This window comes from Lissotriton helveticus, chromosome 10 (assembly GCF_964261635.1).
Source record: "Lissotriton helveticus chromosome 10, aLisHel1.1, whole genome shotgun sequence".
In the NCBI taxonomy this organism is placed as follows: Eukaryota; Metazoa; Chordata; class Amphibia; order Caudata; family Salamandridae; genus Lissotriton; species Lissotriton helveticus.
Genome location: NC_136071.1, coordinates 724,838,958 through 725,992,390, shown reverse-complemented (window position 1 = coordinate 725,992,390; position 1,153,433 = coordinate 724,838,958). Strand labels below are relative to the sequence as shown.

General features: G+C 45.4%; 1 protein-coding gene across 2 annotated transcripts; it reads right to left on the bottom strand.

The window, feature by feature from the left end:
- Positions 1-633,621: 633,621 nt before the first annotated feature.
- Positions 633,622-1,153,121, bottom strand: DYNC2I1 (dynein 2 intermediate chain 1). 2 transcript variants are annotated; one of them, XM_078663277.1, is made up of 25 exons: positions 1,152,972-1,153,121; positions 1,115,126-1,115,179; positions 1,095,684-1,096,080; positions 1,081,910-1,081,983; positions 1,080,178-1,080,564; positions 1,059,854-1,059,921; positions 1,040,517-1,040,574; positions 1,032,342-1,032,407; positions 1,029,621-1,029,707; positions 979,882-980,059; positions 940,212-940,314; positions 934,662-934,791; positions 913,254-913,365; positions 891,962-892,056; positions 882,444-882,573; positions 880,317-880,489; positions 828,068-828,230; positions 819,276-819,389; positions 791,538-791,599; positions 775,299-775,350; positions 768,939-768,999; positions 752,719-752,818; positions 707,133-707,264; positions 679,654-679,877; positions 633,622-635,147 (listed from the first exon to the last, which is right to left on the bottom strand). In XM_078663277.1, the coding sequence occupies exons 1-25, from the start codon at positions 1,152,984-1,152,986 to the stop codon at positions 634,976-634,978; spliced, it is 3,207 nt and encodes a 1,068-aa protein (XP_078519403.1). In that variant the 5' UTR covers positions 1,152,987-1,153,121; the 3' UTR covers positions 633,622-634,975. The 2 variants fall into 2 exon arrangements, with proteins under 2 accessions (XP_078519403.1, XP_078519404.1); XM_078663278.1 differs by lacking the exon at positions 1,080,178-1,080,564 and having other exon boundaries at positions 1,152,972-1,153,110.
- Positions 1,153,122-1,153,433: the final 312 nt, after the last annotated feature.

The following is a 1,153,433-nucleotide window of genomic DNA, read 5'->3' as shown; positions in this document are numbered from 1 at the left end:
GGGCATAAACCCACATTGGTCCTTGTGGACCAGGGAGTTCACCACCTTCCACAGCCTAAGGGTCAAACCTTTGGCTAATAACTTCACGTCCACACCCAACGTGGACAAGGGTATGTATGCAACAGGGTCCTCAGGGTGTCTGTCAGGCTTGGGGAACATGAGGATTTGCGCCTCTCGCAAGGGTTGGGGGAGAATTCCAGCCTGTATGGCCTCTTGCAGTGTATCCAGAAATCGTGGAAGAATAATATCGGCATATGCCTGATAAAATTCAACAGGGAGCCCAACTGTGCACCCTAACTCTGCTTCTGAATCCTCCTTCCGCTGGTCATCCGAGAGCCTCGACAGAGGGACCCCCCGGAGAAAAACACATCCATCTGGGTTATTCTCTCCTAAATTTCCACTGTACGTGGTCACTAGGTAATCGAATAGAATCGCGTTAACCCCGGCCTGTGTGTTCGCAAAACCTCCCTCAGAGCACCGTAACGTAAGAATCAGTGGGGGGATTCATATTTTAACAACCAAGCACGCAGTCTGCCTGATATAATCCCTTCCCTATGCAATAACTGCTGAAATTCCCTGCGGGTCATACAGTCCAGCCTGTCCCAAGTCTACCCCACCGTGTGCTGTGCCTGTAAGAGGGCCTCCGAGGAATGATCAGTCACATGCGCTCCATGTTGTAACCGGGCCAGTGCGTCTTCTGCCTCGCCTAGTTTCACCTCTAACCTTTTCCTTGTGCTTCCCACTTTGGCCAGGCAATCCCCCCTAGTGACCACTTTAAAGATGTCCCATTCAGTACTCCTGGAATTGGTAGTAGACCAGTTCTCACTAAAGTAATCAGTAACGGTCCTCCTGAGTTCCTCTCTAAAAATGCGATCTGTCAGTGTCTGTGCTTGCAGCCCCCATATTAGGACTCTCGTTCTAACTCTTGTAAACGTATCAAGGACCCTATTTAAATATTCCCGATTCATGCCCTTATGTGGTTATAACAAAAAATATCCTTATAAAGGCATAAGAATCATATCCATATTTAGTCATAGCCAATGCAGTCCAAATACGGCAAGGCTACTCCCATAGACTCCTAGAAAGTACAACGCGTTCTTTAAACAAACCAAGCCTCCAGCAGCCCGGGAATTCCCCCCTGCTTTTGTTTTCATTTGTACAAGAACTCCTGGAGTCCAGAAAGAACTGTAAGTTCTTAGTGAGCCTCCCATTGACGCACTGAGAGAGACGCTGTCTTTTCTCCTGCCGAGAAATTCCAGCTCCAGTGTTTCCAGTCACCCTTGCGGGTTGCTGGGAGATCGAGTCCTGAGAAGGAGATACAAGACCTCCTTCATTCTATAACCAAGGTACGGAGCTGATTAGATCCTTAGAGAATTCTTGATTCAGATTCTTGGCAAAAACTAACTTAACTTAAACTGCAGCTCACTTACTCCTTCCCACGTACTAGGCTTAGGTTAGGTACACCGGGGTAGGCGTATCTTAGAAGCACCAGTTGAGTACGTTTAGTCAATGATTTTATGTATGTATATATTTTATCCGTTTTAAGTATCATATGGCTCAGAAACCATATAAATGCTTTTACAGTATTATTTCATAATACTCCTTTTACTGTACGCACTTTACTTCATGATAAGTATTGCAATTGTGGCAATTCACTTCTCTTGCATGAGAAAGAGGACTGCTCAATAAATAACAACTTTTATTGAAAACGCCCGTCTCTCTATTTCTCTGCACTCCTGGTGAAACTAAGTAAGCATGGGCGGATTTTGCGAATTGGCAATCCGCGAATTTGCGTATTTACGGATTCGCAATCCGCAAAATCAGCGAACTCTCGCGAATTTGCGGATTTTTTTTTGTGTGTTCGCAAGGATTTCTGCCAGTTCGCGAGGGTTCTGTACCAGTTCGCAATTGCGAACTTACTTGTCGGCTCGCAACGGCCGCGACTATGTTGTTTCTACATCTGGTTCATCATCACAGGTTCACAGCACCCTCTGTTTCACCACTGCCACCCTCTGGTCCACCCATGCCACCCTCTGGTACATTACTGCCACCCTCTGGTTGGTTTATCACTGTAGATTATGGGGGTGAAAAATAGCAAGCACACCTGCCCTGCTTCAACTGACATGAATTAATTTGGGGTTGATTAATGTGTCACTGAATTTAAACTTCCAGTCTGGCTGGCACCTGCTTCCTTATCTGTAATTTGCTTTCTGTTGCAGTGCACTTTTTTTTCACAGGACCTTTGTGGCCTATAGTTGCAAGTAGGCAACTGAACTCTGAAGGGGCCCCTCAGGAAGCACTACAGGGAATGGTTACTAATGATAAGATTGAACTTTTGCACCTGCTGAGTGCTTTCAGTTTTGTCTGTAATTGCTTTCTGTTGCAGTGTAATTTTTTTTAACAGGACCTTTGTTGTATACTTGTAGCTATTCTCTGAGCCTGCTGTGAGGGTCAGAGCAGGGTCATAGAATAGTTGCAAGTAGGCAAATGAACTCTGAAGGGGCCCCTCAGGAAGCACTACAGGGAATGGTTACTAATGATAAGATTGAACTTTTGCACCTGCTGAGTGCTTTCAGTTTTGCAAAAATCCAAATATCCAGCAGCATCCACAAAAAGTAATCCTTCCAGGTCAAGGTCCAAATCAAAGTGACCAGCACATGAAGAAAGCACTGGGAGGAGCCTGGTGGACAGGAACAGGAAGTTGGAGACTGTGGGGCACTTCCTTCCTCCCACCCCCACCCCCCAAAATGGACTCCTTGCAAAGAAAAAGTGCAGGCAAATGTCAACCTGAGGAGTTATTCTGATAAAAATCATAATTTTCAAGGTTTATGCTGCCTGCTGGTGGATTTCTTGTGCGAAATTGCAAATTTTGCAATCTTGCAATTGCAAGATTGTCGCTGCCCGCCGCATCTACGTGTTCGCAAGTGTTTACTCCCGTGAAATTGTATAGTATTCTAGTTGGCAAGTGCGACCAAGCAAAAAATCCGCTTCGCACGGATTTTACGAATTTTCGGCAAGTTCGCGAGAGTTCGCGGATTGCGAATTTACCGAAAATCCGCAAAATCCACGAGCGGAACGGATTTTACGCCCATGCTTAAAACTAAGCATGCACGATTGACTGAGTGAAATAGCTCTCTATTGTTTTCACACGACTCTGGAGATATACTCCTTGTTCTGGAGGGAGCAAAGTTGTCATGTTTATGCGGTTGTCAGAAACTAACCCCATCTTGTCTAATCAGGAAAGTTAACTCCTTCCTGTTCATTGGAGAAAGTTTCTAGTGACCTCTGAGCTAGCTGGCATTCATAATTAAGTCTAACATATTCAGTAGAGACCTAGTTGACCTCAGTCCGACGTCTAAACTATCGTTTATGTTATTCCAATGCGCAGAGCCTATTGGGAATATAGGAACTACACTACATGGCACCCAACGTTTAGTAAGGCGATAATCTAACGCTAGATACTAGAGTAAATCAGTCGTGCTTTTCACACAGACCCCTTTTTCCCATAAAATTTCCAATAGATGTCTGGAGTGCGTAAAAGGTTAATATACGCCAGAACTTAGTAGGAAGAGATTTCTATGTATTAGTTTTTGGTTAAGTCAACGTTGAAGGATACAGTGTTCCAAAAATTAGTGCACCTAATCTTTGTTTCCTTGAAACTTGCTCTGCAACAAAAAACTTTCTGTCAGGAAAAAGGTAGAAAGTGACGAAGAAAGAGAGAGAGCTAGAATAGCAGCTCAACTTTTAGCGGATGACACAAGTCTCCAAGAAGAAGACCCGAATGCTATAATCATTCCGGTAAATGTAAGAAAAACAATTACTATTAAACTTATAGAAAATGGACTATCATCAAGAGGTGGTACAGTCATATTTGTGGTAGAGGCCCATGAATATCGGCAGACAGAGGTATTCTATTCATGGATACATTTTCCTAAAGCAAATCCAATAACACACGATTTCCACTATTACAAAATAGAGGAATCTCCAGAGGAATACGCCCCTTTCGAGGACGTTGAAATTCCACTAACATACCAAGAGCACCTGCTCTGGTTTAATGGTGCCCTAAAACATCAAAATCACATTACCGGGGGGGCGTGGCCAAGATGGCGGCTTGAATAGACGTGAATCGAGAGGCTCCCCGGCCCAAAGCCCCATTATCACACTATTTCTAGCTGCCACCCCCTGTGAATCTGCCCAAATCAAGCTCGAACCTTTCTGCTGCCTTGGAGCGCTACCGGTCGGATTTTCCTGGGCCATTGATCGCCTGTAGACCCGCATTTTCAGCCACCGGAGAGGACAGCGCAATGGCGACGAAGGTTTGAGCCCTTCCGCCGCGCGGTCGCACTGCAGAGACTGCACGCAACAGACCGGAGCGCCGTGGAAGCGCACACCGGAACGCGGAGAGGCGGCTGCGTGCGGTGGCAGGGGGAGGCGGTGCGCTCCGATCCCCCCGGACACAGTGCGTCCCGCCGGAGGACCCCCGGCAAATCCAGGCCCCGGCGTGGGCCTACCGGACGGTCGGACGGGACCGGCCCCGACGGACCCACAACGCCCACGCTCTGAGCATACCAGCCTGCTCCACTGGGGGATTGTCGGCTGGAGCCTTGTGCGCCGACGGGCACTGACGACCCACGGCCTCCGCTGTTACCGCGACCGGCGCAGCGGCGAAGAAGGTTAGAGCCCTTCCGCCGCGCGCCTACGCCTCGGCGGCTGCGGGTGCGGACGGGATTGCTGGGCCTGTGAGCGGCTGCCCCCGGGGAGGCGCCCGGGGCCTCCGGCGACCGAGCACCTGAGGGATCGGGACTCCCGGCCTTTCCCGGGCAGGCCGTGCCCCATCTGCGGCCCACCAACGACTCCAGGCCCCGGCGTGGGCCTCCAGATACACGCCCGCGCCATCTTTTGGCGGGCCTACTGGACCTTGAGCTGCGCGGAGCACCGGCCCCCGGTCTTGCGCGCTCCCGCTGATCCTCCCCCACCTCATCGGCGGCCTCTGGGGAGGACGTGCTGGGATCAGCGGCTCCGCTCCATCGGAGCCTCGCACACTCCAGCGGGAGCCCCCTGGACAATTTAGGCCCCGGCGTGGGCCTACCGGGTGGCGGCATAGAACCAGCTCCGCCACCCTCACAGAGCCATATAACGGGCGGGGCGTCGTTCGCCCGCCCCCCACAGCTCAACGACACCCCCCTAGCACCTCCGTTCTCCAGCGGGGGGACAACACCTGCACTGGGGCCTACTCCCCCGACCCCTCCGAGACACTGCGAACCCCACCGGAGGCCTCCATCCACCGTGCCTCCCACGGCAGCCATCTCACTAAGCGGCACCGGCCCGCCGCCGGGGGCGTCCCAGAACCCCCCCACCCCCTGGCCTGCCGGCGGTGAGACACGCCAACGGCGAGGGAAGCCACCCAGCAACGCACCCCCGCATTGATATAGGCCCCTGGACGAGGGGCATAAGGTGAGTGGCGCCCAGCGACCTGGACTACCGACCACTCTCCCCCCCCCGGGTCCCTGTACTCTCTGCTGGATGACCCTCAGCTGCTGAGGTCGGAGACGCAGCCCTGCTGGACGCTATCCTGGGCCCCCGCTCGCCAGGGCCATCTGCCCCTGCCTCCTCCCTGTTGCCGGCTGCCCGCCGTCCACCGGGTCCCCCACTCAGACACTGGGGTTGCCCGTGGACCTCTCCGCGACATCCAATCCAAGTGATTTTCCTCCCGATGCTCCCGGGCCACTGCTCTCCTGCCTGGAGCCTAAGCACCCTTCCTGGGCCTACGTTACTCTTCCTCTAACAAGCACAACCCTGCTCGGCGCGGCGCGGTGGCCCCAGCCCGTCCAATCTGGTCGTCTCTACCCCCACTACCCCACCAGCCACTACGCACGCTGAGCGCCGCCCTTGCAGCGCCCCACGAAAGACTCTTCCGCCCCCGGAGTGACTTGCGGGGCTTCTTCTTGGGCCGCCGCTCCTTGACCCTTCACGGGACCCAGAACCGGCTCTGATTCATCCGCTCCCCCTCACAGTTCGTTTCGTTGCTGGACGAGCACCCGACAGCTTCCGACGATACCCATCCGCTGGCCCGCCGCCCTGTTCCGGACATCATGACGCATTCTAATCGCAAAGGGACCCGGAACGTTGTGGAGCTCATGCAAAAAGCAGCGTCGAAGGGAGACAAGAACCAGCCACATGCGTCCCCGAAGCCCCCCGCGAGCCCTCAGCCTCAGGACGAAGATTCCGCTCCGATCACGAAAGCCTTCCTAGCTTCCCTCTTCAACACACTGCGAGAGGACTTCCAGACTCTGAAACAGGACTTGGCTGGGGAACAACGCGAACTCCGTCGTGACATTGATGACCTGGGTGAGCGAGTTGCCTCTCTGGAGGACGCTGATCGGTCCCGCAGTGGGGAAGTGGAGAGACTCCAACAGGAATTCCTGCGACTTCAGGATCAACAGGTGGACTTACAGTCACACTCTGAGGACTTGGAGAACCGCTCCAGGCAGAATAACATACGGGTCAGGGGCGTTCCGTTGAAGGCTGAAAAGGACAATGTGACCAGTTACCTTCAAGACCTATTCAGGGACATCCTGGGAGAGCCAAGCGACTTTGAGATGCGAATCGACAGGGCGCACTGGGTAGGCATGGCACGCAGAGCACCTGCACCACCTCCGGACATTCTGGCGTTCCTCCCGGACTTCCCCCTGAAGGAACGCATCCTTAGAGAGGCCAGGAAAGCACAGCCCATCAGATTTCGCGATGACCCTGTGGCCCTCTTTCAGGATCTCTCTAACATCACCCTACAAAAACGTAAATCCTTCAGACCTGCGACGAACTTCCTGCGGGATGCCGGGATACCCTACTCCTGGGGCCACCCGTTCCGTCTGATCTTTAAGTGGAACGGCTCCCTCCACCAGCTTAGATCACTCCGCGACACTTGCGCCCTGCTTGGGATCGATGTGCCGGAGGGTTCAGCCTCCAGAGACGCCTCTCCGTCCCGGTCGCAAGAGGACCCACCTCGCCCTACAAAAGACGGCTGGCAGACGGTCCGCAGGAGGAGAACGCCGAGGACTGTCCCGAAACCCGACCCGATCACGGTCGCCCTGGAACGAGAAGCGGCAGTACAGGAAGTGGCAGATAACACAGCACCTGACCTGTAGAGCATTGACCTTTTGAACCTTGACCACTTTGGGGGTGCTCTCTCACCCACACATGGCTTAACTGGGGTCAGGGCCGGGGAGCCGCCAACTGGACTGCAACCATGGTACCCCTTTCTTTGACTTTCTACGGACCTGTGCCCTGCACGACTAGGCCCGAGACTTTTATCGGTTTCTGTTGGGGGGGTTGTTCTGGGAGGGGATGGGGATTTTGGGGAATGGGGGTTCAATACTTGAGGGGGGTTGGGCTGGTCCACTCTGTTGGGGTTAGGGTGGCCACGGAGGGGAGGGGATTATTGGGGGGGACCAGTACGCCAAGGGATCTTTACACATACCAGGGTTTGCCCACGTTTTCCACCACTGCGCAGCGCCCTTCACTACTGAGCCCGTTCGCCCCTGTGTGCCCCGGCGATGGCTGACACGCTCAAAATCCTGTCTCTTAACGTTAAGGGACTCAATAACCCGATTAAGCGCACGGCTATCATCTCCTACCTAGAGAATTCTGAGGCCGACGTCTGCCTGCTGCAAGAAACCCACCTCTTGGCCAAGGACTGGCACCGGCTGCGCTCCCGCGCTTTCCCACAGCAACTCTTCTCCTCTCTCCCATCAAAGAAAGCTGGGGTGGCTATACTCATATCGCGGCGCTTCAAAGGCAAGGTAGGGGCCAAAATAGGGGAAATTAAGGGACGCCTTCTAGCCCACGCTTTCCTGATAGGCAACACCACCTACGCGATTGGCTCCATCTACTCCCCCAATACAGGTCAGGAACCCTTCTTGCTATCCGCAATCTCAGAAACGCTTCAAGCACCTCACACATACATGCTCCTAGGGGGGGACCTTAACCTCGTCATGGACACAGTCAAGGATAGATCGGGGCACCGTAACGGAGACACGGGGGCGATTTCGCAGAAGGGCACCACTTGGTTGCATGATAGAGACATTTCGGACCTTTGGAGACACGCACACCCACTTACAACGCAATACACATTCTACTCCCACGTACACCACACTTACGCACGCATAGACAACTTCATGGGCTCATCGACCCTCATTCCCCACGTCACCACGGTGTCAATTGTCCCGGCTGCCCTCTCCGACCATCAAGCAGTGGAACTGACGCTTAACGTGCCCAGTTCGCCGCGCGTTCCGGGGTCGTGGAGGCTTAACGAAACCCTCTTACAAAAACCGGCGGTAACCCGCCAACTTCATAAATGCATCTCAGACTATTTAGCCACCAACGACACCCCTGATGTGTCGATGTCGTCCTTGTGGGGAGCTTTGAAAGCTGTCGTTAGGGGGGAGCTGATAGCGATATCAGCTGCAGACGCCAAACTTCGCAAAGAAAAAAGGAGCGACCTCTCCGACAAAGTCGCGGAGTTGGAGAGCGTTCACAGCCGCACTGGCGCCCCAAGAATCTGGCGCCAACTTAAAGCCGCCCGGGCTCAGTTGGCTAGCCTCGACACCGACAGGGCAGAATTTGCTGCTTTTCGCCTCCGTCACACGTACTACGTGGGGGGCAATCGCACCGGCCGGCTCCTGGCCAGCGCCTTGAAATCCAAACTCCAACGCTCCAAAATCACGACGCTGCTAGATGACGCCGGCGATGTAGTTACCGAGGACGCACAGATCGCCTCGGCCTTTCGCTCCTACTATGCCTCTCTATATAGCACGGATAAGGCGTCACCGACAGCCATTGACAACTACTTGCAATCGGCCGATATTACGCCATTATGTCCGGCGAGTGTGGAAACCCTTGATGCCCCCATTCGCCCCGACGAGATCCTCGCTGCCATTACACGCCTCCGTCCGCTTAAATCCCCGGGCCCTGATGGCTTCTCATCGGGCTTTTATAAATCCTTCGGCCATGTCCTAGCGCCTGTCCTCGCCAGGCTATTTAATTCCTTTGAAGGGCCGAGCTCCATCCCGCCCGATATGCTTGCAGCCGACATTGTGGTCCTGCCTAAGCCGGGCAAACCCCCGACGCACTGCTCTGCATTCCGCCCCATCTCCTTACTCAATCTAGATCTGAAGCTGTTTACGGGAGTACTGGCGGCTCGCCTGGGCCCCTGCCTCCCGGGCATTCTCGAACCGGACCAATCGGGCTTTGTCCCGAACCGCCAGTGCAGTGACAATACCAAAAGACTCCTGCACCTCGTGGACAAAGCTCATTTTCAGGTCTCCGACTCTGCCCTATTAGCCATCGATGCAGAGAAGGCTTTCGACCATGTCGACTGGACCTACTTGCAAGCTGTGCTGCGGCGCTACCACCTGGGCGACCGGTTTCAGGCCTGGATCGCGAGCTGGTACCACCGTCCGTTGGCACGTGTCCGGCTGGGTGGCCTCAAGTCCGACCCCTTCGAGATACAGAGGGGAACCCGCCAGGGGTGTCCCCTCTCACCCCTCCTATTTGCTCTATACGTGGAGCCCTTAGCGCAGAAGATTCGCGATAATCCCCACATTATAGGAATGTCTTTCGACAACGAGCCCCACGTGGTGGGACTGTACGCAGACGACATAATCGCCGCTTTAGACCGCCCATCTAGCTCCATACCGGCGCTTTTGGCGGAGCTGGAGCAATTCGGCGCGGTGTCAGGTTTCAAGGTCAACCAGGGGAAATCCCTGATACTGCCCCTTGGCAGCCATGCTCTTCCCAACATCCCACCGCCTAACTTCGTGTGTCAACTGCGGTCCACTACTCGACTGCCGTACCTGGGGATTACCCTGACCTCCTCCACGATCTCGACGGTTAATCACAACTACTCTACCTTATCATCCCAGATTCGGGCTGATCTCGCGCGTTGGTCAAAGCAACCCCTCTCCTTACTCGGGAGGATCGCGGCGATAAAGATGTCGGTCCTACCCAAAATATTATACATCTTTCAGACCCTCCCAGTGTCGCCGCCAATGGGAATGCTAGCTGACCTCCAACATGATCTTCACCAATTTGTGTGGGAGAGGAAACGCGCCAGACTCCATCGACGAGTAGCGCACAGGACTGTAGACGAGGGCGGCCTCGGGATCCCAAACCTGCTGCAATACTTCCAGGCCTCGCAAATTCGATATCTGGTGGAGTGGTACCGGCCCGAATCGGAGAAGAGATGGCTCTTTCAGGACAGGGCCATGGCACAGACCTCCCTGTGGAAGATACCGTTTCTTGCTCGCCAGCACAGGCCCCGTTATCTCCTCCGCTCCCCTATCACTCGGACCACTATGGCGACCTGGGACATGGTAGCGGTCAAACGGGGCCTCACGACCTTCCCGTCCCCACTTACCCCGCTCTTTGACAACCCCGCATTCCCACCCGGCACAGACACCCGAGCTTTCCAGCAATGGCGTGACACGCCTTGCCGATCAGCTGGGCACCTCTTTGATATGGAGGGGTTCCTCTCTCTAGCCGACATCTCGCGAGACTATGGAGTGGATGGCCCTCACATGTTTCAATATTTCCAAATCCGCCATTGGCTCTTGAGCCCGGATGTTGCCCCTTTGGTGGGCCGGCAAATGACACCGTTCGAACGCTGGCTCGTGTCCAAGGACTCAGATAAACATCTCATCTCAGACCTCTATCGGATGCTCTCCCCTGCTGCTGACCCTGCTAAGACCGCTGGACAGCGGCGTTGAGAAGCAGAATTTGGAAGACCTCTTTCCTCAATAGAATGGAACCACATATATTACAGGGCCGCCCACACTACCCGCAATACCAAAGCCAGGGAATCGGCGATCAAATTGGCTATCTACTGGCACCTTACCCCAGCGAGACTCAATCAAGGCCACCCGGCCCGTAGCGCGCTGTGTTGGGGAGGATGTGGCAGCCGGGGTACACTGACTCACCTTGTGGTTCTGAAAAATCTGGATTCATATTATAGTACCGGACTCGAGAATAAAAACTTCGTCGAAATAGGACGAATTTGGTATCAAAAGACCGAGAATGACGAGTACGTCAAGTACATGTATTTTCGGCATATTCGAGTGACGATTTCACCTCGAAATCGTCATTTACCTTCTCAAAGCCCTTAGCTGCATGTTGCCCTCTACATAGGCCTTAATCCAGCTGAATTTGATTCCACAAGGACACATACTCCTTAATCGACTTCTCTCTGACCCCAGTACAAGTTAGAACCATTGCCCCAGGCCGAGCTCGTTAGGTCAGTTCCCTCCCAGTGGCCGAGCAAGATAGCATCTAGGCTCAACCAGCCATAAAACCATTTCAGCGCGCACACCTGCCATATCTCGCTCACATCTTTCTCCACTCCTTTCCTTCACTTGCTTTATGATGGGGAGGTGACCATTTTTATTAAGGGTCCAGCGATATCTGATGAAATGTTGGGTCTTGCCGGATGATTTGTTATGGGCAGCACGACGTGAAATATGTACATGTCATCATGACTCTGCTTTTCTTTTGTAATCAGTAACCATAAATGAAATACCACGAATCCAAGGAATGTATTGCTCAAGGCTGAATATTAGGTATAAGAAGAGAAGCCTGACTTTGTGAAAGTGTGCAGTCTCCTGAATATACTTGTATTGTACTTCTAGGACCCTGTCACCTTGGTTGCAGCCAATAAACGAATCTTTGACTTCACCTGGAAGACTCTGAAGTTTCTGTCGGTCTGACTCAGGAGAACCCGAGGTCTCTGGTGTGTTGACCCCCTGGCACCGCTGGGTTGCCGGTTCTGTGCCGGTTCTTAAAAACCCAGTACCTCATTTGGCGCCCAGCGTTTGGGGCGATTCCAGTGGTACCAATCAGCCTGAAGATCGTGAGGAGCTTCGTGTGAAAATTCCGGAGGAGGGCCCACCACCTCATCGACCCCTGCATGTCGACGTGGTCCGAAGGTCTTTACTGCGAGGTTCCCCGCTTCCCGACGGCTACAAGGACTGCTGCCCTGGCTATCGCCCTGATGTTGGACCCTTGAAATTTTCGGTAGAGCGAAACGCTGAGACGAGTCTTCTGGTGAAGCCATCGATATTTTTCAGTTAAGTATAAGTGGAGCGTCTCCCAGTCCTTAGTTGGACTTACTTTGTGGTATCTTGGAGATACATAAAGGTTTTTATTGGTTCTTGCAAGCACCATAACCGAAGGACTCGTGTTTTCACGAGAAATATCGTAGTCGATAAATCCTTTGAAGTTTTGGAACTAGACTAGAGAGAAAGGATGCCTAGTCTTAGACTCGGGAATTGGTTTTGTCTTGGTAGTAATAATAGGGACTCCGATTGGAGGAATCATGTCCGGTTCCTCCAGTTGGAACGCCGACTTACGAGCTGTACGTTAAACATGGGGTAGGCCCCATCGTTTACAACGAGGTATGGATTAAATACACTAGGAAAGAGGGTGTTTTAAAATGGCCCCAATATGGTAGCTTTGATTCTGAAATCTTAGACAACCTTGAAGTTAAACTCTTCAACAAGAAAGCCCGGCCGGCGATGTTTGACTCTTTCCGCATATGGCGCAAAGAAGCCAAACAAAAAGAAATTAAATTAGCTAAGAAAAATAAGAGAGAAGGGGGACTTTCAGTAATGCAAGCTGCCGTGCAGTTTAAAGATAATGAGGAAGAGCAGATAAATGAGCAATTGCACAGGCAACGTAAAATGGCAATAGATAAGTGTTATCCAGTTTTGCCATCTCTTCAGCAAGGGACAGCAAAAGAGCGTGAAAAAGACCAATTAATGTCGCAATTATTAACTTCGCCACCCCCCTATGCGCAGAATGCTACAGCACCCCCGCAACCTTTAGTTGCACAAGCTGCGCCTCTGGCTCTTCCACAGCACCCACCAGCTGTTCTTCAGCTGGCTCCTACTTCTTCGGTGCAGCCTCCTCCAGGCCCACCGACAACTTCTGTTCCTCCTATGTTTTCTACGATTTTGCCTACAGTGCTTTCTACATCTCCTAATGCCCCCTCTATGATTTTGCCTAGTACCACATCTATTATTCCTCATACCTCTTCTGCCATCTCTACCCCCGCCTTATCTCACCCCGTTTTTTCATCTGTTTGTCCTTCCGTTTCACCTTCCCTTCGGCAGAAAATGGCCAGCACTGCTACTAATCTTCTTTTACCCCTTTTCGGGTCGCCTGCTACGACCCCTAACATAAGTAGAAGACAGTTGCGAAGTCAACTGCCTGATTATCAAGAGAGAGATTCCCTGAATAGTTTAGCTCGGAAATGGGTCTTGGACACTGCAAAATATGATTCACAGTCTGTCATGGAAGTTTTCCATCAATGGGAAACAGCGACACAGAGATATGTGTTCGAACAGATGTGTGTTTTTCTTTGCGAGGATTTAGAAGACAATGATCAGGATCGCCTCCCACAAGAGATGTGTCGTATAAGGTTTAAGTTTAGTCAGGGTATGATTGTAGGTCCCGATGTGGAAAAAGCAGTTGAAATGCTATTATCGTATCGAAGTAAGGGAAGTAGTTCTGGGTCACCATCGGAATCTAGTGCATCTAGTAGGAAAAAGGCACGACAATACCCTATGAGAGAAGTTCCCCCACAATGGAGAGAGGGTGACGCGACAGCTGTCCCACCTGTCCTGCCCCACTTTCACCGAGTATGGGTACATGTCCCATGGAAGCGAGCTGAAGTTTTAGCACTCAAACAAACACTACCAGATCCGCGTAAAAATCCTGCAGGGTACTATAAAGAATTGTCGCAAACTGCTGGGTCATGTATAATGAATTTGGCCGATATCGATATGTTATTCGGGAACGTTGTTCCACAGCCTTTATGGGGAAAAATTCGCCATGTAGATCATGACCAGGAATTAGGTGACACGTGGGCTAATATTACTGCTGCAGATGCACGACAAGTTGGTGGTGCCAAGCCTGAGCCTCTGATAGCGGAACTACCTGGTAGAATAGTGGATTACATGAAAACGATAATGCCTGCAATACGCGTAAATTGGGATAAGTTATCTGCATGCAAGCAAAAGAAAGAAGAAACTGTTTCAGATTTCTTCACCAGATTTGAAGAAACATTCATTGACCACAGCGGTCAAGATATGACTACAGAAGGTGGTCAGAGACTGTTTGTCGATAAATTTGTGCACAATTTACTTCCAGACTTGTGTAGAAAATTGAAAGATTCGGAAAGTTCTTGGGCAGTCTCATCTTCAGCCCAGATATTAGCTACCGCACAGTACTACGAGAATAGAGACAAAGATGAGAAAGATAGAGTAGAGAAGAAAACTAGAGAACTTAAAACGAAGGTTTTGCTACAGCAAGCCTATCCTCCACTTGGTGGTGGAAATAAAAATAATAATGGTCCGAATCACTACCAGAACACTTTTCAGCAGCCTCAGAGAAACTTGCAGAGATTCGATTACAATCAAAACCGCGTAGGTCCCAACCAGTGTTTATACTGCAAACAAGAGGGTCATTACAAATATGACTGTCCTGCCCTGCCACAACGTGCGAATGGATTTTCTGGCGTAAGAGGTCGTGGTAGTCAGCAAGCGCCTAGAGGTAGAGGGCGTGGAAACGCCCCTCAGGACGCACGTCCCCTTCCGCCACAAAACTCTATGAACAGGTTTGACCAGCAAAATAACGTGTCTGACAGGACAGCTCAATACTACGTTGATGAGTATTACACAGAAAATGAGCAGTGGGAGAATAATGATTGCTAGGACAGCCTTAGACAAGGAGAGGGAGTTGTTTCAGTTCCAGTAGATCAGAGTGGACCTTACGTTGAGGTGATTACATCGGGTGTGTCAGAACCTTTTCTGTTGGATACTGGTGCTACAAAGAGTTCTATTATGCACTCCAAACTCCCTGGCGCACCTTTGTCTGGCGAAATGAACGTTTCCGTAGGTTTTTCTGGCGCCCCGGTTAGAAATCCGATTTCTGACCCCTTATCTCTTTCTGTTGGTCCTTGTGAATTCGAAGCACCCCTTATTTTGACAACAGGTTGTGGTGAAAATTTGCTAGGATTAGATTTGCTAAAAAGATTATATGCGACTTTGTACTGTTCTCCTTCAGGAGTACAACTGACTTTAGGTAAGAAAGTGGTTTCTCCCATGTATTTGTCGAGAAATACGCTTCCAGCAGAATTGGCACTTCTTCCAGATATTCTTTGGGCTACTGGTCCGAATGATGTAGGTCTTTTAGAAATTCCACCGTATATTGTAACATTGAAACCGAATGTCAAAATGCCACGAATTCCCCAATACAGAATATCCAATGAGGGTGAAAAAGCTTTGCTAGCGATTGTTTACGAGTTGATTGAGAAAGACGTAATTGAAGAAACACGAGGCAATGTTTGCAATAGTCCTGTTCTGCCTGTTTTGAAACGAACTGACCCTTCTCAGCCACCTGTGTATAGATTCGTGATTGATCTTAGAGAAGTAAATAAGATAGTGGTGCCACAATTCCCAGTTGTCCCCGACATTACAACATTATTGACTATGATTCCAGCCTCTGCATCCTGGTTTTCGGTGATTGACCTGAAGAATGCTTTCTTCAGTATCCCGATTGCTGAGGAAAGCAGGGATATTTTTTCCTTTAGTTTAAGTGGTCGCAGCTTCCGCTTTAAACGCGCTCCTCAAGGCTACTGTGAAAGCCCCTCAATATACAGTCAAGCTCTGAAAAGTCAGCTTGACGCAATGGTTTTGCCCAAAGGTTCCACTCTCGTACAGTACGTGGACGATTTGCTCATAGCTGCGGATACTGAGAAAATATGTAAAATGGCCACGTTGGAATTACTGCGTCATCTATGTGATCTACATCACAAGGTGTCACTTTCCAAGCTCCAATATTGCCGACAAGAAGTGACCTACTTAGGTTATCTCTTATCGAAGGAGGGAAGGAAACTGACCCCAGAAAGAATTCAGGCAATAGCTAAATTGAATGTGCCAAGAACGCAGAGAGAAGTACGCGCTTTCTTGGGCATTACATCGTACTGTAGACAGTGGATTCCAAATTTTTCGTTATTAGCCAAACCCTTATTGGCACTAACGTGTACAAATACACCCAATCCCATTCCTTGGTCTGATGAGTGTCAGAAAAGTTTTCTCGAATTACGCACAGCATTATGTTCAGCCCCTGTGTTAGGTAACCCCAACTACAATAAGCCTTTCACATTATATGTCCACGAGAAGGAGGGTTGTGCATTGTCCGTGCTGACTCAGTTATACGGAGATAGACAGCGGCCATGCGCCTATTTTTCGTCAACTTTGGATCCGGTAGCACGAGCATTGCCGAGTTGTCTAAGGGCCACAGCAGCAGCAGCTGTTTCTATCCGACAATCTGCAGGTCTAGTAATGAATAATACACTAATCGTGATGGTCCCGCATGCAGTAGACACATTGTTAAATAGGACCAAGACACAGCACTTAACTAGTGCTCGACTGTCCAGTTATGAATTGACGCTACTAGCGAGCCATGTGCACATCAAAAGGTGCAGTACCTTGAACATAGCCACATTGTTACCAATTACTGAGGAGTCGGATGCTTCAGAACAGCACGATTGTTTCCTCAGAACGGAGGAAGAGACGAAAGGGAGAGTTGATTTATTCGACACTGCTCTCGCTGAATGTGATGGTACATTATGGGTGGATGGTTCATGCTTTAAACTCCCAAATGGTAACGTGACTACAGCACATGCTGTCACAACTTTGCACACAATCGTTGAAACTGCGCGAATACCACATGGTTCAGCTCAAGCCGCTGAACTCGTGGCACTAACGAGAGCATGTGTGTTATCCAAAGGAATGAAAGTGACTGTCTATACCGACAGCCAGTATGCTTTTGGAGTGGCTCACAGTTTTGGACGATTGTGGAGAGAACGTGGGTTCCTGACTTCGCATGGAGCTAAGATTCAGCATGGTCAGTTGGTGAATGAGCTTCTTGAATCACTGACGTTGCCCCTGAAAGTAGCGATCGTGAAATGTAGTGCACACAAGAAAGTGATTGATGATGTTGGTCGTGGAAATGCATTTGCTGATGAAACTGCTAAGGAAACGGCAAGGAATATGATGAGCCGAATGTATGTTGCGAGCCCAGAGAGATGGACTGGTGATGTTGGAATATGTGAAGACACGATAGAGAGTGTGAAGTCCATCCAAGCTGAGGCCACGGAGAAAGAGTTAAGCATGTGGAAAGAAAGTACAGGGAGAATGGATGCAAATGGTTGTTGGATTGAATCGACAGAGCAACAGAGATGGTTGTTACCCGATGCATATGTGCCTGCAGTGGTTACAATGGCTCATGGGATGGCCCATATCAGCGCGAAAGGGATTTGCGAGTTGTTGGCCCCAGTGTGGAAGAATTCAGGGATTCCCAAGTGTGCAGAGAATGTTGTCAAGAATTGCATGGTATGTCTGAAGCACAATCCTGGTAGGGGAACCCCAACTCCAGCTGGTCATTTTGCACCTCCTACGTATCCGTTCGAGGTTTTGCAGCTAGATTTCATACACATGGAGAGGTGCAACAACTTAAAATATGTGCTCGTGGTTGTTTGTGCCTTCTCAAGATGGGTAGAAGCCTATCCCCTAAGGGACAATACTGCCTTGTCCACAGCGAAAGCCCTTGTGAAAGAGTTCTTCCCCAGGTTCGGAATGCCTAGAATGGTCTGGTCGGACAACGGAAGTGAATTTGTGGGTTGTGTGATGAAAAGAGTGTGTGAAGGGCTAGGCATTAGGCAGAAATTCCACGCTGCAAATCACCCCCAATCAGCTGGATTAGTGGAATGTTACAATGGCACGCTTAAACTTAAATTGGCCAAAATCCAAGCGAGCACAGGTCTTAAATGGCCTGATGCTCTACCCTTAGCACTCCTATCCACCAGAATGACTGTGCATTCGCGAATGAAACTCAGCCCCTATGAAATAATCTTTGGTCGGCCAGCCAACATATGGGGAGTGCCTAGGCCCATGAAGTTTAGCGAGCTGCAACACCCCATTTTGCTTGACTATTTGTATGAATTGACGGCTAAATTGCGTGTTTTATATCAACAGGTCCACAACACCTTGCCTCCTGTCTCTGAGACACCGGGTCACTCCATTGACCCCGGTTCCTGGGTATTGGTCCGCAATTTCCAGAGGACAAGAAACGACCAGCCCAGATGGACCGGGCCTCACCTCGTCCTCCTGTCTACAAGGTCGACTGTTAAAGTGGAGGGGAAGGCCAATTGGGTCCACGGGATCCATTGTAAGAAGATACCCTTCCCTCTGCCACATGACCAATGGGTCCGAAAAGGAGGCACTGACTCAGAGCGCACAACTGATGAACGTGTAAAAGAAGCTAAACGTGATTGTAAGAGTGGGAACATTTTTCAAGAAACTACGCCGCCATCAGAACAATTGAACTCTGTGGAACCTGAGCTACTATTTCTGGACCAGACAGTACCCGGGAAAAGACGCTATAATTTACGACCAAGAAAAACAGACTAAAGTAAAAGTGATTTATTTTTATGAACCGAGAGAAAAAGCCTGTGGACTAATAAAGAGTTTTTTTCCCCAAAAATACTATTTTTGAAAATGCAGATTCTCCCATCTAGGTAACTTGCTTATTTTTGTTTTTTGCGAACCGCCATCCGGGTTCCGCTGCTAGGGTCGCGGTTGATTAAAGACTTTTGGGTGCAGCTGACGACAATAGGTCGCTGGTTCCAGTTGGTCCAAGGGAGCCACCCTAGACTGACGGAAGCATCCTTTAGCAGAAACAACCTACCGCCGCGGCAGCACCTTAGAGAGGATGGAGTTTCCTGATGTGGAGAGAACTGCCAAACAAATGAACTTTAAGCAGAGACTTTTGAAAACAATAAGGAAGAGAATTTTTATAATAATGTGTATTTTTATGCTATTTAGCGTAATGGTCTTTTTGATAAGCTATGTTTTATTCTCTTTTCATGTGACATTCACGCCCACTACATCACCCATACCTCCCCCTACTGTTTCCTCTCATTCTTTCCACCCTTTGCCTGACCACGAATCAAATAGGAGATTAGAGTTCATTAATAACTCCTTCGTTCAGCTATTACACCAACACCAACTTGTAATGAACACAACCAACTGTTGGGTGTGTGGTCTCATGCCCCACACCACGGATAGAGGTATCCCCTATTTGGTCCTGCCATTTAGACGCAATGGGTCAGTATGGGCATATAGGACAATGTTCATATATGCACGAGAAATCCAACCCCTACGTTCGGTAAAAGACAACCTCAAGACTAGCGCCCTAGTCAAGGGTATAGTTGACATGATCAGGGAAGTAACTTCTTACGAAGATACCCCGAATGATGAGATACTCGCATATGTAGGTTGGAATGTGACCGGATATGGCACTACAGTAAGTGAGAAACAGCAAGCCAAGAGACCGTCCCCTATCTGGATCGTACCCCATCAAGGTCACCTGTGTCTGCAAGGTATTGGTAAGAATCCCAGAGCTCAGCTAGGGAAGAGTGTCTGTACAGAAACGTACGTTTTTGGATCTCAGACTTCCCCTGCCTTTTTAGCCGCTAAGGGTACTTATTTCATCTGCCATGATAGAGCCTATACATGGTTGCCCCCTGACTTCTCGGGCTCATGTTTTGTTTCATTCCTGTTACCTCCCACCTACACAGCAGCGGCGGATTACCATCGGACAAGGGTAGTTAGAGGTGTTTTGAGTAAAGAAGACACTGCAGGTCAAGAATTTGGTGACTTTGCAATGGGTGTTCTGCCGTTCTGGGGAGCCATGATTAACAGCAGAAACATAAGGCAATTGACAAGGGTAGTTGAATCCACCGTGATTGAAACTGCTGGTGCCCTTAGTAACCTGACTGCTGAGCTCCAGTCGGATCGACTGATGACCCTTCAGAACCGGGTCGCTTTGGATGTAATACTGGCGGACCGAGGTGGAGTATGCAAATTGATCCAGTCCAGTTGTTGCATTTTTATTCCAGATAATGCTCCAACAGTGTACGGGGCCATCTCCAAACTACATAAGATTTCCGAATCTATTCATGTGGATAAAGGAGATTGGTCATTAATGGGATGGTTCTAGGGACTGATATCTGCCTGGGGATGGAAAATTCTGATGGTCATTGGGATGGTCTTAGCCATTCTTTTCCTGTTCTGTCTATGCATACAGTGTGCTCCTGCAATATGTGGCCTCTGCGCTACATCATGTATAAGGAAGCCTGTGTCAAGACATGAGCTCAGCACTAGAATGATGTTGCAGCAACATCTCAATGACTTTAGGAATATAGATCTGGACTCAGATTAACAGGAGGATAGATTAATTGCCTATGTAAGGGCAAAAGGAGGATCTGTGGTTCTGAAAAATCTGGATTCATATTATAGTACCGGACTCGAGAATAAAAACTTCGTCGAAATAGGACGAATTTGGTATCAAAAGACCGAGAATGACGAGTACGTCAAGTACATGTATTTTCGGCATATTCGAGTGACGATTTCACCTCGAAATCGTCATTTACCTTCTCAAAGCCCTTAGCTGCATGTTGCCCTCTACATAGGCCTTAATCCAGCTGAATTTGATTCCACAAGGACACATACTCCTTAATCGACTTCTCTCTGACCCCAGTACAAGTTAGAACCATTGCCCCAGGCCGAGCTCGTTAGGTCAGTTCCCTCCCAGTGGCCGAGCAAGATAGCATCTAGGCTCAACCAGCCATAAAACCATTTCAGCGCGCACACCTGCCATATCTCGCTCACATCTTTCTCCACTCCTTTCCTTCACTTGCTTTATGATGGGGAGGTGACCATTTTTATTAAGGGTCCAGCGATATCTGATGAAATGTTGGGTCTTGCCGGATGATTTGTTATGGGCAGCACGACGTGAAATATGTACATGTCATCATGACTCTGCTTTTCTTTTGTAATCAGTAACCATAAATGAAATACCACGAATCCAAGGAATGTATTGCTCAAGGCTGAATATTAGGTATAAGAAGAGAAGCCTGACTTTGTGAAAGTGTGCAGTCTCCTGAATATACTTGTATTGTACTTCTAGGACCCTGTCACCTTGGTTGCAGCCAATAAACGAATCTTTGACTTCACCTGGAAGACTCTGAAGTTTCTGTCGGTCTGACTCAGGAGAACCCGAGGTCTCTGGTGTGTTGACCCCCTGGCACCGCTGGGTTGCCGGTTCTGTGCCGGTTCTTAAAAACCCAGTACCTCAACCTCCTCTGGGAATGTCCCGCCTTGCAGGAGTACTGGAAGGTCGTCCTGGACGATATTGACTCCACGTTCGACACCGAGATCCCACGCTTCCCAGCATACACACTCTTAGGGCTTCCTAATGCAATTACATTCCCCCTGAGATCAACTCGCGGCAAACAGAGGGGCATCGCAATGCAGGCAGCTTCGCAACACGTCCTGTCGCTCTGGGGCTCCACTATCCCACCCACCCACACTGGCTGGCTACACAAGCTGTGGTTCACGTTGGGCATGGAACGGATCCAGGCCACACTCACACATACCACTGACGCATTCCGCACCACTTGGCAGCCGACGTTGCTCTCCAGGGAATTCCACGAAATCACCTGCCCGAAATACCTTCGTATTCTACGACTCACAGACTGCATTGTGGACCGAACGCGACCAGAGGCACCCTGATACATTTAGACTAGCTACAACTCACACGATTACTATGGACGACTGGCGTACTGGTGGGGTGGGGGGGGCGTTAAAGTTGGGTGTTTGGGGGGGAGGCGGGTACTTAGGGCTGGCTTGTTTCCTTGTTGCCCCGACTAGGGGCTTCTCTCGACCTCCGGGCACCACTTTTCCATCTGGGCATGCTCATCCTGCGCACCTAACGCTTATTAGAGAAGACGTGTCTGTCTGTCTCGCTTGCCTAACTTGCCTGTTGATTGTCCATTGCTATGCCATGCCTGTCTTTTTTTTCTGTTTTAAAACTCAATAAACATACTTTGACATTAAAATCACATTACCAGGCTCGGTCCACTAGGTAGACCAGGAGCCACATGGCCGGTTCTAGCCAGCTACACACCACATCCCGACATTGAAAAAATGTCAAGCGGAGAACTTTTAGTTCAGATAAAACAATTAACAAAAACATATAGACAATTAGTTCAATTAGGAGCAGCATCTGTGGCGATCCGCCAGAAATTGAAAGAAACAGATACAGATATAGCAGAACAACCTTTTGAACTTGCCAGAATCATAGAAAAATCCTATGAAGAACTAGGTAGAGATAGTTTGGGTGGGAAACCACTAAAAGCACAACTAACTGAAAATCCTGAAAAAACCTTTATTAAAAATAATCTAAATACTCCAAAAAAAGAGGTGGGATGGTAATAAACAAACCACTCCCAGAAAAAAACAATTTCAGTCCAGAGGAAGGTCTCCTCAACGGAGAGATAGATCTCCAGAACGAGGAAGCAAGTCTCCCTACAGGGAGCCCTCTGAAAAAAGATACAACCTTAGAGATAGGGATAAATTAAGAAAACCTGACAGATATCAAGATATTGATACACGTCCCTCTCGATCTTTTCAGACTTCCTCACAGAAATCGGAAAGAAGAGGACGGTCAGAACACAAAGAAGAGCACGTCAAGTCCAAAGACAAGGAACCTGCTCATCAAAGTAAAAAATTACAATTTCCAAAAAAGAAGGTAGCTAGTATTAAAATAAAACATGCCGAGGATTCTGAGGACACAACTGAAAAACGGAGAGTGGGCCCAGACAATGCTAGACAGCGCAGCAGAAGTGACCATAGCTCGCAAGATCCTGATGAATCTTCTGGAGACAGTGGACACAAATGAATACATTCAAGTGGAAACTGCAGACACAAGAGTTAGCGTGCCTCATAAAATATACAAAATAACATTACGTATAGAAGGGGACAAAACTTGGAAAATAAGAGGTCTCTTTTGGGAGAACCTATCTAAAGGCTATGATATCCTTCTATCTGAGAAAGACTGGCCACCAGAGTTTGTCAGGGAGTGCCCACATGGTGAAGAAATGATTATGCCTGCCTTCTCAAATCAAATTCCAATTCATAAAAAGTACACATTTGCTAGAAAATGGGCAGTGTCCCAAGCTCCTGCATTATATAAAAAACATGTAGGATGGGATGAGGATTCTCCTCACCATAAAATCCAGTTAAAACATCAACCTACTGCACAAAGGCAGTATCCTGTTAAGCAAGAAGCTAAAAAAACAAGTCAGGGAGATCTTAGATCAACTTGAATATCGGGGGGTAATTGAAACATGCACCTCACAAATGAACAAGCCTTTGTTTCCTGTCTCCAAGCCAGACGATTCATATCATCTAGTGGATGTATGACGTTACAACGCATACTTTTACAACGCCTACCTTTACATCACATTTTTTACAACGCATACCATTACAACGCATAATGCTTTTGGGCGCTGGATAGTGAATAGTTTAATTTACTATTCCAACTCCAGTCCCCGTGGATAGTAGGGAAGGTGTTGGATAGTACATTAAACCTATTCCCTATCCTAGAGCGCCCCCAAGCGCTATGCGTTGTAATAGTTTGCGTTGTAACAGTTGCGTCGTAATGGTAGCGCGTTGTAAAAGTTTCGTTGTAAAGGCTGTTCCCCATCTAGTTTTGGCCTACAGACACCTAAACTCTTGCTGCAAAACATTTGCAGTACAAAACTCACACAGTGCTGCACTAATGAATAACATAGTGTGCAAAAAATATAAAACGACATTAGATATCTCAAATGGTTTCTTCTGTCAAAATATAGCACAAGAAAGCAGGTATTTGACCGCTTTCTCCTGTATAGGGGCCCAAAAGCAATTTTGTCATCTCCCACAGGGATTCAAGCATAGCCCAGGATTATTCTCAGCAAGGGTAACAGAGTTAGAAACAAATGTACGATGATGAGGCATTATCTTATGTCGATGACATCTATCTTACAGACGACGACCTGGAGACACACTTGAAAAGAGTGAACACCATAATACTTGGGTTCGCAGCTGAAGGGTACAAATTCAACTTTAAAAAGTCACGAATTGCTCACCTAACTGTCCTGTTTTTAGGATATGAATTATCAAGTGAAGGCAAAAGCCTAGCAGACAACTTCTTAGAGAAGTGTGCAGTACTCCAAGCAATAAAAACGCTGAAGAACTTACAATCAATACTAGGTTTCCTGAATTTCGGAAGAACATACATTCTAAATTATACAGAGAGGGTTAAACCTCTCTATGAATTAATAAAACCTGATTTCAAACTAATTAATTGGACTAAGAAACACGCAGAAATTTTAAGATCATTACAAACAGACATGTTAACTAAAACAAAACTGCAAACACGCGCAAACGAACGCAACCTTGTAATCCGAGTCATCCCAGGAAGATGCGGATTCACGTACCTAACCTCTAATGAGGGAGAAACGGTACCAATAGCTTATAAATCACACTTGTACACACAAGCTGAAATGAAATTCAGTTCTACTGAAAAAAATCTAACTGCAGTTCAAACTGCTGTAGCAAAAGAAAGAGCCCTAGCCCAAGGGAAGAGCATATCTGTTTTAACAGCAGTATCAGCCCTTGAGGCAGTAACAAGACCACGCATTCCGAATGCAAAAGCTTTAGATCCAAAATGGATACAATAGGAAAATTATCTTGCTGCAGAAGACGTGAAACACGCATTTGATCCGAAAATGAAAAAATTAGAAAATCTGGAATACGAACATGAATATCCTCTGCCAATCGAAATTCTGCCTCTAGAACAGTACACCTGTGTAATCTACACTGACAGATTTGCACAACACTACGTTGTGGATAAAAAATCTTACAATGCAGCGTGCGCGATTGTTAAAGGTCGCTGGCGCTTAGGTAAATTCAGACCGATAATCACCAAAACTGAATCACTCAGAAACTGTACAGTTCAGCGAGCTAAAATAAGATCTTTAAAGATGGCGCTTGAAAATGCCGATCGCGAGTTCCCCACACTAATAGTGTGCGATTCGCATTATTGCGTCCAGTCTTACAATAATGACATGAAGACATGGATCAAAAACGGTTACAAAGATGAGACTGGTGCCACAATAAAGCATAAAAAGCTCTGGGAACAAGTAGTTCTTTTACAGAAAGAACTACAAAAGACTCACGTGATACATACACTGAGTCATCAACGTGATGGCGTTCACGTTGCGGGGAATTCATTGGCTAACAGAGCCACGGCGGCAGCTGTTCAACTGGCTTCCGTAGCTACAAAAAAGCGTATCAAAAAACAAATAGATGGTGAAACGCTATTAGCAGTAAAAGCCTCAATCAAAGGCAACTATGCGGCGTTACCTCTAAATTATCCACTCGGAAATAAATACATAATTGATGCGAACTCCGTTGCTTTTGCTCAAATCCCTGGAATGGGGGATGGAGTAATTCCAAACACGAACCGGAGAGCTTACTTGATACAAGAAGAACACATGGGAATGGGTCTGAGGCACCAAGAGATTTTGAAATCTCTAATAGAATTACAATCAAAATACTGGTGGCCGGGGATGAGCGTGCAAATTTATAACTTTGCAATGGATTGTCAGAACTGCAGTAGAAATCGCAGTTGTGAACGGGACTAGACAATTGCCAGGACACCTTTATTAGAAAGCATTAGACTATCTATACGCAGAAATCCAGCCAGAGAAATGCGATCCCATAATTATTAAGACGAGATCCATTTAGATGTAGGCCCCAGCGCTCGGCTGACGCCAGAACTGGTATAAAAGATTTGCGAGTCTTTATCGGCACATACGCAATCGGAATGCTACATTCGGACCAGGGTCCTGCGTTTAGCTCTAGGGCTTACAAGGAGGCCATGGCCAGCATGGGCATTGCATTGCGGTACTCTAGTCCATTCCATCCCGAGGGAAATGCGGTAGTGGAGAGAAAAAAACGTGACATAAAGCAATCTATAACGGCGAGGGTATTAGGTTCGGGTGATGGGTAGGTCAAACATCTAACAAGTGTCCAACGTAGTCTTAACAATCTGCCAAGAAATTCTCTAAGAGGTATCACTCCATACAAACTTTTTTTCAGTACTTGAATGATAATCCAGGACTTAGATTGTCAGACTTCAGTGGTGAAAGAAAAATCCTTTGATATCAAAGATCGTTTGGCTGTTTTACAGGACTTAAATAAAACGAGAAGAAGTCTAAGTAACACAAAGTTAAAGCCAACGGCCACTGAAGAAAAACCACCTGTCCCAGCAAGACCTGTCTGGATTCCAAAGATTGGGGATCCAGTCAGAGAAAAGATCGCGGTGAAGAAGGAATTTGGGCCTTCTTACAGAAAAGCAGTACCTGTCTTAGCTGTCAGCGGAACAAGATCAGTAGTACTACCGCCCGTTGCTGGTAAAAAGGAGAACAGAGTTGTATCAATCGACCTGGTAAAACCACAATCATGTGGCCAATAATAAGTAGTAGGCCCAGTGGACTCCCAAGAAGTAGCAGAAGACCAAACCTTGCTACAATCCAAGAGGTTTAAACTGAGAGACTACTCACTTTTGATAAACCTGCAGTAAATAAAAAAGGACTATGCAACAAAGCCATGGAACTTGTTCCTCTTGAAACCCAAATTGCAACAGTTCATCAAGAAACACCTGTCTACAATGATGTAGCTTCAGACTATACTAATTAAGCATGAGCGCAAAATCCGCTCCGATCGCGGATTTTGCGGATTTTCGGTAAATCCGCGATCCGCGAACTCTCGCGGATTTACCGAGAATCCGCAATCCGCGATCGGAGCGGATTTTGCGGTCAAAAGTTCAAGCCTGCATAATTTACGATGGCGCCGGCAAGCTGCCAGCGCCATCCTCAAATGGTTACTTAATTAGCTTCCACAGGAAGCTCTAATAGATAAGATACAGCAGGGGCTCGAGCGCCTGCTTTATTTTAACAGTTGGAGCTTCCTGTTGAAGCTAATTAAGTAACTATTGCAGGATGGCGCTGGCAGCTTGCCGGCGCCATCGTAAATTATTTCAACGGTGGTGTCTTCTTGAATAAATATGAAGGGCAGGGTTCATTCGGGCACGACGGTCCTGGCACAAAAAAATAAACCTCAACAGGAAACACTTGCAGATATCAATAAAGCATGTGCCCTAGTTGAAGCTTTAATTCAGTGACTCATTGATCAGCCCAAAAATTAATCTGCTGCTCTGATCGGTCTCTGCCCTTTTATACACACAAGAGGCATGCTCGCATGGACGCCCCGTCCGTTTGGCCCCGCCCACGCACTCGAGGTGTGCACCGTCTTCCCGCCATTTACCCACTATGATGGACATTTCACTAAAGGGACCCCTGCGCACTTCGGCGCGATTGCATAGTAAGACACACTTGGTCGCTGGAACTAGTTGAAGCGCAAATGCAGTGACTCATTCATCAGCGTTGGGAGGCTGGGCAGATGTGCCTTCTTCCCAAATATACCATCGATGCTGCTCTGACCTTTTAGACACACAAGAGGCATGTGCGCTCGCGTGGAAGCCCCGTCCGTTTGGCCCCGCCCACACACTCGAGGAAGCCCCGCCCCCAATCCGCAAATCCGCTGAATCCGCTAAATAGGCGGATTTTGCGGATCCACGATCCGTGGATCCGCTAAATCCGCGAATCGTGGATCCGCAAAATCCGCCCATGCTTAATACTAATGTGACAAAAGAAGATTCAAAGACTAAAGAAAATCCGGAAGCATATCCAACAATCGACAGAACTGCATCTGGCTACTTCATCAATTTTGATGACTTTTCTGATGATCCAAGCGAACATGAAGAAACGCCAGCAACTAAAACTTTTAAACAAAAAATTACTGAACTCTTTCATCAACTCAAAGAAACATATCTGATTTCACCATGGATTGATTTATGGATTGTGTTAGGTGTACTTTTCCTCCTTCTGTGGCTCATCTTGATTTTATGTTTGGATAGATTTATTGATGGAAAATATAATACAATGGACACAGCAAGTCAGAACATCAACTTGGCCCTAAAGCCACACAGATCATCTCACATCGAGAAACGAGAACTGTCATCAGTGAACATCACAGCCATTCCAATACCTGGTGGTGTAGCATGGGACAAAACGGATTACGAAATCTATGGCCTGATTGAGCTCTTGAAATATCCACACCAGTTCAAGGTTTCATTAAGTGACTTTGTAAAACCAAGTACTTTCTCTGATGATTGGGACTTTGAAAATATTAATAATATGATGTCAGATTTAGAAATGTCAGAAAATTCAACAAACATGATTATTTGCAGGGTTCATCAAATTATGAAGAAATGTATTGCTATAATCATTATGGTCATTACTAGTTGCGTAAATCTGCTAATCCTAGAAATGTTTTTACTTATAACCAATGGGAACATTGTCCAACACCGCCAAAAGGCAGCTCGAAAACATTTTATGAGAAATTACCATATTTCTCAGGGTTTAACAACACTGATCCAGAAACGTTTTATTTCAAAATGTTAAATAAGACAGGAATGAAAAACGTGTTGACAAATACCAAAGTGATTTATTCTGAAAAATTTTATGAAAAAATGTCTACATTTGGTTTTGAATTTTGGAAAAACAACATTGAAACAAAAACCATCTGGGGTACAAAAGACTGGCAGGTACAAGGTTTAGAATCATTATTCAGAGCCTGCATGATCCCAGAACAGATAATATTCCTGAATGACACCATTCAACAAACAACCTGTCTTGGCCTAGCCAAGATAAAAGACTTAAACAAACCGTCTATTTCAAAGCCCATACCTGATAGTAATAGCACTACGATGTGGAGATAGACGTATCCCATATTTTACACCAAAACAGAACAAATCCTGATTGGAAAAAATGGTTGATCTGGCCCACAGACACTAATAACTGTCAAGATAGATTCCTGAACAAAATACAGGGGTTCAAACAGACCAGGCCAGACCCAAGATATTCCCAGAGACAACACCCAGGGATAGTTACAACATACAGTGTAGGAAAGCTATGTCTCGAATGGCTACAGAAATCCACACTGGCTGAAATTAAGCAACACTTGACTTTACTTAAAGAAGGTGCTGACTTGCGAGATTTCATACTGGGACCTCGCAAACAGCGTCAAAAATGTTTCATATATGCCGGTATATACGCTGCTTACAACGAAGCTTGGAAAGTAATGCAAATTGAAACTGCTGAAAAAATACGAGAAATTGATCGTATTAATTGGGAAAAATCACTGTCTGTAGTGGACAATGGGTTAACGACTCTGTCCTCCAGAATTTATTCACTGGACAGCATTGTATCATCTGCTATTGATATAATAGAGCAGGACTTGCTAATGTTAAAACATGGCCAGTCCCAATTGCGTTCTATTGTACAGTTAGGTGGACGTAACAAAATCTGCGTTCAGGCTACGTTCCATGGCGTCTACTCAACATAACGTCATTATTTTCTATCTTTAACCTTACTGATAAACAAATCAGTTTGGCACAAAAAGGAGCAGACTATACGATTGTGAGCATTGAAAAACTTGAGAGATTACCATTGACAATGTCAGAGAGACCTGTCATTGAATGGATAATACATGGTACAATTACAATTCCGATAACAACTTTTCAGTTTCAGTATTGCCAAAAGTATATACCAGCAGGCCTGTATGAAAGGTTGGGTAAAGGATACATCAAGTCAACCTGGAATTTACCTTATACACATAAATGTTATAGTGAAGGGAAAAAAGAGGTATTTCTTAGTGGTAACAACTGTAAAAATCACTAAGCGGTACACTTCTGTGTCAAGGTATTAACTTGCATGGAGCCTGCTAAGGTTCATCAAACAACCTTTCATGTCACCTGCACGGCACTCCTGCAACACAGATAGAGCCTTTTTTCAGACAGCTTTCCAACGGCAGCTACATTATAATAAGTGACCGCAGCTGTTGTGGCATGGTGCCAGAAAAAGCCTATCTCGTGATATGTCATGGTCACTTGTTGTATGCAAGTATTGTATCCAAACAGCAATCCAGACATGGAGGCGGCAATATGGCCTTCTCTGAATATCTCTTCTATTCGAATTGATACTTTAAGCAGAATGAAGTCTATTCTTTTACAGACAACTGTGCCTTTAACCTCGTCCAAAGAGACGTATGATCTGCAAGTTGCAAGAACAGCGGCAGAGATACATACCCTATTATCGACAAATTGCCCCGTGCATTTCGTAGAAATGTTAAGCCAAATCTTAAACATGTCAGATACCAGTGGCATCGCACATGTATTTAAGACAATTTTTTCTGGACTGTTAGCACCCTTGGAGACAGTTCTTGGCATCTTCCCGAATTTTGTGCATTCTGTATTCGGCGGACTGCCTCTTCTTTTGGGACTCGTAGCAGGAATTTTATTTTTGTTCCTTCTGCTCCGATATGGCAAGTCAAGTCACAGACCAAACCAAGGCAACAATGGAAGAAATGATCCTAGCCATACGATACCGAGAACGGATCACTAAAGTCCTCGGCTTTGCCCGGCTAAGAGATCTGAGTACTACCTGGTTTCTTTCATTCAGACCAATCTGGTAAGGTTGCATCTTACCTGTTCTTCGATGCCGGCTATGCGGAGAAGAATGCGTGTTGGACGTCTGTCTTACACTACCATCAGCAGTACCAATGGATATCGATACTTTGCTTGGTTCGGTAACGGTTCATGCAACGTGTTGTCCCCAGCGGCTACCTATTCTGATGACGGCATTCGTTGAGACTTCACCATTACGATTAGGTGGCGGTGAAGTACGAGATGAAAGCGGCACACAGGTACAACCTTCTGTGAACATTGCTGATCCAGACATCGATGATAGCAATGCTTCGCACATTTTCACTATTTCTACTTTTTCGGACCTGCTCCAACTTTCACCTACTGTTGTAGACAAATTCTTTGCCAGCCTATCTGAACTTATGTTCTCTCCTAACAACGAGAATAACTTTTGAAACAACAAGCACACAGCGTTCCCTGAACTCTGAATTCGGCCTTCAGTGTTTGATAAACAACACTACTGAAAACAATTGGAACTATTTTTTCCCCAGAAAGCGAAATATTTTTTTTCCATTTCCAAAATGTTTACTTTTTTTTCTGGCACATGGTACTCTGCATAAAGTAGAACTATTCTTAGAGAGCAGAACTTCTATTTTTAGAGACTCTAGAGACAAAATGTTAACTTAAGCCTCTAGCACATGTACAGTATTGTATAAATATGTGAAGAAATGGTCTCGACCTACTTTTCTATATTAAGAGCCATTTCATAAATGTAATTTTCGCAATTCATTCAGCCAATATTTATGTATGCATTATCTGAATGATACCACTGCTTGAAAAACGTACAGTATAAATACTCATTTTCGTGTATATACCATATACCATTTCAAATGCAATTTATGTATTTTGGGGTGGATTGGAAAACACATGCATCGTTATATGTTTAGTATTGCTTAGTATTTAGTAATGATGGACATTATACGTAGAGTGGGTGTTGTAAACGTATCTAGGACCCTATTTAAATATTCCCGATTTATGCCCTTATGTGGTTATAACAAAACATATCCTTATAAAGGCATAAGAATCATATCGATATTTAGTCATAGCCAATACAGTCCAAATACGGCAAGGCTACTCCCATAGACTCCTAGAAAGTACAACGCGTTCTTTAAACAAATCAAGCCTCCAACAGCCCGGGAATTCCCCCTGCTTTTGTTTTGATTTGTACAAGAACTCCTGGAGTCCAGAAAGAACTGTAAGTTCTTAGTGACGTCTTATGTCCGACCTTACGTCAAACTCGGCACCTTCCAGGTATAAATATACCAGCATCTGCCTTAAGCAAACACACGGTGGTTTGGAGCAGATCGGCTATCTACTTACCCGAGCCCAGCTGTAACGAGAGCCGAAGGAAGCCGACCCTCCCATTGACGCACTGAGAGAGACGCTGTCTTTTCTCCTGCCGAGAAATTTCAGCTCCAGTGTTTCCAGTCACCCTTGCGGGTTGCTGGGAGATCGAGTCCTGAGAAAGAGATACAAGACCTCCTTCATTCTATAACCAAGGTACGGAGCTGATTAGATCCTTAGAGAATTCTTGATTCAGATTCTTGGCAAAAACTAACTTAACTTAAACTGCAGCCTACTTACTCCTTCCCATTTACTAGGCTTAGGTTAGGTACACCGGGGTAGGCGTATCTTAGAAGCACCAGTTGAGTACGTTTAGTCAATGATTTTATGTATGTATATAGTATCATATGGCTCGGAAACCATATAAATGCTTTTACAGTATTATTACATAATACTCCTTTTACTGTACGCACTTTACTTCATGATAAGTATTGCAATTGTGGCAATTCACTTCTCTTGCATGAGAAAGAGGACTGCTCAATAAATAACAACTTTTATTGAAAACGCCCGTCTCTCTATTTCTCTGCACTCCTGGTGAAACTAAACATGCACGATTGACTGAGTGAAATAGCTGTCTATTGTTTTCACACGACTCTGGAGATATACTCCTTGTTCTGGAGGGAGCAAAGTTATCATGTTTATGCGGTTGTCAGAAACTAATCCCTTCTTGTCTAATCAGGAAAGTTAACTCCTTCCTGTTCATTCGAGAAAGTTTCTTGTGACCTCTGAGCTAGCTGGCATTCATAATTAAGTCTAACATATTCAGTAGAGACCTAGTCGACCTCAGTCCTACGTCTAAACTATCGTTTATGTTATTCCAATGCGCAGAGCCTATTGGGAATATAGGAACTACACTACATAACCCTCTCGGGTCCCCACTCCAGCAGCACCGGGGCGTGATCCAACAGGAAACGGTTCAATAATTTAACGTCACCTACACCATCACACAGCTCACGTGATATCAGGAACCTATCTAGTCTGCTATACATTGCGCAGGCCGGGATGTAACATGTGTACTGACAGTCTCCAGGGTGTGTACCACGCCACATACCTACACACAGCAGCCTATCCATCACTGTCCTCAGGGCATCCATCATATATGGTTTCGTTTGGTGCCTGGGGAGATGCCTATCCCTTGCCCCATCTAAGACACAGTTGAAGTCACCTGCCCATATCTGGAGATTTCCAATGACTGCCATCAACTTGTCCTCCGGTTCCCCCAAAAAGTCTGCATCATCTAAGTTTGAAGCGTAAACATTCACCAAACGCACCTCCATACCATCCATGTCTCCATGTACTATTACATATCTACCCACTACGTCTGCTTCGTAACTATGCAACTTAAACGGGAACTGTGGAGCTATCCAGATGTCCACCCCCCTCGCATAGGAGGAGAAGATAGATGCAAACAATTGCCCTCTCCATTTTTTATGCAGCTTCTGTATTTCCGCGTCCAGTAGGTGAGTCTCTTGTAGCATAGCCACATGCATACCTAGCTGTCTCAGATATGTCGGCACCCTGTAGCATTTCGTAAATGAGTTTAGCCCTCCCACGTTCCATGTTATAGTCTTATGGTGTCTCATGTCAACAGCTACCCCCAAAGTCTCATCTTTTTGCACATCTAGCCTGCCTGCCTGCCGCAGCTGTCCATACAAAACACTCTCCCCCGTAAAACAACTGAAACCCCCAACCCCCTGGGTAGACACTGCATGAAACTGGCGTGCATCCCCACATAACTCCCCAACCAAACACCCTCCACCCCCACTGTACATTGTTGCAGGCCTGACATAATCCCCGTCTATATAATACTCAATATCAACAATAACAAAACATCTCGCTCTTTCCACTCAAACACCTCACCATACACAAAATCACACTCGCTGCTCAGGAACATACCAATTTTTCCATGATCAGGACCAAGGTTGTGCCCCGCCGAGGTCACCAATGCGACGGTCAGCTAAAAACCGACCCCAGCCCAATCAACATTGACTCCCACATGTACCACCACCATACATTGTCTCACATCTCAAAAATCAGTCCCTCGGACAAACGAGAAAAACTGCCCCCCCCCTGGGGGGGGAGAGATAGAAAGGGGATATAAGATATCCACAGGCCGATAAAGAAGACAAATAAGAAAAAATATAAGAGGAAATCAAAAGAAAGAGTATAGACAGGGTGGGGGAAGGTCCAAAGATGGTGCCCACCCGCATAGTGTGCCGAAGACATCTAGTTACCCCACTTGATCAGAATACGATTGTGAAGCAAGGAAGGGGGAGGGAAGGGGGGAACAAGAGAAAAGCAGACATCCTCATCAAAATTCCAACTCACACCCCCTCACAAGGGTAAAGGCACATATTTATTTCCCAGCAGTCCTCTCAATTGGTTTAGTCCATGAATCACTGCATCCGCGAGTGGGCTATTCACGCTGGGTCTGACTGTTGTGGGGTGTCTTCCACCACTTCGCCCACACTTGTGTCCAACCCCGTAGCTGTCACCACCTCAACCAGGGCCCTGGCCGCATCTTGCTTTGCACGTTGCATCTCCAGGTCAATTCTAGGGGATCTCCGTCCCCGCCCTCATAATAGGCACCAAGGATCCATCTTGCTGCACCACCACTCTCTATGTTGACCTTGAGCTCTTTCTGCATCATCTAGAGCGGCCACCACCAGTTGCACCCAAGGCGTGTGGCCCGGACCTCGCCCCCCACAAAACTCTACCCTCCCCATGTATCTCCAACCAGTCCCACACCTCCTCAGGTGTTGTGAAGAAGTGCCCACGGTCTGCATGTAGAACTTTCAGCTTGCTGGATAGAGAAGCATGTATAGCAACCCCATGGCTCGCAATTTTTGCTTGACTCCAAGGAAAGATGCCCTCTGTTGTTGGACGAGGCAAGTGTAATCTGGGAAGAAACACATTTTCTGATTGGTGAACGCCGGATCCCCCTCTCGCCTTGCTGCCCTAAGGATACTGTCCCGGTTCCTATAATTGAGAAACCGAGCAATGAGTGTTCTGGGTGGGGCCATCGGTGGTGGAGGCACGGCATGCGCCCAATGTGCCCCCTCATTGATAAAGACAGGTGAAAATTCGGCAGTTGGCAGCACTTCCCTTATCCATTTTTTGAGGATGAGTTCTGGATCTTTCCCTTCCACTTTCTCTGGGAAATCCACAAAACGCAGGTTACATCTGCAGGACCTCCCCTCCGCATCCTCCGCACGATGTTCCAGGGTCACTGTTTTATGTGAGAGTTCTGTGAGAGTCACCTTCAGGACCGACACCTCCTCCTGTAACTCACTGACAGTTTTCTCCGTGGCCAGGGACCGTTCTGGTGCACAGATCCGCCCTGAGCAGCCCAACATCTTGGTAGACCGCATCGATTTTCACTTGCAACTACGCACTTGAAGCTTGAATGGCAGTCAAAATCTAGTGTCATGTGGGTTCAGATCACCCCACTGCTCCTCCTGCTGCAGTGCCGAACGTCACAGTTGTCCTTGGGGCCACATTTGGGGCTGTATACTCACCAGGCGATCCCTCGCTCTCCGTGCTGGTATCCTCGAGGGATCACAGCCAATCTGCGTGGCCTCTGGAGTGGAACTCCAATAATGGCGAGTGCCCCTCCACAGCTCATGGTGGCAATGGTAGCGGGGGCTACCCATCCGTCTGTCTGGTCTTCACTGAACATTCCCCCAGCAGAAATACCGGCTGGTCTCCTCTGCCCCTGCACCCTGACCAGCCTGCTCCATCACATGTACAGGCCTCCACGGGGTCAGGAGAGGGCGGTGCCCAAGCAGTACCCAGCCGACAGGTTCGCAACCTTTGCGCCAGCCATGGCCTCCCAGATCACAGGGAGATTCCGGCGGGCCGCAAGCAGCTCACTGCTGCACCCCCAACTCCACCTAACTGCCAGAGTCTGGGCTCGCGATGATCCCGCTATCCGCGGGCCAGAATAATTTGAGTGCGGGTGGAAGTGGGGCTCCGCTGCCAGCTCCAAAGTCTGTCTTGCCTCTCCGGTCACTGCAACAGGCAGATGCCGTGAGGGTCCATCCTCTTAGTCACGGCCCTCCAAAGCATGTCCAGAGGCTTCTCGTGCTGCATCACACCGGTCACCAGCTGATTACTTCCCGGACTGGTGCCGGCCCGCAAGAAGCCACCCAGTGGATATCCTCCACTTCCCCAGCAGCAAGGTGGTGCCTATTCCAGTCGTGGGGGTCTGTATGCACAGGAATTTTAAGGATTTTGCGGCGGGCGGCGTGGAGCTCCACTAAGCCACGTTCGCTCCCGTCGCCATCTTGGCAACGCCCCTGGTCCCCTAGGTAGGTTGTGACATTGCCAACAATAACACTCACACATACATATGTCCATGTTAAATCACCGATTTTGTTGGTGGCCTACATGACATTTGCATAGCCGGTTCATAGTTTACTTAGTTTACCATGTGATTTTGGTGCAGTTCAAACGTGTCACATGGATTTTTATGCTATTTATTGTCAGCCTTCAACTACTGCTTTTGCCAGAGTTCTCAAGGTGCACTTTGATTGACACATATAAATTGCAATGTGGGCCATCTTTATGTGGGATTCACTGATGTAGTTACAAGAAGCTGTCTACTCTAAAAGTAGACACAATAGATTGATTTTTCTTGAATCTAACTTGTAGGGGACTGTCTTCTTCTATGCATTGATTTTTTACTCATTGCTGTGGCAATTGTTTGTAGAGATTGGTATCCCGAGTACACTCTGGTGCCTTGTCCAGGTTGGAATGTATCCCATGTTGATGATGGCTAATATATGACCTGTTTGGCAGGATTGTATTTGGCTTAGTGAGTTTCACATTGCTCGATTCATATGCTTTTATTTTAGGCTACTTACTCCACAGAAGAGGTGAGCCATCAGTCAATGCGGACGTCAACCTACTTATATGTGTGTACATAGACTATTGCTGAGACATATGCTTGTTTTGTACTGTTGGTGTCACAATGTTATCTTGAATTGACATTTGCACATGTCTGGGGCCTACCCTGACATGGCATGCCACATGTGGGCTATCTACATGCTTCTTCCTGTGTAGCTCCAGAAAACTTGGTCAACATACACGTATACTGCCATGTGTGACACAGAACTGATTCTCACAACACTACTGTGTTGACTTTTGACTGATTGATATCGAAAGTAGGTATACCTTTGAGGAGACACTAATCTCAGACTTATCTCGTGTGTTGCCTTTGTACTTTGTACCCATATTGGCTTGTCTGTTGTGCCACATGGCTTCATTAGTGATTTGTTAACCAGTGCAGTTGATGTGGTTACATCCATCTACACAGTGTGAAATGACACATTGCTACTAGCTGACGTTATGTCGCTACTTCCATTGACAGATTAGTAAGTCTATGTCAATGTGGGACATCGTTGTCTATGCACTACAGTGCGGCGTTGCAAAGACTATGTGCACATGACACAGGGGCCCAGACATTTGGGAAAGTGGTACTGTGCAGTGCAGCAAGTCACCTATCTGCACTGACCTGCATAATGAGAAAGGGCAGTAGTGCACAGTATTTAGTACATACTTTCCCCACCTTTTGGCCTATACTGCACACAATGTGCTGTCTAGCACAAAGACTGGTACACTTGCACCATGGTGCTCAGGTGTCTGCCTTGCATGTGGGATTGTCTTTGTGCAGGAGGGAGTATTGTATATGTATGTGTGTCACAGAATGCAGCACACATAGGAAACAGGAGTGACTTGGATGACTTCAGTTGTTTTTCCTTGTTACACATCACCTGGGGAGACCAATTGATTTATCACATTTCTACGATTACCTGGTGTGGGATACATGACGTGCCTCATGAACCATGGGAGTTGCATGGAGATATCCCCAACAACGACCGTGGCACACTGCATTTTGACCACTGTTGCATTGCTCTGTACCTTTATGTCATTCAAAGGCACACAATGTGGCTTTGCGTGTCTTAACATTTGTGACTTAGGGGTTTGCATTACACGTGTTCCATGATGCATGGTGTATGTATGAGACCCACTCCCTCATACATATGGCCCTTCCTCCATCAACAGGCACAGAGATGGATATTTGTCATGCATTTCTTACTGTTAGTTTGTCTGGTATGTGCGTCAGATTTGCTAAACAACAAATCGGCCATTCCCATAGCACCCATTCTGGAAACGCTAATTGATGATGCTGTGCCTGAAGATGTAGGCATCATGCCTCTCTCTCCCTGAGTGCTTTGCCTGCACATTGGTGAACATCTCCTGAGGGTTCATGAGGGTTCACGATTGCCTGGACGTTTATAGAGTTGGTGTGCTTCCGGTTCCAGTACAGGCGTGATGTTACTGCAGGGTGAAGCAGTTGCACATTTGTGCAATCCATGGCACTTAGCAAATCTGGTAATCCATCAATGGGGTAGAAACCTTGCTTGATCTCCAGCTGCTGTTGTGTCTCAGGGAAGAGGAGGTACTTGGCTGTTAGGCGGATGATGGCATCCTGGACAGAGCGGGAAGGCTGAAAAAGATGGTTGTGATATCCCTGCCACTCTGGCTGTTGTGATCTGCAATCAACCAGATGTCAGCATGTGGAGGAGACCATCAGCTTGACCTGCAGAGGGATGTTGGTGGGCCTGGCATTTGGTGGCTGGAGCCTTGGTACTATCTGGTTCAGCAATTCTATTATGTACTCCCTCGTGAGTTGGTTGCATTTGATGACCTCATCCTTCTTGAGGTCAATAAGAGAAGTCAGCAGGTGAAAAAATGCACTTCTGCGCTGCCTACGTGGTGGTGGTAGGGGTGGGGGTCTCCTCGCAACTCCCAGCTGAAAAATGAGCACCTCCTTGGTATAGGTGAGCTTGCCAAACTGTATTGTGTGGCTTGTCTTTATGAACCACAGCCAATGCGTCATTTCCTATGATTGTGTTGCAGATGTGGAGGAATTTTGTCGCATTTCAGGCTCTGCGTGACACTTGCACACAACAATGTGTCACAAATTGACAAAACCATAAATATCACTGCAGGGGACGGCCTACCGTGCATATTTTAGTCTATGCATTGCGAAGCTGGTTCTGGGGCAGGTTTTTTCCCATGCAGCCCTGCAAGAACTGATGCATTTGGCCATATGCGTCGACTTGTAGATATGGAGTACTGCCTGCACTGACGGCGCATCAAAATTAGTGACACAATGGCGGCGCAGGCATCTCATAAATATGACTAACAGTTTGTAATTCAGTGCCTGCATCTAGTAAATAGTTTCAATTGCTTTATTCTTTTGCATTACACCATGAGTTAAGGACATTTTCTTTCTATTTTTGGCATATTAATTCGAATATCCACTAGGAAAAGCTAAAGAATGCAAATACAGTTCTCGATCTACAGGCGAGTAAAAAGCCCCACAACATTTCCAAAATGCATATTTATGTCAATTGTGCTTCGAACCTGGGTATTGTTATACAAAATAATGCAAGTAGTTAAAATTAAACACAAAAAAATTAGCTAATTCCACTTTCCAAGCCTTTTTTAAGATTTGGACAAAAAACAGATCTCTTGTTTGTATAATTGCATCAATGAAGGAAGTGATTGTCCATAAAATAATGTGTTGGCACAAATATAACTGGAACGTGAACTGATTACTGTTAGCAGTTAAACTCCGGGCTTTAGAGGGAACCGATTATATATTCTAAATAAAGAAGAAATTCTGACAAACTGCAGGAATCTCCCGGGAAAAGGAGTGAATTTCGGTCTAGGCTAGCGTTTCCTTGAATGGTAATTTGTCTATTTTTTTGCATCCTATGTTTGTCTGAATGCCAGCCTCGGGGGGTGCGACCTCTGACAGTAATCAAGAAGATCATCGCCCAAATTGCATCCCTCCGGGACATCTTTTCTCGGTCAGTTACCCATAAGTGAATAAACGCTATTTTCACACGTTTCTGTTTCTTACTGTACAAGAGTGGATTTGTGAGTTTTTTTTTTTTTAAATATCTAAAGCGCCTTTAGGCAAACATGATGTAATAGCGATGCGGATTATTCATCTGTTAGTTCATTTCATGTAGACTCACTCCTATTTCAACATTAGCCTTCAATAAAAAAATTGATTTCATATCACTACCGCTTCTGTTCCTTACTGGCAAAAGCAAATAATAAACGTGAACCAGTGCCACTGTGTACATATTGCATTCTTTTTTAATGTTATTTATCACAATTTGTAAATTCTGCTTCGTTGGGAGGCAAAAGAGTGGTTTGCAAAGGATTCCAAAATGTTTTGTGGGGTCAGGAGGTGAGCAATTTGAATTCCCCCTTCATGGGCATTGTGTGATCCTCTCAGATGTTGTCTCCCTGCTGTAGAGCGGGACCCACAAAGGGTTGAACCCATGGGGATGTCACTGGTTTTGTCCAAATGAGGAGAGATGCGGTTGAGAGGTTAGGGGCAGAGGCCATAGGAGCTGAGGAGTGAACATGGCAGGCAGAGGGTGCTGCTGGCACCATCAGAGCTGACTCCACTGGTGAGAACGAGGTGCAACATTCCACACTGGGGCTGGAACCTGACCACAACGTGGACTTGGCATGGGGGCTTCGAGAGACTGAAAAGAGGGATTTGCTGAAGCAGGGCAGGCAGGGCTCATGGGCCTCTGCCACATTGTGATGGAACAGAGATCAGAGGAGGAAATGCCCACAGGGTAAGTTTGCCCTCAACAACTGGGACTACGCCGCCTTATGAAGGCACTGCATAACAGCATTGGAGAGATAATGGAAGGTAAACAAAGAAAGGCAATTATCCACTGTAGGAAAGATGTGGCAGATGAGGATGGTAAAGGTGTGACAGCAGGTGATCTTGCCAAGGGCCAGAGGGACATTTTTAGCATCTAAAATGTAATCTCAATAACTTTGATACAGTTGAGAAATCAACATTAGCAGAGCACGCCAGAATAAAGAAGTTGGAATCTAGGGTAACTCAGGATGAAACAAAGAAGAGGTCCCTGGACTTCAAAGTGATTTTATTTGAAAAATAGAGAGGATGGAGTGGAGATGTGAACGCAGGAATATGGGGAGCTTAAAGACAGTGTGGCAATTGCAATGATCGTCTTGGACAGCAAACTAGGAACACCCAAAAATGGTTGGAGAGCATCAAATATCCATTGTGAGAAACCCAAGTTGGAGGGTCCTAGGGTAGTCAGACGTTACTGAGTCAAATATACCAACTGTGGTTTTTAGATGCTAGTGCCCTAAGGTCCATGTCCTGCTGCCCTTCAAAATAGAAACGAAGAACCCCTTTTAGCACTTGATTCTCAGGGTAGCAAGGTAAAGCAGCCTAAAGCTTATTCAGAGACATACTCCGGTTTAGAAAATCAGAACTCATAAATGCCACAAATAACACTAAATAAATCAATGTTAAGTAAGCATTTTATCACCGCAGGTCCCACCCTTCAATTAAACAAGAACAGGGGTGGCTTGAATATGCCTGATTTCTGAAGATACCAAAAGGCATTTCTGGTGGCCCAGGGCAACTGGGTTTAGATAGGTGGACACCCACTACCCACTGTGGCTCCAAATCGAATCCGACCTACTACCTCCCCTCCCTCTGAGCTCCACCCTTACCATCTGAGGTGTCAGAAATGGGAAACGTTGTTTACAACACGGTATTTACACCGCACGACCTTTTCCACGCAGCTATTACAACGCAAGTCGTTACTACGACTTGCGCTGGATGGCACTGTGGGATAAGGAATGTTGTAGTTTTATATTCCAACACCTTCCCTACTGTTACGGTGACTGGTGTTGGAATATAAAATTATAAAATTCCTAAATCTGCGCCCTCCAACGCAAGTCGTTGTAACGACTTGCGTTGTAAAATCTGCCATGTCAAGTACCGCGATCTAAAAGATCGCGTTGTACTGACATACATCCATCAGAAATTACCACAAGCCCACTCACTTCCCTTAATCACAGATACAGTATATGCCCTCCTATGAGTTGATAAAACTCTGACCAAATGCATCTCTGATTCCACCGTAGCATCTCTATGGCATAACCACAAAATCAAACTAAACGGTAAATCTATGTTTTGGGAATAGTGGTCCAAAAGCGGTATCAACTCCATTGGAGACTTAGGCACCAACCTGAATCTCATCCCCTTTGCTGACTTGAGCACACATCATTAGCTCCCTTGATCGAATTCTACAAATTTCTAAAACTTAGAAGAGCTATTAGATCATTACCAAAAAAACACACCCCGGATGTGCCCAGTCTACTGGGAAACCTTAACCCCTTCACTGCTAGGCCTTTTCCCCTCCTGTGCGAAGCCTTTTTTTTGCTATTTCTGGTAGTGCGTGCTTAGGCCCCTGTAACGTTTTGACCACATAAGGTATCCTTGCCAAATTTGCGTCCTTTTCTTCCAACATCATGGGGATTCTAAAGGTACTCAGAGTTTGCGGATTCCCCTGGAGAGGTCCCAGAAATCAGCCAAAATACAACTACATTTTGTTTTTTTGGGGAAAAAAAGGGCTACAAATGAAAGTGTCTAGGTTTTTCCCTGCAAATGGTATCAAAAAAGGGTTTGTGGGGCTGCAACCACCATTTTCCCAGCTTTTAGGAAATGACAGACCTTTCGCAGAAAACCAACATTTTTTACACAGTGTTGGCATTTTTCTGGGACATAGCCTATTTTTGCTATTTTTTGTGCTTTCCATCTCCTTCCAGTTAATGGTAGAAATGGGTATGAAAGCAATAATGTATCCTGGAAAGACAAAAGTAGAGAAAAAGTAGACAAATTCTAAATTCAGCAAGGATTCATTTGTGTAGATCCATCAAGGTTTCTTTATAGAAACTAACAGTTAAATATAGGAAACATTGAAAATTAGTTGAAAAAAACAGTTTTTTGTGTCAACGTTTTCACCTGTAACTTCTTCTAATTGTGACAGCTCCTTGAAATCAATATACCATTACATCCACTGGGCCTTACTGGCTGTGGGGATATATAGGACTTGTAGGTTCACCAAGAACCCAACGAACCCAGAGTCAAAAACTGAGCAGCAATTTGCAATGGCTTTTTATTATGTACTGGGTATATAGCAATTATTGATGGGAAAATGTATACATGGAAAAATCGGTATGAAAGACACCTATGTATTTCTGAAATGGGAACCAAATATAGAGTTTAGAACTAGTAGATATTTGCACATTTCCGAAATTGGGAATACTCATACTAGCATGAGAATTATCGGTCATTTTTCAATATGACTTCTTTTTTACACAATGTCTTTCATTTGGAAGGCAGAAATGCAATGAAAGTCAATAGGTAATAACAGTTGCTTTACAAATATGAATTACCCTAAGTCTCCCGATACAAATGATACCTCACTTGTGTGGGTAGGCATAGTGCCCACGACAGGAAACGGCGCAAAATGCAACATGGACACACCCCAATTTCACAGTGAAAAATGACCCTTTATTGACAAAGTGCCTAGCTGTAGTTTTTGAACCCTAGCTCTGCCGGCACCTAGGGAAAACTAGAAATCCTATATATTTTTGAAAATTAGACACCCAGGAGAATCCAGGATGGGGTGACTTGACTGCCTTTCACGAGGTTCTGTTACCCAAAATCCCTTGCAAACATAAAAAATTGTCAAAGAAACACATTTTCCTCACATTTCTGTGGTAGAAAGTTTTTGAATCTGCATGGACCCACAAATTTCCACCCACCCCACATTCCCCAAAGTCTTCCAATAAAAATGGTACTTCACTTGTTTGGGTAAGCCTAGTGCCCGTGACAGGAAACAGCGCGAAACGCAAGGTGGACACACCCCAATTTCACAGTGAAAAATGACCCTTTTTTTGGCAAAGTGCCTAGCTGTACTTTTTGAACCCTAGCTCTGCCGGCACCTAGGGAAACCTAAACATTTTATAAAGCTACACACGCAGGGAAATCCAGGATGGGGTGAGTTGACTGGTTTCCACCAGGTTCTGTTACCCAGAACCCCTTGCAAACCTAAAAAATTGTCAAAACAAAACACATTTTCCTCACATTTCTGTGCTGGAAAGTTCTGGAATCAGCGTGGATCCACAAATTTCCACTCACCCGCGTTCCCCAAAGTGTTCCAAGAAAAATGGTACCTCACTTGTGTGAGTGGGCTTATTGCCCGCGACAGGAAATGGCACAAAACGCAACGTGGACACACCTCAATTTCGCTGTGAAAAATGACCATTTTTTGGCAAAGTGCCTAGCTGTACTTTTTTAACCCTAGCTCTGCACCTAGGGAAACTAGCAAACCTATACGTTTTTTAAAACTAGACACCCAGAGGAATCCAGGATGGGGTGACTCGACTGTCTCCCACCAGGTTCTCTTGCCCAGAATCACTAGCAAACCTAAAAAGTAGTAAAGAAAAACACATTTCCCCCATGTTTGTGTGGTGGAAAGGTCTGGAATCTGTGTGGATCCACACATTTCCACCCACGCCACGTTCTCCAAAGTCTTTCGAGAAAAATGGTACCTCACTTGTGAGGTTCGGCCTGGTGCCCGCGACAGGAAACGGTGCGTAAATGCAACATGGACACACCTCAATTTTGCAGTGAAAAATGACCCTTTTTTGTCAAAGTGCCTAGCTGTAGTTTTTGAACCATCGCTCTGCCGGAACCTAGGGAAACCTAGCAAACCTATAATTTTTTTTAAACTAGACACCCAGGGGAATCCAGTATGGGGTGACTTGACTGCCTTCCACCAGGTTCTGTTACCCAGAATTAAGCAGTGCTTATTAGTCCGACCCTGTTCACAACTCACACAGAGGCCAGTCACTCAAAAAGCAAAAGTCTAAAACATTTTTTGTCCACTCTATACTAATAATTTTGGGGCCAGATGTATGATGCACAAAATAGCACCTCGCAAATTGCAAGTTTTTTACGACTCGCAATATGCGAGGCACTATTTTGCATGTACCACAGTGTGTTTAACACTGTTTGCGATTCCAATAGGATTGCAAGGCTCATGAATATTAATGAGTCTCTTAGGCAATTTGCAAGCCCATTGGGAATGACAGGCCCTCCCAGGGATGGGGACCTGCTGGGCTCAGGGGACCACCATGTCAGGGATTCCTTTTAAATAAAGCAGCTTTTTTTCCTTAAAGGAAAATGGGATGCATGTTTAAAAAAAATGAAACGTGTTTGTTTAATTTTTTAAAGGCAGGCAGTGGTCCCTGTTCCACTGCCTGCCCTTAAAAATATTTTTGGAGCCAGTCACAAAAGGGGACGGGGTGGATGCTCGATTTACGGGGTCCAGGAATCCCAATTACAGATAGTATTGCCCAATATAGGGATAGATAGTTTTGGAGGAGATTCACTTGAGGCACTGGACCTCTACGGCCTCAAAAAAATGTTCATGTGAAACGTTATGAGTTCATGCTCCTCCTCAATTTATTTGATGTTGAGGTAGTCAAAGAGACAATAGAGTCATATTAATGAAAAAAGCTTATTTTATTTGAAAGTAGTCTTTCAAAAATCCACCATAGGAGTTACATCCTTAATCCTGTTTGCTGCGACTTCACTACCACTCTCTTGGGAGGGCGGTAATTTGGGAGTGTTTTGCAACCACAATTGTGGTCACAAAACATTCATACATGGCTCTGCGGTCGCTATTAGGAAGGGAACGACCCTTCCTAATAGTGAGTCGCAATACATTATCTTGCGACTTGCAAATTATTTGTGACTCGCAAAATAGAGTAAGTACATGGCCCAAACTAAAATTGCATGTGTAAACGGGTCGCAAACCTGTTTGTGCATGCAATTTTACGGTGTACATCTGGCCCTTGGATCACTTTTTTCTCTCTTTCGGGCGTTGTTGTGTTATCTTCTACAGTGCTAAGAAACCTCAGTGTATGTGCGCTACACAAAAACCCATAACATATCAATTGCACTCACTTTTTAATGCCCAATCATTTTCAGGCCCTATTTCTTTCACACAAACCTTCCACTTTCTGCTTCTCCGTGCTCTCTGTCATACTCCTGATTCAGTGTTCACCCAAACAGCACCCTTTACTATACACAAATGCAACAGCAATCAATGCCCTTACTCATATACGATAACAGAGCTTCGTGGCCACAACAGTAGCAATAATGCACACTGTTATTGACTATAAATATAACCCCTTTATACAGTGTTTAATCTAGTGTAAACTCTATTTATTACTCTAACACCAACGCTCATGATGCATAAAAAGCTGTTCTGTGAGAATTTGATCAAATCTAAAAAAAATTGAAATGCGTTAGAATATTGAATACAAATTCAGTAGCGCCAGAACAGCGGTTGTTTTACTGAATTTCCTCTTTTTACAATAAGCGTTGTTTCCCTGAAAACCTCAGAATCGTGGTGGAGGGCAGCTGTAAAGGAAAAAAAAATCTTAAAATATAATTCTCCAAACACAGGCAGTAACGGTGCCTTTAATGGAAGGAAAATACCTTTCCAATGCCAGTGTTAGAATTTTGGCTTAGAACTGTTTACTCAGCTATCAAGAAAGGGTACAAATATGTTATTGCACAAAACAGTACACGGTGAACATTAAAATCTAACTGCATAAACTTTGAGCGCCCTATGTACAGAACGCACAGTTATTATAGCTGACTTTCAAATTAGTATGAAATGCACTTTCCATATAATATGGAGCTTAAAACCTGGAGAGGATCTCAAAACCCATTAATCTGTTTGTTTCTTAACTAACCAGATTTTTCACAGGTTAACACAGGCCATAAGACTAGTTTTGAAGCTCTAACGTGAACACATAAACACAATTCTATTGCTCTCCCTGCACTATAGTGGTGTTAGTCAAAGCCAGAAGCCGATGAGGAGATACTATATCTCTTTTAGCGCAAAATATTGAATACAAGTAAAACCATTATGCATTTGTTACCTCTTTTCAGCCCCTTTTGTGGCTTTTTAGCTTTTCTATCCGGATAATAGCTTCAAAGCCTGCTAGTAAAACAGCTCAGTGGGCTACAATGGTTGCCGTAGATTTCCTCGCAAATCAGGTCACGAAAGACTTTGGCAGAGACATCCATCCTTCAAAGAATTATAAAAGGAGTTTTACTGAGCAAAATAATATTGTCTTCTGGCATTTTACTACAGATTCACCTGGCTATGGCAAAATATACTGTATAACCGCAGACCATTATTAATGCAACACATCTGAGCATTTGCCTTACAGTGGATAAGCATGGAGCCATTTTCTCAGACTGTTCATGATCAAAATCATTTTTAATGACAGTTATTTTTAAGAACAATTCCTGTGGTTTTCCCCAAGTTCCACCCTTCAGTCCCACACTGTTCCACATCAATGTATCACCGCTGGTTAATCTCATTCAATCCTTTGAACTAAGTTTCTGTGCACATTCTGATGACACTCAGTTAATTTAAGATTGAACAGAAACCTTGCTGTTCTCCAGAATCAGTTCAAAAGTTGTCTCTGTGCAGGTGCCAGCTGGATGAACCCCGGTTCTCTTTGTTTAAAATCTGAGAAAACAGAAATCGTAATTTTTGGCAATTCCTTAGCTTAGTCTTCCACTTGGTGAACAGATGCACTAGGTCCCGCCCTCTCCAGTCACTTCTGTCCAAAAACCTGACCTCATTTTTGATGATGTACATAAGCTCTCCTTTACTTGTTTCCTTCTGGTGAAAACCATCAATTATGTTATTCCCCTCTTACTTGAATCACCCAGGAAAACCTTAGTGCAAGTTCTTACCCTCTCCAGCATTGACTATCACAACTCTCTTTTCATTGGACCACCAGTCTTCCTCCAAGAGAGATGAAGATGCTGCTTCCGGTCTCATTTTCGGTCTCAGCAAGAGGACCAGAATCTCTTCCCTGCACAATCTACCATGGCTCTCAGTACATGAATGCAATCGTTCTAAAGCCTCTTTTTCTGCCCCAAAGCTTCCTTACCAGCTGCCTCTCTTCCCTCTAACCTTCTAGTTGGGTTTCCCATCCAGCACGGCGTCCCTAGTGAAAATTCCAAAATTCCGGAAATCTTGTGTTGGTGGCCATGCTTTTTCTGTGATTGCGGGTAAAGCTTAGCATGCTGGTCTGGTTCTCATTCACTTGGTAGCACCAGGACACCAGGGCCATTGTGCACTCTACAAAACTCTGATCATCATCATAGGGGGTCCACTTAATATGTATTTCTCTACTTCTACCAAATATTGTCATGAAACAAATCCTTTAGCGAAAGTAGCCCTGGCAATCATTCATCACACATAGAACAGATACTCAGTGCAGGTAACAGCAGTGGAAGGGTTCCTGGCCTCACTCAACACCAGATGGAGGACCAAGCAGCATCAAAGGTTGAATGAATGCAGCATTGGCAGTGCCAGATCAATCTTCCCTCATATGGATGGCACCAGTGCTCCAAATAGCATCCGCAATGCAAGCTTTACTCATGCCCAGGTAGCAGGTAGGGCACAGGGAGCATCCATATTAGCAGTGCAAGCAGTACAAGCATCACTAAGCAACTATTCAACACAACATATACAGCTCAAGCATCAAAAAAGTAGGCCTCTCTCTCAGACACAAAATAGGTGCAACACTACACAGCATATGTACAATCACCTTTCACAAATAATATGGGAAAAAATGAGGTACCAGCGGCGCAAGGGGCTTGTAAATTAGCCCATAAGGGACAATATGGTCAGCAGCAGAGAACAATAAACTTTAACATGTACTGGACATCCAGCCTAAGTATAAAATTCACTCAAACACAGACAAAAACAGAGCAGCAGTGCATGTTTCCCGTCCACATAGAAAAGGTGCAGGAGAGGAAGTTGTATGCCAGAATATTGTATAAAGGAACATTGTTTGGCATAAATATTGTTATCCAGAATATAATTACAAAAATACCATCCTATTGTGTGTAGATTTCCATGAACTCCAATTGGGGTGATATTTTGGTAAACGATATTGAAGACACAATATTCATGTCAGAAGATATTCTGACTACGATATTGTGGTATTGATCCCACTGGACAGATAGTAGTGCACGCTTTCCTCACACACAAAGTAGGTATGCCATGCACAGCAGCAATGCATGTTTCCCTGAAACACAGGCAAGATGGGTACAAAATAGGCAGCAGCAATGTGAGTTTCATTCACGCAAGTGAATGTATCTTGCCTCATGACTCTGGCTCTAGGTACACTACAACCATCCAAATATTTCCAACACCCCTAGAAAGAGTCTGTTTTTAAAATTCCAAATGAATGTGACAAAGCATCGTTGCATTGGCTTAGGGCCAGAGAGGTGGAAGAGGTCACACTTTAGTAACTGATTTTTGTGGGCTCAGCAGATACAGTGCTAGAGACTCACAAAACCATGAACAAACCACAACCCAGGGGCGGTTCCTCAGTTTGAGCGGAGGAGTGTAGCCCCACTTAGAAAAGCCATAGGCCAGATCTGAAAAATAAAATGGCAATAAAGTTTATTTATTATCGTTTTATTTTTGAGCAACCGACCCATTCTGAACTGAGTGACAGGACGGGGCGGGGCCAGTGCTGCTGATTGGCAGCAGCAGTGATCTGTGCAGTGTGCTTTAAAATGTGCATGTCCCTTTGGCTTGCGACAACCAGCCAGACATGTGCATTTTAAAGTTCTCTAACCTAGCTGTCTTAGACAGCTGGGTTAGAGAAAGCGCAGGCCTCCAGTGCTCTCAGGAGGGCTGAGTGAGGCTGATCCAACCAATTGTGGTTTTGCTCTCATGCTGGTGAGAGCTGCGCCAGGATTGGTTAGCGAAGTTGGCTGAGTCCTGCGTTGGAGCCTGCCAGAAGACCAAAGCAGGATGTTGTTTTGCGTCACTGAGGAGGATAAGTCTTTTTTTTCTTTTATACCTGCCCCCCCATCTGCCATACATGGTAGCCACCACTGCCACCACCATCCCGCCCTGAAATCGTACAATCGTACAATTCCAGCAATGTTCTGGACAGAGGACTGAGCATGCTGGACATACAGACTTGAGAGGGAAATCTCCACAACGCCTCGTTTAACATGAAGCATATTTTAATTAAGAACGCGGAGAAAAAAGGCATCAAATTGCAACAGGAGATAGAGGAACTAGAAAAAGAGATTGCGACATCTGAACTAAAGGAGGTAGTGAAGAAAAATTACCCCATTTTAGATGAGATCCTTGAGGTCCACCAAATCTATCTGAGAGACAAAAAGGTCAAAAAAATAAAAGGGGATGATAGGGATTACAAAGATGGGAGAGTGTACACCTTCTCCCATAAATCAGATAATGTTAAAATCACTGGAGAAGCAAAAGACCATGTGAGGACACTCTGGAATTAACCTCTGCGAGTAGCATGACTTCTCTTTCCTCTGTGGCTAGTTCGGTTCCCACAGAAGATTTGACAGGAGCAACTGAGACCGATAATAGGTCTAATTTTTTATTAGAAATGGAGAGACTCAGGTTGAGGGCAAGAGCAATACCCAAGGATCAAAAACAAGAAAGACGGAGGAAATGGCAGGAGTACAAATAGAAACAACAAAAAAGCAAAACAAGAACCAGTTGGCAGAATGACCAGATCCAAGAGAGTGGAGAACCCGAGGGACTAGGTGAGAATAGAGACAATGTTGCACATGAATTATTGATCGTTAACCTGTCTGAAAAAGCTTTGTCTGAAGATGATGTCTCTGTGCTAAGTAAAGGGCTTGGATTCTGCCCCAATCAAATGTGCAATGATGTTGATATATTTGTGGATTTGTCTAAGTTTAAAAGACTATTCAAATTGAAAGATCATTTTCTGCGCAATCCGTCCATTTGTACTAAACCTTTGGAGGAACGTGTCCCTCCCGCATATACTGTTACTGATGTTAATGTTATTCAAATGATGATGTCTATTGAATATTAAACGCCGATTGAGGTAGAATTGATTAGAAATTAACTTGAAATTGCTGAGGATGTATCACTGGACAGTGGTTTAAAACCTAAATCAAAATATATCCTGATTGGTACACACCCCAACATTGACCTTTTTTGGGACAGGGTTACACAATGCTTTCAAAAACTACATCAAGCTCCCAGGGAATCCCATTAAGGCATTAGGTACATTCAATAACATGAGACTTGTGGAGTGGCGGGAGAGTGGCTTATTAAGTGATGAGGAATGCAGATACTTGATGGTCTCAGAACCCATGTTTCCGTGTATTTACATTCTACCAAAAATACATAAAGGAGGCCCATTCCCACCAGGTCGTCCTATCATATCCAAGGTCAATTGTCCCATGGAAAGACTCTCAGAGTATGTGGAGCATTAAATCCAGCCCCTGGTACAAAACCTGCCTGCTTACATTGAGGACACTAAAGAGATCCTGGGAAAGTTTGAAGGCTTGGCATGGTCAGAGAGCCTCATTTTTGTCACCCCGGACGTGACGAGCCTGTATACATGTATCAAAAAAGAGTTTGGGGTAAAGGCGTTACAATCTTATCTGGGACAAAGGACAGCAGATCATTACTCACATAATGAGGTCCTGCTGGAAATGACTGATATAATTCTGTCCAAAAACGTTTTCCTTCATGACTCACAGTGGTTTCACCAGATCCAGGGTACGGCAATGGGCTCCAGGTTTGCTCTCGCTTATGCCAGGCTCTTTATGGGCTGATATGAGCAGGAGCAGCCCTGGGGTCGCCATGCTGCTAAATGGATGGAATATGGTACATCGACTATGTTATCATGCTTTGGGATGGACCTGCCCCTGAACTCTTTGAGTATTATGCATATCTGAATGATAATCTGTATAACGTGAGGTTTACCATCAGCCATAGTAGCAAATTGATTAACTTTCTGGATGTCATCTTTTTTGTGCAGGACAATCATATTCAGAGCTGCACCCACAGGAAAAGCACTGCGTGCAATGGTATATTGCATTTTGAAAGTGCGCCCCCTCATCCTGTGATTGATAATATGCCATATGGGAAGATGATTCGGAGGAGACGAAACTGTAGCATGGAGGAAACCTTCCTTCAGAATATCAGGGAGACTGAGTAGTGTTTCCTGGCTAGAGGTTATCCATGCCAGACCTTAAATAATTAACAACAAGGGGTGGTGATGGACAGAGTTTCTGAATTAAGCAGAATACTCTCACCCAGTCAAGAGATCAGGGCTAGATCCAACACCGTTTTTTAGCTCACTGCACCATCCCAGTTCAGAACCTTAAATAAAGCACGCAAGAGAGTCATGACTGTCCCTAGGGCTAATACGTTGACATCAAACCCCACAAAAAAGACCATAAAGGCACCTCTCTACTTTAACACCCAGTTTAATAATCACAGCAGTAGGGTATATAGTGCCCTGCAGAAACATTGGCATCTGCTGACAGCTTTACCAAGCCTTCAAGGAACACTGACAACTAAACCAAAGGTGACGTACAGAAGGGGACAAAATCTACGGAATGTTCTATGTCCTAGTTATGTGACCACACCCAAACCTCAAACCTGGCTCTCATCATCCACGAAGGGCTTCTACACATGCAGTGAATGTAGTGTGTGTAAATTGGGGAGGAATAAGACCAAAACCTTTTGCTTTAACACCAAACGGAGATACAATATTAATCACCTGATCAATTGCAAATCAAAATATGTAACATATATTTTGGGCTGCCCATGTGATAAGATGTACGTGGGCAGCACCAAGCGAGCATTAAAAATAAGAATTCAGGAGCACCATCGTGCTTTCGCAATGGAGACCTCAGATATCCATTAACATACCACGTGCAGTAGAATCATGGTGGTAATGAGGATTTCTGGTTTATGGGGATTGACCACATCCCAGTTCACTCAAGAGGAGGGGATAGGGAACTATCGCTGAGAAAAAATGAAGCTGGGTGGATTTGTAGACTTCGATGCGTACAACTGGGGCACAATAGTGATGATGAAATGCACTACATTTTATAAAAAATCTGCATGGGTTAATAGTTGCTACTCAATGACAGGATGGAATGCCTTATCTCCATCCCTGTTTTGCTTCATTTTAAATGAGATCTTAGTGAATCTGTATACATCAAATCTGTCCTTCATCACTGTAATGTTGTACTTTTCCCTGTTAAGGACATTTGTAATTTTTGAAAGAGATCTTAGTGCAGATGTGTACATTAAATGTGTTCTTCCCTTTCTTTGTAATGATGTATCTGTCCCCACTAAGGACATTTGCATATTTGTGTTCGTTTAGGTGTAGATATTAGCAAAGTTGCGTATGATTAAGTGTACCTCTTACTACGTTCATGACTTCTCATAAGTCTACCCCTTGTGGCTTTTCCCTGACCTTTCTTTTTCTATTATACCTATATTTATTTATCCATATTTTTTTAGTATGTACATTTTTCCATCTCATTGTCTTAGTATAGGGTATTTTATCTTCCTAGACAAGTTGTTGACGGTTATTCTTCTCATTATGACTTGGGATCCTAATTTTGTATTGGACAACTGGAGGTGGTATAGTGGGGCTCATAACAGTGAGTCTGTCTCCATTATGCTTTTTTGACCTTGCTTAGCTGTTGATAGCATTGACTGATTAGCCGATTCTCCGGTATGCTTTCGGGGTTTCAATCTTTTTAGAACTAGTACCTCTCATGATATTCCTTACGGTTGTGTTACATAGCTCAACGTAAGATGGCCGCCCCGATGGTAAATCATTTTTTGGGGTATTCAGACTAGTTAACACACATATGTGACCCCCTAAATTGTGGTGAAACACACTTTTTGTTCATATCAATGTCGTCATGTAGCACGGCCGATCGAATTTGAACCCATCCAAACATCAGTTCGGGGTGTGATATTAATTTATTCTTTTGAAGGCTTTACTGGATTCACGTTTTTGGATTTTCTCTATATATATATTTTTATATTTTAAATAATTTCAAATTTACTTTGTTAATACTGTATTATGATTAGGCGGAGGAGTTGTTGTTGTTGGGCTTTGGCTATTACATAAGCATTGTCGATTTTGTGACGCTGCTGCTATTGACCTTAGTACCATTTAAAGATGGCCGCCATGAGGAGCGGAAACGTCGGGATGCCTGATGGATGTCCCTCGCAATAATACACATCTGCCCTCAATGTGGGCCGGTTTGCCATGAGTATTTAAACCGGCTATGTGAAGCAGTCTTTTTTCTGCTCCTCCCTCTGTGAGATTTGTCCGTTGGAGATATGGGTTGCAGTCTAATATCAGTAAGCTTGATGAGGGAGCACACCACACTGACTTCCAGCCGCCCCGCGTGCCATTTTTCAGTTACTATTGCCGTTTGCCTTCTCGCTCATATTTTGAATAGCTAGCTGGCGCAGATATGGCCTAGGGGGAGACTCTTTAGACCTCTATTGGGGACAATATATATCATGTACACCGATGGGGGTAAAGGAGAGGGTGAGCGCAGAAGAGTCATCGCTATGGGTGCTACCTGTCTGTGCAGGCATTACTGGTTGACGTACTAGAAGCTTGGATCCAGCATTCTTGCTGATTATCTCTTTCGCTCAATCCATCAGCTGCCAGAATTGACCTTGGACATACATTACGCTTTTGATTTGAAGCAATTTGGTCCACTATATACGCCGCTGGGGGCTAATGTTCTTATTTTTTTTTATTCTTTATTGTTCAGTTCATAGCATTTTTATACTTCCAAACCAATATTAAATCATCAATGCAGACATCATTTATACAACAAAAAAAGAATAGATAAAAATATTGCATAAATATATAGGAGGTTTGATGTTATTCACAGCGATTTGTCCATAGGATGCAACATAGGCCCCCAAATTCTGGGCCCCCAATTTTTTTTTCCTCATCGATTTAATACTATAGAGCCTATATTCCAAGTTAAATACATTATAAATCTATGCGCGCCACATTTCAAACGAAGGTGCTTCATGCTGAAGCCACACAGTAGCAATACATAGTCGTGCAACTGCAACTGCCATGAACATAAGATATCTAAATAGATAACATGTCTGAGCCGGTTGTGTGCCTTCACCCACTCCTGTCAACATCACATCTCTAGAAAAAGTCACATGAACCCCTGTAATGTAAGTCAAAAACTGCGCTATGTCCTCTCGAAACTGATTTAAGCCTATACAATCAAAACAAATATGTGCAATGTCAGCATTATCAATCTGACATCTAAAACATTTCCCATCGTGAGATCCCCCCACTTCTGCATTTTAACAGGGGTGCGATATAAGTTAAACAAAGTTTTATAGTGTTGAGTGCGCAGATTCAACATAACTTTAGCTGCAGTATCAATTGATTGTTACACATATGTTCTTGTGGTCCCAAATCTTTCACTCCACTTCGCATCATGTCTCTCTATATCATCAGGTAAAGTCTCAATCAAAATACCATATAATGTCCCAATCCTGGCTCTCTTTTTAACAGCCTCTATTAAGGTATAGGATGTTACTATTAAATGTCTTTGATGTTTAGTTAAGTAGTCACGGATTTGTAAAAATTTAAAGAAATCATGTTTGACTAAATTATACTGTTCAGCCAGTTCGGTAAATGAGGCTATTGTCCTATCATTGTACAAATCTCCTAACTGTTGAACCCCCTTCTCGCACCATCTATCCATCCTTGCATCCCAAAATATAGCAGGGAATACTTTGGTGGCATTTAAGGGTGTATAATGATTTATGCGACCTAGCGATATCAATTTGCACATTGTCTTCCAGGCTTTATATGCTGTATTGTAAATTTTAAACCACGTTCTCTTAAGATAACTGGTTTCAAAAAACCTGAGTAGAGCTTTACTGACCGGAGCCTCCATCAACATTTGATATATGTTAGGTGCTTCCGCCTGTTGTATTTCAGCTCCTGTCACTAGATACTGCATGCTTTGGTGGAGGCAGGCTAAATAAAAAAATGAGAAATTCGGTACTGCCCAACCCCCCGTTCTAATGGTAACGTCATATATTCCGACGCCCGGTGAGGTTTTTATTGTCCCCAAATAAACTTATCAGTGAGGGTTTGTAACTGTAGCAATTGAGTATGTGTTAACTCTAGTGGCCTGAAGTAAGACATTGCCTTAGGAAGTATGCACATTTTAAGCACATTGCACCTCCCTACCGTTGACAAATGTAAGCACTCAACCCGTTCCAATTGTTTCCGTGCCGAAGATACTATATCTCCCTAATTAACATCCATAACCTCTTGAAGCGCCATCCTGATCTTACTGCCCAAATATCGAGCTTCTTGCGTAACCCACGCTTCTCCTGGGCACAGACCTTCAGTGCAGACTATCTAGCAGTCTTGCTAGCGCGGCTATATTGAAGCAGTTACCATTGTTTTTAAAGCTGTGTATATCTTAGACGTGTTTTTTAATGCTTGAAGACTGGGGAATTTTGTAAAATTGCAGATCAAGGCTGGGCTGGGGCATGAATTTAATTTACCTGCTGTTCTGTTGGCATCTGGGACCAACCCCGGTCCGCCGCGGCTGCTTGGCCGTTTGTGCGGAGGGCAGTTGCCGGTATTCTACACATAATCCCTACTTCCGGCAGGACGCGGTCTATTCGTCCGCCGGAAGGAAGGTATTTAGGCGGACTTTCAGCGGCCGCGCAGCAGACTATGAGCAGTCTGCGGTGCTTCTGGATACTTTAAGTGCAGCAGGGCTGACCCAGCTGGTTGGTGTTCCCACTCACGAAGCAGGGCATACGCTGGATGGGATTTTTTCTCTTCTTTTCTAGGGCTCAAAGTGACAGAAGGGATTTATTTTCCCTGGTCTGATCACTTACTTGTTAGCTTTTCCTTCCCAAAGAGTATTTACCGGCAGGTTAATACGGTCATATCTAAGGCAGCCCCCCATAGAGCCTGGAGTAAAGTGGACAAAGTTCTTCTCCAAACAAGTCTCATACGCTGCGCCAACGTTGATAAAGCAGTCGATAACTATAACCGTTGGTTATCTGATGCCATTAGTGCTGCAGTTCCTTTCAAGAATACCTCAGTTAACCGGGCAGCACCCACTGCACCATGGTTCTCTGATCTCCTTCGAGAGCGGAAAAACAGAAATGCCGCCGTATGGAACGTCGTTGGCGTATGTATTACCACGACACTGATAAAGCGAGTTACAGGTTAGCTCTCAGATCCTATAAAGTGCTTGTGGTTACCGAGAAAAGTAAATCTTTTAAAACTCAGATTGACTCTGCGAAACATTCTTCGAAAGAGCTGTTTTTATTTATAAATAAACTTACGGTTCCCAAGGCCTTAAATAAACAAGGTAGTCAACAATTTGTTGACGACATGGCGTCTAATTTTAAATGTAAAGTGCTGGATATTGTTGGCAATTTTAAAGATTGCCTAAGTGCACAGCCTACTTCCAATACACAGATCTTGCCGGCCAGCTCGTGCAGGTTTCTCGAATTCTCTCCGGTGTCAGCCGACACAGTGAACCATTATATTTCGGCCTCTAAATCAGGCTCGCCGTCGGACCCGTGTTCTCCAGCTTTCCTGATAGAACTAGCTAATCTGGTGAGTCCTGTGCTGGCGGACATTTTTAACAAGATGTTTTCCTCAGGCAATTTCCCTATTAGCTGGAAGGAAACTTCTGTTCTCCCGCTTCTTAAAAAACCCACGCTAGATGTTTCTGCGACATCTAACTATCGCCCCATTGCACGCCTCCCTCTTCCAGCCAAAAACGTGGACAAAATCATGAATGTCCAATTGACCCAGTTCATTGATGACAATGGACTATTGGACCACTCTCAGTTTGGTTTCCGCAAAGAGCATAGTACCGAGACAGCACTTATTAAGGCGACCGAAGAAATTAGAGCTGTTATGGACAGTGGACGAACTGCGGCATTAATTTTGCTCGATCTTTCTGCCGCGTACGACACCGTTGATCACACTCTCCTGATTCACCGATTAAGAACTTTAGGTGTAGAAGGCATGGCATTGGCCCTTCTGGTGTCGCTCGATGGGTTCAATTCGGAGCCGTATGTGCTGCCTTGTGGGATACCGCAGGGTAGTTTGCTGAGTCCATTGTTGTTTAATGTTTATATCACCGAACTGGCGTCACTAGTTAGAGGCTATGGCTTCTCATTAACATCTTATGCAGATGATTCCCAGATCGTGGTTGCAGCTCATAAAAAACAGAGCTCCCCTGTGGTGCAATTCCATGACTGCATGGCCGCTATCAACATCTGGATGAATAGACACTGCCTCAAGTTAAACTCCGATAAGACGGAAGTGTTGATTTTTGGCAGTTTACAACCTGCATGGAGCAGTCTCTGGTGGCCTGCAGAAATGGGACAGCCTCCCATACCAACGGATAAGATCAAAAATGTGGGCATCCTGTTTGACAACAGATTAACATTTATCCAACAAACCAAAGCCATTGTCTCGGCTTCTTATTTCTTGATGATAAAAATCAAGAAGGTTCTTCCGTACATCCCTGAAGAAACCAAGAAAGTGGTCATCACCTCCCTCATACAATCCAAGCTGGATTACTGCAATGGACTGTATCTGAATGTCCAAAAGCAGTGCTCGAGGAAACTCCAAGCAGTATCCCTCGACATAAATCCTTCGCTGGTGAAATTCGGAAGCTACACTGGCTTCCTGTGGTACAGCGGATCAAATTTAAGGTGCTTTGTGTGGCCTTTAAAGCCTTGACACAAACGGGTCCGTTGTTTCTGCAGGAGCTTTTTATGTGGTACCAGCCAGGTAGGTTACTCCGCTTCACTGGTGCAAATCTTTTGACAGTGCCAAAAATTCGGACTTTGCACTGGGGAGGTCGGAGTTTTCACTATGGTACCACTAAGCTGTGGAATTTGTTGCCACCTGAAATTAGGAAGTCCAGCTCCCTTTTGAGCTTCAGGAAAAACTTGAAAACTTGGTTGTTCCAGTAAGGGGAGTTCGTCGAGGTTCTGCTCAAGGTTTTAGCGCCGAGACACCATTTTTGGTATTTGAGCGCTCTATAAATGTCATTATCATTATCATTATCATCATTATCATTATCTGGGTTTTAGATACATTCAATTTGTACCCGGCAACTTCACCATATCTCTGAGTAAGATTCTCCATTTCCCTTACAGCCTGCTCTGGTTCAGATGTCACTATTGCAATGTCATCAGCGCAAGCAAGGACACACACATGATATTGCCCAAGTGTCATTGACTGTATTCCATTAGTTGTTTCCAACAGAGTTAACAACGGATTAATATAGATGGCAAAAAGGAGGGGCAAACACGGACACCCCTGCCTTGTTCCCTGAGTGATATTTACATAAGATGACTCTCTGCCCATAGTGCATATTTTAGCCCGAGGTCTTTTATACATTGTTTGTATGGATGTTATATAACGGGGTCCAAATCCCATCTTTAACATAACGGCCCAAAGGAACGGCCATGGAACACGATCAAACGCTTTTTCGGCATCTAATAAGATTATACCCATGGGTTTTTGCTGTGCACTTGCATAGTCTATAGTTGCAATCACCCTTTGTATATGATTGACCGTGCTACATCCTGGTATAAAATCATGTTGATACTTGGATACTAACGGAGATATAACTTGGGCCATCTGCATTTATTAATGATATGGGTCTATATGACCCAGGAAGCCTCGCCGATTTATCTTTCTCTTTAAAAACCACAATATTGGCGTCATCCCAAGAAGGTGGTGGATTTCCTACCTGAGCCTCTAAAAAAGGTAGCCAACATATCGACTTGAATAATAGGGAAAAGTATCCGGTAAATCTCCAACGGGAGTTTTTCTGGTCCAGCCGCTTTCCCTAAAGCCAATAACCCCAGCGCTTCCTCCACCTCTAACTCTGTTATTGGGGTTTCCAGTGCCTCTCGCTCTTCCTATGCAAGCCCAGTCAACTCCAATGCATGCAAAAACTGTTCTATATTAGTCTGCTGCATTACGTCTTGTGTGTAGAGCTCTTTATAAAAAGAATGGAAAACCTCAAATATCCCTTCCATAGTCTCTACAATGCCCCCTTTCCCATCTTCTAAGATAGAAATTCTCTGGGCAGCTTGCTTCCCCCGCAGCCTTTGAGCTAGACAACGACCGGTCGTCTCCCCATATTCATACCTTTCCTCTTTGTAGGTTTTATATTGAGCTGCGATTTCCTGACACCATATCCCATTAATCCGAGCCTTACAGCATGCCGTCTTAGTTTGTGCAGCCTTGGGATCTGCCTTGCCTCTAACCGTTTGTATAAGTTCTCGTGCTGCTACCCTTAACTCTTCTAAAAAGCCCCACATTTGCTCCTTCTGAAGCCTTTGCTTAGTCCATCCATAACTAAATGTCTCCCCCCTTAGCCCAGCTTTCAGAGCATACTAGACCATTGGTTGTGTAGCTGAGCCTCTGTTACTCTCTAGAAACAATTTTGCCCAAGTTTTAATATGAGTGATATAATCAGAGTCGCATAGTCGCTTCTTATTAAAAGTAAAAGATCTATGTTCCTTTGCAAGACTAAGGCCGATAAGATCAACTAGCACTGGTCCGTGATCCGATATGATGCGTGGTCATACTTGCATCTTAGCGCCGACCGTAAGGGACCGGGGGGAAAAACACATAATCTAGCCGAACAAATTTATTATATGGGTATGAGTAAAATGTATACCCTGGACCCCCCTGATTCACAACTGCCCACCCATCTACTAAACGAAGGTTCTGCAACAGTTGTTGTAAAGCCCTATACACTTTTGGTTTGAGCCCAATATACTTCCCATGCTCGGGGTCCCACATCTGGCCTTCCCCATGTATATTAAAATCTCCAGTCAATACCAATGGTGTTCCCCATAACGCCAATTCAACATTTAGAAATTCAATGGTCTCTGCCTCATCTAAATTCGAACCATAGATTGTACAAAAAACAATCTTAGTATCCCCTATAAGGCATTTCGTAATGGCCCACCTCCCCAAATTATCAACCTTTTCCCTACCCGTGCTGGAGATTCCTCGTCGCGCTAAAATCGCTACTCCCTTATTCATAATAGACTGTCTAGATGTTGAAATGACCATGTATCCCAACTCGGATAAAATCCTCCTATTAGACAAGAGGATATGCAGATAGCTTGCAAGCACAAGATATCTGGATTGATTAATTTTACCTCAGCAGCAACGCGTTTCATTTTAAGAGCATTGTTTAGCCCACATACATTAAATGTGCATATTCGCAGCCACTTATCGCCCCTCCTACCTACCATTGATGCCATCATATCGCACTAACATAAGTATAGCTGTATACGTCGCATCAAACCAATAACACATGCATTGAGCTGAATTTCCCTCCTTTTCCTGCTGTCCCCCTTCGCCTTTCTCCCAAGTGTCCGTGTCCCCCCTGCACACCCCCACCCCTACCCCAAACCCCCCCACCACCCGTGACCCTCCCCCAGAATAGAGGCCTTAGGGCTAAACGCCATTGTGATGCTCGGTGAATAGCTCACATGGTGCTCACCTCTTCCCAAAATAGCATTATGTATGCAGATAATCCATCACAATCTCACACCATAGTATGTTCCTTTTTCTCCATCCCATCAATTTTAACAACTACAATGACTACAATAATGTCAGGCTTATGTGTCCAAACAACATTTCTTGTCACCCCAAAGATTGCAAATATTCTTTAGCAATAACCTCAGACGTAAAAAAGCGAATCTGACCCTTATTAACAACTTTTAGAGTGGCTGGTTGCTATAAGAACACTTGTAGCCCTTTTACTTGGAATGGATTGATCAATTGACGCATCTGCCATCTCTTTTCCACTGTAGCGTGGCAGTAATCTGGTCAAAAATTGTGTCCCTTTCCCAGTTCTCTTCATATCAGATCGGGTCTCGATAAATTGTATATTGCCTGCCTGGCCAGGAAATTGTTTAAAGAAATCAAAATCGCCCATGGTTGCTGCGCCGCCTGTCCTTCTCTTTGCATCCGTTGTCGGAAAGGAAATCTGTGCGCACGTTGTATTTCTTGAGACCATTTCCATTCCGTAAGCTCGGGGAACGCCTCATCAAACATTGCTATAACAAATTGCCGGACATCTTGCCCCTCCAAGCCTTCTGGTACGCCCAGTATGCGCAGATTATTGCGACGCAGTCGATTTTCCATGTTCACCAGCTTGTTGTGTACATCCTCTGTAGTAGCCTGCTTGTCTACTACAAGGTCCTTTTGCACTACCATCTGGTCTTCTAATGCTGAAATATGAGTTTCAGCCTCAGCCATTCGCTCAGTAAAGTCATTGCAGGTTTTGGCGAGTCTCCTTACTGTATTCTGTAGCTTCCTACAAGCGGTATGCGTCTTAGAATTCTCTGCCCGTGTTTCCTTCCTGTGATCCGTTATACATTTATAAATAGCTTCAAGAGATATCTGGCATTGTATTTCATTCAGCAAACCCCCAGTTGCCTCATCAAAAAGATCCAATTCCTCAGACGTCTTATCGCCAATGGAAAAATCCCATTCTGGTGCCTGTACTGGTGTGCCAGCAGCGCCCTCCCTCTTGGCCGCCTTCCGTACTGTGAGAGTATTCTCTGTATCGTTTATAAGTGACCGGCTAGGAGACCCATCAGCTGATATTTGAATTTCCTCATCTTCGCCCTCCGACACATCTGAGGGCTCAGACATAGAAAAAAAACTCACTCTCTTTTCTACTAGCAACTTCATTGCCTTCATCAGATATTACACCGTCTCCCTCTGTTAATGGGGGTTTACTGGAAGCTGGAGCATTAATCCGAACCTGCTGAAGCCAGGGAAGTTTCACCAGAACTCTCAACATCCAACTCTCCACCACCACCAGCAGCTCCGTCTTCAACTACGGCTACAGAGACTGAGGGCATAACCGAAGTATTTGACGTTGACACACCTAATCTCTTGCTAACAGCCCCTTGAAAAATCAATGGAACCTTGGCAGGCCCCTGGGTAGTGCCCTTCCCTTGCATTGTCGACTCCACCTGCATTTCCCCTATATGCTCCTTTGAGCCTTTCACAGCGAGCGCTGCCCTGGTGCCGGCTTGCGCTTCCATACTGCCCCTAGTCTTACCACCACGAGATGTCTTTTGAGGCATGTTTAATAATTACACACCCCACAATTGTCAATAATAATGCAAGATAAGTGTAATTGCCACTGAGTGAGGAAATGTAGGGGGAAAGAGAAAGGTCGTCTCTTTACAAAGTCTAGAAACAATCCGTGCAATCCGTGCACTTTGCCCCAACCAGCGTTATGTCCGCAATAAATGTTGCCTTGAAGATTTTTGGTGGCTCCACACACTCACCAGAATACTTCCCAGTCTTCCTTATCTGGGGCACTGGAAACAAGCTATCCAGAAACCTTTCCTTCACCATCTGCTCACCAGCATTGACGATTCCCTTTCAGCGAGTCCCTCTCTCCACACGGCTGTGCTTCAGTGCCGTCCCTGCTCGAGAATTCAGCCCGGAGCTCTGATACCAGGTGCTCCGTATTCAGACGCCAACTACCGCTTGTTGCCGTGGTCCGAAGTCCGCTGATGTCTCTCTGCCCCTTCACTCCCGCTCCAGGGGCTCCCTCGACACACGGAACCCTCCGGTCTCCAGAGAAGACTCCCAAACCACCACACAGGTATTCAGCGCGCCAACTACCGCTTGTTGCCGCGGTCCAACGTCCGCTGGCGTCCCGCTGCCACTCCACTCCCGCTCCAGGGGCGCCCCTAAACACACAGAACCCTCCGGTCTCCAGAGAAGTCTCCCAAACCACCACGCAGGAATTCAGCGCTCCGCCGGCCAGCTGCCACTGCCGAAAAACAACGGGAATAGGTGAGCTACTCGGAGCTCCTCACTCTCGCGTCCACCCCGCGGACGCCATCTTGCCTCCTACTGTTCTTGTGCTCGATGTAAGTATGGGACCCCTATGTTGTGGTAGTGAGACTGGATATTGTAGATCCCTTTTCAGCTATATTTCTCTTTCTTTTAATTTCAATAAAATACAATTGAATCGTTATATCAGGACAGATGGCCCGTATGGAGAAAAGATACACTATTCAATCGATTTGGGGATGCTTTGGGGACACTATAGTTGTCCACGTACTATTCAAGTGTCCATTTGTTACTCTGAACTTTAACTTTTTAGGTTTCTTTGACATGAGGATTTTATGAGATTGATTATGGCTGTTTCTGCCCTTCTAGGGGATTCAATAGAGGCCTTAGAACTAGGCATACTGGATTAATATTCTCATGCACATCTCCGTCTTGGGATCCCACCTGCACCGCTGGGATTTATGCTTTATGACAGGGAATTTAAATAAATATTGATTTTTTTGTAAGTATGACCTACTGTGTGATGACATTGGAACTGTCCCATTGCAATGTGGCCTCCTTAATGAATGGAGCCTCATATTTGTTCTTTTTATTCCATTTCATAGGATACGGTGTTAATCAGTTTATGTATAATCATCGCTCTTACGTATCATTTTGCGCAACCGCTGGTGCCCCCAGGACGGGATTTGACCGGCATCCTTGTTCCTTACATTTTCTCGTTCTTCATACAAGAAATGGTGTTTATACAATTGATATTGACTAAGTATGCTCACTAAAGTTGGGTAGGCCAGTTATTAATATACCTTAACTTGAGCCTTGTAGTTAAACTAAAACGTCTATTATATCTTTGTAGACTTTCTCAGATAACTGTGACTCTGACGTGATACGACACACAGATTGCTGCTTCGGTTATCCTTTGGCTTTACTTGGTTGCTGGAGACTAATCTTTCAATCAATTAATGGTGGGTATTCTCACCGCGTTTATTTGCATTTTCCCAGCTACTGGGCCGTGTTTAACATGAGTTTTTGTTAGAGCTCTGTCCCGGTTGTACCTTTTTACACCTTTCAATGTCGTAAGTTTTCTTGAAACAGCTTAAGCTCCGTTGTTTCTGAAGTTACATAGCATGACTATCAAGCCTCTGTGTTCTTGCTGCCCCTCTCGCTATCAAGCCATTGCTGTGTTTTTCTTGCTCCTTCATTCTGGAACGTGCTCATGTCCCACTTCCTCTTTCTATCCTTTTTCCCTCCCTTTCCTTTCAATTAGACTGTTTACTTTTTGGCCTTACAAAACCAAATTTTAGGAATTAATTCTCACACATACATGTCTTTAGAGATGGGGTTTGTATATATGAAAAAAAACATACTAATGTGTATAAGTAAAAAAATGTTGGTTTGTCTGTCTTTTGCGTTTGCTATGTTTGTTTTTTGTATTGCACTGTTAAAGTAACCTTATGGTAAAAAAAAGAATAGTTTTTAAATGTACAGTTTGTGATGGCCAGATCTGCCCTGATTTCTTATTGATGCGTACTGTCTGCTCGTTTAAATTAACAGCCCTGAAAAAGTCCTCTAGTAGGACGAAACGCGTCGGTTGAACCATTGTGAGAACTGATGTTCACGATCTTAAAATTCAATATTGGAATAAAGAGAGTAACTTTGAATAATACTTACGTTGAATACAATTTAAATATTTGCTTGTTCAGTCTTTGGAATTGGTGTGTGGTGCACCTGTGCTTGTGTTTTAAACTGTTATGATCCCATGGTGACCTGCACTGTGATGGTGGGTGCGTTTCTGTGTACACACATGCCCCAATAAGCATAGAGGGGTTAGAATACAGAGGGATAGCATCATCATCATCATCATTAACTTTATTTGGTCGTTAAGACCATCAACGTGCATAGGCGTACAAAGGTATGATAAATAAAACAAAATTTAACATAATAAAATTGTAAGCCAAAGTAGATGATATTATTCATACTACAACAAGAATATTAAAACCCGAGCCATTAAGGACTATAAACAAATTAAAACCATACAAGCTAAAAACACATAGAAAATACAAAAAGTGCTGGTGCATAATTGTTAGAAGTGCAGAGTAGCTCAGTTCTCTGTAGTTTGTACATGAGTCATAAAATACCATGATCATAAGACATCAAGTGCAAACTAAACACTTTATGAAAAGTAATACTTAATCAGATGATATGCCCAAATCATTTTAGCTTCTGCCGCCTGAAGAACCAAAACCTCCCCAGGAATTTGGCCATTGCACATACTATTAGTGGCCTTGTATCTGTCCTGAGGATACATAGTGCCTCTAGGTGACTACAGGTTCCTAGTTGTCTGCAGACAGGGGCTAGCCATATAGATCTTGGGTTTTTATATAGAGGGCATGCAAAGAGAATATGCTTAGTTGTCTCCTCTATTTCAAGGCAAGATGGGCAGTTAGTTGTTTTCACTTGGGAGGCCCTATTCCATGATGCAGTAAAGGAATTTAAGCGAAGACATCCATATCTAAATTGAATAAATTGCTTTCTCTCTTGCAGGACAGTGATAAAGTCCATATAGGGCTCATACACACCAATCATCTTAAACTCCATGAACTCTATTGTGAGTCGACCTCCTTTCACTTGTGTGAGTGTTCTCTCTCCCACCCATTTCCAATTATAAGACTTAACCCACTCTCTACTAGGTAGGAAGCTAAGATATTTTTCTTCCCAAAGGTTCCCCAGGCCTATTTCAAACAGCAGTGTGCTGGCATTACGGAACCAATCAATTTTTTTAAAGGGATCCAGCTTAAGAATCTCCTTGTTGGCAGTCACATAATGGACAAGCTCAGGTGTTTTTTTAATGCGAACCAAAATAGAAGAGGTCGGAGCCTCGCTTTATCGATAATTGTAGTTCTGCCCAAATCTAGTCGTAGTGGAGTAAGCGGGGTACTCTGGGGAACTGAGCAAAGTGATCTTAAGAATTTATTCTCTACAAGAAGCAGGCCCTCAAAATTATCAAATCCCCAGATTTCGGCCGCATAACGAGCCAAACCAACCACCTTCTGATCATATATCTGTAGTGGTGCTGCAATCGGTCTAGATTGTGATGACCTATGTTCTCAGATTATAGCCCCAGAAGTCTTCCTCTGCTGTAGAATTTGCTTCGAGATATGTTGTTTCCATTCTATTTTTTCCGGTGAGGGTTATACCAAGATATACAATGGAATCTACCCTTTCCAGCAGAATCCCCCCAATAATGGTTTCCCTTTAAATGATTTGTGGGAGTTCATTAACAAAAGTTTGGTCTTTGAGGTGTTTACTTCTAGACCTCTCCTCACACAGAAGGACACGAAGCGATCTAGTAGGAGTTGAAGGCCACTTGGGTTTTTTTTATTTTATTTTTTTTTAAATCCTCATTTTGCGATTGTATAGATATGGAGGTTTCTGGAGTCTGATGATCTTTTTTGTTGTCTATGCCTTCACAGCCCCATCACTTTCCGAAGTTTTTTTTGGGGAGTATCCCTTTCGTTGTTATGATCCATCAGTTTTTCTCCACTTACCCTTTATCGTTTCCAATAATACCATTGGTTAGTGGGGGGGAGCTAGCCAGTTTGACTACTCGGCAGAAATCATTTCTGCCTGGTATTATGGTTTATCGCGTTAATCATTGGATTTGTTTGTCCATAACCCAGTAGAAGATTTTAATTACTGACTAAAAGCGTATTGTCCGCAAAAAGCAATGTGCTTATTTTTACACCCCCCCCCAATGAAGGGGCCTCTGCATGGGCTTCTGCTAAGTGATTCACCACTCCATTTACAAAAAGTGAAAATAAGGTGGGGGCTAAAACACAGCCCTGCCTCACCCATCTTATAACCTTTATTAGGTCTGTCAATTGCGTTTGATCTCCCCTACGTACCTTCGCATAATTGCTTTCATGAAGGTGAATTAAAAGTGCCAAGATGTCGTAGGGGAGCCCCTGATCATAAAGTACTTGCCAAAGTGTAGCCCTTAGATAAGATCAAAGGCTGACCTCAAGTCAATAAAAGCAATATAAAGACTGCCCTGTTCCAATGTCACAGACTTCCAGGCCAAAAGGGTAAATCGAAAAACCTGATCGATAGTACTGACCTTTTTCCTGAACCCTGCTTGGAAGGGGGATAATATATCATTCCCTTCCATCAAATCGGTAATTTCTGTGAGCAGGGCACGAGAAAAGACCTTATGCACCCCATCTATCAGACTTATCGGTCTGTAGTTTGAGGACAGTGATCAATCCCCCTTCTTGAAAACCGGGATAACCTCGGCTCCTTGCCAAGAAGGGGGTATAGGAGCCCCAGCAGCTATACCAATGGCAAGTAGCCACATATTGTTAGACCATTTAGGAATATCAGCTAAAAAAGTATTCCATCTGGCCCTGATGCTTTATTTTTAAGAATAGAACTAATACTTTCAGTAATATCTGCTGCTGACAAAAAATTACCGTCAGCCTGTAAGTTGGTTAAGTCTAAGGAGGTATCTTCAGAAGTGGACATTCCAGTTCCAGAATAAATTCCGGAAAAGTGGTCAAACCAAGCTACTGCTATGATATTATTAGTGGGTGGACTTGATCTCTCAGCATCTCCCCTTGTTACAAGAAGCCAAAATTGCTTTTGATCTTTCAATTTACAAGCAGCATTGATCTGTTTCCAACGTTCCTCCACATGTTCCCTTTTGGCTTCCCTCAGTGCGTTCTTATATGCTCTTCTACCTATACTAATATTGAAATTATTTTTACCTTTAATCTCAGCTGCCAGAAGTGACCGTGCCTCCTTGCACTTTTCATTAAACCAGGAATAGTGAGAATTAGCAGTTGTCTTTTTTCGATGAGTTTGCTTGCATACAAAATTGGAGGCTAACTGAGTGAAAAAGGACAAGTGTATATCTGTAACAGTTTTAAGCTCATCTTGTGGGTCGTCACTAAAATAGAGTCAATCAATATTTTCTTGTAGAATTAAATTTATAGCATGAATCTTATCGATATCCAATGCTACCCGCGCCCATTTTAACCGTCTATTATCATTTATGGGGTGTAAGACCTTAGACAAAAGCATTACCTCAGAGATAGCACTGGTTTTACTCAAGAAGGAGGTCATAGAAAGCTCACGTGGATTGTGGTCACTATCAATTGTTTCTCCAACCACCATATCCTGTACTTCTGGCCATAATCTGATATCTATCAAAACATAATCAATATGACTCATATTGGATGTCCTAGTAAAGGTTTTGGTTCCCATCTTTTCAGAGTTTGTGCGGCCATTTGCTGCCCTAAGATCATACCCAAGAGATATGGCCTGAAGCTGCAGGGCAGTTTGAGTCCATTATTTGATTGGTGGTAAATCAAGGGGAGAAACCTGCCAATATGACTCTACCTGGTCGCTGTTGGATACATCCATTGTACATGCTTCATATATAAAATTAAAATCACCTGCAACTATCAGGGGTATTGATATCTCCCTCTCTTCAAGGATGTTTTCTAATACGTAAAGGGTTGGAGAGGATGTGCCTGCTTTGGTCCCGCGGGCATAAACATTAAAGATGTCCACCATCCTACCATTTCTACCCCTGAGACTAGCTGCAAGAATATTAGGATCGTTAGTTTGAATCTCTCTCATTGTACATAACAAATCAATCCTGATCTAGATCAGTAGCCCTCCCGCTGGTCTTCCTGGTCTGTCTGTGGTAGCCGATTGGTATAGAGTAACATACCCTGGGATATAAGTCGGTGTAGTGGCCCAAGTTTCTTGTAAGATACATACATCATATTGTACAATGTGTTCAATCCAATGAGGAAGTATCATCTTTGATTTTATTCCAGCCACATTCCACGTTAGTATATGGAGTGATGTTTTATTTATGTCTAAATCTTGAGGAGTAGTATAATGGCACCTCTCTAATGATCTACTCATCAGTGGAACTTGGGAGATGGTTTGCTGATAATACCTTAATATTGTTTCTTTTCCCGCACTAGAAAGCAATGAGCCAAAAGGCTCAAGGCAGTGAAGCGGTCTTGTAGCCAAAGAAGCAGTTATTGAGCCTTCTAGCTGTAATATCTCAGGGGCCTGAATAATATGTCTGTCATGGGGACTAAGGTTTTTACAAGGCGAGGTGTCATGACACCTCAGTCAGTCATTCTGAGCTAAGAAAGAATCGGATCCCATCAAAACACTACCTCTTCTATTTGTATGTGGGGTACTAAAGCAGAGGGACTATATTTTATCTGGATGTTAGTGATGGTTGGAGAACAAGTTCTAGTTTCTAAAGCTATTAGTTTGTGGACTAGATTTTCATCACTTAAATGAAGTTCAATAGAATCTGTAGGAGAGGCACCCTTTGATATTCGTTTAGCCCAAAGAATATCGACTCTAATAGTAGATCTACACCCTCTTGTTTTGTAGTGTAGTTCATATATTCCCAATAGGCTCTGCGCATTGGAATAACATAAACGATAGTTTAGACGTAGGACTTAGGTCGACTAGGTCTCTATTTAATATGTTAAACTTAATTATGCATGCCAGCTAGCTCAGAGGTCACTAGAAACTTTCTCAAGTAAACAAGAAGGAGTTAACTTTCCTGAATAGACAAGAAGGGATTAGTTTCTGACAACCGCATAAACATGACAACTTTGCTCCCTCCAGAATAAGGAGTATATCTCCAGAGTCTCGGAAACAATAGATAACTATTTCACTCAGTAACTTTGGTGCCGTTTTGGGGCGTGTGTGAGCTGGGGTAAGCAGGGGGGCACTTGTGAACTCCTCGCTCCTTGCTCCCTGTCCGCATGAGGCTTGCTGCTCCGAGCCGCTCCAGCTCCTCAGTGCTCCTCAGTGCAGCCCCTTGCACAACTGTGGCAAAAACGTGAAACATGAAACGATAGCAGGAAAAATTACCTGGTGGAGGCAGAGAGGCAAGGCGGACGAGAGACATTGATTTTACCGGTACTGGGCAGCGGCAGCAGGAGCGCTGGGCCAGTGAGTTTACCAGCGAGTTTACCAGCAAGTATACCGGCAACACTTCGACAGAGGCGGAGGCGGAGGCTGGTGATGCTGGTAGGAGCGACCAGCGGAGTGCAGCAGTAGCAGCAAGTTGCTGAGCAGAGACAGAAAACGCTAATTGACACGGACTGAACTTGCTGTTCGTGAAAATTTGAGAGCAGCCCAAAAACAGCCGTGAGTCGAGGCTTCTAGGTGCCCCCTCCCTCCCTGACGCCTGTGAGGCAGGGGGGAGGTAGAGTGGTGGAGCTGAGGAGCTGAGGGTTAAGGCGAACCAAGGCGAACCAGGGAACCAGGGGTGCCGAGGCTCGCCGATGTGGTCTGTCGAGGAGGAGTCTAGCCTCCCCAGAGCCCACAGCGCTCACAGCTCACAGGGGTCACAGTGCTTTCCAGATTAGACCAGACCAGACCGGACCTGCAGGACACCAGCAGGACACCAGCAGCAGGCAACAGGCAACAAAAACACGGTGAGAGGCGTCAGCAGCGCCACTTGCAATATCGGCTCAGTGTCCTAAGTGCACCCAACACCCAATACCCCCTACCCCTCAAGCGCTTTTTTGTTTTTTTTTTTGTTTTTTTTTCGTTCCTTATGCGCCAGAAAACTGCCCACCAGCACTCTTCTACCAAAGCTAAGTAACAGCTGGGGCAGTCTAACGGCGTGTTAATAGTGCTAAGTGCACAGTGCACAGTAGAGAACTGACCAGCATTACATACCAGGCAAAAAACGCCTGAGGGAGCAGTCACCCCGCAGACACCCCGTAACAACGCAACGCAACGTAACACTATCTCCCTGACGGCAGCTACTCCAACTTAGAGGGGGCAGACAGGCTTGGGAGGTGGAGTGGAAGCAGAGCGGAGTTGGGAAGTGAAAAAAGAGGGGAATGAGGTCTGGGAAAACAAGAACAAACCCCCCCCTAAATATAAGGAAAAAAGCCAAGGCCAAGACCAAATCCCCCAGTGCACCAACTGAGGGGAGTGTATCCGCATCATTAATATCCCCAGTATACTCAATTTTCACCAACATAAATCCTACCGGAAAATTTACTTTCCTGAAAGACCCAATGACTGCCATTTATGCAATGCCGACTACACCAAATGGATTACAAAAACCACTGACCCCAAAAAAAGCAGATCTGAGACCAACAGACACAAGGTCTCCTCCAAGCGCCTCACACATCAATGAAGACAGGCCCAATGGAAGAGAGGAAATACCCAATCATATGGATGCCACCCTGAAGAAAAACGTGTTTCATTTTCAAGCTCAAGTGCACAAGGAAAATGAAAGGTACGACCCACCCCAAAAGCAAGGTCATGAGAAACCTTCAACAACACATATAGGAGCTATCAAGTCTATGGACTACCACATAGAAGGGCATACAATAATTTCCTCCCCCAGTAAAATAGAGAGCAAAAGTGAATCAATTGCTACAACCGAATCAGTATCTACCAGGGCTACAAATCAAGACCAAACAATAACGGGAAGCTACGTGGTCCATTCCAAAAACGAAGACTGTCATAACACTACTGGGTATGAACTAGCATACAAGGTGCCCCCTTACAGCCACTCAACCCCAAGATCAGATTCACGCATGATCCCGGTAATGAATAAATCCACAGAGAGGATAAAGGAATTAAATCCCTGTTGGGCGCCTCAAGTGCCTACCCTTAAAGGAAGAACCATGACAAAAAAAGCCGGCCAGGACAACCATGCAACTGAAAGCAACTTGGAGAGATTAAAAATCTTCAGTAAATCAATCATCACTGAAATGGGGGCCCAGGAAGGAAACGACACCAACGTAGAGGGATTAAAAATCCCCAACAAAACAAAGGTCACTGTAAAGAAGGACCAGGGAGTACCACCAATCGATTGGTGCACAAAAATCTCTCCAAATAAAGAGCGATCAAGTAACAACACAATTGAGATATCCAGTGGAGTGAATCAGGAGGAGGACATTAATGCACCAATAGACTCTCCAAACATGAATGACGCAGGTGCTCAAATGGAACCTTCAATAATAGAAATTTCAAGTGGTTCAGCTATTGCCGAAGTAGCAATAACAAAAAGCCCAGAATCACACCCCGGAACACGGCAAAAGATCAAAGTACGGCAGAACGACATAACGTCTAAACAACAAGCATCACAGGGATTTTCCTCCAACTACAACACAGGGGACCTGCACCGGCACGAAACAGGGCACGAGATAAACGAAAACTTGGAATCAATAATCACATTACACAGTGCATTGGGGTGCATATTGGAAACCTCTATTAAAACCCTTAACATGCAGTCAGATAAACTCGACATCCAGATACATCTCATGAGCACAATGGCGGAACACATATCCAACATAAACAAAAAGCTAGATAGCATGACCAGTATCTCCAACATTATTAAGGATCAGATCCAACCGTGGGCAGCTTCCCAGTCATGCACCTGCCACCCAATTTTGGAAAAATTAAAGGATCTGCCTTCAATACTTAAAGACATATTACTAGAATGCAAGATCGCCAATCAGTGCAATAACTGCACACCAATCAGATGCGACCTTATTCCTTTTGAAAATTGCAAGAGTCCACAAAAGGTATGTCCGATTAAATCTAAAGTGGATGAGTTATCACAGCAAACATCAGCAGAAAAGAACCAATCAAACAATCAGACAATGACACCTGATGGTATAATAGAGGAAACTAAAACAACAGGTGAAAGTCACCTTATCACACAAAATAATGGCCGCAAATCATTGGAAACAGAGCACTCAAACCAGGATGGGGAAATTAACCAAAACAACCATAAAGGCCTAACCAAGCGGCAAAAAAAGCGGGCAAGAAAAAACAGAAATCAGACGTCAAACCACCCGCTTGCAAACACCCAGACGCCGGTCACTTTTCCTATCTTCAATCAGGTAAAAATTAAAACTAAACAGGAACTCACCGTCAAAGAGGGGACTAATCATTCATCAGCCGGGACACTCAATGAGCAAAAAAACGGGAAAAATCTAGAAGAAGGACAAATACCACTAAGCAAAAGCCCGAATGACATGACCCAATCGAGGACAACAAAAAACTAACAAACAAAGAGGAGATAGCCTCTTTTAACTCCAGTCATACTGATCTTTCGAGCCCAACACCCGCCGCAAGTGACACTGATCCGAGCCGGAATCAAGGGATCAGCAACAACACACAACTAAATAAAATTTTAGATAGTCGGCCAGTTGACCAACAAAAAACTGACTCAACCACTCGTCAAAAAGGTCGCACTACCAATGAAGATAAAAAGTATTCTATAAATGAGATCGATCAACACAACAAAAACGAACCAATCAGTCACAGGCCCCATTGGGTAGTAGTTAAAGCCATGGACAAAAACCAAAAACCTCCCTCCATTCGCATCACCGTACCGAGTAATAACTCAACGGTAGGGAAAAGCATCACAATACCAAGTGAAAATCCAATACTAGGGAAAAGCGACCAGATGACTAATAGACAAGTCAGAACAAAGGCGGACAGAAATACGCACGATCAAATACAACTCACGATATTCACAGGTAACAACAATACACAACAAATTACAGAACCCACAAAGGTAGAATGGACAAGACCACGCCTCGGAACTGACATCAAAGTAAGTGGGCGCTATTTAGAACAGGTCAGCCCAAAACGAACCGGCCGAGAAGTAAAGCCCATAGTAAACATGCCACACACGCAAACCCAAAGTAATGGGGATTATCAAATAGCCCAATATCTCCATTTCAACGCAAAGGATCATGATGATCACATGCCTATAAAATCCTCTTCAGAGGGAAAAGCTCTGACTAGCAATGACCAACCATTGGAGAAGCAAACAGCTACAACAGGAAAGATACTTTTTATCCCTAACTACGAGCCTCAAGGCACACAAGATCTATTAAATCGAGGGAACATTCTCCACCTTACATCCTCCATCCCAAGCTTATGCCACCTAACAACTGCCGATTTACTATCAATCGAATTCATCCCATTAGGGGACAATGTGGCCAAGGAAGGCACGCTCGCCACCTGGAGGAATATAGAAATAGTAAAAAACATACTCACAGAAACACGCAAATTTGAAGAGTGGGGAATCACGCTGAAAGAAGAAATAAAAAAGGGCTATCCGTCACCCCTACTAAGAAGATGTGAGAAAAGAGATGACTGCAAAACCCGAATTACTCACTCAGTACTGCAAGGCGCCAGGGGGGCTGAAACTCCGACTAATAATCACTGGAGACGGACATTGGGCACTAGTGACAATTGAACCCACTGGGAAGCGGGAGAGAGCAAAGGAACACTAATAAAGCTGCTCTCCTGGAACATCGCAGGAGCGAAAAACATCTTAAACCATAGTAGAAAAACAGCAACTTGGGACCAATATGACATCATAGCACTGCAAGAAACGTGGACAACGGAGCCAATTGATGTACCGGGAAGAGTATGCTTCCATGAAAGTGCGACACGTCTCCAGTGCTACGGACGCGCAAGGGGGGGTCTTTCAATATATATATCCACAGCACTGAAGATCAGAGCCTCACAAATGGCCACATCAGCACCAGATCTACAAATTATTAAATTGGAGGGCACAACAAAAAGCAATGCTAGAACAATCATCTTGATTAATTTATACGCCCACCCGAAAAAATCGGCTAAAAAGGACCTCTTCGACCGTGTGGTCAATGTAGTAACCAACACCCGCCTTGAACATCCAAGTTGGGAGATTATTGTCACGGGCGATTTTAACATCAACCTTCTACATCCACCGGAAGATGAGGTCAACATCTCTGTAGCAAACGAACTGTGGGATGTTGCACCCCAGGAGATTATATCTGTTAAGAAGACAGACAAAGTGGGTAGGCAATTGATGTGGGACTTTGAACGCCTTGGCCTACGGGTAATAAACGGAAGAAGCCATCATGACAAACCCCCTGCCGTTACCTATATAGGCCACAATGCAAGCTCCACCTTGGATTATACATTAGTTACGCTACCCCTGTTTAGTCTAATAAAAAAATTCCAAATACTCTGCTCACTAGACAGCGATCACTCAATGCAACACATTGAGATGAAACTGAGCCCCTCCAGGCACGTAAAGGCACCAACTATCCCAGGCATAACCTCAACAATCAACCTGAAGCGGTTAAGGTGGTCAAGTAACACCCTACCACAAATAGCGTTAGACGCTAAGAAACTTTTCAAACAAACAACTGTAGAAAAGGACTTAAGTTCAGAAACCTGGTCTGACTTCCTGGAAAGGCTACCAAGGTCCAATAGTAACGCAAAAATGAATACCTATCGGAAGACTGATATAGAACTCACAAAAACAGCACTGTCTATGAGGAAACAACTTCAGAAGCTCACAAGAAGGGCACACGGCCTAAGGATAAACCCAAGTATCTGGCAAGAAGTCCGATCGACAAGGAGGCAATACAAGAAGCTGGTTTGGATGGAAAAAAGGAACAAAGCTAACGTCTTCTGGGTCAAATTGCTGCACAACATAAAAAAATCGGACTCAAGGGCATTCTGGATACAAGTCAACTCCATTAACAGAGCAGCTCAACCTGTAAATATGACATCTATCACCGAAAGCGACTGGGCCAAACACATAGTCGATACATTCTCAATAAACCTAACAGAGAACCAGATTACAACGTCAACAATTGAATCTGAAATGCCAAGAGCTACGAACCAGGAAAGAACGACTATTACCAGCACTATTGGCTCGATCATCGGCCAGGAAGACATGGATCAACCAATATGGACAGACGACGATTGCCGAATACTAAAAATAATCAAGAAATGCAAACAAGTGAGTGCGCCGGGGCCGAATGGCATTCCGCAGGCAATCTACAAAGAGGACCCTAAGTTCTGGGCACGCAAATTCAACATTCTGTTTCGGTCAATTAGCAACTCAGGTCGGGTCCCGGAAAGCTGGAGGGGTGCCATTATCAACCCTATCTACAAAGGCGGAGACCGCAAAAATCCAACTAACTACCGCTTAATAGCCCTGATCGATGCGGAAGCCAAATACTACGCATCTCTGGTGCTAGCCGATCTAGCTCAATGGTCGGACATGCACAGCAAAATCCCGTTAAACCAGACAGGGTTTCGTCGCGGAACAGGCACCATGGCAAACGCAATGGCATTATGCTTAATTGGTGAAAAAAGCCTACAAAACCACCAGGAACTTTATACCTGCTTCGTTGACTTTAAGGCAGCCTTCGACCGTGTCAACAGGAATTTACTATGGGCCAAATTGAAGCATCAGGGCCTGCCAGACTCAATCCTAACGCCGATCATTGACCTGTATAGTAACACCTGGATGCAGGTAAAGATCGACAACGGACAAAGGCTAACCCGGAAGATCAATACCTTTGATGGCTTAAAGCAAGGCTGTGTCCTGGCCCCTCACCTCTTCAATTTATTCATGGCGGATTTAACAGCAAGCCTTGATCAAATCAATGCTCATCCACCGCGGCTAGGTAATCTCTGTATAACACACCTATCCTATGCGGACGATGTGGTCCTACTAAGCCAGACAAGAATAGGCCTGCAGCGTCTATTACAGGAACTGACCTGCTACACCAAACAGAATTTGCTAGCAATAAACACCAAAAAAACCAAGATTATGGTCATAACCCGACGCCATAAAGTGCAACCAACCTTCACTATAGACAATGTCAAACTGGAAGCGGTTGAAAGTTATAAGTATCTCGGGATACTATTGGACAAGCGTCTTAACTTTGCTACACACCTAAACAGCATGGAAAAGAAGAGCATGGTCCTATTGCACGCTTTCAGTAGCTTGGCGTCCGAACTCAGAGGCCCCCTGGTCTCTCCCTTGCTAACAATAATGAAAGCCAAGCTACTTCCAACAATAGCTTATGGGAGCATATTACATCATGGCAAGAGTGCACAACTCTTGGACAAACTTCAAATGAAAATCTACAAGCGTGTATTTGTATTACCAACGAATGCATCACCCGCACAAATCAGACTCGAATTCGGTTTGCAATCTCAAGTCCTGCTGGAAAAGTATGAGACCATAAAATTCTGGTACAATGTGTGGATGAACCAAGAAATTGCGCTGTACCGTGCCATGTGGGAAACAATCAGTAAAAGTTCCAACTCGTACTATGCCAAGTACCTCAAATCATCACTTGAATCCACTAACTTGGCTGCACTTTGGGAATCCAAGCTTCCAGTGCTTTCCTTTAAACAGTTGACAAAAAAGGCTGCCAATAGGCATTCGTTGCTAAATGATAAAATAACTTTTAGTCATCGGTCCCACGCTTGGATGACAATTCAATCTTACAAAAAACTAGCACCAGCAACCTACCTAGACCTTGCTTTCTCGACATTCATCAAACGGAAATACCTCAATTTAAGGCTGGGCAGCCTACCAACAAATGCTGAGTTACCAAAATGGAAGCCCCAAGAACGTGATGGATGCTGTTTATGTGGCGCAGGAAGACAAGACTTTATCCACCTGATCTGTATTTGCCCGGCCCTGAACCTGGAACGTCGGAGTTGGTTGAAGACCAAGTTTAAGGAATATGGAACACGCACCTGCCGGTCTGCGATCACGCTAATCCTGTGCTCAGTTGATCCGCAACTCATCTGCAGGGCAATCAAATTCATTGACAATTTCGAGAAAAAGCAAAATAAACTGGCGAAGTCTTGAGCCCTGAACATATTTACTTTACTAACCCGAAAGACGCTCTCATTTTTATAACTTTTTTTATTCACTCAACAGTGTAAATTTTCGTGTGTTTTAATATGGCTGCATTTACATTTTTGTAATGGTTTTTACTAACTATACAATAAATATTATTATTATTATTATTATTATTTCACTCAGTCACTCGTGCATGATTAGTTTCACCAGAAGCGCAGAGAAATAGAGAGACGGGTGTTTTCAATAAAAGAGGTTATTTATTGAACAGTCTTCTTTCTCATGCAAGAGAAGTGAGTTGCCACAATTGCAATACCTGCTATAAAGTAAAATGCGTACAGTAAAAGGAGTATTATGAAAAAATACTGTAAAAGCATGGTATGGTTCAAAAGCCATACGGTGTTTAAAATAGATAAAATATATACATAGATAAAATCATGACTAAACGTATTCAACTGGTGCTTCTAAGATACGCCTACCCCGGTGTACCTAACCTAAGCCTAGTACGTGGGAAGGAGTAAGTAAGCTGCAGTTTAAGTTAACATAGGTTTTTGCCAAGAATCTAAATCAAGAATTCTCTACGGGTCTAATCAGCTCCGTACCTTGTTTATAGAATGAAGGAGGTCTTGTATCTCTTTCTCAGGACTCGATCTCCCAGCAACCCGCAAGGGTGACTGGAAAACACTGGAGCTGGATTTCTCGGCAGGAGAAAAGACAGCGTCTCTCTCAGTGCGTCAATGGGAGGGTCGGCTTCCTTCGGCACTTGCTTCAGCAGGGCGTCGGGCAAGTAGATAGCTTATCTGCTCCAAACCACCGTGGGTTTTGCTAGGGCAGATGCTGGTATATTTATACCTGGAAGGTGCCGAGTTTGACGTAATGTTGGACATAAGACGTCACTTAGAACTCGCAGTTTTTCAGGACTTCAGAAGTTCTAGGAAAAATCAATACAGAAGCAGGGGGAATTCCCGGGCTGCTGGAGGCTTGGTTTGTTTAAGAACACGTTGTGCTTTCTAGGAGTCTATGGGAGTAGCCTTGCCGTATTTGGACTGCATTGGCTATGACTTAATATGGATATGATTCTTATGCCTTTATAAGGATATGATTTGATATATCCACATGAGGGCATAAATCGGGAATATTTTAATAGGGTCCTAGATACGTTTACAACACCCACTCCACGTATAATGTCCATCATTACTAAATACTAAGCATTTCTCCAACATATGACTATGCATGTGTTTTCCATCCCACCCCAAAATACATAAAATGCATTCGAAATGGTATATACACGAAAAATGAGTATTATACTGTACGTTTTTAAGCAGTGGTATCATTCAGATAATGCATATATAGTAAGTTGAAATGTTGGCTGAATGAATCATGAAAATTACATTTATGAAATGGCTCTTAATACAGAAGAGAAGGTCGAGACCATTTCCTCACATATTTATACAAGATTGTACATGTGCTAGAGGCTAAATCAAAATATTGTCTCTAGAGTTTAAAAAATAGAAATCTTGTTCTCTAAGAATAGTTCTACTGGGGGAGGAGCCTAGCTCGCGGACGTATTGGCCGCCTTTTAGCTCGGCTCCGTCGACCCTCCGGCTAACTCCGTCTATCCTGTCATATATCCTTCACTGCGACGCTATTTCCATACAGAATTCGAACTTTGAACACCCACTCTTACTCACCGTCTGATCCGGAGGTCCCTGGGTGCTGTGGATCCGCAGCTGTGCCCTCGGTGAGATTGGGGCCTCCGGGCGCTCGAGACCGGGACCTCGCCTGCGGGACCCGACCGGCGGAGAAGAGATTCCTGCGGGACCCGACCGGCGGAGAAGAGATTGCCGGCCCCGGCCGCGAAAGTGAGCCACTGGTGGGAACCGTTGTGCGTGTGCCCCGGAGATCCTGAACCGGCCCGATGACTGGGCCGTGCGGCTGGAGGGGGACGAGCTGTGTTGGGGGCTGACCGTGTGAAGGGGTCCCTTCGCCTTTGTCCTGTCCGGCGGTCCTGGACCCCGCGCCTGGATCTTGCCTGTGGGGCCTGCCGCTGTTCGGAGAGGATCCCCCCCATCGGGCGCTCTCTCATCCTGTGCCGGTGAGGCCGTTGTTGGGAGCCTCCGGGGGTCTGTAAATTCCTACATTTGGGAACTGTTTGGGGGCCCACGGTGAAGTGTGGGGCGGCGAAACTCACAAGATGGCTGCCGACAACGTGGGGGTTACTCCGCTCTGCACCGATGCACCTTGCCGGCCCGATTGTGCAGAGGCCTGGGTGTGTACTCGGGCGCCCACGCCCGCAGATGTCCTGGACGCCTTGCTGTCATTATACGCTGTCTTGGCCCCCGGTGCCTCTGCTGACCCCGTCCGGCTCGCCGCCATTTTGGGCCGCCGCTCTTTTATGCACCCCTGTCGTCCTGATGCCGCCATTGCTTCACCCCCTACGGCTGCGCCAGGAGTTGCTGTTGCTGTTCTTCGGCCGCTTGATGGGCCGGTGACTTTTGACCCTCTGCTTCCTCGTCGCCTGGATTTCGAGGACTTCCACACGCCGCGGAGATCTGCTCCTTCCCGGGTACCTGGGACTCATGGTGGGCCGCTGTTTGCTCCTGCTTCGTTGGATTCGAACTTTTGTTCTGGAGGGTTACCTTTGTACTGTCGAACTGCGCACCTGGACTCCGGCTTGCCTTTGCTTGCCTTGTCGTTACTGCTACAATTGACTTGCTTAATTGACTTTTTGTATTCCCACCGTACGAAAGCTCTACCTGATTTATATCATTGTCGTGACTCTGGCCTACGTTATGATTACTTTTTACTGGGTGGTCCGCTCCACATTATCCTTTATTGGGTTGGTTTCGTGATCAGGAAGGGTTGGGGGTGAGTTACATGACATGATAGTTTGCTGGTCTACCTGCCCGTTGCATTGATGTTTGTATTCTCGACACGGTGAAACGTTACGATCTCTCCCTCCTCCCCCTCCCTGTGGTTCTTGCTGTATGTGAAGATGTAGTACTGATTTGATACTTATTCATTTGTTGGTCGGGGGAGGGTCGTGGCCGAAGTGTTTGATCATATCCTCTGGCTCCTCCCTCGCAGTTATATTTCGGATCCTTATTTTCCTCTCTATTCTTTCTCCTCTTTCTTCTATATTTTGGGTTTAGTTACTGGGCGACAGGCACGCTGCTAGGGGGGTAGGCCGTAGCCATCTACAGGTGTGCGGGGTGGGGGGGTTGGGGGTTGGGGTTTATTATTTTTCTTTTTTGTATTTCTATGGCCTTTTTCCTTCGCTCTTTTGGTTTTCCTTTTTCTTTCTTCCTTTCTTTGGATGTGGGATCGGTCTATTGGATAATTCCCTGAGTTTTCATTGATTTGTTGGATTCATGTCTTAACTGTTGCTGCATTATTGATGTACTTGGGCGGGCGTCTATTCGGTGCTCGTAATATTTGAATGCACGTATATCCTGATTCTCTGCTATGTGACCCATACCTTCTTTGTGGTCGTCTCAATATGCGGAACTTTTGGTTTGGTTCGTCCGATGTATGACTATATCTTACGGTTAGGCTCCCGACACCCACGTCTCTTTACGTTATATTGCAGCTTTTACGTTATTGATGTCATCCTGATTTAATGGTAAAATTGAACCTCACTTATCCGGAACTGTGAACGATGTATGCCATGATAATATGCCTTTCGATATGCTGCCGTGCCCCCGGGATGTTCGGCTAAATAGCGGTGTACACTTCTATATAAATAAAGGTTTTCGAAAATGCCAAAAAAAAAAAAAAAAAGAATAGTTCTACTTTAAGCAGAGTATCATGTGCCAAAAAGGTAAATATTTTGGGAACGGGGAAAAATAGTTTCGCTTTTCAGGGCAAAATAGTTCCATATTTTTTAGAAGTTTTTGTTTTTCAAAATTGAAGGTCGAATTTCAGAGTTCAGGGAACGCAATGTGCTCAAAAGTTATTCTCGTTGTTAGGAGAGAACATTAATTCAGATAGGCTGGCAAAGAATTCGTCTACAACAGTAGGTGAAAGTTGGACCAGGTCCGAAAAAGTAGAAATAGTGCATAAATGAGAAGCATTGCTGTCATCGGTGTTCATATCAGCAATGGTCACAGAAGGTTGTACCAGTGTGCCGCTTTCATCTCGTACCTCACCGCCACCTAATCGTAATGGTGAGGTCTCAACGAATGTCGTCATCAGAATAGGTAGCCGCTGGGGACAACACGTTGCATGAGCCGTTACCGAACCAAGCAAAGTATCAATATCCATAGGTACTGCTGATGGTAGTGTGAGACAGACGTCCAACACGCATTCTTCTCCGCATAGCAGGCATCGTAGAAAGGTAGGATGCAATCTTGCCAGATTGGTCTGAATGAAAGAAACCAGGTAGTATTCAGATCTCTTAGCCGAGCCAAGCCGAGTACTTTAGTTATTCTTTCTTGGTATCTCATCGCTAGGATCGTTTCCTCCATGGTAGCCTGAGTATTGTCTGTTGCTGGATTTGCCATATCGGAGCAGAAGGAACAAAAATAAAATTCCTGCTATGAGTCCCAAAATGAGAGGCAGGCCGCCGAACACAGAGTGCACGAAATTTGGGAAATGCTCAGGACTGCTTCAAAGGGTGCTAACAGTCCCGAAAAAACTGTCTTAAATACATGTGCGATGCCACTGGTATCAGACATGTTTAAGATTTGACCCAACATTTCTACGAAATGCACGGGGCAATTTGTTGATAATATTGTATGGATCTCTGCTGCTGTCCTTGCAACTTGCAGATCATACGTTTTTCTAGACGAAGTTAAAGGCACAGTTGTTTGTAAAAGAATAGACTTCATTCTGCTTAAAGTATCAATTCGAATAGAAGAGATATTCAGAGAAGGCCATATCGTTGCCTCCTTGTCTGGTTTGCTGTTTGGATACAATACTTGCATACAGCAAGTGACCATGGAAGTTACACCTACGAGATAGGTCCTTCCTGGCACCATGCCACAACAGCTGCGGTCACTTATTATAACGTAACTGCCGTTGGAAAGTTGTCTGAAAAAAGGCTCTATTTGTGTAGTAGGGGTGCTGTGCAGGTGGCATGAAAGGTTATTTGATGAACCTTCGCAGGCTCCATGCAAGTTGATTCCTTGACACAGAAGTGTGCTGCTTAGTGAATTTTTACACTGGAGCTGGATTTCTCGGCAGGAGAAAAGACAGCGTCTCTCTCAGTGCATCAATGGGAGGGTCGGCTTCCTTCGGCACTTGCTTCAGCAGGGCGTCGGGCAAGTAGATAGCTGATCTGCTCCAAACCACCGTGTGTTTTGCTAGGGCAGATGCTGGTGTATTTATACCTGGAAGGTGCCGAGTTTGACGTAAGGTTGGACATAAGACGTCACTAAGAACTCGCAGTTCTTTCAGGACTTCAGGAGTTCTAGGAAAAATCAATACAGAAGCAGGGGAATTCCCGGGCTGCTGGAGGCTTGGTTTGTTTAACCTCTTCAGTGCTGCGCGAATTTAGCTGCAGTGCTGAAGGGTTTAAAATCGTATTGGCTCATGACGGAAATGTTCCGTCATCAGCACCGGAGCACCGACGCTGATGACGGAACCGTTCCGTCATGAGCATGGAAGGGATTATGAACATGTTGTGCTTTCTAGGAGTCTATGGGAGTAGCCTTGCCGTATTTGGACTGCATTGGCTATGACTTAATATGGATATGATTCTTATGCCTTTATAAGGATATGATTTGATATAACCGCATAAGGGCATAAATGGGGAATATTTTAATAGGGTCCTAGATACGTTTACAACAGTTTTTTTAATCCAATGGATTGATTTATTGAGTAATGAGTGTCGATCCTCTTGTCTGCCTTCCAATAAAACCTTGGGCACATTAATCAAGAAAATACGCTTAGGGCTTTTGATTGAATCATAATCCAGAGTCTGCCTTAGAGTACTACAATCTCTATTCACTATACACCTTGATCTGTGAGGAATTATATTTCTGTGTGCTGTAGGGCGGCATGTTTGGATAGACATAAGGGGAACTGGATTTCTCTTAGGCCCTTCAGAGGAATTATTATTTTTGACGGGGGCATCAACCCTTAAAGGGCTGGGAGCAAAACACTATATTTTACTGTCGTTAGTTCACTTGTTGTCAAGCAGTTCACCTGATTTGATAGCACTAAAATCTGTGTTTTGAGTGAATTAATTTCTTCCCTTCCGAAGCGTTGCCAAGAGTCGTTTAATAGGCGCACACAATGATGAGAGCGCCTCCAGGTACGTGCAGCTGGGCTCTCTGGGACTTGGAGTCCCTCCTCATGATGCTGAGTGGCGATTAAGCAGCTCCCGTTAAGCCGGTGCAGCAAGTCGTTTAATAGGCGCACACGATGATGACAGCGCTTCCAGGTGCATGCAGCTGGGCTCTCTGGGACTTGGAGTCCCTCCTCAAGATGCTGAGTGGCGGCGAAGTGGCTCCTGCGGAGGGATATCAGTTTAGGTGCTGCGGTTGTGAGGGCTCCACTGTCAGGCCTGTTTTTTGGACTTACAAACTGTGTACATTTATTTACAGTCCCATTAACTTACGCCCAAACCCCGACAGCCACAAACAGCAAAATAAATTGAAAAGGATGAGGGAAAAAGGGAGGTAATAGGGCCTTAGAAAACCCATAATACTAAAATCATTGATTGGGCTCTGCCCGCACAAAAATTGTGTTTGCAGACTGCACTAGTGCGCTATCAGCCATTATGTTAAGTAACATAAAGGGGGAAGCAGCAGCATTGACTATGCACCAATGCCTGAGGGAGTCCACTCCTGCACATCAGGAGCGGGAGTGTAGGCTCTCTATCTTTGACTGGAAAAGGCATACTTTGTTGCTCCATGGATACATCTCTGGATTACAATTGGATTTGTTTGGTAACTCTTTTTTTCCTACTTCTGGATGGACACTATCTCCCAGAACGCTCTGCAGTACAACTCGTGAACTTGGTTCTGAAACCACATGCATCATTGCACTGTGAACTAAGGGACCTGTCCCTGGTGAACATTACAGTAGTTCCATTTCCGGATGGAATAGTGTGGGACAGGGTATCATAGGACGTATCTGGTCTTACTGAACTTTTGCAAATACCTTATTTGTTTAAAATGTCCTTAAATTATATCATCACCTCTGATACTTTCTCTGATGATTGGGACATTGTGACTGTGTACAATTTGCTTGCAGATCTAGAGCAAACCGCTGCATTTTGTAATGATGAATTGTATGATGGTACATCTAATTTTGGTGACATGTTTTACCATCAACATTATGGTCACCATTTTTTACACAAATCTAGTACCACATACACTGTTTACTATTTATTTATTTATTTATTTATTTAATTTGTATAGCGCGTTATAACCACCGGGGTCTCTAAGCGCTGTTTACTCTAAGCGAGTGCTATTACACTCAAAGGTAACACTGCCCAACAGCATCAAAAGGTAGTTCAAAAACATTTCCACAGACATATGTGTATTTTTCTGGTTTTGGCATGTCAGACCCAGCCTCTTAAGATTATAGACTTGCACAGAAAAATACGCTTACAAACACCAAGCTGGTATACTCTGCTTCCTTTATTTCCCAACTGTCTGTACAGGGTTTTGACTTTTGGAAAGACATTATAGACACAAAATCTGTTGAGGGACAAAAGAATGGCAGGTTCGGGGAACTGAGGCCTTATTCAGAGCATGCCTTTACCTCATCAAATTATTTTCCTGAATAAAACAGTGCAACATACCTACTGTCTTGGAATAGCTAAAATTAAGACTTTGAACATACCTCACATTCCCGCATTCTTATGCTTTGAGAACTGGCAGCACTTTTACACTACTGTAAGGATACACTAAATACCATGATAAGAAAGAGTTCTTTCAGTTCAACAGACACCTATTGAAAGTGATGTGGTCTTTGGCCTGTGGACACAAATATGTATCAATCTAGATTCCTGGGCAATATTACACCGAAGAGTTTAGGATCAAAAGGCCTGATCAGCGATATGTACAATCAGAACACTCTAGAGTGGTAACATCATAAAGTGTTGGGAGGTTGTGCCTTGATTAACTAAAAACCTCAACACTCTCTCAGGTAAGCCAATACTTGTCCCTTTCTTATGATGACATGGATCTCATAGATTTTTTGTTAGGTCCCTGGAACCCAGGTCAAAAGCGCTTCATGTATGGAATATAAAATGAACAGTGGAATATTTCTCAATAGGAAACTGCTAAGAGACTGCGCAAATCAACAAGGTTAACTTAGAAAAGGTTTTGGTTATGGTTGACAATGGCATGACCACATTATCATCCAGACTTTTTTCATTGGGCAACATAGTATCATCTGCAATTACATAATACAGCAAGGCATGTTAATTTTACAACATGGGCAATCACAACTTCATTCCATTATAATACTAAGCTGGACATTGCAAACATTATGTTCTGGCTGCGTGCCATGGCATTACATTAATAGTACAAGTCTGTTTTCTGCATATGATCTAGCAGAAAGGCAGATAGTAATGGCACACAGAGATGCAAAATATACAAATATAAAATATGCATCTACCACTAGAAACACATAAACAATTGGCTTTTTCCATGTGCGGGAAACCATTTGGCCTGTTTTTTTAAACAAAATGAGTCTAAGCAGCTTTTTGCTTTATTTTTCTTGGCACAATGGCTCTGGATTTCAAATAGTATATTAATCTAAAACCTTTAAGATGAATATTTTTAAAGGGAAGCTTGCTTTTAGATGAGTAGTTATAAACCTTTTTCAACTTTGCTTCATTATGGCCTGATGGCTTTTAGACAGCTTTTATATATCGACCCTTAGTATGAGAAGTGGTTGTTATGTGCCCGGGTAAGGCCCATGCAGCGAAGCAGCTCATTTCTTATATTGTCCTATTATTCACAATAACATTTTAGCAGTGACCCTTTGTACCTATTTGTAGGCACGACAATCTTCTATGAAACTACTTAGTTTACACATCTAGCTTCGCACTACAATATCACGATGCCTTGAACATCATGTACAAGGCCCTTCTACGCACTATGTACAAATGTCGATCTAGTTTCACCCATGGGCGACAGGGCTATTTACATATCCATAACATCACTAATCTAAACGCACATTGCAAGGCTGCTTTCTATTAAGAATAAAGAGCATCCCAAAAGATTAGCAGAGGAGGCGCCTCAGCTGACCCTGAGGTTCGCTACATACTGAGACTATACAACACAGAGGTCTGACATCTCCGTGAGGGGTGTCCAGTTCGTGGCCAAGACGGGCTCCTACATTCTCTCCTGCCAGGTAATGGGGTTGTCATGTTCAGTGGTTGCCAGAAACCATTCGCTCCCTGGTAAGGTTAGGCAGGCTTACGGTGGCACTGTGAGCTAGTTGGTTTCTAGGCCAACATATCCTGCGGGGGTGCCCGGAATCAGTCTAGGCAAATCACCCAAAGTTTATGTTGTCCAAAAAACGTGCAGGTCCTACAAATTAGTGGGAACTACACAACACCCAAACATTTTGCCTTCACCTCTCCTATTATTCTGATTTCTTAATTGTTGGCCTTAGGACTCTGAGCACTTTACCACTGCTAACCAGTGCTAAAGTGCTTGTGCTCACTCTCTTAAACATTGTAAAATTAGATTACACCTGATTGGCATATTCAATTTACCTATAAGTCCCTAGTTCAGTGGTATACCATATAACCAGGGCCTGTATATTAAATACCATTAGTGGGCCTGCAGCACTTATTGTGCCACTCACTTAAGTAGCTCTCTAAAGCATGCCTCAGGCTTGCCATTGCAGACTGTCAGCAGTTTCAAAATGCCAATTCAACTTGGCACAATAACCCATTTGCCAAGCCTAACATTCCCTTTTTAACCCCTTGCATGCGTCGGACAGTCCCATGCACTGCAAAGAAATTCCGGCCACGATCAAGGGGTTAATATCTACAAAAGGTAGGCCCTACATGACCAACAGGGGAGGGTGCATTGTAATTAAAAAGTTGTAAATGTATGTTTAAGTTTTACATGTCCTGGTAGTGAAAAACTCACAAATTTGTTTTTTTCACTACAGTAAGTCCTACCTCTACAATAGGATAGCCTTGGGTTACCATATTACATTTAATTTGATTGGGAGCAGACAGAAAAGTCAAGTATAGTATCTGAGGAATTATAATTAAAAATCCCCTTTATTGATAAAATCAGATTTGAACTCACAATCTAAAAATTCCACTTTTAGAAAGATAGGCCCCATTTATGTTTTTTTTTTACCATAGGGCAGCGCAGCAAGCCTTGCTCCTGCGCTGCCCTACGGCAAAAGAGCAGGAGTGAGCCTTATCCATTAGATATGGCGCATTCTTGTCCTTTTCCCCTGCCAGGGGCCACTATGGGCTGCCGTGCGCCAACGCAGGCACCTTTGTGCAAGGGTGCCTGCGTTGTGGGTATGTTTATTTTTGTGCAGGAAGAGAAACCTTCCTGCACAAAAACAATCACATGAGGCTTTTTGCTCTTTCTATGTGTGCTACAGAATGAAAGAGGAAAAACGAGGAGAAATAAAGGTATCCTCGTTTTGCCTCCCTTACGCCTCCCCTAGGGAGGTGTAAGTTTTTGGGGCTGCCTCAGACTTACAATTTCTTTTCAATCTGGGGCAGTGTCAAAAAGCCATGGATGTTGCTGAGAACGTCCCCTGCAACACCTAAGGGTCGCCCCTTTCATGCAGTTTTCTGCTTGCAAGGGGCTCATATTTATAAGGCAATGAAAAGCCATGTAACATGGATTTAAGTGGCCTTATAAATATGCCAGTGGCACATTGCGCCACTGGAACGTCACTTACTGACGTTCCGGTGGCACAATAGTGAAGGTAGGTGAAGCCCTTATCATTTCTGTGCCCTGACCATTTGGGGCCTCATTTACAAGAAAGTGAAGCAGCGCCACACCTCAAACCCTTTGGCTGTGCCACACTGTGGCACTTTCAAAGCACAGGGATGCGTCATATCTACAAGGATATGACGGATCCCTTTGCTCTTCTCTGCGCTAGCGCACAATTAGTTGCTGTGTGCCAAAGCAGGCACCCTTGCACCATGGTGCAAACCTGCCTGTGTCACGGGGAAGATTATTTATGTGCAGGAAGGTGTGCCTTCCTCCACATAAACAATCTGAAATGGCATTTTTCAACTTTTATGTGTGCTGCGGTAGCACATGTAGACACTTTCCTGCACATAAACAATCATAAGAGGTAATGTCCTCATTCCATGTGTGCTGCAGAATGCAGCACTAATAGAAAGAGGAAAAAAACTTGAATAAATGAATACATTTCTCATTGTTCTATGAGTGCTGCAGAATGCAGCACGCATAGAAAGAGGAAAAAAATGAGGAAAAATGAATACATTTCTCCTTGTTGTGCCTCCCTACGCCTCACCTGGGGAGGCTTAGCATTCAGACGCATTTCAAGGTTTATGATTTCTCGTAAATCTGGAAATGTGTCAGGTTCTATGACTGCTTCGTGGGAACACCCACTGCAACACCCATGGAACAACCCCTTTCACGCAAAGTGCTGCGTATAAAGGGGCGGTATCTCAAAGATAGGAAAAGCCACGCAGGGCGGCTTTTTGCGTCCTTGTAAATATGGGGCCACAGAATGCGCTGCTGGTGCATCACAAAAAGTGATGCACCAACAGCGCATGGGGCTTGTAAATAAAACCCTTGGTGCATGCCACGTGATTCTGGGTCACATGACTAGGTGTGAGTAGCAATTGGTCTACGTATATTCCTCCCACACAGCCACACAATAGAGTGATTAGGTGTGCCTGGATGTGCCTTCTCAGGCAGAAAAGTGGTGCAGAACTGTGTACAGCCCCACTAGAACTTCAATAGGCTGTGCCCTGCTCTCCTACAAAGAACTTCACACTAACCTTTTGTGCCTGTGCCAGGCTGGACCAGGGCAAGGAGGCAGGACATTGTAGACACTTCTGTGGGAGGAAGCTTCCAGAAGTTTACACTCCTTCAAAGTGAGCACCGCATATAAAAAGGGAACCCTCAGACCCACTCTTCAGTTCACTTTCTGGACCTGTGTAGAACTCTCAGGGGACTGCCTACCACTGCGAAATGCGGTTGCATGAAATTGAGATGTCATCAGTGATGTCACTGACCATGTCATGAGTGATTGTGAGGAAACAACAGAGAACCTCAACAGAAACCCCCACCCCCCAACTCACCTCCCAATTTGTCTCGGTGGTTTTCGGCTCTTCCGGGTCCCGATGATGTCAACAGGATATGGAAAACAAGACAAACATTAAAGACGGACTAATCATCATTTTAACAGGTGGAGAGCGAGGATGTCAAGTGGAAGCGCCATTCCTATGAGGCAGGAAGGGACTCAAAAGGGGAAGGAGGAGCAAAACCTGCAGCACGGAAGACGCCGGGGAAGAGAAGGTCACTCTGGAAGATGCCGAAGAGAAGAAAGTCGATGTGGAAGACGCCAAGGAGGAGGCAACAGCTCAAGACCCATGGGAGACTCCCTGGGACGACAATGAAACCTACCTGCCTGATTTAAGAGAAGGTGACGCCGAAATCGACTGGAGTTCAGAGGAGTGATACGAGAAGTGGAGGTCACCCAGAGAAGATGTGCATGAGTCGCCACAATTCAGGAGAGTTGTGGCAGTGGTTGTACTTGACAAGGTGTGGAGGTGGAGAGTCAGGGGTGTTTGGGAGGGAGATTGGGGATTGACGCTTCTCCCTTCCCTACTGTTTTTCTTTTGTAGGTTATTTTTTCTCCTTTTTCCCTCTTCCTGCCGTCCCTGCTTAAATAAGAAGAAGGGGGAGGGGGAGAGAGAGAGAGAGAGCCTGCATGATGTAAACCCAGCCCCACCTTCACAAAGAGAGCCAGACACATATGGTAGAAATTTGGCGGTGCCTTGTGTTGCAAAACTCCTAAGGGGGAAAAATAGAGGTTCCTACCAATAAAGAAAAAAAGAAACAAAAGAAGAAAAGGAAAAAAGTAAAAAACAATAATTTCTTGTTTTTTGTGTTTTTTTGGGATACTTCATACTATTCTCCTTTTTTTGTGCCATTATTTCCACCCAGGTGTGGTGAAAGTTTCTGTTCTGCCGTTCAAGAGAGAACACCCTTACTTACCGTCCCTTTTCTACCCTTCTCTTCAAGCCTCCCAGGGGCTCCCTCAGGAGAAGTGGAAAATCTAAAACATACAAGACGAAGGAAAACAGAACAGCAGATGATCAGTAAATGTTCACCCTGATTCGATATTTGAATAAATACACATCAACATTACACCCATACAGCCTCCTCACTTATTATTTCACCATACCTCCCACAGTGATGTAATATGTCAGGTCGTATAGGGAATAAACAAAGGCCCCCTGAACTTTGATCATAGGATTCCTAGGACAGGGAATAAAGCATATGTGAAAAAACAATTCCTAGGCAATCATAATAGATACAGATATATAGGCGGAGAGTATCACTAGAACCAATGACGAAGCACAATGTCCATAAAAGTAAATACCATATTTTTAATACATCACTATTTAAAAACAATAATCATACTACATTCCAATAATAACTCAGAATCTTAGTTCATAAAATCAGATAAGAAAATACAATCAATGGGGAATACATTTATAACATCAATAATAAATCAGACAATAATAATCTAACTAAAAAAACAGTATAATTTATACAGTTAAAAATAAACCAGGTAGTAATCATTCGACGCGTGTTTTGGCGTAGTGGACGCCTTCTTCAGGAAATTACTACAATAGAACTCTTTTTGTTAAGAGGAGTCTGGAAACAAACTTTAAAAAATCGCTTATTTTCTTGATTCTATGGATTTACGGTAGGTTTGTAGAAAAGACTAAGTTTCATTGATATAAGGATCACATAAACACAAATCAAATCAATATATGTCAGGTCGTAAGCAGAGCATTGCTAGGACGTAAGTTAGAGTTAGCTCAGGTAACTAAAACAGCCGAATTTCTCTGTTTTTGTACGAGTAAAATCTGTCCCTAACTATAACATCCCTGAAACCTTTGGTTTACCTCTTAGCAATCTCACTGTGTGGGGCTTACTGGAGGTACCTGGTGGGCTAGTTGGCCCCTTAGGACTCTTAGTAATCAAGGGGACTTAATACCCCAACCCAAAACGCGTTAGGAAGCGTGTTTGCAGAGTGGTGCAGGGAGGGGGCGGGTCCTCCGGCGATTGCAGGTTTCGCTTATATTTTTATTGTTAGAAGGGGTTGTTGTAAACGATTCTAGGACCCTAGTGTAACTTTTACCGATTCATGCCCTTATATAGGTATACTTTACCCTATCCTTATATAGGCATAGAAATCCTTACCATATTTGGCCTGAGCCTTACAGCCCAAATACGGCAAGGCTACTTCCACTAAGTTCCGAGAATTCACAACGATTTCTTGGAAAAACCCGCCTTCAGCAGCTAGGATCTTCCCCCTGCTTGAATATTAAGTTATCCAAGAAATCCTGGAGTTTTGTGGGAATTTAACCTTTGAGTGAAGTTATTAAGTCCAATCATGCGTCAAACTCGGCACCTTCATGGTATAAATATGCCTACATTTGCCCAACCTAAAACACACGGTGGTTCTTGGAGCAGATCGACTAACTACTTGCCCGACACCCTGCAGCAGCAAGTGCCGAAGGAAGCCGACCCTCCAGCAGACGCACTGAGAGACGCTGTTTCTTCTCTTGCTGAGAAATCCAGCTCCAGTGTTTCCAGCTTACCCTTGCGGGTATCTGGGAGATCGAGTCCTGAGAGAGAGATACAAGACCTCCTTCATTCTGAACCAAGGTACGGAGCTTATTAGACCCTTAGAGAATTCTTGATTAGACTCTTGGCAGATTCTAGGCAAAGAATACTAAACTTAAAACTACTCCTAAACGTATTTCTTCCCTTGTGCTAGGCTTAGGTCAGGTACATCGGGGTAGGCGTATTTTAGAAGCACCAGTTGAGTACTTTTAGCCATCTATTTGATCATTGTATGTATTTTATGCATTTTATCTATTTAAAGCAACTTATGGCTTAGAAACCATATCATGCTTTTACAGTACTACTTTATAATACTGTTTGTATTATATGCCTTGTACTTTATAACCAGCATTACTATTGTAGCAGTACATTTCTCATGCTTGAGATAGAAGACTGTTCAATAAATACCTTTTATTGAAAACGCCATTCTCTCTAATTTCTCAGCAACTCCGGTGAAACGAAGCATGCATGATTGACTGAGTAAAATAGTTATCTATTGTTTCCACGACTCTGAAGATTGATTTCTTATTCTTGGGAAACAAAGTTGTCATGTTATAAGGTTGTCAGAAACTAATCCCTTCTTGTACTTTCTAGAAAGTTTCTAGTGACCTCTGAGCTAGCTGGCACACACATAATTCAGTCTAATATACTCGACAGAGACCTAGTTGACCTCAGTCCTATGTCTAAGCTGCAGTATATATTATTCCAATGCGCAGAGCCTATTGGGAATATAGGAACTACACTACAGGGTTTTGTGGCCCCCCTTCTCTCATTATTTTTGGGCCCTGGTGACCCCATCCCACAGGGCCTGAGACCTTTTTCTTTGTTAAGAAAGGCCATTTTTTGCCCCCGGGACTCCATCGTCCGGGGCTTTGCCTCTTTTCCAGTTTTCTTTATTTTAATATGGGAGGGGGGCGTGGCCCCACTTAACTGGGCCACTTTTGGCCCTGGGGACCCTACCCCCCAGAGCCCAGCCTCAACGTTGGGTACCGCGCGGGAGCCCCAATGCCCCCAGGGTCCCTGCCAGCTCACCACCTCCTGCGGAAACCGGCATTGCTTTTGGAGAAGGGGGGCTGCAAACATGCAGCTCCCCTTTTCCAAAAGCAATTTGCTTCGTAAATTTGCTTCGCTTCATGGAAGCGAGAGCAGTGTTCTGCTCTCGCTGCCATGCAGCGAAGCACCTGTCATTGCAAACTGCAATGCCCCCGCAAATAATTAATAAAGCCCCGGCGAGGAGGCGGTCCCCGGGGCTTTGGGGGCCTGCGTGGCTCCCACATATATTTGTCACATCGCCCCCAGGACCTGGCTCACCCGGGGGCTTATAAAAACGAAGCACGCTGAGTGCTTTTTTTGGCCCTGGGGGTCCCTGTGGGTCCCTGTGGGACCCCCTGACCAGGCCTAGGGGGTCAGCATTTGTACCCTGCCCCCTTATCTTGTTTTTTACCTTTTCTCTTGTGACTCAGTTCTACCGAGTCACAAGATGGCTGCCAACACTTCCTCGTTTGAAGCGTTGGAAGCAAATCAGAAACAAGCTCGTCATCTGGAGGGTTCAGCCGATCAGGTCTCACAATTCTCAAATATCGATATCTGTAAATCTTTAACTATCTCAAAACTACTGAACGGATTTACACCATTTCAAGAAAAGTGTGTTTTCTGGACCAAAAGCTAAATTTTTGCCACAATTGGTGTAATTCCGTTCAGCAGTTTAGGGTGTACCAGTGTCTAAAGTTTCCTATGGAAATTAACATGGAGACCCCCCTTTTATCTCAGCCCCCGCTTGACGTATCACCCTGAAACTTTAAAGACAGCAGCTGACCTGAGCAGGCCATTAGTTTTGAAAATTTCATGAAGATTTGTCAAACGGCGCCAAAGCTTTTAGCAAAAGAAAAAATGCTTTTTGATTAGAAACAAGGTTTAAATATAACTACCTACTGACGACCGCCAGTATGTAATATATATATATTGAAATTTAATTTTCCCACTCCTGTCTAACCATATTTGGGGGAAGTGCTGTCCCACTCCAGTCGAACCATATCGGGGAAGGCATTGGACAGTAAAGGGGCGACATTTACTATTCCAACTGCAGTCTAACCATATTGAGGGAAGGTGTTGGACACTAAAGTAGTAATATTTACTATTCCCACTACAATCTGACCATATTGGGGAAGGTGTAGGACAGTAAAGGAGTGACAGCTACTCTTCTCACTCCTGTCTAGCCATATTGGCGGAAGCTGTTGGACACTAAGGGGCCCATTAGGATAGCGGGCGGAAAACCACCCCGACTGCCATGGAGGCGGAAACCAACCGCCCGCCAGGACTGCGGAAATACTGTCCGCCACATTAGGAACAACCGCCACAAAAGACCGACCGCGGCTGTAGCGGGCCAAGCAAAGCCGTCCGACGCGGGCGGAGACGGCAAAAAACTGACCACGGCGGTCGGGTAGGCAGCGGAAAAGGCACAACCCATCGCAGGGAAAGCGGACACACCGCACGGGAAATTACGATATCCCCGAGGGGGTCAAGGCCGGAACCGCCGACACCGACCGCCCCGGTCGCACCCAGGAGTGAATGGGAGAAATGGCAGTCAAGCAGCAGCAAAGCGACCGCCGCGGTCGCACCCAGGAGTGAATGGGAGAAATGGCGGTCAAGCAGCAGCAAAGCCACCGCAGCGGACGAACATGAAAAACATGGCGGTCGATGTGAAAACACCACTGTGATGCCTAACATTGCATAAACAAAGTAGCCCTGCCCCAAAAATATACAACACACATACACAGAAACATAAATAACGAAAATAAATATACAAAACCACAGAACTTCTCCCACAACACACCTGACAACCAAAATCCAATTGGACACACCCACAGAGCTGAGTACAAAGCCACCCCTTCACTGACCACAATCCTTTTCATCTTTCCAGAAGAGAAGGCCATACACCACATCTGACAGGAGAGGCAAAAGAGCACAGCACACCCACCCACCCACCACCACCATCAACACCACCATCACACCATCACAAACAAATTCCCCAGCACACAACACAACTCACACATCATCACCACACCCCTGCAGCCACACACCCCTGCACCCACAAACACCTCAACCCCCACACACCATGACATCACAAAAAATGCCCAAATTCACCGAGAGTGAGTTGACAGTCATGGTCAACAAGATTGTGAGAGTAGAGCCACAACTATTTGGTAGCCTGGTCCAACAGACACCATTAGCTACCAGGACACAAATGTGGGAAAGGATGGTCCAAAAGGTGAATGCAGTAGGGACTACCCCAAGATCCAGGAAGGAGATCAAGAAGCGGTGGCATGATCTTAAGAGGGTTGTCAAGGAGAGGAGGAGCAAGAACTGGACGCTGGCAAACGCGACCAGCATTGGCCCTCCCATCCCACCAAAGACATTCACACCATGGGAGGAGAAGGTGCTTGCCATCCTGCTTCCTGAGAGTCTCACAGGAGTAGCCGGGGGAGCGGAGGCTGGTAAGTACAGACAAATGATAACCACCTCCCTACAATACCCAAACACCATTACACTGTTCATCCCCACCCAACATGTAGCCAGCCATCCTGCTTAGGAGGCCTGTATGGGGGAGGGAGGTATGTACAACAACTCACACCATAGTCCCTGTACCACAGCTGAGCAGCATGGAGTCCTCCCCCACCCAGGAGCATGTGTCAGCCATTGCACTGTTTAACAAACAGACTTACAGGTAGGTAGCCATCTTGTATAGGAGCACTGTTTGGGGGTGGGAGGGTTGTATCACAACTCCCAGCATACCCCCTGTCCCACACCCCAGCAGCATGGAGGCCTCCCCCACCCAGGAGCATGTGGCAGCCATTGCACTTTTTAACAAACAGACTTACAGGTAGGTAGCCATCTTGTATAGGAGCACTGTTTGGGGGTGGGAGGGCTGTATCACAACTCCCAGCATACCCCCTGTCCCACACCCCAGCAGCATGGAGGCCTCCCCCACCCAGGAGCATGTGGCAACCATTGCACTGTTTAACAAACAGACTTACAGGTAGGTAGCCATCTTGTATAGGAGCACTGTTCGGGGGTGGGAGGGTTGTATCACAACTCCCAGCATACCCCCTGTCCCACACCCCAGCAGCATGGAGGCCTCCCCCACCCAGGAGCATGTGGCAGCCATTGCACTGTTTAACAAACAGACTTCAGGTAGGTAGCCATCTTGTATAGGAGCACTGTTTGGGGGTGGGAGGGTTGTATCACAACTCCCAGCATACCCCCTGTCCCACACCCCAGCAGCATGGAGGCCTCCCCACCCAGGAGCATGTGGCAGCCATTGCACTGTTTAACAAACAGACTTACAGGTAGGTAGCCATCTTGTATAGGAGCACTGTTTGGGGGTGTGAGGGTTGTATCAAAACTCACAGCATACCCCCTGTCCCATACCCAGCAGCATGGACGCCTCCCCCACCCAGGAGCATGTGGCAGCCATTGCACTGTTTAACAAACAGACTTACAGGTAGGTAGCCATCTTGTAAAGGAGCACTGTTTGGGGGTGGGAGGGTTGTATCACAACTCCCAGCATACCCCCTGCCCCACACCCCAGTAGCATGGAGGCCTCCCCCACCCAGGAACATGTTGCAGCCATTGCACTGTTTAAGAAACAGACTTACAGGTAGGTAGCCATCTTGTATAGGAGCACTTTTTGGGGGTGGGAGGGTTGTATCACAACTCCCAGCATGCCCCCTGTCCCACACCCCAGCAGCATGGAGGCCTCCCCCACCCAGGAGCATGTGGCAGCCATTGCACTGTTTAACAAACAGACTTACAGGTAGGAAGCCATCTTGTATAGGAGCACTGTTTGGGGGTGGGAGGGTTGTATCACAACTCCCAGCATACCCCCTGTCCCACACCCCAGCAGCATGGAGGCCTCCCCCACCCAGGAGCATGTGGCAGCCATTGCACCCTGCACCCTCACCTAACAGCTACGTACCTACCGTAATTCTTCATGAAGTGTGCGTGTGGGACCTGCATCCAGAAAACCAACAACAATTGCACGCAATGCATTGACATTCAACATGTATGACTCCATGATGTCCCTCTGCACTATGAAATATTACACAGTGTTGCCATGAATTGTACTACTGATGACTGCATATATAACTAGTGTACAGACAGATGATGATACGCAGATGACACAAACACTGACCTCTCCCCATCTACTCCACAGGTGATGAAGAACTCACTGCTTTGGACCACACCAACGACCAGCAGAGCCAGTCTCCACCCCCAGCACATGGACTCTCAGATGCAGACTCCCATGTCAGTTTGGACGATGAGCTCATGGCCGGCCCATCTGGTGTGCCACAGACCCAGAGGTCCCAGGCCCCCATCCTCCCCACCACCACCTCTGCTGCAACAACAACGCAGCAGACCCCTGCTGTCACGGCCTCTGCCTCCACCGCAACCACCACCGCCACCACCGCCACTGCCACCAACACCACCAGTACCATCAGTACCACCTGCAGCACCCTCCCTCTCCCTAGGGATGACCATCCCACAGCAACACCTGTGGAGGGCAGGGAGAGAGTGCGTGGCCAACCAGTGGCGAGGGAAGAGGTCCGTGGCAACAGAGCAGGTGGGAGTGCCAGGGTCACCACCAGACCTCGGGAGGAGTGGACACCATCCCTGGACCACTTCACCAGAGTTGTGCAGGCCTACCAAAAGGTCCAGGGACAGAGTGGCCGGTCTGATGAACTATTAAGTGAGCTCATCCTGCTGATGTGGTCCATCGATAACGCCTGGGACAGATGGTGGACCTCATGGGCCAGCAAGTGGCGTTGCAGAAGGACAGGCCTGTGTCCCAACCACCACCTCCGTCCCCTTCTGTTGCTCTGCAGGATGACAGTGCTCCATCCTCCCCTGCGCCAACAGAGAGGGGCGAGTCCTCTGACGCCGCTGGCCATTCAGCAGGCCCCCCACCGCCAAAAAGATCTAGGGGGCGTCCAAAGAAGAGCCTGGGAGTCTCTGGAGGCAAAGCACCTGCCACACGCCAGTCACGGACCCAGCCGTTAAGACAACCCTCTTCCCAACTGCTTTCACTGTTTGGACTGTCTTTCCCCACATTGCCTTGGCAATGGCACCTCTCTGTTGGACTGGGTCACCACATCCATGTGGTGTCTACTCTTGCATCTCATCGAACAGGACTGTCAACTCACTGCTCATTCCACACCTTCATGTAAATATTACCGCACCAATCACATATCCACTCCCAAAATAAAATACCCGACGCTCCAGATTTTGTGTAGTGAATTCTTTAGTGCAGTATTTACATTGTTGATAATGTCCATGATGTGTACAAATGATGTACAGTATGCAGGGCAGGAACCCTCTGTAGCACCTAGGGAGACACAACAGAACAACAGTCACTGGTCTCATTGTAGCAACACACACAGCTCACTGCACAAAATATAGTCAAGACATCACAGGCATACTACACAATGTCTAGCAGGTGTGCACAAATACGGTCCAGCATACATCTCCGTATGGAACGTCAATCTCACCAATACCACACATAGGTGACAGAACATGTGCCTATCGGTTACATTCGCGCATAGCCATTCACAACAACAGCAAACACACCAGACAATGTACAAGGTGTACCACGTCACCCACCATCAGGTGAAGTAGCGGTTGATGAGCTGCAGGCGCAGGTCTGCTCCTTCCTCCTCACCACTGTCCTCATCACTGGACTCAGGTCCTTGAGCAGGTTGTTGCCTTGGTTCCTCACCATCGTCCTGGAGCAGGGGGTCCCCCTTGTGGATGGCCAGGTTGTGCAGCATACAGCATGCCACAACGATCTTGCACACCTTCCCAGGCGAGTATGTCAGTGCACCTCCGGTCCTGTCAAGGCACCGGAACCTTGACTTCAGCAGGCCGAAAGTCCGATCGATTACCCGTCGGGTCCTGCCATGGGCCTCATTGAAGCGGATGTCTGCTGGTGTCCGGGGATTCCGGAGTGGGCTCAACAGCCATGGCCTACTGGGATATGCTGAGTCACCTGTGAATGACAAACACACATTGCAATGTTGTACAGCCAGAGTGCAGCAAGTGACACACAGCACGCCATAGCAGTAGTGATACTCACCCACAATCCAGGCACGTTCGGGATGCAGATTCTCCATCATCCGTGGCACCATGCTGTTCCTCATGATGTACGAATCATGGGACGAACCGGGATACTTTGCACACACATGTGATATAGTCATGTCCGCAAGGCACACCACCTGCACATTTATGGAGTGGTAGCGTTTGCGGTTCCGATAAATGTGCTCCGTCCCCTGCGGTGGCACCAGACCAACATGGGTGCAATCGATGGCACCGACTACATGTGGGATGCGCCCAAGGGGATAGAAATCACCCTTAACGTCAGCCAATTCACATCCCCTGGGGAAATGTATGTAGCGACTGCGATATAGCATCATGGCCGCAAGAACATCCCTCAGCACCATGCTGAACATGGGCTGCGACATCCCCCCAGCGTTAGCCACGGTCTCCTGGAAGGAACCAGTCACAAAAAAGTGGAGTGCTGCCAGCACCTTGTAGGTGGGTGTGAATGCCGTAGGATAGTGACGGCGAGGCTGCAGGTGGGGCTCCAATAGATCACACAGGACCTTCAATGTTGGTCTGTCCAGCCTGAATTTCCTGATGATTGCCTATTTCTCCATGTCCTCCAGCACTGTCTGGTGACGTAGGAGATTCGGCCTCCTCCTAGTGGAGGAGTAAAATGAATATGTCAGTGACAAGCATCATGAGATGGGCATAGCACAAAGCATCAATGATGTCATGGGAAAACAACGAGTGCCAGAGAGATGCATGGCAAATCAGGTTACATGGCTGGCCAATAGCTACACACAGAGGGCACGCCTCTCCAGTGACAATACACAAGTGCCACAAACACATCGGGGACTGTGAATGCGGATATAATGGATGAACAATTCACATGTGCAGACAAGGTGCAGCAAGAACCGCCAATGTATGGTGACTTACCATGTCTATCATACCCATCTTCTGTACCTGCCACACCTCAATGCATCATGTAAGGTCGGCACACATTCATCAACACAATGATCACAGTAGCAGGGACACTTCCGGTTGTGTGCATGAGCAGTTGTGAATGCACAAGTCTGGTACGATACAATGCAGTGACACCAGCCAGGTCAAGGTCTGCACTGACCAACAACACATTAAACGTCACAACATCATTTACACCAGCTGAAGTCTGTCAATCATCATCAGCCATCAAATGTCTTACTAAAATGGCTGAACCACAGGCCAAAGTGTCTCACACTGAACGTGCGTCCACCTGTAGAGGACATGGCTGTGTGGCATTGTGTGTACAATGATGTGCCCTTCACCATGTTGCTGCAGGGTGCTGATACAGTGTTCTGGATTGGCATACACAGCAATGGGTACGAAAATGGCAGTACCTACCGCCGTTCCCCAGTGGTCTGACCCCAGCACCCCCCTTCACAAGTGCGGAAGCCATTGGCATATGGACATGTGTATATGGCGGTGGGTATGCTCCGCCGCATGAGTCGCGGTACCTACCGCCGTTCCCCGGCGGTGTGATGTGACCCCAGCACCCCCCCTTTACAAGTGCGGTAGCCATTGGCATATGGACATGTGTATATGGTGGTGGGTATGCTCCGCCGCATGAGTCGCTGTACCTACCGCCGGTCCCCGCGGTGTGACCCCAGCACCCCCCCATCACAAGTGCGGTAGCCATTGGCATATGGACATGTGTATATGGCGGTGGGTATGCTCTGCCGCATGAGTCGCTGTACCTACCGCTGGTCCCCGGCGGTGTGACCCGAGCACCCCCCCTTCACAAGTGCGGTAGCCATTGGCATATGGACATGTGTATATGGCGGTGGGCATGCTCCGCCGCATGAGTCGCGGTACCTACCGCCGTTCCCCGGCGGTGTGACCCCTGCATCCCCCCTTCACAAGTGCTGTAGCCATTGGCATATGGACATGTGTATATGGCGGTGGGTATGCTCCGCCGAATGAGTCGCGGTACCTACCGCCGGTCCCCGGCGGTGTGACCCCAGCACCCCCCCTTCACAACTTCGGTAGCCATTGGCATATGGACATGTATATATGGCGGTGGGTATGCTCCGCCGCATGAGTCGCGGTACCTACCGCCGGTCCCCGGCGGTGTGACCCCAGCACCCTCCTTCACAAGTGCGGTAGCCATTGGCATATGGACATGTGTATATGGCGGTGGGTATGCTCCGCCGCATGAGTTGCGGTACCTACCGCCGTTCCCCGGCGGTGTGATGTGACCCCAGCACCCCCCCTTCACAAGTGCGGTAGCCATTGGCATATGGACATGTGTATATGGTGGTGGGTATGCTCCGCCGCATGAGTCGTGGTACCTACCGCCGGTCCCTGCGGTGTGACCCCAGCACCCCCCCATCACAAGTGCGGTAGCCATTGGTATATGGACATGTGTATATGGCGGTGGGTATGCTCTGCCGCATGAGTCGCTGTACCTACCGCTGGTCCCCGGCGGTGTGACCCCAGCACCCCCCCTTCACAAGTGCGGTAGCCATTGGCATATGGACATGTGTATATGGCGGTGGGTATGCTCCGCCGCATGAGACGCGGTACCTACCGCCGTTCCCCGGCGGTGTGACCCCTGCATCCCCCCTTTACAAGTGCTGTAGCCATTGGCATATGGACATGTGTATATGGCGGTGGGTATGCTCCGCCGAATGAGTCGCGGTACCTACCGCCGGTCCCCGGCGGTGTGACCCCAGCACCCCCCCTTCACAACTTCGGTAGCCATTGGCATATGGACATGTATATATGGCGGTGGGTATGCTCCGCCGCATGAGTCGCGGTACCTACCGCCGGTCCCCGGCGGTGTGACTCCAGCACCCCCTTCACAAGTGCGGTAGCCATTGGCATATGGACATGTGTATATGGCGGTGGGTATGCTCCGCCGCATGAGTCGCGGTACCTACCGCCGGTCCCCGGCAGTGTGACCCCAGCACCCCCCCTTCACAAGTGCCGTAGCCATTGGCATATGGACATGTGTATATGGCAGTGGGTATGCTCCGCCGCATGAGTCGCGGTACCTACCGCCGGTCCCCGGCGGTGTGACCCCAGCACCCCCCCTTCACAAGTGCGGTAGCCATTGGCATATGGACATGTATATATGGCAGTGGGTATGCTCCGCCGCATGAGTCGCTGTACCTACCGTCTGGCCTCGGCGGTATGTCACCGCCGTGGATCATTGCATACAGCCAATGGCAGCGATGATCGCGGTGGCATGATGCAGATTTGAAAATCGCGGAAGGTGTGCTCCGCTACCGCGGAGGCGGTCATTGGATGCTTTTGAATGATGCACCATCGCGGTAGCGCACCCCGGGCACCCGCGGTGCGTCACCGCCGTGGAGCATTGCATACAGCCAATGGCAGCGATAATCGCGGTGGCATGATGCAGATTTGAAAATTGCGGAAGGTATGCTCCGCTACCGCGGAGGAGGTCATTGGATGCTTTTGAATAAGGCAGACCCGGACAACCAATTGTAGCAGCTTTTAAGCTTCCAAATGACCCCAGGGGGCTATAAATCTGTGGGAGTGAGCCTCACATTTCCATTGCTCACAGAGCCTGCTGCCTGGGACCATCCCCTGCTGCTGCCTCAAGAGCCTGCTGCCTGGGACCCTGTCCTACTGCTGCCCCAAGAGCCTGCTACCTGGGACCCTGTCCTGCTGTTGCCTCAAGAGCCTGCTGTCTCGGACCCCTCACAACTCACTTCCGTCACAGGTCTGCCATATCCACAGGGATGTCAAGAACAGATAATATCCGTACCAGTCCATTCACGAGTGAGGAGCTGGATGTCCTCGTGGACGAGGTGCTGGCACAGTACCCACGGCTGTTTGTTGGTCCCAATGTTGTGGTAAGTCACCATGGAGGGAGCTGTAGGGCAGGGTGGTGTCAGACATGTAGTCGTGATGCTGCAGTATATGCTTGGGGATGTGGGGTGATGAAAAACACTGACAGACAAGCTGTCTCCAGGTCGAGGGAGTGTGTGTGTTGCAATGTGACTCTTTCTCAGGCCTGTACTCGTATGTGTGAGTGGGGTGTACATTGTCGGGCATACAGAACCAACGGTTGTTAGCCTTTTGGATGTCAGGACAGTGAATGCTTGTGAGGACATTTCAGGGTGCCCCTGTAGTCAGAGTCATTGTGACCCACAGAGTAGGTTCAGTGGCTGCACAGCCAAACGTTGAACATCAGCCGACTTACCTGCTACAGTTGCTTCACACTGAATAGTAGATATGCCCCATCAGTGCCCTGTACAATTTCTGAATTACACACTGCTGTCGATGCATTTGTGTTGAGGCATCATGAATTTGTGTGAATATCATGGAGACTAGGAACCACAATGTGTGCATGCATTCACTAATGTTTATGCCATGCAGAGTGCCCTTGTGAGGGTACCCCCAGTTCTGGGGGGAGGGAGGTTACTGTGAGTCCTGAGTCAGTGTCTGGCTGCTGTACTGATAGATGCTGTCATCTGACATTGTGTAATTGTTCATTTGCCCTTCTTTGCTCTCATACCTGCAGCTCAAGTAACACCAACGTAAGGCCGTGTGGAGGGCCATAGCAGCAAAGGTGCGAGCCCTGGGGGTATCAATCAGACGTCACAAGAGGTGGGACGACATCAGCCGGCTGGCTAAGCAAGTGGCAGAGATGACCTTGGGGATGGTACCACTCACAGGGTGTTTGGCACGGCGCACCATGACTCCGCTGATGGGACGCATACTGGCAGTGACCAATCCAGACCCGGATGCACGTCTGAAGGGGCATCAGCAGCAAGACAGAGATGGTAAGTATCTGGGGAGGGAGAGTTTGTCTGGGAGTGGATGCATGTGTACAGGGCCTGTGGCAGCGGTGACACATGTGATGTGCGTGTGTTGCTGTGATATGTGATGTGAGTGGCGACTGTGATGTGTGCCTGTATGAGGCATTACTAAGAGGGGACGTGTAACATTCACACATGTCACCGCTGCCCCTGCACCTGTCCCCCCTGCTGCCCTCAGTGCAGAGTGCGTAGAGCTCCTGCGCCAACTTTGCGTGGGCCAGACGGCCCTGCTCAATGCCTTCAGTGCCCACGAGAACAAATTAGGCCAGGTTCTAGCATTCATGGAGGGCATACACTCTGATGTGGGTGGGCTACACCGTACAGTCCAGGCATTGTCAGCCACAGTCACGTCAGCCCTCCAACAGGGACATGCTCCCATTGCAGCTCAGGTGCCTGTGACGACCACCCATTCAGTGGCCACATCAGATGACAGTGACCACTTGGCACCTACGTCACCTAAACGATACAACACTAGGAGCACAGGTCAGACCCAAACCAAACAATCCCGTCCACAAACTCCATCCCCAAAGAAGAGCAGGGCCCCCCCAATATGCACAGACAAGGTAAAGTCACAGAAGAGCAAGGCCAGAAGATCATTGTGGCAGACATCAGGCTCACATGCTGCAGAGGCATCACCAGAAATTGACTCACCTATGCCCACAGAGGATGTGTGGCATGTCATGGCTACACCTGGGGAGAGCACAGGGACACAACCACCCACCACATCAACCCCAAAACAAAGTACATCGAGGCAGGTGGAGTAGAGCCCTGTTGTGACCAGCCCAGTCATTGAGGCAGAGGAGAGCCCTGTTTTGACCAGCCCAGTCATTGAGGCGGAGGAGAGCCCTGTTGTGACCAGCCCAGTCATTGAGGCAGAGGAGAGCCCTGTTTTGACCAGCCCAGTCATTGAGGCAGAGGAGAGCCCTGTTGTGACCAGCACAGTGGTTAAGGCAAAGGAGGGCAGTGTTGTGTCCAGGCCAGTGATTCGGGAAAAGGAGGGCAGTGTTGTGTCCAGGCCAGTGATTCGGGATAAGGAGGGCAGTGTTGTGTCCAGGCCAGTGATTCGGGAAAAGGAGGGCAGTGTTGTGTCCAGGCCAGTGATTCAGGAAAAGGAGGGCAGTGTTGTGACCAGCCCTGGCAAGAAGGGACAGGAGGGCACTGTAGACACCACCCCTGGGGGAAGTGGGAAGGTGGGCACTGTAAGGGGTACACCTTCCATTGAGAGTAAGGTGGTCCGGAGGCGTAGCCAGCCCAAGCGTTCTGCAGGATCAAGCACATCACCAGAGGGAGTGCCAGTGTCTACACCTGATGTGGGACAGTTGGTGTGTGTGTCTGTTGTGTCACCACCACTTCCCATCAACCCCAAGACAGGGAAGCCATTTCATGTTCCCAAAAAGTGGAAGGGCACCCCTCCAACCTCTCCCACCCACTCTGTGTCAGGGGTGTGCATGACTCCACCTCCACGTGCCACTGTGCCACCTGGTCAACACAGCCCTCCACCTTGCAGGCCCTCTGTTATTACCACATCACATGGGCCTCTGTCACCCCAGTCAAGAGGGCCTGCTGTCCCTGACACACAGCCAGGTCCCAGTCCGCATGACAGCCAGGAGTGAGTTGTCAACACCCTCATACGCCTGTGCCCCACACAGATATGCTAGTCAAGACCATTGTTTGCGACCTGGGTGTGTTGCTGGACCTGTTGCTGTGCTGTGCTGTACTCTCCCCTGTGCAGCCTCTCATGTACTTGCTGTGTCACTTGCCATGGACTCTGGGCCTGTTGGTCTGCTGTGCTGTACTCTCCCGTGCCATGGACTCTGGCCCTGTTGGTCTGCTGTGCTGTACTCTCCCTTGTGCAGCCTCTCATGTACTTTCTGTGTCACCTGCCATGGACTCTGGGGCTGTTGGTCTGCTGTGCTGTACTCTCCCCTGCCATGGACTCTGGCTATGTTGGTCTGCTGTGCTATACTCTCCCCTGTGCAGCCTCTCATGTACTTGCTATGTCACCTGCCATGGACTCTGGCCCTGTTGGTCTGCTGTGCTGTACTCTCCCCTGTGCAGCCTCTTATGTACTTGCTGTGTCACCTGCCATGGACTCTGGCCCTGTTGGTCTGCTGTGATGTGCTCTCCCCTGTGCAGCCTCTCATGTACTTGCTGTGTCACCTGCCATGGACTCTGGCCCTGTTGGCCTGCTGTGCTGTACTCTCCCCTGCCATGGACTCTGGCCTTCCTGTTTGTGTTTCACCTGTGCATAGTCTCTACCATTTGTACATGATTTTGTGGCTTGCTGTTGTCTACTAATGTTGTATTGCTACATCTGTGCAATATGTGAATAAATACAGTTACTTCTGGTGTGTGTTTTATCAGTCTCCTTGCTGATTAAAGTCCTTTTCTTGTTTGCATTTGCTTGACTGTGTATAATGCTCTATTTTTCAGTTCACCATTGCAAGGCTCTTTGTAGCCATCTGATTTTTAGACAGGGGTGACAGGGTCTTCTGTCCATTCTGGCCCTGCTGATGTTGTACTCTGTGATGGCTATTTTACAGGCCATGCAGTTATTTTGTTGGTGATTTTCTATTGTTGCATACACTGTTCACAGGTCATGTTGGGGGACACTGGCAGCACAGGGTGTGCTGCTGTTCAGAGGTTTTGTAGCTGGCTGTGATGTCATGAGGTATGTGTGTGTTTTCCTTTCTGTATGCCCAGGCGTGTATGTGTATGGTCATCTTGTGCTAGCCCTTAGTCCTGGTGGCATGGCTTACATGACATGTGTGGTGTTGGGTGTAGCAGAGGTGTGCAGTGTGAAGGGTGTATGTTTGTAGTGTATGTATGTGTGCCCCTGTATAGTGTGAGACACACATGTGTCAGCCAGGAGTTGTATGCCTGTTGTTTATGTCTTTCCCTGTGTGGATGATTGTATGCAATTGTGTCGGCTGTGGGGAGTGCACTGGTGTTGTGTGTTCCTTGTCAGCCAATCCTGCAGTGCCTGTGTCCCTGGTTGTGTGTTGTGTGTTGCAGTGTGTGTGTATTGTGCTTGTTGTTACAGTGCTTGTTGGTGTGCATGGGGGTGCACGGGATAAGCACCTGGCCTGTGACTAGCTCGGGTGGGGTGCAGTGTGGTTTGGGGTGGTGTGTCCCTGTGATGTTTGTGCCCTGCCCATGCCTTGGTGTGGCCCTGCCTTCTGCATAGTGCGCATGTGTTGACCATGGCGGTGACGTGACCGTGACCGGGACGTTGCTGCTGGTTGTGTGTTCCGGATGCTGTGGGGTGCCTTTTTGTGAGGTGGGTGATGTGTGGGTGTCCATGTGGATGTGTTGTGCCCCCCAGCAGGATGCCTGTGTGGTGCTTGGGCCCTGTGTCGGCATGTGTGTTGTGTGGTGCATATGTGTAGTGGCGTACTTGCAGCGGCGTCCGCGGCGGCCCATCTGGCGATAGTGTTGCAGCAGGTCCATGTCGGGTCTCGGCGTTCGTGCTCCGCTGTCGACTTTCTGCCTGCTTCAGCTGTGCGGTGTCTCCGCTGCGGTGCGTCTGCTTGTTTGGGCCATCCTAATTTGTCGAACGGGGCGGACGTCATCGGGCACGGCAGAGGGTCTCGATTGGCCCCCGCCGCCGCGGTGGCGGGCGCACTTTGATGGTGGTGCGCGGTGCCCCGCGGCAGAGGGGAAATGACCTGTGTTTACCTATCCTAATGTTGCGGACGTGAGTTGCGCTGCTCGCGGGTAAATGCTGTTTTTCAGCCCCGCCACCACTGCGGTGGTGAAACCGCCCGAGATCCTAATGGACCCCTAAATGAGGGGCATTGACTTTTCCCACTATAATCTAACCATATTTTGGGAAGGTGTGAGACAGTAAAGGGGTAACATTTAATATTCCCACTCCAGTCTAACCATATTGGGGAAAGTGTTAGACATTAAAGGAATGCACTTTACTATTCCCATTCCAGTCTAACCATATTGAGGGAAAGTGTTGGACACTGAAGGGGTAACATTTACTATTCCCACTCCAGTCTAACCATATCGGGGAACGTGTTGGACACTAAAGGGGTGACATATACTATTCCCGCTGCAGTCTAACCATATTGGGGGAAGGTGTTGGACACTTAAGGAGTGACATCTACTATTCTCACTACAATCTAGCCTTATTTGGAGAAGGTGTTGGACAGTAAAGGGGTGACATTTACTATTCCCACTCCAATATAACCATATTGGGGAAGTTGTTAGACAGTAAAGGGGTGACATTTACTATTCCCTCTCCAGCTAAACCATATTGGAGAAAGGTGTTGGACACTGAACGGGGTGCAACCCCTGTTACCACTCCAATCTAAACTACTTGAATAAGATGCTAGTCATTAAAGAACTACAAATACATCTACTCAATTCAATAGAAACATTTCTAAATTTCAAAAATACAAACGATATATATATAAACACTATAAATACTCCATACTCAAACACAATTTATCAACTATAAAATATAATCATATTAAATTTAAAACATGTACTACCATGAATATATATTTGTATTAATATTAAAATAAACACATTACAACACATTAAATTAACAAAATAAATTATATAGTCATAAAATATTAATTTGCATATCATTACAGAAGTTATGGGGGGCGTGGCTTAGCAAGCCACGATGGCGGCTGTGTCCTGCTGAGGCTCCGCGATCGGGCTAGCATCTTGCCCATTTCCGATGATCGCCTGGAGCCTCAGCCTACCAGCGACTACCCCATAGCGGCTTACCTGCAGTGGGGCACCCTCTGGCTGCATTGTGGGAGCAGCGGACGACCGCCGGACACTGACCGGTCCCTCTTCGTGTCTGGAGCCAAGTGTCGAGCGCCGGAGGTGGCGGGCGCGGCTCCTCCTGCATCTAGTGGCGCTGCCGGACTCCTGCCCCCGGGGGGGCGACCCCGCGCCGAAGCGGACTGCGGACGGCGCCGGTGCCCTGGTGAGGTACGCAGCGACGGACAGCAGACGTCCACTACGGAGCAGACGACTTGTGGAGGCGGCCTGGCGCGCAAAATGGCGGCCGCTCTGAGGTAGTAGCGCTGTACCGGCGCTTCCTCACGACTGAGAGCCCGACCCCGGGGCTGTCCGGCTCACCGCCGCGGCCCGGAAGACACCAGCGGAGGTGCCGCCTGTGTAGTGCTGGACCCCTCGGGCGATCACGACCCCTCCTGGAGGCGGTAGGTGTCGGCCCTTCCCCCTCCCCCCCCCCTTCTCCTCCTGTGTACCGGCGGCCCCCCTGCCCCCTCTGGTGCTTGCCGAGGGATCGCGGACTGCACCGACCCCTGCTCCCGGGGGGGGGGGGAGCCAGAACGCCTCTATCTGTTTGTGTGGCCCGGAGGACCTGGGTGCCTGACCCTAAGATGGCGCCCGAGGAGACCAGGGCGCCGTGATCAACGTGGAACCTACCTCGGAGGCGCGGTGTTCTTCTGTCCCTGAGGCGGTGGCACGCCATATCGTGAACACTTCTCGGCCTGGGGGGACCTCCCTGGACCCTACTCCCTGGCCCCCCCCCCCCGGGGGTAGCCTGGGAGACAGCGCTGCGCACCGGGGAAGTGGGGACGCAAGATCCAGTCTCACTGAGTGCATCCAATGGTGGTGGTGCCCCCCGGTTGTACATCTCCTACTACCTGGACTGTCGCCCCCTGCAGTCACAAGTTACTGAGAAGCGCCCTGACCTGGCGGAGGTCCTCTAGACGTGGAGCAGTGACTGCCCCGGGATTGCATGGGTCTGGTCGTTTAACCTGCGTTGAGCTACTGCCTACCTGAACGCGACGAAGGGAGGTGACCCGTTGAACGCAAAGTGCACAGGGACCTGGGGGTCCCCTTTCCATCTTTGACAGCACTCATGGGGAAACCTAATTCCTCGAAAGGGACGACTGTCCCCGAGACGGCCCCCGAGAGGATGCCGCAAACAAGAACATGGACGCAAGCCCACGCGTCGCAAACCGACCCTACACTCTCGGCAAAGCTGGACCAGGTGCTGGCAGCAATCGAATTGTCCCGCCTTTCGATGGAGGAACGATTAGGCGCCCTAACAACGAACATCAGTCTAATCCGTGACGACCATCGCAAGCTGGCGGACAGAGTGAAGGAGGGAGAACGAGTCGTGTCCGAGCTGCAACCTGCGATGAAAACACAGGACGCGGAGCTGAAGGAGATCCTACACCGCGTGGCGGCCCTCGAGGAACGCACAGTGGACTTGGAAGGGCGCTCCAGAAGATGTAACATCCGCGTCCTCGGTCTGCCGGAAGGGATCGAGAACTCGGACCCTCTGACGTATATGGAATCCTGGACCAAATCTTTCACACCGGAGGCAGACAGATCGCCATACTTCTCCATTGAAAGGGCCCACAGGGTCCCGGCCCGGGCGCCCAAGCCGGGCCTTCCTCCGCGACCCATGTTGGCTAAATTCCTGCATTTCCGAGACCGCGACGCGGTGCTCCGTGCGGCCCGGACGGCGGGCCCCCTACAAGTGGAGGACCAACATGTAATGGTGTTTCCGGACTATGCACGAGAAGTCCAGCTCCAGCGCTCCACCTACCTAGACGTCAAGAGACGCCTCCGCGCAAATGATCTTCAATACTCCCTGCTGTTCCCGGCCCGCCTGAAAGTGCTACACAAAGGGAAAGCCCTCTTCTTCAACACGGCGGAGGAAGCACAGGATTGGGCTGAGTTTCACTGCCCAATAATCCCTAACCCTGGACCCCAAAGAGCTCGCAACAACGACTTTAGACGATCCAGACGACGAGGGGCAAGCCGGGCCCGATCGGGCCGCCCCAGGGACCGGGAGTCACCCCCCACGGGCTCACCCGACCTCACACAAATTATGCAGGAGCGACGAGAGGCCTTGAAAGCGGTGACCGGACTGCGCACGTCGCCCACGACGTCGGATCTGGAGGGTCAACCACACCTGTTCACTCCTGAGAAGGACCGGGACAGTGATGGAACAATGTCAGGGATCGGGCCGATCTCCTCCCCCCTTGTTGCGGGGCACACCTTGGACGCTACCCTGGCCAACAGACCTGGCGCCTCTTCATGACCTGGCACCTCCTCATGATGTCAGAACTTTCCCCTGTTATATCCTTTTCATGGTGGCCTATTGTATTGCGCGACGTCTAGGAGCCTAGACTGCTTTGTTTAATAATTTTGAGCACTTGCGAGCGATAGACGCTTATCCTACCAGAGCCCGACCCGCGCACAGGCCCAGCAGCGACACATGCTGCCACCCCCGCAGATACCCGTTGTATTTCTCCCCTAGTGGGACACTTGTTTGGATATGCCACCTCCGGTGAGATATCCTCAGTATTGGGACTGTTTCCCACCCAAGGTTCTGTTTACTGTTAATTCCCCAAGTCCCTCCCCCATGATTGTGGAAGCATGGCGCACTAGAAATACACGCGACACATACACACTGGCGACCGTCGGGGGCTTCAAGGGGGTCCCTCTCCCACTCATGACACCGTACGAATGGCGGACTCACGCTCAGACATAAATGTCCTTACACTGAATGTGCGGGGCCTGCACACGCCCAGCAAACGCTACTCTGTTTACTCATACATTAAACGTATGTCAGCCAGTATTGCGTTCCTGCAAGAGAGGCATATGAACACCACCGAACTCTCTCGCTTGCAGGTCAAATGGCGAGGGACCTTCTGTGCCACTCACTATTCAGCGTTTGCGCGCGGCGCGTTAATTTGGGTCAGGCCAGGTACTCCCTTCCGAGAGCTCCGACGAGTGATAGATAGAGAGGGCAGGTATGCGCTCCTAGAGGGAATACTTGATGGTCAGGGTGTACTCCTTGGCAGCATTTACGCCCCCAATACAGATCAGGACAAATTTTGGGACCACCTCACGGGCGTTCTAGCCCAGTTCACTACAGTTCCGTGGGTGTTGGGAGGTGACTTTAACTGCACGCTGGACCCCACCCTGGACCGCTCGCATCCTCCCCCCGCACATTCCCCGGCTCCCCGACAGGCAGAACTCTTCAGGGCATGGACCACGCACTGGGCACTCACTGACGCATGGCGACACCTACACCCACTGACTCGCATTTACTCCTTCCACTCGATTCCACACAACCTCAGGGTCCACCTGGACCGTTTCCTCTGCTCTACACCGATCCTCCCCAAGATCACTTCCACAGATTACCTGGGTCGGATCCTCTCCGATCATGATGCTCATATCATTCGCCTAACTTGGCGCCCCCCGCACCCACCGGTCCCCACCTGGCGCCTCCCTAGGGACTGCCTTTCAGATCCAGTATTCAGAGACACACACGAATCCAGTATCCGCGACTATTTTACGCACAACACTAACACGGCATCGTCGGTACTAGTGGAATGGGACGCGTTTAAGGTGGTGGCGCGGGGAGAATGCATCAAGCAGGTGGTGGGAGTGCGTCGCACCTTGGAACGGGCGCTCCAAGCCTCGGAACAATCTTTGGCCGCACTCACTAAACGGCCTGACGACTCGGAGGAGCACGCCGTGCTCGTGGCCAAGACTAAGACGGAGTATCAGACTGCCTGCGCTGACCTCCGCAGATACAATTTTAGGGCTTACGCCTCTAGGGTGCATAAGGACAGAGATAAAACTGGAGCGCTACTAGCCTGGATGGCGAGGCAGGATACCGAAATCAAGCCAATCACGGATATTGTCGATCCGGACGGTGTATTGGTACACTCGCAGGCCGAGATCCTCCTAGCGTTCCAGCGCCACTATACGCAAGTGTACGGGGCCCCGGCCCAATCCTCCCCATTCTCTGTGGATCGTTTTTTGAACCCACTGACATTGCCCGCGATCTCGGATATAGACAAGCGCACCCTCGACGCCAAGATAAAACCCTCTGACATCACCCAGGCAATACGTGCCATGTCCAGGAATAAAGCGCCGGGACTGGACGGTTTCCCGCTGGAGTACTACTCGACTTTCTCGCCCCTAATAGTCCCCCATTTATCACGGGTGTTTGAGACGTCTCTTCATCTAGGGAGGTTACCCCAGTCTCTGCGGGAATCCGTGATTGTCACCTTTCCCAAACCCCACAGAGACCCACTCCACATGGGGTCGTATCGCCCCATCATGCTCCTGTCGGCCGACTGTAAAATCCTGGGGAAAATTCTGGCTGACCGTTATGTGCAGATTATACGCCCGCTGGTCCACCCAGATCAATGCGGCTTTGTTCCGGGAAGGAACACCTCCCAGAACCTCCGCCGAATCTTCCACGTTCAAGACCAGATACGTGGCAGATTTCCCCGCGCCGCCTGCCTCATTATGGACCTGGAGAAGGCGTTTGACACCCTCACCTGGCCCTATCTCTTCTCAATCTTGCAGCGCCTAAATATTGGCCCAACGCTCATAGCGTACACACGCCTCTTGTATACCGACTTGACCACGCGGGTAGGTATCGGGAAACGCATATCGCCAGCATTCGCAGTTCGGCGAGGTACGAGACAAGGGTGCCCCCTGTCGCCTCTCTTGTTTGCGCTAGCAGTCGAACCGCTGGCGATTCGGCTCCGTCAGGAAGGTAGGGAATGGGGCATTCCACTTGCAGACAACACGCACTGCGTGTCCATGTACGCGGATGATCTTCTCATATACGTCCGTGACATCGAAACAGACATAACCCCTATAGGGACGACGCTGGCGGACTTCGCAGAAGCCTCGGGACTACAGGTGAACTGGGACAAGTCCACGGTTTACCCCTTACACCCGAACCTATCCCCCCGGGAAGTCAGGCTCGGAGCACATACCCTCTCATGGTCCGCGGAAGCCCCCCGTTACCTTGGTGTCCGCTTGTATCACTCCCCGGCTGACCTTTTCGAGGGGAATCACCGCACAGCACTTGCCAATCTGCGCCCGGCGGTCGCTTTTTGGAATAAGCTCCCACTGGCCCTGATAGGAAGAATAGCTCTAGCCAAAATGATAATGCTCCCCCGACTCCTTTACCACTTCACGAATTTGCCGGTAATACCACCCAGATCCTTCTTCCGCGACGTAGACTCCCTCCTAGGGACCCTTATCTGGGGCGAGGGCCGCCATAGGGTCGCCCTGAAAACCCTTCAACTTCCTACGACGCTGGGAGGACTCGGAGCTCCGTCCTTCGAGTCATATTTCCTTGCGGCACAACTCCAATGGCTATCATACTGGACGGCGGACCGTTATCCCCAGGAGACTGTCACCTCGACTGGCAGAATCGCAACCCCGGAACTCACCCGTCTTCTTCTCCCGGGCACCAAGCCACGGCGTACGTACCCCCTCCAAGTGGCGATAGCGCGCCGGTGCATGATGCGGATCCACCGAATGTCCCCTAATAGGCCTCCGTATTCCCCGTTGTTACCATTGGTAGGCAGCCCCAGGCAAGACTCCTATTACACAGCTCCGTTCTTCTCCGAATGGTCGCACTGCGGCATCACGGATCTGGAATCGCTATTTGAGGAAGGCCAGTTAAAATCCCTTGACCGCTTGACCGCTGAATACGGGCTCCCTCCGGGCCAATTCCTCAGATATCGACAGCTGATTGACGGATACCGGCCCCATTTTAATCTCTGTACTGGCGAGCCAGACACGCATCCAGTAATACACGCTGTCCTGCGTATGGGGGTGGGACGCCACTTAGTTACCTGGCTGTATAAATCCATCCGGGAACTCTTACACGCACCTCTGACAACATTGCGGGCTACATGGGAGGAGGATATAGGTCGCGCACTGCATGACTCGGAGTGGACTAGAGCGCTTGAGGCCCCTAAACGCGTATCTAGGAACGCCCGCTTCAAGAACATCCAATACTATATCCTACACAGGGCGTACCTCACCCCAGCGCGATTACAGAAGTTCTATCCCTCCACACCATTCTTATGCCCCAGATGCTGCTCCCCTGCTGCAGACTTTCGCCACATGTTCTGGAGCTGTCCAGACCTTCACCCCTTTTGGCAAGCGGTACACAACACACTGTCTGACCTGACAGGTCTCACTACACTATCCACCTGGGAATCTAGCGCATTAGGCATCTTCCATGTCCCTAAGCAAGCCCCAGTGCATAGGCGCTTCGTGTCCTTAGCGCTCCTGCTGGCGAACAGATGCATAGCCATGCGCTGGCGATCCCCGGAGGGCCCCCCTATAGCAGCATGGACGGGGGCAGTCGGTAAATGGGCGGCGGCGGAGGAGGATGCTCTTAGAGAGGAAGAAGCCAGGGGTGCGCGTAAATTTCCCATATCCATGGAATGGGCCGTGCTCCTCTACAGTTTTCGACAGTCCACGCAAGTGGGTGACCCACCTACCCCTTCCCCTCCCTCGACCCGGGGAGACCGTTTACGTCTGTCTGTTGTCCCCCTCCCTGAGGTAGGGTCCGGATACCCCCTGCATCCTGATTGACTTCCCGCCCTTCTGGAGTGCAGGCTGAACAGTTCCTTGGGCCCGTTTATTCCCCTCCCCCCTCCCCCCCCCCCCGGCGCCCATCGCCGATATTTCCATCGCGCTAGCGCCCACATGCTTCCCCCCCACGGTTTTGTCCCCCCCGTTTTCTGGTAACACCATTACACGGACTGAACAGGCCCCGATCCCCCGCCCTTTGAGACGGGACTTTATATTCCTGTTCTCATGCACTGTCCTCCTAGCTATACAGGTTCATTGTCTTCTGACCTGCACACATGGCTGCATGGTATGTATTGTTTCTGGAGGAAATGGATATTTGTACCAGTTGGTTAAATAAAAAACACGTTGCACGCATGGCTGAATGTTGAGGCCACGTCAGCGGCTTATTCACACTGTACCGTATACTTTGATGCAACAATAAAACAAATTTAAAAAAAAAAAAAATCATTACAGAAGTTATCATAAATTTCACTTTAAAATATAAACCTTTTAACAATTACTCCACCCTTATTTCCTAAAAACCAAACATCCAGCTACTAAATTGTAATAATTTCATAATGAAACACACATAAATACATATATATATATGAATAAGGGCTGCAAAGCCCGAAATGCGTCATGGTTGGTTGGACCACGAAAAACTGAAAATAAATCTACCTGAAAGAACTTGTGGTCTGTCTCCCTCTTCTCCGTTCCTGGGTGATCGGAGGTGGTAAAGCGGAGTTCCGGTTCATATATATACATATATATATATATACATACAGTTAAACAAACTACAATAAATTGCATACAACTGAACACTTACAGATGATATTACATACACAGCATTTTCTGTAAAGATATCGCTAAAAGCTATATTTTTACCTTTGCTAGTCCTGTCGATGATATTTCTGTAATCCCAATATTCTTGACACAATATTTTTGCATCACAATATTTTTTTCTCTCGATATTTTGTCCAAATACCATAGCTTTCAGGTTACACAGCTTGCTGCACAGGGTGTGTGCACCTCCTGAGCAGTATTGCTGCCTCATGACAATGTTGTGGCAATATCAACAGATATCTTAAATGGATGGGATGAAGGAACACATTTTACTAGAAGCAACCAATATCCTAGCTATTGACTTAACAGCACAGAACATCAATGACCATCCAAAGAAATACAAGATTAGTGAAGATAAAAAAATTACCTCTTTCTGAGAAAATGCAGCAGCAGTGTGACAATCCTGTTTCATGGAGATAGGGCAACAGTACCGATGCTGTCTCAATGGAGTATGATGATTGATAGTTCCTGGAAAACCCTGCCCCATAAAATACTTCGATTCAGAAAAGGGGGTGGTGATGAACAGAGTGTCTGAATTAAGCAGACCACTCTTACCCAGTCCAAAGATCAGGGCTTGATCCATCACTGTTTTTTAGCTCACTGCACCATCCCAGCTCAGAACCTGGCTACATGCAAATTAGTCTGTTCCTGTCCCAGTGCATGATGGGAACAGGGCAAACCAAACTACCAAGCCAATTCTTATACTGGGAAGGAAACAAGCTTCCGGGGACCGGTTTCTGGCATTTCAGCCGTCGTCGGCCCGGCTTGCTTGAATCCTGATGGTGCAATGAGCAAGGGACTCACATCTGAGTATACCCTTCCACGCTTATGGTGGACAAAATTATTCAGAAAAGGGGGTGTTCATCACCACCCCCTTTTCTGAATCATTTTGTCCACCATAAGCGTGGAAGGGTATACTCAGACATGAGTCCCTTGCTCACTGCTCCATCAGGATTCAAGCAAGCCGGGCCGACGATGCCTGAAATGGCAGAAACCGGTCCCCGGAAGCTTGTCTCCTTTCTGGTGAAGAATTGGCTTGGTAGTTTGGTCTGCCCTGTTCCCATGATGCACTGGGCCAGGGACAGACTAATTTGCATATAGCCAGGTTCTGAGCTGGGATGGGGCAGTGAGCTAAATAACGGTGATGGATCAAGCCCTGATCTTTGGACTGGGTAAGAGAGGTCTGCTTAATTCAGACACTCTGTTCATCACCACCCCCTTTTCTGAATCATTTTGTCCACCATAAGCATGGAAGGGTATACTCAGGCATGAGTCCCTTGCTCACTGCTCCATCAGGATTCAAGCAAGCCGGGCCAACGACGCCTGAAATGGCAGAAACCGGTCCCCGGAAGCTTGTCTCCTTTCTGGTGAAGAATTGGCTTGGTAGTTTGGTCTGCCCTTTTCCCATGATGCACTGGGCCAGGGACAGACTAATTTGCATATAGCCAGGTTCTGAGCTGGGATGGGGCAGTGAGCTAAATAACGGTGATGGATCAATCCCTGATCTTTGGACTGGGTAAGAGTGGTCTGCTTAATTCAGACACTCTGTTCATCACCACCCCCTTTTCTGAATCATTTTGTCCACCATAAGCGTGGAAGGGTATACTCAGGCATGAGTCCCTTGCTCACTGCTCCATCAGGATTCAAGCAAGCCGGGCCAACGACGCCTGAAATGGCAGAAACCGGTCCCCGGAAGCTTGTCTCCTTTCTGGTGAAGAATTGGCTTGGTAGTTTGGTCTGCCCTTTTCCCATGATGCACTGGGCCAGGGACAGACTAATTTGCATATAGCCAGGTTCTGAGCTGGGATGGGGCAGTGAGCTAAATAACGGTGATGGATCAATCCCTGATCTTTGGACTGGGTAAGAGTGGTCTGCTTAATTCAGACACTCTGTTCATCACCACCCCCTTTTCTGAATCATTTTGTCCACCATAAGCGTGGAAGGGTATACTCAGACATGAGTCCCTTGCTCACTGCTCCATCAGGATTCAAGCAAGCCGGGCCGACGACGCCTGAAATGGCAGAAACCGGTCCCCGGAAGCTTGTCTCCTTTCTGGTGAAGAATTGGCTTGGTAGTTTGGTCTGCCCTGTTCCCATGATGCACTGGGCCAGGGACAGACTAATTTGCATATAGCCAGGTTCTGAGCTGGGATGGGGCAGTGAGCTAAATAACGGTGATGGATCAATCCCTGATCTTTGGACTGGGTAAGAGTGGTCTGCTTAATTCAGACACTCTGTTCATCACCACCCCCTTTTCTGAATCATTTTGTCCACCATAAGCGTGGAAGGGTATACTCAGACATGAGTCCCTTGCTCACTGCTCCATCAGGATTCAAGCAAGCCGGGCCGACGACGCCTGAAATGGAAGAAACCGGTCCCCGGAAGCTTGTCTCCTTTCTGGTGAAGAATTGGCTTGGTAGTTTGGTCTGCCCTGTTCCCATGATGCACTGGGCCAGGGACAGACTAATTTGCATATAGCCAGGTTCTGAGCTGGGATGGGGCAGTGAGCTAAATAACGGTGATGGATCAAGCCCTGATCTTTGGACTGGGTAAGAGTGGTCTGCTTAATTCAGACACTCTGTTCATCACCACCCCCTTTTCTGAATCATTTTGTCCACCATAAGCGTGGAAGGGTGTACTCAGACATGAGTCCCTTGCTCACTGCTCCATCAGGGTTCAAGCAAGCCGGGCCGACGACGCCTGAAATGGCAGAAACCGGTCCCCGGAAGCTTGTCTCCTTTCTGGTGAAGAATTGGCTTGGTAGTTTGGTCTGCCCTGTTCCCATGATGCACTGGGCCAGGGACAGACTAATTTGCATATAGCCAGGTTCTGAGCTGGGATGGGGCAGTGAGCTAAATAACGGTGATGGATCAAGCCCTGATCTTTGGACTGGGTAAGAGTGGTCTGCTTAATTCAGACACTCTGTTCATCACCACCCCCTTTTCGGAACCATAAAATACTTCTGCCTTTGTGAAACACTTATTTTTGTGCTTTTATAGGAAAATTGCTTGTGTCAAAAACACATTTAAAGAGTAATCATGAATATTCATATCGCAAACTGAGCTTTGGCCCATGCAGGATGGTTGAACGCTTCTAAACAGGAAGCCCTCATCGAAGCCACAGGCTGGATTCCTGATCTTCTGTCTAGCAGGATATGGAAGATCTGCTCAAGCTGTGCTCGCGTGGCTGCAGATACAGACCTCCTGCATGTCACCCAGGAGACATTGCCGGGGTCCAGAACTGATCTGTTTTGTCATCTTGGAAGAAATCACAGTTCTACAGCAAAGACATTGTGACACTTTCAGTCTGGTGAGATGGCAGGCAGGCAAGAGGACATGTATGAGATCTATTCAGCCCAGGCAAGCAGTCTCTCATCTGAAACTTTGGCACAGCATTTCACACAATACTGTTACATTCAGCTGCAGTTTGTCTGTTTCCTTTTTGCATTAATCATTTATTGCACTTTTGAAAATAGCACATACTAAGTATGATTAAAATATTTGTACCTTTTCACATCAGTCTTGTGTCAGATATCATCAAAGTATACTCTGTGTTCCACTAAAGCAGCATTAAGTTGATGTTTAATTTTGATATGCCCTTCATAGTTTGCAGTGGCTAATGCTACAATGAGTTGCATGTTTTAGTGCATCATCAGCACTTTCTATAGGACATGGGTTTGTTATTTTTCTGAAGAGAGTTAGTATAGTAGGAACTGGTGCTTTTACGTGGACAAGCCATGTCGCCATGTCTTGCATTTAGGTCCCGATTATGAGTTGGCGGGGGTGTAAATTCCATTTTTTGCCTACATAGAAGTTCATGTAGGGATTGGATTTCCAACTTGTGTTGAATAAAGCTATGAGGAGATTGACTAATGGCAAAAAGATACACAAGCACCCAGTCACTGAACCTGAGAAGAGACAGACAAAGAGGAGAAATGTAATGCTGGAGAAAGGGACAGAGGTAGGGACACCAAAAAAGGAGGAGGAACACCAATGAGAAGGTCGGAGGATGACAGCTGCAGGGAAACCAAGGCCATTTGCATGAAGGTCGCCAATTGCAGCAAGACCACAACACCAATATATTAGTTCTACTGCCTTGAGTGCCGCCTGATGGCTGGAAATTGTTATGGCGTTTTCCTACTTTATCCCCTGTTTCCGAAAAACAGAGATGCACCAGTATGAACATTGATAAACACGAAAAAGAGTGCTGAGCGATTATCCCAATACAAAAAGGAGGTAAATAGCCTAGAATTTACAAGGGCCACACGAAGGAACTCAGTTCAGTTGAATAGAAATTGAAAGAAGGGTAGTTGGAAAAAGAGGGGTTGGGGACAAGTAATTAAATAATGGAATAATTGGGAGTGTGAAAAATAACAGGCAGCTGCAAAGTGGAATACGGATGTATTAGAGAAAGAGTTCCTGCAGACGCACTGGGGTAAATACAATAAATACAGTTGTGGAATCATGCCACTAAATATTCTTGTACACAATTGGTACACAATATATACATACCAATATGAAACATTGATGTGGATGTGATTACTCAAAGAGGTCAACAGATGCAAATATAGTTCAATAACAAATATGTGAAAGATTCATGTGGATAAAATAAATTGAGCATGGTAATGGAAGCAAATACAGTTCAGTAGTAGTAAATGTACCCAATATACTTATAGTACACATCAAATACACCATTACTTGTTTAGAGTTCTTGGATGGTATCTTCAACATAAATTGAGCGCCAAAGGAACGTGAGACAAGAGTTGATTGATAGAAAAGAGAATTTAGATCTGGTGATATATCAACATGTGTAAGTTGCCCTGAGTTCATACGGACTCGTCTAAATATGTTCGAGGAATATCACATCAGATGTTTGAGAAGATGCAGAAAACTATACATTAGAAATATTACATTATTGATGCCCTTGGGCTAAGTTGCGCGGTATAAGTTTCCTTTCATTCATTCATTCATTCATTACCTAAGGTGACCTTGATGTAACTGTTTACTTCTTAAGCCAATCATCTATGGTATTATATTAAGGCACAAAGCAATAAAATTATAGTTGGAGATCAATTTACTTTCACATTTATATTGAAATATATCCCCACACTGCGGCAGAATAATTCTTCAGCCTGGCAGCCATTGTCTGAATATTTATGATTGTTGGTGACAAATTAGGAGACTGGGGGCTCAAAATTTTGCATGTTATTCTGATTTTCATGTTGATATATACGATCCTTCACTTTTTGTTTTGTATGTCAAATGTAAATCAAATTGCAAGGGCACCAGATCGAGTATATTACATTAGTTGAATTACAATTTGAAAAGTGTTAAAGTGTATAGCTGGTTCTGCCTTGGAATTCTTAAGTGTAAAAAGCAGGGTACATAGAGAATAATTGCTGCATTTGTGCTGTCACCTATTGGGTTGGGAGTTCCAAAGCTTGTGATTAAATTTTCTTGAGGTGTCCAAATGTATGCTTTCACTAGATGATTCCCTATATTGTTTTGTTATTTTGTTTTCTTAAAGAAAATAAGGGTGCCTTATTGACTTGATGGTGAATGACAAGAATATTGCCAAAACTAAAACAATAGAGGAAGAGAATACAGAAAGCAAGTAAAGGTTTTAAATGATAAATTAATGCATTTTATTTTACATTATTTTTCATGTTAATTAAATATTTATTTAGTAAACAATTATGTAAACTGTTTAATTGATCCATTGGTATTTTAATTATGGCACTGATTATGAGTTTGGCTGTCCGACTGCCGACCACCATATTAGAACACTACCCCCAGGCCGGCAGTGTGTCGACGTTGGTGGCACGGTGAAGGCTTGCTTCAGCTCATGAAGAGAGCCTGAAGCACATGCCACCACAGTGAAGCACCACTTGCATGTCCGGTGCACTGTTGCCATTCGTGGCACACAGTGAGTGCACAACAGTGCTGACATGGGGGGCACAACATGTGACCCCAGCCATAATTCCCAATGGGCTAAAACACTGTGGGGCCCTGTTTGTGGCCCCTTAACTGCCTTTCTGCCAATTTGAGCATTTTTTAATTACATATATTTTCATTTTAAATACGTTATAATAATTTGATGTTGTTTTGTATTGAACTTGTTAGAAATAATATTTGTCCATTCGAAATAAGTGATAACAATTTAATGATGTTTTGTATTTAACTTGTTTTTTTTATCATTAGAAATCATAATTTCAGGACTTTCCCTAATGTTGCTGACACTGAAGTGGGAAGAGTCAATCTAACCACTCCAAAGTCCAACCCTTTCCCTACTGTTGCTTATATTTGAGTTTGAATTGTAAATCTTACCCCTCCAAAGTTCAACACTTGTCCTGCTTTTGGTTGCATGGGGTAAATGGTAAATCATATAGCAGATTGACTATCTGATATTTTTAATGCGTGTGTAATACGGTTTTCTATTGACAAGAATTTCTTGGATTTATTACACATTGGAATGGCTGTATGTTGGGATCTGAGTGCACTGCATTCCCACATTTACCTTCCTGAGAAGCCTTTGATTGCTCTCCATCACTACTACTGCTACCACTGACAGTCAAGTGCTGGAGGGGTGGACTTGGCACAGTTTGGCTAAGACTGTGTGGTATACTGGGTGGGGAACAATACAGCTCTAGGTGTCAGGGCTGATGCCCACTAGACCAGGCCTGGCCTGTGTACCCAAAATTGCCATTTCACAATACAGCAAGCTATGATGTATATGTAATGTTATTCAACACACACAAGCTTCATTAAAAAATACGAGGTGATTTATTGGACTGGACAAGTCCAAACAATTCATAACACAACATCAACAATACAATACAAAAAACAACAGTAAAAAAAGATAAAAGAATGAGCACTTATTAAAAGTTCTCTGCCTTTGAAATTGGCTAATTCAATTCATACTAGGAAGGTAAAGGAATATGTGTGGCCAATTATATAGCAGCACAACTTGCATTACTAGGTCAATAAATGTAAGGAGCATAATAGGCCACTGCCAACGTGCGACTAAAACTGCCTGCTAGTACATGTGCCATAACAAAATTCTAAAAACAAACATCAGAAGATTACACTCCTGATAGATAGAGAAACCACTGTTGTGACAAATCTATCAGAACTATCAAATGTTAACTTTGTTTGAGTTACTCTCAAATTCAAAGTTGTAGAAAAGGTCAATAAATGTAAGGAGCATAACAGGCCACTGCCAACGTGCGACTAAAACTGCCTGCTAGTACATGTGCCATAACAAAATTCTAAAAACAAACATCAGAAGATTACACTCCTGATAGATAGAGAAAACCACTGTTGTGACAAATCTATTAGAACTATTAAATGTTAACTGTGTTTGAGTTACTCTCAAATTCAAAGTTGTAGAAAATGTAGCAAGAAATCAAGGCTATCACTTAGACTCTGAACGTGTAACTCAGAACAAATTAAGACTAACAAAATATCTCCAACAACAGTATCTCACTGACTGCATGTCTATCTACAGAGAATAAAGGGATATTGTGAGAGAAGACATTCAGTCACAAGACTGCACTCTTTACTAATAGGCCACTCAAGAAATCCTAGGTATAATACATAAACTTAAAACATGCCCCTACATTCCATCAGTAGCACAAGGAAAATTAATGATTAGATTAGTACGCTGAGGTAAAGTGATTTCAACACGGAGCTCAATGTTGGTCAAATTTCGTTAGGTTCAGGTACTGTTTATTGCAGCGGGCTGCCTTCTGTTAACGAGTTGGCGCTTCACTCACGATTGACATTGCGTGGTGCACACTCATTTCCGACGTGCGAGGATTCAGCCTGAATCCTCGCAAGCCGGAGATGGGTGTGCACCGCGAAATGTGACCAACATTTGACCAACATTGAGTTCCGTGTTGAAATCACTTTACCTCAGCGTACTAATCGCTGTTAAGAGACTTAATGAATAAGAAGCTGTGCTATCTGAAGTTCGACAGCTTTCTTGCATCCCCGTGAATAAAACACAGCAGTGTTGGGAGGAACAAAATATAACAGTGAAGGCCACTTCCAGTCCACGTCCTGATGAGAACCCTCAAGTAAACTTGGGGTTCGAAACGCGTTAACCCTGTGCTGGAGCAAGAATCATAATGGGTGCAACAGGGAAGGAATTATTGAATGTATTCCCCCTGAAAACTCTACCCTTTGTAATATTAGCTTCCAGCACAGTAAACAAACAGGCCCATGTAAACTATTCATTGTCCGCTTGTTTGTTTATATCACATAAGGACTGGTGCCCTCTAAATGAGTAATTGGAGGAATTCCACTTTTTATATGGTGTCTATATTGATGTTTTTCATTGATTGTCTGTATCATGTCTTTTTGATTTTTTAATTTTTCTAATGTTTATGTATTGATGGTATAAAAGTGTTACAGTGGTGTTGTTTTTCGGATATAATTTAATGCTATGAAAAGAATATATGTAAATAAGTAAAAATGATAAAATTTAAATTGTGCCCGCTGGGGATTTTTGGGCTAGGTGTGGTATAAGAGTGCTAAATGAACCTATCTGGCCATCTTGTTGTTTAGTAATTCACCACCATTAGCATCATGAGTGAAGACTTGTTGTGTGCAGCTCCGTGGCAGAAGGATCAGCTGGGCTAGATTAGGTCAAGAATGATATACTAGAGCATCACCTGACTCTGCATTCTAGGGAGGTGCAGGATCACTGACTGCAGCAGTCTGCATTTGCTGCTCAATTTAGTGTTCACGCACAATGGAAACATCTCCACCTGGCAGCTCAGCTGAAAGTGGAGCACTGTTATGTATGAAGCCACCTGTCACTCATTGGCCCTTAGTGTAATTCATGAGGCCTGGTTGAGGACAACTGCAAGGAATTGGCCACCAAGAGATGCAAAAGGTGATATCTTATTGTGAGCCTCTGGACAAGTCTTTTTATTAATCTGATAACCCCACATTTCCCATTCACTCATGGACTGTTGTAGGGATAAGGACTCTAAAGAACTGCTAGCTAATTCTAAGTTTCTCAACTACCCTCATTTTCTGAGAATAGAGTCTAAACTGTTGTACAATTAATATATTTTAACATTGATAAAATAAATACGGAATACAAATAATGTCTATATGCACCTCCATATTAGACTCATGTTGTAAATATATATTTTGACAGAGCCTATAAATACTTCACCTCAAAATGAATACGTTTGACAATCATGTAGTTTAGAGACAATACACATTTCATGATCACAAACAATTAAGGTAAAATTAACATCAGTATCTTAAACAACAGCAATAGCTTGTTGTGTCCTGGTGGCTTGAACAGGTGGTCAATGTTAATATCCTTGAAATCCACGTATTTGTCCTAGGTTCAAGAGAGAGCAGATCCAGTCCTTCAGGACTCTTCTCAGGTATCACACAGCAGGTCAGTCCTCTTCTAATCCTACTCAGGTCCAGTAGTGTTCTGAGGAGGTTACTGGGATGCCACATTTATGTCTGGCACCAGCTTGTGGGTGAGGGTGACACTTGGGGCCCCATTAGGATGATGGGTGGAAAACCACCCCAACCGCCATGGAGGCGGGAAACAACCACCCGCCAGGACCGTGGAGAAACCGGCGGTCAAATTAGGAACAGCCGCCAAAAGAACCCGACTGCGGTCGTAGCGGGCTAACCAAAACCGCCCGACGCGGGCGGTGACGTCCACAAACCGACCACGGCGGTCGGAAGCGCAGCAGAAAAGCTCCAACCCGCCGCAAGCATAGGGGAGACTCCACACGGGAAATTAGTATATCCCCGATGGTCCCGCTGTACGATCCGCTGTTTCTGACTGCTGTTTCCGACCGCTGCAGTCGCATACAGGAGAGAATGTGAGAGACAGCGGAAGAGCTGCAGCATAGCCACCGCAGCGGACGATACATGAAAAACATGGCGGGCGATGCAAAAACACCGCTGCAAGGCTAAACTTTGCACAAACCAAAGTAGCCATGCCCCCAAAATACACAAAATACAAACAAATGAAAAGGAAATATGCCAAACAGAAACATACAATTCCAAGGACAACCCCCACAACACACCTCACAGCAAAATCCCAGGTGAACACACCCACACAGCTGTGTATAAAACCAGCCCCTTCACGGACCACAATCCTTTGCAACACTCCACAAGAGAACGACATCCACCAGATCTGACAGGAGAGGCAAGAGAACACAGCACACCCACCACCACCATAACACCAGCACCAACAATCCCCAGCACACAACACACCTCACACAAAAACACCACACCCACCACCCACACCTCTGCACCCACAAACACTTCAAACACCACACACCATGGCATCACAGAAAATGCCCAAATTCACAGAGAGTGAGTTGACACTCATGGTAAATGAGATAGTCAGAATGGAACCACAACTGTTTGGTAGCCTGGTCCAACAGACACCATTAGCCACAAGGACTCAAATGTGGGAAAGGATAGTGCAAAGTTTCAATGCAGTAGGGTCCACCCTGCGATCCAAGAAGGAGATCATGAAGCAGTGGCATGATCTCAAGAGGGTTGTCAAAGAGAGGAGGAGCAAGAACTGGGAGCTGGCTGAGAGGACTGGCGGTGGCCCTCCCACCCCACAGAAAACATTCACACCATGGGACGAGAAGGTGCTTGCCATACTGCATCCTGAGAGTCTCACAGGAGTATCCGGGGGAAAGGAGGCTGATAAGTACAAACAAATGTCAACCAACACACTGATATGCACTCTTTTGCACATCCAAAAACACATACCACACCAGACAAATCACACCCATCTGCACCACACACCCACTAAAAACGGTGTAGCCCTGCTGCTCCACACTGCCATCGTGGTTGTGTTTCTCATGCATTGCAGGCACATGGTGCCTTTTATCCTCCTGTATGGCATGGTGTGTGTGGTATAATGCCATCCCCTATGCGTGCCACTTATGTCTACCCATTGAGGGTCTGCACTCCCTCTATTTGTGAATGGTAGACCCCTTACATGTCTACTACTGACATGCAAGTCAGTTAACTTTGATCTCAGCTGTCCCCTGACATGTGTGTGTGCCTCCCCATCACTTCATTTGTGACACTGTGCTTTGTGGTGCAGTTCTTGGGCCAAGAGTGATGTTCCACTCTGGACATTGCCCCAATGGTTTATGTGTGGTGTTCTTGTGCTATTAATCAGTGAGGATTGCTCATGTGCACTTCAGCTGTGTGTGCTGCCCAGTGCTCTGGTCAAGATAGGTCTGCTCTTGTATCCAGAGTGGTGCATCCGTTGTTGTTGTGTTGGATGTATGCGTGTTGGCTGTGGTATTGCTTCACTTCCTGGGTGTGCTGTTGTGTTTGTGCTGTGCTGATTTGTGTTGTGTGTGTTGATGTTGTGTCAGTTATGTCTGTGTGTGACTGTTCTGTTTGGTGTGCACCGACTGCTTGTTGTGCATACAGTGCTGTGTGTATATGGCCTTGGCATTGCCTAATGTACATCCCCTGATGTCCTGTAGTGTTTGTTCACTTTTGATTTCATGTGCATCTGTGGTTGGTTTCATGTGGCAGTGTAGTTCTGTGAGGGTGCACTTCTTGTGTGATTTGTGGTATGTTGTGTGTGTTTTGTTCCTGAGTGATGGGGTTGAGCACTCCTGTTGTATCTGTGCTCCCATTGCCTTTCCACAGTTTGGCTGACAGGGTATGTCTTTGTCTGATGGGGTTCTGTGTGTGTTTGTTGCTTTTGGACAGGCATCTGTTCAGGCATCCCTGTGTGTGTGTTATGTTTGTGGCTGCACCCAGTGTGTGTTTGTTTGTGTGTGTATGTACTGGCAAGTATTTATTTGCAGCATTCAGTGTGTGTGGCACTGGTGTTGTGTGTTCCTTGTCAGCCACTCATGCAGTGGCTGTCTCCTTGGTTGTTTGTTGTGTGGTGCAGGGTGTGGATTGTGCTTGCTTGTTGCTGTGCTTGTTGCTTGTTGCTGTGCATGGGGGTGCACAGGATGGGTACCTGGCCTGTGAACTGATGGGGTGTGTTGATGTGTGGTTGGGGGTGGTGTGTCCCTGTGGTCTTTGTGCCCTGCCCATGACTTGGACTGGCCCAGCCTTCTGCATTGGGCGCATGTGTTGACCGCTACGGTGACGTGACCGGGACCTTGCTGAAAGTTTGCGATCGATGTGTGTCCAGGATGCAGTGGGGTGACTTGGTGGCAGGTGGGTCATGTGTGGGTGCCCTTGTGGATGTGTTGTTGCCTCCAGTAGGGTGTCTGTTGTGAAATTGGACCCTGTGTCAGCCCGTGTGTTGTGTGCTGTATTTGTGTAGTTTAATACCTGCGGCATCGTCCGCGGCGGCCCATTAGATGATAGCGCTGTAGCAAGTACAGCACCGGATACACATGTAGAGCTGGGTCCATGGCGGTCGTGACTGGATGGTGTGGACCGTGTCTCTGCTATCGCGCTCCGCTGTCGAGTTTCCACAGTCTCTGGTTGGATGGTGTCTCCGCTGCGGTGTGTCTGCCTGTTTGGGTCATCCTAATTTGTGGAGTGGGTCAGACATTATTCCGCACGACGGAGAGCCTTCATTGGCTCCCACTGCCGCAGTAGCGAGCGCACTTTGATGGCGGTGTGCGTCGCTCTGCGGCAGACGGGATTTGACCTATGTTTTGCTTTACTAATATGGCGGACGTGTTTCCCGCTGCTCGCCGGCGGAAAAAGGTGTTTATCCGCCCCACCAGCACCGTGGTGGTGCCACCGCCCGCCATCCTAATGGACCCCTTGGTATCTCCCACACCAATGGGTTAAAGGTTCCAATGGGTTACCATACTAAAATTTCCATGAGTTACCCTACCGACATTTGTAGCATTTGCTTTGGGCTCTACTGCAAACAAGCCCACAGTGCCCTCCCTGCCTAAATCTAAGATGGTGAAGCCATTCTCCCCTTGTGCAGAACCTTTGTGCTCACCCAAGAAAGGTGGCCAGAGAAATGAGCAACCCCTTCTCTGTGGTCTTCCCAATCCAGAATATTTGCAATTGAAACCATAGTCATGGGATTTCACAGTCAAAGTAATCAGTCATGCTGTCCTAGCACACCTCCATCATACATCCTGATTTAGTCCTGAGGCACTTTGTTAATCTCTGGCACTTTTAGCCAACACTCCTTGGACCTAAAGTAAACCATCTATCAGGATTTTGCTCTTATATCCACCCAAGTCGGATCCCTCACAGTCCAATCATTAGTGTGACCTTTACACTCTGGATAGCACTGTATTAGTTGTATTGAGAAACTATGAGATAGGCAATCTAAATAAAGAACAGCTAGGTCTCAATAATGCTGTCACGTAATCTCTTTCAAGTCTCTAAAGTCAGCAGGCTCTTGTCATATCCAGACTATATTCCAGATTTTGGTATTGCCTTACAAGATGCAGGTCCCCAATTACATCAGGCCCAATCAAAGCTTTCACTTGGTGGTAAGATTAGTTCATCACGCAAAGAAAAAAATAACAGCATCACACTAGTTCTTATTGACCTTATTGACAGCCACATAACATAATTCCTAAACTTTATACCATAAAAATTAAATAAAATCATAATCCTAAATTAATAACATTTACTAAAATATGTTTTAGACCATTTTTTATTGCAAACAGTCCATAATATATTTTTTACATGAAATAAATAATTAAAAAGTGAAAAACTATAACATTGCTACATTTTGAAGCAATACTTCGGTAAAAAATGAATTTGAAAAACTATTATATTAGAAATATTTCTGAAATATTTACTTCTTTAAAATATATTTGTTTAATTGCTATATCCAAAATCTTTTAAAATGTACATGTTCTAAACAAAATTACATTACATATTATTCCATTAATATGTTTCCCTTCATTGAAATATGTTTCCATGATTTTTATTTTGTAAATTATTATAATATTTTTGTATTGAAAAAATATTTTACACTTAATACCATGAATATATGTCATTATTAATATTAAAATACCCACTTTAAGAAACATTAAATTAACACAATAAATGACAGTTATCAATAATAATTTGTGATCATTACAAGTGTTACCATAAATTTCACTTTAAAATATAGACTTTTTAAAAATCTCCCCACCATTATTCTCTAAAAACACAACATCCATCTACTAAAATGTAATAATTTCATAACGAAACATAAATAAAAAAAAGCAAACATATACAGTTAAACACACTACAACAAATTGCATACAACTGAACACTTACAAACGATATCACATACATAACTTTTTGTATAAAGATATCACTAAAAACTATGGGGCATATTATCAAGGGCCTTATCGCCGCTTTAGCTGGACTTTTTCCCGCGAAAGCGGTGATAATTTTATCACCCTATTATCAAGCTGTCGCTAACAGCAGCTAGCGACAGTTTTCCGGCGATAGCGACCATCCAAAATATCGCCATGCATGGAAGCGATAAATATCGCTAATGACATGCGAAGTAGGCGTACCCTTGCTAAATCTCACGAAAAAGTCGCTAACACACTATTGCACTATTACCAATGATCACCTGGACCAGTTTAGCGACAAAAAGAATCATGCTAAGGCCCCTTAGCTGGAGATGAATAAGAACTGCTAAAACCAGTTCTAAAATGGAAAAACTGGAGATAAAAGGAGACCAGCCCAGCCCAGACACAAAGCTGAGGACTTGCAGATGCCATGGAGGCACTAATCATTCAGCTTGGAGTACCACAAAGACAACAACCACCACTGCCGCCGCCACCACTTCCTGGACCACCACCAAGGCAGCGCCAAAGACGACAGCGGCCAATGCCCACAAGTCTCGTCCTTGTTGACCTACAGCCAAAGGATGTCATAGCCCACTACAGGCTCAAAGGACATCCATTGACTACATCCTGAACCATATAGCACAAAGGCTGACACCACCAACCCAGCGGATAACTAATATCCCCCCGCAAACAAAGCTGCTAGCTGTGCTGCATTGCTTGGCCTCAGGGGCTTTCCAACCTACAACATCCAGACTTGGAGGTGTCTCACAGGCATTATTTTCAAAATTCCTCCCAACTGTGTTGGAAGGCATAATCAGCCTGATATCCCAGCAACTCTACTTCCCCAACACCGTATGGGAACAGCTCCTGGTCAAGCAAGGATTCCATGCCATAGCAGGATTCTGTGGACTTGGCACAGTTTGGCTAAGACTGTGTGGTATACTGGGTGGGGAGCAATACAGCTCTAGGTGTCAGGGCTGATGCCCACTAGACCAGGCCTGGCCTGTGTACCCAAAATTGCCATTTCACAATACAGCAAGCTATGATGTATATGTAATGTTATTCAACACACACAAGCTTCATTAAAAAATACGAGGTGATTTATTGGACTGGACAAGTCCAAACAATTCATAACACAACATCAACAATACAATACAAAAAACAACATTAAAAAAAGATAAAAGAATGAGCACTTATTAAAAGTTCTCTGCCTTTGAAATTGGCTAATTCAATTCATACTAGGAAGTTAAAGGAATATGTGTGGCCAATTATATAGCAGCACAACTTGCATTACTAGGTCAATAAATGTAAGGAGCATAATAGGCCACTGCCAACGTGCGACTAAAACTGCCTGCTAGTACATGTGCCATAACAAAATTCTAAAAACAAACATCAGAAGATTACACTCCTGATAGATAGAGAAACCACTGTCGTGACAAATCTATCAGAACTATTAAATGTTAACTTTGTTTGAGTTACTCTCAAATTCAAAGTTGTAGAAAAGGTCAATAAATGTAAGGAGCATAACAGGCCACTGCCAACGTGCGACTAAAACTGCCTGCTAGTACATGTGCCATAACAAAATTCTAAAAACAAACATCAGAAGATTACACTCCTGATAGATAGAGAAAACCACTGTTGTGACAAATCTATTAGAACTATTAAATGTTAACTTTGTTTGAGTTACTCTCAAATTCAAAGTTGTAGAAAATGTAGCAAGAAATCAAGGCTATCACTTAGACTCTGAACGTGTAACTCAGAACAAATTAAGACTAACAAAATATCTCCAACAACAGTATCTCACTGACTGCATGTCTATCTACAGAGAATAAAGGGATATTGTGAGAGAAGACATTCAGTCACAAGACTGCACTCTTTACTAATAGGCCACTCAAGAAATCCTAGGTATAATACATAAACTTAAAACATGCCCCTACATTCCATCAGTAGCACAAGGAAAATTAATGATTAGATTAGTACGCTGAGGTAAAGTGATTTCAACACGGAGCTCAATGTTGGTCAAATTTCGTTAGGTTCAGGTACTGTTTATTGCAGCGGGGCTGCCTTCTGTTAACGAGTTGGCGCTTCACTCACGATTGACATTGCGTGGTGCACACTCATTTCCGACGTGCGAGGATTCAGCCTGAATCCTCGCAAGCCGGAGATGGGTGTGCACCGCGAAATGTGACCAACATTTGACCAACATTGAGTTCCGTGTTGAAATCACTTTACCTCAGCGTACTAATCGCTGTTAAGAGACTTAATGAATAAGAAGCTGTGCTATCTGAAGTTCGACAGCTTTCTTGCATCCCCGTGAATAAAACACAGCAGTGTTGGGAGGAACAAAATATAACAGTGAAGGCCACTTCCAGTCCACGTCCTGATGAGAACCCTCAAGTAAACTTGGGGTTCGAAACGCGTTGACCCTGTGCTGGAGCAAGAATCATAATGGGTGCAACAGGGAATGAATTATTGGATGTATTCCCCCTGAAAACTCTACCCTTTGTAATATTAGCTTCCAGCACAGTAAACAAACAGGCCCATGTAAACTATTCATTGTCCGCTTGTTTGTTTATATCACATAAGGACTGGTGCCCTCTAAATGAGTAATTGGAGGAATTCCACTTTTTATATGGTGTCTATATTGATGTTTTTCATTGATTGTCTGTATCATGTCTTTTTGATTTTTTAATTTTTCTAATGTTTATGTATTGATGGTATAAAAGTGTTACAGTGGTGTTGTTTTTCGGATATAATTTAATGCTATGAAAAGAATATATGTAAATAAGTAAAAATGATTAAATTTAAATTGTGCCCGCTGGGGATTTTTGGGCTAGGTGTGGTATAAGAGTGCTAAATGAACCTATCTGGCCATCTTGTTGTTTAGTAATTCACCACCATTAGCATCATGAGTGAAGACTTGTTGTGTGCAGCTCCGTGGCAGAAGGATCAGCTGGGCTAGATTAGGTCAAGAATGATATACTAGAGCATCACCTGACTCTGCATTCTAGGGAGGTGCAGGATCACTGACTGCAGCAGTCTGCATTTGCTGCTCAATTTAGTGTTCACGCACAATGGAAACATCTCCACCTGGCAGCTCAGCTGAAAGTGGAGCACTGTTATGTATGAAGCCACCTGTCACTCATTGGCCCTTAGTGTAATTCATGAGGCCTGGTTGAGGACAACAGCAAGGAAATGGCCACCAAGAGATGCAAAAGGTGATATCTTATTGTGAGCCTCTGGACAAGTCTTTTTATTAATCTGATAACCCCACATTTCCCATTCACTCATGGACTGTTGTAGGGATAAGGACTCTAAAGAACTGCTAGCTAATTCTAAGTTTCTCAACTACCCTCATTTTCTGAGAATAGAGTCTAAACTGTTGTACAATTAATATATTTTAACATTGATAAAATAAATACGGAATACAAATAATGTCTATATGCACCTCCATATTAGACTCATGTTGTAAATATATATTTTGACAGAGCCTATAAATACTTCACCTCAAAATGAATACGTTTGACAATCATGTAGTTTAGAGACAATACACATTTCATGATCACAAACAATTAAGGTAAAATTAACATCAGTATCTTAAACAACAGCAATAGCTTGTTGTGTCCTGGTGGCTTGAACAGGTGGTCAATGTTAATATCCTTGAAATCCACTTATTTGTCCTAGGTTCAAGAGAGAGCAGATCCAGTCCTTCAGGACTCTTCTCAGGTATCACACAGCAGGTCAGTCCTCTTCTAATCCTACTCAGGTCCAGTAGTGTTCTGAGGAGGTTACTGGGATGCCACATTTATGTCTGGCACCAGCTTGTGGGTGAGGGTGACACTTGGGGCCCCATTAGGATGATGGGTGGAAAACCACCCCAACCGCCATGGAGGCGGGAAACAACCACCCGCCAGGACCGTGGAGAAACCGGCGGTCAAATTAGGAACAGCCGCCAAAAAAACCCGACTGCGGTGGTAGCGGGCTAACCAAAACCGCCCGACGCGGGCGGTGACGTCCAAAAACCGACCGCGGCGGTCGGAAGCGCAGCAGAAAAGCTACAACCCGCCGCAAGCATAGGGGAGACTCCGCACGGGAAATTAGTATATCCCCGATGGTCCCGCTGTACGATCCGCTGTTTCTGACTGCTGTTTCCGACCGCTGCAGTCGCATACAGGAGAGAATGTGAGAGACAGCGGAAGAGCTGCAGCATAGCCACCGCAGCGGACGATACATGAAAAACATGGCGGGCGATGCAAAAACACCGCAGCAAGGCTAAACTTTGCACAAACCAAAGTAGCCATGCCCCCAAAATACACAAAATACAAACAAATGAAAAGGAAATATGCCAAACAGAAACATACAATTCCAAGGACAACCCCCACAACACACCTCACAGCAAAATCCCAGGTGAACACACCCACACAGCTGTGTATAAAACCAGCCCCTTCACGGACCACAATCCTTTGCAACACTCCACAAGAGAACGACATCCACCAGATCTGACAGGAGAGGCAAGAGAACACAGCACACCCACCACCACCATAACACCAGCACCAACAATCCCCAGCACACAACACACCTCACACAAAAACACCACACCCACCACCCACACCTCTGCACCCACAAACACTTCAAACACCACACACCATGGCATCACAGAAAATGCCCAAATTCACAGAGAGTGAGTTGACACTCATGGTAAATGAGATAGTCAGAATGGAACCACAACTGTTTGGTAGCCTGGTCAAACAGACACCATTAGCCACAAGGACTCAAATGTGGGAAAGGATAGTGCAAAGTTTCAATGCAGTAGGGTCCACCCTGCGATCCAAGAAGGAGATCATGAAGCAGTGCCATGATCTCAAGAGGGTTGTCAAAGAGAGGAGGAGCAAGAACTGGGAGCTGGCTGAGAGGACTGGCGGTGGCCCTCCCACCCCACAGAAAACATTCACACCATGGGACGAGAAGGTGCTTGCCATACTGCATCCTGAGAGTCTCACAGGAGTATCCGGGGGAAAGGAGGCTGATAAGTACAAACAAATGTCAACCAACACACTGATATGCACTCTTTTGCACATCCAAAAACACATACCACACCAGACAAATCACACCCATCTGCACCACACACCCACTAAAAACGGTGTAGCCCTGCTGCTCCACACTGCCATTGTGGTTGTGTTTCTCATGCATTGCAGGCACATGGTGCCTTTTATCCTCCTGTATGGCATGGTGTGTGTGGTGTAATGCCATCCCCTATGCGTGCCACTTATGTCTACCCATTGAGGGTCTGCACTCCCTCTATTTGTGAATGGTACACCCCTTACATGTCTACTACTGACATGCAAGTCAGTTAACTTTGATCTCAGCTGTCCCCTGACATGTGGGTGTGCCTCCCCATCACTTCATTTGTGACACTGTGCTTTGTGGTGCAGTTCTTGGGCCAAGAGTGATGTTCCACTCTGGACATTGCCCCAATGGTTTATGTGTGGTGTTATTGTGCTATTAATCAGTGAGGATTGCTCATGTGCACTTCAGCTGTGTGTGCTGCCCAGTGCTCTGGTCAAGATAGGTCTGCTCTTGTATCCAGAGTGGTGCATCCGTTGTTGTTGTGTTGGATGTATGCGTGTTGGCTGTGGTATTGCTTCACTTCCTGGGTGTGCTGTTGTGTTTGTGCTGTGCTGATTTGTGTTGTGTGTGTTGATGTTGTGTCAGTCATGTCTGTGTGTGACTGTTCTGTTTGGTGTGCACCGACTGCTTGTTGTGCATACAGTGCTGTGTGTATATGGCCTTGGCATTGCCTAATGTACATCCCCTGATGTCCTGTAGTGTTTGTTCACTTTTGATTTCATGTGCATCTGTGGTTGGTTTCATGTGGCAGTGTAGTTCTGTGAGGGTGCACTTCTTGTGTGATTTGTGGTATGTTGTGTGTGTTTTGTTCCTGAGTGATGGGGTTGAGCACTCCTGTTGTATCTGTGCTCCCATTGCCTTTCCACAGTTTGGCTGACAGGGTATGTCTTTGTCTGATGGGGTTCTGTGTGTGTTTGTTGCTTTTGGGCAGGCATCTGTTCAGGCATCCCTGTGTGTGTGTTATGTTTGTGGCTGCACCCAGAGTGTGTGTTTGTTTGTGTGTGTATGTACTGGCAAGTATTTATTTGCAGCATTCAGTGTGTGTGGCACTGGTGTTGTGTGTTCCTTGTCAGCCACTCCTGCAGTGGCTGTCTCCTTGGTTGTTTGTTGTGTGGTGCAGGGTGTGGATTGTGCTTGCTTGTTGCTGTGCTTGTTGCTTGTTGCTGTGCATGGGGGTGCACAGGATGGGTACCTGGCCTGTGAACTGATGGGGTGTGTTGATGTGTGGTTGGGGGTGGTGTGTCCCTGTGGTCTTTGTGCCCTGCCCATGACTTGGACTAGCCCAGCCTTCTGCATTGGGCGCATGTGTTGACCGCTACGGTGACGTGACCGGGACCTTGCTGAAAGTTTGCGATCGATGTGTGTCCAGGATGCAGTGGGGTGACTTGGTGGCAGGTGGGTCATGTGTGGGTGCCCTTGTGGATGTGTTGTTGCCTCCAGTAGGGTGTCTGTTGTGAAATTGGACCCTGTGTCAGCCCGTGTGTTGTGTGCTGTATTTGTGTAGTTTCATACCTGCGGCATCGTCCGCGGCGGCCCATTAGATGATAGCGCTGTAGCAAGTACAGCACCGGATACACATGTAGAGCTGGGTCCATGGCGGTCGTGACCGGATGGTGTGGACCGTGTCTCTGCTATCGCGCTCCGCTGTCGAGTTTCCACAGTCTCTGGTTGGATGGTGTCTCCGCTGCGGTGTGTCTGCCTGTTTGGGTCATCCTAATTTGTGGAGTGGGTCAAACATTATTCCGCACGACGGAGAGCCTTCATTGGCTCCCACTGCCGCAGTAGCGAGCGCACTTTGATGGCGGTGTGCGTCGCTCCGCGGCAGACAGGATTTGACCTATGTTTTGCTTTACTAATATGGCGGACGTGTTTCCCGCTGCTCGCGGGCGGAAAAAGGTGTTTATCCGCCCCGCCAGCACCGCGGTGGTGCCACCGCCCGCCATCCTAATGGACCCCTTGGTATCTCCCACACCAATGGGTTAAAGGTTCCAATGGGTTACCATACTAAAATTTCCATGAGTTACCCTACCGACATTTGTAGCATTTGCTTTGGGCTCTACTGCAAACAAGCCCACAGTGCCCTCCCTGCCTAAATCCAAGATGGTGAAGCCATTCTCCCCTTGTGCAGAACCTTTGTGCTCACCCAAGAAAGGTGGCCAGAGAAATGAGCAACCCCTTCTCTGTGGTCTTTCCAATCCAGAATATTTGCAATTGAAACCATAGTCATGGGATTTCACAGTCAAAGTAATCAGTCATGCTGTCCTAGCTCACCTCCATCATACATCCTGATTTAGTCCTGAGGCACTTTGTTAATCTCTGGCACTTTTAGCCAACAATCCTTGGACCTAAAGTAAACCATCTATCAGGATTTTGCTCTTATATCCACCCAAGTCGGATCCCTCACAGTCCAATCATTAGTGTGACCTTTACACTCTGGATAGCACTGTATTAGTTGTATTGAGAAACTATGAGATAGGCAATCTAAATAAAGAACAGCTAGGTCTCAATAATGCTGTCACGTAATCTCTTTCAAGTCTCTAAAGTCAGCAGGCTCTTGTCATATCCAGACTATATTCCAGATTTTGGTATTGCCTTACAAGATGCAGGTCCCCAATTACATCAGGCCCAATCAAAGCTTTCACTTGGTGGTAAGATTAGTTCATCACGCAAAGAAAAAAATAACAGCATCACACTAGTTCTTATTGACCTTATTGACAGCCACATAACATAATTCCTAAACTTTATACCATAAAAATTAAATAAAATCATAATCCTAAATTAATAACATTTACTAAAATATGTTTTAGACCATTTTTTATTGCAAACAGTCCATAATATATTTTTTACATGAAATAAATAATTAAAAAGTGAAAAACTATAACATTGCTACATTTTGAGCAATACTTCGGTAAAAAATGAATTTGAAAAACTATTATATTAGAAATATTTCTGAAATATTTACTTCTTTAAAATATATTTGTTTAATTGCTATATCCAAAACCTTTTAAAATGTACATGTTCTAAACAAAATTACATTACATTTTATTCCATTAATATGTTTCCCTTCATTGAAATATGTTTCCATGATTTTTATTTTGTAAATTATTATAATATTTTTGTATTGAAAAAATATTTTACACTTAACACCATGAATATATGTCATTATTAATATTAAAATACCCACTTTAAGAAACATTAAATTAACACAATAAATGACAGTTATGCAATAATAATTTGTGATCATTACAAGTGTTACCATAAATTTCACTTTAAAATATAGACTTTTTAAAAATCTCCCCACCATTATTCTCTAAAAACACAACATCCATCTACTAAAATGTAATAATTTCATAACGAAACATAAATAAAAAAAAGCAAACATATACAGTTAAACACACTACAACAAATTGCATACAACTGAACACTTACAAACGATATCACATACATAACTTTTTGTATAAAGATATCACTAAAAACTATGGGGCATATTATCAAGGGCCTTATCGCCGCTTTAGCTGGACTTTTTCCCGCGAAAGCGGTGATAATTTTATCACCCTATTATCAAGCTGTCGCTAACAGCAGCTAGCGACAGTTTTCCGGCGATAGCGACCATCCAAAATATCGCCATGCATGGAAGCGATAAATATCGCTAATGACATGCGAAGTAGGCGTACCCTTGCTAAATCTCACGAAAAAGTCGCTAACACACTATTGCACTATTACCAATGATCACCTGGACCAGTTTAGCGACAAAAAGAATCATGCTAAGGCCCCTTAGCTGGAGATGAATAAGAACTGCTAAAACCAGTTCTAAAATGGAAAAACTGGAGATAAGAGGAGACCAGCCCAGCCCAGACACAAAGCTGAGGACTTGCAGATGCCATGGAGGCACTAATCATTCAGCTTGGAGTACCACAAAGACAACAACCACCACTGCCGCCGCCACCACTTCCTGGACCACCACCAAGGCAGCGCCAAAGACGACAGCGGCCAATGCCCACAAGTCTCGTCCTTGTTGACCTACAGCCAAAGGATGTCATAGCCCACTACAGGCTCAAAGGACATCCATTGACTACATCCTGAACCATATAGCACAAAGGCTGACACCACCAACCCAGCGGATAACTAATATCCCCCCGCAAACAAAGCTGCTAGCTGTGCTGCATTGCTTGGCCTCAGGGGCTTTCCAACCTACAACATCCAGACTTGGAGGTGTCTCACAGGCATTATTTTCAAAATTCCTCCCAACTGTGTTGGATGGCATAATCAGCCTGATATCCCAGCAACTCTACTTCCCCAACACCGTATGGGAACAGCTCCTGGTCAAGCAAGGATTCCATGCCATAGCAGGATTCCCACAAGTTCTGGGTGCAATAGATTGCACACATGTCCGATTTGTGCCCCCTGCGGACAGTGCACCCATATATCCCAACAGAAAGCACACTCACTCCATGAATGTGCATGCAATAGTGGACCACTGCTGACTGTTCACAAATGTCATAGCCAAGTTCCCAGGGAGTGTGCATGATTCGTACATCTTCCAACAGTCCGTCATAAATAGGCGCTTCCAGGATGGGACATATGGAAATGCAGTCCTAGTTGGTAAGTACTAATCCAACATACCACTTGCATCAAGATTACACACATGCAAAACAGAAATATGCAAATGTCCATGTCACAATATCCCATACAACAGGTCAAACAACATCACCCCACACCAGACACACTAACACCATGAACTGTGGGAAGTGCACCTAGATACGTTGACCAAACTCATTCTAAGGCGTAGACCCTTGCCCCCCCAAGCAAATGTGGTGAGAGGTGGGAAACATGCATGTGCGATGGAGAAACATTACTCACAAAGTTGAAACACAAGTCCCGCTGTGCATGTCTTGTGCTGGACAGGCAGGATGATTCCCACAGCAGATGTGGACATGTTGCCATATAGTGTGCAAATGTTGCCCAGTTTGACGTCACTTACTGTATGTGACCCAGTTGCACACAACAATGTGGGAAAACTTGTGAAGGCTGCATGGAGGATGCAGAGGCAGGGGAGGCAGATGAAGGCCACTGGTTACACCTGTAGGTATATGGAGATGGAGGTCTCAAATATGGTGCCCATGTACCTAGTTTAGTGGTGTGTACATCTGAAGGCAATGGCCAACCAGGTGATCACACATGCTGAAGGTTATGTCACCAGGATGATGCCCCATATATTCCCTGTGTAGATGACGTACCAGCTGCAGAGTGGCAATGTTGCAAATCACAGAAAACCCACATGAAATTGAATTTGTGTGTGTGTGTTGTTGATGGTGAATGGGAGCCTCATGGTGGTGCTGTCCCATCAGATCCCAAGGTATACAACCTTTACAACGCAACTTTTACAACGACCTACCATTACCACGCATTTTTTACAACGCAGGATCCATTACAACGCATACCATTACCACGCATGTATTTACAACGCAGGTACTTTTACAACGCATACCATTACAACGTAAGTATTGGTAAGTATATTATTTTATTAAAAATATTATTTGGGTTTTTGGGTAAAGGGGTATTTTTAGGGTTCAGGGTCAGTTTTGGGTTTTTTGGTAAAGGGGTATTTTTAGGGTTCAGGGTCAGTTTTCAGTTTTTGGGTAAAGGGGTATTTTTAGGGTTCAGGGTCAGTTTTCAGTTTTTGGGTAAAGGGGTATTTTTAGGGTTTAGGGTCAGTTTTCAGTTTTTGGGTAAAGGGGTATTTTTAGGGTTTAGGGTCAATTTTCAGTTTTTGGGTAAAAGGGTATTTTTAATGTTCAGGGTCAGTTTTCAGTTTTTTTGGTAAAGGGGTATTTTTAGGGTTCAGGGTCAGTTTTCAGTTTTTGGGTAAAGGGGTATTTTTAGGGTTCAGGGTCAGTTTTCAGTTTTTGGGTAAAGGGGTATTTTTAGGGTTCAGGGTCAGTTTTGGGTTTTTGGGTAAAGGGGTATTTTTAGGGTTCAGGGTCAGTTTTGGGTTTTTGGGTAAAGGGGTATTTTTAGGGTTCAGGGTCAGTTTTGGGTTTTTGGGTAAAGGGGTATTTTTAGGGTTCAGGGTCAGTTTTGGGTTTTTGGATAAAAGGGTACAGGGTAAAAATTAAATATAATTAAATTTAAATTACATTAAATTAAATTGATTAAATTAAATTAAATTAATTAAATTAAATTAAATTAAATTAATTAAATTAAATTAAATTAAATTACATTATATTAATTTTAATTAAATTAAAATTTAAAAAATATTATATACTTACCAATACTTACGTTGTAATTGTATGCGTTGTAAAGGTATATGCGTTGTAAATACATGCGTGGTAATGGTACTTCGTTGTAATGGATTCTGCGTTGTAAAAATTGCGTGGTAATGGTAGGCGTGGTAAAAGTATGCGTTGTAACGTCATACATCCGATCCCAAAGCCTGCAACAGCTCCATCACATGTTTACACAGATGCATCAACCAAGTCAGATGTTGGTGCTGACTGACTTTTCCTCCAGTGCCTGCTGTATGTAGCAGATGCACAATGGGCCAAGGGTGCATGGGCAGTTGTAGATACATGTATACAGACATGTATTCTTGTGCCATTGCTGACAACAGCAGTGTTGGGGCCATTGCTGTTGAAGGTGGTGTGTACCATACCACAGGGTGACTGTGCATCACCAACTCAGTGGTGGCCTACATGTACTCAATGTTGGCTTGGGGTACAACAACAAGGTTCTGTGTGCATTAGTGGACAACACATGTGCGTTCAGTGTGCCTGATGAACTAGATGTAGCCCACACATGCAATATAATTACTCTCACATTCATCCTTTGTCAAGTGTATGTTCACCCCGCTGTTGTGTCCCTGTGACAATAGCAGATACCCAGATGGTGGACCAAGGTAGAAGAAACAGCCTGCATGTCTGCCAGTTCTCAAAGCCTTTTGCCAAGAGCCATGTAATTAGCCTTTTACAGAAGGTGGCTTCCCATGGCTGAGTGCTCAGCACCACTGGCAACGAGCCCCAATGTCTGCCACCCAAAAGTTTGATCGGCATATCATCAAGACCATTGTCAAAATTTTCACCGCTTCATTGGCAGTGTCCAGCAATGAATATATTGCCGAACATGATAATATGGCCCAATCTTCCGTAGGATATGCACAATGTGAGGTGCTGCATATTCAATAGGTATTACTGTTTCTCTGGTCAAATCCTTGATACACCAAGGTACAGGGGTATCCTAAAATCAAAATGAGATGTGAGCACTGCATGTACTACGGTTTGCTGACCAGGATGGGAAGTAGGTCCTAGACCTGACTCAGGACTTGCAGCGTTCCTAAACATGTCCCTGCTACTTTACTCATTTTGCTCCCATACATAATGTGGAGTCATGCCATATAATAAAGCAATTCCCATCTGTGTTGTGTTTTGGGAGTTGACTAAGCGTATGAGGCCACCAATTAGATGTCCATATGAATGACGCTCCTCCTACGAGCATCACCTTTGTTGAACCACCATTAAGTTACAGGCAGTGATTAGCTATCCATGCAGCAACAGCCTTCATACACTGGGAAAATTGTCAGGCGATGAGGTCTGGCTTTTGGAACAGTGTGAAGATAAGCAGAGTGTCATCAGCGTATAATACAATTGAGACCCAGTGCATCTACACCATGCTGGAAAGTGGTTACAAATATAAATCAAACTGTTTGGTGTTCAATATTGAGCCCTGAGGGTCTCTATGTAGGAGTGGAGTACTTTCTGAAGAGAATCTCGCTTGTACCACATGAACGTCCCTTGATGTAATGAAATAACTCATCAATCTAAGGGCTGAGGTCTTGACTCCACATGACTCCAGTCACAGGAGAATTAGCCTACTAGAGACGTTGTCAAATGCTGCACTGAAAACCTACAGGAACTACATCAATCTGGCCCACAGCTGCTCGTTGTCACAGGGTTCCACTAGGCAAATGCAACGCAGTTTCATTGGAGTGTGCAGCTTGGAAACAAGATTGATACATGTGTAGCAGGGCATTCTCAGTGCAATGGTTGGTGAGCTGTAGATCAATTTATATAACAGCAACTCTTCCTCAGGAAAGGTAGCGTTGAAATGGGCCACAAACAAAAAAAAACTTCATGGTCTATGTGGGAGTTCCTTTCTATGGACTGATCATGTCTTGTTGCCATTCAAAAGGGTCTGTACATGATTTGAATTAGTGGGAGAACAGTACTGACAGTAATGGCATGATGCAGTGACCTACCTGCATCTGAATTGATGTGTGTGCAGGTTCCTGCAGTGAGCCTGTAATGACAACAGTTGCTAGCTTCATAATCACATCTGTTGCTAGCACTCCAAACTCATGTACGGTTATTCCTTTGACTGCAATATCCATAGTGGTTATGCTGCCCATGCCCTGGTGGGCCTCCATAGGAAAGTTGACAGTAACCTCTTTTACCTCATCTGACAATAAATTGAATAATACATTACAGGACACCTCAGATGTATGAGGCGGCTGAGTCAATCTCACATCTCATTGTAAGACTTTCAGTAAGCTAAACATGTTTTCAGATGAGTATTCAGACATATCAATTTGTGTGTCATACAACTTGCGTTGAATGCCTGATCAGTATTTAAGATTGTGATTGCAAGCCCTCTTAACTATGATACAATAGTTCTTATCTATTATCTATCACCATCGGTGTGTCAGCTGTTTGCATCTTATTGCAGACCACCCCTTCCTTGTCCCACCTGATCCTTACTTGTAATCCCATAGCCTCCGGGTACAGCATCAAGGATGTCATGGATGGAGTTATTAACAAGCAACGTCTTGGCAATGACCATCTCATTTGTGCTTTTCTCCCTTGAGAATGGTGCGGTCTACAGATTCATGTTAGGTAATGGATCGACTATTCAGGTGGAGGAATAACAGGTCTCCACCCAGTTGTGTGACCGTAATAAAGTGTGAGATCTCATTGTTGCAGTGTCCACAATTTAAAGTCTCCTTGTCACCCAGGATAAATTGCTGACATACATATCCAAATGTTGGAGTCCTTCTCTGCAGTTAATTGACCGTATACTCAATGCTTTGATGGGGTGTATGACTTGCAGGAATCAGGGGCCTGGTCCTGGCTGGTTGCAGACAGGTGCCAACGTGCTGCCCCTAGGTGTGCATAATGAGAAATCTAAGGTGTGCCCTGCATTGTGGATCAGTGTGGTGACAACCCTGGTCCGCCTTATGGCAGACAACATGTCATATGTCAACATGGACAACGTATGTTGAGCAGTCATGGCATGTGAGTCGGAATCCAAGCCAAGAAGGAGCACGTAGTACAGGGAGTGGATGGTGTTGCACCTGCTGAAGTCAAAGGTGTTGGTGAAGCAAACAAGCCCACAATGACCCATGCATGTAGGGGTAGCTAACTGTTGTTTCGGGTCAGCTCATGACAGGAAACATCATGTGTTGTGCATTGCTGCAGGCTGGCCAGCTGCAGCAGCACAGAATGTCAACTGTGTTTTGTGTTCTCCTGCATCTTACCTAGCAAATGCTAATAACAGTGCATTTGCTGGATCAGTGTCAGTGGCAGATGGGAGAAGAGCCACTCATGCAACTGAGCTGCACACCAAATAGATGTTGGGTAGTGGAGGGAGTAACAGCAGAGAGCCAATATTATTTGCAAACATGCACTAAAACATTCTGCAGCAAGCCATGGCTAACCTGAGAAACAACATGTCATAAATGCCAACACACAAATCCTTCTACATTAACAACACATCCAGCACAACCAATGACTAATTCCTCTTTCCCCTATATGTCTCAGGGGACCAAGGATATGCACTCGGTCCATGGATGATGACACCCCTACGAAACCCCACCACACATGGCCAGAGGCAGTATAATGCAGCACACAGACGCACAAGGTCCATTATGGAGCGTACATTTGGAGTTTTAAAGTCACGTTTTCGTTGCTTGGACATCAGAGGTGGCAGCCTGTTGTACAGCCCTGAAATGGTGAACAAAATCATCCTGGCATGTTGTGTGTTGCACAACATATGTGTGCGTACAAAAGCCCCATGGATTCAAGTGCCAGAACCACCAGATGAAGATGAGGACGAAGAAGAGGCTGGTGCTGTACACCCCACAGCAAATGCAGCAGGACTTGCACGAAGGAACCAAATCATAAACAATTTCTTTGACTGAGTCAGTCACATTGTGACGGTCCCCCTCCGATGCATGTCAGAGCAAAATTACCACACACGTGGTGTGTGTCAAATAAAATGTCAGAAACACATACCATGTATACGTGTCTCTGTCTGCCATGGGCACTGTACTCATGAAACAGTTACGTGGCTCAACATGTGGTAAGAGAAAACATTACTACATTGATGTTAGGAATGTGTCCACAGTACAGATATGCTTCGCAGTGTGTCAAATGTATGACACTATAGTCTTCATGGTGCTACGTAGACTAGCCACTGTAAAAAGGTTGTGTCCCCTGAGTTCAATACAAGCAAACTAGGGTGTTGGTTGTGACGAGGATGAGATTCAGAATCTGTTGACATAGCCAAAATCAATAGGGCATATTAGCAAGGATCCTCGTTAAAATGATTGCAGTTTTATCGGCAGGAAACTGCAGATAAAACGGCGATAATGGGCTTGCTAACATGCGTTATAGAATTCCTATAGAATCCCAGGTTAGATGCCCTGCACATCTAACCTGGGATTCTATAGGAATTCTATAACGCATATTAGCAAGACCATTATCGCCGTTTTATCGGCAGTTTCCTGCCAATAAAACGGCGATAATTTTCACAAGGTTCCTTGCTAATATGCCCCTTTGTATATTGGAGGGTGTACGTAGTGTGAAATTTGAAATGAAGGAGTGTGTGAAATGGTGTAAAGGATGCTAACAGTGCATGCAACCTTCCAACATACAATGGTACATATTATCCAGATCCTTGTTAAAAATAGGTCTGTCGTGGCGGCCGGAAACTGTCCCTAAAAAAGCAACAATGGGCTTTCTAATCTGCGTGTTACAATTCATATGGAGGCCTGCGTTAGATGTGCAGGATATCTAACCTGGGCTTGTATTTGAAATATATCATGCATATTAGCAAGCCCATTGTAGCTGTATTATTGGCAATTAATAGCTGCACAGATGGACATAATGTTAATGAGGTTCTCGAACATATTCTCCGAAGATGTATGTGTGTAATCGGGTAAGAACTGCAAAGAGGGCATGTAATGTCTGGAAACATGGAAATATGGCGTGAAATGTGGCACAATGTGAAATTTGGGCGTCAAGTTGGGGGTCAAAGATGGAAATGGGGCGTGAAATGTGGCACAATATGAAATTTGGGCATCAAGTTGGGGGTCAAAGATGGAAATGGGGCGTGAAATGTGACATAATATGAAATTTGGGCGTCAAGTTGGGGGTCAAAGATGGAAATGGGTCGTGAAATGTGGCACAATATGAAATTTGGGCGTCAAGTTGGTGGTTAAAGATGGAAATGGGGCGTGAAATGTGGCACAATATAAAATTTGGGCGTCAAGTTGGGGGTCAAAGATGGAAATGGGCCGTGAAATGTTGGGCAATATGAAATATAGGGGACATATTTGCCAAAAATGGGAAATGTGGCGTATAATGGGGTAACAACATTTATCTGTCTGTCATAAGACATTAGCCTGGAAGCCAGTACCACATACAGATCAATAAGGTCTACCATAACTATGTTTACCAGATACTTGCCAAAACTGATGGACCACCACTACCACCGACACACAAAAAACACCAACATCTCCAAAAGGGCAACATGCATGGGTGAAGACACCTCATATAGCTGGACAGACAACTATATGAGGATCCACACTGACACCTGGCTCATTCATAGCTACCAGTGAGACACATTCCCCATTGCACATGAACCACTACGTAACATCAACATCTGACAAAACACATGCAGGTACACACACACCTGGATGTGTACAGAAAGTGATGGCCATGTGTCATGTGTCCCCCATGGGTGAGTAGCACACGTTAAAAGAAATAATCATTACTGATGGCCCACTTGTGAGCAAGGCCAATATGGCGTGACATGTGTGGTGATGAAGCCAGCAAATCCTGCAGATGTGCTTGGGTACAGCGCTGCCTGGAGCATCCTTTCTACAGGCACATTCATTTGTTGTTTGCTGCTGCACATCTTGGTGAATGGTGGCACAACTACACACCTGCTGCAGCCCTGAGGCAAATGTAAAGGAAAATCAAGGCCTGCTCATCGCACCGCTGAGCCAGGGACTCCTGAACCGCAGAGTGCGCCCATAACATATCTGAGTCGCTGGCTATGTAAGGCCATGGATGAGCACTGCCCCCCATGCTGTGGAAGTGGTGCAGTTACCATTATGGTGCCACTGGGAGGAAGACTAGGGCCACAATGCACAGGGGAGAGCAAACTGTGCCCTGGACAACTGATTACCTGACTGGACCATTGTAGCAACTTGGACCCTGACGCCAACCCACGGTGTCCCCGCGTGGTCCTGCACACTGACATCTAATCCAGGGAGGATGACCCAGAGGGTCACACCCTACATCCTGTGATGGACCACTACGCTCCCAGATTTGTGAAAGAGAGCCCTAGATGGACTACAGCGTCCTCCAAGAGTCCTGCTGCTAAACGGGTGCTTGGTGAAAGTAGGGACACAGACTTAGGACAAACTGGTGGTGAGTCACGATGAGTCACAGTACATCTGGACATCCCTGAGGGCCTTACCCGCACCCCACCCACCCCTGACCTCTCCTGACCTTAGACTGTCTGATCCTGGGCACTGTGGATCTGGTGGTCAGCGCAGGGAGACGACTGAAGGTTCGTTGTGATCATGCGTGCTGGGGAGGTGCAGTGGTGACTCTGCTGGCCCAACCACAAAACACAGTCTCTGCAAAGCCCCATTTCAACCCACTCTGCTCTCGTCTGCTGTGTGGACTAGCTATGACTGCGGCCATGTCCCAGCACTCACCAACTGCTATGCCTTTGGCATGGGCACGCAAGTGTGACGGGGAGGACTCGATGCCTGAGAAACACTGATATGTGCGGCAACAGACGCTCAGTACCCGTGCCATACTGCAACCACTCAACGAGTGACTTGTAATGGACTCTTTGCCAGCCAACCCTACTCGCATTGCAGATGTGGAGCACAGTGTTGCGCCCACGGATGGGAGCTGTTGAATGTTCATCCTGACATCGTAGTGCAGGGAAGGCCTCCACCCCTGTGATACAGAGCCAAGCAGCTAGGATAAATCTCACAAATGCACCACGCAGAGCTGTGCTTTAGCAAACAACAATTCAGTCTTCAGCTTGACACTGTCCACCAAGCCGCAAACCTATTGTCACGCCTGGAATGTAGATCTCCAGGTGCCCTACACTTCAGCCTGTTTTCCCTGCTGAATGGTGCTGCCCTGGGGTGGATGCTTCACCTGCGACGGGTGGACATTCCGAAGCCCCACCTAGTCCATGCCAGGAGGCAACATGTGGCTGAGACCCCAGCCATATGTCACACACCACTTGTGCCAGGGTTGCTGCCGGAGGCGCACTGACCTCCCCTCTGTCCTTCATGGGCAAATCAAGTAAGATGGCAATGCAAACCACAATGGATTATGGCTCTGGCAAGCAAGATGCAGTTTTAGTAACAATTGAAAAGCTGGATGAGTCACTACAGCAAGTATGCTCTTCCTCAATAAACAAAATTGTGTAGGTTGCAGTAGACCTCACACATCTATGTGCAGATCATCACTAACTGGTAGATCACATCATTCCCGCAGAAACTGACATTGCTGAAATTGCCCTGCATGTTACAGCTGCAGACCTACATATACTAAACTTACTCAACCATGTTGAGTTGCTGGAAGACAGAGACGAGGATGCTGAAGGACGGACACAACGCAACAATGAACGCATGGTGGGCCTGCCGGAAGGCCAGGAGGCTAAAGATCCGGATGTGTACACTGAGACTTGGCTCTACTCGATGCTACCTGAAGGCACTCCGTCATCTTGCGTCATAGTTGAACGGGGAAACAGGGTGCCTACAAGACCATTGGCAACAGGTTTGAACCCACCTACGTTCTAGATCCGCATCCTCAACTACAGGGACAGGGATGCCATAATGCAATAAACTATAAAACAACAAGACATTCAGGTTGTCAATCATTAAAAATTTTCCTCCAGGACTACACGTCACAGGTCACCAAACACAGATACACATTCATGACCCTCAAGAAAAGTCTTTGGCAATACAAGCTAGTGTACGCTATCCTGTTCCCAGCATGTCTACGTGTAGTAGCAAAGGGAAATACTCACTTGATTCTCAATCCAGAACAGGCTGAAGAATGGATGGACTCTTACGCCTCTACAAACACTGAGACTGTGCCCACTTATTTGCAACAGCAGTCGCACAATGCATCCCCCCGCCGCACCAATGCAGGTAAAAGGCGGAGGCAATCTCACCCCTCACAATCTGCAGTACCGGGATTGAACTAAGCACAGTTTGAATGTTGCAAGGTACTTAAGGCCACAGTGGACATCACAGGATCTCAACTGGACCACCTGGCTCTACCATAAGCCAACACGACCAGATCAGCCACAATCACTCCTCCAAAGACCCACAGGCATTTCAATACTCTCACGAACCGCCCAATGTCACTCCACAAATGTCCAGCTTCATCACCTAACAAGCTGCATTTGGGCGCCACTTGGGTGACACGCCCTTGGTAACTAGAGGGACCAGCAGTCATGGCATGCCTATCCTGAACTGTCTTGTGTCACAATCCCTGTGAACTCCCACATACTTGCATTTTAGCTGTGTCATGATCACTGACTCCATGACGACCCTGAGGGCCCTCTCATTCCCAAGCTGTGCTCCCACACCTTTTCCCTATGTCGGTATGTATCTTCGGGCTGGGATGTTGCACCGTGCGGTCCATGCCCACTTGCAACTGTCAGCTGGGGACCTCACAAGAACCAATCAAGACACTTGCATATCCTTGGTCCATCATGTAGTGTGTAGCACACACACCTCTGTCATTGTGTGAATGTTGCCTTGGTACAAGGTTTTTATACTTGACTGTAGCAAATTAGCCCTATTGTAATCACTTATGCATTTGGAACTGTTTGCATTGCCATCTAACAACTTTCAAACATTTTGTGCCAGGGTAGCCAACACTGCGACCACATTAAATTGTTGCAATGTCTACGTGCACATGTGCTGTCTAATTGATTACACTCTACGCCTACTATGAGCTCTCTCAAAATTGGCACATGAAATGGGCGGAGCATACACACTCCATCATGTGTGTAGGAAATGTACTCCTATCTCAAACAACACCATACACAGCCAGCGCAGCTACAGTAAATTCATTTGTCTAAAACCTGAAATGTGACATCTACATCGTCGTTGGCTGTGACAGTTGGATGCCACGGGATACTCAGTGTATGCAGGAGTGGACAAATATGGGTCAGACTGGGGGTCCTCTTTCAATTCACGGACGTCAAAATAGAGATCAAATACAGGTATGTAGCAGTGCATGGCATACTAGACAGCAGGCCAGTAGTACTTGCCTCGCTGTATGCATACATGGAACAGGGGTGTTCTTCTATCACATTTTGCTAATAGTAGCTCAAAGGCAAGATGTCACTAGGCCGTTGGGAGGTAATTAATATTGTGTATTGGATGCAGGGCTCCACTTCCTTGATGCTGACAATGTGGTGGGGTATGTCTGTGGTGGACATGTGCCCTTACGTGTCTCCATCAATGGGGATGTGGTGTCCGGACAATTGGAATGTGATGTGCAATTTGCTCAATGCCAACAGGGTCAGTCCTCCACATCATGTGTGAGTGGGTGTGACAAGTGATATCAATTTACTAGTGTTACTGATGACACAAGCTGTGGCCCGGAACTGACTTTGACATGTACGGATACATTACTTTACCTGATGGGCTATTGAGATTGTGACATTGGTATACCGTTCCATTGGTGCAATGGTGGCACCACCTGTTTACACATATTGACCACATTTTCTGCATCTCCGTATTTGTTTAGACATGTACACTGCTAGTATTTACATTGGGGTACCTTCTTGCTCGATCAGTCTCCAGACCCTATTCGCCAACTTTGTACCTTGACATCACTGTACAAATGCACATATGTGTAAAGTAATTAGTATTTATTTACAATATTTACAAATGTGGTAGGCATATAGGACAAGTGCAGGGCCATACAGTGCAGAGGGTGCCCTTTGGAGGGCCAGACAGAGACAATTGATGTTAACTGGGCCAAGGGAAGAGGCATCTTTCAGTCCACAGGCTGGTTGAAGTGGCAAGGAAAGGGGTGATATGGCAGTCCATGGGGGGGTCCGAGGAGGTTTCAGGGGACAGTGGAAGAAAGTGCAAGAAGTGTATGTATGGCACGATACTGAGCACAGCACGACAGAAGAAACTGGGGCTTTGGCACAGAGGGATGCTACCACTTCCTCCTCAGCAGAAATGCGCTGTCATCCACATCATCTGGTTTGTCATGTGCTTCACAGGTTTCAGTTGGTGTTGTGGGTGCAGCACTGTGAGGCACTGACACACTAGATGGTGGAGCTGAGGATGTTGAGGCAGCAGCAGCATCCATCTGCATCAAACCTTGTGGCAGCAAGGAGGCAACGAGCAGGTGCAGGGAATTATAGATCCCAGCAACCTCGCGCATGTGGGCTGCCCTGGCAGCCAAGTATTGGGCCTCCATCTGCTCCATGCTCTCCATGATCCGGGAGATGTTGGCCAGATCCTGGCTGACACTGCTGGAGCCACCTTGATAGTGACTGTTGTCTCTGGATCATGACTCCAGCAATGTCAGACATGGACTGCTGGAGAGCATTGAAGGGGCTGTGGGTGTCTGTGAGTGTTTGCATGCAGTCCCTAATGGGACTGAGACACCCACGTAGTCCCGCAAGTTGGTCTGCCAGTTGCTGAAACCCCACCTGCACCTTTTTCCCAACTGCTCCTGGAGCTTTGGAAGGCACGGGTGGTGTGATATGGCTCATGGGAGCTAGCTGGGGCTGGAGGTGCCTGCTGCTCGTTCGTCTGAGCAGGGGGTGGGGTTTGGGGAGGGCTGCTGGGTTGCCCTGCTCCGGAGGCTGACGAGTTGATGGTATCGATCAGGAGTTGCAGGGAGTCGGCGTCGATGTCCGCATACACCTCCACATCTTCAGCGGGTGCTAGGTCAGGATGTTGTCTAGGAGGTGCTGTCTCGCCCTCTGAAATTTGATATGGGAGATAAATTACATCAGTGTTTGTCAGCAACAATCATGCAGTTTATTTCACTTTGAGACAGCAGGACAATGTCCGATCATACAGATTTGGAGGGGAGGACATTTTGTTGCAAAATGGTTACGATTTTGATTAGGTTGCGTATGTGAAGTTGTAGTGGTACATGGTGGTCTCACAGTGCCATATTAGCAAGAAGACCTAGCTAAATGGCTCTGCTTTTGCGCAAGGAAACTGCCACTTGAGCGGAGATGATGTTAACGCCGTGCTTGATGATATGCCCTGTGATGTTAATTGACACAGGCAATAGGGCGTCATTTTTGACCCATCGTCGCATATGCTCATCCTTCCCCACTATCCTGTTCCTATCCTCCCCTCCCCCTTAGTAGTTGGATCTTCTTTGTTCCTGTTTTGATCCATGCTGTATTGCTAATGGATTACAAACTGCCATATCAATGCACCACCCACGTTCTTAATAGGGACAAAGTCATGGAACGCTGATACGTGTCCTGGTGTCATAGGGCCTTTCTGCCAGCCTATAAACCATTGTGACTCCAGGATGCCCCTATGGGAGTTTCTATGCGTCCAGCTAGCCACTGTGCCTATGATATGGTTGCTTGCCTTACGTCATGGCGTCCTACACCTCTTCTAAGGCCCACAGTGTTAGACATTAAGGGGCAGAATTACAATAACTGGCGCATCCCTGCATGTCAGCAGGGATGCCCCAGTTATTGTGCACAATGCCTCAGCCAGCATGGGTGTGCCGCATATACAATGCGGCGCAACATGGGCCACAAACGGAACCGATGCGTGACGCATCTCTGCCGTAAATGTATCGCATTGCTGGAGTGGGTTTGCAAGTGCAACGCAGCCCCTGCCATGATCTTGGGGTCCCTATTTTTACAATGCTGCGTCAATTCTTACGCCTGCTACAAGCAAGCGCAGGGATCTGATGCAGCATGGGCCCAAAAGTGAGTGAGTGAAATCTTATAGATTTCACTCAGCCACTTGTATGAGGCGTTCCAGCGCCGGAACGCAACCCCCTGCGCATGAAACCTCCTGGCTCCGGGCTTAGGAACTTGACATATCTCACCGATGCGTAACGTTGTGGATACCCCGCTGCATGGCGCATCTTTTGCGCCGCCCCTGCATCACAAAAATGGGACCCAATGGCGGCATAAAAGAGTCGCAAGGGGCGTGTAATTCTGCACCATGATGTATGGTCGTTGGAGTTTGGATCTTCCCTAATGGGTGTTGCCTTGCAACAACTGCATACTGCTGTATCACGTAATACGTAATGTATAAAATGTAAATGAAAAAAGCGTTTGTATGTAGATAAAGGAGCAGATCCATCCAGGTGGGGCCTTCTCTTGGATCCATGCCTCATGGATTTTGTACATTGCTGTGTGTTGAGCGATAGTGTTGGACGCCACAGAGAGGTAAAGTATAATGAGGGCAGCACTGTTACCTTTGCCCGTTTGTGTGCAGTTGTCGTCCCTTGTGTTGATGATGGGGGTCCATAGACTGTGGTATGACTTGATGCAGTATTGGGATGTGTGGATGATGATGTACAGTCTGATGAAAGTTACAAGTAGGCTGTAAATGGATCTCTCAATGAGTTTGGCTGGTATAGCTAGCAGGGAGTTGTCCATGTAGTGTTTGATGTTTGTGGGCTCGGCCTTGTGTCCAATCAGGAGTAACTTGAACTCACCGTGTTTCATGTAGTTGGTCAACAATGCATGTGCCTGGGAACGTTTGATGTTGTGGCAGAGTTTGGCTGAAATGAATCTTGCATACAAGTAGAAAATGTTTGTGCGGCAGGGTTCCATGCGGCACACGGAGTGGTTTGACTTCATACACTACAGTGTGTCAGCGTTGGTGATGGGTGTCCAGTTGTTGATTGCTAGTTTGTGGTTGGTGGTTGTGTAGCTGTTGGAGATGCAATGGCATTGGTGTAGTCCTCCTCAATGTTTGTGATGGAGTACCTGAGTGATGAGTGTGGATGTTGAGCACAGATTCGGGTGCTGTCTGTTTGTGGGAGTAGGAGCATGTGTCTGTGGATGGTGACTGGCTTAAAGGTGGAGTGGACACATCAACAGTGATTCTTTTCCATTATGGGGATGTGGCATAAGCTCTTTTAATTTCCTGTTGTGAATTATGGCACAACTGTGGGTCCCGATGAGTGCCTGTGCTCAGTCACAATATGGCCGAGTACAATGTTATGTATGTTGTGCAGGATTATATTTGTGCTGGGCTACAGTTGTTTAGCAACGTGGGATTTGTGGTTCACAAATGGGGTGTAGTTGATGGTTGCAATGGCATGCAGTGAGAAGATGTCGGTGATGGAGATGGGAAGAGGCACGCAGGGGCAGCATCGGTGGCCAAGAAACATGAGTGGATGGTAGAAAAGAAGGCCAAAAGGAGATGTACAGTGAGTAGCAGACGACCAAGAAAATTGATGAGGGTGAAAAGTTGGGATGTTAAAAGGTTACAATGATTGCAATATGAAGCGGTAAGCAGGTGACAGAGGTCCATTTGTACACCCTGGATGAGGCACAGGTGAACCGGGCGATGGAGGAGGCCATCAGACACATACACTAGATAGTGCAGGAGCTTGTGTGAGGCCACATGCAAAGTTGGATCTGTAAGTAGGTAGAGCAATTCCAAAGAGAAATAGTCTGTGGTCCTGCCCCTCTCTTCCCACAGGGGACGTCATTGAGTATTGTTACAATTATTAGAAAATCATAAAGTGAGGTGTGAGGTGCAATGTGTCTAGGCAAGATGTGGTTACATCAGACACACAATGCTGCATCATTTTGGCAAGCATTGGGGGCTCTTATGTGTGACTTGCTGTGCAGGATCCGGACTTGGCAATGTAAGCCCAAAGTTTGAACAGTTGGGCAAATACTGTGTGCAGGATGCTGTGTGTGTGTCCAGGAAGGGTAACTGTACATATCAAAGCAGGGCCATTGTGTGTGTGACCTATGTGCAGGACAGAACACAGTATGACAATGTTCTGCATTCTGTCCATCACCTGTTGTTTTGCATTTGTCACCCCGAGTGGGACGGGTATGCTCAGACGTGAGTCCCGTGCTCTCCATGCCACTGCAATCAAGCTATCCAGGCTGAAGAGGGCTGAAAGCCCGAAACCGGTCCTTGGATGCTTGTTTCCAGTCCAGTGAGGACCTGGCTTGGCAGTTCGGGCTGGACTGTTCCCATGGGGCACAGGGTCAAGACTGATTTGCATATGGCCGGGTTCAAACTGGAACGGCATGGTGAGCAAAAAAACGATGGATTTAGGCCCAGATCCCTGTACTGGGGTGAATGTATGACAATGTTCTGCATTCTGTCCATCACCTGTTGTTTTGCATTTGTCACCCCGAGTGGGACGGTTATGCTCAGACGTGAGTCCCGGGCTCCCCATGCCACTGCAATCAAGCTATCCAGGCTGAAGAGGGCTGAAAGCCCGAAACCGGTCCTTGGTCGTGGACCTTGGTCAGCGGACTCGATAATTCTCGCTTCGGTGCTTACTCTAATCAGGGGTTCCACTCGGCAACTCTGGGCATTAGCTTGCCTAAGCTCCACAACGGCCCCACCAATTCCGGGGATGCCTGGCTCCACCTTGGGGACTCCCAGCAAGGGACCATCCCACAGGGAAAGCCAGGACGGGTTCCCCAGAGTTATACAGCGCCGGGACGCCCCGTTGCTGGGGCAGCTGTGCGCTTTACAAGTATACTACATTTACATTTACATTTGGATGCTTGTTTCCAGTCCAGTGAGGACCTGGCTTGGCAGTTCAGGCTGGACTGTTCCCATGGGGCACAGGGTCAAGACTGATTTGCATATGGCCGGGTTCAAACTGGAACGGCATGGTGAGCAAAAAAACGATGGATTTAGGCCCAGATCCCTGTACTGGGGTGAATGTATGACAATGTTCTGCATTCTGTCCATCACCTGTTGTTTTGCATTTGTCACCCCGAGTGGGACGGGTATGCTCAGACGTGAGTCCCGTGCTCTCCATGCCACTGGAATCAAGCTATCCAGGCTGAAGAGGGCTGAAAGGCCGAAACCGGTCCTTGGATGCTTGTTTCCAGTCCAGTGAGGACCTGGCTTGGCAGTTCGGGCTGGACTGTTCCCATGGCGCACAGGGTCAAGACTGATTTGCATATGGCCGGGTTCAAACTGGAATGGCATGGTGAGCAAAAAAACAATGGATTTAGGCCCAGATCTCTGTACTGGGGTGAATGTATGACAATGTTCTGCATTCTGTCCATCACCTGTTGTTTTGCATTTGTCACCCCGAGTGGGACGGGTATGCTCAGACGTGAGTACCGTGCTCTCCATGCCACTGGAATCAAGCTATCCAGGCTGAAGAGGGCTGAAAGCCTGAAACCGGTCCTTGGATGCTTGTTTCCAGTCTAGTGAGGACCTGGCTTGGCAATTCGGGCTGGACTGTTCCCATGGGGCACAGGGTCAAGACTGATTTGCATATGGCCGGGTTCAAACTGGAATGGCATGGTGAGCAAAAAAACGATGGATTTAGGCCCAGATCTCTGTACTGGGGTGAATGTATGACAATGTTCTGCATTCTGTCCATCACCTGTTGTTTTGCATCATTTTGGCAAGCATTGGGGGCTCTTATGTGTGACTTGCTGTGCAGGATCCGGACTTGGCAATGTAGGCCCAAAGTTTGAACAGTTGGGCAAATACTGTGTGCAGGATGCTGTGTGTGTGTCCAGAAAGGGTAACTGTACATATCAAAGCAGAGCCATTGTGTGTGTGACCTATGTGCAGGACAGAACACAGTATGACAAACGCAGAGCTCCATGAGAAGCAGAACTGTACCTACACTGCCCCTGTACATGGGTCATGTGAAGCACTGTCCTTTGTCAGGTCAAAAGACACTACGGAAGTTTGACTGCTCCAGAGTGTAATACATCCCAAAGCACTGCATAACTGCCTCCTACAAACTGCAGAGATGCCATCATACGCAGTACAATTTAGATATGATGCCTGTGTAGAAATGATCCCTTGGAATTGCGTGACACAACTCTCATGTGCATGTCTTACAGCACTGATGTTTTGTGTGGGCCACCACTGCATTCACAGGCCATGTGTGCATAACAGTCAAAGTGAACAGGGTCATGCGGACATCATGTCATTCACCTACACGGTGATTTTGTGTTTCCTGTGACTGTAAGGTTTTTCCTCATGTGTATGTCATGTTTCTTGATGCCTGGTAATGACACATATTTACATTTGGTCACTCGCACATGGTCGACAACCCATAACACAGGGTGAGGTTGATCGATTCCGGGACCACATGCCACTGGTGAGTATTGGCACTGAAAATTGCCATGTTGTGGTGTCATGAATGTCAGTACCGAATGGTACACGCGGTTGTTTGGCATTATGGGTGTGTACCGCATGTCACTCTGCCACAATGTGCAGATGTATTTTGGGAATCAGATTTGTCTGAGAATTGGTAATTGGATGTGGGGCATGGCCTATCATTCTCAGTTGTGACTTTGCCCATCAAGAGACAGTGATACAGCTTTCAATTCCTGTGCATGATATACAGCACCGATTCAAGCAAACTAGTCATTGTTCCAAAAGTGATGCAGGCAATACACTCCTTGATTTTAGCACATGGTGAGTGTTAGACCTGGCATCATTGGCATGAGTCTCTCCTCCATTTTTTTTCTGTTTGCCTCCTCTGTTTACGATGTTTTTGCTGGTATATTGCTTTGGGCACTGTGCCACTGCTGATCAGTGCCACAGTCCAAGTGCTCCCTATGTGAAATTGATGTATTAATTGGATTCCATGTTTGGCTTATTTGGTTTACTGTCAGTCCCTAGTAGCGTGCACCAGGAGTGCCAGGGCTTGTAAATACAAATGCTGCTAGTGGGCTTGCAGCACGTGTTGTGCCACCCTCAAAAGCAGCCCAGTAAAAGGTGTCTAAAGGTCTGCCATTGCTAGACCTACGTGCAGTCTGACTGTCACGCGGGCTGTGCAAGTACACCTTCTTGCCAGTCCCTAAACCTTCCCTTAACTTCATGTTAGTCACCCCTATGGTAGGCCCAAGGGCGGGGTGCATTGTAATCATAAGGTAGGACAAGCCTGACAAGGTTGGCATGTTCTAATAGTGAATTACAGCCATATTCATTTTTCACTATTGTAAGGTAACCTGCTCTCCATCAGTTAGAATGGGCTGCCAGGATTATTAATGCTATAATCCTAGCGGGCTCGGGGAGCATGGTGCAATGTCGAGTTTGGTATGCCTGAACTCAGGGTTTAATAACGCATCCGTTTGGGTGGATGGTTTTTAGACTCTGTGTTTGAAAATAGGACTTTTAGAAAGTGGCTATTTTCTTGTCTGACTGTCTACTGGTCTCTGCTGGTTTGGTGTGCGTGTGACAGGAGCTGGGTGGCTCCAGAGGTCTGAATGAGTCAGTGTGGGGTGAGTGGGGCATTTGCATTGAGAGTAGGGGAAGAGTAGCTCTTGATAGCCTGCCCTGCCTGACACAATGCTGGTTCCACCTCCTGCCAGGCGACTGATGGCTCTGTGCCTGCCAGGGATAATCCTGGCCCCACCTCCTACCGGGCGACTGATGGCCCTGCCCCTGCCAGTGACACTGCTGGCTCCACTCCTGCTGGGCGGCTGAAGACTCTGCCCTGCACAGTGAATAGGCCAGGTGCCTCGGCCTGGCAACACCCACAACAAACCCAGGATGGGGGGAAATTCCCCTGCATGGACAAAGGGATCAAAGCCAAAAAGGGGTATAAGAGAAGGACCACTGAACCAAGAATTTAGATCACTTCTGACAAGGAAACCTGAACCAAGGACAGGAAGCCTGCTGATCCAAGGACTTGCCTACCCCTTCTGCCAGTGTGCTGTTTGTTGGGGGAATCCTGCAGTTGCTTCTTTATTTTTGCCAAGGAACCAGGAGAGAGGAACTGAGTGTGTACTCTCAAGCTTTGCCAAGGAAAATCTCCAAGGACTGGAAGAGTGCCAGTCTCCTGTTGAAGTCACAGGGTCAAAGGACTTCATTTATTTGCTGAAAGTGCTTGTTGCTGGAACCTGAAAATCCACCATCTCTGAAGAATCCAGCAATCCCGACGCCGACGGACGCCGCCGAATCCAGCTCGACATCGTGAGTGCAGCTCCCGTGTCCCGCACCTTCGATGCCGGCCGCCGGGCCCGATCGACGCCAGTAGCGACGCCGGTGAGTAGTGAGTTCGGCTCCAGCTCCAAGTGACCCCGTGTCGGCGTCGCCGCTGATCGCATCGACACCGAGCCCTCTCGACGCCATGAGCGCTGCTCAATCTTGCAACATCACCATCGAGATCGACGACGACGCCGTATCCTGCTTCGCCTCGTGAGCGCTGCTCCTGCCTGACATCAGTCGACGCCACTGCAGATCGCCCCGACTCCGAGGCTCGATCGACGCCGAAGACGCGACGCCGGACATCTCGACGCCGCTGATCATCGTGTGCTTCACTTTTCCAAGGTACTGTGTTGTGGGGGTCTGTGCGACTCCGGGCTCGACGTAGCGCTCCTCGCGGTCAACGCCGAACCTTTGGATTAATTTTGCCTCGACGTCGTGTGACTCCCGTGTGGGTTACATTGTTGCCAAGAACTGTGTTTTAAAGAAGAAGAGTTGCTTTTGATGCTAAAGACTTTGTGCTAAGAAGAAACTACACTTGAACTGTTATTTTTCCTTCCAAGAGTATTTATTAAGATTGTGGTATATTTTTGTCGTTATTTGGTCTTGTGCTAAGCCTTATATAAACATTCTTATTTTTATAATACTACTGTGTCGTGTCCATTTGTAGTGTATTCACTTTATTACTGTATATGGTCATAAATGCTTAACGCACTGCCTCTGAGATAAGCCTGTCTGCTTTGCCAAGCTACCAAGGGGGTGAGCAGGGGTTATCTAAGTGTGTGATCCCCTTGCCCTGACTAGAAAAGGTGTGTCCCTATTTGTCAGAAATGTATACCTCTGCCAACTAGAGACAGCTGCTTCTAACATTGGTGGGTCAGCGGTGAGGATTTGAACTTTGCATTTATGACCCATGTGCAGTGATTAGTGTGCGCTACATAGTGAAAGCAGACCATAGCGCAGCCACAATCTGTTTTGGTTGGATATTCTATTTTTGTTCTCTGCTTTCCTGGAGCTTGATTTTTTAAACTGCCAGTTTTGACCATGAGTGATGCCGGAGTCACTATCCCTGTTGTTGTGGAGGAGTTTGATAAGGAAAAGATCAACGACTACCCGTTAAAAATGCTGAAACATTTTTGCAAGCAATTTAAAGTTCCTACCACAGGCTGCAAAAACAAACCGGAATTTCTTAAAGCTTTGGAGGCCTGGTTAGAGGCCAGAGATCCCTCTAATACGGTGGTGGTACCGCTAGAGGAAGGGGAGGTGCCAGTGAATGGGCCTGGATCCCCTCCCGGCAGCAGTGTTTCCTCCAAAGGTCTTTCTCCTGAAGAAAGAGAAGAAAGGGCGAAGGAGTGAGCATACAACATGGAAATGGCAAAACTTAACATAGATGGGCAGTTGGAGTTAGAGAATGCAAGAGGCAGGAGAGAAGCTGATATGGAGATCAAAAGGTTGGAATTTGAAAGAGAAAAGTTAGCTTTTGAGCGTGAGAAAATGGTGAGGGACATGGAGCTCAAAGCTAAGAATTTAGAATTGAATCCCTCTGGTGGCAGCATCCCATCTGTGCCTGCAGAAAGTAGGTTTTATTTTCCCAAAGATGTGATCAAAGATTTTCAGAAGCATGAGGATATTGGTCAATGGTTTAAAGCATATGAGTTAGCTTTGTTGGCCCACCGGGTCCCTGAAAAGGATTGGGGAGCGGGGTTGTGGGGTCGCTTTGTGAATGAGGGAAGAGATACCCTGTTGGACATTCCTGTGGAGGATAGGATGTCTTATACTCATATGAAAGATGCTTTAATGTTAAGCTATGGCCTAACCCCAGAAAAGTACAGACAAACCTTTAGAGAATGTAAGAAGTTGCCTGGTACTACGTGGGTTGAATATGTGTCATTTTTTTGCAGAGCCATGGATGGTTGGGTAAAGGGCAGCAAAGTGAAAAAGTTATGATGCTCTTTATGATTTGTTTGCTTGGGAGCACTTGTCTAATAACTGTTTTCCAGAGCTGCGCCAGCACCTTATTGATAGCAAGATATCTAACCCTAGAAAACTTGCTGAGGAGGCGGACCGCTGGGTCAGTACCAGGGTCCACAAGGGTCCAGTGGGAGACTCAGCCAAAGGTGGGCAGGGTCCTCAGCAGAGGAGTGGGGGGGGCAAGGGTAAACAGAGGGAGTTCTAGAAAGGACCCCAAAGTAATCCCCAAGGGAACCCAGGGAAGGGTTCCCAGCCTCCCCCAGTGAAGAAGTCAGAGGCCCCGACAGGTAAACCTGTTCATAGGGGCCCAATGACCTGCTACGCTTGTAAGCAGGTGGGACACCATTTTTATGATCCCCAGTGTCCCCTGAAGAACTCTAATGCACCACCACGTGCACCCCCCGTCAGTTGGCGAGTGTAGCCCTGGGAGGGGAAGAGATGGTTGCCCCTGGTGGGGAGGGTCCCGCAGAGATGTCCCTGGTCTCTTTAGGAGACATGGAAATGGTCCCTCCACCCCCTCTGCCTAGTAACACTAAGAAATATAGGCAGTGGGTGACCATTAATGGCCATAGAGTGGAAGCTCTCACAGACACCGGAGCGAGTGTGACAGCTGTCAAGTGTCACTTGGTGTCCAGAGAGCAGGTGGTTCCCCACGCATTCTACCCTGTGATAGCTGCTGACAACTCCCAGAGAGAGTGTGAGGTAGCTCAGGTTCCCTTTGAATGGGGGGGAGTTTCAGGTACTCTTCAGGTTGCTGTGAGGCCCGCCATGCCTGTTGATTGTCTCCTGGGCAATGATTTGGAAGACTCCCCTTTGGCTAAGGTGGAGAGGGAGACACATTTGAAAATGTTGGGTGTGCCAGAGTGGGTGTGTGCAACCACTCGATCAATGAAAGCAAGTAAGGGTGTTGATGGGGTCTCGGAGCCTGAAAGTATGGCCCAGGGCCCAGCTGTGAAGATAAGAGGCAGGGGGCGCGGGAAACCGTCCCCCATAGTTCCCGTGGTCCAGGAGGAGGCAGACCCTGAGGGGGATGCCCTGGAACCCACAGGTGAACAAATAGCTGAACTGGGAGACCTGCCTGAGCTGACCCACTGGCAGCAGGATGGTGGTCCCTTCAGGGAAGAATTTTGTGCTGAACAGAAAGTGTGCCCTTCTCTTGTGGGTATGAGGCAGCAGGCCTCAGCCCAGACAACAGGTGATCAGTCAGGGTCACATTTGGTCTACTGGGAGAACGATCTCCTGAATAGCGAGCCTAAGGCTGCTGAGCCTGTGTCAGCACGTGTGCTGGTGGTACCCCAGCGCTTCAGAGCCTTCCTACTAGGTTTGGCTCATGACGTTCCTTTAGCTGGACATCTGGGGCAGGACAAGACCTATGACAGGCTTGTCACCCATTTTTATTGGCCTCAGATGAGAAGGGATACAGATATCCATTGCAAAACCTGTCAAACTTGCCAGGCAAGTGGGAAAAGTGGGCGGAAGCAGAAGGCTCCCCTCCAACCTTTTCCCGTGGTCAGTACACCCTTTGACCGGGTGGGGAATGACATTGTTGGGCCCCTGGACCCCAAGACAGCCCTGGGCAACAGGTTCATCCTGGTCTTGGTGGACCATGCCACACGGTACCCGGAAGCCATCCCTCTCAGGACAGTGACGGCCCCCGTGGTGGGACGGGCACTGATGGGTGTTTTCTCCCGAATGGGGTTCCCCAGAGAGGTGGTGTCAGACCGGGGCACCAACTTCATTTCCAATTATATGCAGTCTCTGTGGAAGGAGTGTGGGGTAACCTACAAGTTCACCACTCCTTACCACCCTCAAGGTAATGGGTTGGTTGAGAGATTCAACCGTACCCTTAAAGGCATGATTATGGGTCTTGAAGAACCAATGAGGCGTAAATGGGACGTCCTCTTGCCATGCCTGCTGTTTGCTTACCGTGAAGTGCCACAGAAGTCTCTAGGGTTCAGCCCCTTTGAGCTTTTGTATGGACACCCGGTAAGAGGACCTTTGAGTCTGGTCAAAGAAGGCTGGGAGCAATCTCCCAGGAAACCTCCCCAGGATGTATACAGTTACATGCAGGCCTTTAGGAACCAGACTAGGCGCTTCAGAGATCTTGCCCAGGCAAATCTGGAGGCCAGCCAGGAAGAGATGAAGCGGTGGTATGACCGGAATGTCACTCAGGTGGAGCTTCAACCTGGACAGAAAGTTTGGGTCATGTCCCCTGTGGAACCTTGGGCGCTCAAGGACAGGTGGACTGGACCATTTGTGGTTGTGGAGAAAAAGAGCGATGTCACCTACATGGTGGACTTGAAGTCTCCCAGGAACCCCTTGCGGGTCCTGCATGTCAACCGCTTAAAGCCCCACTTAGAAAGGTCCGAAGTGGGCATGCTCCTAGCTACAGATGCTGGAATGGAGGAGGAGAGTGAGCCTCTTCCTGACCACCTGTATGCAAAAGAGCAAGATGGGTCAGTGGATGGTGTTGTCCTCTCTGACACACTGACCCCTGAGCAGCAGCAAGATTGTCGCCAACTGTTGGGACACTTCCCTGATCTGTTCTCCTTGATTCCTGGTGTCACTCAGTGGTGTGTCCATGATGTGGACACCGGGGACAGCACTCCTGTGAAGCACAAGGCTTACAGAGTGACTGACAAGGTCAGAGCATACATCAAGGAGGAGGTCTCCAAAATGTTTGCCTTAGGGGTGGTTGAGTCCTCTAGCAGTCCTTGGGCCAGCCCAGTGGTCTTGGTCCCGAAGGCTGCAGCGCCTGGTGCTTCACCAGAACTGCGGTTCTGCGTGGATTACCGAGGACTCAATTCAGTCACCAAGACTGCCGCGCACCACATCCCCAGAGCTGATGAGCTCATAGATTGGTTAGGGGCTGCCCGGTACCTTAGTACGTTTGATCTAACGTCTGGGTACTGGCAGATCGCCTTGACTGATGGGGCAAAGGAGAGGTCAGCATTCTCCACACCAGATGGGCACTACCAGTTCCGGGTTATGCCCTTTGGGATGAAGAATGCCCCTGCTACCTTCCAGAGGTTGGTCAACCAGGTATTGGCTGGACTGGAGGATTTCAGTGCCGCCTACCTGGATGACATAGCAGTGTTCAGCGCCAGCTGGGAGGAACACTTGCGCCACCTCCAGGAAGTGTTGTTGGCCCTGCACAGAGCAGGCCTCACAATCAAAGCCAGTAAGTGCCAGATTGGGCAGGGTTCAGTGGTGTACTTGGGGCACCAAGTAGGGAGCGGCAAGGTGGCCCCCCTGCAACCCAAGATTGATACCATCCTGGCTTGGGCACCGCCCAAAACCCAGACTCAGGTGAGAGCCTTCTTAGGTCTCACGGGTTACTACACGAGGTTTGTCAAGGATTATGGTAACATTGTGCACCCCTTGACTAAGCTGACTTCCACGAAGCAGCCAAGACTTGTGATCTGGACTGACGCCTGTCAGACGGCCTTTGACACCCTGAAAACTGCAATGTGCACAGCACCTATACTCCAGGCACCCGACTTTTCTAAAGAATTTGTTGTCCAGACGGACGCTTCAGAACATGGCGTGGAGGCTGTTCTAGCTCAGGTGAATGAAGAGGGCCGAGACTTACCTGTAGCCTTCATCAGTAGGAGGTTACTTCCCAGGGAACGGAGGTGGAGTGCGATAGAGAGAGAAGCATTTGCTGTGGTCTGGGCGCTGAAGAAGCTAAGACCCTACCTCTTTGGGACTCACTTCCGGGTTCAGACAGACCACAGGCCCCTCAGATGCTTGATGCAGATGAGGGGTGAGAATCCAAAGCTGTTGAGGTGGTCCATTTCAAGGTCAGAGCATACATCAAGGAGGAGGTCTCCAAAATGTTTGCCTTAGGGGTGGTTGAGTCCTCTAGCAGTCCTTGGGCCAGCCCAGTGGTCTTGGTCCGGAAAGGCTGCAGCGCCTGGTGCTTCACCAGAACTGCGGTTCTGCGTGGATTACCGAGGACTCAATTCAGTCACCAAGACTGCCGCGCACCACATCCCCAGAGCTGATGAGCTCATAGATTGGTTAGGGGCTGCCCGGTACCTTAGTACGTTTGATCTAACGTCTGGGTACTGGCAGATCGCCTTAACTGATGGGGCAAAGGAGAGGTCAGCATTCTCCACACCAGATGGGCACTACCAGTTCCGGGTTATGCCCTTTGGGATGAAGAATGCCCCTGCCACCTTCCAGAGGTTGGTCAACCAGGTATTGGCTGGACTGGAGGATTTCAGTGCCGCCTACCTGGACGACATAGCAGTGTTCAGCGCCAGCTGGGAGGAACACTTGCGCCACCTCCAGGAAGTGTTGTTGGCCCTGCGCAGAGCAGGACTCACAATCAAAGCCAGTAAGTGCCAGATTGGGCAGGGTTCAGTGGTGTACTTGGGGCACCAAGTAGGGAGCGGCAAGGTGGCCCCCCTGCAACCCAAGATTGATACCGTCCTGGCTTGGGCACCGCCCAAAACCCAGACTCAGGTGAGAGCCTTCTTAGGTCTCACGGGTTACTACAGCAGGTTTGTCAAGGATTATGGTAACATTGTGCACCCCTTGACTAAGCTGACTTCCACGAAGCAGCCAAGACTTGTGATCTGGACTGACGCCTGTCAGACGGCCTTTGACACCCTGAAAACTGCAATGTGCACAGCACCTATACTCCAGGCACCCGACTTTTCTAAAGAATTTGTTGTCCAGACAGACGCTTCAGAGCATGGCGTGGGGGCTGTTCTAGCTCAGGTGAATGAAGAGGGCCGAGACTTACCTGTAGCCTTCATCAGTAGGAGGTTACTTCCCAGGGAACGGAGGTGGAGTGCGATAGAGAGAGAAGCATTTGCTGTGGTCTGGGCGCTGAAGAAGCTAAGACCCTACCTCTTTGGGACTCACTTCCGGGTTCAGACAGACCACAGGCCCCTCAGATGGTTGATGCAGATGAGGGGTGAGAATCCAAAGCTGTTGAGGTGGTCCATTTCAAGGTCAGAGCATACATCAAGGAGGAGGTCTCCAAAATGTTTGCCTTAGGGGTGGTTGAGTCCTCTAGCAGTCCTTGGGCCAGCCCAGTGGTCTTGGTCCCGAAGGCTGCAGGGCCTGGTGCTTCACCAGAACTGCGGTTCTGCGTGGATTACCGAGGACTCAATTCAGTCACCAAGACTGCCGCGCACCACATCCCCAGAGCTGATGAGCTCATAGATTGGTTAGGGGCTGCCCGGTACCTTAGTACGTTTGATCTAACGTCTGGGTACTGGCAGATCGCCTTGACTGATGGGGCAAAGGAGAGGTCAGCATTCTCCACACCAGATGGGCACTACCAGTTCCGGGTTATGCCCTTTGGGATGAAGAATGCCCCTGCCACCTTCCAGAGGTTGGTCAACCAGGTATTGGCTGGACTGGAGTATTTCAGTGCCGCCTACCTGGACGACATAGCAGTGTTCAGCGCCAGCTGGGAGGAACACTTGCGCCACCTCCGGGAAGTGTTGTTTGCCCTGCGCAGAGCAGGCCTCACAATCAAAGCCAGTAAGTGCCAGATTGGGCAGGGTTCAGTGGTGTACTTGGGGCACCAAGTAGGGAGCGGCAAGGTGGCCCCCCTGCAACCCAAGATTGATACCATCCTGGCTTGGGCACCGCCCAAAACCCAGACTCAGGTGAGAGCCTTCTTAGGTCTCACGGGTTACTACAGGAGGTTTGTCAAGGATTATGGTAACATTGTGCACCCCTTGACTTCGCTGACTTCCAGGAAGCAGCCAAGACTTGTGATCTGGACTGACGCCTGTCAGACGGCCTTTGACACCCTGAAAACTGCAATGTGCACAGCACCTATACTCCAGGCACCCGACTTTTCTAAAGAATTTGTTGTCCAGACAGACGCTTCAGAGCATGGCATGGGGGCTGTTCTAGCTCAGGTGAATGAAGAGGGCCGAGACTTACCTGTAGCCTTCATCAGTAGGAGGTTACTTCCCAGGGAACGGAGGTGGAGTGCGATAGAGAGAGAAGCATTTGCTGTGGTCTGGGCGCTGAAGAAGCTAAGACCCTACCTCTTTGGGACTCACTTCCGGGTTCAGACAGACCACAGGCCCCTCAGATGGTTGATGCAGATGAGGGGTGAGAATCCAAAGCTGTTGAGGTGGTCCATTTCCCTACAGGGGATGGACTTCATGGTGGAACACCGCCCTGGTACAGATCACGCCAATGATGATGGTCTGTCCAGATTTTTCCGCCTTAGTGATGAGGACTCCCTAGGGTAAGGGTAGTTCTCCCCACATTTCAGATGGAGGGGACACGTGTTAGACCTGGCATCATTGGCATGAGTCTCTCCTCCATTTTTTTTTCTGTTTGCCTCCTCTGTTTACGATGTTTTTGCTGGTATATTGCTTTGGGCACTGTGCCACTGCTAATCAGTGCCACAGTGCAAGTGCTCCCTATGTGAAATTGATGTATTAATTGGATTCCATGTTTGGCTTATTTGGTTTACTGTCAGTCCCTAGTAGCGTGCACCAGGAGTGCCAGGGCTTGTAAATACAAATGCTGCTAGTGGGCTTGCAGCACGTGTTGTGCCACCCTCAAAAGCAGCCTAGTAAAATGTGTCTAAAGGTCTGCCATTGCTAGACCTACGTGCAGTCTGACTGTCACGCGGGCTGTGCAAGTACACCTACTTGCCAGTCCCTAAACCTTCCCTTAACTTCATGTTAGTCACCCCTATGGTAGCCCCAAGGGCGGGGTGCATTGTAAGCATAAGGTAGGACAATCCTGACAAGGTTGGCATGTTCTCCACACCACTGGAATCAAGCTAGCCGGGCTGATGAGAGGTGTTACCTCGAAACCGGGCCGGTCCTCGGATGCTTGTTTCCGTTCTGGGAAGGACATGGCTTTTGTAGTTCGGACTGGACTGTTCCCATGGGGCACAGGGTCAGCGCTGATTTGCATATCGCCATTGTCTAACCCAGGGTGGTGTGGAGTGGAAAAACGATGGATTTGGGCCCAGATCTTTTGACTTGGGTGAATGTGTGACATTGATCCACATTCTGTCCATCATTGTTGTGTTTGCAGTTACCGCTAATAGTGAATTACAGCCATATTCGTTTTTCACTATTGTAAGGTAACCTGCTCTCCATCAGTTAGAATGGGCTGCCAGGATTATTAATGCTATAATCCTAGCCGGCTCGGGGAGCATGGTGCAATGTCGAGTTTGGTATCCCTGAACTCAGGGTTTAATAACGCATCCGTTTGGGTGGATGGTTTTTAGACTCTGTGTTTGAAAATAGCACTTTTAGAAAGTGGCTATTTTCTTGTCTGACTGTCTACTGGTCTCTGCTGGTTTGGTGTGCGTGTGACAGGAGCTGGGTGGCTCCAGAGGTCTGACTGAGTCAGTGTGGGGTGAGTGGGGCATTTGCATTGAGAGTAGGGGAAGAGTAGCTCTTGATAGCCTGCCCTGCCTGACACTATGCTGGTTCCACCTCCTGCCAGGCGACTGATGGCTCTGTGCCTGCCAGGGATGATCCTGACCCCACCTCCTACCGGGCGACTGATGGCCCTGCCCCTGCCAGTGACAATGCTGGCTCCACTCCTGCTGGGCGGCTGAAGACTCTGCCCTGCACAGTGAATAGGCCAAGTGCCTCGGCCTGGCAACACCCACAACAAACCCAGGAAGGGGGGAAATTCTCCTGCATGGACAAAGTGATCGAAGCCAAAAAGGGGTATTAGAGAAGGACCCCTGAACCAAGAATTTAGATCACTTCTGACAAGGAAACCTGAACCAAGGACAAGAAGCCTGCTGATCCAAGGACTTGCCTACCCCTTCTGCCAGTGTGCTGTTTGTTGGGGGAATCCTGCAGTTGCTTCTTTATTTTTGCCAAGGAACCAGGAGAGAGGAACTGAGTGTGTACTCTCAAGCTTTGCCAAGGAAACTCTCCAAGGACTGGAAGAGTGCCAGTCTCCTGTTGAAGTCACAGGGTCAAAGGACTTCATTTATTTGCTGAAAGTGCTTGTTGCTGGAACCTGAAAATCCAGCACTTCTGAAGAATCCAGCAATCCAGACGCCGCCGAATCCAGCTCGACATCGTGAGTGCAGCTCCCGTGTCCCGCACCTTCGACGCTGGCCGCCGGGCCCGATCGACGCCAGTAGCGACGCCAGTGAGTAGCGAGTTCGGCTCCAGCTCCAAGTGACCCCGTGTCGGCGCCGCCGCTGATCGCATCGACACCGAGCCCTCTCGACGCCGTGAGCGCCGCTCACTCTTGCAACATCACCATCGACATCGACGACGCCGCCGTATCCTGCTTCGCCTCGTGAGCGCTGCTCCTGCCTGACATCTGTCGACGCCGCTGCAGATCGCCCCGACTCCGAGGCTCGATCGACGCCGAAGACGCGACGCCGGACATCTCGACGCCGCTGATCATCGTGTGCTTCACTTTTCCAAGGTACTGTGTTGTGGGGGTCTGTGCGACTCTGGGCTCGACGTAGCGCTCCTCGCGGTCGACGCCAAACCTTTGGATTAATTTTGCCTCGAGGTCGTGTGACTCCCGTGTGGGTTACATTGTTGCCAAGAACGGTGTTTTAAAGAAGAAGAGTTGCTTTTGTTGCTAAAGACTTTGTGCTAAGAAGAAACTACACTTGAACTGTTATTTTTCCTTCCAAGAGTATTTATTTAGATTGTGGTATATTTTTGTCGTTATTTGGTCTTGTGCTAAGCCTTATATAAACATTCTTATTTTTATAATACTACTGTGTCGTGTCCATTTGTAGTGTATTCACTTTATTACTGTATATGGTCATAAATGCTTAACGCACTGCCACTGAGATAAGCCTGTCTGCTTTGCTAAGCTACCAAGGGGGTGAGCAGGGGTTATCTAAGTGTGTGATCCCCTTGCCCTGACTAGAAAAGGTGTGTCCCTATTTGTCAGAAGTGTATACCTCTGCCAACTAGAGACAGACGCTTCTAACAGTGAGTAGCACTGCATAGTCAATAAGGCACACTTCCCTGCTGTGTGTATCATCCAATGTGCGTGGAGTGGCTGTTGCGTTGTGCACCAGGATGCAGTGCATTTCACGTCATGTAAGCGCAGACATGTTGGCACAGTGAAATCAGAAAATATGCTGCATTGCTGCTTCACAGTAGTGGCAGTGTGTAGCTCATAGGGAAAAATAGAAACGTAATGTTACACACACATTAAAGGGATGTGTATATCAATTGCAGTTGCATATTAGTGCACTGTAGTGGTGTGCTCTGGCTATGTCTGTGGTGACGTACCATGCTTGTCTCTGGATCATGTGTACAAACTCCTCTGTCACAATTGGTGAGATCACACAACAAGCATTTGGTGAGCATGCTTTCACTCTGCATCATCTGATCTCACATTGATTTGGCTATGCGGGGCTCTCAAACACTCTGTGAGTAGGACTTTGGCATTAGCAATACAATAACCTTATGACCCCAGAGTGCCATTGCTATGTGTAATCCATTTTAACTGTTTGCGTTGTGAACGCACGTGTGTTGTCATCTACTAGACAGTATGATGAGGGGTTACAATACACCCATGATTGGGATTAAGGGTTACATGATGCCTGCCCCTCGCAGGGTCAAATAGGCAGGCATTGTATAGTGATGTTTGAGTGAGTTAATGCACTTAGTGGTAAAGTCTGCGTTCATAGAACGAACTTGGTTCATGTGTGATGAATGATGCAGCCAAAATCTATTTGTTAGTAGGCGTGTCCCAGTCTTGTTCCTGTACATGTAGGCTGAGCTTACAATAGATTGACATTCACACCTGCACACAGCCACTCTAGCACTCATGTAAAAGAGTGCCAGTCTTGGCACTGACTAAATTAACTGTACCCAGTTGCTGGTAGACACACATGGCTGCACATGTGCATTGTACAGAATTAGCATCAGTGTGTCACAGGGTCAGATGAGGGTGGTGCTGGCCAGGGAGGGGTAATGCCTCCCTACTCAAGTGAATTGTACATGTTGCACACACTCCGGATGCAGAATGGTGCCATGTAATGACCGTGTCATTAGCTTTTAGATTTGTCTGTACATGTCCCCTGCCATGCACTGTCATGTCACTATCCATAGCCTGTAGTGACTTGACATTTATGTGGACAAGTCACTTTGTGACTTTACAGAGTTAGGCTTGTGTGTTGCCTTCCATGTTGTATTGGAGTAGGAAAATTAATTTCATTTTGGACCGTGACATAGTGTGATCAGCTGGAAATTGACATTTACCATATTTTACAAACATGACTGCAGCGCAGGTGCATGCCTTCCAGGTGGCAAAGGAAAGGTGGCACCATGTCCGGCGAGTGATGAAGGGCTACCAGAACATGGCAAGGAAGCACCTGTCAGATAAGAAGGCAGGGAGATGGAGCTCTATGCCAGAGGTTGTTGGTGTCACTGCAAAGCACACCCCCTCCACCGCTGATGCCAGTGTGGGACAAATCTCTTTTTTGCAGGCGCTAGCAACACCCACCCACATGCCAGTTCCCCCGCCAACCAGCCAGGGGACAGTTCCCCCCCAACCAACCCCGTTGCCTGTTCCCTCCACAACCAGCCAGGGGACAGTCCCACCCACAAGCAGCCAGGTGCCAGTTCTAGCCAGACCAGCCAGGGGACTGTCCCATCCACAAGCAGCCAGGTGCCAGTTCTACCCACGACCAGCCAGGGGACTGTCCCAACCACAAGCAGCCAGGTGTCAGTTCCACCCACAACCAGCAAGTGGACACTTTCCCCCACAACCAGCGAGGAGCTTGTCCTCCCCACAACTCTGCCTCAGATGACAGAGGCACTTACGGGGATGTGGAAGGAGATGCGAAGGAACAACAAGTTGGTGCGGGAGGTTCGTACCGAGATGCTGTACCTGAACCATCAGATTCACGAAATCCGCCAGAAGCTCGAACTTCCTTGAACCTCCCCATGTTATCCCCTACTCCCCTCTTCTCCCTTCCCACAATGTTAGAATGTTTTTAGATGTGTAGTTAGTGTTGGTTGTATTTAGATATAGAGAGTAGTTTTAGAATAGGTATAGTTCGTTTTTTAGTGTGATATATTTATAGGATCGGTTAAGATAGTGTTGGGGCTAAGTTTCTTTTATCTTTGGGAGGGGGGTTGATGTCCTTTTTTATTATGTGTAGTAGTGAATAGTTAGTGTTACAAGTGTAGTTTAGTTTAATATATGTTTAGCTCTTTTAGATATAGTGATAGCGGTAGGGATTAGTGTTAGTGTAGGTTGCTATAAGTTTCATTTTATAGAATAAATACTGTTGAATTTGATTACTGCTTGCACTGTCAGGGAGGATGCAGAGTGCGGAGCTTGCTACATTGAATGCTACTCATGCCATCTGTGGAATAATCCCTGTATGTGTGACTATGGATGAGACCTGTTACTCTACAGAATGTATAGTGTCCAGTAAACCTTAGCTGTGGGCACAGTTAACTTGCACGGCTGACAGATTAGGTAGGATTGGGCATGGCCTAGTCTAGTGGCATCTAATTAGTGACGCACAACATATGAAGTGTGATGCACAGAGTTGCACAGCACAATGTTGCACAAATTCAACATAGGAACATGGCATTGTGAGTCTGTCAGAGTTGCTACAGTTATCCATCATGGAGAGGTATGTATTCCCCAGTTGACACATATGGCCTGGGAGAACTGCACATCTGATGCTCCAGGCTCGGAGTCCATCTCCATTGCACATACCTTGTCACACTTGATACGTGGTGCCAGTGCATCAGCTTGGTCAGCCTCCCATGTTCCTGTGCATGGATGACCAATCTCGTCTACATGCTTGATGTGGGTCAGATGTGTGTTTATTGTTCACATCACAGGTCACGGCAGTGTTTGTGAATCACATGAGTAATGTGGTAGTGACTAATGCTTTTGGAATTGGGGTCATTCACAGATGCCATTTTTGATTAGCACTGGTAGGTAGACTGACAAAACTTGTACAATCTTCCTTTTGTGACACCCTTACTCAGTTAAGTGATGCCTTAGTCAGTGATGATGTTTTCTTGCAGGCACACTGTTCTGCATCACCAAGGTGGTGACATGTTGCATTGCTCCCTGTACCAAAGTGTCTTAGCCACTCATCCAGACTGTTTTTTGCCATTGCCTCACAGTGATGACAGACTTCAGTTATTGCAACAGATTCACACTAAATGTTAAATGCAGTACTACAGACATCCATAGTCACATTGGCCAATATGCAGTCATTGTGCACAGCATGAGAAGGCTCTGTATTTATTTGGCATTGTTTGTGCACAGGTAGACAGTATGACAGTTAGCAAATGTGCTACAGTCACTATTGTGGAGTCAAATGTAGGGCCGCAGACTTTGTTACACATGTGACCTTAGCTCACCTCACCAATGTGAATCTGCTGTACAACATCTAGGGATGCAAAACGTCACAAATAGCTTTGTCCACCATGTCCAGTGTAAGGAGATTTGTTAGTCAAATCCTTCTGTGGGACACTACTTGTGTACTGCAACTGACTGTCAAACATGCATTTATCAACAATGGGTGTGGGTCAGACTTGGTACATAGCTAGCTTGTCATATCTGATAAATGTGGGCACAGCATCTTAGCCTGTGTACTGTTGTTTTCACCCCTGTGCACCTACTCCACTGTCTGCCTTCTGAAGTTTCTTTGGCACATTTTTACAGTTGTATAATCATTTTGAGCACTGTGCCCTAGTCACCTTGAAATGGTAGTGTACCTCATGTTCTATATTTGGCCATGTGTTGTTTATATCTTTCTTCTGCTCATCTCCACTCTCACTTACCCCAGCAGCATCCCCTGCGTCCACACCTCCACGCAAGGCAAATTGACCCGCTAGACCTTCACAGATGGTCCTCCCTCCAACGTGCCCTTCCAATGGCAGACACTGTGTATCATCTCACACAATAGAGGGGAGAGGGTTAAACCACTACTCTACCACCCCGAACCCCCTAAGTCACTCTATTACACACGTAGAGGGGTGATGAGGGACCAACAAACACATAAATAGTGAATTTTACGGATAGTGACAAACTCATTTGTTTGAGAAAACTGCCCTCACTCACACACAGTGTGTGACATGCTTCATCATAGGGCCTGCTACAACACCCTGGTGTAGCCACGTACAGGGCGGAGCATAGGGAGGGGGAACGTATAACATAAAGAAATCACAGACACTGAACGTGACGAACAGTGTACTAACCAAGACACGTTCGTACAAGACTGGGTACAATAAAAAATAAAAAGACAAGGAGCAGTCAAAAACGGTAGTTTAAAACTGACTCAAGGATGCCAAATATCCCTTTATTAGTAGGCTCCAAGGCCAGGATTAAAATTCAATAATGGAGGGTGGTGTTAAGGAAGGACTATTAGGAACCTATAACACCCCTCCTAAACTGCTGGAGTCAACATGTTTCGCCCTGAGTGTGCCCCCAATTAATAGGTCACTTTGGTCTTCATCAGGACGTCTTTTCTGTCCCAGTCCCAGATACAAAACTCCTTACCTCAATGCGTAGTCAAGGAGATAATGTTAGATCAAATTGATCCAGTTCGTGTAGAGGAAATTCCGACCACACGGAATACATAAACTGTAAAGAAATAAACAAACAACATTCCAAGAGGAGTAATCCAAACATATGAACCCCTTATAGACACTGCTGAAGCCTATTCCCCTTAAGTTTATAATACTGCTAATGTATTAAAGTCCAATTCCTTTACCCCCATATCTGACTACTAAATAGTTAGTCATTTCCATTCATGTTCAATAATTTCGAACTTAAATAAAGTGTAGAGGTGTATCATAAAATTTAATAGAAGATGTTCAATGCAGAGTTGAGGTTGGTTTTCAAGAGAGTTTATACTAAGATCTAATACTCTATTTGTGCACTAGATCAAAATCACACAAAACTACACACTCCTGTGATTGAGTGTAATTGAGCCCCTGATGTTAATTAGGCATATTCACTCATCGAGTTTATTAGCAAATCAAACTCGAAATGGCATCGTTGGGGTGGAGTTCCAAAGAGCACAACCTATGTTTACAGGGCACAAAACAAGACTATGGTCAATGTAACTTTGCTTGAAAACATTATCCGTGATGTTTAGTGCTTTACATAAGTACTGGTTTTCCCGTGTTTGCCAAGGATGATGTGAACTAGGCCTGGGCAAAGCACTACGCTACGCTTGCATAGTTTGCAATGTTTGTGCAACTTTGCACTACGCGAACTGCACGTAGCACAGTGCGAACACGCGTAGCGTAGTGTGGCAAGGTGCAGCGGTCTCTATTTGCTTGTTCGCGGTCCTCAACGTCAAGTTGGCGGCCGGGACCAAGCAAAATGACATCCTTGCGAGACTTTTTCCTTGTTCGCGATCAGCAACATCAAGTTGCCGATCGCGAGCATGGAAAATAATCCTCCCGGTGAGATTCTCAACGCGGGGAGGTCAGGTTTCTCAGTGCGAGTCGTCGCACATGCTAGCGACCGCTCGCGATGAGAAACTACCAGTCCGCTTTGAGAAAGCTGCAGCTCAAGTAAAAATCTACTCGAGCAGCAGAAAAGTACAGCTTGCACTGTGCAAGATGCCGTTTTCAAAGATTGCACAGTTCCAGATGCTTGTCCGCACTGTGCAATCATTGAAATTACATCTTGCACAGTGCGAACATGCTACTACGCAGTTTGCGTAGTGCTACGCGTAGCTCGCGAAGTGCACTTTGCGTAGCTACGCGTAGTGCTACTTCGCGAACTACGCCCACCCCTAATGTGAACCCACCTTCCTCAGATCCATTCTTCGCAACACACACTCTGCTCACAAACACGCCCCTTGTACTCTGGGACAACATTTTTACAACATCACCAGACGTTGCCTTCCTGCCGGAGACCTGGCGGTACCCCTCCACAGCACACAACATCGTCATTGACATCCTGGACAGCTACAAGTGCATATACTGGGACGATGACAACTGAGTAGGAGTACAAAATGCCATCCTCCACATGAACAGTCTCAGAGTCTCAAAGATCAGCAACAACATCCTCAGCAAGGCAGTACACATGTACTTCATGATCCACACCTATCACAACACACCCCTCAGAGTGACAATCGTGTACAGACCCCCCGACACCGATTACAGTTCAACTGCTATATTGCCTGCTTCATCAGTACACATGCCCTTGCCTGCACAGACTACATCCTTCTCTGGAACCTGAAGTTCCACCTCAGTAAGGACACCACCACTACCTCCACAGCCCAGATTGACAGCCTCGCAAGACTCCGACACAGGATACTACTCACAACACCCACCCACTCTATCTGCAAAATGCTTGAGCACATCTTATCCGCTTCATCACATGTCTCCTTCAAACACACCACCCAACTCCACTGGACTGCCCATGTATGCATCCACTTCACCACCCGGCAACCCACCACACACCAACACACACACCAGATCCCCCACCACTGCTGGGGCACAGTCACCGTAGACCAGCTAACCACCACACTTGCCCGTGGCCCAAACAGCTACCACACCAAACCACACCCCACCTCACACGACCTCAGACAATGGCTCAATGACTGTGACAACCAACTGTCCCCAAACACAATGGCTTCACAAAGACACACCAGCAAGTGAGCCATCATGTTCATTGAAGAACTCCAGAACAAAAGTGCCAATTGCCAGATGAGGAATGTCACTGTGTACAGACAATGAACAGCTACGCAGCACCCAAGAACAACAAGGGCAGACACCATCGCCTCATTTGATCCTCAAGAGGGCCTCATTCGAAGAACACCTAGGCAACTACAACAACAAAAGTGCCATCATCGCCAACAACAATGACACCAGGGCCCTGCAGGTCAACATAGACAACGCATCACTGATCCTCCTGGACCCGTCATCTGGCTTCGATACTGTCTGCCACCGGACACAACGCACAAGCCTCCACAACGCAAAGTTGCCAAACAGAACTCTGGAGCGGAATACCTCCTTCCACTCTGGCATGACCCAGTGCTTCCGCATCCCCTTACAGCTCTGGATCCACCAGAATCATGTGTGGCGTACACATGGCTCATCCCTCAGCACAACATTGTTCAACATCTACATGTCACTGCTTGGCCACTTTGCCTGACAAAACAACCTTTACATCATCTCCTACAACTACGACAGCCAGCTGATCCTCTCCCTCACCAAGGACCCCCTCACCACCACAGCAAACCTCCATGTAGGAATGGGAAGCGTCACTGAGTGGATGTAGTACTGGAAACTGGAGCAGAACTTTGACAAGACGGGAGTCATCTTCCTGCACTCCACATCCTCAGTTAGTGACAACTCCCGGTGAACCACTGCACTGCTAACAGCTCCAACAACACCCATCCATGCAAATCACCTGTGCTTCTTCATCTAATCTACTATCTCAGTGACAATGCATGTAAAAGGCCATCTGCTCCTCCAGCTTCAACAACCTCCAAATGCTCCACAGGATGTACTGGTGGATACCCACCGTCACAAGGATTAAGGTCTCATAGGTCCCGCAGCAGCAGGAGGTTGGCAATAGAGAAGGCCCTCTCTGCAGTCCCCTCAACCAAACTCCTGAACCAACTTCTACACATTTGAAAGGCTTCTGCATGCATAAACAACAACATTCTGCACAGCAGCCACATCACACCCCACCTATGAGGTCAGCACTGGCTCACTGTCAACAAGAGGATCACAATCAAGCTCCTCACACATGCACACAAGGCACTCCATGACACAGGCCCAGCATGGCTCTAACAACTACTTAGCTTCTACCCCAGATACATGCCATCTCTGCTACGCCAAGCTCACCCTTGTAACACTTCCCCGCATCCAGTGAGTGACCTCCATTGCTGAAAATTCTCCCTCCTCACCACCCAGACCTGGAGCACTCTCCCCATCCTCCTGCAGCACACCCAGGATATGCGAACCTTCAGGTGACTCTGCAAGACGTGGGTTTTCATGCAGGAGCAGCATCCCCCCAGCGCCTTGAGATACTCACAGCTGAGTGGTGTGCTTTACGGATGTGCAGCTTGAAAACTTGAGAAATATATTTGGCTCATACGCAGTCATCTCACTGCCTATCCATGTCAGATTGCACATGTAGATTGTTTCTATTTCCCTTGGTGGACCTTCTTGTGGATTCACAGCCCCTTACTTATTGCCTCAGTTGAATACTTGATTGGTCATGTAAACACGCATCTGTGTGTATTACGTCAACTCCTTTACAATACAAGGGGGAGACTGCACCAGTGCTGGCCCATGGGACACGTGATTTGATAGATGTTGGAGTGGCAGACATAGTCCATTGTGAGTGTCAGAGCCAAGGGAAGAGGCAGAGTTCGCTGTGCCATTGTCAATGAAAAGTAGATTTAATGCAAGTCCATGCATGGCTCCCAGGTGAGTGTTTGTGGACGTTGCAAGTCATTGGAAGAAGGAGGTCAGTGGATTGAGGTTAGGGAAATACTAAGATTAGACCGGCCTTTGTACCTCACTGTCTGCAATTTGTTGTTGATATGCCCCCAAATGAGCCTAGGGTCACACCAGACACTGGATTTTGGATGCAAATCTATGGGGGATTTCATTACACCTCTTGTCACCACTTTACGTGCATTTTTCTAATGCAAGGCAGTGATGATTTTTTAACCAATCTGGGTAATGTGGCCCCTCATCTTATGGATCGGCTAGGAGGCACATTTCCTGAGATTGCAGGTGTTGTCTTAATTTTTGATTTTGGTAATCACCACACACATTGGATTTGTGTGCACACAGGCAACTCTGACAGCACATTGTGGATGCACTGTCTATGTTGATGTTCATGTGCACTATTAGGAATGCCGCCTCGGACATTGGCACACAGGTGACATTGGGCACATGTGCTTGAGTAGTCTGCAGGCATGTGTCAGGCTGGCAATGCTTGCACGAGCTTGGACAATACTCAGACACATGTGGGCAATGCTGCAGGTGTGCTGACGTTGGTGGAGGCATGCCTGATTGTGCGCAGGGGCATGGATATTTCCTGCACATCCACAATGTGGCATCCAAGTGACATGTGTATTTGTGCAGTCAATTTGTATGTGCATAGGGATGTGGCAAGGGGGCCATTTGGTTACTTTTCCACATGTCACGTTGTTGTGCCACTGTGTGTTTTGCAGATGCACATGTGGGGTGCTCTGGCATTGTGATTGGACTATGTTTGCCTAGCTTTTCGGTGCACATTTAATGTTCAGTCAGGCTGCCACAATGGGCTATAATATGAAATGTGTCACCAACATTGTAGTTGCTTTTTCAGGAGGGTGATGCTGCTTCAGCGACACAACGGTGTTTGCTGATATGCACTAGTGGATTCAAATGGCAAATGTGGTTCTGGTGTGCACCTGGCCTACTATTTACATTCAATTAATTAAATTGGCATGCCCCTCAACAGTGATTTGTGAGCGGTTTCCTGCCGCTAATGCATCGATTACACTGGTGTCATTCCGGTTACTTTGGCGCTGTGTGTTGTGTGAGTTGCTGCTTGTGAATGGTGATATGTCCCTAAGTCAGCATGCACAGGGGTATCCATGACTTGTTGGACAGTACATGAGGGTATGCAATACAATTACTTGCATAGTACACGGGTGCCACTGTGCCCATCCACCCCCTTCCCCCTGTCTCTGGTTGGTGTTCACCCTGGTGTTGTTGTGGGCGTTCCAATTTAGCACTATCCTGGCCTGCGACTCCAACAACAGTCTCCTCGCTGATGACGCGAGACACCTGCTCCTCCAGATATTTCAGCTCCTCCTGTGGAGCTGGTCCGCCGCCTCCGGTCTCCCTCGCTGCCTTAAGGTTGGCTCCCAGTTTCTTCTTTGTCTTGCTCTTGGTATCGTGCCACCGCTTCTTGCACTCATCCACTGGCCTATTCCTCTCCCCCACAGCATTGAATTTGGGCATGATGTCCTGCCATATCTCTTTTTTCCTTGCCAAGGTGGTGGTGGAACTCACGAAGAGTTCCTGTTGGTGTTGCATCACCTCTTCAACCAGGACCTGGTTCTCCATTGGACTGAACTTTGGGTTCCTCTTCCTCTTGGCCTTTCCTTGGGTCTCTGCCTGTCCTTCTGTGTGTTGTTTCTGGCCTCTGCACTTGTCCCAGGTTGCTCACCATCATCTACAGGGTTCTGCATTTTGCTATCTATTTTTTCCAGCTTAGCGGGCGTTTTCGGGTCGCTAACGCGCTAAAAGAAAGCCTGGGGCCTATTGCCTTGCGATATTTATCGCTGATAGGCCCAACGTCATTTTTTTTCACGCTAGCATGCGTTGCTTTAGCGATGTCCCGCTAAATCTATCGCCTCCTCTTTTGGCCTGTGATGGAAAATATCGCCGGCTAGCGACGTATTGATAATACGTCGCTAACGTGAAAAATAGATTCTGGCGATGCGCGGCGATAAAAAAAGTCACGCTACACAAGGTTTGTGATAAATATCGCCTCTTGTTGATAATATCCCCCTATATTTTTACCTTTGCTATTCCTGTCAATGATATTTCTGTAATCCCAATATTCTTGACACAATTTATTTGCATCACAATATTTTTTTCTGAATTTTTGTCTAAATACCGTAGCTTTCAGGTTACACAACTTGCTGCACTGGGTGGGTAAACTTCCTGAGCAGTATTGCTGCCTCATGGAAATGGTGTGGCGAAATCAACAGATATTTTAAGTTGTTGGGATGAAGGAACACATTATACTAGGAGCAACCGATATCTTAGCCATTGACTTAACAGCACGGACCATCAATGCCCATCCAAAGAATTACAAGATTAGTGAAGATAAAAAAATACCTATTTCTGAGAAAATGCAGGATCTATGTTTATACCTCTGTGTCTGACCTACAAATACATTCATGAACACTGCCCTACATATCAAGTAGAATTTTATCCCATCTAGAGGTTCCCAAATTGAAATCTTCATGAGCATGAAAACAGTCATTCTCTAGATCAGCTGTTACCAAATGGATCTCTATACCTGTAAGCCTTTCACTACTTTCAGGAGACAGTCCGAAACACATCTTTTACTAGATCTTCAAACCCAGACATAGCATATTCCAAAGAACAGATGCATCAACATAGATAAAGTGACTTCATCCCCATTTTGACATTCAGTCTATTTACTCTGCATGAAACCTTTTGATGGATAGATCTGTATCTATTCCAGGTTCTTAAATTGTTGTAAATTTGTTCAATCCTTCACTACTGTGATACATTCCTTATAATGTAAAGCATCCTTATACCACATTGGTCCTGCATATACTAACAATGTTTTTTAAATGCTGTTGATTTAAGGAGGAGAAATGGCCATGAAATTCTTGATGTACTTTTCCTATTGGAGCACGACCAAGTCTGATTTGCATGAGGCTGATCTCTGCATAGTGTGGCATAGTGCAGATATCAACAATGGACTGGAATGTGCTGCAAGTAATTACAAGTAGCTGAGATTAATTAATGCATTCCCACCATCACTTCTTCACAGTGGCGTGCAAGGCGGGTAAGGGGGTCGGGAGTGGCAGCCTCCCCCCCTATCTTACCTGTGGGCGTCGCAGGGCAGCAAATGCAGGAATCGCCAGCACCCCCTCTCTTACATGCGGCCGTCGTGGGGCGGCAAAGGAAGGGATGCCACGGGCGGTCAAAGGTCTAGCTATGCCACTGCTTGTTCGTATTTCTTCATGAGAAGCCATGAATGCAAAGGGCATGGCCAGATGTGGTTTCTCTTTACACAGTGCCATAGCGTTCAAGCTGCACCTCGCTGACGACCAAATGGATGAACTTGATCTGGAATTATTTGTATTCCTGGCTGGAGGGACCCTACCCTGGTGGTTCAGCCTGGGCTCTTCTAAATGGAGAGGGACCAAGTCAAACTTGCCTGTTGTTAGACACTGCATAGAGCAACATAGTAGGAAAAATCAATGGAATGGAACGCGGTTCCATTAATTATCATTGACTACAATTTATTCTTCTCTTCTTTCTACCACATTTTTGTCTTTCTAAGTTGACCCATTGAAGGCAAAACAGTCATAATGGACTGTGTATCTTTATGCCCCATAGAAAAGCGATGCCCTGGGTGCAACATATCATATATATCCACCAAAATGTAATCTTTTACTTTAGGAAATGTTTTTGTTTCCTGATGCTCCCAAATATTACAGCTATGTGTTTCCACGCGCCATGCTTTCGTTTCTGTTTTTATAATTTGAAATGCTTTCTTAAAGTTACTGTGAACAGAAACAAAACCTCCCTGACTGAAATTCAGAATCACCTAAGGCATGATTTTAGAAGATATTAAAGTTGACAGATTGTAACCATCAACTGAGCGCTATGGTTACAAATACTGACAGTGCTTCTTTGCAGTCAGTTAAGATTTGACACCCCTATTAAGTTCAAGTAGCAAGAGTGTATTCTTTATTATTACAATATAAAAGGAAACAAAAAATAAAAAATAAATTCCAATTGCTTAATCTTCAACAAGTTATTAGAAGATCAATTCAATGCTTATGGTGCATTTGTTTTGCTGGAAGCACATTGGGTAAATATTCTTGATGAGTTTAGTGTATGCACATCAACACGAGTGCTAAAGGCATCAGACACAGATACTAATAACAGGATGAAACCAGTATCGGGTTCTGGGCCGATATGACTCACTTTATCTGATCAGCACAAAGGCAGGGAACTCGTCAGGTACTATTTGAGAAGTGCTATATGCTATGTCTGCGATACGTTGGAAGTGTGTGAGATACACGCTCATATTTCTTCTGTTGTGTTCTTATGTGGCATATTTAAGTGGCTAATGTTGCTGACAGTGACGTATCTGTGATGTGGTGGATGTATATCTGCTTTGTTTGGGTGTGTGGGGGCATTTAGTGGGGAGTGCTGTAGAGAGCGAAACGGTTAGTTGTAAACAAAACATTTAAGGAAATTGATTGCAATCGTGGACCTAAGGTTTACAGAAAAAATATATAACCACCCAAGTATCAGGTAACAAAAATACTTTTTATTATTTATTTATATAGACAATTATATCTTGTAATAAATAGTAAAAAGGAGAAAGAAAGGAATCATTTCCCCCTGAGTACAATATCTCATTGTGCACAATAATGATGTATTCAGTACATTTTGCTATACTGGATGTCCATGTTTCTTAAGGTGAATGTTCGGCCATTCTAATACATTCACTCTGTGCCTAATGGTACACAATCTTGTATGTAAAAATATCACACAAAAAAAATTATATTTTTTATATAAGGAGAGAAACATGGATTATACAAAATGAATCACTTCAGTTCATTGAAGGACAATCACCTTTGGCATGGCTCTTGAAAGTTCAGTATCCTACGCGCGTTTCTGCGATGTACCTTCATCAGGAAGCCATGAAAATATGAATAATGAAACCTAATAGGTAGCAGGAATGGTCTGACCAGTGGCTGTAATTGGTAAGAACGTGGTAATAGCAGAATTTGAAAAGGCCTATAGTTGTGAGCTCTTCCATTTAATCAAGACACACAGCAAATAAAGCCAGAAAATACAATACTAGCCCTTTCATAGGAGGAAAGAGCAGATGGGTGGCATCTTGGATATTGACATTTAATCAGACTCATGGCTGCAACTGTACCATATTGTACCTTTGCGGTCTACATCTAGTTGTGGCTCAGGAACATTTAAAGTAATACATTGAAGATAAGGATTTTTTAATGTTACTGTCACAAGCTGTAGAGATCAGTTGTGGTACCCAAGTGGGAGTTACTGCAGTCAAAGGACTGAAAGGGATATGCCAGACGGCTGGACAGTGGTCACATAACATACCCAACCTGTTCATCTAAAGAAGTGTAGGCGCACTTGCTTAATCTGTGTATATACTAGAAGAGACCACGCAAAAGGGTGATAATGTGGCTTTTTTAGGTTAGAGAGATGCAGGCAGGAGCAGTGTGCTAAATAGTACAGAGAAAAAAACTCAGGCTGGAAGAGGACATACCCAGGGGCATATGTACAAGCCCTTTGCGCCACCGGAGCCTCACTTTTTTTGACACTTCGGTGGCGGTATGCTGCACCATATTTACAAAGTCGCATTGAGCCACTTTTTGTGGCTTACCACCACTTTGTAAATAGGCTACCCTTTCACGCAGGTATCTGTGTAAAAGAGGCGTGCAATGGGTGTTGCTGTGGGTGTTCCACCGCAACACCCATTGGTTTTTGACACTGCCCCAGATTTACAAAGAGGTGTAAATCTAAGGCAGCAACAGAAACTAACGCCATGCAAGAGCAGGCCTTCAAATGGCGATACAAGGAGCAATACTTTTATTTCTCCTTGTGTTTGCTTTTTCTATGTGTGCTACCTTCTGCATCACACACAGAAAGAGCAAAGGCCCACAAGCATCATTGTTGGTATTTGCGATTCCTAAATTACGAAAATTAAGGAATCGCAATTTAGAAATCGCAAATACCTATGCATTAAAAATTCGCATATATTTTTGCGATTTCTTATTTTTCCTTATTTGCGATTCCCAATTTTGTGAATCGCAAAGAAGGAATCCCTTTACATTGATTCCTATGGGCCTAGAGGCCCATAGGAATCAATGGGAAGGCATTCTCATTTTGCGATTCGCAATCCAGGAATAGCAAAATGAGAATGCAATTTCTAGGGTGCAGGGGGGTCCAAAGTACCCCCCCCCTGCACCCCTGAAATGTAACATACAGTCCATTTTTCACACATACATGCCCAAGGGCATCTGTGAGTGTAAAATGAAAGTGTCAAAAATTCACTTTTGTGCATTTTTGAAACTTTTCTAAAATTACCATGAAGGTTGACTTTATGCTAATTTAACACTTCTAATCTGCGAATTGGCAAATTTTTTCAGATGTTGCATTGCATTTAAGAAATCGCATAATTGCGATTTCTTAAATGCAATCGCAATTTAAGAAATCGCGAATAAATTGAGATTTCTTAAATTGCGAAAAAGCCAAAAAGGTTAATGCATCCCAAAACAAAGAATTGCATTCGCAAACGGCCAAATTTTGCGATTCGCACCATTTGCGAATGCAATTCAGTTTGATGCACGTGGGCAAAAATGCTATTCATGATTGTTTATGTGCAAGAAGGTGTCCCTTCCTGCAAATAAACAATCATTACATAATGACGATTTGCTACTTCTGTGTGCTGATGCAGCACACATAGAAATAACAAATTGTCTTTATGGTTTGTTTATGTGCAGGAAGGGACACCTTTCTGCACATAAACAATCATTCCATGCAACGCAAGCACTCTTGCACTATGGTGCAAGGGTGCCTGCGTTGGTGCTAGGCAGCTAATATTTAGAGCTAGGGAAAACACAGGGGTGCGCCGTATTGTTATAAATAAAGCACATCCCTGTGTTTTGGAAATGTCAGAGTGCTGCGCTGCCAAATAAGGTACAGCGCCGCGCTCTGATATCTTTTTGTAAATATCACCCCCCCCCCACCTCCCTCCAGTGTTTATTTGTAAAAGAATGAGTGCTAGGGTACATTTTTTCTTAGAAGTCCACTTTCACCGATTGTCACTATTGCAGGATACCAAGGCTCTTTAGTCTTTATTTGACCTCATGGCTATTTTATATGCCAATATAATCTACTGCCCCCATATTGCACTCTTGTAGGTTACTTTCTAACTCTTTTTTTGCTGTTTTTCTGACTTTCTCTTCCTCCTTCTTGTTCTGAATCAACATCTCATCATTAAAAATAGGTCCTGGTCCCCAAAAAAGAGTGAAGGTGGACTCCACCTGCAACCACCGGCTCAAAATAAGTACTGAATATACCAATGGCGGTGTAGGGGGCAAAGCACACTAGTCATGTAAGGAGGAAGAATTGGCAGGTATAGGCAAAAATGCTATTCATGATTGTTTATGTGCAAGAAGGTGTCCCTTCCTGCAAATAAACAATCATTACATAATGACGATTTGCTACTTCTGTGTGCTGATGCAGCACACATAGAAATAACAAATTGTCTTTATGGTTTGTTTATGTGCAGGAAGGGACACCTTTCTGCACATAAACAATCATTCCATGCAACGCAAGCACTCTTGCACTATGGTGCAAGGGTGCCTGCGTTGGTGCTAGGCAGCTAATATTTAGAGCTAGGGAAAACACAGGGGTGCGCCGTATTGTTATAAATAAAGCACATCCCTGTGTTTTGGAAATGTCAGAGTGCTGCGCTGCCAAATAAGGTACAGCGCCGCGCTCTGATATCTTTTTGTAAATATCACCCCCCCCCCCCACCTCCCTCCAGTGTTTATTTGTAAAAGAATGAGTGCTAGGGTACATTTTTTCTTAGAAGTCCACTTTCACCGATTGTCACTATTGCAGGATACCAAGGCTCTTTAGTCTTTATTTGACCTCATGGCTATTTTATATGCCAATATAATCTACTGCCCCCATATTGCACTCTTGTAGGTTACTTTCTAACTCTTTTTTTGCTGTTTTTCTGACTTTCTCTTCCTCCTTCTTGTTCTGAATCAACATCTCATCATTAAAAATAGGTCCTGGTCCCCAAAAAAGAGTGAAGGTGGACTCCACCTGCAACCACCGGCTCAAAATAAGTACTGAATATACCAATGGCGGTGTAGGGGGCAAAGCACACTAGTCATGTAAGGAGGAAGAATTGGCAGGTATAGGCTGGGCCTAAGTGTCCAATTGGATAAGGGGTATGTGTACTGGTAATCTGATACTACAGATAGCTACAGAACAGAACACAATGCTTTCAAGTGACACCTCCAACACTGTTACTCATCCTGAAAGTGATAATCTCCAAGATTAGACATATTCCTCTCAATGAAATCTTAGGCAACAGTAGCTCTCAGAAGCCCACCGGCTGGCAGCAGAGGATCAGCGTGACCAAATGATGGGAAATGGTTTGAGGGAGGGTACTGTAGGGATAGAGACCTGAATCGAGAACACAGGAACACCCAATGAGTGGCACATTTTCCCGAAGGTTTTAATGTGATTTATTCTACTATTGTCTACTTTTATGCACACAATATTACCCATTTGTAAAGATGCATAATAGGGCGACTACATTATAACATCCACAGCAAATATTTCTATTGAATGATTTCCAAACTAAATAATCACAAACATGTTTAGGGCAATCTTTTCACCTTTACTTGAACATATATATGTTGCTTGACACCTTGTACTTGTAATCTGCATACTCTCAAATTACTGCATATTGCTTCCCTGAAATTAAAAACCCAATAACTCTGAGTATTTCTTCTCAAACTAGCTCTTACCCTTTCATTAGCCAGTCTTCACCATCGCGTTTGCATAAATAATTTAAATGTTCCTTCATTCGCTGTCTAGTCAGTTTTAGCAATACCAAACGGACACAACCTTTCCTTGTGTGTTTCCCCGAATGAATGCCATCACCTTCCCTCAGGGTTCTCCAAAGTAGCTTACATTTCAATTCCTTTCAGTACCCAAAATGAAGAACATTTATCATAACTAAAACGATTCATAACCACCGCAAACTGAGTTCCATGTTTTCCAAAAACGATTATCTCCTGCTAGGATGTTGTAGCATCGTGCTACAATAAACACAGACACTGCTTGGCATTTGACTGGAGCTTTATTACACACTTCCAGTATCTTCCCTGTCCCTACTCTAACTGACCCTCATCCTGTCCTGACCCCTCCTCTTCCCCTCAGCCCACCTAGCTCCGCCCCCCCAACTACTAGACTGTCAACTTCGTTACATCTCCCCCTTTCTTAATAAACAAACAAACATGGTTTCAATCCATCTCTTCAATGAGTCTCTTTGGTGGCTGGATATCACGACGTGGTCGCAGAGACATGGCTGCTGTGGACGCCGTCGGCAAAAGTCCAGTCTGATGGTCTCTGCTGTCTGTGTCGCAAGAGTTAAGTTCCTCAAGTGCAGGTGGACCAATGGGGTTCATCAGTGGCCCATTCGTGTCTCGAGGACACCTCTTGAAGTGAGAGACATTCCTGGTGATTCGACGTTGGTCAGATTCGGCAGTCAGCATGGTGCCCTTTTGTTGGGTGACCAGCAGTGGCTCATCACGGAATCGACAATCAGTCTTTCTCTGCTGTTCCTGTTTGACGAGGACATAGTCTCCTTCATGTACGGATGGAGACCTCGCTCTCCTTTTGGCATCGGCATATGACTTCATTCTGTCCTTGTTGTGTTTGTCAGTTGCAGCCATTTCAGGGTGGTTGTGACTCGGCGACACAGCTTGCAAGGCCCCTTCCCATGTTGGGATGCGATTTCTCATTGGTCGCCCTAGCATGAGGGTTGCAGGGCATTGTCCTGTGGTAGAGTGTGGAGTTGTCCTGTACGCTCTAGGGACCTCATTCAAGGCAGCCTGCAGCTCCCTCTTCTCAGCTGTGGCATGCTGAAATGTCTTTTTAATTGTCGCCATAAACCTTTCAATGGTGCCATTTGCTTGTGGCCAGAGTGGTGTGACCTTCCTGTGCTTGAAGTCCATGTGCTTCGCAAAAGCACTGAATTCGTGCCCATTGAATGGGGGACCATTGTCCGTCTTAACCTCTTAGGGGACACCCCATGTTGCAAATACTTCATCTAGTACTTTGAGAGTGCAAGAAGCACTTGTGGACGATACTATTTGTGCAATGGGAAATCTAGAATATTCGTCGATTATGGCAACTACATATTTCCCAGACTGCAGCGGTCCGTAGAAGTCCATGGCAATTTCTTGCCACACTCCGCTGGGCAGGTTGGTCATCTGTAGTGGTGCCGGTGGATTGCCCTTGTTAGTCAATTGGCAGAGATGACAATCCTTTAGGGTCGACTCTACCATCTGGTCAAGAAAAGGAAACCAAACGCGTTCCCGTAAGGCTTGTTTCGTGGATACTACTCCTCTGTGGCCTTCATGAGCTAGGTTGACAACTCCCTGCCGGAGTTGGCTAGGGATCACGAGCCGTTGACCTCTCAGGATGACTCTATCATCAGTGACTGACAGTTCGTCACAGACATGCCGAAATGCCTGTATCTCTTTCCGGACTGTGGGCTCTGTGTCTTCTTCTTGGGGGTTGTGCCTCCACCGATTGGTTTGAATCCTGCGGCATACCATTTGCAGAATAGTGTCTTGGGCGGTGACCTCCCGGATGTCGTTCATGGGAATGGCAGGTGGTAGCGCCTGGTCAGCCACGAAGTGGATATATTCCTCAGCGATCGCTGGTTTGGATTCAGATGACAGCTGAGGGTGGCGGGACATGTAGTCGGCCGGGTTCTCCGCCTTCCCCGGTTTGTGAACTATGGTGAAAGTGTACTCCTGGAGTCTGAGACCCCACCTCTCAATTCTCGGGGACATCTTAGATCTGGGGTTGCCGTAGATGGTGACCAGCGCCTGATGATCGGTGATCAAGGTAAAGTGCTTGCCATATACAAAGACCACAGCGAGACTTTCCTTTTCAGGTTGAGAGTACTTCTTTTCAGGATCAGACAGGCTGCGACTGGCATAAGCGACAATCCGTCTCTGGTCGGAGTCATTATCGTATTGAGCCAAGATGGCCCCCAAACCAACGGGGCTGGCGTCCACTGTGATCTCGGTTTTCCTGTGAGGGTTGAAGTAGGAGAGGCTGTCGGCCGATTCTACGGCGCGCTTGATGTCTTTGAATGCTCGTTCGCACTGAGGGGTCCAGTCGAACGGTTGGCCGAGTTTGGTGAGGATCCGAAGGGGGTGGCTGATGGTCGCATAGTCACGGATGTAGCGAGCACAGTAGCTGGCCATTCCCAAGAAGGATCTCAAGTCGTTGACATCTTGCGGACTCTTGGTATTGTTCAAAGTTGCAATCTTGTCCGGATCCGGCTTCATACCCTCATCAGAGAAGATGTGGCCAAAGAATTTCAGGGTGGCCTGGTGAAACTCACATTTTTCCTTGTTCAGTGTCAGATTAGCGTCCAACAGTGCGTGACAGACGCGATCAAGAGCGATGTCGTGTTCACGAACATCCGACCCATAGACCAAGATGTCGTCGCTGTAGTTCAGGGTGTTGGGGATGTGCTGGATTATCTGCCGGATCGCTTCCTGGAAGATTTCAGCGGCGGATGAGACGCCAAAGCTCAACCGTTTGTACCTAAAAAGTCCTAGGTGCGTTGCAAACGTGGTGATGTAGCGGGATTTGGTGTCCAATTCCAGCTGGTGATAGCCCTTGTTTAAGTCCAGCTTCGAAAATACTTTGGCACCATTCAGTGCAGCGATCATGTCGCTCAAGTGCGGACCAGGGTGCCGCTCCCTTTCAATCGCAGTGTTGGGTAGGCGCATGTCAACGCACAGTCTCACTTTGTTGGGAGTCCCTTTCTTAGGTACGATGACCACCGGTGACACCCACGGGGTCGGGCCATCTGTGCGCTCTATGATGTCTGCTGCTAGGAGCTCCTGAAGTTCGTCCTCACAGTCTCACTTTGTTGGGAGTCCCTTTCTTAGGTACGATGACCACCGGTGACACCCACGGGGTCGGGCCATCTGTGCGCTCTATGATGTCTGCTGCTAGGAGCTCCTGAAGTTCGTCCTCGACGGCACTTTGGAGATGAAATGGAACCCATCGCGGGTGCTATGCAACCGGTCTGATCTGTTTGTCAATGTGCAGGTGGATCTGACGCCCTTTTAGCTTGCCCAGGCCCTGGAATAGTTTGGGAAATTTGCTGACGCAGTTCTGGTTGTCGGAGACCTTGAACAAAATATTCACCAGACGAAGACGTTCTGCGGTGGGGAGGCTGAGCAGGCAGTCAGCTTCAGGCCCCTTGATGACGTGTATGACCGCAGGTATGGTGATATTGTCATGAGTGAGTGTCGTGTGGAATTTTCCCAGACACGGGAGTGGTTTTTTGGACATCCATGTGAAAACACGGACTGGTGCAAAAGTCAATGGGGGCTTCGGGATAATTTTTTCGTGTTCCGTGACTGGGATGTAGTTCAGCGAAGCCCCGCTGTCCATTACGAATTTAGTGTCATGGTTTCCTACTTTAATGTCTAGCGGTGGATACCTTTTGAGCTGATCAGGATCTGCTATCATGTTTAAATATTCTATGGTGTAGGCAGAGTCCCTGGATGAAGATGATCTCGAGTCACGCGACGGGGATCTGCGTTCCCACCGCGACCTGCGTGACTCCCGGCTGGAATGCGATGAGTCTGGGGACCGCATGGGCTCTCCTTGAACAGCTCGTATATGATGCTTCCTAGTATCAGAGCGAGACGGTCTTGTTGGTTCACTTCGCCTTTCTTTGTGATAGTCTCCGCACATTGCTTCGAAGTGATTCGACCGCCCACATTTCCTGCAGCGTTGACCCATTGCCGGACAAGTATCTATGTGAGGATAGTCATACCCACATCGATAACATCGTCTGATTCTTTCTGGCTTTCGGTCCCGTCGCCCGGGATCTCTCCTCCCATGTTCCGAGCGTCATTGGCGAGATGACTGTCTTGGGTTCCACTGTTTCTCGTGCGAGTACTTGCGTCTGCTACTGGGTCGCTCTTGAACACGGTGTGCTTGCTCGTGACTTACACTGTGACCGGTTTCAATGGTAGCAGCATGTTCCTCCGCTTGGTCGTAGACACGAGTCATTTCTTCTATTTCTTCCAATCCATGGGGCTTCCTCAGCAGTCGCCTCCTGAGCGTTTCTGAGTGACAGCCGGTTATGATTTGCGATTTGAAGGCAGCATCAGGCGAGAAAGTTTCAAATTCGCAGTGTCTCGACAGCCGTCGTAGCCGGGTAATGAATGCACTCATTGCTTCCTCTTTCCCTTGACGTGCCTGGTGAAACGCATGGCGTTCATAGTCCACATTTCTTTTATGGAGGAACTTCTTGTTTAACGCCTCCCGTACTTTGTCATATGTTCCCGCCTCTGCAGGCGAAGGTCCTTGATAATCTTGCTTATTTCTCGGCCTGCTAGGTTGCGGAGGGCAATTAGCTTTTCCTTGTCTACTGTCACTTTGGATCCCTCCACGTAATCCTCGAAGTCTTCTAGCCATTCTTGCCACTTGGGGCCCATGCTCCCCCCCGTGGTCACAGTCAGGGGTTCTGGAGCTCGCAGGTGCGATCCTCCCGCCACGAGGGGCTTGACTTCATTCCGCTGCGGTGAACCGTCGGGGGTCACCATCGTGTTGCTGTTTCTTTCTCGCTTTTTCCTGTGCCAATACTTGTTTATTTGCTTTTGTCAATGCTTCTTTGTTCTTTTTCGCCAATGCTTGTTTATTTGCTTTTATCAATGCTTGTTTATTTACTTTCGCCAATGCTTGTTTGTTCGCTTTTGTCAATGCTTGTTTGCTCTTTTCCACCAATGCTTGTTTATTTGCTTTTATCACTGCTTGTTTATTTATTTCCGCCAATGCTTGTTTGTCTGTTCTTGTCAGTGCTTGTTGAAATTGCAGGATGCCTGACTTCAAGATGGCCGCCCCACCATCACTAAGGGGTCTGTCTTGAGAAGTGCCTGACTTCAAGATGGCCGCCTTCACTGCAGACACACGAGGCTCTCTCTCTCGGCTCATTCAGTCCTAATTTGCTCTGGACTCACCGGCAGGCGACTTCAGACGGCAGCGCAGGTCAGGGTACACTTCTTTTCAGCTACTCCTGCCACCAGGTGAGGTTGGGGCGGGCTCCCGCCTTACTCTGCAGGTTCCCGCGCTTCTTCGCCGACAGCATGCCACAACTCACGCATCGGGCGTGAGGCTTTCACTGTCGGTGAGCACTCGAGCCCCGACTTCAGCGCTCTCAGCGGCGCTTGCCAGCAGCACTTCACGGACGTTGTCCACTGCTCTGGGGGCGCTTCTTCTTCGGTCTTGGGCGCAACACAGGATCGGAGTGGGCTCCCGATCTCTGCACTTGTGCCACTCACCCGGGACACACTCTTCCAGCATGAGATGCGCTTCAGCGCAATTGACTCCTTTTCTTTCGAGCGGTTCAGCCCTCGTTCCTGCGGCCCCTCTCGGCTCCCTCCCAGTCTCTGGAGGGGTAGGGTCACCGGCTGCTGGCCTCGTCTTTTCAGGCGGCAGCTGGGCTCGACTCGGCAGCGTTTTCTTCGACGCTGCCTGGGACAGGCGATCTCTCAGGGTGCTGCAAGCAGTGAGTTCAGTATCCCACCCTCGTCGCCAGTTGTAGCATCGTGCTACAATAAACACAGACACTGCTTGGCATTTGACTGGAGCTTTATTACACACTTCCAGTATCTTCCCTGTCCCTACTCTAACTGACCCTCATCCTGTCCTGACCCCTCCTCTTCCCCTCAGCCCACCTAGCTCCGCCCCCCCCAACTACTAGACTGTCAACTTCGTTACAGATTAGGAAGAATCCGGACAGCAACACTGCACTTGAGGAAATCCTGAGTCACGAGCAAAGCGGCTAGGGCATGCATGGCTGTAGTTATAGCTGCATTTACAAACGGCCTCCAACGCTTTCATCAATCTCGCGAGAGTTCTCTTTTCCCTCACAGGAGCACAGAGAAATCTGGGCCATCTTCTTGCGCTCCAGCCAGGTTCCAGACTGAAGCCTAGCAACTCAACCATCTCTGTACTGATGCATGGGAGTGGTCAAAGGTCTGTAAAGCACATCTGGATCAGTGTAATTTAGTGCTCATGCATTTATTTATTTAAGGTTTGCATATTTACTCGATTATTAACTTGTGTGCATTGATTGTAATATCGAACTAGCGTTTGTGACTGACTGTATTATTTCTAGTGAAAAGTTACATTTATATAATTTAACTATAATCTATGTTTGTGCTCATGTTACCTGCACTGATTTGATTACTGTAGTGTCTTAATACCATGACTGCCAGGACGTCGCGGTTCTGGGCGTACACAATGAGAGAATTACAGAACCCTTTGGAGAGGAGTTAAGGTGTGGTTATTAACGGTTAGAAGATATTGAGAAGTTCAGGTGAGTGTTGTATGCGGATGAATAAAGAAGTCAGTTATGAGCTCCGTGTGTGTTGTGTTCATTTTGCATGCTCCAGGGCTGGGAAGGACACTACAACTGGTAACAAGTGCAGGATCTGTGCCCCCAAGAAACAATATCGATCTTCCTGAGAGTTTGAAACATTACAGCAAACTTCTTGTTTGTGCCACATGCGCTTATTCGAGAGAACAAGTTCAAGGTTGGTATGTGTGGAATCAAAGCCTCGCTCCAGCCCATATACGGCCCTCGAAGAAGTTGAAAACCTAGCAGTGAAGCACCATTGGAAAAGCTAGTCAAGACTTGCCAGCCAGGCTGAAGAAGAAATATAGTGCTGCGCCATGATACAAAGCTCTCATTTATACAAAGTACATGCTAAAGGCAGCAACAACCAGGTACCACATAAAGGCAGTGACAACTAGCTACAACATAAAAGGCAGCGACAATCAGATGTAACACCAAAAGGCAATGAAAACCAGGTACAAACACTGAAATGTACTCACCAGCCTGACAACCGCAAAAGTGAGCAAGGTGGCTTGAAAGTGAACATTGATGTTGCGCTCACAAGGTTGTTGGTCCCCGGAGAAGCTGCCGAAGACAAAGGAATTCAGAAGCAGGTGGCATTCATCGCATCTTAAAAAGTCTTTAAGGTAGCAAAGGCTCCCAGTAGATGTCACAAGAGACATGGAGTATGGTGCTGCTGCCTTTTTGAAAACTCTGCCACCATTCAATACCTCCAAATAACAGAATATTGGTGCCAGATAGACCACATGGATCGAGACCTTCGATTACTTCATAGATGCTCTGGAAGAAGTAAATGATGGAAAATCATTAAATATTTAAAGAATCTTGCTGGTGATGGAGTAAAAGAAGTGATAAAGAAAATCTTACCGACTGAGACAAACTCGTACCAACAAATCAAACAAAATTTAGGAGCTAAGTTCAATCTGACTATGAAAGGTACATTTTCAACCAACTGAGCCAAGTTGGTGAAACAATGGATGAGTTTGTTGAGAGACTTGGCGTGCTCATCAAACATTGCTAATTTAGTGAAATTAATTATGAAGAAGCCATGCCCCTTAGAGTCATTGATGGCTATCTTATGGACTTGTTCAGTAGATGCATGTTCAGAGAGACGCTCAGTTAATTAAAAGTACTTGCCTGCAAGAGTCGAGGAAAAAGCAGGTCTGCAAGTTGCTGCCATGGAAGCTGAAACCGCAAAGAGTGAATCAGCACTAATCATGAAGAGCAAACACGAGCTCAAAGTACATACATGTCAGTTGACATCCTCAAAGAAAAGAAAGCTCTGTTTCTGATGTAGATTTTCATTTCCACATGAAAGCAAATATTCAGCCATTGGACCGATGTGCAAATGTTGTGGATGGAAAACACCCTCATAACGTTTCGCAAAGCAAAAGAGAAACCACATGCATCACAGCATGATGACAAAATGGACACCAGAAAGATTCAGGAGCTATCTCGCCACACCTACAAAGACAGAGAACAACCTAAATTGCAACAGGTGGAAACTAAGCAAAGTCAATCGTCATCAAGTACGTCACAATCAAGCAACAATAAAGAGGATGAATGTGCAGTGACCATATCTGCCGAAAAGAGACCTGCACATGGGGGTCTTGCTGCTTGCAAAGATGATCAAATGGCAGAAACACGTGAGTCAACGAAACAAAAGAATTCATGTGGACACTGCCCCAAGATCATACTAAATGTCAACGGTTTCCCCATAACCTTTGTAACTGGCAGCAGTACATCGATCTACATCATGCCAGTTGTCCATACCGTGACTCATTGTATCAAACACAAAGGTGTAAATATGGGCTGCTTCGAAACCATTGCAGAGTCAGCGATCATTCATGGCAACCTTATGACATAAAAAGATGTCTGTGCAAGCCCCAATCCACATTCTACAAGGTATTTTGTTCAGTGCTTGTCTCCTCGGTTTTTCAACTGCTGCTGATATGGTACTAACATCTATCAATTATAACCTACATACACAATCTGAAATTGTAAGTCAGTTCCAGATGTTATTTCATGGCCTAGGAAAGCTCCAGACAATGAGGGTGCAACTTCACATCAATGAAGACATCCAGTATGTTGCACAGCAACACCACAGAATAGCATTTCGCCTGCAAGAAGCAGTCGAAAAGGAACTAGCAACGCTATTGGAGCACAATATCATTGAGCGCTCTACTGGTCCCATACCATGGGTTGTCACCCATAGTGACAGTGCCAAAAACAGACAGTGGAGGTGCAGTGCACATTTGAGTGGATATGTGCCAGGTCAACAAAGCAATCGAGAGAGAAAGACATCGAAGTTCACACATTGCAGAAATGATCATGGAGCTGAATTGAGTTAAATTCTTCTCTCGTCCTGACCTGAACAAGGAATACCATCAACTCGAATTGGAATAACACTACAGGTACATTACCACTTTTTCAACTCAAGTTGGTTTGTTCAGATACAAAAGGTTGAGTTTTGAATTATCATCTGCTGCAGAAATATTCCAAGATGTCATAAGTAGAATAATTTAACATGTTACGCATGCTTTCAATTACAATGCTAACACACTGGTATTTGGGACAACATGGAAGGAGCAAGATAAGGCTCTCAAACAAGTGTGTCAGTTACTTACAAATGCAGGTCTCACTCTAAATACAGAAAAGTGTAAATTTCACAAAACAGTACTCGAGTTCTTTGGACAAATATTTCCGATGGTGGAATGACTCCTGATGCAGAAAACGTACAAGCACTGCTCACCCTCCCCCCTAACCCCCACATGATATGACCATTCTACAATCCTTCTTGGGCTTGGCCAGCTATTGTTCAAGGTACATTCATGGCTTTTTCACAGTGAGTACCCCATTGAGAGATGTGACTAAACAAAATGGCCAGTTCCGATGAATGAGACCAAAGCTTCAAAAGGATAAAGCCTGCCATTGATCCTAAATTACATCCTGAGATTAATGTTGATGCAAGTCTGGTGGGGCTGGGAGCAATCCTTGCTCAGCATAATGGGCAACTAAATGCTCAGAGACACATTGTGGTGTATGCTAGCCAAAGTCTCTCTGACACAGAACGTGCCTATTCTCAGCCAAAGAAGGAGAGTCTGCCTGTGGTATGGGCCTGTCAACTCTTTCATTTGTTTCTTTACGGAAAGCATTTCATAATTATTACAGACCACCAAGCACTGCTTACCATATTCGGAAGCCGAAAACCTAAGATGCCCCCTCACATTGAGAGGTAGGGGTTGCATTTACAGGAATATGACTAAACAATTGTGCATAAGCCAGGCAAGAACCAAAACAGTGCAGATTACTTCTCACAAGTACCCTTACATCGGACCAGCTCAACATCAAAAACAGCTGAGAAGTACATCAACTTTATTGTAAGATCCAGCATGCCAGCACCCTTATCCATTGAACAGATAGTTGCTGTTACAAAAGCTGGTAAAGACATGCTTGCTTAAAGACATAATTTCAGGGCTGTCATAAAGACAAGTGTTTGATCTCTAAGTAATGATGTTGAATTAAAAAAGTTCAAGAATGTACAGGATAAACTGTCTGTCACTAACGAAGGCACTGTGTTAAGAGGCTCATGGATCAACATACTGAAGAGTCTCAGACAATCAAGTTATTGAACTCGCTCATGAAGGACATCGTTTCCACCAAATGAGCACTGAGGGAACAAGTGTGGTGGTGCGCTTGGACGAGAGAGTTGAGAGGGAACTAAAGTAGTGTCACTTATGTAATTGCCTATTCCTAAATTTATACAGCATCCACTCACCAGGTCTCATCTTCCGGCACGTGAGTAGGAAAGAGTGGCCATTGATTTCTTTGGACCCCTAGCGAATGGAGATCATCTCATGGTAGCCAACAACAACACACGACAAGGTCATTGAGCAGCTGGACGACATCTTTGCAGCATGGGGCATCCCAGATATCCTTAAATGTGCCAATGATCCACTGTTCAATAGCAAGGAGCACAAGGAGTTTCTAACTAGACTCAATGGGCCCGATTCACAAAGGTAAACTTAGACGTTTGGTCTAAACTTACACATCTAAGTTTACGATTTTGGGAATTCACAGAGGGCATTTACGAGTACTATCTTTATGTATGCACTTGGGGCAGATCTTTGCCCTGAGTGCAGAGGCATAGATAGTACTCGTAAATACCCTTTGTATATTCCCAAAGTCATAAACGTAGAGGTTTGGTTTAAGTTTAGACCAAACGTCTAAGTTTACCTTTGTGAATCAGGCCCAATGTTGACATAAAAAAGGTACACTCTTGTGGCCCAAGCTAAAGGTGTTGCAGACGATTAATAGGCATCCTTAATAGAGTGATCCAACATGCATCGTTCCAGGGATTGAGCTCGACTTCTCACTCCACCATTGGGGAGAGTTCTGCCACCTTGCTGTTTGGGAGAGCTATAGGAACCATACTACCACAGTGGATCATTGAATGAACTGGGAATGCTCACAAGGTTAAGCCACTGACATGCGCGAAAACGCCAAGTGAACACATATGCTGATCATTGTCAGAGAACTCAGGAACTCGTCATTGATGAAGATAACTGGGTTCTTGACAAACAAAAACTGAAGCGGAAAGCAGAACCTCCATTTACTGCTGAGTGAGCCTCTGAGAGTTGTGACGCGCAAGGGACATATGATAACGGCACAACGTCCCGAAAAAATATCACAAGGGATTCATTACATCTCACACACCTATCCTGAAATTCATCAGCCCCTGTAATGGGGCTAATCCACCTCACAGCCTACCTCAAGCATCAACTCTTGTACCCTCAGTGCCCACTCAGGGTGCATCCTTGCAATCTTGCCATTAGTGCGAACACATAGAGGACTTATCAAAGAAATATAAAATGCTGCTGTTGTTTACACATTTTTAGTGAACAGGAGGGGGGGATGTCTTAATTCTATGAGCACCAGTACCCTGTAGTTCTGGGCGGACTCAATGAGAGAATTACATAACCATTTGGGGAAGTGCTATGGTCTGGTATTTAACGGTAAGGAGATATTGAATAAAGACGTCGTTTATGAGCTCCATGTGTGGCGTGTTCTTTTTTATGCACTCAGGCTGAGGAGGACGCTACACCTACCATTTTCTTTTTAATGTTTGGCTGACTGTGATTAGGCCTGGATCATTTGAACTATTTTATTATTAACTACATAGTGAGTTTCACATTTTCCTTTCCTCTGCAGGTACATATCAAGAAGTGCTCTTTGTTAGAATAGGCTTTGAGTTTATTGTTGGAAATGGTTAGATCAGATATTTTATTTAGAACTTGACCATGGATGAGTAGTGCGTAGGAATGGGAGAGAGTCTCCTGTACCAAGCAGACTGGAATCTTGCTAACTTCAAGGCTGTGTAGCAGCATGCTTTTCTGATGAACATTGGGAACTGGGGAGGGGGTAGGGGGTCTACCTGTTCCCAGAGTTCAATGTCTTCTGATTGGACCAAACAGAGGGAGTTGGTGAGACAAAGCTTCCAGAACTTTCTACTGTGTATTAATTGTAGGTTAATAGGATAGTTTAACAGATGCTGTCTTGACATTTCTGATGGACGAATTGTACCGCATTGCAAATTTTGCTTGCCTCAGGTGTTGAGCTTTATGCTTGAACATCTGAGCCTATGCCACTGAACAGTAACTTGGTTCATCTGATGCTGACACCATCCTTCTTATTACCCCTTGCCACTTTCTAAGCATTATTTAGCCTAGGGACGTTTGTTTCTGGAACTAATAAACGTCATGTTCTTTGCTTTGTACCCTGTTATATTTTGCATCTACTTCTTCGTAATTTACAAATTTAGACTGTACAATTATATAGATATATTTACCTTTTGGATACATTGACTTATGGATAATACCGTTTCAAGGTTTGGACATCATCCTCTATGTTGTCTTTGTCGAGCTAATTGGTTTCACTCTCATTGAATTACATTGCTCATGCTAGCTGCTTTCATACACTTTCAGTCGACAATCAAAGGTGCTTATGACCAGTGGAGGATGCTGTGCGGAGATTAAACTAAAATATTTAGGCACAGAGAAATCTGCCGGATCAGATCCTACTCCTAACTCTGGAGCAAGTTGGGTAGTATATGTGCATGTTGGGTAGTATATGTGCATTTAGAGGGAAACGCTGAGTGCTCTTATGATGCACACCAGCACAAACCATAAGAACAACACTCTAACTGTATACAACATTTGAGATTATTTCATCAGAAATGCACACAATGCTAAAGATGAGGCCCAAGAAATGTATACAGCAGTCCTGATGAGGCATCCAGAGCTGGACACATGACCTTGGTGTGGCATTCAGAACTGAACACAATGTTCGAAATATTACCATTTGAAGTAATCGCAAAACACCACATCAGGTGTCCTATTACAGGTAGGGGGCAATATTCCTGTTTGCGACATGATGCATCTTTAAATAGGTGCGCCGTGCGCAAACAGGGAACTCGTGCCAGATTATGATGATTGCACTGCGCTCAGGGCAGCTGCAAACTTGTGCTGCCCTTTGGGGTAGCGCATTCAAGTGAAATATGGAGTGTCTGCTTTAACGTCACTCTGTGTTTCACTGTGCTGGCGACAACCTGCCTGTACTTTTAAGAGGGATTAGAGATCCCCTTGCAGGCGAGTACAGTCAGTGACTGCACACCCCTGCAAGGCGATGCCTGGGGTGTCCATAGGACCCCCTTGACCCCTCCAGAGGGCTGCAATCAGGGGACGCACTGACAGCGTGCCACCTTTATGTGGCACACTATAAGTGCGCGTTCTGACATCTTCTTTGCCTTTGCGCCCGTGTCCATAATACAGCACAGTCACAGAGGAAAACACTGAGTGCTCTTATGGTACACCCCAGCACAGATCCTGACAACAACACTCTAACTGCATACAACACTTGAAATTATTTAATCAGAAATGCATACAATGCTAAAGATGAAGCCCAAGAAATGTATACAGTAGTCCTGATGAGGTCTCCAAAACTGAACACATGACCTTAGTGTGGCCCTCAAAACTGAACACAATGTTCTAAATATGAACATTTGAAGTAGTAGCAAAACATTACCTCTGGGGTCCTATTACAGCTAGGGGGCACTTTTCCTGATTGCGACACAGCGCACCTTTAAATAGGTGTGCCATATGCAAACAAGGAAAGCGTGCTGTAATATGAAGAATGCGCTGCCCTCAGGGCACCCGCATACTCGTGCTGCCCTTGGAGAAGCACATTCAAGTGAAAAGCAGCACATCTTGCAGGTGGGTACAGTGAATAACTGCACCCGCCTGCAGGTGGAAGACTGAGATGTCCATTGGACCCCCTAGCCCCGTCCAGATGGCTGCAATCAGCAGACTCACTGACAGTGTGCCACCTTTGTGTGCCTCTGACAGCTCCTTTGCACCCGCGTCCATAATACAGCACAATCGTAGAGGTAAAGAGATGACCTTACATGGAGCCATACTCCCATGCAAATGAGGGAAAGCCCTCTTGAGAGAGGGCCGGTGCACATGCAGCACCACCGCTATCTGTATTACAGAAGGGGTCACACAAGCGTCTGCAGCCCCATCTATAACACCAAAGCCAAAAATCTTAAACTGGACATGATGATTTTTAACCTGATGCAGCCCTGAGTAATTACCAGTGACTGAAATTAATAAAGTGGTATAGGTAGTGAACAATAATGAAACCTAATACTTACCTATACCTAAGACCCTAACCCAGAACGCAATAAAACGCAGAATGGAGCAAAACTGTGATAAAAACGACATGGCTGCTTTTACCTTCGGTAAACAGATCCATCAGCCAATCACATGACCTCTCATATCCATGTACCACTGTATACTGTAAACTTGCCATGGGATGCAGCGGAACAATATATAACTATGTCTTTTTAAAACTAACAACTTTCACACTACCTACACAATTTACACACACTACCAAAAATCAACATTTCCACCTCATAATGTATATTGCTGGTATGTAACATTTACATCTATTCACACTCTTTCTAGCTATGTCACACACTCAACTCTATGCCACTCCACTGCACGCCACAGTACTCTACACCACTCTACTCTATGCTAATCCACTTTGCGCTATTATACTGTACACCACTCTGTTCTTTGACACTCCGGTCTATGCCACTTCACTGTACATCCCTCCACTGTAGGCTACTCCACTGTATGCTCTTCCACTGTACGCAACTGCTCTCTACGACCCTATACTCTTTTCTATTTTACTCTATGCCAGTCCACTGTGCACTACTTCAGTGTACACTTCTGCACACTCCGCTATTCCACTGTATGCACAATCCAGTGTATACTATTACACTGTACAGTACTACATTCTACGTCCACTCCACTACACGCCAGTCCACTGCATGCCACTGCACGCTGCTAGTCTATTCTATTCCACTGTACAACACGCTACTCCACTATATGTCACAGCATTGTACGTCACTAGAGTGAACGCCACTAAACACAATGTTATTCCACTGAGCACTACTCCACTGTACGCTCCTCCATTCTATGCCATGCAGCTGTATGCTTCTAAACTGTAAGCCAATGCCCTCTACGCTGTTCCACTCTATTACATTCCACTCCACCCGCTCCACTCTATCCCACTCCAGTGTACCCTATTCCATTGTATGCCACTCCACTCTATGGCAGTTCACTTTATGCTATTCGACTTTACGCCACTAGACTGTACCTCACTCCACTCTCTGCCAGTGCACTCTACACCACTCCACTGTACACCACTCCGCTCTATGCCACTCCACTCTAAGCTATTGCACAGTACCACTCCATTATACCATACTCCACTCTACGTCACTGCATTGTACGCCATTCCTGAATACACTATTCCACTGTATGCTGCTACACTGGGCGACACTCCAGTGTATAGCACTCTATTGTACGCCACTCTACTGTACACCAATCCACTCTGTACTATTCCACTGGACACAACTCCACTGTACCACACTCCACTCTGCACTATCCCAATCTATACCACTCCACTCAACGCCACTCTGCTGTATGACTTCTACTATATCCTATTCCTTGGTACACCACTCCACTGTATGCAACTCCACTCAAGGCCGCTCTAGACTGCTTTACGCTTTGCCACTCCAGTCTTCGCCACTCCAGTGTACCACATTCCACTCTACTCCATTCCACTGCACCATACTATAATGTATGACAGTACAATTTGTGATACTGTCCTCCACTGTACTGTACCACACTCCACTTAATGATTCTACACTCTACAACAGTAAACTGTATGATTAGAAATAAATTATATTAAAAAAATAAAAACTATTGAAATTCCATGACAAAAACAAAGGTTGAGGATAAGTTATAGTTAGGAAACTTTATTTTTTCTTTGTATACAAACCTAACTTAAACTACACAAACATTGAAAATGCTAACGTTCTAGTTATAACATTAATGTATAATTTATGCACCACTTTCAAATGGCTATAAGTCTTATCTATAACTTAAATCTATACTTTATGCACAACCTTCAAATTATTATAAGCAGCACACCTCCCTGTGCAGTCTTGTCACCTTACTCGCAACACTACATTAACTATAACTCGCCCCTTCTTCATGCACTAGTTCTACTCTTGCTTATTACATAAATTAGACAGCATAAGAAATCAGAGCATTCATCACAAAACCTATGATACCTGAAATCACATATTTTGTGGGAACACAAAAAGTTTAAGACAATGATTGTTAAAATGTTAACGTTTAGGATAAACAAAGTGGAGGTTACTATCAATAGGCTTGGCATGGGGGCAAAAGAAGGATCAGGAACTTTGGTACTAATCTGTGATACCATATTTAGATCAACTAGTCTGGGCTGTAGAAAGGCAATGTTATTTAACATAGCAGAGGTAGATATCACTGTTGGAAGGGAGTGCCACACTGGAAGGGGCACAAAATGAGTAGAAAGCAATTCCACCTCAACCTGTTTTATCTAATTTAAACAGCATTCTTTAGGTCGTGGCCTGAGCGTCAAGATGGCGGTCGCACTCTAAGAGTGCTCTGGACCCCCTCCGTCATCCGCCAGGCTCCTGCCTTTCACAGCTGCCATCGACGCTCCCTGCCACACTGCCGCGACTCACCTTCCTCCCGGCTGTGCGCCGCTTTCATTTGGGGACTGCCCGGTGCCTTCTCTGCCCCTGCTTGGCCCTCTGGATCCGCGGCCCTGCTCGTCCGCAAGATGGCGGCCCCCTGAGCGCTCCTGCCCGGGCATTGCTGCGCCCAGTTGGCGGCCTGGCGCCTGAATCCCTCACTGCCATGACCCATCCGGAGGAGGACTGAAGGCTGCTGCGGGCTCCGGGGACCGGCAGCAGAGACGACTGCGGAGTGTGCTGCGCTGGTCCTCCCGGGGCACCGCAGCCGCGAGAGGATCCTCGGCTGCCCCCGGAGCGGTTGCGGACCTGCCTGACCTTTGGGGGCACCGCTGCTGCCTGGAAGACGGGAGGGCGGCCGTGCCGGGCTGCCCTGGCGATAGGGCTGACCCCAGGATGTGCTGCTTCGCCCATCGGTGAGTGGCGGTGAGGGAGATGGGCCCTCCTGCCGGCCTGGTGTTGGGGCTGTGTGTGGGCCTTGTCATCCGGATGAGAGAGCGGCGAGGAGAGGCCGGCCAGAGCGAACACCTTTCTCCCCATCCATGAAGGGCCTGAGCGGAGGAGAAGGTGATCGGTCCCCCTGGGGGCTTGCGAGCCGGCGCTGAGGCATCCCTTTCCTCTGCTCCCCCCATCTTGCCTAGCAGGGGGGCCACACAGAGATACTTGGCTTCATCTCTGCGACTGGAGATTTCCGCGCGCACCGCGTGTGGCGGCCGGCCTGCGGGAGGCCTGACACACTAGACCACTGGCCATCCCGATTCCTCTGGAAGTACATATGAGGCCGCCTTGTCCATCGCCCGGCAGCAGGTGACAACGCCCGTCCGCCTCCAGGACTGGACCCCGGCGGCGTACTGGTGAGTCTGATCCATCCTCTCTGGGGCGGGCCGCGGTGCGGGCTGGGGGTTCAGACATCATATCGGGTGGCGAGCTGAGCTGTGCTGCTATGCCCCTCTTCGCGCCCCCCCCCCAATCAGCGGTGTGCCTGGACTGCCATAATGACTGGGCGGCGGTCCTCGAAGCTGCGAGTGTGCCCCCCCTGCGCTGAGGTGTTCCTTGGGCCTCGGCCGCGGGACTGCGGGCGGCTCTATTCGGGGGTCCGAATGGTGATCTGGCTGGCCCGCGCCTCCCCTCCGGAGTGCCGCGGCGGCCGCCTATGCATTTGGTGACCCGGTGCGCGCGAGGTTGCTCTGGTCCCCGATAGAGTGACACCTTGGCCGCGCCCCACCCGTGGGACCCTGGTACGGGTGAGCCGGGGGCCTGAAGAAGATCCGCTCAGCGTACCGGGTGGCTGGGGCCGCCTGTCCTGCGACCGTCCTCCTCACCTCGGGTCGAGTGACTCCCCGCACCCATGGGCAAACCCCGTGCACTCCCGACCCCACATCTCAAATGACAATAGACCAGGTTCGCCAAAGCGGACCGAGGACCTGGTGGAGGACTGGTGCCCGGCTCTGGCCCAGCCGGGGGAGACCTAGCCAGCATTCTACAAGCGATCTCTGCATCCCAAAAGTCCGTCGAGAGCAAGATAGGGGAGGTACGAGTCGACGTAGCTCTCATACGCCAAGACCTTTGCAAGGCCACGGAGCACATTACAGAGGCTGAGTCCCGGATCTCCACAGTGGAGGACGATGTCACCACCCTCAAGTCTCAGATGGCCGGTCTCCAGTTTCAGACCTCTGAGCTTCATCGCAGGGCCGAGCATGCCGAAAACAGGGCGCGCCGGAATAACCTGCGCCTCCTGGGCTTCCCGGAGGGAGTGGAGAAGATTGACGTGGCCACCTTTTTGGAGGACTGGATCTGCTCCTGGATGCCCAAGGATAAGCTCTCTCCCTGGTTTGCGGTGGAGCGCGCCCACCGCTCCTTGGCCCCTAAGCCACCACCGGGAGCCCCAGCCCGTCCCCTCATCCTCCGCGTCCTTAACATCCGTGACAGGGATACCATTTTGGGGGCGGTCAGGGAGTTGGGGCCGCTGCACCACCAAAACTCCAGGATAATGGTGTTCCCGGACTTTTCGAGGGAAGTTCAGTCCCAGCGTCACTCTTACGACAAAGTTAAGCAGAAGCTAAGAGCAATGGGCCTTCGTTATGGGCTCCTCTTCCCGGCCCGGCTCAAAGTGATCTTCCAGGGCAAGACCCTCTTCTTTGACTCCCCACAGGCGGCGTGGACCTGGCTCACGGAGGAGAGGCCCCTCCGGCTACAAACGACCCGCTCCCCGTCCCAGGGGGCCCCGAGCGGGTGGACGGCACCGCGCCGAAGCCTGGACTGGATCCCGGAGGAGGGCCGCCCGCCGAAGGGGTGTTCTCACTCACCGGGGGCATGGAGCCAGCGACCCTCGCCCCGGACTCCAGAGTGCAGCCCTGATCCCCTACCGCCGGCCTCCTCTCTGATTGACCTGGGCAGCATCCCCGGACCTGCTGAAACCTTACGACTTGCCATGTCCAACTCAGACCTGTCCGGGAGTCCGAAGATACGCGGCTCTGATGGAGATTCCGGACCATGACCACTGCTACCATTGAGGCTGAGTGCTCCGGCCCGAGGCCCGCCGCCCAGGCCCACGTCTCTGGCTCTGTGATTACGCTCAATCGGAGCTTACCGACCTGAACTGATGGGGTCATCACATTACTGTAACCCTGGGTTATGACCCTCTTTTTTACCCCACAGATGCATGCTTAATCCTTTGTGTATTCTTTCCTTTAACCTGCAACACCTGTCTTTGACACACTTTTGTTTAACACTGTTGGTACTTATCCTATAATATGGAGGGGCATCCTCCTTAGCAAACTCTTGACTAGTGCTACTGCTCCCTGCTAACCGTTTTAGTTCAGCACCCTTTCCCTAGTGGGGTTTTTTGTTGGATTGGAATTTGGGGTGACAGATGCTTCCTGTTTTGAAGTGTAGGGTGGGGGGAGTTGTGGGTTACGGGTGGGTAGAGAGTCCGTTGACTTGTTGTTTTCGGCCACCTACTGGCCGCCTTCTGATTTCGCTCTGTTCGGCCGCTCCTCGGCTATTGTTGGTGCTACCTACGGGTGGCTGGTTGCAGCTCTCCTTCTTGGCATATTGCAGTGGGTGGGTCCACGCCTGACACGCAGTTCCTACAATCTGACACTTTGTTATTTTCCGCCGCCTACGGGCCGCCCTGGGGGGCGGCTGTGGGCGGTTGCCCTCCCTCCCCTTCTGTCCCCTTGGACCTCCAATGCTCCTGCTCCGCTACCTGCCCCTGATCGGCTCCCCCTAACCCCACGCGGCGCTGCTGGCCCTCTTTTCCGGGGAGCGCTCCCCGGCAATCCTCCGTCCCCCCACATCCTCTCCTCCCCTGATGGCCTACATGCATATTAGACCCCTCCACATTCTTTCCTGGAACGTCAATGGTCTCCTGGATCGTATTAAATGCACAGCCATCCTCCGGGCGGCCCACCGCCACGCGGCAGATGTTCTTCTTCTCCAAGAGACCCATCTCTTAGGCACGCAATGCAACTTCCTGGCCCGCTATGGTTTTGCGACGGTTTGGCACTCGGGGTTTACACGTGGGTCCCGAGGAGTGGCAATCCTGCTCAGAAAAGGCCTTCCCTTTACCCTCACCAGGGCAGACACTGACCTGGCGTTACGTGGCGATCTCGGGCATGGTGGAGGGGTAACCTCTAAATATCCTGAGTCTCTACATCCCGCCCGCCCTCCTGTCCCCGACACTTCGATGCCTTACACGGGTCCTCTCCTCCCTTCCACGGGGCCTCACAGTGGTTGGGGGTGACTTTAACGCGGTCATGCAGCCTCAACGCGACAGGACCGGGACTCCGTCCGCGGTCCGGATTTCCTCGGCTGCTGCCTTGTCGGGATGGGCCTCCACTCTGGGGCTCTGCGATACGTGGCGGGTCTGGAATCCCTGCAAGGCGCAATATACTCACACATCAGCCTCCCACCACACCCATTCCCGTATCGACCTTCTCCTGCTTCTGGCCACTGACTGCCACCTGGTCTCTGGAGTGGCTATTCTGCCCTGGGGACTGTCCGACCACTCCCCCGTTTCCCTCTGACTTGGTTCTTCCACGTTGGGCCCGCGGGCGTTATGGCGTCTCAACGCTTGGTTCCTACAGGACCCCACACTGGTGGACTCGCTGGAGCAAGAACTAGGCCATTATTTCTCCACCAACGAAGGCTCAGTTCCCTCGTCTGGGACCCTGTGGGAGGCTGGCAAGGCTGTGATTCACGGGGTGGCAAGGGGGGTTGTACATGCCAAACGGGCGAACCAACTGGCCCGACCCGCGGAGCTGGAGTCCCGAGCTGCGCGGTTGGAGACAGAGCAATCTCTTGCTGGGCGCGCGGACCCCACCCGGCAGTTGACATTGATTCGGGAGGAAATCTGCCAGATTTAGTTGGACTCAGCCCAAATGCTGTGGCGATCATCGGTGGCGCGGGTGTATGGCTGGGGGGGATAAAAATGGCAAACTCCTTCACAACTTGGTCTCCTGTCCCAAAGTTCATCGCATTATTCCAGAGGTTCGTGCACAGGACGGTACCCTCCAGGTGACCTCCGCGGCCATACCCGGAACCTTTGCACACTTTTATGCGAGCCTTTATGCTGCGCGACTGGCAGATGCGCCCCTGACCGCCCTGTTGGATGGGATGAGTGCCCGGCTCCCCTCTCTTACGCGCGACTCCGCGGAAGCCCTGGACCGCCCCATTACCTTGGACGAAGTTCTGGAAGCCATCCCCCTCCTGCACTCTGACAAGATGCCTGGCCCCGACGGGTTTCTGCAAGAATACTATGCCGTCTTCCGAGATACCCTGGCTACCCGACTATTGGTCCTCTTCCAGCACGTGGTGGAAACCGGCTCCTTCCCCCCTGAGTCCGATCTGGCTACGATTGTGGTCATCCCCAAGACCCAGCCACCATCCATGAGCTGTGCGGACTACCGCCCAATCTCGCTTATCAACACTGAGATCAAGCTCTTTGCCACAATACTGGCCCAGAGGCTTAAGCCTCTCCTACAGGATCTGGTCCATCCCGACCAGTGCGGGTTCATGCCGGCTAGGGGCACCCGCCATTGCATTCGTCGCCTCCACCTGGCCTTGGCCCACCGTGCCCGTCTATCCCCATACTTGGCCCTTCTCTTTCTCGACTTTGAGAAGGCCTTCGACACGGTGAACTGGGACTACCTGCAGGACGTGCTGGAGACAATGGGCTTTGGCCCCCTGTTTCGCTGCCTCATCAAGCTCCTCTACAGCAACCCTAGAGCCCGGGTGCTTGTTAATGGGGAGCTCTCTGAGGCCTTTCCGATCCATAGAGGTATGCCCCAGGGATGTCCTCTCACCACTCCTGTTTGTGCTAGCAATGGAGCCCCTAGCGACGCTTATCCGGCGAGATACCCTTGTCCAAGGGTGGGGCTGGAACGAGAGCCACGTAGATAAAATAGCCCTCTACGCTGATGACGTGCTTTTATATCTGGCGGACCCAGCGAACTCGGGCCCCAGGTGCCTACAGATCCTCGCGGCCTCCGAAAGGGTCTCCGGACTCCGATTCAACGCGGCCAAATCCACACTAGTCCCGCTGCATCCCTCTAGGGAGTGTTATGACTGGCAGTCAACCATCCCTCTCAGACACCTCTCGGTCAAGTACCTTGGGATATGGGTGGCCCTCCTGCCAGAACTCGAGTGGGCGTTGAATATCACACCCCTGGTTGTCCGAATGAAGGCTGATCTTAAAAAGTGGCAAACCCTTCCCCTCAACCCCCTAGGGAGAAGCGCCCTTTTTAAAATGATGATCCTGCCCCGCTTCCTTTACATCTTACAAAACACCTCTATCCCCCTCTCCCGCACTTGGTTCTGCGAACTTGATGGGTTCCTGTCCCGATTCCTCTGGGGAGGCGGACGCCCGCGTATATCCCTGGCACACACCTGCATCCCCCCCTACGATGGGGACTTAGGGGTGACCCACCTCTACCTATACTACCTTGCCACTATTTTAATTGTCATCCACGATTGGTATGCGGGCGGCTGGTCTGACCCAGCATACCGTGTGGCGCTTGAGGCTACGGACTTTCCACAGATCCAAGCGTTCCTTTATGGTAGCCCAGTGCCACAAACCATAGCGCCAATCACCAGAACGGTCCTCCTAGCCTGGCGTGCCGCTCTGCGCCACGTGGGGTGGAACCATAAACTCACTCGAAAAACACCGCTCTGGCACGGCACCTGGCTCCGGGAGGTTTCGTCCCTGAATGGATTCCGCCGCTGGGATCTGATTGGCATCTCGGTCCTCGGGGATGTCTGGGTTGGGGACCATATCCATGCCTTCACAGACCTACAGCAGCGTCATGCCCTTCCCCACGCCCAACACTTTAGATATCTGCAGCTGCGCCACGCCATTCATGTGCATCTCGCCTCGCCGGTCCTCCTCCCGAAGTTCAGCCCACTGGAAGCCCAGGTGATGATGGGGAACCTGGGCAGGGGAGGAGTGTCCCGCATCCACCGCTCCCTAGTGAACAATGGCCCTGCGTCCTTAGATACATTACGCGCTCGATGGGTGGGCCCCCTGGAGGAGGCGGACTGGAGAGATGCCCTTATGGCGCCCAGAACCCTGACCGCATCCTCCAGGCTGCGCCTGGTGCAGATATACTTCCTGCACGTGGTCTACCTCACCCTAGAGCGACTCTTCCATGCCCGCCTGCGACCCTCCCCAGACTGCCCTAAATGCGGTTCAGCCCCCGCTGATTTTTACCACATGGTGTGGCTTTGCCCGGAGGTAATGAGGTTCTGGAGGGGGTGGAGCGGGAACTCACACAAGCCCTGGGATGGAAGATCCCCCATGAGCCACTGCGGATGTTGTTGGGGGTCTTTGATGGCCTAGGTGGTTCCAGGATGGACAAACGCCTGTTGGGGACGGTGATGGTAGTGGCCAAAAGAGACATAGCGAGGTATTGGTCACGTACTGCAGCACCCACTGTGCAGGGGTGGAGGATGGGGGTTGATTGGTGCGGCACCCAGGAGGAGGCCCTGTTTGAAGCCCGAGGTGCTCCAGAATTGTTCCACAGAATATGGGGAATTGGTTCAACATGATTCCGCCATGATTCTCGATGTACCGACTGTTTTATGTTCCGCTGTTAATGTAATACAGTATGAACTGCTGGACTGGAACGGACTGACCCGATCTATATGTCTTATTGACTCAGAACCGCTGTATGTGTTGATTCATGAGCTGCAACCAATGAATTTCTTTTGCTGTTTCATATACTCAATAAAGTTGATTATCAAAAAAAACAGCATTCTTTAATAATAACTCAACAAGAATGGGTAGTCAGGTAATAGAGAGCGTTCACCAAATGTCTGGGACCCAGTAGTACACTATTAATATATTCAGGTGGTGCTCTAGGACAAATATTGGCTACCATACAACCTCAAAAATAACCCCCAGAATTAGGGGTAAATGTAATCATAAACAAAACGGAAAGTCCTGAGCACTCAATCATCAACTTTCTGTAGACTACTTGGAGCAATGCCCCATAACCGAAATATCAAATGACCAGATTCACACACTTATTCAATCTATTGCACAAGCTCAATTATACCATACCATACCTACTGGTTGAATTTTAAAAGCAGTTCATTGCATTACTGAAAGAATCATTTTATGAGGCAACTGTAGTAGGTTTTAATAAAAACAAAAGACAAGAACCAAATTGAAGCTGTGTCTACTAGACCTATTCATTAATTTGACTCTGATTACAAGCTCTTTGCTACAATTCTGGCCAGTCGTCCTACACAGGCTATCCTAGGTTGTTTTACCTATGTGTTCAAAACAAATGACTTGACGGAAGCAATAGAGCATTTTTCTATAAACACAAATAAAAGAGCCTTAATAATGGTGGTTGCTGAAAAAGCACTTGATCTGCTTAGCTGGGATGTTTTATTCCTCATTTAAGATACATTCAGGATCATAAAGGCATTGATAGCAATCTAGAGGAAATCATAGTCATGGGCTTCAGTATCCACCATAATTAATTTAAAACAAGTGGGTAAAATCAGACCAGAGGAACATTAGAGGGCTGGCCCCTTTCCCCGCTAATATTTACCTTATTCATTGAACTATTAACAATTAAGATGTTCATGGTTACATTAATATTAACAGCAACCTGTAATATGGTTAAACTGAAATTATTCAGGGACAGTTTGATTTTGTACCTGAGGGGATATAAAGAAAATATTCAGTATTCATTTGAGCAATTGTCCTAATTCTCTCAGATCTTAGGCTATAAAATCAATAATAGTAAAACCAAAGGTATTTTAATAAAAGCATCTAGCAGGAATCATCCTCCTATTATACCGCCCAACTATGATAAACATTGTCCAATATAGATAACAAAAGCAGAAGACACCATAAGACAACTAGATGTGGAAATGCAGGGAAATCAGGGGTTTCCCACAGACTACGGGAAGAGCAGAACACGTGAGCCATACAGACAGTGTGACCCTACTCACGAAATGAAAAAACTCCTCCTCTCACACAGAGGGGGGGTTGAGCAGGGGAACTCCTATTGTGTATAATATGAGCGGAAGGAAAGCTACCTCCACTATGCATATTAGAGACTCATTGGGGCGATGGTCCACACCTAGTATGACATTCATGCAGTTTTCATCAAACACTACCAGACTCTCTACGGGCCGTGACGACCCGCCACCTGTAGGCAGGGTGGAGGCATTCCTCACCAGGGTGGCTCTGTCACGGCTGTCAGTGGTTGACTGGGAGGTTCTTGGAACCCTTATCACTGAACCTGAGATTAGGGGTGTGCTGAGGAAACTGGCACATGGTAAGACACATCGTACGGATGGACTGCCGGTTGAGTTTTTCCATTGGCCTCTGGCATGTTCTCTAATACTACTAGGGAAGCATTGATAGTGTTGATTTTCAAACCTTCTGGGATGCAGCATCTTATGTACCCCTTTCCATGCTAAACCTGGATTATAGGATAGGTTTATATCTCCTATTATTATAGGTGCTTATTCTGCATCTTAGATGAGGCGTCACCATAGGATTTCCCCGGAAGCTGTGGTGCTCCCCATAGAAGTGCAGAAGGCATTCAACATGTTGGACTAGGAGTATCTGAGGATGTTAATGCGCGGGATGGTTCTTCCCTTCTGTATGAGAACATACAGGCTGTTGCACTTTGGACCCCTTCATGATTCACCGGGGGACAAGGCAGGACTGCCCTCTTTCGCCAATGCTGTTTGCATTGGTCATTGAACTATTTGTCAACATCTTGAGGTCTGAGGGACAGGTGAGGGGCATTTGGTTGCAGAACATGGAGCAAACATCATTTAGATATATGTGGATATTATGCTACTATACCTGAGAGACCCTACTTTGGAGAATGGGCGGTGATGGTCTTGGAAGAGATGGCAAAGGTGCCTTGGGTCCACACAAATCGAAACACAACCTGTGCATTCCTTGTTGTGATTCCCCAACAAGAGCCCCGTGTGATTGTCCAGTGACTGGTAATTTGGTGGGAATCCATGGTCCTTCAATACATTGGGGTAAGGATGTATCACTCAGATGCTGAAACCAAGGAAGGCAGCCTGGGTCGGGCTCTGTGGATCTTGTGGGGTAGCAGAGCTTATTAGTGAACTCTCAGATTGCCCATCATGGCTAGGCAGAGCTGACAAATTTGATTGTGTTATCGGGAGTACCATATTACTTCAGAAAACCTTCCGATCTGGATCCTGAAAAGCTGTTTTGGTTCCCTGAACACACTGCTTTGAGAGCTGATATGGGCGTAACAGGGCATCTTTGAGCACGCTACAACAACCATTGCGAGAGGGAGAGCTTGGGGTACATAATTGTGAATTCTGTTATTATGTGGCGCAATTCCAGTGACTGGTGCAAAAGAATTCTGGCACCTGTGAGGCGGAAATGGGGGAATTCGGAGAAAACCACAGAGCAGGGGCCCGATTAGCCATGGTTATGGGGGTGAAAGTACTCCCCATACAGAACCAGAAGCTGCTGGCTATAGCTCTCCGCTACTTTAGGGTCCCTCTAAGATGCAGAGGAGAGTGCATAATGTATGCACCAGCAATGTCCCTGGTGGGACTTCCTACTTCCCAAGGTTTTTTTTTCACTGATTACCAAATGGAGGAATGGATGACAGGGGTTGACGACTTTGGAAGAATGCTAAGCCCAAGGGATCCTTCTGGAGCCTACAGAATCTGATTGCCAAGTCTCACCTCCTGGGCGCGGAATTCCTAACTTATGGAGCATTGGAACAGGCAACAAGCCTGCTGTTGGGGACATTGGACTCAGACCCTCCCATGCATGACTTACTCCAAACGCTGTTGACTTTTTGGGGAGGTATACACCTCATCTCCTGGCTCTATAAGACGATATTGGCTAAGACATCTGGAACACCCGCACATTTGCTTGGTACAGTTTTGCTATTTGACTTGATGTTTATTGGTTTTATTTCTCCTTAATGCCTCTTTTTTATTTAATAATTGCCTATGCACTTAAATATCAATACTGGTGGAAATATCTAGATTGATAGATATGTACTGATACTTTCCACAAAAATGTTCACTAAAAGCATGGTTAAAAATAACAGCGTTGCTCAATTAGATGTCTTAGTATATACGTAATATCCCAGTATCAAGACTTATATGAATTAAACTATGTATGAATAATAAACAAAACAAAATCTCTCTTTGTGCAATATGGCAAAACCTTCCTTTAAACATTATTGGTTGCATTGCTCTCATTAACATATCTATTCTCCCACTAATTTTATTTTTATTCTCCAATGTCCCTTGTAAACTATACAGGATCTTTTCAATATACTATACAGATTGGTTACCCAATTTATATGGAGAAGACAAAAACCTTGTGGTAGTTAGCCAAATTCAGCACAATTGTCAAAAGGTAGGCAGGTCCCATCCAAATTTTAGGCTATATGATCTAACTGTTTTCGGTAACTTTTTATTGCTTCGTAATCTTCCAATCAACTTAAATGGAATTGTCTGATTATTCGATGATTAACATGATGCTCAAGGAAAAATCTATTGGCATTAAACAAATTGTAGATTTTTTTAAATACTGTGATTATTAAATCTTAGGACGAAATACAGAATTCACTTCTTTACAACAGATGATGAAAAGCTTTGTAAATACCTCATCTCAGTATAATTAGTTAATCTTCTCTTAAGACAGCAAAAGCCTTTATCTAAGTTTTTGACACTGGTATTCTTTTACAACTTAACCACAAAGATACAATCTTGGAGCTTACCTCTGAGTAGGATAGGCAGTATGAGGGTAAACTCAGTGTAGAAATGTGGGAGGAACTATCCTCTTTCTGTAATTAACTTTTCACTGCACCAACATTTCAATGTATTAACTTTTTTTATCAAAATGGACACTTTACTATACTCCTTAGTTGCTCCACAAGCTTTAACCTAAATTTTCCACATATTGCTTTCATGTCAAAATGATTCTATGGGCGATTGGTGGCATATGAATGGGCGTTGTCTCTAACTAGAGTCTTTTTTGACCCAGGTTCTTGCCGAATTACTCCTATATCATTTTACACGGGCTCTCGCTAAATTTCCAAGGTCTTATATGTCCAAAAAGGAAGTTTATATTTATAGCAATTACTTTGGCATGATTACGCAATTTTGCAAAGATAGAAGTCTTTTTCAGTACCATTAACAAGTATTTGTGGGTTCAATTATTCGTGTAAAATTATATGAACCATTTTCACATTGAGACTTTGATTCCCTTCATAAATTTGAACAAGTCTGGACCTACTTTTTAAAAATATGATAAGTAATATCAGAATTCAAACCAATTGGTGGGTAAACATATTGTCAGGAAAATTTGTCTCATTCCAAGTAAAATGTACTGGAACAGAGGAGGGCCCTGGTTAAATCACTCAAACAAATCACAATGCCAATACTGATGCTTATTTAACTTTTTCAACTGGAGCATAGAATTGAATCAATGTCAGCCTGGGCAGTTAATTCTAACAGACTTCAATCTAAATTAATTCAAATTTTCACATAATTTAATCAAGTGAGAAGAATTTGATCAATTTCAAATTTTTAAGATTGAGGCGGCGTTAGGAGAGCGATTCCGTTTAAAGAGAAGTTCCTCCAACAGAAAGGAAAACAGAGTTGGATGACCATCAGATCGCACCCAAACAACGAGCACATTGAGGGGCCCCATGTGGATTTCACATAAAGAGTAGGATACGTGCCATAATTCGTGAGAAATACGAACTTTAGTCGCTAGACTAGCCTCTGCATCAATGAAATTCAATTAAAGACAAGCAGGGATAGGCTGATCTCGCAGTATAAAACAAGCTTTTTTGGTCCTTAGGAGAACCCCAAAGCAGCAAATTTGGGGTTCGATTGCGTCAACCTTCCTTTTTTAGCCAAACAAGTGTAAAAATCAGTCCCTCAATGGTGCACCTCTAATTGGTGGTGTTTAGAGATTAATTTTATATTTTGTTACGGTTGCACTTGGGAGTACATCATAAATATTCCTCTGTTTGGCTTTTGTTGTAATTGTATGGCGCAAATAAGTTTAAAACATTGAGAAGTGTGTGTTTGTTGGCACTTCGGAGTGTTAGTGGTCTGGATGAATGGTAGATGTGACACTTTCAATGGGATTGAAAGAGAGGTTGAAGTCTGGGTGTAAATAAGTTTTAAATATGAAGTGTATTGTTGTTAGGAAAAATAGGTTCTTCATTGTTTGTTTTTTTGCCTAAAAATTTTCAATTGATCAAATTCTTCTCACTTTATTAAATTATATGAAAATTTTAATTAATTTAGATTAAAGTCTACTGGAATTAACTGCCCAGGCTGACATTGATTCAATTCTATGCTCTAGTTGAAAAAATTAATTAAGCATCAGTATTGGCATTGTGATTTGTTTATTTGATACTAGGCTCAGACTTACTGATTGGAGCCAAAACCCTTCTTTGTTCTCTGGTTAAATCACTAGCATAAAATTGATGCCTACAATATTGAAATGCAAACATATCAGAAATTAGACATGTATAACAAAAATATTAACTTCCTCTACTTAATTAGTAAAACTACAAATATCAAGAACACAAATATCGCAGGTAAAAATATGGATTTTAATGTATATCGGGAGCAAAAATATTGTTACCTTTAAATAAACATATATTATGTAAAACAAATCAATTCACACAATATTGAGTACAATATTATCACCATAATAATTAAATAATCCTTAATAAGTATTAAAAAACACTTTATGCATTAAATAATTATTGGAAATAAACCTATAACATTGTAAACATATTCTTAAATTAATAAATAAATATATATATATATTACTTTAACACAATCCTTACCATACAACTAAGTATGGGCGGATCTAGCGGATCTCACGTACGCGAATTTGCGTATTTACGGATTCGCAATCCGCAAAATCCGCGAACTCTCTCGGATTTGCGGATTTTTGTGTTTTTTGTGTTGGCGAGCGTTCGCGAGGATTTGTGGACCATTTCGCAATTGCGAACTTACTTTTCGGCTCGCAACGGCCGCGACTATGTTGTTTCTACGTCTGGTTTATCATCACAGGTTCACAGCACCCTCTGTTTCACCACTGCCACCCTCTGGTACACCCATGCCACCCTCTGGTACATCCTCACTGCCACCCATTAGGTTTGTTTATCACTGTAGATTATGGGGGTGAAAAAAAGCAAGCACACCTGCCCTGCTTCAACTGCCATGAATTAATTTGGGGTTGATTAATGTGTCAGTGATTTTGAAACTTCCAGTCTGGCTGGCACCTGCTTCCTTCCTTATCTGTAATTTGCTTTCTGTTGCAGTGAAAGCAAGCACACCTGCCCTTCTTCAACTGCCATGAATTAATTTGGGGGTCATTAATGTGTCAGTAATTTTGAAACTTCCAGTCTTGCTGGCACCTGCTTCCTTCCTTATCTGTAATTTCCTTTCTGTTGCAGTGAAAAAATTTTTTCACAGGACCTTTATGGTCTACTTGTAGCTATTCTATGAGCCTGCTGTTTGGGTCATAGCAGGGTCATAGAATAGTTGCAAATAGGCAACTGAACTCTGGAGGGGCCCCTCAGGAAGCACTAGAGTGAATGGTTACTAATGTTAAGTTTGAACTTTTGCACCTGCTGATTGCTTTCAGTTTAGCAAAAATCGTTTTTCTGCAATTTCGCGCCATTTGCGGGGCGCGAATCCGTGCGAGATCGATTTCGGAAGCCGCGAATGCGTGCGAATACACTATTTTTTTTTGCGGCGTGTATGTTCGCGTGATTTTGTGCATGTTCGCAAGGCGCTTGTAGCGATACGTTTGCGGTTTAACGGTCGTACACGGGCGCGGCCATCTTGTTTGCGTGACGTAATTCCGTTTCCGGCCACTATGTGTAATCTCGCAAAGTGAGCTGCTCGCTAGTACAATTTCGCGCTTGATCGCGAGGAAAACCTCGCGCGAACTTACCCATGCGGTCGTGAACGGGCGCGGCCATCTTGTTTCTCATTCATTGCTATGGTTCTGGGCATGCTTTCTGTATCCTCTCTGAATCTCTTCCATCCTTTGCTTGTTTGAAGTTTTTTTGATCTATTTTACTTATTATCTATCCCTCTATTTTTCTAGCTCTATATTGTTGTGTTTTCTGCTACTTTTTGTAATTTTAAACTACTTTTTTAAACTCTTTCCTTTTCTTCTTCCCTATTCTATTTCTTCTTTATTATTTACATTAATTTCTGCCCAGACCATGGTAAAGGGAGCCGGGAAGCACCCTGAGAAGGGGAAGGGTCCCGCACCCCGTGCCCGGCTCCCGTGCGGGCGTTTGAGGGGGGAGCTAGTGATGCCACGGGAGATCTTTAGCGCGGAGGAGGTGGCCGCACTAATATTCCACGTCCAGCGCCGCCTCCCCAAGACCATCCTGGGAGGCGGCAAGATCGCAACCGGCTATGGCATCCAGGAGCGCCGGAAGCGGTGGGAGAAGGTGTGCGGGCCATGTTCAAGCTCTCTGGGGTCCGGCGCACCTATAACCAGGCCACCCACCGCTGGACGGATGTCATGGACCGGGAACGCGACTTGCTGGACGCGCTCGGCGTAGAGGTCCCCGGGCTTGGTGAGTAGTAGTAGCTATTCCTAGCTATTTCATCACTACTCTGTTTTATCCGGCTCTGTTATTTGCAAATCTTTGTTCTTTACCAAGAGCAATAATGCTGCCGATTACATTGTAGGTAAATTATATTTCAAAATCTTCTATGCATTTCAGGTGCACTGCTCTCCTTCTCAGTAGCCTTGCTTGCTACTATGCTTATTTGTTTTGTATTTTGTGTTCATTTCATTGGCCTGAGAAATTATGTATGAGTGTAGTGTAAAGAACTGCGTAATGCTAGACACTAAGGGTCATATTTTCAATTACCGGCGCATCCCTGCAAAGTAGCAGGGATGCGGCAGTAATTGTGCGCCATGCCACCGCCACCACCCATGGGCCCAAAACGTCACAGAAGCCTTACGCATCTGTGCCGTAAAGGCGGCGCATTGCTGGAGTTGCATGCCAACGATGGCGCAGCTCCAGCAATACTCTGGGGTGCCCTATCTCCCCAATGCTGCATCAAGCCGTACGTCGGCTTCAAGCAGGCGCAGTGGTTCAGTCACGCATCATTGTCCTAAAAGTGATTGATTGACATCTTGTAGATTTCCCTCAGCCACTTTTAGGATTCGTTCCTGCGCAGGAACGCCCTCCCTTGCGCCGGAACGCCCCCTGATGGCGCAGGGCTTTACAACGTAATGCATCTCCCATATGCGTCATTTTTTTTTTATATACGCCGCACCATGGCGCCTCTTTTGTTCTGCCGCTGCGTCACAAAAGTCACGCAACAATGGAGTAAAAGGAGCCGCAAGGGACTTCTAAATCAGCCCCAACAGACTGAAGTCCAGTACTTCCTTTAGACACATGGCTATAAGAAGAAATAGTGGTGGTGGTCGGTGGATTGATAGTTTGAGTATTCACTGATCGGCAAGCACGATGGACTTTGTCTGTCACTTCGCGTGCTGCGGACTGCTGCCTGCCAGGCCTAGGCAAACCTTTTTAGTAGTCTGTTTAGTGAGTTACATAGGAACTTTCAAAGTCAACGGTCCGCAAATCAGGCAATACGAATAACGTAGTATACCATATGAGCTTGGTCAATATATCCTGTGGAATAGTTGTCTATCTATTTGCTATTTCTCCAAAATATATTGTTATTGTTCTTTTGAAATGTTTGATTTGGTTGACAAATCTCACCCATGTTTTCTGGTCTTTTTTTCTTTCATGTTGTACATCAGCTCCCCCAAGGGCAAGAGGACACAGGAGGAGGAGGAGGGTGCTGTTCAGGAGGATGCAGGCCAGGATCGGGCAGGCGAGGGCTCCTTTGCTGGCCCCAGTAAGTTTTAATTTTAATATAGAGTACCTATTTTATCCTAGCGTTCCTCATTCGATTTTTTCTAAATCGTCTTTGATCTTCTTGTAGACTGGATCTAAATTCTTATCCTGCCTCGACTATGACTCCCTGTGGTATTACTAGATTATTCTTATTAGTCTGTCTGTGTAGCTAACTAAGATTGCACATTTGGCAATTCCATTGGACTCCCATTCTAGTCAGCAATAGCTCTATGCACTGAGTGCAGTCCTCTGGGATTGTCCATAATGTCTTTTCAAGTCTTCTAAATGTTTATGCTTTGACAATTGCCAACAATAAAAAGGTGAATGACCACCAAGAAAGAATAAGATACTACTTTACTTTTGGTTTGGATAGGAGGACAATCCATTCTACTACTGTTGCAGGGACAAATCTGCACAAACCGAACTATGAACACTAAATAGTGCATTGTTTATCAATTATAATAGGCGCAGGTAGACTTTCTTTCCACATACCTCAGTGATATCAAACTTTGAAGAACCCCCAATCTCCTTACTGACTAGATAGTGTGGCAGAGTCATTTAGCTCCCAAAGTCACCGATGATTGATCCCCAATGATGATTAGATTATCCAACGCAGGACAAGAGTACGGAGTCAGTCAAGAAGTGTCAGAGGCACTCATGCTTGCAAAAATTCCAAAACCTTTAGCTCATCCACTCTAGTCTGGAGGACCAAAAACCACAGAGTCTATTTAAGTTTAAAAGCTTTATTAAAACTAAACACATTTATTAAAATACACTTTGTCATAAAAGTAAAAGTTTAACTGAAAATGGAAAAGTGCTTAGTGCTAACGATTAATTGGACACATTTCTTGTGGTCGAGCTGAGCTCTCACCTGGTTTGAACTTGAGCTTGACCCTGATCGTGTTCTTAGAAGTCAAGCTTCTGTTAGGAGAAAAAGTGGCGTGTGTTAAAAATAAAAAGCAAGCATTCATCAGTTGTGCCAAAAAGTGCAGCAAGACAACAGCCTTCCCTGGAAAAAGGGACATTTTTACTTTAGAGTATACAGTTACAAATTATTACATTGTATTTCGTTTTTTTAACATTTCTTTATTCCTCCTAGACCACATATTATATAGTAGTGAGTGGTGTATTTCTAACATTCTTAAATGTACTTTGTAGGTGTAACATCTGGTGGCGGGGCCAGCGCGGAGGTGGTGGTGTTGGACGAGGACTCTGGGGAGGATGCGGTGCAAGTGCCGGACGTTCCTGTGAGGGTTCACACTGTGGTGGCGGGAAGAGGTAAGCTATATATTCCTTACTTATTGAGATTGAAGACTGCATAGTGTGCTTTCTGCACGGGTGTATAATAAATCAACCAAGTAGTAGCCTCCTCTAAATGTACTTCGACTTAGCTGTGAAGTTTTTGATGAGAAGAATCCCAATAAGATCTTAGATGAACTTGATGGATGGGATGAACGAAAAGCGAAAGAAGGGTGTAAGTAAGTGAGGAAGGACAAGAAATTTTATGACGGCTGGGAAAGAAGAATTATATGTGTTTGCTTGGTCCCCGAGGTGGCTGGGAAGGAAAGAATATGGTATGGTGCATGGCTCGGTCAATGATGAATCAAGGATGGGTGGAAGGAGAACAGCCTGGGTGGGTGAAACAGAAACTGTATGTGTGCATATACTTTGAATGGATGGATGCCTGGAGCATGGTATTATCTGACTCTTAGATAGCATATGTGTATCTAGAGAGAGTAGATGGTCACTGGATGAACTAAGTGTTACCTTGAAGAGCATGTAACACCGCACCCACACGTCCGTTCCAGTGTAGGGAAGGCATAGGGAAGGCAACTGGCAACTGGCAAGGAAAAGAAATTGTAAATTTGTCCAATACTACCATGAATAGTAGCAGTAGTTTGTATTGCAACTGCAAGCACAGCATATATCCGGTTATTACGTTGGACACTCCGTACCTCTCTTAATAACTTTAGTTTAGTAGTAGTACGTCATGCATGTGTGGGTGTATCACTGTTCACTCAATAATAAGCAAAGCACCTAAAGTCATCCCATATGTCATCAAATACATCCCATGTGAAGTGATAGATAATCAAATTATTTAGCTTCTTCATTTTCCTTTTCTAGTACTCATTTGCACTGTAGGGTGAAAGGTAAATTAATTAAGCAGTAGCCCTTGTAACAGAGTATTCTCAGTGCCACCCGTAATAGAAAAGTAATAGCTTCACCACCTGCATGTACTGGACCGGTACAGTAACGCAAGTCTGTATCACTCATCATGGTGTGCGTCTGTTTTTCTCGGGTGCAAGTTCACTGCGCTGGCATTCTGCCGGCTTGCAAAAGATAATGTACCAATTTTCCTAAACAAGAGAGAAGAAGAAGAATAAGACTGGTGTACTGTCATAGTCGACTGTAATGGAAGTCCATAGTGGTCATAGAATTTGTTCATTAAACTCCCACTAATGTTAGAGCAAGGATGCAGAAGTGGGAGCCTGGGAGGTTAGATAGATACTGTCCTCAATAGTTATGTACTGTGTTTTCAATTTGCTACTTGTACTGTGACACAACTTTCGGCTCAATCACTTTGTGTTATTAATGTTAAGGAGCATTGGTTACAGACTATGTCTTTCTTTCTTCATATAGTTGCTCCTTCCAAATCGACATCACGGAGGGAGCAGGCTCGAATGGCCCGGCAACGGAGGCTGGATGCCACTGTCGCCGAATATCGGCGGCTGGTGGCCCTGGAGGAGGAGGACACGCAGTCAACCGGTGGAACTACAACATCCTCCACTGGGACAGCTGCATCCTCCTCCGTGCCCCCACGGGCTGCCAGCCAGCGCAGTGCTCCAGCGGTACGGAGCCGGGCTACCAAAGCCAACCGCCACCGCCAAGCAGCAAAGACACCAGCTGCCCTCCACAGGAGCTGCAAGGCACGCCAGCGCCGCCTAGGACTCAGAGTGTCCTACCTGGAGCAGGAGGTCCATAACTATAAGAACTTGGTGGAGGGCCTCCGCTTCGACCATGCCACCCTCCGCAAGGAGTATGATGCCCTGGCCGCTAAATTCACCAGCACCCTCCAGTAGTGTAGTGTCCCTTGCCCTTTTTTTAGAGACTTTTGGGGGGTGGGATTTGGGAGTTGGGTTCTTTTTGGGACTTTTGAAAGACAATCGTTGGGGTTAGGGAGGGTCTTGAGGGAGATTATTTTGTTAGGGCTACATAAATATACTTTTTTAAACTTTATCTGACCATACCTGTTTTTTACTGCTTTTGAGTCTGGTGGGTGGGGGTTTAACAGTAAGTTTGTTTTCCTGAAGAGTCCTAGGACTTTAGTAGTACTACCGTCAATCTCTCGTCTAGTCCTAATACTCCATTATCCTACCTCCCACCAAACGCTTATCTTACCTGTAATTTGTGTTTGAAATTAGGGCTAGGCCCAGGGCTGGCTCCACGGGAAATGGGGATTAAGGTTGGCAATCCTGGGCAGATGAAATGTCCTCATTGCGGTGGTACTAGTGGTGTGACACAGTGGCAGTTGCATGCCTATGGAAAAAAAGAAAACGAAACCTGGTTTGTCCTTACTGTAGCATTACAACGGTTACGGTACGATAGAGAATATAGCAGGTGACAGTACACTAGAACAGTGCCACAATGTAGCCTAACAAATGGTAAAGTATTGCAAGTATAACTAGTACTTGCGTTGAATTTATTTGACATTGGCTCCTACTACTACAAGAAATAGTACTGAAGCTGAGTAAGTCTAGAATATATCCTCGGATTCCTTCACCAGCCTGTTGCTATGACCTTATCCTCCCCAGCAAGTGTGTGGAATTATTGATGTCATTTAGTCACACATCAAGCAAAACCACACAGCCCGGGGGAAGAGGGTTAGGGTTTGGAAAATGGATGGGAATGGGGGTTTCTTTTTGGGTAGGTTTTGTTGAGAGAAGAAAAAAAAAGCACAGCATGGACAAACGATAATTGAAGATAAAGAAATGGCTGTAGGGATCAATTTAGAAGCAGAGAGAGATCCAAGAAATGCAGTCAGACTCATAGAAGAAAACATTGGATACTGCATCTGTATGTTGTTGGAGTTGTCCTGTTGAATTTGGTAAGTAAGTTGCATGCAGCAAACAATTCCTCTTATTAGCGGCACTCCTCCATTCCAGCTGACGCTTCGTCCATCAATGTTGGTGACCACTGACAGAAGACACCCTGTCCACTGCCTGCCTGGCGGATGTTGACTGAAACCCGGCCTGTAATTATTGAACGGAAAACAGGAAGTGCTATTACAATACCACTGATAAATAAATATAAGGTATGTACGCTGTGTGGTGCAAAAAGTCACACTTTGATTTTCCTAATAGACAGTACAATATTTTTGAAATTGCGTACTCTGTCTGAGTCACCTTTTGAAGGATAAATAAGTATGGCCAAATTAATTTAGCGGATCTTTCCCCTCAAGCTAGGTGTACTGTAAACTGTGTTTTAGAACAAAATTAGACCTTCCCTGCAATGCTCCCACCAAGACCCTTACTAAAGCCAGTCGCAAAAATGTAGAAGACCCCCAATCAGATCTCAAAAAACGAGGCCTAGCAGAAAAATGGTGACAATACGTACTTTGAAAGTAAAAGTAGGCCCAAATACCCCCTTACCCACCGTGGATTGTATTCAAACCACTTGCAAGCAAGCAAAAGTATCCATAGCCAGTTGGAAAAATCTAGAACACCCCGAAACACATGCAATCCTGCTGCTAGGGCTAACCCTAACGAACCATAAGTTACAAAAAGTGCCAAAAGGCTTTTCCTTATGGATTTTGTCCAAACCACTTCTATCCGGTATTAGACCTTCCCAGGAATGCCCCAGACCCGCCAACCCACCCGCAAAAAAGCAGGCAACAACACCCCCAAACAGCCAAAAAGCAAAATCTCATACTTACAATATCTCTCGGCCTTCGGTCCAAACGCGCTGTGCAGCTAGGTCATCATCATAACTCCTGTTTTCCACCACGGATTTCCTGAAAAGCAAATGCAATCAAGATTAGACTGTCGCAGCAGTGCTCCGACAGAGACACCAAAACCCACCCACAAACACCAGGAAGCCCCCCAAACAGGCCCCCGAAAACGCTACATTGAGCAAGATGTCAGAAGAAATAGCAAAAAAAAATTCTGCATGGATTTAGTCCAAACCACTTCTATCCGGTATTCGACCTTCCCAGGAATGCCCCAAGACCCGCCAACCCACCCGCAAAAAAGCACGCGACAACATCCCCAAACAGCCAAAAAGCAAAATCCCATACTTACAATATCTCTCGCCCTTCGGTCCAAACGCGCTGTGCAGCTAGGTCATCAATCATCATAACTCCTGTTTTCCACCACGGATTTCCTGAAAAGCAAATGCAATCAAGATTAGACTGTCGCAGCAGTGCTCCCAGACCCCAAAAGTCACCCACAAACACCCAGAATCCCACCAAAGAGCACCTCAAAGGCAAGCAAGTCAGCAAAAACGGCAAGAAATTTCCGCCTCATATTTGGTCCAAAACACTTTTATCCGTTATTAGAGCTTCACAGCAATGGGCCCAGAGCCGTCAACTCACCCGCAAAGAAGTAGAACACCTCCACAAGTGCTGAGTCTTTCTTCATTGGGCGTAATCCAGCCCTCTGCTTTGAGGGAAATAGGAGTCTGGAGGAGGAGGATAGAGGAGCATGTTCTTCTGAACTTGTGAACCTGAGGAATGTAGACTGCGGCACCTTCAAATCAATAAGCAAACAAGTGAAGACAGTTCTGCTGATGGGCTTGTTTTTGTGATTAGGTGATTAAAGTTTGAATTAAATTAACTGTGCAAAACAAAGAAAGACAGACACACAGGAATAAAAGTGAATAAGGACGAAAAAGAAAGTTATTGATTCATTGTCTCATTTTCAGGGCTCGGTGTCAGGGAATAAGAATAAGAGTTCGTCATCATACTCTGCAAATTCAGACAGGATGAGGTCAGCGTCACCGAACAGAGAACAAATTCCCTCATCTACGTTGCTGTCCTCCTCGTCTTCATGCGGCGTGCTTTCTCGTACTTTGTAATCTGGTGGTATGAGGTGCTGATTCATCTTGATCATTGTTAGCCTCTCCACATTTTTGGGCGAGAGGCGGCTCCGTTTGGGAGTTACAATGCCACCAGCAGCACTGAAAACACGTTCAGAAGACACACTTGCGAGTGGGCAAGACAAGTAGTTTATAGCCAGGTTGGAGAGCTGTGGCCACAATTGTTTTTTCCCATGCCAATACTCCAATGGCTCATCATTAAGAAAGACCTCTGTTGAGTCATTCAGATAGTCCTGCACCATCGACTCAAGGTCCTCAACGGTTCCTCCACTTTGCTTACTTTTTGCTGTGCCTGTGACCTTTTTTCGAGAACCATACCCAAGCCAAGATAGCCAATCCTCTTCAGCAGCCAATGTTACTCTTGTGTGTGGTGCAGATGATCCGGTTGCCGGTGTCTTTAACGGCTGAGAGGTCACTTGTGCCACAGCCACAGGTGCAGAAGTGGATTCTTTTGACTGGGGATGGCCTGCTGATGCTGATGCTGATGTACTGCCTTCTCCTTCAATATCCTGCCGTTCTTTTTCAAACCTCTTGGCTGACCAGGCTAGCCAACGTTTGTACTTTTTAACATCTTCATCAGCAAAAGGAAAGAATGCTTGGCCTGCCAGCGCCTTTTTGTAGCGTGGATCCAGAATAGTAGCACAAATGTAATGCTTTTCTGAGTTGATCATTTTAAGACGTTCATCACCACCTAGGCGCTCTAATAATTTCTCCGACAAAACAAAAGGGTCTTTTTTTTTCATCTTTTTCTAACTCAGAAGACACCGCCTTCAGTTGGTGCTCCAGCATGCACAACAATGGGATAGCTTTTCCCAAATTACAGTCCTCCTTGCTGACTGCACGCGTGAAGACCTAAAAAGGACGAAGCATTTCTGTCAGGCTTTTAACTATTTCCCAGTGCGCCGCATCCATCCTCAGGTCCTTCTGAGCTGTACCCAGTGTTAAGAAATAGTGATCGAGTACCGTATACTGCTCATACAGACGCTCAAGCATGTAGAAGATTGAGTACCAACGTGTTGCCACCTCCTGGATAAGTGCTTTCACTGGCATTCGACGTTCATGTAGCAGGCTCCTCAGATGCTTCCGGGCCTTAAAATAATGGCTGAAATGGTTGCACATTTTTCGGCAGGTGGCCATTACCTCGCACGCTGGACTGTCTTTATCACTCAAGAATTTTTGAACTACCAGGTTGATACAGAGCGCCAAACCCGGCACTATGAAATAGTCACCCAGCGCCATGGCCTTAACTACATTGGCGCCATTATCCGTGGAAACATAACCAATCTGGCGTTTTTTGGGGGACAGCCAGTGAAAGACCTTTTTGTTAAACTCGTCCAAAATGTTTCGTGCTGTGTGACTTTTCTCCAAGCCAAACATGGCTAGTGTTGCATGTTTCCGAGCAGCTTTAAAAGCTTGGTCCGGGTCAACACCTGCGTTTAGCTTTGCTTTAACCCCTGAAAAAGAGACCCAGTGTGCAGTGATGCACATGTAATCAGCGCCTGCGCCACTGGTCCACATGTCTGTTGTCAGATGTATAGTGTGAACAGCACTCTTCTGCAAAGCTGCCCCAATCACCTCCAGCACATCTTCATGTAGTGCTGGAACCGCAACTCTGGCAAAATAGAACCGGCTAGGAACCTTCCATTTAGGGCAGAGCGCTGCCACTAATTCTAGAAAACCTACCGCTTCTACAAAAGAAAAAGGGAGAAGGTCCACAGCTAGCATTTTAGCCAGCTTAGTGTTATACAGACGCGTCAGTGGGTGGTTGCGTTCATATGGCGCGTCTGAACAAAACATGGTTCTAATGTTGCCCTGGACCAAGCATTTACGGGATGATAATGACTTCCTTGACCCAATTATGCTCGCTGGTGAACTTTTTCGCGTTGGTGTCTCACTCGCTCCAACACTCTTAGTGTGCCTCACATGGGGTGTGCTGCTGACAGGGGTACTGGGTGTAAGTGAAGTGTTTGACACGTCTTCTTCCTCCTCGTCATCATCAGATGAAACATCAACGTTTTCTTGACTTCCAATTCGGGCTTCCTTGATCGCCTTTAGGTGCGCAAACCATTGGACAGCGTGCTGTCTCTCAAGATGACCTCTCTGGCCTCCGGTACCATAGTTGGTACCTAACTTACCACGACTAACTGCAAGCTTACAAAGGGTACAAATGGCGAACTTTTCCCTTTTTGGGCAAACAGTAAAGAAGTCCCAAACTGGGGACTTGAAGTGTCTGTGGGGCCTGGAGGAGGCGGCGATACTGGTGGTGGTGGTCATGCTGCTAATGCCAGATGAAGTGGAGGATCTGGATTGCCCAACTTTTGTACGTTGTGCACTTTCACCGCCACTCATTAAGGTCGAGGTGGATGGAGGTCCCTTCTTGTGAGAAAGAAATATGGAAGCGGTACGAGTTGGTGTACTACTTAACTCCAATGATTGTGGTTTTTCCACTGCCTCCTCGTCGACAACATCATCATCATCACGCTCAGCAGCTTTTCGGGCTAGGGTCAAAATGTCTGTTTGCTGCATGCCCGCTGGGGCTGCAGTGACCTTTATGATGACTGGGTCGTCGTTGTCAGAGTCTTCATCTGCAGCAGTATCCGCCACTTCTTGTTGAGCCTCATCATCACACTCCATAACTCTGAGACTTTGGACGAGCTTCCATTTACGCTTAACTACCTTTGTCAGATCATGGTGTGCCTCACTCTCAGACGGCAGTGGTGCTGGTTCCCAATTTTGATCCGTATCATCAGAAGGAGGTGTGCTTGAAGAAGATGTAGACACCACCCTTGATCTCTTCCTTGCTAGGGGTGTGGAAGACAATGAATGATCATCAGGAGGAGTGTCTTCCTCAAATGATACCTCGCCTTGATTGTCGATTTCCTGATGTGCCCCTACTTCGGGAGGAACAACTATTGTGGGCACTTGTGACCCTCCATGCACCTCTGCTTGCGCATCTCCTTGCGCTGCCTCTCCTTCCACATGTACTTGGGCTTGTACTTGCACATGTGGTTTTTGTTGCGGCTGTGGTTGTTCAACACTCGTCAGATGAGTTACAACAACCTGTGTTGATTGAGGGACATTGCTGCTACTTTCTTGCGATGAGCCAACATCACTGGTCGATGGTGATTGAACAACTAGACTAAGTGCCTCTGCAGCAGTCAAGGGCTTGGACTTACGTTGGCGTGGGGGTGGTGGCACTGAGCCCAATGGAGCGGGGGTGCTGCTCCCAGCTTGGTCCCCAGCAGATCCCGCAGCTGCTTCTGCGTACTTTTTTTTTTCCTCCCCAAAAAAGGGGCGGCCGGCACACCAGTCTCCTTGGTAACTTGCTTCTTCTGCTCCTTACTGGCAACTTTCTTGCTAGAGGAGCTATGGGGAACTTTTTTTGGGGCCATCTTCTTCAGAGCAGGTCAGAACAGCAGGCAGCAGTTGCACGAGTTGCAGAGTTGTCTGTGTCCAGATGTGACGTCGCGTGACGTTATGCTGCTGCACACACACACCGCTGCAGGACTTCTTCCTGGCACTGGTGGTTCTCTTGAGTCGTGTGCACCTAAAAGCAATGGAAGACAGAGGAACATCAGTTCAGTTATACACCCCAAAAAATGGAAAAACACAGAAAAATCAGCACAATTCCATGCCATCCATGATGTTTACATTCAAGACACCACACAGAAAGACTAGGCCCATGCAACACTCACTACCCCTGGGCATAATGGATGAAAAGTAGGCAAAATAAGTGCAGGCCTCAGACACTGCCTCTCTTCAAAATGGCCCCTTGCACCCCAAGCACATGTTGCCTGTACCAGCCAGCACTCAAGATGGCCACCACCACCACCCACATGGCCAGGCCACCACCACCACCCACATGGCCAGTCCACCCCAAAAAAAACGAAAAACACCCAAAAATCACCACAATCCAATGCCATCCAGGATGTTTACATTAAAGAGAGTGAGACCCCACAGGCACACTCAGTCCATGCACCACTACCCCTGGGCAAAAGGCCACACCAGCAGCCCCAAAAAAACGACAAAAACACAAAAATCAGCACAATCCCAGCCCATCCATGGCCTCAATGATGCAATGATGTTTAAATTCAAGAAGACACCCCACAAAAAGACTAGGCCCATGCAACACTCACCACCCCTGGGCAAAGGGCCCCACCAGCAGCCCCAAAAAACGACAAAAACCACAAAATTCAGCACAATCCCAGCCCATCCATGGCCTCAATGGTGTTTAAATTCAAGAGGACACCCCACAGAAAGACTAGGCCCATGCAACACTCACTACCCCTGGGCATAATGGATGAAAAGTAGGCAAAATAAGTGCAGGCCTCAGACACTGCCTCTCTTCAAAATGGCCCCTTGCACCCCAAGCACATGTTGCCTGTACCAGCCAGCACTCAAGATGGCCACCACCACCACCCACATGGCCAGTCCACATCATCAGTACACCCCAAAAAAACAGAAAAACACCCAAAAATCACCACAATCCAATGCCATCCAGGATGTTTACATTAAAGAGAGTGAGACCCCACAGGCACACTCAGTCCATGCACCACTACCCCTGGGCAAAAGGCCACACCAGCAGCCCCAAAAAACGACAAAAAACACAAAAAACAGCACAATCCCAGCCCATCCATGGCCTCAATGGTGTTTAAATTCAAGACGACAGCCCACAGAAAGACTAGGCCCATGCAACACTCACCACCCCTGGGCAAAGGGCCCCACCAGCAGCCCAAAAAAACAACAAAAACCACAAAATTCAGCACAATCCCAGCCCATCCATGGCCTCAATGGTGTTTAAATTCAAGAAGACACCCCACAGAAAGACTAGGCCCATGCAACACTCACTACCCCTGGGGATAATGGATGAAAAGTAGGCAAAATAAGTGCAGGCCTCAGACACTGCCTCTCTTCAAAATGGCCCCTTGCACCCCAAGCACATGTTGCCTGTACCAGCCAGCACTCAAGATGGCCACCACCACCACCCACATGGCCAGTCCACATCAACAGTACACCCCAAAAAAACAGAAAAACACCCAAAAATTACCACAATCCAATGCCATCCAGGATGTTTACATTAAAGAGAGTGAGACCCCACAGGCACACTCAGTCCATGCATCACTACCCCTTGGCAAAAGGCCACACCAGCAGCCCCAAAGAAACGACAAAAAACACAAAAAACAGCACAATCCCAGCCCATCCATGGCCCCAATGGTGTTTAAATTCGAGAAGACACCCCACAGAAAGACTAGGCCCATGCAACACTCACCACCCCTGGGCAAAGGGCCCCACCAGCAGCCCCAAAAAACGACAAAAACCACAAAATTCAGCACAATCCCAGCCCATCCATGGCCTCAATGGTGTTTAAATTCAAGAAGACACCCCACAGAAACACTAGGCCCATGCAACACTCCCTACCCCTGGGCATAATGGATGAAAAGTAAGCAAAATAAGTGCAGGCCTCAGACACTGCCTCTCTTCAAAATGGCCCCTTGCACCCCAAGCACATGTTGCCTGTACCACCCAGCACTCAAGATGGCCACCACCACCACCCACATGGCCAGTCCACATCAACAGTGCACCCCAAAAAAACAGAAAAACACCCAAAAATCACCACAATCTAATGCCATCCAGGATGTTTACATTAAAGAGAGTGAGACCACACCACAGGCACACTCAGTCCATGCACCACTACCCCTGGGCAAAAGGCAACACCAGCAGCCCCAAAAAAACAACAAAAAACACAAAAATCAGCACAATCCCAGCCCATCCATGGCCTCAATGATGTTTAAATTCAAGAAGACACCCCACAGAAAGACTAGGCCCATGCAACACTCACCACCCCTGGGCAAAGGGCCCCACCAGCAGCCCCAAAAAAACGACAAAAACAACAAACATCAGCACAATCCCAGCCCATCCATGGCCTCAATGGTGTTTAAATTCAACACAACAGTTGTATCATGCACCTATAACCAACCCTGGTCCTACTGGATACTGTGGCTACCCACAATATATTTTATTTAATGTTCTGAAAAAGTTCCAAAATTGTAGTTGCAGCAACTGTAATGCCCCAAACAAACTTACTTGTGAAAGTTGATTTCTAATCCAAAAGTGATCCAAAGAATGTCAAAAAGGCCTCAAATCCAAATATCCAGCAGCACCCACAAAAAGTAATCCTTCCAGGTCAAGGTCCAAATGAAAGTGACCAGCACATGAAGAAAGCACTGGGAGGAGCCTGCTGGACAGGAACAGGAAGTTGGAGACTGTGGGGCACTTCCTTCCTCCCCCCCCCAAAAATGGACTCCTTGCAAAAAAAAAGGCCATGCAAATGTCAACCTGAGGAGTGATTCTGATAAAAATCATAATTTTCTGAAGGTTTATCCTGTTTGCTGGTGGATTTCTTGAGCAGAATTGCAAAATCTCTATTTCGCAAGTGCGAGATTGTTCCTGTCCGCCGCAACTACGTGTTCGCAATTGCGAACTCTCGCGAGGCGTTCTGTGCAAGGTGGCAAGCCGCGATTACGTATTCGCGGGCGCCAAACTCCCGCGGGATCCCGCAGCAAGATCCAAAATGGCGCAGCACTCGCAAAATATGATCGAGAAAAACAACTCGGCAAACGCTAAATGACGGAAAGTGAACGCCGTGCACCACGCCGCGCGCCGCAATATTGTATCACCAAGCAAAAAATCCGCTGCGAGCTAATTCACGGATTTTCGACAAATTCGCGAGAGTTCGCGGATTGCGAATTTGCCGAAAATCAAAAAAATCCGCGAGCGGAACGGATTTTACGCCCATGCTTACATACAACCCAATACATGATATACCTTATATCATACAATACAATCATAAAAAAAATCACCATTAACTACAAACCTTTAAACAACAACCTAAATAGTAATAAATATACATATATATATATCATACATTAAAAAGTACAACTAAATTAGCATTTACCAAAGGACATAACTAATGAAAAAAATTCTAACTCAAACTAAATCAACCTATAAAATAAAATTATAAGCAACTTTAATCAATAGAATCATACAAACAAATCAACAATATAAAAGTCATGCTAATTTAAGCAACGTAGGGCCTGATTACGATGGCGATCGGAGTTGCCTTCGACCAGCATCACTGTGGAATTGGGTCCGACCGACCTCTGGTCGGCGGTCTCGACTACATTATTATGATGCAGCCACAAATGGTGCGGTCGCACTCTCCCATTTCTTTTGGGAGCTTGTGCTGCGGTTAGAAACCAGCCGCAGCAAAAGTTCCTATAGAGAAATGGGAGTTTGTGTAAATCCCTGCACCCTGTGGCAGGCACCTCAAGTTGCTCGCCACACAGTGCAGAGATTTACAAGGGGCAGCATAAGTGCCCCGCAGGCCCCGCAAAGTAGGCCACGGAGGCAAGGGGCATCCAAAGTCGCTTTCCGAAAGCCTTTCCATATCAGAAAGGTCAGCATGGGAAGGCTGTGTGAAACTGATATCATAATCCCGACAGCGGAAATGCCGTCCTAAAAGGGATTACATTGCGGTTCCGACTGGCTGATGGGCTCCTTGAGCGCATTGGAAGCCAGTCAGAATGACTGGCCGGTTTGACCTCCGACCGCCTACATTACATTTAGGTGGACGAAAGTCAAGCCAAGGATGTCGGTCAGAAAGCCTCCGACCTACAGTCAGTGGCTTACCAACCGTCATCATAATAGGGCCCTTAATACTTCAAAAACAACAAACGCTGCAAGATGAGGAAACTCTGCCAGATTCTCTAACCATATCATTAAAGAAAAAATGTAAACATCTCCACAACTATCTAACCAAGTAAGTAAAACTTAGATCAAGCCTAGAACGCATGTGTTAATAACCCTAACAATGTAAAATAACACATCATTAATAAAATGCTCTCAAACATCTGTCTCTTTGCATAGACTTCATAAAAGAAAAAACTAGGACCTCAAAAATTGATAAACTGCCAGAAGAAAATAAGTAAACTCACCGAAATAGTGAGTAAAATTCAACCTAACAACCTCAACCTCTACAAACTACCACCAAATTAACATTTAAAATGAAACAAACGTTTGCTTTTCATCCAACAGAAATGAACGCACCTGCTCCACATTAGTACACCCCCAACAGAAAAGCTACAAAAACGTGTGGAACATTTAAACAGAACATACACAAAAGTATAACAAATAGAAGCCAGCAGCAATACTCCCCAGATGATATGGAGACATACAAATAAATGAACATTAACAATAACACATACTGAAGAACCTTTCCTTTTACATGTCAACCTAAATAATAAGAAACGGATCCTAATATTTTCCACAGCAAATAAGTCACTAAAACGTAGCCAGTGTCAAAGGTGGGACCTCAAAATATGTCCTAAACCATTCACTCAGATGTCCTCCATACATGGTGACTATCAAAATACAAATATTATTTGTATTATGCCCTACTACCAAATAAGCAAAGCAACAATTACTACAATGTTTTAGGCCACATTAAACATAAAATAAATAACTACAAACACCCAGAAATAGTCATAGACCTTTAGCAAGCCTTGATTCAAACCATTTTAATATTTTACCACCATACAGCCATACAAGACTCATCCTATCATTTCAATCAGAGCATATGGAGGCACCTCCAAAAATGGGCACTAAGGGCCTGATTACAACTTTTGGCTGAGCGGGCTGTACGCCACCGCCACGCTCCCACTGTGTCAAAGCCCTGGTCAGGCTGCCTGCCAGATTAGAGTTTCCTCCTGTCTGGCAGGCTTTTGTTTTGCGTTCCTACAGCAATGCCTCTAGAAATGAGCACTGCAATGGGAACGCCAACAGCAGTTCCTGTATGGAATGGACTGTTAAGTCCATGCCGTGGAGAAACAGGTGTACAGGCACACGGGGGCACATGTTGTGCCCCCCTGTGTGCATCCATATGGCGTTAGACACCAGGGGGCCTTGAAGAGCCCCCTTTATTTCTTCTTCATCATGGTTTTCATGGAGGTGGAACTGCCATGATACAATGGCAGAGAGGAAACTCATAATATGATTGGCGGGACCACGGTGGTCCGGCCAAGCATGTTGCAGCCTCAGGACCGCCGGGCCACCACCAAGGAACAGCGTTTCCCTGGCGGTGGCAGCGGTCCCATGGCGGTCGACCACTCAAGTCTTAAAGGGGCAGTTGGACCGACTGTGCAACGGTGCCTGGACTGCCACCACTGCGCCACCACGAGTCTGGCAGTCCCCAGACCGCCAGACTCATAATCTGGCCCTAAGTGTAGAATATACTCTAAACAGCCAATTTGCATTTGAAATAAAATAAATCATAGCATTATCCTATGTCCTGGCCACAGAGGTAGGCAACCACTACAATTTTTACTAATAGAAAGCCTTACTACCAACAGTATGAAGGCAAACTAAGCCCCCTAAAGGATTCTTCCGTAAATACTTGGGTTGGCAGACTGCATCATTCCAGACACAGACGCCAACACTAATTCCAAACACCATGATGAAATGTCTATGACAGCACCTTGGCACAGGAAGGCAAAACAAACAACACAGTAGAAGGAAGTCAAAATGTCTTGCAATATACACTAGGCAGGACCCAGCCTACACTATAAGCCCTTCCGTGCTCCCGTCGGCCGTCGCGAGCACTACCTGGCTGGTGCTGCAAACGTCCACCGGCCGACGCGGCCCCGTCCACTCCTTAGAACGCCCGCACTGCGCCGAAATACCGGCTGCGGTAAACGGGTTAAATGTATAAAAATCATTGCAAAAGAGCAAAGCTACTAACAACCACGAATGGAGCAATCTGTTAGACAAATTGCCCCATACTTACCAAACACATCAAAATAATGTATGACATGCTACAGTGTAAAGTAAAAATATACTTAGAAGTAATAACCGAAAGCATATTATAAATAATGAATGACCTACCAAAGTCCTAAGAAATAACGACAAAATGTAAACGAAGATAACAAATATTTTTTTTTATAAATGATAAAGACAATATTTTATTACATCACTCAAGGAATTAAATATAAAATAACAAATAATGGAGACTGAAATATTAAAATGTTATATATGTGGTTTTAAATGGAAACCTTACCAAGCAAGAAGATAAAAACAAACTTAAACCCTCACATAAATAATTAGGACACATAAAACACACAATTCAATAAAACAATCACATAATATTTATGCAAATCACATTTACCTCCCAAAAAAATGAAATACACAAAACTTACCATTCTGTATGTGCAGATCGTCCTCGGTATCCACTTAGAAAAGATTAGTAATCCACCAAAAACGGGAACAATATTGTCCAAAAAGTCCCCCAAAAAAGCTAAAATAAAACAAATCCAATACAAATCCTTTGAAGCAATGCAAAGTATTTTGGAGCCTTAAAACCAGAAAAAGTGTTTAAAAAAAGATAAATGCTCCAGTAAACCCAAAAAAGGCAATCAAAGGAAAAAGCATTGCTTTTTAATAAACCATAAAAGATTTCCTTAAAAAAAATGGAAACTCCCAATTCCTGTAGGACACTTCCTTGACAAAAACCTGTAAAGTAATTTACAAAAACCCACCACAAAACAAATTCCATTCCCAAAAACACATATACATCACACTTTTTTTGTAATTATTTGTATTAAGTTTAAAACAAGAGATGAAAGTACAGTGTACAACAATAGCGGTTCAGGCTGAGGACAAGGCTACAAGTATGAGAATTCAAAAAATGTGTTTTGAGTCATTTAGTACAGTGCGTCAACAAAGAATAAGGGGTAGGGAGGGAAAGGGGGAGGGAAGTGTTCAGCAGCAAAGAATAATATGACATCAATGGCATTCCAACAACGCAGTCTACATCGCAGTCTAGCATTCATTCTCTCGCCTCATCGGTGCCCAACAGTTGCCCACCGTGGGCCCGCTCCACCTCACAAGCTGCCCCCCACCAGCCAGATCTCCGGCACTACCAGCAGTCACAGCTTCCTCCAAGTCAGTTGGGCCCATAAATACCCCTCTAAGGGAGATCACATGCCCTTGGGGTTGGCACGTGTCGGCACCAGTACCCAGTAGTGATTCAATTGCTCTTGGCCGAATGCAGCATCTTTGAGCCAGTCCGCTATGCACGGCGTTGCACGCTGTACCCATCTCATTGCCACCTGGAGCTTAGCCAGCAGAAGTAGCATCACAGTCACTTTGTATCCCTCTGGTGGCACGTCCTTCACATATCCTACCAGAACGACCCACGGAGAATGCTCCAGCATGCCTCCCACAATAGTGCTAGTGCTTCAAATATTACATCCCAAAATCGCCTCATGTCAGGGCAGTTCCACGTGAGGTGTAAGAAACCAGTGCAGAGTCGCACATCTCATGCAATGCGCATCTTCAATTAGACCCGCTTTATGGTGCCTCTCTGGTGTGCAAAATAGCCTATGCAGATACTTCAATTGTATAAGATGCAGTTGATAGTTAGGGGACAGCACACATGCCTGAGTGCAGCAATAACGCCATTGGAGATCAGTTAGGGGAGGCATCAAATCTGCATCCCAAATTCCGTTGGCAGCAGGGGCACGCACCAGTGCATTCTCCTACATTCTGGCGTATAGTCGCGTAGTCAGTTTCAAAGTGAGGGGCATTTCTAGAACCTGGAAGACTGACGGGCCTCTGGGAATGAACTGTGGGTCGCTCAAATCACAGCTCTCAACTGATAGTATGAGAAGGTGTCCAGAAAAGTGGTGTTGGGGCCCTCAAGTACCAGCTGTAGAGACATGAAGTGGCCATCCAAGTATAAGGATCCCATGGAAGTTCGCTGCGGGTACCTGCATCCGAGGTAATGGGAAACAGGGGTGCCCAATAAGCTGCACTCATGGGGCAAATAAATGGTTCACTTGGTCCTCTGCATTAGCTCTCTCCAATCCCAAACTGTGCAAGCCACTGTATCAATCTGGACCTGTAGGCATCTAGGGGCCTAGAAAAGTGCAATCTGTAGATGCCGCGGCGCAGCAAGATCACGCTCAGGAGCTGTATGGGATTGAAATTGTGTGCAAAACAGCCGGTAGTGCACAAACTGCGCTTGGGCGCTGTCGTAGCAGAGGTCCATATCAGGGACACCCAGTTCCTTCAGACTATCTGGCGTTGACCACCAGCTTGTGAAAGGGATATCAGACGTGATCGGAGCTGACGTCTGAAATGAAGTGACAAAGGCAGCACAGATGTATTATTATATAGGGGAAATTAGTGAGAACCACCATCTTGAGAAGTGTGGCTCACTGGTTAGAGGAGGCAGACCTGGAAGCAGAGGTCAGCCCGGGACCAGGGTTCAATTCCCGGCTTGGGGGGGTCTTGAGTCCTAAAATGTCCATGGACTCGACAATTCTCGCTCTGGTGCCTACTCGATTCACGGGTTCACACTCTGCGACTCTGGGCAATAGCTTGCTTAATCTCCACAACGGCCCCTCGCGGCGGGATGCCTGGCTTTCACCTTGCGGATACCCTGCCGGGGTTATCTCACAGGGGAATACCAGGACGGGTTCCCTAAGCAAGCGCTTAGAAACCGCTTGGTGATTTGCGCTATATAAATTCCTGTACATTTACATTTACATTTGGTCCCTGTCAAAGAGAGTGGGAGACCACGCCAGCTGTCCACATGATCATCAAGCCACATCATCAAGCACCTGTAGTTGTCCCTCCAGAGATCATCAACATCCCTACTGAGCCAAATTCCTAAATACTTCACAGGGCCATCTGTCCATTCAATCAGGCATTCTAGGGAGAATGTTGTTATTGTCTTGCTTAAGGGAAACAAAATGGGATTTGCTCAGTTCATTGTGGCTCCCTGAAGGCCAACAAATCTCGTAAATTCCCTGATCAGTGGGTCTAAGATGGTCTGTGGGTCTCTGACATAAAGCGTCATGTCATCAGCATAAAAGGAGACAATGATCCTACAAGGCCTGAAAGTAAGGCTGTGCCACGCATTATGAAGCCTCAACATGCAGTTCATGGCTTCATTGCAATTGCAGGCAATATTGGTGACAGGGGGCCCCATATCACCAGTAAGGGAGGCGTGATTGTCCTGTGGACTGGTATCCGGGCCGCTGGTTCACTATACAGTAGTCCAATGAGTTGTTTGAAAAGGGCGCTCACTCCAATGTGGGACAGGAAGGTGACAAGATTAGGCCATTCAAGCGACTCGAACTCCTTAGTGGTGTTTAAAAATACGGCTGTTGCCCTCAAGGACAGTTCAATAGTGTGAAGAAGGGCACAGTAAGTGCACTGATTATACAACATTGGTCTACCCGGGACAAATTCTGATTGGTCTGGGTGTACTATGGTCAGGACCAGCAGGAGCAATCTCGAGGCAATCAATTTAGCTAGGATTTTATTGTCTATATTATTCATGGATAGGGGGTGGTATGAGTCGCAGTGTCTAGGATCCTTGGCTGGTTTAAGAATCATAACAATAAGTGCCTCTCTTGAGGTGGTAGATGGGAGCTCCTCTCTAGTGATTCATTGTACATTGCGTGTGGTGCCACTAAATGAGCATATTCTTTATAAAATGCCGCTGGAGCCCTGGAGCTTTGTCAGCTGGCATGGCGCTGATAATCAGACTACCCCCATAACAAAGAAGGGTTTATCCAGGTATTTCCTATTGCCATTCCCAAGCCACAGTAGCTGTATAGAATCAAAGTATAAAGGTATAAGGGTGTGCCATTCCTAAAGACGTAAAAGACAGTACTGCAGTGCCAGGGAAAGAAGTGTGTTCCAATAGGAGCATGGGCTCTCACATGCCCAAAAGGGTGTCAAGCTTCATAATTGGGCTAGCTCCTCCTCACACTAGCACTGCAATGCTAAACGGGCACCCACTAGTGGGCTCTTTGCTGGAGGTCTTTTCATAGCCATATTTAGAAGTGTGGGCTTTTGTGATATGTGCATGGTGGTATGAAGTGTGATTTAAAATAGGTGCTGTGATACTCAGTGTCAGAACTATTCAATGATTGAGCTCACTGGCCTAATTAAAAGAATGATGTGCTAATTTAGGAAAAAATTAACCTAATTGGCATAATGAAGTTAGTGATTTAAAACATCATGTTTCTTGCCTCAAAATGTTACAAGGATCTCATGGCGATTCTTCAGGAGCTATTATCACAAGACCTGCACTAAGCTTATGACCTGGTGCCAGATGTGTAGGATATTTGAATCACCAGTCATACACTAAATCAATGGTAATCTTATAACTTATAGTTTTGAAAGTAAGTCAATCCCATTCCCGTATTGCATCAAGCCTTTAGATAGCAGAGCCTGGTTAGGTATAGCGGCAAACACTGTGATGCATCCGAGACACTTATTGAGTGCTTCCTCCGCTTGTTTTCATGAGGCTTGATGCAATACCCGAATGGCGTTGACTTACTTTCATATTACTATTGAGAGAGCGCAAATTAAGAAAATTTGTAGAAGTGCACCATATTTACAAGCATGTTGTGTTAGTTTAGTAAACATTTTATAAGAGTGTCAAATTTATAGAGTGAAAATATATAAGAGTGTTTAATTAAAATAGAAAACTTATATCAAGTGTGAAAAGCTAATGTAGATGTTTGTAGAGATGTTAGAATGATGTTGAAATCCCATGTTATGTGGCGGTGGTAGGGGAAAATGTAATTCGGCTAAACGTAGAAATGTGTAGGCCACATGGCAGTTCACAAAGAGTACAAGAAGCTGATGCATTTCCACATAATTTGGATTTTAATGTTATTATGATTCAAGTATTTCTGAACCTAGGACTGAGATATATGTTTATGGACGTTTCATATAATCATTGTGTGTAACAAGTTAGAATATTGTTTAAACTAAAGAAATTGAAATGTTTTACAGAGTGCACAGGCCCGTTACATGGAATCCTAACAGGCCTGAATAGATAAAGTCATTTCGTTTGATCTGCATGTGCTCGTTAGAGAAAGGTCATGTTAAGCACAAGACGCAGAGCCTGTTACATGGTTTACGATTTAAAGATATGGTGGAGGCTGGAATTTGGGGCCCACAGAGAAAGTGTCTTTTGCAGGTGCGAGGGGGTTTAATCAGGAAAGTGATGAATAGACGTTTGTTCAAGAGAGCCTGGTACAGGCCTGGAGGAGTCGTCAGGAATTTCCTGGGGGTACCGTCTTGCCGGAGAGGAGCCTGGGAAGCAAGGTCAACGCTAACGATGGGCCTAGAAGGAGTACCAGCATGGAGCACCAACATCACGTGAGGGGCGTCTCTAAAGGGCATTTCTAATGTAAATGTGATTTTGTATTAGGGACAGCACCCCTGGGTGGAGGTAAGGCAGATGATCTGAGGAACCTAAGAGAGCGGACGGGTAGGCAGATAGGGAACTGCGAGACATCGTTTTTGGAACAAAGAATAAGGGAAGTGTGTGATCTTCTTTGGAAGTCACCACTGCTGACACCTTTTTAGGTTAAGATCTTGCTAAGTAGGGATGTCACTTATTCTAGTGTAGGGACAGTTTAATCTGATTTCTTTCCTTTCTGTAAATGACTCATAAGCTACAGCTTGTGTCTATTCTTGCAACGTTGATGATTTTTGAATTTGTTTTGGTAATATTCTTCTGCTGACTAAGAGCATTTAGAAAATTCATGTTTGTATTGATACCCGTATATCTTTTGAACCTTATATTGAGATGGTTGTATCTCCAGTTAAGTTTGGCTTTGTAATAAACTTTTAAACCTTTTAAGCTTAAGTGGTTCTTTAGAGTGGTGTAAGTCATTAACGGATTAACCTGGTAGTGGATTGCCTTTTACTCAATGACAGGTACCAACGGTTCAGTCGACCTGAGTTGGGATCTAGGCCTATAACTATAGACCAGAAATCCCGCGTTAACAGTTGGTAGCAGAGGATGGTTACCTTCTTGAGGAAGGTGATCTAGACTAGGTTAAGTTTACCCCAAGGTCCCTAGCGATCGAGAGGTGGCCCGCCGAAGAGGGTGCTGACGGCGCGAGAGAAAAGCAGCAGAATCGGACGAGAGTGAGTATAACAAGGGTCATGCGTGGACAGATTGCGGTGTTTTGTGTTGTAATGTCATGCGGAGTTGAATGCCTGTAGTGTGAATGAGGAGGGTTGTGAGCGCGCGCAACCTGGTAGACTGGTAAACTGGTAACCTGGGAAACGGGGAACCGGTGAACTGGTGAAAATCTTAAGTTCGGGGAAGAGCTTAAGTGGTTCGGGTGTATCGAACATCCAGAGTAGTTGTCGACCAGAGAAAAGGGGGTCATGAGGTACCATTGATCGCCCGCAGGACCGAGATAGGGGGAATGCAAGAGTGAGTGTGTGGGTAACGGACGCAGGTCGAAAGTTACCGTGTGCAAGTAACCTATCAGAGAAGGCGATTGTCTGGACTAACGGAAAGACATTTCGTCAGTTGAGGTGACAATTACAGTTAGACTGTGGACGTACAGTCAAGGAAAGTGATCGCTTGGTCGGAAGTAATCATTTTTCAGAGTATGAATGGGACGCATGCATGACCGGGAGACGAGCGGAGAAAGGAGTGAACTGCTGCGAAAGGGGGACGAGTGACGCCAGTGAGAGCCGCGCTGAGATAGGTCGGTTGGTGTGAAGCCGCGCTGTGATAGGGCGGTTGGTGTGACGTCAGTAAAGAGCCGCGCAGAGATAGGCCAGTTAGCGAGAACCGCGCTGAGATTGGTGGATTGTCATCAGGAAGTAAACGAACGCGGAGAGAATAGAAATTTTGTAAATTTTGAACATGAAGTGTTTTAAATGTTTGAGAGGGATTTTTAAGAAAAAAAGAAGAGAATCTTATACCGGGGAAGAGGCACCGCCGGAGGGTACACCAGCTCACTATATGGCAACGAATGTTGGGTTGCATACTATACTGTGGCTTGGGACTTGGAGTAAGATTACAGAGGGGAATGAGGAACTGACTTTTCCAAAATACGGAACGTTTAGATTAGAAGTGTTACATCAGTTAAAAGCAGTTATGTCCTCATTGAGACCTTTGCCTAGACCAACACAGTTTGAGGCGCTTAATGCATGGATTAGGGCGGCGCACGACAGGAGTCAGAACAGACGCCAGGAAAGGGTACGGCGATCAGTGAGGGCAGTGCAAGATGCCAAATGGGATGCAGAAGCCAAGAAGTGGAGAGTACAGGTGATTGAGGTGGATAAGTTGTACCCCATGAGAGAGGTTACAGGTGGAAAGAAACCCTTAGAAGAGGATGATGAGAGCGAGTCGGAGGACGGCCTAATAAATAGGTTGTTGATAGATAAACCACCTCCGGACAATAGGGAGATAGAGGGTACTGAGCTCTCAAGGAAAGGTAGGGTTGACACAGAAGAGAACAGGCCACTCCCTATAGCGGATTGGGTACCTACCAAAGGTGAGGAGACACCTCAACATAGTCCTGTACAGAGAGTAGTCGGAAGGTTTGTGGTGCAGAAGACGCCAGCAACAGAAAGGGTTGAGTCTTATGGATTACCAGATGCTCTTCAAGTACCCGTTACCATAGGTCCTGTAGTGTCGGTTTACCACCCAGAGAAAGGGAGAGAGAAAGAACAGGTGCGGCTAGAAAGAGAGAGAGTTGAAATGGAGAGAAGGAATAACACGACAAATGCCTGGAGGCAATTGCCGGGACCGATAACGTGGAACACCCCATTGGAGTCAGCAGTGGATCCCGTAACGGAACAGGAGGGTCTGAGAGGACCGATGGACCTGAGGGGACCACGGCCGAAATCCTACAAGGAGTTGAGGGCTGACTTGAGGGAATGGGATGGGTCCACAGAAGCACCGAGCAACAGGTCAAGAGCAGAAGCAGAATGGGGAAGTCGAGGCAATGGGATATTATCTCACTGTGGGGCTAGCGAAAGCAGTCAGGAGTGGGAAGGTAAAAGTCAGGAGAGTAGAGGAGTTACCCGTCATACAGACAGCGGAAATGGGCAGGAGCAAAGAGGCAGAAGGACGGAGTGTGGAGAGACATCTCGTTTCATCCAAGGCGACGGAGACCAAAGGACCCAAGAATACAGGGAAAGGTTTAGGTGCACTCACCATGCACCTAATGATAATGTACAGCATTGGAGTCGTGGGAGCATAGGGAACAGTGAAGGATCTTGCCATGTGCCGACTGATCAGAGACCACTGGCAAATGGTGAAGAAATGGGGAATAACGGAATGTCTTACCATACACCTAGAGAAACCATGCAGAATGAGAAATATGTGATCATGGGAAATAGAGGAGTGTTTCACCATACACCCAGAGAGGATGGAACTGCATGGGACCTGGAGAGATGGGAGCAAGGGAGGACTCCCCATAACTCGCCTGAGCCTAGACGTAGGACTCATAGCTGTGATGGGAGAGATGTAAATAGACTATCTAGAGATGGCATATTGAAAGCTGTAATAAAAGCCAAAAGACTCGACGTGTCCAGTTTAAAATCTGACCTGGACGAGATAATAGATGGTACAGTGCCGATAGAAAGGATTGACATGTACGAACAAGATGAGCTGCTGTTTATAGCAAAGGACATCACTCGAAAAGCCAGAGCAACTCATGAGAAACTGTCTGAACTGGCAGACAAGTATATGGTAGATTTGTCCAGAACCAAGGCATTACAGGGTAACCACAGGTTGCATTATTCGGATCAGGACTTAGATGAGAGGAGGACAACTGGATTAAAAACACATATAAGGGAACTGATCACGGGAATAAGAGCATGGAGGGACCTGGACAAATGGGAAGAGAGGTGGTCGAAAAAGGGCACTGTTAGGCGGAGTGCGAATGTGATGTCTCAGGAGGGAAGACTAATGCAGATGGAGGCATTCCCTTTGCGAGAAATAGCGAATGGGAATTATGTACACGTGCCCTGGAGTAGGGGAGATTTGGCTGCATTCACCAACTAATTTCCGAAGTTAAGGGAGAACCCTTTAGAGTGGTACAAGCAGGTAGAGAGGTTTGTGAAGATCTCAAAAGTATTGTGGATTGATTTGAACACCTTGTTTGACATTGTGGTCCCAGGAGACTTGTGGATAGCATGCAAGGTTAGTGTCGAGTGGCCAACTGCAGAACCAGCAAGGGATATTCGTACTAATGGACCGTCAGAAACAGTAATGTTAAAATACGATAGGGTAATGACATGGTTGAAGGAGAAGGTGCCACCACAAGACATAGATTGGGTAAAAATAGACCGGACAAGACAGGAACCAAAGGAGACTGTCCATGAGTATTATGAGCGATTGCTGAAAGCATTCAAACAATACAGTGGACTAGATGTAATGGACCCCAAGGATATAGGGCAGTTCGTATCAAAGTTTGTTTTGGGGTTGAGACCCGATATTTGTCTGATGATTCAGCAGCATTTAATTTGTTGGCAAAACAAACCATTGGATGAGATTTTGAGATACGCAAGATACTGTAGTGATGAGATAGAGTCCGAAGCAAAGAAATTAAAGGAAAAATTGATGGTGGGGCAGATGCAGTCAGCTGGAAAGGGAGGACCGCAGCAACAGGAAACAGGAAATCAAACAGTCAGAATAGGGACAACGAGGAAAACCCTAGACCTAGGATAGATTTTGCTACATTGAAAAAACCCACAAAGTGCCACCAGTGTCACCAGGTGGGACATTGGAGACGCGAGTGTCCCTATAACCCTGAAAATGGAGAAATAGAAGTAGAGGAGGAAGTTCAGGAAGTTCCAGTTCAAAGGGTGACAGTGTCAAGAAGTAATGTGGCCAAAGGGGGGACTTCGGCTCCACGAGCTCAGTTCCCTCAGCCACCAAAGATTACGACAGGAGGAAAGGTCTATAGACAAATGCCTTTGTTCACAGGTAAAGAAGAGTGTTACTACGTTGATCCATTGACGGGACGACGTGTAAGTAGAGAGGAGGACTGTACCCTCGGGGCAGTTCTAGAAGTGGATCAAAGAGGACCGTTCGTTGAGGCAGAAGTGGCAGGGTGTCCTACAACATTCTTGGTGGATACTGGAGCTACTCGATCCACTCTGAGATCGGCAGTGGTTCCAGATCTACCAATGTCGGGGGAAACGATTCAGGTGGTAGGAGTTGCAAATAAGAGAATGAATAGCCCTTTGACTGAACCAGTATCAGTGAAAATAGGAAACTACACGGATGAACATCAGTTTGTGGTATGTGATTCTAGTCCTGTGTGTCTGTTAGGAAGGGACTTATTGTGCAAACTGAACTGCACAATATACTGCACACCTCAGGGAGTAGAGGTACAGACTACAGATGATGACGCTACCTTCAAAGTTGTAAATTCGAGAACATGCATAGAACTGTATCCTACCCTGACAGTGGAGGAGCTCCCAGGGGATTTATGAGAGGCGGTGTCATCAGAGGTATGGGACTTCACTGAGGAAGAGATAGGTCTGATCAAAGGAGTAGAACCAGTGAAGATTATGGTTAAACCAAATGCTGAATATCCAAGAACGCCCCAGTATAAACTGACCCCGGAGACGATTGCAGGAATAAAACCCGTAATCGACTCTATGATTCAACAGGGAATACTGAAGGAAATCGGGGGAAGTCCATGCAACTCCCCGATTATGGGTTTGCAGAAACCTAGTGGGAAATTTAGAATAGTGCAGGATCTTCGAAAGATTAACAACATAGTTGTTTCATGTTGTCCAGTGGTACCGAATCCATCAGTGATATTGTTTCAGATACCATTCCAAGCTGAGTGGTTCACAGTGATAGACCTTTGTCAGGCTTTCTTCTCAATCCCATTGGATGAGGAGAGCCAGTACCTTTTCGCTTTTAAAATGGAAAATCGCGTTTTAACATGGTGTCGTATCCCCCAAGGGTTTACAGATAGCCCATCAATTTTCAACCAGCTGTTGAAGAAAAATCTTGAAAGTCTGGTACTGCCCCAGAACTCGGTTCTGGTCCAGTACATAGACGACCTACTTGTTGCGTCAGAAACAGAAGAGGCTTGTAAGACAGATACCATTGCCTTGCTGAACCATTTAGCTGAAAATGGGCATAAGGTATCTCCGAACAAATTGCAGTACTGTCTGACAGAAGTACAGTACTTGGGTCACAGGATAGAAAAAGGAAAGCGCAAAGTGTCACCAGATAGGATAGAGGCGATAATGAAGATGAATGCGCCTACGACACAGAGAGAAGTCAGGATGTTCCTAGGAATGGTTGGTGATTGCCGACAGTGGATAGCTAACTTTTCACTGAAAGCAAAACCTTTACAAAAACTGACGCACAAGGAGGTGAGTGATCCGGTACCATGGGACAAGGATTGTTTGATGGCGTTCCTCCAGCTGAGAGAAGACTTGTGCCGTGCTCCGGCTTTGGGAATGCCAGATTATGAGAAACCATTTTCACTTTTCTGTTGCAAAAGGGAAGGTTGTGCTTTGTCAGTTTTAGTGCAAATTCATGGAAATGCCCGTAGACCAGTTGCATACTTTTCGGCTACCTTAGATCCAGTAGCCGTAGCGTTGCCCGGATGTCTCAAATCCGTTGCTGCAACAGGTGTCAGCATTGAGCAGTGTGAAAATATTGTAATGGGACACCAGTTAGTGGTGTATGTACCGCATTCTGTAGAATTGTTGATGACCAGGACCAAGACACAGCACATGACCAACAGTAGGCTCACGCGCTACGAGCAAGTTATACTTGCTGCGGAGAACGTGACCCTTAAGAGGTGCTCTGTTTTGAATCCTGCTACATTGATGCCACTTCCTAATGATATTGAAGGCGAGGAATGTGAAGATCACGACTGCCTTGATGTGACTGAACTATGCACGAAACCAAGACCAGATATCGTGGATGAGCCGTTGATCGACCCTGATGAAATTTTCTTTGTTGATGGCTCATGTTTAAGAGACGATACTGGTCGGTTGAGAGCAGCTTATGCTGTTTGCACCATTACAGGAGTTGTGGAAGCCGCTTGCCTGGAAGGAGTACACTCCGCTCAGGTAGCAGAAATCATTGCATTGACACGTGCCTGTATAGCAGGAAACAAAATTAGAGTCACCATTTATACCGATAGCCAATATGGTTTCGGTGTAGTTCATGATTTTGGGCAGTTGTGGTCTCAGAGAGGTTACATGACCTCCTCTGGTTCGCCTATTCGAAATGGGGAATTTGTGCGACTGTTGTTAGAAGCATTACAAGGTCCAGCTGCAATTGCAATCGTCAAATGTGTAGCCCACACCAAAAATACAGATTTTGTGTCACAAGGTAATAGATATGCAGATGAAGTTGCCCGCTATTGCGCGGAGCAAGGATACTCTTTCACGGAGGTGGAAGTAGGTGGGGCTCAGGAAAAGACCGAATTAAATATGATGTTAGAAACAGTAGATACTTGGGAGGACTTAAAAAAAATGCAAGAGAATGCACCTGATTCTGAGAAAAAGGCATGGGAAACAGCAGGTTGTGTGAGAAGTGAAATGGACTTCTGGGTTTCAGCAGATGGTAGGGCAGTATTACCTGAGGAATTTGCGAATCCCATGGCACGACAGATACAAGGTCCAGTACATTTAGGGAGAGATGCCATGCTGAGGGTATTTAGGCAGACTTGGTATTGCCCTAAGTTTAGGATTGCAGCAGAAGCAGTGTGTAGGAGATGCGTTACTTGTCAGCAACTGAACGTAGGGAAAAGAACACCGGTTACAATGAGTCACATTGGGAGGTCTGGGGGGCCTTTCAACAGAATGCAATTAGATTTCATTGAGATGCCAAAAAGCAACCACCTCAGGTATGTTCTGGTGCTTGTATGCATATTTTCCAGATGGGTCGAAGCATACCCTACACGCAGGTGCGATACACTCACAGTAGCAAAGTTGTTGCTTAGAGAGTTGATCCCGCGCTACGGGGTGCCAAACTCCCTGGAATCAGATCGAGGAACTCATTTTAACAGTGAAGTTGTGAAAATGCTTTGTTCTGCATTGAACATTGATCAGAAGTTGCATTGTAGCTATCGACCAGAGGCTTCAGGTATCGTGGAGCAAATTAACGGCACGTTGAAGTCCCGAATAGCCAAAGTATGTTCATCGACTTCCTTAAGTTGGCCTGATGCTCTGCCCTTGGTACTCATGAGTATGCGTAGCACACCAGACAGGAGGACAGGTCTCTCTCCACACGAAGTCTTAATGGGGAGGGCAATGAGACTTCCGTCTGTACCCACTACAGCTTTGTTGAATATTACGGATGACCTAATCCTGGATTACTGCAAGGGGCTGTCTGACGCCATTCATTCTGTGTCTCTTCAGGTGCAGGCTGCTGAAGTTCCATCTTCAAGAGATCTATGTCACGACTTGTGTCCAGGTGACTGGATCCTGCTGAAGAAGCACGTCCGGAAGAACTGCTTAGACGTGCGTTGGAAGGGGCCCTAACAGGTGATCCTGACGACGAATACCGCTGTGAAGTGTGGAGGGCTGCCAAACTGGATTCACACTTCCCATACCCAAAGAGTTCCAGCACCCCTAGAATAAACAGCTCCTCTCACAGATGAAAATTCAGCAGTGGAGGGAGAACCACTAGAGGGGACCAGTCAAGCTGTGGGGGTGTCGGAAGAAGTTGGGAGCGCTACAGAACAAGAAGAAGAAGGACAGGACGGCAGTGAAACTGAAGTTGCCACAGAAGGAGAAAGTTGCTGTGAATACGGTTCAGACCCAGATCAAGCCCAGAGTGATCAGGAACCGAGTGGGAGGACAAGATACAGGAGAACAAAGCGTGGAGAAGACAGTTGGCCTGAAAGAAGGAAGAGGCCAGGCTTGAAGCCAGCTCCAGAGAAAACTCTTGCTCCTGTATCTGAAGACTCGGATCCGGACGAAAGTGCACAAGGACAAGAACAGGAAAGTCCCAGACGATCAAGGAGGGTGCGAGTGCCTTGCAGAAGATACGCTACTCCTGAGTGGACCTACCTCGCTACAGATGTCCGAAGCACGCACAACTGGGAGGGTGAGGGGAGTGACCCTGACCAGTACTGACCCGATCATAACAGTGGAAATAGGGTTGCTGATACCAGGAGTGGAGGTCGAAGGGTTGCTGACTCTCAATATCGTCTATCCTCCTCTCCTGAGTGGAATAAGAGACTTGGTCTTAAACAAAGTAGAATTTCCGGTTTGTTGTTCAAGGAGTCCAATACTCGAGGAGCTCCTTCTTCGTTTATATTTCTTATAGCTTTAGTGGTTACAATATCATATGTAGTGGGACATGAAAACGAAGAGAAAGCAACAACAAAACCAAAGATTACATCGACACAGAAACCTACTATTGCTGGTAAAAAGGGGGACAATACAGAGGAAGACAAAGCTTTACTAGCAGCTGAGACTCATAGGTTACATGTAGATGAATCACAAGGGAACTTTAAATCGAATGCATATGCTAAATTGCTATACGAATATGTTGATGCTATGGAGGCTAAAAATTGTTATGTCTGCATGAAACTGCCAGCCTCTGTAGACGAAGGTATCAGATACCATCATCTTCCATTGACTAATGGAATCACATGTAGTTTGCTGCTGAGCATATTTTATGAACGAGATGGGTTTGAATATTATTTCTCAAACTTTGATTTGGTGTTACCAGAAGTTCCAAATTACAAGCATTTGAATAAATGGGATTATTACAAGAGTGAAGACAGATTACAGAAATGTTTCCTTCCCTGGAAAACATTAGATACTTCACATGCCCGAAGAAATAATTTGACTTGTAAAGTGTCAGAAATTGAGAAAAGGTTTGTAGGGCAGGTGGATGATCGATACAGGAGACAGAAGATTCTGAAAGCTTCAGGTCAATGGAAGACAGATTGGACCGAGGAAGAAAGGGCACATCAAAGAAAGGGTAGCAATGGTCCAATAGCTTTAGACCGAGAGAAAAAGGGGAAACTGTGCATACATAGAAGTGAAACTTATTACGAGAATGTGTTTGTGGGAAAGGTGAGTTGTGAACATGCTTTCCAATTAGAATATTATTCGAAAGATTTCTTGAAGGAAATGCAGGTGATCCCAAATGTATATTTTATCTGTGGGAAAAATGCATACGTGAAATTACCAGATAATTGGTATGGATCATGTTATGTGGCAATTGTCTTTCCCAAAATATACCATGCTAAGGATTTGGAAATTATAGAGGGAGGAACTCAAGCTAGAGGAAGAAGGGATGTAAGCGCTGAGGAGGTAGTTGGAGACGTATTTGGTGCTATGTTTCCTATTTTAGGGATAGCACTAAATGATGTCAAGATTAGAAGATTAGCAACAGTTGTAGATAGGTTGTCCGCCAGTACTGCTAGATCACTAATGCTGGTGGAAGGAGAAATGCAATCGATAAGGGCAATGGTTCTTCAGAACCGACTTGCTCTAGATGTTCTGTTAGCCAAAGAGGGAGGAGTCTGTAAGGCCTTGAAGGTCCAGGAATGTTGCACTTACATTCCAGACAATTCAAAACCTTTAGAAAAGTACATTCGAAACATTACTGAAATACATCATGAAATTGAGGATCTGACAAAGGTAACAGTGTGGGAAAAAGTAGGACAAGGAATGGGTAAAGTTGGAGGTTGGCTTGCCAACCTAGGAAATAATATCATTTGGTACATACTGAAACCTATCATCATAATAGTGATTTGTATAATCATTTTGTGGGGATTGGTGCGGCTGTATCAATGGTATAGATCAAACAGGTTGCAAAGAACTATGAGGAGGCAAGAGAGGAGATTGACTGCGATGCAGGATAATCAGTACAGGAGTCTAAAGGCCCTAGAGACGATGAAACGAGGGGGTACTGAAACGACTTCAGTTTGACTCAGTCCATACTTCAGGGATGGTGTTTTGAGGGTGATGACTACTGAAAGTCATCAAAGGGGGGATTGAGAGAGCGCAAATTAAGAAACTTTGTAGAAGTGCACCATATTTACAAGCACGTTGTGTTAGTTTAGTAAACATTTTATAAGAGTGTTGAATTTATAGAGTGAAAATATATAAGAGTGTTTAATTAAAATAGAATACTTATATCAAGTGTGAAAAGCTAATGTAGATGTTTGTAGAGATGTTAGAATGATGTTGAAATCCCATGTTATGTGGCGGTGGTAGTGGAAAATGTAATTCGGCTAAACGTAGAAATGTGTAGGCCACATGGCAGTTCACAAAGAGTACAAGAAGCTGATGCATTTCCACATAATTTGGATTTTAATGTTATTATGATTCAAGTATTTCTGAACCTAGGACTGAGATATATGTTTATGGACGTTTCATATAATCATTGTGTGTAACAAGTTAGAATATTGTTTAAACTAAAGAAATTGAAATGTTTTACAGAGTGCACAGGCCCGTTTCATGGAATCCTAACAGGCCTGAATAGATAAAGTCATTTCGTTTGATCTGCATGTGCTCGTTAGAGAAAGGTCATGTTAAGCACAAGACGCAGAGCCTGTTACATGGTTTACGACTTAAAGATATGGTGGAGGCTGGAATTTGGGGCCCACAGAGAAAGTGTCTTTTGCAGGTGCGAGGGGGTTTAATCAGGAAAGTGATGAATAGACGTTTGTTCAAGAGAGCCTGGTACAGGCCTGGAGGAGTCGTCAGGAATTTCCTGGGGGTACCGTCTTGCCGGAGAGGAGCCTGGGAAGCAAGGTCAACGCTAACGATGGGCCTAGAAGGAGTACCAGCATGGAGCACCAACACCACGTGAGGGGCGTCTCTAAAGGGCGTTTCTAATGTAAATGTGATTTTGTATTAGGGACAGCACCCCTGGGTGGAGGTAAGGCAGATGATCTGAGGACCATAAGAGAGCGGACGGGTAGGCAGATAGGGAACTGCGAGACATCGTTTTTGGAACAAAGACTAAGGGAAGTGTGTGATCTTCTTTGGAAGTCACCACTGCTGACACCTTTTTAGGTTAAGATCTTGCTAAGTAGGGATGTCACTTATTCTAGTGTAGGGGCAGTTTAATCTGATTTCTTTCCTTTCTGTAAATGACTCATAAGCTCCAGCTTGTGTCTATTCTTGCAACTTTGATGATTTTTGAATTTGTTTTGGTAATATTCTTCTGCCGACTAAGAGCATTTAGAAAATTCATGTTTGTATTGATACCCGTATATCTTTTGAACCTAATATTGAGATGTTTGTATCTCCAGTTAAGTTTGGCTTTGTAATAAACTTTTAAACCTTTTAAGCTTAAGTGGTTCTTTAGAGTGGTGTAAGTCATTAACGGATTAACCTGGTAGTGGATTGCCTTTTACTCAATGACAGGTACCAACGGTTCAGTCGACCTGAGTTGGGATCTAGGCCTATAACTATAGACCAGAAATCCCGCGTTAACACTATCACGCACTACATCTCCTCTCACAGCTGAGCAGCCACACGGGTCGCTGCACATCTTTATGCTCTCACCTCCCACCAGTCTCAGCATGATGAGGGAAACGGAAGTGGAAAATGACTTTTCAGTTCATGTCAGTAGTTGGGGACCAGTTCACATATACACAGGAGAAGATAATTTAGCACGGGCATGACCCTCTCCCCAAGCACCCCTAGGTCACATCAAGCAGTAATAAAGTGGAGCTAGTCATTACCACTATGGTGCTCCAAGCCCACTCCATGAGTGATCCATAGAGAGCTCTCCTTCAAGGCAGGAGTGCCTTGGGAAACTTAGCCGGGGCCTTGGAGTCAGTGAAGTAGTGAGTCTTACTCTGAGGCAGTATCTGGAGTTTACTGGGTACAGCCAGGAGTATTTGGTCTCAGTTTGCTGGAAGGTGTGCTTAACTGGCAAGAAGTCTCTTCTGGCTGACTGTACTGCCATTTTAAAGTCCAGGTAAATAGATATTTCCCTGGTAATTGAGCAGATGTCTCTGAGTCTCCAGGCCTAGGGCCACATCGCAGTCCCTGTAGTTCAACAGCCGGGCTATGATAGGGCAAGCTGGGGTCCCCAATGGAGGGCACTGACCAAGGGATCTATGGGTGTGCTCCAATAAGAACATGGAGAGCTCCTCTGCAAAAAGGTCTAGCAGCATTTCCTCAATATAGTCCTCCATTCTGCCGATGGCTCTTCATTCAGGCATTCCCAAGATCCGAAAATGGTTTCTTCTCGAACATGCCTCTAGGAGGCATATGTATCAACAGCCATGTTTGCGATTCTCAAATAGCGATTTTGTGAGAATCGCTATTTGAGAATTGCAAAATGGGAAGTATTTAAAAATTCGCAATTCTTTTGCGATTTCTTAATATTCCTTAATTGCGATTAGCAAATTGCGAAATCGCAATTAAGGAATACATTCCCATTCATTTCTATGGGCCAGGAGGCACATAGGAATGATTGGGAAGTCATTCTCAATATGCGATTTGCAATTTGAGAATCGCAAATTGAGAATAATTTCAAGGGTGCAAGGGTCTCATAAGGACACCCTGATGCATCCCTGAAATGAACATGTGTGCGCATATGGTGCACATACATGCCCTAAGGTCATGTATGTGCACACACAAGGCACCTTTACTAATGCCAAAAAGTGCATTTGTGAAAGAAATCGCAAATTACCACCAACTTGAAGTTTGTGGTAATTTCCAATTTCTTAATGAGGAATTGCACAACTTGGGTGCTTGATACATAGCATTTAAGGAATCGCAATTTGGAATTCCTTAAATGCTTACACAAAATTAAGGAATCGCAAATTTTGCGATTCCTTAATTTTGCGATGCGATTTTACTTATACATCGTGTTTTGCGCATTTTTAGTCGCAAGCGCTGCTTTTTTGCGAATCGCCGTGTTTGAGACTAAAAAACGGTTTATACATATGCCCCTAAATCTTCACATCAAGGACCTTCTCAATTTGCTTTTCTTAATCTATGGTCTGGCTAGTTGATCGATCCGGTTGTCATGCTTGTTCACTTTTTCTTTAAGGCGGTCGAACCTGTCCGTTAGTAAGTCATTTTTCATATGTATGGCTATGAAGCTCTGCTTCAGATCTAGAAACATAGCCTTGATGTCAAGTCCTGGTGCCGGGCTATTCTTGCCGATCTGCCTCATAAGGGTGATATCACTAAAAGGCTCCATTGTGTGGGTTTGCTGTCTGTGTTCGAATGTCAGTTTGGCTTGGCTAGTATCTGCTTTGCCCAACTTGCATGCAGCAAGCCACTGCAGGCATCATCAGCCTGTGCAAGGCAAAGCTTCAATTGCTGCTGGGCAATAATACTTTCTGAGGGCCAACCACTCCCCAATCAGCCATCGGCAGGGGAGCACGAGCAGACCCACACTCTGATTTTAGCAACCATCCTAAGAAGTCTGTACAAATACAGCAGAGCTGCTTCCATACATTCCCGCATGTGATCAGCTCCCTAGGCACGTGACCCTGTCTCCTCCTGAGTCCCCAGGGGCACGAGCAGGTCAGGGCCCCTCACCTCCATGTATTGGCCAGTCTAGTACTCTGGCCAGGTCTTAGGGCACTGAACATAACATCCTCTTCAAGATAAGTGCATGGGGCATTAAGGGGCTCCTGCAGGAGTCAGAAGACTGAAGGGCACACCAGAATAATCATGTAGGCCTCATCAAAGGAAGGCTGCAAGCATCCAGGGCCTCAGCAAACCAGTACCATGAGGTAGCAGTGAAGGGAGACCTCAAGCACCCATGACCTCTTTGGGTAAGTAAACAGAGTAAGCAGCTAGGCGGAGGAAGACCAGCGCCTCTCACCTTGAAGAGCTATTGCACCATACAGTGTTCTGGCATCAGGATCTGTCACATTAGAGCACCCGCTCAGCTCCGCAGTTCCTTGGCGTACCAGGAGTGTCTCTCTTCTGCGCTGCACAGCCTCCTCCCACCCCAGAGCGCAGCACGAAAGACAGTATGGCTGCATCTAAGAGTGCCCGTGGTCTATTTTCCTCAGCCTATCACTGGGCAGGGGCCTCCACACTGGCAGGCCCAAAATGTTTCCGCCTCCATGCTCCAAGTGTTGGTAAGGCCCACTTGGGCCTGGCATTTGGGTCAGCATCACCCCCAGGCGAGGCCGGAGACACGCAGCCACAAACAGGAGTTCCAGGTTCCAATGTGCGGTCAGCCCCCTCACAAGTCTGGGAACACAGCACTTCACGTCAGCTATAGCAGGGGCGGGTCGGGCACTCTCTGGTCTGAGGCCTGGGGCAATCCTCCTGGCCTGGACATCACATGGTCAAGTGGCCTGCAGTCCCAGTAATGCTTGTTTGGGGTCCCTCCTTCAATCCAGGCCCCCTATTCTCTCAGCTAATGTGGTTTCAAACATTGATGGCCTGGGCCACCGCAGCCTCACTCCCCGATGCATTATTATTATTATTATTATTATAATTGCATTTATTGAGCGCGCAGCTACCCGGAGGTTTCCCGGCGCTAAAGCAAACAGAAGGTGAGCTAAGTGTGAGGGATTATGGGCATGCAGGTTAAGTATTAAAAAGCCAGGTCTTAATTCCTTTGCGGAATGTCAGGTAACAAATTTCAGATCGTAAAAATTGAGGTAAAGAATTCCATACAGCTGGATCCCGCCTATCAGCTCCAACCCATCAGTCCGACTGCACGGCCTGTCAGCCAAAGGTTGCAGAAAGGGGCTCCCCATGGGACAATCCATGCCTCCAGTGCAGCAGTGTATCAGGAGGGCATTTTCAGTTGTTGTGCACCCCGATGCCTCCGTAAAAGAAGGATAAAAGCTGGATCACTGGCAATAGGCAGCAAAGCCTCACGAGTGAGTGGCCATCTCTAGCTCACTAATGCCCCATTCATCACACTTAACCATCAAAATATGAATATTATAACACAAATTACCATAACATAATGATATATTACTAAAATAGTGGACGAAAACCCCAAACTACTGGCTAGTGAAAAACAATACTATTAATACATCTAAATATAGCAACAACCCAAAACAAAAATATAACAAGCATGTAGACCCCCACCTCCAACTCCCCTACTCTCAAAACCCTTAACAAATCCTTAGAAAAGGGAGTACCTGTTCTGACACACAACAGCACCCGACCGCGACCTGGCTCTGGGAAAATAGAAAAAAGCAACACAAAAAGATTACAAAATAGAAGCTAGCTGTAATAAAAATGGCCCCTTAATGAAACAAAGAAAAAAACGATCTCCTCATAGAAATTAATGGGAAACATTGCAAAAATGTTTTTTAAAAATGTAAAACATGAAAAGAAAATTGTTTAAGATGTTACAAAATTGCAAAGTATAAATTAAATAATAATATTAAATATATACAATTATTTAATATTTACTGAAAAGACGTGTTAAACAATATTGAAAACATACATATACATCAATACAATAAATATTTTAAAAACTGGTAAAAAATGTAAATAAAAGCAGAAAATATGCAACATGCAATCATAATTAATTGCAATCTTTTTTTACAAAGCAGACATTAAAATAATTTTGTACTTAACTTTATTTAAATGTTTTTTAAGTTTATATATATCTTTAAAAATGTAAAATTATACTATCAATAAAGTTTGAAACATAAATAAAATGAGAAACATTTGTTATTTGTCTTTATTCTATAAAAAAAATGTAAATATTTATATTATTGCCAACAAACACACAAATAACTCAGAGCCCTATTACCATGCGGTTGAAAAAGGCCCCGAACGTTGGTCTGAGCTTTTCCGACTGCATAATATGCCGGTCGGGTTCCTTTCCGACCGCCTCATTACGGTGGAAATGGAAAGAAATGAATCTGAACAGTCGTTCCAACTGGCTTCCTACGGGCTCGGAGAGCCCATCCACCAGTCGCAATGCAATCAGTTATTCCAAGGGCAGCTCTTTCCGACAGAACTCGACTTTGGGGGCCCCCCGCAGGGCCTCCTTGGGTGCATTACCTCCGGTTGGAGACTGAGGGACACCTATAGTGGCCCCTGTTGATCCCTGCACCCCGTGCCCCATACAAAGCCATAGGGGTATATTACCAACAACTAGCGATAATTTTTGTCTCTAACTTGTTTAGAGACAAAAATTATCGCCGCACATCGGCGATTTTTATCGCAGATAAACCTTGCTATTAGCAAGGTTTATCGCAAATGCGATAAAAAACTCCCGCAATGCATGAATATCGCTGAAAAGTCAGCGATATTCATGCATTATCGAGCAAATGCTCTTAGCCATGTTATCCACCTCCCATTGGATAACATGGCTAAGAACTGCTCAGGGCAGGTGTTAGCTTTTGGAGATATTCGCGCTTAGCGCGAATATCTCCAAAAGTTGGTAATAGGAGATAGCAATGTTAGCGACTGTTTCCAGTCGCTAACATCTTGGCACGCCCACTTTGCATGTCATTAGTGATAAATATCACTGACATGCAAAGCGGGGCCCAAGATGGTCGCTATCTCCTATTAGCTGTCGCTAACTGGTGTTAGCGACAGCTTGGTAATAGGGAGATAATTTTATCTCCGCTTTCTTGGCTTTTAAAGCCAAAAAGCGGAGATAAACCCCCTTGATAATATGCCCCACAGTTTCTTGACAATTTATCTAGCCTCCTTACTTGCAGCATCCCAGTCATTCTCGCCCGTCAACCTTCAGTTCCAGTCTACTTCATTTTTTCCACTTCGCGGCTAGAGACGCTCCTCGGCACTGAGCCATATTCTTCATTTACCAAGACTTGAGCTAAGTATTTTGTTTTCCAACATGTGCCCTAGCATATTGAGGGGTATTGCTATTAGCATTCTACAAGGCTCGCTTGTAAAGTTCTTTTACCAAGATTTCTGCTTATTAGTTACCGCTTGAGAAACTCATTGTTTACCCCTCAGATCTGCCTATGATTTGTTACATGCATGGTTGCAGGTGTATGATTATCTTGAGACTGATTACCTTGAGCCTGATTACCTTGAACCTTATTACCTTGAGCCTTATTACCAGGACAGTGGCGGGTCGCAGTGGGAGTGCTGCGGGGCGGTGGGCGGGGAGCGGCAGGGTGGGGAGTAGTGGAGTTGGACAAACGACGGCCAGGAGTAAAGTAAGTAAATAAATAAATACAAATATTTACCTTGCGCTCGTTGCATCGCCGGGTTGGCGATGCAGCGAGCGCAAGGTTAATAGTTGTATTTATTTACTTACTTACTTTACTCCTGGCTGTCGTATTTCTGACTCCATTACCCCCCACCCTGCCCCCCCACCCCACCACCCCGCAGCACACCCTCTGCGAGCCGCTCCTGTACCAAGAGCTTATCATTTGATGTTTAACAGACTTCAAGGGTCCTTAAGCCATTTAAAACCAAGCAATTCATCAGTATGTCTAGTGGCTTACGTGTTTATTTCCTTTGATTGATGTGTCTTATACTGGGTTCTGAATTAAGAGCCCCAGTCTCCTTCTTACATTCTGATTTCAAGAGCTTCAGCTGCATCTTGAGCCCTACTACCAGCCATCTTCCCCTAGTTTGTTGTATCTGACGCAAATTCCACGGAAGGATGTCACAAACCTGCAGACACCTATACGTTCCTGGAACACCACTCTATGGGGCCGATTATGATGGCGGACGGACCTGAGTCCGTCCGCCACCATAGAGTAGGACGGACCGTCCGCAGGGGCAGCGGCGGTCCCTCCATGCAGATTAGGATGTGACCGCCAGGGTGGCGGTCACATCCTCTATTTTTAACATTGCGGCGGGTGCAGCTTCAAGCTGCACCCGCCGCAATGTTAAAAATGCATGCACGGCATTTGCGTGCACAAAGCGGCAGGCACTGTGCGGTGCCTGCTGCTTTGTTCACGCAAATGCAGGGGGGTACCATAGGTACCCCCCATGTGCACCCCCCACACCCCCCTTCACCCAGGGGGCCCGCAACGGGTCCCCGCAGTGAAGGTCTGTATGCTTTTCCACGGTGGAAAAGCCGCAGTGGAAAGCATACTGTCTACTCCATCATAATATGGCTGGCGGTGTCTGATAGACACCGCCAGCCATGTTAATGCTTTTCTGCTGCAGTCGGAAGGCGACCACGGCGGAAAACCGGCGGACAGATTCAAAGAACCACCAGCCATCCTAATTTGGCGGTGGGCCTTTCAAGCATCTGCGACGGTTTTCCCGCATCCTCCGGGCCGGTGGTGGCTTCCGCCGGCCCGGAGGATGCGGGAAATCCGCGATCCTAATGACCCCCTATGTGTACAAGTTCCAGGTGTACCTTACACATTATAGGTCATTATATACTTTAAGTATAGTTTATATTCACAACCCTTTCTCTTTTTCAGGATTGTGTAAATTCCAGAGGTAGTGATTCTTCCATCAGGTATGTGGCACTACAGTTTGCAGACAACATTCCAGAGTTTACCCAAACTCAAGGAACAAGATACATTCAGATCCTAAGATCTCACTTTGGGGACCAATCATTTTAGGATTTGTTATGTTTTTCCAAGACTAGCATTTCATCACCCCAACCTTTCGAGACTCATACCACCTACTGGCATATCATTGCATTAATGGTACCTGAGTGTAAACTAACTTGTTTTCTCCAATACTTGTGTGCTGCAAACCTGAAATCAACATGGATTTAGTTACAATTTTAGTCATGGTTGTTTATTGAAAATACAATTCCTATCCTATGTCCTGTCTAAAGGGCCAGGCATTTTGGAAACTCCCACACAATTAATTGGACTTCTAGCAGTCTGGACAGTATATATACAATTTAATAGTGAACCCAAACTTGTTACACTCGAAATAATAAATAAATAATAAAATCAAGTAATGCCAAAGATGGGGGTATCTGTGCTTGCAGAGACCAGAAATTTCAAGAGACTCCCAATATCATTACTTGATACCTAATAAATATCGAGAATTTGTATAACTGTAGCAAAGTGCCAGGTCTATTGTTTCGCTTGTATTGGGTGCAGATGGTATTGTAGCACCAACAACAGAGGGAAACCCAAACTGTTAGATTCACATCCCAATGTCACAGAGAGACCTTGAAAGTGATTATTGCCAACAATTATTATTCTGTGTACCTCGTCTTGGCGTGTGACAATCTCACAATCCGATTGATTGTATTGTCACTGGCATATTATTATGTCTGGGCCAGTGTCAGAATCAAGAACTATTAGGGCAGCAAATCATCTGAAGCATCCGGCTACATTGGGAAACTAGTGTCATTACTCTTTGTACGTATTACAGCGTCACAATCTGTATGTCCCTTCTTTATGCCAAGGGTAACATATTCTCATCTGTAAAGCGTTACTAGAAGCATTACAATATGCTTTTCGATTTAAAGGGTTGGAAATAGATAAATAGTATCTTATTCTCGTCTCTAAAATGCTACTCGTAACATTACAACATCCACTTATACTTATATAGAATAGATATGTCTGGAAACTCGTTATCCTAAGACTTGACACACATACGATATAGCGATATATCGCCAGCAACGTTGGTGAGCAATTATAACACAAACTATAGGTTCAAATATATAAGGGTATCTATGCACTGATCGCAACATGCTTCTCGTTATTTGTATGTGGCCCAAGGGCTCATGGTACTTGCAGACTGCCCTTTCACGTAACAAATATCTGTTTTTAATCTGTGCTTTTAGTCCGCCTTGCCGTACAGATTCCCCATATTATAGGGTAGAAAAACATAGGGGCATATTACCAAGGGGGGCGATAGGCAATTATCGCTTGGTTTTAGCAGCCGTTTTCGGCCGCTAAGCGGCGATAATTCTATTGCTCTATTAGCAAGCTGTCGCTAACTGATGTTAACGACAGCTTTTAGGCGATAGCGAGCGGTTTGGGGCCCGCTTTGCATGTCAGCGATATTTATCGCTAATGACATGCAAAGTGGGCGTACCCAACCTGTTAGTGACTGAAAGCAGTCGCTAACGTCGCTATCGCCTATTAGCAAGGCAGGCGTAGCGATGGAAATATTCGCGCTATCGCCAAAAACTAACGCCTGATCAGACCAGTTCTTAGCCATGTTATCCAATGGGAGGTGGATAAGATGGCTAAGAGCATTTCGTCGCTAATGCGTGAATAGCGATATTCACGAATTTCGCCGCTATCGCTGGATATTTTAGCACAATGGAGAAAAACGATGCTAATAGCATGTTTTCTCCGCTAACATATCCAGCGATAGGCAGCGATAAAAAAATCGCTGCTAAGCCTATTTAGCGATAAATATCGCTACTTGTTGGTAATATGCCCCAACATTCCCATAATGCGTCCTTGAATGCAATAATACAGTTTAAGAATATATGGCTTAGAGGAATGCAACTGAATAAAGAGAATATATGACTTTACAATGCCTGCCTTTACAACGTGGTTTTTACATCACAACTACCATTACATCGCATGATTTTACAACGTATGCCATTACAACACATTTTTAAAAACTACCATTACAGCGCATTCCATTACAACGCATACCTTTACAACACAAACCATTACAACGCATAATACTTTTAGGGCAACAGTAGGGTAAGTTTTGGATAGTGTAGGGGTAAAATTACTATTCCCACTCCAGTGAGTGCAAAAGTAGGGTAAATGTTGGATAGTGTAGGGGTAAAATCATAATCCCACTCCAGTGAGTGCAATAGTAGGGAAAGTGTTGGATAGTTTAGGGGTAAAAATTACTATTCCCATCAAACCAAAAACCATATCCACCCTAAAACTAAAAGATTCTCCATTACTTGCATTATAATGCGTTGTAATGGTGTGCCTGGTAATGGCATGCATTGTAGTGACATGCGTTGTAATGGCATGCAATGTAAAGGCAGTTGCGGTGTAAGAGCTGCGTTGTAAAAGCAGTGCAATGTAATGATTGCGATGTAATGGATGTTTCCCGAATAAAGATAGTGTGACATGAAGTATATTTAAATCGCTTAAACATTGTGCCACTACTGAGGGGATTAAATGTATACATTATCGGGTGCTACTGGGCCATGGGAGAATGACACATAGTATATTCTGATCGCTTAAATATTGTGTCACTACAGTGAGAATTATATGTATAATTTGTCCTCACTATTGGTTGGGATAAAGTTGTTAATAGCAGTGTGTCGAACCACACAATTTCTTAACCACTTTCAGTGCACCCGGCTAAATGAAGTCCAGTATAACGTCAAAATAAATTATGCATAAATGCCTAATAAAGCTAAACACTCTTGTTTGTCCATTATATGTATACTGGTCACACACAAAAAAATATCCCATAAAGCCTCCTTGCATGCTATAATACCTTTCAGGGATATCCTGCATAGAAGAACACTACTGAACAAAGGTAGTGTGACAAAGTATATTGAATCAATTAAAAATTGCATCATTCCCTTGAGGATGATATGTATAATTCATCCTCACCAACTGTCCTGTATTTAGCAGTGTATCAAACCACGCAATTCTATAACCATTCTTAGTGCACATGATTAATTGCAGCCCAGTGCGAAGTCAGAACTGATCATGCATAAACACCTAATGAAGTGCAGCATTCTTGTTTATGAATTAAGTGCGTACTATGGAGGGGGGAGCAGCCTCCCAGCTGCTCCTCCCTCCCACCTCCCCTTATATAGCAGCCGCTGCGGGGTGAGGAGAGCAACCCTTGACCCTGATTATGGCAGGTCGCTCCCCCACGGCGCACTGCACCACCTGTGCATCCGTGCCCTGTGCTCGCTGACGCTGTAAGTTCGAGGCCCCCTGCCTCTGTTGTGCTCCCTGCCTCCTCCGTGCCCCTTGGCCCGCTGTTACCTTTCTTTATTTTCTGTGCCCTTTGTTGCGCTCTTTTTTTTCTCTTCGTGCCCCACTTGTATTTTATTTTGTGCCCACTGCTGCCCTTCTCTCTGTGCCCCGTTGTCTCCTGTCTCCTCCACTCTCAGCCCGTTCCCGCCGCTGCGTCCCCTGCGGCCCCGCCCCCTGCTCACCCATTCGCAGCCTACTCCTGCCTCCCAGCTGCTCCTCCGACCCTCCTTCCCTTATAGGGCGGCCGCTGTGCGGCCGCATAGCAGGCGCGCCACTGCCGCCACTACACCGCCAGCACCCTCCATGCACTCAAAGCCGGACGACCGCACACTTGCTTCCTGGCCGCCCGAAGCACACCAAAAGACCCTTCTCCTGCCAGAGCTGCAGATTCACCAGCCTCACTGCGCCACCAAACCACCCACCGTGACAGAACATAACCACCTCAGATGCATACTACTGAACACCCGCTCCGCACACAAACACACCATCAAACACTGGGACCTGCTCAACACATCCTCCCCGGACGTCGCCTTCCTGACAGAGACCTGGATGAACGCCTCTTCGGCATCCTACATCACCATAGCCATCCTGGACGGCTACAAGATCACCCGCAGGGACCACACCAACAGAATAGGAGGTGGAATCGCCATCGTTCACAAGAACAACCTCAGGGTCTCGATCAGCACCCACGACACCCTCAACACTGCCGAATACCTGCACTTCCAGATCCATACTGACCCCAACACCACCCTCAGAGGAACTCTCGTCTACGGCTCCATCGCCGACTTCATCAGCATGCACGCCCTTGCCTCCACAGATGACATCCTCCTCGGAGACCTGAACTTTCACCTCAAGAATAACAATTACACCAACTCCACCCCCCTGATTGACAACCTCGCCAACCTCGGACTCAGACAGCTCGTCACAACGCCCACCCACTCCTTCAGCCACACAGTTGACCCCATCTTCTCCGCAAGCTCCTACGTCACCTTCTACCACACCATCGAACTCCACTGGAACGACCATCTCTGCATCCACTTCACCTCCCGGAAACCCACCACACACCGCCGCACTCAACAGATCCCCCGCCGCAGCTGGAGCAAAGTCACCGAAGACCAGCTAAACACCACCCTCGTCCGAAGCCCACCCGCTGACCCCACCAACTCCGACACCGCCGCCCACAACCTCAGGCGATGGATCGACTACTGCGCCAACACTCTCGCCCCCTAACAGACGCACTAACAAGAAAGTCAGCTGGTTCACTGCGGACCACCAGGCCTCCAAGCAAACCTGCCGAAAACTAGAGAAGAAATGGCACCGCAAACAGACACCGGACAGCCACGCAGCCCACAAAAACACCATCTGCAGACACCATCACCTCATCAGATCTGCCAAAAGGGCCTCCTTCATGGACCGCCTCAACAACAATGCGCTCAACAGCAAAGAGCTCTTTAAGAATGTCAAGGAACTCTCCTACCCCAGCTCCAACACCAACGACATCCCACCATCGCAAGACCTGTGCAACTCCCTTGCCACCTTCTTCCATCACAAGATCGTAGACATCCACGACAGCTTCAACAACCAGGCCGCCCCGACAGCCACTGACACCTCAGACCCCAAGGCCACCACCCACATTGCTCCCCTGCTCACCTGGACCAACATAAACGACGACGACACCATTAAAATCATGAACACCATCCACTCCGGCTCTCTGTCAGAACCATGCCCACCCCACATCATCAACAAAGCTAGCGGCACCATCGCACCCCATCTCCGCAAGGCCATCAACATCTCCTTTGAGACCATGACCTTCCAGGAGAGCTGGAAGCACGCCGAGATCAACGCCTTACTCAAGAAACCCAAGGCAGATTAAAAGGACATTCGAGAGCTTCCGGCCCATCTCCATGCTCCCATTCCTGGCGAAGGTCATCGAGATGACCGTCAACGGACAGCTGAACCACTCCCTCGAGGAGAACAACATCCTGGACCCGTCCCAGCCCGGGTTCCGCAACAACCACAATACTGACACTGCCCTCATTGCCGCCACTGATGACATCAGGGCCCTGCTGGACAATGGCGAAACCGCAGCCCTCATCCTCCTGGACCTATCAACCGCCTTCGACACTGTCTGTCACTGCACCCTACGCACACGCCTCCACAATGCCGGGATCCGAGACAAAGCTCTGGAATGGACCACCTCCTTCCTCTCCAGTAGGACCCAGAGCGTCCGCCTCCCCCATTTTTGTTCCGTAGCCTCCGAGATCATCTGCGGCGTACCCCAAGGATCATCCCTCAGCCCGACATTGTTCAACGTCTACATAGCACTGCTCGCCCACGTCGCCCGACTTCACAACCTCAACATGCATCTCTTATGCCGACAACACCCAGCTGATCCTCTCCCTTACCAAGGACCCCCTCACCGCGAAAACCAACCTCCACGAAGGAATGAAGGCCGTCACCGAGTGGATGAAGAACAGCCTTCTGAAGCTGAACTCGGACAAGACGGAGGTCCTCATCCTCGGCTCCCACCCAACAGCCTGGGACGACTCCTGGTGGCCGACCGCACTGGGAGCAGCACCGACACCCACCGACCACGCACACAACTTGGGGTTTATCCTCAAATCAACACTCTCCATGACCAAGCAATTCAATGCCATCTCATCCTCCTGCTTCAACACCCTCCTCATGCGCCGCAAGATCTACAGGTGGATTCCCACCAAAACAAGTAGAATGGTCACCCAGGCCCTCGTCAGCAGCAGGCTGGACTACGGAAGCACCCTCTACGCAGGAGCCTCGGCCAAACTCCTGAAACGACTTCAACGCATACAGAACGCTTCTGCACGCCTGCTCCTCGACATCCCTCGCCACAAGCACATCACACCCCACCTGAGAGACCTACACTGGCTTCCCATCAACAAGAGGATCACCTTCAAGCTCCTCACCCACGCACACAAGGCACTACACAACACCGGACCAGCATACCTCAACAGACGACTCACCTTCTACACCCCGAACCGCTAGCTCCACTCTGCCGACCTCGCCCTCGCCACCGTCCCCCGCATTCAAAGAGCGACCACCAGTGGCAGATCGTTCTCCCACCTCGCCGCCAAGACCTGGAACACCCTCCCCATCCTCCTACGGCAGACCCAGGACCTACTAACCTTCAGGAGGCTACTCAAGACCTGGCTATTTGAGCAGTAGAAGCACCCCGCCCCCCCCAGCGCCTTGAGACCCCCACGGGTGAGTAGTGCGCTTTTTAAATGTTCTGATTGATTGATTGATACTGGTAATACACAAAAAGATATCCTGATTAGACAGTATCCTATTGCGCGGAACCCACTTTTTGTGGTGTTGGCCATGTTTCTTATGTTTTAATGTGTTAATGATATTTAGTATTCTTTATTTTTGTTTTCGATATTTATGTATTGTAGATTATTTTTGCAGTTATTTGTTTGTAGTTGATATTTGTGTTTTTACGTTTAAAAAATATTTTTCTAGTTCAATTTTATTTATCTCAATTTTATGCCATAGAAACAACATATAAATATAGGGTCACCAATGTGTAGTTATGGTTGAACTGCACTTACCATTGTAAATGCATTTTGATTTGCCTATAACTTTTGCTCCCATGGACAGATTTATAAGAAATTCAGCTAAAGTCTAGCATGCTTTGTTTCGTGAAGCTCCATGTTCAAGAAAAAAAGTTACACGGGCATGAAAAAAGAAGTGATTTATCATTTTAGCTGCCATAAGAAATTTTACTCATGCCTTCAGCCTGAGCCACTGAACAGATTCATGCCAGACTTAGCAAAAAAGTAGAACTTTAATCAGAAACTGTGCTTTTCTTAGTTAGGTGTGAATCCATTCTGTGGGTTATTGGCAGACGGGTGGGTGCTGAGCCTGGCTGTGGGCATTGCTCAGCGAAGGTCGGCTGATGGCAGCTTAAAAATTAGCTATGGTGTCAGTTTGAAAGAGGATTATTGTGGCTGGCTCAAAAACTTACAACCAGTGAAATTCGCCATCTGTGGTTGCCAGCACATATAGGGCATGCCCTAATTTGAAACATCCACCATGTAGCTCTCTTGATATCTGGTGTCTTACCTTCTGACCTTTATTCAAATTGGTGTTTTGAGCGTGGTTTTCAGCCAGACATTACTTTTCAACTGAACTTTTTCAGTCAAAATACAAACGAACTATTACATTTGGTGAACCCCGTACTAATCATTTTCTACTCTCAAGCTCACATACATGCATGATGTTTCAAATGTCAATAATCTTCTCATTTAAAGTTGTGCTCATATTCCCAAGTCCAATCTTTTCTCATCTGCACAATTGAACAGGGGATGACTTTCAAAATGTGTTTGTGAGAAGAGGATGTTGAGAAGAGGTTGATCATAGGAAAAATGTGTGTTACCCGTCATATCTACAGCATGTGCTGTGCATGAGCCACGCATTGTGCACCAGACTGTGTATGGAAAATGTCTGGTGGAGGAGGTTTTACCCCATGCCCATGCAGGTCCTTGCTGCTCCTGCCAAACCTACAATGTGCCCCAATCTAATGTTACTTCTACATGCAGTATAGCTGGTGTTCTCCTTCCTGGCTCAGTGGTCCATGCTGCCTCCACTTCACCAGTGATGCCCCCAATGCCTGATTGGTGTATAAAGGACCTGCTCTTCTGCTCCCGAAGTGCAAGGTAGAGTTCGGGGGTAGAACCACCCCCAATGTCCAGGCTCTTCAATTGAGGCCAGTCTGTGATGTCCCATACTATCCACCTGAGGTAATTCCATTGCTTATTGATGTCCTGATCCTTAATAGGATTTGAGGACACAGCACTGGCCCTGTGAATCATCTGCTGCCAGGGTCTGATGTGTTGCTAAACTTACTCTCTTGGGAAAAGGGTAAATATATCAGAGCTACTAATTAAATGCAGATACACTTGTAAAAAAATTCAGCAATAATTACATTATTTCTACAATATTTTTGGTTTCAGCTTTATGTAAAATAGACACTAAAATGAAATATTCAATTAAAAAACAATTATTTTTTCATGATTTTTTGTAACTATATCAGACTTGTCAATGTTTGTGTAAGCAAACATTCAGTTACCATACAATCTCAATTCTTTACTGTGAGTTGTCAATATACATTTTCAACCAGTTTATAGTGGCCTTGGGACTAAGGGGTCGATTACGATGGCGGACGGAAGGACGACCGCCGGCCTGGAGAAGGCGGAAAATGCCTTTTTTCCGTCCGCTTGCCGCGGGCACTCCGCCCGCCATATTAGGATGGGAAACACTGTCAAAAGTCCGTACGCGGCGAAAGAGCACGCACCGCCGCGGAAGTACACCTGACCCCGCGGCGGACGTAACCAATCCAGAGACACCGCCGTACGGAATGACGTCTCCGACCGTCCTCTAAATCACGATGGCGGAAAACACACATCAAATCGCTGCGGAAAAACAACCTGCCTGAACACGGCGGATTCACCACAGCGGAGATACAACACATTGCAGAGATACCCACCACAAGCAGATCGCCGTCATGGATCCAGCGCTACACGCATTTCCGATACTCTTCGTGCACCACCACCTGCAAGTCATGGCCCATCGGCGACGACGACGCAGGTACGCCAATACACCAATTGCTGTCGGAAGGGGAATACCTCCCAGGGCTGTGACGTAGGGAGTGGGAGTGTCATGTTTGATAAACTGCATGTACGATCGCACCAATATAGCAACAATTCAAGTACACAACCAGGAATGACAACAACAAACCACGACACATGATTGACTTGCTTTATTAAACAGAATAGGGGTATAATCGTACACTACCCAAGAGCATGGGCACTAGGTGCAACAGGGCAGGTACATCTGATGCAGCACATGAGGGCACAAAGCAGTATCAGAACAGCAACAGGGCAGTGTTTACAACAGAGCAGGTACAACTGATGCAGCACATGAGGGCACAAAGCAGCATCAGAACAGCAACAGGGCAGTGTTTACAACAGAGCAGGTACATCAGAGGCAGCACATGAGAGGGGCAAAGTGCATCAACAGTCCATGGCAAGGCACAGGTACATCAGAGGCAACACAAGTACGTGGGTCAACCGCCCCGGCCCAAGGACTGTAACAATGTTAGGATGGTTACAATGGACAATCGAGACACAAAGTCAAATTACATGTGAGTGATGGGAGCTACACCTCACAGCACATAATCTGGTGGACTGCTTGAACTAGTCGCCTCTGACACACTGCCAGCACCAGACACAGGAGTGTGAGACACAGCCACAGCTCTAGTGACTGACACATGAGCCATAGACCCAGACACATTGCCAGCACCAGAAACAGGAGTGTGAGACACAGCCACAGCTCTAGTGACTGACACATGAGCCATAGACCCAGACACACTGCCAGCACCAGTAACAGGAGTGTGAGACACAGCCACAGATGTAGTGACTGACACATGAGCCATAGACCCAGACACATTGCCAGCACCAGAAACAGGAGTGTGAGACACAGCCACAGCTCTAGTGACTGACACATGAGCCATACACCCAGACACATTGCCAGCACCAGAAACAGGAGTGTGAGACACAGCCACAGCTCTAGTGACTGACACATGAGCCATAGACCCAGACACATTGCCAGCACCAGAAACAGGAGTGTGAGACAGAGCCACAGCTCTAGTGACTGACACATGAGCCATAAACCCAGACACACTGCCAGGACATGTCCCTGTACACTGACCAACAAATACCATGCCAGCATCTGACATATGAGAGTGGCTGACACACACAGTGCCAGTACCTGAAACAGGAGAGGGCACAACTGACACAGTGCTACTACATGATGCATGACAGCGAACAACAGACACAGTGCCACTATCTGACACATGAGAGTGAACGGCAGCTGACCCACTAGGACCACTGAAATGATGAGCCACAGGGCTGTATGGGCCAGGAGGCATGGTGGCTCTTGGAGCTGGGGACAGCTGTACTGGAGCAACATTGGGGTGCTCAGGTCTTACTGGTATGTGTCTCCGTTTTTTTGTGAAATGTAGGGGCACCCTGGACATGACTGGACTGGTAAGTGTTGTGGCCTCATCAGACATCAAAGAAGGATCATGTGCTTGTGCTGGTCTGCTCTCTGGGGACGTGCTGGACCCTGCTTGACGTTTGCTGTGGCCCTGCCTTCTGCCCTCTGCATCATGTGTAATGGGGGATGCAACTACAGTGTACTCCTTATTCTCCTTCTGCGGGGTGTGGATGGGAGTTGAGGTATGTGGGGACTCCACCGCTGACACATGTGTTTTTACGTTCCTTCAACAACATCAGCCTCAGGGCAGCCAGGGGTGATGTATGCCTGTCCTTGATGGAGCTCGTGTCCATGGGAGAACCCTTGGCCCTGGGATGTGCCATGGACGTAGGAGGTGTCCTGTCTCTGGAATGTCCCTGATCCCTGGGCGGTGCCCTGTCCCTGGGATCAGACTTGTCCATTGTAGTGTACCTGTCCTTTGAAGTGTCCCTGTCCTTGGGAGTGTCCCTGCTCTTGGGAGTTGCCCTTTCCTTTGTAGTGTCCTTGCCCTTGGGAGTGTCCCTGCTCCTGGGAGGTGCCCTTTCCTTTGAAGCGTCCTTGTCCTTTGGAGTGTCCCTGCTCCTGGGAGGTGCCCTTTCCTTTGAAGCGTCCTTGTCCTTGGGAGTGTCCCTGCTCCTGGGAGGTGCCCTTTTCTTTGAAGCGTCCTTGTCCTTGGGAGTGTCCCTGCTCTTGGGAGGTGCCCTTTCCTGTGTAGAGTCCTTGTCCTTGGGAGTGTCCCTAGCCTTGGGAGGTGCCCTTTCCTGTGTAGAGTCCTTGTCCTTGGGAGTGTCCCTGGCCTTGGGAGGTGCCCTTTCCTTTGTAGTGTCCTTGTCCTTGGGAGTTTCCCTGGACTTGGGAGGTGCCCTTTCCTTTGTAGTGTCCTTGTCCTTGGGAGTGTCCCTCGACTTGGGAGGTGCCCTTGCCTTGGGAGTACCTTTTGAGGGGGATGTGTCTGTTACATGTGAATCACTTTCCCCCAACACCCCTTGCGGATCCTGTGTGTCAACTCCAGTGTAGCTCATGTCGTGATGTGTGAAAGATTTCCCTGTCCTAGGGGATGGTGTTTGTGCCCTCCGTGCCCTGCCTTGGTGCCTGTGGCTGCTTCCAGTGCAATATCCCGAAAATGACGCCTGGTCTGAAATTTCACTCTCCCCTGAGACATCTAGTGGTGTGGATGGGGGAACTGAAGTAGCACCCTGTCCATGCGACTGAAGAATGGCTGAAGACACAGTGTTTGCTAATGACTGAACTGTTCTGTGGAAACCAGCAACATCGCCATGCATCCCCTCCATGAATGCTACCACCTGCCCCAACTTCCTATCGTGGTCTTGGAATGCATTGATCATGTTGGTCTGCCCTACACACAGCTGTTGCAGCAGATCAACAGCCTCAGCACAAAGTGCACTTTGTGGCACAGGGGCAGGGGCAGCGGTGCCTGCGCCGAAGGCAACTCTTCTCCCCCTACTCTGGCGAGCACGAGCAGTACTTGTTGCAGTTGGTGGCAGTGTGGGCCCTGTGTGCTGTGTACCGACTGAAGGTGTTGATTGCCCACTCCCTGTCTGTGACAACAGTGTTGACTCATCCACACTGTCTGAGGATGAGGACGATGGTGTCTCCACATGTGAGTCCTCAGGGACGGTTCTGTCCCCCTCTCCGGGGCTGCCCCCTTCAGTGTCCGTCTGCGTGTGTGTCATCTCGACTCCGGATGCATTGCCACCACTCATCTCCGTCGTCTGTGTGTCAGTGCCCTTGGCCAAAGCTGGAAGAGAGGGAAGAGATGTTAACCTAAGTGCCAGACTCACTTACTGAAGGTTACAAATTCACACCTTTCCTTACAGTCGATTGACATGTAGCTCCCATCCTGCACACGAACCACCCCTACCAGACATCCTCATATCAAAGAACCGGGGGTGCCTGTGAAACATGTACATCATAGAAACAGGGCAAGTGCATGCAGACCACCACACATGTCATGCCATGGGACCACAGACCTCAACGGCATGTCCTGGAACCCTCAACTACAAATCAACTGGCATGTCCACCTGACGGACATGGGTGCTAACGCTCACTCCGCTAATGGCACCAACATGCAATAGCTGCAAAACATACGCACCACGGATGTCACAACTGTGTCTGAGCACCAATACATGTATGCACTCACAAGTTACAGACACATACAGTTTGCTTACCGCTAGTTTGCTGTTGATCCCCTCTTAGCCGGGCGGACAGGTCAGGATGCGTAACAGCAATTATACGGTGCATCAGAGGGTTCATGGTGCGTCGGGCAAGGCGGCTTGTTCTTGGAATAAACCCCAGTGTCATCTCCGCAACATTCTTGCTGAGCCTGGATATGTCGTCCCAGCGCTTATGGCAGTGTGTGTGTCGTCTATTGCACACCCCCACTGCCCGTACATCACGTGCTATGGTCCTCCACACGGCCTTGCAAAGGTGCAGCTTGACCTACCATGATGGGAGACAAGAGGGGTATGTCAGTGGACAGTTTGACATTCACAAACATCGTCGAAACACGTATCTTCATGCAGCCATGCTCAGTACAACACATGTGAAGGTCCCACAGCACACCGCCAAGCTTGCAGAAGCCAGGAGTCAGTGACCACCTCATGCCCACCAACATGTTACCCACTGCACTTACCACCTGTCCGGGTGCACCGTAGAGCCATTCATAGTGGCTGAGCACACCGTCCACAAGGACACCCAGCTCCGCTGCGGTGAAGGGACGAGACCGGATCTCTCGCACTCTCTGCATGGCAAGGTCCAGGACAGTGGCACAACAACAGCAGTTGTTGGATGGCTCATGAGCAGCAGGTCGAGGTGACGGTCGCAGGCAGCAGTTGTTGGATAGCTCAGGAGCAGCAGGTCGAGGTGACGGTCCCAGGCAGCAGTGGCTGGAAGCAGTGAATGTGTGCAGAAGAAATTCACACATATATAGGGCCCTGAGCTCATATCTGTGGCACACGTCTGCAACAATTGGTTTTCCCTGGATGCATCTTTCAAAATGAGCCAATGACTCACCCTGGTGTGGCGGTGCACGGCTTCCGCTATTTTTTAATGCACTTACGCGCCCGTGTAACCTGTTTCCATTGGCTACATGTGCACGGACCATCACGGTCACACACCTGCAACCGCATGTGCGCGCTACCGCAACGGTGCATCGTTTGAAAATAATCAGTCACTGGTGTCGCTATGGCGGTGGACGCATTCCGTGGGGGCGGTGCAGGCTAACACATACATTTGAATATGCACTTTGAAATGGCAGTTGAAAACCCCCCTTACAATCACATATCGTCACCCACCGCCAGTCCTGGCCGGTCACCCACCGCCACTCCTGGCCGGTCACACACCGCCACTCCTGGCCGGTTACACACCGCCATTCCTGGCCGGTCAACCACTGCTGGTCGTGGCCGGTCACACACCGCCACTCCTGGCCGGTCACACACAGCATTGTCCCCCAACTGATGGCTAATCTGCGACCAGAACGTGCGTGGCTTGTAGCTGAGTGTGCTGTGAGGACAATTGTGTTGTCAGTGTGTTGTGAGGACAATTGTGTTGTATGTGTGGCATGGTGTTGCCACCAATCCTGGTAATGATATTTGTGTATGTCATCCCCCCACCTAGGCGACTCTGCGTACCCATGACCTCGACGAGCAACTACACTCCTGGTTGTGAGCTGTGGCCTCACCTGTGTCCTCTCCCGCCCACTCTCCCTGCTAGCCTGGGATGTAGATGGGCCATCATCGGGCGATGGGTCAGGCAGGGTGGCACAGGCAGGAGTGGTGGTGGTGGTGGTGGTGGTGGTGGTGGTAGCTGCTCAGCTCACAATGGAAGGTGTTGGTGTAGTGACACAGGCCAAGGTGGTGGAGCCGGGATGTCCTGGGAGCCTGATGGCCCTGGGAGTCTGCTTGGGCCAGCTTCGTCCTCTGCACCCGAGCTGTCAATTGGATCATCCCCGGAGAGTCCTGGGTGTGAGGGGGCGACTGGTGCTGGCGGCTGCTGCTTTCGCCGGTTAAGTTGCGATCACCTGAGGGACAAGAGTTTCAAAATTAATGCTGTGGACATGACATGTTTTTTGTTTGAACATTACAACTCACTATGGAACCAGGACACCCACCACCACCCTCCCTGTAGACATGGGGGACTGTTGGGAGTTGTAGTGCTGGTCTCTCACACCCCCCACCCACCACCACCCTCCCTGTAGACATGGGGGACTGTTGGGAGTTGTACTGCTGGTCTCTCACACACCCCACCCACCACCACCCTCCCTGTAGACATGGGGCCTGTTGGGAGTTGTATTGCTGCTCTCTCACACACCCCACCAACCTCTCTCACACCCCCCACCCACCACCACCCTCCTTGTAGACATGGGGGACTGTTAGGAGTTGTAGTGCTGGTCTCTCACACCCCCCACCCACCACCACCCTCCCTGTAGACATGGGGGACTGTTGGGAGTTGTAGTGCTGGTCTCTCACACACCCCACCCACCACCACCCTCCCTGTAGACATGGGGGCCTGTTGGGAGTTGTAGTGCTGGTCTCTCATAACCCCACCCACCTCTCTCACACCCCCCACCCACCACCACCCTCCCTGTAGACATGGGGGACTGTTAGGAGTTGTAGTGCTGGTCTCTCACCCCCCACCCCCCACCACCCTCCCTGTAGACATGGGGGACTGTTGGGAGTTGTAGTGCTGGTCTCTCACACACCCCTCCCACCACCACCCTCCCTGTAGACATGGGGGCCAGTTGGGAGTTGTAGTGCTGGTCTCTCACACACCCCACCCACCTCTCTCACATACCCCACCCACCACCACCCTCCCTGTAGACATGGGGGCCTGTTGGGAGTTGTATTGCTGGTCTCTCACACACCCCACCCACCTCTCTCACATCCCCCACCCACCACCACCCTCCCTGTAGACATGGGGGACTGTTGGGAGTTGTAGTGCTGGTCTCTCACACCCCCCACCCACCACCACCCTCCCTGTAGACATGGGGGACTGTTGGGAGTTGTAGTGCTGGTCTCTCACACACCCCACCCACCACCCCCCTCCCTGTAGACATGGGGGCCTGTTGGGAGTTGTAGTGCTGGTCTCTCATAACCCCACCCACCTCTCTCACACCCCCCACCCACCACCACCCTCCCTGTAGACATGGGGGACTGTTAGGAGTTGTAGTGCTGGTCTCTCACCCCCCCCCACCCCCACCACCCTCCCTGTAGACATGGGGGACTGTTGGGAGTTGTAGTGCTGGTCTCTCACACACCCCTCCCACCACCACCCTCCCTGTAGACATGGGGGCCAGTTGGGAGTTGTAGTGCTGGTCTCTCACACACCCCACCCACCTCTCTCACACACCCCACACACCACCACCCTCCCTGTAGACATGGGGGCCTGTTGGGAGTTGTATTGCTGGCCTCTCACACACCCCACCCACCTCTCTCACATCCCCCACCCACCACCACCCTCCCTGTAGACATGGGGGACTGTTGGGAGTTGTAGTGCTGGTCTCTCACACACCCCACCCACCACCACCCTCCATGTAGACATGGGGAACTGTTGGGAGTTGTGGTGCTGGTTGCTTTGACAACATGCAAGGCTGGGAACGTAGGAGGCAACTTTTGTGTTTGGTCATGGTGGGTGCATTGGAGCCCAGGACTTCACATTTGGGTGACTATGTGGCACACATGCATGGATTGGGGCCAGGGAGATGTGTGTTGGCAGTTGTGCAAGGCAGACCATGGCAGTGTGATAGTGGTCATTGGTTTGTACTTACCAGCCTCTAGTCCCTCCTCAATTCCTTCCAGGCTCTCAGGGTGCAGTATGCCCAGCACCTTCTCCTCCCATTCTGCATATGGTATGGGCTCCGGGGGTGTGCCACCGCCAGTGTGGTGTGCCCGCAGGTGGTTCTTTGCCCTGATGCCTTTCACCTTTGCCATGAGGTCGTGCCACCGCCTCTGATCTCGTGTTTGGTGCGTGGCACGGTCCCTGACGCATTCACTCTGGTCACTATCCTGTCCCACATGTTGTTTTTGGTTGCCAAGGTGGTCTGCTGGACTAGGGTGCCGAAAAGATGTGGTTCGACACGGATGATTTCATCCACCATGACCTTCACCTCACTGTCTGTGAACTTGGGGTTTTTCTTGGGTGCCATGGTGTGTGATGTGCAAGGTGTGTGTCTGGTGGGGTGGGGTGTGCAGGTGGGTGGTGTGTAGGGATGGTGTTGTGGGTGTTTGTGTGGTGGGTGTGTCTGTGTGCAGGTTGTATGTGTGTTTGTGTGTGTCAGCTGTTCGTGGTTTTGTGGCTCTTACTTGCAGCTATGCTGTGATGCAAAGGACTGTGGTAGTGGGAGGGATTCATTTAATACTCTGTGTGGTGGTGGTGTCCCAATGGTTGTTGGCAATCAGGTGTTCTGTGGGTGTGGTGTTTTTGGTGCATTTTTCAGTGCTTGGGGGGGTGTCATTGGGGCGTGTAGTTGCTGGGGGTGGGTGTTTCAGGTGGTTGGTTGTCCTGTTTAGTGTGTTTTCTATTTACTTCCGTCTGCCATTTTGTAATCGGTTTGACGGCAGGGATGGTGTATGTGTGGTCCTTCCGCAGTCATGGTCCGTTTGGCGATGCATTGTTTCCGCGGCAGTCGAGGACGGTGGTGAGTTCCATTGGTATGGCGGCGTTATACTAACCTCCGCAGGTATGGCGGCGGTTGGGCCTGTTCCCGTGGTCATGTTCGTCCGCGGCGGAGGGTGTTTCTTTGGAACCATCCGCTTACGGCGGTCTTTGTTGTGCTCCATCCGCCGCGACGGTGTTTGTTATGATCCGTCTGCCGCGGTCGGAGTTTCTTGACATAAACATCCTAATCGCAACCGCGATGTCATGTCTTTTTAATGGTGGGTCATCCTCTTGGAAAATATTGTCCCATTCTGGCCTCTAGAAGTTTTTTACGGCCTCTTCACGACAACCCAAAGGCCCTTTTGTTTAACACATGAGAATAAATCGATGCCTGGGGGACTCTCAATTGGTCTGATTGTAGAAATTGGGAAAGCCTTTATTATCTGTCACTAAGGAACACCTTGTACGTTGCTCCCACTCTGGCTGTGTGAAGAATATATTGTCCGTCTCTGTCCCATACTTCACTATGGAGAGAGCCAATGTAATGAATCCATTGCGTGTTTGCCCCTGACCGGCAATTGGGAACAATGCCTATTTGTTTCCCTCAAGATCCTTGTGTGACACTTTCAGCGTGGAAAAGCGGACTCTGTCAATCTCACTTGTTGGTGTGCATGTCTACCTGCTTAACTTATTAGGCTACAAGAGCTAGTCATAAGCCCAAGGGACCAGGGTATAAATGCTAAATTACAAAAAATGTCCCTCTTAGGAAACACTTAAATTATTAATAAATTATGTATATGATTAAATAGCCCTCCGCAATTTATGCTATCACATATTAATCATATATTCAGACCACGATAATGAGTTCAAGCAATATATTATCATATTCATTCAAAAGAAAGAAACATAAAAATATTATGCATTCACTAAATAAATGAAAAAAGTACACAGTGTTCCCAGTGACCTGGGAGCAGCAGAAGGAAAGAATTAAAACATTTCCTATGTTTCTCATAACAAACAACAAGGAATTCTCATAAGTAGACCAAATGCCTTATTGAGGCGTCACTCTAGTATGCTTGTTTGTTATATGCTTCGACGACATTCTTCACCAAATGTGTGTGTGTGTGTGTGTATAATATATATATATATATATATATATATATATATATATATATATATATATATATATATATATATATATATATATATATATATATATATATATATATACACATATATATATACTTGACACACACTCGAATCCACAGAGTGAAAGATAGACGGCACTCCAAGTCGGTGTTTCACCACAATAGGTTTATTGGCAGACCCCCCTGCCCCCTTGACAGACGCGTTTCACCGTTTAGGCTTCGTCAGTGTCAATTACAATTACATTTCAGCCACCATTAAATCTCCAACCTTCCCTAAACATAGAGAAAGGACTAACTCCGCCGACAGTATTTCGGCGGCCATATTTGAACGTGCAGTGTTGTAGTTCTTACACAAACATTAAAAGGTAATCAATGTAATGGGGAAATGGTGAACTTCAAGTGATCGTACACAATTAAAAAGACAACATGGAGTTACCCAATATTATCTAAAATATTCCTCATTCGTGCGCCTAGGTGCTCCTATTTACGGAGAATGAGGTGGAGGCAAAAGACGAGCAATCAGACAAATTATTTACATTCATACCTTTTGTTATTTCCAAGTGCCTATTGTAACATTCCATGTGTTATAAAAAAGTGACAGTTAATCCTATGTTCTTCACGATGGATGTATATATCACCTCTATGTTTTATTAATTCCTGAACAGCGTCACATGGCACCCTCCTCCACCTTTCAGGACTTTTATTCCCTGTTACACTTGCGCACATATTTTAATTTTGCCCTGTATGGGCTTATAATCACTGTCAATCACCTCATCCTATTATTACGCCCTCTATGGGTGTGTACTCCAATGCATTTTTTAGTCATACACAAAGGTCAGTTCTGTGAGAGAGAGAAGTTAGGGATAGCAGTGAGTTAAACAATGAATTATCTACATGGGTTTATTAGTTTACAGGGGCATGTTGTTGTATCTATCGGTGCCATCTATACAAATAATCTTAGTTACTCTAGGTGGACCCACAACTCTTCGTCATTATTTAGTCCTCTAGGTTGAATACTATGGAGATCGATGATATACCTGGACTCTAATGCCCTTAATGCCCTTACTTTGTCTCCACCCCGTTCTCTTTTCGCCAGTTGGTCAATGAGGTAAAAGGACAATAGATCCCTATTGCTCTTACGGTGAATTTCAAAGTGGCGTGCCACCGGGTAGTTTTTATCCCTATTCGTGATGGCACGCATGTGCTCCAAGATACGCTTTTTCGCCAGGTTGATTGTGCTCCTGATGTATCTTTTGGAGCACGGGCATTCCAGGTAATAGACTACAAAATCCGAGTTGCAATTCAGGAATTTTGTAATCTCTCTGACGGGTCGTGGGTCATTGGGTCTCCCTTCGTATTTCGTCCGCTTTTTACTGTACTTGCATGCTTTGCACTGCATGCACGGAAAAAAGCCCTGGATAGGTTTGGATTTAGATGTTCTAGGGGATTCCTCAGAGTGGCTCCTGGTCAGGTGATCACTGACAGACTGGCAGCGTCTGTATGTTACAGACGGCCTAGGTGGTAATTTGTTTTTCATGATATTGTCCGTCCCTAGGATATGCCAGTCCTTATTGAATATTTGTACCAGTTCGCTGGATCTCATGTTATAGCTAGTGATCATTCTTGCTATACCTTCGGGCTCATCTTCCCTGACTTTGGTCCTAATGAGGTCCTTTCTCTCTATTAGCTCCACTCTACTCACTGCGCTTGTTAAAAGTAACTTAGAGTACCCTCTATCCTGAAACCTTACTATAGCATATATATATATGTACATATTACCTACTGGCGGTCGCCAGTAGGTAGTTATAGTTAGGACCTAGCTACCATAGGAAATCCACAACATTCTAATGGGAATAACTCTGGCGCCATATTATTTCACTGTCTCTACAGGCCAAAAACAGGCCACCTATATAGAAGCAAGACATAACATTAATTTCTCATTACATGTAACATCCTGGTCATGTGCCTAAGATCACACTGTGAGTGAAGCTTGATTCACCCATCAGTGTGATCTTAGGCACAACAACCAGGATGTTACATGTAATCTACCATGTCTTCAAAAAACATGTACTTCCATATTTTTAAAGACATCAACTAAGCATATTATTCACCCAGATCCGTTTAAAATCAAGCTTGACTCACAGTGTGATCTTAGGCACATGACCAGGATGTTACATATAATCTACCATGTCTGTCTCTGCAAGCAGTATCTGTGTTTCTGCTCATATTATTTCACTGTCTCTACAGGCCAAAAACAGGCCACCTATATATAAGCAAGACATACCATTAATTTCTCATTACTTGCAATATCCTGGTCATGTGCCTTAGATCACACTGTGAGTGAAGCTTGATTCACCCATCAGTGTGATCTTAGGCACATGACCAGGATGTTACATGTAACTACCATGTCTTTAAAAAACATGTACTTCCATATTTTTAAAGACATCAACTAAGCACATTATTCACCCAGATCCATTTAAAATCAAGTTTGACTCACAGTGTGATCTTAGGCACATGACCAGGATGTTACATATAATCTACCATGTCTGTCTCTGCAAGCAGTATGTGTGTCTCTGCTCATATTATTTCACTTTCTCTACAGGCCAAAAACAGGCCACCTACATATAAGCAAGACATAACATTAATTAGTAAATCGTTTTTGACACAAAGCAAAGCATATGTAATGTAAATCAGCCTTTTGTTGTATACTAGTGTTTATATCGTTTACTTGTTGTAATTGCTATGTAATATGTTAGTAGTGGTCTATAATATGTTATTTTTTCTTTACCACAGATTATAATCATCTATACAAAGAAAAAACAAATATGCCATCCAAACAAAGACATAAGAAACAGTATAAAAAACAATTAAGGTCTAAGGAAAAAAAAATACAAGAGTCAACCAAAACAAAATCTTCAGAGAAAAAAAAAGGCTCCTGGTAAGCAAACAAAATTTTTTCTCAGGAACTTATTGAAATGTCAAAAAATATAACGTGTGATTTCAAAGACGAATAACACACCTGTAATTATAAAGAAGAAAGTATGTCCCTCCAAAAATGTTCGACCTGTAGAAGGAGATGATATTGTCTATAGCAATAGAAGGAGAAATCAATTTATTGAAATTCGTAGACAAATGTTTTATAACAGAATTATATCTAATTTATTAAAAAATGTAAAGAGGTATCAAAAAAAGACCTCTTTTTACAAGAAAAAAAAAACATAGTTAAGATTGTGGATGAAGCATTTAAAGTGTAAAATAAATTGTTTAGTTTAGTAATGAATAGAATTCGTACACTCGAAAAGGAAATCAATGGGTTCAAATCAAAATGTAAGTGGAGGAGAGTAATTAGTCGGACTAATTTTTGTGATGTTTTTTCTGGAGAATGGAAGCATAGTTCAAGTTGTGAGCCATTTTTTAATGAAGAAAGTTACTTTCAGGATAATGATTTGGTGCATGCAGTTGACACCAGTGGTCGAGCATATGAGGTGAAGGACGGTTGTCCGGTTGAAAAAGAAGAGATTGTGCCTAGAAATACCGAAGAGGTGTTAGCTGATGAAGTTTTAGGGAGATGTCCTAAGGCTCCAGTGTATACTTGGAATTGTAGTAGTATTTGTAGTGTGCGACAGGATTCAATTGATTTGTTTCGCAGTTTCTTACAGACATATACTAAAAAAAGTGTAAAACAAAAAATGAAAATTTTACAAGAGTTAGATCCTTGTAGAGTGAGAGAAAAAACAGGTTTGCAAGGGCATTCACTGGCTTGTCTTTCAAGAAAAGTATGTCAGAGTATTTTTCACCATTTTAGGATGTTAGCAGTGCATCATAATAAAGTGAGGAAATTAGTGAGAAGGTTGTATTATGCAAAAAGTCCAGCACTTAAACTAAATAGTTAAAAAGTGCTCTTTTGCATGGAACTGAATTAGATGTAAAAACATTTGTGATGAAATTGAGTTTTGTTACTTTGGTGAAAAAGAGGACAGTGCAGAAATTGATACAGTAATAGAAGTTAATGTAGAAGAGAATGTAGAGATTACAAGTACAGAAAAATTTTAACATGAAATTACAAAGTTTAGGGTCAATTCAAGTGAAAGGCCTAATTTTACTTGTGTGTGTTGTCCACGAACTCATTATAAGCATCAGACTAGATTATTTGATTTATATGTAAAAAGCGAAAAGATAAATAATAATGAGTGGAAGGATTTTGCAACTTATTTGTTGGTAGAAAATTGTTTGGATTTGGGTTCTGATCAACGTATTTGTAAATATTGTTATAATAAATTAAATGAAAACAGAATGCCTGCTAGAGCTGTTCATAATAATCTGGAGTTGGTAGATATTCCTTCTGAATTGATGGATTTAAATACATATGAGTCTATTCTGATTCAATGTGTGCATCCTTTTCAGGCTATTGTTCGCATGGAGCCTAAAACAGGGAAATTGCCTCCTTCAGATTTACAGAGAGGATTAAAGGGAAGAGTTGTTTATTTGCCTCTAGATTTTAAGAAAAATATTGATACAATTGGTGTCGAAAAAGTAGAAGAGGAACCTCTGGTTATTCTAGTTAATGGTGTTCCAACAAAGAGTAAGAAAATCTGGCAAGAATTAGTGGATGTTAGGAAAGTCAAAAAGGCAACGTTGCATCTGATAAAAAATAATCAGTACTATAAAAATGTATATGTGGGAGAAGAGGAAACAACTGTACAAGACGACACTGATTTCTCAGCTGGGCAAATTGAAAAAGTTGATGTCTCTAGAAGTAAAGAAATGTATTAACATTATAGTGTTCATCCATTGCATTCCAAAGAAGTAATGGGGAATGCTATTGACTTGTTTCAAATGAAAAAAGCCAAAGGAAGTCCCATTAGTGTATGGGAAGAAAGTTTGGAAGCTCGTTGTTTTCCACAGTTATTTCCAACAGGTGAAGGTGGACGATATGACGACCGACCTGTTCAAATTCCTGCATCTGAATACCGGACTTCAAGATTATATGCAGAAGATCCAAGGTTTCGTCAATGCATTCCATATTTGTTCCATCTACTGTTTGAGAGTGACTTGTCTGGACTTTCTTATGCAGTAAACCATATATTGAAAAGTGGAACACATCTACAAAATGTTTCGGCAAGGGATTTTATGGATAAAGTGAAACTGCAAGACAGTGTTTTGGAATCTCAGCTAATTAACCTCATGGCATGTCAGCGTGGTACTAACGAGTATTGGTACCGTCGTCATGGGGAATTGAAATATATGCTAAGAAACTTAGGAACTCCTACATGGTTCCTCACTCTAAGCTGTGCTGAGTAATCTTGGGAAGACTTACTTGAATTTCTACGAGAGTCAAATAAAAACATTGAAAATATTGATTACAAGACACCTGGAGAACTGTGCTCTTTGGATCCAGTTAATGTATGCAGATATTTCAATCATATGTTTGAAGCTATGATGTCTTTTATTACAAACAAAAAAAATCCTCCGCTTGGAGAGGTGTTGGATTTCTTTTGGAGAAAGGAGTATTAAGCAACAGGTGCTCCTCACATACATATGCTGCTATGGATTAAAGATGCACCAAAATTTGGAACAGATTCAGATGAGAAAGTGATGAGTTTCATTGAGCAGTATTCTACTTGTACTGTTCCGAAAAGTACAGAAGAAAACAATTTAAGACATCAAGTTTTACGCTTTCAAACCCATCGTTGTGGGAAATACTGTAGTCGAAAATACAAATCCAAGGACAAGTTCTACACGAAATGTCGTTTTGCATTTCCACGTCCAGTAACATCGAAAGGAAGAGTGAACAATTTTATGTCTTCTCTGCGACATACTGTGACAAGAAAATCACCCAAAAATACATACAACCTAAGAAGAAATGAGGAGTCAAAATACATAAATGACTACAACTCAGTCATTTTGTCCATGTGGAATGCTAACATAGATATTCAATATGTGGCTGACAACTCTATTGCTGTGGCTCGATATGTGACGTCTTATATCACAAAATCTGAAAAGACAGAACTGAAGGAAATGTGGGAGGAAATTTCACATGAAAAGAGTCTAAGCAAGAAATTATACAGTTGCAGTCTGAAGATGTTCATCGAGAAATTGGAGCCTACGAATGTTCTGATCGGTTATCATCAGCAAGTCTATATGCCTAATCTAGAACCATCATTTGGGTGAGTCTAGGTCTTGCTGCAACACGAAACCGAGTTTTGAAATCTGTACAAGAAATTGAGTATTTGGCGGAGAAAGAACCAGACAGTACAGATATTTTGAAGACAAACATGTTGGATACATACTATCCAAATAGAAGTAGTCATCTCGAGAATGTTTGTCTCTATGAAGTTCTGCAAACCTATACTTTTAAGAGGAACGTCACAGAAGACATCAATGAAGGTGTATATGCTGTAATTGGAAGTGAAGGCTGTCTAGTGAAACAAAGAAAAGGCCATTTGATTAATCATCAAAAATAGAGTTGTGAATCTCCAGACAAAAGGGAATTTTATTACTTAGCTCTTTTGCAACTATTTAAGCCTTGGCGAAGAGAAGAGGAACTACTTGGAGATTTTCTTACTTATGAAGATTCATTCAATGCAACCAAGGCTACCATAGAATGTCCTGTTTTTTCAAATTATCTGCAAATGTTGAACGAGGAAATACAGCAAGAAGCTACAATTGCAGCAGAGATTGCTAGAGACCGTTCTCAAGACAGTCAGAGTTCTGTTTCTTTCAGTCAGGATCCACTTGGTGGACCAGTTATAGAAAATGAAGCTGCCACTGCCATGGATGAAGTAGAAAGAGCCATGGAACAAGTTCAGGAGAATGTAGTTAACTTAGAAGATTTGGAAAAAGAACTAAACGTTGAGCAGAGGCAAATATATGACGAAGTCACAGAACACATTGAGCATGGTTTATCTCATGAGAAAAAAGAGTGCTCATGTACATCATTTATACCTGTTCGACTGGACGTGAGTGGAGAAGCAGGAACTGGAAAAAGTTTCCTGATTAAAGCAATTGCAACGTATCTGCAGAAAAGAACGGAGTCATCGTAGTCTTGTGTTGTTACCGCTCCAACTGGGTTGGCAGCACACAACATTAAAGGGATTACTTTACATCGCTTATTGATGCTGCCAGTAGAGCATGATAATAAATTACAATACCACAAGCTATCTGGAGAGGCTTGTTGGGAAGTTTCAAGAGTCCTAAAGAAAATGAAACTTCTTATCATTGATGAAGTAAGCATGGTATCAAATGTAATGCTTGCTTTTGTGCATTTAAGAATGCAAGACATTCTTAAAACAGAGTATGATATGTTATTTGGAGGAAAACTCATCATCGTTTTTGGAGATCTACTGCAACTAACTCCAGTGAAAGGACATCCAGTGTTTAAAATGCTTACACATGAAGATACCAGCAAGTGCCTAGGAAGCATTGGAAATGTTAACATACGGTTAAATTTCAAATATGCAGAACTGCTTCAAAATATGCAACAGGCAAAGGATGAAGATTACAAAAATATTCTACAAGATATAAGAATTGGAAAACTAACTGAGCATGGCAAAGAAGCTTTACATGGACGATTAATTTCAAATTTGTTTCCAAATGAAAATATTCTGCCAGAGAATATTTTTATGAAAAATCCTGAAAACAAATCTGTTATATGCTTGATGCCAACTCTGAAAGAATGTTCAATCTTCAACAACAAAATGTTAAAGTTGGAAAATCAAGAGATTCTGAAACTGGAAGCTATTGATAAAATAGAACATGAAGGAGCAACTATTATTTTGTCTGAAAAGTTGAAATCAAAATTGGATTATTTAGAGAACACAATATCTAAAACTGCTGGTTTGGAAAAGACTCTGTATGCATCTTTAAATTGTCATATAATTTTACGACTTAATTTACATGTGGAAAGAGGTTTAGTAAATGGAGCAATGGGTCATGTTGTTGATTTTGTGAATTACCGAAATAGAGATGGAATTGAATTTATAAATATTAAATTTGATGGTATTGAAGAAGTACAACAAATCAGTCGTTGTTGTACACGATTTTTGCTTGCGAAAGATTTATATGTCCGCCGAAAACAGTTTCCTGTTTCTTTGGCATATGTAGTGACTATTCATAAATCTCAAGGTTTAAGTATAGATAGTGCTTTGGTGAATATTGGAAGTTCTGTGTTCAAGGAGGGTATGACATATGTTGCTTTATCTCGAGTCAGAACTTTATCAGGATTGTACTTGATTGATTTTGATGAGACAAAGATAAATGCAGATCTAAATTGTGTAAAAGAATATAATAGGTTAAGAAGAGAGTATGCTCCAAATTTACCTCAATATCCTCTATTTGAAAAGCGTGTGGGAGGCCGAAAAAGAAGAAATGAGAAAAATTGTAGTGAAGTTGTAGCAAAAAGAAAAAGGTAAATGAACCAGGAATTGTAAGCAGAAACGAAATGGATTCAGTTAAAGATGTTGTTGGATTTCAGTTTGAAAATAGTTCTGGTGTCAACTGCTATGCTAATGTAGTGGTTAATGTTGTTTTTTTTCTCCAAACTGTACAAGAACAGATTGATGAAAATCGTGATCAAACATTTCGTTGTTTATTAAATTCTGTATTAGAGAAATGTAGCAGTGATAGAACAAAAATACAAAGTGTTTCTGAAATTCGAAATGTTTTAGACATATGTTCTGGTCTAAATCAATTTTCACAGAATATTCATCAAGATTGTCAGGAATTTCTAATGTATATGCTTGTTGTATTGCAAGATGAAGGTGTAGATGTAGAAAATCTTTTTGGCCTTTCTTATAAATGGCAACATGACTGCGACAATTGCTCCTTTTCAAGTAGTACTACAATAGACACTGAAAGATTTATATATTTGACTTTACCAGACTGCAAATCATTCTCATTTTATAATCTAGTTAGACAAACAAATCAAAGCATGATCTGTACTCAATGTAAATCAGCAATGCTATCAACATTATTTATACAAAGATATGGACAGTATGTTAGTTTAATGTTCCAACGATGTAGACCTGATGGAACTAAATTGACAACATTAATTAAAAATGTTGTGGCTTCTCAATTATCAATTTCAGGAAGAACCTTTACAACTGCAGCAATTATTTACCATGATGGTCCTTCAACAACATCAGGACATTACACAGCTTATTTAAAAAGTCATAAAGGATGGAAACACTGTAATGATACTCAATTGACTTTCAAACAACGTTTGCCTTCTGACTTACAAAATTCTTACCTAGTGTTCTTACAACCGAAATGTTAGGGAAGGTAATTGGCCTATGAAGATTTTAGCAGTTAATATATCTTAGTTTGCTGTTCAAAATTACTTTCCGAGTGAGAGTGATGAAGATAATTAAAAACATGTAGTTCTCATAGAGATAGTATATGTATATCACATAGTGTGTGCTGTGAGTATTATAGAAAATATTTATAAAAAGTAAGCTAGAGGTGGAAATAAAACTATTGTTTCATAATGTAAAAGATGTTGAAGCTTTTCTTTCAGAAACTCTGGTAAATGAGAGATTAAGAATACTCTGGACTAATTTCCAAAGAAAAGGACTTTCCATATACTATTTGGCCTCGTGGAAAAGTAGATGGATCAAAAGTGAGTATAGATATGTTTTTTATAAATTTTACATTATTTATTAAAATATTGTATGGGTTTTTTAAACACATTCATTTTGATTGTTTTTTTTGCCCGCTGTTATATGATGAGTACTATTGAAGTCACTGTTTTAAGTGAAATTCAATATATTCTGAGAACAGCAAAAATAAACCATATAACATGTTGTACAAATTATTTTGTATTTTCTATTATTAAATATATATTATTCTCCCCTTCTCTTATGCTCACTCACCTATTTCCACCCTCTATCACTCCTCTTAACTCATCCTCACTGGCCTTTTTTCACTCTCCCTCACCTCCCTTCCCTTATTCCACTTTCCTCACTTATTCTCATTCTCCACTCCTTCACGGCCCTTTCCCTCTCTCCCATCCACCACTTTCCAGCTGTCAGTCACTCTACTTCACTCCCCTTCCCCTTGTTTCCTTTCTTTGTTCCCTCAATAATTCCCCTTCTCTCACTCACCTTATTACACTTCACTCACTCCTTCTCTCACTTCCTCTGTCCTCTCACATCCTCACTCCCCTTCCCTCACTCCCTCTCTCTTAGCCTCAGTCTCTCGATCCTCTCACTCTCTCACTCCTCTTCTGTCACGCTTACTCCGTAAAACTCACCCACACTCCCTTACTTACCTTTCTTTGCTCTCTCACTCAGTTCCTTTCTGCCACTCTTTCCTTGAGTACCTCTATGTTCTCACTCCTTCACTTCCCTTGTCTCAAGCTCACTTGCTTTTATCCTCTCTTTATTTTCCCTTTTTCATCAACCTCACTGCCCTTCACTCACCCTCCCTCACCCTTGTTCCCTTACTCCAGTTCCTTCAGTTATCCTCATTCATCATCTTTAACTACCCTTCCTCTTTCTCTCCTCACGCACTCACCTTTTCCCAGTCCCTTTTTTCACTTTTCTTCCCTTTCTTCCCTTCCTTTGCTCCATCAGTCATTCTCCTTCCTTTACTCACCTTACTGCCGTTTACTCACTCTTTCTCTCACTCCCTCTGTTCTCTCATATTCTCACTTGTCTTCCCTCACTCCCTCTCTGTTACCCTCAGTCCCATTGTCTCCTCAATGTCTTACAACCCTACATTCACCCTCACTCACCTTCCATGCCTCATTGTCATTAATCCACCGTTATTCACTGCTGCTTCTCTGTCACTCACTCCCCTTTCTTTACTCCCCTTTCTTCCTATAGTTTTCCTAATGCACATTCCTTTAGTATCTTACTCACCTTCAGTTCATTTCTCTCTCCTGCTCTTGTTCACTGTCACTAAATGTATCCATGTCATTATCCTTTTAGTAATTTGCTCTATCTCTATTTCTTTTTAACTCTCTCTGACCTTCACCATTCCTTTGTTTTTCTTTCTGAGTCCTTCACTTCTACTTTATCTCTTACTAACCTTTTATGACTTTTAATCTCCTACTTTGTCTGTTGTATTGTAAAATATATATTATAAATATTCTAACTTTTTTTCTTTCTTTTTCACAGATATTAAATTTAATGAAAATATGTAATTAAGTTTACATTACTTGGAAGGTAAGTTTGATGGACAAAATGTACTTTCCCTATACTCTTTTCCTTAACCTCACTACTCTTCTCTGATGCTCCCACACCCCTGTTCCCTTATTGCACTTGCCTCACTTATTCTGAATCCCCACGTTAACTTCCCTTTTCCTCACTCCTATCTCACACTCACCTTCTTTCAGACCTTCTCCTTTACTTTCCTTCCTCTCTCTTCCCTTTCTTCACTCCTTTACTCTTTTCCCTTCCCTTACTCTCCTTACTCCACTTCACTAACACCTTCTTTTACTCCCTCTGTCCTCTTACTTCTACACTCCTCTTCCCTCATTCTCTCTCTGTTAGCCTCATTCTCTCCATTCCCTTAGTCTCTCTCTCCTCTTTTGTCACGCTCACACCCTATAACTCAGCCACACTTCCACACTCACCTTCTTTCAGACTTTCTCATTTACTTTCCTTCCTCTCTCTTCACTTACTTCATTCCTTTACTCTTTTCCCTTCACTTACTCTCCTTACTCTACTTCACTAACTCCTTCCCTCTGTCCTCCTACTTCTACACTCCCCTTCCCTCATTCTCTCTCTGTTAGCCTCATTTGTCTCCGTCCCCTTAGTCTCTCACACCTCTTCTGTCACGCTCACTCCCTATAACTCAGCTACACTCCCACACTCAACTTCTTTCGAACCTTCTCCTTTACTTTCCTTCCTGTCTTTTCCCTTCTTTCGCTCCTTCACTCTTTTCCCTTCCCTTACTCTCCTTACTCCACTTCATTAACTCCTTCTCTTACTCCCTCTGTCCTCTTACTTCTACACTCCCCTTCCCTTATTCTCTCTCTCTTAGCCTCATTCTCTCTGTCCCCTTAGTCTCTCACTCCTCTTCTATCACGCTCACTCCGTATAACTCAGCCATACTCCCACACTCACCTTTTTTCAAACCTTCTCCTTTACTTTCCTTCCTCTCTCTTCCCTTACTTCATTCCTTTACTCTTTTCCCTTACCCTACTCTCCTTAGTCCACTTCACTAACTCCTTCTTTTTCTCCCTCTGTCCTCTTACTTCTACACTCCTCTTCCCTCATTCTCTCTCTGTTAGCCTCATTCTCTCCATTCCCTTAGTCTATCACTCCTCTTCTATCACGCTCACTCCCTATAACTCAGCCATACTCCCACACTCACCTTCTTTCAAACCTTCACCTTTACTTTCCTTCCACTCTCTTTCCTTCTTTCGCTCCTTCACTCTTTTCCCTTCCCCTACTCTGCTTACTCCACTTCACTAACTCCTTCTCTTACTCCCTCTGTCCTCTTAGTTCTACACTCCCCTTCCCTCATTCTCTCTCTGTTAGCCTTATTCTCTCCGTCCCCTTAGTGTCTCACTCCTCTTTTGTCATGCTCACACCCTATAACTCAGCCACACTCCCACACTCACCTTCTTTCAGACTTTCTCATTTACTTTCCTTCCTCTCTCTTCACTTACTTCATTCCTTTACTCTTTTCCCTTCACTTACTCTCCTTACTCTACTTCACTAACTCCTTCCCTCTGTCCTCTTACTTCTACACTCCCCTTCCCTCATTCTCTCTCTGTTAGCCTCATTTTCTCCGTCCCCTTAGTCTCTCACACCTCTTCTGTCATGCTCACTCCCTATAACTCAGCTACACTCCCACACTCACCTTCTTTCAAACCTTCTCCTTTACTTTCCTTCCTGTCTTTTCCCTTCTTTCGCTCCTTCACTCTTTTCCCTTCCCTTACTCTCCTTACTCCTTTTCATTAACTCCTTCTCTTACTCCCTCTGTCCTCTTACTTCTACATTCCCCTTCCCTTATTCTCTTTCTGTTAGCCTCATTCTCTATGTCCCCTTAGTCTCTCACTCCTCTTCTATCATGCTCACTCCGTATAACTCAGCCATACTCCCACACTCACCTTTTTTCAAACCTTCTCCTTTACTTTCCTTCCTCTCTCTTCCCTTACTTCATTCCTTTACTCTTTTCCCTTACCCTACTCTCCTTAGTCCACTTCACTAACTCCTTCTTTTACTCCCTCTGTCCTCTTACTTCTACACTCCTCTTCCCTCATTCTCTCTCTGTTAGCCTCATTCTCTCCATTCCCTTAGTCTCTCACTCCTCTTCTGTCACACTCACACCCTATAACTCAGCCATACTCCCACACTCACCTTCTTTCAAACCTTCTCCTTTACTTTCCTTCCTGTCTCTTCCCTTCTTTTGCTCCTTCACACTTTTCCCTTCTCTTACTCTCTTTCCTCCACTTCACTAACTCCTTCTCTTACTCCCTCTGTCTTGTTAGTTCTACACTTTCCTTCCCTAATTTTCTCTCTGTTAGCCTCATTCTCTCCATCCCCTTAGTCTCTCATTCCTTTTCTGTCACGCTCACTCCCTATAACTCAGCCATACTCCCACACTCACCTTCTTTCAGACCTTCTTTACTTTACTTCCTCTCTCTTCCCATCGTTCGCTCCTTCACTCTTTTCCCTTCCCTTACTCTTCTTACTCCACTTCAGTAACTTCTTCTCTCAATCCCTCTGTCCTCTAACTTACTCACTCCCCTTCCCTCACTCTCTCTCTGTTACCCCTATACTGTCCATCCTCTAAGTCTCTCACTCCTCTTCTGTTACGTTTACTCCCTATAACTCAGCCACACTCCCTCACTTATCTTTCTTTTCTCCCTCACTCAGTCCTCTACTCTCACTTTTTCCTTCACTTTCTCAGTCTCCTCACTCCCTTAATCCCCTTGTCTCACTCTCACTTGCCTTTATCCAGTCTGTATCACCACTCTTTCCTCAACATCACTGCTCTTTTCTTACCCTTCCACACCCCCGTTTCTTTACTACATTTTCTTCACTTATCCTCATTCCCCTTGTTCACTCCCTTTCTCCTCACTCACCTCCCACACTCACCTTCTTTCAGTCCCCCTACTTCACTTCCCTTACCCTCTCGTCCCTTTCTTTGCTTCCTCACTCATTTTCCTTTCCTCTCTCACTGCACTCCACTTCACTTACTCCTTTTGAATTTGTAAAGAATACAGCTCTTTTTTGAGAATTGGAGGTAGTTCTAATAAGAACAGTTTTTTTCTTCTTTTTTAGGTTTTTTTCTGAACAAAAACAAAAACAGGGAATGCAAAACTGCTCAACAGGAGCAAAAAAAAGGGGGAAAATTAGGGCTAGGGAGGGCAGCGGTGTTCTTCCCTTTTGCGTGCAATGAGCTTGATGCTCTGCTCACCATAGCAAAGCAGTTCATCGCATTGCTTACACTTGATAGTGATGTCACTGAAAACAGGCTGAATGTTCTGTATCATCTCCAATTCCACTGCTCTTCCTCTCCCTGATATTTTTGCTCCTCCAGTGGATGTAGAGGCACCATCCCTTGGGGGATTACGTGCCAGGTCTCTGACAATCTCCCGGGCATAGTTCTGGGGGTGCCTCCGTTGGACATGGCGAATCATTGTGGAGTTACCAAAACTGTACTTCCTTCTAGGGTCTCCCCGTGAAAGCACAGTTTTGCAGATTTTGCACTCTACCTTTGGAGCATTAACCTTTTTCAATCCTGCAGGTATGGAAAAAAACTTCCAAATAAAGTGCTCCTTGACCTTGCTGAGGAGGCTCTTCCTGGATGAAGTCATCTGAGTCCTCACTGCTGCTGGGTGGTCTGGCAGCCATTCTTTTCACTAAATGGAACAACAGAAAGGAACAGGTCTTGCTGTCTCCAAAGTGAAAGAAGAAGTGAAGGAAATGGGTGGGGTTTTCATTAGTTGTAAAAAAAAATGTTAACAACCAATGAACAGAGTCATTTTAAGGTCACATGACTTGATGCGCTTATGCTGCGCGCACCGGAGCTCTTCCGGGGGCGCTTACGCAGCACGAACGTAGGCACTTCCGGGGGCGCTTACGCGGCACGCCTAAATGACGTTTACTTTTTTTTCCGCACGCGGAAATAGCGCTCTCGCTGCGCTCTCGGGTGAGCTTACCGGTGCGCGCACCCTGAGCGCTCCAAGACAAAATAATTTTTTTTTAAAACTACATGAAAAATACATTGTAAAAAATGTTTGGAAAAAAAAATAATAATTCATAGTTATAAAAAACAGCTAATAAAAAAATAAAAAACAGTTTAAAAATCATAGGTTACAAACTCGATATACAAAGGAATTAGCTTTTAAAAAACCTTTGAAATTCACTGAAAAAACCATAGGTTTCACAATCGTTATAGTTAGGAATTAGCATTTAAAAAACCTTTGAAATTCACTGAAAAAACCATAGGTTTCACATTTGTTATAGTTAGGAATTAGCATTTAAAAAACCTTTGAAATTCACTGAAAAAACCATAGGTTTCACACCAGTTATAGTTAGCTAAACATTTTACTCATACAAAACCATTGAAATTCCCACGTTATAGTTAGTTGGACTCACTATAACTCGCGCGCCCGCAATCCACTGCTGATGATGTCACATATCTGCTCAAATATATAGATGGCTTTGGAAGTAGGAGGACTGTGATGGAAGCTAACTGCGACTGCAGATTCACTACTATGCATAGGCTCTGGTACCTCCAAGAAGGTGGTTTCGGATTGTGTTTGGATTGTGTTCAGGAACATGCAGTTGGCATTGCTCTGGCTTACTTGGTGTTTCCGGTGATCTCCTCCTAGTTTAGACATGAGCCTTTTGTGGGCCTGGTACATGAGGAGGTGACGTTTCAACGTGTCAGTTCCAAATTGTAGTCTATAGCCCTGGAGAATCACATTTGTTAAGTTGTGGGTTGAATTTAAAACATTAATCTGACCTTAATCATCAAATCAGTCCCTTTCCTTTAATCCTTTAAAACCTGGTCTCCTGTGAGACTCTGTCTGGATTCCCAGCACTGTTGGGCTCGAAACATTTGTGTGTATATGAATCCATCAGGATGACGATGGATGAGCACACCTACCACAGAGGCCTCCCTGTGTGATTTCACCATGGGTTCACAAGTCTGAGCATCGCAGCAAACACAGCTTCCCGAACACGATAAACGCTCTCAGGGTTTTCGAAGTATACAGGTCAGGTTTTATATGAGCCTGACTTGCCACTGGGCGAGTGTGAAAACTCTCCCTCTAACCACATTTCAGAGGTTTGTAAGGGCAACCTTAGAACAGCCCACCTCCTTTCAGTGTTTACAATACATTCTTAAATTGTCCATCCCTATTTTCAGGCTACGGAGAGCACAATCTTTATCCTATTAGAAAATGCCTTACATCAGTAAAGTCTTTTATCATATATTGGAAGAGGTTCATCATTCTAATATATTTGTCTTTCTTTGTCGAATGGTACTCCTGCTTTACTGTCTGTCTGGCAAGGTGTGGTGTGTTCCTGCAGACTCTTTTTTTGTCTGGTTTACTGCTCCAGGTTAAGGAAGGAACACTGCTTTCATAGGCTTTCATAGGCTCGGGTTCTATTTAGGCACAAATGATTATTTACCTAGTGACATTTGCAGGATCTGGGTGAACAGGAAAATATTTGACTGGTCTAGGGGTTCTACAGAGGTTGTGTTGTTTTGCTGTTGCAGTGTTCAAACGTAGGGCCTCATGTCTGAGGTTTTGCCGTAGGGCAGCGCAGCAGGCCTTCCTGCTGCGCTGGCCTACTGCAAAAGAACAGGGCAATAATTTGCTGTATCGATAAGATATGGCACATTCCTGTCCTTTTTCCTGCTGCCGAGTGCCAACGCAGGCACCTTTGCCCCATGGTGCAAGGATGCCTGCATTGCGGGGATGGTTATTATTGTGCTGGAAGGGAAACCTTCCTGCACAAAAACAATCGCAAGAGGCTTTTCTTCTTCCTATGTGTGCTGCACTACAATAAAGATATTTCTCCTCGTAGTGCCTCCCTTACACCGGGTAAGATTTTGACACTGCCTCAATTTAACGATTTCTCATACATCTCGGGCAATGTCAAAAAGCCATGGCTATTGCTTGGAACACCCCCAACAGCACCGATTGCACACGGTGGCAGCATGGTTTGTATTGTGTCTTTTATGATTGCAAATTATCGAATAAGGACTAACTGAACTGATTATGAAAGGATTCACCAAGGCCAGTCCCCTGAGTTTTGGTGAAGAATGCAAACGATGGCTATGGAATGAAAGGGCAGTCAGTCAGAGAAAATCATGTTCAAAATGATCTGTTCTCAGTGTACTGAACGACATGATAAGTAATTGGGCACACTTAGGTCATATGAATTAATTTGATAATGTATTCTCCCATGCAAGAACATTTGAAATTTAGACTTAAGAGTCAAAAATTGTTGTAGGATCAGTGCAAAGTCTCTCATGTTCTTAAAAAAAGACTTCTTTCTGGAAAGATGTATGGAAAAGTGGTCACTCAATGAAGTCATATGTGTCAGTCAAAAGATTTCCATAATACCGAACTTGCTGAAGGGGTTGAAAATCATGTAATATTCTTTATTTAGGAAGCGAGGATACAAAAAAGATGTGCATGGGCGAAAATTAATTGATCATTAAACCTTGTTGCAAAAGCTGCCAATCTTAAGTAAAATCCATCCTTTTCATAAACCGTGATTGATGGTACATTTTTAGATCACGTTCCAAATCTTGGTAAAAAAAACACTTCTATGAGGCAATTAAGGACTATTAAAATGAAGAGGATGCTGCAGATTAATGGCCTGTTCTGAAATAAATTACATTTAACTGATTTTCATTGGTTCCCATAAGTCATCTTGTTCACTTAGGTGCTATCTAGTGCCGGGGGATCTTTCAACCTTCACACTGACAGTGGTCTGTGTCACGGTACAAGGCCTGACTACAGGTGAGTCGAGGAGAGCAATTCAGTCTTCCACGTTCTATTAGACCAAAGGCATTTGTTGTGATAGTAGGTTGAGGTTATATATCTAATCATGTATCTATTGGACTCCACCTACCCACTTTCCAATTGTTTATAGCACCATAACATAATCCCCCCAATTAGATTACATTGCCTTTCTCTTTATTGGCTATTTGTTATGGTGGCTGCACCCATTTCCTCGGCCCCAGGGGCACTCTAGCATTACAGAAGGGGGTCGCAGATGCTTCTGCAGCCCCTTCTATAACACTGACAGCACTGGTCATATGTAGTTCTATTTTGAGAGTGTGTTCCCTCATTGCATGGTAGCATGGCACCACCCAAATGTGGAAATCACTTTGCCTCTGCATCCGAGTCCTATTATGAGTGCAGGAACAGAAGCAAACAAGCTCTTAAGAAGTGCAACCAGCTGTCACCTGTCCTGTGAAACACATAGCAGCTTGTGAGCTTGCGGCTACCCTGGGGGCTGTTCATTAATTGGAATAGATTGCACTGTCCCTGTTCGTGCCTGCCACATTTGCCTAAAAGTGCGCTGTGACACAAACAGGGACTGTACACCCATTTCAGTATACAGGGACAGATAATAATTGTATTTTTTATATCCCCATTGCTACATCTGACTCATGCATCTTCTTTTGTCCTTTGCCTTAGTTTCATGCCAGGCATCCAGACCCCGGGCTGAGAAGCGGGAACGCCCGGTACCGCAGCAGTCTAGCTCCTGACTTTTTTTGCTCGAATATGAATTTACCTTGAAAAAACAAGAGATAAGAGGCATTTTGCAAATCAGGACAGGACCAGTTGGTTTAATTAAACTTTTCGGCTGGGAGCACAGTTACAGAAGTGGGTTTGAGGGCTGTCTCAAAGTACAATCAATCTGAACGATTCTGTATATCGATTTTGGGTGTCATATAGTACTTGAGACAATCTTTTTTTGGTAAAAGAATGCGGGCCTTATCTGTGGAGTCATGAATAAGGCCTCAGATAACAAGTGCGGGTGGGCCACGACCTTGCTTTGTACAATGGGGCCAACGGGTAACACGTCCAGATGTCCTGGCAAGAGGGGCATGGGATCACTGCGTATACTGTGCGTCCTGTGTTCTGATTGTCTATGTGTTCCTAACTTCATGTGGCATTAGACTTTATGATGTTTTGGGAATGTGCGCACCCCTCTGGCTATGTGTGCTTTATTGGGGCCAATCTCCCCAGACCATTGTGGTTTCGCTGCGCTTATCTGGGGGATTAACCTGAGTTTCCTGTTTGCACGTTTGTCTGCTGGTTACGTGCCACCCCACCTGTGATCTGTCAATCAGAAACCTCAGGCCTAGGTCTCAAAGCCTGCCTAATCATGTGTTTTTGAGTCAGGGTTAATGGAGAGTTCATGGCGGGCGAGTTTGATAATAGATATGCGAAATAGCCCATATATATGCGATTGTATGATTATAAACATTGGCATTGATTTTATCAATATTAACATTCACCTCCTGGTTGAATTTTCAACTACATTATCTTACCCATACTTCATGAGGGTCACATTATTGGGGACTTCGGATTTGAGTATTACTATTTTCCTACTTACTTGCATTCTAGCTAATTTGAGGACTGTGTATTTACAGCAGGAATCCCCAATTGCAGGAAACTACACAAAAACAATAGGAATACGAAAACGGGCAACAATGATGTGCACAGACTGGTCAACCACTGGGTGAGCCAAGAAAAACAGTTCGCGTACCATTACTGCTCAGGGCACCTCCCCCTCAAGCATGTCTCTTTGTAAATGGTGCAATGCTTGGATGGCAAGAATTAAAGTCACATTGTCTAGATTATTTCCTGGGATAAACATGCAGCAGGATGTTCCGATCTTGCCAAACCCTCTTTCCTCCATTGTGGTCATTAAGTCCAACAGATATTGATGTTGCATCACCATGAGGTGGATGACTTTTAGTTCTTCCTTGATTGCATTAAGGCCGAGTTCCTTGCTGTTGATCATCTTGAGCATTTCTGAGTCTGGGATGATGGAGAGTTCATGACGGGCAAGGTGGATAATATTGATGTGATTTCGCTTGTATATGCAAGTGTATCATTATAAACATTGGCATCGATTTTATCAATATTAACACTTGAGAGGAACGTAAGTCTGCAATTGCTCACCCGCTGCTTTAGGGACATCTGTTTTCATTGCTCGGGTTGCTAACTTAGACTAACATGTGAGTGTTTCCTGCACTCCCATTTCCGTTCAATAACCAATTTCACTGGCAAGGCACACCCTCCTTTCACAACATTACGTTAATTTATGCACATTTTGCAATATTCTGGGCATGTCTAGATGCGATTGAAACAGGAGGATTACCCCTCCACCAATAAATCCAGAAGACTTTGTGCCTAATTGTCTTGCATAGAGTTTCTATATCCAGACCAATATTTCTAGCCCAGTCAATTGTGATACAAGGTTAGCAAACCGATGTGTCTCACACTAGCCTGCCTTGCACCTTTTTATGTGTTAAACCAGCAATTTTAACAGTTACCCTTTTTCAGAAGTTATGTCTTAGGGTCCATTGAGGCCATTAAGGGAGGTCTATCGCTGTCTTTCATGTTTGTATGGATCAATCTCTCTAGGGCCTGGCAGCTAAAAATTGTAATCCCTTTTTTTCCGTGAACTCACTATAATTACGTCTCAAGCCGAGGTGAAATGAGGAGAAATGTCCCCAAATATGGTATGGTGACCGTGTCGGGCAGATTGTATGCTGGGACTCCCACATCCTGGAGTACACAGACTTTCATGAAGCTGTGCAAACAGTGGGGTCACCTACAAGGCTGGAGAGTGGTTATATACATCACCCAAATGGTGGACTCAACCTCTCCCACAATTCTGGGCCATCACTATATACTACAGGCTACCGGATCCTGATGGCCAGTATACTTACTTATAAATACATATATATTACTGTTCATGCAGAGAAACTAACCAATTGGTCCTGAGGAATGCCCCTAAACCCCTGTTGGGGTCACCTAAGGGCAGAAACATGTGGCCCTTCTGTAGAGGTATAATTGCTGGTAAACCCTAGTTCACTTCCTTTTTAAATCTCTCCCAGGAGAACGCGAAATAAGGGTTATTTGGCCTCCTGTATACAGCTTTAACCACCTTCTCTCTGTTTTTGCAGAGTTGTCCCCGGTGAGTGTGGGCTGAAGTGGTAGCGGTGGACTGGTGCTTCCATGGAACAGTGGGTGCAGTGCGTGCTTTCACCCCCCAGCTGCGCCACAAATTGCAGCAACGGTGCACATTGTTCAGAATCTAGGGGCCTCTCCCCTAGATTCCCAGTGTGTTATTGATCCTTTTTTTCCTACAGGTCCTTTACAGAAACAAACTAGTAATTGGTACTCTCCAACCCCTTGCCTAAAAATTAAAAACTAAATGCCCCACTCAAGCCTTACTTCAAACTTTCTGTTGAGCTCCCACACCAGCCCAAGTCCTTATGAGCCCATGAAAGGTCATGAAGTCCAATCTCGGTGACATCTAAAAGATAAAGGGAATCGGACAAAAAGCTGTGCTTAATTTGATCCAATGGTTTCAGGTGCTCGGCACTGATGAAGCGAAATATTTTAATAACATTTTACATGACATATTAACCCGTTTAGACACAGAACCTGAATATGCACATTGCCCATGCTCAATAAAGTGACACAGCAATAGAGACAAGTGAAGTACTAAATGGTTATAATGCTTAATAATAGGTTGTTTTTTAACAAACTATACAAAAGATTTCTTTTTATTATTCATTTACTTATGAGACTAGTGATCTAATGGTGTGGCTTAGCATTTCTATTGTCTTTAATTGAAACGCATTATGAATAGAATATGGTGCAAAAATGCAATAAAAGTAGTTAAGAAGTTGAAATATATAAATGTAATAGTAGGGACTACAATGGACACAGAAATTAAGAAACTATTTTAGTAAAGTGACTTTTAAGAATAAAATGACATGTATGGTATTGAAAAATTGTGGCAATAGGCCATAGCTAACATTAATCAATTTCATGGAATAATACTTTGTTTGATTTAACACATTATATTTGATCCTAATTGAGTTGAATTTATTGAACACTCACATTTGCATTTAAGGCTTTTTAAAAATGTCCCTTCATAAGCTGCATTTTTCCTTACCCAAATACAATGGACCTTTTGTATTTGTGCAAATGTTGCTTTATTTGACCTGTACATGTAACTTCTTATGTTTGAGGACATTTCTTAAGAGTTCACAATGAAATGGTCTGGTGGGAAAAGTGAACTATAATCCAAAGTCATAAACTGCTATACTGTTTACTTCTTACCCTTGACAAACCTGTGAGGCCCAGAAAGTCAGTTCTTTCTCATGATCTGCATGAAAGTATGTAGTAATAACACGATGTATTAAGTTATTTAATACGTAAACTAGCCATGTGATGGACTGACCATTGTAGGGTGATACTACATCACCAAAAGCGTCATAAAGACTATGAAAGAAGAAAGCCCAAGGTAGGGCCAAAGCCATTACTTTTTTTCTCTCTATGTGAGAGCAACGTTATTATTTTTCTTTCTATGGGACACAACACAACACATTTACATTTATTTTATTTTCCTTGCAAGAGGACTAAGGGCCAGATGTAAGACCATGTCATTTAACGACTCGCAAATTGCGCTCAATTTCGAGTCACAATGTGATACCTAGTCGCTAAATGCCATGTACAACAGTGTCTGATTCCTAATGGGGTCCCAAATTGCATGCCTCATGCATATTAATGAGGCACTCTCAATTTGCGACCCCATTAGGAATGGCTTCCCCTCTCAGGTATGGTGGCCAGCTGGGCTCAGCAGACCTCCATGTCTGGTGCTGCTTTTAAATAAAGCAGTTTTTTTTTAATGCAGACCATTTTCCTTAAAGGAAAACGGGATGCATTTAATAAAAGAAAAATGAAACGTTTTGGTTTCATTTTTTAAGGGCAGGTAGTGGTCCCTGCGTCCACTGCCTGACCCTAAAAAATATTTTCCCCTGCATTTGCAAAGGGGAAGGTATCCCCTGGAGACCCCTTCCCATTTGTGAGTGCTTTACCACCCTCTTGAAGAGGGTGGTAAATTGTGAGTGTTTTGCGACTGCAATTCTTACATAGGCCTCTGAATTGCTAATAGGAAGGGACATCCTTGGAATGCCCCTTCCTAATAGCGACTCGCAATTCCTATTTAGAGAGTCGAAAAAATGTGTGAGTCGCTATTAGATTTTGCATGCGCAAACAGATCGCAAATCCGTTTGAGCATGCAAAATAGGGTCGTACATCTGGCCCTAAATGCTTTCCCTATGATTTTATAACCATTCTTTAATCTACTAATTTGGACTGCCTTATTGTTGATTCTGTTTCCTTGAGCAATTGACCTGGAATCCTTCTTTGCCGAACTACTTGAATTTGCCTTACTTCTCCTTTAATGCCCATGCTTATGGATTTGCACTTAGAGGAATTTAAATTGATTATTTATATCCCTTTGCGTTAGAATCTTCAGATACTGCTAAAGAATCGAACTATCCTACTGCCTTTAATGGTGGTAGGAATCTGTAACCATAAATCTGATATCTGTTTGGAACTATCGTTTGATCTTAAATCTCTGACTAAGTGCCCGATTCCGATCCCGGTCAGAAGGACTCCGAACTGAAATTGGTTTTACCTAAACCGATCCGGAGCCCCTGTTTTTGACCGACTAGTTCCCAATTCCGAACAACCAAGTACGATGCCTGGAAACCCTTAGCGCTGACCGAATCGTTTCCGGAAGGCATACAGAGAGATAGAGTCCTCCAGAGCCGAATCGCACAGCTCTATGGAGTAGGTTTTCCAAGCGAGCAATTACGATGAACGGATTGGGCAGCCTTTACGATTCCTTTTGCCTGGATTGAAAAGACTGCTGGAATCAGACTTTGGGGGTGCGTGGCAGGCCCCCCTTCACCCGGGGCCCTCTGACTCATGCCTGTGGGGGTACCCATGGGTCCCCCTTTCAGACCATGCACAGTGTGGCAGGCACCAAGGGGTGCCCGCCACAGGGTGCACAATGACCCCCAACCACCCCTTCCTTATGTCAATGGGAGCCCGCGTATGCATTCCATACACAGGCTCCCATTGAAGTCAATGAGAGCCCAACCGAATCATATCCGGATGCATTCAAATGCATCGTACTTGTTTGGTCGGACTCCCCTGACACGAGTCGTACGGAAAGCATCCTGGACATGAGTCGTTCGGTTTGCTTTCTGAACGAGATCAGAATCAGGCCCTAAATGTGTACTCTTGTACTACATGCTGTAATAGTCTTTACTGAAACCCTTATGAGATTACTCAATTGTATTGATTTCAGGACATAAATACAATAACCAAATGTTCTAAATTGCCTGAGACTGCTATTGTGTCCTGATGATCTTTCCTTGAAACTGTGCTATATTTTCCCTTAAGATCTAAATGTGTTGTTGGAAGAATAAGAGAATCTTTTCAGAATATCAAGTTCAGCTCCTTTTATTTTGTGTAGCAGTAGCAGAGCTTCTTGTGTGCATAATTTAGGTTGGACTTAATTTCTTTAGGAGGTTAGGTCTTCTCATTGCAATATTGCATTTCTGTAGTATGATCCTGACAGTGGTGTATTTGAACCCGATCTTGCATTTGTTAGTTAGTCACCCATTAATGGTCCTCATTGGGTGGCTAACTTTGTGGTTTGGACAACCTAATGCAAACCCCTCCTATCGGTGGAGAAAGATCCATCGGAGGACCAATAACCTCTGTGATAAAGGTAATGCTGTGATCTGTCTAGCTGTAGAGGGCACAGTATTTTTTCTATGTTGATATAACCCTGCGAGCCTCTCTGATCAAGGGCCTTGGGTTCTCTGTTGTGTCTTATGCTGACGACACCCAAATTGTAGTGTCAGTCACAGAAAACCCTGACAGCACGGCAGAAGGTTTCTACAACTGCACGTCACAGATTGGCTGTTGGATGTCCAGAAATTGTCTGAAGCTGAATTCAGATAAAACTTAAGTGTTACTGTTTGGCAATCAGCCATCATTTTGGTCCCCTATCTGGTGGTCTCAAAAACTGGGTGTGCTCCCTACTCCTGTGTCTAAGGTGAGAAACCTGGGAGTACAATTTGACGAAAAACTCTCCTTTCTGGGATAAAATACAGCGGCCAGACTACTTTTAGGAATGCCCAAATATAAATCAGTCTCCAAGGCTCTCCCCTCACTACACTGGCTCCCAGTTAGAAAGCAGGTGATGTTCAAAACTTTATGCATAGCCTTTAAGGCCGTCCATCTTGTGGGTCTGAATCGATCAAATAACTCTTTCAACAATACATCCCTTCTAGGATGTTAAGATCTTCCTCCCATGCTAATTTGGTTGTACCCAAATTCTCGAGAGCCACCTGGGGAGGCAAGAGTTTTGCTTTAACCACTGCCAAGCTTTGGAATTCAATGCCTTTGACACTAAAAACCACAAATAATCTGCCTACCTTTCGTAAGGCCCTTAAAACCTGGCGGTTTAACAATTAGCTCACTACCATCACTTACTTGCGCCATACACCTTGTTCTGATGTTTTCATCACATTGGTCACCCCCTGGAATTTAGCGCCTAGACACATACAGGTAGTAGTGCGCTTTAGAAATCCTAATTTCGTTTCATTTCAAATGATGAAAAAAGGATTCTGAATAATTAAATAATAGATGTACAAAAGATGTAGAAATTTCTACAAAAGATGTAGAAATTGTAAGTTTGCCATGTTGTTATTGTGGATAGCCCCATAGAGCTGTAGTCAGCCTACATAAAAGTAATAGAGGTTTAATGGCAGTTCTTTGTGTAGATTTACTATTGTTGTTTCCCCCTTTCTCTCAGACTTGAAATCCACTCATAGGTGGTACTTTGGATTTATATTGTGCTTCACGCCCTAAGTGCGCATGAATGTTTGACTGGCCCTCTCTGGCCGGCCAAACATTAATGCGCACTTTCCCTGTTTTCCAGGCAGGTTGCATGTCAGCCTGCACGGAGAAAATGGCCAGGCCCCCATTCCCTGGCTGAGTGCCAAACCTCGGCGCTCAGACCAATCACAACGTTGCATTGCAGCATTGTGATTGGTCAGGGAAGCCTCAGCCTGGGTGCTTCCTGTTGTTCCGTCTCGCACGACGAGTAGGACCCAGCGAGGAAGACGGGCGAGGAGGTAAGTTAAATAAAAATTTTTATTTACCTGTCGCACGCCACCCCCGATCCGTGCCGGCCGCCGCAGAGCAGGAGCGAAAACTTTAATATTTAATTATGAAACCGCTTCCACTGGATCAGCACTGGCACTTAATTACCAACACCGGCACTTATGATAGTCTGCCACATGGTGGTATTGTTTGTCGAAGTTGGATATCACCACAATAACAGTTGTGTATTAATTCAATACACATTAAAAATTACTAATGCCTGCCGCCATAGCCATTCTTATAGGTTTGGAAACTTGGAATAGCGAAAATTGTTGCACTTTTATGACTGTGATGGTTAGTAGTTTTTAGTTCTTACTGTAATTGGCAGAACTGGCAGCGGCAATGGGCGGTACAAGCGGGAGTGGCCTCCTGATGAGGGCCCTGGCACTTACCTTTTTACAAATTAAGAACCGCGTTCCATCCCTTGGCTATAAAACACTGAAAGTGGAATATCTAAATAGGAAAAAAATGTGGACTTTTATAACAATGGATTGGTTACTCTGAAATCTCTATTTTTATTATACATTGGAACTCTGTTTTAACCTGTACCGATTCATAAAGCATCAAATACGTATGCACACTTTTTCATTTAGGTGCTTTATACTCACTACATGGTATCACAGCTTGTTTGCTTGCATATTTTTGACATATTTAAACACAATATTTCATATATGTCTAATGTTGTATTGTGTGACAAACTGATAGAATTGCACAATTGATTAAGCCAAAAAAGTTTTCTCCTTAGTTGTTTTCTGTATACGGATGATGTAAGTGCATCATACCACTGAAGTATATTAGCAGCTTCAGTAGTTGTAGAGGCCCACTACTTTATCCTTAAAGTTGTGCCATGGCACAAACAGGAACAGTGCGCCCATTACATGATAGAGGCCCAGGTAACAGTGGTCTTTTTGTATCCAGATTGGGACATCTGACCTAACGCTTCATCTTTTCTCCTTTGCACAGAATTCAAAACTGATTTGTGCATGCAAGGGGCCATATCACAGAGCACAATGTCCCTATTTGCGGCTGGTGCACCTTCAAATTGGTGTGTGGGGGGATTATAAGGGGTGGTGCACCCTCTTTAGTGATAATGCAGCCCTTCCAGAGCAGACAAAAATAACTGACTGCCCTGAGGACAGCGCATTAGTGAAAGGCAGAACGGCTGCTTCACCAGCTGCTATTTGTTTCACTGTGTAGGCAGCATCCGCCTCCAGTTCAAAAGGAGACAGAGAAACCCCTGAAGAAGGTTACTGTGATTGACTGCACTCACCTGTAGGAGTATGTCTGTGGTCTATGTGACTCTCTTTTCTCCCTCTAGAGGCCAGCCCTGCGTGGTTGCATTGACTATGCGCACCTTTTCTGTAGCGCAGTCAGTGCACCTCCTGATGGCGGGCACTTTGACTCTGCACTTGTACCCATTATATGGCACGAGCAGAGAGGCAAGGTGTTTCCCTTATTTACATGGGTCCATGTCCCCATTAAAATGAGGGAACGCCCTCTTAAGATGGAGCCTGATAGTATGTGCACCAATGCTATCTGTATTACAGGAGGGCCCGCATAAGCATCTTCAGCCCTTTCTGTAATATAACAGTGAATCAGGGTGGCAGAAAATGGGTGCAAACACCCATTGCGCCCTGGGGCATTTGGGCTCATGCATCAACATTTGAGTTTGCGATTCCTTAATTGCGAAAAATAAGGAATCGCAATTAAGGAATCGCAAACTGCAATGCATCAAGAAATGGCTAAATAAATTGCGATTCTCATTTTGCGAATCGCAATTAAGGAATCGCAAAATGAGAATGCAATTTCAAGGGTGCAGGGGGGTCCAAAGGACACCCTGTTGCACCCCTGAAATTTGCCATTAAGTACATTTTTCACACACACATGCCCCAAGGGCACTTTGAAAAATGCACTTTTGTGCTTTTGTCAAAGTTTCGCAAATTGCCATGAAGGTCAACTTCATGGTAATTTGCACCCCTTATTTGTGAATTCGCAAATTTGAAAAGTTTGATGCATTGCATTTAAGGAATCTCAATTTGAGATTCCTTAAATGCAATCGCAATTTAAGAAATCGCAATTTTGCGATTTCTTGAATTGCGAGAACAACAAATTGCATAATGCATCCCAAAAATGGAAATTGCATTCGCAAATGGCCTAATTTTGCGATTCGCACCGTTTGCGAATGCAATTTCTTTTGATGCATGTGCCCGTAGGTGTGTAATAAAGGCCCTGATCATAGCCATGCAGACCAGATGAATCCGTTTTTTGGGCGCACCTCTCCCCAACAAGTTGATTTTTGTGTGTTGAAAGGTTGAATACAGTGCACAGAAACATTTACATTATCTTCCTCTTTGCCTTACCTTAGTTATGATAACATTCACTTTGATTACATTTTTATCGCCTCTCTTAATTTCTGCACACATCCAAGTTAACACCATAATGCCGGTTGTCACACATTTCACAGCAGAAATAATTACCAGATTTGAATGAAATATGACCCTCAGCTGTGTTCCTTCTGTTATCAGAACGTGTCAACAAGCATAAGCGATGAGTGAAGAAATCTGCTGGCTACCAGGATCAATTAGAGCCCTCTCTGAAAACCTAATGTGACACTTCATTAATCACAAAGAGCAACAGTGTCAGGCACATTCTTCGGCATATGTTGAAGAAAAAAATCGGAATCAAGAAGCAAGTTTAATTTGAATGATTGAAATAATTACCATTCAGTATGGGGTTTCAAGAAGCAAAATAAATTTGAAAAGCACACAGGAATTACAGAGAAACTGACTTTATCAAACAGCCGATTAATGAATTTTCTTGTGGTTTTACACTTCATCCATATATAGAGGATGCCTGTATTTCACCTTGTAGAGGCCCCTAGGCAGTCGACATTTCTCCTAATACCCAATGCACCAGATTTTTTTTTATAAACTGGCAGCTGCCAGAAGATGCGATTTTAAGAGACAAACTGTTATGTGAATCTGATGTCGCTGGTTTATGTACATTAAGTTGTATTTTGATCCGTTGTCGTAGGGCCCCTAAAAGGAGTTGGGCCCATAGGCGGTGCCTACTTTGCCTATTTGGTCAACCGGAACTGCTGCTTTTGGTCTGGTGCCCATGAATCAAGGGACATCGATTTCTCTGGCTTAGGTTTGTGTTTGGCGCCTCTTCCTGATGCCCCTCGGCCCCAAAGAGCCCCCTTTATGAACGCTTGAGCTCATATAACCATAAGCTGCTTGAGTCCGTTTGGCATTGTCTGGGAGCTATGGATTGTCATGATGCTGTTGCCAGTTTGAATGGTACTAATTTAGGCACACCCTGAAATATATTCACTTTGATTCTCTTCAATCAATCAATCACTCAGAGGTTTATAAAGCGTGCTACTCCCCCGTGATGGTCTCAAGGCACTAGGTGGGGGGGGGGGGGTGCAGCTCAGGATCAGTCGAAGAGCCACGTCTTGAGCTCCTTCCTGAACGTGTGCAGGGTCAGGGAGTGTCTGATGTTCACAGGGAGCTTGTTTCAGGTCTTGGCTGCGATGTAGGAGAAGGCTCTCCTGCCTGCTCTGTTTCTGCGGATGTGGGGGACCTCTGCCAGAGCGAGGTCGGCGGAGCGGAGGTTCCTCTTGGGTACGTGGAAGGAGACTCTCTCGTTGAAGTAATTGGGTCCGATGTTGTTGAGGGATTTGTAAGCGTGGGTGAGAAGTTTGAAGGTGACCCTCTTCTCGGCGGGGAGCCAGTGGAGGTCTCGTAGATGGGTCATGTGTTCGTGACGCGGTGTCCCCAGGACGAGTCTGGTTGCGGCGTTCTGGATGGTTTGGAGTTTTTGTAGAAGAGTTCTGTTGATTCCGGCGTATAGGGCGTTGCTCTTCAACCACCTACCACCTTATTTATTTTTATTTTATTTTTTTACCAGGGCAAAGCAACTGCAAATTGCTGCTTGCCGTTCACTCCCTTTTTCTCTGCAGGTGTACACTTTTTTTTTACTTCTAATGTATATACTGTTGAAATATGGAAGTCCGCCATGTTTGCCACTGCCTGCTGCAAGTACAAGTGCATGCACTCTCCCTCCTTGCCTTGAGAAATACCTTTACAGCATGTGTAACAAGTTCCAAACTGACTCGCTTTGCTATTGTGGGACCCTTTTTTTTTAGCAGTTTCTCCAATGGGGTCAAAACTTATTTGGCGCCCATACCTATTTTCTGTTGTAGACAGGTTGCACAAGTCACTTTCACAATGTCAATTGCATTGTTCATCGGAAAGTAAACATAGAAATAGGAAAAGAAATGAATCTTTCTAAAGTGGTTTACGGTAGAAAACCAGCTGAGCATCCTATTCCGTGCTACAGCTGAACAAGGCTGAAAAACAGAATGATTGCTCGAAGCAACGAGCAATGCAGTGACCTTTCAGACTATTTCTGTTTAGAGACATTTGCCGCATGCCCGGGTCTGAGCCATTACAATATGTATACTTCTCATCTGAATCATTCATCAGGCTGCTGTAAGTGGAGTGCTAGAGTGAGGCAATAAATGGCCTTTGGGGGTCAACATATGGAACGTGTTCCAACTGGAACATTAGGCAAAAAACTGCGGTCATTGCATATTAATGTGACACGCAAACTTATTGAATAATTCAGCTACTGTTGCTGACACGCACCTATATGGTACTGCAGCTCCTAAGAATAAAACCATATTCCTGATTTTAATGAGGTCATACAAAAAAACTCGAAATAAACAGATGTCTGTGACACCGAATGACAACAATAACTTCAGCCATTAAGCAGGGGGTGTTTGGGACAGCGTGACCTTGCTCTGATTGGTACACTGAAACTGAGGGGCACATTATCAAGAAACGGCGTTAAAATTATCTCCGCTTTAGCGGCAGGAAACTCACGCTAAAGCGGCGATAAGGGGCTTGATAATATGCCCTTGTGAATTCCCATAGAAGCCCATTCTCTGGTGGGAACATGGGCTTTTATTGGAATTCTCAAGGGCATATTATCAAGGCCATTATCGCCACTTTAGCGGCAGTTTCCTGCTGCTAAATCAGCGATAATTTTAACGCCGTTCTTGATAATATGTCCCTGAGTTCTTCAATCACTTATTTAGACTTCCGTTGCAGCCTGGCCATGGGCTGCTTTGTGCGCGCTGCCTGAGATCAGGGCCATTGCTGGAAAAAAAAACATGAAAAGAAGTATGATAAGAGAGTGGTTTTCGGGCCACTCTGCTTTAGCCGTCTGATTATATGTATCTTCTTTTAGGCATTTTTGGGCGGGCCTTTCAAGTCACAGCATTTCACAGAGGCATACAATGTGCCATGACGTTTACATTGCAGCTTTGGTGACGAGGTAGAAAGTACTTCTTTGCTATGAATGCAGCTCTTACAGAACTTGAGCAGTGACAGCTTTTTAGTTCAGGCGTTAGAGAAGAACCTTGGATTTTAGTAAGATTTTATATATAATACACTACTTTTAGGGGCTCTCAGCCAACCCACTTCATCCATTGTTCCATTGTGTTAGTCACATTCTTCTTCTGTCCATTGCAGTATACAATGGGGTAATGGGTCAGCCCACTTCAAAGATTGGCCAACTTGACTGTGAGTGATGACATTCAGCTCTTTCACAATGAGTACATCCACACAAAGTAGTTGCCTTCAGTGCCTGAGACTACCGAATCAATGTGTACTTTTTGAGCCCCCCCAATTTTTTTTTTGCTTTCTTCCAGTGTTTCCTTTTAATATCGATGAGGGCCTGTCAGCTCTCACAAAAATGTTTTTTATAAAAACGTGGCAGATCTATCAATGACAAATCCAAACAACTAGCAGACGACTTCAGACTGATTGGTTTTGCCAATGCTTGTTTTGACTAGTAGTGTGTCTACTAATATCAGTTGCCCTCCTCCCATTGCCTGCCAACTCTTACACTGAGCAGCCTCCTTCCAGTGGCAGCTCGCACAGGTAACGCTGTGAGGCAAGGCGGGGGCAGAGTAGGGGGGTAGTGGAGTTCGACATACAACGGAAAAGGTGAAAGTAAATAAATAAAACCACTTACCTTGCGCTCGCTGCATTGCTGATTCGGTAAGCCTCCACAACAGTGACATAGATAAAAGGGTTTGGGCTCAGCTATGGATATATAAAACATGGTATCAGCCGCGGGCCGTGGAGGGAGTAACGGTGGGGCAGGGAGGCGGGGAGGGGGAGGGGTAGAGTGGAGGGAGCTAAAAACTGGCATATGGATAATTGCAGGTAAGTACACAATTTTATTAATAAAACGAAATTCGTAGCGCGCACAGCATGCATTTTGCGATGCAATGCGCGCTACGAAATTCGTTTTATTAATTAAATTGTGTACTTACCTGCAATTATCCATATGCCAGTTTTTAGCTCCCTCCCCCTCCCCGCCTCCCTGCCCCACCGTAACTCCCTCCACGGCCCGCGGCTGCATGGTATACTGGCATCACAGCTATACATGCTAAACCCATGACGGGGACATTAGTTAATTGGCAGCAAAATGAAGTTGCACCTGGTGCGCCCCTCCAGGTGACAGGACAGGTCTGGGACCTCACTCAGGTCAAGAGGCATGCCTATCCCTCTCTGCAAACAACACATTAGGTTAGTGTGAGTTTAGTGCAAAAATCAAAACCCAGGATACCGGATACTCCCAGTTGTGCACTCATGGCAGGGGAACACAACTGTACAACATGCATGGGACATTCCCATGTAGACAGTGTGTGTATGTGTGGGTGTGTGCATGAGTGTATGTGTGTGTCTTTGCCTCAGTCTCCCTGTCTATGTACAGGCCCTGGCAGTAGGCATCATGACGTCACACCTCCAAATGTAAACAGAAGCAATATCAATTTCTCATTACAGTTGACTAGTGATGTCACGTTACAGTAAGAAGAAAATTAGAGACATGTTTTTATACAGGGGTTGCAGACTCACTTATGCCACAATAACATAACTCGTCGATGTTTTCAGATTATAATTTACATGATTTCGAACCCAAGCAAAGGGTAAGTAGTTACATATTGTGTGCATTGTATACAATCTATACAATCTATTCCTGCCAATTTGCTGGTAAATTAAAATGATCAGTGTATTTAAAAGAAGGTCTTAATGGTGTACATTCACTACGAAATTGACCTCCCCTCCCCTCATCTCTGAAATCTAAAGCTTTTAATTTCAAGGACATGCTGTCTAACCTCCCCTGCAGATACTGTTTCTAAAATAGAAGAACTGACAATGGCCTTTAGCTTCTTTCATTGGACGTTGTGTATGCTGGTTGCTGCAGGATCAGAAAGCTGATTTGTTAATTTTATTTATAGAAGCACAATCTGCAACTGTGTGGGCTCCAACGGTCGGTAGTGAAGCCACGCGTGCCACTGCCATACATCCCGGAAAAAGGGGGAGAGGGCTGCCCGCCTGCAGGGCACCCCCTGTAGCAGGGCGCAGCGCGCCGAGAAGCCGGTGGGCACGTCGGAGCCCCACAGCCTGCAGCGACCGTGAGGCCCACCGCACCAGCCTTGAAGGACGAGCCGACCGGAGCCTACCCGCGTCGGCCGCCACCATCCAGCGCCACCAGGAATGAGCGGACCGCCCAGTGCCCACCTGAGACGGCCGCGAAGCAGAGACCCCCACCGGAAGGGTGCACCAGCCGGACGGAGCCCACCCGCCACAACCGCAACAGAGCATCAGGCCCGCCGGCCGAAGGTGAGCCCCAGGGGCGAAGTGACTCTCACGAACTATGCCCACTTATAAGCAAGGCCAGCGGAGCCCACCCGTGGCCTGCCCGAGTCGACCCCTGCCCCCGCCGCGTGTGTGACTGGAAGCGGTGGGGCCCAGAGACGAGCGACGGCGTGGGGGAAGTGCGGCCGGTCCTGCAAATAACATTATGAACGAGGGGGAGGGAGCGGAGTAGCTAACCGCCTCCCAACCCCCCTCGCAACGTGATCAGAGCCAGCGGAGCCCACCCGCAGCCCGCCGGTAGCGCCCGCCCCAAGGGAAGACTCAGCAGCGCCTGCGGAGCCCACCCGCGGCCTGCCGGCGGCACCCCAGCGAGGAAAGACTGCAGAGCCAGCGGAGCCCACCCGCGGCCTGCTGGCGGCACCCCAACGAAGAAGGACTGCAGAGCCAGCGGAGCTCACCCGCAGCCAGCCTGCGAGAAGCATGGCAGGCCTCCGCCGCGCAGCAGGTGCGAGTTGAAGCTGCTGCGGCGGGAGACCGGGGAAAGTGAAGCCTGCCGCACCGGACAATCACCAGCGGTTTAACAGGCAGAGACGGCGGAGCCCACCCGCGGCCTACCTCGAGCGCCCCCCGCCTGGGGGAGAACAACAGCCGACAGGACCTACTCCAGCGATCAGAGTGACCCCCGCCTCCGCAGCCCGTGATCACTTGGCCTGCTGCGAGGGGGAGGGAGAAGCGCCCGCATGCGGCCAGCGCCACCGAGTCCGAATGTGCCCCCACAGCAACCACAAATGAAAGGGTCGGTGCACACGGCAAGTATGTGAACATTTGCCCCGGGATCTAAAATAACAGTGCCTTACTCAGCATGTGCCCGAACAATGAGCCTGTGCCTCTCTGCACCAATTGAATGATATGCAGAAGGACATAGACTCACCAGATCACAGCAGCAGCTCCAGCCCCCTGTGTGCACTGAGGGACAGAAAATAGAGTGCTCAACCAGGGAAGAGTGTATTAAGCAAGGCAGGCTGCTGCCAAAGTGAAGTTGACTGCCACCCAGTGGCCAAAAGCAGAAGCGCACCTGCATCAATAAGGAAAGAAAAAACAAGCATTGCACAACACAAGATCAATCAGCAGCAGCAAGGGGCAACAGACTGAATAGCGCCCCCAAGGAAAGCATCTAAACTCCCGCAGCAAGTAAGTGCGCAACCACACAGAAGACACCCACACACACCAGCAAAGGGTCTGCAGATGCCACTTCCAGCGCGACGTGGGAAAGAGGCACGAATGCCTCACCAAGCATCCAAGCACTGACACAACGTCTGGAGGAAACGACTGCCAAGCACTGGGAGAACGTCCAGGAAAAACGAGTGCCGAGATCAAACGACGGAGAGAGCAGCGACGCCTTGTGGCCACAGGTGTTCACCGCAGCATCAACCACTCCCGCCAACGGTCCAAAGCAGCAAGTCCCTGACAACAGCCAAAGCAGCAAGTACCCAACGACTCGCAACAGGCGTCCAAGAACTCCACGCACCAGACAGCACCAGCGCAAGCCCGCAATGAGAAACTGAGCAAGCACAAGAACGTGACAGGCGTCCAAGAATTCCACACCCGCACGACAGGACTGCGCAGCACTGCGCCGGAACGTGCCAGGAATCAAGAGCGCCAAAGTGACGCTGCACAGCGACACGCCAACGCCACAGGACAGAGCACAAAAGTCCCCAACGGAGACAGCGTTGTCTCACAGCAACCAGAACGCCATCGTCAGCACGCATGGCGGCATGCACCAGGAGCGGTGACGCAACCCTCCTCCGCGCAGACAATGCGCGCCAACGCCAAAACACCGTGACGGTGAATAGCGACCACAAAGAAAATAGCACAGCATGACAACTCATGCCCAAGATGAAAACCGACCACCCAGTCTGGTCACCAAGGAAAGAAAAGCAACAACAGAGAAAATACGACGACAGGTCTAGTCACCAAGCCAAGTGAAGACAGTGTCCTACCACATGGACAAGACCACGGGGACGACATGTAGAGGGCCCGCTACATGGAGAAGCCTGGTTAGCATGAGAAAGCAAGAAAGAAGACCGGACCGCGTCGAGGAAGTGAACGAAGAGGAAGAATGGAGTAACACAACATCACTCCACAGAGGAGGAGAGAGAACCACAGCACACAGGAACATCGGTGCTGTCCAAGGAGCATCGCAACAGTCAGCACACAGGAACATCGGTGCTGGCCAAGGAACATCGCAACATCCGTGTGGATCCCAGTAATCCCTACAACCTGCATTCGAGGAGACCAACCACTGAAGAACTGCATGGGTGCCCCGTGAACCTGAAGCTTGCCGAAGCAGAGCATACCCGAGCACTAGACAATCCACCCTTGTGGACTACACAAGACTCGACTGTGGCCATGTCCGAAGTTCGGCAGCGACCCGCACAGCCCACGCGATCATGTGGCAGTCCAGGGGACAAGGGCCTCGGCCGCATGTCCTGTGAGAGAGGAATCCGGATGGGAGAGGTGCAGCAGCGGCAGCTCCACGAGAGGCAACAGGAAGCATGAAGGCCCCAGGTAAACACCTGGCACCGAGAAACGGTCTGTTGAAGACACTGAACCCATGTCCTAACGGCAAGACCATCCTGGCGGATGACATCAACACCCCCGAGGACATCATGAGAGACTTGGCGGTGAGTCCGTTGGCAGTTCGGCAGCGACGCCTTTGCGCGGCTCATGCGAAGCCCGCACGGTCCACCCGGTCCCATCGTGTCCGGCAAGAGGGTCCTCCCAGCGTCTCTAGTGAGAGAAGAGTCCAAGCAGGAGAGGCCAGTCTTCGAGGCTCCAGTGAGAGAGGAGTCTGGCAAGGAAGGCAAGTCGGAAGTTACTTGGCCGGACGGAGATGTGAAGGCATCAAGATCAGCAAATCCAAATAAAGACCCCTCGTGACATAGTCGTCTCCTACAACCAACAAGCGTTGTCATCCACTGGACTAGGAACACCTGCGAGACCCCTCTAGGGTCACACCCATCCTGCTCCCAATGCTCCAAGTGATGAACACGGTATATAAGCGTCAACACAGCAAGACAAGGATGATCTGAAGTACACCGCTGAGGTGAAGCTCATCTGACTGACTTTGTAATCCTGAAACTTTCAACATTCTCCCAGCGATCGCCTGAAGAAGATCTGTTGGGGCTATCAAATGTTATTGTTCTGTTTTCTTGCAGGTTGGACATTTGTTTTTCCTTTCATTAAAGTTGGGGAGGAATGTAGTGTCCTGCCAGGACACAGTCTAGTTGTTTGCAGTGTAACCCTACACTAAACACCCACCCACCACAGACGTCACTGGGTCAGGTGACGCTGTTAATAAAAGGCCCAGAGCGCACGTGCTCGGGGCCAGATCTACTATCCCCTAACTGGTGTCCTGTGTCATGCTTTACTCCACCATGTGGGCCTAGGGCCCCAACACCACAGCAACGTTGTTATGGTTACCACACGGACACCATCATGGACATACTAGTTTCCTAATGCAATACGGAAATGACAGTGCATAGACAACAATAGATCAAGTTAAGTCCAACATGCCAGCATTTTGCCATTTACATGTACTGCAAATAACAAAGACTGTGTCAATACTAATTGGCATACTGTTTACAATCACATAATATGGTTCAATTAATTATGAACAGCCTGGGTTTCGTGAGTGCCCAGGTGTGGCATCACAGAGCATAGGAGTGTAGTGAAAGAGAAGAAACATTAGCGCGCCAGTGGTTTTGCCGCTTAGTATGGTAGCACTGAATCGAGCGATATAACCGGGGGCTGAAGCCGTATTGTGCCGTCATAAAGATGTCGCAGGGGGTGTTACGCATTGGAGCTGCTGTACGTGCAAGAGGTTAGCGGAATACGAGTGAGTGATGGCTACAGTGGCAAGAATATCGCAGCAGGTTCTGTTTATGGGAGCCTGGAATCAAAGCGTAAGTACGCGCGGTGCAGGTGAGATGGGGACACAAATGTCCTTACCTAAATCGGTAAGTGTAATCACTTCCAAATTAGTTCTCACCTTTTATTACCATAAGGGTAATGTGATTTTGCCCCAGTGGGCCTCGATGACAAATTGTGATTTAGTTAAGATAAAAGGAGAACCTATGCTCAGAATGGAAGCAGCTCATTATGCGAAAAGTGAGGTGGGCAGGCGCTGTGCAACAAGTGAAAAATGGGATGTCACACGGTGGTTAAGAACGTGAGCAAAAGGGAGGAATAAAGTGCGTAATTTAAAAGAAAGTAGGTGTGTCCAGGCGTCGCAGAATCTGAAAAGAGAAGCGGGACAAACAGCAAAAGAGGCTTCATAAATGTACAATAAGTGCTTGGTCTGCATTCATCCCATTCGGGATTTTGGAATTATACAAAATGATGTATCGCGACTCCAGCCTTCTAAGCGCAAGTAACCTGTTGCCCCCTATGGGATTTTTAGGGATGGTGTCTACCACATAGAATGACAGGTCCTGGGCCCTCCCATTGTGCGCTGTGTTGATGTGGCCTGCAACAGGGTACGTGGGGTCGTTATTGGCAATGGCTCTTAAATGTTGCAAAAATGCGCACGTGGACTTGGTGGATGGTGCTGCCCACATAGGTTTTACCACAGGTAAAAGACAGAACGTAAACTGCAAAATCAGTTTTGCATGTGTAGTACCCTCTGATGATGTAGGGTGATTTTCTAAAAGGTAACATGACTTCCTTGGTATTAATACCGTGTTTACAGGCCTTAGATTTGGCACATTTGAAAAAGCCCTTAAGAGATTTTAACCACGAACCACTAGTTTTGGTTTTGCAGGGAGCATTGTTCACTATCTCCTGCCTCATAGATTTTGCCCTCCTGAACGTGATTTGTGGATTTTTGTTGGCGATGGTACCAATGACAGGGTCATTTCTAACAGAGTTCCAGTGTCTATATACTATTTTTCTGATTTGGGCATGATAGGCATTAAAACCTGTTCTTAGTCTAGGTATCTGGATGCTGGTATGCGCCTCAACTGTATCAGTGTCATTGGTCCTGGTTTCCAATTTCAACAGCTCACTGCATGAAGTGTGAGCTGCTTTTTTTTTCTAGCTTTAGAGAGCATTTCCTCACTATAGCCTCTGCATGATAATCTGTCACAGAGTTCCCCTGTTGCTTGTTCTAGGCTTCGTGTGGTGCTGCAGTTGCGCTGCATGTGTAGGCATTCGTCATAGGGTATACTTTCTTTTAGGGAGGTGAGGTGAAAGGTCTGCGTATTCAATATAGCGTTACCAGCAGTAGGTTTCATAAAAGTTTTAGATTGCAGTTTTCCCCATTCAACGTATACCTCTAGGTCTAGGAAGGGTATACTGGTACTACTAGTGTTACAGGTGAAACTAAGATTGAGTGATTTCTGATTGATCTCATTAGCAAAGTTTTTTGAGCTTTCTTCAGACCTTTTCCATAGTATAAAAACGTCGTCGATATAGCGAACGTACATTTTAACATTTTCTGTGAAAATTGCAGCGTGCCCTGCCATGAGCACTTGCTCCTCCCACCAGCCCATATGCAGATTCGCATAGCTGGGGGAGAAGCAAGTACCCATGGCCGTGCCCTGCAATTGTTTGTAAGTCAGATTGTTAAACACAAACACATTATTGTCAAGGCAAAATTCAGTCATTTGAACAATCATCAGAGAATGCTGAAACATGGGCATAGGTCTTTTCCCTAAAAAATGGTGTAGTGCATTGAGACCATCAGTGTGTCTTATGCTCGTGTACAGTGTGTTGACATCGAGAGTCATAAGCAAGAAGTCTGTTTCCCAATTGACATCATAGATTTTTCTGAGGAAATCCCCTGTATCCTTGATGTACGTTGGGAGTGCCTGCACAAATGGCTGTAGGAAATGGTCTATGTATTTAGACGTGTTCTCCAGGAGTCCGCCACTAGCTGCAATTATGGGTCTTCCGGGTGGGCACACAGGATCCTTGTGGATTTTGGGAATGAGATATAGTTGGGGTAGAACAGGAAAATCGCATTTAATGCACTCAAATTCTTGTTTGGTGAGTCGCCCTGCGCTCCTCCAGTCGTAGAGAACCTTGTGGAATCTTTCCTTGATTCGTACTATGATGTTGTGACTCACACGGTTGTAGCATTCTTTGTCTGACAATTGTTTGATGGCTTCAGTGTTGTACTGGTCTAGAGGCCAGAGGACCACGTTGCCTCCTTTATCTGACCAGCGTACCACTACCTATTCGTTTTGCTTGATCTTGTTCATTAATTCGTTATACTTGGTCATTTTGTTCTGGTTATTTGTCACAAAGTCCCTGCTACTCTTGTAAGCCAATTCCTTGAAATCCTTCGTTAAATTTTCTGCAGAAATGTCCAAGCCATCTTTTGGCATCATGGGCATAAAAGTGGACCTCGGTTTGAAAGGTGTTTTGGTGGTGCTGGCAGTATCGAGTCCTGACGTTCTGGCGAAATCGCATATTGTGTCAGGATTGGTGGTCTCCTCCATATTTACAAGGTCATGTAGCAGGGCCATGTCATTGACTGTGAGAGAGTTGGGGTCAGATTCCAATTCATCAATATCATAGTTATTTTTGGCAGTGTGAAAAAAATGTTTTTGAAATTTGAGTTTCCTCACGAAATGAAAAAGGTCTATTCTGGCCTGGGCATAGTCAAAATTGTTTTTGGTGCAGAACGTTAGGCCAAGTGAAAGGATGCGTTTTTCTTCAGGTGACAGCGCCATAGTGGCTAGATTAATTACGGTGTTCTCCGTGTCAGTGTGTTCATTCATCTGCGTCGGTAGTTTCTCTGTGTGCAAGTGTTTTATATATATATATATATATATACTCACTGAAAAATACACAGGTTTCAGACACATTTTAGTTAGAAATGTTCATTTAAAAAATCTTAAAAATTCACTGAAAAAAACATAGGTTTCAGGGACGTTATAGTTAGAAATTAGCTTTTAGAAAACCTTTGAAATTCACTGAAAAAAACATAGGTTTCAGGGACAGTATAGTTAGAAATTAGCATTTAAAAAACCTTAGAAATTCACTGAAAAAACCACAGGTTTCAGGGACGTTATAGTTAGTTGGACAGTTCAGTCGTACAAAACCAGAGAAATTCAGCCGGTATACTTAGTTGAGCTTACTATAACTTGCGCCCCTGTAATGCGCTGCTGATGACTTCACATATTACATCATTCCTGACATGGTCAGCAACATCACTGATGGCATCTCAAATGACATCACTGATGACATCACTGAAAGAAGCAAGAGAGGTGCAGAAACATGCAGGAGAGGTATAGAAAAAGGGAAAAGGGGTACAGAAAGAGGCAAGAGGGGTACAGGAAGAAGCAAGTGAGATGCAGAAAGAGGCAACAGAGGTGCAGAAAGAGGCAAGACAGGTGCAGAAAGAGGCAAGAGAGGGACAAAAAGTGGAAGAAATAAGCAGAAAGAGACAAAGGAAGTGGAGAAAAAAAGAAAGTTGCAGAAAGAAGCAACAGAAATGCAGAGGCAAGAGAAGCGCAGTAATAAGCAACAGAGGCTCGAAAAGAGACAAAAGAACTGTAGAAAGGAGCAAGAGAGTTGCAGACACAGGCAAGAGATGTGCAGAAAGGGGGAACAGGGGTGCAGAAAGAGGCAAGTTAGGTGCAGAAAGAGTGAAGAGAGGTATAGAAAGAGGGAAGAAGGTTGCAGAAAGAGGCAAGAAGGTTGCAGAAAGAAGCAAGACAAGTGCAGAAAGAAGCAACACAAGTGCAGAAAGAGGTAAGAGGGGTGCAGAAAGAGGAAGAGAAGTGCAAAAAAAGAAGCAACAGAGGTGCAGAAAGAGGCAAGAGAATTGCAGAAAGAGGCAAGAGAGTTACAGAAACAGGTAACAGAGGTGCAGAAAGAAGCAAGAGCAGTTCTGAAAGAGGCAACAGAGGCGCAGAAGGAGGCAAGAGGGGTGCAGAAAGAGACAAGAGCAGTACAGAAAGAACCAGGAGATGTGAATAAAAAGGGAAGAAGGGTGCAGAAAGAGGTACAAGGGGTACAGAAAGAAGGAAGAGAAGTTCAGAAAGAGGTACAGAAGGAAGCAAGAGGGGTGCAGAAAGAGGTAGGAGCAGTACAGAAAGAACCAAGAGATGTGAAGGAAAAGGGAAGATGGGTGCAGAAAGAGGCACAAGGGGTGCATAAAGAAGGAAGAGAAGTGCAGAAAAAAGCAACAGAGGTGTTGTAAGAAGCACCATGGGTGCAGAAAGAGGCAAGAGAAGTGCAGAAAGAAGCAACTGAGGTACAGAAAGTGGCAGGAGTGGTGCAGAAAGTAGGAAGAGAGGTGCTGAAAGAGGCAAAATAGTTTCACAAAGAGGGAAGTGGGGTGCAGAAAGAGGCAAGAGGGGTGCAGAACAAAGCAAGTGAGGGACAGAATGAGGCAAGAGAGGTACAGAAAGAGGCAAGAGAGGTGCAGAAACAGGCAAGAGAAGTGTACAAAGAGTCAAGAGAGTTGCTGAAAGAATCAACATAGGTGTAGAAAGAAGCAAGAGAAGTGCAGAAAGAGGCACGTGAGATGTGGAAAGAGGCAAGAGAGGTGTTGAAAGAAGGAAGACGATTGCAGGGAAAGAGACAACTGGGGTGCAGAAAGAAGCATGGGAAAGTGCAGAATGAAGAAACAGGGGTGCAGAAAGAGGCAAGAGAAGTGCAGAAAGAAGCAGCCGAGGTGCAGAAGGAGGCAAGAGAACTACAGAAAGAGGCAAGAGTGTTGTAGAAACAGGCAAAAGAGGTAAAGTAAGAGGTAACAGGGGTGCATAAAGAGGAAAGAGGGGTGCAGAAATGTGCAAGGGTGGTACAGAAAGAAGCAAGAGCAGTGCAAAAAGAACCAACAAAGGTGCAGAGAGAGGCAAGTGAAGTGCACAAGGAAGCAAAATAGGTGCAGAAAGAACCAACAGAGGTGCAATAAGAGGCAAGGGAGTGCACAAAGGGTTAGGAGAGGTGCACAAAGAGGCAAGATGAGTACAGAAAGATTCAGGAGGGGTGCAGAAAGAAGGAAGAGAACTGCAGAAAGAAGCAACATAGGTCCTGAAAGAGGCTCGAAGGGTCCAGAAAGAGACAAGAGAGGTGTAGAAAGAAGCCACAGAGGTAAAGAAAGAGGCAAGAGTGGTACAGAAAGAGCCACAAGAGGTGTAAAAAGAGGCAAGAGAGTTGCACAAAGAGGGAAGACTGGTGCAGAAACAGGCAAAAGGGGTACAGAAAAAAGCAGGTGAGGTGCAGAAAGAGGCAAGAAAGGTGCAGAAAGAGCAAGAAAGGTGCAGAAACAGGCAAGTGAAGTGTTGTAAGAGGCAAGAGAGGTACATAAGGAGGCAAGAGAACTGCAGAAAGAGGCAAGAGACTTGTAGAAAGAGGCAAAAGAGGTACAGAAAGAGGGACAGGGGTGCAGACAGAGGAAAGAGAGGTGCAGAAACAGGTAAGAGTGGTGCAGAAAGAGGCAAGATGGGTGCAGAAATTTGCAAGAGAAGTACAGAAATAAGCAAGAGCAGTGCAAAAGAACCAACAGAGGTGTAGAAAGAGGCCGGTAAAGTGCAGAACGAAGCAAAAGAGGTGCAGAAAGAACCAACAGAGGCACAAAAAAGGCAAGAGGGGTGCACAAAGGGTTCAGAGAGGTGCAGAAAGAGGCAAAAGGGGGTACTGAAAGATTCAGGAGGGGTGCAGAGAGAAAGAAGATAACTGCAGAAAGAAGCAACATAGGTCCTGAAAGAGGCAAAAAGGGTCCAGAAAGAGACAAGAGAGGTGCAGAAAGAATCAACAAAGGTACAGAAAGAGGCAAGAGTGGTGCAGAGAGAGAGAAGAGCGGTGTAGAAAGAACCAACAGAGGTGCAAAAAATAGGCACGAGGGGTACTGAAAGATTCAGGAGGGGTGCAGAAAGAAGGAAGAGAAGTTCAGATAGAAGCAACCAAGGTACAGAAAGAGGCAGGAGAGGTGCAGAAAGAGGCAAGAGAGGTGCAGAAACAGGCAGGAGAAGTGCAGAAATAGGCAAGAGAATTGCTGAAAGAGGCAAGAGTGTTGCAGAAACAGGCATAGGAGGTACGGAAAGAGGAAACAGGGGTGAAGACTGAGACATAGAAACAGGTAAGAGGGGTGCAGAAAGAGGCAAGAGGAGAGCAGAAATTTGCAAGAGAGGTACAGAAAGAAGCAAGAGCAGTACAAAAGAACCAACAGTGGTATAGAAAGAGGCAAGTGAAGTGCAGAACAAAGCAAAATAGATGCAGAAAGAACCAACAGAGGTGCAAAAATAGGCAAGGGGATGCACAAAGGGTTAGGAGAGGTGCACAAAGAGGCAAGAGGGGTACATAAAGATTCAGGAGGGGTGCAGGAAGAACGAAGAGAACTGCAGAAAGATGCAACATAAATCCTGAAAGAGACACAAAGGGTCCGGAAAGAAACAAGAGAGGTGCAGAAAGAAGCTACAGAGGTACAGAAAGAGGCAAGGGAGGTATAGAAAGAGGTAAGAGAGTTGCACAAAGAGGGAAGAGTGGTGCAGAAACAGGCCAAAGGGGTGCAGAAAAAAGCAAGTGAGGTTCAGAAAGAGGCAAGAGAGGTGCAGAAAGAGGCAGGAAAGGTGCAGAAACAGGCAAGAGAAGTGTTGTAAAAGGCAAGAGAGGTTCATAAGTGGGCAAGAGAACTGCAGAAATAGGCAGGAGAGTTGCAGAAAGAGGCAAGAGAGGTGCAGAAGGAGGCAATCGAACTGCAGAAAGAGACAAGAGAGTTGCAGAAAGAGGCAAGAGAGGTGCAGAAGGAGGCAATCAAACTGCAGAAAGAGACAAGAGAGTTGCAGAAACAGGCAAAAGGGGAGCAGAAAGAGGGAACAGGTGGGCAGACTGAGGCAAGAGAGGTGCAGAAAGAGGGAAGTGGGTTGCAGAAAGAGGCAAGAGGGGTGCAGAAAGAAGCAAAAGAGGTGCGGAAAGAAGCAGCAAGAGAAGTGGAGAAAAAAGCAACAGAGGTGCAGAAAGAGGTAAGAGTGGTACAGAAAGAGGCAAACGAAGTACAGAAATCAACAACAGAGGTACAAAAAGAGGCAAGAGAACTTCAGAAAGAGGCAAGAGAGTTACAGAAACAGGCAACAGAGGTGCAGAAAGAAGCAAGAGCGGGGGGGCGTGGCCAAGTAAGATGGGGCGTGGCCAAGTAAGATGGCGGAGCGGTTGTAAACCTGCTCAGCTCCGCATCCCACTGGCCAATGGCCTTACCTGTGCTCTAGGGTCGCTTCTTTTTACCTCCTGGGTGTCCGCTGCTGCCTGTGTTCTGTGTGGCAGGTGGACAATGCTTTTGGAGCTGGGAAACAGCAGTGGTGCGTGAAGGAGAGGCGCGTCGGGAGAGAGCGAGGGCTCCGGGTGCCATTTTGCTGTTGCCGGGGCCGGGAGTTCTGGATTGGCCTCGGAGCTCCGGAGTGGATGGGGGACACCGCTGGTTGCTGCCGGGGATAGTGAGAGGCATTGTGGCGGTGGTGCCGCCTCGCCTGGATCGGTGGGGGCTTGGCGGGGTGAGGCGGCAACGGAGGGCAAGATCTGAGCTCGGAGGTATTGTGGGTCTGCCTCCTCGCCCCCCAGCTACATTCTCGGGCAACACGGCTTGGTGCCCTTCTACACGGGCCTGCACTGCCTCCGTCGCATGCCTGACTCCAAGATGGCGTTGCCTGGTGTCCCGGTGATGGTGGTGGCAACGTGGAGAACTTGGCCCAGATGACGCAGCTCCTACAACAAGGCGGGGAGGGACCAAGATACTGTGTATTGCCGGGGGATCACACTTTGGTCTGGAGGGTATCTGAGGATGTATAGGGGAATGCAGTGGAGCACGGCCTTTCCCCTCCACAGTGCTGGTCGTGGTGTTTCCCGGTGAGCTCTGATGAACACCCCCTGAGGGAGGGTTGCGGAGTCATCTTGTCCCCTGTTTGGCGTTGGCACTCCCTGAGACGTTTGTGGGTTTGAGGGGCGACCCTATGCCTTCCAAGAAGCCCTCCAATAAGGTCTCACAATACTTCAAGGCCTCGAAAAAGACATCTGCCCTGGAGCACTCCACACAGCCACCCGGGATGGCGTTCACGCGGGAGGACCTTGTGGCTACCCTACGCGATTTTAAAGTGGAGTTATGTCGGGAATTTAAACAGGATCTTTGCACTTCTGTCGACCAACTGAAGGCCGACCTCAACGAAAAACTTGCCACCTTGCGACAAGATGTAGACGTGGTGGGATCCCGGATTTTGGAGGTGGAGGGGCAAACTCAGACTCTTGCGGCGACTCAGGCCACTTTGCAGGATACTCATCGGTCCATCCAGGCCCAGCTACAGCAACCTATGCTTAAGGAAGAGGACTTGGAGAACAGGACCCAGAGGGAGAATATTCGAATCCAGAGCCTGGAGGAGGGGTCAGAGGGGCCTGATCTAGAAGCCTTTGTGTCAGGTCTCTTCGCGGAGATTCTCACGCCGCAATAACTCAAAATAAAAATAGACAGAGTCCACCGCGTGGGTTCGATCCCGGTGGGGGGTGGCAAATGCCCTCGGGATGTCTTGGTCAAACTCCACTCCTGCAGGGTGAAAGAAGCCATGCTCTCGGCCGCCAGGAAAAAGAAGGGCGTGTCCTTTCAGGGCCACAGTTGCTCCCTATTTCAAGATCTAGCGTCTGCGACCCTGGCCCGTCAGCAATCGTTGAGACCTGTCACCGCCAAATTGCAAGAAGAAAAGATCCACTATCGGTGGTCCTTCCCCTTTGGCCTCATCTTTGAGCACGGCAACAAAACTCACCCTATCTCTGAGCTATCGGAGGGCTTGCGGGTTCTGGGGCTTCCCCTTCCAGAGGAGGCAGCTGAGGCGAGGGCCTCCGTAACAGCAGGATCGTCAAGGGGTGGCCCCAACACCTGGCGCACCGTCACCAAACATCGCTGATGCCCCTTTGCCTCATAGTGTCTTCCTGGTTACGTTGATCTCCACTTCGGATTTGGGGAGGCCTTTAGTCGGAGCTTGATCTTGACATCTCCTTGGATGGTTGGTAAGGCGGAAGGTGCCATGGATCACCTGGGAGATACTGATTGTACTCGCCTTGGCCTCTGAACTTGTTCTTGTGCCTCTGGGTTTGCCTTGGCCAAGAGGGGTTTCGCCTTCGGGACAGTCCTCATAAACTCAAGACGTTGGGCTGCTCCGAGCGCATGCCCTCGGGACCTCCCCGGTGCTTGGCCTTGTCCCTGGAGTCCTGCGTTCTCTTGTCTATTTGCTCCCCAGAAGCCTCTGAGACTTTTCACGACATCCTGGATAATGGCGAAGAGGGTTCTGGGACCTTCAGCAGGTGGGGCCACTGTGAAGCTGTTGGTCACCTGACCCGGCATCTTATGGACACTGAGGTTTTTATTTTCTTGGTTGCTAGTCCTTTTACTGTTCCCTAGTTTTTGTAGCTTAATGATCGGGGGCGGGCCTTGTCCGCGACACCCTATATTTCTCACTTTGAGTTGGAGGGAGGTGTGAGCCTTGGGTACCTAGACCCTATGGCTCTGGTTTTTTGGGTTAGATGGGGGGGTTTGAGGGGGGGGACCTCGGTGGTGACTGTTGGGGAGGGATTTTTGTATTTTGTTTTCTTGTTTGCTCTTGTGGGACAGGAGTCTAACTCTCAAGTTGTGGGAGGGGGTGCAGAGGGATGGGGTGGGGGAAAGGCAATGCGTTCTATGTAGCAAGATTTGTGGGGAGGGGTGGGGGCCACTGCGAGCATCTGGAGATGGGGGAGGGGTTATGTCCTTCTGATGGTTAACATTGCTTCTTGAAATGTTAAGGGGTTGAACTCCCCACAGAAGCGGCAAAAAATGTGGAAATATTTGAATGATCGCAAATTTGAGGTGGTAGCCTTACAAGAGACCCATCTTTAGCAAGCAGAGGTTTCTCGGTTGCGGCACAGAAGCTACCCGATGATCTACACCTCCTCTGCAGCCTCCTCTCCTCTACAGCCATGAAACACAATGGGGTGGCCTTGCTTTTCCATGTCTCAGCGAATTTCTAACTTGAGGCTGTCAAGTCTGACAGAGAGGGGAGGATGTTATTAGTCAAAGGCCGCTTGAGGGGTATGCTCTGCACTTTTGTTTCATTATACACACCAAATTCAGGGCAATCTGCATTCCTTTCACTTGCTCTTGACCAAATAGGGGGTTTTGCCAAAGGTCCTATTGTGGTACTGGGGGATTTTAACCTTGCATGGCAGGGCTCTCTGGATAGTTCTAGTTCCAATAGGGTGGCCACTAGTAATTTCTCCAGCAGGGTATGACAGAAAATCACTGACATGGGGCTTATTGATGCCTGGCGTTCCCTCCACCCTAATACCAAAGACTATACACATTACTCTCATGTTCATAGGACATACTCCAGAATAGATTACATTTTTATCAGCCTGTCTTTGTTAGGGGCCCTTCCTGGGGCTTATTGATGCCTGGCGTTCCCTCCACCCTAATACCAAAGTCTATACACATTACTCTCATGCTCATAGGACATACTCCAGAATAGATTACGTTTTTATCAGCCTGTCTATGTTAGGGGCCCTTCAGGCTGCTCAGATACTCCCGATATCTGTTTCAGACCATGGGTTGGTCACTATAGGCCTCCGCTGGGATGGGACCTCCTCCAGGTCTCCTCGGTGGTACTTTCCGTTGGCTCTTACCCGAGACCCGGTGGCCAGGGAGGAACTTCGGGCAGCTATTGCTGACTTTTTTACGCATAATGATCCGCGTGACACAACCCCTCAGAATACTTGGGATGCTTTTAAGGCCGTGATCCGAGGGAAATGTATACAACTTAATTTGTCCCTAAACATGGAGGATGAGGTAAAGGGAGGCTCTGGAACTTGAATTGGAGACCGCGGAGCAAGCACATAAAGCTAACCCATCCCGAGTTCTTGAGAGGCAACTCACTGCTCTACAGGGCAAATTGAGATCTATATATTCTAACCGGGCAGAATTTACTCTGCTAAAACTCCGTAATGTCTTCCTTTACACAGGACAACAAGATGGGCTCGCACTTGGCGTGCCAGCTTAGGGTTCAAAGGGAGAGGGACTTCAACGGAGAGATTTTAGATCGTCAGGGGCATCTCACACACTCCGATACCGTCAAGGCTGATCTTTTCAGGAAGTTCTTTGGTCAACTCTATCAGGGCGTTTCGCCAGACACGTCGCGGCAGCAACAGTTTCTAGATAACCTTACTCTCCCGTGATTATCAAGGGCTTCGGCTGCAGGGTTGGATTCCCCCATCTCCAAGGAGGGTGTCGGGGAGGCTATCTCACGACTCTAATTGCATAAAGCCCCGGGACCAGACGATCTTACGGCTAATTTTTACAGTGCTTCTCGACGGAGCTCACTCCTCACCTTACGGCTTTATTTCAGGCCATCACCTCCAATGATTGGGTCTCTAGCTCTACGGCGGAGGCTGTTATTACGGTGATCCCCAAATATGGTAAGGATCCGCAACTCTGTGGCTCATATAGACCTATTGCACTTCTCAATTTGGACACCAAGCTTTACTCTATGATTTTAGCAGCGAGGTTAGAGACTCTCATGCCGGCATTAATCCACCCCGACCAGTCGGGCTTTATCAAAGGCAGGCAAATGCATGATAACATCCGGCGTACAGTCCATCTGATTGAGAAGGCTTCGAGGTCTCGGATCCCCGTGGTGCTAGTGGGCCTTGATGCAGAAAAGGCCTTTGATCGGGTGGACTGGGCCTTCCTCTTTTTGACCATGCAGAAATTTGGATTTGGGGAGACTTTTATTGCTATGGTGAAGGCCAATTATCACCATCCCACCTCTCATGTGATGGTCAACGGATGTTCCTCCTCACCCTTTGCTCTGAGTAGGGGCACCCGTCAGGGGTGTCCCCTCTCACCCCTTTTGTTTGCCTTAAGTATCGAGCCCCTGGCTGTTAGGTTTAGATCCAATGCCGGAATCCGGGGCTTCCCTTTTGGTGGCATTGAGCACAAAGCCTCACTGTTCGCGATGACTTCCTCCTTTCACTTGTTATGTTATGTTATGTTACAATATTAGTAGAGCGCAAACAGCTGCCCCAGCAAAGGGGCGTCCCGGCGCTGGCAGCCCATCCCTGAACCTTGCTGCAGAGGTGGAGGGACCCTCGGTAAGAGTGATAACCAGCTGAGTTTCATCAGCGTATGACACCAGCGAGAGGTCCCATTCTCTGGCTACAGCCGCAAGAGGCTGTACATATAGGTTAAAAAGGGATGGGCTGAGCGCAGAGCCTTGAGGGACCCCCTGTCCGATGGAGTGGGACTGGGAGAGAAATGGAGGGGCCGAGACCCTGAATGACCTGTCCTCCAGAAAGGAGAGGAACCATTCTAGAGCACGGTCTGCAATACCAGCGGTAGCCAGGCGATTCAGTAGGATGTTATGGGAAACCGTGTCAAAGGCCACGCTGAGATCTAGTAGGATCAGCGCGGCGCTTTGGCCGGCATCAAGGATCGTCCGGAGATGTTCTGACGTAGCTAGGAGGGCAGATTCGGTGCTGTGGCCTGGCCTGAAGCCGTTTTGCGATGGATCTAAGGTGTTGTTTAGATCCATATGTTTGGACAGGGCGATGTTTACGTGGGCCTCTGCAAGTTTGGATATCCAAGGGAGCAATGAGATGGGTCTAAAGTTCTCCAGTTTGGAGGGATCGAGAGTTGGTTTTTTAATGATGGGAGAGACCCAAGCTTGCTTCCAGACAGTCGGGACCGTGGCCGAGGAAAAGGATAAGTTCAGTATACGTGCTAGGGAGGGAAGTAGGAATTCCAGTGATTCCATGTAGTGTGCTGGTCTCATGGGGTCTGCTGGGGAACCGGATTTTACTTTCTTGCAGAGTACCCTCAGGTCTTCTTGGGAGATTTCAGGTATATGCTCCAGCTTTGTACCTTTATTGGTGGGTAGGGGGGAGTTGAGAGAGGCAGCCAAGTGGTGAGGGAAGGATTTATATATGTTTTGTACTTTATTGACAAAAAAGGATGCGAGGTCCTCACATTGCTGTGCTGACAGGGTATGAGAAGAGAGAGATCTCTTACTCTGCAGCTCATCCACAAGTTTGAACACCACTTTAGAGGGGTTAGGGCTAGAGTTAATCTCTTCAGCGTAGAAGGCGGCCCTAGCGGAGCAAATTGCTTTCTGATAAAGCTTTTGTTTGAGACGATAGACGGATTTATCTTTGTTGCTATACTCACGTCTCCATGCTTTGTTGCTATACTCACGTCTCCATGCTTGTAGATCCGGCCAAATCTTTACAGGCGGTGCAAGGAGAACTGCGTGATTTTGAGCGGGTAGCTGGGTTTAAGGTAAATTACACTATATCCTTTATCCTTAATCTTACCCTCCCCTCTGCTGAGGTGCATCGTCTGCAACTATTGACGCCATTTCAATGGGCTAAGCACTCTTTACTTTATTTGGGAGTGTGACTCACGGCGCAGCTGGGAGATCTGTATAAACAGAGTTATCCACCTCTGATGTCCCAACTTCAGCAAGACCTTCAACGATGGTCACCCCTCTACATCTCTTGGCTGCGGCGTATAAATGCAATAAAAATAACGGTTTTACCTAAATTTTTATATTTATTTCAGGCACTCCCTATTGAAAGTTCTCTGTTACCAACCCTCCGCACTTTGCTCACCAAATTCCTTTGGCAGGGGGGAGGGCGCATCTCCCCCAACATGTACTCAGGCGACCGCGGGCCCAGGGTGGGTTAGCCCTACCTGACTTTACCCTATATTACCAAGCTGCTCAATTGCGGGTAGTGACTGAGTGGTCGGCAAGGGAATCTGACAAACATTGGCTCCACATGGATCGGGCTGTTGTGGGGTGATATATGTGGGATGTGCTGTGGAAACCCCGAAGAGAGCACCCTTCCAATGCATATCTTAGTACCCCTACTCGTACTGCTCTGACCGTCTGGGATAGGGTTACCAAGCGGGAGGGGTGGACTCCTTTTCCTTCCCCATACACGCCCATTCATTTTAACTCAGATTTCCCCCTGGCGTTACATGAGGGGCCCTTTTATTGTTGGAGGAAGGGGGATTGTCTCAAAATATCTGATCTGTTCCGCTTAGGGGAGGTTCTGACATTTGCCGAATGTAGAAAAGAACTTGCGCTCCCACAGAGTGAACACTACCACTATTTCCAACTCAAACATTGGGTCTCAACACCTCATATTGGGGAGGCGGCTACTAGGGAGTTTATGGAAGTGGAAAAGTTTGTGGCCCTTAAGGTGGGTTCCATGAAGGGGGCCATTTCGGCCCTTTATAATATGTTGCTCCTCACCACACACTCGCCAAGTGCACGTTACATGACATTTTGGGACCAAGATTTGGGGAGGGACCTTTCAGATGAGGAATGGACTCATATATGGAGGGATATCCCCAAACATAATGGGTCTGTGGCTCTCCGTGAAGCTCACTATAAACCCTTATTCGATTGGTACCTTTATCCTACTAAACTTAAACGCATTTTTCCAGACACTTCTGATCTGTGTTGGCAGGGTTGTGGACTCCAGGGAAACTTCCGGCATATATGGTGGGATTGCCCCAAGATTCGACCTTTTTGGGATGAGATTTTATCTCATATCAAAGATATGCTGGGCTACCCAATTCCGGTTTCCATTTACTTTGCCTTCCTTGGCATGTGAGACCCCACTCTATGTAGGCAAACTAAGGCCGATAAAGTGATTATGTGGACGTGCCTGGGGGCGGCCAAACTCACTCTGGCAGCTGCATGGAAGAAGTCAGAGGCCCGGCAATTTCTTTGTGGCATGCCTGCCTATGGAGGATACTCTCATTGGAGCGCCTAGCAGACATTTTCCGGACTGACTACGAGGACTTTGTACTATGCTGGGGCGCTCTGGTGTCCTTTTTGTCTCAGGGTTTGCCATCAGCGGTCTGCCCACCGACGGTCCGGGCCATGCACCTCTTTCAATTATAGGTTTCCCCTTTATGATTGGTTGTCCATCTGAGGCTTTTTTTTTTTTTGTGGGTCTCGCTGCCTCTCACAACTCATTTATGTGTCACTGTCCAATTATTTGTATTGGTTTTCAGCCTGTTTTCACTTTTGTTATGTCACCACCGGGGTGGGGGGTTGTGGTTTGGTGGGGGGGGTTGTTCTTTGTTCTTTAACCTGGCATCATTTGTTTTGTACAGGTTCGTGGCAGCCGTGGGGACTTCATGAAGCTAAACCCCATATAGGTATCTGTATTGCACACTCTGTCACTGCTCGCCCCTTGGTATTCTTGAGGCGTCTGTCCTCTGTGTCATGTATTGCTTGATGATTAATAAAAGACAACTTTGAAAAAAAGAAAGAAGCAAGAGCAGTGCAGAAAGAACCAACAGAGGTGCAAATATAGGCATGAGGGGTGCTGAAAGATTCGGGTGGGTGCAGAAAGAAGGAAGAGAAGTGCAGAAAGAAGCAACCAAGGTACGGAAAGAGGCAGGAGTGGTGCAGAAAGAGGAAAGAGAGGTGCAGAAATAAGCAAGTGAGGTACAGAATGAGGCAAGAAGGGTACAGAAAGAGCCAAGAGAGGTTCAGAAACAGACAAGAGAAGTGTACAAAGAGTCAAGAGTGTTGCTGAAAGAAGCAACATAGGTGTAGAAAGAAACAAGAGAAGTCCAGAAAGAGGCAAGAGAGATGTAGAGAGAGGCAAGAGTGGTGCAGAAAGAGGGAAGACAAGTACAGAAAGAGACAACAGGGGGTGCAGAAATAAGCATGGGAAGTGCAGAATGAAGAAACAGGGGTGCAGAAAGAGGATAGAGAAGTACAGAAAGAAGCAACAGAGGTGTAGAAGGAGGCAAGAGAACTGCAGAAACAGGCAAAAGAGGTACAGAAAGAGGGAACAGGGGTGGAGACAGAGGCAAGAGAGGTGTGAAAACAGGGAAGAGCGGAGCAGAAATTTGCAAGAGAGGTACATAAAGAAGCAAGAGCAGTACAAAAGAACCAACAGAGGTGCAGAAAGAGCCAAGTGAAGGGCAGAAGGAAGCAGAATAGGTGCAGAAAGAACCAACAGAGGTGCAAAAAGAGGCAAGGGGGTGTACAAAGGGTTAGGGGAGGTAGACAAAGAGGCAAGAGGGGTACATAAAGATTCAGGAGGGGTGCAGAAAAAATGAAGAGAACTGCAGAAAGAAGCAACATTGGTCTTGAAAGACGAACAAAGGGTCCAGAAAGAGACAAGAGAGGGGCAGAAAGAATCAACAGAGGTAGAGAAGGAGGCAAGAGAGGTGTAGAAAGAGGCAAGAGAGTTGCACAAAGAGGGAAGAGTAGTGTAGAAACAGGCAAAAGGGGTGCAGAAAAAAAACAGGTGAGGTGCAGAAGGAGGCAAGAGAACTGCAGAAAGAGGCAAGGGTGTTGCAGAAACAGGCAAAAGAGGTATAGAAAGAGGGAACAGGGGTGAAGACAGAGGCAAGAGAGGCATAGAAACAGGTAAGAGGGGTGCAGAAAGAGGCAGGATGGGTGCAGAAATTTGCAAGAGAGGTACAGAAAGAAGCACGAGCAGTACAAAAGAACCAACAGAGGTGCAGACAGAGGCAAGGGGGTGCACAAAGAATCAACAAAGGTACAGAAAGAGGCAAGAGTGGTGCAGAGAGAGAGAAGAGAGGTGTAGAAAGAACAAACAGATGTGCAAAAATAGGCACGAGGGGTACTGAAAGATTCAGGAGGGGTGCAGAAAGAAGGAAAAGAAGTGCAGATAAAAGCAACCAAGGTACAGAAAGAGGCAGGAGAGGTGCAGAAAGAGGCAAGAGAGGTGCTGAAACAGGCAGGAGAAGTGCAGAAATATGCAAGAGAATTGCTGAAAGAGGCAAGAGTGTTGCAGAAACAGGCATAAGAGGTACAAAAAGAGGAAACAGGGGTGAAGACAGAGGCATAGAAACAGGTAAGAGGGGTGCAGAAAGAGGCAAGAGGAGGGCAGAAATTTGCAAGAGAGGTACAGAAAGAAGCAAGAGCAGTACAAAAGAACCAACAGCGGTATAGAAAGAGGCAAGTGAAGTGCAGAACAAAGCAAAATAGATGCAGAAAGAACCAACAGAGGTGCAAAAAGAGGCAAGGGGATGCACAAAGGGTTAGGAGAGGTGCACAAAGAGGCAAGAGGGGTACAGAAAGATTCAGGAGGGGTGCAGAAAGAACGAAGAGAACTGCAAAAAGAAGCAACATAGGTCTTGAAAGAGGCACGAAGGGTCCAGAAAGAGACAAGAGAGGGGCAGAAAGAGGCAAGAGAGTTGCACAAAGAGGGGAGAGTGGTGCAGAAACAGGCAAAAGGGGTGCAGAAAAAAGCAGGTGAGGTGCAGAAGGAGGCAAGAGAACTGCAGAAAGAGGCAAGGGTGTTGCAGAAACAGGCAACAGAGGTACAGAAAGAGGGAACAGGGGTGAAGACAGAGGCAAGAGAGGCATAGAAACAGGTAAGAGGGGTGCAGACATTTGCAAGAGAGGTACAGAAAGAAGCAAGAGCAGTACAAAAGAAGCAACAGAGGTGCAGAAAGAGGCAAGTGAAGTGCAGAAGGAAGTAGAATAGGTGCAGAAAGAACCAACAGAGGTGCAAAAAGAGGCAGGGGGTGCACAAAGGGTTAGGAGAGGTGCACAAAGAGGCAAGAGGGGTACATAAAGATTAAGGAGGGGTGCACAAAGAATGAAGAGAACTGCAGAAAGAAGCAACATAGGTCTTGAAAGAGGCACAAAGGGTCCAGAAAGAGACAAGAGAGGGGCAGGAAGAAGCAACAGAGGTCCAGAAGGAGGCAAGAGAGGTGTAGAAAGAGGCAAGAGTGTTGCACAAAGAGGGAAGAGTGGTGCAGAAACAGGCAAAGGGGTGCAGAAAAAAGCAGGTGAGGTGCAGAAAGAGGCAAGAGAGGTGCAGAAAGAGGCAAGAAAGGTGCAGAAATAGGCATGAGAAGTGTTGTAAGAGGCAAGAGAGGTGCACAAGGGGGCAAGAGAACTGCAGAAAGAGGCAAGAGACTTACGGAAAGAGGCAAAATAGGTACAGAAAGAGGGACAGGGGTGCAGACAGAGGCAAGAGAGGATCAGAAACAGGCAAGGGGATGCAGAAAGAGGCAAGAGGGGTGCACACATTTGCAAGAGAGGTACAGAAAGAAACAAGAGCAGTGCAAAAGAACCCACAGTGATGCAGAAAGAGGCAAGTGAAGTGCAGAACGATGCAAAAGAAGTGTAGAAAGAACCAACAGAGGTGCAAAAAAGGCAAGAGGGGTGCACAAACGGTTAGGAGAGGTGCACAAAGAGGCAAGAGGGGTACAGAAAGATTCAGGAGGGGTGCAGAAAGAAAGAAGATAACTGCAGAAAGAAGAAACATAGGTCCTGAAAGAGGCACAAAGGGTCCAGAAAGAGACAAGAGAGGTGCAGAAAGAAGCAACAGAGGTACAGAAAGAGGCAAGAGTTGTGTAGAGAGAGGGAAGAGAGGAGTAGAAAGAGGAAAGAGAGTTGCACAATGAGGGAAGAGTGATGCAGAAATAGGCAAAAGAGGTGCAGAAAGAACCAACAGAGGTGCAAAAATTAGGCCGAGGGGTACTGAAAGATTGAGGAGGGGTGCAGAAAGAAGCTGCAGAGGTGCTGTAAGAGGCACCATCGGTGCAGAAAGAGGCAAGAGAAGTGCAGAAAGAAGCAACCAAGGTACAGAAAAAGGCAGGAGTGGTGCAGAAAGAGGGAAGAGAGGTGCAGAAAGAGTCAAAAGAAGTGCAGAAAAGAAAGAAAGTTGCAAGAGGAAGCAACAGAAAGTGGCAAGAGAGGCACAGAAAGAAGCAAGAGTGGTTTGCACACCATTAGTACCAATTTAACTCCCACATTTAGCAATAAGTAACAGGTGACCATTCTAGGTTTGCAAAGGGCCTTCCACCACTCTGCAACACTTGTCGCTGCATTTTTGGTAACGTTTGAGCTGTTTGAGCTTGAAACAAGGCTTTTTTTGTTCACATCTGCAGATTAGGCAGCAGATTATGGATTATGTGGCTAAAGCGGAAAATTTATAACTGTCATTAAGTCGGTGCAGCCAAACAGTCGCATAAATCCAGTGGCCATGCTCATACCTCTGACTAAGGGCCAGATGTAGGTAGGGTTTTACCGGTCGGTAACGGCCGAATTCGGCCGTTACCGACCGGTATTTGGCATTTGATATGTAGGGGCAGGTAAACAGGGAAAATCGGTAATTTTACCGATTCGGTAAATATACCGGTCGGTAAATTTACCGACCGGTATATTTACAGAATCGGTAAAATTGATATGTAGGTGGGACTCTTCTGAGTCCCACAAGGCCTACAAAATCGGTATTTTACCATCAAATTGTATTTGATGTTAAAATACCGATTCAGGTGTGCATGCACATGTGTGCATGCACACCTGTGCCATATGACAGGCAGACCTGCCCTTAGGGCAGATATGCCTGCCATATGGCCCCTGAACCTTTTGTGGGGGTGCTAGAGGGTGTCAAAGTGACACCCCCTGCACCCTTGTCAAAATCGGTATTTACCGAATCGGTAAATACCGACCGGTAATGCCCCATTCATTCCTATGGGCTTCAAAGCCCATAGGAATGAATGGAGCATTACCGGTCGGTATTTACCGAATCGGTAAATACCGATTCTTAACGATTCGGTAAATGGAACATCTGGATGTTCCTACATACCCCCACTTCTTATTTACCGATTCTTAATTACCGAATCGGTAAAATTCGGTAATTAAGAATCGGTAAATAAGTTTTACCTACATCTGGCCCTAGGTCCAGAAGTGCTCCCCAGTGATTCCTTCTTTTTTTGTCACATTGAGTTCATAATTTAGCTTCTATGGAAGCAAGGAAGACTAAACCTGAGGTTACCACTCCACAACACAGATTACCATAACACATAATTACTCTCCATAACACATAATCCAACTCTACATAATTCCTATACACTAAATACCACATACTTTCTATCCACATAATTGCACTGCACAACATACCACATAATTCCACTACACACAAAGTACATCCACTCCACTCCAAAAAACATTCGGAAAAGACTTTTACATTTACAACGCCAATAGCTCTAAATCTTGCAAATGCGAGACCTATTACATAACAAATGCTTCTTCAACTGGTAGTTGCATTTGCAGAGTAGTGGAGAAAGGGGGCTGGGTCTCTAACTAGCGCTCAGGAATTCCGCAACGTAAGACTTACAGGAGGAACCAGGAGGGTTTCTTGGCCCCCAAAGACCCTCAGGAGTAAGGTTGACATCCTCCCCCAACCATTACTTTGCCAGGAGGCATGTTTGCAGAGTGGTGGAGAAAGGGGGGCGTGGACTTTGAAGACCTCCTAGCAATCCCACTGTGTGGGACTTAGTTGAGGTAACAGGAGAGGTAGTTGACCCCCAAGGACAACTTAGGGGGCAACTACCCCTTCTATTACCTCCAGTAAGTATCCTACAGCAGTATTGCTAAGTTCTCATAGCAGGCCATGCCCCCTTTCCCCACCACTCTGAAAACACGCTCCCTGGCGCACTCTTGCATGGGGATTAAAGTCCTCTTCGCTGCTGGAGGTTCGTAGGGGCCAACTAGCCTACCTGTTACCTCTAGTAAGCCCCACACAGTGGGATCGCTGAGTGGTGTACACAGGCCACACCCCCTTTGTCCACCACTCTACAAACCTGCCTCCTGGCAAGCTCTTGGTTGGGGGTGAAGTCCCCTTACCTCCTGAGGGTCCCTGGTGGCCAACTAGCCCTACTGCTACCTCCAGTAAGCCCCACACAGCTGGATTGCTGAGAGTGGTCTGAGGCCACGGCCCCTTTTTACACCACTCTGCAAACGCGCCGCCTGTCGCACTGCTGCTCGGGGGATGAAGTCCACTTCAGTCCTGAGGTCCTCAGGACACAAGGGGACCTCATCACCCCACCAGCAGTGCGTCAAGAGGCGTGTTTGCAGAGTGGTGTGAAAAGGGGTGTGGCCTCATACCACCTCTCAGCAATCCCACTGTGTGGGGTTTTCTGGAGGTTCCTGGTGGCCTGGTTGGCCCACAGGGACCCTCAGGATTCAAGGGTACTTAATTCCCCAACTTAGAACATGCCGGGGGTGCGTTTGTAGAGTGGTGCAGGGATGGGACGGGCCTCTTATGAAATGCCGGCTTTTCTTTTTTTTATACATATTTTTAGAAGGGGGGCTGTGTTCCCCCCCTTCTTTTAGTATTTTTTGGGCCCTGGGGACCCCATCCCCCAGGGCCTGAGCATTTTTTTCTTCTTTTATTAAAACAAACAGGAGGAATTCATTCTGGCACGATGCTCCTGTCATAAAAATTAAACCTCAACAGGAAGCACTTACAGATATAAGCAGGTGCCCGAGTTGAAGCTCAAATTCAGTTGCGCATTATAATCAGCCCAAACAACTAGTGAGCACGGTCCAGGTGTGCTTCCTCCCCATATCTACCGCCTACAATTAGATGTAATCCTTGATGGAGGTCTTTGCATCCACGAATTTCTCGAGCGCAACCCCTATGTACTTCCTGTGAACAGGAGGCTGCTTTCTTCTCATCTGCTGCTCTGATCGGTCTCTGACCCTTTATAAACAAGAGGCATGTGAACTCCCATAGAAGCCCCGCCCGTTTGGCCCCACCACACACACACTATGCAACGTCTTCCCGCCCTTTCCTCACTATGATGGACAGCTCACTTGAGGGACCTCGGCACCTTTCAGCGCGGGGGCAAAGTTACACAGACACACGTTTGTGCAAATCTGTGAGTTCGCGGATTTTCCCGCGAACTTGCGGATTTTTTTGCCATTTCGGGCGAATTCGTGGACCGCGAATCCGCAAAATTCACCCATACTTACTAATTGGGTTGAGCTTCTCATTAATGACCTTGCCATCACAATTCTAAACAAATAGCCTCCGTAGAGAATTTGGACATAAAGCTAACAACGCTTTCCTCAATTTCCATATGATAAGGGTAGATATTTGTGGCACTCCATACAGTATAAAAATAGAGATGGGATTTTGGCTGTATTCGCCTTTGTTAATTATTCAATGTTATGGTTTGGCTCTATGCCATTTAAGAGGAAAAACAGCAAAATGGAGGATGTAATTTTCCGCTAAAATAATGAGAACATTCAACAAAACATCACAAGAAAAGAGGGAAATGGAAAACGAGAATAGGCAAGAAAAAAGGACAATAGTAATGGAAAGAGGAGAGAGATATGTTAATAGGCTACAGGAGGGGTAACGTTAATAGTGTAGCAGGGATTCTGCTCCGAAACAGAACTATGCTTGGGACCATAGAACATCATTATGTAGGGGACTGAGTCACCATACCAGGTCAGTCTCTATGAGCCCAAGACCGAGCTATAGTGCCTCACTTGCCCTCCTATCCTTTCCAGCGAGACAAGTGATTTGGCACCCCAGAACGCAACCCTCTCAGGGATCATGGTAACAGGAAACACCCATTTGCTCTCTGACTTGTACTTGTCCACCATAAGATTAAAAATAATTGACACGAAGGAAGTTTACAATGTTTATTTAAACAATCATGCTCTAAGATGCAGAAATTGTGCCACAATTATTAAACAGATAAATGTCAATAATGTAATTGGCACATTTAATAAATCATATACAATAAAGAGCCCTGTCATGTTATCTGACAGATCTGCCTGAATCCTCCCCCACTACTAAAGCTAAGTGGTAATAGATTATAGATCTGTGGGTTCTGTGGCGGACCCTGTACCCTAGCATACATAGATGGATGTTCTATATCTCAGCTGATGCATCGCTCTTGTCTCAGGACCTTCACTCAGTGAGTCTGTTGTTTTCCAGAACCCCTGTCCCTAGTTATATGACAGGAAAAGAAGAAAATGTAAAAACGTGCTGGTACTGTGTGAAAGTACAACATGGCACAAGGCAAGCATGATTTTTATTAACGTGTGCAAAACCAAAATTGTCTACAACGTGTATGAATAGGCTAACATAGTAAAAATGACAATGGGCCATGTCAGAAACACACAACAACAGGGTCTATGCAGGTTAGAGAGGCAGAAGGATATTGAATGGGTTGTATGTAAAGAAATGCCTCTTTTGGCATGATGACCCACTAACATTTGGACTGATGCTGTGCCTTTTTTAACTGTGAAAGTGCCAAACAGGTCTCAGTGCCAATGCTCTGACCCTTAAAAAGTATCTGTCTAATTAGTCTACCCACAGTTGCCATACGTTAACTTACTTATAGGTCCCTAGTATATCGTACCAGGGGTACCCAGGGCCTGTATGGCCTCTCGAGGACTGTAGCTCTCCTTGTGCCACCATGAGTGTGGCAAAGTAAGTCTCTTAGCGCACCATTGGAGGCTGGCAGAGCAGTTTAAAGCTGCCAACTCAACTTTGCTGTGTAAACCAATGACAAAGCCCAAAACTTAATTTTTTATATTTAAAAGTCATCTCTAAGGCATGCCTACTGAGCCCTAACTGCAGTGTGTATCATATTAAAAGGATGAACATGTTTTTAGTAACTGTACATGTCCTGACAGTAAAAAACCTGCATAGTAGTTATTTACAGTGGAAAGGCTTGTAGCCTCATTTGCGAGTATTGCGTGACACGCTGACAACTCAGCAGTGCTAACTTCCAAATAGGACTACTAAAAATGATACTTCAAAGTATCAAACAATCAGTTGCATTAAACCTGACTTGTTGCTCAAGTCAAATTAATTGTAACTTTTGTACAAATGGCAACTTTAGAACTTTGCCAGTTTGTTGGCCAAAGTTTCCTGTGGGTGTTCACAGTTGCACACAAGCTTCTGTTCTCAAGACAGACTTCTACCCTCCTGGGGAGAGGTGAGAATGACTCTCAGGAAGCCAAACAATGGACCTGCCATGAGTAGAGGTGTGACCTCATCCTGGCAGGATGACCAGAGGGTGTGTGGGCTCAAAAGGCGAGCATCAAAGGGGAAACCGCCCATGAAGATTAAATGGTAGTCACATATGGAAAGGACATGCTCTTTTGTTTGTGCAGACAGGCTGCCATCTCATGCACAGAGAGAGAAGCCACTGTCCAACAGTTTTTTCAAGAGGAATGTAGCCCCCAAACAACTATTCATTTGGTTTAGCTCAGAGAGCTCCACACACCACAAGACGGGTTCTCTCATGGCAAGAGTGGGCAGAATAGTGCATTCTGAGCCAAACTTTAAAGGAAGTCATCACTAGGTGACAGGAGAACTAGTAGCTCATTAGTTAATAGTCACCACATCAACAAGGGCTCATAATGGGCATAACAGGGGAAACATCCTTTACCCCGCAATAATGACCAGTCTTTACAACACAGTCACTACCCGACTGCAACATTACTACGTGTTACTTTAACCCGCAAGTTGTTACAATGACGTGTTGTATGGGGTGCAGGTTGGACTGGTGTTGGATTTTTTAAATTCAACACCTTCCCTACTGTTGCATAGACTGGAGTTGGAATAGTAATTTATACTATTCCAAAGTCCAGCACCCCCCTAAAGCAAGTCGTTGTAACATCGTGCATGGTAAAGTAACACGTGGTGACGTTGCAGTTGTGGTAGTGACTGCGTTGTAAAGGCATGCAGGGTTCCTTCACCCGCATAAAAGTGTCACTCCTGGAACTAGACCTTAGATCATATCTTAACTGAAGAGAAGACTGAAGAACGGTAGCGGGACATAACTTCTATGAGAACTATATTAAAACCTCTTATGGGGTCCACATGGACTTGCGTGCTCAAATGGCCCAGGTGGAGCATGACTTACACCCACTAGAACTTCGGGTAGTGTGAGACGGGGAGGCGCACCACCTTTTGCTGCAGAAGCGGCAGCAGCACACAGACCTGAGCACCCAGCTGGCTCAACCTGACTTTAGAGAATACATGGCGAGCAGACACGCAGAGGTTGACAGGGCAGGGAGGCTTTTTGCTGGACTTGTGCAGGCGGCACATCAATGGTCTGTGATAACGGCCATTTGTCACCCTGAGGAATATTGTGTACACAGGCCAGCAGACATTTACATATTCATTCAATTTCATTATATTCACATGATATATTTGAATTATGTCATTTCCGGACTGCTGCCAATCCTGATTATATTGGACTCCTTCAGCTCAGTCTCAGATCTATGCGTCATTATGAATAAGTCCTGAATCATTCCTCTGTGGAATTCATGCGCAGCCTCCCTGATGGTTACTGAATAATTTGCAATTTGGCTTTCCTTACAAACATTTAAGTATCTGTGTGTTCACAAATAGAGGGACCTAAATGATGTCAGCGAGGGCAACCTCAGCAGGGTGGTGGCATCTCTACACCACTGCTCAGCTTTCTGGCAGATGCTCCTTCTTTACCCAATGGGTTGCATAGCCTTTTTAAAAATGGTGCCTCATCCGTTCCTGCTTTATGTGTTCATTAATGTCCCTTTGCTAATACACAGACAAATGTTTCGTGAACTCAACAGCTGGCTCTCTGACCTAATCTGGCCGACTGGCAGGTGTCAAGAGGCCTTGGATAAGCTATTTCTTTACTTTAATGCCGGAGGCTTGGGAGTACTGGTCTATGAGGCACACTATTTAGCGGCACAATTACAGTGGCTCTTACCAGGATAGCAAAAACACAAAGAGTCCCTACATTAAAATCTGAAAAGGGGGCCAAACATTTTACCTTGGACCAAGTGTCATATGTTAATATGTGTACCTATTTTTCAGTAGATGGGGCAATTTTCTTAAACAGCAAATATTGTCTACTATGAAGTTATTATTTGTATTTGTATTGGTATTTGGTATTGATAAAGTGCAAACTGTCGCTCCGGAAGGAGCATCCTGGCGCTGAGGAAAGTGGGAGAAAGCAGAGGTGAGATCTAGATGGCGGCCAATACGTACGCATCTGTCAGATTGAAAATCCAGGTCTAAAGTTGTTTCCTGAATGGGATCTCTAAGTCCAGCAGTCTTAGTTCTTTGGGAATGGAATTCCATGCCTTAGAAGCCATGACACTTAGAGTTTTTCCACCCTTGGTTTTGTAATGAAATTTGGGAATACGTATTAAATTACAGCCTACTGATCTTAAAACTCTAGTAGGGTTGTAACGGGTGTATCTTATTTAGCGCTCTGAAGGTAGTCAAAAGGATTTTGAACAAAATCCTTTTGTGGAGAGGCAGCCAGTGCAATGTCCTAAGGGCTGTAGATGCAGAGGATTTTCTAGGCATTTTTAATACCAGTCTTGCTGCCGCGTGTTGCATGTTTTGTAGTTTTTTTAACGTGAGCTTTTTTACCCCTGCCATAAGACCATTGCAATAATCGAGGCGGGAAAGTATCAGCTCCACTGCCACTGCCTTTCTAGATTCTATGGGGAGATAATCAAAGAATTTCTTTAAAGATTTTATAATATTGAAACAGCTTCCTGCAACACTCCTTACATGGTGGTCAAAGGACAATGATGAATCAAAAAGTACACCCAGATTTCAGGCCACTTCAACCGAGCTAGGCGGCGCAGTAATGCCCTTTGGCCACCATTTACTGGGGCTAAAGTTGACATTTTTTCCCATGGGCAGTATTTCCGTTTTATTTGAATTACATTTCAGATGGTTGTTATTCATCCACAAAAAGACATCAGTCAAACAGTTCGGAAAATTCTGTTCAGCAATAGTGGAGTTCTTATCTAAAGATACAATCAATTGAGTATCATCGGCATACGTTGTTACTAGTATCCCGTATGATTTAATTAGAGTGATGAGGGGCACCATGTAAATATTAAAAAGTAACGGACTTAAAATGGAGCCCTGAGGAACTCCAGAGGTGATTTATTTTGTCCGCTCGAGAGAAAGGGTCCCAATGAAATGGTTTGGGTTGTCTCAGATAAGAAAGAACTTATCCAGTCGAGAGCACCCTATGTAATTCCTGTTTCTCTCAATCTACCAATAAGTATTTTATGGGAATTGGTATCGAACACCGCCGATAGATCGAGTAATATCAGGACGGCGTTTTTTCCTTCATCCTGTAAATTTTTAATGGAATCAGTAAGTTCGATGAGCGCCGTTTCAGTGGAATGCTTTGAGCGAAAGCCCGATTGTTGGTGGTGTAAGATGTTATGCATTTCCACAAAATTCTTCAGCTCTTGGTGGACCATGTGTTCGGTTATTTTCCTGAGGACCGGGAGAAGAGAAATCGGTCGTAGATTGGAAGGATCTGTTATATTTTTATTTTGTTTTTTCTTTAAAGGTTTCACTATTGCTTTTTTCCAATCCGATGGAACAATGCCTGAACTCAATGAGGCATTGACTATTGCATTTATGATGGGATTGACTATATCAATTATCTGATGGAGGATCAGGGGGGGGCAAGAGTCAGATGGGATCCTTATTTACAGGATATGATAGCTTCGCAGGTTTGCACAAGAGTCACTGATTTAAACATTCTAAGAATATGTGCCGCTGTCACAGTGGTGTCATTAGTGTCCTTAATGATGGATTGAGGGATGGGTGTAAAATCGTCCTGTAAGAGTTTGATTTTCTCCTCAAAGTAATCAGTGATCTGATTGCAGAAGCCTTGAGACGGGGGAATTTCCAGATGGAGAGCTTTTGGTGGGTGAAGGATTTAACTATGGAAAAGACCATTTTTTGTTTTTGTTGAGCATCCTTAATTGCTTTAGTATAGTAATCCTTCTTAGCAATTTTTATGTTAGAAAAATATGCATTCCTGTGTTTTACATAGAGAGCTTTCGCTATCGGGTCATAGACTTTCCTCCATTTGCGTTCACTTTTTTTACACTGTAGGTGTAATTCTGAAAGAGATTGTGTGTACGAAGGGGCACTTATCTTTTTCATTTTCTCCTTTTTTAAAGGGCGCTTTAGGGGGACGAGATCTTTAGTAGCTTGCTGCATCCAGATGTGGAAAGTTTTAGAATCTCGATCGACGTCACCAGACAAGCTGGGAGCCTGAGCCAAGTGCTTAAGATTGGTGTTTTCGGCAACAATTGCCCAGTTCTGATTGGATGATGGCTGCAGGGTTGTTTTTATCGTTTTAGAAGGGCGGTGCACATTAATGTTAAAAGGAAAAAAACAGTGATCCGTCCAAATTTGCGGGATAGGGATATGAGTCACTAGAGAGGGGAAATTGGAACAAACCCCATCAAGTGTATGTCCTGCTCGGTGAGTGGCCTTTACCACTTTTTGGGAGAGTCCAAATATTTCGAGTGTCTGGTGAAAATTAGTGGCCTGGGAGTCAGTTTTGGATTCAAGCTGTAGGTTGAAATCGCCCAGGAGAGTAAACTATGGGTAACGAAGTAGCAGTTGTCCTAAGGATTCACCCAGGGAATCCAAAAACATAGTAGAACTACCAGGGGGACGAGATATTAACCCTCCTGTAAAGGACGTGGTAGCATTGAGCATGATAGAAAAGCCAATGCTTTCGACGCCTTTGAGGTGGCCAAGATTAAATGTATGACATTTCAGGGAGTTTCTGATTATTATAGCAACTCCACCTCCTCTTCCACTCAGCCTGTCCAGTCTAAATATGACATAGCCAGGTGGGAGAGCGACCTACAGGTCAGGGTTGCTGCAGTCATTGAGCCACGTCTCGGTTATGAAAAGGAAGTCTAAGTTATAGTCGATAATTAATTCCTTGATGTCCTGACTATGACTACACATAGACCGTGCGTTAATAAGCCCCCCTTTAAAACTAGATAGGATTGTAGAGGTGATATGTGTATGGGGCAAAACTTTGGATGTGAACAATGGTTACACTCGATTGAAGAACAGACACGGAGGTACCTAACCACTGAGCATCCCAGTCGACCGTATATATATATATGTTGTCAAAAATGCACAAAGACCCTAAAGACCCACCATTCCAGCCGATTGTGGCAGGATGTGGGTCATTGCATGAGCCACTAGGGAAATATCTTTATTATTTTATGCAACCTTTGGTACAACAATGGTCAACTTTTGTACAAGACACCACTGATTGTTTAAAAGAATTACAGAGAGTAACATTCTCTGCCGATGAGGAGTTATGGTTGTGCACTGTTGATGTATCAGCACTTTACACCTCGATCCCACATATGGAAGGGCTAGAGGCAGCTGAATGGATGCTTTTGAGACACGAATATGAGGAGAGTCAAAAACTTTTCTTCTCGAACTGTTACAATTTTTCTTATACCACGGGTACCTCCACTGGCAGAACTGTTTTTTTCTACAAAAGACAGGTACCTCTATGGGGTTTACTGGGGCACCGACATATGCAAATATGTTCATGTCCAGATTTGAAGAGCAGCACATATTATAGAAGGTTGCGTGGCAGGAACATCTTGCTTTATATTTGAGGTATATTGATGATATATTGATTGTGTGGAAAAGATCAGAGGTGAAGTTACGAGAGCGACTTCATGAGTTAAACGAATGTCATCAATCAATCACAGCATTTATATAGCGCACTACTCACCCAAAGGGTCCCAAGGCGCTAGGGAGGGGGGGTCCGCTACTGCTCGAACAGCCAGGTCTTGAGTTGCTTCCTGAAGGCGAGGTGGTCCTGGGTCAGGCGGAGGTGGGTCGGGAGGGAGTTCCATGTCTTGGCGGCGAGGTAGGAGAAGGACCGTCCTCCTGTGGTGGCTCTTCGGATGCGGGGGACGGCGGCGAGGGCGTGGCCAATTGATCGAAGCTGGCGTTTGGGAGCGTAGAAGTTGAGGCGGCTGTTGAGGTATCCCGGGCCTTGGTTGTGTAGGGCTTTGTGTGCGTGGGTGAGGAGTCGGAAGGTGATTCTCTTGTTGACCGGGAGCCAGTGCAGGTCTCTCAGGTGTCCGGAGATGTGGCTGCGACGGGGGATGTCCAGGATGAGACGTGCAGATGCGTTCTGGATCCGCTGAAGTCTCTTCTGGAGCTTGGCGGTGGTTCCGGCGTAGAGGGAGTTGCCGTAGTCCAGACGGCTGGTGACGAGGGCCTGGGTGACCGTCTTCCTGGTCTCGGTGGGGATCCACCGGAAGATCTTGCGTAGCATGCGCAGGATGTTGAAGCACGACGAGGAGACGGCGTTGACTTGTCTGGTCATGGAGAGGGAGGAGTTCAGGATGAAGCCCAGGTTGCGTGCGTGGTCTGTTGGTTGGGGTGCGCTGCCGAGGGCGGGGGGCCACCAGGAGTTGTCCCAGGCGGAGGGTGAGGATCCCAGGATGAGGACTTCCGTCTTGTCCGAGTTCAGTTTCAGGCGGCTGTTCTTCATCCATTCGGCCACCTCTTTCATCCCTTCGTGTAGGTTGTCTCTGGCGGTGGCGGGGTCGTTGGTGAGGGAGAGGATCAGCTGGGTGTCGTCGGCGTAGGAGATGATGTTGAGGTTGTGCTGGCGTGCGATGTCTGCGAGGGGGCCCATGTAGACATTGAAGAGGGTTGGACTGAGCGAGGAGCCTTGAGGGACGCCGCAGATGACTTTGGTGGCTTCCGATCTGAACGGAGGGAGGCGGACTCTCTGTGTCCTTCCGGCGAGGAGGAAGGTGATCCACTCCAGTGCCTTCTCCTGGACTCCGACGTTGCTGAGGCGCTGTACTAGGGTACGGTGGCAGACAGTGTCGAAGGCCGCGGAGAGGTCTAGGAGGATGAGGGCCGCTGTTTCTCCGTTGTCGAGCAGGGCACGGATGTCATCGGTGGCAGCGATCAGGGCGGTCTCGGTGCTGTGGTTTGCCCGGAAGCCAGACTGCGAGGGGTCGAGGGATCCGTTCGTCTCGAGGAAGGCGGCCAGCTGCTTGTTGACGGTCTTCTCGATGACTTTAGCCGGAAACGGGAGCAGCGAGATGGGGCGGTAGTTCTTGAGGTCGGTGGGATCGGCTGATGGCTTCTTGAGTAGGGCGCTGAGTTCGGCGTGCTTCCAGCTCTCCGGGAAGGTAGCGGTGTTGAAGGAGGTGTTGATGATGTCCCGCAGGTGGGGTGCGATGACAGCGTCGGCCTTGCTGAAGACGTGGTGAGGGCAGGGGTCGGTCGGAGATCCGGAGTGGATGGAGTTCATCGTGCGGATGGTGTCTTCGGTGTTGATCGGAGTCCAGGCGCGAAGGGTGGTGGTGGGGGGCGTGGGTTCGGTCGTGGCGTGCGTCGGTTGAGTGCTGAAGCTGTTGTGTATGTCCGCGATCTTGTTGTGGAAGTAGGAGGCGAGGGAGTTGCAGAGGTCTTGCGAAGGGGTGATGTCGTTGTTTCCGGCGTTGGGGTTGGAGAGCTCTTTGACGATGTTGAAGAGTTCCTTGCTGTTGTGTGCGTTGTTGTCCAGTCGTTCCTTGAATGCGGTTTTCTTGGTGGCGCGTATGAGTTGGTGGTGCTTTCGGGTGGCGAGCTTGAGGGCCGCCATGTTGTCCGGAGTTGGGTCTCTGCGCCAGGTTCTCTCGAGGGCTCGGCAGTTCTTCTTGGAGTTCTTGAGTTCGTCGGTGAACCATGGGGCTTTCTTGCTGCCGGGTCTGCTAGGCGGGGTCCTCAGGGGGGCGAGGTAGTCTGCGCAGTTGCTGATCCACTTGGTGAGGTTGGTGGCCGCCTGGCTCGGGTTCGGTGTGCTGGTGGGGGGGTTCATGCTCAGGGAGGTCGCGAGTTGGTCGGCTGTGATCTTGTTCCAGCTTCTGCGTGCAACCTGTTGCTGGTGGTGGTGGATCGTGGTCCTTCTGAAGCTGAAGTGGACGCAGCTGTGGTCCGTCCAGTGGAGTCCGGTGGCGTGGCTGAAGACGATGTCCTTGCTGGATGAGAAGACGGGGTCGAGTGTGGTCAATTCTGAGCAGATAAGCTATCTGGATATACTTATACAGAGAAAAGGGGATACACTTGAGACAAGTGTATATAGGAAGCCCACTGACAGGAACAACGCCCTGCATTTTGACAGTTTCCATTCCCAGTCTTTAAAGAGACATCTACCCTTATCACAGTTTATCAGGGCGAGAAGGATTTGTTCGGATGAGAACCAAGGGTTTGCCACCATTAAGAGTATGCGACAGGATTATGAGGAGAGGGGCTATCCAGAGACAGTGCTTGAACAAGCTGAGAGCAGGGTGAGAACTATGTCCAGAACCACGATGTTAGAGAAGAGTGAGAAAGTGAGAGGCAAGAGAGAAGTTTTTGTACTCAAATTCTCCACAGCCGCAGCGGCCATCAAAAAATGCATACGAAAAAGATGGGAGATAATAGAGCAGGAACCTGATTTTAGGCAGGTATTCTTGGACAAACCACTGTTTGCTCATTCTAGATCCAGGCACCTTAAAGAAATATTGAAAGGTCGTAGACAAGAGGTCAAGGATTTAGGACAGAAGGGTATGATGAAGTGTCAGAATTGCGGACACTGTGGAAACGTATTGGTAGGAAATACATTCGCACATCCTCAAACTGGTAAAAGGATAACATTGAAACATACATCTGATTGTAACTCAAGTGTTTTGATATATGCGATCAAGTGTCCATGTGGACTTGTCTACGTTGGGAGAACGGCAAGGAAAGTGAAAGTTCGGATGACAGAGCATAAAAGCATGATACGTACCATGAACCTGAAATCCTGTTTGGCTGCACATTGGAAGGAATTTGGTCATACAATACCTCAGTTAAGATTTACTGTATTAGAGAGATTGGTGGATGCATCACATGTTGATGTAACGAGACTTTTGGCACAGAGAGAAACGTACTGGATAAAGTCCCTTAGGACACTGATTCCCTATGGACTTAATGACAAGATAGAGATGATTTGTTTTTTGTAGATGTAATGTAATACACTGAATTACATGTTCTAACGCATACTGTACGGGTTCACAATCATATGAATGTGGTATTAGATTTCATGCTTATAAAACTTCACGATTGAATGTTGATACACAATACACTATTATTATTATTATTATTTTTATTTTTATTTCTATTTTTAGGGGATATGTACAGGATCATATATGAGAGTAGCATAGTTAAATACATAGATTTATTTACCACAGATATGGATATTGGTTGGATTACACATCGCTTTGTAGGCAACATTTTGGTGCATTAACAAGTAAACGAGTGTCTAAGAGGAGACACACTGGTTTCGATATGATATTCAGCCCGTGTTTAGTCTACAATAGGCTTGAATAGATATGCGCCATCTTGGACAGGGTTGGTGTTTTCGAGTCTGTTTTCCATGTCTGTTTCACATATGACGTCAGACGCCATGTACAGGCACATTGAGAGTTTTCGGTGATACGAGGACAGCGTTTTCTTGACAAGAATACGAGTATAGGCAGTTTAAGTGTATTCTATGACGGCGAAATAGGTAAGAACTGGGTGCTTTTATGAGGCAGAAGATTTTTAATATGCGTAATTAAGAGTACGAACTGCAAGTTCATGCGGCGCTATTATTATTTGTGTATTTCAGATAAGGGAAAGAGAGGGAGTGGAAGTAGTGCTGTGGACATTAAAATTGGATATTTCACCAGAGACAAGTGAGTGGTTATAAGTCATTTCTTGGACTAGTGAAGCCATATAACTGAAAGCACAACTTTGGGTTTTACATACGATGCTGTTCCCTTCGCAGAAGCTTTAGAGAAGGTCGACTACAGTGTTCGCATACGATACATATCTGTCTGACTTGGGGCCAGTGAAGGTAGGAGCGAGATTAAAATAGAGGCATGATTGGTGATTTTTTGGAATTTACATGGTTTTAGGCGAAGGATTTTGTTGGGCACTGGCAGTGCATGTTTTGGTCTCGATCACTTTGACACTTTTGGTACTATTCAGTCACTTTTGAATTTTTACGAGCATGATAATCAAAGAAACACAACATTTGGGAACCTAGGTGGTTATTCTCTGGTTTCTGTTTGACTATTTCTAGTTTTCAGTTTTTAGTGATGTACAATTGATTAAATTTATCAGAATGTGTTAACGATTTATATGCATCTTATACAACGTGACAGATTTTTATGTTATTTGTAGAGCATTCCCCTGATGAAGGTGCCTGCCGAAATGCATTGTGATATGTCTTCATGGGTTGACATTTGGAGTTTTGTATGAAGTTCTCTTACGTACGAAAGTGATGAAAAAGGAAGAATAAAAGTCTTTTGAAGAAGGCAAACCAAGAACTGATTCTTGCTATTGTATTTAGCTTTGATTTTTATTATTTCATAATGATTGTGCAATGTGATGTTTAACATACTTTAGTCCATTCATTTTTTTGAGCATCTTTTCCGAAATATTTTTTAAAAACTGTTGGTTGAAATGTACAAATACATTTGAGAACATTGATATAAACGTCTGCACCACGTAATAGTGGGCCAGTGGACAGTGCATCCCATAACACAGGTTTCTGTGGATGTCACATTTACACTCCCAAATTGGAGACGATTGCGTTTCGAGATACGGAGACGCCGTTTTGTAGTCATTCGAACTGACTGAACAGGCAATTACAGCAAGGAGATATTTGATGGGTGCCCACAGAGAATAGGAGGTGGGACCTTTGTTGACTACACTGAAATAGCCTTGGAATGATACAAGGTTCAAAACTCTATTTGAGAATAAAAAGAAATATTTGGGAGCCATTTGGAGTAAACAGATCCCGGGTCCCATAACATTAGGATAACCGTATACAGAGAAAAAAAAAACAAATATATGGAAAGATATTATTAAAGGAATTTCTTGGAAATCTCGCCAAACTTTGAAACATAATTTGCGCCCTGAAGAAGTTCTGTTTGGCAGAACGAAACGCGTTGGCTGGTGTCTTGTCTATAAGTGGACCATTAAAAGAACAAAGAATTTTGCACATCACGACTCAGCGTTTCAATAATAAGGATATTTCAAAGACCTATCATCCTCCTATGATGGTTGGAGATACATATTTGTAGCGGTGCTTTTCAACTTAGGATAAAAATAGACTTTTTCCCAGTCTTGGGTGGTGCTCTTGGGACAGGGAGCATGTGGAATATGCATGCCGATTCATTGAAAATTGAATAATTTGGGTGATATTTGGATTGGTGCTGTGTTCTGTGTATAAGTGGTCCACTGTCCGAATTGTATTTCAACAAGAAACACATTTACACTCTATTGACCACCACGATCTTTACAGAATTATATGTAATTAAAAAATATATATAAAAACCAAATATAAAAACAGAAGTCATTAAAATATTTTATTAAACTCATTGATCAATAATCACAGTCAAAATACATCTTCCTTTATTAGACGCCCATAACTTCCTTCCAATCTGGGTTATAATCTGAGTTACAATTTGATTCCGACGAGTTTATACATAAAAACTTTCTAAAAAAGTGGACGCAGCGTTTTGGTGATTTCTTAATAGTTCCACCTTCTTCAGGACTAAAAAGTTTTCATCAGATCCTATTTTACATTAAATTATATTTCAATCACACAATCTGTGTGGAATAACCGTCTTAGTACATGCAAAGGTCCTTATGACGAGCCTTATGACAATAATCATCAAAATAATATCTTGTCCGTAAGAGCCACCGTATCACTTATGTTGGTTAAAAACAGCATGGATCGCTGTCTGACTGATTTTCATTAAAGTCAGTAGGATACAGTCCTGTTTGCAGTCAATTATTATTTTTTAGGAACTTGCATCAGTCCATTGAAGAGTTTCACTGTCTTCGGTTTTTTATATGCACAACTCGCTTTAATAAAACCAGTTCAAAAAATGTCGGCCTCCATGCTCTCACGGACTTCCAGTTTGGCCCCCATTTCAGATTTTAATATAGGGACTCTTTCTGTTTTTGCTGTTCTGTAGCCCGTCCCTTTGTTTTAGCATTGGAATAACTCCCTTTTCTTACCTGGATATCCCAGAGGCACAGTCCCAGATGAAGTACCTCTGGTGAAGTACCTCTGGCCTTGGGTGACTCTCGCAGCTATTTTCCGGGACGGTCTAGGGGTATTTCCTCTGGGACTCAGATCCTACTCCGGCTTTTAGTAGTTCAACACTGCTGGTCCCAAGGGGGGCGTGGCTTGGGCCAATGAGTTGAGCTGTCATCCGGTACCACCCTTTTGGAAATTGCTCTCCTGACCCTCAGACTGTGAATGAGGGGGCTTTGCCATCACCCCTCCACGATTTGTGGCCATTTTGTGGGTGCTGGAGGCTGCCGCAGGAGTTCTGTCTGAGCCCGGTATTGCCTCCCATGTGAGGCCGAGCAAGATGGCAATGCCCGCAGTAGCAAAGTGAAGAGCTGGTCTGGCTGCGGCACTCCCGCTGGCCCTGATGTTGACCATCGAAGCATGGCCAGCCGCAGGGCGGTAGCGAGACGAGAGAAGGACTGGGTTTAGCCCAGAGGCAGATTTTGCAGGGTAGCCGAGGCCTACAGGCCTGAGTCAGCGTCCATGGCGCCTGGGGCTCAGGGGACAGTGGTGAATGGGGAGGAGCTGTAGGTCTTGGTGTCACCATCTGGATCCCCTGGGAGTGTCCTGACCTGGAGGACCGCTTCCTGGAGTACCTGAAAACCAGGTGAACGGGCTGTTGCATGGTCTCTATTGAGAAACACCTAGGGTAGGATGGTCTCCCTGCCCTCTGAAGGCTGAGACTGAAACCTCTAGAGGGCGTGCTGGGGGACCTGGACTGCACCCTGGGAATTCAAACCAACCATGACACTTCCCAGCATCAATTTAGGACCAGCATATGGTATTTTCTATTCTGTGCTGAAAACCGGAGAAACGTTTTACAGCACCGTGTTAACGGATTTCGGTGCCTGACTTCGCTGGTGAGCCATAACATTGTAAACACTACACTAGTGGGATTCACTTGCATGGCTGGTTGCGGGAGAGTGAGACATCTCTTCTTTCGCTATTATTGCAGCTGTGGCTTAAGTAGCATCTTATAACCGTCACAGTAGGAAATCGCCACTAAGCATGGGCGTAAAATCCGCTCCGCTCGCGGATTTTTCGGATTTTCGGCAAATCCGCAATCCGCGAACGCTCGCGAATTTGTCGAAAATCCGTGAATCCGCTCGCGGCGGATTTTTTGCTTGGTTGCGGCGCGCGGCGTGGTGCACGGCGTTCACTTTCCGTCATTTTAGCGTTTGCCGAGTTGTTTTTCTTTGCGAGTGACGCGCCATTTTAGATCTTGCTGCGTGTTCCCGCGGGAGTTTGTCGCCCGCGAATACGTACTCGCGGCTTGCCACCTTGCACAGCACACCTCGCGAGAGTTCGCAATTGCGAACATGTAGTTGCGGCGGAAAGGAACAATCTCGCACTTGCGAAATAGAGATTTTGCAATTTCGCACAAGAAAATCACCAGCAAACAGGATAAACCTTCAGAAAATTATGATTTTTATCAGAATCACTCCTCAGGTTGACATTTGCATGGCCTTTTTTTTTGCAAGGAGTCCATTTTGGGGGGGGGGGAGGAAGGAAGTGCCCCACAGTCTCCAACTTCCTGTTCCTGTCCAGCAGGCTCCTCCCAGTGCTTTGTCCATCTCCTGGTCACTTTCATTTGGATCTGGAGCTGGAAGGATTACTTTTTGTGGGTGCTGCTGGATATTTGGATTTGAGGCCTTTTTGACTGTCTTTGGATCACTTTTGGATTAGAAATCAACTTTCACAAGTAAGTTTGTTTGGGGCATTACAGTTGCTGCAAGTACAATTTTGGAACTTTTTCAGAAAATTAAATAAATTATATTGTGGGTAGCCACAGTATCCAGTAGGACCAGGGTTGGTTATGGGTGCATGATACAACTGTTTTGTTGAATTTAAACACCATTGAGGCCATGGATGGGCTGGGATTGTGCAGATTTTATTGTTTTTTGTCGTTTTTTTGGGCCTGCTGGTGTGGCCCTTTGCCCAGGGGTGGTGAGTGTTGCATGGGCCTAGTCTTTCTGTGGGGTGTCTTCTTGAATTTAAACATAATTGAGGCCATGGATGGGCTGGGATTGTGCTTATTTTATTGTTTTTTGTCGTTTTTGGGGGGCTGCTGGTGTGGCCTTTTGCTTGCCCAGGGGTGGTGGTGGTGCATGGACTGAGTGTGCCTGTGGTGTTGTCTCACTCTCTTTGATGTAAACATCATGGATGGCATTGGATTGTGGTGATTTCTGGCTGTTTTTCTGTTTTTTGGGGGTGTACTGTTGATGTGGTCTGGCCATGTGGGTGGTGGTGGTGGCCATCTTGAGTGCTGGCTGGTACAGGCAACATGTGCTTGGGGTGTAAGGGGGCCATTTTGAGGAGAGGCAGTGTCTGAGGCCTGCACTTATTTTGCCTACTTTTTATCCCTTATGCCCAGGGGTAGTGAGTGTTGCATGGGCCTAGTGTTTCTGTGGGGTGTCTTCTTGAATTTAAACATAATTGAGGCCATGGATGGGCTGGGATTGTGCTTATTTTATTGTTTTTTGTCGTTTTTGGGGGGCTGCTGGTGTGGCCTTTTGCTTGCCCAGGGGTGGTGGTGGTGCATGGACTGAGTGTGCCTGTGGTGTTGTCTCACTCTCTTTGATGTAAACATCATGGATGGCATTGGATTGTGGTGATTTCTGGCTGTTTTTCTGTTTTTTGGGGGTGTACTGTTGATGTGGTCTGGCCATGTGGGTGGTGGTGGTGGCCATCTTGAGTGCTGGCTGGTACAGGCAACATGTGCTTGGGGTGTAAGGGGGCCATTTTGAGGAGAGGCAGTGTCTGAGGCCTGCACTTATTTTGCCTACTTTTCATCCCTTATGCCCAGGGGTAGTGAGTGTTGCATGGGCCTAGTGTTTCTGAGGGGTGTCTTCTTGAATTTAAACACCATTGAGGCCATGGATGGGCTGGGATTGTGCAGATTTTATTGTTTTTTGTCGTTTTTTTGGGCCTGCTGGTGTGGCCCTTTGCCCAGGGGTGGTGAGTGTTGCATGGGCCTAGTCTTTCTGTGGGGTGTCTTCTTGAATTTAAACACCATTGAGGCCATGGATGGGCTGGGATTGTGCAGATTTTATTGTTTTTTGTCGTTTTTTTGGGCCTGCTGGTGTGGCCCTTTGCCCAGGGGTGGTGAGTGTTGCATGGGCCTAGTCTTTCTGTGGGGTGTCTTCTTGAATTTAAACACCATTGAGGCCATGGATGGGCTGGGATTGTGCAGATTTTATTGTTTTTTGTCGTTTTTTTGGGCCTGCTGGTGTGGCCCTTTGCCCAGGGGTGGTGAGTGTTGCATGGACTGAGTGTGCCTGTGGTGTTGTCTCACTCTTTTTGATGTAAACATCATGGATGGCATTGGATTGTGGTGATTTCTGGCTGTTTTTCTGTTTTTTGGGGGTGTACTGTTGATGTGGACTGGCCATGTGGGTGGTGGTGGTGGCCATCTTGAGTGCTGGCTGGTACAGGCAACATGTGCTTGGGGTGTAAGGGGGCCATTTTGAGGAGAGGCAGTGTCTGAGGCCTGCACTTATTTTGCCTACTTTTCATCCCTTATGCCCAGGGGTAGTGAGTGTTGCATGGGCCTAGTGTTTCTGAGGGGTGTCTTCTTGAATTTAAACACCATTGAGGTCATGGATGGACTGGGAATGTGCAGATTTTATTGGTTTTTGTCGTTTTTTTGGGCCTGCTGGTGTGGCCCTTTGCCCAGGGGTGGTGAGTGTTGCATGGGCCTAGTCTTTCTGTGGGGTGTCTTCTTGAATTTAAACACCATTGAGGCCATGGATGGGCTGGGATTGTGCAGATTTTATTGTTTTTTGTCGTTTTTTTGGGCCTGCTGGTGTGGCCCTTTGCCCAGGGGTGGTGAGTGTTGCATGGGCCTAGTCTTTCTGTGGGGTGTCTTCTTGAATTTAAACATAATTGAGGCCATGGATGGGCTGGGATTGTGCTTATTTTATTGTTTTTTGTCGTTTTTGGGGGGCTGCTGGTGTGGCCTTTTGCTTGCCCAGGGGTGGTGGTGGTGCATGGACTGAGTGTGCCTGTGGTGTTGTCTCACTCTTTTTGATGTAAACATCATGGATGGCATTGGATTGTGGTGATTTCTGGCTGTTTTTCTGTTTTTTGGGGGTGTACTGTTGATGTGGACGGGCCATGTGGGTGGTGGTGGTGGCCATCTTGAGTGCTGGCTGGTACAGGCAGCAACATGTGCTTGGGGTGTAAGGGGGCCATTTTGAGGAGAGGCAGTGTCTGAGGCCTGCACTTATTTTGCCTACTTTTCATCCCTTATGCCCAGGGGTAGTGAGTGTTGCATGGGCCTAGTGTTTCTGAGGGGTGTCTTCTTGAATTTAAACACCATTGAGGTCATGGATGGACTGGGAATGTGCAGATTTTATTGGTTTTTGTCGTTTTTTTGGGCCTGCTGGTGTGGCCCTTTGCCCAGGGGTGGTGAGTGTTGCATGGGCCTAGTCTTTCTGTGGGGTGTCTTCTTGAATTTAAACACCATTGAGGCCATGGATGGGCTGGGATTGTGCAGATTTTATTGTTTTTTGTCGTTTTTTTGGGCCTGCTGGTGTGGCCCTTTGCCCAGGGGTGGTGAGTGTTGCATGGGCCTAGTCTTTCTGTGGGGTGTCTTCTTGAATTTAAACACCATTGAGGCCATGGATGGGCTGGGATTGTGCAGATTTTATTGTTTTTTGTCGTTTTTTTGGGCCTGCTGGTGTGGCCCTTTGCCCAGGGGTGGTGAGTGTTGCATGGGCCTAGTCTTTCTGTGGGGTGTCTTCTTGAATTTAAACATAATTGAGGCCATGGATGGGCTGGGATTGTGCTTATTTTATTTTATTTTTGTCGTTTTTGGGGGGCTGCTGGTGTGGCCTTTTGCTTGCCCAGGGGTGGTGGTGGTGCATGGACTGAGTGTGCCTGTGGTGTTGTCTCACTCTCTTTGATGTAAACATCATGGATGGCATTGGATTGTGGTGATTTCTGGCTGTTTTTCTGTTTTTTGGGGGTGTACTGTTGATGTGGACTGGCCATGTGGGTGGTGGTGGTGGCCATCTTGAGTGCTGGCTGGTACAGGCAGCAACATGTGCTTGGGGTGTAAGGGGGCCATTTTGAGGAGAGGCAGTGTCTGAGGCCTGCACTTATTTTGCCTACTTTTCATCCCTTATGCCCAGGGGTAGTGAGTGTTGCATACTTGCATGTCCCTAGTCTTTCTGTGGGGTGTCTTCAATGTAAACATCATGGATGGCATGGGATTGTGCTCATTTTTCTGTGTTTTGTCGATTTTTTGGGGTGTATAACTGAACTGATGTTCCTCTGTCTTCCATTGCTTTTAGGTGCACAAGAAGACTCAATAGAACCACCAGTGCCAGGAAGAAGTCCTGCAGCGGTGTGTGCAGCATAACGTCACGCGACGTCACGTCTGGACACAGAACCCTCTGCAACTCGTGCAACTGCTGCCTGCTGACCTGCTCTGAAGAAGATGGCCCCAAAAAAAGTAACCCGTAGCTCCTCTAGCAAGAAAGGTGCCAGTAAGGAGCAGAAGAAGCAAGTTACCAAGGACACTGGTGTGCCGCCCGCCCCTTTTTTTGTGAGTAAAAAAAAAAGTATGCCTGCAGCAGCTGCAGCGGGATCTGCTGGGGACCAAGCTGGCAGCAGCACCCCCGCTCCATTGGGCTCAGTGCCACCACCACCACCACGCCAACTTAAGTCCAAGCCCTTGAGTGCTGCAGAGGCAGCCAGTATACTTCTTCAATCACCATCGACCAGTGATGTTGGCTCATCGCAAGAAAGCAGCAGCAATGTCCCTCAATCAACACAGGTTGTTGTAGCTCATCTGACGAGTGTTGAACAACCACAGCGGCAACAACAATCACATGTGCAAGTACAAGCCCAAGTACATGTGGAAGGAGAGGCAGCGCAAGGAGATGCGCATGCAGAGGTGCATGGAGGGTCACAACAAGTGCCCACAATAGTTGTTCCTCCCGAAGTAGGGGCACATCAGGAAATCGACAATCAAGGCGAGGTATCATTTGAGGAAGCCACTCCTCCTGATGATCCTTCATTGTCTTCCACAACCCTAGCAAGGAAGAGATCAAGGGTGGTGTCTACATCCTCTTCAAGCACACCTCCTTCTGATGATACGGATCAAACTTGGGAACCAGCACCACAGCCGTCTGAGAGTGAGGCACACCATGATCCAACAAAGGTACTTAAGCGTAAAAGGAAGCTCGTCCAAAGTCTCAGACTTATGGAGTGTGATGAGGCTCAACAAGAAGTGGCGGATACTGCTGCTGATGAAGACTCTGCCAACGACGACCCAGTCATCATAAAGGTCACTGCAGCCCCAGCGGGCATGCAGCAAACAGACATTTTGACCCTAGCCCGAAGAGCTGCTGCGCGTGATGATGATGATGATGATGTTGTCGATGAGGAGGCAGTGGAAACACCACAATCATTGGAGTTAAGTAGTACACCAACTCGTCCCGCTTCCATATTTCTTTCTGGCAAGAAGAGACCTGCGTCAACCTCGACCTTAATTAGTGGCGGTGAAAGTGGAAAACGTACAAAAGTTGGCCAATCCAGATCCTCCACTTCATCTGGCATTAGCTTCATGACCACCACCACCAGTATCGCCGCCTCCTCCATGTCCCACAGACACTTCAAGTCCCCAGTTTGGGACTTCTTTACTGTTTGTCCAAAAAATCCAAAGTTTGCCATTTGTACCATTTGTAAGCAAGCAGTTAGTCGTGGTAAGCCAGGTACCAACTATGGTACCGGAGGCCAGAGAGGTCATCTTAGGAGACAGCACACTGTCAAATGGTTTGCGCACCTAGATGCGATCAAGAAAGGCCGAATTGAAGGAAACGTTGATGTTTCATCTGATGATGACGAGGAGGAAGAAGACGTGTCAAACACTTCCCTTACACCCAGTACCCCTGTCAGCAGCACACCCAATGTGAGGCACACTAAGAGTGTTGGAGCGACTGAGACACCAACGCACAAAAGTTCACCAGCGAGCAAAATTGGGTCAACGAAGTCATTATCAGCCCGTAAATGCTTGGTCCAGGCCAACATTAGAACAATGCTTACTTCAGACGTGCCATATGAACGCAACCACCCACTGACGCGTCTGTATAACACTAAGCTGGCTAAAATGCTAGCTGTGGACCTTCTACCTTTTTCTTTTGTAGAAGCGGTAGGTTTTCTTGAATTAGTTGCAACGCTCTGCCCTAAATGGAAGGTTCCGAGCCGGTTCTATTTTGCCAGAGTTGCGGTTCCAGCACTACATGAAGATGTGCTGCAGGCGATTGGGGCAGCTTTGCAGAAGAGTGCTGTTCACACAATACATCTGACAACAGACATGTGGACCAGTGGCCCAGGCGATGATTACATGTGCATCACTGCACACTGGGTCTCTTTTTCAGGTGTTATAGCAAAGCTAAACGCAGGTGTTGACCCGGACCAAGTTTTCAAAGCTGCTCGGAAACATGCAACACTAGCCATGTTTGCCTTGGAGAAAAGTCACACAGCAGAAAACCTTTTGGAAGAGTTTGACAAAAAGGTGTTGTCAATGCTATCCCCCCTAAAACGCAAGATTGGTTATGTTTCCACGGATAATGGCGCCAATGTAGTTAAGGCCATGTCACAGGGTCACCATGTTAGAGTGCCGTGTTTGGCGCACTGTATCAACCTGGTAGTTCAAAAATTCTTGAGTGATAAAGAGAGTCCAGCGTTCGAGGTAATGGCCACCTGCCGCAAAATGTGCAACCATTTCAGCCATTCTTTTAAGGCCCGGAAGCATCTGCGGAGACTGCTACTTCAACGTGGAATGCCAGTGAAAGCACTCATCCAGGAGGTGGCAACACGTTGGAACTCAACCTTCTACATGCTTGAGCGTCTGCATGAGCAGTATACGGTACTCGATCACTATTTCTTGACAGAGGCTACATCTCAGAAGGAGGACCTGCGGATGAGTAAGGCGCAATGGGCCATAGTTAAAAGCCTGACAGACATGCTTCGTCCTTTTGAGTTCTTCACGCGTGCAGTCAGCCAGGAGGACTGTAATTTGGGAAAAGCTATCCCATTGTTGTGCATACTGGAGCACCAACTGATGGCGGTTTCTTCTGAGTTTGAAAAAGATGAAAAAAAAAAAAACCATTTCATTTTGTCTGAGAAATTATTACATCGCCTACGTGGTGATGAACGTCTTAAAAACATCAACTCAGATCAGCATTACATTTGTGCTACTATTCTGGATCCACGCTACAAAAAGGCGCTGGCAGACAACGCATTCTTTCCTTTCGCTGATGCAGATGTTCAAAAGTACAAACATTGGTTAGCCTGGTCAGCCAAGAGGTTTGAAAAAGAACGGCAGGTTATTGAAGGAGAAGCCAGTACATCAGCATCAGCATCAGCAGGCCATCCGCAGTCACAAGAATCCACTTCTGCACCTGTGGCTGGGGCACAAGTGACCTCTCAGCCGTTAAAGACACCGGCAACTGGATCATCTGCACCACACACAATGACAACACTAACAGTGGCTGGGGAGGAGGATTGGCTAAGTTTGATGGGGTATGGTTCTCTAAAAAATGTCACAGGCACAGCAAAAAGTAAGCAAAGTGGAGGAACAGTTGATGACCTTGAGTCGATGGTGCAGGACTATCTGAATGACTCAACAGTGGTCTTTCTTAATGAGGAGCCATTGCAGTATTGGCATGGCAAAAAACAATTGTGGCCACAGCTCTACAACCTGGCTATAAACTATTTGTCTTGCCCACTCGCAAGTGTGTCTTCTGAACGTGTTTTCAGTGCTGCTGGTGGCATTGTAACTGCCAAACGGAGCCGCCTATCGCCCAAAAATGTGGAGCGGCTGACAATGATCAAGATGAATCAGCACCTCATACCACCAGATTACAAAGTGCGAGAAAGCACGCCACATGAAGACGATGAGGACAGCAACGTAGATGAGGGGATTTTTTCTCTGTTCGGTGCCACTGACCTCATCCAGCCTGAATTCGCAGAGTATGATGACGAAATCTTGTTCTTATTCCCTGACACCGAGCCCTGAAAATGAGACAATCAATCAAGAACTTTCTTTTTCGTCCTTATTCACTTTTATTCCTGTGTGCTTTGTGTCTCTCTTTCTTTGTTTTGCACAGTTAATTTAATTCAAACTTTAATCACCTAATCCCAAAAAGAAGACCATCATCAGAACTGTCTTCACTTGTTTGCTTATTGATTTGAAGGTGCCGCAGTCTACATTCCTCAGGTTCACAAGTTCTGAAGAACATGCTCCTCTATCCTCCTCCTCCAGACTGCGATTTCCCTCCAAGCAGAGTGCTGGATTACGCACAATGAAGAAAGACTCAGCACTTGTGGGGGTGTTGTACTTCTTTGCGGGTGAGTTGACGGTTTTGGGCCCATTGCTGTGAAGCTCTAATAATGGACAAAAGTGTTTTGGACCAAATATGAGGTGAAAATTTCTTGCCGTTTTTGCTGACTTGCTTGCCTTTGAGGTGCTCTTTGGCGGGGTTCCGGGGGTTTGTGTGTAATTTTTGGTGTCTGTCGAAGCACTGCTGCGACAGTCTAATCTTGATTGCATTTGCTTTTCAGGAAATCCATGGTGGAAAACAGGAGTTATGATGATTGATGATGACCTAGCTGCACAGCGCGTTACTTTGGACCGAAGGCCGAGAGATATTGTAAGTATGAGATTTAGCTTTTTCGCTGTTTGGGGGTGTTGTCGGGTGTTTTTTTGCGGGTGGGTTGGCGCCGGCGGGTCTTGCCTGGGGCATTCCTGGGAAGGTCTAATACCGGATACAAGTATTTTGGACAAAATCCATAAGGAACAGCCTTTTTTTTGCCATTTCTTCAGACATCTTGCTCAATGTAGCTTTTGGGGGGCTTCCTGCTGTTCGTGGGTGGGTTGCGGCCGGGGTCTCTGTCGAAGCACTGCTGCGACAGTCTAATCTTGATTGCATTTGCTTTTCAGGAAATCCGTGGTGGAAAACAGGAGTTATGATGATTGATGATGATGACGACCTAGCTGCACAGCGCCGCGTTTGGACCGAAGGCCGAGAGACATTGTAAGTATGAGATTTAGCTTTTTCGCTGTTTGGTGGTGTTGTGTCGCGTGTTTTTTTGCGGGTGGGTTGGCGCCGGCGGGTCTTGCCTGGGGCTTTCCTGGGAAGGTCTAATACCGGATACAAGTGTTTTGGACAAAATCCATAAGGAACAGCCTTTTTTTTGCCATTTCTTCAGACATCTTGCTCAATGTAGCGTTTTGGGGGGCTTCCTGCTGTTCGTGGGTGGGTTGCGGCCGGGGTCTCTGTCGAAGCACTGCTGCGACAGTCTAATCTTGATTGCATTTGCTTTTCAGGAAATCCGTGGTGGAAAACAGGAGTTATGATGATTGATGATGATGATGACGACCTAGCTGCACAGCGCCGCGTTTGGACCGAAGGCCGAGAGACATTGTAAGTATGAGATTTAGCTTTTTCGCTGTTTGGTGGTGTTGTGTCGGGTGTTTTTTTGCGGGTGGGTTGGCGGGTCTTGCCTGGGGCATTCCTGGGAAGGTCTAATACCGGCTAGAAGTTAGTTGGACAAAATCCATAAGGAAACACCAGTTTTGGCACTTTGTAAGTTAGGGTTCGTTAGGGTTAGCCCTAGCAGCAGGATTGCATGTGTTTAGGGGGGTTCTATTGCAACGCGGTTCTGTTGTTGTAGAGCACTGTTGGAGCGATGCTGGCTATGGATACTTTTGCTTGCAGGCAAGTGGTTTGAATACAATCCACGGTCTGTATTTGGGTCTACTGTTACTTTCAAAGTACGTTTTGTAACCATTTTTCTGCTAGGCATCATCAAAGTGTGACTTTTTGAACCACACAGCGTACATACCTTTTATTTATTTATCAGTGGTATTGTAATAGCACTTCCTGTTTTCCGTTCAATAATTACAGGCCGGGTTTCAGTCAACATCCGCCAGGCAGGCAGTGGACAGGGTGTCTCTTCTGTCAGTGGTCACCACCACATTGATGGACGAAGCGTCAGCTGGAATGGAGGAGTGCCGCCAATAAGAGGAATTGTTTGCTGCATGCAACTTACTTACCAATTTCAACAGGACAACTCCAACAACATACGCAATACAGATACAGTATCCATTGTTGTCTTTTATTCTATGAGTGTGACTGCATGTGCTTACCTTTACTTTGTAACCAAAGATTGTCTGTAAACTCTGTATCTTCAATTATTGTTTGTCCATGCTCTGCTTTTTTTTTCTTCTCTCAACAAAACCTACCCAAAAAGAAACCCCCATTCCCATCCATTTTACAAACCCTAACCCTCTTCCCCCGGGCTGTGTTGTTTTGCTTGATGTCTGACTAAAATGACATCAATAATTCCACACACTTGCTGGGGAGGATAAGGTGATAGCAGCAACAGGCTGGTGAAGGAATACGAGGATATCTTCTAGACTTACTCAGCTTCAGTACTATATCTTCTAGTAGTAGTAGCCAATGTCAAATAAATTCAACGCAAGTACTAGTTATACTTGCAATACTTTACCATTTGTTAGGCTACATTATGGCACTGTTCTAGTGTACTGTCACCTGCTATTTTCTCGATCGTACCGTAACCGTTGTAATGCTACAGTAAGGAGTACAAACAAGGTTTCGTTTTCTTTTTTTCCATAGGCATGCAACTGCCACTGTGTCACACCACTAGTAACACCGCAATGAGGAAATGTCACCCGCCCAGGAATGACAACGTTAATCCCCATTTCACCTGGAGCCAGCCCTGGGCCTAGCCCTAATTTCTAACACAAATTACAGGTAAGATAAGCGTTTGGTGGGAGGTAGTATAATGGAGTATTATTTCGGAGTAGACAAGAGTTTGACGGTTGTACTACTAAAGTCCTACGACTGTTCAGGAAAACAAAGTTACTGTTACACCCCCGCCCCCCACCCACCAGACTGAAAAGCAGTAAAAAACAGGTATGGTCAGATAAAGTAGTTGAAAAATATATTTATTTATCCCTAACAAAATAATCTCCCTCACCCACCCTAACCCCAACGATTGTCTCTGAAACGTCCCAAAACGATCCCAACTCCCAAATCCCACCCCCCAAAAGTCTATAAAAAAAGGGCAAGGGACACTCCACTACTGGAGGGTGCTGGTGCTGGTGCATGATGCGGCATGGGCATCATACTCCTTGCGGAGGGTGGCAAGCTCGGAGCGGAGGCCCTTAACCAAGGTCTTATACCTCAGGACCTCCTGCTCCAGGTTGGACATGCGGACTCGTAGGCGGTGTTGGCGTTCCTTGCAGCTCCTGTGGGGGGCAGCTGGTGTTTCCGGTGCTTGGCGGTGGCGGTCGGCTTTCTTAGCCCGGCTCGGTCCCGCTGGTTTAGTCACGGAGGAGGATGCAGTCGAAGATGTTGCCCCGCTCGACTGCGTGTCCTCCTCCTCCTCCAGGGCCACCAGCCGCCGATACTCGGCGACTGTGGCCTCCAGCCTCCGTTGCCGGGCCAATCTAGCCTGCTCCCTCCTTGTTGTTGATTTGGAAGAAGGAGCAACTATATGAAGAAAGAAAGACATAGTCTGTAACCAATGCTCCTTATTAATAACACAAAGTGATTGAGCCGAAAGTTGGGTCACAGAGTACAAGTAGCAAATTGAAAGCACAGTACATAACTATTGAGGACAGTATCTATGTAACCCTCCCACTTCTGCATCCTTGCTCTAACAGTAGTGGTAGTTTAATGAACTAATTCTACGACCACTATGGACTTCCATTACAGTCGACTATGACAGTACACCAGTCTTATTCTTCTTCTTCTCTCTTGTTTAGGGAAATGGGTACGTTATCTTATGCAAGCCGGCAGAATGACATGGACACAGCACAGTGAAGTTGCACCCGAGAAAAAAAGTTGCACACCATGATGATGGAGACAGACTTGCGTTACTGTACCGGTCCAGTACATGCAGGTGGTGAAGCTATTACTTTTCTATTACGGGTGGCACTGAGAATACTCTGTTACAAGGGCTACTGCTTAATTAATTTACCTTTCACCCTACAGTGCAAATGAGTACTAGAAAAGGAAACTGAAGAAGCTAACTAATTTGATTATCTATCACTTCACATGGGACGTATTTAATGACAGATGAGATGACTTTAGGTGCTTTGCTTAATATTGAGTGAACACAGTGATACACCCACACATGAATGACGTACTACAAGTAAACTAAAGTTATTAAGAGAGGTACGGAGTGTCCACCGTAATAACCAGATATATGCTGTGAATGCAAACGCAATACAAAGTACTGCTACTATTCATGGAAGTATTGGACACATTTACAATTTCTTTTCCTTGCCTTCCCTGCACTGGGACGGACGTGCGGGTGCGGTGGTACATGCTCTTCAAGGTAACACTTACTTCACCTGGCGACCATCTACTCTCTCTAGATACACATTTGCTATGTAAGAGTCAGAGAATACCATGCTCCAGGCATCCATTCATTCAAAGTATACGCACACATACAGTTTCTGTTTCACCCACCCAGGCTGCTGTCCTTCCACCCATCCTTGCTTCATCATTGACCCAGCCATGCACCATACCATATTCTTTCCTTCCCAGCCACCTCTGGGTCCAAGCAAACACATATCGTTCTTCTTTGCCAGCCATCATACAAGTTCGCGTCCCACTTACTTACACCCTTCTTTCGCTTTTCGTTCATCCCATCCATCACGTTCGTCTAAGAACTTATTGGGATTCTTCTCACCAAAAACTTCACAGCTAAGTCGAAGTACATTTCGAGGAGGCTACTACCTGGTTGATTTGTAATTGTAATACACCCGTGCAGAAAGCACACTATGCAGTCTTCAATCTCAATAAGTAAGGAATATATAGCTTACCTGTTTCCGCCACCACCGTTTGATCCCCCACAGGAACGGCCACCAGCTCTTCTACCGCCGCATCCTCCCCAGAGGCCTCCGAGTCCAAGTCCAACACATCAGCCACCTCCGCGCTGGCCCCGTCACCAGATGTTACACCTACAAAGTACATTTAAGAAAGTTAGAATACACCACTCACTACTATATAATATTTGGTCTAGGAGAAATGTTAAAAAAACAGAATACAATGTAATAATTTGTGACTGTCTACTCCATAGTAAAAATGTCCCATTTTCCAGGGAAGGCTGTTGTCTTGCTGCACTTTTATGCACAACTGATGAATGCTTGCTTTTGATTTTTAACACGCACCACTTTTTCTCCTAACAGACAGAAGCTTGACTCCTGAGTCCTAAGAACACGACCAGGATCAAGTTCAAAGTAGGTGAGAGTTCGGCTCGACCACAAGAAATGTGTCCAATTAATCGTCAGCACTAACCACTTTTCCGTTTACAGTTAAATAGTTTTATGACAAAGTAGATTTCAATAAATGTGTTTACTTTTAATAAAGCTTTTACACTTAAATAGACTCTGTGGTTTTTGTTCCTCTAGACTAGAGTGGATGAGCTAAAGGTTTTGGAATTTTTGCAAGCATGAGTGCCTCTGACACTTCTTGACTGTGCTGTGACTCCGTACTACTCTCTTGTCCTGCGTACGATAATCTAGAGATCATTGGGGATCTATAATCGGTGACTTCGGGAGCTGAATGACTCTGCCACACTATCTAGTCAGTAAGGAGACAGTGCATAGAGGTATTGCTGAATATAATGGGAGTCCAATGGAATTGCCAAATGTCCAATCTTAGTTAGCTACACAGACAGACTAATAAGAATAGTCTAGTAATACCACAGGGAGTCATCATATTCGAGGCAGGATAAGAATTTATATCCAGTCTACAAGAAGATCAAAGACGATTTAGAAAAAATCGAATGAGGAACGCTAGGAAAAAATAGGTACTGTTTAGTAAAATGTAAACTTACTGGGGCCAGCAAAGGAGCCCTCGCCTGCCCGATCCTGGCCTGCATCCTCAGCACCCTCCTCCTGTGTCCTCTTGCCCTTGGGGGGAGCTGATGTACAACATGAAAGAAAGAAAAACCATAAAACATGGATGAGATTTTTCAACCAAATCAAACATTTCAAAAGAACAATAACAACATATTTTGGAAAAATAGCAAATAGATAGACAACTATTCCACGGGATCTATCTCATGTGGTATACTACGTTATTCGTATTGCCTGATTTGCGGAACGTTGACTTAGAAAGTTCCTATGTAACTCAATAAACAGACTACTAAAGAGGTTTGCCTAGGCCTGGCACTGCAGGCAGTAGTGCACAACACGTGACAGACAAAGTCCATCCTGCTTGCAGATCAGTGAATACTCAAACTATCAATCCACCCGCCACCACCGCCACTATTTCTTCTGATAGCCATGTGACTGTCTAAAGGAAGGACACTGGACTTCAGTCTGTTGGGGCTGATTTATAAGTCCCTTGCGGAAGTTGCGACTGATTTTCCTCCATTGTTGCGTGCCTTTTCTGACGCAGCGGCAGAACAAAAGACTCGCCATGGTGTTGGTGCGGCGTATATATTAAAAAAAAAAACACATATGGGCATATGGGCGATGCATCACGTTGTAAAGCCCTGCGCCATCAGGGGGCGTTCCGGCGCAAGGGAGGGCGTACCTGCGCAGGAACGAATCCTAAAAGTGGCTGAGGGAAATCTACAAGATGTCAATCAGTCATTTTTATGACAATGATGCATGACTCAAACCCTGCGCGCTTGAAGCCGACGTACGGCTTGATGCAGCATTGGGGAGATAGGGTACCCCAGAGCATTGCTGGAGCTGCGCCATCGTTGGCACGCAACTCCAGCAATGCGCTGCCTTTACGGCACAGATGCGTAAGGCTTCTGTGACGTTTTGGGCCAATGGGTGGTGGTGGCATGGCACACAATTACTGCCGCATCCCTGCTACTTTGCAGGGATGCGCCGGTAATTGAAAATATGACCCTTACTGTCTAGCATTACGCAGTTCTTTTCTTTACAGTACACTGATACATAATTTCTCAGGCCAATGAAATGCTTCTGAACACAACATACAAAACAAAGAAGCATAGTAGCAAGCAAGGCTACTGAGAAGGAGAGCAGTGCACCTGAAAATGAAATGCATAGAAGATTTTGAAATATAATTTACCTCAATGTAATCGGCAGCATTATTGCTCTTGGTAAAGAACAAAGATTTGCAAATAACAGAGCAGGATAAAACAGAGTAGTAAATGTACTACTACTACTACTCACCAAGCCCGGGGACCTCTACGCCGAGCGCGTCCAGCAAGTCCCGCTCCCGGTCCATGACATCGGTCCAGCGGTGGGTGGCCTGGTTATATGTGCGCCGGACCCCAGAGATCTTGTACATGGCCCGGCACACCTTCTCCCACCGCTGGCGGCGCTCCCGGATGCCATAGCCGGTCGCGATCTTGCCGCCTCCCAGGATCGTCTTGGGGAGGCGGCGCTGGACATGGAAGATCAGTGCCGCCACTTCCTCCGCGCTAAAGATCTCCCTCGGGACCACTTGCTCCCCCCTTAAACGCCCGCACGGGAGCCGGGCACGGGGTGCGGGACCCTTCCCCTTCTCAGGGTGCTTCCCGGCTCCCTTTACCATGGTCTGGGCAGAAATAAACTTAAATGATAAAGAAGAAATAGAATAGTGAAGAAGAAAATAAAAGAGTTTAAAAAAGTAGTTTAAAAGTAACTAAAAGCTGCAGAAAACACAAAAATATAGAGCTAGAAAAATAGAGGGTTAGATAATAAGTAAAATTAGATCAAAAAAACTTCAAACAAGCAAAGGATGGCAGAGATTGAGAGAGGATAGAGAAAGCATGCCCAGAACCATAGCAATGAATGAGAAACAAGATGGCCGCGCCCGTTCACGACCGCGTGGGTAAGTTCGCGCGAGATTTTCCTTGCGAGTACGCGCGAACTTGTACTCGCGAGCAGCACACTTTGCGAGATTACACATAGCGGGCGGAAACGGAATTACGTCACGCCAACAAGATGGCCGCGCCCGTGTACGACCGATAGGGTAACTTGGCAAACGAATAGCTAGAAGCGCCTCGCGAACACGCGCAAGATCACGCGAACATACACGTCGCAACAAAAACAATTTTGTATTCGCACGTATTCGCGGCTTCCGAAATCGATCTCGCACGGATTCGCGCCCCAAATAACGCGCGAAATTGCAAAAAAAACGATTTTAGCTAAAATGAAAGCAATGAGCAGGTGCAAAAGTTCAAACTTAACATTAGTAACATTCAAGGTAGTGCTTCCTGATGGGCCCCTCCAGAGTTTGCAACAATTCTATGACCCTGCTATGACCCAAACAGCAGGCTCATAGAATAGCACCATAAAGGTCCTGTAAAAAAAAAATTTCACTGCAACAAAAAGCAAATTACAGATAAGGAAGGAAGCAGGTGCCAGCCAGACTGGAACTTTCAAAATTACTGACACATTAATGAAACACAAATTAATTGATGGCAGTTGAAGAAGGGCAGGTGTGCTAGCTTTTTTCAACCACCATAATCTACAGTAATAAATAAACCTAATAGGTGCCTGTGAGGATGTACTAGAGGGTGGCATGGGTGTCCCAGAGGGTGGCAGTGGTGAAACAGAGGGTGCTGTGAACCTGTGATGATAAACCAGACGTAGAAACAACATAGTCGCGGCCGTTGCAAGCCGAAAAGTAAGTTCGCAATTGCGAACTTGTCCCAAAATCGGCGCGAACACGCGCCAACACAAAAAACGGAAAAATCCGCAAGTCCGCTAGAGTTCGCGGATCTTCGCGGATTGCGAATCCGTAAATACGCAAGTTCGCGGATTGCCAATCCGCAAAATCCGCCCATGCTTAATCGCCACCCTGTTTCCTTGAATATTGCTCAGAGCCTGAAGCAGAGACATAGGAGAGCCTGCCTCCCACTCACCTCAACCCAGGATGTGGTAAATGCTCGGCTACGCTATATCCCTCCTGGTGCGCAGCCCGCGCAAGGCCTCCTCAAGGGGTAAATTACTGCATACACAAATGGTAGAACAAAAGTGAATTTGAGTGATCAAGCATGTATCTAATCATTATAGAAATTGTGAATATGTGGACATCACGGGGTGCAGGGCAGGGGCTTTGAGCACCCATACCCTGTTACCCTACGCTCACCTCCTAACACACATTTCAATCGACCCGCTGCTCGGCCTCAGTTTGTGCCCCCAATGTCCACCGTTTAACGTCGATCGTGACCAGATGGCGTGTCCCGAGCCAAAGAGGGCGCCAGATGGGCGAGGGCAGGTATAAATACCTTGCCCCTACCCTCTCTGCACTGAAAGTGACTCAGCCGGCATGCCGGGCTGGGAGACTCCCCCCCCCCGGGTCCCCTCAACTGGAGGGATGGTGGTGTGCCTAATGTGGCACTAAGGTGGCCGCCCTTTTGAGGTGGCCCACCATGAGAGCCGCGGGCAGTCTCAGTTTCCTTGCCTGTCCCAAGACAATTGTACGGGGGATATTAGAGGATCACTAAAGACCTTGACGCTAAGGGGGGCTGCGTTATGTAACTGCCTGGGGACAGTAGGTCCAACTGTGCTTTGGGGGGGAGGGGGGCAAGCCAAACCAAAACCCATTTTGTGTGTGAAAAAGGCCGGTTTATTGAAACAGGTGCATATTACAAAATAACCAACTGGCAACTGCCTTACAAAACTAAAGCCTCGCTATACATTGAATAGCTGACCCCTGATCCCCCCGCCCCTATGATCCCCTCAAAAGTTCCCCCACCCTGGCATTAACATAACAACAACATTACACAGTATTGCAGTTAAAACTTTTTCCTCCAATAACAACCTGTTCCCTACCTGCCTTCCTGCAACAGTAAGTAACAAACATCTATCCTGAAACTTAGACTACCTGCCTACCCTTTTCCTGCTCACAAACTTCCAATACTTAACCAAAAACCTGTGCCAATCCTGGCCAACTTTTCAAAACCACGCCACACAGGGTAAAGGGTTTGACGGCCACTAATGCCTTGCCTTGGAAGGCTGTAACTCTTTTCCCATTTGCAAAGCACAAAAACAGACTCCACGTTATCCTTGGATGCTGCTTGCCAGTGAAGCCCCCATCTATAAGGGCAAATAAACTTAAGCAATGGAGCCTGCAACAACACCCATTTTCCCTTTCCCTTTCTGATCCATTTTGGACTTTTTTAATCATATATGTATCCCCTCATCGCGCGAGACCACATCTTCCCACCCCTTCTGTCCCCTAACAACTCAGACACTCTAAATGCACCAAAAACATCCACACCATCAATGTGGAAAATAGACATGACTCAAAAGCCTCCGTGCATATCCTTGGCAAAATCTGTATTACTCTGCTCAGCCACTGCCACGACAAGGGTCTACTGACCGTATTCAGCTGACCACGCTTCCTGGCCCACCCTTCTAGCATCCTTGTGCCAATTCACCCGGTGGTGGCGTGTAACCCCAGAGCAATTTACCCATTAATGCAATACCCGCTAATTTCCCTGCGATTGACACCCTGGATAAGCCTTTTTCAATCATATGCAGGATAAACTGAATCACATAATCTCCTCGCTGTAACTTATTCGAGCACTGCTGGGCACCTGACAGCAAAAACTCCTTCCATGCTAGGTTATAGGCTATCCTAGTAGACTTAGCCAGCGATCCTACCACCAGTTGTAGCATCCTGTGTTGCCTAAGTACCACAACTGCTGCGGCATGGTCGTTGGGAACCTGACAGCATCCTTGGCCAACCCATGGAATCTCCCCCACTGCAAACGAGACAAAGCATCCGCTATGTCATTGTCCACACCTGGGACGTGCAGCGCTCTAAACGCTGTATCATGACACAAACAACCTAGGACAAAAACCCTCAGCAACTTTAACACTTGTCGTCCCTTGCTGACTGATGGTTCACAATCTCTACAACTGCCATATTATCAACTCTAAAAGTCACCTTCCTATGTGCGAGCTGACTACCCCATAGTGTCACTGCCACAACTAAAGGGAAGAACTCCAAAAATGCAATGGACATACTCCCTTCCTTCCATTCTGTCGACCACTGCTCGGCACACCACTTTCCCTGCCAGTAGAGGAAGGTGCTAAAACACTCAAACAATGCGCATGACATGGAACAGCCCATCAGTAATTCGTTGTCCACGTACCATTTACCATTGGAATGGATACCCAAAATATCCCAATCATCTGGATGGACTGGAAGCAAACAGAAAGCCAATTTGATGTCACATTTTGCCAATTCCGCCATTGCTCCTGCCGTCACTACCAGTGACATGGCCACGTCAACTGAAGAGTAAGAAAGAGTGGCTTCCTTTTCATCAATAAAATCATTCACGAGCACCCTTCTGGCCATATAAAATGCGGACTAAGTCTGAATTGTCTAGGTTCTTTCTTGGGCACCACCCCAATTGGTGACACAATCAAGCTGTCCAGAGGCCAATCTGTGAAAGGGCCCACCATTCTCCCTTCCCTTACCTCTTTGTCTAATTTCTCTTGTACAAACTGTGAATGTTCTTTTGCTGACTCAAACTTTCAGACAAACACCTGTGTCTAGGTCCTGCATAACTCAAACGAAAAACCACTTTGAACTCTTCCCTTAGTACTTCTGCAGCCTTCTGGTCATTGAAACTCTGTAAAGCTGCCTCCAATTTGTGTGCCTTAACTGGCATATGAGCCTTTTGGCCCAGTCCCCTGAAAACCCTTAGCTCCCCTTGACCCCGACAAATGCTGCTGCTGCTGCTGCTGTCCCCCTGTGTTGCACCCCCTGCTGCCACTGCTGCTCCCCTTGCTGAAACCCCACGCTCCAAAACAGTTAACCAATGGATGTTTACCCCCACATTTTGAGCACTCATGGCAAAATCTGCAAAATGTATGCATGAACAGCCCTTAATTGGAAATCCCAGCAGGTCCCCACCCTGCCCCTGTCTGCAGGGGAAGCCCACCCCTCCCTGGGTGGGCTTCCCCTGCAAGGGCCAGTAGACAATCGGGAGTCCACCGGCTGTTAAAATACTCTTACCCACTCTGGAAGCCCCCATCTTGTGCTGCCATAAATCTGTGTGAAGTTCCCCTTATTTTGCCTCGGTATCCCAGGCCATACTGGCCTGGAATTCCTCATTGTATTGTCCCCACGCATAACCCCCCCTGTGATATGCGCTTTGAGAATGACATCCATATACTTGAATAGTGCAACTCAGCATTCCGGGAATTTCTCACAGTAAACACTAGCATAAATCAAGAAAGCTGACGTCTAGTTTTCTATGGTCAGAGGAACACTTGGCCACTTAGCCAGCCCATATTCCTCTTCTTTAGACCCTTCTTTTGTGCGCCCTTCCCAGTGCAATAATTTCAGCATTTCAACATATTCACCTTTCCCTAAGCATTCTTTAGTCGCCAGCATCAAATGTGCCCAATCTCTTAGTCACTCCCATATAAGGGAGTCTCTTAATCTTCAACTTTTTACTTTCAAGCTTATCTTTATTATATCCCCGCTAGTTTATTCCCTTATTACAGATTTCTCTGTGCCTTTACTAATCACTGGCTTCGCCGGATCCTTCTTACCTTCTTCCTCGGTACCCATCCCTATGTCTAAAACATACTTGCCCTTGCACAACCTATCCTCTTCCCCCCCTAAAACTCCCTCCCCTCCCCACAGAGACCATTACCATTACTTGTCCCTCCCTCTTTCCATATGTTTTACCTGGCTCTAAGAAGGGCGCCCGTGTTGCTGCAGTCCGCCTTGCCAGAGGCCCCGTGGTCGATCCTAACTTGGTTAGCCTTACTGTAGGTTCTGACTCCTTTCTGAAAACCTGAAAAACACTCCGAGAGACATTACTTTCGTCCCCCCACCCAATCGAAATCATCTCTCAGCTCACCTTCCTCAAGGCTCGCCTCATCCAAATCTAACTCAACGCCATCCCTCAACCCCACATGGTGGCCCCTCATAGGTCCATACCTCTGCATCTCCGGGGGGTGCTGACTGTACCCTTCTGTACACAGCTGAGTCCTTTGCCTGATTTCTCCTGCTGGTTTTCTGTCCCGCAGACCGCTGAGGTCCATCGGGTGTTGGAGCCAGCGAGACCGCTTGGGCCTACATGTACTGGCTGTGCCGGTATCCCCCGATGGTAACGGGTACGCTACGCGAGGCTCCTCGGCACCAGTAAGCCACACCTGGCTCTGCCAAGTCCGCACCTGTAAGTGAGTCCTCACCCTGCAATATAAATGATTGGTCTGGTGTGCCAGGCCTCTGATACTCATCCCCTGTCTCCCTTCTCCTTTTCCTATTTAAGCCCAAAGTCTTCTCTGCCCACTGTCGCCCTACCTTACACAAATCACCTACTTGCCTGTCACTCAACCTCCCCTCCTCACCCTCACTCCATTCCAGCCCAGCTGTGTCTGACCCTGGCTGGTCCTGGTCAAGATCTGACCCCCTCGCCCCCACCAAGCGTTCTGCCCTCGCCTGCTTCACCTCCTCTTTTCAAATTGAAACCCTTGCCTTCCAAACCCGCTGACCCTCACTGTGCTAGATAAATATCCACTTGACCCAATCTACTAAGGCCCCTCACCTCCTCATTCCATGAGGTGAAAATATCTAGCCCTTTACAGGCATTGCTACCCCCAAAATCCCCAGGGATCCCCTCCTCCCCCAAAAATCTACTTGAGCTGTGGCCTGACCCAAGTTCCCCCTCTAATTCCCTCAGGCCCTCACTCTGCCTATCCCACCCTGGGGATACCCCCTCCTCCTCCCAAACACCAAACCTGCCCTGGCTTGCCACATCTCCGTGTCCCAGACAGTCTCTGGGCTCATGTTTTTGGGCAGCCCCCTGACCCCATCCCCGAAAGGTTTCTGTCCCTCCGCATCCGCCACTTCTCCCTCCCACCTTCCCCATACCCTCCTGCCCTTCCTTTACTAACTCTGCCAGGGCCTCAGCCTCATACAGCCACAGGCCCCGAGAAAGCAAGACCTCATTCGAGGCATTAGCGGAGTGAGCGACAGACACGCTCCTCTGCCCATGGGCCCCACCCTCGAGCACTCTCACCAGAGCCTCAGAAGGCACTGAAGGAATCAATAAATCAAGGCGGCCAGCCTCGCTCAGCAGACGCACTGTCTCCAAGACCTTATAACCTTGCATAACTATGTCTAACTCCCTAAACACAGCTAATTAACAAGCCAAGAAAACAGCTAATTGAAACAATCAAGCAAACTATAACTAGCTACCCTGCTGCCAGCCACCAGGTCACCAGAACCTAAAATGGTGGCTGGCAAATCCCCTCATAAGATTATATAAGCATTGGGCTACTTAGGCTATAATTGGGCTATGCCCCAGAAGAGCCCAAAAAACACAAAATGGCTGATCCGGCCAGCCCAAACACCTCCCAAAACTCCCTAGGTTCGGCTGCCCCCCAAACCCGCCTTGTTCGACATATTGGGGGCTGATGAACTGTTGAGCTGGACGTTTCTGTCATATAATCTACTTCATAAGTACATTGGAGATGACGGCGGCGCACATGTTACAGTGGTAATGGTGATTTTGTCCTACTATCTGGGCGCCTTGGAATTAAACGCTGGCAGACCTCGCGACTAAGTGCGTACTATTGTGGACTGTGGGAGGAACACCGGTGACAGTGGCAAGCCAACGCTGCTGGGTAGGATCACAACGTTGCGTTGTTGTAGGCTGCTGGGGGCGGCGTGCAGATCATCGCGGCAGCCGTGCGTGGAGGGGCCACACTGTCCCGTGCCAAGTGAAGCGTGTGGCGCAAACACCGGACTATAAAGTGTTGATTTCACCATCCATTTTGTGCTCCTTAAGCGATCGAATACAGGGCAAGAGGTACCGGGAACTGGGACGGTACTAGAGGTGTTGCAGGGTACGCTGTCTTGGTTGCCGTGGATGGCGGAGTTGTGTACGCAGTGCTTTCAGCTGGGGCGCACTTACCTGCGCTCTCCAAGGCCAGTAACTCCCAGCCACAGACAAAGAGGCAACATCAAGCGTGGAGCAGATTCCCTCTTTCGGCGTGCCTGATCCCAGCATGGCGGCTGCAGCACAAAGGCGGACAAACCCCAGTCACAGAGGCCCAGGAGGCATCAGATAAGTGGGAGGTCAAAAGCCAGAGGCCTCTGGGTCCTCAGAGGAACAGAGTGAAGACCCAGCCAGACCTTGGAGATAGTTTTCCTTGTCTCTACCCCACCTCTGTTCCCTTACCTCACCCCTCTTCCTCCCATGCCACATTCGTCTTGTATCATGTACCTTTGTAACATTGCTATTTGTTTGTCTTTTTTTGAGTATGCATCACCATGCTCCAGTAACTGTTTGTAACCATGTAACTGTTAACGAACTACCTACCTCCTACCCCTCCCCGCTCTACTCCTCTCCACTTTCCTGCTACTGACCTTTGCCCTCACCTGTTCCTCGCCCTAGACCCCACCCTGTTTACCTGTGAATTTTCCCTCGTCATTTGAGATCTAGCTATTTTGTCTGATGACCGATGGAGCTACCTGGTTTAGCTACAAGGGAGACAGGTCGGAGATTTCCTCCTTGGACGTCACCTACCCAGTCGGTCTTTAGCCAGAATTCCTTTCGTCTCTCCTTGTCGTCTCTTCCCGCATCCTCCCTCTATTTATGTCTCTCCTTCTCTCCTCTCTCAATGTATTGAGACTGAACTATTTTGTCTGATGCCCGATGGAGCTACCTGGTTTAGCTATAGGGGAGATGGGCCGGGGACTCCCTCCTTGGTCGTCACCTACCCAGTCGGCCTTTAGACAGACTTCATTTCGTCTCTCCTCGTTGTCTCTTCCTCTATCTTCCCTTTCTCACCTTCTTTGTCCCCTCACCTCTACGCTCCATTTATTTTGCCCTCCATGTTCTTCAAATGTTTCCCATTAAGACCTAACTACTTGGCCAAAGTCCGATGGAGATACCTGACAGCTATAGAGGAGATGGGTTTTGGGACTTCCCCCTCGACCGTCACCTACCCAGCCGGACTTTGGGCAGACTTTCCTTCGTCTTTCTGCCGTATCTCCCTCCCACCCCTTTAACCTTACCCCCTTCCCCTCTACACTTCACTTATCTCGTTTTCTATGCTCTTGTAATTGTTTGTCTAGCAACTGATGTAAATTGGAACTGATGTAATCTTGTAATTTTATGGAACCTCATGTAAAGCGCTCTGATACCTCCGGGTCTAGCCAGCGCTATATAAAACTCTTACAAAAAATAAAAATGAAAAATAAATAAAATCAGTAGGTATGGGCAGACACTCTAGATGGAAAGGTGCGGAGGGAGGTACTCTGGACCCCTCTTACCCGCACAGCTATATGGAGGAATTTAAAGGGGGGGAACTGCACTTCACTCCTGTTTTGCAAAGTGTACATAGTTCTAACTCCGGCTAAAATAGGATCTAAAAAAAGGCAAACTGAGCAGAAAAGGTGTATTTGATGGAGCCACAATATGGAAATTGAGTGGGGTGATAATAGTAATAAAGTTATATTCAAAGAATGAGGGAAGGAAGGGTAGGAGTGGTCGTAAGTGTCTTTTTGAGAAACAGGCCCACCACTCCCCCTTTATGATTGCTCATAGAAGTCTGTATGAAGAGCTGCAGGTTAGCAGATGTCCTTTGGATTGATTGAAGTCTAAGCGATGGCAATGAAGTGTGATGGGAAGAGATCAGAGACGGAATGTACTGCACTATATGATGTCTTCTTGTTGATGGAAAGGGCATTCCATAAACAGAACGATAAAGGGAGGAAGTCTAAAATGTGATTCTTGATTAAAAGTGTCTGTCTTGTGTTTATTCAAGGGGTAAATGACGTGTGAGGTGAAGAAATGACTTGCTCAACAAAATGGTGGGGAGGGAGGAAGAGTAGAGAGAGATAGTGAGGAGGGAAGAGTAGGATTACGAGTATTAGAAGTTTTCTTGGAGCCCTGTTTTTTTGAGGAATGGAAGCAGCAGACGGAGAAAGGAACTAGTTGCAACAGATGTGGGTTTACTAGGTGGAAATAGAATGAATTGTTGGTAGTACAGTGGTCGCAAGACAACAGAGAGCATTATGGTATGTGACGGAGGCTTATTTTATTCAAGGTAAAAATATAATTGCATCTGTAAGAGCCCCATGTGATCATAAAATTACTTTTGTAAACAAAGAAATGACAAAATAAAATTTGCAGTGAACGTACAAAAATACTGCATAGGCTCCAGAACTCCTGAGGGGTGTTCTTAGACCTAAGCAGCTTGCCAAAGACTTACGCATTTCCAGGGATAGAGCACGAGTGATAACGCAGGACTTGTTTGAAAGAGCCAACTCAAGTGTCCCTGCTGTCTTTTAAATGGCCGCCACCGGTATTGAAACTGCACCATAAAGATTAGTAATTCCGATAAGGGATATCCGTTAAGTGGGTTAAAGCCAAATGAGGGTGATGGGGAGAGGGTGATGTTCTGTGGAGAGTGTTATTCCCAATTACATACCACACTTTGGTCTCATTAGAAAATACAATATTTCGAAAGGGAATTTTCCGTTTTAGGATTTGCCACAGTGCAATCCTAATGTATTCTATCAACACTATAATTAGGAATGGATAACACCACTGAGCAAAACCCTGTAATAAGCAAATTGGAGCACAAAATGGACCCCATTATTGTTGGTACCGTCCCACACAGGTAATGTGGCTTTCCATTAGGTCACCTTTGTGTTTTCCTCAATCTGTTTGTATTGTTTCCCAATTGAAATCTATTTTGCAATGTAGTCTCGGAGTGTTTTCACTCTGTATATAAAACTGTTTATTATCTCATGGTAAACACTTGTCACTTTGACGGCATGCATGCTTTCTTTTTTATATTTCTTTTCATTCGCCCAAGCAGTATTTACCAAATACATCCAAGATATTATGCAATATAATCACAGAGGTATGGTCTCATACTCAATGTCAAATTGATTTCAAATTTTGGAAGGAACACGCTAAGCGGAAAGTTTCAGTTTTAGGGAAGCACATTATGTTGCTTTGCTCCATTTATCTCTTGAATACATTTTGCAGCCTGAAAGCCAAGTATGCTAGTGGGAACATTTTGGGAGCCTAAGGGAAGTCTGGGGTTTATGAGCTCAAATTGAGAGCTTGTGTGCCCTGGGCGTCCCTTATCATGATAAAACGCAATATTGTGAGCTCCCCTACACCATCTCTCTTGGATGATATTTTTTATAACACTGTGACGTTAGAAGCCTTCCCGGCTATAGACTCTAAAACCTTTTTCGCACTCCTGGCACGTGTCAAGTCTGGCTCACCCGACGACATCTGTCCACCCTACATCTTTAAAGAAATAGGGCAAACCATACCTCAAGGGATCCTTCCCCTACTAAATAAATCACTGGACCAGGGAAAGGTTCCTGTAGGGTTTAAACACGCTCTACTTATTCCACTGATTAAAAAACCTGGCTTGGACCCCCACGATCCATCAAATTATCGTCCAATTTCTTTGTTACCATTTCTTTCAAAAATCTTGGAGGCACATGCTTCTAGTTGTCTCTCTAGCTTTGTCGAATCCACAGGTTACTTGGAACCTAATCAAGCCGGGTTTCGACCAGGCCACTCTACTGAGTTGGTGACACTGGCGGTCCAGGATGTACTAAGATGCAATGCGGACAAGGATATCCATCAAGCACTAGTACTTCTGGATCTGTCGGCCGCATTCGACACGGTCGACCATACCATCTTGGTCGACCGTGTCGAGCAGGCGGGCCTTAGAGGCTCGGCCTTGGGCTGGCTGAAATCATTTATCTCGGACCGCACCCAGGCAGTGAGACTGGGAACCTTTACAGCCCCTAAAATTAAAAATGAATGCGGAGTTCCTCAGGGATCGTCCTTGTCCCCACTTTTATTTAATTTGTATTTACGGCCATTGTTGTACTCACTGAGAAAATTTAAAGCTTTAATTTTTAACTATGCTGATGACCTGCAATTGATTTTCCGTCTGGATTCCCCTGGCGCGGCCACCGAATTTCGGGAGGCCATGGTGCACATCCAGAGATGGATGAGTCTTAATCATCTAAAATTAAACCCGGGCAAAACTGAATTGATTTTGCCTGGGAAGAGTAAACTTCACTGGGGGCCACATTTTTGGCCTCCAGAGATGGGAAATCCCCCGGCCAAGTCTCATACAGTGAAAAGCCTAGGGGTCACTTTTAATGAAGATCTTTCGCTTAAAAGTCAGGTAGGGACGGTGGTATCCTCAAGTTTTTTCCAACTTTATAAGATCAGGAAAATTGCCCACCTGTTAACCTACCCTGCTCTGATCCAAGTTGTGATTGCTCTTGTGCTGTCCCGACTGGACTACTCCAATGCTTTGTATTTGGGTCTTCCAGTTGGGCAGCTCAGGAGACTACAGCTGGTTCAGAACCAAGCAGCCAGGCTGATCTGCAAGTTACCCAAGTGGCAGTCCATCAGGCCGGGTCTTGCTGGTCTCCACTGGCTGCCAGTAGCGCAGAGAGTAGCCTTTAAAGCCGGCTGCATCATCTTTAGGGCTCTACAAGGTAAGGGCCCTGGATTTATTAGCAGCTTGCTTGTTAGGTATACCCCTTCGTGTGCTCTTCGCTCGGGTCACAAGAGCTTGTTAGTGGTGCCTCGCATTAGGAAACAACATCAGGGAGGCAGCTCTTTCCACTTTCTAGCTGCGTCCCTGTGGAACTCTCTGCCTCTGACACTGAGACTCCATGAAGACATTCTGGCTTTTAGACAAGCCTTCAAAACTTGGCTTTTTAGGCAAGCTTATCCATAGTTAATTTGTCCTTTTCTTTTGTTGTGTTATGTCTCTGCAAACCTTCCAATAGCGCCATGAAGCCTACGGGCGTACGTGCGCTCAACAAATATTATTTAACATAACATAACATAACATAGTTTTTGACCCAAAAATTAACAATCAAAACAAAACACCCCCTTTTCACTTAGCCCTGAGGGTAGCTAGGCAGAAAGGTCCAGTCAAAGAAATTAATAATAAATATTTGTACAACCATTGCTTTGACTTGAGAAGTAAGAACTATCTTAATCATATCATAAAGCTAAATACTACCTATGAAATGCGGAGGGTAAAATCCACATCATTATCTGGGGAAAGTAAGGAGAGACAATTGCAGCTTTAAGCTGCTCCTGAATCTTTTAAACGACAGGGGCATATTCTAAAGAACGTGTGATAACCAATGCAAAATTTACTTAACGCAACTTCCAACATCGCAGTCTATCGCGGGAAAATTATGCTGCTTTAACCAAGCATTCTCAACACGGCGGTACCATGCGATAGGCTCCAGGTAATGCTTCAACTGACTGCGTTGAAATCAACGACACGCTGCAAAAATGCGAAACGCAAAAAAAGCTGCGATGAGGCCAATCGTGATACTAAAATCAGCGAAAACCAGCTACAGGCCTATAATCCACACGCGTCAGGTGGGAAAAATCATCATAAAAGTATAAAAAAAACTGACAAACAAATGCCAAACAACAGCGAAGCACAATGGATGTTGCCGGAGAAAGTAAAGCGGAACCCCACAAGCAGAACCCCACAAGCAGAACCCCACAAGCCCCCCGGAGGACCTGCCTAGGACCTCGGGTCAGGGAAGGAGAAGAAGAGTAGGAAGAAGTGCTTCAGTCCGCAGGAAAACAGTATCCTGATAACGGAGGTGGTCGAACACCATCAACAACTGTTCATCACCTTCACTGTGTAATTGGCAACCAAAAATGGACAATGGCAGTCCATTGTGGACAAGGTGAATGCAGTGGGAGTGCTGAAGTGGACAATCGAAGAGGTCAAGAGGCGCTGGATTGACGTCAAGTGTAAAACCAAGCGGAAACTCGCCAACAACCAGAAGGCAGCAATGCAGACTGGAGGTGGGAGCCCTGCACCACAGGAGGTGCTGGGCGACATGGAGGAAATGGTGTCCACAGTCATCAGTGGGGAGACGGTGACTGGAGTCGGGGGACCTGACACTGCTCAACATGACCAGACACAACAGCAACAGGGTGAGTAACGACCAGGGACTTGGGGGATGGGGGGAGATGGGCACAATGGCACAACATGCACAATTGAGCTGAGCACATCTGCGGACAAACCATGCCCCATGCCCCAGACTCCAACTACCACCAAGAGACCAATGTACACAAGTATGCAATAGCTCAGCACTGTATAAGCACAGAAGTCAAAGGCATATTGCAGAAAGGGGATAAGGGGCAGCAACACAGAGCAGTAGGGGCCATACCCCCGAAATGCAGCACACACACATAACATGCAGAGCACACTGCCAACAATGTGGTATAAACGACAACACGTCCACAATAGAACACAGGATACAACTCGTGCCAACTGGGTGTAGACACTGGCCAATCGCTAGTGGAATTGCAGGGAAATGTGAGGTGACTATGTACAAGTACAAAAACACACACGCCTGTTGTCGAAATGTCCACTGTCCGCCATCAAATAGGCAGCTCCTCACAAACAGCCACGAAGTACACAGTCATGCAGTCAGTATGTAAACATTTACAATGCGACAACACACATGTGAACACATTGTTAAACTGCATCTCCCCTTCACATTTCAGAGGGACAATCAAGACCTCCTGCAAAGCAGCCCGAACCTCTCTTCTCTGATGCCGAAGAAGACCATCACAGCTTCGACTCCGACGCCCTACAAGAGTTCATTGACAGTCTCAGAAGCCCACCTCCAGGAGCAGGGCAGCCCAGCTGCAACAAGGACACACCACCCCCCGCACAGACCACACAGCTGGCAGCACTCACCACCACGGCTGCCTCCCAGGACCCCACGAAGAACACATGGCCTTCCAACGCCGTTTGTTGGGATGCCAGGAGCAGCTGGCTGAACAGGTGCGGGTGGGTTTCAACCGCATGGCAGACAAACTAGATGCCATACGTGGGTGTCTAAGTCCCATCAGGGACCAGTCACAGACCCTAACTGACACCCACAGTCCACCCCATGCTCTCCAACGAACCATGGCTGACATCGCCAGAGTCCTGACACAGAGACAAGAATGTCTGACTAGTCAGAGTGGCTCTATCGAGCTAGCCCGGGAGGTGGGAAACATGCGGAGGCTCATGGAAACCATGGAGCGGGCTAATGCGGAAAGAGTGGTTTCCACGGCTGCACACCAGCGAGTGGTAGCTGGGTTCCTCAATGACCTCAAAACCATCCTCATGGAATTGCTGCCACAAGGCCTGGCGCTGATGCATGCTGCTGCTGCTGCTACCACCACATCCACATCTCCACCCCCTGAAGTGTCAGTGCCACACAGGGTGGCAGACATTCCACCTCCAGCCCCTGAAGTGTCACTGCCACACAGTGCTGGAGAAAGGCCAGCACCACCCACATCGTAGTAAGAAGGACTCAGTACCATTCATATACGCCATATGGCCGGTTTCAACTCTTCCTCTTCCTTTGAACTTGTCACTTCCTGAAGGACTCTGGCTGGCCCTACATGGGCCAACATTGTAAAGTGGGGTTTGCATGGCATTGTACTGCTCCAGATACAAAACTCCACTGAATGTGCATTAAACATTCCGAATCACACAGATGTGTCATGTCTATGGTCTTTCATGTGTGGTAGTATTGATGAATGTAGGGTCAGTGAATTCCCCCTACGTCCATGTGGCTCATGTCATTGGACTTGGGTCACAGGATGACACATTGCCAAATGTTGTCCGGGTGGCGCTGACGTAACAACAGCGACACACGCATTAGTTACTTCCTTGTCCAGCCCCATACGGAACCACGCCCAGAGCCCCAGGGTCATTGTTTAAATCCTCACGCTGGACTGGCATACGCCTGGTCTGCCCACTGCGCTTACCCTCCAGGGGGGGACAACAACGCTACATGCGCCACGACTTCCCTATGTTGATCTGCTGCTCACAGGTCTAGTTGTCAGCATGCCATGGCCACTCCCTCACAGCTGGTATACACCCACACCACACCCATCATACACACGCGTCACAACACATGTGACCCTGCGAATAAAAAGGGCCGAGCGCACTTGCACAACGCCATTTTCAACCTCTCTTGGGGTGTATCCGTGCGGTGTGCATGAAGGCATGGGTGCCCAGGGCCTGCAACATCACATTCTGTAGGCCCAGAGGTGACATAATGGTGTCCGCACCACGATACCCAATCATAGAGGGTCCATGACTTGCGACGCACAGACTTGGTGGCGCCGGATGCACGGTGGGCCCCCTTTTCCACATGCCGGTGGTGGGAGGTGAGCAGTGAGGCCTGGGTGCGCAAGTGCAGGCATGCACTGCTGGGTGCTGGGAGGGGCTGGGGTGCAACTGCCTGGGTGCACAGGGGCGAACAGGCGCTGATGTCACGTGCAATTGTATGTACTTTCCATGAACTGCACTACATACCAGCATGTGGTGGGAGACAAACCGGTGACAGCTGGTGAGCAGTGTGGCCTGGGTGTGCAGTGTTGGCACTCTCTCTCTCTTCTTTTCTCTGTGTCTCTCTCTACCCCTCTCTGTCCATCTATCTCTCTCTCCGCCTCTCTGTCCATCTCTCTCCCCCTCTCTCTCTCTCCTTCGCTCTCTCTCTGTCCCTTGATGTGTGCAGGACACACCTTCTCATCATGATTTTTGTCTTGCAGGCTGTGACCTACGGAGTGTCCCGAGGGGTGCCGCCATGTGTCTTCATTTCTGTTCTGTGTTTGTTTTAATACATTTTCATTTATTGCTACGAAGGTGAATGTGTGATGCTCATTTTTGTGTAGTCACATGCATGTAACCAGATGTGATTGTGCGACATCAGGTGCAATATTTGGTGCATGATTCTGTGTGGTTGATGTGGCATGTCTTTGTGAAGGGAGGCCTGGGGAGGGGGTGGTCCTGGGGGTGGTGGCGATGGGTGTTGTGACTCTCTTGGGTGTCCGGGTTGCATGATCAGTGGCTCCATGGCATCTGTTGTTCTACAAGTGTGGCTCTGTCCTTAGCTCCTGTTTGTGGTGCAGGCTGTGGTCTGACTTTGCACCAGGTCAGAGCAGGTGTTAGTTTCCTGCTGCTAACGCGCCTTCTCGCATGTTTTGAGATCTTATCGCCGATCTGGTTGGTCTTTGAGAATGTTTGGGAGTGGTGGTGTCGCAGCTTTTTGCCCGGGAACGCCTACTCTGCATCTCATTAGTGATAGTTGGGGGGTCATCTGTGACGATGTTTTTGGCGGCTGCTATCCCAGGTAAACTGGTGCTGTGGGCAGTTATTACCAGCTGGTGAATGGGGCAATAGATTTATCGCGAGTTTGGCTGCAATAAAGTGCTGTTAACTCGGCGATAGCTCCTTGAGAATATGCCCCACAGTGTGGTAAATGTAGTGCAATTTACATAAATAGGGGGGGCATGCAGAGGTCGGGATAAACTTTTTGCCTTACTCATAATGGTGGAAGCTATGACAAGAATGATTTTGCCAAAGTATGTTGTTTCTATGCTAGGGAGTTAGTTACCCAGATATCTGTAAAGATTATTAGTAAGCCTGGGCGGAGTTCGCAGACTCCACCGCGCTACGTGGAGGTCTGCAAGTGGCAGAGTACGTTAGAAGAATTCAGTTTGCCGCAATTTTCAGCACCAGGTGTTTGTCCACGCTGTGAAATTATCATGAATGGCACCATGCACAGCGCAAGTAGGCGCTGCTTCCTTTTTTTGCGACTCAAGTAGATTTTCTACTCAAACAGCAGCTTTCCCAACGTGAAAGGACGTTTTCTCAACGTGAGCAGTCGCGAGCATACGCGGCCACTCTCATTGAGAAATCTGACCACCCACGTTGAGAAATCTGACCACCCACGTTGAGAAATCTGTCCAGAAGTTTGATTTCCCTCGCTCGGGCTCGCCAACTTGACCTTGATTAGGGCAAATGAGGAAAAATCTTGCTGGAAGATGGATTTTCCTCGCTCGTGCTCACCAATTTCAGCATGAGCAAGTAAAAAAACTCTGCACCGTGAAGCAGATTTTTTCGCATTCGCAAGCTCCGCGTAATGCGGAGTGTAGAAAACTTCGTAAATATGTGCCTCGGCCACTGAGATAGCCCTGAAGGAGGCCGCTGTGCAGGTGAAGTGGAGCGTAGCTGTGAAGAGAGAGACGCCACTGGGGACTCCTACAATGGTGGAGCAGCTTGCCTGGAGAGGGCGGACACGTGCATGGTGACTGCCTGAATCAGCACGTGGCATGATGTGAGAGACAGGGGTGCAGCCGCTGCAGTGGAGTAGGTCCTGCATGGACGGCACAGGATGGATCGTACTGGTGTGGCCGCGGAGATCTGCCCCTGACCCCTGTGAGGTGGGGGGGGCTGCACCTAGTGAAATAGCTTTTGTGCCCCAGATTGAAGGATACCTGCAGCATAGGCCTATCTCCTTCCCAGCCAGTATGAACTGTCAGAGGAGGGATAACTGGGGGATTGATGCTCCCCCCCCTGCAGAATTGATTAGCTGTGGATAGGCTAAGGCCCCAGGGCACTGCAGCCCAGCAGAGTCCGGTGAGGTCCCTGCCTCCCTACGTGCTAATCGCACCATGCACAGAGGCCGGAGATCTGCTTCTGACCCCAGAGAGCTGCAGAGGGAGCTGCAGCCAGTGGGGGGTGCACAGTGCCCCAAAATGAAAGGTACTCACAGAGGAGGCTGGGCCCCCTTTCAGCCAGCATGAGCGGTCAGAGGAATGACAATTGGGGGATAGATACTCCCCCGCAGTCCTGATTTGCTGTAGACAGGCCCCCAGGGCACTGTGGCATGGCAGATTCCCGTGAAGTTCCTGCTCCCCTGTGTGCCAGGTGGCACTGCGTGGAGGGACAGCCTTGAATTTACGCACTGCACTGTGAACTGAGGGTGTTGGCTACAATGTGAGACTCTCCCACGTTCCGGGTGCTGCAGGAAGGGTTGGGATGTCGCAGAAGCTCTGTCCCACTATCTCCTGACATTTGCCACTTCAGGGAGGACATGATGGTGAAGCTGAAAGTTGTCAAAAACCCTCCTCCGCACAATGGGAACTCCACAGATGCTCTGATCGCGCTGCTGAGGGGGGACCCTGAGCCATCTCGAGGCGACCAAGCACTCTGTACAATTTGATAGGATTTTGCAGGCCATCCTGGGCACAGGAGGCCAAAATAGATGTTGTATTCCTGGATGTGAACCTGTTGCTCGCAGATCACCAGAAGGAGGCGGGATGAGTGGACGACACTGAATCAGCAATAACCAAGATGGGTCCCACGTTGGAAGAACTCCAAATACAACTGAAGGAAATGAGTGCCATGGCAACCTTACTTCAGCGGAAAGCAGAAGACACAAAGAGTAGGTCGAGGTGCAACAATATCTGCTTTATGGTCCTCCCGCAGCATGGAACTCTTCCTCGAAAACTGGCTAATGACCACTGTGTTGGCTGGTAAGCAGCCCAAGTTCTTCTCCGTGGAAAGACCATGCGAACACCAGTGCCAGGGGCCCAGGCGAGACCAGTCATAGTGAGGCTGCTTATCTATAGGGACAGAGATTTGATTCTACATTTGTTTTGGACAAAAGGTCCCTGGCAATTAGAAGGCAGTATTACCACCACTTACCCTAACTTCATGGCAGAGGTGCAGTGACTCCACAATTCATAAAAGAGGTTCAAGCAACATCTGTGGAAACTTGGCCTGAAATATGCACTCCTCTACCCAGCTAAGCTTAAGGTCTTAGAAGGTGAATCGTCCAATTTATTTCCTGACCCTTGAGGACATGTTGACCTGGCTACACACGGAGGGCTTGGTTTCGTTGGCAGCCACTGGCTGGCCCTACGGGGAGTGACTGACACAAGGGCTACAGCACGGCCAGAGTCAGCAGCCACGTGCTCGCCCCTCACGCGACCAGGGGGTGTGCCAAAGTGGTTGCGGAGGTTCTACGGTGGGACAAACATTTGTTTGCAGCCCTGCAGACGCATTGGTGCCTCAAACTTCGGCTTGGACACCCATGACAATTTTGCCTTGGCTGGGGTGGAAGCATGAGGCCTAGAGCTGACACCATGATTGGCGAATGGTTCACTGTGATCTATGGAAGGTTGCCTTGTCTGTGTGCTGCCACACAATGGAGTGAAGTTGGGAGGGAGGAGGGATTTTGTGTACTATCATGGGGACCCAGGTGGAGGGACTGATCACCTAATAATATGTTCACGGCCTACGGGACTACCAGTCATACTGCTGGGCCAGCCATGCACCCATCTTCGCGGGTATGGACACAATTTCTATGTTTGGTTTGCATGTTGATGTTTCTTCTATGGTGTATTGTTATGGCTGGGTGCCAAGAGGGTGCTCGGCCATGGAGGGGGGGTTGGTAACTTTCCATTTTTTATTATTCGATAGTTACACAGTTAGAGACACTTACACAACGCAGCCCAGGTCAGACCAACATCACTATGGGTACACGAACATGAGAGACACTAGGGCTGATACATTTCTTCTGCCTAGGGGGAGTACGCCGTGTGGGCCCCGGCCAATGGCCACCTGCTGCGAAGCACAATCGCTACATATGTGCGCACCACAATACCACAATATAATCTACTGACATAGAACATGGGTCGTGTGGCCACTTCTACCAAGCAATGCCGTGTTCACACTTACCTTAAACGCCGGCACACCCATGTGGCCTTTCTCCAGTAGAGGCATTTAACGCAGGTTGAACTACAAAAACATGTGAAATGGAAGGGGCGAGTATATGGATTTGGATTGTCCCGGGGGTACCATTTGTGATGAACTCCCATAAGGTGGCACAGATGATAGATATGTGGTAGTAGAGGGAAGTATAGATGGGGGCCCCACTTACACTGATTGATATTTATACTCCCAATGGTAATCACTCTACATTTATAGACTCACAAACCCCAGCTCTTGTTCCGGATCCACATTTTCCCACCCCATGGGAAGGGGATTTCAATTGTGTCCAATATATCACTTCGGACAGGTCGGCTCCCCCACTGGGTGGCGCTGTGTGTCGCACATAAACGCAACACTTCATGCAATGGACGGATACTAGGACGGTGTACAACATGTGGTGCTTGCAACACCCGAAACCCGGGAGTTCTTGTTTTACTCCCCGGTCCATGATCAGCACAATAGGTTAGACCTCTTCCTGTGCAGTGAAACAAAAGGGCACATGGCTGCTGAGGACGTAATATTTGACACACCTTATTCCATTCATTGCCATGTACAAATGACAGTCCGTTGGAGGAACGCCTTCCCCAACATACTGACCTGTAGGCTCCAGATAGAGGCCCGTCAAGACATACGCTTTTGGGAAGACTTGGTGAAGAACATTTCGCAATATTTTGACCATAATGCAGGTACTGCCTCCTCGAGAGCAATGGAGTGGTAAGCTCACAAGGTGGTTGTATATGAGCAATGCATAGCTGCCACATGTGGAATGCACCAGACATTGGGATGGAACTGCTAACCATTGAATGGCCTCTGAGGCAATTGGAGATTGAAACCCCTCCCCAAGCTGACAAAGTGAGAAAGCTAAGCACAGAAATCTGGAGGTTTCACTTGGGGAAGCTCGACTATAAACATCCCCTTTCTCAGGTGAATATCCAAGATGATGATTCTCCCCAGACTTCTCTATTTTTTTGCGGTCTTACCACCTACACAACGTGCACACTTCTTTAGAGACCCCCACAGAGTCCTGACAGAACTCATGTGGTGCATGGGCAGATGTCGGGTGGGGCTTTCTAAAGTGCAGCGACCACTCAGTGCGAGGGACCCTAGTGCCCCAACTACAAGTTATACTACAGGGAAGTACATCTGCAATGGCTGCTGTGATGGTTGGGGGACCTGGGCCAAACGATCAGCAATTTGACAATTACATAGAACATATCTATACTTGGCTGTCAAACCCTATTGTCCACCTGTCACATGAGACTCCCCAGATGAATATAGTATGCTAAGGATGGAAGAAATACATATTACATAGTACAAGCCCACATCCTCCATACTCGCAATTGATTCCTATTTGGCACATGGTGTCAATCCGAGAGGTTACCCAGCGCCACAATGTCGTGAGCTGGAGAGAGGTAGAAATCACCTCGGTGGGCAACTTCTACACAGAGGGCATGATGCGGTCATTTCAGGACATCGGGAACCCCTACCATATGACAGCGGGACACTTCCAGACATATAATGCCATATGCCATGTGATCATTACGCAGTGGGAATGGGGACGAGTAGAAATCCCCATGGCATCCCCTTTAAACCCTGCCCTTTCATGTGGACACATTGTCCTGCAGAACGCATGTAACAAACTGGACACCAAGTGCAGGGACCATTGGGAGGGGGAGCTTCAGTCGCAAGTACCTGATAGATAGTGGGCCCAGGTCATGCAACACGTGAGAGAGATCTCCCATTCCGTTATGATCAATTCAGAAATATCTCACACTGTAGAACATATAATGTATGTTCCCAGGAGCATCCTCTGAGTGCTCTAGGTGTAGAATGGATGAGGCAGGTTTCTTTCACATGGTATGGGAAAGCCCAGGGAGACAGTGATCCTGGTTGGAGATCATGAGCATCGCCTCTGGTCTGGTAGAACGGGTGCCTCTGGATATGCCGGAATCCTTTCTGCTTGGCATTAGACCCAGGGCCAAAGGGGACACTACATGCACAGATTTATCGACATCGCCTTTGTTCTCTTCAAACAGCAGATAGCGATGGCCTGTAAATATACCCACTGCTAGTTTCTCACTCTGCTGACATGGGAAAGGGCTGAGTCAGATGCCCTGACTACGGCTCAAACACAAGGTGGGTGGGAGCTGAACTGACAGTATGGGAAGTGTACATTAGAAATTTGGAGGCCAAAACGGACATGAGGCCACCCTGAATGTGTAAACCTGCACCAATACTGATACTTCACTTGACATGGATTCTTACAGATGGTGGGTGGGCAGTCGCATGGCCATTCATCATTCGAATAACCAGTTTTTAATGCTATTACACCACCGGAAGATTATCATACCAGAAACAGGATGCATGCTAGTGAGGTGCACACCAGCATACACTAATCACCATCTACCCTTGGGCACTCCCCTGGGAGGTGGGCTGCAGGATCCTGGCTTCCTGTATTGGGGGAGGATGGACATCAGGTGGAGGATGCCATACCCAGAATAATTTTCCCGGCTTCTGGGCCCGTTAGCAAAAATTAGGTCGCTCTTCATGTATCAGATATGTAGGCAAGGGCGATCCTCATTGCTGGAGAAACAAAATGGATGACATAATATTGTAACCTAGGCAGGGAGCAAACATATGACTACATTTGTTACTACTCCACGTGCATGTTTCCTGCAATTGGGGTGACACCTGGTGCTATTTTTGTTACTGTTTCTTTTTTGTTGCAAAACTGAATAAAGATATGCATATTTTTTATACTAGAATTCTTAAAACTAGTTGTTAAGTCCAGGAAGTTTATGGACTTGTAATGAACTCTTTTAAAATTTATTAACTGTATACTGCTATGGAGGTTACCTTAAGAATGCACTGTCACTTTTTACTGCCGTTACAATGTACTGTAATAATTTTTTATTTTGTGCTGTAAACTAATTAGTTATTTGCTGTTGACACTATTTTCCACAATGAATTTTTATCATGATGTATTTGTCTGTGTAACTTTTATGGTTTGTAATTAAAAACCGAATAAAGTTTCTTGAAATTGAATTGAATTGAATAAAGATATGTGAAAAAAACAAATTAGGATCCACACACTCTGAGTGCACACTGTAGCTTTTTGAATCTTGTGATGTGGGATTCTTCCATTTCCCACTGATGCCAAGTCTGGGAAATCAGCTCCTACCTATGTACGCAGTCATCCACAGTCCATGGGAGAGGTCACATGACCCTGAGCCCGGTCTACCAGTTCTAATAATGTTATCCAACACTGCAGTTGTGCCCAGCACATGCCTCCAGTCACTAACAGGAGGGCCAGTGCTGCCACAGATAGGCACTCACACCTGCTGGGAGAAGGGAAGTCTTCCTTTGGGATCTTCCTTGAGCCCAAAGCTCATGTCTGCCGCACAAACACATGAAGAGTCCATTCTGGGTTGCAGTGGTTTCCTTGTGAATGGTATGTAGTACAACCACAGCATGCTACTATTCAGCACCAAGCTGTGACAGGCGCTTCTGTTCCTTGGGATGAAACTGCCAACTGCATTTGGAATTTTTACTTAGTGCAAAAGTGTCACAGGTGGTTCTTGGAAAATCTCTTTTGTAGTCTCCAGTCACCTCTAGTAGCTCTCCATGTTCTGATTGGGTGATAGATGACAAGCCCCCATGCAAGCAGAGAGTTAGGGTTCACGTTGTCTTGATCTAGGCCACACTGCATGGACTCACTACAGGGTCTGGCAGTGCAAATCCTTACCATGGCTATAACAGGCCAATGTTCAGTTCTGCCTGCACAGGACCTCTGGGCTCTTCTTTTCTATGCAGTGTTTCCTTCAAGCAGGGATACCACCATCTACCCTCTCTAACAGTCAGTGGGCTCCCTCCTTCAAGGTGGTTTTAGGCAACTTCCCTTCCCTAGGTGCAGAACTTTCAGTTTCCTGTTCCCGAACCTGGTCAATGGAGAGCTGTCAGTCCGCGACCCCACGCTGGAACTGACATGCCTTTCTTGATGTCCACAGGCCTTGGACCCCAGGCACTGTCCTACATACATACATACAGGTCACTCCCTGCACTTGGTCTGACCACCACTTCATCTCCTTCTCTATCCCTCACTTCCCTGTAATCAAAGCCCCCCACCTAGACCCCGCTATGGCTAGGAATTGGAGTCGGGTAGATACTACTGTGCTCTGCTCCCTCCTAACTGCCTCCATGCCACCTACCTCTCTGCCCAATGGCCATTTGGTCTCACCTCACACGCAGGCAGCAAATATCAATGCCTGGCTAGCACTTGCAAGGGACAGAGTAGCCCCCCTTAGAAAGATCAAATGTAAGAGACCCCATGACGCTAAGCGTTGGTTCGCTAACAACCTCAAGGACATGAAACTTGCCCTGCGCCAAACCGAGCGCAAGTGGAGACAGGATTACTGCCCTTTGAAAAAATCCATCTTCACATCTGCCCTCAAAGATTACAAAAGTGCTATTCTCAGAGCTAAATCAGACTACTTCTCATTGAAAATGCTAGAATCCACCAACAAAGCTAAAGAAATCTTCTCCATCGTTGATGAACTTGTCAAACCTGACCGAGTTACTGTCAAACCCATTCCCTCACAATCCCTCTGTGACTCTCTCAACACATACTTTATCGACAAAATTACCAGTATCAAAGTCAGTATCCCCAAGACCACCCCTCCACCTGACCCTGACTTCGCGCACCGCAACCCTCTCATTCTTGACCTTTTTCCTCAGATCACTCAGGAGTTCTTTTTCGCCCTCCTCAAAAGAGTTAGTTCTGGCTCCCCAACAGACAGTTGCTCCCCCCCACATCGCCCGGGAAGTCTTCGTCCACCTCCCTGTACCCCCCTTATCGCTCCTCTATAACTCCCTCGCCACGGGCATTGTCCCCAATCTCTTCAAGATCGCAGAAGTCACGCCTATCCTGAAAAAAGTAGGCGCGGACCCTCTTGTACTCAGCAACTTCCGGCCAATATCGCTGCTACCCTTCCTGGGCAAAGTTCTGGAGGTTCATGTAGCAAACTGCTTGAGTACATTTGTGGAACACTCACATTACCTAGATTCACATCAAGCGGGTTTTAGGCCCGAACACTCTACCGAGTCCATCATTTTTGCAGTCCACGATGAACTCAGGAAGGGGGAGGGTCAGAACATCGCGCAGGCATTAGTACTCCTGGATTTGTCGGCGACTTTCGACACCGTCGACCACAACCTATTGGTTGAGTGGGTTGAGAGTGCTGGCATCCGGGGCCTTCCGCTAAAATAGATCACCTCCTTCCTAAGTGACCACTACCAAGCTGTCCGCCTCTCCAATTTCACCTCAGAGAAAAAAAAGGCTAACCTGCGGGGTCCCCCAGGGCTCTTCCCTCTCCCCCCTTCTCTTTAATCTGTATATTTTGCCACTGATGTTAGATTTATGGAAGAGAGAAGTAGTCACTTTTAACTACGCTGAAGACCTTCAGCTTGTCTTTACTATCGACTCATCACCCTCTGCAATAGAGAACTTCCAATCAACCATGACCTTCATTAGAAACTGGATGAATCTTAACCAGTTAAAACTTAATCCTGATAAAACTGAGCCAGTACTTACTAGGTCCTCAACCAATCCCTGGAACTCTAACATTTGGCCCCCTTCCATGGGACTTCCACCCTCTCCAGTAAGCTCGGTCAAAAGTCTTGGTATTACAATCAGCTGCGACCTTTCCTTGAAGACCCAGATTAATTTGGTAGTCTCCAGCTGTTTTTTCCTTTTACGCTGGATCCAAAAAATCGGTAGATTTCTTTCCTTTGAGGCCCTTATCCAAGTCACCCTGGTCTTAGTTATGTCGTGTATTGATTACGCGAACTCCCTCTATGCCGGAATCTCTGCATATCAATCACACCGGCTACAACTGGTACAGAATCAAGCAGCCAGACTTGTTTACGGCCAACCCAAATCACACCACGCGAAACCCCTGCTTAAAAGTCTCCATTGGCTCCCAGTTGCTCAGCGCTGTCTCTTCAAACTAGGCTGCCTGATCCATAGAGCCTTGTCATCCCACGGACCCGCCTTTATCGCCAACAGAATTCAGCGCTATGTTCCCGCTCGTGTGCTTCGCTCTGCTAGAATGAACCTCTTGACCCCTTGCTCATTCCAACGGAAAAAACATGGTGGACTACTCTACTTGTTCCTGGCACCTCGGTTCTGGAACACCCTCCCCCCACCCCGAGCTACGCCAAATCCTCTCCTATCCACTGTTTAGAAAATCTCTCAAGACGTGGCTCTTCTCCCAGGCTTTTAATTAATAACTTTTCGCTGCACCTGTCCACGCACCCCCGTTTAGCGCAAAGAAACTGCTGGTGAACGTGCGCTTAATAAATAATTTTATCATATCATATCATTCCATTATTTTGCAGACGGAGATTGTGGATTCCAGTGGTCCAGCTTTGTGACTGGTTTCAAGTGGTTCTTGACTATTCGAGTATTTCACCCTGATTGATCAAGCTACAATATTTGGTTTGTCTCCTTGTGAAAGCAGAAAGCGGTGGGGATCACTGACACAACATCAACTTCTCCAATATGGACCTACATAATTATCGAGCCACTAATATCTCACACAAAAATATCAACTCCCAATACACAAAATTATAATTACACAATTATCGGCAAAAAAATATTGGCAAAATAATTATCAACTACAAAAAAATAGTACACAAAAATATCAAAATAACATATAATGCAATAAAAATATCAATATACATAAGATTGACAACACAAACATCGAAAAAATACATATTAACTAAACAAAAAATTAACACTTAAACATAGAAAAACATATTTTCAACACCATAAAAAAATATTTCAACACACAAATACTACAACATAAGAAAAACACCATAATCAAACATAAACAAACATATATATATATATATATAAGATATTTACATTTAATATATAACATTTATTAACACAAATATTTTAATTATATTACTATAGAAAATAAAAATACACATTCAATAAATACAATTAAAATGAAACAAATTAAATTATAACTGCCAAAAAATTCAAACAAACGCTTTCTCAAACAATAAAGTCCAACTACAACCACAAAAACCAATAGAAAACTCTAACTAATTAAATAAACACTATAAAAGCAACCAATTAGTTAACACCAAAATTACTATGAAATGATCAAATACTGCAGAAGGATGAAACTTTACCAGGCAGACAACACAACAAAAAAGATCAACATATACTGTGGTATATAAATAAATAATACCGGATCTATTTTTGGATGAATGAATGAATAACAGATAGCTCAATAAAATAAGAGTCAAGATTCGAGGTAGTAGGAGTTTCTGCAGGTTTATTACAGCATAAGGACAGGATCGAGACAACCTGCATAGGATGACCCAGCAGCTGCTGGGGCTTGGTCTGGGATGAGCGCGCTAACTTTTAATAACAATACATTGACTTATATACATAGCGCAAACACATAGCATTACATTGCAGTAGGCGTAGCAGTGGGTGGAGCAGAAGGCGTGACGCGTAGCAGTCGCGAGAGATAACAGTAAAAGTAGGTGTAACTGGGAGTATACATAGACATGTGATGCAAACGTAACAGAATATGTCATGAATGGGCGGAAACATAGGAGGGGGCTACCTAAGGAGCCGGGACCTCTAACCTAATGGTGCGCGAAAACTGGCAATGACGTGTCACTAGGAGAAGCTGGGGGCTACGAACTCTGTGCTAGGAGCAGAGACTTGAGTCTGGAGGGTCGGAGCGACATGTACCTAAACCCTATCTGGTATCTAATGTTTAGGGAACATGTTGATATAAACTAGAAGTCATGAGGGGAAAAGCTAACTTGATTCTAAGACTGGACCATGCATTATTCTACATGTAGTGCGTGATGAGGAATATTAAATGACCATTAATACAGTATTTCTCTAACGTGGAGCCGAATAGGCTAGACAATGACGAAAACTATTGATGCAGTTCAGTAGCTTAGGAATGCAGAGGAGGAGGACTGAACTGATAGCTGGAATCATAACATACTCTTGGCAGACTCAGAGGCAGAGCCAAGCTGCACCGGGCACTGCGAGGCAGGAAGTAAGTGAAGGGTCGAGGATACAGGTGGGGGCTGTATCGCTCCTTAGCGAGGCTTTCAGGAGACAGGAGCTGAATCTGATGTCCGGGCCCTTTTGAGGCCTGGAAACGGGGACTTTATAATGGAATAACGTGCACACTGGGAAACGTGGCAACATTACTTTACATAGGCCTGATATTCGTAGTATTCACGAGGACTGGAAAATGTCATACCAGAGGTGGACACAACTGGAATTGCGTCATTAATCGGACATGGGGAATAACATATGCATATTGGTCATGCACACATAACATATGATGGATGAGGCGTAGGGACACAGAACATGGCAAAATTTACTTTTCCACATTCCCTCCTTGTCACTACGTTTCCATCAGGAAACATCAATTTTCATGATACCATCTATCATTTCATACAGTACCATTTGTTCGTCTCGAATTGTCTTGGAACGGGATTTAGAACGGGGCTTGGGACTAGGAATACAAGAGGTAGCACACATGCTGCAAATCGCAGGGCCACATTGTATACAGAGGCAGCAGCTGAATATGATCGCTACTGCAATACCTAGAAAGGACACGACTTTCCATCCCCATGCGGAAATTATATTCCAGAACCAACCTGACCATGTCCAGGTGCCTGGATCTTGGTGTAACAGATGGGCAATTTTATGGAGTCTGGTTATAGCTGAATAAACAGACGGCGCGTTATTTGGAATGAAAATACAGCAACTAGATCCGATGACTCTACAGGCCCCGCCCCTATCGGCCAGTATGACGTCAAGGACGAGACGATTTTGCAAAACGACAAATCTCATAGCAGATTGTTCTTCGGTTAAGTTACCTAGAGCAGAGGCAGTCTCATTTACTACAGCTTCAAGGGTTCTGGTTAACCTACGGATCAGTTTACTATTCTGGACAGGTCCTACAAAGAAGAAGAAACCTTTATTGAAATCGGTATACTGTTCTAGAGTAGTTTCAGTATAATCGACAATTGGGGACTCCCTTCTATGTCTAATGTGTACTAGATGTGTGTTTCTGTGATAATCAGATGGGGCTAGGAAAACAGGTGGCAGTAGGAAGGCAATGTAACAGGTTCCCTCCCAATCGAGGGGCAGACGGACATATGCAGTTTGACCACAAATAAAATAAGAATGACGTGAAGCTTTGAAAACAGATTTCCCACTGTCACTATACTGGATAACAGTAGTACATTCACTATGTCCTACGTGTACGGAACCATAACTACGGACACATAACTCGCCTTTGACAGGTAATACTGAAATAGCAGGTAAGTCTGGAGTAGTGTCAGACTGAACATTCAGGACCATGAAATTCGACGAATAATTACCTAAATTATACACTTCATTTTCTAGATCTAAACCTGTTCTGTGGGGGAAACCTTGCTTGTCTGGAAAACATGTACTGTTAAGAAAAGACATATCTGTTGAGGATGACGTTAACGTGGACCATGCTCCACACGAACCATTGTGTGAGAATGGATAAGGAAAGAGTGGCAGAACTCCCTTCGGTGTCTGAAAAGGGGGGAGTCGACCACACACCCAACAATTAGTGGCATTGCTGGTCTGGTGTGAGTAATGTAACATACGGATAAATGTGTTGTTGCGCATAGCGAGGCGGTAAGAATATTCGTGAGGAGGCAGATCACTAAACGTGTGCTCTACTGTAGCATTAGTAGACATATTTACATGAGGAACTGGAAAATACAGATAGAACGCATAGCTGGTGCAGGAAATCAAAATGCTGATGAATAATATGAAACTCAGAAAAACGATACATCTGATTGAACTTTGACTGACTCTCTCACTATGGGGGTCTATTTTATACATGTCAGAAACAGTCTAACCGTTTCACCTAGGGGAGGACTTATACAATCAAACTGACTGACTTATTTTACTAGACCTGAGCTTTAACTTATACTCCTGTTGCGGAGTTTTCTCTAACAAGGGAGGGGTTGTAATAATGTCTTGTGCGGGACAGTCCTTAAGAGCAATATTCTGGCAGTCCTTCAAATCCTGGGAAATGTTTTTAGAGACGGATTTCAGTCCTTTAAAAAGTTTAACATGAGACAGGTGGATCCATCCTTTTCTGCCTTCCAACTTGACGGCAGTACGGGTGGTCAAGAGGACCTGACGTGGCTCCTTCCAACGTGGTTCCAGCGGACTTGATCTGTCGAAATTCCGGACCATCACTAGGGAGCCTGGAACGATTTCATGTGGTGCCACCTCGGTATTGTCTGGAAAGGCGGCAGCAACCTGTGAACGACATGAGTTGAGGGCAGACATCAAGGAAGCTAGGTAATCTGTCAGCATATTACATGAAACATCAGTAATACTTCGGGGTCTAGGAGTACCCCACATATTAGGGGGGCGGCCGAATACGACCTCATACGGGGACAGACCTGATCTGGAATGTGCGACCATGCGCATATAAAACAAAGCGACTGGCAGAGCTACTAGCCAGTCCACACCTTTTTCTTTACAGACTTTTGCAATACGGATTTTCAGGGTCTGATTATGTCTCTCTACGAGACCGGCTGCTTCAGGATGGCGTACACAATGGAACTTCCACTGGTACCCTAACAACAGGGAAACGTGCTTCATTAACTCTGAGGAGAATGGCTGACCGTTATCAGAATATACGACTCTAGGGAGTCCATATCTAGGGAAGAATTCACGAACCAACTGCTTGGCAGTGGTCGCGGCTGTGTAATCTGGAACTGGATATGCTTCTGTCCACCTGGACAAAGCGCATACAACTACAAGGACATACTTGAAACCTCGACATCGCTCCATCTGAATATAATCCATCTGGAGGACCTCAAAAGGGTGGTCAGGGGGCTGGAAACCACCTTGTTCCACCGGGACACTTTTACCTGGATTAAACTGACAACATATCATACAGGTGCGGACTTTCTGCTTGGCTGCAGCTCGTAAATGCTTGTTGAACCAAATGTTCTGGATACTATCTAACATTGCTTTTTCTCCTAAATGTGCTGGACTATGTGCGGTGTTGATAATGACTTGAACCATAGAGTCGGGGAGAAACCATGTGGCTCTACCCTTCGTTAACCATCCTTGATCTGTCTGGACCCCTCCTTGTTCAGACCATTTCTTGATTTCATCGGGAGTAGCATGTAACTGGATATCTATGACGTCTTGTGTAGGGTCCTTAACTGTCATGCATGTAATCGGATCTGGAGTATGTGTCTGATTAACTGGAATGTCTGGAGTCTGTGCTGTAAGCTTGGCTGTGCGGTCTGCTAGATCATTACCTTGGGAAATAATGTCAGTAACTTTCGTATGGGCTTTACATTTCATGATAGCAATGGATGTCGGTAAATGTATGGCATCTAACAGGGCTTGAATAAGGAGACCATGCTGAATCTTGGTTCCATGAGAAGTCATGAAACCTCTCTCCTGCCAGAGCACTCCGAAGTCGTGTACAACTCCGAATGCGTAACGTGAATCTGTGTAAACATTAACTTTCAGGTTCTTGGCGAGTATACAAGCTTGTGTCAGAGCGACTAGCTCTGCTGCTTGAGCAGACAGGGTATTAATACGGTGTGTTTCAATAACCTCAGTGTCAGTAGTCACTGCATATGCGGCGACTAGTTCTCCTGTACTAGTTCTCATACATGAACCATCCACATAAAGTGTCAGGTCGGGATCTGGTAACGGAATATCTGTCAGGTCTTGTCTTGGCTTTGTCGTAATATTAACTACTTCCACACAGTCATGTGGGTCTGGATTTGAATTAACTGATGGTAACAGTGTAGCAGGATTCAGGACGTTGCAGCGTCTGATTTCTATGTGTGGCTGGAACAGTGTCAATTCATAACCTGTTAAACGTGCAATTGTCAAGTGCTGTGTTTGTGTTCGGTTCAAAAGAACTTCTACGGAGTGTGGAACTTGTACTGTCAGGGAATGCCCTAAAACTATGGAATCACTTTGTCTGATAGCTAGTGCTGTGGCTGCAACTGACTTGAGGCACGCAGGCAACGCCTGGGCGACTGGATCTAATGTGCTCGAAAAATAAGCACAGGGCTTGTATTGTCCTGCTTGATCTTGTGTGAGAACAGATAACGCTGTACCTTCGCGTTCAGTAACGAAAAGTGTAAAAGGCTTACTGTAGTTCGGTGTAGCTAGAACTGGAGCTTGGCATAGGGCTTTCTTTAACTCGTTGAAACTAAGTGTATGTTCAGATGTCCAAGGGAGGACAGTCGATACGGCTGCCTCCTGTGTCGTTAACTGTATCAGTGGCTTGGCTAGAAATGCATACTGGGGAATCCATTGTCTACAATAAGAAGTAAGGCCGATAAAGGCACGTACCTCCTTCTGGGTTCTGGGCTGGGGAAGACTCGCTATTAACTGGATACGGTCGGGTGTCAACTGCCTACCCCTCTTGGACAGTAAGTGTCCTAAGTATACCACTTGCTGGACACAGAATTGAAGCTTCGAAGGTGACACCTTGTGCCCCATCTCGGCTAGAAAATACAAGACTGTAAGGGATGCTCGCTCGCAGTCACGTTCAGAACGGGCTGTGATCAGTAGATCATCGACATACTGGAGCAGGGCAGTGTCAGTTGGCATGTGAATGTTGTCTAGTTGTCTCTTGAGTGCTTGACTGTAAATACTAGGACTTTCTGTGAAACCTTGAGGAGCGCGTGTGAACATATAGCTCCTTCCATTTAAACAAAATCCGAAAAGAAACTGGCTGTCTGGATGAATTGGAACACTAAAAAATGCATTCTTGAGGTCTATGACAGTGAAAAACGTTGCTTCGGAATCAATGGCTGTTAATAGGGAAGAGATATCTGGGACAACTGGGTACTGAGGAATAATACATTTATTAAGCTCTCGTAAATCAATCACTAATCGATATACTGGGGGTGCATTCGGATCAGTACGTTTCATGACTGGAATGATCGGAGAATTGCATACATTGGAGTCAGTTTCTACAACTACTCCTTGAGCCATGAGCTCGTCAATAATTTTGGATAAGGCTGCTACAGCCTCAGGTGGCAATCTGTACTGTCTGATTCGGGGTAACACTACACCTGGTTTGAGAGTCACACGATGGGGTGTGATTTGCATGTAACCTACATAAGTTGGACCTTGCGCCCATAAATGCTGTGGAACATTAGACAATCTTGAATCAAAATCTCGTAATACATAGTGACCCTTAAAGTCACGTAGGAACAGACGTATTCCTTCTGGGGAACAGCAAATAACTGCACCTAATTCTTTCAGTGTCTTAATACCTAATAGGTTTTCTGGACATGACTTAGTAAGTAACAGATCAGTAGTACGGGACAATGGGCCTACTTCTAGAGTAACTGGCTTAGATATCTCATTAACTATTGGCTTTCCTGAAAATCCAAGGGAAACATTTCTTGAGCCTGAGAGCGGAGCCCCTGGAACTTCGGCATGACTAATTGTGGTCCTACTTGCCCCTGTATCGATCAAAAACTTTCTGTCTTTCCCTAATACTTGACTGTGAACATAGGGACCTTCTTGATCTACAGGTATCTCGATGAGAGGCAAGCCTACCTCCCTCTCTAGGCTGTTTCATGAATATGACTGATACTCTGGATACTCGGTCTGAGCATACTGGTACATCTGTGATGTAACGTGCTGTGTTGCAGCAATAGGCTGCGGTGCGGAAACTGTCTGTTGTGCATTCTGTGACTGAGGAATCTGTGAAACTTGTTCTTGTCTCGGCGGACGTGGTCTTTCTTTAGTCTTACCAGTAGCTATATTATGTTTCAGAACTGCACACTCGTTTATAAAATGACCTGGCTGTTTACAATAATTGCAGTTCCCTTTAACGGGAGCTGCAGGATGACTGGCTTGATTCGGACCCCTCTTCTGACTGTCTTGAGGAGCAGATTGTGCAACTAGTACTTTCATTTTCGTGTCTTTCATACGTTTTCTCTCGTGTTCTTGCTCTTCCCTGATTCTATTCTGGTGGTACTGGAGCATCTGGAGCATCTGGGACGGGGTATTTGCTTGCCAGGTGCTTTCGACTTTCAAAACTCGATTTTTAATTTGTGGACTTGAATTCTCGACTAATTTAGTAACGAAAAGGTGAGGGTATGACTCACTACTTGTCTTGAGACCACTGTTAATACTGAAACATTTCTCAAATCTAGAATAAAAATCACTAATATCTTCATCTTGTTTCTGTTTACAGGCTGAGATTGCATCCCAGTCTTCTTTCCTTGTTGTCAATAATCTAGGTAAAACTTGAATCAATAATTCTGGTAATTCTTTACATTTATCTCCAAGACCGGTACCTGGTACTCGTGCCTTGTCTTCTGCTTCTAGAGCTGTCCAATCGATCTTTTTCTCTCCCACCTCCCATTCTTTTTCTTTTAACTTTTCATACACCCCTGCGGGTAACAGGACCTTTAACATTTTAATAATGTCTGGGTAAGTGTATTCTCCCATACGGAGCATGTCTTTTAATTCTCTATGGAACCCTGCTGGATCTTTGTCATGACAGGGAATTAATTTCTTCATTTCAAGAAGTTCCATCTTTGAAATCGGAGTGTATACAAACACTCGTTGCATTTCGCCACCCGTCCCTCTGACTGGGTGGACTTCTCGTAACGGATTCTGTCTGTCTATGTAGAATGATTTACTTTCTGGGGGTGAGACATGAACAAAATGCGGGTTCAGGAACGTTCTATATTTGTGGCGCTGTTCTAGAATTACACTAATTAAATCGGTACCTAGACCTCTCCATTTATACTGGAGTAACTCGTTCAGGACATCGTGTAACGGGCCTGGATCAGAATGTTGACCCTCATACAGAGTGATGAGGTGCTGGATCATATACATACCCACCAGTCGTTGCTCGGCTGGGGGCAATTTCAGAAACATTTGTGCCACTATTTCGTCTGGAAAAGTGGTAGAATCAGTAATCCATCGGACTGCTGATCGGGCTAGTTCTTGTTCATGCATAGCACTTAATTCACTGTAACCGACTCGTGATTTCAGAATGTGATCGGTAGCTTGAAATACTTGTTCTAGAGAACCTAGTTCTGGTGCTGGATGACGAAAAATAGACTTGTGTTCTAGGCGTAAATGGCGATCTGGAAATCTAGATTTTCCTACATACGCTATTCTGGCGGGATTCTCGTTCTCTTCCTCTTCAGGATCAGAGATACTTTCTTTCTCGCTTACTTGTGCTGCTTTACGCTGGTCGTGTAACCTTATTATTTCTTTACGAATTTTCTTGTACATACTCTCCATGGCACCGACGGTCTTGTGCTTACCCTCGGCTATATTATCACTCCACCTTGTCAGGATTCTCATTTCGGCGGGATCTTTAGACGGGTAATCTTGTTCTCTTATTAGACAATTGATCAGGAACTTTAATATCATGAGCTGAATCTCGGCTTTCCTTTGAGACATAATCTCGCCAATACTTTCTGGATCATCCCCTGTACGGATGAAACGATATATTCTGTCTAGATCTTCTTTCATATTCGGCAAGGTGACTAGATACTCGGTCACTCTCCTTACACGTAAGGAATATAAAACCATATTATATTCGCCTGGAACTGGATCATAGACACATTCGTTAAGGGTTTGCCTGATTTCTGTAACAGACTGATGTTTGGGCGTACGCTGTAACGCTTGAGCATGTAATTCGAGTAATGTTAAACGCTTGTGTGGCGGCGGGGTTTGAGGAAGACCTCCTCCTGCGGCCCCTAGACTAGAATCGTCGACTGACATTCTTCGTGCTGGCAGTCGGTAGTTGTAACGTGGGCTGGACTTGTATGGCGGACTGGACCGGGGGAGCTGTTAAGGGCACCCCGGTGTCTGAAGGAGCAGGAAGTGCCTGATTTACAGGGACTGGCGGAGCGCGAACAGGATTTGCATATTCTGGGACTGTGTCGTCCAGATAGGACGAAATAAAAATATCAGCTGCGGTCGGTTTGTGACGTAGCTTGGTCGGAACTAATGGCGGCGGGAAATTACTGGATGCCTCTGGGGTCGCTTTTGGCAAGCCCTCGGCAAGAAGAGGATACATACCCTTAATGAGGGCATGCCTCTGTCTGTCTGACTGTTCGGTTTTGACTTGTTCACCTATCTCGATTAATTCTCTTTCTTGGGCTCGTTCTTGGGATTCTCTACTTAACTCTGACTTTCTGACTTCCTTTTCAGTTCTTTTATGAGCTTCTTTACGCCATAACTCGATGGCATCTTTCTGTGACTGTCTGGCTTTCTTTTTCCATAATGCTTCTTCTACTCGCATGATACATTCGGCATCCCATGTACCCGATACGGGCCACCTATACTTTTCTTCTAACTGTTTGGTATACTCTACCCATAAATCTAGATACATTATGGCGCTTATGCCATGTTTCTGATACATAAAGTGACCTGGACTGTCCCTAGGCGGAACAGGAACTGCTTCTTCTAATAAACCCTTTCTAGTTTTTAGCTGACGTAATCTTGAAAAGAGCGGCATTGTAAACTTGAATCGGAACACAATACAATACACAAAGAACAATAACAATTGGGAAAACAATTCAGGCATACCACGATATTGGAAATACATTGAACAACATCATAACATAACAGTTCGGGCAGAATACTACCTGAAAATACTGAAAACAGAAACAGAACAGATTTTCTCGAGAACAGAACAGACTAGAGTTACTGGATGCACTGCTGTAACAGTACGGAACATACCGGTCCCATAAAGGGACGCATCAAGACCCGTATCCACCTAGGTGAACACTTCGTTTGTGAGTCTGGGCACCACCAACCCACGGACCAGGAGTCAATTTAGATTGGTCCTGTCTAGATACTACCCCAGCAATGGTACTCACCGGGCAGCACGGAACGGAAGGCCTCGGACTGGACTGGACGACGGACGACGAACTTCGGACTTCAGTTACGGGTGGGCCTCCGGATACCTCGGACCTTGGACTCTCGGCTTGGGCTCTGGTCGGGACTCGCCGCGTTCCTCCACCGTCTCGTTCGGATGCTGGACCGCCTCCTCCGTCTCCTCCGTGGGCCTGAGGGATACTTGAGCAGAAATATCTGCCACTGCGCAGAAGAGTTCCGTCACGACTGCAGAGGGTCAGGGGGTCGGCGTGGCTTCACCGACGCGTGGGGAAAGGGCAAGTCCCTGTTCGGGCGCCATTATGTGGTATATAAATAAATAATACCGGATCTATTTTTGGATGAATGAATGAATAACAGATAGCTCAATAAAATAAGAGTCAAGATTCGAGGTAGTAGGAGTTTCTGCAGGTTTATTACAGCATAAGGACAGGATCGAGACAACCTGCATAGGATGACCCAGCAGCTGCTGGGGCTTGGTCTGGGATGAGCGCGCTAACTTTTAATAACAATACATTGACTTATATACATAGCGCAAACACATAGCATTACATTGCAGTAGGCGTAGCAGTGGGTGGAGCAGAAGGCGTGACGCGTAGCAGTCGCGAGAGATAACAGTAAAAGTAGGTGTAACCGGGAGTATACATAGACATGTGATGCAAACGTAACAGAATATGTCATGAATGGGCGGAAACATAGGAGGGGGCTACCTAAGGAGCCGGGACCTCTAACCTAATGGTGCGCGAAAACTGGCAATGACGTGTCACTAGGAGAAGCTGGGGGCTACGAACTCTGTGCTAGGAGCAGAGACTTGAGTCTGGAGGGTCGGAGCAACATGTACCTAAACCCTATCTGGTATCTAATGTTTAGGGAACATGTTGATATAAACTAGAAGTCATGAGGGGAAAAGCTAACTTGATTCTAAGACTGGACCATGCATTATTCTACATGTAGTGCGTGATGAGGAATATTAAATGACCATTAATACAGTATTTCTCTAACGTGGAGCCGAATAGGCTAGACAATGACGAAAACTATTGATGCAGTTCAGTAGCTTAGGAATGCAGAGGAGGAGGACTGAACTGATAGCTGGAATCATAACATACTCTTGGCAGACTCAGAGGCAGAGCCAAGCTGCACCGGGCACTGCGAGGCAGGAAGTAAGTGAAGGGTCGAGGATACAGGTGGGGGCTGTATCGCTCCTTAGCGAGGCTTTCAGGAGACAGGAGCTGAATCTGATGTCCGGGCCCTTTTGAGGCCTGGAAACGGGGACTTTATAATGGAATAACGTGCACACTGGGAAACGTGGCAACATTACTTTACATAGGCCTGATATTCGTAGTATTCACGAGGACTGGAAAATGTCATACCAGAGGTGGACACAACTGGAATTGCGTCATTAATCGGACATGGGGAATAACATATGCATATTGGTCATGCACACATAACATATGATGGATGAGGCGTAGGGACACAGAACATGGCAAAATTTACTTTTCCACAATACAACTAAACAGAAAAGCTCTCATTAAAGGTAAGACCAAAACTATTAAAATAAATAATTAACATTAGCTAAAAAATAATTAGGCATACAAACATACTAACCTAAACTTTTATTTATTTATATTTCTTATATTTCATATACTAAACTTGACCTATACTCTACCTAGACATTTCAAAATGATTTCCTCCCAAAAGAAAGAACAAAATCAACATTAACAAAATATATAAAACAAAGTATATATCTTAACTAATTTATAGATTTAACTTATTAGACCTAAAAAAACAACTGAAAAAGCAAAATATAACTAACAAATACATTTATTTTACTTCATTCTACAGGCTACAATAGAAAAACAACATCAAAGAAATAAATTACATCAACTAAAAATGTTTTTTCGAAAATGTTAACCAAACAGAAAAATAGAGTGAATAACCCACAAACTTTGAAAAAACATCCAAAAAGAAAAGCAAGATATATGTAAGTATAATTTAAAATGTAATCAGTATATCTAAATGTTTGTTTTCACTGAGTAATAATTAACATGTAACAGGGCAATTACCTTCCACCCCAACCATAAAACGAAAGCGGAAAAATGCATTCTTTATGACAATAGTCATGAAAAAAGAATATCATCTTTACTACCAACACCAACATTAAAAAATTAAAACAGTGTGAAACATGGATGATGGATGGGACATTTAAAGTCTGTCCTAAACCATTTTATCAACTTTATACTATCCATAATGAATATCAAGAAACTAACATCCCTTTCATACAAGCCCTACTCCCCAACTGTCATGGCTATTATGGGCTGCGGCTCTAGGGGCACTGCCACCTCACTCAACAGACTTGGCAGTGGCAGCGACAGGCACATGAGCACCATGTTTGGCAGGAATAAACTCCGTGGTAAACTACATTGTATCATCACTTTACCACGTTACTGGTGGATCTGTCATCACTGCACGAATAACAAATCCTTCATGTCCAACAGCCCGTAAATACAGAGAACAAGCCCTTCATGTACAAAGCTGTGCAAAGCTGAGTCAAAATAACAAAAAACTAAAACTGACATTAACGGACGATTTTATTATGTTTTGTTTTTGTCTAAACATCCTACGTTAATTGTCTGTATTTTTCTTTATGTACCTATATTTTAATTATGCCGAGTTTTCTTTGATCATGCCGAATTTTCTTTGTAGCATTACTTTGGGCCACGCCCCCTCCCCACCGACGTCCTGAAGGGTGACAATCTCTTTGGGCGGGTCCTCCCTAAAAAAGGAGACCACGCCCGTCTTTGCGTGCTCGTTACTCCTCTGGATGCCAGGTCGGGTTGACGGCTGCGTTTCCCTGAGACTTCCAACATCGTGGCAAGGTATCAGGTCGGAGTTGGCGGCTATATTTTTCTGCAGCTTCTGAAATTGTGGCACGGAGTCTGACGGCTGCCACGGAGGAGATCGAGGTTTCAGTGCTGAATTGGTGAAGAAGGTATTCAGCAGTTCCTGGTAAGAACGCTCCAGTTCACTTTGTATCGCACAACTTTAAAATAGTAAAAACACATGTTCAGCATGATTATTGAGCACTGTGACAAGTAGCATCAATTAAGGAGAGAACTGTTGCAGCATCTTTGTTTTTTTTTTGTTGGAAATCATCGTGAATACTAAAAGATAAAGACTAGAACTTTTTCAGACAAAATTGGGAGAACTCTAGAAGACATTTGTTTTGTGTGTACAAAGTTGCGTGGCAGGTCCCGCGGTCAACCGTGTTCTGAGTTGTAAAAGAAGAGTCCATATACCCTGGAATATTTTTACAAAGAGACTCATAGATAGGAATTTGGGTATGTATATACTGTGCCTATGTTTTAGCTTATCAGACAAAATAGGAAATGCCTTAATCCTATGCATTCTATTTTGTAGCTTTCTTCTCATCAATCTAAGGACATGCCTGAACAAACAGTAGGGGAGATTCGAGTGATTATGTCTAATCAGAATAATGCTCTTGCTAGTTTAGTAAGTAGGTGTTGATTTTACATTAACATATTATACTTCTTTTGCAGATCTCCTTCCCTGCTCTTCCCTACCCAACACCCTTCTCCCGCCTGGCCACTCTAATCCTCTGTGTCATAACAACAGCTCATAGTTGGAGCTGCCTGGAGGTGGACCCTTCTAGCATCATGCATGCCCCAAAAAACTTCACCTTTGACACCAACAAACAAAATACAACCTGTTTAGAACTACTAACAATAATTAAACAACAAACAGAAAACTACTTCCCACAAAAAATATTAATAGATTTTGAGCAAGCAATGATCCAGACAATGTAAAAAATACATCCACATTCAGCAATACAAGGATGCTATTATCATGTCAACTAAAATATATGGAGATCTCCAAAAATCAACACTAAGCATAGAATATGCAACAAACAGCAACTTTGCTTACCAAATTAAAAAACTAATAGCCCTGGCCTATGTACCAACAACAGAAGTAGCAAACCAAAACAAATAACGCATTGGAAGGATGGCATAAAACCTTCCAAGCCACAACAGGAAAAAATACTACCAACTCTCCACAAACTAATAGAAGCCACAAAAAAGGAACAAAGTAAGCAAGAATTAAGGCTAGAACAATCCCTAACTAAAATAGGTCCTAAACATAGTAAACAAACAAAAACAAGGTACAAACACCTACAGTGCAAAAATAGACTCTACCCAAACACCAAAGGATTAGAATATCTAGATACAACAGCCAAATATATACTTTAAAAATAAGAAAATAGCAAACGCTATGCACTATAAAAAATTACAAAAACATCAAACAACATATTACTACTCTTTTTAAAATTAATAATTATAACTATGTCAATTAAGAATTAAAGAAGTATATCAAAATATATGACAATATAAAATTAAAGAAACAAGCAAACTAATGTTAACAAAAAACATATCCCGCCATAACAATTAAAAATAACAAAGATTTGTAGCAGTAGATGGTCCTCAAAAACAAATAAATCCATAGTATTTAAAAGGAGATACAAATCCATGAAAAAAGGAAAGCCCCCACAAAATGTGAAAATACTGCTTTAGAAAAAAGGCTTCAGCAACACAATCCTCTCAATAATGAAACCCTCAAAAACCTGATAAATTGTTTAAAAAAAAATGCTCCACAAAACCGAAAAATAAAAGGAAATATAAAAAAAGTAATTTGTTTCGATAAAACTAAATGCATTTTCCTTTTTGAAAAAAAATACGTGTCTTGACCTCCATAGTGTATCGAAACCGGAAACCAGCAAACCCACACACATTGATTACAACATTTAACACAACATAACATAATCAAATATCACATAAGTAACACTATACTACTCTTAAAAACTATGTCAAACACATCAAACACTAAACCACCAAAGCAACACCATACTACACAAAAACCAGACATTTAACACTCTAACGTACCTTAAGCGAGTAAACGCAGCTCCCAACAGCGAGGTTGCATCTTCCAAAATGACCTAAAAACGAAATAGACAGGAAAGTGAGCAAATAGAAAAAAAATCGCTGTGTAATAAAAATGAAAAAAAGGACTACCTCCCCATAGACAAGAATGGAGGATTAAAAAAAAATACAATAACTTAAATATATATTTTTATTTTATAAAAAAGAAATATCAAACATTTTGAAAAAAATGACAATATATATTACATACTATATTAACACAACATATAAAATGAAATATTTAATATATATTAATAAGATATACATTTTTGATATATTTAATTTTCAACATATAAAATTAGCAAAAGACTATTGTGAATCTACAAACAATATGACAATGTTTAACAAATAAAAAATGTCTTATACAAAACATTTTTTAAACACATTTGTAAATTATGTAATATATTAAATATTATGTATAACAAATAATAATATTTAATATAGTACATAATAATCAAAAACATCTCAACTTTGACAATGTAAAATACATATTAGATAATTTTATTACAAAAATAAAATTATCTAAAATGTATAAAAAAAACATGTAAAAACAAATGTACGGGGCGTGGCCAAGACGGCGAACATGGCGGACGCAGCCTAACCGAGCTCCGTCCCGCCAGCCACATATCCTGCCTGCATCCTACGTCGCCCCGACCGCACTGCGCCCAAAAACCTGGTGGCAAGCGGCGGATCCGACGGCGACGCCTCGGCAGTGACTCTGGTGTCCCGGCGGTCTGCGGCTGGGGAGATACAGCCGCCGAGAATTCTGACGGCGAAGGGGCCTGCCTCTACAGCACGGCCGGGACCTTGATTTTGGGCTGATCCGCCCGGAAGTGTATGGCAGCCGGGGCGCGCCGGCCGGAAGGTGCCGCCTCAGTGGAAGTCCAGTGGCGGAGAGGCGACCGGGACTGATCGAGCCCCGCTGACGCCTGGACACTTGCTGCGGTGGCGGCTACACCGGCTGGGGAGGACGAAATCGACGCCCGTTCTCCAGCGGAGGTGGGGTAAGGAGAGGTGACTGGGTGTAAGGCCTAGTGGGGGAGGGGACGCCCTGAGACTGTGCCTGGCCCCACTCGGCGGCGGGATCGAGCCGCGGGGCTCTGAGACACTGGCACACTAGGGGGGTAGCGGCCCCGCCGACCCCCTACTCGTCCCCCCCCCCCCCCTCCCCCCTCCATATTCGGACTGCGACCCTGCCGGGCTCTTCCTGGGGCTGGAATACTGCTACACTCCTGCTCGGTGGCCGCCTCGGGCCACGGTGGGGGGAAGGTGCCTTGGACAGACCCCCGCAGTCTACTGGCACGATCCTGGGCATACAAGAGGCCCCCCAAATTGTTTTGCTACTACAGCTGGGAGGTGGGGCACGGATGTTGAGCTGATAGCTGCGGGCCCGCAGCGTAGTGAACGGTCTCGATACCGCGTGACACCATCCCCTGCCACCGCACGTATAGCACCTTGCGGGAGCTTCACGGGGGTGCGCTCCATCTCCACAGGCTCACGGCGGTCAGGGAGACGTCCATAATCAGAGGCCGTGCACGACGTGCGGAGCACATTGGACTGCTGGTCCCTCGTGGTCGGAACCATCACTCTATCCGCGCCATGACGAGAGGGAGCAACAGCAGCAATGCTTCGAAGCAGGGCCCAATGGACAAGTTTGCAGGACCCAGTGGGACGGCCGGAGCATCTGGGGGTCCCCAGGGCGCGGGACCCGACAACGCGGCGCTGATGGCGGCGATCACGCAGTCGAGGGACATGTTGGATGCGAAGATCGGGGCGGTCGGTGCCGACGTGACCTTGCTCCGACAGGACCTACGCAATGCGGTGGCCCGCATCACCGAAACGGAATCCAGGATCACGGAGGTCGAGGATGATGTGGCCGTCCTCAAGAAGAAAGTTGCCGCCATGGAGGGGATTCAGAAGGGACTTGCGCTGCGGGTGGAAGATGCGGAAGGGAGGGCCAGAAGGAACAACCTGCGCTTCGTTGGCTTCCCGGAGGACTGTGAGAAAGGAAATATGGTGGCCTTCCTGACCCAATGGCTTGAGGGATGGCTCCCCCCAGACACCCTATCGCGCTGCTTTGTGGTAGAGCGGGCGCACCGAGCACTCCTTCCAAAACCACCTCTTGGAGCTCGCCCCCGCTCGGTGATTGCCAAGTTGCTCAACTATCACGACAGGGATGTTATCCTGCGACAGGCCCGCGCCCTGGACCCTCTCATGTTTGAGAACCACAAAATCCTTGTGTTCCCGGACTACACAAAGCTGGTCCAACAGCAGAGGCAGTCGTTCACCGCGGCAAAAGCACGTTTGCGGGAGCTCAAAATTCCCTACGCTCTACTCTTCCCGGCCCGCCTCCGAGTGGTCTTCCAGTCCCGCACCCAGTTCTTCAACTCTCCGGAGGAAGTATTTGAATGGACGGACGAGACTGTGCGTGTCAAGGTGCATACCCCTCCCAGGCGGAACTCGGACTCGTCGACCACCGGGAGACCTCCGAAACCACCCAGAAGGTCACGCAGCAGAAGCAACTGGAGGGCGCGCTCCCAGAAACGCCCTCCTCCCCGCGACGAGTCGGCCGAGGCTCCGGAGGAGACGGACTCTTCCCCATCGAAATCCTGACGCCCTTCTCTTCACACTGACTCCGGCGATGGATCTACAGGACTATTGAAGTGCTTGGCAGTATAGTATAGGCCAGGCGCTGCTCTCGGACATGCCACTCATTGATGGACTACACAATTTCGTACTCATGGGTGGACAGTGGGTCGGGTGACGCCTCTCCAAGGGCGGGCCTACTCCCGGAGTTCGTTCCCAGGTGTTGAGTGGGAAGTAGTTGGGCACTTTGTGGGTAGTTGGGTGGGATCCATTGGTGCAGTGGGTCTTGGGCCTCCCGTTGGAGGGCTGAGATTGCCTGCATCGCGACAGGTACTTCAATGTTGCTGAGGTATGGGGTGGGGGGTTGGAGGGGAGGTTGTTGGGGTGGTTGGGTTCTGGGGGAAGTTTGCAGGGGGAGGGACGGGAGTTTGGGGGTTCCGGGGATGGTGGGGAGGGAAGTTGGGAAGGGCCTTAGCACGGTGTACATGGGAACCTGGAGACGACTGAGCATGTGTGTGTGGCCTCAGTGGCCTGACGATTTCGGAATCTGGATGATTGATGGCGGCTGATGTACTGGGGGCGAGCCCCCCGCTGGCCTCCATGCGAATTTTGAGCTGGAATGTGCGAGGGATGCTCGACAAAATTAAACGGAGTGCAGTCCTACGTCTGGGGAAGACTGAAAGAGCGGATGTGTTGCTCCTTCAGGAGACTCACCTCTTGGGCACCAAGGTTCTGAGCCTACGCAGATACGGGTATGATCAGGTGTTCCATGCTGGGTTTACACGAGGGTCCAGAGGAGTTGCAATTCTCATACACCGTAGGGTCTCCTACACCCATGAAACACAATGGCTGGACGTGCATGGTCGGTATGTCTTTGTTAAGGGGAGTCTGGGGAGTGAGCCGGTGGTTTTCGGGAGTGTGTATGCTCCACCCCCACTCCAAGATGCCCTGATTGAACGACTGTTCGAGGTATGGACGACTCTTCCGCATGTGTTGACAGTAGTGGGTGGTGATTGGAATGATGTGATGGATGGGAGACTGGACCGCTGTAGGCCTGGGGGTGGTCAATTGTCAGATGCCTCTACGAGGCTGAGTAGGATGGCGCAGGGGATGGGATGGATTGACGCTTGGCGCCACCAGCATGCATGTGATCGTGAATATACATTTGTCTCTGCGGTCCACAAATCCTTTTCGCGCTTGGACTACCTATTCGTCCCGCAACCCTGGTTGGGCAGAATTGACTCCACCTCCATACTTCCGAGGGGCCTGTCGGATCACTCCCCGGTCGCCCTGACGTTGAGCCTCGGTGTGCGGCGACAACCGTTTCGCTGGCGCCTCTCTGTGTGGCACTTGCAGCGCCGCGACTATCAATCGCACATGAGGGAGGCTATCTCGCACTACTGGTCAGAGAATGAGGACCCGAGTATAGATGCCATGACCCTGTGGGAGGCCCTCAAGCCAGTCCTTCGGGGCGTGGACATTGCGTGGTGCGCTGCGAATCGTAGGGCCCGCAGGCGGGAGGTGGAGGAGGCGGCCGACCGGGTGCGGAACCAGGAGACCAGATGTCTCACGGGGGAGGATGGAGTGGCCGTGGACCGGCTCCTGCACCTCCAGCAGTCATACACCTCGCTATTGTTAGACGAAGCCCGACAGGCCTGGCTCGCTACGCAGAGCAGAATCTATCAATGGGGGGACAAGTCTGGCACAATGCTATATAGGCTATGTCAAAGCACTTATCAAGCCCAGCCCTTGCCGGGTCTCCGAGATGCCGCGGGTGGCCCTGTCTCGGCCCCTGAGGTCCTGGCCCAGATGTTTGCTCAATACTACGAGACCCAGTATGCCCCCCGAGAATCTCTCCCAGCGGAGGAGATTGACAAATTTCTCGCAGACCTTCCTCCCCGGGCGCTCTCGGATGAGGCGAGGGCCCGCCTAGACCTCCCACTGTCGGCGGAGGAGCTTGGGGAAGCACTGGGTGGCCTGAACACGGGCAAGGCCCCTGGGCCCAATGGGTTCCCCTGCGAATTTATGAAGTTGTTTCATCTCCAATTGGGGATGCGCTATAGGAAGGCACTGGAGGCGGCTCGGGAGCTTGGCAGATTGCCAGCGGACTGGCGACACGCTGAGATCGTAGTTTTCTGCAAACCGGGAAGGCCCCAAGACAGCCCGGACTCTTATCGGCCGATCTCTTTGCTGAACTTTGAAGCGAAAATATTGGCTAAGGCGTTGGTGAACCGTCTTCTCCCTTACATCACGGACCTGATCCATGCCGACCAGGCAGGCTTCATGCCTCACAGGGCTACAAGACACAACATACGTCGCGCTCACCTGGTGGTGGAGGCGGCACGAGCAGCGGGCATCCCCGCGGCCCTCCTGCTGGCGGACATGGACCGGGCCTTCGATTCCCTGAGTTGGTCATACCTCCGAGCCCTCCTCCTCCGGCTCAATCTGGGCCCACGTTTCCTGTCGTACATTCATCTGCTCTATACGGACCTGACGGCGACGGTCAGAATAGCGGGAGCCACCTCTGACACATTCCTCATCGGTCGTGGCACCCGACAGGGATGCCCTCTCTCACCTTACCTGTTCGCCCTGGCTATGGAACCGCTTGCGGCCTGGGTGAGGATGGATGCCCAATTGCGTGGTGTGGAGTGGGTTGGGGGCCCATCTGACAGGATGGCGCTATATGCGGACGACGTCCTGTTCTTCCTTACAGACCTCAATAAATCGGGGCCGAGGGTCCTTGAAATAATGCGCATTTTCGGTGAAGTGTCGGGCCTCCGGCTCAATCCGCAGAAGTCGAAGCTGTGGGTCCTGGGCGACAGGGGGACTTTGGGTCCCTGGGCCTCGGCCCTTCAGGAGGCGGCGGGAGGCCTTAAATATCTTGGTGTCTTTCTAACCGATGTGCAGGGAGTGTCATGGTCCCGTAATGTAGTGCCTGTTTGGGACAGGATCCGCTCAGACATGCAGATGTGGTCCAGGATGCCTCTAAATGTCTATGGCCGTTCGGCCATTTTTAAGATGGTGGCCCTACCCCGAATCTTGTACCAATTGCAGAACTACCCGTACCCAATTCCGCAGCAATGGTTTCGTCAGGTGAACTCGGCTCTGGGTCGGTTCCTATGGGCCGGTGGAGCGATAAGAGTGGCGCTCCGCACCTGCTTCCTGTCGACCTACTGTGGGGGACTGGCCGCATCTGATGTCCAGTCCTACTATCAGGCATCGCACCTACTTGTTCTTAACGAATGGTGGTACGGGGATCGCACTGACCCGACCTATGCCCTAGAGAGGTATATGATGGACCCACACACGCTCCATACTATCTTATACTCGGCGACTATCCGGAAGAGACTTCCGAGGGCCACGCAAGTAATCTTCAAAGTGTGGCGCGATGCGCTCCGCCGCATGGGATGGTGGAACACGCTCACGGGCGAAACCCCTCTATGGCACAATGGGAGACTGCCCAGCCTGGCTGCGCTCCGGGGCTTTGAGGGCTGGGATGCCATAGGCATTTCGGCGCTGGGCCACATCCTGAAGGGCACAGTCCTCAAATCGTTCCAGATGTTGCAAGATGAATTCGATATGCACCGGTCCCAGTTCTTCAGGTACCTACAGCTCCGCCACGCCCTGACCCCCGCACTAGCGGACTTATCGTCCTTGCCGGAGTTTAGTCCCCTGGAAGCAAAAGTCTTTATGGGGGAATTGGAATCAAAAAAAATCTCAACCATCTATCAAACGTTAGTTACGCATTGTTCCCCCTCTCTTGATAAATTGCGGGCGGTCTGGGAGGGCGATCTGGGAGACTTGGAGGAGGAGGACTGGAGAGAAGCCCTGGAGGCCCCTAGGGGAGCTGCGATAGCGGTGCGCCTGCGCTTTATTCAATTTAAATACCTGCACAGGGCATACTACACGAGGGAACGATTGTGGAAGGCGGGGCTGATAGCCTCCCCGGATTGTTTGAGGTGTGGCAGTGAGGTAGGCTCCTTCTTACATACAGTATGGGGATGTGCACGGCTGCAGAGGTTTTGGACCGGTGTATGGGAATGCTTGGAGGAAGTGTTGGCATGGGAGCTCCCTCGCACGCCGCAACTTGGCCTGCTCCACGTTATGGAAAAAGTGGGGGGTAATCTGTATAAACGACACTTGCTCCTTCTGGGTCTTACAATAGCCAAACGAGATATAGCCCAAGCCTGGAAAGCCCCCAAGGCTCCGTTGGTGGGGGTGTGGAAGCGGGGCATGGACTTTAGCATGGGTTTGGAACGCCCGATCTTTGAGGCCAGAGGCTGCCCCAAGAAACATTATAGGATTTGGAAGAAATGGGCTGATTATAGGGGCCTATTGCTGGACCCCCCAGCGCCACAAGCCTCTGATACAGATCACGTCTATACTACCCTCATGTGAACTGTCCACTTGTCGCTACCATGCTGCTTTGGCTCCTGTTTCTGGACAATATGAACACCGTGCAGGGAGGGGGGTGGGACCCGGGTGGGGATGCGGGGAGGGGGGTGTTGGATTATGTTGACTGAATTTCTTGAACGCTGTTGCTCTTCTATGCTCACTGTCTTTCTGCAATCTTGGGAGCAGTGTTTCTTTTGTATTCTGTCAACTGCCATAACACTAATAAAATTTGTTCTGAAAAAAAAAAAAACAAATGTACTAACATGTTTGTTTTTCTTTAAAATAAATGAAAAATTACAAAACGTAAAAAGTACATAATGAAAATATCAAAAATATTATTATATTACTATGGCTTAACTCTGTTTGGATAACAATGTAAACATTTTCTAAATTGTTTAAAAATTTTAAATGTATTTAAAATATATTTGTAATATTGTAAATGTACATTCTAAATATATGTTAAAATGTTTTATACTTTATAATGTATTCTAATGTACATCAACGTTTGTTAAACTTTTTTTTATTACTTACATAAAATGTAAAATAAACTTGAACAAAAACAATTCGAATATGAACTTCTTAAATAAATACACTTTATTTTGAATAAAAATATTAACAATATAAAGTCACATAAGTCTCCTTTTTATATATAATTTATGTATAAACTCCGAGAAAGTGCTGGATAATAAAAGTGGAAAAATTACTATTCCAACTCCAAACTAAGGGGTCTATTATGATGGCGGTTTTCCCGCATCCTCCGGGCCGGCGGAAGCCACCGCCGGCCCGTAGGATGCGGGGAAACCACCGCGGAGCCTGGAAAGACCCACCGCCATATTAGGATGGCTGGTGGGTCTTGCACCCCGTCCGCACCTTTTCCGCCGCGGTCGCCTTCCGACCGCGGCGGAAAAGCTTTAACATGGCTGGCGGTGTCTATCAGACACCGCCAGCCATATTAGGATGGTGTAAGATGTATGCTTTTCCGCTGCAGCTTTTCCGCCGTGGAAAAGCATACGGAGCTTCACTCTGGGGGCCCGTTGCGGGCCCCCTGGGTGAAGGGGGTGAAGGATGCACATGGGGGTACCTATGGTACCCTTCTGCATTTGGGTGAACAAAGCAGCAGGTACCGCGCGGTGCCTGCCGCTTTGTGCACGCAAATGTGATGCATGCATCTTTAACATTGCGGCGGGTGCAGCGTGAAGCTGTACCCGCCGCAATGTTAAAGATGGAGGATGTGACCGCCACTCTGGCGGTCACACGGTCACATCCTAATCTGCATGGAGGGAACGCCGCAGCCCATGCGGACGTTCCCTCCTACTCTGGGGTCGCCGGACGGACTCAAGTTCGTCCGCGATCCTAATCGACCCCTAAGTAAACTTACAGAAAGTGCTGGATAATAATTCTTTCAATTTACCATTCCAACTCCAAACTAACTAAACTCAGGGAAAGCGCTGGATAATAAGCCATTTACATTTTCTACTCCAACTCCAAACTAACTCAACTCAGGGAAAGTTCTGGATAAAAAAACATTTAAATTTACTATTCCAATTCCAAACTAACTAAACTCAGGGAAAGTGGGGGACTGCTCGGCCTGCCATCTTGGGGAGATTCACGGTCAGCAGTCCAGTCTTCTGGCCCTGACTCTATATCTCGACACATGGCATGAACGCGCAGCGGGCGCGCCGCCTGCACACCAAAGGCGCGCCTAAGGCAAGCCCGTCTCCGCACATCCGTGCTCGGTTCGCGCTTTGCGCCACCACCCCTGCTCGAATGACCGCAGATAAGCCGCCTTCTCCATAATACTCTAGAAAGCAGTTATTGCTATTGAATAGCTGTGAAAGAAAATCTGGATGTGTTTTTCTCACGTTTGACAAAGAGTCTGCACTAACTGTGAGATCCTCCCATTACTGCAAAACGACTCAGTCTAAGTTGGGGCAATTAAACCACTTTAGGGGAAATCAGATAGGATATCAAACAGCAAGGAGGCAGAAGCCGTGCTACAATGCTTATTGCTGAATGCACGCTAACTGGTAAAGCATAGTGTTGAGTGTGCAGCACTAATAGAGGATGGAAAACTAAATTAGCTTTTATCACAGAAACTTGGACAGCTGAGGCTTCTGGCCCAGACTTAGTGAAGGCGACGCCCCCAGCTTCTTATGCCATACAGTCAATAGACTCTTCAGAAAAGGAGGGAGACTGGCAATAATTTATCACAGTTCAATTAAAGCGACTTTTGAAACAGTCTCCAATACCTCATACAAAGCATTGTCCTTTTCTCTCAGCCTCTCCCACCATCACACGTTCAAGGGAATCCTAGTATACAGACCTAGTGGTCCTAGGAGCCGTTCATATCTCTGATGGACAACTTACTGGAGGAGGGCTTGAGCTCAGACTCCTACACTATACTGGGAGATTTTAATTTCCATTTGGAGGCAGACTCTGATTCAGACACGGCAAACCTTTTAGATTTGATGAGCAGCGCTGAGCTAAGACAAGTAAATGGGCCCACTCACATGGCAGGGCACACGTTAGATGGGATTTTCTCAAATCACCCATATCTTTCTGTCACTGGCTTGTTGCCTTTAGTGTGGTCTGATCACGCAGCTATCTTATTTGAGCTTGCAGTCCAAGACCAACAGGAATCGGACCATCTCCCTAAGAAACACAAGGAAATTAGAGCCTGGAACAAAGTGGGAGGGAAAGAGCTAACAGAGCTTTTACTGTCAACTCAGGGAGATTTGCCCCAGATTTGGAGGAAGCTTCTTCCGCATATACGGCCTGGGTAGAGGATGCCTGTTACACCCTAGCCCCCAAGTAAGCACATATTCCTAAAAGGTCACAACCCACAGCCCTGTGGTATTTTCAGGAATGTAGGGCACAAAAACTGAAATGTAAACAGTTGGAACGGTCATGGAGGAAGGCGTACCAACCAGCCGAGAGAACAATTTATAAACAAGGCCTCCTACTTTATAAACAGCTACTGTTTAAGACTAAGCGAGAGTTCTTTGTTGGACAAATTAATTTAGCTCTTAATTCACCAAAATAACTTTTTAAAGTAGTAACTAGGTTGGCACATCCACAACCAGCAATTATTAACATGAGCCAGGAACTATGCGAAGAAATCGCAACATTTTCCAGGCCAAGGTGGAAACTATCTTCAGCTCCTTTAAGGGTCCAGTTGGCAGTGGATCAGGATTCTTAACACAGGTCCACAAAATGGGGCTAGATTCAAAGCCCACTATGGATAAATTTGCATCAATATCCTTCACAGAAACACTCAAGTTTCTTTTGTCAGCCAAATCAGGCTCACCTTATGACCCCTGCCCAGTGGCAGTGGCAAACCTGGCTTCTGAACCTATAGCCATGGCACTCACTCCTCTATTCAACGCTATGTTTTCCGAAGGGCACTTTCCTAAAGTGTTAAAAACTGCATCTGTTATGCCACTTTAAAAAAAGCCAAGTTTGGATATGAAAGACCCAAACAGCTTTTGCCCCATTTCACGCCTCCCACTTCCTTTCAAATTGGTTGAGAAACATATGAATATTGAACTAAGCACTTATCTACGTGAGGCCATGGTTTTGGACCCCACTCAATTTGGATTCAGAGAAGGGCACAGTACAGAAACTGCCCTTCTTAAATCCAAAGAAGAGATCAGGAGAGCGTTGGATCAGGGAGGAAAGGCCGCACTGATCCTGCTTGACCTCTCCGCAGCCATCGATACGGTCCACCATGGAGTACTGATGGACCGTCTGTTGGCTTGCGGAGTGCAGGATAAAGCCTGGACTCTTCTTAAATCCTTCCTCGTGGACAGACTACAGATAGTCTCTTTAGGTGAGTTTTTCTCAAAATCTTTCTCACTCCCATGTGGAGTTCCACAGGGGTCATCATTGAGCCCTACGCTTTATAATATTTATGTATCCTCCCTGGCTCCCCTGATAGAGTCATTTGGCTTTTGTCTTACATCATACACCGACAATACTCAAATTGTTGTATCCCTTCGTCCAGGGCAGGAGAAGGCAACTGGAGAGAGGCTCCAGGATTGTATGGAGGCAGTAGGAAGCTGGATGACGCAAAACAGTTTGAAGCTGAATTCTAGCAAAACAGAGGTTATCCTGTTAGGGAACAATGTTAATTTCTGGACCCCAAGTTGGTGGCCAAACTCAATGGGGACTTTACTGATACCCTCCAGGAAAATCAAAAACATGGGAGTGGTAATAGATGAGCACCTTGACATGTGCGGTCAAGTCAATGCCGTTGTCTCTGTCACAACATATATTCTCCGGACAACGAGGAAAATTCTGCCTCTTCTGCCAGAAGACAGCCAGCGCACAGTGGTTATAGCCTTGATTATGTCAAGACTAGACTATTGTAATAGTCTATACTTAAACATGCAGGAGCGCGGTATGGAAAGATTTCTGATGTTTCAAAATGCAGCAGCCATATTGTTCACTGGAACCTCGAAATGTGCATGGATTTCTAGTGCAATCAAAAAACGTAATTGGCTGCCCGTTAAAAAAACAGGTCCTCTTTAAAAAACTCTGTTTAGTTTTCCGAGCTCTTCAAGGTACAGGCCCAGCTCATCTAAAACAACAATATCAGTGGTATGTGCCCAAAAGATCCTTACGCTCGTCAGGAGCGAATTTAGCAGTAGTACCACCTTCAAAAAAGTTAGAAGGGGAGGCAGAAGTTTTGCCGCTGGTACAGCTAATGCTTGTAACCACCTCCCTTTCTATCTGAGAAACATTAAGGATCTATTGGTCTAAGGAAGGTGTGGAAAACATGGTTGTTCTGAACACTACTCTGGCAGCAATCTATGAAAGGCGGGAGGACTGCAGCAAGTGCCAGGAAACCTCAGGGTAACCGTGCGCTGTATAGGTTTCCCTAACATAACATAACATAACATAACATAACATAACATAACATAAACCATAAAAAAATACTATTCCAACTCCATACTTACTACACTCAGGGAAAGTGCTGTATAATAAACAATTAAAAATTACTATTATAACTCCAAACTAACTAAACTCAGGGTAAGTGCTGGATAATAAACCATTTAAATGTACTATTCCAAATCCAAACTTACTAAACTCAGGACACTTACAGCAGGTGTGAACATTCTCCAGACACATGCTGCAGATGTTTCTGCTTGAACAATACCCTATTTGAAACTCTAGATTGAAGATTAATATAATGGGGCCCATCCATAACCTGAAGCAAGGTATCATCTTATCCGTATCTTTCTCCTTGCATTACCTAAGATTTATGGTTATTCTCTTCACATGTGAATATTTAAAGTAATTTACAGAAGTGGAACCCAAACATTAGATTTACACTAAATTCTATTTTGTATCCAAATTTATGTTTCCATTTTCGTCTTCAGTGTCTCTTAAGCAGACATTTGACCGGAAGGCATTTTGTCCATCCAGGGTTATCTCAGTAATAAGCTTATAAATTTTGATAAAGCCAGGATTTTATGGCTCATCCCAAGTTCATGTAACATGGTAGATGTCACTGGAGTGTACCGCATTCCAGAAGGAAGCTGCGTGAACTGACAATGACCCCACTCCTAGATAGACCTTTTTGAAAGATAAAATGAGACCCATATGAATAGTTTGAGTGTAAGGGCCTAATTTCTAAATGAATGAATACAGGTGCCCAAAGTTCTCCTCAGAAGCCTGCAGCTGGTGCTATTACATTTCGATTTACAGGGAGTATCACAGGCGCCTTCTGCCCCTGCGTTACATTTGGACTCCCAGGAGAGTCAGGGGCCCCGCATCATGTTCATCTTTTTCCATTCCTCCACTGTACCAGAAACTCCCTCCCCTTTATCTCTCTCTTGCAAGTTCCTGCTTTCACCCTTTGTGGCGCTTTTTCCATCTTTCTCTTCCTCCATATTTCCGCTTTGTGTTTTTCCCTCTCAGTGACAGCCAGCATTATTCGTAGGGGCCGTGGTGGGTGCGGGCGCACAGAGGGGGCGCGAGGAGGGGGGAGATGGGATTAAATAAATAAAAGCAACTCTTACCTTGTTGCGCCCGCTCCCCTGTATTGGCACATGCTGTCCTCGTCAGTTGAGGCTGGTCCCCTGGGACCAACTCAACCGCCAGGGATCAGAGATCCCTGGAGGTGGTGCAGAGGTCTTGAGGCCGCAATATGCTTGATGACGTTGAAGCATATTACAAGTTTTCTCACCGCCATGAAAAGTATGGCATTGAGGAAACAAAGGGGGCCCAACAGGGCCCCCCTGTGCCTCTGCTCCTTGGGGTGCATACAGGGGGGCACATGTTGTGCCCTCCTTTGTGCATTCACCCCCAGTTCCTGCAGGGCATGGGCTTAACAGTCCATGTCATGCAGTAACTGCCTTTGACGCTCCCATTGTGCTGCCTTTTTCAAAGGTACCGCAGTTGGACCGCCTAAGAACCACCCACCAGAGTAAAAATAAGTCGTACTCTGGCTTTGGTGGTCTCGGAGCGGAGCAGCAGAGTGGCGACTCCGCTCCGAGACCGCCAAAGTCATAATGTGGCCCTTAGATAACTAGATAATTTATGGTGTTTCCTCTGACATCAGTCTCAGGGCCTCATTACAATGGCAGGGAGACCACCACTGACAGCCTGTCGGTAGCGTTCTCCCCACCATTTTCAACAACTCCACCCGCTGCCACATTTGGATGGCGGGCGGCTGTGTGGTAGTCAGAAAGACCAACCGCCATGGATCCGACAGGCTCAAGGAGCCCGTTGGTCCATTGGAGGCAGAATAATGCCTACAATGGTGTTGGTGCCTACCAGGCATTGTCATAGGCATTACGATGTTCCTTTCCACCGGCCCTTTCATGGCAGTGAACCCGTCATAAAAAGGCTGGTGGAAAGGGACATTGGGGGCCCCTAGCAGCCCCTAGCTTGCCCCCTTACCCCCTGGGCCACAGACACAAGACTTGGGGGGTACCTATGTTGCCTCCTACATATCCCTACACCATGTGGCAGGCACCGCAGGGATATGTGTGGGGTGTCTGTTTTGTATTGCGGCAGGTGCTACAGAGCGCAGCACCTGCCACAATACGAAACAATACGAAACATGGGCAATGCATCATAATTAGCCCTGTGGGACCTCCACCTTGTAGGCGGGCAGTCCCAAATGCAAAACGATGGCAGACAGACTGAAGTCTGTACGTCACCATAATTGGGCCCTAAGTAATAGTAAGGGAAGTGTTGGACTTTGGAGGGGTTAGATTTGCTATTCCCAATTCAGTCTTAGCAACATAGGGAAAGTGTTGGACTTTGGAGGGGATAGATTTACTATTCACACTCCAGTCTAAGAAACAGTTGAGAAAGGATTGGAGTTAAGAGGGGTTAGAGTTACTATTCCACTCCTGTCTAAGCAATAGGAGGGAAGGTGTTGGACTTCGGAGGGGTTAGATAACTATTCCTAGTCCAGAATAAGCAACAGTAGGGAAAGTGTTGGACTTCGAAGGGAGTTAGATTTACTATTTACTATTTTCACTCACACTTACTTTCTAGAAAACAGTGAAATACCTGAGAAAAACAATTGTGTAAATCATATTTTCTATAAAAATGCATACAATATAAACTTAAAAAATACAAGATAATTAAAACATTTTGATTATTTAAATTCACTTTTCTTCTGACTTACCTAAAGAAAACACAAACACTCAAAAAACCTTAAATACAAATATTTACATGAAAATATGACCTAAATTAAACACAAAATACATTTTACAAATATTTATATTAAAACATGTATCAATAAAATAATCAATAAATCATATAAAACAAGTATTTATAGTATTTTAATGTTGTTGTTTAATTTGTTTGTGTTTTTTAATACTTTGTTTTGGGTGTTATTTTTAACTACTTAATATTTAAAATAAATTCCTTTAAAGTTGATATTTATTAATGTATTATAAACTATATTCTTACATGTTTCTAGTCAACATTCTGTTCCATAATATTTTTGGCAAAATATTTTGGTTGCTCCCATTATAAATATAGTAACATGATGTTATGGTAAACAATATTTTTGACACAATATTTGTGGCTCTCAATATTTCTGTACACAATATTCTCTCAGACACCCCTACCTGCAGTGCTGAAATTAATGTGCGAATGGCCAAGCTACCAGTACCAGATTACAAATGGGCATCCAGGGCTCACACAGCCTACAGTAAGACATTTACACAGCTTCAGCAGCGTCTATTTTGATTATCATCATATACCTCTCTCTGGGTTTTAAGACAAAGTTCTTAAAAGTATCCACATTCTGGTTCACCATATTCCCTCCTACATGTTATGTTATGTTAATAAAACTTCTAGAGTGCACTGTTTCCCTAGGGTGTCCTGGCGCTGAGCACTGCCTAAATGGTTGCCAGAGATGACACGACTATTCAGGAAAAGAGCCAGGTTTTCAGACCCTTCCTGAAGGAAAGGAGCTTGGTAGAGTACGATTGTAGGCGTTGTCTCAGATAAACAGGACCAATACCCTTAGGGGCCTTAAAGACCATGCAAAGGGCATTGAATTGTGCACGTTGTTTTACAGGGAGCCAATGAAGATGTCGAAGTCCCTACCTCACCGAGACAAACCTGGGTGTGCCTGTTAACAGCCTGGCTGCCGCATTTTGTACGATCTGGAGTCTGTTAAGGTGTCTCTTTTGGGGATGTTCAAATAGAGACTATTACAATAATCCAGTCGTGAGAAAATGAGCGCTGTAACTGCTGTCCTCAGGCTATCTTCTGGAAGGAGGAATTTTATTTTCCTCAAGATCCTGAGGAGGTAGAAGCTAGTTAAGACAAACCCGCTTATCTGGTCACCAAATGAGAGTCTGGAAGCCAAAATCACCCCCACAATCTTCTGCTTCTCAGTGGGAGCCGGAGGCGTGCCCATTAAATCTGGGCACCAATCAGGCGTCCAAAGATTTGTGATATTACCAAATATATAATGACCTCCGTTTTTCCAGCATTAAGTTTCAGGCAATTTGATAACATCCAGGCCGCAATGGCTTGCATGCAATCTTGGCATCTTAATCCAGTCACGGCTTCTTTACCACGCTGAAGGGACAACACAATTTGCATTTCATCTGCATAAGAAGTCAGTTGGAACCCAAAAGATCTTATCAGGGCTGCCAGAGGGAAAACATACACGTTAAAAAGCGTGGGAATGAGAGACGACCCCTGCAGCACCCCACACGGAAGGGAAAAAGGCCTAGATCTGTCTTTGCACAGGTCCACTGTTTCAGATCTATCAGTAAGAAAGGATTTTAGAAGATTCCAGGCCTTGCCTTGAAGGCCCCTTTCAGATAAACGGTCCATCAGAACTTCATGATGAACTGTATCGAAGGCCACCGAGAGATCCAGCATGATCAATATTGCGGCGCCTCCCTGGTATAAGGCCTCTCTAATCTCCTCTGTGGATTTAATCAGGGCCAACTCAGTGCTGTATTCAGCATTAAAGCCAAATTGCGTAGGGTCTAACAGACAATTAGACTGAAAAAAAGTACTAAGTTGGGTGTTCATGGCCTTCTCAATCATCTTTGCCTGCAAAGGAAGATGTGAAATGGGTCTGTAGTTGTTCGGGTCTTTTGGGATCCAGATTGGATTTTTTTAATAATGGAAGAATCAAAGCTATTTTCCAGGAATTAGGGAACTGGCCCATATTAAAAACAAATGTTAAACAAAGGGGTAAGAGCAGACCCAATAATGTCAGGGACCTGTTTGGTCAGAGATGCTGGACACGGGTCTAAAGGGGATCCGTATCGAATCGCCGACAAAAGTTTAATGGCATCTTGTGACTACAAAGCCTCTAGGCATATACTGTTCTCATGCACTGCACCTGTACCCTGTTGTGCATCATGCACTGCTATAAATCAGTTTTGCATCTATAAAACTCTCACAAGCATTTCGTTTTGATACTCGGTGTGTTCTGGAATCGCAGGCCAGAGACACAGAGTGCCACATTCATGACCTTTGTGGGCAGGGCAGCAGAGCCTGTCGCCTTGCTGACATGCCCTATGTCACAGGGAAAGGGCAAGAAAGCACAGTATTTATCCATTCTTGTCATTTTTTCTTGTGCTGGCACTGTCTTGGCAGCCTAGCTCCAATGCAGGCACCCATTCACCATGGTGCAAGGGTACTTGTAATATAGGCAGGATTATTTTTGTGCAAGAAGGGGTAACTTCCTGCATAAGAACAATCCTGAGAGGCTTTTTCCTCTTTCTATTTGTGCTACTGAATGCAGCACGTATAGAAAGAGGAAAATACGTGGAGGAATAAAGATATCTCTCCTTGATATGCCTCCCCTGGTAGGTGTGCCTTTTTGGCACATTCCCAGGTCACATGGTTTTGCAACTCAGAGAATGTGCCAAAAGCCATGAGAGTTGCAAAGGAACAGCCATACCCCTGAAACTACTACCTATGGCTGAGTAAATCAACTCAGCGATTTGCTTTGAGTTGCTTTAAAAATATAACTTAATATTTGTGGTGCAAGAGCGACGTAAACTGGGTCAGAAATATCGCCCAGTACTTCTAAAAAATGCATTTGGCACAAAAATAATGATAGTCAAGTATTTCTTTCTGGTAAAATAGTCCATGGAGTTAACAAGTCAGCTGCTATCAAACTGATACCATTAAGTGTAATAATAATAATAACTCATGGCTACCTAAAGGTAAGACTTACTTGTCCTGCAAAAGGTGTCTTTTTATCTATGTAGCTGGAGAACTTTTAGAAGCCACTGACTGACCAGACTAAAAAGCATTAACACATGTCCAATTATTTCAGACTCTTGTTGCTTAAAATTGTTTAAGATCAGCTTGTAATATATCAGTGAGTTCAGCACATGCCATAGACAACGATGCAACTTGCGGTGGGGGCGCTAGCGGGCGCACAACGAGATGGCTGCGCTATAGTGCAGCTCCGATGGACGGAGACTTTATCTGATAAAAATCTTGCTCTCCCCACTCACATTCTTTGCCAAAACTACAGGACACGATAGCGCTGATCTTCCCGCTGCACGAAGCGAGTAAATACCGAGGGGCAGATTTATGATGGGAATGCTCCACGTTTGCGTCACTCAACTGCTGCATAAACGTGGCGCATCCCTACGACCCATTTACAACGTGACGCATCTAGGCAGATGCGTCACGTTGTAAAGCCCTGCGCCACTTGTGGGCGTTCCGGCGCAGGGTGGGCGTTCCGGCGCAGGGTGGGCGTTCCGGGGCAGGTGCGCCTCGCAAAAGTGGCTGAGTGAAATCTATAAGATTTCACTCAGTCACTTTCAGGCCAATGCTGCGTCAAAACCCTGCGCCTGCTTGAAGCAGGCGTAGGTCTTGACGCAGCATTGTATAGATGGGGCACCCCCGAGCCTTGCTGGAGCTGCATCGCGCTTGCGACGCAACTCCAGCAATGCGCCACCTTTACGGCACAGATGCGTCACGCATCTGTGCCATTTTTGCCCCATGGTGCGCCGCATTGTAAATGCGGCGCACCATGGGTGGCGGAGCAGCGGCGCAAAATAACTGGCGCATCCCTGGGGATGCGCCAGTTATCATAAATCTGCCCCAGAGAACGCTGCAGTTTACGGCGCGGGCCTGAGTTCACAAAATGGCGGGCTAACGCTCGCACTGGGACGGAACATGCAGTGCGTGAGGACGCGGCGGCTGATGCCGGCGGCTGGGAGCGGGAGATCAGGCTGCCACCAGGTGCTCTTCTAGAGGCGTCGGTGGCCGGTGAGTGCATGGCGGGTGGGCAAACCTGGAGGGCGACACTGCATTGCCTGCGCAATCGCTGAACCACCTGGCCGGAGTGTCACCGTGGATGAGGATAGTTGGAGAGCGCAGAACCCTGCCCTGAGCACCGGAGTGAGGCCTGGACGGACCTGTTGCCTCTGAGGTACCAAAGCCTGTGTGGCGAGCGCGAGCGCGAGCCGAGCGCCTGTGGGTGATGTGAGGCAGCGGAGGCCATCCTTGCTGCTGGTGCCCATGCTCAGGCCCAGAAATTCCGTCACTGAAGCCCAGGCCCCATTGTTTGCGGTGCCAGCCAGAGCGGACTACCGTGCACTGCTGAGCCCCACCATCGTGATCACTGTTGCTGATGAAGTCCTCTTGGGAAGGGGCGAACTCTCTGCACCACTGCACCAGTGCGGCAGATCTGCCCTCTCTGACACATGCGAACTGAAACCTGGCACATATCAGGCCTCCTGGGCGAAATTAACGCGGCCAGGTACTTGCATTGGATTAATCCCCAAGTTCCCTGGAACAGGGGGCTTCGGTAGCTATGTTGCATCCTACAGCCTCCTGCAGTGATAGGGGCCTGGAGTGGACTCTTTGGTGGGTCAACTTCTACACTCCCAAGCGCCTCCTCAGATCAACCAACCACGCCCTCGCCGCCGTCCCCCGCATCCGAAGAGCGACAACAGGAGGAAGATCCTTCTCCTACCTGGCCGCCAAGACCTGGAACTCACTTCCGACCAATCTGCGCCTGACCCAAGACCACCTCTCCTTCAGGAAGAAGCTCAAGACCTGGCTGTTCGAGCAGTAGCGGCACCCCCCCCCCCCTCCCAGCGCCTTGAGACCCTACGGGTGAGTAGTGCGCTCTACAAACGACCTGATTGATTGATTGATTGACTGCCTTGGCCTAGAATGGTGAGACAAGAACGCGGCAGGTGCGAAGGCCACACAAAATCCGCACCCCAACTGGTTCCTTCTGTACCGCACTGGGGCCTAAAGTGGTTTGCAGATCTTGTTAATGTTATATTTAATTGAGATCACTGTGCTGTGGACGCTTGTCTCCTACATGGACTCGACATGTGGTGCGCCTAATAACTAGGCGCTGGCGCAGGATCACGCTTGAGACCACTTCACTGACACCTATCCTGCCGGCGACACTGTCAGGTCTCGCGAAGTGTGGTGGGCCTAGAGTGCGCAGTACAATTATTCTCCTGGTTTGAACGCTCTTTTTTATACTTACCTTAACCACAGGCACAGGGTTAAAATGGGAAAAACTGAACGTGGCCAACCTCGCCTCACGTTTGAGACCCGCAAATCTGGCAAATGGCAGCATCATGCTGCCTCTGACGTGGAAATGGATGTCCCAACTGATAGACTTTACGCCCTCAAGAAAACGCTCCTGACTGTACAGACAAGCTTACAATCCACTGATGGCAAAGTAGACAGTCTGAATGTCAGGACAGATCACATGTCCACAAAGCTGGACAAGCAGGCTTTGCACCTGGGCGAAGTGGAAACGAGCATATCTGACGCTGAGGACGACTTGCAGCAACTGTCATCAAAATCACTTGCCATGGAAAAAGTGTTTGCTGTAAAACAAGCCAAAAGCAAAGACTTGGAAGCAATCTACGGATCACGGGTCTACCAGAGTTCACCAATACTGGCCGCCTTGAAACCTATGTTGAAGCCTTGCTGCAGGCGATCTTTGGGGCTGAACATTTGTCACCTGTGCTGATAATAGAACGAGCGCACCGCTCGCTTGCTGCCCGACCTCCCCCGGGTGCCCACCGCGCCCCATAATTGCACGTCTGCTGAATTACAGAGACCGGAATACTATCCTCTGAATGACTAGGGAGAAGGGGAGCATTGTCCACGAGGGAAACTCCCTGGCTTTTTACCCAGATTTTACCGCAGCAGTGCAAGCGGCAAGAAAAGAATATGTACCCGCGAAAAGAATACTTCTGGTGGAAAAAGTCCCTTAAGCAATGCTGTACCCGGCGTGGTTATGCATTGAATTAAATGGAAAATTAAAGATCTTCACCACTCCAAGTTCCGCAATGGACTATGCAAAGACACTAAAGCGCAGAAACCGGGACTCCCCTAGCCGAGCGGATGACAACAATGAATGCTCCTCACACGATGCTGCTGAGTGACAGACTGCCAGTGTCCATGTGGGGTTACATTTCTAATAGGGGGGAATGATTCTCTAATCCATGAACTGCATGCAGGTGATGCCGGCCCTATCCCATCTGCAGCTACTGTCTGGACTGATGACCTGAACAAGTGCCACACTGATAAGATTCATGGTATTACTTTTGTGAATGCCACTTAATGTCTCATTCTCATTTGTGCTGTCATGTGGGTGGGCACCTTTACTATTGTTCTCTGTCCACCTCCCCTTACAGCTGGGAGGCTACCTGTGCTCCAGCGTTCCCCAATGGGTGATCCCCACAGCTGTTTTCAGCTCTGTTTTACTTTTGGGTATTGCACTGGGTGGTTCAAGAAGGCTTTGGCATGTTGTGGTTGCTGAAGTGGGTGGGGGGTGAAGGTGGGAGGGGGATTGGGGAGTTTGTTCATGTGGCTACATGTTACTCAGGTAAAAGTTACAGGAGTGTGACCCATATACCAGATCAGGACTGGGTAAGGAAGGTGCAATCAAGAAACAATGTCCCAATAGGAAATAATATACAGTCAATTAAATATGCATGCACATCGCATTGCTACCTATTGGGACATTGTTTCTTGATTGCATACATGTCACTCAGACATCCTGCTATAGGCAGGGCAGGAGTATCACAACGTAATGTCATCTTGTATGCTGTACAATCTGCTCAAATGTCAAGTATAGACTGTGAAACAATTGCCTGCCTGACGTGGAATGTGTGGGGGCTCAACTCACCCCAAAAAATACGTCTGGTGCTAGCATATTTAGACCGACACAAGGTAAAAATTGCCCTTGTTCAAGAAACTCATTTGACGCGTCTGAACGAGTTACACATTAGGGCACAATAGGCTGGGTATAGACTGGCCTCTTCGTAATCATCATATGCAAGAGGGGTGCTCACGCTTATCAAGAAAACTCTTCCATTCACTATGATCAAAAATTGCACGGACGCTGCAGGCCACAATGCCATAACACACGGAAAATTAGCAAGGATACTAGTCACCCTGGTGAATATTTATGGTCCTAATGTAGAGGATCCTGTATTTTATGAGCGAATAATTCTATACTGCGGGAATGGCCAGACGCCATGATAATGGGGGGGGTGATCTCAACACCCACCTAGATTCCAGTAAGGACAAATCAAGTAGGATAGGGAGACACTCACCCAAAGTGGCCAGAGTCATTAAAGAAGGGATGGCTGAGCTCTGTCTGACAGACATAAGGCGCCTGCAAAGCGCAGACACACTAGAGGGAACACATATTTCCACAGCACATGGTAGCTGGTCGCCGCTAGATTACTGAATAATCAATGAGAGCGCGATGACCTGGGTCTCAGGTGTAGAGGGGCTACCAAGAACCTTATCCGACCACAGCCCAGTCAAGCTTAAATTACACATCCCACAAACTACTAGCCGACAGTTCACCTGGCGATTCTGCTCCGGGGCGCTGCTAGACCCACTTCACACTAATACCATCCGTGAGGCCATAGTCCAATATTTCACACAGAACAAGGGGTCTGTAGACAGTGCAGCAACACTATGGGAGGCCATCAAAGCCACGACATGAGGTACATGCATTAGCATGACAGCAGGGATTTAAATAGATATCCAGGGGCTACTGGCCAAGACCGAAAACACACTGCTATAACTAGAAAGGGAATATGAGAGTTCCTCTAGCACCTCACTCCTCGCACAAATCAAGGCATCATTACAGGAATATAATGACCTAGCGGACGTAGACATGTTGCCTGCGCATACAGGGAGGGTGTTAGACCTGTGGATAATCTTGCAGTCAAAATAAAGGCTAGGGAAGACAGGCACACCATTACCAAGATAACTGATGCCTCCGGTGTGGACCATTACACTACATGAGACATTGTCATGCAGTTTAGGAAGACTTATGCAGATATGTATACATCACAAACAAGTGCGACCACTGCAGAACTAAATGATTATTTATCAGACATTGCCCTTTCGTGGCTGTCGGATGGTCAGCGGGAATACCTGTGCCAACCATTCACTGAAGAGGACATTCGAGCTGCGATTAAAACCCTTCCTAACAAAAAAGCTCCTGGTCCTGATGGACTCACCTGTGAGTTCTATAAGGAATTCGCAGAGGAACTGACACCCCATTTATTTGAAATGTATGCAGAGGCCTATGAAATGGGTAAATTAACACCAACGCCCAGGGAGAACCTAGGGGCATATTACCAACGTTAAGCGATATTTATCGCTAACGATGCTTAGCAACGAATTTTTTAACGCTAAGCATCGTCAGAAATTATCGCAGATAAACCTTGCTATTATCAAGGTTTATCGCAAATGCGATAAAAAACGGCCGCAATGCATGAATATCGCTGAAAAGTCAGCGATATTTATGCATCACCGAGCTAATGCTCTTAGCCATGTTATCCACCTCCCATTGGATAACATGGCTAAGAACTGCTCAGGGCAGGTGTTAGTTTTTGGAGATATTCGCGCTTAGCGCGAATATCTCCAAAAGTTGGTAATAGGAGATAGCGATGTTAGCGACTGTTTCCAGTCGCTAACATCTTGGCACACCCACTTTGCATGTCATTAGTGATAAATATCACTGACATGCAAAGTGGGGCCCAAGATGGTCGCTATCTCCTACTAGCTGTCGCTAACTGGTGTTAGCGACAGCTAGGTAATAGGGAGATAATTTTATCTCCGCTTTCTTGGCTTTTAAAGCCAAAAAATCGGAGATAAACCCCCTTGATAATATGCCCCCTAATTATCACCCTGCTAAAAGACTATTATAGGCAGCTATCGCTTATAAACATTGACGTGAAGTTGCTAGTGACAATTTTAGCAACCAGACTTAAGCCCCTAATGCCAAACTTAGTCCTACCAGATCAGTGCAGCTTCATCCCTGATAGATCCACCTCGCACAATTTGCGAATGCTGTTTTTGTCATGTATCACATTCTGGACCCGGATTTAAAAGCGGCGGCCATAATGCTGGATGCGGCCAAAGCCTTTGATTCTACCGAATGGGGTTATCTATTTCACATACTTCAACGAATGGGGTTTCCTCTAATCTTTATCAACTGGGTGCGGTTGCTGTATACCGATCCTACAGCACGGATACACATGGAGGGCACCACTTCGGACCCTATACAAATAAGCAGGGGAACTAGATAGGGTTGCCCCTTGTCACCAAACCTGTTTGTGGTACACTGTTAGAGCCGCTTGCTTGCATTATCAAGCAGCGACATGGAGCGGCAGCGTTACGGTTTGCTTATCGCCTCGTGAGCATATCACTATATGCAGACGATATGCTGTTATTCATTAGAGAACCGCACACCTTTATGGCGCTGAAGGGAATACAAACGATTTGGACGGTTTTCAGGTCTCACCATAAACTGGTCCAAATCAGTGGTGGTACCGCTAACTGAGGCCACGTCTGCACACAAGCTTGAATTCCTGCTGATATGATCAGTGGAGCCCGTCAAATATCTCGGGGTGTGGGTTCACCGTGATCCCGAGATAGTCATTCGCAAAAACTGTGGCACAGCCTGCAAAAGGTTGGAGCACCAGATTGACAGTTGGATATGCCTGCCCTTATCACTGGCGGACCGCATAGCACTCATAAAAACGGTTGTGCTGCCCAAGTTTCTTTACTTTTTTAGTAACATACCTATACAACTACTCACATGTTTTTTTAAAACAGTACGATCAATGCTACTCAGGCTGATGTGGGGCGGTAAAAAAGCTCGAGTGAGTCTGACAACCCTCACACTAGACTACAACAAAGGGGGCTTTAGTGTACCAGATGGATATTTATATTACCTTTGTGCTCAAGCTCAATATGCCCATTGCTGGTATATCACTCATGATTTCATCCCACATGTCGCAGTGGAGGATGGGGATGCTCATTCCATCCCTTTGGGCTCTATACTGACTCACACTCACGCCCAAATCCGAAATTAATTCAATTGATGCTACGGTCGCAGCCTGGCAGGCGCTTGGCCGCAGAGTGGTAAAATCGCTTCTATATTCCCCACTTCTACCCCTTGCATTTCATGCAGGTGCATCGGTCACGCACGAAACGGGAGCCATGCGTACCTTGACACTAGCTGGGATTGATAATTTGCAAGACATCTTCCCCAAGGGTGCATTTCTAATGAAAGAGGACCTTAGTTATGTGCAAAATCAAACGCCATTATTCATTTTCACCCTACACAGACTGAAGAAGGCACTGCAAGCACACTACCCCACATTTCCAACTGAACCCCCGACACTGCAATCTTTGCATACCCTGCTTATTAGCCCCTTGAGACATAAAACGGTCACCAAGTTGTATAGAGCTGCTAGAGATGAAACGCCATCACCCCACAACATGAGTATGGAACAGTGAAATGCAAAATTAGATCCACAGACCACTCAGAAGGAATGGGAGCACAGCTGCCAGCTCGCTAGCGCACTCACATCTAACGAAAACTTGCGTATGATCCACTTCAAATTCTACATCAAGTTTACCATACACCACACAAGATATTTAAATATGGACTTCGTGATACTGATAAATGTAAACGCTGTGGTAATACGGGTGCGAATTTCTGACATTTAGCCTGGGAATGTAGGAAGGTGGCGGCGTTATGGACTGCTGTTGTCAATACACTGCAAAAAATTACCCACACAGTGCTAACTTGTTCTCCTCATGTGTGTCTGCTAGGCCTGGTGTCGTTCCTAGAGGGTAGCATGGGTAAACTGGTGAGAACAGTGCTATTATTAGACAAACGGCGGGTGACAATGACTTGGTAGAGTAAAGCTTGCCCCTCTTCCGCACAGTGGATTAAGGACATGGTATATTGTCGCGACAACTTGACACTATATGCGGAAGAGCTGCCCACCACCTCTAGTCCCAATGACATTTGGAAACCATTGCTGCAGTATCTATGGTCAAATGAGCAAGACACACCATCTGGCCCTGATGTACCATAATGCTGTACAAGATTGCCCTTTCTATAACAATGTCCTCTACGTTACGTATGTGATCTCTGAGAATGTGTTTACTAATGTACAATATTGCCTCGGGTTGTTTATGTTGTTATACGGATTGATGCGATATTCAATACTATGTATGTAACATGAATAAGAATTAATGAAAACTTTTTTTAAAAACTATGCAACTCGCAGGTTACAAGTTTCAACCTCAATCAAAGACCCTAGAGGATGAATGTCTGCTGAAGAGATACGTTTGAGTAAATATAGGTGACACATTCAAAACTGAAAAAAAAAAATATGCTGTAGTGATCATTCTGTTGTTTTCTTTTGTACACTTCTGCAATGTTATTTATGCATCATGCTAAACAGTCACAAACATTACAAACTTTGCAGAATTACATGGATCACACTTTCTATGCAGTTCCTTCTGTACTAGGTCTCTTCTGTCAAGATCACTAGGATGGCCCTGAAAGTTGTACTCAACTGAATGCCTCACATATTTTAATTGAACTCTCAAAGTGCAAAAGGCCTAGAAAGTTACAAATAAGTGCAGTTATATTATAGAGCAGAATTTGCAAAAATAAATTCTCTGAATGATGCCTTTGTGAGCCAGTATATTCCAAAGAAATCTGTCCACGTGCTATACTGTGGCTTGATATCACAATAGAATAAAAGCTCCAGACTTTTAAAACTTTAATGTCGGTATCTAACTATTCATGTGAAATAGATAGGAACATTTTTCCTTTAAATGCACAGTTTTCAAACAGAGTTTTTAATTCATACATTGTTCTGTGGGGTTCTAAGTCGATAACACATGTGCCTTTGCTGGGCTAATGGTGAGGACAGATAGCTTATAACAATGTGCCCGGGGAATTCCTTTCAGCGATTTGCAGCTCAAAGGCTTACATGTAAAAAGTCATTAAGGGATTAACACCCTGACTCAAAAGTGCTAATTTCACTGAAGAGCCCTGCCTATCACTTGTTGTCTCTGAGGAACTTCAGTGGGTCTGACTAGTACCTAACAAAGACGTGAAATAGCTGTCTTTTGTCCAGAATATTGGAGTATCTGCTGCATTTTTTCATTTGGGATTTTTTTTGTATTTAAGTGACCTCGTAATTTAGCGGCGGCTTCTCCATTCAGGGTGTTGAGGCATTGCCCCTCACACTGACAGCCATCACATGAACCACCCCCCCATTTTTACCCATACATGTCATTATTCTTTCCCCTGTATGGGTTGTAACATTCTGTTTCTTTTAGGATGTGGTTTCGACGTGGAGCCAAAGCGAAGCCGTGCAATCAAAGTGCTCAAACAACGGTCCAGTCCTATATGGGGATTTCTCCGGCTGAAAGTCCTGCGCCTTACTTAGTTATTAGACTTACACCTCAAACTTTTATTGATGAGGCTTAGGCTTTGCACAATGCATTTTCTTGCTGCTTTTCCATCACAAGGCACTTATTTTTCACAACTTCCTTTATGCCCATGTGATGACCTATCCTCAAAGACTACCTTACATTCTATTCTATTCTGTAAAGTTTATTCGTTGTTGAGGAAACACTATTTGCTGCCCATCTAAAGGGCGGCCAACATTTATTACTGTAAAGCCGCTTTTATTTATCGGCAAACCTTACCCACGATCAAGATCTGCTTCTCCGCTGCCACTTATATTGATCGTGCTATTAAGCAGAGGGCTTCAGTTCTTATGTGATGTTTTATGAATTTCAAGTGTTTTTTGGGGATTTTATTTTATTTTTATGATAGATCACCGTATTCTTAATCGTAGTATTGACTGTCCTTAACATGGTTAATTTTCTGCTTAGATAACCTAGGGGGTCTTAGCGTACCCATTGTGAGTTTTTCTTTTATGACTCCTTCAGAAGTTTTTATTCCTTTGGTTTCATCCGATCTTTGTAAGATTCATTTGACGATTTCTGCTGTTTATCTATTGCTATGAACTCCGATTACTATTTGAATGTTTTAATTATACATATTGCTCTACACTGTGCACTTTTATGGTACAAACAGGCCGAAATAAAGTTGTAAGTCATCCATCACTGAGCACATACTTACTGCTTGATTTTCAACCAAGTCTACATTAGTTTTATTACATGGGTTACCTGAAAAAATATCTGGTGTTATTTTAGTAATCCTATAAACAGTGATACGTTTTCACGATCCAATTATGTAGTAAGATTACTTCACAATTGATCCCGCACAACTATATTTTAACTATTCAAGAATTAAAGAAAGTTATGACAAGGGAAAAAAATCCCTCCACACCAGTGAAAGATGTGCCAAGGCATACCAGAACTATAAACAGACAGTCTCCTAAACTAAAATGTAGTGATGTTCCAGCCTCAATATCCAGACCGGGAATAACTAGGAACTCAAGCCCCTAGCTTCCCCAGGCCTTGAAACAGCTTGGGAAACTTGTTGACGCAGTCCTGGTTGTCGCTGACTTTAAATAGAATTTCAACCAGACGAAGGCGCTCCGCAGTGGGGAGGCTGAGCAGACAGTCGACTTTAGGTCCTTTGATGACGTGTATGACTGCTGGTAGGGTAATATTGTCATGAGTCATCGTTGTGGGGAATTTGCCCAAACAAGGGAGTGGCTTTTTGGACATCCACGTGAAAACACGGACTGGTGCAAAAGTTAGTGGGGGCTTCGGAGTCATTTTCTCATATTCTGTAACTGGAATGTAGTTCAGTGAAGGCCCGCTGTCCATCACAAATTTGGTGTCATGGTTCCCTACTTTAATGTCTAAGCGTGGATACTTTTTGAGTTGATCAGGATCTGCAATCATGTTCAAGTATTCTACGGTGTAATCCGAATCCCTGGATGATGATGACCTCGTGTCCCGGGACGGAGATCGGCGTTCCCATCAAGACCTGCGTGATTCTCGGCTGGAGTGTGATGAGCCTGGGGACGTCGTGGACCTTCCTTGCACAGCTCGTATGTGATGCTTTCTTGTGTCGGAACGAGACAACCTCGCTGTCTCACTTCGTCTCTCCTTGTGATAGTCTCCGCACATTGCTTCAAAGTGGTTCGACCGACCACATTTCCTGCATCGCTGACCCATGGCAGGACATGTTTCTACATGAGGATAATCATATCCACACCGGTAGCATCTTTTTGTCCTTTCCGGCTTTCGGTCCCTTTGCCCAGGTTCTCTCTTCCTGTAGTCCGGCCGTCGTTGGCGAGAAGACGGTCTCGGTCTCCATTGTGTCTCCTGCGAGTACTTTCGTCCACTGCTCTTTGCCTGGACGTGGTGCGCCTGCTCATGACTTACACTGTGTCCTGTTTCAATGGTGGTGGCGTGCTCTTCAGCCTGATCATAGACACGAGTCATTTCTTAAATCTCGTCTAATCTATGGGGTTTTCTCAGCAGCCGCCTCCTGAGGGTTTCTGAGTGACAACCGGTTATGATTTGCGATTTGATGGCGGCATCAGGCGAGAAAGTTTCAAATTCACAGTGTCTCGACAGCCGCCGTAGTCGGGTGATGAACGCGCTCATTGCCTCATCTTTTCCTTGACGCGCTTGATGAAATGCATGACGTTCATAGTCCACATTCCTTTTATGGAGGAATTTCTTGTTTAATGCTTCACGTACTTTGTCATAAGTTCCAGCATCTGCAGGTGGAAGGTCTTTGATTATTTTGCTTATTTCTCGACCTGCTAGGTTGCGGAGGGCAATCAACTTTTCTTTGTCTATTGTTACTTTGGATCCCTCAATGTAATCTTCGAAGTCTTCTAGCCATTCTTGCCACTTGGGGCCCATGCTCCCTCCCGTGGTCAGGGTCAGAGGTTCTGGAGCTCGCAGGTGTGATCCTCCCGCGATGATGGGCTTGGCTTCATTACGCTGTGGTGAGTTGTCGGGGGTTACCATTGTGTCGTTACTTGCTTCTCACCCTTTCTTTTGCATGTGCTTGTTTTTCTTATTTCACTTATTGCGTTTGTCAATGCTTGTTTATTTGTGCACTTGCGTCGTCTCACGCTTGTTGTGGGTCTCCCTGCAACTCAGGCGTGTCGTTTTCACATGTCAGTCACTATGCCTGACTTCAAGATGGCCGCCCTGCATTGACCAATGGGTCTGTCCTTGAAACTGCCTGACTTTAAGATGGCCGCCGATGTTATCTGCATGCACGACTTTCTCCCTGCTCATTCAGCCCCCAGCTCCTTCACTCGGGACTCACCGGTAGTCGACCTCAGGGCAGCACACTTCAGGTTCAACTTTCTTCGGTGTCTGCCACAGTCAGGTGAGGTTGGGGTGGGCTCCCACCTTGCTTTGCTAGTTCCTGTGTTTCCTCGAGGACGACGTGCTGAAGCCCACGCATCGGGCGTGAGATTTCCAAGATCGGAAGCCACTCGAGCTTCGATTTCAACGCGCTCGGCGGCGCTTACCAGTGAAACTCCTGGGGACAGCGTCCTCCACCTCGGGGCACTTTTCCTTCACTTTGTGGTGCCAGGCAGAGTCGGAGTGGGCTCCCGACTTCTGTTCTGTCGGCGCTCACCAGCCTTGCACGCTTCCAGCGTGAGTTGCGTTTTGGAGCGAACGGCTTCCCTTCTTTTGAGCGGTTCAGCGCTTGTTGCTTCGGCCCCTTCTTGTCTCCCTCCTAGTTTCTGGAGGGGCAGGGTCACCTGCTGCTGGCCTCTCTGCTCAGGCGGCAGCTTCGCTTCACTCGGCAGCGTTTTTTCGTCTCGATGCTGCATGGGACAGGGTGCTCTCGTGGGGTTCTGTGGGCAGTGGACTTGCTGATCCCACCCTCGTCGCCAGTTGTCGTGTCCCTAATGAAATGAGGACAGACACAGGTATATGTTCAAGAGCTTTATTCTGCACGTCTTATCATACCCCTGTCCCTACTCTAACTAACTCCATCCTGTCCTCGCTCCTCCTCTTCCCCTCACCCTAGCTAGCTCCGCCCCCCTAACTACTAGACTACCAACTCCATTACACCTAATACAAGCCGCACTTGACTTTTGATCACGTGAACTTGTTTGCACCACATCCCCATGGCTGAACAGGATCGCACATATATTGTATGCTAGCTCTTGGAGCATGTACCAGGCCACAAACTTCAGATTTGGCCCTTTAAAGAACTTTTATCTGGATTTTCATGACTGTCTGTAACATTGCACTAAAGCTATCAGGCCTCATGAAACTTCACTTAAATCTTGCCTTTACATTGGTCACAATAACAATGTTTGACTTAATTAAAAGTTTCTAGGTCTGCATAAAAAGTCCTTCAGTGTGACAAACTCGCGCCACATATGTGCTTGCCGAATGTCGACTGCAGGGATCACCTAGGTGTTAGTCCAGGTCAACTTTACAAAAGGCAGGCTTAAGCTTGTTGATTACTTTCCAAATGTTTGATCTTCATTTTTTGTTTTAATGTTAAATTCTCAGCATTATTTCACATTGTGGATATTTCTGATTATTCTTATTTAAGGTAACATTTACTATTACTTTTGATATTTATTAATGTTTATATATTTTCCATATTTTATTTTACAGTGACTTTTAAGATAAGGTGTTTCTACTACTTACATATTGGGATATTTTTATGTGGATTTAATACTTATTACTCTAATTACATCTGACATCCTTGGTGTGGTTTTCGCCTAAACTTTTTGCCTTCCCTCCTATTTTTGCTGAACTTGATTTTCTTGCATTAGGACTATGTGCAATATACCCCTGCTAGCCAGTGCTAATGTGCTTATGCTCTCTCCTTCAAACACGGGAACACAGGACTACACCTAATGGGCACGTTTAATTTACTTGTAAGTCCTTAGTAAACAGTTCTACAAGTACACATGGCCTGTAAAAGTAGGTGCTACCAGTAGGTAGCAAAATTCATTGTGCCACGTGCCACCCAGTAAAAAGGCCTTTTAAAACATGTTTCAGGCCAGTCACTGCAGGGTGTAGTGCACCTTTAAGCTTCCCTTTCAATTTGGCAACATAAACTGGGCCTTAACCTTTCTTTTTAGTACTTATAAGTCACCCCTAAAGTAGACCCTAGAGGCTGATAGGGAAGAGTGGATAGTATTTAAAAAGTAGCACATGTGTGTTTAAGTTTTACATGTCCTGAAAGTGACAGACTCCTAAATCCGTTTTTCACTACCGTAAGGCTTTTCTGTCCCAAAGGCTAACATTGGGTAAGCCTATTACATTTAATAAGTGCTAACCTCAGATTGGGAGCAGATAGATAAATAATGTTTACACTCAAATGAATTGTAATTAAAATTCCTCTTTAATGGTCAGATTTTAGATTATAGTTTTGAAAATGGTACTTTTAGAGAGTTAACCTTTTCCTGCCCAAAGTTTCTGGGCCTTTTTAGGAGTTTGTAGCTGCCTGGGCAACCTAATTGTTCCCCCATCAAGGATGTGTATTGAGACAAGACCTTGAATAGTGGGACCTGGGTGCAGATGGGAGAGGGTCTTCCCTGCAGGATGGCTGCGGAAGAGCTGTATCCTGCCCTAGTTACGTTTCATGTGATCTTATCCACAGCACACACAAAGGAACTTGACTCCAGGCCTGCCCATGGCTTTGTTTTACTACAGAGTTTGGAACCAGGACCATAGGAAGTTGATGAACTAACCAGAACCAGTTTTGGTGATAGAGAGTTCCCCCAAACAAAGGCTGGTCCCATGTATGAAAAGAGGCTCTTCATAACCACTCATCAGAATACTCCTGGACTAATGAAAGATTCATAAAAAGGATTGCCCTTCTGCCAGAAGAACTGCCCTTCTGCTTGAAGGTCTACTTTGCTGTCTAAAGAAGGAAGATTGGACCTGCTTGTCTTCATCCGAGGCTACCCAGAGTGGATCTAAGGGTCAGTTGGCTGACCTCCAGTGTGAGCTACAGCTTCTCTGCAACTTCCCAGCTAACTAGTTGCAAATGGACCTGCCTGGACTTGCCTTATCCCTTCTGCCGGCCTCTGATGGAGTGAATCCTGATAACCAAGAGGAGCTCCACAGGTCCTGGACTCCTGACCAGCATCAGTGAGATCTTCTCCTGAAGTAAAAGATGAAAATTCTGAAGTTTGGGCTCTGAGAGACAGTGAACAGGCCTGCTTGTGCTAGGTCTCTGCCTCCTATGATGACCGCGATTGTGAAGCTCTGATGAGATCCGCCCTTCACACTGAGAGCAACTGTCTGTGACAACTGGCAGTGTGAGAGACGCAATTTACACTACAGCAATGAAAGCCCCCAGCAATCGCAAATGCGAAGCTCCAATGACTTTCAGCTCTTTGTGCTACAGCAACAACCATCTGCGATTCTCGATCTGCTCTTCACGCCAACGTTGAGACAGTAACTCTTCAGTGGGACTAACTCGGCCCCAGTATCTGGCCAGCGCTCCATCATGGTAGGCCTAAACCTATGACTTCCACCTGGTTTGGCTCGACCAGATAGTCATGAAATGCTCTACTTCTCTGTGCTATTTTCACTAGAAACTTTAAAATTCAATATCTCCAGTTATAATGATTGGATTTTTGTTGTTCTGGTATCATTTTATTTATTGAAATTTACTGTTTCTAAAAAGTTTCATGATTTTCTTGTGTCCTATTTCCATTTTATTACTGTGTGCTGCATAAATAATTTACCCATTGCCACTAAGTTCAGCCTGACTGGTTTTAGGCCAAGTTACAAGAGGGTTAAGCACAGGAAATTTAATGAGGAGTTTCTCCTGACAAGAACTGTGGGGGTGTGGCTAGGCCGGCCAAGATGGCGGTCACTCATCGTTAGAGCTTCATAATATTGGGCCCCATAATGCAACTGAAATACATACGTGTGCTCAGCATCCAGCCCTATTCCATTTGACGCTGACCTTCTACAGGAGGGTGTGACCCATCAGCACCACTCCGGCACCTGCAAAAGGGTCACCCGGAGCTGGCAACGACTGGCGCGGCAGCAGCATACCTCAGGAGCTGGAGGCCTGGCAGGCAAAGCATGAGGCCACTCAAGCCCATTCAAGACCGATCTGCACCCACCCTCCCCCGAAAGTCAGATTAAATGGTGCTGCTGCAGCAGGGCACTGCTTACTCCTCCCTTCTCGCATCTAAAGCCACATCAGCATGGGAAATGGAATGGCAAGACACAGAGAGGCTGCACACCTGTGGAAGAGGCTACTGAAACCAGTTGGCAGCCAAGCAGACAGCACACACAGCAAGCCACAGGAGGCCCAGACCTGATCGGCTTACAGCAGGCCACAACATTGAGCTTTCCCCCCACTGCCCCCAGACAGCAAAGAATCCCTCACAAACTGCTACCCACCCAGACTTATTATACAGACCACACCACCCTTTGGTGTAAATACTTGCTGCTTTAGATGGGAAGGTGGCCCCTGCCTTTGCCTGCCGAAGACAGACTACAGTGGGGGGGGGGGGCAAATGCAGTGTGCTAGCTGCAACTTGGCCCTGCCTCTGTGCTGGCCACCCCAAAGACTGAGCTACTGACACAGTGACAGACCAAGGGCACACACAGTCCTACACCCTCTACATTTCAGCGGTACCTGGGGCCACCTGAACACAGGAGTTACTTATGCTGGAAGCTATGTAGATGTGACATTGAAGGGCCATATTTCTTGTACTTGACTCAGAAGTTGCTGCACCTACCCTTGCTGGGAGGGTCTCCCCGCTACCGGAGCTTACCTAACGCTGCGTCCTTCCCTACGATGGGCTTTCTAAGCTCAGTCACACCCACACAGGCATTTTGGGCAGCTGACCCACTAAGTACAGTGCTGGAGACCCCTATACCTGAGGACCTTATATGCCCCAGGTGCTGCCCAATGGCAAGCTAGACAAAGGTCCTGGTATCCATTGAAATTCCAGAATAATTAAGGAGAACAAGATAGGTTCTCTAGTTGCAGAACTAGGATTTTTTATGAGATGACTTACACAAACTCACAGACCCAGAGGGAGAGAAAATACTGGCCTAACTACAGTCGCAGACTACGTCAAACCAGAATGTAATCCGAGATCTACAAGACAGAGAGTGGGTGCTTGAGGAGAGGGTGGAGAAAGCCGAATGGCTCATGAACAGAAGCAACCTCAGCATCTTTTGGATTCCGGAGGGGATAGAGAGATGAGATCCACTGACCTTCCTTGACAACTGGTTCAAAACTTTTATGCCCACATCCAACTTGACACCCTATTTCTCATTGGAAAACACCCACAGGGTCCCGGGATGCCCACCTGTCTCAAGCTATATATATTGAACAATATCCCAACTGGTATAATTAAAGGACAATTATAAAGGATATGAAAACATTATCCGGAAAGGCACAAGGAGGCTCTATGCAAACATGTTCAAATGCTAAAAGCATCAATTTAATTCAACATATTCAAAAAATAAATAAAACAGGAAAGAATTACAGTTAAATATCAGCACTGCAATTGTGAATACACATTTTTTTTCAATGACCCAAGTGTGTACAAGGTGCACGAGTGAAAGAAGTGACACTACGGTGACGCAAGTGACAAAGGGATCAGCGAGGGACTGCGCAAGGTGTTGAGTGAGAATATTTACAGTGACTTCGAACATAGGGATTTCAAAACACTTTGAGCAATTGATTTAGTCTTTCATTTTCATAGAAATTCGCTATGAAGGAAGCGCCTAAATACAGGCTGAAGGGTCCCTTCTCAGTGATCCCTTTGTCACTTGCGTCGCCGTAGTGTCACTTCTTTCACTCGTGCACCTTGTACACACTTGGATCATTGGAAAAAAATGTGTATTCACAATTGCAGTGCTGATATTTAACTGTAATTCTTTCCAGGTTTTATTTATTTTTTGAATATGTTGAATTAAATTGATGCTTTTAGCATTTGACAATGTATGCATAGAGCCTCCTTGTGCCTTTCCGGATAATGTTTTCATATCCTTTATAATTGTCCTTTAATTATACCAGTTGGGATATTGTTAAATATATATAGCTTATTACCCCAATCCCGACCTGGTTGATGGGTTTTCACTCCTGTTTTTTTAAACACCTGTCTCAAGGGCACCACCTCACAATATGATGGCCAAATTCCTCTATTTCATAGACCGTGATTCCATCCTAAAACCTGCCTGACTCACCAGCCCCCTGAGGCTCGAGGAATAGGCAGTCATTTATTCCCTGATTACACTCAGGCGGTCCAATAATAGCGAGCTTTCTTCTTAGGAGTAAAAAAAAAAAGGCTACGAGAACTGAAAATTCAGTACTCCTTGTTGTTTATGACTCACCTCAAAATCCTTGTAGATGGTAAATCCCTTTTCTTCACAGACCCTAGGGATGCATGGGACTGGGCTGACATACATCATGGAGAGACACCTGCAAAGTCAGGAGGAGGCACTTCTGTACCTCAGCGAAAGGGAACAGAAGACAAAATCAGGCCAGGCAGAGCCCCTCCCTCTGATCACGGCGACGGGATCTCCAGCACTGGAGCAAGTCATCGAAAACCTCTGACTTGCCCTCCAGGGGGGGTGGCGTCTATGGGGGACAGCGCCAGTGCCAAAGATAGAGAGAAAGGCCCACATATCTTCTCATCGGATGATAACCTCACAATGACAGATGCCTCGCCGGGGTGTTTGCAAACTCCACCGCTACTGACTCAGTAAATATTAGACAATATACTAAAGTGTGGGCAAGTGCAAGACACACTTAAATGAGACTTGAACATTGTTTGTTTCTCAGCATCAGAGGACACAAACCGACCCCAGAGCAACAAACTAGCAAAGCCCGCCCTTGGCCCAGAAATGTCGGGTGGGAGGTTCACACCAAAATGCATCATTGCTGAGCCCCACCCAGTTTCAATGAAGAAAATGGGGACTGAGTCACCTTTCCATCTTGCTCTGTACCACTAAGCCACTACCCTACATTCTGTACTGGTTTCTTACCTTACTTCGTTTGGGCATACTGCTGTTAATAGTAGGCCTTGTGAGTTGTTGATTCTATTTGTTTGCTTGTTAACCCAATACACCATCACATGATTCACCAAGGCAGAGGAGAACTCTCTTATGACAGCAGTTGGGTGGCCATACTGTCTCATTCCTGGAGGATGCCTAGAATTCATCCCGGCCATTTGCAATTACACACACCATGTCCCCCACCATTAAGACTTGTTTTCTCACCTTAATCGTACGCAGTATACTCACAGCGAAAAAGCGCTATTCGGTCTACTCCTATATCAAGCTTCAGGAGGCACACATTATATTCCTACAGGAAACCCACACCACAGTTATGGAACTGCAGCACCTGCAAAAACGCTGGAGTGGGAACGTAGTTGCTACCACTTACTCATTTGCAAGTGGATCATTAGTGTTGGTTCAGCCGGGTGTCCCCTTCCAGCTAGTCGAAATGGTTATAGGCAAAGAGGGGCAGCATGTGCCAGTCAAGGGACAATTAAGCGGCTTGCTGGTCCTTTTTAGGGAGCATCTATGCTTCGAACACTGATCAGGGGGCATTGTGGGCCACCCTCTCAGGAGTACTGAGACACAGAACTGGAACGCCATGTATATTGGGTGGAGATCACAATTATATACTTGACATACAAATAGCCAACTCCCACCCTCCCTTTCCCCACTCCCTCCCATGCACCCAAACAGAGCAATTTGCTAGGTGGGCCTGAGGTTCCGTGATTTCGAACCAGACTCCATTTTGTTTGAGTTGTTCAAGACGCCATTTTTGTGTTGCCCTCACGTAGGCCGTGGAGGTAACCGAACGAACAAAGTTGCATGGACCTCATTGTTCATGTATGCATTCAGGCCCTTTTCTGACTTGTGAGTGAATTGCAGAGAAACTGATCTCTTCACCTGAAGCTGACCTCGCAAAACCAACTTCCCTTAAGTTTGATTCTTGTCTAAAATTGCCAATCAATGTTCAGGATATCGTTAACTTTTAGTTTCCTTGCACATATCTTATCCTAATCAGCATCTGAATTGTTTCTTTCCTTACGACTTTTCATTACATGGGTAGTGCTTTCAATTATGGGTTTGTCCGGCTTGTGGAAATTGAATTTGGGACAGTCCTAATAATTAACTTTTGGGTTGGGTTACTGTAAATTGGGTGTTTGTTAATGTGATACTCAGTTAGAAAATGTGTCTTATTGGTCAGAATTTTGCGCAGTGGGTGTGCATTTGTAATGAGCAAAATGTGGATAAATACTGATGTCTTGCTCTATGAAAATTGAGCAGTTTCCTGAGTGGTACACCGTGTTGTATTGCTTGGTTTACTGTTACTAGCTGCAGCTAATAAATTTGATCTCTGACGCCACCTAGAAGTATTCCGTGTCTCTGTTTGCCAAGACAGGAGAACCCGAAGACTTTGGGCGTGTCCCTGGCGCCGCTGGGTTCTAAGAAAACCAGGTTCTTCAGGCCCCTCAATGGGAGGATTTGCTTGGAGGACCCTGCATCCACACACTCAGCTCTACCCATTCCACTGCATGCCACATGACCTTTACATTCACCTCCGTGCCTACATCGCCAAGACACATCGAAGGAGAGACAAATCAGGCTGACTTCTTGCGTAATTGGCTTGGCAAGACACTCACAAGACACTCGCTCAAACCCAATCCTGGAGACATGCATGACAACTGAGGACAACCTGTACACACAACGCAACTTTTTTAAATGCACTCTTCAAGTATTACTCCTCTGTATACAAGGTCCCCCTCCCAGATGCTGAGGCTGTTGACAAATTACTGATGCATACATTACAACTTCTGAAATCCTGCAAGCCAATTAGGAATTGGCCAAGAATAAATCCTCGGGCCTAGATGGGCTGCCAATAGAATACTGTAGCAGCTTTGCATCATGTCTCTCACCTTGGCTGGCAGAGATATACCTTGAAGCCCATAAAACCTGTGTGCTGCCTCCATCCCTTCGAATATCCCTCTTGGTGTCCCTCCCTAAACCTGACAGGGACCTGCTCCAATTAACATCCTACCAATCGATCGCCATCATTTCTTCATGTTGCCATCCGTTGCGGCCGGGAGAAGGAACTGCTCTGCATCCTGTTGGGGGTCCTCTGCCCCAGGAATGTGTTTTCAACCCATGCCCATGCAGAGTCTAAGTTCTCGAAGAAGTAACTTTGTTGATCATGGAGTATCTTTAACCGGGATGGGTACAGCAAAGCGTATTTGAGGTTTAGTGATCTCAAGTGTTTTTTCTCCTCTTGGTAGGAGGACCTTTGGCATTGAACCAGTATTGTATAGTCTAGGAACAAAGAGATGCATGCATTGTCATACAGCAGAGGTGCTTTTTCTCTTGTGCATCTAAGACTAGTGTCCAGGTCTTTTTAACTGAGTATGCGAGCCACTAAGGGGCATGGTGGTGCACCCAGGATAAGCTGTCTCATGGGGACTCTATGTGCTCTTTCTGCACAGAATATCTTAATGAGCCCCTCCGGGGCCACCTGTTCTTGCAACCACATTTCTATGAAAAGTGTAGCATTAGGGCCCTCACAGTTTTCAGGTAGACCAACTATTCATATATTGTTTCAGCATGAGCGCCCTTCTGCATCCTCCATTCGGTCCTGCAATGTGGCCACTTGGAATTGGAGTTGTGCCATTTTGCCAGTGTGATCTTTCTGCTGTAGGATCACTTTAGCCGGCACTGACAATGCATTCTTTATGGTATCAGCGAGTTTGTTTTGATCTGCTTTAAGGAGACAGCGATCCATAGTCAGAGCCCCAAGGCGTTGCTCGATCGCCCTTCAAGAGTCTTGCATTTGTTTCAATATTATGTCAACTGTGTCAATTGATGGACTCAGCACCGTGGGGGGCACACAATTGTCTGTGAGCTCAATGGAGGAGCCGCCTGCCTTGCTGGTCTACGAGCGACCATGATCTACCGGTTCCACTCCCTACCCCCTTGTGCGGCCCATGGTGTCTCTTCACCCCTCTGGAAAAAATCCAGACCAGCTGCTGGGGTTTGCCTGGGGGTGCTGGTGGGCTCACAAGGTTAGCCAGCCCCTCTGTCATCCATACTGCAGACTGTAGGGAGGAGGAGCAACAGGTGGACCTAGAACGTGCAATGCTTCCTTTAGTATTGCGGTCTGTGCCACCACTGCTGCAGGTGGGCTATGTTCTCCTAGGTAATTGACAGCATCACGGGGCGGCATGGTTGGCTCGTGCATCGCTACTAGTGTGTGCGCTCTTAAGTTACTACTGCACCACAGTCCCCCCTCCGTGGCCCCACAGCCAGGTCCCAGCAATAGTAATGCTGCGTTGGGCCTGTCGCCGGTGAACCCGGGCAGGCAGGTGACTGAACAGGAGAGAGGGAAACCACGCTCATAGACCAGGTTGTTGGTGCAGCAGTATTTTCGCTTCAGTGAAAATTTCCTGAAGCGGTTACAGTGTGTGCGTAAGTGCTGCAGGCCTTCCGGTGGCAGGGCACGACTCTACTAAGCCCCTTCAAGAGCTCTGCCACCAATCTGATCCACATACCAGTGGTGGTTTGGAAGGAGGGTTTTCTGCTGGGCACCTCACACTCACCGCTCTTTCTGTATTTTCAGGCCACTGAGGGGAAGTCTTCATGCCGAAGGGATCCCGCCCGTGGCGTGTATATTCTGATGCCTACCTCCAGAGGCCTACTACAGTATGGCCCCGCTTGCTGGCAGAAGTCGCTTATTGGGGCCGTTACTCTGGCACCCAATGGGAGGTCCCTCCCCTTTCCAGCACGCCGGCACTAGACTGGGACAGCGCGGGAAGCAGAGGCCTCAGTGGCAGCCGTGCACACTCACCTGGGAGTCAGCCACACAGTGTCCAAGACCGCCTGGCCTCGTCTCACCGATATCCCACATCCCGGAGAGGTCACCCTACCTCAGCATTCAATCACTGCCCCAGGGGATACCTCATGTCCTTGGCAGCCGCCGCACAGGATCACACCAAGGACAGGCCCAGCAGCGGGTCAGTATTCCGGGTGCACTGGTCCCTCCATGCTGCGCGGCCAATGGCTATGGTCAGTGTTGAGGGAAAATTACTTCTCCTCCAGGCTGTTCAGTTCCGATCTGTACTACTCTCACTCAGAACCCATGCTTCTCCAGTCGTGATGCCGAATCGGCGACCCTTTACTTCACCCACAGGGACTGTTGATTTGTTTATCTCCAGGGCCACTTGATCCACATCGCGTCCACAAATCCAGCCTGGCACTCTTGGGGACAATTAGGGGTCTGGGCACCTTAGTCTAGTGACAGATAGCATCCACGACTCGGGGATATGTCAGGATTATTTGGCTTGGCCTGGGAGTTCTCCATCTATGCGTCCGCCACCATTGGGGTTAGCATTGCCCCCGCACCAGGGCAGCACTTAACAGAGATGTTTCAAGATATTGAATTATTCAGGTTTTTCTGAATAACTTATTACTATGACAGGGTCATGGTGTATTTAATTCTTTATTTTTGTTCCATTTCCTGACACAGGTAAAGAGGTTGCGTGGGGTGGGAGGATGGGCTTTTGTCAAATTGGATCACTGACATAAAATCGATCACAATAATATTGTGATAGAGAAATATTGTGTCTAAAATATTGATTACAAAAAGAAAGTTTTCCTATACTATATATATATATAAATATGTATATATTCACTATAATGCTGAGCATAAAATATAGCAAACAAATACTTTTTTACACTAATATCATTAAAAACATGCAGAAATGTTGTTTTTTAAAATATATATATATGGTTTTAAATAGTACATCTTAACTATTTTAGTATATAACAATAATATAATGTAATGTAAATTAAATAACATAAATGTAAGTAACATTTAATACTATTAACACAATTATTAAACAATGTAATAATTAATTATCAATTTAAACAATTGGCCATTATTTATTACTTAGTTAACTTACAGCTTACAGTACTACACCCTTACAAACCTAGCAGCCCACATTTAAAATATAACTACATGAATAAATGTAATACAATAAAATAATTAATAACTAATTAAATGTCAATGAATATATTAATAATTAAGCATTAATCAATTAACAATGAATTAATCAATAAACTTCCCACTCTATACCCCTACAAACCCTGCACCTAAAAAATAACTTACAAAATGTAATTATTGCGCAATTTACATAATTAATAATCAATTAAATAATTATTAATACATTGTTCATTAATTTGCACTCAATTAACATCCCACTCTATACCTCTACAAATCTAGCAGATGACACATTATATATAACTCATAAAATATAATTTCACGATTAACATAATTAATAATCAATTATGAATGATGAACTGCAAAGTATTAAGAAAAAATTATGAATTAATTATACTTGATTAACTTACCACCCTACACCACTACAAACCACTCAACACACTGCGACAATATAAATTTCTATTATGATTACATAAAAAACTTATAACTCACTTAATATTACAACCCATATTTTAAAATATTATTAAAAATTACATAAACAATAATAACCCTTAAAATTCATATATAAACTAACACACATAAAGATAATTACAAACGTATATTTTTTGCAATTATATTATTGAAAACGATATTTAAAACAATAGTCTTGAAAATTATATTACTTATCTAAAAAAGCGATATTGTTGTCAACAAAATTCCTGCATCACAATTTTTTTTTTAGGATACTTCTGAAACCGATATTTCAAACTCGATATTTTGGCCAAACACACAACAAATTATAGTCTCAGAGGGTGTGACTATCTGAAGTGCTGTTGAGCCTGACTTTCTGCTAGAAGCTACAAGTAAAACATGTCAACTATGGCAAAAGGGACTCCGGAGGCGTTGAGAAAGAGGTTTCCGGAGTTAGGGAATAAGTGTTTTAGATGTCTAGCCGACGGTCAGGGTGGTTGGCTCCATATTTTTTTCACCTGCCCCCACTTGAATCGTTTCTGGGAGACGGTCTTTTTAGACATTGAGGCAGCGTTGGGGAAAGCACTTTTGCCCTCAGCCGAAATGGCCCTTTTTGGGATTTGCCATAATAGAGGGTGGTTCAAGGATGATGAGGAAACCTTCATTTTTATTTCCTGCACAGTTGCACGAGCATTAATCCTACAAAATTGGAAATCTAAAGAAGCCCCATCACACCTGAAATGGCTTAACAAAATGAGAAGGGCATGAAATTTTGAGAAAGCATATTCAAGCAGAGTAGGTGCTATTAGGAGATTTGAAAGGAACTGGCACTATTTGGAGATATTGGAGGAGGCAAGGGGGTCTCAATTGCGAGCTTAAATCAGGAGTATTAAATAGTCTCGAGGCTGGGGAAAGTTGAATATAATGGGTGGGTATGCACTAGCACTTTGGGGTATTAAGCACTTTAGGGTTCTTCAGCATTTGCACTTTAGGACTGTTAAATTAGTATAGTACTGTATTATATTTGCAGGTTTAAATAGCAGAGGTTAAGTTTAATCTGACGGCCTGTACTGTATTGTATTGCGTTAGCTCTGTAGTAATGGAAAATGAATGAATGGTTTTTCCACATGCACTTTCGAATCGAAAAGTAATATATGAGTTGTGCATATATGTTTGGTATGTGAATTAATAGCTATATTGATTGCTCTTGGTTTTAAAAGGAGGCTGCTTTTTACTCATCCTGCAATTTGCTTCTATTGGTTCGACTGTATTGTACTGTGTTATACTTGCACTTTAGAAGGTGAAAAAACGTATTTATGGTTTGTATACTTGCACTTTAGATTGGAAAAGTTAAATATGGACTTTGCACTTTTTTTTTTTTCTTTTTTTTTTTTTTCTATCAAGTAATAGCTACATTGAATGTCTGGCTGTTTGTGATTTTTTAGAAGAAGCTGTATTTTTCTTGTGATTTCTTTTCCATTTTTGTAAAGATTGGTTTTTATCCGTCCTGTACCTGGTTTCTGTTCCGCTCAATAAAAAATTATTAAAAAAAAAAAAAAAAGAAACTATGGCAAAAGGGCAGGTCACATAGCCATAGAGCGAACATTTCAGCCTTCCTTCGATACCTGACAAGAAGATATTCAGAAGCTTCTTTAAGCTTATTTATGAGTATGAAAAGTGCTGATACTGAGAATCGGTCAGAACCAGCCAACTTGATGCATTGGATAAAACACGGACTTTGAAAAACATGCAAGATGTATGGAGAAAGTTTGTAGCTTGCTGGCAGTTTAAAAAAAAAATGGTCAAGTTACTTCAGGAAAAAAACGAATTCATGGAGAAATTACCTCATGAACGTGTTTTGTCTGCTATCCATATTGCCCGCAAAAGGGGCTACATGAATCCCCGGATCTTTAATAGCTTGAGCAAGTTGCGTGCCGCAGGGTAATTCGGTGAGACAAAAATATTTAAATTCTTGTTTATAGCTCTTATGTCTTTGATCAGAGATGCCAGTCTCTAAACTGAAGCTCATAAATTCCACTGCAAGAAGATGGTACAATGGTGCGGCGGATTGAGGTGACAAATGAAAAATAGAGCAGAAAAGAAAGAAGGAAGGTAGGAAGAGAAGAATGGTAAGAGAGACGGAGAGATGGAGAGAAGAATGGGTGGATGGAGAGAAGTATTGGTGGCTGGGTGGATGGATGGATGTATGGATGGATGGGTGAATGGGAGAAGGCTGATAGGAATGAAGAAGACAGAAAGAAGGTTGGAGAGAAGAACAAATGCAGGGGCAGCGTCTCCATTGTAGCGGAGGAGCGTCGGCCCACTTACATTACCCCCAAAGATGAAAAATAAAATGGTAACTCATTACCATTTTATTTTTCATCCTCCCATCCTGAACGGAGCATCAGGACGGGCGCGGGGCCACTGCTGAATGACAGCAGCAGGGAGGAGGGTGGGCTGATTGTGCACTTTTCAAAGTGCGCATGTGCCTTTGGCCGGCTGTCTTGGACACTTTGAAACCTCTAACTTAGCTGGGTTGGAGTAAGTCCAGGGCTCCAGTGCCCTCTGGACTGGCGAGCCAGGCCGCTCCCTCCAAACAGGGTGCTGCTCTCACAGAATGTGAGCAGCACCAGGATTGGTGCCCGTACTGCATACATTACGGTGAAGTGTTCTGGAGAGGAGAATGTCGGTTCAGGTAAGTTTTAAAATATTAATATTTGCATGTGCGCCAGTTTCCCCTCCCCATGGATGCCAGCCGCCACTGGACAAATGGATGAATGGATCATAGACAGAAAGAAGGATGTGAGGAAGAAGAATGAATGTATAGAAAAGGACAGGAAAAAAGGAATTATTGCAGAAAAGACAGAAATAAGGATGGACAAAAGGAAGTAATGAAGAAAAGATAAAGAGGGTAAAGGACATGAAGAAGAAACAAAAGAAAGGGTTGAAAGAAGGATGAAGGTAGGAAGGATGGAATAGGGAACAAGGACAGGAAGAAGGTTAAAGATAAGTTAGAAAGATGAAATGAGATGGAAAGAAAAACAAAGGAAGGAAAAGAGGAGCGAAAGATGGAAAAGAGATGATAGCAGATGAAGAGAAATAGAATAGAAAAAATGAAAGAATGAAGCAAACAATGAAGATAAGGATGAAGGAAATGAAATACAATAGAAAGAACAACATATGTGAGGAAGGAAAATTGGAAACGTTTAAAAGAAATGAGCCACAGACATTATGTAAAAACTGAAGAAAAAAGGTCAGAAGTTGTCATGGTGTGAAGGGAACACAATAGTCCATCATCACAATATTCCTGGTGTGGATAAGCCTTGTCTTGTGCATGCTCTTCATAAGAGCCTGTAAAACACATATTGCCCGATTCGCGGGAAAAAAGTAGTAAATCTACATTCGTAGATTTCCAATTATGTTAGAGAGTGGTTTTGCTACTTTCTGGTATCCAGAGAAGTTTCCACTAATCCACATGGGGGGCTTAGCCAGGTGCATGTTTTCATGTGAATTTTTGGGAAAGCAATGTCAAGCGGGGTGCAAGTTGTCTGCCTACACAATTGCCTCTAACTTTAAGACTGTTTCTTAATAGCAATTAGAACATTGGAATGTTGAAAGCTACATTAAATCCGTGCTTATAATGACTGGTATAAGCCTTCTACTCCAACATTTCAACGTTTGTCTTTATGCTTCTGCCTTTTTCATTTAGAACATTCTACTATCAGTGGGTGTAATGTTCTAATACCCTTATAGCTCTTCTTCCTCTGCTATACTGGCTATTAAAGGCCCTCTCCCTCATTATAGGCCTGAGCCGCAGGATGCCGAGGCCCTCGGCAACTGACTATAAGGCTATATTATAACTTCAGGTATCAGCATTTTATCATCAAGAAAATGCAATTAGCAGCTACAGAAGGAACAAAACAGAGTAGCATATGGGCAGTCATAGGAAATAACTTGTTCATTTGCTTTAAATGTGTGTGTCTGACGGTCGACATCATCGCTCTAGTTACAGTTCTTGCTTGGCTGCATACTGAGTATTGATGTGAAGGACACTAAATTTAACCACAGCCAGAGGCAGGTTGCATCAGCACACAGCTATCGTTTTAAATAAATGAAATGTAACATTGCTTGCCTGTGCCAAACACCACTGTATGTGCTCATCCAAAGCTTGTATAAACATCCTATAATGGGCAAAACTATTTTATGGTGCCTTTCAAACCACCTTTTTATGCTGTCTAGGAATAGAGTGATTTCATATTTTCAAAAAATCCTCCACAGATGACTGGGGGGGAAATTGTCCATCTGATGCGAAACAGACAGTGGGATGTATTTGAATCCATGTGTACATTTCCTCTTGCAAGGTATTCTCTGGAGTCAGACTAAACTTATAAAATCGGATTACCTCACAACTATTAAGGTTCACTGATTTGTAGTAGTAGTACAGCATTATTTTATATTTCATGATGTATTTGTTTATTTATTCCTAAGTAGTTTCCGTGGAACAGAGAAAACTTTGGAAGGCCTTTAGATCTCTGTGTTGAAATCCACTCCAGGGCCGCTATTTATAAACAGAACTCATACCCCCATTTATAAAACACTAGAATCTACATATAGTATAAGATGATTGTTTATATTGTTTCGCAGTATGTTGTCTTCGCAGGATCTAATAGTGATTGCCTCACAATCTGGTCACTCAAAAGTAAGTTGACTAAGTTTTGGGTAGTCAGGAAGAATGAACAAGATTTTGGTAGTAGGATCAGAGAGCCAGGATCCTCCAGGTCGAGCACAGTGAAGTTACACACTTCGGGGCAGATTTACTAACATTTTGCACTGGGTTTGTGTCACAAAAGTGGCTTAATGAAATTAAACTAGTAGCATGAGCATACAAATGTGGGCGTTACTTTGATATGCATGAAAACAGAAGGCAGAACATGACACTGTAAAGTAAAGTATTACTGAGACAGTCATGAGACCACAGAAGTCCATCATCTCTTTGTGTTTTATTTGTTTGTCCTAAATTGGCAGGCTATGCCCAGATGTGGGTCCCTTGCTCACTTTGCTACTGGATTCAAGCTAGCCTGGCAGCTGAGGGGTGTTACCCCGAAACCAGACTCAGAATACTTGTTTCTGGTCCAGGGCAGACCTGGCTTGGCAGTTCAGGCTGGACTGTTCCCATGGGGCACAGGGTCAAGACTGATTTGCATATAGCTGGGTCTGAACTAGGGTGGCGAAGTAAGCTAAAGAACGATGATGGATTCAACCCTGATCTGTGATTGGGAGTGAGTGTCTGAAAAGTTTCAGCACTCCGTCCATCATATCTTTGTGTTTGTTTTATAACACTTGAGGTTATCATGTTTCATAGATGATCATGACTGTAGGAAATCACCTTTTCTGTGTAGTCACCCCGGAATGTTTGCCTTTGCTGGAGTCTATATTTTTGCTGGCTTTAAAACTCTCTGCACTTTACTCCTGCTTCCCCTTTAAAAATGATTGAATTGGTATAGTGTTAATAGGTATATTTAACTTGCCTATCAGTTGTTAGTATATTTTACAAAATGTATCCAGGGCCTGTAGGTTAACATCCAATAGTCCTGCTTGCCTGGAGGTGACACATTTATGTTAGTGGGTGGAATGACTCCTGGGCGAGCCATAAATAATGGGGTAAAAGTTTCAGGAAACACCCCTAGCCACTCTGGGGATTTTCAAGAGGGCTAACGTATTTGGCATCACTAAACATGGGCTCTGAAGGCTGTGTGTGGTGGGGGGTGTACTATTGTAGGCATGGGGTCCTCATATATCTAGTACTGCAGCACCTATTGTGCCGTTCACTATTGTGGGGGTTCAAGCATAGCTTCAGGACTGCCACTGCAGCATGGCAGTAACAGTGCAAAACATGCACTGTGAACTGTGAAAGTGAACCCTTCTTGACAGGTAAAACCCCCTCCTTTAAAATATTAACAAGTCACTCTTATCTGACAAGGTAGGGTGCATGGTATTTAAACGTAGGACATGTAGAAATTGAAAGTTAGCAAGTCCCTATAGTGACTAGCCCCAACAAGCTATTTTCACTGGAGGAAGACTAACTAGCCCATAGAGAAACTCTACGAAGTAATAATAAATACTAATACTGTATCTTGGGCAAAGGGACACCTAGAAAAATATTGAAACCACTATTTGTAATAGTTATAAAAATCCAATTCAATGGTGTAGTCAAAATTGCAATAAATATTAAGGAAACATTACTTTTAGAAAGTTACCTTTTCCGTGCCTAAATTTCCTGGAGGCTAATTTGTAATGGCTCTCCATCTTCTACTGACAAGTAGTTAGCCATCAATAGGTCTGAATAGGTGTGAAATGCCTTTCAGAAGCAAGCAATAGGCTGGCCTGCATAGGTAGAGATGACTCCTCTGAACTCCACATAATTTTCAGAGTGGGTGCTGTGGGCATCCTTTTCAACGCTGCAGTGTCAATTACTGTATGAGTGTAAAATCCTGTTTGACAGGTCTGTTGGGTTCACATATAACACTTGGGGCAGACTTGGAAGGGGAGAGAACAGGATGACAAGACAATTCTTGTGGACCCACTGTCTGGTTGCTGAAGGACTTTGCTTTAATCCTTCCAGACCTCTATCTGTGGGATTATGTATAACCCTTGGGGAACACTTGACAGGGGAGAGCACAAGATACCAAGACAATTCTTGGGGAGCCATTGTGTGGTTGCTGAGTGACTCTGCTTTTGTCCTACCAGACATCTGTCTTTCAATCTATTATGGGCACAGTGGCTACCTCAAGCGGAATTTTAGTGTTAGATGTGGATGGACAGTATGATTACAAGAGTACACTCCCCAGACACACATACAGCCTACAGAGCACAAGTTTACTGTGGACGAAGACTTTTCTTGTTTACAACATTTGAGTATAATTTACTACTAAAACAAAAAGTAGCAAGTCCAGCACCTCCCATGGCCAACAACTGGTACTGCAATACCATCCCGTAGAAAATAATGGAGGTAGGGAATTAAAATAAACCCTTTAGGAAATAATGGTAAAATTAATTACAATATTTAAAATAGTAACTAATACAAATAAATCAAATGTAATGTTAGGAATTATATAAAAATAGTACCTTTATTAGTTAATTATAAAATATTTTAATACCTTCTTTGGATTTCAAAATTAATGTAACAATATTTTTTATTAAAACATAATCAAATTAATTTTAATTAACTCTCAACCTCACTTTTATTAATTATTATTACATAATACATTTTTTCTTTAGGTGGAATTTTTTTCATTTAAACTTTAAAGAAACCAATTTTAATGTGACAGTTCTATAAATTAAAGATTTAGTTCAAAATTACATTTCTAGTGCTGTACCATTTATTTTATTTCTTCTACATTTTAAATAATAAAATAAATATATAATGTTATATAATATCAAATATTTTTAATATTTAATTTCAAATAAAAATCTTTTTTTGTTTTTCGCCATACGTTACCACAGGGAGACTCTGGAGTAAGGGCGGAGGTCTCTGCATGGTAAAGTATCGGGAAAAATAAAAAACATTTATTTAACATGAAATTAATTATTTAATTTTTTTTTAGTAGTAACTTATGCTAGGATTTTGTGAATAAGCATACAGTAGTAAACGTAATCAAAAGTCTAAATTACTCGAAGTGTAAGTTACCTTTATGAATCAGGCTCTGTGTTTCTACCAATGAGTAGCAAATGTTCCGAGCATCTCATCTTCTAAAGCATGATTCCCTCCAGATTCAGCAAATTAAATATTGATCGCTAAAAGTCGTCAATTCACATGAACTGTTAAAATGTATCATACATTTACATCCATATACATGTATTCCACCTGCATTCTTTCAGGCACTGTGTCAAATGATTTTCTCTACCTTACTGGTTCCTAATCAGACTATAAACTGTAGTTGGGACTATGCTTCACATGGTGGTAAAGATCCTGTTATACATGAAAATAATATCACAAAGTGCATATAACCCGCTTTTGAGAGCCAAGGGGCTGATTACGATGGCGGACGGACATAAGTCCATCCGCCATCGTCCCGGGCATTGGGACCGCCCGCCTATATGGCAGCAGTCCTGCACTTCAAATTACAATGTTAAAAAGGCAGGTTTTGCTTTTCCCTGCACTACGTAGTAGGCACCATGCAGTGCCTGCCATCTGGTGCAGGGAAATGGTGCCCCCCAAGTGCAAAACAAAAGTGCCACTGCACAGGTGGGGCCTGCAACGGGCCCCCGAAGTCTATCCCCACCAGCCTTTCCATGGCGGGGAAACTGCCATGGAAAGGCTGGTGGGGGTCCAGCATCCAAATCTGGCGGTTGGTGTCTCCCAGGCACCACCACCATCCTGTGGATGAGGTGCGGCTATGATAGGCAATCGTAACGATTACCATCCTGATCTGGCGGGCGGAAAAAGGCCTTAAGATAGCGGTGAACCCACCACCAGCAGCCTGCCGGTGGCAGGTTCACCGCCATCATAATGAGGCCCAAAATTTATGTATATAGTCAAAGTGCCTTGGTGAATTTCTAAATTGGTATTTCAGACGTATGATGATTTTTATAAGTAAAAGGAACATTTACTGAATTTGACAAGTGGTTTAAACTTATTCTTAACAAAAGTAAGCGCGACTCAGCATCAGAGTGCCTAAATAAACTCCACTGGCTCCCAATGCGTCAGAGGGCTGCCTTCAAGCTACTCAGTCATGCTCACAAGACCCTACATGGAACTGGCCCTTCGATACTGCAAGGAAGGATCGAATTTTACAAACCTAACAGAAATCTGCGATCTTGCCAATCTGCATTGGCAAAGCCTAAACGCATCCATAAGGTCAGAACAGGTGGACGTTCCTTTTCCCACCTAGCAGCCAAGAGATGGAACGAGCTCCCCCCCAAGCTAAGACACACCTCCAACTATCTTCAGTTCAGAAGGAATCTCAAAACGTATCTCTATACTAAACCATAAATCCCAGCTGTCACCCTAGCAGCTTCTCTGGCTCTTAGCGCCGTGATATCCTTCGGGATGATTGATGCGCTCTATAAAAACCACAAAATAAATAAAATAAAAATAAAAGAGACATTAAACAAACTCCTGATATCAATACATTGAAACTGTGTTACTACTTTGCGAATCCTAATTACATTGATAGGATGCAGCCCAAGGAACAAAGTACATCTGTTTAGGGACATATTTGGACTTGAGTATCGAAACTGGGAATCCAGCATCGTCAGAGCTCATCAGTCTTACAGACCTAGAGCAGGACATTCATTTTCCAAAATGTATTATAAATCAAAGACTCTGAACCATGCCTGACACATTTGTTAAAGTAATGCACACCACGCACGCCCTACTAGGAGTAAATGATATCCCACTGATCATAATGCAAAAAGTTGTGATCAGTGCTCAAACCTTTACCTGACGTGCAGCACCAGAATCAAACATTAAGGACCAGATATTCCACAATTTGTGTTCACTGCATGCATTAACAGATTTAGAAATGTTATCAAACAAGCTTTGGCAATGCCAATAGGTCGGGCTTTAAAGGAATGTTGCATGGTAATGTGAAGCATTGCAAGTAAAGAGCATAGGAATGAATATGTATTTTTGTGGAAGAAAATAACTGAAGAATAATATTGGTGTAGATTAAAAGGTCAAGTGACAGTTTCACTGTCAAGCCAGTCCTAAACATCCATTTGGGTTGATGTCTGCCCTCCTCCCATCTGTTCTGCTACCAGAGAAAAACACCATAATTTATCTAGTTACCTAAGATACTTTAATAGCTTTCAAATGTTATATGTGTGACTCAGAAAGTTCAAGCTCAGGCAATTGGATAATTGGATAAAAAAATTATCATAGCTGTATGGAGGGCAAGAACTATTTGTGTGCAAGCACATACCTTCTGCCCAATCAAAACATGTACTCCTTGTTCCCAACATGTGGATGGAGCAAACCCCCACTCCAGCGACTCTCAAATAATTGTCTGGAAAAGTCACGCTGTCAAGCCAGACCACACAAATGAGTTGTGTTAGCTATTGTATTTTTTGGTATGCTTTTAAATGAATAAAAAAGTTAATAGTACATATTTGACACTGAATATTTTTTAGATATTTGCAGGTCCGCCATGCCCTTGCTTCTGTTCTGACTTCTGGTGCCGCCATCCCTGAGTCCTCCCCCCTCGAAGATCGTATCCTGGATGGCCACCTCCCCGATAGCACTATCTCCTTGATCTACAAGAAGCTGATTCACAATCGCGCTGACTTGCTTGTCCGACTTAGGGAGGCTTGGGTTGGCGACGGGCTGGAATTGGATGACGAGGATTGGCAGTCGGCACTATCTTCTCCGAAATAGGTCGCCATTCCTGCCCGTCTCCGTCTGGTTCAGCTCAAGATCCTCCACCGGGTGTATGTTACTGGTCCTCGTTTGGTTGTGATGGGTTTTTCCCCGGATGGTTTATGCAAGCGTGGATGCGGGATGAGTGCTACATTTCTTCACATTATCTGGGAGTGCCCGAGGGTGGCTGCCTACTGGACTGAGGTACTAGCGGTGATGGCTGATGTGACTGGCATTGCCCTAGTGCCTGAGGCCCGGAGATGCCTGTTGAACGTGTGGGAACCTACCGACTATTCGGTGGCCCAGACCAGATGGGCGACCCTGGGATACATGGTTGCGAAGCGGGACATAGCGCAACTCTGGGGCTCGTACAGGCCCCCCACTGCCTCTGTGTGGGAGGAAAACATGGACTGGTCTATGTTCCGCGAAAAGACGGTCTATACAGCCAGGGGCAGACCTAGGGCATGGACGAAGATCTGGAGTCAGTGGAACGCCTATCGCGGAGATATTTGTGCTCCTCCATTGGTTGAACCCCCTGATGTTACCTTATCGCCCTAGGCTGGCGTTCCTGAAATTTCGTATACTGTCCTTTGATTTGCCTGTCCTCCTCGCTGTCCCCCCCACCCTGCGTTGTCCTACTGATTATGATTTCATATTCCTGATTAGTGGGTTTCCCCTCCTCCTTCTGGGCTGACTCCGTTTATTATGCATTCGCCTTTCTTGTTGTTTGTTGTTTTTTTTTTTTTTGGTGTGTATAAAAAAGAAAAATGCCTTATCTTGTTTTATACTTTGGGCGACATTTTGTATCCGATTTGTGCCTGACCTCCGGAGTGGCCGCAAGTGTTTTTCCCACATTGTGCCTTGATTTTAGCGGCCAGCCCGCGTGGTTGTAGGCCCGTCTCTGTAACCCTGATTTTGTTGCTCAATAAAAGTTTTTAACCAAAAAAAGATCCCCTAGAAGTAGATAATTAGAGTGTTACAGGGCTCTTGGCACAATGGCTTCATCTAACGCTTTTATGAAAGTGCTAGATGGACCGGGAGGGCGATTGATCAGCTTGTCCCCCAATAAAAAGTGCGGTGAGATGGTGAGGGAGAAATCCAGAGCTTCTCCCTCCGTAATGTCGTATGACTATGTCTGCGTAAAAACCCAGGTGTCCCTAAATACTACTGCAACCCCACCACCTCTGCCGGTTATACCCCGCAGGGATGGCCATGGTGATAACTGAGGCCGAAGACTCGTTAGACTCGTTAAGCCATGTCTCTGATATCAGGAGCATGTTTTACCATGAACCGTGCATTGATTAAAGCAGCTAGGATACACTGAGAGTTCTGGGGGTACTAGGGCCGTGATTGGAGGGAGTGGTAGAACCCAAAGTATGATTAAAACGGTAGTTGCAATCCTGGCAAGTAATGGTAATGTTATCTAGAACCATCCATTCTTGGCTGCACATGCTCACATGTGCACCAATCGACAAAATGTCATCGCCGCTCAGGGTCTGGCGAATGTTAGGAAAATATGGCGGGAAACGGGCAGCATAGCTGGCGCTGGCTGGGGGCGTGGTTGAGCGCGCGACCGACATGGACGCCTCCGGGTAGAGCTCCGCGCTGAGCTCCCCTACCCGGTGCATTTATCCTGCTGAACGCCGACCGCAGCCGACGAAAACTGCCGGCGCTGCGGTGGGGAGCCATCGCCCATCACCCCACCAACTTTGGGGACAATCGGTGCACCCGGCCCGCTCCGGGAGATATACTGAAACGCAGCCGCGCACGCCGTCTCCACACTCGGCGTGCGCCTAGGAGAATCCGAGGCTCCGCCTCTGCTGCTTGGCCCGGAGGAGCGGCCTGCATGAAACGCCCGCGGCACTAGCCACGCTAACCGGCCATAACATACTAGGCCTCTCACCGGCCACTGCGGACACAGGACCTACACACGCTGCCGCTCCCGACACCTACGCACCTAAACGGTGCTGTGACACTGCGTAGCACTGGGAAGGACGCTGAGACCCGGAGGCCCCCTTTGTGTCCGGCAATCGACGGATGGCCCACGCGACGACCAGAGGCAAACCCCAATCTGCGGACAGTGCAGACAGGCCAAGCGACCGGCGAGGGTGAGCGACGGGGACCTGGGCAGAGGAGGCGGCTGGGGCCGGGAACGCTGATGACTGCCCCTGGAGACAGCACACACGCCTGCCGCCGGGCCGCGACGAGGTGGCCCAACCGCCCGAAGCAGAGGAGAGTCCAGAAGAACCGGGACGCGCCTGCTGCGCCCCGCCAACTTTGGAGAGGATCGGTGCTCCAGACCTGCACCAGGTGATCTGCTAAGGCACAGCCGCGCACGCCGCCTCCACACCCGGCGTGCGCCTAGGAAAGTCCGGGGCTCCACCTCTACTGATAGGCCCGTAGGAGCGGCCTGCATGACACGCCTACGGCGCTGACCACGCTGACCGGTCACAACATACAGGGCCTCTAACTGGTCGCTGCGACCACTGGACCCACACACGCTACTGCTCCTGCCACCTGCGCACCGAAACGGCGCTGAGACATTGCGAAGCACTGGCCAGGGAGCTGAGACCCGGAGGCCGCGGAGGCAGCCCCCTCTGAACCCGGCGACAGGCGACTGGCCCACGCGACGACCAGAGACAAACCCCAGCCCGCGGAAAGTTCGGACAGGCCGAGCGGCTGGTAGAGGTGAGCGGCGAGAGCCTGGGCAGAGGAGGCGGCTGGGGACGGGAACACTAGCGACTGCTCCTGGAGATAGCACACACGCCCGCCGACGGGCCGCGAGGAGGAAGTCCAACCGCCCGAGACAGAGGGAAATCCAGACACAACGGGAACGCGGGCAAGGCACCCACAGCGCCCCATTTACCAGTAGAACCACACGAGGTGCGCGAGGCCCCGGGGAGTCAACAGTCGTAACTGTGACACTCCTAGGAGTAGACACTGAACCTACGCTACACACCCACGAGGCAGCGGTAACCCACCAGAAACCGGGCACTACAATACACACACGCGTTGAGGTCCAGAATCGGGAAGCTGCCTGATCCACGAGACCTCCCTGGACATCCCGAGCCCTGAGCTGCACCTCGCCCCCCAGACACGGGCCCCACTGCTGTAGCCGCGCCCGCGCCCTGGCACAGATGTCTAACGGGCCCAGGACCCAAACCGGAACCGGTGGCACCAACTCCAAAGGCAAGATGGATAAGCCTGGGATGAGCACTGACCCAGATCAAACGACGGCGAAGCTGGACACCATGTTGGCGGCAATGGAGCGGCTGGAGGAGTCCATCCAGCTCACGCACACCTCATTAGCCACCAAAATAGATAGTGTAGTCATAGACCTGACACACTTGAGAGCAGACCACAAGAAGCTGGCGGACCGCACTGTGTCCCTGGAAAACAATGTGAAGGAACTCCGACCCCAGACCAGCCAATCGACCAAACACATCCAAGACCTGCTGAACAGGGTGGAATTTTTGGAAGATAGAGCGGAAGATGCGGAGGGCAGAGCGCGAAGAAACAACGTGCGACTCGTTGGAATTCCGGAGAAATGGGAAGGGAAGAACCCGGAGGAACACATGGAACGATGGCTGCGGGGCCTGCTGCCAGAGGGGTCGCTCTTACCATACTTTGTGATAGAACGCGCGCACCGCGTCCCCACCAAACCACTGGCGACGGGCTCCAACCCGAGACCCATGCTGCTACGAATACTGAATTATAGGGACAGAGACTCCATTCTGCGAGAAACACGCAAGCTCCAAGAGATCAGGATTGAGAACGCGTCAGTGATGTTCTTCCCGGACTACACTATACAAGTACAGAGGCAACGGCACGATTTCCTGGAGGTGAAAAAGCGCCTAAGGCAGCAGGGCCTACAATATTCACTGCTGTTTCCTGCAAAACTGAGAGTAGTGGCTGGAGAGCGAACCCACTTCTTCACTGACCCTGCCGAGGTGGAGACATGGCTGGATAGCGGCACGGACACGGATCCTAGGACCACGGCGGGTCCCATGCCCAGACGACAGACTGGAAACGCCCGTAGAAGACGCAGGCCGTGCCGGAAATCACAGTCTGGTGCGCGAGGAGTAGCAAGGGCACCCCCCCCGGAGGACACCATGCAACAGGAGAAACAAGACGCCCTTCGCCTGGTTATGGAATTGAGCTGTTCCCCTGTGCAGAGTGAGACGGCGGGAGGCAGTCAGCAAGACCCTCCAAGCGACGATGAAGCCATCTATGGAGTACCAAATTCACAGGGCTTGGAAGAAAGACCGGACGTCACGCCCCAGACAGCGGAATATATTAGCTGAAAATGCCACAGAGACATGAAACGAGAGGTACCTTCGCGGATGTGGGGGAACGGACGGACATGGGCTCACCCCATGATGAATGAGGGAGTCGGCCCTGCACACGGCATGTGGTGTGGGTGCGGGTCTGCGGACTCCTCCGGCGATCATGGCCCCCGGAAATGACTCAGGCGCCTACCTTTGGTCGGCACGCACACCCGGAGAAGATGTTCCTGAAAGCTGCCGCCCCGGGACACGTAACGTATAGTGAGTTGGTGCATGTGTGTATGGGGGCCCTTATATGCAAAGGTGTTTGGACTGCCACATACTCACCGGGAGGGTGGAGGACCTCCATGAAACGACTTTGTTGGTTTGATACCACGGTTATGGTGCGCCTTGCACACCTGCCCCCTCTTGATTTAGACATTGTTGCTCTCCTTGAGAGTATGGACGGGAGCACGATCCGCACCCGACCTTTTGGTATTCTATATGTTCACCACATTCAAAGGTTCACTGTTCCTTTTGTTGTACCTTTACCCTCTCCCCCCCATCCATTGCTGGGAATTGTGGCCGCAGACATACTGCTGTTGTGTGGTGCTGGGGGGGACTGTTCGGCGAAGATGTGGGGCTCGAGAGGCGACGGGGAGGCGGGAAGCGGGACAATATTGAGATACTGTAATGTCTGTCATTAAGATATGCACGTGGAATGTCAGGGGCATGCACACACCATCCCGACGCTACCAGATATACTCATACCTCAAACGCCATCACATACAGATAGCTCTCCTACAGGAGACGCACCTCAGTGACTCGGAAACCTGCACTTTACGCCGCCGATGGCGGGGGCAACTGTATGCCACGCGCTATTCGTCTTACGCTAAGGGAACATTGGTGTGGGTCAGACCAGGCACCCCATGGGCGATGTTGGACACACATGTAGATCCCGGGGGAAGATTCGTGGTAGTCCATGGCAGGTTAGACGGGAACCCGCTAGTGCTGGCCTCGGTATACGCACCCAACACGGGCCTGGCGGCTTTCCTGGCACAGTTGTCCGCCACTTTAGCTCCCTGGCATGGTATCCCATGGGTGCTGGGCGGAGATTACAACAGTACATTAGATTTGGCCCTGGACCGATCACATCCCCCGCCGCCCAACTCACATGCACAGACTGCTGCGGGCACCCTCCAGGCATGGTCCACACAGTGGGGCTTGCAGGACGCTTGGCGCAACCGCAGCCCACACACCCGGGCCTACTCGTTCTATTCTGGGGCACACGCTCTACATGTGCGTCTAGACAGGTACATGGTCACTGGTGAAATCTTGCCACATGTCACGGACACCTGCTACATGGGCCGCACACATTCTGACCACAACCCCCACACCCTGAGTATAGCGTGGGACTGCCCCCGACCCCCGAGGCCCACTTGGCGGCTCCAACCCGACCTACTCTTAGATGGTCAATTCCGAAGCTCCATTAGCGCACAGACAGCGCAGTATTTTGAGGACAACACAGGCACGGCGTCGACCCCGCAGATTGAGTGGGACGCATTTAAAGTGGTCCTCAGAGGGCAATGTCTGGGCACACAAGCTCTCACACGCCGTCGAATAGAAACCGACCTTAGGCGCCTGGAGACAGACCTGTTACAAGCGGAACAGGATGCGGCTGAAGGCGACGACGTCAGATTATTGGAAGCGCGCGCGGAACATGACAGACTGATAGACAGCCTGAAACATGTTAACTACACGGCACATTCGGCCCGCACACATCACACCGGCAATAAACCCGGCAAACTGCTGGCTTGGTTGATACAACGCGAAGAGCGAACATCACCCGTCACGGCGATACACCCGCCCAACGGCCCTGCGGTATACACCCAAGCGAAGATCCATGAAGCCTTTATAGCGCACTATCAAGCACTATACAAGTCACGTCTATCGAACCCGCACCCGAACATTGCCGATTACCTAGACGAAATCACGCTGCCCGCCCTCACGGCAGACTAGCGCGACGACCTCGGGTCACCCATGGAGGCGGACGAGCTGCGCGACGCCATCTTTGCCCTCTCGAACGGCAAGGCCCCCGGACCGGACGGCCTACCGGCTGAATACTATAAGGCATGCTCCGATATATTGATACCGGAGCTCCTCAGAATGTATTCGGCGGCACTGGATGATTCTACCTTGCCCACATCCATGAACGAAGCAACACTGGTGTCGCTTCTCAAACCTGGTCGAAACGCCACACTCCTCGGCTCGTACAGACCCCTAGCGCTCCTGAATACGGATTATAAGATCCTAGAGTCAACCCTGGCCAGGCGACTGGCGCCATTGGTGCCCTCCCTGGTACACAGCGACCAGAACGGCTTTGTGCCCACTAGGTGCACGTCCCACAACATTAGAAGGCTGTTTCGGGTGCAGGAATATGCGGTGCGGGACTGGCCGAGGTCGGGGTGCTTAATTCTCGATCTCGAAAAAGCATTCGACTCGGTTGAGTGGCCCTATCTACGGGAGGTACTGCGCAAATTCGACCTGGGCGACGAGTACATCGAATTGGTCGGACTGCTATATAGGAGTCCTGAGGTACGCGTCCGCACAGGCAAGCTACTATCAGACGCTATAAAGGTCAGACGGGGCACCAGACAGGGATGCCCACTGTCCCCGCTACTCTTCTTGCTGGCAATTGAACCTCTCGCTGAGATTCTGCGCGGCGGTGGGGCGAACTGGGGCATACCGCTAGCAGACGGCACACACGTTGTCTCGCTGTATGCTGACGATTTACTACTGTATTTCAGGGACCTCGCGAATTTACCACCAGAACTCTCGGGCATATTCTGGACCTTTGAGACCATGTCTGGACTCAGGGTGAATTGGGCAAAATCGGGGGCATATTCATTTGCACCCAACATCCCGGACCCCGGCATTAGCATCAACGGGGAGCAACTGCCGTGGCATGATACCACGTTCAAATACCTGGGGATCTATATATACAGATCGCACCCAGACATCCTGGATGGCAATCTAACACGCGCCATCACGTCCATTAGGTCGCAGATAGCCTTTTGGAAGACTCTCCCACTCAATGTACCGAGCAGGGTGACATTGACAAAAATGATAGTGTTGCCCAGACTCCTATATTGCTACGCCAACATCCCGGTGTACGTCCCGGCCCGCACGTTTAAGGAATTAGAGACTATGTCCAGGGAGCTGATTTGGAACGCCGGAAGACCCAGAGTAGCACTAAGCAAATTGTACGCACCGGTCGAAGCGGGCGGCCTCGCAGTACCCAACCTGGAGCTCTACTACCTGGCGGCGCAGCTACAGTGGGTGACGGCCTGGCTTTCGGGCAGGAACCTGGCAGACACGGCCACCTCCGCGGACTCACTTAACCTCCTACAGATACACTCACTATTCCACCCATTAGCGCGCACGAAACACCGACCACAACTACATGTGGACGTGGCTGTGAAATGCTTTAACAGAAGCCTGCGGCTCACTAAACATGTCAAACCTTATGCCCCAGCGCTTCCGCTCCTGGGAACGCCTAAAGCAACAACCGCTGTCACGGAAGCCGCACTGGAACACTGGACGAGCTCGGGAATAGACACCATGGCGGACCTATATGCCGACGGCACCCTAATCTCCTTTGCGACACTAGTCAGCGACACGGGCATCCCCGCAGGACAGTTCTTACAACACGCATCCATAGTAGCGGCATACACTCGACGATGGGGAAACATCACAGATGAGCCCCCCACGCATCAACTGATACAACACCTACATGTCATGGGGGATGGTACACACGTGGTGCATTGGTTAACTCAAGCATTATTGACACACACACACCATACTCTACAACCCCTGTGAGCCAAATGGGCGATCGATAGAGGGAGGGACTGGACGGACAAGGAGTGGGCGATGGTGCTAGCCAGCCCCAAAAACATCCCTCGTAACGCACGCTTTAAGGTGATACAATTTTACGTGTTGCACAGGGCATACCTCTCGCCAGATAGAATCAACCAATATTTCCCGGGTACCTCGGCTAGCTGCCCAAGATGCGCACTTGCTGGAGCGGACCTGCTACACATGCTCTGGCAATGCCCACAGATACAAACATACTGGCGGTCTGTGCTACTGATCCTTGAAGGTTGCACGGCTATGCCGCTACCGCATACATGGGAGGCATGCTTACTGGGCCTCTATAGGAGGACCGCCCTCAATAAAGTCCCATCCCGCTTCTGGGACCTAGGCCTCATTACGGCCAAAAGACTGCTCACCAAACATTGGAAACGCACGACTCCACCCCTAACGCAACATTGGCGCGCCTCCCTAGACAACTGGGCGAGAGCGGAAAGCATAGTCCTCCACAATGAGGAGACAGCGGGATTGCGCCAGTTCCCAATAGCAGCAATATGGGATGGCATGCTCAGCACCTTTCATAGAGACAGACACCCACTAGGAGAGCACACGCCTATCAACTCCCCCAGATGGGATGGAGACGCGATAGTGGAAACGGCCGATGTAAACAACAGCCCTGATATCTCTAGCCCAGCCACTTATGCACCCCCCTGAAAGAGAGATCACCACGCCATCAGTTGAGCCACACTCTAGCTGACGAAATGACGACCTACACGCCATTTCCGCGTCTCGCATCTCTTGCACGCCTCCCCGCGCCCTCCCCACAACAGAACTGCACCGACAAACACACTAGATGGCCTCACTGAGACCCGCTCATGTCGCGGCGCTCCCACAGCATCACGCACGACACGTCACCGAGCTTGATGACCACACCCCGCCCCTCCCTCCCCTTTTTCCCTGTTTTCATGTTCATACAACGGAGCGCACGAGACTGCAATGACACTGCTGAGACCACACTGCGAATTGCTGAGTGACAGAGAGAAACATTGTGCGCAGCGCACCGCGACCATTACCTACATCCTTGTGAATTAGAAACAAGTAGGTTATACTTTCACTTTTCTTCTCCCCCGACGTAATTAGCGCGAGATGTCTAGGCATGGAATGGCCTATGCCGCACACATCACGACCTTCAGCGGCGCCCCTCCCCTATGACACCCCACTGGCCGTGCACTTGACATTTGTGATGAACCACATTCACATTCGCATGCTAAGTCCCGCTGCCTTGAACTTCAAAGGCAATCTTTACCCTGGTGGATGGTTAAGGGTGGAAATGGACACAGGCAAAGCACCCTGGTGGGGAATGCGGAGAAGGACTGTTGTATGTCTCAAATACTGTTTTCCTTTCCTTTTTTTCAGCAATGTTGGATGGGGCTTGAGATGATTGTAACGTGCACTGTTGCCACTGTATTTGTTCCTTGCTGCCAATCACATCAATAATTGTTGTCTCGCCCTACATTGTGTACAGCTCTGTATTGTTACTATATGTTGAAATAACAATAAAAATATTCAAACAAAAAACTAGCTGGCGTTTGCTGCTTCCGGGTCGCGGACGGGCGCAGACGGGCTTGCCTTAGGCGCGCCTTCGGCATGCCAGCAGCATGTCCACGCAGCGCGCATATTTTATGCCGAAATACCCCCAACAACTAGAGCGTGCCCTGTGCTAGATGGCGGCCTAGGTTGTCTCACCGGGATTCCGGGAGTTGTGTGGTGCGTGAATGAGAGTAAGCGATCATTTTTTGGTTTACATTAAAAAACATAAAATTTCCAATTTAGTAGCAGCATCAGTTTTAAAATCCCAATGGGAGTGCAATAGTCAATAAAATCAAATTGGGTAACGCTGTCGACCCTAAAAGGACATTAGCAGCGTAAAGCGTCTTGAATCAAAGCCTCACACAATCAAAATCAGAAGAAGCGGCGAACTAACACCACCTCTCTCCTGTATGTTAGGATATTGGCCCAATCCGTGTCTGTTATTGCCATCCCATGACCATGGCCCATCCTCACAACTTCCAGAGAGCATCCCATTAGCATGAGTCAGTAGCGATCTATAATGAAGAGTAACCGCTCATGTGTGCCCCGTTGTCATACAAATATCTCTCAAACAACTATGTTCAACTGGTTCTTGTCGACCTACCCCCCAGGTACCTGGTATGGTAAGCATCACTGCGCCGTATAGTGGAAAGTGACGCCGGGGAGAGCAAACTCGTCCGACAGGTCGAGGAAACTCTGCAGTTGGTCATTAGAGTACCAAGCAGCCAGGGTGTTCATGCCCCTGCGGACCCAGCACGGCCAGACTGGGAACTGAAATCAGCCCTGGCAATTCTGCTCGATCGGCACTGGGTAGGGGGGATGCTACTAACAAGCGCTGGCCGGGGGCGGAGAGGTATGTATTGTAATGTATGGCGCTGGCTGACAGCACTTCCTCTACATGCACATATCCACCCACCGGATGTACAGCCTGCAATACCTCCTAGGGAAGAGATAAGTTTTATGTTTTTTCCTAAACTGAAGGTATTCTCCTATTTGTCTGCTATATATGACAGGATTGCTAGTGTCAAGCACTGCTGCCGCTTTTGTTGCAGGGGGCTGATATTGTAGCACTGCTGCAAAACCGCCCGCCACGGGTCAAAAAACGGCCCGACCCTTCCAGCCCATCGGGAAAACACCTAGTGCCCACTACAGCCAGTCGTGCCCGGGGACCCAGTCACATAGGCCAGATCAGTCGGCGTGGGGAGATTTAGTAGTGCTGTGACTGGATTGTCCTTCACATACAGGAGGTTTGTCCTTGTGCGCTGGAGAGTGCAAGCCTATGCAAGGTGACGCATCCTAAGCAGGAGTCCAGCCTGGTGCTTCTGTTGTTGGAACCAAGGTTTAAGTAATAGAGCTAACAGGTCAGCACAAGTAGGAGTGAATCTTGTTTTAGAAGTTGCTTCGCTCCCATGCTCAGCTCCCCAGCCAGCATGCCACCCATTTTAACTACGAAGCTAGATAATAGAGCTCCATGTCAGAAACTGCCATCCCTCTCTCACCAGGGGGAAGTCGCAGCTTCGCAAGAGCTATTCTGCAATAGCTCTTCCCACGAATAAGATAAGTAAACGGTCCATCTACCTCACAAAAGAGAGATGCAGGAAGACAGAATGGAAGGGCAGAGAAAAAATATAATAGGAGAGGCAGAAAGCCCATCTTAGACAGTGTGACCCTTTCCACTGCAGACAGTGGAAGAATCAACTAGACGTGTACCCACTGTCTTAAAGAAGCTTTGACAGCTCCGCCCTTTAGCCGCTTGGGGTTGATATGATAAACATTGATTCCCAGGTAACAGAAATTGTCTGGCTCCCACCTGAGAGTATGGTCCATTTCAGGGGGTGGTGTCTGTGACACCAGGGAGTGCTGTGGAGACGCATTCCATTTGTCCCTATTCATACGTAACCTGGAGTGACAGCCAAAGTCCTCCAGTGCTCCAAATTCCCTCTTCACATCCGAGTGTCAGCCCCATAGGTACAATAGGTCATTCGCATATGGAGAGATGTAGAGGTATGAGGGCGCCAACCTTGAGGCCACAACTCCTCTGTTGTCCCAAGCAAATTGCGACAGCCAATGGCTCCAGGGACATAGTGAAAAGTACTGGTGAAAGAGGGCAGCCCTGTCACCTGCCCTGTAGTGTAGTTCCTATATTCCCAATAGGCTCTGCGCATTGGAATAATATATCCTATAGATTTGACGTAGGACTTATGTCGACTAGGTCTCTATCGAATATATTAGACTTAATTGTGAACAAGAAGAGATTGGTTTCTGACAACCGCAAAAACATGACAACTTTGTTTTCCCAAGAATAAACGTATCTTCAGAGTCGTGGAAACAATAAATAAATATTTTACTCAGTCAATCGTGCATGCTTCATTTCATCAGAGGTGCAGAGAAATAGAGAGAGACGGGCGTTTTCAATAAAAGGAATTTATTGAACAGTCTTCTTTCTCATGCAAGTAAAGTGAACTGCTACAATCGTAATACAGGCTGCAAAGTATAATGCGTACAGCGTGAAGAGTATTATAAAATAATACTGTAAAAGCATTGTATGGTTTCTAAACCATAGATAAAGACATACATAAATAACAAAGGCTAAAAGTACTCAACTGGTGCTTCTAAAATACGCCTACCCCGATGTACCTAACCTAAGTCTAGTACGAGGGAAGAAGTAAGTGTGGTGTAGCATAGGTTTAGTTTTCTTTGCCAAGAATCTATCCAAAATTTCTCTTAGGGTCTAATCAGCTCCATACCTTAGTTTAGAATGAAGGAGGTCTGGTATCTCTTGTCTCGGAACTCGATTTCCCAACACCCCGCAAGGGGAGCTTGGAAACACTGCAGCTGGATTCTCAGCGAGAGAAAGGACAGCTTCTCGATCAGTGCGTCAGCTGGAGGGTCGCATTCCTTCAGCACTTGCTGTAGCGAGCTGCGTTGAGCAAGTAGATAGTCGAACTGCTCCGAAAGACTGTGTATTTGCTAGAGCAAGTGAAGGCATATTTATACCTTGAAGGCGCCTAGTTTGACGTAAAGTCGGGCATAATATTGTCATCAAAGAACCCAAAGGGAATGGTAATTCTTTGAAAACTCCATGAGTTCTTGGACAAATCAATATTCAAGCAAGGGGATGTCCTTGGCTGCTTATGCCGATTTTCCAAGAAATCGTTGTGGCTTTCTGGTACGGGTGGAAGTAGTCATGCCTGTATTTGAACTGCATGGGCTATGTCTAAATATAGGTATGTTTTCGCTGCCTATGTTAGAGCAATGTGAATTGTACCTATATAAGGGCATGAATGAGGAAATTTCGCTCAGATCTTAAAACGCCATACAACACCCACCCCACTTTATTATGTTCGACAATACTAAATTCTAAGCATTTAAAACATATCTAAAGCAAGATGTGTAAAACCACACCCAAAATACATAAAATGCATTTGAAATGGTTTTACACGAAAATGAGCATTTGTGCTGTACGCATTTTAAAAGCAATGTTTTCATTCAAAGCATGCAGTATGACATTGGAAATGCTATCCGAATGAATCATGAAATTACAGGGCATGAATCGGGAAATTTTGCTCGAATCTTAAAACACCATACAACAGCCCCTTTCTACAGAGTTGAGAAATGATAGTGCAAGTCATGATACAAGTCATTAGCGACGTATCACGGAGCCTCCACCTGAGGAATCCCCTACCCAGTCCCATACAAGCCATTTTGATATATAGGAAATACGATTGTAAAGAGTCAGAGACCTTCTCGATGTCTACAGAGAGTGCAAGAGGCCTTAGGGAATTCAGCTGATGGGGCATGTAATATATTCACCAGCTGTCAGAGTTTGGGGACCGTGCTTTACGTGGGAATAAAACCTGATTGGTTGTGATGAATGAGGGTACTTACATGGGGAGCATCCTGTTGGACAGTATTTTGCTAAGCATCTTATAATCCACCTTAAGTATAGATAGAGGTCTATAAGACATTACTTGGTCACAAGCCTTGAACTTCTTCAGAAGGGGGACCGTTGAGGCATCCCGAATCATAGGAAGTAGACAGCAGGTAGTTTTAGTCGCATTGTACAGTTCAGTCAAGCCAGGTGCGAGATCCTGAATAAAAGTGGCATAGAACTCTACTGGCAAGCCATCCAACCCAGGCACCTTTGCCTTAATGGCACCTCGTACCTCCTGGAAGGTGATCACCCAACCCAGGGCGGACACCACCCAAGCAGATCATTGAGGTGTAGCGGCATCAGTAATATAATTGTGGAGGGCTGGAACATTAGACATGTCTTGTGCAAAGAGATACATATTTTAAGTCCTAATGCGACATTGATGCCTAGCTGAATGTAAACAGAGTTGCCGTTCGCGTCACATATTTGAAGGATCAGGTAGCTGAATTTGTTGGGGTTGGCCAACCAGGCCAGTAAACTCCGGGCCTTATGGCATCCATTGTTAGCCTTAATAATATCAGCACAATAGTCATGGATTTTAAGCCATTTAAGTAATGTCATAGGTTTTTCCTGTTCTGCTCTAAGCCGACCTGGGAATGCCAGGGCATCGGATGTAGGAAGCTCCCACAATGTTCTGGATCTAGAAGCAAATCTACGAAACAAGCACATATGGAATTTAATGTTCTGCAACATGGATGCTGGCACAAAAGTAGATGTCAGAACAACTGTACAAGCAGATAATTGTTATTTGAAAAAAACCTTGTGAAATATTTAAATAATAACACTCGTAAATGCACCTGCAAATACTGAACACTACAAAAACAAATACCCAGTGAGTCACCTTTTCCAAAAGAATGACTTTCACCAAATATCCTGCCTTTAGAACTGAGAGCTGACTTTTGTAACATCAATTTTCAAACCCTGTCCACCACAGATCGTTTTGTTTGGCATCCGTTAGTCCATCTGCCAGTGGGGAAACCCCTCAATCCATGGTCAATAAAGCAAGTCATAATCCCTGGTCCATAAACATGTGTTCAAAGTTTAACAGGCGCTTACCTATCAATTGTGTAGTAGGTGCAATGACACTGGGGGCATACATGCGAGGGGCCCAATGCATCCCAATTAAATCTGTTTTGTTACTATCAAACCAGGGGTGGAGTCATTCCCTTTGCATTAGAGCATATATCACCCTTGCTACGCCACTTAAGTTACATTATTTGTTTATTTAGAATTTATATTAGTTCCTGTTTCACAAGAGCAATTTTATAAATGCTGTGTCTGTGTTATGTTTTCCGAACACATTGTTCTACAAAGGATACGCCGTTTTCACAATAGCAAGCCAGTTACCCTCAACTATTTATCTTCACATATCAAGAAAAGCATAAAGTACTTGTTTATAATGTCCACAAATTCCGTTACTGCATCTTACACGATAACTACGCCTTCGCTGGAGATCTGTAATATATACACCATTTAAAATAACCTCATTACGTTTTGTCAGCGAGGCAGTCCTTGTAAACATCAGCCACTGCTCATGAAACTCATTCATTTCCCTGTAGCTAAGTTTCAATTTCCAATTATAATGAATAAGTACACTTTAGTTTAGCATTAAAAAGGATAGACCTTGTCACAGCATACAAGATGTACCTCTACTTTTCACTGTGCTCCACCTTAGCCTCTCAGATTTATCTAAAATAAAATCTACATATTCTACATTTATCAGATTGCTCATTATTCCATCCCTTGTCTGTATCTGGAGAAACAAACTATCAGTAGGAATAAAGTAAAAGCAAAATACATTTTAAACTCTTCTTGTCCTCCATAGGGCCTCATTACGAACGTGATGTCCTTTGATGCCGTAATACCGCAATGGTTAACCGGATTTTGTGGCATTTACTCGGTGCAATATAACCAGATCACCACAAATTCCAAATTCCATATCTCAAAATGGGATAACACAGAAATACTGCACGCGTTTCCTAATTTTAAGGTCAAAAACTCATTATGTGTGGGGTCAAGCACACATTTCTCTAAGTTTCCCTACATACATGCATCTTGGTATTTAAACAGCATGAACTTAGCTATTTAATAACAATGCAGCGCTAAACAGAGTGCATGCCCCCTAGGAAGATACAATCATAAGGGAAGGTCAATGATAGACTGTCAGAACAGGGTGGTTCACCTGTGTCATCAGCTTTTTTCTGTATTGTAAGAGTTAGTGTTGTTCTGATGTCTGTAGGGACGCGGTTCCACATCTTGGGAGCATGAACCGCGTACATTTACCTTCTGTTCATTTCCTTGCTGCAGGGGTTTATCTCCAGTCTAGTGTAGTTACAACTAGTCTTTTAGTTGGTCCCCCAAACAAGGCTAGGTTGTTTGGCAGGTAAGCTGGGGTCTTAGTGTTAAGGGATATTTAAGTAATGCAACTGGTCTTGTATTTGGTGCTTTTACAAGAGGGTGCCAGTGTAGGTCTTTTAATATGGAGATGATGTGGGTGAATTTCTTGGAGCTCTTGACAAGCGATGTTGCTACTTGTAGGATACTTCTCGGGGTTGCCCTGGTGGTAGTGGAAGAACCCTGAGCACCTCCATCTAGTTGAGAGAGGAGTAAGGTTTGTATGGTTATTCTGAAGTCATTTTCTTGGAGAAATATCTTTACCTTCTTCAAGATGGAGAGTTGGAACATAGGTGTCTTGGTCTTTCTTTTTTGTGTTCTTTGAATGAGAAGTCTGTGTCAAAGGTGAATTTCTGAGATTTTGTGTGCTGGAGGGTGAAGCCTGGTAGGATGAGGTTGTAGAACCAGGCTTGAATCTGTTCTGGTGCTACTGGCAAAAAGGTAGAATGCAGTCTTTGTGGGGGTTAGCTTCGGGAAGTTAGTTGACATTGTAAAAAAGTTTTAATTAACTAGAAAAAAATGATTAAAGTAGGTGTATTTTAACATGACCAGTCTGCAGCCTGTTCCATTGAAAATCCTTCAAATTTATTGAAAAAAGGATCTGTTTATTTTATGTGAAGAAGCTTTCCACGTGCATGTATCTTTCTCTATTTCGGATAATCATCAAAATACAGCCTCAACCATTCTCGTTCTGCTATTAATTGTACAATATTTGTTCATGTCTAGGAAGGAAGGCAGGATGTACTTTGTGTCACGGGTTTTTCGAGGCAGCTCAGCCAAGCTCCATTTAAGTTAAGCAAGCAATTGTATTCCTGTATTTCATAAGCATGAGTTCATTTATTTATTAAATATGTACAACTTTAACCAATTAGATGCATAAGGAAGCAGGAATTTCTGGAGGCTGGTGGTGACTTGCTAACTAATAGACTGTTTGGATGTAATATTTAAAACATTTTTGCTCCAATCATTTCACATAATATCATGTCATTACCTGTGTGTGCCTTCTGTTCCTGAAACATTATTATAAAATAACGTGCTATTTGGAGATGAGCCAGACCTACTGCTAGCAGACTTTTTGTTTCAAGACCTTCTCTTAGATTTTGACTCTATTTGAGACCATTGCTTTGTGATTTATTCCTCTGGCAGAGAGCTCTTTAAGTTTTCGTTGGAAGACAGACCTTATGTCAGTCTGCTTGTTAATTTGCTTGATTAACTAACTAATTTTCCTTCCTGAAATTACATTGATAGCTATGGATTACGTCTATGATAGACTCAGACAGTCCCTCTCCCATCTACTGGCCTTACTGATTTATTAATTAGAGCGTCTAGAGTTTAGATAATCTGTAAGGGGAAGAAGCTAATTAAACAAGGTGCTGAGTTGTAAAGGAGTTGGGAGAATCCTGGATATTTTTGGAGTATTGCCAGAGTCCCTGTAGATATTGTCCATAAGTTTGATTCAGTGAGCATTTATAGGTTTTGCACAGAGATATGTTTGTTGCAAAGGGTTGTTTTGTTGATTGCATCTGTGTTATGTTGTGGTATTGTTTCATATGCGGTATGTGATATATTGTAGTTTACTTATAATGGTGCATCATTGAAATATTGATGATTTATTTGTTTTGACATTCTGAGCAGTTTTAACTTCTGAGTGTGGTTTCCCGCTGTAGCCTCACCAGCTGAAGGAACAATGACCATCAGTCTTAAAAAGGGACTGAACTGGCCACAAATGAAGAAACTGTCTTTAGGTTCCATTAACAAACTGCAAGTTACTCTCAAGAATCTCCAGTATTTGTTATCACATGGAAGAGACATACAGGAGATTTAGATGAGCAGGTGCCAGTGATAATCCACACTCTCCGCTAAATAAGAGCTGCAACCTGAGATCTGAATGAATCCAAACCTACAGGTCTCCTGAGGGGAAAAGGGGGATAGGGAGTTGAAGATAAACAAACTGGAGCTAGGGTGTTCCTCTCCCAGAGCTCAGGATTATACATGTCTGTCTCTCTGTCTCTCTGTCTCTCTCTCTCTCTCCCTCTCTCTCTCTCTCTCTCTCTCTCTCTCAAGGAGTGTGAAACATTGGTGGTAACATAAACACCTTGATAGATGGCAAGTCAGGATATAACCATAAGTAAAAACAGTTTGAATATGAGAACCTCTGTGCACATATAACAATACCGCGCTACCCAAATTTCCATGTAGTTCATTTGTTGCACCGATACGTAGGACTGGTGATAAACCTAAAAAGTACCCGGAGGCCTTCCCTGAGCTTTGAAATAAAGGGAGACGCTGTCCATGAGAGTAACTTCCGATTAATTTCAGGTACAGAAAGTCAAAAACTGGCAGAGGATGCAGGTAACCAGGAACAAACATGAGAGAAGGGTAGGGAAAATAATTGTGAGACAACTTGTTACCACTATATTGCTGCTTAAATTGTTCGGCATGCAATCCTTCTAATGTTCTGATTGGTCGTTCTTCTCTAACTGACCTGAAAGACCAAGTCCCTGTATCTTAGGCCCAGCCACCACTGTCCAGTCTGCATAGTTTCCGGGTTTCTAATCTTTATCTTTTCTTCTGTATCCATGTTCTTATTTGTTTCTGGTTTTACTTTTCATGCTACCTCCTGAATCTTGTCAAGTCATGACATTATTGCACCAAGTCCGGCCATAGGTAGGCATCAACGAACTATTTGGCTTCCAAGCTTACTTCAAACCCAGGGAAGGAATTAATTTAGTCACTGTGTCTTACCGGGTATCTGCAAAACGAATGGAGTAGAACAATGGTATTGCTATTGTTTTTTACTCTGTGGGGCATTCAATTTTTGGCCTCAAGGCTACATCACTCAACCAGTCTATAATTGACACTATTACTAATCCATTATGACAAACCATTATTATAGATAGTAAATTACCAATGACGTTTCAGGTCAAGGAAGCTGTCAGAAATGTATTTTTCTACCTCTTATATTTAAAAAAAGTTAATTAATTTTATATTTGAAAATTGTGATTCATTTTGTTCCTTTCTTACTAGAAATTGGTTGTAGGAGTCACAGTTAACTCCCAAACAGATTTTACCCAGGCATTTCCAAATTATTGATCAGTAAAATGCAACTGTCTTTCCTGAAATACTGGAGTGACAATGGCATTAGGCATTCAAAAATATAACCATGTAAATGAAGGATGAAGATCTCTCCACTGACATTTTATTTATTTATTTATTCAGTGTTCTCTATAGCTCGAACCAGACCCTGAGTTGGGTATCAGAATGCTTTACATTTCAACCATTTCGATATCAGCAGATATCAAATCCTGTCATGTCAAGAACATGTTTATGTGTTCCGCTAACATTGGCAAATATTTATCCATACACAACAATATAATGAGGAATAATAGAAATCATTAGATTACATTCATGATTGTCTTGTTGTACTTCATTTTAGGAGCAGAGGTGTTGGACTGGGCCCTTCTGGCAGGTCCACCCCTGAAGTTTTGGCTTGTTATATGTGACCTGGGGATGGTGATTCCCACTCTGAGTGCGTGTAGATGGGAGAGGCCTGCCCTCCCATAGGAATGCATGGGGAATGTGTGTGTCCCTGATAGTTCCTGATGCGTGGGGGTTACAGGCTCGAGTCTGGTATGTGTGGACTCGTGCGATTGAATGCTGCAAGATGATGTATGCGGCGTGTGTGTGTCTAAAATGGAAGTGCCACTTCTAGACATGGGTGTGTGTGTGCAGTAGGTGTGCTGGCGCGTGATTGGCTGAAGCCGGCTGGGGAGCCTGGCTCCAGGAGTCTGTGTGGGTCTGCCCCGGTGGTGAATGGAGCGATTAACATGCTGATGTGAGGGAGGGGCTGTGCCTGTATCCTGTATGGGGCTGGGCTTTCCCCCACAATGCTGGCTCCACCCCCCTGGGGTGCGTCTGATGATCTGGCCTGCCTGATGAATGGAAGGGGTGGCTGGGGAAAACAAGATACTCCCAAAACCAGCTGCGACTGGTTTCTCCCCCACCCAGCACCTTTAGACAAAGGAATTTCGTGTATAAAAAGAGGCTGTGACCTCTTCTCAAATGTTCTTGTTCCCAACTTGAATCTACCAGGGGCTGCTGCTGCTTGGGCTCAGGGTTGGCTTGCCTCCCTGGGCCCTGCCCTGCTCCTGGACTTCTGATGGCCTTTTTCCCTTCTAGGAGCTGCTATGCTCCACCTGAGGTCCTGGACTTCCTATGGACCCTGCTATTTCCTGTGCTTCTAGCGCTTGGGAAGCGCTTTCCTTTGACCTCTAGCGCTGGGGAGCGCTTCATCCTGCTTCATCTCGGTCCTAGCGCTTGGGAGCGCTTCTTGTTCAAACCAGTGCCCACCCGGCATTTGCCCCGTTCGTGTGGAGGGCCCGAGACCCCAGCGAGTGCCTACCTCGCTTATCCCCCAATTGCTGTATTCTTCGAGGGAGCCCACTCCTCGTCATTTCCCCCGAGTTCACCGCACCCACCCGGGACCCTCGTGACGTCATCCCCGGGCCGCGCTGGTATTGGTTGCCGCCCCGGGATTCCCCCGTAGCGTCATCCCCCAGGCCGCGCCGTGATTGGCTGCTGGCCCGAGGAGAGGAGGGAGGACGGCCCATGGAGCACGACGAAGCAGGAGCGGCAGGAGCCTACTCCGCGCTCCTGCCTTGCCCCCGAGAAGCTGCCGACCCCCCCGGGGCTCCCGAGAGTGAGGGAGAGCCCCGGAGAGCGAGAGGAGGCTGGCGCAGCAGAGAAGACCGGCGCACCAATACCGGTGAGTGCTGCAGCGTGAGCGAGAGAGGAGGGGCGTCGGGGCACATTGCCGGTGCCCGCCCCTCCCCTCCCCTCCAGTGAATCCCCTGTTGTGCCCCGAGGCCCGTAGGGCCCCCAGTAATGCCGGGTCCCCCGAGGGGGACCCCACCTGCCCACGGTTCTGTTCCCGAGCCCCAAGAGGCTCCGTAATGGCCCGTGGGGCCCCAGTGAGATCGAGTCCCCCGAGAGGGACTCCCCTTTGTTCGTGAGCCCCAAGAGGCTCCACCATTGTCCCTCATGACCCTTTGCTCTCGAGCCCCGAGAGGCTCCAACTTTGGTCCGTTGTTCCTTCGAGCCTGTGAGGCTCAGCCCAGCATCTTCTTCTCGAGCCCGAGAGGCTCTTTCCTGGCGCAGTTCTTCCCCCGAGCCTGCGAGGATCCCACCGCTGCCACCAATGTTAGAAATGGGATCCCTGGTTGGCCAAGGCTTGCCAGGCAGAAATCACCACTTCTAGTCAGGGTAGGGAAGTCACCCGCCAAGACAACCCCTGCTCACCCCCTTGGTAGCTTGGCACGAGCAGTCAGGCCTATCTCGGAGGTCATGTGTAAAGCATTTGCGCACGCACCCCCAGCAACAACCTCCCGGGCCCCCCACAAAAGGAACTCCACACAAGATATATATGAAAAATAGACTTTGTATTGAAAAACATGCTTAGGGATAAATACACAATTTACAAGGTGCCAGGGGCACGTGGATGTTGGAACCGGAGGTCTCTGGTTGGCACAGGTATGCACTTGTGACAAGCAGGGACCCTCAGATCCACGTCATGGGCAAGGGAACTACTCCTTCGAATAACCCCTGCTCACCCTCTAGGTAGTGTGGCGCGAGCAGACAAGGCTAATCCTCAGGGCGATAGTAAGTTAAGCATTTATGATCACACACAGTAAACCCACTGACCCACCACAAATGGACACCAGTCGTGTAGTTGTATCAAAAATACGTATATTTTATATAAAAGATAGATTCAAGCAGGATTATCACAAGACCGTATAACGTTTAGCAATTCGAGGCCACCAGATTATAATAGGCAAGATTTAGTCTTTCAATGTTCGTTGTTCAGCAAGGTACGATGACAGGGAAATAAGAACGTTGCGGACCCTGGATCCGATGTGAACTCGGGACGGAGTTCACGTGTACCTTACTTGGGGAAGTCCGAGGCGTTTCAGGCGCGGCTGGTGAGGGCGGACTCCGAACGAGGCCGACGGTTCTCCAGAGGATCTCTCCGGCTCAGGTCCTCCTCGAGGTGCGAGGTGGAGGAGCAGGACTGTGGAGGGTTGCGGCGATCCGGGGTCGATGCAGCTCACGGGGCGAGGCGCCGTTCAGGCCTGCGGGGCGTACTACTTCTTAGCACGCTGGGTCGTACTCGTGGATCTGTGAGGGGCGTCGTGTTCTACGGCAGACGGGTGCAACACCAGGCTTCCGGTACCACTGTACGGGGAGGCCTTTCTTGAGGTGCGGCACGGGTCTTGGTATGCAGGAGGGCAAAGCGAGACAGTCAGGTACGTTACGGCGTACGGACCGTCCGAGGCTATGGAATGCGCTCCGTGCAGATTCCGGCGGGAGAAGATGAGAGGTGCACAACGCGCTCCGTTAGCGGCGAGGTGACAGGAGAGCGGGCGGCCCGGCACTGAAGCAGAGAGCGACTCAGGGATGAGCGAGCTCTCTACGGCGGGGTGACCAGGCTCCGAGCTGTCACGACCTGGGAGGGGGCGAGGGCACCCGAGTCACAACTACGGCGAGGGAATAAGAACTAAGGCCCAACAGCAGACGGGCACAAGCAGATAGAGCCCAATGGTCCTGGGGTTCCATTCAGGGGGCAAGGTCTCAATCAAGCCCTTGGAGATCGTTTCAGGCACAAGTCTACAAAGTCCTTTCTGGTCCTTTCCTCTCCGTTCTCAGCAAGGCACCACTGCAGGCCAGTATTACAGGATTCAGACTGGTTTCCGTCCTTCAGCTTCTCTTGGTCCTTCTAGTCAGGCAGAGGTTCGTCGTGGTCAAAACTGGATCTGATTTGTAAGGAGCGGAGCTCCTATATTTATACTGCGATTCTTTTGTCTTTGCAGGCCAGGGGGCCTGAGCCTAGTTCAACCCGGTTCTGGAGTACTCTGTTTACAGGGAGTTGCCGTCTTCTTTCAGAGTGTGGGCAGGGACATCAGAGGCTCCGCAGGGGGGTGGAGCCAGCATTGTGGTGGTGGAGCACAACCCTACTCAGAGTCAAGGACTACTCCGCCCACCCATCCTGGTGCAAGCACCCTATTCACCACCTGGGGGCTCCAACTGTCCCCGGGAATCTCCCAGCCCCGTCACTCACACAAACCCAGACAACCGATACACATCCTGGCAGAGGCGGGCTAAATAGTTAGGCGCGCAAAGGCTATCTTTCTAAAAGTAGCATTTGCAAACACAGGATATTAAAATAAACCTTACTAAAGGAAGTATTTTGTTACCCTGAGTTCAGGCATACTAAACTCGACCGGCTACCGTGTTCCCTGAGTCTGCCGGGACTATAGCGTGTAATTGTTCCGACAGCTCATCTTGGCCTAAGAGAACCGATAGCCCTTCCATAGTGAAGAACGAAAAGGGCGGCAATTCACTATGAGGACATGCCACACTCTAGGCTTGTCCTACCTTACGCTTCAAGGCACCCTGCCCGTAGGCCTACCATAGGGGCGACTGATATGGAGGTTAGGGAAGGTTCGGGGACTGGCAAGTGTGGGCACTTGCGCAGTCAGCGTGACAGTACGGGACTGTACGCGGGGTCTGCAATGGCGGACCCGGGTCATGTCTTACGAGGCCTCTTCTGTGGGTGGCGCAACCAGCGCTGCAGGCCCACTAGCAGCATTTGTATCTACAAGCCCCAGCACTCCTCGTGCACAATACTGGGGACTGACAGTAAACCAAATAAGCCAATCGTGGAAATCAATTGTACATACACTTTTCATTGGGAGCACTGGCACTGCGGCACGGATTGGCCGTGGCGCAGTGCCCTGAGCATCGAACACCAGCAAAACATCTGAGGCACATCAACAAAAAGTGGAAGGGAGACTCACGCCAAGGTGCCAGGTCTAACAAGAGGCTAGCCATTCAAGCTCTGTTAATGACAGTATCTTAAATCGGGAGGTGAACAGTTTCTTTGTTCTGTGCATAGCAGGGTAGTATTCCTGCTCCCAACAGCGCCGTTACTGCTCTGCTCAGCCGTCTGGAAGGATCTGACCTTTGCCCTGGGTTTCAGTTACCAATCACTTGGTCAGAGGCTGACAGTGGCTATTTGTACAAGCTGGGAGGGGAGGGAAAAAAAGGAGGGGCTCTAGTCCTAAAGGCGCACACTCGTAATATTGCGCTCCACTCAATAATGCGAGAAGAGCATCGCTGGATACGGAAAGTGCTACCTCGGAGAAAGAGGAAAATTGACTTATTATATGATAAGACGGTCATAAATGTGGCAGTGGCAGTGATAACGACCCAGGAACTCCTTAAAACTCCACGAAGTGGTGATAGGCAATATACACAATGTATGCAGAAGCAATAGAACCGTAAATGTAACTGTGAGGGTGTCAATAGCAGATTTGGCTCTCTCTGTCCTCTCTGTCAACCCAAAGTCCAAGGAAACGGAAATAAACGACACATAAACCTGAGCATTTGTGGCATCTTAAACACACCAAATTCGGTAAAAACAGGGCAGGAATTGACTACTCGATACCTTAACCAGATAAAGCTAAATAAACAAAGGTGCAAAAAAAAGAACAACGAGCAAAGTCTAGGGCAAGAAGTGACAGTCAAGATGAATGAAACGGATATAAAAAGGATGGAGGATCTTCAAGAAAGTACTCAGGAGGTGATAAGCGATTTACAGAATCAGAACCTGGTTAGTGATATTTCATTGCCCCGACCGAATATATGGGAAGTACAACAGCATGAAGAGCCTGAGTCTGATGAGCCTAATACGTCTAATAAGAAGGTACAAGAAGTGGACAGGGGCCATACCTTGAAACCAATGCCGCAAAGACGGGAAACAAGAGGGACCAAAGCCAAAGAAATAAAAAATAAAGAACAGGAACAGGATGGAGGGAAGGGGAGAGTTAAAGAGAATGAGAATGAAAAGGAGAAGGGGAAGGAGGATGACAAAGCTAGCAAAGAAAAACTAAAAAAGGAAAAAAAAGCGACAGGCAAGTGGCTAAAGGCAAAGGCAGTGGCATAGAATCAGATAAAAAGAAAGAGAAAATGAAAGAGAAACATAACGAGCAGGAGAAAGACTATGAAGATACTGAAGAGATGGAATTAATGATGAAAAAAGCAAAATGCCTACAAACCATCAAAGAATTAAAAGCAAATGCAAAAATGACGGGGGAGTCAATTGCATCACAGCCTAGCATATTAAATATTTTTAGCCCAGTGCCCAAAACTGGGGCAAATAAAGGGCTAAGGCAGGCGGTAATAACACAGGAGTCAACAGGGGGAAATACAAAAAACAATCCTGTGGTTGATGGACAAGTAATCCTGAATCCCCCACTTGATAAACCACTGTCGCTAGGAACTGATACAAACTCTGAAGAGTCTGATGTAGACATGTATGAGACAGGGATCTATCATCCCCGGAAATATCTGGACGTTCTGAAACAAGGAAGGAGAGTGATCATGGACAAGGAAGCACACCAAGGAAAAAATTAGAGAAAAGAAGAACAAGGAATAAAAGATTAAATAAATCAACCTATGGGGGAGGAGCCTAGCTCGCGAGCGTAATGGTCGCCCTTTAGCTCGGCTCCTGCAGCCCTCCGTCCTGATTGCCTATCCTGTCTTCTATCCTGTCCGGGGACGACACATTTTTGGGGAATTGGAAACAGAACGACTTGTTTGTACTTACCATCTGGCCCCGGGGTCTCGGTGTGCAGCGGCTCCGGAGTTGTGTCCTCTGCGAGATCGGGGCCTCCGCGAGACTTAGACCGGGACCTAGCCGGTGGGATCCGTCGGCTCTCGGCCCCGGCCGAGAGCGAGAACCAGTGATGGGAGCCGTTGTGCGAAGATCCCGGCGATCCTGATCCGGGCCTGCCCTGGTGGCCGCGCGGCCGATGTGGGTGAGAAGCCCCGGGACCTGATTCTGTGAAGGGGTCTCCTCCCGCCGCTGCTTTGTCCGGCGGCCCTGGTCCTCGGTGCCTGGACTCCGCTTGTTTGGGGCGCCGGTGCTGGTGCTGGCGGAGACCCGTCTTGGGCGGACATACTTTTGGCATCAGGGCCGCCCTTGCTGGGACCCCCGGAGCTTGTAAAGTCCTACATTTTCGAACTGTTCTTTCCGGGGGTCTTGGTGGGCGGCGACTGGGCTGATTCACGAAATGGCGGCCGGCCCTCTGGAACAAGAATCACCCTGTGGCAGCGGGCTCGTGTTGCCTAATTGTGCGGGGATCGGATCTGGTGAGCGTGAGCCTACGGTCAGAGATATCCTGGAAGCCCTGAGATCCCTGCACGCATCCCTGGCCCCGGGCATCTCGGTGGGTCCGCCACGATCTGCCGCCATTTTGGGCAGCCGTTTCTTCTTGTCGCCCTCTTGTTTCAATGACTCCATTGCCTCGCCCCCCTCGATTGACTTGAGTGTTTCCACCACTGATCGACGATCGTGTAGTGTGCCGGTGACTTTGGGGCGCCCTGTTTTTCGAGGTTCGGACCCCGGGGACTTGGACGCTGTGCCGCGGCCCTGTTCGACATTAATGCCTGGAACTATTGGTGGACTGCCTCCTGTGCCTGCTCCGATGACTTTGCCTGTGTCTATAATCGAGACCACCTCGCCCGCTCCAGTGGCGAAACTGAACTCCTGTTTTTCATTACTCGTACTGCGATTGTTGATGCATCTACACTTTCTGTTTGGACTTCTGCTCCCTTGCGGATCTATCTACCCCCCATGTAGCTATGCTAGTCACCATTCTACTCGATTATATGCTGATCTCGTATTTAGTATTTGGTTTTACATTGACATGTGGTGGGTGGGGTTTGTCGCTCGAAAGGGTTGGGGGTGATATGTACGACTCCTGTTTGATTCCTGGTATACGATTTAGTAGCACAATTGTTTCTAACCGTATAAAGGTGGGAGGTCCCCTTCTCAGTATGTTTTGTGGCGCGTGATGGGGTGTCGTCCTGGTCTGTTTTTGGCTGTGCTTGTCTGGTTGGGCGGAGGGCGGCGGCCGACCATTCTGATTATTGTTATTCTGCTCCTCCCTCCTGTCTTCTTCTTTCTGCTTCTGTTCCCTTTTTGTCTCGTTCTTCTTTCTTTCTTCTTGCTATATTTCGGGTTCTGGTTTAGGGCGACAGGCACGCTGTCTGAAGGGTAGGCCATAGCCTTCTACAGGGGTGCAGGGTGGGACGGGTGGGTTGGGTTCTACTTTTTGTTTGTCTTCTGGTTCTATGGCCCTTTTGTATCTCTTTTTCGTGAGGCCGCGTCTATCCCGACCTCCTGTGGGGTGTTTCGGGTGGGGTGTGTGGCGTCGTTAATCCTCCTGCTATGTTTAGGCTGCCTTTCTCCCGCCATACCCTCACTTGTGCTGCTACTCCTGTTGTCTCCTATCTTCCCGCCACGGGGGGCCTGTGTCGACGTGTCTTCTTCCTTTCGTTTTTATATTTCCTTCCTTTTTTCATTGTTTTATCTTGTCCTCCCTCCCCTTTCCTTTCCCTTCCTCTTCCCCCTCCCTACTTCGTCCCCTCCCCTTTTCCTTCCTGTTTCCTAGAGGTTACTATGACGGGCTGGTTTTGATGCACTGTTTTTCCGATCCCTCTGTTTTGGCTTGGTTGTGTCTTGGGTGGCGGGCATGTTACGAGGATAATGCTCAGGGGCCGATTATGTCTCACATATCCTGATTTTCTTGAGTGCATTGTATTGTCCCCCCTATATTGCGGCCCCATGCCCCCTTATTAATGCTGAGGTTGGTTACGGGCTATCGGATGTCTCCATATTGAAAGTGAGCCTGTCATACGCCTTTTCCCCATATTATAAAATTAAGCCCTATTTACTCCTGTGTCCTAGCCCTTTGGTTCATACGTCTCTTCTCCCCTTTTACGATTGTACGGCCTCTGCTTTGTGCTGACTGATTCTGTAATATTTGCCTTGAGACCTCTGATTGCTTTGCACATTGCGGCCGGCCGGCTTGGTTGTAGGCCTCGACTTGTCTCTCCTTTTGATGTTAATAAAGGTTTTAAAAAATAAATAAATAAATAAATAAATAAATGAATAGATAAATCAACCTATGATGAAACCACCGATCAAGGAAGCAACACAGAATTGATTGATCCCCGGAAAAACTTAAAATCTAAAAAATTAATAGAAACAACGAAGACTCAGGAAAGTGGGGAGGAATCAACTGCGGACATTTCTGAATATGACGAGGGAGGAGAGGCAAACGAACCATCTTTGAAAGCAATATTGACCTCAATAAGGAAGTTGCATAAAGATGTCAAAAAGGATACTCAAAAGCATCATTTAGCTATTCAAAAGCTCCAAGGGGCGGTAAATAAGGTGGGCAGCACATGCCTGGTAATCTCTGAAAGGATGGTATCAGTTGAGACACGAACTGACCATTTAGAAAAGGATGTCACTTATCTACAAAAACAAGAAAAAAGGCAAGAAGGTGCTATTCAGGACCTAATGATAAAGGCGGAGGAACAGGAAAATAGAGCACGGCGGAACAATCTGCGTTTCCTGGGGCTCCCAGAAGGTGTTGAAGATCACGACCCAAGGGGATACATGATTAAACTCCTTAAATCATCTATGCCCGAACTGCAAACCTGGGACCTGGAGAAAGAAGTCCAAAGAGCCCATCGTTTTCCCCTGACTCAACCTAGAAAAACACAGAATCAATCTAAATATCCAAGGGCAATGTGGGTATTTTTTGGAAATTTTTTACTTCGGGAAACCATATATGATTTAGCTCACCCCACAAGCAAGAAAGAATACAATGGTAGTACATATTTTGTAAGACCAAATTTTGCCCACGCAACCGTGGAAAGGAGATGGAGGCTGAGGCAGCTATTTAATCCCTTTGAGCAGATTGGTGCTAAAGTGTACTTACAAAACCCGGCTAGACTGAAAATAATATTCAGAGGATCTACTCAGAGCTTCACTAGCGAAATACAAGCAGAAAATTACCTTAAAGAAATCTCGGAGACTGCAAAAAAACAGACCGGGAATATGAGCAAGAACTAATTCCTTTCCTATGTGGATCAAATAATAGTTGTCAAAATAAGATTGTTTAGCTGGTGTAAAATGAAGTGAGAACAATAACAATCATTACTTACACTTGAAATAATACACGAAAACTTTTGCTAGAGGAGTATAAGAAAAGAATCCTTGATTTCAAAGACTTTTCTACGTATGTAAATAATGCACTCACGCAGGGCTGGGGGATGGGGAGGGGCACTGAGGTGCTCTGACCATGGGCGCCCACACCTGGGTCAGATTTGGGGAGGGTGGGGGGGTAAGGGTCAAGGAGGAAGGGGGGGAGGGAGGGTTGAGGGGTGGGATTGGATGGTGGAAGGGTGGAAAAACGAGAAAAAAGGAAAGTGGTACAATTTTGGACAAAGAATTGTTGAGAAGGACAATAACATGATTAAAGATTTGAGTGATGAGATATATAAACAATTAAATGGCAAGCATTAGAATATGCACTATTAATGCGGGAGGACTGAATGACTGGAGAAAGAGGCAGAGACTGGCATTCTTAGTAAGGCATGAAAGGATTGATATTATCTGTATACAAGAAACCCATCTCCCATGGTCAAAACGCAATCTACTTTCACTGGGTGGCTTTGAGTTAATAGCTTGCTCTACACAGACGTCTACAATCCGAGGTGTAGCTATACTGATTCGAGGTTCCCTAGGTAAAGCAAGGAAAGTGAAGGCGGATAGCAATGGGAGATGGGTAATTGCTGACTTAGAACTCGGTTTCTCGCTATGTGTGGTGTACGGCTCCAACCAAGATGAGCCTGAAATATTCGACTTTTTAGAAGCTGAACTTGTGGGTTGGGCTACACCGTTGATAATAGCTGGGGATTTTAATATTTCGGCTGATTGGGTCGGATCTGAACCATATGCAGGTCGGAAACCCAAGGTCTTTCAATCTATTCGATCTCTTATGAGCTCTCATGGGTTGCTCGATGTATGGGGGGCCAAAAACCCCTTGGATTTTGGATACACATACTTTTCTAATCCTGCCCAAAAATACACGAAATTAGATTACTTCCTGATCTCGTCCTCTGAGTTATCGAAAGTTGACATACTTAAACTTCCTAAAGTGGTGTCTGACCATAACCCATTAATTCTTACATACAGTATAGGTCAGAGGGAAAGAAAAAGTAATTCCTGGTCCTTTGAGAAAAAGCTCCTTAGTGATAAAAGATTTATAGATCATCTGAAAAATTGGGTCCCACGATTCTTTGCAGCAAATAGGTACAGTGCGTTTAGAAACACAGTCTGGGAAACTTTTAAGGCAGCATTGAGGGGTGAAACTATTAGCTGTTCAGCAAGATTAAGAAAGGAAGATAGAAATACGATTGAGGGTTTAATGAAAGAGTTAGTAAAAGTAGAAGAGCAACATATGACTGATATAAACAAAGGGGTTAATACCATTGCAAGTCAGGAAGCTTTACTGACAATCAAAGCCGCACTCCAGAAAGAAGTAACTATGAAAGTCACAGGAGAATACCAATCAAATAGGGTTAAAAGATATGAGACCGGTGAGCAGGCAGGGAGAGCACTTGCCCTCAGGTTAAGGCAGGAAAAAACAAGAAACACTATTGTATGTATAGAAGAGGATGAGATCAGGTATACAGAAAGTAAGGACATTTTAAGAGTATTCGAGAAATTTTATCAGCAACTGTATGAACAGGAAGAACCTACTAAGAAACCAGGGGAACGAATACGAGATCGGGGCCCACTTTTAGAAGACTCAGTCAAAAAAAAATTGGAAGAAGAAATTACATTATTAGAAGTAACAGTTGCGTTGCGAGAATTGGCCTCAGGTAAAGCTTCAGGTCCCGATGGGATACCTTTAGAAGTCTATAAAACAATAGAAACTGAAATCACTCTGCTTCTGGTTGATTTGTTTAATGGGGTTATGTGTACAGGATCAACACCCTCCTCTTGGAAAGAAACAAATATAGCAATCTTCCATAAAAAGGGGAAACCAGCGGAAAAGGCGGGGTCCTACCGACCCATTTCATTAATAAATTCCGATACTAAGCTTTATTCTAAAATTTTGGCAAAGAGGTTGGGCAGGGTCTTTGGCGGTCTAGTATCCCCATGGCAGCATGGGTTTGTCCCCGGTCGGGGTACAACGGATCATACTTGTAGAGCAATATCTTTGTTTGATGCCCAGGCTGCCGTGGGGGGTGGGGTGTCGCTATGATCCTGCTCGACGCAGAGAAGGCGTTTGATCGTGTGGACTGGAGCTTTCTCTGGGCTATCTTAGAGGCGAGGGGATTTGGTCCCAATATTATAGGGGCCCTTAAAGCCATGTATGTAGAACCAACAGCTAAGGTAACAGCAATGGGCGAGAAATCAGGGGTTATACATATAAAAAGAGGGACTCGGCAAGGCTGTCCCTGTTCCCCTATTCTATTCGCGCTGTATATTGACCCCCTTATACAGTGTATTCTTGACTGCCCAGAGATAGCTCCAGTGATATGCAATGGTTATTCAAGTAAAATACTGGCCTACGCTGGCGATCTTGCAGTGTTAACAAATAATCTACAACAAACTCTTCCTATTCTAATTCAGATGGCTAAATTGTTTGGGGAAGAGTCAGGCTACCTTCTAAATGAAACAAAAACGCAGGTTATTTGCTCTAAAAATATAGCCAAAACTGACTATAGATTCGTCGACTCTGCCTTATATTTAGGGGTTAAAATTAATGCCAATGTTGAGAAAATTGTAAGTGAGAATTATCTGCCACTTATTAAGGATATTGAGAAGGAATTAAAAAGAATAGATGTGTTACACCTTTCATTAATAGGAAGTTGTTGTTGTATAGCTTTTTTTCGAAATATTTCATTTCATAAAAGCATTGCAATAAAAACAAGTGCAGAATAAAAACAGTTGTACAATTTAAAAATCAAGAGCAGAAATCATTAAAAAAAATAAAATATACAACAATGCTAAAAAACGTCCATCTTGGGACAATCATACGGACACATACTTAATCAACCTTGGGGGATGGAATGGGACACAACAGTAGGTAAGTGGGCCGATGGATTATAAATTGGAGCCATTACTGGAGGATCATCATCCTCGCGGATCTTATCCTCCAAGCCCACCCCAGGTATTTCGCCAAGCCACAAGCGAACAAGGGTTGAGGGTCTGATCTTAACAGATATAGTGCCTCCGCATATGACCGTGTGCCCAGCCTCAGACAAAGCGGTTTCAACCATCTACGGCGAGGACTAGTATATGCGGGACATACAAACATTAGATGGAAAATAGATTCAACACTGTTCGTACAGAAAGGGCAAGTTGATACAGTTTGCCAGGGGGGTTTCCAGTTTGCTGTCCATGATCCCAGGGGCAGAACACCAACCCTGAATTTAAAATACAGCGCCCTATCTGTTGGGTTAGAAATCACATCCAAATAATGTTCTCTATAGGGGCGGCCTTTAATCGACAAAAACTCCACCGCAGATCTACATAAGTTGGTTTGTTTAGCTCTCTCATTATCCACCCACGCCCAAAATAATTTCTTTAGTAATTGTTTGGGTGGCGAAGATCTGTTGGCCCAGGCGTCATCCAGACCGAGTTCACAAAGCAGACGCTTTACTTCCGAGAGCCAACCGATCTTATACCAACCCGAGGTGGAGAGGAGCTCACGGAGAGCATCTGCATAACTCGAAAGTTCAGGAACATTCCATATACGGGCCCACAAGAGAAGGGGGCGTAACTTCGCCTGCTCAGCTATGGAACGTGTACCTGTGTCGAATAGGAGAGGGAGAGTTGGGGAGCTATGAGGAAGCCTCATTAAATCTTTGTGGAATTTGTTCTCAAGATGGGATAGAGTGTCAAATTTCTGAGTACCCCACAACTCCGCCCCATACAGTGCCGCACTCACAGCTTTTGCCCTATAAATATCTAATATCACCCCGATAGGCTTAAGGGAAGAGGCACGGTGTTCTTTTAATAGGGCGCCCGTGACCCTCCTATGAGCCAGAATGATCTTTTGATGGTGCGCCTTCCAGCTCATAGAGTCACAGAGGCGAATTCCTAAATAATCGAATTCCCTCACCCTTTCTAAGGGAACTGAGTCCAAAGATGGAGGGTGGACTATCTTCCTGGGGGGATTCAACACCAGGAACTTGGTTTTGCTAATGTTGATAACCAAGCCCCTGGTGGCACAGAAGCCCTGGAACCTAGTTAGCAGGGTTTGGAGGCCCACCGGGGATTTCGAGATCAGCAGGGTATCATCTGCAAACAGGAGTGTTGGTATCTTCCTGCCCGCCAGGGAAGGGGCGTCTGCTGGTAACTGGAGCAGATGCTCCACCACTCCATTTAGATATAGTGAAAACAGAGTGGGGGCTAGCACACACCCCTGGCGGACCCCCCTGTCTACAGAGATGCGAGGTGTTTTTTCGCCCTGCGCACCCCATCTGATTCGGGCAAAATTTTTCTCGTGAAATTTAATAATTAGTGCCAGCAAGTAAACGGGCATACCCAGACCCTCAAGAACAGCCCACAATTGGTTGCGTGGGACTAGGTCAAAGGCAGTCCGCAGATCTATAAAGGCAAGATACAGACTGCCCTTGCCCAGTTTGACCACTTTCCAATACAGCATGAGGAAACGGAATGTCTGCTCGATTGTGCCGGTACCGGATCTGAAGCCGGCCTGAAAGTCAGATAAAACCTGCGCTTCCTCAGCCCATTGGAGAATCCTCCCTAAAACCACCTTCCCTGCTACCTTCTGAGTGGAATCAAGCAGACTTATGGGTCGGTAGTTGGCAGGATCGTCCCTACACCCTTTTTTGAAAATAGGGACAACTTCCGCGCCCCTCCAGGAATCCGGAAATCCACCGCCCTCCAAGGCCTCATTTAGGAGTTTAGCAATGAGTAGGCTCCACTCCTCTATATTAATCCGTAGCAGGTCGCCAGGGACTCCATCTGGGCCCGCTGCCTTATTGGGCACGATACACCTAATTGCTACTTCTACCTCCTTGGGTGAAAAGGTAGAGTCAAAGTGTAAGCTGTTATCCGGTATTATATAGCTATCGCCCCTACACTGACCCCTAGCCCCCAGAGAATTGGAATAGAGTTTTGAGAAATGGGCCAGCCAAGCGTCCCCTGTGATGTTGCAAGTCAACAGTGAGTCGACTGGCCTATCCCTACCTCTAAACAAGGCCCAGAAGGCCCTTGAGTCCTTTCTGGACCCAGCATCCATTAATTCACTCCAGAAATTAGTTTCGTGTGTAGCCCTTGCCACCTCTTGGGCTTTTCTGTATTCCTTCCTAGCAGAGGAAATCAAACCAGGGTCTTTCAGGCCTACTGCTCGGATAAGGTTGCTTTTGGCCAGACGACAGGCAGGTGAGTACCATTGATCTCTGCCCCTTAGTGCAGTTCTCCACTTAGCCCCACCCCTTCCCTGGGGAACTAAGAACAGGTTGCCAAGTGATGCGATGGTCTCCGTGAAAGTCGTGAGAACGGCTTCATCGGAGTCCAACGTACCCAAAGTGCCCTTGGCTTCCAACATTATGGTTCTTGCTTGGGCCATTCTTAATTCATCTAAAGCCACTTTGGCCCATTTCAAACGTCTCCCACAGTTGGATGGGACAACTTCGTTAGATGATTTCCAGGTGGACCGGGGCGATGCTAAATCCCCTGCCTCCCATGGGAGAGCAAGTGATAAAACCAAGGGATTGTGATCACTATCCGATGTTTGTTGGACCTCCATATCGAGAAAATGCTCCCACAAATTGTGGTTCAGCAATATATAATCTATTCTAGAGGTGTGGCCCACCCTATTATAGGTGTGCGCACCCCTTGTGTCTGATTTGGAACGGCCGTTTGTGGCTCTTAGGGCATATTCCAAACAGAGAGAATTGATGTCGATAGCATTCTGTGACCATTTTTTGATGGGGTCAAGAGCGAGCAAGGGGATACCTCTCTTGGCATCGTCCTCCCAGGTATCCAGAATGTCTTCACAGGCCAGCGGTTCGAAGCAACAATTAAAATCACCAGCCAAAACAATAAAGGAATCAATATCGCAACCACCAAGCTCTTCTTCAACTCCAGAGGAAGATAGAGGAGAAGAGTTCCCCACCCGGCCCCCCCTAAGATACAGGTTAAACAATTCCATAATCCTACCCCCCGGGCACCGAATGGTAAGTCTCAGGAGATCTGGCGATTGGGTATTTATGTGTTTTATGGTAAGCCCCAGAGAGATACTGACCCAGACAAGAAGGCCACCAGAAGGGCGGCCTTTGCTGCCTTTAGACTTGGAGGCCGGCACGTGGTACGTCGCAAAACCAACCCTGTGCACGGGCTCCAGACACCAGGTTTCTTGTAGGAGACAGATCCCAAAAGGCTCCACAAAGGAATTCCAGTCAGGTTTATTTAGATTACGCACAAGCCCTGCCACGTTCCAACTTAGAATCTTGAGCGAGGAACTGCCTACCGAGCTTTTACAAGGTTGGGCGGCAGTAGCTGGGTAAACAACATGGATACCGTCAAGCCGGGGATGCTGAGGATGAGCCACAGTTGTCAGCGAGTCATGGGCTAACAAGATCGCTGCTGAGGAAGTGCTGGCATTGCCATCGGGCAATAGGAAGGGTAAATGCAGTTAAAATGTCTATGTTCCCTAGAGTTCTCTACTTATTTCGGGCCATCCCTTTAGCAATAGAGGATAGGATCATGAAACATCTTGAATCTATGTTTATCAGATTTGTATGGCAATATGGCAGGGTAAGGCGATCTACAAACTTAATGGCATTGCCCAGAGAAAGGGGTGGGATGGGATTGCCAAATCTAAAGTTCTAGCATTGGGCCTGCTTGCTAACCCAAATGACTAATTTATTTCAATCTACATCTGTACCTGATATAACACCTGGGTTTGCAGATCAACAATGTCCGCCCCAGATATATAGGATGTTATTGGGTGAAAAGACTATAAATGTATTTCAGTGTGAATTGGAACGAAGCTTCTATAAAAAAACAAGATTGAAGACACTGATTGGCGCATGGAAGGTTTGGAAAGCAATTATGAAAATGTTTAATATCCCGAAAATCAATTCCTTTCTGCAACTGTATAACTCATCTCTCTTTCCGCAACTAAAAAATAATAATAATTTGCTGATGTGGAAAAGGCTGGGGCTTAGATCTTTGGGAGATTTAATGGAAGAAGGTGAAATTCTGGGGTTCGAAATGCTCCAGGAAAGATTTGGTATTCCAGACAGTCAATGGCTGGTTTATGGTCAAGTTACCAGGGCAATTAAGGCAGTCAGGCCACAGATTTCACATACAGCGGATTTTCCACTGATTGAGTTATTAAATAGAGGTTGTAGGAAGATTAAGATTTTATTTTTATATTCTTATATATTCTTACATAGCGCCTGAATAAACCCCCAAAGGGGTATCTCCGCGCTTTGCCAGTAAGAATATTGCTCCAGATGATCTTATTCAAGGGATAGTCCATCAAACAGGGAAGAAATTAGTTGCTGGTAAATAAGTATGTTTATAGGGTCTTCCGGAAAGTCAAGTGACTAGTGAGTGATCTTAGCTCAAGAGGTAAAGAGTTCCAGAGCACTGGTCCCACATGAGCCAGCGCTCGGCCTCCTTGTCTGGACTTATTTATTCTAGGTATCTGCAGTAACTGTTGACTGCTAGAACGCAGAGAGCGCCCAGGAACGTGTGGCCGAAAAATGTCGGCCAAATATCTTGGGCCTTCGCCTATCACACTTTTGTGGATGGTACATAGTGTCTTAAACTGCACTTGTTTCCTCACCGGTAACCAGTGGAGTCTAGTCAGCAGGGGGCGGGAAGGAGTCCTAGGGAGAACGTTCAGGACTGTCCTTGCCGCCGTATTTTGGACTACTTGTAACTTATTAAGTTGTCCTTCATGGGCTCATAAAAGAAGACCGTTACAGTAATCCACTCTGCTGATGACTAGCGCCTGCACAAGTGTTTTCCTGTGGCAATCTGGTAAATAGGGAAACACTCTTCTTAGCATCCCAATTGCCCGAAAGCAGGTACCAGCCACCTGGTTTACATGATCTTTAAACGTGAGTGTCTGATCTAGTAACACTCCCAGGTTTTTTACCGTGCTCTTAGGGCTGGGAACAGGACCTAGTTCTGAGGGCCACCATTCAGGTGACCAGTGTGTTGCCGCTTGTCCAAACAGCATGACCTCTGTTTTCTCTACGTTGCATTGAAGACAGTTTGATGACATCCACTCTGATATAGCTCTCATTCCATCTGCAAATGATCTTTTTATTGCAGGGGTCAGATTTTTAAAAGGAAAGAGGAGTTGGGTGTCGTCGGCGTACGACACCGGGGTAAACCCAAATGATCTTGCTAAGTTGGCCAAGGGGGCCACATACACATTGAAAAGTGTCGGGCTTAAACATGAGCCCTGTGGCACTCCCTTGTTGAGCTCCCTATAGGTGGATTTGTGGGAGCCCAGCCAGACTTCTTGAGAGAGACCAGATAGAAAACTTTCCATCCATGACAGAGCCATTCCTTCCAAACCTACGTCCTTTAAACGATCGAGAAGCACCGTGTGAGACACCGTATCAAAAGCGGCGGAGAGATCCAACAGCACCAGAATCATAGAGCTGCCCTCATCCAGTGCCATTTTGATGTTATTGGTCACTGTTTGGAGGGCTGATTCGGTGCTGTGGTTAGGCCTGAACCCAGATTGCGAGTAGTCCAGGCCCTCCGTCGCTTCTAGATGTCCTGATAGATAGGTGTTCACGTGCTTCTCCGCTATTTTGCCGATATAAGGCAAAAGTGAAATGGGACGCAGGTTTGAGAGGTCTGTCCATGGGGAAGCCGCTTTTTTTCTAATTGGGTTTACCACCGCTCTTTTCCAGTCTGCCGGGACCTGTCCTTTCATGAGAGAGATGTTAATAACACTGTTTATGGATGGTCCTAAGAGAGAAATCAGAGGGGCAACCATCTTGGCAGGGAGGAGGTCATGTGGAGATCCAGATTTAATATGGGCGATAAGGGAGAGGAGCTCTGCATTGTCAATTGGGGGAATAGCTAGTAGCGGATGTTTATTGTGCTTTGGCGGGATCAGGGGTAGGGGCTTGTTGGTATCATCCATGTTGTTATTAGCTGCCACTATTCTTCCTTAAATAGTATTTATTTTTTCCTCGAAGAATAGGGAAATTTCATCGCATAGAATCTGCGAGAAATCGTCAGAGCTCTCACATGCGGCGGGTTTTATAAAATTCTGCAGAATTTTAAAAAGCTCTTTGGGACAGTTACCCGCTTCTGTTAATTGTTGCATTAAACAGTGTTTCCTAGCTTGCTTTATGTTTTTATAGTATGTTATTTGGGCATCTAGAAAAACTGCTCGAGACTCCTCAGTTTTACTTCTCCTCCATTTTTTCTCTACTCGTCTACATTTCCGCTTCTCTACTCTTAACTCAGATGAGTACCAGCTCTCCTGCTTGGAGGAGGGATACGGTTTGTGTGATTTTAAAGGGGCTATGATATCAATAGCTCGCTTGATTGAATCATTAAGTTTAGCCAGCGCTGTATCTGCTGTATCATCTATCAATATGGCAGGTTGTATCCAGATTTCCTGTAGTTTATTGACTGAGATTTTATGCCATTGACGGCGCCAGGTAGGAGAAGATGGTGCTTTATTAGTGGATCTTTTTGGAGTCAGTAAGTTAAATTCTAACAAAAAATGATCCGTCCAAAGAATCTCTTTTGCTGGAAGACAGATTAATTTAGTGCAGTTGGAAAATACTAAATCTAGCGTGTGGCCGCCTCTATGTGTTGGTCCTTTATTTTGTAATTCTAGACCTAAATTTGATAGATCCGTAAGTAGGGAAATGGATTCGGATAGTTCTAGCTGATCTACATAGATGTTAAAATCTCCCAAGAGAATAAAGTCTTCTTTGGATTTAAGACGGGGAGCTAAAAGCTCTTGGAGAGTGAGCGCAAAGTCAGGGTTTGATCCTGGTGGTCGATAAGCCAGAGCGCCTTTCCAGGAAGTGTGGCTAGTTAGGTCGATTTTAAAGATCATGATTTCTAGTTGTAGACTTCGATATTGCTCGAGTATTGTGACCTTTATCTCGTCCTTATGTATTATGGCCAAACCACCACCTGTTTTCACTTCTCTGTCTAGATGTTTGAACTTATATCCAGATGGGATCCCCATTGCTATAGCTGTAATTGTGTGGGGCTTCATCCATGTTTCAGTGAGGAAACATATATCCGGCTGAATAGTATTAACTAAATCCCAAACCTGGTGCTGGTGTTTGGGTAGGGATCGTACATTTAGGAGGAAGCTCTTTAATCCATCTAAGGGAGTGTTTGCCTCTGGTTGGATGATACTAGTGAGTGAATGACGTCGACACTGAAGACATGAAAAGCCTCCCTCAACTGTCGACCCGGGTATTTTAGTGCAACATTCAAATAGTGGCTTTAGATCCCGTAGAGTTTGGGCAGAATATGTTATATGTTGTTTGCTAATACCTGTTAGGGCTGGGAGGACTGGGACGGAGTCCATGGCCCCTGTGCCGCGCCCTGTCGCGGACGGGTGCAGACGGGCTGACTCAGGCGAGACTCCGGCGCTAGGGACGGCGCTCCCACAAACGCGACCGCTAGCGCGGTAGAGCGTCCGTTTCCTTTTATGTGGTCCACTAGAGAGCTCTCACCGCTCTGGGCCCCACTCAAGATGGCCGGCGTGTAAAGATTTTACAATCCCCAAATAAAGCCCAATAAAGCCCCAAAACAGCCGCTAGAGCCGTGAAATGCTGGCGAAAATGCGTGCAGGAGGCCTAGGGGTGTGCTGTCTGCATCACAGGATGAAAATAAATTTTTTTAAAAATGACGATTTTTTGATTAAAATAGCTTCAAACAGCTGACAAGAACAACAGTTTTTAATGTCCCTTAGCAGGTAGCGCTTCTAGATCGTTTTTGGCACAGAATCTCGTGAGCGCTGATACAGGGCTCCTTTTATGGGGTCCACTAGAGAGCTCTCACCGCTCTGGGCCCCACTCAAGATGGCCGCCGTGTAAAGATTTTACAATCCCCAAATAAAGCCCAATAAAGCCCAAAAACGGCCGCTAGAGCCGTGAAATGCTGGCGAAAATGCGTGCAGGAGGCCTAGGGTTGTGCTGTCTGCATCACAGGATGAAAATAACAATTTTTAAAAATGACGATTATTTGATTAAAATAGCTTCAAACAGCTGACAAGAACAACAGTTTTTAATGTCCCTTAGCAGGTAGCGCTTCTAGATCGTTTTTGGCACAGAATCTCCCGAAAATCAATTCCTTTCTGCAACTGTATAACTCATCTCTCTTTCCTCAACTAAAAAATGATAATAATTTGCTGATGTGGAAAAGGCTGGGGCTTAGATCTTTGGGAGATTTAATGGAAGAAGGTGAAATTCTGGGGTTCGAAATGCTCCAGGAAAGATTTGGTATTCCAGACAGTCAATGGCTGGTTTATGGTCAAGTTACCAGGGCAATTAAGGCAGTCAGGCCACAGATTTCACATACAGCGGATTTTCCACTGATTGAGTTATTAAATAGAGGTTGTAGGAAGATTAAGATTTTATATAATTGCTTATTGGACCAAATCCCGGATGATATTGAGAAGGTTGAGTCTAACTGGGCGACAAAATTAGGAGATTCAGATGTCGATCTGGATCTTGCTCTTGTATTGAATAAAAAAATATTCCGGGCATCAAACCTTCGCGCACAACACTACAAGACTATTTTTAATCTTTACCATACACCCGCGAAGATATTCGCCTGGGGTCTAAGCGAGAATGATAATTGTCCCAGATGTAATGAAAGTCAGGCTGACATTATCCATATGTTTTCTTCCTGCAAACAGTTGGAAAATGTTAAAAAAGAAATAATGAAATTTATGGAGGGGCTGCTAGGTCAGTCCATCGACCTATCCCCTACCTTAATTTTACTGGGTACAGACTCTAAGTTGTGTTTAAGCGAGGCTGAAAGAGATCTAATGTTTTTATCTGTTGCTGTACTTAGAATTTTAATTTCTGCGGCGTGGAAAGATGCGAACCCCCCATCCTTTCAGATGTGGCTCTCGAGATTTCTAGGAATTCATAACATAGAATCCTGCCTCTATGAATATAAAGGCATGAGGCAGCGTAAGGAGGGTATTCGCCTATGGGCTCCTGTAACTAATTGGAGAATAGATAGAAATGGATAAAAATTTTGTTCGTCTCCAATTAATTGAAACTAATTTCTAACCCTATTTATCTATTTATTTTTGTCGTTCCCGCTAACAAGATGTAATTAAAAATGTATGTAAATATATCAATTATTTATCAAATTCTTATCATGTATGTAATAATTGTTGAAATGTGTCCATCTATGTACCATCTTTATCAAAAATAAAAAATAAAATAAAAAAAAAGCTATTATAAATCATTAACCCCTCCCCTTGCTCTCTATTGTAGGGAATCTGGCACCACAGCACCAAGGTGTAGCTTTTTGTATTGAGCGCTATACAAATTAAATGAATTAAACAATCAACCAGCAGTCGAGTCCTGCTTCACACATTAACATCCAAATGGGCTTCAATCGCATCATCCAGCAGTGGTTCCAGTAATACCTGGAGAACAGTCTATATGGGACCATGTGAGCCATGGCATACAGCTCTATCTGAAAGTATTCTTGGGCTATAGAACTGAGAGCCTGCAGGGCTACCTTGCTGCGACTCAAGCATCGATGCCCCTAGCTCGTTTAGAAATTAACCCTGCCAAGACATGTGCATTTCAATAGTAGCTGCAAACAATAACATACATGACTGCATATGAGGCAGCACACTTTGGAATCTCTCCTTACTTGGCAACCGGGAATATGATCTCTAGTGGAATGTGGATGACACGCAGCAGCTGCACACTCAGGCGGAAATCTGGAAATGCAGTAACCAATGAGATCAGAGGTATTTTCCTGCTATTCTTCAACGATCTAGAAAGCTATCCTGATCCACATTCATCAGGCTCCTCTTACACTCCTTCACACCCCATCTTCGTACACCCATGACTCTGTCACTCTCCTTGATGCCTGACCCCCAAGTAAACGTCACCTCTTCAGCCTTTCCACTGTAATCTTCAACCTGTAATCTACTCATGCTACCCACTCCCTTTTTGTTTGTACTACCTACCTGACAAACTACATCATCTACAGCGCTCTGTGCTTTGTATCTAGATTTGTGCTACATATGTCATATTTAGGCATATATACATCCAAATATTCATATGTATGTGCTTGCAAATGTTTGCCTCCTTCAAACCTTCTTAAAAGCAGTTTGTCTTTTGGCAGAAAGGAATGATCAAGTGCACACCCAAGGAAGCAATGCTTTTTTGTCAGTACATGACAAATAGTGTAGACTAAGTTATGTTTAAAAAAAATATATCTTGCAATGAAGGAAACAGTTAGTGAAGCTAAGTCTGAAAAATAAAATAAAAGGGATGTAATCTATGCTTTAGAGAGCAGCTGAAACAAACACCTAAAGCTGTGGTAGGGAGCACAACACCAGGCGTGCGCGCTATGGGATCAATTAGAAAAACATGTCTGGCTCAACAGTCAGAAGAGATTGTATATGGAGAGTAACATAGTGGACGCCTATTGGCGCAGTTGATTAGATCTAAAACCTCAGTGCAACATATACTGGCTGTGGAGGACCGAAGCGGCCAAAATATTTCTACCCAACAAGCAATTGATGAGGTCTTCGCTGACCATCTGAGGGGTGTGTATGCCGCCCCTCATCGCTCAGACATACAGTTACTTCCTAACTATCTGGCAGAGTGGTGCCTGCCGCGGCTCTCTCCAGACAAGCACCTGGAACTAGGAGCCTCTTTGACCAAACAGGAATTACTTAGGGTGGTGGATTTGCTGAAAAAGGCTAAGTCTCCAGGGGGAAACTGTCTGCCAGCAGAATTCAATAAAGTTACTTCTGGGTCCCTAGTTGACAAATTATTACCAGTATATGCATGCCGAAGTGCTGGAAAGAGGGGTGCTCCTAGACTCTATGATGGAGGCTATTATTGCATTGATGCCGAAACAGAGGAAATACATCATGGAGGCGGGTTCTTATCGTCCGCTTTCCATGTTGAATGTTGATCAGATGTTCCTCAGTCATGTTCTGGCGGCGCAGTCGTTGCCTCTTCTTCCATGCCTGATCCATGTGGATCAATCAGGAATTATACAGTGTTGGAACACATCATGTAACCTCCACCAATTGACGCATTTTCTCCAAGGCCCCTGACCTAGGAAATTATCTATATGCACTTGCATTTCTGGACATAGAGCAAGACTTTGATTCTGTATGTCGGGACTATGGCTGGCAAGTATTGGACAATAGGGGTTGGGCCATAATTATATAAAGTAGATTAAACTATTTTATGAGCAACTGATAGTGTGAGTGTGTCCTGGGCGGTATGTTTTGACCAAGATATTGTTACAGGGAGACAGGTGACAGGACTACCCATTGTTCCCCCTGATCTACGCCCTTGCAATGGAGCCTCTAGCATGCCGTCTTCAGCAGGCGCTACATGGATGGGGCATACAGGTAGGTCCTTAAGAACAGGTGATCTCGCTCTATGCAGATGACGCTATGATTTATTTATGTCAGCCCGATATCTCTAGCCCAATCTTGCTAAACGTCATGCAGGAATTTGGTGTACAACAGATCTATGATCTGAATGTTGGTTGGATGATTAGTAACCTTCGTCCTTCAATAGAGTTCTAGAACATGCAGAAATTGTCTCTGGTGGGTAAAATAGCTCTCATTAAAATGGTGGCGCTGTCCAGGTGTCTGTACGTCCTTCAGGGAGCCTTGTATGAGACACCTGATAAGTATTTAAGGAATTGGATGGTCTTCTGGTGAAGCTCCTGTGGGCTGGGAAGCATTGTAATATTGGCTTGGACATTCTGAAGAGGAAAGGAGAAAGAGGTGGGGTGGAGGCCCCAGACCTAGAATTATATGATTCGGTGGCGCACCTTCAACATGCGATACACTGGTTGGATGGTGAAGACAATTGGGAAAGGTCGCTCCTGGAAGGGACCCATGAAGGCCATCAGTTAGGGGCTTTGTTGATAAGGCGAAGGAGGGGTCCCAGACTCTCTCCCTCATGTGATCCGATTGCTGTTGGCTCTGGGAGAGAGCTGTGCAGCGGGTACTGCAGCGAGCACCCTATGCTCTGGAATTAGATGTGTGGATTGTTCCGACCATTCGCGCAAATAGCACAGTCTATGCCTGTTGATAGGTGGCGAGATGGAGGGTGCATCATGTTGTCGGGCCTTTAGCCAAAAAGTCTCTTTGTCACTATGCAGGATGCATTCGAGTCATTTGGTCTGGGCCAGGGTCAGTCCCTCCAGTATGCCAAAATTGCGTCCACGGTGCGATAGTTGTGACCATCATTCCTTGAGGCCCCTGAACTCACACTGACGATGGTTGCCCTGCTTTCCTTGTCAGGAGGTTCGTAAGCTGATCACGCATTTGTATCAAGCTCCACAAGCAGATAGAAGGCTTCCACCATTGCAAGTGGAAGTGCCTGGTAGCACGTCAGTGTCGATCCTATTAGTCCCAGGGACTGGCTCAAAATTCACGATGGTGCACACAAGGTCAAGATTTAAACTGGTACAATATAACTTCGTACACATAGCCTAGCTCTCCCCTAGAAAAGTGCAAGTTATGTTGTGTGACACTAACCAGTTACTATGATTTATTGGGTAGAGATACTCGCCCAAATCAAAAATACACACAGGGTGGGAAGAGGCGTTCATACGACTGCCGCGTCTGGATGAGAAGGGTGGCAGAGGATTTGCTTTACTGTGAAGTTATGATGCAGGCCCTAACAGAACCTCCGGAGGAAGTTTTACCTGGATGACTACTCTAAAATCCTGTCATATTTTATGGTATACTGTACACACTGTCATGCTTGTGAAATGCCAATACAAATATTTCCGCCCCCCAAAAAAAGCTGAGGGAGGGTTGTTACAAAAAAGGTAACAAGTAACGCCCCTGGGGTGCAGGAAGTTTTCTCTCTGAGAGGGAGAACATTTGATTGTTTCCCTTGCCTGGGTCAACTATATAAATGCAACTATCTACACTGTGCGCGCTGTGCCCTATGAGGGGGTGAGAGGAACATGAGCAATAATGATGAGCCGCTGAGCCGCTGTGCTCTAGATCCAAGAAAGGAGGCACTCCATCAGGTGTGTGCCCGAAAGAGCCCCTGAGGTCAGTGGACTCTCTTCCTCTTCACCTAACACTAAAACCACCCTGGTTCGTGCAGGACTCCTTGTTGGGGCCATAAACTGTTCTTTATCTTTATTTGCAACTCATTGTTAAATTTGCTAAAACAATCAAAGTTTAGGAATCGGGACATCTTCCATTGAGCACTAATGTTGCACAATGTGCCACTCACCCCCTTATCAAACACCTCAAGTTTCAGTAACTGACTGAAAGGATCTTCTCTTGGAGCGCTTTCTGACCAGGCTTTGTCGTCCTTTTGGCCCAAATGAAGGATGTGCCTAAGAATGGGGAAGGATGTGGTGCAACGTCCAGAGCTTGTGACTTTGGAAATGGGGAACCAGGTTTGAGTCTGAACGTCTGTCCAACATCCAGTGATTCTGGGCAACTCACTTAATCTCTCAGTGCCTACAAACAAATTAGTGGGTCCTTGTGTAATTAATGTAATTGTCTGTTCGGGTTCATACTAGATAAACTGCAAAAAAATGAAAAACACATTGCTTCGTCTTCAAACTAACCTTCAATTTTCACTTGTGAAGATGTTTACCTCCTGCTTGTAACTGCAAGCTTCCCTTTTTCTAGGATATGTAATTTTGTTGCATGTGGTGTCTACCATTTTGACGGTCCCCCTGTGGGTTAGCGTGCTTGCTGCAATCATCTTTGGGTGAACTAGATATCCCAGTCGTAACTTCAAGTGACTCCCTGCCATATGTAGGACAACAATTTACATACTGGAGATTTTTCTGCCTAATTCTAAGAAAAAAAAATTAAAACTACAATATCCAGAATCAGGCTTGCAATCAGTGCTTAATTGAGCCGGTGATTTCCGGTGCTCAGCTCTAGCACTTAATTGGTTTCTGGGTCTCGGCACCGGCCCTTAATTGTCAATACCACTCTTATGACAGTTTGCCACATGGTGGCGCTGCTAATTTAATTTAGAGAAGCCCAGAACAACTGTTGTTTATGAATACAACATACATAAAAAATTACTAAAAACTGCCTCCCAGTCATTCTTTTAGCTTTGGGGACTTGGAATAATCTTAACTGTTGCACTGTTGCACTTGCAGGTGAGAGAAATGGTTAATACCTATTTTGGTACCGCCATTGGCAAACGATGATGGGGCAGTGGGTGGTCTCTTTCAATCTGCGAAACAAAATCTCCTGCCCTACCACTGACCCCTACCTTCTACCAACAGACAGTGATTCAGGAACTCTAATCAGCAGTCCTTTACAAAACAAAGTCTTCACTGAAAATGCAAAGGGAGTCCAGTCACCATCCTCCTCACACAAGGGTCTGCACCTTCACCCTACACTTCCACTGTCTGGAAAGATGGCCTTGCCATCCATTTTCTGTGAATTCAAACCAGAGGCACGCAAAGGACTCCATCCCACTCTGTTTTGTACATAATACTGTGAGACACACTTAAGGATAAACATCAGAAGACATCCAATCCAGCATTTGGAGAACCTCCTCTACAATGTGTATGTTATTCACCTCTGCATTTTCTCGCATTGCTATGATATTGAGGTTACTGATTCCTTAAGCATGACCTATTGCTCAATACAACCCTATAAAATGCATGCAGCATTACTTTTCGCTCACAACCCTTAAGCTGATCAACTAACCTGACTGAAAAGGTGGTATAGATTGGTCTAGAGTAGCAGCAAAGAGGTTGTTTGCCTGATTAAAAAATACCTGATATAGCACCATCTTCATATGCCAATATTGTTGATCATTTCTACAGTGTTACATCTCAAATGGCAGGCTATCTCAAAAACATGTATCTCAAAAAAAGTCCATTATGTACGTGTGCTCACATATCCCCCTTCGACAACTAATGAGCTCTTATTCATTTATTCTCCCACAAAAAAATACATGGGGTGGTTTATTTGGGCACAAAAGACCAACCCCAATAGCCAACAATAATCAATAATACTGGACTAACCACTAACCTTGGGTTCCAGAGCAGTGGCTCAAAGCCTCGTCGGGGCCAGTAAGCACAATATAAATGCAATTCCAATTACTTATCCAAAATATATTTTTAAACTGTGTTAGTATTTGTTAAAGTAGAGCAGCACATCACAATGTTCTAGATGTAGAAATAAAGCTCAGGAAATTGCTTAAGTAACAGAACTTAATGTTCATTAGCATGTAAACCTGGCTTCTCCGACGAGCAGCTTGTGAGCTACTAGTAGCTCTCCAGCTATCTTTGAGTTGCTCTCCTGTAAGCTGGTCAGTCTTCTACATTAAAATCATTTGCATGGCTGAATATATTTATTTCAAAATTGAAATGTGTGTATTTGGGATGAAAATATATATTTTCTGAACTCATAACATTTTTTTCATTTTTTTGTAATTGGTTGAATTTCCAAAATACCGTTAAAGCTGATATTTAAGTAATTAATCATGTGGTGTTGGAGACGTATTACTAATATTATCACCTAGGTGCCAAGAGCACTGCAGCTATGGCTGTTATGAATTACCTATGTTAAGGCATTCTAAATGGATTAAGGTTTTTTAAGTTTCTGACAACCTTCCCTGATGCTCTGAGGAGATCGCTGCTGGCACTCTTGCATTGGATGGCCTCTGATGTGGTCACTATTACACTCCTAATAATATTAGTAGCTCAGGATAATTTCCATGGAACACAAGTAGCTCTTGTTACAGAAACGGTTGTAGAACCAATTGTAAACTGAGACAAAAGTAGTAAATATCTCCTAGCGCTCAGACAAATGTTACGACCAGGTGAGTGTTATTTAAAAAAAAAAAAAAAATCTCATGAAATCCTTAAATAGTTACACTTGGAAGTGCATCTGCAATCACTGCACACTACAAGAAAAGATAGGCAGTGAGTCACCTTTTTTTTAAGGAAAACGCTTTCACTATATATCGTGCCATCAGAACAGAGAGTTGACATTTTTACCTCCAATTTACGAACCCTGTCCACCACAGATTGCATAAATACTGTGGGCCTCATTTACAAGAAAATGATGCAGCGTGGGTCCAGGAGCCATTTTGCTGTGCCTAGCATACAGATGCGTTGTATTAACAACATGATGCATCTGTGTGCTTTCCCTGTGCTGGCACACAATTGGCTCCCATGAGCCAGCGCAGGCACCCTTGTGTCATTTTGCAAGTGTGCATGCATTGCGGTTATGATTGCTTTTGTGCAGGAAGGGACACCTTCCTGCACAAAAACAATCATTAATGGCATTTTCCTCTTCCCATGTGTGCTGCAGAATGCAGCACGTATAGAAAGGGGAAACAACAAGGAGAAATACAATTATTTGTCCTTGTTGAGCCACTCCTACGCCTGCCCTGGGGAGGAGTAGGATTCTGGCTCATTCTCAGCTTTACAAAACGTTGTAAATCTGGGAATGTGTCAGGTTCCATGGATGTTACGTGGGAACACCCACAGCAACACCCATGGAATTTGCCTTTTACGCAGAGTAATGCGTGAAAGGGACCCATATTTACAAGGCCATGAAAAGTCACGCAGGGTGGCATTACGTGGCCTTGTAAATATTTGCAAGCCCACTGCGCCGCCGGTCTGTCAAAAATAGTGACGCACCGACGGCTCAATGGCCCTGCATGTTTTGGTATGGGTTTGCCCATCTACCAGTAAAGAAATTCATAATCCATGATCCAATAACATGTGTTCAAACTTATACAGGGGCTGGGCTATCAATAGTGCAGCAAGTGCAGTGGCACCGGAGAACATAGGTGTGAGGGGCACAATGCATTTAAATTATAATTTTTTTTAATAGCAAGCCAGCAGTGGTGGCCTGTTTCCTTTCCGTTACGAAGTTAAATTATTTATTTATTTTGAAGATATGTTAGTGTCTGATCCCACAAGGCCAATTTTATAAATATTGTGCTTGGATTATGTTTCCTGAACACATTGTTCTGCAGAGGCACACACCGGTTTCACGATGACAAGCCAGTCGCCCTCAACTATTTATCTTCACCTATCAAAAAAGCATAAAGTACTTGTTGTTAATGTCCAAACATTTCATGACCACTTTTTTTCAGGATAAGGAGGCCTTAGCTGGAGACTGTAATATCTACCCCACTTGAAATCACCTCATTACATTTTGTCAGCGAGGCAGGCCTTGTAAACATCAGTCACGGCTCGTGAAACTGATGGGTCTGAGGCTAAGGCTCAATTTCCAATTGTGCTGAATAAATACACTTCAGAATTAAAACAGGCAGACCTTGTCACAACATACAAGAGGTACCTCCATTTTCCACTGTGCTCCCCCTTATCCACTCAGGGCTTATCTAAAGTAAAATGAGCATATTCTTCAGTTTTTCAAATAGGTTGTTATGGAAATGCAGAAACAAATTGACAGCAGGGATACATAGGGCCTCATTGGAGGAACCCCCCCCCCCCTTTGATGCAGTAATGCCACACACTTTAAACATGTTTTGTGGCGATTACTGGGTGCAATATAACAATATCATTCCAGATTCCACGCCTCAGAATGGGCATAACCTAGAAATACTGCAAGTTTTTCCAAATTCCAAGCTCAAAAACCCAGAATGCGTAGTATTTTTCATTTATAAATTCTAATGAGAAATATGTATATATACATTTTGTAATTTGCAGAGAACCTGACTCGAGAGCAATGGAGGACTGAACAGGCGACCTATCCCCCAGGAAGATACAATCATAAGGGGCCTGTCAGTCCAGGGGTAGAGCTCCTTGACAAGGTCTATCTTCAACTTTCTTTCCAAATTGTAACAGAGTTAGTGTTATTCTGATGTCTGTAGGGATACTGTGCCAGATCCTGGGAGCATGAAGAGAGTAAGTTTACCTTTTATTTTCCTTCTTGCAATGTTTTCTCTCCAGTCTGGTGATATCTAGGCTCCTAGGGCCAGATGTAGGTGAAATAGATTTACCGATTTTAAATTACCGAATTTTACCGATTCGGTAATTAAAAATCGGTAAATCTATGGGGTCGACATGTAGGTATTCCAGATGTGCTGGAATACCGAATCGGATGATTTCGGTATTTACCGATTCGGTAAATACCGAATCGGTAATGCCCATGCATTCCTATGGGCTTTGAAGCCCATAGGAATGAATGGGCATTACCGATTCGGTATTTACCGAATCGGTAAATACCGATTTTCACAAGGGTGCAGGGGGTGTCACTTTGACACCCTCTGGCACCCCCAAAACAGGCTCGGGTGCCATGTGGCAGGCATACATGCCCTAAGGGCAGGTCTGCCTGTCACATGGCATAGGTGTGCATGCACACATGTGCATGCACACCGGAATCGGTATTTTACCATCAAATTGGATTTGATGGTAAAATACCGATTCCGTAAGGCTCCTGGGACTCTGAAGAGTCCCACCTACATATGGGTGGCTCAGATTCGGTAAATTTACCAATTTTTTATTTTACCGAATCGGTAAAATTACCGAATCGGTAATTTTACCGATTCGGTAAAATAAAGCCCCCTACATGCCAATCACCTATTTACCGATCGGTAACGGCCGGAAATACCGATTTTCGGCCGTTACCGACCGACCTACATCGGGCCCTAAGTCTTGCATGGTCCACAAAACATGGTTAGTTTGTTTGCCAGGCAAGCTGGGGTCTTATTGTTCAGGGCTTTGTAAGTGATGCAACTCGTCTTGAAGATGGTCCACTAAGAAGAGGGAGCCAGTGTAGGCCTTTCAATGTGGGGAGGATGTGGTTGAATTTCTTGAAGCTCTTGATGAGTGATGCTGCTTCTTGCAGGATATCATTCGGGGGTGTCTGGGTGCTGGTGGGGAGACCCCTGAACATGGCAGCACCTCCATTTTGATGAGAGAGGACTAAGGCTTGTGCAGTTGCTCTGGATTCATCTTCTGGGAGAAATGGCTTCACTTTCTTCAAGAGGGTGAGATAAAATAAAGGTATCTTTCATGAGAGGTCTGTGCCGACAGTCAATTTAAGAGATTTCGCGTGGTCTGGCAGGTGGAGGGTGAAGTCTGGAAGGTGTAGTTTGTAGAGCCAGGTTTGAATCTGGTTTTTTTTTGGTGCTGTCTGCAAACAGGAGGAAATCAGTATTTGTGGGTTTTAGCTTCAGGAAGTTAGTTTAGGAGCATGTTAGCTAGCACGACTAGGCCGCAGCCTGCTACATTGAAAATCATTCACATTTACTGAAGAAAAGTGTAGGTCTAGTTTATGTGATTGAGCATTCCAAGTGCATGTGGCTTTCTCTATGTCAGAAAATCAACAAAATACAGCCTCACCCATGGTCTCTTTGCTATTAAACTGTATAATTGTTCTTTCCTAAGAACGAAGGCAGGATGTTCTTTCTGTTACAGGTTGTTCAAGGCTGCTAAGCCAAGCTCCTTTTTGGTTAAACAAGCTATTGTGCTCCTGCATTTCATAAGTAATAGTTAATATCCTTAATTAAATACCTACATCTGTTACCAATAAGATGTATTAGGAAGTAGGATTTTCTGGAGGTGCCGAACTAATAGATTGGTTGTAAAAATTGAAACTGTTCTGTTCCAACCCTTTCACATAATATCATATCATACCATGCTTGTGCTTTCTGTTCCTGAAACATTATAAGCTATGTGGAGATGAGCCAGCCCCTCTGCTAGCAGGCTCTTTGCTTCAAGACCGTTGCTGAGATTTCTGCTCTGTTTGAGGCTTTGCTTTGAGATTTATTCCTCTGCCCTGAGAGCTCCTTGTGCTGTTCTTTGACAGTCAGACCTTATGCCAGTCTTCTTATTAATGTACTTGATTTACTAACTACATTTCCTTTCTGTAATGGAACAACTGGTCATATTAGCAAGAACCTCGTTAAAATTATCGCAGTTTTAGCAGCAGGAAAGTGCCGCTAAAACGGCGATAATGGGCTTGCTAATATGCGTTATAGCATTCCAATAGAAGCCCAGGTTAGATGTCCTGCACATCTAACCTGGGCTTCTATTGGAATTCTATAACGCATATAAGCAAGCCCATTATCGCCGTTTTAGCGGCAAATGGCGATAATTTTAATGAGGTTCTTGCTAATATGCCCCTACATTTTCAATAAACTCACAAAGTTGATAATGTTAGAATTTTGACATGAATTTTGATGTGCAGTTTTATGCATACTCAAGTAACAACAAAAGAGTGACTATACAGAAAAAGGGGAAGGGAACACAACTATGTTTTATGGATAGCCTTGGACTAAGTCTATGAGAGACTCAGATAGTCCCACTCCCATCAGACGAGCCTAATGATTTATTAATTAGAGCTCCCTCCCCCATGCTCTAAGGCTTATGAACAATCATGGCTATTTTACAGCTCATCTCCCCTTTGAACATAGCGGCTAAATTCTGTGATGTGTTTGCCAGCGCTGGGATGCCTACGGGTAGCCATGCGCCTTATGAGAATCAACAACATCAAAGATTTGATGAGTATGAGGCAGGAATTGAGTCTATGTATGCCACTGGGTGAGGATATGTTTTGGTGGAGTTGGGTATCATCTGAATGTTACTGGATCTTGATGCTGCTGTCTGCAAGAACAGATCTAAGAGGTTCTATGAATATTTGCAGCCAAGAATGTATGACATTGCACTATGATCTCAATTCAGGCATAAACTCCTGACCACTCCTCAACCCAATTTGTGGCCAAATCAGGAAGTCTGCAGGACTTGGTCTGAGTATTATAGTCTCTATAGGATGTTTGCTCTTTGTTTTAGAGATTTCTTATGAATGTATTGATTAGAATGCATTTTGAAGTTGCCTACCTTCAAGGCTGAACATGTATTATGTTGGACATTAAGTGAACACTTCAGAGATGAAAAATAAGTCATAGAAACATTAAAGAGTGTGGCCAGCAGTCACCCTGTATTTGTAAGTCAGGATATGGAAACACCACATGTTCTGCAATGTGTGTTACCTGGGAGTACTAAAAGAGCCATGTACCCACTATCTTTGGGCTTCAGGATTCCCTTGCAGACTGGAGTTCACTTTTGCTTATGCAGATAGGCCATTAGTGGTCTTTTTGTGTTTTAGGTATTGCTTGATAGTGCGAGGGTTGCCAGAACTCATATAATCACAAAAATTTGTTATACAAGCAGTATACAGAGAAGGTTTGCCTGCCAACCTAGGGCCCGATTCTGATGCTCTGTGGAAAGCTTCCCGACCAAGTGGGTTTGGGAATGGTTTCCAACAGATTTGGATCGGGAGAATCCAACCGTTCGAGTACGATGCATCCGGATGCTTCCAGATAAGGTTTGGTTGGACTCCCTTTGACTTCAATGGGAGCCTTTGTTCCGACCGAACGCATAGGCTCCCATTGAAGAAATGGGTGGCTGGGGAAAAGCGAGCACCTTGTGGCAGGTACCCCCTGGTGCCTGCCACACTGTGCATGGCTGGTAAGGAGAAACCCATAGGGACCCCCACGGGCCCAATTTGTGAAGGCTCCAGCTGCATGGGGGCCCCCTACAGGCCCCCAAAGTCTGATTCTGACAGCTGATTTGAGTTAAATGGCACGATTCAGAAAGGCTGTCCAAATCCAGCATTGTACTCGGTCATTTGGAAATGCGGCTCGTAGATACGTATGACTCTGCTTCATATGGCTCTGTCATTCCAAATGCCATCGGGTTTGGTTTGGGCTATTCCTAACGCCTAACTCGCATCGTACTCGGTCGGGTGGAAACCTTTCGGAGTCATTTGGAAAGACACTTTCCCGGTCCGATTTGGACGGAGCAAATGCCATTAGGAGGCCTTCCTAACGCATCAGAATCAGGCGCCAAGTTGATAATCTTTCTTACAGAGACTTTATTTGGCAGAGGATTGACTGTTCATCCATCAAAATAATTCTTGTTTTGCAGTCCTATTGGTTTCAGCAGATTTCCACTCACTTAAATTGGCCACAACGTTAAAACGCAATGCTGTGCAAACGGAAACCAACCATAATGTGATAATACATTTGGATGAGTGCGGTTTCGTCCACTGACTTTAACCATCCTGTTGAAACTGTCTAATAGAATTACCATAGCATTGTTTATGCCAATGTCTTGAAAGCATGTCATTATTTTTTAGGCCTAGTCTACAGACAGATTTAGCTGTCTGGTGAGAGTTCATGCCATCACACAATACAAAGCTTATACATACCTTGCACACACATATGCACAGGCATGCATTCAGATGAAGAAATGGGCTTGTGGATAGCCCTTGTCAGTCACTGGCTACTGTGAACCAGCTAGGTTTAGGCATTTTCTCACAGGGTTGTCCATCAGCGTTGTTATTAGCCCACGGCATTTCACAGATGTCAACTACTTAAAAGGAAGCCCACACATGCATTGATATTGCTACCTTGCTTTTTTAGTTCCTTTGGGGGGGAATCCTCCCCTTTAGCCAAAGCTCAGCTTTGCACTCATCATAGTACTCCTGCTGCAGTATCAAGGGTAGCCCCCAGTTGAACCCAGCACAGTCAGCTCAGTCTCAGCCAAGCACATCTCACCAGACCACCAGCCCTGTAGCTCAACCCCTCTGCTGTGAATGCTTGCCTGAATCACTATGACCTTGGCCAGATTAGCTCTCTGGGGAAAGCTGTTCTTCAACCAAGGAGTGGATTTCGAGTACTGAGGAGGATATGGTTGGAATGATAGACAACAAAGACCCCACAAAGCCAGTAAGTGCTCACCGACCTACCTATGCCTCTAAAAATACTTTAAGTATTTCTAATTGTCCTGAAATTGCCATTTTTTTGTATTGTCCTTGGTCGAATTTAATACAAGAATGTACTAATTTTATTTTTTATTTTTTTGCAGGTTTTTTGGTGTAGCATGAACCAGGCCTAAAGGCATTAGAGTGCGTTACATGTGCACCAGATTACATTACACAAGATCAGATTGTTTTTTTAAGCACAGGGAGATTAAGTGTTTTGCCCAGAATCACAGGATTCTTAGACGAATTCAGGACTCAACCCTGGGGGCTGATTTACAAGCCTATTGCGCCACCTGTGCATCACTTTTATTGATGCACCAGCAGTGCAATGGGTTTCCCAATATTTTCAAGGCCATGTAAAGTCACCCTGCATGACTTTTCATGGCCTTGTAAATATGTTTCTCGTTCACGCATAACTCTGCGTGGAAGGGACGTTCCACGCAACATCCATGGAACTTGACATATTCACAGATTTAAACCATTTTGTAAACCTGCGAATGCGTCAGAATCCTACTTCTCCTCAGGGGAGGCGTAAGGAAGCGCAACGAGGAGAAATACTTTTATTTCTCCCTGTTTTTTTCCACTTTCTATGCGTGCTGGCTTCTGCAGCACACATAGAAAGCGGAAAATCTCTTTAATTAATGTTTTTGTGCAGGAAGGTGTCCCTCCCTGCACAAAACCATCATCCCCTCAGCACCGGCACCCTTGCAAAATGGCAAAACAATCATCCCCTCCGAGCTGGCACCCTTGCAAAATGAGGCTGGCTGCGCTGCTGTGCGTCAAAATATTGTAAATAAGGCTCCTGGTTCCCATGTCTAATGACCAAGTCAGCAGCTGTGGTCATTAGATATGTAAAGCTATTTCTGTACATCTACACTCTAGTGAAGTGCAAAATATGTTTGTTTCTTTCTTTGCATCTCCTTATTTCTTCTATCTAACTCTATTCCTGCCTTTACTTCTAGTTCTTTTCCTTTTGCTTTCTCTTCCCTCTTTCTCTCCGTTCGTCCTATTCCTTTTGTCTATTTCTCCATCATTGTTTTACTTTGCCCCTCTCCGTGTCCGCCCTGCTCCTCCTCCCTCCTTTGAGCCGCCCACCACTTTTCCTTTCTTTAAAATGTATGAGTCACACCTGCCACTTGCGGCCCCACCCCCTTGCCCTGTCATTGTCATCCATTCCAAGAAGGTCACTCATGTGCAACAGTAAATTTGAAAGGTTTTTCCTAAAATAAAAGAAAAAAACATTCAAAGGATACATTATGTGTGGATGTATATATACAGTGGCTATCTTAAAATGATCTTTCTTTTGTTTAAAGAAAAGAAAATCAAAGATGACCCAGCACGTGCCATTGCATGCCTAGCAGCCACCTTTAACTTGTTTTTTATTCAAGGCCACTATGCATACACATTCATATGCCACAGCCATCTTTGAAAGTATTTTTATTGTGTTTGTTTTAAGAAAAACCATGCCAGGGTAGATGGTGGGTATGGGTGCGCATATGCCAGGGCACCTGTAAAAAATGGCAAAGCCAATAGTTATTAAGGGTGAGACGTATTTGCTCTGCCAATGCTTGATTTTTGTTGCCAGAGCTTTTCTTACCTCCCCGAATTCTAAAACGCCCAGCAAGGCCTACATCCTGGTGGACTGCACTCCGTTTGGCAGCAGTTTGCCAGCTTTTTTTCTCTCCTCCTGCTGCAGCGCCCTGGCCCCAGCTGACAGAGAGGGAGGGAGAGAGTCAGTTGGGCAGCGCAGGGAGAGAGAAGAAGGAAGAGGATGCTGTCCATCAGAATGCTCTACTACAAAACTGCTCAATTTGCAGGGATGGAGCAGTAAAGGGACAGAGACAAGGAACAGAGATGGGGGCATCTGCAGTGCTTAATTTGAGCCGGAGGTTATTGGTGGAGCCTACCACCACTCATTCTTGGGGACCAGAACATATTTTTTCTCATCAAACTTTCACCCAGAGAAAGAGAGCACAAGAGGGTGAAAGAATGAGGAAGAGAAAGACAGAAAAACAGTGTCGAAGGGAGAAAGCAGGGATGAAAAAGAACTTGAAAGAGGCATACGGTGAGATTAAGACTTTTGGTATTCGCACCCTCTATATTCGTTGCACCAACTGCGGGATTCTGAAAATTATTTTGGGCCCTGGCACTTATTGTTTCTCAAATTAAGCACTGCTGCATTTGGAGTGGGAATGAGAGTCTTAAGTGATGAACTCCAAGAAAATGCTCCAGACATGCAGCCTGTAAATGAGCCTGTCAGTCCCGAGCACTCAGCCTGTAAACTATTCTTGAATATGTGGCCAAGGTTGTGTGTTTTTTAATCTCAGCATGGATTGAAAGTGATTGCCTGACTCCAAAAGGCCTGTCAAAGTGGACTTATCCCTTATTCCGCGACAGGCCTTGAAAGCCTCCAAACCCAGAAACAAGTTGGCATGAATGGTACAGCATGAAACTTGGTTTGCCTGAAATAAACCCTTTATGTTTATCATCGAGGCGGAGCCTTAACAGCAGAGTGACCGGTCATGGCGGCGAGATCGCTTATTTCTATTGATGTTCAGCATCAAGTCATTTTACACCTTCATTTTCATTTTGAGTCCATCTGGGGTTGCTCATTTTCTGCCGAAGCAGAAGCACTGCCTTCTGTGCCCAGACCTTTAACATCGCAGAACCTCATCAGCTGCAGGAGAGCACCGCCGGCCATTTGGGACAGGCTTGGTGACTCCCTCAGTGGACCAATTTTGTCTCCCGCAACTCTGCTGGTCATCTCACAAATCTCAGCAGCCATTAGGGGATTGTCTGTGTCTGCCAGGACTTTAGATGTGGTGGAATCTGCTAAATTTTAGACCAACAATAATTAAAAACGGATTTGAAACGGGACCCTGGCTCTATATTCATGTCCTCAACTTTACAGGTGAACACTTTGAAAGATGTCTCAGCATTGAGTGTTAATCTTAAGGTATACCATGCCAGTGATGCAGTCCATGTTTAAAATTCACATATTCTATTTCATGCCGCATTCCCGAAGAGTATTTGCTGTTCCAGGCATTGTGTTTCTGCAGCTTTTTTATGCAAGGTATGACTTTGAATGGTACATAAGGTGGTCTGAGTCACCTCCAGAGACCGTATTATGAAAGTGCCCTGGTGGTGCAACGGGCCTTTGCACCCATTTTGTGCACCTCTGGGGCACTTTGGTATTACAGAAGGTGCTGCAGACGCTTGTGTGTACCCTTCTTTAATACCAATAGCGCTGATGCACATAAAGTGACAGCGTTATCTTCAGAGGGCGCGCTCTCATTTGCATGGGGTCCTGGCCCCATGCACATGAGAGAATCCCTTTACCTCTGCGCCTGCGCCGTATTAAAGATGTGGGCGCAGAGGCAAAGAAGCTATATGGAGGCACACTGACAGAGCACTACCTAAAAGGTGGTGCACTGTCAGTGCGTCCCCTGATGGCAGCCCTCTGAAGGGGGTGACGGGGGTCCCATGGACCCCTCAGACATCCCCTTGCATACAGATGCAGTCACTCAATGCACCCACCTGCAAGGGGAGCTCTAATCCCCCTAAAAAGTGCAGGTGGGTTGCTGCTTGTACTGTGAAACGTGAGCAACTTCAAAGCAGCTGCCCCGTATTTCACATGAATCAACAGGGCAGCACCAGTTTAGGGCTGCCCTGGTGGCAGCACATTCCATGTAATAGGACACATTTTCCGTCCGGCACAGCTGTTTTAAGGAGCACCGGGTGCAAACAGGGAAATTGCACCCCTCTCATAATAGGGAACCTGGTGTCTGTGTAAATTCAGGTTGAGGGTGGGTGTTTATGATGGTCCCAAAAGAGTGCTTCAGGAGCTGAGGTTGAGGGCAGTGCGAGTTTCTCACATTGCAGTCAGAGAGTCAAAAAAGTATTCAGAGTAAATGCACATTCAGTTCTTGGCCTCTCTGCATAGCACATAAGGCAATGGTCTCTTATGTGCCATTCGTAATTATGTTTTATGTGCATACACCTTGTTATCTTATAAGCTTGCGCGCAATGATAAAAAACTGACAGAGTCATGCAAATACTGTTCAAGTTACACTAGGGTTGCCACCAGGAGTGGCTTCTCCATTAGGGTGGAGGAGTGTAGCCCCACTGCTTTCTCGCAGTGCATGAAGCAGAAACATAAAATGGTATTTTAAATACCATTTTATGTTTCTGCTTCTCGCTCTGGTTGGAGGTGGGCGGGTCAGAGTGGAGTGGCTTGCCCAATGTTATGGGCCAAGATTGTTTGGTCGGCCCTCTGGGGCCGACCAAACCAGTCATGCGCACTCTGGATTTTCTCTATGTAGGCTGCATGCAGCCTATATAGAGAAAATGGCCTCCCTTAAGGTGCCCGACTGGGCGCCGTCCGCACCAATAACAATGCTGCCATTTCAGCGTTGTGATTGGCATAGGGGAGGGAGGATGCTTGCTTCCTGTTCCTGTCGGAGGAAGGAGAGCAGGAAAGCAGCAAGACAATGCGGGCACAGGACCCGGCCAGTAAGGTAAGTTGTTTTGCTTTTCTTTAAATTCTCCCCTGCGTGACCTCCCCACCCATGAGTTATGCCATCTGCGACTGGTTGCCACCTGGCTGTTTTTTAGCTGTATTTTTAAGTGCTGGCTGGTGAGGAAGCGGCAACACTAGGTACACTTTGGGGAGCACAGAATTCTAGTTTACAATTTTTAAGCCACTCTCTTCATTACTAGGTCACGACACTTGCAGAGGATTCCCAGCTTTTTTATCCTATGTAAACCAATGGTGTATGCCATCGAAAAAAGCTAGAAAGCACACACTTTTCCACCTCTACTGATTAAAAATAGAGCTAAGAGGGTTTGGGTTTCACAGACGAAGGACCCATTTCCAAAGACCTATTGGTGGTATGTGTTATAAAGATTAAACGATCCATGAAATAAGTTATGATCCTTTTATTAAAGCATAACCCCAGTGACAGAGGAAGTGCGGGCGCAGCCGCTGGTCAGCTCGCTCCTCAATCTCTCTCCCTCCCAACTTCCCCCGTTCTAAAACCGATGTCTCAAGAACCAACAACACCAGTTCAATTCATAACACTTACCCACAGACGATAGCACATGTAGCGCTCGAGCCAGGAAGGATCTGGCTCGAGACACAACACTTCTCCCCCCCTACAATAACAAAAATAAAACAAAATAATACAAGAATTAAGAACATAAAAATACTGAGAAATACAAATTGTCAATGTATATGAGTAATATAATCTTCAAATTTCTTTGGTTTGGTGCCAATACGTTTTGAACGTAGAACAACAGAATCACCTTTGTTTGTCACCATGTTGTCTTACGTAGGCAAGGAATCAATATTAGTACTAGATGTTGTACGATTTAATTGATCTATGCTGCAAGAGGTTTCCACTGCATCATTCATACTTTGGGATTCAAAGGTGGTACCATCACCGTCTTCAATCCAATCGTATTTCTTTTCTGTAGGCTGTGAATTGATGTGACCTATAAATAAAGCAATTCTGTTTGCATACCACACCTTACCATCGCTCAATAGAGCAGAATTACAAAGTACTTTAATAACTTTGAGTGGAGAGGAGTACTTGCTCTCACCCTTAGAAACAATCCTCCCTTTTTTTACCTTAACAATATCACCTACATTTAGTGCAACACCTCTTCTATTCTTGGAGAGTTTTTCTTTCCATTGTTTCTGATTATCTTCAAGGGAGTGTCTTACGCCTTGAACAGACCAATTAATTTTTTTAGTGCAACTTAACCAACCTATGTTGTCCTTAGTGCGGGGAGAGCGACCCCTCATTACGTTAAAAGGTGAAAACCCTGAGGAATCACATTTAGTTACCCTATACGCACAAACAGTTTTTCTTAACTCATCTTCCCAGTCTTTTTTGTTGCTATTGCACAGTTCAATAATCCCTTTAATGACTCTATTAAAGCGTTCAACGCTAACATTTCCTTTTGGGTGATAAACTGAGGTAGTTCTATGCATAATGCCTGAGTCATTTATAAATTTCTTAAACTGCTCTCCAATAAATTGTCCACCATTGTCTGAAATAAGGCCTTTGGGAAGCCCTTCCCTACTAAAAACGTCTCCCAAAAATGTTAAAACATTTTCTGAGTCAACTTTCTCAACTACCTTATACTCTGGCCATTTAGGAACATTATCTACAATTACGATTATGTACTTTTGCAATTCATTAATATCTCTAACAGGCCCAAATATGTCAACCCCAACTCTTTCCCACAGCATGTTTGGAACCACAATGGGGTGTAAGTTGGTCTTACATGTGGTCAGACTTTTATCAGAATTGACACAGTCATAACACTCTCGTACTACTTTCTCAATATCCTCTGTCAATGCCTGGCCACTAATAGTCATGTTTAATTCTACATTTCGTTTTTACAATTCCCAAATGGCCTTTGTGACACAGGTTGATGACTCTCTCACGGAAAGTTGAAGGTGGGACTAGTTTGCCACCCCTGAGTAATAAACCATCTTCAAGAGACAATTCATGTCTTACTTCCCAATAAGGGAGTTAAACTTTTGTTAAGGTTATGTTTCTCTGGCCACCCTTTTTAGGGCTCGGACTCCTCCCCACTGTAAGTGGGGGAGGAGTTTCGAGATCCTAATGTTATAAGAAAAAAAAGAAGAAGTATCCTTAGGGCCTTTGCGAGAGGAATTCCACACATACCTTAGCGTTTTCTGTCATCTGGCCAGTGATTCGTCTTCCTTGTGTTTTCGTTTTAATAGGCTTGAAGTGATAGGGTAAATGTAGTTTTGTTCCGCCATTTTGGGCATATTTCGTTCGTGCTCGCGCAAAGAAGTACATTAATTATAATTAGGAGCTGTCAGGGTGCCTCCTTAAGTGAATCCAGATGGCCGGGCGCGTTCACCATTCAGCAGCGCTCAGCGCGCAGCTGCTCCATGTCAGGCCGGGAAAGGGCTTCATTAGTTAAAGAACAAGAGTGTCTCGTAGGTACGCCAGCCTACAGATTTGGTTGCCATTCATTCGGAGCGGCTTGCATAAACCCGCATGCATTTGCGGTTGAATGTAGTATTCGATGAAATCCTCAAAGTACGCGTGTACACTCACCGCAACAGAAAGGACGTGTCTCAAAGTAGAACGCTATTTATTTTCCGAGGAGACCCTGGTGACAATATGGTAAACACACCGTGACGTGCAAAGGAAGGTTTCGCACAGTTGGTAGCTAGGGATGCGGCAGCCAAGGTGTGATATTTGAGTGCTTGGAGACTTGCGTTCATTTAATCAAAGTGCCCGAATGCTTTTTTTTTTTTTTATTTCACAACCGACAATCCAGGTTACTTTTTGCGTTATTTTTGTCAGGCCATACACAGATCTTGTCAGTTCCGTCAAGTTTGCAATGTCCGCTTGTATCCGTGTTGGACTTCAAAGGCCCGTCGCCGCATGGGTGCTGCCAGTTAAGCTGTACCACCTATTCACGGAATAAGTCTGTGTGGGTCTCGGACCGCCGGCGAGTGTCTGCTCTGGGTTCTAATCTCGGCTTCTCGACGTTTTGTCCATGTTCGCATTGCACCCTCGGTCCCGTATTGCAAGTGTTGAGAAACCTGTGTAATTTTTGTATTCGAACTCTGCATATTTACTTGTCAATATTTTTGGCAGGGGGTGTGAATTGCCCTTCGTAAAATGATGAGTGGCGATGTTTCATAATCTCCAGTGATACCTTTCGCTTCTCGACACGGCCCCCCTAATGAGTTTCGGGGATTAATATACCCGTCCCTATTGTTCCAGTACAACCCCCTTCTGTGCCCACGGGATTGGGATCCTTGGTAAAATCACCTTGAATCGGCGAGATAAAAAAAAAATGTCGGTCACCTGGCAACCTCCCCCTATGCTTATTGGCTGTTGCGGTCTCCACCCTCTAGCAGATGGATTTGTCTATTTTTATGCACGGCAAGTATTCATGAGGAACCTTTGCACTTCACTGACCCTCTCTCCATAGAGGGATATGAGCCTCGAGGTCTGCCCCCCCCCCCCTCCTCCTCTTCGAGGCTCCTCCAGGGCTTCTTAAAACATTGTCTGCGTGGGAAGCGCTAACCATCCCGGGTACAGAGGGGATCCTGCCGCTCGGGAGATCTGATGCAGCTCCTTTATCCGTCCTGTTTCAAAAGTTAGATTAGCGGGTGCACAACCCATTAACATTAGGCTATTTGCCCACGCGGCTTCCCCGTAGAAACCATTTTTGAAATGCCCCCTTATATTGTAATAAGTGCCTGTCCAACTAAATGTGTAAGCCTTTTATTTAGCAAAGCACTGTGAAGCGAGGTACAACCTGCCCGAGCACGCTGCTAGACAATGGAAGTTCATGTCCGTTCAACCCGATCGGCTTGTGTATCGGACTCTCAAATATTCCCTCAAGTGTCTTTGCCTTTGCCTTTATTATTGGTATATGCACACACCAACGTGCCATAAGGACTCTTGGGGTGGATGGGGGGTGCGTGGGTTACAATATGGCAGTTCATTACTTAGACAATGTATTGGGAAGGAGGGCCTAAAAACAGCTGCATAAGTAACTCATCAAATGTATGGTAGTGTGACTAGTGTCGTTCACCCCGCCCCTCACCACTATTTTTGAATATGATAAACTGTCAAATTTGATGGAAGTGTTTTGAACAGTCTTATCGTGATTATGACGATTCTCCGACCCTGCAAGCGTCAGCGTGATTTCTCTTCGGCTGAGTGGAAGCCCAGCAGAATGTGCCCGATCTAGCACCAAGCCTGAGAATACTGCTGCTGATTGTAGTGACTCGCATTGCCATGTTGCCAGTTTCAAAGCATTGCACATGTCTGCCCGAGGAATGGCGGCACATGGGCCTAGTGATTTGAACAGCCTTGTGCCCAAGGTAGGCACCTCGGGATTGCATTTGAGCCAGCTGGTTTGACAGTAAGCCCCTAAACCACGAGGGGTTGTGCTCTTCGCCTGTGGCGATTGGACACGGGCCCAGACAGCACAGCTACCCATCTTTTTACCCACGTCCCCGTAGGGGTGTCTATGCTCCTCCCCATGAACAAGTTCAAGTGTATGCTGCTCAGTTGCTAAGGTGAAGGGGTCTGGCCTTTGCCTTGGTCTGCAGGGGCGAGAGCGAGCTTGTTTTCCTTACTTCCAGAGAAGCACTTGAAGTACACACCATCATCTACATTTTGCTGTTTTTTTCCTTTTTTCCCACCCTGTTTACGTGGACCATCGTTCCTTCGTTTTTGGGGGGGAGTTCCACCCTACAATTTCCATGGTATTTAAGATATCCGGAAAAGGGGTAATGCCAGTTTACTCCACGAATGACTGCAAAAATCCACCGAGGTCCTATTACTTGCCCCCCCCCCCCGTACCCGAAGGCTCCAATTCACCTTTTTAGTTTGCCAGAGGATGTGCAGAGTGGCAGTGCGGCGGCGCAGAGTGGCGGTGCAGAGTGGCAGTGCGGCGGTGCAGAGTGGCGGTGCAGAGTGGCAGTGCGGCGGTGCAGAGTGGCGGTGCAGATTGGCGGTGCAGAGTGGCGGTGCAGATTGGCGGTGCAGACACACACATACACCACACACACATAACGCACACACAAACCACACACCTCAGTCTCTCAACACCACACACTTGTCACCACTCAACACAACACACTCACCACCACACTCACTCCCCAGGCTCACCCCCACAGACTCACCACCACACACTCACCAGTACACAGAAAACAACACACACAACAACACACCCCCAGCCGTCAATGAATGCTTTCACCATGCACAAACACCAACAACCATCATCCATCTGTGCACGCTTTTACCAAGCACACACCCACCAGCCGTCAGTGCACCCTTCCACCAGGCACACACACCTCCAGCCGGCAGTGCACTTTTCCACCAAGCAATTGCAGTATGGTACACTTTACTTTTAAACATATTCATATAAAGCACAGCATGCCACCATTGGTAAAATTACAATTCAACCAACATACTTCCACTAGACACCACATGCACACACTCCATAACACATGGCAAAAAGACATTGGCATTTACAATGCCATTAGCTCAAACTCAAATAAATCCGAGCCCAATTGCATTTCTAATGCTTGTTTAACAAAGTGACACACCTCTCGAATCTCATGGTCTGAGGCTATATTTTCTACCCACTCCTTAAGGGTTATACTCTTTATTTCATTGTTAAAAATACTGGCAACGAACCATTTGTCCCAATCATTTTCACATTTATCAACTGCAGGAAGAGGACTCCTGCTTAGAAAATCTGTAATTCTATTACGTACTCCTGATACATAAACCACATCGTACACAAAGTCTAGAAGTTGAGCTGAAAACTGCGAAATTCTGGGTGAAACATTATCAAGACCGGAGGAAGTAAGAACTTTAGTGAGCGGCTTATGGTCTGTTCGTAAGGTAACACTTGTTCCCCATATAAACGGTTTAAAATGCTTCAGACCCCACTAACAGCCCAGTGCTTCTCTCTCTATCACTGAGTAATTTTCTTAAGTAACGGTTAAAGCTCTTGAAGCAAAAGCTACAACACATTCTGAGCCATCCTTCTGCAGTTGGGAAAGGACAGCTCCAAGTCCCTTACCACTGGCATCAGTAGTGATGAAGCTTTTCAGCTTAGGGGCAAACCCTTTTAATGTTGGAGCACAACAAATATCCTTTTTTATACCTTCCATTCTCACTTGGCAATCATTTGACCATTGAAAGTTATTCCCCTTTTTTAATAACTGTCTAATACAGTATATTTTTTCTGCAAAGTTATTTACGAATTTCGAGTAATACTCTGCAAGCCCCAGGAAAGACCTAACATCTTTATTTTGCGGAATTGGAGCTTTGAGAATTGCATCAAATAGATCAGATTTGGGACTAATGCCACATGCCCTAATCTTGTGGCCCAGATAAGTTACACTCCTTTTTGCAATTTTGCATTTAGATTTTTTGTCTGTCAGGCCCTTCATTTCTAGTAGCTGCAAGAATTTTGTTAAAAGGTTATTGTGTTCATCTTTGTGTTTACCCATGATAAGAATATCATCCTGAAAGAAGAGCACACTTCTAATTTCCTTAAAAATTGTAAACAAGATACGCTAAAACATTGTAGCGGCAGATGCCAACCCAAATAGTACCCGTTTAAATTGGAATAACCCAAATGGTGTGACAAAAGCCATTAAATGACTGCTTTCAGTGTGAAGGGGACCTGGTGGTAGGCGGAAGTTAAGTAGATAGTGGAAAACCATCCATGTCTTTTTTGGAGGAGAGCAGTTCAGAAATTTTAGGTAAAGGGAAAACATCAATAAATATATTTTTATTGAGCTCCCTGAGGTCCAAACACAGACAAATTTTGCCATTGGCCTTTCGTGCGACCACTAAGGGGGCAACCCAAACTGAAGATTATACACATTCAATAATGTTACTATCCACACGTTTCTGTATTTCATTTTGTACTTCATCTCTTACACCCATTGGGATATTCCTAACTTTATGAATACAAGGTTTTGCTCCTTCTTTAAGAATAATTTTATGCGAAAATCCTTTTAATTCTCCCACGTTTCCCGAGAAGACTTTAGAAAATCTCTCATACATTTCTTCACACATGAACACGCAAGAGTGGTCCTGGTCAATACACAGGACCGGGTCTGGGCTATTGGGATCGAGGCGTATACCCAATTCACCCTGGTCCCACCAGCCCAAAACACAGGGTCCTACCTTAGAAACGTAAAGTTTACATTTAGCTGCCCTCCCCTTAAATTCAAATTTCAGTTTGCGAAACCCTATCATATCAATAGGTTCGCCTGTGTAACTAACAGGATGTATATCCGGTTCATCCAAGTCATGACCAATTTTTGAAATGAACAATTCTTCCCACTTACTTCTATTGATGATCGGGTATGGTGAACCTGAATCGGCCGTCAAGGTTACAGTAATACCACCAGCAATTATGTCACATACTGTTTTTAGGGCTCGGACTCCTCCCCAGTGAAACTGGGAGGAGTTTCGAGAACTAATGTTAAAGGAGAAAAAAAAGAAGTATCTCCTAGGGCCTTGGTGAGAGGAATTCCACACATTCCTTAGCGTTTTCTGTCATCTGGTCAGTGATTCGTCTTCCCTGTGCTGTGTATGTAGTAGCCTTGAAGTGATAGGCTGTAAGTAATTTACGCGTGCCCGATGTGGCATTTTGTGTGCGAGAACGAGCACGGCAGAGTGATTAATCTTAATTACGAGCTGTCAGAGTGCCCGTGTAATGCAAGCCAGATGATGCGAACGCGTTCACAGCGGTGAGCGCGTTCAATGTTAAATGACGAGAGGCAGCAGGCGAGGCTCACAGAAGATGACTCATACATGCTCGTCCACACTGTAGTTCTTGTGTTTCCTGAAGAGTCTCATTTCCAAAGGGCGCCATTTCCTTCTTTTCCTCGCACGCTGGCTGCACTGCACTATTTTTGTCTTGTTTAAACGCTGTTAATAGTGCATCCTACTTGGTCTCACCCCAGCTGGCTTCTCGTCACGGGTGCAAATACTGTATTGATAACAATATAAGAGGTAATCAATACAGTGATTCTTAAATTCCCAAGAGGTGAATTTCAGATAATTAGCTCGCCTGTTCGTCATGGCTCTGACCTTTGGAAATAAACCTGCAACAGTCGTTGTCCTTGGTTTTCAAAAGCAAAATCACACGCGAGGCAGGGTCACTCGTAATGATTGGGGAACATCGACCACTTTTGCGGTCTGATAAGCCGGTGAAATGTTTTAATTAATTCAGTAGGGAAGAGGCTGAACACAGCTCAATAGTGCTGAATTAGTCCATTAAAAGCCACGCAGGCAAAATTTGAGCCGGTAAACATTCCCTTCTGGTGGGTTTCCGTGCTATTAGAACATTCCCATCTGAACTGCTTTGTCAGGACATCTTGAGAGCTTCTGGACTTCTACCCCCGCCCATCACAATCCCGGCGCTTTTTCAATATGCCGTCTGAATACCTGTTCCATTGATGTCCTATAGAATTCAGATGCCAACCAATCAGCTCCTCAGAATACCTGTCCCATTGACGAAGCTCAGTAGAAATACTTCCTAACACAGGAGCGATCATGGAATAGCCACTAACTAAGGAGGGAACATCCGAGATCCTCTGAACCTACCTGTCTGGGTGGTCATCACTCGAGCTTTGCATCGCAACAGCGCTGTTGACAACTACATATTGTGCTCGACATTCTTGTGCCGGGGACTATAATAGTCACAATTTGTATGTAAGTAAATCTAAGCATCAAAGTTACAATGTCAGCTAATTCGTCTGCTAGAATTCCTATGCCAGGAACTTGCCCATCACTGTTCCTGTTCTGGCACCCTGACCCTTGGAATTTCAAGGCAAGTTATATAAGTGGCGACCCGTCTCAGCTTTGTGAGCCTACAATAGCCAGGCATGTATAGTTCCAGTTATTGGTCACCATGGAATTAAAAAGTTTGTGATTGCGTCGAAACACGATAGGCAAAGTTAGCTCTGCAGCCATCCTCACTCAGGGGGGCACGGCACCTTGTTGGAATGTCAGTGCTCAAGTTGGATGGTCATGTCTTGTTCTCGTCTGGCCACTGACAAGTGCACGTGTTTTCTTTGAGGATGGGCATGTTCTCTGTAGAGAAATGGTCAGAATGTAGAGTGGGTTCCTATCGACTCTGCAGCGCAGTGTGGTGCATTAACGCTCCGGCTCTCTGCCCGCGGCACCCTTCGCAATCCTAGTGCCTTAACACTGTTAGTGCAAAATGTTTCAGCCCCTGCATGCTGGGCTTCGATGGTATGTCAGCAACGAGAGATGATGCCATGAACCATATGGAAATTCCTTAATGGGCTTCCTGGCAATGGAATAGTGTTAAGGAGTGTCGAAGCTTTCATTCTCAAAATGGCGACTTGGTACTTCATTCACCGAAGACATTCAGTAAAAAATAGAATTTAAGGACATTGAGAGTGGAGAGAACACTGGAAATGCTACACGTTGGTAGCAGACATCCAGAACTCGCTGCAGAAACAGGCATTGCATGAAGCCAACGTCTTTGGAAACCTTGGCAGTTTTACGATGTTGTGAATTTTTTATGCTTTTCCCTTATAAATATGGGACAATGTGTCTCAGAAGCTAAACTTGGAGAGGCAGTTGCTTAATGTGCTTTTGTGCATTAAAAAACAACTGCAAAGAAAAGCTCTGTGTACAATTTCCATCTTGGCTGTTTCGATCAGGTTGGAAATGATCTTGACCTGTGGCTCATATTTACACGGGAAAAGATGCAATTAAACTGAGGAACTTCTCCAACTTGAATGTCGGAATCCAGACACTTGGCAAAAGTAGCCTGTGTAAAAAAAAAACCAAAACTTTTTCCATACCCTTAATTCTGACCCCTCCCAGTGCAGAGGAAACGCCGAAGCTGTGCTTCACAAATATTGACAAATTCAGGTTTGCCCCCACCCCTCTGCATGCATCTTAAAGTTTACGTATAGAATTTATTTAAAATAATGTAATGTTTTTTAAAGAAATACTTACATTGACTAAAAGTTATTCACATATTTTGTAATAACAATATTTGTTTTATTTATATATACTTCTTAACATGAAATAAAATATATTTATGTTTAAAAGAAGGTTTCTACGGAGAGTGTTGCCGTACAACTGTTTGTCCGTGTGAGTGCAGAGTAGTGAGGGCAGAGTAGTGAGGGCAGAGTAGTGAGGGCAGAGTAGTGAGGGCAGAGTAGTGAGGGCAGAGTAGGGAGGGCAGAGTAGGGAGGGCAGAGTAGGGAGGGCATACTAGGGAGTGCATACTAGGGAGTGCATACTAGGGAGTGCATACTAGGGAGTGCAGAGTAGGGAGTGCAGAGTAGGGAGTGCAGAGTAGTGAGGGCAGAGTGCAGAGTAGTGAGGGCAGAGTAGTGAGGGCAGAGTAGTGAGTAGAGTAGTGAGTAGTGAGTGCAGAGTAGTGAGTAGTGAGTGCAGAGTAGTGAGTAGTGAGTAGTGAGGAGTAGAGTAGTGAGGAGTAGAGTAGTGAGTAGTGAGTAGAGTAGTGAGTAGAGTAGTGAGTAGTGAGTGCAGAGTAGTGAGTAGTGAGTAGAGTAGTGAGTAGTGAGTAGAGTAGTGAGTAGTGAGTAGAGTAGTGAGTAGAGTAGTGAGTAGAGTAGTGAGTAGAGTAGTGAGTAGAGTAGTGAGTAGTGAGTAGTGAGTAGTGAGTGCAGAGTAGTGAGTAGTGAGTAGAGTAGTGAGTAGTGAGTAGAGTAGTGAGTACAGAGTAGTGAGTAGAGTAGTGAGTAGAGTAGTGAGTGGAGAGTAGTGAGTAGAGTAGTGAGTAGTGAGTGCAGAGTAGTGAGTAGTGAGTAGAGTAGTGAGTAGAGTAGTGAGTTGTGAGTAGAGTAGTGAGTAAAGTAGTGAGTGCAGAGTAGTGAGTAGAGTAGTGAGTAGTGAGTAGAGTAGTGAGTAAAGTAGTGAGTGCAGAGTAGTGAGTAGAGTAGTGAGTAGTGAGTAGAAAGTAGTGAGTAGAGTAGTGAGTAGAGTAGTGAGTGGAGAGTAGTGAGTAGAGTAGTGAGTAGTGAGTGCAGAGTAGTGAGTAGTGAGTAGTGAGTAGAGAGTAGTGAGTAGTGAGTAGAGAGTAGTGAGTAGTGAGTAGTGAGGAGTAGAGTAGTGAGTAGTGAGTGGCGAGTAGTGAGTAGTGAGTAGAGTAGTGAGTAGAGTAGTGAGTGCAGAGTAGTGAGTAGAGTAGTGAGTAGTGAGTAGAGTAGTGAGTAAAGTAGTGAGTGCAGAGTAGTGAGTAGAGTAGTGAGTAGAAAGTAGTGAGTAGAGTAGTGAGTAGAGTAGTGAGTGGAGAGTAGTGAGTAGAGTAGTGAGTAGTGAGTGCAGAGTAGTGAGTAGTGAGTAGAGAGTAGTGAGTAGTGAGTAGTGAGTAGTGAGGAGTAGAGTAGTGAGTAGTGAGTGGCGAGTAGTGAGTAGTGAGTAGAGTAGTGAGTGCAGAGTAGTGAGTAGGGAAGTGAGTAGTGAGTAGTGAGTAGTGAGGAGTAGAGTAGTGAGTAGTGAGTGGCGAGTAGTGAGTAGTGAGTAGAGAGTAGTGAGTAGAGTAGTGAGTAGTGAGTAGTGAGTAGTGAGTAGTGAGTAGTGAGTGCAGAGTAGTGAGTAGTGAGTAGTGAGTAGAGTAGTGAGTAGTGAGTAGTGAGTAGAGTAGTGAGTAAAGTAGTGAGTGCAGAGTAGTGAGTAGTGAGTAGAGTAGTGAGTAGTGAGTAGAGTAGTGAGTAGAGTAGTGAGTAAAGTAGTGAGTACAGAGTAGTGAGTAGAGTAGTGAGTAAAGTAGTGAGTGCAGAGTAGTGAGTAGAGTAGTGAGTAGTGAGTAGTGAGTAGAGTAGTGAGTAGAGTAGAGTAGAGTAGTGAGTAGAGTAGTGAGTAGAGTAGTGAGTAGTGAGTAGAGTAGTGAGTAAAGTAGTGAGTGCAGAGTAGTGAGTAGAAAGTAGTGAGTAGAAAGTAGTGAGTAGAGTAGTGAGTAGAGTAGTGAGTGGAGAGTAGTGAGTAGAGTAGTGAGTAGTGAGTGCAGAGTAGTGAGTAGTGAGTAGAGTGTAGAGAGTAGTGAGTAGTGAGTAGTGAGGAGTAGAGTAGTGAGTAGTGAGTGGCGAGTAGTGAGTAGTGAGTAGAGTAGTGAGTAGAGTAGTGAGTAGAGTAGTGAGTAGAGTAGTGAGTAGAGTAGTGAGTAGAGTAGTGAGTAGTGAGTAGTGAGTAGAGTAGTGAGTAGTGAGTAGAGTAGTGAGTAGTGAGTAGAGTAGTGAGTAGAGTAGTGAGGTGAGTAGAGTAGTGAGTAAAGTAGTGAGTGCAGAGTAGTGAGTAGAGAAGTGAGTAGTGAGTAGAGAAGTGCGTAGAGTAGTGAGTAGTGAGTGCAGAGTAGTGAGTAGTGAGTAGAGTAGTGAGTAGTAAGTAGAGTAGAGTAGTGAGTAGAGTAGTGAGTAGAGTAGTGAGTAGAGTAGTGAGTAGAGTAGTGAGTAGTGAGTGCAGAGTAGTGAGTAGTGAGTGCAGAGTAGTGAGTAGTGAGTGCAGAGTAGTGAGTAGAGTAGTGAGTAGTGAGTAGAGTAGTGAGGTGAGTAGTGAGTAGTGAGTGCAGAGTAGTGAGTAGAGTAGTCAGTAGTGAGTAGAGTAGTGAGTAGAGTAGTGAGGTGAGTAGAGTAGTGAGTAAAGTAGTGAGTAGAGAAGTGAGTAGTGAGTAGAGAAGTGAGTAGTGAGTAGTGAGTAGTGAGTAGTGAGGAGTAGAGTAGTGAGTAGTGAGTGGCGAGTAGTGAGTAGAGTAGTGAGTAGAGTAGTGAGTAGTGAGTGCAGAGTAGTGAGTAGTGAGTAGAGTAGTGAGTAGTGAGTAGAGTAGTGAGTAGAGTAGTGAGGTGAGTAGAGTAGTGAGTAAAGTAGTGAGTGCAGAGTAGTGAGTAGAGAAGTGAGTAGTGAGTAGTGAGTAGAGTAGTGAGTAGAGTAGTGAGTAGTGAGTGCAGAGTAGTGAGTAGTGAGTAGAGTAGTGAGTAGTGAGTAGAGTAGTGAGTAGTGAGTCGAGTAGTGAGTAGAGTAGTGAGGTGAGTAGAGTAGTGAGGTGAGTAGAGTAGTGAGTAAAGTAGTGAGTGCAGAGTAGTGAGTAGAGAAGTGAGTAGTGAGTAGTGAGTAGTGAGTAGAGTAGTGAGTAGAGTAGTGAGTAGTGAGTAGAGTGGAGAGTAGTGAGTAGTGAGCAGAGTAGTGAGTAGTGAGCAGAGTAGTGAGTAGAGTAGTGAGTAGAGTAGTGAGTAGTGAGCAGAGTAGTGAGTAGTGGGTGCAGAGTAGTGAGTAGAGTAGTGAGTAGAGTAGTGAGTAGTGAGTAGAGTAGTGAGTAGTGAGTGCAGAGTAGTGAGTAGTGAGTAGAGTAGTGAGTAGAGTAGTGAGTGCAGAGTAGTGAGTAGAGTAGTGAGTAGTGAGTGCAGAGTAGTGAGTAGAGTAGTGAGTAGAGTAGTGAGTAGTGAGTGCAGAGTAGTGAGTAGAGTAGTGAGTAGTGAGTAGAGTAGTGAGTAGAGTAGTGAGTAGAGTGTGCAGAGTAGTGAGTAGAGTAGTGAGTAGAGTAGTGAGTAGGACATCACAGGCAGCAGCTGTGCAAGCTTCTTACACTCACAAGGAGACCACAGGCAGCTGAGGTGCAATCTTCTCCCACTCACAAGAACGACATCACAGGCAGCAGCAGTGCAAGCTTCTTACACTCACAAGGAGACCACAGGCAGCAGAGGTGCAAGCTTCTCACACTCACAAGAAGGACATCACAGGCAGTAACGGTGCAATATTCTCACACTCACAAGGAGATCACTGGCAGTACACACCACATGAACACACTCCATAACACATAGCAACAATACATTGGCATTTACAATGCCATTAGCTCAAACTCAAATAAATCCGAGCCCGATTGCATTTCTAATGCTTGTTTTCCTAGTCTTACCTTGGCTTGAAGATTCGTCATCACTAACACAGCACACAATATTCTCACAATATTCTGCCTCATTACTATCATTATCCTCTTCACATTCATCAACCGCACACTTTACACTTTTAGAATTTCTGCAAGCTCGTGCAAAGTGTCCAGACATTTTACAGTAAGAGCACCTCTGGCCCAGAGCTGGGCGTTTCCTGTCGTTTGCGAGATGTGACATGCTACCACACCGAAAGCAAGCGCTTTTAACATCCTTAGTTTTGGTAGTGGTGACTTCTTTTGCTTTGTTTTTCCCCTTGAAATTAGGTTTGTATTTTCTTTTTTCAGGATTTTGTTGATTAGGGATTCTTACAATCTTAATCACCTCATCGCCGTAGTCACTTTTGACCTTATTACCAACAGTTTTAGCACACCTAGAGGTTAATTCAGCCTTGCTAATTATAGCTGAAATCTCCTTTAGACTGGAGTCTCCGTTGACCCATAGCTTGTCTTGTAGATTTTGATTATTGCAATGCATCACTAACTGGTCATGCATCAAATCTTCTTCGATAGGTCTGAAGTTGCACGATAAAGAAGCTAGTCTCCTGAGTGAGGCTATATAGTCTTCAATTTTTTTCATTGGGCTCTTGTTTCCTATGATAAAAATTGAACCTGTGCACTGCTTTGCAAACTGTAGGGGCAAAATATGCGTTCAGGTCATTTATAGCTTGTGTAGAAATGTCAATTTCACATCCACCTGTGGTCTTTTTTTCAATTCTGTTGTACACTCTTAATCCACCAGGACCCAGACAGTGTAAAAGTATTTTCTTTTTCCTCTCTGGAGTTAATACTTTGCTTTCAAAAGTCTCTAAGAAATTAACTAAATAGCCTCTCCGTTCTTCCCATCTTTGGATGGACACTTCCCCATCTTTAACCATAAATGCCTGAGGTGGAGGTAAATTCATGGTAGTAGTAGTCATATTGGAAGGTTGTAGTATTAATAACCAATTAAGTAATAATGCACACCAATTTCACAATAACTAATACCAAAAGAGGATTGTATAAATGTTCAGTAAGATGCTTAACTCAACTTCACGTGTTAAGATGTAATACAGTACAGTCGGAGAAATAATTTAAAACGAATCAGCAACGAATTAAAAATATAGACAATGTACATCAATACAAAAGGCACTAGTTTACACATGTCACCTTAAATTAAAGGAATTTGTCTGATGATAGTGACACGCAGTGTGCGTATCACTGATGAGTAATGCACGTCTTGTCCGTTGGTAGGAGAGCTGATCCTGTAGTGAGCATTTCGCTGATAATTATTTTTTTAAATCGGCACATCTGGTCAAATTATCTTTAAAGTACCATAACAGTACCTATGGCAACTAAATTGAGCTTCAAAATGGAGTCACGTACCGTGACCTGTTTACATGACCTTACCTGTGGTCGCGTTACGTCAGATCACGTGATGACGAACCTTCAGTAGCGCATAGGTGGGGTGCTCTTGCACTCGGTGGTAGAACGTTGCGTAGGTTGTAAGATGCGGATTCCAACGTTCGTCCCCACACTTGAAGGTAATTCTACTCCATCACAATTTCTCCTACAAAAACAATTTCACTGGTAGAGACTGCGTACTTTCGATGATGCAAAGTGATGAACAGTTCGGTTGCTCTTTCGCTCAGTAGTTGGAAGTTGCGAAGAGTGTAAAATGCTTTTTTAAACACTTGCATCACAATAGAAAGTAACAATGTTCCAAATGAATACTTAAAATGCCGCTTTTACCAGTAATAGTTTTCCAAAGGCGTGAATAACATTGAAGGCTGAATAACACAGTATTAAAGTGTTGAAAAGGTGCAGCCTGCATTCAAAATTTAAGTAAAAATTGTGACTTACATCGGTAGAGGACTGGAATAGGAAGAGCTGTCTTCCTTTAAAAGTCTGTCTTCATTTCAAACAAATCAAGTGTCCTCTTAACAATAGAATACGAGATGTCCGTGCTAACGCGGGATTACTGGTTACTAATTATCTTACCAAATCCCAAACTATGTCGACTGAATCGTTGGTACCTGTCGTTGAGTAAAAGGTAATCTCACAATAAGTCAATCAATTTAAGAACTTACACCACTCTAAATGACCACCGACCAAATTTAAGTTTTAAAGATTTAATATAAAGTCAAAGATAACTGAAGATACAAACTTCTCAAAATGAGATTCAAAAGGTAAATTGGTATCACTATAAACATGAACTTCTTGAATAATCTAAGTCTGAAAAACAAAATAATAAGTACAAGCTCAAAAACCATAAGGGTTGTCAAAATAGATATAAGTTGCAATCTCAAAGTCATTACAGAAAAGAAAATTAAGGTTAGTCTGTCCCTACACTATACTAAGTGACATCCCTACTTAGCAAGATCTTAACCCTCTAGGTGTCAGCCGTGGTGACTTCCTAAGAAGATCACGCACTTCTCTTTGTCTCTTCTCTGATAATGGGTCTCTCCTGATCAGCCTATCTGCCTACCCATCCGCTTCCTTAGGCTCCCAAAATCATCTGCTCTGCTCTCCTCCCGGGTCTCTTTCCCTAATACCAAATCACATTTCTGATAGGAACGCCCCTTGGGACGCCCCTCACGTGGTATCTCTGTGCGCGGCAAACTCCATGATGGTACTCTTGAAGACCCTCGTTAAAGTTGACCTTGGTTCCCAGGCTTCTTCTCCAATGCGCCGATACCCCCTAAATTCCTGGAAACTCCTACAGGCCTGCGCAAGGCGCCACTGAACAAAGTCCCTTTCATTCGAGCTGATTAGGACCCTCGCACCTGCATACAGCTCGTCCTGCAGTGGGCCTCAAATTCCAGACTCCACCATATCTTTAGTCGTAAAACACTCTCAAAGCTCTGTGCTGGACACCTCACGACCTCTTCTCTAACGAGCACATGGCAATTTAAACGACATAACATTATCTGCTCTGGCCTACTTGATTTACATGCAGCAGGTCCCTGCACTCTTAAAACGTTAACTTGATTTAAACAGCAAACATTCTTAACTAGCATACGTTTCTAAAATAACACATCTATAAAGCATATACTTTTAACCCTAAGTTCAATAGTACATTTGGAAGAACCATGTCAACCTTATCTCACATTATTTTAGCAGCACGTTCAGGTTTGCTGTGAATTGCCCTAAGGCCTACACATTATACTGGATTTCAAAGTTACATTTAATTCGGACATGATTCTTTTAACATGAGAACATGAGGTTTTCACATATATTCTAACATTTCTACATTATCTCACACCGTTATAATTATAGTTACTCTACTTAACATTCTATACATTTCGCCACTGAATATAAAACACTCTGTATATTTTCACTCCTAGATATAAAACACTCGTGTGCAAAACATGTTTAAACTAACTACGTGCTTGTAAATATGGCGTACTTATACATTTTTTTTTCAAACTTGTGCTCTCTCAGTCCCCCCTTTGATGACCTTCAGGGGTCATCATCACCAAGACACCAAAAAATGTAGAACCCTTCAAAGTGAAGACAGGGCAGTGCCACCTCTTTTCATACTCTCTAATGCTTTCAGACTCTTATATTGAGTGTCCTGCATCGCTGTCAACTCTTCTTCCTGTTTCTTCATAGCTCTCTGCAACCTATTTGCTCTATAACATTGATCTAAAATCAATTTTCTTATTCCACTCAGGAGAGCAGGATGAACGATGTTGAGTGTCAGCAACCTTTCGGTCTCCGCTCCTGGCAGTAGAAACCTTATTTGCACTGTGATGATCGGGTCAGTTCTGATCAGTTCCACTTCCCTGATCCTCCCTGTTCTGTGTCTCCCAGACATCTGCAACAAGGTAGGTCCAGTCGGGAGTAGAGTATCTTCTGCTAGGCACTCGCACCCTTCTTGATCTTCTAAGACCCTCCTCGGCTTGATCCTGGATATCTTCTTCTGGATCTGAGTCTTCGGATATAGGAGCAAGCGTTTCTTCTTGGGCCGACCTCAAACTTAGCCTTCTTCTCCTTGCTGGCCAAGTGGCAGCTCCAAGCCTTATTCTCCTATTCCTTGTCCTCTCACTTGGTTCTTGGTCGCTCTGATACGGATCTGAGTCTGAGTCGTATTCACTTCTGCTCTCTCCTTCAGTTGCGTCTTCTGTCTCACTGCCGTCCTGCCTTCGCTCTTCTTCTGAATCCGTTGCGTTCCCAACTTCTTCCGACACCCCCTCAGCTGCCTCAATCCCTTCTTGCAACTCTTCTTCCACTTCCGGGCTTTCGTCTGGGATGGGAGCTGTTCCTTCTAGAGGTGCTGGAACTCTTCGAGTATGGGAAGCATGGATCCAATTTGGCAGCCCCCCGCACTTCACCGCGGTGTTCGTTATCAGGATTACCTGAAAGGGCCCACGCCAGCGAACATCTAGGCAGTTCTTCCGGACGTGTTTTTTAACCAAGACCCAGTCCCCTGGGTTCAGATCATGACACAGGTTCCTCGATGCTGGAACTTCAGCCGCATGCACCTGAAGGGACACAGAATGGATGGCGTCAGACAGTCCTTTACAATAATCCAAGATCAGATCATCTGTAATATTCAATAGGGCAGTAGTTGGAACTGTAGGAAGTCTCATGGCCCTCCCCATCAGGATCTCGTGGGGAGAAAGACCTGTCCTCCTGTCAGGGGTGCTGCGCATGCTCATGAGCACTAAAGGAAGAGCATCTGGCCAACTCAAAGATGTGGATGCCACTACTTTAGCCAATCTATTCTTCAATGTGCCATTCACTTGTTCCACAATTCCTGAAGCTTCTGGTCGATAACTACAATGCAGCTTTTGATCGATATTCAGTGTGGAGCACAACATCTTCACTATTTCGCTGTTAAAATGTTTTCCTCTGTCAGATTCCAAAGAGGCAGGCACCCCGAAGCGCGGTATCAACTCCCTGAGCAACAACTTTGCCACTGTGAGTGTATCGCACCTACGTGTAGGGTACGCTTCAACCCATCTGGAAAATACGCATACAATCACCAACACATACCTAAGGCGATTGACTCTTGGCATTTCGATGAAATCTAATTGCATTCTATTGAAAGGCCCCCCCGACCTCCCAATGTGACTCAGTGTGACTGGTGTTCGTTTGCCTACGTTCAGTTGTTGGCAGGTAACACATCGCTTACATACTGATTCTGCTGCTATTCTAAATTTAGGGCAATACCAAGTTTGCCTAAACACCCTCATCATAGCATCCCTTCCTAGATGTACTGGACCATGTATTTCTCTTGCCATGGGATTAGCTAATTCTTCAGGTAACACAGCCCTCCCATCTGCTGAAACCCAAAAATCCATTTCACTTCGCACACAACCCGCTATTTCCCATGCCTTTTTCTCTGTTTCAGGTGCGTTCTCCTGCATTATTCTTAAGTCCTCCCAAGTGTCTACAGTTTCTAACATCATACTTAATTCAGTCTTTTCTTCTGCACCTTCTATTTCCACCTTTGAGAAAGAATAATTTTGTTCCGCACAATAGCGTGCGACTTCATCAGCGTATCTGTTGCCTTGTGACACAAAATCTGTATTCTTAGTATGAGCTACACATTTTACTATTGCGATGTCAACTGGACCTTGCAATGCTTCTAACAACAGCCGCACAAATTCTCCATTTCGAATGGGCGAACCAGAGGAGGTCATGTAACCCCTCTGAGACCACAACTGCCCGAAATCATGAACCACACCGAAACCATATTGGCTGTCCGTGTAGATGGTGACTCTCTTTCCGTTTCCTGCTATGCAGGCACGAGTTAGGGCAATCATTTCTGCTACCTGTGCGGAATGTACTCCTTCCAGGCAAGCGGCTTCCACAACTCCAGTAATGGTACAAACAGCATAAGCTGCTCTCAACCGACCAGTATCGTCTCTTAAACATGAGCCATCAACAAAGTAAATTTCATCGGGGTCAGACAATGGCTCATCCACAATATCTGGTCTGGGTTTCGTGCATAGTTCAGTCACATCAAGGCAATCGTGGTCTTCACATCCTTCGCCTTCTATCACAGTGGGTAATGGCATCAAAGTAGCAGGATTCAAGACAGAGCATCTCCTGAGAGTCACGTTCTCTGCGGCAAGAATAACTTGCTCGTAGCGCGTGAGCCTACTATTGGTCAGATGCTGCGTCTTCGTCCTGGTCATTAGCAATACAACTGAATGTGGTACTAACACCACCACTGGATGTCCCATCACAATACTCTCGCTCCTTTCAATGCTGACACCCGTTGCAGCAACGGATTTGAGACATCCGGGCAACGCTGCGGCTACTGGATCTAATGTAGCCGAAAAATATGCAACTGGTCTACGGGCATTTCCGTGGGTCTGTGCCAAGACTGACAAAGCACATCCCTCTCTCTCACAGCAATAGAGTGAAAATGACTTTTCGTAATCTGGCATTCCCAGAGCCGGAGCACGACATAAATCGTCTCTCAGCTGTAAAAACGCCACCAGACATTCTTCATCCCATGGTACCGGATCACTCACCTCCTTGTGCGTCAGTTTCTGTAAGGGCTTTGCTTTCAGTGAGAAGTTAACTATCCACTGTCGGCAGTAACCCACCATTCCTAGGAACATTCTAACTTCTCTCTGTGTTGTAGGCGCATTCATTTTCATTATCGCCTCAATCCTCTCTGGGGACACCTTACGTTTCCCTTTTTCTAACCTGTGCCCTAGATACTGTACTTCTGTCAGACAATACTGCAACTTGCTCGGAGATACCTTATGTCCATTTTCAGCTAAATGATTCAGTAAGGCAATTGAATCTGTTTTACAGGCTTCCTCTGTCTCTGACGCAACAAGTAGGTCATCTATGTACTGTACCAGAACCGAGTTCTGTGGCAGTACTAGATTCTCAAGATTCTTCTTCAACAACTGATTAAAGATGGATGGGCTGTCTGTGAATCCTTGGGGAATTCGACACCATGTTAAAACGCGATCTTCCATTTTAAAAGCAAAAAGATACCTGCTCTCTTCATCCAATGGGATTGAAAAGAAAGCCTGACAAAGATCTATCACTGTGAACCATTCTGCTTGACATGGTATTTGAAACAGTATCACTGATGGATTCGGTACCACGGGACAACATGAAACAACTATGTTGTTAATCTTTCGTAAATCCTGAACTATCCTAAACTTCCCGCTAGGTTTCTGCAAACCCATAATCGGGGAGTTACAAGGACTACCCACGATTTCTTTCAGTATTCCCTGTTGTATCATTGACTCGATCACAGGTTTTATTCCCGCAATCGTTTCCTGGGACAATTTGTATTGAGGCGTTCTTGGAAACTCAACATTTGGTTTTACCAAAATTTTTACCGGCTCTACCCCCTTAATCAATCCTATTTCTTCTCCTGTGAAATCCCATACCTCTGACGCCACTGCATCTCGTAGGTCTTGGGGAAGATCTTCTATTGTCAGAGTAGGATATAGTTCTACACAAGATTTTGAATTGGCCACCTTAAAAGTAGCATCTTCGTCGGTAGTCTGTACCTCCACTCCTTGCGGGGTGCAGTATATGGTGCAGTTCAATTTGCACAACAAATCCCTTCCTAACAGACATACTGGACTTGAGTCACAAACCACAAACTGATGTTCGTTCATGTGGTTTCCAATTTTCACAGACACTGGTTCTGTCAAAGGACTAGTCATTCTTTTATTTGCGACTCCTACCACCTGAATTGTTTCCCCTGACATTGGCAAGTCTGGAACCACCGCTGATCTCAGAGTCGAACGAGTAGCCCCAGTGTCCACTAAGAACGTAGTGGGACACCCTGCCACTTCTGCCTCAACAAATGGCCCTCTCTGATCCACTTCTAGGACTGCCCCAAGGGTACAGTCCTCTTCACTGCTCACCCGTTGTCCTGTCAATGGATCAATGTAATAACACTTTTCTTCCTCGATAAACAGAGGCATTTGTTTAAAGACCTTTCCCCCAGCTGCTATCTTCGGTGGCTGTGGGAATTGGGCCCGTGGAGCCGAAGTCCCCCCTTTGGCCACCTTACTACTTGGGACTGTCACCTTTTGCACTGGGACTTCTTGGACCTGCTCTTCTACTTCTAGCTCTCCATTTTCAGGGTTAAAGGGACACTCGCGTCGCCAATGCCCCACCTGGTGACACTGATGGCACTTTGTCGTTTTCTTTAAAGTGGCAAAGTCTATCCTAGGTCTCTGCCCTTCCTCATTGTCCTTATTCTGACCGTTTGGTTTTCGTCCCATCCCCTGCTTCTGCTGGCCACCCTTCCCAGCGGACTGCATTTGCACCACCATCAATTTCTCCTTTAGATTCTTGGCTTTAGAATCTATCTCGTCACTGCAGTACCTCGCATAACGTAAAATCTCATCTAGTGGTTTGTTCTGCCAACAGATTAAATGTTGCTGTATCATCAAACAAATATCAGGTCTCAACCCCAAGACAAACTTTGACACAAACTGCCCTATATCTTTGGGATCCATTACATCTAGTCCACTGTATTGCTTGAATGTTTTCAATAATCTTTCATAAAACTCGTGAACTGTCTCCTTGGGTTCCTGCCTTGTTCGGTCTATTTTTACCCAATCTATGTCCTGTGGTGGTACCTTATCTTTCAGCCATGCTATTACCCTTTCATACTTTCGCATGACAATCTCGGACGGTCCATTAGTCCGAGCATCCCTCACTGGTTCAGTATTTGGCCATTCAACACTAGTCTTACAAGGGGTCCACAGATCAGATGGGACCACGATGTCAAACAACGTGTTCAAATCAATCCACAATACCTTCGAAATTTTAACAAACCTCTCTACCTGCTTATACCACTCTACTGGATTGTCCCGCAACTTCGGAAATGAGTTGGTGAATGCAGCTAAGTCTCCTCTACTCCAGGGCACATGTACATAATTTCCATTTGATATTTCTCGCAAAGGGAATGCCTCCATATGCATTACCCTTCCCTCGGGGGTCATCACATTTGTACTTCGTCTAACCGTGCCCTTTTTCGACCACCTTTCTTCCCATTTATCCAGTTCCCTCCACACTCTTATCCCTGATACCAGCTCTCTTATGTGTGTTTTTAATCCAGTAGTTCTCTTCTCATCTAGATCCTGGTCTGCGTACTGTAATCTGTGGTTACTCTGCAATGCCCTTGTCCTAGACAAATCCACGGCATATCTATCTGCCAAATCAGTCAGTTTCTCATGAAACGCTCTAGCTTTCCTAGTAATATCCTTTGCCATGAACAATAACTCATCCTGTTCATACAATTCTATCCTTTCCAAAGGCAATGTTCCATCTATTATCTCATCAACATCTGATTTTAAACTAGTAACATCAAGCCTTTTTGCCTTAATTTCAGCTTTTAAGACACTCAATTTAGCTCCTCCATCCGCATCTCTCCCATCCCAGCTCCGAGATCTACGTTTAGGTATTGGTGAGTTATAGGGAGTCCTCCCCTGTTCCCATCTCTCTAGGTCCCATGCCTTTCCATCTTCTCGGGGTGGGTGGTGAAACACTCCTTCATGCCTCCTAGCCTCTCTCTCCCCATCCTGGCTAGTTTCACGGGATGCAGGGCAAGATGTTCCATTACTCCCTCTTTCTTCCTCATGCATCTGTGACCTCCGATCACTCGATGTATGACGTGACCTTTCACTGTTCCCTCTTTGCCAGTGCTGTACATTTTCCCCAGGTGCGTGTGAGTGATGAGTGCACCTGAACCTATCCCTGTACTCTTGCGTTCTTTGGTCTCCCTCTGTTTGCGTGAGGCGAGACACCTCCTCACACTCCATACTCTTCGTATTCTGTTCCTGCTGTTCTCTCTGATTTGTAGGACATGCATCCCCTCTATTCTCGGGACTTCGGCCTTCCCGACCCTGACTGCTTTCGCTGGCCCCACAGTGAGATACAGTCCCGTTACCCCTGCTTTCCCACTCTGGTTCCGTTCTTGTCCTGTTACTCAGGGATACTGTGGACCCGTCCCATTCCCTCAAATCAGCTCTTAACTCTGAATAGGATCTTGGCCGTGGTCCCCTTAGATCCATTGGTCCTCTCGGACCTCCCTGTTCTGAATTGGAACCGACAGTTATGTCTAATGGGGTATTCCATGTTACTGATCCTGGCAATTGTTTCCATGCATTTGTCACATTATTCCTCCTTTCCATCTCAATCCTTTCCCTATCCAATTGCCTTTGTTGTTCCCCTCTATCTCTCTCAGGGTTATAGATCGAAACTATGGGTCCTATGGTAACAGGCACTTGAAGAGCGTCTGGTAATCCCACAGACTCAGCCCTTTCGGTGGTTGGCGTTTTCTGCACTACAAACCTTCCCACTACACTCTGTACAGTGTTGTTTGGAGGTGTTTCTCCGCCTTTGATAGGTGTCCATTCCGATATAGGGAGTGGTGTATATCCCTCTATGTCATTCCCATCTTCCCTTGCGAGCCCTCTATCTTCTATTAACCCCACTCTCGGAGGTGGTCTATCCATTAACAATCTGTTTATCAGATTGTCCTCCGACTCGCTTTCCTCGTCTTCTTCCATGAGGTTTCCTCCTCCTCCTGCCACCTCCCTCATCGGATACATTTTCTCCACCTCAATAGCCTGTACCCTCCAACGCTTTTCCTCCTCATCCCATTTGGAATCTCGCACTGCCCTTACCGATCGCGTCAGCCTTTGTTGACGCCTGTTCAAATTTCGGTCGTGTGCAGCCTTAATCCATGCATTAAGGGCCTCAAACTGTGTTGGTCTGGGCGAGGGTTTCAATGAGGACATGGTTGCTTTTAGCCGATGTAACACCTCTAACTTAAACGTCCCGTACTTCGGGAACTGCATTTCCTCATTCCCTTCCGTAAGCTTATTCCAAGCCCCAATCCACAATATGGTATGCAGCCCCACATTCGTTGCCATATAATGAGCTGGCGTACCCTCCGGCGGAGCCTCTTCCCCATAATAATGTTCACTTCGTTTACGTTTAAAAATCCCTTTCAAACACTTAAAACACTTCATGATTTCTCTTTTCTCCGCGTTTGTTTACTTCCTGATGACACTCCACCAATCTCAGCGCCGTTCTCACTAACTGGCCTATCCGTACGCGACTTTCCTCCGACGTCACGCTAGCCGCCCAACCAGAGCGCGGCTTTAGCTAACGTCACACCAACCGCTCAATCAGAGCGCGGCTCTAGCCGACGTCACCCGTCCCCCTTCGCAGCAGTTCCCCTCCTTTCTCAGCTCGTCTCCTCGGTCATGCACGCGTCCCATTCATACTCCGAAAAATGATTACTTCCGTCCAAGCGATCACCTTTCTTTGACTGTACGCCCACAGTCTTTCTGTAGTTGTCACCTTAACTTGGCGAAATGTCTTTCCGTTTACTTCCAGACAATCGCCTTCTCCGATAGGTTACTCACACACAGTAACTTTCGACCAGCGTCCGTTACTCATACACTCACTCTTACACTCCCCCTATCTTGGATCCACGGCGGTCAATGGTACCTCGTGACCTCCATACTATGGTCGACAACTACCCTGGATGTTCGATACACCCAAAACCACTTAAGCTCTGGCCTGAACTTAAGATTTCACCAGTTCACCCGTTTACCAGGTTACCAGTTTACCAGGTTGCGCGCGCTCACAACCTTCTCTCATTCACACTACAGGCATTCAACTCCGCAAGACATTACAATACAAATACAACACAAAACACCGCAATCTGTTCACGCATGACCCTTTTTATACTCACTCTCCTCCGATACTGCTGCTTTTCTCGCACCGTCTGCACCTTTCGGCACACGATTCTTCCGCTGCTCGTCTCTCGATGTCTAGGGGCCTTGGGGTAAACTAACCTCTCTAGATTACCTTCCTCAAGAAGATAACCATCCTCACTCTGCTACCAACTGCTAACGCGGGATCACTGGTTACTAATTATCTTACCAAATCCCAAACTATGTCGACTGAATCGTTGGTACCTGTCGTTGAGTAAAAGGTAATCTCACAATAAGTCAATCAATTTAAGAACTTACACCACTCTAAATGACCACCGACCAAATTTAAGTTTTAAAGATTTAATATAAAGTCAAAGATAACTGAAGATACAAACTTCTCAAAATGAGATTCAAAAGGTAAATTGGTATCACTATAAACATGAACTTCTTGAATAATCTAAGTCTGAAAAACAAAATAATAAGTACAAGCTCAAAAACCATAAGGGTTGTCAAAATAGATATAAGTTGCAATCTCAAAGTCATTACAGAAAAGAAAATTAAGGTTAGTCTGTCCCTACACTATACTAAGTGACATCCCTACTTAGCAAGATCTTAACCCTCTAGGTGTCAGCCGTGGTGACTTCCTAAGAAGATCACGCACTTCTCTTTGTCTCTTCTCTGATAATGGGTCTCTCCTGATCAGCCTATCTGCCTACCCATCCGCTTCCTTAGGCTCCCAAAATCATCTGCTCTGCTCTCCTCCCGGGTCTCTTTCCCTAATACCAAATCACATTTCTGATAGGAACGCCCCTTGGGACGCCCCTCACGTGGTATCTCTGTGCGCGGCAAACTCCATGATGGTACTCTTGAAGACCCTCGTTAAAGTTGACCTTGGTTCCCAGGCTTCTTCTCCAATGCGCCGATACCCCCTAAATTCCTGGAAACTCCTACAGGCCTGCGCAAGGCGCCACTGAACAAAGTCCCTTTCATTCGAGCTGATTAGGACCCTCGCACCTGCATACAGCTCGTCCTGCAGTGGGCCTCAAATTCCAGACTCCACCATATCTTTAGTCGTAAAACACTCTCAAAGCTCTGTGCTGGACACCTCACGACCTCTTCTCTAACGAGCACATGGCAATTTAAACGACATAACATTATCTGCTCTGGCCTACTTGATTTACATGCAGCAGGTCCCTGCACTCTTAAAACGTTAACTTGATTTAAACAGCAAACATTCTTAACTAGCATACGTTTCTAAAATAACACATCTATAAAGCATATACTTTTAACCCTAAGTTCAATAGTACATTTGGAAGAACCATGTCAACCTTATCTCACATTATTTTAGCAGCACGTTCAGGTTTGCTGTGAATTGCCCTAAGGCCTACACATTATACTGGATTTCAAAGTTACATTTAATTCGGACATGATTCTTTTAACATGAGAACATGAGGTTTTCACATATATTCTAACATTTCTACATTATCTCACACCGTTATAATTATAGTTACTCTACTTAACATTCTATACATTTCGCCACTGAATATAAAACACTCTGTATATTTTCACTCCTAGATATAAAACACTCGTGTGCAAAACATGTTTAAACTAACTACGTGCTTGTAAATATGGCGTACTTATACATTTTTTTTTCAAACTTGTGCTATCTCATCCGAATGCACAATTAACGTCTCAATTGTCTCTGAAGTTAGATTTGCGTAGGTTCTTCTTTAGGGTTATGCTGCCATCGTCACCATTGTTATGAAGATGAAACGATCCATGAAATAAGTTATGATCCTTTTATTAAAGCATAACCCCAGTGACAGAGGTAGTGCGGGCGTTATTCATGTCAAATGCATCTACTTAAACGAAATGCAATAAAGCTATTCCTCAAAAAAAGTGGGTTAGGGTTTCTCTTCCTCATGCTGCATGCAGCACCAGCCCTATGCATGGGCAAGCTGGGCACCCGCTGGCAGCAGCTCCACACTCGAGGGCCCCTGCAACAGACACAGTAAGTAACCAACTAGAACTCATGTATTTCTGTTTATCTTCCCCTTGTAAAATAATCACTGTATCATATTTCTCCTTCAACTTCCTTCATTTCTCCACACCCCACCCTCATATTGCTTATATTCCAAAATTTGGGGCTGTGACAAGGTGTTGCAACTGAGCATATGGTTCGACCTCCTCAGATAATTAAAGTTATGTGTCACTTTTTTTTTTTACAAGTGTTTGATGTGTTTGGGAATAGAGGGCTGGGACGGCTGCAGTTATCACTAACTCATGCTAATGTTTATGTCATTAAGATGGGAGGAATCTGCATTTCAAAACTGAAGGCTCCACATCCTCTGCTTTTGCCTCTTTCCAGAAAAACAAGAGCTAAACTAAATCATCGAGTTATACTTGTTTTTCTTTTTTTCCTCGTGAACTTTAGAAGCCTGTCAATTTAATCAAAATACTAGCATATAAAAGGAGACTTGTACACAATCATGCTTTGGCAATACTTATGTTTGGTCAAGCTCAGCCTCATGGCTTTAAGTGGGATGAAAAAACTGGGGGGTCTCTCATAGGGGCGTGGTCGATGCAGTTAAGGGATGGTTTAAAATGCAGTGGTGGGGTCTTTGGTGAGGGAGAGGATGAGCTGGGTGTTGTTGGCATAGGATACGATGTTGAGGCTGTGTTGTCGGATGATGGCTGCGAGGGGGGCCATGTAGATGTTGAAGAGAGTGGGGCTCAGGGATGAACCCTGTGGGACTGCGCAGGTGATTTTCGTGGGGTCGGAGATGAAGGGTGGGAGTCTGATCCTTTGGCTTCCTTAGGTGAGGAATGATCAGATCCAGTCCAGGGCTTTTCCTTGTATGCTTGCGCTGTGTAGTCTGGCGACTAGTGTGCGGTGGGTGGGAGACGGTGTTGAAGGCCGCTGATAGGTCGAGTACGATGAGGGCTGCGGAGTGGCCTTGGTCCAGGAGGGTGCGGATGTTATGGCAACCAGTTATATAATACAAAAAGTAAGATTACCTACTACAAGCTAGGGCTATTGGCTTTGCCAATGACTGTTAGTTGCGTAAAATACATAAGCAACAACTATGGCTTTGTTGCATATAATCTTGAAAATACTTCCGTTCTGAAATGATGGGACTGTAAAAGAACTATAACGAGTCTCTTTGAAGTTGCATCTAAGGCAGTGAATGGTTGTTTTGCTGCAGAGTTAAGATTTTTTTTTTCACCACGAGGGTGAGGGCAAAAATGGAGATACCGATAGCGACCCGTTTTGGCACCTGCTTTTTAGAACTGCTGGAGCTGACTCTAGGTCCAGGTCCATGACCTGGCCCACTTAAAGCCCCTGTCAAGCTAAGAAACCTCTTTTTGTATTGTATCTATTCTTCATTTTAATTTTATATTTGTACCCAAGTATTTGTAATGCAAAAATCCACCCCAAGTATCAGAATGCAAAGAAAAACAAGAGGAATAGATGAAATAGCCACACCGGGCATGCATAAATGATATATTTGAGTACATCACATGACTCGTGTGGGAAGGGAACAAGATGATAATGCCACATATTTAAAGGGCTGACTTTTATTAATTTTGTGGCATGGCCGTTGTTGTCATTCATTTGTTAAAGATCTTTTTTGTAGTTAAATACACAATTTAATGATTAGCATTGCGCAGATAATATTGACATCGCATGAGTGCGCATGATATAACTTAGATGTCAGACAATGCACACTGTGTGGCAGTGCAGATATCTAAAATGGCGCCTTGTGTGTCATTTACAATCTGAGTGACGTATCTGAAGCCTGACATTCGTTTCTCGTCTCCTGTCAGGTGTAACTTGTGACCTTTAAATGGTTAAGCCCCGTCACATCTCTTCTCATTGATCCATATTTCTAACCATTCCCTAGGGCAACCCTCCCTTCGCATACTGACATTACAATTGCCATCCGCCAATCCATTCCCGCAGGGCTAGCCTGGGTAACCAAAAGGGGCCCAGACGAAAATGCTCGAATGTCCCGCTCCCTTCATCTCTTTGTGCAAGATCTCTCCGTCTATCCATTTTCTCTCTCCAGGGCACAAGCAGCGGCGACTGGAACAGGTAAGCATGGTGAGGCAGGGCGGGAAGCTGACAGATGACCGAATAGGTATAATTAAATGCATTAATAACACCTTTTCCGTCAGCTTGCCCCCTGCTGCACCCTGAACCACCTCACCACGTTTACCTGTGCCGGCCGCCGCTGGGCACGAGCCGAGAGTGCATGCGAGTGGACGGCGTCCATCCACTACTTTCATAGGTGGATGCAGTCCACCCTGCTAAGAAGTTGGGCCCACTGTAAAACATGCTGAACTCCTCCTGGTGTAATACAAACACCGGGACACATTCAGCAGCCCTGCATGTTGTCTGCTTGCCATCCAAGCAACAACGTGCAGGCAGCAAGGGGTCTTTCCTAATTCAGACTCCAGCTGGGCCCATACAGAGGGCTGATTTAAGGGCCTTCAGGCCATTCTGGATGGGAGTTCTCTGGAGCCTCACACCAGCACGCAAATACAGCAGACAAGTTTTCAGCATGCTTATGTGTGACATTTCCATGGTTTCAGTGTACTTATGAGTGCATTCAATAATGAAATGTGTGACTCTTAGAGTGACACCTTCTTGTGAAAATAACAAGAAGTGAAGTGAACGAAAATATCAGCAATTATACACTTTTGAGCAATGAGAAGATCTTGAAACTGCTTCAAAACGCTTCAATGGGGGGGCGTGGTCTGGCCACGCAGGAAGATGGCCGCCTGACTGCGAGGCTCCGCCGAGGGACAGACCACTGACGAGCTTTCTGCTCTCACCTCCTGTTCTGGTTCCTGCTATCCGTGCCCCATTGCAAGCAGAGACTTTACTGAACTCAGCGGTGCTTCTTTGGAGCTCGGCGGCGCTGTGTCCCTCTGCCTTCGGCATGAGCGCGGGGAGCCCGTCTGTTCTGTGGTGTGCACCGTGAGTTGCGCGCGAGTGCTGCCGCGCCTCTCCTCAGGGTAAGCCGCGCCTTCTGCTAATTTAGGGCCGGGCTCTGTCATGTAATAGGCCGCGCCCCCTCAAACGACGAGGTCGTGCTTCTCAGCCTACGGAGCACACAATGAAGCTTACATAACATTGTGTAGCTTCTTAATACACGGCGCCTTCATTTTTTAAAGTGCTTTTCAATGGATTTCTCTGAAGTTTAGTAGGAGAACCCTTTCAGAAATGTTTCCTCATGACAAATTTCACCAACTGGAGGCTATTAAAAGTACTTTCTACTGGACTTTTTTGTCCTGCCTCTTTGCACTTGATACTTTTGGATCCCTTTCAACTGTATTTTGCATGCATTCATGTGTTGATGACACAGATACATGGACTATTGCTACGACTATGCTACTGAACTTTCACAGACAGGTTTATTAAACTGTATTTCCATGCTTGGTTTCTGAGGTACTTTTGGTAAGCGTGATTTGTCACCTCAGCGTTACCTTGGTTTAGTGGCATACTATTTTTATTTTGTGGCCATGCTGTAATGATTTTTTCAATGTTCAAACATTGATTGTATGCTGCTTCTTTTGGACATTCACTTGCTGCTCCAATTTTACTACTTTCCTGTTCTTTGATATATTTCATCATTGCCTCATATTCCAATATTTCCTCTATTCGCTATTGCAGACCACCACTACAACGGTACACGGAAATGTCTAATAATAGGAATGGTGGTCGTGGGCCTAAACAAACACTTTTTACTGATGTGGTTAAACAATCCTCTACTTCGACAGCTAAAGGTAATGGATCTGCGTCGCCTCCTACACCACAAGCTGCATTACCTCAGAGCGACAAATCCTTATCTGATACTATGCAACGCATTTTGCAAGAACTTTCTGGGGTTAACCGACGACTGGAAGGTCTGGATATTGCCATGACTTCATTAACCGCAGAGACTAAGTCTATCAGGGCAGAACTTACTACTTTCCACACAAGGATTGATGTCATTGACTCTAAAATAGTGGATATAGAAAGCCAACTGGATTCTTTTCAGGGTTCAGATCAAAATCTACTTTTTCTACACAGTAAGATCATTGATTTGGAAGATCGCAGTCGTAGAGACAATATTCGCTTTTTTGGTTTTCCAGAAATTAACGAAAAACAAGATATGAAGTCCTTCCTTTGTAATGCCCTTCCCACTTTGACTGGAATTTCTTTTGTCCCTCCTCTTGAGCTCCATCGTGCTCATAGACTAGGTCCACCGCGTTCTGGTCCTTTGGCAAGGCCCAGGCCAATTATTGCTTGTTTTCTTCGGCATGAGCAGACCAGACAGATTTTATCATTGGCTCGCACTCATGGCTCCTTCCTATTTCAAGGTCATACCATCCATATGGCTGCAGATTTTTCTAAAGAAACAAATGAGCGGCGGAAAGCGTTTCTTTCTATGCGGCCCCAGCTACGTCAAATGGACATCAAATATGGCTTATTTGAACTTGCACATTTCCGTATTACCAGGAATGGAGTATCCAAAGACTTTTATGATCCTACGCTGCTACAACAGTTCCTAGACGATATCAATCCAATGATATGGACACTCAGTCTCCTCCCTCTACCCAACCTCTTCAGTCCAAGTCCTCCTCTATGACTCTACCAGCATCTCAATTATACACCTCTCCTGAATCTAGACAACGTGGCAGGGATCTCACCCGTCTGTCTCGTACTCAGGAGGACAGAGATTCAGCTCTACATTCTGTCTCCTCTCTCACTAACACACAGCAGAGAGACAAATCTAGGTCACCTCTTAAGACGCCTTCTGATGCTGACTGAATTTTCTTTTATGTTCTAGGTTTTCTAATTCTATAAGTTTATAAGCAGTATTTGTTGTTCATAATGCTTTTGCTGTTTGTTTAGTCTACTAAGCCTTTCATGCATGGTATAACATGGCTCCTTATACTTAGTGTTCTATATAATGCCTTATGCCTTACTGTTATTCTATATTCACTATTAATTTGTGATTTTCAGTTTTATAGTCATTTAATCATTTTCCAGGTTTTGCTTCTTATATACTATAAGGCTGTTACCTTTCCACAGGTAGTTTTCTTTCTACATATCCATTCTCCCTGTTATAGTGATGTTGTTGTTCGGGTAATCACTCAATATTCTATTTATTAATTATTTTGCTTCTAAATGTTGTCTATTTGTTTCACTGTTCTATGTCTTTAGACTGTTTCTGATCATTTTCTTTCTGTTTCCCTTCCATTGCATGATTTCATGGTGTTCCCTGCTTGTCTGACGCTGTCTTTCTTTTTGCGGATGATAACTTCTGTTCTCTGTTTCATATTGTGTTTTTACCTCCATGTTCTTTTATGGTTTTATACTATGCGTTTGACCTCCTCAGGGTATATTTCTGTTTGTAGGATTGCCTCAAAATTGTTACCTTTATTATGATGGTCCTTTTCCCAATGTATTCCTTCCCTATGATATTATACTCGTTACTTGACGTGACATTATTCATTTCCCTCAGTGCTCATTCCGCTTTGGATACTTTCATATATTTCTTAAAATAGGTTCTGGTATTTTCCTATGCTTTTATTCCCATGCTTTATTATCTGTACTTTCTATTCCCTTTTCTCCCTCTCTTTATGATGGTGTTGGATTTCTTTCTTTCTCTCATTTAACCTTCATATTTCTCTCATTCTATCTTTCGTACCTCCTTTATTATATAATATGTCTCATTTTCTTCCATTTCCCTTGCTTTATTTTATTTTTTTTCTTTCTTTCTCCTCCTGTTATTCTCTTATTGTATGGTTCTTATATCATTAATTTTTCCATTTTACTGCCTATATTTCATGATAATGGTATATAGTTTTCCATATTTTTCTTGTTGTAATCATATTTTAACTGCGTTTTACGTATTCAGTTTTATTACTTGTTCCCCGGATCCCCATTCTTCTTTGCTCGGAGGGGGTCCGGCCTCCCTTGGTGCTGCTGTAGGTGCACCCAGACCGGTAGTTAACAGTCTAGGTTTCTTTTTTCTTCTCTTTCTTTTCTTTTCTTTCTTTTTCATTTTCTTCTTTGCATCTTTAATACTTTCTCTCTTTCTATTCATATTTGCCTTCTCTGTTTCACTCTTCACTCTGCCTTTATAAACTACTTTCCTTTTTCTTTTTTCTTTTTTCTTCTTCCTCCTTGCCCAGAGTAACAAACCTCTTCTCTTTATTTATTTTCTCTTTCCTCTCTCATCTTCTTGTTCAATTTAACTGTCATGTCTTCTACCCATCCATTATCGGTGATTTCATGGAATGTTCATGGCCTCACCCATTATATTAAACGAAAGAAGGTTCTATCTTATTTGCATTCTAAACATGTAGACGTTGCCTTACTGCAGGAAACCCATTTGGACGATATTGAATCTAGTAAACTTAGCAGGGATTGGGTAGGTAAAGTCATTCATAGCAGTGTTTCTAAACCGGACCCCACTAATCCCAACCCTGTTCGTAAATGTGGCGTTGCCATCCTTTTTCGAAAGTCACTTCCTTTTACAATTATCAAGACATGGACTGACCCGGATGGTCGGTATGTATTTGTTAAGTTGAAACTTGTAAATTCTTTCATTTGTCTTGGTTCTGTCTACGCTCCATTAGGTTCCAAAAAGCAATTTTTTCTTCAACTCAATCGCCTCCTCACAGAAATAAATGCTACCCAATTTCTCACTTGAGGTGATTGGAACTTGGCTCCAGATCCTGCCTTTGACAGAACAGGTTGCCTTGATACCGTTAATGCATCTGATAGGGCCATTTTGTGTGACATTCTTACCGATACTGGTCTGGTTGATCACTGGAGACTCAGTCACCCTCAGGATAAAGAATACACATTCTTTTCTTCTACTCACGGTACATTCTCCCGTCTCGACTACTTTCTTATTTCGCAACATACAGTCCGGCTAGTTACAGAATCGACCATCTTAGAAGCAGCCATTTCTGACCACTCCCCTGTTTTCTTGTCTCTTGATCTGGGTCTTTCCAGTCCGGGGCGCAAATCCTGGCGTTTAAACATTAATAAATATAAGACACCATCAGGTAAACTTCTCCTACAGTCACACCTATGGGACTACCTTTTGAATAATGAGGACTCAATCCCCTCTACAAGAACGGTATGGGCAGCTGCTAAGGCAACTATCAGGGGCCAACTTATGCGGGACGCTGCTCTATATAACTAGAAAAATGTTGCAAAACAGGCTGATTTGGAAAAAGACATTGGCCGACTTTCCCAATTACATGTTTCGAAACCAACCCTTCAAAATCGTAAATTGTTGGAACAGGCACGCATGTCTCTCAACAGAGTCTTTTTACTTCTAAGGCCGAATATGCCTTACAAAGGATGAAAGGGCGTCACTACGAGCAAGGTGAAAAAGCTGGCCGGCTACTGGCTGCGCAATTGCATCAGAGGGAGGCTGCTATGGCAATTCCCGCCATTACATCAAGTTCTGGTGATATGCTTACTCGACCGCAAGAAATCGTTGATGAATTTGCTTCATTTTACAGATCTCTCTATTCACCAAGTACTCACATAGACACGTCAGAGATGTCCAATGTTTTGGATACGGTACATCTTCTACTACTCTCTGATGATGGTAGAGCTTTACTTGACGAAGCTATTACAAAGGAGGAAATTTCCTCAGCTATTGCTACCTTACCGTACCATAAAGTACCAGGTGAAGATGGTTTCCCCCCTGAATTTTTCAAGTGGACTGGTCAGAGTATAGTTGATACTCTACATGTCGCATTTGCAGAAGCCACAGAGGACTCCTCTCTTGGTTCTATTTCCAACAAGGCCATCATAGCTGTTTTACCAAAACCTGGTAAGGATCCTCTGCTATGTGGTAGCTACCGTCCTATCTCTCTTTTAAACTCTGATGTTAAGATTCTTGCAAGTATCCTCGCGTCACGGCTTCGTAAGGTTTTACCTTCTTTAATCCACAATTCACAGGTAGGCTTTGTTCCTGGTCGCTCATCTCGAATTCATTTACGTACTCTCTCTCATTCCTTATGGTCAGCTAAAAATCTTGCTAGTGATGCCATACTCCTTTCTTTGGATGCCGAAAAAGCATTGGATCGTATTGAGTGGGAGTATCTTTTTACCATAATGCAAAGATTTGGTTTAGGCGACCAATTTATAGCTAAAGTGCGTCTGCTATATAATAGTAGTTCAGCTCAAGTTAACTCTGGCGGTTTCCTTTCTACTCCATTTCCAATCAGGCAGGGTACTCGTCAAGGTTGTCCTCTTTCCCCTCTTCTTTTCCTTCTGGCAATGGAACCTTTGGCTGTTGCAATACGTCAATCACCTGCAGTGGTTGGAGTTCCTCTTTCAATTGGTCATTCAAAAATGTATTTATACGCGGATGATATTCCTCTCACACTTACCGATCTTCCCCGTTCTCTCCCTGCTCTTCTTCGTATCATAAATAATTTCTCTTCTTTTTCCGGTTATAAGATTAACTGGGATAAAAGCGAAGCATTGCCCATGTCCATTGGTACTACAAAAGCTGCAATTTTCGGTTTTCCATTTCTTACCGCCTTAAATATCTAGGAGTATTCATTAACAGAGGATTGGATAATATAGTTATGGACAATTTAACACCGTTGATTGCACAAATGCAACGAGATTTCGATAAATGGAAAGTCCTCTGCTTATCTCTTTGGGGGCGGGTTCAGGCGGTTAAGATGGTCACCCTACCGCGATTTCTTTGTTTTAGGTATGCTTCCTTTAAACATTCCCCTGACTATTTTATGGTCCATTGACTCCAAAATAAAATCTTTTATCTGGGGTACGGCTAAGCCGCGTCTTACCTTGGCCAAACTAAAATCCCCCAATTACATGGTGGCTTGGGTCTCCCCTCTATTACTCACTCGCCCTCCATCTTTCACAACTTTCCTTCTTTTTGCCCACGTCTAAAGACATACCTCAATGGGTCCCCCTTGAACGTCACTTATTATCTTCTAGTATTGGCTTGTCCCTTTTATATGGTAAAGGTTCCAGTTCTTCCGACCCTAAAAATCCTATCTTATCTTCTATGCATAAATCTTGGCAAAGAAGTCATCGCTTACTTAAATCCAACCCGCGGCTTCATGTCAAAGCCCCTTTATGGTCCAATTCGGCTATTCGTGTTCGTGGTCGCATGATATCATGGCCTTTGTGGCAGGAGGCTGGTGTTCGTTCTTTGGAACAACTGTTCCATGACAATAACTTTAAATCTTTCTCTCAAATCAGTGAGGAATTCCATTTACCATCCACACAATCCCGTCAATATACTCAACTTCAACAAGCTATCACAACACATTTAGGTTCTCCACCCGATTTGTTGGCCGTATCTCCTATTTTATCTTATTTACATCTGTGGGGGAATCTTAAAGGTGTGACTTCTGGTCTTTACAAAACTTTCCTGCATCCTCTCTTTTCGCAACCCCTCTCGAAAGCTCTTCAATTAAAGTGGCAATCTCGCTTATCAGTTACATATTCCATTACTCAATGGGACCAAATTCTGGAAGGTTTACATAAAGGTGTCCGAGAGGCTCATCTCAAATTTTGCATTTTCAAAATCATCCATGAATGGCACTGGTCTCCATCTAAACTACATCATGCTAAATTGATGACACACTCTTTGTGCTGGAGATGTTCTGCTTCTGGCTGTGATATTACACACATTATTTGTGAATGCCCCCATACTAGATCATTTTGGCTTTTTATTAGAAAGACTCTGGCATCTATCATGTCATTACCATTACCCTTTACTTCTGCAAATATCATTTTACATGATTTTCGAGGTCTTCCGACATTGTCTAAACCGCAAACTCGTCTTCTTCATACTGCCTTGGCTACGCCCAAAATCTGTATATTACGCCATTGGAAGTCTTCCTTATCTCCTTCTCAGGAAGAGTGGCTGGTGGCCATGGTACAAACAGCCTCTTATGAACGTGTAATTTATAACTTGCAAGATCAGGCTTCTGTTTTCCTTCAAACATGGTCCCCATTCATAGAAGCCACGGTGGATAGTGATTCTGTTTCCATCCCTTCCTCCCCAACGTCTGCTATCCCTTCTTAATTATTTTTATTTATATTTCTGCGTTTGTGTACTCTTCCTGGTTTTATCCTGCTCCTCAATCCTTTTCATTTGTCTTGGTCTCCTCTTCTTCTCTCCTTTCTCTTGTTACTCTGGGATTCTTTGTTCTTCCTTCTTTTCTTTTCTTTTCTTTTCTCTTTTCCTTTCATTCTTTCGTTTTCTTCTTTTCTGCTATTTTTCGCTTCATAGCTTATTGAATATTTGCTATTTTGCTTTTTCACATTTAATATATCCTATGTATAATTATATCATTTTCATATCTTATTTTATTAACTATTTACTTGTATACGTATTTCTGTATTTTCCTCTACAAATCTTTTAATAAAAAGATTTCAACACAAAACGCTTCAATGCAAAGTCACTAACCTACCACTTTCTAAGATGATCCTACTACAAACCAATTGTGTCACCATGATATTAAATGAACATCAAAGACAAAAATATTTACAGAGTATTTTTCCCTTTAAGTTTAAGCGGTAATGTTTTTGACCCCACTCCCGTACTCAGGCATCACTACCACTGCACTTCAGTGCTCTGCTGGAGTCTCACCTGTGCTACCTGAAGTCCTCCTCACTGCAGTGCCAAACTGAGCTGGAGTTGTCTTTGGCCAGGTTCTTAGGTAGCAGAGGGCCAGTTGGAGACCTGTCGGGCAAGTGACTGCAATTTATGGTGCTCTCAGAGGCCTAGCAGACGTGCCTGGTTGCTGCACCTGCGCTGTGCTAGGCTGCTCTCTGAGGTATCTGGTAGTCTCACAGCCTAACTGCTGGACCATCAATCAGCTATGAGCTTGACTGGCGTCATGTGGGCTGTAGTCTGTCACTTTTAATGTGTGAGTCCACAGGAGGCACAGGAGCCAACCAATGTTCCCTCTATTTTTTCCCTCTGTGTGTGGCTGTGTAAGGTCTGTGTGCTGCAGCCAAGGCTATGTGCGCCAAGAACCAGACTGCGCATATGTGTGCAGCGTCAAATATCACTCCAAATTTTTGCTTAAAAAAGTGAAAGGGCGATGCATGTCCACACCTGTAGCGCCACATAAAGGGGCTTATTTACAAGCCCACTGGGCCGCCGTTGCGTCACTTTTAATATGGGAAAAAGTGACGCACCGGTGGCGCAAGGGGCTTGTAAATAGGCCCCAAAGTGTCTAAAGGCAGGTGTTCAATTTAGATACACACGCCATGACGTGAATTGGTTACCCAGGCAAGTACACTTCGGGTTTAGACAAGCATAGGACTCCAACGATGGTAGCTGAAGATTTTACTAAAGATCCTCAACTCGAGAACTGTTCTTAGGGTGGGAAAATGTTGGGAGCCTATACAAGATCACGTATATACAATACACATGGATATGGCACTAGATGAATCTGGATGTGGGAGGCTTGGAGAAGCCTTTAAATACACAAAGTGCAAGCACTGGTTCTAGCCTAACAATGACCCCGGCGCCTTTTCTTATTTTCCGGCTCCTGAAACTACTGAGCTTAAACACGGAGTTGCATAAAACCGTGTTCCAATACTCCCCCGCGCATTGGCTTGCAATGACAAAGGAATGTGTAGTAATTACAAGGTGACTGACCCAGCATCACCCAGCTTGTCAATGAGGTGCCTTACACAGTGTTTGGTTAAAGTTAGAACACCCTTTCAAGCAATAATACAGTAAATTACCTTTGACACAATTCTGTCCCGAGTCACTATCAGGAAAATGTATTTGTTGTGCTTGATCCCATTAAAAGAGTCTATTGTGATTTAATGTAATGCTCTGCTCGTATTAGTTTCTTTTGCTTAATTTTGATTCTTCTTGAAACTGTACATTTGTGAGCAATAAAAGGTTCACACCTTTCAATTGCTGCCTAGTACCAGTGATCACTCATGTTAAAGTGTTAGTAGTTGAACAGTGGTTATTGAAGGTAGATGTGAAGACCTCTTTTTTCAAAGAAAATCCATGTATTGTATAGTAATTGGTCACTATTCGGTATGCTTGAAGTGTTATGTAGATGCCTTTTTAATTTCAGCACAATTTTATATGTAAAAAGGAAACATCATGAAATGCAATACAAGCTTTGTAAAGTATACAAATGCAACAAACACTAAAATCAGATGTGAGATCACAATTTCTACAGTTTAAGGTGCAGTGCTAATAAGACTATGTTAATTAATTCATTGTTATATTGGTTATGGATCAAAATGTTGTTGGGAAGCAAAATATTGAGACGCATCAGACATAAGTATAGAAATGTCACCCAACACAAGGAAAATATGAAAATGTCACATAAAGGAAAATGAAACTTGCCAGCTATCTTTTGCAAGAAAGAAAGCGTCACTCATAGTTGCTGAAATGTCACTAATAATTACACTGAAATAATGAAAAGGTCACACAGAGCAATGTGAACACCTTGACAGCTACGCATGTAATTTCTACTTACGTTTCCCTCCTCTTTATGGCTTGATTGTGCTGGCGAGAAAATGTTACTCACAGCCCTGCCAAGTAACACACATCAGGTGTTAGACTAACGCATTTCAGTGTGGTGGTCCACACTGAAATGCAAATTCACGCACAAAGGCATAGCACATGCCTTGGCTATCAAGCCATAACACCGCTATACTGAAACTGGAGTGGCAGCACGCCTGTACAAGAGCGCTGCTCTTGGTAGGCTTTGTGCGCTGCTAGCTACAATGTATTAGTTGAAATAGAAAGTAATCCTCATGGCTGTGTGAGCATTACTCAGGACCTGGCAATGCCAGAGCAGTGCTTACACCGTAGCGCGGTAATTTAAACATAATCATGAATGATCCCTGCCACTGCCGAGATCCAACACCACGGACCCAGGATGGCCGCTGGAGTCCAGAGCATGCACTGTGCAGCTGCTGAGTCTGAATGCAGCCCAGGTGGCACGTTTGCCGAAGGAATCATTTGTTGTGGCCAGGCAGACTCTGCTTTCTATGATTTGAAAGAAGGCAAAGCTCTGGTAAAATAGGCTCATCAGTGCTTGTTAGTAAGTGTGCTCACTTTTAATATGCATGCATTTAATAAATATGCATACTTAAGCTCATGGTATTTAGAAAAGAAACATGCCTTGGAGTTGAAAACATTCCTGACTTCTGCCTAATCAATATCTAATCACGATTGTATGATTTTTAATGATTGATTTGATTTGTCCACTTATAAAGCGCGCGATTGCCCGGAGGCGTCTTGGCGCTATGACAGATCGCCGACTATCGAGACCGGCAGCTAGAGCTATGCAGAAAACAACCAAGTCTTGACTGCCTTTCTAAAGGATCCCAAAGATGGACTGTTTTTTATAGCGAGAGGCAACCGATTCCACGTTCGTGCTGCGTGCAACAGGAAGCTTCTTCCACCCCAGCTGGCTCGTCTAAATTTTGGGACCCTGATGAGTTTCAATTGGCTGGATCTAAGAAGTCTGGTTGGTTCATACTGTTTTAGGTGGGACTTCAGGAATTGTGATCCTGTTCCCTGAAGTGCCTTGTAGTCCAGGCATAATTATTTGAATTGCACCCTTTTTGCAATTGGAAGCCAGTGTAAGGTTCTTAGTTTATGGCTGATTGGCTCGAATTTAGGTATGCCGAGCACCAGCCTGGCTGCTGCGTTCTGCAGGCCTTGTAGTTTGGCTAGGATCTTTATCCTAGCCCCAGCGTACAAGCCATTCCCGTAGTCCAGTCTTGACAAAGCTAAAGCTGTCACCACTGTCTTGCGAGAATCCTCTGGTAGGTAAGGCAATATTTTTTTTATCATCTTTAAGATGAACCAGATTGTTGAGGCCAGCTTGCTGGCTTGGGCGTCAAATGAAAGACTGGTGTCCAGAGTAATGCCCAGATTCTTCACTTTTTCTGACGAATCTGGACATCTGCCCAGATTATTGGGCCACCATGCTGGGGACCAGATATTTGTGTCGCCCCCTAGTATCATCACCTCGCTCTTGTCCCCGTTAAGCTTTAGGCAGTTCTTTTTCATCCACTGGCTGACCTGTAGCATACATAGTTGAAATTTTTCTGCCGTCTCCTTCACATCCTTGCTTATGGACACCACAATTTGGGTATCGTCGGCGTAGGATATTGGAGTGAAGCCACAATCCCTTATAATTTCTGCTAGAGGGGCCACATACAAGTTAAAAAGGGTGGGGCTCAGAGAGGACCCCTGCGGGACTCCACATGGTGAGCTAAATGGTTTAGACTTTGCACCTCCTAATTCCACCGAGAAGGTTCTGTTATCTAGGTAGGAGGCGAGGAGGGCACATGCGGAATCATGAACTTTTGCTGCTCTCAAACGGGTTAGGAGAATCTCGTGGCTGACCGTGTCGAAGGCCGCTGATAGGTCTAATAGCACCAAGGCGGCCTTCCCTCCATTGTCCAGCATCCTCCTAAGTTCTTCCACTGCTGTAAGTAGAGCGGTTTCCGTTCCGTGTCCCTCCCGAAAACCGAACTGAGAATGGTCAAGCCAGTTACCATCCGTCAGGTAGCGAGATAACTGTTTGTTTAACAGTTTCTCGAGGATTTTCGCAGCGAAAGGAATCCTGGCTATTGGTCTATAATTGCCTGCTTCCTTGCAATCCAGATTTGATTTTTTCAATAAAGGCATAATTGATATGATTTTCCAGTCGTCTGGGAAAGTGTTAGTTCTTAGGATTTGAGCAAATAGTTTTTCTAGTAACAAGCTCTGCTGTTCTCGGCAGATTTGCATTACTTTAGGCGGGCAAGGGTCCATTGGACTGCCTGAATTAGTGGTAAGCACCTCTTGCCGAATTTGCTCTGCTGTAGGAGCGATGAAGTGGAACAGTGTGGATTGGGCTGATTGTTCCGCTAGATTTGTTAGGTGTGAGAGAGCCTGGGCTGCGTTATCTGAGTGGTGACTTTTAAAGGAATCATAAACGGAGGATACCTTGTTGACAAATAATTCACTCAATGTGTTACAGAAGTCTGACGACATTGCTTCTGAACTATTGTTTTCAATTTTTGATAGTTTTTTTACAGTGGCAAAGAGAGCTTTACTAGAATCTTTTGACTCATTGATTTTTTGCACAAATTATTTGCTTTTTTCTGTCATTGTTAATTTTTTATAGCTGGCTAGGACTGCTTTATATTCTTGTTTGAGCTTGGTGTCGTAATTGGTTCTCTACTTTTTCTATGCCTGTCTGCACGTCTGTTTTTGTGCCTTCAGTGCTTCTGAGAATCATGGCTGTGAGGGGGTTTTCCTTTTGAAAGTCACTCTCCTTTGTGGGACTGTGACCTGAACTGCGGCATCCAACCACCCATTAAATTGCTTACAGGCTATATTGCTGTCCGCATCAAGAGCTGGGTAGGATGAGCGGAGTGTGTCAAGAAGAGCCTGAGGATTGACCTTTGACCAGTCGGGATATGTAATATTCTTAAGGATTTCAGCGGGCCTCCCCTTGTCTTCTTTAATTTCTAATAAGAAGAAGACCGGGAGAGTGCCAATTTTGTTTAGGCTCTGACATGAGGTGAAAATACCATCTAAGGTATGGCCAGCACAATGAGTGTCTAGGAATACCTTTTGGTCCAAGGCAAAGTTTGCCAATGCATCCTTGAATGAAGCTACCTTGGGATCAGTAGTTTTCTCCAAGTGTAGGTTAAAGTCTCCTAGAATTGTGTAGTCAGGGCCTATCACACTAGATTCTAAGAACGGACTTAGTAGCTCAATTAGAGGCGTTTTGGCACTGGGTGGTCTGTAAATTAATAGGCCATTGAACGTGTAATTGTCTGTGATCTTAATCTGAAAGATCAGGGTTTCACAGTCCGGGTTACTCCCTTTTTCTGAACTCTTGATCCTAAGCCCCTCTTTTGCTATGATTGCTAAACCTCCTCCGCGTTTCATTTTCCTGTCGGCTCTATAAATGGAGAAGCCCTCGGGGATAGCCAAGGTCAGATCGGCATCCGAGGCTTCATCTGCCCAGGTTTCCGTAACAAACAGTAGGTCCATTTTTTGGCTTTCAATCAGTTCAGCTGTATGGATGTTGTGTTTAACCAAGGACCTGACATTGATTAAGCCAGCCTTGATAGTGATGTTTCTATGATTTGGTTTCTTGGACTGGTTTTGGGACAGGTTTGGGTCCCCGATAGATGCGAATGCAAAAGCGCGCGAGCAAGATGGACAGTTTTTACCTTCCTTCTGTAACTCAATAATAGGTCATGTAGCTCTGGGTCTTAGCGATAGGAGCTACTGGCTGGAGTAACTCAGCTGCCCTCTGTTAGGAAGATTTTGGGCAGGGAGTGTAGCCCTGGGCCCGGTCCCGGCGCGGACAGGCGCAGTCGGGCTTGCATTAGGCGCGCCTTCGGCGCACACGCGGTGCGCCCGCTGCGTGGCCGAGAGTGTGATGTAATTTTATGCTGTCCGGGGGTGGGATCATCCGGCCAAATGCACCGTCACCCAGCACCTTCCCTAAGATGGCGGCAAAACTAGCAATCAGTTTCCCCTCCCAGCGCCTGATCGGCTGCAGAGGGCAAGGCCACTAAATTAAATGGGTACGGGTAAGTGGGATGTGCAAAATGAGCAATGTGAGCAATATTACAACAACAATTTAAAAAAAAATTAAAAAACGATCTTTGAGCTGCTCCCCGCTTCCGCCTCAGGAGACAAGCACTCTGACAATGAAATGCGCTGCTGAGGAGGCGCCTTAAGTACTGACCGGGGGGGGGATCGTCCGGCCAAATGCACCGTCACCCAGCACCTTCCCTAAGATGGCGGCAAAACTAGCAATCAGTTTCCCCTCCCAGCGCCTGATCGGCTGCAGAGGGCAAGGCCACTAAATTAAATGGGTAAGGGTAAGTGGGATGTGCAAAATGAGCAATGTGAGCAATATTACAACAACAATTTTAAAAAAATGTAAAAAACGATCTTTGAGCTGCTCCCGGCTTCCGCCTCAGGCGACAAGCGCTCTGTCAATGAAATGCGCTGCTGAGGAGGCACCTTAAGTACTGACCGGGGGGGAATCGGCTGGCCAAATGCACCGTCACCCAGCAACTTCCCTAAGATGGCGGCAAAACTAGCAATCAGTTTCCCCTCCCAGCGCCTGAGCGGCTGCAGAGGGCAAGGCCACTAAATTAAATGGGTAAGGGTAAGTGGGATGTGCAAAATGAGCAATGTGAGCAATATTACAGCAACAATTTTTAAAAAAATTTAAAAACGATCTTTGAGCTGCTCCCGGCTTCCGCCTCAGGAGACAAGCGCTGTGTCAATGAAATGCGCTGCTGAGGAGGCGCCTTAAGTTCTGACCGGGGGGGGATCGTCCGGCCAAATGCACCGTCTCCCAGCACCTTCCCTAAGATGGCGGCAAAACTAGCAATCAGTTTCCCCTCCCAGCGCCTGATCGGCTGCAGAGGGCAAGGCCACTAAATTAAATGGGTAAGGGTAAGTGGGATGTGCAAAATGAGCAATGTGAGCAATATTACAACAACAATTTTTAAAATATTTTAAAAATGATCTTTGAGCTGCTCCCGGCTTCCGCCTCAGGAGACAAGCGCTCTGTCAAAAGAGCGCTTTTTTTTATTGATCCAGCTAGCTCTTTAGTGGGGCGATCAGTTGTACACCGGCAGAGCCAGAGGACAGGGTCGCCAGTCACTGACTCTGTGCCCCCTCCCCTAGAGAGCGAACAAAGGCTTTAACTTGCGAGGGGTGCTCCCTTTGACCATTTGCAGTAACACATTCCTATACCTGAAGCTGAGACAACATTTAACAGTATTTAACATTATTCCTGCACTGGTGAATATTGTATTGTCTTTCTATATCTCAAATCGTGCTCGCCATAGCCCACTTTCTCCACCTGTGGCGCCAGCTGAACCCCACCAGGCACCCTCTCCTCTCATGCTGCTGTCTGGCTGTTTTCGGCTGCCTCCAATGCCGACTCATTGCAAACACGTCCCCCGGCTGGAAATTACCAGAACCCCTCTGGGTGATCCAGGCAGACCCCTGTGTTCGAGGCCGATGCCTGTGGGCTTGGATATGGGTTGGCTCAGCCAACTCATATTCAAGCCCAGAGGCATTGGCTCAAAGTTGTTGACACAATAACGTGTGGCGGTGCTCTTATCAAGATTGATGCAACAATCATGGGCCGAGCAGTGGGGAGAGAGCCATGTAAGATAATGCACTCCCCCAGTGTTCCTGATTCACTGCCTTTGCCACCTCCTTTGGTACCTTTGGGATGGTCACAACACTACATTGTGAGAAGTTACAAATCCAGATTCCACCTTGTCTCAGTGCTCGAGCAGCACCGGAACAAACATCCAAGCTGCTTCTTTATAGGACCTATTAAGTGCAGCAGCGTGCATTCCCCCAGAAGAACAGCAAGGAACTGAATACATGGGAGAAGCCAGGTGCGGCGTTGCTATTTGTTGTTTATTTTTAATGACGCTAGGACGTCGCACGCACATGGCTCAGAGAGACCGACCCTGATCGGAGATCACAAATTTTTTTTTTTTTTTTTAAAGGACTGCAATCCATTTGTGGCAACAAAATAAACAAATGAAGCACTCCTAAAAGTAAAGTGAATTAGTAAGCCAAGTAGAAGATTATTACAGTGGGTAACACTTGAATTACTCTATATCTGCTGTGTTTACCATTGACAGTACGGGCCAGCCTCGACCACTCCCCATGGCACCATCTGAGGTCCATGAACACTAGGACCAACTCGCACAGCATTGGCTGCACTGGACTGCAGGGCAGATGCTAAGGCAGTCACGCACCACCACTCTCCGGTGTAGTCCAGTCCAAACCATTACACCTGCCGAGCCACACAGTACCAGCTGCCAAACAACTTTAAACTTTGCCGTTCCCGCTCAAACCGCGGGTGGCCAGGTCTGTCTATGGTGATTGGCCAATTAAATCATGAGACTGAAGCCTCATGACCTGTTGTCAGTGATTGCCACAGAGTATGATGAAACATTGTAGCCAGCCGTGAGCTGAGCCACGCAGAAGCCTGATGCAAGCTGCCAGCTAAGATCTTTAGCAGTAAGTGGAGGTTCTAAATAGCAGCGCTCCGGCAGACAGCTGAGGCGTTATAAATGCGTGACAATGCATTTCAATGTGGTGATGAGGACCACCACACTGATACGCATTAGTCTAAGGCCTGAAGCGTGGTACTTGACAGAGCTGGTGGCGGAGGAAAAGGTACACAACTTGTGAGCACTTCACACATACTTAAGAGAGGCACACTTTTGCCTTTGTTCATCCCTGTATATAAGAAACATGAAAGCACTGTAAGAATGTCAGGTGTGTTGATCTGTCCCAATATTTACAGAAAATAACAGTTTAAATACCACAATTTTTTTATTTCTTTTATAGCGTTACTTCTTCCAGTGCAGGGTGTCAGAGCGATTTACATCACAGGTGCACACTACACTGACAAAAACGTATACACGTTTGTGAATCATTGTGCACAGGGGCGGCCTTAGGCATGTGCAAGCTGTGCACCTGCAGAGGGCCACCAAATCATTGGGGCCACCACGCCAATATATATCCTTAGTATAATAATCCTCTGAGGATGGATACATATTTGCGTGGCGCCCCTGGCAGGGATTTGGCGGCCTCCAGTTCTGTTTCCGCTTCCAAACACCCTGAGCCCCCCCTCTTCACTGGCCTCCGCGCTCCGCCCCGCCTGGACCCCCTCTTCCGGGGCCCCCTACCTACGCTCCCTGCCCAGGGCCGCCATGAGCCTAGAGCCGCCCCTGTTGTGCAGGATGTGTTACATAAGACAGTGCGGGTCACAAGGTGCAGGAGTCACATATTATCCTTTACAGCTCACTGTGCTATATTAGGATTACAATGCCACTTCATGTAACGAAATAATCTCTGTGTTAAAAGCAGTAACCCACTTATCCACCTACATAAAATAAAAATCTGTCCATGCATGTTAAATGAAGTGCTTTGCAGGAGACACAACAACCCTCTATGCTACTTTGAGTCAAAACTGGCACTAAACAACACACAGGTCTTTCCAGCTAGCACGTTAACCGCCAGAGTTATTTCACCATTAATATTGTTCTCTTGAATTTACTGGGAACACAACGATATCTGCAGCAGGTGCCCTAACCCCTTAAGATCTTTTAAAAATCAGGTTTTGCAACCAATTAAGCAGAACAGATTTACTGTTACATTTCTCCTTGTTGCCAATTTCTTTGTGACGGAGTTCTTGAAAACTAAATGTTTAAGTTGATGCCCAGATTTTGTATCGGGGTTGCTCACAACTCTGACGCAAAATCTATTTTGCGATGTACAGTGCCACACAATCCCATTTGCGTGGCTTTGCAAAAATAAATAAATAAACGTAGCGTGTCAGTCAGAGCAAATTGCTTTGAGAAAGTCGAAATGCCTCCCCGTCATAGCGTGTCATTCACAGCAAGTTGGCCTGGCGGCCGAGTATTCAGTCTTACTAGGTGTCGCTGGAGTGGAGGTTCGGAGTCCCCTGCCTCACGTCTATGGCCCGGTGATTAACAGAAGTCTGGATGCTACAGTAGAGATAGCAGACATCCACACGCTCCTCTTCCTAGGAAATAAGGCTCCTTGAATTCAGGCAGGTCTTGGGTCCTGGTGGAATGTTGGGTAGTTTAATTGTTGCTCTACCTCCACAGGAAATTGCTTGCTTCTCCTTCCTAGTGGCACGCTGCTCCAGGCCGATAGCCCTCTCAGTTCACCATGGCCTCCACCTGGCATACGGGGTTCGTAACAGCACACACAGGGAAAAGGTCCCTTCAGGACACACCATTGCACAGCGTGATTGACCTCTTCTTAATAAACCAATACACCAGGGTAACAGCCCTCAATCATCACCACGGCTCCCACCTGGAATATGGAGGTCACGGGCACCGCACAGGTTTTATGCATTCACTTTATGCAATTCAGCTACTAAATGGGCAACTCCTTATTTCTCCTATTTCACATCAAGGGTTAATGTTTTGTGTTTAATTCTTGGCGCATGAGATTAGAGTGTGGCTGACAGCAGACGCTACATGAAAGCCAAGTGCATCCTATATGTGGTCTAGATTCTTCTTATACATGGCGCACCATTATAGCCTAATAAATCAAACACAAGAGAGAGATTTGCCTAGGATCACACAATTTGATCAAGTGTGGAAGCCACAATTGGTCCCAGGTTTTCTGCTTTCACATTGTTCATTTCAGCCATTTAATGGACATCTCTTTATTGCTCCTGTGTCCCCTGTTTTACATCAAATGCTTTATCTTTCATTCTTGGCACATGAGGTTGGAGTGTGTGTGGCAGGCAGATGCTGCAACTGTGCATTTTTCACTTCAAATAAGGACTGCCCTGAATAATCCTGCTTGCTCCTAAATGACCTAATTAATTCAGTTTTGAATGAAAGTATCTAAATCCATCACACCACAACAGAAAATGATTTCCAAACATTTGTAATTGTGCTTTATTTACAAGTTACAGATACTAAATGTTGAAGAGCTGTTTTCCTTAAAAAGAAAAGAAGTTGCTTTATTGTAGTGCTGGTAGTTCGAGAATGCTGGATATGGTCCTGTTAAATTTTGCCAAGCTGTTACCCTGCCAGGGTATGGATGGTCCTTTCTTTTGCCTTTCTCACACCTACCTACTGCAGTGATGCTGCAAGGTGTGTGATGTATTGTATCATAACACAATAACACGGGTAGCTTTGTTGTTATGATGCTCTTATGTCTGAGAGACTGATGTAATTCAGAGTTATGTTTTGTATGAAATGAAGGATCATGTTTGCTTACTTAGGGCTGGTTCCTTCAGGATGAGGTTACAGTGAATAGGTGAGCCCAAAGGTCAATATTACTGTAAACAAGTCAAGCAAGCTATCTCCTGTCACCATGTTGGCAGTGTAACATGTTTAGGATAATCAATGTTCCTATTAGCAACGGTAGTCTAGTGTAGATTCTAATTAATTGCCATAGTTTGTGGTGTTTCTCGATGTCCCTACACCACTTGAGTAGTTTTTCTATGCAAATCAGCAATATTTCCTTTTGAAGGCCAATATTTTCTTGAAAGTGCTATTTGGGACAGGTTTTGCATGTGCCTTTTTCTTGTGGGTTGATTTTATCACCATTTCCTTCTTATCCTTTGATACTGCGTTGCTTGCACTTAGTGTGATGTGGAGCTGATACCTTTTATTATGAAATATATTGTCCATTCTATGTGTGGGTATTCTGGTTGCACTGATTTCAGGGTGATCTGTCAGTTTGCACTGGCGAATGTGGTTTAGATGTAATTATGCCAACAATAAGAACATCAGAGATGTCTGATGCTAAATGTGGAAGTGACTTTTTGACTGGCATCATGTAATTTGTAAAAACATAAATGTAGAGCACCAAACTTTTTCTTAGGGTCCTATTGCTGAATGCAAAGGTTACATAACCTTTTTCTTTCACAACTGTACACTTGCTTATTCTTGCAGGTTGTTTTTTCATCTCCTTTTCTGCCTTCATAGTTGTTTTCCAATCTTTCTCCATCTTCCATTTCCGACTTTCTATCTGCTAAACATATGTGTGAGGTCTTAAGATCTGAGGTCACTTCTTGTAAAGGCATGGGTTGTGATGTCACTTCCTGTGATGCCACTTCCCGTGATGTCACGTGCGATGCCACGGGACCTGATGTCACTTGCATACTGCCTAAGTTGGTGAGTCTTCTCACTTCTTTTTATTTAGGACGTGTGCCCTGTCTCTTTTGCTCTCCTCTCTCCCTTCCCTCACTCTGATTGCTTTCGCTCCCTACTTTCCTCCTCCCTCCGTTGTTTTTTATCTCTCTTGAAGCCTCCCCAATGTGCCTGCTGCAATTAACCTCAGGAGCTGGACAGAGTGACACAGACACTCGGAGTCCCCTGCCCTAAAAACCATCCTGAGGGTCTGCAGGCCACTAGGGAAATGCTCAGTGGAATAAAAGGTCTGTCCAGCCCTACATTCCCCTTCTTCAGGTGTGTGTATTAGGAACAATATGACTGCCCCCGTATCCGCGGGTGCAGACATCCAAACGATGTTGCACAGTATCATTTTGTACTTCGTGTTAATTCTCCTTTTATACCTGATAATTCTACTATGTGGCTAATTTAAAGAAAATTCTTGGTAAGTAGTGACACCTTTAATATCTCTGAGTAGGTTCAGCCACAGAAGACAGCCATTGATGAGTTTGATTACGTCATAAGACTCCATACTGAACTTCCTGGACAGGCTCTCTACTTTTCGGACCAAATTCTGTGAGAATTGAGCTGTAAAATGGACATTTGCCTACACTGCTTTCAGACTCCCTTGGGGGGCAACCTCCTGAATGAGAGGCAAGCTTGTTTTTCTCATTCGCTCACTCAATGTCAATCTGGGTATGGTTCATAGTGGGATATATTAGTTTTCTGGCTTCCCTCTTGTACGAAAAAATGTCCCCAGCTCAGTAGGGCACCTTGCCCACGTGGATCCGGCTACCAGTCTGAGGCGGTGGAAACATGACTTGGGCATTACTTTCTTCACCTTTAATCCATCATGTGTTCTCCCAATTCCAAGTTATGTATAGTTGCCTTCAATATTTGCTTCTTGAGCGCTGCATGATGCCTCCTCACTTTTCTGCATCTGTCTGCATCTTTTGGCATGTACAGTGTGTTTGGTGGCAGGAAGCCTCTGTGACCTCCGCACTTAACACATGCTAGGCCTTGATGCCTTGATGCAAGGGGCTGATGAAGAGAGCATTCCCTGCTGCATGCCACCGTATTAGTTCTCTCAATGAACAGGGGTGAGTACTGAATTACTGTTCACAAGCAGTTTAGGACTATATTTGAGTGGATGGGGAAGGCTGCTGCCTGCTAAAATGCCATCCTTTTATTTTTTAACTATACAAAGAAACCATTTAACCAACATTTCATTAAAACGTGTTTGTTTCACCCTGTGGATTCCAATCGTGTTTAAATGATACACACGCCATAGGAGTATGTGCTGGTGAAGTTCTGCCCCTAAAAATAGTTTTTTGAAAATGTGACTAAACAATTTATTTGGCACCATATTTACCCCATAGTGACTAAAAAGCCACTGATTCTAGATTTAGTTTTGTAGAGAAACGGGAAAAAGTGCCATATTATTGGATCTGGGCAAGGTCTCAACAGGAGTCTTTCTCCATTACAAAAAATGATGTACTCTCCCAGGGCTACTTTCAGGCCTTAAAGGCCCATACATCCCTCAGACCATCAAACCCTAATAGTAGTCCTTGCCATCAGCTCGCCTGCGCTATTCATAGGTAGCCCAGCTCTGGAGTAATTATCTAAAATGATGCTTGCCCAATTCACTGGGAAAAAAATGTAACTCATGTCCCCATAATATACACAAGTCACAAAGTGTTAAACAGTGTAGATGCATGTGATATATGACCAGGGCTTTAAATAGGCATGTACGCCACTTACTGGGTACCTGCACTTCTTTCATTTGAGAGCACAGTACCAGCACTTATCAGCACTTGTGCAATACTTTTAATGGAAAATACCAGCAGCTCTTATTAGCAAGGTTAGTCTGTGTTAGTGTGCACCTGCCCCTTTTATTCCATTTAAAGCACTGTAAGTTCTACTATTTAGAGTGTTTGTTTCCCAGAATATATACACATTTATTTTATCCTTGTGGATAAAAGTTGTAATAGCACAGTTTTAAGTAGTTAAACATGTGATTTAGATATTAGACACATGAGATCTTCATTTTGAGTACTGTCCAACAAACATGTTAATTTTCCATACTTTGCAGTAGAGTGCCTTGATGATGGTTATACAACTTCTCAATATGTCAATTTCAGCAGTTTACAAATATGATTATCCAATCTTCATTGCATCCAGAGGATATAGCTTGCTGCATTTCTCTGTAGTACTGTAAGCACTCTGTCCTGTCTATAATCGGTCTCAGGCGCAATGACCAGTCTTGGGAAAAGTATTGCGTCTCTGCGGTCCTTTCATGGTGTCCCATCTCTCAAGAGACATACAGTAAGAAGAGCTTACAGTACCAGGAAGACAAAGTCTTGAGCAAGATCCGGGCTTGCAAGCCAGAAAGTGGCGAAACACGTGTGGCTGCGCCTGGATCAATGCGAAAATAGATATGTTTAATGGACAATATTCAAAATGCAGATCTATTAAGTCTAATATCTAAACCACATGTTTTACTACTTTTAACAGTGCTGTTATATCTTTTATCCATAAGAATAATATACGTGTTTATATATTCTGGAAAATACACACTCTATATAAGTAGAATTTAGCTTACTGGGAGGAGTAGTTGGCCCAACCCTCATATTGCTTTCCCATGACAAATTATAACAAAAATACCACAATTATATTAGTGAGTGGGTAAGAGTGTGTCAGGCCTATCAAAGATATTAAATGACTGTATGTGACTGCAGAGTTTACTCGCATTATGCATAAAATATGGAGATTTAGAGTCAGATTTACAAAGATTTGACACAAATCAATGCAGCACAACAACTTGCTGCACTGCGTCAAATGGAGAGGCCGGAAATGCACAAGATCTACTCAGATTTTGGGCATTTCTGTTCTCCCTCTGCACTGCTGCACTGAGTGCAGCCTAACTCCAACACAGGTGCTTGTGCAACAGGCAGGACTGTTTTGTGCAGGAAGGGACACATAAAACAAGTCTCCAAGGCTTTTTCCTATTCCCATTTGTGCTGCAGAATGCAGTACAGGTGGAAAGAAGAAATATCGAGGAGAAATAAAGATATTTCTCCTTGTTACATCTCACCTGGGAAGGCGTAGAATTTTGAAGCATTCCCAGGTTTGCTAGTGTTAGTAAATCTGGGAACGTGCCAAAAACAATGGGTGGGTGCGCTTCCTTGTGTTGCTCCAGATTTACTATTCCAGGCTGAGCCACACTAGGTGGCTCTGTGTGCCATGGTAAATTTGATTAAAGGGATTGTATTGCCTTGCGTGATGCAAGGGCAAAGCAAGCCCTTAATAAAACTGGCCCCAGGTCTACAACTAATGCTTATTACACACAAAGAGGGGCGGAGAGAAAACGACCACAAATGAAGGAAAAAGAGCAGTGACACAATCAGCCACGGCCGGTAGTAGGTGTAACTGCAGGGCGGTGACGTAGGGAGGGGGAGGGGCAGGGTGGAGGGTTGTAATGTATGGATTACGGACTTTAACAGATAAGTAAACATATAAATAAATAAAACGAATTTCGTTGCGCGCACTGCATCGCATTTGGTGATGCAGTGCACACAACGAAATTCGTTTTATTTATTTATATGTTTACTTACCAGTTAAAGTCCGTAATTCATACATTACAACACCCACCCTGCCCCCCCTACGTCACCGCCCTGCAGTTACACCTACTACCGGCCGTGGCTGGATACAATAGTGTTATTATGAAAAGACTGCCCTCACTCACACACAAATGTGTGTGACATGCTTCATCATCGGGTCCGCTTACAAAACACCCTGGCGTAGCCACGCACAGGGCTGAGCATAGGGGAGGGGAAACATAAAACACAAAGACTAAGACAAAATCAAGAGTGACAACAGTGTTCACAACTTAAAGAATTAGCCCAAGACTGGGTACAGAGGTAGAACAAAGTGCAGTCAGATTATTGATGTTAAAACTGGCTCATGGATACCTGAAATACCTTTATTCATAGGTTCCAAGGTCAGGATTAAAAATTGAATGAAGGATGGTGGTGTTCCAGAAGGAACTTAAGATCGTATAACACCCCTCCTAAACTGCTAGAGTCAACATGTTTCGACCTAGTGGTGCCCCCATTCAAAAGGTCACAACGGTCTTCTTCAGGATGTCTATCTGTCCCAGTCCCTCAACAAAGCGCCCCCTTACCATAGTCAGTTGCTAAGGAGGTGATTAGTGATCTAATCGATCTTGACCATATGGAGGAAGTTCCGCCAACACAAAATCTATATACGAGTTTATTGGGAGATTAAACTCGAAATGGCGTCAAGCGGGAGGAGCTCCAAGGAACACAACTGCTCCGGTGGAGGTCTCCAGCATCCCTTATGCCAGTGCTTCTGACCCATTCTTGGCATGTGAGAAGAAGGGTCAGCAAAAAAAACAGCACCAAAAAATTGTTAAACATAAACGTGGTCATCTGGTGGTACCTGACCAGCACCTAGATGCAATTTAAGACCAACTATGATGGAGTGGATACAGAAATCAGGTTCATCCCTGTCAGAAGTTTTAACTTGAAAAACAGAAGTAAAAAATCCTTAGTTGGGCTATCAACAGCCTTTGTCACAGAAAGGCTCCACGAGGCCGAATTGCTGTTGTTTTTGGCGTGAAACTTCATGGCAGGAGAAATTCAAATATTGCACCTAAGGAAGGTCCGTCGCAGGTGGATACTATTGGTACCTTTGCTTAATCACCTTTTTGGAGCTCAGATTTCTCCAGCGGGGCAAGGCTGCAGGCTGCAGAATACCTCCTCCATGGCATCCTGCTTAAATAGATTTGCTGCTGCAGAAAAGCTCAGAGTGCGAGCAAACCACATTATCAGCCCAGTGACAACGCACCTTCATCGGACAGACTTGGCGGGTTTGTCCCCGTACTCGGGAGGTCTTTGGAGCGAAAAGGTTTCACAGGATGTTAGGAGGAGTACACTTTGAGACAGCCAACGGTCCTATAACCTCAGGAACAGCAATTGTTGGTCAAGCATCACTCCAGCAAAAGCCACCAGCACGGTCCAGGGCAAGTCCAGTTGGAACTGGTAAGCTGGGGACTTCAAGAAAATAGCTATAGCAGCTTGTTCTTTCCCTGTAGCATAACAGAAGGTCAGCCAACTGACCGTTTGAGTCCGCTTTCAGGTCTCCTCACAGGTCTCAACAGCAAATGCTATCCTTCTTCTGCAGGTCCTGTAGTGTTCTTAAGTGTGTTAAGTGTTCTTAAGGGGGTGCCCAGCGGTGTCACATTTATGCCTGGCACTAACCTGTCGGTGGGAGGGACTCTTGGAGCCTACCTAACCAATACATAAAAAGTTCCCAGAGGTAACCGTATCCACATTTGCAGCAGTTCCTGTATGCCCTATGGCAAACAACCCCACAGTGACCCTATCTAACTAAAACCAAGATGGTAGAACCTTTCTACCATTGTGCAGCACTCCTGTGCCCACTCTAGAGGTACGCAACATCTCCTCTGTGGTCACTCAAAATCGAATCTAGGGGCTGCTCCTCTCCCACTGGGATAGGAGCCTGGCAAACTAGAGGGACGAAGAAGTGGACAGGCTCAGTTGTTAACTGCATCTGCCTGTGACAGGGTAGGCCGCTTTGAGTTTAATTAAGTTCCTGAGCACAGCTCAGATGGTCATTCTGTCTAAGGAACAGAACATCTCTCCCCACCGAAGGCTTGTGGCTCAGCTCTGGGAACAAATTTACACCTCATCAAAGGAGCTATTCAGCTCCTGGTGACATTTGGAAGCTCATGCAAATATGCTTAAGAGGCTTTAGACAGGGAAAAGGTAAATGTTTTAAAGTACCCTTTCCAAAATATTTATTACAAACCAGACTTTATCCATGAGCTGGCTTTGTGATAAATCTTTTTAAAAGTCCACGAATTAACTTTGCAGCTGTTTCCCAGGTGGAGATAACTGTATTAAATGTAATATGTTATCCCAATGCTTTTCAATGGAACAGCTAACCCTGCTACAGTGAAAAAAGCATTTGAGTTATTTTCACTATAAGGATGTTTGCCATTGAACTTTTACATGTCCTACTTTTGAATACTATGAATCCTACTTTATAGGAATCAAGGCCTACTTTGGGGAGACATATTAATATTTAAAAGGAGGTTTTAGGCCTGTCCAAAGGAGTTATTTTGACAGTCTGACTTTGCAGTTTTAAAACTGCACCGACACACTACAGTGGTAAGTCATGGTTGTTCTGTCACTGTGGGGGGGGCACAATGGGTGCTGAAGTCCACTAGTGACATGTAAATCACAGGCTCGGGTTACCTTTGTACCATATACTAAGTAAATATGCCAATTTGGAGGACTGCCAGTTCGACATGTTTTAGCACTGAGAGCAGATGCCCTTAGGCCTGGTTAGTAGACTCCCAGCAAAAAGTGGCATTCTCCTACCTCGACAATATACTGACACTTTTTTTTTTTTACATAAAGCCTCTCACACAGGCCAAGTTGGGAAGTCAGGCAAAATGCAAACTCCACGAAATTCAACGTTTTTCTGCTATGCCCAGCTGCAGCAATGAAGTTTAAAACTTTTCACAGCTCTGCCAAGTACCAACATTTTCTCAGTGGTTCTAGGAAAAGAGATATGTTGCAGAAAAATGATTTCAACTGATAAGGAAAAAGACCTCCAAACATATTTCAGGAAATTTCCAATGTACTTACACCATGGATATATAGTATACATAACTTAAGGCCAACACAGAACAGGTTTAGGAAAACAGGCATGACGTAGATTTTTCAATGAGTTTCACAAACTTAAGCTTGGTAAACACAGTATACAAAAGTTGTACATTCTTTAATTGGATATTTTTCTAAATTAGTAAGACAGATGTAGGCTATGACATATCTATAGATAGACCATATGCATATCATCATTACACATGTTGCGTGAACCATGCCCAATAGGTTTACACCCGGGTACCTTGCACCAAACTTCAGGGTCTTCTGAAAGTAGGGAAAAGTAACTCTAACAATGGGTTATATTAGTAAATCTCTCAGCCCTGAGGGTCCTGGTGTTCAGCACAGATAATGTATGTCCTGCAGGGAGAGAATTCTCATCACTTATCCTGCTACTAGAGGTGGGCGAGCCAGCCACTGAAAGCTCAAGCCACGCTCGAGGTAGATGCCTGGCTCTGGGTCAGCTCTGCATTCCATTGGATGCTCAAGCCCAAAAGGAGCTGAGCTTCCATGCTGCTTCTGCCTGCCCTGAGGACATACCCTCATGTGCCAAGAATAAAATTAAAGGCAACTCATGTAAAGCGGGTGAGAGAACGAGATACTGATCGAGTGGCTCAATTCCACAATTTGAAAGAAGAAATCCCAGCTTCCCTGTTTGACCAAATTGTGTAATCCAAGGCAAATATTTTATTTCACCAAACCTCCTTTTTCTTCATTATCTCATACGAGAGTGCCTTGAAATAAGCACTTTGAAGGCATGATCTGTAGAAAAAGCTCTAATGTTTTGTTAAATAGAATATGATGTTGCACCATCTGAATTTAAAATCAACGCCACATTTAGGTCACACATGACAGCTGACTTGCCTCTTTGTTCACTAATGGCGCTATAGGGGGTAGCAGGAATATTTTAAAGTTAATATTTAAAGCTATCATTTAAAATAAATTCCTCTCAATAAACTGATGTACTAAGGTGAAATGCTTCCAATACGTTGAAGAAATACCTTTTTCTTTTTAATTTTGAAGAGACATTGTCATATTTCTACCTGATATCTGTTGCATGACTTACATGCCAAATATTTTCAGGGCTCGGCTCGTGCACGGGCTCGTAGACACAAGCCAGACCATTGGCTCGGCACTCCCTCTGCTCTCTGTTGATTTGTTGGCTCACCTATATCTACCTGCTACGCCGTAGGGAATAATGTCACATCTATAGTTCGCCTTTATTAAGCAAGAGTTGCCAACTCGGCATGCGCAATCTGCCTTAACTTCAGAGAGTCCAATGATTTGATTCTACACCACTCTTTCTGCTTTGTCTTGTAGGACCATCAATATAATGAGGAACACAAAACTACAATTCCCAGAATTCACAGAGTCGTTGAATACAAATATAGGATAGCTGAAAGAGATCCTTGTGACCTGGGGCGCAGTTGGAAGCATTGTCCACGCCGTCACAGAGCAGAACAAGGGGACATTACGTGGCAAGGAGGGCACTTGCAGGAAATATAGCTTGTACTAGAAAAAATGTAATAAAAATGCATCACAACTCTGTACTTGGCTTATTCTCGTTTTCCTGTTGCTTTAAGTTGTAAGGAAAGTGAGACTGGATGAACACCAGCAGTTTCCTCATCTTTTTTTAAATGTATATGAAAGCTAAAATATTAATACTTCAATATAATTCTTTTCATAGCGCTTTTATGTGGTGGTGGTGGTGGTGGTGGTGGCAGTGGCTGCGGTGGCGGCTCAAGCGCTAATCTCTGTGTCGGGCCACGTGCTCTCCTGGTGCAATCGCCCTGTTTGAACCGATTTGACTTTATTTGTATTTTACAGTTGAAGCCGTAGTTTACATGCAGTTATCTGCCTTGATCTAAGACGCACCTATTAATACAACAGCAGGTAAGAGAAATCCCAACCCTGAGGTGAGAAAAGATACTATGTGGGAAAAGATACTATGTGGGAGCATGGTTGCCTGATTTTATGTGTGTGTCTGTCTTGCAGCAATGTTACCTGCTACCACCATTTTGTTACTCGCCTGCTCTGATGTATGTGTCACGTGTCACGATGAAAGCCACTATTGAGCTCCCAGCACGTTTTATCACACAATTCCAGCATATGAAACATGATTAGGAGTATCTATCTATATATCTTAAGTAAGTATTCATCATTTTAAACGGCATGCATGTAACTCTTCTGTCCACACCTTTTTCCCTACTCTTTTCCAGGTTGGAAATTGAGATCCAAGTAGTGAATATATATGTATGTACAAAGGACCTTAATCATCCGTAGAGATCATTATGAATAACCTTTTTATAATCAAATCACGCATCCCGCTCTGGTGTAGGGTAGGGATATTTTACTCAGTTGGTCCTGAAGAAATACCATGGATGCCTCCTGGACCACGCAGGCGTGAAACATGCCGACATGTTGATCACACACTGAGATTGTCATGGTTCGTAACACCCATTTGACAAATAATCTACACCCACTTGTTTTTAACCCTGCCAACGGGACCACTGATTAAAACCTAATGGTACCCCTCAGATAGTTTTAAGACACACTTCACTACACAGAATATCCCATCGCCACATACCCGCACTCATCATTACAGCTAAAAGAGAAGATCTCTGCCAAAGAGCACTCCACCGGGGCCTGTAGGGCATTGCAGCGCCGGCTCCACAAGCAGCTAAGCCCGATGATGAAGCAAGACACCCATTTGGGTGTGTGAGGGCTATATCTTTCAATACGGAAGATACTTTCCAACCACAATTTACCTCTCTTCTCCATAGGAATAGCCACCCTCCACTTGTATATATTCCAAAATGGGAGAATGGGTGCTGGACCTTTAACTGCTACCAGTTCCTCCTCTTTTGATTGATAGATAACCTTAACATGCCATACTGAGTTATGGGGAATATCTGAGCATGCTTAAGGAGTGTGGCTCAATGGTTAGAGCGGCAGACCCCGATGCAGAGTTCTGGCCAGGGACCAGGGTTCGATTCCCGCCTCGGCAGGGTCTTGGGCTCAATTTCCTCGGACCTGTTAATTCTCGCCTTGGTGCCTATTCTAATCACGGGCCCCACGCTGCAACTCTGGGCAATAGCTTGCTTAGCCTCCACACCGGCCCCAACAGCGCTAAGGATGCCTGGCTTCACCCTGGGAGTGCCCAGGAGTGGACACTTCACAGGGAAAGCCAGGAGGGGTTCCACAGCGGTATATGTATCAGCGCCAGGAAGCTGAATAGGCGACACCGCAAGGTGACCGTCTGGTGACAGTGCGCTCTATAAGTACCATGACATTTACATTTAATTGTGGTCATTCTTGCATTATGGGGGCCATTATGGGCATGATGGAGCTTACTCTTGCCTAATACATGTACCGCCTTAATGGCAGTAATTACTCGCACTTCATATACATTCTTGATACACTAGTTCCACCATTGGTTTAATGCTTGCACTAGCATAATCTTGCTAATTCTTTATATAAATTGTGTGCATTTTTGTCACTATTTTGCTTAGTCCAGGTGTATTGCTTGTACTAACTTAATAATGGCAATTAATGCCATTGATATAATCCTTTTACTATTGTTATTAGAGGCCTCAGCCTATAATGTTGTAGCCTGCCTTCATCCATCCATATTCTCACTCTTTAATCTATTCATGTGCTCACAATTCAACCATCTATGCATTGACTTATTCGATCATCCATCTATCCAAGGACTCACTTTCCCTATACTTTTCCATGCATTTACTCCTCTACGTGGTCATCCATCCATTCTCTGACTCTTTAATCCAACCATTAGCCCACTATCATATTTACCCATCCAAACAATCACACCCACAAAATAGTGAATCAATCATCAATCATGTTCACTTATAAAACTTCTACACCTACTGGGTTTTCCAGTGCTTGTTTTTATATGGCACATCCTACCATACTTACACCATTTCTAATTGCTGCTGCTGGGTTCATTGATCGGACCTTTCAATCTGGGACAAAGACAGGTCCCCCAAATATTAAAGTCCATCAGCAGTACAGTGCCTTGGTTAGGGGTGTGTGAAATTTGTGTAATGAACTAGTTACTTACCTTCGGTAACGCTTTATCTGATAGAGACTTTATCTAGCCGCAGATTTTTTACCTTAGAATTATTCCCTGGCGTCAGACTAGATACAGAAACTTTTGAGCAGTACTCATGCGTGCCTGTAGGTGGCATCATTCGGCTCCACGTCAGCGTCGTCCAAACCAGACATGATACGTCTGTACCTATATTTCCGCCACCTCGGCACACTGACTTCAATTAATTTTCATGAATTTCCACGCCAGGAGCGAGGAGCCATGATGAAGACTGATACAGTCTATACCAGATAAGACGTTACCAAAGATAAGTAACTTGTTAATCTGGTACAGACTTCTAGCCACAGATTCCTTACCTAAGAATTGATACCCAAGCCATGCTTCCCTGGATGCGGGTCTGCAAACCCAGCTTAGACCAGAAAGTCCTGCAGGACTGAATGAGTAAAATACCCATCTCGACAGACCTGACTATCTAGTCAGTAATGCTTTATGAACGTGTGCGGTGAAGCAGGCGTTGAAGTCTGACAGATGTCCAAGACTAGAGCTCTGCAGCTTTGGCTCTTGTAGAATGAGCACACATGCCCTCAGGTGATTGCTTTTTGGCCAATGCCTAGCAGATTGTCATGCAGAGCACAATCCACCAGTAGATGGTTTGTTACAGCCCAGCCTTCCCTTGCTTGACCCCAAGGCACCCTACGAAGAGTTGGTCATACAACTGAAATTTTTTTGTGCGGTCAAGGTAGAATGACAACTCTCTTTTTGGATCCAGACCTTAAAGTCTCTCCTCTTCCTAAGAAGGATGAGGTGGGGCAAAAAAGGTAGTCAGAGTGATCATCCAACCTACGTGGAAAGGGGTGACTACCTTCTAGAGGAACGAAGCACATGTCAGGAGCACAGGTTGTCAGGATAAACGGCTTGTGCACTAAGAGAGCCTGCAACTCACTGCCCTCCCTGGCAGATGTAATGGCAACCAGATAGGCAGTTTTGATGATTACTAACCAAAACGGGTAACTGTGTAATTGCTCAAAAGGAGCACACATCAGAAAAGTAAGGACCAGGTTCAAGTCCCACTGGCCATGAGGAATGACCTGGGGGGGAACATATGTTGCAAACCATCGAGGAATCTCATCACAACGGTGACTTCAATAAGGAACGTTGGCCCTGCAACCATAAAAACACAGAAATGGCTGACAGATAGCCCTTAACTATGCCCAGAGCAAAGCCCTTTTGGGTCAAAGAAAGAACAAACAGGACTAGTGAAAGAGGAGCAGATAGAGGATCAATGCTTTTTGGTACACACCATGCCACAAATGTGTCCCATCAGCAGACGTTTACCAAATTGGTGGAGAGACGTCAGAATAACATTACAGACTTCCGGAGGAAGGTAGAAAGCTACCGGTCATAAGTGTATTGCATGGGTTGAAGGGCAGCCACAAAGGGAATGGAGTAGTGCCTTTGTACATCAGTAGTACTCAACAATTTGTTGTTATTGACCTCCAGTGGGGCATGTGATGGCGTATCTTGCCCCCCACTGGATGCCCATGATGGGAGAGGGCAAACTGAGGGGGTTTGGATACTGTGGCTGCTGGGCGAGTGGTGGACTAGACTGACCTCAGGCTACCAGTCCCACTTGGTCTGTGGGAACTGCGTCCTCTGCCCCAAAAAGGTGTGGAAGTCTATTGGCCATGGTAACTGGGGGAGTATTGGTGCGGTTGAAGACTTTTGTGGCCACAAAAGAGGGGGAAAGTGGTCTGGAGGTGGTGAGGGGCCATAGAGAGGCCCAAGTACCTATTCTATATTTAGAAATGACAGAATTAACAAAGTTTGGGGTGGTGTTGCAGTCATCTTTAGAAACTCCCTTGAACTTAAGGGTTTTCCTAACAGCTCCTTCCGCACTTTTGAATGCCTATCCCTTGAACTTCAATTGCACCACCAATCACCCCTCAGATTCCATGCCATTTACCTCCCGCCTTGTAGCGGCCCCTCGTTTATGGAGGAACTCACTGACTTCATTAGCAACCAATACTCGCAAAGTGACAATCAGATCTTCATGGGTGACTTCAATCTCCACTGGGGCTCGTCTCAAGACTCCTCTGCAAGTTTGCTGGCCACCTTCCTCTCTGCAAACGATCTTATCCAACACTGCACATAAGCAACACACTCTAAGGGCTCAATCCTGGACCTTGTTATTTCGAAAACAGGTATGCTTACTATCGCTGCCCCTATTCATGTAGACTGGTCTGACCACCTCCTCATCCCATTCTCTCTTCATCTAGCCCACTCTATGACTCTCGGCCAACCTAAGAGGGCTACCTCCTGGTTCCGTGACACTAAAAATATTGACCTCAGTACCCTCTGTGAATCAGCTTTGCTATCACTTCCAAGGCTAGACCCTAACCTAGATGTTAACGAACTCACCTCCCAATCCCTCACAGTCCTTGCAGTCGAAATCAATAACGTCGCTCCTCTCCAAAGCAAAAAGAAAAGCCCCACTCCCTCAGCACCTTGGTTCAACAAATCCCTCTATGAAGAAAGGAAGTACCTAAGATTGCTGGAGAAACAATGGAGACAAGCGCCCTCCACCGATAATTTGGCGACGCTTCATTCAACAAGATCCGAGTACCACAAGCACATCTTCCTTGAAAAAGCGCCGCACTTCAGAACCCTCCTCGACTCAGTCAAAAATAGACCCAAAAAACTATTCTATCTCATCAAGAATCCAACCTGCTCTCCCCCAACCTCCAAGTTGGAGGACTCTACAAAGAAAGCAGCGGAATTCGCTATATTCTTTGACGAAAAAGGGAAATCACTTGTGGATCAGGCCAGTCATCCTACTCCTCCAGAGAAGTGCAAATCCTTAGCCATTTGGCAGGGGATGACACTCAAATCTACCTCACGGTTTCCTCCACTCACGATCTCTCCATCCTAAGCTCAACTCTCGACTCCATTCTAAACTGGATGTTTACTAATCAACTGATTCTGAATCCCTCTAAAACTGAATTCCTCCTCCTCTCCTCCTCAATTTCTCCTCCCCTGGTTCAATCATGGATGGATCAGATGAATCTACTTAACAATTGTTAGAACTGGGATTTCTGGTTGGCTAAGGCTTACACCAAAGCCAGGCAGAAACCACCATTCTAGTCAGGGTAAGGAAGTCACACGCCAAGATAACCCCTGCTCACCCCCTTGGTAGCTTGGCACGAGCAGTAAGGCTAAACTCGGAGGCAATGTGTAGAGCATTTGCGCAAGCACACAACAGCAACAACATCCTAGGCACACCACAAAAGGAACTCCACACAAGGTTATATAAAAATAACTTCTGTATTGTCAAAACACATCAGATAGAATTCACACATGTACATTGTGCCAACTGGCACGGGCAATATTCACAAGGGATTATGTACAGGACAGGGCCACATGGGCCACTGTCAGAATCAACACTTTTAGAAATAGCACTTTGTAGATCATAGAAAATAGGATATAAAATCACTGTTACAAAAATTAGCAAGTATAGCACACAACCAGTAACTACTGGTAACAGGTAAGTGCCACCTACGCAACCCTAACCACCTTAGGAGAATGTCACGCAGGGGACCAGGACCTCACTAGGACCACCTGTACTGGAAAGAACAACCACCCAAGAATAAAATACATTTAGGGGTATCAGCAAGAACACATTACACATGATGCATCAAAACACATTCAGAGGTGCAGGGAAGGAAAACACATGATGCATAAAAACATTCAGAGGTGCCAGAACACAACTCAATAGCGCAAAAACACATGATGCCTAAAAACATTCAGAGGTGCAATAAAACCACACAATTGCGCAAAAACTCACATAAGCCACCACTCGTGGCAGTCCCTAGGCCAACTGGCCTTGTTGGGGCTAGGACGCCCTGTGTCCAAAAGTCAGGGGCCTAAGCGGTGCAGCTGCCCACTAATTGCTAGGCAGCTGGGACATCAATAAAACTATGGCATAGGCTCTCATTAGCCCTTGAACAGAACTGCGCCAAAAGGTAGGAGCCACACAGGCTCTTGCACAGATATGCCCCATGAGCCTCTCTGGCTCTTAAAACAATGGCACCTCGAGCCTCGCTGGCCTCGTAAATCAAATATGGGCGGGAGCCTCTCGGGGCTCAAACATAATGCCCAGAACGTTGGAGTCACGGGGGACTCGGAAACAACTGTGAGCCTCTCAGGCTCTAATTACCCAAACTGGTCCCAGGAGCCTCACGGAAGAGCCTTGCGGGCTCTATGCAAACATTTGCCGCCTTGGGGAGCCTCGGGCTCGTAGACCAATTTTTCCCCATCGTTGGAGTCCCCCACTGGGGACTCTGCATACACCAAGGCCCGTGGAGCAATGATCGCGCCACTGCGGGGGCGGACACCGGCAATGTGTCCCAGCGCCCCCCCTCTCCTTACAGCAACACCCCCGACTCACCGGCTCTGCTGCGGGAGGCTCCATCGTCGTGCAGTCTCTCTGTGGCGTCCCCCCCTGCTGCCGGCACTCCTCCGCACTCGGGCCGCGGGCCTTGGCTCTGCCCGCACACAGGGCTCTTCACTCGAGCCCCGGCCACGCTACCTCTCGGCTCCTCTTCTTCTCTCGGGGCTCCCGTGAGCCCCACAGCGGCCGCCGCCATCTTCTTCTCCGGTCTCTGACGTGCGGCGGGGGCGAGCACCGGCAATGTGCCCCGCGCCCCCTCCACTACTCCTCAGCTCCTCCGGGGCTCCCTCAGCACAGGGAAGCCCCGCTACAGGCCGCAACACCCCGGGCAAATCTCCGGTCTCCCTCCATCGCATGGGAGACCAGCTACGTAGTCAAGGCTTCCCCCGGGCAAGGGGAAGCGGAAGTTCCCTCAGTCAGGCTCGCCCACGTCACCACAGAACCTGCCTGGCTTCCTGTCTCGCAGGGCCGCCAATGGCAGTGCGGCCCTGGGCAGGGAGGTGGGCACAGCGCCCCCTCACGCGATCTCTGGGCCGGCGGCGGTGATTCCACTGGAGGGCACAACATGAGGGGTGGGCACCCTCGATAATAACAATAAAAGCGCTACTAAGCGCTTGGGGGGCAAAATCAAGCGCTCTCAGCGCTATAAATGAAATACAGCGCTCTCAAGCGCTCTAGGGGCACAGGCAGCACATGAAGCGCTCCCAAGCGCTAGAAGCATAAGTAAAGCGCTCCCAAGCACTGTGGCATCAGGCAGACCCCCAAGAAGCGCTCCCAGTGCTAGGGCAACAAAGGTTCAGCAAAAAGTCCTTCAGGGGTCCAGGACAAGTCCATCAGGCATCATGGGGCTGGGCAGGGCTCAGGGAGGCAAGCCCTCCCCTGAGCCCAAGCAGCAGCACGCCCCTGGCAGGATTCAAGTCAGAAACAAGAACCTTTTGTAAGGGGCACAGCCCCTTTTTATACTATAAAATCCTTTGTCTAAAGGGTGCAGGCAGTGTGAGAACCAGCTAGAACTTGTTATAGGGAACTCCTTTCAGTGTGAGGGGCAGAGGTGACAGTCGCCCAGCGGGAGGTGGAGCCAGCATTGTGGTAGGCAGGCACAGCCTTATTCACTCCCAGGTGCTATCTCCTCCCACTTCCCTAGTTGCAGATGCAGTCCTTCAACTAAGGGCTGACTCAGACAACCTCCTGGGGACTCCCCAGGCCCTGTCACCCTCAAACCAGACAGTCAATCCACAAGCAGGCCCAGGCACTCCTGGAGCCAGGTGCCAGCCAATCACGTGCCAGCAGACTCACTACACATGCACACACATGTCTAGAAGTGGCACTTCCACACTAGACACATTCATGCCGCATACATCATTACGCAACATTCAATCTCACGAGTTCGTACATACCAAACTCGACCCTGCACTCCCCACACATCAGGAACTACCATGGTCACACATATTCCCCATGCATTCCTATGGGAGGGCAGGTCACTCACACACATACACAGAGAGCTCACGCACTTTACACTGTACCACAGTGAAAAAGTGCGCAAAGGCCTAAAATCACCAACACCAGGTTCCAGAAACAGGCTAGGAAAAAGCAAAAAGTTTCGGGTGAACCTGCCAAAAAGGGCCAGGTCCAACAACAATAAACCCATCATTGTCGACAGCGCAAAATCCCTTGGTGTCATACTTGACACAAAACTCAATCTACACTCCCACATAAACTCCATTGCAAAGTCTGCTCGATACCAACTGCGCTTTCTTTGGGGGATTTGTCGCTTCTTCCCGAAGCATGACCTTAAAACCCTGGTCCAATCGCCGGTTCTCTCCCGCTGGACTACTGCAACTCTCTTCTTACCGGCCTCCCCAAATCCCACCTGTCCCCCCTTAAATCTGTTCTTCATTCAGCAGCTCGTTTCATATATGGGGCTAAAAGAAGCGACCACAACACACCCATTTTATCCACCCTCCGTTGGCTTCCCATCGAGGCAAGATCTATCTACAAGACTACCTGTATCACCCACAAAGCCTTGCACTCCTCCTCCCCTTGCTACCTGGCGAATAAACTGAAACTCTCTGGAGGCTCTAGATCATTACGTATTGCGGAAAATATATTGCTTGAACCTCCCACTTTCAAGAAGGAAAGGTCGATGGGCCAATCCTTTTCAGGCAATGCGGTGAGAATCTGGAACTCACTTTCGCCTCAGCTCCGGACCACCACCTCTTCCCAGGCCTTCAAAACTGACCTCGAAGCTCTCCTCCTTCAAAGACACTTACAAATTTAATTCACGCCCACTCTATCTTCTCAAGGAAGTCCTTCCATTATAGAAAACTCTGTTCTACATGACTGTAGAAGTGCCTCCCCAATGTGTTCTTGTGGTTTGAGAGTCTGCCATTTATTGCAGTATTATACTTCTACTTGTATTGTGTACTCCTTTGTAACATGCACACATCACTTTCCCTCTTGCAGTGTATCGTTTGCTACCTCTTGTACTTTGTTTGCTCTTGATACATGAACAACTGCCACCATTGCCTCATGTAACGTAATGTTTGTTTTTGTGTTTTGAGTATCTGCCATTTAGTGCAGTATTATACCTCTATTTCTAGTTTACACGCTTTTGTAACATACACACGTCACTTTTTCTCCTCTTGTAACGTATCGTTTCCTACCTCTTGTATTTTGTTGGCTCTTGATACATGCACAATTGTCACTATTGCCTTATGTAATGTAATGTTTGCTTTTGTAACATGCTGACTTGCAATTTTTCCTCATGTTTCACTACTGTTCCTATTGTCAAGCGCTCTGACACCTTCGGGTAAAGTCTACGCTATATAAAAACGCATTAAATAAATAAATAAAATAAAGCACTCTAGTGCCGAGTTCGCCTTCTCTCCAAAGAAACAGAAGCCATCAAAGGGCATGTTCATAAGCGGTGTATGGACATCACCGAGAAAGCCAGTATTAATCAGCCAGGCGGGCCCCGAAGGGCAACCAATGAAGAAATCGCTCTGCCCAACGAGTCGGATGAGTCCAAACCACAACAAATGGCGAGCTTTGCTGCATTCTTCTCGTCAGCAATAGCCTGAGAGAGTATGGCTCGGACCTCCTCCGAGACCATTGGCAGCATTTACACAACTGAGTCCCAGATCGTGTGTGAGTAACGGCCCAAGAGGCACGTGGTGCTCACCAACCACAGGGTAAGGCTGGCGGCAGTGGCATAACATTAGCGCCCGCATCCCCTGCGAAGCGGGTGGGGGCAGGCTCCAGGGTCCCCCCTCAACACAGTACGGTGAGTCTGAGATCAAAGGGGTAGAGGGAAAGTGGGCCCCGCCATGAACTTTGTAGGGGGGCCTTCAGGTGCATAGCGTGGCAATCCTCGCAGGCCTTCGAGGCATTATCTTTCTCGAGGCACCATAAGACAGAGCAAGTGCAGGGTTTGTCAGAGACATCTGATTGCTATTCCTGCCTCTTTAGATATTGATCTGGTGACCTCGGATAGCAATCTCAAACAATATCAGGAATTCACGTTTTCTAGTTTGGAAAGTGGACACTGTCAAGCTGCGGTCACTTTCGCTGTGCTTTCTACATTCAAACTACCGAACGAAATCAGCACACATTTTACAAAAGGCAATCCTGCCCTCTGCTGGTCAGTTCTCTTCACTGCTCGCACTATAGTCAAAATGCTCTAGGATCATATTAATACATTGTATTCATTTTGCTCGAACGGAAACACAACATACAAATAGTTAACAAGCAATAAAGTACAATAGCGTACTTCTTAAATCCATAAACTTTAGAAGTCTTAAAAAGCTTTGATTAAACAACTTTAAAATAGTACATTATTGATTTAAATGGCTAGGTTTGAATACATTAGATTCGGCGCCTCAGATGTTATTTTACAGCAGGAATTTTAAATATATTTTCCAAAGAGACAAACTAATTTTAGGACTGAACAGATTATAATTGCCTGCTTATTATACCTCAGCTATCACAATACTAACAACTTATCCAGCATGTCCTTTGTATTTTCCAAGAGTGACCCATATTTTCTTCCAATTGATCCTCTCGCAGTACATTCAGAAAGAAATGGCTAATTTCCAGATGATTGAGTTTTTCTGAGAATAACTGCATTTGAAACTCATATACAGCGCCATGTGAAAGGGCCTGCGTCACCCTTACCCCTGCCATGAGGCAGGTTACGGTTTTGTCGCGTTGGCGTCCTAGAAGTGGAGCAGTGAAATCTTATATTTTTCACTGCACCACTACTACGACCCTTTCTTGCGGGGGAATGCCCACCCTGCATACATTATACCGGAAGCAGGTATAATGTAGCTCAGGGGTTTACGAAGTGACGCATCTGCCTTGATGCGTCACTTCATAAATATGGCGCAACATGGTACATTATTTACGACGACGCTGCATCACAAAAAGGGATGCAAGACGGCGTAAATGTGACACAGGCCTTCATAAATAAGGCCATTGGTTTTCAATAACAAGACAGATCATCTGTAAAGCTACATATATTTCCTTCAATATTTTAAATATGTTTCAGTGCACCTCTCCTTGGCAACTTTAATGTTATTTCTTCATCTACTGCTAGAGATTTTAAGGCTAAAGTCAATATAATTATCAAATCTGTAGTTTTCAAAACTATCATTCTTAAAAAGTAGTGATTAACTCCACACTACTTCCTGAAGCCCGCTGGACACTCTGAACCATCGTACTAATAAAGCTAAATTAGCTTTAGCCTGGATCCCTGCTAGACTCAAGTCCAGTCTAATAAAGAGTATCGATGGACAGGTTTTTTTCTCCATTTATCGCATTCGATTGATTCATTTTTAAGTATCTGAGTAGGCCATAGCGCTTATCCTATACAAAATATAGGTTGTTTTAGCTTGCTTCTATGGTTGCACCAATCCCCTACATGTACTCAAAAAGGAAGCGATTTAGGTCAATTTTGTTTTATATTGATACTGGTAAGTAAATCCTACTGTTGACATAAAACCATCGCAGATAAGCAACTGCCAGATGTTCACTTTCGTTGTGCTGAGTACGTTCAAACTACTGAACGAAATCAGCGCACATCTTACAAAAGGCAATCCTGCCCTCTCCTGGTCAGATCTCTTCACTGCTCGCACTATAGTCAGTATGCTCCATGATCATATTAATTCATACATTGTATTAATTTTGCTCGAGCTTTTAACAAACGGAAACATAACATCCAAATAGTTAACAAGAAATAAAATACAATAGCGTAAGTTCTTAAATCCATAAACTTTAGAAGTCTGAAAAGCTTTGATTAAACAACTTTTAAATGGTAAATTATTGATTTAAATGGCTAGGTTAGAATAGATTAGATTCGGCACCTCTGATGTTATTGTACAGCAGGAATTTAAAATATATTTTCCAAAGAGACAAACAAATTTTAGGACTGAACAGATTATAATTGCCTGCTTATTGTGCCTCAGCTATCACAATACTAACCACTTATCCAGCATGTCCTTTGTATTTTCCAAGAGTGACCCATATTTTCTTCCAATTGGATCCTCTCGCAGCTACTTTCAGAAAGAAATGTCGAATTTCCAGATGATTTAGTTTATCTGAGAATAACTGCATTTTAAGCTCATATACAGGGTTCACTGCCTCAGCATGACTTGGTTTTCAATAGCAAGACAGATATCTGTAAGTTATCTCCTTCGATATTTTAAATATCTTTCAGTGCACCTCTCCTTGGCAACTTTAATGTTATTTCTTCATTCGTTGCTAGTGATTTTAACACTAAAGTCAATATAATAATGAAATATGTGGTTTTCAAAACTATCATTCTTAAAAAGTAGTAATTAAATTCGACCCTCTACTTCCTGAAGCCCTCTGGATACTCCGAAGTATCGTCCTACTAGAGTCAAGTCCAGTCTAAAAGAGGGTTGATGCACTCTTTCTATTGGAGAGGTTTTTTCCATATATCGCGTTCGATTGTTTCATTTCTGAGTATCCGAGTAGCCCATAGAGCTGATCCTATACACACTATAGGGTATTTAAGCATTCTTCTACGGTTGCACCAATACAGTACTCAAAAGGAAGCGATTTAGGTCATTTGCATATGCTACAGCTCGCCATCTTTGTTTGCTATTGATACTGGTAAGTACATCCTAGTGTTGACTTAAAACCATCCGAGATAAGCAAGTGCCAGATGTGCGAAGATCTGGTCACAAAAATACGCTTACAATTTGTGACTGGTATTTTTGAAACCAGTAGTAGTATTAACATAGCTTGATTACGGGCACAAACCCTACAAAGCACAAGTAAGCATCTCATATAAACAAAACAATACATGATCGTATCTGAGAGCACTTAAAATCCTTTAAAATTATTCCCATGGTTCCTTAGCTTGTGACAATTAATTTAAAAATCATTATTGGATAACAAATACAACCAGACTTGCATAGAACGTCAATGTTCATCAATGAGAATTCCAAGATCATATTTTGATGTCAATCGTAAGAGAACAGCTTTTATGGCTGGTCTTGCAGGTGGAGTCTACTTTAGAGGTTCACAGTGGCACCTGACACGGATCGGGGGTGGGGGTGATAAGGGGTGTAAATAAAATAAAAAGAAATGTACCTTATAGTGTGTCTCTCCTCCATCTCTCTTCTGTGTCGAAACAGGAAGCACAAAAGCTCCCCTAAGCCAATCACAACGCTGCAATGCAGGGTTTTGATTGGTCTGAGCACCGTGGTTCGGCGCTCAGACAGGGGCTGGAATCCTGGGCATGTTATCCAGCCAGAGAACATGCAAAGTTTGCATGAGTGTTTGGTCGGCCTAACATTCATGCGCTCTTACAGAGTGTCCACCACGCCTCCCCTGCTCTGTGAGCAGAGCATTACGCCCGCCCCGCAAAGCTGCCGCAGTAGAAAAAAATAAATAAGTTATTATCATTTTATTTTTTCTTTATTTACACTGCTGTAAAGCAGTGAGGCAATGCTCCTCTGCCTTAGTGGAGGTGCCGCCACTGGAGGTTCATGCTTTTCTTTTTCTGAACAAACCCAAATTACACTTAAACTTTCTTTGCATAGAGAAGTATCCGTTTTAAGGATCCTTAGTGCATCTTGGCACTTTTCTAAATCCAAAATTATAGCATTTAGGACGGATCCATTTCCGCCTCAGGTTTGCACAGGTTGCACAGAGGAACAATATATGCACTGTGTTTTCTTTAATGTGCAAAGTACACAATTCACAGTTTACGTCCACCAAATCTCTATTATCAGTTGTCCATCTCGATTTGTACTCTCTAGTTTGAAGAGTGTCATAACAGAATTTTAGATAAAGTGATTTGGTCAATTTGGGTTGGAATTCGTTCAAAAAGTATTCAAATTGAGGGGTGGGCTTAAATAATACAATTTGCTCAGCCAGCCTAACCTTTCTAGAATTCTGATAGAGTACGTTAGTCATGAAACCCCCAGAAATCAGCTTGAACTGCCTTTTCGAATGTAGCACAATCAGGCCATGCCTCCTTCCTCGCAGGTGTTAGCAGGTCCCCCAGCTTCAGGGCAGTCTGCAAGAGCCAAGAATCCCCTTTCCAACAAGCCAAATGTCCCACAGGATGGGACTGTTGCGGTGTGCGGTGCTTTGAAAACAAAAAACATAGTAATTGACTAATTGTGATAAACTTCACCATACATGTCTCACAAACCAGTCATGCATACCATAATTCTCACAACAAATGTAACACGATTCATAAACATAACTGTACTTAACCTGTGGCTTTTTAAGTGAATTAAAAGGTTTGTTTTGTTTTTTAAACATAGGTGAGTATACTAAGAGTAGAAGCCTCATTGCTTCTCCTTTACTGTGTTTTTTGCAATGAATTTTGAGGTTTTTAGATGATATACTTTATCCCCCGGCCCCTCTCTACTCTCCTTCCTTTTTACTCTCTCAGGCAGATCTCTACTCTCCTTCCCTTTACTCTCTCAGGCAAAGGCACGTACCCTTAGCAGTAAAATCAAATCAGACACTCCAGCCGACCCACTCAACCCTGACCAGTTTCAGAAATGTCAGGAACACCTTTTACTAGTGTGCTGTGAGCTGATTAACCTGTCTGGCAATGGTACCTGCCCCTTGGAAGCATGCCAAAGTTATCCCACTGCTGAAAAAGCCTTTTCTGGATATATCTAAACTTGCATTTTACCACCCCATTTCTTTGGTCCATTTCCTGGCTAAAGCCACTGACAGTTATATAAATTCAATTCAAACCAAATACATGGAGTCCAACGAAATTCTGGGCTCATCCCAGAATGGTTTTAGATCATATCACAGCACCGAATCCGCCCTGTTGGCGGTCACTGAACATTTATGGAGCTCCCTAAATAAGGGAAACACCTCAGCCTTTATCCTAATCAACCTAAGCGCTGCGTTTAACACAGTGTCTCATGAGATCCTGCTGCGGCGCTTACATGAGATAGGTATCGCAGGTGCTGTACTACCCTGGATCACATCATTTCTGGTTGGAAGATCATTTCAGGTTATTGGTCCCCGTAATGCTCTCAGGAGTTTGCCATTCATCATGGAGTACCCCAAGGATCTACGGGGAGTCCTTTGCTTTTTAATATCTATATACATCCCCTTGCAGTGATAGCAAAAGATACTCAGCTGGTGATCTCCTTTTCCAACAACTCTAACCAGAATCTGATAAAATTTCACAATGTTATGCTGGCCGTTGCAGACTGGATATCGGCTAATTGTCTGCAGCTTAACGCCAACAAATCCGGAATCCTCCTGCTAGGAAAAGTCACTCGAGCAGCGGTGGCCCACAGAGCTTGGGTCAGCTTTACCTGCCTGAGTAGGCTCTAAAAAATCTGGGTTTCTGGGTCGACAGCGCTTTGTCTTATGAAGCACAGACAAAAGCAGGGGCAGTGGTCTGTTTTGGGCCCCTGCAAGGACTTAAGCCTCTGCTATGGTTCTTCAATCCACAAACACGCCAGAGCACCATCCAATCTACCACTCTTTGCAGATTGGATTATAGCAACTCTCTGTATCTGGGAGCTATTAAATCAGGAATAGAAAGACTGCAGAGGGTTCAAAATGCTGCAGCTCGCACTCTTTTTCACTCCCTAAATTCTGTTCAATTTCAAAATTCATTCCCAAATTTCACTGGCTTCCAGTGGACAAGAGAATTCACTTCAAGACTTTGTGTATAACCCACAAAATTCTTACCTCCCAAGCACCCCCTATTCTGTCCAACCTACTATTTCCATATGGTCCAAGTCGTAAATGACGTTCTTTGAACCTTCACCTTGCTTGCGTTCCCCGAGTCAGAAGAGCAAGAGCTGGAGGGTGCTGGTTCCGGACGATCTCACTGGCCCTTTGGAACACCCTCCTGGTGTCCATCAGGAACATTCAGAACCACAGGGCTTTTAGAAAGGTCATAAAGACTTGTCTCTTTCCCGTTTAACTCCAGCCCCCCTTTCTCTTCTGCAATCTGTCTCTGGTACTGGCGCTGGGACACCCTGTTGCTGGGGCAGACATGCGCTTTACAAATCAAGTAACATAACATAACATACCTGTTAGTTGTTCCCAAACCCTGTGCATGCCCAATCCCATGCACGCTCAACACTCGCTATGCACAGCCTTTGGCCATGAACAGAAGGAGTTGGACACAGGGCCCGGTCTTACACCAAGCTGCATGCCACCAGTCCCAGCTATGCATTGCCATTGACCCTGCGCCCATATCCCACACTCGGGCAGGCTTGCGATGCACACGCCCACTGGACATGAGTAGAGGGATTTTGGTACAGATCCTTGCCTTCAGACTGTGTTGAGATGGGAATGCATCTTCTCTCGCCTTAAGTGCCTGATATAAAACTAGTATCCTGACTTCTTATTTTTTCCCTGGCATTACACTAATCTAGTGCATGCTCAAAGTCCTAGGCCTGACCCTAGTAATAAAGTCATGTCTAATATCTGTTCTGCAATGTGGAGTGACGCACAAAGCATATCTCCATAATGGGTGTAGGACAACTGTCCAAGCCCTGTGTGATTATGTAAAGTGGTGGTGGCAACATACCTAGTTTTTGTGAATCAGTAGTCTGAATAGACATTTTATCAGCGAAGGAAGGAAGATGGTATCAACCTCTCATATGTGAAAAACTGCAATGACTGAAGTTGCAGAACCTTGAGATATTTTGTGGGCATGTTCTGTACATGCAGTGAGTGCATAGCACATGTATGCTGGTAGGACTCTGTGTGACGAGTCTGGATGCTAGGACCAGTTGGATCAGTTTGTCATGAAACAAGATGAAGAATTATTCAAATTCCCCAAACAGTGGAGTGTATTGGTTGCATTACTGTGAATGGAGGTGGAGATCCAGACACTGAAGGGAGAGAGGATATAAACAAAGATGCTTTCAGAAATTCAACGAGGATCCTTCTAGCAAAAGACGGATGTGTTCTTGTTCTTCCTGAGCACTGCCATTTGGTAGATGGGGAGAGGAGGTTGGGGAGAGAAGTTGGCCTAACAGCTAGCATGGTCGACTTCAAATCTGGGGAACCTGATTCGAGTCTCGGCAATGACGCTGAACATCCTGTGATTCTGGGCAAATCACTTAATCTACCCATGCCTAACAAAAATGAATGTGTCCTCATGTAACGCAACTGGTGCTATGTAAAGTGCCCTGATACCCGATGCCTTCCGGTCAAGTTTGCGCTATATAAAACTATGTAAAAAAAAAAAGTAGGGGTGAGGTCTATGACTGCAGTTTCTGTTGTTCATATTTTTGGGCAGGGCCTGTACTTTTGTCTATACCTAATTACTGCTTGAGGAAAGCTGATGACAGTCATGTGCAGGGATCTCATATTTCACTGTGTCCTTGGGTTGGATAGTCCTGCTTGGACCCAGCTCCATTGCTGCCTGCTCTGACAGCCATTGCCTGGCAGTAAGGCTGTGTCTGAGGAACGACCAGAAACTGACGTTTGAAATAGAATCACCAAAACGGTTTTGAAACTATAGTCACTGGATCCACATCTATAAAAACGGTGTTTCGAAAGTGGAATCCAAAAACACCCCAATCTGTTCCACTTTCACATCCTTCTTGACCAAGCAAGGGAGCACTCTGAAAAGTACCAGAAGAGCTGCTGTTTGTCTAGTCTCTGTATGACAGCTGGCCTTCCAGACATGAGCGGACATTATGGGAAGTCTACACAAAATGTTGGGGTAGCTGAAGGGATGCCTAGTGCCTACAAGCCTGTCTGTCTAGAGAGAGAAAAAGAATATGTGGCACTGCAGGCGCAGGGACTGTCCGGTGGAGAATTTGGTGATGGCCCTTTGGAACAAAGCCAGGGATAACCTGTGTTGTGAGGAAGCTCCCATCCCTGCTCATGCATCCAGAAATCAAGACCTAGATGTACCCAAATGCTATCGGTCATCCCTGCAACACCCAAAAGCCTGGTGCTGGGGCTGCCTGACTACATGTGAATCCAGTAGGGAAGCGCACCGCATAATCCCAGCCAAGTGCTGCACCTAGTTGCAAGGAACAACTGTTGGATGCCAGCCCGGAGTGCCCATCACCCAGGCCTCATGCCCACCAAGCAGGCCTGCCATGCTGCTCCCCTGCCATGGATCGAAGGAAGTTCTCACCACGTTGCCTTATCAGTGCTGTAGATGGTGTTTTGGGGTTCAGGCTTGGGAGTAGGTTTGAAGGTAGTCCAGGACTAGAGCACCAGTGACAAACGACCTCACCCACAAGATTGGGGCCCAGTAGTCCCTGTTTGCCCTGTGCTGGGGGGATGGCCAGACGATCACAGCAGGCAGGTATGTTGATTCAGCTCCAGATCTGTGAATCTGCAATTGGCAACAACACAAAAATGCCCCATCGTCCAATTGCCTTATTTGTTGTTTTCAATGGATTTGTCAATTTTCCACAGATTTGCCAATCCGCAGAGGATCTACACAGTTACAGTACAGTTAGCTCCAATATCAACCCTTCAAAGCCTACTTGGGACTTGAACAGATTTACATCGACCCAATTAAATGGACTCCTCTGAGTAAAGTTCTAGCTTCATAAACAGTTTGCTGTAATTCTGTGTAGCAGTTTGTGGAGTACTGGAGAGCAACGTTTACGATAGGAGGTAACATGGAAGTAGCTCCCATTTTTAACTCCTTCTCACCTCCACTCCTTAATTTTCTTCCCTGGAGGGATCTCTACAAAACCTGACATACCCACCAATGTTATTTGTTTGGAAAGTTTGGTGAGATCATCAAACAGCGCCTAAGTGATGTGGGAATCAGAAATAGCTATGCAGTATATCATCAAAAAACTCCAGAAATTCACTCAACGAGGTAAGTAAATTTATGTTTTATCTTTCTCTTAAGAATAACATATGTTTAAACAAATTAACTGAACACAGTTGCAGTAACCAAATAAAACAAGAACCCCTGAAATGCCCCACTATTATCAGCTCGACACACTGCACTCAAAGAACTAAGATTCAAGCCATAACTTGCACATCAAATACAATGCTTTTGATCACACAAAGGGGCATAACTACGAGACCATTTATGTCACTCTGGCAGCAAGCGACGTGGTGCAAGAGCGGCGCAAATTAAAAATGAGATTTATAAAGCCACAACAGGCCACCTTGCATGGCGCTGAGTGGCCTTATAAATCTCGAGTACTGCAAAGCAACGCAAATCGCTGCGTTGCAAAACTCTGTGCCAGGGAGGTGTTTCCATGGGCACTGCATGGGTGTTACCATGCAACATCCATGGATATTAACGCATTCCCAGATTTCCCAGAAGTGGAAGACCTGGGAATGTGCCAAACAAATACGCCTCCCCTTTCTGCAGCACACATAGAAAGAGAAAAAAGCCTCACAGGATTGTTTTGTTCAGGAAGGTGCCCCTTCTTCCACAATAACAATCCTCTGTACAGCGCAGACCCCCTTGCACCATGGTGCAAGGGTGCCTGCATTGGCACTGGGCAGCCAAAAGGGCGCCAGCACAGGGGAAAAGGCAGTATTGTGCCATAATGACCTTAAATACGGCGCATTCCTGCCCTCTCCCTGTCACGCAGCGCAGGTGACTAGCTGCAATGCAACTGTCTGACTTGGCCATAAATATGGCCCCAAGTAGCAAATGTACTAAAAAGCTAACAACACCTAACAGTGCATCCCTAAATAACACTTTGTACCCAAACCAGTAGATAATGCTATCTTCATAATTATTTCAGTGTTATTGTTGATTATATAGTTATATCAGTCTTAACGTTAATTGTAATGTGGTATGTATTTTCTTTATCTCTTTTTTAAACGTATTGTATCTGTATACATCAAGGGTGAGGGCATGAGCAGTGCATTAGGTGAGCGAGTTATGGTTTGTATTTCGGGTCTAGAGCCATGCAGATTCCACATGGTGCCGTCAAGTAATCGTGAATCGAGCAATGGCAGCTATGCCACCTTAGATGGCCCAGATCTGCGAATATCAATATGGTGATGGGAGATAACGCACCCTCTGCGAAGCAGATCTGAATATATATTTAATTTGTTATCCTCGATTTCCATATATAGCTTGAGATTTACTCTTGGCAATGGACAGATGTAGTAGAGAGCACATTTTTCACATCGCTCAGTTTCCACAGCAACATGTCAGCTAAATGCTTTACTGTTGAAATAAGTACACATTGCTGTTGAGATCAAAGTTGTTCACTGAATATATAAAGGAATGTTTTTGTTATTTTAAAGTTACTCATTTTTATATGGTGCACATCTGCCCTAAGTCTCCTTCGTACCACTAGACCAATACACATTATTCTTGAGAGGTTAAGCTAGGCCGCAGGGGAGAACTGGCAGGTCTTCAGATTTTTCTCAAAGGAGTGATGGTTCTGGGTCATTCTTAAATTTTTGGGCAAAGTTCCTTTAACAAGTCACTTGAATAAAAAAAGATAAATCTAGTACTGTTGTTTGTTTGAAATTGAGAAATTGTAATAAACACTTTGGGGCTTATTCAAAAAGGTTTAATTGGTAAAGATAAATATCCAGTGGATATTTATTCTTATACTTTTGAGTAACTTTACTACGTTTGGCTATTTACCATTTACCAGTGTACAATTACTCAAAAGTGTAGGCTTACATGTCTCAAGCCCCTGAAAAGGAGCAGTCGTCATTCAAGCCCAAAACATAGCCAACCGCTGATACTCCAACACAATCCCATAGAAAATGATGTAGGCAGGAAATTAAAACAGAACGACATAGGAAATAATAATACATTAAAATAATTAATTTTGACTTTTAAACAAATATATCTTGAATCTTGAACAAATATATATATTAGATTGAATATATTAGATGGAATGTTAAAAAACATATCTTTTAAAAATAAAAATTATTTAATTATAACGTATTTTTAATATATAAAATAGACCTTTAATTAAAATAATACATTAATTTCAATTTATTTTATACATAATTTACTGTAAATTTGAATATATAAGTAAATACAAACATTTTATTTTAAGTTGGATTTTTAAAAAATAAAACTTTGAAAATTAATGTTTATTTATTTTCATTTATTTAAAATAATTAAATATTTAATTAAAAATGAAGTTAATAGTGCTGTTGCTTTTTTTATTTTGTTCTACATTTAAAATACAAATAGAACAATTGAAGGACAGAATGTTGAACAATGTCAAACACTCACCCCAGTACAGAGATCTGGGCCTAAATCCATCGTTTTCTTGCTACCCATGCCCTTCCGGTTTAAACTCAGCCATATGTAAATCAGTCTTGACCCTGCCACAGGAACAGCCCAACCCGAACTGCCAGCCCAGATCCTCCCTGGACTAGAAACCCGAAACCGGTCACAGGATGCTTGTTTGGGCTCCAGGGAGGACCTGGCCTGGCAGTTCAACCTGGACTGTTCCCATGAGGAACAGGGTCAAGACTTATTTGCATATGGCTGGGTATAAACTGGGGTGGCATGGTGAGCAAAAGAACAAAGGATTTAACCCAGATCTCTTGACTAAGGGTGAATGTTTGATTTGCTCTGCATTCCGTCCATCATCTGTGTGACCTTTGGTTTCTCGCCTTAAGTGCGCCGGGTATGCCCAGACATGGGTCCCAGGCTCACTGTGTCACTGGATTCAAGCTAGCCAGGCTGATGAGGGGTGATATCCCAAAACCGGTCCCATGATGCTTGTTTCTGGTCCAGGTAAGACCTGGCTTGGCAGTTCGGGTTGGACTGTTGCCATGAGGAACAGGGTCAAGACTGATTCGCATATGGATGGGTCTAAACTGGGGTGGAATGGTGAGCAAAAGAACAATGGATTTAATCCAGATCTCTTGACTGGGGGTGAATCTTTGATTTGTTCTTCATTCCGTCCATCATCTGTGTGTCTTTTGCTTTCTCGCCCTAAAAGTGCGCCGGGTATGCCCAGATGTGGGTGCCGGCTTACTGTGTCACTGGATACAAGCTCGCCTGGCTGATGAGGGATGATGCCCAGAAACCGGTCCCAGGATGCTTGCTTCTGGTCCAGGAAGGACCTTGCTTGGCAGTTCGGGCTGGACTGTTCCCATGAGGAACAGGGTCAAGACTGATTTGCATACGGCTGGGTCTAAACTGGGGTGGCATGGTGAGAATTTCAGACTGCATGAGCACAATAGCAGACTAGATGACAAGCCACTGTCTGCAATTGAATGGGGCCAAAACCGAAATGCTGCAGTTTGGAACAGCTCAGCGGCTTTGGTCAGCAGACTGGTGGGCCCTCGAACTTGGTCTGGCCTGACCCAGAGGCAGGTAGTAAAAAACCTCAGCATAAAGCTCAACCAGACTTTACCTACAAAGGACCATATTTCAGCTATTTGTGGTACATCCTGTGCGACAATGCACCTGTTGAAGAAAATTTTCCTGTGACTTCCATCATCCTCTGGGAAAACCCTAGTTCAAGCCTTAATCATGAGTTGCCTGTACTATGGAAATGCTTGGCTTATTGCGGAAACTGATATGCTGACGTCCAAATTTCAGGTTGTACAGAATACAGCAGCCTGACTAGTATGTAATCTTCCCTCAGGCTTTCTTTCGGCACCCATTGTAAGTGCCTTGCATTGGCTGCCAGTCAGGAAGCATGCAATCTTCAAGTTAAGTCATCTTGCTTGTTAGAACTGGGGTCACTAGTTGGCAATGGTATGCACCTTTGCCCAAATATGGACCCTTGCTTCTAAGTCAGGGAAAGGGGATTACACTACTGGATAACCCCTGCTCACCCCTTGGTAGCTTGGCAGAAGCTGACAGGCTTATCTCAGAGGCAGTGTGTAAAGCATTTGTGAATATACACAGTAATACAGTGAAAACACCACAGATGGACACAACACAGGTTTTCTAAAAATAAGTATTTTTTATATAGACTTAACACAAGACCACAGATGACAAAAATCCACAATACTGTTCTTAAAATAGGCTTAAAGATGGTAGAAGTCACTTAGTTCAAGTTGATGATAAATGCGACAGAGTTCTCACAAAAATATCTGGATGCGTAACGCAAATCAAACAAAAGGCTCGCAGAGTGGAAGATGCGTCGGTTCGGTGCTTCAGGGGAGACAATGCGTCGCGCCTCAATACTTGCGCAGAGTAGGGCATGCGTCTAGATCCTTACCGGATCGGAGGTGATGCGTAGATTCTCGTCCAGCAGCCCGGTTGCGATGCGGCAAGATGGCGCCTCGATGTGATGCGACAATCCGGTGCGATGCGATAAGATGGAGCCCTTGATATCACAATGTTAAGATGATGCGTGCACGCTGGGCGGCCGTGTGGAGAACTCTGTAGCTTTGGATCGCAACAGGCCCTGCGACACGCTTCTCTGGCGATGCGATGGCGACCTTGCGGCGGCGACACTCTTCTCTGGTAATGCGTCGGGTAACAGCTTTGACAAAGACACGCTTCTCTGGTGATGAGGGGGCAACCTCTGTGGCGGCAACACGCTTCTCCGGCGATGCGACGGCAACAGCTGCGACTGCGACACGCTTCTTCTTGATGCGTCGCTTCCAGCAACACGCAGGCTTCTGCAAACAGAATTCCCAGCAAGGAAATTCAGAGGGGAGCTGGTGATGAAGTCTTTTGTCCCTGAGACTTCAGCAGGAGGCAAGCACAAGTTCAAGCCCTTGGAGAAATATTCTGCAAGATGATGAAAGTTCTGTAAAAGTTCATACTCCTTTCCTTGGCAACAAAGAAGCCACTGCAGGCCAACCCAGCAAACAGCACACTGACAGAGGGGCAGGCCAAACTCCTGCAGCTTCCTTGGTTCTTCTCCTTGCAAAAGGTCTGTCTTGTTCCCAGAAGTGATCTAAAGTCTTGGGGTCTGGGTCCCCATATTTATACTCAAATTCTCTTTGTTCTCTGAAGGCAGAGTGGCCTCTGCCTAGTCCAAACCAGTTCTGGTCAGTCCTGGAGCACATTGTTGATAGGAATCCTTCTTTCCTTTCACAGTGTAGGCCAGAGAAATCATACACACCACAGGAGGTGGAGCCAGCATTGTGGAGGGAAGGCTCAGCCCTATTCAAGTCCTAGGTGCAACTCCTCCCACCCATCTAGATGCAGATCTCTCTATTTAGCACTATGCTGACTCACCCTGTCTCCTGGAATCTCCCAGCCCCTGTCACTCAAACTCCAGACAAGGAATACACAACCTAGCAGAGGCAGGCTAGAATAGTTAGGCAAGAAAATACCTACTTTCTAAAAGTGGTATTTTCAAACAAAGAATGTTACAACCAACTTCACTAAAAGATGTATTTTATCATTCTGAGTTCAGGCATACTAAACTCGAATTTCAACCTAGTTCCCGGAGTCAGTTAGGATTATAAGATGTAATAATCAAACTGCCCATTCTGGCCTATGGGTAACGGGTAGCCTTGCAATAGTGAAAAACAAAAAATGGCCGTAATTCACTATTAGGACAAGCCACACACACTAGGGCATGCCCTACCTTATCCTTAGAATGCACCCTGCCCTTTGGCCTACCATAGGGGTGTCTGATATGAAGAAAAGGGACGGTTTAGGGACTGGCAAGTGGGTGCACTTGCCAAGTCGACATGGCAGTACTAGACTGCACACAGCCTCTGCAATGGCAGGCCAGAGAAACACTTTACAAGCTGCTTCTGTGGGTGGCACAACCAGTGCTGCAAGCCCACCAGTAGCATTTGATTTACAAGCCCTGGGCACACACACTTTTGCACTGTACTAGGGTCTGACAAGTAAATCAAATAACCCAATCATGGAGTCACTAATCAATACATCAATTTAACATAGAGAGCCCTAGCACTGTGGCACTGAATAGCGGCGGCACAGTGCCCAAAGCATCTAACCAACAAAACATATCAAAAACAGAGGAGGCAATCAGTAAAAATGGAAGGGAGACTCACGCCAATGATACCAAGTCTAACATCGCTCATAAGTCATTGACCAGTAAAGGCCCTATCTATCTGAATGTGAATGCATTTCTAGATTGTAAACTGTTACTCCAAGGAGTGTCCAGACGCTAATACAGAAGTGAGCTAGCAAGGGGATATGGGGATCAAAATCAGTTGTTGGAGAAAAAAAATATTCCTAACTTTTTTAGGAATATAGGGGTTGTTTTAATGCATCTTAATTCCAGGGGAAGTTTATACCATAGATAAGGACCCAGGAAGGAAAATAATCTGCCCCCAGTCCATGCTTTTCGGGTCCGGGGAATTTTGACCTGACAAAGATTTGCTGAGTGCAAATTCCTGGGGGGACTGTAGATCCCGATTCTCGCTCATAAGTAACCTTGGCCTGTCCCATATGATGCTTTATGAATGAGGAGTAGGATCCTGAAAGTGATCCTCTTCCTGATCGGACAAAAGAAATCCTCAGCACACGAAAATAAAGTCACAATAATTATCAAAGTGCGGAGTGTGAACACAAAATTGAACACAGGAAAGTGAATTCTTGTTCTTTTTTTTATTCTTTGGATTTTCAAACAGCCGACACGTGTTTCGTCACTTACAAGGGAAATTGTCCCACAACTTTATCAAGGCTGTGTTCTCTTTATGTATATCCTTATTTTGTGGTGATAATTCCAACCCACAAAGGGGTTCTGTTTCTTGCGATGTCCACTACAGCTGTGCATATATCCAAACGGTCCTATTGTGTCACACAGTCTCAGATTCATAATACGTGGTGATCGGTCTAGGGAAGTCGCTCTTCATGTAAGTCTGAGTACGGAACATGTGTTCCACTGCAATAATTTGTGATCGAAACAAGAGTTATCCATCAAACTTGATACCTAGATTTTCGATCGCATTGGTATGGGTTAGTGGCGAGGAGCATCCTTTGGCCAAAAGGTCTGCCATGCTTCCCCAGCTCTTAGTCCAAAGAAGAGGAGCTCAGTTTTCCCAGTATTAGATTTCAGTTGGTGTGAGGAGAGCCATTAGAAAACTTTGGTCAGACAGTTTATAATTTTTTCACCCGGTAATGTTTCGGGTTTTTTTCCCCAAGAAAAGCGCAATTGGGTGTCATCATACGACACAAGCTTGGAACCCAATGCCCGTGCCAAGCCTGCCAGGGGAGCAAGGTGCACATTGGATAGTGTGGGGGCCTTGGGCAGAGCTCTGTGGTACTCTCACCTTCAGCTTTTGGGGTTCAGCTGAGAAGGGAGGGCACCAAAACTTTTGTCCTCTATCTTCGAGGAAAGAGGCTAACCATTTCCCGGCCTTTCCTCGAATCCCAATGGACTTGAGATGCACCAGAAGGGTGTAATACAATAACACCAGCCGCTTCCTTACCTCTAGGGAATGACATTACTGCAGTCTAGCGCCGAGACACCCAAGGGTAATTGTTCGCGCTCTATAAATGTCAGAAAATAAATAAATAAATAAATAATAAGGGATAGTATCGAAAGTTGCTGACAGATCCAGCATAACCAGCAGTGCCTTGCCTCCTGTATCAAGGCTAAGTCTGATTAAATCGACCACCTCTACCAGTGTTGTTTCAGTACTGCAATTAGGCTGAAACCCAGATTGGCTATTGTGTAGCAGGTCATTGCTTTCTAGGTATAGAGATAATTGCTGGTTACGTGTTTTTCGAGAACCTTTGAGAGGCCCAGAATTCGGGAAATGGGTCTGTAATTGGCCAGATCTGTGGGATCAGCCTGAGGTTTATTTAGTAGTGGCACAAATGTAACCGCTTCCATGTTCTGGGAACAGTAGCCAACGAGAGGGAGGTATTGAGAAGATGATTCGCAATAGGATTGATGGCCTCGGTGCCCCGGGACAGGAGGTTAGCCGGGCAAGAATCAGATGGTGATCGTGATTTAAGACTCCCTATAGCCAACAAAGAATCATCAAGGGAGACTGCAGCAAAAGTCTCTCTATATGCACAGAATGCTTAGCCATTACAGCCTCACCAGACTGCTTTGATCCTAGAACAAAGCCTTATTACGGATTCCCCAAATCCGCACTTCAAGATTTGGTGGCAGATCCTTTTCATACATAGCCCTTTCCTATTGGAACAAACTTACCTTTCAAAACCGCTCATTTAGTGAACTGGGCATATTTAAAAAACTTCTGAAGACGTGACTGTTCTAAGTAGTCTGCTGACCCTAACTTAGAAAAGCGCCGAGATACACCTTTAAGTGCGAGTTGCTGTGCTTTAACAAATTACAATAACATAATATAACAATGGAGGTTGTCGATTTCATCTATTGTGCAGTTTTCTTCAGCATACTAGACCAGCTTCTTATTGTTCACAACCCCTTGCAGGCTAGGAAGTTGTCCTGGCGTCACACAGAACAGCAGGCTTCAGATAACGGATCGGTGTATACTGGAGGAGACCGGAGCGAGCACGTGAGCATCAGTGGTAACGGCGGCGAAGCGGAGGGGAGCAGCGGGAGGCCAGGGGCTAGGAGAAACAAAACTCGAAAACTGAAAATTAAGAACTGCACCAGCTTGCCACAAACCAGTGCCGTCTATCTGTGCTAATCTGAGAATGCCGCGAGCTACCAGCTACGGGCCGCGCAAGCGCGATCGTAGCGCAGCGCAGCAGGAGTGGCACCGGAGCAGCATAGGAGTTGAACTGTGAATGGGACAACTAGCGTTATTAAGCACAGCGGGCTCCGCGGGCGCCGCCACGAGCAGGTAGGCACTGTGTGCACCACGGAGAGACTGTAAGCTAAGGAGCCATAGTGCTGTTGGTGCCGCGGGTACTGCGGGTGCTGCGGCGTTGCCGCGTGTGCTCTAGGAGTGCTCCACGTGTGCTGTGAGTGCCGCTGGAACTTCACATGGACTGTTAATAAGAGCTAATAAGAGTAAGAGACTCTAAACCTAACTCTCACCTGATTTCCCGCCTCAGAGCTGGAAGGCCCTTCTGATCATCCAGTCGGAAAAGCTAACCAGCCATCAAACACCTCAATTAACTAATAACAAAACAAAATAAAATAACAACAAAATAATAACCTACACAAGAAGGCATACCAAGTAATAACCTCCCCAAGAAGGCAAACTCATATTCCTGGTTGGAGATTGATTATCAGCGCTAGGACCCAGTTGGAATTGGTGGCAGCAGGGCTTTTTTTTTTGAGGCAGTGGTGGTCTGTGATTTGGAGAGGACGTGAAAGGGGGGGGGGGCATTGGCGGCATTAGCGCCTGGTCCCTGATGGTCTTGTCCCCTGCTTCTGCCTTTGCTTATTGGTGCTGTTGCTGAAATTCTTGTCTTGGTTGTAACCCCCTCTCTGACGAAGAAGGAGAGGAAGGAGAGCGGAAGGAGAGGGGCCGACACGGAGGCGGTGTCGGTGCCCTAAGCCCTGACCCCTGAACATTGAGTCCTGACCGTGGAACTACAGGCATTGGCTGTACAAGCTCCTGATGGGCAGCGAAGCGCAGAGAGTAATCTGGTAAGCGCCAAAAGTCTCAAAGGGGCACACAGGACTGTAAGCAAGGTAGTGTGTAACTGGTGACCAGCTAGAGTGAAAAAGGCTGGTCCAAGCGTGTGCACGACGGTTGAGGAGCAGCTGGTGGCCTTATACGACGGAATACACTCACCCTATGGTTGCTTTGTTTGTCTTTGGATATTCAGATTGCCCCGTGGTGCCTGGGGAGCCTAGAGCCTCAAGCCGCATAACAACATATTTGGAATCAACTAAGGGAATCTTCTCCTCACCTTACATTCTTGTCTTTGGACTGCCTCTCTTCGTATCATCGGATATATCGTGGCACTTAAGAAAACCTGCACTTCCCAGTAGATCAAGTGAGGTAGCCACTAGAAATGCGCTCAGGTAAAGAAAGAGCTTTGAGTACTCCCAAAAAATTTATCCGAAAAAATCAAGCACCTAAAGTGCTAAAAAAGGCTAGAGCTAATGCTCAAACTAAGGGGGTAAATCAGACTCTAATTTCACCAATAGCTAGGATGTTTGACAGATCTACAAAAATCCCCCAGAAATGTGATTTTACGAAAGATTCAACAACAGCACTCATGTCAATGCAACCAGAACCAGAATTGAAAACTCTACAAACTCCAATCAAGTCAACAAACGAGTCGAAAGAGAACTTAGTTCTACTTGATGAAGTTGATGTAGATTGGGTTTTTGACCAAACTAAAGATCAGCAAGGGAAAGATCGTGAAGATCAAAGTAATGCATCAAAGAGGAGGGAAGAGGAATCAGGTCCGTTCAGTTCCCCTGAGTTAATACTAAAGTAATCAAATAGGAAAGGACACTGGTATCTACTATAACGATTGGTTATTATTGACAACCCTCATAAACGCTTAGAATGTTACGTTGCGGTGTATCTTTTTGTCCGCCCCTTCTCTTGCGTTATGGCATAGTCATCGGGTTGTCAAAAAAGACGTGCTTTATGCCTGCCTCGCCCGAGGCAACCTCTGGTAAGAGTAGAAGTGTCCAGGGATTTTAGGACAAATGTAACTAGAGCAGTCACGAGGGATATTAAAAGTCAGTGTCTCACCAAACCAAAATTTATTTACTACTTTAAGATCAAAGTAATGTGCATACAGAGGAAACAGATTTTTTACAGCTAGTAAATCCTCTGAACCAAATCCAACGGAGGAGTTCCGCTCACACTAGAAGTTAACAATGATATTCGGAAAAAAAAGGATGAAGTAGCCAACGAATGTCAACTGGATACTAAATCACCTCATTGAAAGGCCAATGAGGAGGACAAAACTGACCATATATTAGGAAACCAACAAAAAAGGCTTATTGGATCAATTAACTTGAAAAATGGCCCAACTGGGCAAATAAAGGCTGGCGGAGAAAACATAACAGTACAAAGATACGAAACCCAAGAACAACTAGAACAGGCCGCTGCTGATCAATTAAAGAAAACAGTTGGAACAAATAATCTTTTAGGAAGCAATGAACAACTTGTATCTGCAAATGAACTTCCCACAACAAATCCAGTGTTGTAACGCCAAAATATGTATTGGAATTTACTGATAAAGAAGGCGGCCATGATGACCGCAATATCCTCTCAAGTTCTAAAGAAATATACATTGACAAAAAAAACCAAACAATTAGAAAATCAGTATCCCGGAACCATATGGGACATATTCTATCAAACATCAGTATTGACTATCGAAGCGCTAACGGCACAATCAAATAAAATGGACATTCAAATAGACATGCTGGGAGTTATGGCCAATGCAGTTGCTGGGATTGGGAATAAATTGGCTGACCTGAATAATCTCATAATAAAGGCACAAAGGGAAATTGCGCCAAGTTATATTAAGTGCACATGTGCTCCCATAATTAACAAACTAGTAACCATTCCAGAGGTTGTGAACACAATCTTGGAGGATGTTAAAGATATTGTCTACATAAGGAAAAAGGATTACTGTATGGTGGAAGGTCAGCATCCTAATACAAGGGAACTTACACTAGTTGACAAAGGGGAGCAACTGGAAAAAATGAATATCAAGGACGCTAATACATCAAGCACGGCAAAACAATCCTATACAAACCAAGACAGAAATAGGTAATAAAATATTGTTGGATTCTCCACAAGAATTGAATAAGGAAGGTTCAAATGACGATGACTTAGTAGCCATTGAAATAACAAAAAGACAGAGAAAAAAGCTACGTAAAGCAAGAAATAAGGCAAAAAAGGAAAGTTCGTCGCAAATTGAAATTAAATTGGAGACATCAATAAAAGAAAGAGGAACAACAATAGATACCAAAACGGATTTATTGCCCAACTCAATTGAAGTAGGAGGAAAGCTAAGGAAAAACACAATAGATAGTAATGTTACTGGGATTAAATCTTCAAACGCCAAAATATTTAGTGATGGAAAAGAAAAAAGAAAAATATTATGATATTTTTGCTAAACCAATGAACTCTCGATGCAATCAAAAACTGGCCAGATCTAGTACAAGCACAGTAGCTGAAAGCTCCAAACTAACACTGTATATTCCCGAAGACGATTTACAAAGGGTCCACGAAGAAGAAGAAAAACGCAGAATCAACGGAAATGGTTGTGTAATAAAAGATCTCACTTCCTGCGGTATTCAAAGTGAACAAACGAAAAGTATGACCAAAGAAATGATGCCACGGAATACACCGGAATTTAGAATAGCAGTGAATAATCAGAAAGCCTTGCAAAATTACATTGGTCCAATAATCCGGAACCTAACAGAGCAAGACCAAAAAACTTCACCCACCCAAGTTAGGAATACAAACCAAAAAGAAGATATCTACGCGAGAAGCAAATTGGGGGCCAACAGAACAAAGACTAATTCTTGGAAAATAAAAGAAATGACAGATACATCGACGTATATAAAAACCCGAGATACTCTAGTAATAGAAAAAAAGTGGACAGATCAGGCTGATTACCTATGAGGAATTTGGAACATCTGAGGCCCAAAAAAGTGAAACAAGGATCCCAAAAAATAAGCCTGCTCAAATTATCTTTAAATCACTTTATGAATCAAGAGGAACACACGATATCCTAAATAGAGGAAATATTCTCCGACTGATTACAACTATACCATCACATGAAAATATACCATCTGAGGATATTGAATGTTTAGGTTTCCAGCCAGACCCCGAAGGAAGGCTTCCTCTAACATTGATATCAGTGGCCATCGGGCCTATAGCGGACTCAATCTTGAAAGAGTGCGGAATCTTCCATAGCTGGGGGATACTAATCAGCCCACCACTTCCAAAGGTCTTTCCAACACCATTCTTAATTAAAGGAAGCCCCACAAAACAATCACAACCTGAAAAAATTAACTCTGGTTTTTCCATATTAAAAAATCCACTGGGCAAAACAAAACTTGAAGAAAAAAAAGTGTCTAATATATTAAAGAGAGAAAACATAAATGGACTGAACGAAAAATGGATTATGACAGCTTTACATGGGTGGAAGAGGTGTGGCGCCGCGGCCAGGGCGACTGACGCTGGAATCTGGGGACCACGGTTCGATCCCCGGCTCCGGCGGCAGGTAAGCCCAGCACCATGTGACTCTGGGCAATAGCTCGCTTAATCTTCCCGACGGCCCCCCAGCGCCTAGAGACCCTTACGGGTGATTGTGCGCTTTACAAATGTGGACTTTACTTTACTTTACTTTAATAAGGAGCATTGACAAATCTCATCACAAGACGTACAACAGGAGAAGAGCATGGTCACCACTAAAATAAAGATTTGCTCATGGAATATAAATGGGATTTGTAAAAAACTAATTGATGCTCAAATACATGGCTTGCCAAATAACAGTCAAAAAATACTACTGCAGGAAACATGGGCAATGGACCCATTCATGTTAAAAAACTACAGGGATACTTCGAGCCTGCAATCAAATATCAGAAATTTGGTCGTCCTTGTGGTGGTCTAGCAATATTCGTACTGATTGATCTAGAAGTAAAACACGACCAAATACAGATGAATAATTCAAATCTGCTCGCGGTAAAGCTACGATATAAAGCTTGCAAAAACAGGTCATACAAAACTCTAATTTTAGTCAACATATATATACCTCCAAAACAGACCTCGAAGAAAGAGATGTGTGCCGCTCCTAACAATTTTCTTCTGGAGCAAATCTTGGAAGAGCCCTTAGCTGACTACATTGTAACAGGGGATTTTAATATAAACTTGCTAATACCCTTTGTGCGGGATGACTTTGTTCAGTCACAAGATCAACAATGGGAAACCCCGGAACCAACAATGGAACCCAGAACAACTAATAAACAAACTAGAATGGGGAGAAATTTTGTACTGGACATGGAAGCTCTAGGACTCAGAATATTAAACGGAAGATTCTCAACGGATAGTCTACCTGCGTGCTCATTCCACTCATATAACGGTAATTCACGCATTGATTACACACTGACATCACTGTGTACTTTCAACAAAGTGACAACATATCGTTTGAATAAAGACCCGGACAGCAATTTTATTTATTTATTTTATTTATTTATTTCGATTTATATAGCGCATTATCACCCAGGGGTCTCTAAGCGCTTAGTCGGGTACACACCAGAATTCTACAGCCGATCATCAAATTACAACACACCCCATGCTTGCTGGAAAAGCACTGTTTTTAATTTTTTGCGAAAAGGCAGCAAGTTGGATTCTTTGCGCAGTTCGATTGGTAAACTATTGCAGACAGCTGGAAAGATATTGGAGAATACACGACCACCCAAGGTGGACAATCTGAAACGCGGTTGGGTTAGAAGGGTGGCTTCTGAGGAACGCAACACCCTACCAGGCCTGTATGGGGCCAAGCGAGCTTTCAAATAGCTTGGCGCCTTTCCATACAGGACTTTATGCGTAATGCAAAGCCCTTTGAACAATACCCTCTGTTTAACAGGCAGCCAATGGAGTTCACGCAGAAGAGGGGAGGCATGCATTCTCCTCAGTTTTTTAAAGATCAATCTTGCAGCGTCATTCATGACGATTTGCAATCTATTCAGATGTTTTTGAGGGAGCCCTGCATATAGCGAGTTGCCATAGTCCATCCTGGCTAGGATCATGGCAGATACCGCGCGCCTCAAGGTGGCAAAGGACAAAAGCAAGCAGATTTTCCTTAGTTGTCGAAGAAGGCCCACACAAGTGCCCACCACCCCCCGAGACTTGCTTCTGCATCGTCAAGTTACCATCCACATATATACCCAGGCTTTTTACTGCTGCTGCAGGTTCTGGGGGCGCCCCTAGTTCTGTTGGCCAGAACAGATCATTCCAGGGATTGCCCATGATGGTGATTGGCAACACCTCGGTCTTGTCTGGGTTAATTTTCAGGGAATTCACAGACATCCAATTAGCTGTATATCTTAGGATATTCTGCATTCTCGCATGTGCGCCCAGACAATCTTCCATTTGGATGATGATCTGGGTGTCGTCGGCGTAGTTATAAATTTGGCAGTCCATCTGGTTGAGGGCCGAAATCAGGGGTTGCAAATAAACATTAAATAAAAGAGGGGAGAGGGCAGAGCCCTGCGGCACACCACAGGTAATTGGCACTGTGGTTGAGACTAGGTCTGCCAGCTGGACTCTATCAGTTCTCCCTTGGAGAAAGGAGGAGAGCCAGACATGTGCTGTGCCCTGGATGCCTAGATCCCTCAACCGCTACAACAATTGACTGTGACAAACTGTGTTAAATGCCGCGGAGAGGTCTAATAGCACCAGGGCACCGGGGATTTTCTTGTCTGCTCTACGCCTTAACTCATCCAAGATGGATAGCATCACTAGCTCCGTGCTGTGATGCGCACGAAACCCTGCCTGGTTTTGTTCGAGTAAGGCATTATTCTCCAAATAATCGGAGAGATAGGTAAGGACGTGCTGCTCCAGAACTTTGGCCAAGAATGGTAATTGAGAGATAGGCCTAAAGTTCTTTAGATTCTTAGCGTCCGCCCCAGTTTTTTTCAACAGGGGATCAGCCGTGCCTCCTTAAAAAAGGATGGAACTTGCCCGGTTTGTAGCGATTTGTTAAGGAGAGTCAAGACATCTTCCTCAATACCTGGCATAGCTAACTTAAAAAACCCCGGGGGACAAGGATCCGCCTGGGAACCCGATTTAACCCGCCCCACGAGATTTGTCAACCTGTCCTTCGTAATCAAGGGCAGAGTGAACAAGGGGTTATTCACCGGCAGAGTAGCAGGGGTAATCTGTAGAGGACAGTCAATAATAGGAGTAAGGGCGATTTCTGATAGGAGATCTTTAATCTTATTGGAAAAGAAGTCCTGGAATTTTTGGCAGTCTTCTTGCTTAAACTCAGGACTCTGCTCCTTATTTTTCCTGAGTTCTGTAAGGACTTTAAAAACTTCTTTTTGTGGGTCCCTAGCTCTAGAAATCCTATCCTCGTAGAACTCAGCTTTCCTTAACAGAATGGCCTGTTTATAGAAAGCGAGCTCCTGTATGTAAAGGCTCCGTGCGTTGAGATTATAATCCCTCCGCCATGCTCTCTCAAATTTACGTAGAGCCCTCTTTTTTCCCCTAAGGGATTCGTTATACCAAGGGGCCCCAAGTCCTCTATCTACATTATTCATCCTTCGTGCTGGTGCCACGAGGTCTACTGCCTTTTTCAATTTATCTGTTAGATCATTACAGATAACTTCTGGATTGTGTTCCATCTTATTAAGTGGGAGATGGGTTAGGAGGTGAGCTACCATTTTATCTCCATTTATATTTTTCCATTTCCTCACTACCTTCCACCCTGCTCCGGGCTTCCCCCTCTGTTCATCAACCGAGATCGTACCCTTCACTAGGTAGTGATCTGACCATGCACAAGGCTGTGCAACTACCGGGCCATGCTCTGGGCCATGTTCTGGGGTTGTTATCCAGACAAGATCCAGGGTGTGGCCCTTATCGTGTGTAGGGCCCCTTACCCTCTGAACAAACCCAAAAGACCTAAGAGCCTCATCTATCTGATTAGCTTGGCCTTCTTTCGGGGACTTTTCCCAGTGAAAATTAAGGTCACCCATAATTATCACTTTGTTGTAACGTGAGCGAATATCCTGAGCCAACTCCAGGAACAATCATAGTCAACAAATTACTGAGATAAAGCTTTCCTGTCTAAAATCTCAAAAGTACCAAACAATGCAAGGCCAGACCTGCACCATCAATTACAGGAAACTTATATGGAAAACCTATAATGCGGAGGAGATCATGGCAAAAGCGAAAAGTCTAGTTGAAGAATGTTTTAAAGAAACAACGATGAGAACAGTAACGGATCAATGGGAAAAATTCACAGAGAAGATAGTGAGTTATAATGAAAAAACATCTTGCCTGGAAAGAAGGAAAACGGCCCAGAATGAACCAAGTGAACCTAACATCTACCTTCCGTATACTGTAAGAAAACTTAGACGTACGCGAAATAGACTTAGGAAACAGTTAATTAAGTTTCCGTTTAATGAGGAAATATGCGTACTATTGAAAAACACAAATTATAATCTGAGGACACTAATATGGAATGAAAAAAACAAAGCCAGGCAAGATCTGTGGACCAAAATCTTCCACGCAAGTACTTTAACAAGCTCACAGGAGTTCTGGAAATTGATTAATGGTCTAGCTAGACCAAACAAGCAGGCTGTAGGGTCTTGTGAGAGGGAAGGGCGAAAAAAGAAGCGAGGAGGCCTAATTCGTGGATCAATGGTGTCAGGTTTTTATTTTTCAAAGAACAAGTTTTGATCTCTGACTGTTTCAAAATGTCCTGATTGGTATAACAACAATTCCGAGGATTCGTCCTTGTAGGGTCCTTGGGCAGTTTTCAGAGACGATTCCCTCTGAACCGGTGATTTCCATGTGGTCACGCACCCCGGCAGCCTCAGGAGAAAAAGAATACAAGGAGAAGTGGCGGTCAGTCAACTGGTCTCAGTCTCAAAAGAACCCTTCACCGAGACATAATACACCCTTCGTGGAATTCTAAAGGTTGGTTGGTGATTTAACGGAGGTTGGCTCTGAGGGTTAGTTAAAAGGGGGAAGGTAAAGAAATAGGAATTCAAGAGGAAACACCTCAATCAATGATGAGGGATTGCTGCTATGCGGGACACAAACGCTCACAAGTGTAGGAAGGTTTATAAAGTGACACGTGTAGGAAATACTGTAAAAAGTGCACGGGAAAACGGTTGTGTTGGCAATATATGTATACAGTGCACGTGAAAAGGAATTAGTGCAGACAATATACAGTGCCCTGTTTTATTTTAACCCGCCCCCCCCAACCCCCTCCCTCACTCGTCCCTTCCCCCCGGGTTACGTACCGCGGCAGCCGCAATCCTCCTGGATTGCGACAGCTCGTCAGCATCCACCGGGGGCATCCACCACTCTTCCGTCCAGTGTTCTGCCTCTTCCGACAGCTCGAAGACGTCCTCGGGGCTGGTCTCTGTGTCCTCTCTTTCTCTGCTCTCCTTGCTGCTCTCGTCCCTCGTCTGATCCTCAGGGCTGCTCCGTATCCTTCCTTCCGACGCAAGAGAATCCAACCGGCGTTCCTGCTCTCCCATTGGTCCCCGCCTTCCGCCTTGCTGTTTCCCCATTGGCTCCCGCTCCGGCCCGACGTGACTTCTTCCTGTGAGGACGAGGCAGTGGCAAAGATTAACCCCTGCTCTCCCTGCCTTTGGCTGTCGCCACGGTCCAGTTTTGGACGCAATGGGCATGACGAGAGAAGGGGGAACGTGTCCTCAGATGCCGCCTCCTCACAGGTCTGTCTTATCTGAAGACGAATGGGTTACGTTTCTTTTAAAACATTTAAACCCAGAAAACTCAACATATAATCAATGTACAAATCAGGAAAAGATGATAAAAGATGACCCGGGAGGCGACTGTGAAATTTATATACCCAACTCACAGGTGGCCAAGTTGATAAAGAAACAGAAGGATGGGGCCCCTGGTCCCAACGGAATTCCGTTTGCTTTATACAAGGAAGCCCCAGATGTTTGGTCTACCTACCTGACCGATGTCTTTAAGGAGGTGGTTCGGAGTGGAGTAATTCCAAAATCGTGGAAAGGATCACTGATAACACCAATCTTTAAGAAAGGAAATTGACAAATGCCGGAAAACTATCAGCTAATTACCTTGCAAGATACGGATGCAAAATTGTTAGCTGGGATTTTATTGGTGATTCTAACTGACTGGGCAAAGGAGAGCCAGGTATTGCCCCCGAACCAAACAGGCTTTATCAAAGGCCTTAGAACATCTACAAATATACTAACATTATCGATATTAATTGATAAGACAATATTAGTAAAACAACCCATATACCTGTGTTTCATAGATTTAAAATCTGCTTTTGACTGTGTGGACAGAGAGCTTTTGTGTACTAAATTAAAAAAACAAGCAATTCCGTTTACTTTGTTAAAAATGATCAGGCTTCTGCACTCTGAAACCTGGGTTAGGGTGAGGATTGGTGATGGAAGCATACTAATCAATGAAATTCCTATAACAAGTGGTCTTAAACAAGAGTGCCTTTTAGCCCCCTTACTTTTTAATTTATTTTTAGCTGATCTCTCTTCTACGTTGAATCAAATCAATGCACATCCTCCAAGATAGCATACAAACAGATATCCAATTTGTTGTATGCTGATGACGTCATACTCTTAAGTCATACCAAAATTGGAATGCAACGATTAATTGATGGCCTTTCTAAGTATTCAAAAGCAAATGGTATGGTAATAAACGAAGCTAAGACCAAAGTAATGGTTGTTACAAAAAATGTGTGACTTAAATTTAAACATAAATGTTTTTTGGAACACAAGGAACTGGAACAAGTTGCTTTCTACAAATATCTTGGTGTTATTTAAATGATAATGGAAACTTCCTGCCACAAAAACAGGATATTACAAGGAAAGCAAACACCCTTGTCGCGGCATTTAGAATCATCCAGAAAACCGTAGGAGAACTGTCTTATTATCCTTTCCTAAGAATAATCGCTGCAAAACTACTCCCTACTTTAACATATGGTAGTGAGGCAATCAATGGAAAGGATGCTGATATTATTAACACTGCTGTCGCTAAAGCATACAGAATTTTATTCTTCCATCCAAAGAATGCCTCACAAGCTCAGGTCTGGCTGGAATTTGGGCTAAATAATCAACTAGATGCAAGGAAAGGACAAATACTGAAAGTTTGGAATAGAATAAAAAATGATCAGGATAACTAAATGTCTCGTATACTGTGGCAAGAAGTAAAAAATAACAGAAATGTATATGTCTGCTCCTATTTAAATAGGTCAATAGAAGAATTCGGTATAACATCAATTTGGAATACCACTATGACACAGGATAGCTTCCCAAAAACAATAAATAAGCTTACCAACCACCTTTTCTTGTAAAGGACAAAGATATGTTAGTAAAAATAAACCACGCATGGCCAATCGTAAACGGATTCAAGGTGAAAAAGGTGCAAAAATATCTAGAAACAGAGTGGTCCAAGAAAAACAAACAGATTTTTATCAAAGCTAGATTTGATTGTTTGTCAGGATTATGTCACTTACCACCATGGAAGAGACCAGAAGAAGAAAATTTGTGCAGACTTTGTAAATTAGGTCCAGAAAACATTATTCATTTACTGTGTCTCTGCCCAGTTTTGGAAAGTGAAAGAAAAACTACACTTAAGGGACTGCTTAATATATGTGGTGCAAGGACATGTAGGCAAACCTTTATACACTGAGGATTTAGACATGAATTCAGCATTTGTGAAATTTTACTTGTTGTAGAAAATAAGCTGGAGGCTTTTATTTGAGTAACTTATCGAGTGAGCTAACATGTTCAAAATATAATTAAGTCTTTACACATAATGCTAAATGATCAATTGCTTTATAACGTAACGTGTATGATATACGATCCAGTGTCTGGTTGCAAATTGGAATGATGGATTGTTTTATAATTTTTAACTTGGTTGATATTTTAGCTATTTTTGTAAGATTTTAATTAATCAAACAAAATAAAATAAACTTGAAACTTGAAACACTTGCAGGCTTCCCCGAGCTTTCCTTTTGACCATTACTACTCAAACACCTGAATCGCTCTAATAAGCGACCTCTCCAAGAGAAAAACATAATTCCTTAGAGATCAGTTCTTGGTCAGTTCACTTCCAGATCCAGCCAGTTTTAGTTAATTATGAAAGATCTTTCATTAACCCGTATAAGAACTAATATCCGCTTCAGTCTTTAAATGGGCTTCCACTTGCAGTAGCTCTTTTCAATGAATGACAGTCATCTCTCGTATACATTGTCAACTATTGTCAATATCGTCTTCTTAAAGAAAAAAATGGGCATAAGTTGATGATAGCGAAAAATTTGAAGCTTTGACCATTTCAATCCCCCTGGTCACTGATCATGAGTATAACAATACTTCTTGCCATTCTTGGAAGATCTCCCAGCAATAAGATAGTAAAAGTTAGGGGGTGGCCCTGCCCTGCTGTAATGACCTACTTCTCTGTATGTTTTGGTGCTTCTGTCAGTCACCAGGTCATTACTTACCACATCTTTTCTCAGGTTCCAGAAAGACACCACATTTCACAATACTTACCCAAGAAAGGAATAAACACTGACAACATATAAGACCATTGCCGAGGAGCTCGCAAATAACAAGTCACAACACCTCCCCATCCGAGAGGGAACACAACGCATGCTCCTCCTAGCAATGTATAGGATAGAATTAGAATTTAGACATCCCCATGGGAGTCGATTTCCCTCCTGTATCAACAATTACCCATTAGAGGGGAATCGCCCATCCCTCTGTAAGTACTTGGTAAAAAAGGGTCCCGACCTTCCCTCACAAGGAATACAAACAAATGATATGCTCTAGGGTTTCTTTATTACATGATAATAGGATGACAAAAAAAAGAAATAACTAAACATCACAGTAAACATTAGTAGCAATCATCAACACATACATATACATAGAGCCTGAAAATAAAAGACATAGTTAGATACAATAAGTACACCTGGAACACCTCACCATAATCTTAGGCGTCTCGTCATCTGAAGAAGAGTCCGTCTCTCTTTCCCTCTCTGGTTGGGTCAGGACTCTCTGTTGCACAAACACGACTGCACCGTGATGTATTATCAGACCGCCAAACCACCAGACCAGCATCTCAGCATCTCACCCTCTCGGACCCCCTTTCTTTAATATAGAATGCAGCTCTCCATCGAAGTTTCTAGCTAACTCCGCCTACAGTTCTCATTGGAATCCTGTACCACCTCGCACCAAGAGCACAACAAGCAGCTGGCCAAGCGTTTTGCTCTGACTCGGCACGAAGAGAGCACATTCCACCAGATAAGAATCGGTCCTGTCTGGTTCACTACTGGTGGACAACACATGTAATCTAAAATATTAACCTCTCACCTACAGAGGCTCAGAAGGTGGCTGCAGTTTAGAATATGGAGTTGCTCAAGCATAGGCCTCACTACTTGGAAAGCAGAATGATATTAGACCACGTCAAAGGCAATATGCTAAAGTCATAATTCACCTAACTCAAATTCACTATAACCTAGCAGGGTAGGAGGGACACTTTTAAAGTTCACTGCTTGGTGTTTAAAGCTCTCACTGGTCCTGCCCCCGCGTTTCTCAAGTCTCTCATCATCCCTTATTGTCCCCCTCGTACCTTGAGGTCCACTCATCTCCGGCTTCTTGCCGTTCCTCGTTTTAAACTCTCCAGATCGGGCGGCCGCAGTTTCTCCTGCCTAGCCCCTAAGTTATGGAACTCCCTTCCTCTTGCACTTAAGTCATCCTGTTCCCTCTTCTCCTTCAGGAAATCCTTAAAAACCATACTCTTCCCTCATTAACTCCCTTCCCTTCCTGATTTTTCCCCTCTTTTTCAGTCCAATCAGCGCCAGGAAACCTCCGGTGACAGTGCGCTCAAGAAATTTGTTATAACATAACATAACATAACAACTGTTATGTATTGGAAATAGCAACTGCTATGGATTGGTCTTTTACTACTTGCTTTTAAACATTTCATTGTACCATTTTAACTGTTTTATTGTTGTGCTCTTTTATGACAATTTTCTTGTCGAAATAAAGATTTAACAAATAACACTATGCACTTAATCCCTCAGTATCCATTATGGAGCACATGTGTGCACCATCACCAACAACACTGCACCTCGACATCCCATACCTTCTATTCTTTGGCAAGATTATTCTAATGCAAGACCATCCTACATTAAGGCGAAAGTGACATAGCACACTAAAGTCAGTACACAATGGTGGTGATCGAGGGTCATCACAGAGCATCAGACCACTAAAGTGGCTGATTCGCTACACCTGCCTCTGCCTGACTCATACGGGTTATGACAGATTTGTTCTTGTCCTGGGTGCAGCTCTGGTGCGTCTCGCTCTGCAGGAGATGTTGATTCGCTTTAAGAGCGCTGATGCTCCTCCCAAATCTCCAAGTGACGGGGCAGTGTAAGAGTAGCAGTCCCCACTTATGACTTGCAACGAAACAGATACGGGATCCCGTGCTGCGGGAGAAGTTGATGCGTACTGTGCGATTTGATGCTCCTACCCAGACTCCAAGTGATAGGGGCAATGTGGGAGTTGCAGTCCCAACTGATGGCAAGCAGCAACACAGATAACGCATTCCATGCTGCAGGAGATGTTACAGAGCATTAAGTGCTCCAATGCTCCTCCCTAGTACTCAAGTGACAGTGGCAATGTGGGAGTTGTAGTCCCCACTGACGGCTAGCAGCAACAAAGATATGGCATCCATTACCAAGCTGGTCCAGCTTTTATACACATCCCCCACATAGTACCATTTTGGGAGGGTCCGTCTCTGGGCCTATTGCGATTCGATGTGGCACCCAGCAGGGTTGCCCTCTCTCGCCTCTGCTGTTTGCTATGGATATGCAGCCTTTTGCATACAGAGCAAAGGTGGAGGTAGTGGAGCGGTGTATCCCCTTATCAGACGACTTCGATGCAAGTTCCCTTTATGCAGTTGATGTCTTCCTCAATCTATGGGATGTTGATTCTGGCCTTGCTGCAGTGGCCTTGTTACTTGCACAATTTAGTTAGGTGTCGGAGTTGGCAGTCAGCTGGGACAAATCTTTCCTGTTCCCTCAAGAGCTTAGGACTGGGCCAAGGGATGTGGGCCTGTGGGGCGGTCTAGTCAGATGGGAGCCCTCTTCTGTACAAGAATGGAGATTCTGGTCTATCACGTGACCCCTGACCTTCTCAAAGGTAATATAGAAGCAGTGATCACCTCCATTGAGTCACAGGTTCCGTTCTGCATGTCACTCCCATTGTCGGTCGCAGGCCGAGTAGTGCTTTCTAAGATGATGATCCTCCCCCGCCTCTTGCATTACTTTGTGAACCTTCTGCTCTCACTTCCAAGTTCACTATTTCCGGACCTCCATGTCCTTTTTAGGAACTATGCGGGCACAAATCGTGCAGACGGGTGGGCTAGGCAAAACTTCAGTTCCCCCAGAGGGGCAGGAAACTTTGAACATTGTTACTTGGTGGCCTAGCTGCATATGCTCTCCTACTGGTTGGCAGCCCGGTACTTGGAAGACACAGGAGCAATCAATCCCCCTCTGTCGAATGAAACTTTTCTTCACCTCCTGAAAACAAGAGTACATCCCCCTGGAGTTTGCCTCTTCTCCCATGGGTAGGTATTGCATGCCTGATATGAGCCCTCTGCCTCACCAGACATGTTTACCCCAGACGTTACACCAATTGCATTACTTGGTGTAGGAAAGCGCCCTTTTTGCTCCCTCACTCCCTCACTTTTTGTTCCAAATGTTGATCGTTTAGACTCCTCTGATACCTAGACCCAGTGCCTGTGCTCTCTCCCAAAAATGTTATGTGTAAATTAGCAATCCTAATTGACAAGGACTTTACCCCCCTTTTACGTCCCTAGTATATGGTAACAGTGGTACTCAGTGCATTGGTGCTAAAGTGGTCCCCAGGGCTGTCAGTATGGTTTGTGCCACCCTGAGTGACTTAAGTAAACTTCTGACAGCAGGTCAGTGTAGTATGCTGGTCTTTAGTGTAATGCACCCTTCCTGCTTCTCTGCCCTGCTGCTCAGCCAGTGTCTATGTACTGTGGAATGTTGGTATGTGTGGTGAGGTAATAGAATGCTGGAATGCCTGTGAAACCTGTCACTCCTGAGCCCCACCACTGACCTGCCATCGGTCACCCACAACTGATGTGTGCCATTTCCTGTTAACAGCTCATGCTGCCTACCTGACCTGCTGTCTGCCAGTTCGTTTGACATCGGTTGCCCTCACTTTCCTGCTCAGCTCACTACTTCACTATCTACAGTGAGAAAGTGCTTTCCCCTGTCAGGTACAGCGTCGAGGAAGGGACCGTTTGAGCTGCAATTACTCATGGAGCCGCTGGGTCATGAAGGGCAAAGTTCCCAGAGTGGATTCATGTGGTATCTGCGGCTCTTCAGGCCGGTCTTCTTCGCCTAAAAAAAAAAAAAGAAGAGGCATAAGGAGGAGCGACCAATGTGAGGTAAAGTCGTCTGGGAAGAAGGAGGAATTCGACGACATGGAACTGCAGTGATCTCTACATGCATAACAAGCATTTGGAGCAACCTAAGCTGAAATTTGCGATTTTTTGTCTGTTCCTACTTTGGCTAATCCATTCATCTCTGCGCTTTATCCTACCTTCACGAGCCCTCTGTTATCGAATTCCCATGTCATTTCTTCCACGAACCCCCGGTTGGGAGCTCCTTGTCTTGTCCCCTAATCCCCCTCTGCAGCCTGTTTGGAGGTGCTCTCCCTCTCTTTTGGTGTACTGCGTAAGGCTATCAACCTGACCAGCACCTCTGCACCCAGATGCCCCCGAGCAGGTAAACTCTAACTGCTGGTAGGACTTTGGACCTTACTCTCTACCACCTTAAATCCTGAAGGAGACCCCCGGAAACCTACTGCAAGTAACTGTTATACCATATGTCTTTTTCTCCCATACGAAAGCATTACACGTAAAAACACATTTAAGTGAGCATTATACTTATCTGTGAAAGTCGATATTTTAAAAAGTACTCAATTGCTTATGAAGTTCTAGATATCAAAATGTATATAAAAATAGGAGTAATTTTTCTAAATTAGTCTCATACGTATTCTTCGAGGGTCTGTTGTATTCATTGCCTTTGTGCATACAACAAATGCTTAGCACTACTGTCGGATAAGCCTAAACTACTCGCACACCCTGCCACAAAAGAGAGCATTGAGTGTTTTTGTTTTTACCTGTGTAAACAATAAGGGTTGCCTGGACTCGCTACACAGTGTACCTCATATTGGTCCACTATATAGAGAGCCAGTTTCCTACACTGAACACTTACTAATTCTTGCAGGTTCTTTTTTCATCCCTTTTTTTGCCTTCATGATTGTTTTCCTCTCTTTCACCTTCTTCCATTTCTGACTTTCTATCTTGTTTTGGGTCGTTATCTGTTGGTGAAAAGTGAGCCCCAATCTCCTAAAATGAATGCAGATTACCATCACAGACACATTAAGTTGTGGGTAGGGTTGAGAAAGCATACTTCGCATATGAGAGCGGTCACGCCTCTGTAGCTAGCGCAGACAGCTAAGGCAATCACATCTACATGGAAATGTGCAGCATATGAATATTATGCCTGGTGGAGGAGGCTGGCGGTGGAGTCACGTTTGTTCCATCCTTGAGTAAAGGAAGATTTACCCTGAAAAAAGAATTTTTTTTTTTTTTTTTTATGTGTAACTTGCAAAAGCGTCTTCTTACTAAATCAGAAGCACTTGCATGTATATTTGTAATACGCTCAAATGTACTCATGATAGACCTGCTAAACATATGTGTGAGGTCTTAAGATCTAATGTCACTTCCTGTAAAGTCATGGGTTGTGATGCCAAGTGCAATGTCACAAACTGTGATGTCACTTGCATCCTGCCTAAGTTGGTGATTATCCCCCTTCTTTTTTTTAGGACTCGTTCCTTGCTCTCGGTGTAGCTAATCTGTGAAAACATGAGAACTTAGTGTGTTGTTAATCCACCAGTTGTCAAGTCTGTGTGCAACCTGAACAGGATGCAGCTTTTCATCCTTTCACAGTCCATAACATCAGTGCCACTGAGCTTGGAGAGTCACATTTGTGATTCAAAGCACTTGAATAACAGTTTGTTAGTTTATGAAATAACTTCTTTGATAATGTGATAGACACTTGTGCAGTTTTTAATAGGTTGTTAATGATAGCTACCCAAATCACAGTGTAGGTTAGATGTGGCATCTTGAATAAGTGCATACAGGCAGTGCCTGGGGCTGAGCATGGCCTTACTTTGTCTCCTTGAGACTGATGCCTAGAGTGTTCATCTGCTCCTGTGGTAATTCATGTGCTGATAAGCGCTGATCACTTGTATTGGTGACAGGAAAATCTATCTGGCAGTAAGTCATAGATGCTGAGACTGCGTGTGATCCATTAGTGGCTTTAAACCGGTGCTACATAATACACAAACGGGGTTGACAATGTACTCTACAAGTGAACGGCACGGGGCAGGTTTCACCCCGGATACCCCCTGGCCAGGACCTGGATACTTTGCTCTGGATGGATGGGCTGATTCCAGAGCCAGGGCACAAATGCCAGTCTGCCGCAGAGAGAGTCGGTCACAATTCCAGCAGGTACAGGGTGTGAAGGCTAGGCCAGGGGATGGCGATATGACTGGGGTTGGGATTGGGATTGGGATTGGGCGGTTGGGAGGGGGAAAGAGTTAACAGGAGAGGGAGGATGGAGCGAGTGAAAACACAAAGCACTTATGTGGAGTGCTGAAACTCAAAGAAAAAAGTAGCTCCTAAAACGTGAGGCGTGGATGGACACAAGTACTTAGACCATGCTCTGGGAGGGGGGGGGCTAAACCCAAGAGGAGGCATGACATTTGCATGCCATAGACAAACGGGGACAAAGGATATGAGAGTGACAATGGAGCAAGCAAATGTTAAGCCTATGGGCGGGTTTGAAGCCCACAGATTGAACACACCATATCTCTTTGAGACTGTGCATGTGCTGTCTAGCCGAGACCCAAAAATGTCTCTCTGAGAAAAGAGCAAATAGTGGAGATTCAGACAGGCAGTATGCCTGTTAGGTTGAATTGTATGTCGTGAAGGGGAAAAAGCAAAGGTGAGAGCTATGGGAAGGGAGGCCTAATACCCAGTGGAAGGGGCCGGCAACAATGTGGTTTGTACCAGAAAAGGGAGAGCACTCTACAAACAAGTGTCAATTTGAACAAGTAGGTACACAAGAGCGAATCCACCTGTCTTTTTAAATAGTAAAGTTATACACTTAGACACTGCCTCTGTGTCTTCCACCAAGTGAAGCATAGGGATAACATGGAGTAGAGGCAATATAAAGATTAGAAAGAGGTGGAAGAGGAAGAAGGGGACACTAAAGAAATAATACGCATACATGAAGCAAATAACGATTATGGAGCAGGAGGGAAAAGGCAAGCATTCAATAAACAGTAGCAAGTTCAACCACTGGGTTTTCAACAAGTTCAAAGGCGCCATACAGCCTTCACACCTGAGGATGTGTTTGCGCCATTCCTCACTATACAGCAAGATCCCATATCATAGTACATGGATTGTAGGGTGATCAAACTGGGCAGAGGAAGTAGCAATGCCCTTTGAGCATCTCCTTTAATCACACTGGGAGAGGATTGGTGGTGAAGACCTACATAACCCAATCCAGTGCAGGTGAAATATCAAACTCACATCAAACCAACATGCTCACCTCCCTTATCTGAAGAACGCTAAAGATTTTGTGGTGGGACAAGGACTTGTGTCTCATTGCCATTTCTTCAGCGTGATATTCCTTGGCACGCCCCCTTTTCATGACCGATTCCAGCTTGTCTGTTTTCAGTACCAGTGTATAGGCTTAAGCATCATCTCTTAGTTATTTGACGATCTAACAGGCCAGCCTCGCATAGGTCGGCATCGGCATCTGCAGTTTGTGATGTACCCATGGGGCCTCAAGAGATTCAAGAATAACTCCAGGTCCCTGGTCTTATACATCTCCTTACTTCTGCTGGTCACTGTAATTAAAATGGTAGCAGCTTCTAGAAAGCCACATCTAATGACCTGTTGCAAATCTGAGGGCGGATGGTCAGGAATGACTTCCTTTTCAATTTTAGTCTCATGAGACAAGTCCACTAAAATGAAGATATTGTGGTTCTCACAAAGAAAAGATCAGTATTTCCACTTGCCAGCCATTATGATTTGACATGCTTGCTGATGCATGAGAAGTTGGCCGAATGGTTGTTTTAGTACTTGGCTTGGCTTAAGCGAACACTTAGTACACACTCTGCAGGCTCGCTAAAATTTCAAAGGTGGTGAGAAAGATTCACCCAACAACGTGGGAAGGAAGGCCATGAAATCTGTCCCCTCTGTATTTTCCGGGCCGCCTGAAATCCTGCCACGCCTACTTCTGTCCCCCAAATTTCTACAGCCTTTCGAGGAGCCCCATAGTTCCTGGCCGAACTGTGGCATCCTACTGTTCCAATTGGTCTTCTGCTGCAGTTAGATGGCGTTCCGTCAACTTTAGCCGTGATTGAAACGCTGAAATGGCAAAATGAATAGATTTGATTTCTGTATTGGCGTTCTCTGTTCAATTTACAACTTTAGTAGGGGTGAGTCCCCCCAGGACCATTCCCATGAGGATCTCAGCTGTGACTGGTGCACCCCAGTCGTTTTTTGGCATGCATGAAACCACGTGTGCAAAAAGTAGCTGTCATTGAAGATTCATAGGGTAAATGAGCACTTGTAAAGAAGAAGAAAAAGAAAAATGGAACTGCTGAATCTAGCCCTCGTTTGTGTTTCTACCCTCACCTTTCCACCTGTAAGTGAAGACCGTCAAGTACATAGAGTCGAGGGGGCCCCTATTCAGTTGCAGGACAAGCCCAGGCAGCATAGCTGAAGATGTACTGTGACTTGTGACGTAACACAGTGCAACCCATCTACAGAAGAAAAGACAATGCTTCGAACTATGGTTCTAAGGTCTTTCCCAAAGACATGGTAAGGTGCCAGAGCTGATTGTCCTACATAAAGAGTTTCAAGGAGGTATAACAACTCTCAGCATTAGCAAAGCACCACAGTCTCCCCTCTCCACCAGATTTGCAGGCGGATGATCAAAAACAAAGGCCAGGCATGCCATGCCATGCAAGGACCTCTGGGGTGTGTTAGCAGGGTCTCAGCAGGCTAAGGTTAGGCAGCCCTTCTCAACTAGTTAGTATACAAAGCAGGTGAGAATCACTAAACTTCAGGGTCTTAAGTATCCACAGGACTGAACAAAGGACTGTCAGGCATGGGCTTGCCACAAGGCTCGTTCGTACTCCAGCCTCCTCTCCACTGTCAGGGAGTGTTAGCAGAAACGAGCTTGCGGAGCCACACACAGACAGCAATGCTTGACTACACCGTCTGGGTCATGGCGCAGATTTTTGCAAAGTTCTGAGTAGCTGGCACATGGCTCATGCAGACCTGCTCTCCTTATCATCATGTCAGTTGCTTGTTACACCCTGGGTCTTGGGGCTGGCACAGATCAGACAACTTGCTTCATCCCCACACAGAGCTAATTACAAGGTGAGGATGATGTCATTTCGCAGTGTGAGTGTGTGGTCAGTCAGGCCAAGTGGAACCTTAATCAATAAATTATTCTGGAAAAACAAAAACATCTCTAAAACCTGCCTCTTGATGATAGTTGAAGATCTGAGTGACTTTCCACTGAGCAGCTGAATGTGCTATTTCAATATAAAGCAGACCCACAGCAGAACAAAAAACAGGGATGCTACAAGAATAAAGTATCAAAGAAAAATATTTATTTATTTACAAACAAGTATAAATTTAGAACAGTGTAAGAAAATATATATTTCTAATGCCAACAAAACAAACAAACATTACAGATAAATGAGAAACATTGAATTATGCATTAAAACCGACTCTGCAGATTCGCACAGCCTCGGGAGCATAACAATTTTTTTCTGATTCAGATATACATATGGTAGTGTTATAACAAATGCTTACCACTGACGCTGTACTGGAAGATATTATTCAGGAATAGTCCTCTGCTGGTGATTTCAGGTGATTGGTCGCAAATGATTAGTTCTAGAGCTAAAGTTGACATATGGGTTTTTAGACAGAAACATTTCTACTCTACTGGTTTAAAATAGTCTATCAGCTAAACCAATAAAATGTACATCATATCATCAGTTCCAAAATGCGACGCAAAACAGATCGTGCAGAAAACATCTGCAACTGGTCAACTGAAATTTTAAGTCAGTGCAGCTGAAACCGATGCGAAAAGGGCAACAAAGAATTATGGCAAACAAACTAGGGGTAGCACAAAATAGCACCCTAGTGCTTCTGTTTCCAAAACACATTGTCTGGAGACTGTGCTTTTGGAAAATGAGCCATACGGCTTGATATTTTAGCAAAATGGCTGTTTGAAGAAGCTAAATTATTGGGACTGAGGCAAATGCTTTGCAGAAACTAAGTGAGAAATTCGTCACTATTCCACTCTTATTGGCTTACTTTCGGAAGTGTGTTATACGATGAACTGGAGCCATTTTAGCTTAAGCCTTGGGCCCTAAACTCACTCTGTCCGTCCCTTTCTTCTCTAATCTTGGAGAAACGTGTGCTCTGTGAGAGAGAAACCAATACAGGAACTCCAACACTGTCTAACTATTCGTATGTTAATGCACGAAATGTAAATCAGAAGATGCTCCTCAAGCATGGTAATACCACATACATGGTCTGCTGCACGATATGAAATGTAATAACAACAAAACCAGGTCCCTTTCGAACAATACTGTTGAAATGGTCACACACATACATTCTCTAAAATTGTGTAAGGGAAATGCAAGACTAAATAACCTCATGAAGAAAAGAATTTCAGATCCATCATTCAACATATACATATTACTAATGATTACAATTTTTGTTTCATTTAAATAGAATTATGTACACTAAATTGTGGCATTATTTTCTACAGCAATAGGTAAAAAATACGATAATCTTCTCAGAAAAAACCCATCAATGATACATCTTTTATTTTACATTTTTTATATAAATATAAACAAACATATTTATAAATATATATATTTAACAAACGTGATATAAAACGTGTTTTTGTAAAGAAAACATTGTAGTATTTACAAGGCTTCTTGCAAAAGCAGATGCAGTTGATTTGGCTCCTCAGGAGATGATACTGCCCATTTTCTCTTTATGTACTGAATGTCCAGTGCTCCAGAGTCTTTGGCCAATGCTAGTCCTGAAAGGCCATTATTTTTTTCAGGTTCGCCGAGGACAGCCATAGTAATCACTCTGAAAAAAGAAGATGTTCATCTTTAATGGAGAGAAGTACAATTGTATTTATTGATGGCAATTTGTAAAGCCCGCTTACACTCATATATAGAGTATATTCACGTTAAAAAGCATATGGCTAACAGAGGAAGCAAGGACCCTTATTGCATCTTTCTGAATATAAAGTTAGATCCTAGTAACTGTAGTCTCTTTTATTAGCCCTTAAACATTTCAACATGGAATGTGGATGCATTCGCATGGCCTGGCTTATTTAGCAGTAACGTTTTCAACAGAAAAAATATATAAGTGATTGAACTGTTACACCTCAAGTGTAAGCAAACATTTTTAATTTTATTTATTGACTGTACAATTAATAAAAACCATTACAGTAAAAGCAATCGCAAATAGAAAGATAAAAAGACAAAAAATAGTAGAAACTTCAGATTATGTTCGGTAAAGGTACTGCCCCCTGGCGCCCGCTCGATCAGCCATCACCTGGGTTTGTAGTCATTATCGTGTGTCCTTGCGCAAGTTTGTGGAGCCCCCAATGATCCATAAAAATAGTCTACTTAAATAGTCTATAAACCGTTCACCTTGGCACTTCAGTTAAAGTCCATAAAGTAGCGCAATCTTAGTGGGACAGGTGACGAGGGGCAAGAACCTCATTGCTTGTTGGGGGCCAGGCTGCTTTCTTCTCCTGGATTTGCAGTGCTCGTTTCAGAGGTTTGATTGTATTCACTGGCAGCCTCGCTCCTGATCTGATGCGTGAATTTCCCCAGTCTGGCTAGGGTTGTCGTGATTGTTGTAGAAAAGCACAAGGCTGATGCTTCACTACAAGGCTTTATTCCATGATACAAATCGGGCGCAGCAGTCACCAGCGTTTGTTGTTGAGGTTGGTGCAGCAGCATAGGAGATGCAACCAAGATTCCCTCATGTAGGAGCATAGTCTACAATTTGTGGTTTCCCCCCTGCGGGTCCATGCAGGGTTAAATTCAGCAATTCCTAGTGTGCTTAGTCTCATGAAAAGAATTTTGCTTCGGGCTTATGGTGTGAGGGCATTGCTTAGGTAGGGTTGTGCTTTACCTACCATGTAGGAGTTGTTAAGCAGGTCTAAGTGAGAGCTTGAGCGGAGAGATTTGAAGTTAAGATCAAAAGAGATTTCACAACTTGCCTATTTATAGCTTTTTTCCAAGCGTTCAGTGGACTTTCCAGCAGCGGTATACTCTCTTCGTCTATCTTCAGTATGTTGAACGCTTTGCCGAGGCTGGTGTGCCAGGCCGAGCGTGGCCCCTCGAAGATAGATCTCAATTGTTGTCTTAGAGAATTGTAAGCAAACATGCTCTCTGTCATTTACTGTTAATATTTCCTGTGCCCAGTCTATGCAGAGGCGGCTCCTCCATAATGGCGGAGGAGCGTTGCCCCATTCACCAGTCAGTCACAGAAAAATAAAATGATAATAAACAACATAATTTTATTTTTCTCTGACAGACTGTTTTGCTGTCAGCTACCCTGCCATGATTGTGATTTTCGTCATAGACTAAATGTGAGCTGGGATCGGATTTGTGTTCCCCTCATTTGGGAATCCTACACTAGGATAACCTTTCCAACTTGACACCCGGATTTACTGTGAGATTTCTACAATACGTATTAAGAATCTGAATTGGGATCGGACTCATTTGTCCCTACATGTGACTAGAATACTAGAGTACACTGCAGATAATACACGGTCTCTCTGTGTGGCTGTGGCTGTCTGACGTGCAACGTGCAACATTACGACGCTCGACGTGGAGCGCGAGCACAAGTGAGTGAGAGAGCGGACACGGTGCGGAGCGGAAAGCAGTGTAGACGCGGCCCGCTTGTAATCACTAATAAACCCCCCGTGGATTAACTGAGGAAAAGCGCTGAGGGGTGATAAGTCTACCCTGGGGACCCTGTGTGCATCGGCCCGCATTGCTGAGTCTGAGTGTAGCGTTGTATGCAGTCGGGAGCCTCGCCCCCAGCCCTGTGCCCTGTGTCCTCTGGTCTCCTCTGGTTTATGTTTGCAGCCCAGGCGGACGCGCCGTGGGCCTTGGAGACCAGCTGCGGCTGCGGTGGCAGTATAAGGAAATCCGCAAGTGGAAGCCCAAACCCCTGGGGAGACACCCGTTCCAGGGGGCCCAGTGAGGCTTGGGCAGGAGTAAGCCAAGACTTTATCAGCATTCAGGAATAATTAGCCCGTGATAAAGCCAGAATTAAGAAGAAACCACGTTTAGCCAGTCAGCCAGTCAGCACACAGGGAGGTAAGTGGTTTTAAAACTTTTTACACCATAAACTGTTTAATACAATTTTAGACCTGTGCTTAATATAAATAGGCACAGGAATTGTAAAAAGAAGTGCGTGAGGAAAGGTTCCAATTGAGTTGGAGAATTTGCAAGTCAATAGTGAAAGGCTACTCGGGTTGGCTTGGTAAACCTACAAAATAAACGCAACAAAACATAAGGAGGATTTGGGAATGGCGGCAAGAAAGGTAAAGCCAAGGAAAATATGTATAGACCCATGGAAACAAGTTGATGAGTTAGAAGTGGTGTCAGTCGAAGAAGGGCCCGAAGGGGTGGCAGTGAATTCTCCTGTGATAAAGGATAAAAGGGAGATGAAGAAAATCACAAAGAAAACCACCACCAGTAATAATCTACAAGGTTGTGGAAAAGAAGGCGGCTTAGTGTACAAATCAATAAAGGACTTTGTGGGGAAGCATTTTAAGAGGACACCCACACCGGGAAAAGGACAAGGCCAAGAGAGTAATAAGGAGCTACTAAGTGTAGAGGAGGTCGCAGAGATTGTTGATACCTCCCTCACACAGAGTGATTTAAGCCGCATGGTCCCCGCCTTGGAACCAAGATTTTCATCTTCGCCACGGATTTTTTCCGGGTTGTGGGCTGAGGAAGAAGGATCGGTAGGGGATGGGTCCAAAGATGTGGGGGGCCTGCATTGATTTGTCAAACTCTGCTGCAAGAACTATATTTGACAGAAGCCCGGATCATGTAGGAAACCAAAGCCCCAAACGTTTAGACTCCCTAAATAAAATATTATGGAATGGTATGCTGGGCCTAGACATTACAACTTCACCTTCTGCCTCTATGCTGGATGTTATGCTGATGCTACAAAAAATGCTGCAAGGGTTGTTAGAAGTCTCTGTGTTAAATAATACCCTGTTAAATAATCACAAAATACAATTTAAGAGAATGATAGAAGAACTAAAGGGGATAAGGGGACAGATGCCTACAATTGTTAGATCAGTACATGACCCCTTAATAGTAGGCCATACTGAAGGGAACACATGGGCTACGGTGGAGGGTTGTGCCCCACATGACGTATACATCTCTAGATGGCCAATGTTGGTAAGGAGGCGGGGAGAATACTCTTGGCTAAAACACCAGAAGCTTAGGTACTCTCATAAAAGATCAACTCGCATATATGGAAGAAAGAAGGCCCCAAAGAAAGAGAAGGGAAAAGAGAATGGTAAGGAATTGCAGTCTAGAGTACAAACATATGCAAATAGAATGCTGCAAAATAATAATAGGGAAAGAAGGCAAATAGTGATGAAAGCTGGCTCTGTAGGAGGGGAAGATGAAGTCGAAGGGAAGAGGGCACCACGGAAATATACCCGTAAATCCGGTAGGGAGGTGGAGTGTCCCAAAATCAACAGTAATAAGTTAGGAGGGAAAGAATCCCCAAGAAGTTTAGCAGTTGGAGGAAGCAGAGTTAACACACCGACTAGAAAGAACGAACTATTTTTGTTTAACAAAGGTCCTAGGTTTTTGAGTAATACTTAGAGAAATAATTTGCACAGGCTCGAGATAAAGGCTGTGTTTTTCTTCTTCAATGTCCAGCCGGACCGAGAAGCATTTATTTTGAAAGCAATTTTTCGTATATGCAGAATAAGGCGAGACAAGTCGCACATTGGTAACTGGGCACAAGCCTGTACCTAGTCAGAAGAAAACAATACAAGGGAAAAAGAAAAGGAGTTTACAGGCAAACAAGGAGAGCAGGGTGGCTTATAATACAATGCAAACACATTTTTAAATAAGCACAAACCCACAGTAACTGCCGTAAAAAATGAATCATAAAACAAGCAGTACTGCAAAACAGTCGACGAACGTTTCGATCCCTATCTCCTAAAGTATAGTGGGATCATCTTCAGGACTATAATTGACTTTGCCTGATTGGTCGAGTGAGCCACAAACGAGGCAAGGTTGGCCGGGAGTGGCTGGAGACACTTCAAATGAGCAATAGGCTTCCGATATAGCTGATGCCGTGTCCGCTTCGTAGTTGAGCGGCGTCAGAGAATGTGCGGATATAAACCCAGTTGGGTCGGTTCAATTCAGACCCTTGAAGCCTAGCATCTAGCGTGGGCTCGACGGGGAACTTCAAATGGAAGTTTAACCGTAATATGCGGTTTGTAATCTCCGCATGGCGCTCAATAGCGTGGGCCTTATCCGTGCGAGCCGTGATGTGCTCGTAGTGGGGCCGCAATGGGTTCCCGTCTGGAGGCTCGATGGCCTGGTGCTCAGCGTCTGCATGCACGCTGAGCACCAGGCCATCGAGCCTCCATACGGGAACCCATTGCGGCCCCACTACGAGCACATCACGGCTCGCACGGATAAGGCCCACGCTATTGAGCGCCATGCGGAGATTACAAACCGCATATTACGGTTAAACTTCCATTTGAAGTTCCCCGTCGAGCCCACGCTAGATGCTAGGCTTCAAGGGTCTGAATTGAACCGACCCAACTGGGTTTATATCCGCACATTCTCTGACGCCGCTCAACTACGAAGCGGACACGGCATCAGCTATATCGGAAGCCTATTGCTCATTTGAAGTGTCTCCAGCCACTCCCGGCCAACCTTGCCTCGTTTGTGGCTCACTCGACCAATCAGGCAAAGTCAATTATAGTCCTGAAGATGATCCCACTATACTTTAGGAGATAGGGATCGAAACGTTCGTCGACTGTTTTGCAGTACTGCTTGTTTTATGATTCATTTTTTACGGCAGTTACTGTGGGTTTGTGCTTATTTAAAAATTTGTTTGCATTGTATTATAAGCCACCCTGCTCTCCTTGTTTGCCTGTAAACTCCTTTTCTTTTTCCCTTGTATTGTTTTCTTCTGACTAGGTACAGGCTTGTGCCCAGTTACCAATGTGCGACTTGTCTCGCCTTATTCTGCATATACGAAAAATTGCTTTCAAAATAAATGCTTCTCGGTCCGGCTGGACATTGAAGAAGAAAAACACAGCCTTTATCTCGAGCCTGTGCAAATTATTTCTCTAAGTATTACTCAAAAACCTAGGACCTTTGTTAAACAAAAATAATTAGTTCCACCCGTGGTCCTTGGCCAATTTTACGGGTTCCCTTGTATACTGATACCTAGAAAGAACGAACGGCAGGGAAGAGGAGATTGGGATTCAAATACTTTAGACAAGAGCAATAAAAATAAAATGTGGATTTACTTTAAACCCAATGATCAAGAGACTGGGAGGAAAAAACAAAGGGAGTTAGCCCCACTAAATAGTTCCCAACTCTTATTTTCGTTTGCAAAATGCCCTAGTTTAAAGGAAATTGGTACAAGGGATTTGAGACAGGTAGGGTTTAGTAAGGACAACAAAGGGGCAGAATACACAAAAGTCCTAGTCTAACTCAGGGCTTGTGAAGGCAGCTATTCAGAAAGCAGAGAAGGAGATACTAAAAGAGGATATAAGGATAATTTCGGAAGTAAAAGTTGAAGAAGGGAAGCAGTGAGAGGGAAGCTTTCTGAGATTTCATGCAGGGTTGGGGGAAAGGCAGGTGAAGTGGGTAGCAGTGGGGCGGGGGGGAGAAGGATAATATTACCATAGCGGTAGAGAATTTGAAGCTTAATAAAGACTGGGGCAACTGGGGCCCGGACAACAGTATCCTAAGTACTTGCTCATGGGGACTGAATGAGTCAGGGTGTCTTAGTGAGATCGATTAGGACACCGAGTTGCCACATAGCCTGAGATTAATTTCATGGAATATTAATGGGTTGGGAGGAAAAATAAAGGAGGATAGTTTAAATCACGTTGCAAAGTACGTTGATATCATTTGTTTGCAGGAGACATGGCTATGCGGCAACACCCCAGTAGTTGAAGGGTTTGTTCAAATTCACAAATCAGCTAGGGGGGGATTAATACCCTCGCCTCTACTAGGTTTGTGAAAGAGGCTAAGTTAATTAGCTCATTATGTAAATGGTTGTTGGTCTGTAAGGTACTCCGTCGAGGCACACAAGAAGGGAAGGACGACCATTTGATTATCATAAATGTATATATTCAATGGGGTTCCCAAAAAGAATATGATACAGAATTAGGGCTCTTCAAGAAGGATATAACTGATTAATTAGAAATGTACGAGAAGGATACAATGGTGATAATGGGTGACTTCAACCATAAATTAAACTTCGAAAAGATAGATCACTGGTTTGAGGACATTTTGAGCTCTTATAATATAGGGCCAGCAGAATTTCCCAGGAGTTTAATCTCCAATCAAGATGAAGCATTAGGGAAGTTTTTGGTTTCTAAGGGTTTAATATGTTTAAATGGCAGGAAGGACCCAGACTGACCAGCTGCACGGACTTTTAGAATAGGCAATCAATAATGTCCAATAGATTATATTTTTATTCAGGCCTGGAACTAAGCAATGGTAAAAAAAAGTTCCGGGTAATTAAGCGCAGGGACAGTGATCATAATGCTTTGTATTGTGAGTATTAAGGGGGGTCAACAAGTACATGTGAAAGGGTGATCCCCCAAAATGTGGAATACCCAATGCGCCGGACTACAAAATTGACGGAAGAATATGTTGAGAAATTGGCAACCTTTAAACAAAATGTAATGAAGTATAGTATGGAAGGTCATCAGGGAGCATGGTATGTGGATACAATAACACAGGCGATGCAATGTCTTAGTGTGTATCTAAAAGATAAGAAACAGGCTAAGGCAAAAACACACCTTAACAAAGGAATGCCCAGGTGGTTTGACCCTGAATGCCAGAGTAAAAAAAGGGTCATTCGGAAAATAGAGCGACTTCAGATGAATTGTTATGATCATGGGAACTTAGAGCTCCTGCACAATTTGAAGAAAGAATATAAATCCTTTGTAAGGAAGCAGAAAAGGATTTTTAAAGAAAAATGATGGGCAAACCTATTAGAGACAATAGAAAATAAAAATATAAAAGGGTTCTGGAGATTGATACAGGAGGCCGCAGGAAGGTCCCCGGAAAATATGAGCTGTGTTGTGGAAGAGGCAGCATGGGTAAACTACCCAAGTAATTTATATAAAGCTAGAAGGCCCACGGAAATATAGAAGGATAAACCAACATGGACAGTGTGTGTAGAAGCGCTAAAACCAGCCTTTACCGTAGAGAAAGTAAAAGAAACAATTAAGAAGCTGAATCTATCTCGCGCAGTAGGTCCCGATAATCTCCCAGCCATCTTAATTAAATTTCAAATAGATTGGTGGGCAGGATTTTTATCTCATATGTTTGTCGCCATTTTGGACTCAGGCTTTATTACCAAATCTTGGAGAGGGCCCATAATTAGACCCTTACATGAAAAGGGGGAAAGGAAGGATCCAAGGAACTATAGATTAATCAACCTTTTGGACATTGGAGAAAAGGTTTTTTCAAAAATAATCTTTGGTAAATTAAAGGAGTGGGTGGAGCGGCGGTCGATTGTCCCAATAGAGCAGGGAGGCTTTAAGGAAGGAAATTCTACTATCGATTACTGCTTCGCCTTGTGGGCTGTGGCGCGGAAGTCCATGAAGCTGCAGGGCAAGTTATATTGCTGCTTTGTGGACTTTAGCGCAGCCTTTGATTTGGTGGATAGGGAGTGTTTGTGGGAGACTATGAGAAATTATGAGGTTCCTGCTGATTTTTTGTTGGTAATCTAGGAACTGAACTGTCAAAACTGGGCACAGGTAATCAAAGATACCTCTGGCGGCCTAACACCTGAGATAGCGATAAATAATGGACTGCGGCAAGCTTGTGTTTTGACCCCGCTCCTCTTTGCCATATTCTTAGCTGACCTGCCCCTTCTCTTGGGCTCTGCCAGAGGTGCAAGCCCAAAACTAAATGGAAGGCATTTGTCCTGTTTGCTGTATGCCGATGATTTGGTAATTTTGGACCAAACCGAGGTGGGTCTCCAAAGGAAGCTGAATATATTCAGCGAATATTGCATGGCAAAACGACTTACAGTAAACATGGACAAAACTAAAATGTTGTGCTTTGGGAAGTAGAATACAAAGTTTAGTTGGTACTTTGGCCAAACTAAACTAGATACTGTAAGTGAATACAAATACCTCGGAATATGGTTCACAAGTTCCCTGAAGTGGGGCATGCATTTGGAGGCACAGAAATTAAAAGCACATCTAGCGATATGTGGGCTGAAAAGATTCAACCATAGTTATGGTGATATGTCCCATAAACCTCTATTGACGGCCTTTAAAGCTATGATTCCCCCGCAACTCCAATGTGGTTCGGAAATTCTTTGTATTGATGGTAAAATCTCCAGGGATAAAGATGAGGGGAAATGTTTAAAATCTTTATTGTCACTCCCCAGCTCGGCAATGATCCAGGCAATCAGACTGGAATTAGGCCTAACCGCATGGAATGTTCAGGTGCAATTAAGCCTCATCAGATTCTGGAATTGGTTGGGTCTTGGGGAGGTCACAAAGGTATCTCAGTGGTGTATGAAAGAAATTCAAGCAAGTGAGTTAAAGTGGGCTAAAGCCACAAGAAGTAAACTTCAGGTGATTTGTGACCGCCTGAATGTGAAAATTGACCCGAAGACACTACAAATTAATGTAATAAAGAGTGTACTTAAAAGGCAGGGTAAAGAAATGTCCAGAGCAATAGACCGAGAGTACTTGAGTAAAAAAAAGTCTGTAAAATTTATGAGCACTAGCTGGGAGAAAGACATAAGCTTTCCTTACCTTGACATATTACCGAACCGCTAGTTAAGAATGGAAGTACTTAAGCTAAGAATTGGTATTAACCCGGTCATTATAAATAGTGCAATAAAAGCTATTTTATTGTGACCAGATGGCAAATGCTTGTGTAAGATAGGGATGAAATGTAATATTTTGCACATTTTATTGGACTGTCATATATTTTTAAATTTACATAAATTGTTCCTTCACCCGACATTCTTAAAATAGGATGTAAGGGTTAGTTTACAAGCACGCGAGCTTCTTGTTGATATGGAAAATTTAGATATTGCGATAGCCATTGGGAAATATAAGCAGGGCGTATACAAGTTCCCTGTCTTGTTAGAGGCTTAAGAGTAGCTAAGTGCTTTGTAATTTTAAAATGAAATTATCTGTTTTAAATTGCTATAAATGAGGTTTTAAGGATAATATTACTTTTTATTGTTAAGAATATGATTTTGTGATGTGTAGACTTTTAAAGGATAATGTATGAGCTGTGGTTTATAGATCAAATGGTCTAAATAAACTTTATTTTTGATTGATTGATTGACTAGAATACCCGGGGAACAGTTCTGCAATATTTTAGGACTTATTGTGAACATCCAACTTTATTTATTAAGCCCTGATGATGTTCCTTCTCTATAAGCGTTCGATACCATTTCTCATAATATCCTGATCGAACGACTGTCTGTGAGTGGAATCGGGGGTAGGGCACTGGACTGGATCAAGAGCTTTCTCTCTAACCGTACCCAACGTGTCACCATGGGTAATTTTAGATCTGAAGAGGTTGAGATTACCAAGGGGGTCCCGCAAGGATCGTGTCTAAGCCCGACCCTATTTAATACCTATATGGCCCCCTTGGCGGAAATAACCAGAGCCTTTGGCTTCTGTCCAGTGTCCTACGCGGATGATACGCAGCTACTTTTTCCTTTTAAACATCTTACCCCTGAGATTATACAATCTTTCTCTGATGGGATGAAGGCAGTGGCGCAATGGATGTCCTGTAATTATCTCCAATGTAATGTTGGGAAGACAGAGGTGATGCTCTTTGGTAAAGCTAGGATCCAATGGTCTCCCGATTGGTGGCCTCTAGACTTAGGTCCACTCCCTGAACCAAAATTAATAATTAAGAATCTGGGGATATGTCTGGAACCGGAGCTGACCATGAAACAGCATGTTAAGGTCACAGTGGGATCTTGCTTCCACATGATTGGTCTCCTCCGCAGGATATTTCCTTTTCTTCCTGACTCTCACAGAAAAACTCTAGTTCAGGGTTTGGTGATCAGCCGACTAGATTATTGCAATGGTCTCTTAGCAGGAGCTAATGAAGAGGTTTTAGATCGTCTGCAGGTAATACAGAACACTGCGGCCAGGCTGGTGCTTAACGCTCCCCCTAGATCTCCATCTAAACCTCTACTACGTAAACTTCACTGACTGCCTATACGTTTACGAGTAGAATTCAAGACTTGTTGCACCATTCATAAAAGTCTTCATGATTTAGGACCTGAATACTTGTCAACAAAATTTGTTCCGTACATTCCTATTCGTACCCTTAGATCCAGTGAACAGCTGCTATTAAATGTACCTAAAATCTGTAAGACCAGGCTTGGCGGGAGGGCCTTGTCAGTAGTGGGTCCCACCTACTGGAACATGCTCCCTCTGCCATTGAGACAATGTTCTAACCATCTTTGCTTTAGAAAGAATTTGAAAACGTTTCTGTTTAGCCGAATTTAGCCATTTTCCCTTTCTCTCCATTTTGTCCTGTATAATCATATTCTAAATTTCTTTGCTACTGCTACAGCTCTTCAGATTGGCTGTCATAAGCGCGGAGATACGCCTTCGGGAGTCTATTCATAGCGCTATACAAACCAGCAAATAAATAAATAAATAAAATAAGGAACAAAAGGTGTTAGCTGAGTGCCAGTTTTAACACATGTTTTTGAATAAAGACGATTTACAGACTTAATTTCATCTCTTGAATATTTTCCTGGTGCTCCTTCCATCCCCAAGTATCAGACACGCGTGTTTTTTTCCCTCCAACCCAGCTGTGTTCACAACAGAGTTGGAGAAAGGCAGCAGGCTCCCAGGGACTGTCTGAGAGGCAGACCACGCCAATCAAACTAATCCTGGCGCTGCTCTTGTGGTATGACAACAGCGTCTGGATTGGGTAGAGAGCCTGCTTTCCCAAAGACTGCTGGGAAAGCACAGAGGCGGTCGTCGGAGGCAGCGGCAGAGAAAGGAAAGGTAAGTTAAAAAACATTTATTTTCCCCATCCCTCGCCTCTCTCGTCCGTCCACTCCCCGCCCCCCACCCTTTCATTTTACAGCAGCCACCACTGCTGTTATGAGCCATGCATGTGCATCACTATGGCCTAATAAACTTTTCAATACCTCAAGAACCTTTTTCTCTAAGAATCTCAACTCCAGATCTGTTACATCTCCACGTAACACAGGTCTTCTATTAACTATTTTTGTGTTTCCTATTTGTACCTTTTGAAATGCGCTTAAATAAAGAATTTATTATTGGAGCCCATATCTAAATGCGACCTAATAGTTGTAAAATTACGTGGCAAATATATATAGAAATTAAATACTTGGTTTTAATATGAGTCTTTAAGCGGTACAGATGTTGGAACTGCATATGTTTCTGACTTTGGTTCGTAGGTAAATAATGACACTGGTAGCCTCAATGGGAGTGACCCACCTGCCAAGCAGTTCATAAGATTATCTGTAAGAGTGATGTTATGTTATGGTTACTTATATAGGGCACCTATACCAAGGATTCTTGTTGCTAAATAACCATAAAGATGCTTAACTGGATTACAGTGGAAATAAACAAAATAATTGCTTTCTAAACTGTATTAGAACTTTGGATGTTGGGAGCTACATTAAGAACAATGGAGTGCTTCGGGCTTCTAATGACCGGTAGAAACCCGGGGCTACAACATTCCAATGCTGTTGTTCACAGCTGTTGCTGTGACAAAGGCCTCATGGAGCCAGAGGGGATTTCTATCCCCTCGGGCTCCATGAGGCCTTTGTTTATTTGTTAGAGCATTTTGCCTTCTAGTGGCAACATTTTCTAATAGCCTTATAGCCCTCTGTAGCTTGGCTATACCAGGATTAAAGTCCCTCTACCTTGTTAAAGGACCTCGCCAGCGCTGGAGCAGGCCTTTAATAGCCGGTAAGGGAGGCTAAAAGGCGATATAAGATAGGGAGTGGAAGTGATTGCAAGAGATCGAGTACATCAAACTTTGGCTGCAGCAATAGGAAAAGCACAGTCGCCAAACTTCACTGTTCATGTTCTAGGAAATGTTAGGTGAAATGAGTCATTTAAACCGCAAACAACAGGGGCCGAATACCAATCAAATTTGGCAGCCATAAAGTCGAGAAATGTTTGGAGACTGCTGTGTGAACATTGTTCATGGATTTGTAAATTATTCTTTGCTGCACTGAGAACCAGAATAAATTAGAAAAGAGGAGATGTATTGAAATTTAAGAAATCCATAGATTAAATGAACTGCTGCATTTTTGGATCAATTGTCACTGTGTCAGGGATTTTGGAAGAGCAGATAAGACAATAACGTTCCCGCAGTCCATACGGAAATAGGGTTGCAGCGTGGATTAAATGATCACAAACCCTAAATTTACCATTTGTCAATTGATCAAAAAAGGAAGTTGATAGGTTTTATAGTTTTATTCCTTGAAGGATTACATCCGTTCAAGATTGTACATTTACATAAAGTAAAGTGATCAGAATGCATTACAAGAGAAAAAGTTCCAGACTTTAACCAAATTGACCAATGCCGTGCCCAATACAAACCTCTTCCAATACTTTACTCGACCTGAAACAACTTAAGGTAAATTTCAAAAGCTAATGATCATACATGCACGATCAAGTTATCTTTGTTTCCTTTATCAATTTTTTCAAGAAATTGATTCAGGGAACATCCAGACATGCGTCAGTAAGGCACTGAAAACAAGGAACTCAAACTTGCACTTCGGGTGGTGCCTTATAAAGGCCTGATTTAGAGAGCTATTGCTAGAGAATAGGTGTGTATCCCCAGCCTAAAGGGTTAGGAATCTGCAGGAACAAGTAACCATCAGAAAGAGAAAATTGTTTATTTCCTCTAACACACACGGCTGGACAATCAATTTCCTGAATTTACTTGTGGCTATTCCAAGAAAATATTAGAAAATATTCTTACATGAACAAAACAAAGTTAGTATTTTATATTCAGCTGACTTTTTTTTTAATCAACGCTTTCTCTTTACTAAAGATATTTTTTCAACATGTTCCGAGAATGATAAGAAAGAGCAAAGACTGGTGTTGAAGACACTGATCAGTTTTCTTGGGAAACTAAACACAAGCGAATCTGAATATCTCACGCAGAGCTGCTATTGAAATACAAATGTTTTTCGCCTTCATAACAAGGCTTACTTCCAGGCACTGGTTAACTGGACACATCACAACCCAAGTTAATATTTCTTAACATGTTTCCTCAAGCCGCGCTATAATTGTATGAGACTGCTGGATCTGAATGCAAGAGAACCCGCCTGCTTTGGGACAATAGAATAGTACCACAAGATGGTCGTTTTTATGTCCTTTAAAAACATATTCTAGGCGTATTTAAAGATGGTGACCGTGGCCCAAACAATTTAATTACTCAGCGAAGTTGTGTGCAAGAGTAAAACTAGTGTTTAGTTTCAGAGTCTTGTCCTTCATTCAGTGGAACAATATGGCTGCATCTATGGGTGGAGTTGTTGCATAGCACAGAACATTCACACTAGTCTTCTTTAAATTTGGAGATTACAACACGACTCCCACCACGGGTACAGGTATATTTTAATGAAAAATAAACTGCTATGTAAAAGTCTTTGGAACAATGGCAGTAGGATATATGAAACAACAGTCTTGCAGTGAAGTAATATTAATAAAGCAAGAAAGTTATGTAAGAAGAGCTTTATGAAAGGGATACCTTTACAACTGCCCTGGATTTATTTAATAGCACAGTCTGCAAAAAAACAAAACAAACACAACACGTACAATTCAATACTAAGGAAATGGTCTATTGTAAATCCAAAATTTAAGCATGGAAATGTTTTCAAAGTTTTGTGAAAAGTGATCACACGGCGCAACAATAAATAATTATCATACAGTGTAGGTGGAGGAGTATAAAGTATATTGGGAGGCCCTTCTTGAGGCCCTAACCACAAAACTTACACTGATTAATGTTTTTGTTGGTCTTAGTAGCTGGGGTAATCGGTGTATTTGCGAACCAAGACTCATTATTGGGTCTTCAACACAACAAATAAATTTAGGGCCTAAGCACAATATTTGTTGAATGAAAGAAAAATGCTTCTTCATGGCCTGAAAAAACGGTGGATCAGGAAAACATAACTACCCAAATGGTGTTCAATCCTACAGATTGATTCAAATATTAGATAAGAAAGATTAATGTGTTGTCCTTGCAGCAGAACTTCAAGTTCAAATGCTCCAGAGTCTGTTTTGCATTTATTGATTATTTTGTTGGACGAAAGACACAGGAGCAGTCAACGTCCCCCAGTGGTGCTGGCTGAGATGCATTATTCTCCACACCAGCAACATTTGCCACCACCATCCAAGGCCCAAGTACACAATCCATGATCTACCTGACAACTCTGAATCACAGCAGGAGCCATTCATTTATGAGAGCTGTCACATAGGAGATGATGAAGAATGGATTGCCAGGACCCCAGGTATGGACTGTGCGGCAGGCACACCAGATTGCAGATAGGCGCTGCCAAGCCCCCTATAGGACAAGCCCATGTTTCAGGGGAGGTAGCCTGTGATTGATTATGGAGGCAGGCAGAAGGATCAAGGCACAGATGGCCTACCAGTGATATTCTGAGGACAGTATGGTGTCCTAGTATGATGATGCGGGACAAATAGCGGAAGGGTTCCAGGCATTTCTAAAAACATCGGCATGGATCTCCACTAGCAAGCGCCTTACCCCTATGCCATCTTGTCAGTGGCTGCATCACCGGTGGAATTCACAGAATGAATATGGCCACACTGGAGCACCATTTCTCATTACCTCTAACACACCTGGACCTACACTAACAAATCATAGTTTCATACTTACAATGTTGCTAATGTTGAAAAATACTCAATCAACCTGATAACTGCTTACAATTTTCCACTTATTACTAAATGAGTGTTGGCACAGACATGCTCTCGGCTTGCTACTATCAAGGAAGCTCTACCTTAAAAAGTTTGATTTTAGGCATGCAAGAAACCGGTGTAGTGCTTTTTAGGAACGTTGTTAGAAATCACAGAAATATTTAATGTTATGGCTGTACTACTTACAAACCATTCTGGATATAGACTAAAGTTTGAAAGGAGGCATCATGAATTAGCAGGGCCAGACAAGTAAGTAAGAAGTTGACATCCTTTTGACATGAAAGTCAGACTGGATTTTCATACAGTGTAGCCAAATTACACATATATTTGAGATGAAATCGAAACTTGACTCCCTAACCTCAAATGTGGTACTGTTTATTTTATTAAATGTGTTAGAAATAGCATGCACACTACCAGGGTGTTATTCTAGGTTAACAATAGGTCAAGTAGGTGCACCAAACAGGGTTGTGAACAGGTAGAGCTATATCAATGTGTCATTTACTGAGGTACACAAATGATTCCTGGATAAAACTCTTTCCTGAGCGTGAAGCGAGTGAAAAGTGTTGCATTAATGCTGTTGCATAGAACATTTTATTTTCTTCTGTCCCGCCTAAACAAAACTAAGAAAAACATGGATTATTCTGGCCTGTCGACTGCTCTCCTTTTCATGCTTCTCTGAAGCTTTACGCATATTTAGGTCAGACACGACAAGGTGGCTTACTTTCACAATATCAAGATATCTGTTTTACAACTTGGTGGCAGAGGTCTAGCGTGGTAATACAATATCTTGAAGTGGGTCCACCGAATATGTAGAGTAAGCCGGTGCTATGGCCACTCAGTGGGACAGCAGGGAAATGACGGTGTTGAACTGTCTTTATGGCTTGTGTTTTTTAATTTACATCTCTAATTTTATGGTAAAAATAGAAATCTTTTTAATTATAACATGTAAGTCAAAGTCAAAATACGCTTTATTTCGATTGCGATATTACAATCATAAAAGCACAGTTAAAATACGAGAATAATACATGAATTTACATCAGACTTTAAATAAATTGTCCAATAAAAACTTTTATGAGCTTGATGTATAATTCATATTTGTACATTGTTAAAATAGAATAATGAGCATACAAATGGCACCTCCTAAGTCCTAGGTCACGATACTCTTTCTTTAATGAAGGAGTTTTTTTTAAAACATAGATATCCTCCAGGCTACATGTTCATTTTCTAAGAGCTGGAGCTTAATAAAGGCCGGGCGGCATTGTCTCAACCCCCAGGTTTTTAAAATTAGAACCATCCAGATCCTTTTTAGCACGTCCAGCCTCATACTATCCGGTAATTGTTCCCTATTTAGTTAAGTCTCGTCCTTTGACCAAATCCTGTGCCAAAGAAAAATTGGCTCCAATTTTATGAGGTTGGATATGTATGAGAGACCCAACTCAGCATGGCAGACATAAGTGGAGGTACTAGAGGGTGCTGACAAAATATATTTTAGAAAAGTATTCTCCACTAGTTGAATTGAGTGAGTGTCAGCAAGACCCCAAATGCCAGCTCCATAAATAACAGTTGAAACACATTTTGCTTTATATATTTTCAGGAGTTCACTCTGGGGTTTCCATCCCAGTTTTTTTTTGCAAAGCTACAATAATAAAAAGGAAAAGAGCAGTCGTTGTTCCATTGAGTGCCAGCTTTTTTGCTGCAACTGCTTGAGCCCAGGTGTCATTATGGCTAAACAAGATGCCTAAGTATGAAAAACTGTCAGTCGGAGCTATTGGGTATCACTCTACATACATATCCCTACACTTCTGGTTCCCACAACCAGATGTCATTATAAAAGTCTTAGAGATATTAATTCGAAGATCAAGGTCCTTCATGAAATAAAAAAAATTATTTAGGACCTTTTGGAGGCCAATCTGCGTACGTGTCATTATTACAGCGTCGTCCACATACAAAAGAGCTGGTATGAGACGATTGCCTATTTGGGGAAAATCTTGGGCATCCTTAAGGAGTACCTGCCCTAGCTCATTAATGTAAAGGTTAAAAAGGAAGGGGGCTAGAACACATCCTTGCCTAACCCCCTTCCTAATAGGGAAAAAGGCAGTGCAATCTCCCCCCCCAAAGCCAAAGCACGCATGTGACTTTGCCCCATTATTATAGAGGCGCCTAATAAAATGGATAATGTTTATGTCAACACCCATTGATTCTAAAGTCTCCCAGAGCTTTGCATGCCTCACGCAATCAAAGGCAGCCGTAAGATCGACAAAGGCTAAAAACTATTTGCCCTTTTTTGCCCTGATATACTTACCCATGAAAATGGCTAGATTTAAGCTCTGCTCTACAGTCACAGGTCCTTCACAGAATCCATATTGAATGTCAGATCAAATTTGGTTATCCTTTGCCCAAAGCTGTAGGCGTTCCAGAATAATTTGTCTCACAACTTTGGCAATGGAATCTAGTAAAAAAAAATGGGCCTGTAGCAGGTGGGATAATGACGATCATCCTTTTTAAATTAAGGTACCGTGATGGATTCCACACAATTTGGCGGAAAAGAACAAGTTACTTACCTTCGGTAACGCTTTTTCTGGTAGATACAATATCTGCCTGTGGATTCCTCGCCTTGTGAATATCCCCTTGCGTCAGCAACATTCGGAAATTCTTTTTGTAGCCTCGCGCTGACGTGGACTAGGACGTCATAGAGACACGACCTCGCTCGCGACTCCGCTGACGTCACCGACGCCTACAATAGGCCCACGCCGGCGTGATGACATCAGTTCCGCACTTTTTTCCGTGCCATCGAGGCACACGGACGGACCAATGACAGTAGAAATGCATACAGTATACACAGTACACAATAGTAAAGGTAAAACACACAGAGTAAAGCAAAAGCAGGAAAGCTATTGAAACATTCCCTGATAACAAAATATAAATACATTACATTACAGTAACACTGGCATAGAAGAGTGGACAACGGGGAGGCGGGTGGGTCAGTGAGGAATCCACAGGCAGATATTGTATCTACCAGAAAAAGCGTTACCGAAGGTAAGTAACTTGTTCTTCTGATAGATACATCTGCCGTGTGGATTCCTCACCTTGTGAATAGAGTCCCACAGCAGTCCCCACTCCCGGAGGAGGGAGTCCACTCTTCTAAACCAGGAAATCCTGAAGGACAGAGCGTGCAAAATGACCATCCCTCCTCACCTCGGAATCCAAGCAGTAATGCTTAGCGAAAGTGTGGAGGGAAGACCAAGTTGCCGCTCTACAAATATCCTCTACAGGCACACCTCTAGCCAATGCCGAGGTCGAAGACTCAGCCCTTGTAGAATGAGCCCTTATACCCTCTGGTGGTTCCTTACCGGCCAAAGAGTAGCAGATCTTTATGCAGAGGACGATCCATCTTAACAAGGTTCTTTTATGGACCGCTCTTCCTTTCTTGCAGCCAGCAAACCCAATGAAGAGCTGGTTGTCCACTCGAAAGTCCTTGGATCTGTCCAAGTAAAAGGACACCGCCCTCTTAGGGTCCAGATGGTGCAGTCTCTCTTCCTCCTTAGAAGGGTGAGGGGGAGGATAGGAGGCAGGTAGGGTAATGGACTGTCCTAGATGGAAGGGAGTTACCACCTTAGGCAGAAAAGCAGCCCTGGTCCTGAGAACCATTCGATCAGCATGAATGGTCAAGAAAGGGGGCTTGTAACTAAGAGCTTGAAGCTCACTTACCCTCCTTGCCGAGGTTATTGCAACGAGGAAGACCGTTTTAAGGGTAAGAATCCTCATGGGACACTTGTGAAGAGGCTCAAAAGGAACACCCATTAAAAATGCCAAAACTAGATTCAAATCCCACTGAGGCACAATAAAAGGGGTAGGAGGGAACTTATTAGTAAGGCCCTTCAAAAACCTTAAAACTATAGATTTAAAAAGAGAAGGCTGGTCAGGCAAACAGATAAAAGCCGACAGCGCAGAAAGATAACCCTTCACAGTGGCAACAGCAAGCCCCTGCTGAGCCAGAGAAAGGGCAAACTGGAGAACATCAGACAAATGGGCTCTCAAAGGGTCAATAGACTTTTCCCCACACCACGTGACAAATTTCGACCATCTATAAGAATAAATGGACTTAGTGGAGTCACGCCTGGCTGACAAGATGACATCCACAACGTCAGGCGGAGGGAAAAGGAATTCAGGTTGCCCCGTTCAATCTCCAGGCATGAAGGTGCAATGTTTGGAGGTGGGGGTGTAGAACCTGCCCCTCCATCTGAGAGAGGAGGTCTGCCCTGAGAGGGAGACGGAGCGGCGGTTGAGAGGAGAGGTGGAGAAGATCTGCATACCACACCCTTCTTGGCCAGTCCGGGGCGACCAATATGACTTGGGCCCGGTCTTGGCGAATCTTCCTCAGAACCCGAGGAATCAAGGTTATGGGAGGAAACGCGTAAAGGAGTTGACTTCCCCAACTCAACTGAAACGCGTCCCCCAAAGCTCCTTGCATCGGAAACTGGAGACTGCAGAATGACAGGCAGTGAGCATTCTCGCGAGTGGCGAACAGATCCACCCGAGGAGTCCCCCACATCCGAAAGATGTCGTGAACCACCTCCGGGTGAAGCCTCCACTCGTGGTCGGCAGAGAACTGCCGACTGAGACTGTCTGCACGAACGTTCAGAACCACGGCCAGATGATTTGCCATCAGACAAATCTGATGGTCCTGAACCCAGGATCAGAGACGCAGAGCCTCTCTGCAGAAACACTGCGACCCCACTCCTCCCTGCTTGTTGATGTACCACATCGCGGTCGTGTTGTCCGTCAGGACTTGGACCGAACGACCGCGAAGGGAAGGGAGGAAGGCCTTGAGCGCCAAACGTATCGCCCGCAATTCTAGAAGGTTGATGTGAAGCAACCTTTCCTCTGGAGACCAAAGGCCCTTGACCTCCAGATCCCCCAGATGAGCACCCCACCCTAGAGTGGATGCATCCGTTATCACTGTGGCCACCGATGGAGGCAGCTGAAAAGGCTTTCCTTGAGACAGATTGCCTTCCACGCCCCACCAAGACAGATCCGCCGCAGCTTCTCTGGAGATCCTCACAGACTCCCTGAGATCTCCGCTGTGCTGATACCACTACCTGCGGAGGCACCACTGGAGCGCCCTCATGTGCCAGCGTGCATGGTTGACCAACAGAATGCAAGAAGCCATCAGACCGAGCAGGCGAAGGACCTTCAGGACTGGAACGACCGCTCCATTGTAAAATAAAGGAATCATTTCCTGTATGTCGCGAATCCTTTGAGGGGGAGGGAATGCACGACATACAGTTGTGTCCAGTACAGCACCTATGAACAGGTTGCGCTGGGAGGGCACCAGGTGAGATTTGGGTACGTTTATCGAAAAACCCAACCTGTACAACAACTGGGTTGTCTCTCGCAGATGATGAAGCACAGTCTCCGACGACTGCGCTTTGATCAGCCAGTCGTCCAGATACGGGAATACAGGAATCCCTGATCTTCTGAGATGCGCCGCTACCACTGCCATCACCTTGGTGAAGACCCGAGGCGCAGTAGTAAGTCCAAACGGAAGGACCGCAAACTGGTAGTGCTGCGATCCCACCGTAAAACGGAGATACCTCCTGTGCGACTTCAGGATTGGAATATGAAAATACGCATCCTGCAAGTCGAGTGACACCATCCAGTCTTCTTCCAGCAGAGCCTGAAGAACCTGAGCAAGGGTGAGCATCTTGAATTTCTCCTGCTTCAGATAAAAATTCAAGATCCTGAGATCCAGGATTGGACGAAGTCTGCCATCCTTCTTGGGAATCAGGAAATACCGGGAGTAGCATCCCTGACCCCTTTCCTGCTCTGGGACCACCTCTATCGCACCTTTTCTCAATAGAGTTTGGACTTCCTCCTGAAGGAGTAACCGATGTTCCTCTGAGCAATACCCCTGGCAAGGAGGGTAATTGGGAGGGAATTCCCGAAAGGGAAGGGCATACCCATTTTCTACGAGATTGAGAACCCAAAGATCTGATGTAACCGATTCCCAATCTCGTAGAAAGTGGGTAAGCCGACCCCCCACTGGGCCTACATGATCCTGAATGGCGGATCTAGGGCTGCTTCTCTGTGGCTGGGGGGTTGGAGGAGGCGGAGGAGGAGGAGGCTTGACGCCCTCGAGGACGTGCCCTCTGTTTTCCCCTGTATGACCTATACAAGGTATTCTGCTGCTGCTGTTGTTGTTGCTGCTGCTGACCTTGTCTATATGAACGAAAGGAAGAGCGGCCAAACCCTCTAAATTTCCTGGTCGTAGAACCTCTGACCTGAAGGCCAAGAGATCTAGCAGTTGCCCTGCTGTCCTTGAATCTCTCCAAGGCCGTGTCTGCTTTCCTTCCAAAGAGCCCCTCACCATCGAAAGGCAAATCCAATAAAGCAGACTGCACATCAGCTGAAAAATCAGACGACTTCAACCAGGCTGAACGCCTCGTGGCAACCGCCGTGCCCATGATCCTTGCCACAGAATCCGTAGTATCAAGCCCACTTTGGATGACCTGACGGGCTGCCGCTTGAGAATCAGACAAAGCTTCCTCAAAGTCTTTTCTGTTATCCTCAGGAACCTTAGGGATTAATGAACGCATAGAGTCCATAAGAGCATGAATATATCTACCCATAAGGCAAGTGGCATTAGAAGACTTCAATGCCATACTAGCCGAAGAAAAAGTCTTTTTTGCAACTTGATCCTGTTTCTTGGCCTCTTTGTCGCCAGGCACCTGCGGAAAAGCACCAACTGACTTTTTAGAACAAGCGGCCTGAATTACCAAACTCTCAGGAGAAGGATGAGAAGACAAGAAAGCAGGATCCTCAGGAGCCACTCTATACCTCCTAGCCACACTTTTTGAAACTGCAGGAGCAGAAAAAGGTTTCTTCCATACCTCCATAATGGGATCCTTTAAAGCATCATTAAATGGTAGTAAAGGTTCCACTGCCGAGTTTGGAGAATGAAGGACCTCAGTCAGTAAATTTGACTTAAATTCGACAGTAGGCAAAGTCAAACCCAAAAGTCCTGCTGCCTTCTTCATGACAACATGATATGGTTGAACATCCCTGGAGGGTGCATCAGGTCCTGAAGGTAAAGACCACTCTGGGGAAAATTCGAGACCACTCGCCTCTGCTAGGTCCTCAAAACAACTCCCATCCAACTCACCTTCCTCCACTTCAGAAGAAGATTCACCAATTCTCTGTTCATCAAGAAGACGTTGAGCTTCTCTTCGAGACCTCATTTTAACTCGAAGTGCAGTCGAATCCAACGCCGAATTCGACGGCGCCGGAGCCGACTTCGGAATCGAATCCGAGGGCTTGGAAGGTTGTTCCATAGATTTGCTAGGAGCCGGTGACGTCGGAGCCGGAGTCGTCGACTTCGGCCGAGCCGGCGTCGATACCGGCGTCGACCTCGGTGGAGCTTGGTACTGCCACAGCGGAGTCGGGGCTGGCATATACGGCATGAAAGGTGCCGGAGCATATAAGTGAGGAACACCCAAATTAAAAGCCATAGGACCCATGGGACCTGAAGGTGCTCCAGAGGGGTACCACGATCTTGAGAAAACACCATACATCGCGTTCAAAAACGCAGAAGGGTCCTGACTTGGAGTCGGGAATGGTGGATGCTCAGGCTGATCTCGAGACAGGTTTGAATCTGTTTCCACAACAGGATTCGAAGTCTCCTCCTCAATAGGAACTCCATCGGTGTCATCTGGAGCCGGAGATGGAGTCTGAGACGGAGCCGGAGTCGGATCCGGAACTGGAGTCGGAGAATGGACTATCGACTCCGAAGGCGAAGCTTCACCTTCTTGATCCGACACTTGCGGAGGACTTACCTTCGACTTCATCCTCTTGGGAGACTTCGATCTAGAACCAGACTTATCACCTGAATGATGACGGGATTCATGTCTCCTTTTCTTATGTTTCTTACGAGAACCGGAAGCGTGATCAGACGAAGACTTCGAGGCCGACGCCTCTCGAGATCTCGACCTGGATCTCGACTTCGATCTCTTCGAGTGCTTCGAGGATCTTTTAACTTTACTCGCCTTTAGCTTAGCCACAAGAAGTTTTGATTCTCTTTCTCGAAGAGCCTTCGGATTCATCTTCTGACATGATGAACACCCATCAACGTCGTGATCCGAACTCAAGCACCAGATGCAGTCTTGGTGAGGGTCCGTAACGGACATCATCTTCCCACATTCTCTACAAGGTTTAAACCCTGTTTTCTTTGTCGACATGACAACCGAGCAAAAAGGTCAGAGAATGGAGAATCGAGGAAATAAAGTAACAATATACTATAAGCTACAGAGTATCCCAAAACCGTTAGCGTCGACGACGCGGAAAAAAGGGAACTGATGTCATCACGCCGGCGTGGGCCTATTGTAGGCGTTGGTGACGTCAGCAGAGTCGCGAGCGAGGTCGTGTCTCTATGACGTCCTAGTCCACGTCGGCGCGAGGCTACAAAAAGAATTTCCGAATGTTGCTGACGCAAGGGGATATTCACAAGGTGAGGAATCCACACGGCAGATGTATCTATCAGAAACAGCCAACAGCATTAATTATTTGTGTAATAATAGGTGCCCACAGAATGATGTTCGACTTATATAAGTCCACAGGGATCCCGTCGGGTCCTGAGGCCTTCCCACCTGAGCTTAAAGAGAGTGCCCTGTTTACTTTGTCTATACTGAAGTGTAAGTCCAACGTGTAATTAGTAGTTCCTGAGGTGTCACTATCTTGGCTATTGGAAGTACATTGCCCATTATATAACCTGGAGAAATGTTCAATCCATTGGCCCTCTGTAATTGCTACTTCTATGGTTGGACTCCCCCCCCCCCCCTCCTTCTAAGACAAACATGGTTTTTTAACCACTTTCCAAAAGGCGGCGCTGTCTTTCATTTGTGAAGCTGTAATAAGCAGCTCCCAAGCTTCTTTTCTTACAACATTCTTTCTTTCTATAAGGGCCACTTTTTTTTTTTTTTAATTAGTTTTATTGAGTTTGAGCACAGTTACAGATCTCCATAATTTGTTGGTACAACAATATTAATATCCGGGACAGAAGATCTCACATGTATACATTCCACATGTCTATACCAATAAGATATATAAACTGCTTAACTTTAAAACAAAACAAACCCCGCCACCACCCTTTCAAATCATTTTGACATATGTCTACACACGTCCACATTCTACCTTAAATTTCCCCTCATCTATTCCCAATCTATAGTTGCAACGTCCAGAACATTCCCAAACCCGCTGAGTTGAGTAATGGAACATCCAGCCAATGAGACCAACTCCGTGTCTAAGTATGCCTTTTCCTTCTTGTTAATGTAGTTCCCTTACTCGCCCTGACCATTTTGAATATCCATCCCCCCCTTTCTCATCCAGTTAACAAAGGGTTCCCATATGTCTTTTGGTCTGGATCTATTCAGCAGTAGCTCACAGTAGTGGGACAGCTGGTCACTACAGTAGGTGGCCGCTCCCACCCATTCAGCTATAGTCGGAGGTTTCTGCTTCTTCCAATGTATTGCCACCTGTCTCTTCGCTAAGAGTAACAGCATTGCCGTGAGTTTACACTAACCCTTCTGCACCTCTAGTACATAGCCCAGTAGTGCAATCAATGGTGTACAGGTCAAAGGATTGTTGGTCATACGACCAATGTGGCTAAACACTTCCAGCAAAAACTGTGCTATTGGTCGGCAGTCCCAGGCTAGGTGGACAAATGTGGCACTCTGAGCTCCACACCTCCAGCATCGTGTGTCTGGGTGTAATCCCATTCGGTGTAGTTGGGGTGGCGTGCAATATAATCTATGCAGGTAATTAAAATGAATAAGCCGCAGCCGATAGTTTGGTGAGAGCTGTTCAAGCTGGGCACAGCAAAACAGCCATTGTTTGTCTGTAATAGTGATACCTGCGTCTGTCTCCCAGTCAGTATTAGATGTAGCTGTGGTGGTCGAGGACTCCCTCTGGGTAGTGCTATAAATGCGTGTTATCAATTTGCGGGGAGATGGTGTTGATAGAATATTTTCTAGGGCTGGTAACGTAGGAGGTGTTTGGGGAAACATGTCAAACCTGGCTCGGCATGCTGTCCGAATCTGATAATATAACAGCATATCTGATGCAGTAGGAGTCTTTAATTTGCACATCTGTGGGAGCGTTAGAAACGTGCCAGCTGAAAACAGGTCACTCCCTTTCGCTAACTCGTGAGATTTTGCTCGCAATGTGGTTGTCTTATCCAATAATGGGGCAATAAGTGGATTTCCGCCTATTGGCATGGATGGTGCAAATAAGACCTTCTAGCGCGCCCTCTTTGCAATCCCTTGCCAGGCCCAGCGTAGTGTCTCAACCGTATCGCTTTCTAGATAGGGTCCCTTATAGGGTTGCTGGACCGCCTCGTTCAGTGGGAGGGGGGAACCCTATCAATTTCGATTGCCACAAGAGGTTGATATGGGGTTGGGTGTTGGCAAAAGTGCAGGAACTGTGCCTGTGCGGAATATGCATATAACTCAAAATCCGGTGCATCTAAACCCCCCTGCGCAAATGGTAATGTCAATAATTTCTATGAGACCCGAGGTTGTTTTCCAGCCCAGACTAATTCCAGTATGCTAGTGCGGAGTCTCTTGAAAAAATGTGCATTTAAAGGCATTGGAATGTTTACAAATAAGTATAGCAGTTTAGGTAAGATGACCAATTTTGTTATTGCTTTACGGCCTATTAGGGACAGCGGCAGGTTTTTCCATCGCTCTACTTTGCTTATCCACCAATGAAATTACTCTCACATAGTTAGCCAACCACAATTTCTGCATGTCCCTGCAGATCAATATCCCCAAATATCTAATTTCACCTATGGCCCATTGTAAAGGAAATTCTGTTTCAAAATGATCTGTATTATCCGTGAGTGGTAACATCACGGATTTGGCCCAATTAATCTGAATTCCTGTTAGTCCACCATATCGGATTAATTCTCTCATCACTGTGACAAAGTTGTCTTTGGGATTTATTAAGTATATCGTCATATCGTCGGCGTACATTGATATTAATAGACTTCTAGATGTGAACCCAATACTCCTTTGTGTATGATATTGGGGTAGTCGGGCGGCCAGTCGTTCAGTGGCTATCGCAAATAATAACGGTGAAAGGGGGCAGCCCTGTCTCGTCCCTCTTGTTATTGTGAATGGTTCCGAGATTTGGCCGTTCACTCTGACTCTCGCCGTCGGGTTTGTGTATAGTAATTGGATTTGTTTTTATAAATATACGACTTAGTCCCATAAGGGTCAATAAGGTGAAAAGAAACTTCCATTCTAATTAAGCAATTGCCGTAGTGGCGTCTAATAATGCCGCCACTGCTTGCACCTGTGGGGCCAGGTAATGCAGTAGACCACATATCGTTCTCAGGTTGTGTGCTGTTGAGCGACTTGGTATAAATGCAGATTGGTCTGGAAGTGCTATCATTGGGAGCATCGGTTGGAGCCTGTTCGCTATTAATTTAGCATAGATCTTAGCGTCCAGGTTTTTTAAGGACAGCAGGCGGTACGATTCTTGTTCTGCCGGGTCTTTATCTGGTTTCAGTAAGGTTATTACAGTGGCCTCACGCAGTGTAGGGGGCAAACTACCTGTTTCCTGTGCTTCCAAATATACCTGCAGTAGTCTAGGGGCAAGTACATCTGCGTTTAAGCCGTCTGCACCAGGGGCCTTATCTGCCTGCGTGCTATTTATTACTTGCCTGATGTCGTCTGCCGTAAATGGTAGCTCCATATACACCCAGGCCCCTCTGTTAAACCAAGCTAACTCCAAAGTGTCTAGGTAATCAATTATATCGGTCTGTGCCGGGTTTGTTTGTGTGGTATATAGATGATAAAATTGTGTCATTGTGCGTAGTATGCCAGAAGGTGTTCTGGCGGTCTCTCCCCCTACCATTTGAAGTTCTGTTATGTACGCCGACCCCCTTGGCAATCGGAGCAAGCTCGCTAGTGTTTTCCCTGGACGCTCACCTTCCCCATATCATCGAGCCTGCACATATTAATGCATAAAGCGTGTTTCTCTTTCTGCTTCCTCCTGAAACTCTGTCACTTTGGTTCTAATTTGTGCTGTTGTTTCAGGGGAGGGGTTGGTGTGTTGTAGTTGTTCTAACTCTCTAATTTCATGCTCCAGTCAAGTAATAGTGTTGTGTATGTCTTTGAGGACTCCTGCTTTAAGTGCTATGCAGTTTCCCCTTGTGACCGCTTTTAATGCTTCCCAGAGTGTTTACGGTGACTCCACTTTGCCTTCATTTAATGTAAAATATTCTACGATTTTACCTCGCAGTGCTTCACGGAATACCTGATCAAGTAGTGCACTTGACGGAAATCTCCAGGTAAATGGTTGGATGTAGGATTTAGGTATGTTTATTTTTAATTGTGCAGGCTTGTGTCTGAAAAAGGTGCTTGGATGGTTCATTGCGCCTGTTACCCAGTTGTGCAAGTCCCTAGATGTTAACCAGTAATCTAGTCTCGACAATGCATTCCGATGGTGCGTTACACAAGTGCCTTGCCTGACAGTAGGGTTTAGTACTATCCAGGAGTCAACTAGTTGGAGATCCTCTATGATATCAGTAAACATTGCCGCTGCTTATGGGTGATGTGCACAGGGCGCTCCCTGTCTGTCTGCCTTTGTCGAAAGTACCACGTTAAAGTCCCCGCCCCATAAAATTACCGTATTTCCCATAGCTTGTACTGTTTGCCATATTTGTTGAAAAAATGCAGGGCAATCTGAGTTTGGGCCGAAAGTGTTCACTATCACCAAGGGGTGTTGTATAGCTCTCCCTGAATCATAATGTATCTCCTTTCCCTGTCCCTTATCGTGTGGTGTGTCTTCCATTGAAGGCCTTTGCGGATTAATATCGTCTCATCTCTTGAGTAGTTTGAGTAGCCAGATTCGAACACCTCCCCCCATCTGTTATTTTTAAGCACCACCGCTGACGAGTTTGGCAGGTGTGTTTCTTGCAGCAGACATATGCAGACTGCATGTCTTGTGAGATAAGAGTGAATCAGTCTAGTCTTCCGACAATCATTAAGGCCCCTGACATTCTAGGTATGGCAGGTAAGTGTATTCATGGCATTACTTTGTGAACAATTTTAGTGGTAAAGAATGATCCGCTACATCTGCGTGTTACAGAGTAATTCCTCAACTGTGTAGTGGCATGTCTGAACAATTCAATATCTAACGCTGGTCGTGTAGGCGTATATACCAATGTGCGCATCATTCCCTCTTGATTGTGATGTAGTTGTACATGTGTTGGAAGCTTTTCAGAACAAAACATTTCCCATACCCCACTCCCATACTAACCCCCCAATCAGGTTGCGTCCCTCCCTCCCCCTCACCCCTTAACTTAAACCAAGTTACCCATTTTACAGAACATAAGGGAACCCTCCCATCCTGGTACGTGGGGCCGCCGGCGTACACCCCTGCACATGTAGCGGGGTGGCCGAGCGCCCAACAGACTACCCTGGCCCCCAGGACCACTCAATTTACTGTATCTACAGTTGGTGCCAGAAGGGCTACAAGCGTCTGTGTAATCGGCACTCCTTTTATTAAAAGTGCGAGTCAGAGTCTTTTGCATCATCACACAACCACCTTGTGTACCACAGTACTTAAGCAGTCTCTTATCTGCGATTCCAGCGTTTTAGTCCTCTCTCGTTCAGTCGTTGTCGCTCAGATTGTTCTCGGTCTGTACATCTGTTGTCGTTTTGTGTTGTTTTTGCTCCTTTGCCATTTGTTTCGCATATGTAAAGGCTGCTTTTGCAACAGTGAAGAAAGTGGGCTTGCCTTGTCCTTGAATTATAAGCTTGATTAGCGCATATTTGGTTCCTAGCTGTTGAAATATTTTTTTTCCTGTATGAATTCCCTGCGGGCAGCTTGTACTTGCATTGTGAAGTCGGGATACTTAGCGATGGTGTTTCCTTGGTAGTGTAGTGTTCCTTTATCCCTGGCCAGCCTGAGAATCATATCCCGATCTCTATAATTTAGCACTCTAGCCAGTATTGGTCTTGCCATTGCGCCTGGCTGCAGCCTAGGGCCCAAAGTGCGGTGCGCCCTCTCGATAAGAACATTTTTGAAGAGGTCAGGACCAAAAAGCTCATTCATCATAATTTCAACATATTCTCAATATTTTGAATGTATGTTGTTTCTGGAATTTCCATGATCCTTATGTTATTTCTCCTCGATCTGGCTTCCAAATCCTCATTCTTCTGCTTGATGACATTCAGTATCACGTCCATTTCCCGCATTTTCTTGTTTATGTCTGACTGGCCATCCTCCGTCTATGACACTCTCGTTTCCAGTGTGTCTAAGCAACCCTCCTGTTATTCCACACGTTGTGTTTTCCTGTCCATGCGCTCTACAAGCATGTCCATTTTGGAGTCTATTCCCTGGAGACTCGTTTTCAACTCTTTAAACATCGCACAAATGTCATCTTCAGGTAATTGGCTTGTTGCGGCTTCATCTGTATGTTCCTTCTCACCGGTATCCCCCTCCGCTGATTTATTAGTCCTTTGTCAAAGTTTATCCGGGGCTGTCGCGTGTCTGGCTTCCCCATTGCCGCTGTGATTGTCTGTGTGCTTTTTGAGTGGAGGTCCCCCTTTCTTGCGGCTGAGCTACGTGCGACACCGCCCGCGGTGTCCTCAGCTCTCGGTATTGGAGCCTAGCACCTTTCGTGTTTTGCCTCAGCCTGCCTCTCAATCTTCTGCAGACTCATTACCTCCGACAACGCTCTCTGTCACCGAGCATCCGTGTCCAGTATGGTCTCGCTAGTATCTTAGGACCCACTCTGCTCAATCACCTCCATCTGGTATATGCCTGTCTATTTATGTCGAGTTTAAGCACTCAGTGGTACTCCCTTCCTGTGGATGGTGGGATATCTGTTTAATGTGCATGTGGCACTACTCCTCTTCAGGCCTAGCTTGCGCTCTATCTCCTCTGACTTATAGTGGCTGAGCCGCCGCCGTTGACAACATGGCGGATCCGCCTCTGGCCCCTTCCACCCTCTCCCGCTTGTATTGGGCCGCTTTTTTCGCCCACTCCCACTTCTGTGTTCTCTAGCGCGGACTCACCCAGCCGCGAACTCTGGTGGTTATGTGCTGCACTCCGCTGGCAGTCCCGCGCTCCGGTAACTCTGTCTGCTTTCCACCGGTTAACTATGTGGGCCCGCGGCTACCGTTTATGTCGGGCGCCTGGTCAACGCGTCTCATGCGCCGAATATGCTGTGCAGCCCTCAGTTCAAGTCAGTATCGTGCCCGTAGAAGTTGCACCGACTGACCTGGTAGTTGTCGTTCCGGTGCGGGTGACTCCGATGTTTCCTCCCGGCCTTCCTCACTCCCCACGCCGGGTGGGCGCTTACTCGAGGTCCCGGCTTTTAAGATGTGGCCTCGTGACTAGGCCCCTTACGAGCGCGGATTGTTCACCATTCACGGGTCGTCTTTACTCCGAGATGCGCCTTCATACTGCAGCATCGATGACCCAACCTTATTTACTGCGTGTTTGTGTGTGGACCCTGGGGTCCACGTCTGATGTGCGGATTTTATCAGATATCAGAGACTCGGCCGGCGGAGCCGCCTTAGTGTGCGGCCATCTCGCTGCTTGGCGGAGCCACCCCCCATAAGAGCCAGTTTGTAGTTCTTTCTAGCCTGCCTGATCTTAGTGATGTTCCTGGTAATAACATGCAACTCATATTACAGGGAGGAGTGTGCTCGAGAACAATTTGAATCAAACCACTGCTGGGGGACAGATTTTTTCCCACCTTGTTTAGACAATACATCCTGGTCCGCGCCTACTATGACTTGAAAAGAAGATAAAATGCTTTCAGGAGATGCTGATCCGTTCAGGCAGGTATCAAAGGCCAGTGTACACCTAGTGATTAGTTGTTTGTTTACCACATCGGGATCCATCATATTCCAACGGAGGGTGTACCAATTAACTTTGTCAATCTTTAGGGTGGCTAATGCCTCGTCTGCCGCCTATACATACCTTCCCTGATTGCTAGCAGTGAGTATAACCTTTATGCATAATGGAAAATTATCACTCAATGGGTTGGTATCAATTGAAAACGTGAGCAATCTAGATGCATGCATATTTGATAAAAATTTATAATCTATTGTGGAACAAAGGCCCTACTGTTGAAAGTCTGCGGTATAGAAAAAGGTCTAGTGCATAGTTCATTAACAAAGTCCAGGTCTAAGTTAAACACAAGTTCATTAAAAAGTTCCCCTGTGCTCAAATGGCAGAAATGGGTATTACGTATGCCTGCTTCCACATTAAAACCACATATCATATCATCTTCATGAGAGCACAAGGCACAGTTAAAGTCCCCACACATAATGAGCATTTTATTTTAAACATTTGCATTACACAGGGTTCTTAATTCATTGCACAGATTCTTAACCATATTAGGAATACTATCAGGTGGCATGTTATTGTAAATGTTAACCAATATCATACAGTGAGAGGCAGTTGAATACAATATTAGCAGTTGGTAATAAGGAGACCCAAAATAAGATTCAGTTTTGATAGAATTTAGCTTATTAGATATGTATGTACGGAGCCCACCTTTGGCTCTACCGTATGAACCTTCTATGGCATGAGTGTTAAATGTTCTAAAGCCATTCATGTGTATAGAGTCCTCCAGCCACGTTTCCTGAAGACAGATAGTGTCATATTTGAATATATAATTAGACCATTGAGGATTACTAATCTTGGGGCGTAGACCTGATATATTCCAAGATACGAGGCTACACCCAGTGCTCACAGTGGTAACGGGGGAACTGGCTACCACCAGATCGTAAGAGTTACAATCTTCAAGGCATATCAGCTGCTGGACTGTAGCCTGAGGATTAGGTAGTTCAGGTACCGGGGTCTGGTCCTGAGAAGTAGAACCAGTGACCTGGGCCTCTTCATCTGGGATTTGTAAAGTTAGAGAATCAAGGGGAGGGTCTGACCCCAGGGTATAAACCCCTTGACCTGTGCTTCTTCTACTGTACATACCAAAAGTGACATAGGCTTTTTCTGCTCTGTTGAAATTAGAGGACTATTTTCTTGCCTTAACACCCTGTTTCCTGAATACCTGAATTACATGTCTAAGGGTCTTAAGCGTTTGCTTTTGTATGTCAGTCAATCGACGTCTTCTAATGTATTAAAGATGTCAAAGTGATTGTTGACTGGGACCGCATATCTTGACTGATTACCATAAAAGAGCCCCTTCTCCTCGGCAATGTGCTGTGGATATGCAAGTGAAGGATAGAAATACCCCAAGGGTAATATGTCTATCTCATCTGATCTAACAGGCCCTTTGCCCGCCCTATCTAATATCAACTGTACCAAATCCGGGGACCTGAACGATAGCACAACACAATCCCCTTTGAACAGCTTTCTAGACTGGCCAACCAAACTTATTCTTCGAGCCATCTTAAATTCTGAGAATATAGGGTTGATGTTGATCCCAGTTCTTACGCTGAGGAAGTGGAGAGATTTATTAATCAGCAATGACCAGTGCTCATTAAAACTGGGTAACACAGTAGGAACATTTGCCAACACCACGGTATACAGGGTTACTTCTGGGGGTAGATGTAGATTTGTAGGTGGTTTCTGGGAGACCACATGTGTAGGAGACTGTCTCCGCATAGGGGTTGAGAGCTGGCCTCTCACAGGTTGAATATGATTGCCCCAACCTACAGTATCCCCAACTGGACCCTGTGTGGCTAGATCACGTTCCTGATTCGCACCACCCGTGGCCGAGAGGGGCTCTGCACTTACTTTATCCGTGTTTCTGGATCAGGTACGGGGAAATTAGGCCTAAGAGGAAGGCCAGGATTAGAATTAGGCTGACCTTGTTGATTCCAAGACTCCCTGTGTGATTAATTATTAAGATATCTTCACGCCTCCTCCCAGAATTACCTAATGTTGTTTGAGAGGGAGCCGGTATAAATTTATTGAGGATGGCTAGCCTAGCTTGAAATTTGGGTACGTTATTGCACTATGGGATCAAATAAGGCTGATAACATTAATTGTACTTTGCAGGGAAGATCTTCTTTTGTTGCGATATTTGATAATTCCACCTCTTTCAGCGCCTCTTTCAGCCCCGGTGTCGTCCCCTTTGTGGGCTCGCTATTAGATTGACCGGCTTTGCGACCTGTATGTTTCAACATAGATTGGGGTTGTTTGTGATTACCCTGCCCTTTCCTTTTCTTAGGTGGTGGTGTGAGAGTATGGCAATGCGCTATTTTGGCCTTCTGACCCCTAGTTGTAACAGGTGACCTATGTGGTATTTCACTAATCTCCAAAGCCATTATGACTACTGGCCCTATATCCGGAGTGTCTAATCTGTTTGGAAGAGAGGAAACTTCCTCAGTATTGGGAGACGGCAAAGTAATAGGGGGGCATTTCGTGTAAGTGAACATTGTGGATCCAGGGATAATCTCCTTTCAGTAAGTTCTATCTCGTGAATTTAAACTGACTCAGCCCTCAAGAGGAAAGCATCCAGGGTCCCCGCAACCCTCTGCCCTGTTATAGCCTTAGTCTTACTCATGCTGGAGTCCCGTGAAACAAAGACCACCGATGAGTCAGTGCAATCTTTTCACACAGTACCTTATCAATAAGGTCCAGCAATGAATCTTCAATAACAACAATCAATGGTGTAGCCCTGTCTGGCCTCCTTCGGTCTCCGACGGGTCCGCCCTTGGCCCGGGCGTGGCCTGCGCGTGTCCAGCGCTGCGGGAGCCCGAGGCCGCTTTTGGAGCGCCTCCTGGTGCTTCTTTATGACGATGTGGCTGTGTGCCACGCAGGGAATCCTGGGTGTTGCGGTCCCTTTGAACCATTGCAGGTATTTAAATGCGGGCAGGAGCGGCAAAATCACCAGTGGCATCCCCCTCGGACGGGAGAGAGCGGCAGGTAGGAAATGCGGCAAATCAAGCAGAAGAAAAAGCTAAACCCGCACTGCGGAAGCCCGCAGCCGCTTTTGGAGCGCCTCCTGGCGCTTCTTGATGACTATGTGGCCGTGTGCCACGCTGGGAATCCTGGTTGTTGCGGTCCCCTCGGACCGTTGCAGGAATTTAAATGCGGGCAGGAGCAGTGAAATCACCAGTGGCAGCCCCCTCTGACTGGAGAGAGCGGCAGGTAGGCAATGCGGCAAACCAAACAGAAGAATAAGCGAGACCCATAATCTTACAACCTCTTTGTGAATTATATATACGATTACGAAGTTGGTGCTATTTCAAGCTCTTGTGTTTTTTTAATTTTTATAAAATATTCTTTGCTATGTGATTTTACGTATGTGTATGATCATGCCATTGATCGAATACCATTTTTTTTAAACGAATCTTTAAACGATACAAATCTTTCATCTATCACTAACCAAATCGGAAACCCGAGTTTCTAGTCAAGATTGTAGAGGGAATATAGGTAGACTAGAGGGCGGGGCCTTTGACAAATGTTTGACTACAAGGCACATTCGACTCCAGTACCGTAAGGGGCATACAAGATTTACCGATCATAAGTCGAGAAACTATCTCTGATTGGTTTGTATGATTAGGTATGGCACAAGAATGAAAAGCAAAATTTGCTACAAATAATATGAAATTATATAGGAATTAGTAATAAAAGGAACCATGGTCTAATCCTGAAGAAAGCCACAAGACAATTGTTTGGCATTATAGGTGGCTGAAACATGTAGACTGCAGATGATGGAGTGATTAAGATTCAGTATCACTGCCTTTTGTTTTTAACCTTGCCAAAGGGACCCCTATGTCAAACATTGGCTATGAATACTGTGTAGGCAATTCTAATCTAAGATCCCATCAATCTTTATCATTGCTCCCTTTAATTTCAAGGTAGAAGTACACTCAGATGCATCAAGTATCGAGGGAGCTCGATGATGAAGCATGCAACTAGTAACCCTATTTTGTGAGAGTTCCATTACGAAAAGAGAAATGCGCCTTTTTGGTCAGAAAAACTTTACTAGTAAAATAAGTAAAGTAAGTGGGTTGACTTCATTTTTGATTCATAGAAAGAACTTGAAATGTGAGTCAACTCTCCATAAGACTTCTAATCTCTCCCCTCTGCGGTGGTATACCCTGTATTTCACACAGGCTCCTTAGTGTACCCCAATGTGCCATCTGTACCTCATCTCCTCAAACAGGCACAATCTACATTATTTAGCAGGAGAGCACACATACTAAAATACAACAGGCAGGCCATCATACATTGCATCCCTTTGTCCAAGTAGCATCTACATAGAGTAGCAGGGGGATAATCATAAGCCTTGTTCCAGACTTTCAATGGGTTGGTCCTCTAGCCCCATCAGAAGCAGGGACAGGGCTTGAGGGAGGTCTCTCAATAATACTGTCCTTACCACCAGTCTTCTGGTTGCAATGCAGAAAATATGTCCTGCTGGTTCCTTTTTCTTGGGCCAATTCCTGCCTTATTGTTGAGAAGAACAAGTTACTTACCTTCGGTAACGCTTTTTCTGGTGGATACAGTATCTGCCTGTGGATTCCTCACCTTGTGAATATCCCCTTGCGTCAGCAACATTCGGAAATTCTTTTTGTAGCTTTGCGCCGACGTGGATGACGTCACAGAGGCACGACACCGCGCGCGACTCCACTGACGTCACCGACTCCATAATAGGCCCACGCCGGCGTGATGACATCAGTTCCGCCCTTTTTTCCATGCCTTCGAGGCACACGGACAGACCAACATCAGTAGATATATACACAGTATACACAGTACACAAATGTCAAGATAACACACATAGTGTGACACCAAGCAGAAAACCAATTGAAATAAAACTTTTCCTTCAACAATAAAAACATATTAACATCACAGTTACTCAGGTATAGAAGAGTGGACATCGGGGAGGCGGGTGGGTCAGTGAGGAATCCACAGGCAGATACTGTATCCACCAGAAAAAGCGTTAGCGAAGGTAAGTAACTTGTTCTTCTGATGGATACATCTGCCAGTGGATTCCTCACCTTGTGAATAGATTCCCACAGCAGTCCCCACTCCCGGAGGAGGGTGTCCACTCTCCTATACCAGAAAGTCCTGGAGGATAGAACGCGCAAAACGGCCTTCCCTCCTCACTTCGGTATTCAAGCAGTAATGCTTCGCGAAAGTGTGGAGGGAGGCCCAAGTAGCCGCTTTACAAATGTCCTCAACAGGCACACCCCTAGACAAAGCAGATGTTGAAGACTTTGCTCTAGTAGAATGGGCTCTTATACCCTCTGGAGGTTCCTTACCAGCCAGGGCGTAGCAGATCTTGATGCATAGAATTATCCATCTCGAAAGAGTGCGCTTGTTCACAGCTCTTCCTTTTCTGCAACCAGCAAATCCAACAAACAGCTGGTCATCAACTCAATAGTCCTTAGTCCTATCAAGATAAAAGCTCACCGTCCTCTTAGGGTTCAGACGGTGGAAGGGAGAGGGGGAGGATAGAAGGTAGGAAGGGTAATAGACTGTCCTAGATGGACGGGAGTTACCACCTTAGGCAGAAAAGCAGCCCTGGTCCTAAGAACCATTCGTTCAGCATGAATGGTCAAGAATGGGGGCTTTGAACTAAGAGCTTGAAGCTCACTTACCCTCCTTGCCGAGGTAATTGCAACTAGGAAAACCGTCTTAAAAGACAACAACCTCAAGGGACAATTATGCAGAGGTTCAAAAGGGGAACCCATTAGAAAAGTAAGCACCAGATTCAAGTCCCATTGAGGCACAATAAAAGGAGTAGGAGGAAATTTATTTGTAAGGCCCTTCAGAAATCTTAAAACAATAGGAGATTTAAATAAGGACGGCTGATCCAGCAGGCAGAGAAATGCCGACAAACCCGAAAGATAACCTTTCACTGTAGCCCCAGCAAAACCTTGCTGCGCTAAAGAAAGAGCAAATAGGAGTATATCTGACAAACGAGCCCTCAAAGGGTCAATGGACTTCTCCCCACACCAAGTCACAAATTTAGACCATCTGTAAGAATAGATTGACTTAGTGGAGTCACGCCTGGCCGATAGAATTACATCCCCCACATCATGTGGGAGAGAAAAGGAATTCAGGTTGCCCCGTTCAATCTCCAGGCATGAAGATGTAAGGTCTGCAGGTGGGGGTGTAGAACCTGCCCCTCCATCTGAGAGAGGAGATCTGCCCTGAAAGGGAGATGGAGCGGCGGGCACGAGGAGAGGTGGAGAAGATCTGTATACCACACCCTTCTTGGCCAATCCGGGGCGACCAATATAACTTGGGCCCGGTCTTGGCGAATCTTCCCCAGAACCAGAGGAATCAAGGGTATGGGAGGAAACGCGTAAAGGAGTTGCGAGCCCCAGCTCAACTGAAACGCGTCCCCCAAGGCTCACTGCATCGGAAACTGGAGACTGCAGAATGACGGGCAGTGAGCATTCTCGCGAGTGGCGAACAGGTCCACCTGAGGAGTCCCCCACTTCCGAAAGACGTGACGAACTACCTCTGGATGAAGCCTCCACTCGTGGTCGGCTGAGAACTGCCGACTCAGACTGTCCGCACGCACATTCAGAACTCCGGCCAGAAGATTTGCCATCAGACAAATCTGATGATCCTGAACCCAGGACCAGAGATGCACAGCCTCTCTGCAGAGACACTGCGACCCTACTCCTCCCTGCTTGTTTACATACCACTTTGCGGTGATGTTGTCCGTCAGGACCTGAACCGACCCCCCACGAAGGGAAGGGAGGAAGGCCTTGAGCGCCAGACGTATCGCCCGCAATTCCAGAAGGTTATTGTGAAGCAACCTTTCCTCTGGAGACCAAAGACCCTTGATCTCCAGATCCCCCAGATGAGCACCCCACCCTAGAGTGAACGCATCAGTTATCACTGTGGCCACCGCTGGAGGAAGTTGGAAAGGCTTTCCTTGAGACAGATTGCCCTCCACACTCCACCAAGACATATCCGCTGCAGTTTCTCTGGAGATCCTGATGGACTCCCTGAGATCTCCGTTGTGCTGATACCACTGCCTGCGGAGGCACCACTGGAGTGCCCTCATATGCCAGCGTGTATGGTTGACCAACAGAATGCAGGAAGCCATCAGACCGAGCAGACGAAGGACCTTCAGGACTGGAACTTCCGCTCCATTGTGAAATAAAGGAATCATTTCCTGTATGTCGCGAATCCTTTGAGTTGGAGGGAATGCCAGACATACAGTAGTATCCAGTACTGCACCTATGAACTTGTTGCGCTGGGAAGGCACCAGGTGAGATTTGGGTAAATTTATTGAAAAACCCAACCTGTACAACAACCGAGTTGTGACTTGCAGATGATGGAGCACTTTCTCCGGAGATTCTGCTTTGATCAGCCAATCGTCCAGATAAGGGAATACCGGAACCCCTGACCTTCTGAGATGTGCAGCCACCACTGCCATCACCTTGGCGAAGACTCGAGGCGCAGTAGTAAGACTAAACAGGAGGACCGCAAACTGGTAGTGCTGCGATCCCCCGTAAAACGGAGATACTTCCTGTGCGACTTCAGAATGGGGATGTGGTAATACGCATCCTGCAAGTCGATCGACACTATCCAGTCTTCTTCCAGCAGCGCTTGAAGAACCTGCACAAGGGTGAGCATCTTGAACTTCTCCTGCTTCAGGTAAAGGTTCAAGATCCTGAGATCCAGGATTAGACGAAGTCTGCCATCCTTCTTGGGGATCAGGAAATACCGGGAGTAGCACCCCTGAGCCCTCTCCTGCTCTGGAACCACCTCTATCGCACCCTTTCTGAACAGAGCCAGGACTTCTTCCTGCAAGAGCAGCAGGTGGTCCTCCGCACAAAAACCTTGGCAAAAAGGGTAATTGGGGGGAAATTCCTGAAAGGGAAGAGCATACCCATTCTCCACGAGATTGAGAACCCAAATATCCGATGTAATCAATTCCCAATCTCGTAGAAAATGGGTACGCCGGCCCCACACTGGGCCCACATGATCCGGAATGGCGGATCTAGGGCTGCTTTGCTGTGGTGGCAGGGGGTTGGGAAGAGGTAGAGGAGGAGGAGGAGGAGGCCTGACGACCTCTAAGACGAGCTCTTTGCCTGCTTCTGTACGACTTGTACAGCGTATTTTGCTACTGCTGCTGAGGTTGCCTGTAGGTCCGAAAGGAAGACCTGCCAAAACCTCTGAACCTCTTCCCTGTAGTACCTCTGGACTGTAGGCCCAAAGATCTCGCTGTCACTCTGCTGTCCTTGAACCTTTCTAAAGCAGCATCCGCCTTCTTTCCAAACAATCCTGGCCCATCAAAGGGAAAATCCATCAAGGCAGCTTGGACATCCGCAGAGAATTCAGAGGATTTAAGCCTTGCCGCTCTTCTTGTGGTCACTGAAGAACCCATCACTCTTCCAGACCACTCTGAATTTCCTGTCTAGCGGCAGCCTGAGTGTCAACAATCACCTCTTGAAAATCCTTCCTGTCCTCCTCAGGAAGCTTTGGAACCAGCTGTTTGACTAAATCCAACAACGCATGGATATAGCGTCCCATTAGACAAGTTGCATTAGTCGATTTGAGTGCCATGCTTGCCGAGGAAAATACTTTTTTAGCAGCCTGGTCCTGCTTCTTACATTCCTTATCCCCAGGAACCTGTGGAAAAGCGCCCGCAGATTTTTTCGAGCAGGCCTCCTGCACAGCCAAGCTCTCTGGCAAGGGGTGTGTAGATAAAAAGTCCGGGTCACCAGGCGCTACCCTGTACCTTCTTGCAACCGCCCTCGAAACAGCCGGGGCTGTGAGCGGACTTTTCCAAACCTCAGATATAGGCTCCGCCAAAGCATCATTAAAAGGGAGCATAGGCTCGACCACAGAGGTGGGCGAATGAAGGACTTCAGTCAGTATATTAGTTTTATACTCTGCAGTTGGAAGTGTTAAATTCAACAGGTCTGCAGCCTTTCTTATGACTACGTGATAAGGGGTCACGTCCTTAGAAGGGGCATCAGAAACAGAGGTCAAATCCCAATCAGGGGACAGTTCAAGACCACTAGCCTCTCTCAGATCATCGGAAAGATCCTCTGAATCCTGCAGCTCACCTTCTTCCATTTCTGCTTTACGATACCTCTGCTCTTCCAGAAGTCTCTGTGCCTCAAGCCTCAACCTCTCCTTCATGAATGAAGTAGACGGATCCGGAATCGACTCCGTCGGAGCCGGCATCGAGCCCGAAGCCGGAGGACTAGACCGCTGAACACGAGGTCGGATCAGATCCGGCATCAGCGTCAGTGGTGTCGGCGTTGAAAGTCTTGGCGTCGAAGGCTTCGGCGTCGAAGGCTTCGGCGCCACTGAGTAAAGCCAAGGCGGCGGCGGAGCCGGCATAAATGGCATAAAAGGCGCAGGTGCGTAAGTCTGGGGGATACCTAGATTGTATGCTGATGGACCCGTGGGACCAACCGGTGCACCAGAGGGGTTCATAGCTCTTGAATACACTCCATACATAGCATTCAGGAACTGAGTAGGATCCTGACCTGGAGCAGGAAAAGCCAGATAAGAGCCCACAGGCTCCTCTAGAGGGAGCGGAGTCTTCTCGACTTCGACCTCCACCTCAGGCTTATGCACCGGGGTCGACGAACCCGCAGGCAACAGAGCCTCCTCTTCTCCTCCATCTTCTTCATCTCCCTCACCCTCCTGGTCAGAAGAATGAGTCGGAGCCGGAGAAGGATTCGACATTGGCTTCGGTGAATGAACAGGCGAATTCACAGGCGAAGCCTCACCTTCGGAGACTTGAACTTCCGGAGTCGGAGCCTCCAGATCCTTGCGAAGTAACTTCACCTGCGACTTCGGTCTCGAGCTCGAATCCTTCCCAGAGTGATGACGAGACTCATGAGATCTCTTGTTGTGCTTCTTCCTCGATGACTTCGAAGCATGCACCGAAGACGACCTCGGGCGCGACTTCGAGCGAGACCTCGAACGACGAGTCTGTGAACTCGACCTCTTCTTGTCCTTCCTGCTCTTCAACTGTGCAACAAGGAGTTTCGCCTCCCTCTCAAGGAGAGCCTTAGGATTCATTTTCTTACATGATGAACATTCCTCGACGTCATGATCCGAACTCAAACACCAAACACAGCACTCTTGCGGATCCATAATAGACATCATCTTGCCGCACTCTCCGCAGGGCTTGAATCCAGTCTTCTTCGTGGACATTTCGACACAGAAGCAAAAGGACACCGAAATGAAACAAACAGTAACAAAGTTACCAACAGCTACAGAGGATCCCTGGAAACCGTTAGCGTCGACGACTCGGAAAAAAAGGGAGCTGATGTCATCACGCCGGCGTGGGCCTATTATGGAGTCGGTGACGTCAGGGGAGTCGCGCGCGTTGTCGTGCCTCTGTGACGTCGTCCACGTCGGCGCGAAGCTACAAAAAGAATTTCCGAATGTTGCTGACGCAAGGGGATATTCACAAGGTGAGGAATTCACTGACAGATGTATCCATCAGAATGAAAGCTTCATGAGCAAGAATGCTAGGTAAGTAAAAAAATCCAGTGCTGCTCTACACATTTGTGACGGGGGGGGGAGAGAGAGAGAGAGAGAGAGGGAGAGGGGGAGAGAGAGAGAGAGAGAGAGAGAGAGAGAAAGAGAGAGAGAGAAAGAGAGAGAGAGAGAAAGAGAAAGAGAGAGAGAGAGAGAGAGAGAGAGAGAGAGAGTGCATATGTGTATGTGTGTGTCAGTGACTGGGGAGGCTGAGAATAAATGAAAGTCTGCGTGAGTAAATGACACGGAACATGAGTGAGAATTAGTGAGTGAGAAACAGTGAAAGGCAGTGAAGGAAAATAAGTGACAGTGTGAATGGCTATGAGTGAGAATGAGTGACAGTTAGTTAGTGAATGTGAAACTAAATAAGAATGTGTGTGAAAGACTATAAGGTGGGGTGATGGAGTAAGCGAGAATGAATAAGTGACAGTTGCTGAGAGTAAGTATGTGCTAGTGTGAAAGAGTGAGTGTGAGTGATTGAGAGAGTGTCGGTGAGTGCAAGTGAGTGCACACAACTGAATCTAAGTGGGTGTGAGTGAATAGAGTTTGAGAACGTATACCTTTGTTTTGCTTGAGAGTCTGTTGCAGGCCCAGGCACACTGTTATTAATTCTTGGTTAATGTTAGGGCTGTCATTTTGAAGGTAATTGTTGCCATTAGGGTGTACAACCATTGCATATAAGGTCCAGGGGGAAGCAGAGTTGTCAAAATGGTGGTCCTGCCACACTTGTGGAATCTGTTAACAAATTGGTGGAGGGACATATTGGGGGCACCTATTTCACAATTTGAAAAAACTGGGTGAACTCCTGGGGAGTGTCGTTTCATGGACACACCATGAAAGATCTTGAATATTACATGAGTACTCGTTCAGAGCCTATTACTTTGTAATAAGTTTATGTGAAAATTATTGTGATTTAATATGTACTCTTTGATTCAATTTTTTCAAACTTTTCTCAGAGGAAAAACTCCATTCTCCTCCCAAAACTCTAGCACAGGAAAACAGGCTCCTCGCTTTACTCTGTGGTATAATGCCTCGCCACTTTCAAACATCACTAGCCACCTCTGGCTGCCACTTCTGTTTAGCTTCTGATTCTAGGGCTGGTACTAAGGTTGGTCATGCATGCCTGAAAAAACTTTTCTGTATTACTAGAATGTTTTTTGAAAGATGATTCCTTGTGGATTTCTATAGTGCTCCAATTAAATCATTTTAAAGTTTATGCATTTGGGGAAGATTCCTTCATGGAGAACGAAAGGTTACTTATGAGATAAAAATATTTCTCCAGCTGAGGTATACTCCAAAAGTTCACAACCAACCTTCTTTTCCTCTACTCATTGCAGACTAATTGCTAATTAAGGATTTCAAGTGTGAAAATTGTACCAAGTATGTTTAATAAGGGAACATTAAACATGTACCTAAAAGCATTTGTCTCTGAAGAATCAGGAGGCTCATCTTAAAATCCTATATGATTAGTATTGCACGCAGTAAATATTCACTGTATGTTACCACCAGCATCCCATTTATGCTGGAGAGGTTATTGCAAGGAGGGGGTTTATCTGGTGGAACTGTCCTAACGGCCTTATGTTTTGAATTGGGGGTGGCAACAGCAATACTAGAGGCAGTGGGTGTTCCCCAATTTTTATAACCAGAAGTTTTGTTGTTGGTCAGAGGTCAAAGGGATATGACCACTTTTCAAAGTAAGAGTGCCAAGCAGTGCTGCAACAACTGGGAGTCAGGAAACCTGATTCACCCCAGCTCCCACTAAATGCTATCAAAGACTGTGTTCAATGCTTGCTATGGAAAGATTAATTAGCAACTTGGAGGTCATGTCTTTTGGAGGTCATGTCTTTTGAAGGTCATTAGAATTTGCTGTTCAAATATTTGCAGTGAGGTTCCCAAACACTTGCACTTCCACCAAAATGGAGAACACTGGGCCTCTTCTCACAGAACACTGACGGGCAAGGAATATGCTAGCCCATACAGCTGTTAGACAATGAGCATGAAGAGGGAAAAGACTGCCTTGAATTCTGCTGAAAGGTAGGGAGTGGAGGTTGAAAAGAGGTAGCATTCTTATTTGTTTGGTGGGGTGGAGTAAGACAGGAAACATTGATTATTTACTGCTGTATCTCACAATTGCCTATTATTACCAAATTTTTCTCTGACTGTAATGTCGCCACAAATTAATAAGAATACTTTTGGGGAAAAAATACTTGATTCCGAGGTCGGCCAAGCAGCCAGTGTTCTTAAAAGGTTTAACATCTGATGATGATATTTTTCTGCAGAAAATCATTTCCTTGGAGGTATTGCATCCAAGCTACCCTGTATAAAGGTTTATGTGTTTGCATCCTACATTTAACTATGCTCTCCCAGCTCGCACCTGGTCCATTCACTGAAGTCCATTACTGTTATTTGTAAAACCATAGAGACAATTAAAACTGTAAGCTTCAAGGATTTAAATAAGTAAACTTTAGAACAGTATACAATGACTAGAACAATCTAGTCCACAGGGACTACAAATAATACTTTTCTGATAATCCCAAATCATTTCAAAACAACTCGCTTCAAATGAGGTTCGGCATCTTTCAAAGACATTTAAAATATCCTACAGGGAATATGCCTGCACACTCGTTGACCCACAATGAAGACTATTAAAAACTTATATATTCTTTAGCGATCAGCGTTACAAAAATAGATAGTTATTGTGATGAACGGAGCACAGAGTCTGCAGCAAATCAACTTTTTTCTGCGTTACTGGGCTCAAAAACACAATTTAACTCAAATAGTTTAATAATATTTCACAATAATATAATCTGAAATGGGACAAACAGTGCTACGACCATAGAAGGTAGAGTTCTGAAATAAATAAAATACAAGGACAAACGCTTACACTCAGCTCAATACAAATAGATCAGTGTACCACGTGAACAGGTGTGTACTCACCTATCTGATTTAACGCAATCTTTGATGACAGGGTGAAAATCACTTTCAAGCAAATCCCAAATATAGATGGTTGATGCAGCATCAAGAACAAAGAACACACTGGGCTTGGTGAGCGACCACTGCACGGCAATAATTGGATGACCATTTGTACAATCGCTCCAGTGCATAATGGGCAACTCATTAGACATCAGATGCAATCGAATGCTTCCATCTGAACAACCAACCTAACATACAAGAAACAAAAAATGGTTTAGCAAACCCTTATGTAGAATGTTACCAATTGTCAACCAAGCTGTATCAGACAATCATGATGATCAGGTGTAATATGTATTAATTTTTTACTAGACTTATGATAGAGCTAGATTGCTATAACAATGTTTTGCACAATACACAACAGGAAATGTTCATTTTACTTCAGTACAAGGATTACAGAACCCCTTAAGCAGGCTAGGGATGCCAGAACTTCATAAGCGCAGCTGGCAAGGGATACGGCAAACAAAAGAGGAGAGAAGTCAGCTTTCACTATTGTGAAGGAGAACTGGGCTAGGGTGGTATGGAAGTCATGAGGGAATAGGTCCATTGACATGCAGCCAATGATGAATTTCTTGCTTTCCTTTTCTTGGCAGTGTTTAATATTTGGAATGTGATAATGGAGATAATTTGGGTCAAGCACAGTTGAAAGTAGCATTTCAGGTGCTGGGTATACTAGCATGGGAGGATCAACACATACATACAGAATGGTCAGTAAGGAGTAGTTCTTCTCCATAGGTCTCTTCATTCAAGTCAAAAGGGCTAGAATATTCCTGCCTGTGTGGGGGACCCATTAACAATTTTTTAAGCTTAAAATATCTTTTTATCTTGCGACTGTCTCGAATTTTAAAATGTAGATAGAAAAATAAAGACCTATCTGGTGAAACATTGTCCAATTTCGATTATAATGTATTTTTGGCTTCCCGTAAGGTATCATACAGGACTATGGCAAGTTAAAGTGACCATACTACACACACTTTCTGAAGCCTTGATACCAGATTCATTAATGTCTCCCTGGAATAGAATACTTTACCCTGGCTACTGGACCTCAGGTTTGGTCTGCACAGAAGTCTTTAGTTCTTATCCCCATGTTTCAGCTTTAGAAGTATTAAAGGAATCTGGGAACTGGTAGAAAAGTGTATGTGAATTTGGCTGGCCAATTCATCAATGGGTTACTGCCTATCTGGTCTGGTTTGAGAAATCTGGACATTTTGCATTCTGGAAAGTGGCAAATATATATATTTGATGCCTTTGGAATCCGTAGAACATTGGTTCTTGAACTTTTGACTTCTGTGGACCCCCACTTAATCATTATTGGAACCTGAGGACCACCCACTGAATCTTTTTTGCAATCCAGGGACCATTTCTGAGTCATTCCTGAAAGCAAGGGATCCCGGCCTAAATTTTTTCGATAATTTGAACCGGAAAAAAAAACCACACAAAAGCCTTTAATCAAACAAATACACAAATTACTAAATATTTTATTTAATTCACAAAAATTATAAAAAATACAATTTTACTTTTAATTGGAAGGCTGGAGCTTATCTAAATTCAATTGAGGCCACTCATCGTATAAATTCTCTTCAGTATGATGCACCTGCACTGCTCCCATGAATCAATCTGAGGATACTAACTAATATTATTTGATTTTCTAAGCAATCGCGGACCCATTGAGTAGGTTTTGCGGACCTCAGGAGTCCCCAGACCACAGGTTAAGACCCACTGCCCTAGAAAATACACTCCCATTGTAGAGTAATATCCCAAGAAAGCATTTACAAACAAAGGAGCTTAAACTGAGTACTGGACTTGTTGCCTCTTTGATTATTTAAATAACATGTTGTAGTTTTGTCCGTATGTAAGAGGAATGTTTGGTATCAGAGATGCTATAAAGGCCATGAGAAACAGAGGGACTGATAGGAGTTCTAGGAGGCTGATATGATACAGAGACTTCCTAAACCACAATCCTTGGACTGTCGAAGTTTCCCAGACGTGCACTCGATCCTATTAGTGATGTGTTCATAATAGTGACTGATGGAAGATCCTGATGAAAGGGAATACCTTCTAAGAAGTTGGACCAATTTCGCCAACATTAAAAGTTGCTTTATAAATGTTTGCAAAATTCATAATTTGTTCTGCCATGAGTTCTCCACATGAGACCACTGATCGTGAATAAAAAGTTGCTAAACTTTGTAGCACTCTTTCTGGTAGATACTCTTAGCTAACCAAAGATTCTCATCTTTTGAATATGCCACACAAGCCCGACAGGATCCGGAGATTTTTTTTTTCTTCCTTGTTTTTTTAAGCAGTGCTCACTTGTGTTGGCAGGTAAAGTTGTGATGTGCTACGTGCTGGCTTCATGAGTGACGAAGTAGTGCCACATATAAGCGCCACAATTGTTTTGTCTTTTCTACTCCTAAAACTACAGATACGGAACATAAAACAATTGTTGGAAACAGTGTATTGTTCTCCAACTTCGACTTTTCAGATGTTAAATTAAGAGCAGTCCAGGGACGGAGAAATAGGAGGGCACTGAGGAATCTGGATTAGACAGAATACTTACCTGAAAAAGCATTACAGAAGATAATTAGCTTGTTCTAACCACGGATTACTCACTTTTTAATAGATACCAAAGCAGTACCTCGCAAAGGTGGATGGCCTGTGGTCTGTACTCAAATCAAAAAGTCCAGCCGAACCAAATAGGTGACATGCTCTTCCAGCTACATCTGGCTGTCAAGACAGAAGTGCTTCGTCAACGTATGCACTGACACACCTCACAGCCTGGCAGATGTCAAGGACAGGCACCCCTCGCATAGTTGTAACAGTTATGGACCTAGTAGAAAGGGATTTCAGATCCTCGGAGGGCTTTTTCTTGGCCAGTGAATAGCACATTTTGATGCAGAGAGCTATAAATCTCAAGAAGGTCCTATGCTGTACAGAGTTCCCACTTTTCACTCCAGAAAACCCCACAAAGAGTTCAACGTCCACTCGATGGGCCTTGGTACGATATATATAAAACTCATAACTCTTTTGGGGTCCAACCGATGTAACCTGTCTTCCACTTTCGAAGTGTGAGGGGGAGCAAAGAATGTTGGTGATCGATTGCTCAAAGTAGAAGGGAGTCACAACCTTCAGTAAAAAGACCGAGTACTCGGCACTAATTTGTCCGGAAAGAAGAGGTAGCATAGAGTGATTGCTCTGAAAGTGTTCGCAGTTAACTCATGCAACAAGCTGACATAATAGCAATATGGAAGACAGTTTTTCAAGATCAGGAGACGCAGCAAACAACAAGGCATATGAGATTTAAACAAGGATGGCTAGTGGTGCTAACGCTAAAAGGTTAACAAGGGGACAAAGAAACCTTTCCGGTGCTTTTTTTTAAAAATCATAAATAAATGGCATTGTCATTTACATTGCCAATAGCTTAATCGTTTGCATATGCGAGACCTATTGCATTAGCACCCACACGCAGGAGCAGGAGAGCAAGCACAACGAACGAGGAGGCAGGGGCAGGAGAGCAAGCACAAGCAACGAGAGGGCAGGAGCAGGAGAGCAAGCACAAGCAACGAGGGGGTGGAGTTGCAGGGTGCAGTTGGAGAGTGGAGTTGGAGAGTGGAGTTGGAGGGTGGAGTTGGAGGGTGGATAGAGGGTGGAGTTTGAGTTGGAAGGTGGATGGAGGGTGGAGTTTGAGGGTGGAGTTTGAGGGTGGAGTTTGAGTTTGAGGGTGGAGTTTGAGTTGGAGGGTGGAGTTTGAGTTGGAGGGTGGAGTTTGAGTTGGAGGGTGGAGTTGGAGGGTGGAGTTTGAGTTGGAGGGTGGAGTTTGAGTTGGAGGGTGGAGTTTGAGTTGGAGGGTGGAGTTGGAGTTGGAGGGTGGAGTTGGAGGGTGGAGTTGGAGGGTGTTTGAGTTGGAAGGTGGAGTTGGAGGTGGAGTTGGAGGGTAGAGAGGGTGGAGTTGCAGGGTGGAGTTGGAGGGTGGAGTTGGAGGGTGGAGAGGGTGGAGTTGGAGGGTGGAGTTGGAGTTTGAGTTGCAGGGTGGAGTTGGAGGGTGGAGTTGCAGGGTGGAGTTGGAGGGTGGAGTTGGAGGGTGGAGTTGGAGGGTGGAGTTGGAGGGTGGAGTTGGAGTTTGAGGGTGGAGTTTGAGTTTGAGGGTGGAGTTTGAGTTGGAGGGTGGAGTTTGAGTTGGAGGGTGGAGTTGGAGGGTGGAGTTTGAGTTGGAGGGTGGAGTTTGAGTTGGAGGGGGGAGTTTGAGTTGGAGGGTGGAGTTTGAGTTGGAGGGTGGAGTTGGAGTTGGAGTTGGAGGGTGGAGTTGGAGGGTGGAGTTGGAGGGTGTTTGAGTTGGAAGGTGGAGTTGGAGGTGGAGTTGGAGGGTAGAGAGGGTGGAGTTGCAGGGTGGAGTTGGAGGGTGGAGTTGGAGGGTGGAGAGGGTGGAGTTGGAGGGTGGAGTTGGAGTTTGAGTTGCAGGGTGGAGTTGGAGGGTGGAGTTGGAGGGTGGAGTTGCAGGGTGGAGTTGGAGGGTGGAGTTGGAGGGTGGAGTTGGAGGGTGGAGTTGGAGGGTGGAGTTGGAGGGTGGAGTTGGAGTTGGAGTGGGAGGGTGGATTTGGAGGGTGGAGTTGGAGGGTGGAGTTGGAGGGAGAGGGTGGAGTTGGAGGGTGGATTTGGAGGGTGGAGTTGGAGGGGGAGGGTGGAGTTGGAGGGTGGAGTTGGAGGGTAGGGTGGAGTTGGAGGGGGAGGGAGGAGTTGGAGGGGGAGGGAGGAGTTGGAGGGGGTGGGTGGAGTTGGAGGGGTGGAGTTGGAGGGTCTGTCTCCAATCCAGTGCATAGCCCAGTCGGCCTTCTTTTTAACACAAGGTAGGGTTTCAATGGCGTTGAAGAGAAACTCCCTTTCTTTGGAATCCTTAATGTAGGTTTTGATGAGGAGACTGTACATTTCGAGTGAATATTCTCCATAGTAATTTGAAAACCATAAAAACAACGGGCTTCTGTGACTTGCACTTCTTGACTAAAACGTTATCTCGCCGGGGTCGGTGTATCGGCGGATCGCGATCCCTGCTGCTACAGACAGACAGGACGGTCACGAGCAGCACAGGAGCGCACAGACATAAAACATGTTGACATCTCCCCCAAAGCCCTCCCTCCACGCGAGTTTGTGTCATATAAAAAAGGGATGACGAGCCGAACTTACCGCATGCAGCCTGCACCTGAGCGTAGCGCATGGGGCCGGACGGAAGGGCGGCTCCTCACGCCTCGGCAGCAGCAGCTCCATGGTACTCAGGGGCCGCTGCCTGCCGGCTGCCGTTCAAGCCTCCCCGGCGCCCCTGGGCAGGGCTGCGCGGAGCATCGTACAATGGAGGAAGAGAGCGAAGAGGCGGAGCGTACTTTATTACTGGCTGCTAATGAGATTCAAGCATAGTGTCAGCCTCCTATCCTGATACACAACGGCACCCGTATGGGCACTTTTAACCTTCAAGGGCACATTACCATGATCCCTAGAGTGTCCATACAAAATACGATAGGCGGTCACCCCAGCTATAAAAGGTGTTCCATAAACTATCACCCAGTACCCTACCGAGGCTCGACCGCATCACGTATGGAAGTCACCCAAGTTCTTACCCTCACCAAAAATGGGCAAAGGACTTCTAAGACTATGTCATAAACGCCCCAGAACATCCAACAACCGCTCACTCACAAATCCTGCAGCGCTACTCCGCTTTGCTTTCTCTCCCTCCCATGAGTCCCCTCATATCCAGAACAGCAGCAGCCTATCCTAGCCTCACCCGCTCGAAACAAGCTGTCCGTTTCAAGGACAACTTACCTCGAGCAGAGGTACAACTAAAACCCGGCCGCGGCTGACACGCTTATTATCACCCGCAGCCTGTATAACGACAAAAGCACGCGTCGCCTCCACAGCCAATCAACACTTCGGAATTCCGATTTGCTCACTACGATTGGCTGGTGTGGCCCTGGCTCGCGAATCCTAGATTACCTTACAAGCCTAGCAGTTACCAACCACTTCCAGACGACTCCCAAAATACGTTCAATCGTTGGATTAGTTGGTCTGTGACCCAGAAGTGCTAACAATACAGCCAAATGTTCGTCAAATGATGAGAAGAGGAGACTGATGTAAAGCTAAATTTATCGGCGGTCCGTGTAAGTAGCAGATGGATGTCACCGTAATTGCTACTACCACAGATGCTCTAGTTAAAGAATAGCTAGACCGTAGGTTGACCTATATTGGCATAGGACCATTCAGTTTATCATCTTTTCACTAATCAAAACAAGCACTCGCCCCCCTGATGGTGGCGTGGAGCGCTCCTCTCTTGCCTTCCGGAGATCGGAAGGCAAGAGAGGAGCACTCCACACCACCATGTTTCTCCGTGGTCATTCAGAAATGGCTCTGAGAAACACCCATAATTTTTAGGACTGAGGGGCGTGTTTTTCTTTCTCTCAGCCAATGAGAAGAAAAAGAGAAAGAAACGAAAAAACACACCAATCAATCCGAAAAAGACGGGGCTTGAACCGAGTGACGCCCCTCTCCTCCAATGGCTGGCCTCCGTTTAGGAAGCCAGCCAATGAAGAAGAGGGGCGGGTTCAAGCCCCCTACTAAGAAACATTAAATCTAGGAGCTCCGCCCACACTGCTACGCAGTCCTCGACCTAAAAATGCAAACAATAGAACTTGACCTGTAAGAGGTCAGGGTCTTGGGAAACACACCAGGCAGCAAACTTGTCACAGCAGCAAGTAAAAAGAGATTTTGTGGAAAGGTATCTGGCAGCAAGGATGTTATCTACAATATCAGAAGGCAATTGAAATGCAGTCAATTGCTGCAGCTCAATTTCCAAGCACAGAGGTGTAAGTTGCAGAGCTTTAGATGAAGGACCCTGCCCTGTTGCAGAGACACAAGGTTCTCCCAAAGTGGTAGGATGATCAGAGTGCATATGTTCATACTCAGGAGTTCTAAGTACAAAACTCTCCTGGCCCAGTACAGGGCAATGAGGATGACTTGGGACCTGTGGTTCTTTTCTTTCTGTATTATTTTTCTTGGCACAGAAACAATGCACACAACAATTTTGCACAATGTTATATACAGTTCTAAACTGAGCACTATACCCCAAATGTCGCCCTCTCTGTTCTCATATCTGGATGTGGTGAGGGGGTCCTAAAGCCCACTTGATCTTGCACATCTGATGCTTCTGCCCAGTGTGATACTCCTGTGTCCTCATTATATTTGTGGTAAGCTTGCCATTTACCCTAGACTTGATTACATTTCTGGTGGCATCCTCATCCCTCATACACCACCCTATCCACTTCCATGCATCTATTCATGCCTTCCTGCCCCATGGTTTTTGTAGCTGCCTACACATCCTGGCCCGTCCCTCTTCACCACTGTAAATCTTAGCCTTATTGTTCTTGATCTTCTTCAGAACTCAGGACAGAAGATTTAGTGGTGGAAAGACATCCAGGAGTCCCTCATTCCATTCTATTCCAGCCAGAAGGAGTTTCCTAATAGGTGACCTGGTGGTAACTCCAAGGTGCAAAATAGTTAAGATTGTGGGTACTCAACAGTGATGAAAAGGTCTAGCCAGGGCTCTCCCCACTGATCGCATACACCCTGCTGACCTCGGGATGCAGATGCCATTGATCCGCTATGCAACGTCTATTCAATTTGTCCACTATGACATTTAAGGACCATGCCAAGTTGTTGGCTATTTGACAGATATTCTGTTGCGCCAGCCATTTCCAGAGAAGCAAAGCTTCTTGGCACAGGGCCCAGGACCTGCTCTGCCTTGCTTGTTGCAGTGGTGTTGTTTGTGAGAACCTACCCCAGCCTCGCACAGATGAATGGTAGAAAACTCTTCAAGGCCAGAATAATGGCTTGCAGCTCTAATAGGCTGATGTGGAAATGGCTCTTCGTTAGAGAACAGAGGCCTCTGATCTCCAGCTCCCCTAGATGACCCCCTCAACCTAGTAGTGATGAATCTGTCATCGCTCTTGTTATTTGGCCCTTAGGGACATTATCAACATTGATAAGTTAGCATGAGCTTTGCTGCCATGATGCTGCTTTTGCGCACGTTACTAAATGACTTTGTTTTTGCAAGACTCTGTTTGTGCCTTTCACATGAGAACGGTCTCCTTTTCGGGTTCTCTGCCACGTTCCTGGAGTTTAGTCCAAACACGATGTGCAAGGTCGATAAACAGTCCCTAGCACCTAGACATACAAGCTAAACATAGCTGCAAGGCTAGAGACTCGTGCTTTGATATTACGGGGTTGCGTGTTGTTTTAACACACTTGAAGAAAGCCTTCACATGCAGAAGATCTACGCTGTTCCTATGATGTAAACCTTACATCCAGGCTTTAAGATATGGGGTCTGCTGTCAAAGCCCAGAGATCTTCCTTCATATAAATAAACTTCTTCCAGTCAAGGGGAGGGTGGTTAGGCCTTAAAGTCATTTATCCACTGCTTTTAAATAATGACTTCCCCCTTTGTACTCTATGGAATTGTAACAATGCTAAGTGTTTTGAGTTTATGCATTTTAATGCTGGTAGTGGCTCATATACTGTATTGTAGAGCACAATAGTTAAAATAAACATTTTGAACTATTTCAGTGACTCTGCCAATTGTTATTGTGGACAGGTATGAGTGAGCGAGGGAAAGAGTATGTCCTGCTACTGCGAATCCTGAGAGAGTCAGGAGTGTTGTGTTCTGGGTTGTCTAATCATCTGTAGTCAGAGAACGAATGAGACACTACAGCTAGTCGGTTTTGGGATTATAGGTACTAAGTTGATAGGCTGGTACACCCCTATTCACTGAGGTCCTGTTTTCCTGCGCATAGTTCTGTGTAGGTGCAGAATCCCCACAACATGGCGCCGCCAACGTTTGGTCTGGTTCTTAACTGCACAACTCTGGAGTAGTGCTTGTGCTTGTCCACAATTCCCTCACTTCTGTTTGCGGAGAAAGCTGTGACAGTGTAGCTTCCTATATGATGTTGTATAGGTTCTTTCAAGCTTGAAGTTTTAAAATGTTCTTTCTCTTTATTTTTAACCCATCACTGAGCTGCCACAAATTAAGTTGTCATTATTTCTTGTTCATTATGGCGGTCGTAATTCCTCCGCCTAATCGGGCTGCACTCACGGCTTATTTGACTCGATGTGGAGTCACTGATACTGGAGTTGCGCTAATTTTTGTAGCAGAAGCGATGCTGCTTACCGCTTCGAGGTGTTTTATTCTTGGGTCACCATTCCGGCGGTAGATGGAACAGATAAACTGTTTCATGAATATACGGCCTTTCCTCAAGCTTATCAGCCCTACAGGGCTCTCGAGGCAACACCAAATTTGGTTTAATGGCGCCCTTCCTCACCCAATAACGCCAGTCCTTTTAGGCCCTTTATCGATATAGGGGACCACGTGGCCATTTTGGCTGGGTATACCCCACACCTGCGTCATATGACAACAGCGACGCTTGCAGAACTCTGTGTGTTACATAAGTCTCTAATACGCGTGCATAGAGCTGTTGGGCAACTTCCAAGTCGGACCTGCCGGAGCTGGTGGCGTGACCATCAGTCCCCTTATGGTAATTCAGTAATGGGCAAGCGTCCACAGAATATGGATGGGTTCCCTTATTGGCTTGCTGAAACATTTGGCCAGCTAGAGGCAGTTTTTCCTATAACCAGTCCTTTGGAGAAAAACAGGATCTTAATTATAAGTTTGCCTAAAGACTTACTTCCCAAGTTAGCTGATTGTAACACCTGGGGCAAGGTGTTTGCAGCTGTATATTCTAATTGCTACGGCACTCCCCCATGACTGTACTCCCCTCCGAACACGGAGCCGAGGCGTCTGTAGAGCTGGGTATGAGATTGGTGGGGGTGTTCGACGTGGTTGCTGATATGATCCTTGCCAATGTCAAGGGTGATGCGGTAAGCTTTCAAGTGGCAAACCAAAGAGGCAAACCAAAGAGGCTGTACCCGATGCAGTCAAACCAGGAAAATTACAAACGATTATTGCAAAACTTCTAAGACCATAGGCCGCAATAGTCTTGGAGTTTAGCCTTTTACTCAAACGCAAACTCAATCTCAAACTCAACAAAAAGGCCAGTCTGATAAAGGCGGGTGCCTGTTTGTTCCTAAAATGACCTGGAAAAACAAGAAATAGGGGCAGCAACAGCAGAAGCAAGGTTTGCGTGCTGGTTCACCGACACCGGAGTCGTCTGAGCATACTTATGACTTGCATGACCGCGCAAAGATTAAAACTCCTAATAGATTTCAACAGTTTGAAGTTAAAGGAAAACAGGAGGATCTACCTCATTTTTGACCCCCGTTTCAAAAGAAAAAAATTGCCGCTTTAGCAGCAAAATATGCCTCAGACGGTGAGAACGCAACTCCTGGATTGGACATGGGCAGTGACAGCGCGGCGGAGGTTACCATAGTGCAGGAGGCTCTTCGTCCCTTTCTGGAGGCGACAGCAACTGATACATTCATTAGAGACTGCAGACATCCGGGTTTCCCCCCCCGGCTAGGCTCTTTGAAATTGTTTTCCAAATTGAAGGTGATATACCTCGTCCAATCATAGCAGTTTTCTGTGAGAATCTAACCTCCTCGTATGACATTTTGTTAGCAGAGGCAGATTGGCCTCCACCCTTTGTGTAAGCCACTTCTAGAGGGGAGGACGCGATACTTCCGAGTTTTTCACGGTATGTCCATGAGGAGAATGCTAAAGCTTTTGCAGTGGAGTGGGCTTTGGCCTTAGCCCCGGGGGTGTACCGTGATCAAGTGGGTTGGGATATTGATTCGCCGGCTCATGAAATACCTTTAAGTTCTATGCCACAGCCACAATATCCTATCGTGAAGCAAAGGCTGGCGTTTGCGACATTCTAACACAGTTAGAGTATCAAGGGGTGATTGAATCAGGTATATCACCGATGAATAATCCTCTCTTTACTGTTTCAAAACCGGACGGTTCATATCGGATTGTGTTGGATTACAGAAATGTAAATAGTCATTGTCGCACTTTTGCAGTGCAGAACACACACAGCTCTGCGCTGGTGAGCAATCTTGTTCTTAAAAAATACAAAACTACCCTGGACATTTCCAATGGTTTCTACAGTCATAAACTCGCACTTGAAAGCCGCGACTTGACAGCATTTACTGCCGTCGGAAATCAGAAAAATGTACGCGTTTGCCTATGGGGTATAAGAACAGCTCAGGGGCATTTGCGGCACGTGTTATTTCTTTACTACACGACATAGACCCAGATGCGTTCTCGTACGCTGATGACATACATCTAACGGATGACGAACTTATGCTGCATCTTATCCGAGTCGACAGAATTATTTTGTCCTTTGCCGACTATGGATACAAGTTTAATTTTGCAAAATCACACATCGCCCATTTGGTGGTACTCTTTTTGGGCTACAAGCTCAATAATGAAGGAAAAGGGCTAGCCCCTCACTTCTTGGAGAAATGTGCACAATTGAAACCCCCTTCTACACTTAAGAAACTTCAGTCCTTGCTGGGATTTTTGAACTTCGGGAGAACATACATTCCCGATTATGCCCAGCGTATTAAACCACTTTATGCCTTGATACAACCTACATTTTCTTCTGCCAGCTGCCTTCCAGAACATACCTCTATTCTCCATTCTTTGCAATCGGACATGCTTGCAACTAACTACTTGTTGACGCTTGATAACACCACAAACCTTGTGACACATATTCTTCCAGGGACAGTGAACTTCACATACTTGACGATCAATGAGGGAGACACAATACCTATTGCGTACAAATCACATTTATATACTGCGACTGAAATAAATTTTTCAAATGTTGAAAAAATCTTGACGGCGGTACAGATGGTGGTTCTGAAAGAAAGCACACTGGTGCAAGGTAAACGCATTCTTATGGTCACGCCCTTCTCTGCTTAGGAAGCCATAACTAAGGCAAGTGTAGCAAACTCGAAGGCACTACATCCCCGTTGAATACAATGGGCTACGTCTTTGACATCCTCTGATGTCACATTTATCTTTGACGCTGCACTTCAGACACAGGAGTTTTTACAATATGAACATGTTCATCCTCCTCCCTTGTCGTTGCTTCCTCTACAGGAGTACGAATGCATCATTTACACCGAGGGCTCGGCTCAACCAGCCACTGGCTCCAAAACACGCTTATTCTGAGGCTTGCGCAATTGTTGCTGGCTCAATTGTCAATGGAAAGTTTAAGACCTCCATAGTGCCTACACAGGCACTTGGGAACTGTACGGCACAATTGGCGGAGCTGCATGCTCTTGTTCTTGCTCTCGAGTTTGCTGATCCAAATGTGAACACTCTTATTATGTGCGATTCCTATTATTGGGTCCAGTCTTTTAATGACAACCTATTCTTTTGGTCTCAAGAGATTCTAAAGGCGGTGCAATTAAGCATAAAATGCTTTGGGTTTGAGTGGCAGACCTTAAACAACGTCTGCCCCTCATACAGGTTATGCATACTCTTGGCCATCAGCGTGTGGAGCACATGCTCTTGGTAACGCTTTGGCTGATGAAGCGGCCAAATCTGCACTAGCCACGTATTCCATAGCAGCAGTTACAAGGACCTTGATTAACATAGACAATGATATTCTGGCAGCGGAGGCTACTACGAGGGAGGGAACTGCTTATCCTCAGGGATTTCCCTTTGAAATACTCTCATCATATAACTCCTGAACAGGTTCCTTATGCTATGATTCCTTCAGTTGGGGATCGGCTGATTCCCAACATGGATCGCAGACTTGCTCTGATCAAAGCCGCACACGAATGCATAGCGTCTGCACATGCTAGTGTGTCTGCAACAGTCTCTGTTTTACAGCAACGTTACTGGTGGCGTGGTTTATATAAACAGACACGTAATTATGTACTTTCTTGTGACATCTGTCAGCAAATCAAACTTTCTACGGTCACCCGCCCATCTCAAACATAGCAGTGTATTTCTAATGAACCTTTTGGCCGTGTGTATTTTGATCACTCCGGTCCACTCTCTTCTGACACTGCGTATAAATATATATTTGTTTCAGTTGATTTGTGCACTAGATTCTTTGGGTTTGGCCACAACGCAGAGCTGACGCTCGAAATGTCATCAGGGATTTGCGTGTCTTTGTCGATCTCTCTGCCTGTGTCACCTTCCATTCTGACCAAGGGCCAGCGTTCGCCTCTAAGGCGTACAAGGACGCGATGAAGTTAATGGGGGTGCTGGTACCGTTTTCATCTCCTTACAGGCCTGAGGGAAATTCAATTGTGGAGCGAATGAACCGTGACTTAACGCAATCCTTGACAACTAGAGTAACTGGCTGGCCCACTTGTATGCGGTTCAACGAGCACTTAATAATCTCCCTAGAAGATCTCTGGGTGGGCCCCATACAAAATGCTCTTTGGCATTAAAATGTTTGTGACAGACCTTGATGGTCTAGACATTGCGCGGTTGCCGCAACTTTTGACGTAGATAATCATTCTACTGTGTTACAGGATCTACAAAAGACCTGTGACAGCTTTGCACCTGAACAGTTACCCTCTTTCATAGATGCAGCACTGCTGAATCCAGTCCCCGGCTTCCAAAAATCAGAGATCGGGTACAAGAAAAGCTGGAGAACAATAAAGAATTTGGTCCCTTTTATCATGCACTGGTTCCAGTCCTTGGACTGGAGGGTACTCGTACAGTCATCTTACCAGCTTTACCTGGTCGCAAAGAAAACAGATACATCTCAGTGGACCATGTCAAGTTACACTGTGTGGCCGATTCTGAATAGTGTCATGCCTGCTTTTTCGTGCAACGCCATTTCACTGGATCGGCAGATTTCATCCTCTTCCACTGCTGCTCATGTGGCTAAAGAAGTGATGGACACTGTAATTGACCTTTGACCCGTCCAACCTCTGTCTTGCAATGCGTACGTTGAGTATACATATCTTACAGATGAGTCCATTGGTGAGGTGCCGACCAATCCTAGACAACATTAGACAGACACAGTACTACCACCTTTGATTAACATACCAACAAGCGGTTACTTTGGAGGTCATGCCAGCTTCTCTTCGGACTCATCCTCCTCGACTTTCAGTTTGGCAGACACGCCGACTAAATTAAGCTTTTTCTTTTCTTGGTTCAAAAAGACTTACCTGGTCCCTCCATAGACGTACATTTGGTTGGTGCTCATCCTGATTTTCCTCTCTGTGTCCATTGGATTTGTGACAGTGTTCTTTTTGCTCATCAATGGTCATTATTTACCAGAACGCTCTGCAGTGAACTTGGTCGATGGAATTCTAGCCCCTCACACATCGTCGCTTATCACAAAACGTGACCAGACTCTTGTAAACATTTCAGCTTTTACGGAGGCAGATGGCATTGTTTGGGACAAAGTAGCCTTCGAAATTCACGCTCCAACCGAGGTGCTCAGGATGGCATACGTGTTTTGCGTCTCATTAGGAGATGTTGTAACTCGTGACATACATTCTGACGATTTGGATGTGAAGGCGGTACATGCATTGTTTTCAGATTTAACGTATTATGCTTCTTTTGATGCTTTAAACTTCAATTGTCATCTCAATCCAAATTTATATTGACCCACACTAAATTGATTTACGCAAACTCATTTAGGACTAAGTTAGCCACACAGGGTTATGATCACTGGAAAGAAACCGTTAATTTAAAATCAATCTGGGGCACTAAGCCTTTGCAGGTTCAGGGAACTGAGGCTTTAAATCGTGCCTACCTGATTAAAACTCAAATTTTGTATCTAAATGATACAGTCTACCAAACCACTTGTTTCTGCCTGGCAACTGTATAAAATTTAAATACCCCATCCAAGCTTTGTTTCGAAAAGAGACCTTTAATGTCTCCGAAATTGATTCATCCGGATGGTTGGTGTGGCAAACAAATACAACCGCCTGCCAATTGCGTTTTTATAATGTAACACCTGGTTTCACTCAGGCTAGACCTCATCCTCGTTATCCACTTACACATTTGGTCACCATATACTCAGCAGGTAAATTATTCCAACAATGTTGCAACATTTAACTTTGGCATCAGTGAAACAACACCTCTTACTTTTGTCAAACAATATTGTTTTGGCTGATTTCATCTTAGGACCTAGGTCCCCTAGATCTAAGAGATTCATTTATGCAGCCTACAACGAAATCTGGAAACTTTCACAGATTGAGGCAGCTCTTCGACTGCGCAAAATTGATCAGGCCAATTTAGAGAAAGTTCTTGCCGTAGTGGATAATAGTATCAATACACTTTCATCACGCATTTATACATTGGGTAATATTTTTTCATCTGTTATTGATATTGTGCAAAGTGATGTATCTGGGTTGCATCATTGTCAAAATCAGTTAAGATTTGTTATGCAATTTGCTTGGACATTGAAAACTCTGAAAATGGGGAAAGTGCCTTGGGATTATTTAAATGCTACTGCTTTGTGTCTGCCATTTAATCTAACTGATAAACAGAGATTTATGTCCATTAAAGATGCTGCATATGCACTTTTCAATATTGAACAATTGGAGCCGTTCCCGTTCTTGGTAGTGGAAACAGACTCTGCTGTTTGGTTAATTCATAGGGTTATCTCTCTCCCTTTTTTGCGGGTTCAATTTAAATCGTGCTTGCAACATTTTCCAATTAGCCGCTTTGAACCACTGGGTAGTGCCTTTCTCCATGAATTATGGGTCCTGCCTTTCACTTACAGATGTCAGCGGGAGGATAGGGACGTTTTTCTAACGGGGGAGGAATGCGATTCCACAGTGGGCCAATCACTGGTTTGTAAACACGTAAAGTTGCATGGCGCTTGTAATGTATCAGCGCCTAATCTCGCTTGTGTTTTTAAAGGAACCCCAGTCCCATCAATAATTCCCGCTTTTACCTTGCTTACAAACCGCAGTTATCTTATTTTGAACAACCAAGACTGCTGTTGTTTATGGGCAGGAATCCCGTATTTAGTAACGGTTTCCCAGCGTGTAACTTGTTGTAGCAATGTGCTTTTCCCGCCCCGCATGGGAGTGTAGATAGTTCCATTTGGCCTTCCATACCAACTTTGAAAACAGATTTCAACAAATTGAGCAGGCTCAAAGCGCTATTATTCCAACAAGAAGTAGCTCTCACTTCCGACCGAGAGACCTTTGAGTTACAGGTAGCTAGGACATATAGCGAATTAAGGTCACTTCTGAACACTAACCTCCCACTTCTCTTTGGGGAGCTTATACATCAAATATTTAATGCGTCTGACCCTAAAGGCCCTGCACATTTTTTTTAACGTGTGGGATCCGGCCTTGTGACTTCCTTTCAGATGGTATTTGGTGTAATACCTGCTTTTATTCTTTCTATTTTTTCTAGCGTCTTCGGAGCGTTCCCCTTAATACTGGCGTTAAGTGGTGGAATCCTGCTTCTTCTGTTCCTGCTGCGCAATGGCTGCTCATCTTGTGGTAATGCGCAGTCCAGGCAAGTTGCAGCTGTACCATGATCGGATTCAACAAGTTTTTGGATGCTTGCCATTAGCAACACTTGGCATGAGTTATGGATTCACTTTTAGCTTTGCCTATTTTACTGGCGTACAACCAGTGTTCTACTGTCAGCGGTGCCCCTTCTATTGGACTATGGATGTATGCCTCTACATCATGTCCAGTCCTGGATTTTAACCAGTTGATGGGTCCCTTAGAGGTGCGTGACCAGGCTTGTTCTGGGGATGGCCGTATGGAGCGTGCATAACATGACTTAGTTTTTCACGACTCTGTATGTGCTTTTCACATGAGAATAGTCTCCTTTTCGTGTTCTCTGCTAAGTTCCTGGAGTTTAGTCTGAGCACGATGTGCAAGGTCGATAAACAATGCCCCTTGTTATTCTGTTCTGGTCAGTCCCTGGCACCTAGAAATAACATGCTAAACACAGTTGCAAGGCTTGAGACTCATGCTTTGATATTACGGGGTTTATTTATTTATATTTTATTTATTTATAATTACATTTATTGAGCGCGCAGCTACCCGGAGGTTTCCCGGCGCTAAAGCAAGCTGAACAGTATGAGGAATGCGAGGGATGTCAGACTAGGAGATTAGGCGTCAAAAAGCCAAGTTTTAATTCCATTACGGAATTTCAGAAAGCACAGTTCAGAGCGCAAAGATTGAGGTAGGGAATTCCATAAAGAGGGTGCCAACAGGGAAAACGAGCGTCCTCCCATTTTGGCTCTGTTGACACGGGGAGTCCTGAATTTGTTCTGAGTGGAAGACCTAAGTGTACGGGGGGGAATGTATTGCTGAACCAAAGCAGAAAGGTAATGAGGGGCTCTTCCTGTCATAATCTTGTGCATATAGCAAAGTGCTTTGAATTTAGTTCTACTCTCAATGCATAACCAGTGCAGTTTACGCCTATGCTGTGTGACCGAGGATCTAGCAGGAAGGTGACAGATAAGGCGGACTGCCATATTCTGTACCACCTGAAACCTCCTGGTCACTTCCTTGCAGGCACCCAGGAGTAGGATGTTCCCATAGTCCAGGCGTGAGGTGACAAGAGCCTGGACTACAGTTCTCAGGGTGTCGGCAGGCAGCATCCACGTGATTTTTCTCAGCCACCTGATGATGGTGGTACAGGTGGCGGAGACTTTCACCATGTGTTGTTTAAATGATAGTTGGTTATCGAAGATAACCCCTAGATTCCGAGCTGACACGGTGGGAGTAGGTAAAGGGCCCATCTCTGGAGGCCAATGTTGTGGGCCCCAGAGCGAGGTGTCTGAGCCAAACAGGAGCAGTTCTGTTTTGTCCCCGTTTAATTTTAATTTGTGCTTCAACATCCAGTCTGATATTTGTTTCAGCCCGGATTGAAGAGAAGAAGAGGGGAGGTTTTTATTGGTAGACAGTGAGTAGATGACTTGAGTGTCATCACCATAGGAATAAATTGTGAGACCAGCCTGTTCTGCCAAAAAAGCAAGAGGTCTCACATACAGGTTAAAAAAAAAAGGGGACTAAGGATAGACCCTTGGGGAACACCGTGAGTGGAGGGGAGTATGGATGAAACAGATGTGGAAGAGAAAACTTGGAACGTGCGATCAGAAAGAAAATTAGCAATCCAGGCCAGGGCTGAACCTCCGACGCCAACAGCCTTCAAGGTGGACAACAGGATGGAATGGGAGACGGTGTCGAATGCGGCACTCAAGTCAAGCAAGATGAGTGCCACCGTCTCCCCATTGTCCACCTGACGTCTGATGGTCTCTGACACACCAAGCAGAGTGGTTTCCGTAGAAAAACCAGCCCTGAACCCGGATTGAGAACCATGCAAAAAATTGGAGGTTTCAACATATGAATTGAGCAGGGAGTTAACATGTTTCTCCAAAATCTTGGAAAAACACGAAAGCAAAGAAATGGGGCGAAAATTAGATGGGTTGTTGGGATCTGCGTTAGCCTTTTTTAGTAGTGGGACCACCATAGCGTGCTTCCATTCGTTTGGAACAATAGCTTCTGTTAGCGAAGCGTTCAAGACATCCAAAATAATATGGAGTGGGGCTGGGTCCAATGAACTCAAAACTTGCGGGGGCATTGGGTCGAGGGGGGAACCAGATTTGATGTCTTGAAGATACTTTTTTAGGAGCACAAGGGAAATGGGGTCCCACGCTTGGAGTAGGGGAGTCACGGGCTCAGAGCAGGGGATGAGAATAGGGGAAGAATTGCACAGGACTTGAGCAGAATGAGTGGAAGCTGCGGGCATAGAATTAAAAGTGTCATAAATCCTATCAATTTTCTCAAGAAAAAAGTTGGCTAAAGCATTGCACTGGGCCGTGTCCAAACAGGGGTCCTTAGGTACCGAGGACGCACCCGACAGCTCTTTGACTATTTTAAACAGGGCCTTAGGTCTATTTTGTGCTGTAAGTATGGTGCTATTAGCAAAGTTGGCTCTGGCGATATCACAAGCCGAGTGATAGGCTTTAAGGGCAGACTTATATTTTACTTTGTGATCTGGGTTGTAGTTGGAGCGCCATATACGTTCCAGCTTTTTGCAGTTGGATTTTTCTAGGCGAAGGGAGTCAGTAAACCAAGGTGCCGGTGGATGATGAATTTGTACTTTATTTTTTTGAGTGGGGAGGCATGAGTCCAGGGCAGTTGTCAACCATGATCTAACAGCAGGTAGCTCTTTAATGGTCATGCTGGAAGCCGTGGGTTTTGAATTGGCAAGAAGAGAATTTAATTTGTCTATATCTAGACGTTTCCAGTTCCTACTGGCTTTATGGGGAAGAACAGGACTCGAAGAGTTAGCTTCCATCATTTTAATGGAAAAGTTGACGATAAAATGGTCAGACCAGAGGACAGGAGTTGCAGATTGATAGGAGATGTCTGTAAGGTTAGATATAATGGGATCAAGAAGGTTGCCAGCCTTATGAGTCGGGTCAGAATTATGGAGGTGAAGATCGAGCGCTTCAAGATCCTGTAAAAGACGATTAGAAATAGCACAAGAAGCGGAATTGAAATGAATATTTAAATCACCGACAATAATGAAGTTAGTTGATTGCACTAAGAACGGGGCAATAAATTCAGGAAATGAGGCAGCCAAGCTACTAGCAGATCCCGGTGGACGATAAATCAAGGAACCGGTCAAGGTAAAATGAGGAGAGAGGGTCAGTTTAAATAAACCAGCTTCACAGTTAGGAAAATCAAGGTCTTCCCATTTGCAAGAGAATACTCTCTTGAAAATAATGGCAATTCCCCCACCATCTTTAAGAACTCGGTTACGCCCTACATAGGTGTAATCATTAGGGAGAGCCATGGCGATGTCAGGGCCAGAGCTGTCACTTAACCAAGTTTCCGTGACAAACATGGCAGCTGGACCAGCTGTCTCTAGAAGATCAAAAATATCTCTCTTATGTTTCGAGAGAGAGCGGCAGTTAATACTGATGAAGCTCAGAGAGGTGCAGGGATTGTGCAAAGTAGTAGGAGGGGTAAGCATAGTGGCGGGAATATTCCAAAAGGTAGAGGAGATACAGTCAATACTTGAGTTGGAAGAGTCCAAGGCAAGGGAACAGTGAAGACATGTGATGGGCGCGTTTTGGCAGTTCAGAGAGATGTCCGAGGGACAGGATAATCCCCGCAACTGAAGTAAGGCAGTGCGAGAATATGAAATAAAAGTACGGGCAGGGGAACTGGTCCCTGGGCCCGTACTGGCGCGGACGGGCGCAGACGGGCTTAACTCTGGCGCGACTCCGGCGCGCCTACGTCGCGCCCGCTGCGCTCGTCCGCTGCGCTGACGCATGAGGAACGTCTATGTAGGCAATGACGCGATGGGGGAGGAGTCGGGAGGGCGGGGTGGGGTTGAATTAAAAAACAAGATTGCCGTTCACCGCTCTTGATCAGCGGGACGGTAGAGGAATGGACAGACAAACAAACTGCTAGCAATCAGCAGGTAACAAATTAAAAAATAGCCAAAGTGTAATTCAGGTGCTCAGCGCGAAGCCCTCCGCCCTCTGCCACAGGGCTTAGACAACGCGCGAGGAGAAGGAGCGGAGCCTAAGTAGGCAATGACGCGATGGGGGAGGAGTCGGGAGGGCGGGGTGGGGTTGAATTAAAAAACAAGATTGCCGTTCACCGCTCTTGATCAGCGGGACGGTAGAGGAATGGACAGACAAACAAACTGCTAGCAATCAGCAGGTAACAAATTTAAAAATAGCCAAAGTGTAATTCAGGTGCTCAGCGCGAAGCCTCCGCCCTCTGCCACAGGGCTTAGACAACGCGCGAGGAGAAGGAGCGGAGCCTAAGTAGGCAATGACGCGATGGGGGAGGAGTCGGAGGGCGGGGTGGGGTTGAATTAAAAAACAAGATTGCCGTTCACCGCTCTTGATCAGCGGGACGGTAGAGGAATGGACAGACAAACAAACTGCTAGCAATCAGCAGGTAACAAATGGGGTTGCATGTTGTTTTAACACTCGAAGAACGCCTTCACATGGAGAAGAGCTACGCTGTTCCTATGATGTAAACCTTACATCCAGGATTTTAAGAATTGGGGTCTCCTGTCAAAGCCCAGAGATCTTCCTTTATATAAACAAACTTCTTCAAGTCAAGGGGAGGGTGCTTAGACCTTAAAGTCCTTTATCCACTGTCTTCATATAATGACTTCCCCCTTTGTACTCTATGGAATTGTAACAATGCTAAGTGTTTTTGAGTTTATGCATTTTGCTGTAGGTAGTGGCTCGTATACTGTATTGTAGAGCACAATAGTTAATATAAACATTTTGAACTATTTCAGTGACTCTGCCAATTCTTACTGTGGACAAGTACGAGTGAGCGAGCGAAAGAGTGTGTCTTGCTACCCCGATTCCTCAGAGAGTCTGGAGTGTTGTGTTCTGGGTTGTCTAATCATTGTAGCTGCCTGAATTTTGTCTGAAAACAAATGAGACACTATAGCTAGTTAGTTTTGGGATTTTGGGTACTAAGGTGATATGATAGGTGAGTACACCCCTAAACACAGAGGTCTTGTTTTCCTGCGCATAGTTCTGTGTAGGTGCAGAATCCCCGCAATATTCTGAGCACTAGGTGGGGAAGGGTGTACCGTCAGCCACAGGACCAATTGGGGATGTTAAACTACCAGTGCAGATATTGGCCCGTCTCCTTTGGGACCGGAGCAGTGTCAGAGGCAGCCTCGATGCTGGGTCCATTGGATTTCAAGTTCCATTAGAGGGCCCACAATTGTGACATGGCATTGATGACAAGTAAGATACACACAGCAAAAGTCCAAGAAGCCTCTTAGCCAACCTCACCGAGATACAAGACTGACCCGTTCCAAAGGAAGATGCACAAGGCCAAAAGTCAAAAAGCCTCATAGCCAACCTTACCGAGATAGTGGACTGAAATTAAAACATTGGGATCTTAGCCCACATGCCCCAGGCTGGATGCAGTGGAGACAGCCTTGAGCCCACTGTAACCAGAATTGCTCTAACGTATGGGATCCTAGGTGAGGGAATCCGGTGGGTCTTCGTCTCGTTTGTGGTGAAACCTAAAGATGTTATGCGTTCACTACCAACCAAAATTGGCCTATAACTGACTGTGGCAAACCTGGCAGTCATCAAGGTATGGAAATACAGCAACTCCTCTGAAGATGGGTAGGGGCATCTGCCACCACTTCATGAACACCAGAGGAGGCAAGGTGAGGTCGAAAATTGAAAGTGTTTCTGGCCCACCTTGAAATACAGCTAATGTCTGTGGGACTGTATGTGGGGTATATAAAATATGTGCTCTGCAAGTCCAGGGACACCATCCAACCCCGTGTCCTCGGCAGATGAAATCTGAGAAAACGTGAGAATTCTGAATTTGTTCTTCTTCAGGAAAGCATTTAGAACCCGAAGGTCCTGGATAAGACTGAGGCCCTCACCCTTTTTCGGAATGAAGTAGTATGAGTAACAGGCCTCGGATAGATATATATTGGTTGAATGTGAAGAACCACCAACCTGGAAGAAATAACAAATCCTAACCCACACCATTTGGTTTTGACTTGGTAAGAACAAACTAAAGTGACTTGGTGGCTGTCGTGACAGAGGATAAAGAGTTGGAGGTCTGATTTTCCTCCTGTCCTGGTATGCCTGTGAAGCACAACACTGGTACCAACAACTCTGCCAGTGCAATCTGTGTTATCTAGGCCTGCACGGATGACGTATTTCACCACAATCTGCCCATCATAGTCTGAGCTAGGCAGGTCTAAGGTCCTGTAGGACTGCAGGCAAGATCTTGCTGGCCATGTTCCATAAGGCAAGCATGTAGCGGCCTTAAAGACAGACTGCATTTATGGTCCGTAGTGGCAAGCAGACAAAAGAAAACATATGTTTGTCTAAAGCATCAATCCATTTTGGATTCTATAAGTGGGGGATTGCTGGAAAAGAGTTAGGATTAACCTTACTGGTCAAAACCTTCACAACAAGATTTTCTGCAACAGGATGCTTGATGAGGAAGTCTGGATCCCCAGGCGCAGGCCTGTGTTGACTGGCTACTTGTGGACTAACAGGCAGATATTACCATGATTTTGACCATGTAGCGATCAAGGTACCTGTGAAGGCATACCTAATTGGTAGTAAGGATTTCCATGTTGCACCCTAAAGATTGGAGACTCTCCATCCGAACATTTGTCTTAGTCTCAATGGAAGGCAACTGCAATGCTAGTACCTTGGTTGCCCACATAACCACCACTGCAAATGAAGCACTTTTATCCTTTGTTGGCCCATGTGGAGAGTCATGCTGCGTTTCAAGGGAGGTGTCAAGCCCCTAGCATTTTGCATGGCAAGTCATAAGGCATTATCAGTATATTGAGGGATATGTAAGCCTACCATCTCCCCAACCGTATGTACTTATTTGATTGTATAGCGCTAGAATCGACCCCCGAAGGGGTATCTCTGCGCTTGGAGCAGACTGTGAGGAGAGGCAGCAGTTTCCAACAGGATTAGGGAACACAGAACAAGAAGGTCTTAAGCAACTTTCTGAATTGCAGATGTTCTGGACACTGAGAGAGGGAGCTCATTCCAGAGGCGGGGGCCGAGATAGGAGAGAGCTTTTCCTCCTAATCTAACCTTTCTTACTCGGGGTACCACCAGAAGGTGTTTAACACTTGAGAGGAGGGATCTTGGCGGTACATAGGGCAGGAATTTCTCAGAGATAGAAAGGGCCCAGGTTGAGCAATGCTTTGGGGATAGTGCTAAAATTAATCCATTGATGGATAGGACGCCAATGCAGCTTTACAAGGAGGGAAGGGGTCAGAGGTGGGACATTAAGGACCGACCGTGCTGCCGTGTTCTGAACTACCTGCAGTCTGCTGAGAGAGGCATTGTTAGCCGAGACCAACAGGCCATTACAATAGTCCAGGCGGCTTAGTACCAGTGCCTGGACTAGAGTTTTGCGGGTAGAATCAGGAAGCAGGGGGAAGACTCGGCGGAGTAGGCCTATTACATGAAAACAGGAGCCAGCTGTTTGGGCAACATGCTCCTTCAGGCTAAGGGCCTGATCTAGGCGACTGCCCAGATTTTTAACTGTAAGCTTAGGAGCGGGATGAGGGCCCAGATCGGTTGGCCACCAATCTGGTGTCCACAGAAGGAGGGCCTTTTCAAAGAGCATTAGCTCTGCCTTTCCCATGTTGCACTGGAGGAAATTGTTTATCATCCAGTGTGATATGGCCCCCATCCCATTAGAGAAGGCCAGCTGCTCCGCAGACGTGAATTTGTTAAATGGGAAGAGAAGCTGGGTATCGTCGGCGTATGATATGGGGATCAACTCATACGTCCTCAGAAGATTGGGCAAGGGAGCAATATAGATGTTAAATAATGCTGGGCTCAGACATGAGCCCTGGGGTACTCCCTCGGTCAGTTCCATAGGGGCCGAACTATACGAGCCTAGATTAACAATCTGGGAACGATCAGACAGAAAGCTCTTCATCCATAGTAAGGCTGATTCTCTTAGCCCAACCTCTTCCAATCTTTTGAACAAGAAACTGTGTTGAACGCTGCGGACAGGTCCAACAGCACCAAAATCATAGAATGACCCTTATCTCATTCTGATGTTATCTGTAACTGCATGTAATGCGGATTCGGTGCTCTATTCGGGCCTAAAACTTGACTGGGAATGATCTAAACATCCAGTCAGTTCCACACATTGGAAAGATGGGCATTGACATTTTTCTCCATTAGTTTGCTCAAGAATGGAAGAAGTGAAATGGGGAAGAAGTTGGAAAGGTCCGTCCGCAGAGTTTTAGAATTCTTGCGGATAGGTTTGACCTGGGCAATCTTCCACTCCTGTGGAACTTGACCCTCTGTGAGGGAGAGATTAATAAGAGATTGCACCAAGGGGGAGAGCTGTTTAGCCAGAGATGGAATGACTTTGGCTGGAATATGGTCGGAGGGGGATCCATACTTTATCTTATGGCTCAATGCTCAATCTCTGCCAAAGTAATGATAGGAAAGTTCTCTAGCAACTGAGGCTTAGCTGTTTTCAATTGGTCCAAGACCACAGGAATCTGCTGCAAATTGCCTGGGCCATGATTTTACCATAGATGAGCTCTATCTTTTGAGTAAAATATAGAGCAATATCATCGCACAACTGTTGGGAGGGGGTTTCCAGGCTTTCGCATTCATCAGTTTCTTGGAATGCTTGCTGTTCTGGTATAGGATCAGAGTAAAAAATGTGGTAGAGCCACTGCTGATAGTGAAGCTGCAGTAGAAGTGTTGAAAGTCAGAGTGGAAGCTTATACCAGAGCCAGTATGTGCCCAGAAAGGCTCTTAAGGAGGCAGGCTGTGTTAGGGGAGAACACAATGGTGGTAATCTGGAGGCCCCTGTAGCTCCATGGGACCCAAAGGCAAATCAGAGGGAGTCGGAAGCACACTGAAGATTCGCAGCATGATTTCCAAACTGCGGGAATAGAAAATGGCCCAAGGAACTCAGGGCATCTGAATCAGTTGGGATATCACTCTGTGGCTGGTTATCTTGAAGGAGTACAGCTCAGTTCTTGATGCCCTGTTTCTTCTCTTTGCAACTAGAGTGGCTAGATGGTGCTGGGTACCACTTGTCTTTCTTGTGCTTGCAGTTGGACTCTTACTTTGCTTCACCCGAAGATTTTTAGCAGGAAGAAGACCAGTCGCAGAAACGTTCTCATGACTAGGACAGGGAGTGGGCCTTCAACTTGGCCCGGCAACAAGACCTGTGTGATGTCCACGTTTTCATATGCTCTGCAATTTAAAGCTTCAACTCCCAGTCCTGTATCCCCCTCAGTTGCATAATGGCACATAAGTCACACAACTTGACACAGTGACCGGAGCAACCAAAGGACAACTTTTGAGGGTCCATGTCGAACATCTGCTTGCAACTGTCTCAGCGCAGCTTAAAACCTATAGTCTGGAATGCACATAGTCTCTAGCACACTATTTGAAAAACTATTTGGAAATGTAGAAGAACAACCAAATATTGATTAGAGATCAAGTTATGCATCGTACAGTGCAGAAAGGAGCTTAAGTAAGCGTGCAGCGGTAGTGCTTATATGGTATGGAGGTTTTGCGGATCTACACGTCACAACACCTACCATAGTGCAGAAGAACTGCTGAAAAATTCACAGAATCCAGTATGGTGGAAGAGGGATATTCTAAAGATGAGGAATCTGCAATAAGAAGTGTCCAGCGGCTATTTATACAGTGGGTCATTATACAATATTATTGCTCAATTTCTTACATTACATTTCATCTACTTTCAGAGAAGGGCTAGAAAAGGAAAGGCAGATTACCTGCATTTCCTCATGATGGAGAATGTGCCAACTTGACCAGTGTGCCTTAAGTGTTCAACTTGGGGGCAGTGGGATGAGCACATTACTCAATAGAGGTGGTTAGAAAGGTGGAGAAGAACAAGTTACTTACCTTCGGTAACGCTTTTTCTGGTAGATACAATATCTGCCTGTGGATTCCTCATTGACCCACCCGCCTCCCCGTTGTCCACTCTTCTATACCAGAATTTCTGTAATGTATTCATTTTATTGTCAAGGAGTTGTTTATTTCAAATGTTTTATTGCATTTGCTTCACACTGTGTGTGTTACCTTGATATTTGTACTACGTATACTATGTATATGTCTACTGTCATTGGTCCGTCCGTGTGCCTCGAAGGCACGGAAAAAAGGGCGGAACTGATGTCATCACGCCGGCGTGGGCCTATTATAGGCGTCGGTGACGTCAGCGGAGTCGCGAGCGATGTCGTGTCTCTATGACGTCCGAATCCACGTCGGCGCGAGGCTACGAAAAGAATTTCCGAATGTTGCTGGCGCAAGGGGATATTCACAAGGTGAGGAATCCACACGGCAGATGTATCTATCAGAAATGCAGAGCTATAATCACTTCAAGACTCTTCTACTGATTCTGGCAATAGAGTCTGCTTTAGCTTCCGACTGGTGTTAATCTGTGTTATTCATTGAAAGGTGGAAGTGCCAAACAGATAGGCCTCGCCAATGGAAACTGGGGATATGGTCATTTCAGACATCAAAGGAGCAAAATTGAAGGCGTCACTTTCAAGTAACATTTTTAAAGGTAGCTCAGTTAATGTCCTTTCTTATATTGCTGCAGGGTGGCCTCCAAAAACAGTGCAGTCCTGTTCTCTGATTGGTGATAGTCAGACACTTACACCTGTTGAGTATAGACATCCATATTTGGACACATGGTCAGGGTTGTACTTATTAGGGGAAAACAGAAAGCAAGTCCTTCCAAGAGAGAACCCAGTTTCATATAATACATTTAAAACCAAATAGCGGATGAACAATCATACCTCTTTAGTCGTTGACCAGATCAACTTTCACCTATGACTGCTTACACAGCTGTGTGTCTGACAGTCTTATGCATTGACAGACTTAAAAGGTCAGCACTTGACTAATAGCAATAAAAATATTAAAACGATTTCTTTACAATTCAAGCTACATTTTAACATGTACACAAAACCATCAATAGAACAGAAACTTATTTCTTACCAAAAATATAGGTTCTCCAAATGGAGAGAAATCCACAGCAGTAACTTTACTTGGTCTGGTTCCTCGTTGATGCGGTCTATAGAGCTTCGGAGGCACTCTGCTACCATGTCGAGTGCCATGAAATACTAGACCCTGTAAAGATATAATCAAATAAGATGGATGAAAACATTCTTCTAACTTAATGCCTAAGATGAATGAAAAAACATGGAAATTGACACCTTCAAACTGAGACTTTCGTAGTAGCCACTGAAATGTGTAATCAATATAAAAATCCCTATATTTTGATGAAAAATGAAGTAATTGAGAAACAGCCCACTCGGACTTCCCTTAAAAACTATCACAATGTGTTTGTATTATGTATGACATGCAAGAAACGATGTCATTTCAATAAATACTGCAAAATGTAAGTTCAAAGCTACACAATTGCATTTCTTATCTGGGAATGATGGCGAGACCGATGTTAAGCAGTAGTATGGAGGACCATTGTCTTCGTGCTATTACATAGTGCTTAGATAAATATGAAGTCCTCACATATGATGGGGGGGGGGCATAGAGGTAAAAGATGGAAGTGTCGCTGTTAAATTTCTGGGCTCGGGCGAAGAACATTCCATTACATGTTTTAATGATCTAATGACAGGAGGGGGTTACAAGAAGTCTTTTATAAACTGAGTTCCGGCTACAGAATGCTGGAAGCTAAGCAGGGTGCGTTCTGAGCCAACTCTGGGACACAGCTGGTCTTCTAGGTTGTTAGATTTGGGGGTCTCTAGTTGGCATAGGAAGGTACCTGTGACAAATAGGGACCCTTGCGTCTAGTCAGGGTAAGGGGGTACCCTCCTAAAATAACACCTGCTCACCCCCTTGGTAGCTTGGCACGAGCAGACAGGCTTATCTCAGAGGCAGTGTGTAAAGCAGTTGTGAATACATACAGTAACTCAGTGAGAACACTACAGATGGACACCACACAGGTTGTATATTAAAAATAAGTATCTTTTATATAGATCTAACGACAAAAATCCACAATACTGTACTTAAAATGGTAGAATTAGCTTAGTTCTCTCTTGGATGTAAAATGCGACACTTTGAGTCAATGTATCTGAAAATGCGTAACGCAATACAACGAAAGTGTTGCAGGGAAGGTAATGCGTTGGTTCCTTACACGAAAGAACGGTGATGCATCGGTTCCCTCCTGCTGCGTAAGGGAAGGCGATGCGTCGGTTCTTCTCTGCGAAGGGAAGTGATGCGTCAGTTTCTTACTGCGCTTCCATGGCGATGCGGCGAGCAGCGCCGTGATGCAATGAAGATTTGGTGCAAAGAATTAAAGATGTTGTCTTCTTCTTGGTGCGATACTATGCGAACTGCGCCAGGCCCTGTGACACGCTTTCCGGTGATGCGGCGGTGTCTGCTGCGACGTCGACCCTCTTCTACGGCGATGCAAGGCGCTTCTGGGGCCCCGCGATGAGTTAGCGGTACTTGGGGGCAGCAACAGGCCCTGCGACACGGTTCCCAGTAATGTGGCGGCGTCTGCTGCGACGTCGATCCTATTCTCCGGCGATGGGAGGTGCTCGTGTTGTGAAGCGACTTCTTATTCATGAGTCACGCTTCCAGCTCCTTGCAATGCGCAGTTCCTTAAAAAGTCCAGCACAACTGCAGGCACTTCAAAAGAACTCTTGGGGAGCTGGTGGGTGAAGTCTGTGGTCCCAGAGACTTCAGCATGAGGCAAGCTCTTTTCTCAAGCCCTTGGAGATCCTTACAAGTTGATGAAAGTACACACAAAGTTCCTCTCTCCTTTCTTTGGCAGTCAGGCAACCACTGCAGGCCACTCCCCAAGCAGCACTTCAGCTTAGGGATAGTTTCTCCTCAGTCTCTCTGGTTCCACTCCTCAGCAAAAGTTTCTTCTTGTTGTCCAAAAGTGATCTAAAGTTCTGGGGTTTGGGTCCCCTCTTTTATACACTGTTTCTCTTTGTTCTCTGAAGGCAGAGAGGCCTTTGCCTAATCCAAACCAGTTCTGGTCAGTCCTGGAGCACTCCTTCTTTCCTTTCACAGTGCAGGGCAGAGACATAAGACACACCACAGGAGGTGGAGCCAGCATTGTGGAGGGAAGGCACAGCCCTATTAAGGTCCCAGGTGCAACTCCTCCCTCCCATCTAGATGCAGATCTCTCTATTCAGCAATGAGCTGACTCACCCTGTCTCCTGGAATCTCCCAGCCCCTGTCACTCAAACTCCAGACAAGGAATACACAACCTAGCAGGTGCAGGCTTGGATAGTTAGACAAGAAAATACTTACTTTCTAAAAGTGGTATTTTCAAACACAGAATGTTAAAACCAACTTCACTAAAAGATGTACTTTATCATTCTGAGTTCAGGCATACTAAACTCGATATTCTACCTAGTTCCCTGAGTCAGTTAGAATTATAAGATATAATAATCAAACTGCTCATTCTGGCCTATGGGGAATAGGTAGCCTTGCAATAGTGAAAAACGAAAATGGCTGTAATTCACTATTAGGACATGCCACACACACCAGGGCTTGTCCTACCTTATACTTACAAAGCACCCTGCCCATGGGCCTACCAGAGGGGTGTCTGATATGATGAAAAGGGATGGTGTAGGGACTGGCAAGTGGGTGCACTTTCCCAGTCAGCATGGCAGTACCAGAATGCATACAAGCTCTGTGATGGCAGACCTGAGACACATTTTACGAGGCTGCTTCTGTGGGTGGCACAACCAGTGCTGCAAGCCCACCAGCAGCATTTGTATTTACAAGCCCTAGGCACACTCAGTGCACTGTAATAGGGTCAGCCAATAAACCAAATCAGCCAATCATAGAGTCATTTATCCATACATCAGTTTACCATAGGGAGAGCATATGCACTTTAGCACTGATCAGCAGTGGTAAAGTGCCCAGCAATAAAACCAACAAAAACAGGTCAGACAAAATACAGGAGGAAGGCAAAAGGTTCATGGATGACCCTGCAACAAGGGCCAAGTCCAACATAGGTCACCCTATCAGGCATGTGTACACTGTCAGATAGCAGGTCACTGCGCCTGCATAAACTACATTACCCTGCAACCCTGGGCATGAAACTACGGTACCCAGAATCCCCGGCGAGAACAGGATATTACGGGGCGCAGCCCAACAGACAGGGCTTGTGATTCTGATTACCGGAGGTAGCGGCTGCTCCTCTGGTGGTTCCTGTTCGTTTCCTGTAGTCCTCGCTGTTTCCACATTCGAGGGGAAAAAAGACGTCCTTACCGGTATTTGTTTTACACGCGCTGGCCAGCGCGTTTGTTTAGTTTTGGTCTCTGGATATCTCCGTGTCTGTCTTGCCTCGCGGCTGCGAGGAACACCTTCCCATATTGGGTCCTGAGGCTTGTTGTACTTGCGCTGTGCATGTTAACAGCGGTCATACAAACAACAGCAGTCTTGGCTACAGTCAGTGGCGGAGTGCAGGGGGGGAATTGCGGACCTCCGCACTACCGTCACGAACAGTGACATTGTGGTGGCATATACTTAAAGTGGATTACCAAACACCAAAGCGGATGACTGTAGTGAAGGAACTACGTCATGCCGTATTTGGTTTAACCTACGTGTGAATATATTGTTAAGGAAACTTTCTCGCTCTCTTTTGCAAAGGAGGAATTATTGAACTCTCAAGAGGAGCCTTTACTTATGAACGGCACTTGCTGCTTGTTTTCATTTGGTGCTATTGGTTGATTGAAAAGGATCTAATTCTCTCGAGCTTGCGGATAACTTGCTATGGGGTATGTTACTAGAGATAGCTAACGGTTTTTAGGCAGATTGTGGGCTATGCTTCATGTTTATACAATTTATTTGTGTCATACAGGATAGAAGGAAGGCTGAAGGCTCAGCAGTTTGGTGTATGTACGCATTCTTTACAGGTGAATCTACCGGTTGTGCTTTAGTGAGACATTAATGAGTGTAGGGATTAAGAATTGTATTAACCTCTGTATTTTTGTCTTACAGTTTCTTTTTCCCTGCTGCCCCTTCCTTCTCCTCTTTATTCTTTCGGGTTTTTTTTCCCTTTTGGGGTTTTTTCCCTCACCGTATCGTCTGAACACCCTGTGTTTATACTTCAGGGTGTGCGGAGGGTCCGGAGGTGGAGCATTGTTGCTGCATGCGGATCCTGCGGAGTGCAATCCTGACATACACAGTTGCATTTAGAGATGAAGAGATGGAAAAAGAAACTTCCATGGTTTTCCAGGATACTCAAACTTCGACACAGGAGACTTCCATGGCTGAAGATCAATGTGGAATATGTTTTTCCTCCCCATCCAGTTAAGTGAGGGGATAAATATGGGAATTATCTGGATGCACAACATGGTGGAAGGGTAGCCCCAGGCAGAGGGTGGTTGTGCAGTCTCCAGAGTATGACTGTAAATGGGAGAAGAGGGGGAATCTAACTGGACACAGCCCAACCACGGTCAGTTACAAATAAGAGATACCGTGAGGGACAAGTGCCTGCACCTAAAGTAATGATTTAGAAGAATCAGAGCTGTATGTAACCAGACAGTAGAACATATTATCTAACAATCACTAAGCTGGGCTACAGCAGAATAAGTGGATTGCCAGACAGCTAAACTAAAAAGTGTCTCTATGGATTTTAGTGCTCCTTGGGTGTAATACTCTCATAATGGTGGCTAATATAAAGAGGAATGGACAGGGTATCCTTTGAAGGATTGCACTGCATAGTCCTATTGAGCCAAGGACTGAGTGAGGACTTCAGAAAGACGAGGCTTCAAATGGTGTACATTACGCTCTTCACACTAAGCAACCAATCTGTTCCACCCCCCAGAGCAGACATTATGGAGAGACAACGGGCTGATGGTATGACATCGACCACCTCTGGAGGCAGCTCAGTCTCCAGGCATGACGGTGGAGGCCTCGGAGATTGGGGTGCATTACTTCCCCTTCGAACTGGGAGAGGAGGTCCAAAGAGAGAGGAAGCCAGAGAATGGTGCACATGGAGTGTATCAAGAGGTCTCTTTATCACCCCCTTTCAACCTGACCTATGCAATGAGAATGGCCTTGTCCCAGTCGAGGTAAATCTTCCTCAGAACCCGAAGAATTAAGCATATGGAATGAAACACGCGGTGAAGTAGAAAATTCAATCTCAACCATAATTCCTACCACATGGCTGACCGCCAACAGGTGCTGGAAGGCACAGATCAGCTGGCAGTGAGTGTTTTCCTGAGTGACGCAGAGGTCCACCTCAGGCATGCCTTACAAGGCAAAGATTTTTGGCACCTCCTCCATGTGAAGGCACCACCCATAGTGGGCAAGTTGGAGTGACTGAAGCTGTCCTCTATGATGTTGAGAGAGTCAGACAAATGGTTGTTGACTACCCAGATACCCTGCTGGTGCGCCCAGCCTGAGTGCTTCTCAACAAAAAGGTGAGACCTCTTACTCCTCCCTGTTATTTGCTGTACCACAATGCAGTCATGTTGACCGTCAAAATCTGGACAGACTAACCATAAAGGAAGAAAGGAAGCAACTTCTTCAGGGCAAGGTGAATTGCCTGCAGTGCAAGCAGCTTGACTTCAAGAACCTTCTTCTCAAGAGGTCTTAGCCCTCTGAGCTCCCTTTCCTCCAGACGCACTCCCTACCAGAGGGGAAAAGCATCCATCACCAGCATGGTTACTTACAAACCCATTCTGCTGGACACTTAATCTTCAGTATCCAGGCCTGCTCAAATGATGGGTCTTGAGCCATCATGTAAATCCTCGACTTCCTCTGCAAAATAATCCTTGAGATGGTCCAGCTAATTTAGCACCAGCATTTCAGCCATGTCCCAGAGGGCGTGTTTGTATATCCAGAGATCGGCTAAATTACAGACTAAAAAAGCCTTCCTTCCCACCACCTCAGATTTCTTCAATTCCCTGTCAGGAGGAGCTTCAGGGAATGCACCAGGGATCTGCTTAGTGCAGGACAAAGCCTGTACCACTAGGCTCTCTGGAGTAGGATGAACTGGCATTAAGGTTGGGGCTTCTGGGCGCTGATCTGTCTCTCCTAATTATCAGGCAGTTCACAGCTGAAGCTGTATTGGACTTCCCTTAAACAGCCTTTATAGACTCCATGAGTGCCTCAATTAAGGACAGTAGAGGCTCCGATGAAGCTGCAGATGGCTGTAGGACTGCTATAAGAATGTTTTCTTTGGACTACACAGTTGGCAAAGGCAATTCCAGCATGTCATCTACCTATCAGATGATAGAGTGAAAAAAGGTCACCTCCTAGGAGGCTGGCTATAAATGAGACTTATTTTCGGTTTCAAGCGATGTGTAAAGACCACTTGCATTCTGCAGAGCTAGGTAGTCTGCTGTATCAGAAGAAGGCGAAGGAGATGACCTCTCCACTGCTGTCGCCCATAACATGAGGTACCATCTCAAGCATTTGTACTGGGACTGAATGAGGGCCGAAAATCTCTTCCGTTATTTCCCAATAGTGATAGCGCAAGGTGTATTATTGGAGTTCTTGTCTGCCTCTGTCCCACTTCACTATCCTGTGGACCTCCCTCCTGTAAATCATCAAGATGGATTTCAAATGTTGATGCAGCTGACTGAATAGGCAGCACTGGTGTCAGGGTCCATACCGATACCTGAGGTGGGTTGTATGAGGCTTCAAGGATGTAACCCTGGTGTTGTTTCAGACACTGAGATGCAGCCAGCACCCCCTACTGGCACAGGTGGGCTATGGAAAAGTAATCCATTTGAAGATAGTTAACAGGTGGGAAATCGGCAGTTAGAGGTATCCGTCACAAAAGTTAACAACAGGAGAAGACCCCACAAAGGATGTGGTTGGAGAGTGCACAATGCAAGAAGAGAAGGGGTGAGTGTGGGGTCTCCCCCATAAAGAAACAACAAATAAATATGCCTCTGACCTGATAACTTAACAACTCGTTGAGCCAGCCCTCATTGTAAGCCCTCTGCTGCAGGCATTAACAGCAACTAATTTCCCAGTGGGGACTAGTGAACGTTCAAAAAGGTGAAAGTCAACCCCTTTCACAAACCGCTCCATGCACACAAGTGAAGTGGACATAGGGTGTGATTTCTCTCCTGAGAGGATTCTGGAGAATCTACCCACAAGGAATTATGGCTTTTTCCAGCCTAATTTCCTTTAGTAGTTAGCTTAAACATCAAAAGAGGAAAAGGGATTTATAAACAGATATTTATGAAAAATGTATGAAATATTTTAAAGGAATTCCAAGTTTGGCAAGACCCATTGCAAGACCCATTGCTCTTTGTTGGGGGATTTTGCCACCCAAATTCCTAAAACTGTAGAAATAAACAGGGGCTAAAACAGCACACTACAGCACATTTCCAGAAAGAGTTGAATAAAATCATTTAAGATCTCACACGTAACCCATGAAATAGTCCAATACTTCAGGATCCATGACAGCCCCAATCGCACATGTAACTTTGCTCATAAGAACACTGTGCATGCAGTAGAGAACACTGGACGCTACTCGAATAGGCCATGTTCAATGATTGTTAATTTGCCAGCCTTTTGGATGCCAGATCAAGTAGGACAGGGCTTCTTCAAGTGCAGGATGTGTATTGTGGCAGTGACTATCCATAGTACCAGACAGGGGTGACCAAAGGTTAGGATTATGCTTAGCATATTGCACCCTATCTAAGCCCTCAAAACTCCCCCTGGAAGCCGTCTTCCAGGTTGCTGTGGAACTCATTGGACGAATTTCTAGACTCTTAGGATTATGCTTAGGATCGTTTTGAATTTTTAGAGACCAGACTAATCCCGCAAGGTGCAGTTATGATGACAATACTAGTTTCCACATTGCCCAATGTGACCACAAGGATATGCCAGCTTTCTTATCTCAGCCACAGCGAAGAGTCATTCAGGTAGATTCATGAAAGAAAAATCGGCTCGCAAAGGGCCAGATTCTGAGAATCTGGCCCTTTGCGAGTGCAATTTTTGCATTTGGGATTCATAATCCCAAATGCAAAAATTGCTAATTGCGAAATCGCATATTTGCGAGGAATTGCATTTAAGGAATCTCTATTTGAGATTCCTTAAATGCAATTTATTACCCATTTTCTATTAGCGAATTCGCTATTTCTGGCCGCTATTTACCACGAATTGTAACTTCGTGGTAAATAGCGAAAACTCAGAAAAATGCACTTTAGTGCATTTTTCTGAGTGGTATGTTAAACGCACACATGTCCTTTGGACATGTGTGTGCGCAACATCTGGCTACATTTGCTTTTCAGGGTTGCTACAGGGTGTCCTTTGGACACCCCCGGCACCCTTGAAATCTCATCCTTATTTGCGATTAGCAAATTGCTAATCGCAAATAAGGAATAACTCCCCATTCCTTCCTATGGGCCTTTAGGCCCATAGGAAGGAATGGGGAGCTAATCGCAAATAAGGAAGATGTAGGAATCGCAATATTTTTTGCAATTCCTACATGAATCCCGTTTTGCAAGTCCTTAATAGCGATTCCTTATGAATCGCTATTAAAGACTCGCAAAACGGGTCTTTGATGAATCTAGCTGTTAGTATTATAAAAAATATCCACTTGACTCAGGCATGCCTATCAGTAAAATAGTGGGAGACAACGTTTTACGTACAAGCATGAAATGTACATGACTACATGACTTTATACTGGGGAACAGCACTTCCTTTCTCCTGTGAAAGAGAGTGTTCCAGCATGGGTGAGTTAACATTAGTGACACAAAGATATATATCGCAGTATATTTAGAGTTAAAACTATAAACATAAGGAATGCATTATCTCCAGTCAAGTACTTGCTCTTCCAGGAAGGAATACACAATTTAAAATCTCATTAACAGGATTTTTGATAAATCAGAGTACGAATTTTTTATTGTTTCTAGACAGACATTTACAGATGTTTAATTGTATCCAGACAGACACCCCCAAGCCCTCAGTAAGTGTCTTCTTTATTCTATTAAGCTCAATTTGTATCTATTCTCTAGAAAGCTTGGATGATTATAGCAAGATAAGATGGCCATAGAGTTCAGGAAGCTCTGCTGAGGACCGCTGGTAAAAAGGACATGAGAGGGTCCCTAACAATGTTCTTTTTGGACACAGGAGCGATGGGAGAAAGACGAAGGATTGTTGAAAACTATAAAAATTCGATAAATACAGTTTTAATACATGGACATATCCTCACAAGGTAATTTGTTTCTTACCCACCACAACCTTGTTATGTGTTCCCTAAGGTAACTGTGTAATCGCCAATTTTATATGGAAGCTGTAAACGGATTTACAGACAACGAACACCATTGTGATGGCAAGCAAACAGGTATTTTCTGTGCTACTTAAGCTAACCCTAACTTGGGCCAATATTGAAACAGTTGTGGCATCCATATTTGTAAAACGTGTTAAGTCAAGAAGACCACGTAAAAAATGGGCATCAGTTTGGGCACCTTCTTTACACGAGGCAAATTGTCTGGCTGGTGCCTCCTTGATGGGGGAAGAAGAAACTCTAAGACTGAAGGAAACAGATCAATTCAGCAAAAACATAGGGGCGGCATACACTTTTGGAGATGGATAAGCCAGATGAAGCAATTGGACCAGAGCGTCTAAAATAAGTTCCCCAGGAAAAAGGTATCACCTTGACAGAATAGCCCTTGACAACTATGAATATGCTGCCACAAATGCACCAGAGAATGCCATTTAATGTAATTCTAGTGAGGAGATTTTAGATGCCTTTTTACAAAAAAGGCATGATTAGGTCACAAGAGGTAAAACGGTTCATCATTCATTCTAAAAAACCAATGCAATGTTTGAGGCTTGTGAGATCATGATTTCAGGCCTCCAGAACACTAGCTGAAGCATCCTCCACTTTCAACGGGACCATCATAGATGGCATGTACAAGAATGGCAGATATAGTTATTTTGCACACTTTGCAGCGGCTTCTAGACCCAGGACAAGGACACGATTAAGAGGTTGAATTGTGAAATGTTGCCAGTGAGTTCATACATGAAATTCAAAGTTGAGAGAAGACGTTCAATTGGGTACTATAAAGAAAAACACCAAAGTGCGGATGCAGGCTATATCAATGTGGCAGAGTAATGGTTCAATATATCAATGTGGCAGAGTAATGGTTCAATTAGTAGACAAGAGACAAAGGAAAGGGAGTGTTATGTGTCCTAAATCTGTTTTCCAAGGAAAGTGAGGTGTAGAAGCTTGTTTAATTACCACTGATTGCATTTTGAATAAGTAAAGAACTTCATGTATAACACCCATGTCATCCTCTTTAACAATATCCAGATTTTCCTACATTAGTTGAAAAAATCTGAATTGTATCATAATGTTTATCATTCCCAGAAGATTTAAATTTGCTATTTGCAATGTGATCAGTGTACCTACTGACTGCTTACCAAAGCCGAAACCTCTACAAGTCAAAAAGAGATGAATGTGCTACTGTGAAAAAGACAGGGTATTTTTATGGGTTTTCCTATTTGGAGAAAGGAGTAGAAAGGTAATAGCACATCTGCATATGCTGGACATGGCTTAGGACACATAATTTCTCTGTAAACAAGACATATCCCGGGTTGGTCCAGATGGGTGGAATCGATTTCACAATTTTTCAGCATATTCACATAATATGCTTACACACATATATGTACAAGTAATACTCATTTACAATTGCCACGGTTATCTGAAAAATTTGGAAATAGATACATCCCTTCTGGACCTACGACGACTATCACGTACAGGCAATACAAAAATGTTGTGGCTTTTAGACTAATGCAAGACAAACAGAAAATCAGGTGTGCAATTACAAAGTATACCTATATAGGAAGCACCCTCATAACTGAAGGATCAGAACAGTATGTGATTTTGCTTGGTTCAGTGCAAGTGGGCTATTACATCAAATCTGGTAGTCTGTGAAGACGAGTGCAACATCTAATTCTTCATGATCTAATTTTTTTATCTTGTGAAAGACAACAAAGATATATATATATATATATATATATATATATATATATATATATATATATATATATATATATATATATGTATATATATATATATATGTAACTGGAGTCTCTCACAGAAGTGAATTGCATGCGCTCTCGGACAAGAAGGCAAGGGAGGGTCAAAATAGTTGATAATGCAGTTTAATGCACAACGCGTTTCAGCAAAGAAAGCCTTGTTCACGTGCAACCCCACACACAAAGACACCGAGTATAAATAAAGTTTTGCTGTGCTGTAGGCTCATAGTCAACAACAAGGTAGAACTGGCAAAAACTGGTTATATGGCAGACATAGTGGAATGGTCAAACGGAATATACATCGTTCTGCAGTACCTGACTATTGTTCGGTGAATAATACACACAGTTAATTGAAAATTCATGCAAATTACAAATCAATAATTACAATGGTGTGAATTCTAAACAGAACATATTTAGCGGAAAATCCATTTTTTTGGAAAAAACATATGTATGAACATATCCGAATAACTACTCCTAAGTTAGCCCAGTGGCATGATGAGGAGAAAAAGAAGCACATAATTGCACATTTTGCAAGGAATGATTCAGTCTCAGCACTTGTCCCATTGGCTCTAGTGTGAATGACACATATATGTACATGCAGACAGCCCGCGGCTGCAGAGCAATCTATGCAAGGTTGAAATCAGGCTAAATGCGCTGGAGAGAAACAACTCAAAGCAAAGATAGCAGCGCCAAATGCTGCATAAATTGTAAATATAAATATACTGGTTCAGCCTAAAAAGTAAAATACACTTTCATAACATGGATCTCTTCCACCAAAAAAAAATATATATATAATAGAAGTCTGTAAGGTCCATCAGCGGCCTCTATAATAGACACGGTTACGGGGGACGGCTAAGGAAAGTGCTGCTAAGTCAGTGTCATCGTCGACCCAACCGTGAGATTCAAACAATACCTGGTTGTTGTATCTGCCCAAAGCTGTGATGGTCTAAAGTGGGCCAAAATCTTTTATAACTGGAAAAGTCAAACCTTGAAACTATGGTGTCTGGACGTGTGGTACAAACTCGAGCAGTGATTCCAGGAGTGCAAAGGTTGGGTGCGCCTGTGCAGGTGTGATCCAGTGGTGGGCCCCCTCCTTTCCTCCTAAGGAATGAAACAAAACACAAATAAAAATGTGACTAATCAATAACATAAGACAGACAAATGAGAAATATGTAACTAGACAGCATAATGAAAATAACAATTATGTTAAAACATGTCAGAAGACGATAAGCGGAGTCGGTGCTTTACATGATAACAGAGTATAATGAGAAGGTCTAGATAATACTGGCGATTTGCGAGGTTGACAAGCACTACTCTCTCAGGTGAATTGCCAGTTCCTCATCCATGTTGAGGCCTCCCGGGAATCTGGTTTGAAACTCAATTATGAGTTTGGATTCACGTTGTCTCAAATTGAGTACCCTGTCACCCCCTCTCGGATGTCTGGGGACCTGTTCCAATATAAAGAAATTTAATTCAGAGGTATTGGAATAGTGTTTCTGTTCAAAATGACGTGCCACAGGGTATTTGGGGTCCTTGTTGGTAATGGCCCTAAGATGCTCAAGGATTCTTTTTTTGGCAGCACAGCTGGTACTGCCTATATACCATAGTTTGCAGGAGCATTCGATGACATAAATCACAAATGTGGTGCTGCAGGTAAAGCTCATGGCCTATTGGGAGCAGGAAATCCATGGCAGTATCACACTTGCAGAGGATTTTAGGAAGGTTGTCGCATGGCTTCGTTACATCGACGACCTTTTTATCATCTGGAGTGGTACTAAATCTGAAGCTGAAGAGTTCATTAGGAAACTTAATTGCAACAGCTACAACATCTTTCTGTCTGGCAACGTTAGTGACAGCCAAACTGAATTTTTGGATGTCAAACTGGAGATCAGAGACCACAAAATCTACACCTCACTGTTTCGCAAGGCCACGGCGGGGAATAGTGTGCTTCACGCACAAAGTAGCCACCCTGAGGCTCTGAAATGGAGCATCCCCTATGGGGAACTGCTAAGGGCCAAAAGAAATTGCAACACTAATGATGCTTACCTGAAAGAGAAGGCAACCATCATAACCAGGTTTGAAAGCAGAGGTTATCCCAGTTGGGTCCTTAAAAAAGCCAAAATGAGAGCAGATGAAAAAACAAGATCTGAAACATTAACTGACAAGGAGACTGCTGACACTGTGGAGCAAGACGAATCTACCAGACTCATCTTAACTTACAGTTCAGAGGTTAGTCAAGTCAAAAAACTGTTAACCAAAAATTGGGATATTCTCAAGACTGATTCCATTCTGGGAAACAGTATACCTGATCGTCCCACCATCACTTACAAAAGATGCAGGAATATAGGTGACTTGGTGGTCAGAAATGACATTACTCAATACACCAAAACTAACTCTGAACATGGTCTAGTGGGTTTTTACCCATGTGGCCATTGTAAAGCTTGTAAGCACAGTAAATACAGAGGATCTGTAGAATACAATAACATCTCCAAAAATCTGACCTCTTTCTTTACCTGCAGCACCACATTTGTGATTTATGTCATCGAATGCTCCTGCAAACTATGGTATATAGGCAGTACCAGCTGTGCTGCCAAAAAAAGAATCCTTGAGCATCTTAGGGCCATTACCAACAAGGACCCCAAATACCCTGTGGCACGTCATTTTGAACAGAAACACTATTCCAATACCTCTGAATTAAATTTCTTTATATTGGAACAGGTCCCCAGACATCCGAGAGGGGGTGACAGGGTACTCAATTTGAGACAACGTGAATCCAAACTCATAATTGAGTTTCAAACCAGATTCCCGGGAGGCCTCAACATGGATGAGGAACTGGCAATTCACCTGAGAGAGTAGTGCTTGTCAACCTCGCAAATCGCCAGTATTATCTAGACCTTCTCATTATACTCTGTTATCATGTAAAGCACCGACTCCGCTTATCGTCTTCTGACATGTTTTAACATAATTGTTATTTTCATTATGCTGTCTAGTTACATATTTCTCATTTGTCTGTCTTATGTTATTGATTAGTCACATTTTTATTTGTGTTTTGTTTCATTCCTTAGGAGGAAAGGAGGGGGCCCACCACTGGATCACACCTGCACGGGCGCACCCAACCTTTGCACTCGTGGAATCACTGCTCGAGTTTGTACCACACGTCCAGACACCATAGTTTCAAGGTTTGACTTTTCCAGTTATAAAAGATTTAGGCCCACTTTAGACCATCACAGCTTTGGGCAGATACAACAACCAGGTATTGTTTGAATCTCACGGTTGGGTCGACGATGACACTGACTTAGCAGCACTTTCCTTAGCCGTCCCCCGTAACCGTGTCTATTATAGAGGCCGCTGATGGACCTTACAGACTTCTATTATATATATATATTTTTTTGGTGGAAGAGATCCATGTTATGAAAGTGTATTTTACTTTTTAGGCTGAACCAGTATATTTATATTTACAATTTATGCAGCATTTGGCGCTGCTATCTTTGCTTTGAGTTGTTTCTCTCCAGCGCATTTAGCCTGATTTCAACCTTGCATAGATTGCTCTGCAGCCGCGGGCTGTCTGCATGTACATATATGTGTCATTCACACTAGAGCCAATGGGACAAGTGCTGAGACTGAATCATTCCTTGCAAAATGTGCAATTATGTGCTTCTTTTTCTCCTCATCATGCCACTGGGCTAACTTAGGAGTAGTTATTCGGATATTTTCATACATATGTTTTTTCCAAAAAAATGGATTTTCCGCTAAATATGTTCTGTTTAGAATTCACACCATTGTAATTATTGATTTGTAATTTGCATGAATTTTCAATTAACTGTGTGTATTATTCACCGAACAATAGTCAGGTACTGCAGAACGATGTATATTCCGTTTGACCATTCCACTATGTCTGCCATATAACCAGTTTTTGCCAGTCCTACCTTGTTGTTGACTATGAGCCTACAGCACAGCAAAACTTTATTTATACTCGGTGTCTTTGTGTGTGGGGTTGCACGTGAACAAGGCTTTCTTTGCTGAAACGCGTTGTGCATTAAACTGCATTATCAACTATTTTGACCCTCCCTTGCCTTCTTGTCCGAGAGCGCATGCAATTCACTTCTGTGAGAGACTCCAGTTACATTAATTTGACCGGACTGCTTCGCCGGTATTTGCGCCAACTTCCACGGGTTCCAAGTGCTCCAGAAGAAGCTTTTTGACTTTCTCATTACCACGGAGGAGCACAATCTTGAACCGGCCCAGCTGTGCGAATTCATTCGAATACAGAGGATTTGACTGTGAACTTCAAGAACTACGTGAAACCCTCCCGAGGTAAGCCGACTCACAGACGGTCCGCCCCTTGTGTGGAGTTAGCGAGGCGAAGAGTCGGAGGACTCGAGCCGGTTCTTTCTCCCCGGGGAAGCGGCAATTTGTGCAACGGTTGCCGCAGGGTGGGGTTTTACTTTACATGTTATCGGTACTCATCGATTTAGGAAAGAGTACGGGATCTGCCCGCGCGATTTTGGCAGGGCAGTGTGTTGACTTTCTGTGGCAGAAGGAACTTCCCAATGAGGGAAGGGGCAGTCGGCATAGGGGGATCAGTTAACAAAATCTTAACAGCAGTTTATTTCGAGCTTCATTATGTCGGAAGAGGAAACGATGAGAAGAGCGGCTGCTCTGGCTCTCTTCTCCAGAAAATCGGGTGTTGCAGGAAACACTGGTAACACAAAAACAACTGAACCAACGAACCTGACAACTGAAACAAAGCTGAAAAAATTAGAAAAACTAAAAAGAGCAGAAATCGGCAAATGGTGGGAAGCCATTTCCCTTCAAAATTATGTAGACCAATCCATGGTTACCCCGGGGTTTGAGAATTTTTATCACACCCACATATGAGGCGCCTAACCCGTTGATGCTTAAAGCCTGGTCTGAACATTCAGCTGCAAGCTCCAAGGGAATGCTGGAGATTTTAATCCAGTACGCCTGGATCGATAGAGAAACTATACTGAAAGAGATTGGGGATTTGATATCAGATCTGTCAACACTCATGGATGAGGATACCCTGAAAAAAACTCTAGATGCCATGAAAGAACGTCTGATTAAACACGAGGAAGAAATTAAATTGCGAAAACAACGCAAAATGAATCGGGATTATGCTGATTACGATTGTGGAAGAATGCTCACCTTTAGCCGGAAGTATGACCATCTCTACAAAAAAGATGATGTTTTCAGAAGTACAGGCAGTACCAGTGGGGCCTTAGAAGAGCATCCGTCGGTGAGCGATACGGAATCTGACGCAACACTAGGCAGTGTGTCCAGCGAAGAAGTAGTACGCAGGAGGAATTTTTTAGACGAATTCCGGGTGATGAAGGAAAATCGCCACAAAGAGAAACACAGCCAGATGGAGTTTTCATCGCCCAACCCGAGAGGAAGGGGACGTGGAAGGGGCAGAGGCCGAGGAAGAGGAGAAACCGGAAAAAACGACTCAGGCAACGGTGGGAACACCGACAAAACAAAGGGCGCAGTGGGAACCAGAAAGACACGCTCCAACAAAAACTACTAATGGATGCACAAACGGTAAACGAAACTGTGATTAACTTGTCTAAAAGAACTATCTCTGCTAATGATAAAAAGACGCTATGTTTAGGTCTCTCTTTCTGCCCTAGTGCCAGGCTCAATTTCACTGATACCCGGATTGAGGTTTTTAAATTTGTACGTAAACTCAAATTACGCAAATGGCACAAACTCAAGAGATTGGGTCAAAACTACTCCACCGGCAACAGTAATAACACTATCACCTCCGATTTCACAATTGGAGATGCAGAGACATTAGCTGTCATGGCTGATCTTAATGAGAACACTGACACTTGTAACAATGACCTACCGATGCCTATCACACAGTGCCTCGATGAGATGAGCTTAACACAAGATACACATGCCAAAACCACCTTTAGAGCCAAGTCAACATTTATGCCCACACTTCCACACGACAATATAGACACTTTTCATGACTGCGTCATCAAGGGGTTGGTGGGCCTTAGGAAAAAGAAGCATACATCCAACAAAAGAGGTTTGAATAATAATCTATCTTTTTCCCAAAGGAAAGCACTCAGGGCTCTATACGAGGATAGCAGCATAGTGATACGTCCTGCCGATAAGGGTGGTAATATCGTTTTCATGGACCGCGAAAGCTATGTCAATGAGGCACTCAGACAACTAAGTGACACCAAGTTCTATATCCCGATCAACATCGATGCCTATAATACGAGCATCACCGAAATCTGGGAAAAATTGGAGACATGGAAAGACAAGGGGCTCCTGGTTTGGGAAGAATATCGCTACCTTAAGAAAGACTTCCCTAGACTTCCCATTCTGTACTTACTTCCCAAACTTCACAAAAATGCAACAGCTCCCCCAGGACGCCCCATAGTGTCCTCTATCGGGAGTATCAGTGAAAGTATCTCCAAGTATGTAGATCATTTTCTCCGAGACTATGTCATCTCATTACCCAGCTATATAAAAGACACTAAAGATTTTCTGTGTCACATTGAAGAAATTGTGTGGGAACCTGAATACAGTTTTGTTGTTTTGGATGTGCAATCTCTTTACACGATAATTAATCACCAACATGGTCTTCAAGCATGTGAACATTTTTTGAAACACAGACCCTTATGTTATCGTGAACATTCCAAAATGATAATGGAAATGATGAATTTTTGTTTAACTAACAACATTTTTTCCTTTGATGGCGCCCTCTAGAGGCAAGTTAGTGGTACTGCCATGGGTTCTTGCTTCGCTCCTAGTTTAGCGAATCTGTTCATGGGCTATTGGGAGCAGGAAATCCATGGCAGTATCACACTTGCAGAGGATTTTAGGAAGGTCGTCGCATGGCTTCGTTACATCGACGACCTTTTTATCATCTGGAGTGGTACTAAATCTGAAGCTGAAGAGTTCATTAGGAAACTTAATTGCAACAGCTACAACATCTTTCTGTCTGGCAACGTTAGTGACAGCCAAACTGAATTTTTGGATGTCAAACTGGAGATCAGAGACCACAAAATCTACACCTCACTGTTTCGCAAGGCCACGGCGGGGAATAGTGTGCTTCACGCACAAAGTAGCCACCCTGAGGCTCTGAAATGGAGCATCCCCTATGGGGAACTGCTAAGGGCCAAAAGAAATTGCAACACTAATGATGCTTACCTGAAAGAGCAGGCAACCATCATAACCAGGTTTGAAAGCAGAGGTTATCCCAGTTGGGTCCTTAAAAAAGCCAAAATGAGAGCAGATGAAAAAACAAGATCTGAAACATTAACTGACAAGGAGACTGCTGACACTGTGGAGCAAGACGAATCTACCAGACTCATCTTAACTTACAGTTCAGAGGTTAGTCAAGTCAAAAAACTGTTAACCAAAAATTGGGATATTCTCAAGACTGATTCCATTCTGGGAAACAGTATACCTGATCGTCCCACCATCACTTACAAAAGATGCAGGAATATAGGTGACTTGGTGGTCAGAAATGACATTACTCAATACACCAAAACTAACTCTGAACATGGTCTAGTGGGTTTTTACCCATGTGGCCATTGTAAAGCTTGTAAGCACAGTAAATACAGAGGATCTGTAGAATACAATAACATCTCCAAAAATCTGACCTCTTTCTTTACCTGCAGCACCACATTTGTGATTTATGTCATCGAATGCTCCTGCAAACTATGGTATATAGGCAGTACCAGCTGTGCTGCCAAAAAAAGAATCCTTGAGCATCTTAGGGCCATTACCAACAAGGACCCCAAATACCCTGTGGCACGTCATTTTGAACAGAAACACTATTCCAATACCTCTGAATTAAATTTCTTTATATTGGAACAGGTCCCCAGACATCCGAGAGGGGGTGACAGGGTACTCAATTTGAGACAACGTGAATCCAAACTCATAATTGAGTTTCAAACCAGATTCCCGGGAGGCCTCAACATGGATGAGGAACTGGCAATTCACCTGAGAGAGTAGTGCTTGTCAACCTCGCAAATCGCCAGTATTATCTAGACCTTCTCATTATACTCTGTTATCATGTAAAGCACCGACTCCGCTTATCGTCTTCTGACATGTTTTAACATAATTGTTATTTTCATTATGCTGTCTAGTTACATATTTCTCATTTGTCTGTCTTATGTTATTGATTAGTCACATTTTTATTTGTGTTTTGTTTCATTCCTTAGGAGGAAAGGAGGGGGCCCACCACTGGATCACACCTGCACGGGCGCACCCAACCTTTGCACTCCTGGAATCACTGCTCGAGTTTGTACCACACGTCCAGACACCATAGTTTCAAGGTTTGACTTTTCCAGTTATAAAAGATTTTGGCCCACTTTAGACCATCACAGCTTTGGGCAGATACAACAACCAGGTATTGTTTGAATCTCACGGTTGGGTCGACGATGACACTGACTTAGCAGCACTTTCCTTACCCGTCCCCCGTAACCGTGTCTATTATAGAGGCCGCTGATGGACCTTACAGACTTCTATTATATATATATATTTTTTTGGTGGAAGAGATCCATGTTATGAAAGTGTATTTTACTTTTTAGGCTGAACCAGTATATTTATATTTACAATTTATGCAGCATTTGGCGCTGCTATCTTTGCTTTGAGTTGTTTCTCTCCAGCGCATTTAGCCTGATTTCAACCTTGCATAGATTGCTCTGCAGCCGCGGGCTGTCTGCATGTACATATATGTGTCATTCACACTAGAGCCAATGGGACAAGTGCTGAGACTGAATCATTCCTTGCAAAATGTGCAATTATGTGCTTCTTTTTCTCCTCATCATGCCACTGGGCTAACTTAGGAGTAGTTATTCGGATATTTTCATACATATTTTTTTCCAAAAAAATGGATTTTCCGCTAAATATGTTCTGTTTAGAATTCACACCATTGTAATTATTGATTTGTAATTTGCATGAATTTTCAATTAACTGTGTGTATTATTCACCGAACAATAGTCAGGTACTGCAGAACGATGTATATTCCGTTTGACCATTCCACTATGTCTGCCATATAACCAGTTTTTGCCAGTCCTACCTTGTTGTTGACTATGAGCCTACAGCACAGCAAAACTTTATTTATACTCGGTGTCTTTGTGTGTGGGGTTGCACGTGAACAAGGCTTTCTTTGCTGAAACGCGTTGTGCATTAAACTGCATTATCAACTATTTTGACCCTCCCTTGCCTTCTTGTCCGAGAGCGCATGCAATTCACTTCTGTGAGAGACTCCAGTTACATTAATTTGACCGGACTGCTTCGCCGGTATTTGCGCCAACTTCCACGGGTTCCAAGTGCTCCAGAAGAAGCTTTTTGACTTTCTCATATATATATATATATATATATATATATATATATATATATATATATATATATATATATATATATATATATATATATATATATATATATATATATATATATATATATATATATATATATATATATATATATATATATTCACTGAAAAAACCATAGGTTATAGACCATATATAGTTAGGAATTAGCATTTAAAAAACCTTATTTTACTCACACAAAACCATTGAAATTCCATATATAGTTAGTTGCACTAACTATATATCGCGCACCCGCAATCCACTGCTGATCATGTCACATATTACATCATTCATGACATGGTCAGTGACATCACTGATGACATCACTGATGACAACATCCAGTGATTATGTGTTTCTGTAAAGTTTAAATATGTTTTACATATTGAAGAATGAGTGGATGTATAAGTGTCTGAATAAAGGTTTTAGTAGGTGCGTGATTGACTGTATGAGTGAGTGATTAAATGCGTCTTACTGAATGCACGGGTTAGTGACTAAACTGTCTAAAAGTGTGCATCAGTATGTCTGTTGTTGTGCAAGCTGCTGCACGTGTTAATCAGTAGCTATATAAGTAGCTATATGGGTTATTGATTGGTTGCACAAGTATTTGTATGGGAGACTGAGTGTGTGTATGGCTGGCTGGGAGGTGTGTGACTCTGTGCAGATCAATGTGTACTTGTATCAGTGATTCTATAAGAGAGTAACTATGTGTTAGTATATGTTTCAAAAATGTAAGGTGTTCTGTGTTTAACTGTATAGATGAGAAAATGGAAATGTGATTGATTCTTTTCAGGACTGACTAGGTGTGTGAGTAACTCCATGGATGAGTGGCAGAGTGTGAGTGTCTGTATAGGTGTATGAGTGCATATGATAGTGTTGTAAAGATGAGTGATTGTATGTATGAATGATTGTATGAGTGAATGTGTGTGTAGACATAGGAATCAGTGAGTGCGTATGTAGTAACTAGTATTGGTGTGTCAATGGTTTCAAAAATGATACTCTCTATTTAACACTGGGTGTAACGGAGGTTATATTAGAGTGTGAGGAGATGCATTGTATTATCACATGAATGATATCATCAGTGATGTGATCATTGATGTCAAGTGAGATGTCATCAGTGATGTCATTTGAGATGTCATCAGTGATGTCATCAGTGATGTCACTGACCATGTCATGAATGATGTAATATGTGACATGATCAGCAGTGGATTGCGGGTGCGCGATATATAGTTAGTGCAACTAACTATATATGGAATTTCAATGGTTTTGTGTGAGTAAAATAAGGTTTTTTAAATGCTAATTCCTAACTATATATGGTCTATAACCTATGTTTTTTTCAGTGAATTTTCAAGGTTTTGTAAATGCTAATTCCTAACTATATATGGTCTATAACCTATGGTTTTTTCAGTGAATTTCATTGGTTTTTTAACAGCTAATATCTGTAGCTGTAAAATGTATTCTTCTTTAAATCCCAAAATATATTTTATATGTTTATTAATAACTTTTTTTTTTTATATTTTTTTTTCTTCGTTCCCGCTTCGCGAATCGGGAAGCTTCCCGTTAGCTGACCTTGATGCCGCGAAATAGACCGCGAGCCGGTAAACGTTTCTTTACCGCAACTGCCGCGTTAGAAAACAACATCGTGACGCCTCCCGTCCGCATGACGTTTCGCGTTGTCGCGTGATACGTCATATGACGTGCTACGTTAGCGAACTCGTACGCTTACCGAGTCGCAAAGCACAGGTTTCTGGAAGCAAACCGGGAGGCCCTGCAAAGCGCGTAACATACACACAGCAGGTCATGTGACTTGGTAATAACACTTTTCATTGGTTCATTTCACTTTCGGTTTCCTAATGATGTAAGACTAGGTCATATGATCTAAAATGAACACTTTTCATTGGTTGAGAACTATTTTTTTTTCCAAATGGTGAAAATCCCTCCTTCTTTCCTCACTCTGACTTTCATCATTGTGAGAGAAAGACCCTTTGTTACCAGTGAGCAATGGCTTCTTTACTAGCTTCAGCTGGTGCTTCCCCACCACCTCCACCACATCCAAGGAAGAGTGGACCACCTGCTAAAGTTATAATTCAGCAAGAAGAGGAAGAAGAGGAACAGGACGACCTAGATAATCTCCCTATTATGGCCAGAAGATCTGTTGTACCGGAAGTAACGGGACCAGAGGGCAGGGAGATGGTGCCAAATATACAAACGAGATTTCGTGAAGTAAAACAAGTCTGCGTACATTGCAGTGGATTCATTTGCTACGCAGAAAGTAGCATCACTCTGATCAACAGAGCTATTGACAATCATGCTCATGTTTGTCCGAAACTCCCCAAACAATAAATTCTTTTTTTTTGTTTTCTTGCTCCTGTTGAGCCCTTTACAATGAATCGTTTTCGTTGCCCCCTCCGAAAAAAAAACAAAAAAAATATAAAACTGTTCAGAAAAATTCAAAAAAAGTAAAAAAATGTTCAGAAAAATAATAAAAAAAATATAAAACAACAAAAACAATTTAAAAAAAAGTTCTTTTCAGAACTACCTCCCCGTTATTAAAAAATTGGTACAATATTTGCAACTGTGCCAACCTCTATTTCTCTTAGTTCGCTTCCCAGTTCGCTCCCCGGTACGCGAACCGGAAGCGAACCCAAAATTTTTTTTTTTTAAAAAAGAACAGTAAGTATAAGGGAAGGAAACAGACACTTATGTTAAAAGAAAGACAGCTATAAGGGAGTAAACTAGAGATACTATTACCCGTAATCCACTGCTGATGATGTCACATATTACATCATTCATGACATGCTCAGTGACATCATCAGCAGAGGATTGCGGGTAACAGTATCCCTAGTTTATTCCCTATAGCTGTGTTTCTTTTAACATAACTGTCTGTTTCCTTCCCTTATACTTACTGTTCTTTTTAAAAAAAAATTTTTAGATCAGTCAGAAACAGTGAAAGTAATGAAATATAAAAGACTACGTAGAATATGAGCACTGTATGCAACAACTTTGACACTTACAGAAGCCTCACCTTCTCCATGCCTCCTACACAGTTCTACATGTACATCATAAATGCAAACAGAACAGAATTAATTATACATGTTAAATGGTTTATTTTTGCTGTTCTCAGAATGTATCAAATTTCACTAAAACAGTGACTTGAAGGTATTCATCATATAACAGCGGGGAAAAAAAAACAATCAAAATGATTGTGTTTAAAAAACCCATACAACATTAGAAATCAGAATTCAGAACTCCTTAAAGTTAACTTACTTTCCATGACGGCCAAGGATGTCCTATGAACAGCTTACACTCTGTTGTGCTGTTATTACTTTCAACCCGCCACTTTCTGAAAGAAAACCTCCATCGTTTTCAAAAACATGTTACATACAATAAATGACTTCTTGCTCTCTACCACAAGATTCCACAAGGCCAAATCTTGTCAGAGCCATGTATAACTCTTGGATTTCTTGTTAGCCAATCCCGTCTTTTCGCATTTCCACAACTTTCAGAATTAAAATGTTGAAGATCATTTACACAATCCTGGACTAGTAATATCTTCCCCTTCTTGCTCAATCATGTTCTACATTTCCTATCACACTGATACTGCTTACTATGAAGCAGACTTACACTACCTTTATGACTAGTACAATTATTTAATTCTCTACATCACTTTTAATCACAAAGCAATGTAAAACAGTAGACAGCATTGCAGACTTACATTCCCTCTACTCCATGTTTTGATTCGCTGCTTCAATTAGCCTATAAAAAGAAATAGTTTTTCTGAACTCATTCAAAGTGCACATATTTCTCAATAACGTCCAGTGTTATGGTAAAAAGTTATGTCTCTGTACTACACTTATCTTCAAGGCCAAATAGTGTAGGAGCATGAGAACTTCTTGAAATTCCTCAGAGCACATCCCGAGATTCTTTCCCTAAAATTTTGGTTTTAAAAACACCAGGTAAGAGTTTTTAAGGTCATATGGCAATTTTTTTTTTTAAATTAAAACAGAATCATTGCAGAATGACCAGCCATTTCTACACTTTAAATAAGCTGTATAACGTCCTGATGTTATTGAAGAACCATCATGATATACAATTGCTACAGTTACAAAAGTCCTTCCTGATATTGACAACTGTGAAGCCACAAAATTTTTAATTAAAGTTGTCAATTTTGTTCCATCAGGCCTACATCGTTGGAACATTAAAATGACATACTGGCCATATGTTCGTATAAATAATGTGGACATCATTTCAGATTTACATTGCCTACACTCCATATTGTGATCAGCTGCTTTTACTAGCTTATTAAAAGAGACTGATTTACTGTCTGGCAAAGTTAAATATATAAATCTTTCTGAGTCTACACTAGTACTACTTGATACCCTACAGTTCTCGCAGTCATGCTGCCATTGATAAGAAAGCCCAAACAGATGATCTACATCTACACCTTCAGCATACAATACATCAAGCATATACATTAAAAACTCCTGACAATCTTGCTGACTATTTTGAGAGAATTGTGTTTGGCCTGAACATCTGTCTAACAGATTTCGAATTTCAGACACACTTTCTATGTTTGTTCTATCAGTGCTACATTTCTCTAACACAGAATTTAACAAACTGCAAAATCTTTGATCAGAATTGACCACAATCTCTTCTTTTACATTTTGTAGAGAAAACAAAACATTAATCACTACATTAGCATAGCAGTTGACACCAGAACTGTTTTCAAATTGAAAACCAACAACATCTTCAACAGAATCCTTTTTGTTTCTGCTTATAATTTCAGGTTCATCGACTTTTCGTCTTTTTGCTACAACCTCCCCAGTATTGGTCACATTTCTTCGTTTCCGGCCTACCACACGTTTCTCAAACAAAGGATACTGAGGCAAATGTGGCGCATACTCTCTTCTCAACCTATTGTATTCCTTAACACAATCTAGATCCGCACACATGTTTGTGACATCACACTCAATCAAGTACAATCCCGATAAAGTCCTAACTCGTGACAATGCCACATATGCCATACCCTCCTTGAACACAGAACTGCCAATATTCACCAATGCACAGTCTACACTTAAACCTTGCGATTTATGGATTGTCACCGCATATGCCAAGCAAACAGGAAACTGCTTACGACGAACATATAAGTCTTTTACAAGCAAAAATCTAGCAGAACAACGAGCAATTAGCTGTACTTCCTCAATGCCATCAAATTTAATTTTTAAAAATTCAATTCCATCTCTATTTCTGTATTTCACAAAATCAACAACATTACCCATTGATCCATTTACCAGACCTCTTTCAACATGTAAATTCCTTCTTAAAATTATACGGCAGTTCAAGCACACATTCAGAGTCTTTTCAAAACCCGCAGTTTTAGATATACTCTTCTCTAATGAATCCAATTTTGTTTTCAGATTCTCAGACAAAATAATTGTTGATCCCATATGCTCTACTCTGTCAATAGCTTCCAATTTCACAATCTCTTGCTTTTCTAAATGCAACATTTTGTTGTTGAATTTGGCACATTCTGCAAGAGTTGGCATCAAACATATTCCAGATTTTTTCTCAGTAACTTTCTGAAAAATATTCTCAGGCACAACATCTTCGTCTGGATATAAATTTGTCAGTAATCGTGCATGTAAAGCTTCTTTCCCATGCTCGGTCACTTTTCCAATTCTAACATCTTGTAGAATAGTCTTGTAAACTTCATCCTTTGCCTGACGCATATTTTCATGCAGTTCAGCATAATTGAAGTTTAACCATATATTGACGTTGCCAATACTCCCTAAGCACTTCCTGGTATCTTCATGCGTGAGCATTTTGAACACAGGTTGCCCTTTCACTGGTGTCAGCTGCAGAAGATCTCCGAAAACAATGATGTGTTTGCCACCAAATAACACATCATACTCTGTTTTGAGAACTTCTTGCATTCTCAAATGCACAAAGGCAAGCATGACATTGGAAACCATGCTTACTTCGTCAATGATAAGAAGTTTCATTTTCCTCAAGACTCTTGAAACTTCAAAACAAGCATCTCCAGATAGCTTGTGATATTCTAATTTGTTGTCATGCTCCACTGGCAGCATCAGTAAACGATGTAAAGTAATCCCTTTAATGTTATGTGCTGCCAGTCCAGTTGGAGCGGTGACAACACAAGACAGCGATGACTCTGTCCTTTCCTGCAAATAACATGAAATTGCTTTAATAAGGAAACTTTTTCCAGTTCCCGCTTCTCCACTCACGTACAGTCGGACAGGCTTCAACGACGTACATGAGCACTCTTTCTTGTCATGACTTAATCCATGATCAATTTGCATGGTAAGTTCGTCATATATTTTCCTCTGCTCAACGTTGAGTTGTCTTTCCAACTCTTCTAAGTTAACCGCATCCTCCTGAGCATGTGCCATGGCTCTTTCCACTTCATTCATAGCAGTGGCAGCTTCATTTTCGATAAGAGGTCCTCCTAATGGATCCTGACTCAATGAAGCAGAACTCTGACTGTCCTGAGAACTGTCTCTGGCAATCTCGGCTGCAATCGTTGCTTCCTGCTCAATTTCCACATTCAACATTTCTACATATTTGGGAAAAGCAGGACATTCTATGGTCTCCTTGGCAGCATTGAATGAGTCTTCGTAACAAAGGAAATCTCCAAGCAGTTCCTCTTCTGCACGCCAAGGCTTAAAAAGTTGCAAAAGTGCTAAATAGAAAAACTCCTTTTTTTCAGGAGATTCGCCACTCAATTTTCGATGGTTTATCAAGTGGCATTTTCTTTGCTTGACCAGACATCCCTCACTTCCTATTACAGCATACACTCCTTTCTCAGTATCTTCTTTGATGTTCCTCTTGAATATGTAATTTTGCAGAACCTCATACAGACAAACATTCTCGAGGTGACTGCTTCGATTTGGATAATATGTATCCAACATGTTGCTCTTCAAAATGTCGGTACTGTTTGGCTCCTTTTCCGCCAAATACTCAATTTCCCGCACAGGTTTCAGAACTCGATTACGCGTTGCAGCAAGACCAACACTCGCCCAAACGATACTCCTGGACTTGGCATAGAGACTTGCTGAAGACAACCGGTCAGAACATTCGTAAGCTCCGATTTCTCGATGCGACAACATCTTCAGACTGAAACTGTACAACTTCTTGCTGAGGCTCTTTTCATGGGAAATGTCCTCCCACATATCCTTCAATTCTGTCTTCTCTTTTTTGGTGATGTAAGATGTCACATACCGAGCCACAGCCATACAGTTATCAGCCACAAACTGTATATCCATGTTAGCATTCCACATGGACAAAATCACCGGGTTGTAGTCGTTAATGTACTTAGACTCTTCGTTCCTCTTCAAATTGTATGTGTTTTTAGGTGATTTCTTCATCACATTATGTCGCAGCGAAGACATCAAACTGTTCACTCTTCCTTTAGAAATCACCGATCGTGGAAAGCCGAAACGACATTTGGTGTAGAACTTGTCTTTGTTCCGGAATTTACGACGACAGTACTTTCCACATCGATGGCTTTGGAAACGTAGAACTTTTTCTCTTAGGCTTTTTTTCTCCTTTGCGTTTGGAACAGCACACGTAGAATACTGTTCTATGAAACTCATCACTGAGTCGTCTGCATCCGTTCCAAATTTAGGTGCATCCTTGATCCACAGCAACATATGTATATGAGGAGCACCTCTTGCTTGGTACTCCTTCCTCCAGAAGAAATCCAACACCTCTCCAAGAGGTGGATTCTTCTTATTCATGATGAAAGACATCATACCTTCAAATCTATGATTGAAGTACCTACATACATTGACTGGATCCAAAGAGCACAGTTCTCCGGGTGTCTTGAATTCGATGTTTTCTACGTTAGCATTTGCCTCTCGTAGAAATTCAAGTAAGTCTTCCCAGCCATACTCAGCACAGCTCAAAGTGAGGAACCATGTGGGAGTTCCTAAGTTCCTTAGCATACATTTTAAATCACCATGACGACGGTACCAGTACTCATTAGTACCACGCTGACACGCCATGAGATTAATCAGGTGAGAATCCAAAATACTGTCTTGGACATTGACTTTATCCATAAAGTCACTTGCCGAGATGTTTTGCATGTGTATACCACTTTTCAAGATGTGGTTCACTGCATATGACAGTCCAGACAGATCGCTTTCAAACAGGAGATGAAACAAATAAGGAATGCATTGTCGAAACCTAGGATCTCCTGCATACAATCGCAAAGTCCGGTATTCAGAAGCAGGAATTTGATGAGGTCGCTCATCATATCTTCCTCCCTGACCTGTTGGAAAAAGCTGTGGGAAACACCGAGCTTCCAAACTTTCCTCCCAAACACTAATGGGACTCCCTTTCGCTTGTTTCATTTGAAACAACTCAATAGCATTCCCCATGACTTCCTTGGAATGCAAAGGATGAACACTATAATGTTCATATATTTCTTCACTAGTACAGGGTTCTACTTTCTCAATTTGACCAGCACACAAATCGTTATCCTCTTCCTCACTTACTTCCTCTTCTGCAACATATACATTTTTATAGTACTTATTATATTTTTTCAAATACAATGTTGCCCTTTTGACTTTCCTAACATCTACTAAATCTTGCCATATTTTCTTATTCTTTGTCGGAACCCCATTAACTAAGATAACAAGAGGTTCCTCTTCCACTTTTTCTACTCCAATTGTGTTAATGTTTTTCTTCAAATCTAGAGGCAAATAAACAACTCTTCCCTTTAATCCTCTCTGTAAATCTGATGGAGGCAATTTCCCTGTCTTTGGCTCCATTCTTACAATAGCCTGAAAGGGATGGATACTTTGAATCAAAATAGATTCATAAGTATTTAAATCCTTCAATTCAGAAGGAATCTCAACCAATTCCAGATTATTATGAACTGCTCTAGCAGGCATCTGGTTTTGATTTAATTTGTTACAACAATAAGTACACACACGTTGATCCAATCCCAAATCAAAACAATTTTCTACCATCAAGTATGTTGTAAAATCCTTCCATTCACTATTATTTTCCCTTTCACTTTTTCCATATAAATCCACTAACTTAGTCTGATTCTTATAATAAGTGCGTCGACAACACACACAAGTGAAATTTGGCCTCTCACTTGATTTCACCTCAAACGTCGCAATTTCCCTCTGGAAATTATCTGTACTGGAAACCTGTACACTATCTTCCACATTACTCTCTTCTTCTTGGTCAATTTCAACATTCTCCTCTTTACTTCCAAAGTAACAAAACTCAATTTCTTCACATATATTCTTCACATCTATTTCAGAACCATGCAAAAGAGCAGCGCATAATTGTTTAAGCATAATTGCTGGACTCTTAGCATAATACAACATTCTAACTAATTTCCTCACTTTATTATGATGCACTGCTAGCATCCTGAAATGATGAAAAACACTCTGGCATACTCTCCTGGAAAGACAAGCCAGTGAATGACCATGCAAACCTATCACTTCTCTCACTCTGCAAGGATCTAATTCTTGCAACAACTTCATTTTCTGCTTCAAACTGTTCTTACTAAATGACCGTATAAAATCACAAAGCAAATTGATGGAATCCTGTCGTACACTGCAAATACTACTACACTTCCAGGTGTACACAGGACCCTTAGGACGTCTCCCTAAAACCTCATTACCTAACACCTCTTCTATCTCTGTTCTCACAAGTTTTTCTTGTTCAACTGGACAACCATCTTTCACTTCATAAGCTCGACCACTGGTGTCAACTGCATGCACCAAATCATTATCCTGGAAATAACTCTCCTCATTAAAAAATGCCTCAGAGCTTGAACTATGCATCCATTCTCCAGAAAAAACTTCACAAAAATTACTACGATTAACTATTCTCTTCCATCTACTATTTCTTTTGAAATCATAAATTACCTTGTTTAGCTTCCTAATTCTATTGATTGTCAAAATAAATAACTTACGTTTAATTTCAAATGCCTGATCAATAACTTTCTCAACTATTTTTTTTCTCTTATAAAAAACCACTTTCTGCTGACCTTTCTTAATATTTTTTAACAAATTCCCAATTATCCTGTTGCGGAACATTCGTTTACGAATATCCCTAAACTCTTGTTTCCTTCTACTTTCATGCATAGAGTTATCTCTTACTCTAGCAGTAACATTTCTCATTGGCCTTTCCTTACCATTTGAATTCTTTCTCCTTCTCTGAACTGAAAAATTTTCTGTAGTAATATTTTTTTTACTACACATATTTCTTATGACTGTTTTTCGACTCTTACCCGGTGCTTTCTTGGTGACTTGACAAATCTTTTTGTTAGAGGACTGCTGCATTATTCCATGGTCCTGCTGTCTTTGACGTTTTGCAGCCTTTCTTACTCTTTCTTTGCTAGGCATCCTAAAATCTTGAAATAATCTGCAGTTGAATCTGTGGTAAAATATAATAAAAAATGTTATTAACCACTATTACCCAACAGTAAATTAATAACAGTCATCAAAAACTTAACACACTACTTAAGTATATAATATACTGAAGCCTATCTCCAATTTTTCACTGAACAAGACTCATCTCTTCTTAACCTTGGATAAACCTCACCTACTCTGTGTCCCCTGCACATAATTAAATGTAAAGGGGCAGATTTATATTAACTAGCACATCCCCAGGGATGCACCAGTTAACGTGCACCACTGCTCTGCCACCCACGGTGTGCCGCATTTACAATCAGATAGGACAAAGCTACATCAAAACCCTGCGCCTGCTTGAAGCAGGCATAGATCTTGACGCAGGTAGGCTGAAAGCTAAAGCAACAACTAAGTATCGTGTGCAGAAGTTACAAAAAAGGAAAAATGGCGTTTAAACCAGTAATGAGCCCATGCTAACGTAACACAGAGTAAAAATATCCAGGATCTACATCAGTTTGGGGTTCACGAACCTGGCAGGTACAAGGCACTGAGGCTTTCCACCGTGCATGTCTCATCCCAAATCATATGTTGTTTGTGAATGAAACAATTTCCCAGACCAAATGCTTTGGATTGGCTACTTCTAAAAAATTAAACACCCCTACTATCCCGGAGTTAGAGGAATATGATGGTTGGAGTCATTTTACTCGTTGTCCATTAAAGATTTACAGGCCCTACTCCGTAATTCTTCCTTTAACATTTCCAGTATAAATCCAAAAGGTTGACTGCTTTGGCAACGTGCCTTATCCACGGTTTAATAACGCTACCTTTTGCTTTATATAAGTTTTCAAATTGTATGAAATATATACCAATAGGTCGTTATTAACCTTTAGGTAGTGGTTTTCTTCATGAGGTCTGGTCGCTTCCATACACATACAGATTTTCAAAGATGATCAAGAACTTTATCTGAATGGAGAGGAATGCACTGAGACGCCAGATCATTCACTAATGTGTAGGCACATACAGTTACACGGTTCATGCAACAAACACCGACCAAATATGGCTTGCGTGTTGCAAGGCACACCAGTTCCTGCTATCATCCCCACGTTCAAGTTCTTGGAAAATGGTAGTTATTTGATGCTCAATAATGAAGATTGTTCTGGGTTAATTAAAAGTATTCATTTTATCGTAACAGTAAATGAACGGGTTATTTGCTGCAGAAATGTTCTATTTCCTCCCACACATGAACATAGGGAGTTTTCAATCTGGCCACAAATACCAACCTTGGGAGCACATTTCAACGGCATGGCAAGAATAAGAGCTCTTTTGTCTCAGAGAGAGGTGGCCTTGAGTTCGGCCCGTGAAACTTTCGTGCTTCACATAGCGAACACCCGTACAGAGGTGCAGACCCTTTTAAATACAGATTCGACTTTGCATTTCAGCAAGATTACCCATTCATTTCCATGCAGCAGGAGGCCCATAGGAATGAAGGTGCAATTTGCGATTAGCAATTACCTCATCGCAAATTACGAATTTTTCCGACGGTGCAGGGGTGTCTCAAGAACACCCTGCTGCACCCCTGAAAAAGAAATTTGGGGTCATATGGCGCACATAAATTTTGAAAACATTCCTTTACCTCAAAAACGATTTTCAACTCATAATTTGAAAACACTGCACATGGGGAAATGACTTAAAATGTCCTTAAGACACATAAAAGCATTTTTTGATTGCCTTTGCAGCATATTTCAGTCACCTTTAACATGCCTATGTAACGGAAACTTTCAAAATCTAAATTTGCCATGCACAGGTGGGAGCATATTTACAAGCAATTTGCTCCACAGACAAACTTCTTACATTGAAATGGGAAAAATAACATCAGAGACTCTCAATTACCTTATAAAGAAGCAGACACCATTATGTCCTTCTCATCAATATTAAAACCATTGCTTTTTCTCAAAAACGATTTACAAGTCATAATTTGAAAACACTCCACAACTCCTATGCACATAAAAGCCCTGTCAGTACTAATACTTCACATTTTCTCCAATTACAATTTCTCAAAGAAACAAAATCTATTTGTGAAACACTTGAGACAAAGCAACATTTGAAAAACACAACTTTCTTCATAATTTTCTCCTTAAAGCACACTATTTTCTATCTAAATTAAAGAAATTTTTTCTCACCTTAGCAAATACTTTGAGTTTCAAAACAGTCTCAGAAACACACCAATTTGTCTTCAGCAGAGCAAAAGGTATGCACTCCAGAGTCTGCAGCTATCAAAAGCACAGAAATGCTGTAATTCCTCACACAGATCTCTCATGTCACCCAATCAAAACTCTTCCCTCACTTTTTTTCAAAGCAAAACCCTTCCCCCCTCTGCCCCCTCTCTGCTTTTTCTGCATAGCAACCACCTCTTGCAAGACCTCTCACACAACAATGTTGCAATTGAACTCTGAACTCTCAGTGCACCTGCATATCCAGAGCATTCTTTCATTTAATGATTTTTTCTTCGCCACTCAAAATACATCTTTCAACGAACTCATCCATGCACACTAACTTTCTGTTTTCAGCAATCAAAATCCACCAATCACTCTTACTGCTTCATTAACACAGAAACTCCTCAGTTTTTTTCATTTTACACTCTCATTTTTTCAACTGCCATTTCATTGCCACACTTCATCTGACTGCAGGAGAACCTTCTCTCGCCATGTTTTCTGTCTGGATTGTTGGACATAGCTACATCTATTGGGCTCAAAGGTACGCTGAAAACAGGAATTTACCTAACCTCAATTTACAAGATGTGGAAATTAAGTGGTTTGGCCACAGAGGATTAAAATGTCACCAATTGATACCATTGGTGAAAACCTTTATGCATTTGCCAAAACCTGACCTGTTAATTGTGCACTGTGGAGGTAATGATTTGGGCACTTTGACTGGGGTAGGTCTGGAAATGCTTTTAAAGGACACCTTTGAGCAATTGATGGCACTTTTTCCTCAGACTGCCTTGGTATATTCAAATATATGCCAAAGACAGAAATGGAGGTGGTCGAACCAATTTTGTCCACAAATTGAGAAATCGAGGAAGCATGTAAACAAATCTGTTTCAGCTTACATGAGAGACCATGGAATGGGCTCCCTGTACAACAATAACTTGCGTTACTACATGCAAGATATCTACAGAGCAGATGGAGTTCACTTCTCAGATGAGGGCAACAGAGTTTTCACTCTGAATTTAAGACTGTGCATTGGTACCTACTTATAGTACCTAAATGTACCATAAACCCAAAAGCTCTTCTCAGAGCTACCCTACATCTGATCACTCACAATTATTATTTTACTCTAACTTTTTTCACTAATTTTCAAGAAAGTACGCTCCCCAGACCGCTTCCCGGTTCGCGAACCGGGCGCACTCCACGCAAAAAAACTAAAAACTAAAAAAACGGTATATTTTTTTTTTGCCCTGCGAGACCCTTTCAAAGCCTCCACATCAAACCTAGGGGGTCAGGGAGGATCTACTATGCCCCCTTATGGTCATTTGCCCCTTCGCTTTGGCCTCCTCTTGTCTCTCGATCCTACCGAGAGACAAGATGGCGGCCGCTACGGACTGTTTGGAATGTTGACAGACGCCGGAGAACCAATCAGCTTCGCAAACCTCCGTAACGCGAAAAGTACGCGAAGCGGAGCGCTGTTACAGATATATATCTTTTTTTGAACGTTAATTTCTCAAAATCCACTAGAGCACATATATTGAGACCTAGCAAAGGCACATCGGGCTACCAGTCCCTACAATTTTGCCAAGTTTCGTGCAAATCCATTCAGCCGTTCGATTATTATTATTATTTTTTTTTTTGCCCCGCGGGGCCCTTTTAAAACCTCCACATCAAACGTAGGGGGTCACCGAGGATCTACTATTCCCCCTTATGGTCATTTGCCCCTTCGCTTTGGCCTCCTCTTGTCTCTCGATCCTACCGAGAGACAAGATGGCGGCCGCTACGGACTGTTTGGAATGTTGACAGACGCCGGAGAACCAATCAGCTTCGCTTCACAAAGCTCCGTTGCGCGAAAAGTACGCGTCCTGGGCCGCTGCCAGGTCCGCTGTTACAGATATATATCTTTTTTTAAACGTTAATTTCTCAAAATCCACTGGAGCACATATATTGAGACCTACAAAAGGCACATCGGGCTACCAGTCCCTACAATTTTGCCAAGTTTCGTGCAAATCCATTCAGCCGTTCGGGCTAAAAGTGAGGCCAACCGCCCTATGGAAATTAACATGGGAAAAACGCGTTTTGGGACCCCCCTTTTTTCTCGGCCCCCCCTTGACGAACCCCCCCCAAAATTTTCAGGGGCTGCTCAGAAACAAAATGTGCCATTTTCCTGAAAATTTCAGCCAATTCCGTCCACAAACGCCAAAGTTATTAGACATAGAATTTTCAAAAATCCCATAGAGAAAAAATCCTAACTATATATACCTACTGGCGACCGCCAGTAGGTAATATATATATATATATATATATATATATATATATATATATATATATATAGAGAGAGAGAGAGAGAGAGAGAGAGAGAGAGAGAGACTTAATTATTTTTTTTAAGTGTTTTTATTGGTATTTACAAGGTACATTAACAAAAGAAACATTGACATATAACAGTCTTCGCAGTTGGTTATCTGGGACAGGAGTGATTGTCCTGACAGTCGGTCTTTTCTTGTCTGGCCCGTGAGGTCTGGTACACATGAAACATAAAACATACACCGCCCTAGGTTGGAGCAATTGGGCACGTACTGAGTTGGAACATAAAACATTAAGGTAAATGGTGGTTATCTGGTGACAGAACGCCGGAGCTGGTTTGCCTTGTTCGTCAGGCATGAGTTGTCTAATGGGGTTTATAGGTGTTTAGGAATCTGTCTAGTTTCGACCACATCCCTCTGTCAGCGTACCTCCCGGGTGTGTGTCTGAGTGCAGTGCTATTAGCTCCTCTGAGGAAGGTCACCCAGTTCAGCCACCATTTGAAAGTGGCTTTGGAGGTGTCCTTCCACTTGGCTAGTACTGTTTTGACTGCAGTCGTAAGGAGGAAATCTAGGAGGTTTCTGTCTTCTTTAGTAGTGATGTCTGGTGTGATGTGTGCTGTGATAGTTGTGGCAAATGTTTCTTTTATGCTGCAGCCTTGGGTTTTGTTTGTGAAGTTGATCACCTTTTTCCAGAAGGTTTTGACCTTAGTACAGCGATAGATGAGGTGCTCTTGGTCCCCCCCCGTCCGTGCCACAGTTCCAGCAGGTGTCTTTGTCTCTTATACCTATCGAAGCAAGGCGGGCTGGGGTCCAGTATACTTGGTGCAGAAGCCAGAATTTAGTTTGGGCCAGCACTGGGGATATCATATTTCTTGATGGAGTTGCCCAGAGGGTTTGTAGTTCCTGTTCCGTGAGTTTGGAACCTATTTGGGTTTCCCAGTAGCTGGTGTTTTTAGTATTGAGTTTGGTGGAGACTGGTCGGAGGAGTTTGAAAAAAACATAGGTTTTACAAACGTTATAGTTAGGAATTAGAATTTAAAAAACCTTAGAAATTCACTAAAAAAAACATAGGTTTCAGGGACGTTACAGTTAGTTGAACATTTGACTCATAAAACCAGAGAAATTCGCCTGTTATATTTAGTTGAGCTAACTAGAACTCGCGCGCCCGCAATGCACCGGTGAGGATGTCACATATTACATTACTCATGACATGGTCAGTGACATCACTGATGACATCACTGATGGCATCTCATTATTGAGTTAAATTATTGCTCCCTTTTCAGACACTGAATAGATTGATCCAAAAAGTGGTGTTGCGCGTGCTCACCCCGTCATGATGCCCTCAGCATTCCGACACCTTCCATCGTGGTATCAAGACACCGCCCCCGACCGGAGACCTGCTCTCCCACCCTACAAAGGTACCCCGAACTCGGATCTTGCACCAACACGTTCTTGGACACACCGATGGCGGCAGGGGAGCAGTGAAGCCTCGGTGCGCAGGACCTACAATTGAGCACAGTGCGGGGGAAGGTGCTGGGGTGCAGAACCCTGGGTGCACAGGTGCAGGCAAGCGATGTTCCCATAGGTAATAATGTAATCTTTGGCCTCATTCATATGTTTCATTTTAAGGACTTGCTGGACCACACTCTTTCTCGCGGACCCCAGCGTCCTAGACAAAAGGTTGACGGGAGGTAATCACTGAGGGCTGGGTGCAGTATACCGACGCTCTGTCTCCTCCTCTCTCTGTTCTTTTGACTCTGCCTCCCCTTCTCCCTTCCACCTACTCCCTCATCCTCCCATTCTCACTATCTTCCTTTCATTCGGACTACCTTTATTTTCCTCTTCCACATAGCACACATACTTATGTTTCATTTTTGTCTTACAGGTTTTGTACGCTGCTTCCGGAGGAGTCCCACCCATGTATTTCATGTTATACTGTTGTTTGTTCTAATAAACTTGCGTTTCCATTTATTTGTGTTGTTTTAATAAAGATAAATTTTTTTCCCAATAAATAAGTGAGTGTATAGGTCTTTTTCTGTCAACACTTGTCTGTAGTTTATTGTGAAAATCGTCTGTTTATAGGAGGTTATGAGGGAAAACGTTTGTAATTTTGCGGTGCACCTACCAAATATAAACCAACAGACTGTTACATAAATGAAGTCTGCGCAATTCTACAACTGCAAGGGTTTTAGGCATGTATCACCTTATAACACCATGAGTACTACCCGTGTGATTACAGAACCAATAAGGCACTGCCTAGGACCACCAAGGCTTCAGGGACTGCCGAGGCCCACACTGCATATTTAAGTAAAGCCCCGGAGGGTGGCGATCCCCGGACTTCAGTTGGCCTTGAAGCCCTCCGAACAAATAGTTAAAAATACCTGGGAAGGTGGCAATCCCCTAGGCTGCGAAAAGTCTCTGTGCCCTCCCGCGCCTAATTTACATGTGACATTAAGATCCCCAGTTCTACAGAGACCCCGCAATATAATAATAAAATTGGCCACGGAACATTACCCACCAGAGGCCTCATTTAAATGAACGAGTGAGACCCCGCTTCTTTTTTTTTTTCTCCATTTTTACCATCCGGATCCGCTCTGTTAAAGTAATGCAAGGTTTACCTCCTCTCGCTTCAACTAGTCAAACAAGGATTTGCTACCACAGGGTGGAAGCCATGCACCCGCCCTCTAATACCAAACATAAATGTCCTGCGAATGAACACCCTGGGACATGGTATGAGCTGCACCTGGGAGGTCGTGCTCCCTAGGACCGTGATGCATTGGTTAGTATAAATGCATACTAACACTACTTACACACTTGTAGTACAGCGGCCTGAGTGTAGTGAAGATTAGTGAAAAGCAGAGGAAGCACAAAATCTAAAAATATAAATCCTACCAGAGGTCGGATGACATAGTTCAATGAGCCGACGACCCTGGGATGAGTAGAAACAGCTTCACGAAGTAAACGGGTCTTCAGGACAACACAAGCAAGCCCGAAATATTGGTGGGTGCTGCCTATTGTTTTACCTTCTCCAGCACATCGCCAAATATATGTACTAAAGAGGCAGACAGCAGTGGATCCGATAAGTAGATTTATTGCAGGAAAACAAGACACCTTAAACACCCACCAACAGGAGCAGACAGCAAGGCAACCGTCTTCTCCAGCACTGTGTAGAAACTCCCCAAGGTTCCCCTCATGACAGCCCTACATTCTAACATTACTTACTTACATTCTAGTAGAATTACATACTAACATTCTACTATGACTTACATTGGAATACTACACAGAGCACATGACTTTACAGCAATGAGCTCATGGTTTCATCCAGGTGTCTTGAGACCGGTAGGGGTGAGTAGTTCGCTTCCCACTCCCTGTATTATATAAACGCAAACTAACACTACTTCCAAAGGTATACTACAGCGCCCAGAGCACTTCACATTACAGCAATGAGCTCACGATTTAGGCTCACGGTTTAATCCCTGAGTCTTCAGACCAGTAAAGAAAGTAGTTTGCTACCCACTCCCTATATACTATAAACGCATACTAACACTACTTACACAGTTATACTACAGCGGCTAGTATCTTACAGCGCCCAGAGAATATCACTTTACAGCAATCTGCTCAGTTTGGTCCCTGAGTCTTCACACCGGTAGGCGTGAGTACTTCGCTTCCCGCTTACGGTATAGTATAAATGCACGGTAGGGGTCAGTAGTTCGCTTCCCACTCCCTGTATAGTATAAACGCCTACTAACACTACTTGCACACGTATACTACAGTGCCCAGAGCCCATCCCTTTACTACATTCACGGTAGCGTGAGTACTTTACTTCCCGCTTCCGGGATAGTATAAACGCACTAGAGCGGTCAGTACTTCGCTTCCCACTCCCTGTATGGTATAAACGCCTACTAACACTACTTGCACACGTATGCTACAAAGACCAGAGCACATCACTTTACAGCAATGAGCTCACGGTTTAGGCTCTCGGTTTCATACCCGAGTGTAGCAGCACATCTGGAGCTTGTATTTTAAAGGGAGTCCCTTCCTTACTACAAGGCACCCGCCTGGAGTACAGCAGGAGTCTGTTTGTTGAAGGAACTTGGAGTTATGTGTTATATACAGAAGCTGAACCGTCTCTTAATGGATGTGCCTGCCGACTGGAGGTCGTGAATTATCCTAATTCAAGGTTAGCTGTCATATACTGCTGCCTGCGGTTTCATCCTGTTTGGAAAGAGGCTTGGCGAGGGAAAAAAGATGCACAGTCTTCGTGTGGTAAGAGACATTGTATCGGACTGAATTACCATAAAACACGCTACTAGCAGCATCAGTAATATCACTTAACTGCGTTGGTAATGGAGAACATCACTCAAAATCTGAAACATTACCTTTCAAGTATGGCGGTCATATGGATTGCATATCGTGAGTCCTGCTTCAATTGCCACACTGTGAGAGCGCCAATCAGGAGAGACATTTTTCCTATTTAAAAAACGTAGCGCTGTGCACAAGATGTTTACACCTGAGAACACTGAAGAAAGCTTACTGCTGAAACGCGTCTGCGAATAAAGGTGTTTTAAAATCATTCCCTGAGTGCCTTTGCGTGCAGTACCTTGCATGCGCTGGAGCTTGTATTTTAAAGTGAGTCCCTTCCTCACTACAAGGCACCTGCCTGGAGTTCAGCAGGAGTCTGTTTGTTGAAGGAACTTGGAGATAGATATATATATATATATATATATATATATCCCCACAGGAATCCGTCACCAGAGCCGTATCTTTGACGAAATAGCAGACCCAGATTTTAGTGCAAAAATGTTTATTTAGGTAAACCCCCGCACCTCCGCCATGACGTATATATATATATATATATATATATATATATATATATATATATTCACTAAAAAAAACATAGGTTTCACAATCGTTATAGTTAGGAATTAGCTTTTAAAAAACCTTTGAAATTCACTGAAAAAACCATAGGTTTCATACTCGTTATAGCTAGGAATTAGCATTTAAAAAACCTTTGAAATTCACTGAAAAAACCATAAGTTTCACACCAGTTATAGTTAGCTGAACAGTTTACTCATACAAAACCATTGAAATTCCCACGTTATAGTTAGTTTGACTATAACTCGCGCGCCCGCAATCCACTGCTGATGATGTCACATATTACATCATTCATGACATGGTCAGTGACATCACTGATGACATCACTGATGACATCTCAAATGACATCACTGAAGACATCACTGATGACATCATCCAGTGACTGTGTGTTTCTGTAAAGTTTAAATATGTTTTACATATTGAAGAATGAGTGTATGTATGAATGACTGGATGAAGGATTTAGTAGGTGCGTGACTGACAGTATGAGTGAGTGATTAAATGTGTCTTACTGAATGCATTGGTTAGTGACTAATCTATTTGAATGTGTGCATCAGTATGTCTGTTGTTGTGTAAGCTGCTGCATGTGTTGATCAGTAGCAATATGAGTGTCTATATGGGTTATTCATTGGTTGCCCAAGTATTTGTATGTGAGGGTGTGTGTGTTTGTGGGTGGCTGGGAGGTGTGTGACTGTGCATAGATGTATGAGCAGTTGATTCACTTGGTATATGGGTTCAAGAGTGCATGTGCAAAGAGCTGTATGGGCGGTTGACTGTGTGCATGGGTGTGTTGGTGAGTGAATGGATATCTCAGTGCTACATGTCCAAGTAAGTACATATATAAAACACAGTGCATGTGAGAGTTGGCATATCTAAATGACTATACATGAGAGCCGGTGATTGCGTAAGTGACTGTATGGATCAATGTGTAGTTCTATCAGTGATTGTAAAAGAGAGTAAGTATGTGTTAATCTATGTTTGAATAAGTAAGGTTTTGTGTGTATAACTGTATAAATGAGGAAATGGGAGTGTGATTGATTCTTTCCATGACTAACTAGGTGTGTGAGTAACTCTATGAATGAGTGGCAGTGTGTGAGTGTCTGTATAGGTGTATGAGTGCATATAATAGTGTTGTATTGATGGCTGACTGTATGTATAAGTGATTGTATGTGTGAATGAGTGGATATGTGTGTAGACTTAGGAATCAGTGAGTGCGTATGTAGTAACTGGTATTGGTGTGTCAATGGTTTCTGGAAAGGTAGTCTGTATTTAACACTGGGTGTATTAAAGGTTAGATTAGAGTGTGAGGAGGTGCATTGTATTATCACATGAATGATGTCATCAGTGATGTCATCACTGATGTCATTTGAGATGTCATCAGTGATGTCATCAGTGATGTCACTGACCATGTCATGAATGATGTAATATGTGACATCATCAGCAGTGGATTGCGGGCGCGCGAGTTATAGTGAGTCAAACTAACTATAACGTGGGAATTTCAATGGTTTTGTATGAGTAAACTGTTCAGCTAACTATAACTGGTGTGAAACCTATGGTTTTTTCAGTGAATTTCAAAGGTTTTTTAAATGCTAATTCCTAGCTATAACGAGTATGAAACCTATGGTTTTTTCAGTGAATTTCAAAGGTTTTTGAAAAGCTAATTCCTAACTATAACGATTGTGAAACCTATGGTTTTTTTAGTGAATTTCAAAGGTTTTTTAAAAGCTAATTCCTAACTTTTAACATTTGTGAAACCTATGGTTTTTTCACTGAATTTCAAAGGTTTTTTAAAAGCTAATTCCTTTCTATATCGAGTTTGTAACCTACGATTTTTTATTTTTTTTATTTGCTGTTTTGTGTAAGTATTAATTTGTAATATTTAAAAAAAAAAAAAAATGTTCAAATGGTTTTTTTTTTAATCATTTTTTCCTGGGGCGCTCAGGGTGCGCGCACCGGTGAGCTTACCCGTATCATTTTGTCTTGTAGCGCTCAGGGTGCGCGCACCGGTAAGCTCTTCCGAGAGCGCAGCGAGAGCGCTAATTCTGCGTTTGTAAAAAAAAATATGTATGAAAACTAAATAATAATGCAAGACATTCAGTACCATACTTAAAAAAGCATTATTTTAGATTTACGAAATGAAAATGATTTTGCATTTCCGTAAAGCTAGCACAACGTCACTCAGGCGCGCCGCGTAAGCGCCCCCGGAAGCGCCCACGTTCGTGCCGCGAAAGCGCCCCCGGAAGCGCCTACGTTCGTGCTGCGTAAGCGCCCCTGGAAGCGCTGCGGTGCGCACAGCGTAAGCGCGTCAAGTCATGTGACCTTAAAATAACTCTTTTCATTGGTTCCTAACAGTTTTTTTTTTACAAAGAATGAAATCCCCACCCATTTCCTTCACTTCTTATTTCACTTTTGTGACTGCAAGACCTGCCTTTTTGCTGTCGGATCTTTGTGGGAATAAAATCTTGGATTATCATGGCTGCCAGACCATCCAGCAGTGAAGATGACTCCAATGAATTTCTTGATGAAGAGGCTCCTCAGCCGAAAGTAAAATAACACTTTATTTGGAAGTTTTTTTCTATTCCTGATGACCAGAAGAAAGTAAATGCTCCAAAAGTGGACTGCAGGATTTGTCACACTGTCCTGTCACGGGGTGACCCCACTAAGAAATATTCTTTTAGTAACTCCACAATGATTCGCCATGTGGAGAGGAGGCACCCCCAGAATTTTGCCCGGGAAAGTGTCAGGGCTCTGGCACAAGAGGTTCCCAGTGATGGGGCCTCTACTTCAACCGGAGGACAAACTGCATCAGGGAGGGAGCAATCACAAGAGCTGATTCCTAACATTCAGCCTGCTTTTAATAAAGGCGTTATTAAATGCAGATATTGCGATCAGCTACTTTGCTATGGGGAACAAAGTGTTCTGCTCATGGCTCGAGCATTGGAGAACCATCGCTGCCGTTCCCAGCCCTAATTTTTATTTATTTTTTTGCTCCTGTTGAGCAGTTTCCCATTCCCTGTTTTTGTTTTTGTTCTAAAAAAAAGGAAAAAAGAAGAAAAAAAAAGTTATTTTCAGAACTACCTCCAATTCTCATCAAAGAGCTGTGTTCTTAAAAAAAAAGAAAAAGAGTAAGTGAAGTGGAGTGCAGTGAGAGAGGAGAGGAAAATGAGTGAGAAAGCAAAAAAAAGTACGAGGGGAGATGGGAAGTGAAGTAGGGGGACTGAAAGAAGGTGAGTGTGGGGAAGGAGAGTGAGGAGAAGGAGAGTGAACATGGGGAATGTGGATATGCGAAGAAAATGTAGTAAAGGAACGGGGGTGTGGAAGGGTAAGAAAAGAGCAGTGATGTTTTGGAAAGAGTGGAGATACAGACTGGATAAAGACAAGTAAGTGTGAGACCAGGTAAGTAAGGCAGTGAAGAAACAGAGAAAGTGAAAGAAAAAATAACAGTAGAAGACTGAAGGCCTCATTTTTGCACCTGCCTCACAGCAGGCGTAACACTGACGCAGGTCCTTTAACATGGGCCTGGCCCCATGTGAAAGGATGCATTGCTGGAGTTGTGTCACTTTTGTGACACACTCCAGCAATGCATCACTTTTGCGCTTACAGATACGTCAGAAATACTGACGTATCTGTAAGTACTTGCGACATAATGCGTCATAAATTAAATATGACGCATGAGTAGAAAACTGAAGGCCTTATTTATGTGGCCATGCGTCACTTTTACGCCACCGGTGCGTCACTTTTTGTGACGCACCAGTGCTGTAAAAAAATACACCTTGTTAAGTCATATTTACAAAGTGACGCATCTAGGTAGATGCGTCACTTTGTAAACCCCTGCACCACATTATACCTACGTCAGGTTTAATGTATGCAAAAGGGGCGTATATTGACGCAAGAAAGGGTCGTAGAGGTGACGCAGTGAAATCTATGAGATTTCACTGCGTCACTTTTAGGGCGCCATTGTGTCAAAATCTTGCACCTGCCTCACAGCAGGCGTAAAACTGATGCAGGCCCTTTCACATGGGACTTGCCCCATGTGAAAGGATGCAATGCTGAAGTTGTGTCACTTTTGTGACACACTCCAGCAATGCATCACTTTTGCGCTTACAGATACGTCAGAAATAGTGACGTATCTGTGACTCCTTGCGACATAATGCGTCATAAATTAAATATGACGCATGAGTAGAAGACTGAAGGCCTCATTTATGAGGCCATGCGTCACTTTTACGCCACCGATGCGTCACTTTTTGTGAAGCACCAGTGGTGTAAAAAATGCACCTTGTTGAGTCATATTTACAAAGTGACGCATCTAGGTAGATGCGTCACTTTGTAAACCCCTGCGCCACATTATACCTGCGCCAGCTGTAATGTATGCAAAGGGGACATATTGACATAAGGAAGAGTAGTAGAAGTGACGCAGTGACATCTAAGAGATATCACTGCGTCACTTTTATGACGCTGTTGCGTCCAAATCTTGCGCCTGCTTAACAGCAGCCGTAAGACTGACGCAGGCCCTTTCACATAGGACTGGCCCCATGTGAAAGGATGCATTGCTGCAGTTGCATAATTTTTGTGACACACTCCAGCAATGCATCACTTTCTTCTAAACACTCTACTTTATTTTTTTACTCTATTTTTTTACAGTTTTTCCCCGTGGTGCGCTCAGGGTGCGCGTACCAGAGCGCGCACCGGTGAGCGCAGCCAGCGCTTTCCACGCGTAAATGTAAAAAAAAAAAAATGTTATTTTGCCCTTCAGGGTCCTTCTAGGCCCCCCTCAGAAAACCTAAGTGGTCAGGGGTTGTCTACTCTGCCCCCTTTTAATTATTTCCCCCTTTCTTTTTCACCTCCTGTGTCTCGATTCTACCGAGAAATACGGACTGTTTAGAATGTTGACAGACACCTGACACCCAATCAGCTTTCTGCTCGCGCACTCCCGTAGCACGCCGGGTGCGCTCCCCGGTACGCGCACCTGTGAGCGCTCGAAGCGCGCCTATAGATATATATGTGTTTTTGAAGTTAATTTTCAAAAAAAACACTAGAGCAATTTTCACCTAATATAGCAAAGGCACATCTGCGTACCAGTCCCTACAATTTTGCCAAGTTTGGCGTAATTCCGTTCAGCGGTTCGGGCTGTAGACTTGTCAGACCGTCCTATGGAAATTAACATGGGGAAAACACGTTTTGGGACCCCCTTTTTTCTCAGCCCTCACTTCACGAATCCCCCCCGAAACTTTCAGGGAAGGAGCGGAGCGCAGCGAGACCATTTTAAGGAAAATTACAGGCAGATCCCTCAATCGGCGCCAAAGTTATTCCCAATAGAATGTTGCGGATTTCCTATGGTAGCCAATCCTAACTATAACTACCTACTGGCGACCGCCAGTAGGTAATATATATATATATGTATATATATATATATATTACTATACGATCGCAGACAAAAATGCAAATCAACTCACAATATCCGTTCCGGTGACGAAATGATTGGAATCCGAAGGCAGAATCTTAATATTCAATGTTTGTGGAATTCCTTGGTAAGTTATATCTTTGGAGAAAAAACTGCAGATAAAGACAAAAACATGTGCAATCTTAAAATACAACAGCTATTAAACCTTTAAAGTAACATAGGCAACAAGTACACTCTTGAAATACATGAGCAGGTAAATATTCTGCATCTCTCAGCATTGGTACAAAACACAGGTTATGACAGTCTGATGGCAGGTACTGAGTCTTTTACACCGAACAAGTCTTCCAGCACATTATACAATCTCATCAAATTGGTATAAAGCAACAGAAGTTCAGGAAAGCTTAAATATTAGTTAGAATGGAAGACGACAGTGGAATACTAACAAAATATCCAATTTAGGTTTACGTCAAACTTTAACCAAAACAATTTCACAGCTTACAAACAGAATTTGAAATAACTGTATCTTTTCTGACTGGATTTTGGAATTTTAGGCTGAAACAAACATACACCTCTGTAGAAAGCGAACACCTGTTGCCGATTTAAAAACAATATTTGACCAGGATGATGGTTTAAAAATATGACAAGGAACCATTCGCACAAAGGGTGAGGGATCACCCGGCTATCACAAGTGTACGCTTCGGTGGGGAGGAGCATGTCAACAGCTTAAAAGCTGATTACGTTATTGCGGCATTAGATAATCTCTGTGACACCCTACCGATCTTTTTAGAGGAGATGAGGGATTTTGCAATCGTAAATTGCGATTCCTTAAATGCAATGTAAGTGGCAAATTAGAAAGTGCCCTTTAGCCTTAAGGAATCGGTAATTAACACCAACTTCAAGTTGGTGGTAATTAGCGATTTCCTTTAAAAAAGCACTTTTTTGCTTTTTTAGGTCGAGGGACTGTAGGCTTGGCCGTAGGCCAAGACCGGAAGTCCGGAGAATTATTGTTACTTAGAGTGGCTGCTTTATCCCGCCTCTCTTTTCGTCTCTCCTCCATTGGCTGGCTTCCTAAACGGAGGCCAGCCATTAGAGGAGAGAGCCGTCCCTCCAAAGAAGCCCCGTCTCTTTCGGATTCGGGGGCATACATTTTGCTGTTCTTTCGCCAGTGACGTCATCCGTCACTCAGAACAGCAAAACACGCCCCCGAATCCGAAAATTTTCAGAGTTGCCGGCCGCCATTTTGCTGCTCGAGCAGCGTCTACCGAGGACATGAGTTAAGCCTCTGCCCCCCTGTTTGTGCCGTTCTTAGTGCCCCTGCCCCCCTGTACCGTTTTTATCCTTAGTTGACTTGCACTGAGTCCGCGCGCCTCCCCGCAGCGCTCCTGCTGGATGTTAAGGCCCCGGGGCAGTTTTGCATTATTGAGGAATGCATGCAAGCGTCTTCGGGGACCCTCGCTGTCTGAAGCCTAAATGAGCCCGGCACACCGCAGACGGGAGAGGTTTCACCTCCGAGGGGCAGCTTCAAAGGGCTTTAGCGCCCCCCGGATAATCGATGCCGGGTGCAAGAAGGGTCAAAGTTCACGTCTGGAGCAGGGAGGGGGATTACGGGGGCTCTGTTTGGAGATTCGCAGCGCCGTGAGATCGACTGTTCTAATCTGCCTCCTCGCATGTTTTACTGAAACAGTCTGATCTCTTTTACACGGCAGACCATAAATTATGCAAAACACGTGTTGCATACTGTAGCATGCATCATTATGAGGGTTGTTCATCTTTGATGGGGCTGCTCTTGGTCGATGCCCGTGTGTTATTAAAACTTTCAGCAGGTGAGCGACTCCAGTATAACAGGACTGCGCCAGATGCGCCCTGGGACTGCTAAGTACCAACACAGTCTAAAATTAGTATCTTCAGTTCACGCCGTAAAGAGCGAAAAGTTGCTTATGTAAACGGGTGTTCACACATCCTGCAGACGATGCAGAGTCATGCACTGGTTTTGAAATTGTCCTTTCAGATATGGAAAGCTGTTTTATAAGCTTGGCAATACGATGCAAATACGGCATTACAGGGCCAAACGCGTCTGTGATTGTTGAATAACTTTGGGATTGTTGAATAACTTTAGGAGACGCCGGCCTTTGGTTGACAACGAACATCTCTTTTCAACTGACACTGTTGACAAAACGTGACACCAGGGCCTTTTTGTATCAGTGCCACATACAACTTGTGTTTCCTTGTGCAAGTGTGCACAACACAGCTGCTGCCGCAGGTTTCTTTGTCCAGGGGGGTCAAAGGGGAATCCCCCGGCTAGGGCAGCTGTGTGTGGCGTGTGTAATGCCAGCAGGGAGAGATGGACTTTGCCTGTCTCCCAGTACCAAGCCTGATACCAGACAGAATAACAAGTTGACAATTACTGGGTACAGTTGTTTATTTTGGTCCACACGTAGCAGGCCGAGGAGCTCTCTGTGCGCAGCCCTACATCCCCCCTCCACTCCACACAGGCGCAGCCCCCGTCGCCTTCCAGGGCCTGAGTAAAGCGACACTGCCCATTAACACCTTTTCTCCACTCTGGCTGCAGAAAAAAATTTGCTCAAGCAGACCTGATTGAGCTCTGCGCGCCCACGCGAGAGAGCAGTAATGAACAGAGTCCAGAGGATGGATGGGCCGGGCCGTGGCCTGGGAGGACCAGCTCTGGCCACAGAGAGGACAGGGCTTTAGAGAAGGGAGTAGTGCACGCTGACTCTTATAGAGAGTACCAGGAAAAAGAAATAGCAGGCGTTGGCAGTGCCAGTAGGACTTTTGGCATTGTCAGTGCTTGTTTTGCTTTGTCTTGGTTCTAGAAATAAACATTGTCGGGAAGCTGCTAGGTCACCCAAGCACACATTTACCAGGAGGGTAGAGGGAAAAATTCAGCCAGATCTCGTCCTCGGCAACTAAATGTCAAACTGTGAGAAAGGTTATGATTCCATCTATGACACATTCGTCTATGTGTTGCCGTTAGGTCCCGTGTATGGATAGCGTCTGGAGTGAGTAATTACTCCTGACATCACCAATCTGGTGGGTAGTGATGATCAGATGCCATCCAGGATAGATTCATAGATACCAGTTTATTCTCTAAGTATTTTCAGACAGATGATGTGGTGCACGGTGTAGGCAGATGAGGTCCATTTTCTTGTTTTCATATAAGGACAGTAGAGTTAGTATTGCACATTGGTCAGGATAGTTTTTAATATGCAGGATGTTATTGAGTTCTCCGAGGTGGACTGTGGCTCTTTCTTAATGCATTTATCACTTAAAGGCAGAGTTTGATTCACTGGTTAGAAGTTGAAAAGCTGTGAAAGAGGCTTGAATAGGAGATTGGACAGTGGGAGTGATATAGATAATGACAGCTCACCTATGTGTCTCCTAGGATGTCATGGTTGGTCAGTTTCAGTCAGATACTGAAGTTAGCCCTTGATTACACATTCAACAGCTTTAACATTGTTCTTTCTCTGTCACTTATGTCGACGTTTGTATTCTTTTGTTACTGATGGGCGCCATTGGTACTCAATATGCTTTTACTTAAGCCAGCTGTTGAGTATCGTTTGTTTGCGATTTATTTATTTAACGATTACGCTATTGGCAATTTAAATGACAATGCCAGTTATTTATGATATAAAAAAAAACACCCAAAAAAAATGTCATGAGCAATGCTAATAGCTCTACCTTTAATAATGCCGAGACCATTGCATTGTAAATGCTTGTTTAAAGTGCCATGTGGCACACATTCATGCCCTTAGGGAATGTATGTGTGCCACATTTTTTTATTTTTTTTTGAAGTTTTCTATAGCGCTGGCCAGACCCGAGGGTATCGGAGCGCTTTACAGAGGATGGAGAGAAGACGAGTACATAACAATAAAGCAAAATAGGGTCATACATGTTTGGAGGTTAAAAATTATGTAGCGGCTAAGGTGCGATTTTGAGGTAGCGCAGTCAAAGGTTCAGGGTGTGCTGTTGAGGTGGAGCAATCCGGAGACATTTTCGATTCATAGTATTCTCGATGCAAGGTCAAAGTTGTTACTGAACTTCTTTGAGCCAGGACAGGCGTGTTAGTTACGTAATTAAGTTCGGGAATGCACGGTTGAGGTAGAGGATTTTTAGTCGGCACTTGAATTCTGGAAAGGAGGGGGTAGTTCTGATGTCCACAGGGATGGAGTTCCAGATTTTAGGAGCGTTGCCTGCAAAACAGCAGGCTGCAGTTTTTTGTTTACGTGTTTTCAGGGGGATGAGTAGGAGGGAGTTTGAAATTCTGAGATTTCTGGACTGACCAGCATTCTTAAGCTTAGCGGCTAGGTATTCTGGTTTCCCAGTGTGAAGGGCTTTGTGTGTAAGGCAGGCAGTTCTGAAGCTAGCGCGCATTTCCACTGGGAGCCATTTTAGATCTCTGAGTGCGGGAGATATGTGGTCGAATTTCTTTGCACTGGATACCATTCTGGCAGCTGCATTGAGGGTAGTTTTGAGTGGCGCTAGGTGGGAGAGCTGTTTCGGAGAGGGTTGCGTTCCCATAGTCCAGTCTAGACAGCACCAATGATTGGGTGGCTTGTTTGAGATCTCTCTGCGGAATGTGCGGTTTGATTTTATTGAGGAGCTTCAGATTGAGGAAGGCGCTCTTAGCGGAGTTCTTGATGTGCTTCGTCATTGATAGTTTGTGGTCAAGGGTGATTCCAAGTGATTTTACCGAGTTAGTCAGGTTGAGATTCCCATTGAGGGCATCGATTGCTTTCGCCCATTCAATGATTTGCGGGTTGTCCTCCTTGTTAGAGATGAGGAGGATCTCGGTTTTTCCTTGATTGAGTTTGAGGTGGTTCATTGCTAACCAGTCTTGGACTTCTCTGAGAGTGTTGTTGAGCCTTAGAATGTCATTAAAGGAGGAGGTTTCCAGGTAGATCTGGGTGTCATCTGCATAGAGATGGAAAGGGATGTTAGCTTTTTTTCAGTATGGTGGTGAGGGGTACCATATATATGTTGAACAGTTGAGGGGAGAGAACGGATCCTGTCACGGGGAGAAGGTCGGATGTGAAGGATTTGATTTTAACTCTTTGGAAGCGATTCTGGAAGAAGGAGGAGAACCATTGAAGGACCACATCATCCGCACCCACTCGTTCTTTGAGGGCCTTGATGAGCAGCCTGTGGTCTACCGTGTCAAAGGCTGCTAACAGGTCTAGGAGGATGAGTAGGCAACAACGATCTGAATCAAGGGGGTTGCGGATGTCATCTACTATGTTGAGGATTGCAGTTTCGGTGCTATAGCCTTTTCTGAATCCTGATTGGTGATGGTCTAGTAGATTATTGTTTTCGATCTGGTTGTTTAGTTGGCGGAGCACACATTTTTCTAGGATTTTGGCCAGAAAGGGAAGACTGGACACTGGTCTGAAGTTATTCAGGTCGTTGGTGTCTAAGCCTGGTTTCTTCAGAAGAGGAGAAACTTGGCCGACTTTGAGGCAGTCTGGTATGATGCCAGTTTTTAGTGAGCTGTTTATAATTTCACACCAGAGTGGAGCAACTGTGAGTTTCAGATCTTTGGCCATTTGTGAGGGAATGGGATCAAGGTTGTGCGATGAGGGTTTGGAAGAGGAGATTAGATTGAGGATCTTGGCTTTGTGGATGTGGTCGAAGGAGGACCAGGTGAATGTGGGACGACCTCTAACGGTGGTTTCGGTTGCTGTGAGGTCATTATCGCAAGGAGGGTAAAGGTTGATGTCAAGGGAGAGTTCGATCTTGGAGATTTTTTCGTTAAAGAAGTTGGCGAAGTTATCACAAAGGGTTTTGGAGGGTTGGACATGAATAGTAGATGGCTTGGAAGTTTGTTTTTTGATGATGTCAAAGAGTTGTCTTGGTCTGTTTTTTGCATTGTCCAGCGCAGTACAGAAGAAGTTTGTTTTTTCGCTATTGATGTGCTTTTTGTACCTTCTTCTTGCTGCTCTGAGTTCCTCACAGCGGCTGAAGGAGGGGTTCTTTCTCCACTGACATTCTGTGGCTCTAAGATGTCTTCTTTCCTCATTGATGTCCTTGTTAAACCAGGTTCTGGAAGGGATGTTCCTAAGTTTTTTCTGTTTCAGGGGTGCTAATTGGTCTAGGATGGCGGACATGGTTGTGTAGTAGTGTGAGGTGAGTTCAGTAGTAGAGAGGCCGTCCGAGCAGATTGGCAGGGTGGAGGCTATTCTTTCTTCTAGTTCAACTGTGTTGATCTGCGATAGGTTCCTAGACCATGTAGGGGGGACAGCGATGGGTGGATGGCACAGGATCGGTTGGGCAAAGTGGAATAGGATTAGGTGGTGATCTGACCAATCTAGAGGAAGGATGTGGTCTATAGTGATTGCATCATGTTGGGCGATGATGGCGTCCAGGATTGCCCCCTTGTTGTTGGTCTCTTTAGAGCAGTGTTGGGTAAGGTTGTTGGAAAGTAGTAGCTCATTTAGGGATTGTATTGTAGCACTGTTCACATAGTTCCAGTGAAGGTTGAGATCGCCTAGAATGAGGTTGTTGGTCTCTCGGAGCGAGCAATGAGCGATCAGGTCTGACAGTTGTTCTGTGAACGTGGCGGTTTTACCAGGGGGGTGGTATAGTAGGTGGCATTGTAATAGATTGTTGTTGGCGGTTTTGATGTTGGCAGTGAGGCATTCAAAGGAGTTGTATTTAAAGGTATCGGTATCAACCACTGATAGGATGTTGTTGTGGATGATTGCCACGCCTCCGCCTTTTTTTTGGTCCTTCCTATCTTTATTGATGATGGCGAAGCCCGGAGGAACGAGCATATCTAGGATAGGCGGGGAGGAGTCATTTAGCCAGGTTTCGGTTATGAAGGCTACGTCTATGTTATGGTTGAGGATGGATTCTGCCAGCTCTGTAGAGTGTTTTGTGGCAGATCTACAATTTATGAGCATGCAGTTGGTCCGGGGGGACTCTTTTATTCTTGGTTCGGTAGGGATGGTAATGAGGGAGGCACCTCGCCCTCCCAACTCCCAAGGGGGGTTTTGGGAGGGCGAGGTCATTTCTGAAACCGGTGGGAGGGGTTGTGTAAGATGAGGCCAGCTTGCTCGCTTCTACCAAGGACATGGCTTTTGCCGCTCTATTTGGTCTCGGTGCCTGGGAAAGGGAGGGGGGTGATTGATAGGGTGAGGGGGAGGGGAAGGGGAAGGGGCAGGGTGGGTTGCTCGAGGGCGACGGTATAGTTGATCTAAGGTGTGTGTTGTAGGTGGAGAATGTGGTGGAGTGGGTGCTTAGGGGAGGGTTGTGTAGTGTTGAGAGGTTGGTAAGGATAAGATTCATGACTTGTATTATAATGTCGATTTGGTTTTCGATGAGGGTGAGGCGGCACTGTGTCTCTTTCTGAGTGGGGGGTGTTGCTTCGGAGTGGTGTCTCTTTGGCAGGGAGAGGAGATGATAGAGGTGTGCTGTCTTTTGGTGTTAATTAGGTTGTCTGATTGGGTTGTGGTGTCTGATTGGGTTGTGTTCTGGGGAGGAGGGAGGAGGTGGATAGGTTGTGGTAGTCGGTTATTCTTGAGAGGCAGTAGAGATCGGGGCTTGGGGGACTTATGGCTAGTCTTGCAGTCACCTAGTGCTGTTTGGGGGGTGTTCAGTATCGAGGGTAGTTCTGGACGATGAGCTGGGGTGGTTGGAGGAGCTGTGTCTTTAGTTTCGGGGGGATTGGGGAAGGTTAAGGGTTGCACAGGGGTGCCTGTGTTCCCAGGGGGTGGTGTCGGGAGGGTGTTCAGTGTTGGGGGCTGGTGGCCCTGATGGGCGTCAAGCGCGATAGAGTTAGAGTGTAGAGAGGGGAATAGGAGATCAAAAGCCTCAAGATTGGCGTTGTTGGCTTGGATCAAGACTGTGCCGTTGGAGTATATGGTCACCAATGTGATCCCGTAGTGGGGCAGGTGATTAGGGGAGTAGAATGAGAGCTTGCAGCTATGGGTCGTCTTAGTAGTTTTGGTGACTTGGCGTTTTTCTCTCAGGGTGGAGATCCAATAGCCTGGTCTAACTGTGTGGAAGATGAGGTCCATTTTTATTTGACCCTTCGAAGAACAGTGATAGACGTCTGCAAAGAGGGATTCGGGGAATTGCCTGATCAGTTTGTGTTTGAGGGTTTTTTTTTGCATTAGGTGTGAGGCTAGAGGGCAGGGTGATGGAGAAGGAGTTTGGTCCATGTCGTTTTATGAGGGGAGAGGATAGGGGGTTAGAGTTGGTTGTCGTGGTGGAAGGCATTGTGTGCGAGCGAGTGATCGTTGTGGAGCTGGGTAAATCTGGTAGCCCAGTGGACGTGGCTGGAGTGACTTTGGGCTGGGTGTTTAAGCGAGAGATCGTTCTATATGAGTGGGGTTATATGTAGATAGGATGTGATCTTGGGGACATGGGTGATAGGGAGTGGGCATGGAGATAACAGGGGCAGGTCACTCTATGTGGGAGGAAATAGGGGCGCCGATCATGGGGTGGTCATGGGCGAAGGGAGTGGGGTAGCTTGGGTCAGCTTATTACTGTAGGTGGATGGGGTGGCAGAGGTGGCTGGGGGCAGAGAGGGTAGAGGATGTGGGTGGGGGTGCCAGTGGATAGGAGCTACGGTCTCTCCGAGAAATAAGGTGGGTAGTGTTGGGGAGTTAAGAGATTCCAATATGATTGTGAAACACCTAGAAAATGGTTTTGGGGTCGGAGGTGGGTCTAGTGACAGGAAGCGGCTTACCTGTGACTTTATCGGGATTCGCCCGCAGCTGGGACCTGTGCACCCAGGGTGCAGTCCTGATTGGTCCGGCCTTTTTAAGGTCAAGAGAGAGGAGCTGTTGAGATACGTTGGCAATTCCAGACGCTGTTCCCTTGCGTCTATTTCAGCCCCCGGTGTGATAGTGGGGCAGGAGTTTCAGTTCGGGCTGTCCAAACGGTCCGTCAATTTAGTGTCAGGCGGGGCGGGGAGGTTGTCTGCGGCACTCCGCTTTTATAAGAGTTTGCAACTCCGTGAGGTCTGGGGTAGGCTGCAGTTTAGTAATTGAGGCGAGGATCCCCTATGCCTCCTTGAGGATGTCTCCGATGTGTTTGTGGAGGGGGAGTTTTACTGCAGGTTGTCCTCGCAGGCCTCCCTTTAGCGGTTGGGCGTGGTTTATTTTTCACTTGACGTGGCACGGTGAGTGTGAGCGCAAAGCACAGATGCACAACTCTCGGCACTCTGGCGGTTTCTGTGGTTTACCTGGTTAGTGATCACAGCTCTTGTCTTGCTTCTGAACCGAATCGTCTGTGAGGAAAAAGTGTTTCACTGCAGGCTGGCCTGGCGGCCCGCCATTTTGAGGTCAGGCATGGCGAGGGAGGTATTCTGCGGCGTTCCGGTTTTAAAAGTAGGGGCCTTCAAGAGAGGATTGGGGCAGGAGGCAGTTACGGAGCTTGTGTTGAGGCAAGGGTCCCTTGTACTTACTTAGGGATGCCTTCATCGCAGATTGTCGCCAGTAGTTTCAAGCGCTATGTCCTGCTTTCTACACCATTTTGGGGACAGGCAGGATGGAGTCGGTCGCGGTCCGCCGTTTTTATCCGGATTTATCAAGGTTTTTTTAATCTTGTTTGCATAATTGCCTCGTTTTTTTTTTATTTTGGTCACAGCTCTCGTCTAATATCAGACCTGAGCGTCTGTGAGGGAAGGAGTTTCACTGCAAGCTGACCTGGCGGGCCGCCATTTTGAGGTCAGGTGTGGCGAGGGAGGTTTTTTGCGTTCCGGTTTTAAAAGTAGGGGCCATCAAGGGAGGTCTGGGGCAGGATGCAGTTATGGAGCTTGGGTGCGGCGAGAATCCCCTGTGTTTAATTGGAGATGCCTTCCGCGCACGTTGTTGTCATTCTTTTTATGCGCGATGTCCTACTGTGATCGCCATTTTGAGGACAGGCGGGAGGAGTCAGTCACGGTCCGTTTTACCGCGATCAGTAGCGATTGTAATCTGCCTCAGGTCCAGTCGGTTCAGCATTCGTGTGCTCCTGCGGGTCCGGGACTGGATGTCCTGGGGTCGTGGATGACGGTCGGAGGCGCCGTACACCTATGAAGGCAGCGTGTTGCAGCCAGAATGAGATGCGGCGATGCTCCTCGTCTTTCAACGCGAATCAGGCTTAATCTGCCCGGGAGTCCGGTGAGTACTCTTTTCTTTACTCCATGGTTTGGCCGGGAGGCGAGGCGGTGTGTTCTTTCCTGCTGTCAGTTAATCTTTCCGGAGGAGCTCGATTCTGGAGCTGCTTCTCTGCGGCATGCACATTTCAGGGGTGCAACAGGGTGTCCTTTTGACACCTTGGCACTCCTGAAACTGCTCCCGCTATTTGCGATTCTTTAATAGCGAATCGCAAATAGTGAATATCTTCCCATTCATTCCTATGGGCCTCCTAGCTCATAGGAATGAATGGGTAGGTATTCCTTAATAACGAATCTTAATTAGCGATTCGTTAATAAGGAATATTAAGGAATCGCTAATATTTTAGCGATTCCTACTTACATTCAATTTTTGCGACTCCTTAATAGCGTATCGGTAAAATTCACTATTAAGGACTCGCAAATTTGAATGTACCTACATCTGGCCCTTAATTACCAGGGCTTTCTTCGGCGGGGGAGGGCAGATTTGGCTGGATGGAAACCTTATCCTCTGTCTTTGCTGGGTTGTGTGGTGAATCTAAAAAAAGACGGTTCTTACGATGATTCTTTTCCTCTTCTAGACTCGCCCTCTACATCCTCAACCAGGGATGATACCATCCTTACAAGGGCTTATACAGCGCTTTGTTTGGGCTGACGGATGCCCTCGTATGAAACAAGAGCTCAGCTGGTGTCCTCCAGAGGAGGGGGGCCTGGATATCCCAAGCTTACTCCATTACTATCATGGGACTCAGCTTTGCTACCTGGTCAAGTGGTCCAGAGCAGTCAGAGAAGCCCTGGTTATTTATAAACCGGGCAGTAGCCGGGAACCTGCTATGGAGGATCCGGTTTTGCCTCGTGCCCACAGGTCGGCGGGCCTCTATCTGTTCCCGATAACTGGCTTGATCCTGAGGGTATGGGATAGGCAGGTGATAAATAGGAAGCTCTCATTGTTCACCTACCCCCTAAACCCTGTAGTAGGGAACCTGGATTTTACACCGGGACTTGATCGGGTGGTATTCCGGGTCAGGAAGGAGGCTAGATGTCAGTCTATTGGGCCTTTTTTTTTACAAGGAGAGCCCCATACCTTTTGATAGACTCCGAGAAGACCTTGCAATACCTGAAAGCGAGAGGCACATCATCTTCAAATCATTGGACTATGCAGCCCTCAATCAGGATAGCAGCAGAGACACACTTCACAAGGTTCGAAAAATGGCTTCTCACCAAACAAACAGACACCTCATCACGGACTTGTACATTATGCTGCTACCTACTATACTTAGGCCGAAGTCCCCAGCACAACTTCACTGGGACGTGGATTTGGATTGACAGTTAACCCAAAAAGAGTGGCAGGATATATATATATTACAGAGCGTGACATTCAGCGTGCAAAATTTTAAGCATTAAGACTGCCACTAAAATCATAACCTACTGGTATCTGACCCCTACTCGGCTGCACAGAGGCTATTTGGCCCACATTGCTGACTGCTGGCAGCGCTGTGCCGGCCCAAGGACTCTTTCTCATATCCTGTGGGATTGTCCCAAGCTGACTCACTTCTGGGACGAGATTTTGATTGACATTTATACACATTTCCAAACTCAAATACCCGTTTTCTGGCCTATACCATTCAGGGACTTCCCAACACACTTACACATCCACACACGTCTCGTCTGGGACGTCACATTAGATTGGCACTTTAGGTGACACACCAGACGATTATGGTGCACTGGGGGATGGAGCGGCTGCCGACACATCTAGGATGGCTCCACTGCATTTGGCATATATTGGGAATGGGGAAACTGACATGAACAACGCAGGGGGACTCCTACCGAGATTTGTGGCAACCATATATAGCACTCCTTTCCCAGGAATTTAGAGAACTGACATGTCCCTGCTATCTGAGATTGCTCCGCTTGACTGAGCCGATGAATTGAATTTGAATTTGAATTTAAAAAGTTTTGTTAAGCGCACGACTACCGGGCGGTTTCTTGGCGCTGAAGGATGCAAACCCTGGGAACAGAAGTATAAGTACTTAAAGCGGAAAGGCCTGTAAGAAGAGAAAAGTTTTGAGCGCCCTTCGGAACTCAGGATAGGTAGCGGCAGACCTGATGGTGAAAGGAAGAGAGTTCCAAAAAGTGGGAGCAAGGACAGAAAACTTCATTCCCCCCGATTTGATCTTCCTAAACCGGGGTACAGACATAAGAGATTGGGTGGAAGAGCGCAGCTCTCTGCTGGGGGCGTAAACTTTAATTTCAGAATTGATGAAAGCTGGGGCGGTCCCGGCACGAGCCTGGAAAGTCGTACAGCCCATCTTGAAGAGGGCACGTTCTCTAATGGGAAGCCAGTGCAGGGCCCTAAGTAGGAGAGTGACATGATGGGATTTGGGAAGGCCATGGATGAGACGGGCAGCTTGGTTTTGAACCAAATGGAGACGCCGGAGGGCATAGGCAGGAACGCCATTGTACAGGATGTTGCCATAGTCCAGGCGTTATAGGACCATGGCCATGAGGATAAGTTTCAAAGCAGAGAAAGAGAAAAAACTTGAAATCTTCCGGATAGTGCGGAGGGTAAAGAAACTGGAGTAAACCCCTGTGCTAATCTGGGAGTGTAAGGTATGGTGTTGGTTAAGTGTTATTCCCAATGTTTTAACTGAGGGGGAGGGTGATGGAGTGGAGAAGTGTGGCTCACTGGTTAGAGGAGGTAGACCCGGAAGCAGAGGTCAGACCCGGGACCAGGGTTCAATTCCCGACGTGGCAGGGTCTTGAGCCCAAATATCCACGGACTCGACAATTCTCGTTTCGGTGCCTACTCGAATCACGGGTTCACACGCTGCAGCTCTGGGCATTAGCCTGCTTAATCTCCACTACGGCCCCACCACGGCGGGATGCCTGGCTTTCACCTTGGGGATGCCCAGTACGGGTATCTCACAGGGATAAAGCCAGGACGGGTTCCCAAGGCAAGCGCCGAGATGCCTACGGGTAATCGAGCGCTATATAAGAACGCATAATAATAATAATAATAATAATGGAGAGGGACCCAGGGGGAAGGTCAAAAGGAAGGGGTCCAGGGACTGGAGCTGCCACCGGTAAGAACCAGCTCGGTTTTATCGGGGTTAAGCTTGAGGTGGTTACAATTCATCCAGTCCCTGATGAAGGTCATGATCCACCCACGTAATTCATTTCCTTTTGTTCATTACCCTTCACATTCGGATACAGCTGTGAGAGCCCCCGGGAGGGTGGGAAAGGGTGTGGTGTGGGGGGGGGGGGGGGTACGCTGGAATGTTTAAATAGTTGCACTTCTTATCATGGAAGATTATTGAAGCCAATATGCTGCTTACATTGAGAAGCTTTGTGTATTAATAGTGTTGCAACAATAAAATTTAATTTGAACCTTAAAATATGACAAGATTAAAAATATCAAAATGATCATCTGAAACTGTATTGCACACAAAATCACCATTACGTGAAGTTTGCTGATATAAAAGTGCTCATGTCTAGTGAAGATGCTCTATTACAAATCTGATCATGTGCTTCATGGAACACAAACTAATTTATGAAGTAGCTGCAACAGTTCAGTAAAGTGAAAAAAAGTTGAGGATCAACCTGGAAACGTATAGTGACAGAAATAATGTGTCCATTCTAGAAAGCCTCAGGATCTTATATAAAGTTTTCACGGTCAAATAACCTTTTTTTACCCAAGATGGAGCTCTTGATAAAAAAGGGGTGCTGGCAGGGTCACGCTTTGTGGTGAGGGTTAATGCTTGTGATTCACAGATATCTGCAGGTAAGGCATCAATTCATACTGAGAGAGACATTTTGATATTTTTGCACATAGACTCCTATTATCATGCAAGTTACTTTAGCACTAAATTTTAGATCCATAAAGATGTACTTTGATGCTTAAGAACCCTGTAAATCCAGCAATGGCAGTGATGTGTGCAAATGGTAGGGAATTACAGATCATCCTGGAAGATTTGGTGTGTAGGAAAGTGTCCTTTTTGAATGGTCACACCCACTTCTTGCTCTACATACTATGGTAATAGATCTGAAAGTGCAGTGGGATCTGCTAACCAGGCCCCAGTGCCAGTGCTCTTTCCCTCAAAGGTAATGTGAACACCCAATTAGCCAGATACTTTAACCCCACTTATAAGTCCCTAGTACATGGTACCATTGGTAAAAAGGGCAAGGGTATTAGAGGGGTCACCAGGGTGGCAGCACTAATTGTGCCACCGAGTTATGCAAGTAAAAGTAAGATCTCCAGGTCGGACACTGCAGCCTGCACAAGCAGCTTCCCTGCTCGAGATCGACCCAATAATGTAATTAAGCCACCCCTAAGGTAGGCCTCCTCTAGCCCAGGAGACAGAGTGCATTATAACAATGGTGTCGATATGTATGTGCAAGCATAAATGTCCCTACAGTCATCTTTTCATTAAAGATCAATGTAATTGAACGGCGGTTCACAGGTTAACATGGACTGGCTACCAGGTGAGCTGAGTTAGCCAGGGCCATTATGGTATCGCCGAATTTGGGCAGTGAGCCTCAAAGGCCAAACTTCCTCTGATATGTAAGTAACTTGTCTCCCAGTGGAGACAAAGATCCTCCTGCCCCCAAGCACTCATGTTTGAGAGCAGGCGGGAAATTAGATATTCAGGAGGCAGGCAACCCCTAAAGGCTAGCCAAACGTCAAGGATGGGCTTGCTATTTTGCAGCTAAAGACGGCTCGTGCAATCTTGAAAAGTCCCAAAAATACTGGGTTCTGGGTAGTTCGGTGACATACACCCTCCGTATGTGGTCACCTCAGGGGCGGGGGATTAGCCGCAGGACCAGTAGCCCATTGGCTACTAACCCTCACACCCCTAAACACCTCCTAAATCCATGATTTAAGGGGCACCTTTGGCACCAGAACTCCACATCTGCTCTGAAGAAGGACAAAGAAGAGACATGTGTCTGCACAAGACAGGACTCCACAAAGAGACTTCACTAGGGCTCCCTATGAATACAGGTACAAGTACCCTATAGGCGGCAGGCATAACTCACACTTCCAAGACCAAAAGAAGAATTGTCTGCTGGGCTAAGTCGAGGACCAGCCCGAACGTAACCAGCCAGATGCCTTCAGGGAAGCATAGTCCTGACCCTCACTGAGTCTCAATCCTCTACAGCATTCCCAGTACTTCTGGAAGAAGACTTGCTTCATCGCTGCATTTGTCCTGGCCAAGGTTTGTTGCCGGGTCTGGCTGACTACTGAATGCTTTACTCAACTTCAGGAGGACGGACACATCCTGCATCATTGACCATCAAGTCCTGTGGCACAGTTGTCGAGTACTTGCATCCTAAAGTATCTGCGATGGCACGCCTGGTAAAGTCAGCCCCTGCACCTCCCACTCTGCACCACAAATAGACAGGTACATCCCGGACCCCGAGACGCCCGAGCTAGGTAGATCTGTTCTGCCTGGTGATCCATAGGCCTGGCCCCCTCCAAGCTTAACCTCCAAGGGGTTCCCCTGAACTCAACCTGCAACTCTCTTTTTATTACAAATAAGTCACCTATCAGGTAGGCCCTAAACATACGACAGGGCAGGGAGTATTGTATTAAAAAAAGAAGAACATGTACTTTTAAGTTTCGCATGTCCTGTGGTAATGAAAAACTCCTAAATTCATTTTTCACTACTATGGGACCGATCTCTCCCATTGGATAACATTGGCTTACCTTATGACATTTAATGCGTTATAAATGTTGTTGGGGAGATGGTAGAAATATCATGTTTGGTGTCTAGGGGATTGCAATTTAAAGTCTTCTTTGAAGGTAAACTTGGATTATAAGTCAAAATTCAGAAAATCCCACTTTTAGAAAGTTGGAATTTTTTTTGACCTAACCATTTGGTGCCTGCTGCCTGTTTCCTGGGTCATTTGAATAGGTAACAGTGCTACCTAAGAACGCATCACTGCAAAAAACATAACTGCTAAAGGTCTGCTGAAAGCAGGTCAGATTTTGAATTTTTTAGGAGACAATCCAAAATACATTTTCTGACCTATGGTTGGAAAATCATGTACCTCGGAGGCCTTGGTTGTATGCAATTCCCATTTTGAAACATTAATTGATCACTTTATCAATGTGTCACAGCCGGACTGCTGCAAATTACCATGCTAGATGCAACTCTTACCTGTCAAGCACATTTATGGTGGTGCTGTGTACCAACTTCACTTTTCCCCCAGGAATTAAACCTGAAAAGCAATACATGTGTCAAAATAGAAAATATTAACAGTGACAATACTAGAAAAAATACTGTTTAATGAGTACTCAAGTGGAAAATGGATGACAGTTAAGAAATTGAAAGCTGTCAATTTGATCAGTGTAAAAACAAATTACCATGAGCTACAGAGAGAACATTATTTCTTGTCATGCTTTATAGTCTCAGCATCCTAACATTTGTGGGTAAGAAACTAGTCACTTGCTAAAATCGGAGTAGTTCAAGTGTTTTGTAGTTCAAGTGTTTGACAACATGGCCCATCACCTTCAGATTTGATTGCCTCTTGCCTCAATGTAATTTAGGGGTGGTTGGCCCATTACATCTCATAACTGAATGGGAAGAAGACAAATTATCCATACAGGTATATCACATCCTGCTCAATTTATTTCCTTCCAGTGGCCTGACTCAATTGAGGCACTGCCTTCGCAAATTGACTCACACTGAACCCAGCAATCTCTGCTTAAAACTAATTACACCAAACTGGACTACAGAATTGGGCTACTGTAAGGCATCTATTTATCTAATCTGCAAAAGGTTTACCAAAACTGTGCTGCAAGAATAATCTCTAACCCTTGGGCCATTTGAAAAAGATACTGATGGAAAACGTCAAAGCTCTAAGATGCTGGTAAAAAGGAGCTGGCTTTGTATCGACTATGGGAGTGAAGTCAGACAACATCACTGAAGCCATATAGCGCTCAACTCGGGCACAAAGACATTGGTAACTTTTCCTTTGATGGTTACTTCTCACTGCAGATTCCTTACCTGTTGGATAGATTTGCAAGCAGTAACTTTCCCAGAAACAATGGTTTCAGACAGATCTACCCCGTGTTTGAACCACTGAGTCCTCATATGCCAACGGGTATGCGTGATCAGGAGGATGCAGGAAGTTAGCAGACCTAACAGGAATAAGACTGTTAACACTAGAACTCTTGCACCTCCCATAAAGTATGGAACCATCTTGTTAATGTCGTGGATACTCTGAGGAAGAGGAAAGGCACAAAGAAGGGTAGTGTACAAACCCAACCCTATGATCAGGAGACATTGGGAAGACTTCACATGAGATTTGGGTCTGTTTACTGACAAGTCCAGGTCAAACATAAGAGTTGACGTTGACTGCAGATGGTGTGACTCAAACACTCGCAACTGGCCTTGAGCAGCCAGTCCTGCAGGTACAAGTCGTTTTGGAATACCTGAGTGTCTTAGATGAGCTACAACCACCACCATCACCTTAGTAAAGACTTGAGAAGCCGATGACAAACCTTACAGGAGTACTGTTCCACAAAATGACTGCTAATCAGGATGTGGAGTATGCATCTTGCAAGTGAGTGACATCATCCAGTCCCCTGCTTCCAGTGCCAACAGTACCTGAGCTAGAGTCAGTATCTTGATCTTCTCCTTGCTGAGTAAAGGCTCAGGACCTTGAGGCCTAAGACTGGATGTAGACCACCATGCTTTTCGGGAACAATAAAGTACAGTGAATAAAATCCTTGCACAATCTTATGCGCTGACACAAACTCCACTACTCCTTTCAGATGCAGCGCTGCCACTTCTTGTTACAAGATGGAAAGATGGTCTTCTGACAGTGTGAGGGAGGAATGGAAGAAGGAGCCTGTAGGAATATTAGTGTATACCCCCTTTCTATTATCGGAAGGACTAGTCCAGAGCATTCCAAGTTGGTAGAAAGGAGGACACCCAGTCTCCCAGAGGTTTCTGAAGGGCTGGAAGAAGTAAACTAAGCCTGTGTTCCCTTACGGTCCGGGGAAGGAAGAGGAGGAGGAAGAGGAGGAGGAGGAGGAGGAGGAGGAGGAGGAGGAGGAGGAGGAGGAGGTAGCTCGATGGATGGATACAAGGCTCTTAATTCTGGTCCTGACTCTGTATTGTATAACCAGAAGCTTTTGAAGCTATTGTGAATGTGTCTGTGTGGACTGGCATTGCTGAAAGTTGAATCCTCTGGGGAAGTCTCACAAGTGATGAAGTTGCCTATAATAGTACTGAGATTGAGGGTGTTAAAGGACATTAGCCTTGATGTCCACGGAGGAAAGAGGCTAGTCTAGCACCTCCACAGCTTTGTCACTACTGTGTGGGAGGGCATTGTCTTCTGGGGTCAGAGACCCTAACGGGAACTCCATTTAAAAACATGTTATTTATTTATTGGGGTTTGCTTTATAATCAACAGTTGTAATTGGCAGAGTCCATAAAAATGAAAAACACAGCAGTATATAGCATGGGAATTACTTTGTGTAAGAAAATCCCAGTGGGCCACTATAAATGCTGGAAGGGTACTGTTGCAATAGTGTGATCTGGGGATATATTCATGAACTGGGGTAGGGTTGATGATTTAAGAGGCAGTGGCAGGTTGTGTCTGTACAGTGGAGAAATGGATGTGGATGGGTAGAGAGGCTGGCAGTACAGTGGTGATTGGGTGCTTGCAGGGACAGAAACAGCAAGCGCGCGCGGGGATACCCATCTTGGAGGTGATGGATCGCAGGGGTGGCGCTTCGAAGTCCTAGCGGAAGGTCTTCATACCCCATCCCTTGTAGGAACTGCAAAAGGAGGGTAGTCGATTGGGATGAAATAGGTTGTTTGCGCAAATGTCAAACATGTTCATAGTGGAGGGCGTCCTCCTCAACATCGCTCCATTTGCGTACATCCCCGTGCCATGCTGCCACCGGTATGCCACTGGAGAGCGCAATTGTAAGGGAGCACATGCTTGGCGAGGAGGAGCATCAGGGATGCCAAGCAGGCATATACCTTGTGTTGTTGGCGAAATGCCCAAGGAGCACGCCCCCCAGGTGTGTATAACTGGTAGTACTATGACCTCCCATAGGGTATTGTGCACAGACCTCCAGTAACAGGGTAGAGATGGGCAGGACCATAGTATGTGGGTATGGTCTGCGTCAGGGGTGTGGCAAAGCAGGCAGTCTCCCTGCGCACAGGGAAGTAGTGTTTTAATTGGTCCGGGGTAAGGTACACTCTGTGGAGTATAACAGCTGAATGTTTTTAACACAGGAGTTACGGGAGACCTATTGGGGGAATTTTAATGCTTGTTCCCACTCCCTGTCGTACAGCACTTGTGTTAAAAGCGGATCTTCAGATAGGGGACAGCCGCCTCGTGCCAACGGAGGAGAGTCTTATCCAGGTCTTTAAATTGTGGTGCCTGGTTGGAACAGAGCAGATAGATGTCTGACTTCGCCCAGTTATCTCGAAAGCCCTGCGGCCATAGCATATGCAGTTAGTGTGTCCCACAGCGGAGAGAGGTCAGACGTGACATCTCTCAGATATAGTAGTAGGTCACCGCATACAGGGATCCTGCATGCGTTCTGTCCTCAAGCAGTATACCCCACTCTTCACCTTCCGTTCGCAGGCATATAGCCAGGGGCTCCGTTGCGAGTGTGAAGAGCAGGGGGGAAAGTGGGCACCCTGGACTGGTCCCTGGGTCTACCGGGAAGGGGAGAGAAACAAGGAAGCCCAGACTTATTAGAGAAGTTGGCTTGGTATACAGTAACTGGGTGTAGTCAAAGCCCAACTCCCATGTGAGCTAGCACAGAAAAGAGATAGCACCAGGTCAAGATGTCGAAAGCCTTCTCCAGATCAAAATAACAGACAGGCCACACGCGGGAACCCTCTCTTGACGCGGTCTTGTAAATGGAAAAGACGATGGATGTTCTGGGAGGTACTTCACCCTGGGACAAACCCATTCTGGTCGGGATGTATAAGTTCCAGGGGGACTCGGGCATATCTATTGGCAAGGATCGGCCCCAGAATTTTGTAGTCCACCCTAAAGCAATGGGCCTATAGGACGACAGCTGTGTAGATCTCTGTCCGGTTCTGAAAATGTTTCCAGACCACTGGCTAAAAAGAAACCAGCAAATTTGAGATGGTGATCCTGGGGTGCAAGTGTGGAGTCTGGGAAGCAATAGAGTAGGGCATTAACATCATCCAGATTACAAAGGCTTAAAAAGCAGTTCGGAGGTCGCTTTCTTGAGGAAATGGTTGACTTCCTTCAGAAGAGGGAGCTTGTTCTAGGCCATCTCTGTTTTTTTGGCAGTGTGTTCCTTGAGAGAAAGCCTGGTGCCCAGGGTGAATCCAAATGATTTGGCATACAAAGATACTGTTTAAAGAAATGCTGCTGGATCAGACCCTCACACTAGATTACCTGGGTATGCCGGTATCAGTCCAAATGGAGGGTCTGGTGGCTCGAGGGCACTCTCTGGTTGCAGTTTGGGTGAGGGGGGAAGAGTCAAGTGGCAGGTCTGACAGCTCCATCACTATTAACTTTGGTTCTGAACATGAAGCTCCTGTGGAAGTCGTAGGAAAACCAGGAGACTTACCTATGGATTGTTTCTTGCGCTTCTAATGTCTCTTCTTTTTACAGAATGATTCAGAGGAAGGTGATCTGGAGCATGCCAGAGGGCAACATCAGGCTCTCTTTTCATTGTGGGCACAAGCCATGAAAAGTTTATTGCTTAATCGTGTTGGGGTCCATGCTGAGTCAATGCTTGTAAGATTTGGACTTGAGGTCTGACATCAATGACAAATAAAGCTTTGATGTTTTCCGGATGCAGTCAGACTCCTGGGATTATGCAATAGGTTAGGAATCTGTAGGTGGAAGTATCCATCAGAAAAATGGTTTCTAGTAAGTGTACGTAAGAATAAATAAAATAATACTAGAAGGGAAAAAGACCCTATACAGCAGACCTCCTGTCTCTTCTTCATTTTAGACATTTATATGGGACAATAGGCAGCCCACAATTCTTTGGCTAAAGAACTCTATTGGGATTAGAGTGGGTGAACATTTTCCTCGGGGTATCATGGGGAAATTTTAGCCATGAATTTGTAAACATGGCATAAGATTTTCAAAACAATCCTTTTGTCTACAGCCAGCCAGTGCAGTGTTTACAGCTGAAACACTATCATACTTTTTGACCCAAAGGACCAGTTAGTCAGCAGCATCCTAGACCTGGTGCAATCATTCAATTTAGTGTTTGGCAATTCAAAAGTTCACAGTTGGAACTCTTCTCCTGTTCAGGGGCACCCAAAATGCTTTAAAAAACAAATAAAAACATGGCTACTTGATTCTTCATTTGGCCAACCCCCGTATAACATCCTCGTGCGATTCTTCCCGTGCAACTTGCTGTTTAGGTGATAAAATGAATAAATTAAAAAAATGCTCCACCCAATATTTTTCTCTGTGCCTCCCTTAATCATGCAAATATTCTTTTACGAATGGACTACGCTATTGCTCTGCACATTGTCAAATCACCCACCCCATTAAAAAGAAAACTCTAACCACTTAAAACATGGCCACCCAATCTATATAGAACCCACAGGGAATAAACACATCTTTCCTATCCAGGGATAATTCTTTGGAATAAATACACTGTCTTCACAACTAGCTGCACGGTACTACAAAACATTCATGCAGATACCATAGGGATCAACTACCATTATTCCAGTGCCATAGTTAATATAATACAGAAACAATTACGCCTAACAGGATTCTGAACTAATAGAATCCTAAGGAAAGATTAGGTTTTGGTCAAATTTTTGTGTCTTTTTCGTACTAATTTTAAAGACATAACTTTTTTGGTTCAGAATAGAAAATCTGAATATACAGTGCTAATGAAGCTCTATGTGTTGTACTGCAAGCTGTGTCAGGATGCCCCTCCGTATCTCAAGGGAGCTATATGGAAGCATTTTTAAGTTGGTTAGTAGTGCTCTCTTTATTTGCTACATTTATTTCAGGGTCAAGCCCCGGAACCTGCCGATTACCCAGCCCCTCCATTCCTTTGAAGGGTCTGATTTATCCTTTATTGCCTCCTGACTGCAAATGTATGGTAATGCACATTTGGGTACTTCTTTTGTGCTAATGTGCATTTTGAACATGAGACTGAAATGTCGAAATTTTGCAGCAGGAAATCTCCAATAGAAATTAGGGTCAGGTGTCAAGAAATCCATAGACATCAACAACTGGAATTCTATTGCACTAAAATAGTAAACCTACCTCCTTGAAATCTTCAATAATGTCACAGACTAAAAGAACAGGACATGATAGGAGATGGTGCACCAGAGAATTTGAAAGTCATACATATGTAATAAAAATGGAGTATCTTGGGGTTATTTAAAAACATTAGCAGAGCCGATACTTTTATATGCATCAACTTCATTATATGGGTAAAACACAAATATGTTTTTCATAGCAACAAACCTTGTAATGCATTGTTGTTTCAAAACAAAACCATCTTATTTCTTACAAACTTTTGTTGAACTTACCTAAATCACTTTGTGACCCAGCGAGGTCTAACTTCTGCATCTCCATTACTACCTGAAAGAAATTATATTGTTAATCATTACAAAAGATGACAACAATAAGGCACTTTAAGGTCCTGCATCTGGGCTAAGGTTTGCACTGATTTGCAGGAGGAACAGTGTGTGTGTACTGGGTTCTAAAGATATATTTAATTGCTTTTACAGCAGTAATAAAAAGCAAATTCGTACTACGCAGCATGCACACCACAGTACAACAGAGAAACCACATCACATAAACCGGTGGAACCTGTATTAAATACATTGTGAGTAAATACCAAATCTAGTTTTCTTAGGAATTTCATCCTAAATACATTTAATTTCAGAATCTATGTAAAATCGTTCAACATAATCCAAATGCTAATTTATAATTTCTAATAATCTAAATATAATTCCATTCACAGTGGGTAATCTGTCCTCTTGCATATACATGGGAGTCAAAATACTGTCAACAGGATCTGTAGCAAAATTATACCTTATCTACCACCCACCTTCCTATGGGATTTCAACTTCCATTGGAGCAACGAGGAAGACTAACAGGCGACCACCCTCAAAAACTTTCTCGGGGATCACAACCTAATGCAAGGATTAGCACAGTGCTATCCACTCTGAGTTGGAAAAGGACAAAGTCTTTTGCCATTTCTACAACCAAATCTTTAAGCATAGGATTAGCACAGTGCCATTCAAGGTGTAAAATGAGAAAAGCCTTTTACCACTTCAGGCACAGTATTACAGGTCTGGAGTGGTAAAATACCATCCAAGCAAACCTGGAATGAATAAAAGCAACCCCTGACACATGTTTCACTATCATTATAGCTCGTCAGAGAGGTTTAGCTTTGTCCAGACACCATGGAGCATCAAGTATATGTCAAAACAAAACACTTTCAGAGTTAGAGTGCTGCATTAATTATGCAAAAGAGAAGCAGAGAACTCTGGGTAGCTCCCAAGTTTAGGTGGAGAGCAGCTCCTGTATAGAAAACCCTACTAAACTAGCAACACTCTGAATCTGCTCACCTCAAATGTCTGTTTTTCTAACAAACTTTTTAAGCATAAGATTAGCACGTTCCTAACCTTAGTAATTTTCGAGCAGGACTCCTGCATGTCAGTAGGTAGCATTGATTGGCTCCACGTCAGCGTCACAAACGCCCGAAGTGATGTACACACTACCTATAAAGGCGCCACCTTGGCGCGCTGACTTCAGTACATTTTCACACTTTCCACACCAGGAGCAGGGAGCCACAATGAATACTGACCACTGGTGTGAATTTCTAGGGCCCTTTTCAAGGGGAGCCTTCATCCTTTAATCAGGGTGCGGAGCGTGGAATGTGGTTCTGAAAATTCTGGACTTGAGAATAAAACTTCGTCGTAACATGACGAATTTAGTATCAAAAGACCGAAAATGACGAGTACACTATGTACAAGCATTTTCGTCATATTCCAGTGACGATTTCGCCTCGAAATCGTCATTCTCGTTCTGAACCCTTGGCTTCCATTTTGTATACGGCAGCCATTTTGTGAGTTGCCATTTACATAGGCTTATAATACAGCTAAATTCGATTCCAAAGGACACGTACACCTTGATTGACTTTTCTCTGACCTGGGCAGGTTGAAACCATTGCCCCAGGCCGAACCTGTTTGGTCAGTTCCTCTCCCAGTGGCCGAACAAGATAGCATCAAGGCACAACAGGCCATAAACCCATTTCATCGCACACACCCTGCCGAATCTTGCTCACACCTGTCCCTGCTCTTTTCTCTCTCACTTGCTTTATGATGGGGAGGTGCCCATTTTTATTGGGGGTCCACCGTTATCTGATGAAATGTTGGGCCTTGCCGGGTGATTTGTTGTGGGCTGGACGAACTGAAATATGGACATGTCATCATGACTCTGTTTTTTTCCTTTGTAACGAAAAAATTTGAATAGTATACTGTAAACCCAAGAATTTTTGCCTGAAGCTTAATATTTTGTATACAAAGAGAAGCCTGGCTTTGTAAATTTGAGCAGTCTCCTGAGAATATACATCCCGTGTGTTGTACTTCTAGGACGCTTGTTTCTTGGTTGCAGCCAATAAAATCGATCCTTGACTTCACCTAGAAGACTCTGAGTTTCCGTGGTCTGAATCAGGAAAGTACCCGAGGTCTTTGGGTGTACCCTGGCACCGCTGGGTTACCGGTTTGGTACCGGTTCTGGAAAACCCAGTACCTCAGGAAGAGGGGAGGGTCGGTACGAAATCTGCACCTAGACAGAGTCTCTACCAGATAAAGCGTTACCGAAGGTAAGCAACCTTTTTATCTGATAGAACTTCTAGCTGCAAATTCCTTACCGTAGAATAGATACACGAGCAATGCCTCCCGGGAGGCTGGTCTGCAAACTCAATTTAGACCGGAAAGTCCTGTAGGACCGAACGGGCAAAATGCCCATCTCAACTAACCTGACTATACGGGCTGTAGTGCTTAGTAAATGTGTGCAAGGAAGCCCACGCTGCAGCCTGACAGATGTCCAGTACTGGAACTCTGCAAGATAACGCAGTGCCCTGGCAGAATGAGAGTGCAAGCCCTCAGGCAATTGGTTCTTCACCAATGTGAAGCAGATCTTCATGCAGAGATTGCTTGTTTCTGCACAGCCCTCCCTTCCTTGACCCCGCTGTACCCTACGAACAGTTAATCATCCACCCTGAAGTCTAATGTGCTGTCAAGAAAGATTAACAGCGCTCTTTTTGGGTCCAGGCGGTGGAGTCTTTCCTCTTCATTAGAAGGATGATGCGCATAAAAAGGGGTAGGCAGAGTGACGGTGTAGCCTAGATGAAAAGGAGTGACTACCTTTGTAAGGAAGTAGGCATATGCCCCGCGAACCAGCTAGTCAGGGGAAATGGTAGTATAGGAAGGATGCACTGAAAATGCCTGCAATTCGTTGACCCTCCTGGCCAATGTAATGACCACTGGAAAAGCAGTCTTGATGGTCAATAACCAAAGAGGGCAGTTGTGCAATGGCTCAAAAGGTGCGCACATCATGAAATCGAGGACAAGGTTCAAATCCCACTAGGGAAGGAAGAATGGCCTGGGGGGGAACATGCTGCAAGCCGTTGAGAAATCGCATCACAATAGTTGACTTAAATAAGAAAGCTTGGTCCGGCAACTGCAAAAATGCAAAAATGGCTGAACGAGAGCCATTAACTGAGCCCAGAGAAGAGCCTTGTAGGGCCAAATAAAGAACAAATAATAAGATTTGATAAAGAAGAGAAGAGAGGGGATCAATATTTCTGGATACACATCCTGCCACAGCAGCAAGCGTACACCATTTTGGAGGCAGGACATTTGGATGCCAGAATAACATCACAGACTTCAGGAGGAAGGTCAAAGGCTGTCAACTGTCATGGCTCAATCTCCACACATGAAAGCGGAGAGTGTGCAGGTTCGGGTACAGGATCCTACCCTGTTGCTGCGACAGAAGATCCTCACTAAGAGGCAGCTTGACCTGAGGACTGATGCTCATGCTCATCAGTTCGGGATACCAGACTCTCCGTGCACAATCCAGAGCCACAAGATTAACTTAGGCCTGGTTGTTCCTGATCGTCTTGAGAACTCTGGGCAAGAGCAGTATTGGCAGAAAGGTGTACAGGAGGCCTGAGTTACACTCGAGATGAAAGCCTCTCAGAGTGAGAGCTGCCTTGGAAACTACAGTGCGCAGAACTGCTGACATTGCGCGTTCCATGTAGTGCAAATACATCTATTCAAGGCATTCCCTACTCTTGAAAGAGGCCTTGCACCACCTCCGGATGGAGCCGCCATTTGTGATCCACTAGGCATCGACAACTGAGTTTGTACCTGCCTGCATTCAGAGAGACTGCCAGGTGTTGGAGCACCAGGGAGATGCCCTGTTGATCCAACCATGTCCAGGAATATAGAGCCTCCTGACAAACGGTCCACGAACTCACCCGACCCTGTTTGCTGCAGGACAATATGGTGGTGGTGTTGTCTGTGAACACCTGCAAAAGCCTTCCGTTGATGGAGGGCAGGAAGGCCTTCAATGGCAAGCAAATCAGTTGAAGCTCCAGCACATTTTTGTGGAGTCCGGACACAGTCAGTTCTGGCTGGGCAAGGTAGAGGAGTCTGCTGTTGACACAATCACGTTTCGTTAGCTACCACTCCAAATCTTTTGGTTTCCTCTGAGATCTGGACCCTGTCGGTAAGATTGCCCTGATGCTGCGCCCATTGGAACTTCAAGCCCCACTGCAGAGCCCGCCTATGCCAGTGGGCATGCGCCACTAGTAGGATGCTTGCGGCTATGAGGCCCAACAGCCTACGGGTCTGTCGCACCGAAACATAGGATAGATGCTGAAACATCGGTTTTGTAGCTTAAATAACCTGGACTTGCCATGAGGAGGATAAGCCTGAAACTGTAGTGTGTACAAAACAGCTCAGGTGAAAGGGAGCATCTGAGAAGGAGTCAGCTGGTACTTAGGCATGTAGATAGTTAATCTCAGTGAGTTCAGGAGGTTCATTGTAGTCTGAAGGTGGGAGACGACTGACTGTGGTGATCCAGCATTTAATAGCCAGTCACTGAGGTAGGGGAAGACTGAAACACCAGACCTTCGCAGGTGTTCTGCAACCAGTGCCATACCCTTGGTGAACACCCGAGGGGCGCTGGTGAAGCCAGCAGGAAGAACGGAAAATTGAAAGTACTCCTAGTCAACCATGTAACCAAACACAGGTAACGTCTGTGGGGGGGCAGGGCGGCAATGTGAAAATATGCGTCTTGCAAGTCCAACAGCACCATCCAGACTACCGTATCCAGGGCAGATCGAACTTGAGCGAGCATGAGCATGTTAATGACAGACATTTGCAATCGAAAATTGAGTTGCCTTTATATGCCATATTAGCAAATATTTGCACTGACAGACATTTGAATATTGGTGACAGTATTCGTTGTGCACAATTCGTGCTGCTAGAAGCCCTGGGGAGGCACTGAGGCAACACAGACAGCCACATTCACATGCAAGGTCAGAGTTGAATGCAGGCTGAAGTACTGCAGCAGAGCATGTCCAGAGAAAGAGCTAAAGAAGCAACCATGGGGAGCAAGGCAGAGATGGAAGGTAAAGGATGTGGAGGGCCGTAAGCGAGCCAGAGGCTCAACAGGCAGGCAGACTGAATCAAGAGTTACACAGCAGAGAAAGAAAACACAGGCCACCAAGGTGGGAGGGGGTGTTTAAGAGCAGCAACTGGCTGAGCAGACACAGGCAACGGCAAGCGAAAGGATGAGCATGGAGTGGAATGAATTAACAGTACACAACAGAAAACCCATGGCCTATTTCAACATAGCTACTGGCACGAGACAGAGCAAAAGATGAGATGCAGTAAGAAGGCCCAGTAGCAGAGGCCGCGAGTAACCACAGACAGCATGGGCAAAGACTAAGAAGGATCATGGGGGTGGGAAGATAAACCACCATACCCAGGCAGTTTCGGCCAAGTACCACTGACACGAGTAGCCCATGGAGAGGGTGTGAGCACTAAAGTGCGCATGTAGAGAAGACAGACCATGCAGTGTATAACAGTCTTGTCACTGCTTAGGCTCCAGGGAGCATGCACAGCCATTGCTTTCAATACCGGTGCACGGTATCAGCGTAGAGCTTCTCAGGGACTCACTGCAGCCTTCGCATGACTAAGACCTTGTGCCCGTGGGGGGTGGGGGGGTGCTGCTCCCATGAAAAAAGTATGTTTGGCATTCCGTCCTGGCACCATATATCTCATTGACAGAACCATGTCATCAGTATTCTTTAAAAACAATATTATTTAAATGCCATGATCAACATGACTGTGTACAAATCTTTTCACTATTATTAAGGCGCCGTGTTTAATAAACACTGACATTCCATAAATTGAAGCAATGTTAGCAACGGCCACTGGCGAGAAAAAAAATAATTACGAAAGTTGCAGCGAAAGACACTGATGCCTATGCCCAGCAGGAGGGAGGTTGTGGTGTAACCTCAAGAGCTGCCGGCTTTGGGACTGATGAACAAGGTTTGATTCTCGCCATCGGCAAAACTGTGCCTTTAAAAAACAAGGAGGAACCATATGGCCAGAGATGTCCAACAAAAAGCAGTGCAAGGAAACTCCCATTGAAAACAAGCAGGAAGAACAGCAGCAATGACGGGAAGGGGGGCGATGCGAGTGAGGATGTAACAGATGGCCAGAGATGGGCAACTAAAAGAATTAATCTGTGATGTCCAGTGGGAGGAAACCAAACACCCAAAGGCGGACAGATGGACACAACTGACCAACCAGAGTAAGGAATTTCGAAAGGCAGGCCAACCAACCAACCAGAAGCGCTGGACGTGTTGAGAAGCCCACAGACTGAATACAATATGCCTGCACAGCGCAAGTTCGATCTAAAAAGCTAGTCAAACAGTAACTGAGGGCAGAAAGGAAAGAACTGACTTCAGCACGCTGATGTAGTGCCTACATATGTTCGTTACATCCAGTGCAGACACCGCCGATGCGGAGCCGAATGACGCAACCTACTGGCACGCAGGTATACTGTTCTAAAATTTCCAGGTCAAGTCTGACACCTGAGGATAATTCTAAGGTAAGTAATCTGCAGCTAGAAGTCTCTATCAGATTATCTGATTCATAGCCTACAATTTCTGCAGAATGCGGCTTCCCAGCTCATTTAAGTCCTAAGTAGAAATACTTGCATTTTTAAGCATTTGGAAAGACTGCACTGACTTCCTATAGGCAAAAGCTGCATATTCAGATCACTTTCTTTGTGCCACAAAACTATCTTTGCAAATGGTCTACACATGTGTTTAAAGTCAATTTTCTGTCTTCTGTATACTCCAGCCAGAGAATTAAGATCCAAATGAGACGGCCTAAATGTCACCTCTGAGTGTTGAGAAGGTGCATGAAGTGAACCAGACTTTTGATGGTACATAACGTGATTCAAGCCCAATGAGGGAGGCTTACCTGCCATTACGCTCTCTTTTGGAGACCATACAGAAGTGCTTTCTTTTGATATTATAACATTTCTCAGTTATAATGAGACTTTTGGATTTTTTCCAGTGCTCTCTGTGTCTCTGGAACCAAGCTATACCCGGATAATGAGCCCAGAACAAGGGCAAAACCGGTCCTGGGTTGCTTGTGTTTCGATTCAGGGATAACCTGGCTTGGCAGATCGGGTAGGACTGTTCTCCTCGGAGCAGGGTAAAGACTGATATGCATATAGCTTGTTTAAGGAACTTGAAACGTTTTCCGTTTGAGAATGGAGACACAGGGATGGTGTTCTATGGTCCCTTGCTGGCTACTATCCCTATGTTTGCAGCCAATCAAAGGAAGTCACAAATTGTGCCCTACCTAGTTAATATTCATTCAGCTGGAAGTGGGCCATGCCAGCGACAAAGATGGCTGCCTGGCTGTGAAGCTCCAGCGCCGGCTGCTTCCAAATGCTGGGTTTCGTCGCCTATCTGCATTCAGCCCCAACAGGTTTGGCTGGATTTGTGGCCTAAACACTTGCGATCACGGCTACGCCGTGATCATGGAGGGGAAGAGATCCTGGAAGACTGTCTAAGGCGGCTGATGCAGGTGGCCCAGCATGGAATTGGAGACCCCACGGCGACAGGGACCATGGCTGCCGGCTACGCTGGCGGCCACTCTGAGACTGGGACAGTGGCAGGCGTGGCGAGCAGGAAAGAGCAGTTACTGTTCCTATGCGGCCTACTGGTGAGTTTGCAGTGCCTGTTCTCTGCGTGAAGAAGGTTGGTTGCACGCCACCTCTGTTCACCCACTGAACATTATCGCCACAGGGTGGCTGAGACTGCTGGTTCTTGCACGGATGCTCCCCCAAGGGCCGCCTGGGGGCCTGCTGTTGGGCCCATCTGCAAGATTGTTTGAGGCTGGGATTGAGGTGGAATCCTGCGGCAGCCGGCCTATCTTTTGAGGTAGCCAAACCACCCCCCAGGGGACTAATTCTTTGGCACCCACCCCAGGAGAGAGCTACAGAGGAGCATGTCTCAACGTTCTGTGTGGGGAAGCTGCATTACTTTAACACTTGAGCTGACACACTGCTCTAAACCTGCCCACCCACCACCTTCCCATCCCCCTTCCAGCCTTGTGGCTGTGGCAGCACTGTTGGGAGCCCCCCCCCCCGTAATCCTATGACTGTCTGTGCTGCCCCTGGGGCACATAGCCACTCTGTGCAATCAGTTGCCCCCCAGGCCAAAGGACTTGCTGCATTGTGTCTGTCATACAAGCCGGCTGCCACTGCCTGCATATACGTCTCCTGCTGAGCCCGCTCACCTCCTTCCAGGTACTTCAATGGGGAGGGGGGTCCTAAACACATGTTTGACCATCCCAAAAATACACGGCTACAGCAATTCCTCTCAGATACTGAGGTAGACTCAGCTGGAGGCGCTCGAGCAGGGCCTGCTGATGGCACCGTTGCAATCATGGCAGAGCTTTGCGCTGGATTTAGATCCATAGATTCCCGCTTCTATGCTCTCACAAGCAGGCTGTGTCGTATGGGGGAAAGGCTATATTGTCACACTATGAGATTAAAAGGCACAGAAAAATGTATCTCAGAACTAAAAGACAATGCCACATCAATTTAGAAGCGCCTAGAGGAAGTAGAGCAGATGCTTAAAGCTTTTACAGAACAAAGATCCTGAGGTGCACTCTCGCCAAAATAACATACAAAACATGGGAGTGGTGGAATCAACAGATATGGGGAACCTGACCTTTCATTCAAAAGTTTTCTTTCATAATTCTTTGGCAGACAGGCCTTCACAGACATGGTTTTTGCAGATGGAGCCAACACATCGCTGGCCCCACGCCCGCCGCCCCATTGACCACTCATAACCTGCTTAGTCAATTACAGCGATAGGGACAGTACACTACTTCTGGCCCAGGTGTGGGCTTCTTGCAGTTTCCAGGATCTGCCATACCTTTGTTCCCCAACTTCACTGTAGCCGCCCAGGAGGTGTGGCGAAAGTTTGCAGACATCAAAAACACCCTACGCAGGCAGGGACTAAAATATGGAATGCTGTACCCAGCACGGCTGAAAATTGAAATAAATGGGAGGACCTGGATCTTTAACACCCCTACAGAGACAGTAGACTTTTGCAAATAACTTGTCCATCCCACTGCACCACACCGGATCGCTGCCCCTCTGCTACAGCTGTGTATATGGTCCATCCCCTTCCTGACTGAGCACAAGCTGCCTGCAGATGTTCTGCTTCAGTCCTCACATACTGCATGTAGGCCGTTCAGGCTTTGTTGGGGTATGCCCCCTCCTCACCCCACTCACCAATCGGCCTTGATGGGACCATTAGCAATTCTAATGTTGAAACCAGTTATTACTTTTGTACAGGTAATACCTTTCATACGAGCACCACCTGCGGTGGTGGTGTCCACCTCCCAGGTGTATACCACATCACTTGCAACTGGTTTTTTTTCAACTTCTTTGGGGATTCACCAGATGTTCTACAAGCTGGTGTAGGTAGGGTGTTATTTGCATGTTTGGTTGTTGTTCTTTTGATTATCTGATATCTGGCTGCACTGCATTATTTAAGAATACACAATAGGGGATATGACCTACTACAGCCACTTAAGATGGGGGCCATGGCTAGAGTGGCAAAGGTGGTAGAGCTAACCTGCATGATATAGAATATTAGGGTAGAGAGCTCACCGATCCCTGCAAGGGGAAGCAAGTACTCTCGTATTGAGCACAACATGGCATCAAAGTTGTGTTTCTGCAGGAAATACATGTCTCCTCCAGGACCATCTCTAATATCGCTTTGATATGGGGTGATGATCCATATTTCTCTTTCTACAGCTCCAACTCCTGTGAGGTATGCATCTTGATTTTACAGACGCTGTCTGGAGACATGTGACTGCCTCTGAGGAAAACATCTCCTATTGTAGGGTCCGTACCCCATAAAATATTCTCTCTGCTTTTCTAGGCCAACAGCCTTCAAGGCATCTATCTCAGTTTTCATTTGTGAAAACATCTTAACATCTGCATGAGAAGACCCAAAGAGTGTGTTCCCTGAAAATGGCAAATTCAAAATCCAATGTTGCACTTCTGGTGTGAGACAGGTGAGTCTGAGCCAGTATGATCTATGTGCACAGATCCCTTGGCAAAATACATGAGCAGCCAGATTGGATGTGTCAGCTGTTGCACCTATGATCTAATTTGTCACTAAGCCACTGTCGTTCAAGATCTCTTGAAAATCTTTGGGAAGTTTTTCTGTAAATCTATGTAACAAATCCCATAGAGATCTGTCATATCTCCCCAACAGGAGGGAAGTACTGGGAACCTTCATTGTCAATGCTGGTGCTCCACACATCGTTCTTCCAAGAGCATTTATTTGCTTACTTTCTTTATCTGGTAAAACGGAAGATGAAGGAGCAACAGAGTGAGATTTCTTTGCTGCCACTACAATGAGAGAATCTGAAGGAGGATCTTTGTCAGTTGGCTAATATTTTTTGAGAAGTCGAAATGGAACAGACTTCATGGATGCAGGTGTAAGAAATAATTGCATCGCAGGTTTTAACAAGCCGAGAACCAGAGGGAGTAGAGGCTAGGCTGTTGTTCTTTGATGAAAAGTCTCAAATAATACAGAAGATGACATCATAGGGAAATGTTATCTATATTCCTTGCTAAAAGTAAAAAGATCATCTATTGGAGAAACTCTTGGTGGAGGTGCATCTGTCAGTTCCGGCCCCTTGAGATCTCCTAGTTCTATCTCTGGACTGATGGTGTTGTGCAGGTTTAGATTTTTGCTGAGAAGTTTGAGGAAAAGTCGGAACATGAGGACTTCTTAGAAGCCCTGTAGGAGCAGATTGGAGGAGGGGGGAGGGGGAAAACATGGTCAGAGGACGGGAAGAGGCAAATCCAGGAGACATTGACCCTTGACAAATGTGTGACTACAGGGCGGTGTTCCCACTACGGTCCTGGGTACAGAGACTAGAGTACGAAACTCAGATGCTATTGGCAAAAGTGTTACGATGAACAAGTAAGGTTGATTTAACCTTCTTCCATAATTGGTCAGATTGGGACAAACACCACTTTCAAGAGGGATCTAAACTCTAAAGAAGGTCAGGGACCCAGTAGGGCAACTAAGATTGGCTTAAACATGTTGGTAAATGCAGATGGGGTAAAGGAGTGGTAACTCCTCCTGCACACCCTTTTTCATTTTTAGTCCTGTTATGCTGGACCACAATTAAAGGAGTTCAGAAGGTACCTCCTAAGGCAGTTTTATCTCACTTTCCTCCTGCACTAGTGATCCCTCATCAGGGAGACTTTTTCTAATCTTCTCTTTCTCTACCTTAAACAAACAAATCAGCGCTCAGCCCAGTGTGTTGGTGTGCAGCTGGGCATTGTTAGCGGTCCTATAATGAAGCATGCCACTATATAGTGGGTGAGGGCAGTATTAAAAAATCTATTGATTTTCACTTCTATCCCTCTTTTTCAACCCTTTTTTAATAACTTATGTACGATGGAGGCAAGGACCGAGTGAATTACAGCAGGGTCTTCTTTGTTGTGTGGTTTAGTCCTTCACTTTTTGTGAGTTTCGGAGCAGATGGTGTGCCTGGTGAACCTTGAGATCGCCTGGGAGATGGTGTACCTGGGATTTCAATCTCAGATGTAAACCTTGAAGGAGAGTAAGTCTGAGAATATTCAGAGTTAGATGTGAGCGGCACAAGTCTATGAGGTAAACTCTGAAGCCAACTTGGAGAGGTCGAACAAGATCTGGCTTTTCATGTAGAGTGAGGCCTATAATGAGTACCAGGTAATGAATTTGCTGGTAAAGACTGTGTCTGTTGTATCAACATCGATTTGTGTTCTCTTGAGGTCGAAGGTGAATTCAGTAGTGGTTTCGACATCGATACATGCTTCGACTTCGACAGTGACATTGACGCCGACATATGCTTCGACAGCAAGAGTGATGTGACTTTGCCGACGAACGGAGAGAGTGCTTTTACGTTGAGTGGTGACTGGACAGTGGTTTCGACAGCGTACTTGTCTTGTCAAACCGTAATTGTTCTGTCCTCAACATCATATTTCTCGACGTCGACCAGGAACATCTGTTTTTGGTGTTGTTTCTCTCTGAATCTCCCTCCATGAGACCTTGGAGCGAGAGGAGGGTGCTTTGAAAGAAGGCTGGGCTTCCCCAAGCCCTCTTGATGAGCCCGCTGTATCCTGCCTTCTCTCTTGCAGACCACGCAGCCTGATCTTTTCTCAGTCCTTTGGAGCTCGCCTGGAAAACATCTGAAAGTGGCTACATGTCTCAGGATGGTGGGTTTCTGTAAGGCAAACAATGCAGGCAGAACAAGGGTCTGCCTGGGCCTTCTTTTTCCCACAAGAACGACACTTCACAAAAAGTTAAGGCATTTTTTACAAGAAAATAAACTTATCTATGTGCACTCTTGGTTCTATAAAACGTCAAATGTATGTGAAAAGGGGAGGTTTTAGAAAGATTTTCCAATATTGGCCAACAAGGGAGAGCTCAGTGCCCCAGAATCCTGGCCCAGGAGCCAGAAAAAAAACTGACCTAACTGTCGCCTGTGAGGCATGATGAGATACAGGGGCAACTGTAAGGTTCTTAAAGCCACAGTGTCAGTTTTCCATTCTATGCTTTGCATTGCTGCACATGGCTAACAATGTTTCATATTCCCTTTCTTTTTCCTTTTAAAAAGGTTTGTGAAAGATTTTCTATAGTCATATTTTTTGTAGTGATGCATGTCTAAACAATTGGCTTCTTCTTAAATGCAAATTCAATGATCTCTGACCATTTTTAGCCTTCTTCAAGCTACAAACAAATATAAAGTACTATAGTACAATTTCTTGTTATACATATATGTATACTTTTTGAAGTGCTAAAGGATCACTGCAAGTGGACAGTACTGTTCAGTGCTTAGGACTATTAATGAGAATCCCCTGGAAGAAAACATTTGTTCTTGGTACTGACATTGAGACAATATTAATGTTGTGCTAACCAGAATGTTTCCCTCCCCAAGCCACAGGTTATGAGCAAAGTGCTGTCCAATTATTATGCAAAACTTCCAAGGGAGAAAATAATCCTATCTCTAAAGGATTCCCAGGCCTGTGTAGATTCCAGATTCATTTACTGTGCTCAGTGTTGTATGTGAATCTTAAAGTACAATAGGTAGATGAAAAACGAACTTCTTTCACCTGCCCACTCTTAGTATGATCACAAACCTCTTGTCTGTTCAACCTGAAGCTGTAGGTTATCTGCAGGAAAATTTATGTCATTGTTATTAATATGCAGGAACTCTCTAACAAAAAACCTAAACTGGCGAAGAGTTCCACTCAGAATATGTGTTATCCACATTAAGATAGTTTGCAGGAGAGGGTTTGCAATGCTTTCGAAAAGAATCGTCGTGGCCGAGGAGAGAGAGAGGCATGGTGCATCCGAAACTAGGATCTTTAAATATTAACTGATGTATATGTTGGAAGGAAACCTGCTTTGAAGGAGTTCTACCCTTAAATATTTACATACTCACCCATAGATTGAGATGTCCAATTTCATCTAATGATGCCATTTGGAATGACAGGCCAGCCTTCCACACAAGGAGAATTTTAGAGGAATCCGGTTATATAGGCAATCAGGGCTGAGAAAATCTAATCTAGTGGGTAATCTGATGGAGGAAGGCATAAGTGACAGATCTTTCTCCATAATGGGCGACTTCAACTTCCATTTAGAAGACACTGTTGACTTAGACACACAGGAATTACTAGACCTTATGAATGGACTAGACCTTTCACAAATAGTTAAAGGGGCCACCCATACAGCAGGACATACGCTGGATGGGATCTTTTCGAATTACCCACAGCTATCTGTTATCGAGGTGTATCCAGTAGTATGGTCGGACCATGCGGCCATTCTATTTGAAATAGCCTGTTTAGATAAACAGAATCCTGTGAAAGCTATAACAAAGGCCAGCTACACACGTGCCTGGAATAAGATTGAAGCCAAAGATTTGTCAGACCTCCTAGAAGCCACCTTGCCCTCTTTAGCTGGTGAGGTGGATATGGCTACTACTAGATTTAATGATTGGGTTAATGAAGCTTGTGATAAGCTCGCCCCAAAAAAACGCTTCTACCCTAAAAGGACCTATCCTTCTGCCCCCTGGTATACCCCTAATCTAAAAGCTCAGAAATGTATCTGTAAGCACTCTGAACGCGAATGGAGGAAGGGTTATAAGGCAGAGGACAAAATAAAACATAAAGAAAGTATACGAGCATTTAAGCATCTGTTGCTTACGACTAAGCAAGAATACTTTGCTAATCAAATTGAACTAGCGGAAAACTCAGCAAAAGAACTTTTCAGGATTGTTTGCAAATTGGCCAATCCACCTACGTCACAAGTGGCAGAAAGCCAGGAACTTTGTGATAAAATCGCCAGGTACTTTTTAGACAAAGTTGAGGATATTTTCTCAACTTTTAACAATGCCAAAAATGGTCTCTCTGATGAACCAGGCATGAATAATAACACAGCCTCACAAACGCAGAACGTTTTGACTGAATTTCCTTTCCTAGCTAACACTGATACTGCCATACGCTTGCAAAATTTGAAATCGGGTTCCCCTTATGACCCCTGTCCTATTAAAATAGCTAAATTGATCCCTCAAATTTTCACCACAGCTCTGAATCCCTTTTTTAATACGGTTTTGGGGGCAGGCAGTTTTCCGGCGTATTGGAAAACGGCCTCCTTGATCCCTTTGCTAAAAAAAACTAATCTTGATTCAACAGATGTTCGCAAATTCAGACCCAATTCTCGTCTACCTTTTCCAGCCAAAATGTTGGAGAAATGGATTAATAGACATTTGAGCAGATTTCTGCATGACGCTGAGGTGCTTGACTGTACTCAATATGGCTTCCGGGAAGGCCACAGTACGGAAACCGCCCACTTAAAATCTACCGACGAGATTAGGAAAACTCTGGATCAGGGTGGTAAAGCAGTAATGATTATGCTGGATCTCTCCGCAGCGTTTGAAACGGTCCATCGTGATCTTCTGATGGACCGTTTGTCAGCCTGCGGAGTAAAGAATTCTGCCTGGAAGGTCCTAAAGTCTTTCCTCTCTGATCGTAGGCAGACAGTAGCCCTTGGAGAAATTTGCTCGGCCCCTTTTCAACTTCCCTGTGGGGTCCCACAGGGATCATCATTAAGTCCAACTCTTTTTAACGTGTACGTATCGTCCCTGGCCCAATTGATAAGATCTTTTGGGTTCCATCTTACCTCCTATGCGGACGATGCACAGATAGTGGTATCCCTCCTTCCAGGTTAGCCACAAGCTACACAATTGTATGGAAGCAGTTGGATCATGGATGGCCAGTAATTGTCTTAAATTAAACTCAGACAAGACTGAGGTCATGCTATTTGGGAACGACATTAATATGTGGACCCCAGAATGCTGGCCTGACTCTTTGGGAACCCTGCCTGCACCGTCCACACATGTGAAAAACTTGGGAGTGTATTTGGATAACAGATTGGACATGAAAAAACAGGTCAATGCCATGATGTCATCTACGATGTTCACCATTAGAACCACCAAGAAAATCCTCCCTTTTCTGCCTAAGAAGAGTCGACAGACGGTGGTTACGGCACTGGTCATATCAAGATTGGACTATTGCAACAGCCTCTATTTAAACATCCAAGAGAGGCTGTTGCATAGGCTACAGATGCTGCAGAATACAGCTGCCAGGCTGATTTCAAACATACCTAAATGTTCCCCTATTTCTAGCGAAATCCGCAGACTCCACTGGCTGCCAGTGAGACAACGAGTACAGTTCAAATCCATGTGCCTCGTTTTTAAGTCACTTCAGAACCAGGGACCACGCCATCTACAGGACCAACTCCAATGGTATTTACCAACTAGGCCTTTACGCTCATCAGCTAAAAAACTGGTGAGTACCACCAGTGAAAAAAGCCCGTTGGGGCGGGAAAAGCCTTGTGGTGGGCGCGGCAAAACTGTGGAATCAGCTTCCCTTCCATCTGAGGAGTTGCACGGAGTTGTTGCCTTTTAGAAAAATGCTTAAAAACAGGTTGTTTTAGAACCATCTCTTCTCCCTGCAACTCTTTTCTCCTTTCCTCAGGATAGCAGATAGCGCCAGGACACCCTCGGGTATCAAATGCGCTCTATAAAATTAATTAACATAACATAACAGAACATAACAAATATTTACATACTCACCCATAGATTGAGATGTCCATTTTCATCTAATGATGCCATTTGGAATGACAGGCCAGCCGTTTCTAGGTTTAAAAAAAACAGTACTTCAATTTCTGTTCCCATTTACAAAAACATAAGTAGCAAATGAAACAAAACTACAGGCTTTGCCAGCTTCTAATGTTAAAATATTTGTAAGAAAGAGCATTAAACAATTCCCCGTTGGTAGATAGATTACATATGGTAGTGGCAAATATGTAGTTAACATTTAGTCATCACAAAATGAAAGATAAAACCTTGAAGATGGTTCCCTGTCCACGATTCCAGTCACATTGCACCGACTAGTAGCTGCTCAGAATGTAGAGCACGCTGGGTATCAATTGCAGATGACCCTGCAACACCAAAACATATCACCAATGCAGGTTCCTAGGGACTTAGCTATGCCCATATCCTCCTTTATTTTCTTGAGCATCTGGTCCACCCGAGGACCAAATAGATGCTCGCCGTTGAAGAGTACGTTTTATAGGTGAATTGCACCTCCGACCTAAACTTGGGCACCCTTGCCAGGCATATCTGTGAAGAAGGATGGTCATATTGATGCCCCTCGCTGCAGTGTCTGCTGCATCGAGGGCACACCTGATATTAGTGCTGCTAATATTTTTGTCCACAGCGATCAACTCTTGTCTTCGGTCCTGGTAGGCCTCTGGTAGGTGATTCAACAGCTCTTCCGTATCCTTCCAGTGGTATTTATCATATCTAGAGAGGAGCATTTTCAAGCTAACTTCCCTAAAATAAACATTTAATATAACAAAATACATACCAGGTATCATGTATATTATGGTTATGTATTGCCATTTCAGGGTTCTAGTGACATTTACAAAGCACTCGGCCTTTGCCTAAGTGTTTTATGATGTTAAAAGAATCCTTAATAGCAATTTTGGACGATATTGCACAGATACATGTTATGTATTCTCTCTATTTTTAAAGTTAAAACACTTAAAAGTAACTTACCTGATGATTAAAGACCTGCCATATAAAAGATTGGAAAACGTACCTGCAGTGAAATGACTCCTAATGTAACAGATGTAACTTTGCGTTGCAATAGTATCATACCATCTTAATTATTACTCCTACCCTTTAAGTAAAGACCATTGAAGGGCTGCACCCTGGAACACTTTAACAAAAATAGTTACCCTCCAGCTATAAGGATGAATGCTAGAGAGTCACCAGAATGTCATATTCCCTGGCTGTCATCTCAATTTAAATTTGGAGAATAGCAGTCGGAAACAAATTATTTCCAGACAGCAAAAGTGAATCAGAGTGTATTGGATAGACAGATGTTTATAGCCATAAGAGAGAGTTATGATCATAGGTTAGTAACAATTTCTCCTCCTTGAGGGCACCTTTCTCAAAAGTCATACCATTAGTATGGAGTAATATGCACTACCACAACCAGTAGTGAGAGGTAACAAAGCAAAAAAGCAAAACACGTGGAAAACTAAAATAAAATAACTTGTTACAAAAACTTTTTTAGAAGAGCTTGTCATTCATCAGGATTTGTGACAGTAATAATATTTACAAAGGACACAACCCTCTTCCAGTGTAGCAGTTTGAACAATACTTTTCAAGCTGCCTAGGTTTTCATGTATCTTGTGTAATAAGCCTTTGATCCATCTTCCATGCTGCTATACTGTTTCCCGGAGGCCTGGGGGACTCCATTTTCCAGCGCAAGCAGCGGCAGGAGCCGCGAGTGTTGGTTCGACCGCGCCAGCCAGTGCTTAAAAGCAGAAGGGGACTCCCACAGAATGGGAGCCTTTGATCCATCTTCCACGCTGCTACATTGTTTCCCAGACGCCCAGGGGACTCCAGTATCCAGCTCAAGCAGCGGCAGAGGCAGCAAGTGTTGGTTCGACCACGACAGTTGGCGCTTAAAAGCAGAGGAGGCTACTGCAGCGTGGGACGTACGCGCCGTCCCGGGCGAAGCCCGGGCCAAGGGCGGGCCCGTCCGAGCCCATCAGAGACCGGATGAAGCTGAGCTGGGCCACCCCTCGGAGAGGCACCTGCTAATAAGTTGTGTTGAGGTGAGTGCTAAAGAACATCACAACATGGGGAAACCTACCACTATAACATGCTCTCATCCCACCACCTCCATAGACAGTATGCTAGAAAGAGCAGTCAACATCGTATCAACGGAGATTGAGTTAACTGAGAGGCGATTGTCCCTGGGACTGGCTGCACCTCGAACCACTTCTTCGGCAGGGAAGGAGCAAGAGGATTATATTGGCCCTCCCCTATCGCCAAATGTAATTTAAAACACCATTAGACACTCACCAGCCCAGGGAGGTGGTTGTGATATAGAAAACAACCAGGGCAATAAGGACAACAAAGTTTTTGTGGACGATCTAGCTGTGGCTCATATTAAGGATATCGTCCCAAACAAGGATATTTCCCCAAGCACAATAACCACAGGGGCAAAAAGAAAAAGAAAATTAGCTAAACTAACTAGCTCCAAGAGGAAAGAAACCCCCGCTTAAAACACAACGTACATCCTTGAGTTTGTGGATTCAAAGCATGGTGACCCCAGCGACCTCAGTAAATGTGGAGCCTATTGACATCATAGCGGATGTCACTGTAGATTTAACGAAACAACAAAAGGAGAGGCAGGGAGATTCAGGAACACTCTCTTAGTCCCCGGTTATCGTATATAAACAAAAGAAGAGAGGTTAAATGTGTCTCAGAAGCCACAGAGACGGAGCGATGCAAGGAAGGAATATCAAACCCAATTTGGCTAGATAAGAAAGCCCTCACACACCGACCTAGTCAGTGTCATGCTTCATCATAGGGCCCCACCAAAGAGGCCGAGTGCCTCTTTGGTGTGCTACGACGCCAGAAGACTGCGGAGCTGGTTGTGTGAGTGGGCGTGCAGTGAGGTATAAAAATAAAAGTGCCTAAAGAGTATCTCAAAACAAAAAAAAATGTTATTGGTAGATCCCTAACACACGATTAAAAAGTTCCTATGTGTCTGAATTTACAGCCAAAGGTAATGGTTTGGTTTAATTCAGAAATTACATTAAGTCAGTCAACATGTTTCAGGATTTACAGTGGTGTTAACTTACCTAGGCATTCATCAGGACTAGTGTAAACCCCGGCGGTATGGACTCTCTAATCGTCCACCCTAACCTGGGGACGTGAAAGTGAAAAAGTAAAAAGTGTAGTGAAGTGCAAAAGGAAAGGGGGGAGGAAGAGCAAATAGCCCGTTCCTAAAAAACTCCTGATTTAGGAGTGTTTCTGCACCTGTGAAAGAAAAAACACAAAAAACATAAAAGACGTACACACAATTAATGGTAGGTATAGGTCAAGTCGTTTGTCCAGGGTGCTCCAAAGCTGTGGCAAAAATAGTGTTAACAAATAAACACTAAAGTTATCACCATCCGTATAACCCTGTAGGGATGATACCACTAACTCTAGGGAGTGAAGTGGAAAATGAGTGCTTAGAACACGCTAAATAGCTAAAGGGGGTTAAAACACATATAAAAGTACTCCGTAGGAAGGATCAATGGACCAAAGGTCTGTGACCCCACCAAATAGTTCGTAAACTCAAACAGTTATCTCACTTTAGGTTATGGCGCTAGCTGCACCATGGGCCTCGGGAGGGGGGTAGGAGCGTGGAGAAAGAAATTGCTTATAAGGGAAAGTTTATCTCGGAATTACTTCATTCATTGATAAATACAATTTGGTAGAATGGACTGTCAAGGGGGATACAAAACAAATGGAGGTGACAAAAGTGCACAGTGCTTAGAAGGTGAACATTATACACAGTGCAGACATATACATATATACATTCTCTACGTTTTATCGCTATTCTTGACAATGCTGTTTTGCATACTATGTCCTTTTAATATATGCATACAATCGAAGTTTTTAGTGCAACCTGAAAGTCTCTTTTTATCCATTGTTTTATAATGTGCTTTTCATAATAATCTGTATTGTTGCTGGTATTTTTGACATGTGCTTTTATGGATATTCATATCCAAATAAAGGTTATTTGAATTGAATAAGCCTGACCTTTGCAAGAGAAGTGTAAACTGTTTTGCCCTAACAAAATAATTTGTCAAGGTAGTAAATGAAAATGAAAACTCACGGAATATACTGCACCCCTGAGCGGCTATGGAAGATAGGTAGAAGTCCAACCTGAGCTCCCTGAGATGTCAATGTGTGGTGGGGCCTTTCCTCCATGAATTATGTGAGTGTCCAATGATCTGAACATATTGGTTAACTATTAAAAATAGACTTTCAATGTTACTGGTATAGCTAGTTAATCTCATAACAAAATCACCAATCTTAGGGATTATGGAGGACATGGGTGAGCTCCTTGTCTTTTGTACATTGATAGTGAATTGCTTTCTCCTGGTCAAATGAGATAATGAGTAACGGTGGCGATAAGAGAGTTTATCCCCTAAGTGGATTGGATTCAATGCATGCGCAACTGCCCTTGTGTACAGGAGGCAGTATACAGGGCCAGAGGATGTCCTTAGAAACACAATAACATTTGGGAACCTTAGTGGAATTATTTCTATATTATTGGACTATAGTACAGAATAAGATCACAAACAGGAGTAGGCTACCGATATTAGGTGGAAATTCAGTTGCTTCTATTTTGGTCCTTTCCTTTTCTGTATACCTCTCTATGAGCCTGTTATAATGTATTTATTCAGGCTGTTCTACTTTTTGGCTAGAGTACCAGAGAGAGCTACAGCAGAGGAACAGGCAATGTTTCGTTATCTTATAAGGCGTGCCATTCTATCTTTATACCACCTTATGCAAAATGTATTAATATGTCACACTGCTTGCTACTCTGTAAATGTATAAAAGATCCATTACTGGAAAAGAAAAAACATATGTTCATGTAACTACAGTTCTTAGTGTTGGTATCTTTCATAAACTCACAAGCAGCTCTCTTTCTTCTCTTAGACTTAGTAACGCCTTATCTGGTAGAGACGATGAAGCCGCAGATTCCTTGCCTCAGAATTATCTCTAGGAGTCAGACTAAATCTACAAAAGTTTAATGGGCAGTATCCCTGCGTGTCAGTTGGTGGTGTTCGGCTACACATGGTGGAGGCCGCACCGTAAGTGACATGCATGGTGCCTTTATAGGCACCACCCCAGCACACTGTTATAAGTTTCTTTTTGCCACTTTCCACGCCAGAAGTGTAGAGCCACGAAGAACACTGATCACTAGAGTGTGGCACTATGGCCCTAAAAGGGAACAGCCCTGTACCTAGAAATCCGTTTGCAGAGCAGGAAATATGGGTGGGACAGTAAGTAATCCGCAGCTAGATAAGTCTCTACCAGATGAACAAGTACTTACCTTTGGTAATGCTTTATCTGGTAGAGACTCTATCTAGCCACAGAATCCTTACCATAGAATATTGCCCAGGCGTCAGACTGGATTAGGAAATGTTTTGTGAGCAGTACCCCTGCCTGACAGTAGGTTTCCTCATTCGGCACCACATGGTGTCGTTGGTGTTGTCCTCACCGGAAGTGAGGTTTGCGGTGCCTATATAGAGATGCCACCCAGGCGCGCTTACATCTGGTACTTTTCGTGATTTTCCGCGTCAGTAGCGCAGAGCCAGGAAAGTACACTGACAACTGGTGTGGAAAACTGGGGCCCTGAAAGGGAAGTACCCTGCCCCTAGAAATCTGTTTGCAGAGCGGGGAAGATGGGTCGGTCGATAAGGAATCGCGGCTAGACAGAGTCTCTACCAGAGAAGGCATTACCCAAAGGTAACTAACTTGCTCATCTGAAATAGACTTTTAGCCACAGATTCCATACCTTAGAATAGATACCCAAGCAATACCTCCTCGGAGGTGGGTTTGCGGACTAATTACACACGAGGAAGTTCTGCAGGACCAAACAGGCAAAATGCCCATCTCTCTACAAACATGAATGTTTAATGAACTTGTGCAATGAGGCCCACTGCTGCCTGGCAGATATCCAGGACCGAAACTCGGCTAGCTAATGCAGTGGATGCAGTTTCAGTTCTAGTGAAATGAGAACACAATCCCTCCAGGGGTTGCTTCTTGTCCAGTGCATAGCAGATTTTGATGGAGAGCACGATCCACTGAGAGATAGTCCGTTTCTGCGCGGCCTGTTCTTCCTGTGCTCCGACATACCCCATGAAGAGTTGGTCGTCCACCCGTAACTCTTTTGTGCGGTCAAGGTAGACTGGCCATGCTCTTTTTGGGTCCAGATGGTGAAGTCGCTCCTTTTCCTTTGAGGGAGGAAGCGGTGCATAAAAAGTAGGCCAAGTGATGTTAAACTGAGTGATCACTTACAGAAGAAAGGAAGCTCTTGTACGAAGCACCAGTTTGTTTGGGTTGGGTAGATGAGGAGGCTTAGATGACCAAAAGGGCAGATGTTATCGCCATGAGCAAGGCCGTTTTGAAAGCAAGGAGCCTGAATGAACCATTTTGCAGAGGCTCAAAGGGAGCGCACATAAAGAAGGTGAGGACAAGATTGAGATACCACTTGGGCATAACGAAGGGAGTGAGAGGGAACATATGTTGCAAACCTTCCAAAAACATATGTACAATAGGGGATTGGAAAAGGGAAGGCTGGTTAGGCAACTAAAGAAAAGAAGAAATTGCAGATAGATATCCTTTAACAGTGCCCAGCGCAGAGTCCTGCTTGGCAGGGAAAGAACAAACAGGAGAACCAGAGAAAGGGGGCAGAAAGGGGATCAATGTGTCTTTCTGAACACTATGCCATAACGTTTGCCTAAAGGAAGGTTTAAACTGTCTTGGTAGAGGGACGCCTGGCTGTCAAGATAATGTTACAGACTTCGGGAGAAAGGTTGAATGCTGTAAACTGTCGCTGCTCAATCTTCACACAAGAAGGCAGAACGTTGACGGGTTCATGTGGAAAACCGTCCCCTGATGCTGCAACAGAAGATCCTCAAGGGCAGCCTGATTGGAGGTTCAATGGATATGCTCAACAACTCGGGATACCAGCCTCTCTGTGCCCAGTCTGGAGCCACAGGGATGACTTGGGCCTGATCATTCCTGATCTTATTGAGAAGTCCGGGTAGGAGTGGTATGGGTGGAAAGGCACACAGGAGGCCTGAGAGAAAAGTGTCTCTGAGAAAGAGCCGCCATAGAAACTCCTGCACACAGAACTAACGAAGGTTCTCCTCATTGCTGATAGAGACCCTGCACTTCCTCCGGATGGAGACACCATTTGTGATTTGCTAGGCATCTTCGGCTGAATTTGTCCGCTCTGGCGTTCAGAGACTATGCCAGATGTTGAATCACCAGGGATATGCCCTGTTGTTCCAGCCATGTCCAGAGACATAGGACTTCTGGACAAAAGGGTCACGACCCCGCCCTGCTTGTTGCAGTACCACATGGATGTGGTGTTGCCCATGAACACCTGCACTACCCTTCCCTGGATGTAGGGTAGAAAGGCTTTCAATGCCAATCAGATCACTCAGTGCTCCAACAGGTTGATGTGGAGTTCGGAGACCACCGGACACCAGAGTCCCCAGATCAACACCTCTACCAGATGGCTGCCCCATCCCAGGAGTGACACATCTGTCACACACTGTGAGATCTGATTGGGGAAGGGAGAAGAGTCTGCTGCCTACCCAATCATGGTCATAAGCCACCCCTTCAGGTCCTTCGCAGTTCCCTCCGAGATCTGGAAAATGTCAGAGAGATTCACATACAGGACATGGTTTGTTTGTGGTAGGAAATGGCGCCTACAACAAATGTGCGTATTGTATGGCTTCAGGATACATAGGACGATGCCACAGGTGGGGGTTAACCCTGAACCACCTGAATCACACGTAAACAGTATTTGCAGAGCAATTTCTCTATATCATAAATTATCACTGAGTGGAGATGCAGTATTACATAAATTCATTTCGAATAACGATGAACAGTCAAGAGTGTTGTTTGTTCTTCTTTTAATCCTGAACGGTTGCCCAGCCAACACGTGTTTCGTCAGGGGAAGTACCCCAAGACTTCATCAGGGCTGAAAGGATGTACAGCAAAAATGTCTCAGACACTTAAAAACCAACAATGTTCATAGAAAGTGTACGCAAGATGACCAGAGCCTGGCGAGTGAGAACACCACGCAACACGAAAACCTGTGTTACAAGATCATGAGGATCCACATGTAAAGTGCTAGAACCCTCATGGAATTGTCAGAAGTGCTAGTGAACACGGATATTGTGACATGTTACAACAACATATTTATTGACCGGTGATGAAGAAATTATTTTGTATTGGGATCGATGTGAGAGAGAGAACAGACTCGAATGCAGACATGAGAGGGAGAAAGGGAGATGAGAGAGAGATTTCAAACCAAAGAGAGAAAAAGAGAAAAGAAGATGAACACATGATCTTGTAACACAGGTTTTTGTGTCACGTAGGGTGCTTACTCGCCAGGCTCTGGTCCTCTTGCGTACACTTTCTATGATCATTGTGTCACAACACAGATATAGGTTAACACTAACCTAGAAACCCGGATACAGCGGGAGCGATAGAAGATGCTAAGTAACCCTTTCCCCCTCTATGGAATCACCTGCGAGTAAGGCAAAAACCACGCAACAGATCACACCACAATAGGGGAAGGGGAAAAAAGGGACAAACTAAACAATAAAGTTGCAGCAGTGAAAACACTCAATGGAGCGCTGGTTTGGAGTTGTAGACCTCACTCCTAAGACAGCCCCGTGTTTCCTGTATAAGAGACACAGCACACCACACATGAATTCCAACACTGATCCTTCAATATCTATCAATGTTATATATGTGGTGCACTGCACTTACAGTTAAGGCTGCAGCATGCTCTCCACTTAAAAAGGCACAAAAGGTAAAAATAATATTCTTCAGTGATAATGTTCTCTTAGTAACACAGACGCAGGTTAAAGAACCAGCAGACAGGCAGTTCAATGTACTTATCTGTCACCAGATAGTCCTCTGGTAATGATGTATATATCGTAGGTTCCAGGGGAAGTTTTCTTCTCATTCACATACAGCGTGTGTGAAATGACAGCCAAATGGATAATAAAAACTCACGAACTCCGAGCCTCTCAGCAGCTCTTGGTAATTGTTGGGATTTCCTTCCAGGTCAAAAAGCAATGAAGTGCTTCTGTGCGCCTTCAGGGAAAATGAAGAGCTTCTGTGTTCACGCCTTCAGGGGAAATGAAGGGCTTCCGTGATCGCGCCCCAGCGCGAGGGTAGAGAACGGCCTAACGCGTCCGTGTGCCTTCTTGGAGTCAGCCGCGGCCAGAGCAATATCTCTCCCCAGCGTTGAATCAAGGCAAAGGCTTGCCAACGGATACTGCGTACAGCGAGTCTACAGGAAAAGACTGGAAAGCAGTTCCGATCGCATGGCCATTCAGGAGCAAACTCCAGGTGACAAGCACATGGGGAAGTGCGGGAGGAGTTTAACTGGAGAAGGAAGATAGAAAAGGAAATAGGACTACCGTCTCCCTCAGCATTCTGGGAGATGTAGTTCACCCCATGCACTCCTCATTCATTCCTTCGTGCACGTATGTTAGTATGCCTGCGCTTAACTGTGCCTAACCGTGACACATTGTTGGTTTTTAAGTGCCTGAGACATTTTTGTTGTACATCCTTTCAGCCCTGATGCAGTCTTGAGGTACTTCCTCTGACGAAACACGTGTTGGCTGGGCAACATTTCAGGATTAAAAGAATAACAAACAACACTCTTGACTGTTCATCATTATTCTAAATGTATTTATGTAATACTGTATGTCCCCTCAGGGAAAATTTATGAAATATAGAAATTGCTCTGCAAATATTGTTGATAACTTGAGGACCCTCTTCTCCATCCTGCATGATAACGACCAGGAGGAACAGGCGGTGGCGGTCTTCCTAGATGCCACCAAAGCGTTCGACTCCCTGGAATGGGGGTACCTACTTGCAGTCCTGACACACATGGGATTCCCTCCGGGATTTCTCAAGTGGATTAAATTGCTTTACATTTGGCCCTGCGCCTTTTGCATCAGCAGAGGCACGCAGCAGGGATGCCCCCTTTCACCTCAGCTATTCGCTATAGCCATGGAACGGTAGGCAGCCATGCTGCATCAGCACCATAAGCAACATGCGGTAAATTACCCCACGAGGCCTGTCTTAGTCTCGCTATACGTGGATGATATCACGCTATATGTGCGAGATCCTGCTGAAGGATTAAATGCCATGATACATGAAATAATAACATTTGGGGCCTTCTCGGGTATCACCATCAACTGTTGCAAGTCCCAAATCATGCCGCTCACGAGCTGTACCACTCCGTTTAAAATGGACTACCCACTGCTATGGAGCGGCGACAATGTCCGATATCTGGGAATCACTATCACCAGAAGAAAGAACTTCTGCGAGCTAACTACAGGGTGGCCCTCGAAGGGTAGAAGATCTGATCAATAGGTGATCAATAGGCTCTCCTGCTCTCCCTAGCAGGCCGGATAGCCTTAATGAAGATGGTCATCATGCCCAAATTTTTATATTTGTTCACAAATATCCCCTTCCCCCCTTCTTTACTAGGCTGAAGAGTCAACTCATCCACCTTGCTTGGGGCGGAAACAACCTCAGAATAAAAGGTGCACCCTCACTTTGCCGTTCGCTCAGGGTGGGTTTGAAGCGCCCGATCCTGAACTCTACTATCTCAGTGCTCCGGCGCACTTCGCAGCATACTGGCTCGCTCCTCTGCTCTTTATGACACACTTGGAGGTGGAGCAGGAGCTTATGACACCATTACCTTTAGGGTGGTTCCAAGGTGTAGATGACAAAACAGCCGGGGGAAGGAGATCCATTGTGGCTTGTACAAATAATGTGTGGCGCGCCATCGCCAAACGGTCCCAAGTTCCCATGCTATATTCCCTGCAACTTCCCCTGTTCGACCAACATAACCTGCCAGTCACAAAAGAAGGGATTTGTAAACACATGCTTCTCAAACTAGGTATGAAAACATGGGGTGGCATGTACCACCAGGGGCAGTTCAAAAGTGCGGTCGAATTCTTAGGCGACACTTCACCCACCACCATGGACCGATTCCTATATATTCGCATACGACAAGCTGTTAAAGCTGCTACTGCCGCATTCCCAGAGGAACCTCCCACACTGCTCCCATTGCACCAAACGTTACCGGCAGGGGCAGCACACAACGTGTCCCGCATATATAAAACCTCCGTAAGGGCGGGGACACACAATACTCTGAAAGGAAAACTGGGGTGGGAAGCGGAATTGGGACATCCTATTACAGAGGAGGCCTTGGTGGAAAGCTGTCAACAAACTGAATGCATCACTGCTAGCAGCAGGTTCAGAAATATTCATTTTAAATTCCTCCACAGAATGTACTACATCCCGGTAAGGCTGCACAAACTCCAACTATGAGAAAGTGACAGGTGTGACCGCTGTAAGCAGGAGGGAGTGGGTTTTTTACACATAGTGTGGGAATGTAGGTCCATAGCGCAATACTGGACTGAAGTAGGGAGTGCCTTGAGAGACATGATAGGAGGGCATCTCGAGCTCACACCAGAAATGGGACTCCTGTTCACAAAGGAATGTCCAAGTGTCTCAACTGCACCCACTGCAACAATGTTTTGGTCGGTAATAAATTCATGCATCCAACTCAAGGATATGAAATAGAGTTACAACACACTAGTACATGTGATACCAAGAATACCATTTACGCAATCAAATGCCCCTGCGGAAAAACTTACGTAGGCCAAACTGAAAATAAAATAAAAGTGCATATAACAGAGCACAAAAGTAATATTCGTTTACACAACACCAAATCCACTATCGCTACCCATTTGATTGAGGCAAAACATCAAATATCCAAATTGAGATTCACGATTTTGGAGGCAATTCCGCAACGCAATGACATGGACCCCATAAAACAGAGACTAAAAGCAGAATTTTTCTGGATAAAAAAACTGAATACTTTACAACCTATTGGAATGAACGACCGTATCGAATACTCCTGCTTTCTATAGATAGCATCAATTAAGGACTACTCCGCTCCCCACAGTAACTGACTGATTACCATTTACGCATGAAATGCCTATTTGCTAATGATTGAAACATACATTGTGTTTTATTGGTAATTTTTTTCACACATTACTTTGTATTTCATTTAATTTATTTTAGTAACCTTACATACATGTCACCTAAATTCGAGCACCATGATGTATTGACCTCTGCGTCTGTTTTCACCTATGTGAACTCGGTACACATTTTTTCATTTCCATTGTAGTCCTTTCACTGTGACCACACGATTCAGTAGTTCGTTTTTCTTTCATTAGGTTTTATTTTTAGAGAAACTACCCAATTAGTCGATTTCGGAATTCACTATACCGATATCAAAACACTCTTCCCATATACACTTGTTGTTATTCCCCTTTAGCTCCTTTTCCTTCACGCATGTTTACCACTCTATACCTTTCACCCAGTCTGTTTTTGACTTTCATTGAAGTCTGAATGCTCATATCACGTGACCGCTATATCCGTCCCTCTGAACTATCCCTTACCGGCGAACATTTGGCAAACGTTTCACGTCCTGGGTGAACTATCATGTTGATTTTCAGTAAGTCTCCTTTCAACTTTTAACTTGCACGCTGTCTCTTAGTTTCACCATCACGATATTAGCGCACTTCATTTGATTACCGCCACTCGTCAACATTATGATGAATGTTCCGTAATCGGAGTCAGTTTACCGTTCACTCATTTTTCTAACGACACATGCACTATTATCACCATAACTAAAAGAGTATCGCTAGCACACATTTTCCCCACTCTTTAGTTAATTTAGCATGCATAAATTTCCTTGTACTTTCCTTCAAAGCGTGTTCACTACGTTATTGGTTATACGTATTTTCACCTATGAATGTTTGTTTTGATACACAATCTTTAGATAATCATACTGTATATCTTGATCTATATCTTGACCTGTACTGTTTGCTAAGGTCCTGTATTAATTCATTTTTAGGCCCCTGACAAGGGGTCTTATCTACTGACCCGAAATGCATTGGGCGAAAGAATAATGTTCACAAATGGATTGCTAGATGAACATGTTGACATACCCTTATGATTTGAAATAAGGAAAGAAAATGATCAGTGAATAAAAACAGAAACGATTTCTTGACATATCTTGTGATTCTATATCTTTGAAAGCATTTTGAAAAACTGGAGAAGAAACATTATAGTTTCATGTCAACCTGAGCGCACACTTACGTGAAAGGTGATTCAACCTCCACACATTGGTAACTATTGACTAAGGCACGACTAGGCATTGTGCGACAAGTGTCAGCGCCAATAAAAATCAAGAAAGTTTATTTTCAAGTAAAAACGAGTGTATAGGGATCTAAACTTTTCTTATATTTGAAACTTTCTGCCTACCCTATCCCGGCTGCACCAACGATTAATCATGCAACTTGATGAAATAGCACAGATCACCGTGAACAAAGCGGAAACATTAGCATTTTCCTCAGAAGCAGCCAAAGACATATATGGCTTAATACAGGAGACCAGAGCATTCACACCCCAAATATCTACAGTGGCACAATTGCTACGTCAGTTTGAATACATTAGCAAAAAGGAAATCAATCAAAGGCTCCACGCCACAACCTTGATTCACTATCACAAAAATCAAAGAATTCCCCGGGGATTACGAATAGCCCTTAAGCCAATGCTATGCAAAAACAATAAAAAATTTATTGAAAAGTGGTATCAAATCCTTAACAAGTGTTCACTGGATCTCATCCTGTTAATCATTGAAGAACTAGCTAAAGTACTAAAGGAGCTTGAAGAAGAATTAGAAGGTATAAAAAGACAACTAAATAAACAAGAAGATCTTCAAAAATTATTAGATGAGATCATTATAAAACTTGACAAATATACTAAAGAGGTGAATGACCGTAAGATACGCAAATACCGTCGAGACACTATCGATTACAAACTGGAAGAAGTGTACACATGGGCCGAAATTTATAACCAAAAGAAATGGCAACAACCGCAAAAAAGATCAAACATTGGATCATCTCAAGAAAGTGTAGTTTCGAAATCTGAAATATCCCAAACAAGGAAACCCATTCCTTCTACCTCAAAATCACCAGCAACTCAAATATCCTCAACTCAAGCACAACAACCGGCTTTTTTAGACATAAGCCCAGCGGCAAACGCTCCTCCACAAACAGGGAAACAAGGAGAGGAAAGAGAAACAGAAGAAGAACGAGTAAAACGAGTCACAAGGAGCCAAACGAAAGTGACTTAGTCATCAACATTTCAAAAAAACAACTCACTAACACTCAGATGATGATCTTAAACAAAGGAACTTCATTCGTCCCTACGTATAGATCAAACTTACCTAAAACCGAAATAGCTCTATTCAAATTCTTTCGTAATCTGAAATTACGCTACTTCTTCAAAATTAATGAAAACATCACAGAAATTGAACCAGAAACTCAAATTAAAGAATTCAAACCTAAAAGTACATTTTGTGCACCAGTAACCCACAAAACCATTGAAGCATTTGAAAGAACGGTGCTCACGGAACTCCAAAAGATCAAATTTGCAAAACCTAAGAGAACTAATCTATCATCTCGAGAATGGAATATCCTAAAACATTTAAGTCAAGATGAAGAACTCACCTTCCAACGAGCTGATAAAGGGGGAGCTCTGATTGTAATGGATACAAACTACTACCTTCAATGTGTGAACACACATGTTCAAGATATCCACACATATATACCACTTGACTCTGATCCAACTAATGAGTACAAAAAAATTCTACAACAGATAATTGACCAAGCTCTTGAAATGAAATGGATTGGAAAAAAGACTCACCAATTTTTTGAGACAAAATACCCACGACGTCCTAAACTTTACATGCTACCCAAAATTCACAAGGACAGCAAAAAGCCACTATTCAGACCAATAGTCTCTGCCTGCGGATCGATCTCCGAACCTATTGGAAAATATATTGATTGGTATCTTCAACCTATTGTTCAAAAAGGCAGCACTTTCAGAAATGCCGTGGTGTCTTTTATGTAACTTCTTAAAGATGTGACTCTATCGACAGAATGTGATTACTGGCTATGTACTGTAGATGTGACCTCACTCTACACCTCAATCCCTCACAATGAAGGCCTCGAAGCTCTAGAATGGAGCTTACTAAAAAGTGAAGAAACTGAAGAAACTCAGAAAGTATTTCTACTAGAACTGATGCATTTCGCTCTCTTCCATAGTTACTTTGAATGGCAAAACCACTTCTTTAACCAATGCAACGGGACATCGATGGGCTTTGGGGGGGCTCCCTCATATGCCTGTATATATATGTCAAAATTCGAAACTGATTTCATTCTGAACAACCCCGACTGGCAAAACAACCTGATCATCTTTAAACGTTTCATCGACGATATATTCATTCTATGGCGGGGAGACCGAACTCAGCTTGAAAGGAACATCACCATCATGAACACACGAAATGAGAGAATCAAATTTACTCACAACATCAATCATGAATCCATTGCTTTCCTGGACGTGAAGGTCAATATCACAGATTTTCAATTCACAACTCAAGTGTTCACCAAACCAACTGACAGGAACTCGAGTCTCCTATTTCAAAGTTTTCATCCGGATACGCTCAAAAAGCACTTCCCAACCTCACAGTTGATCAGATTAAAAAGGATCACCTCAGATTCTAAACAACTTGAGATAACATTAAAAAAACAAATGACCAAATACCAACAAATAGGGTACCCTATTGATATCCTCCAAAAATCAATCAAAAGAGTAGAAAACATTCCTAGAGAAAATCTATTTCTACCAAAAACCACTACTTCAGAACAAAAAACAGTATGTGTGTTAAAATACTCCACAGAGGCCATGAAGATAAAAAGAATAATTAACAAACATTGGAATTTAATCAATATGGAACCAGATCTAAAAGGCCTTTTTAATGAACATATCACATTTGCATTCCAGAGATCAAAAAACTTGAAAGAAATTCTGACGACCAGAAAAAGTCAAAAAATAATTCACAAAGGAATGTCCAAGTGTCTCAACTGCACCCACTGCAACAATGTTTTGGTTGGTAATAAATTCATGTATCCAACTCAAGGATATGAAACACACTAGTACATGTGATACCAAGAATACCATTTACGCAATCAAATGCCCCTGCGGAAAAACTTACGTAGGCCAAACTGAAAGGAAAATAAAAGTGCGTATAACAGAGCACAAAAGTAATATTCGTTTACACAACACCAAATCCACTATCGCTACCCATTGGATTGAGGCAAAAAAATCAAATATCCCAATTGAGATTCACGATTTTGGAGGCAATTCCGCAACGCAATGACATGGACCCCATAAAACAGAGACTAAAAGCAGAATTTTTCTGGATAAAAAAACTGAATACTTTACAACCTATTGGAATGAACGACCGTATCGAATACCTCTGCTTTCTATAGCTAGCATCAATTAAGGACTACTTCGCTCCCCACAGTAACTGACTGATTACCATTTACGCATGAAATGCCTATTTGCTAATGATTGAAACATACATTGTGTTTTATTGGTAATTTTTTTCACACATTACTTTGTATTTCATTTCATTTATTTTAGTAACCTTACATACATGTCACCTAAATTCGAGCACCATGATGTATTGACCTTTGCGTCTGTTTTCACCTATGTGAACTCGGTACACACTTTTTCATTTCCATTGTAGTCCTTTCACTGTGACCACACGATTCAGTAGTTCGTTTTTCTTTCATTAGGTTTTATTTTTAGAGAACCCGATTAGTCGATTTCGGAATTCACTATACCGATATCAAAACACTCTTCCCATATACACTTGTTGTTATTCCCTTTTAGCTCCTTTTCCTTCACGCATGTTTACCACTCTATACCTTTCACGCAGTCTGTTTTTGACTTTCATTGAAGTCTGAATACTCATATCATGTGACCGCTATATCCGTCCCTCTGAACTATCCCTTACCGGCGAACATTTGGCAAACGTTTCACGTCCTGGGTGAACTATCATGTTGATTTTCAGTAAGTCTCCTTTCAACTTTTAACTTGCATGCTGTCTCTTAGTTTCACCATCACGATATTAGCGCACTTCATTTGATTACCGCCACTCGTCAACATTATGGTGAATGTTCCGTAATCGGAGTCAGTTTACCGTCCACTCATTTTTCTAACGACACATGCACTATTATCACCATAACTAATAGAGTATCGCTAGCACGCATTTTCCCCACTCTTTAGTTAATTTAGCATGCATAAATTTCCTTGTACTTTCCTTCAAAGCGTGTTCACTACGTTATTGGTTATACGTATTTTCACCTATGAATGTTTGTTTTGATACACCATCTTTAGATAATCATACTGTATATCTTGATTTATATCTTGACCTGTACTGTTTGCTAAGGTCCTGTATTAATTCATTTTTAGGCCCCTGACGAAGGGTCTTATCTACTGACCCGAAATGCATTGGGCGAAAGAATAATGTTCACAAATGGATTGCTAGATGAATATGTTGACATACCCTTATGATTTGAAATAAGGAAAGAAAATGATCAGTGAATAAAAACAGAAACGATTTCTTGACATATCTTGTGAGTCTATATCTTTGAAAGCATTTTGAAAAACTGGAGAAGAAACATTATAGTTTCATGTCAACCTGAGCGCACACTTATGTGAAAGGTGATTCAACCTCCACACATTGGTTACTCCTGTGATACCTCCCAGGGCATAAAGTTTGCGTTAAAAGATTTCTAGCAGTAGGCCTACTTGTAGTCAGGCACAAAATTGCCTGCAGATGGGGGAGGGGCAGGGCGCCCAAATTTAAGTAATGGTTGACTGATCTCACTTACTGCCAGGAGCAAAACAATATTTACGCTGAATTGCTACCCCTTCGCTCACGACCCTGTGATGTCTGGGAACCACTTACTAGATATATGCTCAGAGAAGCTGCAACTTACACAGAAGATGGTGCTGCACCGTCGCAAACTAACCACCAAATCTAGAATGATGGGCCGCATGATCAGGAGGTTGACCACTAATGGGACTGCTGTAACATTCTGTCTACCACTCCTGCCTATACTGACTACTGTATATTGGGTCCTGTATATTCAAATTCAATCTATGTACTGTACTGATGTATCCATGCGCTGCCAATGTAATGCCTGCTGCATCCTGTAATTGTTGTGTTGTTGTACCGAAAAATGCCAATCAACACAGTTTAAAAGAAAAAAAAAGAAATCAACTAACAAGCATTCTCTAGGCCAATAGGTCTTCATCATGACACCAGAACTCCCACCTACTACAATTGCCTATGCTTTGATTCCGCCTAGAGGGCTGCTGTGCATCGGTAAGCATGGCAACACCCTCGAAATGCATTTTTCTTATAAAAGAGAAATCAAAGCAAGATGGCCACTCTGTGCTTGTAGATACATTTTTATCCATTCTGCAATTCTTTTTCTTTTGCATCATGAAAAATCACTACAAGATGGCTGCCATGAATGTGTGCACAAAAAAGGAGGTAGACCCTTAGTGGGGATGAAGGAGGGCTGGGTCCTATATACTTGTAATCCACAAAAATTTGCCCCCTCTCCAATTATTTTACATTGGGGACCAAATACACTCTTATTTTAATTCGGTCCAGTATATTTATTTATACCTTTTATTTATATTCTTTTGTACAAACACAGTTTCGAATGGCAGAAAAAGAATACACCAAACAAACAATTACTGACAAAACTCATTAAATAAACAGTTAGCACCAAAACATATTTACAAAATCAACAAACAATGATAGACACAATACATCCAACATTCAATATACATTGCAGTGCAAGTTTTTGCAATATACGAGATCAAATCAATGGTCAAACTTCATGACATTAGCAGAAGTTACTACATTTAAATCAGGAAGATATATTTCTTTATTCCTGATTTAAATGTAGTAACTTCTGCTAATGTCATGAAGTTTGACCATTGATTTGATCTCGTATATTGCAAAAACTTGCACTGCAATGTATATTGAATGTTGGATGTATTGTGTCTATTCATTGTTTGTTGATTTTGTAAATATGTTTTGGTGCTAACTGTTTATTTAATGAGTTTTGTCAGTAATTGTTTGTTTGGTGTATTCTTTTTCTGCCATTCGAAACTGTGTTTGTACAAAAGAATATAATTAAAAGGTATAAATAAATATACTGGACCAAATTAAAATAAGAGTGTATTTGGTCCCCAATGTAAAATAATTGGAGAGGGGGCACATTTTTGTGGATTACATGAATGTGTGCAAGCACAGGGGCCATTTTGAAATGGTTTTTCTTTTCATTAAAAAAACCATTGCAAGATGGCTCTTGTGGGTGTGCACGCACGTAAGGAGGATAACTTGGAAAGACTTTTCTTAAAGCAAATAAAAAATCAACCCAAAATGGCTGACATGCATGCACACAAATGTCTGGAAGTCATCTTCGAATAGTTTTTCTTTTGTTTTAAGAACTATCATTTCAAAACTGCACATGGTTTTACCCATAGCACAGCCGTTTGATATAACGTTGTTTAAATCATAACAAAACCATTCCAAGGTGTATGTACATGCAGACGCATGATCAACCATCTTGGAATGGGTGCAAGCCGATTTATAGAGCACTAGCCACCAATACAGTAGCAGGGGGCAGTCAGAGACCAATGGGTCTGGAGGATCAAGAGGGCACTGTGAGGACTAATGCTTTTAACAGAGTGGTGGGGAAGAAGATGCAAAAGAGCAAGGGAGAGAAAACAGCCCCTCATTCACTGCAATACAAGATTCTACAATCAGAAACGGAAGGATACAACTCACCTAATTGCAGCACTGTGAGACAGAAATTCTTCTTGGGTAGGGCACATAAAATAACAGGGAAGAAAGCCTTCTTATGAGGAGCAAGGGATTGTGACAGACGAGAAAGCCATTATATAATGTGCAATAGGTGAACACAAAGCTGTGTGTTGGCATAACTCACAAAAAGGAACAGGTAAATAGGACATACTGGCATTGCTGCTTGCCTTCAGTGTATCACACCAAGCAAACGGTCTTCATTCTTTTCAATTCCTTATACAGAGGACTGCTAAACTGATTATTTTGCTTTCTAAAGAACCTTGCCTATATGGGCAGGGCCGGACTGTCCACTGTGCCACTATGACATTTTTCTGTAAGGCTGTAGCCTAGGGGAGCTGCTTTTGAAACTAACTGACGCCAACCATACCCCAAAGCCCCCATTTTAGATATGGCTTCCTACAGTATCAAGTTGGTTTGAAAATGTTTTGTCAGGGCTGATTTCAGCCCTGTACATCCTGTATATGGGTAACCCATAAATGAGAGAACACATTTCAAGGATATGTAACTAGCTCACAAGTAACAACACCACTGCATACAAGTTGAGGGTTTACAGCTCTGTCTGCCAGCCATGTACATGGGCATTGACACGGAAAAGCTACTAGCCATTTGGCCAACTAGGTACAAAAGATATTTTGAGGGTGGAGAAGTGTCCCCTTGGGTCCCATATCCTACTTTCTGGATTTACCTGAGATCAAATCACCACATATAAGTGAGACCCTTGGACATTTTTTGCTTTAAACTTGACTAGAAGATAGACTGGCCTATTCTCCTCTATACTAATCAGCATCATGCTGTCGCGATCTCTCTCGCTACCACAGCCAGAATAAAGACACGTCGAATAGGGCGTCCTTTCCAGACGGACTACATGTCCCATAGGGCAATGCGGCATTGGAAGGCTGGAAAACGGGCTGATCCTATATAGGCTCCTCCCCTGCAACAGAAAGGTGCTTGTCAATTGTTTAGGCTGTCTTAGGTGATGGCGGAAGGTGTTGTCCCCGCCGAATTTATTGCCTAGAAGCCCAGCGCCGACGAAGAGCCTGCGTGGTCAGAGTGTTTATGCCAAGCGTCGACGAAGAGCCTGCGAGGTCAGAGTATTCATGCCAAGAGTCGACAAAGAGCCTGCGAGGTCAGAGTGTACAAGCCCAGCGCCGACGAAGAGCCTGCAAGGCCAGAGGAGAAGCTGTTTTCCTGCTGCAAGTCGCAAGTATTGTTAAGGAAGAACGGGCTCGTTCTTCTTTCAAAACCTGTTACATTATTAATGCCAAACCGCGCGGAGGGCATTCTATGTTTCATTTTTGCACCAGAGTTTACCGACTTGAGAAGTCAAGTATTTGATCCGTATTTTGTATCTTTCCCTTGATACTTTGGCCATCATTTGTTCCCAAGACATATTGTGGGCAAAACGAGACGGGCAAGAAACGCCACGTTTTTGTAACAATCAGTACCTTTCAGAGCCGGAGGGCAGAAACGTCTCTCTGGAACAAACAATCACTATTGAGGGAAGTGATTATAACTTTCCTTTTACTTGTATTCAGTTATCTTGGATTAGGGTACAGCACCATCACATTGCACGAACCATACAGTGGTGCCTTTGGTAAGTTACGTAACCCAAGGGGCAGGGGGTATTGACGCTAGTCAGGTGAGGTACTTACTCCTGCTCTCTGTCTCCCCACGCTGTAGTACATTCCTCAACCGAGATCTCGTGGATAACTCAGACCAGACCCAGAAGAGAGTGCAGCAAACCTTGAACATACTATCACCTTACCACCTCCCGGCTTCTTACAATACACGCTTAGGAAGTGGCTATAACTTCACTGCTGGGTGTTGTGTTGGGATAAGTCGTGGGGACTTTTCGTCCGATCGTCTCTGCTGGTCATCTGATAAAGGTTAGTGGCGCGCGTTATTTCTTGCGCTGCTTACAATCACGACAGATTGACAAGCCCAAGAATATCGCCCAGCCCAGACGATGGATACCAATACTGTCCTTGCTTCATTATTGAGAGATTCTCGGAATTGCAACAGGAGGTCCACACATCTCGTGCAGAGAACCAAGCGTTGTATCAAGAAGTATCCCTGATGCGCAAAGAGTTGTCTGATTTGGCGCAAAAGGAACCTGGGGTGAGACCCTTACTCAAGCCTGCCACATTGCCACCTCCTGCTTCGTCTCGGCCAGGGGGTTTTTTTGTGCCTACGTCTACTCCACCTACCACTACGGATGCCGTACCTACGGTACAGATAATCCAGAACACTGGGATACATCTTGCTCCTCCTAAGAGATTTTACGGAGACCCTCGAAAATTTGAGACCTTCCTTAATCAGTGCCGTCTCCATTGTCTGTGCAAGCCAGCGGTCTTCCAGGATGAAGCAGCAAAAACGGCGTTTATGATGTCATACATGGGGTGGAATGCGTCGAGTTGGACCATCCCCTTACTGGAACGTAATGACCCAGTGTTACATAGTTTTCCCGATTTTTGTCTCGAGTTGAGAAAATTGTTCGACAGAAAGTCTCACATGTTAACTCTTGACCGTGAACTAATGACATTGAGACAGGGTTCGCAAGATCTTTTGTCTTATATTACCACCTTTAATCGCCTCCTAGTTGAAACTGACTGGCCTGTGGAGAAACGGATTTCCCTCTTTTATCAGGGTTTGAGAGGAGAATTGAAGGACGTGTTAGCACAAGTGGTACAATTGCCGACAACTGTAGCAGAGCTCATTGACTTGACCGTCCAGCTAGATCACCGCTTGCTGGAGAGAAAAGGGGATAGAACTAGGGGGGAGAACCGAGTCTACTATCCTCTAGCAAGACAAAGAGTAGGAGGAGAAGAGAAAGCCAAGGCACCAGAGGAGCCGGAACCTATGCAGATAGGAGGGATTAGAGGCCCCCTTACCACCGAAGAAAAGGAGAAAAGGAGACGACTTAAACTTTGTCTATATTGTGGCAAAGGGGGGCATTTTATCAAGGAATGCCGAGCTCGGAATCACACTCCAGGACGCGTTTCCCTTCCTCGAGTCCAGGCCATGATGAAGGCCGAAGACCAGTCGGAAAACGGAAGATCTCAAATCAGACGGAGGTCTCTGATTTGAGATGCCAGCATCCCATGATCTCCCCAATTCTTGCTAACACCCTCCATCCAGCAGTGGCCCACATGAACGTTAGTGTGTCTCTCTGGATTACTTCTCGAGATAAATTGCAGATTGATGCCCTCTTGGACTCTGGGGCCACTGGGAATTAGATCGACCAAGACTTCGCATTACGTATGGGAATCCCTTGCGAAAAGAAGCTTAAACCCGAAAGTGTGAAGGCGGTGGACGGAACGGTCCTTTCATCGGGCCCGCTGGTACATCACACCCTTTCGCTTTTGATGGAGTTTGGGGTGGATCATCAAGAACATATACAGTTCGACCTGATCAACGCACGGCAATTTCGTCTTATCCTGGGGATTACCATGGCTCACCCTGCATGATCCTTTTGTGAGCTGGTCATCCCGCACCGTCAGAATGAATTCTCTCTATTGTAAGGAACATTGTAGGAACCAGGAATTCCTTCCTGTAGCTACTGAACCCTCACCAGCTACCTACTTGGCGAATGCATGCACCCTCGAGATGTTCTGTTGCGCCACGGTTTTGCCTGCTGAATACCTAGAGTACCACGCATTGTTTGACAAACAAAAGGCTACCCAGTTACCACCCCATAGGGTCTATGATTGCCGTGTAGACCTGGTACCGGGAGCGGATATTCCTTGCAGCAGGGTGTATGCACTGACGGAAAAGGAGACCCAATATCTGAAAACCTATATTGACGATAATTTGGCAACCGGGTTTATCAGACACTCCACCTCCCCTGCTTCATCGCTGATGTTTTTCATAGCCAAGAAGGACTGCGATGAGCTAAGACCGTGTATTGATTACCACGCCATCAACAAGGTAACAATAAAGAACCGTTATCCTGTTCCCCTGATTCCAGTCCTAATGGATCAATTGAAAGGAGCTCGTTACTTCACGAAGCTCGATCTCCGGGGAGCGTACCATCTTGTAAGAGTACAGAAAGGGGACGAGTGGAAGACGGCGTTCAGGACCAAATTCGGCCTTTTTGAGTATAGGGTAATGCCCTTTGGTCTCTGCAACGCCCCGGCCGCCTTTCAATTTTTCATGGACGAGGTGCTAAGAGGGTGTTTGGAGTCATTTTGTGTGGTCTACATCGATGATATTTTGATTTATTCATCAACTATCCTAGATCATATCACCCATGTGAAGACCGTGTTGAGAAAGCTCCAACAAAATTCGTTGTACGCTAAGTTGGAAAAGTGCCTCTTCCATGTCCAAGAAGTCACCTTCTTGGGGTACGTTATAGATGCCCAAGGGTTCAGGATGGACATGAGCAAGGTTGAAGCTATTCTTGACTGGAAGACTCCGCCGAACGTTAAGGCTGTACAAAGTTTTCTTGGCTTTGCCAACTATTATCGGCGCTTCATTCAGGACTTCTCCAAGACCATACAACCCATCACAGCCCTCTTAAGGAAGAACGTACCGTTCCTTTGGGGAGCAGAAGCAGAAGCATCCTTTCAACTCCTGCAGAAGAGGTTCACTCAAGCCCCCATTCTCAGACATCCGGATCCTCAGTTGCCATTCATCCTAGAGACCGACGCGTCCCAGTTCGCCCTCGGAGGGGTTTTATCCCAACGGCATCCCACTACAGGGCAGCTCCACCCGGTGGCCTACTATTCGAGGAAACTTACACCCTGTGAGGTGAATTACACCATCACTGATAAGGAGCTCCTTGCCATCAAAAGAGCGTGTGAAGAGTGGCGACACTATCTCTTGGGGGCTTTGCATACTGTTGAAATCATTACGGATCATCGGAACTTGTTGTTCCTGAAGACGGCTAAGGCTTTGACTCCACGGCAGCTTCAATGGACTCTGTTCTTCTCCGACTTCGACTTTGTGATCAAATACAGACCTGGCTCACGTAATGGAAAAGCAGACGCTTTATCCCGCCTGGGAGAAGAGGAGACAGTTGAACCTAAGGAACCCCCTTATATCCTTAAGGTAGCAGAGTGTCCAAAGACATCGATTGCTCTGATCGCTTCTAAAGACTTTTTGGAAGATGTTAGAGTTGCACTATCTGATATCGATATCCCCTCATAGATACAGGAGGCACCAGAACATCGACACGAAAAAGACGACCTGGCATACCATTATCATGCGTTGTATATACCCCTGTCTGAGTTACAACAACAGGTGCTGCAGTGGGCACACTATTCCGTATTGGGAGGACACATGGGCATATATAAGACCACAGCTAACGTGGAACAATCCTTTTGGTGGAAGGGTGTACGAACTGATGTAAAGGAATATGTTAAGAACTGTGCGATTTGTGCCCAAGGCAAATCCGTCCATGCTAAACCATCAGGCTTACTTCATCCATTGCCCATTCCTCCTAAACCATGGCATACACTGTCTATGGATTTTATCGTGGAAATGCCTCCCTGCGTCAATCAGACGGTTATATTGGTAGTAGTAGACCACCTCACAAAAATGGGACATTTTATAGCATTACCTGGTCTACCAACGTCTGTGGAGTTGGCTACAGTGTTTCTCCAACACATTGTGCGGGCGCATGGATTGCCGAATGTGCTGATAACTGATCGCGGTGCGCAATTCACGTCCCACTTTTGGAAGGCTCTCTGTGTCATCTTGCAGATTGACGCGCGCGCTATCATCCAGCTACCATCCCCAGACAGACGGTAAAACCGAACGTCTGAATCAGACATTAGAACAATATCCTCGTTGTTTTGCCTTGCAAAATACCACGGAATGGACCACCCTTTTGTGGTTAGCGGAATTCGCATATAACAATGCTGTTCACACCGCTTTGGGGTGTTCTCCCTTCTTCTGCCTCTACGGTTTCCATCCGAACATGCTTCCATTCGACTGGCCTGCGGAATCCTTGGTTCCTACCATACACGAGCATCATGCACATTACATTTAAGAGCTATTCTGATCGATGCTCGGAATAGTTTGGAGACCGCCCAAGCTGCTCACAAACTCTTTGCTGATCTGAGGAGGTCCGAGGAGCCTGCTTATAAAGTAGGAGACAAGGTGTGGCTTTCCACACGCAACTTACATCTGAAAGGGGTTAACAAACTGAAGCCTAAGTTTATCGGTCCATATGGGATCTGTGAAGTTGTGAATCCTGTAGCAATGAAGCTATCCCTGCCTGTCTCATGGTTTATCCATCCTGTATTCCATGTGTCCCTCCTCCGGCCCGTCCGCTGAGTATGCGTTTGCCGGAGCATCCTCGAGCTCTGGAGGTAGAAGGTCAGGAAGAGTATGAGGTTCAGGGGGTTCTGGATTCACGTATGGTACGTGGCAGGATCCAGTACCTGGTCGATTGGAAAGGGTATGGACCCGAGGATCGGACATGGGAACCCGTGGATAATTTGCATTGCCCTGAACTGGTCACTCAATTCCATGAGTGGTACCCTGGTAAGTCGGGTCGACCGCCGAGACGGCTGTCCTCGAGAGGGGGTACTGTCGCGATCTCTCTCGCTACCACAGCCAGAATAAAGACACGTCGAATAGGGCGTCCTTTCCAGACGGACTACATGTCCCAGAGGGCAATGCGGCGTTGGAAGGCTGGAAAACGGGCTGATCCTATATAGGCTCCTCCCCTGCAACAGAAAGGTGCTTGTCAATTGTTTATGCTGTCTTAGGTGATGGCGGAAGGTGTTGTCCCCGACGGATTTATTGCCTAGAAGCCCAGCGCCGACGAAGAGCCTGCGTGGTCAGAGTGTTTATGCCAAGCGTCGACGAAGAGCCTGCGAGGTCAGAGTATTCATGCCAAGCGCCGACGAAGAGCCTGCGAGGCCAGAGGAGAAGCTGTTTTACTGCTGCAAGTCGCAAGTATTGTTAAGGAAGAACGGGCTCGTTCTTCTTTCAAAACCTGTTACATTGTTAATGCCAAACCGCGCGGAGCGCATTCTATGTTTCATTTTTGCACCAGAGTTTACCGACTTGAGAAGTCAAGTATTTGATCCGTATTTTGTATCTTTCCCTTGATACTTTGGCCATCATTTGTTCCCAAGACATATTGTGGGCAAAACGAGACGGGCAAGAAACGCCACGTTTTTGTAACAATCAGTACCTTTCAGAGCCGGAGGGCAGAAACGTCTCTCTGGAACAAACGATCACTATTGAGGGAAGTGATTATAACTTTCCTTTTACTTGTATTCAGTTATCTTGGATTAGGGTACAGCACCATCACATTGCACGAACCATACAGTGGTGCCTTTGGTAAGTTACGTAACCCAAGGGGCAGGGGGTATTGACGCTAGTCAGGTGAGGTACTTACTCCTGCTCTCTGTCTCCCCACGCTGTAGTACATTCCTCAACCGAGATCTCGTGGATAACTCAGACCAGACCCAGAAGAGAGTGCAGCAAACCTTGAACATACTATCACCTTACCACCTCCCGGTTTCTAACAATACACGCTTAGGAAGTGGCTATAACTTCACTGCTGGGTGTTGTGTTGGGATAAGTCGTGGGGACTTTTCGTCCGATCGTCTCTGCTGGTCATCTGATAAAGGTTAGTGGCGCGGGTTATTTCTTGCGCTGCTTACAATCACGACACATGCTTTCCTGTGTAATTTATGATCTCATTCACCATCATTTTATTCAAGGTGGTTGTGATAAACAGTATCATTGACACACAGACTCTGTGCAAACCATCTCATCATGGCTTGTTTCCCATTCCTAATGCATGGTTAGGCATCAAAACAGGACTATATAGCACTTAAAAAAACCAAAATAAATTCATTGTAGTATATTGTGTATACCTTCTTCTGATGTAAGAGGGGTTAGGCCATGGTTCTTTTCTTTGAATATTGTTGTAGAAATAGATTCTATGGACAGTACAGGACACACATGATTAACTGAGGTCAACACTCCATCTGTAATAGGAATAATAAAAAAGAAAGCTGTTTTAGTCTTTAACACCCCTCTTGGATGATCATTTAAATGACTGACCAAAAAATGAGAATTAGTATGATTACTGCCACTTTAAAAGACAAACTACATACTGCTAACAGACTGACAGAGGAGTCTGATAGAATTGAGCTAATCATTATTTTCCCAAAAGAATATACGTTATTGAAAGTACAATTTAAATAGGAATGTCAGAGATGCTGTTCCTCATGTTACCCCTTCATCAACTCTTCAAAAGCAGAGTTTTATTTCTGCTCAGCATGGGTATGTTAAAAAGTAATTAACAATATATGAAAGACAAGCAAATATAGTGTACCTTCTTATTTTGGAATTCATATACACTTAAACTACCTGTACATATTCTATCAAGGAGAAACCTTGCACATCTGAGGGGAACATTTTTATCAAAAATACGATGTTATTCCTTTTTTCTGATAACCTGCCTAGAATCCTGACAATATTGAATTTGTGCGGTTTTTATTCATTCTTTAGGTCAATCCCATGACTAAAACCAAGTTCAATTAGTACCTGATAACACATTTACTGTAAACTGTGTGTTAGTCTTACGAAATATGGAAATGTCTGGGCTAGTAAACCTTTTTAGATGCGATAAAGGCCACTGTGAAGAAACTAAGAGCATTTACCAAATGTTGAAAATGTGAACCTTCCCGAGCACAGGTGCTAATAATGAAATATGAGTTCCAAGTAGGTGTGAGTATCCTTACTTATTTTTTTGAAAACAAGAGAAATCCCTTTGAGAGTTCTTTGATTCAGACACAGACACTACAAACAACTCAATACATTTCTTCCTGCACCGAGATGCCACTAAATTATACTATAAGAAATATTGGTTTAGAAAGTTAGCTTTTCAAGGACTATAGGTCCTTTCCTGACTAAATAAATCTGAATTTTAGGATAAGGGGCAACACAAGGGGCACCTATTTAAGGAAGCATTGGAGAGCCAATTATCTCATGGGTAGGATGAAAATAGATAACTTAGCTTTATCAGGTAAGGTGTGGTTGCTGTCATGCTACTGGCTGAAAGAGAAGGAGATGGCCGTGCTGAAGAAAATTCAACTAGATCCCATTGATATTCCCTAAATGCCAGAATATTCTGAGGTATTTAATTGGTACTCTGAGATAATAAGGAAAGTTATCCAGTGCATAAAAGTGGAAAATGTAAAAGTAGGAAGATGGGAACCTTAAGTGTGAAGCAATTCTCCAATCAGAATATGTGGTTTGATGCAGAATGCCAGAAATTGAAGACAATTAAGAAAGTTACAACAGATTTGGAGAAAAAGGAAAGATGGTGAAATACTAGGGAAGGTATGTCAGGTTCAGCTAAAATATAAGGAAACAATCCAAGAGAAAAAAGGCTATTCTTTAGGGAAAACTGGGATGAGATGTTGAAAGTAATCGTCTCAAAAGACATAAGAACATTTTGGAGGTTGGTACATATGGGTTTAGGAAATAAACAACTGACGTTAGAATGTATGGTCCCAGAAGAAGCCTGGAGGAAATATCTGGAGGACCTATATGGAAAGAGCAATTTTGAGCTGGGAACAGGGGAATTTGGGGTAGATAATGAGGCACTGAATAGCATAACAGTTACAATTATGAAGGGTGTAATTAAAACACTATCCCTATCAAGAGCAGCAGGAACAGATAATCTATTGGTTCTAATGATAGACATGTATGCAGATTGGTGGAGGGAGATTCTAGCAATATTGTTTACAGTAATAATAATGACAGACTGGAAGGGTGCTATTCTTAAACATATACATAAAAAGGGCCCCGATTTATATCCTGAAAATTATAGAATGATAATGCTTACGGATGTGGGGGAGAAAGTCTTTTGTAAACTAATTTTAAAAAGATTAAAAGAGTGGACAGATAACGAAGGCCTAATACCCATGGAACAAGTTGTCTTTAAAGCCAGTCATTCTGACATAGACCATTGTGTTAGTTTATGGGCCACTGTGAGAAATTCAATCAGTCTGAAATGTAATCTCTTTTGTTACTTTGTAGACTTGCAAGCAGCCTTTGATCTGGTGAAAAACTAGATTCTTTGGGCTGACTTTGATAAGTGAGGGATTTCCAGTGGCCTGTTGAGTGTACTTAAGGAACTCCACCAGGAAAATTGGGTGCAGGTGGAATTAGTTAAGGATGGAGTTTTGCTGAATAAGTTTGATATATGGAACGGTCTACGGCAGGGGTGTGTGTTGGTCCCGACCCTGTTGGCATTAAATTTAAGAGATCTTCCAGAAATGTTAAAGGGATCCGCCTCATTCTTCTCCTAGATAGGGGTGCACCATATATCGCGTCTGCTTTACGTGGAGGCTTAGTCATTATATGACCCAAATCATAGTCCAGCTGAAGCTGCATGCCTTTCATGGGTACTGCAAGTCAAAGAAACGTAGTCAATATGGAAAAAACTAAAAAATTATATTTGGTTGGAAGAAGAAAGAGTCTAAATGGAGAGGATGTGGATAGAAGAGGTGGAAACACCGTTATTTGGGAATGCAGTTTAAAATGGAAAACGCATTGTGGGATGGTGAAAACAAATGCTATGCCTACCATAATGGGAATAAACAAACTTAGTAAGGAGTGTGAGTACTGAACTACTGTAAGACTGTGGGATGTACCATTGAGACTCTGGGGGGCAAGGTCATATGCCATAATTATATGGCAATAATCTATAGATATAAAGGGGGGGAGGGGGTGGAGGCCAGATCATGGTTGTTAAACAGGGGCTGCTGTGTTTGCTTTGATTTCAATTTTGTTGATATGTTTAATGACTTTGACCTTTAAAATAAAAAAAATAAAAGTAAAAAATAGGGAGGAGTATGGTGGGCCTGATTTGACACCAATGATACCTGCTTTTAAGGATATTGTGCAGATGTACAATGCCAAACTATTATTCCTGAGTGGGATGTGTTGTTGGGATGGAATTGAAGGGCAGTGCTGGAAAAGGGCTCTGAATATGCCCATGTTGGTAATGGTACAGGTACTAAGGTGGAAATTAGGAATGACTTCCTGGTCTTGCCTTTTGGATAGGGCTGTCTTGAGTTTCTGGAATAAGCTGTTAGACCAGAGCAAGTTCAAGATATCCCAGTTGTGCAAAATTAGATTAAGGAATGAGGGAAACTGGGCTGCGAACCCAAGGAAGATTTTATCATTATTAAGCACTACTCACCGGGCTCTCTTCACTCCTAATTTTGAATAACGAACTATGGAGCAGGATAGAATAAATATCTAGAAGGAGTGGTCTTTAGTATATCCGAACAAGAAATCCACAGGTCTCTTTTGGGATTCTTCGCAAAATAATATGGCATTTCTGTATTTAACAGCACTTGCAAATCCCGTTATGAGGCAAGAACATTTAAGGTTCTGATTTAGGGTTAGACCTATGTATTTGAGGACTGTGACGGCAAAGAGACTGAAAAATAAATGAAGGATTATTTGATTGTGAAATACAAATGAAATTTAATAATGAGGATTTGTTACTGGAGTGTTTGTTTTGTAGAGGTGAGTGTAGGAAATTTGTAAAGCTCGTTTAAAGAAAATATGGAATATTGAACCATTGGGAAGTGTCCAATTTTTTTTCACATATGAAATTTTTTACATGTGACCTGTGCAATAGGTTTTTTTTATCAGCAAGTAGGAAGATATAGGAAAGACTGTAATGGGGTTATTGATACATGAGGGTTTAGGAAACTTACTATTAGGTATCAGTGGAAATGGAGTTTTATGCAGATCTACAGTTGCAGTACCCAAATTAATTTTGTTCGCATTTTATAATGAATGTTATTTTACTATGGATTTGAAGTACTAACTTATAAAATGTACGCAAATTTTATGTTGACGATTTTAATTGTAGAGTATTTTATATGCAATAATTTATGGACTACTGTCTAAAATAAAAGCATTTATGATGATGATGATGATGGTGATTCTGGCAAGCTCTACCAGTTTTCATTAAAGTTAGTTGCATGATAAAATGCACACTAGGAACCATCTGATGAAATGGAGTACATGAAAGTAAATATCTAATGGTCTAGAGTACATGACCCGTTTTTCTATGAATATAGAGAACATCTTGGTTCAGCAAGTGAATCTATTTAACCCACAATAGTCATCAATTCTGTTTTTGGATAATGGGAAGATGATTAAAGTTATTTATAGTGAGTGCCCTACTACATCAGTGGTCTCAGCACACAGAAAACAATTGACCATGATTGTATTTTTATTCATGCACATTTTGTGTCGCAATTCTTTATTGATAAATTAAAGGTAAATACATGGTCTATTTACATTATGACATCTTTTGTATTTTAAAAACATGAAGGAAGACAAGTGTTCAACCTGGCATCTTCTGTGTGGTTTTTCCCTAAATTATTGCATTGAACCCTTCTGTTGATTTGTTTTTGCTGGTTTTAGGACTTAGAGCATTTTACCACTGCTGACCAGTGCTAAAGTGATTATGCTCTATCCTTAAAACCAGGTAGAATTGGATTATACCCAATTGGTATTTTTGATTTACCTGTACCCAGGGCCTGTAAATTAAATGCTACTAGTGAGCCCGCAGCACTGATTGTGCCACCCACTTGAGTAGCCCTTTAAACATGTCTCAAGTCTGCCATCACAGCCTGTATGGGCAGTTTTTAAACTGCCATGCTGACAGGAAAAAATAAAAATTTTGTAAGGCCCAAACCTTCCTTTTTAGTAGCTTTTCTCTCCGTCACATGACTGGGTGTGGTTGCAGTTGGGATTTGTGTATTGCTTCTAGACAGCCACACAATAGAAAGCTTAGGTGTACCAGGAAGGGCCATCACTGACAGGATAGAAGGGTGGAGCTGGGCATTGTCTTACTTATACTTGAATAGGCTATGTCCTGCCTCTACACAATTGGCGATACAAAAGGGGATGATTGACGGAGCGTTTGAACAAATCAAACACTCACCCCCAGTCAACTGATCTGGGTTTAATCCATCACCATTCTTTAGTTCACTCAGCCACCCCAGTTCAGACATGGCTATATGCAAATCAGTCTGACCCTGTGCCTCATGGGAACAGTCCAGCCCGAACTGCCAAGCCATGTCTTCCCTGGACCGGAAACAAGCATCCTGGGACCGGTTTCGGATTCATAATCCTCATCAGCCAAGCTATCTTGAATCCAGTGGCCAAGTGAACAAGGGACTCACGTCTGAGCATACCCTGCCACACTTAGGGCGAACAAAGCGATACAAAAGGGGATGATGGACGGAGCGTTTGAACAATTCAAAAACTCACCCCCAGTCAACTGATCTGGGTTTAATCCATCACCATTCTTTAGTTCACTCAGCCACCCCAGTTCAGACATGGCTATATGCAAATCAGTCTGACCCTGTGCCTCATGGGAACAGTCCAGCCCGAACTGCCAAGCCATGCCTTTCTACACAATTGGCAGCATACCAACTGTAGTTAGTCTGGAGCCAGGGCAGGGAAGGCAAGATGGAAACCACTAGAAGCTTCTCCTAATTAAAAGGAAGTACCAGGTATACATATTGGACCCTAGACACCAAGTTTTCAGTAAACTTCTGGACCTGTGGATACTCTGGTAGGGAAAAAGGACTGCAGAGTGCTGAAAGGAATGCCACTCTGCTGGACTGCTGCCCTGCTGTGCTGCCCTTGTGCTTGAGTGAGAAGGTCTAGACCTGCATCTGTTGAACTCAGGACCCTCAGAGTGACTCCAAGGGCTAGCTAACTGGCCTCCTGACTTGAGCTTCATGGACAGAAGGCGCCAATAACCTCGACCACAGCGCCTGGACCATGCTATCTGCGAGTCCTCCCTTGCCAAGTGGTGGCACCCCAGTCCTGGACCACTGGAAGTGTGCATAAGGTGGTCTGCCAGCCCCTGTGGGCCCAGCGGAACCAAGGCATCTCCCCTGCTGGTGCCACCCCTAGCAAAAGCAACCTCATCGCTGCTGCCCAATCTTCCCTGCCACAAAGACCAGCATTGCCTTTGTAGGCTCTTCAGAACCGCCACTGCACATTGCATCTTGGCGCAGGCCTTCGCATCCCGCGTTGATGGCAGCCTCAAAGGCAGACTCCACTTAGCAGGCTTTCAGCTCATCGGAACGGGCGCATCACCCCGACTGCGTGACGCATCCTTGATGCCGGACTGCGAATTGCAATCCCTCATAGGGATCCTCCACACCAGCGCAGGCCTTCGCATCGCAGCCTCACCCTATCTCAAAACTGACGCACTGCTTCACCAGCGTGACGCATCTTTGAAGTGGACCCTCACAGTGGTTCGCAAACCAGGATTTTTGCTCAGCAGGCCTAACAGGGTCCCTGTAGCTGGCCCACGTTCCATCGCGGTTGGCCTGAGCTTGTGACTTTGTACCGATCCAGCGCGATCTGATACCCACAGTTGGAGCGTCATGCTTTTTGGAGCTATTTTCACAAACACCTTTAAAATTGGCTATCTCTGGTTCTACTGATTGGATTTTTGTCGTTTTAGTCTTGTTTTATTTATTAAAATTAATCAATTTTTCTAACTTGGTGTGGGATCCTTTTTGAGTGGTGTCTTTACTTCATTACTGTTTGAAGTGCTACACAAATATTTTACGTTGCCTCTAAGTTAAACCTGAAGGCTCTGTGCCAAGCACCCAGACGGTTGAGCACAGGTTATTTAGGGGTGGCTTGTGCATCACCCTAACAAGGATTGTGGTTGCTGCTTGACCAGGGCTCACACTCTAGTAAACCAACAACCCAATTTCTCACAAAAACAAACCAGAAATCAAGCAGTCGGCCTTTAAAGAGTTTTATGGGTTTTTTCAACAGGGTGCTCGGGAAGAGCTTCGCGAGCAGCCTGAATTACTTTTCTTTTTACTGCAATGACGTAACTGCAGTAAAAGTTGAAGTGAAACGAGCTGATGGGCTCATTTTACTTTAACTGAATCAGAGCTCGAGGGCATATCTCAACCCCCGAATTACTGATTCTCACAGGAGACATCATTGTAAAGGGGAGAATCTACCCTTTCACAAGTTACCTCCGCCCAGTGGATTCCTGCTTGGAGGTCGCTACAGGAGGGCAATCCCCAAGCATTGATCCACCCACTAGCTACCACGGATAGGAGGAGTGGCCCCATGGGCAAGTACTTGTGCTCCCACTGGTCAACTTTAATATTTCAGTCCTTGTAACTACCCCTCCCGGGAAGGCAGATGGGGCACTTACCCCCAATCTTGCCCCCCCCCCAGGGGGGCCAAAAGCCTAACAGACACCAGTTTTTTAAAAATTGTTTAGTAATACAGGTACGGGCACCCAGAATCTGCAGGAATCCACAAAATTCCTAACACCCAGCATTGCATCACTTGTGCCGATAAAAATGCTGCACCACTTGCCTAGTGCAGAACGGATCAATCCAAACTCAATAGGATTCACAATTTTGTGGATTCCTGAAGTTTTCATCATAGACATGTAAGTAAAATGTGTGATTTCAGGCACTGCTGGAGGTTTGCATAGCATTGTGAGTATAAAGACCTCATGGGTTCCACATAGAGAATACCTCCCTGCACCTCCCCATTTGTCTAGTAAAATATGTGAGGGTTTGCCAAGTTTCCTGAGGTGCTGCCTGAGTTAGGGGACCAAAATCCACAGCTACCCACGTTTCAAAAAAATGGGTACCACATAAAATGTTTTCCAATGTACCAGTCTACAGAGGGGGTATTTCAACAACAAGAGACCCATAATCCCAGTAGCTGTGCACATATATTAGGAAGTGTGCACTCATTACAATTTAAGTCCTAGCCTTTTAATGAGTGGAAGCATATTCCTGGTTTTGAGAGCTACTTATCTCTACTCCCTACGTCAATTACACATAGCTTGTATTTGATTCCCTATTTTACAGCAGCCGTTCCTGCTAGTGCAGGGTGTTGGGAAGGCAAGCCTCTGAGTAGTACAGATGAGGGCGCTCTCTGGGACATTTGGACATTAAGTCTTCAAGACACTTTGTACACACCCGTACCTTGGTGGGTCAGCTTAGGAAGACTTGGATGAAGTGTCTCTTTCTGGTTGAAATATTAGGCCTGACAGTGTGAAGCCCTTTTATTGGATTTCTGCTATTGTATGATGCTGTTTGCTTTTTACGTTATTTTAGTTGATGATCTTAGCAGTACCATCATTTTTAATACATGAATTAAAACATGAGTGGAACAAATTTGTATAGTGAGTGGCTAACTTAAACATCTTGTATGGAGTCAGCCATCAAAATGTATGAGACAAGGAACATTTCCTAACTTGAGAGGCCTTTGTTCCAATACAGCATTGGACACTTCATCTGAAATCCTCTTGTGCTATCTATTTTTGAGAGGGTCTGGAGACAAAGTGCCTCATAACGAGTGCCCTGGTGCCGGCCTTGTTAATCGGCCTCTGCCAATAATGTTGCATCACTAGCTCCAGGGGGAAAGGTGAGACATCTACAGTAAGCACAATTACGTTTTAAAATCACAAATTATCAAAGTAAATGTATACAATGTTGTACTCGATTTTAGAGATTAGATCAAAAATGTACTAAATCCACAAGCTTCATTATATTACCAACTGCAACACTTGAAAAGTGAAAATATAATAAGGTCATTATTAGATTAACATACTAACCTGTTGAAAACGTTGCAGATCTAAATACCCAATTACAGTCACCAATCATCATAGAATGATGCATGTTAGAGTCTTCTCTGAGATCCCACACCACTACTGAGCCATCTGTTGTTCCTGCAAATACGAGTGTTGCTTTGCCAGGACTAAAACAGCAACATTTAACCTAAAATGTTTTTAAAAGAAAAGTATTTAACATCAAACTGACAAGACGCATGTGTCACTTTAGTCTCTTTTGCCTTATTTAATATGTTATGGATCTAAAAAGTGGAAAACTTAATAATCTATTCAATGAATTAGGTATGCAATACATTGTATGGTTCATTCATTACTTTTCGGAACTTCATAAAATACATATGCTCTGTACCTAATTTATTTGGTAAAAAGGTTCTTTAAAATACATTGTTTTGGTGGATTGGTTTCCTTTTCCAAAAGGTTTCTTAAAAGGAGAACTCTTGCATACTCTTGGCAAATCAGGAAGTCTTTGAAATATTCCTTGAATCTACTTTCAGAAATCGCTCTGTAACAATGGTGTTTTGGTCAGTTTCATAGAGAAACTGTGCAGTAAAATACACCATTTGGCTCATTGTTTTCTTTTCTTCAGTACTAGGATAAATATTAACCACCAGCGGGATGTTGAGGTTGTCTCTTTTGCAGCAGACACTTCAAGGTAGGAATGTATACCCTTCCTGTCTTGGGGCTTGATTTAGAGTTTAGCATTATATTATATGGCACTTGTAATAAAGACAGAATATCCATTACTTTTGTGATGCAGTAACCAGACCATCAGACTCTAAATCAAGCCTTCTAAAAAATATTTTAATTACATTTTACATGTGACATGACGCACAAGTTACTACTTTTGTAACGATGTATCTGTAAGAGACATTAGTTAGTGATAGATTCCTTACCTTAGAATATCCCCAGGCGTCAGACTGGATCCGGAAACGTTTGCGTAGCAATACCCCTGCGCGTCGGTAGGCGATGTCCGCGGCTCCGCGTCCGTCGTCGGCGTCGTTAGCGCCGGAATGACATCACCGGCGTACTTAGACGCCGCCCTCGCGCACTGGCGTCAGTTCTGATACACAGCTTTTCCGCGCCAGATACGCAGAGCCATGATAGAACCAACACTGGTGCCATGAAACTAGGGCCCTGAAAGGGGATGACCTTAACCCTAGATATCGGTTCGCAGAACAGGGAGGATGGGTGGGTCGGTAAGGAATCTATCACTAACTAATGTCTCTTACAGATATATTGTTACACAAGTAGTAACTTGAGCATCTGAAAGAGACACGTTACCTTAGAATAGATACCCCAGCAATACCAACCCCGGTGGTGGGTCTGCGAACCAATAATCACACCAGAAAGTCCTGGAGGACGGAATGGCCAAAGAAGCCATCCCTCCGGACTTGACTGTCCAGGCAGTAGTGTCTCGCAAACGTGTGCAGCGAGGCCCACGTAGCTGCCTGACAAATGTCCTGCAAGGGGACTCCTCGGCCCAGGGCAGTAGTAGTCACCGTGGCCCGAGTGGAGTGGGCCCTCAGCCCAACAGCAGGTTCCTTTTTAGCCAAGGAGTAACACGCCTGGATGCACAATACGATCCACCGAGAGGTGGTCCGCTTCTGCACCGCCCGTCCTTTCTTAGCGCCCACGTAACCAAGAAAGAGTTGGTCATCCACCCGGAACTGGCGTGTGCGATCCAGATAGTAAGAGAGCGCACGTTTTGGGTCCAGACGGTGGAGCCTCTCTTCCTCTTTCGAGGGATGCGGAGGCGGAAAGAAGGTGGGCAAGGTAATGGACTGCCCGATGTGGAAGGCTGTGACTACCTTGGGCAGGAAAGAGGGCCTTGTCCGCAACACAACCTTGTCCGGATGGACAGAAAGGAAAGGAGGTTTGGAAGAAAGAGCCTGGAGCTCACTCACTCACCTGGCAAAGGTGATGGCAAACCAGGAAAGCAGTCTTCAGAGTAAGAAGGCGGAGAGGACAGTTATGAAGTGGCTCAAAGGGAGCGCACATCAGATAAGTAAGTACAAGGTTCAAGTCCCACTGAGGCATCACGAAAGGAACAGGAGGGAACATGTGTGTGAATCCCTTCAAAAACCTATTTACAATAGGGGACTTGAACAAAGATGGCTAATCAGGTAGCCTTAAGAAGGCGGAAAGGGCAGACAGGTAGCCCTTGATAGTGCCCAGAGCAGAGCCCTGCTGGGCCAGAGAAAGAAGGAAGAGGAGAACCTCAGAAAGGGGGGCAGAGAGTGGATCCACAGCCTTTGCTGTGCACCATGCCACAAATCTGTTCCACCTGCAGGCGTATACCGACTTTGTGGAGGGACGCCTGGCTGCCAGAATGACATTACAGACTTCAGGAGGCAAGTCAAATGGCCTCAACTGTCGCCGCTCAATCTCCAAGCTTGGAGGTGGAGACTGGACAGGTTCGGGTGGAGGACCGTCCCCTGCTGCTGCGACAGAAGGTCCTCCTGAAGAGGCAGACGAATCGGGGGATCAACAGACATGCTGAGTAGCTCTGGATACCAAAATCTTCGTGCCCAGTCCGGAGCCACAAGGATAACCTGGGCCCGGTCGCGCCTGATCTTCTTCAGCACTCTGGGCAGAAGTGGTATAGGCGGAAAGGCGTACAATAGACTGCAACTCCACTCGCAACGAAAAGCGTCTCCGAGCGAGTGCCGCCTTGGAAATCCCAACGCGCAGAACTGATGACATTGCGCGTTCTCTTCTGTGGCGAATAGATCTAACCAAGGCTCTCCCCACTGCTGAAAGAGGCCTTGCCCCACGTCCGAGTTCAGACGCCATTCGTGATCCATCATGCCCCGACGGCTGAGTTCGTCCTCCCTGGCGTTCAGAGAACCTGCCAGGTGTTGAACTACCAGGGTCACGCCCTGATGTTCCAGCCACTGCCAGAGGCGCAGAGCCTCCTGGCAGAGGGTCCACGACCCCACCCCGCCCTGTTTGTTGCAGTACCACATGGCGGTGGTGTTGTCCGTGAACACCTGCACTACACTCCCCCGGACAGAGGGGAGGAATGCCTTCAGTGCAAGTCGGATCGCCCGCAGCTCCAGAAGGTTGATGTGGAGCTGGGACTCCGCCGGAGACCAGAGGCCTCTGATCTCCGCCTCTCCCATGTGGCCCCCCCAGCCCTGGAGGGAAGCGTCCGTCACAACTACGTGCTCCGGTTGGGTCATCCTCCAGAACGCCCTGCTCCTACTCCTGGACTCCAACACCCAGAAGGCTCTGGGGCTGCTCACACCTGGGACGGGGCTTGCTACAGCCCCCAATACTGGTCTATAATTTGGGGCGGGCACCTCGCTACGCGGGAGCGAGCGGGAGCGTGCCGGGAGAAGCCCGGGACAAGGGCGGGACCGTCTGTGGCCGTCAGTGAACGGAAGAGAACTGGACGGGCTACCCCCCTTTTGTCTGCTGCAGTCATCAACGAAGATTGGACAATATACTAAAGGTACTGATATCTGGACCTAACACGCCCTGGCCAATACTGTTCATAGATTTTTTAATTTTGTTGCCAGGAGGGAGTATTAATCAACTAGGAAGGGGGTAATACTTAATCACTATTTATTTACAAAAATGAGCCATTTGGGTAAAAAACCAAAACTAGCTGTATCTCGCCCAAATACTAGGCTGCAGGCGGCCACACCACAACCTTTACCCAGTTTAACGGCAATTGATAAGATGTTACAAAAAACTATCGGTGTTGTAGCTACCGCAATTGAAAATACAGAAAGAAGATTTTCAATTAATCCTACGGTATGTGTGCCCCACCAAGGAGGGGCTATTCAACTATTGAAATCAATGCTCCTGACTTAAGCTCCTACTTAACATCTTCTTTCGCCGAGCTGCCCTGTGCCCAAGCTCCTATAGAGGCCCTCATAGATATTGAGGCTAACTCTTCTGTTTTGAATTCTCCCCTCCTTTGGAAATACCTGCTGTAAATAAATCATGCCCCAGAAACAAAAAGGAAAGACTGCCAAAAAAAATGGGTAAAAAAAAATCTGGGTAATCACAACCTTGTAACACCAACTCTTAATACCCCGCAATCGACTCTAGGAGTACCGTGTTGGGTAACTAATTTGGTGGCTGATCTACAGGCCTGTTTGGAGCAGACTATTGTTACCCACATGAAGCCCTTGGTATCTAAGCTAGATAGATTAGCTTAAACTCTTAACAATATGGTTGTAGGGGCTGTTAAGCCCGTAATTTCCTTGTGATAGAGCAGTGTCACTAAAAAACTGTTCCTTGCAGAATAAAAATGCAAGAGTCCCACCAACTATCACTGAGCCTGTACGTGTCTCGACTTCCCCCACTCTTACTAATAACGCACATGGCCAAATCCTTCAGACTGTTGGAAACCCTATTCCTAATACTGACAAACCTAGATTTAATCCTAAGGAGGGTATGATTGGGAGTAAAATTAACGAGTTAAGGAACAGAAATGTACCACCCAAACCCACCCCAGTCGAATTACCAATTATAAATTTACCCCCTGAATCCTTACCCTACGTTGTAGTACTTACAGGAGTTCCACCTTTAAGTGAGGGGAAAAGAGAAGACCACACTGATCTAAAAAATAAGTGTATCCAATGGCTAAATGTAAACAGGCCTTTGCCTCCAAACGGTTCTGGGGAAATACTTGCTGTTAGAAGAATAGCATGGATCGGGAGGGGTCCCAAAACAACGGTAGGAGATACTGTAGTAATTAATTTTAGGGACACCTTTGCTGTGGATTATATCTGCAACATGCCTCCAAGCAGAACTAATAGCCAAATCCACCCATTACATTTGTCCCACTTCTACCCTGTTCAACATCCGAGATTACCCTATTTTAAAAGTGTCCATCACAGCGAGGGGTATAGGGACCCAACAAATAGAATGTAACAGTGGCGTACAACTGGGGAGGGCACACATTTATATAAGTTTGCATTCCCAATGTTAGCTCACAGGAATAGGTATAGCGTGTTGGAGGAAGTGGATTGACTCCTGTTGAATGGTAATCCACCACTACAACTGGTAAATGGAGAGTCCATCTAAGGAATTGTAATGAAGGAAAGCGGCCCTACCACCTCCTTAGGAGAAGGCACAATACCTTATACTGTGACGAGGGAGGGTAGTGGAGACACGGGGGATTTGGAGTACCAAGGAGGGGGCCCGGTTTCTCCACACGCCTGGATGCACAATACGATCCACCGAGAGGTGGTCCGCTTCTGCACCGCCCGTCCTTTCTTAGCGCCCACGTAACCAAGAAAGAGTTGGTCATCCACCCGGAACTGGCGTGTGCGATCCAGATAGTAAGAGAGCGCACGTTTTGGGTCCAGACGGTGGAGCCTCTCTTCCTCTTTCGAGGGATGCGGAGGCGGAAAGAAGGTGGGCAAGGTAATGGACTGCCCGATGTGGAAGGCTGTGACTACCTTGGGCAGGAAAGAGGGCCTTGTCCGCAACACAACCTTGTCCGGATGGACAGAAAGGAAAGGAGGTTTGGAAGAAAGAGCCTGGAGCTCACTCACTCACCTGGCAAAGGTGATGGCAAACCAGGAAAGCAGTCTTCAGAGTAAGAAGGCGGAGAGGACAGTTATGAAGTGGCTCAAAGGGAGCGCACATCAGATAAGTAAGTACAAGGTTCAAGTCCCACTGAGGCATCACGAAAGGAACAGGAGGGAACATGTGTGTGAATCCCTTCAAAAACCTATTTACAATAGGGGACTTGAACAAAGATGGCTAATCAGGTAGCCTTAAGAAGGCGGAAAGGGCAGACAGGTAGCCCTTGATAGTGCCCAGAGCAGAGCCCTGCTGGGCCAGAGAAAGAAGGAAGAGGAGAACCTCAGAAAGGGGGGCAGAGAGTGGATCCACAGCCTTTGCTGTGCACCATGCCACAAATCTGTTCCACCTGCAGGCGTATACCGACTTTGTGGAGGGACGCCTGGCTGCCAGAATGACATTACAGACTTCAGGAGGCAAGTCAAATGGCCTCAACTGTCGCCGCTCAATCTCCAAGCTTGGAGGTGGAGACTGGACAGGTTCGGGTGGAGGACCGTCCCCTGCTGCTGCGACAGAAGGTCCTCCTGAAGAGGCAGACGAATCGGGGGATCAACAGACATGCTGAGTAGCTCTGGATACCAAAATCTTCGTGCCCAGTCCGGAGCCACAAGGATAACCTGGGCCCGGTCGCGCCTGATCTTCTTCAGCACTCTGGGCAGAAGTGGTATAGGCGGAAAGGCGTACAATAGACTGCAACTCCACTCGCAACGAAAAGCGTCTCCGAGCGAGTGCCGCCTTGGAAATCCCAACGCGCAGAACTGATGACATTGCGCGTTCTCTTCTGTGGCGAATAGATCTAACCAAGGCTCTCCCCACTGCTGAAAGAGGCCTTGCCCCACGTCCGAGTTCAGACGCCATTCGTGATCCATCATGCCCCGACGGCTGAGTTCGTCCTCCCTGGCGTTCAGAGAACCTGCCAGGTGTTGAACTACCAGGGTCACGCCCTGATGTTCCAGCCACTGCCAGAGGCGCAGAGCCTCCTGGCAGAGGGTCCACGACCCCACCCCGCCCTGTTTGTTGCAGTACCACATGGCGGTGGTGTTGTCCGTGAACACCTGCACTACACTCCCCCGGACAGAGGGGAGGAATGCCTTCAGTGCAAGTCGGATCGCCCGCAGCTCCAGAAGGTTGATGTGGAGCTGGGACTCCGCCGGAGACCAGAGGCCTCTGATCTCCGCCTCTCCCATGTGGCCCCCCCAGCCCTGGAGGGAAGCGTCCGTCACAACTACGTGCTCCGGTTGGGGTAGGGAGAGGGATCTGCCGCAGACCCAATCACGGTCCGTGAGCCACCACTGCAACTGTCTTGCAGTGCCCTCCGAGATCAAGACATGGTCGGACAAGTTGCCCTGATGCTGGGCCCACTGAAACTTCAGGTCCCACTGCAGAGCTCGCATCCGCCACCGGGCGTGATGCACCAAAAGGATGCAGGAGGCCATCAGCCCCAGAAGCGCAGCGTCAACCTGACCGAGACTCGGGATAAAGGCTGAAAGATCGGAATCAGAGCCTGAATATCCCGAACCCGCTGTTCGGGAGGATAAACCCGAAACTGCGCCGAGTCTAGGACCGCTCCAATGAAGAGGAGCTTCTGAGAGGGACACAGGTGTGACTTCGGCACATTGATGGAGAACCCCAGCAGGTACAGAAGGTCGCCCGTAGTCTGGAGGTGGCTGACGACTGTCTGGGGCGAGCCTGCCTTCAACAACCAGTCGTCGAGGTAGGGGAAGACTGAAACCCCTAACCTGCGCAGATGAGCTGCGACCACCGCCATCCCTTTCGTGAACACCCGTGGGGCGCTTGTAAGGCCGAAGGAAAGCACGGTAAACTGAAAGTGCTCGTGGCCTACCGTGCACCGCAGGTAACGCCGGTGAACCGGCAGGACGGAGATGTGGAAATAGGCGTCCTGCAAGTCCAACGCTACCATCCAGTCTCCTGGGTCTAGGGCAGCTAAGACCTGAGCCAAAGTCAGCATCTTGAACTTCTCCTTCCGGAGGAAGCCGTTGACGTTCCGTAGGTCAAAGATAGGGCGTAGGCCCCCTTTGCCCTTCTTGGGTACCAGAAAGTAGTGGGACTATAACCACACCCTACTTCTGGCCCACGAACGCGCTCGATGGCCCCCTTGGCCAAGAGGGCCGTAACTTCCTCTTGCAAAAGTTGCAAGTGATACCCCGACACGCGGTGGTATTGCGGTGGCATGGCTGGAGGGGTCGCCTCGAAGGGGAGGGAGTAGCCCCTTCTGACGATTTGCAGCATCCACATGTCCGACGTGACAGTGCGCCAGTGGAAGAGGTGATGGCGAACCCTGCCTCCCACTGGCGCCACATGGGCCTGAAAGCACGGACTACGAGGGTTTTGAGGCGGGTGCTGCAGGGGAAGGTGTGGACTGGCCTCGCCGTTGTCCCCAGCCGCCGCCACGGCGGTTTCCACGGCCGCCACCGCGCTGTGTAGTAGCCTGAGGTGCGTGGCTGGCAGCACGTGTGGGAGCGCCCCTTCCTTGGCCACGAAAGGAGCGAAAGGCACCCGTTTGCTGGCGTGGGGCCGAGAGGCCTAAGGACTTGGCGGTAGCCCTGGAGTCCTTAAAACGCTCAAGCGCATGGTCTGCCTTGTCGCCAAAGAGGCGACAGCCATCAAACGGCATGTCCAGAAGGGTGGCCTGGACATCAGCCGAAAAGTTGGCGGTCCTCAACCAGGCGTGGCATAGAACCACCACCATCGTTGCCATCGCTCTGCCCAGTGAGTCAGTGGTATCCAGCCCACACCGGATGGAATAGCGTGCTGCATCTCGACCCTCCGCAAGGGCTTAGGCGAGTTTAGTCCGGGCCTCCTCCAGACATTGCGGCAGCACGTCCGCGACCGTGTCCCACAGAGTGTGGGTGTAGCGGCCCAAGAGGCATGCGCTATTGACTGACCGGAGTCCCAAACTCAGGGACGAGAACACCTTCTTACCGAATTGCTCGTACCTCTTGAATTCCCGATCGGATGGAGCCGTTGGGAATACGGTCTGGAAAGTAGAGGCCTGGATGACCAGGCTCTTGGGGGGGGGGGGTGGACAAGAAGCAAGGGTCGCCCGGAGCCGGGCTGTAGCTTCTGGCCACGTTCCCTAGCGGGCTTTGACCAAGTGCCCAAAAGAACGTCACACAAGGCCTCATTAAACGGCAGCAGAGGCTCAGCCGAGCTTGCCTGCGGTTTAAGGACCCCAGTGTCTGGCGAAGTGTCCAGTCCACTGGCATCCCCAGGCTCATATGTCCAGTCCTGTTGAGACTGGCACTCCTGTGCCAGAGAGTCCACAGACCCCTCCCAATCTCCCTCGTCACCCATCACCTGAAAAACGGATGGGGCCGGTTCGTGGAAGTAAAAGTCTCCATACGCCGAACCGAATCAAGGGCAGGATCGGGGACGGCGTCGCCCGTAGGCGTCGCCAGGGTGACACCCTAGGGGCCGGCGTCGGTGAGGTTGTGAGATCGACGGCGACGACCCGGATCCGCAACGGGATCCAGTGAGGGCCTGCGGCGCCGGGACCGAAGTCGCCGGCGTCGCCAGGGCCGAAGCACCCGATGGCGCCGGAGCCGAAGCACCTGACCCGCTAGGCCCTCCAACGGGACCGCTGGACCCGAAGGCACCACGGAGCCCGGCGGAGGAGGGAGAGACCTCATGGCCATGAGGTACCGCTCGATCTCCTCTGGCGTCGCATCGTGCCCAGGGACCGGAAGGTATGGGGCAGGTTGCGACGCCCGCGACTCCGTCGGAGCCGCGTGGGTGGTGTCACCCGAACCCCCAGCCGCGTCGTGCGAGCGTCGGGGTGGGTTGGAAGAACAATGACGCCTTTCTGACCTCTCATGCCTCTTACCTGAGGACCTGGATCCTGAAGACCAATGCCGACTCTCGGAGCTACGAGGGCTCCGACCCCGCGACCGGTCCTTTGACCTTCTGTGAGACTGGGACCTTGAACGGCGGGGTCGACTGCCGGAGCTCAAGCCGCTTGCGGGACCACTCCAGCCTAGCCGTAGACGTCAGGGCCCGGCAGTAGGAGCAGGTTCGGTCGTCGTGGTCGAGGCCTAGACACTGAAGACACCGGCGATGGGGGTCAGTAACCGACATCAGTCGGCTGCACTTGGAGCAGGGTTTGAACCCGGGCATCCCTACCGGCACCGTAGGAGTCGAGCGACTCGCGAAAAACAGATCAAAAGATCAAAAAAGGTTTAGTCAAAAAGTGACTAAGGGGTAGAGCTTCTCCGGATCTTTGCTAGCTGGCGCGGAAAAAAGAAGAACTGAAGTCAGCGCGCGAGGGCGGCGTCTAAGTACTCCGGCGACGTCATTCCGGCGCTAACGACGGATGCGGAGCCGCGGACGACGCCCTGGGGTATTGCTACGCAAAAGTTTTCGGATCCAGTCTGACGCCTGGGGATATTCTAAGGTAAGGAATCTATCACTAACGTGTCTCTTTCAGATATATACATTTCCAGTATCACAAGGATGATCTATACAACCACTGAGGCAGAGTTAATAAAAAAATTCCAACATTACAGGTGCAGAAATGACCGTAACTGCATTATGTGCTACGCACTGAACCTGCCTAAACCTGAATTTTCACATAATCTTCAGAAATATATTAAACTTGCCCTAGTCATATGTATTCCCCAGGGTGCGCACTCCCGCCCCATTCCATGGTCTCCTGTTGTATGTCACACCAGTACCTTCAGGTCTGGCAATACCAAATGCGGCAGATGTGAGGAAGCAGGGCAGTGGCTCCCCTTTCAGTTGCACATACCTATGCCAGCAAAACTTCACTACTTTAGCCAGTCTATTAAGCTTGGACAGCGCCGGAAAAAAAGCCAGCAACCACTCAAGGATTGATTTATGGTACAAACGTTTTTCAAGCTCCAAATTTTCAAGGCTATCCTCTCAACCCAACCACCCCATCGGCCACTGAAGTTGTGCCGCCGCATAATACCACTCACGATTAGGAGCAGCCAGACCAACGTCCAATAACGGCATCTGCTTCTTATACAAAGTGACTCTCTTCCTACCCTGCCCCCAAATAAGATCTGAAAGCAAGGCGTACAGTTCACAAAATAATGACTTCTTGAGTATCACCAGCAGTGCTGAAAACAAGTACAGAGCCGAGCCAGCATCTTAGCTATTGCCACTCGGCCCATTGGGGACAGTGGGAGAGTACACCGGAAAGATAAAGACTGACGCGGCGCAATGAGCACTCTACCCAAGTTGCCATGTAATAAATCCTCTTCCGCAAGATCAAAATTGAACTACATAATTTGAAATGTGCCATCTCTCCATTCACACTTGGAGGGAGGCAACCACAGCTGCAGACTGGTCGTTCCCTATTTGTGCGGGATGAGTTTGCCAAATTTATACTAAGACCAAATTCATCTGACTTGTGGATAAGCACCAGTAGGGATTCCAGGGGCCTACAGAGATACACAAGGGCATCATCTGCATATACCAATATTATGTGCAAATTACCTTTTCCTCTAAAACCCTACTCTGGATCCCTCTGACACAACCTACATGCCAGAGACTCCATTGACAGAGTGAAAATAATGGGGTAGGGGAAAACCCTGTCTAGTGCCTCTTTGATGCTGAAGCACTCTGAAATTGTCTGTCCAGTCCTCCCGTTCGCAGGAGGTCCATATACAGTAATCGTATCAAGCCCAGATACTCCGGTTTTAGCCCTATCTTACCAAGCACCCACTCTAAATCAGGCCATTAACCTTTACAAGCCCCTCCTCCTTTCAGTTCAACCCTTACATGTGGATATAGCAGAACTTGCTTAACCCGAAAATAGACAGAACGGGGAAAATGATTGTTGGATCTGGGACTTAGGGCCCAATTACGATCTTAGCCGACAGGGTTACTCTATCACAAATGTGAGGGCTATCCCATCTGCCAAGTTAAAATTCCAATATAATCTATGGAATTTGTAACACGGCGGATGGGATATCCATCACGTTTGTGACGGAGTATCCCAAAAGCCAAGATCACAATCAAGCCTACTCAAGAGCTATCACGAAAAGGGAGCTTTCTAATAAGTTTCAGCGATACAGAAATGAGTACCAAGGTTTAGATGCAGTCTAAACATAAGAATTAGTTTAAAGACAAATATTTTACCTACAAAAAAATATAATGTCTTTTGGTCAAGAAATTCATGTTACATCAGTTGTAGACCAATTTACCGTCTTACATTAAGATAGGATTGCTCTTAGAAAGCACTTGAATATTTTATCAAATCAGTTTCTGATTTTCAAGCAAAATAGACAACTGTTTTATGTTATATTTTTGCACATCTTTGTGCTCCTGGGCATCTAAATAGACTATGCACACTATTTGTGCTAAAAGAACATTTGGAAATTTAGTAAAACAGAATGTCCCCTGCATGGTACACGTGTAAGTCACCCTGGCCTGAGGGCCAGACTGCATATGCCTCTGGTATCCTGGTTTTTATTTTGGCCCTAGCGTCACTCTAATATAAGTGAGTGTGCAGAGGACTAGTCCTGTCCCAAACAATACAAGGTCCAGGACCTGGCCTGTGACTTGGAGGGGTGCACAAAGCATATCCTCATAATATACACAGGACTTCAGTACTACAGTACTTGTCCTGGATGTAGCACATGAAAGGGAAGCACCACCACACCATGCTTTGCGACTGATGGTGTGACCAGACCTTTTTACCTGTATTACAGAGAGAGTGACCAACAGGCCCCTCTTATGTAATGTTCTGCTGTTATATGAATGCCCAGAACCTTGTGTGGACATCCTATGTGTATGTAGAGTGTGTGTACATGTACACTGTGCATATAGCACATCTGTAGTAGGTTGATGCTGTGTGAATAAGTCTGAGTGCTAAAGCCAGTGGATTACATTTTCGATGCCCCTGGTTTGACATGGTGCAGGATGGAGTATGAGGACAGCTTCCATGTGCAGTGGAATTGTATTTGGTGCCGCTGTGTCCCTGAGTGACACCGGAGCACAGCGGTTTCTTTTGCCAAATTCGAGCTTGTGCTGGCCTTTGCAGGGGCTGTGTGCGACGACCCGTTGCATGTGACACCTTCAGTGGGCTGTACCTTCATCCTCCAGAACGCCCTGCTCCTACTCCTGGACTCCAACACCCAGAAGGCTCTGGGGCTGCTCACACCTGGGACGGGGCTTGCTACAGCCCCCAATACTGGTCTATAATTTGGGGCGGGCACCTCGCTACGCGGGAGCGAGCGGGAGCGTGCCGGGAGAAGCCCGGGACAAGGGCGGGACCGTCTGTGGCCGTCAGTGAACGGAAGAGAACTGGACGGGCTACCCCCCTTTTGTCTGCTGCAGTCATCAACGAAGATTGGACAATATACTAAAGGTACTGATATCTGGACCTAACACGCCCTGGCCAATACTGTTCATAGATTTTTTAATTTTGTTGCCAGGAGGGAGTATTAATCAACTAGGAAGGGGGTAATACTTAATCACTATTTATTTACAAAAATGAGCCATTTGGGTAAAAAACCAAAACTAGCTGTATCTCGCCCAAATACTAGGCTGCAGGCGGCCACACCACAACCTTTACCCAGTTTAACGGCAATTGATAAGATGTTACAAAAAACTATCGGTGTTGTAGCTACCGCAATTGAAAATACAGAAAGAAGATTTTCAATTAATCCTACGGTATGTGTGCCCCACCAAGGAGGGGCTATTCAACTATTGAAATCAATGCTCCTGACTTAAGCTCCTACTTAACATCTTCTTTCGCCGAGCTGCCCTGTGCCCAAGCTCCTATAGAGGCCCTCATAGATATTGAGGCTAACTCTTCTGTTTTGAATTCTCCCCTCCTTTGGAAATACCTGCTGTAAATAAATCATGCCCCAGAAACAAAAAGGAAAGACTGCCAAAAAAAATGGGTAAAAAAAAATCTGGGTAATCACAACCTTGTAACACCAACTCTTAATACCCCGCAATCGACTCTAGGAGTACCGTGTTGGGTAACTAATTTGGTGGCTGATCTACAGGCCTGTTTGGAGCAGACTATTGTTACCCACATGAAGCCCTTGGTATCTAAGCTAGATAGATTAGCTTAAACTCTTAACAATATGGTTGTAGGGGCTGTTAAGCCCGTAATTTCCTTGTGATAGAGCAGTGTCACTAAAAAACTGTTCCTTGCAGAATAAAAATGCAAGAGTCCCACCAACTATCACTGAGCCTGTACGTGTCTCGACTTCCCCCACTCTTACTAATAACGCACATGGCCAAATCCTTCAGACTGTTGGAAACCCTATTCCTAATACTGACAAACCTAGATTTAATCCTAAGGAGGGTATGATTGGGAGTAAAATTAACGAGTTAAGGAACAGAAATGTACCACCCAAACCCACCCCAGTCGAATTACCAATTATAAATTTACCCCCTGAATCCTTACCCTACGTTGTAGTACTTACAGGAGTTCCACCTTTAAGTGAGGGGAAAAGAGAAGACCACACTGATCTAAAAAATAAGTGTATCCAATGGCTAAATGTAAACAGGCCTTTGCCTCCAAACGGTTCTGGGGAAATACTTGCTGTTAGAAGAATAGCATGGATCGGGAGGGGTCCCAAAACAACGGTAGGAGATACTGTAGTAATTAATTTTAGGGACACCTTTGCTGTGGATTATATCTGCAACATGCCTCCAAGCAGAACTAATAGCCAAATCCACCCATTACATTTGTCCCACTTCTACCCTGTTCAACATCCGAGATTACCCTATTTTAAAAGTGTCCATCACAGCGAGGGGTATAGGGACCCAACAAATAGAATGTAACAGTGGCGTACAACTGGGGAGGGCACACATTTATATAAGTTTGCATTCCCAATGTTAGCTCACAGGAATAGGTATAGCGTGTTGGAGGAAGTGGATTGACTCCTGTTGAATGGTAATCCACCACTACAACTGGTAAATGGAGAGTCCATCTAAGGAATTGTAATGAAGGAAAGCGGCCCTACCACCTCCTTAGGAGAAGGCACAATACCTTATACTGTGACGAGGGAGGGTAGTGGAGACACGGGGGATTTGGAGTACCAAGGAGGGGGCCCGGTTTCTCCACCGAGAAGTAGCCAGTAAAGACACAGGGGACGTATCTAGTCTTGAAAAAAGGGATGAAAACACCTGGCCAAAGGCGCCCATTAGCGATAGACCCCCTGCGAATGGACTAGGGGAACTACAAGGAACCGCTGAGGTCATGGAAGGATGTCTTAAAATCCTCTCTTGGAATATAGCCGGGTTAAAAAATAAATTGCTCACACCAGAGTGGGTCTCCTTTATGTCAGCACATGATATCTGCATGATGCAGGAGACTTGGGCACTTGAGGGGAGTGCGAGTCCCGGCCATGCAACTTTCGATTTCCTAGCAACATCCAGGGGCAGAGGCCATCCGTCGGGGTGTCTATCGATATGGATAGGCACCCATTTGGGCACCCATGCCACTCAAATACAAACAAATTCCCCAGATGTTCAATGTGTGCTACTATCACCTCAGAATAAGCCTAAAGTAGCCATAATCAACCTTTATTCGAGGCCAGTTACGAATGGGCAGGAATCGAGCACAATTAAAGCACTGGACATTTTTATTCAGGCATTAGATCCCTAAATTGTGATAATCCTCGGAGGCGATTTCAATTGCGAATTCGAGCCTTTGGGTAGCCCTGAGGTGTTTGAACAGGCTGAAGAAGATTCGTTTTGGCACATTCCTGACCCCAAGATCCTCCCGGTCAGGGCATGGACCCCACTGGTCCTCCAAATCAAGTCCTTCTCCCTTGCAACATCTTTGCGGGCGTGCAATGGGAGGTTGGATCCGGACCGTCCAGGAGCACCTACATTTAATAGAACAGACCAAAACTCTACCATTGACTACATTATGATGGAAACAAAACACTGGGTCAGCTTGAAAGAATTTAGGGTCTTACCGAGGCAAGATAATGATCATAATGCCTTAGTTCTGACCCTCAAGCCTGGGTCCTTTGGATTAACAAATCCCGAACCTAACCCGAACACTGTGGCCATACCCCTTATGCTAACGAATAACAGGCGAAGGGTTAAATGGCCTTATTTACTGGATTCCCCTAGCAGGCTTGCTAAAATATACCAGATCGCTGTTGCTCGAATTATCGAGATGGGCGACTCGGCTTTAAACCAACAAACCGTTGAAATACATAGGCAGCTAGCTGTGGCACTTGGGGACGTGTTTTATCCATTGAGTGGAAATAAATGGCGTGGGGATAAGTCACACCCCTGGTTTGACGATACCTGCAAGAAGGCAAAAAGGGACCTCCTTATAGCAGTTAAAACCAAAGATAGCGTAAAAATTAAGTCAGCTAGACTGTTCTATAAAAAGTCAATCATTAGGGGTAAAAGAGAGTGGGAGGAAACGAGGTGGGAAGAGTTGAGATCTGCACTCCTTTTCAAGGATGCCAAGTTGTTTTGGGCCATAGTTAACTCAGGTGCAAGAGGAGGAGGTGAGGCCATTTCCCCGAATATTGCTCCCTCAGTGTGGGAGGCACATTTTGGAGAGCCTTACACAAGTTCTGAGTGTGATGATCACACGACATTAGGTCTGGATCAGATGTTAGATGGGGCCTCGGCCCTCCCGTCATCCCCGGCCCCTGACCTCTCATATGAGCCTTGTCCACTGGGGGTCGTGGGCGCAGGATCACGACTGGACCACCTGGAAAATCGGGAGGTGACACCTACTGAAATCGGAGAGGATATTTCCCTTAAGGAAGTGGAATCTGCCATTGAAAGGCTTCTCCCAAACAAAGCCCCAGGCCTTGATAGATTGCCAGGTGACCTGTTTCGTTCCCAGCCTAAAATATGGGCACCCTACCTTGCAATCCTGTTCAATATGGTTCTTAGGGGGCCCAACCTACCGGAAACCTGGTTGGGAGCGGAGATCGTCCCCATCTACAAGAAGGGGTGCCCGCTAACCCCATCTAATTATAGGCCCATTAGACTTATAGATACAACTCAAAAACTAATGGGTAGGATCATATTGGACAGGATACAGGGATGGATGGAGGAACATGATATATTGACCACTCTCCAGGCCGGATTTAGATCTGGCATCTCGACCCTGGACCAAATTTTTAGGCTCCAGGTCCTATTCTGGAAAACTGCAAGAGTAGAGGGTGGCAGCCTCTACCTTGTTTTTGTGGACCTGCGAGCCGCATTCGACCTTGTGCCCAGGGAACGATTGTGGAAAGTATTGGAAGAATTGGGCCTGCCGTCGTATTTACTCGACGTCTTGATTAGATTCCATGCAGGGAATTACGCTCAGGTTAGGTGTGGTAGGAATGGAGATCTATCGGCCCGCTTCCCTGTATCTAGGGATGTTCGCCAGGGGTGCGTCCTCGCTCCTACACTATTTAGACTCCACATAAATGGCTTGGTGGATGCCTTAAATGGTGTTAAGGACAATGACGCTCCCTGGTTAGCCACTGGTCGGGTGCCCGCTCTAATGTTCGCGGATGACACTCTGTTGCTATCCTGAACGTCAACAGGCATCCAGCGGGTTCAGGACGGGTTTGTAATTTTCTGTGCCTCGCGGGGATTGGAGGTAAATTTGGAGAAGACGAAGTTCATGATCTTCAATCCCCCGAGGCACACACGCCCTAACCCTGTTCTGAACAGCATCCCTCTTCAAAGGGTAAAAACCTTTGTCTACCTTGGTGTTACGCTGACAGAGGACTTTGATTGGGGCCTCCAAATATCCAAATCTGCCCTGAGACTCTCACAGATTATAGGGGGTATTGGTAAACTTCACAAAACATCAGTTTTTAAACCTGTTGCTCCCATCCTTGAGATATATAGATTGCAGGCCAGGTCAGCAGCTGTGTATGGCGCAGAACTCTGGGGTCACAAAAATACATCGAGCCTCCTAAAGGTTGAACAGTCCTTCATGAGAAACTTGGTGGGCCTCCCTCAGAGTACACCGCTTACACCCCTGCGACTGGATTTGGGTCTGGAGTCTATTAAGGAATTGGTAGCTGCGGGACCCCTGCTCTACTGGAGAAGGCTCTGGTCTGTACCCGAGCTCTCAGCCTACAGAGCGGAATTTCTTGTGGTTTGGGGACAATTAAAGAATAAAAACATTCCCTGGCTATCCCACATTAAGGCTCTTTCCTATTGTGTAGGTTTGCCTCAGCTATGGGAGACCCTGAGCTGACCTGCCCGAGGATACCTAGGCTAGAGTTGCTGGCCCATGTGAGGCATCAAAACACCCATGCACTACAGTGCTCGACAACTCTGGGGAGCCTCTCCGCTACGTTTCTGTTGGTAAAAGTTGATTCCCAGAGGGAGGAATTCTTAGATCTAGTGCAACCTCCCAGGCAAGGAAACTATACATCCAACTGAGACATGGCTCCCTGCCCATTGGGGCGTTTACTTCCAAATGGACCAATACTGATGAGGGAACCTGGCTAGCTTGTAACTGTACCGAGAATATGTTGTGCATGTTATGTTCTTTTGCCCGGCGTACAGTAAAATACGAAAAGTTGGCTGATCCCCCTATGTAGAAACTTGGGACTTAGGCAATGTGAGCAGGCGTGTAGGGTTTTAACATATGATACTTCCCCCCCATTGTCTTTGCTGTTTCGGTTTCCTACATGGTATGTAGCGCAGAAGGAAAGGCTTTGTTTATGGTCAAAAGGAAGTATTTTGAATTAACTGTACCCCCTTTCCCTTGTTCCTTTTAAATATTTTTTTTATCTGACTCCTCTTTGATAACTTACTGTTTAATAACCTTTTATCATCTACATCAATTGTTTATATTATGGATTTTATTATCGTGCTTTGTATGTATTTTATCTGCACTTTTATGGTCTATGACCGAAATAAAGTTATCAAATAGTAGTAATAGTATTTTGGAATGTGGACATACAGATACTGAAGTGAGGAGGAGGAGGAGGAGAAGAGAGGGTTATATACAGAAATGTCATGATGACTTTGTTACCAAGGTGGTACAAAAGGGGGTGGTGATGGACAGAGCATCTGAACCAATCAAACACTCACACCCAGTCAACAGATCTGTTACCAAGGAGCTGCTGATTAGTTCTTCAAGAGTCCTGCCACTTGGTTGATGTTAGCGGTGAGGCATAGGACTGCAGTTTCTGTTGTGCGGGGTGAGGAAAGTTCTAAGTCACATCTGTCCTTTTATCCATCCTGATTACTTCTTCAGAGAGGCTGAGGAGAGCCTGGTGCAGAAACCTCACACTTAATTGTGCATATGTAGTTGGTGCTGCAGTTCATAGACAGCCCCTGAGCTAACTGCTGTGAGAAGCATCATTTCACACCAAGTCAGTGTCTGCAGAGCGGCCACAGAAAAGCACTCACAAATACAGTAATCCAAACCAGTTTTGAAGTTTGAGACACTGAATCCACATCCTCCGTCTGGAAAATGTGTATATGAATTAGACAAAAACCACCCCACTTTGGTCCAGTTCAAAGTCGTTCACACCCAAAGAAGGGGTGCTCTGCAGAATATTCAAAAGACTACTGTGTGGTCAGGGCTAGTGTTTGCTTGAAGGCCAGTTTCCCTGATATGAGGGGCCATCACCTGAAGACTGCACTTTCTGCTAGAGGAGCTAAGGATCTTCCTGTCTTCTGAGAGAGAGAAGCCCGCCTGACCCTGCAGGAACAAACAAATGTCCCGGAGAAGTACAGCTTGTTCCTAGCCAGATGCACACCAAGAGAAAGATGTCTGCCTGAGAGCGAACCAGGACTAACACATGCTGAAAGAGTTGCCTAGCCTCTCAGTGGTTCCTGGAAGGAAACTCGAAAAGTGTACAGTCAGTTCTGAAACTGCTCTGGTGATCATGTCAGCCTGGTCGGGGCACAAACTGTCCTGGAGATCGTATTGGCCCCATCAAAGACTGGCTTTGGCACCAGCTCTCACCCAAATGAGGATGTGTCTGCCTCACCGGCCAGACAGTATCACAAGGAGCCAAGCCCACACCTCCACAATATAGCAAGGGATCAACACTAGACTTGTCAAGGTGGCTGCATGTGAAGAAGCGCTCAACCTCTTTGGTGGTTTAAAAGGAACTGCCTTCGATTACCACAAGCCTCCGTCTCTGGTAGAAACCAAGCTGCTGAGTCTGCGCTAGTCGACTGCATTGTACTCAGAGACAAACTCCCAACAAACTACACCTGCAGGGGTAAGAATTCATACATTGAGTAATTTTTTTGGGGGGTGGGGGAGGGGTGGGGGGACTTAATAAGGGTCACCTGGGAGGAAGATAGCAAATAGGGAAATCAGCGGTGTAGCACCTCCAGTGAGAACTGGGACTAGTATCACTTGACGTGTAGTATTTTAGACTGCTGTAAGACTAAAATGTACTTTCTTTTCTGAAAAGACAAGCACTGGGCTGGACATTGAAGTTATTGTGTCAGTTGGTTCATTGTTAAGTTATAAGTTTGTGGGGGGGGGGCGTGGCCTGCAGTGCAGGGGAATGGCCGCTTCTTAAGCGAGCTCCGCCGGTCGGAAACAAATCCTGCTTTTATCCTACATTGGGAGTGCCCTCGCGCGACCCAAACCACATGCTGAGGTAGTGAAGTGAGTCTGGGTCAACTCGGCGAAATCCTGAGCCCCAGGGTGCTGGGGAGCTGACATCAGAGGAGGCGAAGTGCCGTGCCGGGCTGCCGGTGGTTAAGGGCGGAGCTCTGAGGTCGGCCGACTGCGCTGCTCGAGCCAGCTTCCTCATAGGCCTTGATCTGCTGCGACGGTGGGGCCGGATTGCGAGTTGGCGGGTGAGAAGCTGGTCCCCCCGCGGGCGCGCTGCAGCGGACGTGGGTGGTGAAGCAGGGGGTCTCCTTGTCTCGCTGGTGACCCGTGGGCTGCGCGGGGCTGTGGAGACTGCGGACCGAAGGAGTTGATTGCCCTCACCTACATCGCTGGTGTATTGCACCTGGAGATAGCACGGCACCGCAAATACCTGGGCTGCCTGGCTGTTGGTACCGCTGGCTAACCTGCGGAACGAGGGGCGGTTGTGACACTGAGGGGACACCCTGCAGTCTGCGGCTGAGGAGGGGTCATAGCGGCGGCCATTTTGGATGGCTCCTTCTGTGGCGTCTAGCTGAATGTGGAGGGCGGCCGGGCGCTGGCTCCTGGAGGACTCTGTACAGGTCAGACGGGTTGAATGCATTCTTCCTTTGCCCCTGACACCACTATCGCAAACTGGGTGATTTTCACGGCGCCAGCAGAACTATCCTTGACATTTTGCCGCAACATACTGAAGTGCGCACCGGACCAAAAGGAGGTATTGTAGTGTAGTTCCTATCATCCCAATAGGCTCTGCGCATTGGAATAATATCTTCAATAGTATAGACGTAGGACAGAGGTTAACTAGGTCTTCTACTGACAATATTAGACTTAAAGTTTAGTGTTTGCCAGCTAGCTCAGAGTTCACTAGAAACTTTCTCGAATAGACAAGGAGGAGTTTAACCTCCCTGGATAGACAAGAAGGGATTTAGTTTCTGACAACCATAGAACATGACAACTTTGCTCACCCCTAATCAAGAGTGTATCTCTAGAGTCGTGTGAAAACAAAAGACAACTTATTTTACTCAGTCAGTTCAGTGCATTCTTAGTTTCACCAGATTGTAGAGAAAAGGAAGAGACGGGCGTGTTCAATAAAAAGATGTTATTTATTGATCAGTCTCTTTTCTCATACAAGAGAAATGAATCGCTATTATTGCAATACTTAGAGTTAAGTAAAGTGCATACAGTAATAACAGAATTATAAAATAATACTGTAAAAGCATTGATATGGTTTCTTAGCCACATGATACTTAAAATGGATAAAATAGATACATACATATATACATTTGACTAATCGTACTCAACTGGTGCTTCTAACTACGCCTACCCCAATGTACCTGACCTAAGCCTAATACGTGGCGGGAGTAGATAAGTAGCAGTTTAAGTTAAGTTTGTTTTGCCAAGGGTTTGCTTCAAGAATTCTCTACAAAGGATGATTCAGTTCAGTACCTGGGAGTTTAGAAGGCTGGAGGGCTGGTATCTCTATCTCAGGTATTGATATTCCAGCTGCCTGCGAGGGCTGCTTGGAAGCGCCGGAGCTGGATTTCTCGGCAGGAGAAAAGGCAGCGTCTCTCTCTCTCAGCGCGTCAGAAAGGAGGGGCAGCATCTGTGGGCTTCGCTGTCAGCTGGGCTCCTCGGCAAGTCTCGCTGCTCCAATCTTGTCACCACCTCGTGTGTTTGCTTAAGGCAATGTCGGTATTATTTATACCTGAAAGGTGCCGGGATTGACGTAAGGATGGACATAAATACGTCAATAAGGATGTCATACGAACTGGTCGTTCGCACATTCTTTACTGAAGTTCTCGGCTAAATCAAAACAATGGCTGTGGGGATTTCCCAGGTCGTGGTAGGTTTGATTTGTTTTGAGAACACCGTATGCCTATTAGGGGGCTGGAGGAATAGTGCTTGCCTAATGAGATGGCATGCGCTATGACCTAATCAGATAACGGGCTCCTGTGCCGTTGTATGGCTAATCAGATAACGGGCTTCTGTGCCGTTGTGTGGCTAATCAGATAACGGATTTCTGTGCAGTTGAATGGCTGCTAGTTAATTATTAACCAGACAAGGGTCAGAAACAGGGGGATCGATACAGTACCCATAGTAAATACACCACACCCACTCCACGTAGTCTATGTCCATATTTACAAGTCTAGGCATAGTAAACATACTAGTAGTGCATGTGTATACCGAACCACCCCAAAATACAATCATTTGCATATTGAAATTTGGAAATGCGAAATACACGAAAAGATGAGTATAGTTACTATATGCACTTCAAGCAGTATAATAATGCTAAATCTAAACGCATATTTTGAAATCAGCATGAACGAAATGCGGAAATTACACATGAAATGGCTCTTAATACGGAAGAAAAAGTCGAGACCATCTCATCACAAAAATCATAAATACTTGTGAACATGCTAGAGGGTAGCTAATGTCTCTAGAGTAGCTAAATATAGAAATGTTGTTCTCTAAGAATAGTCTTACTTTAAGCAGAAGATAAGTGTCCCAAAAAAATTGTAAATATTTTGGAATGGAAGGGGAAAAAATGTCTCGCTCTCCGTAAAAACTGGTGAGAAATTTTCTTATTGCTTTATTTTCAAAGTTGAAGGCCAAATTCAGGGTGTAGGGAACGCCGTGTGCTAGTTTGTTCAAAGTCATTCTTTCTGCTCTGGTGAAAACATCATATTGTTGAGACTTTCGAAAAAACTGTCATCTGCTTCTTGTGAAAGTTCCACTAACTCGGATAAATTTTGTAACATGCATTCATGAGCATGATTGCCTTCATTGATGTTTCGATCAGCATAGCTGACAGAAGGTTGTACCTGATCGATGCTGCTTTCATCTTGTACTTCACAACTCTTCAATCGTAGTGGTGAAGTCTCCACGAATGCCGTCATCAGGATTGGTAGCCGCTGGGGACAGCACAATGCATGAGCCGTTACCGGACCCAACAAAGTCTCTGCGTCCATTGGCACATCCGATTGTAGTGTCAGACAGGTGTCCAACACGCATTCTTCGCCGCATAGCAAGCACCTTAATACAGGCATAACACAACTTTGCCACATCGGTCTGAATGAAAGAAACCAAGTCATGTTCAAATCTCGTAGCTGTGCTAGTCCAAGGACTTTAGTTATGCGGTCCCGGTAGCCAATAGCTCGGATTGTTTCTTCCATTGTCGCTGGTGTTTTGTCTGTGACGTGGTTTGCCATAGCAAAGTAACAGGATCAAAAATAGGATGCCTGCCACTAGTCCCAAAAGGAGAGGAAGTCCGCCAAAGATGGAATGGACAAAATCAGGAAAAATACCCAGGATGGCTTTGAATGGGGTTAAAGCTCCCGAAAACACTGTCTTAAATACACTCGCGATTCCGCTTGTATCAGAAATATTTAAGATTTCGCTCAGTATTTCTGCGAAATGTATGGGGGAATTGGTTGATAACAGTGAATGAATCTCAGCCGTTGTCCTTGCAACTTGGAGATCATACGTTTCTTTTGATGACGTTAACATGGTTGGCGTCTGTAGGAGCACTGTCTTCATTCTGCTTAAAGTATCAATTCGAATAGAAGAAATCTTCAAACTGGGCCACAACCTTGCCTCCCTGTCTCGGGCATCGTTCGGGTACAATACTCGTTCACAGCACATGACCTTCGTAGTCACGGTAATGAGATAAGGATTTCCGGGCAGCAGACTGCAACATCTGCGATCTACAATTAGAATGTAACTCCCGTTCGAGAGTCTCCTAAAGAATGGTTCTATTTGTGTTGCAGGTGTGCCTAGCTGGTGACATGAAAGGTTATTTGAGTTCCCTTCACATGCTCCATGCAAACTAATACCCTGACACAGAAGTGTACCGCTTAGTGACCTTTCACAATTATTGCCACTAAGGAACACACTTTGTCCTTTATTACTAACACATGCGTGTGTATAGGGCAAGTTCCATGTTGACTTAATGTATCCTTTACCCAACCTTTCATACTGGCCTGCCTGTATATATTTTTGGCAGTATTGAAACTGGAAAGTTGTTATCGGAATATTTATTATCCCATGTATTATCCATTCAATGACAGGTCGTTCTGACATTGTCAATGGTAATCTCTCAAGTTTTTCAATGCTCAGAATTGTATAGTCAGCACCCTTCTGTGCCAAACTGATTTGTTTATCAGTAAGGTTAAAGATATAGAATAGTGACGTTGTGTTGATTAAACGCCAAGGCACATAGCCTGAACGCAGATTTTGTAACGTCCAGCCAAGTTGTACAATAGAACGCAATTGGGACTGACCGTGTTCTAACATCAGTAAGTCTTGCGATATTATATCGATTGCTGAAGACACAATACTGTCCAGTGAATATATTCTGGAGGACAGAGTCATTAACCCATTGTCCACAACAGAAAGTGATTTTTCCAAATTAATACGGTCAATTTCCCGTATTTTTTCTGCTGTCTCAATTTGAGTTACTTTCCAAACTTCATTGTAAGCTGCATATATAGAGGCCGCTATGAAACGTTTTTGACGCTGTTTGCGTGGTCCCATAATGAAATCACGCAAGTCAGCACCTTCTTGAAGTAAAGTTAGGCGTTGCTTAATTTCTGCCAGTGTGGATGTTTGTAGCCATTGAAGGCAGAGCTTGCCCACACTGTAAGTAGTTACTATCCCTGGATGTTGTCTTTGGGAATATCTAGGGTCTGGCCTGGTCAATTTGAACCCCTGTATTTTGTTCAGGAATCGGTCTTGACAGTTATTTGTATCTGTGGGCCAGATCAACCATTGTTTCCAATCAGGATGTGTTCTGTTTTCGTTTAAAATGTGGTTTACGTCTATCTCAACATCTTTAGAGTTATTACTATTAGTTGTTGGCTTTGGAATAGACGGTTTGTTTAAGTCTTTGATTTTGGCTAAGCCAAGACAGGTAGTTTGTTGAATGGTGTCATTCAAAAATATAATTTGTTCTGGTATCATGCAGGCTCTGAACAATGATTCTATACCTTGTACTTGCCAATCTTTTGTACCCCAAACAGTTTTTGTTTCAATGTTACTGTTCCAGAAATCAAAACCAAATGTATTCATTTGCTCAAAAAATGAATCTGAATATATCAATTTTGTGTTTGTAAGCATGGTCTTCATACCTGTCTTATTTGACAATTTGAAATAAAATGTTTCTGCATTACTTGTATTAAACCCTGAAAAGTATGAATATTTATCAAAAAATGTTTTGGAACTACCCTTTGGTGGAGTAGCACAATGTTCCCATTGGTTATAATTTAAAACATTTCTAGGTTGTGCAGATTTATGGAGGTAATGGTTACCATAGTGGTTATAGCAGAACATTTGATCATAATTAGATGAACCCTGTAAATAATCATGTTCTGTAAACTTAGCAGACATTACTAGGTCAGACATCATATCATTAATACTTTCAAAGTCCCAATCATCAGCAAATGTGCTTGGTTTTACAAAGTCACTTAACGAGATCTTAAATTGGTGTGGATACTTCAGGATTTCAACCGGGCCATAGATTTCATAATCAGTATTGTCCCATGCTACACCGCCTGGTATAGGATTGGCTGTGAAGTTCACTGAAGAAAGTTCTCTTTTCTTGACGTGTGAAGATGTGTGTGGTTTAAGGACCAAGTTGATTTTCTGGCTTGCTGTGTCCATTTTAGCATATTTTCCCTCAATGAAATGTCCCAAGCATAGTACCATGATGAGCCAAAGTATGAGGATAAATGCACCTAATGTCACCCAAATTTCAATCCATGGAGAAGTCAGATAGGTTCTCTTTAGTTGCTGAAAAAGTTCCTTTGCTTTGTCTTTAAAGGTTTTTGCTGATGGCTGTACTTCTGGTTCGCTTTGTTCTTCTGAAGAATCATCGAAATTGATGAAGTAGCCGGATGCCGTTCTGTCAATTGTTCCAATTGCTTCTGGATTACTTTTTACTTTTGGCTTATGCTTTGTTTCTGGATTACTTTTTACTTTTGGCTTTTGCTTTGTTTCATTAGAAAAGTCTGTAGTTACATCATCGTAGGTTGTTGTTTCTTGATGAAAAGCTTTTATTTGGGTTTTAAGAGGTTCAAGTTCCATTGCTTTGTTGCATAGTCCTTGTTGTTTCACTGTAGATTTTCCAAATGTGATCAGTCTTTCAGATTGAACCTCTGTGGATGTAGCAAACTTTGGTGTTCTGCTACTTCTTGGGAGTCCACTTGGCCTACTATTTGTTATCGGCCACATGATTGTGGTTTAACCAGGTCGATGGATATGACTCGGCTCTCCTTTTTACCAGCAAGGGGCGGTAGTACTACTGATCTTGTCCCGTTGATAGACAAGACAGGAACTGCTTTTCTGTAAGAAGGCCCAAATTCCTTCTTTACCGCGATCTTTTTTCTGACCAGATCCCCGACTTTTGGAATCCAGACAGGCCTTGCTGGGACAGGTGGTTTTTCTTCAGTGGTTGCTGGCTGCTGTTTCAACTTTATGTTGCTCAGGTCTTTTCTTGTTTCATTTAAGTCCTGTAATATAGCCAAGCGATCTTTGATATCAAAGCATTTTTCTTTAACCACTGAAGTCTGACTATCTAAGTCCTGGATTAACATTCTAGTCCCAAACAATAGTTCGTACGGACTGAGTCCTTTCAGAGAATTTCTTGGCAGGTTATTTAGACTACGTTGGACCTTTATTAAATGTTTGACCCACCCAGCTCCCGAACCTAATATCTTTGCTGTTATAGATTGCTTTATGCCTTGGTTTTTTCTTTACACCATCCCGTTTCCCTCAGGAAGGAAGTGAGAAGAGTCCCGCAATGCAATGTTAATTCTGGCCAGGCACCCCCCATAAGCTGTTTTTAGAGCTAAAGGAAAGATTTTGGTCAGAACATAACATGCTTCTAGCGTATATGCCATTCTAGACTCACAAATCTTTGTATAACAGTTCCGACGTCAGCCGAAAGTTGGGGCCTACATTATAAGTGAAAATAGTCTTTACATGTTAATGTGACGCATTATTCATACTGGGTTTTTTTTTTCTGATGATTTGATACATTCTGGAGTGAAACGCCATGATATTAAACCGTTTCTCTCGCCACTGCGATCTCTATTGCAGTCTGGGCAGTTTTTTACAAAAATGTGATGATGCAGGCTCATGCCTGGCCACCAGTACACTGATTGTAATTCTTCCAGAGAATCTTTTAGCTTAAGGTGTCTGAGACCCTCACCCATATGTGCGTCTGCTATTAACAAGCCTCTCATGTTCATGTTTGGAATTACTCTATCCCCCACTCCAGGGATTCGAGCAAAAGGAACGGAGTTTGCATCGATTATGTATGTATAATTGAGTGGATAATTGATCGGTAGTGCAGAGCAGTCGCCTTTTGATGACGTTTTTACTGCCAGCACAGTTTCACCGTCCATGTATTTTACTGCACGCTTTTTTGTAGCTACGGAAGCCGATTTAGTTGCTACCGCTTTGGCTGTCTCAGCCAATGAATTCCCTGCAACGTGAATGCCATCACGCTGATGACTCAGTGAGTGAATCACGTGAGTTTTTGGTAGTTCTTTCTGTAAAAGAACTACTTATTCCCAAAGCACTTTTTGCTTTATTGTTGCACCTGTGTCATCTTTGTAATCGTTTTGAATCCATTTCTGTAAATCGTTATTGTATGATTTTACGCAGTAATACAAATCGCACACTATAAGTGTCGGGAATTCGCGATCGGCATTATCTAGCGCCATTTTTAACGCTATTATTTCAGTTTGTTGTTCTGAATTATTTTCCACTGAGTGTGTTTTTGTAAGTAGAGGTCTTAATTTACCTCCACGCCAGACTTCTTTTACAATTTTGCATGTGGCGTTGTAAGCCAGCTCTCCCCAGACTGAGGGTTGAGCATGTCCGTCTGTATATATTACACAGGCGTACTGTCGTAAAGGCAGAATGTCGATTGGCAGAGGGTATTCTCTCTCATATTCTAGATATTTTAATTCTTTCAATTCCGGGTCAAAATAGTATTTTACTTTGTCTGTAGCAACAGAATTTACCCATTGTATCCATTCTGGATTCAGTGCCGTTGTTGGTAAATTACATGGTGTTGTTAATGCCTCAAAAGCTGATTCTGCTGTTCTGACTGTAACCTGTCTACCGTCGGCTTGGTATTTTTCTTTTGCTACAGCTGTTTGAACCGCATGAACAATGTTTTCCTTAATGCTGAACCTTTTTTCAGCCTCTGTGTACAAATGTGATTTGTATGCTATTGGTACCTTCTCTCCCTCATTAGAGGTCAGGTATGTGAATCCGCATCTTCCTGGGATGACTCGAATCACAAGGTTGCGTGTGTTGTCACGTGTTTGTAATTTTGTTTTAACTAACATATCTGTTTGTAAAGATCTCAAAATTTCTGTGTGTTTTTGAGTCCAATTGATTCTTTTAAAATCTGGTTTTATAAGGTCACAGAGAGGTTTAACTCTCTCTGCATAATTTATAATGTAAGTTCTTCCGAAATTTAGGAAGCCTAGAATTGATTGTAAGTTTTTTAGTGTTCTAGGTGCTTGGATTACAGCACATTTCTCTAGGAAATTGTCAGCCAGGCTTTTGCCTTCACTTGATAGTTCATATCCTAAAAACAGGACAGTTAGATGGGCAATTCTTGACTTTTTAAAGTTGAATTTGTAACCCTCTGCTGCGAATCCAAGTATTATGGTGTTCACTCTCTTCAAGTGAGTATCCAAGTCATCATCTGTTAGATAGATGTCATCGACATAAGATAATGCCTCATCATCATATATTTGTAGTAACTCTGTTACTCTTGCTGAGAATAATCCTGGGCTGTTCTTGAACCCCTGGGGCAAACGACAGAAATTTTTTGGCGCGCCGTTTATTGAGAACGCGGTCAAATATCTGCTCTCTGGTGCTATGTTTTGACAGAAGAATCCATTAGAGATGTCTAATGTTGTTTTGTATTTTTTGCGCACTATGTTATTCATTAGTGCAGCACTATGCGAGTTTTGTACTGCAAAGGTTTTGCAACATGAGTTAAGGTGTCTGTAGTCCAAAACAAGACGATATGAATTATCTGGTTTGGAGACAGGAAACAAAGGATTATTCATTTGTGAGGTGCAAGTTTCAATCACCCCCTGGTATTCAAGTTGATCTAGGATCTCTTTTACCCGCTTTTTAGCTTCTTGCTTAATAGGATACTGCCTCTGAGCAGTAGGTTGTGATTTTAACTGGATTTTGTGAGGAGGAGAGTCCTCATCCCATCCCACATGATTTTTATATAAGGCAGGGGCTTGAGCTACTGCCCACTTTCTTGAAGTGTATATTTTTAATGAATTGGAATATGATTTGAGAAGGCAGGCATAATTATTTCTTCGCCATGTGGGCACTCCCTGACAAACTCGGGTGGCCAGTCTCGTTCAGCTAGAAGGATGTCATAGCCCTTGGAGAGATTATCCCAAAATAGACCCCTTATTTTCCTAGTCTTATCCCCCTCTATACGCAATGTTATTTCATATATTTTATGAGGTTTGCTAACTCTGGTATCTGCAGTTTCCACCTGAATGTATTCATTCGTGTCCACTGTCTCCAGATGATTCATAAGGATCTTGCGAGCTATGCTCACTTCTGCTGCGCTGTCTAGCATTGTCTGAGCCGATTCTCCGTTTTTCAGCTGTGTCCTCAGTATTCTCGGCATGGTTGATTACTTTAATACTGGCTACCTTCTTTTTTGGAAACTGTAATTTTTTATTTTGATGAGCAGGTTCCTTGTCTTTGGACTTGACGTGCTCTTCCCTGTGTTCTGACCGTCCTCTCCTTTCCGATTTCTGCGAGGAAGTCTGAAAAGATTGAGAGGGACGTATATCAATATCTTGATATCTATCAGGTTTCTTCAGATTATCCCTATTTCTAAGGTTGTATTTTTTCTCAGAGGGCTCCCTTTGGGGAGACTTGTGTCCTTGGTCCGGAGATCTTTCTCTCCACCGAGGAGACCTTCCTCTGGACTGGAATCTTTTTTCTTTAGGAGTGGATTGTTTATTTCCATCCCAGCTCTTTTTGTGAGTGTTTAGATTATTTTTTATAAATATTTTTTCAGGTTTTACAATTAGTTGGGGTTTCACCGGTTTTCCACCCAAACGATCTCTTCCTAGTTCTTCATAGGATTTTTCTATGATTCTGGCAATTTCAAATGGTTGGTCTGCTATATCTGTCTCTTTTAACCTCTGGTGGATCGCCACATTTGCTGCTTCTCCCTTTATATTGGCTAGTAATATTGCCGAGACCTGCTTGAAGTCTTTTAGTAATTTCATACCAAGAGTTAAAGCAGGTTCTGGACCGTATTCATCTTGAATTTGTTTTAGCACATCTGGTATTACTGACATGGATGGAACACCATGTGTTTTTGTGTAAATGGAAGCAAAGACTGTACCCCAAGTGTCACAGTCCTCCACATGTGGTGCGATTCCCATTGGAAGACAGATAGTCAGAATCCTGTGTTTCTCAACCGGGGTGGTATCTGGAAGTACCGCCTTTATTTGAGTGATTTTTTGTGCTAACCAGAATGGAATTTGTTCCCGTTTTGTGGGTACCTTACCTAGACAGGACTGTATGTTCTGTGGTGTAATTTTATTTGTGTTCCCCTGGTGAGGAATCAGCTGTGGAATTTTAATAGCTGGTAGGACTGTTGAAGTCCGCATTACATATTGGACTAATTGTCTGTGTATTTTAATTAGTTGTTTTAGCTGTGCTAAAAGATCTGGTGCAGACATTTCTTCAATGTCTGGATGTGGTGTGTATCCGGATAGGACCGGCCACGTTGCTCCTGGTCTACCTAGTGGACCGAGCCTGGTGATGTGATTATTATGTTTTAGGGCGCCATTAAACCAGAGCATGTGCTCTTGGTATTTGAGTGGTATTTCCACCTCCTCGAAAGGAGTGTACTCATTTGGAGGTTCCTCTATTTTGTAATAGTGGAAGTCCTTTGTTACAGCGTTTGCTGCTGGAAAGTTTATCCATGAATAGAATACCTCTGTCTGCCGATATTCGTGTGCCTCGATTACGAATATGACTGTACCACCTCTCGGTGTCAGCCCATTTTCTATAAGTTTTAAAGTTATAGATTTTCTTATGTTGACCGGGATGAGTATTGCATCCGGGTCTTGCTGTAGCAGAGTATTGTCAGCTGCTAGGAGTTCAGCTGCTATTTTAACTGTCTCCCTTTCTTCTTCTTCTAGTGACATTCTAATGTCAAGAAGGTTATTTTATTTATTTGCAGATCAGGTTTCTATGGAAACAAAGATTAGATGCACAATATTTTGGAACAGTGTATCCTTCAACGTTGAATAAACCAAGAACCATACATAGAAGTCTCCTCCTACTAAGTTTGGCGGATTTAACCTTTCACCCACTCCAGACGTCTTTGGAGTATTATGGGGAAAAGGGGTCTGTGTGAAAAAGCACGACTGAGTTACTCTAATGTCTTACGTTAGATTTATCGCCCATCCAAACACGTTGGGCGCCATGTAGTGTAGTTCCTATCATCCCAATAGGCTCTGCGCATTGGAATAATATCTTCAATAGTATAGACGTAGGACAGAGGTAAACTAGGTCTTCTACTGACGATATTAGACTTAAAGTTTAGTGTTTGCCAGCTAGCTCAGAGTTCACTAGAAACTTTCTCGAATAGACAAGGAGGAGTTTAACCTCCCTGGATAGACAAGAAGGGATTTAGTTTCTGACAACCATAGAACATGACAACTTTGCTCTCCCCTAATCAAGAGTGTATCTCTAGAGTCGTGTGAAAACAAAAGACAACTTATTTTACTCAGTCAGTTCAGTGCATTCTTAGTTTCACCAGATTGTAGAGAAAAGGTAGAGACGGGCGTGTTCAATAAAAAGATGTTATTTATTGATCAGTCTCTTTTCTCATACAAGAGAAATGAATCGCTATTATTGCAATACTTAGAGTTAAGTAAAGTGCATACAGTAATAACAGAATTATAAAATAATACTGTAAAAGCATTGATATGGTTTCTTAGCCATATGATACTTAAAATGGATAAAATAGATACATACATATATACATTTGACTAATCGTACTCAACTGGTGCTTCTAACTACGCCTACCCCAATGTACCTGACCTAAGCCTAATACGTGGCGGGAGTAGATAAGTAGCAGTTTAAGTTAAGTTTGTTTTGCCAAGGGTTTGCTTCAAGAATTCTCTACAAAGGATGATTCAGTTCAATACCTGGGAGTTTAGAAGGCTGGAGGGCTGGTATCTCTATCTCAGGTCTTGATATTCCAGCTGCCTGCGAAGGCTGCTTGGAAGCGCCGGAGCTGGATTTCTCGGCAGGAGAAAAGGCAGCGTCTCTCTCTCTCAGCGCGTCAGAAAGGAGGGGCAGCGTCTGTGGGCTTCGCTGTCAGCTGGGCTCCTCGGCAAGTCTCGCTGCTCCAATCTTGTCACCACCTCGTGTGTTTGCTTAAGGCAATGTTGGTATTATTTATACCTGAAAGGTGCCGGGATTGACGTAAGGATGGACATAAATACGTCAATAAGGATGTCATACGAACTGGTCGTTCACACATTCTTTACTGAAGTTCTCGGCTAAATCAAAACAATGGCTGTGGGGATTTCCCAGGTCGTGGTAGGTTTGATTTGTTTTGAGAACACCGTATGCCTATTAGGGGGCTGGAGGAATAGTGCTTGCCTAATGAGATGGCATGCGCTATGACCTAATCAGATAACGGGCTTCTGTGCCGTTGTGTGGCTAATCAGATAACGGATTTCTGTGCAGTTGAATGGCTGCTAGTTAATTATTAACCAGACAAGGGTCAGAAACAGGGGGATCGATACAGTACCCATAGTAAATACACCACAGTATTGTGCACCGGGGGCAGCGTGCACCGTGGGACGGCCCTGCGGGTCCACTGATCGTGCTCTCTGGCAACACTTTTGGAAAATGGAGAGATAGGTCCTTGGGACGTATGGTCAGCTGGACCCTATATAGTATTTGTGAAAAAGCAAGTACTGGCCATACAGGAAGTTTTTAGATCTCCTTCTTTTAGAGTGACAAATAAAGTTTTACTTCAAAATTTGTCTGGTATTATTTATTTTATACCCTTTTACTTTTTGTTTTCAAAATTCTAAAAATTCATTATACAAAAAAGACATACCCAAATACATTTATCATACAATTTGTTCAAAAACATATAAAGAACGTTACATATAACAAACAGAACATATATCTGAATTTCATATATACATTAGCACAAGAGCTTGTGCATCAACATCATTAATCATTATTGCACTAACTTTCCTTAACAAGAAAAGTTCTTTATGCTCAAAATAAGGAAAAATCAAATGGAGAAAGCAATCTATGTACAAAACAATACCAGTTAGACTGAAAGAATTAATCAAAATATCAGTCCAACACAAAGCTAGTTATTTTAAGCAGTTGTCGGATGCTTGTCTCCAATTGGCCGACGCGTTTCGAACTCGCTATTTTACTTTGCGTGTTCTCGTCAGGGCGTGATGACTCTATCCTGTGGGGTTTGTGCAAAATGTGAAAAAGAAATGACGTCAGTTTCCACTAAATCTCAAATAGCCTGATCAAGCAAAAAAGCTCCAACTCATAGATGCATACCTTATACAAAACGTCACTGGTGGGTGGGGTTCAGTATGTGCTAAAAAATTCCCCGTCGCGGTATCTGAGGGGGAATGAATGGAAGGGAATCAGAATTAATTATGTATACCAATACAGAGCCAGATGCCTAGTGCCAAACACACGTGATCCTCGCTCCTACCTTCGAGTGATCCCGTCTCCTTCCAAAATTGAATTTATGGTTCTCCCTTTGTGTATAGGGGAGCCCCCCTGGTTACACTGGAGCCTGCCAAAAAGGAGAAGATGGTAACTAAACCATATGATATCCCTTATCGGTATTGTGGTTCTCCAAAATTGTTAAAAATGTACCTTTGACTTTAGGTTTATAGCGTGGTCTAAAGTCCGCTTAATCTTGGTTTGTTCACCTTGTCACAACAGTGCCTCCCGACGTGACGCCCGGGTCCACACAATGTTAGTACTCTGCCAAAAACAGAAACGAGCGTTCAGTTAGCAAACCGCTCATTGGCATTGCTTTCAATTAGCAAACCGCTTGTTGGCATTGCTTAAGACGCGCTCGCGGTTTTTTCAAGGACATAGGGCACCTACCTAGTTCCCTCTGTTCAATCTGCATCCGTCTCTCGTAATGGCAATCCATCAGTGCGCCATGTTTGAGAGAGGCGTGACTATTTTATTGTCACATGATTCACGGAGTTCTGGGACATGTAGTCCACTCGTGATTTGGAGAACACACACAGGGCTGATTTAGCTAAAACACAAGAAGTTGTATTTTATTGTCGCATAAATCACGAAATTCAAGGACATGTATTCCAATCGCTTTTATAATTCAAGGGGTTCTGGGATATGTAGTCCATTCGCGATTTAAAGGACACACACAAAAATGATTTTACTCTAAGACATGGAATTTAATTTTTGTTTTTTATTTTTTGTCACAAGATTCACGAGATTCAGGGACATATAGTCGACTCGTGATTTAGAGAACACACATAGATCAAATTTTTGAATATAAAACAGGGAGTTTTATAACCTGGAAATTTCCGACATGGAATTCAATCCAGTTTGAAAACTGTTGAATCGCAAGATTAAATAGGCTTCCTTCCTGAGTAGAACATCATCCACATCCTGGACTGTTTTCGTGAGTCCTATTGTATATAGGACCGTCCATTTGAAATCGGTCTCTGAATGACCCTGTTCTATAAAGTGTTGAACCATGGGTGCCGATACCACTTTAGTTTTGATCCGCGATCGATGTTGTGTAATGCGAGTGTTAATCTGTTGGTTTGTTTTCCCAATATAGAGTTTATCGCAACTACACGTGATTGCGTAGACCACATTCCTGGTCTTGCAATTACTGAAACTCTAATTTCTCCATCGTGTCCCCCGGTGAATAAATTCACTGCCCTCAATCGTTGATTCGCACGAGACACAGTTACCACACCTATGATGGCCTGTTACCTGTTTCATGCCCCATATTGACAGCAGATCGTGTTTTGTTTTTTCTATCCTTACATCTGCCCGTACCATGTGTTGACCAATACTCCTGTTCTTTTTAAAGGCAAAAATAGGTTTTGGAAATGGACATTCTAAGTCTTCCAACAAATGCCAATTTTTAAGTATGGTTTGTCGCACTTGGTGGGCATGGGGACCGAACGTAGTCACACAGACAAGTTTGTCTAGTTCTTGTTTCACTTTACGTTCAAACAGACACTCCCGTGGTGTAAATCGTGCCCTCTTACGTGCATGTTTCAGTAATTTGGCAGGGTAACCCCTGTTGGTCATCTCATCGCAAAATTTCTGTGCATGTTGGTCATAGTCTGCTATCTCAGAGCAGTTTCTTCGTATACGAAGAAGCTGCCCATAGGGAAGATTAGTTCGCAAATTCCTAGGATGGGCACTCCGGTGATGAAGGATGGTGTTTCTATCTGTCTTCTTTCTGAAGAGGGAAGATTTTAAAACACCATCAGTGCAACTTATTTCAACGTCCAGAAATGTCATTTTTACCTTACTGTGTTCGATCGAAAACTTAATGTCCGGATGTTTGTGGTTTAGCCATTGATGAAATTCAAGCAATTCGGTGTGGCTCCCCTGCCACAGGAGCCACACGTCATCGATGTACCTGAGCTACTGTTTTATATGTTTTTGAAAGGGTTATTGTTCTCCACGAACTTGTTCTCGTATTCCGCCATAAACAATATGGCCATCTCCGGCGCATAGGGGCATCCCATGGCTGTCCCCTTGATTTGGGCGAAAAACTCGTCATTGAAACGAAAATAGTTCTTTTTAAGTGTCAATTCCGCGATTTCCAAGATAAATGAAGTTGGGACCCGGTGGGGTCTTACCCTCATATCTAAGTACAATTCAATGACTTCCAATGCTTCACTTTGTGGGATTTGTGTATATAATGAGGTCACGTCCATTGTGACCATGATCTCACTCGAGGGGTCAAAATTCATTCCCTCTACTTTAATCAAAAAGTCAGTGGTGTCCTGGAGATATGACTTGACATTACTCACGAAAGGCTTCAGGAAATAATCGACGTATTTCGATAGTGGTTCCAAACACGAGTCACATCCTGAGACGATTGGTCGTCCAGGGGGCTCGGCAGGATTTTTGTGTATTTTAGGAAGGAAATATAACAATGGGATGCGGGGGAACTTTTTGATAAGAAAGTCCCGTTCTTTCTTTCCCACATACCCATTGTCAAAACCTATTTGAATCAAGTCAGATATTTTAGACTGAATTTCCTTCGTTGGGTCCATTGATAGTCTCCTGTACCATGTTTGATTTTGCACATGGGAATCCCCTTCTTTAAGATATTTGTCCCGCGGCCACAACACGGTGGCTCCGCCCTTATCGGCCGGTTTTACTGTAATGGAATTGTCCTCACTTAAGTTTTTTAAAGCTACCTGTTGACCTTTACTTAAGTTTGGCTTGACATATCTCTGTTTTTTCTCAAGCTTGTTTATTGAGGACAGAACCACTTGCTCGAAGGCGTAGATCTGTTTAGGGATGTTTTGACTGGGGATGAAAGAAGATTTATTTTTTAACCCTGTTGTTTCATTATCCACTACAGGTGGCTGATTATTAAAAAAAGCCTTCAGGCGTATTTTACGACAGAATGAGATCATTTCCATCTTTGTCTTTGTAAAGTCAGTTCTGTGATTAGGAACAAATTTTAATCCCAAGTTAAGCACAGATTCTTCATCAGGTGTTAAAGTTTTAGCCGATAAATTGACAATGGTCGATGGAGCCTCTATGATTTGTAGGAGTTTTTCCGGGTGCGCATCTCCCATGGTATTTTTTGCCTGGGTTTCGATTGTTGTCCCTTCTCTAAAAAAGAGACCTGCTTTTTGTTATTATTGCCTCTTGTTGTAGAACCCGAAGAGTCGGATGAGGATGATGTTTCAGAAAAGGTTTTAAACCTACTGCGGGAGCGCCCCTGGTAATTATACAATGCCCCCCTTGAGTCAGCCTGGGAATAAAAATCGTCTTTCAAAAACGGATAGGTTTTCTCTAAAGTAAAGGATTTTGAATCCCTCTCGTATTGGGTAGTTTTATTGTTTATGGCAGTGTCCTTGAAGGTCAGAATTTCTTTTTCAATTTTTTCGAGGAGTGCTTTGGCATCAGGGACCAACTGGCTCTCTTGGATACTTTTGGTGACTTCCTCTATTTCTTCTAATTCTTTTGCGCACAGGCGTTGTGCAGTCTCGATGGTATGGACCATCAGATCCCTGCTACATTTGGTGTTTATACAACTGAAACCCCTTTTGTATTCGGCATCCTCTGTGAAAATCACAGGCGCATTTTTCTGGCAACACTGGCAGTGCACAGGCGCCTGTAGATATTGGACCCACATCTGGTGCCGGAGCCGGGGGTGACTGAGGTGGCCCACCTCTGTGGGACGTGTGGCACGTGGAGACGGAGTGTGCGCCTCTCGGTTACACACCCCAGAGGTTGTTGGTGTGGGTCCTGTCGGCTGCCTGCGGGGCGATCCACTGGAATACTCCTTATTCACCCTCAGCTGTCCTGGAGTGGGGGCTGCGTGGTCCCCTAGGCCCGGCGCCCCACGACTTGGGCATCATGGGGCGACATGACGCCAGGCAGACAAAACTCACCTTCGAGAACAAACGTGCTGCTAAGCAGGGTGACTCGGAGTCGGAAACGCAGACCGATGGATCCGGGGACCAGGCTGCAAATGACCAGAGTCCGGACCTCCGGACACTTATGCTAGATATGCGCACCAGTCTCCGTAACATAGATGCCAAACTTGACAACTTGACGTCCCAACTGGATGCGGTAAAAACGCAGGTCACGACGCATGAGACGCGTTTGGATGTGCTTGAGAACCGCCACACAGAATGTCATGAATTCCAAGTTGAAACGAAGGAGCAACTGCTTCAAATGGATAAGCTCCTAGGCGTCATACGCGCAAAAAATGAGTACTTGGAAGCCAGGTCGAGGCGCAATAACCTGTGCATCACGGGAATACCGGAGACGACCGCTATCACCAAGATGGAAATGTACATCATGGACCTCCTCCACCCCTCCGCGGTGTTCGTAGTAGAGAGGGCACACAGGTCGCTGGGTCCGAGACCTCCGGTGGGGACTGCGCCGAGGCCCATTATTGCCAAACCTCTGAACTATCAGGACAGAGACATTATCCTGCGTTTAGCTAGGGAGAAGGGCCAAATCACGCACAAAGGAAATAGCCTGTCCTTTTAACCTGGTTTTACAGCGGCGGTGCAGGCGGCGATGCGGGAGTTCCACCCGGCAAAGCGCATCTTATTACCAGCACAGATCCCCTATTCTCTACTGTTCCCCGGAAAGCTGAAAGTGTCTGTGGATGGGAAGCCTCACTTTTTCACTGATGCCAAATCGGCGCTCAAATTTGCAAAACATTTGGGGGGAAAGCCATTCAAGAAGAAGCAGATGGAAGCGGAGGAGTCTGGAGGTGCTATGAGCGATAATGACTGACAGGGGTATCGTATGGTAACTATGTGCACTGTGTCTTGACTCTCACTCAGGGCACCATGACGGTCTATTTGTTGTATTTTGAGTGGTTCAATGTTTACTTCACATGCAGTCCTTCCTTGTGTTTTGTATAGCTATTGTTTGGGGAGTGCTGAGGTCTCCTTCGTACTTCCGACCACCTTGTGTGATGCAAGGTAGCTTGCTGGCATTGCTACGCCTCCAAGGGAAGGCTCCCACTTTTGATGTTCACTGTTCTGTGGGCTGCATTCGGGGATGTAGGGTGGGGTAATCTACAACCTGTTTGGGGGGTTGGAGTGGGTGGTGGGTGGATGGGAAGGGTTGTTTTGTTAAGTATTGCCAGTCAATTGGTCATATGGTGCAAGATTGTTCCATCTTACGTTCAGGTTGTGTCCGGTGATGCGGAATGGTATGATATTCTTGGATGTAGTTACACATGGCTGCTTCTAATCGGTTGACCTGTCTTACTTGGAATGTCCGTGGCCTAAATGATGGCAGAAAGTCAAGGCTGGTACATGCATATCTAACCCGACACAATGTGGATTTATGCTTATTGCAGAAAACGCACCTGAACAATGCGCCATCACGTAGGCTTTGCCACAGCAGATGGGGAAATGTATACTCTGCAATTTATTCTAACTATGCAAGGGGGGTGGCGGTATTACTGCGTCGTGGGTTGGACTGGAAGGGGGGCTTGTCACAGGCAGACCCGGAGGGTCGTTATCTCCTGGTGCTGGGGCTCCTCTGCGGTTTGTCCATCCTAATTGTGGGTGTATACGGCCCGAACACCGACTCTCCTGAGTTTTTTATTTCACCCTGGTCCAAAATCAAAATCATTGGCTGTGACACGATCATATGGGGCGGAGATTTCAATGCCATACTTGACGACCAACTAGATAGACGTGGTACTGCTAGGTCCCTGCACCCGGCGGCCAGTGAGGCCCTTCTGGAGATAATGGCGGAAGGGGATCTAGTTGACATTTGGAGGCATAGGAATGTCGGGTTAAGGGAGGGCACTTGCATCACAGAACACCACAATGCCTGGTCTCGTCTTGACTATTGGCTGCTGTCCCGAGACATGGCGGCCTGCACAGTGGAAGTCAAGCATTTGCCCTGCTCCCTGTCTGATCATGCCCCGTGCCTGCTGCGGCTGACGCTACCCACTATGTATAAGCACGCCTTTACATGGAGGCTCCCGCCGCATGCCCTACTTGACGAGGCCTTCAAGGCAGAGATTGGTAATGACATTGCAGATTATTTTCAGAACAACACAGGGTGAGTTGATACTGAAAGTGGGCTGTGGGAGGCCTTTAAAGTGGTTATAAGGGGGCAGTGTATCGCTAAACAAGCAGGGGTGCTTAAAGCAATAAGGGGCTCCCTGGCTTCCCTGGAAGCCGACATTAAGAAACTTGAAACGCAGTATTATGTAGAAGAGACCTGCAATGCCTCGGGACTGTTGAAAGCCAAATTGTTAGATTATGCAGAGGAAGCACAGCGCGAGGTTAAATTCTTAGGGAAATATGCAGAGGCGAGGAGGTATGGTGAGGGGGACAGACCAGGGCTCACGTTGGCAAACATGATGAGGCCTTCCAGGTCGGCGACACACATACACGAGATAAAAGACATGTTCGGTAAGATGGTGAGAGGGCAAGATGAGATATTAAGAACGTTCTCTGGATTCTATTCCAACTTATATACCGCCACCTTGAGTGATTGCCCGGAGGGGTTGGTGTCCTTTCTTGAATTTTTTTGAACTAGCTTGGTTTAATGATACGTACATGAAATATATGGACCTCCCGATCACAACTGAAGAGGTAGCAATGTGCGATAAAAAGCATGCCCCCAAATAAAGCGCCAGGCCCTGATGGACTAACTACTGTCTTTTACAAAACCTATGTGGAGGTGCTTGCACCCAGACTGCTGGCGGTGTACGAAGAAGCGTTAGAAGTGGGCAAACTGCCTGGGTCGATGAGAGAGGCCTTAATCGTTACATTGCTTAAACCGGGCAAAGCAGAGGAGGAACTTGACTCTTACAGACCTCTCTCGTTGATTATTGTTGATGCCAACATTTTTGGCTGACCGATTGCAGCCTTTGTTGCCCCTCGTAGCTCTCCGCGATCAATCGGGGTTTATCCCGGGACGAGCAACGTCACATAATTTGCGTACCATTTTCTCTACATTGCACTATCTACACCCGAGTGTGCATGCAGCTGTGGTGTTTCTGGACGCCACGAAAGCCCTCGACACCCTGGAATGGCCATATCTGTTCACGATCCTTGCTAATATGGAATTTAGCCCTCTTTTCATCAGTAAGATTTGTCTGTTATACACTGCCCCTAGCGCCAGAATACAGGTAAACGGAATGATATCTGATCCCTTCCCCATCTGGCGGGGCACGCGGAAGGGATGTCCCCTTTCCCCGCTGTTATTTGCTATAGCGATGGAACCCCTAGCGGCCCGTATACGGCAACACCACACTGCGCGGGGAATTGGTTTTACCTCCTGCAGCCTGTTAATATCACTATATGCGGATGATGTGACCCTGTATCTTGTGGATCCCGAGGTCAATTTGTATCCGGTTTTGCGTGAGTTTATCCGGTTTGGGGGGCTGGCAGGTGTCTGCATAAACTGGTCCAAGTAAGTTGTGTTCCCCTTGACAGACAGCACCCTGTAGTTGTCTCTGAGTTACCTTTGAGGTGGGAGGAAGATGAGGTGAAATACTTGGGGATTTGTATAAGCAGGAATTTTCAAGAACTCTGGAATATGAACTATGGGCGTGCTATGACTTGGCTCGAAGGTAAAGTGAAGTTGTGGGCGGGGCTACCCCTATCTCTGACTGGGCGGATCGCCTTGGTAAAAATGATCGTATTACCCAAATTTTTGTACCTTTTTGTGAATGTCCCGATCCCACTGACGTCCCATTATTTTGCTACGTTGAAATCACAGCTCGTAACATTGGTGTGGGCGGGTGGGCAGGCCAGAGCTGCCTGGGATGTGCTGTCGCTGCCTTTGCAACAGGGCGGCTTGGGGGCCCCAGACATGCACCTATATGCACTATGCGCTCAGGCTCAGTTTTTATATTTTTGGGTGCACCCCACCCCATTCCAACCACATGTAGCTGTAGAGCATGATAATATGGCACCAGTCCCGCTTCAGGTGGCAGTCTGTGCGAAGGCAAGGCGTCCGAGAGGGGAGGTTGACACAGCTGAGACGTTAAAGTGGGCGTGGGACGAGCTGAGGAAAAGGGCAGGTGTGCCGATACTGTATGCACCATTGTTGTCCTTGGTACAGAATCCCCTATTGCCCTGCATTGAGGGAGGAATTGGTAAGGCAGTGCAACAAAGGCTGGGCCTTCACACGTTTGCTGATTTGTTTCCCAATGATGAATTCACGCCCCCTCCTGTGGCAGAGGAGGGACGAGAGGTTCCTTTCTCGGACCTGTTTCTGTACCATAGACTGAAATCGGCCTGCCGGGTGATGAGCAGTGAATTCCGCTGGCTCCTCCAGCATTTCAAGCGCTAGAAATTATAGTGAGCTCCGCTTCTCCACGTAAATTGATAACTAGAATATACAGGCAAATTCAGAACAGTGCACCCATAGTACAGATCACAGCCCTGCAAAAATGGAACGATGAGCTAGACCTCCCGCTTACTGAGGAGCAGTGGTCCTTTTGTTGTGGGCAACTCACTGAACTGTCCCCTAATTACAGGCTGCGTTTGATCCATTTCAAATATCTGCACCGATTCTATAGGACGCCGGTAAGCTTACACAGAATGGGGCTCCGGGAGGAGGATTGTTGCTGGAGATGTAGGCATTCCCCTGCTACGTTTCTGCACATGGCATGGTCATGTGAAAAACTGGTGGACTATTGGTCATCGGTGTTTGAGTCAATTAACAAGATTGTGGGGCGAGCCGACGCCCCGTCCCCTGTGATAGCGATCCTGGGATATGTGAAACACACTGTGCCCAAATTCAGGAAATTACACGCTATGCTATTGTTGTATGCTAAGCGACAGGTGGTAGTGCATTGGGGGAGGCGGAGAGCACCGTCAGTAAAGGGCTGGCTGGCTGATGTTACGTATGGGCACACACAATTGGGCACCTTTTGGGAGTTGATGCCGCCCACCTCCAGACCACGTGACATCTGGGAACCGTTCCTCCAGTGGCAACGGGAGAATCAATGTGACAGTGGGTCTAATGGAAGAGTTGGCGACTGAGCGGGTCTTTTATTGACTACGTGCTGCATTGAAATGAGCGTCGGGCTGAGTGGGGGCTTCCTGTTGGGTGGGATGTGTAGGGTGGGGCTCGGGTAACTGGCTTACACTTCTGGTAATTTTTACTCTGTACTCTGCTGAGGCTTCTGTTATGTGAATTGATGAACTGCTGAAATACGAACTGCGGACAAATGCAGCTCTTTGACTGTATGTAATGTGTTCCCGATGATGACACAACGTTATGCTATGATTTCTGTTTCAAACGATCATACAATGTCTGCACTTGGATCCAAATTCAAATTCAAATTCAAAAAAGCTTTATTTCGATATTCAAAGTAATATCATAAAAGCAGCATTGTTAAAAACAAATTGTTAAAAACAAGTATATATCACAAAGTGCCAGTTGCGTTACCATCACGAGTACACCATATATTTCAAAAACAGAGGTATAATCTCAAAGTGCCAAGTGCATTAAAAGCATAGAATAACAATAGGGTAACAAGCCAAAAGGAAACATATACATTAAAATCTAAAAAGTTAAAAAGGTCCAAGATACATGAATATATATCATATGTTACATCGAATTCCTAAACTTTACCAAGAGTTTCAAAAATGTTGTTAGGGTGCCGACCACTTCCATATTTTCTAGTCGTTGCAGTCTAAGAAAAGCATTTCTACAAGACCGGAGGCCCCATTCCTTAAAAATTGGTTTAAGTAGGATCTTTCTTGGAACTTCATAAAATTTACAGAATAAAATACTATGCATATTAGTTTGGGGGGCGAGATCATCACAGGGAAAGGGCGGTAAATCTCTCGACCAGTCATTACAGGCTGGGAAGGTAATTAAACGATAAAAAGATCCCAATCTAAACCTTGAGAGAAGCATTCTGATGTAACAATTAAGGTCACTTGCAAGGTACAGTTGGAGTCCCGGTTCGGAGGTGATTTGCTGATAAGCCAAAACAGATTGTTTGAGTTTTTCTATAGACCATCTTTTATTCGCTAAATGGTCCATTGCCACTTTTCGCAGGGCTTTCCTAGGCATTCTTTCCATGGTAGATGGGTTCTTAAAAAACTCGGGATGACCAATCTCGGTCAACATTGTTTCCACATAAGACAGACCTTTAATTTGCCTTATACCATCAAGGTTTAGGCAGTCTGAAATTATACTGCGATTAAAGGCTGTCTCGGGAGTAACCCACAGCTTATGCCGTAGCAGGATCGGCTCGGTCTTTATAATATCGGAGATATAGGGGAGACCCAATTCTATGTGTATAGGATAGCTAGCTGAGGATTTAGGAACCCCCAGAAGGTATCTAAGAAAGCAATTTTCAGATTGCTGAATAGAGGTTGAGGTATCAATCCCCCAGATGCCAGAGCCATAAGTGGCAGTGGATACACATTTAGCTTTATATATTAAAATCAACTCCTTGACGGGTCTACCCCCAATTTTGGCCGCAAAGTTCTGCAAAGCTCCAATCACCCTTGAGAATGCTAATTTTCTAGCCTTAATTGCTGTATGCCAGGAGAACTTCCTGTCAAACGAGATCCCAAGATAGGGGAATTGGTCTGTTGTCTCTACCCTTCTACCCTCGATGAAAATGGGACAAGGTGCTTTCTTTGTTCCACGGCCACAGGACATGGAAAACGTTTTTGATATGTTCACCTTTAGTCCCTTTTCCCTCATAAAAAGTGTAAACTTTGAGACAGCCCTCTGTAAGCCCAACCTGGTTTGCGACATGATGGCGGCGTCGTCTGCATACAAGAGGATGGGGACGGGGTTGCCCCGGACTGAGGGGTAGTCATACTGAAAACCCTTAAGGTGGTCGCCAATAGAATTAATATAGAGGGAGAAGAGTAGGGGCGCTAAAATGCACCCCTGTCTCACCCCCCTCTTGATGGAAAATCTTGACGAGCACCCCCCTCGTTGTTCAAAGCGCACCCTCGCCCCAGCATCTCTGTATAATTCTTTAATAAAGTTAACAATTGAAAGTTCCATGCCCAGGTCCTCAAGTGTGGACCATAGCTGATTATGGTCAACACAATCGAAGGCTGAACTCAAATCAATAAAAGTAATAAAAAGGTTCCCTTTCTTGGCTTGGGTATACTTAGAAATTAAAAAGTAAAAATTTAGACTCTGCTCAACCGTTCCCATACCAGGGCGCAAGCCATACTGGAGGATAGATAACATATTACCCTCCTCAGTCCATTGTTGGACACGCTTTAGAATTTTGCGGCCTGCTACCTTCATTAAGATATCAAGAAGGGAAATCGGGCGGTAGCAAGATGGATCATGCCTGTCCCCCTTTTTAAATATGGGGACAACTATCGCCTCTGACCACGTTGCGATAAGTCCATGAGTGTTGGCACAATTCATCACAATGGTTAATAATGGGGCCCAGAGATTGATTTCAGCTTTAAAAACATCAATAGGTATCGCATCCGGGCCCGGTGCCTTGCCTGGTGGACTGTCCCTTATAGCCAAAGCGACCTCCTCACATGTAAAAACAATATCCAATGGGAGGGTTCCCATGCAAGATCTACTATTATCGCGAGACGCGCAAAGAGCCCGGGCAGTTAATTCAATGGGTAGTGGGTTGTCATACAGATTTTGGAAGTGAGCCACCCAAGTATCCCCATTTATAGCTATATCTATCGGCTCAGAATTTTTATTCCGGGCAGAGGAAGCATTTACAGCCTTCCAAAAGGCAGTTGGGTCTCTGTTTCCTGAGGCGGATATCAATGCTTGCCAGGCCTCATGCTTCAGGGTTTTCTCCCTATTTTTAATTGCACGGCGATACAGATGTCTAGCCTGTCGGACCTCACATCGGGATCTAGGTATGGCGTGTAAGACCTTTTTTAGAGATTTTAACGCAGATGTACAGCTCTTATCAAACCACCCTTTAGGTTTGTTAGGGCCTGACCTGAACTGACGGCAGAGTAGATGCTTTAAGGATGCTTGAATCCTTGAAAACGAATCCAAGATTGTCAAGGGATCTTCCAAAGGAGATAAGCATATGTCAATCTCTTCCTTTCTTGACATCAATAATTTATCAAGAAGCCCAGCAGGATTAACCTTATCCCATTTAAGGGTGTAACCGTTGGTGTACCCAAGGGAAATAGGTTGTTGATAGATGGGACAGATATCCCTAAGTGCCTGCTTATGTAGGGGCTTGTTTATAGTAAATGAGATTCCATACTGGTTGCCATAAATATCATCTAAGGTTTTCCATGATGACAGTAAATGGGCGTGTGTTTTGGCGAAGAGAGTAAAATCTATCACAGTGTTACAGCCCCTCCCATGAAACGTTGGCTGAAAAGGTAGGGGTGGTGAGCATAAGTCGTTAATATATGACAAGTTAAAATAAAAAAGAAAATTATTTCAAATATCCCCCGTTTTAGAATGGGTGAAATGATTCGGAGTATCATCCAACAGGGACCCGAGGCCGCAAAGTCCCTTCGGGCCGTGCTGGCAGATATTACAATTGAAATCACCCAACCAAACAAGGACACACTCCCCGCCTTCAGATTCTTTTAGAGTGATAATCGTGTGGCTCAATTCATCTATGATTCGAGATAGGTTTTCTAAGGGCACATTATTATAAAAATTTATTAAAATCAGATTGACAGAGATACCCCATCTGATCATAACAATCTGATAGAATTCAGAGGGAATGTGTTTCAACACAGTGAGTCCACTGGAGATACTAACATACACACATAAACCGCCCCCGTTTCTCCCCTGGGGGCTTGTTAAAGCTGGTGAATGGAAGGTCTGAAACCCAAGGAGATGGACAGGATTTAATGCTCATGTTTCCTGGAAACAAAGGATGGTGTAATTATTCACTAATTCCAACCATGGTTGGAAACCAGTTTTAATTGCCAGGCCTGCCACGTTCCAATTAAGAACTAAGTGGGGTAAAGATTCCGATATTTGTACAGGTTTCATGGAAACGGCCCCTTTTTCTTCACTGTTAGCAGACTTCAAGAGCACAGGAGATGCCCCTAAACTAGGAGGCAAATCTGGTTGTGGTAAACATTTTTTCCCAGATGTTACTTGTGGGGGCTCAAATGCCCTAGTAATGGGGGTGGATGTTACAGTGGTAGCTTCATTGATTATTTTACGATTAAACGGTTGGGTACATTCTAGTTGGGAATCAGGTAACGCCAGTCATTCATTATCATCTAAGCCAGAGAGTGGATCAAATGGATTATATAATGGAATATTCCAATGCCCATTTGGATTTGTGTGATGGTGTGTATTAGCCGAAGGGAGAAAGGGCCTATTGGGACGTTGGGGTGGGAAAAAAGGTGGGACATTGTTGGCTTCGTATCTTGGCGCTGTGAGTTGAAAATTGTGAAAGGGGAATTGGAGAGGATTGAGTCTATTCAGGGTTGATGGAAAATTTAGAGGGGTCATCAGAGCTTTAGGATAGAAATAGCTCAGAATGCGAGATGAAACACTACCCTCATCTCTCCCTGGGAACCAATCACTAATATGCGTTACAACTCTATGATCCCTGAAATTAATTATCACAATGTCCCCTTCGATATCTTTTGGTCGGGGACCCACCCAATTACATCGTCTAACAGACACTATATCTCCATTTAAGTGTGGTGGGAGAGGTCTGTTATTACATAACCAATAAATGGCTTTGTTTTTAAGGCTAGTGTAGGTTTCTATACTTCCTTCTGCCACAACTGGAACTCCGGTCAGAATGATGCTTCAGGGGGTAGGTCTACATAATTTCTGCTATTAGATTGTGCCGTATGCCTTTTGGGTGCCTTAGTTGGAGCTATAGTTTTAGGAGTGGGGGATTTCGAGGGGCCTATTTTAGATTTCTCTCTGTGTTGATGTTGTGACAGCTCCGATGTAGGAGGAGCGGTCTGGAGAATCACTGATTTGGGTGTAGAGTTGTCCGCTTGGGGCCTGGTTGTTCTCTGTGCTGGACATTTAGTTAACGGGTGGGTGACCTGGGAGTTAATTTGTTTAGGGACCTCTTCATTGGAGGTGGTAACTTCCAATAAACGGTTAATTTGATCACCCAGCCTTTTGACTCTCTCTGTAAGCGGTAGCAGAAGAGATTTTAAGAGGGATTCCGTAGCCTCCATTAGCCCTTTTAAGGACATACCTTCGGAGAGTAGGCCTGGTATGGGCCCTAATGGTACATCCCTCAATGGATCTATTGGTACCTCCCTCGATAAGTCTGCTGATGGTAAAGGTGTTTTTAAACATTTACCCCCTTTTCTGTCCCCGCCTTCTTCCTTCTTTTTTTAGAAGGTGGTCGTTGGGCTCCTTGATACCTTTTACTATGTGTATTATCTTTTTGAACACTAACTACTTTCGGGGAAAGCGTCTCTGGGACTACTTCCAAATCTACTAGTGAAATAGATAGGAGAGGTGAAACGATTATATTTGTCCCTGAGGCTACTTCCAGATCTACTAATAAGTTAGATAGAGGAGGTGAAACGATCATATTTGACTCTAAGGCTGCTTCCAACTCTATTAATGAGTTAGATAGAGAGGATAGATCATTTATGTTGGAATCGTTGCTTATATTATTGGTTGATGATGTAAGGGACCTATCTTGCAGAATTAGGGGAATGCTCTCCATACTGCATAGCTCTAAGTCCGTATTTTCTGATAGGTTATTGTTTTGTGGTGCAATAGCTGAGTGTATTTGAACGAGGGATGAGGGTTTATCTTTTAAGAGTTCGACTGATAGCCGGCGCTCGGCGCGACGCTCAGCTAGCGCGATTTCTCGGTCTAACTTTATAGTTGCCCTTGTAAAGTATTTATCTAGGGGTCCTTTGATCGGGCCCCCTAGTGTAGAGGGTTTATCTTTTGGTGCTCACGTAGACATACTATAACCAGGTTTCACAAGAAATTACAAGAAAGCCGCTCTAGTCTGCTACGTAAATGTCAAAATGAAAATATAGTCATTTAGCATTGGCTGTCCATAGAGTCAAAAATGGGGTTGAGGTGAAGAGAACGGGGCTTACTGATTCAAGTTCAGGATGATCCAGGTCTAGAATTGGTCAAGAATCTCGATGCTAGTCTAGCAAATGAACCACTATTTGCCTTCAAGAAAGAAAATAATATTGCAAACCATATTGTTCGAGCTGCCATGCCCATTGCCAAACCACAAACGTTACGCCAAATGATGGGGATGCCACCCATTCTTGGACACCACAAATGTGGAAACTGTTTATGCTGTGAATCAACCATTGAAGGTTCTTTGTTCCAGCATAACGGAGTGTCATGGAAACATGACACGATGAGTAACTGTAAGAGCAAATATGTGGTATATGGCATTATATGCCCATGTCAATTGCTATATATTGGCAAAACCAACCAAGAGATCCGTCAACGGATCTCGCAACATAAATCAAGGATCAACAGGAAAGTTGAAAATGCCCCCGTGGTGCAACATTGGACGCGATTGCAGCATTCTGTGAGTGACCTCAAGTGGACAGTAATCTCAAAGATAGAGCGAAATCCCAGAGGTGGCGATTTAAATTTGACATTATCAAAACGTGAAGCTTTCCTTATCGTGAAGTTCGATACAGCAGTATCTGGACTCAATGAATTGAGTGAAATCTTCAAATTGTAAAGGTCCTATAATTAACCCATTCCCCAGTCCTGTGACGAAATGTATTCAGGCAAACACTTGTGTTGTTCGCTTATTTTTGAAACTCCGATCCGTAGCTCTTTTTGGATCCAGCCCAGTATTCTCATGTAACCCTGGCCACCGAATGGGCGGCTCCTATGCTCATCAGCCAGGTATATAGGCAGAGCAGTTTAACCAGAGCCTGCTACTGCGCAGGAGACGCGGGAGAGTGCTGTCTTGGACGCTGCCTTTTTGAAAACTCGACTCGTTTAAAACTAGTAAGTACTCTAAACTGGTAATCTGCTAAGTCACGCTCTGTTTAGACAGTTAAAATGAGTTTCTTACTCTGGCTTTTACTTATTTTTCCCTAGTTTAAAATCTACCGCTGACCGCGTTGAACAAAGATGTGCCGGTAAGCCCTGAGTTGTATTAATCCCTTATGCCACGCTATGTCTGAGCACAAACTAACTAACGCGTTTCACGCGTTTGTCTACTGCGGCTCTGTTAATGTAATTGACTCTTACACGCTTCATTTTCCACTCCAGCCCACAGGCGTCTTGAACTTAAAACAACCGTGTGCCGTACCTATCGTGACCACACGTAGCTGACTTGTTGTGCCGGTAAGCTGCCGCCCCCGCTTTAATTTACTTCCTCACGGAGAAAGTGTGCTGGTGGTTAATGGTATTCACTGTTTTTTTAGATGAGCTACGCGTTGAAAGCCTCCCTGTTTTCAGACGGTTTCCGCGAACAAGTGCTACTTTATCTCTTCGTAGAACAACGCTTTTTGGTAATGAGTGATATCTGATGTTTTTCGACCATGTTTTGAGATCATGCTAACGCTTTATAAGGTTATACTGAGTGTTGCGTTTCTTTATTTTCCTAAAGACACGTCCAGTGACAATAAACGGACAGCCTTTAGAGACGCGTTCTCCTACACCATTTTACTAGGTGAGATTCTCTCTTAAACGGGCAGCACTTCAAATTTAATATACAATCCCGCCCTTTCCTTAATAAATTTCAATTTCGCTTATAGGTCTACCACCGTTCAACGGTATCAACCAATCCCCACCTTGAGACTATTCATTCTCCAAAATACAGAATGTGAGTAAAGCCCTCCATGGATTACTCCGCTTGCGGTATTTTTAAGACTCTCTAAAACACCTTGCATTAGTCAGTTGTTAGTGTACAGCCTTGTCTGAGAAATTCTGGGTGGACACTGAGTGCAGGTGACTGATGTTGATCTTGTGACTACAATTAACTTTACCTGTCTGAGTTGTTTCTAATTTTTTCCCCTTTCTCTTTCTCTTTTCAATTTTGTAGAAAATCCCAAAGGCCCTGAAGAGAATCCCCACAAGTCATTGGGATTCGAAACGCGTAGGCCCTAGCCATCTTACTGTCTGCTTTAGTGATAAGCGTGAATGTTATGATAATTGTTGCTTATCACTAATTTTTGTACATTATCCTTTTCCCAAAAAGATCCAAGAAGTATTTTTTATACTTAACTATAGGAATGTACGTTAAAATTGATTGTGTATCAGAAGAAAGTATTTTCTAAGTGTTTTGCAGACACTGGCTTTTCTGGTTTTTGTATGGTATTGTATTATATTGTAAATATTGTATGTTTTGATAAATGTTGTAGCTCTCTTATTTAGTGCTCCCCTTCTCCCCTTGAATGATTGTTTACCGTATGGTTGTGATATGAGTGATATGATGAATGTTCATCCCCAGTTCTGATTTTGGTCAGTAAATTGTTTTTTTACATGTTTGTTCTCACAAAATGAAAAAGTATCTTTTGATGAAATCAGAAATAAGAATAAAAGCTATTAACTAGCATTCAGTCTTGAATATTTTCTCAAGTACTGTGTTTGAATTTATGTTACTGGGGTGTTATCAGTACTGGCAATTTCTCTTTTGTTATGTAGAATGAAAGAGGGCAGGCCCAGCCCAGCCTCCTGCAGTCCCTGACGGCACAGACGGCCCGCCCTTTGCCCGGGCTTCGCCCACGCCGTCCCGCGACGCGGAGGGAGTGCTGGTATTTAATGCGCCTCCAGGCGCGGTAGTGGGCGTGGCTACGCGGTACAATCCCGCAAGGGCTTCTGGAAGTAGTAGTCCCCCCGCTCGGCGGCCGCTAGTTGTTTAGGGTGAGCGGCAGCGGGGGGACCGACAGGCAGCTGATGAAAAGGTCCTGTCTATGATTCAGCGTGACCCAGCTCTCAACGGTGGTCCGATAGCCCAGAAGTGCAGTTAGGACAGTTCAAGCAGTGTCTCATTATTGCAAATGTATATTGACTGGCAACATTGAGTTTGCTTTGTTGTTGTATACGGTATTGAAAATGCTAATAAAAAAATAAAAAATAAAAAAGTTATAAGTTTGTGTCTCCCTTTGCCTCACGGAGAAGCCTATGACTGCTTGCCCTCACTAACCTGATAGTCAAGTGCAGAAACAGTTGTGCTTAGCTCAGTTGACAGAGCCATACTATGACAGACCGCATGATACTACTGGCAAACAACCTAAATCATCAGTTGGGACTCAGTAGCCCTTATCTGCAAGAAAGCCCTGCAAATAGGGTCTGACACTTCAACAGTACTTGAATGACCTTTATTCATACTTATACTTGTACTTAATTTACAGTTAACGGAAATCTGCAATTTTAAAATACTAATATATTTAAAAAAATCTACAGTCACCAAAAGCACAAATTTGAAAACAATACCTCTGATTCACAAACTAAAAGCTTGAGTGGTGTTGATGGCTCCCATATATTCCATACACAGAGGATGTATTTGTAATCCAGTCTAACAGCACCTGGATTTGCAGGCAACCCATGTACTGATATCAATACATGCCTTTGAACTTGAGAAAAGTGTAAGCAACATACTTTTCGATCTAATAGGATACAAAAATACAATTATTATTTATGAATTGTATTCCTCAAAAAAGAAACACAATTTCAAACCATTTTGATATCAGATGTTATTTATCCACAAGAGATTCAAACTAGAAATACAATACCCTTCGTTAATAAGCATACTGAAATCTAAGGGCCTAATTAAGAGTGTGATGACCCACGGACCACCAAACTAGTGGGGGCGCGTCGATGGCGGTCTTCCAACTGCCCTATTACAATTAGGGCAGTCGGACCGCCATTGACCCGCCGCAGTCGCCAAGTAACCACCGTTCCCTGGCGGTGTTGCAGAACTCCGGAGGCAGCAAAATGCTTGGCAGGGCCATCGCAGTCCCGCCAAGCATTTTACAAGATTCCTCTGCGCCACAATTTTCATGGTGGTTCCTCCTCCATGAAAACCGTGGTTGAGAGGAAAGAAAGGGGGTTCTGCAGGGCCCCTGTTGCTTCTGCGCCATGAGGTGCATGCAGGGGGCCACAACATGTGCCCCCCTGGGTGCATGCATCCCAGCTCCTGCACCCCATGGACTTAACAGTCCATGCAGTGCGGAAACTGTTTTTGGCGTTCCCAATGTGGTGCCCATTTTTAGGGCACCGCCATGGGAACGTTAATAAAAAGCCCGCCAGACAACAGAATCACTAGTTATCTGGAGGGCGACCTGGCCATAGGTTAGGCAGAGCGGCGAAAGGACAGACCACCAAACTCGTAATCAGGCCCTAAGTGTTTTGACAAAAAGCAGAAGGTAAAACCAATTCATTTTTACGAGAAAAATGACTTAATAAGTGTTTGGCATGTGAGAGACATCTTTCAAAAGTGGTGAATGTCCTTGTACTCCCAATTTAGTGTCTTAAGGAACGCTATACACTCTATAAAAGGCAGACTTGATATCTGCTGCTTTCTGGCAAATGTCTCACATCCATTAAATTCTATATAAGACCACAAATAATATTTTGAATAATTATTAGTTAAACCCCCTAAAACAAATGTCAGAACACAATCACAGTATTTGACCTACCATGTCATCAGGAATTTATCTTTCAATAATTGCTAACATTTAAACATTATATATCTTTTTCCCAAAAAATACTATCATTTCACCACTAATTTATCTTTCAATAAACGTTAACATTTAAACATTATGGCCCTGATTACGATGTCATTCGGAGTTGCCTCCGACCGACATCGCTGCGATGGGGAACCGACAGCCCTCTGGTCAGTGGTTCCGAGACCGCAATTCGGAAGCGAACGCACATGGTGCGGTCCAAAACTTCAATTTTTCAATGGGAGCTTGTGCATCTGACCAAACCCGCCCGCAACACAAGCTCCCATTGAAATTTTGCATTTTTACACATCCCTGCACCTTGTGGCAGGCACGTCCCAGTGCCTGCCACATGGTGCAGGGAGGTGAAGGGGAGCATCCCAGGGGCCCCCTAGTTGCCATATGTGGAGGGCCAGTGGGAAAGGGGCCCTGGTAGGACCCCCAAAGACACTTTATGACAGTAGTTCCATGTCGGAAAGGCCAACATGGACCTGCTGTCGGAAAGTGCCATCATAATCCCAATGAAGAAAACGCCATCCTTAAGGGATTATGAGGCCTTTCCGACTGGCCGACGGGCTCCTTGCACTTTTCGGAACAGAGTCGGATTTCCTAGCCGGCTTAAACTCCGACCACCATCATTGGAATAAGTCGGTCGGAGTTTAAACCTACAATGTCGTCGGAGGCTTTCCGACCGACATTGTAATTAGGCCCTATTTTCACCAAAAGGAATACTATAATTTAGAAAAATTTCTTATTTTAGGGTCATAGCCATTAAGACCATTCACAAAAAGAATAACATGGCCAGTATACAAATATGTAATTTTGATCAAATCTGATATTAAAATCCATGTGTTCTTAAATTGTTAATTATCAAAGGCAGGAAGAAAAGTCAGTTTACCACGCAAGAATGGTAGGTTTGTGTTTAACTGAAAGCAACCATCACTAATAGAAAGACTAGCTTCTTGAGATCGAAGTTTCCAACTTGATTGTTTCTCAGCTTGATTTTCTTCCAGCAACACAGCAACCACCTTTAAAAACAGGATTACAACTTTTAAGAAAAAATATATAATGAGTATACGCTCAAGCACTAAACTAAACATACACCATTTTATATCCTATGTGTTTTAGATTTGTTTAAGGGAAATGATGAATATCCAAATGCACACAAATAACATTAATAATAAAACATAATATGAATCAAACAAAAAAATTAATATGTAGAGCTTTAGAGTCATAAGTAACACTGACGTTTCAAAGGGGCAAAAGGTTTGAGCAGTTATCAAGTTTGATGTCTAAGAGCTTAAGCTGCTCAGTGGGATTTCTAAATAGTCACTCATTCCTGCATTAAAAGAAATAAAGGAGGCTTCTATTTTTCCTGATTTGGCTCTGCAGAGGTGTTTACCTAAACTACCCACGTCAAAGCCATATTACACATTTCATGATGAGTTTTTGCATTTTATGAACTCTCTGGTGTCTTCTACAATTACTAGCTCTATTCATCACTACCAATTAAGGGAAATATTATATATCATGCAAACAGTAAAATAAGCAAGGCTGGAATTTTGACAAAGAATCAGGAAAGGATTTCCTTAGAAATTCCAAACCATCAGCCACTCAGACTGGATAGGAAATTAATCCAAATCAGCTTCATTCTAGAAAGGCAATCACATTTGCTAGAAGCTCGCTTCAACCCAAGAGCAATCCAACAAACATTTTGTGCAGAACTGAGACATAAAGTAGACCAAGGAAATCTTACAATTTTAAGTTTTGCTGACATGATTTACTACTGCTTAATCCTTTTGAACTACCAATCCCCCTCCAACTCCAGCTGAAATGACTCCATATATAAGTGCAAATCTGCATCTATATATACCAGGTTGTGAAAACCTGGTATTGGAGTTCAGCAAAACAATCTACAAGGCTAAAAAGATAGTAAAAGTAGATGCTTGGACAGTGTTTGTGATCACCGAGTGGTGCAGTGGTTGAGAGGTTTCTGGAACGAAGGAGTAGAAGGGACATTTACTATGTTGAAATTCGGGGCCCACTGGCAGGGACCCAGCAAGAATACAAGATCAGGTGTTTCTCGAATTGGTGAGAGTTGCCATAGAAGACTATTTTGACATCAATACAGGGTCGTGGATACAGGGGTAGTGTGGGAGGGATTTAAACCATACATTCGGGGGGTTTGTATCGCCAAAAATGCAGACGTCCTGAAGGGCCTGCGTAATACATTATCTCGCCTTGAGAGGGAAATAGCGGCCTTGGATTCGAACTTACTTAAGCACGCCTCCGCTGAAGGGGAGACTCGGCGTTTGGCTTTGATGGTAGAATTCCGTGACGCTGCAGAGAGGGAACTATTATTTCTGGGTAAGCACCACACGGCCAGGAGGTACGGAGAGGGTGAGCGCCCTGGCAGAATATTAGCACATATCCTCCGCCCCCTCATAGTAAAGCTTATATAACAGAAATAATGGGTCCAGATGACCAGTTGGTGTATTCCATTCCGGAGATTTGCGACACATTCCTGTCCCATTTTAAAACCCTATACACCTCTAGGATAAGTAGTGATCTCCGTGCTCAGGAAGACTATCTCACTGAAATTGCGCTAGTCCATCTTGAGAAATACATGCAAGAATTTCTTGCTGTTCCCATATCCCATGAAAACATTGTAGAGGCCATTGAGGCGCTCCGTGGTTCGTCCGCGCCAGGTCTGGATGGGTTGTCCCCACGGAATTTTATAAAGCTTACATAGATATCTTGGTTCCGCATTTAATAGACGTTTATGCAGAAGCGCTAGAGAAGGGTATTCTCCCACCCACCTTTGGAGAAGCCGTCATCATCCTGCTCCCTAAACCGGGTAAAGATCCTTCGTTATGCGGCTCGTATAGGCCCCTTTCACTATTGAACCCTTTCACTATTGAACCTGGATTATAAAATATTGGCCAAGGTGATCGCAATCCGTCTTTCTTTATTAACGGAATACATTATATCTCCGGCCCAGTCTGGGCTTGTCCCCCATCGCTCCACTTCGCTAAATCTACGGGCCATGCTTGAGGTGATTTATAGGATTGACCCCGAGATTCCAGCAGCTGCGGTATTGCCTGATGCCTAAAAGGCCTCCGATTCCTTAGAATGGCCTTTTTTTATTTTGGTGATGCGTCGCATGGGTATGCCCGAGGGTTTTGTTTCCACCACCACCCTTTTATACACTGGGCCCTCTGCCAGGCTGCTTCTTAACGGAACGATTTCCCAACCATTTCACTTGACTCTCGGTACAAGACAGGGCGGACCCTTGTCCCCTTTATTATTTATTTTAGCAATGGACCCTCTGATCAGACACTTTCAGGAGCGTAACTTACACCGCGGTCTGCAATTTAAAACTGGTCCTTTGTTGGTGTATGCATTCTATGCTGAGAGCCACTTTTCCCTCCTTCTCCATTGCGCCCGAATCTGCTGCTCCTTTAACGTTAGTTATTGAGAGTGTATAGGGCGCTCATTTAGTATCGAAAATGTACAAGGTATGCGTCTTAGCCCGCGCCTTCACTGATGTTAAAATTTGCACTGCGTGGGAGCATGACTTGGGCCATCCCATTTCGGACGACCAAAGGGAACAGTGTTGCAGAGTCACGAAGGAGGTATCCCTTAACAGCAGACACAAACTTCTGCATTTTAAATTTCTTCGAAGAATGTAGCACACACCCGCCTGGTCGCACAGAATAGACCCATCTAGGCCACACAATTGTTGGAAATGCTCTGCCCCTCATGCAGATTTTGCACATTTGACCTGGACTTGTCCCAGACTGCAGCTGTTTTGGGAACAGGTGCCTGCCACACTGGGAGTCATGATCTCCCTGTCTTTGACCCCCACCCCGGAAATTGCACCCCTTGGCTACATGGTTAACTTCCCTAAGAAAGTGAGGAGGTTTGCGGCGCTTGGGTTCCTGTTGGCAAAATGAGAGATAGCATTAATGTGGGGCAGGAAACAAGGACCCACACTAGCGTACTGTAATGTGAAGTGTGAAGTTTATGCATCTCTGATGCCCAGTTCCTCACGTCCTAAAGACATCTGGGGCCCTCATAGAGATTATATAGCTGAAAAAAACAGAGACTCTGATACACTGGTTGAGAGTGGCATTGTTCCGGAGGGGGTGGGCTGAGTGCACGGTCTGTGGGACGGATATTTCTGTTAATGTTGTACACTTTATTCATACTTATGTGCCTTGCAGTTCTCGGGGGTGCCTCCGGATCAAGGATTACGCATGTGGGGTTATGCCTGTAGATGGGACGATGCTCAGATTGTTGATCCCGAGACGTGTGATCTGGCTCGTAATGATTTTGTAATGCTCTGACATCTAGATTGTTTATACTGATGCTATACGTTCTGCCATGTTCATTACAATATTGCATTGTTGTACAATGAAAAGCATAACAATGTACCGCTATAGTGCTAAATTCCTGATTGTTGTAAATCAAAAATGAAAAATAAAGGTTTAAAAAAATAATAATTCTATAACCACAAATTTAAAGAAATTTCAACCACACGATAGTTAGCTAGATTGCTTCAAAATATTATACAATGGGGTGGACTACAATCACAAATTAGGTGTATGTATAATTTGTGAAGTCCCTGTTACAGTTCCTCTAATTTATACACTACTCTATTGAATGCACAAATTTCAAAGAAAACAAAAACATTTTTTCCTTTACATGTTTTTCTTTGCATTGAAAGAGTAAAAACCTTGATTGTTGAGACAGAGGAAAGTAGTACAGGACGGCTTTTTAAAAATGATGTCAAACACATGAGTAACACAAATAAATGGAGGAAATATCTATAATTATCACATATACTTATTCACCATTGGTGGCTTGATTCATGAGCTGTACAATCCTGCACCATCATAGGTGAGGATCTCAAAACAAAAAAAGAAGAAGGAAAATAATCTATAGCAACAGGAGTATTCACAGTCCACTATAGATGTGTCCCCAGTACGACACCCTCTTTGTTTTGCTTCATTGAATTGTTTACTTTAGTTGAAGATGTGTGTTTGCACAAATGTCCAAAAACTGTGTTGGTCCTATATGAAATTAGAGACAGGAGTCATTGTTAAGGACTACCGAAGTCTTTACCTTCATTAACAAAGGTCATGGGGACCCGCATTCCTAAGACATACTATAGAAAGCCAGGAAAATGAAGACCAACTGTGGTGGTGAATTTTGAGGTTTGAGGAACCTGTGGTACATCAAATTACATTTTGAGGGACATCCGCTACATTGTGAGGGACACCCCGTTTCCCAATCAAACGAGGGCTTTTAGAATGTGTTTATGGGCTTCTAAATGCAAGATCTAATGCTCTCTGCCATGTTTTTGATTACTTTGACCAGCATAGTACATGGATCTGCTGGCCTACATGTATCAACAACTACAGTTGATGGCAACTCTGCCCATTTATATAGGGCTGTAAGCAAACTAATGGTTGGAGGCACCTAACTATATTTCAAGGCATAGGTCAATTTACCTGCACAGCCAATTTGCCTGTACACCAGGTGGAGAAGCAGACTGTAAGACCTCCCCTGTAAACTCTTTGCAGTTTCCAATAACTGGGGTCTTTACTATCCGACTTTCTTCGATGGAGATGGAGATGGAGTGAAAGTGAGTAAGTGTGTGTGTGTGTGTGTGTTGAATGGTATTCAATGATGACAGGTCAGCAATTTGCCATTCAATATAAAATTACACTAGTTCTCTCCAGCTAGGTACTCATGGATTGTGGGAAGCTCACTTCCTCCAGGCAAAATCAACACTGGCTTCAGTTGGTTAGCAATGTTACTTGCCCTTGAAGTGAGAGGTCTATTCCTTTCCATGAAGTACATCAACCCAACCTCTTCTTCTAGGCAGGTGAAGGTAGCTGGCCTTATTTCAGAGTTCTAGTCAAGTTATTGGTCTTGAGGGAAATTGTGAAAGGCCCAGTCCTATTTGTGATATAATTCTGGAATAATGCCTTATGCTCCTCAAAATCGAGACAATGTACAACTGTTCAGATGCATAGGGGTCACCATGTATCTTATTCTGTGGGCAAAGGCAGGAAGCTTACACTTTCATCAAATTTCAGTCTCTCCTTCAAATAATGAAGATATCATATTCCCAGGCTTCCAATAAGGCAGGAAAGGGGCTGGATTCAACTGGCAGGCTATGTTGACTGACATTATGAAATCAAACTATCTCAGGCAAACTCTCTTGGTTGCTGGGCAAGGCCCAGCACAAAACAAAGACAATGGAGAAGATTGTGTACAGTTATAGAGCAGACAATATGTGGCATGATGTGGAGTGTTACTGCTGCAGTACATCAGTCACCAATAGGGTGGGGTCACTGAGGCAGTACCATACAGACAGCAATAAACAGACTTGCGTCAACCAGATGGACAAAGGTAACCATATGGGGAAGAACCATTTTGTACAGACATTTACTGCATGTTTCCCATAGCCTGATATTATGGTTTGCAGCCAAAGCCAACTATGAATGTGGGAATTCTTATGTTTTGGTGGCAAACAGTCGTAAATATCAAGCACCTAAAGTGGACCCACATAGCAATTGATCAATCCACTGGCCGAAAATTGTAGGAGTCCAAAAGGCATAGGATACAGCCTTTACAGCCACATAAGTCACTGAAACAATACATTTTGTCCCTGAATCAATGAATACCATTTCAATAAAGAATTTAATTTTAACCAGTTTGTAATTATCAGGTCTTGTTTTTGTGGTGGACAGAAGTCGCTTGGAAACCTATCTGTAGAACTGATTTGAGCAAGGTTAGTCTTCCAATTAAAAGCAGATAGCTATGACACTCCCACACTATACCTCCATTGCACCCACTTCTGTTTCATCAGACATCTAAGAACATTGTCTTTGACTGCTGAAGGCTGAGCAGCTGAAAGGTGAGTGTTCTTGAATCTTTCAATATTGACACATACAACCTACAAATCCTGGTTGACCATTAAAAATGTGATACAACCTTCAGTGAAAAACTTAAAGTGAGAACCTCAAACTAAGAAAATGGGTTGCTTTTATGAGAAATCCAAAAGTAAGAATGGAAGAAAGTGAAAGACAAGAGTAAAGAAACACTAATTAACGTTGTTATTTTCCCCTAAATGATAAATGTAGCTGCCAACTGAGAGACGTAAACCATGGTGCTACCCTAATCTAACCTTAAACTTCTAACTATTCCTTACCCTAAGCCTAGCTTAGTTGATTTTAATATTTCTTTTCCCAAACCCTAAATATGTACCTACCCCTGATTCAAATCTTAACCTTTCACACACTTTTCCGTTACACTATCGCTATGCCTAACCCTATTCTAAATCTCAAATCTAACCCTAAAACTAGCCTACTACTACTCAACACCTATCTAAATGATTTTCCCTTACCCTATTACTAATCCTAACTCTACCCTTAAATCTCTCCTTTCCAATCTCCATTACTTTTAACTTTTTTTCACTATTTTTGTTTTTACTATGTATTTTCTCACTTTGTGCTTTCCCACTTGTTAAATCTCACTTTTGTCTTTTCATTTTTGTTCTGTTGTTCTCATGTTTAACCTACAATGGTTCTTACTTTCGTTTGGTTGCAGAAATGTCTTGCAAACTTATTTGAAGCATAAACTGATCTTAACATCAAAGAGCTGGACGCAAAAAACATCTTGCCCACTGTAAATATCTTTGGATTCACCATGGTGAAGCATGATTGGGAACACACTTGAGAAGGTACCTTTTTTACTCGGAGTGCTCCTTTGAAAAATACACAAATTTTTGCAAAAGTAGGAAAATCATCAATAAAAAACCATGGCATACTTATAAATACAGATACTCATGTACCATATTTTACAGGCACAACATCTCTAATGAATGAAAATTTACTGCATAAAAACAACTCAACAGCACTTCTCTAACAAATGTTCTTGATTCGTATATAGCCTCTCTATTCTAGCCAAACCCAAGAAAATCAATTGCAATCCAGAGAGAGTTGATCTTGAACTTCTTCAAGTGTAGTTCAATAAGTCAATGTCTGGTTATAACATCATGTCTACAGAGCAGAATGAAGTGTATCACATAATCAATACCACAAGTTCACATTTACAGCCTTTGCATTAGCTTAGTGTGTATTTGTTCTACCTACAGCAGTGTGTATTGCCTTAACTACCAAACGTTTTAATGCCTCTCTGGAGAACTAATGTGGTCCAAATACAGAGCCATCCCAAATAGGGTCTAAACACATGCTATACAAAGACAAAGACATTTTATATCCCTAATCTCCATTTTAAATTAGGGCTCAGATTCTTGTCTGTATATTTCAAGGTTTTGATTAAACCTTTAGTTAGTCCTTGTCCACAACACTTTGGGGCACCCTAGACTCCCCAAACTGAGAATGAGTGTTTACGCAAAGTATACTGTGCTAAATAAGCATGGTTTGCTATTTTAAAGCTATATTATGTAAATTATTTACATAGTAAACTGTACCTTAACTAGGCCCATATTGGGGACTAACTCAATCTTTAACTGCAGTAATTCTAATCTTAACTCCACCTGAAGGACTATGATTGGTAATTTACTAGTGGACTTCAAGATCGTGCCAGAAATTTCTTCAATAACCCTTCCAAGCATCAAAAATGAGATGGCACTCAAAACTTTAGAGCAGCTCAGCAGAATACTTTGCTATCAAATCCACCTAAACACTGAGAGGGGATACAATCACTATACTTACTGCAAAATCAGAGTAGGCCTTTATGTTGGACAAAGCCATCTTTTATTGGATTTACATGTAGGAGGTCTACTTCACATATAACTTAAAGCACAAACCAAAACTGGTGTAATCTTTAACAGTCACAATCTCAGCATTACTTTTGTTTAATGCTTCCCATCTTTTTGACAACTTCAAGAATAATTAAAGCTGGATAAAATAGTCTATTGTCCTAACTGGCTGTTTTCACAGAACTTTAGGCATAAGAGGAATTGTGCTTTATCATCTGCACTCAAAAGTGTGCATGAGTATTTATGTATGTTAAATTGTGGAGAGTCTTATCTGGTACTTGGACTGTCTCTCCTGGAGACTGAGGCGCGGGAATAACCTTGTTATAGCCCCATGTTGGTATCAATATAAGCCCTTATACCACCACCCTTGCCCAGGTTAACACAATTAGTGCAGTAACCGCAAACCAGTTCAATGAGAGCTATCAGGACATTATGCGTGCCAAGATGTTCAAACTTTCCCTTTGCTGTTGTCCACTAAGATAGTTGAACGTTTGGCAATGTCGATGAATGCCACTGTACAGACAACTGTTGAAATTCACATATTTCTCACACCAGGTCTTGGGCTCATGATTGAATGATTTAGTCGAAACTCTGCATGGTGGTTCTGAAAATGTTTGCCTCTGGCTATCAATTCCTCTGCTGCACCCAGAAACCATTTTGTGTCCATCTTTCCCTTAGAACTACATGTAACAAATGACACAGCCGAGTATTTATATCCTCTATTGAACATCAAAGGTATGGTTCTCAAAACCTACACGGAGAGAACAAAAAATAGACTTTACAGCCACCAATCAGCCAGATCAATGATTAAAAGTTAATGGTACTGTATTAGAATCTTTTGTTTTGCATTGAGGCATACCTTGGATGCATCTTCTCCATGTGCAGTGCTTTGTTACAAAAAGATTGCACTTTACCCTAGAATTATATTCTATATCAATTGTCTTCCTTATGTTTCAAATCATTACCAATGACCAACTCTTTAGGCAATATTATGAGATGCTACAGGCCTTTTATTGGCTCCTGGGAGACACCCAACAAATGGGGTCTAGCTTCCCCTCTCAGCTCTTCCCCTTCAAGCTAACCTAACATGAAAATATATGTTATCAGTATCTGGTCTTTTTTTTTTTAAATGACCAAGTCCCTCTTCTGGACAACCTGTACAAATCTGCATTATTTCTCTCCCCTGGATTTACCATTACCAGGGGTCCTGGTTATTTCGGAGCTAAATGTTCTAAATTTTAAGAATAACAATTGAATGGCCTCTGAAATACCAAAAGTCATAGCATAATTAACAATCACACCAATAAAGACTTCCTCCCTCCAAAAAAGTGTGGCCTCATACTATTTTATTACTGATAAATGTTCAGCTTTAGACATTTAAAACTAATGTGGCTTTGTTGTAATGACCTGCATGTAAAGACTGCCCACTCAACTGAATGTCAATACAACATTTTCACACTGAAACAAATAACGTAATTCTTTACAGACCACACTAAAGGAAGCAATACCTTAATGTTTCATACCACAATGTATGCAATTTCACCTGTTGCTTAATTTCGGCAAATATAAATATGAACACAAAAAAATGCACAATTAAATGAATTTTACAAATGTACCTGACAAGCAGAACGTAGAAAGTTTGCTAACTTCTGAGAGTCAACTTTCGGTATTGAAACAGCATCAGAAAACTCACCATCACTATTAGTGGGGCCTATAAAATATGAGATATTTTGTCAGAAAAACAGTGTGAACAAAACAAGTTAAAACAGTCCCATTTGCAATTTTAAAAAGTGTATTGCATAGTTATAAATCATGGCTCAGAAAAATATTAAAAGGAATTCTATAGTCACACAACCTACCTGCAAGAATTCTTCTATAACATTTTACATCTGCTAATGTTGTGGACATATCTCCGTGGCCATATTTTAAATTCTATGTCAGGACCTGGAGGCGAGGATTAAGCTCATCTTTCTTCATTTTATTGCTCAGCAGCCATGTCAGTTTAAACAACACCAGAACAAACTTAATTTCCCATAAACCCTTGGGAAGCAATTAGGCCACAACAGATAAACAGTCCACATCCAATCAGGTGTCAGCGTGGGGAATAATCCTCCTAGTCTCCCCGTCAGTAGCCCTCTTTCTTCGCAGCTCGCAGCTGTGAAAGTTGAGTATGGGACTTCGGTTCTTTTTCTCCATTTATTGAATTGTGTCTCTGATGGTACGCGTTTGCACTAATTCTTTTTTCCTTCCATAGTGAGGCGCACACCTCTTCCTTCTTAGCGGCCGCGGGAACGCTCAAATGCTCCTTTCGTGACCGCTCCCGTGTGCGGGTGGTTTTAGCCCTCGTCAGAGGGTCATGGGGCCTGAGCACGCGGCGGTCCTCCTGCTGCGAGAGAGCGCGCGCTGCCTAAATGTCTCTAGATAGACGCTTCACCTGCTTCATACGCTCGCGGATCGATCACATTAGTGTGAGTTGAGAACTATGGCCCACTGAGCCGAGCGCCTCCTCCCACGGCACTTGATTTAAATTCCAGCCCACCAGCTTGGAGCCATAATTTAACACTCCTCCGGCTAAGACTTTTGCGGGAGCAGAGACTCCTGCTATTGGGCAGACCGTCCAGGCTGCATTTTGAAAGCCCAATTGTTAGTGTAAGGGCGATTTGTCTGACGGCTTCCCTCCCACTGAGGAGGGCATAGCCCTAGGGGACTCACATTTCAACCCCATTTTTATACGATACGAGGCAGACCTTCACAGCTGGTAGCCTGCTTCCCAGCGAACTTTGCAGTGATTTGTCCCTATACGGTACCTGCATGCTCGGTGAATATCAGTGGGTACTTCACATTATCCTGACCTCCATCTTATCTTGTGGGTGTCAACCGCTGGCTATTTCTGGTACTGCTGCAAAGCCCATTTTCTACCCTATGGAGGAATACAGGGACTATTACGAGGAGGTGGAAGGGGTAGAGTACTTCCCGGTCACAGATTATTTCTGTGACGCGGTTGACGCCTCTATTGTTAAAGCAGTATCTGATGCAGTGGTTCCTCTAGAGAAGAAACTGATGGAATTGGCACAGAGATACAACCCCTCACACTGAGGGAGAAGCACACTGGGCCGTCAGCCCCAGACCTCTAGAGACAGACCCTTCTCCAGCCACTGTCACGACGCGCAAGCATCCCAACGATGCTGGGGTGGGTTTGGATGCCAGATTGAAGAAGGCTTTTCTGGGTGCGAACACCCCTTCCCCGATAGAGTTGCCTAATGCTGTCAAACCTCATCAACACAATGGGTCAGGCCCTAGGTCGTCCCCTCCTCCATCTCTGGATGAGTCCCCTACGACGTCAGAGGGCGATTCGGAGCACGACCAGTCTTGAAGACCTTCCAACCTCCCTCCTGAACCATTGTCTCCTACTGGAGTACCTTCGGAACTCTCAGTCGGACCTCTTAGACCCTGAAGATCTAATGCAGCCCCACTCCTCGGGGTGGACACCCTGTGACAAAGTGGCCAAGTACAAAGCCAGTAGGCTGAGGAAGCCTCTGGGCCAGGAGGTACGGAGCCTCCTTACAGCGGAATGCCGTCGCCCTGCGTTGGATGGGAAGGTGGCCTTCATGCTAGATATTGATGCACAGATGGCCACGTTCCTAGCCAAATATATGAAGGAACCAAAAAGGGCATAGATCGCTCCTGGCGATCATGCCAGGATAAACCCCTGGATATCACTGGTTCGCTAGTGAAAATCTTTGATATGGCAGGAGACGCTAAGGCCTCTAGAGCCCTAATTGCCCCCAACTTGCTCCAAGCTGGGCCCAGCGGTCAATCATATTTCCACTGAAAGGCGCAGGTCCCTCCTCATTAAGATAGACACCAAGCTGGGGGAGCAAGAAACCTCAGAAGCAGGTCAGGGATGGCTCTTTGGTCACCCGTTCGTTAAGGAGCTCAGTAAATTTGCTTCTACCTTTAACTCGCTAGATAAAGCTCAGTCAACAATTGAGCACATTTTCAATGCACGTGTTTTCTCTGGGGCCGGGTGTGGTAAGGGGCGCTTGGCTGGCCGTTCCCATATCATCACCTTCTTCGGGCCGAAGGCACCCTTGATTCAGCAGGAGATTCAGGAGCTTTTGGCGAAAGAGGCAATTTGTCCAAACCACCCCCAACCCCGCAGGGTTTTTGAGCAATCTGGTCCTCGTCCAGAAACAGGATGGTGGTCAGCAACCAGTGTTCAGTTTCCGTGAGTTTAACAAGTGGCTGGTTTACCACCACTTCAAGATTGAGGGCATTCATCTACTTCGCGACCTTCTCCGACCCGACGACTGGATGGTCTGGTTGGACCTAAAAGATGTGTATCTCACATTTCTGATTTATCCCCCACATCATAGTTTATTCCAATTGCAATAGCAGGGCCAGACTTTCGAGTTCACCACTCTACCCTTTGGCCTGTCGTTGGCCCTTTGGTGCGTCACCAAGGGTCTGAAACCGGTGATAGAGCCGCTGAGGGCATCAGGGGTACGGATGGTAGTCTACCTAGACAAATGTCTCTTGATGGATCAGTGCCACCTCCAGCTGGAGGTCCATCTCTTGCAGTCCCTGGGCTCTGTAATCAATCAGGCAAAGTTGAGTTTAAGCCATTCACGTGCAACCACCTTCTTGGTGTTTGTGATTGATTCGAGGGCAGCCACACTGAGCCTTCCATCGAGGAAGATAGCCAAGATCCGACACGAGGAGCGGAAAACGTTGGCGAAGGAGAGGACCTCTCTCCATCAAATTGAGAGAGTATTGGGCCATCTGTCCTCTTCAATTGAGGCCATCTTTCCCGGTATTCTCTACCTACGTCACAGCCTCAAGTACTCCCAATGCGTCCCTCTCTCGGACGTGGCCAGGGAGGAGCTGCAGTTGTGGCTCTCCCACATGGCGATGTGGAACAAGCGTGCCATCTTTGGGTCCCTCCCAGTTTTGGTGATCGAGTCCGATGTCAGCGGCTCATGCTGGAGAGTTCACTGTGGTAAATTCACCACAGGCAGCTTGTGATTCACTGCAGAGCAGTCCCTACACATCACCTGCCTGGAATTGATGGCAGGCTCCTTTGCGGTCAAGTGCTGGACCAGGGACCACGCCCAGTCCTGCGTACTGCTGAAGATGGACAACGTGGCGGCAGTCCGCTATATCAACCACTTGAGGGGGCACACATTCCAAAGCCCTCTCGGATCTGGTCAAGAACTTTCAGGAGTACTGCCTCAACCACCATGTTTTGGTGGCGGCAGAGCTCCTCCCGGGATCGGCCAATCAAGTAGTGGATTGGCACTCTTGTCACCTCCGAGATGTGAGACTATGGAAGTTGTGCCCGGCGGTCTTACAGAGCCTATCCTCTTTCTGGGTCGACCTATTCGCATTCCACCTGGACAAGCAGCTTCCCAGGAACTTCAGTTGGAGGCCGGATTCGAGGGTAGTCACGACCAACGCATTCTTGCACAATTGGGCCTTGGACCAGGGTTATGCCTTTCCCCGGTTTGTGATGATCATGCGTCTGGTGGCTCAGGTGAGCAGGCAGAAGATGGACGTAGTGCTAATCACGCTGATCTGGAAGCTGCAAGCATGGTTTCCAATCTGATGGAACTTTCTTGGGCTTCTCCATCCTGCCTATCCCAGTTTCCTCATCTCCTGTGCGATCCGGCGGGGAACCCTCATCACCTACTGACGAACGGCAACCTCCAGTTAATGGTTTGGAGGTTTACAGGATACGAAGGCAGGTGCCTGGCCTATCGAGACACGCTGTGGTCGTCCTCTCTCGAGCCACCATTGATAGCACTGCCAAGAGATATCACTCAGCCCTAGTCTCGATGGGTAACTTAGTGTCTGCAATGGAGTCTGGATCCCGTGGGCCCAACGTTGTGCACATCTGAGATTTCTTAGTCTACTTAGCAGAGGAGGAATTGGCTTACAGATCTGTCAATACTTTTAGATCTGTGATTTCTGCGGGTCATGGAGCGATTGGGGAAAAACCACTGGTCAGAAAGTTGCTCTGGAAAGTCAAGTTATCCTTACCCCCAGAACCAGGGAACTTTTATCTGCGTGGCCAAGCAATCAATACCTTTCTCGGAAACAGTTATCGTCAAACTAGCCATTCTGCTGTGCTTGATCTCATGCAGGAGAGTCTCGATGTTAGAGCCCTGGATATTACGGGTGGGCTTTTACTCTGGAAGGGATTACCTTCCATGTTTCCAGACAGACTAACACTCAGTCCCGGGTGATTTCCTATCTGTCCTTTCCAGGGGTTCCCAAGCTGTGTGAGGTACGTTGTAGCAAGTCATACGAGGCGATGGCGGCAGGGTTGCGCCCGCATGGGGAGAAGCAACTTTTGATTGCATTAGGGAAACCCTTTTGGCTGTCTCCTCACCAATCTTCACGATGATGGGTGAGATGGATCATGCAGGAGGAAGGCATCAACACAAAAAAATTTGGTGCACACTCCACGAGGGGTGCAATGGCCTCCAAAGCTTTTACATTAGGTGCTTGCTTGGAGGATAGTCTGAATGCAGTGGACTGGTCCTCAGATTCGACCTTTAAGAGGTTTTATTTCAAACCAGTCTCCTACATTGCAGCACTGATGGTGGAAAAGCTTTGAACTAGCAAAATCCTCACCTCCGGGTCCTGACATAGAATGAAAAATGTCCTACATGGAGTGAAGGAAAGTTTCAATTCTATTAAAGATTCGGAGGTGAGGATTAAACCACCCTCTCCTAATTGATACCAAACCCGGTTTGAGGAACAGGCGTATGAGAGTAAGTAAAGCGTTTTCCGTGTTATTTTGTATTAAAAGTTATATTCATACACAACCATGACTTATGCTGACCTTCATTTCCTCCTGTCATGATAGAGAATGGCTTCCCGACTTGGTTTGCACACTCTCTTTTATGTTGTAGGATCTGGCTCTTCGAAACAGGAGTGAACAACTTCCACAGGCAGCTTGATCGCAGGAAGAAAGAGGGCAACTGACAGGGGACTAGGAGGATTGTAACCACGCTGACACCTGATTGGATGTGGACTGTTTATCTTTTGTGATGTCATTGCTTCTCAAGGGTATATGAAAAAGGAAGTTTGTTCTGGTGTTTATGTTTAAACTGACATGGCTGCTGAGCAATGAAATGAAGAAAGATCAGCATAATCCACGCCTACGAGTCCTTAATAGAATTGAAACTTTCCTTCACGCCAGCTAGGAAATTTTTCATTCTTCACTATAGTGGCAGGGGTTTCCAAAAAAGTGACTATTTCTACCACACAAGAATACACTTTAATGATGTAAACTGCAGTGGAAATTCCACCCATGTCTGTGGCAGAAGGTAGAATTTTCACCACCCAATATGTGCACTGAAACTGTATTCCAGCAATGGGGGTAGCAATGTCAGTACCACACACATCTAGTTTGCTGTGGGACTCTTCAGAACAGAGAAAACCTAACAAGCTTTTCATGAAAGCCTTTTATGGGACTAAAATACAACAGACACAGTAGCACACTGTATACAAACTGGACATTTGCTCCAACACCATTTCTGGCAGAGTTGCCACCACATCATGGCAGACCAGATGGTGGAGCCAGGGGAGGCTACAATAAAAAATAATACAGAAAGGTGATTTGGCTTTCGGAGGTATGAATGGGATTATTTTATTGACTGGCTGAGTCACTCCTCCAATTTTGGGGATTTCATAATATTGAATCGGCCCACTTTTAGTCGCAGCATCATAAACCTTCTGATCGTTACTTCATCTACTCTACAGTACTGGTGAAGAGCATCTAAGTCGAAATCTTTGTTTCAACTAGTTACTGCCTTTTGGATTGGATAAAAGCAGACTATTGTCAATAGTCAAATGACTAAGGTCCTTATTACAATTTAGACAGTCCATCAGCGGGTGGGGTGTCTGCCAGATTAGTAGGTATATCCTCGTGTGGCAGGCGGTGCTGCAGCTGTCTGCGGGCGGCAGCCTGGTAGGCTCATAGAAAAGCCTACCATGTAGACCACCATCATGAGAGTGCCTCCTGCACCTTCGTGAAAGGTGTGGCAATCATGCCACACAGTTCAGGAACTGGAAGTGACAATCCAGGGGGACACTACATGTGCCAAGGCCAAGAGGTGGCTGGGGGCCATATTAGGTTGCCGTACTCGTAATAAGGCTCTGAGTCACAACAGTTTCTAAGTAGGGAAAGTGGCACAAATGTAATTCCTACAAATGAGGGTTTGTATACAAGGGTATCTGATTGTCACATAATTCATCTCCGGAATTGTGTGTAAAATAGTCCATTCATTCAGAAACGTACCACCCTTTGTTCAAGATTTGAAAGTGCTGGGCCAATTTAATAATTATCTAATTGAAACTAAATGCTTGAACTTGATGTTGCTGCATGGGCATGCCATAGATTGCAACAAAAGTTAAATGTTATGCCGATAGTGATGTTTTGAAGGAAAACCTAGGACTGCCTACCGAGAATTCAACATGTGGAAAAAAAATACTGGCATTCCTTTAAGGTAATAATGTGAAACTGCTGGTGGTGAAGATTTGTAATGTGAACTTGTTTCCACAGGGATAAAGGAGCAAACTCTTGCACATAACATTAAGTTTCCAGTGATGGGGGCGTGGCCTGCCAAAATGGCGGAGTAGACGCTTCTACGATCTCTCCCGCCAATCTACCTGAATCCCAAATAATCCTGGCCGCAGCCTATTCCCCTGCTATATGGACAAACTCTGACAAAGCCCCCAGCGACTGCACACTGACCAGTGTGGTGGATTAGAGGGGGGGGGGGGGATTGAGGGTCTCAGTTCCAGAGCCTGGTCCAGCAGAAGGCAAAGTTATAGATGCCTGATTGAAGTGGAAACAACCCACGTCCCCCACAAGTAAGTGAGCTACGGAGAAGACGCAATAAATCAGAAGGGCGCAGACAACCAACGGACTAGTGCAGGTTAGAGCTGCTCGTCAGGGGCCTAGTTTAAGAAGCAGTGTCCTCGACGGTGTCACCGCAGGACATTAGGAAAGACCGGTGGATCCGGTGTCCGAGGCTGGGTGCGGATGTCCCTGGGGGCTGGTCTCGTCTGGGCTGTGGAGCGGCCCGCGCCGCCCTCTAGGGGATGTCTGGCGACCGAGTAGTCCTGCTGAGAAGACACAATCGATACCAAAGGGGATGATGGACAGAGCGCTTGAGCAAATCAAACACTCACCCCCAGTCAACTGATCTGGGTTTAATTCATCATCATTCTTTAGCTCACTCCACCACCCCAGTTCAGACATGGCCATATGCAAATCAATCTGACCCTGTGCCTCATGGGAACAGTCCAGCCTGAACTGCCAAGCCATGTCTTCCCTGTACCGGAAACGAGCATCCTGGGACCGGTTTCTGGCTAATCAGCCGTCATCAGCCAGGCTAGCCTGAATCCAGTGGCAAAGTGAGCAAGGGACCAACGTCTGGGCATACCCTGCCAACTTAGGGCTAACAAAGCAATACCAAAGGGGATGATTGATTGAGCGCTTGAGCAAATGAAACACTCACTCCCAGTCAACTGATCTGGGTTTAATCCATCTTCATTCTTTAGCTCACTCCACCACCCCAGTTCAGACATGGCCATATGCAAATCAGTTTGACCCTGTGCCTCATGGGAACAGTACAGCCTGAACTGCCAAGCCATGTCTTCCCTGGACCGGAAAGAAGCATTCTGGGACCAGGGACCCGCGTCCGGGCATAACCTGCCAACTTAGGGCAAACAAAGCGATACCAAAGGGGATGATGGACGAAGCGCTTGAGCAAATCAAACACTCACTCCCAGTCAACTGATCTGGGTTTAATCCATCTTCATTCTTTAGCTCACTCCACCACCCCAGTTCAGACATGGCCATATGCAAATCAGTTTGACCCTGTGCCTCATGGGAACAGTCCAGCCTGAACTGCCAAGCCATGTCTTCCCTGGACCGGAAACAAGCATCCTGGGACTGGTTTCTGGCTATTCAGCCATCATCAGCCAGGCTAGCATGAATCCAGTGGCGAAGTGAGCAAGGGACCCGCGTCTGGGCATACCCTGCCAACTTAAGGCGAACAAAGCGATACCAAAGGGGATGATGGACGGAGCGCTTAAGCCACTTAAACACTCAACCCCAGTCAATTGAACTGGGTTTAATCCATCATCATTCTTTAGCTCACTCCGCCACCCCAGTTCAGACATGGCCATATGCAAATCAGTGTGACCCTGTGCCTCATGGGAACAGTCCAGCCTGAACTGCCAAGCCATGTCTTCCCTGGACCGGAAACAAGCATCCTGGGACCGGTGTCTGGAAGAAGACACAATCGGCATAGCTGCATGACCCGAGGCTGCCTGCACTGAAAAGGAGCTCAGGAGGCCTACGGAGCCCTACCTCAGCAGTTCACACCTGTTTCGAAGAGTCAGATCCTACAACTTAAAAGAGAGTGTGCAAAGCAAGTCGGGGAACCATTCCCTATCATCACATGAGGAAATGATGCATTTCCAGACAACAAGTAGTGAGCACAACCCCTCACGGGTAAGCTTTTGCAAGACTTGGGGGGGGGGGGGGGGGAGTGGTGACGCACACACCCAATGTTTGGAGGGAATGCGGGCTGTCACGGTGCAGACTAGAAAACTGAGGGCAGAAGCCCTGGAAAGTAAACTCACAGTGAGGAGGGCTGAAGACCTGGCATTGGTGCAGGAAATCATCAAGGAGCGATAGAGTGGGGGCTGTGTTGGTTCCCTGACGTGCAGGACTAGGCAGCCACAGTGAAAAGGTATTGCAGTACTACAAAGGGTGGCAACACGAGGTGCTAGATGTGAGAGGGCGGGACGAGACCCCCATACAGACCTAGGGGCGCCCGGTTACAACTAGTGTCATAGCGGGGAGGGATTTCCTTAAGCTACAATACTTGGTGCCATGGTGAAAGAAAAAGGGAACTGTGTGGTGCAAACAAATGCATTCTCGAACTATGCTCATCCCCTCCTCACTAAGCATGAGGTGCAGACAATACCCCCGAGAGAGCAATTGGGGATGCCACAAACAGCAGCGGACCCAGCTCCATCTATTGCAGATGTTCGGTTAGTCATTCACACTACGCGTGATGAAATGGTACACAAAATCGACACAGTCGCAATTGAGGTTAATCTGCTCAGCTGTGATCTCCGCAAAGTGTCGGACAGAGTAACCACGACCGAACAAACGGAGGAGGTCCAGACTCTGCGGGCACAGTGACAGAATTCAAGAACAAAAGGGGTCAGACTTGATGACAGTGCTAAGAAACAGAAGGAAGATCGAGCAGGAATAATTTACAATTTATCGGATTTCCTGAAAAAGCGGAAAAGGCTGTTTGCTAAACTCTTTTTGGCGGATTGGCTCACATCCACAGTAGCCCCCAAGAAACTGTCCACGTTTTTCACCATTGAAAGAGCACATAGAGTCCTGGTGCCTCCACCTAAACCAGGCGCCCCACCAAGAGCAATGATAGCCAGACTTTTCAATTACCGGGATTGGGATGTAATTCTGCACATCACCCGCACTCTGGCCCGCTCATATTCAAGGGACATCAGATCCCAATTTACCCGGACTACATGAAACAAGTCCATGACCAAAGGAGATACTTCTTTGTGGTGAAGTGATACCTCAGAGACCTAAACCTTGAATACAGCCTCTTTTTCCCAGCAAGCTGAGGGTTGAAAACATCAGTGAGGCGTTGTTCTTTTTTTCAGCTGCGGAAGCTAGCGAATGGATGGATGCACAGAGACACACTGGAAGAGGCGGGGCCCTCTCCGCAGACTCAACTAGGAGTACCAGTTCACACCGTCCACCGATGAACATGGGGTCGCAGAATAAAAGGACCCAAGACAGCAACATATGCAGCACCGGCAAAATCCGGGAATGTCCGGACGGCACACTACAGGCATCAGACACGATTCCTGAGTCGGGGGAATCCGGACTGACCCAACACCAGTGAAGAAGACGACGACGACAAACTAGGTTGACATCTACAAGCAGCAAGGTGCGAAGGAAACCGTTTGGAATAGATAAATACATTCTGATTTGATGGGGAAAAAGGACTCGTCGTAAGGTTCTATTATCCATTATAATGTAGAAGGGCAACAAAAACTGATATACGGACGGGGGTCCCAGGAGCCAAGGTCACCTGTGATCGGTGGGGAGCTCACCCAGATGGGAGCTAGAGGCATGTCCTCGCACCCTTTGAGCGGGCCTACCACTTGAATCGCAAAAGACTGTTGCACTGCTTAGTCGATTGACAATGGACAGTACAAATACACGTAAAATCTGGAAAAAGGTTAGAGCAATGTTGTTATCTGTTTGATGTTATGAGGGGGACTTGGCCGGCGTGTGCAGATTCTTACCTTGTCTTTGCGAGGACCAGGAGGGGGTGCCACACTGCCCATGGGGAGGAGGGCGTTTGGTTCCACTGGGGATGGGGTAGGTTTGTTTTTCCCACTCTTTATGGAAACCACTAACTGTAGGTCATTGATACAAGCTATGAAACATCACATCCAGTACAGTGATACCTGGGGGAATGGAATGGATGATAATGAACTGAATCTGGTATGGCGCCCGTGAAAAAGTTGATCATGTGGAATGTCCGTGGTCTAGCTGCTCCCAATATAAATGCAGGAATTATATGAAATAGTATGGAGTGGCTATAGCGGGCTTACAGGAGACACCTGTCTGGGGGGATTGCCTGCCCTGTCTCAAAAAACGATGGAGAGGGCAATTATATGCCACTTTGTACTCTGAGTTTGCTAGAGGGGTCCTTACATGAGTAGCTCCCGGGGTCCCTTTTCAGCACTTACACCATGTAACAGACCTTGAGGGACGGTGCATTATCTTACATGGGAGGCTAGATGGGAGGGACCTGTGTATCATCAATGTATATGCTCCAAATGCTGATTGCCCCTCCTTTTTTCCCAGTGTGATAAAAGCGGTGGCCCTGTTTTTGGGGACATATACACGGCTGATGGGGGGATGTTAACTGCGTCCTTGATGGAACTATGGACCGTGAGCCTCCGAGATCCCAAACTAAGCCATGAATGACAGCTACCCTCCATGACTGTATGGCGGGAGTACAGCTGCTGGATGTGTGGCGTCAAAAACATCCAACATTGCGACAGTTGTCCTGTTATACCCCTGCCGCTGGTACCTTTAGTGTTTTAGATTACTGGCTACTAAAATGGGTCCTGATGGGTCCAGGTTTCTTTCCGACCACTCACCTATCCTGCTTAGCCTACGGGGTTCACAGCCCCTGTCACCCACACCCCTCTGGAGACACGGGACTGAGGCCCTGTTGGACCCGCCATATGCGGCAGTGATCTCAGAAGCACTAGGGAACTATTTTGAGGAAAACTGGGGATCGGCATTGAGTCGGACACAAAAATAGGAGGCCATGAAAGTGGTAATAAGAGGGTATGCATCATATGGGGTCAGGAAACAATTGCAAAAAGAAATTGCTAAACAGGAAACAGTACTGGGGGAATAAGAGAAGGTCCTTCCAGAAGCCCCAAACAAGCTGAAAGAATGGCAGGTAGCATGAGAAGGGATGCTCCTGGATTTGCATAGATTAGAAAAGCATGTGCATATTGCGCGAAGACTGCAATTGCATAGGGAAGGTGGTAAAACTAGTGCCCTACTACCGCTTTTGATTAAGCAAGAGGTAAATGCGAACCCCACAGTAAAAATTAGGGACAGACCAGGGAAGGTGGTATTCTCACAGACTACAATCGATGAGGTGCTAGTGGACCATCTTGAGGAAGTTTATGCACAACGATCCCCCACTTCGCACAACAAGATCCAAGACTTTTTAGACACAATCGAGCTTCCTCAGTAAGGCGCGGATGCGATGGAGACCCTAAATGTGCTGATTCCGAAAGATTAAATTCTGGCGGCCATCCATCATCTCAAAACTATTAAGATGGACTGCCCATGGAATTCTACCAAAGGTTTGCCCCTTTGCTGGCCGATCACTTGCTAGAGGTTTACAATGTAGCGCTTGAGAGGGGGGGTGTTAGGGATCAGGCTGTAGGCAGTGCAGACAAGACACCTGAAGGTCGGAGTATTAATGCATGAGCAGTGAAGTCATTAGTTCACTGAGGTGGTAGTTTGGTGACGGTCCCTAACTCACTTAAAAGACCGTCTCCCCCGTCTCCCCTGTAAGCCGATGCTTGGCTTACTGTTCCTGACCGTGACCACGCCCCTCCTTGTTCCTCTTTCCCGTGGTAGTCTTTCCTGTTTGTTGCCTTCGTCTCCTACGTGAGATACAACCCTCCAGCGCTGCTGAAGTTTTCCTTTGAGTCCCGCTGTTTGTCCGTGGTCTCCTGGTGCTCACCTGAGTGTCGCTGCTCCGCTCCCTACCCCCTCTGGAGCCGGCCAGCGCGCCACGCTTTTCCATTCCCCCACACCCCCTGCTTATCGGCGTGGGCGACGCTGCCCCGCTCCATATCCCCTTCGGAGCCGGCCAGCGCGCCACACCACTTTTTTCCTTCCCCCACCTTGTCGGCGTAGGCAACGCTGCTCCGCTCCTTTCCTCACTGGAGCCGACCAGCGCGCCTCGCCATATCCTTTCGTCTCTCTCTCGTACCGCGTGTGTGTCGCAGCTCCGCTCCCTACCTCATCAGAAGCTGGCCTGCACACCACGCCAGTTTTTTTTTATTTTCTTGCTTTTGTCGGAATTCGTGCAAGCAGCTGCTCCGCTCCATTCCTCATCGGAGCTGGTCAGTGCTACACGCCGCATTTGAAATCCATACCTGTCTGGTATGTAAACGCGGCTGCTACGCTCCATTTTCCACAAGGGAGCCAGTCAGCACGCCACCTTTTCCTTGTGTTTAAGGAATACTGCTTCACTTACCTGATATTCTGTGGAGCCAGTTTGTCTGTCTGAAATTCCTCTCACTCTCTTTTGTGTTTCTTAGTGGCTGTTTAGACTCCCACCTTATACTCCTTGCTATCGGCGGGTAATCTAGTGTGAATGTGGATGAAAGTGAAATTCCTGTATCCCTTATGTATCCCTACTCCCAGTAGCCTCCTTGTGACTCCCCTTCAAACTTCTTTGGGACAGTTCCATTGTCTGTGATATTCCAAGAGATCCTGGGACATTCTAGCTGGTAAGTGAACTATATTTATTGACACCGACATGCATTAATGCTCTAAGACTTGTTTGTAGTTCCTTTATGGTCAACCCAGTTTGTATCTTTATTTTTTTAGCACTCCGCCCATCCAGTTCCACATCACCAGCGTTACCTGTTGTACCATCTGGGAAAGAGTGGTGGTCACTCTATGATTTATTCCCCTCACTTTTTGACAACTATTTCTTGTGAGTGAATTTCTATATCTCCTCCTGGAATTGTTGTTTAACAGTGTTGGGACTAGCATCTTTGGTCCTGTGGAATCAAGCTTGGGTCTGGTTGGGTATTAGTCTCAGGCCCGACATGGGGGTGCTTCAGCCATCCATGAAAGAGGCCATAGTGGACATGATGCCAAAACAAGAAGGGAGACCCTTTTTGACCTAATTCATCAGGCCAATCTCCTTATTAACTATAGATGTAAAAATACTGAGTAGCATCATGGCAGCACACCTTCTCTCTTGGATATCTCATTTTGTAAATACGGTTCAGGCAGGATTCATACCCAAGCGTAGCACCATGCACAACCTGAGGAGACTGGCACAAATTTGGCATGCTCCATTTTTAATGGAGGATGACTATGCATTAGCATTATTGGACATGTGGAGAGGCCGTATTCATGGCAGGTCCTCCAGAGGATTGGAGCAGGAGGAGAAGCTCTTAGATGGACCATGGTACTCTAGACATCCCTATGACATGAATAATAGTGAAAAATATGGTATCCAAGCCAGTAGAGCTTGGTAGAGGTACCGGTCAGGGATGTCCCTCTCTTCGCTCCTATTCGCACTGGCCATGGAGCCACTGGCGGCTGCCCTGTGGGACAAGTTGAGAGGTCGCAGTGTCCAGCTGGGCATGGCTAATTATGTGGTCTCACTTAATTGCGATGACACTTTGGTCTACTAACACCAGTCGGCAACCTCAATACGACTCCTACTGGCAGTACTGCGGAACTTCAGTGAGGTGTCTGTTCTCCTGCTCAATGCAGGGAAATCAAAATTAATTCCCATTGGAAGACTAGCGGGATGCCACAAGCGGAGTTAAACAAGGGAGAGTTGCAATGGGCTGGTATAGAAACAAGATATCTGAAAATACAATTAGTAGATACAGCCGCTTTCTATCATACCTTAAACATAGAAAGGGTAATAAAGGGACTTCGGGGCTCCATACGCTTCTGGCGGAACCTACCACTATCACTAATGGGCCGAATCGCAATAATAAAAATTATTATTTTACCAAGATGTCTCCACGCAATGCAACACACATTATATATTAGCAGACTACATTATTTTCGGAACCCAGACCAACTCCTGACAGACCTCTTATGGGGCAATAAAAGCAAAAGGGTACACTTGACAATGCTACAGAGGACGTGGGAACAGGGGGGACTTTAGGTTCCCTGTTTAGAGTCCTACTACATGGGGTCCCAGATTCAGCATGCAGTACACTGGCTAGACCCTGAAAATAATTGGGAGACTGATCTTCTGGCAGGTACACATGGTGATTATACCTTGCCTGAAACTTTGATGTGTGGGAGGCAGCCCCCTTGACCCCATACACTGTATGACATGTCGCCCTCGTCTGGGACATTGTAGTCTGGAGAATGGTTCAGCAAGCCCATATGCCCGGGATATGCCCCTATGGGCAATACCTCCCTTTGTCCGAATAGCGGACTCTGTTGTACGACAATAGAAGGAAGGAGGTTGTCAAACACTGGGAGACCTGTATGTAGATGGAAGGTTTATTACCCGTGACGAGGCTATTGACACCTTCGGTCTGGGACCGGGACGATTTTTACAATACGAAAAACTCTCAAGCATGACACGAGACATTTGGATAGGATTTCCGGCAGAGCCATCCACCACCTTTATACTGACGGTAGTGCTCTACATGGCACAGGGCAAGAGATTAATATTGCATTTAAACAGAGCTTTAAGAGATGACCTGCCAGGCACGACATTACCAGTAAAGCATAGATGGGACGCCATAGTGGAGGAGCCGCTATCGGATAGGGAATCGGAAAAAGTTAAGGAGGGAGTATGCACAGTCAGCTCTAATGCCTGTTTTAAGTTCCTACAATCCAACATGGTATACCAAGCATACCTCACCCGAACACGCTGCGTACAATTTACCCTACTCGTATCGTTGAATGTCTGAGATGTAAAAAACAAGCAACAGACTTCCTTCATATGGTCTGGTCGTGTTTGCTGCTGTGCTCTTGTTGGGACTCGATAGTCACACACTTACAAAGTGCGATGGGCTAGAAAATCCCCAAAACGATCAGACAGGTGCTGCTCGGTGTACTCCCCACCCACAAAAACAAAAAGCTGAGCAGACGCTTTTTAACATTGGGTCTAGTGACAGAGAAAGGCGCATAGCTTTCAAGTGGCTTAGACCCTGGCCACCACAGGTGGGGGAATGGATGAGAGATATGAACGAATAGGCAACTGCAGAAAGAAAGCATATGAAACTAGTGTGTATGGATGAAAAATGTTAAGAGGATCTAAAGGCATGGTCTCAGATATTAGCGGACCTCAGTGAGGAGCAAGACTCAGGAATCGGGAAGTGAGAAGTGAGATGGGGGCCGCCACGGAAAGGAGGGATCACACAGGCAGATGGTATGCGCTACTGCTTACAAATGGTGATTGATGTATAACAACTATGTACATAGAATATTGATATAGTGGTTCATAGGGGAGATTGGAACAGGGAGGGATGGGTGGGGGGGTTAAGAAGTTGGGTTTGACATGGTCCATATAGACATCAGGAGATGTATATTAAGTGCATGACACATTATGGAATGGGTCAACGAGCTGAAAGGTGTTTTTTTTCCATGTCAGTTTTCCTCGAATTTGAAGATGACCTCTTCCTATTGTGAAACTGTGTTATTCTATTCTCCAGGGATCACAAAGCGGGAGGCTGGGGGGTAAAGACTTCTGACACAAAATATTTGATTGTCCCAGATGTCTGTGTGATATCATAAATGCTAATAAAGGTACTTAAAAAACAAAAAAGTTTACTGTCACAAGACATGCACGACCTTCATATCATTGCAAAAATATTGTAGGTCCAAAATACTGTTATGTCAAGAATGTCATGGGACAGAATACTACATATAAAAAATAAGGTGTTTTAGTGTTAAATATTGTTTTTAATACATTTGTATATTTTGTACTTTAAAAAATATTTTATGTGTTATTATTTATTGTGTTATGTTATGCTTATTTTAATGTTAAATATGTTTCATTATTTTTCAGTAAGGTTTATTTTATATTTGCTTTGGTAATATATTTAATATATTTAAAGATTTTTGAATGTATTTATTAGTAGATTGTTGGGTTTTAGGAGTATTGGATAGGAAGTGATTTTATAATTGTTTATACATATATTATTTTAGATTTTTTATTTTGGAATTTGAAAATTATTTGATTTATACATAATTTAATAAATTAGTTAAAAATATATAAATTATTTTAGCTGTTAATTGATGAACAAGGTTATGGATTATGTCAATTGTTTTAATCATTTAATAAAATATTACAGTATGTAAGAGAGGTGCAGGCTCAAGTAGTTATTCTACAGGATACCCATCTGAATAAACAAGAATGCGAGGGCACCAATAAGACACAAAAGTGGATTAAGCAGATGTTTTTACAGATTCAACTTTCTACATTAAAGGTGGAGCAATTTTAATTAAGAAAGAGGTAAGCATATCAATTTCTCTGATAAACTGGGTATATGGATAATTACGACCTTGCAAATTGATGATCAGTAATGTACCGTAGTGGGTTCTATAGATCTAATATAGATGAAGTTGAGCCCCTCACAAAAATCTTTTTAAATCTTTTAGAATTTTCTTCCTCTATTATAATGGCTGGGAATTTAAATACTACAATTGACATTACGTTAGATATATTAGTTGGTAGTAGTTCCATAACTGCCCCCAAAAGGAAGACTTATATTAAGAATATAATGTCCCATTTAGGCCTACGAGTGTATGGGAGAGAAAGGGCCAGGACTGGTACCGGCTACACCTTTCATAACAAAAAATATGGTCACCATTCCAGGATCAATTTTTTTCTAATAGATCAGAACATAATGGACTAGGTCCTGGAAGTGAGTCATATACCCGCACATCTTTTAGACCATTCCACAATATTATTACAACAAAAGCCCAAAGTGAAGAGATGGACCCCGGATTGTTCTCTCTTGTTGGATCAAGATGTAGTAAACATATATTCGGGCAGAGGCCAAAGGGTTCATTAAATATAATATAGGAACTGCCCCTCCACATATGGTATGGGACTCTTTTAAACTGTTTTAATGGGGAAACTAGCTAGCATAGCTTTCTTTAAAAATAGACAGCATGGAGGGAAAGTAAAAGCGTTTGAAATAGAATTATCAGAAGTACAAGACTTAAGTTTAGCATATCCTACTCGGAGCAATGAGAAATTAGTCCTAGAAGGAAGGTGTCTAGAACTGAGGGAGAAGCTCAACTTTATTTTGGAGGCAAGAGTAAAGAAATGGTGGGAAACATGTAAGGCAGTGAGTGAGTATGGGGAGAATCGGTGTATTTGCTGGCCTGGAAAATCAAAACTGATTAAGTCCGACATACAATCAGGGAAATTAAAGAGAGTGTGTTTACTCCCACTCTGAACAGCAACAATGATATTAAAAAGGCCTTCCTCAGTTTTTTGAGTGATCTATATACAGAAGATAAGGTAATAACTCAGGAGCTGATTAATGAATGTGCTGGCATTAGGCTACTAAGTAAATTTAGTGAGGACGAAAAGGGTGACTCAAATACCAATATCACGTAATCTGAATTTAGCTTGCCAATAACGACTAGTAAGAAAGGTAAGTCAGCTGGCCCAGATGGGCTTCCAATGGAAATATACAACATATTGGAGGACATAATATTCCAAGATAAGGTAATAACTCAGGAGCTGATTAATGAATGTGCTGGCATTAGGCTACTAAGTAAATTTAGTGAGGACGAAAAGGGTGACTCAAATACCAATATCACGTAATCTGAATTTAGCTTGCCAATAACGACTAGTAAGAAAGGTAAGTCAGCTGGCCCAGATGGGCTTCCAATTGAAATATACAACATATTGGAGGACATAATATTCCAAATAATGACAGATTTTTTTTTTAGAAAGTTAATGCTCTTTCATCAACCTGGAATGAAACAACTGTCACCCTAATCCTTAAACCACAGAAGAACCCAGTGTGTTGTGAATCATATACATCTAGATCACTACTAAATAGTGGTTATAAAATCTTAGCCAATGTACTCGCTGGGCGGTTGAATCAGGTAATAGGTACCATACTTCATGGGGATCAAAGGGACTTCCTAAGGAATAGGTTCCTTTATGAATTAACACATGCCCTGATCAGAGCAATTGATATGGCTACTACTTTTAAGATTCCATTAGCAGTATTAACTCTAGACACAGCTAAATCCTTCAATAATGTGAACAGGGGTTATTAACAAAGAGTGTTAGAGCAGTGCAATTTGGGCGAAGATTTTTGAAGACCTGATATATCAAGCTCCTAGAGCCAGAATACTGATAAACTGCAATCTGACCTTGCCATTCCTGATAACTAGAGGTACAAGACAAGGCTGTGCTCTATCTCTGCTCCTTTCCAATTTATATATTAAACCTTTGGCATGTAACATCAGAGCCAGCAATTGAGCCCATCATTTGTAATGGCTGGTGCATAAAATTTTCTTTATATGCAGATTACCTCATGATTTATACTTCAGATCTGCAGGCCGCCCTTCAAATTAATGAGTGACTGACAACAGAGTTCAGAACTGTGTCTGGTTATTCAGTGAAACTTTCAAAAATGGAGATAATGGCTTGGAATGTGGCAATGGGTGATGTCCAGAGCAGGAATGAGCTAAAATATTTAAGCCTGAAAATTACACTAGACCCAAGTAAGACCCTGAGATAAATTTCTCTAAAGCTATGGCAGAGTCGATCAAACAGATGATCCGTAGCTGGGCTATACCAGCATTAAGTCCTGCTCCCTTGTTAAAGGCCTGAGCTGAAGTGGGCATTTAATGACCAGTATAGCCCACTAAGGGGGAGTGAACTATACGGCTATATTAGGTTATTACTACTGGCTATATAATACTGAAATTGATGACCAAATCCAATGAAGGAACTTTACTTTGGTAAAATACTCATAGCTGTTACATGTATCTATGTATGCATAGCTCAAAATATATTGAGATGACAGCAATGGACAAGGGACAAATTAATGCCATTTGAGATTAATAGCAAGCACAAATCATGCAGAATGCAAGTAAGAATATTTGTTTTCTTTTATTATACTTTTAGAAAACCTTATAATAAATAGTAGCATTAAAACCATTGCCACATGCAAGTTTCAAGATTCATTAGTTAATTTTGCTTCCAGAAGGAGCCATACAAAGATACAAAATATCACCACATTTCTCATTTTTGTAAAACATATTATACATGTTTAAAACACACAGTATTACATTATGACTGTTTATAAGTTTAGAATGGTTGTTATAGTTTATACTCGCCCTTTTCAAAACTTTGTTTTTTCCAGGCATCAAGCAATAAAATAAAATACATTATGTGCTGTGTACAGATTTAAAACATTAACACATCAGTTCTAAGTAAGGTATTTAAAGACCCAAATAAATACCTTCAATACTCTGTTAGTGAAAAGTCTTAATAGTTTAGAAAAAGACTTAACTGCTTTCGAAGGTGTTATTTAGTTTATGTGCTTTTATATTGTGTTTCGTTTAAAACATTGTATTTATTTATTTTACTCATAAACCAAAAGGTAATTTTGCAGCAGCAGGGACATGCCGTGTCAGTGTATCTGCAAATTACAAATTTTTAACAACCATCACATCAAATCAAGAAAATATCAATCACAGGGAGTACTATCCCTGACAAGACCAAAGCAGCTCCATACTGTGTTAATTGTTGTTGCCGAGTAAGCCCTTTCTAATTTCCTTTTGCTACTAGCTTCTTGCATAGCGTTTAATAATATCTTATTAATTTAGATTTTGAGTGTTAGCTTTACATCTGGTCTACTTACATTCTTATTTTCGCGGATGCATAGTCTATCAATCTAACAATTTAAGGATATTTTAAAAAGGAGATTCCAATAATTGCTACAATAACTTAGAATATCTTGGATAAAACCGGGATGATAAAGCAACACAGGATTAGCTTTAATATTTGTAAAATTAAATTGTTATTTTATAGGACATGCACATGAAATGTGTGCTTGGTATTATAAACTTAATTTAGTTACACTTCCATGATTTTCTTTGACATGTTAATTTCCAAATTAGTAGCGCTCACACATGTTGTCTGGACATACACAGCTTATCCTAAATACTTTATTTATCACAAGCATCTATGCAGTCACAACCTGCTAATCTTCACCATTATCCCTCAGCTCTTTCAGAATTCAACAGTCCTTTCTGCTACTGCATTCAACACAGCATGTTCAATCTCTCTCATAATACCACCCATGATCTTAAGCCTGCATGATGACTGAAGTGTATTTTAACTTTGCTATTGTTCAATAATGATCAAGCCTTTATGCTGCCATTATTAAAAATATAGCAATTACTTAAATTGTACATTTTTGTAGTACTTCGATATGATTGACAAGAATTTCCTATTTAAGAGCTCTTCAGTTTTTTTTGTTGTAATGTGGCACTTGTCATCAATATAGATGATGAGGAAAATGTTTACTCACCTCCAGATACTCTAGTCCCCTCTCCGGGGTACTGGGTCCATTTTTCTTCAGTCTCTATCTTTTCTGTTTGAATGTCTTGTTCGACTGAATCGTCATTGCATTGAACATATGCCTGAAACAGATACAATTATTATGAACCACACCATTCTATTCATTAGAACTATGGAGATCAAGTACAGTAGATAGAACTGACAAAAAAACTCCCAGCAGACCTGACATTCAATAGAGTAGAGCCTGCTGAAAGCATGGACATATATTCACATGTCTGCCTGCCAAATGTTGAAAAAACTGAAACATACCGAACCCAAGTGATAACTGTGGCTGTTGAATAGGTGGAAGGTGGCCTCCGGCATGCAGGAGGATCTTTTTATCCAAAGAAGGGTTTGAGGCAGCAGACAATCCATTGTTACAAGGTCTGTTTATGAACAGCCTTTTCATTCTTGTCACCAAAAATTCTAACAAAGAGCTAATCATCTACCTTCCTTAGTCCTGTTAATGCGGAAACTAAAGTCCAGCAGTGGATCCAACCGAAGTAGCCTCTTCTCCTTCTTAGAGGAATGTGGCAGAGAGAAGAACATGGGAGCACGATAGAGTGCCGCATAATGAAGGGTTACACCACTTTCAGACCATAGAGTTCATGAGCCCCAAGTATAATGTCAAGGCCAGGAGAGGAGCCCTTCATATGGCGTTTTTGGACATCTCTTGTGCCTTCGACTTAGTGGACAGGAATATCCTATGGGATATTCTGGGTCGGCGAGGGGTTGAACTTGTATTATTGCTCATTCTAAAATGTTTACATCAAGATATCCACATGAGGGTTCAATATTCAGGTTAAAAGAGGTGTCAAGCAAGGTTGCATTTTAGTTTAGTTCCTGTTTTATTGTATGCCGATGACACGGTATTAACCACACAAACTGCAAAAGGGCTTCTATCACTTTTAAATGGTTTTAACCATTTCATGCAACAGCTGAAGCTCAGGTTGAACCATAAGAAATCCTATGTAATGACCTGCGGCCCAAAGAATACCCGCACGAAGTAATGTTATTGATGGAATTGAAAAGACTATAGATTTAAATTATTTAGGTCTTATGTTTAACGAGAATTTGCATTGGGAAGGATTAATTACCCAGAGGAAACAGGGGATGGAGGCTTCTTGCGCTACAACTTCTAGTTTTGCAAGAAAGCTAGGACATAAACCTGTTGCAGAAAAGGTCATGCTGTACAAAAGTGAAGGTCTCAGCGTGGGCAGATATGGAGCAGGGTGGGTACACTGCAAATAAGGCCCTGCAGAGAGTAGGGAACACATTTATGAAGAGGAAACTAGGAACCCCATTAGCTACCCCGAGTTTCATTACTCATAATGAACTTGGGGTAGGGTTCCCGGAAGACAGGGTAGGCCTTGCCCCCATTCAATTATGGACAAAGATTTGGTCTACTGAAAATGTAGGCTTTACTCAAAGTATAGTTAAGAATTGCCATGTGCAGAATAACATGTTAGCGATCCCTAGGCTCAGGTATAATAAAAATACTCTGTGTGACATAGGATTGACTGACTACTTCATGGATCCTGAAAAATTCCCCCTCTTTTGAAGAACCAAGTAAAGGAAACATTTATTGCACACAAGTAGGAGACTAGACTTGTAAATATGCTAGGCTCTCTTATGGTTCAATCATGTGTTTCATTACTAACTACAGAAGGGATGGAGCTTTAACTGACATGGGTAAAGGAATCAGAGCTCTGGCTTTAGCTCACTCGGCTCCAAGTGAACAAGATCCACTTTTTAGTGGCTTTTCGTGTGCCTGGTACCTGGTTTCTCAGGTATCCATGTTGTCCCTGTGATGGGAGATCCCCTCAGTCTACCAAGCATTTTATGCTGTTTTGCTCTCTATATTATTTCAATATATTAAGTGGGAGATCTTTTAATAATCATCAAGAGGACTTACTTTTCCTTCAGCGCCTTAAGCCTCCGGTCATGTGTTATTCAATATTGAATTTTATCACACCAGCAATGAAAATGAGAAGAAAATATGCAGTGTAATTTGAGCAGTTATTATTTAATATTGAAGTATACTTGGTGCTAGAGCTTTTTATGATGAGTTTTATGAAATGTTCCTTTTTTATTGGCCACGACTTTTTATTTTCTGTATTTTGTAATAGGGGAGTATACCAATTCTGTGATTGATGTGTTATAGTTTTTATTGCAATAGGATGCCTTTTGACCCTGGGTTGTTTTTGTGATTTTATTTGTGCTTTTATGGTCGATTGACCTAATAAAGTTGTTTGACAGACTGAGTCCTATGTACCAGCTTTGCAGGGAAGAGGGTTGTTTGAGGATTAACTATGTATGTAGCTCTGAGTGATTGCATTATAGAAAGGAGCGACTGCTTCACATCCTGCTGATATTGAATGTGTATATTCCCACCTGCTGTAGGAATATGAGCATATTCCTCCTTTGCTCACGATTCACTGTAACTACAACCATCACCACTGCCATGCTATGTTGTGTAAAAATGACAAATAAAGATATTTAAAAAAACTAAGTCTGTAGCTCACTAATATGACATGCTGAAGTGCTTGCAATGCGAAACATGGTTTTCAGTGTTAGGAGCCTCACTGTGCAGAAGATCAAATGGAGCACGCAATGGGAAAGTGATGACTAAATTGAGGTTCCACCAGGGTATACCGAAGGAAGCTGAGAGAAACACATGAGAAACACATCATGATGGGTAATTTAAATAAGGAAAATTGATCACACAAAGAAATGGCAACATGCCCACAGCATAGCCTTGCGGGGCCAAGGCTAACACAAACAAAAGGACATTGCGTAACTTAGGCTGGAGAGGATAAACCTGCTTTCCCACGCAATAGGTAATGAACTTGGAGTGACAGTCTAAATAGATCGAATTTGAGATAGGGTGGAGAGTAGCTAAAATAAAATCCATGAACTCAGACAGCAGAAGGGTGCACAATTGCTAAAATGTAATCCATGCCCTCAGACAGAAGATATAAACCTCTCAGCTGATTCTACTTTATCTCCTCACATGGAAATGTAGATTCTGGAGTTAGCTGCAGAGGCAGTGCCCTGCCCTGCTGCTGAGACATAAGATCCTCCTGAACAAAAAACAAATAGGGTTGCAGATACCTAGGAACTGAAGGATTGAGTACAAGACTCTCCTTGCTCCTTTCCAGGCCATCAGAAGCAGCTGCCTGTCCTTAATTCAGGACTTGCGGGATCAGCTCAGAAGCAGACATGCCTATTGTAAGTCGAAATCCCACTGAAGTCAGAAATTGTCTCATAAAGGTTTTCGAGTAGGATAGTCTGGAGGGCTGAGGGTCAGACAGTGATTGTTTTCTAAGGAAGTTAATACAGCTACTCATGGAAACCCCCACCAGGCAAAGATACCCTGTGCTACTTCCAGATGTAAACATCACTCCTGATTAGCGAAATGGCACCTGATGAGTTCATCTATCTTGATGTGGAGGGCTCCGGTCAGGTGACTGAACATCAAGGACATCCCATGAAGTTTCAACAACTGCCACAGCCTCAGAGTGCCAAGAAAGTGGGCACTTCACCATGCTTGTTGCAGGACCATATGACGGTCATGTTGTCCACCAATACCTGGAGCGACCTGCACTTGATGGAAGGCCAAAGGCCCAGAGGGGCAGGCAGATTAATAATACACAACTCAAAAAGGTTAATCTGATGGTGCTGCTACATGGCAGACAAGTGTTCTCTGAGCTCCACATACTCCATGTGGCCTCCATAACCTAAAGGAAGTACATCAATCACCACTGAGACATTCAGAGGACGAGGGAGCATAATTTGCCATATGTCAGAATATTAAATGACACCCACCACTGAAGGTCCTTGCCTTCCTTGGTGTGAGTTGTGAATCTTGACCATCAGCCATCCTTGATTAAATACAGACAAAGGTTTCATTGAAGGATTTGCACATGCCTATGACTGTGAGGCACCAGAATAATGCAAAATGCCAGAAGGCCAAGTAGTTTCAGAACTGTCAAAGCAGGTCAGTAGCTCTCGCTAGAAAGATCTGGATCATAGCCCAAATGTGTTGGACTCTCTTTCAGGGTGACATATCCCAAAAAAGGGTAGCCTCTGAGAAGATCGATGATGGGACTTAGGCACATTGACTGAAACATCAGAGTAGACAGCAACAATACTGCCCCGTTAAGGTGGTCCATGACAGGAAGAATTGAGCTTGCTTTCAACAGCAGGTCATTGAGGTAGAGGAAAACCCAGATCAGCGACTTGAGAAGATAGTCCGCTACCTGACCTTTGCAAAAATCTGAGAGGCCTTATCAGGCCAAAGGACAGGACAGTGAATTAGAAGTGCTTCAATTATAAAACAAAGCAGAAATACTTCCTGTTGGACTGCAGGATTGGCACATGAAAGTAAATGTCCTACATGTCCAAAGCCAGCAGGACCTAACCAAGCATTGCCATTTTTCAATGTTCCCTCATGATGGAAGACGTTCCACACTATGAGGTAGAGAACAGGTCTCAGGTCCCCATAGTTTTTGGGGCCATACTTTGAGTAGTAACCCATGACCCTCTCAGGGTCATGTGTGAATTTGATTGCTCTATCCACTTTTCTAAAAAAGAACAGTGGCATGATTCAATGACATTTGAACAGTAATTGGAGGAACATGGGGTAGTAATCAGAAAAAGAGAGGCATAACCTTGCCGACCAATTCAAAGGACTCACTGGTCTGATGTAATACAGCACTAGTGGGGGAGATAGTATTGGATACAGGTCTGAACTGCTGACGGATGGAAAGGTAAAGGGTCTTAGTGACAGTGACACCTTATATGACGGAGGAGGAAGATTGATGTTGCATTTAGCAACCTCTAACCCAATGGATGCTGGATAGGCTGTGAGGATCAACTTGTGTATTGTATTTGTATTTGTATTTGTAATTACATTTATAAGGCGCACAGCTACCCACATGGGGTCTCCCGGCGCCGCTTGAAATAGCGCTACGGTAAATCTAGCAGTTGTCATTGAGGGAAGAGCCAGGTTTTAAGGTCTCTGCGAAATGTCATCAAGGATAGCTCGAGTTTCAGTGTGACCGGGAGAGAATTCCACAGCCTGGGAGCCAAACAAGAGAAGGAGCGTCCGCCCATTCTCACCAGTTTGAAACGCGGGATCAAAAAGTTCCCTTGGGATGAGGATCTAAGAAGGCGAGATGGAGAGTATTGTTGGACGAGAGACTGTAGGTAGGCCGGAGCCAACCCTTGCTTGAACTTATGCATAAAGCAGAGGGCTTTAAATTTAACCCGGCTTTCAATGCAGAACCAGTGTAAATCTTTAGGGAAAGGGGAGATGGAAGATCTCCACGGGACCTTGCATAGAAGGCGTGCGGCCGAGTTTTGGACAAGCTGGAGTTTCCTCTGAATCTCCACGGTGACTCCAAGGTAAAGCACATTGCCGTAGTCCAGGCGAGAGGTGACCAAAGCCTGGACCACAGTGCGCCTTGTCGAGACCGGGAGCATCCAGAGGATTTTTCGAAGCCACCCTAAGATGGAAAAGCAGGTGGCCGCCACCTTGATCACTTGGTGCTGCATGGAGAGCGAATCATCCAGAACGAAACCAAGATTTCGTACCTGCTTAACTGGGAGGGGTGGAGGGCCCATTTCCAATGGCCAACAGTGGGGGCCCCAGAGATGCTTATGCTTGCCCAAAATAACCACCTCCGTCTTGTCTCCATTCAATTTCAGGAGATTCGCCTGCATCCACTCCACCACTCGGCTGAGTCCTTGTTTAAGAACAGGCGAAGTGCTTGATTCAGCCGAGGATAGAGAGAAGAGAATCTGAGTGTCATCTGCGTATGAGTAAAGGGAAAGACCGGCATCTTCCACGATGGTTGCCAGGGGCCTTACATAGATGGTAAAGAGCATTGGGCTCAGTGAGGACCCCTGCGGCACCCCATGCGCAGATGAACGAACAGAAGAGGAGTCAGAGGAAACGACCTGAAATTCTTAGTTGGAATTGCTTAGAGAAATTCGCCAATATTTTTTGAAGAATTCTCAGGTAAGGACTGAGGAGAACTTTGTTTTGCATTAAATCTGTCCCCTCGGAAAAGCTCCTTTGAAGTCCAAAGTTGGTCTCTTGCTTTTCCACAAGAAGAAACGGGTCCTAGTTTTGACTGAACAAAAATTGCTTGTTGTAGACACCATTGTTTTAGAGTGGTGAAACTCAACTGAACAGAAGCAACAGCTGCAGTGGTTATGAAGAAAAACCTGCATAATCAGTGGTGACAGGACTTTTACCTTGGGTACTGACTATATGTGGTGAAAAATATTTTCCACTTGGAGCCATGTTGTCATGCGCAGAAGGCGCCTTTTGATGCCCCTGGGAACCAACTGTCAGTAGTCCCTGCAACTGGAAACCACAGGTATTCAACCAAATGCATTTGCTGCTATAAGTAAATGACAATATTTTTTCTAAAGGAAAAAGTTTTCCCCCAAAACGTTATTTTCTTTTCAAACCATTCTCTGTGCACAATGCTAATCAGTTCTAAAAAGGAATTCCCTATGAACATTGTGTGGCTGTTTTTAAAGGACCACAGTCAATCCGTTAGTAAGTTCACATTTTAGCTTGAAAAAACAACTTTTTAAAATATACCCATGATCACTTCATCAGGTTTACTTTATTTGTTTTCTATTTTAAACATTTAATGTTCTTTTTTTTAAACTAAATTGGTGATCTTATATTTTTTATTTTCTAACTGCAATGCAGTTTTAGTGTTGTAGTTTCGTAACAATGTGGATTTTCCATGAGGAAGATCTTGTGCCAAGCTACTAAAGGTAAGCTTAAGATTACCCTATAGAAGGACAAGTTACTTACCTTTGGTAACGACTGATCTAGCCACAGATTCCTTACCTTTGAACTTCCAGGCGTCAGGCTGGATCCGAAAGATTTTGCTTAGCGGTACCCCTGTGTGCCGGTAGGTGGCGACGGTCGACTCCGTGTAATGTCGCCAACGTAGTGTTCGTCGTCGTCGTGACATCGTCAATATAACTGACACTCCTGCGCACTGACGTCAGTGCATTTCACAACTTTCCACACCAGAAGTGTAAAGCCATGAAGTGACTGACCATGGTGTTTTAAAAATTGAACAGATAGATCCTGACAATAAAAACAATTATGCAGTGCAGGGAGGATGGGTGAGTCGGTAAGGAATCTGTGGCTAGATTATGTCTCTACCAGATAAGGCATTACCAAAGGTAAGTAACTTGTCCATCTGATAGGGACATCTAGTCACAGATTCCTTACCGATCCTGCGAAACAAAGTGACCAAACAGGCTTCTCTGCAAACCTGGGAATCCAAGCCGTAGTGTCTGGCGAATGAGTGCAGCGATGCCCATGTGGCTGCTTGGCAGATATCAGAAACAGGAACACCACGCTGGAAAGCCATGGTGGCCGCTTTAGCCCTGGTGGAATGGGCCCTAAGTACTTCAGGGGGATCTTTCTTTGCTAAGTCTTAGCAAATTTTATACAAGGGATAATCCGGCGGGATATAGTCCTCTTTTCGACAGCACGCCCTTTCTTTGTACCCACGTACCCTAGAAAGAGCTGGTAATGGTGGAGAGGTGTGGTGCAGCGGCCAGGGCAGCTGACTTCGGAGCACAGGGCTCAAGGTTCGATCCCCGGCTCCGGAGGCAGATCAGCCCAGCACCATGTGACTCTGGGCAATAGCTCACTTAATTTCCACGATGGCCCCCACCGTCTTAAGGGTGAGTAGTTTGCGCTTTACAAAACTGGATTTAAATTTTATCCCTCCCGGAACCCTTTAGTTCGATCGAGATTGAACGATAATGCTCTTTTTGGGTCCAGACGATGGAGCCGCTCCTCTTCCTTGGAAGGGTGCGGTGGTGCATAGAAGGTGGGAAGAGTAACCGACTGTCCCATGTAAAAGGGTGTCACCACCTTAGGGAGAAAAGATGTCCTTGTACGGAGTTCTACTTTGTCCGGTAAGGAGGCTGTGCTGACAGTGCCTGCAGTTCACTCACCATACTGGCAGCTGTTATTGCCACTAAGGAGGCTGTTTTGATAGTGGGCAGCCATAGAGGGCAGTGTGCAGCTGCTCAAACGGCGCACACCTCAAACAGGCAGGAACCAAATTAAGGTTCCATGTGGCAAGATAGAGGTGAGAGGGGAACAAGTGTGTTAACCCCTTCAAGAATCTCTACACCAGAGGGGATGTGAAAAGAGAAGGCTGATCAGGCCGCAGAAGGAGAGAAGAAAGGGTAAATGTTAGCCCTTAAAGGTGCTCAGAGCCCTGCCGGGCCAGGGAAAGTATAAACAGGAGGACATCAGATAAAGATCCAGCTAGAGGGTCAATAGACCAGTCAGTACAATATTTAAAAAAATGTGGTCCATCGGCATGCATATACTGATTTAGTGGAGGGACTCCTGGCTGCCAAATAACCTTACAGACTTCCGGAGGGAGGTCGAAAGCTGTCAACTGTTGCGGCTCAATCTCCAAGCAAGGAGGCGGAGAGTAGACAGGTTTGGGTGGAGGACTCTCCCCTGCCTTAGAAGATTCTCCCGAAGGAGCAACCTGACTAGAGGATCAATGCTCATTTCTAGAAGCTCGGGATACCAAACTCTCCGTGCCAATTCCTGAGCCACAAGAATGACTTATGCCCGGTCTCTCTTTATCTTCTTGAGCACTCTGGGCAGAAGTGGCACGGGAGAAAAGACATATAGGAGGCCTGAGCTCCACTCACGATGAAAAGCGTCGCCGAGTGAGAGCCGCATTATAAACTCCAAAGCGTAGAATTGCTGACATTGTGCGTTCTCATTGGAGGTGAACAAATCTAACCAAGACTCTCACCACCACTAAAAGAGACCTTGTGCCACCTCCGGATTGAGACGCAACTCATGATCCCCAAGGCACCTTCGGCTGACCTCATCCGCCCTGGTATTCAGAGAACTGGCCAGGTGTTGAACCACCAGGGAAATGCCCAGTTGTTACAGCCAAGTCCAGAGATGCAGGGCCTCTTGACAGAAAGTCCAACTGCAACTGTTTGTTGCAGTACCACAAGGTAGTAGTGTTTTCCGTGAAGACCTGCAAGAGCCTTCCCTTTATCGATGGCAAAAAGGCTTTCAGTGCCAGTCGGATCGTCCAAAGCTCCAACAGATTGATATTGAGCTTGGCTTCCGCTGGAGACCAGAGTCCTCTGAGCTCCACCTCCCCAGATAGCCACCCCGTCCCAGAAAGGATGCATCCGTCACAAATGTGAGATCTGGGTGAGGAAGGGAGAGGGGTCTGTCCTTGAACCAACCGCATTCTGTTAGCCAGCACTGCAGGTCTTTCGCAGTGCCCTCTGAAATCTGAACCAGGTCGGTGAGACTTCCTCGATGCTGTGCCCATCGGAACTTCAGGTCCCACTGCAGAGCCCACATGTGCCACCGTGCATGGGTCACTAGCAGGAGGCCATGATGCCCAACAGCCTCAGTCATTCTCACCTAAATCCACGATAGAGGCTGAAATATCGGTATCGTAGCTTGAATCTCTTGGACTCACTGTTCGAGAGGATAGGCCAGCAACTGCGCCATGTCCAGAACCACTCCAATAAAACGAGGCATCTGAGAGGGGGTCAGGTAAGACTTTGGCACGTTGATAGTGAACCACAACGAATGCAGAAGTTTCGCCGTATCTGGAGATGGAAGAGATCGGTTTGGGGTGAGCCCACCTTCAACAACCAGTTGTCAAGATAGGGGAAGACTGGAAACCCTAATCTTCGCAGATGGGCTCCGACCACTACCATCACCTCTGTGAACACCCGAGTGTCGCTGGTGAGGCCAAAGGGAAGCACTGTAAAGTGAAAGAGCTCCTGGCCCACCGTAAACCGCAGGTAGCACCAATGGGCAAGTTGGAAGGGTATACGAAAATGAGCATTTATTTTCTTTTTATAATACTTTTTATCAACAAACTCAGCATTACAATCACATTACAGATGAGGGATGAATCTGATGTCATGACTACAATAGGCAATAGGAATCATTACAGAATATAGCCTGGAAAGTATAGGGCAAAGGGGGATCCTCATTACATGTAGCAATGGGAGGTTGACATATGAAAATGAGCATTTTGCAAGTCCAGCGCCCGGGTCCAGGGCAGACGGGACCTGAGCTAGGGTGAGCATCTTGAACTTCTCCTTTCTGCAGAATTAATTGAGGGCTCTGAGGTCTAGGATAGGACAAAGGCTCTGCCCTTCTTTGGGACCAGAAAATAGCGGGAGTAACAACCACTGCCTACTTCTGGCCCGGGAACACTCTCTGTAGCTCCCTTGGCCAAGAGAGCCTTGACTTCCTCGTGGAGCAAGGCAAGGCAAGGTGATCCTCCGTCAGCCGATCGTACACTAGTCTCGAAGGAGGGAATTGCACCTTCGGACTATTTGCAATACCCACTTATCCGATGTTCACCAGCAGCGGAGATGATGGCGTACTCTGCCACTGACTAGCTGAGAGTGATCCCGGGGGATCAGACTTGGAAAATTTTGCGGTGGAGGAGGAGATTATGGCTTGGCCCGACTTCTGGTTTCCTGACCCATGGGGCAGGGATGAACCACGTCCATGGCCCAGCAGAGGTTGCTGAACTTGCAGGGCCCACTGGCCACAGTAGGATTGGCACAGTTGATAGCCCCTTTGTTAGCCACAAAAGGCGAGAAAAGCGGATAAGCCATATGGGTTGCGGTGAGGCCCAAAGACTTGGCTGTGGCCCATGAGTGTTTGAAATGCTCAAGGGTAGCGTCCGCTATGTCTCCCAAGAGACGGGAGCAATCAAATGGCATGTCTATGAGGTTAGTTTGGACACACCCTCAGATGTTCTCAGTCAGGCGTGGAGGCGAACAGCCCCCGTCGTGGAAATCGCACTGCCTAGCGAGTCCATTGTGTCCAAGCCACATCTGATGGAGAACTTAGCTGCGTCTCTCCCGTTTGAAATAGCTAGGGACAGTAAAGCTGGGTCCTCCTCCGAGACTCTGGGCAGCACTTGCGCAACCATGTCCCATATCAATGGGAATAACGGGCCAAAAGGCATGCGGTGTTCACCAACCGCAATGCCAGACTGGCGGAAGAAATAAAGTTATTTACAAACCTCTCCAGTCTCTCAAATTCCCTATCCGTGGGTGCGAAAGGGAACGCGACACAGGAAGTGGAAGCCTGTACCACCAAGCTTTGTGGTGTGGGTGTTGAGGAAAAGTGGGTTGCACGGTGTAAGGCGATCGTCCTATCCATACAGGAGCCTCTGTGCTGTGCCTTTTGGACCAGGTACCCAGAAGGACATCTGTTATGGTTTTTTTAAAGGGCAGTAGAACCCAGGCTGTGGTACCTCTGTCAAGACATTAGTCTTGACAGCCACTGTAGGAAGCTACAGGTCCAAGACCTTCAGAGCCCTACGCACCACCATGGCAAATTATGCCCCCTCCGCTAGAGCCAGGGTAGGAGGGAAAAGCATGCCAGAGTCTGGGGAGGTGTCTAAATAACTGGCATCACCAAACTCCTCGTACCAGTCCACATCTTGTTGGTGCAGGATTTCTAAGGGATCCTGTTCCCCCTCGCAATCCTCTTCCTCCATCCCATACCCTTCAGAATAGGTCAGGGTGAACGGCATGGAGTCGAATGGCACCAGTCTCGGCTTGGGGAACACCCGACAGGCTCCGTGTCGTCTGGAATGAGGATTTGGGAGGTGCCACCGGTGGGCGACGATGGGGAAGGTCGCTGTAGTGGTGCGACCAGCATCGGTCCGGACCCAGGAACGGGTCCAATCAAAGGCCGTGACACCAGGGCCGGGGCCGCAGGTGTGGGAACCTCAGGGCCCTCTATCCTCTGAGCCTGAGGGACCCTGGCAGGGTCAGGCAGCCCAAATGTGGTGCACATGGCGTCATAGAACTCCTTCAGCTGGGCGGGTGGTCACTCCTGATCCCGGAAAGGCAGGGAAACTGGGAGCCGACCCAGGCACCCCCTCCGCCATGTAGTGAGAGGGCGGGGCGAAGTAGAAGCATGCTTCAACTTCTTGTCCTTTTTGTGGTACTCTCACCTGGCGAAGAGGACTTCAATTCACCAGAACAGTGCTTGGACCTTACTCGGGATCGATACCGACGAGGCTACCTCAGTGGTGCCGGATGCCGCGCTGCAAGTAGCTTCGAAACGGCTTCCAAACAGCCTTTGGCGCCACGGCCCGGCAGTCGGAACACGACTTCGAATTGTGGTCACGATCCAGGCACCAGAGACAAACTAAATGGGGATACGTAACCGGCGTGGCACGGTGACAGGCGCCACACAACTTGAACCCCGAAGCCTTTCTCGACATGCATAAACACACCAACAAAGTTTTTCTGAAAGACTGCTGCAGCAGAGGACAGTTCGAAGGGCATCCTCACAAACATTTAAGCACCAAAAGGAGAAGTGAACGCCGTTAATGGTCTGGAGACTCTAGGTGAAGTTCCACTTGGTGATATGCCATGGATAAGTCAATGACTGAGAAGACTCTGGCCTCCCCCATGGTGGCCAACATCTTGTTTATATTGGGGAGGAGGAATCTCTCTACCCATATATTCTCATTGAGGCTACGCAGGTCTACACAGAGGCGAATGTCTTCCCCACTAGCTTTGGCTGCTATAACCATGGGTGCCAACCATTCAGAGGATTCTATGGGTTGGATGACACCCATCTCGCACAATTTGCCCAACTCCTTTTTAAGGGGCTCTTTCATAAGGAGCGGAACTGGGCGAGGTTTATGTACTACAGGTTTAGCTCACTGTTTTACCTATATTTTGTGTTGGAAATCCTTCAACAATCCAAAATCACCTACAAATGGTTTAGGAAATTCGATACATGGTTTACTTTTACTATTGGCACCCTCGACAAGGATGACTTGGTCTTTGTTGTTAGGGTCTAGTATGATGCCAGCCAAGAAGGCTGTAGCCTTTAAAGTTTACGTGCACTTTTATCATGCTCACCAGGCGGATGGGATCTTTAGTATATCTTCCTGAAGAAATGTCCGGCTCACAAATTTCTATACCTGAGGTACCCAATACATCTTTGTAGTCAGAGTGATTAAGTAATGTGAATTGGGAACAGGAATCTGCAAACATTTCTACTGGCCTATTATTAAGGAAAACCATGCATTTGGGGCAGTCCGGTATGGAGGTACCCTCTTCATCTTTTGCTTGGAATACAAATTTCTGACGGTGTTCACCCCCCACATTAACCATCTTTACTTGGTTGTTTTCCCCATCCTTACATACTACAGGAACGTGCCCTCTCCTATTGCAGTTTTTACAGGTAACATTGCAGGCAAAACATTGCAAACTGTTGGGCAGGTGGTTACTACTGCCACATCTGAAACATTTCAAGCCATTCATTTTCCATGTGGGTTTGTTAACGTAGACATTCTTATTTTTTACTTTAAGTACTTCATTGTGTATGTCCTCTACTTGAACGGAAGCCACTGTCTCCTCTGCAACCTTCATTTCTTTCATACATTTGGCTGTGTGTTCAATGCATTGTGCTAAGGTAATTGCTTCTCGGAGTGTGGGGTTCTAGGCAAGTAACTTTTCTTGGATCCTGCTGCTATTTGTACATCTGACTAATTGTTCTCTCCTATGAGGGAGTCATTAAGCTCTCCAAAATCACAAAGTTGAGTCAGTCCCCTCAATGCTGGCACATAAGTGTTAACAGACTCATGTTTGCCTTGCACACGACTAAAAAATGTATGGCGCTCAAGGACTACATCGACCTCGTCTCCAAAGTGTATTTCTAATTTCATTAATATGACCTCATATAAATATAGCTTCTCCTCTACTTCTGGTTCAGGTAAAGTTTCATATATCTTGCGACCATGTACTCCAAGATTATGTCAAAAAATATGTTGCTTACGTGCTGCAGAAAACTTGTCTCCCCCCACCCCCATGGCAATTTAATATGATTCAAACAACTTTATCCAATCTTTCTAATGGATTACAGGCTCACCAGATTAATTCAAGAGGGTTGGGGGTTACTAATTCCAGTGTTTGCCAGTTTTTAAGAGGAGTACCCACGTAAAATGGACTAATTGGAAACACAATCCCTCATGAAGAGGTAAAACTCTGTACTAATAGGAAACACAATACCTCACAATATGGAAAAAACTCCCACCTCTGAGGTTGTACAAAGAACGCCCTAGGAGAACCTGAACTATGAATACACAAACAGGAAAAATTGGTCCACAATAGTCAGATAAAGAGAACTGCAGTAGTTGTGTCTGTAACCAATGGCACACAGCGAAGGGTGTCAACATGAACTGAGCGTAAGCCAACTGAGTAATGGGCGGGGCGCGATATGTGGTGCTCATGTCACAGTCAGAGTCACAGAGGGTTGCAGTGGTATGGCGTTGGACACACAATTAACCGTTGTGCGTATCACCATGAAGACACCCAAAAAGGATTAATGAGGATCACCTCAGAAGGTGAAGAGGACACTGTGAAATGAGCAGGAGAGGCAAAGTAGATACTGTAAGGGAACGGTGCACTGGAATGCTGGCGCTCGAAGAGAAACTCCTTAGAGCGCACAGCACTGCTCTGAGGAGATTTGCATTATCACCCTTACTTGTAGAGATGAAGCGTGAAGGGAAATCTCCTCAAAGTGGCTGCACGATAGAAACCCTATGGCAGGCAGCACAGTGCTGAGGAGAAGTGTTGTCAGCGTTTCTTGGAGAGCTGGAGCGCGAATGCTCGACGGGAAGTCTCAGGGCATGTAGTGCTGTGTTATGGAGATCCACGTCGTGAAGAGATTAGCATTGTCAGTCTCGTCGGAGACAGCTGCGCTTGGAGGAGGAGTAGAAGCTCGTAAGGAACTCTTCTGAGGCACGTCGAGCTGCGCTGAGGGGATAAGCGTCCTCCATGACAGATTTATGACGCTTGGATAAGTGAACGCAGCAGATCAGCTGGAAGACTGTGTGGTGGAGCTCTCATCGGGGATGAGTGTGTTTTGTGCAGGACGCAGGCACAAACTCACGAAGGCACCAGTAGGCTCCGGGTAAAAAACGAGATATCAACTCTTGAACTCCCCTTGGCACAATGCGAGGCTCGAGGGGCACGCAGGTGGATAGTAGCACACAACTCCGGGCACACCAGTGGCACGGCAGAATCCGCAGAATGCACACTTGTGTAAAAGTTCACTCGGCAGACTTTACGGAAGACAGGAGAATCAACTTAATATAAACGGCAGAAATAAGGCAAGAAAATGGTATTATACAGGCAGCGTACGAAATCCCACGTCGCTGAAAAGCTTGGAGAGAGTACTGAAAGGGGAGATGACCAGCTGCCCCCTGCGCAGGATCGCCGCCAGTGTTGTAGTTTGAAATTAATAGAAGTCCACCACCAAGTAAGTGAGAAAATATCTTTATTCTGGTCATCCACTCTCCTATATGCAGAGAGCTCCAATATTCTAACATGAACTCTCAAGGGAAAATTCCATTAATGACAGTGAGGAGGGGTACCCAAGACGGAAGGTACCAAGGGAAATGAGAAGAGTTAACAGGGAGACAGTACTTAACACAGAAAATATTACAAGAGAGTCCAAGTGAGACCTCACTCCCTCGCGGAAGATTCAATTCTTGGGTTTTCTGGCAGACTCAGTCAATGCAACTCTGAGCCTTTCTCCTTGCAAACTGTCCAAGATCAGACACGAACTGAGACATACACCGTTCAAGCCCACAATATCTCTTTGCCATCTATCCAGGGTGGTTGGCATCCTCTCCTCGTTAATATAGGCTATATTTCAAGGTCCCCTCCACTACAGGGCCCTGCAATGCCGCAAATGTTCACACCTATGCAGGGGCATCACGTACTCCCAGTTCGTGCCCCTCTTGGAGGAAGCCAAGACCGGACTGCAGTGGTGGATTTCCCACAAGGAGGCATGGAATGGTCAGGCCATCTTCGGATCCCAAACCGACCTAGTGATAGAATCCAATGCCAGCACCTCAGGCTGGGGTGCCTGGTGCGGAGCTATCTCTACAGGAGAAAAGTAGTCGTCCACAGAAGGGGATCCTCACATTGCCTGGAATTAATGGCAGGCTCCATCGCAGTGAAATGTTGGACCAAGGACAAGGCAAATTGGTGTGTTCTTCTAAAGATGGACAACGTGGCAGCGATCCGATATATAAATCACCTGGGGGGGGGGCCAAGATCCAAAGACCTATCTGATCTGGCACGAGACCTCTGTGAATACTGTTTGGCCAACCAGATATCGCTATCAGCATATCACCAATTAGGTTGTGGACTGCTGTTCCTGCCATTATAAGGACACTAGTCTATACAAATTACATCCCAGGGTATTCCAGCAACTCAAGTCCCATTGGGGCCCCTTCTTGAGCAACCTCTTTGCCTCCCGGCTGGATGCCCAACTGGGGAGGTACTACAGCTGGCGCCTGGATCCGGAAGCGATAGCTCTGGATGCATTCTTTCAGGACTGGAGTGCAGAGGAAGGTTGTGTACTTCCCCCCCTTCGCGACGATAATGAGAGTGCCCACCCAGGTACGGAGGCAGCGGGCTGATCTGGTAGTGATCATCCCATCTGGAGATTGCAAGCCTGGTTACCAGTTCTGATAGAACTTTCTTGGGATTCTCCAACCCGTCTACCCTAATTTCAGGGTCCCCTCCAAGATCCTCAAGGGAATCCCCATCACCTCCTCCTCACAGGCGTTCTTCAACTGATGGCCTTGCGAGTTACAAACAACGTTGGAAAGTGCCAGGCTTTTCGGCAGACTTGCAAAGTCCTGGGCAGAAAGCACCAACCAGAGGTACCGCTCCGCATGGTCTAGATGGGGAAGTTGGTGTCTTCAACAACAGGTGGATGCGATGGGGCCTTAAATTCTTACCTGCCTTGGCGACGGAGGGGTTGGCTGGTAGGTCAATCAACACGTTTAGATCAGCAATATCGGCTGGCCACATCCCAGTAGATGGTCATCCAATTGGAAAGCATCTGTTGGTGTGCAAGTTCCTAAGGGGGATAAAGATATCTGTGCACCCGGAACCTCGGTATTCCTCCCTATGGAATGTTAACAAGGTCTTACATTTGTTTCGCTCTTGGCCATCTAATAAGTACCTTTTCAGGAAACAAATGTAAGCAAAGTTAGCAACGCTTCGGTGCTTGATATCCTGCTGCAGGGTTTCCGATGTGAGGGCCTTTGATATCACAGGCGGAGTGTTCCCTCCGGAGGGAGCCACATATCATATATCTAGGAGAACAAAGTGTAACTAGAGATCGGTATTCTACCCAGCCTTCTCTAATGTCTCAAAGTTTTGTGTGGTCAGAGAACTCAAGGCCTATCAACTTGCGACAGTAGATATACGTCCACAGGGCGTCGGACACCTGTTCATAGCTATCACTAAACCACATAGGGCAGTTTCATCACCCATGATTGTGAGATGGGTCCGCTGGGCTATGCAGGAGGCAGGAATACATATCTCACATTGCGGGGCTCATTCTGCCCACGGGACAATGGCGTTGAAGGCCTTCTCTCTGGGGGCATGGCTGGAGGATATCCTAAATGCCGCAGACTGGTCATCAGATTCCACCTTCAAAAGATTTTATTTCAAGCCAGTGATATCGCTGGCATCTTTGGTGGTGGACAAGCTTTAAACTAGCCTAATCCGAAGTCTCCAGTCCTGACATAGAATGAAAAATGTCCTAGCTACCGTAAAGGAAATTTTCAAAACTATTAACCCCTTCCATGCTGACAACGGCCCCCGTCCGTCATGCAGCACGGTGGGCGTGTGCTGATGACGGCTGGGGGCCATCATGAACCCGCCCACTCATTAAAACGGTCGCACAGGCGCAGAATCGCGGCCGTGCCCAAGGGGTTAAGGACGCGGAGGCGAGGATTAGCCCACCCAGTCATTCGAATACCCTCGCAGAATACCTACGTAGGTACGGTGAGTAACATATATCCGGTGTTTCCGATTGTTGCTGGCTAATTGATTGACAATTTTGGCACTGCTATTGAAGTTCTCTTCGGTTGATGTTGGAATGAATGAGTGCTTTTCTCTATTCCTGAGTTACAACATTATCTTTATTTGACTTGTGTACGGACGCAAATAAACAGGAGTAATACGAAGACTAGCTGGATGTGGGTGCAGGAAGAAAGAGGAAGGTGGAGGGTCCTTGGGGGAAGTCATCGAAGGCCCCTGCTTCGTGATTGGGCATAGTTGATAAAGTTTAATTTTGTCATTTCCCCGAGCAGTCTGGGAAATGTAGTTTGTTGTGTTTTTAATAACTACTGATGGCTGCTGGAGAATAAAGTGTGGAAAGATAAAGCCTAATCCTCGCCTCCGCTTCCTTAATAGAATTGAAACTTTCCTTTACAATAGCTTGGGAATTTTTCATTCCTGTTTAATTAAAATGATTCTGCATCGCATTGCTGTCCCAATAACAATGCAAAAGTGAATGCAAAAGGACTTCAACTGATACAAGGCCAGTCAATGATATGTGCACCAAAATAGAAATGCATTAAAAACATTATTTAATTCTTGAATATAGTTCATATAACTTGATCAGCATAAGATTTTTTTAATTGTATGTTAATGAAATTTTTTCCAATAGGAAACAAAGGGCCTTATTTAAAATATTAAGGGTGGTACTCTGTCCGTCAGTGTGGCAGAGGACATTATGTCTGCTACCATGATGGACTATCGTCAGCCAAATGTAAAGATTACCAACAGCAGTCATCTCTGTACACTGAAAATAACCACTGGCACAATGGTTCCTTTCGATGTACAAAATGTTTAGTGGATGGCAACTATCAGTTCTGATGGCCGTTTAGTAAACATTTACAAACTTGTTATTTTTCAGAAACAAACCCACAAAGTGTGAATTTGATTCTGCAAAAGAAAGCTGGGGGTTTGACAGACAGGGTGCTCTGTTTCGTTTGCAACAGAGTACCTTGTCCATCAAACTCTAAATCAGCCTCAATGTCTATTATGGGCAAGTCAGTATCTAATCATATTAGGGTACACTATTTGAAAGGATTTCATCAAAAAAATAATGTATTTAAATGAATTAGTATTGCTTCAGTGACAATTCGAATTGGAGATATGAATTATAGCTATATGCATTGTAGAAAAATCCTTCTTCAGTAATCCACAATCACCATTTACAACACTTCATGCCATGCTTAATGAGTAACAACTCAGGGTTTCATATCCACAACATTTTCTTCCTGTAGATGGTAATGAACTTCTTGAGAGATGCACTCAGGTCTAGACTTCTAGATGTGACTTAGGGCCGCTGGGACTTTGAAATTTTGCACACATTTTGTTTATTGCATACAGTGGTTCACAGCTCTACCCATTGCTATTGGAAAATATATTGAAGCTGATTTGCTCCTTTCACTTGATGTGCTCAAGACAAATATCATAGGTCTCAAAAAAACACAAATATTGGGCAGGAAACCGAGCATTGCCAGAGTGAAGCTCTGAAACGCACTCAAAATCTTCAGTCTTTCGGCCTGTCAGATGACGATTCTAAACTTACATTTCTGATCTTAAACTCATTCTTGTTCCATTTTAGTGTGTCATTTTGCTTGGCTGCAGTGCTTACTTTCTAAAAGAATGAGTGCTGGGAATACCATGGTTGTGTCCTGAATCCACCTCAAGCTTCTTAATTTCACTATCTCATACTCCTTCCCCCTATATCTCACTCTTGCAGGCTCCTGTTTTCTGCTTGCTCTTGATTAATGTCTGATGCCGCAAAAAAAGGGCAGTGACCTCCAACAGCCACGAAAGGCTCAAATAAAGCACTGCGTGGCCGCTATCTTCACCATTAGGGATTAAGAAGCTTTGGACTATTGAGCATCAAAAGCTTTGGAGAACGTGTACTACACTACTACCAGGTGGACTGGATTTTTTTTTAACAGTTGTTTAAATGGGCTTCAAAGCACAAGTACCAATGCTCAACTTGGATTGACCAAAGAATAAAATTACTTAAAGGGAACACACTTTTATCGACAGTTAAAGTATGATATCCCATAATATTATTATTTCAGCTTCTATTGGCTTCAAAACAATTTCCTTCCATCTTATTTTTAGTTTCTTTTAGGTCTGCCGTAAGCCAACACTTTTTGATTTTACTAAACGTATTTATGCAGTATACCAAGTTCTTGCAGCTTCCAGCAACCCGTCTTCATTTACTGGTATGTGTCAGACACATTTTTGCTCCACACACTACAACATACAACATGCGGCACTTGGTTCACCATCTTCAGCCATTGGCTAATTTCACAGTGAGTGACAGTATTCTGCTCTTTCACAAAGAGGTTATCCACATACAAAGAATTTCTCTTTACTGCATATCTTGCATGACAATTCATGCATTTTCAGACTCAAAAATACTTTTGCTTTTAGGCAAATGTAGTTACTTTTCGTATTGACAAGGGCCCGTGCCACACCTCCTCTACAGCAAGACAAAACTAGCACTGACAAAGTAATAAGGGTGGCAGCCAACTCCAGGCTTATTGAGTTTGCCAATGTTTGCTAAGTTTTGTTTTGAAATAGGCTGTCCTAAATTAAGCTGTATCCAATCAGACAAACAAGAAATTAGCTAAAAGGGCAGCAAAAAGCATATCAATAAGCTGATAGATGGTAGCAAATAAAAGAAAATGCAGCTTTTTTTTGCACAGGTGATGCGATGACAGCAGCCTACATTTCACCCCCCCCCCCCCTCCCAGTTTAACCAATTGCTTCAAAGGCTTAAAGTAATTTACACACCTTGCTTCAAAGGCTTAACCACTTCCATGCTGATGACAAGCTCAGCTCGTCATCAACGTTACCTGCCGTGTGCTGATGACGAGCTGAGCTCGTCATGTAACACGGTAATTTTTAAAATGCCGCATACAGCGGGAAAAGCCGCCGCACGCATGCGGTTAAAGTAATTTACTAAACTTGGGACAGATTAAGCGGTGCAAGAGACTAAAAAAATGGTTAAACTGATCACTGAAAAGAATATTTAGGTAAATTGAGCATGGGAAACCATTCACACAAAACAATAATCTGGTTTTAAAAAAAAAGTAGAGTAGAAGATCCTTTTAATAATTTACAACTTTGCATGAAACAAAGCCAGACTGACTAGCTTGAAAGAACTTCTATCCAAGTAAATCAAATGGGCATTGGTCTTAAATGATGACTAAACAAAGCAGAAATATTAAGGCAGAAATAGTTTGGATTTAATTTTTTTAAGTTAGCATATGCTCATCTGTATTCGTTAAGAAATCATGGCACACATTAACTAAAAACTTGCAAAACATTTACTATTGCTTTTCATTTATATTTCAACAGCCATGGATACTTCGTTTGTTACTTCTAATTTACCTGCATTTAGTCTGTATTTGGTACTGACCTGTTTGGTGTTGGTTGTGCCAAAGCTCCGGATGTACATATCATACTCATTTACTGGTGCCAGATCGAGTAGGGAGAAGGTGATTGAGAAGTCCAAGTCGATTAGTCGAAGAAGTTCTGTACTGCGTTTCCTTAGTAAAACAAAAACAAAGGCTCAAATGTAATATTTAAAAAAACAATTAAGCTTTCAATACAATAGATTTGAAAATGACTAAAAGCCCCAAAATACTAAAGGGGACATCCAAATTAGGAAGTAAAGGTAGGAGTGGAGCTTGGACAGAAGAAAAAGTTACTTGCCCACGGTGACATTGGTTCTGAAGGACGCTTGTTAACCCTCACTGATTCAGTATTGACTACCTGCTTAACTTGATTTCCCTTCGAATGGCACTGAATGTGGCATCACAAAGACAGGGAAAGTCGTTATGCAAATGGTGGGTACTGCGTTGGCAGTGCAACAGGAAAGTTTGCATGTGTTGTGAAAGAAGTGTTATGCTATGTCTTAGCAGCATATTGGGCAAAGGCCTCAAGGAAAAGATATAAGAATGAGATGTCGCTTTATTGGGGGACAGACTCCCTGAGAGTGATGGAGGTTACACAAGTACCGGTCACTCTACTGATGAATCTGTCCAGTCAAAAAGCCCCCCAAGACTGTTCTTGCAAAACTCTTTAAAGATACGCTTTTACATAGGTTCCATGCTAAAAATCACCCCACACCACTGCCATATGTGATTGTGCACTGACCTGTAGTCTGAGCAGTACTGCCCCTGCTGTACGCATCTCGACCTGTAGCAACTAATAGTGGATCCAGTGAGATCTGTGTGGAGCATCAAGTTGGTGGGAGGAGGCACAGGTGTGATGCTACCTCTGGTAGCAGTATGTGGGAGACTCAATAGGGTTCCCAGTGATGCCTGAACTGCTATTTCACATTCTAGGGGCCTGGGTTGTGTATATCTGTCTATGTGTCCATTTTCCTCTGCATGCTGCAGACAATCCTGTGGTGGCACTGGGACTGGTGAAGAGTGCCCATGGCCATCCAGGAATGATAATCATCAACTGAGGATCATGTTTCCATGTCGTGGAGTCTCAGGGAGACATATCTTAATGAGTTTAGTTGACTCCAACAGACGCAGAGCATAGTACATATATCTATGTTCGATCACCGAACCGCATATATTGTGCGCATTGTGCGTACATGCGCACGGTTTATTTTCTTTGATCATTGTGGATATACTGTGACAGGGTATCACAACCATGCCTTCAAGGAGTGACCACTGTTGCTTGCATGTGTGGGAAAGCGTATAAACAAGAACAGATGAAGGAAGTCTCTAAATAAGTACTATGCCTTCTGTGGTTGTGCACAGCGCACATCTTTTAGAACACGGTTCTTGCATCTCAATCATTGTATTTGTTACTGTACCTGAACTGAAAATGGCTGTGTTTTGTGACAACCAGAGTGGCATACGCATTATGTAGGGATGCATAGTTGTGTGTAACATCCCAGCTGTAAGTTGACTCAGACTTAACTTTTGTCATTGCAGTTCATAAATGGTCATCAGTACCACTTTTGGATATCAAGGTGTGTGCAGCTGTTGGGCAGTATGGCACGGGTAAGCACAGTTGTAGACATTCATGTGTGCTTGTCTACCTGTTGTGGTATTCAGGAAAGATTATGTGAAGTGCCACACGGGACAGAGTGCATCCATGTCTTTCCACAATACATTGGATAGAGACGGTTTTGTCTACAGATTGCTGTTTGTATACCTAATTTTAGATGCTCAACTGAAGTATTTGCTTTCCTTAGTAGGCATGCTCTTGCACATGTATCTGAAAGGGACAGAAATAAAACTTAAAGGTTTAAATATTATCTTGTCAAGCGGCCCCAGCCCACCAGGGCAGCAGCGCCTATGGCCACTGCTTCTCTGGCAGAGGACTGACAGCAGTACAGCGACACTGCCAGTGTGGCAGTTGAACTGTAGGCAAAAGAGTCTGCGGAGAAGGCGTTGGTTACTTTAGATCCTCTTTTCAAAGTTTTTTTTCCAGAAAAAGCACACAAACCAGGTGTTTGATAAAAAAATGTAAATGCCTCTCCCCTCCCCGCACATGGTGGTTCACTTGTATTCGTTCCTGTTTGAGACCACCAAGCTTTACCCGGCGTTCCCTAACATGAAATATTCATATAAAAGGAATGCTCTAAATAAGTTGGTCCTTCCAACAAACATTTACCATTTCGGTTCTAGCACTTCTGGGGACCAGGCCAGAAAGGGAAAATGTGAGGGCCCTCTAATGTGCATAGAAGGTGAAAACAATTTAATATTTTTTAAGCAATTTTGCAAGAAGCAACTTTCTAGGTGCGGATATCAGTAAAACAATAAAAACATCAATATTGACACTAATAATATAAGTATATATATTTTACATTTCTATTAAGTGGAACAAAATTATATTGGTCACACTGGATGAAAAGGTTTGGTCTAAGTCTCTCCAAAACGTATATATTTAATCAAAAGTTAACAATTTGTTTCCACAATAGAGCATGAGGTATGTACTTATGTATAAGGAATATATATATAGCACAAAGCTAGCTGAACGGTTGTAAAGAGCTGTACAGGGTCAAAGATACAGTCAACATGTGGTATGAGGAGTACATGATTTGTGGACTGTCACAGGATTATGGTGTAGTCCTTTTTAAAGAACGGAGTATTCAGTTGTTTGCTAAACGGGAGCCTGGTTAGGGTTATCCGGATGGATAGGGGGAATACCGTTCCAGATTCTTGGTGCATAGATGGTAAAGCCCTTTTGATTTTCTTTTTAGCACTTTTTTCCATCTGAAGGTGTTCTTGCTGCAGGTGTTTGGAGAGCCAATAGTAGTAGCAAGATTCGTATTCCAAGTAAGCAGGGGTGGCAATCATGTGTATGTGGTATTTCTGCAGCACAATCCTAGTCAAAAGGCAGACTAAGGCTGCAAAGCCCAGAGGAGGGGGCCCAGGCTCTAGAATTACATCTGGTCTGCACTTTATCCCAATAGCCAGTATTTCAATGTCTAAACCAGAGCAAAAGAGCAAAGATTTCAACAGACTTTTTGGGGATATAACATTAAACAACAAATTCTTGCTTCAACAACAAAGTAACATTTCTCAAATTTAAAATGCGTAAAACATAAAGAGAAATGGCGTAGAGCAATTGAGGAGAGCCCCCCTTGGTGGGCTTCAAAATATCTTAGGGAGTACTGACTAGGAGAAACATATATTATGCAGCAAGGTGATAGAGGCAACATCATGCTTATTAAAACAGTGCTGTGCTTTTGTGAAAGAAAACAGTGGCAGTGAAACACTCTACAATGGGCCATCCATTTATTTAGCCATTTCACAGGTGGACTGGGATCTGGAGACATTAACGTCGGCTTGCAGACAGGAAAGTAACTGGAAGAAAATATTACTTCAACTTCAGAAGTGATCAAAGGCAAACTTCTCTATGCCTCGTAGTGCTTGACCAGGACTGCAAGGACCATGGGAGAAGGGCCCCTCCAGGTCCTTCATTCATGGTCCAGCACAGCAAGGCCAGGGCATCGTCCTTCCTCGAGTCTTGCAGCACTTGAACATGTCTGTGAGGCCCCAGGGAGGGCCTTTCCCACTGTGGTCCAGCGCTTCAAGGCATGGGGGTGTTCCTTCCTCCCTTGGACCTCACAGCAGTAGGCAATGGCTTGGAGTCCTTGATGATAAGAATCAATCTCTAACTTCTAAAATTGAAGAACAGGCTCCACCCTCACCCACCTACCCCTATGGCTCCCTACCCAGCACAGAAGCCATTGTTCCATTATTACACAGCAGGCACTGACTTAATCTGGTTTCAGATTGTGTGCTCCTAGTAAATATTATATTATACAGAGGCTTTTTCTTCATTATCACATATGAGAGCAACTTCAAATATGCAAGTTCAGCATTTTATGCTGTACAAAACACTCTTTTTTTCATGAATAGACTAAACATTTGGTCTCTGTAAGAATCTAACCCAAATATAGGGTAGACATAACCCCTGACCTGCCTCTTAGTTCACCAATAACATTGTTATCAGGGCGGGGGCAAGAATCTTTCTCAGTCCATGTTTAAAAGCTCACTTTTAATAAATGTATTACTAAAACATGATTTGGTAGCACACTGAAAATGTCAAACAGCATATATTTTATTGAAATGGCCACAAATATTCCCATTAACATGCAATTTTTACTGATAAAACTAAATAGTGTATAATTAATAATCTGTGAAAATTGGGTTTCGCAAAAATGTTTATCATTTGCATATCACCAAGTAAAGTGTTCTGTTTTCATTTCATCCTATTAAAAACTTTTTCAATACACAAAATTACAAAAAGTGCTTTCATAACTACTAAAATATGTTTTGAAGTGTTGTACAGTTCATTTACAAGCTTTTTAAATGTGTTAGGAAAAAAACTAACATCCTACAGCCTTTCATTTCATACTCTTCGTACAGAACAATTGTCAGACAGTTCACTTTACAAATTCCTCTAACTTTTGCTGCTTATAATATCCTGGAGGTTGAGTTTACGGTACTTTCTCTGACGGCAAATTGTAAGACATAAGGTGACATTTGACCTATGTCTCTCAATAAAGAGCAAATGTGACAAGATAAAAACAAGATTTAAAGGCATCTATATTGTTCATTCACTTTCTGAGATAACAGAACACCTGTTCTTTATCAGCTCGCCAGAATTAGCCACCTCACCATAAGGAGTGGGGAAGTAGATTTCACAAGGACTGCTAGGAGAGTGTGGTCTCATCCGATGAGCCTCACAGCTATGGTCTAGTGCTGTAAGGCCCAGGAGAAGTGGCCCCACTGCCCCGGGTATCACATTCATGGTCTGTGCTGAGAAGTCCAGGAGAGGACAGTCCCCTTTAGTGGGCCTCACAGCCATGGTTCGCAGTCATCACTGGAAGGGCCAAGTAGGGTGGCCAATTTTCCATCATCACTTCATAGGACTGGACAGTTTTTACTGTTGGTGACACACTGCACGTGTAGAGATGCATTGTGTGCAGAGACATCAGAAGACGTTTGCTGAGGATGAGGGCGAACAACGAATCATATAGTGGGTTTTGGGGTTTCATTATAAGGCCATGTAAAAGATAACTCAGTGAATATTCTAAAAAGCTATCCTATACAAACATGTAGAAGTTGAAGAACCCCTCCTTTCTGATTTTGACCGGTGTGAGTTAAACCCTTGAATGAAAATAGCAACTCTGGTACAAAAAGAGGTATATAGTTGAAAAGCGACAAACCACGGTATAGACAGAACGCAAACTATCAAATGCCAAAAGTGTGAGAATTAATATAAGTAAGGAAACGCAGAAAATAAATGTTCTAGGAACGATAATACATTAGTAGCAATTTAGGCTTGTATGCGAGAGAAAAATAATTAGAGGAGGAACATTTGTTGGGTTACTTTCTGAAACAAAAATAAACAACCAAACGGAGGTGCATACTAATGGGAAAAAACAGATAAACTGAAATCACAATATAAATAAAGAAATGGCACCTACTTCTGTTTATTAGCCATTTTTTGACAGATTTGTCGTTGCTTGGCAGATATAAAATCGATGAACACTCCTCGATGAGATCCCTTTTTTTGAACATCTGAGATTTCTATATAAAATATAAAGTGTTTACTTCAGTATAAAGAATTACCTTGAAATAAATAGTAGTATTTATACATATAATTTAAAAAATGTAAACCTGGTCATATCTACTCATTTGAAAAACTTGCAGTTAAGAAGATATGTAAAAATTAGTACTTGTCCACACAAAACAATCATATAATATTTGCATACTTTTAATGTGGCATCTATTGGCAGCAGTCATGACAGCTGCTATCCTTTAACGCTCAATCTAGCCAATGCATTCTTTATTATTGTATTCATGTCGAAATGACCCATGTACTGTGCACAAAAATATTGTTGTATGTTCAGGTCTGAAAAAATGCATCTTTCCTGCTATATTTCTCTTTAAAATGACAAAATATCAAGACTTCCAACCTTGCATCCCTCTATGTAATGGTGAATGTGGCTTTGAAGGTCTAGGAAACCTTTCTACGCAGTGACTTGAGAGAGGTTACCGCACAATAAAGGGAAAAGAAGCACAGTGACTCCATGATACAATCTATATTAAATCACAGAGAACACTTGCATACTCCCTGCTAGCGATGGATGTGACACATCCAAGAGAACATTCATTAACCCCTTGGGCGCGGCTGCGATGCTGCGCTTGTGCGGCGTTTTTCGAAGTAGGCGGGTTCATGACGGCCCCCAACCGTCATCAGCACACGAGCCCCGTGATGCATGATGGCTGGGGGCCGTCATCAGCATCGAAGGGGTTAAACTGGCTGCTAAATAATAACATGCATTGTGAAATGCCGAAAATAATCAAGTAAGACTGTTCAGATCACAGTATGACTCAGAACAATGTTTCCAAATGAGAAAATACTAGAATTTCGACCCCCGTTTAAGTAACATAAACAAACAAGCATTTACCATGCAATAGGCCTCGCATTATCGAAAGTTTGAGATATTGGTGTTGCAAATAATGACAAAGTGTAAAGTGGTGCAGAGTGGAGTGGTGCAGATAGATTGCAATGGTATGGAGTAATGTGGCATAAAGTGCAGGTCATAGATTGTATCAGGGTAGAGTGAAGTAGCATAGAGTGAAGTGGTGCAGGGTAGAGTGCAGTGGTGCAGAGTATATTAGAGTAGCGTAGAGGGGATTGGCATAGAGTGCACTGGTGCAGAATGTAGTGGTACAGATTAGAGGGCAGTGTTGCAGAGTGGAGTGGCATAGAGTGTAGTGGTGCACAGTAAAGTGGAGAGGCCTAGAATGGAATGGTGAAGCGTGCATTTGCTTGGAGTAAAGTACAGTGGAATGGAGGGCATTGGCTTAGAGTAGAGTGATGCAGATTAGAGTGGTGCAGAGTGGAGTGCAGGGGCTTGGAGTGGTGTAGAGTGGAAAGTAGAAATCGAACCCTGGTGAAAGGATAGGGTCACTGGAGGTACAAACTGTAGCTGGACACACAAACAAATAAAGTCAGCAACCAAGCATATGTGACTTACAAACAACAAAGCCATTGGTAAACAATGGACCAAATGCATTCCCAGTGAAGCTTTCTGAATGTCCCCAAGAAGTCTTTAGCAAACCAGACAGCTGCGCTATTTAGAAGGTTAAGAACTAAAAATGGGCTGGGTAGTAGTGTTGTGTAGGCACAGAAGCTTTAGCTTGCAAAACTCTCTGAAACTAATTGGCTGGCCATTGCAAAGGTACAGTAAGAACTAAATAGCATCCAGTGCTCTCAAACACCAAACCGTGCTATAAGCAAATCCTGGTGATCAATGTGCGGGTCTACAAGACCTAGACTTTGGCCTCACCTCTCTTGAACTCCTCCAGCACGGTATCAAGCTTGGTGACTTTAAATACAAAGTGCAGTGGGTGGTTGTAGAACTTGGTGATGGTGCTGAGGGGCGTTCCGTAAATGGGTCTACCCTTCCAAGGTCCTTGACATAGATGATGTCCACAATTTTAGAGCTCTTTTACTCACAGACAGCGATGCAAGTACAGCTGCTCTGCAAGATCTGTGACATGGTGCTGAAGTCACGCATAGCACTCAGCATGAAGCAGTCCTGCCCCGGCATCATGATGCCCTTCACAGTCATATTCCTCAGAGCATCTTTGCTGAACTCCTCCTACACAAACTTGTTGTAAGACTCACCATTGTGCATCATGTCCACCACTTTATCTGACAGCAGGCATGGACTGATATCCTGACGGAAGGTCAGATTCAGCAGTGGGAAGCTCGCAGAGTATGTCATGAATAATTTTACACAGAAATGTTCTTTAGGTCAGAGATATCACCTGTTCCATTTGGACATAATTTGTTTCAGGTATGTTCCCCAATCCTTGCAGTCATCGTCACAGTTTAGCACTATCTCGGGTAGGACTGCAGATGTCCGCTACTAATTGTCTGCTATGGAACGTAGTTGCCCCAAGTCTCCTCAGCTCTCTGTGACAGCTTCGTTGAGCAGTCAAGGCCTAGTTCAAAGGGGGTGGTGCGAAGGTTGCCCCGAGATACAGTGCAGCAAAGTTATTAAAGTTGTTTTTTTATCACCACATATATCAATATGTGTGCATTAGAACACTGCTCAGGTTCTTTACACACAGCATAATAGTATTTGAAACCATTAATGGACCATGACTGCCATCCTATTTATAATGAAATTGAGAACATGGAGGATCGCAGGCTTTGGATCGAAAGAGTAACTCTTAAAATGCTATTCGGGGAGGGTCACTAGCTTATCGCGATCCATTGGAATTTTGTGAACATGACACAGCACAACGGATGCAACCTTTAGGGAAAGACAAGATCCTAACACAGTAAAATCAAGCGTCTCAATGTTGGTGGTAAAGAGCCAAGGGTCAATTGGAAACATTGTTTTGTTCAGAGTTTGGGTTTGTAGGCACCTTGAAACTGGGATATCCTGAGACCTGAAGTTCCTAGCAGCATAGAGTCACCAGCTGCATGTCCAGAAATTACAGAATTTGGTGCTAAATGGGAGCAGACCAGGAGTCTAACCGCCAGGGAAAAAAATTCACACAACTGGGCAGCCGAATTGCAGGCAAAATAAAAATCATTTTTATTACGGAGGAGAAAGGAACAATTTTAGGTGGATGAGAACACTGCACACAGGCTTTGTGTAGTCACTAAAAATGAAGGGCAATAAGCGAGCTACTTGCCATAAAGCACTTCTATGCCTCGTCAGGGGTAGTAAGCGCTATACAAATGCAATTATAAAAGTGGTTGCCCGATTGCCCTATGCTGTTGTGGGTGAAAACAATGATAATTTTAAAAAACAATGGAGGAGCCCTGTGACCAAAAGCCCCTCTATATATGCAATATAATATCGGATTATAAAATGCCTCATAGGCCGGGCCTAAAAATGGAGGGAATGGTACTGCTGCCTTACTTACTTGCAGATTGTGTGTGTTGCTCTGAGGAAATAACAACCTTTTTGTATCCCACAGTTTTAGAGCTTGGGAATTGGTGGAAGTCTCTCTTTCACTGTTGCAGCGCCTGGAAAGACATGAATGTAACTGCAGCCTTGTATGTTAATGTGCTCATGAAAAGGTCACAAGCAGGGGTGTAGCAAAAGCTGTTAAGTATTACACTAAAACAAGAAACAGAAAGAAACCTGAGATTTGTATGCGTTAAGGAGGATAAGGGCGTTGCTGTGAATCACACAACTAACAGACACTGCATAATTCAACATAATGCAGCTTTCTTCGTTTTGGGACGCATATCATATAGGTAAAACGACTCACTTCACAGATCATGTAAATACCTCAGGTCGGCTTTCGCGGGTTCGTGCCCGTGGTAAATGTGCCAGACTCCACACTACAAAGTGTGCAGGAGGCCTCCTTCAGCATACTCCAAGCATGCTTCACTGGTAAGTGTGGCTGTTGCCTCCGTGCATTGCCATGGGTGCGAACTTTGTGCAGGGGGGACATGTTGTGTAATGGTGATCAGGGTGCCCTTTGCACGGACTTTGCATGCAACAATTTGCACAAAAGTGCTGACTGAGTCCTTTGTTAAAAGTGCTGGATGTGGTGGTGCTGTCTTTGTGCAACATGTTGTAGGCGACCTTTGTGCGAGTGCTGCTTGAACACTTTGTGCAGGGTGCTGATTGAGCTATTTGGAAAGAGGTGCTGAGTGAGACCCTTGGTTTGGGGTTCGAGGCCCACTTTTCGTGCCCTTGGCCTTTCGTCCCACTGGGGCCAGGGGATCAGGTGCAGTGCAGTGTCATCTCGGAGTGCCACAGACCGGGTGTGTGGATTAGAGTGATACATGGAGGGTCGGGAGGGGGCGGGGGGGTGGCTGCTGTGGGAGCATCGGCATAGGAGTGGTGCATGGGGTGGATGCAGGAGCGGAGGGGCCCTGCGTGGAGAACTGCAGACGTTGGAGCGGGGGAATAATGATATTTAGATCTCGGCGTGTGATCCTGGGCAGATGATTAATCACCCACAGTATCCAAAAAGAGGAATTCGGCCTGGGGTGATGCAATGGGTGGGGGGGTGGGGGGGACTTAAGGGCGATGCAAGGTCCGAGGCAGGGGAGCGGCGATGTACGAGGGTTCCCTCGTGGAGGGGGTTTAGGGAAGTGCAGCAAAGGGTCGGATTACAAGGTAAGGCGGGGAAGCAGGCTCCGCAGGGTGAGGTTTTTGGCAGAGAAGAATGGACTGGGTCTGTTAGAGTAGATTGGGAGGTGGGGGGGCAAGGCACTACAGGGTACAATAACTAGAAGTCATTGGTTGGCGCAATTTCTTGCAATGGCAAGAGGACTTGGCACACGGGGGGTGTAAAGCGGGAGCGCCCTGTTTGTTATCCCAGAGACTCCAGGTTTAGGGCCAAGGCTGGGTTTTGGGCTTGCCACATCCGCCCATCTTTGTGGGGCGGTGGCCAGCTGCACTCACCAGGAGGGGTTCTTTCTGGCAGCCCCCTCATCGGATTTTGCGGCTTTTGTGCTGTCTGTTGTGGTGGTGGCAGAGCACGTATGGGCGGGGCATATAACTTGGTGGGAGGCCATGGGTTCAACCCTGGTATCTCCAGGAAACGCATGTTTGGTTGGCGGGGGGGGTGTCCAGCTTCCTCTGCTTGTCCCTCTCTGGCAGCAGGCCATGTTTCCTCCGTCATGGTAGAGCAGCGCTGCCCTGGTTTCCAGCCTTGTGGGGAGCCCAAAAGGCGATGGTGCAGGGTTCAAGCCTCGAGGTCACGCCCACATCCTGTGATTCTGGGCAAATCAAGTAATCTCCCCGTGCCTGAATGTGTAATGTGAATACGGTGCTCGTGTAAAGCGCCGGGTCAAGTTTGCGCTATATAAAATATGCACACAAAAAAAAGAACAAGAGTGAGAAACGCTCCTTCGAGCCGGCAGAGTAGGTCGGAGGAGCAGGTACAAAAAAAAAAATCACCTGCTTCGAAGGATGAAAATCTAAGACGCTAGAGATCTCGTAGCGCTGCTGCAAAATATAAACAAGCCCGCGAACGGTGCGAGTGGTGCGCGCGCGCCACTGCGACCCACGTGACGGCCTATTGGTGTCTATTACGCGCACCAAGCGCGTAATAGACACCAATAGGCCATGGGCGGAGCAATGCGCCCGCCTGTGGCCTATTGCGTGCAGTCTTTCATTAAAAGACGCACGCAAAGGCCAATAGCTGCCCACAGAAGGAAAATCACATGCACGAGCGTGTGTGATTCCTAGGGCAGCTTACAAACCCCGTTTTTCGATTACAAAATGTCTTGCGCTGCGAAGCACTGTTACGCAGTGCAACGCAGGGCGCGAGTCCTAAAAAGCATTAGAGACAAAACATAAATCCTCTTGTACACTTAAATATAAACTAATCAGCGACTAGTGACTCAGAACCTGCAACACTTGACCACCATACAGACAGAACTGCCCATGTTGATATAAAAAAATCTACTAACAATGCGATTCAAGACTGGTTTACCCAAAAGTTCAAGTTATATAAATTGAAAATCAAAATGATAGAAAATTAAAATATTGTAAAATATCTAGCAACTTAAAATTCAAAACTTCCCTTCGTAAAACAACGTTTTAGAACAGAAACGCAATATTGAATATGCAAAAGCTTGAATTCAAAAAGAAGGCTTCTGTATAAAACACCTTTATAAGACAGGCAAAGAAGTGAAAAACACTGTTTTGCATACCCCAGACGAAGTCACCACTACCAACTGAGCTTTTGTAAATGATTATTTTTAACCATTAAATATAACTAAACGCTAGCCAATGGCAGCACATAAATTAATAGAGCAATAAGGTTTTATGGCACAAGCAACCTTTCTTTTGAGGTAATACACATTAACACTCAAGGTCTAAACCTGCAGTTTGTAAGAGAGAGCCCTGCTAAACAATCATCAGCATTAATGCTCTGTGGACATAGTTCTGTTTTAACAAACAAAATAACTAATCTTGCTATGAAAATGAAAACCTCACATGAATCCTAAAGGGTCAGCCATTTTAATCACACTATCAAGTCTCAATTCATCTAATAAATGTAATAAGTTGTGACAGTGCAAATTAGATATTTATAGTCTGGTTTGAAAGGAAAGCAGTGCAAAGAAGGATTTCTGCCTCCACCCCTTTGTTGATCATCTTATATATGGGAATTTGATTGAGCACCATTTGTGTTAGCCAGCATATGTAGTTCCATTGCTCATAACTGATTCAGACATTGCTAACACAGACTATGTGCCAATATAAAATATAAAAACTAGAAATTCTAAGGCCATATTATTGATGGGTTAGGACAGGTAATTTAAGTGGCCAGCAACACTCTTGATTTCAAAACTAGTCTCTCCACTATTTTAGAGAGTTTCTATGCTACGGTCCTGATTACAAGTCAGGCTTGAGGTATTCCTGAGTGGGATACCACGATGGCTGATCACGATTAGCCCAGTGTTCCCACATTCAAATGTACCAGGTGTGGGAACACCAGACCCAATTTTACCAGTAAAATCGCTACAGCCACTAAGCCTGATCTCCTGCTCCACTCCAACTTTTTCTCCGGAAATGTGAGAGCATCCAATGCTTCCTCCATTAGAACTAATTTTCCCCCTCACTCCCAAACTCTCTCAAACGCACTCCCTCCAGTCCCCCAAAGAAGAGCTCCCATTTACAAGCGCCAAATCCACCGAATTGGGGATTCTGTGCGGTGTTTATCCGTTAAATCAAGGTCCGCACATGTAATCTTCATTCTGTGGGGTATAACTCTTAATAAGAGAAAATGTGAGGAAATACTGGTCGGAAATGGTAATTCTATTCAATAGGAAAGTCCCTGCATGGGGTTACTTTTGGCGGGGCGGCAAGATGGCCGCCGCTTAGGAGGCCGATAGCGGTGCCAGCTGGCTGTGGCAGAGTTCCAGTAGAGACAGCATTATTTGAGATTGAGTTAATCCTGGCAGATTAAAGCACTGTAATACCTCCCCGTGATCCCCCACCCTTAACCTGATGCAGTTCCCTCGCAGCAGAAGCCGGTTAAAACAAACGGAGCTACACCTGATTTAGCCTCATCGAGGAGTACCTGCTGCAGTTTCTGGTGCAACTGGCGAGAGACGGCTTGTCGATGGCGCCGAAGGTGGTGGCAAATTCCGCTAAGGCGACGGCGGCAGCAGTGTCTCGAAAGACCCGCTTGGAGGATGCATTGGATACGGCGGCATTGGAAGGCTCTCCCAACCGCCCGCCGCAGATCCTCTCCCCGGACCCGCCAGCGCTCAGGAGAGGAAGGGGCAGAGCAACCTCCAAAAATCGCCCGGCGGGTCCTTCGGTAGCGGAGTTGCTCTGTCGGACGAAAGACACGCAAGCTGAAGCAGGGGCGGCTGTGCCGGTGTCAAGTGCCGGTAATGGGACTGTCCGTTGCGGTAATCAGGTGAGCCTAGCGATTGTCCGAGAGGAGTCTCAGGATGGCTCAGACGCCGGCAACCCAAAATGTACAGACATGCAAGTCCAGCTGCAAGGGGATATGACCACACACTCTCGGGCTGAAGATCCAGGCAATAAAGGCGGCGAGAATGTATGAGTTTTAACGCCAATGCAGATAAGTTCTGGGAGAGTAGGGGAGGCTCCCCTACCAGAATACTCTGTTAGTTTGGAATTTCCTGGGAGCCAAAGCGGTAACAATATTAATAATGGTAGCACCAAGACATTGAATGGCAGACATAAATCGGGTGAATTAGAAAGGGGCTTTGAAAAGGCTGTTCAAATCAGTAAACACCCCAGATGTGTCACCAATGAAGCCAATAATGGGATTGAGTTACCTGTTATAACGGACCAAAACAGGGCTGATGCAGATAAGGATAAAGATCCCAGTGACTGCTTCTTCTCGGTATCAGAAGGTGCAGAGTGGTCAGATGATGTGCTGAGTTCGTCTCAGGTGGGCAGCAGCCTAGAATCTGACCCTGAAGATAGTGATGAAAATATCCCATCTACCACTAAAAAAACTAAAAAGACGGCCACCCAAAGTGGTATCCAGAACAGGGAGAGGAAGTATTTGAGATGGGATTATTCATCAGCTCTGCCACTTTCCGGCACGTTCCCTGGTAAATCGCAACTGGTGGAATCGGATGGGGCTCCCCCCACATTGGATACAATCCATCAAGCTATTCTTGGGCACAGGGAAGAGTCACGGCAAGACAGTAGGAAAACTCAGGCGGGGATGAGAGAGATGCAGGGGGTTATGAGGAAACTGTCTAAAGCGTGCGCAAGCATGGGGGATAGGGTGACAAATCTGGAAGAAAGAATCGTGGCGATGGAATTGGATGCAACAAATGCGGTGGCCCAGGTAGAGTCACAGGGGTCACAAATAAAGGATATCCAATGGAAACTTGAAGAGTTCGAAAATCGACACAGAAGAAACAACCTCGGTGTTGGGGATCCAGGAGGGGGTGGAGGGGTCCAACACCAGGTCGTACAATATTGATCTCTTCAAGGAAGCTTTCCCAGAACTGATTGGGTGGAACTGGTTAAAAGAGATACAAAAGGCCCACCGTATGCCGTTCAAATTACGAACACCAGCAAAAGAAGGCGATAAACCCCGGGCTATACTTGTGTTCTTTGGGAACTTCATTCTACGACAAGCAATATCTGATAAAGCAAGGCTGGATTCTAAAAGAACCAGCAGAGGGGTCTCATTCTTTGTACGGCCCGATTTTAGCCACTCCACAGTGGAAAAGCGCTGGAGACTGAGGCAACTTATTAAGCCCTTTCAAGAGAAAGGTGTTCAAGTGCATCTTATTAATCCAGCCCAGCTCAAGATTATCAATCAGGGAAATACGATCTACTTCGCGTCAGAGATAAAAGCAAAAGAGTATCTGGACTCTCTTGATAAATCAAGCTGGAGGGGTTAATTAGCTAAATATTGAATATTGTTACTCCGTTGGAAGATTTGGGGAAGAGGGAGCTGTGGGGATGGGGGGGGGGGGTTGAGGGGTGCGGGGGGGTGAAGGTGTTATTGTGTAGTGTGTTTGGGTGTTAGGATACTCACTTAAGAGGGTTTAATCTGGTTTCTTTATGGTTTATTTGATGTTTGAAAATGATGCCCGGACCCTAGTACAGCGCACATCACATGCACAGACCAAGGTCTGAGCGCCGCGATGGGGTGGTTGGAGGGTGGAGGGTGGGGCGGGAAAGTTGGGGGGTGCTTTTCACTGGGAAGGGGGGAAAAATGGAAGCACCTGGTACGATCCTTTGTGCATTTGGATTCAAGAAATGTTTTGGAGGTATTTGAATTGGCGGAAAGTAAGGACAGGGGATGAAATGAAATGAAATGAAAAACAATTTATATCGCGCAACTAAGCCCGGTGGGCGTCAAGGCGCATAACCAAATAATACCAGCTATCAGAGTATGATCCTAATTACGGGTATGCCCTGACAAAACACCAGGTCTTAAGCGCTTTTTTAAAATAAGACAAAGAGGGTTGCATCTTAATCTCAAGAGGTAGCAGATTCCATAGTTTGGGGGCAGCAATGGAAAAAGCTCTGTTTCCCCAGCGTACCTTTTTAGCACGTGGGACAACCAACAGATTCATCTCTGAAGATCTCAAAGATCTACAAGGCTGGTAACGGGTCAGCAAGGCACCGAGGGGATCAGAAATACCCTCTGCCACAGCTCGATAGACAAGGCATAGGATCTTAAACGAGATCCTGAGGTGAATGGGGAGCCAATGAAGGCTCTTTCTAGCCATCGTGGCAGATGAGGCGTTGGGGAGTGCTAAGACAAAGCGAGCAGCCGCATTTTGAACGACCTGCAATCGCTGAATGAGCCCTTTATTGGAGTCTACATAAAGCGCATTACAGTAGTCCAACCTTGAACCTACCAATGCCACTGCTACCTGCTTACGTGCTGAGGGAGAGAGATAGTGAAGGATCCTCCTAAGAATCTTTAACACCCCCCAGCAGGTAGCCACCGTACAGTTGACCTGCAAGGTCATGGATAAGGAGGTGTCAAAGATTACCCCAAGATTTCTTGCAGACTGGGAAGGAGATGGACAGGTTCCCAGTGAGGCCGGCCACCACTCATCCGACCAGATATCCTGGTCTTTACCAAAGACCAGGATCTCAGTTTTGTCGCCATTCAACTTCAAGGAATTCTGAAGCATCCAGTCAGAGACTGTCTGCATACAGATCCTGAAGTTGGTGGCAGATGTTGAAACTGAGTGGGCCAGTGACACCATGATTTGGGTGTCATCGGCGTATGACACCAATTCCATCCCCTGAGATTTTACTAGCCTTGCAAGAGGGGCGACATAAATGTTAAATAGGGTCGGACTGAGGGCCGACCCTTGTGGCACCCCACATTGCAAGGACATAACAGGGGAAAGGAATTCATCAAGCTTGACTCTTTGCTCCCTATGTTGTAGAAAGGAGTGCAGAAGATTCAGAGCCATGCCGGAGATCCCAGCCTCCCCCAACCGAGATGTAAGCGTTGAGGGAGACAGGGTGTCAAACGCCGCTGTGAGGTCCAATAGCACCAACACTGTAGTTTGGCCAGCGTCCACCTTCATACGGATGTTATTAGCCACCATAGTCAAAGCTGTCTCAGTACTATGTGCCTTTCGGAACCCATGCTGGGAACTGTCAAGATACCCAGATGATTCCAGAAAGGCAGTAAGATGGCCGTTGAGGTGTAACTCAAGAATCTTAGCAGGAGCGGGTAACAGTGAGATAGGTCTAAACATTTTCAACTGTTCCGGATCCAGCGTGGGCTTCTTGAGTAGGGGCTTCACTATCGCCCTTTTCCATATTAAGGGGAAGGTTCCTTGGGTTATAGAGCCATTCATGACTTCCAGGAGCGGTGGGAGCAGTATCGCTCTGCATTCCTTCAGTGTCCTCAAAGGGCAAGGGTCAAGAGGGGATGAGGATTTAATTTTATCGAGCAAAAGCTCAAGTCCCTCTCGAGTAAGTAGCGGAAAGACCGTTAGACTATCATGATGATCTCTAGTCCAGGCTTCTAGCTTGCTCAAAGTTTGAAGAGAAGAGTCGGCTAGGGACTTTCTCTGAGTTTCCAGCGCAATATGTATGTCCTCAATTTTCTTATGAAAGAACTCTGATATGTTATTACAGAGTTCCTGCGTGCCCACAACTGGATCAGGGACCTGTAGGGAGCAGAGGGAGTCGACAATCTTAAAAAGCTCCCTAGAGGAAGTAAGGGAGGTGGTGAGATTCGAGAAGTACTGCTGCTTTTCCCTAATGACACTAGATTTATAGTCGGCAAGCAGACCCTTATGTACTTCCCTTTCAATAGGATCCCACGCTTTCCTCCATTTTCTTTCCTGTCTTCTACAGCCTTGTCGAAGAAGTCTTAATGTATCCGTATACCACGGAGCAGTGGGCTTACGGCGAGCCGAATATCTAAAGGACGAGGGAGCCAACTCATCAACCGCCATGGTGATCGAGTCGGAGAGCAGTACCGCTGCTTCCTCCACATCTCCCAGGGAAGAGTAGGTAGACTTCTTTATATATGGCTCAAGAGTGTCATTAGTGATGTTCTTAAAACTCCTTTTTGGACCTCTGGCAGTGAGGAATGGGTTGGTTGTTACTTCCAATGGAAGGGCCATCAAGAGAGGAATCGCCGAATGATCCGACCAGACCAGAGGCACCGGAGTGTCAACAGACAGTCTGTCGTCATTCGTGAAGACTCCGTCTAGAGTGTGGCCCGCCAGATGAGTAGGGTTATTGACCAGCTGTATACATTCACAAGCTGCTAGTGTGTCCACTAACCTGATGGTATCCGGGTCCCTTGTGTTATCCAAATGAAAATTAAAGTCCCCAAGAATGGACAGATGGGAATTGCCAAAGTAGGGTTCCAGAATTCTAAGAAGATCTTCGGTAAACGTGACTCTGGAGCCAGGGGGTCTATACATGAGGATTCCTGAAAAGGAGACTGAGGGAGCACACAAGATGGAGAAGTGCAGAGCCTCAAAAGAATCTGAGGCTATAGACAGGGATTTAATCGTGCAGGGCAAGGCGGCTTTGCAGACAATAGCCAGTCCACCCCCTCTGCGTTTAGGTCTGTCTTGGCGCAGCAGTTTATATGCATCTGGGATGGCCATCAATAGATCATGGCCAGAAGACTCAGAAGCCCATGTTTCTGTGACAAGCATCCAATCGGGTTGCCTATCTACCACAAAATCATGGAATGCAATATTATTTTTAATGAGGGACCTAGCATTGATGAAGAAACCCCTCTTTATCCGTGTATTCCTTGAGGAATGAGAGTAGCATCGGGTAGCCACTTTAAAAGGTGTGGGCGGTAGTATCACAGATTTGCAGGTATGGCAGCGGGAGGAATATAGGATACCTTCAGGAGAGAATCTATGGGAACACGGTAGGCAAGAGGGCTTTAAAGCCAGAAACTCAGGTAAGGAATAGGACAGAATTACCAATAGTTGTGTAGGCGAGAGTCCAGTGTCCAGCCCGTCCTCAGCGCGGACGAGCGCAGACGGGCTGGACTCTGGCTTGACTCCGGCGTGAAGACGGCGTGCCCGCTGAGCGCGTCCACTGCGCGGAGTCATGGCCGTCTGTTTTTATAGTGCCTAGCCCTACCCAAAATGGCCGCCGCCGTATTCCGGCCGAGTCCCTGGCAAGACAGCCCTGAATTGTCCGGTTGCTCTGGGGGGAGGCAGAGGAGCTGCCGTGCAGCACGGAAATCGGGGGGTGCAAAAGGTAATTTTTAAAACAAGTACTCAAGTCATTGCCTCCACCCTCAGTCGGTGGAGACACGCGCTGCGCTAAATCCGCGCGCTGAAGCTGGGAGGGGGTAGGACACACAGGAGGTAATTATACAAAAGATTTAAGAGCAGAGTTAAAATCGACTGCCCGGCTCAAGCCTCAGGCATCCATTGACAAAAGGTATCTCGCGAGCAGAGTCCTTCTACAGTTTTTATAGTGCCTAGCCCTACCCAAAATGGCCGCCGCCGTATTCCGGCCGAGTCCCTGGCAAGACAGCCCTGAATTGTCCGGTTGCTCTGGGGGGAGGCAGAGGAGCTGCCGTGCAGCACGGAAATCGGGGGGTGCAAAAGGTAATTTTTAAAACAAGTACTCAAGTCATTGCCTCCACCCTCAGTCGGTGGAGACACGCGCTGCGCTAAATCCGCGCGCTGAAGCTGGGAGGGGGTAGGACACACAGGAGGTAATTATACAAAAGATTTACGAGCAGAGTTAAAATCGACTGCCCGGCTCAAGCCTCAGGCATCCATTGACAAAAGGATAAATTACCAAGCTATAATGGGGAAACTTAAGATTTGCTCTATTAATATTGGGGGCCTGAACGATTGGGGTAAAAGACAAAGGATGGGCCATTTTGTCAGATCCAATCAAATTGACGTGGTCTGTATACAGGAGACCCATCTACCCTGGGCCAAGAAGCATTTGCTTAATATAAGAGGATATGATATGTTGGCATGCTCCACACAAACATCTAATATTAGAGGAGTGGCTATAATGGCCAAGTCTTGTTTGGGGGGTGCCAGGCGTCATTTGACAGATACATATGGTCGGTGGGTACTGGTTGAACTTGAGCTGGGTTTTACACTATGCACTATATATAGATCTAATCAGGATGACCCGGAAGTCTTTGATAATTTGGAATTAGAACTAGTGAATTGACCAAGCCCCCTCGTAGTTTGTGGGGATTTTCATATCGCAGCAGATTTTACAGAGGTGGGTATGAATACCCCATATCAGGGCCGCAAGACTAGGGTATTTCGAGCTGTGAGCTCATTGATTAAATCCCATGGGTTGTTGGATGTGTGGGGAGAAAAGGAGCCTAACAACTGCGGGTTTACGTATTTCTCATGTCCCTTTAAAAAATATTCCAAATTGGACTATTTCCTTATTTCAGCTATGGAGGAAAGTAGAATAGGAATTAGAAAGCTACCGACAGTCATCTCGGACCATAATCCATGAATCCTACAATATGATATTGATATTATATCTAGGCCTCCTTAAAGGTGGACCTTTGAGAGGAGACTGCTAGCCGACAGCAAATTTATTGAACATTTAAAGAGTTGGGCTCAAATTCTTTTTGATATTAATCGCTACAGCACATCCCGAAATATGGTATGGGACTCGTTCAAAGCAACTTTGAGAGGGGATGTAATTAGTTATTCCACCAGGCTGAGGAGAGAAGCTAAGGCCCAGAATGAGAACCTCCTGACTCAATTGGCAGAGGCAGAGGAACTGCATATTAGGGATATAGCTGGGGCGGCGGGAGGCCGTTGAGAGCCAGCAGAAAGTCTTGGTTATTAAAGCTGAGTTAAACAAACTGATAGCTCAAAGAGCAGCTGATGAATATCAGACACATAGGGGAATGATGTATGAAACTGGGGAGCAGGCGGGAAAACTTTTGGCTCTAAGGATCAGGCAGGAGCATAGCAGGAATGCTATTAAAAGCATTCGTGAGGGGGGCCAGGACTATTCAGATCCAGAGGAGATTTGTGATGTTTTTTAAGAACTATTATCAGGCTCTATATAAAGAGGAGGCTAGGACAGACTTTTCCAGCTCAATGTGTGATGATCTGGGCCCTAAATTGGCTGAGCAGGACAGACTGGTGCTAGATGAAGATCTTTCACGGGAGGAAGTAGTTGAAGCAATACAGGCTCTAGCGTCAGGGAAAGCCGTAGGACCAGATGGTATACCATTGGAACTATATAAGTGTTTACAGGATGTTATAGCCCCCATGTTGGTAGATCTATTCAACGGCATAATTTATACCAAGGGCGTTCTGGACTCATGGAAAGAGACAAACATTATTTTGTTTCACAAAAAGGGCAAGCCCAAGGAGGACCCCGGAGCATACTGTCCAATATCCTTCATAAATTCTGGTATAAGATATACGCCAAGGTCTTGGCCAAAAGGCTGGTCTCTCCATGGCAGCATGGATTTATCCCAGGTCAGGGAACAACAGATCATATTATACGGGTCATCACGCTATTTGACGTGCATGCTGCTGCGGGGGGACGGATGCAAATGATCCTTCGGGATACCGAAAAGGCATTTGAACGCGTAACATGGAAGTTTTCATGGGGGATATTGGAACGGAGGGGCTTTGGCCCCAAGATAATGAGAGCAGTTAAAGCTATGTATGCCGAACCTAGGGCTAGGATTCAGCTGATGGGAGGCAGTTCGGAAGAAATTTTAATTTCTTGTGGGACTCGGCAGGGCTGCCCCTGTTCTCCGATTCTCTTTGCCCTCTACATTGATCCGCTGATTCGTAGGATTTTAGGTTGTGAGGCTATCAAGCCAGTAGTGTGTAAGGGCCATGAGACCAAACTATTGGCCTATGCCGATGATTTGACTATAATCACCACAGATCCAGCTTTGGCAATGATAGCTCTCACGCGGATGGCTAGGGAATATGGTAGTTATTCAGGTTATCGCCTGAATGAAAATAAAACCCAAATAGTTTGTACCAATAATGTAGAAAGACAAGGTGGGAGGTATGTTGACTCGGGAATCTATTTAGGGGTCAGGATAACCCCGCTAATCAATCTAATTATTGAAGGGAATTTTGCTCCGCTGGTTGCGTTTATTATGCAGGAGTTAAAAAGAATAGACACCATCCATCTATCTATAATAGGTCGAGCCAACGTACTGAAGATGACTATGTTCCCTAAAATTATATATCTCTGTCGCTCGATCCCTCTTGTGGTAGGAGAGGGCTGGCTAAGAGTATAGAGTCACTATTTGTGAATTTTATTTGGCATTACAGTAAAATTAGAAGATCTATGAGGTATCTATCGCTTCCACAAGAAAGAGGAGGGCTAGCAGTCCCTAACATTATATTTTATCATTGGGCCTTTTTACTGAGCCAGATGGCGATATTATTTGATTCTGCTGTTAATCCCGCCGAGCCCTCCCATGGGAGGGGTAATCCTCCATCTATTTTTGAACTGCTCGTTGGTAGAGATGCTTATGGTCTTTTGCTACGTAGAACGGAGTGATGTTACTACAGCAAAACTCGGTATACGGTATTGGATGGAATCTGGAGAATATGGAAAGCTGCCCAGAAAGTATTGGTAATCCCGAAAATTAATTACAATACGACTTTGTGGAATTCCACCTAGGGGCAACTCTTTCTTGCCTTTGTGGAATTCTAGCATTTTTCCGCAATTTAGTAATGATAGGATGGGAAATATTTGGGAGCAACGAGGAGTTAGAAGAGTAGGTGATATTTTTGATATGGATACGGATAACCTGATGAGCTTTACCGCTATCCAATGTAAATTTGGAGTTCCGTCCAATCATGGGTTTAAATACCTCCATATCTACCAAACACTCTTGGGTATTAGACCTCGTATCCACCCAGGGGGCAGAATAAATGTGATTGACTATCTATTAGAAGGTGGAACTAGAATTAAAATGATTTATAAATCCCTAATCGATCTGGTACAAGATGATATGGATAAATGTGAGACCTCTTGGATGGGGAAACTGGGGGATCCTGATCTTGATTTAGATAAAAGCACTACAACTTGCGAGCAAATTGTTTCGCTCCACGAATTTAAGAGCACAACAGTATAAAGTTCTCTTCAATTTGTATTTTACCCTTGCTAAGTAATTTCAATGGGGTAAAAGGGAGGATGACAAATGACTAAGATGCCAGGAAAGGCCGGCTAACTTGATCCACATGTTTTATCACTGTGAAAAATTAAAGCGAATTTGCACTGAGATCAAGAAGTTTTGGGAGGGGCTGCTAGGTACCAAGATCCTCCTATCCCCTACCCTTATGCTATCAGGCTCCAATAGTAATCTAGCCCTTGACAGTGATAAGGAGGCCTTTGTGTTCATATGTGTGGCAGTCCTTCGGATCTTGGGGGCGGCAGGATGGAAGGACAGTGTAGCACCCACTTTCCAGTTGTGGCTAGCTAGGCTTATGGGAATTCATAACATTGAGTCCTCTCTCCATAGTCAGTCGGAGAGGTAGGAGGATCAGGGAGATGGGCTTCCGTATTTGGGCTCCCCTTGCTGTCTGGAGGGAGTCTTCCAGTTAGTGTACCCTAGTGTATATATATGAATTTGTTCCCCTGATTTTATCATATTAATCAAATATTTATATATTATGTATTTGGGCGATTCTCTAATGTTTAAGTATGTTTCTACCATTGTATTGATTATATGAAGTTTGTTATTGTATTGATGTGTCTATTGTAATGTACCAGGAATAAGAATACATAAAAGTAAATTAAAAATTAAAAAAAAGAAAGTCCCTGCATGTGTTTACTCCTAAGTCAGGCCCGAAGTGTCAAATAATATTTTAGCTCCAGTAAAAGTATAATCAGTTCAGCCCAGCAGAGAAAATAATCGGTGGTATTCCAATGATCTATAGCAATAGCAATAACAACAGAGGAGTTGCCTAGAAATTCTTTGCGTAAGTTCAGGATGGATGATGTAGATCAGCATGTAAAAAGCCTTCATTTGCATATGAAAAAGCTGTAGTATTAATTTCGCACACTTATTACACAATGGGTGTACTGATGCAGTAATGTTTTCCACTCAGGAACTTTTTTAAAGGAATTAATCAGTCTCCCAAGAAAGTACAATACCTCCTGATTCAATTATTCAAAAACTTTTTGACAAGACTTTATTTTCAACAAAAATGATAGACTTAAGGGCCAAAATCCCAGCTGAAGCAGAAAGAAAGTCCACTTGCTAAATTACTTAATGATCTAGTACTCCATACAGAGATTTAAAAATTTCTATCTCAACTATTCGAAAGATGGGAGACAATTCAACCATCAGGCTCCAAGACTGTTCTCCTAACTAAGGAGATTATGAACTTAATTAAAGCATTTTTGAAACAGGGTTCTTATACTGCTTTTCAGGCCGGGCCAAGGTATCTCGGAAGCCTCATGTAATAAAAAAACTGAAATTTCTATCTTGACTCTTTAAAAGATGGGAGACAAAAAATAGGTTCAATTAAACCATCACGCTCCGAGACTGATCTACTGACCAAGGAGATTAATAACTTAATTAAAACATTTTTGCAACAGAGGTCCTATACTGCTTTTGAGGCTGGGCCAAGGTATTCTCAGCAACCTCATGTAGTAAAAAATAAAAGTAACAAATATATGCGTAAATATATGCATAGAGATAATTTGGGTTAGCTCTCTTAGTCCACTGGTCTGTTAAACTGTCTGTGGCTTTTTACTTTCACCCATCACAACATGCAGCATGTGGCACTAAGACAGCCCACTCTAGCCATTAGCTTTCATGCACTGCGACTCAATGAATTATGTTTTACTTGTTAACATGTGCATATTTACTTATAAACAAATGAATTTCTGTGCAGGGTTGGTGGGCTGATACTTTACTCTGTCATTTTTTTTATTTCTGTTGTTATCCTTTTTTTTTTTTTTAATCACCCCTGTATGTTTCAACCTATTCCTGTATGTTCCAACCTGGTCTTCCCGTTACAGTAATTCAAAGCCATTAGTATATTTTCTTTGTGCCAATAAGAATGACATTTTCCAGTGATGTGCCTAATAGGAAGCACCCGTAATGTAAGCATATGACCGCAACATTCAAAGTGGTGACATATTTTCATCTCTTTTGTTTTGTGGCATATGCTTGTAACAAAGAATTAAAAAATGGCACTAGTGACCCGACTTGCCAAACCAATTTTAATTTTATTTTGGCACTGAACCAATGATTATTGACCCAAAACACAACAATACATAATACATCAATCCACTTTTTCATGCTCAGCCACGATCATTAAAACCATAGTAGTGGAACAACTGCAAAACTAATCTGAGGACATTTGACATTTCTCAGATTTTCAGTCAGGATTTTGCCCTTGCAGAGAGGCTGAATGAACAGAGCTTGCCAAAGTATAAATGTTATTACCGTGATCATTTGGGGGTTTATTTCTATTTGACCAATTTGCTGCTGAGAGCAGGCCAGAGGCTGGCGTGAGAAAGGTTGGAGTCAATTGTGGGGGTAAGAGAAAGATCTTTCAAGTGGTTTCTTTCTCTCTCTCTTTTTTAATCAGATCAAGTATAATACGTTCAGATATGCCAATTCTACTCCCCTGCTAGGGATCTCGTTTGTGGAGTCTCCTAGGGCTCTGATGTCTCTCCCCTACTATTTCATATCTATGATTCCATTTGCATTCCTCAATACCCAATGGCATTCGATGTCAAACGTATGCATATTAAGTGCAGACCTTCATTGACTTACACGCAGAAATTCCCACAGCTTGAATCAGGACATCTTGCTTGGGAGAGATCAGAGAGATTAAGAGAGATATCAGTGAGATAAAACGATGAACGCTGTCTGAATATCAGCAGGACAGAAATTTTACTTTCAGACTCAAATTTTTGGTCTCATGAGCTTGGTGACATGCAGAGACCAGCTTGTTTTGTTAAAATATGTGGTGTGTTCAATGCATCAATATACTTTAACAAGGATGACACTTTGTTGGTAACTAAGATCACACAATATCATTATCATGTATCAAAAGTATCATCTATGCGAAAAAACCCTCAAATAATTTCATTATTCAGGTGGATTTTGTTTAGAGGGCTGTCCATAACTGCTGATTATCTGAATATAACCTAGTATAAACTCAATAAGCTAGGCAAAATAGTGCCAACATGATAGTGTGTGCCTCAACAAATCAGAATACTTTTTCTTGGCATTAAAAGTTTCTAAGTTGCTTATTAAAGAGAGGATTCATTTCAGAGTGTCGGTTCTCAAATGGAACGCTGTTCAGGAAGACAATCCTCTATGTCGGAAAATGTCTGCACTCTGCTTCCAACTCTAAGCTGCTCCTTACTAAATGAAAAATTTGGTGGCAAATTGCAAAGTGTGCAGTAATTGGCCAATGTAATGCTTTACCTCCCAAGTTTTGTAAGACTTCAATCTTAACTTCTTTGGAGCCATCACTGAAAGATTATGTTTGGGAACAAATGTCTTAATCTGTTGTTCATGATCTTTAATAAACCTGAATCTACATTTATTTATTTATTTTCGATATTTTTTATTGCGCAAACAAATACCCGAAGGTGTCTCGGCGCATGTGGAGACCAGAAGGACCAAACAACAAGCTTACTGGTTAAACAACCATGTCTTTAGGAGCCTACGAAAGCTCATCAGATCGGGGGCAGTTTTAATCGTGAGTGGCAAAAGGTTCCAAAGCCTGGGCGCCGCCTTGGCTTTATTTTATGATGTATTGTCCTGCTGTGACTTCATTTTGTTCTTTGCTCATTCATTTTCTGTTTGTTTCACCTATGCACTGTGAAGCTGATTTTTGGCATACATGTGCTACTTAAATTAAATTAAAAATTATTAGGCGGAAGGGGCTATGCATGGTGTAACCCTATGTCAAATGGGAACGGTTCGAAGAAAGAGGTAGCAAAGGGTTTTACATTTTGGATTCTGGGTCAATCATACGTAGGGGCCTTAGAATGCTTTAATCTGAGGTACTGTCGTACACAGATCTTCAAGTCACAAGGGGATAGAAAGGTCTTGTTTTTATTGAGCATATTTGTGATATGATGTTTAGAATTTAGTTGTGTATAAATGCAAGTATGTCTTCTTTTTAAAAGTAAAAACACAACCAATTGTTTAAATGTTGTGGTGGTCAATCATGGGGATCGGCGGGTGGGGGCAGCCTGCCAGCAGTCACTACAAAAAACAAGATGATGAATGGAACACTTGAATTAATCGCAGCCACTGGTGATTGCTCCGGCTGCATTCCAGTGCATTGTGTTTGTGTGCCCACCATGCCACTTTAGACAGCAGCCCGCCTTAGGCAAATCAGTATGGACCCTGCTCCTCATAGGAACTACCAATCCCAAACTGCCAGTAAGGGCCACCTCCAGAGGAGAACACAAAGCAACTCCAGACAAGTTTTACCCAATTTGGGCATCTTTAAGTTGGTGCAACTTCAGTCCTATGGCACAGTGAGCAAAGGACCCTCATCTAAGCATATCAGTGGCTTGTAGGGTGTTAACTAAAACAACAAAGACATTGATGGATGGAATGACTGAATTAATCACAGCACCATTGGCAATCGCTTGGGCCGCATTGCAGTCCATAAATGTTCGCCTCCATGCCACTGTAGACAGATCACAGCTAAGATCAATTCAAGCATTCCACCCATCCCTTTTTCTGTATTCCTGATTGTGTGTTTTAGGGTTATCCGTCAAGTGGGCACAAAATAAGGGTGGGGAGCTGAACAGAATTATACCAAATATGGGTGAAAGCAACATCTTTACTCAGAAATGTTGCTTGTTGTCATTTGGTGTATATAAAGTCAGATGTTTTTGAGCACTTAAAGCTCATACGTTAGTATTATCTGGACGCGAGACCCACGCGGTACTGCAAATAAAAAGAAAAATATATATATAGTGTTAGACCTGTCTGGATTTTTTGCGTAGTCCCTCCTCATTATTATTTATTTTGTCCCCTTTTTGCCCCTCATACCCTTAATAATTTTTGTGTCTACTACTTTTTATAGGTATTGGTCAAGGGGATAGGTGTTCTTTTTCCCCTCATAATCTTTCACCTCAGGCCCAGAGGCCTGTTTTGACAGGGAAAGTTGGAACCACAAAATGGTGGCTACCAACTGCCCTAACTGCCAAGCCCAGGACTTACCCATAGACCAGTATAGGCCATTCTGGACCACTGAGGGGCAGCCTATATAAGGCGGAATGCGGGGCAGCCATTTTGTCTACCTGTGAGAGTCAGCTGGAGGACAGGCTATCTTGGAAGGTGGGGAGAGACTTGTGCGAGGGTTGATCTCCTGATCTGGGAAGCAGCCTAATTAATCCACTCCTCTACTCCTCCTTTAGGATCCTTGTCTTGTCCCCGCTGTGGATGTTTAAGGGAGACCCTGGGCGCCTGACTAACCCCTAGCTTGACAATAGTGGGGTGGGAACAGGAGAAGGAGACTGTAGCGCTGCGAAGCGCAGTCCTCTGCCCAGTGAGAAACTCAGGAAGAATAATCCTTATCCCTAGACCCCAGCCTCCATCCAGACTTGAATAGTAAAAGGACTTTGTGAAGTGGGGAAGTGGGAGCTGAGGTACAAAATCGAACCAGCGCTGTTCCTACCTTCCTGGGTGCTGGAGAAGGCTTGAGCCCTTGTGTCCTGAGAGGCCCTGGCCGGACATGCAGTCAGCCGATCCCTGGATTTCCTGGTGAAGGGTGCCGGGTTCTCTGAGGTAGCGCCGCCTCCACTGTGAGCGGGATCCCTGTGGTACTGATCGCGCACTGAGATAGCGCCCCCCCCCCCCCCCGGGATCCACTGAGCCTGAGAAGCCTTGCGAGGCTTCCCTTTGTGAGCGGGACCCCGGGGGCGCCTTCTGCGCTTCTGTCGCGTTGCTGAGTAACGTCCCGGTTAATAGGGGAAAGCCTGGGCGAGACGCTACCAAAAGGCGCCTTCGCGCATGCCCAAACCGCTTCAGTCATTCCCTCAGGAGGGGCCTAGGATCGAGCAGGCCCGTGGGTAGTGCGTCCTTCCTGAGAGCGGGCGCAGTGAAAGGAGGCACCGGCGCGAGCGCTTCTGCGCATGACTGAGGGATTAGTGGCCCCGCCGATCTTCAGAGGAAAAGCACCGGCTGCCGCCAGAGTGAGTGTCCCGCCCTTTTTCCTCTTCCCTCGCGCCACGCAAAGGAGCTGGCAGGGAGAGGGAGCTTAGGGACTCGGCGGCTCTCTGGGGGGTATTGTGTCATCGGCCCTGCCCTCCGCTCGAGCGCCAAAGCAGAAGAGCTGGCCCGAGTAAGGAGAGAGAGAGCAGGGGAGCATAAGAAGGAGCCTTAAAGCAGCAGCGACGCGTGGAGACTGGGACAGCATCGTCTCCACGCTACAGTAAGGAGGTGATCTGAAGGGGGAAGGTGGCGCTAGAGCCTACAAACAAGTACTTAGACATTAATTGTTGTTGTTTTTCTCCTCAACTGTGATACATGAGGTGGGGAGGAGCTGAATGAAACGAACTGGAAAGGAAATGTTGAAGGTACCTGTTGCTTAGGGAAGAATATAAGACCCTCATAAGGGTTGTTGAAGATAACCTAAAACTTGGGTATTTCCCACACCTCTCACTGGATGTGCACTCACTTTGTGAATAAAGGTACAGATAAGGGAGGTAGAGGTTTAAACACTGTAGAGAAGTCAAAGCCAGTAAAGTTGAATCTAATGTAATGAAATGTACTATCGATATTGATTATTGATCTAAGTTAACAAATCTGAGAGTGTTATTACTGATTTAATGACAGATGTATTGTATTGTTGAAACCAGCTGGTAAATTGCTTAGCAGGTTAAAAGTACTTACTAATTCCAAGACAACCTGAAGTGTATTAAGTGGTGTATACTGAAAGCAAAAGAACAAAGAAATTATTTTTATAAAGCAGTACTTATTTTCCTATATTTTGGTGTAGTGTTGTTTTTGTGTGCTATTGCGTGGATTTACTCTTGGGTGGTCTGCAACCTCACACTTGTGCCTCTAGAATTGCATGTCTTACCCCTAGGCCAGGCTACCCTAGGTGACCTGGCATCTCAGGTTCTAACATTTGGTGCCTAGCGGTGGGATTCTGACTTGGTTGCAGCTACTCATTAGTAATTCAACGCAATACACTGACCTACACCAGGAGTTTTCTCCTTGCGGCCCTCCTAATTTGAATTTTGTTTTTTCTAAATTTATTTCTGGTGGTGGGTGGAGGTTAACCTCAGGTCACTTCTTGGTTTTCTCCTGTGTGTTGATTTTATTCCATAGTGAAAGATGGAATTGAATTTCAAAGAGCTAGAAGCCAATACTGTGGCCCAACTCAGAGAATGGTGTCAGCAACAAGGGGTATTCTTTAATAAAGGTGCCAAGAAAGGCGAGTTGCTGACAAGCATAAGGGCATGGTTGGAAGCTCATTTAAGGGAGGAACCAGAAACTGAAGAGGGTGACGGGGACACTGTCCTTGAGACTGCAATGTTGAATCAAGCTGGAAGGGGGAATCTGCTGACAGGTCCCAGGATACCTTCAAGGGCGAGCAGCAGCGTCTCAGACAGGGGTTTAACTGACGCCGAGCTAGAAGATAGGAGGGAGGAGAGGAGGATGAAGTTAGAATTAGCTAGGATGGAGATGGAAAGGGAGGAAAGGAGGTTAGCCCATGAGCGAACCATCAAAGAGATGGACCTACAAGCCTTAATACAAAGGCCTCCCAATCCAGATAATGGTGGCAGCGAAAATAAAGTGAACACCAGGGAACCCAGACCCTATTTACCCAAAGATGTCATCGCTAGTTACACCCCAGGAGATGACATTGCCAAATGGCTGGCCGCCTACGAAGTTTCTTTAAGGGCTCATGGGATCTTAGAAACTCACTGGGGAGGTGGGCTGTATAAATACATGCCACCTGCTGGCAGAGACACCTTGTTGGCTCTGGAGCAGGATGAGCAAACCCACTACCCTACCATGAAGGTGGCACTGGTGAAGAAGTTTGGACTTACCCCTGAAAGGTATAGACAGAAATTCAGGGGAAGTCACAAACTGAGTACCCAGAATTGGGTAGACTTTTTAGACTACGCCAAGAAAGCTTTGGAGGGTTGGGTCAAGGGCAGCGAGGTGAAAGATTATGAGGGGCTGTACAATCTATTTTTGAAAGAACACCTCCTCGAGAAATGTTTTCCCGAGTTGCGCCAACACCTGGTGGACAGCAAGCTGACCGATCCCCGGAAGCTTGCAGAGGAGGCGGACACTTGGGCAAGTACCCGGGTGTCCTCAAAGGGGACTGGAGGGGATTCTCAAAAAGCCGGACAGGGCGTCCCCCAGAAGAAGGAGGGGGGAGATAAAAAGAAGGAGTTCTCTAAAGGTCCCCAAAATAATTTCCAAGGTAAGGGAGCAGGTTTCACCCCTAGGGCAAACCCGCCCAGAAACCCTAATCCTGGCCAAAGCCATCAGCCAAGGGTTCTCCACTGTTTTGAATGTGGTGGTGTTGGACATTATAAGGGGGATTCCAGATGCCCAAAGAGACCACCCCCTCCCACCGGAGGAAAGTCACCGGGAGTAGCTAGTGTAGCGCTCGGGGAGGAGTTGCCCTTAGATAAGGGGGGTGAGTGGGCGGGTGTCACCTTAGTGTCCCTGGGAGAGCGGGAGATGGTTCCAAAGATCCAGGTGCCCCCAAATACTACAAAGTATGGGCAATGGGTTACCATCAATGGCCAAAGAGGGGAGGCTCTGAGAGATACAGGAGCCAGTATGACTATGGTGAGGAGTCAACTGGTGTCTCCAGAGCAGGTTGTTCCTAATGTACTCCACCCCGCCGCGATGGCTGACGGCAGAATGGGCCACTATCCAGTGGCTGAGGTTCCCTTTGAGTGGGAAGGGGTTGCAGGTTCACTTCGAGTTGCCGTAAGCCCTGCCGTGCCAGTTGATTGTCTGTTGGGGAATGACATGGAGCACAACACTTGGAGAGAGGTGGAATACCGGACGCATTCTGCGATGCTGGGTACACCTAACTGGGCCTGTGTAAGCACACGGTCTGCGACTGCCCGGAGAGGGAGTTCGCCTGGGTTGGAGCCTGGAATAATGGCCCAACCCGCTGCCAAAAAGGGACAGACTCGGAGACAGGGACAGCCTGCTTCGGCTTCCACGCCCCATGTGACAGATTGGCCACCTGCGGTGGTAGGCCAGGAGTCCATGGAGGGGGGAGTAGACTCTCTGGAGGATTTACCCATCCCTGCTGAATGGCATGTGGAGGGAGGACCTACCAGAGAGGAATTCTGTAAGGGGCAGAGGGAGTGCCCTACCCTTGAGGGACTGAGGCGTCAGGCTGAAGCCCAGGCAGCAGGTGATGCTACGGGACACCACCATATTTACTGGGAGGATGGCCTCCTCTACAGTGAACCCAAGGTACCCCTACATGGCTCATCAAGGGCCTTGGTGGTCCCGCAGCAATACCGAGCCTTTCTGCTGGAATTGGCTCATGCGATACCACTGGCAGGACACTTAGGCCAGGACAAGACCTTTGCACGGCTTGTCCTCCACTTCTACTGGCCTCAGATGAAAGTGGCGTCCAACACATACTGTAGGACATGTGTATCCTGCCAGGCCAGTGGGAAAACAGGGGTGAAGCTAAAGGCTCCCCTGGAACCACTTCCTGTCGTTAGCACCCCCTTTGAAAGGGTGGGCATCGACATTGTAGGGCCATTGGATCCACCAACAACAGCTGGTCACAGGTTTATCCTGGTTCTGGTGGATCATGCCACACGGTACCCAGAGGCCATCCCTCTGAGGACTGTTACTGCACCTGTGGTGGCTAGGGCCCTGATGGGAATCTTTACCCGTGTAGGATTCCCCAAGGAGGTTGTGTCCGACAGGGGGACTAACTTCCTGTCAGCTTACATGCGAACAATGTGGAAGGAGTGTGGAGTGACCTACCGGTTCACCACTCCTTATCACCCCCAGTCCAATGGACTGGTTGAGAGGTTTAATAAGACCCTGAAGGGCATGATAAGAAGTCTGCCGGAGAGCTTACGGAGGAAGTGGGACGTCCTCCTGCCTTGCTTGCTGTTCTCTTACAGAGAGGTGCCGCAGAAGGGAGTGGGCTTCAGCCCTTTTGAATTGTTGTATGGGCACCCTGTGCGTGGGCCTCTCAGCCTGGTGAAGGATGGATGGGAGAAGTCTCCCAGAAAACCTCCTCAGGATGTGGTGAGCTACATGCTGGCCTTCAGAAGCCAGATGGCCAAGTTGTGGAAGCAGGCTTCTGACAACTTGGAGGCCAGTCAGGCAGTCATGAAGGAATGGTACGACCAAAATGCTCACCCGGTGGAGTTGGAGCCTGGCCAGAAAGTATGGGTGATGGAACCTGGAGAGCTAAGTGCCCTTCAAGATCGTTGGACAGGCCCATTTGAGGTGTTGGAGAAGAAGGGTAAGGCCACTTACTTGGTGGATCTTAAGACCCCGCGACAGCCCCTACGGGTGCTGCATGCCAATCGCCTCAAACCCCACCATGAGAGGCCAGAGGTCATCCTGATGTTGGTGACTGATGGTGCTGAGGAAGCAGAAAGCGAGCCTCTCCCAGATCTCTTTTCATGCCAAGAGAAGGATGGGTCGGTGGAGGGAGTGATTCTCTCCCCATCCCTAACTCCTGAGCAACGAGAGGATTGCCGCCAGGTATTGGAGCAGTACTCTTCGCTGTTCTCCCTTGTCCCGGGAAGAACCCACCTGTGTACCCATGATGTGGACACAGGAGACAGCCCCCCAGTGAAGTCCAAGACCTACAGGCTGTCGGACAAGGTGAAGGCTAGCATCCATGGCGAGGTTGCCAAGATGCTGGAGCTAGGAGTGATAGAACCTTCCAACAGCCCTTGGTCCAGTCCGGTGGTGCTAGTGCCAAAAGCCGCCCCACCGGGCACCACACCAGAACTGAGGTTCTGTGTGGATTACCGAGGACTGAACTCAGTTACAAAGACTGATGCTCATCCAATCCCTAGGGCGGATGAGTTAATTGACCGGCTAGGAGCTGCCCAATATCTGAGTACCTTTGACCTCACTTCAGGGTACTGGCAGATCTCCTTGACAGATGGAGCAAAGGAAAGGTCAGCCTTCTCCACGCCTGAGGGACACTTCCAGTTCTGTGTGATGCCCTTTGGGCTCAAGAACGCCCCTGCCACATTTCAGCGACTGGTGAACCAGGTCCTCTCTGGAATGGAGAGTTTCTCTGCTGCCTACCTGGATGACATTGCTGTCTTCAGTAGCAGTTGGGAGGACCATTTGCAACATTTGCAAGCAGTTCTCCAGGCCCTGAAAAAGGCTGGATTGACAATCAAGGCCAGCAAATGCCAGATTGGGCAGGGGTCGGTTGTGTACCTTGGACACTTGGTGGGTAGGGGGTCAGTGCAGCCCCTACAGGCGAAGATTGAGGCAATCATGGCCTGGGAACCCCCCAAGACACCGACTGAGGTCCGAGCTTTCCTGGGCCTCACAGGTTACTACCGTCGCTTTGTGAAGGGGTATGGCACTATTGTAGCGCCCCTCACAGAGCTCACCTCCAGGAAACAACCTAGACGGGTAGTTTGGACAAAGGCTTGTCAGCAAGCCTTTGAAAAGTTGAAGCAGGCCATGTGTGTAGCACCGGTCCTGAAGGCTCCCGATTTCTCCAAGGAGTTCATTGTCCAAACAGATGCATCAGAACATGGCATTGGGGCAGTGTTATCGCAACTAAATGAAGAGGGCCTGGATCAGCCTGTAGTCTTCTTATCCAGGAGACTGCTTCCCCGGGAACAGAAGTGGAGTGCGATTGAGAGGGAAGCTTTTGCGGTGGTGTGGGCTCTGAAGAAGCTGCGGCCATACCTCTTTGGCTCGCACTTCCTGGTTCAGACTGACCACCGACCCCTTCGTTGGCTGATGCAAATGAAGGGGGAAAATCCCAAGCTGTTGAGGTGGTCCATCTCCCTACAGGGAATGGACTTCCAGGTGGAACATCGGCCTGGAGTGGACCACGCCAATGCAGACGGTCTCTCCAGGTATTTCCGCCTTAGTGATGAGGACTCCCAAGGGGTTGGGTAGTTCTCCCCACTTTCAGCTGGGGGGGACGCGTGTTAGACCTGTCTGGATTTTTTGCGTAGTCCCTCCTCATTATTATTTATTTTGTCCCCTTTTTGCCCCTCATACCCTTAATAATTTTTGTGTCTACTACTTTTTATAGGTATTGGTCAAGGGGATAGGTGTTCTTTTTCCCCTCATAATCTTTCACCTCAGGCCCAGAGGCCTGTTCTGACAGGGAAAGTTGGAACCACAAAATGGTGGCTACCAACTGCCCTAACTGCCAAGCCCAGGACTTACCCATAGACCAGTATAGGGCATTCCAGAACCTTCTGGTCCATTCTGGACCACTGAGGGGCAGCCTATATAAGGCGGAATGCGGGGCAGCCATTTTGTCTACCTGTGAGAGTCAGCTGGAGGACAGGCTATCTTGGAAGGTGGGGAGAGACTTGTGCGAGGGTTGATCTCCTGATCTGGGAAGCAGCCTAATTAATCCACTCCTCTACTCCTCCTTTAGGATCCTTGTCTTGTCCCCGATGTGGATGTTTAAGGGAGACCCTGGGCGCCTGACTAACCCCTAGCTTGACAATAGTGGGGTGGGAACAGGAGAAGGAGACTGTAGCGCTGCGAAGCGCAGTCCTCTGCCCAGTGAGAAACTCAGGAAGAATAATCCTTATCCCTAGACCCCAGCCTCCATCCAGACTTGAATAGTAAAAGGACTTTGTGAAGTGGGGAAGTGGGAGCTGAGGTACAAAATCGAACCAGTGCTGTTCCTACCTTCCTGGGTGCTGGAGAAGGCTTGAGCCCTTGTGTCCTGAGAGGCCCTGGCCGGACATGCAGTCAGCCGATCCCTGGATTTCCTGGTGAAGGGTGCCGGGTTCTCTGAGGTAGCGCCGCCTCCACTGTGAGCGGGACCCCTGTGGTACTGATCGCGCACTGAGATAGCGCCCCCCCCCCCGGGATCCACTGAGCCTGAGAAGCCTTGCGAGGCTTCCCTTTGTGAGCGGGACCCCGGGGGCGCCTTCCGCGCTTCTGTCGCGTTGCTGAGTAACGTCCCGGTTAATAGGGGAAAGCCTGGGCGAGACGCTACCAAAAGGCGCCTTCGCGCATGCCCAAACCGCTTCAGTCATTCCCTCAGGAGGGGCCTAGGATCGAGCAGGCCCGTGGGTAGTGCGTCCTTCCTGAGAGCGGGCGCAGTGAAAGGAGGCACCGGCGCGAGCGCTTCTGCGCATGACTGAGGGATTAGTGGCCCCGCCGATCTTCAGAGGAAAAGCACCGGCTGCCGCCAGAGTGAGTGTCCCGCCCTTTTTCCTCTTCCCTCGCGCCACGCAAAGGAGCTGGCAGGGAGAGCTTAGGGACTCGGCGGCTCTCTGGGGGGTATTGTGTCATCGGCCCTGCCCTCCGCTCGAGCGCCAAAGCAGAAGAGCTGGCCAACTATCTCCAGAGGAGATCGGTCCGTTACCAGAGTCAAAAATAATGGAAAAATGTTGAATCCATGATTCCTTGCTCACGTTGGACTTTAGCTTCGGAACCTTCTTGTCCTTAAGAAATGGATAATTCACAGTGGCCCAAAACAGTGTACAATTCTTCAGTTCTGCTGCCTGGCTGAGATTATCCCACGCTTCCTGCTGGAGTTCAGCCTTTCTGCGCTTAAGGGTCATGTTATAGTCCAGCCTAAGTTGGGTCACCAGGCTCTTGTCTCTCGGTTTGACTGCTAAGGCCTCTTTGAGGTCTTTCCGGGCGGTAGAACATGCATGGTCGAACCACCCCCTTTTTTGTCTACAGTTGTGCCCAGCTACTCTAGTGAACTTCTTATTGATAATTTCATTAATCCTGCCAAAGTGATCAATACTGTCGGCATGTTTTCTTCCTGTTCGAGGATCGCCGTAATTTCGATCATACAGCTGTTAATGATAGAGTTAGATGTTATTTCGGCTTTATCCCCTATCCACCTCAACCTAGAACCATTGGGTCTGTGGGGTTCAATATTAACAACAGTACCCGAATCAGAAACCGGGGCAGGTTCCCAGATCATGGCTTCAATAGTTAAGCAGTTATGGTCACTTAGCATAACATCCACCACCTTTAGTTCTGAGCACAGTGGGGTTAGGTTAGAGGACATACACATAAAATCAATGATAGTGTTAGCCCCCCTCCCTGTGAAAGTCGGCATACTTTCTCCTAAGTCATTCTTTCCATTTTCCAAAATTTCCATATCATAATCTATCAGGAAACTGTTCAGAGTTTCTCCATACAGATTATGGGGAAAATGTACATCAGCATCCCCTGAACGATCGTAGACACCACATAACTTCTGACATGATAAGGGGCAAACTGAAATGTTAAAATCCCCCACAAAAATAAATTCGTAAACACCATTAAAATTATTCATAATACTACTTAGTGCAATTTCTAAGTCGGTAATTGCTGTGTGCTTGGTGCCATCAAATATATTATTATAAAAATTTATCAAAATGATATTTCTGCCCGCTTCTTGTGCTAGCCATAGAATTTGGGGCTGTGCCCCCACTAATACATGCTTTTTCACCAGAATTGGTAACTTGACCGAAATCAAAACCAACAACCCCCCTTTTGCTCTACCAGAGGGTGATGCCAAAGCGGGAAGTTCATACGATACAAAGCCATCAATACCATTGAAGTTTTTGCACCATGTTTCCTGCAGGCAAATAATATCAAATAAACCAATAAATTCTTTCCATCCTAAGATATCTTCCTTGGCCGTTAAGCCTGCAATAAATATTCCAACTGGCGATATAGCAAATTTCACTATTCCTACAATGGCTAACGTTTGGCGGGCCATCACTCAATGTGGACAGGTTCTCTTCTGAATTAACAAGCTCAATGTTATATCTAAAATTCTCGTCATTTCCTTCGGTAAACATACAATTTATAAGTACATTACTAACCAATTCATTTTCAGACGTAACTGACTCTCCTTTACAATTTTTGTTAACATCCCTCCTAATTGCAGGTCCCTTCTGATGTCAATCATTTTGATCCAGGAAACTCAAGGACTGGTACCTATTCTGGATTGGGACTTGGTAAGCCATCCCATTAGCAGATGGAAAGATGCTGTCACAGGTAGGTACAAAGTTAGGGGTGTGTGCTACATATCTGTTCCCTCCGGGGATTGGATTCCACATATACATAGGCGAAACAGGTCTACCATCAAGATGACCAGGGCTAAAGGTGGGCAACACAGGTCTATTACCAATAGATGAAAAATTGACATTGGAGTTAGTAGCCCCTTCCCTACGGTTAACAGTAGGCAACCTATTAAGATGGTTATAAAAATAGCCCAATGGTCTTGCAACAACATCTGTCTCTGACTGCGTTATTGCCGCTGCTCTGAGCAAGACCGTCGCAACATGTTGTGGGTGTTTGAAATTAATAATCACACAATCACCCCCAACATTCTTTCGTGTATTACCAATCCAGTTAACCCTTCTGATAGATATAATTTGATCAGAGTAGCCAACTGGATAACCACAATGACGTTTCAGCCATGAAATCGTTTTGTTTTTTAAAGAATCCCCGGATTCCTGGGTATCTGGGGCCTGGGTTAAAACCGGGACGTTAGTTAAAACCACAACATAGGGTACACATTCAGGGGGAAGATCTACTGGTCGTCTACATATCCTTACAGATACCCCATCAGTGCCCCCTAAAGCGGCTGGTGTGGCTGGTTTGGCTGACACGACTGGCTTCGGCAAGGTATTGTCTCTATTTGCTGCTGTTAATGTTCTCGCATCAGGGTTTAAACCTACAGGCACAACGGCTGCAGACGCAACCGCCGATAAGTGCTAGGGTCGACCCGTGTCAAGATCTAGTGGGCGAGCCAATACAGGTGTCACCTTTGGTGCTTGTTTTGCTCCGGTAATAGCAGGAGGGGCGCTGTTAATAAGGCGAGGCCTTCCATTATCTTGTTTGGGTGCAGATTGAATGCATGTAATATCCTTTACAATTGGTATCAATTTATCCATATTTGTAACATGCTGATCCACCAATGCCCTCAGTCTCAATACTTCTGCCCCCAGTTCATTGATTTTAACTAATAAAGGCTCCACAACCAACTTCAGTTTATCATCAATAGTACTCACTAACAGATCAATTTGGTCAGTATTGATGGAAACACAGTTGACTTTAGATGTTGTCCCGGTTTCACCAGTATCCTCCTTATTTATGGTGTCCTTTTTTTTCCTAGCCAAGTGGTTCCCCCGTTTAGGAGCCGATTTCCTACAGGCTCTCATATATTTTGAGGCCCTGGTGGACTGTTGGGGGGTACCTTCAGGAGGCTCCGATGGATTGGGTATTTCCTCTATCACAGTAATGTCAACATGGGCCTCAACATCAGTGGATTCAACACCAATACAGGAATTATCAGTCTCAGCTACTATAATGATATTATTGGTATTAATGGTATCCGTATTAGTAGGGTCCAGAGATGAAACCAATGGAGGGTCAGGTAAGTTACCTTTGCCAAACGATTTCCTCCTGTCACTGTTTATTCTAGTGACTACTTTCAATAGGTAATTATCTGGTAAGGTAGATTGGATAGACATGTTGGGGGTAGTTCCAAAGTCGCAGGCAGTGGGGTCACAGTCAATGATTTATGGACATCAAAATGCCACTATCCCAACACAATTAGACTCGTACTCACAGTTGAAACCAAGGGGGATGGCCCGTCCCGTCCCTGGCCGGCCACAGATGGCCCGCCCTCTGCCCGGGCTCAGCCCGGCGTCACCCGCGCGCGTCCCGCGAGGCGGGACGCTCCTCTCCCTTATCAGCGCCTCCGGGCGCGCTTGCCGGTGGGCGTGTCACCACCGAGCCTCCTGGGGGCTGTAGTCTCCTGCCGCGTGATGGAAGAAGCGGCGCTCAGGGAGACTACAGCGGGAGACCAGCGAGAGCCCCCAAATGTCCGCCGTGCTGCAAAAAGCCCCCGCTTGTCAGGACGCTCCTCTCCCTTATCAGCGCCTCCGGGCGCGCTTGCCGGTGGGCGTGTCACCGCCGAGCCTCCTGGGGGCTGTAGTCTCCTGCCGCGTGATGAAAGAAGCGGCGCTCAGGGAGACTACAGCGGGAGACCAGCGAGAGCCCCCAAATGTCCGCCGTGCTGCAAAAAGCCCCCGCTTGTCAGGACGCTCCTCTCCCTTATCAGCGCCTCCGGGGGCGCTTGCCGGTGGGCGTGTCACCGCCGAGCCTCCTGGGGGCTGTAGTCTCCTGCCGCGTGATGGAAGAAGCGGCGCTCAGGGAGACTACAGCGGGAGACCAGCGAGAGCCCCCAAATGTCCGCCGTGCTGCAAAAATCCCCCGCTTGTCAGGACGCTCCTCTCCCTTATCAGCGCCTCCGGGCGCGCTTGCCGGTGGGCGTGTCACCGCCGAGCCTCCTGGGGGCTGTAGTCTCCTGCCGCGTGATGGAAGAAGCGGCGCTCAGGGAGACTACAGCGGGAGACTACAGCGGGAGACCAGCGAGAGCCCCCAAGTGTCCGCCGTGCTGCAAAAAGCGAAACAGGCAGATCATTCCAGCCCTGAGTCTTCAGAAAACGAAAGGAACGTCCTCCAATTCTAGTCAAACGAATAGAGGGAGTCAAAGCTTTGAAAAGAGACGCAGATCGTAACGTCCTGCGAGGCACATAGAAAGACAGGCGTTTCTGAAGGTATTTAGGGCCTATCCGATGAAGGGATTTGTAGGCAAAAGTAAGCGCCTTAAAAACAATCCTTTTGGCCACTGGAAGCCAGTGCAATTTCTTTAACAGCTCTGTGGCTCCAGCTCTACGCTGGAGACCAAAAATGGCTCTAGCTGCAGAGTTCTGCACAATCTGCAATCGGGCCAAAAGGTATTTCGGCAGGCCAAGATAGAGAACGTTCGCGTAATCCGGGCGCGAACCTATCAAGGCCTGGACGATAATCTTTCTGTGCTTCAGCGAAAGCAGCGGAAGGAATTTCCGCAGCATCTTTAAAAGGCCGAAGCATTTGCCAGTCAATCCAATGATCTGGGGGCCAAAGGTTAGGCCGTCGTCTACCACAACGCCCAAGTTTTTGGCTTTAGAAGAAGCGGCATCCGGTGGGAACATGTCTGAAGGCCACCAGGTCTTCCAGCCAGGATCTGGAGGACATCCAAAAAAAAGCAATTCCGACTTATCGGAATTGCATTTTAGACTATGGCGCTGAAACCAGGCGAAGACAGCTCCCAAACAGTCTCTAATCCGCAGACCATCGAAATCCCTGCCCTTATCAGATGTAAAGAGCAACTGGGTGTCGTCAGCGTAGGTTATGATCTGGGCACCAAAAGATTCCGCGACCGCCGCCAAGGGGGCCATGTAGATGTTGAAAAGCGCAGGGCTCAAAATAGAACCCTGCGGTACCCCCACCTCCAGCGGCGGCATTTCAGCTGAAAACGGAGGTGCCCAGACCACTTGCCGGCAGCCGGTCAGAAATGACTTAAACCAATTCAACACCTTCCCTCGAAAACCGATCTCCTGGAGTCTTAAGAGGAGACTGTAATGGTTCTCAGGCAGGTTCCGCAGGAGCGCCAAGGATCCGATGAATATTCCACAGCCTTCCCCTACGGCCTTCCGACTCTATCAAACACTAGAGTACCGAGAGGCTCGCCAGGGGAAAACAGGGAGACAAAACAAGGAAAGGCGGGGAAAAAATATTCTTCTTGGTCGTAGACTTCTGTGTGTGTGGACATGCACCTGGTCTGGACCTCTGGTGGGTGTAGGAGCTAAAACCAAAATATAAATTACTAACCCTCAGTAACATACACAAAAAACAGCCACCTCTTTGGTAAATGTGTACTACATACCAATGGAAGTTAAACTTTGCTGGCGTATAGCTGTGTAGTGGTGACAGGTGTCTGGTTGGGCTAAGGTGGAGGAACAAACAAGAATCACAATAGCGATTACTCTAGGTAGACTGTGAACTCGTATAACACTGTTCAGGATTGTAGAGTTCTTACTTGATAACATGTAGAAGACTCTTAAATAAACATCTGTATCGCAGTAGATTACACCAGAATCAGAAGGTAACATTCACGTAGAACTAAATGTCTGAGATACAAAACAAACATCTATTAGTTCAAGTATGGCTGTATAGTGATAACATAAGAGTAGCGCACAGCGCTGTTACCGTGATTCTGGGTGATGTGGAAGATGTCTGTACCCTTCACGAGTCCACGCAAGTACACCACACACACACTGTAAGGATGGCCCGGAACACAGGAAGTGAGGGAAGATGATGACGACCAAGAAGGAAACAAATGGCAGGTAAGGGAACCACCGGATGGCGGAGACTAAGCCCGGCCGCCGGGTGGAGGGTAGGATAAACAAGGCTAAATACCTAAAGAATCACCTGCTAGGCGGCGGGGAACAAGCTCGGCTGGTATGCGTAGCAGGTAAGAGGAATGGCGGACAGGGAAAAAATAGCAGCCCGGCCAGACGGCGGAGTACAGACCCGGCCGTCGGGCGGAGCCAAGGGAAAAGAGGAGAGGTCAGTGTACTGCCCGGCCGGACGACGGAGCAAAGACCCGGCCGTCGGGCGGAGCTAGCAAGACCTGGGGAAACACTGACTCACTGCCCGGCCGGACGGCGGAGAGAGAACCCGGCCGTCGGGCGGAGCAGTCAAAGACAATACTAGGCTCTTGGCAAGTTCCAGTACTCGGAACCACAGCGGGAGCAAGGAGAAAGCCACAGAGCAGTAGAACGGCAGCGAGCCCGTTCAAACACAAGGAACAACCGGAAATCAGGCAACAGGAAACAGGACAGGAATGCAGCAACGGGAGCTTGACGCAAGGACGTAAAGCGTCGCTCCAAGGGCTCTAATTGCTTATGTAGGGGTTTCTTAAAGGGACCGCCCGTTTGCGGAACTCGAGGCATGACAGAGACCTTCATGAGGGACGGTGTCGAAAGCCGCCGACAAATCCAGCATAACCAGGATGGCCTTCCCTCCAGTATCCAAAACCTCCCTGATGGCATCGGTGACTTCGAGAAGGGCAGACTCAGTGCTAAAGTTCGTGCGAAAACCTGATTGAGAGTCATGGAGAATGTTATTACTCTCAATAAAGTTAGAGATAGAACTATGCACGTACTTCTCGGTCACCTTAGCCAGAGCAGGGAGGAGAGAGATAGGCCTGTAGTTGGCGTGGATAGGAGGATCCAGGTTAGTTTTCTTGATCAAAGGAAGAATCATAGCCTGCTTCCACGCTTGAGGGACAACACCCGTGCTCAATGAAGCATTGAGCAGAGGATTAAGCAGCGCATTTAATGCCGGCGCTATTCTGCCTAAGCACTTAGCTGGGCAGGGGTCAGACGGAGAGCCGGATTTAAGTCGAGACAAAAGATCAAGAGAGACCGTGAGAGACATCTCCGGAAAATCCGAGAGAAATGGCCCTTCTTCAACTGTAGATGTGGGCGAGCCAGATATATAGCCCGGCGGTGATGGAAGGCAAGAATGGCTAAAAGAGTCGCGGATAACTTTAATCTTATCCACGAAAAAGTCCGCTAACTGGCTAATCCAGACTTCATTGTGCGTGTGAGAAGGAGTGCTGGAGGATGGAGAGGTGAATTCTTTAACTATCCTAAATATCTCTTTGTTAGTACTCTCAGAGTCGTCTATTCTACGCTCAAGGTAGACTTTTTTTCCTGCCAGGATATGCCTATGATATAACTTAATGGCATTCCTATAGCTAACCTTGAGATGGGGGTCATATAGGCGTCTCCATGCCCTTTCAGCTCTCTTACATTCCTGCCGCATCACACTGAAAGATGAAGTAAACCACGGGGCTGAAGTACGCCTGTCGGCTGACTTAGTCGGTATCCCAGGAGCTAGCTCTTCAAAGATAGTATTCATCCATTTATGAACCAGCTCAAGATTTTCCTCCAGATTGCCCGAGAGTAGACAGGGGTGACGGCAAAGCGCCTCAGACACCATTTCAGCGGAAGCCTGATGAAAAGCTCGTGTAATTCCTTTCTGATCTTTCAGTGCATAGTGTTTATATTAACCCCTTGCGTGCTGCCGTCGGCCGACGGCAGCACTGCCTCCCTAGGGCTGCCGTCGGCCTATGGCCACGCAGCCCCGCCCACTCTTCAGAACACCCGCACCGCGGAGGAAAAACGGCTGTGGTTAAGGCGTTAAAGGACAATATCAGCCTGATCAGTGGAGCCATTTAGGCATTGAAGAGATTTGGGCTAAGACTCGAACCTTGGGGTACCCCTGAGAGCAGTGTATTTTCTTGGCCTAGTGTGATCACTTGTCTGTGATCTTCCAGGAAGTTCTTAACCAAGCTAGGACAATACCAGACATGCCAAAAGATGCCAAACGGTCTAGAAGAATGGCATGTGAGACGGTGTCGAAAGCAGCCGGCATGTCTAACAACACCAGGACTGCTCTTTTTCCCTGATCCAGGGCTGCTCTAGGAAAGGTGCTCCTGCCATTTAAACTGCTGCTTTGCCTTTTAATGCACAGGGATCAAAAGCATGTTGAGGAATCGGGCAGAGATCGCCCTAATCCAACTGATAAATGCAGTGTGTGACAGTACCCTCTTCCAAGGGGAATCTTGAGGGCTCCATGAGACGTTTATATAGGCTGCCTCCCAAAAGACATCTTCAGAGGGCTTACTGACGGTGCCATTTCCCACGTAGTGCACAATTAGTGTGCCTCCCGATGGACTATTTGTCCCAGTATTGACTTTTGTAATGAGAGACCGCTGCAAAGGAGTCCCCTTATCTACATGGATCCATACTCCCATGCAGACAAAGGAATGCCCGATTGAGAACACACTGTTGCAAAATGTGCATTGGTGCGATCCATATTACAGAAAGATATGGTGTGTCTGCAACCCCATCTATGATGATAAGGCGCTGGAGTGCAAAAGCCACTTTCAAGCTATCTTGGCTGAAGACGGCTGATGGCCAGAAACTGGTCCTAGGATGCTTGATTCCGGTCCAGGGAAGACATGGCTTGGCAGTTCGGGCTGGACTGTTCCCATGAGGCACAGGGTCAAGACTGATTTGCATATGGCCATGTCTGAACTGGGGTGGCTTGGTGAGCAAAATAACGATGGATTAAACCCAGATCTGTGCCTGGGGGTGAATGTTTTGCCATTGTGCAACATTCCGTCCATCATCTTGTGTGTTTTGCAAAAACGCAGCATCATGTTCAAAGTGGACACCAGGACACATTTTGTACAAAATGCAGCACCAAATGCATTATGTCAGCAGTGGAAGGATACAACTCATTCAACCAAAACTTTGTGACATCGAAATTTAAATGCTCCTAGGCGGGACAAACACAAGAATATGGAGGAGAGCCACCAAATCAAGAGTAGAGACCTCAACACGACAGCAATGTCATTCAATCATGAACAAATGATTGACCCAAAGCTCTCACTAAGTATCTATTAAGTTCTGGAAACAATAGGTTTAGAAAGACTGCTGTCAGCAAGAACTACAAAGGCTATTAAGCTGACCTAAGCCAATGTGAGTTAAAAATGATTCAAATGTGCATTAAAAGATCATTAATGCTCCTTTGACTTCTTGAGGGAAAAACCTGACAAGTGATCAACAATTCTTGGCCATTAAAATACAATAAAATATTTCAAACCTTTTCCTTGCTCTTCTTCATATCCTTTCAGACTGTGCCTTGATGAAGCTGAGGCAACCCTATCATTTTCTGCACTGATAGCCCTTTTTATTTCTTCAACTTCTGGGTTTCTGGACACTACTACTTCCTCTCCCGGCTCAAATTCCTCCTCTTCATCTTCGAAATCGTCATCATATGCCTAAGAAAAATTTGAATGTTTAATAACATGTAAATTGTGCTTAAAGGAACACATAGAAAAACTGTTGAAGATGATTAAGATATTACAATAGCATTCCATGAATTAACGAGTAAGCAGTGTTGTCTTACACATACAATAAATGGAAGAAATATACCAATGCAGTTTTTTTAACTTATACTGGGTAAAGGCATTTCGCTGTTGTGAACCATCAAGTACTGGTATAAGTTCTGTCACATCAAGTTGCAGAGAGAAACATTAAGTACTTTAGCAACTTGAATAGCTGAAATATAGCAGTTCATAATTAAGGATATTAAAACACTGCAATCTGTAAAAGAATTAAACAAGATACGGAGAATAATATATTTTCTCAAAGTAAAAAAATCCTGTCTTTCCAATTTCACGAAAATGCATGCAAGTTAATCAACTGTAACATTTACAATCTCTTTCACCTCCCTCTTCTGAATTGATATATTGAAAAGAATATCAATACATTTATAAAAACAATTTGAAAAGATGAAGTCTAAGTAAACATTAATGTGCATTTAGAAAAAGTTCTCATGTCTCAAATGTTGTGAAATGCCGATGTCAATGGGTTGTATTAGTACTGGAGAGTCGGAAAAAGCTCTATAAGTATCCATAGCAAACAAATACATTGGTAACTCACCATCAATAATACATTGTGATATTAAGGATGTTGTCTTAATGGTGAGTTTGGAGCATTAGAGTGGCACAATGCATTTAGCATTTTATAATATTTGAGACTTCCAGTAACTTTTTAAAACTGTACCTTATCATTAGCATTTCCCTACTGCCGAGACTATTTTTAGATTGTAACGGTCATCACTATTGCAACCTTAGCACCCTTTGAAAAGTTGTTTTCTTTCATTGATTTCTTCTTTTTTCTTTTCTCTTCTTTTTTGTGTGAACAATAATCATAAAGTGTGTAATGTGAATTTTTAAACCCCCGATACATTATTTTGTTTGTTAGTGCTGAGGTGCATGTCAAAGTGTTTGTTCGTCCTGGTACAACGCATGTCTTAGTGGGGGGAAGTGATTCTTTAGCACAATACATTTAGCACATTGCATTAATGGCTTATACAGAACAATATTACTGAAAAATATAGCTTCATAAAGGTTTTATTTTAATTATATGCATCCGAAGGTCAAATATGCATTTATTTATAGGAATGAGGATGTTAATTGTTGCCTTATGTTGTATTTTATTAACATAAGGTAGTCCATACTGGCCTTTCTCTATAATGCACCTGTCACGATTTGACAGAGTCTAACTGACTGAATATGGCAACATCATTAATAAATCAAGATGGGGTTTAAAGTGCTTTATCTATAAAAAGCCAGCACCAACATTGACCATTTTTAAGGCGTGCAACATCTCCAGTGCTGAAGGGGATGTTGATTCTTCAACTCACTATGACCTGAAAGGTGTGCCATGGAGGAGCCTATGTTAAAAACATGATCCAAAAATGCAATTTTTATATAGTCTCTTACAGCACGTTTTCTTACAAGAATGCTCTCTACACTTAAGATTTGTAAACATATTTATTCAAGAAGCCTATTCAAATTAAAGCCCCCAAAAAGGCTCACAATTTCCCAAGGTATCTGCAACTGTAACTATGGGCCACATGTATGCATTTTTGTAGTCGGAAACAGCCGATTGACCCATTTCAGACCCCAAAAAATGCTTTCACATATGCTCAAAACACAAATTGAGATTCAGCAACATGCTATGAAATCGCAATTTGTGTTTGGAATTCGGTATTTGGAAGGGGCTTGTTCATGGCGTTCCTTCCAAATACATAAATCTGAAGATGTGTGAATGTTTTGCAACCGAATTACTGTCCCAAAACATTCATATTTTACTGAGTCCTTTAAGGAGGTGGTAACCAATTCCCCTTTGAAAATGGAAAACAAATATATTTTAAAAAAAAATAATAATGTATTTTTTTGAATGAGTTTTATATGCATACTACACACATTTGTTATATGGGTTTACCGCCGCTGGCATAGACAAAGTATAAACAGTACATTTTGCGCGGGACTCCCTTTGCTGGCTATAATTTTTGTAGAAATAAGAGCAGGCAGTGGTCCCACAGACTACTGCCTACTCTTGAAAAATTGAACTGCAATGTTTCATTTTTTATTTTTAAAGGCATCCCGTTTTTCTTCAAGGAAAACGTGCAGCATTAAACAAACAAAAAAAAAGCTTGCTTTATGGAAAAACAATCAGAGACATGTTGGTGTGCTGACCTCAACAGGTCAACATGCCTGTGATAGCTGTGATTCCTAATGGATCGCAAGTTGCGACCTACCACATTAATGTGCATGAGATGGGTCTATTTGCGAAATCGGAATTCCTAATGTCAGTACACGGTGGAGAAGTGTGGCTAACCGATTAGAGCGGCAGACTCTGAGGCAGAGGTCTGGCCCGGGACCGGGGTTTAATTCCCGACGCGGCAGGGTCTTGGGCTCAATGTCCACGGACTCGATAATTCTCGCCTAGGTGCCTACTCTAATCATGGGCCCCACTCTGCAACTCTGGGCAATAGCTTGCTTAATCTCCACAATGGCCCCGAAAGCGCTAGGATGCCTGGCCTCACCTTGGGGGTGCCCAGTAAGGGGCATCTCACAGGGAAAGAGTGGAAGGGTTCCACGGCGGTATACAGCGCCAGGATGCCTGAAATGTGATAGTGCGCTTTACAAGTATACATACATTTACATTTACATTTACACATCTGGCCCTAAGTTAACACATGGCCAGGGCTTAATATATAAATATAAAGTATTACTATTCAAGAGTATTTCCTTGCAGCAGAGAAGTGCTATTCTCCCTTTATATAGTTTTATTTTGCTGATAATATAACATAGCATGTATTTGTAAAGCGCACTTTTGCGTAGATGTGTATTTTGGTGCTGACTAACATGTTTATTGTTACCGACTCTTTGATACTCATTTCACTCTTTACACACAGTTGATGGCTACAGAAAAGTTATTTCATAAAACAAAACCAAACGTGGTATATTAAAAAAATCCACACAAAAAGTGTATAAAGAATATGAAACCGACAAAGTGTGAAAGAGTGGCATCTATTCTCTTAAGTGGATTATTAAAATAATCATAAAAAAACAGTGATCACATAAAATGTTCAACAGACATCAGATAAATAAGTATAAAAATTACAGATAATATCAAAAAATCACAGATTTACGCCAACGTATTGCATTTTTTTAAAATGGCTCCCACAGAAAAAATTACAGCAGTTTCGGCTACCATACAAAGGTTGTGAAATGCAGGTCTACACTGACAAAAGCCCAAAGTTTTTAAAATAGGTAATAAAAATCTACATTATAAGGTTAATAATATTTACAGAATAGGGTCAAATGCATCAGTGCCTGAAAGGAGGTACCATCACAAGGGCGCACAAGTAAGTATTTGGAGTCAAACTGTCCCAAGGGGAAACAGAAATTGCACCTGATATAGCCCAGCCGAAACATGGTAAGGAGTGATCTTTCCCAAACATTATTAACCTGGAAAAGATAGGGTTCCGTGCTCTGACATGTCTTATACATTGTAGACTCTCACAGATGGTTTCTCTAGTTTCTTCACTTCTCTGGCAGCAGATGAAAGTCTCAAAAACTCCTTCTTGGCCCAGCCGGCCTCCCTTTTATTCAATAAGTGTGGTAATAAAAGAAACTCAGGCCTTCCCAAACTGTTGGCAGTGTACCTAATATAATTTAACCAGGGGATTTTAAGATCAAAATCACATGCCAAATAGTCATAAATGATCTCCCTATTAAATGCAGTATACATATTCCCCCAGACCACGATCCAGAGAAGAAGAGGTGCAAGCTTAATGAGGTTTTCCACAAACTTTAGACCCAATTCTTCATGCAAAATAAATGGGGACTACTGGGCCCTACCCCAAGCGGTTCTCTTCCTGCTGTATCCTGTGGCAGTCCCTGATACCCCCATAAAGAAGACCCACAAGCTAGATCAGGTAGACACCTTAGTTTGTATACCTCCAGTAAGGGCAAACTCAGTTTATTACAAATTCTAGATGCAAGCCCAAGATTAGCCCCCATAGAGGTATTGAAGCGGGAACAGGCCTTCAAAATACAAGGTAACCAGCTACCCCTAGAATCAAAGTTTACCCCTAGATAAGAAAACTCATTAACCTTGCAAATCATTTGGCCCTTTATCACCATGGGTCCGGGTTTACTCTGGGGCTCACCACACACCCTGTAGTGTGTTTGGATATGTTAACCTCTAAATCCCGATCGCCAGGTATCTAACAAAAGCATCAATAAGGCCCGTAGAGAGTTAGGTGTTAGTGATAGCAAAACCGCATCATTAGGGTAAAGTACAGCCTGCACATGTTTGCCACTAGGGTAATTTAGGCCGCAACACAGGCTGGAGGTCTTGGCTGCTGAAAACAAAAATTGCAAGATCACAATATTGAAGGATGCAGACAACTCCAGGCCTAGACATCCCTAGAAGGGGAGAACAATGCTCTTTTTAGGTGTCACTTGTGACAGTGCTTGTACTGTTGTTTACAAAAGATATTGTTTAGTAGAAGAGGTTTGGACCCCATCTGTTGACTTCATTGTCACTGCCATTCGAAGCCTCCTAATTAGGCAGCACATCTCAGTTTCACTTCCTCTTCTTTCGCCTTGAGCATGAACCACGTACTTTGCTTCATCCTGACTAGTGTCCTTCCACTTCTGACGCTGTGATTGAGAATATACCTCACCAGCCTTTTCTAACTGCTGCATGAAAGAGAAAATATCTCATGTTATAATAATGATGTCTACCGGAAAAGGGGTGTTTTAAGATGCTGTGCTCACTACTCACATTTTAATTTTGTTTACGTACTTTGTTTCCTTGAAGAAAAAGTACAAGTAATTAACATGTTGGAACATCAGGTTTTTTACCAAGGTAAGATAAATTGGATACATTAGAAAAACCTTTGCTTGCATCGAGTTTCCATTTTCAGATTCACAACTCTCTCCTCAATGGCTGCATCCTTCATGTTTGGATTTCACTCCGGCAGGGCCCTGTCTTGGTCACAGCTATCATTCCACCATTGGCCCCCTTCATGCTGATTCCTACATTAAACTATTGTTTACCCCAGTTTACCCCAGTGCTCTATTTTCCTAATCTTTCACTCTGTCCTTATCCTCCATGGCCACATTCTTTTTGGTCACATATTTATTTCACTTCTGTAAGTGATTGTTGTTTAAGTTTGTTGTTCTCATCTCTACCCTCTAAGCACACATCTTTTTGCTTGCACTCCCACACTTTGTACCTCCATATCCGATTTTTTTTTAATCCTTAATTCTTGCCATCCACTAGACCCATCAAAAATGCTCTAGAATTTCACAATTAACATCCCATCGTGTTTCGGTACCATGATAACTGAAAAAGTACTCCTTTTAAATATATATTTTACATTGTGACATTGGCTTCTAGTTGAGCTATTTGGACTTGTCTATGTTGCTGCTGCACAGCATGGTTGGAAGTAAAAAAAATATATAAAAAAAGCTAAAAATCGGCCAGCGCTGACCTTGTCATGATACTTTTTTATTTACTTACAGCTATGCTGCACAGCAGCTGCACAACATGGCTTAAAAAACAACAACCTTGGCAAAGCAATTAGATCTCACATTGGAGAGACCTATTGGCATATCACTCTTTCTCCTTCATGAGCAAGGTCACTGAAAAAGTTATCTATTCACAACATCAAGATCACATCATTGTCAATCATCTCCTGCTCAATTATCAATCCAGGTTCAGATTATGCGGATTCATAGAGACAGTAACTTTACAAACCATAGATGACAGAATGCGGAACACAAGATAAAGATGAACTCTGCCATCTAAAACAACCGGACCTCTAAACTGCCTTCGACACCGTTGATCACCCCATACTCATTCGTACCCTGAAGTGTTGAATGGAATTCATTAGAATCATCCTTCACTGGTTCTCCTTCTACCAATCCAACAAACTACAGTCAGTTTATAAGGGCACCTCAAGTTCCTAGAATATCTCCATGACCTATGGAAATTCCCAAGGTTCCATCTTGCCCTTTCAATATCAACCTCTTCTTGCAGCCCCCTGGCACACTGCTCAGCTCATATTTAATATCAACATTCACAGATACATCAATGACACAAAACTGTATTTGCAAGTCTCCTTTGCTCCAGACTTTCAACTCCTAAAACACTGCCTGAACCTAATCCAGACCTGGATTTCCAGCACTAATATAAATTTAATCCCACCAAAAGAGAATTCATACGGCTTGTGACGAAGAACACAGAACTAGTACAAACCTGGTGCAATAGCATGAACCTGAACGGATTCGAACGCCAACTTTCAACCAATGCTAAGCTGTTCAGATTCACTTAGGACACCAATCTCATCCTCAAGAAACACAACGATAAAATCAAGGTATCCTGGCTTGGCTAAGGCAGCCAAGATGGTGGTCGCAGTTTATAGCTGTTCCCAAGACTCGCTGCAATCTGTCAACATCCGGAGCCAGAACACTGCACCCACCCCCCTTTCTTATCTACAGCAAGGTCCCAGGATGTGGACAACTCTGACGGACTTGGGCTTCAGCCGTGCCTGGTCTCTGGACTCAGGGAGAACCCCAGGCTGCCAATTGGCCCCTTCCAAGATGGCGGGCGGCCTGTACCCGAGACAAATCTGATGTAAAAATGTGAGGCCTTGGACCAGCTTCTACAGGAGAGCTGAGGAGAAAGGCGACTGCCCTCGGGACAGAGGGACTGAGTGAGCCGTGAGAAAGGGCCCCAGTGAAGGCAGACCGGTGAGCAGGAGATGGCGGACACCATGCCATGCGGCAAAGCGGAGCTTCAGGCTCAGTCAGCCTCGGACGAGTGGTGGCTGCACCTGAATTCTCCTGTGACGCTGGCACTTCTGTCTTCTTGGAAAGGTGACGTGCGGTTCTGGAGCCCAGGTAGAAAGACTCAACGGGGGCCTGGTGGGGGACGCCTCGGTCCACGGGCTGGACGGAGAGCAGTGACCGAGGTGGGAGGAGCAGGGAATTTTAGACTACTGTGGAGCCCACTCAAGAGCGCAATGGACAGGCCTTTGGTACCCGTAAAAGTCACACTCTGAGATATCAGTCAAAGAGGCCTTGCACAAACTGTGATGATGAGTGTGAGTTCGGGTGTGCACCCCTTGGGTAGGAATACATCTTAGGACTTGGCTTCCCATGGTCATTGGAATGACTTTGAACCTTTGGCTCAGTACTTGGACAGCCATTGCGCCCATTAGCTTTATGCTCTCCTGCTGATCTCAAAACTGTGTCAAGTGTAGTGTCACATAAGCCTTTGGGATAGTCACCTGGGACTTATGGGTGCAGGTTGCTCACTGTGTGGCTGGACAGGGGAACAAGCCTCCTCCAGGTCAGTAGTCAACTAGAGAGAACTCCTGCAGCCTCGAGCCTTTGCTCTATGTTTTCCTGGATATCACCTATGATTACTGTGTTGGGCCTGATCTGCTGTAGTGAGAGATGCCTGGGGCGGGGGTCTGCTGACTGGAGAATCTTGACTTTCGACTTGCCCTGCCACCTCCAACTGGCTTTCTGGTTCTAGTTGCACTCAAAACTTATACGAAGAAGGCCTTAGCCCTGGCTGCTCATGCTGTTCTGAGGAGGTAAGCATGCAACATGTCACGGAGATTGGCCACTTTGCACTAGACCCTGAGGTGTGTTGGACAATATGGGAAAAGACAAACCCTTAACCCCTGCTCGGGCCCAGACTAAGATTGACCGGTATACGACACCGGCCTCGAGTGCCACAGGGGTCACTGGGATTGCTGAGGTACTCTACACAATCCAAGTTTGCAACAATCCTTATTGCAATTCAGGACCCGAGAGAAGCCGTGGAGACTCAGGTGGGAGAAGTCAAAGTGGATGTCTCACTACTGTGCTAAGACCTCAGGAATGTCGCCAATCGGATGATGGAGGCGGAAAGCCGGATTCCTCTGTGGAAAACGAAAAAGCCACTCTTAAAACTCAGGTCTCCAAGTGCTTCCACAATGGTAGTGCTTGAGGAACCTGCGGAAGATGTTGGAAATAGATTGCGCAGGAACAACCTCCTGTTTGTTGGGTTCCCCGAGGGAGCCGCGGCCTCTGAAGCGGATGCTTCCTGGAGGATTGGATGCAGTCATGAGACCCAGACGATTAGCTGTTGCCATGGTTTGTGGAGGAACACACACATAGGTCCCTGGCCCACCGAACCTCGTCCGAGGCTTCGGCCCACCTGGTGATCACTCGGATTTTTAACCACTGTGACATGATTATGTTATTTCCTGACTATACGCAAGCAGTTCAGCAGCAAAGGCACTCTTTCAAGGACGTTAAACAAAAGCTTTGTGCCCTCAATCTGCAGTACATTTTCTTCTTTCCTGCGAAATTGAAGGTGATCTTTAACTCCAAAACTAATTTCTTTGACACAATGGAGCAGGAGTGGGCGGCAGAGAGAAGAGAGCTCCGTCTGACTAATGGAACTGGGGAGCCAGAGCACAGAGTGATAGGGATCTCTACCCGTCCTCCCCCCAAACCACCTAGGAGGAAGTGAGCACGATCACATAAAAAATGATTGCGTCGCCGCGGATGCCGGGACTCCTATGGTTTGGAAATAGAGACTCTGGTAGTGGGAGGGATCAGTCAGGAAGATATGTTGAGAGACACACCTAAACTCTTCGGGTCTCAAGATAAGGGCCTATGTGCCCTCCAATAAAGAAATATGCAGGCTGGCAAGTCCGTCTTGGTGACAATTTCTCCAGATGGGGGAATGATACTACTGTACACAAATGAGACTATAGTAGATGTCAGGCACATGAATCCTACAATAGAGGAGCCCCACTTTAGGCTTTTGGCCTAGGGGTTTGCCTTAGTCCAAGCTATGCCCAGTTTTAGGGCAACAAATGCTTCCAGCATAGAAGTATGGGGTGGGGGGAAGTTGGAGGAAAGGGGAGTTATATTTGTTACAAGTTGTTTGAACACACAATTCACTGACCACGACAGTCACACTAAGATGCACTCTTACTGAGATAGCGGTTTCCTGCACAAGGCGAGTCATTATTGTAACACAGGCCCTGAACACATTCCCGCCACCCGAGCTTGGGCAGTCTGATTCCCAACCCTTACGGTGGCAGTTAAATGAAAGTTTTGGCATGTGAACAGCATGTTGAATTGCATTAAAAGATCTGTCATCTTTCAGTATGTAAAAATATTCAGTCTCAAGAAAACCCATTACTGGGAGATCACTGCCCTTTCCTGCGCCTCCATGGCTATGACAGTGTCTACCATGCAGGGTCACCCGGGGGTAGTCATTTTACTGCACTGGTTTTCTGTTGATGGTGATCAACTCACATGCAGACCCTCAAGCTAGAAATTCTGGGGTAGGTCAGCTGCAAGGCAGACAATACAACTTTCTATCAGTCTACGTCCCACAACAGCAGCATCCTAGCACACCAAACTACCTCGGGTCCCTCCTATTAACACTCCTGCAAGGCGTCACTGTAGTGGGAGAGGATTTCAATGCTGTTCCTCACAAAGAGATGAATGTGCTCGGCTCCCTAAGGCCAGGGCATCAGGCATGCTCCTGCCAGCTTGGACTGATTGTATAAGACTTTGTGATGCGTAGAGAAAGTGGCATCCCACAGACCTTGCACATACTAACATCTGGGTGGCTCACAAAACCATGCAGCTTCTTTGATCTGCTTTGGCTCCCAGCTGCGGACATCCTGCAGTTGTCTCAGGTTCAAGCCCTACCCTGGGGGATGTCGGATAACACTCCACTTCTCTTACAGCTGGGATACCCAGATCCTACCCTACAGCCTATGCGGCGAATCTCACCACTTAGTACCTAACTGACAAAGATTGCTTTGACTGCAAAGAGTTGGAGATTCAATCCTACTTATAGACCATCTGTCAAACCCACACATAGAGGCTTAGTTAAGGGATACAGTTGGAACAGGGAGAGTAAGAAATTAGCGCAAATTACAACCCGAGAGGCCCAAATCATTGCCTTGGAACATTGGGCGATGCCGAGACCTACAACCAAGCTTGACCGCCGAATGGTGTTGGCACGTACTCTGGTGCGAAAAATCTCATTGGAAGAGGCGCGGCAATGTTGGAGGGTGTCGACCCAGCAGATTCAGGAACACGGGGCTAAGTAGGGGAAGCTCCTTTACTGGCTGACCATCAGAGAGATTGCACAAGTCTTTGCTGACTACTACCAAACGTTATACGAGTATAGTCCCAGGCCCCCACAAAGTAGCACACCTGGTGTCGCAGTACATGTCGTTGCCCTAGATTTGCCTACCGCTGGCCAAGGACCTTAATCAGCCGCTCACAGTAAAAAAAACTGGGGGAGCGTTACCAGCTATGTCTCCAGGTAAAACGCAGGGCCCAGACAAGTTTCCTGTGAAATGCTATCAGAAATTCCAAAGTCTTTTGCTCCCTCATCTACTGGCACTGTACACTGAAGCCGCGGAGTTGGGGGCCTTCTCCTCAGAGCTAGACAAAGTTACAACTGTGGTGATCCCTGAGCTCGGTCAACCATTGAATAAATGTAGCTCATAAAGGCCTATTTCCCTTACCAATTCTGAAATCAAGGTGTTTGCCAAATTCCTGGCCAACTGGCTACGCTGGACATTGCCTTATTTGATTGATCTGGACAAATGTGGCTTTATGTGGCCCGCAGCGGCAAGTACTCTACCCTGAGAGTCCAGGTGGCTCTTTCCCAGGGACACCAACTTCGCTACTTCTTGGCTCTGCACTTAGTAGACTTCGAAAAGGCGTTTGACATGATCGACTGGTCCTTCCTAAGTGCTGTGCTGGAAAGAACTGGTTTGGGGATTTACTTCTTACACTAGCCCAACCGCTCAAGTCCAGGTTAACGGGACCCTTTCTTTCTCTTCTCCTATCCGCAGACGTACCAGCAAGGTTGCCTCCTTTCCCCTCTCCTGTGTGCCCTACCAAAACCAAATCCCTGCTGGTCCCAATAACAGGCAATTCAAGTGCCTGCCCATGTAACACCTATCATTCAAATATCAGGGCATTTACATCTCTTGCCTAACAGAACTGGCGAGGAGCCTTAATTTGACCACTATAGAAACTAAAATAAGAATGGACTTACAGAAGTGGAGGTGCTTTACCTCTCCATGTCCTGGTGGCCCTCTCTGTTGGTTGTGATAAATTATTGTTTTAATAGGGGGTGGGATGATCTGACATACTGAGCTGAGTTGACCTTGCTTGGCCTTGACAGGATCATGGGGATGCTTTACAGGCCCCCAATATTTTGATTCCTTCCGGAGATCAACTGGGTGAATTTACTCACCTGGAGAGGGGCTCTCTGCCTCACGGGATGAGATCACAGGCTCACGGGGATGAGCCCTGTCTGACAGGGGATATGGCTGCACCACACCGCAGGGCTAGAGGGTTTTGCAAAGTGGGACAGGATAGGATTCACCCATCTCAGGGATATCTGGGTGGATAACCACATACAGACTTATCCAGAGATAGAGGAGCAGTATCAGCTGTCCTGTACTCAGTGTCATAAATGCCTGCAATTACGACACACACTCTTGGCTAATATTCCCCCATACACAGATGTTCTGGACTTCAGACCACTCCAGGCCAAATTGCTGTTGGGGAAGCTTCACAAGCGCGCCATCTCACAGATTTTCTGATCCCTAGTCATTAATGTCCCAGATCGTTTCCCCATGTTGAGATGGAAATGGGAGGCTTGGGTGGGGGAGCTTGAGGATGCCGAGTGAAGGGAGGCCAGAATAGCCCTCTAAGAGTTACCTATTTCCACACCCCTTGGACCTATCCAATTCAACTGCTTGCACCTTACTATAGGACCCTCATTGCAGCTACACTGAGCTGGAAAAATTGCCCAGGCTAACTGCTTTCGATGCTCTTCGCCAAATGCAGACTTCTTCTACATGGTCTGGTCCTGCACTTTGTTGGTCCCCTACTGGTAGAAAATGGGGAGAGAACTCTCATCAGTCTTAGATTAGCCACTGGAACTGAACCCTAAGGTCGCCCTTCTGGGGTTACTGGAGGATGCAGTGGGTCAGAGAATGGAGCATATCTTTATTGGGGTCACAATGTTGGTTGCCAAAGGTGATATCACATGTAACTGGAGATCCTCAAACACCCCTACTAAGGTGGAGGGGCGAAATGGGGTAGACTGGTGTGATCAACAAGAGCAGCCCATTTAAGCAAATCAAGGTTGCCAATGCAAACATGAGAAGATTTGGGACAAACGATGGGAACATCACAGGCTGAATTACTAATTTTGGAATATGCCTTGTGGTTTACCGTGACATGATTCGATGGGCTATGGTAATGTTTATGTTTGTTAGTGAAAACAGTAAAACAATCAAATTTGTTTAGAAAAAAAAATCATCACATCCTGGTACCATCTGTCTTTCCTTGTGAAAGGGAACCCATTCCTCTCAGAAAGTGACTTCATAACTGCACTAGACACCTTACACATTACTCTTATCTGTCCAAGGTGGGCACATTTATGACATAAGGATATTTGTCCCCTTCTTTTACACTTGAATTTCATCAAGCTAAGCCAGCAATATTATATTTGTAGTTTTTAGAGAATTTTAATTACGCACATTTGGATGGTAGCAATGCTATGCTCCACAGCCTCCCAGACTCCAGATTGGCCCACTTAAAGGCACCTGACATACTGCAGCTTATCTCATGGAGGGCCTGAAGAAATATGACCATATATCTTCCATATTGATTTAATTCCGCTGGCTTCCCTTGACAGCCAGCATCATTTTCAAAACCAGCTGCATCCTCTACAAAACCATCACAACCAGGCACCTGCATATCTGGCAGATAAGCTCACTTGGCTCTCGGTACACCAGCCACCAGGACACCACCAGACTGGAAATGAAGAAGTGCAAGAAAGCAAAGCTAAGCAAAAGGCCATATCCATCTCTGCACCTAGGATCTGAAACAATTTCCTGATAGCCTAAAAGGACTGTAAGAAGGCGAGGCTGAGACCCCAAGATTTGTCATCTGCCAAGCAGCCAGACAGGCTGTGTGAGGAGGGTAAGATCTGTAGAACTTCTGCCTGTGACCAGGACTGACGGCCAAGGCCTGCTAGCCCCCCTGCTAGGTGAAGGAACATTACCCAAACAAAACCATGAACACCAGCCCTGGAACCCAGACTACTAGCGTCTGCCTGCTTGCCAAGACCAGTGTGCTGTGTGAGGAAGAAGAGAATATTGGAGCGAGAAAGGACCAGTGGGAAGCCCTACTGTGAGGACTCTCTGGTTGGAATGTGAGGATTAGGCTGTGCACCAATCGATGCCAGAAGGGGCCACCATAGAAATAATTGTGTAACTAGCCTGCCAGGACTGTGAACGCCTTAGCGATGATTCTGTGAGCCAGGAGGGGCCACTGTGGTGTGGGCGATTGCACCAGAGGTGCCTAAGTTGTGTCCAGAAGTACTGCAGCAACCCTATATGTCAAGAGTGGCTGCCTGTACTAATTTGCCAAGGATTTCGGGCTGTAACTAGTGGGTCGAGCCCGCTCAACGAGATCTGCCTTGGCTGACCCCCGAGAGCCAAGGAGGATGTTGCAACCTCGCTGGAATTCAGTTGGGGGCTGAAGGAAATTGGATTACCGAGTCTTCGCAATATGAAAGCTGCTTCGATTGCTGGGCCGGCAGCGCCACTCTGGATCTGAACTCCAGAGTGCCCAAGTTCAGGGTACCCGTAGTAACGCCATATGTTTCTGTGCTGCAGGAGCAGGTATGTCTTGAACTGTGCCAGTGGGCCCGGGGGAATTTGCTGCAGAAGGTGCTGTGGCACCACAGACACTTTTGACTAATTTCTAAGGTTCAAAGGGGAACTCTTGAGTACGGTCTATTGGTGGGAATTCCCTGGATGCCGCCAGCAGTGAATGGGGAATAACTCCAAACCACTTTATAAGCCAGAGAGTAGGACCAGGATTTGCTAGACCACTACTAGAACCCCGACCTCAAGGAAACTGTGTTATTGCTTGTGAATGTCATTATTCCTTTTAATGAGAAGAGTTTACAAAATAAAATACTTATTTTTTCTTACAAAAGTAAGTATTTGACTTCACAATTATTTATTGTTTGTACTGTGCACACTTTGAGCTATGAGTTGTCTTCACTTACCTGTATCTACACTTCAAAACAGCCCCCACATTCCAGAGGGAGTATTTGACTACTCATCCACAACTACTACTGAGAGTCAAATGCAGAAGGGGTACTTGGCCCAGTTCCACAGGATCCATAGTAGGTCAGACTGCAGCACAACAGGAGTAAAAGGCCTCAACCCCAACGGTTGGGCCCAGTAACCCACGTGCCCCATTGCCCTCCAAAAGAGGTTCTGACATATGGTCTTTGGGCAATTCCTCATTGCTGCATATACTTTGTTTTTCATTGGTTAAAATAAGGGCCTGATTTAGAGTTTGGCGGACCGGGTTACTCCTTCACAAATACGGCAGATATCCCATATGCCATTTTACAAATCCATTATTTCCTTAGACACTTGTTATAGGACGGACAGGCTATCCGTCACATTTGTGACAGAGTAACCTTTCCGTCAAGTTCTAAATCAGGTCCTAAATCTTTTTAATTAGAATTACTTTCTGAACCAACAATGACCCTTCATTAGGAGGCTTAACAGTTAATGTCTAAAGAAAAAACATCTTTTTCAATAAAATAAACTAAGCAATTAAATTGTACAAAAAATTAAAACATTATACTATAACTATTTCAAGGGTACCTGAATCCCCAAAAAATATCCACATGCAGTTGATTTAAAATATCAAACAAAGCTGTTTCCTGTAAGCAAAATGGGAAAGCAGTAAAAAGAGTAGCTTTGCCAATATCCTTAGGGCTTAGAGTCGCAATGTGGCTTAGTGGGAAAGGTCTGCATTCCAAATGCTGACTTCCAATAGTAAACTGAAGGAAGTGTTAACACTCATTCTTGATTGGTACATCAACATATGCATCTTGAAACTCTAAAGATTCTAGTCAGTCGCAGAGATGAAATGGCACCCAGATTTAAGGCGGAATAACCAAATGCAACATGTCCTACAGAAGGGGCTGGTTTATATCGTGCAAGCATAACAAAGGCCGGGGCGTGGCTTGGACGCATGACGGGCTAGTCGCTGATCAGTGCAGCTCCTGCCCCCTAAGGCATAATCCTACCTGTATCCTGGCGGAATCATGCCCATTCTAATACAAAAGGGGGTCGAACCCCCCAGTCCCAAGAATCTGGGCCGAGTGCGGTTCCGCTTGCCAGCCGACCTGGAAACCAACTTTTCTCCCCTAGAGCGGCGGCCGCTTCTCTTCCCGCAAAATGGCGGTGCAGACCGCGACTGCCTGATTGACAGCCTCCAGACGCCTATTCTGGGTCAGCCTTGCTGCGGGGATCCGTGCTACGGGGCCGATTGCAGGTCCGGAACTCCTGCCGCACCGAGAAAGGCCCTCGGGGTACTCTGACAGGGGGTGAGGTCCCGCAAACGCCTGCCTGCTGCTGCCTGACGGAGTGCCCGGGGCAAGTACCATGCGACCTCGGGGCTTCGGGAGGGCCGAGGTAGGCCCATTTGGACTGAGCTCCTCCCCGCAAGGTCTGGAGACAATGTGGCATGGTACGCGAGTGTGGACTATGGTGCAGTAAAGCGTGAATACCTACGGGGGGCCCACTTACAGAGACGCCTGAGCCTTGCTCCTCGAGACAGCGGACGGCGGCCAAGGCCTTGCTGGAAACACCTGTGCTGAGGAGCCGGCAGAGGCCCGACACCTGCCTTGTGGAGTGGGTGGTCCGGAGATTTGACATCCAGGGGGGTGTGCCGTGACGAGTTGCTGGCCTGTTGTGGCTGACGGCACCCAGGAGCACGCTCAACACGCACACGGGACATCGGAAGGGCCGGTTCTGGCCTACTCAGGCTGTGATACCGCCTGGGGACCTCTACTTGCGGGAGCACTCCCAAAGGGGGTCAATTCATACACTCCTGAGACAGCCTTCAGTGGTGGGCGGCGCCCTGGAGATTGGCGAGGAGAGCACCCTGTATTCACGGTGGGAAGACTCTGGGGGCCACAGGTGGACCCTTGCTAGACTGCGACTCCTGCGACGGCCCTCGGTTGCCTTGGGGCCTGGCGTGAGGAGTTCTGTGGGACACTTCTCCAGACGACACTCAGCCGACCGGTAAACTAAGGTGCAGTGGGGGACCCACACACGCGCCTCCTGGGTCCGGATTGACCCGTGACAGTTTTCTGAACCTGGGGTAGTGGAGTGCAGGCCTGCACCGGAAATGGGGAAAGATAGGCCCCTTAGAGCAGCACAAGCAAACAAGATTATGCAGTATACAGTGCCAGTCCCAATTTCGGCGGAGAGCATCTGACCAAACCATGAGCAGGGACCGCCGAAGGGATCAGCAGCCCAAGATAAGGCTGACATCCTAGAGGCCATTAGAGACTCACGAGCGGCACTGGAATCGAAAATGGACGGTATGGCCATGGAAATAAATTTGCGCCTGGACCTACGGAAGGTGGCGGATCGAGTCACTACCACGGAGGGGGACCTGGCCTCCTTGCGGACGGAGGTCCAACACTTGTAAGCTACGGTGTCTGCACTCAAGGAGCACACCTCTCATCTCGAGAACAGGGCGGAAGACGCTGAGGGGCGCTCGAGGAGGAACAACCTCCGCTTTTTGGGCTTTCCGGAGAAGGCGGAGGGACTGGCGTGGACCTATTTCTGGAAGAATGGATCGTTCCGCCCTCCCGGGTCTTCGACTATCCAAGATGTTTGCGATGGAACGGGCCCACCGCTTCCTTGGTCCCCCCCAAAGCCGGGGTCGCCACCTAGGACTCTGATCGCTCGCTTGTTTAATTTTAGGGACATGATCCTGCAGTTCATCCACAAGAACGGTCCCCCAGGTTTGAAAACCAAGAGATCCATATCTACCCGGACTACACGAAAAAGGTACAAGACCTGCGGAACGACTTCCTGAGGGTCAAGCGGAGGCTGAGGGATCTCAATATAAAATACAGCCTAATGTTTCTAGCCCGGATTAGAGTACAATATGCAGACAGGGTCCACTTCTTCAATGCCCCGCAAGAGGCCACAGAATGGATGGATTCGATGGGCCTGGAGGGGCAGGATCAACAGCACGGATGGCAAGAACAGAGGAGACGGAGCGGTCGATAACGGAACCAGCATCGCCGTTCTGGAAGACAACGATCCGGGTCACAGGGGGAACCAGATGGAGGTCGCATCATGGTGGTGCCGGATGGCACCCCGAGAGAAGAGTTAGGGGCATACCGACACAAAACCAGTTTTCCCCATTGTGCCTCGTCCAAGAAACTCAATCGGAACCGGAAGGCACTGCCGGCTCAATCGCTGGCAGCTTGTGAGCTACCTAAATACATGTAAGGGGTCTGCCACTTGAGGGGATGTTGGTCGCAGGGCTGCACAAGACACTGTAAGTATGGACCTCATCGGTGCTGCAACCTGACTCTACTGCGGAGCACCGGAGGGGGATCCCTACTTGCAGGGACCAAAGGGGGGGATAGGAGCGTAGCTGATGGGGCGGGGCGCTATTGCGCCACACTGCAGTCTAGACACTCCAACTGTAGTGGGCTGGGCCGGCCTTGCTAGGCCGTTGGTTGGGCGGGCTGCACAGTGTCAGGCAGTTTGGTTGTACAACAAGGACTGGGATTTGCTTTTTACTATTGTTGTTGCTTATAATGTTGCGGGGGGTTTCAAGGGAGGGTGGCGGCTATGGGGCGGAGTCCTGAGTCCTCAGACCACGGTTGGGCTATGAGAATGAGGTTCTACTGCCTGAGGGGGGGGGGGGGGGGGGGATGTTCACATCATTTCGTTTAACTGTTCTCTGATGGGAATGTTTTATGCCGGGTCACCAGAAAGCTTTCGGAGGGAAATGGGGGGTTCCCAACACTACGCCTTGCAGTTCATTCCACTTCTACATCAGGGGTCGTGGGCACCCAGAATTCTCTACTTATGGCAGGCGATCAACAGACCTCTAAACTTATAACATGTTATGTTATGTTATTTTTTGCTTGTATAGCGCACAGATGCCGCAGCCAAGAGGCGTCCCGGCGCTTTCCGGAGATGGGAGAACACAACACAACAGATATAAACCAGAACAGCTAAGCTGAGGAGAATAAAAAGGTTTTTAGTGCCTTCCTAAAAGGGAGCAGATCTGGGATGGAACGGAGAGTGGCAGGTAGAGAATTCCAGAGAGCTGCCGCCAGCACTGAAAAAGAGCGTCCACCCATTCTAGCTCTTTTAAAGCGTGGCACAGAGGCAAGATTTGAGCCTGAGGAGCGAAGGGCTCTAGTAGGGACATAATGTTGGATTGTCTGCGATAGAATAGGAGGGGAGGCAGACTTAAGAATTTTAAAAGTTAAGCACAAAGCTTTAAACTTAATTCTTTGCCCGACAGGCAGCCAATGTAGGTCTCGAATAGTACGACGGGCAGAGACAAACTTCGGGAGGCCGACAAGCATCCTGGCCGCCGCGTTTTGCACCCTCTGAAGGCGGGCCAATTCTGCCTGGTTCACACCCAGAAACAGAGAACTAGCATAGTCCAATCTGGTAAGAACCAGTGCTTGGACTATGATCTGTCTGGTATCCGCGTCAAAAAATTTGAAGATGGGTCGAAGACATTGCAGGGCGCCAAAACATGTACCAGCTACACGTTTAGTGTGGGAGGTGAAAGAGAGTTTGTCATCGAGCCACACCCCGAGATTTCTAACTTCGGCAACGGGGGTGGGAACCGGGCCCAATTCAGATGGCCACCATTGTTCTCCCCAGAGACCACCTTCCCTACCAAAAATAATGACCTCGGTCTTAGAGGCATTAAGTTGTAGTCGGTTGTTCGCCATCCAGCCTGCCACAGCTTTGAGGGCTGACTGAAAGGTAGGGGCATCCATATTGGAATCACCATTAAGTGCCACCGCCAATTGCGTGTCATCGGCGTATGACACCATGGTGGGACCAAAACTATGGGCTACCTCCGCCAGTGGCCGAACATACAGATTAAAAAGGGTAGGGCTGAGGGCCGATCCCTGCGGGACACCCTGATGAATGGAACGAGGGGCCGAGACAAAAGGAGGTGTGGATACTTTGAAGGTTCGGTCCGTCAAAAATGATCTGAACCACTCAAGTGCTAACTCTCCAACTCCGGCCTCCATGAGACGGTGCAGGAGGATTTGATGGGAAACCGTATCAAAGGCGGCACTAAGATCCAATAGGATCAGTGCCGCCGTCTGACCCTGGTCTAACATCTTCCTAATATGTTCCACCACGACCAAGAGCGCAGTCTCGGTGCTGTGGCCAGCACGGAACCCATTCTGGGAATTATCCAGAATATTAGCTTCCTGCAGATGAGAAGACAAAATCTGATTAGCATAAGATTCTGCTAATTTAGCTAGCCAGGGCAGAAGGGAGATAGGCCGGTAGTGTTCAGATTTGGTAGGGTCAAAGGCAGGCTTTTTGAGGATAGGGATGACAGTCGCCTGCTTCCATGCCCTGGGAACCGAGCCAGTATTAAAGGACAGATCCATCAGACTGTGCATTGCAGGGTAGCAGCACTGGGCAAGTTCCCGAAATTGAGTGGGTCTCATAGGGTCGTCCGGGGAGCCAGATTTGACTTTTGTCGTTAAGGCTTTAAACTCCTCCAGAGTAGGGCTGGGAATAATGAGCAGTGATTTTGAGACCGTAGAAGCAGTGATATTCTCCCTGATAGGGGTCTGAGAGAAAGACCTGTAAATGGCTTCTACCTTTTCCACGAAGAACGAGGCTAGGTCCTCACAGTGAGCCAACGAAGCTTCGAGAATGGCAGTAGTGGTCTTTTTACTAGTAAGATCATTGCATACCCTAAATATGACCTTGGTGGGATTGGTGCTATTCTTAATCTCCTGAGAGTAAAAGGCAGCCCTGGCTGAACAAATGGCCCGGTGGTAGACTCTAGTGCAGGCCCTATAAGCCGACTTGAGGTCAGCATCATATTTTTTGCGCCATGCGCGTTCCGCTTTTTTGCAGGAGGATTTGAGCTGTTTAAGAGATTCGTCATACCACGGACTCGAGGGACTTGATCTGGTTTTACTCCACCTGGCTGGTATAAGAGTATCCAATGATTGGTTTAACCACTGGCAGAAATTGTCATATCCACGAGAAACTTCTACAGGGGATTGGGGATGATGTTTCCTCAAGAGTTGATGAAAGTGCTCAAGATCTAGATTGCGCCAAGGGCGTTTGAGGATATCAAGAGTATTATTTCTATGGGGAGAGGTAGGAGTGGAAATGTGAGTTTCGATCAAATAATGATCGGTCCAGGCCATAGGTCTAGGTTGGAGCACTGAGATATTGGTGACCAGGTTCGTTAAAAAAGGATCTAACAAGTGTCCACCTATGTGAGTCGTGAATGAAATGTTAGGGGGCTCAACAACAGGGTGAAGCGGATTCGGATAGCAGCATATCTTAGGCGGTATAAGATAAGTATGGCCTTTTTACAAGAGACATTTCTGGGGGGACCGCCTGAAATATGTCCAACGGCGGTGGCGGGGCCAGATTTTCGTGACCTCCTGCTCGGGGTTTGCCAGGGGGGTAATTATATGGGTGGCGCCTGGAGTCCCCTTTAAAGTTCTAAAATGTAGTCCTGACTCAGATGGGCGCTACGTGGTGGTAGAGGGGACATTGGATGGGTTTGGTGAACGTTTATGCCCCAAACACCGATGATGGGGAATTTCTGGGTACGGTCCTGGGAAAACTAGACTTGGCACCCAACGTGGACCTGATTATAGCAGGAGACTTTAATTGTGTCTTAGATGGAGAACGAGACAGGCACCCCCCAAAAGTGGATGCTAAACCCAAGACACGGGAAGCCCTGCGACAGATGATTAGCAACTACCACTTGCTGAATATATGGCGGCACCGCAACCCTGATAGTCGGGTATACTCCTGTTATACTCCGGCAGCTAATACGCACAGTGTACAGCAGACAGACCGGCCCGGAAACGGCGGCCGGTCGGATTCTAGAGACACAGTATCTGGCCCAATATTTGTCCGATCACTCCCCCCTGCTGGTGGCCTACACTTTGGGCCGCCCGCGCTTAAAAATACTGTTGTGGAGACTTAACTCCGAGGCTTTGACGGACCCGGTTTATAAAGAGACGATCGCGGCAGGGTTGGAAGGCTATTTTGAGGTGAACTGGAACACGGCCAGCTCGAGGGCGTTCGAATGGGATGCGATGAAAGTGGTGTTGAGGGGAATATGCATCTCCACTGAGGTGGGGTGAGGAGAGTGCTAGAACGGGACCTAAAAAACCAGGAGGAACGCTTAAGAGGCAGAACTTCCCACAGACCCAGGGGGGGCATCCAAATGGACAGAGCAACGACAAAAGATAGGTGATCAATGGAAGTCATTGGGCTAATACAATAGGTCCACGAGTAGACATCGTTGGTACACTGACGGTGATAAAGCCGGATGCCTACTGGCGCACTTGATAAGGGAGGAGACTTAGCCTACCCAGATACTGGCCCTTAAATCCGATCAGGGTCGATTGGTTTATACCCAGCATGAGATTAACGTGGTATTCACCACACACCTCCAAAAAACATAATCCGAGCCCAAGCCCAATGTTGCCTCACAGGCTTTGGAGGCCCACCTTGTTGAGATGGAGCTACCTTGCCTTGACCCGGAAAGTCAGGAATCCCTGGGGGCGTCATTTAGAGGGGAGAAGGTAAGAGCGGCGATTGCTCATTTGAAAACGGCTAAATCCCCTGGGATGGATGGCCTGGCGGCAGAGCTATATAAAGAATTTGGGGGAGTCCTGGTTCCTAGGCTCCTCGACATTGTTATGGAGGCCGGTGAGACGGGCCTATTACCTGCCTCCATGCGTGAAGCGCTGATTGTGATGATCCCGAAGCCGGGGAAGGGCTCCTTACTCCCGGCCTCCTACAGGCCAATCTCTATGCTCAATGTCGACCTTAAGATCATTAGTCAGGTATTAGCAAACAGATTACTTCCGTATCTCAGGCGATCGGTGCATGGCGACCAGTCTGCTTTTATTCCAGGAAGAAACATGCAGCGGAATATCCGCCATCTGGCCCATGTCATACAATCACTAGAGGGCAGGTCCGAGCAGAATACCTTGGTATTCCTAGATATTGACTCCTCTATACCCAGCCGGTGGCAAGGGTCTGCACAGGACGCTATGTCTCAGATGCGATGTCAATAGCCAGAGGGACGCAACAGGGGTGTCCTCTTTCCCCCTTGCTGTTCACCCTGGTGATGGAGCCATTAGCGTGCCATCTCCGTAGTGTCCTCCAGGGGCAAGGTATTCAAATCGGGGCCTTGGAACATATTGTATTTAACAACAAGGGGTGGTGATGGACAGAGTTTCTGAATTAAGCAGAATACTCTCACCCAGTCAAGAGATCAGGGCTAGATCCAACACCGTTTTTTAGCTCACTGCACCATCCCAGTTCAGAACCTGGCTATATGCAAATTAGTCTGTTCCTGTCCCAGTGCATGATGGGAACAGGGCAAACCAAACTACCAAGCCAATTCTTACACTGGGAAGGAAACAAGCTTCCGGGGACCGGTTTCTGCCATTTCAGGTGTCGTCGGCCCGGCTTGCTTGAATCCTGATGGTGCAATGAGCAAGGGACTCACATCTGAGTATACCCTTCCACGCTTAGGGTGGACAAAATATTTAACAACAAGGGGTGGTGATGGACAGAGTTTCTGAATTAAGCAGAATACTCTCACCCAGTCAAGAGATCAGGCCTAGATCCAACACCGTTTTTTAGCTCACTGCACCATCCCAGTTCAGAACCTGGCTATATGCAAATTAGTCTGTTCCTGTCCCAGTGCATGATGGGAACAGGGCAAACCAAACTACCAAGCCAATTCCTACACTGGGAAGGAAACAAGCTTCCGGAGACCGGTTTCTGCCATTTCAGGCGTCGTCGGCCCGGCTTGCTTGAATCCTGATGGTGCAATGAGCAAGGGACTCACATCTGAGTATACCCTTCCACGCTTAGGGTGGACAAAATATTTAACAACAAGGGGTGGTGATGGACAGAGTTTCTGAATTAAGTAGAATACTCTCACCCAGTCAAGAGTTCAGGGCTAGATCCAACACCGTTTTTTAGCTCACTGCACCATCCCAGTTCAGAACCTGGCTATATGCAAATTAGTCTGTTCCTGTCCCAGTGCATGATGGGAACAGGGCAAACCAAACTACCAAGCCAATTCTTACACTGGGAAGGAAACAAGCTTCAGGGGACCGGTTTCTGCCATTTCAGGCGTCGTCGGCCCGGCTTGCTTGAATCCTGATGGTGCAATGAGCAAGGGACTCACATCTGAGTATACCCTTCCACGCTTAGGGTGGACAAAATATTTAACAACAAGGGGTGGTGATGGGTAAGAGTGGTCTGCTTAATTCAGACACTCTGTTCATCACCACCCCCTTTTCTGAATTGTTTTTGGCCACTATAGGTGTGGCAGGGTATACTCAGACATGAGTCCCTTGCTCACTGCTCCATCAGGATTCAAGCAAGCCGGGCCGACGAGGCTGAAATGCCAGAAACCGGTCCCCGGTAGCTTGCATCCTTTCTGGTGAAGAATTGGCTTGGTAGTTTGGTCTGCCCTGTTCCCATGATGCACTGGGCCAGGGACAGACTAATTTGCATATAGCCAGGTTCTGAGCTGGGATGGGGCAGTGAGCTAAATAACGGTGATGGATCAAGCCCTGATCTTTGGACTGGGTAAGAGTGGTCTGCTTAATTCAGACACTCTGTTCATCACCACCCCCTTTTCTGAATCGTTTTTGGCCACTATAGGTGTGGCAGGGTATACTCAGACATGAGTCCCTTGCTCACTGCTCCATCAGGATTCAAGCAAGCCGGGCCGACGAGGCTGAAATGCCAGAAACCGGTCCCCGGTAGCTTGCATCCTTTCTGGTGAAGAATTGGCTTGGTAGTTTGGTCTGCCCTGTTCCCATGATGCACTGGGCCAGGGACAGACTAATTTGCATATAGCCAGGTTCTGAGCTGGGATGGGGCAGTGAGCTAAATAACGGTGATGGATCAAGCCCTGATCTTTGGACTGGGTAAGAGTGGTCTGCTTAATTCAGACACTCTGTTCATCACCACCCCCTTTTCTGAATCGTTTTTGGCCACTATAGGTGTGGCAGGGTATACTCAGACATGAGTCCCTTGCTCACTGCTCCATCAGGATTCAAGCAAGCCGGGCCGACGAGGCTGAAATACCAGAAACCGGTCCCCGGTAGCTTGCATCCTTTCTGGTGAAGAATTGGCTTGGTAGTTTGGTCTGCCCTGTTCCCATGATGCACTGGGCCAGGGACAGACTAATTTGCATATAGCCAGGTTCTGAGCTGGGATGGGGCAGTGAGCTAAATAACGGTGATGGATCAAGCCCTGATCTTTGGACTGGGTAAGAGTGGTCTGCTTAATTCAGACACTCTGTTCATCACCACCCCCTTTTCTGAATCGTTTTTGGCCACTATAGGTGTGGCAGGGTATACTCAGACATGAGTCCCTTGCTCACTGCTCCATCAGGATTCAAGCAAGCCAGGCCGACGAGGCTGAAATGCCAGAAACCGGTCCCCGGTAGCTTGCATCCTTTCTGGTGAAGAATTGGCTTGGTAGTTTGGTCTGCCCTGTTCCCATGATGCACTGGGCCAGGGACAGACTAATTTGCATATAGCCAGGTTCTGAGCTGGGATGGGGCAGTGAGCTAAATAACGGTGATGGATCAAGCCCTGATCTTTGGACTGGGTAGGAGTGGTCTGCTTAATTCAGACACTCTGTTCATCACCACCCCCTTTTCTGAATCGTTTTTGGCCACTATAGGTGTGGCAGGGTATACTCAGACATGAGTCCCTTGCTCACTGCTCCATCAGGATTCAAGCAAGCCGGGCCGACGAGGCTGAAATGCCAGAAACCGGTCCCCGGTAGCATGCATCCTTTCTGGTGAAGAATTGGCTTGGTAGTTTGGTCTGCCCTGTTCCCATGATGCACTGGGCCAGGGACAGACTAATTTGCATATAGCCAGGTTCTGAGCTGGGATGGGGCAGTGAGCTAAATAACGGTGATGGATCAAGCCCTGATCTTTGGACTGGGTAAGAGTGGTCTGCTTAATTCAGACACTCTGTTCATCACCACCCCCTTTTCTGAATCGTTTTTGGCCACTATAGGTGTGGCAGGGTATACTCAGACATGAGTCCCTTGCTCACTGCTCCATCAGGATTCAAGCAAGCCGGGCCGACGAGGCTGAAATGCCAGAAACCGGTCCCCGGTAGCTTGCATCCTTTCTGGTGAAGAATTGGCTTGGTAGTTTGGTCTGCCCTGTTCCCATGATGCACTGGGCCAGGGACAGACTAATTTGCATATAGCCAGGTTCTGAGCTGGGATGGGGCAGTGAGCTAAATAACGGTGATGGATCAAGCCCTGATCTTTGGACTGGGTAAGAGTGGTCTGCTTAATTCAGACACTCTGTTCATCACCACCCCCTTTTCTGAATCGTTTTTGGCCACTATAGGTGTAGCAGGGTATACTCAGACATGAGTCCCTTGCTCACTGCTCCATCAGGATTCAAGCAAGCCGGGCCGACGAGGCTGAAATGCCAGAAACCGGTCCCCGGTAGCTTGCATCCTTTCTGGTGAAGAATTGGCTTGGTAGTTTGGTCTGCCCTGTTCCCATGATGCACTGGGCCAGGGACAGACTAATTTGCATATAGCCAGGTTCTGAGCTGGGATGGGGCAGTGAGCTAAATAACGGTGATGGATCAAGCCCTGATCTTTGGACTGGGTAAGAGTGGTCTGCTTAATTCAGACACTCTGTTCATCACCACCCCCTTTTCTGAATCGTTTTTGGCCACTATAGGTGTGGCAGGGTATACTCAGACATGAGTCCCTTGCTCACTGCTCCATCAGGATTCAAGCAAGCCGGGCCGACGAGGCTGAAATGCCAGAAACCGGTCCCCGGTAGCTTGCATCCTTTCTGGTGAAGAATTGGCTTGGTAGTTTGGTCTGCCCTGTTCCCATGATGCACTGGGCCAGGGACAGACTAATTTGCATATAGCCAGGTTCTGAGCTGGGATGGGGCAGTGAGCTAAATAACGGTCATGGATCAAGCCCTGATCTTTGGACTGGGTAAGAGTGGTCTGCTTAATTCAGACACTCTGTTCATCACCACCCCCTTTTCTGAATCGTTTTTGGCCACTATAGGTGTGGCAGGGTATACTCAGACATGAGTCCCTTGCTCACTGCTCCATCAGGATTCAAGCAAGCCGGGCCGACGAGGCTGAAATGCCAGAAACCGGTCCCCGGTAGCATGCATCCTTTCTGGTGAAGAATTGGCTTGGTAGTTTGGTCTGCCCTGTTCCCATGATGCACTGGGCCAGGGACAGACTAATTTGCATATAGCCAGGTTCTGAGCTGGGATGGGGCAGTGAGCTAAATAACGGTGATGGATCAAGCCCTGATCTTTGGACTGGGTAAGAGTGGTCTGCTTAATTCAGACACTCTGTTCATCACCACCCCCTTTTCTGAATCGTTTTTGGCCACTATAGGTGTGGCAGGGTATACTCAGACATGATTCCCTTGCTCACTGCTCCATCAGGATTCAAGCAAGCCGGGCCGACGAGGCTGAAATGCCAGAAACCGGTCCCCGGTAGCTTGCATCCTTTCTGGTGAAGAATTGGCTTGGTAGTTTGGTCTGCCCTGTTCCCATGATGCACTGGGCCAGGGACAGACTAATTGGCATATAGCCAGGTTCTGAGCTGGGATGGGGCAGTGAGCTAAATAACGGTGATGGATCAAGCCCTGATCTTTGGACTGGGTAAGAGTGGTCTGCTTAATTCAGACACTCTGTTCATCACCACCCCCTTTTCTGAATCGTTTTTGGCCACTATAGGTGTGGCAGGGTATACTCAGACATGAGTCCCTTGCTCACTGCTCCATCAGGATTCAAGCAAGCCGGGCCGACGAGGCTGAAATGCCAGAAACCGGTCCCCGGTAGCTTGCATCCTTTCTGGTGAAGAATTGGCTTGGTAGTTTGGTCTGCCCTGTTCCCATGATGCACTGGGCCAGGGACAGACTAATTTGCATATAGCCAGGTTCTGAGCTGGGACGGGGCAGTGAGCTAAATAACGGTGATGGATCAAGCCCTGATCTTTGGACTGGGTAAGAGTGGTCTGCTTAATTCAGACACTCTGTTCATCACCACCCCCTTTTCTGAATCGTTTTTGGCCACTATAGGTGTGGCAGGGTATACTCAGACATGAGTCCCTTGCTCACTGCTCCATCAGGATTCAAGCAAGCCGGGCCGACGAGGCTGAAATGCCAGAAACCGGTCCCCGGTAGCTTGCATCCTTTCTGGTGAAGAATTGGCTTGGTAGTTTGGTCTGCCCTGTTCCCATGATGCACTGGGCCAGGGACAGACTAATTTGCATATAGCCAGGTTCTGAGCTGGGATGGGGCAGTGAGCTAAATAACGGTGATGGATCAAGCCCTGATCTTTGGACTGGGTAAGAGTGGTCTGCTTAATTCAGACACTCTGTTCATCACCACCCCCTTTTCTGAATCGTTTTTGGCCACTATAGGTGTGGCAGGGTATACTCAGACATGAGTCCCTTGCTCACTGCTCCATCAGGATTCAAGCAAGCCGGGCCGACGAGGCTGAAATGCCAGAAACCGGTCCCCGGTAGCTTGCATCCTTTCTGGTGAAGAATTGGCTTGGTAGTTTGGTCTGCCCTGTTCCCATGATGCACTGGGCCAGGGACAGACTAATTTGCATATAGCCAGGTTCTGAGCTGGGATGGGGCAGTGAGCTAAATAACGGTGATGGATCAAGCCCTGATCTTTGGACTGGGTAAGAGTGGTCTGCTTAATTCAGACACTCTGTTCATCACCACCCCCTTTTATGAATCGTTTTTGGCCACTATAGGTGTGGCAGGGTATACTCAGACATGAGTCCCTTGCTCACTGCTCCATCAGGATTCAAGCAAGCCGGGCCGACGAGGCTGAAATGCCAGAAACCGGTCCCCGGTAGCTTGCATCCTTTCTGGTGAAGAATTGGCTTGGTAGTTTGGTCTGCCCTGTTCCCATGATGCACTGGGCCAGGGACAGACTAATTTGCATATAGCCAGGTTCTGAGCTGGGATGGGGCAGTGAGCTAAATAACGGTGATGGATCAAGCCCTGATCTTTGGACTGGGTAAGAGTGGTCTGCTTAATTCAGACACTCTGTTCATCACCACCCCCTTTTCTGAATTGGAACATATTGTGTCACTGTATGCGGATGATGCGCTGGTGTACCTGCGGGAGCCAACCCACTCGCTTCCGATACTGCTGACGGCTCTGGGTCAGTTTGCCGAGGCCTCTGGACTCTATGTCAATAATACTAAATCACAACTATATCCGGTTGGGTCGGCGGCTGAAAGGGGCGAGGTCCAACTCCCAGAGATGGGGCTTCCATGGGTGTCAGATACGTTGCGCTATCTCAGGATCTGGATAAGTAGGGACAGAGAAGTTTTTTATCACCATAATATGGGGAGGATAGTTAGAGGTCTCTGAGGCAGTATTGACTTCTGGAACACGCTCAGGCTCTCATTGATGGGGAAGATCGCCTTGATTAAAATGGTGGTGCTGCCTCGATGTCTCTACACATTGCAGGGCTCCTTCTTTGAACTCCCACACCAGGTATTCAAGGACCTCGATGCAATGCCTATCCAACTAATGTGGAATGTAAAACGCTGTTGGGTGAGCCTGGAAGTCATGAAACGCACTTGGGGTAGGGGTGGTTTGGAAATTCCTGACCTTGGACTTCATTGTTTTGCGTCCAAATTACAGCACGCAGTGGCCTGGCTCCAGGAACTATGTCCTCCACTGTGCGGATTGTTGGCTGCCATCTGGGCCAGGGTGGTTAAAAGAATTATCTAGGTACGACCGTTTGCCCCGGAGGCAGACTTTTGGCTGATTCCGCCTTTTGCGCTCATTGAGCGGGTCATGTCTACCGACAAATGGAAGGCGGGAGGCTGTCTTATGCTGTCGGACGTCTAACCAGAACAACGGTTTATAGCGTATCAAGAAGCGATAGAATCTTTAGAGTTGGGATCGGGGCAATTCTTGCAATACGCCAAAATAGCAGCAACCGCACGACAACTATGGCCTACATTTCCGGAAGCCCCGGAACACACGCATACCCTGGTCACAATGATTGCCATGGAGGGAGGGCGGAAACTTGTCACCCACATGTACAGGGCGTTAAGGGAAGACAGAAAAGGCTCACCTCTCAAAATAGTAGGTAGATGGCAGGAGGTGAGCCCGCAGGAGATTACACCGCGGGAATGGGAAAAAAATCATAAGGGCGTACGCAAGGTGGCCGTTTCCAATAGATTTAAGCAGATACAATACAACATGGTCCACATGACAAAACTCTCGCCCAAGTGCCTACACACTATTGATAGTTCGAGAGACCCAAGGTGCCCCAGATGCCACTATTCACAGGCAGACTTCCCACACATGGTTTGGTCATGTCGGACGATTCAGGTATTCTGGACAGCAATCCTAGAGAACCTGCACAGAATAACGGGAAGGAGGGTTGCCCTAGAGGTGCGTACTTATATCCTTGGATTGATTCCCCGAGACCCTAAACGCAAAACCAGTTTCTGGTATTGGGGCTTGTGACAGGTAGGTGGCGAATAGCGATCCACTGGATGGCACAACATGGGCCGCTGATAGTGAACTGGAAAGCGGACCTGAAGGAATGGGCATTGGCAGAGAAGAGATGCCAAACTCCCGGAAGTATTGCAGATGTGGGGGCTAATGGTCCAGGAGATAGGGAGAAGCTCCCCCAATTCTACTCAGACAGTGTTGACTGGTGATAGTCACGCGGGAAATGAATCCCCCAGACAAGGGGAGAGGCGGGAGGATACCCCTGATTGAACTGATGTTAGATGGACCTCTAGGTGGGTGGGCCCGGTGGGGGGTGTTTAGTTACAAGTTAATATGGTTACTACTGATAATGATCATACTAATAGTCGGTTTGGTAAATACTGAAGAGGCAACCCAAATTGGATCAATTGCTGCTGAACGGGGATAGTACTGCTTATTGTCCAGAGTTGTCTGTGAGATATCACTGTTTAAACATGTGGAGTGTACCATAAAACCGCAATAAAGAAATTAAAAATATATATATAACAAAGGCCTCATGCCCAATTTCATTTGCACTCAATAATGTATAAATTCTGAAACTGCAGGCCAGCTCTTTAACTGAACGCAAGTGAATGGATCTCAGATGTAGATATTCAAGCATCTATGTACATAATTATAGATGTGATATCTGAAATTTCAGTGCTGAAGTGGAAAGGAATAGTGGCAGGTTTAGAGAAAAACCCTCTGAATCTATGTTCAACAATCAATGTTTATCAGTAATAAAGATCCACTGACTTTGAAATGTGGACAACTAACCTTTTGATAAGGTAACATGATCCTTGATCAATGTTACAGCCAGGAGTAGCACGCCCTAGAGGGACGCATGCAGGTTTTTTGTATTGGTCTATGGGGAGGTGAGTTGCCCTTAAGCAGAAGGTAATTTTCTATTAGCAGCATTCTGGCTTTGAAGGTTTTGAACATCAGCAAACATTGACAGAAACTCTCTGTTGGCTGGAGGAGAGAGATAGGATTCTGCTGTTTCAACCACAATTTACTTTTTCACAACTTGCCAACAAAGAGGGTATTACAATGTCTACAATATCCATGAAGAGACACAGTTAGAAGCCAATCATGTCAGTGCATGTAGCCCGAACCCTTCATGGCTCTGGCTTGGATAACCATCATGTCCTGATAGACCTGGAGTTATGATAAATACACTTCCTCGGCTTCAAGTTAAAAAAATACATATCTTCCCTTATTTCAAGATGAAAAGTTTCTGCAAACCTCTCAATCTGTTCCCAGATATGAATATTGTAAGAATCATAACTGCGGCTGAATTAATTTGCCTTTAAGAAAGAGAAGCATCACGAAAGGGCTGCCCATCTTTTTCTACCACACTTTAGCCTCCTTCTGCAGTGCTGATTGAGATGGAATGTTGCCAATTTCCCAAGTTGAACTATATTGACAGACCACGATGAATGGGAACATTTGTCTTTGCAAAGTTTGCAATGTCAATTTCGACACTTAGAAACACCCAGAAACAATATTAGCTGCGTATACTGACCAAAGCGGGCAGAAGTGACAGAGGCGAGATCCTGGTGAGTACCGTCTGCGACTCAGCCTGTGAGGAAGAGGTGGGGAAGGAATCGTGGCTCGAACCTCAATCGTTGCCCAGCCTGGTAAGCTGAGCTGCTGGCACCAATGTCAGTCGCGGCTGGCCCCCCACACCACCCCAAGAGGGTTAGAGGGGCCGTGTGGGCGGCAAGGAGTGAGCCGTACTGAGAAAGCGGAATGGGCCACATGTGCTGCTGAGACCTCAACCAACCCCCACCCAGCTGGCTAGCATGGCCGCTGGTGATCTGTGAAGGGGAATGGCTTAGGCTCCAACTCGGCCCTAAGCACCTCATGTGCCCTGACTGCGCCCCATCCGCCCGTGCCTCCACAAGACTGGCAATGTAAGACGCCAATGTTCAAATGGATAATCTTACGGCAATAGCCGCAGAGTCCAACATCCATACCAACCAATCAGTAGACCAGCCAATGGTCCTTCTTTTGGGTGGCCACAGTCAACCACTACCCTCCATCATCAACTAGTCCATCTGACCTCCTATCTGTTTTACCAGAAACTGCTCTTCCAATTAAGCAGCCCAGCCCACAGGATGAACAAGACTCCCAAACCAGTGAACCCAGCAAGAAAAATGTAACCTGCCTCAATGGGGGCGACAAGCGAAGGCCGCATTATCATCCCCTCCAGTGCTACGGATAGTATCTGTCCGTCAGCCTCCCAATGGACCTGCACTCTGATGGGGATTATATTATTACTCTCGCCTACTACGCCACCCCTGGTTAAACTGCTGGTAGGCTGCATCTGTGTTTCCCCTGTTGCTTAATTTTAAAACTATATTTTATTCCTGCGCCGATCCTAGCAATTACCCTGCTGCATTTAAATTTTAATGCAGTATCTTCTCACCTTTTTGGTTGCACGTCGCCGGTCTGCCACAGCATTTTTCCGATTGAGCGGAGGGAATCAAAACCTTTTCTCTTGTGGTTACTGCACTTCCAGCTGAATTAGCAGCCTAGTGCTTCAAGACTGCACCACCCATAAATTAAACACGATGGGCTGGACAAGAGCTGCCGGTGTGCCACAGGCATGCCAAAGGCAAGCCTGTCCGCGCCCGTTCGCGCCTGGACTGAGCCATTTGCCAGAACCCCTGTTTCTTATACCTGGGAAAACTGGTATTCACATGGCTACTCTAAAAACAACTTTTTGACTTGCAGGAGCAGGGGAATATTGGGTGTCAGCTTCGCATAAGTCCAGAAGCACTCATAAATGATTGTCTGCCCTGGTTGCTACTTTCAGCTAAATTCCTCCTAACCGGAATCTACATTTGATCACACTCCCCTTTCGCCTCATGGCCCATGTGGGACCACCTTCTCTGGCTTTCTAATCAATGCCAGATCTTTGACTAAAAATAAAGTCGAGTTTTCTGACTTTGTCTCTTATCAAAAGCCGGATTGGGTGTTCATTACAGAGACCTGGGCTAAGGAATCATCAGGTCGCGACCTGGTTGATGCTGTTCCACAGGGTTATACCCGTTCCTGATATGACTGAATAGGCAAATGCGGAGGTGGGTTAACTATTATATATGAGGACTTGTACACCTGACATAATGAACCACTGACTACAGTTTCAGACTCTTGAGAAGTATTATTTTTCTATTAAAAGTATCTTCGAAAGAAAAATTTGCTGGAGTCCTGATTTACCAGCCTCGAGGACCTAGGTCCTCCTTCATCATGGAGTTTGCCAAACTTATAGAGCCTCACCTTGAGAAGCAATGTCTTACTCTTCTGGGAGATTTTTAAATGCGGCAGCATGACTTGTCTTGAACGTTCTGAAATCTCCCTCAATTTCGGCTGCGATACAGAAATTGCATTGACTTCCAGCGGAGAAACAAATCCTGTTTAAGGCCATATGTATTGTCCATAAGGCGCTTCATAACTTGGGCCCGGAGGGAATCAGACACCTCTTCCAACGTTACGTCCCCACCAGACAACTGCGTTCCGCCAATAAAAATCGTCTGGTTGTTCCAAGATTTAGGAGGGTAAGGAGGGGTGGAAGAGCCTTTGCTTTAGCAGCTTCTAAGCTTTAAAAATACTCTCCCTTTATCGATCTCCTGACTTCAGTCACATCTTCCTTTTTGCAAGTCCTTGAAGACCTGTCTTTTTGCCTTGTAACTGTCTCTTTCTACGGGCTTCTGTTCCTGCCTTTCCAGCAGTGGAACCGCTTTAGTGCCTTGATGCATTTGTGCATTTGTTTGTGCTTTAAAAGTTGGTTGTTCATTCATTCATTAACCCAATTTGGATGGTACAGGGGATCGCATCCAAATACTTGGTGTCCCTTCTGGAGATGTCTCTTTTTTCTCATTGAGACTGTTCGGTCCCCCAATCAGGAAGCAAAAACTAGCCAGACAACACTTCAGCCTCATCGTGCGCAATGTGACCAAAATTGCTGGGAACACTCCAGTCCACTGTTTCAGCTCTAAACTATCATTCTGACACACTGGATGTACAAGTTGATCTCTTGAACTCTTTAAAAGTATTTAAGGTAGGAATAGACAACAAGCTGGACAATCTAAACAGACTTATTGTAAGAGCACAATCAGCCACTAATTTCATTTAGTCTGTTTGCTGCTGTACTCCCATCATAGACAGCTTGTCCTCATGCTCAATGTTTCTTGACACTGTTTTGGATGAAATTAAGGAACTGTCTGGTATCCTTGGTAACTGCCCACAATCTACGCATGTAGCCCCTAAGCAAACACTACTGGCGTCTGACAGTAAACCTTCAATGGACACTTAAGTGTTGGCCCCATGACTCAGCGGTCGGCGGTCAGCCCCCTGGCAAATGTGGACGTGGCATCCAGCATGGTTCTCAATGGTCCACATTGCCCTCGAGAACAGTGGTCATGACAATCTGCAACAGCTTTGCCACTTCAGCAATACATCTGCCTAGTCAATAGACCTGATCACAGACTCAGCAGTGGTACCTACTCCATCACCCAAAGCTGGAAGTTAGCCCCCTACTGTTAAACCAACCCACAAGATTCCTGTTACTGACACTCACTCAGCAAGAGGGAAAAGAGAAGACTCCGGTAACAATTAAACAAAGCCGGTGGTGACACCACCTCTGCACCTCGTAAATTGTTTACAATGTTCACGAATGAACACACAAGCAGAGCATCATGCATCAAATCATATACACCACAATAAGTACAGAGCCTGTAAGGCTGAACGGGGAACAGAGTGGATCCTCCCAGCCGTAGCATGCTCCTTCTCAGGACCTTTAAGACGGATCCCATGCGGCTGTTTCCACGGACCACAAGGTCCACCAGAAGCTGTGCAGAACCATGCATCATGTCGATCTAATTTCTCCCCCCCCCACCCCCGGGGCTCCCAAATTTCAGAAGCTACACTACAATTCAACTCCCCCACCTGGGCACAAACTATTTTATACAGTTCAAAGACTTTCACTCCATGGGGCATTAAAATCCACCTGTATACAGTGATGGCTACCCAATTGTGTTGGTCAAATCACAAGCCACCCTTGAGTCGTTGAAAAACAAACCATATTCGATCTTAAAAAACACTTAAGGCCATGAGGTCACAAATAGCAGACCTTGAAATACAACAGCCACTTCTCACTTTGAGAATGACTGAAACTGGCTGCCTGCAGCCTTGTCCAGCAGATATTAAGAATGAACCAAACATCTAGCTCCTAAATGCTCGACGTCACTCTCGCTATTATTGTGCTCCTGGGACATCATTGGACTCGTGCAGAAATTGCACTCTTCTGATCAACTCGCCTTTCTAACAGGCCACGACATCCCAGCACTACAGGAAGCATGGGTCGAGCAGAGTCTTCCCATAACCGGCTTTACTGAACACCAGAAGCTGACACTCAGAGATCATTGTTTGGCAGACCGAAGGGTGGCCTATCTATATACAGCTCATGTAATCTGCAAAGCAACGTCGAACTGTTGACGTTTCAAGAGAGCTGGCTCTTAGGAATTAAAATCACCACTTGGAGATCGTTGCACCCCCTATTGATACTCAACATTTATATCAACTCCAGTGCAAGGACAAAGCAGTCAAGGCTAAATCTTTTAATAATAAATCTATGTGCCCTAGCTGGAGGCTTCCCCCAAGCTGATTGTTTGATTACAGGGAACTTTAACACAAATCTTTTTCAAGAGAGTCCCGAGGACATCGAATGGCCTCTACTAGGGCGCCCACAGGATATCACGGAACAATCAAGGTCAAGGGGCCAGTCGCGGTCGGCAAATTCTTGGTTTTGCAACTCAACAGTGTTACTTACTGTTGGAACAGCAAATTTCCACAATATATACCCCTGAACTGGACAAGAACTGACCGCAAAATGTGATCTTATTTAGGCTTCACCATCTGCAATACAGAAATGTTTCCATTTATCGAAAGCTACTGCATTGTTCCTCGCACAGAGAGTGGCCATCGTCCTCAGATAATCACCATCACCTCAATCCAGTATATCATTTACTGGCTAGGGTCACGCACCGTGGTGTCCGTTCCTATAATCTAAAATGTCTAAAGTGGAATTCCTCTCTCAGCAGCATGATCATGATCATGATGGGGAGGGGGGTGTGCAGGTCACTGTCCAAGCCAAGTCAGGTTCCAGAACTCGGACATTGGTACGACTCTTCGTACTCAATTGCACCTTAAATTCTAACAGGCAGCCCACCAGCACATTCGACTAAATCCAAGCACTGCTTCGACACGGACTTAGGCCCTAAAGAAAGCATGCAATAAGGCCCTGGGAGATGCTCAGAAGAATCCAGGGGACACAGAGCTAATCATCGTATACAAATCAGCAATAAAAAAGCTACAGACTTGGTGAGCAAAATTCGACTCCAACATTTTTGGTGCATTCTCTAATGCTCGAGTAGGCAGCCCAACTCTAAACAAACAAATGCATGGAATCCGTGGTTTGGGTAGCGCGAACATCACAGAGTCAGAAGGGGCCAAGTTTCTTGTAAAACTTTTCCAGGCTAGTGAAGGAAAATATCGCTCTTCCAATTATAGTACCGCAAGCCAATCTGGAAAACCTACGGAGCACGGGTCTCAAGTTCAGAACCATCAGCCGTCCTCCACTTCAGATATACATCTTTTGTCAAGCAGTTTGGATTTGGTATTAACAAAGGCAAGACCAGGTGGGGCTCCAGGACTTAACAGCTTGCCACAGGCCCTTTTTAAATTGAACACCTTGTTCTGGGCCAAGTGGCTAACCTTGCTCTTTGATTATTGCTTGTGGAGCTCAACCATACCCGATTTATGGCGTGGAGCAATAATCCATCCCAACCAGGAAGAGCGCTCCCGATAAGAACCCAGTAACTACAGGCTGATCGCTCTAATCGACAACAAGGCCAAATATGCCAGCCTTCTCTTGGAGGACCTGAAACAGTGAGTGGAGCTAAACAGGCGTGTCCCAAAAAATCTAACTTGTTTCACACCAAACTCTGCTACACTAACTAATCTCCTAGTTTTATCAATTCTGATGGACAAGGCAAATTCCTCATACTCACTGCTAGATTGCTGCTTTGTGGAGTTCAAGGCAACATTTGATCGTGTACTGAGAGGGGCACCTGGGCCAAACAAAAAAAGTAGGGAATCCGCTCAAACCTCTTTGACCCAACACCTGGATCTGAGTCAACCTAGGGAATGGCTCACATCTGTCAAGGAAATCCCAACACACCGGGCGTTAAACAGAGATGAGTTCTAGCCCCCTACTTTTTAATCTGTTTATTACGGATATTCCACAATTTTGTTGATTCAGTCAAATACAATCACCCATGCATTGGTAGAGCTCAGATCAGCAACCTTCTGTGTGCTGACGACCATGCCCTATTCAACCTACCGAGGGTAGGTTTGCAACGTTTGCTTAATCAGTTGCACATCTATACAATCACCAATAACCTGGAGGTTAATCTAAAGAAGATAAGGTAGTCACATTTGGCAGAAAAAGATACAATGTGGTACACATTGAGGTTTCCTCCACCAAGCACTGGAAAGGCTGTGACCCTTCAAGCGACTATCTAAACTCTCAAAATTATTACTAGGGCCAACCATTTCCCAATGCTGGAAGTCATGAGAGCCAAGGTGTAGGAAGGTAGGATCCTTCTTTATGGTTACCCCCACTTTTTGCCTGGTGCTAAGCTGTTTTTGACTAGTCTTACTGGGATACTGCTAATCACGACCCCATTCTCTCTGCTTTCTCCCTTAAATTATTATGTTCTGTACTTAGGTACAGCCCAGATTGGATACTGTGGTACCCTTATCAGTCCCTAGTATATGGTACTAAGGTACCCAGGGCATAGGTACCCCAAATGTCCCCCAATGGCTGAAGCTTGTATTATGCCACCCATGGGAGACAGCCTGTTGAAGATGGTGCTAGCACCACTTACTAAAGATATAGGTTTCCTATATTTAGTGTAATTGCACTTAAAACCTATAAGTCACCCCTACAGCAGGCCTTTGCAATCCTGAAGACAGGGTGCTTGGTTCTAAGTGTGAGGGTGCCCCTGCATGAGCAGAACACCTCTGCACCCTACAAAGTCCATTCTACAAGGTTGTGAGTGAAGCAGTCATATACCATACAGGGGCACCATGTAATTACGTGATGACCATCTCTAAACTGGCGGCAACAAATCCTATCATGTTTGGTATCAAACATGTTGGAATCATACCCCACACCGTAAATGGTGTGGAAGGTATGATTCCAAGCACTGGAAGAGCCTTCCGCTAGGCTCTCCATGCTCCCAGTACCAGTCTTCTAGACCGGGACAGCACAAAATAGCTGCTGAAAACCAGTCTGCGATTCTGCCCTCCTGCTGCTGAGCCAAGCTCGAACAAGGGAAGGCAGAACAATCGGTATCATGTCACAGGGATGTGTGACCACCTCCCAGACAGGATTTAGTATATTGGGGCCGGGTGGCTGTGCTTGCCAGCGCCACTCAGTCTGCATGAGACGCACATTTTGTGCCTCCTTGCATAGTCCAGATCAAACCAGCTCTGGGAGCCGTTGGCTCCTGCTCTGGTGTGAAACTGGACATAGGACATGGGAGTAACCTTCCCACTGTCCGGAGCCTCCCCTGGGAGGCCACCCCTGAATCGTCCCAACCCATTCCTTACGGTACATAAGGGCTTACCTGTTGGTGGGTCTCTAAATTTGTCGTGGGACACGATTCAATTCAGACACCACTTCAACTTCTACTGTCTGGCCACTCTGGACTTCGCTAGACTTCGTTTAGGGTCGACCTTGAACCCCTTCATTGAGTGGCTAAACAATGTACAGGAACACTTGAAGTTTACCAGTGATTGCAAGACCAACGATCTGCCATTCCTTGATGTCACTATCCACTCAGAGGACGGCATACTGGGCACATCTCTCTATCGGAAACCAACTAAGAGAAATACATTGCTACTATACTCCAGCCACCACCCTAGAGGTTTACGCGATGGCCTGCCATATGGGCAATTTTTGTGCATTCAGCGCAACTGCAAATGGCCCAAGGACTACTTCCGCGAAGCTGACATTCTGATGAATAAGTTGATACATCGAGGCTATCCACGTCATCTGGTCACCAGAGCAAAAAAACGGGCCTGGTACAACCACCGAGAGCATCTCCTCACTACCAATACCAAGAAAACCATGACCAGGATCCCATTTGCATCTACGTTCAGCCCGGATAGTAACCGGATAAGCAAAATAATCAAAAAGAACTGGCCAGTCCTACGCTCTTACAAACAATTCCAAGACCCCCCTCTGTTTTCATATCAACGTGGCAACAATTTAGCCAGCCATCCGGTACGTGCCATTACCTGGCCAAACTCACAGGAGGACAAACACACAATTACTGCTGCATGGGGCCTGGATCCAGTTATCGGACACTTCAAATGTCAAAACTGTAGTGTCTGTGACCAGACATCGAATACCAAGGAGTTCCTCTACAATGACAAAGTTTACAAACTGAAAAACCATACCAACTGCAGGACACAAAATTTAATTTACGCAATTCGCTGCCCGTGCGACTTACTATACATTGACCAGACAACACAAATAGTCAAGCAGCGCATTATACAACACAAGAATAGAATAAATTACAAAACTCTGACCGCCCCTCTTGTGACACACTTTATTGACCAGCAGCACCGTGACACAGACTTGCGCTGGCAAGTCATTGAGAAACTTGTACTACCTATCAGAGGGGGTGACATTGCGAATCTACTCAATAGAGCAGAGTGCAAATGGATTGCACTTGTTGACTCTGTTAACCGTGGGTTAAACACACTTGATGAGTGGAACAGTACTGTCACCACATAGTATTAACATCCACCAGTGACCCCCTTTATTCCACTTGACCTACTGTCCCCAATGAGGAGTTATTTCTTGGCCTTCTACAGTGATCTGTTCCTAATGAGGAGTTATTTCTTGGCCTTCTACAGTGATCTGTCCCACCCTATTCCACCAGTGAGTCCTCTTCCATCTACTGTAAAGGGTTTTTATTGTTGCTATTGTACTACCCCCAGCTTATCATAATACAGTTATCTAAATTTAAATCATGTACTCAAAATGCGTTTACAACTATATTAATCATTTTTGTGACCATGCTGTATATAGTATTTTTCTCTGTGAGCTTTGCTTTCATACTAGTTGTTTTAACTGTCTTCCCCTTTAACTCCTGGCACTTTCACTATTTGGCCCCGCCCCCCTCCCGCGTCATCGCGCCTCAGCACCCAATCACGATTCTTCTCGGCGTTTTACTTCCTCATTCTGTAGTCGGAGCCCCGTGCTGAGGTTTCTGCCTGCCGCTTTCCCGGACCTGTGATTCATCCCCCCGCGAGCCGTCACGATTTAATCAGGTATGCCCCCTTATCCATTTACTCCGTAGGCCACCGTCGATATCCCCCACTGTCCATCAGCGTGGCCTGACCTCACGATCCTTCTCCTTTCAGACGCCGCCCCGACCGGACAGGACTACTTTGATCTATCTCACTTGTGATCTTCCATACTGCGCCCAGGTAATACATCTTTTTTTACTGCCCTTCAGCTTAACTTAGAACCGAACTCGATAGGCGAAGCTCCATCTGTCCTTTCCTTCCCTCCAGGTGCCTTACTCACAGCCGCCCCTAGATCGACCTTTGCAGACCCCTCCTGCTGAGTTCACGATTAACTACTCCCACAGGTCAGCCACTCCGCCCACGTGCATGGCCCCTCACATTGACTGCTTTAGCCTCCTGTTGCTGCACTCCTAGCCGCTGTTGGACCGACTTATGCGGTTCCTCCTATGCCTGATCGCACCCTCTGGCCAGTCCTGGCGTCCCCTGCATGGCCCCCAGTCCTGCACACCAGCCGCTAGTGCCTCGAGCACCTCGGTCGCCCGGCCCCTGATGCTGGTTGGCTTAAGCGCACGCCGCAAGCGACTTTTGGCTATTAATAACTAGCATCATTTGTCCTTCATCTCATTACGTTACGACCCATTTTGGACACCCTGACTGATCCCACACTGGATCATCACCTTTTAAATCACTCACCAGCCTGTTAGTTTTCCCCACAGTCACTTGTCACCCGTCACCTCTGTCGGACACCTGCCCGTCCCCTATGCTCATCCTCTTTCCTTCCCCTGCAGCACACCTATGAATTGACAGCCCAGTCCTGAAGACGACTCCAAGTAACGAGGGTCGAAACGTCGTCGACACCACAGCGCAATTGATGGGCGCAATTCCTGTTCTCAATGAAAATGACAAATAATGATCGCTAATGTAGATATTTGTTACCTGTATATATTGTCATCATTGTTCACCTTGCGCCATTCACCCTGCTCACTTGCGTCGTCACTTTTCACTTGTATACATCACTTTACACCAAGTGCCCTCGGGCTGTCATAAGATTCTTTCTATACAGTGCTGCCTTAACTGTATGCCCTTGTGCAATCTTGTTTGATGTAATTTTGGCGATTAACAGCCTTCAAACACCTGCATTGAGTCTCTTTGTTTCTTGCTTATGTAATGCAGTTTGCATGCATGTTTAATTGTCTTTCCAAGTGAAACCTGTTGGAACATTGTTTCTCTTTATGCATACACTACCCAGTTCCGACGTGGTTTATGGGTCCTACTCCTGTTCTTTTTCGCTGGTGTGAACCTGGACATACGACATGGGAATAACCTCCCCACTGTCCGGAGCCTCCCCTGGGAGGGTCCCCTGAATCGTCCCAACCCTTTCCTTACGGTACATAAGGGCTTACCCGTTGGTGAGTCTCTAGATTTGCCGTGGGACACGATTCAATTCAGACACCACTTCAACTTCTACCGTCTGGCCACTCTGGACTTCGCTAGACTTCGTTTAGGGTCGACTTCGTCTCCCTTCCAGTCTGCTGCATCGTCTGTGCTTGTGCACCATATAGGAACCTTCCAAGGCCTGTTGGCATCCAAGACACTTCAAGGAATCTCCCTTGAAGTGAAGAAGTCACTTCCCTGCATCTACAGGCACCGCAACAAAGCTGACCAGTCTGCTGATCCTGAGCTCCTACGGACTCCGAAAGGTTCAACAACACAGGTGGTGGTTCTCCACAGCTCTCGAGACCTGCCCTGCCCTCTCACCAAGTTTGAGGCCAGTATCCTTGGGAGCCGCAGTAACGGAACCCCTGTGCACCGCATCGACTTGCTGTTGCAAAGGCTTGTTGGTTTGTTTCAATCAGGATCTTCGGGCTCCCAGTAGCCCCAACCTCGAACATCCCCAGTGACCATAATCTTCGTCCACACCGCATTCATTGCATTGTGGCCTGCATCTTTTGGTGAGCTGCTCAAGGTCCTCTTGCGACTCCCGTGCCTCCGGCCTGTGGGTCCTGGGGTCATCTTTGTTTCTGTTGGAGTCTCCTGATTGCTAAGGGCCTGCCCTGCCTCCCCAGTTTGTGGTGAGTTCCCTGGGTCTTGTTGTTCCCGACATTGCACCTTCTTCGACTTCTACGTGGGTTGCAGGTGCCAAGGCTTGTTGGTCCTCACGACAGGCAACGACCCCTCAGCACTCGACATCCGACATGGGACAGATCGTGCACGGCTCCTAGTCTTCCTCAGCGTCGCCTGGTACTCACAGCTGCAGAGTCAGTCACCGTCAACTCTCCTGACACACCGGACATCGGTGAGCATTCATCTTCCAGGTCTCTGGGTCACTCCTGAGTGACATAGACTCAGTCCCCTCTGCTTGCAGGTACCTCTCAACTAGAATCCACCTTTGGATTCCACTGGACACTTTCTCCTTCTCCAGCAGCTGCACTTTCCTGAAGTCCACCAATGGAAATGACAGCGGTTTCCGACACCACTTCGCACTTATGCACCCGGCTTCCCTGGTGTAGGTAACGTGGGTACTAGGGAATCATCAGGTGGGGTAGCTCTCCAACCTTCTGTCTTCCACAGGGTTTATTCAGAGTCCACTGGGAAGTGTCCTTTTGCTTTAAAATTGCAACTGTGACTTTCAAGTTGATTTGTACAGCGAACGCAGTCGTGTTCCCACACTGCACACGATCTCCGTGGGGTTCCGAGTCACTCACCTTGGGTGGTTCTTTGGGGGCCCGGCCCTTCTACGTCCTCTAGACATTGTCTTGACACGAGTCGTGGTTCTTATTCCACTTTCTTAATATATGGTTGGGTCCCCCCCTGGCGTGCACTGTGTATTCTGTGCTATTTATGTGATTTCTATGCAGAGTATTGAGTGCATTGTGCATATCTCTGGGTAGGAGATATCTAAACGTGTTAGAGAGTATTATATAATAAATACATATTTTTATAAATAACGTGTGGTTCTTTTTCATCTAATCTATACCTATAGATTGCATTCTGGCAAAACAAGCTCCTTTTGGACTATGCCTAGAGGCTGCTCTCCACAGCGACCACTAAGAGAGCTTTCTATGGTTATCTAAGCCCTGCTAAATCAAGGGTTGTCTGGACAGGTGCAGGGTGTTGTCGGGCGCAAGATGTGTCCAGGCAGGAATACCAATACCCCAGAAGCGAAGCTATGCCTCCACGTTTCCCAAAGGTGTTTCCCTCTCTGTGTTAGAGTAAACGCACCAGAGAGGAAAGAACCACTTCAGAAAATGAAGAGACCAAGTCAATATGTCCGCAGCTAAGAGCCTTACTCAGGAGGGGTGGAATGGCTCACACAGGAATAGGGAATCACTGCAGAGGAGGAGAACACAAAACATGAAATATTTATAATGATTATCAAAGGCAGGATATAACAAACTGAGTCAAGGTTATACTCCCCAACTATGTGCTATCCCATACTCACCAGCGAACATAAGGTAGAGTAGCTCGATACCTAAGGTCGTGGTCTCTTGAATAACAAAAGGTTTGTAAGAACGTTGCACCAAATGAAAAGGTCCCAAATTAGCAAAGAATGGAAGTTCCAGGGAATAGGAAAAAAAAAAAATGTCTCTCAAAAGAGTTCGTTGTGCAACAAGGTAAAGTCAGTAGCAACCCAAATATTCGGGTAAGACTTTGGAGAAGGAACGATGCGTTATATCCAGGAATCTCTTCAAGTAGCAAAAAGCACCCAGCAAGTCACACGCAAAGGAACAATGCGTGTTGTCCAGGCACTTCTGTTAATAAGGAATAGCACACGCGTTTGTTGCGTAAGGTTCTCAATCCCAAAAAAAAGGAAGGAAGCGTCTACCCGTTACTCCACGGGGGCGCCCAGTGTCAATGTTCAGGCGCGTACGCTAGATACCGGGAAAGGCAGCGCACACACGGGGGAGTGAATCACACAGTGGTTCTCCAGGTAAGCCACCGTCGAACATCCGCGACTCTGGGATAGCAAGGGAGGGGAGACGAGGGGCAAGACTCGGCAGGATGCCGCAAAGGCGACAAAAAAACACGCAACACGAACAAGGAAGGTGCCAAATCAGGAGGGAATCCGTAGATCAAAGGCTAAGCGCAACTCCAAATGTAGCGAGGCAGGAAAACAGGGAATCCAAGACAGGATACTTCAGGACTGGGCCGGAAAGGCAAGCGCCGCCATTACGTCTCTGGTAGTTTAAGAACCTCCCCTGACATCAGGTGACTTAGCGCAAAGCAGTATGGGATAGCACACTGTTCAAACCCCTAACAAGGCATTATGGTCTTTGTAGTGTTTGTCGTATAGCCCTGGTTCGAAGTCTAACAAGTGTCCACTTACATAAGGGTACATCATATACCAAGCCAGCCTCTCACACAAGGTCTCTCCCACATTGTCTGACAGTATCAAAATCCTTTTGGGCAAGGACAGCAGTTTACTGAACAAACTTACCACAAGGATTTATAAATGCTTTCAGCGGCTGTCAAATTCTTCATCCCCTGCTCAGATCATTCTGGAACTTGGCCTTCTTGACCAACGAGAGGTGGGCGCTGCAGCCTTTCTTAATCTGTGCCACAGGTTGCAAGTGGCCGGAGCCTGCGCTCTTGAGGACCTGTTATGGACAGACATCAGCACCAGCGGATCCGCTGAGTCACACCGCCTATTCTTAAAAGACTGTGAGCAGGTGCTGTCTGCGAACAAACTGTGGGACTTAAATCAGAGTAAACCGGCATTCAAACTGAATATTTATATAAAATGCATTTGTCTCTGGTCCTTCCATGACGACAGAGCAATTTTAGCCAAACGCAAGCATACATGGGTGGTTATCAACTCATATCAGCCTGCATCCTTCTCCCCATACCTGGCCTACAAGTATTCCAATCATCTGAAGCTAAGACTCATGGCTCTCACAATCAGTGAGTGGCTACTTTTGAGGCACCTCACCGCTGGTGCCGTCCAACGGAGGGGATCAAACGCAGGGGCTGTGGTCAGTGTGACGAATCCTTTGAGCATGTTCTGTGTCTCTGCCCAGCCTTTTTAGATTAGTGTAAAACAAGGATCTGGGGAGAGTGGAATAGGTTGGGAGGTTGATCTTGTCGGCAGGGCATTATAGCAGCACTTAATACAGACAACACTGCCCTAATCTTCAGGCTGACTAAATGTGTCCTCCTTGTATACAAAAGGTTTAGGAGCTTAGGTGGGACACTGGATCATTCTGCAGTTCCAACTATTATGTTTCTTGATTAATGCGCCTCTGCCCAGCCCATACCCTATGCCCTGCACCTTACAAGTCCTTACCCCATCAAAGGGACGCCGAAAGCTGCTATTTGGGTGCTTACCTATCGCTCGGAAGTGCACCTCTGCAAAGGTGCAGGATATAACTAGTTTGCTGCTTTGTTGCTACGTGGTGCTTAATAAGGTTAATGTTACTTATTTTTAATGAACAATCAGCTGCTAATCTTAAGCACCCGCACTTTCTCAAAGTCGCCAGACGTAATCAATTTGCTGCCAGCACTTGAATGCCCTTGTTAGATTATTCTGTATTCATGTATTTATCATTTCATTATCTGGCTCTTTTATAATGTCCCAAAATTGTGCCTTCTTTTATACATTGAATCAGTTTTTATCAGTATTGCACATGGTAAAGGTTTTAATTAACCATATACCATAAATATTTTCCAGAATATTAGCTGCAGGACAAGCTTATTAATGTATTTATAACTTGTGCAATATATTGTGCCATGACATTTGAAAATTAGCTGGATAAGGCCACTGGCACAACCTTACTCAGCATACTCAAGTGACACTAAACTTTATTTGGCTAAAGGTCATTAAAACACATATAAAGTAGTAAAATATAAATAAATAAATTTAATCTGATACAAAATCATAAACAATACCTAATTTTCAGATAATGATTCTGAGATAAAATAGTTAAAAGAGCCAAGTAAAATGGACTAAATTATGTCTAGAAATTCAAAAATTAGCCCTTAAAATTCATGTATCTTCCTAATGTGAGACACTGATTTTATGGAATTTAAAACTGTAAAACAGATTCCAGGTGAGCCTAAAATTGCATAAAAATTAAACCATCCCTACGCCGTCTCACATTGGCCTCATGCAGCAACGCAACCAAAATACAGTGTCTTGGCTCTTTATACAAAGGGCAAAACAGAAATAAATGGGTGGTACTTGGGGTCAAAAAGTTATTACACATGCAAAGAGATACATCCTGCTGCCCTGCCCCCAGGAATGGCAAAACACATTTAAAGTGCAGAGTATAAACAAGGTCAGCCAGTGACGATATGACGGAGGAGTACACCACCTCAGATAAGGCTCTAAACCTCAAGTTGGTTAAACTGTGGTATAATTTACGATTGCTTGCTTGGCCTGGGCAGCGACCAAGCATTTATTAATACAACGTTCTAAAAACAGTTCTTTAATACATAGTTTATGTTTAGGGACAATTGTTTGGAGGGATTTATACAGATCAAGGAGGCCTTGTCTATCAAAGGTGACCTTCAAGAACCTTAAACATTGTATCTCGTCTGCCCCATCTAATAACAGACAGTTTGAAATGCACGGTCTAATCAGACCAGCCTTTAGGGATGACCATAATTTGACCCATAATAACGAGGAGGCTAATCCAATCTGATCTTCCAGATAAGGCATCCCAAGCTCCTCATGGCATATTAAGGTAGCTGTGCCCCTTGGGACTGAAAGTAGCCATTGTAAGTTCTTATCCTAGAAAAAAGGTGGTAAGGGACTTCCAGGTCCTATAAAAGCAAGACATCAAAAAAACTATGGCTAAAGGATGAGGCGCTTGGTCATGTCTAGAAGGTTTTATTGTGCGAGTTCTGATTAAGGTAGTTAACAATGTCTTAACAGGGTAAGGTAAATCTCAAAAGTCTCCAGTACCCACGGGGTGAAAAGGGAAAACACAAATGTCTCTGGGGTCCAGCTCCTGCTGGGTGGGAAGGGGGTAATACAAGAGTCTTTGGGGTTCCAGTTCATGCTGAATAAGCCTTCTTGTCAGGTCCCCTTCAGGTAGGTCGCCTCTCAGGACCCGTCTGTCTTAAGTAGAGTCTCAAGTCGTCCAAAATAGGAAAAAGCCAAACGAAACAAGAACAAAGCACGGGTTAGTCTCCTGCTTAAGTTCTCTGGGGTACACTGCCCTTCACCTGTGCCGCACCGTCCCCAGTGTGAAGGAAATGGGATGAGGAATTTTAAACAATGATCGTGCCCCAGTCATGCCGTGTTCCCCTTCACCTCCCAGGCAGTTTCTTTAAATTTTGCAGGAAAGGTACTTGCCTGTGGCCATGGTCCTCCGGGACTGCAGCAGGGGGTACCACGGTGTCATGGCTCCCTCCGGGATGTCCAAATACTTCAGCGTTCTGTTCTGGGCAAGCCTCAGACTCTCTGCTTGTCTCTCCTCCCTCTGGGTAGTTTGGTTGACTCTCCCGCGTTTCCTTATTGGTTGGTCTTTCTCCCTCGTTGGTCCATCTCGCTCCTCACCAGTCTTCACCTACAGGCTTGTTCCCTCCGCTGTTCTCTGCCTTCCATTTCTCTCAGGCGGCGTCTCCACGTGTGACATCATCACTTGATGTTCCGGTGCTTTGTGACCGCCGACTTCCTCACTTGGTGGTCAAGGGCTAGGAACCATCTTGGAGTACTCGGCTGTCGGGCGCTCCATATTACAGTAGCCTATGCAAAGATTTATTTTCTGCATGTTGTAAAATATCTGCCTTATTATACCCCCAGAGGCCAGCACCATATATCCCGCTAAGATGCACTTGCTCCTAGATAGATTCAACATTCCTGGGATTGGTTTGTTTTGGAGCTTAAAGGGGAAATTTATAGATGACTTCAATGTTCCTCTTAAAAGTCTGGCACCTAAGTGTTAAAAGCAGGGTCCAGTTTAGTGACTGGTTAAAAAAAATCCCTAGACAATTAAACTTTTTCACCTTTGATGGCAGGAGTCCCTCTTATTAAATGTCTTTGAGTTGGTACTGGGGCAGGCACGTCATTACATAAGACTTCCAAAATTTACTTTAAGATCCAGGTCCTCCATATACACTAAAAACGGTTCTAACAAGGACTGAAGACTATTCGCGGTATGTGCAATTTGAACTGTGTCATATGCATATAATAAAATGGGGATGGGTTTTGGCCAATACGAGGTACATTTTTGCCATATTCTACTAAATAGTTACTAATACCATTAATGTATTGCAGAAAAAGAAAAGGGGCCAAGATACAGCAATGCCTAATGTCCTTAGTCGATCTTATGTGGGGGGAGCAATTACCTGAAGGACCATAACGGATAATAACAATAAGTTCCTGATGTAAATTCATAATAAGTGTCAATAAGTCGTGTTCCACTCCCATTTCGCCCATTAAATCCCACAACTTTGTGTGGTTCACAAGATCGAATGCACTGGATATGTCTATGAAAGCAAGATGCAAATAGCCTTCCTTAGCCTTCACATACTTCCTCTAAATTAAATAGAGATTTAGGGATTGCTCAATTGTCCCGACACCGCGTTTTAAACCAAATTAGGTCTCTGACAAGATGTTATTTGCAAGAGCCCAGTCTTTGAGGTGTGACAACCTAAAATCAGATCAGAGAGATCAGCCGGTAGCAAGTCATCTGAGACCGGTCCCCATTTTTAAAAACAGGGACTATGATAGCGGACTGCCAGGAGTCCGGAATCGGCCTGTGCACTAAAGATCTAAAAACATTTTGAAGTAAAGGGGTCCATAAAGAGGGGTTTGAACAAAAAAAGCCAGCCGGTACCCCATCTGGGCCTCAAAGCACTAGAACCAAAAGATTGCTAACTAGACATATCAATAATACATTTGTGACCAAGGCTGAAGTGCAGCTGAAATTTGTAGACATGAGACATCTGCTGTTTGCACTAATAAATGTCACTCAACACTGCGTGCGACTGCCGACCTTTACTTTAAAGGTGAAGCTCTGTGGAGATGTATATATATATATGTACACACAAAAAAGAAGCCGAGAACTCTGGATAGTTCTCAAGTTTAGGTGGAATTCAGCTCTTGTATAGAGTACCCTCAACACCAGCAACACCCTAGATCTGCTCACCTCAAATGTCTGCTTTTCTATCAAAGTCTTTAGGCATAGGATTAGCACAGTGCCATCCATGCCGAGATATATATATATATATATACACACACACACACACACACACATATATATATGTGCACACACACATATATATACACATACATATATATAAATTCATATATATGCACACATTCATATAGCTAGATAGATACATAAATAGATATACATATATATACACACACATATTCATGCATCTCTATTTATGTTATTTATGTACATACTTCAAAATCCTCTTCATAGTTAGTGGATGACTCTTCATATTCTGCATCACGATAAATGGGGCCATCATTAAGTTCTTTTTCTATTTCCTGGGGGGGGGAAAAATTAAAACAAACTCCCGTGAAATGTAGAAAGGAATAAAATGGGAGTGCACTCTGCAACTTTTTTTTTACACAATAGAATCGGCAATGGTATATTTCAGGTCTAAGTGGAAAGTGGAGATAATTATCCTCTCATGTTTTGATCCAGAAATTATTTCTACTGAGTGTACTGTTTAAGGAAAGGTTTTCCTGAGTTGCAATGTCATGGTCAGAGCTTTGGATGTGGAGCACTAGAGACACAAACAGTGACTAAGCAAAGTTATTGGTTTGGCAATAAAGAGATGGAAAATAAATCACCATCTAAATGGGGTAGAAAAGCATACTCTCAAAAAACTTTGTCATAGAGGAGAAAGGAACTATTCTCAGACAGATGTAAACAATGGGCATGAGTGATGTCATAAATGATGTCAAAGAACATGTCATGAGTGATGTCATACGTCGAGTCATAAGCAGTGCACGGCAGGGTACAGGTTATAGTTAGAGCTGCTAACTATAACTGGTGAATTTCTTAGTTTAAAAAAAAATAAAAGATACTTTTGTCACACCTAACTATAACATTACTTTAACCTTTGGTTTTTCCAGCGGATTTCTAGTTTTTTTTAACACAAAGTAATACTTCATTACCATACGTAAATGCAATATATATGTATATATTTTGGTGTGATAGAAAGACCTGTTTTTTCTTTAACCTTTGAAATGTATGGAAAAATATGATGTTATAATTAAGAGAATATGTCAGTGATAACATTAACGTTTTGAACCACAAAAATTCACTAGTTATAGTTAGCAGAGTCAACTATATCTCTTGTTTTTGTTGGAGAGGGATGTTGAGATTACGAGGTCAGAGAAGTGACCTCAAAATTGGCTGCCTGGTCTGGAGAGGGCACATATGAGATGGAATGTGGTGTGTTGTGAGGGAGAAGTGAGATGAAAGGCATTCAAAGGTGCATGATTTATGGGAAGGAAGGAAGGTGATGGAGGGTGTAGTGTATAGATGATGGTGAAGTAACGGCCATTATTATGTGAATGGGGAAAGTGGTAGATGCTCTAATAATCCAGGATGAGATTGTCAATGGCACAGCATGTCAAAGTCTCTGTGATGAAAAGCATACCAAGCAGGTGTTGGGTGAAGAAATCTGCTGTATCAATTTCGCAAGGGTGGAATAGGAGGTGATGAAAATAATGGAGACACTTTGAGGTGGGTAGTGTGACGATTGAGGATGTTTATTAGGATAGTGAAGTCACCTGTGATGCAGGGGTGTTTGAATCTGCGATATTTGTGTATGATGGAGACATAGAATGTTGATGGGTAGAAGAGGCACATGGTTTTATGTTCTGAGGGCAGTGAAGTGATGTATTATATTTGACTTGGGTAGGTAGGGCAGTCAGAAATGATTACTGCAGGTAAGGGTTCGGAGTTCAAACATGCTAGCACAATTGGGTCAGGAGGCACAGGTTCCAACTGTTACTTAATTAAAATGTGCATTAAAGAGCATGTATACTAACAAAGCTTATTCAAATACAGAGGGCACCAGGGAGCAAATAAAAAAGGGTATATAATATCACAATTCACTTCATAGCAGATATCAAGGAGCATATATATTTGTACATTTCATCTAGTGCAGGCTACATCAGAGTACAAATATATATATATAGTTTACAAATAAATAAATAAAAGCAGAATTTGTTAGGGAGCACACACAAAAACACAATTTATTAACCAGAGGGTTTATTGGGTGAGCCGGGACCCTAACATTTGCTTACTGCAGAGGAAAACAAGCATGTCTGAAATTAAAGACATTAGTAGTGATAGGGACTTGAGAGTTTATCCTGTCATTGTTAATAGAGCATCAGTGATGGCATCTGGACTTCAGCGTTCCCTTGTCAGAACTGCAACAAATAGGATAGCGTGTGCAGGGGTATCACCTTTATAATTTGCCCTTTTCTCCAACCACACAGCAATGGACGTTGAGGCATTCTGAACAAGGTATGGTGGGTGAGGGCACAATATTCTTGACAGCCACTTCTTGGAGGATAATGGTGGTACATCATCATACGGAAGAGATATAGCTATCCTCAAATTTTCAGAGCAGCCCCCATTTTTAGGGCATAAAGAGGAAGGTAGGTAAAGAAGAACACGTAAGAACAAGCAGCCAGCTTCACAGCACTTTTCACATAGTGAAGGGGAAGCCTGATGAAGCCTCAAATGAAGGTACAGAATTGGAGGAAGTCTCCTACGGCTATAAAAAGAGCACTTCTCTGGGTTTCAAGCACAACTGTCATTTTGAGGTCATGGAGGAAGGTGAAGGAATGAGTCGCCAGTCTGTGAGGGCCAGCCAGAAAAGGCAAAATATAGCACAGCTTCAAATTAAGGCATGGAACTAGATACAGCCTGTTAAAGATGGAGGTAGGTGGGGAATTTGTGTGGTTTAGATGAAAAATGCAGGAGAGGTGGCCCTCTTAAAGACAACTTTATGCCTGTTTCCAGGGATTTGTCAAAGGTGTATCAAAGATAGGGCTTAACATTAAATTATGGGTGCCAGAGATGTTTCCATAGCGTTTAACAAACCATGATACTAGCCTGCAAGAGGATGTGGATTAAAATTAAAGTACTCTTCTTACCTCTTCTTCATCACTTGTTTGTCTGTGAACGGATGTCCATGCTGATTGGGTATGATCACCATTATGCTAACAAATCAAGATATAACACAAAAGCTGTTTAAAAAGGCTTGCAAAAAATGTAAGAATATTTTATCACATACATTGAAAACAATTCAAATCATAGTAAAAAGAAGACCTTAAATCTATGAGGTAAATGAAGACTTTTTCAAAATCAGGCCCATGTATGTCTGGATATACAATGTTCAAAACTTTTTATTTAATAAGGAAATCTACAGTAATACATTGCAGCTCTTGAAGACCGCTAAAATAATATGCTGGGCCTTAACTTGCACAGAAGACACTGCTGATAAAGTGTGCACCGTCTTTTCATGGTACGTAAGCTTAAAACAGTCTTTTTAGGCTGTGGCAGAGGGTTTATCGGATGTCCAGTTGGTTCAGGTTACATAACGGCTATCCAGCTTCCAAAGATATGGTCAGGTTTGGCTGAGCATATAGCATCTCCTTTATATAATCTAATGGTGGTCCATCAGATACAGTATGCATTTAAATGTAATGTACAATCCCTGTCTAAAGAGGTCAAGATTTGACTATATAGGTCTATATTCAGAAGGCTTAAGTTAGCACTACCATCTCAACACCCTTACTGAGGTTCCCAACATTCTACTGTGATATCTCCAAGCTCATTCCGCCTGCCTTGTGGCATACCGCAGGGATCCTCCCTGAGCCAAAGTCTTTTTAATATATACATTGCTGATCTGGCTCCTTGGGTCGAATCCTTCGGGTTCTCCCTTACGTCCTATGCAGATGACACGCAAATCGTGCTATCAGCCTCTAACAATGCCAATCACACTTGTCTTCGCATTCACGACTGCATGAATTTTATTGATGGCTGGATGAACAAACACTGCCTAAAGCGCAATACTGGAAAGACAGAGGTGATCTTATTTGGCAACAATCCCAATTTTTTGTCTCCCCCTTGCTGGCCAATTGGCGTGGGACCCCCTCCCTACTCCTACAAGTAAGGCCAAGAGCTTAGGTGTTAACATTGATGATAGTCTACTCCTAGACAATCAAATCCACACAGTGGTCTCTTCTTTGTATAATACCTTGAGAATACTTAAAAAATTCCAGTCTTTCTGCCCATTGCAGTTAGGAATTCAGCTATTTCCACCTTGGTATTGTCCAAGATTGACTACTGCAATGGCCTCTACATTGGCTTGCAAGCTCGATACCTTAACAAACTTCCAAATTCGGGAACAAGACTCTTACTGATACATTCCAACAAGAAACCTAAGGTCAGCAGGCTCCTGCAGAATAAACTCTACCTAAATGGAGTGGTAGCAGCTCTTCGGTTAAAGCAGCCACATGCTGGAATCTCCTTCCACTTAGTCTAAGTTCAGAACCTTCTCTACCCCAGTTCAGGAAACTTTTGAAAACCTGGCTTTTCAACCAGTAGGTCCTCTCTTTGCCTATCGTTGCATACTGAATCAGAATCAAGACAAGATTTGTTGCGCTTTACAAATATTTTAACACATAACATAACATCTCAGTGCTATATTAAATGAATTCCAGAGGAGTTAGGGACCCTCTTCTACCTTAGTGGATCTGGCAACACCCTTCAGTTTTTGACTGTGGTGGGTGCAACAATACAGTAGTGACAGTATCTGAGATTTCTGGGAGGTGTTCAATAGGTTGGCAAAGTCTGACAGTATATTCAGACTGAAAGAGAAAGAAACTGTTGCTTTTATAACCTAGACTCCCTGTCACTCAACTTCTAACGTGGGTGTGGAGGAGAAAAACTTTTTTTTTTTTATAAAGGACACTAACTAACCAGTTACACCAGTGGCATGCTTCATCCTCGGGTCCTCATCCATAATACCTAATGACTCATGATGGGCTCAACGTTTTTTTACAGCAGAGCTCTTTGTTACTATTTTTCGGAGGAATTTATATTAAAATTGCCTGCAGGTACTGTAAATCCTTGCTGAATTAAAAAATGTTATCGAAACCATTTGCAAGATTAAAAACAAGATCTGATGTGTTTGGAGTTTCCAGTGTGTTCCACATATAAAGAGGTAATCCACAATAAATGTTTCAGCCCCAATAAATCACCCAACAATGGGGTCAACTGGCTTTCTTCAGGATCACGATTCTAGATCCCTATTGAATGTATTTTGTAGACACTTTTTGTGAATTAGTTATCAGTGAAAATTGCTCATGCTACATTCATATTGCATACCATACAAACCATATATGGGACATTGCTCATTGGAAAATCTGCAATAACAAATGGAAAGAGAGACTTGATTAAAGTTGATTTCTTTTTTATGCCAGGTTTTTTGGGTGAAATTCACTGCACTTCTAGAATTAAGGTGAGATCTATGCACACATAAACATGCCGAGACACAATCTAAAATGACACAACTGAGCTATACACGTTGATCTCATGCTAAAGAGAGAAACGTGAAATACACCCGAAAATTGTGCACTCATGTTCAATCACATGCAGTTTTCACTGAAGCATACAACAGTACTTTTTTAGCACGTTCTAGAGCTTCATAGGCTCAACAAACTACCAGAAGACCACAGTCCATACAAGAAAGGACCAGGGGCCTTTCTTCTATGGACCAGTTCTTACCGCATTTTGTTGGTTAAACAATTGTGAGCCTATTGAACGTACAGAGAAGGGGAAAACGCGATAAGCATTGCTTTACATGCGAGTTCTCCCATTGTTTTACAGAGTCCGACTACAGAATCCATCCGCCTCCAAGACCGTATGCGGCTCTAGAACTTGCTAAACAAAAGTATGCCTATATGCTTCAATAAAAACTGCATTTGATTGAACACGAGTCCACCATTTTTGTGTGCATTTTACGTTTCTCTCTATAGCATGAGGGCAACGTGCAGAGCTCAGTTGTGTCACATCAGTTTGTGTCTCAGCATGTTTACGTGTGTACAGATCTCACCTTAACTCTAGAAGTGCAGTGGAATTTCACAAAAAAGACACAGACATAAGAAAGAAATCAACTTTTCCAGTTATAAAGAAGTCTCTCTTTCCATTTGTTGTTGCAGATTCTCTGATGAGGCAATGCCCCATATGTGGTTTGTAAGGATTGCAACATAAATGTAGCATGAATAATACTCACTGATAACTATTAAACATAGTGTCTGATTACTAATTACAATAGATATGGATCTATAATTGTGGTCCTGAAGACAGCCATGCAGACCCCCTGCTGGGTGATTTATTGTGACTGAAACATGTAGACCTCTTTATGTTAGAGTACAGAGGAAACTCCAAACACATCAGATCTTGTTTTTAACCTTGCCAATGCTTTCAACAAAAATTAAAATTCACAGAGGATTTAGAATACCTGCAAGCAATATTAATATTAATCCCTCAAAAAATACTAACAGAGAGCTCCACTGTAAAAGAGCATTGAGCCCATCCTGATGCATGAGGTATCATGGATGAGAACTCGAGGATAAAGCACTCCACAGGTGTAAATGGTGGGTGAGGACCCTTTTAAAAAAGAGGTTTTCTCCCCCCACACCCACATTAAAACTTGAGTGACAGGAAGGCTAGGTTTTCAAAATCACAGGTTCTTTCACTTTTGGTCTGAATATTTATAGCAACGGGAGGTGGAGTGAATCTTCTCATTCCCTCTTGTGGTATTAGTATATTTGAAAGTATGCTTGGAAATTACTCCAAGTGGTTTTGTGCATGGAACAGAGAAACTTTAATTTGATCATGTATTCTACTGTGATCCAGGCATGCCAATTCAAAGTAGGTGTGCTCTATGGCTTCAAATGTAGGCAGAATAATGCTTCCTGTTTTGGCCACCTCCTGCAGCATTTCCATATAAGTTCTGGGTAGGTCTTTGTACACAGTGTTATTGTAGTCCAGTATCAATGTCACTAATCTACTGAGAACAGCCTAATGGTGGAACTGTGGAAACACCAGTTGCTCCCATGACAACAGTGAATGAAAGACTTTATTTGAAAAAGACCTTAATGTTTGTCTTTCTTTTTTTAAACAAGATCTTTATCAAATTTAGTCCACAAAAGTGAGATAAATCATCATAATAATAATGATCACCAAGAGGAAGAACATACACCAGCAACCCCACTGTAACTAACTCTTATAACATACATTGTCTGCCCATCCCCAATAACATGTACAAAATCGAACAGCCTCTCAACCACCCCTCCACCCCTCTCTCTCTCTCTCCCGTCCCCTTTGGCCAGCTATAGGCGTTTCCTCAGGATGAGGTCGAATTTTGCGCTGTAACCATATGGAGACCGGCGAGTGAATATGTTTCTTGCTTTTTAAAACAAAGGTGATGGAAGGGGGCAAAGGCAAAAGTGGTGAATCTGCTTATTTCTCCTACCACTAGAACCTCCAGCTTTGATTAGGTTAGACATAAACTGGCCACCTTCAAATAGAGATGTATGTGACTGGCAGTAATATTTGCTTGACTGACTGAGTAAACTGGTTCCTCTACCAGCCTGACACGGATCTGAAGCTCCTCAATTTAACTATTGTGTGCAAGTAATGCAGCTTAATAATTCAAATACATTAACTACTTATTTGTTTAAAAGCATGGCATATGACATTTAATTGCATTCATGACCAAGAATACAGTGATTGAAAATGTCAGCAGTGTGTCTGAGTTAAAAAGTACATCCTTAAGCGCAACATAGTGTTAGTATGGAGCGGTGACTGTTAATTGGTACAATGACTCATGGTGTGCAAGCTGATAAAAAAACATCTTGGGAGGCACACTGGTGTTACTATTTTGCCTTCTTGAGAGTGGGTAATAAAGTTGGTGTCAGGTGCCTGACCAGTTGTGAGGAAGATTGATGCAGCGTTAGGTATGAGAAATGGGTGATATCAAATGCAGTGAGGGGATATGTGGTACAAAGAATATGGATTCCTGCTCATACGTGCAAAGGGATTGGAGAAACAGAAGAGTCTTCAATCTATGTTGGAAATGGAGGTGGTGTCTTTCAAGACTGAGCTGTAGCACAAGAAGCAAGTCCATAACTGTGAGTGTTGTGATAAACTTCAGGGATTCAAACACTGGGTCAACACAATTAGATTGTATTTTTAGAATTTTCACTATCGAAATGCATGATATATTCATAAGCAATTAAACTCAGTTATGAAGATTTGGCTAAATTCTGGGTATTCAGAAAACGGCACAGAACTTTTATTTAATTCTGAATCAAACTTGTGCACTCTTTAAAGTCAACCTTTAATGCAACTTCAGAAGACAGACTCATTTTCAGAATTGTTGAAAGGATATGAAACACAACTTAAGGAGCTGATGGGTTGCTGAGATTAAAGATGCAATCCTGAGATTTCCATCTTCTCGACAGACGAAGTTATGCCGTGTTTTTATTCTCGGCCTAATCCAGTGTGGAAGCCGGGGCCTCGCTTTCTAACCCATCCGGGTTGGAGTTGAACAACATCAGCTGCGAGACCAGGACGGCGTCTGGTCGCCTGGAGTGGAAGAATATCCTGACCGGATTGGATGGTAGTGCGGTGGCCGGGTTGACTGCACGGATACGGCGGCGAGACGCACTGGTACCTCTGGGCGGGGGTCCGTTGCCCGGTGGCCCTGTTGGGCCCCCGGGGCTGGCGGGCTTGGATCCTCGCTGGGCGATGGTGTTGAGATCGCGACATTGACGAGTGCCCACTGCTAACGTCGGCACTGCTTGTGCCTGTTGCACCGGAGTAGTTGACCTCCGGGGTTAAAAAGATCTGCTTTGTCGCTTTGTGAGAGGAGATGGAGCGAGAGAAAGGTACGCCGTCCCTGCAGACCGTAATGACCGCCATTGGGGCGCTTCACTCCCAAGTCACCGCCGCCATCCATAAAATGATCGTAACAGTTGACACTATGTGTTTGAGACCGGACGCCGATCCCTCGATGGGTTTGAAACATGTTGTTTTAACCGCGAAGCGGGACATGCCTGATACAAAGGGCCCCGTGCGGAAATCAGACCTGCTGTGCTTTGTCGGCCCCCGAACAACAGACAGCGAGCCCGGAACTACCAAACACTCACCATACTCTATCCCAATGCCGCCCAAGATGGACACAGCCAACCTCATACTCCAGGACAATTTCAACAGCAATTTCCGGAGTGATTTCTTATTCTTTTCTCCCCAGTTGGTTCGAGTATGTTTTTGTAACTTATTGCCGGTGGACAGACATCTCCGTTTGACTCGTTGTCTTCGAACATTATTACTTTGGACTCGATCCTACTATACTGACTATGACTCTTTTGAACGCTTTGACTTTCCTCTTGAGATGGCGGGCGGTGCGGAGAGAACTCACACGAAAAATTGTAGTGGCCAGGGTTGAGTGTAACTGTCTGGGTCTGGAACAAAGGCTTTATTTGACACGGGACTTGTAGGCAAAATGATGTAGGAGTTGGACGGTTCTATTAAACCCCCCGTTTGGTTTTTAATTGCGGCTTCACATTGTCTGACTATATCCAGGGGGGGTCTGCTTCTGGCGGGGAATAAAGGGGACCGGGAGCCTGTATGACATCTCCTCCTCCACTCTTTTCCTTCCTTTAGGTTTTAGTTGTTGGGCGACAGGCACGCTGCTAGTGGGGTTAGGCCGTAGCCATTGCAGGGGTGCAGGGTGGGGGGAAGGGGGGGGGGGTTTATTTTGTCTTTATTTAGTTCTATGGCCTTTTTTTTCTTTCCCTCCCCTTTTACGAGAGGCGATTTGTCTATTCTGAGTCTATTTTTCACATGTCTGGGTGTCTACTCTGGTCCTATTTATACTGTATATGTGGGTGGACGGGCCTTGCTAGTACAAGCTCAGCGGGGTGGTTGATTATATTGATTTTCCGTTCTATGTATACCTATTCATTTTGACGCCCCACGATCCTTGTATTGATTATTTCATATTGGCCTATTCACCTGCGCACCGTTGCAATGTATCCTATTGTATGACACCTGATATGTGTAATATTTTCTTGTTTTTCTTCTTTAAATAAAAAGATAAATAAAAAGAAAAAGAGGTGAATACTAGATCAACTAATAAGGGTTATAATAGGTTACTAAATGGCAAATAGGGCTTTGTATATAAAAAAATCTTTTTTTTTGCAGTCGCAAACAGCCTAATACTGCAAATCAGGCTGTTTGCAACCTAAATAAAGCTAGGTACATCATAGTTCTTAAGTTCAGTAAGGGTTTGCACTTTGGCCTACTTGCCATAGAGCAAGTGGATTCACACTTTTTCCCAACATACATCTTTACATCATGTACAACTTAGCTGGGGCCTTGGTGACACAGAGTTCACTGATGTTGTAAATAATCACATCATTCTTGGTGCTCATAACTAGAAAAATAATGACTAAGATGTCTGGCACAGAGTCTACCCCTCAACAATGAAGTTATAATATAGAGTGTTCTGGACATAGGTACACTTTCCTTGGATACCGAAAATGACCAGGCGCAATGGAATCTCCATCTGATAACCTTTATTCTTAGTCTAGACACTTGGCCAACCCTATAGTCACTTCCTCCTTACTATAACGCAATGAAGCCTTTTGAAGGAGTGTTATGTTGGCAGGTGATGGCTCGTACCCCACAATGCCAACGCAAGCCGTTCAGTTGAGAAGGTGGTGAGGTTGTGTCACATGATGAGACAGAGCAGGCCTTGAAAGCAATTACATTTGGCCGGAGATCAGAGGTCATCAAAGCTTAGCTCCTTTTAGTAAATGTACGCATGACTCATAAGATCCTCAACCCACTATGCTCAAACTAGCGCAACAAAATCTCTTCTAACAGAAAAAAATTAATGGGACAATCTCTTGTCCAAATCCAGAAATGTGAGCAGACTTCAAACAAACTCATATGCTTAACTCCATTTCCAACTCCCAATGTACACTACTTTCAGTTTATCTCATTTCTGAGATTCACAGACAGCAACTGATTGAAAATAATTCATCGTTCATTTTAGGCTTAACCGCACCAACTACCTTAAAATGTGAAACGTATTAATCGATTGTGTCGTACTGGATGATACCTGTTTTGTAATTTCAATGAAATTTGGTTATCAAAAAAAACCTGTGAAACTTAGCAAGCCATACATTTTAACATTATTTTAACTCTCAGACAATTAGCTGTTTTCTGCAGTAAACAAAGCTCCTCACCGCCTTTTGTCTCCCCTCCTTTTGCTTAGAATGACTCTTTTGTTCGCTTTCTCCATGCCTACAAAGAACACACAGTCAAGTTTCAGGCAAAATAATGATACACATTGTGCTTGATTTAGAGAACAATGTTCTCTGGATTAAAAATAAAAATATGTGTTATTTTTGCGTAGATGAAACATATCTTCTAAATATAAAACTGTGCAATCAGCGACTCATCATTTTAGGCTATTCCATGATTCAATGTATCAATACATTATTTTGAAATATTCTACAAATTAAGAACATGTATTTATGGCAGAATATATAATTTAGGAGAAAGGGAAAGCTTATAAATAAATAAATAAACTGCATAACACAAATTAGCAATTCATAAAATATAACAGCAATATTAGAACTGAAGTAAAAACACTTTAGAGTGCAATGCTAACTTACAACAAAGATCTTATTGAGTGACACAAAGTATTTTAGATGGGGATTGCATGTAGGCAATCAAAGGTAAAGCAATAACTCCTAGGTGGCAAGACAGAAAAAATGCCAGTAATATGGCTCCAAATTTCTGCCTCAGATGGATACAACACAGTTACAAATTCATGTTATATAGCTGTTTTTCAGAAGGTAAAATCCTCCAAGTAAAAGAAATGCAGTAATGGCTGCAAACCTTAAGGCTTATGTGGAAACTGTTTGAATAAATACAATTTTCAAAGAACATTTAAAAGTGGCATTCTGAAAACACTAAATGCAGCCTTATCTACCTGGTGTTGTATCATGATGAGCTTAGCATCTGTTTTTTTGCATGGGAGGTCTAAACTTCCAACATATAACTCACATTTTCTCAAGTTGCCAACAGAGAGAGGCAATGCCTGCTCACTATGCGGGTCTCACTGTGCGATTTTGCATCTGCCATGGGTAGACTGTATTCAGAAGCACTGTCTGTGGTTGAGCCCAGCAGACCAATCTGAAGGTTCGCTGCCGAACAACAGGGACAGTGGGCCCTATTTGTAATACAGCCTGGGGGAGCGCCTTATAGCGACTTTGCCTCTCATCCACTTGCACTTCATATTAGAGCCAGAGATCCCCAGTCACTCACTGCATCTGCCTGCTGGGGAATGCCGGGGTCCACTGGCCCCCCTTTCTCCCCTCCAAAGGGCCGCCTTTAGGAGGAGCACTAAGTGTGTGCTACCTTTTTGTGGCGCACAATCAGCGAGCCTCCTGATGGCCTCCTTGCCTCTGTCCCATCGTCTATGATATGATGCAGAGGAGAAGTGTTTCTGTCACTTGCATGGGGACACATCCTGATGGAAATGAGGGACCGCACTCTTACGATAGTGCTGGTGGGATAGAGCCTGACCCCTGATTAAGATGATGGCTCTCTTGCCGGCGAGTGAATCCTAGGCGCTTTCTTGTCCTTTAGGAGTGGTGCCACCACCTACAAATTTAGGGTATATTGCCCTAAGATCTGCCTTTACTACGGGGAGTTGTAAAAAATGACTTTGGCGCTCTTGTTGAGCAGGACTTGGCCCACCGCCCCTGAAGGCTGTGCTGAGCCGCATCTTGGAGGCCTCACACCCCCTTTAGGGCCACTCCCAAAGCCCTCCATGCAACCAGCCTGCCACAGCACAGCCAAACAAGTCACTCAACTACCTACCGGAGTCACCAGGGCTGCCGCCTCCTAGTGCTGGGAACACCCACCTGATACACAGCCTGGTGTGGAATATGGCTCCTGAGTAGATTAGAGCCATCTATGGCACCTTTGGTGAGCGGTTCCCCGCCCACTGCAACAGCAGTAGGGCGTGCTAACGACGTACAGGTACAGCACGTTCCTGCTGCTAGAGGCTTCACCTGCTACCACTCCCACGATCTGCCTTGCTGACCAAAAGGCTGTGACACCCGATGGACCAGTGGTGCCTCTGGAGTACGGGCCCAACATTACAGAGAATCCTCCTGAAGGGACTGAAAATACGTCCTGGAAAGGTGACCTGCGGAGCGCGCTACACAAATTATATTGGGACCAAGGTGAGAAGAAGTAAAAGGAAGTTATCCTACCTCGCAAATGGGACGTTCATTCCAACATTAGTTAAAAAACAAACACTCACAAAGAAACCTGAAATTATTAAATGGCCTTTAAAATACCGTCAGCATAGAGGAATTGAATAACCTCTAGGATAATATATACCTTAAGACCAAGAAAGTGAATAATGATATACTACAAACCGGGGACACAACCAGAAGTGATTAAATTTTTAAATATAAACAAGAATAGTGAGGAATTAATTAACCTCAACAATAACATACAGTTGGTTTTACTAAAATAAAAAAGCGGACTTAGATGTCAAAAAAGTCTTTTGATACATCTAAACCAAACTAGTTATCACAACAAAACTACTAAAAAATTTGTAGATTCTACAATACTGCTTTTTCTGTCCTGAAGAAGGTAGTGTTAACCAGTCTTTCCCACCGAAACGCAGCAGCGACACGTTAGAGTATTGTTTTAAAATATATATATATATATATATGTTTAAAGTGTGATATTAATGACATTTGTGTACATGATATAGTAGTGGATATGTACTAAAAGATTTGGTATTTTAAGAAATGTGGTGTACTATCTAACATCAATTACTCACGACATATAAAAGACAAAAGATTTTTGTATCCATGAATAAATCATGTTTTAACTTAATTTTATTATGAATCAAATGTGAAGAACTGTAACTATATGAGATATTTTAATAAATAAGAGTTATTTTTATAGTACTGGCAAGGCAATTCATTCTTTATTTTCTGACTATATCTCTTTATTTCTATGAGTGGGCACAAGTGTTGGTATGACAGTATAAGAACAGGGACTTCTTGAATAACATCAAAGGGAACAGTTTATTATTAGTATTGGTTTCTACCCAGTTCCCTTTGGCCTGGAGGGACAGTATAAGAACAGGGACTTCTTGAATAACATCAAAGGGAACAGTTTATTATTAGTATTGGTTTCTACCCAGTTCTCTTTGGCCTGGAGGATTACTCTCTATTGTTTCAATAAACTAAACATGCAATACTGCTGCCTACAGAACCACCAGACAGACACAGGATCCAAAGGCCTTGAGAGGAGTTTCTACGTCTGGCTCACCGGAACACGATTTGCTTCTCCCCTACCTTCACAGCTTGGTGCAGATCACCCAAGGGCCTAGAGATCTGCAGGAAACACCCCACTCTGGACAAGCACCTGATTGTACACAGCAGGCCCCGGAGTGGGGATGCAGCAAGGGCCAGCTTCAAGCTAGACACCACTGTGGAAACTGCACTCTGCAACTTGAACTGTGGGTTACTCCTACCTTTGACACCCTACCCAGGCGACAGATTTGGATTTCCGCTGCAGAAGGGCACTTAAGGGGCCCAGGATCCGCAGCCTGACTGAGAATCTCAGTCCTCTACTCCTTGGCCCACAGCTGTGAGGCACACATTTTCAAATCCTGGCCTCACTGCTCCTGACTTCACGTCACTCCCAACATGTCGAAATCCTCATGACAGCTCCTGTTCATGGAGGCAATGACGGAGAAGCAAACTAAAAAAAGCAAGTAGCTGACCAGCAACAAGACTCTGCACTGGACGTCATCCTGAGGGAACTCAGGACGCTCAAGATCATGCTCTCTGAGTTAGCGGAAACCACCTCTGAAACCTCAGCGGACACACAGAGCATCCATCAGGATATTGCATCATTCATTACTAGATTGTCCACTGCTGAATCCATACTCGATCAGATTGACAATCGGCTTCCTACCTCAACAGACTGGGAACGGGACCACTGACACCTCCAAAAAACTTGTGTAATTGGAGGACTGGTCATGCCGCGACAACCTCCGGACCTCGGGTGTACCGGAAAAGATGGAGGGGATGACTTCATGGGCTTCCTTGAACGTTTTCTGCCAGCCATCAGCAACCACAACTTTAACCATCCACTGGCATTCTAAAGGGCCCACAGGATTCAGCAACGCCACCTGCCATCTAATGACGGACTGAGGCAGATCATCCCATGCTTCCTGTGGCACCAACAGACCAGATGCATTGTGGGAAAAAATGGCAAAAAAAGAATAGCCCTTTCCTGTCAGAGGGACATTAAATATTCGTCTCACATGAATTCTCACAAGAAACTCAAGCCGTCCAGAAGTGCTTCTTGCAACTCTGCCCGACTAAAACAGCTGGGCATCCGTTATGGGGTTTGGACCAAGCCATAATGCTAATAACCCATGCCAAAAAAAATAGGAATTTCATGACCCTGACAAACTGGAATGGTACCAGAACGCGATCTCACCAACTAGTATGAACCAGCTCCACAGACAACCAGCAGACATATTGACCCACAGAGCGAGTTCACAGTCAAAAGGCAGCGGCTGTAAGAGGTCACCAGATAATGGTCCAGAGTTCCCAAACACAGCCCGCCCGCAAAGAACCACAACCAGGGGATAGTCACGCTCCCCGCTGAAGCCCACTACACCCATAGTATCTGCCCACCACCCCTGAGACACTATAGAGGTAGGGCAGGTATAGATGTTGCATCACGTTCCTCCGCACCACCCCATGCACCTGGTAACCGCTTATTGCATCCCTCCGGCTGTTGCACACACTGAATGGATTGACGCTTATTGCAAACCCTCAATGTTTACATGCATACACGTCTATAGGAGATCCTGGGTGCTACGCTCCGACAGCTCAACGCACTTCCTCTGGCCCGAACACAGCTGGCTGCCTACCCCCCACAGATCACTCCATGCCTGACCCAATTTCCACCCCTGTACCCCCCTCCACTTCTTCCAATACAGGCCACCGGTCTACTTGCCCATAGACACCACAGCTGCTGAAACACATCTGGGGTAATTGGCACAGAGACATCAACTCATGGTGATATCTCTGAATGTTAACTGTCTGAAACACTACACAAAACAGAAGATTTTCACTTATACCAGATCACTACGGCCTGACATAGTCTACTACAGGAGACGTACCTAGCGGATGCAGAAAGCCAGAAACTCCACCGGGATTGGATGGGGAAGGAATACCACTCAAGTAAAACTGAACTGGGGTTGGTGAAATCCAATCCAGCATACTCCATCATAAGAGAGTAGTTGCAATAATGTTAGCTAAACATTCCCGCTCAAACCCACAAAGTACGGTGAGAACCCCATGGGCACTATAACTACTTAAGGCCTTCACACATGATTAAGTGCTCCTCATTGGCTCTGTGTACATTCTGACCCAATCTAAGAAAGCCACTTGACTGCCCTAGTCAGGATCATAAAACAGCACCCTAAAACTAAACTACTCCTGGGGGGTGTGACTGGAGCATGGTTCAGGATCTCTACTTGGATAGGTCGGCTCACCCCCCCCCAGCCAAAACACAATGGATAGGGGCTACCTCTGTGATACGATAGCAGACGTTTTGCTGACATCACTGGAGATTGCTATGTAACAAACAAGGAGCCCCTGATAAAGGTAAATTTCCTGGGTCAGGGCAAACAATTAATGAGAAAATAACATGCCCAGGCAAAACAACTGTACTGGCGAAGTTCAAGTAACGAAAAATTAGTAAAAGATAATCAGGCACAAAATTAGCATTTGAGGATTTAATTTAATAAGATTGATAAAAAAGTGTCATGAGGATAATCAATGACATAAAGACACTAAAAAAATAACAATAAAAATTCTGTCATTCAATGCTCCTGTCTTCTTCTCCTGATTTTGCGGCCGGCCCCTGTGGTTGTAGGCCTGCGCCTGTATTGCTCTGTTTGACTTAATAAAGGTTTTTAAAAAAAAATTAAAAAAAAAAAATTCTTTCATTAGAAATTCGATATATGCAAATTATTATATGTACAAATATTCCCAATGATATGAAGGGAAGATGGTTTTCGTCGTAAAACCATCTTCCCTTCATATCATTGGGAATATTTGTCATTATGTCATTGATTATCCTCATGACACCTTTTATCAATCTTATTAAATTAAATCCTCAAATGCTAATTTTGTGCTTTATTATCTTTTACTAATTTTTCGTTACTTGAACTTCGCCAGTACAGTTGTTTTGCCTGGGCGTGTTATTTTCTCATTAATCACTGGAGATTGCTCCACGCCATAACTAGGGATTACATTTACAAATCCTGTGTACATGGTACCAGGACGCCGATAGTCTTCTTTCTCCTCAATGGCCCACTCCTGGTAGATGCTGACATTACTCCCTCAGGGATTTCGGACCATGATGCTATCCAGCTCTGGCTTAATATGGGCACACTAAGCCCTCCCCCGAACTGCTGGAGGCTGAATCTTTCCTACTACAAAGGTCCAGCAGACAAAGAAAAGTTATACTCTTATTTGCAAATCACCAAGCACCATGTGGACGGCCGGAAAAGTCACAATTATGATGGACATATTGCGAGACGCATCCCACCAAAAAATGGAAAACCAAACCTTGCACATGCAGAACCAGCTGGAGTCTACCATAACCTCACTCATGGTCCAATACTCCCAATCCTCTGCAAAATCCACACTCCAGGCCCTACTGCAGACCAGATACGAGCTCAGCGCACTTTCATAGACGGAAATAGCATTGTTTCGCCTCAAAATAAGACATTATGAGAGTGGAGAGAAGGCTGGCTGTGTCTTAGCTATGAAAGCAAGATTCCACACGCATTATACCAGTGATTAGGTGAGATGATGAACAATCTCTAACGCACCCACTTGACACTGTAGAGTTCTTTAGGAGCTACTATGAATTCCTTTATACTTTGGACTCCAAGTGCACTCCTGAAGACATTACAGCCTTCTTGACTAGCAATAAAACCCATGACTCGCACTAGAGCAGAGACAGGGCCTAGAGATGGAAATCACAACTGAGGAAATCATTGAGGCGATAGACAGCCTACCGTATGGAAAGACCCCGGGCATGGACAGTTACCCGGATGAAAATTATAAACTGCAAAAGGACATTCTAGCTCCCTTGCTTAGCAAGATTAACAATGTAGGCACCACCCCCCATCCCCCACGGCCCACCTCCCACAAGTCACCCTTCCCAAGGCTAAAAGTCCCTCCAATACACTCCTTCCCAAACAGGGCAAGGATCCCTTGCATTGCTCCAGCTGTCGACAATATTTTTACTGAATGTCAACATGAAGGTCAACATGAAGGTGCAAGCTAAACTAATGGCAAACAGACTTAAACAAGTTGTCCTCTCTTTTATACACACCAATCTAGTCAGGATTGTCCCTCAATGAAACATCTGCATCTCACCTCTGTACATAGTAACACATCCTCTGGAATGTATGCAATGACAATGATGGAACGCTAGTGGCATCCCTCAATGCCAAAAAAGCTTTTGATAGGGTAGAATGGAGCTATTTGTTCCAAGTCCTGCATCAGTCAGATAGGCCCAGTGTTCCTGACCTGGATTCAGAAAACGCACTCCCACTCAACAGCCATAGTCACTTGAAATAGACGTGCCTCCGCTCCCTTTGACATTCACAGACAGTAGACAAGGGTGTCAACTATCCCCCCATTCTTTTAATCCTTGCACCAGAGCTTTGGCCATAACGATTCACAATTCCCCCAATATTCATGGAATCCCCATACTGGGTGGGGAACACAAAATCATGCTCTATGCAGATGATATACTGCTGATCCTCACATACCCTGTGTCCGCATTGAGAGCCCTTATAACCTTGAATTTTTACTTTTCCTCCCTGTCCGAGTATAAGGTGATTTGGGATAAATACACCTCCCACCCCCTCACAGACCATACATCTTCAACAGTGATTGCAGGACTGTCCTTCAAAGGGTGCCCCACCTTCATGAGATACTTAGAGATAGAACTCACCCCAGGGCTTAAACACATGGTGGAACACAACTTTGACCCACTGCACACAAACATCAAGGCAGACATGAACAATTGGACACACCTCAACCTTTCGCTGTGTGGGGGTGAATGCCCAGATTCTCAAAATTAACATGATGCCCAGATTGAATTATGTGTTTACCATGCTCCCACTCCGCATCCCTGATCGCCTTATGAATGCCCTTGAGAAAACCTGAAAACTTTCCTACGAGGTGGGCTGAGTCAAAGACTAAAACTTAGGAAATTGTACGCAGCCAAAGAAAAGGGAGCATGCTGCTTCCAAACGTCCGTTGCTCTGGTTTACCTCCCAACTTGCTACTCTGTGCTATGTCATTCATAACACTCTGGACAAGCCCAAAAGGGTACAGTTCGAGGCAGCCATCTTGGGTCTCAACAGGAGTGTTAAAATGTTACATACCAGAGACAGGTTTCATCTGATCAAATGGCACCTAAAATTGGCCACAACCATTCATGCAATGCAGACAGCCAACAAACTACTTAAGGCGAGCTCTAGCACAGGTGAGCACAGGCTCCCGTTGGTGCAATGCCTCACTGCTGATAATGGAAAGGAACTCAATTGGACAGCATTTGCATCTAAAGGTATCCACCTGCTCTCAGACCTAGTTCTGGATGGAGAGTATAGACATTTTGCCAACCCTCAAGAACATTATGGCTTGCATACTTGTCAATTTTGGGACTATCAGCGCTTACAACATTGTATCCGAGCTGTTATGGGTGAGCCCCCTAGATCTGCCCTACTCGGAGTTGATGGACTGCCTACGGAAGTGGGGCACCCACAAAGAGGTACTGTCCAGTCTGTATCAGATATTGATAGACCAACAATACTCAATTCCGCTGTAAAGCTCTATGTGGGAATGGTGGTTCAACAGACTGCAGATCATATACTCAGAGGAACACTGAGCGAGCCTCCTATACACTCACAACAAATACCTCACAGTGGAGTGCCTTAATCAGTTATTTCATGGTGTTGCACAGGGGCTACTGGGCACCCCTAAGACTTCGTAAATCTTCACTACTTCCAGATGCAACATCCTGGAGATGCAGCTCAATGGAGGGAGACATTGTTCATCTGCTTTGGAGTGCCCCACACTCACGATAGAATGGTCCTCTGTCACCACCACAATCTGGCGGATAGTACCTCACTTGGGGTCGCTGATAGCGCAAACTGCTCTTCTCCATGACTTGCACAATGACCAGCCATTAAAAATCATCAATCTTGACAGCTAGCCACAGCATTGGCTTCACCTGCTCACCCTTATACATAGGACGCAGGCCGTGGGTCAGAATGACTACTAATTCTCCCCCACCCCCCGACACTCCCTCCCCCCTCACCACTGGACGTGTTCAGGCCATGCTTAAGGTCCTGATCACTTTTATCACAGTGTTTTATCCAAAACCTGTGGCTCTTCAGACCCCACATCATATAAATTGCTTCAAAGCTGTCACAATATTTGTTTCATGTTTAAATACTTCTTAATACAATGTGCTTGCCGCTTGTACTTTACATGTATCTCCCAATAAAGAGTGTTCATAATTCTTATATTCTTGTATTACAGATGGGGAACCTATTCTGTACCATAAGAGGGTCAACAGGAGAGCAATAACAGGTGCACATACCCATGGCCCAACCCCAAGACTCAGGACGAAAAATAAAATGTTCTGAATTAAAATCATGTTATTGTTCAGGATAACGTGGGCACGGTGGACTCAAAATGTTCCCTGAGGGAAGCTTACAAAACTGTTATTAGAGGGGAAATGCTGTCGATCATTTCGGGGAAGAAGAGGTCGACAGGGTGGAGGCAGACTTACTGGCCTTGGAAAGGGAGGTGTCGATAAACGCCAACTCGGAGGGAATGCACCGCCTCCGCCTCCTACTCCTCAGAGACGAGTATAAGAGTCTGGCCAGGGATAGGGCTAAGATGCAACACGCAGATACCCAGAGTATGGTTTATGAACATGGTGATAAGGCTGGGAAATTGATTGCGTGGCTGGAGAAAGGGGAGTGGGCGTCACGATTAGTACCGATATTGCAGACCGTCGACTCGGGTAAAATAACGGATCCGCAACAAATAGTGGAAGAGTTCGCAGGCTACTACACAGCGGTGTATGCAGCCGAAAGCAGGTATACCGAGTCGGAAAACGCAGATATATGTGATATTCTGATGCCCACCCTCTCAGACGAGGACAGAGACTACCTGGATTCCCCATTCACGAACAACGAGGTGGCGCAGGCAATCAGAGGGGTCCACTCTGGGATGGCCTCTGGCCGAATGGGCTCCCCATCGAGCTCTATAAAGTAAACGCAAATAAACTGGCCCCCTTCCTTAGAGATATGTTCATTGAGAGTAGAGAGAGGGGTCGGCTTCCATACGATCAGCGAGTTGCTAATATTGTAGTCATACACAAGGAAGGTAAACCGAAGGCGGAGTGTTCCTTCTACCGGCCGATCTCACTCCTGAATGCCGAACCGAAGGTTTTAGCAAAATTACTTGCGACTCGACTGGTAAAGGTCATTACGACATTGATCCACCCGGATCAATCCGGCTTCATGCCCCACCGTAATACCGCCCTTAACTTGCGTAGGTTGCGGGTGGCGCATCGAAAATACATGAGCCGACAGTCCTGTTATCATTGGATGCCACCATGGCCTTTGATAGAGTCGAGTGGCCTTATCTCTTTGCTGCCTTGCGTAAGTTGGGCGCTGGTCCGGAGTTCGTAGATTGGGTCCGAATTTTGTATTCTGACCCCCTGGCTAGAGTAGTGGTAAATAACCATAGGTCTGCGGATTTCCCCTTGGGAAGGGGCACCAGACAGGGATGTCCTCTCTCCCCACTGTTGTTTGCCTTAGCGCTCGAGCCTCTCACGGCGTGGGTCCGCTGGGACAGTTCGATCAAGGGGCTGAGGTGGACTTCCGAGTGGGAAGACAAAATATCGCTTTACGCAGATGACATTCTATTATATTTGTCTACCCCCAGGAATTCGCTGATTGCATTTCTGGACGCCCTGGCAATATTTGGGAGGTATTCTGGCTTTGCCATTAACTGGGCGAAGTCTGTCCTCTTCATTTTAAGCGGTGATCCCCCTGCTGTCCCCGCGGATTGTCCGGTCAGGTTGGAGTTGGTGGGGTTCCGGTATTTGGGCATTTTGGTGTCACTGGATCCCAAGATGAGGTATGGAAATAACTTGATGCCCCCATTGGCTAGGTTCCGTAGGGATGTGGTGCGATGGATATCATTGCCGCTTTCCCTGTTAGGACGTGCTGTCCTGTTCAAAATGATGGCCCTTCCCCGCTTCCTGTACGCACTCCAAAACTCCTTGGACCCGGTACCCCTGTCATATTTCAAGGAAATTGAGTCTCTCCAGCGGCAACATCTTTGGGATGGTAGGCCGCGGATTGCGTTTTCTACGCTTATGCTGCCGTGGTATGACGGGGGGATTGGCCTGCCAAATATCCGGAAGTATTATTGGGTGTCCCAGTTGGCGGCAATCAATCAAGCAATTTACGGATCGCCGGTTGACCCCGGGTACGCAATGGACCGTGGTCAGATACCTAGCGGCGAATACTCTAGGGCTTTATAAGCCAGAAATGGGCGTTTTCCACTGGTTGGGCCCACGGCGGTTGCTGTTCAGGTGTGGCATGAGACTAATCATTCTCTTAAATGGGATGGGAAAATAACTTTGGCCACGCCATTATGGAATGCTGAGCGTCTGGGAGGCCTGTGGAAGACGAAGGGTTTTGACAGATGGGACCTCATCGGGATATCACAGGTCGGGGATATGTGGGGTAAGGATGGGATCCTTACATTCGAGGCTCTCCAGGAATGGCATCAATTGCAGGAGAGCGAGCGGTTTCGATACATGCAGATTAGGCATGCGTTGCTGGCTAATATCCCCCGGGGAGTCACGCCCCCAGGGGCCTCCCCATTGGAAGATCGGGTGTTGGACGGTCATCTTCCGACTAAAACAATCTCCCTGATCTATAAAAAGCTTATTAACTACACAGAAGACCCGCTTGTGACTCTTAGGAAACAATGGACTGCGGATGGCCTGGTCTTGGATGATGAAGACTGAAGGGAGGCTGTGTCTTCCCCAAGGGTGAATGCTATACAGATGAGACTCCGGTTGGTGCAATTGAAGGTCCTTCATCGCTGTTATGTTACGGGTCCGCGATTGGTGCGAATGGGTTTGGCTGTGAGTGGAGAGTGTCGAAGGGGATGCGGTGAGGCTGGAACGTTCATGCATATGTTGTGGGATTGTGCTGTCGTCCGGAGCTATTGGGTCACAGTCCATGACAAGATACACGAGGTGTGGGGTGTAGACCTGGAGTTGGAGGCACGCCGTTGTCTCCTGAATGTTTGGGAACCAACCAATCTCACGTCTGACGGGAAGATATGGGTTACGCTGGCATGTGCAGTAGCCAAGCGCAATATCGCCCAGCTATGGGGGGGCCAGTCAGTCCCCCCAAATTGGGAAATTGATGGAGGACCTGGACTGGTGCATGTTTAGAGAGCGATCTGTGTATGTTGCCAGGGGTCGGCCCAGGAAGTGGGGGGAATTTGGGGCGCTTGGAACGGCTACAGAGGAGATATCTGTGCTCCCCCCACTGTAAGAGAAGATAATGTGGTGTCGGAGGAGCCCTGAACCATTTCAATATTTTCTGTACAGCATTCTGTAACTTGGAAGATGTAACAACAGTCATTGTATGCCCGGATGCCACCCAATGTATCTTTTTCTTTTGCTGTGTGTGTTAATAAAAATAATGTGAAAAAAAATCATGTATTATTCGTTTGCCTCTGCGGGTAGTGGGCGACGCTTCTCCGCTATAGCGAAGGACCCGCCCCTGTTTATACCAAAGAGGTCTACAAGAATTGAACTTGTAAAGGCTTTGATATGCTCTGGGATTCAAACAAGCCTTGTGGCATGTGTGAATTATCTTATAAGACAGAACAATGTCATTTGTTTACACAGAGCAGAACTGTATGCAGTAAGTCATGAAGAAGAGGGGCTTTGGGGCGGAATTTCATAACAAAGTATGCATACTTTATACAGACTGGAAGCAAAGGTGTCAGTTGATGGTCATTTTTCACTGTATGAGTGATCAGACAGGCCTCCCCTCTATCTGAAGTCTCTTCAGTGGATAACGGTTGATTAGATCAGTTTTACTTTTTATATACAATATTTACATATAAATACTGTTGGATGTCAGTTCATGAATTCAGTCAAATCAAGTGTGCCAGGGTTAGTAATGTGTTGTGCAGGCAATTCCTACCAAAGATTAGTTGGGACAGGTACTACCTATCCTGAGGAATCATATTCGAATTAGGCGTTCAGTTGCTCACTTTTCTGCATCATTCGTTAATGCCTGACCTATCTGCCAGACCTCTTCTACTCCCTATCCATGTAGACTCTTTGATTAGTGCCACTGTAAGGCCCCAAAACATCTGATTCAAGCTGATATTACCCCATTTATGAGGGAGGCCGACTCAATTTCCATGGCATAGCTATATTCCGCTTGGCCATTATTAGCACCACGTTCAGTAATTACATTTGTAATTGCGCGGAGATACTCCTTCGGGAGGTGATTCTAGCGCGTTACAAACTCGCAAATAAATAAATAAATAAATAAAATTCCCTTTTTTGTTGTAATGAGAGGCAGAAAATAAACACTAGAATCAAGCAATCTCATCCTATATGTGACCCTCTCCTACTACTTTCAGAGCCCCTCACATTACCACACTCTTTGGTAAAATTGTGCCTTTACTAGGTCACACCTCGGGCATCTATGCATATGCCCAGAAGACTATATTATTCAGTGCAGTTGGTGTGGTATATTCTGTGGTTCTAATTATGTGTTTTGTACCTAAACATAGCGTTGTAAGTGACTTATTTAGAGCTTGGTGAAAAGGATATTCTGTCACAAAAGCGGCAGATGTACTGTCTGCTGTATTACACGAGTATGAAAGCCTTTGTCACATGTATGTGGGAGTATCCCATCGGCTACACTCTAAATAAAGTAGTTTGTGTGGAGGCATATGCTAGCTGATTCTTGATAAGGAAGCTATTTTTGCAGATGAATTTTGGACATGTTTATTTGCATGCAAAAATAAATATATAAAATTAAAAGAAAACAACAAAAAAGTGCAACAACAAAAGATGATTTATGCATACATAACTGCTAGTTCAGAAGGTGCAGCCCAGGTGGTTTCAGAAGAAGAAGAAATTACTCCGCACCCCATGTTACACCAGCTTCTGGGGGAGAAAAATGTAGTAAGGGAAGGAGAGGGCTCCAAAATTCCACAAGAAGGATGTTTAAAGTTGATCTCATGGAATATAGCCGGGTTAAAAAATAAGCTACTAACCCCAGAGTGGGCGGCCATATGCCTTATGCAAGAGACCTGGGCACTGGAAGAGAGCAGTAGCTCGTCTTTCGCAACATTTGACATCTTGGCCGTGTCCACAGGCAGAGGCCGCCCATCGGGTGGGTTGTCAATTTGGTTAGGTACCCACCTGGGTATCCAGGCGACCCAAATACAAACAAACTCACTGGACATACAGTGTGTCTTATTAAAACCCGCAAGCAAACCCAAAGTAGCATTAATAAATATCTACTCCAGACCATCCAGTAATGGACAAGAGTCGGAAACAATAAAAGCCCTGAATTCTTTTATCCAGAGGCTAGACCCCTCTATTTCAATAATTCTTGGGGGAGACTTTAACTGTCAATTCGAACCACTGGGAAGTCTGGAGCTGGGTGAGCAAGATGAGGTTGACGCACTTTGGCATATTCCTGAGCCCAATATTACCCCGGTTAGGGCATGGACCCCTTTAGCTCTCCAAATAAAATCCTTCTCCCTTGAAACATCTTTGCGGGCATGTAATGGGAGATTGGATCCTGATTCCCCAGCTATAGTTACGTTTAACCCAGTAGGGCAAACATCCATCATTGACTACCTCATGGTAGATGCCAAAAATTGGGATAAGCTAAAAGAATTTAGGGTCGTACAAAGACATGATAGCGACCATAATGCCCTGGTTCTAACTTTTAAGCCGGGGTCCTTTGGTTTAACTAATCCTGTACCCGAACCTGCGGCGTCGATGCCTCCCCCTATGTTGGCTAATAATAGAAGAAGGGTTAAATGGCCCCACCTAGCAAATTCACCATCCAGGCTAGCAAAAATTTACCGACTTGCAACTCCACTTATCACCCAGATGGGTGATCTATCCGGTAAGCATCAGGCAGTGGAGACACACAGCCAGCTAGTTACGGTATTGGGGGACTTGTTCTACCCTGTAAAAGGAACTAAAAGGCGAGCCCCGAAATCTCACCCTTGGTTTGATGATGCATGCAAAAAACAAAAAAAGAAGCTACTTGCGGCAATCAAATCTAATAACAGAGTGAAAATTAGGACAACCAGACTGCTATATAAAAAGGAGCTCGCTAGGGGCAAGAGGGAGTGGGAAGAAACCAGGTGGGAAGATCTAAGAGGGGCCTTATTAGCAAAAGACACCAAATTATTCTGGGCAATAGTAAACTCTGGTCTAAAAGAGGGAGGGGAGCCTCTTCAACCAAATATTGCTCCGTCAGTGTGGGAGGCACACTTTGCTGTGCTTTACACCAGTCCTGAGACTGATACTAGTGAACACCTAAATGGGGCAGAGATATCGGTGACAGATGATGTCCTCCGGATGTCCCGAGCCCCAGACCCCCCGCACGAGTATCGACTGCGGGGGGCCTCGGACTCGGGTTATCCGTTAGGTCAGCGGGACACCAGGACAAGGGAGGGCCCTGGAGACACCGAGAGCATCTCAGTTAAAGAGGTGGAATCTGTGATCACCAGGCAACTACCCAACAAAGCCCCAGGCCTCGACAGACTACCAGGAGATCTTTTCCGCTCCCAGCCAAAAATCTGGGCCCCGTACTTGGCTGTTCTATTCAATGCTGTCCTTTGGGGAGCCAAGATACCGGACACCTGGGCAGGAGCGGAGATTGTGCCAATCTTCAAGAAGGGCTGCCCCTTAGTGCCATAAAATTATCGGCCGATTAGTCTCCTGGATACCTCACAGAAGCTAATGGGCCGAGTCCTTCTGGACAGATTGTTGGGGTGGATGGAGGAGCAAAAAATATTGACTACCCTACAGGCCGGCTTTAGAGCTGGAATTTCGACCCTGGACCAAATTTTTAGGTTGCAGGTCCTTTATTGGAAGACAGCAAGTGTAGAGGGTGGCAGCCTCTACCTTGTTTTCGTCGACCTGCGGGCTGCTTTCGACCTTGTCCCCAGGAAAAGCCTGTGGAGGGTACTGAAGGAACTAGACCTCCCGCCCTATCTGCTAGACGTCCTGATGCGCTTCCACGCAGGGAATTATGCCAAGGTGAGATGCGGGAAGAATGGGGAATTATCTGCCCGCTTCCCCGTGACTAGAGGCGTACGCCAGGGCTGTGCCCTGGCCCCCACGCTCTTTAGTCTTTATATAAATGGCCTGGTGGGTGAACTGGATAAGGTCAGAGACAGTGATGCTCCTTGATTGGCCACTGGCCGGGTACCTGCTCTGATGTTCGCAGACGACACCCTGTTGTTGTCTCGAACATCATCAGGTATCCCGAGGGTCCTGGATGGTTTTGTATCCTTCTGCGCTCTGAGGGGATTGGAGATAAACTTAGTAAAGACGAAGTTTATGATCTGCCATCCCCCAAAGCGAACTCGCCCTAACCCGGTATTAAATGGCGTCCCGCTCGAAAGGGTGAGAACCTTTATATACTTGGGGGTTACCCTGACTGAAGATTTCGGTTGGGGCCCACAGATATCCAAATCTGCTTTGAGGTTGGCGCAGATCGGAGGGGGCATTGGCAAGTTCTACAGAGCAACCCTGTTTAAGCCAGTTGCCCCTGCCCTTGAGATCTATGGGGCGCAAGCTAGACCAGCTATGATGTATGGTGCAGAACTCTGGGGCCATAAGAGCACACCAAGCCTCCTTAAGGTGGAACAGGCCTTTATGCGAAACCTGATAGGCCTTCGCCAGAGCACACCGCTCACACCCCTGAGACTCGACCTAGGCCTAGAGTCCATTTCAGAACTGCTAGCCACCCGTCCTCTTCTGTATTGGAGAAGGCTTTGGACAGTGCCTGAGCTTGAGGATTATAGCGCTGAGTTTGCTGCAGTTTGGGGGCACCTAAAGACCAAGAATATCCCCTGGCTAGCCTACATCAAGGCCCTTGTACATCAAATTGGTATGCCCCAATTATGGGAGACCCCGGAGGTGAGCTGCTCGAGAGTGAAGAGATTGGAGCTATTGGCCTCCCTGAGACATTATAACCTAAGCCTTCTGTATAGCTCGACAACGCTGGGCAGTCTTTCTGCAGAGTTTTTGCAGGTAAAACTCGTGTCTAAGAGGGAGGAGTTCCTGGACTTAATACAGCCTCCCCTTGCAAGAAAACTTTACACACAATTAAGACATGGTTGTCTACCTATTGGGGCATTTACTTGCAAATGGAATGGACGAGAAGAGGGAATTTGCCCAGTTTGTAACAACATCAAAGAGGATACTGTCCACGTCTTATTCTTCTGCCCAGCCTACAGTACAATAAGGAGATGCTGGTTGGCACCGCTATGTAGAAACCTTGGTTAAAGACAATGTGCTCAAGCTGTTAGAATTTTACGATATGATACCTCCCCCTCTATTGTGTTTGCGGTATCCCGTTTTTTATATGGTATGTGGCGCAGAAGGCTCACTTTAATGAATTGCAACAATTTGTGATTAACTGGGACGTTTCGATACCATTACCTTGATAACTTACTGTTTAATAACTTTTTAACAATGCATTTTGTAATTACTTATGTATTTTATTCCGTGTATGTATATATTTTACTTGTGCTTTTATGGTCTACGACCGCAATAAAGTTATCAAAAGAAAGCATACATAACGCATAAATAACCAAAAGATTATTTATGACAACATGTAAATGAAAAGTAGTTTCCAGATCCTATTAATATTACTCTAAACTTGATATTTATTCAAAGATCACCAATTCCAAGGCAAAACTATCAAACAACCCACTTTCCCATTCTATTACTGAAGATGCAGACAGCTTAGCCCCCATGAGAGTCACTGTAAACTCACCAATTATTAGAGCAAGAATTTTTTTTCTTGATGAGTGATTCTATCTTTGCAATAGAAACTAGCATAATAATTAATAAAAGTAAGTCAACTGCTTGATTATGCCAAAAAAATTAACTGACTGAAAATCCACCAATGTAAATCCTGAATGTAACGGCAATATATTGAATATATTATAACATAATTATATATAATTACATATATATATAACATGAATAGAGTCTACCTTTGAGGATTTGCACATAGTACAGTGGTTGAAGACATACGCCTCTCTCGAAAATTGATAAAGATTTTTCTAATACAATATATATACCTGGTGTTCAGTACATGGTCTTCATACACATGTAAGAACTGTAAAATAAATAAACGACAGTAACATCTTTGGCCAACTCCTGCTAAAGAACAGCTGCTACAATGGCTCTAGTTAGCTGCTCAATGCATTCTGAATCAATAGCTGAAAGAGAGATACACTGCACATGCAGTACTTTGAATGCAATGTTAGACATACCATACTTGTCATCCTTAGTCCTTGACATAAACAATCTCAAATCTGTAAATACTTAAAGAAGCCGAAATGTGAAAAAAAATTCAATAATGAAGAAAGATTTCACTACATTAATGTACACAGATCTCTCTGACTGCACAGTCCTTATTCAGCAAGATAGACTGTTAGTTACATAACTCAGTGAAAACTCAACATAGCGGAGGAACCCACTTAAGCATGTATTATTGAGAAAGCCCTTATCTTATGTTTATTATTTAAAACCGATTTAACATAAATGCATCGAAGTAATGTAACTGGTGAAAATTACTAAATCCAAATAAATTTCTATTACAAACTTGCCAGCTTATTGGGACCATGCCTAAATTGGTAAACTGATGTAATTTGATTTTGACTTGAAGGAAATAACAAAATATATTACCATTGTTTTAGAGAAAATTCACTTCATATGTGGGTGGGTGGTAATTTAAAAATTATCTGCCAGACAGATTTTCTGGCAAATTGAGTGACAATTACTTTTCTGCCTGTGTGTAAAAAAATATAAATGACTTCGTAACTGACATATTCTTTTTAGTATTATGTATGAAAATCTGGTGTACAGATTGTACGCTTAGTAGTCAGCAGTTTCTGAGGGACCCAAGATGCAAAAGTGAGACTGTGTTTTCATTGACAATGAGCATTATGTGGCATACAATTTTAGGTTTCGTTCTTATTCTCCTTGTGTGTTCCACAAGTAAAGCAATGAGAGCTAAATCTCTACGAATATTGAGATTATATGACATTAGTCATTCGATTAGTTGTACATCACAAATTAGAGAACAATTGCATACCTTGCATTGTAAGCACCAGAATCTGCATCTTCACCGCCACGTTTCTCATCACTTCTGTGCTTAATTTCCTGAAAGAGTTAGAAATATACTCAAATGTTAAACTTTTTAAAGAAACTTCTTGACAACCAAATGTAGAATTTAAAAAATAGTACCAATAAATTCAGATGCTTCCATTCTAATAGCAGTGTTATCAGGCTAGAACACACAGATAGCAAAGTATTTAGATAGTCTCTTTTTTGTCTCAAACCTGAAAAAACAAGTCAGACGCTACTGCACTAAAATGATAGTGTTCCTCTTCCAACTGGTACAATTACCAGCCAATACATGTTGCTATTCGCACCAGAGATCAAGATGGAACTAGTCATTGCTTCAGCAAAAAAGAACGCAATTAAATATTCTTTAAAGTGATTGGAAGGAGGTTGACGGAGAAAATAATCAATCTGTAATTCTAGTTTTCCTCAAAACTTTCAGTTCTTCATCTCTGAGTGAGATACCATGAATAATTAATTAGAACAGAAACTTGCTTTAAAAGGAAATAATGTTACACAGCCGAACTAAGAAGAAATGATCCCTTAGTGCCTGTAGAACAGCAATTATAATTTATAACAGAAAAAACATTGTCTGGATTTAAAAAAACTTTGAATATTTTCAATTTCAAAAGAACACAGAAGGAATTATAGACTGGTAGGAAGAAGCTTCAGTAAAGAGAAATATGAAAACTTGCACTGATGGGAAGCAGGCTGACACAGCACTACAGAATGCAGAATGGTTACACTCAGAATCAGGTTTTTTTACCTGCAAGATATAAGATCCCTATTACTATTTCAGCATACGCTCTTCTAGCTATGACAAGAGGAAGGTGAGCTGATTATACATTTAATCTTGATATAAATAAAGGAAAACAAAAAGTGCAGGTAGGCAACTCTTCCTATTGGATTTGCATTATTATTTAAAAAAGACCCTCTATAGAACAGACCGTTCAACCCCTAGGACGAGTTGGCCATGGGAATTCAAGAAATAAAAAGGTAACAAATGACACATAAATCAGTTAAATAAGTTCCTATATAAGAACAGTTTGCAGAGTTTGGACCAAATACGACTGATCAACATTTGGCCACTCTGTGACATATATAATGAGCATTTTTCCGAAGACTAAAGTAAAGACCATTTGGAAGGACTCCAACAGTTACCTATACCAGACTGCTGATGTACTAAATGCAAAACAGGAATTGTATAAGATAATGGAAAGAATAAAAAGTATTACAATCATAATTATAACAGTATAGCAAATCTCAAATGGTTTCAATATTTTACCTTTTATGTGTGACACGAAATATTTTAAAGACTCAGGTCACACTGACAGTGTTCGGTTAGCTACTTGCTGGAAGACGGTAATTACAAAATAAAAAATAATGATCATGATTCTACTGTTCTACGTTTTCAGCAAGGGTCATAGCTAGGAACAAGAGTTGAGAATTAGACTTCGTCGGGGATGGGTATTTATACTATTGTGTATTCCATTCTATTTTCTTTTATCTATAATGATCAAATTGTCATGATGAATTTTAATACCTATTTCTGCTTTCTAACTGTGATTATAAATAAAGGATTTTTTTTTTTTTTAAAAGAACATGATTCTGTGAGACATACAAATATTTTTCAAAAATAGGCCCTAAAAACCAAAATATAATAGGAGGGTTAAAAAAACATGGTGTTGAATGTTGCACACCGAAGAGGCTGACAAAACGGCTAGAACAAAGTAGAATCTATTCTGAAAAGCAATAAAAAATGTCAGCCATGCCAAAGATGAAAATTAGGTATAAAAAAAAATGATGGGTGGAATGCTTAAATAAATCTCATCCACTGGTAATTACTCGGGCCGCATCCTGACCCATCGATATTATTGCACACCATGCCACTCAGTTTGGACCTAGCTATATAGAAATCAGTCTTGACCCGGCTTCAATAGGGACAGTCCAGCCCGAACTGCCAAGCCAGGCCCTCCATGAACTAGAACAAAGGCAACCCAGGACCGGTTTGCCTTAGTTGGAGCTCGGCCCTGGGATGCTTGTGTTACGGTGTAGGGAAGACTGATTTGCAGATAGCTGGTCTAGACTGAGGTGGTATGGTTTGCAAAATAACCAGAGATTAGGATGCGACCCAAGTAATTATCAGTGGCTGAGATTAATCAAGCATTTTATCCATCGCTTTTTTGCATACTTTGATTTGTCACCCTTTCTGCATGTATTATTTATTAATTTGTGAGTTTTATATAGTGCTAGCTAGAACTACATTTCTGCTTTACATGTTTTGTGAATAAGTTTACTTGAACTACATGCAAGGATTTGTGTGGCTCATAAACCAAGAACAAAGGAGTAAAACAAATCATACACCATTATGGTAGTCAAAAACAGTCAAGTACGTCTATACCATTACAGCATTTTGGCAAAATGGATAGTGACAGAATGGAGGCCAGTGAGTCAAGGTGACAACATCGAGGGATCCTGTCGCTGGTGGTTGGATCTTTCGGAAACGCAGCTCAATTACAGAGCGTGTTGAAGTAGTTGTTAAGCAGAAGAGATTGGGGTCTCATTTGAAGCCAGAAAAGGAGGGGTTGCATTGTAGGTCCTTAGGTAGTGAGTTCAAAATCCTAGGAGCATTCCCTGAGGATGAGCGCGCCTGCAATGGTTTTTTCTTCAGCTTTGGAGGTATGAGAAGTGAGTTGAAGCTTCTCAGTGCCCAGCCTCTTCCTGCTCTCGATAGTTTGGCTTCTAGGTATTTGAGTTTTTTTTTGTATGAAGGGCTTTGTGAATGATACAAGCTGTCTTGAAGGTGCATCTTCATTCAATGGGGAGCCAATGTACATAACAGCCACACACACATTATGTACAACTCGTGATAGGCTAATCCCTTCTGGTCCTATTTTACTCTGTAACCATAAGGGTGTCACAGTCCAAGAGTTGCCTAATCTGAAACATTTTTTTAAACTATAATGGCATTGGGTATAACAAGAACACCCAACTAAAGCAAATTCTGTAAGGGCTACCAAAGCATTAAGCAGATAATAAACATGAGTAAAAGATCTCCAATCCAAAATAAGAGACAGGGGATCAGAACTGGGATGAGGAAGAGTATGACTCAGTGTAGCCAGGATTGTAACAAACAAATGTTTTCTTTTGTAAAAGCGCCTAATGCCGTCCTTTCACTTTAATGGCGGCTGTGGTTGACTATTTATTGGAAAGTCCTCTGTGACGCTTCACGAGTCCAAGAGAAAATGGCATTATCAGTGATAGTCACAAAATGTGACTTATTATATTGTACACGTTGAGTGATTGTGTCTTACTTATTATCCCAAGCTTTAATCCCATAGGCAATATATAGCAGACAAAATGACGGGATGGCCCACTGGGGCATTGTTTCAGCCCCTGTGACTAAGGGTATCGCTCTTAGGCTCAGTGAGAGTTAGCCAGCAGTTTTATCTGTGGTGCGTGGTTGGAGGCGTTTCATTAAACATGGAAAGATGGCCATTTCTTCTAAGTGTGTAATGAGAATGGCACTGGATGCGTGCAGTTTATGCAATTCGATCAATATTTTAGTATTGCAAGTTCAGAGATTCTGTGACGCAATTTTAAATTATGCTTGGTTGAGATTAGGTGGGTGTATTAGTTGAATTAGAATCTAGGTACACTCTGGTGGAAGAAGACATATTTGGGAATAAACGAAGTTAGTTTTATATGGAGTTATCCGAAGCAGATATGTGGCCTTCGCAGTATGCTACAAAGTCATAAAACCAGTTGTGACAGCACAAATGAGAATTGCTTTTCAGAAAAAATGTCAATAAAGAAAGTGTAAGTAATGACGAACTGGTGTTGCCTGTTAGAGTAGAGGCACAAGAAAGAACAAGCATTTGCATCTTGCATTTTGCAAAGTTAGAGCTGTTGGCATTAAAAATGACTATGTTTTTTACTTTTGCTTTTTATTCCAATGGCATTGCCACTACCCAAATATAACTACTCAACAGCAAATACACAAACAAAAGTAAAAAACATTGTCATTTTCAAAGCCGACAGCTCTAACTTTAACAAATGCGAGACCTATCGTTTTGCAAATGTTTCTCTAACTGGCCAAGTTCCAGAGTGCAGTACCATATGTGGCCAAAAGAGATCCCATTGGACATATGGTACTGCACCCACCCTGCAACAGGTCTACGTAAAGTAGCATTTGCAATTCAATAGGTCTGGCGTTTGCATTTGTATAAGAAAGCATAAGTAAAAAAGATTTTCATTTTTACCACCAACAGCTCTAACTTTAACAAATGCAAGACCTATTGAATTGTAAATGCTTGTTTTAATAGGTCTTTAACCCCTTCGACGCTCATGACGAGCTGGGCTCGTCATGAGGTAGCCTCCTCGCACGCTCATGACGAGCCCAGCTCGTCATGTAAAGTGCGGTTTTAAAAACCTGAGCACAGGAGCGGAATTTCGCTAGCGCGCATGCGGTTAAGAGGGGGCTGTAATCTGAAAAAACTGTGAACACCTGTAGTACCCTATGAACACTAAGAAGGATCATATTAAGTCTTGCCTGAAACTGCGTATACGCGGTCGCTGCAAGTCTATTTTTTGTTTAAAAAGAAAAAAAACTTTAAAGGGGATTAGAGCCCGCCTGTTACTTACCATTGGTAGGCTTAAAGGTCACCCTAATTTCCCTGCATTTCATGGGTCAGCCTGTCCCGAGCAGAATTCCTGTTTGTGTGTTTTCCTCATTGATGGAGCATGGACTAAGTACTGATTAAGTACATTATTGTTTTTTCACCACTGCTCTCTGTTGGATTGAGGTACTTTTGTTTTGGGTCGTTTCAGCTGTCATCATTTCCCTGTTGTCTGTGTTATTTCTTGTTGGGTCCCTCTTCCTTGCTCCTCTGTGTCATCTCTTGCAATTCAAGCACAAAATGACACTGTTGTTCACTGCAGTACCCTCTTGACTCTCCTTTTATAATCTCATATCCACAGGTCTTGTCAAAAGCCTCCACAAAATGCAGAGCAATGCCACACTCAGCTGATATTTATCCTACAAAAGTACTGTCCCTGAGGCGCTAGGTGGCCGCACTCTGGAGTTTGACTTATCAGGACATGAAGGTCAGACACCCACCTGAATACAAACCATAGTGAGCAGTGCTTGCACATCTGGGACCCCTCCTTCTAGAACCTGTCACAGCCCGTCACACTGTGGAACAGAAGTGCTACCTTTATGTAGGCTAAGACCCATCTGAAGGATACCCGACTCTCACCTAGGTTTGCCAGTTGCTGCAACCCAGCGAGGCAGTAGAGGTCTTCATTGGACGTTCCCTTAGAACCTTACAACAAACACGACATTGGCACACCATTTTAGCGACCAAGTGTATTACAATTGTGTAAGCACTACTCTTTTTCCGCAACCCTTAAGTGCTCCGAGGTGGTTATGTTACAGAGCAACAGACCACAAATAGATACAGAAGAACCGACCTTAAGCTACCGATGCTGTGTTTCAGAGTATCTCAAAGCGTGAAATGATACTCTTTCTAAAGAGACACTAAAATACAGCGCAGGTGCACCCACAGACAATTTCACAATTATCTGGCAGGGACAATAGACACAGCAAAACTGTAAAGGACAACCCACGAGGCATCTATGAAAAACATCTTCATTTTGTACATCTGTACGGAATATACTGTCCCCCCGCTGATGTCTTAATCATCGTATTATGCTGGCTTCTGGAGCTTCCTGCTTCACTCACCACTGTCCTACCAACCACAGCACCCTATGCACCACCAACCTACCCACCAGCACTCTACCCACTCCCACCGTACCCCAACACCACTACCCTAGACACCACAGTGCCCACCATCTGCCTACTCTCAAACACTGTAACGATTGCCCGAACTATCACTCTACCAACACAACCACACTAGTCATCCTGCCACCACCACACGCACCACTACCCTACCCAGCACACAACCCTACCACCCTAATTACTACTCTATCCTATCACCTTAGCCACCACCCTACCCTAACCACCAGATCCCCTACACCCTACCCACTACCACCACGCTAACCACCATTATCCCACGACACTACGAGAACCCCCGAACACCACCCTAACCCCCACACGACCACCCACTGGCCTAAACACCCTTCTCCCCACCCTAACCACCATCTCCCTGCTCACCACGCTAAACACTACCACCATAACCACCATACACTACCCTTCACTACCAGCACCACACCCTACCCTACCACTCAAACTAACACCCTAACAACTTCACCCTATCCTTTCCACCCTGTCCATCTCTCTACCACCAACACGACCGCTAACTCCCACCACCACTACCCAATTACGAACCCAACTCCCACCACCACTACCCCACCATGAACACCTTAACTTACCACCACCACTCTACCCAACCACACTTCCGCTACTCTGCCACATTCTACTATCACTAACACCATACCACCACCCTACCAACTACCCTCCTACTACCACCACCCTACTATCACCACCATACACCCCACCCTACAAAACACCCTAAGCACCAACACACCCAACTCCATACACATGGCTCTATTACTATACTTCCACTGCTCAGATTCAGCTACTTAAAAAAATAACTTTCTTCCTCCTTTGTCCTTACTTTAGTTTTCACCACGGATAAACAATATGCGGCACAGAAGCATTTCTATCGTACTTAAACCAGTATGTTTCACAGGAGATTAAAACAATATAAAACAAACAGAATGAAAATGTTGCAGAACATTTATACAGAATCGCTTTGAGCTTCTATGGTCATACACCATAGGCAAAGGCAAGATCTACTGGTTTTGCCAAAGCTTCTTTTTTGTAATGGCTTGGCGTGTAAGACTGCAACGTTTTCCCTTAATGGTCTGATCTGTCCATTCCATAAGCGATCGCCCAAGGATTTAACTTGATGCTTAGCAATTCTGCGCCAGGAGGTGAGGATTAGGCAAATTCTGAAGCAGTGGCCCCCCCTTGAGAAGCGGCTCATAAACGCCTTCCACCCCTCCCTCAGAGGGAAGACCTTCCTGGGCCTTCAGCCCCCAAACTTCAGGAGCGGGCCACTGCTAATCTCCCCCGAGTACCCCAGCAAGCGTGCCCACCCAGAAGGGGTAGATTTGGATGCCTTTGACAAGCTCAAACAAGCGTTCCTAGACACTAGAACCCTCCCCTCCAGCAAGCGGACATGCAGGCAGAACCTCCTGCATCGGATGGTTTGGACCAGGGAGCCTCTCCCCAACCTTTTGACGATCCCCCGCCAGGATCGGACGGAGAGTCTGACCATCAGCGCTCATGGCGCCCTTCTCCCGCTCGCCCTTCAGAGACCCCTGCGAGGGCCAGTCGGACCTACTGGACCCAGAGGAGCTTTTGCACCCCCGCTCCTCAGAGTGGGAGCCTTGCGACAAGGTGGCGAAGTACGTGGCCAGTAGGCCGCGCAAGCCATTGGACCAGGAAGTCTGGTCCAGGCTGAGAGCGGAGTGTCCTGAACCCTCTTTAGAGGGCGAGGTGACCGTCACGCCAGATATCGATGACCGGATGGCGACCTTCTTGACTAAATATATCAAGGACCCCAAGAAGAGCATGGACCGGTCTTTGCAGGCTTGCCAAGACAAGCTCCTTACTATCACAGGTCCTTTAGTCAAGATATTCGACAAGGCAGAGGATGCCAAGGCCTCTGGAGCCCTCATTCAACCAGAAATCCTCTCCAGTTGGGCCCGGAGAGCAATCATATTTCTGGGCAATGCCAATTGCGCCATTTCTACATTCTTCCATTTCAAGTTGGACCCTAAATTGGGCAAATTAGCCACTACGGATACAGGCCAAGTCGCACAGGGGCGGCTTTCGGAGATCCTTTTGTTAAGGAACTAAGTATGTTTGTTTCCACCTTTAATTCCTTGGATAAGGCCCAATCTATGGTTAAGCGCATTTTCAATGCACCTTTTTCCTCCGGGCCGGCTGCGGTAGGTGCTCGGCTGGCCGTTCCTCTCAAGTAGAGGACAGCAATCAAAGAGAGGACAATGGCAGGACTCTTTGTGCTTCAGAGGTTTCTACCTGACCAGGGGGCGAGGCCGCCAGAGGGGACAACGTAACGGCCCGGGTAGAGGTGGCAACAACACATCCCACGGTGAGTTCTTTAATTCTCTCATGTGTTTGCTTGGGGGGTCGAATGGCTCACTTTCTCGACAATTGGCGGGCCCTTACCAACGATGCATGGGTCCTACAGACAGTACAGAGTTTCCAAATAGAGTTTTATGGATTGCCCGTTCAACTGGCGCCTCCCAGGCAGCTTCGGTTCTCAGGCCAGGAAGCCTGCCTTATTCAATGGGAGGGAGAGAAGTTGCTGAAAAAATGAGTAATTTGCAGGTCCTTCCCACATTCAGCAGGTTTTTTGAGCAACCTCTTTCTGGTTCAGAAGCAGGATGGGGGCCATCAACCCATAATAAATTTTCGGGTATTCAGCGAATGGCTGGTTTATCGCCACTTCAAGATGGAGGGAATCCATCTATTACAAGACATACTTCGCCCCAACGATTGGATGGTCAGGTTGGATCTTAAGGCCGCGTACCTGACGATTTCGGTCTTTCACCCTCATCGTCACTTCCTTCAGTTTCAATGGGGGGAGTTTACTTCTCTGCCCTTTGGTCTCTCTTTTGCACCTTGGTGCTTCATCAAGGTCCTGCATCCAGTGGTAGAACACCTCAGGGCACAGGTAATAGGTTTACGTAGACAATATGCTGTTCATGAATCAGTGCCCACAGGCTCTCTGCCGGCAGGTGCGATCCGCGGTATTACTTCTCCAATCCCTGGGATTCGTGAATAACCAGGCCAAATCCAGCCTCTCGCCTTCCTCCCCAATCACATTTCTGGGATTTGTCATAGACTCTGTAAAGGCCACGCTGAGTCTTCCTTCCAGGAAGATAACGAAGATTCGATACGAGGTACGACAATTGCTAAGGAGGCCTTAAACTTCCCTGTGCAGTATTGCCAGAGTGGTCGGCCTCTTGTCTGCCTCGATTCAGGCTATATTCCCGGGCCTCCTACATTTTCGGGCCCTCAGAGGCTCAAAGCGTCTCACTTATAGAGAGGTCTCTCGTATGCCCTGCAGGTGCCATTGTCAGAGGAAGCCAAGGAGGAACTCAATTGGTGGCTGGCCCGAATGGAGGCATGGAATGGCCGTGCCATTTTCGGTTCCCAACCGGATATAGTGATAGAGTCCGATGCCAGGGGCTCCGGTTGGGGAGCATGCTGTGGAGAATTTACCACCGGAGGCAGATGGTACGCCGCAGAACAATCTCTGCATATAAAGTGCCTGGAACTAATGGCAAGCTCTTTTGCGGACCGATTTTGGACCAAAGATCGGGCGCAGGCCTGTGTCCTGCTCAAGATGGACAACGTATCAGCGGTCCGCTACATCAACCATGTGGCAGGCACGTGCTCAAAAGCTTTGGCGGATCTGGCCAAGAACTTCTGGGAGAACTGTCTCGAACAACAGGAGTCAGTGCCGCGGAACATCTCTCGGGGTTGGACAATCAGGTGGCGGATTGGCACTCCCGTTATCTGCGGGACCCCAGTCTGTGGAAACTATTGCCTCCGGGTTTTCAGGCCCTGTTGGCGCTATGGGGTCCCTTCTCGATCAACTTCTTTGCATCTCAACTAGACCATCAACTGCCCAGGTACTTCAGTTGGAGACCAGATCCGGGGGCGACGGATGCCTTTCTCCAGGAGTGGGTGTCAGAGCTGGAGTATGCCTTTCCCCCCTTCGCCATAATCATGAGGTTGACGACTCCGGTTCGCAGGAAGAAGGCAGATTTGGTGGCGGTCACCCTAGTGTGGAGGTCGCAAGTGTGGTTTCCAGTTCTGATTGAACTTTCCTGGGCTTCTCCAATCCGTCTACCTCAGTTGCTTCATCTCCTGAGCGATCCAGCAGGCAATCCTCACCCGCTTGCAGTATACGGTTCCCTCCCTCTCATGACGTGGAGGATTACCGGACTCAATGGCAGGTCCCTGGCCTTTCGATAAATGCTGCAGACCTCCTCTCACGAGCATGGTCGGCCAGAACAATCAAGCGATATCGTTCAGCCTGGGCTCGCTGGACGGGTTGGTGTTTGCAATGAAACTTGGATCCAGTGGAGGGCAGATGTTGTCCATATCTTGAATATTTTGGCCTATTTGGCTTCTGAGGGTATGGCTTATTGGTCAATCAACACCTTTCGCTCAGATATTTCTGCAGGTCATGCCAATGTGGCGAACCTCCCGGTAGGTGAGCATCCGCTGGTCGAGAAACTCCTGCGGGGGATTCGGCTATCTCTTTCACAGGAGCCGAGGTATTCAGTCCTCTTAGACGTGAACAAAGTTCGAAATCGGATTGGCCGAGCAACAAGTTTCCTCCATGTACACACCTGTCTCTGAAACTGGAGATGTTGCTCTGCTGGATATCGTGTAGGCAATTTTTGATGTCCGGGTTTTAGATATCACAGGTCGCTCCTTTACCCCTGATGAGGTCACCTTCCATGTTTCACACAGGACTAAGTGTCAATCGCGGGTGAGTTCCTACCCAGCCTTTCCGAAGGTGCCTAAATTGTGTGTGGAGCGATGTATTAAGGCATATGAATCCGTGACGGAAGAATTACGACCCCCACGGGGAACTTCAGTTGCTGATTGCTTTAAGAAAACCTTTCAGAGCAGTGTCATCCCCGACCATTGCCAGATGGGTTCGATGGTTGATGTCCGAGGCTGGCATCGACACCAAAGTCTTTGGTGCACACTCAACAAGGGGTGCGATGGCTTCAAATGCGTTCGCTTGGAAGACATTTTAAATGTGGCAGACTGGTCATCAGATTCAACCTTTAAAATGTTTTATTTTAAGCCAGTCTCCTCCATTGCAGCCGTAGTAGTGGACAAGCTTTGAACTTGCCTAGTCCTCGCCTCCGGTCCGGACATAGAATGAAAAATGTCCTCGCTTTCGTAACGGAAAGTTTCAATTTTATTAAGGACTCGGAGGTGAGGATTCGCCCGTCCTGAGATCAAGAATGACCCACTCGGGTTATCGGATCGATGTCTGAATGTAAGTAACTGATTTTCAAGTTGGTTTTTCTCTGTAATGATGGAAAATGCTGATCTGATGGCTTGCAGGTTTTTCCTAAAATCTTTCCCAGCAATCACAAGTCTCTCTTTTTCAGGATCGGAGTCCGCAAAACCAGAGTAAAGATCTTCTACTGTCGGCATGGTCGGAGGAATAAAGAGGGATTCCAACAAGGGACAAGATTGGTTAATTGGACTGTTGGCTCTTGATTGGTGGACTCTGTTTGACTGTTGCAGTTCATTTTTCCCTGTGGTTCTTGGGAAATTAAGTTTTTTCTGTCAAAGTTTAAGCTCCATAATGGCTGCTGTAAAATAAAGTAAGAAAGAATACGCCTAATCCTCGCCTCTGAGTCCTTAATAGAATTGAAACTTTCTGTTACGAAAGCTAGGACATTTTTCATTCTACTCTTATCTGGGATAGTGTTGGGCCCTACATCTTTCAATTCCGTAAGAATTGCTTTGATGTGTTTTCGATGTTCCAGCCAGGTCTTTCTGAAAATATCAATATGGTGTGCAAAGATATAGAATTGATGTTTGTTAAGCAACTGATTTAATAATCATTGAAATGTGGTGGAGGCTCCATGCAATCCAAAGGGTAAGAAAGTGATCTGATACAATCCTTTTGGAGTGGAGAAAGCTGCTTTGTCTTTATCAGACTCATTGAATTTGCCCATAGCCCTTTGCCAAATTAAGGGTAGTGGTGTACTTAGCTTCCCCTAATTCCTCAATAAGTTTGGCAATTATTTGCATGGGAAAAACATCACAAAGTTTGAGATTTGTGTGGCGAAGCTCTGCCTGCTGACCCGTCCTCTCTCGCCCCTTTCACTGATCAGATGTCGCCTTACCTGTCCCCTCCTCTATTTTCAGACTCCTACGCCAGAGGCGCGCTATCCCTTTAAGACCTCGCTTTCCCTAGCCCTCCCGGTCGCTCACGTGACCTGGTCAGCTGACGGGTCCTCCTTCAAAGAGGAAGAGGTGAAGGGACTGGTGTATTCGGTGCGGACGCATCTACCTACTTTGGAGAAGCCGGAACACGAAGTACAGACCTTCCTTGTGGCACCCGGGTTAGGAGGACTGCGACGCCTTGCTGAGACGAGCACGGCACCAGAAGTAGCAGCCCAGCAGACGGAAGGACCACTCAACGAGGACCAAGGAAAGGGGGAGCCGGACCCGATCCGTCAACACGCCGAAGCCCGCCACGGCCCCAGAGGGTCGTGGCTAACAAAGGTACGGGGCCAGCTGGGAGCTGTGTTGGTAAAAGGGAAGGCGGGAGAAAAGGCGGGACACCCGGAAAGCCGCTATAACCAGGGCCGTGGTCCATGTGAGTGTAAATACTGGAAAGCATAGCGCGTCACTGGTGGCGGTCGGGTGTTTACTCCTCCACTTCCCCATTCTGGTTTTCTTACGTGTCAGAAACAATGTTCCCTTACTAATTCTTTTGTATTTTTTCTTTCCTCTTTTTTTAAAATTTTTTTTGAGCCACGGACTGTTGGGCACTACCGGACGACCTTCTTCTTGTTGGTGGAAGAAAACTCATAAGAACCTCTCAAGTTCACCTTACTCTCTGAGGCAAGAGAGTAAAGATTGTGTCTAGAGACTTTGCAAGCTTCTATTGCTACCTATGGTCTGTGTCCGGAGGGAACATACAAAAAACAACAACAAAAAAAACCCTGGTCTTTTCAACTCAGTCCCGGTCTCCTTGACTTCTTTTCCTCTGCGCCACAATTTGATACATGCTTCTGTAATCGATACACATTTTGAATATTCCATCCGGCTTTGGTACTCAGATAATAGGTAAACTCCAATTGCTACTGAAGAGTTTGATAACTTTTAGTTTTACCATTTTCCCAACTTCTTCCTCAATTCCTTGTCTTATAGACTTAGATCTTGTTTGATAACTCAACCTGGCTCTATGTGGATAAAATGCCGCATTATTTGAGTCTTACTAAAGGTTTTGGAGATTTTTCAATAAAAAAGCTGAAAGGTGTTCTCTAAAGCCAATTTTTCACCCTCAGTAAGGTTACATTTGCTGTCTAGTTAGGCCATCAGACGGAACGTAAATTATAGCATTTAGGTGAAAGAATGTATTTGAATTTATTTTACCTCGGATCTCTAACTGATAGGTTACTTTATTAACTTTCTTGCACAATCTTTATGGTCCCTGCCAATGTGCTGACATTTTTTGACCACTGGAGGGTATGACAAGTAACCCCCAATCCCCTACCATAATTTCTCTGGAATTCGGTGTTGCAATCAAGGTATTGTTGCTAAATACTTTATGCCTTCACCAAATTAACTACAGCTAGTTCTTAAATGTCTTAACTGAGCAGCAAACTCTATTAAGGTCTTGTCTTTTCTAGCTTATTCTACCAGGCAATCTTAGTTAATTCTTGAAGTGTCTGGGGTTTTCAGGCAAACCGTAGTTCGAATGATGAAAACCCGAGACTAGACTGTTGCTGACGCCTAATAGTAAAGAGCCAAGGGAAGAATGTTATCCCAGTCTCGCTCTTCGAGCTCACAACTTTTTTTCAAAGTTAGCTTTAAAGTAGCATTGTATTGTTTAACAAGAATATCAGTTTGTGGATGATGCGCCAATACTCTGAGGTGCTTAATGCCAAATTCACTGCAGGCTTCCCTCATCAATTTAGATATGAAGTAACTACCCTGGTCAGTAAGTATCTCTTTCAGAAACCCAATTCAGGAAAACACTTGTATGTCAGCAGTAGCTCTTTGGCCAACAGTTGTTTGCATGAGGGGGATGGCTTTGTGGTAGTGAGTAGCATGATCTATTATAACTAGAAATTCCAAAGATTGGCAGTAATGATCCTTCAAACTGCACCAGTCAATATCCCAAAATTCCCAAGTATTTTGTGCAGACTACTAGAGTTTTGACTGCCCGCAAAACTCAACAATAAATCAAAAACTCTTTTTAGTAGGAGGGCAACAAACCATCTGTTAGCTCATTTATATATTAATGAATTGTTTGTATATAGCTGTAATCACCTTAGATCCAAAGTTCATACTCAAAATGTTTCCTTCTGTTGGGAATTATTCTCCATGCTTTGGAATTTTTTTTATATGTTCTTTATTACTAACAAGTTTTCAATCATTTTTTAGCAGACCCAGTCAACACATTTCAACCCTTATATTTATTTATTTAGAAGTTTTGTATAGCGCTAGCTGAACCCGAGGGTATCTGAGCGCTTAACAGCATCTACAATTATGAGCATTAATGGAATAAACAGAATCCGCAACTTGCACAATTATGAGCATTATAGACATGTAAACAATACAGATATTGTGGTCGAACACGAAGGTTGGGGCTGCGAGGTTTCATATAAAGGAGTTAGCGTGCTAACAGCGAGAGGAGTGTCTATCGATCCAGAAGAGGTATGATGTGTGATCCCGGCGTTTTTTAGTTCATCCTGGCCTAAAACAATTACATATACACATAATCAGTACTATAATCATGTTAACAACATTGTTGCGTTTCTTCTTTTTACTAACGTTTTGCGTTTTTAAATTTATTTTTAACTTTTTTTCTTTTATATAAAATATAGCAAAGGCATGCGTCTTGAACACCTGCCTGGAACCTCAATCCGAATTTGTCCAGTTTTACATGTTCAACCTGAATGCCTTACAACTTTTGGTGTATCAATCTAATTACATGCACATCCTAACCCAATCGTTCCCTTCTGATAGTGGTGATTACAGCTTCACAATAAGTGCTTTTATTCCTTTCCACTGTGCAGTGTATTCAAGTGAATATGGCATAGAGAATGACTAATCCATTACTTACAAAAAAACTTTTTTATAACTAATTATTTGTAATGGTATCCATTCGGTTCTCATCAATTTTATTCCGATAAAAACACTGTTAATAGGAATATAAAAAAAGTATTGTTGCAACATAAAAATAAATGCAAATCAAGCTTATTCACAAACTATTCTTCTCATCATCATGTCCTTATTATGAGGACAAGATGTTTCCTACTAATCCTCAATCTTTGCCGCGATGACAGGAGGTAACTTTTATAATCAATCTTATTACACTTGCGTTGTTGTCATGTTTTTTCTTCTATTTTTCTCCCAATACATTCAGAGCAACTCTTTGCTAAAGACGCATTTGTTTTGTTGCCAGCGCTGTGAAGGCACAGCGTGAATCCAGCTTCGCCCTAAAGTAAGTTTCCCCTATGAGACAGCCAGCTTTTTCATCTCAGCATCTTGGAACCAATCAAACACTGTTATTTAAATTCGGGAACTAAAAGAGATGTTGATTTAAATTACCATTCATGCTGGCACTGGGCCACTGCAGTGATGGGAAGCCCCCTTGGGGCAGCCACGCAATTAACAAGTTTTGATAACATAGCATAATGAATGCTCAGAGAAGGCATGTGAAATGCAACCATTATATCATTTTAAACTCCAAGGATAGAACTTGACTCTTCTCTGTACATTACCAAGTGCTGCAGCAGGAATGTCATGGGTCCTAAACTAAGGTACTAAAATGGGCAAGCCTACATCAGGTTAGGCAGTAATAATAACCCTTATTTGGGTACATTGCGCTTCAAACTCTTAGACGCGGGTAACGCTGCACCTGCTACACTGATAGCTTCACCCCTAATACACGGGATGTATTTGAGATGTGAATGCTTTGAGAGTAAAAATCCTGGGCGCTGGTAAGCAGTGGTTTTGACTTAGCCCTTTAAGGAGAGATGGACTACATTTAAATCCCATGTAGTATTGATTTTTATGATATGGGAGACGATACATGATCAGATTCTGCAGATTGGTAGAAACAGCAGTGCCTTTAGAGTCAAATGACCTTAGCAGCAGAATAATACAAGCAATACAGTGCATAATGACAGAATAGTATAGTATACTACCCAGTGAGGTATAAAAAAACAATACATATAGCTTCTCACATTACCTAAAAAATTCTGTACAATTCAAAGACAGGGTCCAACAAGGACATCCCAAATATTAAAGTACATTCATGCATCGTCTGAACTTATACATAGTGGATCAGATCCCTCAACTACCCTAAGGTACCCCACCATTACCAGCCTTTTATTACAAGCTCCAAGAAAAAAAATTATACAGTCCCTAATTGACCAGATTAAATCGCCCCGTCTCCATGCCCTCTGGCCTTTATACTCATATAGACCCTTTTTCATATCGTACATAGCTAAAAAGCGTGACCTCCATTTTACAAATGAGGGAGGATCAGGACTGAGGCTATGCACATGCAGGCCCCTGACATAGCCACAAAGATCAGATAAGTTTTGCCTTTGGAGAGCACGTGGTCTTCACTAAGACATAGCAATATTACGGAAGGGGTAACCGTGATCTGCTTTTTAAGGATCATGCCAATGGGTCCTCTTGGAGATAGCTAGATAAACCAGTACATGCACTGAACACATGAACAATTCCCGCTAGCTCAGCTCCACACCTATGACATTTCGAGTCTGGTATTTTTGCCTCATTAAAACAGTTTATCGGGCGTATAACAAATGTCAAAAGCTGTTTTGAAGTGCTGGCTTTTCAATCCAGCAGTCAAAAGAGTGTCTCTAGAGATCTACAGGGAGCACTTGAGTAGTGGCCCTTACACCCCAATCTCGATTCCCATCTAGCATTCTGGGGTTCTAAATCACCCGGGAGACCCTGTATTAGTAAATCATAGATTTGCAAGATTATGAATCCATGCTCTACAGCTTCTATGACTGGCTACTTTATAACATAGATTTAGTTCTTATTCAGTTTGATAATAAAATCTCAGATCTTCAGATATTTGAAAAACGTCTCCCTTGTCAAACCAAACTGGTCCTCTATCTCACCAAAGAAGCATAATTGGTCACCATCATAAAGGTCCCCTATTCTTGAAATACGGCTTATGCCAAACTTTTTACCCATGCCATCATGAAATATGCCCAGCAAAGCAGGAGAGCCCCACAAGTATGTGTAGCAGTTACATTTATTTATATTGTTCCTCGTTTTTACCAGCTGCCAGACATTGAATGCCCCATCCACTGTCTTAAACCTGATCTTTTTATAGTAGCTCCTTTCCAGGTTTCTCAAGAAGAAACTCTTGGCATCAGAACCGAATGTGAGCCGATATATAGTTGGTGTCTCAGCACGGTTGATACTGTGTGTACTGCCCTTGATCAGGATACCTAAATGCTGCAGCATGCAAGACCAATAGTACAACACAAAACTAGGGACTTGGTTTTTTTAAACTACCATAAAAAACTAAAACACAAGCTTTCTAGCATGGTTAGCCAGTTCTAATTGACCTCCAGTGGAATGGTTCTAAAAATATTTAACACTTTCTGGAGGAGAAGCATTTTAACACATTACATCTCCCCACCAGGGATAAGTGCAGATTGTTAATTCGGACTAGATCCTGTTTGATTTTCATGATCAGAGGCGCTAGATTTTTCAAGGGTAGGTTTTATACTCACTCCCAAATGAATTGCATCCTTCACCCAATGCTGAGCCCCAGAATTAATTCCTTTGATGCAGACTACCTGGCTCGTTAAGGTGGTATCCTGCTATGGCTTCAAACACGCTAGCCTCATTTTCAATCGCTGTCAGAGCATTGCAGGGATCGGGTGTGACTACTGCTATATCATCTGCATTAGCCAATACTTTATAATCCCTCTGACTTATCGAAACAGACTAGATCCTGCTGTTATTCTCCAATCGTGCAATAAAGGGGGTCTATATATGAGGCATATTATTGGGGTGAGCACAGACATCCCTGTCTTGTTCCTTTGGTAATAAAAATCTACTCCGACCCCTTACCCATGATCTGAAGTTGATTAGCTGTCTGCTCTCGTTTCCTCACGATGGGAAATAATCCCCTGGTATATAGCCTTTAGGATTGCAAGATCAGGTTGAGTTGGCAAGAGTGACCCCCCCATCCCCCTCAGTGCATGCTGGAAGTGTGTCCTTCCATCCTTGGCAATGCTGAGTAGTCCCATTTTAATCCAGCTTTCACTTCCAATTCCAATTCCTCATTTAATGAAATTGTGTTTTGATGGTCTGCCAGGAGCCTTTTATTCCCGAGCCATCCCATCCTTCGCTCTGATCACTACAGCAATTTTCAACGCTGCCTCTCGAGCCTCCTCTCAGATCCCCGTCTGAATTCTGAGTCACCCCCAGTCCAGACTGGTCTGAAAGTGAGTTCTCAGGGATTCGACCCCTTGTTTGTTGTCACAGTAGCTGGCAGCAACAGAATAGGACTATCTTGAGCCCCCATGCCTACATTTATGGCCTTGATACCAGTTTGGGAAAGCGTGGTGCAGAATTGTGCTGCAGTACTCACATTTGTCAAGGCTGCAGTCTCTATGCCGCTTAGTTCTTCCTTTGTGCTGACCATGTTTTGATGTATGCCAACCGACACCTGTTGCAGCAAATCTGGCAGTACCTCAGTTTACTGGGGGGCTAAGTAGAGTCTCCGCTGTTTAGATCTGGTCCCAGACCTCAGTCCACTTTCCTGAAAAAATCTGCGGCTGTCCTGGCAGAATCCATATCCTCAAGGCCGGCCTCCTCCAGAGCTACCTCCCCATTAGCACCCCACTTGGGGAGGGGCTTGCCTCGCCCTACCACACCACTAGTGGAGTTGGCCGCCTGGGTCTTCGGTGCTCATGCTGGCTTAGGGCCCATCCTTGCATCAATAAGTGGCAAATTTCTCTGTGACCTCTTTCCAGCCACACGCATATAGTAGGCTCCAAAAGCGATTTCAAGAACCGTACATCCCCGCAAACCTCTGCCCACAGCCCTGGCAGCAGCAAGACACCAAACGGTCCATGAGCTCTGCTTAGAGGGCAAGGTGCCGCAGTTACATGTTGATGCACATTCCCAACGGCCGCAGTTACTTACACAGTTGCCATCTCCACCTTCATTCAGTCATGTCGACAGAATGTTTTTACTGTATTACATTTTATTTTCTGTGTCATTATTTGACTGTGAGTACAATTTCAGTTACACATACTTTTCCCCTTATAGCTTGTTCGGGGTTCAGACATACCTTTCAGATCACTATTCCCTCATATAGCTTTGTAAAAGGGAATCAGCATTACACACTGGTGCCCTGTGTGGATGCCTATCCTTAATGTATTTGTATTGTCTTTTAACATAGGTTTACAGAGGAGAGACAACAATACAAAAGCTTTCACATGATGATCTTAATAAATGAACAATAGTGAAAACCTAGAGGATTTTCAGCGAGTTCGTTTTCATGAATATTGCATTTTCTTGTAGGTGAATGGCTGTAGGTGTAGACTTCAAGAAAACTCACTCTTTGAAGACAAATACGTAATTAACAGAAGGAATCCCGACAATCACAGGAAGGCAAAAATCAAACTGCCTACAAGAGGATCAGTGTGCCACGATTGCACCCAAAAGCACTGATGCATATGACCCTTTTCGAATCGCAAATCAAACTGGAAGGCATACTATACCGGTTTGCACCAAGCCCCATTTATGCAAGAGTAATGCAATACCAGCTACTCATAGTCACAATCAAGTTCCCACATGAGTACTGGATGTGCGCTGCCTACTACTCACCTATAAAAAAAGAATGCAAATAATGTGGTGGGCACGGTCGATGCTACTCAGGCTATGCCTCCCTGGGTGAGACCATATACAAGGAGTTTGGGGGAATTGAAATAGAGGCACCACAGATTTATAGGCACACCTAACACAGCCAAATGATAGCTCCCAACAAGAGTTCATAGCAAATGGCAAAGTGATTATTATCCCTTCTGTTGGATGGGACCTCAAAAGGCTGTACAAAGGATGGTACGGTTAGAGCCTGTGGGTGGAGGAAAGATTAGAGTGTTTTTAAGGTGATATCCCCTAGTCTTTTCTTCAACTAACCTGTTCTTCCAAACACAAAAGAATTGACAAAGTTAAAAAATTAGAAGCACACTGGAATCTGAGTTTCAACAAGCACAAGTGAAACATTATTTCCTTTTGCACAGAGGTACCATCGACAGCAGTGGAATGTGGTGCAGAGTAGTATTAGAAAATTGAAAACAAATTCAACCTGTCCTAAAGGATACTTTTCTTAGGAATTCAGAAAATACAATGTTTTATTTAAATAATCCACCAAATGTAAACAATTCAGTCTACAATTTCAGCTGAATGGTGGTAAAACATAACTGACCATTATTTTCCAAAGTACATACCCCAGCTTGGTCTTTACTCCGTCTATATTCTTCTTTAGAAATCTTATCTCGGTCTTCCCTTTGTCTTCTTTCTCTGCCTACATCGAGTGAGGTTTTATCTCCATGTTTTCTTTCCTTGTTTTTTTCTTTCAAATTGTCAGCTAGGTTCAGGGTTGCATCTTTGAAAACCATTGATTTTTTCTCACCATGACGCTCCTTCTCCTCATTTCTGTGTCTTTGCTTTCTGTCTTTATCTGCATTTTCATGATCTTTCCTTTCTCTGTGCCTCTTTTCCCGTTCTTTACTTGCTAATATCAAATCTTGCTCTGTCATACTTCTGCGCCTTATTTCTCGTGTTTCATCCTTATGCTCCAAAGATCTTCTGTACTTGTCTTTATTTCCACTATTCTGTAGGACCAAACATTAGCATTTCTCAATGTGTCTCAATTAAAATGTTACATTTCTCAACTTTCTATTTACACTCATCACGCCTCTCATAACCACAAAGTTAGCACAAGGGAAAGAGTCTATTAAAAATACCATGACTTTACAAGGATAATAGATTTCAGATATATGTTGCTTTCTGTTGAAAGGTTGTAGGGACAAGGCCTTAATTTTATGTACTCAAAGAGAAGCAGAACTACAGAGGAATTGAGTAGGAGAAGAAAGACTGGATACCTGCAAAAGGAAACAATGATGGGAATCAAAGCTGTACTTGTGGGAAGGAGTGATGTAGTGAGAAAGGGTGGCTATGAGCATTATAGCTGTTTAGAAGTCATGGGAAGTTCCGCAAAATGAGGGAGGGAAAGGGCAGTGTGGGAAAAGCTGCAGAGAAGGCTGGAAAGATGACTGAACATAAGTTGTATAGTGGGGAGTGGGAAAGGAGACATGGCGAGCGGTAGGGAGAGGTGATATGGCTGTATAAGGCAAGGGCGCCAGAAATTAAACTATTGGCAAACACTGTTACAAAAAGAAACAAAAAGGCAGATAAAGCACGTTTATTCTTCGGAGGACAATAACTAGTGTCTAGGATTATTTGAGTTATGGCCAAGAGCAGAACACAATTAAAATGAGTTGCTAACAATAATGGAGAAACTAAAAAGAGACTTCAATTAAAATCTACTTTATTTTTTGTTTTTAATTAAATATAAAACAAGTAAAAGAGACTGGGTGTACAGAGAGTAGATTACCCAACAACTGCACAAACAAACATGCGGCACCAGAAAAAAATAAAAAAACAAGTCAAAAGTATGAAGAGAGGTAACTTTGTGAATTATGTGGTGAAAGCTGTATGAAATATTGCAAAGCAGCTACTTCACTGAGCGGAATAAAGCAACTGAGTATCAGTGGGCACAAGAGGGAATGAGTTTGGCTGCCACATTCCCCACTGGGCTCCCCTTTAATTGTAAAGCATGTGTAAACTCAACCACTGCAGAAAGAACGTCATAAGAGTCTTTAAGAAAGACGGCTGGACGTGTGCTTAAATGCTAAAAATTGCACTCTTGACAAGCTCAGAACTAGTAACTTTACCAATGCTTGTTCTGTCTGCTGAAAGGCATGAACTAAATTATGACAACCCGGAAATGAACAAGTCCTTTGCTGAATAAACAAAATGAAATAATTCTTTGAATTAATTTTTGTCTACCCTATTCTCTTAGATATATTTTACAACAACGCCAGTTCTTATAAGACTATAACAAGCGAAGTGTGATCAATATAAAGACATTTAAATTTAAACTCCGAAAAAACCTACTTCTCTAGAGATTTCATCTTTTTCTTTTCTTTCGCTGTGTCTCTTTTCTCGGTCATCAACTCGTTGTTTTCGTGCTGAAATTTCAATGTAATAAAGAGAATAATTTACATTACATTTCTCCATCCTCACCAGGCAATTAATGAAATTCATGTTTAATTTCACCATTTTTTTCCACTTAATGAATGTAGAAATAGTTAAACGAATACTGAATTGCAATTTAAGCAAACCAATCTACTGGCAGAACTCCAATGGGATCAATGAAGATTTGGGCAATAATCACGAATAGGAGAGAACATTATGTGATCTGATTCTTTTGTTAAACATTTATTATAGAAAATACAACGCGATATGACAGATATGAGATGCCAGATAGCTCAATCAAACTAATTTTGGGGTGGGCACAAATAACAGATGTTTTAAGTGGATAACTTTGAAGCTAAAGTATTTATCATTTTCATTTTTCGTATCGGATGCTCATAAAATAGACCAATTGAAAAAAAGGCAAAATACAAATCTACTTACCTGCAACAAGAATTTACATGCCATGGCAATGTCCCACTGTCATGGGGATAATTAACAGTGGAAGATTAGCAATATATTAGCACAAGGGTATATGGTTCACCCATCTAGTCTTTCAAACATTTCACTAACTTTCTAGAAAAGGTTCTTCCATTGGTATTAAAAGAAACGAATTCAGTGCATAGTTCATCTGCATAAGTACTATTTGATCTATGTATTTATTACTAGTAAAAACAATTTGGGTAAATCATTATTGTCCGAAAATGACATTTTTACACTGGTTAGCTGCAGAAATGTGTTCAATCATTTGTATTTGTTATTTTTATTGTTGTGGTTATTAATGAGGCTATGACTGCTCTTCTCAACATACTTCTAATGGCTGTTTGACCCACCCCTCTCTATTGACCAGATGATGCCAGCATGCTCACTTCTCATTTCAGTGCATGTCCTGCTCTGCTGTGCAATTTTTCAGGGGTCAAAAGAGCACTTCACATTCTACCTTACTTCACTTGCCCAGTCCATGTGGCCCGTGCACAAATCCGGACACATGCATGATGTCCTTATTTCTTACAGTATTTTGATAAACAAGGCTTTTAATTTGATAAACGTGTAACAATATCTGACTCTTCATTCTCTAAACAAAAGTATGGGTACCATTTTTTTCAAAACAACGTGGACTAAACAATTTTGTACAAATACTACATCTACCTGCCTAGATGTTGTATTATTTCATTCTTGATTAATTTGGGCAGTAAATCTCTGAACATCGAATTTATGGAGCATTCTTTTCCCAACAAAGACATAAGGAAACAAAGAAGAAAAGAGAAGGCCAACTCAATTAGACGGAAATAAAGGTCAACAGATTCTACCAAAGTAACAAATCTGAGTTTCTTCTGAGAACGACTTTATTGCCACTGAAAAAAGAAAAAGGAGCCAAAAATAAGTGTTTCTCCTTTTATCTCCTTTCAGATGTAATGGGCATTATAAACATCAGACTTCAGAGTTTATCACTCGGAAGTCAGTCAATTACAGGCTCGATGGGTGACTTTGTCAGTTATCCTCGTACAGTACTAGTGGAAAAATAATGTTTTCAGCTTCCAAACTTGGTGAAAATCCTTCCAGGAAATCCCTAAACACCAGAAAGGTGCCAAAAGAGTCACAAGAAAGAGACGCAAGGTAAGAAGCTACTGCAACAAAATGCACTTACCTATCAGAAAATTAAAGTTACAGAAAAGGGTAAACCCGGAATCACTGGGACCTGGGTATAAGGCGATGTATATAGTGGTGGTCCCAATGTGTTAATTACTTGGGTGTGGGGAGAAAGAATTTTGGTAAAGTCATGTAATTTAAAAACCTTATTAAAAAAAAGAAAAGAGAATGGAAAAATCAGTCACCAGTGTTATTTAATCACATTGGGACAACGCATTTTATGAACAGATTTACAAACAAACTTTAGTCAAATATCACATTAGAATGTGCGGTGTCAAGGGAGGGGGGAAGAAAAGGAAATGTTAAGTGTTGGATAGAGGGAAAGGTTGAGTGAGAGTGACATGGAATCACAAACAAATTTGGTATATATACATCATATACCAGAAAGTCAGAATCAACAACTGCTGTACATGTCCGCCATATAGAATTTGAGGACACAGTTAATGAATCACTGTCTATCCAGTATTGTTTGTAAATCTGTTCATAAAATGCGTTGTCCCATACTTTAAGGCATAAAGTGACCTCGCGGAAGGATGTTTGTCTCCTTCACAATAGCCAGGAAGCCTCAAGTGTCAATATTATAAGATCTCATGACCCCCGCAGTTCAGGGGTGAAATGCTGGAATTGATTATTCTGAATGGCACCCTGTAAAGAAGATGTGTCCTGTTCATAATTCTTATGTGTAGGCCTAGGTTTTGGTAGGTTTTGGTAGGTTTCACAAGTAGGTTTTGGATACCACCACTGATATCACCAATTTGAAGCTAGCAGGTTCATCTCAGAGTTTCCTAGTCTGAAATCAGTGATCATGATCACTTTGAGAAGACGAGGGATCAGACGAAAAGGATGCAGAAATCCTCTTGACCAAGTAACACAAAGGGTATCTTCCTGAGAAACCTGGATGCAGAAGGCATTTTCTTCTATCACAAAGAAATCACTTTCGGACTTTCCCCACCATCTTCGAACACATCGTCATTTTCGACCCAATCTGTTTTGCTGTAACAAACAGCGATTGGTGTGTAACAAATGGTGTCTATTTTGGGGTTGGAAGTCGCTAAATGGCCTGAGAATCCTACATCTTGTCCCTTCATGTGTCTTCAGGTGGCTCATAGTGGACATTTTGTTTGCTTGCAGAAGGCCCCAAGCCTGACCAAAAGAGAGGAGGACTTCAATGCAAGGAGCACCACTCTCAGTTCCAATATGCTGACGTGGTAGGACTTCTCCACCGGGGAACATACACCTTGTGCTGTGAGACCTCTCATGTGGGCACCCCCAGCCCTTCAAGGACTCCTCAATCATTACTATCTGAGAAAAAACCACAGAATGAACAGCTACTTCTGTTAGGAACTTTTTTTCCGCAGCACCTCTAGGTGAGGGACAAATAAGGCTTTGGAAGACATCTGAACATTGTTGCACATTCTCTGTACTACTGGCACCACTGTTTTTAAAGCCACTCTAGTTGAAGCCTCATGCACATTTCAGCACAAAGGTTATATTCAAGTACATTTCTTGGGGACCACAATTAAACCAGATTTTAGAGGAAACTTAGAATGTAAAAGATCCCCATCACAGCAGGTAAATCTATTTTAGGTGGATATCCTGTAAACATGCTATGGGTCTCAGTACTGATCATGGAAGTTGGATACAGCCAACACTCACCCCCGGCCCCTTGGAGTGTGTCAGTGGCCGTTTTCTTCTTGTTAAGCAAGTGCGAAAATGAACAAGGAGGATTTAGCTTCCTTTGTTTATTACAGAAGTTAATGATGTGGATACTTTTGAAAAAACAGTTCCTTTTGGGAGAGGAGGGATGCCTCCCAACCTGAGAAAATTACCACTGTAGTGGAGTTTCGCACCCCACTGCTATATTCACTGGTCTTTCTCTTTGTAGTGGTATTATACAGATTCACAAGTGACAGGGTGCCTCTCTGAACCCCTCAACCATTAGGCCCATTGTCCTGACCACTCTGATGAGCAACATCAGAGTTTCCTTGCCTTGGAGTTAGAGCATCTCAGTATCCACACTGATCAACATGGCAGAGGCAGACTGAGCACGGACCAGCTAGAGACCGATGCCTGAACTTGATTCCTGTCTGAAAAATTTTCTGGAGGCGCTACTCTGGTCTGAAGTGTATGCTTTACATGATTTTGTTCATTTTATCACTTAATACTCAGCCTTCGTCCAGCGACCCATGGTGCCTTAGATCTGCCCAAAGATGCCACAGAGTCATCTGCCTGCCCTCCTTTCCTGTAATTAATCATTTCACATACTTGATGGACATGTTTGATGTCTGTGTTAGTGGTGCAGAGCAGATGAGTGGAACCAGTTTGGGAAAAACCTTGGCAAAGCTACTATCTTAAAGTAACTTTAAAAATGAACTTTAGTGTGGTCTATCGGCATACCAACTGAAAAGCTTGCAGGTCGTCCAGAACACGGTAGCTTGGCATCTTGTAAAAGTACCTAAAACAAGCCACATACAGCAGTATCTTAAGGAGCTACACCTGCTTCCCATCAAAGATAGAGTTGGGTTTAAGGGTATTGTTCTGACTCACAGAGCCTTCCACCACTCTGTGCCCTGATACCTTATGGAAAAGATTAAGCCTTATCAGCGGGCCTGACCTCTGCGCTCTTCTGATGCACTGTTGGCATTGGTCCCGAGAACCAAGAGGGAAAAGTGGGGCGGTTCATCCTTTTTATTCCCCGCAGCAACCACTTGGAACTTTCTTCATCTGCAGCTCCGCTCAATTGAGCACGAATTTCCCCTCAAACGTCATTTGAAGACTTGGCTGTTTGAAAATGCATATAAATAACCTGTTTGCGTATGATTTGTCTACAGACCGGGTTAGCACCAAAACACTCTCTGAGTAGCTGTGTGCTTTAAAAATCCAATGACTGATTGATTAATTGATTGACTGATACATCGCTATAAGTGTAGCAGTTTCAGCATGATGGCATATGGCAGACTCATAGCTTTTTGGAGAGACAGGGCACCCAGAGGTTAGTGAGCAACAATCGTAGTCTCCCCACCTGGCTCTCGATTTGACAAAACTTGGTCCACCCTCTGAGTTTACTATCAACCATCACAATGGAACACACTAAAATGGAACACTACACACCAATAATCGATAGCAATATTTAATGCTCACACATTTTGGATAATAAGTTGTAAGACAAAATGAAACATTCACTTTTCTATGGCAAAACAAGGAAATAAAGCTGCAAGGAAAACTTTATATTATAAAGAATGGGCTACAAAGGGGATAATGTTTCTAAAGAGATCCCATTTACTTTCTGATTCATCCAGGCAAAACACAATTTAGATTACAGTGTGATATACAATTTCTTAAAATGCGAAGTCACATTCTCTCGATCTCCACACAAACCTAACCCCACTCTAACACTGTAACTCCTCCGGGGGAAGCATAGTCCAGCTCAGATATACGAGCTACTACCTCCTCAAGAACCGAAAATGAATCTCATATTACAAGACAAATTGGAGGACCTTTTAGCCCTTCATCCAAAAAATATCTTTCTAATATTCCAAGGGGGAAAATATGGCAGGCCCTCTCCTCATCTACATAGCTCCTACAGAGTCTGGTCAGCCCATAAACATTTCTGGACTCCATCAAAACTCCACAAACAAGTCATAACTGACAACAAAAATGCTGGGTCCCTTTAGTTAAACAGGAGGCATCAGGCATATGAGTATGTATTGTCCCTTTCTTAACCCTTTTTGGCTTGAGGTGAAATAATATATTAAAAATAACCTAAACATTGAATAACCCTCTTACCTTCCTTCAATCATCCTTGGGGATGTCCTCTCATTGTTGTTCTCATAGCTTTGAAAAGATTATATTATCCTCTTAGATGTTATAATGAGTATGGGTTCAACTGAACTCTTTCAATATGGAAAAACTTCAAACTCTTATTGGTCCGTGCGTGGTGAGTGTGGTCAAATTCACAAGAAGTACATATAACACTCTAAATTCATAGGTCAAGAGGACATTTAAGGGGAAGAAACTATGGCATAAGCTGGATTCTCATGAGTAAGTCAAGTGGCATATGTAATTTCCTCCACCTGAATACCTAATACAAACTATTGAAATAAAGCAACAGTGCTTCTGCACCCTGTAGCCATCATTTACAAAAACTGCCTTGTCTGAAATTATTGCTTCTGTTAACCGCATGCGTGCGGGCGGAATTCCGCTCGTACGCGGAGATTTTTTAAAGCGCACTTTACGTGACGAGCTGGGCTCGTCATCAGCGTGCGAGGAGGCTACCTCATGACGAGCCCAGCTCGTCATCAGCGTGGAAGGGGTTAAAGTAGCATCACACAGTCATTTCAGCTTCGAGGATTAGCAAGCACTCAGTCTGTCTCTTCCAGAATTAAAAAATAAACTCAGACAGGGTATAACAAAGCCCAAAATACCAATGGTTCACCAGTGTTTAAAGCAAGGGGAAGCTTGCATAGCAATATCCAGTGCTCTATCATAAACAGATCTGCAGCATCAACAATAATTAAAGTTTCCAAAAAATCCAGAAAGTAAGTAACTGCACTGTCAGTGCACAGTCAGAAGACAACCAAGCAGGCCAAGACGTTTGGAACACCTCGTCGGTCTTTATCAAAGGTTTAGAAGATAATAATTGTATTATGCGTAATGCAATAGGAAAAGGGCAAAGAATAAAGCATCAAGGAAAATTAAGAGCTAGTGACTGAATTCTATAGTGAAAAGATTCGGCCAAGATTTAATTCCCCCTCTTGCACTTGACCAAACGTGTATGGTATTCTGAACAAATCACTTGATCTCTCAATACCTCAAAGTGTAAATATGTGTATTATAAAATATTAAAAACAACTAATCAGGGTATAGCCGCAATCAAACGTTCTCACCTCTTCAGCTCTCATCTTTATGATTTCTGTGATCTTGTTTAAAATTCACCCTGAGCACCATACTTTCTATGTGAAACACCTCCTGTATGAGAAAATCCTTCTACAATAAAAGGCTACTTTTAAATGGGCCCATGGCTCATCAGTGAAAGTCCACTCAACATCAAACACCTAACAAAAACAAAAGAAATAAGGGACCAACCAACAGATGAACTAACAAGATGATCCTCCTTAAAGAATAACTACTGTAAAAGGAACATTTTCTAGCGTTCCTAAAGAATGCCACATGGTTGGGTAAAGAATTCAGTTGTCAAAGGATTGACAAGCCGATTAACAGTAGGTTACAAGAAGGTAGTGTTTAATGCATCTGGAAAAGAAAATCCAACTTGGCAAGAAGCTTGATTTGGTGTGCCAGAGAAACATGAAAAATTCTCTTGTACAGCATATGCCAGATTGCGATACACATATGGCACTGATTCACTTTGGAACTTATGGAATAGACGGTAAAGCCCAGAAGAGGCTGTGAGAGAGTGTATTCACTAGTTGAAAATGCTGGCTTTAAGTACTATTAAGTACTCAAATTTGGTTTAACCTTCAAATTACCCAAATTTGCAGTGTGATTAAGAGTTTGTGAGCCTGCTAAAGTTACCAAAGGTCTGCTAAAAGTTATATGGGGGACTGATGGGAAAATTAGGTTTGATATTTTCTAGGACCAGCACAGCATAGACGTCCTGTACCAGGAGGTGGTGTTGTGTTTGTGACCCACATGAGGAGAAAGGACCTCGCTCTCACAGCAAATCCCGTTCCCTTATGGTGGTCAAGAGCACAGCTGAAATTACAGGCCAGGACATGGCTTGTACAGACCAGGATAGAAGACTTACTATTTTGAAAGCAACAGACAGCACTTCGCCCCAAACGGATGATCAGGAATCACGTTTAGAAAACCTGAGGTATATAAAATAAATGCTCACCTTGGCTACTGCTGCATTCTGTCACAGAAAATAGAAACCATAATTTCAAGTGTACCACTCTTTAACCCATAAAAATCTGTGGTGTGGTTTCATCAGCCTCTCTCCCTCCCCCGGAAATCAGATTGTTCACAAGACCACAAGGCAGACATGAGCTACTGGGCCAAAACCATTGTGGTGAGTTAATTTGCCACTGGTGAAGTACTGGGTTTCATCTTATTTTGGCTCAGCCAAGTACAGCCTTTTCACACAGCATCTGTGTGCTTGTTGCTCTAGATTCATGTGGTCATATGGTAAAACTAGGAGGACGATTCCATTTTTGCCTCTGCCCAGGGGGATTGGGATTTCCCAAATTTTAAATTCTGCCTGTTGGCCGTTGTTCTTCAGCATATGAGAACCCTCATGGGAAACAACGATAGAATATATGAGTCGATACAGGGTGTACCTTCAATTTATGAGGTATTAATAGGACTGAGGCTAATGGATATCTGTTACTGTTGGTGGAACCCAGCTACTACAAAAAAAGTTGCATTAAGGTGCTGGGAGCGGCTTATAAAACTTGGTGGTCCTCCGAAAGAACGTAGGCTTAGAGAGTTTGAACTGGTATACTCCAGTACAGAGGAACCCTTTATTGTCAGAGATATTCCAGGATACATGCCTATTAAGATGGGAGAAGCAATGTTTGTCAAAACTTGGGGATTTTTTCCAGGATCAGAGACTGGCATCATTCGAGGAGCTTCGGGTTAGGTTTGATCTGAGTAATAGGGATTTTTTGCAGAAAAACCTGCATACCTATGATTTTATAGAGAAAAAAATGAGGGGGACTGGTGAGATTGGAAAGGTCCCTTTTGGGCATGCTGATAGGGGAGGAGGAATCTTCTATAAGTTCCATGAATGCTAAGTTGGGTGATGTTGTGTAAGATGATTTAGAGAAACATAATGACAAATGGCAGTAAAGACTTGAATCTGACAATCTTAGTTTTTAAGAATCTTTGGAACTAAGCCACGCTGTACTTTGTTCTACAGGGCTACAGGCGCAACATAACAAAACTATTTTTGATGTATATTTTACCCCAGCAAAGATTGGGGGTGTTACCCCGAGACCGGTCCCAGTATGCTTGTTCCTAGTCCAGGGAGGACCTGGCCTGGCAGTTCGGGCTGGACTGTTTCCCTGGGGAACAGGGTCAAGACTGATTTGCATATGGCTAGGTTTAAACTGGAATGGCGTGTTGAGCCAATAAACAATGGATTTCACCCAGATCTGTGACTGGGGATAAATGTTTGATTAATTCAGCATTCCGTCCATCATCTGCCCTTTGAGCATTTTTCACCCTAAGTGCTAAGGGTATGCCGAGACATGAGTTCCGTGCCCGCTACACAAACAGATTCAAGCTAGCCTGGCTGATATGGGGTGTTACTCCGAAACCGGTCCCAGGATTCTTGTTTCTGGTCTAGGAAAGACCTGGCCAGGCATTTCAGGCTGGACTGTTCCCATGGGGGAACAGGGCCAAGACTAATTTGCATATATGGCTCAGTCTAAACTGGATTAACTTGGTGTGCAAAAAAAACAATGGATTTAATCCAGATCTGTGACTGGGGGTGAATGTTTGATTAATTCAGCATTCCGTCCATCATCTGTTCTTTTTTAATTTGTCACCCTAATGTGGGAATGGGATGCTCCAAGGGGGGGCCTGTACTCGCTAAGGCTGATGAGGGGTGTTACCCCGAAACCGTTCCCCGGATGCTTGTTTCTGGTCCAGGGAGGACCTGGCCTGGCAGTTCAGGCTGGACTGTTCCCATGGGGAACAGGGTAAAGACTAATTTGGATATGGCTGGGTCTAAACTGGAATGGAAAGGCGTGCAAAAAAACGATGGATTTAACCCAGATCTGTGACTGGGGGTGAATGTTTGGTTAATTCAGCATTCCCTCCATCATCTGTTATTTTTTAATATGAATCATCTAGAGGCCAGAGAATCCAGAGCTTTAAACCATGCATTTTCGAATTCCAGCAGGATTGACATAAAAATATATAAAATACTATATTTACTATATTACACTGACCCACAATAGATAAATTAAGTTTATTCCATCTCTCAAAGTCCTGTTCTGCTTTGCTAAGTATCGGACCAATATTATTCTTAACCAGCTGATCTAATTCTATGCTAATCTTTATACCTAAATAGACTGCCTGCTCAACCACCCTTAAATCCTAAGTAGTAATGAGCCGATTCACCACCAGTTGGGTTGTGTGCCTTTTAAGCGAATAATCTGCAAACTTGCCAAACTCAGTCGCCTCCTCCTACACTAGCTGCAGATTGACATCCGGATCAGCCATAACTACTGTGATATCATTTGCATAGGCCACATTTTCCGCTCCCAGCCATGGCGCCTTACTGGTATTATAGCTGGATTAGCCTCTAATCTACAGAGGAAGGGGTCAATATATATATATCGCAAACAATGGGGCATAGCAGTGGCACTACAGCCTTGTTCCTCTCTCAATACAAATTATCCCCGACTGACCACCCATCATCCATAACCGGACTACAGGTTTATAGTAAAGAGCCTGTATTGCCTTTATAAAATGTATCCCCAATCCAAGCAATCTTATAAATTCCCAGAGATACTTTCACTTGACCCTGTGAAATGCTTTTTCGGCATCCAACAGGGCCACCGCCATGGGCTCATTTGCAACCTTGGTACGTCGAAGAGTGTAATCACTCAACGGATATGATCAGTGGTACTTTTCCCAGGGATGAACCCATTTTGAAGGAAGATACCACTTTAGCAATAATTTGACTCAACTGAGTGGCCAAAATCTTGGAATATGCTTTTGCATCACTGTTTATTAATAGAGTTACAGGGTGATATGTTTATTAATAGAGTTACAGGGTTGAGCCCAGCCGCTGCAGGTAGGCTGGGATTGCTCAGCTGGGCTGATTGGCCAGCTGCGCGATTCCTCTCTGAAAATCCTCCACTGCCGCTGGGACGCTGGCATGGTTCCCATTTACAACCGATGCTCCTCCTGCTAGCCTGATAGTACCGGGGTCACACTGCCACCCCAGTGCCTGCATTGGCTCGATCCGATTTTAGCATGCTGGATGCTGCTGCCTGTCCTGACACCGTACGGGACCCTTAGACAGCGCTCTCTGTTTTGTCTTGGGCAGTTGTGGCATTCTTCTACACCATTTTTCGAATGCCTCTGCAAGCTGCTGCGCTGATCCAGGCTTCTCTAATATGCCAAATGCGCCTGCCGATGCCAAGCTGTTCCACAGCCCCCGCCACAAAGGCTGTTTGGAATTCCAATGAGAACCACCCCCAGTGGGCACACTAAAAAAACGCAGGTGCATTCCGCTGGCTCTAGCCCTGTACCATAACTTTCTGCTCCTCAGCCCTCCAGTACAATGGAGCTCGGGAGGGAGCCAGTCAGCAGCGGCGGTACTCGTTCGCCATCTTGCCTTTCAATACCTCCCTTCACTCTTTAGGAATTCCCGAAGTCTTTGATAAACTAGACATAGATAAGGGTATAGGTTTTGATTATGCACAGATAAATGATCCTAACAGACTGTTTGTAGGTCACGTTAATAATAGTCTTGATGTCAAAAAGATCACAACTGCAAGGTTAGTATTCTAGCAGCCAGCTAAACCTTTGCACAGGTCAAGCAAAGCCTCAGGTTAGCTGCTCAACGACCTTGTGGATCAGAAGGGTTGGCTGGTGCAGTCAGCCGCATTGCACCCTCTGGTTTCCGTGCTGGTGGAGGAACATGGCCAGCGGCTTTTCTCCTCTGTTGGCCGCACTAGTTGAATAAAATGTCAGAGCTGATAACTGTGGTCTCTGGTCCAATGTAGGCAGACACCAGTTTTTAGCAGTTGCGGCCTCCAGGCTGATATAGTCTGCTGCTCATCTTCAGAAGTTGCAGCCTCCAAGCCGATCAAGCAGCTCCACACAGGTGAGGCAGCACCAGATCTTTGGAAGCCTGAAACAGAATAGCTGAGCAGCATGATGACTTCTAGTGTATCAACATCTTCATGCAGTTTGCCACTGGAAATAAACTGGTGGATTGGGGAACCCTCACTATTGTGATCAACAATGGCTTAACTCCCTGTGGACTGTCAGATACTTTTGGGTGTTTCCATGCTTCTCCTCTTGGACAGTCCCTCCATCGAGGCTCTAGGCAGACCATGAGATTTATGCGCAAGTTGGAGACTTCAGGTAATGTCCCCTGGCCTCTGGGAGACTTGCTGTCATGCAAACACCAGCCCTGGTCACACAGCAGGCCTATGAGTACTCAGTGTGACACTCCCATCCTTGGACAAGAAGAACGTGAAACTGAAACAAAGTAGGGTTGCTTGGTTCAGGTTTTTTTCTAACTAGTGTTCTAGACAGGGGATGTGGATCCACTGTCTAAAGCTCCAGAACAGCTTTGGGTTTATACTCTTGCAAATGTTTTCGGGGTGCTTCTCACACAAAGTGTATCTGCAAAGTGATGGTTCTCATAGCAGGTGGCACTGATGCTGGCTCCAAGTAGGAGTATCCAAACCAAAGTCATAATGAACTGTGATATCTATGAACCTAGCTGTCATCAGCCTTCCTGGTGCACTAATAAGGGAAAGGCTAAGGGGCAGATCCTGCCAAAACACTATCTCTCTTTGAACAGAAACTGCAGCCCCTGACTACAGCCCTACCATCTTTCAAAGTGCAATGCTCATGAAGGACAAAACAGTGTCCCATTGCTAACAAGGGCCTCATTGAATTTATAAGCGCGGCCCTGCTCCATCCTTCCTCACTTCAGTGGCTGGGTCTCTACAATCAAGCCACTGGAACACAGTCAATAAATGTCCATTCTCTGGGGAAACTGTCTCTACCATTCATCTTTGCGCATTGCTAGATAAGGCGCCATCAACAATGGATTCCACTGGCCCCAGTACTCAGACTCTCACCACTCACAAAGGCCTACAACCAACCACGTGCTACACATTGATTGCAAATACATGTACTCACCACACACACATATCAAATGAATGTCAGCACACAGTCTGTGTTCCGATTGAAGCCAAACTTTATATTGGTGCGGTCAGTAACCTTCACACAGAAAAGGTCTGGTCATATTAAAGATTTACAAATACATTGTATGCTGCCACCACAACTTTGTGTGACTTATGAAGGGCATGGACCCGATATGAGGGCACACCTAGTGCGATTCTTCAGGTCACAGAAATAGATTCTGGGCCTTGCATTCCCAAGTACAGGTCTAGGCCTCTGTGCACAAGCTAAATTAGTGTGAAGTGAGGGCAGAATAAAATGTCAGGATACCAGTTTCATGTGCAATTGTGCTCTCAGGGCACGGGTACACACATGTATACCATGCAGGAGAGTGAGATATTCCTGTTCCAACACACATTATCATATTGTATCATTCCTACACAACACACAATAAGCACTCATACGTTCATGAATCAGTAGAAAGGGAAAAGAGTCCTGAAGATCCGTATGTTGCAGAGTGCCCTCAAAAGCCTACTGCATGCAATATTTTCTGAATTCTGTTTGTTTCTAGTTAAAAAAAACTCCCTTCCCAAACCTATATTAGAGGATCTGCAACACAAACTGCTGCCTAAACATCTAATTAATGTAGATATATGTAGTCTGCTGGGCTCAAGAGTAAAAACAAAAAATAAATACTGTCCCTTCAAAGATCCAGGAGTCTTAAAAGGACAGGATGCAGCACACCCATGAATGCACTGAGAATCTATAACACTAAACACTAGGCACTTTATAATTTTCATGAAAACTCTAAGCAAACCTGTTTTGGTAGTCACTAACATCATGCATTTGATAGGTTAAATGGGGGGGGGGGTGGGGAGAGTTATTTTATAAAAGTCAAGAAGGTCAACACATCCTAATGCCTATTTTGGCATGGAGACACAAAAGTCTACAAAGGGTTGTAATCTCTCACCTTATCAAACAGCATTCTCTTCTTTCCGAGACACTTTTAAAACAAGGGTTTTGAAGCATGCTTGCTAATTTTATACCACATCGTGGTTAGAGAAATATACTGCTCATTGCTGACAATGTTTTGATGAGGATGAAAATCCATTGTAACTGTTACCTCACATGGGAACTGGTTAAAAAGTCTTAGTAAATACCACCAAGTCTTAGTAACATATTTCGTTTAGTCTAGTAGGCTTTTACGTACCTGATGCTTCCCTGATTTGTCTTGTACGAAGTACTTCTTCATCTTTGTAGCCATAAATTTGGGCACTGTGTTCATACTCTGCATACATATCCCTTTGCTTTGATTTCTTTTCTGCTTCATTCTCCATTTGTTTCTCCTGCGTATGACCTTTTTCTCGATTGGGGTCTCTCACCCTTTCTGAGTCTTTTTCCTTCCTTCTATCCCTCTCTCTTTGACCATCCTTAGCCTTTTCTTTATATTTCTCTCTTTGTCTCTCATTGTCACTGTCAGTAGTTTTATGAATAACCTTTTCTTCTCTCTTATCTCGGTCAGCTTTTTTCCTGCTAGAACTGCCTTCCCGGCCAGGTCTTCTTTCTTTCAACCTCTTGTCTTCAAGGTGAGCGTTTGATTTTCCAGCCTATAAAAATGTATGCAAACATGAAAATAAATGAGTGTTAAAGCAATATATCATTCATTTGTTTGTTATCTGAGTGGCTTCTGTTCTCAGCCTTATCTATATATAGATTCTGGTACAGTTTTGTAACTCGAATTTCCACTTATGCTCATAAGGATCTTTTCAAGTGCTAACATAATGAGTTATTTCTGCCACTAAGTTACTTGCACATAGAGCCAAAATCTAAAATGGGCCTCAGCAGGTGAATAATTCTCCGACATTCACTGTAATACCCACACATCCAATCCCAGACCCAACTTGCATTTCTTGAATACCTCATACATTTAGTTTCTCAAATAATCAGTTAAACAGATATAACAGCATGACCATGGTTGAGCTGGACATGGTAGAGTGACGGGTTTATGTAAGGGGGCCATGAAGGACAAGGGTTAATACATAGCACACATACTGTAAAGCTAACAATCTCCAAGCACGACCATAACAGAAATAGGCAAATCTGAGGAAAATATTTTCCAGTACATCTTACATTTTCATTGTCTTTGTGAATCTTTCCAAATTTCAGCTAGAATTATTATGAGAAGGGTAAACAGTTTACATAGCATCAACACAACAACAGAGAAGCAATAAAACATTCTTCAGCAAAATCTGAGATGGAAAATGACAGGAATAGGTCACTGGAGGAACGCAAGAAGAAGGTGTTAGTGGGATAATCTTTCTGAAAAGATATGTGAATGCAAGACTGGCCAGGCACTTTTAGCAGAGGGACATTAACTCTAGTCCAGACAGGTAGCCAGTGGAGGCTCTGGGATGGAGAGGTAGTGATCCATAGCAATCCATCCACCAACTAGATTTTAAACACACTGCATTCTGGTCATTAGGTATTCTGGTACCTATTACAGCTTTGAATTGATAGAGATGACTGTAGTGTGGTGCAGTTATTTAGGACTGAATGGGTAGAGGTAATGGAGTTGGTGAAGTAAAAAGAAAGTATTTTAGTCAGAGCTGGTCCATGTCATTATGCCTAAATAGAAGGTCAGATGAACACATATTTAGTGAAGGATGCATAGAGTCTGTAAAGACTAAGTTGTGTCAGCCACTGCAGCTGGCGAACAGATCAGAACGTTGTGGCAAAGAAACATAACCTGCTTAAATGCACTGTAGTTTACTCTGGGATAGCCCTTCCAACTCTTCAAAAGATCCCAGTAGTGAGAGATTTCATAGGCTTCAAAGTCATCTGCTTGAGAGGGGGGGGGTGACATTTTTTCTCCACAGAGCAATCTCATCAGATGCAGCATAAGGATACTGGGATACAAACTAGGGCCCGCATATAAATGGGTCATTTCCATATGCTTTTTATCTGATGGAAATGAAAGTTTAAAATCAGTAGACAAACAACTTTTACCACAGTGATACAATCCAAAAGGATTGTTTATTAAGTACCTTTGATCAAGAACAAGTTGTTTAGATTGGAGGGCAGTTCTTAAGATCCCGAGGGCAGTAGGTCTGACACAGCCAAGATAAGGGATTTTTCAACAATGTTGCGATTGGTTGATGGCTTTGAAAATTCCAGAGGACATGAAGAGTTTTTTGTTGAAAGACAAACCTTTCTATCTAGCATTTGGCGAGAGCTGCCCTTAGAGTAGTGAGGTTGGACACCACCTAAAACAGGCATTGTCATGTTTTCAAGAAGTAGATGTTTGGCTTAATGTGTGTTGAGTTCTGGTTTAGAAAAATTGGGATTTAAAAAATTGACATGCAACTGACCTCAGAAAGGCTACAGAAATGCAGGCCTTCAAAAGGGTAGGTTTAAATTGTTAGGTGGAGATGTCATATGACTTGTCTGCTGTTAGATCTGCCATCCTTGGCATGGTTTCCCCTTACTTTTTGCCTTCAGACCTTCTGTTTTTACTGTTGCTGTCTTTGTTTTCGCTGGCTTCAGGAATCTGGGCACTTTACCACCGCTAACCAGTGCTAAAGTGCATGCGCTCTATACGCCAAAAATGGTAATGGTGGCTTAAGCACAATTGACATAATTAATTTACATGTAAATTTCTAGCAATGTGCACTACATGTGCCAAGGGCCTAGAAATTAAATGTTACTGGAGGGTCTGCAGCACTGAACACCCACTTAAGTAGCCTTTTAAACATGACAAGGGCCTGCCACTGCAGAGCCTGTGTGTGAAGTTGTAAACTGCCATGTTGACCTGGCAAGTTAACCTACATGCCAGGCCCAAACCTTCCTTTTTATTATTACATATAGGTCACCCCTAAGGTAGGCCATGGGCAGCCCCTGGGCAGAGTGCATTGAATTTAAAAAGTAGAACTTGTACTTTTAAGTTTAACATGTCCTGGTAGTGAAATACTCTTACGTTCGTCCCTTACTACTGCAAGGCCTATCTCTCAGATAGGATAACATTGGGATTGCCTTAACCCCTTGCACGCTGATGACGGAACCGCTCCGTCATCAGCTGCGGGTGCGCTGTGCTGATGACGGAGCGGTTCCGTCATGGCCCGCTCGCCGCTCATGCGCGGCGCGAATTCCGCGCCTGCGCTGAGCGTTCTATTGAGCGGGGCGGGCCATGACGGAACCGCTCCGTCATAAGCACAGCGCAACCGACGCTGGTGACGGAGCGGTTCCGTCACCAGCATGCGCCCGCCGCGCGGCCGCCCCGCCCCCTTAGCACTGCGGTGGAATAGCCGCCGCAGTGAAGGGGTTAATACATTTTATGAGCGTAATTTCCAGTTGAGAAGAAATGGGACCCCCACGTTGGTGTCTCTGGATTTGCAATTTAAAAACACAACTTATGATGAAGTTGGATTTTAAATTGCAATTCTTAAAATGTCACTTTTAGAAAGTTGGCATTTTCTCCCAATAACCATTAGGTGCCTTCTACCTGTATCTGGAATACACATCTGGGGCAGTTGACAGCAGGCTTCGTGCATTTCCTCTAGAGAAACACGCACAAAGGGAGCTTAGGTCTGACTGAGGGGCCATCCAAATCCTGATGGGTCATCCTGGGCAAAATGGGAGGGAGGAGCTGACACACCTGAAAGGCTATGTCCTGCCCCACACAAAGGGTTGCATACCCCCCTGTAGTGAGTCTGGGGCCAGGGCAGGAAAGAAAGGGGTTTGTGGACTTCAAAGGCATCTCTTTAAAGTCTCCCCCACTTCAAAGGCCCACATGGGTATAAGTGCTGGACCTCTGACACCACCAACCCAGAACACTTCTGACACTAGGGACATTCTCCCAGGTAGAAGGACTGCTGTGCTGCTGGAGGGACTGCCACTTTGCTGAACTGCTTTGTTGTGTTGGTGTGCTGCCCTTTTGCATGGGAGTGAGAAGGACTGAACCTGCTCTCTACATCCCAGAGACTAAGTATCTCTAAGGGCTTGTTGGCTTGCCTCCAGTTTTCTGAAGTCTCAGGGATATCAAAGACGACTCTCAACACTCTGCAAACAGCATCTGTGCTCTGTTTGCTGTAAGTCCAGCTCTGCCAAGTGGTGCCAATTCAGTCCTCGTCCAGTGAGTTAAAAGTGTTGCATCTTCAAAAACCCACACATTTTCATTGTGCCAGTCAGAACCGTTGGATTTTCCTTGACTCCAACGCAACACCGCTGCTGCACGGACCGTGGACTCCGCATCACCAACTGTACAATGCATCGTCTCCAGTTTCCGACTCCTACTTTGCGCAGCTTGGCGCCAAAGCATCACTTCCTGCTGCTTGCATCGATTACAGCCCAGACATTCAACAATGACGCATTTCCCCAGTGTTCTTCGCATCCTGAACAGTGCGCAGCTCGGAACCGATGCATTGCTTTAATCTGCAAGATCAATGAGGATGCAGCGCCTCGTTTGCTCCCTGCATTGCCCTGACGTCGACACATCCAAGGCAGTGTTCAGTGGGCCATGGCTGGCCCCTGTATCCGACCCGCGCATCATTGCGGTCAGCCTGAACCTTTGGATTTGACCCTGTCAAGCGCGACCTGATAGCCCTGGTTGGTGCTATTTGTTTCTAAGCACAGAACAGTTATTCTTTAAAAATGTATACCTTGACTTCTACTTTTTGGATTTTTGTCGTTTAGGTCTTATTTCATTCATAAAAATATTTTTCTAAACTGGTGTGGAGTCTTTTTGTGGTGTTTTCATTGTGTTACTGTTTGAAGTGTTGCACAAATACTTTACACATTGTCTCTTTAAGTGCGCCTGACTGCTCTGTGCCAAGCTACAAGAGGGAGAGCACAGATTAATTTAAAGTGTGTTACTGACTTACCCTGACTAGTAATGTGGTTCCTGCTTGGATAGAGTCCCTACCTCTGCCAACCAGAAACCCAATTTCTAACATTTACCAAGAAATCTGAATGGGGGTGATTAGGAGATGTTTGAATGAAGGAGAAAAAAATGTAGGACTTTGTTGTGGGGCAAGTTTCGGTTTAGAGGGGTGGGTGATTTTTTTTTTGCCTCGGGTCAGGCAGTACAAAAACCTGAGAAAAGGGTCTGTCTAGGATATTGGGATTCCAAAGGTAAATCGATTTTTTTTGCTATAAAGATTACACTGCTAGAACAGTGTTCCTTCTTGGGTGAGGATGAGGTAGTCAGATTAAAAATCAAATGCAGAGTTAACACTAGAAAATGTGCAGTACCATAAGGGTTGACTAACTGAGGTAAGCCAAATGCTGAAATCTCCATGAATGGGGCCATTTTTAGAGGATAATGCCCAGGATCCATGTAAATAATAAAAAGAATCAAGGAAGAAACTAGGTGCATTATTTGAGTGGTGAATAAATGCAGTTCTGAAGCATCACAATTGAGAGAGGAAGAGATTGAAGAAGTCAGAATATGATACTGAGCTCCTTGGAGATGGCTTGCAACACTGAAAAAAATATTTTGAACACTACTAATGCCTGTACATCTTCGATCAGGTCTACCCACATGTCTGACAAAGTACTGTGGATGAATAACATCTTCAAAAGATGGTGTACATTCTGGAAGGGACCATGATCCATGAGGAAAGACAGTCAAGGATAATATTCCTTATTAGGTCATTGATGAGAAGTCCGTGTAGTTTCTGTGAATGGACATTAAGAAGGGCACATTTGAGATAAGGTTGGTCTGCAAAAGCAGAAAAGTGTTTGGATGTAAGGGAGGGGGTTGGAAAAGAGGGAGAATGAAAGGGGGCAGATAAAAGTTTCAAAAGAGCACAGGAGTCAAAGCTGTGTAGTTTTATTCATAGAGAGTTAGACGTTTGGGGATGTGTTTGTCTAAGGGGAGGATGTATCAAGAAGGCGGCCACAGAACTGGAGAGAAAATATGGAGATGGAAGCAACTGCTAGCAAAAAGAGGATGAACTTTGGAGAAGAATCCACCCAGCTAATTAGAAGATCTTCTGACAAACCATCTCCAAAGTTATATACTTTACAGCAAAAGGGCACTGGGGTGAATGTTTTTGGGGGTGGGCACTTCCATGCCCATGGTAAACAGGAGTAGTCTAACAAGCATTTGCAATGCAATAGGTCTCGCATTAGGTAAGTTTGAGCTTTTAGTATTGTAAATGGCAATGTATTTTTATTTTTGCAGTAGTTAAGTTTTACTTGTATAAAAAGGAACATATAAAATATGGCTTGTACAAAAGTATCAAATTTTAATGATAGATAGAAATAAATTTGATATGTACATGCGATTTCCAAACGAGGTAATTGGAAACATCACAAATATATTGTGCTTACTTTGCAATAGTGTTTTAGTTTTTTTAAGATATTTTTTGGAGAACATGATAATTAATACTTAATTAAAAGTGTCAGGCTTGTAGTCCTCCTGCGGCGTTGAGCACAACAGCGCATACCTCGCCTGAGTTCACGCAGGATGGGGAACTCACTGCTAAAAAAAAGTGTGTTGAAGTCAACCTGGAGTCGGGTGATTATCGGTTTTCGCAAATTTGGAAAGGAAGCTGTGATTGTAATACAAGCTTCCATTGTCTGTGGGTAGCCTGTGCGCTTGTATACACTATACAAATACATCTAAGCAGAGGCTGAAAGGCTAGGTGGAAGTGAGCAGCCTATGTGAGGTGAATCCACAAGTTATGCCAGGAGGAGGCCCCATATAACAATTGTGATACCAATCTATCATTCAGCCCCTCTCGCCACCCAATCTTTCCTCACCCTTCCTCTGTTCATCTCTCCGCCACTCTCCCTGTCTCTAGTTTCCCTTTGTCGCTCTCTCTCTCTTATTTTCGGTTCCTGTTGTCTCCTCTTTCATCCCAGGATGGGGGTGAATGCTTTTTTATCAATAAAACGGCAATAAAAGGTATTTTCCTTTTATCTGTTTCTAATTAGATTTTATTTTTAAAGTGCAAAGGTATTTAAAACTTGTGTGGTTTTTGGTGTTTTTCTCACATTCCATTGCACATTATTTGAATGAAACTCCCAATCTCAGTCAGAGAAAACTGGGAGCAGGCACCTGCAGCTTGTCTGTCTGATCGATGTAAGCTACTGTGGAGGGAAAAAAGCCTCTTTCCCACACCGAAGACTTGTTAATTGTGATGCTCAAAAGAGGCACCTCCCACAAAAGCTCCATGACACCTTCTGAGGCCCGGGATGGAAGGAGGTGCAGCACATGATGTGCGTCCTCCAGCCATACAATTTATCATTTTGTAAATGACAACTGATGGGTATAATATATGGTCTGCTCAGACCACCTCTCACCTGAAGCTGCAGATGTCTATAGGTTAGAAAAATCTGCCCAGGCATTTGGGACTGATTTATCCCAGGCAAAAAAAGACATCCCAGTAGCTCTCTTCTGCCACAGACTCCCCGGGCACCGGCCGATTGCCCACCTTGACAACTCAACCCTGGTTGTCCCCAATTACTTTGCGAGAGCACTGGGCAAGGAAGCTGCAAGAGAGGCCGCATCGGTCCCAGGTGACAAGCATCCTCAGTGGATCCACTCTGAATGGGCAACTTTCAATGAAACATCCCCCAACCCCACATTAGCATAAAATCGAACAGGGTTTCGCTAGAACCTGAAACTAACTTGGACCCCCAGTCAACCAGTCCTCTCACTGCCCCTGGAGACATGCTCCGGAGTCAAGTCCTGATTACCAAGTAACTGTGGCCAGATTCACAAAGCCCCTCCCTAGGGGCACAGCAAGAGTGCTGTGGGTCCTAAGCAAAGAAAGTGGTCTCTCTGCACCCACGATTGAGATGTAAAGACCTGCCTTAACCTACCAAGGTCGCCATCATAACCATCCATGATCACCAGTGAAACCACACCTGCTAGACTAATGATTGCTGCACCCCTGACCGTCGCCAAAGTGTATTAACGACCGGCACAAATGTCTTCATTTTGAAGGTATTAGCAAATAGACCATTCAGTATACATGGTAGTCTATGCAGGTGGTAGATTTCCATACACACTCCTTTTTCTTCATGCATAATCCCGGGGATCTGTTACATAATGTACAATTTGTAAGAATATAAGTGGCCGAAACATGTGTTTGCTTGTTTTGTGTCACCTTTTCTACATGGAATTCCTTCTCCTACACAGCGTCCATGGAATAAGGAAGAGTTCACTTCCCTGCCCCTCCATGGAAAGGCACTTTACTCTAGAGTCATTTCATGTGATTTGCGTGGTGGGGAAGTGACTATTTGGGGGTGTTCAATACATTTAACATGACCCTCCTGCTAGCTGTTCTCGCAGAGCAGCACAACTCTTCCCCTATCATAAAATTACAGTAAAAGAAAATCCACCAAAACTGATGATTTTCCACATTGTGACACAAAAATCCACTAATCCTGATTCACAGCATCGGAATATATGGATGAGGCATTTAAAATTACAAATAGCTTTTTGGTCTCCTATGAATTTGAATGATGTGCGTAATACGTACGTGCGTATTGCGTAAAACGCAAGCTGCAGTAATTACAAACAGATCCCCCGGTGCAATTCAAACAATTGATTTCTCTAAGCGAGAGCCTACCTCGCTGTACTGTGGACGGGAGACGCTGTGCCCGCCTCCCTGCTCGGGGCCGCGCTGTCATTGGCGGCCGCCGAGGCAGGAAGACAGGCAAACACGGAGGAGACGTGGAGCCACTTCCTTTGGGCGGGACTTCCGTCTTCTGAAGTCCCGCGCACGAGCCCACGGAGTACCTGAGAGTGGGGCTCCCATGCCCGAGGGAGAGCCCCGGCTACCGAAGTCCCGAATGGCGGTAAGTGGGGCTTAGTTCTAGGGGGGAGGGGAGTGCGCTTGTGTGTGTGTGTGTATGTGTGCGATGGCGGCGGCGGGGGGAGGGGAGTCTTTGTATGTGTGCGTGCGTGTGTGTAGGTGCGCTGGTGTGTGTGTGGGGGGTCTCTGTGTGTGCGTGTAGGTGCGCTAGTGTGTGTGTAGGTGCGGCGGCGACGGGAGGGGTGTGTGTGTGTGCCTGTGTATGCGTGTGGCTGTGTATGCGTGTGGCTGTGATGTGCGCATGCGTGAGTGTGGGTGCGCGTGCACGCAGTGAAATCCAGTAGAAGAGAAGCACGTGGCACCCTCTTGTCCGTCCTTCCCCCGAGACGGGCAACTATAAGTCTCCAGCTGGACGCATCCTTCGGATGCAGTACCAGCGAGACCTAACAAAAGGAGGCAGACAGTAATACAGTGGTATGCTCTAAATTGAGGGGCAGCTCACTTTCTTTATCAGTTAAAGGCTCTGGATAATGATGTGGGCTCCCGATAATAACTGCTGCCTCCATTGCTTGTCCTGAAGTCACCTGAATATATATTGCCAAAACTGTCAGCCTCAGTAACTCAGCTAAAGGGCATACCGCCACATATTACTTTTTCACTGCCTATCTAGTTCTCCTGAGAGTTTAGTTATTTTTTTCAATGTTTATTTCTTTCGCCATGAAGTTCCTGATAAAACTGCTTAGTATCCAGGGGTTAGTTGGCAGGAGTGTTTTCTCCTAAATTCTCATACAGCCAGCCTAGTAGGGCAAATAAAGAAAATCGCACAAGTTTGAGATAGCGCAGATTATTTTCCCATAGGACGCATTGCCTGTCACAAAAATTTAAGGACATTGATGTGTGGCAAGGTGTATTTTATCGCAGAGGCAACCTTTCTGAAAAATTGTTGTTGACGTAATCAAATCTTTTTCTCTGCACCTGCATAAAACCAAAACAAAGACACCATGCTCAACAAGGGTGCGAGAAAAGCATTAAATGGTTGCAGCTCTATGTGCAAACTCCTTTTTCACACATTCTAGCCTAACTTTAAGCCTGCTCTAAAGCACCTAGTCTACTTCAAGACCATAACAATGGCAAACAACCGCCTGGACCTTTCCCTACTGTAAATATAGTACATCATATGTATTTTTTTGTTTTGTTATCATCACCAGCTACCATACCTATTATCTTCTTTATATGCGTATCCATCCAAGGGTGAGAATGATTTATCTTACAACGTTCAGCATTTCTTGTAAAAATGCTCCTCCTCTTGAAGGCTATTAGAGTGTCTCTCCATGAAAATCTGTATAACCACAGCTTTGGCTGGTACCAAGGGTCCAAGCAATATTCTCTCATTACACAATAGGCAGCATTGTGCTCTTACAATCTGTATGTTATTACAGGGAAAGCATCTTCTTCCCTGTTCAAGCTTTGGATACTTTGCCATAACAGTACCAGCCACAGTGTTGTGAAACAAAAATTAGGCTTTAGTTTAATTTTCTGTACCCCTTAATATTTTTATTATGAAATGCATCTTACCAGAAACTGCACTCGAGGGCCAATGCAAAACATATCACTCAATCTCAAAGTTTGATCCTGCTGACAGGCAGCTTCTGATTTATTGTGAGCAACCTAAAGGAGTCCATCAGTCTGGAAACTTCAAGCTAATGATGTGCGAGTATCAGCTGTGAGGACCAATTTACATGAGTTTCTGGCAAATGGTTTAAAAGATGCATTTACTCAAAATTAGCCTCAACCATCAACTGCATAAGTTTAGGGTCATTGTTAAACAACAAGACATACATTTTTGTATTTCAGAAAAAAGTTGGGTATGTTCTCGTAAAGCTTTTAAGTGCCCATCGTATATAAGGGTTAAGAGTTCTTTTCAATCACCTTCCCTCTTCTACCCGCTCTGTGATGGTAGTAACATATGTTTAGCAGAACAGAGAAAGGGGGCACAGTGGGGACCTTTCTCGTCACACTGTCTCTCCACTCCCAGTGGAGCACCCCATCATGACCTTTATTCACTAATGCACTTTCCACAGTCTGAGTTCAATTACTCTTGTTACACCACCTTTCCTTTACCAGTTTCATCCTTCTACAATTTATGTGATGTGCTTCCCTTCACCCTACTCCTTATTTTCTAGTAATATTTAGTTGCATTTTCTTTAATTGAGCTCATACATGGTACAATGTGTATTAGAGACATTTCATGTGTAAAGATCATTACCTTGGGTACACAGACACAATGGGTCATTAGATATGTATATATAACTCTTGCAGAATTAGACATTAAAGACATCAGCAAAATCATCACAATGATAATGGTAACTGATAGCCCGAACCCTTTCTTGTTTCTGGGAGCAGCCTTGGTACTCATACATCTGCTTTTTCAGGACTTAGCTATACTTAAAGTTCACTATAGTGTTGCATTTTCTCTGTGTCTGCAATTCCTTTCTAAAAAAACAAGGAGGCACTCCTTTTACTCGGCTTTAACAAAACTATGTCTCCCCCTTTTAGCCTCTGCCCATCTGCCTCATCCCTCAGTGCAAGTCTCCTAACCATTCTTAGGGTTAGTTTTCAATAGTACGACTGTGTGTCTCTAATTTTTTCACAATATTTCACAAATAACCGACTTCAAATAAAATAAGCTTATCTTCATATTAGCAACAGCGTAAGAGTTCACTTCATTCCCTTATTTTTATCAGCTCTCCAGCACCTTATGTGTGTTGTCTGACCCTTCCTTTCCTTACATATCTTGAAGTGATATTCTCATCTCCTTAGAGCGCCATCTTGTCTGATCCAAGGCCCCATGTTTTCTATCTTCCTCCAGCTTCCAGTGTCACATTTTTCCCCACTAACACCAGCGTGTCCTCCAATTTCACTGTCCTCCTTCAGAAATCATTCCAGTCCTGTATATCACTCTCCAAAGTTTCTCATTTTTAGGTCTCGCCTGTCGATGCGCATGCGCATCGAGCAAGCGAGACTATAGGGGCTCATCCACACTTTATCTAACTTGCAAGGAATCGTGGCGATTCCTTGCAGTGCCCGTGACTTTTAAGCTCAATGCGCATGTGCATTGAGCTTAAAAGCGCGTGCACAGCCGCCCGCATTCCTCCGACACCTTTGAAGTGAAGCTTAGCTTCACTTCAAAGGCCCGGCTTCTTCACACCCACATGCCTCTCTGCCCCGCTCCGCCCCCTCCCCTGAGTCATCCTGCCTGCCCCTTCCCGCCGTGTCGCATTTCTCCTCCCCCCTCCCCTCTCTTCCCTCTTCACTGACCAGGTCACGAAATCCATCTCCCCTACTGATATACATATATACTGTCAATCTGCCGCTGTTGCGTCTCCCCCGTTGGTGTTATTGACCCCAAAACACACTAGCTGCATGCCTCCTCGTACCTTACTGTTGCCTTTCTGCCCTCTTACATATCTCCCCCTATAGACAGACACTGCTTTCACCTTGCCTCCTCTCCTCCGAGTTGTCCTTCTCTACCCACGCATAATTGCCGCCAGTTTATGCCCCTTACTTTCCCACAGTTCTACATACAGACGCACACCCGTGTGCACCCCATACGCACAATTGGCTGCTCTGTATAGCACATGGCACTGCACCGAAGTCCGTGCTGTCTGTCCAGATTCATCCTTGTCTGTCTCTTCTCCGTGCACATATGTACTCTCTGTTTGCGTGTCTTACTTCTGTCGCCCCTGAAAGTTACAAACAAGCCCCTACTGCTCACAAGTGTACACTTTCGCTGCCTGCACCGATACGCATATGTGCACTCTTGTCTCGCGCACATTTTTACATTTCTGTTTGGTTGTTTGTGATGCCTGTCTCCACTCCAAGGCACAGATGCTGCATGTCTCTCACGCTGCCCCTTTTCTGCGCGCGCGTGTACACACACACACATTTTCCCGTCTATGTAGACGCGCACATGCCTATATCAACTGCTTCCTGTCAGCACACACGCGTGGCCTCTCTGTTGAGTCTGCCCCATCACACAAACACGGGCAGCGTGTCTATCCGTGGTCCCTGTACACGCACACGTGCCTGTTCTGTTACATCTGTCTGCTACTAAATAGACACACACATACACATTTCTGTTTGCCTGTCTGTCTCTACTCTCACTGTCCACACATGCAGTCGTTTCTCGTCTGAATTGATACCTCTTTATCTCTGAACCTACCATTATATGCACACGTATGTTGCATGTCCTGTTACCTCTGTCTATTGCCAAAGACACACGCACCCGTTTCTGTGTACCTGCCTGTGTTGACTGCTCCTTTTCCAATATGATAGCCTTTCTGTCGTGTTCCCGCTGAACTCACACTCACAGGCCTGCCTGCCTGCACCTACCCCTTCATGTGCGCGCGCACACCAGACGCAAACCCTCTGCCCTTTTCTCCTTACCTGCCCCTACCGGCATGCACATGCTGCTTGTTTCATTTGACACTTACTGCTCTTAAAAACACATACATGCACGTCTCCTTTCGGCCCTGTGCTGTCTACATGCTCCCTCAAACTCCTACAAGCCTCCTGTCCTGTTCGGGAGCACTCACACATACAGCTCCTCCCCCCTCCTCCTTCTACTCTCCTCCCCTGCCTGCCTGCCGTGTCGCACCTCTCCCCTCTCCGCCCCCTCCCCTGCCCGCCCCCTCCCCTGCCCGCCGTGTTAGGTTGCTGTGCATCTAGCAGTCGCCGGATACCTGTTGCTAGGTTAGATTCTGTTCTTTGCTGCATACAATTTTATGGGCCTGGTGTTTATATCCTTTATGTTCTCCAGTTCGAGGAACAGAAAACATAGCTTGAAGGGCTAATCTCCTGCAAACCATAGTGACAGTACAGATGCCCTCCTTCGAGTACAGTCGTTCCCATGAGCCTCTTTTGACAAGCACAGTTTAGTCAGGGTGTGGCTGCTGATACATGTTGCATGGTAACGGCCATTACAGGCTGCAAATTGATGCTGGCCCATAGGGAAGATGTCTTTACTGAATTTCTTTTTTTTGCCCCTGTCCTGTCTCTCCTCCTCTCCCTCTCTATACCCTCCCCCTCCCCCCCACCACTCCCATCAAGTCCCCTGGCCCTTCCCTCCTCCCCGGACCCCTCCTCCCCTGCCCCCTCCACCCTTTCTTGTTACCACTTGTAAAGAGAAAGTGGACTGAGCCAATATCTCAGACCAGACGGGGCAGGCCAGTTCCGTGTCTGAAGCTGCATGAACAGCATTCGAGGTGATGCGCAAACTGCACTGGGACGGCCCTGGGGTTCAGGGCCAGACCCCCCGCCCACGCCTTGGTTAATAAATAGCTCCCCTCTACCCTCCCCGGATCGTCTAAAGGACAAACAGTAGAATAACCTTTTTTTTTTACTGAAAGTAGTCACACAAGCACAGTACACAAAGCTCCCCGGCCTGTAGTTCAAGCCCCACCCCACGCAGCACCTGCAGGGGGCTGCCTGATAGAATCAGACTGCCCACACCCCTCCATAGGCGGTATTCCGGTGCTATTGTGCCCACTCTGGTAATCATGACGCCCCCTGCTGCGTGCATTTACAATGTGATGCGTTCCTTCCGCTGGAGGGCAGATTCGACCACACACTGTTCACAATCACAAGCAGGCTCTGTTCTGCAAGGTGCCGGGGGACCTTCCTGCAGCCCACGCGTTTCTAAAATGTCAGTTCCGTAGGTGTTTCCGACAGCCCTCCCCGCGGCTCACAGCACGTAACTTTCCTTAAGGGATGTTGTTTATCTCGTGTTTTGTTTTCTTTTTATAGGGATATGTTTTTATGCATTTATGACAAGGTCTCGTGGCGGTGTCACCTCGCATCCCAAAATACCTACCCCCTCACCCTCAACCCCTCACCCTCACTCACCCTCACCCTCACTCACCCTCAACCCCTCACCCACCCTCAACCCCTCACCCTCAATCCCTCACCCTCACTCACCCTCACTCACCCTCAACCCCTCACCCACACTCACCCTCACCCACACTCACCCTCACCCACACTCACCCTCACCCACACTCACCCTCACCCTCACCCTCACTCACCCTCAACCCCTCACTCACCCTCAACCCCTCACCTACCCTCACCCTCACTCACCCTCAACCCCTCATCCTCACCCTCACTCACCCTCACCCTCACTCACCCTCAACACCTCACCCTCACTCACCCTCAACCCCTCACTCACCCTCAACCCCTCATCCTCAACCCCTCACTCACCCTCACTCTCACTCATCCTCACTCACCCTCAACCCCTCACCCTCACTCACCCTCACTCACCCTCAACCCCTCACCCTCACTCACCCTCACCCTCACCCTCACCCTCACCTTCACTCACCCTCAACCCCTCACCCTCACTCACCCTCAACGCCTCACCCTCAATCACCCTCAACCCCTCACCCTCACTCACCCTCACCCTCACTCACCCTCACCCTCACTCACACTCACCCTCACCCACCCTCAACCCCTCATCCTCACTCACCCTCAACCCCTCACCCTCACTCACCCTCAACCCCTCACCCTCAACCCCTCACCCTCAACCCCTCACCCTCACTCACCCTCACCCTCACTCACCCTCAACCCCTCACCCATCCTCAACCCCTCACCCTCAACCCCTCACCCTCAACCCCTCACCCTCAATCCCTCACCCACACTCACCCACACTCACCCACACTCACCCACACTCACCCACACTCACCCACACTCACCCACACTCACCCTCACTCACCTTCACCCTCACTCACCTTCAACCCCTCACCCTCACTCACCCCCACTCACCCTCAACCCCTCAACCCCTCACCCTCCCTCACCCTCATTCACCCTCAACCCCTCACCCTCACTCACCCTCAACCCCTCACCCTCACTCACCCTCAACCCCTCACCCTCACTCACCCTCAACCCCTCACCCTCACTCACCCTCAACCCCTCACCCTCACTCACCCTCAACCCCTCACCCTCAATCCCTCACACTCACCCACACTCACCCACACTCACCCACACTCACCCACACTCACCCCCACTCACCCTCACTCACACTCACACTCACCCACCCTCACTCACCCTCACCCTCATGCTAAAGATTTACAAAAAAAACCATTAACAATTCTAAAAGCACTAACTCTAATGCTGCGAGACCTATTGCATTTCTAATGCTTGTTACTTAAAGCCATCTATTAATGCTCACTTTCCTACCACACTTGTGCATTAATCTAGCCCCCCCCAAATAAAACAAGCATTGGCATAGCCAATAGGTCACTCTTTTGGGACCTTATAGGTGTTTAGTTATCCAGCACAATATCCTTGGTGCAACAACATCAACTGTTGCATGGCTAAACACTTATAAGGTCCCAAAGGCGAGACCTATTGGCTATGCCAATGCTTGTTGGAACTGCCGGTGCTCAGCACTGGCAAGACCAGGGCCACTTAAAGCCCTGATTGCTGGCACTTAGCAACATCAGGTAACAGGTACTGAATGACTGACTGCGAGTGTCATTTGAGCACCGATTTTGATCACACCTTTACAAAGAAGTGAACGAGGTGTTGAGGATAGCCACAAAGATGGTCTAATTTGGACTGCAAGTGTTATTACAGTTCTTTGCACTGTGCCTCCAAGTCACTCATTTAAGCCATATCGTTCATTTCTCGTGATAGCATTTTCTGTCATCCAGGCCACTATACATAAGATAATTTCCTCTGCTTTATGTCCCGTGCAGGGTTATCTTGCTACCATAGCCTTCTCCCTATTTCCCTCCGCTATGTAATTTTGCTCTTGTGGCACATTGACCTACTTGTACCTTTTTGTCTCTTTGAGCTGTGTTCCTATTTCTTCCTCAACCTAATGTAAAGTGCTCTGATACCCACTTGGTTCATGTTCGCTCTATACGAAACTTATACATAAACTATCACTGACATATCACGTAGGCAAGGGCATAAAGTAGGCCGGGTCCTGCTGGTGCTCAACACCAAAAGTTCTAAAAAGCAGGTGCAACGAGGGTCCAAATTTGCCCTCACCCTCACGGTTCTCAATATAAGAAGCTGACAGTGCCAGTCTGAAGGTTTGCCCACTGCCTCCCGGTATCAACATGAAAATTGAAAACAGGCATTGCTAAAAAATACATGCTGATAAAGTGACGGGAGGTTTATTTCGTTTGCAACAACTAGGAACTCATTTGTGTAAATCGGTGAAATAACTGGGGAATAAAATTAAATGTAGAGCGTGTTTGCATAATTATACTCATTTCAATGACCTACAAAATTAGTTTTTTTACAAAGACGCAACGTAGTATCTTCAACTGGAAAGGAAATGACCTACAAAATCGTTTTTGCTGGTGTAAATGCTAAAATTAACATTGAAGTGGCTAGAGAAAGAAAGGGAGCAAGGCTCCGTGCGTGCCTGCGTGGCACAATTTAAACCAAGGGTTGGGAATGCAACAGGTATCGCATTTAGGTGAGTTTGAGCTATTGGCATTGTAAATAACAATGCCTTTTATTTATGTTTTCGTTTTTGAAACATAAATAAAAGGCATTGTCATTTACAATGCCAATAGCTTAAATTTGCGTAAATGCGAGATCTATTGCATTGCAAATGCTTGTTGAACAGTGAGGCTGAGGCAACAGGTTGGAGGGAGGACTAGGGACAGAGCAGAAGCAGTGACAGGGCACAGTAGAGGCGAGGCAGAAGTAAGATGAGAATCTAGTTTTTCATGGAAGGGTTTATTGGAAATCAGCCTAAATATAACAAATAAAGAAGACTTTCGAAGCACATTAATCCAAAAGTCAGACTCTTGGGAGCAACAGTACATAGTGAGCCGGGGGCAAGCTGGACACCGTGCAGGGGGCAGTAAGTAACTCGCTGGCAGGAAATAGACAGCCTGGGATGGCGCCAGAGGCGCAACTAGAGCCAAATTTTGGGGGGTGGCTAATTCTTCCCAGCAATAATCAGAGTCGAGCTGCAGGGGCTCTAGAAGGGGTCAAAAAAGAACAAAGCCTCATTAACAAGCAAATGGTCTTTTAAAGACCTGTGAAGTACTCTGGCGCAGCTGTCTGTGTGCCCAGGAAGCTGTTTCACACGACAGGGAGTGGGGTGGGGGGTTGGGGGTTTGCTGAAGCCCTTTGAGCCCAATGGGCGTTGCGCGCCTGGTTGGCGCAGTGGTACGTATATTAGTTCAAAGCAGTGATGTAACAAGGGTCTGCGGGGCAGGGGTGCGGTCTGCCCCAGGCAGCATGAGTTTTGGACCAGCGGCCATCCCCCTTCACCCCCCTGCTCTTACGGCCTCTGGAAAATCTCCCCACTGTCCCCCCTCCCCGCTCTTACGGCCGCTGTGGGCAGCAAAGGCAGGGACTGTCACGGAGGCAAAGTCGCTTGCTACGCCACTGATTCAAAGTCCCTATACATAGCGTATCATCTATTAAACCACCTGGGGGGTTTTTACGCTGTAACAGGTGGTACTGGTATTGCTTAGGGTACCCCCACCCCTCCAAACCTCTGAGGTGACACAACTGGAACAAGTGCCAGGAAACCCGACAGTCCCTCCATTGTGGTGGTTGTGACTGAATCTGTTAGCATTTACAGCTGCGTAGATAGTTTGCGAACATCTCTGTGGGACCAGTCTGTGTATAAGGAAATGCTGAAATAAAGGAATGCTGGCTTTAAAGTTAATTTTCCTTTCAGCTCCCGATCCCTTATCTCATTCTCTTCCTGGGTAGTCAGCAGCCCTTAAAGCATACTGTGGATTGCTTTTGATAAGGCCTGCTGAACGAAATAGCAGCCATAAACAGGAAAGAAAGCTTACATGCCCCGGACCTATCCTGTACAGCGGCTGTCCAAGAATCAGTGAAAACGTGGCTCAATTTAGTTTGCCATATGCGCATAAGGTGCCTAAACTCCCAAGAGACTCTAATAGTAATGAGGAACTATATAAGAACAGTGTTTATACTATATAATTGCTTCACATATTCAGGCTGAAGACGTCACTGGCCGCCATGGGGAGGCACCTTAGTTTCATTAGATGAGCACCACGCATTGCCCAGCCTCTTAGTTGTTTATCCGGAATACTCAACAATAGACAGTAGTGCCCCGGCTGTGTGTCCATAGGCAAAGCAAAGCCGGCAGGGCGACAGATAAAAAAAACATTGCGAAAGCCAAAAAAGCTTAAATATAAAGCGGTCTCCCTGAAAATATTTTTTTTTAAAAGCCAAAACATAAAGCGCAGTGTCCCTGAAGCAAGTGCTGCACTCCGATTTTCAGCTAATAAAAAAAAAAAACAGACCCACAAAGCGTTTCCCTTGTGGGAGCGAGCAGGGGCACCATCTGTTTGCAAGTTAATTACAAACAGATGTCGCCAAACCTCGCTCCCGCAAGGGACTCGCCAAACGTGCACGTGTCGCCATTGAAAGCAATGCAATGCGTGCACGTTTTTGGCCCACAAAGCTAATCGATTCCAAGAGGTCTCCCCCTATGTAGGCTAGACCTAAAACCCTCCACCCCAAAAAGTGTGGTTTTGTCAGTATTACATTTTTTTGTTTCAAATCCCCTGACCAAGCCCATACTAGATCTTGTATGTGTAAAATAACATTAACAAAACCCAGAGCTCCAAGAATCTCTTCAAAACCCAACAGAGAATCAATGCTGGCACTTGAAAACTACAGTACAGCAAAAGTTGAAGTAGGTTGCACTTTCTTTATTACATCATACAGCAGAAGATTTGAAAAGGATTCAGAAATAACACCTCAGAGTAAGTGCAATGTGAAGAAAGGACAAGCCAACCCACTGCCATCAACAGAGTATTAATAAATGTTTTTTACCTGCTGAATCTAGCCTATGATTGTCAATGTGAAGGAAAAAAGCAAAACCTACCATTACGTGTTTTTTTAGCTCCTCTGTTGTCCATGTATCTTCCTTAGATTTTTTCTGAAAAAAAGAAAAGAACACAATTTAGATACATACTAAGACACGGAGGTCAACCTAGTAACATGCAAACATTTTAAAGGTGCACTTAGGATCATATAAATGAGGCATCCCCTTACCCTAAGTACACTGATGCACAGTTACATTCAAATAATACCTTTAATGTATTAAATCTGTCTGGAGTGGTAGAAGAGAAGTGAACAGGCCAGAAAATGTCCTCTTTTTCAGTGCTTCATGAAGAATGCCTTCTTATTGGCCGGTCTCTATGCCATATAAGGCAGATAATAAAAAACAGTGCTAGAGCAGGCTAAAGTTTTAACAGAGAGAAAGCATAAAGAACCATAATTAGAGATCCTCCCTGGCTCCAGTGGAGAATTGATGCTTTGAACACACAATCAGGATGCCAGGAAAAACTAGCTAAGAGTCGAGTGTAGGATCATCTTTGATCTTGATACGGGAGCAAGATGAGTGTGAAAACTGGACTGTGAGGGTGGAGCTGTAGGAGGTGTAAGGCATATGCATAACAGCAACACCATGAACCGGCTGTGAAGGCTGAAGTCTGCATGGTGGGGAGCAAGGTGGAGGTGCGACTTGAGTAGGCCAAAATGAGACCAGTACCCTCTCAGATTCAGGCAGGCAAAGCATGTGAGGGTGCTCCTTGTGGCAGAAATGGACCTCCTGATGCCACAGAATTAAAGTGCTACCACAGTCCAGCAAAGGACATGCAGCAGAGCTTGTTCGAGGAATGAAAAATAATAGAGCTTTCACAAAAAGGAAGCACCAATTATTGAGAAGAAAATACTATTTCACACCTTGGAGCTCCACTTCAACAGATCATTATTCACTAACTTACCCTTCAAGAAAAGAAGAGCAAAGTGTACTCAATAGTTGGGGGGGAGGAGGGGATGGGGGGAATCCTAGCTTTTTTCAAGGCCCTCTATTGAAAGTGGGAACAACTTAAATACCAACATGGTAGATTTGAAGAATAAAATGGAGGTGAAGAGACTCAAAGGGGCAGAGGCACATATGAAGATTCTGAAGAGTTACTGTGCAGGACACTGAAATAGGATTGATAAATTGAAGGCTACAAGAGTATCAGCATTATGCAGTAGAATCCATTAAAGACGCTAAGGTGAGAATGAAATTTGAACAATACTTTATCGCAATCTCAAGAAAAATCATAAATTCCGTAACCCTAACCAAGGAAATATTGTCATGAATGTCTGAAAACTAACAATATCAAAAACATGTAGGTTTTCCTAAGTAATGTAATCCATGCATTCAGTCATCCAATATAAGCACATATCACTAAATTGTAGCAGAATCTCTATTTTGGTGCACTGTTCTTCTGTTGACAGATATCAAACCTAGGACTATGTGGAAATTCAGCACGATCTAAGGGATCTATTGTTGCAAACCAGACCTTTATTGTCCTGGTAGTCTGGCAAGTAGAACACACGGAAGAACTGCGTTACTTACCTGTAACAGCAGTTATCCAGTATTGGTGTCTTTCATAGATTCACATGCCTGAATCATTCCCCGTCGTCGAGACGGGAGCCTCCGGTACATAAAAAAGTAATGTCCTATAGACATACATAGAGAAAATAGGCCTAAGGGTCTCCCCTTAGTAGCCTTTCTTTGTCCTTATGCAAAAAGGACCAAACTCTCACAGTCAGCCAATCAGCTCCGACCTCCCTCTAGAACCTTCCTGGGAGGAGCCTCAGTCCCTCAGATTTTCGTACGCACTCAGCTAGTTAGGCGTAATATTGTGAGAGAGGGATGTGAGACTTCCCAGGGGAGGCGGGAGGGTTGCATGTGAATCTATGAAAGACACCAATACTGGATAACTGCTGTTACAGGTAAGTAACGCAGTTCTTATCCAGTATTAGGGGTGTCTTTCATAGATTCACATGCCTGAATCAGAGTAGCTAGCAATTAGACATGCACATTCGTGATGGAAAGGTGCCCTGCAGGCATGTTAGACAATGCACACATTGTACTATAGCATGTAAAAAGACAGCATAAGCAGAGCATCACAATAGCAGAGAATGTGCATACCTGGATGGCGGGATGAGGGAAGGCTCACCTCACTGAAAGAGATGGCGTTGCACCGCCTGGCCCACTGCTGCATCCTTCTGAAGTTCGATATCCAGGCAGTAGTGTCTGGAGAAAGTGTGCGGTGACTTCCAGGTCGCCGCTCTGCATATGTCCAGGATCGGCACTCCAGCGAAAAGTGCTGCTGATGTGGACATCGCCCTGGTGGAATGTGCAGTGACACGATCAGTCAAAGGCCGTCCGGCCTTGGTATGACAGAATGCAATCGCTGAGGAAATCCATCTCGAGATGCTTTGCTTCGTGAGAGGCAGGCCCATTCTTGGATTGCTGTATGCCACGAATAGTTGTGAAGATTTTCTGAAGGCTTTGGTTTTATCCAGATAGAACTTTAGACATCTCTTGAGATCTAAAGAATGGAGTGCTCTTTCGGCTGCGGTGGAAGGGTTTGCAAAGAAAGACCTAAGGACTATTGGCTCATTGAGATGAAAGTCCGAAGGCACTTTCGGTATGAACTTGGGGTTCGGTCTTAACATCACTCTGTCCTGTCTGAATTGCATGTATGGATCCTGAATGGACAGGGCTTGAAGTTCGCTCACTCTCCTGGCCGATGTTAGAGCGAGCAAGAGCGCAGTTTTCCATGAGACGTATTTGATGGATGCCCGATGAATGGGTTCAAAAGGATGCCTCATAAGTTGGTTGAGAACTAGGTTCAGATGCCACATCGGGGGGACTTTCCGAGGCCTCGGAAAGGATCTATAAAGCCCCTTCAGGAATTGTTTGACCAGTCTATTGGACCACAGGGAAGGTCCCGTGAAAGTTCTGGTGAACCTCGATATAGCTGCTAGGTGGACTTTTATGGATGCATGTGCCAGTCCTGATCGTGCCAAGTGCAGCAGGTATGGCAATAGCTGTTCAGGTGTGACGTACAGCGGTTGCAGGCCCTGGTCCGAACACCAAATGCAGAATCTTTTCCATTTGAGAGAGTAGGTTTTGTTGGTACTGTCTGCTCTCGCTTTTGCCAGTATATCTCTGCAGTCCTGCGGGATATTCAGGCCACCGAACTCTCTGTGCTCAGGAGCCAGGCCGATAACCTGAGCGATTGCAGGCTCGGGTGTTGCACCTGCCCCTTGGACATCGTCAGGAGGTTCGGGTGCTGTCGCAGACGAATCGGTGTCTTGATAGAGAGCCGAAGTAGATCCGAGAACCAGTGTTGTCTCGGCCAGGACGGGGCAATCAGGATCAGGGTACAGGGCTCCGCCTTAATCTTCCTGAGGAGCCTCGGGATCATGGGAAACGGAGGAAAAGCGTACGCAAAAACGCTGAACCAACCGATGGAAAAGGCATTCCCCAGTGATCCCTGTTGGGGATGCCAGCTTGCGTAGCTTGGGCATTTGGCGTTCCCCTTGGTGGCAAACAGGTCGATTCCTGGGACTCCCCATTGAGAAAAGATGTGAGTCAGCGCGCTGTCGCTCAGTTCCCACTCGTGGGAGAGTGATCGTTGCCTGCTTAGGGCGTCGGCGATGGTATTGTCCTTGCCCGGCACATAGTCGGCTTTGAGTGTGATTCCCTGCAGCACTAGCCAGTTCCAGATCTTCTGCGATTCGCGTGATAGAGAGAGCGAACGCGTTCCTCCCTGTTTGTTGAGATAGTGCATCGTCGTGGTGTTGTCTGTTTTGACGAGCACTGGGGAGTGCCGGATGCGTGGTAGAAAGGCCTGTAGTGCCAGATACACGGCTCTCAGCTCTAAAAGATTTATATGAAGCTGTTTTTCCTGAGTGTGCCATTTGCCGCTGATCCGAAGGTCCTGAAGGACAGCTCCCCATCCCTCCAGGGAAGCGTCCGTGGTGATCACCAGAGGTGTTGCCGGAAGGAGAAATGACAGTCCTACGGTCAGATTTTTGCGACGCCTCCACCAGGTTAGACTCTTGGTCATTTTGGGTGTTATCCAGACAGTGTCCTCGAAAGAGCCAGTACTTTGAGTCCATTGGCTCGCGAGCGCCTCCTGCAACGGGCGCATTCTGAGTCTGCAGTGAGGGACGAGGAGTATACAGGAGGACATCATGCCCAGGAGGGATGTATAGGTCCGGACCTTCAGGTGTGTCCTGTTCGCCACAGCCGTGGCCAGGGACAATATCTTGTCTGTCGTTTCCTTCGAGGGAAAGGCTCTTGCGCACTCTGTGTCCAAGGTTGCTCCGAGGAAGGTAATTTTTGTCGTAGGGACGACACAGGATTTCTTGAGATTGAGGGTTAATCCCAGCCTCTGAAAAAGATTTGTGCAGGCGTTGGAGGATTTGGCTGCGTCTTCCGCCGAGGGTGCTTTCACCAGCCAGTCGTCTAGGTAGGGGAAGACCTGGTGACCCATTTGACGCAGGAAAGCTGCCACTGGTGCAAGGCACTTCGTGAAAATCCGCGGCGCGGATTTGAGGCCGAACGGTAGTACCTTGAATTGATAATGTTGCCCTGCAACCTCGAACCTCAGGAATTTTCTGTGACACTTGAGGATGGGGATGTGGTAGTAGGCATCCTGGAGATCCAAGGATGTCATGAAATCTCCTTTTTCTAGAATGCCTAGTATTTCTTGAATCGTCACCATCCTGAACGATTGGCTTCGTAGGAAGACGTTGAGCGCTCGGAGGTCCAGAATGGGCCGCCACTTGTCCTCTTTCTGGCGTACAAGAAAGAAGTGGGAGTAAAAGCCCTTCCCCTTCAGGGATGCCGGAACGCGCTCGATAGCTCCTTTCTTCAGCATTACAGAAATTTCCTGGAGAAGGAGGCGTAAGTTTTTGTGCGCCCGCCTGCGTGGAGGAGTCCTGGGAGGGATGGTGGTGAATTCGAGGGAATGGCCAAAACGTATAATTTGGAGAACCCACCTGTCCGTGGTTATGAGTTGCCAATTGTTGAGGAAATGGGTCAATTTTCCTCCAAGTTGTAAGGAGGGATAGGGTGGCTGGACTGGCTGGAGTAGCTCGTCACTGGCGGCCGCCAGTGCCCCTCTTTGCATTCTTGCCTCTGAAGTTCGATCGTCCGTAGGATGATTGACGGCCTTGAGGTTGCTTGTGTTGGTATTGACCTTTGTTAGTATAGGAGTACGAGGACCTATTCTGATAGGAACCTCGATACGAGGACTGTCCTCTGGATCTGTTGCCTCGAAAGGACAGGTTCCGGGACTGTAAGGTACCCAGAGCCCTGGCCGTATCCGTGTCCTTCTTCATGGTTTGCAATGCCTCATCGATTTTGGACCCAAAAAGGTGCTGGCCATCGAAGGGCATGTCCAAGACCTTGGATTGCACCTCCTGGCGGAACGACGTCGCCTTAAGCCATCCTTGACGGCGTAGGACCGCAGCTCCAGCAAGTTGACGAAAGCCAGTCATGGCCGCATCGATAGCACAGTCTATTATTTCGGCTGCTGAAGATTGACCCTCCACTAGTAGAGCCTGGACTTCCCCTTGGACTGTGTCCGGCAGGTCTGACAAATATGGGGCTATGTCTTCCCAGAGTTGGCGATTATAACGCCCCAACAGGGCAATGGAGTTGGCCACCTTGACGGTCATGGCCGAAGTCGTCGTGAACCTTTTGCCGATTGTGTCCAGTTTTCTGCCTTCTTTGTCCGGAGGAGCGGACAGCGGGGAGGAAGGGTTGCGGGAGTGTTTCTGGGCCGCTTGTGTGACCACTGAATCAGGTTTAGGGTGCCCATTTAGGCAAACCGCTGCAGACAGTGGGGCTTTGTATTTCTTGTCCAGGCGCGGAACAACCGCAGACACAGAAGCGGGCGTCAGCATTATTTTCTTGCCTTGTTCCCACAGAAATTCTATTATTGGAATAGATTTAGTCGTCTTTTGAGTCTGCTCCTTAAAATCGTGCAGGAAGCATTCAGTTTCTGTGGATTCGATAGCCATATGGAATCTCTTCGCCGCTCTTTCCACGATTTTATGGAAGCCGCCGATGTCTACCGGCGGCGAGTCCGCATGGCGCGGTTGGGGCGATGCTGGTGAGGACGCCACATACTCATCCTCCTCATCATGGGTAGAGTGGGCCTCCTGGACCTCTCCTTCCTCCAATTCTTCCTCCTCCTCATCCTCGTCTGACGACACTACCTCCTGAGGTTGAATCTTCTCATGGTGGGCCTGAGGGGGAGGTCGAGACGGTTTTGGGGCTGCCGCTGGGTTATGAACGATCGGCGACTGATCTCTACTGTCAGCGTCCGGGAAGCGTTGTTTGTAATCCTGTACAAGGAATTTCAGGTCGTTCACCAGAGCAGCAGGTAGGCATATCATGGGGGTAACCTCCGTGCTGACTTTAGTGTGGACGGAGTGCTCCTGGTAAGAGAATTCCTCTACCTCCTCGTCAGTGCTTTGGCATTTGACATGTAGGTCCGAGATGGAAGTAGCGGGGCCCAGGTGGTCATCCTCTTCTGAGTCTTCACTCTGGAAGATTTCGTTAGGCGGTTGCATCTCCACTTTGCTTGGAGACGTGGTCTCCGGCGTAATATGCGGCTTGGTAGTCTTGCCCAACGCAGGACTGGAGGTGGAAGCCGCCGACGGCGTCGTCGACGGTGGTAGCGTGAGGGATGACACCTCCACGAGCTTGGTTTTCTTCCATGTTTCTGAAAGCGTCTTCGTCGACGACGAGTCCTCCGTCGACGGCAGCTTTAACTTCGTCGACGACGACGACGAGTCCTCCGTCGACGGAGTCTTTAACTTCGTCGACGACGACGAGTCCTTAGTCGACGGTAGGGTCCTCGTCGACGGAATGTCCGTAGACGGCAATTTGGTCGTCGACGACCGTGACGTCGTCGGTGCACTCGTCGACGGCGAGCCCGTCGTCGATGTCGTTCTCGTCGACGTTTTCGTCGTTGACGTCTTCGCCGTCGATGCCCTCGTCGATGCTTTCGTCGTCGGGGCTGTCGATGGTGGGTTCGTCGTCGACGTCGTCGTCGATAGGTTCGTTAAAGAGGATGTCGTCGTCGACGGCGTAGTTTTCGTCGACGGAGTAGTCTTCGACGTCGACAGGGTCTTTGTCGTCGACGATTTCAGCAGTAAAACAGAGGAAATAGGTCTACCTGTCGATGACGATGATGGAGATGTCATCGTCGACGGTGAAAGAGACAACGCTGACGTCGTTGACACCGTGGTAGTTACTGAGGTAGTCCTCTGGGCAGGTCTGCTAGATGCCTGAGCAGGCTTTTTAAAAGTCTGTTTATCCTTAACAGACACAGAAGATGTCATAGATCTTGCCTCTGAAGACTTCTTGGCTGTCTTCCTAGGAGGAGTGTCTGAGGGGCCAGGGGAAGTTACCCTTGGCCTCTTTTGAGAGACTTCTGAGGCTTTAGAGACACTACCCTCGGAAGATTCCAGAGTGTCTCTGTCCTTGAGTCTGTCGAGCCAGATGAGAAGGCGACCTTCCCTGTCTCTCACGGTCTTTCTAGGGAAAGACCTACATATTTTGCAGTCTGCAGGGACGTGGTCCGGATAAAGGCAATATAAGCATAAGGTATGCTTATCATCCACATGGAGCCTTTTCTTCCCACATGAAGAGCAGGCCCTGAAAAGGGCTTTCTTCTGGGATTCAGACATCGAAGAAAGCAGTGGAAAGAAAACACTTACTGCCTCAAAGTGTTACTGAAGTAGTCCTTGAAGATTGTAGAGTGAAGATTCACTTTCAAAGGAAAGTAGATGATTTGTAAGGAATCCTGAGAAGAGCTCAGGCTGGAGACTCCCTAGCACAACGTGCGGTAGAAAATCTGAGGGACTGAGGCTCCTCCCAGGAAGGTTCTAGAGGGAGGTCGGAGCTGATTGGCTGACTGTGAGAGTTTGGTCCTTTTTGCATAAGGACAAAGAAAGGCTACTAAGGGGAGACCCTTAGGCCTATTTTCTCTATGTATGTCTATAGGACATTACTTTTTTATGTACCGGAGGCTCCCGTCTCGACGACGGGGAATGATTCAGGCATGTGAATCTATGAAAGACACCCCTAATACTGGATAACATGACGTTTATTAGATTTCTTAATGTCTCCCTTCACCCTCACTTGTGCAGTAACATGTCCCTGGCAAGGCTTGACCCCCCACCTGTGCTCATCCGGGTCTCTTGAATGGGCAGGCTTGCACACTTATACTAGCCCACTCAGATTGTATCAGGGCGAGCTATAATTAGGCCCTACTCGCTCCTTCTGGCAAGCTGTGAAACAGGTGTTCTGTTTGCTCACAAAAAGAAGGAGCGTTAAAGATGCCTTTAAACCTTGTTTAACTTGTCATATTTATTCTTTGTACAGAGGTCAAACGTCAATTTACATCTACAGTTTCTTTTTTTTTACTGGATGGAAAGATGGAAGATTTTGTCACCTGGCCTGCCTGACAAACATGTTGTACAACAAGTGTGAAATGAAAAACTGTAGGATGTCATGTTTTATTCTAATAAAGAAAAACAGAGGATTTGTTTCTGTGTTGCTCAATTAAATGCTGATCAGTCAGCCCACATTCAAATAATGACTTTCTAACCCTTATCATGACACAGTTGAGTATTAGTTCAAAACACGTGATTTTCTATTTCTCTCAAGATTTTATTCTTTATAAAAACGTTATAGTTTAAAATTGTTGGCACACATTTAATAAAAACATAATACATTCAAATACTCAATATCAGCTTAATTTAACAGTATTTGCTTACAATACATTTCATTACAATACAGTTCTCTGAGTAACTACTCAATATAGTGCATTAAACAATAACAAATTGGTACACAAATCACAGTAAAAAAAATTTTTACAGTCAGATAAAATTAGGTCCTTATGCCGACGCGTTTCGGTACTTTCTTTTTGATTCTATAAACACCTTCCTCAGGACAGAACTTTTAAAAACATGGCTTCTTCATTCTAAAAAATGAATACATACAATTAGTATCATTAATCCCTACTTGAGAAGAAATGTTTCTATGTGTCACAAGTGTCTACTAGGGTGGTCATTATAGTTCTTATATGAATCGCCTGTAATGGCTTCCTCTCATGGAGTGGTGGACCTTTGAATTACTTTCTTGGTCCTGTTCGTGAGAATATTATCATAAATTTACCCCACGGGTCCTATGATGTTAAAGGCATGGGTTGAATATTAGTATATAAGTCAACCCTTATGAAAATATTAGCACTATGATCCAAAGATTTAGACCACTTACTTAGAATGGTAAGATTCTTGGTATACCACTTATTCTTGTTAGGTCTCAATTCTTCTGGACCTTTCCAGTATTTATCAGTCCTCTTCGTGGGAGTGTTGTTTTCAGATTACCCCTCACTCCCTATGAAGTTAACGGTATGTGTTATTCAGTGGTAAAGATTGATAAGTCCACCTTTACATAAATGACTGTTGTGTGGTGGTTTATGCACTTACTTCAACTGCGGGGGTTTGTTAAACATTCCCTCAGCCTTCTAGCCTCAATCCTCTTCTTGTTACATGCAGGTTGTTCCTGGGGTATTTCAATTATTCACCCTCTGTCCAACTGGAACCTGCCCTTTATATTCGTAAACAGTTCATTTGGCACCTAAGGACAGTAGATAGTATATTTGAATGTAACTATCCCTCTACATCAGTTAATCTTTTCCATTAACGATGTTCCTCTGCCCGGGTGGAGTGATGCTTGTTAATGTTCCCATCCCGAGAGTTCGATTGCTAATATACTTTGGCCAGGAGTAAACCCGTATGGATCTCACTCAGTTTCTGGACAATGTCATCGGTAACCAGCAACCCAACAGTATAGAAATCACGTTAGTCTAGTTTTAGCCCTGGGCCCTTGTAACAAAGAGCTACATGTTATTCTAAATTTCAACCTTAAACCCTTATTAAGTGCTCTAGTCTTATTGAGTCCTCTAATCTGGCAAAGAAACCCATCCACCCTCAGGTTCCCCAACGCAAGTACCGCTTCGAGAACCGATCTCGGTTTCTCTTACCTGCGGGCAGGTTGTGGCCTTGGTCTCTCGCTGCCTTGTCTTCTCTATTCCGTGGAATGAGAGTGTTCTATTCGGCATGTGTTTATATACTCGCGCCCCTCACTGCTAATTACTTAATTCACGTGTATTAGCCAAATTGACTCCTTACTAAATCCACATTTAAGCGCCATACTTGTAGTTTTTAGTCATAGTTCCTATTTTACATTTGCCTCGTGAGATTACGCTGCCGAGGCCGATGCGCTCCCTTCTACCGCCCATATTTGTGGTTCTCTATATATTCTTCTAATAACATGACATGTTACGATAGTAACTGCCATTGTTGCCATGTTGAGACTAAAAGTCGTGATCCCGGTTGCATTTCACACTGTGTAAGCTTAGTACTTACATATGCGACAAATGCTACACCGTCATCCCGCACACGTCCACAACTTATTTTGTGTGTTTACTTAATTCACGGGTATCGCTATATAGTGTTGCTTTCTTGATTTTAATTATGGTGTCGATGTTGTGTCCGTGTCCACTATGTACGTATTCAAAATGCAAGTACATGTGGATATAGTTAATCCTTGATAGACTGAAACACAGCCTCTCTTACCTTTGGGTTTATTCGTATGTGCTAAGCAAATACAGCCGCATTAGATAAGCATATGCCGCGGATTGAATGGGCATGTGCTTGCACTTTTTACATTGTCTAAGTTGGTGCTGGACTTGCATTACTACTCCACTAACACCTATTTGCTTCCTCTGTCAGAAATTCCGGGGATAGAATGATAATGGTCAAAGAGAGTTATTAGTGGCGATATTATTCGCAAGATCAATTGGCTTGGCGAGAAAAACCTATTTTTATAATATCGACATTGAGGTTTTAACATGATTACAATTATTCGGTGTCAGTCGCTCCTATGTATTATCCCACATATGTGTTACATTTCAATGACGAATGTCAAAAAATAGAAGTCCCCTTGGGCACATGAATTTAGGTAAGACAACTCGCAACAATTTTACAAGAACACACTCCGCTAGGTATATATGTAGTAATCAAAAAAGGCAATGCACAAAAGTTTAAAATATATTCAATGCATATCACAAATGTATTAAACAAAGCAGACATTAAAAAAGACCAATATGGTCCATATCAAAAAAAACATATATCATAGTATATTAGAATTGCATGTAGTTCAATCATATAAAAAACACATTAAAAACGGGAAAAAGAAATAAGGAAAAGTTGAGTTCCTATTAGACACAGAATAGCTTTTGGCCTTCTTCTGCGCAAACCACTTTATATCTGTGTGATCTTGTAAAATTGTTGTGAGTTGTCTTACCTAAATTCATGTGCCCAAGGGGACTTCTATTTTTTGACATTCGTCTTTTGGTGCCCACTCCCTTTGGTGTTTGGGTCCCTCTCTTTTATTAGAGTTACATTTCAATGATACAATGTCAATTATACATTAGTGGCGTTGTCTTAAACATATCTATTCCTACGTGTAATGTTTACCTTGTTCACGGTCACATTCCTATTTTGTACAATCTTATTCGATCCATGTAACAGCATAATAATCACACTTGTTGGAGCATGTTTCAGTAATATAATATGGGTATACACTAGTGACATTTGCTCAAAATCATCTATTTATCTGCAATGTAGTCCCATTGTTCATAGCCTCATACATAATTTGTGCATTCTTAATTAATCTATATAACAACATACAGATAGTACTTGATGGGAACAGTCTTCTGATAAGATGTTATATCTCTACACATTTTCTACATATATACAGATATTTTTGGGCCATATTTAATCCTTCTCTATCTGATCATTCTTTCCCACTCTTCCCTGCTATTCAATCCATGGTAGTAAGTTTTAAATTTTGAAATAAAGAATTGTTCTCTTTGTTTACGCTTTTTCTAAATGTCCCCTCACAGATATTTTTATTTTCTCTAAGATGAACCATTTAAGGTCCTCCTCCTTGTGGTTTTCAGAAATCCAATGCTCCACTAACGGCGCGTTCTTTTTGATGTTTTTTAAGGGCTGACCGATGTTCTGTAAGGGGCAGGCGCATTTCACGTCCAGTCTCGCCCACATATCCCTTCTGACAGGGGCAAATTAGTAAATAGACTACATTTGTGGTCCGTGCAATTTACATGTTCGTTCATCCAATGAGAGATCCCATTGATCTCTACTTTGTCTGATTTCACAATATTTTTGCAGTGAGTGCAGGTGCCACAAGGCAAATTGCCTCTGATTGCAGTCTCTCCCCTTATGTTCATCTGATAACCATGTTTGGGCTCTCTATAGGTTTGTACCAGGTGATTCCGGATGGTTTTGTTCCTTCTATATGCATAGGTCGGTTTCTGTAGTGGGATAGTGCCTGTCTTATTTAGTATGGACCAGTTCTTATTGATAAGATTTTTCAATTTGTGGCTGAATCCATTAAAGTTGGATACCATCACTATTCCAGGTTTTGGGTTATTAGTCTTGTCTCTAGGGTCAAATAAACTCTCTTGATTAAAATATTTAGCACGTTTGTAGGCTTCCTTTATAAGTCTTTTTGGATTCCCACGCTGGGTCAATTTTTGTTTTAAAATTTCTGCGTGGGTCTCAAATGTATTTCTATCGCTACAAATCCGTCTGATTCTTAAGAACTGACTAAAGGGTATCCCATCTCTCTGACATCTTGGGAGATAACTCGTGTGGTGAAGAAGAGTATTTCTGTCAGATGGTTTGACAAATAATTCCACACATAGTTTTCCCTCCTTCTCTTTGATTTTAATGTCCAAGAAGTCAACTGCTTCTTGACTCTTATTGGCTGTAAATGTAAGATTTGAGATCCCCAGAGTTTAACCATTCCAAGAAACTATTAAGGTCTTCTTCTAGGCCCTGCCAAATGAAAAAAACATTGTCTATGAATCTAGACCATTGTTTCACATTTTCGAAGAAAGGGCTCATTTCATTGTAGATATGGTGTTCCTCAAATTTGCCAACGTATAGGCATGCCAGGTTAGGAGCGCATGTGGCTCCCATACTGGTGCCCTTCGTTTGACAATAGTAGTTCCTCTTGAAGAGGAAAATGTTGTTTTTAAGAATGATTTCTATACACTCAATGATGAATGTGTCCAGAGCCGACAGATCCACATCATCATTGCTCAGGATGTCCATCATCATCATAACTGTGTCCTGCTGGGGTATATTGGTGTACAGCGATTCTATGTCTAAGCATACCAACCACTGTTAAATTAAGCTGATATCCGAGTATTTGAATGTATTATGTTTTATTAAATGTGTGCCAACAATTTTAAACTATAAAGTTTTTATAAAGAATAAAATCTTGAGAGAAATAGAAAATCACGTGTTTTGAACTAATACTCAACTGTGTCATGATAAGGGTTAGAAAGTCATTACTTGAATGTGGGCTGACTGATCAGTATTTAATTGAGCAACACAGAAAGGAATCCCCTTTTTTTCTTTATTGATATTACCCAGTCCTTTCTGGTCTATCTGGGAAACTTTGTTCTTTTGGAGATGTTTTATTCCAACACATATAAATAATGAACTGGACAACCATTTAAAAATACATTTTAGTACCTACGAAAAACCCTTGTTTTGTAATTATGTGATGAAAAAATAATTTAATTGGAAGAAAACAAATGAGAACAAATGCTAAATATGTTTGTTGGAACCCAATTTCCACTGATTATTGTTTATGCTTTAGTAATATATTTATTAAAAGTGAGTTTTTTAAACATGAACTGAGAAACATTCCAGGCCTTGCCCTGATGGCAATGCTATTAGAGAACTAAGAGGCAAGTCAGGGGTCATGTGTACCCTCTATGAGGGCTGGATTCTTATTATGCATGCAACAAACGTTTAGTTTACTAAATCAAACCAAATAAGATTTTTTGCACAGCAGAAAAGTGGAACTCACATATTGGGTCATCTTTCATAAGGGCTGTCTGCAATATTTGGGCCGGCTGTCAACTGGCATCCAGGGAAGTCAGCCAACCTCAGGCATTTGAAAAATGTAGAAACTCTAAGGATGTATTTATATGTATGATACATATATATATATATATTTTACATACATATAAATACATCCTTAGGGTCTCTACATTTTTCAAATGCCTGAGGTTGGCTGATAATATATATATATATATATATATAATAACTCACAGACTAGACTGCATGCAAATTCTCCAGCATCCACGCAGGAATGGACCACCACGCAGTAAGTATTTCTTGAGTGCTTTATTTCCCAAACTGCAACATGACGCGTTTCGACCGGGTTACCCCGGTCTTGATCACATGACATGTTGAGACCAATGGTGACTTTAAGTACATTTGCACAGAAATTATCTCCGCCCTGCTGGTTCATGGAGCTAAACAACAGACTTTTGATTTTAACCAATAGTTGACGAGAGTCCCATATTTAATTGCAATATCCATTGACAAAAAACTTTTCCTACAGGGTAATCATATATATGTCAAGTTGTCACCATATAGGAAAATTCCCAATCATTTCACTTAATATGCTTATAATACATATCAGCAATACAGGGCAAGTGCCCTAATAGTATTTGAAAATTCAATGCGTTGAACATTAAAAATTACTGTTGTCTGTTGAAATGTTAAAGTGCATAGTGCAAAATTATGTTTCCTAATATCGGACTCCCCCTCCTCAGGGCCCTTCACTGGCTTCCCATCCGGAAACGGGTGGAATTCAAGATCTGCTGTGTGATACACAAGAGTCTTCACAATCTGGGACCCCACTACCTGGCAGATAAATTTGTGTACCACCGTCCACCCCGCAATCTTAGGTCCAGTAACCAACTGTTACTTCAGGTTCCCAGACATTACAAGACCAGACAGGGAGGCCGCGCCCTCTCCATCATGGGCCCACGTCTATGGAACAACCTCCCCCTCTCCCTTAGAGAATGCTCGAGTCACTCAGTTTTCAGGAAATGCCTAAAGACAGTACTGTTCTAGGTGGAGCTTGCTCGACCTGTTTACCTCACAGCTCCGCGCGGAGATTCACCTTTGGGTGTGATGCCGGCGCGTTATAAGCCCATAAATAAATAAAATAAATAAATAAAGTGCATACTAAACCTAAAGTGCAAATAAGTGCATGTTGACTATTAAAATCATAGCCAACTTACTAAAAAAATACAATTAATAGAATAGGTAGAATTCATATATTCCACCAAAACAAGTTGACAGAACAACTTGTGTACACAATCTATAGGCACTGAATGTCTCTACATGCTATCAATTGTGAGTCATGGAGAGCTAGTGAAATGTCAGAATAGCTTTTGTGATTTGGTTTAAATAAACCTGTACCCTTGGTTTGAGGTGTTATATTTCATATCGGTACCCTAATAAAGGTCTATGGAACATCGTACACTCGCCCTACATCATCTCCCCGTCATTTCAAATGAACGAGCTTTATAAGAACATAACTCCAAATAAGGACAGACTGTCTTAAATGAACATAACGCCTTATAAGGATTGTGGCCTTTAATGGACTAAACCTTTCACCTAGTTCAATGCCGAGGGTGGGTTTTTAGCAATCGATATTGCTAAGACGTCATCCTTAGCAAATATGAATAATTTACGAGTACACTCTGCAGGAGGTCCACTTCAGCTCTCCCATCGACACACAAGGTTTAATCCCCAACGTCATCCTCATACTGAACAATGGGGAACATACACACATAGACTGTATAAATACAGCACCTCTTAGTATCAGTACGCAGGAGGGAACCAAGACTTCAAGGGCGACACACTGACCAGAGACGCTGCAGCTCCGGCATGCCATCGCTCCAGCGGACAGTGGTCTGACGATCCCTTGCGGGGTGTCCAACTCAAGTCCAGGGTGAGGTCCCACACTCTCACTATTCAGGTATGGGGGTTCGACTAAATCCTAGTGGGATCCTTGGCACTTAGACTTGGGTCTTAGACTTAGGCTCTTTGGAACCTACCCACATGCTAGGTACATCTAGACAGGCATCTTAGGAGTACGCACTTTATTTTATAAATGCATTTCATATTCATGTATGTGTTCATGACTATTGCAAAATGGTAGAACAATACTATTTCTTCTTATTCACTGTACTGCTGGTTCTATATCTCTGCTACTGTGTTACAGTTATAGCAGCGCACTTATTTTACATGAGAAGAACAACGATATAATAAATTCTTATTGTAAACACGCTCAACTGTTTTTTCTGTGAATCTCTCTGAGAGCAAAACAAGCAAGCACGAGTGACTGGATAAAACATAGTATATGGTTTCCACGAGTCTGAGGTTATTATGTTCTGAAGTTGCAAAGACGAATCTCTCTGATAACAGGAGATTCTAGGCGCACTGCGAGCTAGCTAATGCGAAAACGTAGGCAGACATATTCGGTGGGCGTGTACCGACTCAGTTTGCCACCAAGCCCACAGTATATGTTATCCGTAGACAGCGTAGGTCCTGCATGAAAGGGTACTATCGGAACTACACTACAGGGGGGTACTCTTGTTTATTTCCCAAGACGATGATTGTGAGTCCCTTGGACTTGACAGAGCTCACCCTGCAGGAAACTATAGAGAGGAAATTCGGTAATTCTGGGAGGGTTAAGTTCTCTTAGCGCTTAAGCAAACAATAGTGCTAGCAGGAATTACAGCTTCAGTGAGCTTCCCTATAGGAGTGCTGAACTGGAGGGAACTTAATTTTATCCTCCTAAACTACAGCCGCTAAGGCCTTTCTTGGTGTTCTAATTCCAGACACTAGATGAATGCATTATAGTAGGGAAGACTACGGGGCCTTTGTAATAGTTTGGGAGGGGGACAGAAAAGAGTTTCCATTCTGAATGGAGTTTGGGATTACCTGCCCAGGGAGGAGGGGGTCTCTTATGTATGCTGTCTTTCGGCTTCCGCTTCTTTCACTGGGCTCTAATGAGTCACAGTTTTTAGGTCTCGGCTAGAAGCGAGCGAAGCTCGCTCTCGCCAAAGACCTATAGTTAGCGTGGCAGCTTTCCAGGAGGACAGCACTGGCCGCGCGCGGCGATTTGTTAAGGTCACGCGCACGAGAACGCGCTCGCGGCCAGGTGCTGTCCTCCTCGAAAGCTGCCTCCCTTCCCCGTGCAGGGCGGGCCGCCGCGCTGCCTGCGGCGACCCGGAAGCATTGCCGGCCAAACCGGAAGTCGGAGCCAGATTACCCTGCGCTGCAGTCCGACACAGACTGGGGCTTCACACCGCCCTCAGAGTCTCTGAGGCTGACAGGCAAGGCGAGGATGAGGTGCTGCTGCCGGCACTTTTCTCTGCCATGGGGGAAAGTGTCCGTTCCATGCTGCCCAGGGGTGTCGGGTGTGCCGCCGACAGTACGGGCGGCTGGACATGGCACTACCTACGGTAATTGAAAGCTGCGCTGCTTCCCAGATAGTCTCCTGGGTTCGCAGAAGAAGGGTCGTGCGCTTGGTGGCCCAGGAACGTTAATGACATTTTTAGGGGCAGCCTTTCCCGCCCGGGCAGCTAGTGTGTGGGGAATCTCCATTTCGGGAGTGGTACGCAGCTTTTTTTTTTTGTGCTGGAGTACTGCGCATGGTGCGTGGCCTTGACATGGATGCATAATGGTGGTCTTACTGCGGACAGCGTGGCTATATTTTCCCCTGCAATTTGTTTTGAGGACTTCGGTGCTATGTGAAGTGGTAGTTTTACAACATTTGTTAACTGTATCTAGGGACTCGGTGTGTTTAGCTAAGTTTCTAGGGTAGGACGTCGTGCCCTCGTCGTCCCAGTATGCTTACTCTCCACACTATCTTCCAGTGACTAAGACATACTTACTTGCCTTCTGATCGGTTTCTTTCATTATTACGTCCTTTCCTATTATAAGTGCACTGCATGGTCCACCTGTCCTTATGTGGCTCACTGTCTGACCCTCTCAGCTTGTCTCTGTTGCTACAGCTTTCTTTTCAAGTGAGCAATGTTAACTCATAGCGTAGTTAATGGACGCCTAAACATTTACTGTAGAGATTGATGTTTCAAACATTTTAATAGGCGCTGCAATTTTGTGTGGGTAGCCAGGACGTTTGCATCTAATGCTGTAATTCCAGAAGTTTATGTGCCTTAATGCAGGGCTTTAAAACCAACCACTTTACATTATTAGATTTCCCCTACAAACCTCTATTGTGGAAAGACTGCTTGTGTGCTGTACCAAAATCTTAAAGTGGATTTAAGAGCCTGCCCATCGGTTGATTTTTCTTGTCACTATTTTGCTAGTTTTTTTTTTTTTTAACTATAGCTTTCCCTCCCCGGAGCGTAGCTTTTATTAACAATACTTTTGAGTGGTCGATTTGTATCCTTTCATAGTACATATTCGGGGAACTATTTTAGTTTTCTTTCAGCACTATGTGACTGCATGTGTTGACTTGTGCTTCCCCGTGTGCCACTTTACTAATAGCATTATTGCCCGCATTCTTCGTGTTGATTATATCTCCAGCCTGATGTTTTTCTCCCACATCCCTTCTCCTATGCCCTCCATGCTGTCCCGTCCCCTCCAGATTGGGGTACTTCTGTGCATTTCATTTTCTCTACCCCCCACAAAGGTCATGTGTGCCACCGTTGCTGCACAGACAGTCCCCCATTCCATCCAGTATTGGTTTTATTGAGCTCTTTGAGGAAGATAGAAGAGCGTGATTTGTATGTTTCTGTAACAGAGATCCTCCAGAGGGTTTGTGTTATCTTACCTTAGATGTGTGTACATTATGTGCGAGTTAGCCCTACAGCAGTGGTTGGAGAGTTTGCTTCGTGTGACCTCCCACCTAGCCCGAGTAAAGGATTTTGTCTGTTATGACTATGAAGTGTTTTATAGATTTTTTTTTTTGGGTGGAAACACTTGACTGTAGGTTTTGTGTAAGACTTCACATTTTGTCATACATATAGCCTTGTAAAAACTGTTGGACTATGTGATACTTGGCATTTGTTTTTGCCTCATCGGTTTCCTGTCTGGGTGTGTAACTCCGTCTTAATGTTACCTTTTTCATTTTGATCTGCCCCCATATCGTTCGTATTCAGGGTATCTTGTTTCTTTAAAAAAAATAATTTATAATTAAGTTCTGGGTAGAGATGGACTTTGTTTAAAAAAAAAAAAAAACATTTCTTAAATATACATACGGTGGATTTCAGAGAAGTTACTCTCTTATAAGCCACCCTTTGTTACAATGGCTCATGGTATTTAGACTTCTGCTCTGCCTTCTTGTGGGTGTTTTACTGCTGCTCTTAGTGGTCTTGACTTCTGTTCTACCTCGTCTGCGTGCACCAGTTCCAGTGACCTGTTTGTGTAGCTCCTTCAAAAAAATTAAACATTTATGGTTTTTTCCAAAGCCTGGCAGCTCTTCTGATACGCACACTGGTCAACTGATTTTGTATGCAGGCTGCCTGCCATCGGCCTTACCTGGAAATCACTATGAAAAGATGCTGCAGTGCTACTTTATAACTTAGACATCTTGACAATGTAGTGCCTCACTATACTATCTGCTATCATTGCCATTACTACCACACATTCCACCACATCCAATCACACCCACTATCACCTTTACTACTACAACAACGTTCTTTTGTGTATCAGCGTTTTGTATTGAACAGTGGTTTGTATGTTAGAGAGAGGGTGACGTGTAGCATTGCCTGGGTGGCAACTGTAGTAACCCTCTATCTCGCCCTCCCTCTATCTCTCTCTCGGCCTCCCTCTATCTATCTATCGCCCTCGCTATCTATCCTATCACTACAGCATCACTCAGGGGCACCACAACATCACTATGCGCTACCAAAATGCTTATAAGTACAACAGTAACTTACAATATTATTATAATATAATATTATTGCCAACATTGCTTAATATTTTGCAACAGCTATCATCTTGCAAATCATCTTTATACACCAATACAGACTTTGCTAAAAATTTAATGCAACACATTGTCATATACAATGCCAATAACTCAAACTTTAATGCTGCGAGACCTATTGCATTGCAAATGTTTGCTGTTTCTGTGATTAACTGCTCTGGGAAATGTTAAACCACAGTTATTATGGCAAGTCCACTTCACTTTAATGAAATGAGTTTGTGAACTTTGGAGTGTATACTCCAATCCCGATTACCAATAAATATACTTGAACCTAAAGTACTAGTGCCTAACAAGTAGATTTAAACAAAAACATAAAGAACTAATCCATTTGATGGTGGGAAGGCAATGCTAAAGCTGGCATGTCGTAATTTGCTGCACATCAACCTGCGGAGTAACCGTATGCCGCCTTTAGCCAACAAAATAAGGACTGTAATCACAAGCTAATTTAAAAAGACAGCAACAATGGAAGCTCCTTTAAGAGTCTGCTCAGAGCTAAAGAATTGGATAAAGGCTAGCATGGCAAGATCCTGATTGGATCCACCAGCCCTACAAAATAAGCATTTGTGGCTAGCACTGCATAGCTGCATGCACGACTGCCCAACACCCACCTTCCCCCAAGGAGACGAAATACTACTATGCCGCAGATCTGTTTGTTTGATTGTTTCTTTGTTCTGACTCCGGGCATTACCCTGATGGTTATATTTTAACCTTTTGTGTGTACCATATTATTTGCAACATGTGAATAAAGAGATTTTTTTTTTTTTTAAATACCATTTATACCATGTTTTAGAGAGAGAGCACAAGCACTTTAGCACTGGTTAGCAGTGATAAACTGCGGAGTGATAAAGCTGACAAAAACAAATTCAGCAAAAATGGGGGGACGAAGGCAAAACACTTGGGGGAGGGGAGGGGGGTGACCCTGCAGGAACGCCCATTTCCAACAATCGCGCAATTATAGCGCTCTGGGAGACAACACTGTGCAAGGTGCTCAACAACATGGAGCTACATTTATTTAAAGATAGCCCCCTGTGCTGCTCTTTACTGCCCGTGGACGCTGTCTAATATACACTGTGGCCTAATAATATTAATTATTCAGAGGCCAGCGACAACAGCACTATTGTAGTTTACTTTGGTGCCACGGCCGTACTGTGCTTCAGCCGGGACATGCTTCTTGCTTCAGCAATTTTACCATGTGGTCCTGGAGCCAGCACGTGGGATTATAAAAATCCAATCAGGAGCCGGCAGTGCCCTCACACGTAGATCCGTGGGCACACCTTGCCTTTTGTTGTTTTGAGACGAGGCACATTCCCACTGTGATTAAATTCACGTAGTGATTGGCATCTTGGGAGGTGGGCAACATCTTTGGTTTTCCTTGCCATACCTGTACATTTTCTCATAAATGCGCCACCTCTGTGCCACTTTCAAATGGTCTGGGACCCAGGCAGGATGTTTGCTTTGTCCTGCTGCCCTTCCCCCATCCACCCACCTCACTCCCTGCCACTCAGCTCCATATTGCTGTCAGGGTAAAGTCTAGAAAGAACTGCTCACCTCCATGTCTGTTCAGGGCATCTGGCCTGGAGACACTTCTGTATGGCCCATCATGCGAGCCCTGCACTGATTTAAAATGTGCAGCTCAACTTACCCGCCTGTCTGCGACTGTGGGTACTGGCAGTGAAGCATATTGACTGACAATCAGAGACTGAGGCCGTCATCAACTGTGCCCAAGTGCAGCAGCTCTAAAGCTCCCATAGAGGTTCAGAGCCGAGTTACTAGCGCCATAAGATCCAGTCAGCACTGAGTCAACAGCTGGCTAGTCCAAGGTGACTTTGACAGCAGACTGAAGAGAGCGAACGGGCAGCATGGTCAGATATATATCATAGTATATAACTCTTTTTAGCAAAGGTACAATTTTACACCTATGACTTGCAGTTTGTGTGCAGATCCTGATGCTGTTCATAACTCGATGAGCAAATTACAATAACTATAAATTGTGACCTGAGGGTAATACAATAATTTTTGCAGTAAAAGCAGTAATCCACTGAGCAGTCTAACTAAAATACAAATCTATGAGCGGCATGTTTTATCAACGAAACCTGTGGCACACAGATTTATCCAGCAAGTGAATTAATCACCAAGGCCTTCATAGTGAGCGGCTCAATAAGTGGAGAGATATTGATCACTATTAATACAGGTGTGTAGCGGTCAGGCCACCGTATGCCCATCCTAGACAGACAATAAATCACAAGTGGGTAAAATAGCTCCAATAGAAGAGAGATTAACTGTTTCCCTATTTAGAGTACAACTCACAGTCCCATGCGGGACGTCATAGAACTACTGTTGGGATATGTGGGAAGACCATTCTTAAGGAAGAGGAAGCCTCCCACACAGTTTGTGTCATGCTTCATCATCGGCAACCACTCCACACTCTCGGACTCAACCTCCTGATGGACTTGGACGAAGTAGATACTAGTTTTTAAATAAAATCTACTGAACAATTGCAGGCACCGCCGAGAATAAGCATTGACATATACCACACCTCCCGTGCCATCTGCCGATCGGTGGGGTCGCTGTTGCGGCGCCCACCGGAACTGCCGGGACTGTCACTTTCCAGCCTTCCTCCTTCTGTCTTCCGGTGGGCTACCCCCTAATGCTGCTCCTGCCTCAGCGCTGGAGGGCCTGTCTGGAGGTGGTCTCGTCTGTGCACGACGAGGTGCAGAACTTCGGGCGGAGGAGACCGTCCAGCGGTAGTTGCTGTGGGGCCGTTAGACCTGACCTGCTATGATGCCTGAGGCAGAGAAGCTCAACATACTGGAGTGGGGGTGCGGAGGATGGGAGATCGCCCAGCGACAGCGAGACTTGCGAAGTCTTTGCCAGAATGCAGCTAGTGCATGGCTACCTAGGCCCGTGGTGCAGGCGCTGCTCCCACTGGCTGAATTCTGAGTGACTTATTCCTGCTGTGACTGCGCCTTGGTGGGGCTCGCGAGGGGAGGCTGTTGTTGCTGGCCTGGCTTGTGGAGTCCGGAGGGAGCTGGGAGCTGCTGGCCCTACCCTGGCACCCCCATCTCAGTTGAGGCGGAACAGGGGCCTCCTGGTGGATCACTTCTAAGCCCATCTTGCCCTGAGTTCTGTGGACCGGGATCCTGCGGCTGGTGGAGGGAGCCTCCTGGAGGTGCAGGAGTTGGCAGAGAGATCCCTGGCCCTGAGTTTGCGGGAGGGGGAGTGAGGAGGTGTTGCCTGAGGGGAGGAGCAGATCTGGTGATCCGTGTGCCCTGCGAGGTATATTAGCGGTCCGCAAACCGGTGGACGGTGGCTCCTGGTGTGGAGAGGTATCCGGAAGCTGCTTGAGCGGAGACGGGGGTGCGGCGGCTGGGACCTGAGGGAGGTGTGCCAGTCCTCGAGAGTCATGGCTGCAGCGAGAGCACGCAAGGAGAAATCCTTGAAGGACCTCCTCATGAAGCAGTCTGGTCAGGCTGCGGTGCGGGGAGACAGGGAGGGCGGCCCAGTGGAAGGAGTAGATGCCCCGGCTACTAAGGCCTTTATGGTGGAGCTCTTTACGGCAATTAAAGAGGATATACAAGAGTTGCGGGCCCAGCTGGCATCAGACTTGAAGGAGGTGCGCCGCGACGTGGACGAAATTGGAGAGCGGGTGGCGACCTTAGAAGAGCACGACCTGTCGACAGACGAAGAGCTCCATTACTTACAGCAAGAAGTGCTACGCCTCAGCGAGCAAAACCTTGATCTTCAGGCCCACACTAAGGATCTAGAAAATCGCTTGCAGTGAAACAATGTTTGCATCAGAGCGGTCCCATGGAAGGTGGAGGAAGAGGACCTGCGATCGTTTGCCAATGAGCTCCTCCAGCAACTCCTCGGAGAAGATGAGACCGCGGACATTCAGATGGACAGGGTCCACCGGGTGGGCCTCCCGCGACGCAATAAGGCTCCACTTCTGGACATTCTAGAGTGTGTCCATGACTTTCAGGTGAAGGAGCGGATACTGAGGAAAGCTCGCAATGCCCAGCCTATCCACTTCCATGGCTGCCAACCGGCTCTATATCAGGACCTGGCAGCTTCTACCCTCGTCAAAAGGAGGGCGTTCAAACCTGTGACCACACACCTACAAGAGCACAATGTTCCCTATGCTTGGGGCCACCCCTTTCGTTTGATTTTTAAACACCAGGGCAAGCTGCTACAACTCAAATCACTTGAAGAGGCAGTGGAGGTCTTGGGCCTGGAGCGCTCCGCGCCTGTAGATGATGAACGCCCAAGTCGCAGCGGGTGCGTCGTACCTCGGGATGGCAGCGAGTGGGCAGGGCCCCCGTGGCCACAAAAGCTTACCAGGCCACACAGCTCAAAGAAAAAGAGGCAGTCTTTTCCGCCCTGGCGCAAACCACGGACCGCCCTGCTACCCCATGAAGTTGTAAACTGCAGCATGGGAGTGGGCACATGGAGGGGCGTCGGAGGGAAGGAACGTAGAAACCGGTTTTGGGTCATGTTGATTCATCATGGATAAGAAGTCTCCGTCCCGATCCTCCAGTAGGAGGGAGGTGGACTGCAACCACAAACTCCCACATGTTATTCAATGTGACGGACTTGGGTCATATTTGGTTTGCCACTGTTTTGTCTATCTGAGTGTTATGGTTTTGAACATTTTGGGGACGGTATGGGTGGGGCTGTGGGTTGGAACCTCCGCATCAGTTCAGGTACCAGGGGAGAGGGTCATTTTACGAAGCAGAGTAGTGAAGCTGCCTCTTGGTTGGGGCCGAACCCGGCTCTAGTTAGCATGGCGCCTCACCAGGTGGGAGATGGTCAGGGATCTTAAGGTGGTGAGCCTCAATAACCCTGTCAAGCGCGCTGTGGTGCTTTCCCTTCTTGACAATGCTGAGAGTGATATCTGCCTGCTCCAGGAGACGCATTTGCTTTCCAAGGATGTGCTGCGCATGCGTGACAGGCGATTCCCACAACAGGCATGGTCTGCAAACCCGTCCAGGAAAAATGGGGTGGCTATTTGGATTGGGGCTCGATGTCCATGCAAGATCATCTCCACAGTGACAGAGATTAAGGGACGACGCTTGGCCATTAGAGTGTTATGGGGAGGAACTCACCTTACAATCAGGTCAATTTATGCCCAGAACGAGAAGCAGGAACCCTTTATTTTGTCAGCCCTGGCATCGGTGCTTAACTCACCGGATGCTGCGGTCCTGGTGGGTGGCGACCTGAATCTGGTGATGGATGCGACCCGGGATAGATCGGGGCAGCGAACGCACCAGACCGGAGCGCTGTCGGCAGGGTGAAGGGAGTGGCTGGCTGAGAGTGGGCTGTGTGACATCCCAATGCCCGAGACTTGACATACTACTCAGCTGCTCATAAAACGTATGCGCAAATTGATCATTTCTTGGCTTCTACATCACTCATGTCCAGCCTCCTCTCCTCTGACATTGCCCCCCACTCCCCGTTCGATCACATGCTTATTTCTGTCCTCTTGCCTGTGCAGCATACGCGCGCCTTTCCCCCTAGCTGACGGCTTAGAGAGAGCCTGTTGCATTTCGGGGATGTGGTAAAGCACATGTGTGACACAATAGTACACTACTTGGGGGTAAACGATACAGGAGGGATGTCTCTGTCATCGGTCTGGGAGGCATTGAAACTTGTCGCTAGAGGGGAGTTTATTGCGATAGCAGCAGCCTAGAATGCTGTTCGTAGAAATAAGCGTGCTGCGTTAGAAATAGAAGTTGGTGAGCTGGAAATGATTCAGAAGCGTACCGGAGCACCACAGATCTGAAGGGAATTGGAGAACAGTAGGCACGTACTGAAGCACTTGGATCTAGATAGAGCGGAGTATGCTCTCCTTAGGTTGAAACACAAATTTTACCTTAGCAGTGATCGATGTGGTAAAATGCTGGTGCAGAGGCTTCGGGTTAAGACGAAGACCCCTGTGATCCAGTCGGTCCGGGATGACAAAGGGATAGAACTGACCGCGGATGAGCAGATTGTGGAAGCCTTTCGCAATTTTTATCACCTTCTCTACTCCAGCAGAGATTCGCTTTCGGTAGACCCGCAGGCGTACCTCGATACGTGCGATATTTCACCTCTCCCACCACGGCCAGAGAGGATCTTGACACACCAATATGCATTGAGGAGGTGATCTCTGCAATCTCTAAACTGAAGCCAGCCAAGTCACCGGGGCCGGACAGATTCACCGCTTACTTTTATAAGGCATTCTGTGTGGAGCTGGCTCCCTTTTTAACCCGCCTATTAAATTATTTTCTTGATACGGGCGCGGTGACCCCAGTCTATGGCGGAAGCAGCCATCTCGGTTATTCTAAAGCCAGGTAAAGATGCACAAGCATGCGGGTCGTATAGACCTATTTCGTTTCTTAACGTGGATGTGAAACTCTTTGCAGGGATCCTGGCGGCACGCCTCAACCCTCTTATGGAGGGCATCATTGATCCTGATCAGTCGGGTTTTATCCCGATCAGGCAGGGAGGAGATAATACCAAGCACCTGTTACACCTTATAGATTGCTCGCATAGGTCGCAGAGGCCAGCCTTCCTCATATCTATCGATGCTGAAAAAGCATTTGACCGCGTGAAGTGGGACTATTTATTTGCGGTACTGCGCAGGTTTGGGGTAGGAGAGAAGTTCCTGCAGTGGGTCAGGTGCATATACCACTCCCCCAGGGCGTTCGTACGGGTCAATGGGTGAGATCTGACTTCTTCTTCTCTATTGAACGTGGGACAAGGCAAGGCTGCCCTCGGTCCCCCCTTTTATTGGAGCTCTATATGGAGCCTTTCGCTCAGTGGATACGAGACAATCAAGAGGTCAGGGGGCTACGATCTGGGGAGGACGTCCATAAGATTAATCTGTATGCGAACGATGTTATTCTCTCGCTCACTCAGCCCAGGACGACCTTCCCAACATTATTAGATGAAATGACAGAGATTGGGGCTATCTCGGGTTTTAAAGTTAATTTGGAGAAATCACTGGTTCTGAACCTGACTGTCCCCACAAGGGAAGTGGAGGCCCTGCAGAGGGATTTCACTTTCCGATGGATGCACGCCGACATTACTCATCTGGGAATTCGTCTGACCACGACTTTTGAGAAAACGGTATCCTTTAACTATGCCTTACTGCTGGACCACACGACTAAGGCGCTGGACGCCAGGTCGCGACTGCACTTAGCATGGTTTGGAAGGGTGGCGGTGGTAAAGATGACGATACTCCAGCGCATCTTGTATATCTTCCAGCTGTTACCGCTGACTCCACCACCGGGCATGCTCAAGAAGTTACAGGAACTAATCAATAGGTTTGTGTGGGAAGGGAAGAAGCCGCGGCTCTCGTTTTCACAAATGATTCGCTCGAAGGTGCAGGTGGGTCTGGGTCTCCCGAGCACAGGCAGCTACTACCAAGCAGCGTTTCTTCGCTACATTGTGGATTGGAACAGGCCGACATCCAGCAAACACTGGAACTTTATGGACCAGTCCGTTGCTGATGTGAATATCTGAACGGAGCTTTGGTTACCCCGTAAGCACAGATCATTGGGCTTTATTCATCGCTGGTTACGTCGCCTACTCTTGGAGTCTGGGACTGAGTGACGAAGAAAAGAGGGTGGACGTCTTTCCCATCACCCATGACTCCCATTGTTGATAACCCTGAATTTCCCCCAGGGCATAAGTCGGTGGTGTTTCACAGATGGAGGGAAGAGGGGTGCAAGCGAATCAAATCCCTCTCTGATTTGGAGGGGCTGATACCCTTCGCACAATTGCGACAGGACTATGACCTTCCGGCTAACGATGCTTTTGCATATAGGCAGGTCTCACATTGGGTGACGTCCCCTGATAATTATTCCCACATGTCCAGACCATTAACGGCCTTTGAAAAGTGTCTAGTGTGCAAAGCGGATGATAAAAGACTTATCTCTGAACTATAATCCATGCTTATGGCGACCCCAGCGGGTCAGCGTACCAAAGCGCAGGTGCGTTGGAAAACAGAGTTGGGCAGGCCCCTATCACCCAACAGAGCACAACACACTGCACACAGTACTGCAGGGGAGGAATCTGCTTTTAAGGTCATCACATATTGGTACTATACTCCTGCTAGAGTTCATAGTTGGGACAGGAACAAGACGGATCTCTGCTAGAGGGTATGCGGATCTACTTGCACACTAGCCCATTTATTATGGCATTGCCCGAAACTGGAGGGTTATTGGTCCCAAATCCTCGATGACATAGATGCTGCATTCCAGATAGAGCTTCCCTGCACCCAAGAATACACTCTGCTGGGGCTCTCCCACCCAAGGGTGTTCCCGCTGCGTTCTCCTCGAGGTAGGCAAATTGCTCTGGCGCTGTTGACTGCTCGTCAAGTCATTCTAGCCCTATGGGGTACGCCCACTATACCAGATACTCTTTCATGGATTCATCTCTTATGGCATCTCCTAGCGATGGAGCGTCTATCACTTAGCATGGAGGGGAAAGGCAAGGACTTCCAGAAGTTGTGTGCACCCTTTTCACATTTACTTACCAAAGATATGAGAGAAGTGACATGTCCAAAGTACTTACAGATTCTCAGACTTCTACCGTTAGAACTACTGGATACTACTCTGCACCCAGACGGTTGAGCAGGCCTCTGTACGCATGCAAGCACGCTGAGCCTGGTATTCAAGGTCGAGATCGTATGTTAGAACTGATGCGGAGGAGGCTGGGGGGGAGGTAAGGGGGGGCTGGGGTGTTTGTTTGTCTGTTTTTTTCTTTGTTTTCTCTTTACTGTACTTGCACTGTTTTTTAAAGTGGAAATCACTGCATGACTTTGTTGCGACAGCAGCTCTGGTGCCCGGGTTCCGGGTTGTGCATATGATGACTTTGAACGTCGCTCTGCAAGCCTCGAGATGTAGGCAGGAAGCTGTGTATTATGCTTTAGTTTTTCCCGAAATAAAAATGATTGATTCTAAAAAACGAAGCAATATGGTATTTTAAGAATAATGGCTCAAGTCGTCTCTCTAAGCCAACATATTTCTGCCCTAATAATTAGGCTAAGCAAGTCTGGGGCTCTCATTTTTAAGTGGCCTGGTTGCCAAATATATACAGTAATAGAAACCAGGTGAAACCTACAGGAGTTTACAAAACAGATATAATAACCCTAAATTTGGGAGATACTGGCTTTCAGGGTTGAAACTAGACCTAAATTTCAGGGTGGGGGGTGGTAACACTTCCAGCAATCGGGCAGAACAAGCATTTTCAGAAGTGGGATCGGATCTATCCTCATAGCGAATATACGAAAAGAGGTAGCAAACCTTGCAATTTAAACATATTACACAATCCTGTTGTTATAACGAACATGTGTTTGTAGATTTGACACTGTTCCTAAGCTACTTACAGTGATCTTTAAAAAGCAGGTTGCGTACATTGAGAACTAAAAAACGGCTTTTAAACATTTTAATCCAAAGCACATAAGAAAAGTTATTGCAAACGTATTTCAACACAACATCCTTTTTGTCAATTCACTGATCCCTTCTGTGGCAGGACAATTTGCTTGTGAAATATTTATCACTGCAAGTCCAGAAAAATGCACCCTTCCCATTAATCGCGGAAGGTACAATTTAGTTTACCCAATTGTGAAAGTCTGTGCTTCTTTTGTGCCACAGCCATAACAGAATCAGTTTTGGTAATCTAAGAGAAGGTTATGTTCTTCTATGAATGTAGCTATTTGTTTTAACATCGATCTTTCAATCCTTTTGTACAGAAATAGTTGGTTATTGGCCGAAGGTTCGAAAGAGCCCTTGTTTGAAGCCCTTTTTGTTTAAGGGAGCTCTTTTGAGAAGACACCTTTATCCAAAGAGTTGTTGATACCTCTGATTGGAATAGATGCAGGGGTGTTTATGAGGATTTTCATGCATATATTAGCAGGACATGGGTCTGCCGGTGATTGTGGTGGCCTACAAGATTTTGCAGACTTGAAGTCATGTGTGTTCACAAGGCTAAAGGTAAGCATCTGTGATTGTTTTCATGATGTGTTTTCTAGTAAATTGCACAGCACAACTGGAATTGGGATTGAGCAATGGTTGAGCAACAAAGATGGAAGCAAGGGGTCTAAAATCATTTGGACGGTTGGAAGTAATGCAGGTGTGCCAAGCACACAGCATGGGCCTTTGACTGTGCTGCTAAGGCTTCAGGGTGTCCTAAGGGACTGCCACTTCAGGTACTATGATTAGAGGACTCTTTTTCATGTGAACTCATCTAGCCGGTCTGTTCTTGTGCTCTTGAAGCCCATCATCAGCTTTCCCTGTTCCGATGTCCTGTCTCATGTTCAGGGCTTGTGAGTACGGTTCGCTCTACAGCCGAAAATCAACTATCCACGACACAGGGCAGGTTCCTCTGAAGTAAGGCAGGCATCACATATGTTGCTCCAGCCAGCTTTCCCTCCTAACTATTCCTGTTGTTCTTCACAAGAAAAGAAAATGATACATCCCGCTGCTCAGCATATGAAGGTTGAGCAGTGCCCATTCCTGTATAGACACTGCCAACTATTGGAAAGAATATATATTGAGTTTAGTGATAATACATTAATGATTAAATTGAGACACAAATATACATCAGTTTAGTATCCATGCAATGACACATTTAACAGAGTCCACTAAACATGTACGTAGTGAACAAACAACAAATAAAGTCCATATTAAATGAGGAAGAATATAATGTTGCATGAATACGCTCTCTACTAGAAAGGATACATATTCCGACAGGACAAGTATGCACTGTGCACTACCTAGCTCATGTAGTCATTACGATTTCAATGGAAGTCAAAGGCACAATGGGATTTTAAATAAAACTGAGAGTGTTATGAAACCACTGCACTGCTTCTGGGTAATGAGTTATTTCATGGCAAACCATGATGTAAATCCATGAGGCAGTCTGAAAAAGTTAAGATCCTTGTTTAGCACTGTGACGAGCTATATTTATAGCACCAAAATTAATAGATGTGTTTTTGAATTTCTGAGGTTCAGAGATTTACTTTTTATGTCTGGCTTCACATTGCAACAGTCACCTGACCTTGGGTGATCAAATAAAAAGGAGCTTTAAAAAGCACACCTGAGAGTGGTGCTTTGTCTTCGCCCACATATTGATTACCTTGAGTACAGAATTTAATTGGGCAAAAGGTGTGTGCTGCAATTAAGAAACAGTGGTTGTCGTATTCCTGTTGGCTCCTGAAGGGAGTTTGGTCACCTTAAAGAATGTAACGATGTGGAAGTTGACAATGGAAGACTCGTCTACCACGCTGTAGTATTGGCTAATAATATTGCTAAAGTGTGACGACGTACTCACTGTGTGCATTAACTACAGCGTGGACCATGTTTTTATTGATATGCTAATCCTATTGGCAAATAGATCTTCTCAATAAGGATGGTTCCTCTTTCAAAATGGGTGTGGCAACCACTGTAATGCTACAAAAGTATCTGTGCAAGTTTGTTTTCTTCTACGTTTACGTGTGTGTCATGCTGAATAAGCAGTTTGTTCTGCCCTCCCATCCTAGTACTCAGAGAGACACACCAGTTGCTCCAGCCTCAGCAGCAGTCTCATGTCGATTCTTTCTCCTGCACCAACCCACTGTCTCAGTTGACTCTCCCCAGCTGCAGCAGCCTGCACATGGCCAGCTCCCTCAGCCATGGGAGGCAGATTCATTAAGTTCTTGGGGGTAGTTCAAACCACACTGCCCAATTTTGAGCGGGGAGAGAAAGCAACACAGTCACAGAACCGCCCGCTGGTCATCTCACCAAAGAAAGGTATGTGTACAAATGTACTCAATATTGAACATTTCTTTGAATTTCAAAGTTTCCGGTTGCACGTATACACATATTCTATTTGCAGTTTTTAAGTATTTATTATGCACATATTGCCAGTGTTAGCAACGGTGAAATAAAATATATGTCCTCATGTGCATGTGGAAATATACACTATTGTATAGGAACAGCACAGTCGCCAGTTCTGCTCCTCGTTTAACATGTATGTGCTGGGACAGAGATGGATTGTTTCAGGCAAGTAAAAGGGGACAGGAAACTAGAATGTCTCAAAGGAAATGTATCCTCCGCGTGTCATAGGCTTTATGCTGCACTTCTGGGGAGAGTCCTCAAGCTCATTTGGACCCGCTGTGGGGTAAGCAACTGCACAGCTGCCAGTCCTCTTCTGGGGCTACTGTTCTGGTGGCACCTCCTGTCCTTGATTTCAGGTCAGGACTGTGGCACTCCCCATCCGTGTGATACAGCTGCACACTACAAAAGGAACTAGGAGGCAGATCCAGGGAGTGCCACTCCATCATCCTTAGAACCACTCCACCATCCTTAGGGCCTACTCCACCATCCTTAGGGCCTACTCCACCATCCTTAGGGCCTACTCCACCATCCTTAGGGCCTACTCCACCATCCTTAGGGCCTACTCCACCATCCTTAGGGCCTACTCCACCATCCTTAGGGCCTACTCCACCATCCTTAGGGCCCACTCCACCATCCTTAGGGCCCACTCCACCATCCTTAGGGCCCACTCCACCATCCTTAGGGCCCACTCCACCATCCTTAGGGCCACTCCACCATCCTTAGGGCCACTCCACCATCCTTAGGGCCACTCCATCAACCTTAGGGCCACTCCATCACCCTTAGGGCACTCCATCATCCTTAGACCCGCTCCACCCTCCTTATGGCCACTCCTCCATCCTTATGGCCGCTTCGTCATCCTTACAATGCCAATAGCTCAAACTCTAACAACTGCAAGACCTATTGCATTGCAAATGCTTGTTAGTATCCTGGCTGGCAACAATCGGGAGCATCAGACCTAGATGTAATGGACGGGAAACAAAGGCTCACATCTTATCACTTCACAGGTACTTAAGATAGAAACGCTTTTGACATTGTTCAGTCCCTGTATATAAGAGATATGCATAAACTAAGGGATTGTCAGATGAGTTACTCGCCCCATTATTTACACAAATAATATTAATACCACTATTTTCTTTTATTATTGCACTATTCATCCAAATGCAGGGCGTCAGAATGCTTTACATCACACATACAGATTATATATTGACAGACCATCATATGTGTGAACATCAATATAACGGATGTGTTACATAACACAGTGAGGGTTACAATGTGTAGGAGCCACATGTCCTTTATACCTCGCTGTGCTATATTAGAAGGAATACAATCTATGAACGGCAAGTAACAAAAGGATCTCGGTCTTAAAAGCAGTAACCCACTTACCTATTTACATAGAATCAAAATCTGTCATCTGCTTGTTACGTAATGTGGTTTGCAGGAGACATATTTAATCATCTATGCTACTTTGATTCAAAACTAGGACTAGGCGAAGAACAGATCTCTTCCGCAAATAGGTTATCCTCCAGGGTTATTTTACAATTATTATGATTCCCTGAGATTTAGCTGGCACACAAAGATCACTGCAGGAGGTGCCTTAACCCCATAGGATATTTGAAAAAATACAGACATTGCAACCTTTTAAGAACAGATTCCCTGTAACGTTTCTCCTTGATGCCATTTTATTTTTAGGAGGGTTTAAAAAAATAAGTGTGTATATGTGTATATGTGTATATATATATATATATATATATATATATATATATATATATATATATATATACACATACATGTTTTCCCAATCCCCAAAATGCTGGGACTCTTTGAGCAGAGGTGCAGACCAGGGTCGGAGATACCCTGTAATACATCGAGTTCCACCAAGCGCCACAAAGTAGCGCGAATGTACTCCTCCCAGAGATAATTGGGAGGAGTGCATTCGCGCTACTTTGTGGCGCTTGGTGGATATATATATATTTGGTGTGATCAAGAGTACAGGGTACTCGAAATGTGTCGCCAGAAAAGTTACCAATAAAAGCAACATCTTGCCTGAAGCCGTGGGGTCTGTGTCCTTCTTTCGCTACGCCGTGCGGTGTGGAGGTTTGAGGATTTTTTTCGGATATATATATCAGAAACTGAGCAAAGAAATAAAACGTTTGGATTTAAACTCACGGAGTCAGCGCCTTCTTTCATCAGAAGTTTGGTATGGTAAATAGATTTTATATATATATATATATATATATATATATATATATATATATATATATTATCTCTCTCTCTCTCTCCAAACAAGCAAAAAGCTCCTCCTGGAACATTGGGACCCTGGAAGGGTGGCGTACACCCCGGTGGAGCGTGCCGGTAATCCTCTAACAAACCAAAAATCAATTCACGTACGTAGATATATATATATATATATATATATATACGTTGAGGCCCAGATTTTGCGTCGCAGTTGTGTCAATTTATGGGCACAATCCCAGAGCAAAATCTAATTTTTCTAATATTATAATGCGCTCAAATGTACTTATGATAGACCTGCTGAACATATGTGGGGTTGTAAGATCTGATGTCACTTCCTGTGAGGTCATGGGTTGTAATGCCACTTCTTGTGATGCCACATGCGATAACACGTGCCATAATTTGACTTCTTGTGCTGGACCATGATTTCACTTCTTGTGATGTCACACGCGGTGATGTCACATGTGGTGATGTCACACCCATTCTGCCTAACTTGGTGAGTCCCGCCCTTTGGGTTTTTTGGGTTTTGCCTGCACAGCTCTTACGCTGTGCTTGTGAATTGTCTTGTATTTAGTATATCTTAATGGGGGCTCTTATCAGTTCTCATTGCTGAATTACTGTGCTCATTCACCTGTGTGTGGTACTTTTTTTTGTTAACTTTCCTTGGCTGCATGCATTTACGATACTACTGAAGCAGTTCACACTGTTTAATCCCCATTTACTGTCAAGATAAGATCTCTTCCCACAGAAAAGGCAGACAGCTTCTAACAGTATGCGGAAATGCTTGCTTTTTCTTACTTGGCTATGTAAAGCAGATGCTTTATCTTAAGAACATTTGCGGCATGCATTTCCTATTCATGTCTCAGTAACTTTCTTTACACTTTTTAGGCATTATCGGATTGATTTATTCATCTTAATCTATTCGGTGATTATGCTCCAATTCTAATTGTTGTAATAAACATTGCATGTAAAAAATAAAGTTAATATACAAAAGCTATTCTATAGTTTACTACTAAACAGGCAGCCACAAGTGCAGTTACCTTGCAGACAACAGGGTCATGATTTGAATGGTGCAGCAGGTGCAGTAGAACCGGGCCCAAAAGTTTTCAGATCTCCTCTAAACGCATTATATTGCTATATTTTACTACTAAACAAGCAGTCACAAATGCAGTTCCTTGCAGTAAAAGGTACTTGATTTGATTAGTGCAGCAGGCGCAGTGGCACCCAGGCCAAAAGATCTAGGGACACCACTAAACTCAGATTATTGCTAAAAGGTAAAACTCAACAGGCAGTCACAAGTGCAGTTAGCTTGCAGACAACATGATCATGATTTGAAATATGCAGTGGCAACAGACCCAAAAGTTGTCAGAACTCCTCTAAACACATAATATTGCTATATAGTACTACTACACAGGCAGTCGCAATTGCAGTTACATTGCAGTTAAAAGGGGCTTCATTTAAATGATGCTGTGGCACGGGGCTAAAAGCTCTACTCACCTCACCAAACACCTATTATTGCTATATTTTACAACTAAACAGACAGTCACATGCAGTTATCTTTCAGGCACTAGGGTCATGATTTGAATGGTGCAGTGGCACTGGGGCCAAAAGTTGTCATAACTCCACAAAACACCAAATATTGCTATATTTTACTATTAAATAGGGAGACACAATTGTAGTTATATTGCAGTTAAACAGGGCTTGATTTGAATGGTACAGAAGGTGCTGTGGCATCGAGGCCAAAAGCTCTGGGGACCCTACTAAACGCAGAATATTGCCAATTGTTAATACTAAACAGGCAGTCACAAGAGCAGTTATCTAGCAGGCACTAGGGTCAATGATTTCAATGGTGCTGCAGTTGCAGTGGCACTAGGGCCAAAAGCTCTAGGAGCCCTCTAAACACCAAATATTGCAATATCTTACTACTAAACAGGCAGTCACAGACACAGTTACCTTACATGCAATAGGGTCAGGATATTAATGGTGCAGCAAGTTCAGTGGTACCGGGTCCAAACATTGTCATAACTCCTCTAAACACCAAATATTGCTATATTTTACTACTAAACAGGCAGTCACAAATGGAGTTATCGTGCAGGCAATAGCGGCACAATATGAATGATGCAGCAGGTGCAGTGGCACCGGGTCCAAAAGTTGTCGGAACTCCTCAAAACTCATAATATTGCTAATACATCAATTAATTCTATTGTTTTCCTCTTTTATTTTATTTTTCAAAATGTTATTTACCCGCTCTATACCTCTAATAGCGCAATATATTGCCTTTTTGTACATAATCAAGTCATAATACTTTAACAGACTTTCTGCAATTTATATTGCACAACTACAACCAAAAACAGCTAATTATGAATCACATAGGCGAAACCTACTTGAAGTCCTCTAAGACCAAAATGAACAAGCTTTCATGTGGCTTCTTCTTGCCACCCACTCTAGCCTCCTATGCCAAGGATTAAAGGCTTAGCATTACCTTTTGTTGTAAAAAGGATGGAGAATGAAATACCCATCTAGTGTCTGAATTGTATAATGTGAAAGCAGAAATCCTGAGATCAATCCCGGCTACCCCATTTGACAAAACTGTGTGATTCTAGCCAAATATTTTATTTCACTGAGCCTCCTTTTCGTTCATGAGCACATATAAGTGCACCTTTAAATACGTGAATTCAAGATGTGCGCAAAACAAAACCCGGATGTTTAGTAGATTATAATGTTGCTCCATCTATAGCAAGAATATAGGCAACATATAGGGCAGACATGACAACTGACTTTCCTCAGTTCACTAAAGGAACTGTCATGAGGGAAGGGGACGGGAATGTTTCTACGTTCATGTTTAAAAACAATTTCTTTAACAAAATAGCTCTCAATGCAGTGATAAAATCTGATGTACTAAAATGAAACGCACCGCATGTTAAAGAAATACAATGTTTTGTATTATGAAGAAGCATTATCATATTTTCATATGATGTGTGTTGCATGATTTACCTGTGAAATATTATATTTAAGGCTCGACTCGCGCAAGGATTCTTAGAGCCAAGCCAGTCCCTTGACTCGGCTCTGGCATAGCTGTTCTTGTTAGTCTTTTGGCTTCCCACCTCTACAACAACCCTCATTATGATAGTACAAGCACTCAAAAGCAGGCAGGTCTCCTACTCTGCCCTATTCCCAATTAGGCTGCAGCCTTAAAAGACTCTTTTAAGGGATAATTTGTTGAAATGTTAGCATTTAGAATAGGCAATAAAATCACATATGACAAGCAAAATAAAAACGGTATCATCGGCAAGTCCCGAGTAACGGGTTCAGCCCATCGTGGCTTTTTAGCTATTAGTATGTAGCACTTTAGGGTTTGTGGTTGTGGTTTTGCCTGCATCGTTGTAAAGTATGGGTTCACTCTGCAGCTATGGTAGAGTTTTGTAAAAAAAAATTGCAACAAGTACTTGAAAACGACATGTGGGACCCCAATGCAAACAACACCGCTCAACTAGCTATTATTTGTAGGGTGTCAGCCTCATATAATTATATTAAACATTCAAACGCAACAAAACATTACAGTAATCCATCGGTAAACCTGCTACTAGGAGATACCACAATTGGCAGATACATTAACACTGAAACCTTGTCTTTTGCTAAAAAAGTTGAACAATTCTTTACTCTTAAAATACAATCGAATTCAACACCACTCAACGAACAAACATAACTATCATTCTTTAGGAAAATCTCCTTCTATTGGGATACCATATATTGAGTCAATATATGTTATTATGCGCGACTTAACTCGTACTTTTAATGTACCCAAACACAAGACCCAGTCTTTTGTCCGTTACCTTATCAGACTGCATGACTTCGGGGTACCCCTTCGCAGTTGTATGGGATTAGCGATCGCCGCTTGCTGTTACCAGGCGTAATCCACCTCTCTGTTGCTGTCACAAGCCGCCATGACACCAGAATCCGAGAAATAGCGCATGCGCGTTACTAGAGTTCGTGGAGCTCAAAGCGTCAAAACAGTCCTAGCAACAAGGACAGTTAGCCGATTCCAGAGCGATCGAGACGCAGTCTAGATCACAGGAATGTGAATCTTCCGTGGCTCTGAATGGTACTGGTGTAAACTTGGAAAACCACGATTTTAGGTTGATTGAGTCGATTTTCTATCGAGATTAGAGTGTCAGCAACATTAAAACGAAACGAACTACCACATGTTAATTAAATATGAATAGAAAGATATTTTTTGGGAAAATTATAGGTATATGTAATTTTTATCCTAAAGAATATTACGCAGGCAATAATGC

Excerpts from the sequence above, each read along its gene's own strand:
- DYNC2I1 (XM_078663277.1), bottom strand. Across the intron at positions 775,351-791,537 it reads ATGGACATCTCAATCTATGG|GTAGTAATGGAGATGCAGAA; the intron begins GTGAGTATGTAA and ends AATTTCTTTCAG. Across the intron at positions 635,148-679,653 it reads GATTGCGTTAAATCAGATAG|AGTGATTACTATGGCTGTCC; the intron begins GTGAGTACACAC and ends TTCTTTTTTCAG.